Source organism: Rousettus aegyptiacus, unplaced genomic scaffold (assembly GCF_014176215.1).
Source record: "Rousettus aegyptiacus isolate mRouAeg1 unplaced genomic scaffold, mRouAeg1.p scaffold_m13_p_11, whole genome shotgun sequence".
NCBI classification, from domain to species: domain Eukaryota; kingdom Metazoa; phylum Chordata; class Mammalia; order Chiroptera; family Pteropodidae; genus Rousettus; species Rousettus aegyptiacus.
In genome coordinates, this window is record NW_023416286.1 from 49,928,445 (window position 1) to 50,903,619 (window position 975,175).

The 975,175-nt window shown below is 36.3% G+C and overlaps 2 protein-coding genes, 2 long non-coding RNA genes, 1 other non-coding gene and 2 pseudogenes across 11 annotated transcripts; 3 read left to right on the top strand and 4 right to left on the bottom strand.

Annotated features, from left to right (window-relative positions):
• Positions 1–39,262: 39,262 nt before the first annotated feature.
• On the top strand, positions 39,263–67,778 carry IRS2 (insulin receptor substrate 2). Of its 2 annotated transcripts, XM_016145257.2 has the most exons (3): positions 39,264–43,806; positions 55,024–55,244; positions 65,308–67,778. In XM_016145257.2, exons 1-2 carry the CDS (start codon positions 39,789–39,791, stop codon positions 55,227–55,229), a joined length of 4,224 nt encoding a protein of 1,407 aa, XP_016000743.2. In that variant the 5' UTR covers positions 39,264–39,788; the 3' UTR covers positions 55,230–55,244; positions 65,308–67,778. The 2 variants fall into 2 exon arrangements, with proteins under 2 accessions (XP_036084702.1, XP_016000743.2); XM_036228809.1 differs by lacking the exon at positions 55,024–55,244 and having other exon boundaries at positions 39,263–43,806.
• Positions 67,779–73,316: 5,538 nt separating this feature from the next.
• On the top strand, positions 73,317–73,794 carry LOC118609377 (annotated as a pseudogene).
• A 14,487-nt stretch (positions 73,795–88,281) lies between these two features.
• LOC107511113 lies at positions 88,282–106,880 on the bottom strand. The gene is made up of 5 exons (XR_001597002.2): positions 106,762–106,880; positions 102,838–103,135; positions 93,982–94,561; positions 92,839–93,026; positions 88,282–88,862 (listed from the first exon to the last, which is right to left on the bottom strand). It is a non-coding gene; the product is annotated as an uncharacterized LOC107511113 (long non-coding RNA).
• A 145,667-nt stretch (positions 106,881–252,547) lies between these two features.
• On the bottom strand, positions 252,548–252,666 carry LOC118609753 (annotated as a pseudogene).
• Positions 252,667–366,153: 113,487 nt separating this feature from the next.
• On the top strand, positions 366,154–367,410 carry LOC107511107. The gene is made up of 3 exons (XR_001597000.2): positions 366,154–366,200; positions 366,839–366,925; positions 367,347–367,410. It is a non-coding gene; the product is annotated as an uncharacterized LOC107511107 (long non-coding RNA).
• Positions 367,411–474,735: 107,325 nt separating this feature from the next.
• MYO16 (myosin XVI) lies at positions 474,736–974,444 on the bottom strand. 6 transcript variants are annotated; one of them, XM_016145248.2, is made up of 36 exons: positions 923,996–924,525; positions 916,753–916,922; positions 845,826–846,089; positions 815,280–815,350; positions 807,915–808,058; positions 788,991–789,099; positions 782,207–782,331; positions 776,711–776,836; positions 768,418–768,493; positions 765,327–765,480; positions 752,411–752,561; positions 744,026–744,136; positions 735,973–736,038; positions 727,051–727,178; positions 724,500–724,605; positions 716,254–716,371; positions 704,361–704,508; positions 668,876–668,987; positions 666,161–666,278; positions 665,309–665,380; positions 662,723–662,864; positions 641,594–641,666; positions 630,845–630,997; positions 626,739–626,939; positions 606,893–606,968; positions 601,741–601,913; positions 599,275–599,355; positions 598,801–599,006; positions 570,456–570,558; positions 553,874–553,970; positions 548,840–549,086; positions 546,640–546,911; positions 535,432–536,568; positions 513,673–513,831; positions 500,978–501,069; positions 475,906–476,133 (listed from the first exon to the last, which is right to left on the bottom strand). In XM_016145248.2, exons 2-36 carry the CDS (start codon positions 916,826–916,828, stop codon positions 475,906–475,908), a joined length of 5,715 nt encoding a protein of 1,904 aa, XP_016000734.2. In that variant the 5' UTR covers positions 916,829–916,922; positions 923,996–924,525. The 6 variants fall into 6 exon arrangements, with proteins under 6 accessions (XP_016000738.2, XP_016000736.2, XP_016000734.2 ...); XM_016145252.2 differs by lacking the exon at positions 923,996–924,525 and having other exon boundaries at positions 474,736–476,133; positions 752,411–752,558; positions 916,753–917,236; XM_016145250.2 differs by lacking the exon at positions 923,996–924,525 and having other exon boundaries at positions 474,736–476,133; positions 916,753–917,236.
• LOC118609466 lies at positions 908,198–908,302 on the bottom strand. The gene has a single exon (XR_004953446.1). It is a non-coding gene; the product is annotated as a U6 spliceosomal RNA (small nuclear RNA).
• Positions 974,445–975,175: the final 731 nt, after the last annotated feature.

Genomic DNA, 975,175 nt, shown 5'->3' on the forward strand with positions numbered 1-975,175 from the left:
TATATTTTAAAATGTTTCCTGTGCTTTTGTTCTTTAGACATTGGTTGTCTTAATTATAAAAAGAGGGTGCTTTTTTTAGATTAACGTATACATTAATCTATGATGCCATTTAAGTTATGTAAGATACATCATTTGAAAATTAATACTAATGGAAATGTTGCCTGTCATACTCCCCACAATTTTATGTTGTACCAAAGGCTGATTGCTCAGGTTAATTTAGCTACAATACACTTAATCCATTCAAGACAAGTATACTAATTTTTATTTTGATCTCTCATGATTTCAGTAAAATGTCTTTTATTTTAATATATGCTCTACCTAAAATGGATGTATTATTCTCCAACCACTAAAGAAAGATATTGTAGAAGAATATCTAATGGCATAAGAAAAAGCTGGCCATACATTGTATATTAAATAGAAAAGTGTGTTAGAATCTTTATTACATTATGATCCCAAATATTAAAAAAATTAATAATTATCTCAATTTAGTAGGCTTATGAAATAATTTTAATTTTCTTCTTTATGTTTTTCTGAATTGGGAAGTTTTCTTTGAACAGAAATTTCATTGTATCAAGGAGAAAAAGCTGTTTAAAAAGTCTGTGGCCTTTTGGAAAGCTTAATCTCTCCTTTTTTTCCTCAAACATCTAGAGAATGAGGGGTCCTGAATTCACAGAAAGACCAGGAGTTTCCCGTTGTTCTTCAGGAGTGAGGAAAATCACTTCCACAGTAGGTTTATGGCAGGCGGGACATCGTCAGGGTTAGAAGGTTGTGAACCTAGATTTGGGAAAGACAAGAGCTTTCTATAACTAGATAAGTCATTGGTGAGCAGGAAAACCTATACACATGTTCAAGCCTTGGCCCATGAAGGGAAACTCTTTCATCATTTGGGCAACTCACATATTCAGATAAATCTAGGAGATCAGACCTCCAGGAACAATCTCTGGGTCTTATAATAGATCACCTTCTTCATATGGTACACACAGTTACCTCATTTGTTACCTTCTGAGGTGACTACACATAATAGCATCTAGAGGTGTCAAAGGAGGGATAACACCAGATGATGATATGGCTGACTGGTACAAGAGGATGACTCAAGACCAAATTCAGGTGGGCTGTTCTATTGCATCTGCCAGTTCAGGATGCTTTTAGAAAGAGGGAAAACAGCATTTCCAAGTATCCACACAATAAACCAGGTATTTTATATATGGCATTCCATTTAATGTCTGTAGAATAGATAGTATCCTCATTATATAGATGAGGAAGCTGAAGCCCGGGGAAGTAATATCTCCAGAGCTAAAAGAGGCAGAGTTATAATTCACACCTAGGCCTCAGAGTCCATCCAAGTTCCATGCTTTCCCACAGTCTTGTGCCCCATTCACAACAATAAGAGATGGCTGTTTGGCCTTGAATATGCCAACATCTGCCATGGAATGAGGCGACTGAGTTAGGTGGATTTTGGGGGCCTCTTGCACTCTAAAATTTTTATGATTCTTTAATGATTTTTCTCTATATACTGGAGCGATGGTGTAATACAATTTTTAATTAAATGCTATATTCTTTCTGCCATTAATTTCACACACTCCCAAGGGCAAAGCTCAGCAAAGCAAAGACATGTTTATGGGTTCAAATGACAAAAGATTCTAGAAAGACCATAATTAGATTTGCTTTTTCATAGGTCTGTATCTTTCCCCACTGAATAAGACAAAAATGTTGGTGAAATTGAAGCATTGCCAATAGTGTTTAAAAGAGAGTTTCTGAATAGTACATTTAATTATGCATTTATATCCCTATATGCACCCCCTTCTAACTTTTGCATGGTATATACAATTTGGGATACACTGATTAACTTTTCATCTTGTCACAATTCTAATTTCCTCAAAACCCTTGAAATAAGACTTCAAAATGGCAAATGGAATCACTACCACCTTTACTTTGATACTAAACTATGATTGAAATAAAAGTATCAATCTCAAAAGCACACAATAACAAATATTTTTAGTATGTTGAGGGTCTGAGTTAGTGATATGGCTACAAACCAAGAAAGTTAATAAATGCAGCATTTCAGACAATTCATCAATTATGCTCCTGTCTAGACTCTTGTTGTTCATGTGATGCATTCTTTGAACTAAAGTTTTTCTGCTTTTAATCATTATTAATGTCCACAAAGAAGAATATGTCTAAATGCACAAACATCATAACTTTGTATGTTTTTCTATCCAATGGTAGAAATATGAAATTCAGTCCATAACATTATATGAATATATGTTTATAAAGGCATACAAAATATTTTAACTAATTATTGAGAATTGCCGAGAAACAGAGATTGGGCTTTTAGATAAAGACTGTGAAAAAGAGTATTCAAACTTCATTTGTGTTCAAAGTTGTGCAGAAAGTACCTGGTTGGCTCAAGTTTCTGATGCAGCTGATGTTTAGGAGTTTTGGCCTGTGGCCCCAGGAAGCCTTGGCAACTGACCTCATGAGATAGTGGCAGAGAGGCAGTCTGGGGATGCTTTGGAACCCAGCTCTGGATTCAAGGAAAGCTTTTCTGTTCAGAGGTTGACTGGGGTGTGCAGGAGTCGTGGATTGGCATTAACTACCATGCCACTTCTTTCTTCTTGAGCTTTGCTGATAACATGGCTTTTTCTTTCTTTTTCTTTTCTTAAAGGTCTTTCATGGCTTTTGCCAAGCACTCATCTTCAGCTCAAGAAATAACTCTCAATTTCATTTTCTCATTGCAACTATTTCATGTGTTTGCAGAAAACTCGAGTTAATAAATGCTTATCTCCACCTGCCACAGGTCCAAGGTGCTGTCTCTGTGTTGGTCTGCACAAGAGATGAATGCAAACTGGAAAACCTTAACTGACAGGCCAAAATTATCAGCCAGAAAACCCTGGTTATGTGGTTAAGGCAGCTTTCATGATTGTGAGGAATCCTGAGAAGCTGGTTAACCCAAGGGCCATGCAGCAGAACGGGGCATTAGGCAGACAGAAGGTCCATGATAAAGTAGAGGGCATGGTGAGTCACATGGCCACCCTTTGCCAAATCACAATTTAAATTCTTTTTCTCCAAATTTGGTCATGATTCTTCCCTGGTTATATGGTTAATCTTTGATAAACACCATGCAACTCTTTGAGTAATTTTGTCATTTTTAAATATGAAATAATGCTATATATCAAAGTTACTTTATAATCTGGGAGGGGAAAAGAATAAATATAATTTTTAAAAATCTTTTAGTAGCCTCAAAATAGATCAGAGTGCAAGGCCCACCATTCATACAACAATTTTGTCGTTAGCTTAGAAAGTGGGTAGGAAAAAATTTGGTACAAGTTCTGGTCTTGCAATGTTAATAAAGTAGGCCCATTTGCAAAACTCTACTTTTCCAGGTATTGATTAATATACAGGCAGTCATAAAATAAAAACTTCCGAGTTTAAAAAGTTAATCACTTTAGAGCATCCAAGAGATGCTGCCCTTTTACTTATTTCTTACCAAGGACCAGCAAAACCACAGATCAACAATTTGTTTTTCTGACTGGTTATTCAGAGCATGTCAGAATCAAAATCTTACCTAGGAAAATTAAAGCTATTGCTAGGTATTTCCTTCAGATGGGTCCATTATTGATTTTCCTGACTGGTAGCATTTCCCATTGATTTAGTCCATGGATGAGGGTGTTCTTTAGAATCTAAAATATCATAGAAGTGTTTTTATAAAAAATATAATCATATGATTCATTATCCAGGGAGTGTACCAGATATTTAATCTCATTATAACATCAGAGATATAATTTTTAATATTATATATGCCTGTGATTCTGTTAAAAATATAACATCCAGAACAATTTAGATTAAACTGTGCTTTAGTATTTTAATCTCAGGAAGTATAATGCACTTTTTATTACAATGGAAAAATATGTGGGTTTTGGAGTAAATTGCCCGAAGAGCCTACTTAAAAAAAAAAAATCTTTACATGGTTAGGCATATGACTCGTTTCCATTGCATCAACTAACAAGGAAACCAAGCTGCACGAGAAGACACAGTTGTTTCATTTGAGACTTCAAACAAAGAAAGAAACAGATGATGATGTGAACAATACTGGTGGCATCAAAAGGCCAGATGACAACATGATACAGCTCTGTCTTGGAGAACGAGAGGATCATTTGAAAGAGTGTTCTGTCAACTCTGATTTATTAATTAATTTTACAGGTAGACACTTATGTTTCCTCACACAGATCGGCAATGACACGTTCTCATTCTACCATGTCAATGTGGGGGATTTTTCAAAAAAGCAAATCCTGGCTACTTCCTGACTGTTCACTCAAACTTTTCATTTTTGTCTCAGTTGATTTGAACCATAACTATGTGTTTATCAATGGATTTCTACCCTCCTGTGAGAGGGAACTGTGCCCTTCACATCCGGGTATGGTGTTCATAGTAAAATCTATAATCTGGGAAAAGGAAGTGGGGCTGGGCCACTGTTACCAAATAAAACTCTTTCCACCAGAAGTCAGGGCAACACATGGGAGAGATGAAAAGCGATGAGCAGCTGGAATATCTATTGGGAAAATCTTTGAAAGCCTAGGAATCTCAATAACCTGGTTGTGAATGCTATCATATGGCAAAATAACTTCACATGATCATAAAGAAATCATTTGATCCATTGGTTGTCAAGATATTTTTTATCAGTAGGTCCTGTTCACAAACAAACACTTAGGCAGGTCTCTAGTATTACTTTATCTCTAGTAAGGATAAAGGAGGAGTGAAAGCAGGGGTTGGGTGGCTAACCCAGAAAGGCTAATTCTAGTTGGTTCTAAAATAATTCTAGATCAAAACAGCAATCTTGAAGAGCAAGAAGATTGCTAAAGTGTTATTTTGTTATTCAGTGATCCAGCTCATTGGAAGCAAAAGTACTGCTTAGAACTCAATTCCTTTTAAAAACTAAAAAGACATGTGTAATGTTCTTTCTAGTACATGTATCAATAAGAAATGTTCGGTTAAGTGTGGTGTATATTATTTAATAAGCTGAGAGGTGTACATTTTAGTTTAGAAAACATTCCATTTAGTCAAATTAATACATCAGATATTAAAGGATTCACCTGTAGTTATCTAGAGAAATTAGTCTCATAAGGGTAAAACTTCATTTATATGATACTGGATAATAGGGGATTTGGTATATATGTTGGTAATAACACAATTATTTTGCTTTTGCTTTTTACATTAGCACTCACACATTTCAGGGACTGGGGATCCCAAACAACATTATTCATCATTCCAGTCTCCTCTTCCTCATCACCACCACCAGCTCTCTTGGTCTTACCTTAGAATCTCATAATCAAGGTACTGCACCCCATGTCAACATGCTTGCCATGTATCTCTCGGGATAACATGATATGTGTGAATCAAAGCAAAGTCTCTTGCTTTTACAGTAGTGTAAGACAAAATAGTCGGGACATGTTTAGTCATGAGTCCATGGGTTGTCAGAAGCAGGATGATACTACGGCTATATAAAGTTCTATTATATCCATGGACAGGCACAGTTTTAGAGACCTCTCTGTATGATTTTTGCAACTTCTTGTTACTCTATAATGTAAAAAAAAAAAAAAGTTTAATAAAAAGCTGTGAAATCTGTCTTTTAGTTGGGACCTGCCTCTTTCCCCAACCTTTTTCTGGAGCCTGGAGAAGCTGAGGGACTCATGTTCCTCCTCCTACTCCTCCTCTACGTCACTGGATCTAGGCTTACCATGCGTATCACTCTGTGACCAGGGGACCCATAATTTGAAATGCATCTTTTGCTGTTTTGCGTGTAGTATCTACAACCAAGTCTATGTGTGACAGACCTTTTGAAATGTAGTTTTTTAAAAAAACATAGATTACCATAGAGGAGGAACTCAGGATTTTTCAAATTTAAAACACATGGCTTTCTAGGTACTTTTCAGTATTGCACAAAATTGCTGTTATGATAACAGAACTAATCAGAGGGTTCACTGTGAGGCTAGGGCCAGGAACTCTTCTTCCATTGGTTTGATTGGAGGTCTCGGAAATCTAGGTACTTTTTTCTGCCAACAGTAAAGTTCTGTGTAAAATAATATCAGACAATGGGAAAACCCAGCAAGAAATTTTCAAGTATTTTCCCAAATATTACTCCTTTGAAAATCATTTGTTTATAGTGGTCACATTTGTGATTAGACATGCCTGTGGTACAAAATATATATACGAAGATTTTCCTCCTAGATATGCAATTATAAACCTAAAACGGTGAAGCAGAATTAAAACAACTTCAACAGTGTAATGAAGACATTGTATTTCTGACATGTTGGTATAGCCACTGTTACTTCTAACTATATCATACTTCTAATGATTGTCAGATTTGCTATTTTAAAAAGTTCAGTTGTAAAAAATATTTTTGAGAAACAGTGTTTTATAATTCTCAAAACTTGACTGCAAATAAAGTGCATTTAAATTTTTCTCAGGGATTTGAGCAAATTATTAAAGAATTGAAAGTAAAGGGAAATAACTAATCCTGGTCTTTGAAGTTCATTTGAAATTTAATTGACCATTAGGCCACCAACTGTCTTGGCACACGACCATTTAATAATGAGAAACTCAACCTTACATTAGGAATGAGAGTGGCATAATTCATCAAAAGCTACACACCATTTACATTGCTTTCCGTGGAGATTTCTTGGGGAAAGTGCAGAACACACAGTTTTAATTAATTTATGAGCTTTTTAGTAGTGCTATAGCAATTGAGTTCTAGCAATAAAAAATATTTGTCGACAACTATGTTTAAATTTTATTTGACTTGGCCTGTGAGTGCACCTCATCTCCTGCCTCAGAAGCTCAGGCTGCAATTAATGAAGTCATAGGGGGAAATTTTTGAAAAACTTTAGCAATAATGATAAACATAAACATCTTAAGTGTTTAAACCACAATAAAATAATAATACCACTTCATATCCAAACAAAATCTCTTTGTAAAATTGCATTGCTATTCTGACAAATCTAATTTGATCCATATGAATCCAACTATTAAAATGTCAATTTGACAATTTTCAGACTTCAAAAAACATTACTCTCATATTAACCCTACGATATGCTTTTAACAAAGAATTATGACCAATGTCACCTTTTTAAAGTTTCGATCTAAAAATTGACATAAAACCCTGATCCCTGGTGGATCTCCAGGGTAAGGACACTGAATCGATCTCTACCAGCTTCTCTCTTTTGGGAGGTCCAGCAAGATACAGCCAAAAAGGGCTTCTGTCTGCTGGATGCTGACTTTTCCTCTGACAAACTCCATGACATTGCATTCAGCATTCAGTCTCTCTGAACTGCAGATTCCAGGGTGTGATTAAAAATGCCATGTAGAATTATGATTTTCAAGCTTTGTGAATTTGAGGATCATTGTTATAACATCAATAACTATACAGACCATCATAAAATAATAGATTTCTCTTCATTCTCCACTGATAAAAATAAATCTACATCTGTCTATCTCTGTCTCCATTTATCTATGACTATATATCAATATCATCAGGACTTCGACTAAGTGAATATATAATGTACTAATCACATTAACTGTTCAAAATCCTAAAATTAGTAACATGCATGTGTGAGAAATGAAATTTATTTGATTTATAAAATCATCAGAGCTGTGCTTCACCGAGTACTTATGTGGTAAGCATAGTGCTAATTATGCACTTGATATTATAAGTGTACATTATTAGTATACTTATTTTACAGATGAAGGAGCTGAAGCCTTGAGAGATTAATTAACTTGCTCAAGGTCACAGAGCTAGAAAGACGTGGACATATTGAACCCTCGTAAATTACTGCAGACTCCTAAACTCCCACATTCCCAGACCACATGTTGGGTACTGCCTGAAATGACTACTCTAAGCTTCATCATTTCATTATAATGCTTGATTCTAAGTAGATTCTTCTTCACCAATCACAACATCTAATGAAAAGACTATACTTTATTTTATTTATTCTACAAACATTTTTTATGTACATAGGGGCTGTGGTAATTTCTGGATGTATGCATAATGCAAGTAAATAATTTATTAAATGTGTAGATGAACCTGTCATTGGCCAATAATGTGTTTCTACTTTGATTCCATATGACTTACCAAATACCCCAGATAAGAAATACAGGAAATGATGCATTTTTGGAGAAGCTGGCTTCGAATGAATAAAAAAAATAATAACTTAAAACTTCTATTCATAGATACTATTCTATTATTTATTAAATGATGTAAATGCCTACATTTAAGGAGATTTCCAAGGTAAACAATGGCTAAGTCTTTCCACATGCCCTAATACTCAAGGAAAAATTTCCTGCCTAGATTTTAAGATATGGCATACTGGCCACCAATATTTCTGTGAGGATACTCACTGTTATACAATTTAGCACCTCTGAAATAATTTTAAATGTCTCTGCTGGAAGAGTCTTATTTTCCACTGTAAACATTGGACAGATATATGACACCACTTTTAAATTTATACCAAACAGAAACCAACTTACCTCTGATAATGTTTGTGTCATAAATACAGCTCAATTCCCTTCATTTGAATCGAACTCCTTAAAACAGCGTTGTACTTGATTAATCCCACCTGTGATTCAAGAGGACTGTTTAGCTATAGGACTCAAGTGTTGGGAGAGGGTCAGAGTAGGAGGTAGGGGGTGGGGATAACCCAATAACTACAGGTATAAGTGAATCAAGTACATATATTTGATCTCACTGTTATTTTAAGTTGACATTTTGTCTAATGAAGCAGTATCTTCCTAACATTGCACGTTATTTATATACATTAATATGGTTTTCTAGACCAGAATATGTCTATATCAATACACACATTATCATCACTGTAAATAATATTAAATCATTCCGAATTGGCATATTTTAGTATATTAATATAAATCCTGCTATGAAAATTATTTTCACGTGGAATGTTATCTAAAAAAAAATTGTCATTCCCTTTACTAAAAATTACTTTTTAACTATATTCTTTATTTATTAAATTGAATATTGACTTCAAATAGTCTATAAGAGACTAAATTTCCTTATAACAATTTACTTATTATGGAAATATTTTTATGTCACATAATTTTGCAGATGCCAAGGGTTCTCCTGTTTCCAAGTTTTGTTTGTTATTTGAAATTTGACCAGCAATTTACTTATTGATATTTTATATAATTTATCAAGATGCAGAAAGTTCCTTAATATTGCTTTTAATAAGTAAGAATATTGTCTCAATGATACTTAGACTGAAAAATAAACAAATGTTTCAAGAAAGTGTCTCAAGATGCATGAATATTGGATGCACACTAAGTACCAAGAGAATAACATATCAATTTCACTAATCGAAATTACAACAAAACCCCTCAACCAAATGTGTTGTCTCTAGTCACAAAAAAAGATAATATGTACTTTTTAAACTTTCCAATAGCCTCACATTTTTCTTACAAGTTATATTAATAAAATCTATCAAATCTTTTACTTTTGAGGAAAATAACATATCCCAGGTTGGCCTCTCAACATTTGTTTTATATCAAAATTTTTTGCTGGAGTATTTAGTTGCTAAACCTAATTTGTGGCTCATTAAATTATTTTAAACAAAAATATAAACCAGTAATTCTTTCAAGGGGGTATGTCTTCCAAAATATTGGACAGATTCTAAAAAATGTTTGGAAGGAGTTATTGCATGCACTGATAAATTAAACAGTTATTGAAGACCTACCAGTTCTCCAATAATTAGTGAATCAGTGAATACAACATAGAGATGTTGAATAGCTATCCAGCCATTCTGAGCTCACTCAATGTTTGTGTTCATGAATTTCATGAAAAGCCAGTCAATGTGGTACGTGTTTCTCTTGCTGTACTTAGCTATCTGATACAGCTGCCCAGTGATGGACAATTGCCCTTACGTGCAAGTGGGTGTATCGCAGGTGAGTGAGGGGAAAGGCAGCAGAGGGTATTTCCAAAGGCCTGATATTAATAACAACATGATCTGGGAATTAAAGTTGGGTGTAAAAGGAAGTAATGGCTTGAGGGAGGAGTGAGAAGTCATGCAAAAGTGAGAGAAGCAATGAATTCTGGGTCCCATTAAAGTTAGTTTTTATTTTCCAATTCCCGGCATAGTACCTCACATATAATTCTGTCCAAAAAATTGGCTAATTGAAATAATAAAACCCCAAAGTTGTATTGCTTACAAAATTAGATCTCTGGGTTTAAACACTGTAGAAGAATATCACTTTGTAGACCAAGAAGTAGCCTTATTGAGCATCTAGCCAGATACCTAGACGTTTTTAAATGAGGAAATATATAGGGTAAGTGCACTGCCCATTCCATAGCTGTTAAATTGAAGGAGCAGAAACAAAATTCAGGTTGTTCATTGCTGTCTGGTGATACTGCCACATCTAGAACTTACTTGACTTAAACATCTATCAACTTTCCCATACTGGAAACAACTTTGAAATGCAGTTCTTGTACTGTCTCTAATAATGTGTCTATTGATGATTATTTAGAACAGAACACATTTTAAGAGTCAAATAATATTAGAATAAAGAATAACCATATCATTACATGTATGTTCTATTTTAACCTACTGTCTTTTCCACTGTTACACTATTAAAGGATAGCAAAACACAATTATTTGTGTGTCTTTTAATACTTAGGCAAATGCAGTTACTAGACGATTGCTGGGAGGAGGGTGCGTATGGTGAAAAGGATTTGCATTCTCCTATAGTCATCTGCTTTAAAATATATGCCAGATGCTTGGTGATAATTTATCGTCAATGCCTTCACTTGCATTCCCTTGGTTGTCACACACTGAAAGAAAAATATTAGTCATATGTGGGAAAATCTGCACTATGGGCCAAATCTAATGCACAATTTTGTGTTTCAATAAGCTACTTTGGAGTGGTCTCGCATTTCCAGCACTGCGGAACGTGTTTGTTGTTGGCCTTCAATATGCTGTTCTTTTGAGTAATTTATCTATTTCAAAAAATGTCAATATAGCCTCAGTGCTTTCATTTCCCTCCACTCAGCATCTCACAGTTATAGACACTAAGAAATGAAGACTAGAAAGGAAACACCACATCTCTGTTCCATTGAAGATGGCAGCAAAGTGGATGCTAAAATGGAAAAGTACTATCATTTTTCTGAAGTTGAATCAAGTGCCCGTTAAGATCGGTGCTCCCACAGACTGCTCCTGTGATACCTCTGCTTATGCCTGACTCTGGGTCATTATCTGGTCTCTTAACAGTGGACAAATGTTATATTATTGACCCCATACACCTTGCACAGAGCATTACCTCGCTCATCCCATATGACTCTGACTAGATGGTCAATTCTGGGACTTCCTGCCCTCACCACAAAAAGGGGACATGGCTTAGTCTGGCAAATCCTGGTACCCCATTTACTTTCTGCAAGGTGGGGTTCAAGAGGTTGAGATAACTCCCTTTCGAGAATAGTCAGAGTTCTTCTGTGACGAGCATGAAAAAGAGGCTCTTTCTGCCTTCAAATCACTAGCTGTGAAGACATAGGGGGAGGTTGCTGACAGCCATTTTTCCCACCACATGGCGACAATAGAGCCAAAGAAAATAAAACAGATTAAACAAACAAACAAACAAACAGAAATAAGTTGAGAAGATGGCATGAAGAAAGAGGGAGAGAAGATTATATCATACTATTTAAACTCCAAATGCATTCATTCAACTGCTGAATTTAGTGTTGTAGGTCAGTAAGGCTTTTTTTCTAATTAAGCCAGTGTAACTATTGGGCACTACTGATATCAAACACCTTCGACATCTTTTCCCTTCTCTGCCTTCTAAAGGTTCCTTAAAACAGTCCCATTACAGTCCCATTAATTTTTCTGGTCACTCTTGCTTATTGGAACACTCACATCCCCACTCCAATCTAAATAAAGCCTTACTTTTTCTTTCTATTCAAACACTTCTGCCTCCCAGCTCAGGGATTCCCTGAAATCCCGGGAACCAGCAACGAGAAAAGGGCTGGCATTTTTCCCTCCACTCCTGGTGTTCCGGCTCTCCCCTCACTGTTCTCGCTTCTCTAGAAGAGAAGAGAGAAAGTCCTACTTGAATATGTTTCGTAATCTGGCTGTTTATTCCTTCTGTTTGCAAATGTTGACACTCTGGGTGTTTCTATATTCTGGATTCAGAAGCCCCACCCTCAGCTGAGGACTGTGTCCTGGTACTTCCTTTTTCCTGCACCCCTCTTGAGAGATATCTTTGAGCCTGGTTCCAGCTCTGTGACCTTTTGTGGTATTCATCTGGTCAATGAAAAAACTTGGCAGCCCTGCCCTCTTCCCCTCCAATTTGGAAAAAGCACGTTTCTCCCATTGCTGCTCTGTCTTTTGCTTTTGTCATTGTAGGCTACTCCAGCCTTTCTGCCTTTGTGCTTCTCCAAGCAACAGTCAGTCAAAAATCTCTTTGTCTAAATATGCCCACGAATCCTAAGGTCTACTTTTTAGCCTTGTGGAGCTCCTGGCTGTGCATTTCTTGATCCAATGTAGGTCTTGTGAGATTTTTCTTGTCAGGAAGTTTCCTATTCTTAAAATACACCCTTGTTGTTCAAAGATCCTTATGGGCATCCATCAGTTGACTTGGGAGCACAAATGCCATAAAATCCAAACTAGACCATCTGTTTTCAAGAAAAGCGAGTTCGATAATCAGTTCCCTTGAATTCACCTCTTCTTTTACATTGGCTGGCAATGGGTAATGGATGAAAAATCTCAGAAAAGACTTTCTGCAAGTCCTGTGATTTTTTTTTCCCATTAGCAATGAGAGCAATCATGCCCCCATTGTCTTAAATCTCTGAGGTACTAGAGAAGTTCAATTTAATATCCCACTACAATGATTTCAGCTTAAGTTGTGTCAGTTACAAGTGAAGGAGTCTTGACATGTATGCCTCCTGTTTCTCATTCATTCCTGAGGCTTTGGGGTACTGTTTATAGAAACTCACGTCTCCCCTGGAAGGCCCCTATAAATGCCAGGTTTATTACTGCTGTGTTTCAAATCCCTGCCATCCACTTGGCATCTCCTAGGAATTCCCCTCTGCTTACATAGAAGTCCTCAATATTCTCTTTCCCACTCCTTGGCAACAAGTGCTTGATGAATTCATAAATAGACAAGTCAGCACAGGAATCAATGCACTGCTATCCTCCTGATGTACTCAGGCTAGTAATTTTCCACGTGTTAGTTCATGACCAATTTTCGCTACTACCAATAGTTAGATCATTTTCCCTACCCACACAGAATACTGCACATCCATCTTTATAAAGGCACTTCTAGCATAGAGAGGTAACCTCTATCATATTATCAAAAAGACAATAAGAACTCTCAAAGAAAGGGCAATGAGTTGCTACCAGCTTGAAAACAATGAAAAGAAAATAAGAGCATTTTTTTTTTTTGAGACAAACTCATCATGAAACACATACACCATGGCATACTGAACAAATGTAGAATTTAGTGAATTGTTACAAAGCCAGTGTGTTAGTAACAGCTATCAGGTCAGTAAATTGAACTATGCCAGCCTTTCCAGAAACTCTATGTGTGTCCTTATCCCAACCACAGGCTCTCGTCCCCTCCAAAGTCACCACTATCCTGACTTTTATACTAATGATTTCCTTGTGTGTGTGTTTTTTTAATTGTTGAACTTAAACTTGATATGTTCGTAAGTCCACACTTGCCTCCTCACATCTCAGCCCTTTTTAAAAAACATGGGTCATTTCTTTTTCACATAGTTCATCTGTTAAAAAATGTGGGTCATTTATGCTGTAGCGTTTCCCACAGACTAGATCTTGCTGACTGCTGGTTGCGTACAGCAGTTATCCTGTGACCTCTGCATGCAACTGGATTCAGACATTTGATCAGAGCTGGGTCTGATTCCTTTGATAAGACCACCAGTGGCATTGTGCTCCATCATCAGGAGGCACTTCATATCTGGCTTTTCTCCTTTTTGATAATTGATAATAATAGCCATTGGTGTTCAATGTCTCAACACATAGATTCACTGGAGATTAGAAAGTAGTTATATTCTAATTCTATCATTTTGTTTTTATTTATTAACTGGCATAAATCTATAAGATCTTTCCCCTCATCTAATCTTTAATTAGATGTATATAGTTGATGTACGATAAGTGTGTTTGATTCTTTCCTTTTCTTTACCGAGATTTCCAGATAATGGACTCATTACTTTCCCTCTTCAAATGTGACCAATTTGGTTTCTTTAAAATATTATTATAAAGAAGTTAAGCTGATGTGATATATGCTAATCTATGTCATTTCTACCCTTATCGAAATTCAAATTGCACCTTTTGGCCAGTGGGAACTTTGTCAAGCTAGCTTTTGAAATAAGTCTAGTATTCTTTTATCGCTTCTTAGTTATGTGACATTACAAAAATTTTTAAGTTTATTGTATTAGTTTTCTAGGGCTACAGTAGCAAAGAATCATAAACTAATTGTTTAATGCAACAGAAATTTATTCTCTAAGTTCTAGAGACCAGAAGTCTGAAATCAAGATATCGGTAGGGCCATATTCTCTCTGAAGGCTCTAGAGGAGAATCTGTTTCACTATTTTTACTTAGCTTCTGGTTTCGTTGGCAATCCTTGGTGTTCCTTGACTTGGTGATATATCACTCCAATCTTGACCTCCATTGCCATGTGGCTTCCCCATGTGTATCTTTACATCATCTTCCCTGTGCATGTGTCTGTCTCTATGCCTCTTTTTCTCTTCCATAAGAACACGGTCATGTTCGATTAGCCCACATAATATACTACCACCTTGGTTATGGGTGGGGAGATGGGATAGGAAAGGGAGATAAAAGGGAAACACACTTGTCTATCTGTTTTCCACCTCCATTGTTTGAGAGCTGCTGAATGGTATTCTAAATCCCCTGTATTTCCAGGTAGTGTATGCATGAGTGCTGAGAAGACATTTCCTTGCATCTTCAGTGTCAGAAAAGCCCAGGGAAAAGCAGAGAGGAGTGGCATGCATTTAAGTTGAGGTGTTGTCAGTATGAAGCAAGCAGCAGCCTCACCGAACTACTAGCTACTCTTGTAACTAGAATTTAAGATGAAGCTGAGACGATGGGAGATATTACACAAACATGTCCAAAACTCAGGCCTTGGACTGGGCTCAACATCAATCCAGATACAGGTGGTGCAGAATTGGTAGGACTGCTCTGCCATCCTCAACACAAATCTTTTACTTCTGCATCCAAAGTAGTTCCAGAAGGTGTAAAAGCTCAGAGCTCATACACGTTCCCTGGAAGGGCCCATCCCGAAAGTGACACCCACCACATTTCATTGGCCAGAACTCAGTGACTCATGACCATCAGAGTGCAAAGGAATTCGGAGAGTGCTTAGCATGCTCAGCCAGATGGGTTTGTGCTTCTCAAAAAGTCGCCATAAAGGGAAATAGAATGGGAGGGCGAATATTGGTGGATATGGATGTCGAGACATATGGTGGATGAAATGATGGCAGCAAACAGGAGCAACCCAGCACCCAGCAGAGGAGTGCTCTTAGAGTCCTTGAAAAGAGCAGCAGTGACACTGAGGCTAAGGCTGGGAGGACCCAGGGGGTGCCAAGGACTTACAGCTTATGGAATTCTTTCTTTTTCATTAGTTAGATGCGTGAAGGTATTCTTTCTTTTCAATATTCAGCTCAAATGGCTGCCGATTGGTGCCCCTCCTCCCCTCTTGGCACTCTTTTTGGGCTATACATTCTGCCGTAAGACCTGAGGAAATATATATGACAACTGTTCCAAAGATCTACAGGCAAAAAACAATAACTTAAAAACATTTATACCTCGTCCAATCTTTCACATAAATTTATAGCCAGGTACTTCCAAAAACTGTCTTAGCCTGTCTCATTAGCAGGTACCACACTGAGCCCAGTGCTCAGTGCCAGGGTATATTCAGTGATATACTGAGGGGTCGTTCAAATCTACATTTGCAATCAGACTCAAGATACAAGACAGGTGTCCCCAGAGCCCCTCTCCCCGGGGGCTATTGGAAGGATCCAGACAATAAACCATCGGCAGTTGGAGGTTCTGAGAAGCAGGCTAAGTTCTGGGGTCCTCTGGGGATTCTGGTTGTCACTCTGCTGGTTGAAGAGTCTTTTGGTCATTCTCTGAAACTTGGGACACTTTGCAAACCAAACTCAGCTCCTTCAAGAACGTTAGGGCCAAAAGTGTCCTTAGTAACTGCTCATTCATATCCCATCTTCCCTCCTGACCTTCTTCACCTAGAGCTTCTTCACCGGGAGGAAAAAAAGAGGCGTAAACCCGAGATATTAACCTGGGTACCTGGTATATAATAAAAACTTAATCAATGTAGCCACTACTGTTTCATCTGTTTCTTATCAATTATATAATAAGATTCCTGGGGCAGAATCTATTTGCCATGCTTCATTTCTCCGACTCTCTCCAACACATAGTACAGTGAATTGCACACAGTAGGCCTAATGTGGTACTGTTTGCTTAGTTAATGATGAGAATGTAGAAAAGCACGTTATTTGGAATACTCATTGAATGTTGGGTCCGAATCTGCCCCTGTGGCTGGGTGCATACACAGCTTCAGGAGGATGTGCTCGGTGTTGGCGCCAGAGTTTAACCTCCCAGTCCTGAATCTTCACTCTACTAGTTACCAGCCTTCTGATTTCAGGTTAAGTACCTCTGTGTGCCTCAGTTTCATCACCTATAAAATGGGAATAATGATGCATGTAAAATACTGAGAATAATCCCTGGTATACCTTTTATTTATTTCCCTGACTCAAATTTTCTGTCCTTGAGGGAAAGGGCCCTGTCTCATTTCTCTTTGAGTCCTAAGTAGCCAGGGTTTAGGCATGTAGAAGTTTAACAAATACTCAGTAAGCCGAACAGAACTGCACTCCCCCTGTGAGGAATCAGTAATGAACTTCCCAGCTTCGACTGCACCGGCAGCATCGTGAGAGTAGCTACTAGAATAGCTACTAGAGAGTAGCACTAGAACTAAGGTAGAGATGGCTGTGCTCACGAGTATCTGGCTCTTCTTTCCTTCCAGTACACAGAGGACAGCACTTCCCAAATACACCAAGGTTGATGTGGCTGTGGGACAAATTCCAGCCTGTAGGGAGTGAGTGCAAATGGCATGTGATGCCACCGTGTAATTGTAGTGCAGGGCCCTCCACATTCTTCTCTTCTGCTGGATGGGGAAAAGGAGGCTACAAGTTTCAGGTAGTAGAACCTCCATGAGCTTATTCCACAAATTTCACAGAATTGAGCCCACACCAACCTGCAAGGACACATACTATGAACTAGAAACCTTGTTGTGTTCAGCCATTATGATTTAGTAGTTTTGCCATAGCATAGCCTGTTTTATTCCAATGAATACATCTAGAAAGGAACACACACACACATATGTGCACGCATGCACACACACATGCACGTATGTGCGCATGTAATTTATGGATGAGGAAATTGAAATTTGAAAAACAAATAATTTTGACTTACTCAGTAGAAGTGATCTCGTGGTAAGAATTTAGATTCTGTCAGTCCCAAACCAGCATGCTCCTTCTCCCTCCCCCAATGCTGCCCCCATCAGATGGATCTTTTGTGTCTCCCCATCCATACTACGCTCTTCCTCATGTCAAGACTTTGCACAAATTTTTCTTTCTGCCTAAAATGCAATCCTTTACCTCTCTACCTTATGTCAATTCCAGGCTTTCACATATTTGTCTTTAGGATCTTGTCATAATCAGAACTTCAATCTGGGAAACATATTTAATTCCCTAATCCATAGGCTTCTCCTGTGCTTCCCGATAGCTACCCATAACCTCCCTCCTAAAATAGAAAAGTTCACACTGATGTGTATTTACACATTAGCTTCCCTATAATCTCCAACTAGACTTAAAACATTGCCAAGTCAGAAACCACACCTGCCATTTCTCGCTGTAGCATCCTGTGGTCCCGACACTGCACCTACATATGGTGGATGCTCCATGGATGTTTGTTGAATGAATATATGAAATATTATAGCTACAATTTAGTAGGTGCTTATCAAGTGCCAAGTTCTGTGCCTGCCTCTTTATATAAAGAATCCCAATTTATAAAACAATGTTGTGAGGTAGATATTACCATGTTATATTTAAAGAGAAGAAAAACATCTTTAAATCCAGAGATTCAAAATCTAAGTTTTCAGATTTAAAATTTAAAAACATCTTTAAACCCAGAGAAATGAAAAAAAAAACTTACTGAAAATTACACAGCCAAGAGAGGTAGAGACAACGTAGACCTCGGCCTGCTCTTTCCTACTTGGCCGCATTGCAGAGGGCATGCAGAGCAGCTGGCCCAGGTTGCTCTGTGAGAGACAGGCTGAGATAACCTGCTTGTCTGGCAGCCCACACCGATGTTCCCAAAACAATGGAGATACAGTTCAAAAAGGCAGGGTTCAAAATCTTATTTCACTGTGAAGCCTCTCTTGCCCATCATAAAGCATATTATTTCTCCTCCTTTGAATATTCATAACTCATCTTTCTCAGCTCATGATTTTTCAATTGACTATTCCTTTTTTTAATATAGTGCACACTCATTTCTAATTTGCAGAGAACACATGCTTGTGAGTGCTTACATGAATGAGCCTGTGCTTCTCCTGTCCCCACATGACGCTCTAGGTGCTCATACGTATAGCTGACAGAGGAGGGTAAGCTGAGTGTGGGATGACCAGACAGAGCCATGGGTCAGTGAGGGCAGGCCTCCTACCTCTCTCTCTTGTAACAATCCTGACATATCATTTAAATGCTTCTATCCAAACAATAAGCTATTTTATTTGCCTTCCTCTTCAAACTACAAAATATACTTTGAGATCAAGGAAGCAAGCCCCCTAGGGTAGCTTCACCAGAAATGAGCTAACGCACTTGGGCACATTGACATGTCAGATAATGAGGAGCTGCTGGCTGCAGCAAGATCCCCTCCCTTGGCGGGGCACTTGGTCAAGGCCATCTCAGGACACTGGAACCCTTATAATGAGGAGCCCGAGGCCACTGCCAATGCCAAGGTGTGCTGACTGACACCTGCCTGTGGTGGCCCCTTGGGGTCTCTGGAAATCCCAGTGAGAAACATTAGGCACTATGCAGCCAAGGTTCTGCACTGCATTTAGCAGCATATCGTCCCCTTGAGAGCACCGAGTGCGTCTACCCATGGGGGCTTCCGAATGACCCTCTGAGGTCAGTAATGGGCACTGAAAATGAATTTCAAAGATTTAAACTTTCATGTGTCCCATTTAAGACATATCTACTTAACACTACGCAGCAAAAGGCACTGAGATTGCACACCCCTTATCAAGGTTTGACATTCCAGCATTAGCTCCGAGGATGTCCTCTGGCCCTGAAGATAGTGATCACACCGGCCTTCAGCATAGTGATGGCTCACATGGTGGGCATCAGGGGAGGAGGAGGGGGCTCTGCATGTCTGTGTGCTAATATCTTCCAGCCCTTTGCTAGGAGCTCCACATAGGTTCTATCAGGCTCAAACTGTAGATAAAAGGCGGATGGTAAATATTTTAGGCTTTGTGGGCCATGATTTCTGACACAACCATCAACAGATGGGTTAGAGGTAGGATTCTAACTCAAGTTTGTCTGGATCTAAAGCCCCTGAGTTACCCACCATGGTTATCCCCAAATATAGTGATTGCTTACCCTTATATCCCTATATATACCAGACGCTGTTTAAGCACTCTTCAAAATTAGTTTATGTGATACTCGCATGTTAAGAATGTAACTTATTTGGTTCTACCTGTAAGGCAGATGACCTTTGTCTCCATTTTAGAAATGAGGAAACTGAGGCACAGCGAGTGCTAGTAACTTGCCTGGGGTCACAGGCACCTGTGATGGTGCTAGGAGGAACTCGGACAGGCTGCCCGGATAGCCCGGGCTCGTAACCACTATGCTAAAACACAGGTGAACCAAACATCCATCATAAAAGGCATAATTTAATGTTACATTGGGTGGTAAAGACTCCAAGTGAGCTAGCTCAGAGTTTAGAGAAAAGTTTACTTGGAACAGAGCTGCCAAGCAGTCTCCTGAGTGAGGGGAGAACAGGTGAGAGAGGTGAAAGGAACTCCAGTCCCCGACAGCCACGTCTCAATGGAGCTATTTGTTCTTTGTTCAGCCTCGTTATATCTACCTATAACTAAAACTTACTGAGCACTTACAATGTACCTTACTCCATTAAGCACTGCCGTTTTCTTAAAAGACAAATTAATCTGTTTTATTATGTAGATAATCAGAGATATGAAAACTAAATACGGCTTTAAAAACCATCTAGAGTTCCAGCTGCCCTCCTGAAGGAAAGACTGGCATTGACACCTGAAAAATGGCTTTGCAGGCTATACTACCATTTTCTGAAAAGCTTATCAGGTAGGGCTTTTTCTTGTTTGGGTGGTAGACCACCCCATTCATACTGGCCTAAACCCCAAATGGGGAATTTACTGATTGCATACCAAAGATCCAGAGCCATTTCCTCAAAGCAAAGACAGCTATCCTCATGAAGTGGTAGTGGGAGCCGGTGTCCTGAAAGGAACGTATGTCTGCTCCATCCAATATCCTGGGCGGGTGCCTCATCATCTTTACTCTAAATGCCTTAAAGTATTTATGTATTGAATGTAAAGTCTGAGCTGTCATTTTTTCCCCCACCTGAGCATTTTGTGATTTCTACTATCTCTTTTGCCAACACGCCCTCTGCCACGAGCACCAATACTGTAGTAGAGTCCTTCCTGACCTGGCCAGAACATTGGAAGGACCCCAGTTTAGGGGTCCGTGGGGCTGAGAGGATGTGCCCATGAGAACCTACACTATGCTCTTTTAGAACGTGTTCCAAAAACCTGTACTTGCCTGCCAAACATGGCAAGGGACTAGACATTCTTATTTGGCAGGTGGGAGAATCTGAAGCAAAATGAAAGATATTTACTTTTGCCACATTTCTATCTGTATCTTTGTGTTGTGTCAAGCTAAGGAAATGCTATAGGTACCAATAAAATAAAGAGAGAATAGAAAGAATAATGCTACCTAACTTGCTGTGGTATTAAAAGAGAGTGGAACAGTGGAAAACTGGTGCCCTTGGCTTGAACCAGGTTGTTTGTATGACTTTATTATGTAATTCTAAGTTCTTTATGAAGTTGAACGAGTAGCAAAAATACAATAAAATTTGTACCAACTTTGTAGGCTCTCTCAAAGGTGCACAAAGAGGTAATAACCTTTCTAGAGTAATTTCATGCACATTATCTTGTTTGTTCATTGCATGAACCTCACTGTCATGATTCTCATTTCATAAGTATGTAACTAAATGCTCAAGAATGTCATCTCTAGAAAGACCAGGGCCACCATTCTGCACATATTATGGGACCTCCATTCATAGTGTACCACAATCCCAAAGTTGTGTATAGCTTTGTGTGATAGTCATGACCAACCAGCGTAAATGGTAAAAGGTGACTCTCAAAACTAGGTTATTTGTCAGCTCCTTCCAGGGTACATGTTACTTAAATCTGTCAGTAAGCAAAGAAAGATCTGGCTCTGTCCTACGCTACAAAATATAATTTATATTGCAAATAAGTTTCCATCCCTTTAGGACTCAATATTTAAAATTTTAAGTAAATGTTCAAATACATTTTATTTAATATTGCTATCTTCTGGTGTGATATAGTATTCACATCAAATGTTGTTTAAAAATATGTATAAAAATAGTTATAATTTTTTCTAAGTATAAGAAAAAAGGAATAAACCAGGCATAAGACAGGTTTCTAGATTGAATTTAGAAATTTAAAAATCTCTGGTTTTTTTCTTCCTAGCAAATTTATAGAATTGATTTCCTGAAATTTTTCTTCTATGAAACACTTACGTAATAATAAAAAAAATCTACATCTTTTTAAGTACATACAAGCTTGAAAGAAAGTAAGAGAAATTCTCAGAAGATAAAACCAAATGGAGCAGGAGTCTAGTGGTGAGCCAGTGCTTTGACTAACGGCTCATGGGAGGTAACTACCAATGCCCTAGAACTTTGTGCTTTGGGTTTAAAATCTGCAAAAAAAGCAGAAGAAAAGTGTCTTGGAAGGGAAGAGTCTAGCCGAAACTTCTCATGCAGCCAGAAGCTCCAAGACTCAATGAGAGGATGAACACGAAAACATATTTGCCCCTCAGAGAGACAGTAACTTAAACATCTAGGCACAAAGGTTGACAATCAACCAACAAATCAACACAAGGATTCAGACATGCAGATACAAAAATCAGATGTTGGACTTATCAGATACAGAGGACTTATCTCAAGGTCTGTTTTTATGGGAATCCAAAGTTAAAAATGACCGGGTTAGATTTATTCCAGAAATGCAAATTTGATTTAACAATTGAAAATCAATCAATGTATTTTGCCAAAATACTCAATTAAACCAGAAAATTCTAAGGCTATTTCAGTAGGTGTTGAAAATATTTCATAAATGTTCAAATCCCTTCAGCTTAAAACCATCAACATACTGGAATAGAAGAGAACTCCTCAAGCTTGAAAAATGGAATTTACCAAACATTTAGAGCAAACATTGTACCGAACAGTAGAATTTAAGACGCTCCCTTTAAAAAATCATTAAGACAGATTGTCCTTAAAACACAGACTGTTGGCTCTAGACAGTACGATAAAATGAGAAAAATAAGGAAATAAGAGTTTGAAAGGAAGATACAAAAATCTCATTTTTTGTACACTACCTATGAAGATATTCCCTCCAAACACCTTTAAATTATTCAAATCAATAGCAGGATTTACAAAATTGCTAGATATAAGGTAAATTAAAAGTCAAGTTGATTTCTATAACCTAGTAACAAGAAGAAAATGTTGTAACCTTTTGTACAGGTGCTATTTACAATAGCAACAAAATATATAAGGTCCTGGGAATAAATCTAACAAAATACATTTAATAAAACTTTATTAAAAGATATTTTTAAGTCCCCTGAATAGATTGGGGGGTGTGCCATATTCATGAATAGATGAACTCAAGGTCTTAAAAATGTCTAATCTTGCCAAATTCATCTAAATTTCAACAAGGTGTTTATTAAACTTGTCAAGATGATTCTAAAATTTATAAGAAATAGGGTTATGAAGAGTCAAGGTGAAGAAAATGTCTTACGAGACAGTGAGAGTGTTAATAAAATAGAGTAATTAAGATAGTGTGATACTGGCATAGGAATAAACAAATAGAACAGTGAAAGAGAGAGCACATTATTTACCCATGCAAACAAGGAGACTAGCTGAATCAGAGAGATGCTAATTCAGACCTGTGGGAAAAAGCCAAATATCTAACACAAAATTCAGAAATAATAAGAAAAAAATAAAATTGAGCCCTTATCATTCACCACATACAAATGTATAATGCAGAGGATTTAAAACCAAAAAGAAAAAGAAAAAGGAAGGAAGAAAAATAGGAGTAAAAAAATTTTTTTAACAACTACAATAACGAAAAATGTACAAAATCCAAAAGGGAAGTTTGAGAAATTTGAATTTATTAAAACTTAGAATTGCTGTTCATTCAAAAGACCACATGAAGAAAATGAGAAGACCATAACAAATTAGGAAAATACATTTTTATAAAGTATCTGTATGTAGAGAAAATAAACAACTCCTACAAGTCAGTGAGAAAAGACCAACGAACCTGTAGTAAAATGGACAAAAATTTGATATTTCACTACATAGAAGAGGAACTACAAATGGCCAAAAAAATTATAAAAAGATGTTCACTCTCTTAGTAATCATAGAAAATAAAAATGAAAACCACAGTGAGGTACTGTTTTACACACATAGTAACAGGAAACTTTTAAAGTCGATGATACCCTCCTGGAGGAATTGTCAATATGTATACTCACTTTAAAAAATAATTTTTAAATACGCATTAAAGTTAAATATGGGCAGAATTAAGACAAGCTATTCCATATGTTCTCTTGTGTGCATAATAATATATATGTGTGCATACGGAATTGTTAAACAGTACTTTAACTGTTGAAAATTACTTAACTGTTAAACCTACATCTTATAACAAGTGATGTTAAAATAAAAATTGAAAAATAAAGTACAAATAACCTAAATTTGTATTGGCAGAAGTGAAAAATTGTTATATATTTATTATAGTTGAAATGAATGAACTAAAGCTACATGGATCAAAATAGATGACTGAAAAACATAATGTTGACTAGAGACAGAAAGTAGGTTAGTGGTGGACAGGGATGGGAGAAAGGGTGAATTAGGAGTGAGTTAGTAATGGACACAAAGTTTCTTTTTGGAGCAATGAAACATTTCATACTTAGATAGTGGTGTTGATTTCAAAACTTTATGAATGTGCTAACAACCATTGAATTGTTCCTTCTTATGCTATGTGAATTATATCTCAATAAAAATATATAATGTTGACTCTAAAAAACAAGTTGCAGAAAAATAGTGTGATAATGTTTGTATAATGCTTAAACATAAGCATAATACAGAATACATTATTTAGGTCTATATACATATGTGGTAAAATCATAAAGGCAATCAAAGAATAATAAAACAAAATTTAGGGTAGTGGTAAGTCCAGTCAATGAACTTCAAAATATTGGTAATGTTCTATTTTTTAACCTTGCAAATGAGTATGCTGATTCCTAATTCTTATTTATAATTGACATAAGTGTTAAATATCCTTTTGTATGTGTGCTATGTTGCATAATGTAAAAAAATTCTTAAGCTAAACAAAACAAAATGCCATAAAATATGTGAAAGAAAAGTTGGAAGAGAAGAAATGATAACTGCTTCTTAGAGTAAGTGTGACAAATAAAAGAGATAATAAGTACCTCATATATTAATTGACCAACAAGGAACTAAAAAATATTAAGACAAGGTACTGACACAGGGGTTGGTGGTGGTGGAAAGAAGCGAATAGGTTTCTGAGACACTTTGGATGAAAAATTAACAGGACTTGGTAAGTAGGGTTAGGAGTAAGAGCCATAGCAAGAATGGCTTGTAGGTTTTTAGTTTGAATAATTTACTGTATGCTGATCTACTTGCCAAAATAAATAACACCACAAAATAATGTTTAGCCAGTGCTGTTTATTAAGAAATTAGCAACAACAAAAATGGGCAAGTTTAAGACAGGGGTTAAATAAATCATGGTTTGAAGCCATACAAAATCACATTTTAAGAAATGGATGACATCTAAAAAATGTAAAAACAGATTAATATTTGCATATGCAGTATAGTTTCCATTTTGCAAAATAATATATATGCATATAAAGAGAAGGCCCAAAAATCCCTAAAGTGCTAACAATGGTTGCCTCTGGGTGGTACAATTATAATTAATTTTAATTTTCTTCTATTCACTTTTCTATAGTGTAAAATTTTTCTAAAATAAGCAATTCTTTCTTCAATAATCAGAAAATATATATGACATTTTACATTGCGACTGAAATCATTGCCAATCCCTTCAGGTGTACGTTAAGGCACTGAAATTGTGTGGGGGATTGAGAAGCCACACATGAAACCATGCATGTGCTGTGAGATAGTGTGGGAAATCAGTAGGGAAGAGAAATGTACGTTTGTTATGGCATGATTATGTGGTTGGGGTTTAAAAGCCTCTTTGGGCAATCAAATTACAGCTTTCACTCAGGCACTTTTAATGCATGATCACAACGCCTTCTTTTCGAGCGCATCTCAAGTGATTCAAAGTGAGTGCTCAGCGGAACTTCTTGAACAAAACCACCATAAAAAAGGAAGCTAGTTAATTTATCAGAAATATATATATATATATATATTAAATCTGGTGGGATTTTAGGCACTATATGGCTTTTCTCTTCTTAATTTTGGAGAATTAGGGTTTTGCATGTTCATCCTGGCCTTGCTCTTTATTTCTTAATTTTTTCTATCCTCTTTTACTCTCCTCTTTATTTTGAAATAAGAATATATTTTGGGATGAATATTACATTTTTGGTTTGTCTATTCATTACAGTAGGAATACCATGGTGTTATTTGAAACTCCCACTGTAGAAGTGAAGTGCTTTACAAATGGCAGATTTTTTTTAGTAAAATTCACATTATGTAAAATAACCATGTTAAAATATACAAGTCAGTAACATTTAGTACTTTCTCATGGTGTATCTTAAAAAATTTTAAGACTTCATTTTTTAGTTTCAGGTTTACGACAAAACTGAGAGGAAGGTAGGTATAGAGATTTCCCCCTGCCCCACACATGCAGAGCCTCCTGCATTATCAACATCATTCACAGGAATAGTACCTTTTATTTATTTATTCATTCATTCATTCATTCATTTAACCTTCATCGACGCATCATAATCATCCAAAGTTCATATTTTACCTTAGGATTCACTCTTGGTGTTATACATTCTGTAGGTTTAGATAAATATATAATGACATAGAATCATCATTACAATATTATACAGAGTATTTTCACTGTCTTAAAAATGCTCTGTGCTCTGCCTAGTTGTCTCTCTCCTCACCCAGCACCACTGATTTTTTTTTGTTACCATAGTTTTGTCTTTCCAGAATGTCATATATTTGAAATCATACAGTGTGTAGCCTTTTCAGATTGGCTTTTTTCACTTAGCAATATGTGTTTAAAGTTCAATTATATCTTTTCATGGCTTGATATATTAATTTGAGTTTTTCTATAACCACAAAAAAAGTTTAGTTATAGGAAAAAATATACAAGTATAATCCCAAAATGTAGAACAATTCTGACAAGAATGTATTGAGCATCTACTATGTGGTAAGTTCTTTAAGAAACTATGTCAAGAGTTAAGAATGAATCAACGAATTTCCAGTGCTGGTTCAAGGGGCCATTATGAGAAGTTCTTTGTGAAAGTGCAGTGAAGAAAGGGTAATCCGTAGGACTGAAGACAGGAAGAAAGGTCAGGCATTAGTTTTCATGTCTATTGCTAATAACGTTGACATTCAGTCCCATATGCTTGGTGGCATCTCGCAGACTTCTAATGGAGCAATCCCTGGGAATTCTTGACCTGGAGGCATTCAAAGGGAATTTCTGGATACAAACAAGTTGCATTCACTCTCAGGTATTATATGAAGAAGTTTTAACAAACTGTCAGCTTGAGAGTGAAAGGAAGGGAGATTTTGATCCATATTCCAAAATTGTGGAAGCTGAAAAGAAAGGACAAGATGATATTTACTTTGGGAGGACAGTCAGTAAGGGGTTCTAAGCTTTACAAGGAAACCATGAAATCGAGGAGGATGAGGGAGACTCACTGTTCACGTATGACAGAGGCCCCAACAGCTCCATGGGGGTTCACTGGGGCACTGACTCACACAGAGTGATCAGGCACACGTGAATCTCTGCCTCTTCCTGTCCTACACTAAAGACCCCATGGTTGGAGGCCTTCTGTTCATCTATGACAACTCTTGCTGTACCTACAATAGATGCCAACACAAGCAATACAGAGTGGGTCTTGAGTGTCCTCACAAAAGCCAGTCCTCACAGTTTAATTAGCACATTCACAGATGCTAAAAGACTCAACCTTCCATCTATCATACTTCTGCCCACCCCAGAAGCTCCTCCAGCCATCCACCTGCTCCGTTCTTGAACAAAAGGGGTTATCATAACTGGCCCTTGATTTGAACTAGCCTAGTTTTCTCCTTTATCTCCCAAACACTTCCAGTAAGTTCTTTCAAGTGTCTATTCCACTATAAACCTGAGTCTTATCTGAAACTCGGTTCCATCCTGAGGACACAAACTGCCCTTTGCTCCAGGAGGATGCTGCTATTCCCCACCACAGCTTTCGTCAGAGTTCGGTGCCTTTCTTGGTCCCCCACTTGTCCTGCCAGCACAGAACTTTCAACTCATAATGAGAGTGCTTCATTCATTAAATTTTATTGTCAGGGACCATGCCGTCTTCCATGCCATCTCTGGGCTGCTTTCCAACCTCTCCATCATCACAAGAACACCTCACATGAGGAGACTAAGACTGTCTAGATCAACAACAGCTTCCTTGTTGCCAAATCCACTTCACCGGCTTACTCAGCATCATTATCAGTGGCCTGCTAGTCCTTCTGCCACACTCTCCTCTGCTCACTCCCAGGATTCCTCACTTGCTAGTTTTCTCCTACTTCAAAGACTCTTTCTTCCCAGTATTCTCTGCGGGCTTCTCTTCCTGTCCCTGACTTTAAATGTTAGAGTGGTCTGGGCACAATCCTGGGTGCTCTACTCTGTTGCATCTCTCATACTATGATTTTGGCTAATCCCACAAATTTGAATGTATATGTATGCCCCTGACTTCCAAACTGGTATCTTCAATCTAAAACTCTCCAACAGTCTACTCAACATTTTCTCTCCTGGGTATACTCCAGAGTGTCTATGCATGTACATACACATTTTGTTTTTATAAAAACGGTAGCATTCTAGTATACATATTATTTTCTGATTTATATTCCCACCTTACACTGTATTCTTTAATGTCATCAGGAGTCAGTATAAATAGAGCCGTCTTATTCATGTTATAGTGTTCTAGAATAGTGTTCTAGAATAAATATATATATGTGTGTATATATATGTATATTTGGCATATCTGTTATATATATATTTGGTATATATATATATTTGGTATATCTGGTAGATATACATATATGTATTTGGTATATCTGGTAGAAATACATATGTATAGTTGGTATATCTGGTAGATATATCTGGTATATCTACCAGATATACCAACTATACAACTATATATATGTATTTCTACCAGATATATCAAATATATATATATAAAATTTGACCAGTTCCAAATTGCTGTTATTCAGCTTGCTTCCAAATTTTTGCTTTTCCAGACCAGACTGTAATGAGGATATACTTTAATGTATATTATTTAACACGGGTATATGTTTTTATTCTAAAAATAATGCAATAAATACCTTTATCCAGAAATCATCTCGTATATGCACAAATAATTTTTAGAAGTTAATTTATTAGTCAAGGAACACGATCACTTGTCATTTTGATTGATACAGTCACATTGCCCTGCATAGATGCTGTTTCAGTTGGTACCACCAGCAAGCCTGTGTGGCAAACTTTCCTGACATTCTGGCAAAAACAGAAGCTCGTGTTATCAAACTCAATCTGTGCCAATCTGATAGGTGAATGATTGTACTATTTAATTTGCTTTCATCTTATTATGAGAAATGCTAGGCATACTTTCGTACGTTTAACATTTTCTTGCATTTATTTTCATTATTATGAACTTCGTGTTTGCATCCTTCACCCATTTTTACATGTGTTTTGGTCTCTTTATTACGGTCTTATGGGAGCTTTTAAGGTGTTAAAACTCAACCTGACATGCATCATACTTGTGCTCACAGCAGAAGCCACCTTAAGTAATCTACCTGCTCCTATAGCGTTATCCTAACTGGTCCTTGCCTATGACCTAGCACTGTTTTCCTCCCGTTTGAAAAATATATATTTTTCAATTATAGTTGACATACAATATTATATTAGTTTCAGGTTTACAATATTAGACATTAATATACCCGGTGAAGTGTTTACCTCAATAAGTCTAGTAGCCATTTGGCACCATACATAATTATTGTAATATTATTGACTACATTCTGTGCTGTACTTTATATCCCTGTGACTATTTTGTAACTATCAATTTGTACTTCTTAATCCCTTTCACTTTTTTCACCTCGCCCCTTCAACCCCCCTCCCATCAATTTGTTCTATTAGCTTGTTTCTGTTTTGTTTGTTTATTTTGTTTTTTAGATTCTATATATAAGCAAAATCATATAGTACTTGTTGTTCTTTGTCTAACCATTTGTGGTAATATGGATGAACTTAGAGAGTATTACTTTATTTTCCTCCTTTATCTTCCAAACACTTTCAGTAGGTTGTTTCAAGTGCCCATTCCACTGTAAATCTTTTAAATCATACATACATACATACGTACATACATACATACATACATACATACATTACATACATACAAACAAAATTAGCAATTCATCTATGAATCTATGATACTGGCTGTGATTTCTTCCCAGTTTGCTCTCTGCACTTTAACTTTGTTTTTACTATATTTTCCCAATTTCAAAAAAGTCACATTTATCAATATTTCTTTCATATTCTTCTAAATTTTATGGTTTCATGTTTTAGTATTTAAATCTTTGAGTCACCCGATACTTTACTGGAAGACAGGAATCCAACTTGAATGTGTCTTCAGATTCATTTTCCAGTTATGCCAACCCTATAATCTATCTTCTCCCACAATGAAATAAAATGTCAACTTTATAATACACTAGTTTTCCCTATGTAGTTGGGTCATTTCTGAAATTAACACCATTAGCCCCTTCATTTGGCTATTTGCCTGTTGCTTCTCTCTCTCTCCCCCACTAGACTGTGAGCTTCCTGAGGGCACTGTCGGGGTCTGAGACTTCATTTAACTTTCCTCACCAACTGATCAGTTAGCCTGCTGCTGTGACATGCATGTTGGCAGAGGATGTGTGCTTGCTGGATCAGACACTCTTGGCACAGAAAACTGCATGATTTACTTCCGTTCTTCTTGCCCCCCAAGCACCATGGAGATGACAGGGAGGGGTCCAATGGATGCTATCCCCGTAGGAGGGCTGTCACAGCTGACACACCGGGCTTGGGGGATCCACTTCTTCTGTAGCAGGGAATAAGGAAGCCAGTTGTTTTTCCTGGAGTGAGCTATTACTATATCCCTTTTGGCAATTGGCTGCAAAAGCAATCCCTATATGCCTTACTGATAAAGTGTACAGCTGAAAAAAATTAATCAATGTTAAAAAAATGACTTGAGTAAAGAGGAGCCAAGGACTTGCATATTCCATTTACCCGTCAAGAGGTCAGGGAACCAGAGAAACCTATGGAAGATGTTCCCCCTCAGCAGGAACAGCTGGGAGGTTGTTGGTAGGTTTGCATTTTGGTGTCCACGGGACCACACACAGTAGATGTTTGAGATATATTGATAATTGTAATAGAATCAAATATTCCATGGACTTAGTATGAATTTATCAACAGACTACATAACTAGAAACCATGCATTTACTATTGTTCTATACTAAGCAGAAAATTTCTTGTACTGTAGACCAAGGCAAGATCAGTAGTCTAAAACATTAGCTTAAAAAAATTAACCTAAAAATAAACTAACTAGTATTAGTGATGTTTGACTAATTAAAACTAATTTCCATGAAACGAAATTTAGAGACTTTATTTATAGTTTCATTTCCTGCAAAGTATTTGGCTGATAACTTTGAAAGCACGCATTGAGTTTAAGCACCCTTAATAGCTTTTAAATGAATGTGCCTTATTTATAAAATGGGTGCTTGGTTATTAGCACTAAAATGTTGTAATTATGCATTATTATGTTTGAAATTGTAATCCAATCATGACTAAGAATACCATCCAGAAAACAAACTTGGAGGATTAAAACAAGTTTGCTCCTCTTATGAAATTAACTAGATTGCAAACACCATTTAGAAGACAGAAAAGTAAACTTATTTTGGAACTTTAAGGAATAAAAGAATCAATGGGAAACAACAGTGAGATGTGACAGCAAATAGCTTTATTATATTTAAGGAACATTTTGAAATGAATGATAAGGATTTTAATATTATTAAAAATAGAATCGTTACGCTCCAACCGAACACCAAATAATGGAAGAACTGTGGTGATGCACACTGAAGACACCTAGCAGCACAGGTCGATGTGTCAGAGACCACCTGAAGCAGCAGTACACTGAAAACAGCTGTCAGGATCGCTTGCAAATCAATGTAAATGTTAACTCCTCAACACCCAACATCAATAAATAAAATAAAGAGTCATCTGAAACCAAATTAATTTTAAAGTTGCCTCACTTTACCTTTTACTCGTTCTCTTTTGTTCCTTATCTTCTACGTACAAAATTTTAATTAGAAATTACTTCTATGTAACCAAGATAAGTTCAGTCTTTTTTTGTTTTGTTTTGTTTTGTTTTGTTTTGTTTTACTATATCTTAATATTGCCTTTTCCTGGAATTTTCCTGAATATGTAATCTGATGTGATGTAAGATACTTTGTGAAACTTCCTAGTCTCAAAGACGAAAAATCAGTTTCTATATTAGGTATTAGTAAGAATAGGCTAATGTAGCAACATTAAGAATTATAGCTTTAAGAAAATTAAGAAAAATGCCTGATGATGGTTGTAATAACATATAAAACTTTTCATTTTCAAATTATATGAATAATATTGCAACACAAGTACAAGAAAAATAAATTTCTCAAACACAAATCATTTTAGGAAAACTCAGTGCCTTATTATTTAGATAGGAAATCCAAGGAGTAAAAACCTATTCTAGGTAATTCCTAAAATATGTTTGATACTTACAAATACACCTGTTTAGTAATTCAATGTTTGCTAATTTTTATATTTCGAATTGAGAAAGATATAAATTCACCTGCATAATAAATTATAACCCTCTTTTAAAATTATTCTATAACTGAAAAATCATGATTTTAAACAATGAGGCTCGATGACAATCGGCATATTAATTTCCTCTTAATTTATACTGTGAGGGATGTGGGTGTTATTTTGAAATTGTAATACAGTTTTAGTGTAGAAAAGCTTTAAAATCAGGTACACATTTACCAAAATAAAAATAGAAAAAATATCGTGATTCAAAATATCAATATATTTTATTTTCTGCATGCTTTTTAATAGCAATAGAAAACATGGCTTTTTAAAGTTTTACTATTTACTATCTAAAAGACATTCCTAACAAACAGAGACTCATGGACATGGACAATAGACTAGTGGTTACCAGAGGATAGGTGGGGAGGGGGAGGTAGATAGGGTAAAAGGAGTCAAATATGTGGTGACATTAAAGAATTAAAAATAAATAAAATTTAAAAAAGATATTCTTGCAGTAAAAAATGTAATTTAAAACAATTTTAATATAATTCTTTTTTTTTTTCTCTTTCAGCAAGAGAACTAGCAAACATGAAAATGTAGGCTGATGTTTACGCTTTCAATAGTAATTCTTAGAATGTGTTTATCTAAACTGAAATCTCCATTTAACATTTAACAGTACACGGGAAATGGCAGTAAATGGCATCAGCTTTAATTTCACAAGTTGGTGCTTTATTTTCTTACGAACCTCACTAATCCATATTCTTCAAGGTACATTAGTTTAGTTAATATCTTTTGTGTTAGAAGTGTTCTAAACAAGGCAAAAAATATAATGCATATGTAAATACCTAATCGTTCTTCTTAAACATTGTATGTGGGCTCATAGGACAGGTTAGTAAAGATTACCCAGTAGGAGAATTAAAAGATCTAGGCTTTATTCTCAGTTGTGTTAGAATTACATATTTATAATATCAGCATTATGGGAGACTAATATATTTATTTATCCCACAGACTGGTAAGCATCAAATGCCTTAACATATATAAATATACCGATAAACTATTCTCGCTCATTATTATTATTGCTATTATATATACCGCTTTTTTTTTTCTTCGCTCACAGATAAAGGTAACTGAAGGACATGTTTGGTAGCAAATAAATCAAGTCTTCTAATTCCCTCACTCTAATTGGATAACTTAGCTCTGAATACCATCACTAACTTGAATATATCCATCATTGCCTAAAGATTTTGACTAAAGCAATTAAGAAAGAAGATCTAATTTAGACATTTGGAGTTGATAAATAAGTCATGAGCACATAAATTCATATTATTTTAATCGAAAAGGTAACCATGCTTGAAACTTATTAACTGCCATTTATTCTTCATAGTTAAAAAAATATTTTTTCCCATCCATGCTTTTTTAAATTTTGCTTTTCAATATCTTTTAAGTGGACTTTGGTTTGTTCTAAAAAAAATTATGAGACTGATAGGCCAATTTAGTGGAGAAATATAATAAAAAGTTTACCTGCAAGACAAGGAAATCTTGATTATAACTTTTACATTTGCCCTAGCAAATATTCCAAAATATTCCTGAGTTTAGATTCTTGTTGATTTTTATTTTGTCAATCTTAAACAGACATTGATATACATTTTTTATACAATAGTTTTTCTTGGTAAGCAAACATGCAAATTGATATATAAAGTGTATTACAATGTGAATATATTAGTTTGATACTTACCCAAATGTAAAATAAAAGTCCTTAAATTTACTAATATATCTATTCCGCATTTGTCATCTGATATTGCCCTTAGTCAATCATTGTCAATGATTTTTTGTTTTACCTCAAATTGTTACTATAAACTTATGTAAAGATTTGTGCAAAGCAAATGTATGTTAGGTTGTAACCAAATTTCTACAAAAGCAGACACCATGCTGGCTGTGGCAACTCACAGGAAAGCCTGGTTTTGCCTTGGGAAAAAAACATTGCCAGTTGGTGGCAGCATTCACAAGAGCGGGTCACATTTCTGCTGTTATCTTTGGGTTGGATTTCAAAACAACTTAGAAACAGACTCAAAAGCAAGCCTAGAAACAGCACGTGAACTACAGGAAAGTGGAAGATGCCCGACTCTAATCCAGTTCTACAAAACGCTAGAGCATCTGGTGAAAAGAAGGGTAGCCCGTGCCCTATTTACCTCCTGAGCAGTTTACAAAAACTGAGTGAAAGCTTGCTCTTTGAATAAACAATGAGATCAATGAACACCGGCTGATCTTTCTCCTTCCTAACATTTGCTTTCTGTTCAAGGACACTCCCAGCCATCCTCACTGCTCATCCCCCCTCCCTCTCCTAGAAAATATAGCTGTGTCATTTGAGACTTGTTCTTATATCATTCTCATGAGCTACAGATTGAGAAGCAGGCAATTGTGCTCCACTTTAACAGAAAACAACAACAAACAAATGTTTTATTTAACCCGGCAGCTAAGACACTAACCATAAGCCCTACAAAAGGCATCGATTTAGTCGTGCGAAACGTGAGTATATTAGATTACAGGGACAGCATTCCAAGGAAGAGGGTTGTTTTAAGAAGGATTTTTTTGTTTTGTTTTTTAAGATTCCGAATGTTATACAGTTAGCAATGTAAAATTTTTATTTCATCGTCATGGAAAGTGCTTGGAAAAACATTTTTTTTAAATCTAGAAATACTTTCTTAAAATTCAAACACAACAAATCCAGAGGTGAATCAATAGGAATTTTAAGTTACTAACTGCAGTTATTTTGTAATTGTTTGTTTATATGTTTAAATTTCTTCAATATAATTATATTTAAAATAAAAATGTTTTGCATATCGGGTTAGCTGTTCTTGTGCCTACTGAATAAATGAGTATTTTTCTAAAAAGTATTATTTCCATGCATACATTTAACATATTTCTTATTTTAAAAGCTATAGTTTGTTATACCATATATGCACACGAAATAGTCATTTATTTTAGAAAAATCCTTCCTCTCTAAATGAATTAAGAGTAACTATTTAAAATATATCAGTATTTCTAATGCGAAAAGAAATGAAGTGGAATACCTTTACAATTTCCGAGGAACTGATCCAATCTATTAACAATTCCTGATTCTTTAGACATTTGGAATGCCATACATAGATAAGTGATCCAAACAGCAGTTGCATTCTCTCATGTAAATCATTCTATTGCATAGACTTAACATGTTACAAAATTCTTGTGAAATTTCAGTTGAAACATATTAGCAAATATATTTGTGAAAAAAAAAAACAACTAGCTGCTAAAGTGCAAGAAGTCCTCTTATGAATTCTAGATGAGGAAATCTGTCTTTGTAGGGTTCATTCAACAAAGAAAGGGAAATTTAATAAATGAGCTATTTAAATACATTATTTAATAAAGCAAAATGTGATGAAATGCTGCCATCCTTTTAAAAGACCAAATATATCCTCTAATATAAACCTCGGAAGTTACAATCTGTACCTCCTAAAATACATTTTAAATTAAAGCTATTTTAACTGATTATATAGTATTCCACTTAACGATCTGTGTAATCAGTTTTTTGATAGAGTTCATCTAGGTAGAAAATAGTGTTAAACAGCTACAGAGTTAGAATTAAAACAAAAAACAAAAAAACTTACAAGCACCAAAATGTTACTTATTTTTCTCCTCTTATACATGCTTTTCTTATATGAGAGAAGAGTATAAATAATGCTTACTATTATTATTAATATTAGTACAGACTCGTGATACATTTTTAAGCTTTACATTTTTATAAAATTGACTATTTTATAAAAGATATTTAAATTTTCCCTGAAAGGACTTTTTGTTTCAATAAATCATTGCATAAGATTTCATGCAAAAACAAACGAAAAAACACTCCATGCTAAAATATATGGCCATTTGTTATCCATGAAAGGAAAGAGAACTTCCAACGAAAGATCTTGGACCATGAGAAAAATTTCATCCAGGCTGCTTGCTGGCAATAGGCCATGCAAGCAGCACCCGGCCCTGCGTGGAGAGCAGGTTGGCAGATGTTGTTAGCTGACTTTTGCTGAAAAAGTGTGGAAGAACAGTTGGAAAATCACAAGGTGTTGAACAAGCTTTAAATAAATAAGTAGCTTATTTGGTAATAGAAAGAGAGAAAGACAACGAGTTCCTTCATTGAGGAAGAAGACTGGGATACTTCTAATTACAGAGTTCCTTACTGTTGGTTTCATGGACTGACTTCTTAATGAGAATGGAAATTGTATTCAGATGTTCTAAGACTGCAGAATAGTAATTAGTTTGCAGTTTAGATGTATATTTGTGATCTTCTTGTACGAGAACACCACAGATACAGGTGATAATTCTTCATCCTTCCCTCTTCTGCTACTAACCGTGACTGAGGCAGTACATGGGTAAAGTGTCAACTGCCAACTTCGGAGCTTCTGACACTTTAACCTGAATACTGACATTTAACACTAGAATAGTCCTATGGGAAAAACAAACCCAAGATGACACTTTTAATACCTCATGGGCACAGCAGGTAGTCAATGAATATGTAAAAGTCTAATTTTGTATTACAGTCAAAATAAATAAGAAACAAATAGCACAATTATAAAAGATACTTTTCAGAAGACATCATTATCATTATCACATGATGCTGAAAAAAGGTTGCCCCATGATTACTGTCTACTAGTTAGCATTACTGAACATATAGGCAGGCTCATTTACAACCTTCATAAAGTGGAATGTAAATCATCACAAAACCAATAAAATTGGACCACATTTTCTTGGAGCTCCAAGATAAGAATCCCTTCATCTCTCTTCTCTGAGTATACATATTGCTAGGCAACATTTGTTAACATAGAAGAGCAACAAGGTTTAAAAAGAATAGAAAACCAGAGTGCAATGAACATAAATGCGGTTCCCCCCAATACACAAGATATCTGTATACACACACATGTACACACACACCTATAGATACATATACTTACACAAAAGTGTACACATATACACATACACACATTCACATACACTTAAAAACGGCATTCCAAGTGGTATTTTTTTAAATGTATGGTTTAAAATGGAGGTTCAATGTCAAAAATACCTCTGAGCAAATTCTATTATGATATTTTCCTCATTATTCTTCCCAAATTTATGCTACTCATAACTGCATACATGCTAAAAAAATAAAAGCGCTGTGATTTTTGTGTAAGTAGGGATCTCTTGGCACATAATGCTAACTAGTGGAATCTTTAAGCAACATTCTTACAAATACGTTAAAATATATTATCCTTTCGAAAATTACATTCTTTATTTTCCTTAGATTTAAGATTTCATTACGTCTAATGACTTTCATATACTATAGAGGACAAAGGCAAACTTTAAGGACTTAATAAAAATAGTCAACATTATTGTTTCAAATTATTTCATGAAGATCACAAATTCAAAAAAAAAAAAAAAAAGACAAAGGTTTGTTTTCTTAGCCGTCTTAGTTTCTGCAAGACCCAGAGCCTGCTAAGATCTGAACTCAGGAACTTCCACCCTCACCAGTAGCCTTCACTTTGTCATTTTAGGAGAACCGGTTGTATGGGTCTTTATATGTAATGGACTTCGAAAGTCACAAAAGCCAACCAGATGTAAAAATTGGAGGCACTTCTTCAAGGGCATCTTCAATGCAGCAGTCGCTGCATGGTAAGGACCCACAGGTCTGGAGCCGTCCATCTCCTACGCCTCTGTGCTCCGTGACGAGGATCTGGTGGGAGGGGGGCACTCCGCCGCGGAGACCCGGCTCCCGGGGCTGTTTTCTCTCTGGAGCCCGCCCTCTTCCCAGCACTATGGAAACTGCATTTTTCTACGCCTGCTCGTCCTCTTTCTCTTCTCCTATTACATCCTAAACAGACGATTTCAACTTCCCGAGAACCTGCGAAGTGAATGGCGCTGATGAATCTGAGAGAGCCAACGACCCTAAGTGCAGGGGAAGGGTGCCCCGGGGAGGGTAGGACCCCGGCAGCTATCCGCGACCAGCACCGCTCAGACTTAAGCGCCCCCTCCCGCACCCCGACTCTCCTTCCTGGAAGGGGCACGAAGCTGCTATCGATTCAGACCTCACCGGTGACTAATGTGATGCTCGTAAACAAGCCGCCGGCAGGGCACCAAGGAACCACCCAGGCGCAAACCCGCAGCGGCGGGCAGCGCGCGCCCACCCTGAGCCTGGGCGCAGGATCCGCTCGCCCAAGTGTGTGTTGGTGGGAGGGGATTACAAGAGGGCAGCCAAGTTCATTGCCCCTTCTTGCCACCCGCAAGTGGGGCGGCGGCGGGGCGATGCGAGGCCTGAATGGGGTGCTACCATCCCATCTCCTGCACCCAGCCCCCGCGGGCGGCCTGGGTCCTAGATCGCCGCCGACCCCCGATCCCTGTGGTGCTCTCTCTCCCCCCACCCCCGATCCCATCCTAAGCGGAAGCTCCGAGCCCAATTAATTGAGTCAAAGGCGGGAGGGAAAGGGCCTCCGGCCCCCGCCCCTTCTGCGCGCCCCTTTTCCCGCCCTGGGTGGCATCTCCTCCGCCGGCATCCAAAACAAGCCTCTGATTAATGAGGCTAGGGCCAGCCCCCACCCCACCCCACCCCGGCCCCAGACTCGGCCTCCGCGGGAGGGGGAGGGGACGGCGGGAAACGCAGCCCCGGGAGAAAGGTGGGCGGGGCGGGGGTGCGCGGCCCGCCCCCCCGCGCCCCACTGCCATTGGTCCTGTGCGCCGTCCGTTGGGGGGTGCGGCGCCAATGCAGGCGGCGGGGCGGGGCGGCCGCGCCGTGTGTGCCTGCGTAACGCCGAGTCACATGTTGTTTTGCTCTTCTTAGTTCAGTCACTCGGTGCGCGATGTGTTACTCACTGTGCGGCGGGGACCGCGACGAGCCTGGGTCGCGGTTGGCGGCAGCAGAAGCAGCAGCCCCGGTGGCGGTGCGGACCCCGAGTGCACAGGCGCTCCCCGGCACCCCAGAACTCTGTGCGGCGGCGGGACTGGTGCGGCCGCGAGAGCCCTAGGCTCAGGCCCGCGGCTCCGGGACCCCGACTCTCGGCCCAGCCAGCGAGTCCCCAGGCGCCGCCCGAGAGCCCGGGAAGCAGCGGCTGCGGGCAGCCGAGCCAGGGGGCTGCCACCGCCGGCGCTGGGCATCCTCTTGGGCTCCGGTGCGCGGAGGGCGCTGCGCTGCCGCGCAGTGCCGGCCCCAGCCGGCCTCCCCGAACCTTCCCCACCTCCTGGGCCCAAGGGACACAGGCTCCGGCAAGCGAGCAGGGGTGGTGGGAGCCGCCCCTGCCCGCACCCCCTCCGCTCCCCGGAGTCTCTCCACTCCGGGCCGGGCCGCTCGGCCTGAAGTGCCCGCGATGGCGAGCCCGCCGCTGCAGGGGCCCCCCGTGTTGGCGGGCGGCGACGGCCCCAACCTCAACAACAACAACAACAACAACAACCACAGCGTGCGCAAGTGCGGCTACCTGCGCAAGCAGAAGCACGGCCACAAGCGCTTCTTCGTGCTGCGCGGCCCCGGCGCGGTTGGCGACGAGGCAACTGCCTCAGCGGGCGGGGGTCCGGCGCCGCAGCCGCCGCGGCTCGAGTACTACGAGAGCGAGAAGAAGTGGCGGAGCAAGGCGGGCGCCCCGAAGCGGGTCATCTCGCTTGACTGCTGCTTGAACATCAACAAGCGCGCCGACGCCAAGCACAAGTACCTGATCGCCCTCTACACCAAGGACGAGTACTTCGCCGTGGCGGCCGAGAACGAGCAGGAGCAGGAGGGCTGGTACCGCGCGCTCACCGACCTGGTCAGCGAGGGCCGCACGGTTGCCGGCGACGCGCTCTCCTCCGCCGCCTCCGCTGGGTCCTGCAGCGCCTCTTTGCCTGGCGCCCTGGGCGGCTCGGCCGGCGCTGATGACAGCTACGGGCTGGTGGCGCCCGCCACAGCCGCCTATCGCGAGGTGTGGCAGGTGAACCTGAAGCCCAAGGGCCTGGGTCAGAGCAAAAACCTGACGGGCGTGTACCGTCTTTGCCTGTCGGCGCGCACCATCGGCTTCGTGAAGCTCAACTGCGAACAGCCGTCGGTGACGCTGCAACTCATGAACATTCGCCGCTGCGGCCACTCGGACAGTTTCTTCTTCATCGAGGTTGGCCGCTCAGCTGTCACCGGCCCCGGCGAGCTGTGGATGCAGGCCGACGACTCGGTGGTGGCACAGAACATCCATGAGACCATCCTAGAGGCCATGAAGGCGCTCAAGGAGCTCTTTGAGTTCCGGCCGCGCAGCAAGAGCCAGTCGTCGGGATCATCAGCCACGCACCCCATTAGCGTCCCTGGCGCGCGCCGTCACCACCACCTGGTCAACTTGCCCCCCAGCCAAACGGGCTTGGTGCGGCGCTCGCGCACCGACAGCCTGGCTGCCACCCCGCCAGCCGCCAAATGCAGCTCCTGCCGGGTGCGCACGGCCAGCGAGGGCGACGGCGGCGCGGCGGCGGGGAGTGGGGCGGCGGGCGGCAGGCCCGTGTCGGTGGCGGGGAGCCCCCTGAGCCCGGGGCCTGTGCGCGCGCCGCTTAGTCGCTCGCACACCCTGAGCGGCGGCTGCGGCAGCCGCGCGAGCAAGGTAACGCTGACGCCAGCAGGGGGCGCCCTGCAGCACAGCCGCTCGATGTCCATGCCCGTGGCTCACTCGCCCCCTGCCGCCACCAGCCCCGGAAGCCTGTCTTCCAGCAGTGGGCACGGCTCAGGCTCCTACCCGCCGCCTCCGGGCCCGCACCCACACCTACAGCACCCGTTGCAGCACCACGCGGGCCAGCGTCCTTCCAGCGGCAGCGCTTCAGCCTCCGGCTCCCCCAGCGATCCCGGCTTTATGTCTCTGGATGAGTACGGCTCCAGTCCTGGGGACCTGAGAGCCTTCTGTAGCCACAGGAGCAACACTCCTGAGTCCATCGCCGAGACACCCCCTGCCAGGGATGGCAGCGGGAGTGAGCTGTATGGCTACATGACCATGGACAGGCCCCTGAGCCACTGTGGCCGCCCCTACCGTCGTATTTCAGGAGACGGAGCTCAGGACTTGGACAGAGGGCTAAGGAAGAGGACTTACTCCCTGACCACACCTGCCCGGCAGCGACCGGTGCCCCAGCCCTCCTCTGCGTCCCTGGATGAATACACCCTGATGCGGGCCACCTTCTCTGGCAGCTCGGGCCGCCTCTGCCCGTCCTGCCCTGCGTCTTCTCCCAAAGTGGCCTACCACCCCTATCCCGAAGACTACGGCGACATTGAGATTGGGTCGCATAGGAGCTCCAGCAGTAACCTGGGCACGGACGATGGCTACATGCCCATGACCCCTGGCGTGGCCCTCATGGGTGGTGGCAGTGGCAGCTGCAAGAGTGACGACTACATGCCCATGAGTCCCACCAGCGTGTCTGCCCCAAAGCAGATCTTGCAGCCACGGGCTGCTGCAGCAGCCTTGCCCCCCACCGGAGCTGCAGTGCCAGCGCCAGCCTCTGTGACCAGCAGCAGGGCCTTTCCAGTGAACGGGGCCAGTTACAAGGCCAGCTCCCCGGCCGAGAGCTCGCCCGAAGACAGTGGATACATGCGCATGTGGTGTGGTTCCAAGTTGACCATGGAGAATACAGACAGCAAGCTGCTTCCCAATGGGGACTACCTCAACATGTCCCCCAGCGATGCAGGCGCCTCGGAAACCCCGCCAGACTTCTTCTCAGCAGCCTTGCATGGCGGTGGGGAGATGCTCAGGGGCGTTCCTGGCTACTGTTACAGTTCTTTGCCCCGCTCCTATAAGGCTCCTTACACCTGTAGTGGGGACAATGACCAGTACGTACTCATGAGCTCCCCGGTGGGGCGCATCCTGGAAGAGGAGAGGCCGGAGCCGCAGGCCAGTGCAGGGACCACGCAGTCGGCTAGCGTCTTCGTGGCTGGGGTGGGTGGGGGCAGTCACACCCAGCCTCCTCACTCCGTAGTGCCTTCGCCTGGGAGGCTGAGTGGCAGCGGCTGTGGCCGCCCAGAGGGTTTCCTGAACCAACGCTGTCGGGCAGTACGACCCACGCGCCTGTCCCTGGAGGGGCTTCAGACTCTACCCAGGATGCACGAGTATCCTCTGCCGCCGGAGCCCAAGAGCCCGGGCGAATACATCAACATTGACTTTGGCGAAACCGGAACGCGCTTGTCACCGCCTGCCCCTCCACTGCTGGCTTCCGCTGCCTCGTCCTCCTCGCTGTTGTCTGCCAGCAGCCCAGCCTCATCCCTGGGCTCTGGTACTCCGGGCACAAGCAGCGACAGCCGGCAGCGCTCTCCGCTCTCCGACTACATGAACCTCGACTTCAGCTCACCCAAGTCACCCAAACCGAGTACCCAGAGCGGGGACCCGGTGGGGTCCTTGGATGCCCTCCTGTCTCCTGAGGCCTCCTCCCAGTACCCCCCACTGCCTCCTCGCCCTGCTGCCCCCTCCTCCTTGCAGCCTCAGCCGCCACCCCCACCTCCCCCAGGGGAGCTGTACCGCCTGCCTCCAGCATCCACATCCCAGGGCCCCAGCGCTGCCTCCTCTTCATCCTTGGAGACTGGGGACAATGGTGACTACACCGAGATGGCCTTTGGCGTAGCTGCCACCCCGCCACAACCCATCGTGGCCCCCCCGAAGCCGGAAGGTGCCCGCGTGACCAGCCCCACGTCCGGCCTGAAGAGGCTGAGTCTCATGGATCAGGTGTCTGGAGTGGAAGCCTTTTTGCAGGCTGGCCAGCCCCCAGACCCACACCGGGGGGCCAAGGTCATCCGGGCAGACCCGCAGGGGGGCCGCCGCCGCCACAGCTCCGAGACCTTCTCCTCGACCACCACTGTGACCCCCGTGTCCCCATCCTTCGCCCACAACCCGAAGCGCCACAACTCGGCCTCCGTGGAAAACGTCTCTCTCAGGAAAAGCAGCGAAGGAGGTGGCAGTGGCATCCTTGGTGGGGGTGATGAACCTTCCTCTTCCCCTCACCAGTTGCAACCACCCCTCCCCCAGCAGGCACGGCCATGGACACCGAATCAGCCTGGGGGTCTGGTTGGCTGCCCTGGGAACAGTGGCTCTCCTATGCGCAGGGAGACCTCTGCTGGCTTCCAGAATGGCCTCAACTACATCGCCATCGATGTGAGAGATGAGCCAGGGCTGTCGTCTCCCCCACAACAACACCTGCATTCGCAGCAACATCCACATTCGCAGTCAGGCGACAAGAACACTTGGGGCCGGACCCGTAGCCTCGGGGGTCTCATCAGCGCTGTGGGGGCCAACAGCACCGGTGGAGTGTGTGGGGGGCCCAGCCCTGGCACCCTACCCTCAGCCAACACCTATGCCAGCATTGACTTCTTGTCCCATCACCTGAAGGAGGCCACCATTGTGAAAGGTGAGGCCCTTCAACCTCATAGCTGGTGGGAGGAAGGGTGGGAAAGTGAGTGAGTGTCTGTGGGTTCATTCCTCTTCTTAGGTACCTTGACCTAAATGCCAAAATGTTGGCTCAACCTTTTTGTTTTATTTTATTTTGGCTCCCATATCCTCCATTTTCTCCAAAGACCTTGCCAAGAGCAACCAAATCATCTTTGAGTTGAATGTGAAACTTCGTATTCAACTTAGGAGACTATAATTTTTTTTGTCCTAACCCCTTTCTTCTTTCCGACAGCTCTTCTTTTCCCATCTGTTAACACTGGATATGCTCCCCAGGTCAGCTATCCCAAAGAAGTGGCAAACACTGTCTTCTTGATATGAGAGGTGGAAAGTTTTGCTAGGAAGGGCCCTGAACTTATAACTGTTCCCAGGCTGCAGCTTTCACCTTTCCCTTTGTTTTCTTGGAGCCAGGCCCCAGCTGATTCTTGCTGAACCTCAAATTTTATAAAAACAGGCCTGAAAGTCGCTTAGGAAATGAGCATCCATTTTGGTGGCTGCTAAAGGGAACAGTTAACCATTTGTAGTTTACACATAAACTGTAGGAGCTGTTCCATCCGATATTCTTTTTCTCCTAAGGGGTTGAAATAGTAACATTGCTTAAACACAGCTTAAAAGCAGTGGTTCTCAAACTTGAGTATAGCTAAGGGTCACCTAGAGATTCTGCTGAAACCTGGATGGCTGGGCTGTGTAAAGAGATTCTGATGCAGTAGGTCTGGGGTGTGGCCCAGAATGTGTATTTCTAAGAAGTCTCGAGGTTGTGCTCATGCTGCTGGTTGGGGAACCCTGAGAACCCTGCCCCAGGTTAGACGTGCTGAAGAGGTTTGAGAAATTACCTATTGGGCCTCAGCCCAGACACACTGAAGTACAGCATCCTATGGGCAGAGCCCAGGCACGAGTATTTTTCAGTTGCCCAGGAGATATTAATGTGCAGCCAGGATTTAGAATCAGTGCTTTAGAGAAAACAAATGAAAGACAACAACACGAAGCTTTTCAAGAACAATTGGATAGGATGGTGCCCCGTATTGTTCTTCACATTCTCATCAAATATCCATGAGGAGAGACAGACTGCTTGCTTTGCAGCTGGCGCTGCATTCTGACTATCTCAAACTCTGAATGATGAGGGGAGAGAGAAGCTTAAAGGGAAGGGGCGAGGGATGTTCAAGAGAGTTTCTTCTTTAATTTTGTAACTGCTTCTGTGCATGGTTGCTAGTAAGATATAGAGGCTCTGTGAGAACCACAGAACCACATAGTAGTGGATAGTGTTACGTGGGTGCTGGCCTAAGGTCAACAGTCTGCCAGGGTTACAAGGTGATGATCAGGGTGGCTTGGGGATCCATATGCCTTTTGCTCTTAAAGTAAACAGACCAGTTTAATGCCGTCTAAATGTAGCATATGTTTGATAATATCCATGGGATTTAAAATTATAGCTGTAGGGTAAATACCTTTTTTATCTAATAGAGGAAAAGCTATTTTTGTTTTTACTAAAACCATAGAATAGGAGATGAAAAGAATCAGAATTTTCAGGAGTGTGGTACTTCAGCATCTAATTAAATCAACTGGAAGTTGTCAGAACGTGTCCCCTAAATGATGACTGTCAGCTGAAGGTCACTTTGCTTGAAGTTACAATAAGCACTACAGGTATGTCTGAAACATTGCTAGCGTGTCAGGGAGTTGAGGATTAGTTATTGTCCAAGACACAGACCATATCAACATACCAGCATAACCAAAATTGAGTGGGGAAAAAATATGTACACGCGCAAATTCATTTGGTATGCTCAAATAGGTATATGCTATAGAGAACATGAAAGTACATTTTGGTGAAATCTGATTCTAATCAGAAAAACAGTCTGAGAACATAACACCTTTTACAGCTTTTGGTGGAGTAGGCAGTAAAAACCTGGGGTGGATTCGGGAGGGCCCCAGGAGTGGGTTCTTGCAGTAACAGGAGGAGTGAGCTGGGATTTGTGCCTACAGGCCTTAAAGGATTCAAGGCCTTTCTGATAACATAGATACATTCAGAAATGTGATTCACGCATGATATAATGCCTTTTTCAGCCTAGGGAAAATTTTAAACTATAAGAGATAAGTTTAGTTAGAGACCCGATTTAGCTTGTTTTGTTTAAGATTTCCCACCAGTGTAAAATTCCTTTCACCCTATAGGATTCAGGATTCTGAAATCAAAACAGCAGTTTATATGTTTCATGGTGGCTGAACAAAGATGAGACATCGTTTCTGGTTGCTATTTTTCCAAAGTCTGTGTGGGCATGATGGCAAACACTTTTAAGAAGGAAAAGGACTCTTTTTAAGCAAAATAGATAACTGCAATTGACCAATAGTGCCAAACCACGTTTTTGGAAAAGCGCTACATTCTAAGTGGGTTTCTAGTAAACTCATGTGAACACAGAGAATAACGGGTAGACTAGGAAAGACAAGGGCGTCATCTTAATTAATGCAGAAGCTAAACTGTGGTCTGTGAAGCTGGGAAGGGAATATTTAGAAACTCAGAGTTTTATTTAACTCAGATATACCAATAGACATTCGTTTGGGGTGTTCATAAATAAAAAGTTCACAGTAAGTAAATGTCCTTTGAGAAAATGATTTCTAGTAGGAAGACTTGCAAAGCATTTTTTTGAAGATGAACTAGAAAAAGAACTTCCTGGGTCATTGCATGCACTGCCCTGGCTCTCAGAAGTGGCATATGTTTCTATATCGAGCTTCTCGGGGTCTGCATGGAAGAGCTTCATTGGTTATGCTGAAGCAGAATAATTTGGAGTCACTTGGGTAGTGTTTGATATTTGCATAAGAAGTGACAAAGACTAAAGTTCCAGCAATGTTTAATGGTTGTTTACAAGAGAATTGGTAATGAGGGTGGGTTTTCAACACCACTAAAGCCAATTAAAAAGTTAGTACACCTTAGAGTGTCTGTGTGTGTGTGTGTGTGTGTGTGTGTGTGTGTGTGCGCGCGCGCGCGCGCATGCGCATGTAAGCCCAGAGTAAATAAATAAAAATTTAACTCTAAATTATGCCTCATTTGGGAGTACGGGAAGATTACTTACACTGTGTTTTGTGTGTGTATATAGAAAAAGTCTAACCAATCTGTTAGCATGTTATTGTTGGGGGACGAGAAGTATGTTACTGAATTTACTATGCTTTAAAATGCTTTTTAAAGTTAACTTTATATGTTTTTGTGTTATGAATATAGATTGGCACATACCATAAAATATGCTATTTTAGTATTCTTTTTAGTTGAGTTTTTATTCTAAAATTGTTTTTTTATGTGTGTACAAGCAGATTAGATAAGAATGGCCACTGAAAGCATCTGTATTTAAGTTATGTGTGATAAAAGGGCTATTCATATCCTGTGGTAAAATAATTATGGAATAAGAGAAATGTTTCCACAGGAACAATACAGTCATGATTTATGTTTAAAAATATTGACTGTTGAAGTCTTAAAGCAAAGAACTCGAACATTTTTAGAGCTCCAGCGAGATTGCTTGATAAACCAGTCCCCTTTATTTTTTCTGTTGTGCATGCTTTTCTGCTGTAAGTGGCTAGCTCTTGTCATAATAAGATAATAATGTACACTGCTCCTACCCTATTCCCAGGAAAAGACAACTAAGGTGCTAACGAAAACTTACACAGAGGCTTTCATGAATGAAAGTCACATGACTTGTTCTATTTCCTTTATTGAAAGGGAAACCTTTACAAAAATAGTACTTCGCAGAAGGAAGCATAGTATGTGGAACACTAAACCTGGAATCAGGAAACCAGGTTTCTAGTTGCTGAGCTTAATGAGTCATTGTGTGACTAGAGGGAAGCCATTTAATCCCACTTTCTCACTTTCTCTATCTGTAAAATGGGACAATTAAAAGCTTCTTCCTTCTGTGGGAGGTCCAGGAGATAGTAGACTAGAGAGTTGTTAAACTCTTCTAAAGGAACATGCTAATAAATCCAGTGACACTATTGATACTTATTACCTTGAAGCCATGAACATATACATGAAGACACTTTTATGAATGGACGTTCTTATAAAAAAAAAAAAAAAGACTCATAGTTGTTTGAAAATGGAGCTACTACCTTATTAAGAAATGTGGGCCTTTTCTGTTTGATTGCTAGTTCCACTCCAGTCTCTTTATTTAACTTGAGATTTTTTTCATAGATAATTATCAATTGTAACAAGTAGTGTTTTAAATTACGTAGTAAAATAACAATTAAGGAAAATAACATCCCAATCCTGAAACTATGCTTTTGATTACCTTTTTTGATTTGTTTATACATTAAGAGATATTGTCAAGATGAAAATGTATAATTAGAATATACATTTATTTAATTTGACAGTGTTGTCTCTATATGGGATGCGTTAAAAGAAAAACAGAACCCTCAAACTTTCAGTAATTGAATCGTCCATTGTTCAACCTTGTAGTTTCACTCTTTGTGGTTGGTTTAATTAGGGTGGTCACCCTGCGCTGTTTTGTTATGTTTGGTTGTCAGACATGGTAGGAAAACCTCTAGTTTTTTATTTTTTTGTTCTTCCATAGGCCCACTCCCCTAGAAAAGGATTTTAAATAGATAATTAATGTTTTATATTCTTTAGAACTATTAGTATTAAAATGAATGTCTTTTTCTGGAAGAGGGGAACTTGCAGAAATTTTAATAACACTATAGGTATAATGGGTTTTCTGTTAAGATTCTCACTAATTCATTTTCTTTAGAAGCATAGTTCCAAGAACTAGTTAACTTTTGGTATCAGATTTGGCAAGTGGAGAGGTTTTTTTGTTTTGTTTTTTTGGGTAGCATAGAATCAAGTGTTCCCATTTCACCTCAGAAACTTAAGGGAACATGTAACTTTACTCTTTTATGTGCATTGCCAAGTAGAGTGGGGGGAACACAGGGAAGCCAAGCACTGTGCCCTGCTCTAAAACCAGCTCTTCACTGAGGCCGCTATAATGGGTGAATTCTCTGCAGACTTTACTACAGACATGAGCAGAATGCGTGTTTCTATACAAGGTGGGCAAGGCATTTTCATGTTGGCATTTTAATAAACGAAAAAAAAATTCTGAACTTCTGCAATTATTGGTTCATGCTGTTTATCAGGTGGCAGGTTTTGTGAAAACAGTGCTATCGAAATTAAAATGAGGATGCTTTTCTGTGTTAATTTTATTAATTTGAATGTGTTCTTCAAGATTGCAGTGGTTATTTTGAATCAAGGTAGATTATTGTAGACAGAATTCAGGAGTAGATTTTTTGCAAAGAGAACTGGTGAAACCATCACTCAAGACAGAGGAAATGCTGAGGTTGATAATTGCTACCGATTATTCGATTTCTTTCTAGATACCTACAGAGACACATTAACTGTGCACTAAAAGAAAAGACACAGAAGTTTGACTAGAGAGATTTGCTTTGTGGGTGCGAATAATGCTAGATACTTCTCTGCATTGTATTAGAATTGAATTCATTGAATTCTGTTGAAGTAGAATTTAGTTAAAATGTAAATTCTACTTCCGTTAAAGTAGAATTTAGTTACTACAAATGATAACATAGTCAATTTAAGGATTCTGACTTATTTTCTATTGGACTAGCAAAATATTATATTTGCGGAAAGTCACTTTCACATGCCAAGAGACTTTATAAAACTTGATTAGGCAAATGCGCCTTCAAACTTGGCCCGGTTTTCTTATTCTGTATGCAATATTTATGCACACAGACAGGATTTATAAAATATTCCTTAGTTATTGTGCCATTAGTGAAATTTGGACTATTTGGTCAAATACTGTGATATCCATAATATGCCTTAAAGATAAATGATCACGTGCATAGCACTTGGTAAATACCGAGTATTTTAGTATTAATTTTAAAGAGTATTAGATTTTCTAGAAATAAATATTTTAGGGTAGTGTGTGTGTGTGTGTGTGTGTGTGTGTGTGTGTGTGTGTGTGTTATCCTATAATATCTAAGCCAGTCTTGTTCCAAGAAGCTTGATGTGGATTTTTTCATAATTGAAACTCAAATACTGAATAATGATGTGTTCTTTAATAATTATGGTCTCACTGTCACTTCAGTCTATCCATATGGTATTGGTAAAAATACTTCAGTGAATTGTTATGATGTAGTATTAATTTTCAATTTTTTTCAATGTGTAAAAATAGATATTTTGATGGAGTTCATTATATGAAGTGATTTTAATAGTTACCTTGAAATCCATCTATTTATCTTAAGAGTGACTTATGCTTTTGCAAAGCATTAATTCATAATTTTAATATTTACAAACGTGACACAGTACTTATTCTGTGCAAATTTGGTAGTGATGTAGTGCCTTCTCCATCATGCAAATTTAAAAGCAGTTATTTAAATAAGTTTACCTTTTGCCTGAACACTGTAATTGTAGCTAACAAACAACCCCAAAGCTTGTTAGACAATGAATGATTTTGAAAGAATGGTACTGAAGTTGGAGATGATAAAAATATAACCATTATTCTGATCAATATCGAAAGATAATTGCAAGCCCCTCGCCCCTTTGGATAAAAAGAATTGTTTAAAATTCAAAAGATGTTTTTCACTTTATAGTGTCGGGACATTTTCATACATATAATATGAAATACTCCAAAAACCCTATGATAGGCAAGGCCACCTGAATCCCTATTTTTTAAACAAGGAACCTGCAGCTTAGAGATGCCCAGTGACTTGCTCAGGATTCCTGGTCCAAAAAGACTAGTGTTGGGCTGAACCATAAGGACATGCCATTTTACCAGCATTTACCTATGGTTCCACCTGGTATCATCCCCAGCCAGTGTTCTTTATATTATATATCACATTATCTCCAAGTCATACCAATTGTGTCTGCTTTGGAAGCTCATATACAATAGTTACATTAAGAATTGATTGTAGACTCCACCTCAGGCAACTTTCAGGTTAACCTTTTGGTTTTTATTTCACTTAGGTGATAGTTACTTAATTTCTCTTTTCTTCCATGCATTATTTATTTAGAGTCAAAGGGGCACCCTTAATTAGGAAGACTGGACACTGAAGGAAAGCCCATAATTTTTTTAAACAAGTTTTTACACCTCCCAGTTTGAAAGGCTCAGGAGTTGGCATTACTTTCGAGGCTCTCATTTTGTCAGTGAAGGTTTAGGGTTGAATCAAGTTGTTGGTTGGTCATGTTTTGGGGGTTTCCAGTCTCACTCCCTGGACTTCTAGTGGTCTTCCTTTGTTTTTGTTTCAGGAAAGCAAACTATATATTTTACTTGATAACATACTTCCTCACCACCACCTCCAATACATTAATCTACATGATGTGGTGCAAATCAGAAAAAAAGATAAGGTCATTTTGAAGGAAAAGAATTGGGAATCATTGGTATAATGTGACTTATTTTAAGGTTATTTAAAACAGAGCCCAAGGGAGGTCAGTCATCTTTTCCAAGGTCACTGATTTAATTAGTTGGTAAAGATGTTTGTAAATATTATCAAGAAAGAATAGAGAATGCTCTGTCTCTGTGGGTCTTTTGTGTACTGATGAATAACTTTCTCCCAGAATATGGCCTGTTTTCTCTAGGACAGTTTAGTATTTGGAGAAGTAATATCTGTATTTTTACTTTGGAACATGTTAGTAAATTGCTTCATGCATAGACCAGGTATGCTAGTGAACAGAAATAAAGAGTGCAGAGGCACATAAATAAGGAGCTTGTACATCTGGAAATAAGGCTCAGCAACATGTGGGCAGTGTTACTGATGAAGCAGAAGAGTGAGGGTTTGGTAAACATTCAAGGTCATGTGCTTACTTAGAAAGAAATTAAGAAGAAAAAGAAGAAAAGAAATTCTTGGGATAATTCGGATAGAAAGGCTCTTATTTGAGGAAATACAATTCCTTCCTCTTTGTAGATTAGTTCACCCTGGACCACTGATCTGGTACCTCAGGGGTCAACCTTTGTTTCAGTCACTTCTTGAGGTATCTTCAAGGTACATTTTATTCTATAAGTGGAGTATCATACACTTCTAATTATGAAAAAGTCCGAAGAAATGAGTCATTAACCTATTTAAGAAGTTTATTTGAAAACTAACCAATTTAGAGTTTGCCCAAAGAATAATCAGTTGTGGCTAGCTGGTAGTCTTCTGGGGAGTGGATTATTTCATCAGCGCCTTACTTGTTTTTAAGATCCTCTTTTTTATTTTTCTGAGAAAAAACATTTAACTGAATTTTTATATGAAGAAAAATGGTTTTTCAGAAGGTGCTACCTTTCTACTGATGTGACTATAACCCCATGTTCATAAGAATAAAGAAGATGTAAGCAAGCCTAAAAATTCATGAGCTATCCATATTTTTCAAAAATGTGATTGGGAATCTATGGACTTGTGCTCGTGTGGGTGACTCAGGGTTTTGTTTACATTAGCTGTCATTCTCTCCAGCATCCTAGGAGAGAGTGCTTCCTTCCTAGCAGATGGCAGCCTCAGGGCCATGCGCCTGCCATTATAAGTGATGTGCAGGAGTAATCTACCCAGCATCTTTGTTGACATCAGGCATGGGATTGGAGACTGTCTGCTGCACAGGATAAACAAAATAGGGGAAGGCCTTTTTTTCCTATCAGGGATTAACGGAGTGATGAAACCGCTTTCCAAGTTAAGAAGTAAGCAAAATTCAGACTACTCTGTCTTATAGCATTGGGTCTGTTGATCACTTACCAAGTTAGATAGGAAAGCTGACTGGGTGAAGATTCTGATGTGCTGCGTAGGGAGTCTTCATAAATAAACCCAGCAGGGTTTCCCCTAGGTGAAGTTTGGATCCCTTCTGTGAAATCTTGGACCTAGGAATTGAGCACTGGCTGCATTGCCCAGTGCCGGTGGTAGGAAGTCATTGAAAATAGGCACTGAAGTCAGTGACCATCTAATGCCTGAGATTCTCAGTCTGTTATAGAGGCCACCCCCAAAGCCATCACCTTCCAGGCCACTGCCCTCCCAGAGCTCAGCGCAGGTCTATGTGGGCGTCTCGCTTGCCTTTCCTTGTTCCAGGCTTTGAGAGCATGTTGGTAGTTGCATGAATTAGGGGAAAATTAAGAGGTAGGGGGAGAAGTTTGGAAATAGGCCAGGATATTCTTACTAAATTTAAAAATGATGCAAATAATACATTAGGACCTCCAGACTGTAAGTAGGATTAAATATGGCATGGATTAGAATGTGACAAGCAGCAGCTAGATTTTGATTGAAGATCAGAAGTGGAGGTAGTAGCACTCCAGTATGCTGTGGGTACAGCTGAGCTCCTGAGCTTCTAAAACAGAAATTTCTAGAAAGGAAGATTTTAGTGATCAGTTTCTTACACCACAGCCTGGAGATTTATATATATATATATATATATATATATATATATAAACTACTAAAGTGATTTGTGGCGATGTTACACTTCTATTTTATTTTTATATCATAGTTTGTATTTTTTGTTTTCCAGCATTAAAGTGACCTACAAATAACACTTTTAAAATGCATATGAAACAGAATACTAATCTATAAGCTACTCATATGCTCTTCCAGTTAACATATATCAAATAAGTTTGGTGAAGTTTCTACAAAGAACTTTTGTTACTGCGCCAAGTAGACTTCTAATAAATGTACGGTTCAGCTGAAAATATTCAGGTGTGCTTTAGCAGAAATATATTAGTCGTGAAACTTAAAAATCTGTATTTTTTTTCCTTAGGGATATTATAAATCCAGGAGTGTAAATTTATTGCGTAGTCAGTTTCAGAAAAATATCTCGAACTAGTTGAGTAAACAAACAAACAGAAAAACTAAAACCAATAAATAACGAATGGTGTGGAAATATGAAAGCCTGACAAACTTATAAATATAAACATTAATGAATTTTTAAACAGTTTTTAGATTTTATTTATTTTGGCAAATATTGTAAATGAGCATTTTCTTTTAAAGTTTAAAGTTTATGTAGCTTCCAAATAACATTTTGGTAGTTAGGGTCATAGCAGAATTTTAAAGATGCAGTAGAACCGACTCACCTTAATTCTCTTTTACTTATCATTATTTGCAGTTTCAGCTTATCAGTAGTGTTGGCTTATTAGTAGTCTTCGTTCCAAATGAAATAACCACTGCTGTAAAATATCCAAGTTTCCCCGGCATGAAGCATTTAATTAAGTTCCTAGAATAACTCTGGGTGATAAGCATTCATCTTCACAGCTCTGGAGTCCCTGCAGTTCAGCTGGAATGTTCAGAATTCATGGGGTCTTCAGCCATTTCCTAAAGCTGGAAGACAGTTGACATTTAAGCCGATCAATTTATTGAGAGCTCATTGTGTACCAACACCGGAGTAGATGCTCTGTGAGATACGAGGGAAATCTGAAACAAGCCTCTGTCCACTTGGTGCCTTTATAGTCATCTTGGACAGCACCCCACACAAGCTGTTTTCTGGGCAGCCACTTTGAGTCCTTCAGTAGGTACCCACTCTTCAGGCATTCTTGGCTGAAGGCAGAGAATGGGATGTCCCTGCTGGGACTGTGGAGTCCTTGCTGGAAAATTCTGATGGAACAACTCAAAAGTTTAGCCCTTTCTCCACACACACATGGGGTACATCTGATGTACCCCGAGCATTAGTTTTCTTCTCTGAGAGGCCATCAGTTTGATTTTGCTGGGGTCCTAGCTCCTACATGTCAGCCTGCTCTAAGCTCTTGGCAGCCTTGCCTCATAACTATCCCAGTGTTTCTCTTTGTGTCCAGTCTTTGTTGGCAATGGTAGTGTTCCAGAACTTCTCAGTGCTAGGTTATTGGTCTCCTTTCTGATTCTTACTTGCTCACCCTTAACTATTGCTTTACAAAGATGCTTCCTCTTTAATCTGCATGATATGAATTCCTGTGAACTCATTACTTCTTTCATAACCTTTCCCTCTGCATTTACAGCTGTACATATGAGAAAGGTCACATTTAAAATATGTTTATACTGCTGCTTGTGCACAACTGTGCCCTTCCATAAAAAGTAAACATTCATATTTTAGTTAACATTTTTCTCGTAAATAATCCACAAACATTTAACATAATCATAGATTTTTTTTATGCTTCAAAATTGCTTAAGTTTTTAGTCATCCTAATAATTTCCAAATAGGATTGTGTTTTCTTAGGATGCACCTATAATGAATGATGTGGAGGTAGCTCCGAAGTCTTTTGTAAAAGTGTGTGTCCCATCCTTTTTACAGACACCCATGATCTACCCAGGAAAGCCCCCCTCTCCTGTGCAGAGGAGGCCTCCTGGCCATCAGCAGCCCCCTCTACCCATAATGCCTCCTGCTCTGAGAACCTGCCTCTGCTGGACCCCCTGCCCTCCGCCACAGTGGCTGCTGTTGTCGGGGGAGGGCAGGCCCACTTGGCTGGGCAGCTCTGTGTTTCCAACCCATCAGGCTGATGAAGTCAGTTCCAGGTGAGTTTCCTGTCGTTCTTACCTTTTACCGCTTTTTATCTATTCTTTCAAGAAAAGAAAAAAAACGACAGGAACTTCACTTAAAGGCTGCTTGGGAGGGTAGAAGGGTGGGCTGTAGGGCAGGAGGGACAGAGGCAGTAGGGGTTAGAGCTCCCTTCAACTTTAGATTTCACCAGATTGTTAAATTTTTATATTTTTTCATTACAAAGATACCAATTATTATGTGTTAAATACTTTTAAAAATATTTCACCCATTTAAAAAATATTAAAGTACTAGCTAGAAAGAAAAAGGGTTTAGTTTCCAAACTAAAAAGAACAAAACAGAAGATACTGAGTCTTCAAGTCTACCTTTGAAACCTAGGAAGTAAGCTTAATTTTGCAGTGTGTCCAGAACATGAAGTAGTATAGTTAGTAATAACTGCTCTAGAAAACAAAGCAGGGAAGGGAGAGAGGGAGAAGGTGACGACGTAAAGGTGGTGAGGAATCGAGTCTCGTAGATATTTAGAGGGAGCATTCATATAAGCAAAGCGAATGACTACCCGTGCAAAGGCCCTGAGGCAGGAAGAAGATTGCTAGTAAGTTGCAAGATAAGAATATAAACCCATGTGGCTGACAGGGAGAAGGGAAAGAATTATAAGGAAGTGAAGGAGGTAACAAGGAAGGGGGCCTTAAAGTGCGGAACCTGGAAACCATTGTAAAGACTTAGTTCATATTAACAGTGTAAAAGGGAACTTTTTGAACAGCATAGAGCATTTTAAAACTTTTCTATTGGAATTGCATACTTCTGTTAATAGTTATCTTTTTTTTTACTTAGTGAGGTATACGTCAACTCTTGAATTTCTCAAAAATAGTATGTAAAATGTGAAGGAAAAAAAACCCTAAACTTTTTCTATTGGAATGAAGACACTGAGATATAATTAAAGTGAGGAAGGCAGCCAGAAATTTTCACAAAATAGCAAAATCAAAGTGTAAGTGTTTAGTCATAGAGTTGCATACTCAGTTGCACAAACGTACTTATAATGTACCTGATAATTTATAAAACATTTTAAGTTGTATTTAATTCTCATTACCTTCTTAGAGGGCAGATTCTTTTTATTATCCTAATTTTTTAGCAGAAAAACCTAAGGGTTTGGAGAGCCTCCCCTAGCCTGCAGAGAAAGGCCGTCTCCCGGGACAAACCCTGGACAAATCCCTTGGAGCTGATTTCGTGACGTGTGGTGCCTTATTCCTAACTCTCCCTGACCCAGGGCATTCCAAATAGTCTGCTTTCCCATAAGGGAAGATAAATTCAGGCTACACTGAAATTGATTTGTTCTTCAACTGATTCGGAAACTATAATGTTTGGTCATTTATTAGCCTATATATTCCATAGAGATTCCACCTTACCGAGAAAGTGCTAATGGAGTTTGGAGCCAAGAGTGTAAAACTTGAGAAGCTCTAGGGCACAGCATGTAAAAGACCTTACTCTTCTTTCCACCTGTCTGTGGTGCAGACTTAATAATGGACTTGGTCCTGTTATGTCTGTCATCTGCATGTCTGGCGAACTCCATTTGGTGTACCTCTCTGCATAAACCAGAAAGAACAGACTAGCCTATGACCCCACCTAACCTGAGCCCAGCTAGCTGATGATGCGTCATGCTTGCTGGGTACATGGCGACGTGAAGAGGGATTTGTGCGTTCTCTGGTGGTGCAGCTGCCTTCACAGGGACACATGTGAGCCCTGTCCGGGAGTCTGTTCCATCAAGCAGCTAGGCAAGGCGCTCTGTGCAGCGTTTGAGAACTATTAGGTTTAAACGGCCTAGAGTTACTCCCAGAAAAACAATTCTACTTCTGTTCTGCTTCTGTCTAATTAAAATAAGTTTATTCATTTGATTTGGGGAACTATTTGCCATTGTTTTTGTGTGTTCATCAGTTGTTTATTTGCAGCTGAATTTTCAGTTGTTCATGATCTCATTCATGGATATAATTTTGAATGAACAAAAAGCTGTGGTGGCACATATGCTCAGAGATACCACGGCTGTGGCTCTACAAATTAGCCCAAAGAGCATGATGGGAAGAATAGGCTTTCCTTGGCAGCGAAGGGCTGCCTGCGATTAAGAAGTCTTTATAGTTCAAAACAAAACATATGGTTACGTGTGTACATCATTTAAAAGTATACGAAGAAAGCAAAGGGATCCAACCACAAGATAGAAGTCATGCCCGTAGCATGTGCTTTTCGGCAAATGACAAAATATACGAATAGTTTGTATTCTTTATTTATAAATTTTATACCTAAAATCTCATTTGGTAGTTTCACAGTAACCCAGTGAGGAATTCAAGGCAGGAGGATTATGTCCCCATTTTCATAAGTGGTACCCCAGGCCCCTAACTCTGGTGGAGCCAATAACTTTGCATACTCATGTCTTCTTGAGCCATGGAAATGGCATGTGGTTTTAAGGCGTGGGGTCAGCTTGCCCTGAGTCATTCCTAAGCACCCAGGAATGCTTTTGAGATGGCTGGTAGTAGTAATTGAGTACTCCGACCTGTGCTGGGGCAAAGAGAGTGGGCACTTCAATTCCTGAGTAGAGTTTGACCTTCAGCCTTGACCTTACGGGTGGATCCTATACTGAAAAGCTGGGTGCCCATTTGCACAAGAGCTTTTAAATTAAATACATTCTTCCTCCAAAAAGACAAAGCTGATATTCTATGTTATTCAAATGTTACAGACCAGGAGGGAATTTACCTACAGTTGAGAAGCAGAGGCTGCTCAGGCCACAGTGCTTGTGTCCAGCTAAACGCAGTATCTAGAAGAAAGACGGCCCTGCCGCTGGCTCAGGGAGTGGGGGATAGGGAGTGGCGATGTATTACACAATTTTTCCCTTTTTCTTTAACCTTTTCTTTTTTTCCTAGAATGAAAGACAAGCACTTCACTACACCTATTTTTAATACATTTTCGAATTACTGTATTCTTGTTAAATGTGAAAAAGAGTATATTTTAAAATCCCAAAGGTATACCTTTTTAACTATACTCATGAATGTATTTCTTATTCAGTGATAGAATCATAGAACTAAAACAGAACAAAAAAAGCAATAGCAACTCTTAAATATTTAATATTTGAAGGAAAGAAGGGTCTGTTTGTAATGACACGTAACAAGAGGCTCCTGAGGATGGGTATATTTTGAATAAATTATTCTCCATTACCTTAATTTCAAAGGAAAAAACATACTACTTAGTTTTGAGAACTTCAGATATAAGCAACATAAATATTTTTATAGTGAGATAAAATATAGGCGTTTTTTTTATATCAGCATAAAATAATAAGTGTAATGTGTTAAATCTGAGGAAAGAATTACACTATGCACAGGATATTTGTGATTTTAAGGCAAGTTATTATCACTTTTAAATATCCTTATTATTTTGTAGAACAGAAACATCATTCTTATATTCACATTCTCAAATGACATAAGAAAAAGATTTGCGTCCTTTTGAATTGCAGATCCCATATCTATGACTTTACCTCTGTTGAAGTTGAAAGAAGAGTAGTATGGCATGTGTTTAGTAATAGAGTTATTCAGTACTTTTGTGCTATTAATGAAAAATCACATAAAGAGCCATAGGTAAGGGAAATTAATTCCAAAAGTGTGCTGGCTTCATAAATGATTCCATGACTAGCTTCCTTATTTTCAGTAGGGTCTGTAACCAGATAGCGTGGTTTTTAGTACACAGTATTACATTTCTAAAGCACGTGCGTAAGCTTGCAGATAATTTTCAAAGGTGGTATCATTAGTCTCCAGGTGTAACACGCAGATGGAAATATACAGTGTTATTTTGACAAATTTGTCCTCCTTTCCCCTCATCGTCTTACTTGGGGCATACAGTCTCTGTAACAACCACTCAACTCTGCTATTGAAGTGTGAAAGCAGTCATGCAAATGAATGACCTTGACTGTATTCCAATAAAACTTTATTTACAGAAACAGGCGATGGGCCAGATTTGACTAAACTTTGCTGACCTCTGTCTTAGAATGCACTCTCAGTGAGGTCTTTTCTCTTGGACCTCAGACAGTTCTAAAATGTTGTTCACCTTTAGGAGATATTATTTAGCTTTCTGCCTATGAGAAATGACATAAATCACATGAGTTATTTCAGTTTAATTCAGCAAAGCTTTATAAGGACTGGACAAGCATTGTGCCAGATGCTGGGGACAGGCATGATCTAGCTAACTCCTCGACTAACAGGGGAGACAAGATGCACAAAACAAATTCATTGCGTCAATGGGGAGAGTTTTATTAGGAGCCAATGGTACCATGTAAAAGTTTAAATTCTAGTCCTCAAGTGAAAGTTTAAACCTCTTCCCCACTCCTCCCCCAGTCCTACACCTCTTTTGTTATTTGCAAAAATTAACAGTGATGACAGTAAGGAAAGTTCTGGAAGAAGTTACTGACTCTCTTTTTTTCCAACCAGCTGCTAGGCTTTGGGCAAATCGCTGATGCTCCCTCATCTGGATTTTACCTAGAAAGTTCTGACATTTCATAATTGGAGAGAAGGCCCCACCAGCCATTCAGGAGGCATTTTGCCCCTCGGGTGTTTGTGCTGAAGAATAATCAGCAATATTTCTCCTATGATGGTGGACGCTGCCGCTGCAGCTATGGTGGCAAACACTTTCTGTAGAAGAATAGCTTGTAGGATGCACATGTCAGGTTTTTTAATAACAAGCCCAGAAAAGAAAGAGATGTATAAGTATTATGATATAAAGTCAGCCAAGGCTATACACTATAAAATTAATATAGGTGGTTCTGGGTGAAACTATGTGGAAAAAATTTGAAGTGCAGTAGTTGACAGTCCAGGAGGCCTGGTTGCTCTAGTCTTTGGTGATTAAGACAGTCTTTTGTGAAGGATTAAACAGGAACCAAAGAAGGAGAGATGCCTTTTACTAACCCCAGCCTTATACGAAAATTAAATTGTGCCATCGTGTTGTGTCATTGATATCAAGTTACAACTTGATGCTAGGGAATTTCTTTAATAACCAGCATTCAGAGTGAAATGATTTTAATTGTCAGTGGAAGTGATGAGTTCATATAAAAGAAAGTTTTAAATCTTTCACATAGAGGAATGGTAAAGTAATTTACTGCCCTCATTTGTCCCAGGGAACTTCTTCTTCCATATTGTCCTTTTAAGTGATTTTTTTTTCCAGTTTAAAAGAAAAGTTCAAGTAACTGTTTTTTCTTATTTTCTTAGAATCTCTGGCTTGCTTGTTATCACACCCGACCTTACCTTTTTTTTTTTTTTTTTTTTTTTGGTGTATTCTGAGAGCATTTTGCTTTTAGTAAAAGAGATCCTGATTATCAGGTTTATTTTTCTAGGAATTTCTAGTGTAACTGAAAAGTTTATTTTTTCCTGTAATTCTGTGTTTAACATGAAAGATCTAAATGGGGCTGAAGGACATGTTCGGGCTCACAAGAGAATTTTTTCTTAATCATAGTTGCTACCAGGAGCATAAACTTTAATTTTAAGTAATATATTTTGTTTTTGTCATGTAAATAGTATCTGCAACACTTTTAATTCAGATATGCCTGAAAATGTTAAGTCATTTTTACCTACTAAATGGATTTTTGCTCTCTTTGGTCCAGTGTTGCTCACAGAAGGCTTGTGAGGCCCTGCTCCCTTCAGTTGCGCTGTGAAGTCCTCCATGGGACTCTGTCTACATGGGGCTGCACAGGAAACTGCACTGGGCTCCACAGGGGGCCCACGTGGTGCCCTACATAGAGCTGTACGTATATGGAGCCCTACGTGGAGCCCTACATTCTAGATCTGATGTTCACTGTATTTTCCACTAATGTTACTGGAATCGTGGAGTCCACCTCACAGGTGGCATGGCATGTCAGTGTTTTGGCATTTGTGGTGTCCAGGGCAAGGGAGCTTTCCTGATTGTTTAAATGGCAAAGTTTTTAACGGATTTGTTTTCTTTTTCTTTTGTTTTTGGTAAACCAGAGCAGATTGAAGGTGGGTCTTTAATGGACCCCACCTTTACTCTTGCTCATTTGCATTCTGATTGCTCTTTTAAATGGAAGAGACAAGGCATAGAATTATTACTAGTCCCCAGGGAATTATGATAACTGGCACATGGGACTGTACCCCTCAAATGAACATCATTTGTCATATATGACAGCAAATAAAAAGTGTGGAATAGCTACCCTGCATGACCTGTCATATGGAACAACTTTAATCTTTTTGCTGAAATTTTTTTTAATCAAGTAAGTCTAGATCGATGCCTTTGTGAACGGGTTTTTTATAAAGCAATGTCTAAGCTACAGAATAGTGCAGTGTGTAATTATGTGACAGATTCAATGAGTATCAATAAGTTTAAATTATTTTTAGATGCATTACCTCTGGGAAAAGAATCAGGGTAGGTTTTTCAGTAATTGCATTCATGAGCAATACATGGTTCTTGCTATATTTCTTTTTTGTTTTGCTGCTGCATCTAACATGTTCAAGTAATGTGTCCCATCTTAATGAGTATCCAGTGTGGAGTGATCCTAAAACTAATCATTTGTTCTTTGCTTCTACTGGAATTAACATAGATAATAAAATAAACAAAACTTTACTGGAATCTCATTGTTAGAAAGCAGAAATATTTAAAGGTTGAGGATGTCAGGTTAGTGGTGTTAGAAGACTTTTTTTCTAGTCTACATAAACTGGATTAATTTTCCGGGGGAGCGATAATTTAACTTACTTTAAAAGTAAGTCAATAAAAAGGCAAACAATAAAAAGGCTCGCATTCCGAGGTTCCAGCTCCCGCGTGCCTGTCCCTTCTTTCTGGAGATGGGGGAGTGACACCCAGGGAATAGTTCCCATGTATCCTTGAGACCTGGGTTTAATGTCTGGATGCCGTGCCTGGCTACTGAGAATCTGCCTGAGTGACAGCACGCGTGAATGCTTTTAGCCGAGGCATCTTCCCCAAGTAGTTTTCACGACACCTTTTCCTTCAGCCAGTTCCCTCCTTGTGGTCCTAGCTCAGAACCCTTGCTGGCATGTGCACCAGAAATTTACAGCTGGCTGTTGGAAAGGGTGTTTTAGATCTCAGTTGAGGCAGACAGCTTCTGTCTTGGGCCTTCTTTTCATAACACATTAAAAATTGTAGTTAGGTTTCTTAAACAGACTTTTTTTTTTCTCTCTGTGCATTCTTAGTGAGTATTTACATTCCATAGATTTTTGTCGGAATTTTTTTGCTCAGTAAGTTATAGTCCTCTCAGTCTGATTTGGAGGCATTCAAAGCCTTTTCTTCTTGTTCTTCTTCTTTCGTATCTCAACAATGATTATTTCTGATGGCTAGCTCTGTTTATGTGTGGTGTGGGTACTTCCAAGACTTCGAATTGATTTCCTGAACTAGCTGCAGCCTGTGGGGGAGGGTGTTGAAGGAGTTGATGGTAAACCTCAGGTGTTTTAGTGGCAGGCTGCTAGATGGCATGGATTGAAGTTACATAGGCCATGGGAAGGCCCACAGGTCTCTACTTTTTCCCTTTGCTGTGACAGGAGGCATCCATGAAAAGCAGTTGTGTTTTAACTTAACAGGAGACAGAGTGCATCCACGTTGTTTATTTGCTCTGGTGCACATCTGTACATTTAAGAATGTGTTTGAAGCAATCCACATCTCATGCCTAGATAGCTGTCTCTGAGCTGGTGACCATCCTCTCACTGGTCCCCCTGGCCTAAGTCTGCTCAATGCTCCTGTCCCATGTGCCATGAACAGATTCCTCTCCCTGTAATAGCGCTTTGTGTGTGTGTCTGTGTACGTGCACACACGTACGCTCAGCCTCCTTCCCTCAGTCATCAGTGGCTCTCCCTGGCCCATGTGTAGGATCATGTTCCTGCCCTCTTACGTAGAGGCCAGGGGCTGCTCAGCCTCCTGGAGAATTGGGTTCCTCGCTGTCTTGACATTAAATTGCATCACTGGGTTGCTGACAGCCATTGTGTCTGTTGCACCTTTGATATAACTTTCTTGGTAACTGCAGCCTGGCAGTCCTTCACAATCCAGGTGGTTTCAGAGTGCTGCCCACATTTGAAAGGGCTGCTTTCACTGCCTTCCAAGAGAATAGCTGTCACATGACTCCCGTTATGGCGGGAACTCTCTCTCTCTCACTCATCAATATCCCATGTGCCTCAGTGAGGCCCTGCACTAGAGTAAAAACATCTTTAAAGGTCATTCTATGAACAAATGCATGAATGATGTGTTTCCTTGCCTTTTATCAACTCTTTTTATCCTAGTGTTATGCATAGACATTCAGGTTTTTATAATTGCGTACTTTTCAGAAAATAAAATTACATGTTCAATTTGATTAGAACACACAGACATCTAATGATAGGACTTGTTTCATAGCAATAAAGCTTCTTTGAAAATGGAGTGAAAAAGACTGTGGCCCTATGAATTTGGAAATGGAAAGCAAAATTTTCAGCAATAATTAACGCTTTTCCCCTCATTTATGTGACTATATGTTTAAGTTTGAGGAATTAACGAACTTACTTGTTTAGCTGTTTTCAAGATAATAGGTTTAGAGTTAACAGGAGACAGTTTAGCCACAGCTAGCTAATCATTAGTGCAAAAATAAAATAAACTGTGACTAGAAATCTTTATGTAAGTGGATCCACAGTGGGATTTTGTCTTACAATCAAGGCCTGAGTGACAAAATGCAAATTCTCTTTAGGGTTGGAATCAACTCCGGGTGGATTTTAGCAAATGCCTGCTTTTTAAGGGATGCATTTTTAAGGGATGTTCTGGTTCTCACTGCAGTCACTTAAAACTGGAAATCACAATAATGAATGAAATAGCCAGAGGATACATCATTCCTTCAGAGGAATTTGTTTTCTATTAGGTTTCCTTTGCAGAACAGTTTACTTATTAAAATTTTTGAAGGACCTAAGTGAGGCTTTTTAATAATAATGAGATAAAAAGTTATCACTGCCTCAAAATGTTACATTGTGGGGAACTTTCAAAAACAGTCATGAAAAGATGCAATGTTTACATTGTACTTGACGGTCCCCTGTCCGTACAGGCTTTTGTTTTTCCTGCCTGACCCACGGAGCAGAGCGGTTTCACATGCTCATTCGTAGTTGCGGAACATGCTGGAAATCCCTCACTGGGATCAGTCCTCTGAGCTCAACATGAGCAGAAAAGAATTAGAGTCACAAAAAAATAAACCTAAGAGTGTGGTGAGCATCTAGGATTGGAATTCTAAATGATCAATAATGCAGGGTATGTAAATACCACTGCAAAGAAGAAAATTTTGACCTGTTTAAGACAGGGCGTGACCAGCGGTGTCCACATGTGATTGAGTAGCTATGATTGTGTTGAGTGATGAAAATGAACAACTTGGCATTTTTGTTAAAAAGCTTAGAAGCTTTTTTTTTTAACGTGCTATGAAATGTGCTATGAAATGTCAGCATTTTTCAAGTTGCTCTTGTCTCATAAAGAGGGAACACGTCAAGTTCCGAAATGTTGGAAACTGGGGAAAGGTTAAAGGTTAAAGGAGCTGAGTCTTCACTCTGAAAGAGTGAAGTGGACTCCTGCTTTCTTATTATATACACATTTGCACAATTGGCATTGTTTACAATGCACTTTAATATGCTGTGCTTTTTCATCTTAACAACAGCCCGGTAAGGAAGGCTGTGTTCCCCACCCCCTCCACAGTGACGATGAAGGAACACACCAAGACCTAGGCAGTTAGAGGGGCCGTTGCTAGTTTTCCCAGCTCCTCTCTTTAAAGGGTAGAATTATGCCTCTACCTCTCCTTCAGTGGTATATCTCACAAAAGCACATGTGAATAATTTTCTTAAATTGAAAATATGAACCTCACTGTATGGACCTCACAACTCACTCTAAACCTAATACTTCTGCCTCCAGGGAAACTGAATAATTGACCCATCAAACTTGTTCCTGGAAAATGAAATGAATAAATGTTTGCTTCCCAAAGTGCACCATTTTATAAAAGTGACACATCGGAAAAGCAGGTTAAAAAGGACCTCTTGCCTAACTCTGTAGATTGCTCTGTTAGCCTGACAACCACGGCTGTCTTTTTTTCTTTTTCAGAGTGAAGATCTGTCTGGCTTTATCACAATGACATCACACACCAGAGAATCTCATTAAAAGAAGATGCTCAGCATTTTTTTAAAATCTGAAGCTGCTTACAATTTTTATTTTGGGTCTGAGCAATTAGTATGTTTTGAAACATCTATGACTTTATTAGACATGGAACCAACAAGGCAAGAATACCTGCCTCGCTCACTCGTTCCCATAGGGGGCATTCCTCCTCATGTTGTTTGTGTTGTTTTGTTTTGTTTTGTTTTTTGTTTTTAACACAATTTGCTGAAGAAGTTATTCTCAAGAAAATTGGATGTCTTCATTGGCCCTTTAAATTGTGGCCGGTGTCTTAATTTCTTCTTACTTTCATTTTGGCAAAGCAGATTTGTCCCTCAGCATGCTAGGAGATTCTACCAATACCCATTAAAGTGGTAAAATCTGGTATTTACTGGCGTACACTCAAAACTACCACAGTCCTACCTCAGTTCCAGGTAAAGCCGGATTTGCGTGGTTGGGGGCTTGCAGGACCTCCTGTGTATCTGCTGAATGTGTTGCAAGTGTGGTCATCAGCCTTATTAAACTGGTTCCAGTACACAGCTGCTTGTTGGACTCCAATCCAGGTACCTGCGTGTTTACTCACAGACAGAGCCCAGTGTGGGACTGACATTTCTCAATGAAAATGAAATTTGAGATTGGACTTTGAAGATAAATTAATAAATAATAATTATATGTAACTGAAGCAACCTACTTTTGAAAATCATCAACTGTATTGGGTAGTGGGGGTGGGAGGGTTGGGGTTGGGGAAGGGGGTGAATATCTCTTTTTACCTTTAACAGACTTGTTTAATCTTCTCTATGTAGATGTTTATGTAGGTACTTCAAATTGCAAAAGCCTTTGATCCTATTTAACAAGCTCAAATGTCTCTGCTATCCTTAATCTTGAGCTTGCATTTCTTTAACCAAAAATTCATGTAGGCATGCTAGCAATTCAAGGGTGGTCACCAGTTTAGCAGCTTTTTAAAAAAGTGTATTTATTATCTTTACTATAATGCTATCGTATGGGCCAATGAGGCTGCCCTGAACAACAATACAAAGAAAAAGAAGGAAAGAAACTGATAAAAGAGGCATTCCGGCCCCTGTGTTATTAATGGAAAAAGAAAAAGAAGAGAAACAATCTCATAGAACATGTCACTTGTGGAAAAAATTCCTGACAAGACTACCCTTGTTTTACGTTTTCAGTGTTCTGAAAATATCAGTGTTGTGGCGATTATCATAGGTGTCACCTAAAACTGCTGCCCTCGACCAGCAGAATGTCATGTCATCTCGCTGCTCCCTTGACACGTGATGGAGGGCTGTAGACCTTTTTCTCCCGTGGGTGCATCCCCAGTGCCTATCTTCTCTGATAGTCTCGTAGAGGTTACAGTAGTTCATTGGAGGTATGAGCTTTTTTTTTTTTTTTTTTTGAGAAAAATATATATAAATATATAGATATATATGACTATAGAATAATGCATTAATAAAAATGAGGCTTTTTAAAGAGGAAGACCAAAAAATTCAATGTCTTAAAAATATATTTAATGGCAATGCAAAAGTCTTCCTGCTTCCATGCTGAACTTTTAGAACAGAGGATTGTATTGCAAGACAAAGTTGAATGTAAAGTGATCCCCCCGAACATTTTTAAAACTTACTTTTCTAAAGTTACAAATCACAACAGTGCATAGACCATACGATGTTAGTTTAAAAGTCAGTTTCAGTGTATAATATATATACTTTATAAAAATGTATAAAATGTCCTAAAGTTTTGATTTAGTTTTGGGACTAGGAATTCATGGGTGGTATTTGCTATGTAACTCCTCCCAGGTACAATAGGACTGAATGGACCCTGCCGAATGCAGTGTATGATGCGTATTTAAGCAGTTCTCTATACTTAGAGTAGTCATGCCACTATACAAATGGTTCATGTTCATACTGCAACTTAAAACAAGCAAATAAACAATTGATAATATACTAAATTTTCCTCTATCCTGTACATTTCAGAAAAGGCATATGCAATATTTACATTTTTAATTTAGTTTACAGAATGGAACCAAAATGTATAAATGTTATGTTTGCTAAAACTTCACAATGTATATTGGGTCTTTGTACATTTTGCCTGACTTACCTTAAATTTAAAATATTTTTTGCTATATAAACTTTAACAGTTATTAAACAGTGTTTTCTTTTTGGGTACGTATTGTTTCTGAATATCAAGATGTTAAATATATTTCTTGCTATTGTGATATGACAAAAGACTTATCTTGCTCTGTCTTCCACTGTACACGCTGTATATAAGGGTCAATGTGACGCTGCTGGAGACGAGAATAAATGGAACTAGAATAGTGCATTGTATTTAGTCTGTATTGATCATGGATGCTCTCCTTAATAGCCATATGCAATAAAATAAAATACATTATTTATGAAATGAATAAAGCTTTGAAGATATTCTTTCTACGTGGATTCTTAGTTTAACATAAAGCCACTCTACTGATGTTTTGGAGTAAATAAGTAAATATTCAGCCCCTAAAAGTAAAAATACTTTGATATCTCTTAATTTTAAAATGTTTATTTTGAAAATGCTCCCCAAATCACGAAATTTATAAAAAGTAAATGTGTTAAGAAAACAAAGAAGACTGTTTATAAAACAGAATTCTTGCAAGCTGCTGGGTGCTGTCCTAAATGCTGTACGAATATTAAATCCTTTACAGCTCACAATGACCACAGGTGGTAGGAATCACCATCCCCATTTTAAAGATGAAGCAACTGAGGCACAGAGAGGTTAAATGACCCGTTGGAGGGCACAGCTCATGAGAGGCAGAACCAGGAGTCAAAAAGTACAGCCTCAGAATCCATGCACTTGTGTATTCTGCCATGCAGCCTCCCAGAGATGCACACATAAGTAGGATTATACCAATGCATATGTCAAGAAGACCAAGAAAGACATCAGAGCCAAGAGGTATAATTTAGTAGGTAGAAATATAAAAATGAAGCCTATTGATTTTTATCAAGGACAATTCTACCTTCTAGTTAGAGATAAGTTTTCATCCCTCTGTTTTACCCTATAGTTACAGTAATGTAATAACATGGGTGTCATCTCTTTTGAACAAATAAAAGCGGAGGAATTTTGAAGATGATTTTAAAATAACGGCTCTTAACTCACACAACTGGCATGCACTACGCGGTATTTGGGAACGTGTAGGTGACAGTGCGGCCTGTTTGTTCCTAGATGGATTGTTCTGAGGGCTCCTGTTAGCCATAGACGGCAGCATGATCTGCAGATAGAGAATCCCTGAAATCTGCTAACTGTTTTAATGGTGAAAGGGTAGGTGATGGACGTCATTCTAAGGAAGTTGTTTATGGCAAAAATTGGCAAATGTATTTATTCCAAAGAGCTGATTGTAAATGAAGAGGTAAGGAGTTGTTTCAAAGGGCCATAAATCTTGCAATACTCACTCAAAACCAATTTATAAACTTTTAGGAGAATGCTAAGTGTTAACACGACATATGGAGATGAAAGATAAAGATCACACTGCATTGATTTTGGAAGAGTTTGATTCTGACCCATTGATGGTCTCTGCAGTCAGCTTGGAAGATGCAAATTGGCTTATGGTGCTGTCATATTCTCATGGTGCTGTCATCATATTCAAGAGTCCAATATCTTTGAGCTGACTTTCAGGATCATAGTTTCTCTTAAAGCCATAGTCTCAGGTTAAATATCACTTAGCGAGTTTCCAGATGGACTTGGTCAGACCGTTCATTCACTTATACTTCTAATGCTAAGTTCACTAAGGTATATTAGTATTTGAGTGAAGTCAGCATTACTTATTAGAACAACTCTTAGACACCACCAGTTGTAAGACAAACGGCATAATTGCTTCTTTTAAAATATGCAATGTCTTCATTATTGCCCCAATAGGGCAGCTCTTCCACATTCCTGTAATTTATACAATGAAGGGAAATATGTTTACAAAATAATCTCATGTGGTCGACATTTTGAAAACTCAGAACATCCCTTCAGTATCTCCTGTTAAATTTTGACACTTCCAGTTGTGTCTCTGTTTTTGTCTTTTCAGACTGTTTCCACCTCACAGCTCCAAAAGACCCTGTGTGGCAATTTGGTGGTTCCGTTAGCACCTCCTTGATTTGATGCTGAAACTGCTTCCCTTTAACCCGCCTGAGCCCTCAAGTTACTCATAGTCTTTGTCACTGTGTGTAGAAAAAATCCTGCTCTCTTTTGGGCATTGGTTCCTCAGATCTGAGCTGTACTGCCTAAATTTTTTTCACCTCTATTTCAGAATTCCCTCCTTTCACATTGGAACGCTAAAAGCTCTAAATTTTTACCAAAATTCCTTAAACCTCAAGAAACCTACCTCAGCTCTTGACCAACGAATGTACTTGGGTGGCCACAAGTTCTTATCAGAGAATGTACAACATGTTCTCATCTCTTCCCATTCATGACATTGTAAATTCTCAGAGGACATCAATATAAAACAAAAATATCAAGTTGATTAATAGAGTTTCCCAGAAGAGATACAATACAATACAGTACAGTACAGTACAGTACAAGTAGTTGTATTAATTAAGATGTGTTTACCTGCAAATAATAGAAAACTCAATTTGATGGCTCAAACCAATGGTTCTCAAATGTTGGGGCTTTTCAGAATCCCCTGTAGTGCTTGTTAGACCAGTTCGCTGGGCTCACTCCAAGACTTTCTTTTCAGTAGGTCTGAGTGGTGCCCAAGAATTTGCATTTCTAACAATTTCCCAGATGATGCTGATGCTGCTGGCTTGGGACCACAATTTGAGAACCACTAAACAGTAAAGGAATTTATTATCTCATAAAACAAAAAGTTCAAGTTTGGATTAATAAGGGAGCTAAATGACATCATCAGAGGCCCAGGATATTTTATTTTTCTGCTCACTCAGCTATCCTCAGGATCTTGGCTTTTATCTCTAAGACTCATCTTCTTGCATTTATAAGATGGTTATAGTAGTTCCAGAGCATATCCTCCCATAATAATATCCAATAAAGACAGTTTCTCTTTCTTGCGTACATTTTTAGAATAATGCAAATAGTCCCAGAACAACCCGTCCCTACCCAGCTCTGCTTTACTTCCATTAACCAGACCTGGGTCCCATGCCCAGGCATTGGTCCCTCGGAAAGGAGACTGTGCTATGGCTAATTGACCCTAAAAGAAATTTACCCTCCGGGCTGGGAAGCAGTCAGTATTCCGTGAAGCCCCAGGCAGTGAGATATTGAATAAAAGTTGGATGTTGAGAACAAGCACTGAGAAGGAGGGCTGTCCCACCAAGTGGCAGCTAACAGTGTCTGTTATGGCAGCGGAAAATGAACATGTGATCAAAACCCTTTCCAAATGCAATTATACCTTAAGTGTGTTCTCACCATTCAAGGTAAACACACTCCCAGTCTCCAGTGACTTTGAAGAGTAGTATTTCTAATAAAGCACAAGTAGAATAAAATGATTAATTTAACATTATCAAACACATAATAGTGATCCTGGCCTATATTTACAGAATTGTTGTTTTCAAGACCCTGGATGCAATTCTAAGACTATGTTTTTCACATGTTTGTTTTTGTTATTGAATTCTGTGCAACATTGGAAGCTATTCTATGAAAGATCAAGAATACAAAGAATGGAAAATTAGACCTTTGAAGCTACATTAAAGAGCAAGGACTATTTAGGTTCTAAAAGAGAGAGTTGTGGTGATTTATGAGCATCAGTTATGTTAGAGGCTATGATAAGAAAATGATTTATCAGCCGACCTTCTAAAAAGAAGATATAACCAGAAAAAGGGACAAAAGACAGTGAGAAAAATGTGTTAATTTTCCACAAAAAAATAATTTGATAATAATGAATGTTTTTAAATAACAATACTGATGTCAAAAGAATTTTAGATTTTAGATTGCATTCCTTGGAGGCCTTAAAAAATAGGACTTTGTAGCCATCTTTCTCTGAAGGAATGGGAGAGTGTCAGGTCAGCCACATAAATTCTACTAGCCCTTTCCACTGGGGCCTCCACATTTCACAACTCCAAAGGTAGGGGTGCCGCTCTCCTTGGTGCTCATGTCAACAGCACCCTGGCCTTGTGCAGGGCACAGTCTGAAGGCCCATAGATCCTCGTCCTATTTCTGGTTCTGGCATCTCTGAGGATTAGCATACTTAGCATTGGATTTAAGCAGCAAAAAGAGAATTATTATACAGTGTCTTATACTTAGTTTACTTTGTAATAAAAGGATGTATCAACGTAGTGTTTTAAAATCCAAATAAAAGATCTAAAAACTTGAAGGAAAGATCAGGATTTTAGGCTAATCCCAACTATCGACTGACTTTGTAAAATCATGCTGATAGAGCATCTCTAATTCATGTTGCTTCAAGAGATTATAAAACACAGTGCAGCCAAAGTGACAGAATGATCTTTATAAACGTGTGAACATGTCTCCATCTGGGTTAAAAATCCCGCGGCTAAAAATTTTTCGCCCCTCCCCACACCCATTATCTTATAAGAAAAGTCAAAATTCCTTTGCCTGGTAGACACAATGTGCCGTACGATCTGGCTTCTGCCTGCTTCCTTAGGCTCATCTCCATTCACTCTCCCCTGCATTCCACCCTTTCCACAAGGCCATGACCAAGTCCTACTAAATTACATGAATTGCACTCAGCTCATGTACAAAAGAAAACATATAATGAAGCAAAAGGATCACTGAACTTGAAGTAAATTTTTATTTACCAATAGATATTATTTCATAAAAGATTCCTCAAGTTAAGTTAATGCAAAATATTAGAAATTGGAAGCATTTTTAAAAATATACATGTAAAGCTTACCCATTATTCTTTTACCTCTTCCTCGTTCAAGATTCCCTATGCCATTCACATTCTCAGTTCCTTTCACTGCCTCTTTCCTCTTTTACCCTCCTTATATTTGTTTGTTACATTATTATTTTTGCATTTTTAGGGTCAAAAAATTACATTTTTTTTTGTAATATAATTAACACAATTTTAAACTATTCAGCCTGAACTTAAAGTGATTCACATCCCGCCACTGGTCCTTTTTACATCCTTTTTTCTTGGTCCATCTATTTGTCTGGATTTTGTTATTAAACCCAAACAAATGAAAAACTCAAAATTTTTTTCAAAGAAACTTTATACATGCCATATTGCCTCAGTTTTCTCATATGCGAGAATATTTGCCTGTTGTCTTTATAGATGAGCAACTAATTGGTTGGGTAGAGTATCTCTAGGTCACATGTGCATTTTTCAAGAACTTACATACATTTTCCCATTGTCTTCTGACATTTAATGTTTGTGTATAGAAATTACACTTAACCTGATTTCTTACTCTCTTGTGATTTTTCCTTTTTATTTAGGTGCTGGAAAGTTTTGACTTTATCCTTTGAAGTTCAGTAGCCTAACCTGGGTATGTCTCAGTGTTGAGTATTTTATTTCGAATACTCTTGGCAGAACTGTGAAGTCTGGGTTTGCACTTACAGAGCTTTCTTTATGTCAAGAAAATGTCATTGTTTTGTACCTTTTGAATACTTTTTATGTTTAATTTATTGAGTTCTCTACTTTAAAGGCAACAATTATTTATGTGGGCTTTATTTGTGATGCATCTTCATATCTATATTTTTAGCTTCTCTCTAAATGTCTTAATACCTTTTTCCTTTTTCATCTGTCTCTATTCATTATGATTAGTTGAAGTTTTCTCTGTCAGTAATTCAAATTTCAGACATGTCTACCCTGTTCCTTACATTTCTAATGTATGCGTTAGTGCTGTGGCAATGTTGTTGTGATTCTCAATTCATTGACTTTAGGACTACATCCACCCTCTTTCATCTTATTCTGATTTTTGTTTACTAATTTTTTTTTGAGCTATTAATTTATTAAATGCGGAGGTTCTGATGAATGGTTTCTGAGTGTGAATCACTTTTGGAGAATCGGCTTTGTTTAAGATTCCCTATGCACGCCATTCCCTGTCTACCTAACTCCAAGCTCATCTTCTGCCTCTGCCCCAAGCTTCCAGTGTTGGTTGCAGTTGTGCCTTTGGACAGAAAATACCCTTCACCTTAGAGTGTCTGAAAGCTTCTTCTTTACCTGGAAACTGGTGCTCAAAAGTGCTCCTCCTGCCTTCTGCTGTGGCAGCCGTTGAGGAGCAATGTCCGGGGGCCTCAACAAGGGCCACAAGGTGACTGAGAACGTGAACAAGCTGAGAGGCACGGCCACCACCACAGCAAGTTTGTGCAGGGTATATGATCCGAGAGGTGTGCAGCTTTGTCGCCTGTGAGCAACGTGCCGTGGAGCTACTCAAGGTCTCCAAGGACTAGCGGGCCCTGAGGTTCATCAAGAAAAAGGTGGGGACACACATCCGCGCCAAGAGGAAGCGGGAATAGCTGAGCAACGTCCTTGCAGCCCTGAGGAAGGCAGCAGTCAACAAGGACTGAGCCGGTATAAAGCCTTTTTGGAAACAGGTTCCTGTCCTGGCACTGGGGGACGGTCACATCCGGCCCATCATCTACTTGGGACCCTGCTCCTGGGGCTCAGTGGTGAGGGGGCACAGTGCGGGGCACAGAAGGCAGCAACAGGCAGTACAGGAAATGTGTTTAATCATAACTAAATAGTTCAGAAGTGCCAGAAAAAAAGAAAGAAAGAAAAATTGCCCTTCCTGGCTTGGTCAGGTATTTTATAAGTGAGCCTTCTGCTCAAGTCTCACAGGCTAGACTTTAGACACATGTAAAAGCTGCAAGGGAAGTTGGAAAGCAGACTTTGAATTCGGAACATTGCACTGCAATACACAAGGTGGTTGAGAATGACAATTGGATAGACAAAAGCATCCTCTGACACATTATATATCTAGGTCTGACTTCGAAAGCAACTGCTTCTTTTGTGTTAACTTGATTACGTGTTTTGATTTTTAAAAATATGTATTTTATTAAGTTTCTTTTTCTTTCAAGGGTTTTTAAAATAACATGGCTCTGAACCTAATGAAGGACTTAGTCTAAAGGTGAGATACTTGTGGATGAATGTTAAAAGCATTAAGCATAGCAGAATAATGGTTTAACTAACATACGCTTACTTAGACCTAGGCAATGTTGTTAAAAATTGAATAATCTTATGTCGTGAGAATGCCTCAGCTTTCCCAGGGGAAAGCATGCAAATTTAAAGTTACTAAGATTACATGTGAACCTCAGTTGTGGTAGGACAGTCTTAGCTCAGGTCCTTCATTCAGCTGCCCAGAGGAAGCAGAGAAATTTGTTTAACATTAATTCATGGAAGGAACTGCTAGGCCTTGAAGAAAATTCACTCAACCTTTCCCCCTTAGAAGACATAGAAAAGCACAGTCCTCCCCGTACAACTGTGAAGCTGGCTGCCTTCAGGTAATCAGGAAGGCAAGTCACAGTATATGCCTACATGTCTGAAACACTTCACTAAAAACATTTCTTCTCCATTATTTGCTTCTTCAACAAATGTTTATTGTGCACCTCCTCCACATCTGGTTCTCTTCTAGGTACGGGAGACAGGATGGTGAAAAAACTCGAGTTCCTGCACTCACTGAATTTCTTTCTAGTGATAAACAAATAGATGAATATAAAACATGAGGACAAATAAGACAGGAAATAAATGTAGAAAGGGCCAGTGTTGAGGTTAATGGCAGAACTATTTTCCCAAAGGACGGTAGGAGAAGACCTCTCTGAGAGGTGATGCTTGAGCAGAGCCTTGAGGAGATCCTGTGGCTTTTCAGGGCAAGAGCTTCAAAGGCCTAGGAACCAGCATGTGGAAAGGCCTTGGGGTGGAAACATACTTGACCGAGTAGGAAGACAAGATAGATGCCAAAGGCTAAGTTACTGTTCTACCATTGCGCTCTTTATTTAACTGTATGTTTAAATAAAAATCAATTCTGCAAATAATCTATCAAAGTATTGCCACTTAAATGTGACTGTTAACAGTTTTGCTGTATTGCCTAATACAGAGAATGGGTGAAATAAGAGGAAGGACAGCATTGAGAAAACAAACTTCCCTTGGCTTTGAAGGGTTATTCATTTGAGGGACAAATGTATTCCATGAGAAAGGGTAGAGCATAGGTAGGCTGGACATTAATGTAGACAGAGTGTCTTCCAGCAGAGGGAATGTGTGATGTCTACACACACCAGAAGGGATATTAGTGAAGTATCAGGCACCAGCAAAGTGCTCAGAACCAAGTTTCTGCGGGGGAAACTGCCTCAGCTCTGCTGTTTTAACGAAGTACTTGATTTCCTCAGTGACTCAGAGCTGCCACAGAAATGACAGCTGACAGTGCAGTGATCCTCTTCATACTGACATGCACAGAAGGACAGTATGTAGCAGCCACGGTTCTCAGGGCCAATGAGCACGGTCATTGCATGTGGACGTGCGCTGATAAGCTGTTGTCTTGGCCTAAGTGCCCTGCCGTGACCAGGTCGGTCCCTGCTGCAAGATAACGCATGGGCCATCTTATCGCTGGCTATCCACAGAGGCCTTCCAATGAAATCCACAGTTGAAATGAGTCGAGCTCCATGCTAACAAGATCTTGATGCTGATGAATCCACCACCCCACATTTAAGATAATTTTATAAGTCAGCGTAATCAAAAATTACCAAGCTCTATATTTTCTTAATTCACTGACATAATTATTGCTATCTCATATTATGATTATTGTAATCATTGGTGACATCTGCTAAATTAAATGTCCATGCTCTGCAAAAAAAAAGCAAAACATTCAAAAGTCACGGTCTCCATTCTTATACAGTGATGAGTATTTAGTGACATGCTGAGGAGGGGAGACTGGCACATTCTGTTGAAATAACCATAGATAAGTTTTTTTAAAAGGTGCCATCTCTCCTACTGTATTTCTACATGACACCTTACTGCCCTAGCCAGTAAGGCCATAGGATGCCCAGAAGATATCACGCACACATCGATTTTGTAAGATTAAAGATTTGGTTTATAACTGTGTTGTGCTGGGTGTGGGTGTAATGGTTTTCCCTAAAAAACAACAGAGGCCCAGATTTTGTGACGGCAATATACGATGAACACCAATGTCTGTCTTTACGAAGCTCCATTATCCTTGCAGATGTGTTCCCGCATCTCTCAGACTCCTTGCAACAGAGGAAGGGAAGCCTCTGGTGACAATGAAGCCAGGCCCTTCATAAAGAACCCCATAACCATCATCTGAGTGGCAACAGAAACCTTGTGAACAAGATCTCTGCTAGCAAGAGCTCAGGATGATGCTCCCTGGCTCTGATCCTTCATCCCATCACTCTTACAGTGGTTGAACCTGGGTTGGATTTATCCCCAAACACCAAACCCATCCTGGGCTCTTCCTTTTGTCATGGACCCACCTTCAGAGGCCCAAGAAGAGGAGAAATGCCCTTGCCCTGCTGCTCCATTGGCAGCCCTAAGGAGGCCCATCAGTGGCCTGAGCTTTCGAGGATCTGTTGGAGATGTCAGGCTCTCCTCCCTGGCAGGCAGCCAAGATTTTGTTTACTGCTCTCAAAGCAAACTCGTACTCCTTCCTTCCATCCGGTCCATTTTTTAAAAACATTAAGCTCTTGGCTCAAAGTCACCACTTCCTGCTTTCATCTGCTTGGCTTGAACCAGTGGTGTCTGGCCAGTGGCCAGGGCCAGCCCTCCAAGGGCAGCACCACAGCCCCCGCAAATGCATAGAGACCCATGCACAACAAGGCCAATGCTTGAGGCTTCAGAGAGCTCTGTGTGTTCTCTTTTCTTATCACCTCCCCCTAGAGTTACTAAAAGTTAGTGGACTTTTGAAGACTCCATATGAAGGGAAATGTGTCTAACTTGGGCCATGGTGATATAAAATGAAAATAACACAGTAGTCCCCTTTACTCTTGGGGAATACAGTTCAAGACTCAAACTGCAGATAGCACTGAACCCTATATATACTATGTTTTTTCCTATACATACATACCTATGATAAAGTTTAACTTATCAATTAGACACAGTAAGTGATTAATAGTAATGGCTAACAATAAAATTGAACAGTTATAACAAAATGCTGTAATAAAAGTTACATGAATATGGTCTTTTTCTTACTCAAAACATCTTATACTGCACTCACCATTTACTTAAGGGAAGTGGCTTACGATTCTCTTTGGCATACCTGAATTGCCAGCATCACTGCTCTTGCACTTTGCAGTCATTATTAAGCAAATAACAGTTACCTGAACACAAGTACCGCGATACTGTTACAGTCCATTTGTTAGCCAAGAGGGCTAAATGACTAAGGGACAGGTAGTGTATACGGCAGGGAGACGCTGGACAAATGAGTGGTTCATGTCCTGGGCAGGGTAGAGTGTGAGGGTACAAGATTTCAGCACACTCCTCAGAAAGGCATGCGATTTAAAACTTAGGAATTGTTTAAATCAGGAATTTTCCTTTTAATTTTCCTATGGTTGACCACAGGGAATTGAAACCACAGTGAAGGAAACCACGGATAAGGCAGACTACTGTACCTCTGTATCTAGTATAATCGTGCCCTCACCCCACCTTGGTTTAATACCATGTTTGCAAGATGGCAGCTCCCTGGGTTTGTCTTCCAGTGTTCTCCTAACTCCTGGAGTTGCTCTGGTAATGAAGCCCCTTTTGACGGCCTCTAGAATCCTAACTGAATATAGTAAGAAGCAGTCATGAGAGTCTTGTAGCATGTCTACCTCCTTTCAACTACATACTTTTCCAATAGGAAGCAAAACTGCTCCATTCTGAAGAAAGTAAGTAATCCCTTCCCTTCACTTAAGCTTTCCCTGAATACACATTCCCACATTTCAGTTATTCAAAGCTATGTTGTTTCTCTTCCATTAAAAGTTTTCTCCTAGTTACCTGGAGGCATCCAGGTGTGGTTGAAAATATGCTCAACCCTAGGAATAAATATATACGCCTAAGGGCAGTGAACAGCAGAGCAAGACAGCCTGTGCAGGGTGCCTAGTGCTTACAGCAACCTATAGCTATTTACTTGGTGACTCAGGCAGGATACAGAGGCCAGATGGTTCACATATTGCAAAGGCTGACAGGTACTTTCATTTGATTGCTTAAGAATAAGTATGCTGGAAAGAGAGTTTCACAGGTCCTCATCCTTTCTGTAGTCCCAGAGTTTCGTTACGCTGCTCTCTAAGCTATTATCTTGGGAAGAAAATAAAACTTAAAGTTTCTTTGCATTCAAGGTCAGGTAGAAGGGTGACATTTTTAATTCTAGAATTGCACCAACATGTACATGTAAGTAAATTTGGAACATATATTAAAATTATTTTTGTCATTTTCTATAATTTCTAATGCTTATTTGTTGCTTAGGCTGAATGTTTTTGTCTCCCCCAGATTCATTTGTTGAGCCCCCAAGGTGACGGTATTGGAAGGTGGAACCTTTGGGAGGTGATTAGGTCATAAATGGGATTAGTGCCCTTACCAAAGAGGCCTGAGAAAGCACCTGTGCCCTTCACCATCTGAGGATCCGACGAGAAGTCGGCAGTCTGCATCCCAGAAGGATACTCTCACTGTGCTGGCACCCTGTTGTTGGACTTCGAGGCTTCGGAACTGTGAGCAATAAATACACTTTTGCGGTTATGAAGCCACCTGGTTTATGGTAATTTTGTCATAGCAGAACAAACAGGCTAGAACGTTGTAAAGTACCCACTGTGACTAGTATGTGGAAGTGGCTGAAGTGACACATATAAGAAAAACTCAAAACTAGTAGATGGCAAAAATTGATAGAGTTAGCTCCTCTGTCTCTGGCACACGAAGTCTGTAAGTAACTACAGTATCAAAGGGCTTGGGATATAGACCCAGTGCCTGGGTCCGAGTCTTGCAGGGCAGGGACAAGTGGCCAACATCTCTCAGCTTCGTGCTCAGCAGCAGCTGGTCGAGGGGCGATCCCTTCGGTTTCGGCTGTACCAAGTAGGTATTAAGGCCATGTCAGCCCCTAAGATGAACATTAGCAATCTGCATTGTTTCATTATTCTGCTTTGGCGCATACCTGAAATAATTCAAGTGAGTCCTTTACTGAAAGGTGAGGCAGCTGTGTAGTTTCTTTGAAAGTTTTTCTTTGGAAAAATGATGTGAAGTGTCACTTATAATATATAATAGTGCTCTTCAAATGTTACTGTGCATATAGATGTTAAATGAAGATTCTGATTGAGTAGGTCTGAGATGGAACCTGAGACTGCATTTCTAAGGCTTCCAGCTGATGCCGATGCTGCAGGTATGGGGACGACCCATTGGGGAACAAGGGTGCATAATCAAAGCATGGAATGAATGGGAAATGCGCATTGAGAAGAGGAACTAATTCTTAAGAGTTAGTGTTCTCCACCTTATTCCAGTCTTTTTCAAAATCTGCCTACCCTAATTGGTAAAATAATAGGGCTAATGAACTAAAGTGGAGTTGGAAGGTTGACTCATGATGTGGTACTAGGGTAACCAGTTATCTGAGCATCTCTTCTCTGAGACTGAAGTGCTGAGTCCTTGGCCTTCCTGGGGAGCCTCTAAGTCAAGATGGCCTGCATCCTCCTGGCATAAATCATTTAATCATCCTACAAATGACACCACACAGTGGAAAGTATCTCTGCAAAACCACTCTGAAATAGGAAGGAACCTCCACAATGAGTAATGGCCTTTTCCCTAAGCATCTTCTATGTTATCCACATGTCACAGAGGTCCATGCAAGACTTGTTTTCTGGATTTTTGAGAGAAATGATGAGAAGCTATGCAAAGTCATTATAAAGGCTTTTTTCCTCTTCCTGCTGATTCCTGGGGTCACACTCCATTGCGGTCAGGGTATGACTTTCCTTCTCCCTTTCTGCCTACTTACCCTAATGTACATTAGGAGTGATTACTAAATCAAACCCTTTTATTTCTTATTTTTGTACTACTTGGTGGCCAGAATTTCCATGCTTGATAAGAAAGGACAGTGATGCTAAAACAAATGTGAGCAAGCAAACTCCTCTTGTTTAGAGCGTGTGTAATGCAGCTTCTTTCATTAGAGCATTTCCCTTCCTCTCTCCTTCCTATCAGTCAGTGCTCTTATCTGTCCCACTGCTCCCCTCACTCAAAATCCTTCTCTATGTCCAGTCCAACTGGACATATATCCAACTCTATGTCCAGTCCCCAACTCTGACTTCCATGAGTCTCAACTTCACTTAACTCCCAGCTGGACAACTCCTAAGGAGCGCCTCATTCTCAACAGTTCAAAAAAGCAAATCATATCCTTGTCTAGACATACTCTTCCTACTGAATCCTCGATTTAGTTATTCTTGCCAAATATTCTCTCCATCCTCTTCATTACCACCTTCCTCCAAAACATGAAATCTGGATGGAGATCTCACAAAAATATATGGCCCCAAATATCATTCATATGTCAATGACTCAAATATATTAAATATCTCTACCTGCATGTCTAACACATGCCTCAAAGTCAACATGATCAAAAAAGACCTCTTTATTTAACACACCCCACCCACCCATCTTCCTCACTCCAGTAATAACACCACTATCCACCTACCAAACACACGGGCCAAGAAGCTGAGAACCATCTTGATGCCTTCTCTCCATCTCATATCCCACATTTAACCCTTGAGAAAATCATGGTGTTGTCACCTTAAAAGTATGTCCTGCCCCTAGTCCAACCCCTTCTCATCGCCTCTCCTCGTAGTTCAAGTCCCCATCATTTCTCCCTTGGGCTGACACAACAGCCTTCTACGTGGCCTCCCCTGTTGCACTCTTCCTCGCATTCCATTTTATTTTCCATATAACCGAGTGAGATGTATGCAGAATAAATCAGATCAGATTACTCCCCAGAGGCTTTCCAGCACATTAGAAGCAGAATCCACACTCTTTTCCATGGTTGACAAATGACTGACCATTTGTTACACCCATCCATACCAGTATATGTCTATATAATCAATACATTAATTTGCCTTTAAATGTTTTGGAGCTATGGGAGCAATTCAAAATGGGAAAAGTGAAAAGAATGATGTAATTATCATTAGATAATTAATATTTACCCTTTCATTTGAATTAAAAATACACACATACATAGATACATATCTGAATATTCACACAGATGCCAAAGCTTTAAATACAATCAACATATGAATTTATGTAATCAATGATTAAGAATAGAGTCCATCAGTTTGGTGATGGACAGAGGGGATGGGTGTTAGGGCACTGGGAGAATGGGGTAAAGGGTTAAAGAAGTACAAATTAGTAGTTGGTAGTTGGTCATGGGGTTGGGGAGCATGGCATAGGGAATGCAGTTAGCATTAATATGACAGCTAGGTGAAAGGCCAAGAGAGGGAGGAAGTAATTGAGGGATTGCTTTATGACCTATATAGATGTCTAACCAATGTACTGTATGCTTAAAACTAATTTAAATAAATAAATTATAAAGAAAAAGAATAGAATCCATTATAGGATAAATAGGATCCTATGCTCTCCTTTATAATGTCATGCCTACAAATCCAGTTCTAGCACCCTCAGCTATCACATGCTGATCACTTCTGCTGCCACAGATGTTTTTAGTCAAATCACTCTCCTTCAGTTACTTCCAGTGGCACATGCTCATTGTTTTTGAGCTACTTCCTCTTTTTGTAACTATGGTCTATAGCACCATTCCTCTGTGGCCTGGGGCTATTCTTAGCCAAGGGTCATTTTTCAGTTTTGGGAAGGAATCCTCACTTGCTTCTTGACAAAAGGAAACCCTGACAAGTGAACTAAAATATAAACACAAGGATCCTCTTTTATGAATGCCTTTCCTGAAAAAATTGGAATTAGCTGTTGGGGGAAATTCTGAGGCTGAAATAAATAGGGTATGATAGAACAATTGAACAATATTCTTGGATTTGGTTTCATAAGCCATGGTGTTAAGTAATTAGTATAGAATCTGGTTCCTTGTATGATAGGATAATCTATTTCATACCACATAATATATCACATTAGCCGCAATACTTTGTGGGGGAGATGGGTTAAAAAAAATTATTATGGGACTTAATGTTTTTGCGACTTCAATAATTTTCTCTATTCTATCACTTATAAAAAACTTACTAAGAAAGACTAAAAAGGAGATGGACAATGGTTCTTCTCCTGTTTGACATTGAACAAATTACCTTACCTTTCTGGGCTTCACTTTTCTTACAAGTGAATTATTTTATGGGGGATTAAATTAGACCCATTCAGCAAGTATCTATCTTAATCACTTACCCTGATTCAGGCACAAGCTCTTCATGAAGTTTATTAATTTTATAATAGGTCATAAGCATTAAAATACATCATTTAAGATGTGCTGAAGACTTCTTATCCAATTTACTAAATAAAATTTTTACTAAATGAAATTCTGCATGACAGAATATAGTATCAACTAGCAACTCCGAGATTTAGTTATTAGAACTTACCAGGAGTTGAAAGTGATCCATCACCAAGATTTCAAACTCCAAAGTTCCCTGCCTGGCACTCCACCAAACTTCTTTGTCCCCTTCTTCTTCCTCAAACTTCATGTAGTTAAAAAAAAAAAAGAAAATGGTTCCACATACTCCACCTTTCTGTCTTGATCTGTATTCAGCCCCTTGTGATGTGGCCTTGATCCTCCTCTCATCTAGAGTCTGGCTGGGCTGTAACTTGCTATGGCCAATAGGATGTGAAAGAATGATGGGTACCAGTCCCTAATCTAGTCCTTGAGAAGCCTTGAAGCTTTTGCTTGCTCTCTGGGAAACCTGCCTTCACCATGGAACAAGCCCAGTCTAGCCTGCTGACTGACAGAGACCACACAGAGCAGACACCAGTCAGTCCGGTTGTCCCAGACACAAAAGAGAACCCAGTGTGGATTATAAGTCACCCAACTGACTCACGAATTCAAAGCAAAACCTTCAGAGCAAAGGTAAAGTTTTATTGGTGTCTGCCTTTGAGGTTATGTTGTTCAGCTTTGCAGCATCATGTAACACTAGGTACTCTCCTTGACATTGTACAACAGTCGATGTTTATCACTAGTCCCTCGCTTCTCTCTGTTCCCTCAGCTCATCCTCCCTCAGTGGTTTCACATGATTTTCTATCCACATTTGTCCTGGAGCAGATGTTTAAGCATAGGTAGAGTCAAAAGATCTATTTTTAAATTCGTGGCCCCGAGAAATGCTGTGGTCAGGGGCATTTCTGACTTCAGTTTGCAAATGACGCTTCAAGTCAAATCTGTAATTTCTCATCTCAATTTGGGTCCCTATGATGTCTCGTTATTCCTATTCTTTTGTCTTTTTTATTGATACTCCAGAACTTAATTCAACCTGTTAATGACAAGGAGACTGCATAGGCTTTCTCATTCCTCTGTCCTAACCACCTAACAGGAGTCCCGGTTTTGCACAAGTGATTCTCATTTCCACACAATTATGTTCACCAAACAGAGCTCCCTCCTCTTCAGATTCTCCCTCCTCTTTACACACTCTTCCTTCCTTCTGCCTCATATAACAGGTTCAAATTAGTAGTCAGCGAGCTGTTCGACAAGCACTTAATTTGAACTTGTTATATGACAAGGACATCATTCCTGTCTGAGTCACTCTCATTCTAATCAATGTGGGAGGGTTAGTGGAAAATAAGCATATAAGAAAATGAATGACTGGCTCGTATCACTGGGACTTAAAATAAAGAACAGAGACCCATGGAGACGCCAGAGGCTAGAGCCACTAATACTGTTTCGAAGAGTCAAAGAAAACTTTCAAGAGATAAATTGTCAGCTACAACTTTGAAGAAAGGCAAAAAGACTTTTTTCCATATCAAGAAGGGAAGGCCGAAATACCCATCTATTTCCTCACTAATCACTCAATCCCTAACCCTTTGGAATCTGGCGTGGCTACACCAGCCAGTGAAATGATTGTGTTGACAACCTTCTAGTTACCAAAACAATAACTCATTGCTCCTCTCGAGCAGCTCCCTCTGTTGACTCATCCTTACTTAATGAAGTCACAGCACCATTTCTTGAGGGCTAGTTGTGGGCCAGACCTCCCATAATACACCTCATATCTCATTTCAACCTCACAACAACTCTCATTGAAAACATGACGGAATGCTGGCAGGGAGTTGAGACCAATTTCCCAAAGTTTTATGACCACAGAAGAGCACCGCAGTCTGTCTGAGTCCAAACTTGTGCGTACAGCTGCCCACCCTCCCTTCCAGGTCCCTGGATGCTGAGCTATCCTGTTCCCTTATCCCTTCTGGCTTCTTCTGCTCTCTATACCTTATCAACCCCAGGTTTCCATCAATGACCTTCTAGGCCATTCATTCCCTTTCTCTGTGACCTTGCTTTTGGCATCTACTTCTTTCTCTCTGCAGCTGCACCTCTAATCCCAGAAACCACAATCTTACATGTACAATTGCTTGCAGGATGCCTTAATTTGGTTTTCCTAATGACATCTTAAATTCAACATGTCCAAAATCGAATCGGATCACTGTCTTCCCTGAAAACCAATTCCACTTCCTGACCATTTTCTCTGAGTTAGTGCAGCTAAAACTTAGAATGGGCGGCTTATTTCTGACAGCCTCTTCACATATCCAATCAATTCCTGTCTTTGACATGTCACTGGAATCCATCCCCTCCTGGCCATTCCCACTGATAACATTACTTATTACTCTTGGACTTCCTGTCCCAGTTTATCTCCCCTTCGGTCCACCTCTGCATATAGCCAGATTAATTGTTCTGTTGCAGCTTGAATTATGTCACCGCCCTACGCACAAAATCTTAGCAGTTCCCCGTTGTTGCCAAATAAAGTCCAAACTCTACACATTAGTATTCTGTACACTTATACTTCCATATCTTCGTGCATCCTGATTTCCCTTAACTTTGCCCAGTAAAAGTTTGCCCATCATTGAAGGTCTTTGTCCATTTGTTTACCTCCTCCATGAAGACTTCCTGGATTCCCTCAAACTCAAGACTGACCCAGAACACTTTTTTGGCCCATATTTGCCCCTGAATCAGGGTACCTATTTTACCTCTCTACTAAAATGTGTGCTCCTTAAGGGTAGAAATGAGTGATTGCCTCATCTCCCATGAATCTTGACTCTCATGGATGTAAAGATTTTAAAAATTGATTCAAAATTGATGATTATAAGAGTATGGTGCTAATTATGTTTTATAACTAAAGGATAACCCTTTAAGAAATGTGAAAATACCCTAGAAGAGTATGCCATGTGCAAACAGCTTTATTTAGATAAACTTAAATCTAGTGTGGTGTTGGCCTCTCACTGATTGATGCTTTTGCACCAATAGAATTGGATGTCTTAAAGATGAGAATGTTTGGGTCTTCAAAATCATCTGTTTGTGGAATTGTGGGTTGGTATGAAAAGGCAATTCTGTAGGAAACTAACTTTGGATTTTGATAAGTGACTTTTGTGGCCAGTTTGGGAAACTCGGCTATACTCTTCTGCGTATTTTGGCAGGTCTGTTCTTGAAAGATATGATTATGTGTAACCCAGGCAAATTATCATAAATGCATATCTTTTTTTTTGCCACTTGGATTTAATAAACCTACTCATAAAAAGTATCGTAGATGTTTCTTTAGAAGATCTAACTAGTCGATATTGGCATTTTGAGAAACCCTCTACCTGAATTCCCTCATTCCTTGAATATTATATTAAATCCCATAATGCACACATTCTTACTTTTCTTTTTTTTTTTTTTTTTTTTTACCATATGGGCCACTGCAAGGAATAAAATAACAGTTTGTGACAGAGGCAGTGGAGTCCAGCTTTCCCTTCCCAAAGCCAAGGTAGCTTAGCAGAAAAAGAACATCAACCCCCAAGCTTATACTTCTTAACTCATCAATGGCAAATACAAAGATTTCTTCTAGTTAGTCAGGTGTTTCATATTCTGTACTATATTTAAGGGTCAAAATCCTGGTGTAAGAAAGGCAAACACACAAGCAAACAAACAAGAGATTTGTTCTAGTTCACACTTTGTTTTCTTCCTTTGCCCTCTTCTCTCTCTCCTTCTCTGTCTCTGTCTCTCTGTCTCTCTATCTCTTTCGCTCTCTCTCCAGGTGTTTCAGTCATGTAGATTTGACCCAATAGTTGCCTCTGACACCATTGATCACTCTCTTCACTGTCATGCCACCCAATCCCACGGCTATACATAGGCACCATTGATATGCCCATGGCTCTCCACTTTACATCTCTACATCCATATATCTCCAGGCCTCCTCAAATTATCCACTTAGACATCTAATAAGCATTGGGAGTTTAACATACCAAACTGAGCCCCCTCCCCTCTACATCACTATTCCTGTCACCTCCCCAATCCACTTTATGGCAACTCCATTCTTCCAGTTGCTTAGACCAAAATGAGTGACAATCTTCCTTTTTTCCAATGCAGCAATGAATCCTGTGGGCTGTCACTTCAAATGTGTCCACCACTGAGGGCTCCTCAGCTTCCACTGCTACCGCTTGGCTCAGATGCCTCCTCTTGCCCAAATTTTGGCTCTCTTCCTAACTGACTTTGCCCTTACTCCCTTTCTGTTTATTCTTTAAGAAGCACTGTGATCCTGTAAGAAAATAGGTCAGATGTGTCCCAACTTCACTGACAATAAAAGTTTAATGGTGTCCTGAAAACTTTTCTGGTTTGGCTCCCAGAGTCTTCTCTGAAAGTTTTTCCTTGAAACTCTCATTTCCACCACCTGTTATGCTTCCCCAGGTGACCCCCCCACCCCTCTCCCCCAGAACCTGGCAACATATCAAAGTTACTGGTGCAGGGCTTGCAGCCCAGCCATGTTTCCCACTCTGCTCATCACGAAGCACAACTCTCTGTGTACCATGACCGTCTACCTCCTGCACCCATGGTCTCTGTCTGAAAAAAACCCTGAGCTGTGTCCTCCATGCTTATTTGGTCCTCAGCCTTATTGAATCCCAACTGCTCCAGTGCTAACTCACGCTCAAGCACACCTCCCATCACATTTTCCTTCCTTGTCTACCTCCCTACCTCCCTACTGGGCTTAGTGGAGTTACCTCCAAAATAAATGACTTGAACCCACTAAACAGACCCTGAAACAAGGACACGGGTTCAAATCGTTTCTTTTCTGACAGGTATAACATTATAAAATCTTGGAGTTGAAAGAGGCCTAAGATGGGGTTGAGCCTTATTTTCTTCTCAGTGCAGAAACCCTAGATGACATTCCTGACAGGTAATCAGTCATTTCCCTCTCCTTGTGTTATTCTTGTGACGGAGATTTGCAACTTTGCACAGCCTGTTCCTCTGCTAGAGATCTCAGTTGGCTCCATTGGACAAACATTTCTAAGAGAAAGCTGACTCCAGGAAGAACATACATAGTGAGGGAGGCTGGCCTCACCTGCAGCTCCAGGAGGGACAACTCAGCCACCACCATGCTGTTGAATGGTTCAGGACTCTTTTAATGACACGTGAGGGAGGCTTGCAAGGCTCATGGAAGGGTTTTTCCAGTCCTCCTAAGAAGTCTTTTGGAAGTAACTCACTCAGTAGACAAAAGTAAGTTCTCCAGCAATCAGCCCAGGGCTCTAACGGGTGCCAACATGGAGACAAAACTAATGCAAGATGAATGAGCAGGGAGACCAAGAGAACTCGAGGCTGATGACACAGTGGACTCCTGGCTCCTCCAGTCATGAGGCAGCCCTGCCTCTGGACTTAATAATCATTAGGAGCCACCAAATTTCCTTATTAATTAAAATAGTTTAGTTCAGGGATTTTACTATTCTACTGGCACATGCACAATATCCAGGAAGGTTCTACCATAGACATATTTTTAAGGAATAAGTTGACAGTGAAAGAGCTTCTAATGATACAGCTGGTATATGGTATGATCACCTATCCATGGCACCCCTAATCTCTCATTACAGTGAATTCTGACCTTCAATAATCTTTTTTGAATTTTATAAATAAATGTTTAGTAAGAAAATATAGAGAATAGCTTTATTTTTTTTTTAAAATAAATCAACAGGATTTACCAATTTATTCTGGGATCTACTTGCAGCTATAAAAAATTCATTACATAAATTTTGAATTAATCTGCTCTTAGGTATATAAATTTCATTTTCTTCATTACAGATTACCACTTGTCCCTACATTTTGCATTTTATAGTTTAAATCACCCTACACTTAATTTTTATAAAGAACAAAGTGTTGTCTAAACTCACAAACAAATATGTTTATTTAACACAATCAAGAAGTTCATAGATACAGTTCAAGTTATAATTCAAAATTGAAAAGAATGTATATTGTTAAGTATCCAAAACCTAAGGAAGTAACTATGATTTAATTTTAGCAGATATATTACCCATACGTACCTGACTAGAAAATTAATCCTGGCATTATTGTGGATCTTAAGCACCACTATGAATCTTCAACATTTAAAAAATGATATTCGAAGCTGCAAATCAGGACACAAAGTCTAACAGTGGAAAAGGCTGTTGAAATCTGAACTCTGTTAAACTATTTCACACATTGAGTAGTCAGATCTTCTGTGGTCTTCAAACTTCAAGCCATGATTTCCTAAAAATACATAAATTTAAACAAATCAGTTTACTCATAAAATGTGAGTTGCTTATACAAGCACTGCTGGAAAAAGAAAAAAGAAAAGAAAAAAAAAGAAAAAGAAAGAAAGAAGTAGGCCCATGAGTGAGGTAACTAGAGTTGGAGAAAATACTTGGCCTCCTCAACAATTCCTCCTACAAAACAGCTCCCCTGAATTAGCTCTGTACACTCTGTCTTTGGAGAAAAGAAGCGATGACTTTTTAAAGGCCACATTAAAATGTGTGCTCTCTACAAGGGTGCTAGTGAAGGGAGGACCGGGGTCTACAGCAGACTTGGGAAAGTTTTAATCGTTGAACTCTGCACAGCCGTGGCTGGGGCGGAGCAGCAGGGAAGGAACTGCCTTTGCAGAATCAAGCCAGCCTGCAGGCATTCTTGATCTGAGGAAAACACTTTAATTAATATGTAAAACAGCAGTTGGAAGAAAAGCAAGGTTAATTTCCAAACCACATCACTGCAGGCAGTATCCAGGTTATGAAACCCAGGGACACTTATGGGAGTTCCTATTTAAAGGCACAGAGGTGCTTTTGTGCGTTAGCAGCTTCTAAGATGCTCAAAGCCCTTTTATCAGCCCCCCCACAATGGTATTCCTCTTTTTGTGTTTAAAACATTCCCTTTGACTGGCAATAAGTTGTTTTTACTTTGCAATGCACTCTCCACTTTGTGAAACCACCGAGGGCCTCCCAGTGGCCTAAAAGCAGCTGTTGATGGGGGCAGAGAGTTGCTGGATTTCTTTCTCTTTCTTGTTGCTGCTTTCTTTGTTCCTGCTACCAGCTACCTTTGGAATGTGTCTTAGGCTGCTCAGGAAACTGTTCTGTACTTGCCTGGGGTGAAACTATAGCTCATTTCCTGGGCAGAGGTCTCAAACCCTGACCTGGGCAGAATGTGTCACATTCTCACTGTGCCAGAGATCAGCCTCTGGGGTCCTCCAAGGTGAGGTTTATGAAGAAACAGAGCTGATAACTCTTTCTTAGAACTGAAGCTGCTTTATTCAGTGCCTGAAAGATTAACCCAATTAAAGAACACGTGCAGCTTCCTGAAGACTTGCCAACCTGTGAATGCATGTGCACCTCCTGATTCCCACCTTCTCAATGGCTCACAAATACTTCAAGGGCAAGTAGTCTGCAAACTGCCCTCCCTCTTAAACATCCTGTGAAGGAAAAGCCAGAAACTTGTGGGTGATGCCATGTTCCTCCTACCCCTTATTAACCAATAAAATTCCCAATCGTAGCCACCGAACACCCAAGTATCTCCAAAATATATGAACATATTCTTGGGTCACGAACTTCTTTAAAAGTTAAAATTCTCCCCAGGAAAAAAAGCATATATACAAAATTTTGCACACTTTTCATGAATTTTCAAATACTCCTTTCTAGCCCAGTGAAGATGTCTCTCCGTTCTTCTGTCTCATTTGCTCTGCTATTGCCTCCATTTGGGGCTCCACTCACCACCTATCTCTTGCCTGGACTGTTACTATAATCCCCCAGGCCCTGGCACTGGTTTCCTTCCCATCTAGAATGATGGCAGAATTGTCCTGCATGTCCAAGGGCTCCTGACAGCCTTTGAAAACAAGTCCGATCCCTAGATTGGCGTCATGGTCCTGTACAGTTCCTTTCTTGCTCTGAGCACACCTAATGCCTCGGGTTTTCCTAAACTTGCTCATTTTTTTTTTAATTTTTCATATTATATATACATAATTTTTTTAAACATTTTATTTTTTTATTTCCCCCTTCCCCCTCCCTTCTGGTAACCACTAGTTCATTGTCCACGTCCATGAGTTTCTGTTTGTTTGTCCTGTTCATTTGTTGCTTTTAGGTTTATATCCCACATATAAGTGATATCATGTGATTTTCAACCTTTTCTGTCTGGCTTATTTTACTTAGTATGATTATTTCAAGGTCCATCCGTGTTGTTGCAAATGGTATTATTTCATCTCTTCTTATGGCTGAGTAATATTTCATTGTATATATGTACCACAGCTTCTTTGGCCAATCATCTATCATAGGACACTTCGGTTGCTTCCACGTCCTGACCACTGTGAATAATGCTGTTATGAACATCAGTGTGCAGATATCTTTTCAAATATGAGTTTTCAAGTCTTTGGGGTAAATACCTATTAGAGGGATTGCTGGATCATATGGTAGGTCAATTCTTAGTTTTTTTGAGGAAACTCCATACTGTTTTCCATAGTGGCTGTACCAATTTTCAGTCTCACCAGCAGTGTATGAGGGTTTCTATTTCTCCACATCCTCTCCAGCATTTGTTATTACTTGCCCTGTTGATTATAGCCATTCTAACAGGTGTGAGATGGTATCTCATTGTGGTTTTGATTTGCATTTCCCTAATAGCTAGCAATGTTAAGCATCTTTTCATAATTTGTTGGTCAATTGTATGTCCTCTAGGGAGAAGTGTCTGTTCAGGTCTTCTGCCCATTTTTTGATTGGATTGCTTGTTTTTTTTTTGTTGTTGTTATTGAGTTGCACGAGTTTTTTGTATATTTAGGATGTTAAGCCCTAAAACTTGCTTATTCCGTCTTCCAGCTTCTTCTCCCAATATATCCTGTTGTCTCTCTTCTCTGACTGGATAGCTCATATTTGGTCATTCTCATTCCCTCCGGTTACAATCCTTGCTCCTCTGATGGAATCCTATGCCCCCAGGTATATGCTGGAGCACCCTGTGCCTATCTCCCTTAGTATATTCTAAAGTGTTGTCACTGTTGGCAGAGTGTCTGCCTCTTTCACTCGACTTGGAATGTCTTCAATCACAGATTCTGTCTTCTATGTCCTGATCTCAAAGCCTCCAGGGCAGTGGCAGCCCCCGATGTTTCTATTGGTAACCTATAGTGAGTGAGGTGGTTATCCAGAGAGGGTACTTATTTCGAAGCTGAATTTCATAGCAAGTACAATGTTCCAACTTATAGTCTATGTATATTTGGTGTAGTTTGAGGGATTGGAGAATATTCAGGGCTGGGGCTAAACCCCAGTCTGACTCTGCAACTACTCCCTTGGGAATTCTTATTGCCTCTGTGCACAGTCACACTGCTTGACATGTAAGGTGCTCATTTAACATTTGTTGGGAGAATAGATAAAAGTCTCTGGAGAGATATAGCACAGACCTATGGGTGGATAGAAAGAGCAGAACTCAGAAGTTAGAAGCCAGGGGTTCCAGCCAACCTCTGCCAAGAGCCACATGATCTCATTCTCTCTCCCTCTCTCTCCCTCCCTCTCTTCCTCTCCCTCTCTCATACACACACACACACACACACACACACACACACACACACACACACCCCTGCACCAATGAGCCTCCCTACTTTTCAAGGATGTTGGCTCATAGGTTATCCCTTGTATCTTCACTTTTTCATTGGTTCGTACTCATTTATTTCTCCATTCAGTATATAAGATGCGGCAATCCCCCTGCTCCCAGAATAAGCCCTCTTCCAGGTCAGGCTCTACATTAACCACCTGCCATCCATGCCTTTTATCTCACGGTATCCCTCACCTTTAAGATACTTGCTTGTAGCATCTACTAAATCGCTTACCAGCTTAGTTTGGCTCCTGTCTCCCCATTCTGATGAAATAGCTCATGAGCTTTCTCGATTGGGAAACTCAAAGAACCTTTATAATCCCACACCTTTTGACCTCTAGGTATTTTAAACTATTGACCACCTTCTGTGTCTTTGGGAACACTCTGCAGAGCTGAACACCACACAAGTAAGCTCTGCCTCCTCATTTATTGTTCTCTTTACTCTGCTCTCCTAAGGCATCTTTCTGGGACGTTCTTCCTCAACTCACTTAGCAAAAGTAAAGATATGTTTTATTTCCAAGATTTTGTTTTCTTTCATTTTCTCTTCTTTGCTACTGTTTTATGTTTTTTTTTTTTTTTTTTAATTATGGTGTTATCCAATGACCAGATCTACACTTCTAGCCCCACTCACCTCTCTGTTGCCCAGACTCTTCTGCTAACTGCTTTCTTCTTAGCTCTCCTGTATGACAGGCAACTCCGATTTCATATGCCTAGCAGTATGTTCCACTGTGTAGCACTCGCAGTGTCATATAGTCCTTCCATTTGGGTTGCTTTGGATAGCCTCTTCCTTGCAAGCATCAAGGGGATGTCTTGCCTCACCTATAAATAAACAAAAAACAAAACTAAAGACCTCAAAGGAACTTATGTATTGAAATTCTATCATTATGAAATACTCAAATTTGCTTGAAATTTATTTTTTTTTGAAAAAAAGATTTTATTTCCCTTATTATAATCAAAGTCTATGCAAAAAAAAAAAGAAAGAAAGAAAGAAAGAAAGGAATTTACTGGTTCATGAAACTAAAAACTCCATGGATTGATCTAGAGCAGTGCTACTCAAATGGCATCCGCATCGGACTCCCTTGGAGGGCTTGTGAAAAGATGTCATTGGACCCTAGTCTGAGAGTTTTTAATTCAGTGAGTCTGGATTAAATGAGAATGTGCATTTCCAAAAAGGTCCCAAGTGATGTTGATGCTGCTGTTCCAGGGATTCCACTCTGAGGACCGCTGGCCCAGAAATTCTGGCACTGCTGGAACCCTGTTTTCAGCGAAACTCCCAGGAAGCTATTTCTCTCTTCACTTCTCCATTTTGTATTCCTCTGTGTTGGTGCCCTGATACAGTAAGCTCCTGGCAGTCCCAGGCTTACATTCCCTTCAGAGTTAGTAATTCTAGAAAGAGATTTTCCCAACATCTATACAAATCTCCCCCCAAAATGACTCTGGCTCTCTGTAAGTCATGCTCAGTCCTTTGGGTACCCTGTCAGGTAACCTTTATGTGACAGCTTCACTAATGACAGTTCTCCTGCTTACCCATAATTCAGAATCCTATTTAAGGAAGGAATGCAGAGCAAACAAAATTTTACATGTATTAATATATAGTGAGCTGAGCAACATACTCAATTTCTCTGAATCTCAATTTACTTTTCTAGTTAATTGGTTCAATAAGGCCTGCATTTCAGGATCATTGTAGGTATTAGAAATGTAACCTGCTTAAAATACCCTACACATTGCCTGCAACATAAAATATGTGGAATAAAAGATATTAAGGAAAACTTACTTTGTTCTGGACTCCCACTTCTCCCAGTAAAGGTGGTTCATTAGATCCCTGGCAACAGAATGGGTAGACCTGAATTGAGGATACCCATGCTATCATTTGTCCTCACCCATCTCTTGCTCCTCGACCCGTTATCACACCCTTTTGATCCATTCATGTGAGGACTGAGGTTCTCCATTAGAAAACGATGCATATGTTTAGGAAACACTCATCCATTTAGCACAAATTAAGTATGTGCATTTCTTTGGTCACAGATGCTGGGGCTCAAATGAGACTCTTTCCTGTTGCCAAGATTCGCATGGCTCTCACGACTGCTTCCATGTTGAAGTCTTCTCCAAGGCTCTGGTCTTTTATAGGTCTGCAAGGGTTTTGTGAGATCAAAATCTCCCTCCTGTTGTAGCTGACAATTACATCTCTTCAGCTCTTTCTTGTATGTCTCTCCTCTGAGGTCTGACACAAAGTGTTCCTCATGAAGCTTATATTAGGGTAATATTAGGGTGCTCATTTATTTGAGAGGAGGGATGGATCAAAGATCTCCATATCCTTTGCTCCTCAGTTGTGGACTCCCCTCTACCACAGTAACCTGGAGGAGAATCATAATAATAACTGTTATTTGCTGAGTATTTATGTGCTGGCATTGAATCCTCACAAAGTCCACAAGGTAGGTCTTAAATTTTACAGATGAGTAAACTAAGGCTTTGTGACATAAATGTCTCTACGAAGCATGGCAGAGCCCAAGAGCCAACTCTACTCTGGTCTGTGAATGCAGACCTCCTGCTAGGTGCACAGGTCTTTAGCTCTCCCCAGACCTGTGCTGAATTTCTCCCATGTAGAACCTGAACACTAAATTGTTGATGTTGCTGTGTTGTTCTGAATTGGATTACATGTAAATTATCTTTCTCTCCAATATTCAGTGCGATTTCTGGCAGTCACTGAAGACTCATTGCCTAATTGTTGCCACTGGTGATTTTCTCAAATCACTGTTCTGGGCCCTGGGCCATCAACCGATTCACCATGCTAAAGAGATGCCTTTATCAGTGCGAGGCAACCTCAGGTAAGCCACATTCTGATTCACCTCTGATTTTAAGCACTAAATTAATTTTAGAGGTTGCATAAGGAAAGGTTGGCCCTCTATTTTCACTGAGAGTGACAGCCACAGCTCAACTGGTAGGGACGGGGGGCAGGCTCTACCTTTGTCCCTGCCCTCACCCCACTTCTGCTTTCATCAAACCAGAGCTGCATTTGGGTGGGTAGAGAGTCTTGATCCAATGCCATTGGCAAGCACTTGACTTAGAATTGCCTGAAGATTAGAATACTGGACTTTAAATCTCAAAGAGTCCTATCATCTTGGCATAAAAGTTTCATACCATGAAACTTGCGCACCACTTCCTTTCTTGGCATATACACGTATGTACTTGAGTTAAATTTTAATGCTTTAGAAAAGTTAAAAATAACTTTTGGGGCCTTCTCGTGTTTCTTATATCTCCTCTGCAGTTCTGCCATTATCCTATATATGGATCTGAAGCAAATGAATGAATGAATGAATGAATGAGTGCTCTGAACCTAATTAAGTCAAACAATTGAGGATAGAAATGATGATAAATATATAATCTAATTTCTCTTTTGGTCAATTAGAGTTTCTTAAAAATTTGAGACTAATGGGAAAGTACTCACAATTTATGCAGAAAATAAACCAGATGGTTCTGGATATCTGACATCGCAATGGATACCAATCCTTACTTCTCTGAGAAGATTGAAAATAGCTCACTCCAAACCTAGCACCGTAACTCTGTGACTGTGGAAGTTAGTGCTGTGTCTTGAGCTGAATGGTTTCAGCTAAATGATGGTCACTTCTGCTGAAGTTTTATTAGACACCCACTGGGGGAGAACAAGGCATAAGTTATAGTGGTACTGCAAACCATTTTGTCTAGCCACCTTTCTTACTTGCTTGTTCCTCCACTTCTATTTTTTTAAAAGGATATATTACCTGAGGAGGGGGAACACCCATTACCATTTGACTAGATGTTGAATTTAAGGAAGCCTGGAGGTGACAAGAGGGAACCTCATGATTGAATATTGCCTATTAATGAAAGTGCATATAAATCAAGGCTCACATGGCTCTTATATGAATAAAATATTATACCTGGAGGCAGGAGGATGTGATATATTTTACTATCTTCATTAATCTGCAAGTCTGCTGTTCAAGGCTGAGACCACTCATCACTGTATAGAAGAGACGGTCTCTTCTATGTCTTGTGTCTCAGGTCAAGAAAATGTTCTTTCTTTAGTAAGACAAATCTCTTCTCTGATAAACACTTGACTTAATTTTTTCCAGGATTTACAAAATTACTTAGATGTATTCAGGTTCAGGGGTTGGTTAAGTACTCAAACCGTATCTTAAGGCTACTGCTGCCCAGCATTCTATATTTTATAATGATTATATTTTACTCAGTTATAGTCAGTTACAGATATGCTGTAATTGTAAAGACCACTGTGAAGTCAATATAGTAACTGACTGGATCTACAGATGTGCTGCCCAGGCTGCTTACCATGGTCACAGGCCAGGCTTTATAAATAAAGGGATGCAAGAAAGGTCAAAGCTTAAGGCCAGGTCTTTGGTGAGGCAGTTATTACGAATTCTGGAAAATTCGATACATTAAATATTTTGGTATGGCCCAGTCAAACAGTGTTCATGACCCAGTTTGACAGTTATTCAGGATGTACTATAAGGTGATTTTTCTTTTAAACTATCTTATCAACCAAGCAGTTTCTTCCATGTGGCCATCTGCTCAGTTTTGCAGCCCTCAGCTGTTCTTGGAGCTAAAAAAAATCTTGCTATGGAAAAATCAATGCACTCCTCCTATAGACATAGATTTAATGTGTCACAGGAATAGGTGCCATAGAAATAACTAAATTGATAACACTGATTATATCTCCATTTGACTGAGAGATCCTAGGGTAAGTAAAACGTGGCTCAATGTAGGGTCAGATTATTTGGATATTGCTTTGATAATGAATTCAGCAATTTTAAAAAGTAGAATAAGAAACATAACATTTCACACTGAAAAAGATTTCAGATATTTTTTTCTGTAGTAATGTCTTGTTGAGATTATTTTCCTGGTATTCTTAAAATTATAGTTCTGTTTGTAGTTTCAAAAATAAAATCTTTGAATTGGCTCCATTTGGGGTTCAGCAAATTAGTGCAGTTTGTTCTGGTTTATAAGTGAAGTTCTGTTTGGTACAAGGCCCAGGAGTCGATGCCATGTTTGTGAACAGGGTCCACTTTCATCCGAGCACGTAAATAACAGAAAAAGCTATTTGGCAGCACCCCTCCATAACTGCCCGCCCCCCTCACATTGCATTCACATCCACAACTCTGAATTTGTACCTAGAGGTGAAAGCAGGGCTTCTACAGTCTAGATTTTCAGGGGCTAGCCCAATGAGTGACAGCAAGAGTGCCAGTTAGTGGATGAGGATGCTGGACTTCTGCTCATAGCCCTAGCACATCTGCTGAAGTGTTGAGGCACACATTTGTCAGTGCTGGTGTTTGTCATTGGAACAATGCAGAGATTTCTAAAGCAGAAGGCGCTGATTAGCATGGCTGAAAAGCGGTCAGGTGCTAGGCAGTGCCCTCAATCCTTCCATGAACTCAGCGGTTAAGGAGATCTGCTACAGGCCATGTTGCCCTTTCACATTTGAGGAAAATCAGACTCATAAAGGACTCACGTTTGAAAGTCATGTGACAATAAGTGGTGGAGTTTATTCAAAAGGTTTTTGGCTCCCAAGTGGTTCTGCTTTTCATCTTGTAGCCTCTGTAAGTACTGGTAGACAATAGCATATAAATTGTAAACTTCAGCATTTTCATAGGTCAAACACCTGTGAAAACCGCAGTAGTATAATTGTAAAAATCTCACATAAATAAAATATTTTCATATGGTAAAACCAATTAACAGAAACCACTTTTATTTAAAACCTAGTCATATTATTGGCCAAGCAGCATTTTTGTTAAATAACCATATCTAGCAAACCTGTTACTTTTTGAGGGGTGGGGGCATAATCCCTCATTCTTGCTACAGAAATGGCTTTTTCTGGATAAAAAGCAGACCGTGGAGCTAGTATTTAGTTTTTTGTTCACCAGAACTGGGCAAAGCCTCTTCACCTCACCCCAAGGAGGTGGGTAAGACACTGTCCATGCCATCAAGTAGAATCAAAAATTTCAATTAGTGACTCCCTTACAATCTATGTATAAAATGAAATTTATGTAGATCTCTATTTTTCATTTACTTCAAATTACTTAAATCGATCAGATAATAGTAATATGCTGCCAATGCAGAATATGAATAAAATAAATAAATGAAGTATTTACAGCAGCTATGATTATTAATTTTAGTATGCAGTAAAACTCTTAGAGTGTGATTTGCTGTAGAGGTGTTTTGGGGGTTTTCTTTTGGCTTTTTCACTTGTTTTCTTTTTAATTAAGAAATAACGTTTCTATTTCATTTTCTTTTTTTTTGTATTTGTGATTTATATTCCTAGATATTTCAATTAGTTTTACCCACTTTCACTTCTAACTCATCTTCCTTAGCTATGTCTTCATATATCATTACAGTCACCCTTAAAGTTAACTAATGGTCCCTTCGAACCCTAGAATAGGTGAATGACCTTTTGAAATAACACACTCTGGTGCAACGCAGCCGGAAAAATCAAATGAACTGACAGCTAAATAAAAAGTGATTGGTTCCGTTGAGGTACACCTGTCAAATCAAGGCTGCCAGCTGGGAGATTCTTATGCGTTTTCCTAAGTGACTGTTATATAAAATATTGAGGCTGTGTGTATCTGTAAGTAACCATTGCTCTGATATTTAAAGAGCCTTTTCTTTTATTTTGCCTTTCCGCAATGGAGAATCAAGAGACCAGAGTTTATATATTGAAATCAAGGAACCAAATCAAACAGTGGCTTATTCTTTAAAGTAAACAGAGCAAAGGCTATTGGTGGCAGATGTAACCAAGAGCTGGCTCCGTGCCGACAAAGAGGAGATTATGAAAACAAAAATCTCTTCCACTAAAATAATTATTTTTAATTTCTGAGCTGCTTTTAACGTGTTTTTTTTTCCATAGAATTTTAAAGGCAAATGATGCTAACAAACGCTAATGAGAAAATGGGAAATGTTGTGTAGATTTTGGGGGGCTCTGACAGTTCGCCCTTCATCCTTTGCCTACATGGACTCTAGCACTCCTTCAAAGCTCTGCTGAGACTTCTCTTCAGGGAGCCTCCCCTCCACCCCCCACCCCTCCGCCACGCTGATCCTTTCCAATCCCCTCTCCTCTGTATTTCTGAAACTCACAAAGTCATGCTGTCAGCGAAACACAGTGCCACTCAGTTTAGCTCTTTCTCTTTAGTTGATACTTTGGCGGACAAAGGCAGATTCTGTCCAAGGTTCATATTTGAAAAACAAAATAAAAACTAGAACACTTTTGATTAACTCTATTCTGTTTTGTGTATCGTCCCTGTCACATCATCTGCCCTAAAAGGAACAGGAGTACTTAACAACTGTGTCTTTCTTTCCACCATAGCCCCCAAGGCCATGCTGAGTCAATTGTGAATGTGTTATGAATGGAAGGATGTGGAAATGTGTCCAGGTGATAGCACTCTGGCTTTAAAAGTTTATTTAGATATTTGGAACAAGATCAGAGACTATCTCCAACAAGTAGTAAAATTCGATCCTTTAGCCAACTAGCCAAAGGTGAACAAGCTGCCTGTAAAATTGCTTCAGTATCATGCCTGCTGCCAGTTCACGGAGAACTTGATCCTCCTCTGAGTTACTATGTGTTTCAGATGCCAGACTTGATCTCTGAGGACTGTGAGTGGTGTGTTGCTGTTGTTGAGCTTCTCAGGTCTGACCCTGGTTGGAGCCATTCTATGTCCTAACAAGTTCTAAGAGGATCAGTTAAACGTGGTGAATAAGTGCCGCAATGGCAGCTGGATGTTTCCTAATGATATCGCTGGACCATGACTGGTCCCTTATCCAAAGACCTTAAACAGAATAAGGTCAAGGAATTCATGTTCCTTTGCTAACACAGGTATTGCTGATTCATCTGTTCACCCTAAAAGCTCTGCATTCCAATAATATTTCTTTTAAACATCACACAAACTATTAATTTTTTTCTGCAACGACAGTAGTCTCTCTCTTTTACTTTTATGAAGTTCTATTGAGAATTGTGAAATTCTCAGTCTCTGTAGTGCATGAGAGATCAGCTATTAATTCTAAGTGTAAAACTAAACTTTCTGGTGACCAACACTGTGATGATACATTTTCATTTAATGGTGACTGTGGGATGAAGATATCATGGTATTGGAAATAGATTTGGTATGAATAATTATTATTAATATACCTAGTGTGTGTGTATAAAATACAAGGATGTATGTGATATAGATACATATAGGATATATATGGGATACATATATACACACCATCAACTGTGAATCAAGTTGTAGGAATAATTTAGGCTGTTTTGCCAAATCAATCAGAGAATTGCACTACTTTTCCCCCAAGATTTCTTTACTCTCTTTTTCTAAAGTTCTTCTACTCTGAATCTCTTTGGTATTGATAAGAGTTTCTGTATGTGATCTATTTACCTGAATTTACTATTGCTCAGAAGAACTTCCAAGCATTTCTTAAGGCAAAAAGAAAAGCATATTTTGTAGAAGGTAGAAGTAGCCCACAAGCTACTTACAATCATATTTATAATTAGCACGATGTTTAGGTATTTTGAATTAGATTTTGTTTGTGTGTCCCATTGATTTTTTAAAAGGTCATTTCTCTTTCTCATTTTTGAGTTGTAATTTAATCATAGTTAGCTAGTAAATATATATGAAGTAATATCATGATTTCTTGGGAAAATGAGTTTGGCCTTCAAAATAAAGCAGATTTTCTCTTGTATTAAAATCAAACAAAACAATATCCTCCCTCCCTCCCTCCCACCAAAAAGAAATATATCTATATATTTAAGTGTAACTAAATATCCACTGAGTCTCTTCTACTCCCAGAAAGCTTTTGTTTCCTTTCTGCTATCAGCTCAGAGACAATGTAATCTAATTCAAAATAGAATCATTTCCTCCTGAACCACCGCTTAGGACCACTTTCTCCGGAGATTCTGAGATGAGGCAGATGGCCAGGCTGTCTCTGCAAGCTGTGGCCTCTACCTGCACTATGGTCTCTACTGGCTCTATAGCCTTCCCAAGAGGAGTGCCTTGAGCTCTTCTCCAGTTTTTGCAAGTGGTGATCCCTAAGCTGCCTAACTCTATCCTGAAAGGTCAAAAATTGTAGAACTTCATATAATTACTGGAAGGAAAAAATACCTTAACATTTTGTGTGCATATGATGTGTGGGCTCTGATCTAGGTGCCTTGTGTATGTTACCCTATTGAATCTTTATTCCAGCTCTGAATATTCAGCTTTGGCCAACCTTGAGCTTCAGGGAGGTTAATTAATTTGCCCAGTCACAGAGCTGGTAGGTTGGGGAGGTGGGAAGGGAACTCTGATCAGTATCAAGACTGTTTTGCTGCAGCGCTCTTTCTGATCTTTCCTCTGTAGCAGAAGTCTTTGCTTTGTCCTTCTATTTCCATGGCCTTAAAACTGCAGACCCTTGATGGGGTTCCTTATTCATGTCGCAAATGTCGGGACACTACCACTTAACCCAGCCCTATTGAATATGAATCCTTAATCATGCTAATATCTTGCCTAATATTTAGCCATTCATTCATTCATTCATTCATGTAGCCACTCATCCCCTTCCAAGTTATGATTACATTTCAGACACTGGGTAAGAATTCCCAGTTTCAAAGACATCATGTCCTTCCCCTGAATGAATAACCACTGCTCCAAAAATGACCATAATAATTATAATAATAATAACAACAATTACTATTTTTATTTATATCAACAGTGATCTGGGTTAAATTATGTTCCCTCCAAATTCACATGTCGAAGTCCTAACCTCAGAATGTGACTATATTTTGAGATTGGATCTTTACCAAGGAAATTTATTTAAAATAAGGTCATTAGGTGTGCCCTAATCCAATACGACCGGTATCTTTCTTTCTAAAAAGAGGAAATTTGGACTCAGAGACATGCACAGAAGGAAGACAACATGAAGAGACACAGGGAGAAGATGGCAATCTACAAGCCAAGGAGGGAAGCCTGGAACAGATTCTCTATTGCGGCCCTTAGAAGGAATCAACTTTGCTGACACCTTAATTTTGGACTTTGAGCCTCCAGAACTGTGACAGAACACCTTTCCATTGTTCAAACTCTGAGTCTGTGGTACTTTGTTATGGAAGCCCTGGCAATGTAATAAAAAGATGTTTAACTAAAAAAATTAAAATAAAAAAATATTAAAAATATATGTCATGTACTTCTTGCCTTCAATATACACATTTATGCTTTTAATGCGCCATCTTGCGTAGATCTCCCCAAAACCTTAATACTACCTGTGCCACTGTGATTTAGAGATGATAAAACTTGCCCCAAACCACACAGATAGTAGGCGGGAAATCCAGAGTTCAAACCCACACCTTGTATTCCAGAGCAGTTGCCCTTAACTGGCATGGTAAATTATTTTTTTCAACCTAGTTTCATGACATCCTCCAATCTGGCTGAATCTGAGCCATAGGTGTCTCCACTGTGAACTGGTCCTATGTTTCAAATGTCAGTGATGTCGTCAAAACAACAATGATGTTTTTCAAATTGCTATAATGTTCAGAGGACATTAAATTAAGTAGAAATCTCAGAATCCCAGTTTCCACGTAGCAGAAAAATCTGCTAGAATGAAGAAGGTAATCTCATTAGTAAGCTGTTACCTCAGAACTCAAGAGCAAATACGGTTGTTGTTATTTCTGGCAACAGAGGATTTTGGTCCTGAACAAAAGCGAGCCTGGTGCAATGAGTATATGCTTTTATGAATAGGTCACTGTTCATGACACACAACCAAATGTTGCTTCAGAATCAGCCTGGCTTCCTGTCATGTGGGTCAGGGGTGGCAGCAGTAAGTTTGTGTGCGGCTGATCTCCAAGGGTGCACGTAGAGATGGAATGTTTCAGGTCTCCTCCCTCTCCGCCCCTCACTGAGGGAACCGAGGATCTTTTTCTCTTGGCAGACCTAGAAATGGACGTTGGGGCAGAATGAAAGTGAGGCTTTGAAAATCAGACATAATAGATTGTATATCAAATTTTGATGAGCTCGTGTTAACAATATGACTTTCAAATTCATCCATTTTGGGTTGAATTTTGGCTTTTGTAAGTGGATTACTCTGACCTTTTTCATGCTATTCAACAATGAATACTTTCTTTGAGATGTATTGATCTTACAAAAATGTTCATGCAAAGATTTCAAGGAAATCAGAATAGATTCATAGTATTTATACAGCTAACTAATAGAATTTTCCCTTAAAACTGTTTAAAATCCAAAATCTAATATAGCAAGAGATCACCTCTCATTTTTGACAGCCTTACTTGAATCAGATCAATTTAATTACTGTTCCTGTCAGTTTTGTGGAATCTTTGTTCTAACAAGGTAAAATAATGGTGAATCCAGGGGCTGTGCTAGTCCTCATTGTATATTTATCTCACCTGACTTGATATTTTGAATTAGGTATGCAATGAGAAAAGGAGCATCCCTCTTCCTTTTTCCTAAAATATGGCGAGTTTTACCAATTAGTTTATACACTTAAACAACTATTCATTTTTAACGGTTAAGATCCTAAACTGACAGCAGTACCTGATTTCTCCTCTGGCAAAGAGAGAGCATGATGGAAAAACTGGAGTTGACAGGGTCTTGTGGGATAAATCGCACACTGGATTGAGGTGGTTTAAGTGATGTAATGGACGTCTGACAAGTAATAAGCATGTTAGTCATAAATGCTAGCTTTCCCCGTCAGTGGACTCGATTCTTACCATGGAATCAGATAATTTTGATCAAAAAGGAACTATCTCATTGTGGCCAAATGTTAAATTTTATGGAAGACAAACCTAGAGCTAAGAGAGACATGGTAACTTGTCCAAGGCCACACAACTAGTAATGGCAACATTGAGATTATAAGCTGAGTCTCCTAATCATTAGTTCAGTGTTTTTCAACAGAATTCCAATATTACTAGTTATTTTATAAATCAAACCCAGCTTGCATGATGCTGTCTTAAAGACATTGGCTGTGCTTGCTCGCCTCGTCACTTCATACCCAGTGTCTGGTGCACAAAAGGAGCTTACCTGCCTGGCAAATTAAAGGATAAAGAACAAACACATTTTCTTTTAACAATAATCACTTTCCAATAATTCTAATATTCATTTAAGAATACTAATAGTTTTGACTGTTCCCTTTTTCATGAATATAGTCACCTGAGGTTGAAAATAGGAAAAACAGAGTAAAATTCATCTCTGTTTTGCTACTTGTTATTAGTGATAGTGAAGAGTTTCACGGCAGCGAAAGATAAAAATTAATGGAGTTGGGAGGTTACTTTTGGTGTCTTCTATCAATGATATATCTGTTCCTCATTATCACAAATGGAAAAGTGGAGGCAACACTGACAAAATTGTATTTATAGCACTTGTCCTCAGCTCCTTTTGGTAATACTTAAGATCATCAGGGTCTAACAATACAGTTACAGACAAAAAAAGTCAATTAAACTTTGAAAAGCTTGTTCAGCTCTATTGCTTCTAGTAAATTTATAGGAAAAAGTGTGAACAACAACTCAAAAATTATTTTCTTAATATAGTATAGTTTCAAAAAAACATTGTGACAGGCTTCTGCCCTAAGTTGATCAATATAAATAGATATTTTCATGTCTAAATTCTATATATACAAAGTGGAAAGAAAAGTTAAAAATAAATTCCTGAAACATGGTGTTGTAATGTATAGCATGGCAACTATAATTAATAATACTTTATATCATATTTGAAAGTTGCTAAGAGTAAATCTTAAGTCTTGATCACAAAAATAATCTTTTGTAATGTAAAAAAATAGATTCTTATACAGATGGCCAGTATACATAGGAAAAGATGCTCAAGATTACTAATCATCAGAGAAATGCAGATTAAAAACCACAACAAGATATCGCCTGGCACCTGTCAGAATGGCTATTATCAGTAAATCATAAAACAAGTGCTGGCAAAAATGTGGAGAAAAGGGAACCCACATATACTGTTGGTATGATTGCAAATTGATACTATGGATAACAGTCTGGAGGTCCCTCAAAAAATTAAAAATGAACCTATCTTTTGACTTAGCAATTGCACTTATTGGTATTTATCCAAAAAAAAAAAAAAAAAAAAAACCCAAAACACTAATTTGTAAAGATCTACATGCTCCATGTTCACAGCAGTGCTATTCTCAGCAGCCAAGATAGGGAAGCAACCTAAATGCCCATCAGCATATAATTGGATAAAGAAGTTTTGGTTTAATATGTATTAAAAATCTGAATAAAGAATGACGATAACTACATATCTATCAATAAGTACTTTAAATGAAAAAGAATTAAATGCTCTAATCAAAAGATAGGATGGCTGAATGGATAAAGCAAGACCCTTACATATACTGCCTACAAGAGACTCACTTTAGATTAAAAGATGCACACAGACTAAAGGTAATGCTGAGTGAAGTAAGTCAGGTAGAGAAAGACAGAAGCCATAGAATTGCTCATATATGTGAAATCTAAAAAGCAAAATAAACAAACAGAAACAAACTCATAGATACAGAAAATATTTTAAGGATTACCACATGCGAGAATGTTAGGGGGTTGGTGAAAAAGGGGAAAGGGATTAAGAAGTACAAATGGGTAGTTACAAAATAGTCATGGTCAATAGATATGAAGTATAGCATAAGGAACATAGCTAATAATATTGTAATAACTATGTACAGTGTCAGAGGAGCACTAGGTTTATTGGGGGTGATCACTTTGTGAGTTATATAGATATCTAATCACTATGTTGTACATCTGAAACTAATATAATATTGTATGCTAACTATAACTGAAAAATTTTAAAAACTATTATTAAAAAAAGAATTTATAGTTCATATATATAATGGAATATTATTCAGTCATAAAAAAAAATTCTACTATTTGCAACAACATGAATGGACCTAGAGGTTATTATGCTGAGCAAAATCAGTCAGACGAAGCAAGATAAATAATATATAATTTCACTTATATGTGGAATCTAAGGAACAACAAGAAAAAACTAATCAAGAACAGAATCACAAATACAGAGGATAATCTAGTGATGGCCAGAGAGGAGGGGGTTTGGGAGACTAGGAGAATGGGATGAAGGGTTAAAGAAGTACAAATTAGTAGTTGATAGACGGTCACAGGGATGGGGAGCATGGCATAGGGAATGCAGTCAACAGTATTCTAATGGCTACGTGGAGAGCCAGAGGGGTGATAGAGTAATCGGGGGATCATTTCATATAAATGTTTAATCAATGTACTGTATGCTTGAAACTAATAATTAAATAAGATGCTTAAAAAATAGATTCCTGAAACAAAAGACAAACTTATTTTTCTATTTCTTTAGCAATATAGTTTTTTTGTAGGGTATCTTAGTTGCTACATTAGAACAATCCGATGAATTTTCAGTGTGTAGATTTATCTGTACTTGCAGTTCTATGAACTGTATTTTTCTCTAAAAATGCATTTATAATGTTTTAAAAGCCTGATCTCATGTGCACAAACACATTTCAGAAAGGGTCTAAACATGTTCAAAGTAAAAAGTCATTAATTTTCAATTGTACTTACAGTTTATTTTCTTTGCCCTCCAAGCTGATACAAGTTACTTCCAAGAAACAGGAAATTGGGCTGAAATTGCTAATATAACAAAGCAGGAACAACAGTTTATTTTTTTTTTTTGGTGAAATGATAGCATTCAAAAGTTGGAAGTCTGGATTGTAGTCCAAAGTGCTCTTGAGCGAGTGAGTTAGTCTGTTTATCAACTAATCACAGATGTGTCGACTAGTTAACCTTTCTCCCCAGACCTAGTCTTCAGGCACTTTGCCTAAATCTCATTCTTTCTTTCAGCTAATCTTTCTGAAAGTGTTAGCTGATAATTTAAGGTGTGACCATTCCCAGGAGTATTGCATTTCGAAACAGGCCTCCAGGTAGAAAATACTTCAATTAAAAGAGCAAGAGAAGGGAGGACAGTTGTTATTTAACTTACTTTAAGTTGAGTTCCAGGCCATTTAACTCAATTTTTAGCTGGAGCCCCCTCTGAGCTCCCTCTACACTTAATTCCCTCCAATTCTGAGAGCCAATGACTCTGAGCAACATTTCCTCCCTTTCAAGCATCACATCACAATAATTTCAGCCTAAAACCTAGTTTGCTCACTGTGTCATAGCTATAGATTGTAGCTGAACAGAAACATTAAAACTATTTAGTTCTTAAATTACATCTTAACAGTGTGTGAAAGAAAGAATTTTTCTTTCCAGGACTATGGACCTGCTACAAATGCTCATGCTTTCATAAATGTAGTTACATGTTTTATGCTTTAAGTTTAAAATGCAATTATACATTTGGTTCCTTTCTTTCTCAGATATTTGGACACAGTTAAATATGAAGCATCTCACATGCCAGAATTTACTCGCTAAGGTATTTTTCTGCTCGAGACTGTATGAACAATCTAGATATCATTTGTAACTATCTATGTTAATATATATCTATATATAGATATATATGCCAACATTTTCAACTTATTCTCATACAATGAGAGTTATAGTAACAATGATTTCTATGTTTAAAAACAAATGTTTCTGGAATTCTTTCTATGCTCAGCCAACACTAGACATTAGGTATACAACCAGGAATGTATATATAGCATTTTAGTTCATGAAGGCTTCTTTTATCACATTTCAATCTTTCTCCTTTTTTTCTCCTTCAGAAATAGCAAATGATAAAATGAATGTGTACAACTATGCTGGTAATTTAGGGAGATATGCTCAGTTTTAGGTTTCTTTAGTTAGGGTTACAGTGGTCTACTTTTAACTTGAATTGGTCGAAGACTACAACAGTATGAGAATATGCTTCCTAAAATGACTTTGTCATGTATAGTTAATATTCACATGCTCAGATGGACTATAGACATTCCGGTATAGATGGTCTACTTTATGGACTGTATTAGAAGTGAAGGAGTTCACAGCAGTTTGCTTTCCCAACCTGTTCCATCTAATTAATTGATTAGAATGATCTATACCCAGGTGTAAAGATCTATTTTGGTATACGAGAAAAATAAAATCAGTAGTCTTGATTTGCAAAATTTGATGAATGATTCCATGTAATTTAGTTTCCATATACTTACATTTATTCCTCTGTCTTTTCTGAATAATACTGTTTTTATGTTTGGGTTTAAAAAAATGGCTTTCTCCCTGAAATGATATGGAAACTTTCTGTTCAGCAGATAGTTACATGATAGGATAGAAGGTTTTGCATAGCATTCCCCAATTCTAGGGTGCTAGCCTCCCAAATGACCTGGGGCACTTACCAATATTTCATGCTCCTAGACAACTGCAGCCACCTGCTAGAAAACAATTTTAAAGATGTCCTAGTCACCTGGTTTTCAGTTTTCATTGTTTTCTTCTGAGTGTTACTCAATAAGCCAATTTTGAGTGCCATGTTTAGTTATTAATGGATATTGTTTTTCCACCCTCATTTAAAAGCATTTTAATGAGAAATTTTTTAAAAATTACAGAAGGAGAGAGCAGGGTGTAAGGTGTAGCCATATACATATCACCTAGTTAAAGCAATGATAAACTCATGACCAGTCTTGCTTTATGAGCATTCCTCCACCCAGGGTTAAAATGAGTAGAAGAGTTAATGCTTGGAAGAGTGGAGAATTAATGAATTAATAATCTTGGTGAGCAGTCGTGTGTGTGTGTGTGTGTTTGTGTGTTTGTGTGTGTGTGTGTGTGTGTGTGTGTGTGAAAGAGAGAGAGAGAGAGAGAGAGAGAGATTTATAGGATTAGGGCTTCATTAGTTCCTCCTTTAAAAGATATTTTAATATGCAGTATATCTTGTGGATCCTTGCAATATTAGTATCATAAGCATGGCTCCAGAAAATTTTAAGCCCACATTTTAATTTTAAATTTAATGACTTAATGTGTTTATTTGCAAGATGTCAGATATCCATGCGTAAACAAAATAATACAGTAAACTTTCTGAAGTTTGTAGATCTAGATAGCTATATTTTTGCAGGTAAAGCAACTAGTTTATGTTTAACAAGAAATGAGGCAAAAATAGTTTCTGGTCATGGATAAAGAAAGAACCTAAGGTCTTTCAGTATAGGGTGACTTTAGGCAAGTCACTATATTAATTACTCCGGGCTATACTTTTCTGCTTCTTTCATCTCTAAATTAAATCTGTATTAAATGATTACTTTTTCTCAGGCATTGTGAAGAATGCAGGGGACAAATAAATTACCATTCCCAACAAATGAACCTTAAATCTAGAGTAGCTGGGAGTAGGTGCAGGATATTCTCTAAGGCCATTTCTAACTCTGGTAATATGTTTTAATTACTTATTAAGATAATTATTTATTAATTGAATTATTTATTTGTTATTTATCTTTTCCAAAGCATTCACTATTCCTTGTTTCTTATAGGATAACATTTTTAGTCTAATATTTGAAAATGACCATACTCTGACCCAAAACTGTCTTTCTAACTTATATTTCTACTTCTTCCCTCCTGAAATCATCCTGTCCAGTTACAATGATTTCTATTACTGTTGGTGCCTGAACATTGGATCACCAAGGAGTCCGCTCTGATTTTCGAGCCCTCACCACTTTTCTCTGAACATCTAATTTCCACCTGTAGTTTACGAGCTAGAATGAGTCTTACTTTTCCTGTAGATTCTTCCCCCACAATTTTTGTGCATTTCCAGCAATTGCAGCATCCCTCTCATTTATACAGAATCGTGTCTTCAGATGTCCACCTCTCCCAGAAAGACTCTCTGACCTAGCCAGCCAGCTCTGCGTTCTCATAATATCCGCTGATTTCATCCTTCTCACCTTTCTTTTCATCCAAGAAGTTTATGAACATGAAGTAGCTTATGAACAGGAAGTAAGTTTGTAGACAGGAATTTTGTGGACAGAAAGTTTGCTCCATTCGTCTCTGAATCCCAAATGCCTAACAAACACAATGCTTGGCCTGGGGTACATGTTTGATAAAATATTGATGGTGGATAAATGGATGCTTCGGTACTTTTTTCCCCTCTCTCATAATGTTGTTTTACCTTGAGTGTGTAGGGAACAGTACTGCTAAGCTTTAATTGCTGTATGACACTCCAAGTGTGATTTACAGAGAAGATTTTCAATTAACAAGATTCCATTTTCAACTTACAAAACAGTTATATTTTCAGGCCTTTCTCAAGAGCTAATAATTTTCAAAAATTACTTAATCAGTTGCTAAAGATTTTATAAGTCACTATAAAAGTATTCTGTGATAATTAATTACATACAATTAGAAATGTTTAGATATTTAGAAACACCTGGATGTCCTTAGTAGGTATGTCAAATTTGTTTCATGATGTTTTCACAATCATACTAGAAAAAATGTCTCTAAAATTTTTTGAATTATTTTTTAAATTAATTCTGCTTCAATTAAAAAAAAATCTTTAAAACCCCCAATAATGGAAATCCTTGGGTTCAAAGCCCCTGAAAGGCATTTGAAGCACTTTTGTGTATCCTGTTTTATTTGAGCCTTAAAATTAATAGTGAGGTAGGAGGCTTCCAAATTTAAGTATTCTTTTACACTTAGGGATGAGGAAATTAGGTTTAACACCCACCTTCGTAGTGCTGTATAAAGAGCAATACCCAAACTATAATCTCGTTTGTTATGTGGCTAATCTGTTAGCCACATAACCTGAAAGTTGGAAACACTCTTAATCTGAACAAGAAGAAATGAAAAGCAAATATGACAACCAAGAAAAGATAGGGATCTAAAAACTGTTGTTGTTACATAACATGCTACATAACAAAGCGTTTGAGAACTGGTCCTCAACCCCCTGAAGTCAAATACCGCCTGCCCTTCACCCTCTGAATTCAGGTTTATTGCTTAACTTCTGGGGCTTTAGCTTCCTCATCTGTGAAATGGGGATTGTATGGATTAATATGCTTCAAAATCTGTAAAGCCCTTACATCAGTGACTGCTACATTATCATGGTATGTGCTTGCTTTTATTATTACACAAATGAATTTGATAACAAAGTAGTAACTAAGCCAGCTTCATGCAATATCTTGTTTGTGTGTATTCTGTTCTTTATTCAGTTCATTCATTTATTCATAGATAAACCATTTTAATAACTACTTTTCATTCATGTTGGGTGCATGTTATGTAAAAAGCAGTGTGTTAGGTGTTGCGTGTTTATGTAAGATCTGGAAAGAAGTCTCTCCACCTGAGCCCCTGAGGCTGCAGGAGAATCATGAACATAGTCTCACCAAGCTACCTCCCAAAGGGATGAGACGTGAACTGAGTATGCCTCTCTCCTCGCAGCCCCAGCACCACAAAACACATCTGTACAGCTTTCATTCTCTTCACACAGTCCCCCTGTCAGCCTTGCCAGCATTCACCTGCTATGACATTCACCAGGTTGACCTCTGCTCCTTGGGAAGTAGAGAAGTAGGAGAAGATGCTCTCCCCACAGCCTCCAGCCTAGAAAGGGTCACCAAGGATATATCGCACCACTCCTGTTTTTTCTATTTTTTAGCAGATGTTGTTTCTATGAATGCTCTATTCCAACCTCTCTCCCCATGACGTGCGGAGTATTTACACAGATGTTCTGAAATAAGCATTGCCCTTTTTATCCAAAGATGTGTATCATGACCCCCTGCCCGCAATAATTTCCACTCTTCTTTAATTACTGGTTCCTGATTTTTCTTTAGAATCACACTGAGTTTCCGCGAACACTCCCAAGAGATCCTTTGCTCTACTCTGCCACTGCTCAGCTCCCACTCCTAGGTTCTCTAGAGAATTTCCATACCAGCTGCAGAATTACTCCCTCCTCTTGCTAAATTTCTCCTGTGACAAGATGCATATCACTTTGCATCAGGTTGCATCATGTGATGTCAGAAAGCTGAAAGAAAACAAAGTTTTCCCTTGGGCACCAGGCACTGACAGCAACAAAGGAAACTTGTGGACGGGAGCAATCCTGGGTTTCGATTGGAGAACATCTACCTGTGACTTTAAATAATCATTTTTTTAGATCCACCTTCCATATTGTATTTTTTTCACGGACATTAAAAACACTTTCTTCTTTTTTAGGTGTCTTCTGAGACTTAAAATTCATTTTGTTTGTATAATAACATTCAAGGTTCAGTACACCACTTGATTTTGTGTTCATCCTCGTCCAAGGATAGATGATTAAAATATCATCAACAATATAGGAGCACCTTGTAGATAACCTCACCCCAGAATTAATACTCTTTTGATGACTGTCCTGATTTGCTAAAAAATCACTTATTGTGAACAACTTTCTTGGAATTAGAAATTTTGAAATAAAAATTTATATGTAAAAAATGTATATGTTATACTGTTTAAAACAGAGGCAACAATATGACTTGAATTTTACTTATTTTTTTTGTAATGATTTCTTATGCTGGTGTTCTTTGATTAAATTTCAGAAAAGAGCTTTTACCTGCTATTGGTACTTTTTCTCTAGTTAGATGCTAGTCCACATGAAACTGCAGAGCCAGCTCAAAATGGTATCCTGTTTGATGAGGAGCTGAGTTGTTTTTCGGGGACAGCAGACCAGGACTATAGGTCATGCAGGTGAAGTATGTGCAGAGGAAAGAACTTTGGCCTCCAGCTTCACCTGGAACCAAAGTCTCGCCCCTCATCCCCAACCAAAAGACCAGGACATAATCAGAACTTGAACATCAGAACTCTTTCAGAAACTGAGGGTCCATTGTCAGGGAAATTCATTGTTGAAGCCTCTTTATCATAAATGGCCAAGTTCCAAGATCCTCTCCAATTAAAACCTGCCCCACCAGCGTGACAACATACCTGTTTTCTCTAGCCCTGAAAAATCCTGAATCTAGTCCAGTGAGCAAGATTGATCTGAAAGACCTTAAGTCTCCTATCTTCTTGGTTGGCACCTTCTCAATTGATAAAACTTTCTTTACTCCAAACTCTGACATTTTGAGTTTGGGTCTTTCGAAGTATAGGCACATGGACTTTTTGGTTCAGTAACACACATGCCAAGCTAAAAATTTTTGAGAGTGCCAGGCCCTGCAGGGAGATAGCTAAGACCCTTTTTCAGAGGAAAAGTTTCAGCTGTTCAGTCTTTTGGAGAGGCTGTGGACCTGCCCCACTGCAGACGTAAAGTGATGTCTATAGGGAGGCTTTTGTGCTAAACTTCTCTGATGATCAGGAATACACATGCACAAATGTGGAAAAATAACTCAAACACTATGATCTGGATCTTCAACTCACAGTTCTAAAATAAAGATAAATAAGATAAAATTAGTCCAGTGTGCTCCCTGCCCATAATTTCTCCATCAATGCAGAAATCAGGCCACCATGAAATCTTCAGAGCTGTAGTCACCCTGACTTCTAATTTCCTTCCATAGGCCAACTTTGAGGGGTATCCCCAAAACAGAAGACCAGGAAAGAATGGGATTGAGGATTCTGTCTTATGCTCTATTTTCCCAAGATAATCTTGAGTTTTTCTTTGTGTTTGAGGACATTTTCTCAACTACTTTGCAGGCACAGGGCAATTGGTTCCAATGCTGGTGGGATAATTATGGAGGGCAAAGGGGAAAGTCGTGTGTGGGTAATAACAATCGTTTTGCTTGCTCTGTTTCTGAGCATGTCTGGGAGAGTTGAATTCCCCATCTTGGAATGGTGCTGTGTAGAAGAATAGGGTTTAGGGCTGGAAGTTCTGGGGCTAGATATCCCTCAAATGATCCAGTCTCACAGTTCTTGACTTCTATAGTTTATAATCGAATAGCGAATCCTCTAAAGGTCATAGAACAAAACTTGACAGACATCAGATTTTGTAATTTTATGTGCTCTGTACCAGAGCTACACTCAGAGCTTCCCCACTGTCTGCCTGCTTTTCTCTTTCCCTTCTTTACCCCCATCTGAGAGTGGAAACCTGATTCCTATCTTGCTCAGAGTTGTGGAGGCCCATTGCATGGCATCTTCCTGTTCAGCTTTTTCCCATCTCATATCTTATGCCTTTGTTTTCCCTCTCTGTTCTCCAATCGGATGAATTTTCTTCACTTACTTGAGCACAACATGCTCCTATAGCCTCTGGCCTTTTGCAGATTCAATTTCTTTTGCCAGAAACACTCTCCACTTCCTCTTAGACCAGATCATTCCCATGGATCCTTTAGGGATCACCTTAAACATTATTTCCTTAAGGAAATTTTTTTCTGCTCCCTCTCAGATTAGGCATATTACCCTATTTTATGACATCTCAGTGCTATGTACTTCTTTCATTTGTTACAAAATAGGGTAAATACTTTTGAGATACACTGATGTAATTTTATGCTTTACATTTCTTGGTTTATGGCCTTTTCCCTTCCCAGCCTGGGCAGCCACCTGTCCTCTTGAGCAGGAGGGCGATCAGCAATAATGTGAAGATAAGCAGCTTTTGACATGCTAACTAGGATTTTTTTTTTTTTTTATTTAAGTTTTACTTGGAGACACACAAGCCCTGAAAGCTAAACTTCACGGAGAGAGAAAAAGATTGCCCAAGTTTGGGATCTCCCTTTTTGACATATGCAAAACTAAGCAAAGCATGTTTGACCATGGAGTTTTGTCTAAGGAAGCTGTTGATGAAACTGAGGGAGAAAGGGGATACCCCGACTGGTCCCAGGAAATTGTGCAGCAGAGAAGGTAAAGCACAGCAAGATAAAGACGTTTGAATACCTATTGCAGTACATGTACACCCCTGACTCGGGGCCTGTTCTTCAAGGTTGACAAGGCACAACACTGGGGAGGTGTGAGGTGGGAGTGAGGATGTGGGAGGGTGCGAGTCTCCTGCAAAAATCCAGAAAGATCCAGGATAATTTGTCCAGAGTAGAGGGCTTTAGTTGTGCTTCTCGTTGAGGACTTTGGGAGTAGATGGCCTTGTAACTGCCCCTGCTCCAACACCTGGTGGTCATGTCAGACAATGGTGACTGCACAGCACAAAGAGATAGGGTGAGTGTCATGTTCCGATAGGAACATGGAGGGAGTGGATGGTAGCTGAGAACATTCCAAGAACATTTCTGCAGGGAAGGCCACCTGGACTTAGAATTCAACAGGTCATGGACAATATGAGGTGGCCCATGGGACCAAGGGAAAGTAAGACCTATTGAGCAAGGGAATAGCTGGTATTTTCCAGAATTCCTGAAGTAAAGAGACTAGTTATTGACTCGCCAAAAACTTCCGCTGTGAATAGCAGGAAGATATGAGTCATCTGGGACAACTACGTCTGAGGGTTCAAGAATCTGGAAAGATTCTGTGAACCCCAGAGGCTGCACATATTAGTAGTGGTCAGTCCATTCATAGTAACTGGCTCTGCATTCAGATCTGTATTTGAATCTTACATCCACCATATACAAAGTATATAACAATCAGTATGTTATTTAAACTCTGCAAGTCTCAGGTTTTCATTGATAAAATCTTGTTTTGTTGCTGTGAAAATGCAATGAGTTTAGACAAGTAGAACAATGAGAGCAGTGTCCATTGGACAGAGAACACAGTGATGTTCACCATTGTTCTGTCAATATATTTTATGACTGTTTTTTTTAGAGCAGTTTTAGGTCCACAGCAAAATTGAGGTGAAGGTATAAGAGTTCCCATATTACATTTGATGTTCCATACTCTCAGCTTCCTCCATTATTAACCTTCCCCGTCGGAGTGGGACATTTGTTATAACTGAAGAACCTCCAATATTGGCTAGAGTCTATAGTTCACATTAGGGTTCACTCTTGGTGTTGTACATTCTAAGGGTTGGGACAAATGCATAATGGCATGTATCCATCCTTATAGTATCATACACATAATTTTCACTGCCCTAAAAGTCCCCTGAGCTCCACCTGTTAGTATTGTTAGAAAGTAAGCTTCACCATAGCAAAACCCGTATAATTCTTTTTCACCAATTGATCTTCAATTGCTAGCTAGTAAGATGCCATACATATAATAGAGAATTAACACAATTTTTTTGAACAAATGTATAAATGAATGAAAGGAAAGCTTTAAGCTAGAACAAGGTGAATTTTTTAAAGAAATGCCATTTGTGTTAATAACAAGAAAAAAATATAAAAAAGAAAAAAGAACAAAATTATTGTCAAGGTCATTCATCACAACATAAAATAAATATAAAATGTACTAAACTTACACAACGTAAAACAAGATTTCACATTAGATTTTATACACACACATATTCTGAAACAAAATAACACAGAAAATATAAAAATAAACAGATGAACAAAGAAATGTAAGACAAATGAAAAGAACTCAAAATAACAATGTAAATATCAGATGAAAAGGGAAAATAAATAGTAAGAAATAAAGTCAGTTATTTTAAATAGATTTTTTTAAAAGTACAATTCATTATGAGACTATAATAGCTAGGAATATTTATGAGCCAGATAACATAGCATCAAAAGATATCAAATAAAAGCTGTTCGAAAGGTAGTTATAAATTGGGAAAGCATAGTCTTAGGATATGTTAATAATTTGTCTGTTCTTTATATGTGTTAAGTGGACAAATGTTAAAGAGAAGAATCAAATAATGTCATAAATATATTTTATTTAAAAATTACGTTATCGTCAAATGTCCACGGTAGTTAAACATTGTTTATAACCCTTGTCTCAAGAAACTTCCAGTAACTTCCACAGGCCATATTTTCTGACAAGAAAAATAAATTAAAGTGATTACAAAATGTTCAATGTAAAAACTAAAACAATATGGAAATTAGGAATGCTCCCTAAATAATCCTTGTGGGCAGAGAAAGTTAAAACTGAATAGAAACTGTTTAGAAGGTAACAGTGAAAATATCACATACCATAATATATGGGATGCAACTCAGATTGTGATAAAGAAAACTTTTTAACTTCTAAAGCTTTTATCTATTAATAAGAAAGAATATAAATATATGATCTAATCTACTACAAAAGCAAAACATCAGACATAACAAGCTTTAATTAAAACATGAGTAAGAGGCTAATAAAAATACAATAGAAATTAATGAACAAAACCTGAAAGCCTGTATGTACAACAAACATAGTAATTCAAAATCTAATTCTGAAATGAGAGCATGGCAGAGGGGAAGTGCCGTGCCATGCTGAGAGCCCAGAACCTCCTCGCTTGGAGCCAGACTGCCCATCTCAGCATTTCTCCTCCTACCTGTGGTCCTGAGAAGACTGCCTAAACCTCTGGTGCTTCAGAACCCCCACTCTTCAGCCTGAGTTACCATTTGTAAAAGTACTTAGAACGGAATTTTCAAAAAGAAAATCTATGCATGTTTGTTACGTAAACAAAAAATACGGACAGGAGATTTCAAAAGTAAAACAATACTATGCGTAGCTACTAGTAATACATTGAGAAATCTAGCTGAAATATGTGAATTTCTGGGAAAATATATTTACCAAATGTAATATAAGGAGGAGCAGAAAACTTGAATTTATCAATGCAATGGAAGACACTACATTCCAATGGAAATATACTCCATTGGTAGAAAAATAATTTTTATTCATTCTTTCATTTTTTTAACAAATATTGATTAATTGTCTACTATGTACCTCCACTGATTTTATTCTGATAAAGGTAAGATAATTATTTTATCTTCATTTTTTTAAATTTCAAACGTAATCTATATTCCTTCTTTAAGAAAAATTAGAGAAAGAGTAGATGGAAGAAGAGGAGGAGGAGATCAACTGGTCAACATAAAAATCCAATGGCTTTATCTCTTCTCTCCAATCTCACCTGTCTGCTCTGTGTCCTTTTAAATGTTTATCTATCTGCCTGCCTGCCTATCATCTATCTATCTATCTATCTATCTATCTATCTATCTATCTATCATCTATCTATCATCTATCTTTTATCTGTCCAATTTATTTGTGCATATGTGCATTTAGCTTCTATAGTATAAGGTTATCCATCTATTCTGCTACTCCTTTCTTTCACATTATGAATGTCCTTCTGTGTCAGTACATAGTGTTTTAATTATGCAAATTTTGCTCTCTTCAAAACAATGCATATAATTGAATGTGTAGCAGAGAAAATGTAATTCCATGTCGCTCACTCTTACCACTTAAAGAAGAGTGATCCAAGGCCAAGCTATTCTAGTCTTTAAAAATTCTTTGTGAGTTTACTTAGCTGCCACTGGTTCATTTGTATCATATTGTCTTCTATCTTTTGTTGTGGGAGCTTTTAGAATTTTCTTTTTATTTTTGTTGTTTTTAAATTTGATCAGGACCTATTTGAGTATGAATATATTTTTCTTCATCCTGTTCTGCTTTTGATGGATCATTATATAAGAAACTTCAGCTTTTGAAAAGATGCTTTAATTATTTCTCTTACTGTTTCTTTCCATTAACATTTCCGTTCTCTATTTTTAAAAATCTCTATTAGATAGTTCGACCCCCCTAGATATATCTGGCAAGACTTTAAGTTTTCATTTATTCATTTGTCTGTTTCTTTTTTTTTTTCTTGTTTCTTTTTGGTCATTATTGTTTGTTTATTTATTTTTAGATCTGAGAGACTTATTCGACTATACCTGCTGGCCATCTTGTCTCCATAGTGACAGAGAGCCCTCAACTAGATAAGTAGCGTGGTATTTAATCAAATTTTTATTTTTTCAATTCTATTTTAATTATTAGTACCTCTTCCTTTTTGTGAGTGCTATTTTCTTCTTTTTCTCTTTCCCCTCTCCCTTCCTCCTTCTTCTAATTGCAGCCACTTCTAAATTTATGGGTGCAATTTCCTCTCTAGTATCTCAAGATCAAATTGAATTATTATTATTATTATTATTCCTGTTTCCTCTCAGGTGAGCTGTTTTATTTGGTCATCATTATCATTATCTTACATGCTGGTATTTTCCTTCTGTCTTGGGTGGCCCTTGGTTTAGTTCATTTTTATGAATGAAGGCCCAGTTGATTTACGTAGGTGGTGATTGTGGGTTTCCTCTGTAGTATGCACATCTGTTTCCTGAGCAGGCTTCTTCCATCAATGGCTAACTACGAGCCCCATATAAGTGGGTGAGGCATCAACAGCAGGAAGAACAAGCAGCGGACATCCTGGGGACCTCCTCCTTCCCCACGCCCCTCCTGGGCCAAGCGCCAAAATGGGGCGGTTATTCCCTGAGAGTTGATAACAGCACAGAGATTTTCTAGCTTTCTCAGTTCATGGCTGTTTCATTGTCTCAGTGATTTTTTCATAGCATCCCTGAGCCAAAAGAACTTCCTAACAGTCTTCATTATAAGTAGTTAGGTCTAAGCAACCTATTAACTATTTATGTCCTAACAATTTGGTAACCTATTGAAAACTAAAACATATAAATTAAAAGAGAAAACAATATTTCTTTTTCATGCTTAAGTAACCCCGATTTATTAGTGGTGGGCTGTATGTGCCCATTGGGAACTGCACAACATCTCAAACTCTGTGATCAGATCAGATACCTCTTCCCACATTTTCTGTCCCACCTTGATTTTCTAGTAGCACTTGTTTTTTATTCTAGCGATGGCTAAAAATCTTGCTTCTCAAAGATATGACATCATGGAAAGGAATGTCGTTCAATCTAAACTTGAAGCTATGAACTGCTTAACACAAACATTTCTCCTGGTGTCTGACAGCTGTACAGGAGGACTATGTTTACCCTGAAAATTTAAAACAGCACAGTGACATTATGAGTGTGCCATGGCAACCTGGGCCTCTTGTTGTCTACTCCGGAGCACAGCAATTTTCATATTTTCTCATCCTACTAGCTCATAGAAACATGATGCTACCATGAAAGTCTCCATTGTATGTTGTAGCACTTTGAGATTGTATTAAACATGGTGAGAAGTAAAATTACCTGCAACCCTATTTTTGAGGATTGTAATTAGCTGTCAGAAAGTAATGTCTCCCCACCACACACACCAGCCCTATGTGGATTTTGGGTTTCTCTTCCTCTGCCATAGCCTTAAGGAGTAAATGTTCTAGGGAAATCTATACTGTGATAATTTCAGACTTCTATACTGGGAATTTCCCATAATACACCTATGTCTTGATTTCTTCCAATTAATATATCTGAATTTCTAAAGGCATTCTGAACATATGCACAGACACCTCAGACTCATCCAGTCCTAACTGACCAATGGTTCTCTCATTGCTTCTGCAGTACCTTCCACAGGAGCTGAGGATATTGGTCTATATCACACTTTAGGTTGGAATGTTGGTCTCTTCTGCCTCAGTCCCTCACACAGAGCCTAACCTGCCTCTGATGCTTCCCCTCTGTATTGTATCCCAGACTTGTCAAGGCTTTCACTAAAATGTTTCTTAAATTCTTGCTTTTCCTCCCTTTTCTTTGTGTCCCGACCAGTGTTGTTCTACCATGGGACCATGCCCTTGAGTTTGAAGTCTGCCATGATGGCTTCTCCAATGATGTCTCTCCCCAAGATATGGTTGCCAGACCCATCTCCAGAAGCAGAGGTAGAGTTGTATTGCTCCTCAAGAGCCTTGAGAAAACTCTGGACATTTAGGGAAAAATCCAAATTCCTGGCAAAATAACTTAAGACCTTGCACAAGTGTGGCTTCAGCCTGCCTATGTAGCATCATCTTTCATTTTGTTTATTTACAAGACCTGTGCAACTGAGCTTTCCAAAACGTAACTTTTGTTTTCATAGCCCATTCATTCTCTCATCCTGAAATGAACTCCCCCTCTATGTCTCTAAGGTCTACTCACACTTGACTGTCCTGCTAAATTAATACCACTTCTGCCAGGAGATATGTTCACTCATGAGCCTTCCTGCTCATCATGATGACCATTTCTGAACTCATTGAATCTGTGCACTGTCTCCACTCTATTTATTTGCTGGTTTTATTTGCTTATTGCTCATTACCTGCCTTTTCCAAGAAATAATTAGTTGGCTTCACCCTCATTTAAAAGTTTGCAGCTTCAGTTCCAGACTAGCTATCTTTTTGCTACATTTTTAGAGGCAATGTTCCTTCTTCCAAATTTGTTAAGGAGAAAAAAAAATCTGTAAATTAGGGTGCAAATTTTGCAAGTTTGCAATATATATATATTTTTTTTGTTCACTAAAATTTACCTTGAAAAATCTAAGTGAGGTGAAAATCTGAGGTTTTAATGCATGACATTTAACCTTACTGGGAATAATTTCTTTTGTATAATAGATTAGTTGTAAATTTCTGAACACGTACAGATGTACAGTATTCCCTTTTGTTTGTTTGTTTGTTTTTAGTCATGTGGTAGTTTTCAAGCCATTGAAAGATCTGGATAAATTACCCCTGTTTATGGAAAATCCCATATGCATCAGAGTGTCTGATGTGTAGCAAGTGGCAAGTATTTGGGAGAAGAAATGGAAAATTGAAGCTCAGACAAAATAAAATTTCCATCATAATTATTTAAGAAATCTATCTTCCACCTAGATTTGGTGGTGGTGGTGGAGGGCGAGGGAGGGTTGTGACTAGTTGAAAAGTTATGTTTGTGTCCTCCTACTGAATGGGGAGAGGAAGACTAATGAAGTATCCAGGTAAATTGATGACTATTCATTGTAAAAAACAAACAAACAAACAAATAGATAAAAAAAAGTGGAATCAATCTAGTCATCACGGTTCTCACTTATCTGACTTGGGATAAAAGGAGTTTTTCTCCCACAAATGAATATAAGAAAAATTGATAGGGAAACTGTGTTGATTTAAAATATATATATATATATGGAAGTCTTGTTGACGAATTCAACTATTTCATCCCAAACACTAAGCATTTTGGTTGCTAGTGCTAGATTTACAATGAATTAGTTACGTTTTCTAAAACAAGCCAACTAGCATCCCTAGGTCTGTTTCTTAGCTGTGAAATGAGGGTTTGGATTGGGTCACAATATAGGTCTCTTGGTTGCCAAGACCCATGACTTCATGGCTCTGTGAACAGCTCAGTAGCTCATCCATGTATTTATGAGATAATAAACTACATTCACAGTGTTTTAGGGTTAGATGGTCTTGGCTCCTCTCTTCTTTCCTCCTTTAGCTCCTGGGATGCTACCTTCTCCTGGTTCTTCTCCTATTGTCTTTGGCCATACATTCTCAGGCTCTTTTTTCTCTCCAGGCTTTTTAGATACCATGATTCCCCTTGTCACATTCCCAAAGTGCTTGTTTTCCCTCTGACTCTCTAAATAATTCATCAAAGGCAACTTTACCCATACATATGATTTTGACTATTAAACTGTTAATATTATCAGCTCTAATCTCTTTCTGGGGCTTCAGATTCATATATTCAACCCTCTACAGACAACTTTGCTTCAATGCTCCACAAATGTTTCTAACTCAGTATGTTCAGAGCTGAATTCATTATCCGTTGCCCTTAATTGATCTCTCTGGCAATAGGATACTAATTGATTTCTTTTTCTTTATTGTAACCTTCTCCAATCTATCTTCCATACTGTCAACAGAATGATCTTACTAAAACCAAAATCTAATCATCTCTCTTATGATAAAAAATCTTTAGTTTCCCCATTTCTTCAAAATTCATTTAGAACTTCTTTGCAGCTCTTCACAGCCCTGTTTTCACTTGCTTCTCAAATCTTTGTTCTCAACCACTTAAACCTTTCAAACATACAGTAAAGTCAACATTTTTCTTTGTGTGCAGCTCTATACATTTTAACCCATGTATATACTTCCATAACCACTATCACAGCCAGGATGCAAAACTGTTCCATCATCTCAGAAAACTCTCTCAGGCTACCCCTTTATAGAGACATTTACCCCCATCCTTAGCTCCTGACAACCACCAATCAATTCTTCACCACTCACTGTAAGTTCGTCTTCTCGATAACAAACAAATGTAGTTCTATAGTACATAACCTTTTTGAGATTGGCTTTGTTCACTCACCACATGTCTTTAAGATTCATCCAAGTTGTTGTTATGTATCAAGTTTATTCTGTTTTATTGCTGAATTGTATTTTGCTGTACCAAGGTATCGCAGTTTGTTTTTTCATTCACTTGTTGAGGGGTATTAGGGTTGTTTCTAGTTTGGGGTAATTAAGAATAGAGCTTGTATAAACATAGAGAGGTTTTTGTGTGAATATACATTTTTATTTCTCTAGGGCAAATACACAGGAGTAGAATTTTTGAGTCCTATGATAGAGGTATGTTTAACTTTACAAAAACCTGGAAAACTTTTTTTAGGGTAAAAGACTACATAATTTTTAAATGGATCCATAGTTGATTCTGATGTTGTCTCAGTCTGTTTGCACTGTTATAACAAAAGGCCATAGACCGAGTGGTTTATAAACAACACACATTTATTTCTCACAGTTCTGAAGGCTGGAAAGTCCAAGCTCAAGGCACTGGGAGATTTGGTGTCTGGTGAAGCCCCACATCCTCATTCATAGACTGTCTTTTGGCTGTGTCTTTACCTGGTAGAAGGGATGAGGGAGCTCTCTGGGGTACTGATTGAACTTTTGGGGGTTGCACTCTCATCTTCTTAATCACCTCCCCAAGAGGTCATCTTCTAATATCATCAATATTGGGGGTTACATTTCAACGTACGAATTTGGGAGGGAATGTAAACACTTACTCTTCAGCAGATGCACAACCAGGTTTTGTATAAACCATGGCCATGTGTAACCATTTCCATGTTGGTTTTTCCCATAAACTATAAATTGTTTGAAGACAGAGACTACGTGTATTTATTTTTGTAATCTCTGTATCCCCAAGACCCAGCCGACTGCCAGCACATACTTGGTTATAAGTACTTAAATAAGAGCGGCAGTAGTCATCCATGGGAGTGAGAAATGGGATGCTAACAGGCCTGCTTCCCTACAGTGGCACGCCTAGAATATCTGACACACTGAGCAGGTAATTTTTAACATGCCAGTCCTCTGTATAACGAAATTATTTTTAGTGATAACCATGCAATAATCAGTAAGAATAACAAGTTTCTGATCTGTTCCTTACTTACCAAACAAATAAATAGTTAAAATAGTACATTTCTATTTAAAAATATTTTCCAACTTTGGTAAAATATATTATGAACTAAAATTTTCACTTACCAAATGAAAATAGTCCATCTTGCAGTCCCCTCTCTGCTTCAGGGCTTTATATTTTAAGCACAAATAAAAACTTGAAATAGTCATCTTGAAAGACAAATTAAAACAACTCAAGTTGTGTTTATTTGCCTTTATGTCATGTCTTATCACTTTTTATTTAGAATCTAAAGTTTTATGAAAGAATGTGTATTACCTCCGGGCTTGGAGAAGCACCTGGAGCAAGCTTGAACTGGTCTTTGCCATTAGGCTCCTCCCCTTCACCTGAAGGCAGATAGCTGAGTCCTCCAGTGAGGGCCGCTGTATAAGCATGGAATTCTCTGGATTAATTTTCACATGGAATAGGATGCTTACTAAATGACAAAAACCACGAATGCATTAATTGATGTTTACATGTCTATATTAGTTTCCTGGGGCTGCAGCAACAACTTACCACAGACTGGGTGACTAAAAACAAGAGAATTTTATTCTCTTACAGCTCAGGAGGCCAGAAATCTGAAATCAAGGTGCCGGCAGGGTTGGTTCCATTTGTGGGTTGTGAGGGAGCATAAGGTCCAGGCCCCTCTCTCAGCTCTTGGGGGTGGTTGGCAATTGTTGGTGTTGCCTGCCTGGTAGGCACATGGCTCCAATCTCTGCATCTTCACTGGACACCTCCTCTGTGTGTATCTGTTTCTCTTCTGTTTTCATAAACACTCCAGTCATATTGGATTAAGGGCTCACCATACTTTAATATGACCTCATCTTAACTTGATTACATCTGCAAAGACGTTCTCTCCAAATAAAGTCATATTTACAGGTATCTGAACATAGTTCTTGAGGGACACAGTTTAACGCATTCACAAAACTCAATAGTGACTGTAGTAATTGCTTAAAACTTAGGCCAAAAATGCTTTTATATGTATAGAAGAGTATTTTATCATTGTGTCATGGTGATAATTAAAGCAGATCAATTTTATTGATTTTGTTATTGTGTTTAAATTCTTTACTGCCTGCACCCCTAGGCAGCACTCTCGGCCCAGCCCTTGGGAACCACTGACTCAAACCTCCTCCTCACAGGTTTCTGATAGTGCTTGAAGTTCCTAGTGACATTCCTTCTGCCTGAGGGCCATGCTTTTGCACAGAGGTACAACACCATTGAGGGAAATAATAGTCTATTGTTACCCCCGTCCCTGAACCTCTGAAACATACACCGCTTTTTTCTTCCTGGACCATGAATTTGACTTGATGGTAAGCAATTTAAATATTAACATAAATACAGTAGAAAATGGGTTGTGGCTTTTACATGTACTTTAAAAATTAGATAGGAGACAATGAAATAGACCATAATCCCAGGCACTGGCGTTACTTTTTTGTGTCATTATGTTAAACAAATGAACAAATTAAACTAAGACAGGAAGACATGTAGTATTTCAAAGCAGGACTTCATCACTTATTTGCTCTCATGGAACCATTACTCTTTACGGTTTGTAAAGAGTAAAAAGCAAAATGGTTTGAGCCAACAGTATCATGTAGGAGAAAAGCTCCCATGTTCTCAGAAAGATGTTGTTTCCTAAAGCCTTGGAGATAGCTCTGAGCAGGGTGGGCAATCCTTTCCTACAAAGAGTCAGGTAGTAAATATTTTAGATTTTGTGAGTCAGACCTCTCTGTCCTAACCACTCAACTCTGCCGTTGTAGCTTGAAAACATCCACAGACAACACACAAACAAATGAGTGTGGCTGTGTTCCAATATGATTTTACAAAAACAGGCGTAGGCCAGATTTGGCTCATGGGCTGCAGTTTGCCAACCTCTGACTTAGAGGAAAAAATAATTGGGAGAACAGAGTAAGCACTGATAGAACAGAGGAGAAGGCACTGAAGTTTATTCTGTATTAATTTTCTTTCTTGATGGAAAATTTGAAATTCGTTTACACTTTCACAAAACAAAGAAAACCGTGACTTAGGAGCCATGATTTATGTCATTGATTTCAGTAGCTTTGATACTTGAATCATTTGCTGTCCATCCTCTGAGACATTGGTACATTGCATGGAGATGAGAGATGGATGGGGGATGGGAAGAGGGAGAGGAAGGGAAGGACCCTCCCATCCCCTCACCTGACCTCCCCTATGATAACCCAAAGACCCCCTAAACAAGTGGTTTTCAAGCTGCAGGGATCTTGACTATTTGCAGGTCATTAAATCAATTTAGCGGGTCATGACCTACATTTAAAAAAATAGCTCTGATTCGACTACATTAGTCTAGTATGGAAAATAACAAAGTGTGCATTTTGTGACTTTTTGTTGTACACTTGAACATATATGTGTGCTAAGTTGCCATACTTTGTCATAAAGAACTATCAGCAGGAAAAAAAAAAGTTGTTCCTATGAAGTTAAAGCTTTGGTAAGAACACAGTCAAGCCACTCATTTTTTTTCTGTTAAGTTATATGTAGGTGTGGCAATTGTGAAAAATAAGGAAGCAAACAAATCTAGAAAGATTTTACGTGCGGATTGCCTCCCAAGGATTTCTTAAGTTCTTTTAAAAAGTCCCAACTAGAATTTGAGAATGGGCACTAAGGGCATTATTTATGTTAACAAAGAATAAAAGAAAAGAAAAAAGAAAAGTGCTAAACTCCAATTAGCTAACTCAACTTTAAGAAATGCCTTTATCTCTAAGCAAAATGTTGGTGTTGGAATGTACAGTGCATGAACAGACAATTTTTATGATTGCCTGCTTGTGCCCAGCTTTTCCTTGACCTGACAGGCTCACAGTCGCAGTCCCAATTCTTATCTTCTAAGACACTCTTTGCTGTGCATAGTAGGTACCCTCTCCTTCTACTTATGAGCTGAGTCAAAGGTGAGAATGATTTCGGAAGCAAGAAACAATTTCCAACCCTTTCTTCCTCAGGATCTTGGAATGATTGGTTTTGATCTCATCATTCTACTGTCCCTTACCCCACTGCCAAGACAGATGGTACCTCTCTGGGCACAGAGGACTGGAAGGATGTAAGATGGACTGTACCAAGGTAGCCAGACACGCAACGTGCCTCCCTAAGACTTCCTCCTGTACAGCATCGTGCACTCCTAGTTTTCGATGGAAGGCACACCTGTGCATAACCCAGGCATTTGCCTCCTCTGACACGGATGGGGGGAGGGACTGCACAAGCATCAGATGACCTCATGGCACTAACTGGGCTCCAGAGAATCTAAACAACAGACTAGTGGCTACAGGTGGTTAATAGTAAAAGCAGGGAAAAATAAATATTGAGAAATATACTTCATGACCTCAAGAACTCAAACTCAGTTTGTAATATTGAGGCAAACAATGATTTGTAAAGCACATACTGCTCTGTGGAAAAGATCTGCTTTGGCATAGTTTTATGTTTTCTCCTTCGAAGGATGTCTTTGGGGGTAGTTCATACTGAAAACAACAGGAAGCAGGAAACCAGTCTGATGCTTGGCACCTATCTCCTGCCTTCATGGCTGAGCCCTGGCATGTCTGCTCTCTGGCTAGGAGCTGCTCTTGGCTACTGGGACCAGGGACCGTGTCATGCTGGTGACAAAACCTACCATCTCAGCACACAGGAAGAAATGTTTTTTTCCCAAGCAGGGTGACCGAGAATATAGCTTTATATGGAAATTTTAATCACATTTTCTTATAATATCATCAGCTAACAACACATAGAACCTGCAATGTGAAGTGGTATGTCCTCTGCTTTTCAGGAGACTTTGGGGTGAGGACGGAGGGGCCTAGACATTAACTGCAAATGTTATAAATGAAAAATATACAGATCTATTTAGCTTAATAAAATGAAGCTCAAAATATCCAGTGGAGTTTTTGTTAACATTTTATTATTAAATATTAATTACTATTTATATAATTACTATAAAATATATATATTTTGTTAAAATATATATATATATATAAATAAAAAGATGGACTAAGAGAATGAACACCACTCTGGTTCGCCATCTATCATTATCATTAGCATTTTGCCATGTTTGCTTCAGATATCGTTTTAAAAATTAACACATTAGGTTCTTCTTACCGCCCCTCCTAAACTGCTTTAAAAGATCATTTTTGTAAAGTGGCAGAGTTAAACAGCTGACACTGCGGCCTGACGGTTTCCCCCTGGGGGTGAAATGCAGAAGTAACACTGCAGGGGAGCATGAGGTGTGGACGCATGATGTGAGTGTGTGTGGGGGGGAGGGGGCGCGGGGGTTAACGTCGGCCTTATTTTTGGTTTTGTGACAGAGAAGATATATTTTCTACTGTGAAGATGCATTTTTCCCTGATAGTGCTATATATACCCAGGGCTACCAGGAGGCCATACTATATGGTCAGGTAGGATGAGTCAAGCCCTGTCAGACCTCCAGCACCTACTTAATACAAGGATTGGTGTTACTTCAATGGATTATGGATATATTTTCTGCATTTCTGTAAAAAGGTGACTTCCTAGCAATGGCCACTGAGCTATTTCTGATAATGTGGGTGTACGAAGTAACCATTTTGATGCAGGGGTTTGTGCCCTGCTATTAGTAAAATTTCATGAGTGCGCCAGGTCTCTCCTCCCACTGCCATATTCACAGCAGAAGAAACATGAAGACGGACATCTAGAGAGGGACAGTGTGAGATTTCTCTTCGTAATTCTCAGTGAGAGATGAAACTCATTCTGGACAAGTTAAGAGGGATCAGGACAGCAATGGCACAGTATCATTCTGTGCCAATCACTGTAGAATGAACTGCTGCAGCATTTGAGTTGTTTCAGGGCTGCTTTCACTTCGAAGTGGCAGCGGATTGTGACCCAGCACCGTGGGAACCCAGGCTTTCTGCGGAGAAGCCCGTCGCCCTGTGCTCTGAGGATGGCTGCTATTCACAAACCAAGTGCTAGTGGAACTGGGCCCCTGCTCCTGTTCGCTCACTTGTTTTCCTGGCTGTCTGTCGACTTGAAAGAAATCTGGGTCAAATAAGGAAATTCTCTGAGAATTTTCAGGAAAATATGGTGATGAACTTTGGTAGGAACCAGGTACGTTTTCAAAGCAATTTAGCTTCCTGCAGTCTCAGTGAGTTTTCTCACTGAGGAAGGTTGCTGGAGCGCATCCTTCCTGCCCCCCTGTACAGGAAAGTAAATTAGTGCAAACAGTAAAAAGAATGCTATGAAAATGTGCATCTAAGTTTGAGAACACAGGAGTGTCTGGTGGAAGTAATATGAATATGGGGATTCTGAAAAGACAGAAAAGTTCAGTCCTAAGGACTTTGATTTTTGTGCATACCTTATAAGAGAAGACATTTGGAGACTATTTAAACGCACGAAACTACAAAGGCTTTAGGGACACATCTGTCTTAGAAGAGTTAAAGAGCAAATCCTGCCAGAGCCGAGACACCTGCCGACTCTCTTCCTGGAATGCTCTTGTCCCAGATAGCTGCATGCCTTGCCCTGATTTTTTATTTCAGTTTCCTGTTTAAATGTCACCTTATCTGTGGGGCCTTCCTTGACCACCCTAAGAAAATCTTCTTCCTCATCTCCTATATCATGCTTGATTTTAATCATAGCCCTTACTAAACCACCTGCCACCTTGTATTACGAAGTGTGACTTAATTGTTTTTCTCCTGTTTACCCCTTCCAGAATGTCAGTTCCATGAGAACAAGTACTTGAAATATTTTATCTCCTGCTTTATTACCAGCCCTAGAATTGTGTCTAACATAGATATATAGATAGAGAAAATAAGCTCCCATTAGTTATTTACCAAACGAATGAAAGATTAAATAAAATGACTAATTTAAAACTAAAATTTCCTAGACTCCAATGTTTGTTTTCCAGGGTGGGAGTGGGGGGAAAAGGTCAGTGTTTGTTCCTGTTTGTGTTGTATCTAAATAACTTATTTATATCTCTTTCAAAGGGATGTATATTGTCTCACAAAATGTACATGGACTAAGATAAAAATAGATAATGAGATGAGAGCCAAGTGAAGAATGAAGGTGTTTTCAATCTTGCAGGCACAAAACATGTATTCTAAAAAATACATTCTAATATATTGTAAGACAGAACATAGAAAATGAAAAACTTCTTAGGACAATGGCTCTCCAATTATAGCCCTGTGGAAAATGTGTTCTTCAGGCCGAACCAAGGGTTCTGCCATTCAAATAAAATAAGGACACACACACGGGTTGCGAAAATGGTTACGATATTCTCAACTTAAAAAAAGTTTCCCAATAACTTCTTCTTAAATCTTTAACACATGCTACTGCTTATCTGCCAAAAAGCGAAGTGATAAGAAAAAGAGTGAACAAGTACCAAACCCTTAGCAGAACACCTTGATAACAGCTGACATGGTTTGACAGCTGGATTTTCATGGAGAGCTATGTTCATAGTCATGAATTTGTATCATATGCTTTCAATGTTGACATACTCTTACGCACTAAAAGGAAAATCCTAGTCTTGAAAATAGAGTTAAATATCAACATTTTACATTTCATAACTTGCTGGTGTTTCACTCCCTAAATAATTTTAAGAACCCTTGTTTAGATATAATAGCTCTACTGGTTAGTCAAAACCATGAATTGAAGCATTTTTCCAAGACAATTTACCCTCAGAAATGTATTATTAAAAATGAGGAGTCGTCAGTTTAGTCAATTTTGTTCGTGTGTGTGTGTACGTTTGTGCGATTAGCTCTTTCTATAGATCAAATTGCCCCAAATAATTGTTCAACGCTTCAGTTGATGTTGGCCATTTTTTCACACCCTAAAATGTCAGCCACAATATTGCCCGTTAAACACAAAAGTCTAGGTTTACCCCAGTGATTTTGATCCAACATCTTTTATATTTGTCCTCAAAAAGCTCCATTGGCTCCAAGAGATTTGTAATGAACTTGTTGCAATTTTTCAACAACTGGCAAATTTCAGGAGTGTAAACAAATGGACGTAGAAAGCATGATAGTCCCCTACCTAATTGTATATGGATTTGTGTAAACCTATGTGGCCTGGCCTTTGCTTCCTCCCTTCCTCCCATTGTAGTTCTGAGACACTGCCCTAGGTACTCATTCTGAGTGGATTCCAGCATGTTTAACCCACACAGAGGGCAAATTCAACCTGCACTGGCCTTCTTCCTGAGGACGAGCTTCAGGGTCACCTCCCCCAGTCCACTTTTTCAACCCTTCTCTTCAGTTTTGCCTGTTGACACAGGCTTTCTGGGCTCCAGATCCTAATCTGTTTTTTCAGATGGTTGCCTAAGTTTCCCCTTTAGCCTAAACGTAACAGAATGGTCTTTGCAAGGGCTGGTGGCAGTGACACTGCGTCATTTGTTGCAGTTCCAGCTCTTCTGCTGCAGGACGTGCGGGTTTCCCGGGCCCTGCAGTAAACATCACCTTTTCCCCAGTCGACCTGCTGGTGTGCTGAACAGACACCCACCCCTTCCTGCTCGTATTACAAACTTAGACTTGACCATAGCCAAGTTCCTTTTCACACAGGAGCAATATCTCTGCCTCACACTCGGTTTTCCACAGGCAGCCGGGACCAAGGCTGCCTTAGACAACACCTAAGTCTTACCCTCTGGGCCTCGGAGAGCCACATAACATTTATTTTGATTAAGTGAAATTTAATGTGTAGAAAGCAATCGGGAGGTCATTTCTCATGTGTCCCATTTTCAAAAATTTGTTGGTTCTTTATCCAACCACATGTCCCTCTCTTTGAGCAGATTGTTTGAATTCTGAGTTAAATTTGCTCAATTTCTCACTTGTTCTGGGAATACCGATATATCCTGTGAAGGCTGCACATCTGGGGCTATTGCAGGTTTGTCCTGGAGCGGGCTTCGTTATGTAACTGGATTATCCCAGTTCTTGAAAAATGTGAGGAAAGTCCAGTTTTATCAGATGAGTTAAGCCATGAAACACATTAGGAAATATATTAGGAAGTTCATATTAAACAAAGGGATCTCCTTTGCTTTATGAAGCAGAACTTTCAAACTGCCCTATTCCTTTGGTGCTAATCTGCCTGGTGCATACATCACTAGACACCAGGCATGGATCATTTGCTGGAGCCTCAGTCCCTGTTGTGCTTTGCTTGCTTTCAGGAGCACCTGCTGGCTTACGAGCTGCTTCTCAGCAGCAATCCAATCTCTCCACCTCTGTTCTTCCCCTCCCCACCTGAAGGTTGTCAGAGCTCTTCCCTGGAAAATCACACAGTTATGTCAAGTAATGTCATGCAACTGATGGTGTCCAAACAGCTGGGTGTTGGTGCTGCTACGGATTGGCAGGTGTATGGGTGGGGTAGGTCGTCTTTTAGCCTGAGGAAAGCTGCCTTTCCCATTCTCTTCAGGGGTCATTTTAAACTTTTACAGTTACCTCTAACTCCCCACCCTATTCCTTAGCTACCTGCCTCCGACCCACACTGAGCAGTTGACCTTGACTTTGTTTTTTCAAAGAAAACACAAATCACCAAGACAAACCCCTAAACTTGCAGGTCACTCCCCTACCAACTTAATTCTGTCTGTTCACATATTCATTTTAAGCTTATATTAGACGAGAAGTTATTTCTCTATTATGGACTAAATGTTTGTGTGCCCCCAAATTCATATGTTGAAGCCCTCCCCCCCCCCAATGTGCTACTATTATGAGTTGGGCCTATGGGGGGTAATTAGAGGTAGATTAGGATGTGAGGGTGGAGCCTCTATGACAGGATTAGTGTCTTTTTGGAAAAGAAAGAGACACCAGAGTTTTCTCTCCACAACACGAAAACACTGCAAGAAGGCAGCCATCTGCAAGCCCGAAAGAGTGTTCTTACCAGAACTCAACCATGCTGGCACCCTGCTCTCAGACTTCCAGCCTCCAGAAGTATGAGAAATAAATGTCTGTTGGATAACCCACCTAGTTTGTGGTGTTTTGTCATACCCACTCGAGCTGACTAAGACATTCTGTTATTCTTCAAGAAAACTCTCAAACTGACTTTTTCTTCATTAATTAATCCATCACCTTCCCCCTCTTGTGTCTCTTCAGTCTCTTTTGTCACTACTTTAAAAAGATAAGAACGAACCTTCTATATACCTTCAAAGTTAAATATTTTCATCAACCTCCATCTGTTTTCTCTACATTTCTCTATATTTCTCTTCTTTTGCTATTTATCACACATTTTCTAAACATATTTTTTATACTCAACACTTTATCACCATCATCATGTTGATGCTTACCACTTCGCATGCATTCAACAAATTTATCAGCATGTACTTTATGTTAAAAACTAGGTTGGGTCTTGGAAGATAGAAAATGAAAAGCTATTGCTGTAGTGTACCCACTATTTTCAGAAATTATGTTGCTGATTTACGTGATTGCTTATTTATAAGCATCAAAATTCCAGTCTTCACTGCCGTATGCCCAGTGAGTGTCTGGTATGTAATAGGATTGAATAAATAGTTTTTGAATGAAAGACTAAGATTTTCTCCAGGAGGTTAGTATACAGAAGACAAAAGTAACAGATCTTAATGCAGCTATGCATGTGATGCAGCCTGACAAATGCCTTTAGGATGTGCTATACCAGAAGGTGCTCCCAACTCTGGCTGGTGGGGAAGATATTTTTGAGCTATGTCTTAAAGGAATGGATCAAGTGAAGTAGAAGAAAGAGGGTATAGAATGCTATACCAGAAGGTGCTCCCAACTCTGGCTGGTGGGGAAGATATTTTTGAGCTATGTCTTAAAGGAATGGATCAAGTGAAGTAGAAGAAAGAGGGTTAGAATGTTCTTGGCAAAGAAACAAGAAGAATGTAGGGTTAGGGTTAAGGATAGGGTTAGGGTGGGCTGAGAATAAGCTTGATGCATTCAAAGAGATTCTAGCAGGAGAGATTTTCAGAGGACAAGATGGGCCAGGTGTGGGCTGGAGAAAGAAGGCTTTACGAAGATGAATGCAAGCTTTTTAGCTTACAACTATGGTGAGCTATCCAGAGAGGATGTTCCAATTGACATTTATAAAGACTTTGTTGATTGCAATGCAGGGTTTATTTGGATGGGGCAAGATTGGAGCAGCAAGACATTTCTAGTGACTCAGACGAGGAATAAGGAGGGCTGAGCACTGGTAGTGATGGTGGGGTTGCAGAGATACCACAGGTTCACTGGGTCTTAAGGTTGGAGAGAGGAAGTCCTCACAAGTGGAGAGGGGAAGAAAACTGTCAAGTTCTTGGTTTTAGAACAGGTTTAACTTTACAAACAATTGATTCCGTGTTATTTATCATTCCAGTTTCCTGAAAAACAAAACATAGCAAAACAAAAAAAATGAAGCTGTTGTGCTATAGAAGGACAGGTGACTAATTTTCCTATACAACGAGGGGGCTGTGTGAGGGCAGAGAACGGAAGGTGGAGGGGGAGGCAGCCTCCCCTTTGTCCACACTGCCTGTGTTCTGGTTTCCAGGCTCTCAGCTCACACAGGCTGTGGGCTGTTTCTCAATCCAATGCTATTGTCCTTCTCCTTAGCTGGCTTGTCTCCCAGATTCTGGCAGTGGGTTGATAGGCAGTCCCGATTTTTCTGTTGTGTTTTTTATCCTTTTCTGTGTTTTCATAGGTATTCTAATAGGAAATTGGAAACGTTTGAGTCAGGCACTATTTGAAAGATATAATTTTCATCCTGAAGTACCCTTTGCTTGAAATAACTATTTTGGGGGAAAGGTAACTTTTTGGAATACATAAAAGAGTAACAAAAATGGACTACTTGGTATTCAGAACTTTCCAAGCAGTGTACACGGTATTCAGAACTTTCCAAGCAGTGTACACACACATGCATGCACCAAGAAAGGCTAGGTGTAAGAATAATGTGATGTTCTGGTAAAAACGTAGAATTTGGAAACATACACTCTAAGTTTTGTCAGCTGTGTAAACTTAATCATTCTTTAACCACTCCGGACTTCATTTTCATCACCTGGAAAATAAGATTAATAAACTATCAGTCCTAGGTTTCTGTGAGGAATAAATGAGGTAACTATTACATGGTAAACATTTAGCTCAGTGGATAATAATAATGATATGATATATAGTTATAAAAAAGCTCTTGTCTCCAAAAAAATGATGGGATTGTTACAATATCTTGTTATACTGTAAACTCGTTTCTCATGCTTATCATAAAGAAGCAGTTTGAATTTTTTTCTAAATTAAAAATATTTCTCTGATTTTATAGCTCCAAATTTAAAAAAATTTTTGTTTTAGATATGTACATGGTAATTGGCCATGATTGTTAATAAAGAGAAGTGTGTGACTGAAATTTATTTAAAAGTTGACAAAAAGGTAATACAGTAAATCATTTTGGAATACAAATTGAATATATATGTTTCATTTGTTGCATGACACATTTCAAAGTGAAAACACCGGTTTTTACATCCTTTGCAGCCAAAAGGATGGTGGTAAGGTGGCTGACATCTGTTCAATCCCCGTAACTGGATGCTAGTGTTTCCTGAAAGCTTCTGCTCACTACTCCGGAGTGTGGCCTGGCCCTGAATGCCATTTCACAGTGCGTCCTGTGGCTCATGCCGAGAGACAGGCGACTGGCAAGTACAAGCTGATCAACACAAACTCATATCCGTTGTTGGAAATATATGTTAACCTAAGTGCTATGTTGGGATCAGTCATAGCGGCTGTTAAGACTCTTGGTAAAGGTATTTAGAAGGCACTGCATTGCCCCGGAATCATGATCTGAAAAGCCAGGTAGAGCCTACTTTGTAGACTGATTGAAGCCTTGACACATTCATAAGGAAATACATTGAAACTGAGAACGACAATGGAACTCAAGTGCAATTAGTTGCAGAAAACACATTAGTTATAGTAAGCATATAATTGCATTTTTTCATCCTTAAGTGAGACATTGAACGAAAATTTAGGGTCTCCATCTGTGGCTCTTGATTCAGCTAGAGTAGAGAAACTGATAAAACACTTGAAGACAATTCTCCTTGGAGTAGGTAGCTTTTCCCTCTATCTCGATCATGGCACCAACACCACTGCTTCTGAGACCTAGTGGCACATGTTCCCCACTATTTAACCTCTTGCATTACTGATTGTACATGACAATTAACACTACACTGTAAGTCCACGTTTTCTAGTTAACCACGTACTATCTTAGCCCTTCTCTATCACAATTCTTTCCTTGGCCTCCAAACCCTCTGTTATCTGGGCACACTATTATATCCACCTCTTCTCCTCATACCTCTGCTCCACAAGTCAAGCAATTCTCCTCATAGGAGCCCTGCAACTTTAGCTTCTGTACCTTTACCCAAGGTACCCTCCTGTACAATACCCCATCTTCATGCACTGAAGTCCCATTCCATCCTCAACTCCCAGTCCCACATGGACCCCCACACCCAAAAGTCAGCTCTCTCTGTTGCAGAATCATGTAGCTTTAGTTTATATATCTTTTATGGCATTGTTTGTTTTTTAGCCGGCTGGGTTGTCATTCATGGATGTGTTTTTGCATCCCTTCTGGACTTTAAACCACCAAGGACAAAGCCATGTCTTGATCATATTTGGATACCTTTCTGGATACTTTGGTAGGGGCTCGATGACACTGCTAAAAGGATGAAAGTTTGACTCCTCTTTTCTCATCTGGTTCAAGTGCTCACGCCATGTCTGTGTTTATGTAATGGTGCCAACGAGAGCAAGCACAAGCCATTAATAAAATTTTTTTTTCTTTTGTCTCTACACAGAAAGTGTGACATGAGAATTAGAGCTGTGTACGCTTAAAATTTATTCATTCAATTAACAAATATTTATGGTACACTATGTTCAAGGACATCAATGTATGTCCCTCCCCACCCGTACTACCCCCCTGCCCTGGTTAAGTGCTGTAGGAACAGGACAAAAGCGAAGCCAAGTAAAGGGGTAGGGAAGGCACCAGTGGTAGAAAGTCTGCAATTTTAAATAAGGTGGTAAGGGTAAGCCTTATTGAGAAAATTTAACAATAGAAAGAGAGAGAGAGAGAGATTAGCCAAGTTTGAATTCAATGTTATAATTGTTCAAGGGGATAGCGGAAAGGAATTTGTATTTGGAAAGTAATTTATAAATAATGCTGTTGTGTTCTGAACATAATTTAACTGTATTTTTTTTTCTGTAGCCCTACATTATAGCTCTCCTAGATATAATGAAGAAATTAATTGAATAATGTAGTTAAGAGGAGATTTATAAATCCTACAGTAAAGGGCTTTGAATCTATCTTAATTTTCAAGCTAAGATTCGACTATCTAATATTTATCTAATATACGTATCTGGATGAATGCTTCGTTTTTTAGTTATATTTCTCATCTGTTATCCATCTGGATGTGGTTTTTTCATTCTAATTTCACTAATTTTCTCTTTGACTTTTCCTTCTAACTTCTTCTTCTTTTTTTTCTTTTTGTCTTTAATTTATGTGTTAGGAAATAATATTTATATTAACTGCATTGTGAGTCACCACAACTCTGTGGTTAAAAGATAAAAAGTTGATTTCCAAAACAAATAAATTAAAGCATATGAAAAGCTATAACTCAAAATCAATATTTTTATTAATTTTTTTACTCAGATAGCTGTAGATTCACATGCAATGTAAGAAATAACAGAGACCACATGTACCCTTTACCTAGATTCCTCTAATGATGATCTTTTGCAAAAACATACTACAATCTCACAACCAGAACATTGGTGTTGACACAATCTACCAATCATATTCAGATTTCCTCAGTTTTACTTGTCTCTTCTGTACAGCACACAAATATACTATTTTCCAAATATTTATAGATAACCTCATAACCAATGGACTACAAGCCCTATTCAATAATTACTGAATTTATGGTAGCTTTAGTTACATGTTTTCTTAATGATTTTTCAAATAGAAAGATCCCCTTTTCATTTCACATACTCACACATACAAACACACACACTTATACTCACACATACCACACATGCTCACACACACATACTAGCACACATACACACGAGTTCCCTAGCCCTGAGAAGCAGACTCAGCAGGTCTGGGGTTAGACCTCATCATCTGCATTTCCAACAGGTCCCCAGGCAGAGCAGATGTTGCTGGTCTGGGGACCACAGTTTGACAGCCGTTGTAGACTGAGAACCATAGACCCATGTACTATTTCTTACCATCTACTCACCCCATTTCTTTAATAACTGAATTAGTCTCCTGAGTGTCACCAGGGACCACATTACTGCCCGATTTTATGGCCTTTTCTTAGCCTTGTTGTCCTCTTCCATCTTAGCAGTGCCAGTTACAGCTGACAAACTCTAACTTCTGGGAAGCCCCTCACCTCAGGCTCCTGTTACCCTGTGCTCACCAAGTGTTTTTCTTCCCCTCTTGCTTCCACCGGCCCTCCTCCTCCCAACCCTTAGACGTAGTTATTCTCCTGGGTTCTTTCTTTGACCCTCACCTCACAAATTATTCTCTCCTAGATCCATCACACTCATTTCTAAGGTTTCACCCATAATTTCTAGGCAAATGGTTCCCAAGTCTCTGGTTTAATCCTTTCAACTGCTGAACCCCAGTTCCTCACTCTCAACTGCAAAGCATCCTTTTCCTCCTGAACACCTGCTCTTACCATTGATATGAACGATTCAAAACATTTGAGTTCAACTTGCTTTCACATAAGCTCCCCTCTTTCCCTGTTTCTGATAAGAACCTGTTACCCTCATTGCCCCGTTTTGTATCTGAAGAGTCACCCTGAAAACCTCTTTGTCTTAATCCTCCCAACCCTTCTGCAGAGCTTTTCTCCTCTCTTCTCTCTCTCTTCCTGTTACTGTCACTAATGTCACTGGCTTTGGGTCTCATTGATTCTTAGATGGATTGTGGCTCTCACTCTCAGTCAGTTTTTTTCTACCTTTGGGTGTTTGTTTCTCCAATCCATCACTGCCAGGTCCAATTTTCTGAATGCAACTTGGATTATGATGCTCCTCAGCGAAAACCCTGGCTTCAAGTCCAAACTTCTCGCCTTCTTGTTCAAGGCCTCTCACTCCTGGTCTGGTAATATTTTATGTGTCTCGTACTCTAGTCATGTTAGTGTATGCAACTGCCTCTTCTCGGCTTGCTGTTTTTCTCATGTTCATCCTTCCTCCAGTGCAAAATTGCTATGAGAATTTATTGTTAATTAACAAATACCTTTAGGACCCTTTATTACATGCCAGGTACTCTTCTACACATTTAACAACTGCTAATTCATGTACTCTTCACAACACACCAATATAAGTGCCAAAGTACCCCCATGTTACAGAGAACACTGAAGTAGGGTGGCAGATAACTGAGACAAGGTCATCCAGTTTCTAAATGCCAGAGCTGAGGTTGGAACGAGAGCTCATGCTGGTATCTACTCCAGTAACGTAGGTTAGGTTTTGGTGTCTACTCTTTTCAATACATTAAAGACTAAATATACTTAAGTGTGTACAAAAAAAAATCTTTCCTGAGTGGCCATCTCTAACAACTGTCCTGGAATAATCAAAGCAGTGGTTAACTAGGGGGTGGTGGTGGTGCTAGAACCAGAACACCTGAGTTAACCCTAAAACTCACCAGCCTAGTGTACATGTTTCGTCGCCTGTCAATTGGGGGTGATAACAGTGGCCAACTTGTTGGCAAGGTAATACTGGTCAAGTAACGACACCAGCATGTGGCATGCATAGGCACATCTAGTTATCATTGCCGTATGGTGTTCAGTAACATAAACAAAATCATTCTGCAAAATTAAAAAAAAAAAGAATGAACCTGACAAATTTTGCTTCTAATTTTACAAGAGTATTTGAAATTATTGTTCCCACTGTGAACAAAATCTGTTCATCTGGTATACTTGTAGAGTGTGTGTGTGTGTGTGTGTGTGTGTGTGTGTGTGTGTGTTTATATATGTGGGTGTGTTTTAATATTACAAAACATTCTCTTCTTTACTTTTAATCTTGTAGTAGGGGTCCATGGAGTTGGCTTGTTAGTAGTCTTTACTAAAATATCATGAGCCTTGAAGAAATAATCTGGAAATTTCTGAGAGGCCCAGAGAGGTACAGAACTATAGTCAGATTATATATGCTGTGATTCTTATCAACTCTATTTTTACACAGGAATGGCAAGGAGACATGACTTCACTTTTGCCCTGGCAGACAATCTTGAAACAATTTTATCAAATAAAATGTTATTTTTAACATGAGATGACTGATAATGAGAGCTCTGACTCAGATTATACTCTTCTTCAAGTAATATTGGAAGCTTAGCCCACTTGAGCAGCTATTTGCTGTGTGCCTACTATGTGCCAGGTATGCTATATATGAATAAGACTCAGCCTTTATTGGAAGAAGCCAGATTCATACACAGGCAATTGCCATGAAGCTCACGAAATGCACACAACTCTCCCAGCGAGTAGCATTCACCCTACTGTCCTTTCATCTGCATTTCAACTTTGCACACTCCCTCTTGTAATCCCTTGTCAGTTTCTGTTATCACTTGTCTCACTGCCAATCTCCATGTGATTCTATTTCTTAGAAACCAAGAGCCTCAGCTTTAGAGAGCTCAAGTCCCTGTTGAGGCAAGCAGGCCATCAGTGGCAACCAGGATTTGAGTCCAGGTCTCCCAACTCACAGCTACGAACCCACCAACACGTAGAAGCATTGGGGTCAGAAATCACAGTTCTTAGCATTTAAGGAACTCTGGGACCCACAATTTAATTTTATGTAAGTCTCAAATTTAAGCTATAAAATGCTGTCAACCTTCATTTGTTTATTTAGCACACAAGTGTTACATTTCTATTGTGTGGCAGGCATTTTTTCTAGGTTTCAGGATCTAGTCAGAGACCGCTAAGATGAAGCCTGACCAACTAACCAGCTAACCAACCAACCAACCAAGGTATAGGCAGAACCCTCCATTGGTCTGCACTCTGCTCCTCTTTTCAAGTGTTACTATGTTGGGTAATTTCCACGATTATGGTCAGTAGGATGCGAAAAGAATTCATTTGTTTATTTCCTTTGGTGAGCAAGAGTGTCGAGGATTAGCCTCTCCAGGACGCACTTTAAGAGTCAACAGGGCAATGCTTGGGGGTGAGTCACAGTCAGCTATGCTGTGCTGAGGCGAGAAGGAGGGAATGAGAAGCCAGAAAGCAAAGAAGAGCATATGCGTGGATCATAAGGGCAAGAACGGGCCAACATTCGTGTAAATAATAATGTGAAAACCAGGGAATCGGGGGAGTTCTAACACAGCTGTGGCTTTGGGAACCATATTTTTTATCTCTTCTATCTGTCTTTGTAGATTGGAGTCCATGAGACCCATTGAAATGTCTGAGGATTGGAGAAAAATGAACTCTCTTTTGTCCATTCACATTCTTATTTTCTTTAGGTTCACTTTGTGTCTTCAAGGTCTGTGGCTATAGAGACACCATGCCATTTCCCCCGTTTGTCTGTCCTTGGTGTCTGAGCAATTAAGAAATATAATTTCTTACTCAATATTTACTGATGTGGAAATTGAGGATCTGAGCCAGGGGGCTCTGTTGCCATCAGGGCACGGGAAGTGTGCATAATGGAACACGGAGTCAGCACACCTAGGTTGAGAAATGCGCTTGCCTACACATCTAGCTCAAGCTGGCAAGGAAGCCGTCTCCTATAGACAGCAAAGAAGAAAATCCCCTGACACTAGTTAACTGAAAACACATTTCACTGACTTGGGGATTTGTTATGAAACGTACAAACGTGCATAGTTTCCAGGCCAAAGTTATTCAAACAGCTAAGGTCTTGGCTGAGTTCACTGTTCCTTCGAGATGCTGCTTAGTTTCACTGCAGGTTCATTAAAAACAAAACTCAAAAGGGACATGTAAGTTAGCCAGGAAACTGAGTAAATCAGGTCCTCTAGAAAGTTTCATTGTATCCTTGGGTACTCGTCCAAATCCCAGCGACCTTTGGCTCAAAAGAGATTATTGCATAAAAGTGGCGCAATATTAAGGCCTTGTGAGAAGGTATAGTGGATAAGAAAGTCTTTTCTGTTTTCATCTGCCGTCGCCCCACATTTATTTCATTATATTTGAGATATGACTCAGTTATCATAATATCTACCCTTTTAGAGTGTACAAGTTAATTGATTTTAGCGTGTTCACAAAGTCATGCAACCATCACCGCTAATTCCAGAATATTTACATCACCCTCAAAAGAAGCTCCACATCCACTTGTTACTCTGCCTTCCTCTCTACCCCAGCCCCTGGAAACTATTAATCTACTTTCTATCTCTGTTAATTTGGGCATTCTGGATATTTCAAATCATTGGAATCATACATTATGTGGCCTTTTGTGTCTGGCTTCTCTCACTTAAAATAATATTTCAGGGTTCATCTACGTTGTAACATTATCGATGCATCCTTTTTTATGATTGAGTAATATTCCATTGTACAGTATATCACATTACATTCCTTTGTTTATAAGATCTCTTTTTAATATACCAAGGCAATACGTGGCTTTTTCATGTGCTAATCCTAACACAGTAATGTCTGAGACATCGCCCATCAATGCCCCTGTGTTTCTTTGGTAATTTGTTTACTTCCTCAGTGATGTTACATTGCTGTTTCTGTCCTGCCTGGCTTCTGTCTATGCTATTGGCTTGAAAGTGGCTTTGACTACCTCCTTATGATAGGTGACTGTTGCTGGTCTGGAGTTGTTATTTTCAGGTTTTCCCTGAGATGCACCCTCTAGGTGGGAGAAACACAGGATTTTCTGAACTCACTGATGAGAAACACATTTGCTAGCTCCAGTCCCTAGGAAGCATATAATTTTCCCTTAGTTGAGAGCTAGTTGAGTGTATGTGTGGGTATGGAAGGGTGAAGAGAATTAATTTTTTGTTTCTGAAAGCCTTTTAAGACATGGAACAGAGTCCCAAGAAAGAACATGATGGTCTTGAAGATTTATGTTTATGTTTATGTTTATGTTTATATTTATATCAGAGTCCCGAAAAAGAACATGATGGTCCTGAAGATTTTGTTTCCTCCTGTCCATTCCCTGGCTTCACAAGTTCATAGTAATATGCTGTTTTGAGGCTGAGTATACGGTGGGGTCCACACATTTAATAACCTGCATAGAGGTGAGGGGCTCTCACCTTGACATGTCCAGGGACTTAACAGGACTGACCCGATGCAACAGCACAGCAGATGTGGGTGATGGACTGAGTCGGGTGAGAGGTGGGGTAGTGTTGGGTAAGCAGAGGCATTTGAGCCAAAGCCACTGCATGTGCTCCAGCTGACTACATAGGTCACATCACCCACCAGTGGGAGGATGTGTCATTGCAGATTGTAAGGCTAAGATCTTCCATGTGTTTAGAGGAGCAAATGTCCTCCCACCTTCTACCCACAGAGCAATGCTGCATCTGGCTACACTTCTCTCATGGATGCATCCCCGAGCAGGGAAGAGAAGAGAAGAAAGGGCACCTTCAGGGCAGGCTGTGTTTTCGACTTTTTAATCCATCATCTTAGTTTGGCCCACGATACAGCACATGTCCAGTAAGAGCTTTGAGTCATTTTTGATGTCTGCCATGAAGGTTTCTAGCTCTGAATGTAATGTTCCCTCCTTTTCAGAGCTATGTTGCTATTTTTGGTGTTTGTTTGTTTGTTTGTTTTTACTGTATGAACAGAATTGGTAACTAAACATGTCTCTGAGGATGCTAAACAAAGAAATCCACTCATCACAGAATTATGGTTTTTAATTGTTTCATATAGAGCAGAGAACATAGAGTCGGCCTACAGTTATTATTTAGGTCTAAATATTTGTTGGGTTGAGGTTTACAAGACTGGATAAGACCTATTTTAGAATAACATGGGAAGAAAAAGTTGTCATTGTTAAGGGGTCTGTGGATTTGGCCTGTGTGAAGACTCATCCTGCTGAGTCAATGAAGAAACTGCCAAATAGTGTTTGGCCTTGGATGGCCTTATGAAGACTCTCTCTGGTACAATTTACAATGTGGACTTCTCCCTTAACTTCTGGATTTATTTTGTGATAATTGGCTCAGGAAATGTCACCAGAAGTTGAATTTGACCAGACCCTGAGATGGACACTGTTGGAGCTAAAGCTCACCCCAGCCCCTCTTCTCCCAGTGAAAGTGAAGAAGATTGAGAGTCCAGCCTAGCTACTATTCAAACCTTCAATAAATCCTGAGCTGTAGGAAGAGCGAAAGCCTCTGCCCCACAGCAGGGCTGAGCAAGTGGGCCCTGAGCTGAGGTTGGCTTCCCTGCTCTGTAGGCCTTCACCTGGGTGCTGGGGAAGGATCCGCTGAGCACATCTAGACCATCTGTTTAAGATCTGGACTTAGAGAGATTTCTCAAACTTTAAATTAAAGACAGCACTGCCTGGACAAACGAACACACTAGAGAAGCACAATTCCTTGGACCATCAGTAAAACAGCCACCCAGGTTGGATAGGTGCCTGTCTGTGCCTCTGAACTGGATGCTCTCTCTGCCTACTCTCGCTCTTGCAGGCAGCCGGGGACAGCAACTGCTGGGACACTCCGGCAGCGCAACTGGGACAGCAAACCTCAAGACTCCCAGGCACAAACAGGTGCTGCTCCAGAGGACAGGGGCCCTAAACCTCCCATGTCCTCAGGGAGGATACTCGCATTTGGTAAATGTTAATTGGGCCCTTTCTATTCTAAGACATTGCTCACCCTGCCTTTTCAGAATGAAAGTGCTGCAGTTCTCCAAGACTTAGAAAAACATATTTCTAACCAGGTTTTCATCTGCTAGGAAGGGGCAGAGAAGGAGTGACCCATTCTACCTTGTTCCTCCACCTCTGTCTGCTTTGCCTGCTTTGTGATCCACAGGAGTATGTGGGCAGTGGGGGTGGGGTACAGAGGCTCAAGGGAGATAGGGTGGGGACACCCAGAGCCTCAGTGTAACGGAGAAGGAGGGGTCTCCCATAACTCACTGCAGATATCAAGTATAATTAAAATTTGAATTACAACCTTTCATGCAAAAGCACTAGAAGACCGGATCCAAATACTTCATCTTGTACTAGCGGGGCCTAATTTTACCTGACAGTTTTAAGCCATTTGGAAAAATATCAAAAGAAAAAAAGCAGGGTTATGTTTCTAAGATGGGAAAGGCTCAAGTAACGAAGGTTCTTTTTTAAATGTATACATGTCATTATAAGGAGTGTATCCTACCTTTCTGGCTACCTGCAAATATGTATTTTCAAAGAAGCATTCACTTAAAAAAAAGAAAGAAAGAAAGAAAGAAAGAAAGAAAGAAAGAAAGCAAGCAAGCAAGCAAGCAAGCAAGCATGAGTTGTCCCTGTTCTTTCAAAACAAGTATCTACAGGGACATTTATCACATTATCATATCTCTGGTTAGAAACAATTATATGTTGACTTGATTGATTTTCTCTTTTTACTGTTAGAAGCTGCTATTTTGTTCCCAAATGTAAAATCCTAGCTTCAGAGTAAATACCTAGCCAATCAACACTAACCGAAGAAAAAAAACAGAAAGAAAAAAAAACCCCAAAAAACAAAAACAACCTCACAAAGCCATATTGTAGGGACTTCTAATCGGGTTTCAGGAACTCCAGTACAAACACGCATTCCTAACATTTTCCAGGCAGCTCAGACCTCCAGGCACTTAGCAACGCGCAGTCTTTTGAATTTGCTTAAAACTATTAAGAAGTAATTAAGCAGTTAAAGGGTCTTTTTCAGCCTGGCTGAAGTTTGGGAGGTGGGTTAAATGAAAGAGAACAGCACAATTGCCTAGCCTTGTCTTCCTTTTAGCTGACCTTGCATGCTAATAAATTCATCCTGTATTTTTCTGCTACTGCCAATTTATGGCCTACAGGAAACTAATCTTGTACAATAACTACCTTCCTGTACTTAGTTCCTAAATAGAGCCAAATGGATTTGGTGGCGGAAGAGCTCGTCCGCGGTTCCTGTGAAACGGTGCTGAGCCCACAAGAGCGGCGAGGCCCCGGCGCTCTCAGACTCCACGGTGTCATTACGTCCTTGTTTTGGCTGCTACGCACTTAAGAGCAGAAACTAAAAAGCCTCCCACAGTGATCTCAGCTTCAAACTGGAGCGGAAGACGCGTGCTTGAAACATGCCAGAAAGACACAGGGTGAATTTAGGGAGTGAGACACACACAGGCAGTCACTACAGCACTGAAGCCTTTGATAAGAAATACATATCTGCTCTGTAGTTTTAAAAAATACTCACGAAGGAGTGAATTTTATAATGAGCTGATGAAAGAATTGTGTTCTCATTTCAGAGTCAAATGTGTTATGTAGGAGAAGGAGGAAAGAGAGTTGGGAGAGGAGGAAGGGAGGGAGGGAGAGAGAGGGAGAGAGAGACTAAATTCAAACTTGGCAACATTAATTCAGTAGTAGTTTACAACCAGGTTTAGATAGGCATTGACTAAAACGAGAGAATGTTGACGAAAGGCAGGATAAGCTGTGCGATATCTTCTCAGGGCCACCAATAACTGGGTGTGGGGGCGGGCAGGGCACGGAGGGATGGGAACTCAGCGAAAGCACTTAATCTTTGATGAGTGCAGGGCTCCTCAGTGTTGCTGCTTTTCTGCTTCTATCCACACAGATCTGATGACTTCACGTCCACATCAATCAGTGCCGTGTGTACAGAGTCCACTTCCTGTGTTCATGTAGAGTGTTGCTCTAGAACCGTAATGAAGCCACTAATGCAAAGGGAAGTGGAGCCTTCTATAAAAGTCTGAAAATATCACCCTGGCCAAGATGAAAGGAGGCAATAAATAATAGCTGCTAGGTTAGAGAAGACTAACTTGTGGAGCTTTAAAATCCAGGGAGGAGGAACCAATTTAGATCTGGTGGATTGGAACCCTTGGGCCTGGCCTAGGGTCTGTATTTTCCAAAAGTTCCATGGGGACAGATTGGATTAACACCAGGGGTTGAGAAGAATTACTCTTAAATATCACAGATGTAAGTAATCTGCTGCTTCTGTTGATGACATTTTCTTTCTCGTGAGGATTAGGGATTAGGAATAAAAATAAAAATACCTGCATATGTTGGGAGATATCATAAATGATTTTAAAAATCTTTATTATGGTGACTAGCCAGTTTTACCATCACCACTGTTATTAATATCAGTAGGAGAATAGCATGGTTCAAATGGCGCCTTTGAACTGTGGTCATTATCCCACGTGGGGTTGGGTCAAAGGAAGTTAAGGTTCCAGAGTAGGTGGGAATGAACAACACAAGGATTATTGGAAGTGGCTAATAAGGCTATCAAAGAAGTAGTTTTGTTCCTAATTTAATGGTCATTCCACTCATGGTCTTAAAAGTAACTAGGATGATAATATTTATGCCTTGCGCTTTCACAACATTTTATGGATTAGATATTCCTTTTATATCCCTTGTCTATTTTAAACATTCAAGCCTAGGAGTGAAGCAGAAAAGAAATGAACGTGAAAGAAAACTCTCCACATCCCAGATTGGGGAATGGTTCCAGACTGTTATCAAAAAACATCAAGAGTTGGCCTTCTTCCCTTGAGAGGGCTTGACACCACAAAGGAACAGGGAAAAATACTACTGAGGAAAACAGGGCTCAAGAATAGAGAAGTACTCAACTCTGACTCACAGCTAGCTGTGGTGACTGCATATTTGAGATCCATCCCTTCTAATTTTAGCCTTTCACTTCCCATCTTAAGACATGTTGAAACTGTGTTTTTAATTGAATTAAAGGGCATCGTAGGTAAGGAAGCTCCTTGCAGAGTTCCTCCATGTCGGCTCCTGGGAGCATTGGAGTTCCCTGCCCCTTTCCCTTTGCAGCACACACACTGCAGTCCGTCAGTGCATGTTGAGGGATGAATAGACAAGAGAATAGATGAGAGAATACTATGGGGCTGTCCCCGGAACCAGAGCCCTTCCCAGGCTCTCCCCTCAGATTTCAGCTTTCCACTGCTGCCAGGTGTGGTGACTCAGGCCCCAATCAGCTAGAAATCAAGGGGACATTCTTGGTCACAGGGAGGGAGGGGTAACATGATATCAACACGCAATTTAAAAGGAGATGGCCTCGTTGGTTAGCAGCAAGGGTAGCTCCAGGCTGGCCGTGTACCTCCTCTGCATCCATGGAAGCGTCCCCCATGCCCTGCCTTCAGCAATGGAGATGGTCTTAATGGGCCCAATGGCTCTATGCTTAGCCCTGAATGTTGGTATTAAAGTTGAAAGAAAAGGCTCAACAAGAGTAAGGACATCTAATACTGAGTCTCCCAACCTGGGAATCTCTCATCTGGAGCATATTGGGTGCAAGGTTCAAGTTGCAAGACAAGATGTAACTTTACCTGCTTGAACATGACAAAAAGAAAGAGTCGAGTTAAAGCATAGGAAGGACATTCAGGAGGTTGAGAAAGAGGACAGACTGCTGTCTGCTTCCAAGAAGAGTGGAGAGAACTGAGCAGAAGGCCACTGCCAGCGAGCAGTGGAGGGCAAACCTAAGAATGCTGTTCCACGACGTCAGGTTGTTGCAATGTGCTCACATGACTTTTGCTACAGAGTTCTACCTTGACAAAGACTGTGTCAGTGAATTCAAGCCCTTAAAATAAAGGATGCCTTGTGAATCAGGGGAGTTCAGAGGTCAGAGAGCAGGTGGTGACAAAAAAGCTCACTGATGTGTGACCACAGAGTCAAGCCACCAACTATTTCTTTGTATCAAGATTCTCATCTATGAGAGAGAATAATTGTCCTCCTTTGTAGGATTACTGTGATGGTTAAATAGTGGAGTGATCATCACCAGTTTGTTTATTTGTTTATTTAGATGTAATTTAAATATATTAGTTTCAGGTGTAGGATATAATGATTCGACATTTATGAACATTGAAAAGTGGTCACCACTCTAAGTCTAGTTAACATCCACTGCCAAATGCCAAGTTATTTAACCTTTCTGGGCCTCAAGTTTCGCATCTCCTGCAGAGGTTACTAATAATACTCATTTTGCAGGGTGGTTGCGATGGTCACATGAGATAGCGTGAGGACAGGATTTAGCATAGAGCATAAATGGGCGCCCTGGTTATTTTTAGCGTTGCCATTAGCCCCGGTCCTGAGATTCTCCGATCTCTTCTCATTGGATGTTCATTTGACTGGATTCCAAGGACAGACATTTCTTGACTAGCTCTGGTAGAGCCAGTCAGCCTTTTCCGATCCTCCTAGGTTGGCAGCTGATGGACATCATCTGTTGGTCTCACTGTCCTTTATTTAGGACGCTGGCAAAGTGCAGCAGCTTTCATCACTATGCACCACACTGGCATTCTAGAGCATGCCTGTGTCATTACAGCTCACACTCATGTGCCCTGGGAACCATTCCAGGTCAGTGCTAGAGAGAGTGGAAACGGGAATACCCCAGGTGGGTGCAAAGGCTACGAGGGCTTCTGGGGACTTACTTTTATCAGAAGTTTTTATCCTCCCTTTAAGCAGAAAGGTATCACCTATAGAAATAATTTTTTTTTGAAGTATAAGGTACTAATAGAAAAATTGCAAGTATAATACAATTTCTTTTTCCCTGAACTTTTTGTGAACAAGTTGCCTACATGATGTCCCATAACTCTTGAATATTTTAATGTGTGTTTTCTAAATGCAATAATATTCTCCCACGTAGCTACAATAGAGCTGAAAATTAAGAGAATTAGCACATTACTACCACTTAATCCTCATGCTGCACTCACATTTGCCCTAAAAATGTCCTTTAAAACAAAAGAATCCACTTCAGAACCACCTGTTGCACTTAGCATCATATTTCTTTATTTTCCTCTATCCTAGAAAAGTTCCTCAATCTTCTTTGGCTTTCATGACCTTGGCATGGTGACAATTGCAAACTGAGTGTTTTGGGAAATTTCCCTTAATCCGGGTCTGCCTGATGTTTCCTTATGACTAGATTCAGGTCATGCATCTGGCAAGAAGGACACAGGAGCCATTTGTCTCATTACTAAGGATGGTCGCTGACTGCTTGATGGGGGTGGTGTCTGCTGGCTTCTTCACTCCTTTTCCCCATTATAACTAATACGTATTGGGTCAGGGAGAGGCTATCTTAACACCACGTAATATCCTGCTCCCCCTCCAACCTTTAATTTATTCATTTCCGCATTGCAATGTAGACTTGCAATTTCCATTTCATTCAGTGGATTACAATCTTATTTTCATCACTTATCTTGATGTTCAAATGTTCACAGATTTGGGAGAATCCAAGAATGAAACTCTTTCAAGCTGGCCTATGTATCACCATTTTTAAAGTGCATCTTCACTATCTAGTGCGATGACAGACTTCGCACTCTCCTTGGCCCTTCCCTGCCCTGCACCATAAATCAACCAGTTCTCCAAGGAGCACTGGTTCCTCTGAGAAGAGAACGGGAGTTAGAAGCTAAGTTCTGGGGGCTAGGTGTGCTGATCTCAGTGGATAGAGCTCATCAATATATACATGAACATATACAAATGTGCATCTATGTTTATATTGAAAACCACAAGTTCACCCCAAGACTCCCAATTCACATCCAGCTTTAGAGGGTTGGGCCTAGCTTTCTGCTCTGTCTGTATTTGTAATTCCAGTCACTTTCTACTACCACTGTCACTCCTCCCCCGGAGCTGAATTATCCAGATTCTTAGCAGATGCCACCCCATGCGTGCTTCCTCCCGACCCTGTCAGTGCTCTGACATCCCTGTCTGGACTGTCCCACATCTGTAAGATCTCCTGGTACTGCTCTAGCCTCATCCCACATGGACACCCTCCTCCCTACGCAATCTCTGACACTGTGCTCTGGCAGCTAGTCCCTCTAATTCCCTTCCTTACCCTACTGGGAGCCTCCCCCGCTTAGAGCTGCTCCTACTGGTATACACACCTTATCCTGCTCAGGACCCCAGTTCCAGTGTGCTGTGCCCTTCCACCTCATCCTGCTAGACTCTGACACCAGGACTGCACCACTTCCCCATGGATGCCCACCCACTCGGCTTGGGCTCCAGCGAGCCTGATCAGATGCCATCCTCATCCACTGTGCTCCTCTGTGGCTCCTTCCAACCAGTGTGGACATCCACATTGCTCGCACTCATCTAGTGGCTTCAGGATTGAGTTGTTCAGGAATGGAAGGATATCAAAGAGAGGAAGACCTGAGAAAATGTTTTAATAGTTTTAGCTAATTTCTAGAATGGTATTAATAGAAATTCACCCTAAATACTCATCTTATCATGTCCTAGGAATTAGTAGGCATGAAGATTGGTAAGGATAAGGAAGCGTCTCACCCAAATCTACATTTTGATCAGCAGTGACTCTCTGGTGGTATAACTGGAGATGGGCGGGAGACACCATGAGTAATTGCTTGTCCCAACTTTTGATAGAAGTGTAGTGGTAGTAACTTGCTCAGAGCCTCCATTTAAGTATCTGCAGTTAGATGTACTCTACTGCACCTAACTATTGGATAGAACCCTCTGGCTTCTTTCTAACCATTCCTGTTGACCCATTAAGTAATTCTGCAAATCCACCTGGGCAGGTAAAGGCAGTATGTCGGCTCTTACCCCAGGTGGTCAAGAGCCCAGGGAGAGGCTCTCAAGATTCTCCTCGTGACCTTGAGAAATGGCTTGGGTCTAGAGGCTGGACCCACCGTGCTGGGTATATTTGGTCTGGCCTGGATTTTGCATTCGTTAAACACTTCAATATGCAGCAACTTGTTTAGTAAGCTGCAATTGGGATTAATGTTTACTCAGGAAATGCCAAAGAGCCAGCAAAAGAAATTCTGAGTCCAGTACCTATTAGCAAAGGGACATTGTGTAGCCAGGGGGAGGAAGCAACCGTGGGAAAGGAATGGCTCACCAGAGAGGTTTGTTCTCTGCTTTCTCATGTCATGTAAGTTCTCAAAACATTTCCCACACCATGTGTAGATATTGACAACCATTATAATGGTATGTTCAAGGAGAATTTCATATAGACAAAAAAGGTATGTGATAAAGTAGGCATTTTAAAATCAAGTGGTAAATGACACTTTAATAAATAATGCTAGGACATTAGGTAATATTTGTAAAAGCATAAAGCAACTAACCAAAAAACCTAGATTCTTATTTCAAAGAAAAAATTTTAAAAGTCAGATGGATTAGAGAGTCAAATATAAAAAATAAAAAAATATAGTTTTACAACTATAGCTAACCTCACAAAGATGTTTTCTAAGCATAAATCAGTTGCAGAAATCGACGAAGAAATAGTCATAGATTCAACTATATAAAACACCAAAAATTTAAATTAACAAAAATCAAAAGGAAGAACAAAATTAAAAGGCAAAAACAGACAAGATAAATATTGAAACATTTTTGACAAAGGGTTAATAGCCTTAGTTTATGTAAATCTTTTGCTAATCAGTGAAAAAAGGATGATGACTCCAAAAGAGAAAATTTCCAAGGATAAGAACAACAAAAATATAATTGGAAATGTCTTAAAGGAACTTTGATAAACTATAGAACAGAGAAGGATATTCTAATTGTCAGTCCTGATCTAAAAAAAGTCTTAATTCGATGGATTTTTGTGATGTATTCTGGTATTAAAATTGAGACTGAGAAAAGTTGTAAGAATAATTCTTACATCGTAGCTAGGAGTTTTGCCAAACACAAAACCCCACTAGCTAATGAGAATTATATATCGTTTCATGATGACATACAACTTATTCTTGGGTAAAATGTGTCGTAAAATTTTCCAATTAGTTTTCACCATGGGTGTGCATTCCTTATCAAATAATCCATCCAATAAAAATAAAAAGAATAAAAAGTAATACTAGCTAACATTTATATTAATTTTGTATTCGATCATCACAATAAGTTTATTAGTTAGGTTTTATTTATTATTGTCTCCATTTTATGGATGAGGAAATTAGGGACTGGTGCCTTGCCCCAGGTACAGGGATCAGTCAGTGTTAAAGACTGAATTCTAACCCAAGTCCCAGAGTTTAGCTTAGTGGTTGGATACTCATTGTCACCATCAGTATTCCTGCTTCCTAATTCTTTAATTGATGTTAGAAAGGAGTATCTCTCTAAAATATTACCTTGGAAGGAGTAAACTACCAACACATTATTTCTTTTGCTTTAAAAGAAAAATGTGGTAATTGTGGAATGGGACACTATATCCCAAATTAAAAAAATTCAGAAGCTTACAAAATGTTTTCTTGCTCCTCATTCGATTTTTTTTTCTGGTTTGATTGGTAGTATCGATTCAAGATAGGCTTTCTGAAAGGCAAACGCTCTCAAGGTGGCCGATTTAGGCTTGAATTTTCCTTTTCAGAAATCCATAACCAGAGCTGCCAACTCTGATATATGATTTCCAACCTAGATTTTACCAACTTTAATTCCCATAGAGGCAAAAGCCAAGTCTGCTTACTCATATCTGTCTATCCAATGCCTTGCCCAAGACCTCACAAGAGTCATTGTGCAATAAGATTTGCTAAATTTCCATCATGCATATTAGGCCATGAGAATGTGTGCATTTATGTTAGACAGATAATACTTAAAAGAAATAGGTAATGTCTTAAAATAGGTACCTTCAAAAGACGATTCATTAAACTCATATGATAGTTTCTCCAACTTTCAGTTTTCTTAAAACCTTTGCCTTCTAAAGTCTAAAAACTGCTGACCTCACAAAAATCAGCTTGATAAGTTAAGTGCATTCAGGGGTCTCTACTGACTACAGAATAAAGGCCAAGTTCCTTGGTTCAACATTGACTGTCCCGCTTGGTGTGATCTGTCGGGCCTTGTTTCCAACTGACACTTCCCACTGCCCTGTGTCCTGAGTACTCTAGGGTTGCAATATTCTTGAAGTCCATCAACCACACAAGCTTTTTCACAGTTCTGGACCCAGTTTATACTGCTCCTGTGCCCAAAATATCTGCCACCCTCTGACCTTTGACACCCAACCCTCCCAAACTTTGGCTGCGGAAAGATGTTTATCTCTCAAGTGCATATCAAATGTCTCATCTTCTCAGACCTTGTCTGTGGTTTCACATCTTCAGCTCTGGGTGAATTGATCTCTCCTCATAGGCTTATATCACTTCCTTAGGGCTGCTTAATGAAGTATCACGAACTGGTCGGCTTAAAACAACAGCGCTGTCTTTAATAGTTCTGGAGGCCAGAAGTTCAGAATCAAGGTGTTGTCAGGGTTAGTTTCTTCTGGAAGACTCAGGGAGTGTCTCTATTTTATGTCTCTCCCCAGCTTCTGCTGCCAATTCTTAATGTTCCTTGGCTTGTAGATGCATCATTCCAGACTCCGCCTCCCTCCTTATCTGGCATTCTCCCTGTATCTATGCCTTCTCTTCTTATGAGAACCCACCTTAATCCAATATGGCCTATGTTAAAGTTATATCAGCAAAGACCCCTTTTCCAAAAAAAAAAAAAGTCACATTTTGAGGTTCTCGGTAGACATGAATTTTGGGGGTACTCTATTCAACCCAGCATAGGACTCACTCAAACATGGGCAGTTTCATAATACCAGAACATTGTCCTGCCCTAGTTCCAAACACCAATTATTAGACCTGTGTTGGTACATCAAGAAATGCTTACTAATCCGATATGAAATAGAAAAATGATAACCATTATAAACCTTTAGATTGATAGAATCATAGAATGACTAAGAGGTCAGAAAAGCTTTCCTAACTATTCCCTCTTTGAAAGGACTATTGTTTATTCTGAGATTATATCCTTCGTGTTTCTTTTTCACATTAAAAAGTTTTTTGTTTTTGTTTTTGTTTTTGTTTTTTTAATGAAATGATGGTGGTATTTGTCAGGAAGGGGTACAGGGAATTGTCCTCATTTTGAAAACTGTCCTTAACTGACAACTTTAAATTTGTCTCTCATTTTTCTTTTTTCTTTTATTATTGTCCATGTCTGCCCCTTATCCTGTTTTAATTCACTGATCGATGACATTCATGTCTGGGAACCACAGATTTATAGTAATTATTTATTAGTATTTCTGTCACCCTCCACTTGATGAGAACTCCTTAAAAGTAGAAATGGAATATTATTTACTTTTATTTTTTCGTCATTCAGCCTCTATTTAGCCCATCATATTCACTGAAGAAATAGATGATGGGCGGGCACAGGAAGTAGAAAGACCTTAAGGCTCTGGCCACATGGCTTCTTTTAAGAGAATGGACAGCTTCGAGCAGGACTTGAGGATAAGAGCAGCAGAGTTCTGGTTGTTGAACAAGAAAGAGTGCAACATGTTGATTTTATCAAATTTCTGCATAGAGAGGCAGCCTGAGTCTGGTTAGTCATGACTGGCTTTATGGTGGGACCATTCGTTTACTAAAGGGTTCTCAGGTAACTAGATTGAAAAGCACCCAAGCATTGCCTATTTACTCTTCCTCCCAGCATGGGTCATGACAAGGCAGTTAGCAAGAGCAAGACCGCAATTATTATGTTGGTCATTTGTGCCCAAAATTATATTTCCTAAACAAGTTGACTTAAGCTTTTTTTTTTTTAAATAGCTACATTTCTCTGAAGAATTTATTAGTTGTACAGTAACTTTCATATAGCTCTGATAGCTTTAAGAATGAGTGTTTCTCTTTCTTGACACTGAAAAGGAAGAAGGAAAAGAGAATGTACAAACAAACAGCTGAATTAACTTGCCTGAAGAGGTAAGTGTACCAGGGAAGCTGGAGCGTCTAATTGTAAATAGTAGGGGTCTGGGAGAGCACAGGTCTGGGGCTGGGGGGTATCTTCCTAGAGGACAGGAAATCCTTTTATGTTGACCCACCTTTCCTGAGGAATCTTTTCATAAGAAAAAGATTTCCTTGTTTTTAATTTGTTTATCTTTTGCAACTTCCATCTGTTTTCAGAGACTCACTGGGAAGTCTCAAGTTCTTGTCCCCAAAGCAAGCTGCCTCCTGCCCATATTTCTCCCAGGAGGCATGCTGCTGCATTCTCATTCCGCTTACGGAAAAAAACCACTTTCATTCGATATACACAGAGCACAAAATGTAGATAACCAGAAAGAAGGAAAAAGAACACATGACTCCCCTGCTCAGAGATAATAACTTAAAATACTAGTGATTATTATTCTGGAAAACTTCTATAAATTTTACTTATTTTTACAAAAAAAAATCATACTTTGTATACTGTCTTGTAACTTGATTTTCTTCTTTCCACTCAACACTTCTGAGGAACAACTTTTCTGTCATCAAATAACTATATCTGACACTATTTTGGTAACTCAGCAATATTCAATTGTGGAATATGTTCTCATTTATTTAAGTAATTCTCTGATAATATAAACTATTTTAGTTAACACTGTAAGAGTCCTCTTTTAAATTCTTGGTAAATCCTTGATATTCATATTTGGAAAAAAATATACACACACACATACATACATAGATATTTAAATTAAGTTAATTTTGAATTAATTAATTAAACATTAAGGCTTAGACCTGTTTGGAAGTCCAGTATTATAAACATTGCACACACTTCCTATATTTGTATCAAATAACATGGTTATATACTTGAATTGGATGAATTTTGGGGCAAATGCTCTTTCTGGTCTCATTATATACTATACTAACCATGGCTATGACCAGTAGGCTCAAAACTACTGTGCCTATTTTGGAACAAATAAAGTTATTTGATAGTTAAAATGAACTGACCACTTGAAACACACACACACACACACACACACACACATTACATTTATTAGATTTCCCTCATCCTTTTTTCTATGGAATTGGACTCTTTAAAGTTGCCTTTACTGAAAAGGTTAAATACTAAGTATGTTTTCAGTATCAACCTCCAGAAGCAAGTGAGTGATGCTTCTGAGCTGTGGCCATCCTTGTTTTAAAGCAGTGATGAGAAATTACATGAGCTAGTCATTGAAAGCAGATATGTATATCTGCACTAGCATTCATGAGGGACAAATACCAATTCCACTTGTAATTTTTTCTTACTGTTGGCAAGGCATTACCAAAATAAAAATTGAGCTGGTCTGAGTGAGTTTGGAGACTCTCTATATTTTTAAAGTGATGTTCTAAACTTATAGCTGAAGTATATGGGCTCTGGTCCCAGAGTACCATGTTCTCTTCTATGACAGCTCTGCTAGAGAGAAAATGTGTTTACTCTATTAAAATTTGCTTTTAAGATTTCTGAATTTGTAGCTCACAGGAGCCCATCCAGAAAGATGAACAGTTTTAATCCAGTCTATCCCTGTAAGCAAATATATATTATTACGTGCGAGGCATATTGATATCGCAAATAAGATGTACATAAATATAAAAAGAAAAGTTTTTGTTTACGTTCTTTGATACAGCATTTAAGATAAGAAAGAATAAGGAAAATACGCCAAGTTCTGCCCGTTTCCCTCTGAATCTCTTGAGACTCTTTCCTCTGTTAAATTAAATAATTTTATCTTAAATATAAATGCTTTCGTAGGACTCATCTCTCAAAAATAAAAAGCAAAGCTTCACATTGCATTTCTGACATCCAAGACCTTCAAACAATGCAGTGTTTGGATTCTGACTGCATGGCAGCTTCAAGCATGGGCCATGTCTTGAGACTCATTCAACGACTGGATTATTGACTTCGTAGCCATCTGCTGACACAGTCAGTGACAAATGCTGTGCTTATTCATTCTGGTTGTCATCAGTAAAAATGGACAGTCACTTTCTCTTGTATGTATTCTCACAAAGATAGGATAGTGGAACGGAGAGAGTAGAGATAGAATAAGAAAAGTTTTAAGTAGGAAATGCATAGGGGTAAGAAAACTGGCCAGGTGAAACTGTTTCATCAAAGAGAGGAATTTGCAAGATAAGAAGCAACTTAACTTTCAGAGAACACATTCCACAACATTCTAAGTTTCCTTCCTTGTAGCTTATACTAGGGGAAGGTTTTTCAGATCAAAACTAGCTAAGACGGGACTCACTGGAGAAGGGAGTTTTACCACTTTCAGCATCATCATAGACCAACTTCTCGTTCCTGTTGTCTGGATTAGCAGAAGCCTCTTCTGTTATACTTTAGCCCTCACAGTTTAAAAGAAAATACAGAAGAGAAATTCTGAGCATGTGGGAAGCAGCCACCTCATATTTCTCTTCTTGGGAATTTTGAAGAAGTCCAGCGAACTCTTGGTTACTATGAAGGCAACCACGGTAACCTACCACTTCTTGCTTCCTGGTTTTGCTCCTCTTCCTGCACTCTCCCCCAGAGGATGCTTCTCCTCCGGCATTCAGTTGGCTCTCTTCCCTGAAAAGGACTTGCAAGGCCTCTAGCTGATCAAATTTCCCAGCTACCAAGATTCCTTCTTAGAAGTTCAGATGGAATGCAAGGCCATATAAAGCCGCTCATTAATATTTGTAAGTGCTAGGCTCTGCTCTCAGCTTTTTCATTTAATTTCTTATGCTTTCCTCACAAAAGCTGCTATATTTATTCTCCCTTTTTAAGTGAGAAAAGTCTTAGGTCAACATTTACCAGCTTTTATGTAGGGACAGCCGAGATTCAAAGTGTAACGTTTAACTTCACCGTTTTCAGTCTTAACCAAGCACACAGCCTTCAATGTTTCCTATGAGCAGGTCCGATTTACTGTGAGGCATTCGTTCCCGTAAACCGAGCCTGATCTCCCCACAGCACTTCTCACAGAACCCTAACCAGACCAAGAGGGACAGCTGACTATCTATATGATACCTTTGATTCTTAGGTATTTCCCAATACTCTGAAGTGACATAAGATCCAGGGCCTTCTACCCCGCAGCCAAGAAAGAATTCTGTGAGTGATCCTAAAAGACGGTTCCCTGAAGGCCTGTGTGGCCAAGAGATGTGATGCTGCAGATTAATCCAGTTTCAGCTCTGCATAGACACCATCTCTTGTTTCCACCTGTTCTACTCATGATATTTCTCTTGTTATCCATTGCTGCTTTGGGAGAATCCATGGTGAAATCACTCCCTTGTCATTTGACTGCATGTTATTTTTAAATTCAAAAAAAAAGGAGAAGGAAAAAAAAGAAAGATGGTTTAGAACTTAACTCTTCCCTTGAAATTGGAAATAAGTGTGTCATTTATGTTGAAACTTCATTCTGGCTTAGCTCACAAAACACCATCTATCAAAATTCCTAGCTTGCAGAGTCACTCTGCCAGACTCAATTACAGAATTAATTTTGCCCTAACTGGAAACAGAGGTTTTGGTTCATTTCCTCTCGAAAATCTCTGGGGATGCCTTTGATACAATTCTAGTGTGTTCAAGTTCAAGCCAGTTCAGTTTGAATCAATGGGCACTACCAACACATAACACACACACACACACACACACACACACACACACACACACACACACACACACAGTCCTAGATTCCTTTCTAGCATTCGGTCAGCATATTTTTAAGATGATACATTCTTATTTTCCTCAATATTTGTAAGCCATATATGTTTACTTCTTTGTGTTTTCTCCTCACAAATTATTTTAGATTGTTGCTTTCATTCTCTTCCTTGTTGCAAAAGTTACATTTAGATGAACAGGAACTGACAAGAACAGAACACTGTGTCTTAAGTGAACTCACCACAGACTGTATTACAACATTGCTATCATCAGATCGCTTCCTTAGGCTGAAAGAATTCCTGCCAGTTCTGATATGCAACTGAATTGTGGTTTTAACTCCTCCTGCTAAGAATATCATGAGCAGTCTGATATAGCATACATCATTATATATCTGTTCTGGTGCATGTAGAAAAATATATTTGCATAAATGTATAGCGTACATACTATTCTTCTCCCTCATTAGCTTCATCCAGATATAGTAGGTAAGACTGCACAAAGTTATCATTTTGTAAGTGAAATAATCAAATTTATCAATTTTATGTCTTATTAAAGTTAAGCTTTCATGGTTAAAAACTTCAGGTATAAGAAGAGTCTGATTTTTAACATTATGGTAAGACTTGTGGCAACTAGCTCAAGACAAAGCATAAAATTTAAAAATGTATTAATTAATCAAATTATGATAATTTTCAAAAACAAGAATACCTAAATACCTGAACTTTCTCAATAAAGAAATTTACTTATAACAAGTTGCTGTATATGGTACAAGTAAGCGTGTAGTGTAGTAGCAGAATACAAAAGTACAGGATGTGATCTGAGCAGAAATTCACATTTAGTAAAATGACAGCATATTTATTGATTCTAGAGATACTAATAAAAATCATAATGCAGTTGCACAAGGCAAAACATACTCTTAAAGAGGAAAAGCAATTGTGTAAATTTTATATAATATCGTTAGAGACAAAGAAAGATGGATTAAATAAAAAAAACACAGAAGAGCAGATACATGTGATGCTAATTTAATGAAAAAACAGTGGTTTTAGCTTTCTTATGTGAAAATGAACTGTTTTGATTTTAAATGTAGCTCCATTATAAAATCTCGTCTTCCTTTTTCTTATAACTGGGACATTCTATAACATTTTTTAATGCTACTTCATGAATAGCCGGTTGGTTGCTCATGAGGTCAAGTCTGAGGAAACATCCGGTGTTCAGAGTTTGTTCTTCTGAGAGAGGTCAGTTAGCTAATGGACACAGTTTAGGGATCCCATAGGATAGAGGAACCCCAGGCCTCAGACTTTTAAGACTCTGGTAAATAAACCTTAGATCCACCTTAGTCCAAATTTCATTTCTGAGAAAGAAAAATTGTCATTTACCTGGGAAGGTTTCTTTCTGACACTAATTCTGGACATTCAAATCTCTGGGCTCCAGGTGGGGTGTTTGTGGTAAAAAAAAATGTCGATGTTGGTGTCCAGGCTCTTAAATTTGAGTTCTTTTTCAGTTGTATGACCTTGGGAGAGAAATTTAACCTGCTAGTGCGTTTCCTTTTGTGCAAAGTTAGGGTAACAAACATCTCTTCTTCATAGAATTGATGTGGGAGTTAAATTGGAAAATTTGTGTAAAGCTTTTAGTACTCTGCCTGTTATACATTGAATATTCAGTCAGTATTTTCTGAATTACTTTCAGTGCTGGGACTTTTAACCCTATATCTCAGGCCTTAGGCAATAAGGAAACACTTCATTTCCGGCTTGGAAGAGAAAACCAGGACTCCAACTTTATTGCAGGAAATACAATCTAAACAATAGCATATTTTCTCCTGGACTTAAATTTCCTTCTTGGGAACTCCACAGTTGCCTTTGCTGAATCTCAGCTGCCTATTTCAACAGTGGTTTCCAAAGGCTGGATTCATAAGAGAATCCTGTGCATTTCAAGACATGGAATACACACACACACACACACACACATACACACACACACACACACACGCACACACACACACACACATACATACACATATTTTGAATGTCAGAATTATCTTGTCCAGATCATCTGAGCGGGGGCTCTAACTCTCTGTTCTGTCACCTTTTCTACAAAGAAATTCCTAATGGAATCAAAGGAAACATTGAATGCCAGAACTCATTGGTCTCTCCATAGTGTCATAAATCTCAGAGTTGAAGAGAATATTCAATACTATTACTTTAATCCTTTTAATTTGCAGGTGATGAAACTGAGACTGAGAAAGTAGAGGAAGATGTGTGTAGTTATTTCCTTGTAACTTTGCAGAATTTAAATATTACAGTCTAAACTTAAAGAAATGGACATGCCAATAAGCTTTTCTTAATAGCTCTTCGTAATAAGCCTTATCTGCTTACCCTGTGGGCAGCAGATCTGACTATTGACCTGAAATGGCCAAACCATGTGTGTGGACATTCATTAGGGTAGGGGAATCTTCCTTTCTTTGTGCAATGATAAAAAAATAAAATCCCTAAACTTTGTAGAATCTTCATATGCAAGTACTTCTTGTCATTTTGTCCATTTCTCCTCGGCATTTGTGTGACCGGCTGGAGGGCTGGTTGGAACTCCACTATTTAGTTAGTTCCCTGTGCATATTTTCGCTCCCACTTTTGACTTTGAAGTATCTGGCGTCTAGTCATTTAGAATACCATCTGAATGTAGCATGATCTTCTGTCAGAGGTATAAACAATTTCTCTCTGATCTGCTGTCACACAGCAGAGAAAACTCAGGCTGGTCCCTGAGACTCTGTAATTGGATTTACTTGAGGTTAATGCCTTCATGGTGCTCAGATGTGAAAGGTATCCAAGACAGCAGACGTACAACCTTTGCCAAGGGCAGACATTCAAAAAAAATTTTTTTACCTTCTCTACTCATAAATACTTTAAGAAAGTATTCATTTCACATATATATAAAATATGTATATTTTATTCATTTCATAAACATATATGATATAATTATTGCTCAGCCTCTGAATTAGTTGATACCTGCACACCTAGACCTCCATTTACCTGTTTATAATGCACTTGTCACTTTCCATTCTTCTTCATTTATTGTTTTTTATATCATTAACTGTGTCAGAAATATTTTTACTATCTCTAACATTTAGCTTGGATAAAACGAGCAAAATTAGAGATGCCAGTTGATGCTTATCTATATTCTGTAAACCTAAATTTATTTACAGATAGTAAATATTTCAGGCTTTGTGTCCATATGTTTTCTGTATAATTGCCACTGTCATGCAAAAGGAGTAACACACAACAAGTAAACAATTGGCCTAACAGTGTTTCAATAAAATTTTATTTGCAAAAACATGCAGTGGGCCATATTTGAGACTTAGGCAATAGTTTGCTAACCTCCAATATTACTGAGCTATGGTTCAATATCAAAGCTAGTGTAATAGTTACTATAATCTACCTTCTCTCATTGTTACAAAAAAATTTAGAGTCTTCTTATGCTCTGGAGTAAGTGGACTCTATGCTGAAGGCCCCCTGTCCTGTTGTCTAGACTGGAAGTGACAAAATTATATTAACCAAAGATTTCTTTGTCTACTTTTATCTCTACCCAGAAATCCTTATCCATCTGCTAACAGAACAATCATCATAGAAATTTAAATTGCCAACTTATACTTATTACCATACAATAAGTGTGTTAGTTAATAACCGCTATAGGGAACACTTTTAAACAATCAGTCTGGTAAATCTAGCTAATCAATTCCACTTAAATAAAATTTGTTTTTGTAAGATTTATTCACATTTTGTGTAGTTACACAGAGGTTACTTCTTTGAGAAGTGTGCTGTTCATTCTGAGATGTTAATTTTTTTAAATATATATTTTATTTTTTAGAGTAGTTTTAGGTTAACAAAAAAATTGAGCAGAAGGTACAGAGCATTCCCATACATCTCTTTGTCCCCACAAATGCACAGACTTACACAATGTGATGGCTTATTTTATGTGTCAACTTTACTGAGCCACTGGGTGCACAGATATTTGGTTAAACATTATTATAAATATTTCTATAAGAGTGTTTTTGAATGAGATTAACAATTAAAACAGAAGACTGAGTAAAGCAGATTGCCCTCCATAATGTGGGTGAGCCACATCTAATCAGTTGAAGGCTTGGATAGAACAAAGACTGCCCCTCCCTGTAGTAAGAAGAATTCTTCTGTGTTGGGAGCTGCGCCCTTGGTTTCTCAAGCCCTCAGGCTGTGAGAACCAAACCCATGATAAACAAGCCTTTCGGAGAAGCTGGCTGACCACCAAAGGTGCTGATAGTCTCCTGCTCTCCCCCCCACCTCGTACTTCCCCCTGTCCTTACCGCTCCTCACACCACCAGCTGAAGACCAATCATATTGCAACAGGTACCCTTTGCCTGCCCCCCTTTGTTCTTGCCGTATAAATATGTTTGTTATCCAAAAATAAAATTTGAGGCTTGATCAGAACACTGTCTTGCCTCCACTCTTTTCTCTCGTCCGTGTTACCCCTCTTTTCTTTAGGTTGGGTTCTCCTCGGTTCTCCCACCAAATAACCGGTCCCGCGGGCGGGACACTTCTGCCTGATTGCTTGTGAATGGGACATTAGCATTTGCTGGGCCTCATGTTTGCTGGCCTTTGGAATGGAAGTTATACCATCTGCTTTCCTAGGTCTGTAACGTGCAGACTGCAGATCTTGGTATTTGTCAGCTTCCATAATCATTTGTGCCAATTCCTTAAAAGAAATCTCTCTCTCTCTCTCTCTCTCTCTCTCTCTCTCTCTCTATATATATATATATATATATATATATATATATTCTACTGCTCTTATTTTTCTGGAGAACATTGACTAATATATCTACCCTCAGCATTTCCCACCAGAAATATACGTGTGTTACATTTGATGAGCTGACATTGACACATAATTACCCAAAGTCCATTCTTTACATGCGGGTTCACTATTGCTGTTTGTACATTCTATAGGTTTGGACAAATGTAAAATGATCCATATCCATCATTATAGCATCAGATAGAATAGTTTCACTAGAAATCTTTTGTGTTCCATCTATTTATCACTCCTTCTCCCTCCCTTCCAACCCCATCAACCAGTGATCTTCTTACTGTCTGTTTAGTTTTGCCTTTCTCCAAATTGTCACAATTAGAATTATATAGTATGCAGCTTTTTCATATTGGCTTCTTTGGATTAGTAATATTCATTTAGGCTTATTTGTCTTTTTGCACTTCACAGTGAACTCATTTTTAAAGCTGAGTAATATTCCATTATCTGTATATATCACAGTTTATTTATCCACTCACCTAGTGAAGGACATTTTGATTGCTTTCAAATTTGGCAATTATAAATAAAACTACTATAAACATCTGTGTAAATTTTTCTGTGTGCACATAAGTTTTCAACTCATTTGGGTAAATAACAAGTAGTATGATTGGTGTTCATACAGTAAAAGTATATTTAGTTTTGTGGAAGCCTACCAAGCTCTCTACCAAAGTAGCTGTGCTATATTGTATTTCCACCAGCAACAAGTGAGAGTTTCTGTTACTCTACATCTTTACCAGAATTTGGTGCTGTCACTGTTCTGGATTTTGGCCATCGCAATATGTATATAGTGGCATCTTTTTGTTGTTTTAATTTGCATTCTCCTAATGATATATGATGTTGAATATCTTTTCATATGCTTATTTTCCACCTCTATATCTTCTTTAGAGAGATGTGTGTTCAGCTATTCTGTCCATTTTTTTTTAAAAAAACTTGGTTGTTCATTTTCTTATTGTTGAGTTTTATGTGTTCTTTGCATATTTTGGTTAACATTCCTTTGTTCGATATGTCATTTGCAAATATTTTCTCATAATCTTCTGTGGCTTGTCTTCTCATGTTCTCAATAGTGTCTTTAGCAGAGGAGAATTTTCTAATTTTAATGAAGTCCAGCTTATATATTATTTCTTTCATAGATCATGCTTTTAAAATTGTGTCAAAAAGTTATCACCAAATCTAAAATCATCTAGATTAGCTCCTATGTCATCTTATAGGAATTTTATGGTTTTTTATTTTACATTTAGTTCTACAATATTTTTGAGTTAATTTTTGTGAAAAATGTAAGGCCTGTGTCTAGATTTATTTATTTTTTTCCTGTGGATGTTCAGTTGTTCCATCACCAGTTATTGAAAAGACCAGCCTTTCTTTTTTTTTGCCTTTGCTTTTTTGTCAAGGATTATTTGGCTATATTTGTGTGGGTCTATTTCTGGGCTCTCTATTCTGTTCCATTGATCTATTTTATCTATTCTTTTGCCGATACTACACTGTCTTAATTACTGTAGCTCTATAGCAAGTCTTAAAGTTAGATAGTATCTGATCGGTCCTCCATTTTTTTTTTCTTCTTCGATATTTTGTTGGCTATTCTGGGTTTGGTATCTTTTTAAATTTTATAAGATTTTGTGATATGGATTCTTTAATCCTGTCTCCTTTTCTGTGGCAAATCAAAATATATATGGCTTTAAATATATATATTAAAATCATTACTTATCTAATAGGCCCTGAGTCTTCCCTGTATTCTGAGCCTCTTTGGCATTTATGTAGCACTAATTTTGTTTTATTTTTACTGTTGAGGTAATCTTGCACAATGCCGGTTTTGGTTTACTAAAAAATTTCTATAAGCTTTTAATACCCCAGTTATCTGTAGAAGCTACAGTTTGGAGTTTAGAGGCTCTTTTACATAGCTGAGAAAAATGAACTTCCCAGGGTTACAAGGTGTGGTTTTGGCATGTTCAGTAAAAAACAAACAATAGTAAAAAAGAATTTCTAAGAACATTTTCTTACCTATGAGTAATCTTGTTTTATTTCCTGCTTGACCTGTCTAAAAGAAATTGATCCTCCTGGGAATACCCCTTGGTTTCATGAGACCCTGAGGGAATTGTAGTTTATGGGTGGAGCTAAAAAGATAAGCATTGATATTACTGAAGAGGAAATTGATAGTTTTGTTTGTGACTAAAGATTGCTTACTTTTCCCTTCTCCTGTCTCATCTGCGAGGTTCATTTTTTTTTTTTTTTTTTTTTTTTGGAGGGGGAGATAGGGTCCAGCAATATGATTGAGGAAATCAAGTAGCCTAGGAAATGTCATTACTTGGGGTTTAATACATGCTTGTCTGAATTAGAGTTTGGCAGAGCAACTGGTATAATTGTTATTAGAAAGAAAAATGAAAAATTATTCATTTTGAGATTGTTTACTTTTAAACCAATATTTTTTAGTCTTTTTTTTTTTTAACACTTTGGGAATCTTCTGGCTATCATAGATTGGATTCCTAGAAAAATAGTTACACAAAATTTTGCTTATAAGTTTTAAGAGATTCTAAGTCTCTTGGCATCTCAAAATGAGAACCTGTGTTTTAAAATCCTCTTTTAGCTCTTATATTTTGAAGGGCATATAATATGTACTATATAAATTTTTTTGAGTCATATTTTATGGATAAATATTCTGTTTGCCATGACTATTTTGTTTCAATGCTATAAACCAAGAGTGAGCGAACTGAGGCCATAGGCCTGAAATGGTCAGCCACCTGTGTTTGTAAATAAAGTTTTGTTGCAACACTGCCACAATCATTCGTTTATGTGTTGTCTATGGCTCCTTTCGTGCTACAAAAGCAGAGTGAATTGTTGGGAGAGAGACTGTATTGCCTCCAAAATTGAAAATATTTACTACTTGTAACTTTGAAAAAGTTGGCCAATTCTGTCTACAAAAAAAAATAAATAAATAAAAGAAAAAATAAATAAATAAATAAATAAATAAATAAATAAATAAATAAATTTAGGACAATGCAATTTATGGCTTTATACTTAAGTCATGCCAGTAATTGCCTATATTTGAGACATTCCCCTGATCACATAGTTTTGACATTCATGTAGCTGGATGCTCTATAGGACTTTTCTTGTTATCTCAGAATTTAGTTCAAGCCTCCAAGCTGACAATGATTGTTTATCCTCCAGGGTGACCACCATGCCAGCCCCAAACCATCTCCCTAGCCTCATCCCTGCTCCAATGTAGACCTGGAGTTCCTGCACTCAAACTTACATGTCTGGTTCATCCCTATATTCCCTGCCCTTGAGTACACTGTTGAGTAAATAAATGGGTGAAACTCTAAAGGTCACCATTCATTTTATATTAGTGAGATATAATGTGTGCTTACCTTCCTCACATGGCAGCTATAAGAATCCAATAAGAGTATGTACCTTAACCCCCTAGCCCTCATCCTTAACCAATGTAAAAAAGGTAAAAACAGTCAGGCCTGAATTTGCTAGTGATAATATATGGTAGTTTTGAGAGTTTCATTCATTCATTTCTTCAGCAAGCATTTATTGGGCAGCTTCCACATACACAGCTCTGTATATGATACTGGAACTAGAAAGCCAAATCAGACATGAGTGAAGGTCCTGCAGCTAATGGCAGAGCCTAGACTTCAATTCTTGGTAGTGAGCTGTCGTACTAGGGCTCTATCTTCTTTCTCCTGACCAAGCATCAGGAAGGGGGCGGCGCTGTAGGCAGGGTTTGCTCTAGTCAATAAATGAAAGAAAGTTCAATCTAACAAGTGTCTGTGCATTGAGATCTGTTCATCTTTGTCAGAATCAATTCACAAGAGTAAATATATCTGAATGAGTGGGCCAAAATAGCAGCAAATCTGCCATCTTGGCCACTTTGTATCTTCACGGTGGGAGAGGATCCGAAATGCAAAAGTTGCCTGGAGGTGAGAAAGTGTTGTAACTGGCCAGCCCAGATGGGTTCTGGCTCTCATGCATACATGAAAGCTACCCAGTTTCCTGGCTGGAATGCATCTGAGCAAGGGTCCACCCTACACGGCTCATGGGTCTGACACCTAGAGGAGGAATGATGGTTGCCAAGAGCTGGGGAACTCCACCTGCAGCTGCTGGGCATCAGTGGGAAGAGTGGTCTGAAAGAGGTGCCATTGAAAGCCCATTCTTCTAGCTGGCTTTGTGGGAGGCAGAAAGCCAAAGCTGAATTGCTACTTTGCTCTAATTTTTGCAGTGCTAAGTCAGCACTGGGCATAGGTCGAGATGGCACATTCTTTCACCCCTCACAGGAATACGAACTGTGAGAGCCACATCTGCAATCTGAAAAAGACAGACGGTTTTGATTAATGCTCTAAGACAGTGCACATACCTGTTACTGGACACATGCTTATCGTTTCGGCCATCTGCTGGACTGGCATGTGGCCCGCTCTCAAACCCTGATGCCAAACACAGACTGTGGAGGCATCAACCAAAGGTAAGCTGTGTGTCAGCAGGGAAAATACGCTGTGCTTGGGGGCTGACATCTTCACAGAAACAAACTTAGTGGGGGCTGCTTCCTTCTGCAAAAGGTCAGACAGGCTCCCATACTGAAGGGTGTTGAGACACTGCAGTTCTTCTGTTTGTGTTAAAATTAATATGTATTTTATTTACTACTCATAATACCTACGATGTTTAAATATTTTTCTTTAATTTATTTTTACCAGTGTATCAATGTAAAAAGCAGATTTCTACTTGTGATATTAAATGCCTGACGATACTTGTCATTTGGCACCCACTCAACATCACATTTCCTGTCCTTTCGCCTCCCTCACTCAATCCCCAAGCAACGTCACAGGGAAGATGTGGTCAGCCAGCCTCACATTTCAAAACCCTTCAGTCGTCCATGGGAAGAGGATGACATTTCTATACACAGGGAAATACACACTAATCTCACAAAGTTTGAAGATAAGGAAAATCATTTATTAAGAACTGCTCATTTGGAAATAGGAAAGATATTTAAAGCTGTAGTTGATCTTCATGTATCTCTTTTAAAAAATGGGATGAGGAAATCATTGATTTAGTAGAACAGACATTCTCAATGGGGCAATATTATTCCCAGGAGGCAAAAATTGATTTTTGATGGACAAAAATCTCTTAGATATCACAACGGTTTGTGGGCCTTCAAATGACCACAGTATACACAGATATATAGTATATGAGTGACATTAAATTTAATGGAAAGGGATTAGGAAACTAATGTCAAAAAAAGCTCCTTAAGGAACAATAATGAAAAAGTTTCAGGGACACCGATGTAAGGCAGTAGCACACAAGGACTACTGAAACAGAAACATGAGGCTAAAATGAAGTCAGTGTGCAAACGTTCCCTCTCTTTGCTTCAGGAGCAGGTTGGCCATATGGCAAAGATGTTTAGTAGTTTACATCAGCAGTCCCCAACATTTTTGGCACCAGGGGCTGGTCCTCCTATGAGAATCTAACGCCTGATGATCTGAGGTGGAGCTGAGGCAGTGATGGTAGTGATGGGAGCAGGTGCAAATACAGCCAAAGCTTTGCTTGCTTGCCCGCCACTCACCTCCTGCTGTGTGGCCCAGTTACTAACAGGCCATGGACCAGTATCAGTCTGTGGCCCAGGGGTTGAAGATACCTAGTTTACATGATTATCCTGGGAGATTCTCACCTGCTGGCACTGAGCTCAGCTAGGGGGAAAGACAGACAGGAGTCCTCCAAAGAGATTGCATTCCAGTTGGGAAAAGGAGAGAAAATTACAAGTCAAATATCAATTCCGAAAAATAGAAAGGCCTACTTAAATAGGTGACTGGAAAATCTTCTCTGAAGAAGTGTCATATAAGTTGAAACCTGAGCAATAAGAAGAAGCTTGCCATGAGGGATTTGCAGGCCTATCCAGAGGAGGCAATGAGCAAAGAGGAAACTAGAGGGACCTAGAACTTGGAGACAACTGCGAGGAGAGTTCAAATGTGACTCTGAGACTGGGCAGTTGTGCTGGTTTGAACAGTGACCCCAGAAATTTATATTCACTCAGAACCTGTGAATGTGGCCTTATTTGGAAATAATCTTTGCTGATGTAAAAATGTTAAGACTCAGTGGATTAGGGTGAGCCTTAATCTGATGACTGGCATCCTTATATAAAGAGGGAAATTTGGGCACAGACACACTAAAGGGAAGATGACCATGTGAAAATGGAGGCAGAGATTAGAATGACGTTGGCACAAACCAAGGAATGCTAAAGATTGCTAATAACCATCAGAAGAAAGAAGAGGCAAGGACAGATTCTTCCATATAGTTTTCAGAGGGAGCGTGGGCCTGCCCATACCTTGATTTTGGACTTCTAGCCTCCAGGACTATGAAAGAATACATTTCTGTTCTCTAGGCCACCTAATTTGTGGTACTTTGTATGGAAACTGCAGGAAGCTAATATAGTGTCTGAATAGTAACAGCTCAGTCAGAGCCATGGGAAAGATCTTTAATTAATGTGGTTATATGATCCTGTTTAAAAAGATCTTCCACTACTGAGTGGTGAGGGCTTATGAAGAGGGTAAGAGGAAGCCAGGAGATGATGTAGCAAGCTACTATGATGTCCACAGGACAGGAGTCAGGGGCTCTGTCTAGGTGATGGAAAGGGAACATATCTACCAGAGCATGCAGATAGGCCCAAGTGCACTTTCTTCAGACAACACATTGTTGGTGGGACAGTGTGAAACTGAGCGGCAGGAAGGCGGTTGTTTGGGAGAGATTGGGAGGGTGGTTGTGGTGGGAGTTGGGAGAAAGGATGGTGGTGATGGGCTGGGAGAGGTAAGCAGAAGGGGGAAAATTCCTGGGTTTCTGATTTGAGACACTGAAGATGGAGGTGCCATTTACTAAGATGGGAAATACTGGGGTAAAACCAGGGAGGAGGAAAAAGGTAGTGTTCTGCTCTGGAATTGTCAATTTTCAGACGTCTATAAAAGACTGAGTGAAGATGTTGCCATTTCTATCCTGCTTGCCTTTCCATTTTCAATCACACTAACTTTTTCTTTTTCAAGGCTAGGGAACATCTTTATTTTGTAATCAACCCTGAGGAAGACAAACACTTGATGATATTCAGTGGCATAATATTGAATGTAGAACTTCCAGGTTTGGGAGAGGTGGAGTCTATCCACTCAGAAGTCTCCTCTGGGGTAAGTAGCCAATCGCTCAATGAAATGGCTCAGCTGCAAAAGGTAGTGCTGATCTTGGGCCCTAGGTTCAGGTGGTTATGGGTACTCCTGGTGCATGGAAGGGCAGCTTCCCTCCATCTCTGCCAGAGCCAGACCCTGTAGCTCCTATAGACCCTGCTGACTCATGATCATTGTCACTTTTGTAGACCCTTGGACCCCCTGATTCTGCTCTATCCCAGATGGATCAAGGACCTTATCGCACCAGCATCCTAATTCTTAAGTAGTTTTCCAAAAGGATTTACTGGCTTATTTCTTTCCCCACTATACTTTTTTAGTGTAACACATAGTTAATTTAATTTAAATTAATTTAATATAACTTAATTCAATAATTTAATTTAACTTTTTGTTTCTTATAGTTCTTTGTCTCAAGAAACTTTAAGAAAACTTACCTGAGGCTTGTTTTGGGAAATATTTATAGTGTCTTACTTGCTATGTCCCAACATCTGCTTCCTCAAGATGTCAGCCCAGCCACAGTACAAGCCCTCACCTGATGAACCTCTCCTGCTCCAGCAAGGTAGACCTTCAGAGCATGCAAATAAATCATTTTGACTTCTGTTTCAAAAGTCTTAACTTCAGCTGACAGCCTACGTGAACATCAAAGCTCTGTTTGCCATTTCATGCTTGTATATCATTATGTCGCTGGGCAGTCTAACACCTGGCCACTCTCCTCATCAAGCCACAATTTCAGTGGAGGAAACTTCCAGAACACTCCCGATGCCTACAAATATGTTTCAACTCTCTTGTCACAATCAATATTCTTCTATTTAAAAGCAAGAAGGAAAACTTAAAGTTTCTAATAAATTTATTTTCTCCGAAAATTTATCACATAAAATTAAGTTGAACAAAACATGCTACATTTTACAATTATTTTTAATGTTTTTGTGGAAACTTCATTTTTTTAAAAAATGAGAATATTTTAGTGCTAAAATAGTCTTCGAGTTGCCAGGTGCCAATTCATTTCGGTGTGACATAATGCAAAAGTTTGACAGGGCAGTTGTCCTCCTGAGGCAATCCATTTCTATGTAGAGCAAAACATCTGGAAATGTCAGAAAATTAGGGGCCTTCTCATTTTCTGACCCAGAGGGCTGATCCAGACTTGAGCTGGATTAGCTAATGTGTAGAGTAAACTGAGCATTCAGATGTGTTTAGCCTGTTGACAATTATATAATCAAAATCACTCGATCAAAACAAACAAAAGTAATGTTTTGATGTTTGTGAGAATCTATTGCACAATTTTAATTTATTTCACTGACCATATAATTAGCTATGAAGGCCCCTGACACAAAGATACCTGGGGGCGGTAGGGGTGGCGGTTGGGGGGAGGGTAGAGGGAGCATGAATACAACAATAACAAGAAATTTTTGTTTTTGAGTAACCTAACTTGGCCTCATTTCTTCCAAAGAGTAGTTCATCTTAACAAATGATGAAAAAAACCTAAGAGTTTGCAGAGACAGTGAAACTAACAAAAATGAAGCGATTAGTGAAAAAAAATAAGAAATCCAAATCAATCCAACAATATAAAGGAGAAAGGGTAGCTGGTTGTCATTATAAAAATTAATGACATGGAAGTAAAACATGGGACTCCAGCCCTCTCTCCTCAGCTGTGGTCAGACTGTGCTTCCTTTTCAAATGTGCCATGAAGCTTGAAAATATGAAAATGAAATATGGCAAATTGGTACCTTGTGTTTTTTTCTGCTTCTGAACAGCACAGACTTTTTGCTTATGATGGAAATCAATATATGAAAAGAAATCAATCTGTCAATATGTTCCTGTTTTTCTCCACCAACAAGGAGTTTAGCTTATTTTGAAAATCCAGAAGGAACATGGGCTGCCTCTTATAAGTAAGTCTCTCCAGGAAGCTTAGCCTTTGGAAGTCATACTTTGTTGAGGGACAATCAGAGCTGCTTAGCTTGTTTGACCTTGTAGTGCTGGTGAAAGAAGACTGCGTTGATGAGATGCACTTCCTTCCGTGCCTTGGAAGCTGCACTGCTGCCCACTGCGGAGAGCAGGTCAGGCAGGGCAATCCACAGGGGCTCATGTGGTTGAGAGGAACATACGCTTCTGCACAATAAGAGACATCTTGGGTTTGCAGGCCAACAGAGATCAGGGCGCCTCCTTAAACTCTCTTTCAAGGAGCTCTGTGATTGACACCTGGCTTAGCTAGACAAGTACACTATTTGACAATTACCAAATCCCCAGAGAGTTTGGGGAGCAGAGGCAAGACAGGGTAACTTCTAACGACCATGAAATAGTTTATTAAGAAAAAAATGTAACCTTAACTTGTGTTCTGTCTATAATTCCCTCTTGCCCTGAACCCCATACTACTTTGGCTTTCTTATCTTGAAGGAAGGAAAAAAATTTATATCAAGCTCTAAGGTATTCTTGCCAGATCTAGTAGATTCAATTGTTCAAAGTTCTTGGATTTGTGTAAAAAAAAAAAAAAAAAAAACCCAAATGTAAAAAGCAAAGTCCTAAAACCTTGAGTGATTTGAAATACATAGTAAATGAGTGACAATATTTATCTTTTGGAAAAGACCTTTAAATAAGAACTCACAGGAAAAACAAAAGAAAAATAATCATTTGGTATATTTCCCCAACATATTGGCTTTTTTAATTGTCAGTGTATGTATTTTAGCTTCCGCCAAGAAATCTGTATCCTGCTTATTACTAAAGATTGAGCATCACCAGGAACGTCTGTTACTATGGCAAACACTTTTATCGAAAGAGGAATGTAAATGAGAATATCTCATAAAACGTACAGCTAAAACAAGAATACAGGAAAAATTCATCGTTCTTGGGCTTCAGCATTTTAAAGGCGATGGTGACAATTAAATTAGAACTACAAATCTTTTAGCAATTATTTATTAGGTAAACAAACCTATTTTAAGAGCTGTGGGAGATACAAAGGCAAAAATAAGATCTGTTTCCTGGTCTCAAGAACCTTCCATTCTAATTCAGGAATTCAGACATAATCACATGAGAAGTAAAGATAAGCTCAAAAATAACAGGTAGGTGATCACCTTAATGTGATATATACATGATTAACTGAGAAATACATTATTTAGAGATTAGCTATTACGGGAGTCCAGATGAAGGAGATATAATGGGCAATGTTTGATAAAGAAAAACCTCACTGAAAAAGGCTTTTAAACACTGATTTTTTTTTTAACATTGATTTTTTAATGGTTGATGGTGTTGGGGTAGGTCAAGGAGAGAATAAGGATTATGGAAAAGTTAAAATATATATTGGAGGATGTAGGGGATTGGCTAAATTAGGGAGTCTATAAAGGGAAAAGTTGGAATTTCAAAGTCAAAAGATAAGTCTACATTCTGGGGAATTCCTTCTGAAATGATAAAAAAAATTGGATATTACTTATAGGAAAGAGTAAATGCAGAAGGATTTTATGTTTTCCCACTTCTTTCTAAATAATAACTGCCTAATAATGACAATTGGGTCAGCCTTGCCCAGCACTGTCTCAGGCAGGGGCATGGATGTAGCCTTAATTCAGTAGTTCATTTGTTCACTGTGCTGTCTTGCTCTAGTTCCCATTCTGAGGTTGGCAAACACATCCCTGAAGTGTATTATGCTTTGTGTTTCCAGACTGCTTCTCATATAGCTCATCCTCTCCAGAGTGCAGGCTTTCTGCCAATAAGCCCCAATCTGTCTATAAATCAGCTTTCAGTGTCTGCTGTGGTATCTCCCCAAGCCTCAGTGCCCACCTTCTTGAACCTGCTGGTTTCCAGGGATACAGATGCAGCCAGTCCCTACTTCCACCATGCTGCCTGTAGTGGGTAGGCCTAAGCTTTTGTGTGAATGGTGTGCACACACCACACATTCTTGACCTAACTTCAGACAGTATTCTGGTTGCCACTCAACTCTCCAGACTCACATTTCCAAGTGATTATTGCTTAAAAAAAAAAATCAAATTTTTATCATGCTTCCATAGCTAGATGCTTAGATGTAATGAATATTCTGTCTCCACCTCGAATCTTGGCTCAGTTCTTCCTCAACCAATTCCTCTCATAGCTAACTAGTCAAGGACAAAAAATATAATATATAAAGCAATGCATTAAGACTATTAAATATGCTGCTGTGTAAAATATATTAGAAGAATAAAAAGTGGTAGCTAAAAAATGTACCATAAAGTTAAAAGATCTGGACTATGGAAGTGATACTGGAACTAAAAAAAAAAAAGTGATATATATATATATATATTTATATTTATATCTATATATCTCTATCTCTATCTCTGTATCTAACTATCTAATCTGTCATTGATATCTATATCTATGCATCTCTATGTATCTATATATCTATATCTATATCTATCTATCTATCTATCTATCTATCTATCTATCTATATCTGTCTCCATATATATATTTATATAGTCACAGAATTAAAATAAATAGCTCAAAGTTAAAAAATCATATGTCAGTCATGCCAAATGCTATTGAGAGGTCTCTGTGAATACAAGATAAACACATAATTTGGGAGTGAGAAATTTACTGATGTTCATTGGTGTAATTTCTCTTTAGTGAGTGGAGACAGAAGTCAGACTAAGCTAACCAGGAAGTCTGTAATTATAAATAATTCTAGAAGTTTGCACCTAGAGATGGATATAAATAAGTAGTAATAATTGAGATACTTGGCAGTGAAAAGAATGAAGACTTCTGCTTTGTGTATGTAGGCAAAGAGAAATAGGTTCCTGAAGTTATAAAGACGGGAGAGACACAAGATAAAAAAAATAGTTATTTAGAAAGGGAGAAAAAGAATATAGACTTCAATTTTCATGCCTCTTGACTTGTTTTGTAGAAAAATTGGAAGTCATATTGTAAACCGTATGGAGGATTGGGCTGCCGACTGATACCAGTCCATGTTCTGTTAGGAACCGGGCCTCACAGCAGAAGGTGAGTGGTTGATGAGCAGTGAAGCTTCATCTATTTGCAGCCACTCCCCAGCACTAGCATCAGCACTTCAGCTACACCTCAGATCCTTGAAAAAAGGACAAATGGTGGGAATGATCATTATAGATTATGTGTTAGGGAAAAACACAGGCACAAAACCTGATGGAAATCATAATGGTACAGCAGTAAGGAACAATTAGAAATAGAGAACATGGTAGATTTAAGCAGCTTTGTGAGAAATAAGCTGTGGAACCCAGCATCTGGGTCGAAAGAAAACAATGATGATGACCCAAAGGTAGACTTTGCCCCAGTAGACATAGGGAAAGTTCAGAGGGTGAAAGAAGTCTGCACTAGTAAGAGCCGGAGCAGCTAACTGACCATTCAGTCCAACCTGGACAATGTTTCAAGTTCAAAGTTATCAACAGGGGACTAGAAAATGATAGGAGGTTGCCAAGAAGGCGCAGATATACAGATATATTCTGGGGTAGAAGGTAAGGAGCAAGAGGGAGTATATATACTGTTTCTTGTCTAGTGTGGAGTATTCAGAAGGGTCCGGGGAATCATGTAGCAAAGAAACAGGTTGATTGAGGCATTCAATAATCCTATTAAATCTCATTTTAAATATGGACCTTCTAGACCAGCAGTCTCCAACCTTTTTGGCACCAGAGACCAGCACTCCTGTGAGAATCTAATGCCTGATGATCTGAGGTGGAGCTGAGGTGGTGATGCTAGGCTGGGGAGCGGCTGCAAATACAGATGAAGCTCTGCTGCTCACCAACCACTCACTTCCTGCTGTGCGGCCTGGTTCCTAACAGGCCATGGCCTGGGAGTTAGGGACCCCTGATCTAGACAAGATTTCTCAACTTTGGAATTATAACATTTTTTGGCTGGATCATTCTCTGCTGTCCTGTGCATTATAGCAACATCCCTATTATCCACTCACTGGATGTAGTAGTGCCCCTGGTCATGACAAAAAATGTCTTTAGCCATTGCCCTCAGCAGGGCAGGGGTAGTGTGCCAAATCTCCTCAGAGTTGAGAACCTCTAGGATGGACGCTAATAGATTGCAAGGAACAAGAAAAAAAAGTCACCTAACAAAGAAGTTATCTAAGTAAGAGAAAGGAGTTAACAAATACAAGTGATTTGCTGAATGGGTAACCAAATGTGGTATATGCATACAATGGAATATTATTCAGCTTTTAAAGAGGAGGAAATTCTTGTACATGTTACAAAATAGATGAACCTGGAAGATGTTACGCTAAATGAAATAAGCCAGACACACAAAACCGGATACTGTATAATTCATTTATATGAGGTACCTAGAGTAGTCAAATTCATAGAGACAGAAAGTAGAATGGCAGTGGGGAGCGGAAAATGGTAAGTTACTATTTAATGGAGATAAAGTTTCATTTTAGGATGCTAAAAGAAATTCTGCAGGGGGATGCTGGTGATGGTTGCACAATGTCAGTGCCCTTAGTGCCACTAAACTATACACTTAAAAATTGTTAAAATTGTAAATGTTTTGTTGTGTATACTTTATCACTGAAAAAAAAAGTTATTTTCATGTATTGGTCAGGCTTGATGCTACACTTGCTGTGGTTTCTGATTTGATGGCTCCAGAAGAGCAATTAACAACCATAGTGGTGATTTGAACACAGTGGAACAGTATTGGCCTGAAGAGTGAGTGGCAAGTTGCCTTTTGTATTACTCAGCTTGAGATGTCATAACAAAAAAACATAGACTGGGTGGCTTAAACAGCAGAAATTGATGTTCTCAGAGTTTTGGAGGCTAGAAGTCTAAGATCAAGTTGCCAGTATAGTCGGTTTCCAGTGAGGTCTCTTTTCCTTGCGTATAACCACCCTTTCTCTGGTCCTCACACGGTCTATTCATTGTGCACACATACTCCTGCTGTCCCTTTCTTTTCTAATAAGGATACCAGTCCTATCAGATTAAGACCTCACACTTTTCACACTTATGACCTTATCTATCCTTAATTACCTCCTTAAAACCTATCTCCAAATACAGTTCTATGGAGCGAGGTTTGGGAGGACACAATTCAGTTCCTATCATCTTCTTCCTCTTTTCCCATTTAGATGGGGCAATGAGCAGAGGCAAAATTGAGAGGACATTGATAGTAGCTGCTTCAATGCATTCCTGAGTGAGGCACAGGTTTTCCTCTAGGTAAAAACATAATAGAAAGTGGTTATATAGAGGGTGGACATGCAAGAAAAATAACAGTCATCCAAGAAAACAGAATCAGCAGACTTGGACAGGAGTGATAATGAGAACTAAATGTCACTAGTAAAACACATACATGGTTCATAATCTCAAGAATAAATGACAACCAAGGCTTTTATTGACAAAGTAGAGAACATCTTAAAACACATAGATATTTACAATACTCAATACGTAATTTCTTCAAGGAGAGCGACTCTTTTTCAACACTATTAAATATTAACAAGGAGATGGCCTTCTCTTTAAAAGCGCTTGTGGAGATTTCTGCACTGGGGGTGACAGACTTGGGTTAATCCCTGACCAATGAGACAGAGAGCATTTAAAATAATGATCTTTACTGGTTCAGAGCATTTCTTCCTATTTGTTCTAAAGGCTCAAGTTTTCTATGCTTATATCCTTATGCAACTGTGTTGAAATAAGTAGAATTTATCTGTTCAACATGATGATATGTTAAATATGGTTTATGCTAGATTTAATTGTCACAACAAATAACATCAAAACTCTGTCCTTTGGCAAAAAATTGTACTGCAGATCGGCCAGTCCTGCCATTTTGGTCATTTCTGTGACTGATGCAGATTACTGAAAGATTGATTTGACTAACAGTGATTGTAAAGACAGCTCAAGTAAGTAGTTAGGCTGGACCAAAGTCTGGTTCAGGTGTTCAATTTAGATACAACCATAATCAATGCATACTTAAAAATATGAATTAAGAAGTAAGAAATGTTTAAGGTGGATGAATAAATGTTTGTTCCATGAATGAAGGAAAGAACAAAGGAACAAGAATTCTTGATTATATTTGTATGTCAAAAAGGTAACTGCAATCTGGGAAATTGATTGGAATAGGTAGGAGTAAATTTAGGCAGATGAGACAAAAAGGATTTGCAGTGTCATGGGCAGTAGGTGATGATGGCATGGTTTAGGGTGGGACAGTGATGCTGACTAAAGAAACAAGGCTGACTTGCACTACAGTGTCCTGTGTCCAGCTGAGGCCACAACCATGAATTTCTAGCTATATCCATATACCTGGCTATGTAATGTCGAGTAACCATCTGTCATTCAATATTTTCAGTATAGGTTCAGAGAAGATGAAAATTTTGATTCATTTCTCTCCTCTGATTTTCTAAGCAGATTTGATGAATGAAAACTGGGGCAAGGACTTCAGGCTATTGTGAACAGAATGACTGAAGTTATGGACAAGAGAATATAAGCTGGAAAAATGAGAAAGTTGAAAGGACGAGAGATGATAATGAGGGGAAAAGTGGAGGAGTTGCTGTACTGATGGATCAATGAGGTTGAAAGAAGTTGTGCTCAAAGAGTAAAATGTCTAATTTTAGAGGTAGAGCAATTATAGGTGCTAATAATAGAAATGGAAATGATTAGAGATGAGCAAAGAAGCTGAGTGGTCAAAATAGTGATGATTTGTCTGTACAGACTCTGAATCCTATGAGCTGCTGCAAGATTTGGTGGTGAGGAGGACTCTTACACAGTTAGCAAAACCTTCAGCAAAACCCTTCAGAAGGTCAAGAGAATGGCAGGAAACAAGCATCATAGTTTGGGAACGTTCCCATGGCAACTATATGCCAAGCAGTATTCTGGGAGCTTTGGATGTACTTAAAACAAGGTAGTCATTGTCCAGCTTTCATGGAGCATTCATTCTTGTGGGGAAAGATGGACAATATTCAACACACAAATAAAAGGCAATGAAGGACAACCATTTGGTTGAACTATATGAAACTACTGATATTTCTTAGAACTGTCAGTCAATACATCTGCTTACATCTCATTGGTTAGAACTTAGTCATATAACCACACTTGCAAAATGTAATCTTATTAACTAGCAGCCACTGACCCAGATAAAATCAGGGATTCTATTTCTATTAAAGGCTAAAATAAATATAAAATAAAAAAATATATATCCTAACAGTTCTAGGAACCTTCCTTAAAAGATAACTTGTACATACACTTTATTTCTTCATAGTCCTTCCTCCATCCTGCTGCCTGGAATGCACTTATGATTGCTAGAGCTCTAGAAACACATTTGCAACATGAGGCTAAAGGATACACCCAAGAGATTATAGAGTGGAGAGCTAGAAGTAAGTGAATCCCTCAGGTCTTTGGTGACAAAGCCACCATATCCACCCTGGACAGATAATTTCTATTCTCTTTCTATTCACTGCCAATGGTATTTGCAGTGAAACCTATTCCTGATGCATAATAAATTTGAATTATTTCTTTGTATGTTTGCTTTTTTACTAGATTGTGAATTATTTAAGGGCAAGGGTTATATTTTTATTTTATTTTTTAAAACTTTGTTCTATTTTATTTTTTAAGTTTATTTTTAATTATAGTTGGCATATAATATTATATTAGTTTCAGGTGTACAACATAGTAATTCAACATTTATATACCTTACAAAATGATCACCACAGTAAGTCGAGTAACCATCTGTCACCATACAAAGTTGTTACAATATTATTGACTATATTTCTTATGATGTACATTATAACCCCATGACCTATTTTATCACTGGAAGTTTGTATTTCTTAATAATCTTCCCTTTTCCCCTAATTCCCCACTTTCCTCTCCTCTGGTAATGATCAGAAATAAACTCATAGATATGCTTTCAAACATTCGGTAGCAAGCACCGGGAATGACATATGCTCAATAATCTTCGGAAAATAAAATATTTTGTTGTTTTGAACACAGTGATTCAATAATAGCTTATGTGAAAGAAAGACATTTAAATATTATCAAAGTTAAAGACAGGCTCAAAGAATAACAATAAATAAATAGAAAAATAGATAAAAATTATAATTCATAGACTCTTTTTTCACATAAGATTGTCAATATATATATCAAAGCATGACAATAGATACTTGATTTTGGTGAGAAAAACTCACCTAAGTCACTTCCCTCATTCTGAGATTCAAAGGATTGAGGCCAATGAATAGTAAACAAAGGAAATGGTCAATAGACACCTTAGGGAAAAAATGGAGAAAGAGAAAGTGATAGTTGGAGATACATGTAACTTCCTCCAATAGTTGACTTTGATGAGACTTAAACCAAACTAAATCTGCAGACCTAACCTCAAAGGGAATCCATGATGTTTAAGTTTAGAGAATACCAATAACCATCCTTTCCAGAACTGAAAAGTTTAGAAACTCTAAATCTTCCTTATGTAAATTATGGTTTTGTGTTTAATTGCCAGGAACAATATGAATTCTGCACATAGTAGACTATGAAATTATTATAAATCAGAAATCAAGCACACAGCTTCGCGCTGACCATACATGATTGGATATTGCAGGCTGTACCCAATTCAGTTCAGTCTACCAGTTATGAGCTTCATAATGAAATTATAGCAACCCTATTTTCACTCAGTGTGAAAAGTTTAGTAGCACAACTAAAACTATCAAAATAATCAATTAAAAAATCTAAACAAACCATTAAGATGAAAGAGTCCTAGTAGATATTAGGGTCAATGTCTAAATCAATAATATTTTACCACTCTAGTGACTAGTCAGATGTATAGTTTTGCTGCTACAAATAAAATCACTTCCATTTAAATATAATTTAGTATCACAAAAAACATGTGGCAGGCATAATAGATCTAATTTTCCTTCTCTGATCAAGGAAGAAGCAGTTCAATTATCGTTTCACTCACCGGAAAACAGCTTGCTAAGGAAAAGATTAGTTCACTACACAGCAGACAGGCAAAGGTGACGGTGGCAGTGTAGCACTACAGAAATGGAAATGGATAAAGGTGAGAGAACATGAGATTCTAATTTCGTCCATTTTTCTTCCTAGCTAGGTGAACTTGGGTAAGCCATTTGACTTCTTGGTTCATCATCTTATGTAAAGTCAGGGAATAATGGTTTCAGAGAAGAGAGAGTTCAATGAGCTGTGAAATGTTTTGGGAGCTGATACAATCTCACCCGGCCAATCTGGAATCATAGAGAGAGAGAAGAGGTGGCTCTTGGCAGAGCCCACAGCACAAGCAAGTCTGGGAGGTGAAAATAGGCACCTGCTTTTAGAGAACAAGTAGTGAATCAAACTGGTTTAGTAACAGGTTGCTTCAGTGCATCAGATCCTTCTTGGGCACCATGAGGAATTTCTCGACTTTTTTCTTTTTTTTCTTATTTCATCATCAACTTGCTCTGCACAATTTTTAGGCAGCTTTGTGAAGCTGCCAACTTACAGCTCCCCATTTGGGGCTCACACTATATCTGCCAGTTTCTTAAGGATCCTGGAAAAATAAATACAAATTGAGAGGTTTAAAACAACAGAAATTTATTGTCTCACAGTTTTGGAGGCTGGAAACTTGAAGTCCAAAATCAAGGTCTTAGCAAGACCATGTCTCTGAAAGTGCTAGAGGAGGATCAAATCCTTTGCTGCCTCACCCTAACTTCTGGTACCTCTCAGCAATTCTTGGCAGTCCAGGCTCATAGAGGCATCAGTCCAATGTCTGCCTCTGCCTTCTTGTCATGTTTTTTATGTGTGTCTCTCTGTGTCCTCTTCTCTTCTAATAAGAATACTTAGGTTTAGGGCCCATCCTACTTCAGTAGGATCTCATCTTAATTTACCTGATTCTTTCTGCAAGAATCTTATTTTCAAATAAGTTCAAATTCTGAGGTTCTGGATGGCATGAATTTTGAGAAGATGCTATTTAATCCACAATATCATGTATTTCTTATTTGCTCAGGCGTTTTTCTTACATTACATGGGATGACCTCAGGAAGCCAGGCAGTCACATGTATATAGACTACAAGTGACATATGAGATGTTGAACATTTGGAGTCACTGATTTCTGCTTGTTCCTTTGGCTCTGGCAGAGCTGACTGAAAAGATCACCAGCATGAAAGCTGTAGGTAGAACCGAGCTTCCTTCAATGACCTTCTTTCTTTCTGGAATTTAGACCCTCAAGATCTGGCTGTCTTGGTTACCCTTGAATGTCTTTACACTGTTTGTGTGTATGTGTGTGTATACTTTATTATGCTTTTATATCTGTTCTTGGAAGGGTTGGCCTTATAAAGCTTTTCGTCAGAGCTGGGATCAGAAGTCTGCTGTCTTTCTTATCTTTGCAATCTGTCCTTCTTGTCATTCGTTTTATTTTTAGTAGAAGATAAAGAAGTACTTTATTGAATTTGCATATACTTCATCTCCTCTCAACTACCATAATCTCAGGACTATTTCTAATCTACTAAATCTGGTAAAGTAGCAGTGGTAACTTTAAAAAGTTCTTTCTGGTACATCATTCTCACAACCAACTCCGTGAAGTCATTAATGTAGATTTTAAATCCTAATTTTGAATATGAATAAATTATGGTGCAGAGAGTTAAATGATCATCCCAGGGTCTATAGCTAATAAATGAAAGAACAAATCTACACATTCGTGGGTCCTAACTCCAAATACAGAGCTATACAAAGGAATTCTTAAATAATATTATCAGATGGTAAAATAAGGACTAGAAGTTAAAGTCAACTCATAATACTAGTTATACGTGAAATATTTTTATTGAGTAGCTTTCTATGCCTGTATGTTTCCATTTTGTTTAGAAAGCATGTATCTAATTAAGTAATATTAATCTATTTGGTTAACTTTCAGAAGATGGGGCTTCCACTGGGAATAATGATTTATTTCTCTCCATAATTAAATTGATTTTTGAGCACTTTTCTCATTTATAGTCTAGGTAACCTGATGTTTTCCAGGCTAATGGTTTTATCTTGAGCCTGCATTTTATGCGATATTTGTGAATGTAACTCATGGTAAATTGCACGTTAGTCATTTAACCTTTCTGCCTCAGTTATTCAATTTGCAAAACAGTGATAATTTAGGCTCCTGTTAGAAAAGAAGAAAGAGAGGAAAAGAGGATAGGAAATTAATTAAATATTCTATTTGGTCAGAATATGAAGAGACTATCGTATTAAATGTATTAAAACACTGTTTACATATGTATAATGTTACTATGTGAAAATATTTATATGAACTAACGCTGTGTTAAAAGTTGTATGTATTCACTATACAACTAAATTTTAAAGATAAGAAAAAAAGACCTTTGGTATTTAATGACACTTTTCCTGTTGTAATCAGAAAAGAATAGTGATATTCAAAACTGTATAGATCGCCCTTGAAATTTATGAAAATTGTGTATAAGTATCATTTCATTCAATATTCTTCATGGAAGGAACACTGGAAAAGGAGGAATGTGGAGATAAAATGGAAGTTTTATGATAGCAAACATCAGTTTGTCTCTTGATGATTACTTAAACCATTCTCTTATGATTGTAGAAATAATTCTTCTCTGTAGTATTTCCTCAAATGTGACACTCACAAATTGTAGCTTGCCAGATTATTTTAGGTGCTTTTGGGTTATTGGTTATATTATTATTTATAAAGCTGTCTTCTACTGATGGCATATGACAATGCCATATGATGTAACATGGCAATGAATACAGAAACTCAGTTTCAATCAAGTGTTAATAAAACATAAAAATTATAAAGAAAATATTAAGTAAATAATAGTCTAGATACTGTATTAATATGGCAAAAATCATGGGACGTTCCTCAGATGACCAGGTTGAGAAAATATTGTTTTACCACATTCCTGAGCGATGATAAGAATAACCAAATGCATGGCAAATTGGTTTAAAAAGAAAAATGAAGTCATTTCAATCTGAACTCTCTTAGGGGCTAATGAGGGATTCCTTATATTTTTCCTAGCTGAACATTATCCATCAGTAATATGGGATAACTTTTCACTCTTGGAGAAAGTACCATCCACTGTGTTAAGGGTGCTGGGAGGCATCTAGGACTGTGTCATTTTAGATCAGAGTTTTTATCTGCAAGAGAAGAACTGCATATGTTTCATAGTGTAAGAATTCTTATTTTAAAGACTATTTTTTTTTTTTTAGAGCAGTTTAGGTTTAGAGCAAAATCGAGGTGAAAATACAAGGATATCCCATATCTCCCCTGCCTTCACATACTCACAATTTCTCCCATATCAACACCCCCACCAGAGTGGTACATTTGTTACAATCAATGAACTTACATTGACACATCATAATCACCCAACATTCATAGTTTGCTTTACTGTTTACTCTTACTGTTCTACATTCTATGGGTTTGGACAAACACATAAGGACATGTATCCACCATTACAGTGTCAAACAGAGTATTATTACTGCCCTAAAAATCTTCCATGCTCCCCTTATTTGTCACCCCTTCCCCCCCCCCCAAACCTTGGGCAACCACTGATCTTTTTACTGTTTACGTAGTTGTACCTTTTCCAAAATGCCATATGGTTGGAATCATACAGTGTGTAGCATGTCTGATTGGCCTTTTCCCCTTAGCAATAGACATTTAAGTTTCTTCCATGTGTTGTCATGGCTTTTAGTGCTTATAATATTCCATTGTCTGGATGTACCCCATTGACTTTTAACAACCTTGAAAAAAATATTACACTTGAAAATAAAATTTAGGGCAAGTGATACCATTTGAAGTTACTGAAACTTATTTTTTTCCCCTCAAAAAATCACATCTTTTGCCTGTATCTCAGGCCGGTTTGTTTTTAGCTCTTTGTTTTTTGTGCTGTACTTTTTATTTTGTGCTATCATGTTTCTTGTGCTTTAACAGGAGACAGGCAGTAAGTAAAAGAGAAAAAGGATGGGGAATTTTACGTATGAAGTTTTATCTTGTCAGACTAGATAAGTGCTAGAGATTAGATAAGGAGAGTTGTGTGGAGTTTGGTGATGTTGGGGATATTCTATGGGAGTAGCCCAAACAGGAAGTGACAGATATGTTAAAGTGAGCCAAATGTGAAAGTTGGAACTCTAACATCTTCTTTATTCAACCTCAGGCTCATAGAGAGACCTAGTGTCCGATCTTTTCCTAGGGTGTAGGTTAGGTGACCCAAACAAACAAAATGAACAGAATCACTAAAATAGGTAAAAGATAACATAATAGAAGAAAACCCAAATCTCAATCCTTTTTGGTTGTAATATTTTTCTGAAAGATGGACTGGGATCATAATTTATAATATCACTTAAATATTTATTAGTCACCTACTGTATAAATAACATCATGGCCTCTCCTCTCTTGTTTCATAAGCCCATGCCTTTGTCGACAAATATTCTCAACAATAGGCTAATCTTTCTTTTTCACTACTTTCTACCAAGCTCCCTTATAACACAAATGAAAAGTTGATAATGTTTTATTTACATTTTTATTTTTTAAAAATATATCTGTTTAATATTGCCGAAGGTATGTAAAATTTTGAGTTGTATTTCTTTTTTAATTTTTTATTTTTTTTTCTGTTTGTCTTGCTGCAGTGGAAAGCCAAATGTACTGGTGTTCTTTTCTATTTTTTCCTTAAGAGTTCTGTTTCCTCACTAATACCAATGAGCCAGGTTTACCACCTGTTTTATCGATTTTGTATATTGAATTATGAAATGTGCTAGTAACTAAGAGATAAAATAAATGAAAACCATAAAACATGTGAACAATAAAAACGTTTGTGTTTTTGATAAACTGATTTTGAATAAATATGCAAATGGTAATGAGAGGAAATCCCAAGTTATTATTTAATTCAATACCAAACTGTGTGGTGAGATTTCAGGGCTGTAGAGATTGTGGGGGAAAAAATAAGGAGCTCTATGTTTTATTAGATAGGAATGCCTTATGACAGGGAATGGAATGAAACTGGTATTTAAATGAAAGAATTTATTAAATAGATATGGTAAAGGATAAACATAAAAAAGTAGATAAAAGAATTTGAGCAAAAAAAATGGCTTTAAGAAGTGTCATGATATCTGAGCATGACAATATTTGTTTTAAAGGTCCTTTTTAGAAAATTTTAGAGGAAATCTGTTAGAAGAGAGATATAATTAGGTAGGGTCCCTGACTGTCATAGTGAGGTGTTAAGATTTGCTTTGTTAACCAGCAGAGAGTGAAACTTTATTATTATATCAATATTTTTTGATAGGTTATACCTATTTTATTGCAGAGAATTTGGAATATATATGGAAGTATGATGAATTAAACAGAAATCACTTGTAATCTTAGCACCAGAAGGAAGCACTACAATTATTTTAATGTTTTTTTGTCCTGGCCTTTTTTGGGACAAAAATACATACATAGGTATGTATTTTCTTGCATAAAAATGGAATTCTTCTACACAGATTGCTAGTATCTTGATTTTTAAAATTAATATTATCCTATAGTTAATTTTAAGTCATTATTATCTGAAATATGCTGAATGGTACTAATATGTTCTTTAATACTAAACTATTCTTGTATTCTTGGAATATATTTTTCTTGATGATGATGTATTATTCATGAAATATGCTGCTGTATTAAATCTGCTAATTAAAGAAAAATCTCTATTCATAAAGAAAATTGGCCGGTGGTTCCTCCTTATTTGTGAGTACAATTTTTTTTAAAAAAATACACCAGGCTTATGTAAGTGTCGCTGAATTAATTGGGAAGCTTTTCATATTTTGCCGTGCTCTGGAAAAAATTTAAATACAAGTTAGACAAACATTGCTAGTATTGGGACTTCTGGTTCCAGCAATGTGTTTGGCAAAATTAACATAGAACACTCCTATTACAATTACCTGGATATGCTAAGCAAAAATACAAGAAGAACAAAAATTAAAGACAGAGCCAAGTTCCAGAGAAAGAAAGGAAACCTTGAAGGTTCCAGAACGAAAGGCAGTACTATACTGAAAAGCTGCAGCAATAAGCAGTAGTGCCATTGCCATAGAATTAATTAACAGAGAAAGGGGTGGTTTCAGACGATAGGTTAGGGCTGGTCTTAATATCAATACATGGATTTGAGATTAGATGTCAATAAAGAGATTTGAGATTAGAGGAAGTGTCCTTACAATTGAGGTTTGAAATTGTTTTTCTTCTTTAGTGCTGGGCCTGGCAGTATCAGTGCCCTTGTGAAAAGGGCAGCATATGAATAACATCGCCTGGATTTCACATTCAATTTATACACCCAAAAGAATGGTAGAATTATTTCTGTTATATCAACAGTAATGATATTAGGAAAAAGGTAATGTAATATGTTCAGTGTTCTGAGAAAAAATTCTGCTAGCTTATATTTCTGATTCAGCAAAATAAAATAATAAAGACAAACTAAGTTTATTTTTAGAAAACAAATGTTGAAAGATTTTGACTTCAAGACACTCTAAGTAAGAGAAATTCTAAAAGACATACTTTAAGTAGAAAGAAAGGGATTCAAGATGGAATAACTGAGATATAAGAAAGGATAAAGAGCAGAAAGTGGTAAAAGTATAGGTTAATCTAAATGAATATTGAGTATGTAAAGCAATAATTATGGTTTCTTATTGGACTAAACATGTAGAAAGAAGTAGCATAGTCAGAAATAACATTTGCATTATGATGAAGGGTAATAGGCTTTAACTATTTTTAAGTATGAATATAATCTAAGATGATCATTCTTTTAGTTAACTTTAGACTTGAATAAGTGAATGATGTGTAATGTAATTTTCTGAGTATCATTAAAAGGATAAAGGGAGTGTATAACTTCAAACAGATAGAAAAATAGGGTGAAAAAATAATCGATTTTTAAAAAGACAAAGAAAAATGTACAAATTTGAGACAATTAGAAAACATAAAATTAAATAATAAATAGAAATCAAAACACACCAACAATTTCATTAGCTAAAAAAGGATTGATTTAGCCAATTTCAATATATTTCAGAAGACTAAAATTACACAGGGTGTGTTCTCTAAACATAATGCAATTAAGCTAAAAACCAGTAACCAAAAGATAACTAGAAAATTCAAGTAATTTCAGAAGTTATAAAATGCATTATCAAAGAACCCATGGGTAATAGAAAATATCATATTGAAACAATACTCTGAACTTAATGAAAATACTAGGGACAAAATTTGTGGGATGCAAGTAAACAAGAACCTAGTGGTAAATAATGTATAACCTTAAGTGCATTAAGGAAGAAATGGTAAAAAGTAACAAGCTAACATCATCTCAAAAATTATACAAAGATACCAAATAATTCCAATGAAATAAAAAAATGTATAAATATAAGAAAGATATTAGTGAAATATGGACATATAAAAGAATGTATCAAAATAGTTATACGAAATACTTATACACTGATGAAATTAACCAAGGAAAAGAAAATAAAGACACAGATACAACTATCAGAAATGCAATGAGAGAATGTAACTATAGTTGCTGTACACATTAAAAAGATAATAAAACAGTAAGAGAACATTGTGAGTAACTTTATGACAATTAACATGAACATTTATTTTAAAAGGAAAAAGATCTTAAAAAATATATTACTTACCTGAAATGACTAAAAAGGAAATAAAAACTGTGATAGTCCTACAACCATTAAAGAGGTTGAAACAGTAATTAAAATATTTTCCCAAACAAAAAATTGTAGCCTAAATAGCTAAACCAAATGTTCTATCAAACATCTATATAAGAAATATTTCTAATCTTACACATACTTTTCTAGGTAGTAGAATATAAAGATATGCATCCCTGTTTATTTATGAGGGTAGCCATGGAATAATCCAGGTATTGTGGAACTTCAAGAATAAAAATTTTTTGAGACTTTTTAAATGAGAAAATAATTTAAAATTATGAATATAGGATTATGTAGTAGCCTTTTGGTAGAGTTCTACGCAAGCAAGAATCCTTGAAGCTCAAACTTCTTTAGCATCATGGTAAATCTACCTTTGAGGATAATAACACTTGAGATTAATATCAAACCTGACAAAGATAGTGTAGTAAAAAAAAAAAAAAAAAAAAACCAGCAAGCTATTTTAATTCAAGAACACAGATTAAAAATAAAATATTTAGTCAAACATGCTCAATAATACCTTAGGTGAGATATGTCATGATAAAGTTTGGTTTATTTCAAGAGTACATAAATTGATAAAAATTAGTTAATATCATTTATATTATATATTAATATAATTTATATACCAGATTAGGGAAAGACATGATTGTATTAACAGGTGCAGAAAAATGTGATAAAATGTTAACATCCATTTTTATTAACATTTATTTATATGTATTTTTAAAAGCATATTTTAGCCAACTGGATATAAAATCAAACTTTGGTTACTTTATGAGAGACATCAAAAAATAGCCTTCAACACATATAATGTTTAGTGAAATAATTTAAAAACCTTTTTTCTGTTTTTTAAGATTGGGAACTAGGCAAGGATGCCTGCATTACCACTTCAATTAATAGCATACAAGGGATTTTACCTAGATAAAAAGGCCAAGAAAAAAAAGATAAGAATTGGAAAGAAAGAAATGTAAGTGTCATATGAATACGTAAAAAGAAATCCAAAGACTCTATAAATAAATTATGAGAATTAATGAAAAGTTTAGTTAAGTTGATGGACACTAAATAAAATTACATTTCCATATGTCAACAACAAATTACAAAATATTATTAAAACATGTCATTTAGAAGAGCATAAACTATAAATACTTTTATACAAAATTTGTGCAGATGTAATTTATGTAGAAAATAATGAACATTTACCAAGAAACATGAAAGAAAATTTATATAAATGGCAGGATCTACACATTTGTTTTATTAAAGGACTTATTAAAATATTTTAATTCTGTCATAATTGATCTCTATATTTAGTAAAGTCACCATAAAAATCCTCTCTCTATTTTATCTTTATTTTGAACAGCTTCACAACTTCCATATATAATGTGTCTTGAAGTACAAAGACTTGGAATAAGAAAAACACATTCAAAAAAATAAGGTGAGACCTATTAAAAAGGTTTAGTAATTAAGAAAGTGTAGTATGAGATAGAAATATAAACCAATATAAGACTACAGAGAGCTTACAAATAGACCTATGTTTTTATGGACATTTGATAAATGACGTAAGTAATACTGCAAATAAATGCAGGAAAGGCTCGATTTTTTCAACTAATGTTTCTGGTACAATTGAGCACCCATTTGGAAAAAAAGAAAATAAAAAGGAAAGAAAAGAAATATGAGTCCTACCCTATATTATCAAACATGAACCTAATTTCCAAGTCATTAAGGACTCTAAAGGAAAAAATTATAAAAATTTTAGCAGATACTGTAAGAAAAGTCTTTATGACTTCATAGTGAGAGATTTTCTTAAGCATGAAAAATATTAACTATAAAAGAAAGTATAAGTAGATTTGACAATATTAAAATTATGAACTTCTGTTTATCAAATATATTAGTAAGAAAATGAACAGATAAGTCATATTATATTTGCAATATAACTGATCAGCAAAAGACTAGTATCCAAAACATATAAATCAGTAAAAAAAAAAAAAAAAACAGGTGACCCAACAGACAAATAGACAAAAATCTGAATAAGAACTTCAAACACACATCCAAATGGCCAGCAAATGTGTTAAAATAGACTTAACCTTATAGTTAATCAAAGACATGCAAAATAAAACTCAAATGAAATACTATTTATTACTCACTGACCAAATAAGCAAAAAGAAAACAAAAGTCAGAGACAATACTGCTAGCGTGGGTGTGGGGCAAAGGAATCTCTTATGCAAAATTGTTGGGAATGTTAATTAAACAAATTTTGGAAAACAGATGAGCATTATCTAGTACATTTGTAGATTTCTACACCTTTTGACGCAATAGTCCCTCTCCTAAATATTTACCTAGAAAAACTGTTACATTTGTGCATAAAGATAAACATTGGGAAACATTGGGGAAAAATATACACAGCGGTTTTTTTGTTTTTGTTTTTTTATAAAAAAAGGAGGGCAAATTTCACAATTAAAAAGTTGTGATAAGGGAAGTTCAAAAAAGAATATGTTATGAACTGAATTGTTCCTCTCTACCCCAAACCCCCTGCCAAATTCATATGTTGAAGCTATAACCCTCAATGTGACTATATTTGAAGATGGGTCATTTAAAGAAGTAATTGAGGTTAAGTGAGGTCATAGGGTGGGTCCTAATTCGACAACTGGTGTCCTATAAGAAAAAGAAGACACACCCAGGGTGCATTTTCACAGAAAAAAAAATAATTATGTGAGGAAACAGCCAGAAGAAAGTGGCCATCTGCAACCTTGGGAGAACTCAAAACTGCCAAGAGCTTAGTTTTAGACCTCCAGCCTCCAGAACTCTGAGTAAAAAAATTTTGTTGTTTAAGCTATCCAGTTGTGGTATTTTATATGGCAACTCTATCACACTAAAACAGAATACATACTTGAAATAAATGATTTCCTTAATGTAAGTTTCAAAAAAAAAATAGGATACATTAAATTATACTCCTTAGGAATATATAGAAAGATAAGACTATAAAGAAAAGCAAGAAAATGATTTTCGTAAAGAGTCTAGATAGGGATGAGAGTTGGACTTATTCCATGGTGTCATGAGTAAGTGCATGGATACATGTGAAGTGCTTTGATCATTATCTGGCATACAATAGGTACTCCATAAATGTCACATTATGATTATAATTACTTTTATTTTAACAGTAGCTCATAAGAGGTATTATTTCTAGAAAAACTAAAAATAGGAAAAAATACAGATACTAATATTTTCCTAGGAGTCCAGGATCCAAAGTTTAAAGATATAATTAGTTCCACCTTCTTTGCCTATCGGAATCAACCAATCCTATGGTTGGGTCTGGGCTTGTTAATCTGGGTAACCCAATGATATGTCCAGGCCCACACTGCTGAAACTTTCCATTGACAGACTTCTCTTAACAGTTCTCTCTCATACACATCCTCAGCCACATGATGTTTTTCTCCTATCTGTTTTTTCACAGGCAGGGCTTGATGTCTGTTTTAAATTTTTTTTTTTTTTTTACCCAAATAATACACATAAGTTTCAATAAAATCAAATAGCAGTAAAGATATATAACAAATCCAGTAACTGCCTGCCTCACACCTCTCTGTCTGTCAGTTCTCCTTCCTGGGCTGATGACTCTGAGCCCTTGTACAGTTTTTCTCTCTTTGTTTACCTCCTCCATATGTTTGTAATCTTGATTCATCATTTGTTAATTTTAGACATGGTCAATTTTCCTTCTGGTATGATAAATGACTCCCAGAAGCAACTCTTCCCCTCTTCTATATATCACATTCTTACAATGACCTTATATCATAATGCCTAAGTAGCTCAGGAAACCCTGCTTACATTGATACATTTACATTATTCTTTGCAGAGCCAGGTAGTATACTACAATTGAATTTCCTTTCTCATAAAACCCTTTAATTGAGAGATGCACATTTTATGTTTCTCACATTTACATTGAATTATATCTTGAGGCCTCGCATATCTTGAAATATCATTTATTTATCTTCCATTCCACTTGGTAGTTTGACAGATTTTAGAATTCTAAATTGAAGATTGTTTTCTCTAAGAATTTTAAATGTTTCACTCTATTTTCTTTAGTACTTAACATTGCTATTGGGAAGCCCTGTGCCTTCTGATTTCTGTCTCTTTGCATGTTATCTGCTTTATTTAGCTTTGTGTTTAGACCTTACTTGCATAAAAAAGTTGTAAAATGTTGCAGGGGCTGAGGGATCACTGAAGATGCCTTTCATCCAGTTCACTCACACTCACTACAACTTGGACCTGTTGATAAATAACTCACGCCGAGATTTTTCTCTTACGGTCCCTCTCTACTCTGAAATTCTCTATTGTTTCTCTACATGTTCTCCTTCGCATGCATTACATTTCACTGTGAGCCACTCTTTACTGAATGCCTCCAGCACACCAATTAGATTGTCCTCATTCAGAGCTCAAAGAGCACACTCTACACTTTTTTTTTATTATCACATTTAGTTTTTGCTCAATAAATATGGTTAGTAATCATGATTTTTTGCTCTATTCTGAAATTCCAGATATTCAACAACAAAGTCAACATGCATGGCAATCTTTTCATTATTGAAGCAGATTTTCCAACTTCAAATCACAGGTCATTTATGTTGTTGTTAAGTCAGAATTTAAAGTATGGATCGAGGAGACCATACTATCTGTTCTTATTCATTGGCAGTGTCTTCTTTGTTTTCTGTTCTAATGACAGTCCCAACATATACAAATATATTTTGCAAGTGGAATTATGTGTAATACTGTATCAAATGTATTAAAATTGTCATTCTAGACATAATACATCAACTCCACTGCTTTCATCTGTAAATCTTGTAATTCCATCAAAAAAGTAATCAAGTTGTCTATGGAATGATTTGTTCCTCACAAACACCTGGTGATTATAGCTCCTGGTTCTATTATCCTATGGATGCCTTCAGATTTTCACCTTTCGTTCATTCATTATTTACTGAAGATTCATGATGTGCACAGATAATTCAAATTGACTACGCATCACTGATTATTTTATAATGCTATTAAATAGGAATACGGTACTGTATTTCACAAATGAAGAAGCTAAAACAAAGGTATGTGTTAATTGAAGTGCAATGATCCAACTATAATTTTCTCTGGAGCTGAAAATTCGGTTTTAACAGAGCCCACTTTGCTCATCATTTTCTTTGAGGTCTCCCAAGCCCTTCTGATTTAGTAAGTTGTAAGGGACCATCAAACTTTATCTGTCTACATAAAACCAAAGACTTATAAGTATGGCTCTTCTCAATATACCTACTTACTTTGAATTCACAACTTTTCATACTTTCTTCATTTTGCACAATTTGGGAACACATCTAAATATTGCAGTTCACACAATCGCTAAGCCAGAATGTATCAATGTGCAGGGATTATGTGCAGCCCTCAGTTAAAATTGCAAAGAGGATCATGCTGCAGTACACAGAGGATGGTTCCATGTGGCCAAGTCTGGTGCCCTCACCTCAGGGACAGAGCACTCTGAGACAGTGTTTATCTACTCCTTTACTGGCAGATGATCAGTTGTATTGGGATAGAGAAGAACATAGGAGGAAAGAAGTGGAGGAAAGAAGTGGTCAAACTTTTTCTGTCTTGAATAGGAAGTAGTAAGCAGAATGTACACTTTGGAGTTGTTGTCTTTGTGTTGGAAATCTGGAATGCCTTTCATGTAAGCTAGCTCTTTCTTGCCTGAGGGTAGTGATATTTGGCTTGGACAGTTAGGAATAGAGGGTTAAAATGTACTAGTAAATGAGATTTTGAAATGTCAAGTTTAGGGACTAACGATCAAATATAAGTCAGAGAAATTCTAGAAAACTATTGGCACAATTGCCTTACAACATTGTATTTTGTTGAAAGGTTAAGGAGACAGTGAGGTGGCCGTTTGGGGACCCTGAAGAGATTTCTAAAATACTGGGGGATGTTACTTCAATTCACTGGAAAGGCAGCTTCATCTCATCAGATAATGGGGTCTGAGAGAGGGAAGTCTGGGCAGCTTGCTTGTTGGTCTCAGGTCTTACAAAGAAAACAGGTCTTGTCAGTGTCTGAAGATAGGGCAGAGCACATTCAGTACCTGCTGCTGTTCATTGACAAGTAAAAGTGAGTAAGAATGCATAGTCACATTGTTTTTATATTTGGTGACTGTCTGTGGCTACAAGTCAAATATTTTAGGGAATCCCAGAGTAGGTTTATAACTGGAATTAACATGTATGTATTTGATCTCATTTGCTTTTCTTCTTGTAGAATGATGCCATCCAGTTTATCTCATCTATATGCTAGTCACCAAACACACATGCAATTCATGAATTGAAGACAAAGAAGTTCCAAAGCACTGGATTGAAGAGATACCATGCTCCAGATCACATATGCTACATTTACAGTGATGTCAAATATTTCAGCTGTATTCATTTCACTGCTTGTACTTTGTAAATAATTTAAGCCACGTGCTTTTCAATGCGTGTAAAGTGCACATTCTCAAAAACAAGTAAGACTTGCTTCTATTTACTATATTTCAGCCACTACATGTTAAATATTGTGAAACTGGATGTTCCAGATTCACTCTTTCTCATCCATAAAAGCAATAGCTTTATGAAGATAGAAGTCATCTTCTGGGAGAAAAGGACCGGGGGCTGAGTACAGGCACCTTCTGTGGCTGTGTGTAGGCTAGACAAGCACACGGAGCCATCCAAAGCTTGGAAATGGGATTTCCTGATCTTAAGATGAAAGCAATGGGTGTCATTGGCAATAGAACTCCCAGTGACTAATGTCATTGGAGATAAGTAGGACGGTTTGTTTTGTTCTATGTCCGGCCTCAGAGTATCACAGATTGTAGTGGATTACAAATCTTTGGGGAAGGGTATGAAATGTTACTTTCTTTGTTGTATTTTGGTTTGCGGAAACTATTCTTTATACATTTCCTTGCCCCTATTCCTCCATGAATCAACACAGTAAAGTGAAAACAGTAAAACTTTGAAGTTAAACAGATGTGAGTTTAATCCCAGCCTTGTCTCCATGTGATTTTGGCCTCTATTAATCTGTGTGAATCCTCTGTTTCCTTCTGTGAAAGAAAGTGGTAATGATAACTACCTTGCAAGATTGTCAAGCATTTTATCACTGATGTATTTGAAGTAGTCGGCAGAGAGTAGTCATCTTCGAAATTGTAGTAATTGTTCCTTTCTTCATCACAGCAGGTAAATAAACAAGAAAGAATGATAAATTTTCTGGATTTTTTTGCTTTACTTCGACTTTAGCAGTAGGTGCAAATCATCCCTAAAAAGGAAGAAATGTACATATGTTTGAAAAACTAAGTAATTTTTTCTTATAAAAACTGGATAAGTATTTCTTGTAAAACCATCTAATCAAGAAGCTATCAATTAGCTCTGATGACATGTGACTTCTGACTCCTGAATTAACATGCTCTGCCTGAAAGAGGTAATCTCCAGATTTCAAGATCAGTTGTGAAAGGGAAGTGATATTTCTTTAGTGGAAGGAGATAGAGAGACCTTTAAATGAATAAATACATTTTTAAACTTAAAGAAAGCAAAGACATATAGAATTTATTCCAAATAAATGCAGGTGACTAGAAATTCCAGAGCATAGGAGTACAAGTTATTAGGTCATTAATTGATTTTGTTAAAGACGAGGATAATTTATCATCTAGTAGACATTTGTATTTCTTTTATGACTCAATTTGTACATCTTATTATGAGATGTTTACTGGTAATACTAGGGTAGTTTTAGTCCATAGAAATGTGTATGAAAGGAACAGAAAAGTAGCCAATGCTTACTTGAGTTTATGTGTGTTTAAGGTTGGATGTAGGGGGCTCTCACAGCAACCAGATGCAGAAAGCACTGCTAGAGTGCAGGGAATCAAGAAAGTAAGAAGCAAGGATTTTTCTATTCAGGCCTGTCACTCTCCAGGCTTTCACAGCTTCTCATCTCCACCCATCGGTGAGTTTCTACTCAGCACTCTCTTCAGACCATGTTTCTTTGCTTCCACCAATGACTCTGGTGTCCAAATAATAGTTGATTTTCATTATTCACAGTAGTTATGTTCTACAAAGTTACTACAAATGCTGAATTAGTGAATACTGAAACATTACTCTTAGGGAGAAATAGCAGTTTATGTTCTTGTGAGTCTCTGGTTAAAACAGTTTTATCAACTGATCAATGCATAACATTGTTTCATGTGTATTTCTGTTTAGAGATAACTTATTCAATATATATTGTTGATTCATTAACATTGAACTCACGGCCCTCAGTGCTATAACTGAGGCCCGAAGAAAGCTCATCTAATACATATATTTTCTCCACGAGGCACCTTACATCCTTCCTGAGCTTAGAAACACCAGCTAGCACTTCAGCATGATGTTTGTGGGTTAATTTAAACAGAGGAATCACTAACAAAAGTTCATAAAACATGGCATAAAACAGACTGAGAAAAGATACTTATTAACAGTATGAGATGAAATAAGAAGGCCTCGTTTGAACTAGCGTGAACTCCAGAGTATGGGTCCAGAGACTCAAAAATTTGCTTCTCTGCACATGTACATGAAAAACTGAAACTCTGATGATGACAACAGCCAAATGAGAAACAGGACTGAGGTACCACAAGCGCTTGGCAGGGAAGGATGGCACGGGTAGCAAGGGATGATTTATAAATCCTTCTTAGAGCACAGAGCCATCTTCCTATCAGTTTTATGGTTGACTCCCCCAGCTCTCACAGACAGACCTGTGATATCTGCATTATTACAGCTTCCCTGCATTCATCCCTTGCACGTTTGTAATGTAGGAAAGAGAGAGATTAATTGTATGGTGAAACTCTTCAACAATTTGCTGAAACTCTGAATTCCTGACATTAATCTTTCCCCAAGTGCCCTATCATTAACTAGAAAAATCAACCGGGCAAAACCTTAGAGTAGGTTCATGCAAATGGAAACACATAAATAGTGTGCAGGATGGAGATGGGGCAAGGTTGTCTGGCTGTTTGAGAATCTGTAGCAAGATGATACATGAAGCTTTTTCCAGAATGCTTCATCCATGGAGCATGACATTTATCCATAACCCTGGACTGCTGAGTTAAATAGTTTATTTTGGGCATGGGCCTGGTAAGAGCATGGAAAACATTTCCATTTTCAAGTTGTTTTCAACTTATGCAAATAAAAAAAATCACTTCTCTCCTTGGTTTTCAAAAGAAAACGTCTTTTTCTTCTCCATTTGTGGAGTTCGGCAAGAAGCTATCTTTACGTAGATTGTCTTCAATATAAAAGGCAAATAAGCAAAAATATTTATTTAGAGATTTTCCCATAAATAAATGTTCTTATGATGCCACATTTGATTAGTCTTATCATATGTAAAATTGGCTAGAGCCCTCCATTGATGTATTAATTTTGGAAGTTTGAATCTGCTTTTTCAGATAAGACTCTTTCACACAAAAATCTGTTCTTGTATAAATAGAGCTCTCTGTGCTTGAAAAATCATGACGACAAGCCAGATGAAAAAATATAGAGTTCCTCCTGAGGATAAAGGATTCTATAAGTGGGGGTTGGTGGGCATGGATTTTGCCCCAGAGGTAGCCCCTGGGGTGACCAGTGCTGGCTGTGTGGCTTTGCACAGGCCATTCCTCTGTATGTTCTCTCTTTCAGCCACAAACTGTGATTTAAGTCCTTCGTTACAAATTGGACATTAAACTCTGGTAGTTTTAGAATGAAAAGTAAGTGTGCACCACCGTTTCATCGACTACCTTTGAACTTGATGTTTTATGTCTGCACTGAGATAAGTCTCCCCAGCACGGAACAAACTCTTCCACATTCACATTCACCACTTACTTGAAGTAGGCAAAGCAAAGAATACACAATTTAAGTAAACCTAGGTTAAATGAACAGATATAACAAGAGATTCTTGAAAAGAAAAATATAGGCATATTCTCAGACTGTTTTCTAGGTTTAGTTCAAAGTTAAATATATAAATCGTAGCAAACCTTTAATGTTTGTGATTGAAACAAAAATGGAAGTAGAATTTAAGATTAAAAAGTGACTCATTACCAATTATATTTTTTATTGGTAAATGGTCAATGATTATATATAATCCAGAAAGTTAAAACTTAGCAAAAGCTAAAAAAATAAAAGGATTTAAGTTTTAAAAAGTTTTATTTTCAATTATTTATTCAATTAATGTTTATCGAGAACTTCTGCATGGGTTCCAAAACCCTGGGCCAAGCACTGGTACCAGTCCATGGCCTGTTAGGAACTGGGCCGCACAGCAGAAGGCGAATGGCTGGCGAGCAACTGAAGCTTCATCTGTATTTGCAGCCGCTCCCCAGTGCTAGCATCACCGCCTCGGCTCCACCTCAGACCATCAGACATTAGATTCTCATAGGAGCACTGGTCCCTGGTGCCAAAAAGTTGGGGACCACTGCTCTAGGGTACACATCTCAGTATTGAATGAAGCAAGTGGTCAAGGAACTTATAATTTAGACAGCCCAAAACAAATTCTTGAATAATAGATAATGTAATTACATGTAAACAGGGAACATGCAGAGTCTACTAGAGCAAACACTGGTTTCTCTCCCTTCCTAGTGTCTGTTGCTGGTAAGAACAAAAGAATAACTAGAGGCTTCATGATCAGGGATTTCTTTGGACTTTGATTATGAACTAAATTAATAATTTGTTTTTATAAGCTAGATATTCAACTTAAAGTCATTTGACTTTGTGTGCAAAGTAAATGTGTTTGAAATGTCACACTTTTTTTTTTTTCATATCAGGATGCCAGATTGGACTAAAATATGGTGGAAACATCATTTACCTACACAGATTAGTTTTTTAAACTAAAGTAGTAATTCATACTTATATAGCACTTAAAAAATGCTAGACACTGCTTTAAGACACACATACACACATATAATTCATTCCTCTAAAGCAACCTTATGAAGGGGTTCCAATCATCATCTACATAAACAAATAAAAGATGGCAGAATGCACCACCTGAAAATATGCCACTTTGGCATGAAGATCATTTTGAGTTAAGGCACTTGAAAAATCGCAGGTACAAGAAGGGTGCTCTGTTCCCCACTTTTCTTCCTGAAAGCAGGAGGTAAAACTTCCATGTGAAAGGTGCCTTCGCTGTACCAGGAGGAAAGAAACATTCTTACCAGCAGGGATAAGTGTGGGCACAGAAAGAAATTTGTACAAACAGACCTTATTAAAATAACTTTTACTTACCTTCCTTTCAGTTTCCCTCTACTTTTTAGTTATTTCCTGCAATTGCGTCTCTTTGCTCAACTTAGTATATAGGCACTTAGATTTTGTTATCTCTTTGGATCTTTATATTTCTATGGGGACTCCCAAGTACTTACAAAAATCTACATGCTTTTCACCTATTAATCTGTCTTGTCAATTTAATTCTCAGGCATATGCAGGACCCCTAAAAGGGAAGAGAGAAAGTTTTGCCTCCCCTACACTAATGAACTTGTGCTGCTCAGTGGAAGTGTTAATGTAATGTTTTCTTTTGAAAGGGATTTATGGGGTAATGATCAACAGTCACACATTTCTCAAATGTATGACAGACACTGGAGATACAAAGATGGTCAAGACCTGATTCTTGCCCCATGGCTTATCTTATAGGGAGAGATGGACATGCAAGCAGATGAGTGCAGAGAGGGCTGGGGGAACTGTGAGGGGTTCCCTATGAGTGGAGTGGGGTATGCTATTCTCTCTAGAGTCTTCACAGAGCATTTGACACATTGTGTTCTTGGTTTTTGTTTTGTTTTGTTTGTTTTTAGGAGTTGACTTGACCAAGTTGAAGTCATTTCTAAAGATACTTAAAATTCCTACTATGTACTTGAGGCAATACGGTGGTTCTAGCTCTAATCTTTTACCAAACAGAGCAGTGATCTTAATTACAGTCTCCTGAGCAAGTAAGAAAGTTGTTGCTAGGTTTGTTACATCTAATGTGAAGATCTAGGTCAGCACAAGGAGGCAGAGAATACAGACAATGACCTTCAATCAAAAGTAGAAGAAACTGGAGAGCTCTGGAGATATACTGAAACCTCCTCCCCTTGGCTCCATTCTGTTCATGAGAAAATCCATCAATGATAGTCCCTGACATAGACCCAATATCCAGACTAATAAGAATATAAAAAGTAACAACAATGGGAAATGAATATTTTTGAGAATCGTATAATTTAACGATTTTATTAACACTTGAAATTATTTAGCAAAGCTCTCTGAGAGACTAAAACATGCCAGGGCCTGCAAAGCACCTCACGAGAACAGTGTATTGAGAGTAAGAACTTATGAATGGTATTGTCCAATAACATGTGTGTGAAGGCTTGTGTGTGTATGTGTGTGAGTGTGTGTGATTTAACAGACTCAAATAGCAACATGTGATGTAAACATCCCAACATAATTTACCTAAGACCTTTCACCTAATCTTGTAAGTCTCACTTTCACATACACACTCATATCTAAAACCATGCACATTCCATAGTTGTTTACTTATGCTAGTTCCATACTGGGTAAGGTTGAACTCTTGCCCTAGTCACACTATAAATTTTCACATGTAGCATTTTAATAGAGTTTCAAGTATTCGTAGGTCACTAACAATTTGTCTTAATTTTTAAAAGGTGAGTAAACTAAACATGCTATTCAAATCATGAATTCCTGAAGACTCTCTTAGTTGATTGTTCCTGGTTATCATCTTGCAACATGCTGTGCATCTTAATTTTGCCTAAGGAATGTGCCTGAGGGAAATAGTTGGTTATTAGCACTATAAAAACTTTATCAGATGAAAAGCCACTGGCTTCATAAAAGCTACTTAGTAATCATAAGAAAAGTCAAGGTTCCAATTAGAATATATAAATAATCTCTATGAAATGAATTCTTCAGCCTTTCAGCCCTAAAGAATATATATCACCTGATTCCTCTCAGCTTGCACACTACATTTGTCTGCGTTAGGGAGATTCACTGAAGGCCCCAAAGCAATGCTCCTTCCTGCTCCCAGGAAAGTTTGAGAGGATGAGTGTGGCACACAGAGAGTATACAATGCCTGCAAGGATGTCCCTTCCCAGAATTCTGGAATCTCGGCATGCAGGGTGGCACAGGGATTTGAGAAGCTGTCAGCATGAAAGAAGATGGCTATTTCTCACTGCCTCTAAAAAATATTGTTGTATTGTGTTTCATCATATTCTTTGATATGAATTCTTGGAAATTAAGATACATTATTTACATGTGAGGACAAAGGTTTTCAGAAATAAGTGTTGACGAGGATTTGGAGAAATTAGAACTCTCATCCATTGCTGGCGGGGAGGTAAAATGGTGCAGCCACTTTGGAAAATACTTTGGCAGTTCCTCAAAATGTTAAACACAGAATTAGCATGTGACCCAGAAATTCTACCTTTAGGTATATATATTCAAGAAATTGAAAAGCTATATCTAGGCAAAAACCTGTACAAAAATGTTCTTATCCACATTTTTCATAGTAGCCAAATTGGAAACAATCCAGATGGATGAATAAACAAAATGTAGTATATTTGCACAATGGAATGTTTGATATTTTATAAAAATAATAAAGTTCTGATACATGCCACGACACAGATGAACCTTGAAAACATTATATTAAGTGAAAGAAGCAAGAATAACAGGACACATATTGTGTAATTCCATTTATATGAAATGTCCAGAATAGGTAAATCCATAGATAGAGAAAAAAGATAAGCGGTAATTACACAGAGACAATAGTTTTACGACTCTTTGCTTATATTTTTAAAACACTGAATTGTGCACTTTCAAAGAGTGAATTTTATGATTTGTGAATTATATTTCAAAAAAGCTGTTACAATAGATCTTTTTGAGCTGCTTTAGATAGCTCAAGCCTATGTTCCTGTACATTCCTGTAAATGATCAAGATTTAACTACTCATCTTGAGGTATATTATTGCCTGAAGATGAAATGAAACATTTTTTTTAAAAAAAGATAAGCAAAGACAGCAAAGCAATAAGAAGTTATTCTTTCACGTGTTGGAATTTCATGTTTTCAAACACCGGAAGGGAATCATAAAATGAATCAGAATGATAATAGATATGTTTTTGCAATGCTTTCACAGATGGTCTTATTCAAACATGTTCTAGGGGATAAATACAGATGATTATAGATTTATACACTATGAGACTCTGCATTGGAGATGAGACCAGAGAGCAAGGTCTCTGGGGGAGCATTTCTTATTTGTCTTTGTATTTTCCAGGGCATGGAGAACATATTAGTTGAAGGAAGGATTAAATGAGTCATTGTTTTATGGTTGTCCGCTTCTGAGGGGCACCCTCAACCAGCAATAAAATAAATATTCCTTTATCTATGAGATAATACAATTTTAAAGAATAACCCATTCTAGAATGTGGTAGACACTTGATAAATGTTTCAGGAAAGAATGTAGGAAGTAATAAATATGCGAATGAATAAATGTAGAACATATATACGTGGATATCAGAGGAAACCCCCCACCATACTTTTAAAGTTAGCTTCCTTCTTTGCATCCAGGGTGAGATTTAAAATTTTGAAGCATTTTAAAGAAATCAAATAAAATTTCTTTGACATTTTGAGTCACTTGCCATTTTTGAAAGTATTTTCTTTTTAGCAAAAATCAGCATTCTTCCTGCATGTTATTGTATTGGCATAGATTATAGTTATTAGATTCTGAATATTTGTTGATTTAAAGAAAATAAAATTCATCATTGGACTTTCTCTAAAATAACAATGAGTCAATTCACACTTGCTATTGCCTCCAGCAACATCTATTTATGAGGTCAGAGCTCATAATGTAGGAGGGCAGAAATGACAGGTCAAATCAATTGATTTTTAAACATTTTGAAAACTCCTTACTGATTTATTTACATGAATTAGCACATTCTGAGATCAAGTAAGAAGTAAGTACATCATATTTTTCATGGAGAAATTTTTAAGTTAAAGAAAATGGTATGAAAATATTATAATATCTGTCAATATCACTCTTTTACATGTAGAAAAATATTATACAGTCTGCTCTCTGACTTTCAGAGTATAAACAGTTATTCTAGTTTTGTTTGAAAATGTGGCACCGTCTTCTCATCCTTTGACAGCTCATCAAAACTCATAATAAAATAAGATCTTCATCACCTTCATTCTCATTCACATCTCAAACTAATCCTGTTCCTGAGCTCTCCTGTCTAGTCAAACTCCCTAAATTAATCCTTAGCCACCCTAGAACTTTACTGCCTCTACTTTCTCTTTCTGGAATATTTTTTCCCCCTTCAAAATCTTACTTGCCATTCCCTAACCCCAAATCTACGTATACTGTAAAATGGTCTCTGAATACAAGATTACAAGTACATAATCCTACTTCGAACTCTTAACAATTATTATCTGTATTAGACATGTGGCATGCACATTTACAATTTTGTTTTGAAGTTAAATGCAGGCATGTTCATGCCCAGAGCGAGATTATAAATTCCTGGAATTCACGGACCACCCTGATTGATTTTTGTAAGGTACTTCACACATGGCAGCCTTACAATGAATGTTTGTTGACTGCCTGAGTGAAGAAGAGATGAAAACTGAGGCAGTTACTCATCCAAGGGTGTGTAAACAGTGACTGATTAAACAAATGCAGTAACACATACTGTTCTTCCTTTCTGAACTTTGCTGTTGTTTTGGAAGTCTAGATCCTTTGGTCACTAAGTAATCAGATGTATGGATATACCCCCCTGAGGTGTACTTGCAAAGGACTTTGATCGTCACACACAAAGCAAAGATGAGGGCAGTTCTGGTGCCAGCCTGCTCTTGTTTTTTGCGAAGAGGCATACTTCATGCAACACTCTTTGGCTACAAAATGAACATCCATTGCTCAAACAGTGTTTAAAATTCCACTTCAGAATGCTTACAAATAACCCAGGATAGCTAGATGTATTTTGGAGTGACAATAAATCTGATTTTGTAACTGAAATTGTAATTTTGGTCTCTCTTAGGTAGCAGGATATTGTAGCAACAGAGCCACAGGATTTCAATTAGTACCATAAGCACATTCAACCAGGTGGATTGTTTTCAAAAGGTTCCAACACAGACCACTTGGTACAAAGGGTCAAATGCAGTCCAAACAAATGCTTGACAATAACAGGTACAAAGGGCTGTGTCCTTGGTGAATGATTAATCATAAGCTATCATAAACAAAAGTGTTCTATACATTTGATAAACAGGTTCGTGAAAGAGCACAGGAAATACAGGGGAAAGTCGTAACTTTCAAAATTAAATGTCAGTCATGAGAAAGCTGGTGACAGTTGGGGCATCTATGTATTTGAGGAGTTTTCATTTAAAACTTTGAGTTGACCTAGGGAGGCTATGTCTTTTTTAAAAAGTATTGGAGTGACATTGAGTAATAAAATCATGTATGTTTCAAGTGTACAATTCAGCAATATGTTGTATCTATATTACATTGTGTGCTCACCACTCAGAGTTAGATTTTCTTCTGTCACCAAATATTTGATCCCTTTTACTCCCATCTACTTTCCCTTGCTCCATTTCCTCTGGTAACCACTAATCCATAGTCTGTGTCCATGAGTCTCTGTTTGTTTGTCATGTTTGTTTGTTGCTGTCAGTTTTATATCCCGCATATGAATAAAGTCACATGGTTTTCAATTTTATCTGTCTGATTTGTTTCCGCTTAGCATGATTATCTCAAGATCCATTCATGTTGTAAATGGTAGTATTTCCTCTTTTCTTGTGGCTGATTAGGATTCCACTGTGTTTATGTACCACATCTTTATTCATTTATCTATCCTAGGATGCTTGGTTGCTTCCATGTCCTGGCCATCACGAATAATGCTACTATGAACATCGGTATGCATATATCCTTCCAGATAAATGTTTTCAGGGGTTTTTGGGGGGTAAATATCCAGAAGAAATGTTGCTGGATCATATGGTAATTCAATATTTAGTTTTTGAGGAACCTCCATAGTGGTTGCACCAATTTGCAGTCCCACCAGCAGTGTATGAGGGTTCCTTTTCCTCTATATCCTCTCCAACATTTGTTATTACTTGTCCTGTTGATGATAGCCATTCTAACAGGTGTGAGAGGGTATCTCATTTTAGTTTTGATTTGCATTTCCTTGATAGCTAGTAAAGCAGAGCTTTTCATATGTCTTTTCATATGTCTGTTGACCCCTTACATGTCTTCTTGGGAAAAGTATCTGTTCAGGTCCTCTTCCTAGTTTTTAATTGGATCATTTGTTTTTTATTGTTGAGTTGTATGAATTCTTTATATATTTTAGATATTAAGCCCTTATCAGAGGTATTGTTTGAAAATATCTTCTCCTGTTCTTTGCCTTGTCGATGGCTTCTTTTGCTGTGCAGAAGTTTTTTAGTTTGATATAGTACCATTCACTTATCTTTGCTTTTACTTCCCTTGGCTTTGAAGTCAAATTTATAAAATCCTCTCTAAATTCAAGGTTCGTGAGTTTGGTAGGGGATGGCTATATCTGCACCCTCAAGTTGGTAACATAATTTGCATCTATAATTAAAATGTACCCTTAGTATTTTTATGTATTTCTTTCATTCCGGTCTCTAGTAGATTATGTTATGCATTCTTGTTCCCAGAAGCCAGTGTAAGAGGATACCACTTTTGTTCTCCTAGATTTTCTCTTTTCATAGGAATTGAGGAAGGAATAGCCATGACAACAACTAGGATAGAAAGGCTGATAAACCCATTTTGCAAAAGCAAAACATTTAGTTCACCTTCAGAGTAACCTGAGAATAAAAGTGGGCCTATTAAAAAACAGAATAATTTTCTTTCCCCAGATATGCTGGAATGATATAGCAAAATGCTTGTGACCATTCCAAGTGGCCGGCTTGAAAGATTACACAAATATTTTTTCAATTTTCTAATAATTTTGCTATAGTTCAGAACATCTCTAAAGTTTAACTTTGGAAATTATATTGAGCACTGCTTTGTAAGTCACATAAAAAACTTCTTTCCTTAGTGAGAGCCAACTATGGTATGGGCAGAGTTAGTGCCTTTCTTGGTACAAAAGAGGTGAACAAAGACCATTTTGCAGGCAAATAAATTACTGCAATAAAGAAATCTGTGGGCCAACCAGAAGTTAGGTAGGCCTCTTTATGGAAATTATTATAAAAATGCAGAGGAAATGGACCCTAATGGTAAAAGTGCTTTCATGGGAACACGTGTCAATGGAAACACTTTAGAAAATAATTTTTTTTTTTTTTTGCCTCATCGTTGAGGGAGAAGAAAGAAGAAGCCCCTCTTACTCTTTTCTATCACATCTCTGATTTCTTTAATACCTAGGTCTATGCATAGTGTTTCTATAGACAATAAAAACAAGCAACAATGAAAACAACAAAACATTAATACCAGAACATTTTGATCATGAGAGATAAGATATCTGGTTGAAGCATGGGGAAAAAGGGGAATAAAGAAATGAGAATGCAAAGAATATAGAGCCACAGGTCCTATAAAGAACATTCTGTCTTTAATGTAGATAATTTTTTTAAAAAAAAATTCTAGAACTTATATTCTCATCTCCTCCTCATAAGAACACAGTGTCTGAAGGATCCATAACTAGAGTTTCCCACAGGAAACACTTTTTCTCTACTTCTTATCATGGTCACTCCTATAGTAAAATCCCTTGAGTGGATGTATACCCCCAGGCATGGTCCTGTGAGGTCCTTTTCCCCCACTAGCCTCCCAATGTGCCCCTAGCATCTAAACTTCCTTCTAGCCAATTATTCCTCCTTCAGAAAGCTCAGAGAAGCATCATGTGACTGAGACCCTACTAAACTGAAATGTGCTCCCTATAATTTCTATCCATTGATCCTAAGTGTTGTCATGCAACCCTACAGAATGACTTTCGAAGGTTCTTCTGTATCTGCTTTTCCCCATGTCACACAGCATCATTTTCAACTGTTTCTTATAAGATGTGATTGTTCTCTTCCTCCTATCAGGTTCTAGTTTATTTTTATCTGCCAGAAAAATATTTAAAAATTCCCATTTTGATGGCTATGTTAATGCGTTTATATATATATATATATATATATATATATATATATATATATATATAATTCATCAAGTTGTAAACCTTAAGTATATGCAATTTTTAACTGTCAACTACACCCTAGGAAAGCTAGGAAAAAATATATATATTATACTGTCATACTATTTTATAGTTTATTTTTATAAGCTTTGTTCTAAAATGCTCTGAAACCATACTTAAAATTATTCTCATTAATAATAGTGGTAAGAGTGAATAGGTAATGAACTCTTCTTATAGACCGCATACTGTACCAAACTCATTTCATTCACGTCAACCCTCTGAGGTAGGTATGCTTATCATCAGCATCTTACAGATAAAAACCACAATCAAACCACAGTGTGTACAGGTTGAAAAGCTGCCCAAGCTCACTTGAGAAGAGAAGGACAAAGCCAAGATTCAAATCCAGAGACCATATTCTTCTCTGGATTCTGTTGAGCCTTTCTGGTTCTCCTTTTTATTTTGAATATAAAAGGTCCTTTTTGTTGCCTGTTAACATTTTGCAATTTCACTTTTCGGAATGTTAGCCTAGTGACAGCATTTTCAGAAGTCCACCTTTCTTTCCAATACTTATCTTTGATTGTATGTCTGTCTTTCAAAATTATGTACATGAATTGCAAAGAATCTGAGCCCATAGATTGTCTGTCTAACTGACATCAGTCAGTCAACCTCAAGTTTTCAGGCATGTTCCCTTTCTCTATTTGAGTCAGAATTGTCTTTTATGTTTCATTTCATGAAATTTACTTAACATTTCCTCAGAAACTATTGAATTGCCTTGTTGATGCCGTGGTTATATGTGTTCACTTTAGAAAGTTTTTTTTTCCTCTGCCTCCCAGGGTACCTCTTTCTTCCTCATTACCAACCAGTCATCAACTTCAATGTTTTTTCCATTTTAGGCTTGCAGGTCATATGGTCTCTGTCACAAATGGTCAAATGTGTTGTCATAGTACAAAAGCAGCCAGAAGCAATATGTAAAAATGGGCAAGCCATGTTCCAATGAAACTTTATTTTTTAAAAGCATTTGGTAAGCAGGATTTGCCTGTGGGTCATACTTTGCCTCCCCTAGCCTTAGACTGTAAAATTTCCTTTGGAAAGTCGAAGCTGTTATCCAATATGTGGGTTAATGATTAAGTTCAACACAGTAAAAACCAAAAGCCTTTTTCCACTGAAATTAGGTTTCCCCCCACATTTCCCTATTTCTGTCAATGATAGCAGCATTTTCTAACTCATACACATTTAAAAGAGTGGAGTTGAATATTTGATTCCTCTTTTCTGCTAACTGCCATGTATCTCACATCTGTATATTTCCATTTTCATAGCTGTCATTATTTTATAACTTCGCATCTGTATCTATATTCTTGGCTTCTGGACTGACTGATTTGCCTTCAGGTTCCCCCGCCTCTCCCACCCCCCAACTCAACCTTAGCATGGCTTTTAGTCTAAACATTTCTAAAATGTTACTTTTATTAATTCTTTACTCTCCAATCTTTAAAATATAACAAATTCTCACCTCAGTCTGTCTTTCTCCATCTCTCACCCTTTGTATAAGCCCACTAATGCTTTTGCCTTTCTTTTTTAAAACCATTATATTAAGGTATTATTAATATGGTAAAAAGCTGTACATATTTAATGTATACAATTCGATGAATTTGGAATAAGTATACACCTGAGAAATTATCACCATGATCCAGGCCATAGACATTTCCATTATCTCCCAAAGTTACCTCCTGCCCCTTTTTTTATTATTAGCATATGATAAGATCTACATAAGGCCTACCCTCTTAGCAAATGTTAAGTGTACAATACAGTATTGTTAGCTATAGGCTCTGTGCTCTATAGCGGATCTCTAGAACTTGTTTATCTTGCATCATTGAAACTTTGTACCCTTTGACCTTCACCTTCCCATTTCCTCCTTCTTCCCAGGCCCTGCCAGTCAGCATTATGCTCTCTATTCATAATATCATTCTATCTGACTATCTTAGATTCCACATATAAATGACCTCATATAGTATTTGTTTTTCCGTGTCTGATTTATTTCCTCAGCACATTTCTTTTTTTAAAAAAAAAAATGGCTGAATAATATATTGTGTGTGTGTGTGTGTGTGTGTGTGTGTGTGTGTGTTTTCTTTCTCCATTCAGCCTTCTATGGACATTTTTGTTGTTTCCACATCTTGGCTATTGTGAATAATACTGCAATATGCATATCAGTGTAGGGACTTCTTCAAGATGCTGATTTTGCAACAAAATTAAAAGACAATCTATGGAATTGGAGAAAATATTTGCAACCCATTTATCTGATAAGGGATTAACTTTCAAATTATAAAAGAACCTTCTGTAATTTAGGAGCGAGAGAACAAATGCTATTTTTCTCTGACGGGGAAATCTGCCTTGCTATGTTCTCTTGCATACTTTTGCTCACACTATTTCCTCAGTTTGTAATACCATTTTATCTTCAAAATACGTATCCACATTGTATTCATTTTCAAAAGCGAAGCTCATTTCTTACCTTCTCCATGAAGATTTCTTTGTTTATTCTGTTCCATAATGATGTCTCTTGCCCGTGAACTCTTAGAGTGTGAGTTGTTTCTAAAACTCATTTGTTACTTACTCCTATATTATTGCATCATTTTCTAATGTTTCAGAAGTATTTGTCTTACTTATTTCTCTAATTAGAGCAACATTCCTCAAGGTCATTGGTGTATCTTACAATGACAGGTGGTGTTGTGTCTTCATAGAAGTCACTGAACATTTTTATTGTTAAATATATAAATAAATGAATGAATAAATACTAACTATCTTTCTTCCCCACACAATCTCCTGTTTTATCTCTTTACCAACTATTGGGTTACAATGGGATGTAACTTGTTAAAAAAAAATGTTAGCTGAATTATCTTTATAAGCAATCCCCAACTTTCAAACCAGCTATGTTATAGATGTTCATTTATAAGTTAAATGCTGAAAATCATGCAACTTTTCCCATAGAAATACTATTAAAACTGAAGTTATAATAAAATTCCAAGTCTCTCCATTCAAGCCTATTGTTCCAATAAGTGGTTTGAAAATCCAGGCAGATGAGATGGCCACACAAAAGAAAACAATGTCATGCAAGGCTCATAGTTAAAACAAATATAAATTAGAGTATTTCTCTCTCTATTTGGGTGTAGGGGATACTCATGCTTAAAATGAAACAAATTTCATTATAGGAAAATAAAATAATAGAAACTTTGTGAATTTACTAAAGGAGATTTTTATGTATCTTTAAAGATACTAGAGGTTGATTAAAAAAATGTGTTTTTTCCTAAATATCAATTTTTCCTTCAAAATTAATGGCTTTCATTTTCTTTTAGACATAAGATTATCATTGTCATTGCTTTTGTGTGCATCAGCTTTAATTGAAATCTTTTTGTTCTGGATGAAAAATGAAAAAAAATATTCATGACTATCTAAATAAGCCATTATTTGTTTCTCAGAGCCTGCAAACTAAGAATGGTTTTTATGTATTTCATTTGAAAAAAATGAAAAGAATAATACTAAATATCATGTGAAAGCGATATAAAATTTGAATTTTGGCATTCATAAATAAAGTTTTGTTAGAAACCAGCCAGGACCACGTGTTTACATATTGTCTGCTGTTGCTTTTTGTACCGCAATATTGGAGTTGAGTCCCCTGTAGGGCCCTGAAAGTGAGAATATTTACTGTCTGGGCCTTTACAAAAAATGTTTTCTGACCCCTGTTATGCAGTAATAAAATTAACAAACAAGAAGGGGGACTTTTACAATGTAATGTGGAGTGAAAAAAGCTAGACTTGAGAGTATGTACCATATAATCTAGCAAAATTAATCCATGGTGGGATGAATCAGGAGAATGGTGATTTCTGTGTAAGGTGAATAGGACTGTGTGAGGAAGATTTCTTGGTGCTGGTAATGACCTACTTCTTGACCAAGGTTCAGGAAACATGGACGTGTTCCTCTAAATTAATCAGATGTTTAAGATATGTTCTCTTTTCTGCATTCATGTTATACTTAAATCTTAAAAGCTTACTTTAAAAAAACAAGGAATGCTAAGATGAATAAAGAACTGATGAAAGAGGCAAATAACAATAGAAGAAAGAAAATATGTGCTGAGGAACAGATAAGAATTGGAAGACAATGGAGCTGTCTGGATGTGCCTGGGCTTCCAATGGAATGAACCAGGAGAGGGCCTGGGAGAGAATTTGCCCGCTTTGTTAGACCCTTTGCAGATACTAACTAGTTTAATACTTAGTATCACGCTCAGGGGCAGATAGCGTTATCTTTGTTTTATAAAAAAGAAAACTGAAGCTGAGAAGATCAAACATCTTGTCTGAAGACTCCCAAATTATGTGGAAAAAATACAGTTTAGTCCAAGAGGAAACTAGGGCTTATTTATCTACTAAAAGAGAAAGATATAGATGGCTAGGAAAAAAAATTACCAGGACACACTCGGTGACTTCCAGGGACGGCCCAAATCTTAGAATGACTTAGTCACAACTTGGGGTGGGGAAGCTGGGAGGTTCTGGGGGCATTTTGACAAGAGCTTTGGCAGACAAAAACCCTATCTGAATCTGAATTTTATATCACTATTTGTCATTCTTAACCCAAGAGGCTATTGCATATTTACAGTTTTTCATTTCTTCCACTTACAGTGCAAAATTTTTCTAGTCTCGAGGTGGGATGCTTTATTCCTACATAATATCCATTTGTAAACTAAACAACCATTTTAATGGAGTATAATGTGAAGATCAGTTTAAAATGAAATAAAATATACTGCTGAAAATTGGTGACCTGCACATAATTTTGAATTATTCTTGCTGCCAAAGAGAAAGCAAGGAAACTTTTTCTCTCTTGAAATGGTATACAGTTTACAAGATTCCTTTTCAGAATCATATCTATGGGCCTGAATGAAATGCTGATTGTGATTTAACTGAGATGAAAATTTAAATGGTTTAAACTGAATTCAGTATAATAAAAACAAAATGAACAAATAAACATTAAACTATTGATTTCACTTTGTGGGTGAGTCTAAAGTTAATATTTGTGTTTTTCTTGCTCTTTATACATGTATGGTCTGTTCTGGTATGAAATTCGGGATTGTGTTTGGTAGAAAGCCCTAATGAGGATCTGAACATTGAGAAAGACAGTTCATAAGGACAGTTACAAAAGCATTTGGACATTCAAGCACTTCCATAAATTATGCATACATCTCACTGCAAAAATGGAGTGTCAGCGAGTTTCTAGCCTAAAGGAGACCTGCTCCAATGCTGGCTTTAAGTTCCTGACTTATTAAAAAACAACAACAACAAACCCAAACCCCTTCACATTTCAAAAATTAGCGCTCTCCTCCTCCTTCTGTTTATTTTTCTTCTAAGCAATTGAATGTAGTGTCCTGTCACCACACGTTAAGATTCAGAGATGTCCCATGAGTTATAGCTCCCAATTTTAACCTACTTACCTTTTTTACTACTGACAAACAAATCTCAATTCTACATTTCTTTGTTGTAATACCTTCATGATTCTTCATTCACTTCTCCAAAAATGTGAAAGTGGAAGGAACACAACTCGACTTGCTTCATTTAAATACAAAACTACAACTTTCTATCACTTTTCCTACATGATTGATAAAATCAAAATGTTATTTCTGTCCTCTGGAAAAATTTCCATAATAATGTATCTAGAGAAGAACACATTTCCAGTCACCTCTCAAGACAGACCTAAGAACAAGGCTAAGAAAAGGCATTAGGCTTACTGGGGCTGCCTCATTAGAGACGGAGAAAATCTCTTCTCTGCTGCTGACAGTGTGGACACTCGCCATCTCCTATGTGGGTCAGTTGGGAAAGACTAGTAAAGGTGTGTATCTATTATTGTTGAAGGGAGTCCATACATTGAATATAAAAGGAAATACCTTTTCTTTGATCCCAAGTAGGTCATTACAGCAATTCAAACTCTGGTGATTAGTGAATGGCAAATTACTACTTCCAGACGTGATTATCCAGGAAGTGACCTCGAAAAGGAGCCAGAACCATCCAAAATCAATAAACCGATGCCAGAAATGTCACACATTTTTATTTATATTTCACGTGTCAATGATAAAAGTACTATGCTGGTAAGAGAGATCTGTAGATATCATACATTTGGGATCATATACCAACTTATTATTCTAGCATTGAAAAATGACACTGTGAACATGGGAACAGGTGTGGCTGTCATGTGAGGCACCTGACAACCCTAATGTACTGCAAGTGCGTAATGAGTGTCCTTTGGGTAGCAGTCGCAGCCCTTATTTGCATATATCTTGGGTCGTCACAGTGACTCTGACTCTTACATTTTTGACAGCAAATTGACTCCTTCAAGCTTCCCCCTTCCCCAGTTTATTTGGTTATGGAGTGAGATGTCATATATTAATGACTGATATTCATGTTGGGAGATTAAATTGAATGCACTGAAATCCAAATGGGCTATTAAGATGTAGACATAGGAACATTAAAAAAAGAGAGTGTTAACCTGATGGCTCATCTCAATCAACACTCCCTCTTCTACAGTTACAGAGTGTTTGATTTATGATCTATCCCCCAACCCCAGGCATAATCTTCATCTCCAGTGCATTGTCTGTCAAGTTGTCCTGTTCTTCATTGTTTTCTTTTATAAGCTTTCTTTGTAGCCATACTCCATCCTTAAAAAAGAATATACTTTTTATAAATAAAAGATAGTTAATTCATATTGAAGATAAACTTTATTTATTCAAAAGGCCTTGAAATTTCTTGAGTGATCATTAGAATAATTTCCAGGGTGTCCAATCAGGAACTATCAGAAAGGAAGTTCAGACAAAGGATGGGGAAATGGAAGAACATCTTCACACCCTTGGAGTCACTGATGTTCTACCCTACACGTGAGCTGGAAACTGAGAAAAGCCTGTCTCAAAACTGCTCTGGAACAACTTTAAAAAATCATACATTAGGTTGATACTCTAGATATGTGTGTACAAATTATCTTTGTGTATATAACTTTGATTTGTTATTTGAAATAGAAAAAAAAAATCAGGGTAAGGTAATCTTTCTTGGCATCTCTCCAACATTCCTTAAAACCCGTACCTACTAATTATGGTATCTTCTTTATTCTCATCTCTTATTTGCTATTTTTTTTTGAGAGGAGGTAGGATAGAACTGAGGACCAAAAGATGGAAAGGTTGTGGTACGGACAAGTGGTTGCAGTCCTTAATAAGCAGCATGTTATCTTGTGATATCATGAAAATGATTCTATGGTTTGGCTTATTATTCCCATTTTAGAGGTAAGGAAACAGAAACATGGAAGCACTACACTGTCACACAACCTGTATCTTCCTTCCTGTGTTGGTCAGGGTTCTTCAAAGAAACAGAACCAAACAGATGTTTTGATTCCTTGTTTGTTTATCATGAGGAATTGACTCAAATGATTATAAGATGTGAAGTCAGCAAGCTGGAGACCCAGGAGACCCTATAGTACAATTTCAGTTCAATTCCAAAGGCTTGCAAAAAACCAGGAGAGATGATTATATAAGTTCCAGTCCAAAAAAAAAAAACCAGCAGCCTGGGTATACAGCAAGAGTCCATGTTTCGGCCTGGGTCTGAAGGAAGGCCAGAACAGCCTAATGTTTCGGCTCAGCAGTCAGGCAGGAGGGGTCCCTTCTTTCTAGGCCTTTTTGTTCTGTTTGGTCTCTAATTGATTAAAGGGGCCCTCCCACATTAGAGAGAGCAATCTGCTTTACTCGGTCTACTGATTCACATGATAATCTCATGCAGAAACACCTTCCCAGATATACACGAAATAATGTTTGGCCAAATATCTGGGCATCCTGTGATCTACTCATGTTGACACATAATATTAACTATCACACCTCCCATTTGTAGCTCCTTTAAAGATATTTTAATAGTTGGAAAAAAAAGGTGAATCTTCCTCTTATGCCTCTCTTGGAGACTATCAGGTATATTAGAAAATAGATGATAACCATCAGCAGTCTAGAATGTGAACTGTGGCTAATAGTGTGTGTGAGATTAATGAAATATGTGATATAAACAAGCAAGTTTACAATAGGATTTTACAGTGTTTAGCACACTAGCTAATGCAAGTACATCAAATATAATTTGCCTTTCCAAATAAACTGACACGTTTCCATGCAACCTGAGTACACAGACTTCTCTCTGAAGCAGCCTTAGGCACATTCTAAAATCTCAGTGAGCGAAGTGTTGTGAAATTATTCTTCATACCATTTTTCCATTATAGGGTAAATATCAGAGAGGAAGGCAATTTGCATGTTGTTTAAATGTCTTCCCCCTTTCACAAGATAAGTCCTCAATGTGCCAAAAGAAGAATGGGTCTAGTATTAAAAGGGTACCTGCTTTAACTCTCCTACTGCAGAAAGATGTAGCCTTGCATTTAAGAAAGATATTCATGGAGAAACATGCACAGCCCATACATACACATCCACATATGCACATACACACACATGCAGGCACACAGAGCAACTAAAACTGAGAAGGGAAGGGAAAGATACCAGCCAAAGAGCAATATACCTCTGGGACTTCTACTTTTCTTAGGCAATTTTCATGTCAATGGGAAAATAGAAAATGTGAATAAGAGCTTGTTTTTCAAACCTGAGGGAAGATTCTATCTTTACCCCCAAATTCCAGTGTATTCTATGAGAGCTGTCAATTAGGTAGGCTTTTTAAGTGAGATGCCTAGCTCACCTTTCCTTTAGATGGGGAATGGCTTACTGTCACATACATAATAGAATCTCTCCACCTCCCCCTGTACCTTGAATATTATAGAAATCTATATCTTTACTATTTTAAAGTTAGAACTGTTACCAAAACTCAAACCTTTTTTTTTTTTTTTTTAGATAAAATAACTCCTTAGTTCCATTTTGACAATTTCCTTTTTCATCATTATAGCTGATTGGACGTACCCTCATGGGATTGTACTAATTTAAATTAGGTCTTTTGTACAGTGATGATATTGGCTAGGTTCTTCCTTTCCAACATTTCAATAGTTTCTAAATTTTACTTCTTAAACCTCTATTGGCCACCAGCCAGGTTAAAGGCAATAACCTCTCATCCATTTCCAAACTTTTTAAACAGCCACCTCAGGCCCTCACCTGGGACTCTCAAGATGCCTTCATTAAATTGCTTTCATGTAGTGGAAGTGTGCATTTTGTTTTATGATCTGGGATTATTAGCTCAGTATTTTTATGGGAGTCTATTTCTATGTGTACCTTTGTTGCTCATTTCCAATAGATTTGTCTTAGATGAGAGACTTCAGGGGTAGATCTTGACTATTCATTTCAATAATGGGTATTAAGTCCCCCTCTAACATTTCAAAAAACACTGCTGATTATAATAAAATGGAATTCTAAAAGAAAGCCTTAGTTTAATAGTCGCCAATAAGACTTAAAAACTGCATTTTAACACCATACTCAACCACGAAATCATTTATAACTTGAATTAATTTGTTATCATGATTTATTGACTTGATTCCCCTCAATGGTAGGCAACAGTTTCAATGACATCACAGTGTATGTGTTGCTTTTTGCTCACCATAGCAATAGATCCCCATGCCGCATACTATCCCATGAGGGGCCAGATATATGAACTGAGGTACTCTACAGAAAGATAATTCTGGGCTCCATTTCTTCCTCACTAAGGTCATAGCAGCCTTAGGATTTATCCACTCGGTCTGTGTTAAGAAATCTCTCTACTTGGTAATGAATTTGTTTCCCTTCTTTTCTCTGCAGCCCCATGGCTGTGAACTTATACTGTGAACTTGGTGGTGGGGGTAGGGGAAGAGGGAGATGCTGTTTCATTGCTACCTATTGGAAAAAAGATTAAAATTGTATGACATAAAATATATGACAACTACAGAGTAATGAAGCTAAATTGTTGGCTCCATTAAGGGAATAACTTTGGGAAGCTACTACAAAGTTCTCCTTGAGAATACTGCTATCACTAAAACATGTCTCTATTCATAGACATTTTTGCCAGTTATTTCCAAGGCAAATCCTTTTATTTAGAATTACACTTCCTTTAACAATACCAACAATATTATTTAGCTTCAGAACTGATCATGTTTACTTAACTAGCATCAGAATATTTTATTGTTTTTCAAAATCAAACCCTCTCTCAAAGTTTGTTGATTTCATTCACTCAGAATATTCAGAAGAGTGCTTCACTCTCTGAAGAGAATTTTTAAAAGATGAGTTCCAAGAATGTTTTGAACAAAGGAAGGACAATTAAATTAAAAGCATAGTCTACCAGGCAATCATACTACCATTGATAAACTAGGTCAAAAGTATGCGAGTTCCTATTTTACTACTTAAAAAAAGATAATCTGCTCTGTACAGTTATATTCCTAGGTGTGTGAGGAGAAACAGAATGGAAACCTGCACTTGAAGAGACCAGTTGTGACCAAACATGTGTGACTTTCTCCAACCAGCCCCAGTCATGGATCATTATAGAAAGATTCAAGATCTGAATCTGAATGCCTGGATCTTCCTCCACTGTCTAAAGGTGAAATAAAAAAAATAGACTCTCCCCTCTACCTGGTCCCACTCACGTCCCAGGAAAAATGTCCAGTAGCCTCTGGAGTAGCCTAACGTCTCGTGTTATCATGAAGATCTGCACAAGATTTTTTAGGGTATGAATAAAGTCAGCTTGGATTAAATGGGAACAAATACAGTGAACTTTGTGAAATCATATATCCTCTTCCTCTTTTGCTTTCCTTTTGGCAGATTTTCATGGGAATCTGTGTTTGTTTGTTGAGGGCAGATCTTTGCGTTCCATTCGTAGTTAATTGAAAAGGGTAAGTAGGCGGAAGAAGTAGTTGAATGGACAGGAAAGGCTTCATTGACAAATGTAGGTGCGTCTAAAACAAATTTTGATTTTTTTTTTATTCGTCGACATAATGACCTTTCAGAATATTTTTTAATCTCATAAGATTTTTAAAATCTAATAACGATAATATGACCAAAAAAAAGAGGAGGAAGATGCTAATAATCATGGCTGATAATTTTGGAGCAATCATTTTAAAAGCGGGCTGCTAATTCATGGCTTTGTATTTCTTTCCTTGAATTTTCTAACTTCTGCACAATCAGAAAACAGAATCTCATTTTAAACACAGAACAATTCTAAGGAGAAAGTGGGAGATCTATCAGTATTCCTTGATTATAGAATGCAATCACGACTCACAAAATCTCAAGGGCTGGCCCAAGATCTGAAGGCTGGTGGCATACGACTGTAGGATGGAGCCAGTTCATTTCATTACAAATCACATGGTCTCTGTTCTCTCGAGATAGAGTTATCTAGTGTGCTTTGTCAAGTGGAATTTTCTAAGTGACTCTGGTCTACACACAGATGCACTATGTCAAGTCAATGACGTGACTCTCTTTTAAAACAAAGCAATATCCCTCACGGTTGTCCCCTTGTGCGTAGATGGTGGCAAATTATTGTTTGCCGAGCTTTCTATCTCCTCCCTTTCTGTGTTCCATTGAGATCATGGAAATGCAAAGTAAATAACCATGGAGTAAAATGCCTTGGAGAGTATTTATTTAAGAGTATTGTTCCAGGATATGCACAAAGATAAAGACTTTGTGTAATGAATGAGTGACTCCAGAGGCCAAATACCAAGAAGTTATATTCTATACTAGTGTGTCCTGGCCAGGGTGAGATTACTACAGGCTCCCTCAGGACATGCCCTTAAAAAAAGAACATCTTGCCAAGGTAAAAGCCAATCCTCTGAATCCACAGGGGCCCCCAGAAGCTCAAGGAAAGGAACACAGGAAAAATCCTGGGCAACTGTCAGTTTGTCAAAATGACAAGGTGGGAAGCAGGCTAACTAAAATTGGTTTCAGAGGGAGGGACAGGCAGACTGCAGCATGGCCTGCTAGAGGCAACGGTGTGGGGCATCAGGCATGAGAGAAAGGCCATCCTGGCAGGGCAGGCCTGGGGCAGCCCAGGCATAGTTGTGGAACTGGAAACGCTGGCAGCAGGGAGTTTTCTCTTCATTTAGTTCTTCAAGGGCCAAAGAAGAAATAGCCATTTTTGCTTTTGGTGTCATGTAATCTACATATAAAAGGCAGGGAAACCATTGTTATTTGGGAATCCAGTGTAATAGGTTTCAACCTTACCCCGTTTCTTATAGAGATAGCTCACGAACAAACAAACTCTGAGAGCCTAATTTGGAATAAAACACAAAACAAATGTCTCTACATATTTAATGATTATTGACTTTTTAAACTGGTTTTAAAATAAAAGCTTTCTGGATGAAATGCACATTTGAAATTTACTAGAAAGTGCAGCTTGAGCATGCCACTTATTTTACGTTAATTCTTGCCTTTATGCACTAAGCTCTACTACTGCCCTAATTTCTCATAAACATATATCTGCAGTAAAAATTGTTTTACCACGGAAAATGCCACCGATGCGATGTAATGGTGTAATAAACAGATTTTTTTATAAACAGGCCATTTATTCACCAATTGCATATGAAGTAGGCTGTAGGGTTCTCTTGAAAAAAAAAAATCACAATCGGACAAGACAGACACTGTCTTCTTCAGGGAGCTGGGCTTATTGTTTTACATAATAAGAACATAAAGAATTGTGCTTTATTGATATGGGAACACATTTTATTGCTTTCTCTGATTTAACATCTTTACCAAATGTAGTGGATTAGACTCCCCATTTCATTAAAGCAAGATTATTGGCCTTGTTTCATTATCACTGTTCTGATTCTTCGGGGGAAAAAAATCTTCCACATAGCTTTTGTTACTCAATTATTATAGTGGGTTGCGAACGTAAAATTCATATGGAACTTTCATTGTAGAAATACACAGAAAGCATCTTTTTCTTTTTTTTTTCTTTTTCTTTTTCTTTCTTTCTTTCTTTTTTTTTTTTTTTATAAGGCATGGAGAAAGCAAAAAATTGCCTTTTCCTTTTTTTTTTTTTTTTTTATTAGATAGCTATTGTGGGAGAAACCTTTATAGCTCACAAGCAATTTTAGAGATTTTCTATTAATCATACATGATATGATTGTTCATATCTGGTATACACTGACTCCCAGGTCAGTTGGAATCCAGAGAAATATCCACTTCATAGATGGAAATATGGAGAACATCAGTGTCAGTGATGCTCCCAGGAAGAGAATTTCAGGTGCTCCTAATTTCTCATCAACAACTTAGTCTAAGACAGTTAAAAAATGGCACTGGGTCACCGAAGTTACTGCTAATTGATATCAAATCTTTCAGTTTCTCCTCTCTTGTCATGGATGCAAGAAAACCCTTTGTCTCTTTCCCAAATGTTCTGTTCCACTTGGATGCTTGCCTTCTTCCAACAGATGATCCCTCACCTGCAGCCACCGCCCCTGCAGGTGCCAGCAAATGCCGGCTGGTCCAGGCTGCCCACAGACTCACAGGCACCTTTGCCAGGGGACCAGAGGGCATGCCTCTCTTTGACACACTCTGTTCCTTTTTCTGTCTACACTGGGAAAGGGAACACTTACCTAGCAGTCAGGAACTGTGGGAGATGCTTATAAAAAGCACAGACTCTACCTCACAAGGGTGTTGAGGATGAAAAAAAAAAAAAGCATCGTGTGTACAATGCTAGAACAGTCCCTTCCACCTGGAAAGGACACAGCTTTTTGCCAACTGTGATTTCCATTATTAAGAGTAGAATATTGACACCGATACCATCATCTTGTTTAATCTCCAATTAATGAGTTCTTAAGCATGAAGTACCCCGGAAGCCTCACAAACACTGAGACTGAGTGTGCTGCCACACATTGTGGTTCAATGGGGGTGAGGTCTGTCCTGGTTTAAAACCTTTCAGATGGTTGTGGTAAGTAGCTATGGTTGAGAATCCACTGCTCCAAACCCCGCAGTGGAAATTATTGTTCCCTAATTTACAGAGGAGAATACAGAAACCCAAAGAGATTTAGTCATTTGTTCAAAGTCACACGGCTAAGTGTGGGAGCTATGATTACAACTTTAGGGTTTCTAAGCCCAAAGCCGATACCTTTCAGATAATAGCTCCCAATCCTGGCTGAGTATTCGAACCATCTAGGAAGATTTTACAAGCACTGATGTTTAGACCCCAGTAGACGGCAGGTATTCTTATTTTCAAAGTTCCCAGAAGAATTTGATGTGAAAACTAGGTTTGAAAACAATTTCACTAACCTGAAAACTAGCCTCCTGCATCAAAATTTCCTAGGGTGAGTGTTAACAATATCTGTTTCAGGAAACCACCCCAGATCTCCCAAATCAGAATATATGTGGTAGGGGCAAAGGATCTGGATTTTTTTTTTTTTTTTTTTACACACAGAGTTTTGTGAACTAGTGTCCTACATTATGCTCCAGTGTTTACATTTAAGTAGGTTTCTCTCTGTCTCTCCTCTTCCCCACCCACCACTTCTCTCACTTTTCTCTTTCCCACGACCTCCTTTTTCAGTTCTTATTGTAATAACACTGACAATAGTTTCTAAATTATATTTTATTTGACCTCTGTGGCCTGCAAATATTTTTAGTCAATAAAAGTATATGGAAAAAGATCTGTCTCACACACACACACACACACACACACACACACCTTTTGTAGTTCATCTGTGTATAACGAAGTGAATCTAGCCTCTTAGGATAAATTTATTTTTAGACTGAAGAATTTTAGAGGAAAATTATACATGATTCTCATCTAGTAGTAAAGTTATCTAAGAAGTAAGAGTCTTGCCTTAATTCCCCAGCAAGTACATACTTGAAATTTATTTTATTTCTACTTTAGATTATTCTAGTTCTATTCTTCCTCTCTATAACATGGTAAAAAGGTAAAGTATTCTTTTATTAACATTTCCTAAAACTATTGATACAAAGAACAGATAAAGAAAGAATACAAAATAAGGACAAAGGAGAGAAAAGAAGAAGAAACTGGAGAAGATAAAAAAAACTGAAGGTGACAAAGCCATTACTAGAAGGGATTGAGGGGAGAAGAGTGAAAAAAGAAGGGAGGGGGAAGCAGGTGGGGGAGCTGAAGAAACATCTAAAGGAAACGGAAGAGTCAAAGGAGAGGAAGAACCACATGGAATTTTCTTTGGAGAGTTGCACCAAGTCCTTTATTTGATGCTCAAACAATTCTGTGAGGGCGACAGAAAATCTGTCAACAAACTCATGTAGCCCAGGAGAACTTAAAGATTCAAAGAAGTCAAGGACTTTCCTATGGCTCTCTTGCTAGGAGGTGGCGGCAAGAAACCAGAGTCCTCACTTTCTGGTTGCTCTTTCAATTTTGCTTTCTGTTCATCCAATCTTACAAAAAGCACTCATGAGCATATTCTTTCTTCCAGGCAGTAGGTGCTGGAGGAAATAGATGGAGGGTACAAGATTGGAGCAGAGCCAAAGCCCAGGGCTTCACCTTTAGCTTCAGCCTGATGGTCTGCACCTGAATTGTTACTTCAGCAAAATCCTAACTCAGTGCACAAGTCAAATATGTTTTTGGTTTTTAAGTTTTCCTTTTCTTGCTTAACTCAGGCTAAAGCTCAAGTTTTAATCAGATGTGAAGGCTTAGTTTCAAAAAGACTGGAAATTTTTTTCCTGGGTAGCTAAGATATCTTAGAAGGCCGAAACTTGTGGATACTCCACCAGCCACGGGAGTTACTAGATTTGTACAAGTTGTGGGTGATGCTATTTCTCTCCATGATGACAGTTTACGTGGAGGCCACACTGAGCCAAATAACACAAAAGATATTGGTGTAGTATACCTTATAACTTGACAACATCTGCTTTTTCTTTTTCATGATGGAAGGAAGAGATGCTTTAAATGTTTTGTTCTTATCTTTCCTCTGCTGCTTAGAAATACGCAGAGGGAAGTTTCTACCTTTAGTTGATTTGCATGGAACACTCTCTATGGTTGTTTTATCCTTACATTTTGAAATGCAAGAAATAGTTCTTTTGTAATTGAACTTGAATACATAACCACCTATAACAAGGACGAGTAGGTGAAAATCTGGAAGATAAGATGAACATTAATAATTTTAAAAAATTAAAGTATAGTTGACATACAAGATTATATTAGTTTCAGGTGTACAATGTAGTGATTTGACATTTATATACCTTACAATATGATCACCACTATATGCCTAGTCACTGTACAAAGTTACTAAGGCATTATTGACTATATTCCCTGTGGCATATAATACATCCCCATGACGTATCTATTTTATAACTGAAAGTTTGTACCTCTTATTCTTCTTTACTTTTTTCACCCATCTCCCTACCTGCTTCCCCTTGGCAACCATCAGCTCCTTCTCTGAATCTATGAGACCATTTTTATTTGGTTTTATTTGGTTTTTAGATTCCACATATAAATAAAATAATATGTTTTTCTTGTCTGTCTGACTTCTTTCACTTAACATAATACCATATAGGTCCCTCCATGTTGTCACAAATGGCAAGGTTTCATTCTTTTGTATTGCTGAATAATATTCCATTGTTTATATGCACCACATCTCCTTTGTCCATTCATTTGTTGACGGACACCTAAGTTGTTTTCATATCTTGGCTACTGTAAAAAGATGGACATTAATTTTAACCAGATGGAGCAGAAGGAAAATATTTCAAGTAGGGAACCAGCATAGAGCAAGAGATGAAATTAAATAAGTGGAAAGAATGTAAAGCTTACAGCAATTTAGGGAAAATAAGAAAAGTGTACAAATGCCTGGATAAATTTATCAAAATATGATATATTTCTAGGTCCAGAGATACACATGGAAGGAGCACCTCTCACCTCCCTCAAGGCTGGGTAATTTTAAAAACTTCCATTCATTGTCACTACACCATTGTATATGCCTGCACTTTTCCTATGCTAAAGATGGTGTATAGATGGAAAAAACTGTCACAAGATTATCGTATTTTCCTCCACTTATCTCTAATACATGTTTTATGGGCCAAAAGTCATGTCATCTGAGCAACACAGGAATAAAAACAGGGGCTCAAAGATCCTGCTGTGTGTGCAAGTCTTAGAAATCTGTTTTCCTGAACAAACAAGTTAGTTGAAAGAACAAAGTCTGAAAGTGAATCATAAACTTTTGTTTTGTTAGAGCAGAAACTGTTCTTGAAAACATCTATGTTGGATTTAGGGGCACAGATGGACAATGGAAGACCAGAAATTAACTATAAATGTTCAAGAAGGAGCTAGGCCAGCTGACAAGTCTGTTCTGTCTTTTCTTTTCTTTTTCTTTTTCAATAATTCAAAGGCAAGATAACACAAATTTTTCAACACATGGAAAACGTTGTACACTGTTTAAGGCTTCAAGTAAATAGCTTTTGTTAACTCTCACATAAATTAATTTAATAAATGTAAAAAAAAAACCATTATTAACAGAAAAACCTTTGTCAGAGACCCAAAATGAATTTTGAATTTGGCTTCTCAGAAATTAATGAAAGAAATCTGATGATTAATATTTTTTTAAAAAAATAAATCCTAAGGTATTATGAATTATTGAAAATTATGTAACTGAATGAAATCCTATAAAATGTATTACTTTTACTACTGGAAGTTGATATTGCTCTTTTGAATGGAAAAGCAAACTATATTAAATTTAAAAATCAAAATACTTTACTTTGAGGCAATACATTCGAATATTTTTTCTCAGAATATTAACGTATCTATTGGGAAAGCTTTGAACATCTGAATGAAATGTACATGGCTACTTAGAATGTGGACATACTTGTTTAGACTACTTAAATACTATTTCAAATTTATCTTTAACATTATGATATGGGGAGTAAGCCTGAAGAGCCCAGGTTTCTATTTATATACACATGATGTTTCTGAGATATTTTTCCAGTGTAAAATTTGGCTGACTTTGAAAATGTCCAAGAGGACTTGACCAAGCAGAAATAAAATATCAACTTAAGCTTTAGGCAAATTATTTCAAAAAAAGAGAGAGAGAGAATATTTTCCTGAGTTATAAAATAAGTAGATTCATAAAAGTTCTCCATTTGGGGTAATATATAGAAACCATAATAACTTTAATTGTTTCGGGAATCCCTGAATCAAGTTCTGTGTTCAGTTCCATTTGTCTCCAACAGAGGAAATGACCAATACTTGACTAAAATGAATGACTAGAAATATGTAAAACAATGAATTCTCTCTTTTAACTATGTACAATGTTTTTACTGATTTTCAAAATATTTGATCGATATTGCCTCCCATGAAAATATAACCTTAGTTCTCTACAAGCTGAGTTTTCAAACAAAGTTATTTTACTGGTTTCTCACTTCGTCGGGACCTATCAGTGTGAGCAAAAGCAAATCATCACTTTTGCTTCATACTACTGAATACCCCACATGTCCAAGAGAGCAGCTTGTCCCTGGTGAGCACTCACCCGGCGCCTGTACCCTGCACGGCAGCGTGCTGACTCTCAGTCGCAGAGTCCCTTTGAACAGTCCGTTTAGGAGCAGCCCGAATGTGATTTTGTTTACAGGGCAATGATCCTCCTGGTTACAGCCTGCCGGGAATCCAGGCTCTTTTCCCAGAAATAATACATTTTCAAACGGTAGATAAATATCCCCTCCCATTATATGGAGAGTTAATAAGATAACCCGAGAACTACAGGCACACACCCAAGGGCAGTGTTGAGTATAAATGCTTGAAGCAGGAACCTGTCACAGGGAAGACTGAGGGCGTTCAGGACACCAGATAGATGACGGGACAGAGCAGCCCACAGACCTGGGTGCCAGCCAGGAGTGGGCTGCTGCAGAGCTACAGAATCAGAAAGAGCAAGAAGGCAGACACTTCCCAGTCATCTAAGTTATACATGGCAGAGTGTAACAAAAAATTAAGAAAAAGATCTATCTGTAACGGGTAGCAGAAAGGTAAAAATAAAAAAGCCCTCACACATACATTTTGACATGTTGAGGTGTAATGGCAGAGACCAGAGAAAGAGTGGTTAATAAAATAAGGTCTGTTTCCTTAGAATACAGCTTGAGAAGCCAAATATGCAGACAGTCAACAGATGAGGCAAACAACCCCACCTCGGCGTCAGTGTGAGCTGAGAATTGGGGCAACACAAAGGCAATAGCTAACTCTGTCCCGGGACTGTGGGAAACCTCAGCTGAGGAAAAAAAGCTGAGTTCTGTCGTAGAGAACGAGATATAATTTTCTAGGTGTAAATTTAAAAGTTAAATGTATTTTTGGCATAAATCAATGAAAGGAAATTCACACCTGAACCATCATGAGAACTTTAGGGTGACGTAAGCAAAGGTGTTATGTAGGGAAAGAATGGGGAATGGGACGGGAATGGATGGGATACATGGGAGAAATGAGATTCACAGCGGAGTTTGGGGCAAGACAAAATGAATTCCTGTAGCATTTAGATTGGCTTCTGTGGAATATGGGAGGTGAGTGTGTGAGTGTGTGTGTGTGTGTGTGTGTGTGTGTGTATGTGTGTGCGCGTGTGACTGTATTGATGCTTATTTCATTAACTGAGAATGAGAATAGAAATGGAGGGTCAGACTCTGGGGGAGAGATAATGATTTCAATCTTGGGCATCTTCTGCTTGAAATGCTATGGGACTGCCATGTAGAGATGACTAGACTACCGATGCAATTATAAGTGTAAGGAAATATGGAACAAAAAAACCCAGTTCCCTCTAGGTTGGCATAGGCAACCTGTATCCACGTGGGAAGAGCAGCTGGAGGCAGGACTGAGTCACCTTTTCCTCAAAGAGAACCACAAGTGCCACTTCTCACATTAACACAATCATGCCCACATCGCTAATTCTCATTTTTCATATCACTCCATAGTACAGCTAAAAAAGAGCTTAAACTCTCTAAACCGACATAACCCAAGGTGAATAAAGGACTTGCCAGAGAATATTAGTGAGAGATTTCCGTTAAAAATAATCAGTTTCACAAACACTGTGTAATATCTGTTGTCATCAATTCTCAGCACACATTAATGTTTTACATTTTGACATCTGTGCAGTTCCTATACACCTGCTAGGCACTGAGGGCCAGGCAGCCTTTGCTTTTATCATGTGTGACCTTAGCTATTTCTTCTATGGCAAGATGAGGGCAGTGAAAACTCTTCGACATTTCAGTCAGCAAAAACACTTAAGAAATAAAAAACTTATTTGATAATGATAAAGAGATCTATTCATTAAGGACATATAACAATCCTAAAGATTGATGCTCAAAATAGAGCTTATAAATGCATAAAGCAAGAAATGATAGAAATGCAAGGAGAAACAGAAAAATCTAGCCAGAGGTTTCGATATCTCTCTCTCAATAATTGATAGAATAAAAATAAAAGATTGATAGAACATAGATGATTTGAATAATATTACCACCAACTTGACCTAATGACACTTGTATACCAATTCACAGTATTTTCAAATGCACACAGAAAATTTACTAAGATAAACTATATTTAGGGCCACAAAATGAAAGAAGACATTTTTACACAAGAATATGTACAGAAATATTTATACAGATTACTTTGTAATATCCAAAATGTGGAAACAACACAAAACTCCATCAAAGATGAATGAATAAACAAATTGATCTATTGTAGAATGGAATACTTCTCAGCAATAGATCAATGAACTACAGGATTAATCTCAATATAACTTTGCTGCAGGAAAGAAATCAGATTAAAAAAATAACTTGCATGATTCTACTGAAAGTTCTAGCAAATGAAAACTGATCTAGAGACCAAAACCAGATCAGCATTTTCCTGGAGAGATAGTTGGAGTTTTAAAGGAAGGATTCCAGAGAGTTACCAAAAAGGGGCATGAGGAAATGTTTGGATGTGATGGCAAGTTCATTTTCTTCATTGTGGGGATGGCTTCACACATATGCACATATGTCAAACTTATCAAACTTTATGCTTTTAAGATAGACAGCTTGTTATATGTCAATTTTGTCTCAATCAAGATATTAAAATCTCAAGTAGAAATTAAAAATTTGAAATGAAAAGAAAGACTTATCTAATTATATAATTGGCAGGTTTTTTTTCTTTCCTGATGGTACATAAGACAATGACAAATCTTACAAAAAGTGGTATCTGAGACTCTATATGCTACAGGTACACTCTTCTTCTTACAGATCTTTGATAACTGATGTCTAAGAAGACAAGGGACTTTAAAACCTATTTAACCATGGAACTGATTTTTCAAGTAACAGAAACTGTAGGCTGGATAGATAACCAAAGTTCTTCAGACAAAAAAAAAAAGGAGAATCTAGACAATCTAGATGATAAGACAGAAATTTCTCTTCAAGGCACACAGATATTATTCCTATTTCTGCTTGTTTGTCTCCTCGAGGACAACTAATTCTCTGAATGCAATACCATGCCTTTGACTCCTCTAAGACGTATCCAAGACATTTCACTGCAGCAGCAGAGGGGCTATTTGATTTTAGTTGGTTTGGAACTTAAAAAGATTCTGTGGCTGGAAGTTTTGGTTGAGAGTCATGAGCCTAGAGAGGCAGTTAAAATCTAAGGAAGGGGTAAATCCATCAAATCTAGGAGAGAGAGATTAGAAGAGATACAGGATCAGAACTCCAAGGAGGACAAACAAAATTTCTGCAGAAAGAGCCTTCTAGATCTCATCGTTAGATGCAAGACTCTGATAGAAGAAAGTAAAGAGAAGGCAATGGATAGAAACAGCAAGTGGGACAATGGCCTTACCCTCCATGTTGGACCATCCCTACACCCTGAGAGATGCATGACCCAAACCACTCATGTGCACGTGGATCGGTTGTGATTACTAGGAACAACTATATTACTGTCTAATGTGCCATATTAAAAACTGTTAATAAAGTAACATTACATAATTTTGCCATTGATTATAATAATGCTACAGCTTTTAAGACATGCATATCTTTCTTTTTTCCAAAAATGAGTTAAGGTAATTTGCAAACAAAACAAAAACAAAAACAAAAACTCACTAAATAAAAAATTCATGCAATGGAAACAATGCAAGATAAATAAGCTAAGTGCAAAGATTAAACACCAAACGTTAAGGTTTGTGGCAGCCACAAGGAAGCAGGGAGCATAGCACAGTATAGCCCGTATCACCGAGGGATGGAAGCATAGAGCAACTCCTGCAGAGAGAAGAATCCTTTTCTCATCTCCTGCTCCCATTCTAGAAGATTCGGACGCTAATTTGGACAATCTTATCACAACAATTTCATAACAAATACATAGATAGTATTTATATAACCAGAGGCAACTTATAATAAAAATCAGATATAATATTGAGGTATAATTTCATCTCGTCATTAACTGGGTCCAAAGAAAGAACTTAGAATCTATCTTGATTAGAACATCCCTTAGATTATCTTCCTCAATATTATTTCACTGAAAGCAGTCTTCGATAGCAGCTGTGTGGCAGGAGATAACAATGACTATCATTAGCATGAAACACAGATAACTTTAATTGCTGACTGGGGACAGACACATGAACTTTGGCAGTCAGATAAGAAGGGTAAAGCAAATTTTTCACTTAAAAAATTAAGGAACCCAACAGGAAGGCTACTGTACTGTACAAAGAGATGGTTATAGGGGCAGCTGAATGCAAAACTACAATTTTTTTCAGAAAACTGTGTGGGGTATGTCCCAGAGGTGAGCCAATGTTCTGTTGAGAACTCAGAGTTCTCTGTCACAGAGCAGTGGTTTTCTTCATGTCTCCCCCCACCATCAACACCAGCACCTCCATCCCCATTACCTGGAGTCCTCGTGAAAAATGCAGACTCCTGGACCTTACTCCAGATCTGCTGAATATTAACAATGAGAAGACTGAAAGTTTGGGGCCTGTGATTTAACATGCTCCCAAGTTATTCATAGACGCTCTGAAATTTGATAACTATTGTCTCAAATGGTTATAGCTTGAAAAAAATCTTAAAGCTGGTTTTGCCATTTAGGCCCGGAAGGAAGTAGCCCCTCTTCTTTCATCCTTTATTTCTATTTTTATTTCTTCTCATCCTTTATGTCTTCCTTTCTCTCTTTTTTCCTCATATATTTATTGAGCAAACTACTATATTCAAGGCCACGCATAAAGTGCTTAAGCTACAGAGATGAATGAAAGATCGTCTCAGCTCCCTGAACTACATGCTGTCCAATATGACTGACAGGAAGAATTAACTACAAAAGAGAACACGTGGAATTAAATTAAATAATCTGGTCTGTGGGACTTTTTTATGCTTAAAACTTAAGTACTGGGGACTATCTACCACAGACATCTTTACTTTGATGTGACGAATATTCAGCCTGTTCTGGGGGAAAATAGATAGAAACTAGGACTATTCGTCTCTTGTAGTCATTTCTGGTGCATGATAATAAAACTATTAGCTATTTCGGTTTTAAGTTCCAGTGTGAAGACCCTGATGTAATATGGCTGTATCAAAAAATTCAAAATCTAAGTACACCCTGTCCAAGCTAGGTTATAGAACCAGTGTCTGGGAGAGCTCACTAAACAAGTGTTTCTGAAACTCTGCCTGTTTGGTATAAAAAGAGAATGAAAGGGTTACATAAATTAAGCCCTAGGATGTGTTGGGGTATCATGAGAATTTAACTTCGAATTTTAATAACATGCAATTTATAAACTGCAGAGATTCAGGCAACAGCAGATGTGTCTTACACACCTATTATTTCCTAGGCACAGCTTCACTTCTGGAAATTCAAGGAGAAACAACATTTAGACTCTTTGCTTACGGAGCCGAGGATCTAGCACTAGAGACAGGTAAGTGCACCCAGAACATATACATATGTAGCTCCTCTGAAATGTCTCTTGATTACAACCAAATATTAGTTTTTATTTATAGATTATTCGTAGTTTCTTGAGCTAGTTTCTCTGCCTCCACCACTTGCCCCATCCAGAATAAGGTTATAAGTGCAGAGGCCCCAGTTACTTTTGGAGCCCAGGACAATTTCAAGCGGAAAGCAATTGTCTTGTGTTGGGCAGTCATGACCAGTGTGTTGGCTTCCTGTTTTCAGTGGAGTTGGAAATACCAAAAAGATAGCCTCACTTTCTAGCTGTATTCTGGTATTTCTTTTGGGGATTGCAAAGGAAGTACTGAGGTTTCGGAACCAAAGCCTCAAATTGTTAACCAAACATTTTAAAGTTGACTATCGTTTTAACTTGACAGTACATATGTTGCAATAAGTGCCCTGACCTGTTCAAGATGCTGTCAACTCCATATGAAAAAAATGCCCAGTGGTCAGGTCCAGAGAGAGAAGCCTTCTTTCCCTGGCAAGTGCGATGCCTTTTTCTCCTTACTTATGCCCATTTCTGATATATCCTCCACACTATCGCATAATTGTTGATGTGCCAGTCTGTCTTTGAGGCAGATACAGCTTCCTTTTTTTTTTTTTTTAAATTTATTCTCCCTTTATTCATTCTTTCATTCATCTATTTAAGGTACCAGACAAATGTGGTATTCGGCTGGCACATACTGGTATGGCTGTCCAATTGTAAAATAGCCCCTATTTTAGTTTCTCAGGTGCCTAGCTCCTGCTCAGCTACCAGAACGCTAAATATTTCATCATGTAACATGGCACCTATCCCCAAGAATCTTTTTTTTTACATCTACCACTGCATCCTTGACATAACAGGTAACCAAATGCACACAGATATGTATGGTGCTGCTGCCATCATCGAACATAGATGGTGCTTTTTAGTGCAGTGGAGATATGAGGCTGAAAGACTGAGGTAAAAGAAAAGACAAATTAATTAACTTGTCAAATCCTTCTCAGCACAAATGCAATAGAATCTTGTATAATGAAATATCATTTCCCAGTAATGCGTAGCTTCCATTATCTTGCTTCTCTCTTCATGTACCAATTTTTGTTTCAAAGGTATTCGTGAATTAGCGCAGAACACAGATTTCACAATGATGAAATAAGATAGGTGGAGGAACATTTTGCAACATTAAGTAAGTCAAATTACTCTTAAATTTGTGTATATGTGGGTCTAGATGTTACAAGGTTGGAATATAACACCAATTTTTTTTACATGGGAACTTAATGGATATTGAATACAAAACTGTGAATTATTTTTAGTAAAAGTAGTTAATAAGAGTTTTATTACATTTTCAAAAGCACATTTCAGCTCATTTGAATATTTTAAGGTAAAATTTTGTTATTCATTAATTTATGGTTTGTACTTTGCAAAACTATCATGAGGAAGATTTCTGTGCAAATAATACTGAAATGAATGTCTAAGGAGGCTGTTCTAACCAAAAACAACATAATTTTATTGTTGGTTTCATTTAAAGTTTTCCTGCATTGAAAACTTTGGAAGGATTAAAGAAATACTTTGTGGGTCCAGCTACTGATTTAAGTGAAAATTGCTATGTAAATAGTAGTCATTTATAGGACAGAATAAAAATATTTTTATATTTCCTGAGTCACAATACTGACTCATCCCATACAACCACACTACAATGTTCGAACATGATATGAAGACGATGCAGAACGCATAGTTTATTTTTCAAATCTATTAATTGCTTTCAAAATGTTATTTATAATTTTGGTTTCTATTGTTTTAGTGATATTTTTCCAAATTGAATTAACAAAAACTACCTACAAATATCTAAAAACTACAATGATCCAATAAAGTTTGTTTAGTATGTTATTACTATCAGTTGAGTAGAAATTATGTTTTAAAAAATCTTTATTATAGTACCATCGTTAGTAAATTTTTGAAATAAAGACAAGTAGGATTGTATAAACTACGCATATAATTTATTAATTTTTCATGTAAGTATTTTATTACTCATCCAAACATTCCCAGTTCATTAAGAGGACATCTAGACTATACACATTTAATTTATTTTGTAATTGTCAAGATATATTAGTCAAAGTAGAGGATAGATTGCATTTTACTTAGCAGTTTATTAGTGTGTTAGTCCTTTTGGGCTGCTATAGCAAAATAGCATGAACTGGTAGCTTATAAACAGTAGAAATTTCTTGCTCACAGTTCTGAAGGCTGTAAATCTGAGATCAGGGTGTCAGCACGGTTGGGTGACAGTCTCTTTGTAGGCTTCTAGCTATATCTTCACATGGCAGAAGGCGCAATGGAACTCTGTGGGATCTCTTACAAAGGCACTAATCTCATTTATGAGGGCTTCATCCTCATGAGCTAATTACGTCCTGAAGGCCTTATCTCTTATCACCATCACATCACGTTGAGTGTTAGAATTTTATATGTGAATTCTAGGGAGACACAAACATTCAGACCAAGTAGTCTGATCTGTACCTCTTAAGTGTTAAGACATGGTACGCATGGCTTGATTTTTACTCTTAAACTGCTCTCTCTGATGTTAGCGGTGAGACTAGATGAGTGAGTGCACAGCCTTGCGCCAGAACTGATGTTGGTGTCAGATTCTTTGGCTTGATTCTGGGGACTTACCTAGGAGGGTGTTTGAAGAATTCACTGTCTGTTGAACTTTTCAATGAAGAATTTAATTCTGTTTTTGAAAAATCTACCATGATTCTCACAATTTATACTATAGCTTCTTGTTTCGATGGTCAAGAAAAAGGTAAACCAGGATTCCATTAATCTAGATAATTACAATTCACACAGAAATAGTGATAAAATACTCAACATCCCATTTTATTTCCTCATTTTTATAAAAAGAAACTAGGTGGTCAAAGGCAAGGTATACTGAGTAATTAACTCCTAGAAATTTGACATTGGGAAATAAAGTGTAAGGAGAAATAAATTTCTTCCATCCTTCAGAGAGGCACTCTCTCAAGACATCAGTCGTATCACAGAGTACAGTTCCTGGCACATAGTACATGTTCAATGAGCAAAGGAATCAGCAAAATGTACTTGTGTATGCATATAGCCTCATAGAATAACTAGAACAACTAACTTCTGAAAAAAAGTTTAAAATTAGCTTAATTTCAAAGGTGAAGTGAGAACTTACGTACCTAAGGCGATTTGGTATCTCTCAAAGTTACTATGCGACAAGTGTTTTATTTGGACCAATGTTGAAGAATCCAGCCTTTCCTTTCCAATAGTTTCTGCTACTGGGAGGCCATTGTTCTCCTAAAATAGGAGAAGAAGTAGGTGATAGATCAGAAAGAAAAAAAAAAGATTTTTTCTTTGTTCTTCATCTTATAAGAATATTTAGTTGTTATCACTATACATGTGACCACTTTTAAATACTAATTCTATAAGTAGCATCTTCCAGAAGTCAAAAGAATCTCTAGTTTTTTTATTTTATTAAAAGGAATCTCTAGTTTTTTATTTGATCCTCATTAGTTTAAAGCAGTGAAAAAATTGCCCATATTTTCCAGTGACTAAAATGTTACTGGATCTTAGAAATGCCTCCTTTAATAGGTTTCAGATCATAACAATTTTACTTTGCACACTGGCTTGGAAGTTGCATACTAATTTACAAATGAACTTTGCTAACTTACAAACCAGCAGTGGACTGGGAACAAGGAAAATTTCAAATTTTGGTTTTAAAAACATAGAATAGGCATGCCTATGTAACCAGCACTCATTAAAATTAAATAAGGGTAACTTGTTAAACATTAAAAAGGCAAAGATCAAATGAGCATCCTGGGACTGTCAACATAATTGTAGCTCGGCATCTTTAAAATAAAAAGCAACACTAGCACTACTCAAGATTCCCTGAATCATCATCTCTTCTGGCTTTACCATGTGCACATGTGCATCACTGCTCTGAAGTCTGTTTTCCTTTAAGTGGTTCCTTTGCCCGGTATTTTTATTGCCTCCTTAGAAAGTTCTAGAACAATTCTGACAAGTCCTTCTGCTTAAGAAAGGGAGTCATAGTGTGGCATTTCCATATTATATGAAAAAAGTGCCAGAGTAAGAAGCTAATGAATAAAATGACTGGAAATCAGGAAGTCTCGTGCTTTTGATTGCTTTTGTGAGCTCAAAGCAGTCTTGCATCTCATTTTAAATGAGCCTCATTTGCTACTGAATTTTTCCTAGTTCTTTAAAACAAAACTATTATACTGGGTCTAAAGCCATGATAAACAACTACCCATGAGCTTATAGCTCAAAAAGCAGATTTAAAATTTTAATCTTGACTGACTTTTAAATGTAACCTAAGCCCAATAAGAGTCTCTATTAAAAAAAAAAATCTGAAGCATTGTATAGCTTTGACATAGGCAGATAAAGTGCTGATTTTCTATGCAATTATGAGTTCCCATTCCTCCCTCTTTTGGATAATTAACATATTATGGAAATTATTTTACAAATATGGTGCAGATGTCATTAATAAAACATGAAAGTGGGATCTGTGTTCCCAATTAGCATTTTCATTGTATTTCCAGTCCCAGTTTACAGCTTTCTCTACCATGTGAAAAACTGTGTTGCCACCATAGAAACTTTTCTATTTGATAATTACAGCATAAAAAGTGTCTGTGCTGAAGAGTTGGTTGGGAAGGTCTGATGGAAGATAAGGAAGGGGACAGAGGGAGGATTGCCTAGGTAGAGTTAGCATCACTCCAGCCTGTCCTGGTACCTTGGTCTATCCTGGTTTCTACTCTCTTTGCAAAGCCACAAGTCCATTCCACTTGTTTCCCAGGTAATGGCATTATGGGCTGGTTTATTATGGGTGCTCACTAAGTAGAAGGTCAAATTTAGACATGCTAGAGTTTACTCTTTTCTAATAGGTTAAGATAGTGCTTGGTGGCTAGATTCAGATTGTCAGCACAGTGTGATTTGACCTTCAGCCATGTGTTCTCAGGTGTTTGTTTTTGAACAGGAGACGCAAGTTTTCTGTTTTAAGGGTGAGGTTTCTGATAGGCCCTGGTACAAGTATTCATTTAAAACCAAAGATGCTTACTGCAAAGCAACCCACATCTCTCCGTCAATATGCACATGGTATTTCAAAAGAGAAGTTTTTTGGTTTTGTTTTTGTTTTGTTTTTGTTTTTAGCACCCATGGTGTAGTAATTGTCAATCTTAACAAGGCATCACATAGTAGAGGCAATACTGATAAACTGCTTAGAAGCCATTGGAGGAAAATTACTCTGGAAGTTATGTCCCAAGCACACATTCTGAAATTAATTTCCCAGCTGAGTGAAAGCAATACTGCTAATAATTAAAAGGTATGTGTTATCAGAGGGCCAAATAAGAGAGAAATTTACATCTCGTAGCTCAGATAACTCAGATGAAATTATGTAGATTATTCAGCAAGAAAGGGACCCTGCTGTTGTCTCCATTAACCAGATTAGGGAGGGAATGTGGTGGTGATGGAAGGCCTGCAGAGAATGAAGGGAAGCCTGGGAGCTCTGTAACCCCGCCAGGCCACCATGCTGACCACCATCAAGGACTGTCAACTCTCCCTTTCTCTTTGAGGTGTGTGGGTCTAGTTATAGATAAAATGTATAACCCCTTTCCTGTTTTGGAATTCCCATTTTTGTTGTCAATCACAAATAATCCTTTGTGATGTTGTCAGCAACTCATAGATGAGGATGTATACGTGAAAGGCTCACCGGCCCAACGGGCAAGATCCAAGGAAAGAAAATACCTGACCCACAACTGCCAGCAGCGTTCGCTCACTACATCTTCCTAAACGCTAACAGGCGGCAGCAACACTGGAACGTTTCACCCCTATACCCTCTCGGGGAGATTCGAGCTGCATTTAGCTTTCGAATATTTAACTTTAACCTGTTTAATATTTAGTAAGGTTAAAGGAATAAAAGATGAATTATTTAAGAGATTAATGTTTTTAAAACCAAAGGAAAAAAGTCACAGTCATGCAGCTTTGTATCAAAAACTCATTTCACAGGCATTAATTTTTTAATAAAATACTGATTGTGTGATGAAGTGCAGTGTTTCTAATGAGCTCCAACGTTGAGTGGGGAGAGCATCCTTATTTTCTTGGGCTAAATGCAATATGAGTTGAATTCTTTCTTATGTTGGTTACAGAAACTGGAAAGTTGGAAGGAAAAGACCCTTCATTTTTCTTTGAATTTGTAACCGTTTGAAAGCCTATGACATTGGAAACCTCCCTCATGAAGGGGAGGACCTGCCCTTTGAGACCAGAACTCAGCAGACAAAGGGATTACCATTAAGAGCTGTGTTTTCTGGGGGCAAAAGGAGAGGGAAGGGAGCCAGGATGGTGAATTCAAGCAGAATCAATTGGTGGGGCTTTGTTAAGAGAGAAATCTAGTGCAGGAGTAAGCACAGATGGTAGGTTGGGGGAGGGGCAGGCATCTGAGAGGAGACAGAGAAAGGATGGTGGCTAATTTCTTCCTTCACCTTTTTTTTTTTTTTCCATCATAGATGTAATTTGCAATATCGTCTTGCAGTTCTATTTTATCTTCAGTTGAGAAAAGGCATAATTCTTTTCATCTACTATTATACCTCACAGAAACTCCTTAGCAACACTTCCCAGGAAGCAGATATTTTCAATGGTATATGGACGTAATAATGTCGGAGAACTTTCTGTTGCATATTGTTTTAAAATGTGGATAAAGGTATAAAAAGAATGTAGGTGATCAAATAGATTTGGGAAGCATCGGCACAATTGAGACTAAAAAACATTTTCACTGCAAGGAAGTTCTGAGGTTATAAAATCTAATTGGGAAAAAGGAAAAAAGAATTTGGGATTAAGAAAAGATTGCATTGTTTTAATTGGAGAAGGAGAAAAGAGTGAAATTTACTTTTTTCATAGTGACAGTTGATGGGAGTTTATGCCTGTCCCACTGCAAGGGTTCATTTGTAATTGCATATTTGTAAGTCTTCCTGAAGCTCAGGAGCAAAACATTGTAGCATGTGAGAGCCCTGTTCCAGAAGTGACTGATTCCCGTGCCCCTGGGTCCTGCAACCTTGGGCTAAGAGAAGCTCCAGTTATAATGGACTAGAGACACTCTGTGCTCTTAGGGGAAATGGGAGCCTGCACTGCTCTTTAGCATCTTTTAGAAATTATAAGAGCCCTGTGTGTGTTATTACAAAGATAGCATGGGATACGGGTAGTGAACATTGCATTGAAGAGAGAGAGAGAGAGAGAGAGAGAGAGAGAGAGAGAGAGAGAGAGAAGATAAGATAGCTCTAAAATAAATGGGAAGCAACTTTCAAGAAATTTTATTTCAATAAGCTGGATGCATTACTTTGGTGCTTATTGTTTTGAAAGAATGGGAATTGGCTCCCAAGGTGAAGGGCAGTTGTAGTTGCAGACAGAAACACACACTCCTGTATTTAGCTTTCACTGGAGAAAATGCAAGACAGTGAAAAATTCTTTTCAAAAACATCAATATCTTCTATTTATAGAACTTGCAAAAATGATTTGAAGTCAAAAGCGATAATAGTCAATGCTTTAAAACTCTACTCATACAAAACAAACTTACAAAGTTCTTTTAAAATAGTAGGTCAAATGTCCAGAAATGTACATTTGAGACTACCATCTTGATTTTGTTTTGTACTCATGGAGATAGATATTTAAAATAACCCCAGAAAGCAGTTTTTGTGGTAACTCTTACAATCTGATCTGACTCAATTTTTAGAAATTTGTCTGATGATTTTTTTAGTAGGTTGTGTATTTTATTTTTCCTGAGGTACAACTCACATATTTTGGAGAAAGAAAATTGTCTCATTATAGAGATTAGAATTATGAGAAATCGTTCATTGCAAATGTTTGTGGCTGACTAGTTGTAAATTTGTGTAAAGGTTTTCAAAGTATCATTTCACTTGAAGATTATCAATCAAGCTTTTCAATCAAATAAAATTTTCACATTTTAAGGGTAAAGGGTGGAAAGATCAAGGTGATTTTTTTTATAAAAAGCCCTTGTTTTACTACATATACATACATTCTTGTTTTTATAAACCAGTTTATTTTAAAATTTTTTTGAGAAGCCTTAAGGTGCCTTTTGGAGATTGTCTTGTGTGGTTGTGAATTTCCTTCACACACTAACGAATCAAGAACTGGTTCCCATCAGGGAGATCTCTGAGTATCCAGTGACACAGAGATCATACGAAATGTTTCCCATTCCTCAGGCTCTGCAGCTAAACCCCAATAACTCTGAACAGATGATCCTCACTCTGAATTTACCAAGGTAAACATACCAGGTTATTTGCTATTCTCTGTTCTCCTCCACTGATTTTTGTCTTTCTTACTGGCACCCTCTTCACCATCTTTTCCCATCCAGCTAAGAGCATGCCTCTCTCCAACAGTGTTCAGCTCTGTCCTTTGTCCCTGTTGCCCCTAACCTTCTTTCAAGGCCCCCTGCATGCAAAAGCGCTCCTCCGTTTCAGGACCACCTGCCAATCCTTAACTGTGTATAATTCGACATCTAACCCCATTGCTTGGTAAAACTGTCTGTGAAAATAATTAGTATGCCTAAAATCTCCCATTGCAGTTTTTCCCTTTTTCCCTTTCTGTCTTCTGTCTTCTTTCTGGGCTGTGGTTTCACTCCCCACACTCAGTGCCGTCCAGCTTTTGCCCCCACTGCTGCACTGAAACTTCTCATGGACCCAGATCCAAAGGACCTTCTCCTGACGTGGAGTGGGTGAGTGAGGATCACCTAACCTGTGTGAAACACTTCCCCTATGCTGAGCAATCTCCTTCTTCTACCTCCATAACCCCAGATAGGCCTTTTTTTTTTTTTTTTTTTTTTCTGGTATGTCTCTGGGATAATCATCTCTCATTTAGCTTAGTCTTCTTGTCCCATTAGAACAATAATTATGAGTGCTCCCAAGGGTTCCCTCTTTATTCCTCATGCTGTAGGTTCTCATTCAGCCCATCTATTTGGCATCACAAATGAGCACCTACAGGTCACCTGTGTTTAGTCTTGGAGTTGTGAATACTGTGTGTGCTGTGTAATCCTGCCTCGACAATAAGAAAATGGTCACTTAGACTGCAGTGAGATGGAAGTGTTATAATAAGGGGCATACAGAGCCCCTTAATGGGAATGTGAAAGAGGAAGGGAAGAGAAATTTCTTATCACTTACAAAGAAACAGAAAAGAACACGGTCTCCTAGGATCTGCAGTCAGTTTAGTGTGGCTGGAGCAAGAGTGAAAGGTGAAAAGGAGTGAACAAGCCGGAAATGGGGTGTGGACAAGATTGTGAAGGCTTTTGCAAACATTTTTAAAGAGCTGTTACTTTACGTTGAGTTACTGAAAGGTTTTTTATCAAAGCAGTAACATAATCATACTTGAATTTTAAAGGTTGTGCTCTGACAGCTCTGTAGAAAACAGACTGGAGAGGTCCCAGTGAGAAAGCAGGGAAATCAGTTAAAAGGTAAATCGAAAACTTAGAGTAATTAGGCAGGAGATACGGGTTCTCTGAATTCACATCATGGAGTCTAGGATGTACAGATAGATTCTTGGCAGACAGGAGAACCATTCATAATTTTTAACTCACTACTAGCTTAGTAATGTTGGCAAAATTGGACCATCTTTTCTGATAGCTTTGTTAGTGTAGCTTGTGAGTTGCCCACATTTGGCCCTACAGCAGGGCTATGGGTTACTTTGGTTGCACAGCCTGCATTGTGGCTGAGTCAGGCTAGGGAGTGACGTCCGCTGTGATTCTACCACATGACAAGTACCCTCATAAGAAGAGTTCTTCTGTTAGGAGAAAAAGGGGAAAATAATGCAAGAAAATCTAAAGCAAACTATGTCTATAACACATTTTTTTTTCAGTTAAAAGGACTTTTATTGGGTTTTGATTGGCTACATAAGGAAGGAGATAAAAATGAAAGAATCCGTCAAAAATAAAAAATAAAATTATAGCCTACTCAGTGAGAATCTGAAAACAGTTTTCCCACAAAATTTTGGATACAGATATAAATGTGTCGGCATCACAGCACATAGTTCAATGATGGTGTGCACAGCTGTATCTTCGAATTGGAAAAGTTAGATGCCGTTGTTGTTTAGAGCCAAACTTTTCTAACCTCTGAGAACTTTCTTGAAACAAAGGCTCTTTTTGCTCAGGCTCGCTTCCAGATCTGAAAGAGAGTGCTATCATCATTGGTACTTATCAATCCTTTTATATTTTGTGCTTTGCCTTACAAATTCCCAAACTTGTATATGGGGTAGCAGCAGAAAGAGGAAGTGAGAGGAAGAAAAGAAATCTTCAACAACAGAAGTTGTCCGAGGTTGCACACTTATATAATACAGTGGTAAGGGTGGAGGATTTCGTTTTTACCTTTATTCTATCAATATTTGTCTCTAGTCTAATCTAGTGCTTTCTAGGGCCACAGATATAGAAAAGCTCATGTGCTTTGAAATTCACATCTAGGGAGACAAATAGATACATTCTCAATTGCAATATAATATATATCAAGTGCTTCAAAAAAGACCAAGGAGAAAAAAAGTCTATAAAAAAAGTTTGTAAGTCCCAATTAGGAATCTGTTTATTATAAACATCATCTGTGTTGTGAGAGAAAAGTAGTAGAAGTTATACAAAATAAAAATAATGATAACAGTAGCTTATGATCATTATACCAGTTATTTTAAAATTGAACTATCTCATTTGGTTGGTCCATTTGTGAGAAAGGACAGCCTTAGTGCCCATCATTGGTTCATTCACTTACTTCCCATATTTCCAACGTTGGGACAGATGTTGGGATTATGGAAATGCACTAGTCATGACTCTTATCATCAGAGGACTCACAGCCAAAAGAGAGAGAGAGAGAGAGAGAGAGAGAGAGAGAGAAAGAGAGAGAGATCCATCAGCTAAAACATGTGACATGTTACATAAGTCAGAACGTAATATGATACAGACAGCTGCAGAAATGTCCTGGCCCTCAAACAGGCGAGCACCTGCCCTCGCTTACACCCACAGAGAAGATTGCTTAATGACATTCGACCTCGAAAAATTGGTGTTTATCAGAGGTGCTGCCTCTCCCCAAGCAGGGGGAAGGCAGGACCAATACCAGAATGCACCAGAACGTGCTTTTAAGGAGACTTGATGGGTGAGAAATCTTCAGGTATAAATGAATGCCTCCAAACACATTACTTGTGAAAGTGCTGTTTTCTGATATTTGTAATTTTTAAATCGATCTTCACTTTAACTGTATTTACTAAGTAGAAGTTTTCAGAAATTTTGGGTGGGCTCTGGAGGTAGAATCCTTCCTTGCTCTTCTTCATTTAGAGGATCCCTGCTGAGGTTGCCACTCCCACAAAAGCCTAATGCTTAAAAGTGAAACAAAACTCTATTTTACAACCAGCTGGGCACGCCTATGATTCTCCCTGATTTCTGGTGAATGTTAAATTCAACAATTTGGGTTAATAATTAAGCAAAACTAGGAAACGTAAGCAAGGCCTTTTTGCTTCCTACTATTTCTTCCCTGAAACCAGGCTTCGTGCAGCCATCCACCACGTAGGGTACCATGGTAAGCTGTCGCTAAGAGACTGGGCTTGGTCTGCTTACTTCAGATCTTCTCATCCATAAACACTAAGTGATCCGGTTGTCTACCTACTTGACTTCATAGAAAAGAGAAATAAAGAGTGGCTGACTATGGCTGTGTGCTGCTATTAAGGTGAAGTGGTGCTGCCCACTGGTAGATTCAAGCCTAAGAGTCCCACCCCTCAGATAGAGTTTTGTCCAACTGTGGTATGTGGTTGGGTGGCTCAGAAAGGTGTGTGTGTGGGGTGGAGGGAGGGTTGTGTACACATGGGTGTGTGTATGTGTGTGTTGGATAGTGATAGAGAGAAAAAGAGAGAGAACTTTGAGCTATAGTGCCCTCCTCCTTTGGGCAGAGGAAGAGCCCTGCCTCAAATCAACTATGGTCAAAGAGGAAGGGTATAAAGGAGATAAACATGAGAACCAGTTTTTTCTAAATACATTATTTTGCTCTCAGGGAGCTTAGACTCTAGATAGGAGCAGGATCTATTAAATAAAACTGGTAATTAACAATACAAATTAGCTCTACAGATGAGCTGAAGAGAGCAAGAACCCTGAGCTGGCATCATTAGGAAGATCTTATGCTGGAAGCAGAGTTTAAATTAAAATTTGAATGATGAATTTCATTTCAATAAACTGCAAGAATGACATTTCGATGGGTGAGCCTAAAGCAATCTTAAATGTTCAATTTCTTATCTGGTTTTTCAATAAATCCTTTGGTTTTGGTGTTATGAAGTTATGGCAGTGACCAGGTAGCCTGAGAATTTCCCATAAAATACTTCTTCCTATTTTATAGGTTTAGCGGGGGCAGGGGCGGGGGGATGTAGTTATTACAGAAGGAAGCAAAGAACAGAACTTTACCTAATGTCACTCCTTTTCCATTTAATATCTGTATTTTAGAATCTATGACAATTACATTAGCTGTTGCATGAACGGTTATGTTGTCTTTAACCACTTTAGAATGTAAAGCTAGAATTAAAAATGTTAAAATTAAAATTCCCCATCATAGGAGAAGTCACACGTGGAAGGAGACATGCTTGTATTTGAAGTTGTATCTCCTTGCCTTAGCTCCAGATAAGGCAAGATGTTGATGGGTTTAGAGCTGAGGTGCATTGAGTGCTATCACATAAAAATCCAGAGTGTTACTATAGCCACACCATATGGGAGGGGATTTTGGTCCATTGTGAAGATTCCAGGCATAAGGATTGTCCTAACTTCAGATCAAAGTGTGTGGAATTAAGGAAACTAACCTTCATTACTATCCTCCAATATTCTACCACTGTGGTTACTGTCGACATTTTCACTTTACAGAAAAGAGGACATCCAAGACTGCTTAGAAATCCATCCAGTTAGTAGATGAGCATGTTCTGTAAACTCCATATCTTTTTATCTACAAGATAAAAAGTACCTAAAAACAGAGTCAATCCCATGTAACTCTTGTTCACCCACTACTCACAAGCATCCTCTCCTTCCTGACGTATGTACTCAGATATTTTACATCAAGATATTTATATCTTTAGGGAGCTATTGAAAGGGTACTTTTCCAGAAACTCATTATTGATTAAATGATCTTCCAGTAATCATTAGAGCTCTCTCAGCCTCCATTTCAACATCTGTACACATGAGAAATGATAACCTTTACGCTGCATATAATTATAATACCATGTAGATAATTTTACTATGTGGATTGTTTAGATTCATATTTTAAAATGCACTTGTTTGTGAATCAAATCCTACTTACTGAGTGTCTGGTATGGGCCAGGAATAATGATAGCTAAGGTGTAAGAATGGACATAACAGATTCTCATCCTCTCTGCTAGAGCTTACCATTAAATAGACAAGGCACAGATCATACACTTAAATAGATACAAAAATAAACATGTTGTGAATAGAATGCATTGAGGAAGATTAGCATGAGGGTTCAATTCAATTTTTAGTATCAGACTAGTCCTCTTTGAGAAAGTGATCATTAAACCGAGATCAAAGGGTGATTTGGATTAATCCAAGCAAGAGGAGGGAGATAGCATATTCCAGAGAGATGGGAACAGCATGTGTTGAAGTAAAGTGGGCAAGGGCTGTGGATACATGTCCTAAAGGGCCACGGAGAATGTGGGTTTTATTTTAAAAGCAAAGGGAATCCACTTCATGACCTTGTTATAGCATTACTTGTCTCCTCTACTTGATTGTAAACTTCGTGAGGCTAGAAACCAAAATGAACATGTTGTTGCCTCTCTTACAGAACCAGATACCATGATTTGTTAAGCAAATATTTGCTTACTAGAGTTTTCTAAGTTACAGAGATAGCAACTTAAACAGCTCTTGAGCTGCGTAAAGATGAGAACATTAACTTTGTTCCATCAGACTAGGTATGTTTTAAAATTAGAGGTAAATACTTCACCCAATATAGTCTCTGTGTGTTTTAGAGCAATGATAAATAACTCCACATATTACACTTTCTTGCTTTTGAAGTGTTTCATATTTGTTTTTTCTTGTTCCATTTAGATTTTTCAAGAAATTACAATGATGCTGGTGAATGTTTCACGTAGCTCTTGGCTGTCTCTTCACAAAAGGGAAAAACAAATAGAATGATCTCAGGGTAATTGTCACTATGTTCTGGACAGGGATCAGTAGCCTTCCTATAAACTTGTGCTCCTAGCTTAGCGGACACCAGACCCAGTAGTGGATGTTTTATTTCATTGCTTACAATGTGAGCAAACAGTGGGGGTTGTTCTCTCCGCAATAGTCCTGTTATCCTGCTATCCTTACTTTTGCTACTTTTATTTATGGCTTTTCACACTGCAGAATGATCCCTTGATATCTCCTTCCACAAAGGATTCTGCAAAAATCGAAAAGCTCAAATTCTCATTATGCTTTATATGTGGTTTCTCAAGGTGTTTCTTGATAAATTCATCTTTTTATAAATTCATCATTATAACCATTGGGCATAAAAACAGATTTTATACAAAATTCTTTCAATTCTCTCAATCGTGTCTTTTTTCTCTATATTGGGTACAAAACGCTAAGGGGTTCATTTTACTTTCATTTAAGCCATTACCCCCATGTGAGAAACGCCTTATTATAAGAATATTTTTTTAGTATTGTCATTTGGGGAAAGGAAGTATTATTTGCAGGGGAGTGGTACAAGAGAAAGCTGAACTTTTTATAGTACTAGGAATTCAGCTGACACCTGGTGCCTTTTGTGTTAGAGAAAACAATGGAAAATACTCATTTGATAACTATGAATGGGATGACAATGAGGACACAGCAGTGAACGGAACCCAATCACTTCTGAATGGAGGTCCAATCTGCTTGTGGCCACTGGGGCCCATGTGAACTAATTGAAGCCACTTTGCCTGTTCACACTTGTCAGGCTCTGCAGCTTTCAGTGACTGGGAAGCAGGAAGGACTATGGGTTTCCTCCCCAGGGATATTACCACCAGTGATATGGTAGCATGAAAGCAACTCATGCGCCAAATTCCACCACATGTCCAAACTTTTATTATCGAGTAGGCCCGGAAGCAGTGATATAACCTTTTCTCTACATTTGGTGAAGTCTTCACTCTATGGTGTTTTTTTTCAGCCAGGCTAATGAGTATTTTGCATGAAAGGACAAATACAGCAGCACTCTGATGAGAGGATCAGCTGAACTAGTGATCTTCAAACATATCTGCTCCCATGTCTTCCTCATACATTTAAGTTGAAAATAGGATTTTACTACAAGATTAACAGTTGCACAAATAAACTTTTGATTATAATGTGTATTGTAGTATAAACATAGTTTTGTGAAAACTGTGGAATTAAAGACTTTTCCCATCACATTCCGACAAAAAAAAAAAAAGTCTGACTTGGTTTTTCTACTTCAGTTAAATACGTCCCTGTGAAATCCACATCAATTCTGAGTTCCATCCTTAAGTGGTTGGTAGGTAGGTACAAAGCACTGGACTTTGCTCTAAATGTGTTTGTTACCTAGACGAAATAGGATTCTGACCCTTAGTATAGCTTTCCTAAGATTTCTTCGCTTGTTGTCAAAGGACTCTGATTGCCACATTGTCACTTTGTTGGGTGCCCAGAGTCTCACCCCTGACCCCAGTTTAGTCAGGATGAGTATGTACGACTCTTTTTGCTAAAGAAGGTGATAAGACGGACAAATGTGAATTGGGGTTATGAATTGGGGGGGGGGGGGAGTACCATTTCGAGTTAAAGGAAAGAGTATCTATGCAAACTAAGGATCTGAAAAATGATTCCATTATAATAATTTCTCCTCACATACTACTTAAAAACCTCATGTAATCAGGATACATACTCTCCCAGTCTGAAGACTACTTGCCAATGATGGGTCTGTTGTAGATAACAGTAAACACCTTTATAATGACAAGACACGGCAAATGCACGGGGGGGAGGGGGGGACCTAGAAAAATAATAAAGTATGAGTTTGATTGTTGACATTATTTTAATATATTGTAACTTTTGACATTGAACTGAAGATATTATTAAGCACTTGGACATTGGTGTTGGCCTCCAGTCCCACCCTATCCTCCCTCCTGCTTGCCTCCATGGGCGACCACCTGCTCCTTTGCTCCTTTCTGAGACAATCCTTCCCCTTTCATATTCAATCCCTCCTCTCCCTTTTACTCAGGGACATCTATCTCTCCAGCAGTTTTCTACCATCTTCATTACCAATCTCCTCGTTTCCTCTGCATCAATCCCATCACCATATAAAGATACTGCTGTATCTTCCATTTAAAAACAAAACAAAGCAAAACAAAACGCCTAAACAGGCTTTCTTCTGACTTTATTTTCCCTCCAGCTGTCACCCCACTTACTTACTTTTCTTCGTAGGAAAACCCTTCAAAAGATTTGTTTCTACCATCTGGGTTCAAACTCTTCTCTCATCCCTTCTCAAACACACATAAATTCTACTTCCATGTCTACTTTCACACGAAGCTGCTCTTGCCAAGTCCCCAGTGACCTCCCCATTTCTCTATGTTCAGGTCACTTGATCCATCAATAGTATTTAACATATTTGTTTCTTCCCTCTACCTGGTAATTCCAGGATACCACATCTTCTCATCTCTCCTCCTGTCACTGGTTGTTCCTTTTCAGTTTTCTTGGGTAGCTATTTCTCTTCTCCTGGATTTAGTGTCTAAGTGTCCAAGGACAGACCCCCTTCTCCTCTAGGTCACCATTCATTTTGATAATTCTTACCCAGGTCAAGACATTAAATACCATCAATATGCATAAGACTCCTACATGTGTAACTCTGGCTTAGACCTTTCTCCCAAGTCCCAGTGTTGCTTACCCAGCTGACTTCTCAGCATCTCTGCTTGCCTACCCAGTAGCACCTCAAAGTCAACATACTCCAAATTGACTTCTGATCTGTTCCTTATAAGCTACTCCCTGTAGCTTGCCCCACCTCGAAGTGGAGGCGGCAACATGTTTTCTATTGTCCGGGGCACAAAACCACCTGTCAGAAATTACTTTTGGTTCTGCTCTCAGATCACTTGATGTACAAAATATCCAACCACTTTTCACCCCTCCACTGCTGCTCCTTGCTCCAAGCCCTCATAAACTCTTTTCTGGATTACTGTGATGGCCTCCTAACTGCTCGGCCTTAGTTTACTCTGCCCTTATTCTCAATCTGTAGCTAGAATGACCTCTTTAAAGACAGATTAAGACTTTCAGTTGCTCAAAACCTGCAGAGGCTTGTCATTTTAATCTGAATAAGACCTAGAGTTCTCACAATAGCCACAAGACCTCAAAAACGCCAGGAATTGCCTGCCTTAGGGGCTGTGCACTGCCTGGCTCCTCTGCTTAGTTACTCTTGCCCCAAATATCCTTCAAGTCTTACCTTCTCAATGAGACTTATCCAGATATACCCTATTTAAAATTATGCCTTGCTGTCATTATTTCTGGTCCCTTTTATTCTGCTCTACATTTTCCTCCATGGTATTACTTAGTATTTTCTAACATTCTCTATTATTTCATTATCTATTATGCTTAGTATTTATTGTTATGTTCCTTTGGATAGAATGTCAATTCTATGAGGACAGGGAGCTAAGTCTATTTTTTCAGTAGTATTTATCTCAAGAACCTAGAATAGTGCCTGGCATATAGTAGAGAAAATAAATCAATCATTAATATTAGAATGAACACTAAAGATAAGAAATAAATGAAGAAAAGGTAAATGTTTAAATCCGAAACTTCCACATATGTAGCTGGAGTAACAGGTACAGAGATAAATGACTGACAAAAACTATTCCCAATGGTGGTGGAGTATGATGGCCTTGGAAGCAGTTTCTGGAGCTCCACGATATCACGTTTAGGAGAGAAACCAAAGAATTAAGACCTGAGACTCGACAATTGACACTTGGGTTGGGGGGAAAGCACTGTTATGCTTAGAGATTTTCAATGAAGAGCCAAACTGAAGTTCCAGACACAGGCAGGCTCCCTAATGACTAGCACACGTTTTGGAAACCAAAAGACCTGGACATTGATACAACTCATTAGCTATTTCTAGGGGAATTGAACTTGTCCTTCTCTACCTCATTTTCCAAATTTGCAAAATGAGAATATTGGTTTCTTACAGTTTCCAGAGGATACCAAATTTAAAGAGAGTGACAGAGACCTCTGGGTGTTCCCCCAGGTAAAGAGCTCTATAAACACAGGTTTTGTTATGATGATTCAGCCAGGCTGGTGGGAAACACACCTGGCCATACCTGCATTGCAGGCCTGGTTTCCTTTTGACCTATCAAAAAGCGTGACTATCAGCAAAACATTCTCCATGGCCCTGCATTTGCCGATTTGCATCTTATAATTTTCAGTGACCCCTTTTACAATGAGGCTGTCTAGTGATTTAAAAAGGTTAATATGGGAAAATGACTGATGTGGTCAAGGCCTGACTTTTGTTCAAAATGTTCTTAAGTTCTTATTCAGGGAGAAGCTTGAGGCTGAAACTAAAAGTATTTTTCTTCCTGTAAGGAAAAAGAGGGCAGATCTTTTCCTAACTTCTTAATATTGATGCCTCAGGAACATTGTTAGTTACATAAAATGGTGCCCTATTGAGAAGAATTGTATATTTGTGAATATCAAAATACTGTAACATCGATTTTTAAAGAGTTTGCTACCATCTGATTGTCAATAGGCATCTACTGAATTTCTACTATTTACTCTCCAGTTGGAGATCCTGTTCTTCACTAGAGTTTGTATATTATTAGAGAGAGATGGAATTTTCCATTAGAATTTGTCTCTTGCATTAATTCAACAATTTGTTGTTATCAGAAACCTGTAAAGTAAAGTAGCTTTTTTCAATGCCCTGGGCAATTAAAGAAGTGCAAGCCATCGTTTTTGCCTTGGGGGATGTTAATGCGATTGCTGAAATAACACAGAGGAGAAATTAGGGAACAGAGCACAGGTTACTGGACAAATCAGAAAATACTTCCTGGATGAAGAGAGATAGTCATTGAGTATCTGAAAGACATCAACCCAAACCCATCACTTCAAATATGAAGAAACAGAAGCAGAGAGAATTTAAGGGATTTACCCAAAAATGAAGGTAAATAGAATCGATCAGTAGAGAAAAATTTGGGGTGTGTGTGTGTGTGTGTGTGTGTGTGTGTGTGTGTGAATGATCCTGAAAACTATAGATTGAGAAGAATATTGAAAGGAACAAAAAAGAATGGGAAGAGCAATCATCAATAAACAGCCTGAGTTAAGGTATGAAAGACCAAATGGACAGATCAGGCACCATTTTCCTCTCTGATGAGAGGGGCTGGAGGAAGGTCTCAGAGCAGAGGATGTTAGATCCAATATAGCAATATGATGGCAACGTTTCATGTTTTGGCATAGAGAAAGAATGGCATAGCCTACTCATACTTCTTGCTGCCTGTCATCTCCTTGCCCTTTGAATTTTTCCTTCACACTGTTATTCTTACCCTGTCCTTGATCATTTCACTGCTGTCACTTGAGTCCGAATTCTCTATGCCCTTTCAGCTCCTAACTAATCTTTTGGGTCTTTCTCTGGCTGAATATAACCAATACTCCTTGCACAAGTGTGAGCAAATGTTGACGTGGTTGGTTGGTTATAGCTTTTGCTTTTTGGGGGGACTTTTTCCTTCATTGACCTATTTATTATTTATTTATTTATTGGCGAAGCAACCCTTCGTTAAACTCACAGATTGCAAGGATCTTGTTAGTTTACAATTCCTTATTTTTTGTTTTATTTTTTATGCCTAAAGCACCTGGTTTTCCTAGGTGTTCTCCCATCCAAGTACTAACCAGGCCCAACCCTGCTTAGCTTCCAAAATCAGACAGGATGGGGCTTGTTCAGGGTAGCATGGCTGTAGACCCTTCATTGATTTAATTCCCCTTTTTTGGTGTCTGATAATTCCTCTTCTTTTGGTGTTGAGTTCTCACCTCTATCAAATTACTATTATGACATTCTCCAACTCAAAAACCAAACAGACAAACAAGCAAACTCAAAAGAATTATAATGTGACAAATTTCAGCCTTTTTTTTTTCTAGCTATTCGAGAGCCTCTGCAACCTAGTCTCAAATTCCATTATCACCTTATCTATGTGACTATGTGATTTTTACACAGTGCAGGATGAATAAATGACTGGTGATTATCTTAGGCTACCTCCTATTTGTATTTTTTCTCCAACTTTTTTGCCTACCTGAATCTCTCGGAATTCCTAACCTTCTTCCGAACCACTATCAATAATACTTGAACATCTATTGCTTTTAAGTCACTCCCTAGAGTCTTCCTGTGTTGGAATCATTTCTGTGCTTCTATAGGTAAGTTTCTGTATATGAATCAGATCAAAGTATGAAACCCAATGTGCAGAATGTAGGCCGAAAATTGAAAAGTTTTTGAAAGTTTGACTGATTAAATGAATGCCCCTCCTGTGTTTCCTGGCATCATTCCCTGTATGTATGTTAAATGAGCTTTCTGCTGGAATGTGATCATCTAAGGGGAAGACAGTGGTCATTCTGTCTTGTATTTCCATGCATTTAGGTGTATTTATTAAAGAGTATATTTCAACAATATTGCAATGGGTCATAATTTTTTTCTAGACACTGATTTACAAAATGGAAGCTTTTACTTTTTGAATGTATTTCAGAATAGAAACAAAAGACTTTTAACTGAATTTTTAAAAAGTGTTTTTAAAAAATGTGTTAAGAGTTCAAATTATATTAGGGAGAAAAGGCATTAAAAGAACTCATTGTTACCCAAGTTGGCACCCCCAAGTTTCAGGGTCACTATTTAAAAACACATTTCAGCAGTTGGCTTTGCCCTTACTACTTAAGAGCAAAGAGTACTAGTCAAAAACATACTCAAAAGAAACCAAATGTTCAGTCACTGGAAATCACCTTTTTCATGAAGAAATAAAGTAAAAGCTTAAGGGTAAATATATTCTTCATCTCAGGAACTAGAAATCCAGCATCAAATATACACAGTAGTTTCAAGCTCTACTGAGCCAGAGTTATCCCATTAATTATGGATGACATTATGTTTTAAACAAATACAAATTGTTTTGCCCTCATCTTTAGAACCTCCTGAAGCAAATGTTTGATTCCCAGTGAGAATCATTTTGCACAGCTCAGGTCTTGAATTATTAGAAAAGCTGAAGTAATATTCTGCCATCCAAAAATATAATCTTGTCTTGTTGATACTTGACTTTCATTTTACTGCGTTCTATTATTTAATGGGAGGGAGAGCTGAGGGGAGGAAGAACATGGTTCTCTCTCCAGTTACTGAAGATGACTTAATAAGCAGAATGATGGGGGAAAACTTCATCTCCAGGCCAAGAATTGTACAAATTCTGACATTTTCTTCTATTCCAAGCTCATGGCAGATATTACTGATGGGTGAAAGCTTTTCCACTCAACTCAAATGCAACTTTAGACTTTGTTAATGCCGTTGCTAGAACTTGTCATAGTTACACTGATTGTATCGGGTAGGGCGCGCGCGCGCGCGCACACACACACACACACACGCACACATGCACACACCAAAAACAGAATTTGTTACAACATAGTACTCCAGTTAGCCACTAACAATCGATGGAAGAGGTTGACCTGACATCTCATTTCAGCTTACAATGTCAATAAATCTTTCTTCTGGGTTACTTACTATTAGCTCGTATGGATTGGTCTGGTCTATTCTACTTGATTCTCCTCTGGAGGTGCAAAGTGTTTTGAGATCTTTTTCAGACCTTTCTTTCTGGACTACTGTGGTGTGGTGTGCAGATGGCAAGACCTTGTTGTCTACACTTTCTACAACCCAGTGTCCGTTTTCCCATGTGCTAATTGCCCAGTTTTCCTCTGTAGTGCCAACCTTCAGGAGACATCCCAGGTGAAGAAGGCAGCTTCTTTGTGGAAATGTGTTATTCTAGCCATTGTCAACATGAGAAGTCACAAGAACAAAAACTCAGTCTGTGGATGCAGGCAGGGTTCAGCATGGGTTCAGTAGAAGCAGCTTCTTGGAGTCAGACCTTGTTACTCACCTTCAGGTCTTTTCCACTTGGCTCGCAGATCTTTCTTGGTTATCTTTAAATTGAGAACATGATTTAATAAAGAGGGATATTGGATCTGGAATCAAAAGTCTTAGATTTAAATCTAGTGTTTTATTTATTTTTTAAACAAATTTCTACTGAGCACTTACTATGTTTTAGAAATTGAACTTGAGCCTTTTACATTCATTATCCCATTTAACTTCCTAAATTGGATTCATCAACTATCTATATTTACTACCATGGAAATGGAAGAAGAGAGATTAGGCAGAATGTCACATGAAAAGAGTATAGAAGTTATGATTTGCACCCAGTTCTAGCCATCTCTGGAGATAATGCTCTTAATCAAGATACTAAATTGTCTCTTGTCAACTCTGTGACCTTGAACAAATTAACCAATGCCTCAGACCCATGATCTTACCATCTGAGTTTCAATTTTCTCATGTGTAAAAATAAGTGTGACAATAACCTGAAGGAAACTTAGTATTGGTCAAAGAGATGTGAAAGATTGTTATGAGTGTTGATGGCCTATATGAAGGTCATTTACTATTTTTATAAAGGAAAGAGAACGTAGTTTGGAAGCGGGGAATGGTGAGAAAGAAGAAAGAAAAGACTTCACTGCGCCTGTCCTGAGAGCATCCCTACTTCCGACACTTAAGTTTTCTCTTCATTCCTGAGCCTTATACATACGATGCCATCTGGTAGAGCAATAATGACAGGAGCTCAGCTTTAGAAGACAGACATAAAGTCGAGTTCAATTATATAGTTAACAATATTGTAATAACTATGTATGGTGTCAGATGGGTACCAGACTTAATGAATGAGCAATTTATAAGATATATAAGTGTCTAATCCCTATGTTGTACATCTGAAATTATATAATATTATATGTAAACTGTAGGTAAAAAATAAATTTTAAAAACAAAAAAGTAAAAAGACTTCACTTTCCTCCCAAAATAAAGAAATAAAATACATAAAATTGATATTAGAAAAGAGAAAGAAAGAAAGAAAGAAAGAAAGAAAGAAAGAAAGAAAGAAAGAAAGAAAGAAAGAAAGAGAAAGAAGGGAGAGAGGGATGGATGGAGGGAGGGAGGGAGGGAGGAAGGAAGGAAGGAAGGAAGGAAGGAAGGAAGGAAGGAAGAGAAGAAAAAATAAAGAAAGAATGAAGAAAACGAGGAAAGGAGGAAGGGAGAAAAGAAAGTCTTTGGTTCCATTAAGTAATAGATTATAATCATAATAGTAACAGATGATGTGTCAAGAAAATTTTGTCAGTTCCTTATTGATTATGATGATGAGGAGAAGTCTATTCAATGAGAATCTAAGTTTCAAAATTTTATCTATTTTTAAAAGAAAAATTTGTAAAGATACTTATAACACAAGAGTGATAAAATTAATAGTAAGATGATCAGGGCAAAGAGAAAAAAATAAGGCAAGGTAAGGCTAGGGCACAAAAATGCATACCTATGGTCCATATAGGTGAGAAGTGGGTAGCACATTTTGTTCTGAGCCAACTAGCAACAAAATCAAAGATGAATATGTGATTTATAGAGTGATAAAATTAAACAGACAACAAAATAAACATCCAGGCAGGCAGAGCATATCTTCTCATATTTATATACAAGCAGAATTTTTCTTATGGGTCCTCAAAAATGGTATATGTGAAATTATGAGGGTCTATCATTAAATAGCTGTAATAAAAAGTGTTAGGAAGATAATTCTTAAAATGTCTATCAATGCAGTTCCATGAAAAATAAAAGCAGTATGGTTCCTCTGAAGTTGTGACTTGATTCAAGTGGAGAACTAAAGCTGTAGATTTCAAAACATCTCAAGAAGTGAGTGTAGGGGGTCATTGCTTGTTTTCGTTTACCTGGTGGGTGAGAAGTTAGGCAGCAGAGGTGATCTTTGACTCAGAGTCAGAATATTCAGGTCTTGGAGACCCTGACATAGCTCAGAGCCTGACCCATAGCTGCAAAGATGATCTACTGCTGAAGCTGTGCCACTTTGCAGGATCACATTCCCCAGGGTCCACTTGGAGAAGAACATGGAGATTGGCCCCAAGTTGATTTCAGGCACAAAAGGAAGCTGCAGATAAACAAAGATAAAGCTCCTACACCAGAGGCTGGCACTTTTTCCTATAATCTGTTGGCTGATTGGGCTCCTCAGCTAATTAACTATTCACTCAACTATTCCATAAATATTTACCGAACCCACTTTGTCCCAGGAATCATGCTAAGCTTTTGATTATGAGGTCATCCCTAACTTACTGGTGCTTATACTATCTCAAAGAGATTTGACACAATGTGTAATCATATCAGATCACGAAGCACAGGATGCCAGGGAGCAGAAGGCTAAGGAAAGTCTTCCAAGGCAAAATCATTTAGGTGAGCCTCAACGATGAGTGAGAATTCACCAAGTGAAGGCAATTGATAGACGTTGAAGAAGAGTGTGCCAGAAAGAAGACTAGAAGGAGTATATACACTTGTGAATGTAAAAGAATTCTACTATGCCTGGAAGATACAGAGGTGGGGAGAATGATGGTAATGGAGAAATTCTGGAATGGAAAAGATGAAAGAAAAGTATAAAAAAGGAAACAGAAAACAAAATAATTAATATGTTGGTCCTATCTTATAAAAGTTAATGGGAGTGATTTAAAATACCTTATTAAAAGGCAAAAACTCGTTTTATATATACACAAAGAAAACTCCAACCATTTGTCACTAAGTCTAAAAACGGATAAATGGAAAACACATACCTGAGAAAATGCAAAGAAGAAGACAGGATGGCAGAAAGGGAAAAATAGAGGAAGGAGGAAAAGAAAATTAGTTGGCATAGATAGAATTCAGTCAGGGCATAATTCAAGGTACACATAAAAAAGAAAACATGCATTTGAGAAGTGAAAATACAACATGGAAATAAAATGTCACAGATGTTCCAAATATCAGGAGCTCTGGCTTCTTTCCTCTAGCACTGCCCAGTGAAGTAATTCTCAATTTGTAGCAACTAACTTGCTGTTCTGATTGTCTCTAATTGTGGCCATCAACAGCTTGAGATACCTCTGTGCCATCCCTATCAATTCACACAGAGAAGATAGTTTAAGGCAAATATGAGTAAAGGTACTTTAAAAAGTGTAATAGAGTAAAAAAAAACTTCTTTATGCTTATTTTAGCTACAAGATTTAGAAATGTTTTGGGGACTCAATTGGAGAGCAATGCAAGTTGATTCGAGGGGCACCATACCCTTTCCTAAGGGGTCTTTTGAGGAAACTCTGATCACCATAGATATATTCAACTAACTGGTAGTCAGTGCAAAAACCTCAAAATCACATGTGTGCGAAATAGAAAGTTTGTATCTGAAAGGCAAGTGCTTGAATCAAGTTGAGATGATTCACACTGGGAGAAGAGAGATGACACTGTGGCAAGGGGGAACATCACAGTGACTCAGTAGTAAAAGGTGAAAAAGTAGGCACAGTGTGGGTGGGATAGATTCATCGCCCACATTCCCGCTCACGGTGTTTGAGCCGGGCGCATCGGCACATACAGCTCTGGGAAGATGACTCCTTATACTGTTGATGGGAATCAGAGCTCAGAACGGTCAAGGTATTGTGCTGGTTTTCCCTGCACAAAGAGGTTGTCTCATGGAAGAGTTAGTAAATAACCAGGTTAAAAAAATAATTTAAGGCAGATCAACTTACTCCACTGGGTCATAAACCTTGAATGAAATATGGTGATAGGAAGGAAAAACAGCCAAGATACCGAACGCAAGGCTTTATATGCAGAATACGGCACTAGTAGCTGGGTGACTGTGGTCTCAGTTTCCATATGTGTCTGTGAGGATTTAATAGATGGACTGACTTTCATCCCCTGCTATACTATAGTCATAGGTGCACAGCAAAGTATCCATTCTCGCCCTTTTGTAAGTAAGCTAGGGAATTATGTTAATGACATCAAGTGTTGGTTATATACCATTTAAGGCTCTGGCTTAGAGGTAGGAGCAGGAAAATGCCAGTTGGGAATGCATTGACTCAGGGATCAAGAAGGAGACACCCAGAAGGATCCAGAAAGCTGTTGCTTCTCATGCCCCAACTTAAAACTCTTCCATGGCTTTTTAATTACCTTAAAATTAATAAAACAAACAAGAAAGTTTTTGCAGAATCAACTTGAGGAACAGCTTGATGAACTAAGGTGACTCTGGGCCTCTGTACTCTGCTGAGTGTCCAGATGACTTTGAGACCCAGCCATGGGGCTATAAGACACTAACAGGGTAGAGCCTCTTGGTTTCTTCCAATCCCACAGGTTCATAACTCCTCGTCTGGCCATGCAGTCCTAATCACTGATTTGTGACAGTCCTTCCTACTATAGGGACCGGCCAAACTCTATTCTCTCCCACATGAGATGATTCCACCATTTCTTACACCTATAATTTTTGTGTACTGTATTCAATTTTCAAGATAATAGAACTGTCTCCAACTTGGGGAAGTCTTCTTTAACCTGTATGGCCTGGATTATGTGATAATAAGTGCTCAGTCAGTTGTAATAACAGAGCTATATATAAACATGTGTGATTATGTTTGTCTCTCCCACTAGACTAGAATCACCACAAAGCAGGTATTGATTTTATTCTCAGCTGAATTCCCAATATTAGCCTAGGCCTGTATATAATGTGTGTTAAATAAATGAACACATGCATACATGCATCACTGAGCTTCGAAGACTTTCCAGCCTCCTGTTATGGATTGAATGATGCGCCACCCCCACCCTCCAAATATATATATATATATATATATATATATATATATATATATATATATATGTTGAAATTTTCAGCTTCTGTACCTGCTGGTGTGACCTTATTTTTAATAGGGTTTTTTTCAGATGTAATCAAGTTAAGATGAGGTCATTAGAGTGGACCCTAATGCAATATGACTGGTGTCGTGATAAGAAAAGGAACTGCCATTTGAAGACAGACCTACAGGGAGGTCATGGGAAGATGGAGGCAGATATTGGAGTGATGCAACTGTAATCCAAGGAATGCTGAAGGTTGACAGCTGTCACCAGAAGCTGGAAGAAACAAAGAAGGAGTCTACCCAGAGTCTCAGAGCATGCTTCTGCTGACGCTTTGATCTGGGACTTGTGGTCTCTAGAACTGTGCAACAATTCATTTTGTTGTTTTAAACCATCCCAGTGTGTGGTACTTTGCTACAGTAGTCCTACAAAAAGAAAACAAAAACAAAAAACAAAAAACTAATACACCTGCCAACATGTACTTGGAGTCTTACAAAATATTTCTCTGAATCAAGAAGAAACTGACTTAAACAACAAACGTAGAAGTGACACTAATTTTCTTATAATGTTTGAAAATGCTTACAGAGATTTAATCTATGAAGAATACCAAGAAGTCAATATGCAAATATTTCAAGTTTCTTCAAAATGTTCTTGTTGGTGAGTAAAAAAGACATTTTTAACAGTTTCAAAATTTTCAGAAAGTTTCCATTTCTAAATGTTATCTACTTTGTAAGTCTTACAAAGATGGAGGACATTTAAGTGTTAATATATGTTCTGAAGTTGGCCACTTATTTAGACGAATGTCTTTGGAAAAGTTAAACATCTCCTTGCTTCCATCTCATGTAAATAGAAACAATCTATCTATTTATAGCATTTAGCATAAAATGTGATAACATGTAAAAAATTCTTAGAATAGTCCCAACATATATTAAATACACACCATTATTTTATCATTACTTATGGTGCTAAGTGCTTTACTCCAGAGTCTAGTTTCAAATTTTTTCCCTCCTGTTTTGCTTTATGACGTCTTCATCCCCTAATCTCATTCCCTCACAAGAATCCTAGCTAGATTCTTAAAGGGACCATTAACATCTGTTATACTATTGGTACTCCTTTTTCATTCGGTTTAATCTTTCAACATCCATATGCTTCCCCCAAGGAAGACAATTTATATAAATATATGATATTTATAAGTAGAAAAAATTGAATTAAAAAAAAAATCCTGGCTTTTTCAAGACCAGGAAGGAGAACAGTATTAAGGAAATACCCCAGGGATGGGGTGCCTGAGACTATTTTGACAAGAAATAGAGACTCAGATGACTCTGACCCCCACTTCCCTAAGAAAATGAGCTTGGAGAGCACCAGCAAGTGGCTGGCCATTGAGCATCCTATTGGATCTGCTTTCTCGGATGCCACATGAGCCTTTGAAGCCTGAGCTTTTCCCAGGTGGGGCACAGATCATCCCTCACATCCTTATGGCTCCAGCTCTCTAAGGAATCTGGCAGTTCCAGCCCAGCTTGTGGATTTTCTGAGATGCACATTCTGGTTGGGTTGTCCTCGCCTGCGGGACAAGTTTCCCGCAAGCCCAAACTCAGGCTGAAACGCCACAAAAGAGGAAAAAGCAAAAGGATTTTGAGCTGACTGGGGAAAAAGTGCTTGGCAGTGTAAAACAATGATTTTTTTTCAGTACCACTTGTTCAGTTCCTTCTTGAGTATAACAACCCCCTGAATATTCATATGTAACCTTTCTAGGGCTGTGTTTAGTGCTTTAGCTTATTCATGCTCTCGTGTGGGTGCTGATGACTCACGATGCCTGTTCCGGCAACTAATGTTCTTCTCCAAGCCCTCATCCATGCTTATCCTTTCATTAATTCCCTGTGGAAGGTTTTGTTTGTTGCTTTGTTGTGGTGGTGTTACTTCTTTAAAACTCTGAAAAGACCTGCATCCCCTCCCCCTCAGTGGTCTGGCTCATCTGAGCCTTCCTCCTCAGCCCTGCTTGTCAGACTATGCTGACCTCATGTCCAAGGAGAAGAAAGCCACCACTGCTTCCCAGTGGACTTTGTTGCAGCTTCCTGCCTCTGCCTCTGCACGCACGTGTGGTAAGCAGAATAATGTCCCCTTGCTTCCCCTAAAAAAGTTCATGTCCCAATTTCCAGGAACCATGAATAGGTGACCTTACAAGCAAAAGGGACTTTGCAAATGTGAATTGTACAGGATCTTAAGATGAGAAGATGATCTTGGATTATCTGGGGGTGTCTAATATAATCACAAGTGTCCTTAGGAGCAAAAGGGAGAGACAGGAGATTCAGTGTCCCAGTGATACAATGTGAAAAGCCACATCAACTAACCATTGCTGTCTTTGAAGAAGGAGGAAGAAATCACTAACCAAGGGACACAGAGTCTCTAGAGGCTGGAAAAGGAAAGAGAATAAATTTTTCCAGAAGGAATGAACCCTGCAGACAGCTTGAGGTTAGCCTAGTAAGTTCCATTTTGGATTTCCAAGCTTTACAAGTGTAAGCTAATGAATTTTTGTTGTGTTAAACTGCTAAGTCTGTGGCAATTTGTTATAGCACCAATAGGAGACAAATATATTACTTTGCTATCTTTAAATGTTGCAGTTCCAGTGGTGTTTCCTTTACAGCTTGTAAAGTATATAGTGTGATGACACAATTTATCATGCAAACTAGGACACTTTCTCTGGAGTGAAAGAAGGTGTCATTAATAATTACATGGGAAAGACAGACATAACTGAGAATATTTAGATCAAACTGTGATGGGCCATTGCCCTATGAATACACGAGGGAAACATTCTTGTATATTATTTGACTCAACTCTGCCTATTTGTTTATTCTTTATATGGAACATTGTGAGATGAAATATACAACAAATAGATAAGCAGAAAATATGGGTGGTTGCCTTTTCTTATTGCTAAGCCATATCACTTCAGTGGTATCTCGAGAGCCATTACTGCTTCTAAGATGAAACTTTGCCTTCCTCTCCAGTCTTTCTTCCTCAGCCACCACCTTCCTGATGCTTTTGCTAAAATATTCAAGGAGCTGACATATACCTTGGGAGAGAAGAAGAAAGAATGAAGCTGAGAATGTGCATTGAAGATTTGCCCAGGGAAGAACTTACAACATTTAAGGGAGAAATGTTTTTCCGCAGTTCCAGCTCTGCACTATTTCATTCCTCATCATCTTTCAAATATATTATCTTAAAATTTCACATTCCATCTTTCCTCTTCTTAATCCTGTCAATAATTTAAACATGAAAATAAAGCATCAATAGCCTCATTCAGGAAAAGAAGTACCAATTACCTTGGGTGTTGGTAATGTCTTTGAATTCACCCCATACTATAGCACAAAAGCAAGAGTTGATGGAAATCTATAAAAGCAGTAAGAATTCCATGGGAACTCAGAAGTTGATTCCACACCCATTAAATTTGTGTTCACAAAAAAAAAAAAGAAATTACGAGACATTTGACCAATTCCACTCATTAAGAGAGAGTACAGACTGAATAACTTTCTGCAGAGAGAGTAGAATTAATGGACAATACAGAAGTCAATTTAAAATAATATGTGTCAAGAACTGTTCTAAATGGTTTTCCTACTTTATCTTATTTAATCTTTCCAATAGCTCTATGATGTTGCTATTTATCTCTATTTTACAGGTAGAATAAATAAAATCAAAGAGAAGTTAAGCATCTTGTTGAAAATCACACAGCTAACAAGAGCCAGAGCTTCAATTCAGACCAGAAAGTCTAGGCCCAGGGCCCACAGATTTAAGGTATAAAAGATAAGAGATCATAATGGAAACATGAGATGAGAACAAGCCATCACCGTATAAAGCAAATGGAAATATTTTGTATGAAAAATATAATAATTGAAATTAAGATCACAGAAGAAGGCAATAGAAAAGAATGACTATAGCCAGAGTATGCAAAAATGAGCCAAAAAATTGGGAAAGTCTTGAAGCACCATTCACACAGGGTAAAGAGATGGAAACATTTAAAAAACGAAGTTAAGAGAAATGGAGGAAAGAAGTATCAAAACCCTAAATATAGATGAATAAGTAGAACAACAATAAACAGAGGAGATGAAACATTTTATTAACAATAACAAGGAACATCCCAGTGTTAAAGACCTAGCAGAACGGATAAGAGACTATGCACACCCAGATAGGTTGGAGGGCATTTAAGAATGGAACAGTGATAGCAAAAAACCACTGTAACATATTCCAAAGAGAATAAGCATATCACCCTACAGAAGAAACATCAGGTTGGTATGAGACCAGCCAATGGCAAATTGAATGTAGGAAGACAAACCAGTCTTATTTCCAAGTGCTGGAAGGAGGAAAAACCACATGTATCAATCTGTGTCCATGTAATTACTATTTAACATGAGGATGAAATAAATATATCCTCTGGCCTAAAGGGCCACAGAAATTTACTACGCAAATTCCTCTTTGAAAATATACCTGAAGGACATGAACCTTCAAGGAGAGAAATAAATTTAGGAGTACACTGTGATATATGGGAGTGAGAGTAAATAAAGGCATTATTAGAACATTTTATTGTTTTCTCAGTATGTGGTGACCAAAACCGTAACAACACTGGCAACTATAGTAACAAAAAAAGAGAAGGAATTTGAAACTTTAACTCCCGACAACAGAAGCATGTTGGGGTAGGAAGTCCAATGCCAAGACAAGTGGCAGAAAAGCTCAAAGATCTTAAGAAAAAAGACCATGCTCAGTAGGTAAATTATGTAGAAATAGTACTATAGAAATACAGAAATTGATGGACTTAATAAATTAGTAGGAAAAGTAGAATTACAGGTCTTAATTAAGCAAAGAGACATAGAAGATTAAAGGTAGAATAAATTATTTTTAAGCCACCAGAAAAAAAACTTATATAATTAGAAATAACAAGGACAAAATGAAATAAAAATAAAATTTAGTAAATAAAACAATATCAAAGTTATCAACCAAATGACAGATATTCTCATATTTGATAGATTAAAAAAAAAAACAAATAAAAAATAGATCCAGCAATTAGTCGTCATGAAAAGACATGTTGAAAATGAATACTGCATTTTTGAAAATAAAGGAAAAGAACAAAAAAGTATGCTATCAAATATAAGTCAATGAGAAACTTAAGATGGTGATTTTGTCAAAAGGCAAAAAAAAAGGACAAAATAGTTATAAAGAACACAAAGAAGACACTTTTGATAATATGACGATTTGACAAAATAGATTGACAGTGATACTAGGTGTACACATAACCCAATAGACAGAATGTACACGCTGCCAAGGACGCCTGAAGTAGTCATGGGAATCCACCCGCCTTGGGCTACAAAAAAAAAAAAACACCTCAGTGAATTCTAAATTTGCTCTGAACATGATTCTCTGTACATAATCTAATAAAACTGTAACTTAATAAAAAAAAGAATAGTTTAAAAACTCCATATATGAAGAAACAAGCAAAATACATTCAATAACTCGTGTTAAAAAATAAATAAAGAGTGAACTTGGGAATTACTTAGAACTAAAAACAATGAAACAGCATGATATCAAATCTTATGGAAAACTGCTAACATTGCATTCAGGAGGAATTTCGTAGCTGTATTTACACTTATTAGAAAAAAGTATAAAACAAAAGAAAATCAACATCTAATAAAAAAGCTAGGGAAAAATGAGTATGCACGAAAGGAATAAAAAATGTGTAAAATCAGTAAAATTCAAGAAAAATTGATGACATAAATTATAACAAAATTTGTTTTTTAAAATATTAGTAAATAGACAAGTTCTGGCAGAAGAAAATTTAAAAATAACATTGAAAGAAGGGGAAATAATAGAACTGATTTAAAAATAAAAAAAAATATTAGGAATAATGCAATACATTTTAAAATGAATGAAAAGGTGAATTTCTGGAAAAAAATCATAAATACCAAAATGGGCAGAAGTAATAGAAAAATTGAATATGCAGATAACCATTAAGAAATTTAATGATTATCAAAAACTTTCTCAAGCAAACGAAAAGGCCCATATGTGCAAGTGAGTTCTGTTAAACTCTCAATAACATCTCTATTCTCCAAAGGGGAACCTCAGATATTCAGAGAGTCAGAAAACTGAGATCAAGACTGACCCTACCATTAAAGGAGTCCAGGATGAGCCTCACATACCATCCACAGATCTTGATCCCCACCTTACTGGAGACTTTTACCCCCATGGTCAAAGTCTAGCCTTGTAATTGCCAACAAACACCATTTCACCTTAATTTCATATGGGTGTCTGCCACACCCTGATCACCACCTCCTGTTTTTCCAGATGCCTCCTCCGGTTCTCCACTAATATTTGGTTTCCACCTGCAATCATACAACCAAGTTTTAATCATCCTTCTGTCCACTGAACCCTTCTCTTTCTTCATTATCCAGCATGAATTCCATTGTGAGTAATCATAATCACCATGCTCTTAAATACATTTTAGCCCTTTTGGCCCTCTCTTGCTTCATGATACTCATCTATCAAAACCACAGGTTAACTAGAACTCTATATCTAATCCTTTCCTGCATCAATTCAGCATGAATCTGGCTGGAGAAAACCCAACCATCGTATGAGTCTCCTGTTAAAGCAATGCTCATGAACCTCGAAGAAGCCTTTGATGCTTCTGGCATTTACAGTATATTTCACTGGTTCATTTGCTTTTTCACTCACCTAGATGTCTGTGTCACACTTTCTCCTCATTTCTGAAGCTCCGGCATGTGTCGCCCCCTCACTCTCAGCCTTGAATTAATCAGAGGAGTATGCTCACATACTTCTATTAATTGCTTCTACCCACATTCCAGCGTTTTAATGAAATACTCTGCCTTCCTATCTGTTAACACAAGTAAACTGTTTATAGTCTTATCAAAGGCCAAACTCTCCATATGTGCACTAGATCTCTAAGATATTGTCCCAGCCATCCTCTCCTCTTTCTTATACCACAATTTTCTCTTTCCTAGATAAATTCTATTACTACATTAATATGTTAATGAGTTTTTCTATCTTAAAAAACAAAAACAATTGTGATCTCTCTGTTCCCATAGACTTCAAAAAGTAAAAGTCTTCAAAAATAGTGTCTATATTCACTTCCTTTTTAATTTTATCCTACTTAGAATAGAGGCTTGCCATGCATCACAAATCCCCTCCCCAAGTTACTGATGGCCTCGCTCATTTTAGTCATCTATTGTCCTCAATGTCTTACTTGGCCCTCCAAATGCATCTGACAAAGCATATTCCTCCCCACTCCTTGATATAGTTTCTCGTTTTGTCTACCAGGGTGGCATACTCCATCGGTTCTCCTATCTCATTGGTTGCTCTTATTCATATCCTTTGCTAATTACTCCATTTGTCTCCACCTTCATTTTGCTTCTCAAATCTAGTCTCATGCTAGTTTTTTCCATCTCTATTGATGACAACTCCAGGTACTCAGTTTCAGTTACTCTGAGTTTCTGTAACTCCCCCTCTTTCTTTCACATTCCACATTTATTCTATTAGGAAATCTTGGGATATATTTTTTAAAACATATCCATAATCTGTTTTCTCATCATTCTCACTGCTACAACTTGGTCCAAATTTAGTCCATTTTCCTTCAAATAGATATGAAATAGCAAATGGGTAGCCTCATTCTTTGTAGGGAGAGAAATTAGGTTCATTCATCCAGGAGAGCATTCTGTGGCATTTATTAAAGACAAGCATGAATATGCTCTATGAATCAGAGAAGACCATGCAGGTCCATATGGGGATATGTGTAGTGTTGTTTTTGGTAGGAGGAGCTGGAAGAAATCCAGGTGTTCATCACTAGGTGAACAGATAAGTGTATTTGATGAAAACATATGGTTGCATTTTATGCCACAGTGAGAAGCAAAATTTAGCAACATGGAAAAATTTTGAAAATACGACATTGAGTGAAAAAAACAAGATCTGTAACATAAAATCATTTGTGTGGTTTAAGATCACATTTATACTGTATGTCTTCAAGGATTCATTTGTATCCAAGGACATTTAATAAACACATTTTAGTTGGTGCCTTAGTATGGAAAGGTTTACGTCTGTGATGAACAATGAGAAGGAAAATAATGAAATAAAGCAAGAGGGTCCTTGGATAGACCAGTAATTACTCTGGGCTGTGACTCACTGACAGGAAAGAGAGAGGAAATTAAAGCAAACAGAAGTTTTAGCAATTATCTGAACACAGAAGCACAAACGTATCTTATCATATCCAGCACAAACTCAGCTTCCTTATGTCATTCTATAGAAGATCAATTAGAAACTATAGAATCCAATAGTCAAAATCCTTCTTTTACAAGAAGAGCTGAGTTTTGCAAAAAGATCTGCTGATAGAAGAGTAGACAAGGTTTTCTAGAATGTCTTCCTACTGAAGAAGGTACCAAAAAAAAAAAAAAATCCGTTGCTCACTCCCACCCTACACACGCATGCATCACACATGCACATGTAACAAACATGCACATACACGCCCTAGAACTCTTTAAAGGCTAGACAAAATCATGAATGAAGTGAAACCAGAGCGGGACGAAGTCAATCATAGAAGCTAATGTGTCGCCGTGTGGGGACAAACATCAATACTGGCAACCTAATTTTGGGAATTAATAGGGCCACTTAGGAGAATGAGAGATTGGGCTTTGAGTATGCTTGCAAAGTCACATAGTTAAAATCAAGCCTCCTACACAAAGCCAGCACTACTAAAGGAACTGTAGTCCCAGAGAAATGATGAGAAAAGGAAGAACATCTCTAATTCTGTTCTTTTTCCAAAAGGAATAATAGTCTCCTCTGTGAATTTGCAACTGCAAGCTTTTTCTCATGTGAATCTGGGTTTAACTGTAAACTATCCCATGCTCAAAGAACCCCCAGGCTAAGGCATCACATGAAAATTTTCCAGGCAGGTGGCGTCCAATATATTTTAAGACAAATCCCCTCTGGAGAAAATTACCCTCAATTCTGGTCCCTAGGAATTTCCACATATTACATTTGGCTAGATATTAGCTCACAATAAAAACAAATTACCACACCTTAAAGAAACACAGCTCTATGAGGAGAATAAGCAGAAACCACAGTGACTTAGTTAAATCTCAAAGACTTCACAAACTATAAGGATCAGACATAGAATATGAAACGCCCAAAGAAATAGAGAGAATATGAGAGAGGAGGAAAAAAGAAGACTTAATTGATAATTTTTCAGAACTGATACAATAAATGAAATCAAAGATATACACCATAAGAGAGTAGCATGCTATGAGAAATGAGAAAGAAGTGAGAAAAATAAATGTTAGTCTAGATTTCTATACATGACAAAATGATCTCTCAAGATCAAGAATGAAATAATAATATATATTTTTTGAAAAACAAGAACCGAAAGAATTTACTACCCCATATTTTTCCTAAAAGAAATTCTCAAGGATCATCCTCCGAAAGAATGACAATAATCCCAGAGGAAAGTGTGGTGAGCAAGTGATCTGGAGCATGTGGAAATGTTTTAACCTACACCGGTATGGAATGATAATCAAAATGTCTAATTTATTGGGGGAAGAATTAATACTGTAAGATCATATGGACAACAATAGCAGGTAAGCAAGATGGGGAATGATAAGAGGTCGTTGTCCTGTTCATGGGAAGAGTAGGCATATTGAATTAACTTTAGATTTATTATTTTAAATGGATATATATGTTATATATGTTACATATATTTATCAATCTATAAAATAAAAGAAAGGAGAAAAATGAACAATACAGAAAACAGAAGGGCAAATAAAAAGAACAAAATGAGGTGGTGGAAATAAATCTGAACATATTAATAATCACAAGAAATAAATTTTCTAGGTTAAAAAAATAAAGATTTCCAGGTGGGATTTAAAAATTCAAATTATATGCCCTTTGCAAGAGATATGCCTAAAGCATAAGAACATGAAAAATTACAAAGCAAATAACCAAAAAAAAATCTGACATAGTAATATTAATATTCGGGGAAAAAAGCTGAAAGGGAAAAATTATTATTATAGATGAGGAAGATCATTGTATCTTGATTTAAGTTTAAATTTCCTAGGAAAGTATAAAAATCCTAAATATTTATAATGTAATAAAATAGCCACAAAATATAAAAACAAAAAAATGATAAAATTACTGGGAAATATAGGCAAATTAATTAATTGGATAAATTCCTATAACTTGGTTAGAGAGAGAGAGAGATAGGTCGGGCAGAAAATATTTAGCACGGATAAAAAGATTTCAACAACACAATTAACAAGCTGAATTTAATGGGCATATAATGAAAACTCTGCTCAATAATTTGAGAATTCCATTATTTTCATTGCTGCAAGGAACATTTACATAAATATCATGCACTGTGACACTAAAAAGGTCTAAATTAATTTCAGAGAATGAAAATAAAGCTGGCCATGTTCTCTGAGTTTAATGCAACAAGGTTATAAATCAAAAAGAAAAATAATTTTTATTAAAAACCATATATATTGAGAACATTTTTTAAACTTCTAATTCATATGTCAAATATCAATTAAGAAAAATTATGCGGGAGATGTTTTAAATACAGCTTATAGAAAAATTTAGGGAATTGTATAAGAAAAGAAAATTAATAAAATATTAACAAGTTAAGCTTTCTACTTCAGAAGTTAGGAAAAGTGAAACAATAGAGGCCTAGAAAATGAAAAGAAAGAGATAATAAAGGTAAGAGCAGAAATAAATGAAATAGCAAACTAAAATAGGGATGGTCAACAACATCCAAAATTTGTTCTTGAGAAAGATGGGAAAATAAAACCTCTGACCATACTGATCAAGAAAAATGTGTGTGGGGGGAATAACAATTGCTGAATAATAAGATTGCAAAAAAGGAAGCATAAGCACAAATTTAAAAGATTTTTTTTAGTTATAAAAATTTAAACGAAAAGGACAAATTCCTCAGGGTTCTAGAAGAGTATATTATGGGAAACTTGGCTTTACTTGGGGCTTAGTGAAGGATGCACTGAGGAAATAATATTTGATGTAAGATATAAAGAAATATGAAGAATTAGTCAAGGAAAGGAAAAGAAGATAGATCTGGTCAGAGGGAACAGTATGTCCACATGTTCCCACATAGGAAGTAACAGTCTGTCCCGAAGAAGAGCATTCTAGTGACAGGAGTATTACTGGGAAGGAGCAGGACTTAGTCGACAGGACCCAGGACCTCACAGGGGAAGAGTGGACTTGAATTTAAACATTCAGTGGCTTTAAAGGGGGAACAACACAACCATTTTTTTTTTTTTTCCTAAAGCTCTTTCTGACTGTGGTATAAAGAATAGAGTAGAGCAAGCCAGATGGAGAACTGATTAAGAGACTATTGCATTCGTCCAGGTGAGAGGCTACTGTAGCTTGGACAAGGATGGTGGTAAAGTTGGAGATGCATAGAAGAATGCTGACGGATTTAGGAGAAAAAAGGTCAGAACTCAATGACTAGATATGAGATATAAAGAAAACAAAAAAAACAAGGATGGGCTAATGGGAAGATGGAGAGGCCATTCACTAACGGAAAACAGTAGAGAAGAATCAAGTTAGGGGTGAAGCGAAGAGAAGGTAAAACTTTATTCATTTTGACATGTTTCTGAGAAAGCCAGGTGGAGATTTTGAGTGGGAAACACAAGGACCTTGGAGGCAAACTCTGTGTTAGAGATCTGATTTAAAAGTCATCTGTGTATAGATGGAAGTTTGACAATGACAGTTGTTGGTGATGACAAGCAGGGAAAGACTATAGACAGCAAAGTGTCTAGGATTAAGGAACTTCAAGACTTGGAATTTGGACAGAAGACCAAAATGGAGCAACAGGGAAACGAAAGGAAAAGCAGAATGCAGAGTTGTGGAGAACAAAGTGGAGAGAGCGCTTCAAGAAGGAAGTTGTAAACTACAGGGTTAAATGATACTCTCAGAAAAGTAACTAAAAGACTGAAAAATTTGTGTTGGACCTAGTGATGTGCCCACGGATATTAATGGGGCTATTTTAAGGCCAAGTTCATGGGGTACAGGTAAAAGTGGACTATGAGAAACTGGAGAGAGCCTTTTAAATCCAAGTTACTTCTATTAATAGCACAGTGCCTTTCCATCATGTACCAGTGAATTTATCCTTCCATGTTAGAGAATGAATTTCTCTGGACAAAGAGAGAGCCACTCATTTCTTACTTCTTTCTCACACAGATATATATATATATATATATATATATATATATATATATATATATATTTGTATTTGTATTTAGTTGAGAAGATAATTGAGAGTCAAAGAGATAATATATTGATGAGTATATGGTGACAGCCACCATGATACAAAAAACCTCTAATGGCCAGCCAGTATGCCAGGATCTTTTTCACTTTGATTTTAAAACAAACAAACAAACAAACAAAACTTTATACCATCACTATACTTCTTGCCACCAGTTATCAAGAATGGGTTCTATTCTTGTATTGTGCTGGAATTACAATAGTTTCAATTTAGTCTCCTAGTCTTTATATTATAGTTTTTTTTTATACTGTACTTCCTTATGCTATAGTTAAAATTAGTCACTTGTTCAGTGTGCATCAGAATTATCAGAAATTCGTTAAAATGCATTTTCTCAGTTCTTATCCCCGTAAATTCTGATTTATTGCTTCTTTGGGACTCTGAAGTGTATCTCCAGGCTATGTTGATGAAATTGGTTCAGGGCCCTTACTTAAGTAAAACACAGCTCTGTATATTATGCCACCATCTGTGTGGTTCAGAAGAACTATGATCATCGTATGCTTATTCATCATCAAATAGAGAGTAAATGATAGTCATTTTTTGCTCCTGTAGGGTGCATTTTAGAGAGATCTCACCAAGGATTGAAAACAATGATAAATCTTGCTAAGTTTAGTTGACTGGTAAACAAGTTTGTCTCCATCTCTCAGTACTAGAGAGCTCCTTGCCTCCCTGGAAGCTAGTACTGTGATCAGTGACATCCTTTGGGAAGCAGAGTGTCCATGCTCTTCCTTTAAGCAGAGGGCCCAGCCCAAGCCTGTCATTTTTATCTTCTAGGTATCCCTTCAAGGGCTGCTCTATGAGAGTCATCATGATCACTATGGATAAACTGATGGGGATCAGAACTGAGTCTACACTCTAAAAAAAAAAAGAGAGATAAAGACTAAGCTATGAACTATTTTGCAATTTAGATTTTTTTCCCTTTTCCACAAGTCTTTGAGACGTCAGGCCAAATAGCAGCTGAGAAAAATGAAAAAGAAAAAAATGAACATGCATGTTCAAATTTCTATATTTAAATTGTTCACCATTTAATTATTTTTGCTGGTTTTATTAATCTTCAAAAAGATAGCTAAATGCAAATGTAAGCATTTAAAATCATTACAAATTACGCAGAAAATTCTGTGTAAAATTCCAAAAATATATATGTATATGCAACATATAAATTATAATTTAAGAGTCTTTCCAAGAACATTTGCTTAATAAACAGGAACAAGAATGGAATTTTTTGCAATGCTAATTATTACAGTACTTTTTCTTTCCAAATCTTACAAGATGCTAGCAGATATGTTACAGGTATTCATTTGGACGAGAAATAATCCTTAACATCTATTTCATGAAAAGAATGAAAGTAAAGAAAACCAAAGTGTGTAGTTCAAAAAGGGTGTTCCAGAATATTGTAAATATTAATAAATGTTTGTGCAGTGATGGAAAGAAAATATATTTACTCAAAGGTTACAAAGATCTTCACAGCCTTAGTCCAGGAAATGGGTTAGTGTAAGTACATGCAGCATTTCAGAAATAGAATATGGAAAGGCATGGTTTTGACCAAGATTGCTTACATTACTCTTTCATTAAGGAAGAAGGTATTATAATAGAAGTATTTACACTAACAGACTAGAAAAGTTCTCAAGTGATATCCTGGCACAAACTGGCCTCAGGTCAATTTCTCAGAATGTAGAGTTCAGGCAGGAATTCAGAAATGCAAGTGAGATCACATTTCTTCCACCTCTGGACAATCTGTACCTCATTCAGTGTTCCTTCAGTTACTATCCTGAATCCTTTTTTTTCTCCAGGTAGAGGTTGATTTCTTCTAGTTCCAAGGTAACCAGTTCAGAAACTTTGAGAACAGTCACAAATGGTTCAGGTTGAGTAGAAAAAAACAACCTGCTGAAAAATGCTGGATGTTGCTAAGGAAAGCAAATGAAAGTCTATTGTTGATTAAAATAGTTATCCAGATCTATGCCTGTTTGTTGTTGCAATTCCTTCATGCTAGGCACATAGACGTGCCCAATAATTTTGCACTCTTTGGAATACGAGCCATGAAAAAAATCAAAACATGGACATAACATTGTGGGTTGGCAACCATGTTCTCTTCCCTTAAACTCTTGGGTAGGTAGATGGTGAAAAGCATTGGTTTCTCCACTCTGACTATTGGGCAATGATGTACCTAGCAACGGAATTACTTATGTGAGCTTACACTGAGAATCGGTTATCACTCAAGAACAGAGAGCCTGGGGTCCTGGCTGTAGCAGTACAGGGAATCCATTGCATAAAGCTTGTACAAAGTTCACACTGTAGAGCAAAGGTATTGTAAACACAAGCAAATCATTACCTCAATCCTGTAAATCTCATCTTTCCTTTTAAAGTAATAGACTATGCCAAGCTTTATTAAAAAGGAGAACTGAAATTAAAAAAAGATTATCTAGGCATGTAACCCATTTGCCATAGTCAAGCTGAAAAGCTACCATTAAAATCATAGCTGGAAGAGTTCTTAAGCTCTGAGGTCAATTTTTGAGACACTTTTATAACCTTACAGGTGTTTTATTGGAGAGATGGGGAAGTGTGAGCTAAGCTTTATCTTAAATATCTGGGGGATGAGGTTAAAACTTACTCTAGCTCTCTCTTATTGTTTGAAACTCTGAGATATGAATGGAACAATAAATTGAGTGGGAGTGTGTACTTTTTGGTGCCATTAAAGTGGCTTAAGTTGATATTGATCAAAAGGTAGTTCGTTTATTATTTTGTTTATTTTTTCTTATGTGTTATTTTCCCTCTCTCCTTCCCTCCCTCCTTGCCTCCCTTCCTCCCTCCCTCCCTCCCTTCCTTCCTTCCTTCCTTCCTTCCTTCCTTCCTTCCTTCCTTCCTTCCTTCCTTCCTTCCTTCCTTCTTTCCTTCTTTTTTTCCTTTCCTCCATCTTTTTTTCCTTGTCGCTTTACTTCTTTACCTCCTCTTTGCTTTCTTTTACACTATGTTTCTAAAATTTTCCCATGTACACAATATTCCTACTCACTCCTGCTGCTGTCACTATCAAACATTGGAGAAATAGAAAGAGACCAGAACTGTTGTTATGTCAACTACTCTCCAGTAAGGCTTAAAGAATATTCTGTATTCTCCATTTTTCTGCCTCCCATTCATGAACTATAATGAAAGGTTTTACATCATCTCCACAATGGCAATTAAGGAGACAGAACTATATTTCTTACCAGGCAGGTGAGTTTCTAAGAGTCCAAACAACAAGACAGACATCTTTGATTTGTACTTTTTTTCATGTTCCAATTTTGATTCCTAAAGAAAATAACATATTTATTTATTTCCTTTTTTAGACATTATATAATAATTTTAAAAGAAAACAGTAGTACTATTATTACTAATAATATGATTTTGAAAATAACTTGAGGGTTTTTACGTTTTATTTTGTTTTTGTTTTTGTCCTTGCATTATATGCCACTGAGAAAGCATAGTGAAATTACTGTTTCATAAGTCACTTGAAATAACTATTCTCTGTGTGATTATGACACCATCTTAATCCACACTTAGGTTAACTTATCCCATTTTGTTTAAGTTTTTTAGGTGCTGATTTGTAAAATTATGTATAATTATGCAAATCACTTACGCAGTTCTAAAATTACATCTACAAAATACAGTATAGATAAGGAGGCTTAACTCCAATCCTCTTGACCTTATTCCCATTTCTCTCTTTCCAATTATAGATAACCTTTTTATAGATATTGGGTTAATTTTCCATTTTTATATATGCATGTATACACATATATTTAATACATTCTGTTTTGATTATTTGTTGGTTTATAAAATCTGCCAGAAAATAAATGACTTAAAAATAACAACAACTATTTTACTATCTCTCTCAGATTCTGTGGTTTAAAAATTCTGTGGATCAGCTGAACGGCTCATATGGACAATTTGAGCTGAGGGATGTCTCAGGCTTATAGTCAGATGCTGTCTGAAGCTGGAGTAGAAAATGGAGTTGCTGGGGGTAGCTGGGCATCTCTTGATGTAAAACTCAGGACTTCTCTAGCTAGTGTCACTAAATGGGTGAATTTAGGCTTTCTCACAGCATGGCAGCTATCAGCGATTACTAGGATAATGTAGAAAGACTCAGGACTCTACTTGAACTAATCTCCATTGGCCATTGGACACTATGAATACCACTAATAACTATATCAAATTGCATCAAATATATTTAAATCTACTTGTTCATAATTATAATAAATTTTTTAAAAATCTTATTGGCCTTTTTGCTTGCTTAGAAAATGCTAGAAAAACAACTATTTGGAAAACTGGCAAATAAAGGAAAAAACTCAAGCATTTATCCTGCCTTTCCTAAATAAACACAGTAATCAGAGGGTTGACTTTTATATAAGTTTTCTGGCTTATGAATGAGAAAAACTAATGACAGGATTAGAACATCACCATTTTACCACTCGAATAGAATTAAATGTTGTCATGATAGAGTTGGCCATTACAGCAACTCTGTCAAATTCTCTCTGTATTCTGGTTCCGGTATCCATTGAGTCACATTCTAGACCCAGAAGCAGATGGCCTAAGTGGGCAGTTAAGCCTTTCCAAGTTTTATATGCTGAACACAGGTGAGAAGCTCTGAAATCTGGGCCCTGGGAAGGTTCACGCCTCACTCTCCAGTATCCCTATATGGGAGCAAGCTGCCCACTTGCACAGTATGGATGGGACAGAGAGAGGACCTCTGGGGCTTGCAGTTGAGCCCTTTGCTATTGCTGCCTCCCTAGCTGTTGTTGCCCCTGTTTCTCAGAACTGGTAACTCTAACTCACCAGGTCTTGGGGCCACAATTCTGAAAAATTCATGAACCTTATCCCTCCTGATACAGTATGTAGACTCTACGGTATTTAAAATGTAATCCAAGATTATAAACCCCATGAAGACAGATACTCTATCTTTCATTCTCTATTTTCTCTCATACCACTTCTAAATGACCATGAACACTGTGGGCATTTAATTACTATTTCAGAAATAATGGCTGAGGTGATTCAAAACTTTCAGATCCTTTGCCATTTTTGAGGGAACTTTCTACTGAAATCATGTAAATCTTGCTGAAACTACTTCTTATTTTTACTGTTCCAATTTGCTTCCTTCACCAACTGAGATAACTAGGAACATTGAGTGTAATTCTATCAAACCATAAGACTTTCTGGTTGTCATTTTTAAAACTGAAAACAAGCTCTTTTAACTCCATTATGGCCATTTCCAGGCTTTTATATCTTTGTCCATTAAAGTGTATGGTTTGAGTGTTCTGATCATTTGTAGATTCCACATTTGCAAATTAGCCTACTCACTGAAATGTATTTGTAACCCGCAACTCATACTCCTGGAGCTTTTTTGGTCATTCCCAGACAGGCACAGAGCAGCCAAATATTTGAGTTGTTCATGGTAAACTCCCAGCTGAGGTTGAACAAGGCGACGCTTTGCCTTCCTATTTCAGCACTGGTAGTGTAAACACGTACATTTTGTAATCTGTTTAGTGCCATGTTTTTCACATTTTTTTCGTACTTTTTTGAGGCAACTTTGCTGTTTAAAACAGCCCCCATGCATAGTGCTAACGTGCTGTCTAGTGTTCCTAAGTGCAAGACGGCTGTGATGTGCCTTATGGAGAAAACACGTGTTAGATAAGCTTCCTTCAGGCATGAGTTACAGTGCTGTTGGTCATGAGTTCGATGTTAATGAATGTTAAGTATATATTAAATAAGGTATTTTTAAACAGAAACGCACATAAACAAAGTTATGTGTCTATTGGTTGATAAAAATATTGTGCCCAGAGACTCGAGGGAACTTAGCTCTATATTTTGCCAGGAACAGTGGTTCGGTGTTCTTGGTGACTTTGTAAGACATGACTATCATGAATAACAAAAATAGACTATATTTCATACATACATCACTATTTTTCTTGCTTTGATTCTCCCATTCCTCACACTGCTTTTCTATGTAGGTGATTGTGTTTGTAAATTAAAATAACTTTAAATGGGGCAAAAGAGGTGAATTTATAGCAGTTAAAATCCAAACTAGAGGGGCAAGAATCTGTGCCTGACACCATAGGTCCAGGTACAAAATAAGCTATGGTTCATTAAGTGAGGACCCTGTACCAGACCCGTGTACAGGGTACTCACTTGATGAGCCTTATGTGTTCATAAACGACCCTATGGGTTGAAAATCACCATCTTTGTTGATTTGTGTTTGCAAACATCGAAGTTCTGATGTAGGATAAATTCCCAGGGTGACACAATGAGGAAGACAGAATTGGATTTTAAACCTTGGTCTGTCTAATTTCAAAGTCCCTAAACAATCAATACCTATCTCCAAGGTATGGAGAAATTAAAACAATTTTCTTCCTGGGGATGTCTCCTCCCATAGGCTAACACCACCATGTCAGTAGCCTCCAGCTTATAAAACTAAAATTATTTATATATAGTAATTACTTGAACATGTCAGTTGCTCAGTGGCCTGAAGTACGTTAAGGTGTATATGTGCTTGTGCCCACACGTGTGCGTGTGTGTGTGTGAGCGCGTGCACGTGAGAGAGAGAGAGAGAGAGACGAAAAGAGGAAGAAATACTTTCGTAGTTTCTTCTCACCTTCTTTCATTTCTCATCCTCATATACTTAAGAAAAAAATGTGTGAAAATTACCCAGAATTAATTTTTCTTTAGATTTTGGCACCAAGTAAACCAAACTGGACATGTTGTGACTACTGCATCTCCCTTTCAGACTTATTTTGATAATAACTTCCTGTAATGCACTGTCCACACGCACCTAGACATGCGGCTCTTTAACAAATCAACATTCTTTTGAACACCCTCCTACCTCTTGTCAAACTCTCTTTACCTCCGTGGTACAGCAGAAATAAAAGCCCAAAAAGATTTAATTGTTAAAATAAGAACAGTAAGATCAAGGCTTTTCTCTTCAACACTGTAGACATAACTAAAACTGGCTGTACCCAAGCAACTCACGCCACTTTTCACAATGCATTCCTTATAAGACGTATATGGAGAAAAGTTTTGTCTTTTATCTTTTTCAAAAGAAAGAGAAAGAGAAAAAGCTATTGTGCTCACAAAATCAACTTACGTGATTTGCGTGCTTCGTGTTATATGTTGGAGCCAATGCAACCACTTAGAGAGTTCAAATGACACCAAAGAAAGCATGCAAATGTGAACACATGCCTCCAAGGAGTCCAGCCTGAAAACACAGAGCAATGAAAAGCCATTTGGTGAAGCTCATTCTCAAAGCCCATAAGCGTACAAGCTGTGGTACCCTTTGCAAAGGGAGAGTTGTGCTGTTTTATCTTCTTAGCCACGCTGCTTACACCTCATATAGTCTTTCATGCATTGGCTGTTCGGAGTGGAGACACCCTCCCCTGCACCAGGGAGGAATAGAAGCTCCAGGACAGCTTGACTCTTACTACTGTTCCGCTTCTGCTTAAAGTTTGGCACATGGCAGATGCCCCATAACTATACGTAGAATGAAAGATCATCAAAAATAGTGTCAGGAAACATGAAGAGATGGTCTGTTTCAGAGTACACACTGGAAGAGAAAATGAAGTCCAGCCCATCAACTTGCTATTGAACTGCCACTGGCTAATTAATTTCAGCCTCAGATGGTCTGGGTATAAAGTAAGTCATTTAGTCACTTAGTCCTATATAACTCAAAAGAAAAGTGTGAAAATTTTTAATTGGTCTGGAAAGCTACCTGTGGAAACCTCTGTTCATTTATTGTAATGGCTGATACGAGGAATTCTATAAAATTGGTGGATAATTTTAGACCGATTCTCTTATGATTAATTCAAACCCAGTTTTAGGTATTGCATGAATAAAAGAACAATATTATCTTTTTTCCTTATCTCATAATAATCCCACGAAGAAACATGAGGAAAAATCAATTAGCTATATATAATAACTGTAAAATTTACAGGTAGAGTAATGAATGAGAAGCAGTGACTTTTGTAGAAGGAAGAATACTATTTTGTCTCTTCTGTTCTTTGTGATTGCCATGATTTGACACACATTTAAAATAAAACATATATGCTACATCATTTTATAAGAGTCTTTCAGTAAAAGAGAAACATCTATTGCATTCAAACATAGAAAATATTATTTTAATGTATAATGTATCAGACAGTATTTGCCTCCTATCCCCATACAGCACAGCACGAGTAAAGGTAAGTGGAAGAACTGAGATAAAGTAACATATTAGACACTGTACTTTACCCTTCACCCCAAAGGACAAATCAAGTTCTTACAAAGAATATTTCCCCTATAAGATAATGTAGCTTCTTTTTTTACAAGGTGAGTAAACATCGCTAATGTACTAATACCCTCTTGACAATACACTGGTTTTATGCTGGCTCTTAACGTTTGTGGCTAAAATCAAGCTGATATTTCTTCACGATTATAGCACTTTACGTCATCAGCTTTATAAGGTAACTGACGTCAATCTGAAACTGATTAATAGCCAGTGATTAAAAATAAATTGTTTTTGAATAGGATGCCATTATAATAGCATCTAAAAAATGCCCAGAAATCATAAAGAGGGGCCGCCAGTGCCAGTGTTTGTCTGCATTTACGATGAGGCATTCTTTCATCACTCTTCTTGATCTTTAAAGCCTTCTAGAAAACACAGTTTCTGTGAAATCTAGGTTGTCAGCATGAAAAGAAAGTTGGCAGAACACAAGGTTCTGTTGCTAAGTGATCCTTGGCAAATATGATGCATGTACATTATGGCATTTGATGACACCTTCAGGAGAGGAGAGATTCCAACTTGATAAAAATGCACAATTTCCAAGAGATTGGGTGAAAGTCATCAGGGATGAGGTGAGGGAGTTCATCCTGCCTGTCTGTCTGAGAACCCCAAACCTGAGGTCACCTCAATTGGGAAATAGAATTAAGTTCTACTTAATATTTAGAGTCTAAGTACTTTCTGCCTGTGTCTACTCTTGTCTAACCTTTATAAGAGAGAGTGATGGTTCTGCTGTGTTCCATGTATCATTGTCAAAAGGGAAAATTAGTAATAGCCATATGCCCAGGTGAACAACAGTTTACAGGACTTCTTGTGGGCAATAAAGGAGGAAAAGAAAATTATTTACCACCATGGCAGGTACCATAGGGAAAACATTTAATAAAATGCCAGGGGTCTTGTGATTTCAGTACCAAGTTTCTTTCAGTTGGATTGGAAGAGGCTCTGAGATCAGCTGGTCCAAACTCCTATTTTACTTATAAGAAGACCAAGGTGCAGAGGTGTTAATGGATGGCTCACACTTAGTTATAAGAGTAATCCATGACCTACTAGGACATGAGTTTAGTTTTTAAACCTCTGCAGGGCATCCTCAGTACATTGTAACGTCTCTGTGTAAACCATCGGATGAAATGTAGACGTTGATCTTTGAAATTGCAGAATCTTTATTTATTATTACTTTAAGCTCAATGGAAGTTGCCCTTTATAATCCAGCAAAGGTATGTTGCAAATGAGAGAAACGCAAATGAAAGATCTGACGACGGCATTGCCAGCTTGCTTAGTGACGTTTCCGGTGATTGCTCACATGAGCTCTGTTCTCTCAGCTGGTTTGGTTGTGAATGTTTCCTCCTGATTTTAACTCAATGAATCATATTATCTGTGCCGGTTGTTCTCGGCGAGAATCGATACCTTCATCCAGATAGTCTCATTGCCTGACAGAGATACCCATGATATCAATATGACTCTTTTTGTATTTTTTTTTTTGTATACTCTTAGTTATATCTGCTTCCACATAACTGTTGTGTGTTCATGCTGTGAGATGGTCACCAGGATGATCAGCAATCAGGAAACTTGACAAGTCTGATTTGACATTTGCAACACTGATGAGAGAGAACATTTCAGAGCAATATATTATCGTGAAATGAAGACATTCTCTAGTAAAACAACATGAGCCTGACAGTTAAAAATTACTTGGTTAGGTGCATGTTCAATATTCATATCATTTTGATGGAGAAGTCTCTACCAGGTGTAAAAAAACAGCATAACTGAAAGCTTCATATGTTCCTTAATCCTCTACAATTGACACTCCTAAAGTTGTGGTGTTAACAAATGAGAAAATCCCCAATGTAAGGATTTTTAAAGGCCATTTCAGAGTTTAAGATTCCTTGAGACTTATAAGCTCATTCTCTGGATGCATTTAGACCTAATAGGTTTGGAAATGTGTCTGTAAAACTAGCTGTAAAACTGGACATGTGACAGTCTAAGTTTCAGTCAAACCTCATCTGTAAAATGTGGAAAATAAAACTAGCTACCTCTCAAGTTTATTATAAGAATTAAATGAGATAATATGTGCAAAGTGCTTAGTAAAATAAATATTTGGTTTTATTTCTTCATCTGTAGAATTAGAAGAATAAAATAGATACCTCTGGGCACTGTTGTAAGAATTAAATGAATATGTTGGTAAAGCGCCTAGCATATGATCAATAACTATAACTGAGATAGTGATAATAACAAACCTCCATGTTTGTAAATTAAAACAATTTTGGAGTCCATATCAATATCACAAAAGCCTTCAATCCCACCCTCACTATCTAGATTTCTGTTGATCCAGATTATCTCTTTTGTAAGGAAGCTTACCCAAGATAAGATTTCTGGAAGAAAAGTGTACCTAACTTGAAAATATATATTTAGCAGAGTCCACTTATGGGGCTTTCATTCTTAAGTCCCTGAGATCTGTTTCCATATCAGTCATACCTGACCTAAATCTACGTGACCATGTTATACAAGCTATACATTTTATACCAACAAAAAGGGACATCATATTTTAAGAGTATGCTCTTTTTCCTATGAACAGGTTAATGGAAATTATGATATAATATAGTGTCCAAGTCAAATAATTAAGTTTAGCAAAAGAAAACTATAATTGGAATTAATTAATTTACCACTATTTTCAATTCACCCATGATATACATTATCAGAACTTATAAAGATTATAAGTTCTATTATTTAAGATTATAAGATTATATTATTTAGCTGCACTCACAATTATTTAACAAAAGAAAGCAAGTTCTGTCATCACAGAAATCCTAGTTTTGTGCTTTTACACGCAAGAAAACAATTGCAAGTTTAAGGCCCAAACATCACTGCTAATTTAAAATTTCACAACCAAAATTTGTAAATCCATGAGATTTTAAAAGAACTAGTATTTAGTAAATAATTATCATTATTTTTTTGTGTTTTGTATAAATGCTTCAAAGAAAGAATTACTCTGTTTTAAAGTGCTATTGGTCTGGAATTAAAAATCATTTAAATGGTTACTTATAAGAAGTGAGAAAGAGAGAAGAGAAAGTTGGAGAAAAGGAGATGTGTGCAAAGGAAAGTGTTCCCATTTATTAATTAATTTCTCTTAAAACTTTGGAAATTCTATTGTGGGAGATTCTATACTGTATCCCAGATTTTCTCAACAGTTTAATTCATGGGAAAATAAAGGAATGAGCAAGATAATATAACTTAAAAGACACTTAAAAGACAAATCATTTTTTTAAATGGGAAAGACTAATGAAGAGTATATAAAGATGCACACTTGGGTGAATAAATCATAAAGAAATGCAAAGAGGTGATTACCACAAAAGTCAGGGTGGAGTAGGGGTTTTTGAGGAAGACAGACCCCATGGAAGGGTTCTAACAAATGTCTATTCTGTACCTGAATGGCAGATAGTTTACTAAGCTATACCTTTGTTCTGGATGTTTTTCTGAATATAGGCTTTATTTAACAATAAAAGGATTTTTAAAAATCTATAATGCAAAAGTAAAAGTTACTATGAAATATAATATACAATTCATTCCTATTTATTCAGTAAAATATAAAGAGCACTTTGTATGTGCTAGGCACTGGCTCTACTCTGAATATTGTCTCCAAGAGAATGCCAAGGAGAACCAGAGGTGAAGGGTAAGGCTGAAGCTTGAGAAACTTCAGAAACCTGAGATCAGGTAAAGTTGAATGGTTTTCTGAATCTTGCTCAGTATTCCAACCACTTTGTAAATGGAAATAAAACACTCAAAGATGTTTATCCCTGAAGGAAAGATTTGAAAGTAAGCATCGCCATTTGCAGACATGATGAAAGCAATTCTGAACCCTTGCCTTTGAGGTGGGGAACATGAGAGGTGTGCCGGTATAATCTCATGACCCATAGATTTTTTTAGTCAAGTCGCAAATCAAAATGAGCAGAACATATAAAATGCCCAAAAGTTCCACCTGAACATTTCCTGACAGCATTGGCAAAAAGAAAACTCTATGGAAGAGCCTCGAATATAATCTCTGGATTAGAAGCAAAGTGGTTGGAAGAGCTTTTAAGATGAACAACAACAGTAAAATCTCTGCATAGGTTCCAGCTTGTATCCATAATATAAGACAAAAGATCAAGGACAGATATTAAAGGACATGTCATCTTTGGCAAAAGATTCAGTTATTATGAAGATATCTTTATTTAGCGGCACTTGATCCCTTTGTTTGAAGCTATTTTATGTTGCATTTGTGCATGAGAAAGGGAAGTTTCTAAGCAACCGTATTGTATGCTGACTATCTAATCCCTGTAAAATCAGGGTTTTATTCCCCTCCCCCCCTAGAAAAATGTTATGTGTCTATTTCTTATAAAATGAATCCTTCAGTCATATGTTGCTTGGTTATCAGAACTGTTTGGAATTGGTTGTATTTTCGACATCAAAGTTTGCAGGAGAGAGAAAAGATAAAGCCAAAGGGATAACAGACAGAGCCTAGATTGTTTTCCACTGCCCACATATGAAATCCCTACAGCTCATTCCCATTTAATCCCCTATACTTACCAACAAATAGAAAATCAAATGAGTTTTCTTTTTCCACCCAACAAACCCATTGATGGATATGATGATAAACTGGTGAAGCATCTGATGCCCAGTGAGAATAACCGGTTTGGATTTGTGCAAACAATGTTCAACCAGGAGTGATGTTTTCTCAAAACAAGGCCGGGTGGCCAGTTTCTGTCATTTCCCTTACATTTGTTAATGAACAAATGAACAAGACAGTTTTTCTAAGTCTTTTAGTGAAGCTAGTTTTATCACTTTGCATTTTCATATGCTATCTTCCTGAAAGGTCATACTGGTCATTTTTGATATGACAGTGTTCATTTCATTATATTCTGCTTGCAAAACAACACTATAAGACAATAATTATAAGCCCGGTAGTAAACAGTGGCTCTTTTTTTAGATCCTTAGAGGTGAGTGTTAAATATTGAGAAGTTATATTTCTATAGATGAGCAGAAAGACTGGCAAGACAAGCTAGGTTTACATCTCACATCTGCCTCTCATTACCTGTCTTTCTGGACAAGTTAGCTTATGTGTCTTTCTATTTCTTCTTTATAAAATGGAGCTAATAGCTTCTCTCTCATATTGTGACATAAATGCTCAACAAATGTTACCCGTTACATGAGATTCTGTGCTTAGCATCACGATTTCTCCACAAAACAGATATTTATTTATATCAATAACGTGTTGAGGGTTTTATTTCCTAGAATTCCTTTACTTGTATATATTTACGAGATGACATATTTGAGAATGTCTGATCTCTATTTGTAAATCAGTCTTTGATATTATCTAAGTGTTCTTTGAACTATCTACTTTGAGAAAAATTTAGAAAGTGAAAAATCCAGGGCCCTACTCTGATTTAGAGAAGATAGGATGGGGCTGACTCGATTGTGACTTTTGTGGTCAGTGGTCCTTCCAGATGATTTTATATATGATATGAACAGAAAATGTTTCTACTTACATTTGCACATGTTGGAGAACAGTTTGATTCTGAGCAAGAAAATATAGTGATGTGGGTTTTTTTGGGGGGGGGTCAACATCTTTTCTCAGCTGCCCCTGTTTCATTCCCTTCTCTTTCAGCAGAACCTCCTCCACCAGAAGCAGAGTAACCAAGGAGGGACCATGATAGAATACTAAATAGAAAACAGCCAAAGGATTCAACCCTGGGTTCACTGCCAGGTCAGCTGGAAGCATAGAGAGGAAAAAAAGAAGCTGGGAGAATAATGAAGCTGGAAAGTATGGAACTTGGAACATGGACAGTCCTAAGTGGACATGTGCCAGTGAGTGTCTGAGCATGTGCTGTGCATGTGTGTGCCCCAGGAAGGAAGAAGAAAGAGACCTCAGTGATCTGGCGTCCCCTGCAGAGCACATGGCTGTGAAGAATCTTCTGAGACGCTCTACTTTGTCTTTGTGTACGTTAGTTTTTTTAACTTTGGTAGCACAAAATGTAGCCTAGAGGAGAGTAAAGAAATGCCTCCCTCGAATTTCTAGCATGCGTAATATGTGCATTGCACACTCTCTGCTAAGACGCAGCAGAACTTGGGCAAGCGGTTGGGAGTGCGCAGGCAGTGGGCGTCAGAGCATAGATGCAGGAGCTTCTTGGTGTCAACGTGCCTGTTTTTTCTATGTTTCTGTCAAGTCTTGGACTTGGATATTCATGGACTTTTCCCCAAATTTTGCCTGCGGCACTGAGGAAAAAGTACACAGCAACAAAATCTGTGACATGTTTGTGAGAGCAGAGTGAAGGTAGGAGAGGGTAAGAAAATAAGAGAAAGCATGTCTTGCCTGTTCCTCCATATTTCCACAGTCTCTGGTGCCCTGCCTTCTCCATGTGCTGCTACGATCATTCCTTCCTTGGATAACTGCACCCTTGAGAGAAGGCCTGGTGCCATGGCTTTAAATAATGCCTGTAGGTTAGAGTGGAGGCCCCCGAGGTGAAGACAGTCTTGGGGCTGGAGAGCCCTGGCCACCATTTTCTCTCAGCTGCAGCATTGGGCTGAAATTCCCCTCCCACTGACCTGGCCCCCATTTTTCTCTCCATCTCCCTCTCATCTTCCCCTCACTAAAGCCTGCAGTTCTAATAACGGAGTCCACTCACCTGTGCCCTCAGCACTCCCAAGCTTCTGCTCCTTGATGACTAATGCCCCCATACTCTAGCTCCGTAACACCCCTCAAAAATTTCAGCAGAAAACTCAGTGAAAGTGGTGTTGATGTGTGCTGCTGACCCTTCATCCCTCGCTCCAGGAACCCACATCTACTTCTCAAACACTGGTAAAAACTCAGTTAATGGTTGTGGAATCCTTCTAGTTGATCACAATCATTATGTTTTTAATTAAATAGAATAGAAACGAAAGCCAGCATTTATTACATTCGATAAAGACAGGTATTAACGAAATTTTTTATTCCAGTGGAGATGTGTGTGTATATGAGTAAATGCATACACACATGAAATTTTGCAGTGTGTAAAATGCATTTCTTTTTGTGGGTCATAGTCTAGGAAATCACAGAGTTAGAGCCGAAGCTCCACAAGACTAGGACTGATGTGTAGTACATGCCCACCTTGCCTGGCACCAGTATACACCTGAGGCGAACAGACGGAGAGTTGAACTGTTCAGACATTGCAATTGAAATCGGCCTATGACTCTCCTCAAGACATTCTGAAAAGTCAATAATGGCTTCAGACTTACCAGATAAGGTGGCCTATTTTCAATCCTCACTTTATTTCATTTGATACTTGATGAACTCCTTATTTCTGATTGTACTTCCTTGATTTCTCTGCATTGTGTTTTCTCATTTTCTTTGGTCTCTTCTTCTGCCCACCCCATAAAATAACTGTGTACCAGGCCAGGATCTTTAGCGTTCTCCTCATTACTTAACAATCATGACTGTGCTTACTATGCTCAAACTAACTTTGCTGGACTTGGGTGTTTAAAATGCTGCATTTGATTACATTGTTATAGTTTTATATAGCATGGCTTTCTGATTATAAAATTAATATAATAGATAGAATACATGTGGTTATATAGTTTCCATAATTATGAATTCATAATTTCAAAATTTATTGTATTGTATATAAAATTAGAAGGAAAGAGAGAGAGGCTCCTGATATTCTCTCGTCAGAGATAAATGTTTGTAAAAAACACTTTGCACAGCATACATCATGTTCCAATGAGTAATTTGTAATGATGTGTAACAAAAACACAAAACAACAATAGTGGGCCCTTTGGTATAGGGCCCCATCTCCAGTCAGGAAAAACTTTCAAGGAAGGACGTTTCTTGGAATTGAAGGTTGGCCAGCTTGAAACCCTGTCCGGATAACCCAATGCTCTTTGCTGAGGAGTTTTTAACAAATCAACATTGTTGTCTACGGTGGCCATGCAGGACAATTAAAACATTTCCATGCTGAATGTTCTGCTTTCAAAATTATTCATACCATCCAGAATTCTTCTCCAAGTCAGCCTTTCCTGTAGGTTCCACAGTGTAATTTTCTCTGCAGCTTGTTGTTCCTAATTCTATAGCTAAATTGATCTTCAGCATTACATTCAAGAAAGGGAAATGAAGTTTTTAAAATTTTATACTGATTCAGAGAGCCCCTCCCATGGGTATTGTCTATGGCCTCGGTAATTATATTTTTTATCTAAGACATTTTTATGTGAATAAAATAAGCTCAGTTTCTTAAATGAGACGATTAAACTTTATTTTGTCTTGTTTCCCCAGGGCTAAGAGGTCCTTACACTGAGAGAATATTTTTGTTTGAACCCCCAATAAGAGCACAGCTTTTATTCTTATTGACTGACATCTGTGTTCTGAATGTTTTATGCCTGTGTTATGTGGACAAGACAAGGTGGGAGCTGAGCATTACCCTGCAGATGCCAGTCTGAATAGTTTAGACTCATGTAATAATTGCCAGCACAGAAACTGAGAGTCCCACTGTCTTGTTTATAAGGTCTTTTGATCTGTAGCTCTTTCCCACCAACCTACATCCTAATGGGAACAACGTGTTAGTTACTCCAATGCCAATTCTTACAAATCCATATATACTAGCATTTTTCATCTATGTTCAGAGCCTTGTAATTTGCAGCTCTGCTATCAGTGGTAAAATGTAAGGCTGCGTATTTAAAGTCACATTTGAAGACTGTTGCAAAGGGGAGGGTTCTTACTCCATGAGGTACATTTTTTATTCAAAATATTCATTTTTCTGCCCTGGTGACATTACACTTCTTTTCTGATGGATATCAGGCTTGTCCATGGAACTGCAGATGTTTTTTCCTGATAGGAGAATTAGGAGGATTAGATAAATCCAGCACCCACCTTGCTGAGTGGCATATTACTTGTGTGGACAATGTAATGTAAAGTGACATGCATTGTCTCTGGTCAGAAGCCTCAAAAGTGATGTCATGTTTCCCATTATCTCTCTTTTTCTTCTTCATCAAGACCAACAATGTCCCATATATCGGCTCCACAAGACTAGGTCCCAGGTTGAAGATAACACAGCAGCATCAAAGCTTATTCCAAATAGACACAGAACATGAGCAAGAAATAAACCTGTGCTGTCATAGCCCCTAAGAGGTGAGGGGTATTTGTTAATAAGCAGTGTACCCTAGACTATCCTGATCAATACACTTCTAATCTGTGATTATTTCCTAGAGAGTTACCATAACTTTGAATCTGGAGCTACTATAAATCATTCTCTTTTGTCCCTCAAATTACAGAATCTAAGTTATATTTCTCTACAGTAAATATTCTGATATACATATTTTTGTTGTTGTTGTTGTTACAAAGTTGTACAATGAATGACTTAAAAATCATTGGTGCAGGGATGTCAATCATGGTGATGAAAGATACGCAACCAAGGAGAGTGCCTAGAATGAATTGGAGAAGGGTCTGTACCCATGGTACAAAGTTACATAATTGATACAGGATTTGCCTGCCTTAATGGAAGCTGCCACAGTTACAGCTACAGGTGCTAGACAAGCACAGAGCTCTACTGCAAGATATGGGAGGTCTCCCAAACACAAAATTCATGAACATTTTGCCCCTCTACATTCCACCACAAGTTTACATCACATTCACTACCATGGCCTATAAAAATTTATATCAAAGCTCAAAAGATAAGAAATTGTAAATGAGATCCACCAATACCATTGCACTGATATCATACAACTTCCAAACATCAGATTCAATAGTGCCAGAGATGGACTGTGAAAATAGTGGATCGGTGAATCTTGATCATTTAAAAAACATGTTCCTAACTGAACTACTATATAAAATTTTTGGACATATGTTTATTTGTCTACAAAGTACATTGATTTCCACAGGGGCATTGAGCACAGAGAGCTCACAAAATACACAAAGAAGAGGAAATTTTTGTTGTTATCTAAAATGCTAGGACTTTAAAACCGGAGACGAAGGTTTCTGGATGACAGTTTTCAGAGAAGTAGAGAAAAGTGTGCCTGCAGGGGTGGAGGCAGTGAAGTAATACATGATTTCATAATGATGCATAGCCTTGTTTCCCCAGACTGCGATGACCTTGAAAAAAAAAAAGTATGTGATTAATAATTATGATAATCCTGGATATCAAACAAAGACAAGAAAAGTTTACATTATCTTTTTTTCCTCAAGGTCCTAGTTGTGACTATTCTGAGTAGCTTTTGAAGTTTTTCTGCACTATTAAAGTATAGACTCTAAAGTTAGATAATGTGGGTTCAAGTCTCACCTCTGGTAAATTGTAATTTCTTGGGTGATTTACTAATTTCTCTGTCTTAGTTCGTGCATCTATAAAATGGGAGTTTCGAAATGTACTTAACTCAAAAGATTACTTAGAGTATTAAGTTATATCAGTCATTTAAGTAGTTAGAATAGAAACTGGCACTCTGAAAATCATTAATAAATATTATCCATTATTCTCTGTGTTATTTTATTTAATTTTGTCATTACTTGATAGTTTTTGATGATTCTCTACTCCATCTACTTCTTCCTTGCACTTATTTTTTATAACTTTAGAAAAACAGACATTGATTATTTTGAATTTTCTTCTGACTAAGATGAAGTTGCAGGCACTATATTTCTCTTCTACTTGACACAATAAAAGAGACAGTCAGAAATACGAAATGGGACTTTTCCGACATTGGTTATCAGCCAGCACAGGACAGTAATCCTTAGAGAAAGGGTTACTTAAGTGCCACCACTTACTGCCAGGAGAGTCTCCAGGTGCAATGTAAGGAAATTATTCCTGGGGCTAACTATTTCCCTGAATTGAGGAGATGGAGTTGAGAATCCATAGACGCCAAAGTGGATAAAGCACCCCCAGGAACTTCAAGCCTCTTCTCGCTAGCTTCATTTGGAGTTCTGGGACTACCCACAACATCCCTCTTTTGGCTTTCCTCCCTCTGCCTACAGCATGTTTAATATATTCAATGTTTCTGTGTCAACTAGAAATAGTTTTGCAATGGCCTGTTCTGATATTCCTGCACATCCAAGGTGGTCAATTGTACACCTGAACGCTTCTTATCTATCTCCACAGAAATTTAAATTACCTGTGTTGTTTTCACTTCACCGCTTCGGGCTGACTCATCTTTTCCTTTTGGCTAATGATGGACATTGAGAGATCAAAAGTAAACCTGCAGTCACTTTAATACTTAATGTCGGGCCTTTAGAAATGGTGATTATTTTCTCCTTGGACACAACAAATTTTACTTTATAAAAACATTTTGCATTTGGCTTTTCCTTGACTTGAGAACATTCTTCGCTGCATTTCACAAGACTGCGATCTTTTCATTCATATCTCAGCTTAAATGGCCTCCTTGTATCAAGCGGATTCCATTGTTGTTCTTCGTCACAGAGCCCTTTCTTTTCTTCAAAAACCTATCTCATCTTGTATGTAGCGAGGCCAGTTTTGAGGCTCTCTTGCTTTCTCTCTGATACATGAAAACTGGTAGACAGGACCAAAAAGCTAGGGGAGGTGATATTTTCGGCGGGAACCCAGAATGCTACATTTCAGTGTATGAATTCACACCATCGACTGACCGATATTGCCTTGTTAGTCCCGGGAGGGAAAGCCGAGAGAGCTGCCTTCTTTGCTCCTTCTGAAGCAGATCTCTGTCACACCACGACACCATATTTTACCCTAAATACAAATCTGGCTAATACTGTCTACGGGGCTCAGTGGCATGCATAGAGACAATGGCTGGGCGGAGAAGTATGGTGCCACCTGTGCTCTTCGAAGGGTTTTATAAGTAAATAAAATTGCTTTAATGACAAAAAGGCAGGGATGATTCTTGCCATTCTTGGAATCATTCCCAGGACATACTATATGACAGAATGAATGAGTTTGCACATTAAATGAAAAAGCCGTGAAATTTTTGGATTAAAAATGGAGTATGGTTGGCCTAAAAAAAAGAAAGTGAAGGAAATACTCTTTTCATGGTGCCATAAAGCAATAAAGTTTTGGCATAAATCACAAAAACAAATGGTATTCTTACATACAGAAAAAAATATGTATTATTAGTAAACTTAGGAAAATACTGTCAGTGAAAGCAATTTTCATATATTCGTGATTTTAACATGCAATAAGGAATGAGTCTTTTATGAGGCACAGGTAATTTGGTAATGATAGAATGTACTATGTGGGTGGTTTATTGTGCATTAATTAGAAGTTAGAGATTATAAAAAACGTTATTATAAACAAAGTACTACTTTAAAAATAACTCAGTCATATAATTCATTATTTAACTACAGTTAAAAAACTATTCTCATTGCATTTATATGCTCCTGTACAAAGGTAGTAGGTATGTTTTTGGGTTCACGCATTTTACTAGAATATTTTATTCACCAAATATATTTTATTATTTTAACATATACAAATACATTAAACTATCTTTTTATATTTGTCTGCTATTAGGTCTGTCATCTTCTGCAAGGAGCATTTAAATGTTTCTCGCTCTCGCTTTCTTTCCCTATATACTCAGCAAATTTGCTCTCCTTTGTATTAAAATAATGTAAAACACTCAGATAGCTTCAGAAATCACATACACAAAAAAACACTATATTTTGCAAGTGGGCATGTGAAGGCACAGCCTTCCCTACACTAAGGAATTCTTTGAAATGGAAAGGAAAATCACAAAAGTGAAAAGGAGTTCATTAAATTTAATCAAGAATAAAGATCAATAGTGTAAATGTTACAAAGGACAGATCACTTATTGCTTATAAAACTTACAAAACTACAACAGATGAAGCATATTACTAGGACTCCTAATAATACAGAAAAAAAACATGAAAGAGATTTTCAAACCTTTTGAAATCCTTAATTGGTTAATCCCTAAGAGTTTTTCTACGTTATATAGATGAGGAAATTGAGGGAGCCTGTGGCTCAAGGCCATGAAACTAGCAAATAAAAGGGTAAAATTTGTAACCAATAGTTCTGTGCTCAAACCACAGAGAGAGGCAGCGTTTCCAGTTTACAGAAAACAAAATGAAACAAATCCATTGCTGTTTGCTGAATGACGGGTACAGCTGACATATGTATTTGCAACAGACTGAATCTGTTTTTGTTCTCTCTTTCTCCCACACAAAGCACAGTGCTTGGCACAATAAGCATTTGTTAAAGAAATGAATGAAAAGAACAAACAGGTAAACAAATAGGCTTCTGAGAGAATATATCTGTGTGTTGTGTAAACTCAGTTACCAAATGTTTGACCACGATGTTCCCGGAGAGAACCTGATCACGTAAGCAAAATAGGGAAAACCAGGAAATTAGTTCTTTGACAAATTAACACTGTGGCCCATTCAAATGATCACTTTTGATACTAAGCCAGAAGTAGCTGGTGATTATATTGGAAAAACAGTATTTCCATGAACATAGCACTGAATCTGGGCTTCTCAGATTTCTCTACTCTACTTACTAAAAATCATTTTATTTTGTGTTTATGGTCTAAGAATAATACTGTTTAATAGCTGACATTTCCCTTTTGTTTCTTCTTTCCAACTGTTTAAAATGACACTGCCACCAATGAGATCAGTACTCTTCTTTACTTAGATCTATAAGTTTTCTAACTAAGGTTGTGACACATGAAAATTCATGTACACAGCAAAGGTTTAATCATCGAATGTCCTACTACTCTGCTCCCTTTGTCTGACCTTCCTTTCTACTGCTTAGGATGGCCAAGTACTCCTGATACCAGCATTTCATGAAGCATTATTTTGTCAACCTAGCTATTAATTCAGGTCCCCAAATGTCTGTCTCCGAACATACCCTAATCTGGCTATTTTCTTCTTGCTGCATCTCTTCGTCAGATTAGATTAGCTACTGGATTAGAACTGAACAAAGTCAGATGAAATGGAACTGAATAGATATATAACAGCTTACACTTCAGGGTGGTGAGGCCAAAGAAAGGCTTGAAGGGCATCCTTCCTCAATATCACTGGGTAAAACACTTGGAATAAGAAGAACCTTTTCATTGGTTGCAAATTAGAAAATATATGTAGAGGTCAACAGAAAAACAAATAGGAATCGTACAAAACAAAAGCATCAGAATCTGCCAAAAATGAATTTCCTCCCATGCAAGATCTCTTACTTCCTTTATCAAGTGTGAGAGTTACTTTGATTATTAAGATCAAGAAGAAAGTGTTCATCCCCAGGCTTGTTTGTCCAGGAAAGATAAACAAAGAGAGATAAATTTCAATCAAGATAATGCATTTCTGGGCTGAAAGTGCACAAAGTTACTGAAGGGGATTTCATTTTATTTAAATTTTTTTTTTTTCTGAACTTGGGTACAAAATTTTCAGTCAATTAGCTTAAATTGTTCTATTTGTTTACAATGACATTAAATTGGAACATTAGTGATTTCCATTATTGCTTTGCAATAGCACAGTACATTTCTAATTACACTTATTATAAACATCTCAATCTATTATTACTAAAATGTATTTTAATGCACTTTAAGTTTAAAAAATGTACTGAACCATAGTGAAAGAGGTTTGTGCAGGTGTTGAAAAATCAAACAATGAAGTTATATAACCCCTGAAGTCTTAAGAAGAACTGGATCCTTCTCCTGAAGTTTCCTCTAGTCCTTTGCCTTTATCCATTGACCCCTGACTCAGAAATATGCCATTATTAGTGACATGAAAAGCTCAACAAAAAATATTGCCCAAACTTTCAACATCCTTTACAATTATTTGAGAATTTCTCCCTTGTTTCTCTTGTGCTCACATTCTTGGTGCTTGTTTGGTGAATGAGGTCTGTGCTAACAAAGCACAAGGCTTATCTTTGAGGTCCCAGTCTACATCAGTTCCCGCTCCTCTTTCACTTTGATAAAAGCTAAGTATTATAACTCTTTTTTCATATAGAGCATCACATTTAGACAGATCTGGGTTTGAATTTTGTCTCCCTCAGTTCTTTCCCAGGCTTAGCCAACTTCTGTGAGTCACTGACAATCACTAAGTCCATGTAAGGCTATTCTCTTCAGATCCAGAGATAAAGACTGGATATTAGTTTTTACTTCACACACACACAAAAAGAGATTCGAAAGTAGTCTTTTGCTCTCTCATATCTGGGGCCTGAAGTGCCGTGCAGAAACCGTCAGAAAGTGAGGGACTTTCTGTGCGAGGTTTCTGTCTTTCTGGCCATCTGGACCTCTGTGGACCATTCTTATTCGTGGGGCTGGCTCGCTGCTGATCCTCACCCTATCCCTGCCAGACCCACGGCCAAGGCGAGGCCCCGTTTCTGACCATGCTCCTCATGTTAGGTCATGGGCACAAGGTGGTAATGTGGATAAAGCCACTATTCCCCCGCCTCTTTTATTGTGTATCTCCAGCCTTCTCAAAACCTGAGCCTGAAGTCGGATTCCAGTTTACTCCCTCCCCTGGGTCCATGGGGAGAGAAATGGTTCCCACACCCAATTATGACTCCCTAAGCCAGTTCTTGTTTCTATGTGGATTTTGAGTAAGGTCTCTTCAAGTGTTAAAAAAAAAAAAAAATCTATTCCCTGTGGTTGTTCTTATAATTGTTCTTGGTAGCATATATGAATGGATCTAGCACAGGCCCAGTAAATGCCCCATAATGGTTTTCTTTCCCTTCTGAGCACAAAATGGTTAATCTCTAAAACATTTAAATGCTAGATAGGACAACATTTGACTTGTTATAGCTACTGGATTACCAAAGACTATTTAAAAGAAAAGGATGTTTGCTAAGCTCAAACTGTGACTTTAAGGTCCAACAGCAAAATATGTTCTCTCTTTTGTAGAAATACGAAGGACGCCACGGTGCCATGAGCATCAGCTACAGTAGCATCAGCTTAGCTGGGTTTTAAACACTGCAACATCTTCTAGGAACAGTCTTGGTCTCTAAGATATTTTTTAGTATCATTTGAATTTTATGCACTATCAGAATTCTTCCCCAAAATTTTGGGAGAAAGAATAACAGAGATATCAGGATACTCTGGGCTACAGAAACAGAACATTGATGGGTGTACATGGCAGATCCCAGCTGCCAAATATCCAGAATTTAGACAAAGGGGCGTGGATTTCTGTCTGTTTTGTTCAGTGCCATAATGCTAAAACCTATTATGGTGGCTGCCATAATCAATAAAGATTTGTTGAATGAATGATAGGTATTTTACAAGGGGGCAAGCAAAGCTTGGAGAACACTTTTAAAAAGCATAATTCAATATTTTGTGAGTCTGATCTTTAGGTTAAAAAGCATCAATTACTCAAAAATATTCCCTTTAAATCTTAAAAAATATGCAGACAAAAGTTTATATTGTTTTCTTTTTATAATTTGTATTTTCATGTTCTAGTTTGACATTTTGTAATGCTATCTGAATGAAATCACTGTCACATTTAAAGGACAAGGTCAGCTGAACTGAGAAAGCAGTACAACAATCATTATATAGAAGGGAATGGCAGTATTCATATCCATAAAAGCAAATTTTAATTCAATAACCAAAAAAGGAGGTAGAAATATGACTACCTGGCGACTAATGGAGAATATGTATCTCCATTCTTTGTTGGAAAAAAAATGCATTCATCATTTTTTCTCTCAAAAATGAAAGCAATACAACAAATGAGAGAGCTAATCTTTATTTCAAATAAATGAAAAGAAATGGGCTGAGATCTACTTAGTTCCCTGAGAAAAAGAAAGAATATAAATGAGGTTTATTACAAAGCTTTTGGAAACTAATGATTGAAAATCAACTGCAGGAATGCACTCTTTGAAAACATATTGTTAATCAATGCTGTTAGCAGAAAGCTCACCCTTGTGTTAGGTTTTAAATTGGTCTAAAAGGATGTCCTTTGGCTGCAAAGACTTGAATATGCTCTACATTGACTACGAGTGTGTGCAGTTTCAGCTACAGGCAGCTTTACCCTATCCTACTCCCATCTGTTTGTAATGTGCAACTTCATAAATATCTCTGAGCCACCATTTTGGTTTAGTTGGATCAGCTGCTAAGAATGAGGGTTGACATTCCTTTGGGCCAGGTTTGTACACTTAACATAAGCACAGACTTTATTCCAGATACTATCCACTTGCTTCTAAGCACATGCATGTCCTCACAAAGGTGTGTGTGCAAATCTTGAAGATATCGGCAAATATTAACAAATTAACAAATGAAAAAGATGTGATTAAGATTGTCAGACTAATATTGTCATCACCTTGTTGTTAATGAGCAGATTCCTCATTATGCACCATTTATTAAGATGATCATCTTGTTTACAAGGAAAAGATCCCCCAAATCCATGTGTCATCTGCATAAATCCCACTCTATACTTATTGCTGTTCTACAAAACAGTTCTGATTTAAAAGATTTCATGAAGCCTCATACAAAAAAAATGTGCCATTGAAGTCCATAAATGTTCGTGCACACACCATTGTCCAGAGGATGAGCATATACTTGCTTTCCTAGATTCCTTCCCAGAGACTGATCTCATTATGTTCCCATCATCCTCATGATATGTGAACACACAATAGCATTTCAGTACTTTGTACGTGCTACCATAGCTATGAATTAGGAGCTGAACTAAAGTTTAACTGTAACTAGCTATTTTTTTTAAAGACATCAGGTAGCTAAGGAGAATGGAAAGAAAATTTTTTAAATCCACACTTTTTATCAAATATCAAAATAAACTTCCACTAAGAGCTTAAAAATGATCAAGAATTTATGAAAACTAAGAAAAAATTTTAAAGATATTTCTCACAAATTTGGAAAAAGTATGCCAGACAAGAAGTGAAATATGAAAGAAACAGTTAGCAGACTCTTTAATATAAAAGTGTTAGTTTTACAAAAGATTAAAAGCAACAGAAATTAAATAAATAAAACAATAACCGAGAATAACTGTAACTTCCAGTTTGCATCAAGTAAACTAGATAAAGGGTTAATACTTACAATAATAAATAAATTGTTCACAAATGTAATGACATTACAAAGACCACAATAACTGAAAGAACTCAAGACATGAATGGAATATGTACAATGGAATATAAATATTAAAAAGAAAATATCTATCTTCCTAGTTATTAAAGAAGTACAAATTAAAGCAAAACGTGCTTACGTTTTATCCCTGTCAATTTTTTTAAAGGGTAGCATTTAACACTGTTGGACTTATTGTCATAAATAATAGGTGAGAGTATAAACTAATACAGTTCTTTCTTGGTGAAAGCAATTGGATAATATTTCAAAGCCTCAAATTTTCAGTCGGTCTCCCATTCATTCAAGAAATACTTGTTGAGCATCTACAATGTGCCAATGATTCTATTGTATGTTAAGAATTCGATGATGGACAAAATAGACATATTATTGCCTTCATAGTTCTTATAAGTTTTCTAAGGAAACAGGTGTTAAAAATAATAATACATATTTTCAAAAGTTGGGATAATTCTGATGAAGCACAAGTACAGTGTGTAATTACAGTGGATTATAGTTTGGGGGATTAGATGCCTTAAATTAGCAAATGAAAAGAAGCAGAAACCAGACAACTAGTTGAAACCTGAGCTGCTTGGACAAACCAGGACACTTAATGACCTTTCTTACAGAAGGTTTAACTTTTCTGGGATCTGGAAAATCTTCTCAAGAAAGCAAAATTCCAGCTGAAGTTCTGAAATTTGGGTAGAGCCCAGCAAGTAAAGAGGGAAGGAGGAAAGAGTATTCCAGAAGGTGAGCAGTGAGAGAGAAGCACCAAGATAGAAGGGTGGGAGTTTCTGGTCCAGGAAGTTCCACCAGGGCGAGTGCAGGGACCAGGAGGCTCTGAGTTATGTAACGCCAGGAGGTGATGCTGGAAATTTGCTTCTTTATTCCAAAAACTATGGGAATCTATCTGGGAGGGATTAGCAGAGACAAGGAATGATTTCAATTTATAAAATATTCCTCTGGCTGCAATAAGCAAAATATTGGGGGCGAGGAGGTAAGGGAGACAAGTGTACACCAGGATTCCAGGGAGGATAATATTGAGATATTCTGGATGAGAACAGATGATGATGAGAGGTGGTCTCTAAATAAATGTGTTAATATTCTTGGAGGTACACAGAGGTTTTTTACATGGTTTAGGCAAATAGGTAGTGTCAAAAAAATCAGTTGTAAGAATCTTGAATTCCTTATGTAATATTTCCAAAAATTGACCAACCTGAAAACAGGTCTACAGTTTGTAGAGAGAAGAACTTAGTTTTCCTTTCTCTTTTCCCCTTCAGCCAAGACCATTTCTCAAGGAGGAATGTGGCTGGAAACCCTCTGACAGCTGGGGAAGTGAATACCCCTGCCCCGAAAGGAGCCCTTGGAAGCACTGTACAATATCCACCACAGTCCATTCCTTGCAACGCTTGACCTGCTCTCCTAGTCTCATCAGTATACCTCACTGGATGTTGCTCTTCAAAGGTTCTGTTTGGGCTCTGCCTTGGGAATCCATCAAGAGGCAAATTCGTGTTACAAAGTACAGATCACATCACTATAGCTTGTCATAGGGCTTCCACCGATACAAATCACCTCCCTTTATTACTACTCATTCTAGATTTTCTTTAATCTTAGTCATCATCTCTTTTGGTCCATGAAGATTATCTGTGGACCCAAACATCATCCCTAAGGACTCTTTCTGTGTATCTCGATGGAAGTGATCCACCTCTAAACCCACAGAGCCTAGAATTTCAAGGACAAGAAGAACAAATTCTCTGCATAAGCCACTGAGAGCAAGAGAAAATAGGACTATTTCAGTTTTCACACCTTGATTTTTGGAAGCATGTAGTCTATCTACTGGGGACCCAACACCTTATAGTGGTATTTATTTGGGGATGTATAATATGTAATGGAGAATGTTGTCCTATTATCACATGGTTTCACCTCCAAACTCGTACCTTAACTCTGCCTTCAAGAGGTTGCCCCATTGCCCTCTCAGGTCTGCAGCCTAGAGGGTGGTGTGGTACATAAGAGGACCACTGTGGTACACGTTCATTCCTCCTTTGCTTTGCTGTCATATGGCTTCCTTGGTCAGATAACAGCATGAGATGATCAGATAACTAAACTTTTGCAAGTCCCTGGAGAGTGGTGCTGGCTGAGGTCCTTCAAGGTAGAAAAGGCAAACACCGAACCTGAATATACGTCAATGTCAAGCAAGATAAATTTTCACTTCCAGCGGGATCAACTTGCTACCATGAGGCTAGTTGGCCTTCTCAAGTGTTGGTGCCATACTGGGCATGGGAGACTCATTTTTGGTCTCCGTTGTTATCAGGTTGAATACTCTGCAGCAACAGTAGTAAATTAGCCATAGAGAAGGGGAGACTTTGATATTGGGCCCAACATAGCCTCAAATACTGACACCTAGGTACTCTATTCATGAACTTATTGTGCCAGAGGTAAGGTAGCCAAAGACAGGCTGATACCACTTGGCAAAGTCTTTCTGTATACACTGATGCTCAGTATTTTCGTCATGATGGATAAATAGTCTCTGATGGAAATTAATCCATGGTGGTTCTGGTGGGCATTCACGTGCAATAGGAAGATCTGCTTGCTTTGTTACCATCCTTCTAGATATATCTTCTTGCATTTTCCCTGTATCATCTTATCCACAATATTTCAATCTTTTTCTTCCATGTCCCTGACCAAGTAACCAAGCTATTTGCCACTAACAATGAGTGTTTATAAATTCTAGCCTTACCCATTTCTCTTTCTACAGGATGTGGATAACCACGTGAAATACCCGAAACTCTTCCCATTAAGAGGTTTTTCCATCACCATTGACTTACAGTTCTATCCCGATGGGACTGTAGTTCAGTATGAGTTCATTTTTAGCTCCTACCCATGTACTGAGCCGATCCATTTTCCTCCCAAACAAGTTATATAACATTTACAAATTCCAATGTCTAGTTATTAAAGGGACTTTGCCGACCAATTCTTTGTTAGCTTTGTGAATTAATTAATTATAAAAAATTTTTACTTCTTGAAAATTCTATAATTCATATGTTGAACATATTTTAGTCTTTATTATTCAACGGAGACTTCACATTATGTTCAACTATGGTGCCTTTTGGTGAACTTATGGGAAGCAAAGCGAGTCTGCTCAGACCTGTCTAGGTGCAGATTTCAAGACAGGATTAGACATGTAAGAGATTGATTAGGATAGGTGCAGGATATGGGGGGAACATGTAGACCACGACAGAGGTCTGACACCTATGAAAGGAGAGAGAAAATGAAGAGGGATTGGGTAGAAGTATTCTCAGACTACAGTGCAGTTCTAAGGCAGGGTGGGCAAGAAGAGCGGAAAGTGCTGAACTGAAGTTGCCCGGTAGAGGAGTCTTAGTGTTTAATCATCTGTGAACAGCCTGGGCAAGTGATTGTGGTGGTGGATCCAGACAGGCAGCGGCTGGGAGCATCAGCCTTTATGCTCCCTGCAGCAGGAGATCTGAGTGGTGTATTTTTATGGCAACTGGATCGACTCTCTTGTGACTGGACCTCATTTCTGTGGCCTGCATACACATCAAAATCAGGAGAAACAGCTATGTTGAAGTCAGGCATCTAAATCAAATGTACCAAAGCTTCACAGATTATAGTAATGCTTTCTTATTCTTGCCAAAATATTAAATGGAGAGGTGTCATAAAATTTTAATTCAATGAAGGGAAGATTTCAGGGAAGATTTTCCCAGAATCATGTGACACAGAACCTAGGCCCATACTTTCCCAGTGATTATAGGCAATATTAGCACAAAACATTTATTGAATTTCTGGAATATTCCTAGCTTTTCATGAGTTATTTGTGTAAACTCACATCTGCTCTGTATGAATATAAGAACGTTGCTATGTCCCGCCCCAGATTTTCTTCCCGAGAGCTGATTAAAGCAGCCTATAATTGGAGAAAGTGAATGTCTTGTGTTTTGTTGACTTTGAAAGGGTGAGGTTGTATTCTAATCTCTGCGATGTCTATTAAATATTCATTGTAAATAAACACTCATGAATGTATCTTGGCATGTGAGTTACTATTTTTAGCCTAAACTGAGTTTCTCTCTTTTTCTTTTTTAGCAATAAAAACTTTCACTCGGCTACTCATAGCTTAAGCATTGAAAAACTATTTTTGTGATTATTAAGAAAAAAGTAGGAATTTCTCATGAAATTACTTAGGGGAGGTTGAAACTTCATGTCTTGCTTTAGGGCATCTGTATCGTCCTTATAAAATCTGTTGCTTGGCTCACAATCTCCATGTCGATGGTAATGGAAAGGCTTTCCATGTTTCAAGTGGAGGCTAAGTGCTTCCTCTGAATCTATAATCAGAGTGTAGATCAGAAAGAAGAATTATGCCCACAATAAAACACTAATATGCCTCGGCAACTATTTGCCATTGCTTTTTTAAGTTGAAATTGCCTTTTTGCATCAAATACCTAGTGGCAGGCATACACGTTTTAAGCTTGAATTAAAAATAATAAAGAACTACAGAATTTTATAAATGTGTTTAGAAAAGTCAGCATAAATTCAAACATAAATCCAAAAATAAGCAGAAAAGAAAAATAAATAAATAAGCTAGCCCCATACTGAGGTTTCTTTATTTGAAGTTCTAGCTTCTAGTTGAAACAGTACACATAGCTTATGCTGAGAAAATTAGATGTGGCAAGAAGGTCCTGGCCCTTTCTAACTCCTCTTACGAAGTATAATTAACTCTTGAAATATTACTAAATTCTGTTGGCTGCTGTGCTATCAAAATATGAAGGAGATGATCTTTAAACTATCTAGAAAGAAAGGTTGGCATGACGAAAGGATCAGTTCATCTTACTCTTAACAGACTTGGAATATTCAGGTATACACTCTCTTTAAAGGGTCTATAAATTCAACTGCAGTTCTTGGAGTGGGTCTTGCTTAAATTAAGCCAATCCTGCAGGGCAGATTCCCCTTTTTAGGTTTGAGTTTAGGCTGAGGGAGGGGTCTAATTGTAGCCAATGATGTTGAAGAACAGATTTGCTGGGGGATTTGGGAACAACTACTTTGCTTTTAAAAAACACCCACAGAAAAGTAAATGGTAATTGTAATCATGCTTGTGATGCTTAGATGCACATCAGCTACCTTGTAACCATGAGGAATATTAGGCTGAGATGTCCATGCCTCAGTCTCCAGAATCTGTGGATGTGTTATCTCATTGGTATAAATACTTTGCAGATGTAATTAAGCTCAGGAACTTTAGATGGAGAGATTATCCTAGACTATTTAGTTAGTCCCAGTGTTATCAGGGAAAAGGAGACAGAAGAGACTTGGAAGGAGATGTGAAGATGAAAGAGATCAGAGTGGTGCGACATGAGAGGAATTCAACCCGCTATTGCTTCCTCCATTGAAGATGGAGGAAGAGGACAATAGGCCAAGGAATGTGGGTGCCTCTAGAAGCTGGAAAGATAAGAAAACAGATTCTCCCTTAAAACTTCCCAAAGGAATGCAGCCCTGCCAAACCTTTGTTTTAGCCTAGTGACAGTGTCAGACTTCTGACTTACAAAATTGTTAGAGAATAAATTTGTGCTCTTTAAAGCCATTAAGTTTGGTAGTACTTTGCTATAGCAGCCATAGAAAACTAATACAGTGTTTAATATTTATTGAAATTGAACCAAAGAACTTACAAATATACAATATATGATAACATTAAATATCCATGGAGAGAAAATAATTTTAATGCTAGAGGTTCCAGTTATTAAGTTCCTGATCTTTATGTTTCAGGACATAAAGATAGGACTTAAGATTCAGAAAGGAGAAAATATCGCAACTATGAGGCATTGCATCAAGTTGAAGAAATATTATGCACCAGCTTCTTTGAAGCATCTCTTGAAATAGTGTTCAGAAAAAAAAAAATATTGGATGAGACAGGAATTTCTGCATTTCTATCACTTTCACATCTTTTTTGAACTTGCATTTCTGCAGCACATTAAAAAGTGATTTAAAGCCCAGTTAGTGGCTTTTCTTTTGTAATACATTCCTTAGAAATCCTCACTCCTCTTTTCTGGTTCATGATTCCTCTGACTATGTAAGCTGTTGCTTTCAAGAGCTCTGTATGAGAAATAATGGTTTTCATTAATAGAAATCTTTTATGAAGTAGAAGGCATATCTGACCTGCCAAGTTATATGTCTGATGAGATAATAGAGGGACATTACATCTTTTTTTCCAAGGTAACTTTTATAAATTTAATTCTGACACGTGATCATAGTCACTCAACACTGAAATCTATGTTTTTGTAAATGCTTTCTTAAACCCCAAGAATAGTATATTACTGAAAACCTCTAATTTTTCCTGGTAGCTATATAGGTCTAGTCCTCTATCACTAGATTTGGAAAAATAGTAAAATTCTTATTTTACTATTTTTAAAATAGTAAAAAACTTATTAAAATAAGTAAAAAACTTATTTTTTTTATCCTTTAGTTTCTAAAAATAGCCTGGAATTAAATGTCATGTACCTTTGGAATTCATTTTATAAATACACTTGGTAACTAGGAAACTCACATTGTCATTATTTATAATCTAGGAATTCTTTCCATGGTAACTGTTATAAGGTCACAATTATGGAGTCTCCATGGAGGTTAAGAGGCTATTTAAGAATTCACCAAAAAAAATCTATTCAATCGAGGTGGTAATGTCTGATGTCCTGATCACCTGCTTAATGAGGTGAGCGCTTACGGATTTAAGTGAGTAGCCTCACCTACAGTTCAGCTCGGTCTTCTCTACCATAAACCATGTTTTGACCAAGAAACGTTGTTACCAGCAGCACAATCCCTTTCATTTCACAGTCTTGGAGACTCTGTGCTATTTATAGTATTTTCTCCTTCTTGGGATATGTGTAGGTTAATTATATTACCATACGATAGGGCTGCCCAAGCTTAGGACTTAGGGGAGAAGTGGGAGGCAGCCTCCCAACCGAGGCACAATCTACGCAAGTTCAGGTATAGCCTTCACCATGTCCCAGAGCCTTGCTAGGCAGCTCCTGAGGCAGTGCAGAAACAGGCCCCGAGGAACAAGTGCCTATAGTCAGCTTTTACTCAAATTCCACAAGAAGTAGAAATCGGTTCTTAAACAGTCACATGAACAACACTTACACTAAGATGCCTGCATGACAATGAGGGACAATATCCTATCATTAAGCTGACAACACTGACAGGGCTGACATCCATCCTAACCCCTCCCAGACATGGAAAGGAAGTTGGATTAGAGCTGTAAGGTGATGACAGCAGTTAAAGAACATACAAGCGTCTAATAAGGATCGAAAGAGCTTTGTTGTTAAGAAGGACTTAACCACCATTTTATATATATATATATATATATAATAGTAAGGAGAGACATTGGTGTAATCAAACACTTAAAGAGAAATGATGTGAATTAAGTATTGAGAAAATAAAATCCATTATCATAAAAAATCTCATAAATGCCAGAAAAACATACAACTTCAGAAACATCATCTTGCAATAAATCATATGGCTTGGAACAAACCATATGATATTTGTTCATGTAATTCCATAAAATTAGCAGTAGCTACCTGACCCATCTTGGCCTCACTAAAGTTTTTTATTCAAAGGACATGAACAGCCAGTTTAAATTAATACCAAATGAAGAAAGGGAAATAAGCACCACCTTACTCATTATTAAATAATAACAAATAGAAATAAGATGCTATTTTTTTTTTAACCTATCAGATTGTCAAAGACTGAAAAACCATATTTCACAGTGTACAGAGGATGTGGGCCAACAGATAGTCTCATCTCTTATTGGTGGAAGTGAAAATTGATGGAATTTCTTTGGAGAGTATGTTAATAATATCCAATAAAATAAAATGCATATTTATTTTGACCTACCAATTTCACTTTGGGAACTTACCTCAGAGGCGTATTTTCACATCTGCATGAAGGCTTGCAAAATTTTTTCTTGTAGCATTATTCGAAATAAATGTCCATGAATAAGGAATTGATTAATTAAATAATGGTACATCTAGAAAATAGAGCTATTTTTTTAAATGAGATAGAGAAATCTGTACAAATATGGAAACTTATTCAGGATATGTTGTTAATTTTTAAAAAGACACACGACAATGCAAATAGTATATTCTTATCTGTATCATAAAACAAAGGAAAAGAATAATTATACATAGGTGTTTCTAGACCTAGATAAATCTGAAAGATATATCAGAACTGTTAATGTTGCTTTCTTTTAAAGAGGATGAATATAGATCCATGAGAAAGATTTTTATTTTATTTAGTTTTACTTGACTCTGTGGGGGGAAAAAGTGGTATGCTATATATATATATATACACACACACACACTACACACACACACACTATCTTAAAACTATTTTAAATTGCCCATTTATATAATAAAATATGCCAGGGTATAGCTAAAAGGAAGAACACAATTGGGGACAAATTTCATAAGTTTATATATCTTGACTCAGTCGTATTAATTTTAATAAGTAATCAAAGAAAATTATTTAGGGTGTCTATACAGAGAGAGCTAACATATGTCCACTGAAGATTTGTTTTTAATAGAAGAAGAATTTTACAAATAAAACAAGACAATTATTTTGAGCTATGATAAAACAAATAGGACCAGAATAGTTCCTGACATAAGTAACCGCAAAATCATACGACAAAAAAAAGCAACCATTTTCAGTTATTAGACAACAGGAAGTGTAGGACTATGTCCCTCGAGAGAAGAGAAGTACACAAGTTAGTTCCAGATCAGCCCAGTTTTTTGCCTAGAGGCCCTTGTGAACCAAAGGCCTGAAGGTAGAGCTCAAGAGAAGCAGGGTTAGGGTAGAATATGAGAGAGAAGAAGCTGTGCAGTGAAAGAGCTCCAGAAGAATGCCTATGGTCCTCAAATGTCTTTTGGCAAGTGAAAGATGTACTCATATAGGGCAGGACTCCCTGGAGCCTTAGAAAGTAGAGCTCTGGGAACCTGTGAGCTGCAGGTGACACTGGCATTATATTGAAACAAAATGCATTTGTTTCTTGTGGTTTTGGAAGCTGGAAGTTTTAGATAAGGGTACCAGAATGGTACCTCTTTCTAATTTTGTTTTCACATGGCCTTTCTTTGGGATCTTGTGTATCATTTCCTTTTTATAAAGTCACTAATACCATCATCGGACCCCACCCTCATGTCCTAAGCTAAACCTAATACCCTCCCAAAGGCCCCATCTCCAAATACTGCCACACAGGGAGTTAGAGCTTCAACATATGAATTTTGAGAGGACAAATTTAGTCTATAGCAGATAGTCACCCTATCATATTAAATAAAATGTGTGTGTGTGTGTGTGTGTGTGCAAGAGAGAGAGAGAGAGAGAGAGAGAAAGAGAGAGAGAGCTGAAAATATATAACCCGAAATGCTAATAATATTTGCGTCTGTGTTTTCTACAAGATTGTGTATAATAATTTTCCAAAAAGCACCTCTGCTCTGCTTTAGAGTCTTTAGAATTCTTATTTCTTCCTCCTGGAATACTATGTCTTCATTAATTATTAGAAAATGTACATTTAAACCACAATAAGATACTACCTTACAACCATTAGAATAGCCAGTTTAAAAGTCTGTCAACAATTAATTGTGATGATATGGGTGCATTAAAACGCTCATACATTGCCGGTGGAAAGCATAAAAGGATTAAGCCACTGTGGAAATGACTTGGTAGTTACTTAAAAAGTTGAACATACACCTACTCTGTAACAATTCAACAATTCCTCTCCCAAAAGAAAGGAACAAATGGTCACAGTAAGATTTATACAAAAATGTTTGAAGGAGCTTTATTCATCACAGCCCAAACCTGGAAACAGCAAATACCCATTAGCTGGAGAATGGAAAACAAATTGTGATATATTTATGTAATAGAACACTACTTAGCATTAGATAAAAATAAACTACTAATATTGCCAACATAGATGAATCTCCAAACAAAACATTATGTTTAGCAAAAGAAGCTAGACACAAAAGAGTAGACATTGTATATTTCCATTTAAAGTTTTAGAACATATCAAACTAATCTGTGGTAAAAAGAAATCAGAATATTGACCTTCCTAGGGCTAGGATGGCTATTGGGAAATGACTAGAAATTTTCTGGGATGGTGGAAATGGTCTGTGTCTTAGTAGGAGCATGAGTTACATAGGGATATACATTGTGATACACAGTGAGCAATACTTAAGCTCTGAATATGTCATGGTATGTAAATTATAACTCAATAAAAATATTAAAAGACAAACAAAAAAGTGCCTTAAATATTTCATAATTAAAGTTTGGCTAAATAAATTATGGTGTAGCCATGGAATAATCTGCCCGTTAAAAACAACCAATAAATCTTTATGTGCTGATATAGAAAGATCATCAATATATATTATTAAGTGAAAATAATAAGATATAGATCAATATCTAAAATATTACCGCATTTGTGTTACACACACACATTTGAATACACACAGGAAATTCCTTTAGAAACACCAAAACAGTTAACGGTGATTACTTCCAGGAAAGAGACTCTGGCCCTTGGAGGGCTGGAGGTGGGAAGGGTGGGGGTTATAGAAAACTTTTATTTGTTGACTTTTTACACTATTAGAATTGTTTACCATAAGCATGTATTTAATTGGAAGTATTCAACTAAATACAAGTTGCTCACTGCATGATAAAGCATGCCAGGTTCAAGTAAGGAAAATCATACGATATTATACATATTTTAAAGCCACTTTTGAATTCTATTTGAATCAGCAAATTTATGCCTAGAAATTTACTTGAAAGATAACAAGAATGTCCTTGAGAGAGCTATTTATAACAGCAAAAAATAGAGGTAATTTAAATATCCAAAAAATAAGGGTTTGGTTGTATCAAATGTAGCGTATCCATACAAGTATTACCATGCAGCCACTCAAAAATGTTTAAGAAATTATTCCACAACACAAAAATGACATTCAGCACAGAGTATTAAATAAAAGATGTACAAACAGGTATAAGGTGTGAAAGTTATGCCATGAAATGCTAATAACAGCTACGTCTTTATCTTCTATAAGAACATGTCTGACTTTTCCAAAAGGCCTGTCTTTTTTGGTTTAGAGAGTTTTTCCTGGAAAACTGTGTTCTGACAATGATTCACAGGACTGACTGGCTCCTGCTCAACCTTCAGGTCCCAGCTTCTGTTATTACGCAGCCAAGCCCATTCGGGAATGGTCCCCAGCCCTGCGCTGCCCCAACAGTATTCTTAGTGACAGCTCTGTGTTCATAACTCTTGCACTGCCGCTTCTCTCCATTTCCAATCCTGCAATTACTTATTTAGTGTCTGATTCCCTCCCCGCTCTCTTTAGACTGAAGGTGGGGACCACATCTATTTTGATCACCACTTGTATATCCAGTATGTCGCTTAATGCCTGCAACAATAAACACACAACACATATTTGTCTAACAAATAAAGGAAGAGGTCAGTAAACAAAGCTATATATAGCGGGGTCAGGGGTGGGGTGGCCACAACATTATTCATACTAAAACCCACATATGTCAAAAAAGAAAAAAGCAGCTTCTTTATCTGTGTAGCAAACGTCTTTCTCACAAATTCTTACCATTTTTGGATAGAGGAGATATGAAGGAAACCAAATTTGTTGTATTCAGCAAGATCTAACATTTGACCAGATTCTCTGAGAACCAGCATCCCTAGAATAGTGCCTACACATCTTTGGTGTTCAGTAAATATTTGTTGAAAGATTGAAATTAGCCTGTTTGGAGCAATTGTTTGGTTTTTCAAATTTTTTCCTCTTTCCTTTGTTGAATTCCCAAATGATAGTGGGGTATTTATGTAACTTGTCATATTCGGTGAGGGTGGGACACTGGTCCTTGCATGGTCTTCTGTCCCCCTGATTTCTACAAGGATGTCATTATCCCCTTAGATGATGAGGGTTCTGTTGAAGCCTGTATCTGGTCAATTCCTGTTTTCCCTTTTGTTGCTCTGGATCTAGGTCTTTGGTGAATGGGCTCCACCTTGACTCTCACAAGACCTACAGGTTCCTTGAGGTCTAGCAGTGCCGTGCATGGATCCCTATGCTGGAGATCTGTTGTGTAGATCCCGGATGCAGATGTATTTCACTTTAGGGCAGATCCCTCAGGCCAATCCAACTTTCTCAACATCTCCTGCAGTATACAGAAATTCTTGGCCCATTACTTTCTTGAGAGTGCTAGTCCAATCTTTACCTCTGACTAACAATGCAGTCCCACAGAATCAGTGCATGGGTACCTAGCAACAGAATCTTCTCTTTGAGTCCTGTGGTAGACCCAGCTAATGGCCATTTTCTCAGTACCTAAAAATATAATTGGATTGACTTATTTAGCATTCCGCAAAGCTCCACGCCATGTCTTCATTCTGTAGGATAAAGACTATCTTAGTGGGGACGGCCCTTTGCAAGCTTCTGAAAGTGCATCCTTGGACCAAAATATTACCTCCTGGGATGGAGATGGAACAAGTCAATGACACCCTAAGGAGCCATTGTACTCTATTCAATATACCAGGTTGGCTCCCCCAAATCCTACATGGGTCCTGGAAGATGTAAGTAGACTACTGGAAACTCAACTACTTATTAGCCATAAGTTGCAGCTGTAATTTCATATATGGTCACTTGCTCTGTAGCTCACCACGGTCTGAGATATGTGACCCTCAGGGCCTCTGCCAGCACATTAGTGCTTATCTATCAGCAGAGATTTCCACACAATATCATGGCAGACAAGGAGTCCCACATTAGAAAAGAAGTTGCAATAGTGGGTCTGTAACCATGAAACCTACTGCTCATACAACATAATGTCCCACCCAGAAGCTACTAATAGGGTTGGAATGGCCTATTTCAGATACAATTGGAGCACCAGCTTGGAGGAGGTGTTTTTTTGAGAGTGGAGCACCATCTTCCATGATACATTGTATACATTTAACCAAACACCCTTCGATGGTGCTGTGTCTCCCATAGGAAGAATATCTGGACCTGGGAAGACAGGTTGGAAGTGCAGTGGCCTCAGCTGTCAAACTTCTGAATGGCCATCTGAGGGGTTTGTGGTTCCTGTTCCCCCAATCGTAGGCATAGCAGATTAAGGTCCTGGTCCCTAGAAGAGGCTCTCATTTGTCAGGAGAGACAACAAGAGTTCTAGTTCTCTTGACTACAAGCTAGGGCTATCACCTCTGAAGAAGGAAATAATGACCAGGTATTCAGAGCCTTCAGGAATAAGGATATTGGTCATGCCCCCAACAAGCCACTGAGACCAGCACATTTGGTAACTGAGGCGAGAATAATCTAGAAGGGATGGTGAACAAGGAGGATACAAATATCAGTTGTGGTCTTGTGTTCTCAAGGTTTATAGTGCTTCCTTCCAACTTTCTAAGCTCTCTAAAGAAGAGAGGCTAATAAGGTTTTTGGTGTGGCTTTTTGAAGCAGACCACAGGGTCACAGGATGAACAGTGGTGGACATAACACTGTATCATCTAGACCTCATTTTAAGGAGGAATTTTTTGTCACTGCAGCTGGCAGAGAACCTCCAGCCATCAGCTCAGAGTTGCCTTGCCCAAGAGCCCACCCCTCCTAGGACAACTGATGTCCATCAACTGATCCTGGCAGGTGAATAACAGCCTAGCTACTTTGGCTCAATATGGAAAGACTGATATGTATATGCCTTTTAGTTCCCCGTGAAGGTGGCTTTGCTGTGGTGTTTTGGAGTTCAAAATCTCACTCTTGTATACTCCTGTTTCTCCCCCTCTCCTCATAGCTGTTGATTCAAATAAATTATTTGCATCTGAAACTCCATCTCAGCATCTGCTTTTTGAGAACCCAAAGTGTCAGTCATAGCCAAGAAGCAAGGAAAATGGCTTTCTGGTTTCAACTGCTTTTGTCCTATCTCCCTAAGATTGGGACTTTGAGGAGATCAGAACGTACAAGTCTCATCACCTACTTTCCTTAACTGTTGATTCCTTTCTTTCTTCAACCCCTGGGAAGCTAGAAGAGATGGCTTCTCTCCCTTACTTGTCTCAGTATGATGAACATACTGCAAGAAAAAATTACTTATAAGAAAGAGATGTCAACTAAATATTTTGAAAATGTAATACCTGTTACAAAAAAGATGAAGCGGTAAACAAAGAATGCTCCTACCAGGAGACAAGTCCCAATGGTCTCTCGTGTTTCTCTGTATCATGTGATCAGAGCCACTGATATAGCTCAGTTCTGGACTCTGTCTGGAAGGATGTTTGTGTAGCAAATAGCCTGCGAAGATAGAGGTAGTACTTCCTTCCAGAGCAAAGGGTAAGTCTGTTAAGAGCCTTGGAAAATAAAGATAATGTCTCTCAGAGCAACATTAAGACTGGTATCCAATGTATGATTTGGATACCTTTCAAGGCACCTGCTGCATGTGCCCATCTGTACTGATGCTGTGGAACATAGGAGCAAAGGAAACTGATGCAAATAGGTGCATGCTCATACTGCTTGCATGCTACAAATAACAAAGTCTTTTGCCTCTGACCCAGGAGTCTGTCTTTTGCCAACATCCATCAAACAGTGCTAGCCTAACTCAATGGTTTGTAAATAAGGTAGAATCTCACAACTTCCACGGTTCTTAACAGCTCTGACAGAGCCGCCCAAAGACTGGCATTTTGGGATATAGACACTGAACCACCTGTTTTATCAAGTGCGGACACACTCTGTTCTTCTTAACTTCCTTTGATCTTGAGCATCTTTTTCTTATGATTCAACTTGAGTGGATAGTAATTTATAGCTTCTGACCCTGGATACTGATCTCTGTGCTCATCTTTGAGTTCAGCAAGTGTTTCTATTTGTCAGGGCAGACTCCTGTTTCCGGGAACCACCTTACTTGTTCATGACTCTTGCAGGCAGCTCCACCCGAGGGCTTCAGTGGAATAGTAGCAATTTAGCAGAGGATAACAATGGGGTGGTGGGGTGGGCAGCTTTCAGTCAGCTCTTTGATCCAACAATAAATCAAGTTTTTCAGAACTATGCCAGAGCTGGTCAAAAGAAGGATATCTCAAAGGGATCTAGACTCTAGAAGCATTTGTCTGAATCTCACAAATAGAACATGCTCCGTAAAGATTTATTGAATTAATGAATGGACTAAAAACCATTATTGGTCTTTAGACCTAAAATAATGATAATCTTTCAGCAATTTTACAGAGAAAAACAAAGATAACCTAAAGGAACATTAAACTCCAGTTAGAAAGACAAAGTATGAGTTGACAAATGATCAATAAACTGCTTGGATAACTGTAAGCGGAAAACATTACAGCAAATCTGTGGTCTCTGATAGAACACTAAAAAAGTTTTAACAACATGAGTGCTGAAAAGTTTTTTTGTCTATTTGATCATTTTGAAAATTATATCACTTTTTACACTAATGTTAGCTTTCCATAACTAGTAATTTGACTTTAAAATAACATTCTTTAAATAATCAAAGTCAATCATAAATTAAAGAAATATGTGGATGTGTTTCCGAATATTTTTGTAGTGAGAAGTTTCTATTAAGTTGTGGCATCATGTTGGCTAGTGAAAACCTGTTAATAGAAATCAGCTTTTAGAAAAATAACAAATACAATGAAAGAAGAATGGAAAAGGTTATTGTCTTTTACTTTAAAATGAGCTATTATTTTAAATAAATGTCCTAACATAAAATTTATTAAATTAATGATAGAATTGTGACCTAATTACTTTATGATGACTATAAAACCATGCTGCTTAAATTTTGACTGTTTCCTTATTTGTGAACGGATACAAGATATGCTATGTCAATGCCTGGGTTGCAGTGTTTTAGAGAATAAAGTCCTTACATTGGTCCATAGTCAGTCTCAAAAGGAGAATAGATGCCTTGTAGATGGAGAAATAGTTGTAAAAACATACACCTTATTCTGTCCTTAAGTTATGTGTCAATTTTAAATTAGAAATTATATGTACAGTGTAAATTCCAATGGTATGAAAGCTATGATAGGGTCATGGACACAGTCTTTATTTTAAGACTTACATTAGATACGAGGACAGAAGGAAAGATGAACTGAACTCGCTATCTTTGTGTGTGTGCCTGTATGAATGCTGTAGTATATTGAGACTTCCTCACAGTCCAGTACCAGATTGAAGGACTTTTCTAGATGCTCACTTTTTAAACCATTTCTCCATGAAGGACAAAGAGATGAAAGGGCACAACTAAAATTACCTGAACACAAAATACCAAACAGCATAAAATGAAAGTAATCCAACAAGCAAGACACTAGAGCCTCCCCCCTCGCTATGCCCAAATAGGTCAAGAAAGATCCTTTAGTATGCATGTCACGAATAAACCCCAACCTATAATTAAATTTAGGGATTTAACTATTATAATAGGTAAAACTACTTCAGAAATTAAAGTAGATGTAGTATTGCCATTCAGAGGTGCCTGGCTGCTTTATTTAATCAACTTATCTAATGAAACTGAAGAACTCGTGGAATACAGAGGTAATAGATATCCTGGTGGTCAGCCAAGTAAGGAGACCTTCCCACGTGCCCTTGGGCATGAAGCCCAGCTCCCTCTGACACAGTCCAATCGGCCTTATTTTCAGTGGCCACTTCTGTTTGCTGGGATGAATAAGTTAGACAGGGAGGATGTGTGCTCAAGGCCAGAACAAAAATAAAGGACGACAGCCATTTCTTTTGTTGTCTCTTCTGGACTTTCACTAGTAACATATCTCTCTCTCTCTCTCTCTCTCTCTCTCTCTCTCTCTCTCTCTCAACCTCTTTCTCTCTCCCTCACTCTCTCAAAGTGTACATATATTCTACACATATGTATATACATTCGGATATATGCATAACATATTATATGTGTATATATATATATATATATAAAATCCATGCTTTACAATTCTAAAAAATGTTCATATTATCCATTACTTATTTTATATTTTTGCAAACAGCTGATTTGGAAGATAAGACAGATACCAGTTTATTTGTTATTTATAATTTACCTAATAATAAAAGAGAAAACACCAAGAACATATTATATAGCATTTACGAACTTAATAAGACTGAAAGAAATAGACAGAATAAAAGAAAAAGTAAAAGTTGTATCAGGTGAACAAGACTGAAAATGCCAAAAGGATTGAGTATAAAACTTAACAGCAAAAAAGTCTCAGGTTTTTAAATTCTCACTTCCTAATGAAAAGAAACCATAGGAAATACAGGTTTTGTTTTCCAAATGGAAAACTGAGACAAGGGTGATTTAGAGTTCATTTAAGGTCACATGACCAGCAGGCATCGAACTCTCCCTTTAAACCTGGATCTCCATATTGCAACGTTTGTACTCTTTAGAATAGACTCTGTAGTAAGACTGGCTAACGCAGTGCTGAACAGCTAGTTACAATTTTAGGTGATTTTTTACTCTGTTTAAAAGAGCCACCAGCTGAGTCTTGGTAACTTTAGCACAGTCTTCCCAATACTTTAGAACCTATTTTAGCTCTACAATAATTTTTATACAAATGAATTGGCTAGGGTAATAATGGGTATTGGTTGTGATAGTCGTCCAAACAGTGATTGGGTTGGGAGAGCCACCTTCTGTTTGTGGTTGACAAATAGACAGACTTTCTATTGGTCCACATTGAGGAAAATTTAAATGTTATTTTAATGGTAAGAAATGTTTATTCTTTCTAGGTGTTGCTGATACCAGATGGCTACTGAAGCATTCATCGGTAGGATGCAGTCAGTAAACTACAGGCACCTGTCTAGAAGACAGATGCTTGTCTACCTCAAGCATTGCTAAACATGGCTTTACATAGGATAAATGTACTGTTACACACACGCGTACAGAATAACCCCAATTTGCGCGCGCAAGTTCATTGTGCAAAAACTGGTACAGGTGATTGAAACCTGTGGTGTGCAACATACCAGGATGTTTGTTTGGACATGTCTGACATGGAAAACCAAAGCACAGAAAACTTAACTCACTCACCCAAACACTTTCAGACCGGGATGAATCTAACAACACAAAGGCAGCTTCAGACTCATTCTCCTCCGCTCCAGGCACTCGGCAAACCACACTCTCAACAGCTGCTGATAGATTTCCATCAGGAATGATGTATCACTGACAACGCTCACATTCTCCTGTAGTCAAAGTACTTCCCTAAGCTTAGAGCAGGCAAGCAACTCTCTTATTAGCAGTTCTGACTCAACTTTCTTTGTCTCTCCGTATCTTTCAATTAATTCCAACTGAATTCCTCCCAGAGGATCTGACTTAAACTGAGGTTGGGCAGAGCCATTCTTTCCCTGAAAATACATTTTTTAATACATTTTTATTCCCAATTCATTAGAAGTCAAATCTTATTTGGGTTGTTATTTTGTTCAACACAGATTAAAAAGAGCCTTTGCATGCATGAAATCAGTTTCCACTGGACATGGAAACTGTCCTCTTTGAGACTAGGTTACCATGAAGAGTTTTAGCAATCATCATCATCACTCCGGAAAAAAGTGCAGTTTTATTTTGAAAATTCTTTTTTGCATTTTTTAAGAATTACATTATTTGCATTATCTATTGGAATACTTTGACTATTACTCATTGTGTATTTCTCTCCTTTATGTCATTTATAGCACTGAAAATCAAATTCTATTCCTCTTTTTCTTTACCAATAATTGCAAGTTATTTTTGTGTTATGTATCAAAATCCTTAAAAATATTTACTTTAATGTTTTAAATTTTATTTCAATATGTGAATATAATTTTAAATAATAGTTCTATAATAATCTGGGATTAATTTTATAAAGAAAATAAACTTTATTGTTAAAATATTATATGAATTTACCCAGTAATTCATGCTCCAGGTAATATAATGGTACATTACAGCAGGGTATATGAAAAAAAGCAATAAAATGGAATTATAACTCTGAAAATAAAATCAGAGAAAAGAGTCTTGAGAGAAATAATCCAAATTTAATCTTGATTGTGTCAAATGGTATGAATAGTAAGCGACTCGTTTTCTTTTCTCACTTTTAATTTTTCAGTACGAGGGTATTTTACAATGAGAGAAAATCCTTATTAAAAAATTATTTCATTTGTGACCAATGAGAGCCCATCAGTAGATGCTGGACAGTATAAAAGTGACTTAATACATTTTCTGAAAATCCCTTTAATAATGCAGTTATAATTATTCATGCTATTTTGCATTATGGGTTATTCACTCAAATGTTTATGCTCTTTGGTCTCCGTGCCCAGCACACCTGCTCAGAGATCTGCTCTACGCATTTCCAAGTCACCATCAGCTAGGCCTGCACACTGGCTGTGAAAGGAGCACCTTCTCACAGCCTTGCCACCAGAAATGCCTTTGCTGTCCTGATCATCGTAAGGTACAAAAATGTCGAACCACTCTTTTGTACTCCTGAAACTAATATAACCCAATATACAATCGTATACCAACTATACTTAAATTTTTAAAAAGGATTGTTAAAAAAAAAAATCTCTCTCCTTCTTTTCATTCTGTATCCAGGTGGCCATTGGAAACAACTCCAAACCCCTCCCACCTCATAGCAGTTTGCATATCTGAAGATAACTCTCAAAACATTTTTGAATCACAAGGTCTCCAGTCCCGTTCTCCCTGTATGTAAAATGATTCTAAATTTTACCACTGGGCTTTTTAGTCTCTAATCTGAACATGCATCTATAGAAGCTTAAAGGGCACAAAACTCCCTATTTTATTTCAACGGTAGGTAGGCAAAGATGTACTATTTAATCTCTGCCAACCAGATGAGGCTGCCTGGGATTTGACTTGGGAGCAGATGAAGGGAAAAGCAAGAACATTAGATCAATCTCTCCCTCAATACTTTTGCGCCTCTCTCAATATTTCTGTGCCTCTCTCTCACCTCCCTTCTCCTCCCCTCCCCTCCCCTCCCCTCCCCTCTCCTCTCCTCTCCTCTCCATAGAAGCAGTATTGAGTTTCCAACAAAGAGAAGCACTGTTACAACTGTTCTCATGACTAGTACTGGAACGTGTAGTTTTAGGAAAAGTTTCTAGAAGTTTAGCCCCAAGCCTGGGGCTAAAACTATTACAGCGATTCTGTAAACTCTGCATATGCTCTCATTAAATTCATTTATTTTACTGAAATAAACAGGAATCAGTTTCTGTTGTTTACAAATAAAAACTCTAACTAGTAATTCCCTCTCTAAGAAAGAGCTTCCCAAATTTTCTCTATTCATGGCGCACTAAATGCCTCAGTATTTTTTTCACAGAGTGCCAAGGCTACAAGAAATATCTGATAGTACATATTTATTAAATACTTATTTATAACTAGTGTTTATTAATCAATTAGGTCCAAATATCTTAGTATTTTTATCCCAACAACTTAACCATCATTTGAAAAAAGTAATATACATATATTGAAAAATATTTATTCACTCTTAATCATAATTATTTGCTAAGGAATATGTATCCTGTGGGGCACTTAGAACTTGTCTAATCTTTGGGCAGTGCATAAAACTCCCTCTTTTCCTGTTCACATTGATGTACATGTAGAACTTGCTTTTTATCATAACAATAACCAAAATTCTAGCTTTACCAATATCTGATGTCATCAAATTGACCTGATATTAACATTGAATTAGAGTTAGTAGTTCATGCTGGAACACATGTGGAATACAGCTTTATTTCCCTCAAATATGCAAAATCCTCTGTTTCCTGTGTTCGCTGCGGCTCCCTGGGTCCCCCCACCTCCCACCCAGCACACTGTTTGAGAATCACTGCTCTAGTGTCATAAAACATTTTATCAAAATGCATAATGCAAAATAATAGGCAAAGTAGGATTTATTGCTGTATTCAACAAGCATTTGAATGCCCAGTGCTGTACTAGCAGCCTAGATGTAAAGATACATATTTTCTGCATTCAAGGACCTTGGAGGTCATTGAGAAAACAAACATCTGCAGAATCTAAAATACAGTTCAGTTTTTATTTTTATGGAAATGTGTGAAAATGGTATTGGGTACACTGAAAAAGAACTAAACTCTACATGAGAATCAAAAAGGAATATATCAAAAAGTCAACATGAGGTGAGATATGAAAAATGGGCAGAACATTTGCCTGTTGGAAAGATGGAATGAGGGCATTTTAGGCCAGGGGAAAATGCACAAAAGGTCATAAGGTCATAAGAAACTGGTCTAACATATTCTGGGATCACAGCTTGAGTTGGAGGGGCAAAGGCAGGAGCTCAGGCTCAGAATATAATATGTAGATCATGGTGCAATGAGAAACTGTGAGTAGGGGAAGGCTACCTTGTTTTATGATTCAATGATGGAGACATTTTGGCATTTGGCAGTTAGATTGGGAAAAAAATGTGGGGGAGATGGGAAGGTCGTACCAAAGCTAAGAAATTATAAAAGAGGTATAATGTAGATAAATCACCAAAAAGAGAGACACAAGTGGGTATTAAGTTTTTTAATGTGGGAAGATAGATACTCAACAAATAAGAGAAGTAAAATATATCAGATGGTGATAAGTGCTGGGGAGAAAAATAAAAAGATAAGTGAGATGGGGATGCCAGGTGGGGGTCCAGTATGGGTGCAGGATGGGTTGCAGTTTTCATAGGATGCCTAGATGTGACCTCACCAACACTGTAGCATTTGAGTTAATATCTGAGGGAGGCAAATGAACAGAACATGTATGGGTCTTGGGAAAAAGCAACACAATGATTCTTACCTGGGCATGATTTTTGCCCCCACGGGAACACTTACTTTTCTTTGTCTGCAGACATTTCTGGTTGTCATAACTAGGAGTGGGGTGGCTGCTGATAATTAGTGTGTAGATCCCAGGGATGCTGCTAAGCATCCTATGATGCGCAGAATCCTCCTGCCCTATTCCTGCCAGAACAAAGAATCATCCAGCCCAAATCCAGCCCACATCGTCTGTAGTGCTGAGGCCGAGAAACAGACACAGGGAGAAACTAGGGGCAAGCCCTGAGTTATTTTAATAGGTGAGAAATGATGAGTATCTGAACTGAAAATGTAATAGTGGAGACAAAAAGCAATGATTGTATTTGCAAAAATGTTTAAGGGGTAGATCCATGGAATTAGGAATTGATTAGATGTGAGCTATAGGAAGAAGGCTGGGTTCATGGTGACACTCAGGATTCTGAGAAGAGCAGTCTAGCAAATGGTAGCGCTGTTCATCACAGCAGGAAGCACGTGGGGAAATGGTCTGGGATGGGATATTAATGAATTTTACCCTTCTGTAATTCCTTGACCTGGTAGGAGTTCGATATCTGTTGAATGACTGAAAATTGATTCTGAAGGTGTTTCAAAGTCCCAGGTGGAGATATTGAGTGGTGCCGCCCTAGGAATCTATCACATCACAACATTCTCTTTTCCTCATATCAGTAATTTAAGGAGATTTTCTTTTTATATATTTCTTCACTTGTTTATCATCTCTCTTCCTTCTAGACTGTGAATTCCATGGATGCGGGAATCTTGTCTATGTTCCCAGTTACCAGGGCCAAATCTTAAAACTATTTTTGTCATGCTTTTTAGAAGAATTTTCATCCTGTGATTGTAGAATGAATTATGAATGAACGAATGCATACACACATGTATATGTGCATGTACATAGAAGAAACAGGTGTATAGAACTTGGCAAAGTTCTAGGATGGAAATAGAAGTGGTGAAATAGGCGTTGTGTGTGCTTTTGACATGGTGATGATAACCTTGGGAAATCATTAGCTCTTAAAAGAGCAGACAACCAAGCATGGAAACCTAAACCAAACTTGGGAAACACCCAACTTTGAACATTTGAAGTCATGGGAAAGAAAAGCCTAGAAAGGAGTTGAAGAAAGAACAATCAGAGAGGTAGAGATTGGGTGATGGTGGGGCGGGGTGGGGGGGGAAGGCAGAGGGTACAAAAGGTGCCCTGGGAAGAGCATAATCCAAAAGAAGTGCACAGACTGTAACAAAGTCATGAAACATTAAAGTAGAATATGGGAGGAGCCATCTGACCTGCCAAGAGGAGGCCGTTGGTCACCCGAGGAAAGGTTACTCTATGCCTATGACCCTCTTGTGTTTGCAGCTCCCTATTCACGAGCATAACCCTGACCAGAACCAGAACCTAACGGTGCAAGACCCTGACTCCAGTCCATCTAACCCTCTCCTCCCCACCCTCCTCACTGCAGTCTTGGCCTTTTTCTCACCCTTCCCACCCCACGACCTCAGCCCCATTGTACAGAATTTCTACTTCCTCTGTCTAGGGTGTTGCCCCTTTGTCTAGTGAATTCCATTCACCATCTCCAGTGATACCGTCTCAAAGGTTCCTGATGCCCTGTTACAGTTTCTAATATCCCCACAGCACCCGGAATGCAATAGGCACACAATAAGTAATTGTTAAACTGAAGGCAAGAGAAGGGATTAGAGAAAGCAAAAGTAAACTGTCTTTTCTGGAAGTGTGATTTTTTTAAAAGAAAATAAAAAGTGGAGATGGCCCCAGAGTGTAGTGGTTAGCACATCTGCTTTACACACAGAAGGTCCTGGGTTCGCACCCCAGGTGGAGCCACGGACCAGGCCCTGAGTGCCAGGCCCCGTGAGTGCGCCAGGCCCGAGCTCACAGCAAGCGTATGGGAGGAGACGCCCCACCTTCAGAGATCCAGTTCTTGAGGGGAGATGACAACATCTGTAGGACAGGGGTAGAAGGTGGCGGTGGGGCAGGGGGAAGGGGAGGGTAAAAAAAAGAAAAGAAAAAGTGTGAATGTACTAATTTTCCCAAATATATCATCATACCGTCCACCATCTTGTCCTCAGATGTAAGCATCGAGAAATCTTATTAAAATGCCCTGCCCAAGCCCAGATAATATAAGAGCAGTGCTTAAGCCAATATTCGTTGTTCACTTTCTATGTACCAGGCAATAAGCACCATAACGCGAGAAATTTAACCCTCCTCCCAGCCCTGACATGGCAATCTCCTTGTGCTTATGAAAAGGAGACCCTGTTGAATTTGCATGTTATATTCTCAGTATCCGGTAAAGGGTCTGGCCGTAAAGATGCTTCGTAAGCATTTGTCGGAAAGAAAAAATAACTTTACAAATGAAGAAACTGTGGCTTCAGAGAGATTAACTTGCCCAAGATCTCACAGCTGATGAGTAACAGAGCAGGCATCTATACCCTAACTCTAAATGCTGCTAGGACAACATCTCTGATTTCCATACCTTTGGTTGCTGGTGGTCCATCGTGAGGCATTCTAAACTTCCAGGGATTACTGCTTCCTTTGCAAGGGCTCACTCTCCACCCTTTCATAAAGTGTTTCAGGATTTCGCCTATAATCTCCCCCACCCTCCCACTCCAGTTATTGTAGAAGATACCTGTTCTCTCTGCCGATGACATTTGGGCAACTGATAAAGAACCAAAGGCTCCTACTAAACCTGCTGAGTCCACTGCTACCACTTTTAGAAGGAGAAATCAGATTCGTCTCTTCCCCAGGCTGCCTCTTTTGTTCTTTCTAAAGAATCCTGGGATCGATAATTCAAAGAAGTCATCTCTGATCCATCACCGGTTTTCACCTTCTCATAGATAAAAGATTATTTCCTGGGACTATTGATTTTAGGGTTCTTGAAAAAAGGAAAAAAAAAAAGCAAGTGTCTCCATGTGTGTGGAGGATGGGGAGAGCTGTGGTTATGAAGGGACCATTGTATGTGTATAGGGAAGGTTTCAAGTGTACTTGAAAATGCAAGCATTCACATTGCCCTGTTTTTCATATATGGCTTGCAAGCACTAACTTCTTATTAAAGTTTCAGTGCTCAAACTGCTAAGATCAAAGATTCCTTGTTATTTAATCACAGTAAAGTGCCTGTCCACGTAGTTAATGAAAGCACGTCATCCTATAAGCCTGTTAAAAATGATATAGACGAAGTATAGAAAATGCTCAGCAGGGCACGGTCTTGTGCTGGTCCCTTTAGGAATGATTGAGATGGACTAATAGTCCTCTTTCATCTCTAATTTATATGATTCTAATTATAGAGTCATTTTCATTCCTGTGGTTATTCTCATCTGCCAACATAAATGTGCTATAGTTGTGACCCAGCCAGCCCTTCCTCCACTCTGTGAATCTCTCTTGGGTCTTTACTCAAACTTTGATATCAATCCCTTTAGGAGACATTTTATAAATTGCAGTCTTTCTCAAAGCAGCACTGTGTGTTTAATAGAGAAGGAAGAAATCTAAGAGAGAACTCCTTTTCTGTGATGAGCATGAAAAAGTTTTTTATGGCTAAATAGAGGGAAATAATAGAGAACCTCAAAGCAAAGAACTATGTTGGTTTCTCCACGGGATCTATAATCCTGTTCATTGGTCGTGACTGGATATGATGTATCACATTCACATTAAATTTTTATCCAAACACCTAGTACTATTGAAGAGAGGACGGAGTATGTTCTGGATCTAAGACTTTGGGTAGCTTTGTGCCTCTATTGAAATTCAGAAGATTTCAAAATGGTCGAGAAAGAACTCCAGAAAGTACCATGCAAATCACAAAATTCTCTGGTTTTCACTTAGGTTGGGGCAAGCATGTGGGGAACACATGTGCAAATTCAGGATGGTCTTGAGGCAGATGTGTTTACCTCAAGAGAGCGTACTCTGAAGAGAATGTCTCAAGCCTGGATAGTTTGCTCTTCTCTTATCTAATTAAACAGCACAGAGAACGAGATGAACACAAAGAATTGCTCAGAGCAGGTCACAGACCCCTTAGATATGGCCATAGTTCAGATGCTGGATCGCTGGGAATGTGCTTCTTGGTGTCTTGCAGAGGAGCTGCGTGTGTGGGAGGGGGGAAAGGAACAGGCTGAATAAGACGGTGGCCTTTTCTGCAATGGTTTTCCCTGGCCTTTGCCCCATTTTGAACATTGTAGAGTTTTGAAATCCATTGCTAAGGTGACTACATGTATATTTAACCTACACTGTCTTTGTTTATATTTATCCTTTCATGGTGCTTTTCTTTTTCCTCTTTGCAAAGTCTATACCATGTTTCTCTGTGTTAGATTTTTTCAAAAGATTTAAGTGGCAGTGGTGGTGGTAGGCTTACAGACTTAAGTATTCAGCCTTGAAAATCCACACCAATCAAACAATTTTCCCATGTCATTTGCATATCTTGATGAAACAGATGAAATTAACTCACCACGCAATCTTTACATATGCTCTTTCATCACTGGAGAATTCTAAACTAGTGTCCTGCATGATATACATTTTGTTACACAAGGACACTACATCCAGATGGCTATTTTTGTCCAAAGTTTACCCTGACCTATTGAAAAAGAAAAGAAAACAAAACACTCCACAAAATAGTTTTGTGTTTTAAGTGTGGCATGATTCCTTGGACCCATTAAAGCAGTCTGTCTGAACAACAAAAGATGGAATCAACACAGAACAGGATTGGAATTATGCATGTCATTTATAATGAACCTCATTATACAAGGGGACCTCATTCTATTATGAAGCACTGCAGTTTACAATCTTATTGCTATTCAGCTTTGAACAATGACAAAGAAAAAAAAAACCACCCTACCCCATGTCAGAGCTAATCTTCTTTAATGCTCACAATTTTGTATTGTTTGTATATTTCCTTCAAAGAGAATTTTTCTGCCATGTTCATTCCACTCAGCAGCACGTATCCTTCCTTACCTATATTTAGTGTCTCACTTTCACATTTCTTAAGCAAAGTGAAAAAATTCCATGCACTGTCTTGCCTCTGAGAAATAATGACACAATGGCCAACCCCACAGTCTAATCTGGTATTATATTTATAAACAATAAGGTCCATTTACCATTCCATATAAGCCTCTAATTCCATCAGGGGTGTTTATGTGCCTCTCCTTGACAGAATTATAGCTGGGTGCACATTATTTGGCCCAATGCTATGTCGTAGCTATTTGCATGGCTCCTAGGTTTAATAAGGTTATTCACTGTCAAACCCTTTCTACACATTTTTATTACTTTACAATAAATACAGAGGGGAGATTCTGTTTGGTGCATGCATATTTTGAGGCATTTTGGGGCCATTATTTTTAAGCACCAACTCATAAATTCCAGAATATTGTTTTAAATGCCTGAGCATTCCATCCTGTTGTGGCTCTCATTTCTAATATAACACTGTGGAGACTACACATGGCCACTGAAGTTGTTTACCTAGGGTATTTGTCAACATCACTTATTTATCTGCTCTTAAAAAAAGTGTTATGTTATGGCCTGTGAAGAAATTGAAAACAAATAGGAAAAAACCCCTCTGTTCTAGCAGAGGTATTTGTTGTATATTTAAGGAGGTCAAGAAACTACCTGTGAATATAGTGCAAAAACACTTAAAAAGCTATGAACAATTAACTGAAGATGAATACAGTGAACTGTGAGACTAGATTTTTCCTTCTGTATTTTTTTTTTCTCCCGCCCTTTCTTTCTTTTTCCCTTCTCCCTTCTAATCTTTTCTTAGGCAGAGAGTCAGCTTCATTATTTACTAGTTGATTTTGGGCAAGATATTTAACATTGCTAAGCCTCATTTTCCTCAGCTGTGGAATAAGGTAATAACAGTTCCTACTTCATATGTATGTTGTTAAAATTTCATTCACATGAGATGTGTGTATAAAGCACAGTGTGAGGTTCTTATAACCACTCGGTAAATGTTAGCTGTTATTTACATTACAGCTTTTCTTTTCAACTTATATTCATTTCAATAAAATAAATGAGGACATTAAATTGAAACTTGTGTTTTGTGGTAAGCAAGGCAAGAAGGAAAACAATGTGTTACAGCATTCTTATTATCTGAATCATGATTGCAATAGTGATCAGAGACAAATTAGAGATCAATTTGGAGACTAGTCAGCAATAACTGACCTGCTGTATCCGCCTCAACCACCTCCCTGCTGAAACATTTATGAAAACACAGGAGGATATTAGGTCATAAAAAGGAATTAAGTACCAATATATGTCACAATATGGATGAACCTTGAAAACATTATGCTAAGTGAAAGAAACCAGTCTCCAATGACCACATATTGCATGGTCTCATTTATATGAAATGTCCAGAGTCTGCAAATCCATAGACAGAAAGTAGATTAGTGGTTTCCAGGAGCTGTAAAGAGGAGGTCTAAGAGAGGAGTGTCAATGGGCATGATGAAAATTAGATAGCTGTGCTGGTTACACAACTCTGTGACTATGCTAAGAACCGCAGATCGTACACTTAAAAAATACACTTAAAAAGAATGGATTTTATGGTATGTGAATTATATCTCAATAAACCTATAATAGAAAAAGTATATTGAACAGAGCAAGGCCAAATTCAGATTTTGAGGCTTACTAGAGATCGTATCATGGTTTGATAACTAATGAATTAATGTTTTTGTTATGGGATTTATTTAACAGAAATAAATCCACATAGCATCTAGCACACACACAGGCACACACACATGCACACACAAGAAATGTGAGGTTGCAACATTTCTGAAACTACATAAGGTGCTTGCTAATCCAAAGGCAATATGTCTCTTGATAAAAACGTGAACTAAATCTGAAAGTGGAAAATAATTCCTACCTTTTCCCTTCTCTCAGAAAATTTTTTATCAAAAGATAAAAAGCCAATAAAAATATTTAGAATAAACCGCTAGAATTTTTAGCACTATTTAGTAGCTGAAAATTATTATTTTCATTAAGCAGAACTTTAAAAAGATTAATATCAATAGGAATGTTTCATTGAAAATTAGTTATGAGCACCGTTATCACAAAACATTTTTTGAATTTTTTTATTAGTTTCAAGTGTATGGCACATTGGTTAGACATTTATATGATTTATAAAACAATCCCTCTAATTGCTCCTTCTCTCCTCTGGCTCTCCACCTAGTTGTTACATTAATGCTAACTGCATTCCCTAATGCCATGCTCCCATCTCTGTGACCATCTATCAACTACTAACTTGTACTTCTTTAACCCTTCACCCCATTCTTCCAGCTCCCCAACCTCTCATTCCTTCTGTCCATCACCAAATTGTTCCCTATATTTGTGAGTCAGTTTTTGATTAGTTTGTTCTTTTTGTTTCTCAGATTCTGCACATAAATGAAATCATATGGTATTTATCTTTCTCTATCTGACTTATTTCACTCAGCATAATAACCTCTAGGCCCATCCATGTCATTGCAAATGGTTGGATTTCACTTTTTTTTTTGATGATGGAGTAATATTGCACAGTAACTTCTTTATCCAATTATCTGTTGATGAGCGTTTAGGTTTCTTCCATATCTTGGCTATTGTAAATTGTACTGCCATGAATATCGGGGTACATAAATCTTTATGAATTATTGTTTTGGTTTTCTTTGTATAAATACCTAGAAGTGTAATTACTGGGTCAAAAGGTATAACCATTTTTAATTTTTTGAAAAACCTCCAGACTATTTTTCATAGTGGCTGGATCAATTTGCAATCTCACCAACAATGTACGAGAGTTCTCTTTTCTCCACATCCTTGTCAACACTTGTTGTTCTTTGATTTATTGATAATAGCCATTTTGACAGGTGTCAGGTGATATCTTATTGTGGTTTTAATTTGCATTTCTCTGATGATTAGTGACCTTGAGCATCTTTTCATATGTCTATTGGCCACCTGTATTTCTTCTTTGGAGAAGTATCTGTTTAGGTCTTCTGCCCATTTTTTTAATTGGATTGTTTGGGATTTTTTGCTGTTGAGTTGCATGAGCTCTTTATATATTTTGGATATTAACCTCTTATCAGATGTATCATTAGCTAATATCTTCTCCCAATCAGTTAATTTTTTGTTGTTGTTGTTGTTGGTTTTCTCTGCTGTACAAAAACTTTTTAGTTTGATGTAGTCTCATTTGTTTATTTTTTCTTTTGTTTCCCTTGCCTGGGGAGATATATCCAAAAAGAAATTCCCGTTAGTAATATCAGAAAGTTTACTGCCTATCTTTTCTTCTATAAGTTTTATGGCTTCAGGTCTTACATTTAAGTCTTTAATCCATTTTGAGTCTATTCTTGTATATGGTGTAAGAAGGTGGTCCAGTTTCTTTCTTTCTTTCTTTCTTTCTTTCTTTCTTTCTTTCTTTCTTTCTTTCTTTCTTTCTTTCTTTCTTTCTTTCTTTGCATGTATCTGTCCATTTTCCCAACACCATTTATTGCAGAGGTTGTCTTTACACCATTGTATATTCTTGCCTCCTTTGTCATATATAAAGTGAGTGTATAGGTATGAATTTATTTCTGGGCTCTCTGTTCTGTTCCATTGATCAATGTATCTATTTTTATGCCAGTATCATGCTGTTTTAATTACTATAGCCTTGTAGTATATTTTGATATCAGGTAGTATCACAAAACATTTTTATAAAACCAGATTAATTTATTATAAAATACAAAATTTTATCTATTCAAGTAAGATAGTAACTTCTTGGAAAAGCATAAAAATCAAGGCAGTAAAATTTCAAACATTATTGATGACAAGTGTTTTACATAAAACTATTTTAATAATTTCATGTGAAATTCAATATATTTGAACTTAGTAATGTTTTCTGGTGATCCTGGGGAACTACAAGGAATGTCATCTAAAAAAAATCAAACCTTATTCTTGGTGCATGGGAAAAGATTTTAAAGAGAAAGATTTCCAACAAAATTGAATTTTTTAAAGATGCTATTAAGATAAATCTGTGGTGAAAATCTGAAGTTTCAGCCCAAATTTAGAAACATTTGGACATATTAAAATTTGGCAACATCAGAGCTATTATAACTGCTTCAGAATGTGGTATAACATATATAAATTAAACAGGCATTTTACCACTAGTCCAGATAAACCTGATATTTGTACTGTATGCCAAATAAACAAAAGAAAACTAAATAATATATCTGAAGAGATAGGGATTCAAATGAGCAAAACTGGAAGAATAGGGATGTCAGTAGGAGTATTGTAGGGTTAGAATTGCAAAAACAGTTTGAAAATTATATCTATATTTGTACATTCACTTTAATAGTAATTGAATGTGGATACAGTTAAACATCGGAAAATAATTATTTTTGAAATTTGACTTTCATAAAACTCATTTTGAAAAAGGTACTACTCTCTTCGGCTTAACAATAGAGACATGCTTCTTGGTTATTAAGCTTGATCTATTTCTGCAAATCTCTTTGGGTTGAAAGTGATTTAATTAATAAAATTAAGTCAACAAAAGGCTAGCACATGACAATAGATGATGTTTGTGCCTTTGATAACAGATTTTAAATATCTATAAATCTCAGACTGCATAATTGAGACTAGAAAAGACTTTGAATATAATTGCCATTTGTGTGACAAATTCTGAGCATTTGACAGCAGTGCCAGCAACATAGGTGATGCTATAAATTCTCCAGTTCATGAGGCCACAAGTTTTCTAATGGCTATCAAGTCAATGGAGTTGCTTTTTGGGAGACTATGATGTGGTCACTGATGTCAAACCCTGATGTGGACTGGGTCTGTGTGTAACTGGTGTTAGTAGTGTCAAAAAAGATTGCAGAAACCATTTCTAAACTATCAGCAAATAATTTGGAAATTAGCATTTATGCTAATGTTTTATGTGGTAAACATTTTGAAAAATATGTGTAGTTTAATTGGATTAGTTGATAGATAAAGGAGGATTTTTTAAAAAACTTTTTGCCTCATATATTGATTCATATATATGATTAAATGATTCTAACAGTTCTTAAATATTTTTAATATCACAAAACTACCATTTTCCATAAGGAAATATAAAACAACTTAAGAGATAAAAATTCAGAAAACTGAATAAAACAATTTTTCCCCTCTCAAAATTAGCTTATATCATAGGTCTAGTGTAAATTCAATCAAAATTCCCATGGGAAATTTTTAAGGATGGATGTTATTGGCAAAGTCATTTTGTAGTTTATCAGGGAGATCAACCATATAGAGTAAAAAGCAAAAGTTTCAGAAGAAAGAGTACCGAGGGACATTTTTGTCTATATATAAAGCTTTGGTGAAAAAACACTTTGGTCCTGGTGAATGTACCTATGGGTTAAATAGATGAATAAAAAAAGAGACTGACATATTGCAAAACCAGTAAATAATAAAAAATACCATCATAAAATTGTGAAAAATGTAAGAATTATATATTACATTTTTTCTGAAATAATGTATTATCATTTGAGAAAAACAAAAACAAATCAGACTCTATTATTACGTTTGGTTGAAAATGGGAGGTATTTCTTTGTTTTAAAGGTGGTGAAGAATTTTATAATCACAAAGCAATGAGAATGTGATCAAAATAATCAACACAGTCAACTACATAAAAAGCTTCTTTATTTTATACGTCAGCATAAATAATATTAAAAGCCAAACAAAGAAAAACTGCAACAAATATGACAAATAATAAATTAATCTGCTTCACACATAAAAGCAGGGTATAAATCAATAGATGAGACAATAACACATTTGGAAAAAAAGTCTGCAAAGAACATGAATGAGTAGTTTATTAAAGAAAAAGCATGTAACTGGTATATACTGAATATATTACCTTTACTTTCAAATTAAACAACTTTTTCTATCATGTTAATGATGTTTTCCCGTCTGAGGATGCTTATAAAAGTATATTGAGATTTGCTATATTTTTCCACTTTAAAGGTACTATTTTTTTCTTTGTAACTAATAAGTATCACATAAAAGCGGTAATTTGAGATTATGGGCATACCTTGTTTCTCATCCTAATTTGCATACTATTTTTAGTAACCAGTGATGATTTTCGCTTGAAACGATGTTTACTGCGGTGTTTGCCAAATGGGGATTTTCTGTGTTCATCATTCTTTCTATATTTATTAATTTTAATTCTACTGAAAGGTCAGATTTCTCCATTGGTGAAGAAACCTGGCAGACACCACCACCTATGGTGTCTACCAAATGGTGATTTTCTATTTCTATCTTTTCTGCTACAGTTATTAATTGGGATTCTACTGTGAAGACAGATTTCTCCATCAGTGGAGAAAGCAGGGAGAATCCACATTAACCAAATGATCAAAGTGAATATTTTCAGTAATGGGGCAAACTGACCTGTATTTCTAGGTGTGATGTATCAAGAATCTAACATCTCTCTCTCTCTCTCCCTCCCTCTCTCTCTCTAATACAAAACTGAAATTTAGTTATGAGGAAATATTACACAAACCAAAATAAAGAGACATTATGTAAAATAACTGGCCAGTAGTCCTCCAAAGTGTCACAGACTGAAGAATTATCCTGATGAAAAGAGATTAACAAAACAAGGCAACTAAATGCAAACGACATATGATTTTGAATTGTATCCTGGACCAGGAAATGAACATGAGTGGAACAAGTAGTGATATTTGAATTAAATGTGTAGATTAGTATTGTACCAATGTGTGAGTGTGTTTTTTTCCCTCTAATTTTTATATCTGTATCGTGTAGCCACCCAAAATGTTATAATGGGGGAATTGGGATTCCCCATTATATAGGAATTCTTTGTAATATTTTTGTAACTTTTAAAGTCAGTAATTATTTCAAAATGAAAAGTTAAAAATGGAAAAAATTAAGATAGAGAAAATGTCTACTGTGGTGTGGTGGGACTCTATAACCATATATCCTTTTAAAAAATATTCTATTATATATTTCAAGACATTTAACAGTGTTTCACCATTCCTCCACTGCACACTCTGGATAACTATCCTAAAGAAATAATCAGAGCTATAGGCAAAAATAATTATAAAATTTTTATTACAGCATTTTAATTTTCATATAAATGCAACATATTTATATAAAGATGGTCATAGAAACAACAAAAATTGTGTTTAAATATTATTGGAAGGCATGATATTTAGGAGCGTAGTGGGAGTTTTATAGACAGGGAAATCCCAAACCAGACCAAAAGCCTCAAAGGAACATCCATCCAAAGATAAAAATAAGTTGAGTGTTCAGATATATTCCATTATTAAAAAGATCTACTGTTAGTTAGGTCAATGTGTTCAGGTTAATCTTGTTACTTTAAAAAAAATATCACACATGTGAAAGAGAGAAAAGGTGGCTGCTCAGATCTTATGCAGCTCTTTGGGGTTTTCAGAGCTTCCTGGGCTCCTTTAAATGTTCTAAAGACTGAAGTTAAAAACAAAAAAAAAACAAACAAAGAAAAAACAAAAATAGCCTGTACTCATAGCCCCTAAGCAAAGTAACTACTGCTGATGACTTTGCTGCCCAAGACATTGAACCATCTTACAGTGGCTACATGTGGGAAAGGTTCATGACACCAGTGCAGGTTATAATACGTCCTATACTTAAGTATTTTGTGTGGATGTGAAGACAGAAGAAAAAACAAAGAGATGAGAGAGATCAGGTGGGGGGAGGGGTTACTAATCCTTATAGTGATTTGAGCCGAATTCTTTGACGTTTTATCTAGGTCCTACTGACTGTGCGGTCCTCTTCCAAGAAGTTCATTCAGGGTGGTGGACAAGGGTCTACCTTTGACCCCTCATTTCCCCTTTACATTGCCTCTCGTGAAAAATTCTTACTTCGCAGGGGAAATTAGGACCCAACTGTCTGCTCTGTGTAGGTCGAGATCTTCCCCAGGAAACAACTGGATTACTCAAATAGCAAAATTGAGGAGAGTTTAACAGAGTGACTATTTTCACACATGGAGTTTGAAATACGTTGGTTTAGAAATACTACTAAGGGGTGGAAAGTCAGTCTGAAGCTAGCAGCTGCAGAAAGCCCTTATTGGTTCCCTGGACTGACAGGCCAAGAGATTGAGTGGGTTTAGGGGGAAGTTGTCCAACACCTGAGAAGGTAATTTGACGAAGCGTCTGCAGTGGAGGGATGCCCAAATCTCAGAGACTGGCGGGTAGGGTGCCCAGGACCAAAGACTACCACCTCACACTCTGGCCATTCTCTTATTTCCCACTCCTCATTGGCTGACTCAGTGGACAAGGCAGCACTATTGATGCTGTCCATCTAGGTCAACCTCCAGGCAGAGTAGGGGTGGGAAAAGGATGGAGAGGAGATATCCACCTCAAGCCTATACCTGCTTCTGAACATTTGGATTTTCTACTCTCAGCACCCTTCCAGGAAAGACAGGCTCCCAGCTTTTCTTCCCTGATCATCTGGAGCTCTCTCTGGTGTGAACCTGTACTCTAATCCATCCAGCCTGGCATTTGATGTGTTAAAGAAGGAGCTGGTGGAATGTTCTGCTTTTCTCAGGGCAGAACAATTATGAAAATGTCCCTGAACCAAGAAGTGTGAATCGCTAACCCCTCTCAGCCCTAGATGAAGACAAACAAAATACTTGTCTTTCTCGGCAATGTCTTTTGAGGCAGAGATTGCCATTTTGAATGTCAGAGTTGAGTCTTTCTCTGGTCTCTCTAATATAAAATCTCCTTATGCAGCTGTGTATTGGGGAATCTATAGACACAATATCAGAAATGAAAATAAAAGAAACCCAATACATTCATACCCATATGTTTTTCAAATTATTCCTTATTTTTCTTGCATAGAAGAAAAAACTAGAAATTTAAAAATGACAAATTAATATTGGTGCTATCCAAGTGATGGTATTGTGAGAAATTCTTTTTCCTTCTTTTATGTTTCTTTTCCCTAAAATTTTCACAATAAATATTACTTACTCTTATAATAAGGGAGGGAACTTTTTTCCAAAGTGATCAGGGTCATACGGGATGATAGTACACCGGAGTTAGAGAGGATATATTTGGGGAGAACGATATAAGTCTAAGTAAGAGGTATATCACCCATCATTCCTCTGGGGACTCAAAATTCTTTCCTTTGATAAATTTTGATTTTTAGAGGCACATGAAATTATATTAACTTTTTGAAGAATTATATTTTCCAAATTCTGTTATAGCTTTACCTTTTATTCAATGTTGCTATCTTTTGACAATTTATAGGACTTCACATGCACATGTTAAAAGATATCTTATAAAATAAAATTGCTCTTTTCTGTGGAAAATCTGTTTTCCTTATGTGGCAGTTATAGGACAATTTCCTGGAAAATTTATTATTAAAACAGGAAAAAGAAAAGAAATCTCAGGATAAACTATGAAAATTAAGGTATGTGTGTAAGGCATGATTAAGCAATAATATGCTCTTAACACTATAATTCCGGAAAGGCTTTTTTTTTTTTTTTTCTTTTTTAAAATTTCTTGCTTTAATGTCAATAATTAGAGTTTACTTTTTGCCTCAGTTTCTCAGGATATGAGATTAGTTTGAATATATGTCCCAAGACAATTGAGCACAAGCTTCTATTAGAAAATTTAAAAAATATTTTATCCTCTTTCTTTCAAAAACTTTCAGTTAAATTGATATTTTCCTTAAGACTTTGTAACAGGTGCCAAATTAAAAGTCAGTTTCTGCAAGAAATGTCTCTTTATCCCTGAGCTTTCGTTTTATTAGACAGGAATTATAGCAACTGCCCAAGAATTTACTGCCCAGAAGAACTGAGTGGCCTGAGCCGCAATTGTTAAATATTCTCCCTTTTCTCTCCCCCCTTCCTTCTCTCCCTCCCTTCCTTCTTTCCTTTATATATCTCTCTCTTCTCCCCTCCTCTCTCTCTCTCCATCTCGTACACACATATATGTATACACATATCTACACAACACGACTTAATGTTGGCAAACTTCAAGGGGCTATAAACTTCAAGGCACTATTCAGATTAAAAATTATACTTGTTAATACCCCTATTATTCAGATATGATAAAAACAAGAATGTTTAAGTTATAGGATCTGAATAACAAATTTAAAATTTTTCTTAATCTTTCTAACATGCTACATATATTGAGTACTAACTATATCTCTCTCTGCATATTATTAGGAGTAGTCAAACGGTGGAAGTGAAAAAAATTACTTTTACTTTAGAACCTACCAAAACCAAATATTTAATAAAAGTAAAAGTAGATTATTTGGTCAAACTTATCGTGACATCCTTACCTATCTGAAGGGGATAAGCTGAGAAGATGAGAGGTGATCACAAAACACATTTCCTACTACTGAGGAGCAGCTAAGGTACTAAAACTTATCCATATGATTACTAGCAAAATGAGCCTGAATTTCTAAAATTAAAATTTCAAATGTAGATAGGGAATTATACTAGATTAGATTAGGCCTCACTTTTTATACTTTCCTGACACAGGGATATAGCTGGCTCTTTTTTCTAAAAAAAAGTTATGCACACACACACACATATACGTGTGTGTATATATATATACACACACACAAGTGTATATATCTATATCTGTGTCTATATATAGATATATTTAAATTCTCTATAAAGATACATATTTTTAAAATTTATCTTCTGAGAAAATTAATGAGCTCTATGTAATAGAGTTTTCTTTTTAGTTCACTATGATCTATAGTAAAACTCTATGTAATGTCTCTTCAAAATGTACCTTTTTGAAAATATTAAGCCATTTTAAAATGTGAATTTAGGATTAGTTTAAAGTGAACAGCCTATAGTTTCTTTTCTTCTGAGAGATCCATTAAAAAATCTGAAAAATGGAGTTCTGGATTTTTGTCTAAGTATAATGAGAAAGAAAATAAAAATTCTTTCACTATGTACAATCAAAAATGCAAGTTATTTGTCCCATGGTGTCTGATCTGGAAAATCTGTTAGCCATGGGGCATTTTAATTCTTTGAAGATTTCATTATAGCAAGTAGAATAACACATAATATAAAGAATGCACATCCAATATGGAGAACATGCAGCATATAAACTTTTATTGAGTTAATTCCTTCATTAAATAGGAGAAGTCACTTTGAACTGCTGGATTAACACCTGCAAAGTAATAAGCTTCACATGGATTATAATACTTCCATTTGATGTTTAATGTTTCTTGGAATCATTGTGCACATCTAAGGTTTTGACTTTTGAGGTTAAATCTAGTGCATTTACAGCAAGGCCTAATTGGGAACTGTGAACCACTGAGCTGTTCTGAAGCAACAGTGTTTTAAACCCTGGCCCTGTCTTTCTGAACAGTCAGGCTCGCTCTCCTTCTCAACAAGAAAAACTGGGTTCATCATTTGCAAGCAAATGCTCTTTCACAGATAACTGCGGTGACTGGAAGAGATTTTGCTTGCAGTCAGTCACTGACTTTTGGAGAGGGCCAACTGCTCTGCAGAATTAAGAGACAGATGCAATGTCCTTGAATCATAGTTTGACCCTTGCAGCATTTATGTGACAAGCACTTTTGGAATTTAAACATTTTTAAAGGAAGCCTCAGCAAAGGGCTATAAGAGCATGATTTTGGTGTTGAGAATAACAACCAAAACATATGGTCTCTCCCTGTCTAGACAGAATGGTACTGTCCCAGACAGAAAGGTCTCCACAGGCCAGACAGACCATGCAGCATCGCAGTGCTGAGAGCGCCACAAAGCCCTGGTGTGAGGGAATGAAACACAAAAACAAGCACAGTGTCTATGGGATAATTAACAGGACGCAGTTCAGCAGACAGCCTGTGCTCCGTGTGTGTGTGTATGTGTGTGTGTGCATGCGTGTGCATACGTGTGCATGTGTGTGTATGTGTGTACATAGTTCTCTGCATGAGATTCCTTTCTTGTACACAAATTTAGACACAAACCTGATACAATATTCATCCACGTGGAATTTTAAATGATATAACTGCAGAGTAAATTATTTTGAGACAGATTGTCTAAAAGAAAAACTTTTGTGTTTATATTAATTTTAAAATCAGTTTTTAAATGCACAATTCAAATTCAAGAATTCAAAAACTCAAATGATTATAAGTAACACCTAGGTTTCCTTGGATTTCTGTGTTCAAAAGAAAAAGTTTCAAAATAAATGTTATTGGGAGGGTGTATATTTTTAAATATTGATCTGGTGAAGTTTACACTTAAAAATTTTTTCCTCGTCATTTTTACAGCTGGTTCACAGCTAGAAAAGACAGTGATTACCTGGCTTCCTTGTCAGGGTGCCCTGTCCCATGTGACTCAGGCACCCCATTTGTCATTCCAAGCAACTGTTGAATGTTAGTGTACTCAAGACAAAAACCTGTGTGGATTTGGGGTACATTTAATTCTTAAGGGTCTTTCTTTGCTCTTAGACATAGCCTTTATTGAAGATCACAGAGGATAGCAATTTAGTTCCTTTTCTGATATTTTTTGCTCTAAGGAAAATAGCAAAATGTACCTGCCTTTAAGCAACTTATACTATGTGCTGATTTGGACATGGAGAAAATGGTCACGGCATATCTAAAGGTGTATCCCGATTGGTGCTTATTAAATAATGAAAATTTCTTCCTCTGCTTATGGGCTACTGCAATTAATTGCTTTTGTCTAGAAATAACAGAGAAACATTGCCTGGGATAAGGCTATGGAATTTAGCTAGAGTCCCAAAGACGTTCACTGCTTCACTTGAAACATGGAATTTTAAAATATAAGAATGTAGATATTTCTGCCACTGTTATCTCAAGGTGCAATTTTTAAAATTAATGAGTAGGTATCTCACTGAAAAGTTTTCAGAACTTGTCCATGTTTAAAAGAATTATTCCGTTGGGAAAAGAAGATGTGACAAAAAAAACAGAACAGACCACTCGTGGCATGCTGCTGCTCTGTGCTTGTGTCCAAGGACAGGAGATAGACCAGAGTCGGCATTTGGTGGCAAGGTTGTCTCCTCCCCACCAGCAGTCCTGATGTCAATGAATGAGTTCATCTTCAGGCAAGCATAGGTTATGCAATGCAAGATGTCGAGTCACTGAAGTTTGAGAATCAAGTGGGATCCTAGATGTCAGCCCACCAGTAAGATGCCTTTCAAGGTTCTGTAGCAAATGATCAGTGAGAAAGTGAGCATGGACTCCATACCACATGCCTAGAAAGCTGCCTCAGCTGTACCTTGTTCCTGGGAAAAATTCTTCTTCTCCCATCCTTCCCTTAGTGTTCCTCTACTCCTGGCCCATGTGGCATCTGTGGTTTTCTGTGCCTTATGGTGAGCAGTCTGCCAGTCAGGTTACATTTATTCTTTTTTGCCTATCTTTAGAATCCAGTTGAGAATAAAGTGAGAATTTGCTTCCACACAGACAAACACACACTAAAGGCTCCCCAAGCTGCTAATGGTCACAAAGTTCTGAGAGTCTGTTCTAGTCTATTCTGTAGAGCCTGGACATGTGGGTCAGCACTTAATTTTATGCCTAACATATAATATAAAATTGATCTTAAAAAAATGTCTAGAGATCTAGAGATTGATTATCAGAATTGGGGAAAATATGTAAACAAGAAGATAAAAACAATGAAAACCCCCAAAGAATAGCTATATTACACAAATCACAAGAAGAAGCTATGTTACTGAAATTGGTCCTCCAAATACTGGTTTGAAAGGTACAGAAAGTTTATAGCTAAAAAATTAGTTTCTTTGAATTTTGATCTACAAAATTTTAAACTATATTTTTGATGTTTACATATTTAATAAGGCTATTTAAAAATATTTTAAAAGAAAAATATCTATCATATATATGACTTATTAGTTCTCTATATTTAACAATTAAAATACTAAATTCACTTTCTAAAACCAGTATGTATCTTTATACTTCAAAGTACAGAAGTCAACTGAAAAAAAGTAAAAAGCATATTCTTTTTCAACTTGTATCTTTTAGTTTTTTTTTTTTTTTCCAAGGTAGCACTAGTTTAAGTGAGGCATCTAATCGAAAGACATGGCAAAGTGTGAAAAGTGATTAGTCTGGAGGGATGAGAATATGGGAAATTACATTTTCTTATGCATGCGGTTTTATATTTTATAATTTTAAAATGATAACTTGTGTTCATTTTAAAATCATAAGAATACTTGTTTCAAGTAAACAAAGAGAGATTATGTACCGCAGGCCTGGATAGAACACAGCATCTTCCCCCTACATCTGAGGTACCAATCCCCTCCTTGACTTCTCCTTTTCGAATCCCTTCTGAGACTCCACTTTCTCTGTAGTCCAAGATTTATTGTTCACTGGGTTCATTGTTTGGGCTCTTCATTTTATTCCCTCAACCTTAGCACATACCTATCACACTTGACTTATTATTTGTGTTCTTAACACCTCCACAACAAATTGTCAGTTCAGCCTTCCACATATCCCAACTCCATCTGTGGAATCCCTTAAACTCAACATTCTGAATTCAAACTGAATTCTTCTGCTTCACCTAACCTTCTTTCTATCCTATATTCCCAGTCGTCACTCATTGAAGTCACTATCCAATGGGCAACCTCAACAAGAAACCTAAAGCTTTCTTTGTTCCTCTGAACATGTCCTCTGTAATATTATCAATTTCTGCCAAGAGCCTCATGATTGGTTTTCCTATATTTCAAACTCACCCTCATAGCTTTCCAATTTATCTTCTCTCAAGGCTTCTGGGGTGATTTTTACTTTTAAACCAAATCAGATCATGTCATTCTTCTACTTCTGATCTTTCAGTGCTTCCAGATTGCCCTGAGATTAATTCAAACTTCATAGGTTAGCCAGAAAATTTCATAATCTGCAAACTCATCTTTTCCTGAGATGCAACTCGACCTCCCTCGCTATCTGGCTACAAAAAATATTTGTTATTTTTTTTTAATGAGCCCCATCTCTTTCAAGCCTCCCCAGTGATGAACATGAAGTCCTTGCTTCCCACAATTCACAGCTTTCATTATCCACTAGGCCAAATTTCTACCTCTTATTTCAAAACTCAGAGCTATTCTCACCTCCAACAGACCGTACATAATTTCCTTCTGCAAATGTCTTCTACTCTACATTTTGAGGACTTTAGAGGCAGGCATATTTTTTATTCATTCATGGTATTCCCACTACCTGGCATAGAGTAGATGCTCAATACATATTTTTTGAGTGACTAAATGGATAAGGGCTCTCACAATAGATATTTTTGACTATATGTAAAAAGATTTTGGAACCATTAAGGTGCCAATTTTGATTCATCATTGTAAAGTTCGGAATACTCCATATTTTTCTTAATGTTTTATATTCCAAGCAATTCTTTCTTATTTAAAGCATCTCAGGCATAAGACAATAAAAGATATGGAAATACAAATGAATTGTATTTATTTGTTTGTTTGTTTGTTTAGGTGAGGCAACCCTTGGTTGACTTCACAGATTGCAAGGACCTTGTCAGCTTACAATCTCTTATTTTTTTAAAGTCTACATACAGCACCTGATTTTCCTAGGCGGTCTCCCATCCAAGTACTAACCAGGCCTGACCCTGCTTAGCGTCCAAGATCAGATGGAATCAGACTTGTTCACGATGGCATGGCAGTAGACTAGAAATACAAATGAATTTTAGATAGGGTTGTTGAACAGGAAAGCCTCCTACTTAATTTGAAAATCATAGACCTTGAGAGTAACATAAGACTGGTCTCACATAGAAGCCCTGACCAACTAGATAACTTTAGTCAGATCATTCAACTTCTTTGAGCCTCCATTTCTTCATCTATAAAACATGTCTGTAAAGTTCATACATGAAGTCCCTACACTATATGACTACCTCTTACGGTAGGGGTGGAGACTACTTTAAAGAAATCAATCTCTAATTGTAACCTTTTTCAGCTTAAGAATTTCTCATTCTCAACAAATAGTTCATCGGATCTCAACTTTTTCTTCAGTTCTCAGTTTTACTGAATATATCTTAATAAGTGTTACTCTGGAAATAGCTTGGCATCTTTGTGTCTCTCTTACTTTTATGTCTAAATCTGGCGTAGTTTTAGATTTTTATAATAAGTATTTTATTTTTCTTAACTGAATATAAATTATCTGTGATGCTTAGGTACACATTTTGAAACTAAATCAATATTTAGAAATAGTAACCAATAATATAGAACCAGTACATATCTCTTAAAATCTTTCGATTCACTGAAATAGTCACTGACATATATAAAAGATCTCAGTCTAATATTTTTAACACTTTTTTCCTTTGAGGTTGATCTACTATACACTTAATTGCCAACAATTACCCACCAAGTATAATGTTATAAGAGATAAATATCAATAATTAGTAATTGTGTAAGACAGTTTAATTTTTCCTTTGGAGAGATTTATTTTTAACTGTTTCTCTAGTGTGTAGCAGTTGAAATATTAGATAATGGATTTTTATTGATTTTAGCTGAACATTGAAATGCACAAAATATATTTCTATAACTTTGGTGGTCGTGAGTCTCAGAGTGTATTGATTCAATTGATGTCATACATTTGTTTGTTTAGAATATTAACATCATGAGAAGAGAAAATGCATGCCAGCAGATAGATGTGACATGCTGCATTCAAGGAAGAGGAGGAAAGGGGGAGGAGAAATATTTGAGTTTTAATGTCAGGCATCAGCGGGATTTATGGTGTGGTTCAAAGGACCACTCTTCTCATGTGCTGCTGCATGCTTCTGTGTTACAAGAGAGCATCATGCAAGTGTTGAATAGCCTTAGCTTTCCTCCATTCTAAATAAGTAAGACCATAAACTAGCAATTGCCTCTTAATGTGTTTGTGGAAAGAGGGCTTAGGAAAACATAAGCTAAAGCTCTGAATTTCACAACAATTAGGCAAGTGATGCTTTTCCATCAGGGTCACTTTAAGAGAAATGATTCTTCAAAGTAAGTTGCAAAAGAGATCCCAGAGGCTAGGTTATATATGGGATCTTTCCTCTTCTTTAAAGAGGTCTGAAAAGTTCATTCAAATGTAAATGGAATTAGTGACAAATGCAGCGTTCATTTATTTATCAGAGAGACAATTTGTGTTAGATAATTCAGTCCAGGGACTGTTTTTATATCTGAAATAACTGAACCACAGAAGAATCAATCTAGTTACTGTAGCCATCTTAGAAAATAAATCAAATTGAACACAGTCAATCCAATCAGTTACCAGCTTATTGATCTGGAGGGCTGGAAACACAAAACTGACTGTGCATAGCCCATGGGACTGCATCTGCTAGTCTTGGTGGAAGCAAGTTTCAAACTAATTCCTAGCGAATGATTGTTACCTGCGTCCTTTACTTTGTGCAATAACAAGAAGGCAAGAGTTCTGGAGTCAGATAAGATGTAAATTTAAATCCTGCCTCTCCCATTTATTATATCTACGATGGTGGACAAGATGGTCTATTTTTATTATTATTGTCGCCTATAAAAAGACCTAGCTCGCAGGGTCGCTATAAGCAACAAATGTGCCAAGTGTATAAGATTGTTGTTTAAGACCTGATGACCACCTCCTTCTTCCCTAATTAGGGCTCTTCTCAGCTTACTGTTGTTTTGTCAAAGAAAAAATATTCTCATTTGGGAAGGGCAAAGGAGCTATATAGTTTTTAAAAATTATTTTTAGGTAATGAATTTGGGAATCTTAAAATATGACCAAACAAATCCAGACTCATTCCACCCATTATAGATAAAAATCAATTCCTGGTGGATAATATGTCTAAATGCAAAAGGCAACATAATATACTTTTTAGAATAAAATGTAAGAGAATATATTTATGGCTTGGTTAGGAAAATACATCTTAAATAGAACCCCCGAAACACTAATCATTAAAAAATGATTAATTGTACCACATTAGAATTAATAAATATTGTTCACAAAAGAGACTATTAAGAGAATGAAAATGTTAGATGCAAAGTTTTAAAAGGTATTTGCAGTTACATAACTGACACAAAAGATGTATCTAAAAGATGTAAATAACTCCCCAGAAAACAACGCAGAGATAAGTAAATAATCCAAGAAAAAGATTGATTTAAAAATCTCAAGGACTCACATCACTAACAAGGATATTCACGTACCTGGCAAACATGAAAAAGTACGCAATTTCATGATTCATGAAGGAAATCCAAATGAAAGCCACAGTGCAATAGAATTACACACACACACACACACACACACACACACACACACACACAGAATGACTAAGTGTCAGTGAGCGCGGAGCAACCAGAGCAACTATACAAGATTAGTGAATGTAAAAGGCAGAATCACTTAGAGGGACTCTGAAACACCAACCAAGGTTGAGTATGTATATGAACTACGGACCAGCAATTTCACTCCTAGACGTGTACTAAAAAAATGCACACATAAAAGTTTACCAAAATTATATAAAAGAATGTTCATAGCAACACTGTTTTATTAGCTCCAAGGCAGAAGCAATCTCTTAACATAGTTGTATTATGGACATGATATTGCAAAGAGAATGAAAAAATCATTGTTACACACAAGAACATTGGTTAATTCTCATAAGCATTGTGTTGATCTAAATAAGCCACACATGAGTATATACTGACCTACACTCCATTTATAAAAATTTCAAAAAAAAGTGACTATTCTGTGGTGTTAGAATTTATCTCTGAAAGGAAGTAATGATTGGAGAGGCATGAGAGAGGTTTCTGGAAATACCAGTAATGTTTTCTTTCTTGATCTTGGCTCTGGTTACAAAGAGATGTCTACTTGAGGAATTTATCCAGCTGTACAGTGTATCATTTGTGCACTTTTATTAGTATATACTGTAATTAAAAGGTAGTTTTTTGTAACATCCTGGTGACTTCTTAAATAAAAAATCTTCTTGAACATCAACACAATGAATGTTCATTATAAAGAATTTGGAAAATATAGAAAGAGATGTTACAATCATCTATAAATCTGCTACTCTGTATACACTGTTTGTATTTTGACATATTTCCTTCCAGTGTTTTTTTTTCTATTCATACATTGCGTATGTGCATAAGGCATAATATCCAATATATGGTATGTCAATTTTTCAGCTCTGTTTTTTCACTTAACAGTATGTCCAGAACACTCTCTCCTGCCATTAAATACTCTTCAAGACACTTCAAAAGCTTCCTTCTTTAGCAGTGGCCTGCTGGCCCACTGCTACATTTAGCCCATGGCCTTGACCATATGTACTTTCATCTCAGCTTTGCTTAAACTACACATCTGCTAGAGCCTGGAGCTAAAACTGGGTCATTAAAAACAAATCAATTTAGACCTAACAGGATCTTACCAACAGTCTTTGGCAATGGGTGGCCCTGAACTCAATCTTACTAAATGTTGTCATTGTTGACATGGGTTAGGAAGCCCTTGCAGCATCATTTTCCACAAAGAGCAGCACTGATTGCATGCAGATTAGGTCCCATAACCCGGTCCAGTCACTTGATCTTAATGCAGCAGTTAGCAACATTGTGCAATGAATGGAAAGACTCCAGGGTTAGGGACATCTAGGTCAAGGCGTCCAGGGAAACTGCTTCACAACTACCAGCTGCGTGACTCTGGGCAAGTGAGCTGTGTTAGTATGTATTCATACCAAGTAGTATAGCTACATAATAAATTATAGAGAGACAGTTAAATATGTAATGATCTACTCACTGCCTTGCTGACAAACTGTAGAGTTAGCTCCTTAGTGGTAGTGCGATCTTCATGCTTGTGTGTTAAGTCTCGTCTCTTGAGAGTCTATAACATCATGCCCTGTGTACCAACTGCTCAGGGTGATTTGCCACTTCCTCAAAACAAAATTGTTTGCAGTTTTTTCTATCTGGAAGCTTGTTTTGCTTCATTCTCTGCCTCCTTGCCACCAACCCTCACTCATTTACTTACTAATGTATAGTCACCTGTATGGTTTTTTTTTTTTTTCCAGAATTGCTATCTCATCATAGAAATATTCTCTAATGTCTCCCACCCTCAGGTGTGGTTATAGGGCCCTCCCATGGACTCCTCCTTTGGGCCCCTGGACTCAACCATATCACAGAAATTATCACTAAAAAGGTCTATTTACCTCATTGGGTTTCTTTCAGATAGCAAACTCCTTGAGAGTAAGGTCTAGTTTGCTCGTCTTTATATTCCCAAGGCTCGGCACAAGACCTAGAAAATAGCTGCTGCACACAAAATCTTTGTTAATTGAATGACTGTACGTTGAATCTTAATTTCCATGAGAAATAACTTCACAAGGGCCAGGACTCTGAAAGTCAGAGCAATCAAGTTTTGTCTCCCCTGGGAATCAACATGAGAAACCAAGTCACACCAGATGGAGGCTGGAAGATCCAGAAAAGTTAGAAGAATCTAGTATCTAGTGGCCCATACTGAGTCTTCTCATGCACCCATCCCACCATAGAGATAGGACAGTTTTCATTATTTTTTTTTCTGATATTTCATTGCTAGTGTATAGAAACACAACTGATTTCTGTGTGCTCCTTTTATATTCTACAACTTTACTGAATTTGTTTAGTTTCAACAGTTTTTGGTTGAGTTTTTAGACTTTTCTGTATATAAAATCATCCTACCTGTAAATAACAAAGATTTTACTTCTTACTTTACCATTTAGATGTCTTTATTTCTGTCTTGCCTCATTGCTCTGGCTAACACTTCAAACACTATATTGAGTAAGAGGTGAGAGTGGGCGCTCTTATCTTATTCCTGATCTTAGAGGGAAAAGCTTTTGATCTTTCACTGTTGAGCATGATGTTAGCTGTGGGTTTGTTGTATATGACCTTTATTATGTTGAGGTATGTTCCTTTTTTACCCAATTTGATATGGGCTTTTATCATGAAAGGATGGTATGTTTTATGAAATGCTTTTTCTGTATTTATTGAGATGATGATATGATTTTTGCCTTCCACTCTATTGATGTGATGCATCTATTATTGATTTGTCTATGTTGAACTATCTTTGCATACCAAGGATAAATCCCACTTGATCATGGTGCATGATTCTTTGAATCTGGTTTGCTAATATTTTGTTAAGAATTTTTGCATCTATGTTCATTGGGGATATTGGTCTCTAGTTTTCTTATCTTAAGAAAAGATAGCTAAATATCTTTATCTATCTTCGGTATCAGGGTAATGTTAGTCTCATAAAATGAGCTTGGAAGTGTTTCTTCCTCTTCAATTTTTTGAAAGAACTTAAAGATTGAGATTAATTCTTCTTTAAATGAGATGGTTTTGCTCATAGAGAAAAGAATGCTTTGAAGTATTTGAATAAAGCTCTAATTCCTAAACAATGGATAAGCAATGTCTACCTTTGTGTCAGTTACTGTAATTTTATCTGTGTTCATAGCCCCACCTCTCTGCAACCATTCTCCTAACAATGGTTTTCTTTAGTCATGCAAATATTTCCACTACATTACAGCTAGGCTTTATAGACATGAGAGATTATCTTTTTTTATGTTGATTTTCTATCTCTGATATGATATGTTCCTATTTCATAGCTAGATTCTCTAAAATAAATCTAACTTTTAATATCCAAGTTATTGAGATTCATCTTCCTGAGAGGCACCCATTATGGACTATAGGTTATTGCTGATTTTATAATATAAATATATGATAATTATTATAGTTATAAATATATATTTAGAATATGAATTATATGATATGGTTCCCAGCTTGAAGAACTTGCAATCTGATTAGGATGTGAATACATGAATTTAAAAAAAAAATAGTGGAATTTATCACAAGAAATAATCTTGAAGAGTTGTTACAAAGGTTTGTCACATTGTTAATTATTTTAGTAAAAATGTAGTTATAACCAATACTCGAATTTTTGAATTATAATGAATTCTTTTCCTGCTACTGAAATTATACTTTCAAAAATACTTAATGTTTCTAAGGATAATTCATTTAGATAAGAAAGGTAAAGAGCATAAATTCAAAATAGAAAACCATTATCTGCTATTACTATGGGAGAAAAATGATATGGATGTTGGAAAGGATGCTGTGCTTAAGCCAGCAAAGTTGCATTTTAAAGTTAATCCCAGATATATTCTATTTTTATTTACTATCCTTATTAAGGTTTATCTTATATCTTTAATACTCATGAAATTTTTCCTAGCCTCTTATTTCTAATTCTGGCTTCTCCAACATTGTCAAGAATTTTTAATCCTTTCAGAGAAGGACCAGCATGGTGGGTGAGAGAGAAATTTTTAGATGCCCATTTTCTACAGGTCTTGGAAACATGACTATATATTTGTATACATATCCTATATAAATATGACTATATATTTTTCTTTGTCCTGGTCCTAGGTTTGATCTTGTGTCAGTATATGAAGATTCCAAGCTCATACATTGTCCATTTTTTAATCCTTTTAAGGGAAAAGTACTTTCTAGGCAACTGTCAGAAGGCACTAAGCAATAATAATAGGTTTTAGTTTTGCAAAGGACCTTGATAGATAGGGCAACCCCTCTCTTTACAAATGAAGAAACCGAGGTGCAGAGAGTCTAGGAGAAGTGTTAGGTACTTGAAGGGCAGAAATATTTACCCTAAGTGTCATTTCTACTTGTCATTTCTATTTGGCAGATAACCCTGCAAGGCTTATTTGGGATACCACAGTGCTGGAAGTCCCAGGAAAAAGCAAAGGTTGATGGAAAAAAAAAAAAAAAAAAGGATGCAGCTAATTTGTAGTAGGGTTGAGCAGCATAGACCTTCCTAAAGCACATTCCTAGGCAAAGATATAGGAAACAATTGAGAAAATTTCATGAAAAGCGTATGGTATCTTTAAAGCATCAGTTTTAGCTCGGACATGCCTATGTTTTGAGGACATATTTATTTTCTCAGAATTGTGTTTATTAACTTGAAAGCTTTTAGAGGATAATATAATAAGAATGGAAATATTAACAAAATAGATTTAGAAACAAAAATAATCCAATATCATCATGTTTTAGTCATTTCAGAACATTTCTGGGAAATTCAGTCCAGAATTAAATTTGGGAAATAAAAATTGTACCCTAAACATTTTTGGTTGACCAGAGAATATGACGTGATTGTTAAGACAATTCTTCTAAAGAAAGATTATCTCTGCTTTGCATTAAACACCTTACATTTGATATTTCTCCTTAAGATTCTCTAAATCACAGTACACATCAAAAAGCAGGCATAACAATATTCTCCCACATTCCCTGCATTTTTCTGTCATCGTTAGTAAAATAAAATACACGGCCAATTTTTTGACCTTCAAAGATCAGATGTGGATATTGGGTAAAACTGGATGTCATGTTATTGTGGAAGATTTTCTTAAAGAAAACATGGGGAAGGGCTCAGTCACATGCTTACCTGACCTGGCTGATGGCGGCAGAGCTGCAGGAGCTTTCCGTGGACTTTCTCTGCAGTGTGCTGCACGGGGCACCCTACACCAGATCCATTGTTGCACACTTCCCTTTCTTTCTCCAGAATACCCATTTTCTGAGGAGTTCAAATGACCACTATTTTCCAAGGAACAAAGAGAGCGAAGCAGGTATAATTTTACCTTGGTTACTGCTTTTAAAGGGATGCATGCTCACCTGTACATCAAGAAGAATGGACCCTAATGGGTTTAGCTTGAACCAAAAAATTTAAAAAATCTGTTTGAGTCTTTCCCTTGGACTTTATTCACTTTTCATGTTTAAGGAGCAGAAAAACCAATAGAGCTGAGGGCAGCAGAATGGAATTATAACTCATCCACTCTCCTTTGCTATATGCAAGATGGTATTATGACCTCTATGTTTGCTCTGAAATGTTCTATTATTAATCATCGATATCTTGTTTATGTTCTTCCTCTCCCAACCGTGATCCATATCTTTGTAAGTTGTTTGTTGTTTTATATCTGAGTAGATTTAAGTGAATAATCAAAAAATAGATACCTAACATTCTCTCAAGATGAACCGAGGATTAATATCTGGATACAACAGTTCATGGTGTGGCTGGGATTCCTTCACCTTGTTGTTTGTATAAATGTGTGAGTCCTTCACGCTGAGATAATGCTCAGGGTTGTTTGAATAAATTACTCTGAACCTGTTATCCTTTCTACAACTAGGATGCATGCAATATTTTATTTGTTTGTTTTTGCTCTGTGATTACAGCAATGACCTATTTACAGAGATGTTTACTATTCTCTGTATTTGCCTTTTCCTTGTTTTTGTTTATGTTTTTACTTCATCTTTTTTTTTTTTCTATGTGCTTTGGTCTGCTACATGCTAATAAGGGTGTCCACTAGCAGTTTCACTGTAACATTATTTCAAGATGTTTAACTGTATCCTGACTTTCTTTTCTCTGCTCATATTGTTTCGATTTCCCTACCAGAACTTTCCAAAACAGTCCTGGTTTTCCACTTGTTGTCCTATTGTTATAACCAATAGTTCCCTTATTCATGCTGAAAAGTGAAGGCATTTAAATGAAAATTTCAGTGATCTCTTTACCCATAAAGTCATTGCTTCTCTCAGATTTTATATTTACCTCCTAAGAATCTTTATTCCAGGGAAAGACTGAGCTGGTAGGTATTTAATTTAGATCCATCTTCTCCTGTCATGTATGAGACCATGCAGCACGGCCAGACCCAGACCCTAACCAAGCATAAGCAGGTCCTACTGGGATGAATCTAAATGACAGGCAGAGTGGGAAAAACATTGAAAAGTCTGGTAAACTCCTCTTGTCATTGCTATTTACTCAGAAGTTGCATATGATTCTGTACTTATCAGCAATAATTACCGTAATCCTTATTTTCTTCTTTTCCCCAACATATATTTACTATGTTCACACATAATGTGCACCAAGCACTGTTATAAGCTGAAGGCTGTATTAGCGACTATATCAGATAAAATACTTACTGTCATGGTGCTTATTTCAGGGTACGGAAATGAAGTTATGAAATAAAATGTTAAAAAATTAAACAAATAAATAAGATAATGTTAAGTGTGGAAGAAAAAAAAAATAAGAGTGAAGTGATATAAATTGAAAGTTGTCACTGAGAGTACCTTAGAATGGGAGACACAGAAGGTGCCCTCAAAGGAGAAGGTATTAATGAGAGAACCAAAAGATAAATTGATGCAACTCATGGGAGAATGTATGGAAAGCACATTCCATCCTGAGGAAACCGTGAAAGCAAATGCCCTGAGAAGGGAGCTTGGCATTTTCAAGAGATGAAAGAACACCAGTAAGGCTATATAGCCCTAGTTAGAGGATGTAAGGGGTGAGGCCAGAGAGAGGCAAGGGTCAGGTGATGAGGGGGTAGACCATGGCAAAGAGCTTGAGTGGGCATCTAGGTAGGTATGTTTCTCATGGTCTTGACAAACTCTCGTGTACATTGAAAAATATTCTAGCTACTATGCACAGAACAGAGTGAGAAAGGCAATCGAAGAACAGAGAGGCCAATTAGATGGCTCCTGTGTACTACAGAGTAAAATAATAAAAGATTTGGCTGGGGTGGAAATAGTAGAGATAGGAAGAAGGAAACTTATTTGTTATTTATTTGGGATGTAGAGTTATGACTTGCTAGATTGGAAAAAAGAGGTGAGAAAAGATGATAAATCAAGGATTTATTCTAAGAACTGGTTGGAGCACCCGTTAGAGGATAGGCATCTAGCAAGGCACATAAGGGTGGGAGAAAATTCAGAATTTTGTGTTGTCATGCTCAGTTTTGAAGTCCATTTTATTTCCATGTAAAGATGTCAAATGGAAAGTTGGCAGCTTGATCCACAAGTCTGGCATTAGGGCAGAAGTTAAAGTCAGAGATGTAAATTTGAGAATCATTTATATGTAGGTTGTGTTTGAAGTTACTGGACAGTTTGGATAATCCAGGAAGAAAGCAGAGTGAAGGAATCCCATCCAGGCTCAACATTTAGAGTTTGAGCAAAGGAGGCTGTAACTTAAGAAAAAACATGAGGATGGGCATCGTAGGAGTTGAGAGAAGATATATATTAAGAGGTAAAGCATATGTATACTTGCTGAATGCTGCTGAGAGGCCTATAGAGAAGAGAAGAGCAATGAGACTTCTGGATCTGACAGCATCACCACCAGTAGTTACCTGGGAAAGAACAGCTACTAGAGAGAGGACAGAAGTCCTGATGAGAGAGAATTCAGGGCAGAATGAGACTTGAAGAAGTAGAGACAATGGCTCCAGATTCTTTCGGGAAGCTTTGCTATCTAGCGGAACAAAAACATGGGACTTTTATTGCGTGAAAATAAAAATCAAAAGAAGTTTGTTGTTTTCTTAATCAAAGAAGCCAGAACACATTTGTATACAGATAAAAATGATCTAGTAGAGAGAAAGTGATGATATAAAAGAAAGAAATAATAACTACATTAGAAGGAGAAGTGGTGGAGTAGAGCACAAATGGTTGGTTGGCCTTTGATAGGAGAAAAAGACACTTTATCCTTTGAACCAGAGATGGAAAAAAGCAGATAGGAGAAAGCAGAAAGATGGGAAAACTCCAAGCTGTTAGACTGGTAGAGTTTGTGGCAGTAAGACGAGACATTCCCTCTCCATTTTCACCTATTTTCTTGATAAAGTATGAAGCAAGATTGACAGATGCACGGTTTAGGAAGATGTTGTATAGTCGAAGTTCAATGTGGACTATTTCGATCTGACTATAACTTGTACATCTTAAGATGACAGTACTCCAGGACTAGTTAGGCAAGGTGACCTTTGTCCTGTGCTTACACCATGAGAGTCCTTAACAGTCACTGAGCTTAGCAGTGCTTTGCCAAGTTGTTTGTATGCTTATTAAACAATACTTGACTGCCTTGGCCCAGCCTACATTTTCAATATTTTCTTACATTTCTCCACTGCTCTATGTCCTATTTACTGTTATCTATTCTTCTCTTGAGACTTACTCTTTCTAAATCCTTGTTCTCATCATTTTCTTGGCTAGAATATTCATATACTACTTCTGCAAGGGAAACGGGCAAGGGAAATGGGCCAATTTTTTTTGTCCCATTTCAAATCACATCTTCCAGATGACCCCTCCCTGATAAGCAATCCTTTTCTCTCCCTTTTGATCTAAATTGAACCTACCTCTAGACACCCATAGAACTTTCATTCATTTATTCATCCATTCATTTATTCATCCATTCATTTATTCATCCATTCACTCATTCAGCAACATTTATGGATCATCTGCAATATACCAGAAGTTTGCCAGGTAGGCTCCAGGAATACAGTAATGAGCAAATTGACATGATCCTTCTCTTTATGCAGCTTTTAATCTAGAAAAGGATTATGACAGAGAAGTTATCCTCAGTAACTTTATCCCCTCCACCCCCTTATTTTCATCTGTACACTGACTGTCCCTTGTCAACTACATTTTTTTCAGACTTCCTTGCAGCTAGGTGTGGCATGTGAATAAGTTCTAGCCAATAGTTTGCAAATTAAAGTGTCATGTACAATTTATGGGATGTAGTCTTTAAGTGAGGAGCGTGCCTCTTTTTTTCTATTTCCTTATTTTGCTGCTTGGAATGTAGTTTTGACTCTGGAACTTGATTAAGCTTCATGGGCAATATGATGAAAGTTTAAACATTAAGTTTGATTAAAGGAAGATTCTAGAAGGACCCTGAATCCCTAGCACCCTCAGAGTTCCATTTAATTCTGTTCAGCTCAGTATTTTTTCAAGCAAACAGTACAGCCTTGTTTTAAGCCACTAATATTTCCAGTTTTCTGTCCCTCACAGTTGTGTCAAATTACAATAAGGGCTAACACCACCCCAAATATAGGATGCTCTAAGAATGTATAATATAATCCAGTCTGGTGACTTAAAAGAGTTTTTCCGGGGTAGTAGACTTGGCATTGAGATCAAAGGAAGATTTGGAATTTAATACAGTTGTGGGAGGAGAGTAATCAGGTGTACGTTGGGGTGACAGTATTATAAAGACTCTAAAACGGGAGAGAACGCACACATGCAAAGATCCAAAGACTGTGGCTTTAGCAAGGTGAAAAAGGAAGTGAGCGGTTTAGCGTGAACCTGCAAAGGCCAGATTAGCCGTGACACCATAGGTCACAGTGAAAAGTTTGGCCCTTTTTCCAAAAAGAAACAGGGAGATATTTAAATGATTATGTAGGTATTTCAGTGATCAGATATGGGCTTTTAAAATCTCATGTTTATTATTGTAGGTGAACAAGCGTAGGTATAGGAAGACCATCTAAGAGGTTAGCATGGTGTTATTTGTTCCATAGAGGAAGAGGAGGAGAAGGAGGAGGAGGAGGAAATGACCAGAAACAGTGCAGGTATTGACTTTGTCTGGATGTCCCTATCTTTCAGATATCTGCACACATAATTTACCTCCTCTACTGCATTACAAGTTCTATAAATCTTTGTATCTCCCACCCAGCAAATACCTGCTCACAGGTTCTCAATACATATTTATTGATTTAGTTAACAGATGGATGAAGAAACAAGGATCATATCATTCTTCCCAAAGGAATTCAACGATGCTAGCAGAACTTGCTAGAAAGCTCCTTTGAGACTTGTTTATTTGCTGACTTGGTTCATATTTGTAGCTAAGGCAGCATAATCTGGAAGAGTGGGTCTGATTTTGCAAATTCATTTGCCTACGAAAGCAGCCCATCTTATGGAGCTATCAATGTGAGCAATAGGAATGGTGCAATCTATGTTCTCTGGCAAATATAGTTTCTGAAGAAAAAAAATACAACTTTAACCCACTTGCTCTTTTGCAATCATGTAGCAATAACTGTAGGAGGCTAGTGGCTTTTTCGCCTTTGTAATAATGTAGGTTCGAGTTACATGTTTTGAGTAACAACAAATCATTTTACTACATCTGGTTAATTATTATGGGTGGTTTATCAATTGATTGAATGCTCTTTACAAAGATCAGGAAATGAATAGAGAAACAGAAAACCAACTCTATCACGTACTCTTGGAAATGAGAGCAACGAGGATAATCAAATGCTCTGTGCTTGGCAATATCATTCCTGAGCAGCACTCTCATTTCAGGATGAAACATTCTGCGGTGGTTAGGGAGCCTGGGGCAAGACAGGACCACATTCAGAGAAGCGCACGGCTCCGATGTCAGCGAGACCGTATGACAAACAGGAACAAAAATGCTCACAGACCACAGGACAGGGGCTACTGAAAAAAGAATTGATAGTTTACTCCTCATTTTAAGAGCCCATTGAGCGTTTTGAAGGGGAGTGTTCTCACCCCAACATTCATAAAGGAGAGAAGCTGGTGAACTCATTAAGGTACATAAGCCATAGCACTTCAAGGAAAGGCTTATAGATTAGGAATTTAAAAATACACCAGGTGGTCTCCTGAGCAGTGTAGAGGAATGGTGTCTTTTCCAGCAGGTCACCATATTCTCCACTTACATATAATTATTGGCTGCCCATCATGAATCAATTTATGTTACAAACTTCTTGGAACACTATTTGAAAAGAAAATGCATTAATGTTTGTATACTCTCCACCTGTCTCACATAATTTCATACACACACACACACACTCACTCCCAATAAATAAATTTTGAAAAGTTATAACTCTCTTAACCGTTAAGCTCCCAGTTACTAATCAGCAAATTTAAACAACTGATCAAATAATTTAAAAAAATGATCAAATAATTAAGTCAATCAATAAAACTATTAACAATTACTTCTGAAAAAAATATTTAGGTCAGTTTGGAGGCTATATGATGAATTTTGTTACTGCATTATTGCTTCATTCTTTATCTCATTTTGTAAAGCCAGAATTAATTCATTGCCATTTAAAAAATATATATATTAGTAGCTGTGAAGATGTATTTCCCTCTTTTATGTAAATAATTTTGTTTTTATTATGAGTTCGTTATATATTAACTACAGAAAATTTCAAAAATTCATGGGATGTAAAGAATAAAAGTAGCTGAAACCCTATTTTGAAGACTTTGTTCCATATTCTGGATTTTTTTCAAATGTCCAGGTGTATATTAGTTGAGATAATAGGGAGCATTGATTGCACATCTTATATCAAGTGCTGTGGGATATATTGTTCTGGGGTCAGCTGATTTATTTATTGAATTCTACATGAATTTTGTATTTTCTGTTGTGACTTTTAACATTCTACTATATGTCCTTTCCCATATCATTAAAAATTCTTAGTAAAGATGATTTTTAATGCCTGTAATTTTATAGTATGGATGTACCATAGCAGGTTTACATAACTCAAACAATTAGATGTTTTCAGTTTTTATTAATATAAGGAATATAAATATTTTCACTTACAGTAATTGTGTTACAAATATTATTATGATAATAAAATCATAACAGTTACATCTTTGATATAAATTCTCATATATGTTTCAGATTTCAGAGCTAAGATAGGTTCCTAAAAGTGATTTTCTTGAAATTTAAATTTAAAGGGGAATTTTCATGGTAAAAGGGGAGTCTAGTGCCTAATAATGCTCTGCCTTCGCTCACTATTCAAAAGGACAATTTTTTCCAGGTCCATTTCCATCAGAGCGAATGAACACCAACATCATTTGGTCAGCACTCAGAGAGTATCTCTCTAACTCATCTGTCCTTTGAAATCTCATGAGTGCCTTCCATGTAGAGAGAGCCAAGTTGAGGCCACATGTAAAGCCCTGAATTAAGCATTTGAAATGGCAATGAAGAAAATAGTCGAGTAATTTTAAAGCGTAATAGGTTATAATTTTCTCAGGAAAATTTACTCTGATCTGATAATTTCTTGATAGAAACATGTTGGCAAGAATTTAGACCTGGTAAAATATTTTGCATATTTGGTGAAATATTTAAAGAGCGCATAACAAAACTCAACTTGTTCTATGAGAATAAAAATATATACTTAATTTTAACAGCTTTTTAAAAGTATGATTAACGATAATAAGCTGTACATATGTAAAGTGTACAACTTTGTAAGACTGGACACATGTGCACACCCATAACCCACAACCACAGTTAAGGTGCTGTATAAATCTAACATCCCTCAAAGTTTCCAGAAGTTTCCTCATGCTCCTTTGTAATCTTTTCCCACTCCATTTCCCTCAACTCCCTCCCCAGGCAACAACTATTCAGCTTTCTGTCACTATTGATTAGCTTGCTGGAATGTTCTGGAAAAGACAAAACACAACCAGGTATCTATCCATTGCTTTAAGAGTGAATAATGTCATTAGCAGCATTTCTTTAAATAATAAGAAATGATGCTCTAGAAGAATTCTTCATCTTGGTTGAGGAGGGAAAATTTCATAGATGCATGGATCATATTTCATCTTTCTGCCCCTGTCTTTTATCTCTTGCTGGGCTAGAAATGTGTGACACAACGCAGATGAGATGTTCACATGCTCTCACTGCAGGCAGTGCAGGTGCAAATTCCTCTAGCCAGAGTAAATAGTATTAGCAGCAATAGCAACTTCAAAGATAGAACAATGTTTATGTCTAGAAAATAGTGAAATAATAAGACGAGGCATTTATTAAATATTATGTATCTGGTGCTGTGCCGTATACTTGATGTGCGGTAATTTTTTTCCCACTGATTTGCAAAAAACTCTCTATATAATTTTCTATTTCACATCGAGATTATTTCTCTTAATATTATACTGTGTGCATTTTCAGTGTCATTAACATTAAGTAAACATCTAAGGAACTATATTATAGAGACAACACCTATGAGTAGAAAATAAATTGATAATATCTTTATTTTTATAAAATCTCCTGTAACATTATTATGGCTCCAATTAAAGTAAAATTAACAATTTGGGGTGGGGGGATATGGCCCAGAGAATAGGAGGTAAGGAGAAGAGAATGAGCCACATAAATAAGATCAGAATACAAGTGATAAAACGAAAGATTCTGTTAAGGGTCAGGTGGAAGAAATTAGAATATACACAGGAGTGTGGAGTCAGACCACTCTGGCCCTTGACCAATGGATTGTGTGCTAATCTGCACATTTAGAACATCTGTTGGAACTAGAGGGAGTACAGGAGTGGTGGGCCACCTTAACAGTCTGCACGGTTCTCTGGGACAATAGGAACTCCTCCAGTTAGCCACAGTAAAATCATAAATAAGTCACCATGAAAAAAGGTCATGAGGAACATATCCAGGGTTCTGAGTCATTTAGACTAAATTAGGACTTGGGGTCTCTAGTCACCTGCATTAGAAAGATCATCCGATTCTCTACATTTACATGATCAAACACTCCCAGGAGATGAAAAACATTATTGATTTGGATTATCAGTTCCACGAGGGGGGTTTAAGGCATTCTACACACCCATGACAGAGTCTTTTGTAAGTTCATTTTGTGAGAAGAAGGACGAGACATGACCTTTCATTCTGCCTTTGAGAACATGCATGGCACAAGTGTCACAAAAACATTGCAGATAAATAATCATACTGCCTCACTTAAGAAGATGGATAAGTAGAAATAGACCATGAGTAGACAGAGTTTACAAGGAAACTCAGACCAGGCACGGATCTTGGCAAGAGAATCCAAACCTCTCAGATCTACTCTAGGCAAACATCAGCTCCAAGGAAGTAATACTCAATGTTTAGATTACCTCTATCTTTTCCTTGCTAATCATTCAAACTGCTTATCTTAACCCCCAGTCATGAATTCTCCACCTCTGAGAATAGATATTTCCATATTTAAAAATCTGAACATATTCTGAGGTTCTTATAGTTATGCTTGTTTGTTTTTGTTTTGTTTATCTCAGTTGAATCTCTCTGCCCAGGGTTTCCACCCCTTGGTCTAAATATTATACCTTGGAGTTATATGGAACCAGTGTAGCCTAACTTCCTATCCTATTATTAAGCTGACCATTTTCACCTCTCACTTGTCTCAAGTTTATTTCCTTTCAATGTACTAGTCATTTCCCCCTTCCATCTCCTCCAATTTCGAACATACTCCTCAGAACATGTCTTGCACAACACCCCCGGCACGGCCTGAGTAGCAGAGAGGGTGGCTCCCTGTCACCCTCAGTTACGGTTCAGGTTAGAGACAGAGCAGTTCAGCGCCTGCACCCAGGTACTATTAGCTTAGACGGCACCTTGTTGCCAAGCCACATCCTCCCCATATGGCAGGTGCCAAATGCCGATCCCAGGCCTTCTTATTCTGTACTTGAACTCCACACTCATTCTTATTAAATGGCAGCTTGCTGAACAGGGCCCAGTGTTGCAGTGTGTTTAAAACGTTTTTTGGATCCAGATTCAGCCATCCATTGTATTTGCCGTCCATTGTATCTCTGGGACTTGAAGATTTGATGAAACGTTTTCCATCTTTGCATTGCATCGTTGATAAAAATGGTAAATAGAGCACAAACTGAAGACTGCACACTACCCTTTGTACCAACACTAACTCACTCATCAGTGACCTTTGGTTTTGGTTTTTTAACATGTACCAATTCTCTTCTCTTAGCCAAAGCTGCAGTCACAAAGGTGTTGGGAGCCACATCTTTCTGTCTTTGTACTCCTAGTACTAACCAGGGTGCCAAGTACATGACAGGTGCTTACAACTAGATGTTGGTTGGATAGGATGGTTGTCAAAATACTTTATTTTAATATTTCATCTAGTTTGTAAAGATATTACAAGAGACCCTGTTACAGTTGACTGAACTCCATAAATGCATTTCTGTGGCACTGGAGTCTAGTAACCCTGCCAAGGAAAAAAATCATGTTTTTATAGATCATTCTTCTTGACCATTACTGGGTCTTAGTTACCATTATTTTCTCTTTAAGTGTTCTCAGAGTTTTATTTTAATAACCTGTTCTAGATCCTTTCTAAGGATCTACTATAAATTTACCAATCTATAGTTTGCCCTTAAGCAATCTTTTTTGTTGTGGTTTTTGAGTCACATTTAGCCACTTTCATTTTCTGCTATCTTTCCTTCCTCTCTCTTTTCTAAAAATCACAAAGATATTTTAGTCATTACATTTACAAAAGTTCTCTGGCCCTTGTGAATGTGTTTAAGGCACTCACACAGGCTGCCTACTTACTCTACTTACATTGGGTTTCTTGCCTCCCAATATTTACCCTGAGCTGATCTCCCATGTATATCAGTGCATCATTATTTTCATGATTATTCTTATAATGGAGAGAGAGAGAAGAAGGAGAAGAAGGAAGAGGAGGAAGGGGAAGAGGAGGAGGGGGAAGAGGAGGAAAAAGGGAAAAAGGAAGGAAGGAAGGAAGGAAGGAAGGAAGGAAGGAAGGAAGGAAGGAAGGAAGGAAGGAAGAAAAGAAAGAAAGGGAGGGAAGCCCTTTTGTTTCAGCGTTATCTTGTCCCTGGAAAACAGAAGTTTTCATTGGAGTTAGCTGGCTCAAAGTGTGGGAGGCTTCAAGGACTGAGGGGCGGAGTCAGGTGTTACCAGCGTTTGGGCGCAGAAGAAAGAATATTGTGTCGCTACTGCCGCTAATGCCGGGCTCCTTTTCCAAGGGACACGGAATGGGTTTCAATTTACAGAGGGAAACATTTAACAAAGACTGCATTCTTCTTGTGGCATTGGCATACTTTAAAACCCACATGTATTTCTTACCACAGCCACCCAAGCAATCTGGGATCCCACACAAACGTGCCGTGCCTTCTGGAGAGGAAGTTTTTATGAATATTTTAGAAACAACAACAACAAAAACAAGAACAAAAACAAAACCGGCTGGCAAAGTCTGAATCTCAAAAATTTCAAAATTTTTATGCATTTTTTGAGACCTTCTAATACAATATGAACATTTTCCTTGCTAAGTCAATAAGAAAACTCAATCTTAGGAACAATAATGTTCTGTCTTTCTCAAGTTGGGGAACTGAAATAATGGAGAAAATCTCTGCTCTTAATTTTTCTAACTAGATGGAATCTAAAAAGCATGCAACTGGAGTCATCACTGGCTAAACATAACCAGGACTCTGTGGAACACACAGGAACCTCTAACTTGTTGGGCACTTAGACGTTTTCCTTCATTCCCTGAAGAATTGCTAAAACCAGCAATTAGGAACAGTAAACACCAATACTTTTCCTTGAGGGGAATTGAGGGTTGAAGTTAAAATATCTAAGAGAGTTTAAATCTGTAATTAAATACAGTCTTGGTCTTAAATGTTCATAATTCTTTCTTTGTGATCAACTTTCTACAGCGACTTCTTTCTAAATGGCTCTACCTCAGTTTACTAGTTTAGCTTTCTTATGTAATAATCTTCATAAACAGTTACCTGAATACTGATCTTCATTCCAGTATCGTTTTTCTGGTCATCTTAATTGTAATAAATAAACATACGACTTAACTTTAACCTTTTTTCTCCCCTTGTGCTTAAAACAAAGGGTAAAATGTTATTTATGTACATTCGAACTTGTTTACTTTCACTCCCAAGGACCTCACCAATGCGAAATGACTGGTTAAGCAAAATAGGGGAAAAAATATCCTCACTCTTTGCTGTACCCTAAGTCAATGGTGCAGCAAAATAACAATGGAGTAATGATATTTTGGATAGTATTTTCTTTGCTGAAAAGCTAATCATCGTATTTTGGACAAAGGGAGTTGGCAAAAATATTCTGCTGAAATATTTTTGTAGTATAGTTGATTCTTATTATTAGCAGCAGTCATGTTTTAAAAACTCAACATGAATACAGAATTATCGGATACTGGACCTTCACTCCTAGGGAAAATAAAAGGTTGAGTTCCTGTGAGCCTCTGGGTACATTTTCACCAAATAATCAATTCACACCTATACATGTTCTATATGTGTTTCTATTTAAAGACACATTATTTAGTGTATGTTGTTGATTCATTAACATTAAACACACAGCCAGCAACACTGCAACTCATTCCTGGCTGAAGCTTATCTGACACATGCCTCCTCCAAAGAGCACAACACAGCCTTCTTGTGCTTGGGACCACTAGACGTCACTTCAGCACCACGCTGGGGGTCATTTTAAACAGCAAAATTGGCAACAGAAATCAAAAACATGTGAAAAACATGGCACTTACACAAAAAGGACACAAGTTTACAGTATGAGGGCTGAAACAGGAAGGCAGAGTGTCACCTTGCTGGAACTCACCTGGGAATATGTACATTGGATGACTCACATTTTTGACCAGTCTGTGCATCTCTGTGAATCGTTATGAATGCTGATTTTCAGGTTTTGAATAAATTTTAAATGAGTAGGTGAATTTGTAAATACAGAACCTGTGAATAATGAAGACTAACTATACTTCCGAAAGAATCATTTAAAGCATTTATATTCTGTACTAATAATATATAATTTTCCCGGTACTGACACTGCCATTTCTGAATATCCCTAGCCTTCTTTACTTAATGTTCTCTCCTTAGAAAATCCTTCGGAATTAAAAAAGAAAAAAATTTCCCCTGGTTATTACATTCCATACCCACCCTTTAATTTACTAAGGATTATGTTTTTGGTTGTTGTTGACATGTAAATTCAATGATGGGGAAAGTAGGCTGTAGTGGATGCTGTGGCCAATCCCACATCCCCTCAGCTTACCCCAAATACAACTTGCAGAATGTGCATGTCTTTCTTTGTCTTTTTGCCTGAGACATTTTCTGTCCAAAAGAATATGGCAGACCTAACAGAGCAAAGACTAGAAGTGAGGCAGACAACACCTGAATAGAATCGAATACACCTTTTCTCACCTCACCCTCCCCCCCCCCCGTTCAACAATTCTGAGACAGCTTCCACATTGTCTCTCAGAAGGTCCCAGCACAACTGTGCCCTGTTGCTCACAACACTCACCTGAACTATTGACTGTCCCACCTTTCCTGTCTCAACACCCCACTGTCTGGGTTGCCTTTCACACTGACTACTTTTATGCAAATCCTTGAATCAGGTCCTGCTTTTATAGTAACTCACACTAAGATACTAAGGAATAATTTCCTCTGAGAACCCTGGGGGAACAATTTGCATTTCTGCAGAATTGTTTGAGCTTAGAGACACCACTGAGCCTACTGGAATGGAGTTCTATCAGATGCCAACCTGGGTTCTGCCACTGCCTAATTCCTTGGTGCCCACGTTACTATCCTAGAGGTGCTGTAACAGATTACTGCAAACTGTGTCACATAAAACAACAGAAGTAAAGTCTTTCACTGTTCTGGGTGCCAAGCTCCCACGGAAGGATCTAAGGGAAAACCTGTTTCAGGTCTTTCTCTTAGTTTCCAGTTGCCTGCAGTCTTTGCCATTCTTTGGCATGTAGACGCATCACTCCAATTTTTGTATCCACCATTACGTGTGTGTATGTATGTGTACATGTGTCCATATCTTTTTTCCTCTTCTCATAAGGACACCAATCATTGAACTAAGGCCTACCCTATGACCTCATCTTAACTGCATTATATCTGCAAAAACCCTATTTCTAAATAAGGTTACATACCAGATTTAAGGCTTGAACATATCATTTTGGGGACAGAATTCAATCCACAGCAGTCCTAGACATCCCTTGTCTACAAAAAGCAAGCATTTCTTGAAGAAGATTTCTGAGCTTCCCTTTAGCTCTATAGTTCTATTAAGTTAGACTTCAGAGATATGTTACTTTTTTATCTATTATTCTTTTTTCTCTCTTATCTTGCCATTATCACCTAAGTATAAATCCAATTATAGTTCCTCGAAAAGGAAATACACATATCACCGCATATGAAAATATAAAAAAAAATAAAGCATATATCAAATCGATGTCTCTTAAAATAATTATATCTTCAATTCTAAGCATTTACCTTTCTAATCCGACCTAAGATACTCATTTAACATTTGTAAAACATTTTGAAATCACTGGGTGAGAGGAGCAATTACTAATGACACAAGTTCTCTCAAAGACCATTATTTTGCTGAAGATATGTTTCTCAGGTACAATCAAATAACAGACTGTCAGAATTTTAGCTGCCCAGAACTAAATGTGAGTTTGCAAAGTTCAGAGTGCCTTCCACACAGTTTAATTTCTCCTGCCAGGGCACATGTATAAATAAGGTTGAGAGTTCTTATTTTTCTCTAAGCTATAATGTATTCTGTACAACTACAGTACTGTTGGCACGAAATGAAAACAACAGGTATAAATCATATCATTTACCCTGAAGAGCAAAGCTTTAGAAAGACTACTCTCCTTGAAGGTTGTTTACCTTCTGACTGCTTATTTTGCAAGATTTTTACTTTTTTTTTTTTTTTGTTAATGTTCTGTTTATGCTACAGCAGCCAGTGGAAATGAAAGCAAATTACCCTTGGAAGGAGGTACACAAGTTGTTTACAGCGCTGTGCACAGAGTCCCAGGCATATCTGCTGGAAGGCAAGAAGAAGCCTGGCTGCCAAGGTGCTGATGGGAGTGGAGCTGAACCCGCTGAGCCCGGCCCCAGCAAAGTCTGTTGGGCTTTAGTAACAGGAAGTCACATGTGGTGTCATTTTCAGCTGCCGGGAGAGACAGATGCACCCAGATCAATATCACTGTCCAGTATCAAAGACTTATTGTTATCTCATCGGGTATTTTTTAACCAAGGAGAACAACACAACTCTTTTATTCCATCGGAACCAGCAGGAGCCTCCAGGGTCTTTCCCCTTCTCCTGGTCAAAGGGGTGAATAAAGGCTTAGCCGGTGATTGGGATTCTTATTTTTGGAAAACTCCTTCAGCTAAAAAATATTACGGTCATTTTGATCTAATTAAACTGTTTGTTGGTATCGATTAGAGAGTCCCTGAGTGAGCTAATGATGGCAATAACCCTTCTGAACTTTTTTGACTTTAGAGAAAAGCGAAATGGTTCTGGTCTGTTTTGTGTGCTTTTGAAGAAGCTTGTCACTATCCCACCTATCGTATTTGTGTACAATTTCAAAATGTTCGTAAACTTTTCCTCAAGACGGACAATTAAATATTACTACTCTCGATGTTGAGGAGAAGAGTGAAAATGACACTCTTTTCTTTTTTTTCAGAAGTTACCTGAAGCAGCAAAGTCAGGTGGAGAACTGAGGTGATCCATTCTGAAAGAAAAAAAGAGATTGCTTTTGCTTTCCTTTTTGCATCAACGGGATAATTGGCTTAATTTTTCACTTCACATCATGTGTGAACATGCAGTTAGGTGTTTCCAAAAGAAAGCTATTCCATGGTTTTCGTATCTTTCATAGGGCACCATCTCCCATTAGACCATATGGCATTTAGTAGACATGTGCAACAGCAATGGAACGTTGAAAGAGACTTTCATGCTCCCTCCAATTTTCTTCAAGTATTTCCACAGGTGGTAGAAAGAGGTTATATTACCACATGCCTGGAAAGTGGAAAAGTAGCAAAAAATTTTATATATATTTTAAGAAATAGAGATTAAATGACATCACTAAGGTCATTTCAGGGCAGAAATAGTAGAGAATGTTTGCTAAGGCCTATGTCATTGTTCTACTGACCACACTGCAAACCGAAAAGATTCAGAGGGAGGACCACTAGCTGGCTCTCCCTACAAAATAAACGTGGTTTTCTTATGCATTTGGAAACTTTTCAGTCACTCACATTATGTTCCTTAATATGTATCTTTTCGTCACATACCTACACTGTTGACTTGTTTTGGTGAAAGCAAATTCAAAAGGGCAACACTATGCAGGAAATATTTTGAAAGTGATACTTCATGTGCTGTGATAATGGCTTTTAGCGCCTTTCTCCTGGTATCATCATGGAGCACAGAGTGCTCATTATCATAATGTTTCCATTTTCTTACTAGAATAATTTTTGGTAAAAGAAATAGGCCAACAGTTTATTTAATAAGTAATAAAAACACTTTCTTAAAGACTAACTTTGAGTAGTTCAAGGTTTCTAACCTGAACTGGAAAATAGGCTTCCATCCAGCACCTGCTAATAATGTTCTGAAAGCCTAGGGCTCCAGTGAACAGATATGCCCAGGACATAAATTTGGGTGCTCATTAAAATATTTTAAATTCTCCAAATCTGGAATTTAATCATTTACATATTCTCATATCACATTGTCTGCCCAGTGGTTTCTTCTTCAGAGTTTTTAAGTGTTAATTAATTAGATAATGTGCTCTTGCTGTACCTTTAAGACCAATTCACAATTGCATCTGGCATATGGTGCCAAGGGAATCTGTCCCAAGACACCACTGAAATGCACAGAGCAGCGCGGGGGAGACTTCCCACGTGGCCCCGTTCCCCGCAGTGAATTAGCAGAAGCACAGAGGGAGCACTGTCTGGAAAGGAAAGACGCCAAGCATGCCGCGAAGCTCAGGAGAGACTTTATAAAAGGAGAAAACATATTCTTCATCTTTCATAATTAGCCTTTGTAAATATGTGAGGAGACGTTTTATTTTGCTCAAAAAAACTATGTTGTTAATAGGTCCATTCGCCTACACCTGAAACAAACATAAGTGAAGTTGAACGAGGGCTGCAGATCACGGCGGCAGCTGAGCTTAGGGTGAGGAAGTACACCCCACCGTCTGCAGCCAGAGGCTCTGAGAAAGACAGCTGAGGAGTCATTTGAACAGGGGCGGTTTCATTTTGATAGAACTGATGTAATTAGATATACAGATAATCAATTCAATGGAGAGTTGCCTCGATGGCCCCTGCAGGACAGGGTAGTCCTCTCCCTATTTGCCTGGAGTCCCTCAACTGGAGGGAACTGCTTTGCCATATTTTAACCCTTTCCTGTGGCAGCCTCTGTCTTATTCCCTTCTGCCTGCTATAACAGAAATACCATAGACCGGAGGGTTTAAACAACAAATTTTATTTCTCCTACTTCTGAAGACTGAAAGTCTGAGATCAGAGTGCCGGCATGGTGAGGTTCTGGTGAGGAACTTTCTATGGGTTGCAGACAGCTGTGTTCTCACATAGCAGTAAGAAAAGGAGGGAGCTCTCTGGTGCCCCATTTATAAGGGCACTAATCTCATTCATGAAAACTCCACCCCGATGACCTAATTACCTTCCCAAGAATCCAGCTCCTAATATCATTACACTAAGGGTTAGGATTTCAGCATATGAATTTAGGGGAACACAATCATCTGGTCTGTTGCATTTTTATTCAGTGACTGGTCAAGGCAGGCATACAAAACGCAGCCCCCTTGTCTTAATGCCCAACAACTATCAAGGACCATTCCAGCTCCAAAACTCTCTTAAGATCAGTGAAGTGTCGGCTGCAGCTGCACTGCAGTTAACTTTTCCTGCACCGTCCTGCTTCCTGACTCCCTAGTGGATGCTGTTTCCAACTACTCTCCCCAGTAAGTATGCTTTCTATATGCAAATATGTGTCTGAGAGTCAGCTTCCTGGGGAACTTGACCTATAAGAGTTGAGGCCAGGACCAGCTTGAGAAAGTAGCGGAACAGCTCGCTATGTGGGAGAGCCATGACTCATAGTACACGGAGCACAGCCAGCCTCAGGCACACGGTAGGGCTGCAACTATGAAGACGTCCACAGCAGGTAATCTGGACTGGGATTGTGGTAGAAGGGAAATCACAGGCAGATCCATTATCCTAGGTGTTTTAGAGGTTCCAGGAAGTAGTAATTCTAAGGACTATGAAATCTAGTATTTTTTTGCTGAGGTCTACTTATTCATCAGAGCAATGGCTCTCATCAAGGGTATATATTACTCCCAGGGGGATATTTGACAATATAAGGAGAGTTTTGGTTTCCACAACTGAGCGGGGAGAGTTGCTCCTGACTGACATTTGGTGGATGAAGTCCAGGTATGCTGCTAAACACCCTAAAGTACAGAGGACAGTCCCCTAAAACTAAGAATAATCAAGTGTCAAATGTCAATAGTGGCAAAATTGAGAAACCCTGCATTAGAGAAAGACAACGAAAAGCTAAGAGTGATTAATTTAAGGAAATCACAGAAGTCAGAAGGCCTCTGTTATGGCCTGAATGTTTGTGTTTCTCCTACTCTCCAAATTTATATACTCAAGCACTAACTCCCAGTGTGATGGTATTGAGAGATGGGGTCTTTGGGAGGCAGTTAGGTTTAGACAAGTTCATGAGAGTGGAGCCATGGAAGGATTAGTCTTTTTATAAGAAAAGGAAGAGACACCAGGGTTCTCTTTTTGTTATGTGGGCTATAGGAAGAAGGTGACCATCTACAAGCCCGGAAGAAGTTTTTCACCAGGAACTGAATCTGGTGGCATCTTGAACTTCCAGCCTCCAGCACTGTAAGAAATTAATATTTGTTGTTTACGCCACCCAGTCTATGGTATTTTGTTATTGCAGCATAAGCTCACTAAGAGTTTTTGGCAATACAAACATGAATATGAATAGATTACCCTTTAGCTGGATGGTAGAAGAAGCTGAAAATCAAGAATCAGACAGAACTTTTGTTACCAGCGTCATGGGCCTCAGAGGAGGCTGAATTCTCAACTCTGATAAATCTGTATCACGTTTAGGACTTTGATTTCAAAATAGTGGGGCCCTGAACAATAGGGTGGTGGTGGGGACATTCAGTCAATGTATTTGAAAATCTTGAATCCCTAGACACCTGTCAACCCTCTGCACCTGCAGAAATGGCCCACACATCCCTGCTAAAGGCTGACTCTCTTCTTGCTTGAAGATTACTCTGTGCTCTCTTCCTTGCAGGCACACCCACCAAGTACACTTAGGATCTGACCTCACCTCTCCTACAAATCATGGCACAGCCCAGGTAGGGAAGGGCAGTTTCTGCTAAGGGAGGAAACAAACTTTATGGGAAGGGAGCTATAGGATCTTCTCCAAAGAGAAGAAAAAACCTACTGATATGGAGATGCCTATAATACAATTTTTAACACTTTACTAAGGACTGTGGGAAAAAGTGTTACTGCTTTGGGTGCCCTTGGATGCTTAGGAACAGCGATGGGTAGCACTACATCAAATTAAATGCTAGAAGATCTATTGTAGATAAAGGGAGTCAGGGAAAAGTTTCAGAGCATTGACTATGCTATTTGGGAATTAAGTGTCAAAAGTAGGAGTGACAGGCTTACCACGATCCCCAATGGCCCCCTAGAAGGTGTATGTTCTGAAACTGTGAGCTCACTCCCTGAGTCTGGAGACCCTTGACCTCAGAGGGGTGTTTCCACTAGAAAAGGGTCTTATTCTGTTTTAATCCATGGCTGCTGCCAGGCCCATCCAGTGGATCCCCATGCCAAGAGGCCAGGAGAAAGGAATCACTGTCCTGGTATGAGTAACAGCCCTGGTTTTCAGTTACAGACACAACAGAGATTTAGACAGTGCATATAGGAGCAGAGAGGAGAGTGGGATTACTCCAGTCTGGGTGTTCTGTGGAATCGTGGGATGGGTGGCCATTTAGATGTGTGCAAAATCATTGAGTTATTTTTAAAAAGCAGGTCTTAAATATTATTTTTAAAGGCCTTACTTCGGACGGGGTGGGGATGGAGGCATAGGTTCCAGCAGTGCACACTTATCCATAATTTCAATTACCCACGGTCAACCTGGGTCTGAAAATATTAAATGGAAAATGCCAGAAATAAACAATTTGTAAATTTTAAATTACATGCTGTTCTAAATATTGTGATGACATCTCATGCCATCCTGCTACATCCTGCTCAGGATGTGAATGATTCCTCTGTCCTGCGTAGCCACACTGTATGCATACCTGCCCATTAGTCACTTAGTAGCCGTCTAGGTTATCAGATTATATCTACCAAGCTATCAAAGTACTGGTGTCCAAGTCACCCTTATTTTACTTGATAATGGCCCCAAAGCACAAGAGTAATGATGCTGGCAATTAGGAGATGCCATAGAGTGGTTTCTTTAAGTGAAAAGGTATGTATGTATAGGAAAAAAAAAAAAACATAATATATCTATAGGACTTGGTACTATCCACGATTTCAGGCATCCACTGGGGGTCTTGGAATGTATCCCTGGTAAATATGAGGGGGATATTGAATATATAAAGTGAAAAGTAAGTAAGCAAGTATCTGAGAAGATATTCAAGTTCGTATGTTAAATAAGTAAAAATAAACAATGAAGGGCTATTTTTTACACTTGCCAAATGGCAAAATTTTTTAAATTGTAATATTTAATAGAGATAAGAGTTTTGTGAAATAGGCTTTTCATCTACTCATGGGAATATGATTGTTACAATCTTTTAGGGAACAATTTAGTAAAGAGATTCTTTTATTCAATAATTACTTTTCTGGGAATGTATCCTAAGGTAATTTATTTAAGTATACATTTTTTAAAAACTTGATGAAGAGATGTGTTTAATGGAGTGGTGTCCCGCCCGCGGGACCGGTTATTTGGTGGGAGAACCGAGGAGAACCCAACCTAAAGAAAAGAGGGGTAACACGGACGAGAGAAAAGAGTGGAGGCAAGACAGTATTCTGATCAAGCCTCAAATTTTATTTTGCAAAGCAGCTATATTTATACAGCAAAAACAAAGGGGGGCAAGCAAAAGGGACTTGTCACAATATAATTGGTCTTCAGCTGGTGCTATGGGGACAAGGGGCAGTGGAAGGAAAGAAGAGGAAAGGGGGTACTGGTCATGTACTGATCGGTCAAGCACAGGTGGTGTAAAACAAAGGAAGTTCTCAGAGTTCTCTGTACAAACATGTTGGTGTCACGGGCTGCTGAGCTGCTATTTGTCTTCTGTTCTTGTGAAGCCCAAGCCCAGCATGTTTTATCCTTAACCCTTAAGGGCCCGTTTAGGTTGTGGCGCCCCTAACATCTCCTCCCTTTCTGTTTTTAGAAAGGCGGGCCTTAACCGAGTGGGGGAACATTGACCTGGTTCCTCCCGTGGGCTATATACGCCCATCTATTGTTGGCTCTTGGTATCTTTTGGGGAGGAGAGGCAGAGCCGGTTTTAAATTGTGATTTGGATACCAACCTCTATGCAAACCAGGTATGTTCTCAGGGAAGGACAGAGGGGACCCTCTAGTGGGTCTTCCCTTGCAGTAGCTTTGCATCTGCACCCATCTCGATGCCCATACCTTCCCTTGGTCTATCAAAGGTGAAGGTAGACATTTCTCTGTCCCTTATGTCGTCCCCGTAGGGAGAGGGGTATTTACCACCAACCAAACCTGCTATACCAAGGTCGAGGTCCCTCTTGGGCCAAGGTGGAGAAATTTAGGGCTGCGCCGACTTCTTCCGAGGGCTCTGTCATTGTGATTTGTTGGTAGTATACCGTAGGTCCTTTGGATAGCGCCGAGTCAACCTGTCTTTTAATTAGATCTGTTATTCTCCTGAATGCCCAGGGGCCAAAAGTGAGTAATAAGAGCAAGCCTATGAAAGGTCCTAATAGACTAGGGAGCAGTGTTGAAAAGAGTGGGGAGGTGGAAAACCAATTTTTATACCAGGCTTCATCTTTTTCTCTCTGTTTCTGCCTGGCCTCTAGGCTTTTTCTGACTTTATCTATGCTGTCCTGGACAAGTGTAAAGAACAGCAATCCTAATCTGTGGGTAAGGGGAATATTAGAGTCAGTGCAGAGGAGGACGAGAAACAGGAGGAAGAGCAAAATTCCCGTGAGGAGGAGAGGGGCTGGAGACCATCCTCTGCAATGCTTCTCCGGAGGACGAGGCGGTTATCTGTAAGAGAACAGAGGGGAAGCGAGGTCTCAGGGCTGTGGATCCCTGGACGGATTATAGAGTTTCAGTAGTCGGTCAGGTAACCACCGGGCGTTTTGAGCCTGATTGTCATAGATGCAAGCGTGTCCCTTTCCCCAGATAAGGACGGGGTCAGGACCATTCCATTTTGATGTCAGAGGATCTTTCCACAGGGCTTGTGCATAAGAGTCTGCAGTAGTAGGGTGCCAAAATCGGTCGGCTGCAGACTTTCCATCATTGTCGAGTGTCAGAAAATTAAGGACAAAAAGGGCATGATTTAGCAAGGTCTTATTATTGTTGTGTGGGGGGTATAGGATACCTTTGGAGTGTTGAAGTTTTGTAAGCATATTCTTCAGAGTCTGGTGTGCTCTTTCAACAATGCCCTGGCCCTGGGGGTTGTACGGAATACCTGTAATATGTTTGATATTTAGTTGAGCACAAAATTGTTTAAAGGAAGTACTGGTGTAGCCTGGGCCGTTATCAGTCTTGAGAGTTTTAGGTAATGGTAGAAAGGCAAGGCATGAAATCATGTGACTGATAACATGTTTGGTGGCTTCTCCAGACTGTAGGGTTGCACAGAGAAAGCCACTGAAGGTATCTATAGAAACATGTATATATTTCAGTTTACCAAAAGGGCTGAAATGAGTAACATCCATTTGCCACAGTTCTCCAGGAGTAAGGCCGCGAGGATTGACGCCAAGATGGGGTTCAGGTAGTAGAGTAAGACACCCCTGACATTGGCGCACTATTTGGCGTGCCTGTTCCCTAGTAATGGAGAATAAAAGGCGAAGAGTCCGGGCATTTAGGTGGTGTATCTGATGAGCCTGTTGAGCTTGTTGAATGGGGTCAGTAGAAGATATAGCCATAACAAGGTTGGAAACTTCTCGAGAGGCTCTATCAACAAGATCATTGCCAGTACTTAGGGGGCCGGGGAGACCTGAGTGAGCACGGATGTGCCCTATAAAAAAGGGATGAGATCTGGCGAGGATGAGGTTTTGGAGTTCTGAGAATAAGGGGGAGGCATTAGTGGAGGGTCGAATAAAAGGGACGGTCTCCAGAAGGGGAACTGATTGACTTATATAAGCACTATCGGTGAACAAATTAAAAGGACTATTAGGGAGAGTCTTAAAGACTTGAACAACTGCAAAAAGTTCTACAAGCTGTGCGGACAAGTAGTCGGTCCTGATCTTAGTAAGCTGTCCATTAATACTAAAGGCAGCAATTCCTGAAGAGGAGCCATCTGTGAAAACAGAAGGGGCTTGTGGAATAGGACGGCTCTTGGTCAGGGAAGGGAAAACTACAGCTTGGTTTTTAAGGAATTGTATGAGTTTGTCAGCAGGGTAATGATTATCTATCTTTCCTTGAAATGAAATACAATTGACAGCCCATTCATCTGATGTTTGTAGTAGCCATTTGACCTGAGCTGCTTCATAGGGCACAACAATGATGTCAGGGTCTTTGTTAAAAAGCTTTAGGGAGCTTTCGCGCCCCATTTTAAGTATTTGTGCGATAAGAGAAGGGTAGACAGGGAGTATCTTAGAAGGAGTAGCTGGCAAATGAAGCCAATATAGGGGTTTGTTTTGCCACAGGACACCCGTAGGCGTGAATGTTGTGGGAAGAATTAGTAGCCACAGGGCACAGGCAGGGGAATAGTATGAGATGTTTTGATTTAAAATGGCTTTTTCAACTAAGTTTAAGGCCGAGGCTGCCTCAGGCGTCAGGGTGCGTGGAGAAGAGGGATCAGGATCTCCTCGGAGAATGTCAAAGAGGGGCTTTAAATCTCCGGTGGTCAACTTTAGATATGGGCGAAGCCAGTTGATATCACCTAACAGGCGTTGGAAATCATTGAGGGTCTGTAAAGAGTCTTTCCTTAATTCAACCTTTTGTGAAAGGACCTTAGTGGGGTGTAACTCGAAGCCTAGGAAGAGGAAAGGGGGCTGTAATTGAATCTTTTCTGGGGAGATCTGTAGTCCTAGATCTTGAAGGGCATCAACTAATTTATGGCTGGTATCACGCAAGATGGCAATATCAGAGCCTGCCAGGAGAATATCATCCATATAATGAACAATGTATAGGTCGGGATGTGTAAGGCGAAACGGATCAATGGCCTGGGCAACAAATTTTTGACAAAGGGTAGGACTGTTTGCCATGCCCTGAGGCAAAACCTTCCATTGAAATCTTGGGGAGGGTCCTATGCAGTTAACAACCGGGAGGCTAAAGGCGAAACGCTTTCTGTCCTCCGGATGTAAAGGGATACAGAAAAAACAGTCTTTTAGATCTATGACTATCTTGTGATATCCTGTAGGTATTGCAACGGGGGACGGCAGCCCTGGTTGGAGCGCCCCCATGGGAACCATGGTCTTATTGATTTCTCTGAGATCTTGAAGAAGTCTCCATTTACCCCCTTTCTTTTGTATAACAAAGATGGGAGTGTTCCAAGGGGAGGTAGATGGTTCAATGTGGCCAGCATCTAACTGTTCCTGCACTAACTGTGTGGCCGCTGAAAGTTTATGACGGGGCAAGGGCCATTGATCGATCCAGACAGGGTGGTTGCTCTTCCACGTGATTTTATCTGCCTGGAGTGCAGGGGGAGCAACGGCCCTCACGAAAAATTTTTGATGTCGTACCCTAAGCCTGTCCGTGGGGCCCTGTGTTCGGCCTCTATGGGAACGGTAATACCCTGATTATTTTTTCCAAGGCCCTTGCCCGGGATGAACCCTTGGTTTAGCATTTGATGAGTAACGGTAGCTGAGGGACTGAACATTAAAACTCCCATCTGGGTCAATATGTCGCGACCCCACAGATTTACGGGAAGCCCGGGGACAATAAAGGGGCGGACCTGACCAGTGTTTCCATCAGGGTCTTCCCAGGTGAGGAGTTGAGAGCTTTGAAAGGTGTTTTGAGAGTGTCCTATGCCTTGAAGATGAGTAAGAGAGGGCTGGCAAGGCCAGGAAGAAGGCCAGGAGGCCTTCGCAAGCACTGTAGAATCAGCGCCCGTGTCAAGGATGCCCTTGAATTCTTTGCCATTGATTTTGAGTGTGTGGTATGGGCGTTCCCGAGAAAGTTGCTGGATCCAGAAAATATCAGAGGAACCAGGCGTAGACGCCCCTCGGGAAGGCCCTAGGGAAGGATTAGATGTGTCGAGGGGTAGGGGCAGAGCCTGAGCAAGGCGTTGACCTTGGTGTATATAAAGTGGGCCTCTGGAGCTACTGGCTAATATCTTTATCTCCCCGGAATAATCACTGTCAACAATAGAGGGAAAAATGGTGATGCCCTGCAAGGTAGAGGAGGCCCTTCCAAGGATAAGAAAAAATGTTTTAGGAGGAGGGGGCCCAAAAACGCCTGTGGGGATCACCTGAGTCCCGCTATCGGGCTCTAATATGATGTCGGAGGAGGCACAGAGGTCCAGTCCTGCGCTTCCTGGGGTGGCCCTGTAAAGGGAATGGACTGATTTTGGGGAAAGGTGGGTAGGGGCTGAGTTTGTTCTATCTGGCTGTTCCCCGAGGCCCTGAGAAAAGGGATTGGCTGAGGGGCCCGGGGCTGGCCCCTCTGTCCGTTTCCCTGCTGGCGAGTGATGGGGTTACCGAGTATGTCGGTGGTGGAGCGGCAGTCTCTAGCCCAGTGTCGGCCCTTTTTGCAAACAGGGCAAGGTGTCGAGGGAGGAGAAGGTCCTTTATTATAAGGGCCCTGAACCCTGGGTTTGTCATGGGAACCGTGGCATTGACGGGCAAAGTGTCCTGGCTGACCGCATTTGAAACAATTTTTCTGTTGGCCAGGGTTGGCCTGGATTGCAGCACCAACCGCTAGATGAATGGCCTGAGATACCTTGGAAGTAAATGGATCAACGTCTCGGCACAAGCGAAGCATTTCATCGAGCGTCTTGTCCCGGGTCTTACCCCTGAGGACGGCTCGGCAGGAGGCGTTAGCATTTTCAAAAGCCAATTGTTTGACCAATCTATCATTAGCGGCGTCGCTTCCTAGAGCGCGCTCAGCAGCCTCTAGGAGGCGACTGACAAATTCACTGTAATCTTCCTGGGGACCTTGGATAACCTTGGTGAGTGGCGTGGTGGGTGTGCCAGAACTAGGAAGAGTCCTCCAGGCCCCGAGAGCGGCATTATGTGTCTGAGAGAGGAGTCCAATAGGGAGATTTTGTTGCCGCTCCTCAGTGGCATATGTCCCCTGACCAGTAAGTTTTTCAAAGGTCCAAGAATGAGAGCGGGGATTTTTAAGATTATTAGCGGCTATAGTCTGGCAGCGGTCACAGAAATCAGCCCGCCAAGTTAGATATTGGCCACGGGTGAGGACAGCCTGGACTATGCGGAGCCATTCACAAGGGAGAAGGTGTCCCCCTCGAGACAGTGTTTCGAGGACAGATAAGGTGTAAGGAGCATTAGGTCCATAAGTCCTGACAGCTGTATTTAGTTCTTTTAAGTTTTTGAACTGTAATTTATGGAACTCTTTACGCTCCGGGGCGGGGGAAGGGAGTTCGTCGTCACTGCTTTCTTCCTCATCATTATTGTTAGCAGTATCCTCTCCACCTTCAGGGGCATCAGGGGGATCAGCGGTGTTAGAGGTGGGAGATTCAGGTCGCTGGGATCGGGTGATGACAGGGAAAGTGAGGGTTTTTGGTTTGGGGTTTTTGGAAGGTTTTATAGGCAAGCGTTGGGCGGTAAGAACAGTCTCTTGTAAAGCAGCCTGAAGGGAGGCCAGTTTGCTCTCTATCTCGGCCATCTGTGCAGCAAGCTTATCTTTGGTTTGTGAAGCGTTATTGCCGTTGAAGGCGGGGAGTGGCAGAACAGGCGCACGGAACTGTGGATTGTAGGGTGGGGGCCAAGTAGAAGGCCAATCTGGGTTACGATATCGTACGGCCTCATCTTCTAAGGTGGCGGCATCACCAGGATCTAAGGGGTCATTGAGTGGTCTTTTAGTCAATAAGGGATTGGTAAGAGGACCTTTAGGAGAAGGGGAATGTCCTGTGGGCAAAGAGGGGTATATGCCTTTAGTTGGAGAGGGATCGCTCATGTCTATAACGACTAAGGGACATCTAGAGGGGGGCTTTTCAGTGGGAAGAGAAGCAACGGATGCTGAGCGAGACAGCGGTTTAAGGCAGTACTCCGCTACTGACAAGAGTTGTCGTTTTTCGGGGTCATCGGAGGCGGTTTCTACAATGTCTCGAATTAGTCCCCAATAAGAGAAAGCAGAGACGGGGACGGCATCAGGACCTTCCTTTTGTAACTTATCGTTTAAATCTCTGCCTACCTTTTGCCATTTTTTTTGGATGGATTTCAGGGCCATTTACTATGAACCAGGGACAGACTTCATCAATGAAGAGAAAAAATTTGACTAAATCCTTCTTTTTTACTCGGATTCCTCGCTCCTTGAATGAGCATTTTAAGTCTTTTATGAATTGTGCTTCTCTGGACAAGGTTTGTCCCATCTTTTTGTTTTATTTATCTAAAAAGAAAGAGGGATAGGAACTGAGGAAGTGAACATAGGTATCAAGACAAAAAGGAGGAGAAGGGAACTTAACTTCTCTCCCGCGTGGGCAGCCGGTTAGTACAATCCGCTAACACGGACCCCCTGGGGTGCGATGCCTACTGACGTCCCGCCGGCTGTGCCTTTGGGCATAGACAAGGCTCTTTTACAGAGGCGGCAGAGGAGGGATTATATCAGAGGTCTCGACGTGGGCAGTCGGTTGGTATAATCCGCCAACACGGCTCTCAAGAGGCGAATCGCAGACCTACCGCTCTCTCCAGGGCGGAGGGAGAGGTCTACGACCGGGATGCCCTCTGAGTGGACGACTTCTGCCTTAAAGTCGACTGACACACTGTATTTTCCCAACTCAGAAAAAGCAGCCTCTAACCTCAGGGGTGGACGGCTTGTGCCAAGAAGCGGGCTAGAGAGAAAAGTCCCAAATCCTTTGAAAAAAAGGAAAAGACAAGAGGACCTAGAGAAGACAGAGGGAGTTTATGCTCAACTCTTTTCTCCGTTTAAAATTTGTTACTTATGATCCTAGCAGTCCGTGCTGAAACTAAACTAAGGCGGATGAACACTCACCGAAGACGGCGATCTCCGGTGAGCCGAAGACGAGGACCTTCCATGAGCGGTGAAAGGCAGTCTTCTCTGAAAAACTTCTTCTCTGAAAAACTTCTCCTTAACGAGCCGCGGCCTCTGTTATTTCGTAGTCCGCCTGGGTAAGGGTTCTGCACTCGGGCCCCACGTTGGGCGCCACCTGTCCCGCCCGCGGGACCGGTTATTTGGTGGGAGAACCGAGGAGAACCCAACCTAAAGAAAAGAGGGGTAACACGGACGAGAGAAAAGAGTGGAGGCAAGACAGTATTCTGATCAAGCCTCAAATTTTATTTTACAAAGCAGCTATATTTATACAGCAAAAACAAAGGGGGGCAAGCAAAAGGGACTTGTCACAATATAATTGGTCTTCAGCTGGTGCTATGGGGACAAGGGGCAGTGGAAGGAAAGAAGAGGAAAGGGGGTACTGGTCATGTACTGATCGGTCAAGCACAGGTGGTGTAAAACAAAGGAAGTTCTCAGAGTTCTCTGTACAAACATGTTGGTGTCACGGGCTGCTGAGCTGCTATTTGTCTTCTGTTCTTGTGAAGCCCAAGCCCAGCATGTTTTATCCTTAACCCTTAAGGGCCCGTTTAGGTTGTGGCGCCCCTAACAGAGTGGTTTATGAGATGAAAAAGGAAAACAGTAAAGAAACTATTAAAACCATATTGATTTATCTATTCAGTAGAATACTGAGCTGGCTGCTTAATGATTATGGAAACTTTATAATATCGAAATATAGGTAGAACAATATTGAAATAATATGGTAAAAATTTTAAATGCAATACCAAATGTAAAAGGTAATACAATGTAGAGAAAACAATTAAAAGTATATAAAACATTTGCTTTAAAATGGGAAACTTGTATCAAAATAGATAACTTTTTGTTATGTTAAAATGTTGGAACTATTTTACATGCAAAATAGTTTAATATTGCCCTGTGCACAATTGACCCAATAAAACAGTTTCTTAAATATTTTTTTCTTAATAAAATGAATGTAAATTAATAAGTATACTACCCCTTTGCCATATACATAATTTGTATGTGCTCTGCATACAGGCTCCCTCCCAGCCTGAGGTACTTTGAGGGCTGACAGTTAGCCCAGAGTAGGGTACCTGATTCTATTTCCTCTTGCCTAGATAGGGGGGTTGTCTAGAGGGCTTTGCTAAGGAATTCCATGGATAAAGTGCTTTGACCCATAGAGGACTTTAGAGTCAGACATATCAGCCTCTCCTGGATATGGGGCTTGAGTAACTTATCTCCTGTAAAATAAAGATATGTAAATGAATTAGCATATGACAGAGACTAGCCTTTCCAGATGGTTCTTTCTGTCTTTTCTTCTCCCCCAGCTCTCAGTGAAGATCCTGCTTTCCTGGACCAGTTCTTGGGCTTTCGTGACAAAGTCACAGAATACAAATACTGAAGGCAGGTGCTGGGAATTTTGTGGTGTGGATCTTCACAGGTACCATGACTCATGAGAGTGGGGGCAAGAAGATTAAATGGGGAAGAACAGGATAAAGTGGTGTTGACACTGTGTATATGCCTGCTGCCTTGAAGAAAAAAGGTGAGTAACTAACATAATTACATTTAGTAAGCACAGACTACTCTCAGGCTCCTTTAAAGACATAGCTTGATGACACAGTAACAAGACATTGATCTCATGGAGTCATGATGATAGATGCCTGGCACCTAAGGGGTGTTCCACATGTAGGAGAGTCCTTCTCCATTCCTTGTCCTCTGAGATTGAAAAGAAATAAGGAAACACTGGTGGCTACCATGAGAGCCGGTGTGGATTGAAGAGGTTTTCACTTGCCTGCTTCCCATTATGCTTGGAGGTCATTTTAAAGGAGCAAGTGGTGGAGTGATGATGCCAAAGAGAGGGTGGAAGTTGCAACAGCAATCTCAGAAACTAAAAAAAGCTGCTGACCAGGGTCAAGGGAAGGGATGACGGAGGGGATGGCAATGAGCTGAATTCTGAGTACATAGGTGATGCTGTTCCTTTTCTCTTATGTCACTGGGAACACTCTGTTGGTTTGTGTCTGTGCAGTGCATTTGTGACTGCTTCTCCATAACTGTACAGGATGTTTCTTCTTAGTGAGATGACAAAGGGGGTCTTGAGCCAGTCTTTGATTTGGAGGAATAGAGTGGAGAGCAGAGTCAATGGGTAGGAGGCCGGGAGAGCATGGAAATGTGAGAGCTTTTTCCTTTTGACTTGGAGAGGAACAGGAAGTCCTTTTACGGTCTGGCACGTGATGTGTTGCAGGAGCTTCTGTCCTGGGTTCAAGTGCCTAAAAGACAGGACCTAGTAAGTAAGGCTGCACAGCCTGTGGCCCTTGGGTCTCCTGGGTGAGGTTACAAAATAAACAAGCAGTAGAAATAACAAATGAAAGCTCATCAGGAGGGCTGCAAAGCCAGAACTGGCAGAGACAGCCTGCCTCCCCAATGCACTGTGGGGAGAGGGCCAGTAGGCTTTGCCTGAATCTCTCCCTTCAGTCGACTCCAATTTGGGAATTCTGAGACTGGTGACCCACATGCTTTGAAAGGATTTTTCTATTTTTGCCACTGCCTCTGCTGCCACTGACAGATTCTAGCATTTTCTATTCTTTTTACATCTCTTGCTGCCTAGATGGAGATAAAAACACTGTGCCCAGGCTGTTCAAAATCAGGGCACCAAAGGAATCAGAACAAGAAAGAAACAACATGTTTTTGTGACGTGTTATCTTTTCTCTGCCAGCCTATGGTACTTGAGTATGTCACTCAGGGGAGGGGGTGTATTTATTATAAATTAGCATTCTGGTGACTTATTACTGTCTCAGTGATCTTTAAAAAATAAGCCTGCCTCTTACCCTAAAACATCAGCTATAGAGGTTGTTGTGTACGGGACAAATATATGACGACACACACATGGAGGCTTTTCTTTCATTATAGCAACTTTTAATATGTAATAAATTTGATTTAAAGAGGAATATTAACACTTTACAATGAAGCTTAGAACAGATAAAGGGGCTGGAAAACTGAGGCATTATCTGATGAATTTAACCAAAGCGAATAATGCCCATAATAATTTTTTCAGTAGGGCTGACACTTGCTTGGGCCAGAATATCCAAAACATTACATCGACACTCCACTTCCTTTAACCGATGCAGGTCACCCCCTGGGTCAGAACAACTGGGGCCAGAGGGAATCAAAGTGTCCTTTCGGTGGCTCAGGAGAGCTACTTTGCATCGAAAGCCATCTAGAAATTAGGTGATTAAAGAGACTAAAGCAGAATCAGAAGTGCTTAACTTAGAATTTTTCCTATTTTCTCTACCTAGTTGATACCTGGCCAAAAATATGTGCTGAAAATATGCTTCTCCAGTGAATGGATAAATAACTAAACACATTTCTTTGTATTTTCTTGTCTTTTTTTTTTTTTTTGGTCTGGTTGTTTAGTCCTGTTTTTATAGATTCAAAGATCCACACGAGTTTTTGTGTGTGTGTGTGTTTTTCACTTGATCTTTAGATCACTTAGGGCATGACCAGCAAGACCTACCATTCTTATAAATCTCTTCATCTAGATTTCTCCTAACACTGAATGTTGTTGTTATTTCATATGTTCAGAGTCTAAGTACGAAGCTGCAGGTAATATTACGCAAGCGAAGAGGTCACGAAAGGGGCCCATTTGGAGGCCAAATCCTGGGAGATTTGCTTCTCCTAATTCTGAGCATAAAAGCACATACATAAGGAGATTGAAGTTCACACTGGGGTACAGCAGATGGGGTCTGTGAGGTTCGAATAGGGGAAGAGGTCAGAGTGTTAAAAAGATTGTCCCAAAACAAGTTGGACCCTGCACTCCAAACTTTGGTTATTGGCTAATAAGTTGAGACACTGTGTTAGTTTCCTGGGGCTTCCAATAATAAAGCTCCACATACAATGTGGTTTAAACCACAGAAATTGATTGCCTCACAGTTCTGGAGGCTAGAAGTCTGAGATCAAGGTGGTACAGCACTGGTTCCTTCTGAGGCCATAGGGAGAATCTGGTTCTCTTAGCTTTTGGTGGATTGCTGGTAATCTTTGGCAATTCTTGGTCTATGCATCCTTCTCATCTCTACCTCCATTGTCCCATGGTGTTATCCCTGTGTGTACAACTGCATTCAAATTTCCTTTTTGTAAGGATACCAGTCATATGGATTATGGCCGCCTTAATGTCTTCATCTTAACTTATTATCTCTGTAAAGACTATCTCCAAATATAATCACTCTCTGAGGTTCTAGACTTAGAACTTCAACATGTCTGTTTTTGAAGGAGGGACACAGTTCAACATATAACAGGTACCAGTGAAAACTGCTCTGCCAGTTCATGCTCTGCCCTAGTGACATGGTCTATGTCACTTGCTTATTGTGAAGGAGTTTTTAAGGTCCCTGGATACAGCTTACTGTATAATCAGGAAGAGCTTATAAACAGCATTAAAATGAAATATTTATCCTGATTTTTCAAAACCCTATTTACAGGAGGGGCAGTTATTATCATGCTAATTAGTTTTATCAGCATATAGTTCTTGGCAATGAAAGGATTTGTGCATAATTACTTTGCATGAAAGAACCACCCTGGTAATATTAAATATTTAATAACTGAAAATAACTACATATTGTACTTGACCATAGAAAGAACAATTTTGGATTCAGAGTGTGCCAGTGGGATAAGGGATTCATAAAGGAGACATGTCTGTTGCTTTAAATCTTACCTCCAGCAAGCTGACCAATGGCCCTTTGCAGTTCAGTGGCATTGAACCTCCTGGTCCCCCTAAGTGGCTCTTCCCTAATAGTTGCCTTAGAGCCTGCTGCTCGCAGCCTGTCCACATGCAAAACTAAATGAGAAACGGAACTGGTGCTCTTTCAACCAGATGGCAGGTGTGAATGCTACGTGTAGAAAACTTATCACGATTGCAGTTTTGCTCAAGGCTCTTGAGATTGAATCAGTGTGTTCTGCCAAAAGTTCAATTTCTTAGAAGTAATCTTTAAGAAAGTACTTTGTGCTCTTTAAACTATGACACAAATGGAACTATTATGCTATCATTATCGTCAGCATCATTTGATTACTTCTTCCAACACTACTGGAGTTGCCTTCTGTGTTTGTGCACAGTCCTGTTCCCAGGCCTGGACTGGTAGACAGCTTTGTAGGCAGCATTTTAATGAGTTCCAATGACCCCAGACCCCTGCATTCATAGCTTCTATAGTCACCTCCCCTGACTGTGGCTGCACTTAATCACATCTCCTAATGAATAGTACATACAATGAAAATACTATATTCAGAAGTCAAGTTTAAAGGGTGTGACTCTCTTGCTGCCTTTCTCTCCTCTCCTCTTCTGTCTCAAGTGCTTGCTCAGATAAGGCTAGAAGGGCCCACAAGATAAGGGACTGAGGGCCACCTCCAGCCAACTGCTAGTGAGGAACCGAGGCCCACAATCCCATACCCTCACAAGTGAGTTTACCACATGTGTGACCTTGGAAGAGATACTTCTCAGTAGAGTTTGAGGTGACCGGAGACCTGCATGACGTCTTGATTGTAGCCTGTGAGAGAAACTGAGCCAGAAGACCCAGCTAAGCTGTGTCCAGGTTCCTGATACATAGGAATTGTGAGTAATAAATACTATTTAATTTGTGCTAGGGACTGAATTATACATCTTCCCAAATTCATATATTGAAACCTTACCCCTCAATGTGATTACATTTATAGATAGGGACTTTAAGGAGGTAATTAATGTCGAAAATGAAGTCATATGTTGGGGGCTTGATCTTATATGACTGATATCCTTGCCAGAAGAGAGAGGAAACAGGAATGAACACACTGAGAAATGCCATGTCAAGACACAGTGAGAAGGTGACCGTCTACAAGCCAAGAAAGAGGCCTCAGGAGAAAGCAAATCTGCTTACACCTTGATCTCAAACTTCTAAAGAACTGTGAGATAGTAAAATTCTATTGTTTAAGTCACCCAGTCCATATTACTTTGGTATGGCAGCCCCAGCAGACTGATACAAGATGCTAAATTTGGGGGTAATATGTTACACGGGAATAGATAAATAATTTGGATTCCTATTCCCTCTGGGCTGGAAACGAGATAAAACAAGACAAAATCTCTGGCCCTTAAGAATCTCATGGCCTGCAAAGAGAAACCAAGAAGTTATATAATACGAAAGAACTCAAAAACAACAAAACAATCGTGTTACTGGAAAGATAGGCAAATTGTCATTGGAGATTTAGGTAGGGGGCACCTCACTCTGCCATGGAGCAAGGGGAAGGAATTTTGCCTCTCTAAAAGAAGAATGGTGGCTGAGGTGACATGTAAAGGGTGAGTAGAAGTTCCACAAGCTGACCAGGGTGGAGAGGACAGCTTAAGTACTGATTTGTGAAGGTGTGAACACAAGAGAGAACATCACACATCTCCCCTACTTGTTCTGCATTCTATAACTTTCTGAGCAATACACAGATTTTGCCTTATTTGATGCTCATAATGACCTACTGAAGTTGGTTTTGAAATTATCTCCATTTTGTAATTAAATACATGGAGGCTAAAAGAGATCTAGTCATTGCCTAAGGTCATCAAGGTCATTATATAGTTTCTAAGATTCATGTTCAGGTCTGCAAGGTGAGAAGAGAAGAGATACTTGGTAGATACCAACTTCTGAAAGGTCAAAGAAAAAAAAATATAGGCAAGAAATTGAGAAAGCAGTATAAACAATGAGAGAAAAATTAATGTTGTTCCAGAATCCAAAGAAAAAGTTTTTCTAGGTGAAGATAGCATTTGCTGCCAAAAGCTGTAGAACCACCAGGTAAATTAAATGCTTTGGGGGAAGTCTTCAGTGATAAGTTGAATAAGAACAGAAACAAGATTTCTGTCTAGTGAGTGGGAGGTAGAAAAGTGAACACCACAACTGCTCCTGCAAGAAATCTGAGTGTAAAATAAAACAGGAGAATAGGGCAATGGCTGGATTATTTTGTGGTAAATGATGGTGTGTACACCTTTCTTTACTTTATACCTTCCCCATTGGATGCTAGAAATTTCTTAAGTAGGTTGGGTTTTGAATGTTCAGACATTTTCATACTGTTCTCTTTGAACATTTTCTTCCTCTTTAATTGATTCAGAATATCTCTAGTAAGCATGCCATTGGATTTTAACTAGGCTATATGTGTGAGAAAAGTGTTAAAGTTCAATATAAGGAAAGTAGAGATCTAATTTGTCCATAGAAAAGATATTTGGGAGCAAGTTTCCTCCAGCAAGGTCCACCCAGGCCCACCTAGCCCGTGTGTGTAGGACAATTGAACTCTTGTGCCAAAGACAAGATTGAATTGGAAAAGACAGAACAGAATTTCTTGAGATTTTGATTTTTATAAAATCCTGGGAAGACTCTCTCTGAGTCAGTCTTGGCCCAGGATATTACTAATTCCCATACTGTAGAAAACATCTATGAAGCCAGTAGGATTATTTGACCTAAAACTATCTTTGTTTTTAATTTGCCTTACCTTGATATCCCTGAGGGTCATGCATATGAGGGACAATGAGTGCTGGAGAGCTGCCTATTCATATGCACGCCAACACCATTTGTTGGACAGTGAGAGCTTGAATCTGTGACTGGAGTGATCACTGAATCGAGTTTTTAGAAGGGATTCAGAAGGCTAAGGATTAGAGCAGGAGGCATGATTAAGTTTGCTTAGGAAGCAGGAAACCAGGGAGATGCTGAGAAGAGGAATGATGGATGCAAATGTGTATAGCGGGTGTGGATCATAGCTGGGATTCTACTTCATCTTCATTCTGTAAAAAAGACACAGATTTAGGTGATGTTAGATTCAGTTGTTAATTCTGAAATCATAGAATAAGGAATTCAGCAAGGATCCTGGAGCAGATTTCATACCTTCTACAATAGAATGTGGGATGGTAGAACTGGATCAACAATCCAAACGCAGCATAACCTTGGGTGACCATTGTTGGCTGTGGAGAGGTGGAGCCCACCACGATACAGTGTTGAAGTAGTTGGTGGGAACATTGTAATGTCAGAACAGTAAAAACAAAAACAAAAACAAACAAACAAAAATAAACATGAGACATTCTATAAAACTGGCAAATTGCCCTGAGAAAGTTGAAGAGCACTGTGTGTGCCATCTAATAGAGATGGCACCATGACTCCAAGTTAGCTACGTCCAGACTGTCCATGCTGAAGTAGCCTCTTTATTTGCCCCATCTCATGAGGCTGTTATTTCTCTACATAGTGCTTGATCATGGATAAACACTTCTCTGTTAATTCATATTTCTATTTATTGGCTGATGGACTGGCTGTTTATTTTGGATTGGTTGCTCTTTATCCCCAGGAAGATATAATCTGCATGACTTCAGGGCCATTGCCCCTCTCCTTCACTGTTTCCTCTCCTACTCCCTGAACATTGCTGGAACTGTTTGGCACCGGTCCGTGGTAAAATATATGAATATGCTCCCTTTCTACCTTTCTATTCCCCAATGTCACTGCCTGCGGAAAGGGTGCCGGGATAATAAATTAATCGCATTCTTAATCATGATGATGTCATTAATTTACTCGATTATTTTAGGTAAGTGCTATCGGTTGGATTTGTGTCCTGACCCCCAGCACCTCAGAGTGTAACCTTATTTGGAAATAGAGTCACTGCAGAAATAATCAGTTGAGATGACACCATACCGGATTAGGGTGAGCCCCAAATCCAATATGACTGGTGCCCTTATAAAAAGATGGCCATGTGAAAACAGACACAGATGAAAGCAGAGGTTGGAATGAAGCATCTGCAAGCAAAGGAATGTCAGCAGCTTCCAGAAGTGGCTAGAGGTAAAGTATTTTCCAACAGATTTCTTTGACACCTTGATTTTGGACTTCTAGCCTCCAGACATGTGAGGGAATAAATTTCTATTGTTTTAAGCCACTAGGTTTGTGGGACTTTGGTACAGCGGCCCTACGACACGCATACGGCAGGTCTCGTGTCTTCTCTAAGCCTCAAATCCTTCACTTAAAAAATAACTGTGCTACTTGAAGAAAACTAGTAATTTTTTTTACATCTTTCATTAAAATTATATATATATATACTGCATTTTTTTCATCATTGAGATTTAGGCAATTGGCTTTGTAAAACAGTAATAGATTCATTCTCACAATAGTTTTGCCACTAACTTGTGCTCAGTTTTCTCATCTTACAAACTAGTGCTGGGGCGCTGACTCTACTCATCTTCATTCACCCACACAAAACACAAAGCTCTTACATATTTTATTTACTTTTGATTGATAGCCCATCTATTTCCATCATGGATTGGAGGCAGCTTACTGGTATCAAAACATAGATGCCAGTTTTATGCATTCCAGGCATGGTAACGCTGTGAAAACAAGACAGTAAAATACATGGTAATATATGGTTATGTGGTATACTACACGCTGAAAGGGTGATAAATTTTTGTGACTCATGTATGAAGATGTATCTTTCTAATACTGTGTGACTTGGGTTATTTCATTTATTTATTTCATCAATTTTGTTCTTTTGTTTTCCTAGTGATTTCTAGGAATGACAAACTGATCATGGTTTAATACAAACTGTGAATCTTGTAGTCCCCTGTGTGTGACTTACAGGGTAATGAATGACGGGGGTGGGGTGCATTTTGAAGACACTCTCAGTTTTCTCTGTCTTCAGGCAGTATTCTGTTTGATTGATCGGCTGCAAGTCACACATCAATTTCTGTGTGGTAACACAGGCGGCATGCATAGTTTTGTGTCTGCGGATATACTCTCCAGCACTGCTCTGTTAAGCAAAACAAGGGAAGGCTGACAATTGAGAGTTCTGACCCGAAGAAGTAAGTTTATTCCTTTATTCCTTCTTTCCCTACTAACTCTTTCAAGGGCAAGTTCAAATCAATTGTCATTTATCACCTCACATATTTTTTGCTTTGTTGTTTAACTAATTAACCAAACTTTATATTAACATAATACCTTGAGTTAATAAATTACTTTCTTTCTAAAGTAAAAAATCTGTGTGTGTGTGTGTGTGTGTGTGTGTGTTTGATCATTTCAACAACAAAGAGACACTTGACTTCTCTCAGGCCACTCCCAGGAAGGGAAAAGCTCACTGTGTTGTCTACTCTTTCCAGGACACCTGAACCTACGAGTAGATATTTTGAATTCTCCTTGGGACTTACCATAATGTGCAATACAGCAGACACTTACTCCATACACATTTGCCCTACTGGTTAGGATTGGGAATATTTAGGGGGCAAAGATGCAAAATAGAGATCTTCCTTCAGAGGAAAACCCTGATGAGTGTTTGTTAAGTGGGAAATTTACTTTAATGGACCCTATTTTCATCAATAAGATGTTTAGGAACATGTCAAACGCTTTCAGGTTAGGGGAGAACCCAGAAGGAGACCTCAGGAAGCAGCATGTTTGTCTATTATGAAGAAAAACTGTTGAGTTATGGACTCGAGTGGTGGCAAAGTAGGTGGGGAGCGGGGGTAATAACTTTTCTCAGTGGACAGAAGAGCAAGACAGTGTAGGGAGTGGCAGAGTTTTTCCCTTGGATGAAAGTTGCAAGATATGCGATTTGATTCTTCCCTTTCCTTTTCTCCCAGATCAACAGATTTTGTAACCTGTTTGATATCACTTAACTCTACTAAGTGGAAAGCACAGATTAAAAATAAAAAGACAGGGGGAGACTGTTATCTGCTTTCATGTAGAATCATCTTTGATTTCTGCTTTCTGTCTTTACTTTCCAGTGTTAATTTTAATTGATTTTCTCAAGTATATTTTTCTTTGTTTCTTGAGCAAGTACTAGACATAATTTCCCATTTTAGCTTGTGAGTGGGATTGATTAATCCTGGTACCACAGTCCTTGTATCCAGTGCTCTTGGAGCAAACATGGATGCCAACCTGTCCTTGTAGCATCAATCCTATCCTTACCACTTTGTGTGAAATATTGACTTAATGGGTCTATGCCAGAGGAGAAGAGCAAGGCCAGGTGAGCTAAAATTTGAAACAGGGATCAGGAACAAGGCCAGAGGAGAATTAGACTTAATAAGTATCTGACAGTATCGGGGATTTTTTTTTTTTTTATGATTAATGAGAAACTTCAATTCCATCTGTTATTATAGGATGTCAAAACTGTTTTTTCTTTAGTTAGTGTGTCTATATGTCATGTGGAGGGAAGTATGTCTCTTCCCTGAATGACTGGGAGAACTGAATATCAACCCTCATATTTACTTTTCATATGTACATCTAACTAGTCCATTTCAACTGGGTAAGTACCAGGTACCTACAATATGAAGGTATGAAACTGTGGAGCTTGTAACTTAAATAATATTATTTTGCCTACTGGGCATGGCTATAGTCATTTCTTACAGTAGTTATACAAATACATGAAAAGCTTCTTATGGATCTGGGTCTTGCAAATTATGTAGAAAGCAAGATCTAAAGTCTCTACTGAGGGTATATTAGAATTTTGTGGCTAGGTAAGTAGTTTGGGTTGGAGTATATGGCAAAGCAGTTTATAATAGAAAGTGAATTAAAGAACCAGTGGCTTTTTATAAAAATGAAGAGTTATGTAAAGTAGAAATGTAAGAAAGATTATCTAAGTAATTGAATTTCTCTTTTTAGTTTTTTGACACCTCCGTGTTATATAGTCATTGCACTGTTCGTCATTTATCTACCTCTGAGAAGACAGAGGGATCTGGATATACCTAAATACGGTAGCAATATAGATATATTAGCAACCTATCCATTGCCAACTAGTGAGCAGGTCATATTTCATAGCTCTAATGTAATCAGAGGCTACAAAATTTAATCAAGGGCTACAATATTTCATGTTTGCGAGACCATTACTTTGAAATATTGTTTTTTTTTTCAGCACAAGAAAAGACCAGTACTCACATTGAATTTTAAACCAATACTATTGAAATATTTAAAAGAACTTAGGTGAATCTTGTACTATTTACCTCACATGATTGGAAAACTCAATTTTTAACCTGAAAAAAATTTCCAAGTGGCAGAAATAGAGCAAAGTTGTCAATTGATTATTTTCTCTACTTTTTTTGAATAGAATATGACTAGAGAATGGCAAATGCATAATGTCAAGTTCAAAGAGAGATAAATATTTCAATTATAATAATTGTCTTAAAATAATTTTTTTCTAAATTGTTTTTAAAGCCAAAATATCTCAGAGTGATACTAGGGTGTAAGGTACCAAGGCATGATAAAACTGCCCAGCTCCCTGTATCATGTTCTTTCTGCAGCAGAGTTTTCCAATTTAGGGCCTATAGACCTCATTTTTATGAGGGAGAATATATAGAGGGTTCTATGATCAAGTAATTTGGGGAGATATATATTATGTCTTATTTGCTTGTTGAAAAGTCACTAGTATATTTGCAAGTTAAAGACTGATAATTCCTATAGCAAAAAATATATTAAAAGTTATTGCAATTAAGCAACGATCATACAGAAAGCAAACATATCTATACACATCTTTTAGTTCTGAAACTTAAATTGGTACACCAATTATTGAGTGGTATTGTAAAAGAAAATACAATATCTTACACATTTTCAGAAAATGATACCTATGTTATGATTTTAAATAAAGCCATGTAATTTATAGGTATTGAAACTTCACCATGTGTCATATAGAAGACTTAAAATTGCTTTTAAAATAATCTTTTTGGTTTGTAACAAAATCTAGAATTTCTAGGTACCATGTTCCCATAGTGCATGATTTGGCACTCTTCAAAACTGGATAAATCTTTCCTGCCATGATATTACTTCAGATGAAAAGCAATGATGTTTAAGCATAGGACAAAGTAATGCATGATGATGGGCTTATTTTTTTCTCACTACCTTATCTGAAACCCCAGTAATCACAGGAAAAAGTAGATTGGACCTGGTGCTTCAAGTTAGGCTGATGGCTGGCTCATTTACATTCATGACACTCTGGAGAGGAGTGAAGAAAGGAAAACTGTGGGAAAAGATATAAAACACATTTTAAGTTCCTTGATTTCATAAATAGTAATAGTGTTGTAGGACAAATGCTATTCCTCCAAAAGACATGTTTAAATCCTAACAATTGGTACCTGTAGATGTGGTCTTATTTGGAAATAGGTCTTTGCAGACATATTCAAGTTAAGATGAAGTTATTAGAGCAGTCCTTAATTCAATGACTGGTATCCTTACAGAGGAAGAAAAAGCCACGTGAAGACAGACACGCACACAGGGAGAACTCCATGTGAGGAGACTGAAATGAGGTGGAGATTGGAATGAGGCAGCTACAAGCCAGGGAACACCAAAGATTTCCGGCAAGAACTAGAAGTTAGGAAAGGAGCAGAGCCAGGAAACCACCTTAATCTTTGACTGATGGGCTTCAGAACTGTGAGAGAATAATTCTCTGTCTTTTTAAGCCACTCAGTTTGTGGTACTTTGTTACGGTAGCCTCAGAAAGTAAACACAAATAGCAGGTGGTTACTTTTTTGTCCTACTATTTCATGCATAGTGCTAGGTCATTTACATGCTTTATTCCTTACAACTGCTCTGGGAGTAGGCCTATTATCTCCCACTGTACAGGTAACAGGATAGTCGGATTGTCTTGGAGCACCAATATTAACATCACCTGTGAAATTGCCATAAATTCAAGTTTTCAGGCCCACCCCAGACCTAGTAAATCGGAAACAATTTGAGTTTAACAAGATCTCTAGATTATACTGATGCATGATCAGTGTGAGCACCGATGATCCTAGTGTCCCAATAGAAATGGAAAAGAGATTTGCATTCAAATCTCTCTGGCTCAAAGCCCCACTTGACAAACTGGGACGCACACATTCACGTACACACACAACCACATTCACACATAAAAGCATCTGAACATATACTTTAGAAAAAGAGAGAAAGAAAGAAAGGAAACACTTGGAAACAAAGAAGGGGTAGCCTTGGAAGACCATCTTATCCAAAACAACATAAAGCCTGGTGGACTTCCATAGTTTCTATTATGTCCTGGAGGGTCAGGCACTGTTTATTGCTTCAAAAGAGTCTGTGATAACCAATTGTTTCTACTCTTTTATACATCAAGTTCATAGGCTAAATGACAAAAGCCAAGCAGCCTCTTCATCCGGGAAAAAAATGAATGAATGTATTTAAAATAATTTGTTTACCTTGCTGTTCTTGCTTCAAGGATCTTTATGTTTTAACATATAGACTTTATTTTGCCAAATACAAGCTTTCATTCAGAATATTTTCACCTACTACCATATGAAATATTTTAGTGATTCTGACTCTAGTCTGTGAAGTTTAAAGCATTTGCAAGACTAAGGGTTCTCATTTTTTAAAGACTTTCTACTAAGGCCCAACAGGCCATTTCACTTGCTAGCCTGGGAATAGAATTGTAAGGAGAGCACAGTTTGTGACTCAAACTCTTTTTCCATCTGTCATGGGCATTAGCTAGTAGTCTGCAACTAATGCGTTTGACGTCGACATAACATCGTATTGGTAATATAATAATGATAACAGTAAAGCTAATTCTTTCCCTTGTGAAAAGAGCTGATTATAACTGCTCAGGGATTTTTGTACCATCAGACGCATGGAGTACTCAGGGATCCAAGGCGGCCCCAAGTTTATCTGATTTACAGGTCACCTCTGCTTATACATATCTGTAGTTCAAAAGTGTTTAAATATTCCCATTGACTAGATGCTTTCTAGAGTTTCTTTCGATCCTTAATGCTTTATCATTCTGTTTCCCTAATCAAGGGACTTTGAAGAACAGGGAGTTCTACTTTCCTAGATTTTGGCTTTGCCAGTATCTTTCCTAGCCAACCTCCATTTAAGAATCATTTAGTATTAGGAAGGATTTAGGTGGACAAGAAAGACGTGTTTTGTAGAGCTTGTCTTTTACAATACATTCACCCAAAGCATAAAAAATTCATTCGACTCTGAAGTTGAAACGAAACTGTGCCCCTTTCCCTCCCACCTCAGTGCTATCTTCAGAGTTCAATCTGCTTTCCAGTACCAGGTCCCTGGAAGTGCAGAGAATAACTGTCTTTAAATAGCTGCTGATCTTCGTATCATTACTTTCCTACTCTGAAAACTGAAATGCCTTGTAATTATTCAGCTGTAGGAACACATAAGACAGTACTAAATTTTGCTTAAGTATAGCCTATTGTGAAAACGGAAGCCAAAATATATAATTAGGTTAGCATTAACATTCGATAGTTGTGCGATCTCAGAGTGGCACAATGGCTGGTATGCTTGTGAAAAGAAAGGCAGGCTGTCTGGGTAATGTAGCAGAAACACTTATCTAATAGCGTGCCCTCCCATGCCCCTGTCACAATGCCAGCATATTAGCCCTAGTCCCAGTCTGAAAATACAGTAGGATTCTACTTTGCAGCCTCTGCCAAAAGAAACAGGCTTCCCTATCTTAGGAGGGAATGTCTGTACACATAAATGAAAGTGAAAAGTAATTAAATTATAGTGTTTCAGGCTGAACCTGGTGCAAGAAAATAGTCCATCTTGCCCATTTACATGAATAAACATCCCACTATTCTTCCCAGATGATGTTCACAGGGCAGAGGTCATGATTCTCCATAATGAATTCCAAGAGAACTGTTTAGACAAGGAAAGAGAAGTGGTTGCTCTGACCTATCACCTACCTATAATCTTGATTAAAAGTCACTAGTGATTTTGTGACAAGAATGCTGTTTCCATTTCCAGTCATGATTTTTAAGAATCTGCCATGTGGCTATGTCAGGCCAATTTAGACACTCAGAAAAGAAGAAAATAAACATTTTCTGCTTAGAAGTTGCTTAAAGCTTAGGACATAGTCTTAAGAAACAAAATGATGTTGTCAGTTTGTTAGGGGCTGTCTAGTAATTTAAGCTCTTTTGACCTATAAAAGGAGGATATCAGTATGGTAGCTTGGAGAAAAAAAATTCTAATTACTATTAATGAGATTCATTATAATATAGAGTCTCCCAGCAATGAATTTTAAACGTCCCTAGTCAATTTTTCTATCAACGTGGCAGAGAAGAAAACACCTGCCCCAGAGTGCTTATGGAGTTGCATTCTTATTAGCTGATATGGATAATCTATTTATTTTTGTATTTGTCATGTTGGTAGACAAGGATCAGTCTTTCCCTCAAATCAGTTTTTCCACTGAAAACTAAAAGCTGGGGTGTTTCTGTGGTATGTTTCTAAAATCATATATTAAAAATAATTGAAAGGAATTAAGCTCTAATTGCTATTCTTTTTTTTTTTTTCTATTTTTTTCTCCCTGTTTGGACTAGTACAAATTACCCTCATTGTATCTTGTTATCAAATGTGCCATGCTAGCACATTTCAGAAAAATCAAATCTTCGGTAACAAACATGATTCTCACTCTTTATTGGAGGCTTAATAAAAATCTTCCCAGAATTTACTGTCTTGAAAAGTGATGTCCAAGAGATATAGAATGTGAGCCACATGTGCAATTTTAAATATTCTAGTAGCCACATCATCAAAATTGAAATAAACATGTAAAATTAGTTTTAATAATGTTTTATTTAAGCTAATAGATCTGAAATATTATGTCAACATATAATTAGCATAAAATTTCAAATGACCTACTTTACTTTTGTTTTTTGTATTTTGCACTTGACTTTAGTGTTTTAAATTGTTTAATTTCCATATGCAATAAAAATAAATAGTAAGAAATACTTTGTCTCTACATGTAGAAAATTTTAATTTAAATAAATAGTAAGAAATACTTTGTCTCTATATGTAGAAAATTTTAATTTCTTTACACCTACTTAGACTTTTGGCTAGATATAGGTACTTCTAAAGCGCCGAAACCGTTTTGACTTGTGAAATTCATTCCTAATGATTTATGTAAGTCTTTTTTTTTTTTTAAAAAAAAAGTTTGTATTTTTGCAATAACACATTATTCAACTTTAAAAAGTAAGATTGAAAAGCTGTAAGATGTTTATTGTATTCTAGAGAAGTATAATTGCAAACAGCATTTTACATAAAGAAGTATAATTGCAAACAATTTTTAAATCATCACCTAGTTTCTCAAATGAGAGTCTGAGAAAAGCATTTCCTCAGGACCAGCTCTGTCCACTGTGGAAGCTTATAGCCACATCAGTCTGTCAAGTTTTTAAAATGTGGGTAGTAAAGTGCTATAAGTGCACATCAAGAGACATGGACTAATGTTGGTTGGACTAAGATTCCTAATAGTAAACAACTTCATTATGTTGGTCTACATCAGCAAGTCAACTCATGAGAACATAAACAGAAAAAAAAATTAGTTCAGGTCATAAAAGCAGAGCTTTGGAGTTGGATCATGCATCTCCACCACCCATCACTTCCCACAGCTCCACACAGATGTCCCGTCTCTAGATTCTGTTTTCTTGAATTACATTCAGATGTCCAACATCCTGTAATCCAAGGGTTGTGCCTTCTCTTAGACTTTAGGGCTGAGCCTACTATATTATTTCTTATTTTTTTTCCAATGAAGTATTTCATATAAATGTATAAGATTTTCTTATACCAGCTCTCATGCTTTAATTATAGAGCTACTAGGGAAAGTAAAAATACTTTGGAATTTTTCAAGCATGTTAGACATTATCCAAGGTCTCCAGTTGTACCTTGTAAGAAAAAGTATCTACTTAGCCATTTTGACTGGAAGACATAGAGTACCACCACTGGTTACTCTATGATTATTCTCTAGAAAGGAACCAGCCAAAATTTGACCCCAGGTCTCCACACTCACGGTCAAGAGCACTGTCTACTCCATATTCTCTGCCTATAATCCAGTAGTAACTACTCCTTTGTAGGCCTTTAAACATCCTCTGGTTTGATGTTAAACTCTGTCTTACCATTAGAAATGGCAGAACTATTTACATTTGCTAATATTTTGGTGATTACTCTTGTTTGCAAAGGCCTTCAGAGAAACAATAATGACATGTTTAGTATTTAAGCAATTTTAAAAAGTTTACAATCATTATTAGTTGTCTCTAGAGAGAGCCCTGTGATCTACAGAGAATATAAAACTTTTATATTAACTTTTGTCTGGTTGTACTCAGGTATCAGTGGTAAAGTTTGGACAGAATTCAGGTCATAGCCCAAGAGAAAGCTGTTCACTGCATAATCCCTTCCCATTCTGGATGCAGTATTTACCATTCATAGTTTAATGTGTATTCTTAAATACTAATATATATTTACTGGCTTCAAGTGATTTTTTTTTTAATCTTGGAATTGAATTTCTGCCCCTTATTGAGGGAAGCACTAAGATGTTATGTAGAATGGATCGAAAAAAACTTCTCTACCAAATTTGGCATTCTTATTTTTTCTGAGTGACTTCCAGGTTCAACTCTTACTGTGTGTTACTTCCAGAATCTACACTCCTTCAATTCCAAATGGTTTCAGTTTGCAGAATAGCCTCGACCATCACTAACTTCTGCCTTTGCAACTGCTGTTCTCCCTGCTTAAAAGAGGCTCTCCAGACCCTTCGTTCATGTAGAATATTCTGATCATCCCACCAGACTGAGCTCAACACAGTTTTCTCATCTCCTCTTCTCTGAAAGCCTCACTCATCCCCCAAGGACTATTATCTACTCCCTTGTTTTGTGCTACACCAACATGCCAGACATTTATGTTGTTTTTTTCTTTTACGTAATATCCCTGGAATTTTGTGACTCTTTCTTGGTCATCTTGACTAAGAGAGACTTTTGTTTAAAAAGATCATCAAGAAACACACAACCAGGAGTGCTGTGACATCTGAGCATGTTTGTCACAGTTCTAGAAGTACATAGTTTACCATTTCTTAGGTAAATTAAAGAGATTCACTTTTGTCACAGACACATCTAAAGTTGGACATTTTCATGTAATTTCTGGCTACTTTTCTCTTCTTCACTCCCTTAGTTTTTTTCCTGGTTTATTTTCACTTTAGAAGTTTAATTTTTAAGGGTTATGAAACAGCTACATACAACTGGCATGTTATCATTCAAAGCACAAGATCAACTTTCAAATTAGAAAACTTTTAATCCTAGGAAGAACTTTGCTTCTCTGATCCACGAAACTCCTTTTATTTGCATAAACTGTTAATTTAACAGGAATTTATCTAATGAGCAGTTGTGCACAAGGCACTGTGCCATTACACCTAGTAGGGAATTAGAATCTTATTAATAATAATACTAAAATATTTTTCAAATCAATGAACTGCAACAGCAATGAAAAAGTTAAAAGCATTAAGAATAGTGATTATACCTCAAATATACGTTATCAAAAAAATCTTTGAGAGTTTGAATGCGGTATAGTATATTTTTCATTTATTTCTACTCAGTTATTTGGAATTAAAACACTTTATGTATCTATATATCTCTATCTCTGTCTGTCTGTCCATCTATATTTGTTTGAATCAAAAGATCAGTTGTGATTTTTTGAAGTATTTAGATGATTTTCACTGTGTTAAAAGAGGTAATTTATTTATATTCAAACTCAAACTTCTTTGGAAAAATAGCCTACCTAATTTTTTTCTTACACAGAGTAGACTTTATTCAAATGACAGTTAACACTTCAAAAACTTTGATGGTAGAATTAGTAAGTACTAATGTCTGATAGTTCTATTTAACATTTTTCTTCCCATGTGTATTTTGATGTCCATTTGAGGTCTTATCTTTGTTGCTCCTAAGGATACACCAACATAGCTCTCATTTTCAAAAGATTTTTAAGCTACAGGAAGAAATCCCATTCATAGATGTTCAGATAGATCAATACTCCAAAATCAAGGCAACTCCAAGAAGCATTAATAGGTAACAAATCTCTTCCTTTTCTTCAAGTTTATAGTAATTATTGATTAGGCTCACTGTCCTCCAAAGTTCTCAATTCAGTTGAGAACAAATAGTTAAAGCTTTTAGAAGAGTGGCCTTGTTAATCTTCTCAATCTGTATATTTAATGCTGATATGTGAGACAAATCCTAACACAATATATTTGATCACAATCTTTGCTGATTTTTTATTTGTGTTTCCATTTCTTGATTACTGATTTGGGAGAGGTTTCAATATGTTAAAGAATCATGAACAAGCTAGTATCTCTATCAAATTAATGTCTTAGAAATACTTATCTGGCAGCAAAAAGCATATCTGGTATCAGGGAAACTGACATGAAACATGTTGAACTAATAAAAAAGGAAAAATGTCATGGAATAGCATAAGATAGTAGAAAGAGAGATGAAGAGAAGCAAGTAGAGACAGTAAATTTATGGAGATAAAATCAACAGAAATTGACAGATCTATTGGATACACAGAGGAAGGGAAAGAAAAGAGAAAATAAAGGTTGGCTTGATCAATCCTGTGCCATGTTCTGCTGTAAGGAAATTACAGGAAGGGCAGGCTTGAGGAAGACCAGAAGAAGAGCAATAAAATGATGAGACAAATGTAACTCATGATCAAGACTCTAAAAGAAGCAACTCATTTAAGACGGATAAGTAATTTTTTAAAATCCTATTATATCACCAGTGAACTTGGTGAGAAAGAAAATTTGAGAGGCCAATAATAAAATTATGTTTCTAAAGAGTTCAGATTTTAAAGTCAGATATAAAAAGTAAAAAGGAAGGACATATAATCAAAAACTGTTTTAGCAATGTGGCAACCAGCGCTTACTATCAAGAGGGGGAAAACAGATGTCAGTGAGCTCACCCATTAAAATGCCATGGATAATGATGGCAACAATTAGAGAGTTAATATTGATTCTGTGCTTACTAGATGCCAAGCACTGTTCTAAGTATGTGAAAAGTATAATCTCTGTTCTTGAAGAGGCCTATCAGGTAGAGCTGTGATTATCCCCATTTTAAAAGGGTGAAATTGAGCTACTAGAGTTGAAATGATTTGCTAAAGGACTCACAGCCAGAAAAATTTTGTAGGAAAGCTCAGGAGTGCTATCGAGAACTGTATAATCCCACAGTTCTGGTTCAATGTTAACAGATGTCAGAAAGTAAAACTGCTCCTCTGCTACCCCCACCCTCCACCCAGACCTCCTCTGTTAGCAAGATAGAACTTTCAAATGAAGCAGGGAGAACAAACATGGAACAATGGGAGGTGAAGTCCCAGACAACTGAAGATATGATAACAGAAAGCTAGCTCCTTGACAGGAATTGAGTCCCCAGTGCCAGATGAATTTTATCCCAAGATGTGCAGAACTAAAAGTGTAATTACAAAACCAATTTCAGCTATCTTGGAGAATCAGAAAGAATGAAAGAGTAAAGCCATGAGTGCCGGAAACTTCAAATAGACACACTTGATAACATGTCCATGTAAAATTGTAGAGTGAAATTATTAGATGATAGATTTACAAACCCTAAGAAATAATGATTTCTAGGAGTCAGCATGGGTTCACTGCCAATAAGTCATATCTCATTTGCTTTCTGTTGCTTTTACTAGGCTGCCAGCTCATGGGATAACATGGACATTGTATATCTGGGTCTTATCAAAGCATGTGACAGAAGCTTTTTAAATACATTTATGGAAACATAACAGGATGACATGAACTGACTGATAGTAAAATTAAATGAAACGTAAAAAAGAGAATAACTGTAAAAAAAAAAAAAGTAGTGATTAATGTACTGATATCAACCTGAAAGGAAGTTATTATCAGCAAACCAAAAGGTTCTGATATGATTAAGTCCAGTCAAACGCTTTTATCATTCATTTACTCGAAGGCATATAAAACATGCTTCTCAAATTGGTGAGTGATCAAACAATCGGAGGCAGGGGGTGGGGTATCTACTATAGTGGGTGACTGTATCAAGAGTCAAATAATCCATATGTGCTGGTGTGAAGCTAAAAAGTAGATGTCAAGTATTTCTTCCATAGAAATCTTTCAAATCAAGGTAGATACTCACCAGTTCAAAGTTGGTTAGGATTTCTGCTTTTACCATTGCGAAATGAAACTACCATTAATCTTCTTCCTCTTCTAAGAAATAAATCCAAAATAAGAAGCAAAACAGAAATAAATAAACCTCACCTTTGATGAAGCCAAGAAAATGAAGGAGGAACAAGGTGGAGAAGGAAGGAGAAGGAGAAAGAGAAGAAACAAAATAGGATAGTTTCTCTAAAGTAACTGATATCAAACATGGAGAATATGGAGGCTGGACACTTGTGGTCTCAGATCTCAAAAAGATCAACAAAATTTACTCCTTCGAAGTAAATGACAAATTAAACTCAGAGGGCTGGATCCAAACTCACACTCGCAGGATAGAAATAAGTTGCTTAGGCTGGCCCTAGGAGCTACTCTAAATGAGTCTGGCTCTGAGGAAAACTGGCTGAGGGACGGACCATGCAAACATCACTTAGTAAATTAGATCTAATTAATAAACAACAAATACATTAAAATCATGATGAGATTCTGTTTGGGACAAAGTTCAAATTAGCCAAGTTTACTATATTTTGTAACACATTGTGTTAGCAAGGTGTCATGAAACAGTGGAGCTGAAATATGAGTAGTATTTAAGGAGGGCAATTTGATTATTTATGAAAATTGAAAGTATATATAATCCTTGATTTAACAATTGCACTTCTAGAAGTTTATTCTACTAATATATTTATATGTTGGCAAATATGTGAAAAACATAATATGTAAAGCATTATTAGATTATAACCCCAAAATAAAATAAATATTCATTAGTCCATACTGATATAAATAAATAAATAAGAAAAAAATAAATAAATCTCCTATGCAGAAGAATTTTAAATAATTTGTGTAGATTCCTCCCCTGAAGGAGGGGGAGCATTACTCCCTACTTTACAGTGGAAAAATCTAACACTACTTGAACCAGGTGATCAAATTCAACAACAACAGTTATAAGTCATGTTGATAGTATGTCCCAGAATACAATGTGATGAAAATGGAACTTTATTTCCAGGATAGTTCTCCTAAAAACCCATAACCCCAGTTTCATAATGAGAAAAACATCAGACAAATTTCATGCAAAGGTATTCTACCTTGAGGACCTGTAGTCCTCAAAACTGTCAGAGTCATCAAAAGAAGAGTAGAACTAAGAAAAAAGAAAAATTAAAGTCAATAAAACACACACAAAAAACCATAGAGAAAATCATCATTGAAACAAAAGCTGGCTTTTTAAAAAGGATAAACATAATTGGCAAACTTCTCCCTTTAAAAAAAAAAAAAGGAAGAAAGACAGAAACAGACTGTTTGTCTTTTTTATATTTATTTATCATATTTTGCCTATTGTCTCTCAGTTATTTGCTTAGAATTATATTATATTATTCAACTATTTTTGCTTACAGTGAGTTTTTTACAAAAAATATTTTATATATTTTATATAGTCAAATTTATCAATCTTTCATTGAATCTGAATTTTGAGCCATAATTAGAAGGGTTTTTCCTGCACCAAATTCAAAGAGAATTTATTCATTTTCATCTAGTACATGTACATGTATTTCCTTCATTACATTTAGTTCCCCAATCAATTGGGAGCATAATCTTAAGTATAATGTGAAATGTGAATCTACTTTTATCCTTTTCCAAATGACTACTCATTTATCCCAGTTCTATTTATGAAGTCTATCTTTTGTCTAGTAATTTGAGAAGTCATCAGTGTTTTGTACTAACGTTCCATATGCACTTGGGTCTAATTCTGTACTAAGAGTTGTTTGAGTCAGTTTTGTCATTGATACTCAGGTTTTACAAGTATATTATCATATCATGTGTAAATGGAAAAAGTTTTACACTTTTACTCATTCTCCTATCAATGATTGATTTATCTTGTGTAATTGCATTGGCTAATAACTATCCTACAATTTTGAGCAGTAATGGAAAAAACGAACATCTATACTTTGTTCCTAATCACAGGGGAATGTCTCTAATATCTCTAGAATTCTTAGAATTTCCCCATTAAATAACATGCTGCATTTGGGACTATATCTGTATTTATCTATGTATCTATGTGTGTGTGTGCAAGTGTATGGAATGTATATTCTTATTTTTAAAAATTTTCTTATTTTCCTGAGGTTTTTTTTTTTTATCATAAATGTTAAGTTTTGCTCAAGATTTTCTTGCCATGTATGGAGATTGAGAGGAAATGTAAGTTTAAATTAATTAAACTATTTTTTTAATTAAAGACATCTTTTAATTGATAAAGAATCACTGAAAATCATCAACAGAAAAAAAATACACAATATTTCCTAATTTAAGAAATGAGAATCTTTTTTCAAAAGTGATCTTCCAGAACTTGTGCACCAATGAACACACTTTGGAAAGCAATGACCCTGTTGAGTCCCATCCTCCCTTCTTCATTTTATGTATGGATAATTGTAGTCCTGCAAAATTAATACAAACACTAACCAATATTAGAGTCAGAATGGAAGCCTGTACTTCAGTACCCTTATTCATGGTAGCCTATTTCACAAAGCCATTTCCAGGAATTTTCTTATAAGATTTCAACAGAGCTCTCGCATAACAAGCCCAGCCAGTTAGTATAGCTATTTTCGAAATCAAACCACTGGGAAGAAGCAGCACATCATTACAGAGATACTAAGCATGAGTAAGTGCTCACATGAAAGTAAGACTTTCAACAGCAAAGACCACTGACATCTTGACAAATTATTTTGCATGTTTTTTAAAATTATTTTTTTTTGTGAATAACCAAGATTTCTACAAGTTAAAATGTATGAGAGAATGAATTGTTTGCTTTATTTTTTATTTTTATTTTTCTTCTTTGCAGTGATGAAAGAAACAGTACAGAAGATAAAAAGTCCATGGTCAAGAGTATGAGTTTTTATAAACTCAATTTTAATAGAATCATTGCAACTGGAATTGAAAAAGAAGAGTGACAGAAAGGGAAGGGGTGCACATTAAGCAAGTGGCTCACATCGATGTCTTGGGCTGGGCTTTTAGCCCAATGAGTTGGCTCATATTCAGGGCTAACTTTGCATAGCCTTAAATTCAACAGGTGTGTTAAAGCTATGAGTACCATGATTTGCTTTTTCCTGGGAAGATTTGATTATATTGTCCTTCACTTTCCAAATAGGCACAGACATTTTTACCATCAGAACTAAAATCCCAGTTTTCCTTATCATCTGGTAATATGTCCCAGCTTTTATCAGTTGTCTTAGGAAATGTCACGAAAAAGTGCCAGACAAGGTGTGTAGTAATGAAGACCCTCAAATGAAGGCAAAGCTACCTAAATATGACATTTTTGCTTTTTGCCATGTGTTGTTGATGTTGCATTTTCATGCACACAAAAATAAATGAAGTCCAAATTTGATCTTCATCTACTCCCAAGAGCTCCAGGATTCTGACAATGACTATAAACCAGCATTCACAGAGGGCGTGATTTATATAGGTGTAAAGATAATCTATTTATCCTGTTATGGCACAGAAATTGTCATTTTATTTTGTGAGCTTGACTACTTTTATTGTAGCGAAATTAAACATTTCATTGACAGTCTACCTGTGGTCTTCAAAGTTTGCTCCTAATCATTTTTCCTTTACATGGAGACCTACCTGTAATCATAGAACATTTTCAATTTGATTACATTGTCCTTCACTCAAGATTCCAAAATTTATCCTAAAGCCTTTGACCTTGAGCTGAAATGCAGTCTCTGCAGTCCTGACCTGATTTTCTTTCAAATCCTTTTATACTATGTTTGCATCTACTGTCTGCTGGCAGATTTATTCTAAACCTTTAGGCTTAAATGCATTTTCTCAGAAAAAATCCACCATAATGTTGCATTAATGAAGCTTATTCACTTACATTATACAGAGTTCTTTACTTCCATTGATGTGCTTATTTAGTTCCCATTAATGGTGGATTATGCGGGCATATTGACATAAGAATAGATCCCTTGGGCTCTATATGTAGAGTACATTTGTTAATTGGGGAGTACTTAAAAATATTTCACAAATCAGAAAAAAAAAATTAAAATTACTTTGAAAAGAAAGAGAAAAAGTCTTTTGCTAACTTGAGAAGAATCTGGGTTGAGAGAATGCCAAACTATAGTTTCCAAGTATTATGGAATGTTTTCTCTAGGGCAAGGCATCCAGAAAGAATTGTACCATTAGTTGTCCCAGCCTCCTCATTATTCTCTCAGTTCTTTCTTGTCATAGTCTCCTCAAGTAAAAACTATTCTCTTTGTAGCTGCACTGCCTATGATGGAAAAATAAAATCTTTTTCAACCACCGTAGCACACTCCTTTGCAGATACAAACCTATACTAGCTTGTGAGCTTATCTCAACAGAGCTTCAGCTCAGAGGACTTTCTCTTGTGGCCTTTAATTGTCTCCAGTGACTGTTCCAAGGATCTTGCCTAATTTAAGATAACTTCTTTGGTATTTCTTAAAGTTTGTTAGTCCTCAGAAAATAGCCAAACTTCTAAGACTTCCTTTGGACAGCCTGTTCGCCTATCCCATGCTGTCTCATGATGATACGGTAAACTTGAACTTAGGAGTGATAATTTTCCATACCTCCATACACATAACATAGAATCAGTTTGTTGACTAGAGTCCTTTCTAAGTCATCCTCTTCCTTGTATGGTGCAGTGTGTCACGCTGCAGTTTACTTGCATTTCATGGACTCTTTGGTTTAACTAAAACACATGAAGACTCAGGTCTGCTCTCAAAATGTGCTGTCTCACTGAGGCTTCCTCAGGGTTAGACAACCTGAACTGGTGTGACAACCTGCACAGATGGTGTTGGCAGCTGTGGGAACCAGGTGCAGATTTGGACCGGCTTCAGGAGGTTGACTGTATTGTTATGACAATGTACACACTCTCCAGAGAGGGGCATGGAAGAAAAAAAGGAGTGGGCAGGAGTGCCAACTGTTCCTCTGGGCTACCAGGGTTGGCATACCCCTGACGTGACCTTCATGTTACCTGTATGAAAACCTGGCTCTGTCATGGTTTCTCTAAGCTATGAGATGTCATAGGAGCCACAGCAGGATAGAAACAGAAAGTAAAATATTCATCAGAAGCATAGGAAATAGTAAACACTCTTCTCTCTCCCATATCTCTTCTCAATTCAATTAGAGATGTAAATATATTCAAATGTTCTGCCTGATACACCCTAGGGTGGTGCTGGGAATTTGCTGCTCTAGGCAAGATGGGAACAAACCCACTTACCCCCTCACAGCTTACAGACCCTCCCATAATAGAGTCACTAAAACATTTCACTGCCCTAGGCAACCACCTGCTCTTCCTGTAAAATCCATCCCTTGTACAACTTAATTCATCTTTGCGCAGTGAATCCATATCATACATAGACAATCTAAGGTCAGGGTAGAAAAACAATTCAAATGCATTCTAATTTAAAATGTAATATTTACTCACTTAAATTGCACTGCCTTTCTGTTCTTATGAAACCATGGCTATTAATTCCTTACGTTGCTGTTACCTTTTCTGTGGGATTGTAAATTCTAGATGACAGGTTAGGAAGAAGGAAAAAAGGATGCTTGAGTGAGATTTTTACCAAAAACAAATTTTAGCTCTTTTCCCTCTCTTCTGATCTCTTTTGTAATTGTCTTATTATCATGTGTATCATATATCCATTTCAATGTTACCAGGGCAATCACTATACAGTTTTTAAAAATCCTTTTGAAGAAGGACAAAAATAAACAAATCAAAGTGATTGCCACATAGAATAATAGTCTCTTGATGTTGATGTACATGCTATGCATCTATGTGACACATATACTGAGTGTGTGTGTGTGTGTGTGTGTGTGTGTGTGTGTGTGTGTGTGAATTCCGCCACTGACATCATGGGGGCCAACTCAACAATGCAAATGGAGCCTTTGCACCACTCGCATAAATATTATAAAGTTATAAATCAAGCCAGCAAACAGTTAAATAAGACTATTCCATCTGCCTACCTTGACACACATATAGAAATAATAACCTGAAAAGCCAGGTTTGAATTTAGAATTTCTGAGCTAGAAACAGGAGGAACAGGGATCAACAACCAGGCCCCCTTGCTTCCCTTTCTACACTTGGCCTTGAGTGTTTACGCCCAGTTGGCAAGTCCAGTTTCCACCCTCTGCCAACAAACAGCCTCCCTTGGCAACCTGGGGCTGCAGGGACCCCTCAGGAAGGTGGACCAGCATGTGCACACAGGCCTTGGGCAGGGACTGCACTGTCTCCTCAAGATTCCCAGGCTCCTGAGCATGCAGCATGAGGACTAAAAAAGAAAGCATGGCCCTAGGGGCAAGTCTCTTGGCCCATTAAGCATCTTATGCCTTTAGAAAGGCAAGGCCAACAGAGGAATACAGGGAAAACGATAAAGGTGAAGACACACAACAGGACCTCCTTTGCCCAGGCCAAAAGTGACACCCAAATGGCTGGTCATCTTGTGTTGATCATGTCAGCTTGACTCTGAGAACAGTGCTGGCCAAGAGCCTGCGTTCTGGCCACATACTTTATATTCATTGTCTCATTTAATCGTTACAATCCTTGCCAGGTGGGTATTGTTCTAGTAAGGAAAGGGACTTTGGAGGATTAAGGTATCCTGTTCATATAACTAGTAAGTATAGAACAAGAATTTGCCTTGGCCGAATCAGACACAGACCGGCGTGCCGCCTATCACACCCAGTACATTAGTGTATGCTAATAAACATAAAAAAAGATGGAAGGGGCATTACTGGAAGAATTTGATTCTGATAACAGTCTCAAAAGGAAGAAAAAGTATTGAAGAGTTAGGACCAAAAGATAAAAGAGGTGGTGGCTTATAAATAAAGACAGAAGAATAAAAAATTACCTGTGGACAGCCCATTAGAACAGTGAAGCTGCCTGCCTGGCCTGAGTGAAGAAGATACAACCACGCTCCATTTGCACCTAGTACCAAGCACAGTCCCGTCACACCACCAGGCTGTCCTCAGATGGGCCTTTGCATTAACGTGAGCAGGATTCTGCTTGACCTGTTACCTATTTTCCATTCCCAATTTCCTCTAGCCTGTACTTTCAAGAGGTTTTGGAAGCTGAGGTCAGACACCTGTTTTACAAATTATAACTGCTACAGAAAGTGGTTTTTATGACCCCTGTAATGAGCTGATTTATACAGGAGGCCTCTAAGTCCCGTCTGGAAACTTAACACCCACGGAGCTCCACGCCTTTCTGAAACGCCGATGCCTTGTATTTTGATATGTCAGTTTAGAGTCATGTTCCAAAACCTGAAAGTCAGGGGTCAAAATGACAACATTTCCCACTCCACAAGCCTCCTTCATCATGTAGGTTTGGGTAGTGTTGCTATAGTAACCTCTAGCCTATTTTATGATACTCTAATGGTTACAGAACACAGACAATGGAGAAAAGATCAGGTTGCAAGGCCAGCCGCCTCTGTCAAACATCCTGTGTGATGAACACCTATTTTCCCAGCACAGAGTGGTTTCCTCCGTTGGGGAATGAGGAAAGATGCACAACGTCACAATACAACACGGGTTTGCAAATATTGATTGCAAACATCATCAAACAATTCGTTTGAATTGTACTTTTGTCTTCCCGAGGCATTGAGTCAGTTCTCTCTCCTTCACAACTATTATCCTAAACCGTAAGTGTTGAAAAGAAGAAATACAATCTGTGAAATTATTCTTTTGTGTTTAGATGGTAAAATAGACATAGTGACTGAAAAACACTGCCTTCATTTTCCATCTGCCTTTTTGCATAGCAGTCTTTAGTGTGCAGGGGAAAGCAGCTAGCTAAACTAGCACAAGCTGGTCAACTGCCAGCAGGAGGCTGGGAATTCCCAGGAGGTGGGGGCAGGAAAAGTGAAGAGTACTTAGAGGTGCTGAGTGATGCCGTGGCTTCCACATAGTGTTTTGATGGCCACAACCGATATTTGGATCAAAGAAAAAGTTAGGCAGTACTTCTTGTAAAATTAAATTGATTCAGAAAAATAAAGAACATTACACTTATGGTTGAACCATCTGGTTCAGAAACAGATCCATTCCTTGATTTTAAAAGACCACAAATACTCTGTCCTAGAAATATAATATTTATGCCATTATTATTGACGTGTACAACACAAACAGGAAAGCATCCTGGTTAAATTTAATGTGAAAATGATGACCTGTTTGTCTGTTGCTTACATCATTATTACGTCAATGGCTTGTCATCTTGAAGGATGAACAATTTGGTATATTAAAAAAATCTAGGGTCATTGTGAAAGCAAAGTGATTGTTAATTAAGGGTTGAAGCAATAACAGAGATGCATGCTTATGACTCATCCAGGTCAAAAACAGATTGTGAATCTTGAAACTCTACATTGATGATATAGCACACATTGTTTCCTAAATATTACATGGATGGCTCACTATGCTTGCGGTGGAGCTAACTAGCTGTAGCACTGGGCCACACAGCCTCTCAGAGCCTCCTCTTATCCATCTTTAAAATGAGCAACTGGGCACTGGTGATTTTCAACCTCCACTGCACTTGAAATCACCTTGGAAATATTTTTAAAAACATGATATTGGAGTCCCATCCCAGACAGACTGAATTTAAATCACTGGGAGTGAGATCCAGGCATATGTATGTTTTTATAATCTCTCAGGATATCTCCAATTGCACCCAAGATTTGGGACTATTATGCAACATAAATTTTTTAAATCTCAGTCCTAAAATACTGTTTTATGGCAGCGGTTTTCATGTTTGTGTGTGCATCGAAATCACCTGGAGGGCTTGTTAAACCACAGGTTGCTCAGCTCACCCCTCTGAGTTTCTGAATCAATAGGCCGGGGTCAGGGCCTAGTAATTTGCATTTCTAGCAAGTTCCTCAGTAGGGACTATTGCGTAGGGACCAGACTTTGAGTATCTCTATAGTAGAGTTTATTTACACAAAAATTCATATCTTACTGTACGAAACAAAACAATTTCACAATTTGATGATGTGCATGATAGTTAGGTGTTATAATTTTGCAACCTGGTTGATTACTTTCCGTCACAGAACCCCCAAATCAAATGATTAGATTTCTGTAGTTGGTTAATGGTGACACAGTTCAGTTAATATCAAGGTGTGAAGTTACCTGAGAACACACTTTCTAGAAGTGTCTGGAAAGCAGTCCTTAAGTGACACAGCCTTCAATTTCTAATCTATTCTAGCACACGCCCAGTGAGTGATGATGCTTGGAGTAATTGGAGCCACACTGAGGTGATTTAGATGTTCTAAATACACCATAGTTAGCTCGTTTTGTTGTGGTAATGTTTGTTCAGGACTGATATTTCTCTAATACATCTAAGGCACTGGAATCATTATTGTTCCCCTACTGCTAATTGGTTAGCACCATCTCCAGAAAGTAGGAACCATCTACCTGCAACCATAGAACCTATGGATCCTTTCTGTGATGCCCGTGACCTGTCCATATGCTTAAGCTTTGCATCATTATTGCTCAAGTCTTAAGCAAAATCTGGCAGAGACATTTGATTTTCCTGCCATGATCTCTGTTCTTGCTTCCACTTCACTTATTGGCCTACAGCCCTGGCTTTGAGACCAGCAAAAACATAATAAAGAAAGATAGTGCAACCCCACTTGGGCTGTTTGCTGTATCTCCCTAGTCCCCCTACTTCTTGATATCTAGAGGCATCACATTTTCTGACCTGTCATAGAGGTAGGGTCATGTGATGGTAAATTGAGAGCTATGTGCCTTTGTCCATTTCAGATAGAACATTTAATCACTGTTATGAAACACCCAGAAAAACCTTTCCTTCTGCCGCCTTCACAATCAGCATTCCCACTCTCAGTTTCAGTTGCCAAACAACACTATGCTGGTATGAGAGGAGAGCCCCAGGATGGTGGGCAACGGCAATGTAGAGTAAGAAATATATCCTGCTGTTATTGGGCTTCGGGGAGTCTCAGGTTGTTTGTTACCACCGCAGAACCAAGCATATCCTAACATAGATTCTACGAAGTCATGTTGCCTTTGCATATATTCATGCCAGCAATGAACTATTCCAGTACTATGAAAGTCTAGTGCACTATTTATATCTCTGCTGTCATCTCCTCTTTTGGTATAAATTTCTGCCTTTTTGGAACAGGACTTTGATATTTGCTACTCTAAAAATCAGAATACAAATTGGAGCTCTTTAGTTTTAAAACTATTTTAATGTCATCAAGAGAATATGTAGCTCAAGTTTTGGTTTCTTAGCTTTCACAGTTAATTTTTCTTCAAGACGGTGTCACATAATAACAGACAGAGAAGAGACTTTAAGAAGACTGGTAACCTTTGATTTCAAAGGTCTATGAATGTTTTGGTGGACTGTCAGATTCCAAATCAGTTTCTGGTCCTCCCTGGCTCTTCACTTTTTATGTTTTCTGGTACATGCTGAAAAAACCCTCTCGTGGTGATAAATATTCACCTGGTATCCTCCCCTCTGCAGCTCTTTTCTATAAGGCTGCTTCACCTACTGAAGCTGGTTCTCTAAGTACAACTAATTTGGAGGAAAAATTGAGTGTTTTTATTTCAAGGCATCAAGGATAAAACTTACATATTTAATGTGGGATTCTTCCAAATGTAGTAATATCATCTTTTCCTGAGTGTTTCCTATGTGCTAGACACTCAATTAAGAGCTTTACATAATTCATTGAACCTTCACAACACACTGTGAGACAGGAGCGAGCATTAAACCTCATGTTACAGAGGAGGAAACTGAGCCTCAGAAAGAGCTGGCACGTTGTGCAAGGTCATACAGCAAGGGTCAGTTGGGAATCCAGGTTCATTTGAACACAATCAGTTGCTCTTCTAAGGACCCATGTGGTGACCTAATACTTCATAAATGTGGGAAACAGAGCTCCACCTGGAGTCTTAACCTTTTGAGGGTCTCTGTAGTTATCCGGCCCTAACTACTAGTATTGCTTCTCTTCAGGAAATCTAATTCAGAAACAATGTTGGGGAGGACATGGCTGGGAGGGGAGAAGAAAAGTTTATCCAAAGGGTAATATATTTAAAATGATTCATTATGGACAATGAGGAGAGGAGTATACCAAACTGACCAACTGCTCTAAGAGGCAGACAGAGTCTATTCCTCTTAAACATATCAATACAAACTACATTAACTTACCCTATTTCTGAATTTGAAGGTGTACATATATGGCTAATATTCAAGTTACATTGTTATTTTTTTAATTTCACCAAGAGTGTTGAGTTTTTCCTATAAATTTTCAAATAAATGGAGAATTCTTAAAAACTATAAAATCTGGTTTCTGTAAGAGGTTTTAAAAGTACAAACAATGAGTCTGGGTATGAGAATTTAATGTTCTTTCTAAAGGCTGGAATGAGTGTAGACTCATCCTAAGCAGTTGTCAAAAATAAGAGCTCATATACCTATTCTTGTTAGTGACTATCAGTGGCATATTATTTTTTTCTGAAGTCATTCTGTCTAATTCACTTTAGGTATCAGTAATGGGCACTTTCAAACCATAGCCCAAGCGGAAATGATGATCCACTTGGCCATGCCATAGTGGGAGCAAGACAGAGCAGCCCAGATAAAGTATAATTATCTTAATACACTCTCTATTCAAGTCTAATTTACAGGGGCATATGTCTATTTTCATTTTCTCCCAAGATAATCTCATAAGACAAAGCTTCTACTCTGGAGAAAATTCTACAGTGGAAGATGAACAGGCCAAGCTGTGCACTGAAGAGTCACCTGTGCGGTGATAGCCTCCATGTCTGGGCTCTGCTCACCTAAACTCCAAATCCCATAAAGTAGAGAATGAAGCTCAACTACTCTTTACGTAGTTCTCTCTCAAAGTAAAAGACATTTAGCTAATCATCAGCTTCCATTTGACTAATTCATTAGAGAAACAAAATTAATGATCGCGAACTTTGGGAACAGCTTTGTGGCCCTCTAAAAGAACTTATTCATCAAAACTTAATTTCTACAAAGTAGAAATAAACACAGATTAACTAAAGATCTTTAAAAAAATAGGATGGGAGAAAGGAGATGAAATCAATTCCTTTGTACTGAACCAAAGTGGAAATAAAAATTGTTGTAAATTTTCATCTCTGAATAGCTGAGTTTTATATAACAGTTTTGGTTTATTTGGAGAAGGGAATCACTTTTCAAGCTTCTGCTATATTTTGGTAGTAAAAGAAACAGCCGAAAGTAAGGAAACGACATTCATTTGAGCACACAACTGGCGTTCAGTGTTCTAAAAAAGAGGAAAATAATCTTTACTGAGGCTCGAGTTGACTAACCAGAGGTGAGGCTGAGATTATGCCATATTTTTCTCACTAAAATATGTTATGATTTAAAATTATGTTTAATGATGCATAAGTGCAACCCAAATAAGATGAGCCAGGCAGCTTATGGTAGAGAACATACACATTTCTCGAGGCTCTATACTTTCTGATGTCTGTACCTGGGTTATGTATGTCAAATTCTGTATTCCTTTTGACTGACCTTTTTATGCAAGCAGATCAGCAGAAACTAAGCATTCCTTAACCCAAGCTCAGTGGGGCTTTGATGTTTATGGAATGATCAGTTAGGTAAGTTCAGCTTTCAGTATAGCCTAGAACCAACTTCCACCCAATACTTTTTGTTATATTATTTATAGAGATAATAATTTTAAGTGTATAGGAATTTGAATCCTCTATCTTCTACTAACAGAATATACAATGTAGATGTACCCAAATTTTAGCCACATACCTCATGACAAATTAGGGAATGACTAAGTATATACTACAATTTCCCTTTGCTTTTCAAGTATTTCCAATTCAGTACAGGATTTTGTTTTATTTTAACATAACCAAAGGGTAAAACACTCGCCAATCGACTTTCCATTATTGCCTTGCCCCTCACTAGAGCACATATCTGAATCTGCTGAATCTGGTAATATCTGAATCTGGGCAGGGGATAGGGAATAGAGTTTGAAATCATTTTAGATAATTCTGATGTTACACTGGCCTCAGCCATAGATAACACCCCATTTTATAAGAATTAGTGTTCTAAGTCAATAGTTGCTTAAATACACTGAAAGGGAACCTGACAAACTGATGGATACAGTGGATACTTCCCCTCTTTCTCTCTTTCCTCCTCCTTCTTTTTAGTAATGAATGAAGCATTACTGTCTACAAGGCAACACACCAGATTGAGTTTACATGACAGTAAACATGTTTTTGGCACTTCTGTTGAGAAGTCATGGTGTACCTCCATGGACTGCATTCTCGCCTGAAATTCCACCTTGCTTTCAGAACATTAGCTTCTACTAAACAGAAGAGATCTTTGTTTTGTTTTGTTTTTCATTCCTTTTTTTTATTAGCCATTAGTGAAATAGCATACAGGATAGCTTATTCTTATCATCTTGATTGCCTTTGTCTGGTCATCATAAATTCTTTCCTCAATGATAGATATAAACACTTAAAGACTCTGGTTATTTCTACAATAGCTAGGAAAAAAATACCCACCAAATGAAAAATTTCTTCACTAGGATGGCCTCTTGATTCAAAATAACTGCAAATAACTGAGTTGATCTATTATTTCCCAAAATTTACTAAATTTCTTCTCAAATTATCCAAAAGTTTTTGCATTCCATAGATACAACCTATTCATTGTACCACCAAGGAATTAGTATCTGTCAATATGCTTCCTTGCTGTTTAAGAAGCATCACAACTTTTATTATTCATTATGAACTTAAAAAGTAAACTGGCCTTTTGACTTATTTAGAGAGAAATAGGGGGAGGGATTTATTTTAAGAAATTAGTTCACACGATTGTGGGGAATAGTGTCCAGAATCCACAGGGTGGACTGGCAGGCCAGAGTCCCAGGGAAGAGTTACACGTGTGGTTATTTCCTACTCTAGCACCATCGGTATTGTCCTCTCCTAATATGAAGCTCAGACCATAACCATGCCTTGCATGACTCCCCAGGAAGATCCTAAGCAGATGCCGAGGTTTCTCTCTGAGGACACACACACCATCGATCCCAGCCACACAGGGAGGTGTCACTCAAGAGTTGCTTGTAAGACCCAGGACTCAGTTGTGTTGGGATCCAAAGACTGATTTTCACTGGACAGTTCTCAGCAAGAGCCTCAGGTGTCCATGATTCATCTGGTCTGGTGAACCTTCATTCCTACCGGTTCTGGGACATAGCAGTCTTATTCGTATTGGACTATTGTATTTTTTCATTAACTTTTACCACAAAAGACAAGAGAGAATTAAGAGACATCCCAGACACATTCTTCTCTGCCCCTGCTATGTGGAAGCAACTCCGTTTCTCCCACAGCCAGTAAACTCTTCCTTCGACTATTCGCTTACTGGTACGAGAAGCAAAAGTGACCAAGAGGCAGCCTCACCTTCCTTTTAGTGGAAACGTGGTGGCCCCTGGTGGAGGCATTTCTCCCTTGGGAACTCAAGTCTATAAATCAAAATTGCAAGAACAAGAAAGTACAGTTTCATCCGCAGGGTATTAGTGAAGAGAAAGGAATTAGGAAATCAATTTCCACCTTGATTCCTAGACCTGAATCTTGCCTAACAGAGAAACATCACCATATCTTGGTTGCCAACTCAGAAAGCATGTGCCACACCCTGTAAGACATGAACCCAGCACCACACTATGTGGGCATTGAGCTGCACCAAAACTAACTCTTAAACAAGCTATTGAAATGTTTTATCAGGTCAACAGCTTCAAGGTGATGAAACATATAAGATGAATGAATTCCATGAGCAAAAGAAAATTGCTGCATTTCATTTGTAGTAATATGAGTTTCCTAATCTGAAGCCATGCTGAGATGTAAACTAGGACTCTGGTGACCAGAATATGATGTAAATCTGAGATATGACAGTGTAGATGGATTACTGGCCCTACCAGCCTAAAGCAGACAACCTCTAGTAGTCCTTATCTACAGGTTTTTAGGGAAGATGCATCTGTCATATTAATAACCACAAACTGGGTGCCCAGGGTGTGGAATGGAACAACATTTGGAACAGCAGTTGCAGTTGGAGTCACCATTTGACAAAGTTTATGATATTCTGCTGTCATTTTCCAAGATATGCACAGATTGTTCCAAGATATTCAGACAGGTGAGTTGAATAAGAATTTGGTAGTAATTGACACCTCTGCGTCTTTCAAGTCCTTGATCATGGTACTAATCATTGCAACTGTGGCAGAAATATAACATTGCATTATTTTCTTATTTTATTTAGTAAAGGAAGAGACCCTGATCACCATATGAAATTAATCTTCCAGGGTTTAAGTATGGCATTTTATACACTTATTTAATTTTTTTTTGGGGAGGGGGGTGATTCATTATTTCCACTTTCTTTGATGTGAATTCTACCTCACAACTGACATTCATGACAATGGGTTTTCTTGTGTTCTTTGTAAATTTGTTTGAGAGTTCCTTTTACACAGATTTTCATGTTCATTTTTTTTCTCCTCAGCCTGCCCCTTCCCCACTGTACACCGTGAAACACATCTTTTAGGAATTCTCAGCCAAATTGCATGTTTCCACACCTACCTGCAATGCTACCTAGCTTTCATTCTTGCACAGTTTTCTCTCATTTTTCCATGAGACATAAACATATCAAGTTTCTAACTGCAATATCAGACAGAGAGGCAGAGCCATTTCAGCCCCAATTCATTCTCAGAGAGCTTATATCCCATCCCTTGGCTTCACACAGGGAAATTGTTTCTGCTATATGATAGTGCTTATCACCTATTCTTGCACGGCATTGAGACCCAAGTCCCCAGCATTAATGGTTATAGTTATTAAGCATTCTTTAAAACACTGGAAATATTTGTGGTACTGATGTGGGAGAATTTCCCATACTTTACCCTGAAGACGATACAGAACTTTTTTCTAATATAGAATCTGGTCTCATTTCTACTTGTTTTGTTCTCAACAGGCCCTTACTGTGGGGAAGGGGAGGTTTGCTTAATTAGAGAAATGTGTGCAATTTGGCTTATGGTTAAACATGCCCCACAGTGGGGCTCACTCCAAAGTTAACAATTATCTCAACACAATATTTACCTTATCAGGGAGAGTTGTGCTGTTTGCCTCTTCCTTCAGTGAGATCTCCTACTGAGCCCAGCTCGGAACAGTCAAGACCAATGTTAACTCTTCAGAGAGCAGTGCTATGGAGCTGAGAAATGGTGGGAATCAACATTGTCTTGTGTGATATTCAGTGATGTCATCTTATCGCAGTGCTTCAGATTCCTATCTGATTGATTGATTGCTTTGAGTATGTCACATCTACACCTACATATTTTCCTTCCAACTTGTGTCAGGCAATGTAAAGACCTGATCATTTTCTTCTGCTAAAAGCAAGTGAAATTTTCAGAAAACATTATCAAGAGGTAACTGTATTGACTATTTTTTATTGATTATATTAACTGAGTTTGCCCAATCTTCCCTTAGCTTAGTGCAATGTAAACACAGTCCTGGGATGTGGGGCACATAGCCAATCATAATGAAAGTCAGTTTGAATCTACCAGAGAGAGCAATTGACAAAACCATAGCCACAGCTGTGTCTTTATATCAACCCTATAAGCAGAGTTTTACATTTATTATATAAAAGCAACTAAGACCTCTGACTTTTAACCTAATTTCTGAATTATTTTAAGATGGAGGCCAACCATCGAATTGCTATCCTCTTTTCTCAAGATATTGAGATGCCTTTTTTAATTATGGTATACTGATTACAGACCTGAAAGGTGACCATGAAACCTTACATAGATCTACAAATTGTTAGCTTCCAAATTGACCTCTGGAAAAATAAGTCTCTCCCCTCTCAGTGAGAGCTGAGCTGTGGAGAAAACAAGAAAATATAATAGTATCATACTTCTTGGAAAAATTTAAAACCTGGATGACTAGATTTATGGTGAGAAGTAATTAGAGAATAATACAATTTAGTAGATAGTGAAGCATTTAACAAACTGTAACTGTGACCAGATTTATAAGAAGAGATGTTTAATGTGAGTGCTGAATAAGAAAAAAACAGCCTTTTTGAAAGAAGACAAAAATTGAGTTGGATTTGAAGTACTTTTATTCCACATATATAATATACATGAAGCTTTGCCAAAAATTATTTATGCATAAAGTGCAACAAATATATAATATACACAGCACTGCCATGCAAGGTACTTTGTTACACAAACACTATGTGCTCCAACAGCACCGAACTATTTTAGTGCTCAAAAAAATGGCGTGGTGCATTAGTGTTTTATTGTACTAATCCTTAACCTTGAAAACACAGATTAATTACCAAGAGCTTTAAAAATTACCAGTGTCTGAAATATAGCAGTCCCCCTATCTAGGGAGGGAACTTTCAAGACCTCCAGTCAATATCTGAAATCATGGATAGTACTGAACTCTAGAAATACTATATTTTTTCATATACATATGTGTACCTATGGTAAAGTTTAATCTATAAATTAGGCACAGTACAAAATTAATGGCAATAACTAAAATTAAATAAAGCCACTATAACAATATATTGTAATCAAAGTTACATTAATGTGGTCTCTCTCAAAATATCTTGTTATACTGTTCTCATTCTTCTCCTTGTGACGATGTGCTGAGATGAAGTGAGGCAGAGACAAGTGAGGTGAATACACTGAACGAAGGGATGATTTACCTTCTGGATGGGATGGAGCAGGATAGGGGAAGGTTTCATCATGTTACTCAAAATGGTATGCAATTTAAAATTTATGAATTGTTTATTTCTGGAATTTTCCATTTAATATTTTCAGACTATGGTTGACTTCTGATGACTAAACGTGTGGAAAGTGAAACCTCAGATAAGGAGGAACTACTATAATCAAAACCTAGAATTTGTTGGTGGGGTCTAGGATCTGAATTGTTAGAGCTTCTCAGGTGATTCTAATGTGTCGCCAGGATGTAAGCACATTGTTATGGATAAGCATATGCTATGCTCTCTCTCAAATTCCTTTTGTCAAATTTTTGTTTTAAGTGACTCCCTCTTGGCCCTTCAAAGCCCATCACAGGGTTAATCTTTACAACAAAATCTCTGTTCTCTCTACCTTCCAAGCTGCTAATGATGAGAGTCGCCATTTTCCTTCCATTTGTTCTTGAATTCTCTTCAGAGTACAGGCTCTTACCCCACCACCCCACTGAAAGAAACCACATTTGAAGCATGCTGATGGCTCCCATGATGCTGCTCACTGTCTCCATCCTTTGAGTTCCAGGAGTATTTGACACACTTAATTACTCCATCTATTAAAAAAACAAAACAAGATATTCTGGGTTTTCTCCTACTTCCCAGGTGGCATCTTCTCAGTCTCTTTTGCTGATTCCTCCGCATCACTCCAACTTTCTAACATTGGAGGGTTCCAGGATTCTATTTGTGGTCTCCTTCTATATACGAGTTGGTGACTTCAACTAGGTGTGCACCTTTAAACACCACCCGCACCCTGAAGACTTGCAAATGTCTGTCTTTAATATAGACCTTGTCCTTAAACCTCAGCACTTGGATGCCTCAGAAGCATCTTGAATTGAACACATAACCATTGCTTCCCAACACACACAGACACATAGACACGCGCGCGCACACACACACACACACACACACACACACACACACATACTCTTTTCCCTTCTTTTGATCTTCCCCATCTCAGAACACCATCCTTCCAGTTTTTTATCTTTGACCTCTTTTTTTCACAGTCAACATCTATTTCATAATGAAATCAATTGGTCTCTACCTTCAAAATATATCCAGAATTTGACCTCGCCATCTCCGCCTTGACTGCCCTGATCTAAACCACCATTACACCACATGAAGATTTTTGCAGTTGCCTCCTATCTGGACTTTCACTGTTCATTCTTTCCCTCCTACAGTACATTCTCAACACAGTTATCAGCGTATTATCATTCATCTGCTCAAAACCTCTCATTGGGTCTACATTTCTCTCTAAAACCGAAGCCCCTGCAGTGGTCAACAAAGCTTTCCATGATCTAGCCCCTATATTTCTCTCATCTTTTCTATCTAACATACTTCAAACCTTACCAGCTTCCTTACGTTCTTCAAACTTAGCAGTAGGCTCCCTCCCAAAGCTTTTGCACTTGCTTCTCTCTGCTTAGAACTTTTCCCAAATATTACCTTTCAGTGAAGTTTTCCACACCATTTAAAGTTGCAATTCCCTTCCCCCTGAGAAGGTAACTATCACTCTCTTTGTTTCACTCTTCTTCCTGGCATTTATTGCCATCTAACTGATTATATAAAAGTTATCTTCAATTCTCAGTTCTATTCAATTCCTAAGCTCAAGTGCTGAGTTTGAATAGTAAGACATAATGCATTATCTGAATTTATTTGGTGCCTAGATTTTAGTAGCAAGTAACAAAAATTTGGATAAGAAATTTATTTCAATATTTGCCTGTATATGTGCAGTTCCTGAGTTTAGATAGTCAGGGATACTTATTAAGTTCACTTATTTATTTTATTTATTTCCTTAAATATGAATATAAATGTATGGGTTTTGCCTGTTCGCTGCAATGTCCTCTAGAACAGCACTTATCACAAAACAGCCATTCAATATATATTTATTGACTGATGAGGGAGGGAAAGAAGGAAGGAAGGAAGGAAGGAAGGAAGGAAGGAAGGAAGGAAGGAAGGAAGGAAAGGAGAAAGGAAGGGGAGGAAAAATGAGACATAAAAGGGAGAAAAAATAAGAAGCATAAACTGAACATAGATAGAAATGGGGGTTGGGGAGGAAAGGGAGTGTATCAGAACAGATATATTTCTTCGAACCCTAAAATACTGGGATTCAATGTTTCTAGCTCTATCGTTTCTAAAAACAAATATTAATTCTAGTCCTAATATTCAAATTCATTTGTAGTCACAAGTCATCTCTGCACAACTCCATGGATTTCCATATCATTAACTCTATCTTCTGAAAGTAAACATTTTTATTCTGCAGCCACCCTTGAAACAATGGTGCCTAAGTACGCCATGAGTTTTCCATAAGATCTACTTGTCTGAGATGTTGATTGTAAAGTTTCAATCAACAAAGGTAGGAAGAAGCCCCTACACGGTCCCACTTTCCCTGGGTGGTGATAGAGGCTGGACCCCTGGTGCTGATGGACACAGCAGAAGTAGAGTTTCTACATTAGGCCATTTCTGTGATGTGGTTTGTAGCAGTTATGGGAAGCTTAGCATTACCCTCTTGAAGCAGCCTTCAAGACAGTTTTTTGAACCACCTAATTTTCTTTAATAAACATCTCCTTTTGGGCTTAAAATTGCCAACAGGGGTTTTGGTTTTTTGCAGGTTAGTACCAGCTCTTGGAGAAATTTTAGTTTCTAAAATACTTCCTGTTTCCACTGGTAGGAAAAAAAGAAAAAAAAAAAAAGGAAATAAAGTTCCTGGTAGGTAAGGCTTTTAATTCCGCTTTGAAACTTTCAAGGTTGAAATGCTTGAAGTGCTTTATAAATTATTTAACTGCAAAACAGGCAATCTAGGCTAAGTTTTCTCAACCTTGACACTTTGGACATTTTGAGTTGTCTCATTCTCTGTCATGGGATTGTCCTGTGCACTGTAGGATATTTTACAACACCACCTCTGGTTTCTACCTATGAGAGGCCAGTAGCACTCCTCCTCCATCTATGACAACTGAAAGATGTTTCCAGACATTGTCCCATATCCTCCCAGGAGCAAAATTGCCCCCAGCTGAGAAACACTAATTTGGAGACAGTTGAATGTATTGTACTGTATATTTCCTTGTTATGTTAGGAATCCAGAGTAAAGAAACCAAACCAAGGATGTTGTTGTTCCTTGGATAGGAAATGCATAAAGAATAATTTTAGCCCAATATATTCTTGTTTGGCCACATAAAAAATAAAACAAAATACTTGCTATGAATCATAAATATCCTAGATGGTTTCATTGCTTAAATATGTGTGACTCAATCACCTCTTTGTTGTAAGAGATGTCACACTTTAATATAATACACAATTTCTTGAAATGACTTAGAAAACTGTCTAAAACTAAAATGAGTAGTGATACATTTGGAAAAGATTATAACTGTGGGTAAGCGGTTATATTTTATGGTTCTCCCCACGCCCCACATCAAACTTTGTTTTCTATTAGCCTATTCTTACTTAGGCCACGAAGCTCTGTTAGTTTTAAGTTTATGCTGTGTTTGTATTATTGATCACTCCTCATTTCACATTTCTCTCGAAGTTTTATTAAAGCTATTTACTTGTAATAATAAAGTAGATAAGATATTTATAGCAGTCTCAATTTTGAAAATATTATAAAAGCCTATTACAAATCTAATAGACCATAACTAGAATTTTGATTTTTGGAAAATTTGTCATTAACACAACAGAATTACTAACTTTCCAGCATAGCTACTGAGATTGCTGTGGACACTAGCAAATTTTAAAGGTAAAAAAATGAAGAAAACTATTGCTACTATTATAAATAATTGATTATCATTTATTACAAATAATTACCTTTAAGCAATTAGCACAGTTAACAAGTGATTGCTTTGGGATTATTAAACAGCAAAGTACATATGGCATACAAAATTCATTGTTTATTATTATTTTTACAAGCGCAGATGGCTTAGTACAATCAGGAAGACTAATGGAGAGTAATCTTTTTTGATGTAATTACCACATGAGTATGTCAAATGATTTTTTTTTGTTTTGCTAACATTATAATGTTATTTTAATTAAGATGCTAGGGATAGTAATTTTTCCCACCTAACAAGACCAGAAGGAAAATAAAAAAATATACTCATGATATTTTTAAAGGTTTGTTATAAAAAAATTATATTTCATAAATATTAATTACATTAGTACATCTATACCTTGTTTTTATCTTAGTTGAAAAATATTACATTTAAAAAACCTCATAACTCAATGACAATTCAGTATATTATAAAACCCTAATGTTTTGTATCAAAATAATCAAATATATGTTATAAATGTGTGTATAGTTTGGGAAAAAATAGTGATGAGAAGGAAAGATGGCAACTGTAATAATTGCCAAAACAGAAAAGAACTCAGATTTTTGAGATAGAGAACTCAGGTCTTTATTAGACCAATAGGACTATTCATAAAAATAGCAGATGATTTCACATCATTTTTGTGTATATGGAACAGATCATATAGATATATTATTGTAGGATGAACAGATGACATTTTTATAGGGGGGTTTCTATACCACCAATATCTTCTTTCAAAGACTCAGAAATCCACCTTGCATTCCATGCAATCAAGCTCAATGAAAACCAAATATGGGTAGAAAATTAACCTGTGCAGGTGTGGGAGCCTGAAAATCTCATGAGGATCAAGGTTTCCCATGAGAGCTGATTCACAAACCATTTCTTCCTGATACCTAGGTAATTTAGGGACTTAGCTATGTTTTCAGTGCAGACCCATGCTATCTTTAGCAAAACGTGATAAACAGTCAACTGACTTCCTGTAGGTTTTAAGAGGATTCATTTGGTCAAAACTGATTAGCTGGCTAGAAGTCTGGATCTCATGTCTGGTCAGAATTATTGCTTTTGGTCACAGATGGTTGCAAGATGATGGCACATATGGTTATTTCCGACTCTGGCACCATCAGTATTGTCATCTCCTAATATGATCACAAACAACCGTGCATGCTCCTCGAGCATATCCTGAACAGATGTTGAGGGTTCTCCCTGAGGACGCGCACACCATACACCATGGATCCCAGTCACGCAGGGAGGGGCTTCTCAAGAGGAGCTCCTAACGCCCAAGACCCAGCTGCGTTGGGATCCAAAGCTGGATTTCTAGTGTATAGTTGTGACCTTGTTCAGATATTGTGTAGCTTTTCTCTCCAGGTAGACACATCACTTCCTTTTACTGAGGCAATTTCCAATCGCCAAAACATGTGTTTTCTGAAGGAGCCTCTCCTTCTCACTTAGAGAGGCAAAGAACATACGTTACTTTCAGAAAATAGGAAAACTTAGGCTGTATGGCCCTAGTGGCCCATCACCAACATGTTGCCACCCTTCGCCAATTCACCACAAGGGCCCTCTGAGTGAGCAGTGAGCCACGAGCTCACCACTAGACAGTGTCTAAGAGCAAGGAGGCCAAAGATCACCTGAACTCAGACTGTCAAGGTCCAGCTTCTGGGACAAGTTGGAGCTCATTTCTTTTCCCCATTTGTAGCTTTCTTTGTCTCACACTTCAAGTTCAAGCCCTTCTCAATAACTATAGGTAAACCCCTAGAATTTACCTGATTTTGTTCTTTCCTCTACACTACTATGAGAATAAACTTTCAAAAGTGTACCTCGAAAGGCATCATGATTCTGCTTGTAGTTCTTTAAGGGATTCCCTTGTTACTCCACAGCAGCTCTCAATCCTGTCTACATATTAGTCATCTGGGGACTTCTTAAATATTACCTAAATGCAGGTCATATGCACATTCTCACATACCTAAGGGGAGGATGGCTTCATTCTGTCTAACGTTAAGCCCTGCAATTTATTAAGAAAGTCTCATTAAATAAATAAAAATTTTTAAACCTATAACTGTTAGTCAGAGAAATGATGAAGAAGAACTAGGCAGAATAACCAAGTTTCTTTCCTGATTCAAGAAATTTTTAAAAAGAGAGAGATAAAAGGCAAGGCAAGGCAAGGAAAAGGAAAAGGAAAAGGGAAAAGAAGGAAGGAAGGAAGGAAGGAAGGAAGGAAGGAAGGAAGGAAGGAAGGAAGGAATCTAGTGGGTCATTTATGTGTCTCTGCCAAGAGTCATCCATTCCAATCAAGCAACGTTATTATATTCTAAAAAATATATATATATGAATTTCTAATTTTGATAATGAAAAAAGGCCTTCGGATAGACCATTTTGGTTTTGGAAAATAAATGATAAACCACATATACCAGACTCACAGGCTTTGACTAAAAATGTGTATATCCTCCTATATTCAAGTTTTGTAACGTGCAACATAACTCACCCACTTGGTAGATATTAGCACACTTCAAAACACTTCCCAGTTATTTATGCAAGCTTTTTGAGAACTTTTTGTTGCAGCCCTCCCTTTCTGGCTTCTCCTCTTGTCATCCTGTCACTGCCTTCATTTCTTATTGAAAAATTGCCATGTATCTAGAACCATTGAGCAAAACCCTTTGACTTCAAACAATTACAAAATGTTATTAAGTTTATATTTTCCAAAGCGTAGTCAGCACTATCCGATAGAACTTTCTATGATAATGGAAATATCCTATATCTGTCCTGTCCAATACACTAATGACCAGCCACATATGGATACTGAACACTTGAAATATGGCTAGTGGGACTCAAGAATCACTTTTTAATTTAATTTTAATATATTTAAAATTAAGTGGTCTCAGTGGCTAGTGGCTACTGTATTGACAACACATTTCCACTGTTCAGTGGTCACTCTGATATAGGTCATTTGACTTTTGTAAAATTAAGATTATGAAATCAAACCCATCATCCATACATGCTCTAAAACTGTCTTTCAAAACCATCATACTCTCTTAATAGTTTGCCTCAAATCCTGCATTGGGGAATGTAGAACTTCTATGAAGTCCAAACTTTTTTGCAAAATATCCAAAGCCTGACCCCAAACCCACTTCATTTGTCACTTCCCAAGATTCATCCATGTGACAATTGTGGTTAGCAAACAATGACATGACTTTACATTATTTGCTGAATGAGTTAATCCTAGAATAATGAAAATACAGTAATCTATCATCCATCTATATATGGATAGTAAGGTAATAATTATCTATTGCATTATTTCTTTTTGCTAGGCATTATGTTAAGTAATTTTATATATTTTCTCTTGTAATACTCATAGTAACTTTACAAATTATCTATTCATAGGTCACTCTTACTTCTAAGGAAACTGATTTCAGAGAAATAACTTACCTCTAGTTTCCCCTATAAATTGATGAGACCACTAGGTGTAAGGTACTTGAAAGTGGAGAGTCCTACCTCATTCACTCTGCCATCCTCATCACCTGGAATAGTACATGGTACAGAGAGGACATTCTGTTGATGTTTGTTGAATAAATACATGAACCAGGTTTTAAATCCAGGTGTATCTACCTCCAGTGTACACTTACATTCTTTACTACAATTATACTGCCCCACAATCAATTATTTCAAATAATTTGGAATATAAGTATCTCTGGAGTAGAGGTTGGCAACCTTTTTCTCTAAAGGTCCAGAAACCTAAGATTTTATGCTTTGCAATTTACAAGGTTTCTGTTAGGACTACTTAGCTATGCCACTGCAGTACAAAAGCCAGCAGAAATGATGGGCAAAGGAGTGACTAGATCTGCATTTCTACAAAACTTTTTTTACAAAAATAAGCATGGCTGGATTTGGCCCACAGACCACAATTTGCTGACCCTTCCTAACTATTAGCAAGTGGAAAAGTTCTATTGTTTATTTAACATAAAGCTGATCATATGCTTTGCAAAGTCATACCCAATAATCTTGCAGGACTACTTCTGCCTGAAACTTCTCTCTTCTTTGTCATCAAAATGTCAATCAAGCATTTTGTATTATTTCTCCATCACTTAGATGATCAGAGTAAGGATCTTTTATTCTCCCTCACATTGCCTTACAATCCTGATAGTGACAAATGCCCTAGAGACAAGGCTGAAAGTCACATGCACTAATAAGGAAATCATGTCTAACAGGAGCTCTGATTCATTTCCTAGATGCCAGCTCGCGAACTTGTGCTTACTCCAAGTCTCAATAGCTGGGATGTATTTTGCCATAAGAAGAATGTGATATTTAGGCTTCAGAATCCAAAGATGACTTTAAGATTAATTGAAAATGAATAAAAACCAAAATGTAGCATACAGGAAGAAATCAAAAAGTCTGTTCAATTTGATCTCCATTGAGATCATATCAGTTGGATCTTATAATAATACATCAGTGCAGACATTTCGTTTTTTCATTATTTTATTTTATTTTATTTTGCTCATGTTAATGGAGATGACCCTGAACTGATGGGAACTAAGTTCAGGTTTCAAAAGTAAATTTGGTTGTTAACCTGCTTTTGTTGCTTTTGTTTTAGCTTGATGAGTTCTACTGGGATTCATCCATACCTGTAAGATGTTTACTATATATGTGAAGCATAAACTTCCAGAAATCATAGAATTCCAGCTAAAATGATCCCAGGCATGAAGACCAAGCTGTTCCAAGTCTACTCTCTTGCCAGATTTTTTGTCATCTAAAGCCCTCACTTGTGACTTGAAGCTTGAATGTCTCTGGTCAGACAGGGAATATAGATGAAAGAGTGGGCCTGGCCTTTGATGAAGAATGGTGGTGAAGGGCAGCTGCCTCAGCCTCTAGCTTAGAGATGGAGCTGGGTTGTCAAGGTTAGCTTTGAGGGAAAGGTAGAATCTCATATTGGTTTCCCATCTTCCCTCTTTCAAGGCATTTTAATATGTGCGTCCCCCGAGAAGGGTACTATGTGAGCAGGCCACACCACTTCTGGCAACACACTAGTCTTAATGTCACAAAACAACTAAGTAGTGGCATCATCTTTTTTAGGTCACAGGAAATAGCCCTGCAAATGGCCCCATAATTGATTTACCTGCAATGCATCTGTTTGGAACAGGAAGGCTGCCTGCCTCCTGTTAAAAACTACGTGCTCCTAGTGTGCTGACAGCTGCTGCTTGGGCCTTAGAAATGTGCCTGGAGTTTAGAAGATTTAGTGACAAAAATAATTAGCTATCAGAATGGATTTGAAAACTTCCTTTTATAAAACCAATTCATTTAAAGTGCTTATTTATGAGCATGTCTACACTAGCATTCTTTTTTTATTATAATATCAATTTTAATCTATTGTTAATCCAATGAGCACTAAAGAACATACTCAATTCAGCAGACATTTATTGATTACTTTGCTCTCTGCCAGGCACGCTGCTATGTGCTGCATAAAATAGCAGGATGCATTCAAACAGAAACCAATCTAGTGTGAGAGGTGCAGGAAATGTAATTGGATAAGTGCTCAAAATCCTATCTTCCTCCTCCCTCACTCCCTCCCTCTATTCTTCCTTCCTTTCCTCCTTCCTTCAACTACCTGTTTAGTATCTACTGTGAAGCGAACACTGAGTATATTTTGATGAACATATTCTCTGTTTAATTGAGTTTGCAATCTGATGGAGGACACAAATGATAAATAAATAAACAAAATTTTAAAGTGCCCCTTTAGGCTATTATATAGAGGAGGATATTGAGTGCCGGCAGAATGAGTCCTGCATGGAAGACGCTAACCACATAGAAGCTAAAAGTCATGTTGTGTCCCCTCTACCTTTGTTAGATGGCCTCAGATCTCTCTCATGCTCAAGCATGGCCCATCACAATGGCTTATTGGTGTGGTTTAGTTGGCACTTTCTCTTACACATTCTGTTGCTTCAAACAGAAACACTACTATTCTTCTCACCCATTTTAGAAGGAAGTTCCCCCCCCCACACACACACACACCATCTGACCCTCTAAAGCATTCTATTCTGTGCAGATGTTGGTGGCAGGATGTTAGAAAGTTCCCTGGCAAAAGGACAAGTCTGTCTTTCTAATAAAAATAAACAAACAGCCAAATGTGTAAGAGAAGCAGGCTTGAAAATAGCTCAAGAAATTAGGCTATCTGGCTTTTATTAGAAACCTAGCCTTCCTCTCAGGCTGGAGTTGTCACTATTACATGTTGAAATATGGTTAGAAAGTGGGTTCTTCTCTTTTAGCTAAATAGTTTATCTGTGGGACTCAGGAATCCTTAGTGGCCTATCAGCAATGTGAGATAGAATTAGGCAAAATCTGAGAAAAAAATCCTATGTATTAAGTCCTACAAGGCTTTTCTATTCGGACTTTTTTTCTCCAAATGATAACCTCAGAAACCAGGCAAATACAAAAACCAATCCAGAATAGATTTTGAAAACAGTATGTAAAATCTACCAGAAATCAATCACTCGATTCAACTTAAATAAGAAAAAATAGCAGACAGTCTGGCCCTATTGAAATGGCAATAATGAATGTGACCCTAAGCTGTGTTCAGAATGACTCAGGTCTTAACTTATATGAACTGAGGGAGTCATCTGTCTATCGCCCCTAATCACAGGGAAAAACAACATCAACCTCTGGCATTTATCAACCACAGTAAATTTCCCCGTGTTTTCATATAGACATTTCATAGTATGCTTTGATGTGACTTTGCACATGTACTGTTGGTGACACATATAACAACAGTTCGAATTCAAATAATATAAAAGATAAACTGAGCTGAATCTTAACAAAAGATGTATTTGTTGCTTGCCTTCTTTCTCTTCCCTCTTTCCTTTTATTCTACTGTATCTATGTCTCCTCTCCCTACCCTTTTGAATGATTACACCATTGCCTTTCTTTAGGACAAACTAATACCAGAGCTGGATGACCAGGTCAGGGAAATGACACAGGCGGACCACTGCCTTGGGACCTAAGAATTAACATGGTCTCTCCAGACCACACAAAACTAGAGTGATCAACTTAAGAAAAGGGAAGGCATGATGAGGCTAGACTCTAGGTCTAGATTAAAAGATCTTATGTTATTATAAAAGCAAAACTATAACCATCGTTTTTTTGAAAAAGATAGATAATACTATAAATTATAAAGAACAAAAATCACCAGTAAATTTCTTACAGAAAACCATTGCTAACATTTGATATTTGTTTTCAGAATTTTCTCCATGTTTGCACATTAGTGTGCATACTTTTTAAAGGTTATATTATAACTTTTTACAATCTACTTTAAAAATTTTTTCATGCCAATAAACGTAGATGTGTTTCATCATTATTGATGGATACATATTGTATATACCCATACTAATTTATTTAACAATGTCTCTATTAATGGTCAATAAGGTTTCTGATATCTCTTATTTAAAAGTAATGTTGTGAACATTCTCACACATACATTCATGCATTTTTTCCTCTTATTTCTTTGGATCAATTTCTGCCAGTGGAAGTGCTGTGTCAAAAGTTACTGACATTCGAATTTTGATTCCTATGGCCAGATGGCTGCCAAAGAAATTAACAAACTTACAGTCCCAATGGAAGGAGAGGGTATTTAAATGAAGGATGAGCAGGAACATGGATTTCCCAAGTGCTCTGCTGACTCAGTGGCCTTCCTCTGCATTCTCTGAAACATCCAAACGACTGACTACATCCAGAATTGTTACCACAGAAAGAAGTCCACTCTGCTCACCCTAACTCTCCACAGATTTTATTATTATTGAGAAAAGACCACTGATAAATAAAGAGGAGGTGGAGAGGTGCTTATTTTTGGGTTTCAGGTGTTAACTGTGTAAGCCAGGATAAGGAGAGAGGGCCATAGGGGTGATTGGGACAAAAAAAGGAAACTATGAGGGGAGAAGTCAGGACAGGGATTGTGAGGGTGAGAAACTGAAATTTTCCTGTGGCCAAGTGGGATTTAATCCTGTTTTTGTGTATGAAATTGCTCATTTCATCTTAAGCAACTTTTCAAATAATCATTTAATTCAGCTTACACTATTTGCATCAAAGAGGAGTCTGGAAAGGTCCACACTAAACTTAATGAAGTACTACTTCTGGAGGGTGGTATTGGAGGGTCAAGGATTAACTTTTATACATATTTAAAAAGTACTATTACAAGTAGTTTAAAATTTATTTTGAATTTTATAACTTTTATGGAAACTATTTTTTAATTGAATAGATGGAGTTTTAGAAGGTGGAGTTAGAAATTCTCAGTCTACTGTAGGGAAACCGCATGTTAGAACAGGAATACAAACAAAATGAATCTCTTGCTGAAAAAAATAAGAAATAAGTATAAATCACATTGGTAAGAATGAGAATGCTGTATTTATTTTTTCTTATATATTCCACACTAAACAAATGTATAATAAACACCAAATAGCCCAGGTATTACTCTAAGAAATAGAGACACAGGGAACAAATAGTCATAGTTCTTACGTGGTCTATTGAGGAAGCAATGACTACCAGACACTGATGCTTCAAGTGCTTTAGGTGTGTATCATCTTTTTTTTAAATTATCATAGCAATTGATAAGATTTGAGTATGATCACACTGTATGGATAAAAGAACTTAGGCAGTAACAGGTTAAGTAATTTGCCCAAGATCACATGATAAAGTTAACAAAATCTGAGACATTATCAATTATAAGGTATACCGTGATTTTATGTACTGTTAAGGAAATTTGCTGCCTATTAACAATATCGAATACCATGAATCGAAAAACTGATTTCAAAGATATTAATATATGGAAAACTCTGCTCAATGAAATATGAAAATTTGCAAATGTTTAGAGCTGTAATTTGAATAGCAGGTCTCTCTTCCCCCAACTTATGCCCTTCTGAAACTATAGCATTCTATTACTGACTACTGCTCAACCTTGAGCGAATGATGCATACTACTGCAGGAGTGCTTAATAATATTATTGCCAGGAACATACATTGAACGGTGAGGCTAGAAGTGAGGGCGAAATGAGTGAAGGAATTACTGTTACAGAGATTTGTCATCAATATAAAACCCCAAAATTGCATAAAAATTAGCCAAGAAGAAAATCGAACTATGATCTCCTTATAGACAGAAACATTGTGCTTTAGAAAAACAAAAACAAAAACAAAAACAAAAACAGAAGTAATCTAGAGAGGTCAAAGCTGAGAAATGGGGTGAGGAAGTTATGACTGTGAGGATGGTGAGTTTGGGGAGAGGCCATCGGTAGAGTGGGGGAGGTTCTGGGAAAAGACTCTGGAGAGAAAATTAGGGGTCAGAACCTGCAAAGCTTAGTGAAACAAGATTAGGATTATAGTCATATCCTGAGATAATGTGGAGATGTTTATAACCCTGGGGATGGCATGATCGGATTTGTGTTTGAAGAGAACAGTCATTTTCACTAATTAGTGGAGAAGAAATCTGGGGGCTATTGTGTCCTTAGGACTGTGATGCTAAAGCCTCACCCAAGAAATGGCATAATGATTCTGTGATCAAATGCATTGTCAAGTGGTAGAGATAAGATCAAAAATGTTCAAAGAATGAAGACAAACATGAAAGATTTAAAAATCCAAGTTACAGAGTTTAGACATTGTTTATTCACTCCACAGCTGCAAGAGTCATCTTAAAACCATGAAGGGAAAGCCAAGAAAACTGAAGATATCTCAGCCCAGATTCCTCTGAGCCTCTATGCCAATGTCAGTAACTGCCCATCTCCAAACTTCTTCCTTTTTTAGTGAAGATACTAAAGCTGTGTTATTGTGGTATGAACCCTGGAGGTTGACTTACAGAACTGGATGAAAGCGAGTGCCACTCACAGAGAGGAACATTGGAAAATGTGTCAGAGAAAAGGAGGGTAAGTATGCAAAAGAGACAGTCAGAGAAATGGAAGAGATCCCAGAAGAATGTCATGTCACGGAAGCCACAGGAAGATGCAATGGCAAGAAGGTGAGAGGTCAACTACTTCCTGGGCTCCTCGGAAGTCAAGTTAGATGGTCTTTGAGTTATTTAGGCTTTGAAGTATAGAGAATCCTAATAACTGTATACAATATGCCTATTCAATATTTATTCTTTCCATCTTTCCTAACAAAATATACTTTTATTTGGGTAAGCATTATAGCTCCTTTGTAGCAGGTTTGGCCAAATAATGGAGTCTGGTGAGAGACTCTCCCTGGCCACACAGTTTTTAAGGTATTTTTAAAGGCCATGCTCAACTTTACTCTTGCTCTACCTAGAAACCAGATGTATGGCTGAGAGTGAAACAATAATCTTCCAATAGTCAGATAATCATGAAGATGAAAATGACATGCTAAGAATGGAATTGCAGTAAGATGGAGTAACATGGGTCCCTGAGAGCATCATGTAGCCACCATGTCAGCCCTGGACTTTTGATACATAAAAATAAACCCCTAAACAAACAATTGGTTTAGGCCAGTATTTATTCTGGTTATCAGCCCTGCACCATCTTAAGTGATGCAGTCATCTCAAGGAGAACCGTTTCATTTCGATAGGATAAAGCTTGACTAGCACATTAAAGAGCGAGTTTCCAGAGATTACATGTATGAATGGTCTAAGAGAAATAGCTGAGGGAACTGAGGGGGCAAGGGAGTATTGGGAGGGTATTTATTTTTAATGGGAAAGATGTGGTTTCAAAGTTAATAAAAACAGTTCTGTGTAATAAGAAAAAAGAGAGCTGGTGTGATGCTTATAACGGTCTTTATGGATAAATAATAAATTATGAATATTCTCAATGGAAGGGACATCATGAACATCACCTTCAACATTAGGGAGAGCTGGAGTTTTGGTGATTGACTGGAAGATCATGGAATAACTAAAAGCAGCAGGTGATGAAAGCCTGAACCAAGGTGATCATGGTGCAACCAGAGAAGAAGAATGGAATTTCAAGGAAATTTCTAGTTATTCAAATTTCTTCACTACCCACTAAAAATCAACCAGAGGATATTAATTGCTTTCTACTTTCACTCTGACTTCTGAACCAGCCCAGTCCATATTTGGGGGATTCCAAATCATCCAAGTCTCAATGCTGCCTGGCTTCTCTGTTTCGGCCACTTGGAGGTGAACATGTCCTCCTCTGAGGCTTCTCACCTTATCAGTAAGAATCTGTTTTACCTCTCTTGTGTCCCTCCCATTTCTTATTTTGAATTTATTGACCTATGTTCTTGTTTCATCTCCTCCACAAGATGATAAAACCATTAACTACTGGCATCTTTGTTTTTCCATTCTTGTGCATCCCCCCTGCCCCCCATCATAGAATAGTGTGGTACTGCTGGGTTAATACTTGTGTAACCAATTGAACACATGCATTTTAAAGGACACATAGAGTGCCTGGTTTTTACATAAGAGGAAGAAAGAGAGAGATTATAAAGAATGAATCTTAGGCTTTAAAACTGGGAGACCAGATGACAGGTGGTCATCACTGAAAAGAGGGGGAAAACTGAGAATGGCAGTTTATGGAGGGAAGATAATGAGTTTCTTTTTAGTTTGCTTGAGTTTGGCAAGACTTTGATGCTAAGTGGGGAACTGAATTTATGACACTGCATTGGATGACTGTAGGCGGGGAAGCCCACTCTCAAGCAGACAGAGCACCTGGTACCCACTCAGGTAGTTTATTTGCAAATCCAGGTGTTGTTAGACTAATCCCTCAACCTCTCCTAGTCTGATCTTCACCCTTCCGATGGAGATAATGAGAATAGTAAGAAAAATATACTCTTTATCTCACAGGCAGTAATGAAGAAGAAATAAGATGAGTCCTATAAAAATACTTTTTAAAACTTTATATGTTGTTATTATTATGAAATGCCCCAAAAATTGTTTTCTGTGAGAAATAGAGTGAGCTTTGAAGCCAGATGCCATCTATAGTGCTTACTTCATAAAGTTGTTATTAGGATAAAATAAATGAATGAATGCATGTAAATTCCTTACAGCAGTTTTTGGCACATGATGAATACCCAAATAAAAATAAAACACCATGCTCTTTGTTATTTGTATATGGATCTGTGAATGAGATGACAATAGTGGGAAATGCATTGTAGAAAGGCTTAATGATTAAATAAGACAAGAAACAATATCTGACTTGAGAAATTTCCTCAATTGGTTATTTGGAAAGAAGCAGCTCTCACTCACATGACATGTTTTCTTAAGAGCCCGTTTAATTAGAGTTAAAAATCACCCATTTTTCTCATGGCTCAGGGAATAGGGTCCTTTTGTCTCTTTCTGGAAACTACGAAAAATGTTTTTCTTCTTCTACAAAGAAGGCAAATAAAACAAAACCTGAGGTATGGCTGAAGTACTCTGTGCTTTTTGTCCTTTGGCACTAAGAGAATTCAGGGGAAAGGACTTTACTTTGTGGTTTCTGATTTTATTTTCCAAAATCGATTTCTTTTACAATAAGCAGATTCATAGGAAACAAAGCAGGGGCTGTGAGCCAAGTGGATGTAGGTTGGAGATCAGAAAGAAAGACATAAGAAACCAAATACCAGGGATTCATGACTAGCCCCTTCCTCGTAAGTTTCCCATCTCATCGTGTCATGTTATCAGAGAAAGAGATTCTCCGATACACTAAGAGTTCCTCCAGATTTTGAATCTTCAAAACAATAATTTAGAAGCTTTCAATACAAAATCTCTTGTATTGAAACAGTAAATAAAGATCGACTTGGAGTTAGGCTGTCCTTGTGAGCTCTCACCTTCAAACAAGAACATTGTCTGGAGTTGCTCTTCTAAATTTAGCCTTTGAATGTGAGGCCAACCAAGTTCCTATGTGACCAAATGAGTAAGCATTGGCTATAATGACTTGTTTTGTCTGTAGTGATCTTCGGATTCCAATTGGCTTCAGAAAGATCCGCCTTTTCAAATTCACTATTTCTCTCACAGCCATTCTGTTGTAATCAAGAGATAAAATAAATAGTAACTGTTGCTTGCTTTTATCCAAGGATTAATGTTGTTTTTTTTTTTTTAAAAAGGAAAAGGCAAAACAAAATAAAATAATTTTAGGCAACCATTTTGAGAGAAAAAAGAAGGAGACAGAGGAAGAGGAGGAGGAGGAGCAAAAAGAAGAGGAGGAGAAGGATCAGGAGAAGGAGAAGAAGGAGAAGAAGGAGAAGAAGAAGAGTTCCCCATTAGCAAGGCATATGCCCAGAACACTTGATTGTTGCAGTACATATGTTTGCTGTTTAGTTTTATGGCTGAATACTTATTTCTCACATGAGATTCCCATAAATGTGTTAATTGTTTCAAATTCACCAGTTTTCAAACACAATGCTCCAGCCAGCTTCTCCCCTAATGTGATACAATAGTGTCCCTCATCCGTAGGGGATACATTCCAAGATGCCCCAGTGGATACTTGAAGCCATGAATAGTACCAAACCTTATGTATGCTAAGTATTTTTTTCTGTATATATATATATATATAATTTCCTTAAAGAAAGCACTTTACAGCTTCTCTTTGGAGTACTTGAATTGCCAGAATTAGCAGAATTAGTACTCTTGAGCTTTGGGGCCATTATCAAGTAAAATAATGGCTTCTCGAACCCAAGCACTACAATACTGAGATAGTCCTTTGCTAACTGAGATGGCTACTAAGTGATTAACGGTCGGGAAGAATATAGAGCATGGAAACTCTTGGCAAAGGGATGATTCATGCCCAGTGCAGGATGGAGTATAACAGCTCGGGATTTCATCACGCTACGGAGAACGGCATGTAATTTAAAACTTACGAATTGTTTATTTCTGGAATTGTCACTTAGAATTTTCTGACCTTGGCTGACCACAGGTAATTGAAATAATGGAAAGTGAAATCATGGATAAGGATAATGGAACTACTGTAGTTAATTTATGTGTCAACTTAGCTAGGCCATAGTGCTCAAATCTTTGGTCAAATATTATCTATATGTTTCTGTGAAGGTATTTTCTAGATGAGATTAGATTTAAATTGGTAGACTTTGAGTAAAGCAGATTATCCTCCATAATGTCGGTGGACCTCATCTAATCAGTTGAAAGCCTTAATATAAAAAAGACTGACTTCTTCAGTAGGGAGGTAATGGTACCAGCAGATAGCCTTTGGGCTCAAATTGCGACATCAACAATTCTCCAGTCTCCAGCCTGCTGGTCCACCCTATAGATTTTGGATATATGGCCTATTGCTTCTTTAAGAAATGTAAGATGGGGTAAATACCCAGTAGAGGGATTGCTGTATCATAAAAGAAGAAATGAAATATTGCCATTTGCAACAACGTGGATAGACCTCGAGATAATCATGCTAAGTGAAATAAGCCGGACAGAAAAAGTTGAAAACCATATGATATTACTTATATGTGGGATGGAAATCTAAAAGCAACAAATGAGCAGGACAAGCAAACAGACACTCATGGTCATGGACAATAGACTAGCGGTTACCAGAGGGGAAGGGGGAGGAGGGATGAGGAAGGTAGATGGGTGACAGAAAAAAATCTAACTATGGGAGGTAAACACACAATGAAATATACATGTCTCTTATGTTAAATTATACACCTGAAACTTACTGGATTTCATTAACCAATGTCACCATAAAATATAAATTAATTTTTTTAAAAAAGAAAGAAATGTAAGATGGAGTGAGTGAAAGTTGAGCAGCTTGCAGTCACAGTGCTAGCCAGAAGCACGTGGTCCCAGGAGCCCAAAGTTTCCAATTCTGAGAGAAATATGAAACCTGTGAGATCAGAGATCAGAGAAGTGACTCACACAAGTCACATGTCATATGACAAGCGGGGAGTGTAGAGGAGGAAAATATTTTCCTTGATTTTCTGAGGGTCCCTGGCTAGGTCTGAAAGTTAAGTAATGAACACAGAATAGGAGAAAAACATGCACATTTATTTAACTTTTACTTGACATGGAACCTTCGTAAGTAAATAAAGAAGCAAAGAAAAATACCTAAGTATTTTAAAGCTAGGTTTGATAAAGAGTGGATGGTCATGGAGGAAGGTGATAGGTCAAGGAGTATGAGGGAAGCATGGCCTGTATGTTAGTACTCTTCTTGGCATCCCTTTGTCTTCTGAGCTAAGGATACTCCTTCCTTCTGAGTAGGGAGGTTAAGCCTTACTGTGAGGATCTTATGACTTGCCTCAGGGAAGGGAGGAGATCAGAGTGACCTTCCTGCTACTGCTGTTTTCTCAGACTCCTTCAGCTTAAAATACTCAATATACCAATGTGTTATCTTTTGTGGTAACATGTCCTAAACTTCATGAAGGGCTTGGTGCTTACTTGAATGTGGGGGAATTTCTGTTTCCTTTTTGCATTGTTGCTGATCAACAACAGGACAGTGACAAATGAGAGAACAGAGACTAGAAGATGTGGGAGATAAGTGAGCAGAGACAGGAAGAAGAGAGAGAGGGGAAATGGAAAGAAAATAGAAAGAGGCTCAGGGAGGATGTGGAGGAGAGGGAATGGGGATGTCAATCTCAGAGACACTTTAAAGGATAGATTTATACTTGGATCTGTACCACTGACACTCAAAGTTTACCCCCCCCCCATCCCCTTTCTTTCTTTAGAGATTTATTATTAATTTTTTTTTCATTATTTAAAATTTTATTCTCTGGTCTCTCTGAATTAGAAAGAGGGAGGGAATATTTAAATGTGACTTCTGATCCTCCCTTGGAAAGTCAACAGCCCCTGGGAATCTCTTCCCCAGGGGGCTTCATGTCCTAAGATACAAAAGGTTCCTTCAAAGCTGATCAGCAAAGCCTCATTGACCCTAAACCGGCCTTCCATATCTCTGCAACCCCCACCTCTTACCCTCCGCCACCCCCCCCCCCCCGCCCCAGCCTGCCACCCACTGCAGGCTCTGACAGCTCAGTCACAGAAACTCCAGGACCAGAGAGAAAATAAAATAATGCTCTGCTCTGTTCTTAGCGCCAGTGGTAGTAATCCTGAGAAATTAGTGTTTTCTCTCCAGAGAGTCCTCACCCGTGTAGATTTAGAAAGTTGCCTTCATGAGAACGGTGGTGGGCCTAGCCTCTGCATTCCAGAGAGATTGCTCTATCATGAGATCAATGGGAGCCTTCTACTGTGAGTACCATACGGAGTAAAGCACACTCTAGAAGAATGCTGCTGTTCTGTGATCAGATCAAAACACTATAAAAAGCATTCAAATACTTTGAAAAGAGCTATGAACTCTTTAGAGAAGCCAACGAAATGGATAAGAAGGTTGTGCTGTTATTTGTCTGAAAGGGGCTTCTTGCTTCAGTTCTTAGTTCCGCTTCTTTTCCAGCCTTTTCTTGCCTTTCTCCCATCTTCTTTTCTTCTCTTTCCTAAGAAGAGCATGCTCTGGGCAAGCTAGAAATGCAGTGCTTTTTCAAGGTGTCTGTGGTCACCAGAATACTATTTTTCACCCTGATTATCTATACTGAACTTGATTTAAACAAGCTGGTTGGAACTGGTTAGAAAAGTTTGGATTTTAAGTATCTGATCAATGTCACGCTTTGGGCTCTGCCAGGGGAGGGAGGGGAGAGCCAGCCCTGAGAAAGCTGTACTTTAGATCTTTATCAGTATCCCTCTCTTCCTCTTAAAACCCTCACAAAATTTGCCCTCAAAAGATACCTACCTTTAATAAAAAGAGAAACATCTCATTTCTGTCCATAACTTTCCGAACTGGTTTGTGTTCACCGAGATTCTCCTACAAAGCTGAGCTGTGCTTTGAAAATCCTAGGTGATCTGTTTCATTTCACCCTGTGCGCTAAACATTTGTTCCTTCTGTGGTAGGCTGAGGACTCCTCTGGGATCCTTTTCAGAATGCTATTCTGGTTTCTTCCTAGACTGCTGATTTGGCTGTGTGTGTGTGTTTGTGTGTGTGTGTGTTTGCACATGTGTGCATTTACACACACATGTGTGTTCACAAAGCATCTATTGTGTAAGTACCTGATGGAAGTCTTCCATCAAAGGATTACTGAAGGACTGATTAAATTGCTCTGTTCTTTTTAATTTTTAAAAAAGAATTTTTGTTTCTGACACAGTAAGAATTAGAATATTTCAATTTTCATTGAAAAAAAGAGTCCATGGTCCAAACTACTTGATCAGGTTCCTAAAAGGCCAAGAAGCACACTCAAGTTTTATGCTTAAGAGCTCAGTTCTTCTTCAGAACAAAGGAACTCTGAGTTTATACACCTCTATAGGCTGATTTTAGTAAGTTCAGTCTTTCCATTAACCCCTGGCAGCCATAATGACTTCCTCTTACCAGTTAATTAACAAATACTGGTGTGCCACCAAATGGATTCCTGAGAGTGTCTTTGGTGTCGACCCAGGTCTGCTAAAATGAAGTGTGAACCCCTCTTTTGTTCTCCCCATCACTTTTCTTATGGGCTCACAGCACTTTGAATCTCAAAAGAGCTGCCTAATTAATCTCTATGACTCTCCTGTGGGATGGGAAGGGTCTGTCCATTATCTTCACTTTGCACATAGTAGCAATTTATAGGGCTTGGCTGAGGTCACAGGAGAATTAGCGTCTGACCCAGAATAAAATTCCCAGTTCCTAAACCCCTCTCCTCTTATCCTGTTCCCTAGACAACATCATTTCATTCTGTCGTTATAAAATTAATAAATGCAGTGGGGCCTTATTGTGTTGTAATGAACTACTGTTTGATGAATGCAACCTAGCAGCTAGGGGAGCTTTTAAAAAATGCAGTCTGAAAAGGTACTAAAACCTGTTTATTTTTAGAAGATATCTTACGGAATAGTTTTAAACTCTATGCATGAATCCGCCTCCATGAAAACAAAGTCATTTATATACAAGAACCACCAAACATCTACTCCACTCACCAGCCAGGTCCTGTGCCAGGTCCAGATAACATGTCAGCCCTCAGGTGTTTCTTGCTAATGAAATGTGGGTCAAATATTTTGAACTCCCTGTGCTGTGGTGATTGCAAATGAGATTACCTGTATGTCCTGTATGTACATTTTCTTGTGTAGTTTTGTTTGATCTTTTTCTCAGTGTGGTTAATGGTTTTGTTACGGCAAGAAACATCTTTTCGAATGCCACAGCAGGAAACATCTTAATAGCATTGCACAGATGAAGTACAGGTCTCTATTTTTTTAGAATTAGGTATTTGATAGGAAAGGGCATAAATCTGAGTTGTATTCATTCAATTCAACAAGGATCTATTACGCACTATATAATGACTAGCCAATTGCCAGGGGCTATGAATGGGATCATAGGCAGGCAACTTTTCCAGAGTGACTTTGGGGTGACCTTTCCCATGTGCTTATATGAAAAATCAGAAGGGCGATGATAATCTCTTGATTCCCTCCAGCTCAAATGTTCAGGACACTATGATCACTTCAGACATGTTTATATTTTTGATGTTTAGTTGACAGAGACACCTAAGGCGAGACTCCCCACCCTCTCTGTTAACAAGTAAACAAGTTCTTAAACAGATTATGGGAACTAAGGAGTAATTAGATGAGTTCTGTAAAGTCACTAGAATGGAATCCCAGGGTGGACCCTTTGGGAAAGGGAGAGTTCTTTGATAATGCAAACACATTCTTTGGATTCTAGGTTCCAGCTGGGTTTCTGGGTAGCTGAGTGAGGAACTGGCTTTGGAGCTGTGGAGCTGAGTGTGGAGGACATATCTGACCTGATTAGCTGTTTTCAAACAGGGCTATCTGGGTAGTCCTGATAATTCTGGGTTTGGTTGCATCTGCTTGAAGAATGGAAATAATTTTAATACACAGATCATCCTATTCTATACCTCCAAGCTTATTATCAAACCACAACATTGAAAAGCTTTACAATTATTATTAATGTATTTGAATTGATTATCAAAGAAATAAACATTCTTTGCATTTAGGAAATTACAACCAATAAGAGGAATTCCATTTATTATGCATTTAACTTCTGAGGCATAATAAATAGTTCTCCTGATAATTATCAAAGCTGGATGTTTATGGAAAAAACACCTTCTCCATAAATTTAAAAAACTGCATATCCTTACAAATGAATCATATCTCGAAGTTGAGAAATCATTACAAACATTTATTGACTATTTAAAGCTAAGAAATGGTAAACAGAAATGTTTGTTTTATGAGCACTGAGCAATCACTGCCGCCCCCCTCCTTCCCATGTCTGCTGTTCCCTTTGATGAATTGGACGATTATTTCAAACAATATCATTGCACAAATAGACATTAACATGAATGATGATGGTATGTCACTTCCACGAAATTGCTTTCGGGAGGTATGTGTATGACAGCTCATACGTAGTCTTCAGGCCTGTATTTACGCAACAAGAAAATAGGCTTTCTTCAATGGATCACTTCATCATAGATGGGTTACCTAACTAAAAAACATCCTCCTGTCAAAATTGGCAGACGTTCCCATGCATAACTAACCCATATTTTCATGGGAACTGAAAGATATGATTAATCAGTTGAAAACAGTTAATTTCTTTAGTATGTCAAACTAGAGAACAAACCCCGAGGTTTAAGTTTTACAGGAGACCATGTTTTTTCGACATAAAAAAATAATAAATAAACAAGAAAAAATATTTTAAAAGAGAGAAAAGACATTCAATAACATTTTTGATGAGGAGACTCATAGAAATTGAAAGTTCTGAGAACATCAAGGTCAACCCATTACTTTACATGAAGAAAGTGAAGCTCAGAGGTGATACTATTTGGCGAGTTTACAGAGTGAAATGACACTTAACGGATCCGTACTACTACTTGTTGGTGCTTGGGGAGGCTATGGAGAGGTTGTCACCCAGTCTTTCCAGCTGGCATCAGAATATGGCATCGCTCAGATAAAGTCATCATGGTCGGGATCTTGCCCTCAGCTTTGAACTGGAAAAACAAATCTGTCAATATTCACATGATTATTTGGATTCAGGGGAACTGATATAAATGTCAAAATATTAATTAATATAAAGGGAAATATTATGACTGTTCCTGTCTTCTACATAGAGCTCTCCCATTCTTGTATCTCCCCTATGACAGGAGACATCTTTATAGTGCCTCAGATACTGAGTGAATCAGAAGGTTGTTAAGTGAGCACAGAGAGGAATGAGGAAAGAGTGGTATCAAAGGCATGACCTCTAGTCACCTCGATTTTACCACTGAGAGAACTACTTTAGTTATAAATTAGACTGATCACATCACTCTCTCTTTTCTCTGAATAAATTCTGGAAAAATTCTGACTCTCTGGATTTCCTTCATTAATTACCCAGGCTTTCACCCCCTCCCATCCCCCACAATTTCTAGGTAAAGTTTAATAAAACTGATTTGGTTATATTAGATTGAATTTTATTCACATTTTCATTTTCTCCTTGAACCAATCACCTTGGTTGGAGTTCTGGGTGTTGTCTTGGTAAGAGTTCTTTTGGGATATTGTCTCTTTTGCTCATTTGGCCATTTCCCGAAGAAAGGAGTATGAGGACCCACCTTCCTCAAATTCCTGAGTCATCAGACCTACACAGAGTGTATGCCACTGCTGTTGCACCTGCTGGGAACAGATCAGAGGAGCGTTGCCCCTCTGTCTCCACAAAAAGAGACCCCCCCCCCAAGTCCCATGGTTGTTAGGTAACGCCAACATCTTTCTCTATTGCTGGCCTGTGCTATGCCCTGCTGGAGTGGGAGATGATTTTCATCTCTGAACCTCTCTTGGCTAAAGATTCTTTCCTTTCTTCCTAATAAAGTTGCTGGACAACAGGAGACAGAATTAAAATTTGCTTGCATTTTTATTCATATTCAGTGTTTTACTCCCTAGAGATATCATTAGTCATCAGACTTAAAAATATAATCAGTCATCAGAATTACAAAACTATGTGTTAAACATTTCAGTCACTTATTAGCAGATAATTTATTGGTTTATTATCAAACATAGCAAATTTTATTCATCATATCTGCTTTTCATTACTTTTTCTTAGCAGGCAGCCTCGGACCAGTTCCACAGGTGGTGGGGATTAAAGAACACCTGACCACTTGCCCTGGGAGGGCCCTAATGAATCCAGTGGTTTTGGAAATGGAAAAGAAGAGAGGGTAGCAAATTGTATGGTCAACTAATTGGATATTGGGGACAAAGGAGAAGACAATATCAAAATGATTATGGAAACGATGACCAAGAGAAAAGTTTTATGGTAAAAGAAAATTTTGGGAAGTAAAACAGAGCTTAGTAAGTGTTTATAGCTATTTCCTGAGCTAAATTGCAATTTCTCTGTTACCTGGGAAGTTGTCTTTCAAGCCATACAAAGGGATGTCAGATGGGTTTTGGCTATGATGGTAATTTATAATGAATGCCAAAGCATCCTTAGGAGATAGTGTGATATAGAAATTTTATTTCCCACAACTTCTCTTTCAAAGATTCCTGTACATGATTAGAAGTAAATTTGGATAAAGCTCCTTGTGTTGGTTATGAAAGCAATTCCTTCAAGAAGAATGCTTGAGTGATAACATTTAATAGTTAAATACTCTCTTAGCTTAAGGGCTTTTGTTCTGTTAAGTGGGCTTATAAATGTGAGGATTTCAAGTGCTCGAGACAGTAAAGGTGACCCAAGCACTATCTCAGTGGTCCTTTCTTCTTTGGTTTCTGTTTTTCACTGTCCAGTATTCAGCTTCTCTTAATACATGTTTAACAAATCTTTTTAGCCCAAGAGACCAAATTGTTAGCCTAACATGGTGCTCAAATGTTTCCATATGGACTTTCACTTCCTTTGTTTGTCCTACCAGGGCTTTCAACGTAATATCCATAATCAATGTTGATTGACAGTAAATAAAACTTTAGAAAAACACTAATTTTATTTGTATTAGCTTTAAAAACAGAACTTGTGACAATTAATCACAAAGACTCCAAAAAAATTACCTTCTGCTTTTGTCACCTTGATAGGACAAGGAATGTTTAAATATCCTCAAAATAATGGATAGCCAAAGTTGGCAAATAACACACTATGACAGACTATGGACTGTCACTTCTAGCACACTAAATATGGAATATACATATGTAAATTATTGACCAATTTGAAGAACAGTGAATATTCACTACAATTTATAGTACTAGAAAGGTAATGTGCCCCAAAACATAACACAAGATCACAAACATGTTCAGATAAAATAATCAATTCAACTTCTAGGTTCAATTTAGACAGAATGACAGAGAAACTTTAACTTGAAGGATATCTATAAAACAGTAGAAATGTAAATTAATACTCACTGTGGCCCCAATTTGGCCAAGGAGCAGCTGGAATAGTATGATGCAATAACAGGTTAAAGCCACCTTTTATCTCTCCTTAGTCCTCAATTTGAGTTGGAACGATTAATGACTAAATAGAAAACAATACAGAAAAACATGTCATCTGCATAGATTTTAATCTTCCATTATGACAAGAATGTGTTTACAGGACATGATTTTGTTTCAAAAGCAAATGTAGGGTCAATAAATATCAATAATTGATACATCAAATAAATATGCCATAGAATATGGTAGAATATGGCACCTAAGAACTCAGGTTTCCTGGTTAGGTATCCTGACCCTACCACTTGCTAGTGATATCAATTAGGTAATGTAGGGCAATTTCATTAACCTTTCTCAGTTTTCTTATCTTTACAAGGGGGAAGTTCATACTCACCTCATGGGGTTGTTTGAGAGTTAAATGAGTGTAATACACACATGGCTGTTAATTCCCACCACATAGTAATTGCTCAATAATTACTATATAATTGCCTGTTATCAAATGTGTTCATTAAATAAAAACTAGATACCTATCCTCATCTGTTTTTCATCTATCCCCAACATAGTGCACATAGTATTTTAGAATTCACAGAATCACATTCCTTGTTATAGTAGTCTTAAGAAATAGGCAAGGGATTATGATCCTTTTTAAACAGTAGACCAAATTGATGATAGGGAAGCTTAAATGACTTACTCAAGGTACATATAATTTGGTCTTCTATAATTGAGCCAAGTGATATTTTCCCTACTATATTTTTGAAATAACAGTTCATTAATCTATGTGAATGCCTATTCCATAGAACTTTAGAAAGTACAACAAAATAGGGTGAAAAATTAAAAGCTAAAGACTGTATATTGATACACAAACCCAGGTCTGTGAGATTTAAAAACCTCTATTTTTGAAAATCAAGAAATATGACAAAAATCACAAAACTTTTAGAGATTCCTTTACAAGAGATTCTGGTAAGTTTTAGGGGGTCTTTCCACAAATTAGATAAAAGCACCCTTCCAAGACTATACTGGTGTATGTGGTAATAAATACACCAACATATAGGATTTATAAGGTAAACCTTGTCCCATAGAATATGGCTCAGTGGTATACTGCTCAGCACATATTACACTGCAGGCAGCCCATCATTTGTTTGATTCAGGATTTCCATAAAGTTTTATATATTGCAATTGGCTGACTTATCTCTCATATCTCTTTTATTTAATATAGAACCCTTTCTTTTTTCATTGCATTTTATTTGTTACCTACTCATTGTATAATTCTTTTGGATCATGTATTTTCTGTAAATTGGTAGTTAGACCTAGATTTTTTAATGATATTTGGATTATATTTTTATTTTATTTTATATTTAAGCGAAAACTTCCAATAGGCAGTATTACATATTTCTATCAAAAAACACATTATGTCCAGCCATTGTTCCTTTTGTAAAGATAGCCGCCATTAATAATCAGCCTAGACTAGATTAAAAATAATTTAGGAGTTATAAAATGGTGATACCTTAACTTGATCATTCTTTTTTTATTCATTGTCTATAATGTGTATTATTATTCAATTACCTTGAGGTAGAATATTTATAGCAAAGGCAATATGAGTTTCTGGTTATGTCTTATTTCCTAGTTTTCAAAACAATGAGTTGTTTTTCTAGCATCCTCTAAATATGACCATTGAGATTTAAGTACTTTATAAATTTGTGAATTAACATTTTTTATGTACTTCAATGTATTGTATTCATTAATCTTAAACATATGTTCAAATTCACCCATTGTTGCTAGTGAAAGCCTCTCAAAGGTAGCTCCCAAATTCTTTGGTCAAGAGTCCAGTAATCTTTGCTAGATTCTTAATTTCTGGTACTAGACAAGCCCTCTAGCCATAGACAATTAGAAAAACTATACGAAATACATGTTTTTAAGATATCAGAACCAAGGTAGTATGGCTCTATAATCCATGACAGAAAACATATGAATGAAGGGACCCCTGATGCCTTAGCTTTTGCCCGAATGATTCTTCTGGATCATGGCTCAGAAGGGAGATCTCAAACAGAGTGTGAGGTCTCATTGAGATAAGATGATAGGGATCAGAGTTTGGAGAGGCTAAGATTGCTGGTTCAAAGGTAATTTCATATTACATAGGTAATGTATCTTTGGAATTTGTGCAGCATAATACTAGAGAGCAGGAAGCTATGTAGAGAAAGAGTTCCAGAATCTATTTTGAGTTTCTCTTGAGACTTTGTCTGAATGTTAGTCTGAACTCATAGTAAGGTATTAGTAGGGTAAAGAACAACTATTAAGAAAAAAAATAACTATCAGGGAACTAAAAAATGAAAAAAAAAAAAAAAACTACTGAGATTCACAGAGGTAGAAGATATTTGAGATCCATATAGCCTGAGTAGAAAGACCTCGTTGAACAACCAGCGTTGTTCAGTAGAGGCTCCAGAAAGCCATACTTTAGGAGTAAGGCCAAACTAGCCTTAAGAAAAAGTTACTCTGATTCTACTCTAATAAAGCATAAAGAGACTTCTAATGCATTGTAATGGTCAAGCTAGTACTCAAACAAATTAACTGCCTTCCAGATCAAAGCTCTCAAAAAGAAGACAAATCCAGACACTGAACAATATAGATGATGTCAACGATTCCATTAAAATTACTAGATACGTGAGGAAAAAGAGCATGTGGTCCACAACCAGAAAAATCAGTTAATAGAAACAGAGCTCTGCCTTCCTAATTATCAAACCTAAAGATTTCAGTTAAGTGATCTTTCTACTTGCCACTTTGTTGCATGATGCCTGTGATTCCTCCTCTCTGCCCTTGGGTTCTTTAACACCAGATGTGCCTAGTTATCTATTACTTCTACCATCCCTTCTTCTCATTCCTCTTTGCTGGCTTTTAGATCAGCTTTATTCCTAAGTCTTAATCTTTTTCACGTCTTTTATTCCTTTTGCCTGTTTCTGACTTATACTACAAGTTCTTATAGTCTCATTTATTCCCATGTCTTCAACTAAAACTTGTTTTTCAAAAGTTTCTGCTTTAATAATAATAAAAAATATAGGAATTATTATAATTATTATGTCTATATGCATTAAACTTCATTAAATGTTGTTATATGTATTAATTCCTTTGATTTTCATGCAACCCCTGTGTGATAGAAAACTTAGGAACTCTTCACTGACAAAGAAGGAAAAGAAAACTCAATGAGACTAGGGTACTTGCTCAAGGTCACCTGTCTGCGAAGTGGTTTGGCACAGTCTAGAATCTAAGATTTCTATCTCTTCATATCCTGCTCTTTTCAAATCTCTTGTTTCCTAGAGTGTATCTTTCATAACCCACAAGGACTAAGCACATGGTGGGTTAACACATAGTCAATAGTCATCACACATGATGCTAAGAAATTGGCTGAGCAGTTAATTTAATTTTGAAAGAGAAAAGTCTCCTTTTTGGGCAAGGATGTGTAGACAGTTTCTTTGAGTAATGTCTTTAAATGGTCTGAGGCAAAGCCTGTCAGGTGATTCATACATCACATTGACATTCCAAAGAGTCAGATTGCACAATGTGCTTTTGACTTTCTTCCTCTGAGCAATTTGAACTATTTGTGCTCACATGTCCTATCATGGAGTTATGTACCAATGTTCAGTTTCATTTTAGACTAGGATTCTTATCTGTGGAAACAGGCAGGACCGTCCAGGTTAACTACAGTATCAGCCCTTGGGTTGCTTACATTTTGAACTCATTGGTATTCACTTTCTTTATAGGGAGTCCAGTGCCTTACATAACAAACAAGCATTTGTCAATGGTGATGATAGCTTCCTTATATAGTTCATGTCCCATTGTAGTAGTTAGGAATGTTACACACATTTTCTTCCCTTAACTCAGGAATCTCTAATATGCTCTTTGATGTAAACCCATAGTTTCTGTTTTGCTATCTGACCTAGAAAGTCAAATCAGTGGACACATTCTGATTTTTCTCAATTTGCCTTAGCACATTCAAATATCAAACTCTGGTCCTCAGGAAACAAGTATACCTCTCCCCACCTTCTACACATGACACACACGCAAATAAATAAACAAAAATTACCCTGAGAAAACTAAATTTTCATTAAAGCTCTTTTCCATTCCGATCCATTTTCTCATTCACAATGTAAAAGTATAAGGCAAAACTTAAAGTAACTTGATAACAATATTTTAAAATGCTGTATCTGTTATATCTCTAAATCTAACACACATCTTTTCTACTCTTCAGAGTAGCACATGTGATTGCTTGCTTAAATTCTGCATAATAACAAATTAAACTGTTTTTAAAGGAGAAACATTTTATATTTATAGATAGTAGCATTTTAAAATGCTGTAAAATTTATGTATTAATGTCCTGTGCATGTGATGCTTATTTTAATGGAGAGGAAATAGTATTTTGTAACTTTATGTTCTTTTTTCTGTATAAAAAAATATATATACTTTTCACTGGAAAGATAAAGTAAGGATTAAATGAGTAAGGATAAGGAGTAAATTTGTAGTGTCATTTCCAAATTCCTTTTGCTGTGTACCTATATTATACAGATATATCACTACAATAAAAACATTAGTTCGTGTTGTTTTCTGAGTTCTGGGTTACATTTATCTCACATTTTCTCATCCCAGGGGTATATTCAATGTTACACAATTTTAAGTGTTTCTGTTTTCCTAATGTATAATCACATACCACATCAATAGAATGTGCTGGTGACAGGCTGTAATTCCTTTGGTAAATAGCCTAAACAAGTAAAGTTCTATATGTTTCTTTGCCACCTTGAAGCAATTAGGTTTAAAATGAAATCTTAGAGCTGGTTTGTAGAAACTGAAAGCAAGATAGGGTTTTGTCAACCTATATTTCTAGAAAATATACAGTCTTGACTTCACTAGAAAAGGTATTTATATCAGTGGTTTAATAAATAGATTAAAGTATTTTTGTTTGCCAGGTGGCTCAGAATTTAAAGTTGAAACTGGTAGTAAAATAGCGCGGAGCCACGAATGTTCTTTCTCTCTTTCTTTCTTTCTTTCTTTCTTTCTTTCTTTCTTTCTTTCCTTTCTTTCTTTCTTTCTTTCCTTTCTTTCTTTCCTTTTTTTGATGAGAATTCATTTAATACATTAAAATGAGCTAGAGGATTTACAATGCAAAAAGGAAAATGTGCAAAAGAACTAATTTTAGACAACATGGTTATTGAAGGTAGTAGAAATTTTAAGTTAATGAAGTTTTTTCAGTGTCTCTCAGTTCTCGATACTACTTTTCTTCTAACTTCTTTATATTTGTTCAGACTTTATGCTGTCCAATGTTTCTGCCTCCAGAGAGTACAGATGTGATAATAATAATCTCTCAACTATATCTTCAAGACATTTTCTTTAATTCTTAAATTGAGATTCTCCAAGACCTTTGGCAGTACCAGCACACGTGGAAACTTTTCTTTCTGCAACGGTAAGGACTGCTTAGAGCTAAGAACTTGGTGGCTGCCCTGGTAATTCTGTATGGGTGTATTATTATCCCCATTTTATAAATGAAGAAACTGAGGTTCATATAATATAATTTACCCAAAATTTGAAAGCAAATTTTAACAATCTTCAAAACCCATTATCTTTCTTTTTTAATAATCTGCCTGTCTGGTTATTCTACATTTTTAAAAAGGTGGTTTCTCATGTTCATTAGTGGCAAGAATCCTGATTCTAAGTCCCATGAATATTTAAATCTGATTTGTATTAAGTCAGTTTATTTAGTGTATGCAAACTGTGTTAAGGTATTCCATTCGAATGGAGACAATAAGGGCTCAAAACCAGGAATCAAAAAATTGGGTGGAGCTGTCAGTATCCATAGCAGCTTGACTATTTTCTGTCCTTGTGTAAGCCTCTGAAGTTTTTGTGACATAGTTTCTTTATCTGTATAATAAGGAATTAGGTAACATAATCTCTGCAATTCTCCATTGCTAAATATCTGTGATTCTATATTGCATCATTTGGCTAAAATGCATGCTCTCTTTCCATGTCTACTGCTTGTCTACTTCACAATCAACAAGATAGAATAGAAACAGATTTGGGTTAAGCAATATAGTATGGACTATGAGGATTGACCCATGGTGGGCATAAGAACTGACTTTTAAAAGGTGGCCCCAGAGAGAACTTCATTTGCTCCAGGGAATCTGTTTGGGAATGGCAGATGACCCTGGGACATACGAGTGTTACTTTGCTTCCTTTAAAACTCTATCAAAAATAGATAATATAAGTTCTTCTTTCTGATTTTTGGAAGAATTTATATAATGGAAATTTGATTTAAGCTATTTCAAAGTAATAGGTTATTGGACTGAAAAACTCCTCTCAATGCTAAAAAATTAATTGCATTAAAATCAAACTTTTAGCTAAAATAAATGTTTTCTTCTAGGCTGATTGGATATCAGCCTAAGGAACAGTGACCCTTATTTTTCGTATCTATTTTATTCCCTTTTAATATATTGATGTCAAATAAATATGTAGATTTTAAAGTAAATGTGATAAAATATTTAAGTATTTTAGTTTTCTAAAAGTATATATAAATAACTATAACATATATATATATATATATATATATATATATAGTTCAATTTCAAAATCTGTTTTGATTCAATTACTTAAGTACATATGGGGGTCTTACTCAAATAGGAATTTTGTAATGTTTGCAGCAAGACTGCAAAGATGTATTTATATTTCAGTCCCCCAATTCCAGTATTAGAATAGATGAGGCTAAACTATACTATGGTAACAAACTCCAAAATCATAATTGGCATAACACGAATTTTTGTGTCTTACTCATGTTCCAGTCTGACGTGCATCAGGTAGCTGTCTCCAGGTATGTATCAGGGACCCAGGATTCTGTGACCTAAAATATGTGGGAAAGAAAAAACAGAGAAAGGTACCGAAATTTTTGTACTCAGGCTTGAGGAGGTGGCTTCTGTCACATCCCATTAGTCAAAATCTGGTCATATGGCATCACACCATAAGAAAGGCTGGATAATGTAGGTTTTTGTTGACTTGGGGAGAAAAATGAGACAAGATTTGATGAAAATATGCCTGCTACAACTCCTTATTCAAATTCGGCATGATACTCCGAGGCAAAAACTTCCAAGACGATACAAATATTTTTTTTTCTCTATGAGCAGAAAATCAAAGGAAAACAAAAGAATTAAAATCATCTAACAAGATAGCAAGAATGCTGTAAGATGTTTATTCAATGACAATGAAAAATTCTCTCAGTGAACTCAAGGTAAACAGAACTGGTTTCTGAAATTCAGCAGAGGGCTCTGACATCAATTCTTATTTGGGTGTACCACTTTAAGAAAAAAAAAGTCATGCTCCAGACTGGTGAAGACTTCAGAAGGCACATGACTTGGTTTCTTCTAAATATATTGTCAAGGAAAAACTAATAAATGGAGGGTGACTGATACATTACATATACTTAATATATTAACCAATTGTAATTGCGGATCTTATTTGAATTTTGATTCAAACAAACTATAAAAAATGTGACATTTATGGGACTTTTAAAAGTTGTATACTAATCAATAGTTGATGATATTAAGTAATTATTATTAATTTTTAGATGTGATATTGTGATTATTTCTTTATAATAATATTTAACATATTTTAGAGATACATACTGAAATATTTAAAAATGGAATGATATGATGATTAGAATTTTCTTCAAAATAATGAGAGGCAAGTGGGTGGTGTAGAAATGAAATCAGAACAAATTCGAAATGATAATTTTTAAAGTTTTTGTATCAGTACATGTATATGAAGATTTTAAAGGTGGTCAAAAGGTATAGACTTCAAATTATAAGATAATCACCAGAAATGTAATATATAACATGACGACTATGGCTAACACTGCTGTATGATACATATGAAAGTTATTAAAAGTAAATCGTGAGTCACAAGACATCACAAGAAAAATACTTTTTTTTTTGCTTTTTCTTGTTATTGTATCTTTATGATATAATGGATGCAAACTAAACTTAGTGCAATAATCTTTTTACAATATATTTAGATCAAACCATTATACTGTACACCTTTAACTTATATAGTGATGTCTGTCAATTATATTTCAAAACTGAGAAAAAAGTTTATTTTGTCTACTTTGTGTTTGTTATTTCCCACAATAAAAAATTAAAACAACTCCCTCAAGATATAACATTTCATTATCAGAGGACTAATTTTTTTTTTACTCTTGATTCACTACCTCATTTTTATAATTATATTTCTCTTCTTACTTACTCTGTTTTTTCTTTTTTTAAATGTTTCGATCTTTCACATCAACTATGATTTTATCAGGCTCATTTTAAATAATTTTCTTAGAAAACAAAGCTGTTGCAAAAATGAGTGCATGCAGCAGAATAACACAGAAGTTGAACCCATACTGTAGCTACCCAATGCAAAGAATCAATGCTGTCCTGAGAATCTTAGGGTCTGAAAGTGATGTATTTATTCGCTGCCAGGATAGACTCAGTAGATGTGGCCAATTAAAAAAATTATTCCTCTCTTTTAACTTCTTAAACAACTCCTTTGAATTTTCATAATTGCTTGAACAGATTAAGTTCTCTAATAACGAAGGGTCATTTTCTGGAAAGAGTATAGCTTAGCAAACTTGAGAGAACCACCTAACCAAAAGACAAACAAACAAAAACCTTTTATTCCTGACCTAGCGAATTGTGACATTTCAATTATGATGAGAATTATTTTTCTCAAGGTATTTTTGGTCTTGTTCTCAGTCTTGAAGTTCTTGGGAGTTAGCTACTGCCTATTACTTGGAACATTCTCAATACAGAATCCAACGGCCTCTTCCATAGTAAGCTCTGTAGCCAGAATTAGGACCAACTACTGACTTCCCAAGGAAGTCAGTCGCTGCTTTTTTCTTTTTCTTTTTCTTTCTTTCTTTCTTTCTTTCTTTCTTTCTTTCTTTCTTTCTTTCTTTCTTTCTTTCTTTCTTTCTTTCTTTCTTTCTTTCTTTCTTTCTTTCTTTTTGGTCTGCATCTCTCCTTATAAAAGGAATCAAGCTTTATTTTTGACACTTTGTATGGAAAAATAAGATTTCTGAAGTTACAGTCCATAGTTTAAATCAGACCAAGTATTATCTCTTTTCCTTTCCAAGTTGAATTTTTCTCTCTCTCTTAAAGTGATCTGGTTCCTAATGGGTAGCATCTAATTATTGTATTGTATTTCATGCCCTTTAATTGAATCAAATCATATTTTGAAGATGAAGACAACTATTTTGAAGACATTTCTGTATAGTGAATATGTCTTTCAATATTCTGTGATCCTTTCCAGTTGGATTTGCATTGTTTCTTCAATATTACTTTTTGTCAGAAAAGAAAATTCTCTATGATTTGGTCATTCTGAATGTCTAGTTCAGGCTTTTTTTGTTATACTCTTCTACTCAGTAAAATGACCTCTAGTGTGCTATAGTTATTCTATGTCTTGTAATAAGCTTTGAAGATGCCCTTGTGAACTATTAAGGTTTGGAGTTTCACTTGGAAAATAATGCCAGTATTAATTCAAGGAACTTGGAAGAAACCAATTAGCTTTCTCAAATCGACAATTCAGATTTGCAGGTAGTGTTCAGGGAATTCTTGATAATGAACACTTAGCAATATTGATTTAGAAAACTCCCAATATTACTTTGAACAAATCCCATTGGCTCCATAGATAGGGAACTCAAACTAAATTTGGCAACTGCTCAAACAGCAAGAGGAATGGAGGTTGTTCCATGTACCTACTAAATTTTTCAGAGACCTTAGGCAGTCACATAAAAAGTGCCTACTGAGTTTTCACTTTTCAAATAAATACATGAAACAAAAACACATGGTTCCAGCCCCACAGGAATATTGCTATATGGCATATAAAAATTGCAAAATCATATTATAGTGTGCCTGGATGCTTATGTGTCGAAGGAGCAGTAGAGTTAAACTTTGAAAGAGTTAAAAATAATGGGTAATGAGAAAAATAGTGGAGTAAAAGACCCATTATAGGCAGTATCGAGATAGATATTTCAGTGAGAGTATTTTTTGAAACTTTGCAGTTGAAACCTGGTTGAATGTGTGATTAAGTCCATCGTCAGACATCACCTTTCTTTTTTTCTGTATGACAAAGGGGTCAGTTTCTCCTGAAGGGCATCTCTATCTTAAAGGTAGAGGATCAGAGGCAGTGAGAAACTGAAAGATTTCCATCCACCCTTGTGAGGTTCACTAGAACATCAGAACTTTGGGAAATAATCTCCCGTTGAACGTTTCACAAGCATCTGCAGTTGCCTAAGTTTAAATAATTTGAAAAAATTTTTTGTTATGTATATATGAATTGTTATATCCTAGTGACTTCACTTCTTTGATCAAACACTCACTGAATTTCCAGTTCTCTCTTCTAAAACCCTGCATTCACTTTCCACCTGGCATTGTTTCTTGACCTTGAATACCACTCTGAGAATAAGCATTGATTTTTTTGGTTAATCACTCAGAAGAATTAACTGAACAATTGTCATATGCTGGGCAGAGACACCAAGATAAATCTTTAAGGAGTTCTACTGAGAGACAGATACATAAAGAGAGAAATGTACTATGAAACTGCTAAAACTTCATGGGTTTTTTTTTTTTATTTTAATTTATCATCTTTTTTTTTTATTATTCATTTTAAGTATACAGTACACTGGTTAGACATTTATATAGTTTATGAAACTATCCCCCTGGTTACTAAATCTTCCCTCTGGCTCTACACTTAGCTATTACGTTACTGCTGACTGCATTTCCTATGACGTGCTCCCCATCCCGTGACCATCTATTAACTACTAATTTGTACTTCTTTAACCCTTCAACACTTTTTCCTAGCTCTGCCAACCCCTCCCCTCTGACCATCACCAGATTGTCCTCTATATTCTTGAGTTTGTTTTTGATTAGTTTGCTCTTTCTGTTTCATAGATTCCGCATATCAGTGAAATCATAGGATATTTAACTTTCTTTGTTTAAATTTATTTTGTCTGCATAATAACCTCCAGGTCCATTCATGTCATTGCAAGTGGTAGGATTTCATTTTTTTATGGCCAAGTAATATTACATTGTATATATGAACTATAACTTCTTTATTCAATCATCTGTTGATGGGCATTTAGGTTTCCTTCATATCTTGGCTATTGTAAACTGTGCTGCCATGAACATAAGGGTCATCTTTGGATAAATATGTGCAATTTGTTGGGTCAATAGGTAGATCTATTTTAATTTTTTAAGGAAACTTTAGACCGTTTTCCATAGTGGCTATACCAATTTGTAATCCCACCAACAGTGTATGATGATTCTCTTTTCTCCACATCCTTGCCAACATTTGTTCTTTGATTTATTAATGTATAAAGCTTGCATTTTATACCACTTTACCAGAAAGGGCCTCTTTCAAAGCCTTGTGGTAATTGGTGTTTCTTCTTTCTTTTTAAAGCAGGTTTATTTAGATATAACTGACATGTGATAAACTGCATATATTTAGAGTGTATAATGTGATGTTTCGATATGTGTATATGCCCATAAAATTATCAAAACAATCAAAATAACACGCACATCCATCAGCTCTTAAAGGCTACTCATGTTCCATTGCAATGCTATCTGCCTCCCCCCCATCCTCAGGCAACCACTTTTCACTTTTTGTTTGAATTTTCTCAAAATGTATATAAACAGAAAAATACATTGTGTATTCTTTTTGTCTATCTTTCTTCCCTCAGCATAATTATTTGAGAGTTATTCATGTGGTAGTGTGTATCAATAGTGTATTCCTTTTTATTGCTGAGTAGAGCTCCATTGTATAGATACACTGCCATTTGTTTACCCATTCATCTGTTAATGAACATTTGAATTGTCTTTAGTTTTGGACTATTACAGATAAAGCTACTATGAGCATTCACATGCAAGTCTGTATGAACATTTGCTTTTATTTCTCTTGCATAAATACAGAAGATAGGAATGGTTGGATCGTATGATGGATTTTTTAGAAACTTCCAAATTGTTTTCCAAAGTGACTATAGCATTTTATATTACCAACAGTGATGTACGAAGTTCAGACCCCTTGACATACTCACCAATACTTGCTTGATATTATCAATCTTTGTAATATTAGCCATTAAAGCGGGTGTGTAGTAGCACCATATTATGGTTTTAATTTACCTTTTTCTAATGGCTAATAATGTTGAGCATCTTTTCACATGCTTATTTGTCATTCATATATCTTCTTTGGTGAAGTGTTTGTTTAAATAACTTTTCCCCATTTTTTATTGATTTATTTGGTTTCTGATTACCAAGTTTGAGAGTTTCTTATATATTCTGAATACAAGTATTTTTTTATTAATATGTGATTTACACCCTTTTGTATTTATAATCTCTATTGTAATATGCATAAACTTTTAGGACTATTATATACTCTTAATCATTTGAGACTTTAACAAAATAACTTTCTTTATCTTTGATATTCTTTGCTCTGAAATCTATTTTGTCTGATATTAATGCAGTTACTTTAGTTTTATTTTTATTAGTTTTAGCATAATATATTTCTTTTTTACTTTTGCTTTTAATTTTTTGTGTGCACCTATATTTAAAATACATTTTTTATGCATCGTAGAGTTGGATCTTTTTTTTTTTTTTTTTTTTTTTTTGTCTAATCTGACAATCTCTATCTTCTGATTGGGGTATATAGAGCATCTATACTTAGTGTGATTATTGACATGATTAGGTTTAGGTGAATCCTCTTGCTTAGTTTTTAATTTGTCTCATTTATTCTTTTATCTAATTTTCCTTTTTTTCTGCCTTCTTTGGATTGAGTATTTTTTATAATTGTACTTCATCTCCTATGTTGGCTTAGGGTGTATAGTATACATTTTAACCTTATCACAGTAAAACATTCATGATATTATGCCAGTTTATACATACTACAAAAATCAATAGTATGCTTCCATTTTTCCCTCATACCCTTTGTATTACTGTTGGCATACATTATACTTACATAAATGTTATGAATCTCACAATCTGCAGTTAATTTTTTGTTTAAACATTCAGTTCCTATAAAATATTTTTAAAGTAATATAAAGTATCTTCTACGTCTGCCCATGTAATTGTTTTCAGTGCCTTTTGTTTCCTTATGCAGATCCACATGTCAATTTGGTATAATTTTCCTTCTGCTTGAGGACTTTCTTATACTATGGGTCTGTTAATGGCAAATTCAGCTTCTGTATTTATTTCAACTTATTTTTTAGAGGTATTTTGCTAGTTATTGAAATATGGATTGGTAGGTTTTTTTTTCTTTCCAGCATTTTAAAGATGTTGCCAAGCAGTTTTGTCATTTGCATTGTTTCTGATATCTACTATCATTCTTATCTCTGTTCCTCTCTGTATAATCTTTTTTTTTTCTGATGGCTATTACATTTTTTAAGTAAAAAATCACTGTTTTTATACAATTTAATTATGGTGTACCTTGGTACAGTTTCCATTGTGTTTCTTGTACTTTGGATATGTCGAGTTTCTTATTTCACCAGGTTTCTTATTTACATCGAATATGGAGAATTTTCAGCCATTATAATTAAAAAAAATTTTTATTTTCTCCTTTTTCCTTTTCTTTTTCAGAGAGTTCAGTTGTTTGTATTTTAGGCTGCTTGAAGTTTTCTAACAGCTCAGATATGCTCTTTATATATTTTTAAATTCTTTCTTCAGTGTTTCATTGTGGATAGTTTTTAGTTCTGGGTCTTAAAATTCATTAACCTTTCTTCTAAATGTATAATCTGCCATTTATCCCATTGAATGCATTTTTAATTCCACACATTTATAAAATTTAGATTTGTTCTTTTTTTTATATATCTACATAAAGTTATATATCTACATAACTTTTTAAGTATGTGTAATACACTTATAATAATTGTATTAATGTTTTTATGAGCTAATTTTCATGTGTCATTTCTGAGTTAGTTTCAGTTAACTGAATTTTCTCCTCTTTATGGATTATATCTTCTTACCTTGTAATTTTTGATTGAATGACCAAATAGTGTAAATTTTATCTTATTGGGTGTTGTGTATCTGTATATTTATGTAAGTATTTTCCAGCTTAGTTCTGGAACACTATTAAATTATCTAGGAAACTATTTGATCTCTCCTTTTTATGATTTGTTAGGCAGGATTGTAGTAGTCTTCAGTTTGCCCTAATTATTTCCCTCTACTCGGGCAAAACCCTTCTATGTACCCTACCTAATGTTCTGAGATTTAAAAAGTTTTAGGTCCAATTGATGAGAACAAGTATTAGTCCTGGCCCATTATGATTGTCAGATTTAATCACCTCTGATCCTTTGGTAAAGTTTTTCCCTACCCTTGGGTAGTTTTTCACATGCATGTGTATGTCATTAATCAGCTGAATTATTGAGGTGAGCTCTCTGCAGATCTCAGATTTCTCTCTCTTTACAGACTCTTTCTGTTACTCTGTCCTGTAACCTGTGGTCACTTAGGTCTCCCAGCTTTTCTTCTCAACTCAGAGAGTCCACCTGGATCACCTCAGTTCCCCATTTATGACCTGTGGCTTGGAAATTCTCTCAAGGCAGTGTGCTAGGGAAACTTTAGAGCTTATGTCAATTGTTCCTTATCTCTCGAAGATAACTGTCCTTCATTGCCTGATATCTTGTGTCTTGAAAACCATTGTTTTATATGTATTGCACTTTATTGATTGTGTGATCTTGCCATTTCATCTTGAACAGAAGCAGAAGTCCTCTCACGCATTTAATGTTGTATTAATAAATTTGTATTCATTTTTTAAAAGTTCCCCTATATCCATTCCCATACCCCCAAAAAGAAAAAACCCTAAAGTATACGAAACTAATGAATGGATTGTGATCTACATGTTAAATGCAATAATGAGTACATATTTTGGTGGCATCTCACACAGTCCAGAAGCTGGTTATGAAGCCATGGCGTTGGAAAACTCCTAGAGAAGGCGACACCTGCGTTGTTTCTAAAGAGTAAATAAGAGCAAAGATGAATGAGGAAAAAGGAGTAAGAGGCAGAGGGAGAAGCTAAAGAGAATCTAACTGCCTTTTAACAGCTTATTTTCTAGGAAGCAAATAGATTTTATTAGAAAAAAGAACATAAGAAAATAAATATGTATGATCTGGCATTTTTGTCAGGGAAAATGAAAGGGTAGGAGAGACAGTAAATTTTAATTCAAAGTGACCTTTCCAATTCTTTCCAATTTCAAGAATTGGAAAGGTCATTTCGAATTAATGTTATGTGGTAAATAATGACCAGTTAAGTCCTATTTGTACAGTACAAAGAAAAAAGAGAAGGAAAAGAAGTATGAGAAAGGTGAAAAGAAGAAAGGCAAGGTTAAAACTGTAGCTTAGTGAAACTATTCAGAGCACCCTAATGAAATTTTGTCTTAAATATGAGAATGATCTTTCATAAAAAACAACTTTCCCACAGACTCTTCTCCAGGTTTTGAAAAGACATTGAGATTGCCTCCTAAATGTTGAAAAGACATCGAGATTGGGGCCCCAGGTAAAATACTACCTGAGTCCTCCAAATACCACCTGGATTACTGTCAGGTAAGAACAGTTACCTGTTCTTCCCATCATGCCTCTGCCTCTCAAAGACTTTGTACAGCTTTGCTTAGCTTAGAGTTGGACCCGCTGAAACAAAATGAGGCCTCATTTACGGCCAGCATTCTACTCCTTACTCACTTTGGTATAACCATCTGTAGACATCACAGATTTTCTCTTTTCTCTTGACAGATGAATTCTTTTTGCTTTTCTGATGTTGGTTTTTGTGATGGTTGCTGTTTGCTTCTCTTTTTTATAGAAGCAGGAACAGAAAGGAACAGGAGGAATGAGTTTCAGGAAAGAAGCCCCTAAGAGTGTATAATCACCTGTCCCCCTTCCATGCTGTCCCTTTTTTAATGCTCTGGGCCTCCTGGTATCTAAGGCTCAGAAGAAAAGTGGACACATGATGCTCAGCCTTGCTTACTTCAGAAAAAAAAAAAAAATCCCAGGGAACCATAGTGCAATAATAGGTCTTATTATTGCTTAACATTTAATAAAGCCCTCAGTGATAGACGGTGAACATAAGCTAGTGCAGTATCTGCTTTTTGAAAAGCTGAAGCTCAAAAGACAGACCAGAGTAGCCATATGATACAGAAGGACAAAAGAGTGAAGAAAATAGGAAGGAAGGGGGACAGAGACAGATGGCCAACTCATGGATCTTTTCTTTTTTTCCTTCAAGATTATTCTTCTGGGTAGGACCCCAGGACATTCTGAAAGGGTTTTTTTTTATTTTGTTCCATTTGCTTGTTTGTATTTAATCAAGATTTGCTGTAAACAGTGAAGCCAAGATTCTCTTAATCACGCTTGCCATTAAGGGGTTTAAATGCAAAACTCCTACTTAAAATTACAACTATACTTTGATGAAAAACCTTCCCAACCCACTTCATTTTACATTTTTCCCATTGGTTTTCTAAAATAGGACTGGAAAGTGCTAATAGAGTGTTTTGGAACTTAGAGTTCTTTGTGGTTTTCTAAGTCTCAAAAAAAATCAGTCCTACTTACTGCCTTATCACCACTAATCAGGGCTTATGTGTGACTGGAAAATTAGAACCTTCACACGTGATCTCATAGAGACATAGAGGCATGGTCTCAGAGAGAAAACATCTAAACATTGATGTGATTATTATGGACAGAATATTCCCCTGTACCCAGTGGTTCTGGAAGTCATCCAAGTTATTAATAGCTATGGTGACAGGACTGTACATTATATTGTTTCCTCATCGACGAGAACGGAATGTTAGGCTGTGAGGATTGTGACATGGAAACTATGTGGGTTGGCTCTGATGTGTTTTATTTTCTCCTTTTGAGGGCTTTCTGTCTTTTGTGCTTTTTAACCAGTGCTTGTGGGCAAACATCTTCGTGGATGATGAACAAGAAATGATCTCATGGAAACAGTCTGGTGGTGACCCACAACTAATTTAAAATAAATAAATACATTGATTACCCTCCAAGGTATACAGAGGGATGTGAAGCGACTTGGTTCCCCTGCTGCTGGTTTGATCCACTTAAGAGGATAAATCTGTACCTCTTTATACTGTGTTGAACTGCCTGTCCCCTCCTAGCCTGGTCTCAAGATTTTCATTTTATCAAAAAGAGAGCATTTTTGTTGCTACTGAGGTTAGAATTAACTCAAAAAGGGGAGCACAAATCTGGATGGCCCCAGAACCCACTCAGCCTCTCAGACAATAGCCTGCTCCGGGCACAGGAGCACAGTAGTGCCCCGAGCACTACTGTGAAATGAAGAGATGGATAAAAATCACCAAAAAGGACATTAAAAAAAAATCTGAAATGGCATAAAATAATTCACTTCTTCATTAGTTGTTAATACATTTCTTCAGTTGTTTATTCAAAGGCGCTTTTCCTTTTGCATTTAGCATACAAAATTTAAATATTTTTGGAGACATTTTACAAGACACTTTACATTAAGCTATCTTATCACTTCATTTATTTCTGATTCTTTTAGGTTTTGAAACATGGTATATGAGAAACTGGGAAAGCACCCATCCTCCTCCTCCATGGTTCAGAATTAATTTATTATTATTTCTAAGCAACTTATCTTCATAATGGCTGGATTTTGATGATTTAGCAGTATTTCTGTTTTATTTTACTCAACAGTGCAGATTGTTATATAATCAAGACCTGGAGCTCTGGAGATTATATATATATATGTATGTGTGTGTGTGTGTATATATATATATATATATATATATTTTTTTTTATAAACCCTGGAACCACTATAAACTTACTGCTTAGTAAGTGTTCAAAAATATCAATGGCTGATTGCATCAAGGGGCCGAGTTATTCCCTTTGGAATTATTACTTAAGAATTCATTTGGTTTAGTGGTTTTGTATTTTTTCCCATAATAATAATTGGGGCTAAATAACTATTATAGACAATTGTATAATAAATTAACTTGAAAAAAGTTATACTGTAAGCCTAGTTTAATTTCAGTTTTAATATAATAGTCTATGTATTTTAAATGTGCAATGGGCTTTTTCAACTGTTTTGATTTCAGGATCTTAGATTTTATGGAGACTCATACACTAGTTTTTAAAATTTTCATTTTATAGTCCTTCCACAATTTTAGGATTTAAAATACTCTTTGGACTTGTCACAAGTGTGGCTCCATCTTCCAAGAAGTGTGCATTTCAGAGCCTTCGGATTTCCTCCTAAGTTCTCCACTTGGTCAGATTGGAAGTTCTTTTCAATTAAATCATCTTTTAAACCTTACTTGCAGTTTTTAAAAGATAGCTTTGACTTTGATAAGCATTGGCTCTGAATTCCTTGTGTTTTGTTGTCTTTTTCCTTGGGCTTGCCGGAGGCAAGGTCTAACACTGTCAAATCATTAGGGGGAGGGCTTTATTTCCAATTTCAAATCATTTTTATTTTCATCATTCAAAAAGAAATGCCCTGTCTTGGGGATGTGTCGGTGCATACTTTGAAGACAATGGGCTCATGTTTCTAGCACAGTTAGTCCTGGAAGTCATTTTTCTGTGTGTGTGTGTGTTTTTCAACTAATGTATATATTCTTAAAACTAACTTTGTTACCTTGAACGAGTTTCATTCTTCATTCTGATTAGAGATTGCCTTCTGTTTTGGCATCTACCATCACTTTTATACTTTTGGTTGGGTCAAAATAACAATTTGGGTATTCTATCTCATTTTCTCAAAAATGTCAATTTTCCTATTATCGCAGGAATTATTACATTGTTGAGCTATCATTTAGAAATTTACTATACATCTTAATACCTCTCTGACCCCAACACACACACACACACACACACACACACACACACACACACGCATGCTCATGCACACACACAGGCATGTTATTTACTAAGCCAGGACTAGAACCTAGATTCCTATAGTTACAGTCTAGTGTTCTTTATAAACGAATGAATATTAGACTCTTACACTCTGCACATCATAGTGACTGGTCTATTAATTTTATTTTTCATGAGGTAAAATAAAATATCAAATAAGACACATATGCATTGTTTCTCTTTACCTCAGGGCTGTCTGAAATCACTTAAGAAAAGCAAAAGGTAAATATTTTTTGCCATTTAAACATCTACAGATAGTTAAATAAAAAAAAAAAACAGTAACTTTAGATAAAACAATGATAAGTGATGTTTGTACAGTTCACATGTAGCATCTAATTTAATACTCACTTTGTATATGGTAGATATAAATATTACCCTGCTTTTATTGTTGAACATAGATCATGACAGTTGGAAAAATTTTTCATATTCAAACCCTTACACATAGGAAAGCAATATATTCTGATGCCAAATTATTAACTAACTAGATTTCTTTCTTCTTTTCCATTTTCTTCTTTATTTTCTTTCCTCTTTTTAAGTACAGTTTTAATTTCACCATCTTTTCAGAAATGAATATAACCTATTTACATTTACTCTGATTTCATATGTGTCTAGAATCATTCTGGTATTCTTAGTTTATGCTTTTGTTCTACCATGCTTTGTTGTTTATTGATGTTTTATTTCCTATCTCTTCATTATTTGGTTAAATTGGTTTTCTTCTCCAACTTTAAAATTTTTCCTCTATTTGTTTGAAATGTAAACTATATTATTTCTTGCAGTATTTGTCTGAAAATTTTGATATGAAGAGCTCCAAATTTGGTTGATAGGAGCCCCTTCAAGCCAGCTCCTGTTTTGTGTTGACATGAGTACTTCCTTGCATTCTGATCCCACAGATCTCAAGCTCATCTCATATTTTCTTTGTCACAGAGGTGAAACCTGCCATTTTGAAACCTAGATCTGTGTAATAGTTCTATTCACTTCTAATAGGGTTTATTATTTCTAGGCCTTTTCAGTGGATAGAGCTAAGATTTTTAAAAATGTTTTATTCCCTAACCTCCAAATCAAACCTGAAACCACAGAATTTGTTCTCACCTTTCTTCATTTTATATTTGTATCTCCCTTCTGTGGTCCTCAACAACATTTACGTGTTAACTCTTTTAATCAATCCTACCATAAAAACAAAATAGTTCAGAATTATTTTAATAATACCATGCTACCATATGTTCCCTTATCTTTATTTTGGTGATGGTTTCACAGGTGCACAGCATGTCAAAATATACCAAATTATATATTTTTAATAAATATAGTTTAATCTTTGTCATATATAATTCAATAAAACTGTTTTTAAAAATAATAATGCCATGTTATCAATAGTTATTAAGAAAAGTTCAAAATATTTTCGAAGTTCTTTTTGCCTTTGGACTATAATAAAGACGTACAGTTAAAACCTTATTCAAAATAATTTAAATTATTCTTTTGTTGCATATATTTGATTAGTAGAAATATGCATTTTGGTTCATTTGTATCTATAATTAATTTTAGGATTTACTTTTTATTATTTGTATTACATTTTTCTTTTAATATGTAAAGAACTTAGATGTGTCAGAATTATATAAAAGGGGTAGTCAGAGATTTATTATTTCCAATTCTCTTTTTAAGGTCATTTCCACCAATCTCTTAAAATATTTTATTAGGTTTGAATCTATCTTATTCTTATTTCCCTCTCTTTTTTTATGACAGAAAAAGTAGCACACCACATATATTTTTTGGTGGTTTGCTTTTTTCACTAAATAGTGGATCTTTGAAATCACTTCATACCAGTTTGTAGAGCTCTTTTTCATTCTTTTTTAAAATAGATACATTTTTATAACTTTTTAATAACTTTTGAATATTTGCGAACCTGATAAGTGAGAAATTGCATCCTTTTTCATTCTTAAATTTGACATAACAGTATTTGTAACAGCATACTCCTTCCTGAACTGACCAATTCTCTCACTTTCCATGAAGTAGGCTCAATTGTTCACGAGCATAGGTACACCTTTGTATGTTTTTGTTCTTTTTCTAGTTCAGTCACAAAACAATCAATATACTACAACCTATGAACTCAATTTTAACATTCATTGCCACCAATACACTCTACATAAAAGAGTAAGTAAAAGACAATAGTAAAAATATGAAAAATTGGAAAATACAAATTTCCTTATTTTCCCATCTATCTATATTTTTTTATCTATCTATTAATCTATCCATCCATACTATCAATATTCCTATATCTAACTGTCTTCCTACTTATATACGTAGATGTATACATGGTAAAGCAAACAAGATATATGGATAGTAAATTCAGTCCTCATTCTGAGCTAATTTGATCATTCTGAACTGATAGTTCTAACTTGCTTTTTTTTCTGACCACTTTCAGCCAATCCCATAAGTGGCCAGGATTCTTTTCTGGTGGAGCACCCCAACCCTTGATTTTTGAAAAGTCTTGGAATCTTGCATGTGTAGAGTTGCTATACTCTATTATCTACCTTACACTAGCAAAAAAAAATTTATATAACCAGTAGTATTCCTTGATTTAAGACATTCTTATGCTTAATCAATTGAATTTTTCCATAAAAATGACAGATGGCTCTACTTGCACAGAATCCACTGTTGGTCCATTGGGATCAGAAATCCATCACAGTCATGTGTCACATACATCAATGGAAAGATTTCTTCATTGTGTCTAAGACCACTAAATTCATAGAGGTCAGTGTGATATCACAAGAACTCTGTGAGTGTGCTATGGTCTTTAAATAAGGTAGGAATACAATCTTATGGAAAAGGAAAGGAAGAATATCACCTGCTAGTGGGGAGAGAAGGTTCAAGAGTTTGGTGGTTTAGAGGTATTCAGAGTAATTAATTTCACTCATTAATAGTTGTTCCAATTCTTTGAGCCTCACACTTTAGCAAATAACCCCTCAATCTAGAGTTCTGTGAGTCTGCACACTTTAGACTTATGATCAGATAATGATTTTTACTGCATCTGCTTCAAGCTACAAGAGATAAGATATTCTTAAAGATATAGAAACTCCCTGGTCTCCTGACTATGCTCTGAGCTGAGAATGAAAAGCCTTGAGTTTTTTGTTCTTTACTTTTGTGATCTTTAACACAGATGAAAACAATGAAGCATAGTCTGTAACCGTTGTATCTCTGATTTCTGCCATGCTTGTCTGTTACAGTAGCCTTGAACCCCTTCGAAGCCTTTCCTTCATTGGGCACTTTATTTCCAACATTTCCAAGGGATGACTTAAGTATCTCCTTCATCACTGGATACCGTGCACTACCAGTGTCCCATCCTTTAATTCTCGCAGAATCTTTGCTGCCTTTGAATCTAACCAGATCAGATAACAAATTTCAGATTCTCATTTCCCTGAGATTCTGTTGTGTGCAGCTACCACTGGTACCAATTACTGTACCAAAGAAGGTCTGGATGAGAAAACACAAATCTACCTAGTTTTCTCCAGATTTTTCACAGTATATTAAATGACTTATAGAATCTTAGGGAAGGCTAAAGAATAGTCTTTAAATTGAGCATTAAGGATTTTTGTACTCCAAAGCTAGGGTGCTGAGGGAGATGCTAAGTTTTTGAAAATCAGGAAGATGGTTTCGGAATCAGAAAGCAGCTCCAGAGCCTCCTCCCCAGCTGCCACATTGGAAAGCTATCTTCAAAATTACCTACTACATACTTATGTCAACATAGTTCTGATTGCTCCAATGACTGTTTCTTTGGGTATAGTTTTTTTTTTTTCTCTTGTTGAAGTTATTCTCTCTCTCTCTCTCTCTCTCTCTCTCTCTCTCTCTTTCTCTTTCTCTCTTTGCAAATTTAACTTTGGGTTTACTGAGAAAATGTAATGAGCAGAGAGATAATAGAACACACATAGCTGCCCATTGCAGTGTCATAGCTTAGGTAAGGCATAAGATGCTATGTGTAACTGGCCATGCCCCTTTCTATACTTTCATAAGAATTGGGCAGCTGAAACTATCTACACAATTATGGGACAATGAAAAAATCCAGGTTGGGGAGGTGGTTTTGTTAGAAAAGGCACATTTTCAGTGCCCACTGGTTAAGTTAAATCAGACCTGTGGAGCCTGTGGTCTCAAGGGCTATTTGTAATACATTATCATTCTATTTTATCTTACAACTGCCATCTCCATTTTATGTATGAGATTAAAGAAATATGCCTAAGATGAGTCATTACCATCAAGTGCTTATAATCTAGTTGAGGAATCAAAATGAGGACAACTGTTGCAATGGTTTGTCACATGTGGATTGTGAGTTTATTTGGCCTTTTGTGAACTAGATTTGAATTATATTACCTCAGAAATGTAAACAACTTGTTTTGCTGAACTGAAATTGTTTACCCCAAGAGTGATAACCAGACACCCGTGCACCTGGTGATCACCTTCAGTGATAAGACACTGAAGACGTCACCGCTACACATAAAATCTCCAAGACTCCCTGCCTGAATCAGAGCACTCTCTCTGTCTCACAAGAGTGTGTTTCTCTGTCTCTTAATTTCTTTCTTGGCCCAAGACTCTGCCCATCCAAACAAGAGGCCTCTTCGCCGATCGATGGTTGATCGACCGGCAACTGACCCAGCATTGATATGGCGCCGTTCCGGCTCATTGTGTGTCTTTGTCAGCCAGCATCACTGGGTGGTCTGCTGGACTGAAAGCCATCAGGATCTGGTATAAATAAATGCTAGCATGCTTGCAATCTTATTTGTTTGTGTGTCTGCATCCTTACTTAGTTGTTGTCTCGCTGGGCTCTTCATATTTAAGTATATTAAGCAAAGTGCTATTGTGAGTTTGAACTGGCTTAAGGGTCTTAAGAAACAAGAGAAGCCACCTGTGCATAAGTCCAAGAAAGAGAGAGACTTGGACAATTGACACAGCCAGCAGGATAGTTTGGAAAAACAAGAAATTTATCCCATTCCTTGTGGAGACTATCATTGCATTTGTCATTGGAATTCTAAAATCAAGGGACGGAGAAACACACTCTTGTGAGACAGAGAGAGTGCTCTGATGTAGGCAGAGAGTCCTGGAGATTTCATGTGTAGCAGTGACGTCTTCAGTGTCTTATCAGCCAGGTGCACGGGTGTCTGGTTATCACTCTTGGTCAAAACAATTTCACTCTTGGGGTAAACAATTTCAGTTCGGCAAAACAAGTTGTTTATATTTCTGAGGTTTAACATTAGTGGAGCCATTATACACACATGTAATATAATTCAAATCTAGTTCACACAAGGGCAAATAAACTCACAATCCACATGTAACAAACCACTGCAACAACAACTACCCTAAATTTGAAGACCAGGTTCAGGCAAGGTGGTGATGAGACATAACAGAAAGCAAATGGGCTGGGCAAGATTTGTCTTTCCCACCATGGCCCCAGTCTTTGCCTTAGATCTAGAGGGGCCCGTGTGAACTCTGTCACAGCGACAAGTTTTACAACTCATGATTTTGCCTTAATCCTTTATCCTGAGAGAGTTAAATATTGTGCCGAATTTGTTTGCATTGCTACCTTAGGGAAGGGGTGATATGTGTAGCTGTGGTTTCCATTTGAGACTGTGTTCATGGGAAGCTGGGAGTGCTGAAAGTGCTACCAGACGATGTTCCTTCTTGACCAGTCTGAGTGGCCCAAGGATCCTTGCCACCTGGGGCACTATCTTTCCCTCTTAATGAGCCTTTACATGCACTGATCTTATCAATTCTGCTTAGCTGAATTTATTCATTAGTAAGTAGTAGGTAGACGCATTCTGTGGGCCAAAGACTATTCTAGAGTTGGAGGAATACCAAGATCAAGATCTTAAATCCTCACAGTATAGTGATAATGATAGAAATTATGATAGCAGCTGACAGATGCTATGGTGAAGGTATATGCAGAGGACTTTGACCCTTGGAAAGACAGAGGCATTTAGAAGAATATAGTATGCATCTGAATTTCTTTCCCATTTCTAGGGCATTCTACATTCTAAATGGCAATATACTCTTCTCCTCATCCTATATCTGCCCTTTTATGTTTTAGTATAACTACTATTTCAGAAAATATTTTCATCACTCTTTTAAGTAAATTGTTTTCTTTCAAATTTTTCTAATACCCTGCATTTCATCTCCATAGTGCTTGACAACATCACTTTTTAAAGAGTTATATGTAGAATTATTTGTTTAAGTTTTTTTCTTCCCACTAAATTGTAACTTCCTAGGAGCTGGAATTGTATCTGTTTGAACAAGACCACATATTTAATGCCAAGTATGCAGAGGAGGAGCTTTATAAATATATAATTAATTTTGAATAAGCGAACTTGCTCTAGGTGTTCCATGAATAAAATAAAAGCATTTTCATAGAGAAAGTTTCACTGTGAATTTGATACCAAAATACAAATTCTTTTTCCCAATTGAAAAATGCCAGTAGAATGTTTTAACTAATTCAGTCTCATTCTCAAGTTCATGGCTAATCCAAGATGAGAATGCAATTATACCCCCCTTCCGCTGCTCTCTCTTCGCCCTCCTCACCTGGCTGATGAGGCTGCTCTCTCTTCGCCCTCCTCACCTGGCTGATGAGAGGAACAAGAGCCTCAGCTCTTTCTCAGCTCTACCAACGCCAAGCAGGTGTATAAGCAGCCATGCTGCAGCAGGGAGGGACACTAACCATCACATACTACTATCAAATACTCCTCACAAAATGAGTTATTCACTTTACAATTTTCAGTGAGCAGAAGTTTTTGAATATGTGACCTTACTCCTGTAAAGTCTATATATATAAAAAGAAGATATATAGAGTCCATAGAGGTGAAATAATTAATAATAATAATAATAAACAATAATAATGAGGAGGAGGAGGAGGAGGAGGAGAAGAAGAAAGTATTCAAGAAGAAAACATTTGTCTGATATTTGGAAGGGCAGTTTTAAATTTTGCAATACTTGTCACATTGATTTATTTTCTAGTGGTATACTTCTCAGGGTAAACGATTGCATTATGTTTCTGAAAGCATAGACCACACAGCAATTGAATTTTCTCATTGAGAGAAAATTTGTTTTCACTTCATTTTACCCGGTTTTAATGGCCTGACAGGAGCCATGGGAAGGCTTATTCTTGATTAAGAGATAGAAATTCAAGTCAATTCAGTGTTAGGTAAAACTTAAAAATCTGTAAGCAAATTGTAGGCAGAAACTTTGAACCAGGAATAGTTATAAATGAAAATATCAGTATGATTTGAAACTAGCATAAAGCAAACTACTATCTAAATACTGAGAGTAGCACTGAAAACAAAAAAAATTAGTGATATATAACTTATATATGTAAAAATTATAACCTGTAAGAGTGTTAAAACCCCAAAATTCAGACTGAAAAGGCAAACATGAGGAGAAAGAAAACAATGAGTATTAGAAATTTTCTAGAATAAACAAAGCAGTTTCGAATGTGTTTTCTCATTATTGACCCTCTCTGAAGCCAGACTTAAAGTGTACACATATAAAAATATAAAGTTTGGGTGGATACTTTTGCCTCCATTAAAAATGGGGTGCTTTCTGTGGGAGCAGAAGGAGCCAGAGCTATGAGTTCCCTAGTTTAATGCAGATTATAACTCTTGGCACTCAGTTTTATCCAGAGGGAACCTTTTGGTGACATCATTCTGCTGCGTGAGTGCAGAAGACAGTTTGAAATGTGAGAAACATGATTTCTCTAGTTTCATAATGATAAAAATGGAGAAATCCATTTTGGGGAGAGGGCGAGATAAACCACAATTAACAGCAGACTCCTTTAAGCAGCGTAACTGGGGTAAGGCCTGTCTGAACTGGTGGAGACTTATTGAACATTTAAGGAAATTACATGTTTTACATACTTTTAAGGATTTATGTGGTGTAGGGTTTGAGAATGTGACTCTTTCTGCCTCAGTTTCCTCTAAAACCCCAGAATGACAGTGGTTGAGACATTACAGTGAATGCGAGACCCCTCTATAACATATGCAGACTTTACATGGGGAAGGAACAAAAATGTGTTTCCTGTCTCCTGGGCCCCTAGACAAAATAAAAGATATGAAAAGGGTCAGAGAGTAGATTGGGAAAGATCGATGAGAGATTTCTTTGGCCACACCGAAAGTTCCCATGACCACTGTTAGGAAGGGGTGTGGGATACATTCTAGCTTTCAGTGCTAAGTTTAGTAAAAGGGGTTTCGTGAGAACCCTCAGAGAATATGAGGGAATGGGTTTATGAATCAGGGAGACACAGAGAACCAGTATCTTACCTAGGCCTAATGGGACTCAGCCTCAGCATGTGATACCCCTGGAGAAACCTTGAAGACTAGAGTTTACTGGCTATCTGCTTTGGAGGTGTGGCCGAAGAGTATTCTTGCACCGAGATCTGCCTGACCTGCTGGGGTCAGTGCCCTATGGAGGCTCTCCCAAGAACAAATGTGGGCTGCCTGGAGGAGTCAGCATAGCATGTTCAGAGCAGTGCGGCTCAACTTTACACATGCATGTGAATTATCTGAAGGTTTTGTTAAAAGGCGAACTCTGATTCAGTAGGTCTGGGAGTGGGGCTTCCAGGTGATGTCATTGCTGCTAGTTACTAAAGCACACTTTGAGGGCCCTAGAGCACTGCCTGATGGAGTCTCCTACAAAGATTAGGGAGATCTCAAGGAAAAGAGGCATTCTTTTTGATGCCCACAGACTCAGGAGGGGGTCATCAACAGCAGTGAGAATAGAGATGCATTAAATTGATCTGCTCAGGATTTGGAGAGAGAGAAAATCCACAAAGAATCCCTCAAGAACCTTCTACATCTCCCACAGGAGAAAGACAACTTTGTTCCACCACCAGGCCCAGAACAGGAGCCACCAGGCAAATGAGAACTTTCCCATCTCTCCTCTCTCCCTCTACCCATCCTCACTCTGTGAACTTTCCAGACCGGCCTTGGAGTAATCATGGGTCATTGGCTAAGTTTAAAAGAGGTAGGAAGGTGGTTTATAGATGTAGAGTGATTCTGCATCTTATGGTTGGTGGAGAGTGAATGGTCCTAGGCGACTTCTGAATGCAGAAGGAAATGAAAAATACAATTTAAATATTTGTGCGGGGAGTTCCCTCCCTCATGTAGTGTGACGGATACTGGTTATTCTTTAGCCAGATGATTTCCCTTTCTTCCTGGTCATATAGCAGCCCTGTTTCCCAGCTGGCCTTCCATTTGAGTCATTCACACCACACAACTGAGCTCTGGCTGATGGAACGTGAGCAGAAGCGACGTGGCAGGCTGAGACTCCCTAGTGTACCACTCTCTGTGCTCCAAGCCCCACATATTGGCTACACAAGAGACACTCTGAAAACCAGAAGGAGGTTGGAGTCATGAGATGGAAGAGCGCTTGATCTCTGGGTGACTGCTTGGGGAGTAGCACTGGGAGAAAGCTAAAGGGAGAAAACTAAAATAGAAATACAAGTTAACTGTGTTAAGCCGCTACATTCTGTGATTGTTAAAGCAGCCAACTTGAGTAACAAACATGGGTAGGGGTGGAGCTCAAGACAAGCGAGACAGCTGTAAATGAGACAAGGTCACATACTAACTGTTGGTGTAAAACTAGGAGATACAACGACTTGTACCTTTAATGAGTTTTTTCTTTGAGTCAGTGTGGGTACACTTTTGGCTTTTGAATGCTCCGGGGAACGAGCGCTCCACTTTTGTAGGGTTTGCCTTTTCATCAGGGGCTGAAAGGCAAGTAAGTGTTCTAGTGATCGGTAATGAGACGATGTCACCTCAAATTGCCTACTTTCTTACCCTTGGCAGTCTTCAGTAGTTGAGGCCAAAACTATATGGATTTCCTGTGGCCTCTCTTGTCTTTTGTTAGGGAACTTTTCTTGTTTTTTAAAATATGGAATGTTATCCTTTTATAACAGCCTCTAAACCTGAGGGAATAACAACAGTTCTCAAATTGCAAAAGTTGCTTAAGAAATATTTCCTTTACAATTCACATGTAGGTACAACATATTTATATAAAAAAAAAAAATCCAAAAAGTTACTTTTGTAATATTATTTTGTTCAACAGTGTTGATGAACAATAATAGGGACTCTGTTAGGCAGACCTGCTCTTTCTAACACAGCCCTAGTTTAATTGAATTCAGTTTAATAGATCCCAAAAAATAGGTTCGGTAAGAAAACCTCTCTTCAGAATGTGACAGAATTTATACACTTTTCAACTAATTGTTTTAGATCATGGACCTCTAGCCCCTTTGTTTGCTGAAATCTTAAGAGATCAAAACCTCAAACTGAATTTGGTTTTATTCCATTTTTCTTCAGAGCTTTGATCTCCCCCTTGGAATTTATCAATAGTTTCATTCTCTTTCATTTTCTTTAGACTTTAGAAACTAAGTGGTGACATCAGGAAAATGTCATCTGGGTAAGCTCACAGCCTTCCTTTGAAGCAGCACATGTTCCCTGGGGCTATAGGAAAAGCAAGCTAGCAGATATGCCAGGATGTCTGTGGATGACTAATTCAAAGGAAAGAAAAGACACATTTAATGCATTCTTCTTATAAAACAACAATTGAAATGAATGCATAGATTTATTCACCTTTAATATTTTTTTATGAGAAGACATCAAGATTTTCTTCTGCCATTGTAATGATATGATAAACTAAATAAAATCCATATTATATTGCACTGATATCAAAGCATACAAAAATATTTTAGGCAGAGATTCTTTTAAATCTCAAAAGTGATCTGAGAAATTAGAATAGGTGAAAGAGATATATGATAGGCATCTAATAAGACTTACCCTTTGAAAAAGTCATCTTTAAAGTTTTACAAAGCATCCCGGATTTTAGAGAAACTTACTGAAACCATAATAATGGAACATCCCAGGGGTTTGCAGTACTTAGGTAAAGTAAAAAACTACAAAGGTAATTCTTTCCAGTCTGTAACTCAGCATGCTACAACCTTTTGCTATATGGGTATCTTTGTAACTCAAATGGGTAGAACATTGTAGTAGAATTTGTTTGATAAAGTCATTGTTTATGAATAAGATGTAAAGAAAGTAGTATGGAGGTGGAGGATATAGTTTTAAGTTTTTAAAACCAATGCTGTTTTGGGAAATATGAGTATTGTAGAGAATTTACCGTTGTGCAATAAATAGAAATATAATTGTTTCCATCTTCATTAAATGGATATTTATGTGCAACTAAAAACAATTTTAAAAATTTAATAAAATTACACTAAACTTTTACTTGGAACATAATCTGGCTCTTTTTCCTAGTCAATTTAAGAATGTTTTTGTTGAAAATTTCCTGATAAAAATTAAAATAAAAATAAATCCTATTAACTTCTAATTAAAGATATATATATAAAAGTTAGAAAATAAATTAGCAATGCAGAGTGTGAAATGTGTCCCATTCTGAAACATTGTGTAACAATTTCATGCCATTTATTGTTGTATGATTTGAATTTGATCTCTGGCTAGAAATTGACAGCAATAGAAGTGCATCCATCCTTTTAGACTATGGAATTCAAAATATACTTTTTGTCCAAGTTGTGTAATTTGTGAAGTTCATTTTATAAACCTAAGATTTTAACTTGTTGTTGCTTTTATTGGGTAGATTTATGTAAGCATAATTCTTCCAAATTAGATATCACTATTTAAGAATAGTAATGATACATTTTTCCACTCTAAAAAAAAAAATACATTTTAAATCATTTTAACCCACTATATACATTTTTATAGTTTTTTGAGACCCCTCATAAAGCATTTTTTTTCAAAGCAATAAAATTGGGCAGTGTTTAAACATAGGGTAATAATTCATACTAATTATATTGCTAAACATAAGGTCTTAGGCCTGATAATATATCACAATCCATACCTTATGGTCTGATAGCAATTAAAGTAGCACCCTTTTGTATATTTTGCGAATACATAAATTGTCAAAATCTTGCTTATGTGGAAAAACATTCAGTGTTTTATTATACGGAATAGTATCTCTGTTTATTTTCTCGATAATGTTATAATCATTAGAAAATCTTTCTGAGAGTACCTTTAATACACACACAGACTTGGATTTTATTTCATATTTTTTTGTGACTATTAATACTGTTACCACCATCATGGTTATTAATGCTTTTGATTCCCTGCTGACTTTTCTGTCTTGTGAGTAGAACAGGTACAATCAGCTGGTTCTAAAGTGGTGATTAACACATATCTGAAATCTCTGCACTGAGGAGAAAACAACTATAAACACAGAAGACCTTAGCATCTTAGGAGTTTGTGTTTTAGAAAATCTTCAAGGGGTTTGGCCTCTAGCTTTAGAAGATCAACAAATGTTAGATGAGCCAAAGTGATTACTAGACAGATCAAATATTTACTATTTCATGATGGTCATGGCACCTTTAGTAGGTGATTGTCAGGTTCAGCTTACACCTACATGGGCCTTAAACTGTGACCATGTTAGTAGAATAAAGTAATGTTCTTCAAGCCCACATGTACTTGGGACCGCTTACTTTATCTGACCTTTCCCATCACAATTTCACACAATGATGTATCTCTAAAGAGGTCATTTAAATTGAAGTTTATAAAGATATATTTCAATATAATAATTAGAAAATTTATGTATAGCAAATTAAAATGTCATAGACTTTGGAATCATAAAGATGAGCGTTTATATTCTGACAGCCTTCTTAAAGCTCTGAGTTTTAATTTCAGGATGATAATTCACAGATGATAATAATTACCATAAAGACATGTGTGTTAGAAATTATATGTGGAGAGCACCCAAGACAGTCCCAGCAAGTGCTCAGTGCACATTCGAAACTAGTTCTTACAAGGTAAAATGCTTAAACAGTTCATTGTTCTTTCTAGTCTAAATAAATATACTGTGTGTGTTGGGGATGGGGAACCCAGTTCAAACTTTTAATTTAACCAAGATCTCTAAGTCCTACAATGTACAAGCCATGGCGAAAGAAGCTGTGTATGTGAAAGAAAGTTGGCTTCTTCTGTTGCTTACTAGCCAAGGTTAGGAAGTCAGTCATCAGGGATACTGAGGGGAAAAAGGCAGGCAGACTGTGGGGCTTGGTTGTTGTTAAGCTGGGGGTTAGGCGGAATGTCTCCCTGTGATTGTCGGATGGCATCAATAATTTGCCAGTTAACCATGGATTAACTATGTCTTTTATTTTCTGCATTCTTATGCTTTGACATCTGGGACTTGTTGACCTTGGAGGAACTGTCTCTCCGAAGGCTAGCCAAGTCCTAGAGATAGTAAATAACTCCAACTAATCCAGAGCATGATCCCCCTGCCCAGGGCCAGGTACCAGATAACCAGATTCAGCCTCTGAACCCTGGGGCCTGCCAAAATTATTCAAACTAATCCATTCCATGCCTGCATGCCATGCTTTGCCCATTCCTTCCCATGAAACTATGAAAATAGCTTCAGCCCACTAGTTTCCTCACTCCGTCTGCCTCCTAACCAACCCAGGTACTTCATGTAGCCTCCCCCAGACTGGTGTGGGATTTGTGAATATAAAAACTGTCTTCTCAGTGGCAGCCATCTCTTGATTTGTTGGCTTATTATTATTCCTAAATAATGAACATATTATTCCTAAAACTGACATATGCCTACATAATTATATCTAAATAGTCATAAAAGCTTTATCTGAAAACAAACCACTGGAACCTTAAGCTTGCAAAACATTGTGAAAATAACACATGAAAAGAGGCTAGACGAATGAGATCATTTAATTACTCCTGTTTCTCTGATCAGGAAACAGAAACATTCATGGAAGACAACAACAATAAATACATAAAACCACAGAAGAACATAGTTGTACTCTTTTATTGGCACAGTAACTTTTCAAAGGCTGGTATGAATAAAAAGTTCCAAGTAGCAAGACACAATGGTCTGATGTCACTGCTCAGAACCACCCAACAGCCAGCAGAAGCACATCAATAAACAAGGCAGTTGCATTACAGGAGGATTGAGGATATACAGTAGGTGAGCCATGCAGTGAAACTCTGAGAGGACAATTGTCTTGTGATGCAGCGTTACTGCTTGAACCAGTAAATCTCGGCGTGCTTATTTGTACTGTAAAGACCTTAGAATGGATGTGACCCTTTCATTCTACCAGCTATGAATTTAAAGCCATACGTGTTGAGTGATGCAAAATTTCCTATAACCTATGCTGAAGTTGGGAGATGAAATTTAAGTAAGTAACTCACAACCCCACATATTCAGAAATACAGGGCATAGGAAGGAACTGCCTCCTAATCAATGAATAAAATATCAAATATAGGACTCAGTCTGTATGTTTGTGGGGCTTGACACTGGCAAAGCTAAAACAATAACATAGTCTTGAGATTTTTAGGTATTTTCAGTTAAAAAATGATAAGTGAAAGAAAAAAATCTAGAAATGATTTTTTTTTTTTTTAAATCTGTATTTTGAAGAAAGGGAGCACCACCAATTGCATAAAGTTATAAAAAACAGTAATAAACATGTAAATAATTTTCAGGTATGTAATTCCAACAAAACACAAACACCTACAAAGAAATAAAACATATGTCCCGTAGAGTGTATTGTATTAAACGACTGGAGTACAATAAACGTGTGGTTGGACTATATCAAAACAAGTGTATAGTGTACGTGGATCCTTCCTCTCCTCCACCACTCTTTCTTCCCTCTTTCACCTCATCCAAACTTTTCACAACCTTCCTTTATCTACCTGGGAGTAGCACAGCCCTATAACCATGGAGCCTAAAAATCAGAGTGTATTCCTGTAGAATGAGTAAGAAAACACACACACACACACACACACACACACACACACACACACACACACACACACGGAATCTTGTGTATTTAAATTCTCTGTCCTGTGCTTTTCTGTGTAAATGTGTGGAGAGAGCACCCAGCATGTATCAGAGGCAGCCTTCTGTCAATGCAGCCTAGAATCACTAGGCAGTTTTATCCTGTAAGTCAGTAGTTTGGACCACATCAAATGGTAGTGTCCCAGAACTCAGAAGGCAGCCTGCTGCAGGAGGCCCCTTCAGGCTTCTTCAGAAGAGTCGGCTTTTTGCAAGGCGGTGGGGGAGGCGCTCTGGGCTCCGAGTGCTGCAGTATTTGCTGCCAGTCTTCTCTTTCCTCACAGAGCTTCCGCCTCCAGTCCAGGAGTTCCTGCAGGGCCACACTTTCATTCTCTGAGAGCCTCAGCTGATGGATTACCTGTGAGAGGAAAGGGGAAAAAAGTAGCACGGAATATGTACTGTGAATGAGCAAGGAATAAAATAGCAACACCTGGATGCCAAGGGGCTGGACCAGGGCTGGACCAAGCATTCCCTATAAAACCTCCATTTGCACTCAGCAAATGGCATCCAGCTAGATTGGCTGTGAGCTGTCGAATGAAGATGATAAATGGAACAAAACATTTAGGATTGGTACACTGGTTAACATGTGATATACCTCCAAGTGATACAATAAAGAATCAAATGTCTGCCTTCTGCCCTCGATTATTATATACATTCTTATGACACCTTGTACTTTTATTCATTTAATTTATTACAGTTATAACTCTGTCTGATGTTTTTGGATTTCTCAGGTTTCACCCCATTCTACGACCCACTTCATCTGTTCACTGTTACTAGCGAACATCTTTTAAGGTAATGTGACCCTATTCTGACCACCATGTATTAACTCAAGGATGGACCCCTACTCAGGAAGGCCCATTTCATAGTCAATGTTAACAGAGGACCACAGGAATATAAAAACTGTTTTAAGAGTTAGGTGTGGCAAGGGACAGCCTCTGAAATATCAGATGAGCTTAGCTACGTTTGAGAACACCTGCAACCTCACTGGTATGTCAGTGCACAAGCTATTTTGTGGCAATCAAAGCAGTGACCTAAACTAGCAGCTGTGTGCTCTTTCAGACCTTGAGATTTTAGAGGCCTTTGCAGGAGAGCATCAAAATGCGCATTTGTATTAGCTACTTCCTCTAGCTTCCTTAGGGCACCGGAAGAAAGACACCCTGGAGACTGAGCTTGCCCCCTGACACAGCTGGGGTGCTTCAGGACAAGCAGGTTATATTGCGTTGGGCTCCCTCTTCTGCCAGCAGCCAGCAATTTATAACTGGACATTGCAGAAACCAATTCATCTGTTAATTCTAAAGTGAATATGCTGATTTTAAAAATGAGATTCTGGACATGAACAACAAATGAGAATAGGAATATTGGAAAGGATTCAGAAGAAATTTAGTTGGCTCATCCCACCTTCCAAAGCATCTACCACTTTGTTCCAGTGCCACTTCCCTCTTCTTTATCAAAACAAAAGAGAATAAAACAAAGCAGGACACAAGTGGTTGGCTCTCATGTGGAAACATACACTTGAAAGAAGCGTGGGCAGTCGGTGACCCATGGACAATTCTAAAATCAACACCTTCACCTGGGTGGGTGCTTGAGCCTATGGTTTTTATTCGAGGAAGAAAAATTTAGAGCCTAGAATCAAGAAGATGGGCAGAATGTCGAAACGTGGTGTTAAAACACAGAAGCAGGGAGGTCAAACCCATATCCAGAGCTCATAAATTTTTGGAGCTGATTTTTAGCAAAATGAATTTTCCCAAATCGAGTTTACAGGCAACCAGAAAAACAAAAACAAATGAAAAAACAAAAACCTAACTGTGGAAAATAGGACTGTGATTGTTCAATCCCTGAAGTAACCTCCGGGCATCAATAGAAAGTGAGCTGCTGTTAAAGCAGCATGTCCCACTTAAACGGTATTTTTCTCTAGTGTCCAGGGCTGTATCAGAAGGGACTGGTAATGAGGCATTCTCCTGCTTGGAAGAGTCTTGTGGAAGTCAGGCCACCTTTACTGTCAGAGAAGTGAGCCAAGAAAATGGGGTGGAGGGTGTACATAAAAATTACTTATTTAATAAACAATTTAGAGTGCTAAATATGTGCCAGGTACTTCTCTAAGCACCTTACAAATGTTAACTCATGTGATTCTCCCAAGAATTCTATAAAGCAGTATCAGTATTTTACAAATGAGGAAATAGACACAGACGAGTTAAGAAATTTTCCCAAAGTCACATGGAAAATGGTGGAATCAGTCTAACTTCTTAAGTATTACCCCACACTGCTATTATTTACCTAACAACTGTTGTCCAGGATCTGATATATGCTAAAGACCAGGGTCTCTGTACCACATTCCTTTCCCCTTCATTTTCTAAATAGTATTTGAGTGAAATCTGTATGTTTCCTTCGCTAATGTATTTTAGTTCCTCTATTTTCTCCACTAGTGTTGATTGTATTTAGCCTCAGTCTCATTTACTTTATGAATATTGAATATCTCTATCTATCTATCTATCTATCTATCTATCTATCTATCTATCTATCTATCTACTTATCTATCTATCTATGTTCCTTGGCACATATTCAGTATATAATAGCAACTTCTGAAAAATGCTGTGACTAAATTTATTTTTATGTGAGAATATTTAATTGATAGAAGGGTACCCCTACAATCTCAGTTGATTATTTCCCCAAAACTGCCTTGAGATATCATCTTTCTTAAGTAATACAACTTCATATTAATCTACTTAGAAACAGAACAAAAACTTCTACTTCTGCATAGGATACTGTAGGTCATGGCAGGTTATTGTTCCCATCACAAAAATGATTAAAAAATGGATCGATTATAAAAATCATATTTTTAAAACATTATAAAACTCTGGCAAAACTGAGAACTAGAGATACTAAAATTCCTGATGGAGAGAATTTTTCTGAGTGAACAGAAAGAAAAACCATACAATATTTTACAGGTGCATGGTCTCAAGACACAAATTGAAAACTTGAGAATCTTCAAGTACATGGCCACTTTCCCCAAGGGACATTTGTTAAGTTCTTCAACTGTATAATAAGCAATTCCTTGGGCCAAAAGCTTATAAAAAGTAAAGTAGAGTCTTCTACGATGATAGAGATGCTTTAGAAGCAAAAAATAACAGGAGAGATGATAGCTTCAAGCACCTGACTAGTCTCATCTTCAAGACTTTCAGGCTTTAAAACTGAGTGGGGCACATGGCTGGAGAGTGGGGCCAGGAGCTCCAAAATGCAGAACTGAAGCTATTATAATGTTTCAGTGCCAAGGAACAAAGATCTGACAGGTTCTCAATCAGAGCACAAGAGGCCTGAGGATTAGTGGAGAACCAGAAGTAGACTGGTTCTCCAATACAGCTCAACTTGTGATTGCATTGAGATGATCTCCCCCTGTCTTCGCTTCCTAACAGAGGATGGTAGAAGGCTTTTAGGCAGAAAACATTACTTCAGCATCTACAGTTTGTTTACACACAATGTATACTGTGCAATCAGAAATTACTATTCATGTGAGGAGTCTAGAAATTTATCAAAGATCAAAAGATAAAACAGATTCACAGATGACCCAGATTTAAAGTTAGTGGATAAAAACTTTAAAATACCTCTGATTAAACGTTCAAGAGAATAGAGAAAAAGGTGGACAAATAGAAGAAATGGCAGGATAGACTTAAATATAAAAACGTACCAGAAGTAGAAGAGATATAAAGAACATGGCAAACCAATCTTCAGAGACGATTCCAAAATTTGTGAATAACATCACTATAGACATTTTAGAAGCTCAGCAAACCACACAAAAGATAAGCACACACACCATCGCCAACAAAACAAACACACACAAGGCAGATGATATTAAAAATGCCAAAGGCCAAAGAAGACACACACAAAAAGCTTTAAAAAGCCAGAGGAAAAAGACACATTGACTTCAAAGGAAGCACAATGAGAGTGAAAGCGGACTTCTAAACAGCAACACTGGAAACCATAAAACTAATTGCAGGCAAAGTACTGAAAGAAAGTAATTCAACCTAGAATCCTATACTCAAAAAAAAAAAAAAAATCCCTCAAAATTGAAAGTGAAATAAAAATGTTTTTAGACTTTCAAAAATGAGAAAATTGGCCATCAAACATCTTGTGTATGTATTTTTTTTAAGTGAAAGAAAATGATCCCAAATGAAAAAATGAAAATTTAAAAGATAGACACACCAGAATTAAACACATGAGTAAATGCAAATAATATGCTTAGAATGTCTCATAGACTTTAAATTATATGTAAAACAAGAAGGGATGCCAACAATAACTATAAGAGGGATTATATGTAGTTAGAGGTTCTAAGGTTCTAGTATTAGGAATATGGTAAAAGTAATAAAATCTGTTAACATGTAATAAGTAAAGGATGCATGTTTTATTCTCTAGTGAAACTACAAAGGACTAGTGAGATAATGTATAATTAATAAGTTAATATAAGGGAAATATGAAATAATAAATATTCAATTAATCTGAAAGAAAGCAAGAAGGGTATAAAAAAAATATACAAATGGAGGCCGACTCCTAACAAAACCGAGTAAAGTATAACAACTAGACAGAATTCACATCTCTACCCAGCAGTTGACATTGCTCTTCCATGGCCTGATGACATGTGCTGGATTTATCTTTGTGTTGGTGTGAGTGTACAACTCTGTCCTCATACAAAGAACAAAATACATCCATTCTTCTCAATCTTAAACTCTTTTCAGCAGCTTTTCATAATGACCAAAAACATATATGAGGACCTTCATAACAGGAACAGATTTACAGTTAGTCACTCCATAGAAGCAGTGCCAATCCGCTGAGAGTGACTTTCAGTGGCTGGTCATCTGAATTAGAATTGTGGAAAGAGATTTTGATATAAAATGTCCCAAAGCCCTCAAGTCAGTGGTTCACTGAAAAAAAATAAAATACTCTCTATCCTTTCAAAGTATTTCAATGTTTATTAAAAATATCTGAATTCCCAAGTACACTATAAAAGGTGAAACTTATATACACAAATCATTAGAAAGCACTTTCTTAATGAAGATATTGATGTCTTGAATAATGTATTGAGTAGAGAAAAACGCCATCTTTGAATCAACAACCAAGAGCTTTCTGTGGTTTCTTAATAAGTGAAAATTTGACTGATGTTTGCAATAATCAGCTAATGCTCAGGATAAACCCTTTCATTGAGAGATCCATGGAACTTTAGAACTTTATTTTCTATTATGGAGATTAATAGGTATTGAGTAAAACCTAATAGATATATAAAGATAGTTGCCAGAATGGCATAAATGAGATGTTAAAATATTAATATCATTGATCTTCATTTAAAAAAATAAAAACAAAGAATCTTCACATATTATGTCTTAAATGAAGGTTAAAATTCTGTGTAAGCCTATATGATAGGTCACTACTTTCAACACAGTAAAGTTCAGAGGTCATTTTAAAATCACTGTCCATGAAACAATAAATAGAAGAGCATAAGATGAGGATAGTATGCCCTGACTAATGATGTCTGCTTTATTTAGATAGATTCAATTTATTTGATTGTGAGGCATAAAATCGTATTTATTACAGAAAGTGAAACAGCTTTAATATTTTAGAATCACAAACAAATGCAACTATAAATCCTACTTAAATGGTCAAATAATATATAAGTAACAAAAAATATTTACAATATTACTCAGCACTGTAAAAATATCTAAATTGATGTTACACTATTTTTTAAAATTTCATGTCCTATTGCTAATAACAAAAACCCTCACAGGTTCCCTTATTATTATTATTTAATATTTCACAATTAAATATTACCATTACAAAGATAATAATGGTTTTCTAATAAGAATTTTAGTTTTTATTTTGAAAAGAAACCATTTATTTTCATAAAGATAAGAGATGGCTCTGGGGGTTAGGGATGGTGCTAGCAATGTGATCTTGGAGTCAGCTGGCTTCACATCAGGTCTCATTTATCCAGGTTTGTTTGTAGAACAAGGATGCCATAGTGGTGTGTTTGAACTTAAATCTTGTTTTCCACAGCTTTAAAAGATACATTTCCACCCCAAGTCACCATTTCAGATAGCTAATCATTTATTTTATTTTCTGGCATGTTTTACATAATATTGTTGATATGCAAAATTATCTTTCAGAACCAGAAGGAAAGTGTTTAACTGGAAAAGTAAAAAGTGTCCCACAACTACGAAACTTTGGAAGACTACTTCGTATTTCTTCTGTCTTCTATGAATGTGACAAATGCCCTGCTTTTAAAGGAACTTTTAGACATGTAAATCATACAAGTGTCTTAAAGTGTTGCACATGGCATAGAGATAGAGTGAGCTAAAAAGGGGCGATTATTTTTTAAACTTTTTCCTTTTTTATCATTTACCTGGGAAAGGAAGTTCTATGGAAGAGAGTCTGTAGAGACTTCAAAGAGGTGGTAACTTTTCATTTAAATTTTGAAAAATGAGATAGTCAACTAGTTGGAAAAGAGGGAAAGAAAAGTCAAGAGGAGGTGTTTCCACAAGGCTTGATGTAGATATGTGCCAGTAATGACAGACACCTTCATCTTTAATAAGGAATCACAAATCCATGATGACTTGGAGGTTGGTTTGAGCAGATGGTATGGTTGACAAACTCAAACTCCTGAGTCAGAGTGCCTGGATTGAAATACTAAATTTGCCACCAAATTTGTATAACCTTGAGCAAGTCTATCAGCTTTTTCATCTGTAAAGTGGGATCACAGTAATAATCTACCTCAAAAGGATGAGTGGGCAAGGATTACATCAGTAACTATGTGGGCTACTTAAAAGTGAGTACTCAGTAAATGTGGGCTAATATAATTTTGTCATCGTTAACTCTTTGCCTTGAGAAAATCTCTAAACATTCTGAATTATAATTACCCCGATGACTCAGTCAGACACTGTTAAATGAAAGCACTTCTTACAATTTATGGTCCTATATAAACATAATTTTTTCCTTACTAAGAAGTGCTTCAAATACTGAGCAACACACTGGATTTATGGCATAATTATGATTTACTTATGATTTAAAACTAAGAGTTATACAGGAAGAAAATGATGAAAGGTCTAAAGGTTTTTTAAATTTTAGAAGTAAAATAAAAAAGGTATACAAATACTTCACTTACTAATTAAATGTTTCTATATTGAGATTTGTATATGTATTTTTAGAGGTCCTCAAGTTCTTCATTAAAGTTTTTACACTTATTTATATGACAGATTTTTTTAAAAAGTTATGTAATTATTCTTTAGATCATTTGAATATCTACTTTTTAAGCTAGCACTCAGTGAGATTTTATTTTCTGACTTCATATTTTATTTACAAGCACACTGACAAGTAATATTATTTATATTGTTACAGGTTAATGAAAAAAGAGTAAATTTGCAAGTAAGGCATTCTATTCTCTTTCAAGAAAAAAGTCACGGATTTGACAGAGTAGGATAAGTTGCCGAGTAGTTTGAATAGATAAAAAGTGATAGAGACTTGGATAAAACCAATGGCATAAGGTGGTAGAAACGTACCATACTCATATTTTCAACAGTATTTTCCTGTGAGCCAAATAAAATCATGCTTATTACAAAATGTGAATTTCATCTTTTTTTGCTTTTGTAAGGTTCTATGGAATTTTTAAATTTGCTTTGGCTTTATAGCTGTAATGAGAGCTAAAAGTATAAAGAGATTTTAGGTAACAATGTATATATATATACTTAATTAAGATTATTACAAAATAATTTAAGAAATACTAAAAGGCAAGGACAATTTCTTTTTCATTTTAAAAGGGTCATATATATTACGAAAGTGAGAAAAATGCTGATCCATGTGGGTAGAATTCCCTGTGGGTAGAATTAGTTACTGCTTGACAAGACTATGGGTGTCCTTTAGAGTCCACAAATGAGCAAATTAATCTCTGCCCAGCACAATGCATGTGGTGCACTTACTTAGAGGATTTAAATGGAGCTAATGTATGAATGCCTGGATCCATGTTTGAGAAAAGGAACAAATGTTATCACAGCACAGGCATACCACATTTTATTGCACTTCCCTTTACTGCTCTCCACAGATAATTTGTTTTTTTTTTTTTTCGTTCTTTTTTTTTTTTTTTTTTTTACAAATTGAATGTTTGTGGCAACCCTGAGTTGAGCAAGTCTATAGGTGCCACTTTTCCCAACTGGCTCAAATTATGGCTAGCATTTTTTAGCAATATAATATTTTTTAAATAGGGTATGTACACTGTTTTTCTATCTTTTTTTTCTTTTTCTTTTTTAAAACATGCTACTGACCTTTAATAGACTATAGTATAGTGTAAACAACTTTTATATGCACTGGGAAACCAAAAAATTTGTGTGACTTGCTTTATTGTGATATTGCTTTATTGCGGTGGTCTGGAACCAAACCCGTAATATCTCTGAGGTATGTCTGTATGTTAGACTTGTAATTTCATTTTTGGGGGGGGGGGGAATTTAGAGGCAACTGGGTACCTCACTTACATCAAAGCCATGAAAGGGAAAGGAAGAACATGCCTTTAAGAAATGCCAGACTGACCCTGGACAAATTCTCATACTTGAGATGAAGTTTACATCTCACAGATTCAGATAACAGTATAAAGCCCTGGGAACTTATTAAAGATGTTCTGCTGCTCTGAAATCACATAGGGTGTGGTTGGTCCCAGACCCATCGGTTACTCTGGATTCAGACATGCCTAGATGAGTTTGAATGGCTGCTGAGTAGGGTCACTGAAGAGACTGGGACTCACCACAGACTTCAGGGTGGCTAAAGAATGCCATGCCTTAACCGACCAAATAAGCTTATGCTATGCTATGGTCTGAATGTTTGTGTTCTCTCAAATTCACATGTTGGAATCCTAAAGCCCAGTGTAATGGCATTAGGAGGTGGGGGTCTCTGGAAGGTGATTTAGATCATAAGGGTAGAACCCTCATGAATGGGATTAGTGCCATTATAAAAGAGATCTCTCACAGCTCCCTTGCCACTTCCGCCATGTGAGGACACAGTAACAAGTCTCTGACATAGAAAAATGCCCTCATTGGATCATGCTGAATACTAGCCTCCAGAACTGCAAGAAATGAATTTCTTCAGATTATAAACTACCTGGTTTGTAGTACTTTGTTACAACAACCTGAAAAGACTAAGACACGCTACAATTATCAGATTTGGATGGCATGGGGGAAAAAAAAATGGTTTTATTTTATAACAGGTATACAACTCAGGCTTCTAGAAAGGGTACATGCTATCTATTAGCTTAATAGTCTTCGAAAACAAAACTGGTTGATGGAAAATCTAATAACGTATTAGAAATTATTATGTGATTTTTATTTTTAATTTAACATTTGAAAGAGATCTGAAAGATTCAGAGCTTAGGCACCGCTTGTGATTCAGTATGAGAAAGCACTGAGTGAGACACAGCTTACTGGGAGTTGGGTCAATCTGATCCCTCCAATAACTTGACAACAGGACCCTCTCCATAACCATTGGAGGCCAGGTAGTATCACTCAAGTCCATCCCTACTCCGCCACTATGTAGGCTGCACTTAAGGGGAGGTCAGTAATTTTAATTTACACTCTCTCCCCCATCAGTTTAGACCACTTAAAATATGGCCTTTGTTGCACAGCTATAGCTTCATATTCTCAATTCAGTCTTAAGAAAGGAAACAGAAGGGAGAAGCTAAGCCATCTCTACCTTTAATAAATAGGCATGTCTCTTAACATCCCATTTCAAGTTTACAGCACATGTGAACAGATACAGAAATGATCCTGTTCCAAACTCATTTCCTTGAGGGCTAGGATACTCATTCTCAAACAAAATCCCTTCCTTTTAACAGGTTTTTAACAAGATTCCTTCATTGAAACAGTAATCCTTAGAAAATAGTGCTACTTAAGATACTGGTGATTACTACCTTGACAGCTCAGTATGTGGGTTAAAAAATGTTTTTATTCCGTTACTGGGAAAATCGTGCTGATTTGATGTTTAGCAGTTCAAGATGGGAATCTAGTTTCCATTTCTCCAGCTGGATTTGTGAAGTATTTGTGTTTTCTAATGTATAAGAGTTTGATCAAGAAATGTAAAGACTGAGTTTACTCACGTTCTACATCTAAAGTGGGACATTTAAAATTAGTTAACTTACTTTCAGGGGTTAAAAATCACTAAATCTCTCATGGCTTCGAGGGAAACACATGATGTTTTAAAGGCTTAATGAGGTTTATTACTTATATATATATTTATTAATCTTTAATACTTGTCTATTGTGTCATTAATAGAGATCTATGAGATAAACTAATTAAAAATGAGATATAAATTTTCTTTACTTCCCATGGATATGCATGTCTATGAATAATATTAAACAATGAAAATTAATAATTTGCTGATTTTTACTTTAAGTCTTTCCCCTCTAGGATAAAAATAGGCTTTGTTAAATAATTCATATGTAAAATTATGTTGCTGCTCATTTGTCACAAAATTGATTTTTCTATTGACTATTCACCCAAAGGTGAAAAGAGGCATTTACTGACATTTATGGAAATTAAAAGAAGGCAACATCTTGGCTGACTGAATAGTGAATGTTAGTGTTTCAAATGCAAATCTCATTTCCACTTGATGCTAACAAGACGTTGGAGGAAAAATGTTAAAAAATGAAACTTGAAAATCACAATTTGTAAAACCAAAGTTTATCTAAATACATCCTAAAGTTGTAGCATAAAATACAATGTGATTCAAAAAAGTCTTTAATTAAAGGGTTGTATATTTCTATACTTCTACAAAAATCAAGATAATGATTTGAAAGTGAAAACAGCATTTCCGGTTTAGACAGAAAAGAGTTGATCCTTCCTAATTTAGAAATAGTCATTTATATAGCAGTCCAATTAAGCTCCATTCTTGCTATTTTGTTCCCTTTGTTGCCTAAGGGTTCAATAAAGGAAAAAATATCCCTTATAAGGTTTGTGACAAGTTCTATTGGAAACAAGAGTAGCTATATTTGGACAACCAACAGTGAAGGAGTGGAGAAAGAATTATAATTTTTCATGTTATCTGTATCCTTTGATTTCTTTAAAATAATAACTTCTGTTCTTTACTTTTATAAGAAGTAATATTATATTGGAACACATTTAATATAATTTAAATGGACATTTATTTGCATTTTGCAGGTAATTTTAAGTATATAGCTATTAATAAAAATAGACTCTGATGAATAAAATACACATTTCTTTCTATTAACGGAAAGTTACAAAGTAGAAATTTATGATTATACAGCACATGACGCAATATAATTAATTTGTGACATTTCAGGATATGGTTTTTGTATGAGCTCTGGTCTCTTATCTCAATTCATTTAAAAAACATGGCAGTATAAGTGACTAGTAGATTGTAGCAAAAATTGATAACATATTTTTAGAGTATGCTTATAGTAATGACATATTATAGTAATGGGGTGCAAATCCAGAGACTCTATAGAAAAACATAAATCTATTATACTAGCAACATAGAAAGTAAGAGTATTATAACTCCTTTTAAAATACTTTTCTTGAAATTATATGGGAGACTCACTGCAAACACCAGGATGTATTACTGAGGAAAATTAATCTACTAAATTTTCTCTATAAAAAATAAATCCGTTCATATAATTTTCTCATTCAAAAATCTTCGATGGTGCTGCCTTGCCTTAGCCTAAACAATCAAGTCCACATACCTTAGCATGTTACATAAAGTCTTATATTTTCTGGCCACATAAATTATTCCAGCTTCATCATCATCTATTTTTACATAGACTCTATATGTCAGTCTAATCAGATGCACTGAAAACGCACTCTGTGATTTTATTTAGCTTCTGTACAACAGTCCCATTCGTACACCTAAAGATACAATCCTATTAATTTCTAAAGCCCATTTCCAAAAGTCATCTTCATGATGCTGTTTTATATTCTTGACACATTTTCACATGTTATTATCCTAATAGATTCTCATAACTGTGTGAAATAAGCAGGTTATTTCACAGATGCTGAAATTCATCTTTAAAGCCCAAACTCACTTAGCTAGTAAGTAGTAGAGTCAGTCAGTCTTAAATACATTCAGTTTAGTCAATCTTCTTAGGTACTAATTACATTGCCCTCCAAGTAGTTTTCTATGTCTGCTAATCAATGAACATATTTGCTTTAAATGATTATAAAATGGAAGGTGCTATGATGAGTTCTACAGGACTTAGAATCACACAATATGACCTGCTCTTGCAAGAAATGCCTCTTCAAATTGAGCAATGAGACAAACATACATAAAGAGTTAAATGAATAAATGCGTAAATAAGACATGAAAGCAAAAATGTCACAAGGAAGCACAGCATTAATTGACTAATAAATTATATACATAATTACTGTTGTTGGAATAAAGAGGAGACATGATTCATTTCAAAGGCAATATGGAGAAGAAATTCATATTAGGCTGTGGGATTTTGTTTGGGATTAAAAGGATGAGCAGGATGCAAAAAGGAGAAAGGACATTTGGGTTGCGTGGCATAACTAATGATGTTCATACTTTGTGCATGTCTGCATTTACATTTACAAAAAAGAAAAGAAAAAACAGTGCAATGTGGTGAACGACTTGAGAGTTGGCTTTGAACTAGCAATAGAGCTGTGAATAAGTCTTTCCTCACTTGCTGGATTAGCCAGTATCTTAATTTCCATTGTTAGTAAGATAGTTTTACCTGTTAAGTTATTCATTCTTCAAGACATTTGTTTTTTTCTGGAAAGAACCACAATCTGTATGTTATGGTGTTAAATAAAATAAGAATGAAGAAAACCATTGTATTAAACTCAATTTAAAAAAACAAAACAAAACAAAACTATTAACCCAATCCAAAAAAATTTTAAAAACCAGCTATAATTAGGAAACGAGCAGAGTTTAGCAACTCTGTTGGCCATGGAATTTACTGCATGGGGGAAAGCATCCCCTCTGTCATCAACCTTGATTTTCCCTCCAACTTATAGTTTACCGGTTAGAGTCACCCACTTGAGAACTAGAAGTAAGAGAGGCAATTTTTTATAATCATTCAATCAAAAAGTTTCTAAAAATATTAACTTGTTATAGGGAACTAACTTTGTCCCTGGAGAAAATTAAGTCTATCGATTCTTAGAAATTTCTGAGAGACCAGTTGTTAATGAGTTACAAACTTTAGTTTTATGTACATGTGTGACTTGGTGGGAGCACCATTGATCATTATTTTGTATTAAAATATCTGATAATCAATATTCCAATAATTTTACCATCGGAAGATATGAACAGGCACAATTTTAGCTATCTTAAATAAAGATGGCTAAATAATGGAGGCTAAACTTAGTTAAGTATTATAAATAATAATGCTCAGCAGCATGTAAAACATTAAAACATTAAACATGTAAGATATTAAACCAAATAAATGGTGAAGGGTGTCAGTAAGTATTACCCAAGATGCTCTAACAGGCAGACCACAAATACTAGTGGCTTGATACAAAAGTATAGTTTTCATATTAAGGCCAAAATGGGTGTTTCTGATCAGTGGATTATCTTGCATGTTGTCATGAGTGTACTTTGAATACTCTTGGGTCATGGCGTATTCTATATCCAGTTTTTGGATAAGAAAGGACATAGAATATTCATAGGCAAAGGGAGGTATGCATGGGTTAAACCTTGAGGTGGATCACATCCATTCCACTGGCTAGATCTCAGTTAATATGAGTACTCTTAATCACAAGGGAGGCTGGGAAAAGTAGTCTAACTATGTGCTTAAAAAGAAATGAATTTGGTGGGCAACTGCAACCCTGGGGAGTCAATTACAGTGTCTTTAAGACATAGTCATGGTAAATCAGGCAGGTACAATGCTAGACAAAATAGGGAAAGGAAGGCATACTTTAGGAAAGATTAAGAAGGAAAAAAGAAGATTGCCAAAGTAGGCAACATATAAGAGCAAATCTTTTTAATCAAGACTTCATTCTAAAAATAGATAATAAAAATCATCTACAAGTGTATAACATTAATTTAAATCCACTTGGGCTTCAAAATCTAGGCTTTTTATATCATTGACTTCATGACACTTCTTTGCAATGTCATAGTTCTTTTTTTTAGAACCTATTTCTGACAGAGTCAGAAATACAAAATGAAAGTTTCAAATAATAATATAATCATAGAGATCAGGGAAGAATCAGGTCTCAAGGTTTCCTAAAGTCAAAAAATAAATGCTGCCATCACCATTACCTGATTATGTTTGAGCACAATGGAAAAAAAAGCACTACACTAAACGAGTAACAGAATGTGGGGCCCAAGTGCTCAAGTGTCTCCCTTCCAGGTAGTTCTCTGCTACCTCGAGCAGTTATAGAGCTTTTTGTCTCATATTTTCCACTTACAAAAAGGGCAAATATTTACCCTTTACTTGTATTCTAAGCAAACTAAAGTTTCTAAAAATGGTAAAAGGTTTTGAAGAAAGATAATACAATATAGTCATAATTGATATGTAGTTTATAACTTAAATGTGCCCCTTTTCTTGAAATAATATTTTATGATTAATGGTAATTTCAACTTCTCTTCATTTCAACATCTACTAATATGTAGAAGTACTCCACACTAGCCACGCTGGTCATATTACGATTCAGACGTGCTTCTGTCTCAGGGCCTTTACTGTTCCCGAACCTGAAATGCTCTCCCTTGATGTCAACTAACCTTCCGAATTCCTTACTTAATGTTTGCTCAATGAGGTTTTTTGACAGCCTGATTTAAAATCATAACTCAACCAAATCCTCCTCTATATCATTCTGATCACTTCCAGTCCTACCTATCCTATTTTAGTTTTTAAAAAATATTTTTACATAACCCCTTCACCCGTCCATGGGAGATACATTCCAAGGCTCCAAATAGATGCCAGAAACTGTGGATAGATCTAACAAGCACTTTACAGCTTCTTTTTGGCATATTGGAGTTGCCAGCATCGCTATTCTTGCCGGCATCATTATTCTTGCACATTGGGGGCTGTAATTAAGTAAAATAAGGATTACTTGAACACAAGCACTTAGATACTATGACAGCTGATCTGATAACTGAGAGGGCTATTAAGTGACTAACGGGGAGGGATGATTCACATCGCAGGCGGCACTGGGTGGGAGAGCGCGAAATTTCATTGTGTTACTCAGAAACAGCATGATATTTAAAACTTACGAATTGTTTATTTCTAGAATTTTCCATTTAATATTTTTGAAATGCAGTTGACTGTGGGTGACCTAAATCACAAATAAGAAAAGACTGCTGTATTACTTTTAAGAATATTATACATTTAAAAGGTAAAAGGATTAAGAAGTACAAATTGGTAGTTATCAAATGGTAATGGGGATGTAAAGTACAACATAAGAAATACAGTCAATAATATTATAATAACTCTGTTTAATGCTAGGTGGGTACTGGACTAATAGGGGGGTCATTTCATAAATTATATAAATGTCTAACCACTGGGCTAAAACTAATATAAAATAATATTGAATGTCAAGTGTAATTGGAAAAAAAATACTATGCATTTTATTTAATTACTTTTTGTTTTTTTTTCTCATGCTAGAATTTAATTTCCATGAGGGCAAGGGTCTTTATTTTATAGACCAAGGAATCTCAAATGCCTAGATCTGTGCCTGGCACAAGTAGATCCTCAATAATAATGGTTGAATAAATGAATAAGTGAACATCTGAAATTTAATTTTATTCAATCCGCTTTCTTAGAATTCAAAATACTATGCACATATTATTATATACTTTACATTGTCTTATGCACTATGCATAAATCCATATATATTATGTAACAATTAGTTATATACATTAAAACATGTATGTTATTTTCCATGAGCAATATAAGGGATCTTCCAAAATCAATCATTTTTTATTGTGACTTTCACAGTACATGTCAACTTCAGAACCCAATTGCCATATAAAATGTGACATCCTCCAGCCAGTGATGCAATGACCTGTGATCCTATTTACCAAGTCTACTGGTATATTTTTAATATGAGAGTGAGTTAAAATATTTGATGAAGTTAGGGAATAATCCATCAATCTGTTTCTTTTAATTGTTCTGAGGCTACTACTGGTTGAGAATTACATAGAACTGGTGATTTTATTAAGTTCTTTCTTTTTGGAATATAAAAATGATTAAGATGCATTAGTGCATTCTCTATATGCTTAAACATTGTCTGAGTCTATGCGCACACATGATTATAACACAACAAAATAAGTCATATAAAAGAGATTTGCATTACAGAATTTCAGGAACCAATTTATAGCAGAAACTACTTTGCTTGGCAAGGGTGCTCAAGGAATTCTGTCAAGAAAAGTAATACTAAAGAAGAGTAATATTAAAGTTAAAAATAAATGTGGAGAAAAGTCCACTTCTGGCAATTTACTCAGCACTAGGAGGAAGTCAATAATATGGTATTATTTAGTATAAGGCATGGAATAATTATCAGTACAAAAAATGTTAAATTACTTTGCTAATTTACACTATTCTCAAAAAACAAATTCCAAGTAGCTTAAAGTCCTAAATTTCAAAAACAAACTTAAACTATATACACATATCTTTCAATACATATAGAAAGATATCTTTATAGCAGCAGAGTAAGAGATATTTTTCTTTTTTCTTTTCTTAATAAGAAAGATTCTCTTCAATAGGATAAGGAAAGCACAACCCATAAGGATAAGAATCAATCAATTTGACTACATTAGCATAATAAATTTGTGTGTGATAAATACATAGGCTGGGCTAAGATGAAGTAAGCTCACTCACTATATCCTATTTCTCTCACTGATTATAACTAAAACTTTGGATAAAATATACAAAAGGTAATCTGAACACTCAGAAAAGTAAACAAAAACAAGTGATTTGTTGCAGGAATCAAAACTTGGAGAACGAAATCAGAAACAGGACATGCTCAGATTAAAGAAAACAAAAATAATTCTTAGACCTTCAGAGAATGAAACGCTAAAGGAGGTTCTTCTGGGTAAAGTGAATGATAGTGGAAGGAAACAGCTCCAGGAACGAAAGAGAGACACAGAAATGTTAAGTCATGGGGTCATAGAAAAGACGATTTTTCTCCATTAAAGTTGTCTAAAACATGTATTACTATTGAAATTAAAGTTATAACTTTGAGAGAACACATTCAATGTATCTAGATCTAATGTATGTGACAACTATAAAGTAATCTCAATAATGGAAGTTACAAAGAACAGTTACATTTCGTAGGCATTTGGTGATTGCAGCACCATGGACTCAAGTGTGTGTGGTTTGGAAGCACACAGTGCACATGCAACAGAAGGCAATGGTAAACCACTGCTGCATTTTCTTTTTTTTATTCTTTTTTTTTCCCTCAGTTTTTGGGGAAGAGCAGAGAACAAGTACTAATAGCCTTGTTGCCAACGATACAACTAGACCAAAGGCGGAAGACTGTCCAGCACCGAGGTGCACAAAGGCAAAAGGGCAGCACGATGCTGCACCACATGTACAATTGGACGTGGAACCTAAGCAGCACAAAGCAAGGTACACTGAAGACCGTAAAGCAAGAAGGGGAGCATCTAAACATTGTAGTGCTTGGTGTTAGGAAGCTAAAATGGACTGGAATGGGACATTCCCAGTCAGGCAACTACAAAGCGTTCTACTCTGGAAATGAGAAACTTAGAAGAAACAGAGAATGGCTTTAATACTGAGTCAAGATGTAGCACAGGCAGTTAGGGATTACAAAAATACAAGGTCAGTCTGAATAACATCAATCAGATTTCTAGGAAAACCTATTAACTTAATCATTACTCAAGTCTATATGCCAACTACAGAGGCTGAAGAAGATGAAGCAGAAAGCTTTTATGCAAGTATTTAAGAAGAAATCGATCATATACCAAAACAAGGCATGCTGACAATTATAGGTGATTGGAATGCAAAAATAGGAAATAAAGCAGAATTGAATGTTGTCAGAAAATTTGGGCAAAGGGTCGGGAATGAAGCAGGAGATTGGCTTGTGGATTTCTGTGAAATCAACAACTTGTCCATCAGAAATGCGTGCTTCAAACGACCGAACAGATGACAATATACTGATGGCCAAGTTACCAGATGTCCAATAGAAATTAAAATAGACTATGTATTTGGAAGCAGGAGATAGAGAAGACGTATTCTCTCTGCCAAAACAAGACCTGGAGCAGATTGTGGTAATGACCGCAAACTGTTAATATCAAATATTAGAGTAACGCTGAAGAAGAGCACTGAAAGAATCGTAGTGCCCAAATCTAATGCTAATAACATTCCTGATGGATTTAAAGTCCACATAAAAACAGATTTGCACTGTTAAACTTAAACCACCAAGAAATAGAAGAACTGGGACTGAAACTAGAAATAATACTAGGGATGAATGCAAAAAGACAATGCTAGAAGTATAAAGGAAAGAAAAATTAAGACGGATGACAGAAGAGACACTAAAATTTGTCAAAGACAGGTGAGAAGCAAAAGTAAAAGATGATATAAACAAAGTTAGAATCCTGAATGTAGCTTTTCAATGACTATCATGTGAAGATAAAGAGTGCAATTACAATAGTTAATGTAAGGAGGTAGAAAAGAAAAACAAGAAGAGACTGCCACAGAAGATTCAAGAAAATAAAAGGGAAATTCAAACCTAGACTAGGAATGCTGAACAACCAACAAGGAAGCACACCATCTGACCAAGAGAAAATAAAGGGAAGGTAGAAACAGAATCCTGAAGATCTATACAGAAGAGACAAAAGGATGACAGAAATCTTTGAAAAAGATTCTTATGAGGAAGAACCTGTAATTCTAGAAAGTGAAGTGAAAACTGCCCTGAAATTATTGGGAAAAAATAAATCACCAGAAGGACATGGGATACCAACAGAACTATTTCAAACCACAGAGACTGAATCTGTCAAAATTCTAACAATAGAACAACAAAAATGGCAACAAAACAATGACCTACATGCATTCAATATACATCCCAATTTTCAATAAAGGAGAGATGCCAGGGAGTACAGTAACTATAGGGCCATTGCTCTAGTTTCCCATGCAGGATGTTCAAGCTAGATTCTAGTTGTAAATATATGCTGGATATTAGAATGCTCCAAGGACTTTCAGAAGGTTAGGCTGTTTTATAGACTACAATAAAGCCTTTGACTGCATTGACCATGAAAACCTTGGGTTGCTCTGAAAGAAATGGTTGTGCTTCTGCCCTTGATTGTCCTGATGAGTAAACCTATATAGTGGGTAGTCATTGTCAAGACAGAATATGGAGAGACTAAATAGTTTCATATAGACAAAAGTGTCAGACAAGTGTGCATTTTATCTTCCTATTTGTTTAATCTGTACATAGAACGTATCATATGAAAAAATAAGCTAAACTCAGTGGGAAAGAGTAAAAATTGTTGGAAGAAATATCAATAACTTAAGATATACAGAAGACACTATCTTACTGGCAGAAAGCAGCAATGAATTGAAACAGTTTCTGAAGAAAATGAAAAAATAAAGTGCGAAAGCGGGATCATATTTGAATGTTAAGAAGACAAAAATCATGGCTACACAATAAGTATGAAACTTTAACACAGGTAATGATATCAAAATTGTTAAAGATTTTGCTTACCTTGGTTGAGTCATCAATTCAAAAGGAGACTGCAGGCAAGAAATCAAGAGAAGGCCAAGACTTGGAAGGCCAAGACTTGGAAGAAGTGGGAAAGATCACCAAGAGCAAAGATGTGTCATTAGAGACCAAGGCTATATGATCATCCACACCATCATATTGCCAGTTACTATGTACAGATGTGAAAGTTGGACAGTGAAGAAGGCTGATAGGAAAAAAAAATAGATTAATTTGCAATACAGTATTGTAGGAGAACTCTATGGATACCCTGAATGACCAGAAAGAAGAACAAGTGGATTCTAGAAAAAATTAAGCCTAAAGTATACTGAAGGCAAAAAAGACAAACTCTGAAAGTGTAATTATGAATGGAGGCTTATGCACTGACTTGATGGTGGGATTCATCTCGGTGTGGCAGGCAGGGATGGGATCAGGACATGGACTATATATTTCTCTAGAAATATGGTGCCACTTACTAATCACTGTCACTTTCTCCCCTAAGTTTATAATATACCATAACAAAATATTTTTGAAAATCATAAACATGACATACTTTATCAAAATTCTAGGTAAGTGTTGGATCCTGCCGGTTCAATCTAATTGCCTACATATTTTAGGTAGTGTCTATTCTTTTAGAGTCAGAATTGATGTTCAGAATAATGACCTTGAAAAAAAAGAAATACTATGATAACAATACCAAGCACTTTCTGAGCACTTATTATAGTGCAGGCAGCATGCTTGACATATATTCTTTTTAATCAATCTAAAAAATAATTACTACTTTCTAGAACTACATGTTAAATAACAGATATGGAATTCATACCTGTTATTTTTCTTTTCTTTCTTTAATTAAAAAAAATAAATCGAATTAATATGGAAAGTCTAAGTTAACTAGAATTTAAAATTAACCGCATTATCTCAGTTGCATTGCCGGTCTCTCCCTTACATAATAGTGTTGGCTAATTGCTGCTTTCTCACCTGGAAGGTGAGCATGCAGAGATATCTAAGACCTTTTTCCTCTTTAAAAACATAGTCATAATTCTGATCTCTCATTCTTTTAATATTTCTTACAATTGAATTCTCCTCATTGATTACAGTCAATGTCTTCATTAGGAAAACACTATGCATTTGAATACATTTGGGATATACGCACACACTGTAATTTTATGAAGGAAAAAATAAAAAATGTAGGATTTGGCCTTGTTTTTTTATTTTCCAAGTTTCTATATTTTACAGGATCTGTCCCCTTAATGTTGAAAATGCTGCCATTTAACTCATACCATCAAATTAAATTACTGCCTTTATCTCTTGCACATAATATGAAAGTCATGAGTGGTGCATACTGATTCCCGGAAAACTCAGGTTTATTAAAGAGTTTCCTATGCTAGATCTTCTGTTTGTAGCTTATAAATGAAATTCATACATATTTTCTTTTGAAATGGTTATCTAATTTCTATTTCCTACCATGTGCTTTAGAAATACCCCTTAATGATTAAACTAAATGTATCTACATTTAGTTAATTTATCTAATATACTTTCTTTTCCATGACACAAAATATTTCAAAGCAGTCCATGTGACAAATAAAATGAATATAGAAAGCGAGCACTGGGTTTATTTAGTGCTCCGCAATTCCTCATTTTGTTGATATGTGACATTACAAAAAGGTTTCTTTGATCATTCAGTAAAACAAACCACATAACAATTTGTTTCTTGATGTGGATCAATTGCATATTGATTATATTATGGCTTTCATTGACAGCTGTGTTGGGAGTTGGCTAAATATACACTAAGCTTTCGGGCGCTGGATTGCCACTATTTTATCAGAAACCATTAATGATTTCTTATAATAAATATTTAAATATGACAGATATTAATAAAAAATTTTATGCTTTTTTAAAAAAACAAAAGAATATTTTAAAAGTTTGGCAAGAAATATGATAAATGCCCACAATGAAAATCAAAGATCATAAACCATACTATGAAGAATAGAGGGCTAAGAGGAATAAAATACCATAAAGTGAAAATTGGTAAAGTTAAAAAGAGAATGTAAATACAAATAAACTATGCTTAAATGAAGAAAGAAAACATCTCATTTTTCCATGTCAAGTATAGACCCCTAAATAGATGTGTAACTAGCAATTTTATGCCAAGGGCAAGCACTAAGCATTTATTTTATACAGCCTCATCTGGTACCCTCTTGTCTTCAGGACACCCATCCTGAGCTGCTCATGCTTTTGCTCTATTTATAATCTATGGGCATCCTGTGTCAGGTTACCTGGCCTTCTGAGTCAGCAGAGGATTGCAATTACAGCAAAAAAAAAAAAAAAAAAAAAAAAAAAGCTAAGAAGCCAATCTTGATTGGAAAATGTTCTCAGTATTTCATTCACTGCTTAGTCTTTCGCCACTGAGTTACTTTTAAAGTAATGCAGCATGTCAAATGGCACAAACAAAAAAATATACATTTTTATACCTTATAACATGGCAAGTAGATAAATGACATATTTTTATAAGTGCTGTCTAATTTTAAAAACAATCTGAAGTAGTTTCTATAACCCATGAAATTTCAGATTTGATATTGAATGTGCCACAAAAGCCCTTTCCAAGGCCAGTTTGTGTAATTCCATGACGTCACACATTCACTGCTGGTCTGATTCATCGAGTGCTTTGGAAAGACATGAATATTTTATCTTGGTCCACAGCAGAGACCTACCAAGCCTTCTATATAAGGGGTATAAATGAACACAGCCATATGCAAGCTAATGTCTCACTTTTCACTATTTTCAAATCAAACTTTTTTTGCAAATAAAAATCATGCAATTATAGAATAGAAACTATATTTTCTATCTTCTGTACCTTGAAGAAAGAAACAACTACTACCTATTGAGGTGCTACCTCTATCAGAAAATGTTTTATGCATATATCAAGAAAAAAGTTTGTATGCATAATGTAAAAAGACAAGTACTTGGATATTAAGTAAATTTTATGGATAATAAAGATAAAATCAGATTAGTGTGTCAGTCAAAATTCTTATTTGCAAGGAATGGTAACTAAGTCTGGACATCTTAATAAGTAAAAGTTTTACTTGAAGGAGAAACAATGACAGGAAGTTAGAAGGAAAGATGAGGCAAATGGGACAAACCAAGGTGGTTGTAGTGGCTGCAAAACACATACACTGACCAACATCTGCTGTCGCTGGAAGGAGCCACGACTTCCAGATGGGACCCCTCATCCCATGGCGACATCTATTCTGTCCTTTCCATTTTGTCTCTCACTCCATAATCTGTGGGTGATATAGATTGACTGAAGCCAACTCATGTGTTTGTCTAGCTGTCGAAGGAAGGAGGAAGAGGGAGTTTCTCCCCTTATATTTTCACTGTGGTAGGTGAGAAATATGTGACTGGCAGCTAAAAAACTAAATCATAAATACCGTGACTGCTTAGATTTTTGTTTTAAACCAAAAATTCTTTAAATTTTATGTAAAAGTTAAATGATTCTTGCATTCCTTCTAATGGGTTACGGTAAGTTCATTCTCCAAAGGGGATATATAATCTTGACATCCATTCGAGCTGTGGACTGAATTTTACCTATGGTCTTTGGCAAATTACTAAATCTATTTCCTGTTTTCTTTATCCAAAATAATGTCCATGTATTTTATCTTCCTTAAAGATATTTTATTAAAATCATTGATGATGCTAATTAAAATATAGATATCCTCAAAGAGGTATTATTAAATTTTTAGTCAACAATTTAATTTTACATGCTCAATCAGTCCAGGAACTAATTTTATAGAATTCCTATTCAGCTGCATTAAGTAGAAAATCTACAATGCGATATGCGTGTATGTGTTCACATTTCCTCTATAAATGTCACACAAGAGGCATTTATGCTCAAAGACCTGTGGCCATTAAATACATAGCTTCACATAACTTGTATAGCTTCTCAGCAATGAGGAATGTGTCCTACCATGAGAATGCCCACACTTTTGCATGGAAGAAAATGAGTCTGGTTTTCCATTTCTTTGAAAAAATGCAGTGTGAGATAATTGGAGGCAGAGATGTTTGCATTTGAAAACAAGCCCCCATTGAGAACTAGGAATGGAAAATTATTCCTGACTACCTTTCTCATTTCTTTTTGTTTCTTGGCTAAGTCTATGAAAGATCAGAGCAATAGTTACAGAGATGTCTATTTTATGCACCTTCTTTCAAAATTAACCCTTTTCTCTATGAATTGCATTGTAGTGGGAGCCCTGGAAAGGATGTCAGATGGCCTGTCATTTGCTCTAATGTACAAGAATCAACCCTATAATAAAAATCAAACCAGTGTTCACTGCAAGTAAGGTCCCTGGTGAATTATCTTAGATAAAGCATCTGTAGTGCTTACAAGGTAAAGTAAATGCATCTCTAAGGAGCAGAGGAGAGATTAGGACAATCTATTATTGCAACCGATCAGCATTTTCTTTCTATTTCAGTGCCTATATATCAATGTAAGTGATATGAACAGATTGCCTTCTGTAAGATTTATTTTTAAGATTAAAATTATTGATTTTTCTTACTACCTCATCAGTGTTATTTAAAAAAATCTCAGCTGATAATAAAGCCATGCCAAATATTCAAATGAAAGCTGATCATTAACTAGATAGTTGATTTCATAAAAAACATCTGGATACTTGACTGAGTTTTTTAAAGATTTTTATGTAAATATTTGACATAATAAAAGTTGTACTTACTATAACTTAATACCAAAAAAAAAGATCCTGTGGCTTACTCTGAATAGGTTGATAATAAAGTCTTTGATATAGCTGTCTGTATACAACCTTGAATGCAAAGTCCTATATTTTTGAAGATAATTTTTGAAAACTGTATTTTAAAATTCAACATAAAAATAATGTTAAATTATTTTTTTTCCTAAAAACACTTGTGATTTTTATTCCTGAAGTGATAATTTTCTTTATTTTGTTGAATTTTTTACGGCCAAACACATCAAGCAATATATGCGAAATCACTGAAACACATCAAAACAGTTTTGTGAACTCTCATTTTGATTTCACAGTGCTCTGATCATACGTTATATTTTAAATAAGTTTGGATTACATAGAATTTGAAGATAATAACTGTGATGTGATGGCATGCCATAAAACCATGGGTGCTTCAAGCATTTTATTTCCATGTGTTGTCATTAAAGACCTCCCATTTTAGTGGAGGCTAAATGAAGAAAACGTATTAACATCATTCAGTAAACTTAATACGATCTTCTCCTGACAGTAATTTAAAAATACCACAACATAAATTATGTCCACAATCTTCCATTTAAAACCATTTATTAATTTTTATTCGCTTTGGACATTATTATTTTTTAGACCAGGAAAAATCTGTATTCGGCTGAGACAGAGGAGAAAGAATGCTGAGCTGAAGAATCTTGGGGTAGAGATGAGAATAATTGCATTCTCTCGTCCTTAGTCATACCTTTTTGAATCTTCTTGGTCATACCTTAGTGAATCTCCTGTCATAGCTTAAGTTCAGTTATTATTGTATATATGAATATCTGGGGGTCATTACCTGAGTGGTGTGACTTTCTCTATGTCTCTGAAATGTTGAGGTCGCTGTCCCACTCACAGAAAGCCTGGAGTATCCATCTTCTTCAGGTAAACCTATTGAGGTTAACAAAGTAGTTAAATTGTGTGTATTTCCCCTGAACAAAATAAGTTGTGTACTTACTGTGATAAACTAAAATTGTTACATTTTTTTGATTGACATGATCGTAGATAAACACGAATTGAATAATAAAAACATTCCAAGAAAATATGGGAATACAAAGTATTGGGAAGTTTTATTTAATAAAAGAGGAAGTATATGAGCAAAAGAGATAAATTGATAATGAGAAAATATATCATAATAGCACAAAAGTAAGCAAAAGTCAGCAAAAAAGTATTGAAGGGGAGAAGGAGAATTTTTCTAGAAACTGAAAATTGATGAAGCATTGATGGGGGAAAAGAAGCATATATGGATAAAAAAAGAATAAAAAGGTTCCTTGAGTTTCTATAAAAGACAAAGTTTGTATTTAATTTGTAGAGTAGCAAAGAAGGGATTAGAAGACAGATAAGATACAATCAAGTGTGTGTCAGGTGAATTTTATTGACTAGTTTATTTTATATACAAAGGGAGGAAAGAGATTGGGTAGAATTCCATGACTAAATCATCAGGATAGCTGCACAGCTATAATAGACCAATTCATAATCAACTATATAGAATGAATGATGGGTTTGAGAATATTTACATCTCCCCTCCCCTAAATAATATAGAAGTACTTATGAGGCACCAAAGGATTTTTATTAATTATTCCTCATTACAAAAGCAGGGTTTTTCAACCTCAGCACTGCTAACACTTTGGGCTATATTTAATTCTCTGCTGTGGGGGCTGTCCTGTGGATCACAGAATGTTTAGCAGCATCGCTCATGCCTACCCTAGATGCCAGTAGCACTTTTCCAGTGCAACAACTAAATATGTCCCCAGACACTGCCAATTATTCCCTGGAAAGCAAAATCACCCCTGACTTACAACGATTGTGAGAGAGAGGGATCAGTATCATCACAAGTGACTTATTTGGAAAAATAAATAGATTAAAAATAGCAACTACCCAATTGAATGAGTTACCTAGAGAACTTCAAATTCTGAAGTGATCACTATTTTCATCTCAAATCAGAATTAGCCAGAATGGTGTAATTGGTTAAACATATATATTATGATTGCTAAATTTAAAAAATCATATTTTTCCAATTACAATACAGAGTTAGTTGTTCAGGAAAGTACACAAAATCTTATCAACACATAACAGGGCCTCCCAATTGATCTTCCTGTTATGTACACAAATACCTTGTATGGAAATTTTAGCTTTATTGAGACTGGGTAGACCAAGGCCAGCACCTGAAAACTAATAAACTTATGGATTGGGGCTCGTGTGCTGGAGAGTAGGTCCCTGCTATAAGCAACAGCAATGTCTTTGGTTGGCTAGGTGAATATTGTATGAGAGACTGTGGCCACAGGTGCAGAAAAGGTTCCAATCCAGCAGTTAGTGTTAGAGCCATCTGGAATCTAAACAGATGGAAGGGAGCATGGGAATCTAAGATCAGGCACGACTTGGACTTGTAGGCAACTGAAGCAACAGATAGTTGGCAATATAATGTGTGTCCAGGTAGCAGGGCACAGCAAAGGGTTTGGGACTTATGTGAAGGAAGAATGTCAAATTGTATGTGTGTGAATGGCTAATTGATAAGCAAGACAAATATTCACTTCTAAAGATCTGGTTCACTGAGTCCAGGGATCTGAGGAAGGGGAAGAAAATTGTAATCCATTTTTCAAGAGTAAATTGTAATTAGAAGTTTTACTCTCCAAATCAAAACAGAAACTCTATTTAGTGAAGATATACACACACTCAGAGCCAAATCAATAGTATAAGTGTCTTATATAGTATCGATTAAATAAAGTTAAAAAACATTTATGGTTGGCCTCTGAATAAGGAAGGTGCAGGGAAATACAATGAAGAATAAAGAAATTTTCTACTTTTGAGAAGCTTAAATTAAGTGGGAATGACTGTTACCAGAATACACAACAGAATGAGTTAAGAGGTAAGTAGGAGCACAGGTAAATTAAGCAGTTTTTTGGAGAAAGCAGGGATTAGAGGAAACATGATGATAGAGATGCCAAAGGGTCTAGGCCTTCCAAGATAAGAAGGATTTTGAAAGATGAAGAGATCTGAGAAGGGCCTGCCTGGCTGAGAGGACAAATGAGGTAACACAGTGAAATATAAAGAGCTTGCTCCCTGTCCAGGGGAGTGGCCTGTAAGAGTATGGCCAGAGGAGGGAACCTGGAGGATGTGCTAGAAGGTAAAGCAGGACAGATATTAGAAGACTTTACATAACATTTCACAGAAATTGGATAATATTTGTAGACAATGGGTAGTACTGTAGGTTTCTGAGAAGGGATGTGACACCATTTACCAGTGGTAACTTAAAGTCATTTCTTACCTTCTGATTAAAGAAATCATTGACCCCAGAATCTATGGCAGGGTCAACAGAATACGAACAGATGGCTTTAGGTTGAGGAAGGAGAATATGTGGGAATTGAGAGCCAGGTGATGACAGAGGAAGAGTGAGGTAGAAGAGAGGGGTGCCAGAGGAATTCTGCATGAAGAGGTCTCCTCCTGATGAAGGAGGAGGTGAGGAGAGTATCTGGAATGAGAAGCGTTGGGTGGAGGAAATCCTTGACAGCTGTAGAAAATACGTGAGAACCACGTTATGGCTAATATACCAAGAGAGTGTGGCTAGATAAAATAATAGCTGGGAAGCACTGAAGGGCAAAGGAGGTCACAGGGCAGGACTTCCTTTTTTTTTTTTTTTTTTTTTTGACCAATGCGATATTTTATTTTGCTGCCAGTCAAAAGCAGTACATTTTTAAAGACAAATTACGAAAAAGTGACATTAAAGGCACAAACCATCAAGAAAATCCAAACATTAAAAATATATGTTAAAAATACTGTAAAAAATGCAAATTCAAAAGAATATAGCACTCAATAAAAGGCTTTATTTTTCTTAAAACATCCAAGAAATCAAAATAAAGTCCTACCCTCAGATTTTAAAATATGGGCAAAGACTATGCATAAAAAATTAAAGACAATACAAATGACTGCTAAATAATAAACATGTTCATTATCACTATTCAAAGAAATGCATAAAACTACATAAAGTATCTATTCCCCTATCAAGATAGCAAATATTTCAAAACTTATTACTATAGAAATTTTGTACACATATAATAGTAAAGAAAATATGTAGAGAAACTCCACTTTGGAATTTTCATCATTTCAATCTTGTTTCACCTATTCATTATCTCTTTAGAAAAATATTTCAGAAATTTAAAAAATTTCCAGGAAGTCATTTAACCTGCAAATTCTTGAGCATGTATCCCTAACTGGTAGAATTTTTTTTTTTTTTTTAACATAGAATTTCCTTATTCAGCTAGGGGAAACACTATTATGCAAAGGCTCCAGAAAAGCCCTAAATTCTTATGGGTAGAAAATTCAACTGTGCATTCCCCCAGGGTTGAAGGTTTCGGTGTTGAGGAGGGGGACATTAAGGTTAACCAAGAGCCACCGATTTGCTGATTTCCATTGGAGGGTAGGCTTACATCACAGAATGATTGTTTATATATATTTATGAGCTTGCTCTAGTTTTCTCATGGCCCTAGCCATCTCCCCAGTCCAGGCTCTAAAGTGATAATTCCTAGTTTAAACAGTTTTCTGTCCCTTCCTCTACATATTTTTTCTACAGTGGTAACAGTGTGCCTCAAAGTGCTGATAAGCATGTCCGTTAGATATGAAACTTTCATTTAAAAAACAAACAAACAAAACAAAACAAACAAAACAAAACAAAAAACTTGCCCTGATTACAGCAAGCACTAAGGCCTTCTGAAATTGTACCCATCCTACCTATCACCCTGCTCTTCTGCTTTGAGAAAGCATGCTGAGGCTCAGGGGAAGGCATTCCACGCATGCTGATCTGAACCTCAGAACAGATACCGACACTCCATAGGATGGGCTGCTCTTCACTGCAGCTTGGCAGACGAGAGTCAGAAAGTCATCGGTTGTGATCATGGGTCCAGGCAGAGGGAGGAGGCTTTGCACTCCCTCTTCAGTGTAGCCGAGTACCACTCAGAGCTGTGTATATTAAACCATCTCCAGGACACTCAGGAGCGGCGGCTTTTAGGACATTCTCATCAGTTATGGTGTGTATTTAGCCTCTTGAAATGTGTAGAATGATTTTTGAAAAAAATCAGAAACTGAGGTCATGAAATCTACAAGCAGAGCCCAATGGGTTTAATTAAAGTCTTCTAAAGAAGAGAATGGGATAGACTGTAAATGGTGGTGTGACAATGCACTTTATATGGTTAACTAGTTAGAATCTGCTAATCAACCCAAAAGTGTTTAGTCAATAGCACTGGGATTTGGATTCATTTTTTATGTCCTATCAGCTTACCAAGCACTCTCTAATTTTTCTCCTGTTTTTCTATGCAATTGCACATCTGCATTCACCTTCTCTGACCACCTATTCTGTATCTCCATGTTTGCCTTCCTCAAGGTATATTTCTTAAAGGTTGACACTGCATAGTTTCCTGGTCAGATGTTCTTTTCTCATTTCTCTTCATATTTTTTCTTCAGATGCTATAAACAATCCCCATTTTTCAAGCTTCCTTGAAAAGCTGCCTTTCTTAGCTTTCCATTCTGTAATACTCATCTAATTCCACCACTCTAATCATTTATGTAACAAGCATTGATAGCTAGAAGTCCTTCTTAGCTTTTGAACTACAAATCCAACCCACAGGATTAAATTCCACTTAGAACTTCCTTTTTCTCTGTTAAGAGTGCACTATTCTCCCTTCATCTTTAGTCTCAAGTTCTTGGAGTCATCCTTCACTCCCGTTTTCTTACCTCTTGTACCAACACATTCTCTAACACTCTTGCTGGGCGCACACACCCTGTAATGGTTCAAATAGAGGAACACAAAACTGGTAATCCCAACATCAAGTTTCTGTTCCATTGTTTACCCTGAATAATGTGATTAGATAACTTTCTCCAAAATAGCACACGGTGCTCCCTCCAAACAAGAGCCACCCTTTAAGAGACACTCTTTAAATTGGTGTTCAATGCCCTGTACACATTTTCTTTCCTATCTTATATATTTACAAAGTACCCATTCACATCCCTGCCAAAAAGACATTGTGCAGTTTTTTGGGGTTTTTTGTTTGTTTGTTTGTTTTTCAATTAAAGGTGTTCCCTTTCTTGTCTGGATTCTGTTTGTTTTGAAAAATCCCAACTTTCGCCATGAAATGTCCTTAACTCTCCCAGCTCATAAGACTTTACTCTTTTATGTGAGAATCATTATTTATGTGGGTGCTTTGACACTTGTCACTGGCTACCCTATTTTATGCTCTCTTTTGATATGTATTATCAACATTTTATGTATTTTCTCTCACTTTCTGTGTGCTCACAAACAGCACACCTTGGGCTGCTTAGATTTCATCGCTCCTGTCATTTTATAGGAATCTAAATGTCTGCATGCAACGAGTGCTTAATTAATGGTCCTTAATTAATGGTCCGATTGACTGATGCGCATATGGCTTTCACTAGGGCTTCCTCTTGCCATTTTGCCCTTTACATTGTTGTAAATCCTCCAACCCAGGGAAAAACAGATCCTTTCCCTGAACTCCATCCACGTATCCCAACTTCATTCATCCCAGAGGCTCCAAATTATATCTGTCATTGCCCTGAATACCAGTGTAGGCCATCAAAATGATATGCTTGTTTGACTATTCACATGTGTGTATTTGGTTTATGTGTAAATAAGTCATAAGGCATTGATTCTAGCATTACACTCTGTAAAATCTTTGAGAAATTAACTCACCAATTTGTACTTTATCTACTTCATAAATATAATTTTTTAGTTTTCTTGGGTAAATCCTCAGGGATCATCTAACTCTAAAATGTCAAAGATTTTTGTCCTAGCAGTTTATAGGTAATGTTTATTGGGCACTAACTTGTGCTAGTCTCTTCATTCTAAATAATCAACAATCATGAGCCAGGTCTACTGGTTATCCCCATTTTTCAGATGAGAAAAGTGAAAAATGGAGAGGTAAAGTAATTTGCTCATGGTCATGGGGTTAGTAAGCATTAGAGTTGGAGTCTGAACCTAGGGAAACAAGAATACAAAATTGCTAAGAAAATTAAGTTGGAAGTAACAATTTTGTGTTCCTCCACTTGAGCCGCTGCAAGCTTGTATACCCAGCATGAGTATTAGAGAATGCATTGGTGCAGGAGTTGAGAAACAGGGGGTGAAGGATGACTCCAAGAACTTGAGACTGATGATGGGAGAATGTGCACTCTTACCAGAGAAAAGGGAATGTAGAGTCAGCATTTCAATCCAGCTATTTTCAACCACGGTGGAGGAAATTTAATCAAATGAAGTCCAAATCAGAAATAATTTAATATGACTTAGAAATAGTTTAGCTAGAAGGACGTGTGGGGCAGGGCTTTATAAATGCCTGAGGAGCTTGCTTTCTTTGCAAAGCTACCTTCTGTTGCTCAAAACAGATAACTGTGCAATATTCCAGATTGTCAAGTGAAGGCTTGCTTCCTCTGGCAGTTAGCCTTTGAGTCAGACAACAGTATGAGTTCCAAAGAATTTATACATTCCCCATAAACAAAGTGATGTTAAATGTACATATGAATATATTTCATATGCTCAAACCAGAGGCTCCTTTGCCAATGGTCTGGACCTATCTTGAGGCATAGCTGATGAAAGCCATTCTTTGATGTTCCCAAATCAGTATGATTTACCGCTCCAATGGTGCTAAATTCAATATGGTGCTGGAGTCTATGCAAAGGATGCAGAGGTCCTGGTCCTGCAAATGGTCTCACCTAGGCCTTCCCTATAGAAAGCCCTTAATCACCTCAGATAATCCTTGCTGTGCACTGAGGATGAACAAAATACAAATAAAAAAAGATAATTTTCATAGAATGATAAATATAAAAATCAAATATAATAACTGTATTCTTTAATTTCCCTTTCTTCTAATGTCCAGCAATAACATATATATTCATTGAGCAGCAAGAGAGAAAATCATACTGAGCATAAAATGCTTTAGCTGGAATTTTTTATATCTGTATTTCCCCACAAAATAAACATCTTTATATTCACAATATTTAGTTTGATATAACTAAAACGTTCTAACACTAAAAACTGTTCTCTAATTTAATGATAAATAACCACAAGTCCAGAGAATAATTAAGTATATACAAAAGATCTAAGCCTGTATCCACATCAGTAAAAGGATGGCAATTAAAGTAAGTGATAGCTATAATTACCCACACATAACTATATTTCAGCAAATGAACAAACAGATAATTATTTCTGGGAAGCAGAGGTAGCATGCAGATACTGGCATTCAAGAGAGAAATCGTTTCCTAGAAAATAACACTATTTCTGATTCAATTAGAACTTCAAGTTATTTTAAACATTTATTTCCATCTTGTGCCTGTATTTAGAAAGCACATTGCATGTTGTAAATTATGAATCAGTACTAATAACTGCTTTAAGAATTATAATGAATACATACATACATACACACACACATATATAAAATTATGTATTGCACATGTGTTATATTTATTCAATTTTTATCATACTGACTAGGAGACATTTTCTGACTCTGCCCCCTGCATAAGACGTACTGGTTCACTGTAAGATGTAACATTGTTTTTAATCAGTAAATGCTTACTGAGTGCCTAACTATCCAGGACATTGTGCTGGATATTTTAATCATAGGAAAGTTTTAGAAATCCAGAAGTTCATAGTGTTCACAAAGTAGATCGAACATAGAAAGTGGTTTTATAAGATTAAAAACCCAACTGAAATACTTTACTTCTGTATGTATAACTTTTGAGATTTTCAAGTGATCTTTGATTAATGACAAGACAGAACTAGCTTTATTTTAAAACCTTGTCCCTGTAGCATTTAAGGAACGATATCTATCTGTCTGTCTATCTATCTATCTATCTATCTATCTATCTATCTATCTATCTATCTATCTATCTATGTTTTAGGGTTTAGAAGTCTATTATGTTAAGTTTAGAAGTCTGAATTCCTAGAGATTAATTTATATTATTTTCAGGAAAATAATTTCAAGAAATGTATTCCACAAAAATTTCCATTTTGGTCTAGGGATGTTTTTTTTTGTTGTTGTTCTGTTGGTTTTTGGTTTTATTTTGATTTTGGGAATAAGAATTAGTTTTTTTGTATTGTTTTCTAGGACCATTTCCCAAGCCATAGTTTTTGTCTTTTGAATCAAAACACATACAAATTAAATATTTTAGAAAAAGGAAGCTTTCCCTCTTTTTATGATAGGATATGCATCATCCAAGGTGAGCTAAGGAGAAAGCATGAAGTGAAATTTTAGCAAAAGTGATGGATGTATGGTCATCTTTCTCAAATGTTTGTATATTCAGTTTTGATCATTCAATATGTTTTAAATTTTCTTTTGTTTAATGGCTATTCTTAAAAATCCCAAAATTGCAAGTAAAAGAAAATTGAATTACCTTCTTACTAGATATATGCAACCTTTGTGAAATACTCTTCTATCACGCACTCAATGTCTATTGCTGTTACTTATATTCCATTTTTATTATTTTAAGACTATTCAATTTGAATATAAGAGCATACAATGTTTTTATTTAATTTACATCCTCAAAGAAGGTTATCATCAGAGATTTCAGAAAGTAATTGTTTTTTTAAAAGATTATATCTCATTATTTCTAAACACAAATCTGAACATTACACATTAACATGGAAAGTTTTACAAAATACCTATTTTAATCAAGTTGGAGTATACATCATAAACTTCCAGTGCTATTTTAAGGGTGGAAAATAGAAAGATAATTTTAATATCCAACAAATAAGGCTTGGTTATTTTAACTCATAATAGTCCTATATGATGGAATGCTATGCATCCAATACCATTAACAGCCCCGGCTAGCTATAAACAATGTAGATTTATATTTGTTGGCATAGAGATAAATTATATGATTTCCTAAGGGGAAAAAAGCAGATTATTAAAACTATATGTATAGTATAACTCAAACTTTATAAAAACAAAGCCAAATATATTATGTAAACATGTACATATGTTTGTATGAAAAAATAAAATTTAACACAGTAGAATATCAGACGTATTTAGAACATTTCTAAGTAATAGAATTATGGTAGTTTTTAGTCTTTATTCTTTCCTGTATTTTCTAAACTGCCAAATAGAGCTTGTGCAATTTTTATAAATTGTATACAATTTTAAGTGCCATATGAATAATGCTATATATTTTAAGAAAGCTGCCAAAGTCATTGAAAAGAATACATTAAGAAAGACCAATACTGGGGGATCCTGGGAGCTTGTATCATTATTTGCTGAACTTTTGTCTGTTCTTGGTGGTAATAAATTTTTGATAACTACAGTTCTTTTTGATAAATCTCTTCACTGCTAGTCTAAAAATCCTTTGTATCTTATAGGAGTCATTCTCCCCATCACCCCAAAACACCATAAAGTCTCCTTCTTGTGACACAAATACTTCTAATCATTATATGTAACCCCTGCTTCATACGGAGGGGTAAGATTCATAAACACTTCTGGAGTTTCTTCTGTGTGTGTGTGTGTGTGTGTGCGCGCCCGCGCGCGCACACACACACATTAATGCAAGTCATTAAGCCAATATTTTTTCTTAGCCAACAGAACATTTCCACATCATTCTGGAAACCTTAATGCTAAGCTTAAACAAACCTGCCCCATCCAGCTACCGCCATCGATGACTCCCAAAGCGCTACCTGCAATTAAAATTCCCTGGCTAGTTTTTATTCTATTTCCATTTTCCCCTTCCTCTTTGGTAAATCAGCAATGAACATCTTTGGGTCAGCAACATACCTATATGTATATATCAAAAGTCACATTTATAGACCATAAGATTCACCCTTATTAATTGTACACATCTATGAATTTATAGGAATACACACATTCCTGTTTCTCAATAGCACTACATGCCTCTTGGCTGTTTACTTGGTCTGAATGTTGTGTCTCCTAGAATTACTATGTTGAAATCCTAATCCTCAAGGTGATGGTATTAGAAGGTGGGGCCTTTGGCATGACAGCAGATCATGAGAGCAGAGTGAGCCTTCAGGAATGGAATTAGTGCACTTGCGAGAGAGTCACCATACAGCTCCTGCACCCCTTCTGCCATGTGAGCACATAGTGAGAAGCAGGCAGTCAGCAGTCTGCAACCTGGAAGAGGGCCCTCACCAGAACCTAACCATGCAGGCACCCTGATCTTGTCTTCCAGTCTAGAGGACTATGAGCAATAAATTCCTGCTGCTTATTAGTAATTCAATCTATGACATTTTGTTATAGCAGCTCGAACGGACTAAGACAGTACTCTATCCCCTGCCTTTACACCTAGCTTCTGGCAATCACAGATCTGTTTTCCATCCTATAGCTTTGCCTTTTCCAAAATGCTCAAATAAATGGAATTGCACTTACAGCCTTTTGATTCTAACTTTATTCATTTAGTGCAATGTGTTTGAGATTCATCTATTTTATTTTGTGTAATTGTAGTTCGCTGTTGTTATTACAGAGATTTTCCATGTACTAGTTGGCCTGTAAAATGGCCCCCAGTGGGCTCGCCTCTAGGCACTCACGCCCCATGTGATCCCCTCCCATCAAGTAGACCGAATCTTTGACTCCTAACAAACAGAATGTGGCAGAAGTACAAATGGATGCACCCTCCAAGAGAAGGCTGTATAAAGACTATGACTTCCATCTGGCTTTCTTGTAGATTGCTTGTTCTAGGGGAAGCCAGTTGCCTTGTTGTGGGACCACTCTTATGGAGAAGCTCATGTAAATGAACCTAGAAGTGGATCTTTCCGAGGCTTGCCAAGAAGCCAGGTGAGTGATCTTGAAAAGAACAGCATGGAGGAAGGTTGAGCTGAGTTATAACTTTAAATCAGGCAGTCAACAAAAACCTCAGTGAGCAAATATAAAGTAAGAAGTTCAGAAGTTAGCTGATGGCAGGGGAGAGCATTTCAGGTAGGGGAACAGCAAAGGCCCTAAAATAGAAACATGTCTAAATTGCAAGATGGCCTGTGTGGCTTGAGTGGAGTAACTCTATGTATTACTAGAGGTTTAAATGAAGAGAAGTTGAAATTACCATTAATTATAAAATATTAATTCAAGAAAAGGGATATTTTGTACCAAAGGCACTCAGCTCAGCCACATCCAAATACTTGACCCACAGAAATTACGAAATAATAGTTGTTTGTCGTAATTAGCCCCTAAGTTCTGGGAGTAATATTCACACAAATAGGTAAATAATACGAGCCAGTTACCAGTTGAAGGACACTTTATTTTCAGTTTTAGGTGATTATGAATAAAGGCACCATAAGTATGTGCATACAGATGTTTGTGTGGATACTGTTTTCATTTCTTTTGGATATAAATACCCAGGAGTGGGACTGGTGGGTCACACAGAAAGTGTGTGTTGAACTTTATAGGAAACTGCCAACTAAAGTCTGTTTCTTGATGCTTCCTCTCATCAGTGTTGGAAAATTCTCTACCATTTCTCACCAAATCTTTTCTCTTGCCCATGTAATATTTCTTCTTTCCCTAGGATTCCAATAACCCTTCTCACTGACTGTATCCTTTATACCTCTAAACCATTTCCTAGAATCTTGATTCTTTTTATTTGTGTTTCATTCTTGATATTTTCTTGATATTATCTTTCACTTCCCTGGTGTATTTCTTTCTTTCTTTCTTTCTTTTTTATGACTGTGTCTAATTAACAAACTTGAAGTCTATCCCCACAATCCTAGGGATCAGTCAGAAGCACAATCCCATCTTCTTTGGACTTGGGAAGTGCCACGAACATCCCTCAGAAAATATACGGGGTTCCTTGCTTAGCCTCCACTTTTTTCAGTCCCTTTCCAGTTGTTTCACTGTCCTAGCAGGGTTCTAGTGCCTTCAATTAGATTAAACAAACAAAACAATTTTGTTCAGCTCTTTTGGATGTTTTCAGAAAAAGGTTGGTCTGAATCTTCCCATCAGTCATTATTAGAAGTCCTGAGCTTTTAACTGTGACAGAAATAAGATATTTGTTTAAGCCACTATTAGAGAATTTTTGGATATATACAGTCAAGCCAATTTCTAAATGAAGCATTCATTGATACACTCAAATTAAATACTTAAAGCCAGTTTGGTATTTACTACTTCTTTAGTATTATCTTCTTTCACTCTTTTTAGGTGTGAGATAAGATATATATATAAATGTGTGTGTGTATGTATGTATATATATATATATATATATATTTTTTTTTAATTAAAAATACTGTTAGAACATCCATCTCCTTCTTCTGCTCAGTACGAGCCTCATTTTACACTGGCTCCCATAGACCAAATATTCCATAAATATCTCTGAAAAGTCAACTAATACTGAATACAGCTTTAATTCTTTAACTTAATGTATAATAAGTTGACAATATACCCTACAGTGATGTTTCATAGTTTATATTCTATTTTCCAGTTTTTAAGCCTATTTTGTTTTTATGTTTTAAATCCATTCTCCCTAGAAAGTTAAATCTTATCTATTTTACTTCTGGGTTTAAAAAGTGCTTACCATTTGAGACGGAATTTCCATTTTCAGTAGTGATAGCACTAGAGAGTGAATTAGATAACTGAATCCCATGGTTATTTGCATTTCTATCTTGAGTCTCTGATGCAATTTCTGATGTACCAGGATCATCTCGGCTAGTTAGGTTCATGTTAGTTTCAAAACCTAAAATAAATTTTAGAAAATATTATTCTTTTCTGATAAAATACATTGAATAAATTGAAGAAAATACTGAAAGGAAATAATACAACTTATGAAATCAAACACTAATTACATTTAAAATGATAAATTGGTAGTAATAATTAAATTTACGCCCTATAAGATATTTATCAAATTTCACCACAACATTGTTAAACATAATGGGAAATAGTAACTGGTAAAAATGAATATTATAATTTGTTATTTTCAAACATATCTATATAGAATTTTGATGTCATAGATCAAATAATTTGTCATTATAACACTTTCCATTAGAGAAGGCTATTTCCTAAAGGACATGCAGCAATAAGTTCTTGTTTTAGAAGTTTTCTGAATTATGAAATTAAGTAGAGCTAAGGCAACCTTATAGGTTTGGGACAAAATAAGAAATATGTTTTCAACATTACTATAAATGTGTTATCATCCATTTAGAAATACTAAACTTCAAAGCCCCACTCTTGCTTTCTATACACTAAGAATATTACCTAAATGTTTATTGCATGTCCCAAATTGAGCACTTGAAGAAATGCAAACACAGAAATCATTGTCAAAAATAGAGTGAAGAGCCAAATAAATACATATTTTTTAAAAATATGTGATAATGATAAAGTAAAATATAACAAATGCTAGGGTTTGCAACAATGTCTGATAGATTTTTCTACAATGACTGTGTTATTCTTAGTCAGGTTCTACAAGTGACAGTGTGCAAATCAAGCACAATTGTCATCATGGTGTGAGGCGTGGCCCTCTCCACCTCTCGCCTCCTCCACCTGAGTCATGTTTCCTCTCAGACTGGCCAAGTGTACCTGGGATTGGCTCTTGCTTTCCCAGGGACCTCAAAAATGCTCCAACCTACTGGGAGATTTCTGTTTAACATTAGAGATATACATGCTGCTTCTGCTCTTGTCTCTTGGTACACAATAGATTCTGGCTGTCTTTAGTTAGGCCTTTCTGAAGTTTTAGGCTAATAAATTATTCAAAAAGAATACAAATTATTATACTCTATAAGTGGCAGAACAGTTTATCTCTTGTGATCCCAATAACCAGGATCTCAACAGGCAGAGAGGTTATCCTTGTTTTGCTGAAAAGGGAATTAAGATCACCCAGGGTCAAGTAGCTGAGAAGAGGTGAAACAGAACTTTAACCTTTGTATTCTGATTATTGTTCAGTTTTTGCTTTTCATTAAAAGACAAAGTATACTATGTCATTTCCATGCTCTAAAATTTTAAATTAATTGTGTGCCTAAATTCTAAGGTAGGAAGGACGGATCATTGGGAGGAAAGGAGGGAGGTGGGAGGGAAGGAGGAAGAATGAAGAAGATCAGTCAACCCTCTAGAGCTTGTCTCCCAAGGCCAGGCTTCACTTGATCCTTTTGAATACTTCCTCCTGGACATTCTTTCCTCTTGTCCTTGACACTTACATTCAAATAACATTACAGGCCATGAATATTTCCCTAGATACTCCATATTGACTCTCATTTCAGTGCTTCAGTCTATACATTCTCTCTATCTCGAATGCGCTCTCCACTCTTCAACCTTGCCTCTTCCTACCCACCAGTGAGGATCTTTTCAGACGACCTGCAGTGCAATGACCACTCATTTACAAGAGTGCAGAACAGAGAGGAGCCTGGTGTTCCCAGGTAGAGTGGTGGCCTAAGGTTTAGAGTAGAAAATGCTGGGTAAACAGAATGAAGGCAAAATGAGCAGGGGTTTAAAAACCAGGAAGAAAAGTTTATATTTAAATGATCCAGTGAGCCACTGTAGCTCCTGACTTCTTGCACTTAAAAACAAGTGAAAAGGCTTTGGTCAAGCCAGCCTGCCTATGAATATCATATCGGGTGATCTAAACCATCTTAGTTCCTGACAGTGAGAAATTGTCAATGACAATGAGAGAATATCTGTATAGTTTGATCAACTCTTTTTTGCCTTTTTAAAAAAATCTTTGGAAAGTTAGTAAATTGGGTTTGTTTTTTAAGCTGTCTCAGACATTCACCTATTTTTATTCCTCTTTAAGCTTTTTTTTTTTAAAATCCAGTTGTTCATTGAGCACCTACTATGTGCCCAATACCCTCCAGGTGCTAGAGACAAAATAAAGAAAACCACAGACAAGCAGCTGGAAGTTTAGTGCCCAGTTTGATTACGGACAAACAAGCAAATAAACAGATAATTAAAAGTGGTAGACTCTCAGCTGGGTAGAAAAAAATTAATGAGCTGTGAGGGTAGGCAGCCAAAGTTTTCAGCCAACAGTGGGTTCAGAGAAATATCTCTAGGAGGTCATATTTAGACTCAGAGAAAAAAGAAGGAAAGAAGTAGCTGTGTAGAAAGACAATCTCCCCACATATGTGAAGACCCCAAACAAGAAACCAGGTAATAGGATCCTAATGAACTGGGTGCAGGGAAGCAAATGGCCTGTGGGAAAGGGGTCAGGATATCATCCAGGGTTGTGGGGGGGACCGCCACAGGCAGGAGTTGAAGCTTTGTTCTCACCGCAATGAGAGGTTAAAACTAAAGGGTGTGAAAGAGAGAGAACCTCCCTGGGTAAATAAGGAAAGTTCTCTTATGTTTGGTGGTGCAAGGCTCAATTCTCTGAGACACTGTTGAGACTCCTGGTATGAATATTTGATGCTGGTTTTCCTCATAACTGATTTCTTGACTACAGTTTAACCTGTAGTCAAGAAATGTTTTTAAATTTGTCACAATAAGCTATGATCTTTACATTATTTACTAAAATTTTCTCTATATTTTTATATTAAAAGTATATGTCTGCTCAAGAATGACTCTGGGTTGGAATAAGGAAATAAGTCCCTCTTAAAGTAAAGACATAATAATTAATGGTCAACCTAATGCTTATTAGTCACATTGCTTTTACAATAATTACCGGCTCCTGAGTGTTTATTACGTGCTAATCTCCTGCTAGATGTGATACTTGATTTAGCTCTTGTTTTTCCTAACAATTCTGAAGAGTTGTCACTATCACACCTATTTTCAAGATGAGGTCATTGAGGCTTGGAGAGGTTAATCTATGTACAACATTTCACAATTAGTGTTGCTGATGGATTCAGACTACGGCACAGCAGGGCTCCACCACCCACCCACACTCATTCCTGTGCTTGGTCCCTTACATAAAATCTTCCCTCCTTATTTCATTTGTTGATGTTAAAGGTAAGACAGCTTCTTTATTGTGGCTTTATCACCCATGCCTCAGTGGTAATGAAATGGGAAATGCAGGTTTAGAACTTGTACACAAACCATTGAAATATGGTTGCAAAATTAATATAGGTGTCCCCACTTTCCAGTTATCCTTATTCATTAATATCAACTGGGGGGTTCCTGGCTTACTAAAATATGTGTCAGCCTCTGCTCATAAACACCCTTACTCGAAGTTAAATCCAAACACGTAAAAGTGTCTGTGCCCCGACTTGTTAATTTCTTGATTCAGTCGCAATGAAGGTCAAATGCAGAAACTCTCAATAATCTGATTTTGTTGTAAAGTGTCAGTTTAGCACAATGCTCTTTGTCAAAATTATGCCCATTACTCTGTATTTAAGTACCGAGGGAATGAAAACGATGACAAATCCAGAGGAGGCTGGCATTAATTATGAAGAAGCCTTATTATAAAAGTGCATTGATAAGATGCATACTTTATGAAGACTTTTCAAAGGAATAATACAACGAAAACAAAGTTATCGAGTTTGTTTATGCTTCCAAGCAGTGGCCATCAGAGTTTTGAAGGTAAAGAAAAGTTGGTTGTACCAAAGGGAAATATTTGAGATTCTCAGGGAATCTAAACAAAAAAGCAGAGGATTAAGAACTGTAGAACACTATATAACAATTTAAGTAAGGTACATCTGGGTCATTTCTTATCTCTGCATTCAGTAAGATCGGTAATTTGTGTAGTTCAGTGGCATCCTTTGGTCAGGTACATCATAATACTGGTTGATTCAAATTCTTGGGGTGGTTTCTTATAGCCTATAAACAGAATTTCTCCATGACCCCTGCCTGGTGTTGTTTTCACAGGTATGGGAGAAATGAATCACACTGGGATCTGTCTCAAAGATAAAAAGTCTCGGCCTGTACATTAAGATATGATTATTAAACAGAAGTATGCAGTGCAGACACATTTAAGTTGAACTGTAATCCAATGAGAGAGTTCTAGCAAAACTCTAAATGTGAATATACAAAAAACAATGAGTTGTCCTTGTGTTAGTTTTTATATAACTAAGCTATCATACTGGGTGGGTATGATCCTTTGAAACCGTGGTTTTCAATAGGAGGTGATATTGCCTCTCCCCAACCTCCTTTCCCCCAGGAACATTTGGCAATGTATGGAGATCTTTCTGGTGGTCACAGTAAGGGAGGGAGATGCTACTGGCATTGAGTAGGTACATAGCAGGTATGCGACAAAATTCCCATGATGAAGAATTATCTGGCCCAGAATGTCAACAGTGCTGAGGCTGAGAAAGTCTATCATAAAACCTAAGGCAGATTGCTCCATTCCCCTACCCAAGTCTCTCCACTGGTCTCTTATTTTCTTCAGATTAAGACCTAAGGGTTTTCTGAGGCTAAGAGACCCTTCACTGCTCCCAACTAACTCCTTGCCACATGCACCCCTGAGCTCCTCACTCAGCCTCTCATCTTCCTGGATGGAGCATGGGGGCTCTGCTCAAATGTCCCCTGAGCACAAGGACTTGCCGGACAACCTTCTAGAAAAAAGCACCCTCCTCCCTGCCCCAGGTAAGTTTCTATCTCTACTTCCTGCTTTCGATTTTGTACAGAGTCCTTCTCACTGCATGACACATTACATTTCAATTGTTTGTTTTCTGTTTCCTCCCTCTGGAATGTTGGCATTATGAGCTCAAATGGAATGTAGGTGCCTAGAACAGTATCTACCCTTAGCAGGTGCTCAATAAATATTTGTTGAAAGAAAGAGAAAAAAAGAAAATAAAGGAATGTATTAATTATTACAACTGTTAAAGAAATTTAGTTTTCTAAAAGGAACTACAACTTTTGTAACTAAAATAGTTGTTTACTAAATGAAACATTCACGTGCATGACTATGGAGAAATCACATATCACAGTAATAATTTCTCCCCAGTCACATGAGATTATTGGAAACATATGAAAGGATTTCCACTGTTAATAATATGCCTTTGAGTTCTAATCCTTACTTATTTAAAATTACGAGGTAAGGGAAATATCATATTGCGTGAGGTGAAATTTTTCTGCTTGTTCAAAGGGCCAGAGCTGTTTGCTTTCTATCTAAGAGTGTTAACTTGAGGAAGAAAAGACTTATGGATATTTGAAATCTACTCCTGACTCACAGTGGGAAGATTCATATTTCTGGTATTGTCCTACCAATTATCATTATTTCATTATTTTCATTATTTTCCTACCAATATGCAAGGTCCATAGATATTTAGTTTTTAAAAATCTTTTACACGGCTTTACAATCTGTAATGTCATAAAAGTATAGTCAGTTTGGTAAATGTTGGCTTGACATCTTGGTGGCTGGAGAGGCAGGTTGACCAGGAGTCTAGTTAGTGGAGGTTCCAGACTCTACCCCTACTTGCAAAGGCCACTTCTAAGGCCCAGGAGGAATTGCGGGGGGCAATGCATGAACAGTTAACACTTGAGTACCAGACAGCTTTTTCTGTTAAAATTTCTATAGTAATGTAGTTATAATGAATTATTTATTATTCATTTTTTTCTCTTTTTTCAACAAATATTTATTGAGCATCTACTATGTGCAGGGACTATTTTAGGCATTAAACAATGAGCAATTTGCTTTATTTTCTTATTTAAATTAATGTTCACTTTACTCCATATTTTTTTGTCATCTTTATTCTTTTTCTTAAAGAAGTCCCTCCTCCCTCCAGTTATATAAGCTTCAATGTCTGGAAAAAATAGAACCTGTCTCGGGCATACAGGGATCTCTCAGTAGTCTATCTGATCAAATCCTTAACTCTGGGAGCTCACAGTTACTGGGAAAAGAATGGGTTTGGAATCACTGAATAAAGCCACAAGGCAACATAGCCTCTGGTTCTTATTAACACCATTTTTGATGATTGTTATTGCTTTCCGCAGGTCCTTAGAGCAATGTCCAAGTAGGAAAAGCCTTACTCCTAACTAATCACCCAACTATTTTGTAAGTCTATCTTGATATGAAGGTGTGAATAAGTTCATATAAGTGGATGTGTATAAGAAACGAAGGCAGGATTTTGTTGGGGAGAGAGGAGAAGTCAGATGAAAGCTAAGGAGAGGAATTTGTTAGAGAATGAACGCAAAGATTCTGCTGGGGAAGAGAGAAGTTTCTTACAAGAGAGACAGTAGTTTCCTTGACTAAATTTGGGCCAGCTAGAGAAATATGGAGAGTAGAAGGAGTGACTGAGAGAAGTATTCATTCCACATCAACAGCAAGAAGAAATATGGCCAAGGGCCCAGTAGTTGGTCCATCTCTGGGCAAAAGAGATGTCCTCGGGCTGGTGGCCACTCCAGGGGTTACATGGTAGCTGAACATAGAAGGAAAGCATGGTGACCCATTAGCCGATCACATTCTTTTTCCAAACTGGGAGCTTTTGCCATGGATTCAACAAGTATTTATTTGGTCCTATGCAGTCCAAACTTTATGGTAAGATTTAGCTGAAAGTTTTTAGAAATGTATATCTAAAAAAAAAAAAAAGATCCCTTAAATGCTTGCATTCTAGAGCGGTGATAATACACAATAATACACAATAAATGATAGGAATTTATGGTACAAACTGATGAGTGCAAGAAGAAAAAGCACAGACGACTGTACATCTATCTTGGGAATTTAGGAATGAAAAACCATTGCAGCATTCTCATCCTACTCAGCTGAGTTAATGTAGTATGTGTGTGTGTTAAAGCCTTTGAAACATAAAATGCCAACATGTGTGGGAGGGACATCCAGGGTGCATTCTAATGGGTGCCTTTTCTCAGGCTTCTGGGTATTGACTCACTCAAAAGGTGAATGCCTTCATGGGGCCTTCAATGTAAATGTTAAGGCAGCAGAAGACCAAGGTCTGGAACAAATGTGGTTTAAAATGCCCCAGGAATCCAAGGGGCGGGGCTGAAATAGCCAGGTGAGCCTTTAGGGTGTGGGCGGGAGCAGAAAACACTGGATTTTAAAGCATTAACAGAACGTGGAGAAGAGGAGGGAAAGGGAAGCAAAACGTGTGAAGCAAGAGAGTCAGAACTGAGTGGGCTCAAGAGAGAGAAGAGGCTGGCTCCATCCCAAGTCTGCCCTGGGAAGTGGGAGACGTTTGGAGTTTATGTGGCATCACATAAGTGGGGTCCAGCAAGCATTTGGAGTAAGGGCATGACATGAAGAAGACTATTTTTAAAATGTATTAATCTAGCAAAAAGTGTGCAGCTGGATTAGCTTTAAGGGGAGATTAAGAAACAGAAAGGCAGTGAGAATTTAGACTCAGGACACCAGGGAGTGGGCTAAATTAATCCCTTTGAGTTGAGGAACAAAGAGTAAGTCAGGATCGGCTAGGTGCCCAGAGATGAGGATGAGTTTGGTGCTGTGCATGTTGACTTTGAAGTGATAGTTACATACCTAAAGGCTAAACTTTATGGCAATTATTTGGACAAGAGCATTTTATTAGGACAAAAAAGAAAATGCCTGAGAGACTTAAGAATCTCTCAGTAGGGAGGGTTTTTTTCCAGGAAACTCGACATTCCAATCAATGAATAAGGAGACAGAAGGTGACACACAAGTGGTAGTGGATACAAACAGGCAGGTGCAGGCTTGAAGTGGGGGAGCACATGGGGCGGGATGGGGGTGGCAGAAGTTAAGGGCTTTGCAAAGCGGAGGGAGGCTGACAGTATCAAATGCCACAGAAAGGTCAAGGAGAATGAGGCAGGAATGAGCAATGTTGTGTTTCTTTAAGAAGAAAGCTTAAAAACATCTTCTCTCTCTTAGTTACCTTAGCTTGAGATAATTTTAGGGTGTATTTTGGAAAAGTGTAAGATAAGATCCAGGATTCAGTAATGCAGAAGGAAAACAAACTATAGCTGTTTGACTGATTTAATACCAAGAGTGCTATGCAAGGCATCAAAAATGTGAAAATACATTTTAAACTCATTACTCATGCTGGCTGTAATTTATTCTGCAACTCTATAGGAAAATTCCTCTTCGGAAAGGCTATTGCATGGAGGGAATGTGCTTGTTTTTTCCCATGTGGCATTAAGGAAAAGTGCAAACGCTGAGAGGGTGGCTGGTGGCATGGTCTTGCTACTGCTCAGGTTCTCATATCTAACATCAGGGGGTTACAGCCAGGCCACGCTTACAGATCCACACAGGTGATGTGTGATTAATTCAGACAGGATCACTTAGACCCCAAGTCGGCATCTAGTATATGTTAAATCAAATCTACCCTGTGTTACAAGAAACAATGCCTTCTAAATCTAATTTTTCTAAAATCTTATATTATTGTACATGAGGAAGAAATACAAGTAAAGAATTAGAAATCACTCGTAGGTTCCCCTGCATTCTGCTATCATAAGCTAGGAAGTGAATTAAACCTTTTTCTTATACACGAAAGCATAACCCAAACATTTGGCATATCGCCTCAGAGAAAGACAAATTTCAAGTATAAGGATTCACATAGGCACAGCGGCTGATCCTAAAGCCAAATAAGAAGAGATTTCACATGCAAGGCTGCAGAGAGAAAAGATGTTAGTAGAGGGGTGTGTTGTTAAAGGGGAGGAGTGTAGGCTTATGAAGGGTGCACACTGAATTTGTGCATGTTTTCGATAACACAAGTCTAACTGACCCCAAAGCAGGTGAACCAGACGTTATCATCCCTTTGCTGACAGGTGCAGAAATGTATCAAGAGAGGGCTTCAGTGTCTACGAGTAATGCAGAACCCGTAACACAACACTAAGTTACCATGCGTTTACTGTTGTGACACAGCAGCATCCCACAAATTCTATAAGAACTGATTACTTAAGAAACAGAAAAGAAAATAACACCGTGGCAACTGGAAAGGATGGATTTGAGAGAACATAACTGCCCTATGTGCTACTGACCTTAAATGGCTAGAGCTGGCCCCCAGCATTCTTTCCTACTTTTTCATAACCCCTAATGAAATCATCATTCTTTAAATCAAAATTCCTCTTGAACATGTGTCTTAAGCAATTTTCTGTAGCAGAAAGTGCCACAAACACTTATCCTCTGGGTTAAGTAAGGTAGAATAGAAATACTTCCTTAACCCCTACTCGTAGCTCCTGCCACCCACTCCCCTGCCAAGTCTAAAGAGAGGAAATACCAACTGAAGCAGGAAATAGAGTGAAATCTGCAACAGTGTATGCGCTACGCAGAGGGAGAATGTATTGATGGTAAAGCTGAAAAGTGGTTGTCAATATAAATAAGGTCTCAGGGCCCCAAAATGCACAGAAAATTATGCTGTGCCAATTTTCTTTTACATTTAACTAAGTACTTTTGTGGCCCTCTATTCTGTCCCTGCCATAATGGGGGAAAAAAAATCACATTAATTCCTATCCTTTCCTTGTACTTGGGTAGCTTGTCTTTCCTATAATTAGCTGAATATGCAACACCTAAACAACAAGCTGCCTGGCCCAGAGACCCATTCCTCATGTATAATTTCATAGGTCATGCAGTTATTTATATTGCTGTTATTTTTACATTTCCTAAATGCCAGGTAACGTAAATCCAGGCATCCTGGAACGCAAAGCAGCACTGTTTGTCTCGGCAGCGTAAGATTTAGTCTAGTTAGATGGTCTCCCTTCACTTTCTTCAGAAAGCAAATAATATTCCTGCTTTTTCAGTGAGAGCATTTAGTGTTTGTGACGCCAACACTGTGTCACGTGGATAAGTTAGTGAAGCCTATCGTCTGAAGAAACCAACACAGGGCTGCCTCCCTCACACTTCTGACGGTTCACTCGTCCTTTCTCGGGTAAACCACCAATGACCAGCAGCAAATTTCTTCAGAACAAGAGTATTTACGCATATATTTATTTTCATGAGAATTGCCTTGGCTCTATTTTGTCTCTTGGCATATAATCTTCTGTATATATAGCTACTAAGTGAGTCCCTCCTGGATTTCTAATAGGCAAAGCGTTTTAAGAATAATGACTGCAGTCCTTCAGAAAAATACAATCTACTCTGCTCCATTCAGGGATACTAGCTTGTGCTCTAGTTGTAACATGTCATTCTAGTGCCTTCTAGCCATCCCCTATCTCTGCCACATAAACCTCAGCATGACTAGAAATATGGTTGAATCACTTATGTGTCATACAAGACAGTAAAGCTCTGTTAGCATTAATTTCACTGATATAGTTGCAGCAGGTCAGAACCAGTAAAATCAGCAAAAGTTAAAACAAAAAGAAAATCCTTGTTCTGAACTAATTACAAAATGTACTTGTCTAAAATATGTAATAACCAAAGGGCACAAACCAGGACCCATTGGAGCTGGTGGGAGCCATATACCTTAAGCCTCTTGTGATGACAACATTTAACTGAGAAGAAACAGGGCAGGCTTGGGGCCAGGTGGTGGGGTAGTCCCATGAACCTTGCAGAGCTCAGGGCAATAGTCATTTCCAACCACTACAAAGATATTTTAATATTTCAACAATAGTATGGTGAAAACCCTGCACATCTGACTAGCAGCCAGCAGCTCTGAGGCCTTACATAATAAATTAAAAATATCTTTGAAGACTTAAATTCTTGTCAAAATTTTCCTCAAGCCACTTGGACTATTTCTTTGATAGCTCCTATATGTCCTTTATTGCAGGTAGATTGTCATTACTAATTCCTTATGCCTCTAAATCATATGTGTATTTGACTGAATTCCCCTTGTGCCATCCAAGTGACATATCACAGAATGGATGTCAGTTACTCAGACAGGATGAGCAACTGGGACACTGCAGGGCAAGGCTAACCTTGTGTCTCAAATCGTTTCCCATTTCACCCCACACAGCAGGAAGAAACCACCAGTGGCCAGGAAAGTGGTGGGGTTCCCCTTCTCACATGCCTGATAATTATTTCTCATTAATCATTTTTAATGTATATATGTGTACATGTGACAAAATATAGAAAAATCCTTTCCATATACCCTGGTGTAGTTATTCCAAAACACAACTTGATTATGCCATCATGCCCTTGCATTATAATAGCGCAAGATGGGGCATACACTGGCCTCTAGCATGGGGCAGGGGTCCTGCTGGCCTCGTACTGTCTCTCTTGCTGTTTTAGTCTCATTCCCCTCACCACCCTTCCATGTAAATCCTCCCTTCCAGACCAGTGTTTCAATGAATGTATTTATGGGTTGGGAAATCGATTTAGTGGGTCACGACAATCTTTTAAAAAGTAAAGAGAGTAGAATGAACTAAATAAAAATGCAGCATTTCACAAGCATTAAGGGTAAGAGAAGTGTTTTATGAAACCCAAATATCTTCACATAAAAAGTGTTTCTCACTGCCTACATACACTGTATTTCTTGTGTTTCCCTGTTGTAAGTTGCTTATGACCAAACCCCACATTTTCTTTTTAAAATCTATACAACTTAGTATGATGCCAGGCACAAAATAGATCCTCAATGCATTTTTCATATAAATGGGTAAATAAATAAAGCTTGCCTTCTTATTTAATGATTTTTCCAAACATCTTTGAAACCTTGAGGCAAATGGAAAAGAGCAATACAAAATATTATTGCTAGTTTAACTCTTTTGCCTGAAGTTAACCTCTGAGTTTTTAAGCCCTAAAAACAAAAACAAAAACAAACAAAAATAAAACGAACAAAATTCATGCATGCCTTGGGGTCAAGTCATAGAATAATTTTATTATCTGTAAAATGGAGCATTTTTTTTTTTCTAAAATCATTACAGAGAGTTCCTAGGATGCATTCAATCCCCAAAGCAATGGAAATGCTCTCCGATGTCAGCTGGACCACATCACTGGGCTTCCTAATGATCACCAAATTAAAAAGACATTTTTATGATCCCTCATCACTATACATAAAGCCCAGTGCCTCTGTCCTGTGTCACTATCCCAGCCTCTATAAATTAGACATGATTTCAAGTCTGAGTAAGAGAATGGAGTAGACCCCCCGCTTAGCTGCAACTATACCAGTGAAATTAGTGGTAACAATTAGAGTTTTACTGTCTTGTGTGATACGTGATTCAGCTCGGTCTCTAGTTGTGCTCAGGTTTATGTGGAGGAGATAGAGGATGGCTAGAAGGCACCAGAATGGCATGACACAAGCTGGTGTCCCTGAAATGGAGCAAAATAGACTGTATATTTCTTAAGGGCTGTAGGAGTTATTCTTAAAGCAATTTATCTATTAAAAATCCAAGAGAGACTCTATTATTACCAATGCATAAAGGTAGTTAAGTGGCAAGAGACAAAATAGAGTTAATTCTCTGTGAAAATAATACTAATAAAATATACTCTTTTGCTCCGTAGGATCTGCTGTGGGCCCTGGTTCTTTACGTAATAAAGAATGGATGAACTGGTGGAAATATTACGGGACTACCCTACTTTAAACTAGTAATTTGTTCACCTCTGTGTCCCCTCCATCATTCTGTTAAAGCCAGTCTGGCCCCATCCAGTCTGACATCTGAGAATTCTCCAGCCTGAGAATTGCAATTGAGCAAGTATAATCCCGACAAATGAATGAGACTTTAGAAAGTAATTTAAAGGCTGGAAGCAGTGATTTGCTTTTTTGTAACATGGAAATACCTGCATAGTGATAGTTTTCACCCACTGCTTTGCTCAAGTCTTCTCTCTCTCATTTCTTCCTGAATTATCCATCTCTACCTCAAAGGAGAATAAAAGCAAATCCCAAAACATGGATATTTGCCTGGAAAATACCCTGATGTTACCCATTGTGTACAGACCAGTTCTTCCGTTCTTTAGAATGGGTATTTCTTTTGGAAGAAAATGTTTACGAACCAGGGTTTTGGGTGTGGAGAACCTCTTTTGTAGGTTTTTCAGGGACTTGGGTAATGCATAAATTCTCAGGTATCACGGTACAGTGACTGTTCCATCGTACGTTTGTGTAATCACGGACCTAGTTCATGCCTGCCATTGTTTGGGCCCTGCATATTTTGGGACCCAGTCATGTGTGTGGGACCAAATAAACAAGATTATTGTTTATTGTCTTATTACCATTAAAATGTACTATTAAGTTGCAACTGGCCAGTGATTAAAAAGGTACAGTGTCTAAGTATGAACATTGCATATTTCAAGGGGAAACTAGAAAAGAAAGAAGTGAACACCAGAGTAGAAAAAGACCTGAGAAGCTTTGTGAGTGCTGTTGACTCATGGAATGAAGTATTGGGCAAACTGATAATGAATATAGCTAGCTCTAAGGTGGTGTGAAATTTCCTAGGCTAATCTGAGGATTAATCATAAAAATTATTCAAGGCAGCATAAAGGACCTAAACACTGGTAGGTAATTAAGAAATAGGTTTTCTTTTTCAATATTCTTAAGGAGAGAGAGAACATGGCACCAGTCCAGCCCATCTTTAGGAAAACATTCCACACACCATGTCGCTTCTAAGCATTTCTTCACAAAAGGAAGAAAACCCCAGGATATTGTATTATGTGGCAATAATGAGATGCAGATAGTCAGGAAGGTCTTTATTAACTTGCTTAAGGAGAGCTGCTGAGTGGCTTAGAGGATAAAGCACTGGGTTTCTCTTTGGAGCCCCCAGTGGGAGTTTAATTCACAATCCAGTATAAAAACCCACAATACACAATAGCTGCTAGCTTTAACGGGTTGATAGTAAGAAAAATATTTATTGGTTATGAAAGATAATCCATTTCTGAAAAGACTGTCTTTTTTTTCTTTCTTTTTTTTTTTTATCAGAATTCCAGGTACAATAGTTCTTCTCCCGCTGACAGTGCATTATAGAACATCCCAATTGCGATGGCTTCTTTGCAGCATTTGGCTCACCTCAAAAATGATGAACTATTTATGCAAGATAGATATCTCTAGTATGACTGGCATGCTAGAGGCTGCAGATTCACAGTCAACACGTTAAGGTAATTTCCCAAGATAATTCATAGTATTTGAAGGGTAACTTTTTGATTAGGTTGATCTAAATATTTAATTGTCATAATTCTCTGTGTGATTTTGCTCATGGATTTCAAAGAACAATGAAGCAGCATGCCCTAGTGGAAGTACATACCATGATCATGAGACCTATGAGTTTAATATTCTCCCAACAAATACTTGAGGAGCCCAGAGTACGGACTTGACACTAGATTTTTATTCAGCCATGTTTCCAACTTTGCTATTGTCTACATCTCTGTTTTTATATTCATATAATTTGGAAAGTTATTATTATTTTTTTAAAGTTGCTACAGACACAAAGGATGAGAGCTTTTTTGAGTGTGTGTTTTTCTCCTGACCCGACCATGGTGGCTGTGAGAAATCATTGCTGACCATCTGTGCAGTTCTCAGCATGGTCCCTGGTACGAGCTGGTGGATCACCACACCTTTTACTTTCTGGCTCGTCCTAAGTAGGTCTCCAATGCCCCATTGATACTACTGAAGCTCACATCCTACAGAGTTAAATGCTTCCTCAAGGAAAGACAAGAACTTTGCACGTGAATGCAACTTTAGTGTGTGTTTATCAGTAATTAGTAACTCGGTTTCCAAGCAAAACCTTATAGAGAACACACAAAAAAGTTTTGAATGTGAGGAATTATCTTGGCCCAACTTGTGTGCTGTGGGTCCCCGGCAATAAGATGGACACTTTGTGGGACATGTGAGTAGAAGAGTTTTGTAGAGAAGTGAGGACAAGAAGAGGAGTAGAAGGACAGGCACAAAAGGAATATCCTCTTAGCTTAAAAACTACACATGGATGTCCCTCAGTAACATTTAAACAGGGGAAAAAAAGTTTTACCTCGTATATTTCCCTGATAATGTGTTTATGTTTAACTTCAGAAGAGAGTTACCTTTTGAGAAACAGACTTGATATCATTTGAAAAATTTAATTCTGCTTGAAGACTGAGAATGGCATAATAGCAAGAATTCAGGTTTTGGGAGAAAAGAGACATGTTTGATTCCTGACTCTGGGACCCATTAGTTTCTGTGATTATGGGAAAATCACTTAATCCCTCAAAGTCTCAGATTGCTCATTAGCAAATGGGGATGCTAACACCTGCTTCACTTGCTTCACAGAGGCGAGGATCCAGAGAGAAAAGAGATGTCGACATGCTTGGCCAACAGAAAGGAGCCACTTAACAAATATTAGCTATTAATGTTTTGAGGAGAATACCATTAACAAATCTTCCATCACATTTCTGAGTATTTCTTATTATATGAGGTCATATGCACATACCTAGAATTGGCATTATTGTTTTGGTTCGTTTTCTTCCTCTGGCTCTTTGCATTCTTTCTAGGAGTTAATGCTGAATTCCCACATGACAAAGAAAAACAAATAGAGCTAATTCAGGGCCTTGTAATGGAGCTTTCAGGTAGAAAGCTTACCTTGCTCTGATTCCATGCCAAGCAAGTAGTACCTTCTCTTCTCTCTCATCTCCCTCAACATTCACAACTGTATTTTAAAAGGGCCAAGTACCCTGAACTTTCATGTCTCACCGTACTTTGATTCTTCTGGCTGCCATGTCTCTTCTACTTCTGACTCTGGAGAACTCCATCCATTTCTATTGTCATCCATTACTCTCTCTGTTCACAGATCAGCTCAGTGTGAGGCTCTCCTAGACCCTATCAGGCAGTAACTCATTCCTTTTTTGGCCAGTGAGCATACTCTGTGTGTGCATCTGCTAGGGTTCATGGGCCACTTGGAGCTCAGTCCTGGACCTACTAACTGTTTTTGACACCTAGGCTAAAACTTCTCCCCTCCACTAGAATTTCACTCATTGAAATTGGGTGGATACATCTGCCTCCTACACTGTCTGTGAAAAAGCCAAATTTCTTTCCTTTTTTCTTAGACTCCCAGTAGCAAGTTCTGTATTTACATTAAGCAAATGCTTATTGGATGACTATAGGGAATTAACTCTACAAGTTAGTGCAAGTCTGGTTTATAGGCCCCTGGTTGTACAATTCCCCTGTGTGAATTCATAGGCATTTATAAAAAGTGCTGTAAATTACAAGGAAAATGCCACATTCAAAACATCCACAAATATTCAATATTAAAAAGTCATTTTAAAATGTTCAATTAATATAGAAAACAGAGATTTGTGCTCTTAAGATAGGTAAATTTGGCTACTGATCAATGCATAAAATTGAAAGCTATTTCCTAGTGGTGATGAACCAAAGACTATTTCTATTGGACATGGGGAATTAGAACCGCTGCAATATGTAGCTGCAAGTCCCAAACACAGATACTCTGTTACTACAGAGGGATGAAGAATTTGGTAGTGAAAATATCCTTTTCTCACAGAGAGAGATATTCTCCTTTGTCAAAGCTCAGGTTCCTTGACATGGCCAGGGAAGAGATTTTACACAGCCCATCCTTGTCCAATATACACTGAGTGATTAATGGAGAACTTGCATCTCTGGAAATGTTAAGCTCGTCTTCCCAAAGGACTCACTATCATTTGGAAAATGAAGGAAATTTGGTGTTGATTCAAAATGGTTCCAGAATGCAGAAGAATGCCTTACTTTCACAGGAGGGAGACTTTACATGAGGCAGGAATGCAGACAGCAACACATCAGTAAACTACGTGCTTGTTCTGTCCACGCCCTTTATAATTTTCATGAAGCCTCAGGCCACCACCACCCCGCAAATAAATCACCACGGAGAGAAAGCTTTCAGGGAGTAAGAAAGATTAACAGCTCTGCACAGGATAAAGTGCTAAAAGAACCTGTGTAAAGGCAAGAAGTCTATGGGATGTCAAGCTCTGCATCCCATTATGGGATGGTGAGATTTGCATAAGGCAGACAAATTTCTTATTCTGCAATCTCATGAGAATACATCAGAAAGTAAATGAAGATAGAGTAGAAACTTCTGCTTAAACACAAGAAGCAGAGAAAAACAATTTAAAAATACTATCTTTGAACAAGTCACAAATTACCACTAGTAATTCCATGATATTTCAGTGATTCTTAAGCATTCCTGTTACTAAATAATGTATACGTATCTGTACTTGTCATAGAAGCATCTCAACCTCATAAAATGTTGATTAAAGTAAGATGCAATTGTATGTCTTTTGAAACCTTGATCTTTCATACTTAGTTCTGTTTGGATGTAATATTTAGAACTCCACAACTTGTGTGTGTGTGTGTGTGTGTGTGTGTGTGTGTGTGTGTGTGTGTGTGTTTGGCAATAGAAGAAGTTGGTCTGCACCAGCTGCCTATGTCAGGGGCGATCTCCAAGCCTACGTAGAACATCTTGCAAGCCAGTGTTGTTTTGGGGCAAAGCTAACCCCTGAGAATTATTTTGTTTATATCATGAAAAATGATTCCATGGCTTCTAAAGGCAGGCTTCTACGTTGAGCAGAGGTCTCATGTCTGTGAAAGCTAAAATGGATTGACTGGCCTGTACTAATTAAAGTGACTTAATAATAAATCTTTGATTTTTTTCTGAAAGACTTCTATAATAAAATATTTATAAGTATTTGTTAGTAAAGTGATTTAATATTGGGATGTACTTCAAAATAATCTAATGGTGGAGTAGGACATTGAGAGGGAGAAGAGATTAGCCGTGGAGAAAGTTCACTAATCTATTCTCTCTACTTTTGTATATGTTTGAAATTTTCCATAAAGCCAGCTTTACAAAGAATTCCTTTCTAAACAAATGGCCTTATGGAATTAAAATATCATATTGTAAAAATTTGTTTATAACTCTGACTTAAAATCTCAAAACATTCTTATTCAAAATGTTTATGCAATAAATAAAACATAAATAAAATAAAACATTCAAAATTAACAGTAATTTCCATTTGGCTTAAGTGATTCTTAAGTAAAAGTTCCAGTAGGTTAAATCTATTAAATATATTTCTATGTCAAACTGTTTTAGTTAGGTTTTTTATTAAGTATTTCATAACCACCTACTAATTGAAGATAAATATTGTATATTATTTTTATTGACATCATTTTTAAATACTTATTTATATCTTATAAATTAAGGATGCACAGTATTAGAAATTAATGAAACAATTAAAAATTATCCTGAAATTAGACTTTTCCTTAATTCGGTCTGGTTATCTTCTATTTTCTTCAGATTTCTGAGGTGTACAGCATTTTTGTCAATGTCCTAGCATCTTGATTTTTTCAATGAGTGGAGTATAACATCCTCGGTTTATTTCATGTTCTAGATAAACTCAAACAGACACTGCCACGTCATTTGGAGCAATGGAGCACCCTAGTGGCCTAAACAAGCCAATGAATCTCCCTCTTCATTTGAATCAGGTCTCATACTTTTGGAAACGAGGCAACTAGAAATAATTAGCATAATAATATTATCCACATTATAGATGTAGAACATTTTGTGAATGAATGGGATAACTGTATCTAGAAGCACACAGACAACTAAACATTTAGTCTTTCTTGATTTTAAGGGTAAAGTAGCCCTCTTATGGTATTAAAACAATTAGGTGTACACACTCTCACAAGCTGTAAAGTACACATTTGACATTTTTAAATTTATAGAACTTTTTTTTTTTTCATTCAAACTGTTTGACTCCTCCTCACTGCATCTCAAGTGAGCAAATATAAATTCCCAAAACCTTATCCTTTTTTTCTTTTCCCTGCAGCCCAGTCCTAGGCACCGCTGCACAGATAGCTAAGAGAATAGCCTCTGGTGACAGAATAACTGTTCAATTTATTTTCTGTCTTTCATGAACAGGGTGACTTTGAGAAAGTTGATTAATCTCTCTGTGACTTAGTTTTCACACCTGTAAAATGGAAATAATAGTAACGGATACCTCTAGCCTTGTGAGAATTAAACAAAACAGGTTATTAAAATGATGCTTGGAGCATAATAAGCACTAGTTCCTTGCTGCTGATATTATTCTTCTCAAGATGTAGTTACATCTATCACCTGCACAATCACATTTTGTCTATATGTGCATCCTGGACTCAGAATTTATGTGGCTTTGTATGCTCAAGTTAAATATCTAAGAGTCTATAGAAAATGAACTCTTTTAAGGAACGCAGTATTTATGAAATTTTACATCTAAGTCTATGAAGTACTAATGGAGCAGAATTATACACCAAAGAATCTCATTTCCTATACACAACTTGCCATATTCATATTTTCATTCAAAATACCTATAGCAGAGTATTAATGGTCAGTTTAATCTTCTCAAGGTTATTTTCCAAAGTCGTGAGGGGAATATTTTGAACCCCTCTTGCAAATTTGCAGAACCGTTTCCTCGTATCTCAACTATACAAGAAATGAGCTGTAATTAATTTAGGCGCCTTAAGGGTGAATTAGCCACCCACTGGATTATTTGGTAAGAAAGCTATTTCAGGTGAAAATAAGAATATATTTAAATATAAAATAGGTAAAGCAGAAGATTCAAAACCTTAAAGGGAAGAAGTCCCAAAACTACAATACATCATTAATAACAGTCATTCAATTCATTCAGAAGAAAATGTATTACTGACTTCAAGATCAAATTGTGTTAATCTTAATAATAATATAAGCAGCTCCAGTGATTAGCTCCAGCATTAAGACTTTTTCCTTCCACATCTTATCTTTAGCCCCCTTTACATTCTAAAAAAATAACCTGTAAACTTATTTCCCACATCACAGACCATCAAGAATCACACAGTTCTCAACTGTATAGTTGGAAATCCTGTCATCTGGTGTGTTAGGATGACTCAGTCTCATATTGCTAAGTTTTCTGGTATTATAGCTACTGTGCTGGGATGAGAGTTGCCAATTCATGTATTTATGAGAAAATCATAAGTGGCTCAAATTGATCTTTTCAAATTAAAACGTGTTTTATAAAAACCCACAGTAGAAAAATAGATATTTTATAATTTTAGAGTTGAACTAACAATGTTATACTCAAGGTTTTGACGTGTGTTCTCAAATACTGGTTAGTGTCACCACAGGGAAATATAATTAGCAGATTCATACACCATGCCCGGAGGCCTCACTATAATTCACACTATGCTCTGAGTCCTAGACTTAGGGGTTTCCAAATGATGAGGCCTGTCTAGAAATTCATTAACTTCACTTTCTTGAATAGAGCCAAGAAGAATTCACCCAATTCCCATCTATAGTAAAATGAGGTTTCTGAGGTTATAATAAACTTTTATTTCTAAAAGATAACGTTAATTTGTTCATTTAATGCTTTTCTCTTAGATTCCATTTTGTTCCTTGGAATGAAACATCCGACTTGTGAAATTCAAACATTCTACTACTTGCAGGGACAATTTCATTTATTAATAGCCTATAATTAAGAAGAAATTGTTAGCTAAACAATTAGCTTATTTGTCTGAAGAATAAATAGAGAGTAGGTTATTCATCTATTTGCTAAGCATTCTTAACCTTGACCTACTTTCACTTATCAGATTGCTTCCTTGATTTTCCAGTTTTTGTACCTAAAGTAATTTTCCTAATCAAATGGTGAAAGCTAACTTATTTATATATTTTCTTTAGAAGAAAGAGCAAGTTAATACATACATAAAATGTTTTATTATATGTCAAAATTTCTTTTCTAATCCTATGACCGACCATAAGGAAGATATTTCACCTTTTCATCTTGAAGTTTTCCATCTCTGTAAAGTGATATGTCAATAGTTGCCATCTACCTCAGGTTAATAGCATCATAACTGAAGGGAACTGTTAAAATTTCCTTAAAGATACGATGCTTTATATTAATGCAATTCTTCCTCAAAATGCAGAACATTGGGAAATATTTTGGATATGTATAAAAGCCCTAAAATGATTTTTTAAATCACTTTAATAATCAAAATAAATACTTAAAAAAAAAATAACAGGTAACAGCTTCTGGCTGCAACAGCCTGGTGCTGAGCTCACTTGAATGGACTGTCAGCTGCAAACCAGGCCTTAGGCTGAGGTGCTCAATGAGAAGACACAGAAAGAACTTAGTTAAAGGTTGCTTTCAGTGGAACAGAACGGAAGAAAGTAATTCATTCAAAACAATAGAAAATTCATTTAAAAAAATTATAGGTAAGGAAGTAACCGAATAGGTATCATCCCAGAAGTCAAGAGTGGAAACGAGATGGACAAAACAGGATGGACAGGAGTCAATGGTGAACTGTAAATAAAATGGGAATCGACAATATAATGTTACAAAAATACCATTTCCATATCCCAAGGAAGTATTATTAGGGGAAAAAAGAGCCAGAAGTTAAATTTGACTTTTATTCTAATACTTATCAACTCAAGAATTTATTGAATTTAGTTTTAGTACTATGTATTTTTATATGATGAGCTTTCATCTGCAAAATGTAAGTTATTCATTCTTACCTACTTGTCCACATTGGTTATATAAGATTTTCTCTAAATGACTACAATCACCTCAAACATTATTTAAATTACATATATATGTATATGTGTATAAGTGTATATCTCCCTCCTTCCCTCCATCCCAATGCCCAAAAGGGAGTTATGCTTTTATTTTGCTTACCTTCGGGTTCCCTGATTTTTCTTCCAGCTGCAGACTTCCGAAGCACACTCCTTCCAGAGTTAAAGAGACTAGTTAGCTCATCCAGAGGGCTGTTGAGAGGTCTGGAGTTAGGGGGGCTATAGAGAACTGGAGAGGAGGAGTTAGAGTTGGCCTTCCTATGGTCAACTCTAGCTGTTGCCTTCCCGGGGGAATAAGGAATCTTGGAGAAAGAGCTGCCTGGACCCGCAGCTGGAGCTGAGTTTGGCTTTTGCTGCACTTTGGACAGATCTGGGTTTGCGGCTGCTTTTCCCGTGCTCACCACGGCGGCCTCGGGTGGGAACGTGAAGTGCGGGTTCTGTCGGTGGGTAGCAGCTGGAGGTGCGGGAGCCGGCGGTGGTGTGGGAGGCGGAGAAACTTTGTGGGACCCGTTAAATACAGGTAGGCCAGGGGAGGGAGGCCTGTCACCGTCCCCCTTTTGATTTTTAGAGTACTGAGGAGACAGAGGACTCGAGCCTTCGGACTGCACAGGGTACTTGAGGTTGGTTTCCAGGACTGGCAGTTTTTTCACCTCCAGGGGCGTCAAAGGCGATTCATCCGACGCCGGGGAGCAGGTGACAGGGGTCGGGGGGAACACCAGGAGTGGGGGACGGTGAGGGAGCAGGTTGGGGAAGGGGGCTGGAATGTCGCACGCATCTTTGCAGGGTCCCAGCGTCTGGCAGCTAGCATCGCCATCCTCCAAGGTGATGGGACTCCGACTCTCACACAGCAAAGGGGGCGACGCGGTCACCCAGGCGCCCTCTCCCCGACCGCTTCCATTCTCGTGGGGCACGAAGTACTTCATCTCCTCATACACAGCCTCCGCCTGGTCGGGGCTTTCTGCGCGGCCCACCATCTCGATGTAGACAGGCTCAGGCTCCGGCTCCGGCTCGGGCTCTGAGTGCGCCGGAGGTGTGGGGATTCCTGGCACGGCCCCCCGGGCGTATTGCTGGCGCGCCGCTCTGCGCCGCGTGCCGGGGGCCCCCTTGACCCCTGGTGCAGAGCCAGAGATCTCCTCCGAGGAGCCGCTCAGTTTGGTGTTGGGGCTTCGCTTTGGCTTGCGAGGAGGAATCTTTTTCATCGTGCTGTAGTCATCACTGTGCGGTCTGGGCCGGGTGAGAACTGAACGGGGGACAAAGAAATGATAGATGTTAAAAGTGACCCAGGGCCAAACCACGTGGTCGAAAGCTGGACGCTGCGCCTGTGTGTTCCATTGATGGAGATGACCAGGCCTGCATCCCTCCACCCTGCAGGATTCTGGCTCTACCTACACTTCCAAGACTGCCAACGAGAAAGCGAGTTTTGATCTTGGAGCTGGAGGGCAACTTCTACCCATGAACGAGACGTTGGGTGGACAACAAGGTGGCCCAGGATTGTCAGCCACTTACCTGCAAAGGGAAAGTACCTGGAGATGCAGCGATGCAGCACACTTCAGATCAGCTGCTGGAACTTACTTAACACTTGTTTTCTTAGGGCCTGACACAGGGATGAAATAAGTACAGGCTGAACTGGTCCTCAGGATTTCAGAGGTGAGAAAACAGAAATGTAAGGGGAGCGGGCAAATTTTGTAAGTGGCATATGGATACTTCCTGTAGGAGATGGCATAAAATGAACAAACTAAAACACCTACAAACATAGATTATTATTATTATTTTTAAAAGAACTGTGTTATTAAACACATATTTAACAGAGAAATCAAGACTATAACGTTTATAAGAACTTTTTAAAATAGAAACTTCTTAAGTTGAAAAAAGGAGAGATATTTAGAAAGCCAACTAAGCATAATATTATTGGTAAGAAATAATTTCGAAAAAGGCAGAAACACTATTTAGATATGACTTTAAAATATTTATTGACATTTAAGTTAAAAAAATTCCAAAAGACTTCTTTTTCTAATATATTTTTACTATACATTGTAATAGTTTTTTAAACTAGATACACATAATTTCTCTGAAAACTGAGATGTTAATTTTATAAAATTACATGAAGTTTTACTGAAATATCAAACTTCTCAAAAATATTGAACTATTTTACTAATTCGGTATTTTACTAATCTGTAGGAATTATTGATATTAAACCATCTGAGTTGTTTAAGGCAGCCAGGTTTTTCTCTCACTATGACTTCACATATGACAACAGTTATTTGGGGAGAAAATACAGTATAATGGTTAAAATTAAGACTGGAGTCAAACCGGGATTCAAACCTTAGCACGACCATTCATTCACGCACTCATTCATTTAGTCATGCATTCAACCAGTATTTACTGAAACACATTAGTGAACACAAAGAAAATGGTCCCTATCTTCCTCTGCCCTACTAGGTGATATTGGACAATAAAAGCAAAAGTAAATTAAACAAATGAGTAAATTCTAAAGCATGTCAGAACATGATACATGCTATGAGGATGAGAAACAACAGGCCTTAAGGGATCACAGAAGTGTGTGTGTGTGTGTGTGTGTGTGTGTGTGTGTGTGTGTCTGTGTGTGTGTGTAAATGGCAGGGGTGCAAACTGTTATTTTAAAAGAGGTTTTGGGTAGCTCCTAGCTTCAGTATAGTCGTGCATAAAATGATAGTATTGGTAATTATCTCAGAGGTATAAAATAGATATTATATGTAAAGTGTTAACTCAGATTCTTGCACATTCTAAACATGAAACAAATGGGAAACATCCAAATGAGAATGAAAAAGAACAGAGCTAATTTCCTAATTCAATGGATATCTTTGTAAGCCAGTATTATACAGAGTTCCCAAAAGCTGCCAACTTGTAAGAGCAGAAAATACCCAAAATGTACAATTCTGTAATTAATAAACATTATTCTAAAGGCTTTCACTGTGCTAGAACATATCAGCTCATAAGCTTCTCCTAGAAATTTAATGAACCAAACAAAATTTTAACATTAGTATTATAGAGTTGTTCTGAAGGTTTGAATAATTTAAAGGATACATAACAGATTGTATTTTCCAAAACTGGCTTCAACAATATTTTCAGTCCTGCATGCTCTTCTAGAACCTTAAAACTGGGCGGGCCTCTGTGATTGCCCCAGACTAATAAAATGTGGGGAAAGGGATCCTGTCTGCATTCTGTCTGGATCATGGGCAGCGCAGCCTCTGCCTAGCTCTTGCCCTCTTGGGACACATGTCTTAGTAACCCTGATCTCTGTATGAGAAGACTGTTTGCCCTGAAGCAGGCATGCCGTGGAGAACATGTGGAGAGGCCACAGGGAGATAAGAGAATTGCAGGAGGATCCCATCTGCTTCAGTTCTCAGCTGTCTGAGTGTCCCCAGCCCACACATCAGAAAGGTAACGAACTGAGTCTTCGGATGATTCCAGCCCCAGACTCTGAATACAGCTGTGAGAGAATCTGTGTGACAATAGCTGTGCTGAGCCTAGCCAACTTCTAGAATTATAAAATAGATAAGATAATTGTTATTTTAAGCCACTAAATTTTGGAGAGCTTTGTTATACAGCAATAGACAACTAATACAGGCATTGGTACCTGGAACTAGAGTGCTACTATAAAAAGAAAAAGACAAAATACACCTTTAAAAGAGTGGCAGTAACTTTGAGAAGAAGCACGGTGATCATCAAGAAAACTCTTGGTGAGGCTTAAAGGAAAGTGAGGAAGAAACTGGAAGCTGGAGGAAACATGGCCATTGTTATGCCACTGTGGAAAGATTAGGAACACTGTCACCTGCAGTAATGTGGAGAACACACACACACACACACACACACACACACACACACACGTAAGAAACTGGATGATCCAGCTAAAAATGTTTTCAGGCAGAGTGTAAAATCTACCTCCTGGATTCTTCTAGCTGTAAAGAGATAAGTTAAAGAAAGAACTCTTAACTGTAAAGGACCTTGGACTTTCTGGGTTTAAAAATGGAACAGTTTCTCATTGCCAGGCTGTCTTGATGGCAAATAATTCTGAAGTTAAGAAATGACTTTCAAGTAAAGATGAAATCTGGGGCATTTTCAGGAAAACATGATTTAAAGATGAAGCCAAGATTATGACTATGAAACCCTTTATGAAGGCCTCAGAAAGAGTTAAGGTGATGCTTCACAGATCTTTTCAAAGAAGCAAAACCACAAGACTTCTAAATATTGCTGTACAGGAATCTTGCACACAGCCCAAAGTAGAGATTATCTCAAAGAGATTTGTGGATATGGCTTTTGAATAATGGAGTAGATTATACATTGATTCACAGGAAACTCACAAAGCTTTTAAAGGAATTGAGTCAGTTTGCACTGAAATGAGCAGAGTCAATACAGAATGAAGAAGCTCTAGTGTGTCAACATTTTATGAACAGGAGACAGGCTAAGAAAACTAATAGCCCCAAATATGTCACCTCTTGTGTATTAGGGAATATAATTTAAAGGTGAGCCAAGAATCTAGAGCACTGACCTAAGAGCCATGGAAAATCATTTCCAGGCACTAGGACTAAACCCTAAGCAAGGCATAGGCAACGTGTGCCTGGGTATTGTTTTGAATTGTTCTGTGCAAGTGCCTGCTATGTGCCTCTCGACTTCCCTTCTTTTGAATAGGAGCATCCTATACCTGTCTCCTCCAGTGTATGTTGACTGTGTGGAGAATAGGTGACTTGTCTTTAGATACGTATGGATGATACTGGAGAAGCTGTCTACTTCAGAAGCCTTACCTGAGCAGCCAGGTTATCTGGTCTGATTTAGATGATAAAATCTGGGCCTTGAACCTGAGCTTGATTTGGTGATGAAATGAGGCTTTGGGGGCACCTGGGGGAGGGCTGAGTGCGTCTTTTATGAGAGAGGGATGTGAACTATTTAGTCCAGAGGGTGGTGAAGAAATTTGCATTTTCCAAAAATTGGGCATGATGGTGTTTCCAGTCCTATCAAAAGCTGTAATCTACTTCTCCTTCCTAAACCTGAATACACCTTTGGAACTGCCTGATGGATGAGATGTGGTGGACATGGTACTGCATGACTTCCAAGGCTGGTTAATAAAAGGTCATGTAGTATTTGCCTGGTGTTCTCTTTCTTGGAGCCTGTGCCTTTAATGGATTGATTCTCCATGTAAGAAGCTGCCATGCTGCACAAACAATGCGGAGAGACCACCTAGAGATAGAGATGCCCAAGCAGTCCTGGTCCTTAGACATCTGAGGCACCATATGTGCAAGCGACCAACTTTCAGATAATTACAGCCACTCCCTGCAGCTTCATGATCTCTGAGTAAGAACCCCCCGGATGACCCCAGCTGACACCCAGAACCTGAGAGACAGTAATAAAATGATTGTATTGTATTTTATTTAAATTACTAAGTTTTGGATGAACTGTTAAGGAACATTAGATAACTGATATGACAGTCTCTCAAGATTTGCTTTAGATGTAGAGAAAAACTTTTTTTTTTTTGTATCATGATTAAAAGTAGCATATTTTGTTAGCAGGCAGTTGACAGACTGGCCTCTAGAATCCAATTTCCTTTAATGAGTAACATGAGACAGGTTACACCACTGCTCCCTGACTCGGCGTCCTCATTTATAGAGGGGACATGATGATATCCTACTCCACTGAGTCATTCTGAAAATTGAAGATATTTAGCATAATACCTGGCACACTATAAACACTCAATAAATGTCAGCCGTTATCATCATAATCTTATTACTATTCAACCAGAAATTAATTATGAATGATAGAATAGGGTTCCTTTGAGTATGGTATGGGGTTCAGCAATATCAGAGTACTTTATTGAGAATGTAGATAGCACAGTTCCTATCATATTACATAACCACTAAATTATAATCTTTAAGGGTGGGAACTGAAAAGCTTCATTCTTTGTAAACTAAAATTAGACCACCACAGTTACAAAATTAAAGTATAATTTGGTTTTATGACTATTTGTGTGTGTGTGTGTGTGTGTGTGTTTCCACACAAATGCTTGCTGATAGGTTGAAAATATGAATTTAAGGGCATTGAAAATGAATTTACGTTAAGAATTTTCTTAGCAATATATTTTAGTCCTAAGATTTGTGGACAAAACTCTCGTGAATACTTGACAATATTAATGAGATGGGGTCAGACAGACATTTCATGTCCACATATCATCCTTAGGGCAAACCTTGGTGTCCTAACAGTAACTTAAGGGTTAAACCCCACATTGTCAACTTGTGTTCACATAATACCTAATTCTTGTTAAGTTTTACAAGCTTGATTGTTATCTGAGCTACCATGCAGTGGTCTAGAGACTTGAGTTATTTTAAGTTTTGTTAAGCAATCAAAATTTTCTTGTATAAAATATTTTCCCATTGACTTTGTTACTAAGGCACGTCAAGTGACTTTTAAGTTACCATTTGCTCCAGGACATGAATTATTTGGCCCCTTCTCATTAAGAGCAAGATACCTACAAGTTTTGTAGATGAGAAAAAAGGAATGAGAAGCTTGCTCAGCAAGAAAACATTTGTATCTGTGTGCATGCGTATCCATCGTATTCCAGTTTCTCCAGTGTGATTTTGGCTCATCGCAGAGTTAACTAAGTGTGTAGCAAGGAAATAAAAGATGCCTAAATAAATACCAGCTATCTGGCTGGTGGCCCACAGCATACAGGAGTGAATATAGTTATCAATTTACAACCAGCTAAAAATTGGACAAAAAGGGCTTCTACTGAGCTGTGATGTATTGCAACCTTGTTATATAAATTTTTTGGTGGGAGGGGCCCATCACCTTTGCTCTCATCCCAATTCTACCCACTGGGCTGCGTTCCACATGTGTAAAGCTGCTTAAACGTCCATCTAGACCCATTCTCACTTCCCAACAAGGGCTAAACTAAGTCCCTCTGCTCTATGTTCCATACCATCCTGCTCTCTTTGCTATTACTCTGCTTACCTATTAATTTGTTTTCTCATTTATCTACTTCACTGGCCTCCAAGGCCCTCAGGGAGGAGCCAAGCTCATGGAACACACTAAATTAATATGTGTTGATTGCACAAATGCGTCATAAATTGTGAAACATGCAATCGTGTTCTCTCGTTATGTCCAGCAACACATCCTCAGGACAGTATTCACGTAAGACCTAATTCCTGTCAAATTTCAGGTAATAGAAAAAAATATTATAAAGGGGTTTCTGCTAAAAAATATGTTGACAAACCAAAGCCAACGAATCTCAAGGGTACATTTTGAACTTTGCCAAATTGTGCTCATTTTGATTTATCGATAGGAAGCTAATTCTACTTTAACGAAAGCAGCACAAAAAAATACTTCTATAACATTTATCTGTTCAGTACATATTTATTGAGTGTCTACTATGTGCCAAGTGCTGTCTAGAATAAAGATATAAACAAGATACTGGAAAAGAAAAAAAAACCAGAACATTATTTCCAAATTAAGCCGCATAACTAAATTATTCTTATATCTATACATACAAACTATGTTGTGTTGAGAATGACATTGTACAGTAATTTAAAAAAAATGGATTCCTAAAGATGTTATTTATAAGAAATGGGCTGCTTGAATCTGAAGGGAGGGTGACCATGGAGGTCACATCACAGAAGGTAAATCTATGGAGGCTACAGTTGCCCCAGAAAAACCTGTCATTTGCCATTTTACCATCCAGTTATCACCATGCTTGAGAGAAAGCCCGCATATTGGGTTTAGAGAATCAACTCTCCAGATGGTCACTGGAGCTATGAGCTCCCTGGCAAAGAGAGAGCGAAGCCAGGCTCCTCTTCTTCTTTTCCTAGTCACTGTTTGCAAAGAGCAACCAGGACTTTTAAAAAAAAACTGTACTTTCAAATAGTTGGCTCTAGTTTGTTAATAAATCGCAAACAAGTGTTAAAATTTACTGGCCCATAAAAGTGTTTCAAGCTTCTCAGGCACAAAGGTAGTAAAAAAAAATGAGCACTCTACCCTACCTTTCTTTACTACCACATGTTTATTGCATAAAAACCTATAGGAAAGGCATGTGTTAATAAGAGCAGGATTGGCCACAGGGATTAAGACTTTAATGTGACCTAATTATTGTTTTCTCTTAGATTCTTGGCCTTCATTCTCCAATCAGATCTGCTTTCACTCTATAACCTCCTGAATTGATTAGCAGCTTTATTTGTATAAGGAAATGACCTGAAATTATTTTTTAATAGGCCAAAAGGAATGCCTCAGATAATAAATTAACCTCAGTTGCAGTCCTTGTTCTTATGAAACCAGGGTTCACAGAACATTTTAAATAGTGATCAAATTTTCTTATTACCTTCTGTCACATCTTACTAGGTGCAAAAAACTCAGTACAACATTTTGTGCAATGTTGTTTTGATATAACATTGCTGAGATGCCACCAGGACTTTTACTTATATTAATTAGCCTATGGTAAAATTGGTTTCAATATATGTCATTTTACTTAAGGTCATGGAACCTATGGCCTCCATGAAGTGAGGACTTACTGTATGGCCTCTGTGGTAAGAGCACAGAGAATCAGTGCTGCCTGACAGAACTTTCTGCGATGATGGGAAATTACTTACCTATGGCTGTTGCATATTTAGAATGTGACTGATAACTGAAAAACTGAATTTTAAATTTGATTGAATTATAATTACTTTAAATTTGAATAGCCACAAGTTACTAGTGGCTACTGTATTGGACACATTCAGCTCCTGTCACAATGGCATTAAAGGGATCAGAGCCGGTACTGACAGCTGGTTTATCACAAAGACTATAGCCACCTTTGTGATTATGGATTAGAATCCAGGGCACTGATGGACTGAGTGACTAAGTTCTTATATTGGCCCCTGATTCCTAATGCTACAAAAACTAACCAGCACACCTGCTTGGTTCAATCAAACAAGTTAATTTTTTTATTTTTAAAGGTGCATTCAGAGCACATTCCAAAATACAGGAATTCATCTGCAGCCGTAGGAGATATGGTGGTGATGGTAAAGTCATAGAGATTAGGAATCATGAATTGTAAGAAAAAATAAATAATGTAGATAGTAAAAAAGGAACTGATTTATGGACTGGCCCTTTTATAAGCCTCCAAAATGTGAGTTCTTATCTGTCAGAGAGACACCTACGAGCACCTTAACCATATGTGAGCTGAATTTAGTTTCCAAGAACTTAAATTTTACATAAGAATCTTGCAAGTCTAACGAATCACATCATGTTTTATCAACAGCAATTCTTAAGAGCTTTGTGATTCCCTACAGTAGTAAGGAATTTCAGGATTTTACGACCGTGGTCTTGATTTTTCTTCATTAAACATTTTTTCTGTTATTTTATTTTAGACATATTTTTATCTTCTATGGTTTTTGAATAACTTTTTTTAATTGACACTCTTTTGATGCTCATATGAGAGAGCTCAACTTTATCCTCGATATTTTGTTTTTGTTTGCTTTCACAACAGTGTGCCTACTTGGCATCTGATTATTCCAAAAGCTCAACTCCAGGGCAGTTGGTCTTTTAATATGCACACAAATGGAAAGAATTTTTAGACTTTACAGGCTATTCTGAGGCCTTCTTATTCAAATTTATAGAGCTTATTTGCAGTGTTCAAATTTAGATGGGGCTCTATCTTATACACACTACAATTTTCAATCTTGTTTGATATTGTTTTTGCAACTTCTGATGCTGTTTTGAGTCTTTACTTCACATTTCCCCATTGCTTTAGCCTTAGCCTATTACATAGTATTCTTTCTCTTCCAATATACCAAAAAAATCTTTCTTCTCTTTTTAATCACATCTTTTTGAAATCTGTACCAGAAATCTAGTACAGAGGTCTAAAAGTAATAATGGTGGAAATGTCATTTATTCTACTTTCTCAGGGATTGTCTTTAACATCTGTTTAGACTATAAGCCTCTTTTAGTTTGTGTACATTGGGACAATGCCTTGTTTCTTAGGAGGTTCTGTTCTAGTTTTATATCTATGGTCACGTCTATATCCACCTGAAGACTCTCCTCTAGATGATTTTCCTAATGTCACTTTTTCCCCTTCTGTTGTCCTTATTACCATGAGGCTAAAAACATGCAGTTGGACTCTACTCCCGAAAGTTATAAATTTCGCCTACATCTCCATCTAAGTATTATTGTAACATGACTCATACAATAGCAACATTTCTTTTCTTTTTTTAACAAAAAATTCTCCTTAAAAACGATTCTTTCTTAAAGTAACAAATACAAGGTATCTTTGAAGATAACTAGGGCATACTCATTGCTCCAGGATCCTGGTCCATGGGCTTCCACTTCAGTGTCAGCCATCTTTTCGAAAAGATGAGCTTATGTCTTCCCTGTCTTTCTGATTCAATTACTTACTGAAGGAATTGTGTTACATCTTATGTTTGTATAACATTTTCTAGTGAAACTTGACCAACCATTTCATTTAAGATTTTAACTCGCCCACTCTGAGTACCACCTCTTACCAAATTTATTTTTCTCTGCAGTGACATTTTCTAAGATACTTAATGTTTTTACTTGTTTATTGTGCTTGCAATCTGTCTTCCCTACTAGAATGCAAACCCCATGAGAGAAGGTAGTTTTGTTTGTTTGAGTTATTATGTAACCCCCTGGTCTAGAATAGGGCCTAACTTTTATTAAGTGATAAATAAAGTCTGTAAAATTAGTAAATGTTCTGCAAAGAAGTACTTATCTATTTTTCACAGTTCTAAAAATTAATAATTAAGCAATAATAGTCACATGAACTAATCTACAAGAGATTGAGAATAAACTGTGATGTTCCCTCTTTTGTATAAATAATTCTAGACTACCAAAGCAGGAGCTTTTGTTATCTGGTCTCAAAAGTTTCACTAACTGAATTTTGCCTTGTCATGACTCTCCTTTGGTTGAATCATTTCATTTAATGCATCATAAAACAGGCTAAATTTTTAATTAGATTGTGATAGTAGGGAAGCCTGATGAATTTTTTTAGCCTTTCAATTAGTGAAAGTTTACATGGACTAGAGACCAACTTTCTGAATTGCTCTCTTCTGAGGCTCCTTGTTCAATGTGGAAGTGGGGGTTAAGGAAATGATATATAAGTAGATTTTCCTAAGGAGCTTAGAGATTTGAATAAATATTATTTATATTTAATGATTAAAGAGCCTCTGGCAAGCCAACAATTGGATTTATTCCTATTAAAAATATATTAGGGCAGTTATACTGCCATGGAGCACTCAGAAACCGGAAGTTAGCACATCAATAACCCAACAAGCCCGTTTCCTCCTTCCCTGTGGCTAACCTTCAGTCGATGATTCCTTGGCTGCGGCCCATAAGCAGGCGCTCACAGCCTCATAGGAAGCACTCAGCCGCGTGGTAGGGTCCCTCTTTGGCTTGGGTGGAGGCTGTTTCCGTGGTGATGGGAGGCCACTGCTGTCATCCAGGCTGAACACCGAGTGCAGAGAAGGAGACCGGGCAGATGGGCCAGCCAAGGATTGGACCAGGCTGTCCACAGCCACAGGGACTGGGACGGAGCTGCAGTGAAAATACCTGGGCCCACTCTTGTCTTCAGCTCTTCAGGGGAACAAAACACAAACAACACCCCACCAAAGAGGCCCAGATGTATTATTCAGATGGTAACAATGAACCTACTCAAGCAAACATAATCACGGCTTTCTGGTAAACAGCCTTCCCTGCAGAGGCTGGAGGATGCATGTGCAGTACTCTGGAAGCTGGCACATCCAGAGAAAGCTGCCCCTTCCTTTATGATAGATGAGCATGATGGAGATACATCATTATTACTTAAAAAATATCTCACGCAAATGCAACACTTCTTGAGGAGTGCCACATTTTCTATCAGACGTTCACTGAATGAATTTTTCACACTCTGATTATTAAGCAAATCAAGAAACCAGAATTTCAATCTGAATGATAATTCCTGGGGAATTCATTTTAATAGAGAGTTACTGATGCATCAAATGCTAGGAGTTCATCACTACTTCCCCTTGCAAAACAGTATGTATTTAAACTATCAGAGATTTACATTTTTTCTTTCCTTCTCTCTCTCTCTCTCTCTCTCTCTCTCTCTCTCTCTCTCTCTCCCCCCCCCATACCATTTAAATTTCATCGGCAATTATTTCATTATGTGCAGAATTATTATTTTTCTTCTGTTACTCCATCTGGTTGTCTAATGCCAAGTGAACTACTGGTATTCAATAAAGAAATAGACAACTACTTCTTCACTTAATTTTATATCAGGCAAATGAACACATAATCAAATTGAGAAATTGGGGTGGCTGTTTAGCTCCAGCAGAGAAAATAACAAATATTATTCTGGAAGTCATATAAAATTAATAGTTATCTGGTTTAAAAAAAAATTGCTTCTGGCTTCACATGTCAATGTAATCATGTGCTAGCGAGATGCCAATGCATTCATTTTATAAGGAGTCTCTGAGAATTTGTTTTTATAATTATATCTTTGTGTGGCAGAGCACCAACAGGGCTGGGATCTACTGCAAGGCAGAGCCAGACGCCTGTGTAGAAAATGAACTAGCTAAAGATGAAAGCGTGGCACTCAGTGGATAATTTGTTTTCCCTGTAACGTTTAATTACAGTTTTCCATACAAAGGGTTTTTTTTTTCAGTATTTAATCACTGAGATATTTGAAGCTAATTAGCGAGAGAAATATCACCATTTCTACTTTAATAAAAAAATCATTTGACATAGGAAATCAAGGCAAAGGGGAGTCATTTTCAGTGAGAAACAACTAGATATTATCAAGTTCCTATGAAAAAACAAACATCTCCCTGACAGTGGATTAAGATTCAAAGGATTTAGGTCCCTGCCCTCGCAGGGAGGGGTACAGTGAATCACAGGTGTCCTCATCATTCACAGAGAGGCGAGAGTGATTAAGTAGATTTAATAGATTAATAGATTAAATGTTCCCCCATGTTTCTATTTCAAAATCAGTCTCCAAAGTGAACTTTAAAATAAGAGGCTTCCCCCAAAGCTTTCCTTGCTGGCAAAGAACATGTGACAGTTTACTAAGGGAAACATCTATATAAACATTTACTATTTCACTATTTTTATGTTTTCAGAGTGGCTTCTCCATTTTTGGGGTCAGATTTCCGGAAATTTCTTTGTCAGTTCTATATATGTGACACCTGTATAAAGATGTCAAGAACCCAGCTAAAACAGAAATAGTAGATGCCTTAAAACTTTGTGCTTATTACAGTAGGTGATGCGAGCATTATAGGTGAAGCAATAATTATTTCATGTGACTAAACTAATACATGTAACAATTATTTCATATAGAGAAAGCACAGGAAAAGTGTTCTTTTAAGATTGCTGGGAGGTTTCAAATAGACCATGCACTCATATATCCCTGTTCCTATAACTGCTATCACATTCGATTGAACTTTGCATTAAGGGTTATCGGAACTTTCTTGATCCCGCTGGATTAATTACATAGGTAATTAAAACTGCACACTATCTGCTTTTACCTTTTGGTTCCTTCCTCTTGCTTGCTCCTGGCTTCCAATTTCTCTTTGTGGTAAGTAGCATTAGTTTCATTCCGGAGCCGGTCATTTTCTCTGGCAATGTCCGAAGCGTTCTGAATGACCAGAGCATCATAGGTCTTCAGTCCCATGTCCTCTGTAATCTGCAGAAAGCTGTTGATGGACGTGACCTCTTGCTGTCTGATGCTTCTTTTCTGAAGCAAGTGCTGGCGTGCTAGAAATCCTCTTATAACTTCCATATAAAAGAATGCAATCATGGGTCAATGAGAGGAGCAAAAGCAAAAAACCCAGACACACACAAACGAAAGTCACAATACATTTGTCTGAGTAGCTACAAAATAAGATATTTAACCCATAATAAGAATTTACCAAAACATTCTAATCTTGTATTAAAAAAGATATCTAAGTTCAGTAATGATAACACCAGAGGCATGAATCTTTAAACTGAAAGAGATTGTGCAGGTACTATAGTAATAAGGCTTCCACATTTCTTTTGGCAAGAGAGACTGGTCATTGATGGACTAGACTAAAATCAATGGGAAAGAAGTAGGTCCAAAAGCAAAAAATTGGGGGGTGTGGATCCAAGTGGACTATTTTAGGGCTCACTGACTAACTTTCATTTTATCAGATTATAACAAACATCTGAGGATCCTGGATATAGTCTTTGAAAACATCCTGCACATACTGTTAATCGTACTGTGGTTTAATTCCTAGAAATACTAATACTTCACTGAAGACTCTGGGAACAGACTGTATAGAAATATAGGACATCCTTTCTGCAACCTGATAAAGCAGGGTTAGAAAAAATGTGTAAGAATCGGGGGAAACAATTGAATGAACACACTTTGAAACTGCTAACATATCAGTACACATGTAAGACATGAAAATAAAAAATAGTGACCTCTATTTAAAGGCAATTCCATGTGTTTGGCACTTATTCCATCCTTAGTGCCAAATACGATGATAATTAACATACCATTATCTCCATTTTGTATACAAAGAAAGAGAAGATCATTGAGGTCTTATTATAGTATATAAGCCTTACTATAAATAATATCTTCACGATTGCATTCAGGTTAAGGATTTTTGCTTTTAGAGATATCATTACTGAATTTAGGTATCCTCTTTTAACATGAGATTAGAATGTTTTAGGAAATTCTTATTCTGGGTTCAATGTATCATCCTCCAAGTAAACACAACCAATGAATGGTAAAGCTAGGATTCAAGTCTCTGTGCTAATCAGGCCAAACTCATTCTCGTAGCCTCCATCCACACAGATGCCATCTGTAGCTCTCCTGAGAGTAGATCACCAGTGGGGATGTCACAGGGTAGTACATCTGTGATTAATGTGAGGAAAAACTTTCTAACAATGAATGGAGGGTGTAAATGGATCATGCTTTTTTGTGCGAAAAGGACTTTGCTCCCAGTCTTTGAGCATGCTTACAAGAGCAAAATGGCCTGTCCCCTGGATGCTGTGGATAAATGCAGGTACAAAAACCCCATTTGGGCCTTCTGACTCTAGGGTGCTGTTCCTTCCAATTCTAAATTTCTAAGATTAGAAAAAAATTGTTCAGATTATAAGAAGATCTATAATTTCAGGGAAAACCAATGTATGTAGCAAAGACACTTTAGTCTGTAGGGGATGAAGAAAGCCTGTCAAACACTGAGTCCCTTAAAATAGTCCAATGGTATAGCAGAACGAATGTGTCGGTGACTTATGATATTCACTTTGATGTCTTTACTTGATTAGAATGTGGCAGGCTGAAAACAACTTTCCACAATTATGTCTTCAGAGGCAAGTGATATGCAGAAACCTAAATTGCTTAAGGCTTTTTCTCAGAGGGCATCACTTAGTGTTTAGTTACTTTGGAATGCAGAGGTATTGAGTTCACTGTAAAACAGTCATGCTGAACTAATCTAAAGGGGGAAAAATCTAATCAGTAAAAGGTACAACCAGACTTCCAGGAAGATAAAATGCAGAATAAAGTGCAGAATGGGCACACTGAGAGAGAGAAGCAGCTTCAAATTGGCCTCCGTGTTTGTTTATTGTTACATTAAAAAAAAAAAAAACTCACAAACTGAGACACTGACTTTTAGAAGGATGAAAGCGAGGGTATATTAAAGATGTTTAATCTCTCGGAGTAAAGGGAAGATTAATGTGGATGTGCCAGACTTCTTGTGACCTCCAACTATAGTAGAGCTATTCATTATATTCATGTTCACTCAGGACTCTATTGTCCTGCATCCAGAGGATTCCATTTTCTTACATTTGACCTTTTCAAATTATTTAAAAATGACACCAATTGCTAAAACTTAGTATCTTTAATAAGGGACAACTAAAAAAAAACAAGTTTGTCACAAATATGTATTGATATTTGTTCTCTTTCTGACAATTTCAAAAGATTGCTTTTCTCTGACATAGCATTCAAATTTTGAGTTTCATCAAGGACAAAATGAACGTATATAGTCAGAGGAAAACTTCTGTTACAAATAATTTGAGATTAAAATGATTAAATTTGAAAGTTATAGCTTTTTTCCTCACAATATTTACAAAAAAAAAATGAATACACTTGAATAACTGGAAGTGACTCCAGATTATATAAATTTTGAGTTAATTTCTTACTTGCAAAAAATATTGAAGGAACTATTCCAAGAGATACAAAAAAAAATTAATAATGCTTTGCATTTAAAAGCCTATAATTTAAAAAATGCTTTTATATTCATTATTTCATTTATACAATATGAAATTATGATTTTTACCTTGATACTTTTTTTTTTTAGACAATACTCAATTTTTATCCTTAGAGATAAAAAGATTACTAGAATTCTGCTCATTTCTTCTGTTTCAGGTCAGAAGGACACAACAACTTAATCTTTGTAACTAAATGGAAGAGGAACTTCTAGTGACCACACCTGATGGAAGATGAGGTACACAATTTTCTAATTATATGTAAGGAAAATTTCCAGAAGAATCTGCTACCCCATTCTATGTATATATAACACAATATTAACTTAGATTCTCAGTTGGCTCCACAGCTCGGTGGTTAGAGCACTGGTCTTATAAATGGGCTCTTCCCATCCCAGTTTCAACTGAGGATGCAAATGGAGATTCTGATTCAGGAGTTCTGGGGTGGAGCCTGAGCCTCAGCATTTCTAACCATGCCCAAGGGGTGCTGAGGCTGCAAGTACTCAGATGACACAGAGGCTTGTCAGGGCTGACCACACAAACAGGCATTGCAAAGACATCTCTTAAACAGACCTGTGACTCCAGCCTCTCTCTATACTGAAGTTAAGGAGGCTGTATTATCATCACCCACAGAGAGATAGGACCTGTTGAGAGTTGAAGATGGGTCTTCTCTTCCACCGGAGGTTCCCCCGCACTGCCGCCAACCTTCAGGCTAGTGAAAGTGGCTTAAGGAGCCCACCCAGAGAACCTGCCATGTGACTCTGGAGCTTGGAGTGTTTGTGGATTGTGAGGTCTGAGAAGGCAAACGTGCCAGCGGCTGCTGCCAGGCACTGAATGAAGGGTGGCTCTGCTGGGAGAAGCTGTACCTGTCAGGGTCCCAGAGTGTGTTTCTCAGGCACCAGACATGGTTTTCAAGACAAGCGATGTCTGCTTGGAGTCATTTAATGAGACTCCTACTTAGAGATCACCTAGGCAGAGAGTGTCCATGGAGTGCCCAGGGAGGATTATAAGTGACCGTCTGAAGGAGAGGTCTTGCCAGTTCTCAGGTGTGTTGTGAAGACAAGTCCTGAGATGTGCACACATATCTGAAGAGATACTGAACACTTGTTTGCCCTGCGAGAGGAACCCGAAACCAGATCAGAAAGAAGAGCTGCCCTGCACCCTCATTTCTGCGCTCACCCATGGAGGCAGGGGTGAGAACCACACCCAGTGCCCACCTGTAGGGCCAAAGACTGCCAAGAGGAATGTTTTGACATGGAACAAGGTTCTGAATTTTGAGCACTACTAGAACTGGACTTTCTAGGGACAATGATATAGCAGAATTTTTTATCATCAGGAAATGACAGGACGTCGGAGATATCACGAGCGGCGTGCCTGGACAAGTCCCCCAGGAGTTGAAATAGACGGAGGCTTGAGCCGAATAAAACCAATTTTTGCGTCTTATGAGTCACCTTTGCGTGTTTTGAACAGTTTCAACTATATTAGAGAACTAAACTCATTATAACTAGTTCCACTCAAAACTAGCATAAATATTAATTTCTCCTTTTTACCTTTCTTTAAATGTTACATTTATAACATATAATTAAACTGTTAAGCAAATAAAAATTAAAAATCTATCCTGTGTTTTATGTGAGGCATAGTCATGATTTTTAAAATGTACCCATTTTTGATGGTCTCTTCAATTTTGATAGGAGAAAAATATTTGAAATGCGATTTCTCAATTCCTCTTAAAATGAAAACAAAAGGTTATCTGCTAATAAAGATAATACTCCAAATATGTTATCACTTCACAAAGGAAAAATAAAGTCAAAGATTTTTCCATGGCATATACAGAATTGGATAATTGGCTGTTCCAGTCCTCCAAGCTTCAACATACAAGTGGTGCTGACTAAACTGGCTCAGGAATCTGACTCTATAGCTGGACCTAAGTGCCACATGGGTTCTCCTTCTGCCCCTGCCACTGGGGGTTCAAAGGTACACTCTCCTTGTCAGGATCAAGGAGCATGAATATTTGTGAGGTAGAGGATGCATAAATCATAGGATATGACTATCCCCTATTCCCAATTGTGACTTAGGTGAAAATTTCAGATGGAACGATGACCAAATAAATAAAGCATGAGCAGTGTCTGCATATGCTGATGAGACAGGTAAAGAGCAAACTAAGCAATGGTGCTTCCTAAATTCCTGAAAACTGTTTTCTAAATGTAGTATCATTGGGATAGAGTGGCCCACTATAATGTAGATCCCACTGACATTTAAACTAGGGAGTGCACTAAATCATGGAGTATTCCACAACTCAGGAAAGTTCAGAAATGTTAGTGTGTTCTTGTTACCTTTTTGGCAGGTGATAATTTTTTTCTGCAGCTGTAGGCACAGATCATTGAGCTGGCTGGCATGCCAGTATTTCAGAAACACTTTTCGGACTCCCATCTAAAACGCAAACAGTAGGGAAACATTTAACAGCATGAAGATGATAAAATGATGATGGAAAAGACATCAGGCAAGAGATTTTTTTCCAGAAGACAATTAAAAGAAGCAAAGCCAATAAAATTCATTCCAATACATCTTCCTTATTATTTTTAACACCATTATATTTCATCGCAATCCCAAAGGTTTTGTTCTATTACGTATGTTTGTTGTGTGTATATATCGTCATCAATGTTTATAAATGCTTACACACTACAGTTGTGATCGCTGCAGCATGCAGTGCAAATCTCTGATGGACTTTGCCTCTCAGAAGTTAAAACCATCCCTATAAATGAATTCTAACACTTCAGAGCCAGACCCCTCTCTTTCCTCTGTGATCTTTTTCTGTCCTCACCTCAAAGTAGGGAGGACGAGTCCACAAAATGAAAGACAAACAAAAAGGCCAAGACAAAACATAATGCAGACACACAAAATTGTCTCATTTCAATTATTTTTTTTACTAAACTGTGTCATTATAAATTCAATGTCTACAACTGTAATTCTAGAACTGGGGCACCAAAAGTCAAGTCTCTACAAAGTCATGTATGAGCAATGATCTTCTAGATGTTTGCATAAACAGTAGTACGCAATGAATATTTTTCTCTAAAATTTTTAAAGAGAAATTTCAGCATGTCACCAAATTAGTTTCTATGAAAAGTCCTAGTGGTATGCAAGCTGGTCCAAACATGCTGCTATTGATGAAGACAGTTGCCACAGAAAATTCTTAAAAACACATAACAAGCCATATCCATGCATTTTAAAAATAATTTTCTGTGCGCTGTGCTTATTTTCTAAGAGTTCACAGAACTGTGGTAGGTATGAGGAATGCCCTTCACAATGTAAGTGCTCACAACCTCTTAGGGGAAGCAGACATAAATAATTGCAGAAAAACCTGGTAAATACTAACATGAAGCACTATGGAAGCTCTGAGGTGGTATTCTGTTAAACAAAGAAGAAATACTGCTTAGGCAACCCTTGTGATATATTCATAATCATATTCTCAGCACTTGAAGCAAACACCATTAAAATAAGAGGAAGACTAACGTGTGCTCCCAAGCATGAGCTAGAGACATTAAAATGACAACACCACACAGCTTATGTCATACATCACAATGACACCCGAAGCTTGCATGTATATACACACCATTAGGTACTGGAAAGGTTTATAGGTCAGACTTGTCTGCAGAGTGCTTGGCCAGAGGCAGTTTATGAACTTTTTCATATGGAAACTGAGTTTACTCCAAACATATTTTGTCACTTCCCATCTTTCCATCTAACTTTTCCCCTTAGCCATAATCTGTTGTTTTAATGAAACACACAGTTTTGCGAGCGATTGGGCCCTGAATCTTACATTATGGCAGTCAGGCAAGTTAGTTAAATCGACAAGGAAAAACTCTCAATTACTGCCCTGGTTCAGAGGCCTCTGGTTGACTAGATGTTCTTCATTTAGTTTTCTTTTATTTGGCTTACATTTAAGACAGTTGCCTGGGTGGGTGGCTACAGAGTTGTTACTTTTTTTCCCATTGTATTGCCATTCTCTCTCCCTAGTTATTTTCCATAATTCACAGTCTTTTTTTTCCCTCCCTGACTGTTGACTTATTTTGGCAGTCAACAGGAAGAACAGTTGGTACTGTCTGTGAGCACCGCGGAACAAATCTGTGAGACAGGCATTGGGAAGGAGGGAGCATGTCATCTTTCTGTTCATCTCTGACTGTGGTATGTTACTTATTGTGAAGAACTAAATCTCAAAGGAAAAATTCATGCAAACCTAGATCCCAAAATGAAACTCTAAAAGGGTGATAGCCAGCAATACTCCACAATGGGTAGAATCAATAATGGTCCTCAGGGGAACTAATATATGGTAGGAGCACAACATGAAGAAAAGACCTACGGAATGGAAATAGGAGAACTGGATTCTAGGTCCACCCCCTTACCTAAATGGAGACTGTGGGCAGGCAGAGAGTTGGATGGATGATGAAGATCTCTTATAGTGACATTTCTAAGAGTCATTCAAAACATCGAATTGGGTTCATCTTGAGAATTATGCCAGATTTTTGAGATACAAAGGAGGTCCCTCTCCTCAAAGAGTTCATAATTTACTTGGAAAATAAGCAGTGAGCAAATTCTTCAAGAATATGCTCAGTGAGGGGGAGGCGATCAAGATGGGATCAGGAAGGGTTCACTGAGATGCACGTTTTCTAAGCCATTTAGTCTTGAAGGATAAATAGGAATTTTCCAGGGTTCCTATAGATGGTGAGAAAAGTTGAATTTGGGACAGAAAAATTAACGTGTGATAGGCAAGGAGCAGAAAATGTTAAATCATGTTGGGATACACCTCTGTGAAAAGTAATGAGGGAAGAGGTTGCACATGTAACTCGTGGCCACATCATGAAGGGTATTCCAGGAAAACATGGACATTTCCCTACGAGTAATGTAGTTTAACTGGAAGATTTAAAGAGGATCAGAACTAAATTTATACAAATAATTTTTGAAATTTTATTTTAAATCTATAAAGTTCCTTCTTAAAACTGGAGAATGAATTGCTGGTCTTGGCTTTGAGTGGTAGGTGGTTGGCGAGGGGGGTGACAATATAATGCAATCAACAATTTGGGTTTAGAAGATTCTAACACAACTGCTTGTCTGCTGGCTGACCCCTATTTATCCTTAACAATGGAAATAAAACTCACCTCCATTGTTTAATTTTTTAATACTCATCTCTCCACTTCCAGTAGGGTTTTGATGACTTTCATTTGTGTTCCCAGACCACTCTATAAATGATTCTTTATTTCCCTTATTACATTGCATTGCATTGCATATTTGCCATTATACATATATATTTACATCTCTTGAAGAATCTTAAGATATATTCTTGATCTTAAAAGTGGTAGGTATATGGGGAGGGTGGATTCAAATTAGAGAAGATGAGAAACTGTGAAGTCCTGGTATAAGATGAGTCATAGTGATGAATGATAATGTCTTCAAGGATGGAAATAAGGCATACAGGACAACAAAAATACAAGCCAAATCCTGAAGTCATTCAACAAGCTGGAAATAAGTCATGGAAGTTGGGAAATGGTGGAAATAAAAGGAAAAAAAATTGGAGTGTGGAGTGAAAATGGTCCACAAATAGTGCAGACATAAGACATAAGATTAGGGAGCAACGATTTATCTGAACCCTCTCCTTTACTGAGAAAAAGTGAAATCTCATAATAAAATATTTCCAGGAAATCACTAGTTTTTAGTTCATATATGGGGGTAAATTAGAAAGTAAATATGGAAGATGAAGTGGATTTTTCCCATCACACATTAGAGATTACATAGGACCTGATAGGAGGTAGTTAAGAAGTGGTCTGGGTGTATCATGTCAAGCCAGAGTTGGAGGCAGGAAAATGAAGTTCTTGCTGGGAGCCAAGGACTGGGATAATGACAAGAGAGGAAGAGGGTTGACACGTGAGGTACAAGGCATGTTCGAGGAAAGATGGAGCGCAAGACAGGTAGACATGTCTAATGGTGAGAGCCAGAAAGACAGGCCAGTTCCCCAAGTTCCTGGTGAATTTTTGGTATAGTTATTTATGCCCATGAAAGTTCTCCCTGCAGAAAGTGAGGAGGGTTTCTAGGCTTCTGATTGAATGGTAAGAGGAGAGAATGAAAGTCTGAATCTATAAGTATCCTGCTAAGACATAGCTAAAGACTGTGGACATGGCTGGGTATTGTGCTGCCATCACATTCAGGTGTTTGGAAAAGTTCTTCATTTGGCTATTGAGTTTACTTGATGGTTATCCAATAAACTGATTCATTATTTCATATTCATTCATTCATTCATATCTTTACCATATAATTTATGTGTGGACTGGCAATGTTTAGAGATTCTCATTTAAAATGTTAACATTTGTTTAACTTTGCTGGTCTTTTAAAGATGCCATGTTTGTAGCTAATGCTTCTTCTCTCCTGAAAGAATAAAATTAGCTCTTTAGTAGTATTTTGGATTTCTTCCTTAGAAACTATTCTTAATGCATTTTAGTCTTTAAGTCCTCTGTTATCATTGATGCTAACTAAAGATTAGTGGAGCATAAACCTAGGAATCTGTGTTAATCAGGAAAACCCAGACAAGATCACATAAATTCTAAGTTCGTAGGAATTTACATTGTCTATTACTGACATGGACTAGGAGAAAAATGTTGACCATTTTAATTTTTCTATGGAATGAATTTATATAATATTACTCTGTATCAGTGCCTTAGAGTTTTATATCAAATCTGACAAATTAGGATTCATCCAAATGAGACCAAATGTTCAGATCTCCTACATTCTTGGTTTTTGTTGCATTGTCTTATAAAAAGATATTTCTCACAACCGAAGAAAAGTAGAGATTGAAATGTTCTCCTACTGAGCCCTCTCCCTGTGCACTAACGCAGAGGGTTCTGATCTGCGATGAAAATGTTAATGTCATTCTCACTCCTGTGAAAGTAAACCATCTGTGAATTATAGTCATCGCTATTTTTTATTAGAAAACCATTTTTTTTTATTTTGAAGTGACAGATTTTGAAAGATTAAACAAAATTGTCATTGATGACTCCGAAAGCTTCAATTGCTGCTATAGTTTTCAGGGATTTTTTTTTTTTTTTTTTTTTTTTTTAGAGGTGCAGGCTGCAGGAGCACAGACATTGCTGGAACGGAGGTTGTGATGGAGTGTAGGTGGCCTGGAGGCTGTACAGAAGAGAGATACTAAGGGAACCTGTGAAGATCGTCAACTCTTCTTCCTTCTCCTTCAGCCTCCTCCTCCTCCTCACTGATTGCTACTTCCAATCATAAAGGTGCTAAGAGGACGGTGACCGAGCTTGAGTACAGAGGTTGTGGAAGGGTAGAGAGACCTACGCTCTGTTTCCATGGCAACCCCAGGATCCCACAGAGGTGCAGATGACTGAGCTCACCTTTATAGGGATGTCCCCATTTGACTACCCCTCACTGCCTGGGAGATGAAAGACAAAACTCACTTCACAGTGATCTTTCTAAACATTGATTTCATTACATTACTTTTTGTGCTTAAAATGATTTGATTGCAGGTCATAATTTTCAGGATAATGTTCAAAGTCTTTTGAAATATTTATTAAACTTTCTATAGTATGGATCTTTTTCAATGTATTCTTGTTTATTCTCAAACTGTATCATATTGCTTGCTGTTCCAAAATGGAAACTTGTTTTTCTCCTCTGGCTTAACATATCCAGTTTATTTTTTCTTCAATGCTTTTCTCTAAATCATCTACTGAAAAAGCTCCTATTTATACTTTAAAACAGAGATAGATGGTTTAGTGAACTCTCAATTTAGCATATACTATATAATAACAAATTAATTATAATAGCATATCTATGCCACTAATGTATCTTGTGTGTGTGTGTATATATATATATATATATATATATATATATATATATATATTCCACTGAATCCCTGGTTTTGTCTGAATATTCAACTTCACTGAAATATCTGTGGGCTAGGATAATGCTGGGAAAATATAAAGATCATAAGTTATATATATTAAGGTAGAGAAAACAGAAGTAAATGCAATAATAAAATGAATTTCAAAGAAAGTGATTTTAATGAACATTGACTACAACATGAACTCAGGTATTTCTTTAAAAATCATGTAAAATAATGAAATCTTAAACACTAAATCTGTTTGAACTATATAAATTCCTTCATTCTATAAAAATACACCTAATGTGGTTCAAGAAATAAAAATGTTAAATTCTATTTTTGGTGCCAACACACTTTCAGTATAAGATTATTGTAAAGCAAAATCTAGAATGCATTTCATTCTTTAATACTTTACCCAATCCTCAATTCACCTTGAACACTGCTTCTGAATTGTTAATCTTCCAGAAACTTTCAATGATTCCATGTTGCCTGTAAGCTAAAATGTGTACTTCTGGGTTTGCATAATAACCTTTATTAATCTCTTAAGAGCTAATACTTTTTACTCCTTTAAAAGAGATGTTACTTACTATTATTTTAACTTCCCATGTGCTTCCTGAGAGCACATGTTAAACTTCTGTAGATACTATCAAGGGCTTATAGCATTTTTATGTACAAGATTCTTTTTTTGAATGATGCTACCATCATTCTCAGTGTTATTTTAGATATAGTCCTTCATATCTATATCTATAATTATTTGAATGTTTTGTCAATAATTACCATAAATTATATTTTAATAGAAATAGTTTATTGTGAATGCTTATTTTTTGCTTCAAAAATGCTTTATTTTCATTATTATTGTAAAAAGTTAATCTTGAAAATTTTAATCATTTTTTGCTCTAAAAACATTACTGTTATTCTATGAAACACTTCCCATTAAATTCATGAAGTATAATACCATAATTGCATTAAAAGTAGTCATCTTTCACTATTATGTTAGCATTCCAAAAAAAAGTCTTGGTTTCTCATAAAGTGCCTTACTACGTAAATTTATTCCCAGAGTTTTAAACAGCTTTATTGATTAAGATATGAACAATATATTCTTTATTTTATGTGATTTGATGTCTCCATCACTATCTCATCAGACTCATTTTTCTTTCTGCTGATCTGAGAATGTTATTGTGCTCCTTTAAATTACTGTCCTTTCTACTTTTACTATGAAAAGCACTTTCTATACCTATTAGGTAATCCCTTCCAAACAGAATCAGCAACCCAAGCCCCAACGTTTACATATGCATGCTATAAAGAGTCCTTCACTCACTCTTGGCTCTATATTGTTTTCATATAGCTCTCAAGTGCATTGTATATTATATCTTTCCTGATTTTCCCTGTCTCATATTTATTTATCCATCGATTCTATCATGTGTCTGTCCTCTCGGTCTATTCACTCATCATCCACCCACCCATCTACCCACATACTCACCGACCTATCCATCTATCCATCCATCCATCCACCCATCCATCCACCATTCATCCATAAATCAAACATTTGCCAAGGGCCTTCCTGACACCAGGCACTGTGTCAGCCTCTAAGATGAGAGGATGAACAGAATACCATCTATCCTTTCAAGAAGTAAAAAACAACATTTAACTAAAATTCATCTTCTCCAGGTTAAATTCACATATTTCACCAATTTGTTTCTTTGATTCTTTGAGTTTTTAAAGATGACCATTATTTTGTGTGTTTATTTTTAATATTTTGTATTTTCATAGTAGCTTTGAAAAACTACTAAATAGAAATATTCTAATGTTCAGCTTGGCTCTGAATGTACTTTTAAATATCATCAAAGGATACATTTATACTAAAATACAAGTTCTCTTTATTATAAATAGACTATTCTTAAAGTTAACTTCAACATGGAAAAGATAATTATAGCCATACACATCTAATAAAGTACTGTATCTCCTGGCATTTGAAGAAGGTGGTTTGGTTCAAATTACATATAATTGCAGGTTAAGAAAAATTAATAACTCTCACCTAGAACAGTATGACCTGTACAGTAAGCAGTGAAGAATAAAAATGACTATTTTGAGCTTACTAGTGAATTGCTCACTATGTGATGCTATATATTATTTCATTATGAAAATCATATCTATATGATCAAGAGTGTTTTAAAAAAAACAAATCTATTTCTCCCAAAGTGACACATTGTGAAAAGCAAACCCAAGCTTAACCTAAACAAGACTGATTAGCTTCAAAATCAAAAAAGAAAGTACATTGGATAAGTTAATGTATTCATTTAAAGAGCACTTTTAGTCTTTCTTCTTAACAAAATGGCCCTAATAACGTCAATAATAATTATATGCCCTATAAAATGCGTATGTTATAAATGATTAACAGCAGCATAAACACAATCACAGCCCATTGTACTCACTGGGGCATGTATAGACATATATGCCAAGACCCCTTCTGCCACCAGCATCTGCTGACTTACTGCCATCTATGTATTTTGATGTTTTCTTTACTTCTAAAAATATAAATACTCATGCTATTTCATCCTGGGCATCTGATCTTATGTTGTTCATCCTTAAGAGTACTTACATAGCTTTCCTAACTTTCCAAATATTTGTTCTGTGGTGTGTTCATGTTTGCTTTGAGATTCATCTACATTATTTAGGTGAATTATCTTCTGCTTTCAATTCCTAAAGGACCAAGTCTTTGCCATCATTTAGGAGCTCCAAATTCTGCAAGTGTGCAGCAAATTCACACTTACTAGTAAGAGCTTGAGCATATTCCTGACCTAAATTAATATTCAGTTTTAAAGGAGATTCCACTCTTCAAGCTCACACAATTTAATGGGCTTATTTATTGAAAGCCCCTGTGAGGATGTCTCTTGTCCCTTCTCTGCCTCAATGACCTTTTGTCCTGTTGACCATTGTTCTACCTTGCGTGAACTACTACATTAGTTTGTTAACTGATTTCCCAGCTCTATTCTTCTTTCCAACAATATATTTTTTCATGTTTAAAGCATAAATAAGATCACGGTACCGCCCTCTTTAAAGCTTATTGATGGCCTTACGTTGAACTTAAAATAGAACGTTGTGCCTTGACTCTCATAAGGTCCTGCTTGCCTCTGAGCACCCATTCTCAACATGGCAATTCTTCCCCCAGATGGTAAAACTGGTTCCAGATGGGCAAAAATACCCTTAGCTGATACAAGGTTCCTGGCATACAAAAGGTGCTTAATAAAGACTGTTGAAGGACTAAATAAGCCTTGAATTAGGGAAAACTAGATTGATATATAAGAGATAGAATTGGATTAGGCATAGGCAGAACCTTCATGTTTTTTATAGCTGTTAAGAGACACATATTTATGAGAACTGATTATTAAAGGACCACAAACTATTATAATAGCTAAGATTCTCCCCACCTGGTACTAATTCCATAGTAATTCTTTAATTGATTTTTCTCCTTGGAGGGATATGGAAAAATAAAGGTTGAGAAACACTGCTGTACAGCATCATATCTCTTCTAACCCGGTTTTCAGTGCTCCGTCCACCCTGCTCCCATCTGTTCTCTCAGGCTGCCTTCCTCTCTGGGTCTGGGCATACTACTCCTGCCCCCAGACCCTGCTTCCCTGTCTGTCGTGTGACTCAATCCTTTTTATCCTTCAGATCTCAGCCTACATGTGTTCCTCTTGGAGATGCCCTTCATGACCACTGTCCTATATACAAATAACAGCCTCTTTGTTTCACTGTCACAGTGTCCTGGCTGATTCCTTTCCGGCATGAATCCTAACCTGTAATTATTTATTAGTTTACTGTTCATGGTCTCACTCCCACTAGACTATAAGCCCTGTGGAAGAGGGACATGTCATTCCTTCTTAATATTGCATCATAATTGCCTTGTGTAACCTCTGTGGCATAAACTCTTGTTGAGTTGATCAATCATTGAACCTGGTTAGAAAAAAATTAGATTGAGTTCTAAAAAATGAAACGAATCATAAATAGACATAGCCAATTTTTATTTAGCAATTGTTAAGTGCCAGATATTATACTAAGCCTTTTGCATAATGAGCTAAGAGGAAAAACATAAAATTACTTTAAAAGAGAAACTATCACACATATCAGCAAGACCTAATTGTGGATACCTCTATTTCCAAAGAGAAAATGTGATAATAAACTGGACATTTGTTTATTCACTTATGCAACAAATATTGGTCGAATGTATACTCTGTGCCAAACCCTGTAGGGGATGTAACAGTGAAATACACACATGCCATGTACGAACAAATACATATACATGTCATGTGTGAAAATATGTAAGAAAAATGATATGTAATATTTGTCCTCATAAAATTCAGGAAAAAGGGAAAGAGGCACACTGAGAATTTAGCATCTGTAATATTATTTTTAAAACTGAGTAAGTCAATACACACGAAATGTTTGGAGTAGATAAATTAATGGTGATCTGTATTTTCTTCTTTAATTTTTTCTATTTTCCAAGTTTCTTATGAAGAATGAATGCTACTTTTATAACAAAAATGTGTTCAAACACGTGTATGTGTATGTCAGTGTCTAGTATAAGGAAAAAAAGGAAATAAATATATGTGCATATTTATAGCAATTCCCAGTTATAATGCACATAGCACCAAGAGATACTCTTAGATCCCTAATATCTATTATTTGCAACATTAATAATTACAGAGAAAGAAAAGGAATATGAGAGAAAGAATAATTTTATAGCCTATTTTCTCCCTTGTACTTATTGTTGATTTATGAAGTATTCCTTGAGTAATAAAACAAAGGTTATAAACCATTAATTTATTGTACTAATAAGAGCCAAGGGCGCTGATACAATTGTCTTAGAAAATGTAAAAATGTAGGAGGTGCTTAAAACTTTAACAGTTTCTTCCTCTTACTTTTATTATCTTTTCTCCACTGTACTATTTTAAATCAATGAAATAATAAATCTTTCATCTAACTGATTTTATTTAATGGCATGGGAAAATGTTAATCTTGCAATTCACAGCTCTTAAGAATGAATCCTTCAAAAGCAATATATTTTACCTAGACACAATGAAATGTAGGCTATACCTTGAAAATTATATTAGAAAATGATAATTAATTATTGTAATTATTTAGTGAATAAACACAAATAGATAAAATAGATTTCACTAAAACTGGGGTTTGTTTTTTGTGAGAACCCTTGTTATTTTTTTAAGTCTCAGTGGCGCTCTCTCTCTCTCTCTCTCTCTCTCTCACACACACACACACACACACACACACACACACACACACACGAGATTAAGTATTACATCATAAGGATAGATGAGATAAAGTTGAACTAATTTCGCTTTTTATTTCTTGTGTGTATAGTCGCGAATGAGTTAACGAAAGTCTTTCTATGTCTGATTCCTCATCCTTAAAATGTTAGAGGATATGTAAAATCACTCTAAGGTTGTGATCTAAATTTCTCCTTCTACAATTTCCACTAGCAGATCTCATGAGCACCGGCTTCAAAGGGACCACACAGGACACTCTGCTTTGCTTGTCCACAAAGCTTCTCCAACACCAAAGTTCAAGAAATCTCTCTGACACGACAATGAAACGTATGGCTGTGAAAGCCTTCCTGCACAGGAGCCAGCTTGCTCCCCAGTCCCGACTTCTCCTGAGCTCTGTGAGTGCCTGTGTGCTGAAGCAGCACCCCTTGCATCACATGAACTGACTCTGACAGATTTGTTTCTCCATTCGTCATCCTTCCAGATGGCTTTAAATGAATATAGCATTCAAATAACTACACAGAAGAAAGCATCCTCTAACCAGTTGATTCATATAAAATGTGTGAAAATCAGATTATACCATTTATTTTTCCACTTAGAATTAGTTTAAAAAGTTTTCACTTTACATAAATGACATAACATGGCAAAACAAGCGTGTTCCACATGGCCTTACGTGCCTGCCAGTCACCTTTCCATGGCTTGAGGAAATCAGGGCAGAAAGTGTTTGATTAAATGTACATGGTTTTAGAGGGATTATTTTCAAAGTTACCTTAAGGTAGGACTGAACTAAAAATGTATATACTTAGATAAATAAAATAACTGTTTAAAAAGAAACCAAATAGCAGAAAGTTGTTAACTAGTGGCTTAATTTAATTTGTTTTCAAACTATGACTTAATTCAACCTATTTGGATTTCTTTCCACAAATGAAGTAATCCACAGATTCTTTGTTTTATAAAGAAAGATATATCTAGTGAGACAGAAATCAGTGAGGGAAGTTAGTCATGCAGAGCCTACTCAAATCATTTTAAGAACCTTCCATTCTTTTTTGAAAAACTTACTTAAATTATGCTTTGAAATAAGGACAAAACTCTAACAAAACTCTTAACTAGTCCATCATAATTTTTACATATGTCATTTCATCGAACACATGAGCAAGAAACCACCACCGAGTAGTAGTCCTGTCCAGGCACCACGACATCCTGATTTTTCTTATATTTTCTGCAAAATACCACCACCTTATGTTAAAGCAGTGATACTGAATATGTTAAGAGAATAGTAGTAACATGAGGGAGTTTTCAAAAACTTGTGGTTACTAGTTCGAATCATGTAAAGAAGGATGAATATTCTTTCAAGAAGTTAAGGGCTGGTGGTATAAAATATACAATTGGTTATAGATTACTTAAAAATAAAAAAGCTTTCAAGTTAAACACAGTCAGTGTGATTTACAATTTTCTTCACAAATGCTTAAAATAATTTGACCCTATACAATATTCTTGAATTGTATTTATGCAGTGGTTACAAATATTTAAAATCATTTTTAATTACAGAAGTAATGGATGAATACATCTATCATCTAAACATTGATATAAGCTAAAATTTCATTTAGCCGTCAACTCAAAATAATTGTTAGGTTTTTGTTGTGAATTATTCTAGATTTAAAAAATTCTTATATATCTAAATATCCATATAAAATATATAGTATGGCTTTGTAGGTTATTATTGATAAAGACTCATTTATTGGGCTAGCATATGTGCACTGAACATCTACTGTGCATCTTTCTTTGTCCCCTATGATGGAGATGCAGTAGTATACGCACTGACACACATCTTTCTGATGAAGCATACATGCTAGTGGAAGAGAAACAACAACTTTGTAGGAGATGTGCAATCTAAGGAATAAGAATAAAACAGAGAAGCGGAAGCAAATGCTGCAGGAAGGTGAGGGAAGCTATACGGCAGGGAGCAAAGACTGGCACACAGCGAACTAAATGGATTTACCAAATGGTTTAATAAGACTTTTCAAACTGTCTTTGCTCAAGTAGTGAATTGGAAGCAAGTATTACCCTGACTTGCATCTCAACCGGCATCATCCAAGAATTGTCTCCCAGCCCTAGAATTTCTTTGGACAGCCTGAGTAGCACCTAGGTCTTTGCTCTCGGGACTAGAATTAATATTAAAAACTGTATACAGTCAAACACTTCTTCACTTGAGGCCAGTTCTTCTTCTCTATCTTCTCTTCCTTTTCTTTCTCTCCCTTTTCTCCCTTTCCCTTTTCTTCTTCTTTTTCTCATTTTCTTTCCAAGATGCAGTTAGGAAATAGAGTCCAAAAGTGCTGTGCTATTTAAAGGTCATTTGGCTGACAGTTTGGGTAAGAAAGATTCTGATCAGAATCCGGGAAGCAGTCAGCTTGTTTTTCCTTCATCTACTGGGTAAATTATAAACACACACAAAAAAGACTCTAACTACAAGAAGCAATCTGCTCAGAATAATAAAGGAATATATAAGTGATTTTGATCAAAGCTCAAACCGTGATGTATAGTCTATGCCTTTCAAGTTCTGTTATCTGAATAAAGGACTTTAGATGGTTACATTAAAAGATATAGATCGAGTTAAATGCAGTGGAAAGAACAGAGCATAGCAAGACCTAGATGCTGGTCTCAGCAAAGTGGCCTTTCCGCTGAAACTAAATATTAACTATGCCTAATATTTTGATCAGCATGCTGATCTCGAAAGGCTCTATTTCCTCATATTTAAAATGAGGTTATTACTGTTCATCCTGCCTACTTTCTTCTTTCTGCATAGAGTTGTTTTTAGACTTAAGTCAAATAAAACAAAAAATTCTGAATAGCTTTACCACTTTCTTTAGAAGAATTATCATTTATGAAATATTAAAATCCCCATTGCCTCATATACTGACTCCAAACCCACAATTACATAAAGAATAAATAGCACACATGGATCAATAAACAAACGCACCAGCACTGAAGGTCAGATGTCTCTATCCTTATCGAAACAAGGAAATGCTGGTGTTCACTTATACAATTGCTACAATGTACAAAAATGTGAGAACTATGTATTTAGAATCCTGCACTGATACTCAGAGGCTTTATTGCACAGAGTATGATTAATGTCAAGGTGAGATGAAGAAATCTCATGAAATCTTTAAGACCTAACAGAATAATGATAAAAGGATCATAGTTATAGTTAAGAAAAGTGAATTTCTAGCTAATATTCAATACAGGTTTACATGGAAAAAGTAACTCCAGTCAATTCTAGCATTACTTTTAAAAATATGGAAAAGAAAATCTATTAATTAATGCTAACCATTCAGAGACAAAAAAAAAATGAACACTTACTACTTAATAGAAATGTACGTTGTAACTTAGCAATTTGGGAATCATGCTGCAGATACAACAACCATCATTTAGAACTTAACTGTTGCTTCAAACAGCTCCTATTTAATCTTTGTCCTGATTAACCACTCAGAAGAGAGTGAGAGTAACTCTTCCTGAAGCTATCAATACATGTCAAACAAATGTTTTGCTTTTGAAATTAAGGAGTCTGACTTTCCAAGTCAAGAATGATAAAAAAATTATTTTGCTTTCTGATTACTATAAACGTGAAATGTGAATATGCTTTAGTTCTGTGAAGTCAATGATTTGTCTTGTAAAGTACATGAAACATCACACTTTGGAGAGATTGAAGAAAGCAGTCTTTTCTAACTATTCAAAAACGCAGACATAAGCAAACAAGGTCAGAGAATGAATAAATTTTTTTCTTTTTTCTTTTTGTCTTGTTATTTTTAGCTCCTTTTTTTTTTTTCTCGAGAACGAGGGTAAATGAAGTAGTGCAATGAAATGGGAGCTCTTTCCTATTCTTTATTTTGATGCATTTTTGCAAAGTCCCAATCTGTGTTTCAATTTAATAACGTCCCCCATTGCAGTTTCAAGTATCCTAGCACATGCAGAAATGTGGAAAGAATGATGGCCACCAGCATGCACCAGTTTGTCCTCCAGGCCTCATGTACATCTGACCCCATGCACTACATAAGTGTATCAGAACTGATGGCTAGTCAGGTATTGTGGTCGCTGCCAGTTCTTTCTTAGTGGAATAATTATTCCAGACTCTCTCGCCTTTTATCTATAACACAAGCTCCTTTTTCAACATTAATTTATTTAAAAAGTCTTATCCATGAGTATTCTTTAAAGGAAAAAATATAACAAGAAAATCTTAGTGATACTTATCATGAACCATTACTATCCAAATACTTACTTAAAAATTTCAGTAATGATTCAGTTGAAATGACTTGTTACCTATAAGCTTGATAAATAATTCTACATGTGTCCCCCACATCTTACGTCATTGACTTCAGAGTGATTGGTTGACATCATTCTGTGTGAGTAGTTCCTTCTTCCTCCTTTTTTTATTCAATCTTTTGGCATGGATATGCATCTGTGACTACTACAGAGTGTGTAAGCTTCCTCCTTCAGATTGTTATTTAAAGTTCAACTCCATTATCAGTTTAAAAAAAAGGAGGGGGGAATATATAGAAAAAGATTGGGTGGCATAGACAATTAAACCATTACTCATCAATGCTAAAAGTTGAAGTTCTTAGTTCTTTGTCATAGAGCAATGAGTATGCTAGTGTCAAGCCATTATTCTCAACCCGTTTGCCTAGACTGGGACACTTTCAGACACATTCGGCAATGCTGAAACTTCTGTTCATGTCATTTCTAAAGTACATACATACCTGTTGTTTTTGGCCTCATCAATTATCATAGGTTTTCACTTGTAGACAATCTCCTTATCATTTTTTAAAATGAGATGTATATCTGTTTTCCACCAATGGTTACGTTTTGCCAAAGCCATTAGCCACCACGTACTTTGCCACCTAAACACTCAGTGATGTTTCGCTAGAAACTTCCAGTAATTCCTGGTGGCTCAAACTTTATTCTGTTTCTCATTATTCCTCCAATATTAGCTTCTCAATTCTTTTTACTTTTTAAATCTCCTTTTCCTAATACTAGTTATAAATAGCATACTGACGTTGTTTAAGGTATTAAATGAAATTCAGATCTGCACCTTACTTTTTCTGGGGAGTACTTCCTATGTTATTCTGTCTCATTACTTCCTTCTTTTGGAAGTCCAGCTATCCTTCCAGGGGGCCCCTGGATTCTGCCAACCAAAAAGATCACAGGACATAATTAAATGTTTCCAATTATGAAGATTTTGCCATTAAATGAGGTTGAAAGGACAGTAACATCTTTTGTGTGTGGTAAATGAGAAACAGGGCAGAGAAACAGGAAAAAAAAAAAAGGAGCCTAAACAAAACTTGACGAGCCTGGGAAGTTTGGGTCTAAAGGACGCGTGTGAGATCCCAGCTAGGAGCCAGCGAAACCAGTGTTCTGTCCCCGCAGTTTGGTTTCTCTGGATTGCTGCCTTATGCTACTTCGAAAGGCTTAACTGACAATGTTTGAATCTGCAACGTGGGCAAATCGAGTGGGGCTTCACGAACTTCTTGTCATTACAGGAAAAAGAGCTTCTTGGCTTCCCTCAGTGTTTGCTGTGTGCTGCTGAAACCGGGAAATCAGAAAGACTGATGTGTTTCCAGGGAATACACTTAGTGTCTCGCCTTGCCAAACACATCAAAGCAATTTGTTTTTGCCAGTGAGACTCTGGTGGCTCCCCACAATGACTCAGCTCACTTATTTAAAAACCTAAACTGGTATGTTAGTAGCTTGTAGGTCACTAACCTGCCAGCCTTGTAATTTACACTGGTGGAGAACAAATCGACATCTCTCTTCAGCAGACGGTTTCTTCTTCTCGCCGGGGAGCGTATCCGCCAACGGCTTATACCTATGTAAAGCAGCAGGAACACAGAAGTGATGACTGAATTCGTCAAGCAAATGACTATATTCAACAGAGTCATCTTTGTTACACTCTTTCTTAAAATTTTCCCCATTTTTACTTTATTCCATGAGTTCCTAAATATTACATCTACTGTGTATTTAACAGGCAATCAAAATAACATTTATCTTTTACATGAAAAATGATTTTTTAAAAAGAGTCAAATATGTGTACAAGTCAAATACGTTCTTTAATCTTTTAACACTATCATGGAGTAATACAAATCATTTATCAAAAGAACCTTTGAAGAGAAAAAAAAATCTATTAGTTTTCATTTAAACATTTAGAGTGCTCTTTAAAAATATACATTTTAAGAAATTCCAGCATTCTTTATTCCCATTTGAGAGTGAATCTAGATGTAGTTAGAATCAATAAAAAAGGAATATCAAAACGTCTAAAATTCTTATTTAAGTAAGAGGCAGAGTAGCTTCCTCCCCATATATTACATAATTGAGTATTTTAAATCTTTTAGAGAGATATTTTATTTTGTTTTGCAAAATTCCTTCAAATTATTATTTTTCATTTCCTAGCTGAAATTCATGCCAATATAGTTTTCTTCAGATTAAAAAAAAAAACTTTCAAAATTATATCACCCATTCGAAAAGTCTATGCAAAATTTCCTTTTGCACTTAGCATATGAATAAAGCTACAGTAGAAGGAGGGAGCGGGGAGAGAGACAGAAGAAACGAGCAAAGATCTGTGCAACTGCATCCAGTTCAGTTGTGTTTCTGATTCTCATCTTGGGCTGCTCTGGGAACTCAATACTAAAAGTTAAGTCGCCTAAGCTTTCTGTAGAATATCTTGGCATTTCATCTAAAGTTTGCTGCAGCAAATTCAGCACCTTCTAAAATTGAGGGGTTTTTTTTTGTTTCCGTAAGGCAACTAAGGAAGGAAGTACATTGCCTGCTCATTTTTATTTACTGCTCTTCCTCAGGGCAAGCAGTGAGAGCACTGGACCTGTCCCGTTGACAGCCACATTGGATTTGCACGCATTCCTTTATTTCTGCTGGTGCTGTAGAGAAATCAGGTGAACAGCCTGTGGAGCAGTGCCTAACAACTGTGGGTCTGGCAGGTTACAAAGACTGAGAAAACAGACCTATTTCACTGTTTCAGTAGTAGACATTTATTTCCTTTCTTATATTCTTAGCATTGTCACGGAAAATTCAGTATAGATGCTCCTCGACCTACAGTAAGGTGTGTTCCAATAATAGAAAATTGAAAATGTCTTAAATTGAATATTCATTTAAAACACCTAACCTGCAAAATATCATAGCTTAACCTAGCCTACCTTCAACATGCTCAGAACACTTACATTAGCCTACAGCAGGGCAAAGTCATCAAATACAAAGAATACGTTGTAGAGTATCGATTGTCTACCCTTGCCATGTGGCTGACCGGGAGCTGTGGCTTGCTGCCACTGCCCAGCATCACAGGAGAAGTATCGGGCATATTGATAGCCTGGGACATGATCAAAATTCAAATTCTGAAGTTTAGTTCCTACTTAATGTGTATTGCTTTGGCACCGTCATAAAGTCAAACAGTTATAAGTCAGACCACAATAAGTCAGGGATCAACTGTATATTGTTTGTCCTACATTGAGAATTGTCAGAATCTTCCTAAACATGAGTCAGACAAAACAAATACATCAACATCGCAACAGCCCTTCTTTCTCATGTATAGATTTTTGCTTATGTGTTAAACTCAGGGTATAAGAGAGTGTAAAAACAGCAAGTAACAGAGACTGAACATGAAATCGTAGTGCCAGAGGCACTCATCATTTTGATCACACTGAATGGATTGAAGTGATCTGTGGATGACAGAAGTATTCAGTGATTTTTTTTTTTTCATTTAATAAGAGACAAGAATGTGATTTCCTACCCAGCAGGCACTATAGTTGGTATCCTTTTTACTGGCCGTATTGTGATTACTGCAAAAGAAAAAAAATGTATTTCAAGGATAGAGCAGAGCAGAGCAAATGGGTCTAATGAAATATATGTGTGTGTGGAGGGTCGGGAACTGGAAGGAAAGTGTGCAGTGGGCTGGACGCCTATAAGTTTATAGGCCTCCCCAATATCAGTACATCAATGAGCAAACACGAATTTTGTTTTATGATGTTTAAGTGGTGTAAAGGTGACACACGATATAATTGTATAATGTGTTAGAATAGGAATGAAAAAGGATTGGGGATCTAAACACAGCTTCAGGTTCCAACTGTGTGGCAAATTTGCTATGAGGCCCTTGGCAAGCCACTTCGTAATTCTCCGCTCTCTCATTACTGCATGCGTGTGTTTCCCTGGATGCAACACAAATTCTACATTGTATTATAAACACTAGTTTAACTCTGGTCTGTCCTCAAAGTTTGTGACCTTCCCTAGGGCATGGTGTCTGCTCGATAGCTTTTGTAAGGAGCAAGTACAAATAAATGATGGGAGGCCTAGATGTCAGGCCGAGGGTGGGAAGTAACAGTTTTTGAGCACTGAAGGAGTACGAGGGGCTTTCCATACGTCATTTCGCATACTTCTCACAGCTGTAGAAAGTCTGTCTGAGAATCTTCTGATAATGAGAAAGCTGATGATCACAGAAATTAAGTCATTTGCTCAAGTTCACACAGATGGTATATGGGTTGAATTGAGTCCCCCCAAAAGATAAGTAAATGTGACCTTATTTGGAATTTTGGTCTTTGCAGATATAATCAAGTTAAGATGAGGTCATTAAGGATGGGCTCTTATCCAGTTATGACTGATGTACTTAGGAAGAGGAAAATGACATGTGACAACAGAGGCAGAGATTGGAGTTATGCAGATGCAAGCCAAGGATACCACAGATTTTAGGCTACCATAAGAAAGTAGAAGAGGCAAAGAAGGATTCTATACAGAGGGGCGTAGCCCTCCTAACACGTTGATTTTGGACTACTGGCCTCTAGAACTGTGAGGGAAGAAGTTTCTGTTCTTTTAAGCCACGTAGCTTACGGTTCTTTGTTCGGACACCCCAAGCATGCTTACACAGGTAGTAAACGTCGCTGAGCTAGAAACTGAACACAGGGCAATCTGATTCTAGAGGCAATCTCTCCATCACCATTGCTATGGTCTAGGCAGAAACTAACAAGCCCCCAGTGGGTAGTTCTGGAATGGAAAAGGAAGAGATCGAGGATGAAAGACTGAAAAGGTAAAACCCAACAGGAATCATCAGTACATAGGGCATGCAGAGATAAGAATTTGTGGCTCTCTGACCTCTGGGTGACTGGGCCTCTTCCATAACAGTAAACTAGAACACATAATGAAATACAGACTCATTCAAGCCCTCAGGAAAATCAATGCATTTCTGCCATTTACCCAGAGTTACACAATGAAATGAAATCATTCAAATTACCTTTTTATTCTCCTATAATTATCTCATTCTGGAACTTTGTTAATTATCTCTGAGAATTGAATTGACATAATTCAAGTATCTGAATATAGTATTAAGAAGTCAGAACAAAATTCTTACACTTGGTGCCTTTTTTCTTATTTTATATTGTTCTTCTGACACCTAAAATGGTATAATTCTGACATTTCAACTGAAAAGACAAAGATGTCACTTTAGGCAGGGTAAGGTACTCTATTTTAGTGTAATTAAAAACAACTCGTCTTTTGGAATGAGACTGTCATCTAGGTGGTGTCACTGGTCTATCACTGTGCTAAAGCATGATCTCACAGAGGCTTCGATCTGAGGCTTAATGGTAATAATGAACATGCGACACTACATGGGTCCTGAGCACAAGTGTGGTCGAAGATGGGACTTCTCAGCTCTCATTTCCCACTCCCCCTAGTCTCTTTTGATCAAAAAGAGGTCACCTAAATCCACTGAGGATCCCTGTATTCAGGCTGACATCCGCCCTACATCTGAGATAAACCACTGACTGAGAAATAAATATTAACTCTTCCAGCTAATTTACTCTTGTCTCACCCAGACTTGGAATGAAGGAAGTGATTGGGCTCTAGTTCCATGTCCAGAATTGGGGGCCCATAGCTCATTCATTGTGGTTTAATCAACCAACCAAGATTGTACTGAGAATGTACTGGGCATGCAGCGGGGAACAGAATAGACAAGAATACTTATATTCTCTGATGGAGACAGAAAGAATAGAAATATAAATGAGGAAGGATGTCAGTAAAGCGAAAGAGAGAAAGAAAAATAAAGCAGGAAAAGTTTCACTGTGCAAAAACATCTAAGGGTGAGGAAGGAAGAAGTAGCTCTCTGGGTAACAGCCAAGCTGAGGACATAGCAGGTCCTGAAGCCCTGGATGGAGTAGCGCCTGCCAGTTAGGGGAATATCAAGGAGGTGGGTGTGGCTGGGGCAGAGAAAGGAGAGGAAATGTGGAGAAGGGTTCACAAAAGTAAGCACAGCAAGGATGGGAATCATGCAGGTGACTCTCAGAACTTGGACTTTGACTCTGAGAGTGCTGAGAAGCAAGGGTTTGAGCAGATGAGCCCCAGCACTTGACATTAAAAGGTCACCGAAGCTGCTAGGCTAAGAGTGGGCAGCAGTGGAGAAAGCAGAGAGCTAGGCAGACTATCCGGAGGCTCTTCCCACAGCCCAGGATGGAAGTAACAAAAGTGGTAGGGACTGGCTGAACTCTATCGTATTTGGAGGCGACCTAATAGGATTTCCCTATGGTTTGATGTGGATGTGAAGGGGAGAGACAATGAAGCTAAAGTTTTTTGAGCTCAGAGATTGGAGGATAGAGTTGATGTTTACTAAGATGGAGAGCAGTGAATTCTCTGGATGAATGCTGCATAAACAGAAGGGAAATTGTGTCAGTGAGGAGAACCGAAAAGGAGGCATTTAGGTGGAACAGGGAAGTAGGCACTAAACGTCAGTCAACGCCCCAAACCAGATTTAATCCATCAACTGGGTCAGTTTCTCCTCTGAACATTTCAATCCTGAAATCCTTTGAAATTCAATTCTATTCAACGAATATTTATTGATATTTATTTATTTATAGAATACTCTGCCAAGAACTAATGTATAGGTTACCAAAGTGTGTAAAGCAATGTCCTGTTTTCGCTGCATATGCTCAACATAAAACATGACTTTTGGCCAAAACTATACAACGGAACGGAATTTTTTATTTCAAGACTTTGTGAAACTTTCTAATTGTTGACATATTTTTATTACTTAGTTGAGAACAACACAATAATGTTTGGGGAGAAGCATTAACCTCTTCATCCCTGAGGACGAAATGGATAATCCATAGACAGAGATAAACGAAATGTCGTAGGAGCTCTATACTGGAGGACCGAAAGAGAGAGACAGCTCATGAGGGCAGAGCAAGGAGGAAGGAATAGAAGGCAAAGGAAGGAATGGGCCTGCACAATTTCAGAGCAGCTAAAGGAAAGCAGCACTAAACGTTGCAGAGAGGTTAATGTGTGTCAGTACAGAAAAGGGGCTGCTGGATTTTGTGACTGGTCAATCAAGGGCAATGCCAGAGACCCAGAAGAATCCAGATTCCTATGGCATCAAGACATCAGCAGATGGAGGAGAAACATGAGTGCTGGGCTCTGGTGGTTCCAGACATAAATAAAAGTGAAGGTCAATAGCATGAGGATGAAACGATCAACTAACATTTTTGAGGTGTTTTGTGTTTCAGTGGCAAGGAAGAAAGAACAAAGCTTATAAGCAGTATTTGTAGAAATATACAAAGTCTGCATTCTAGTCATGCTTATTATTGTATATTTCCATTTTACTACAAATTATTTGGTTCATTCATTTCCAGCTCTGATGGGACAGGGATGCAGGTTCTTCTATAACCATTTCCTTCCTCTTTTCCCACAGAGCACTGAGTGGTTTCTCTACCTGACTTGTGTGCCACAAATGTAGCCGTCTGGCTATGTTTGAATAGGGACACATTTCACTGGTTCTATGAACTTGCCTGAGTTGTTCATTTTACTCCTCATATTCATACTCTCATAGTAAACACAGCGCAGGTGCAGAAGGGTGATTTTCTAGCTGTTTGGGGCTAATTTCCAGCATTCAGAATGCTGAGTGGTGGGTTGAGCGTAACAGCTGCCTAGCAACAGGACTGACATATATCATGAAAATAGTGAGAAGTATGAAGAAAAAAAGGGCACAAATGGGCTTGAGAGAGAAATAAAACTTATTCCAATGTGGAAGGGAGGGGAATATATGAAAGGAAAATGAGACACAAAGAGACAGGACTTGCAGAAGTGCTTTTCAATGAAAAAGAAATACCTTTCCATTTAAAGAGAAAGATGTGAAAGCAAAGAGATAGAGCTGTCAAAAATTGTCTAGTTCACACCAAAATCTTCCATGTTTTCTAAGTGTGCACATTCTTTCTCCTCTTCCCATGACTCTTAGGGTTTAAAAATCCCACCTATCATTTCAGGTTTTGTCCAGGCTTTCACCCTCTGAACTGTCTATTCTGAGTGGGTTGTCTCTACTGCCGTACAACCTTTCCACGTCCCAACTATAGAATGAAACCCACACTGCTCAGTGTACCACATGGAGCTTTTATCATGTGTATCCACCCATCCTATCATGTCTTCTACCAGTTTCCAATAGGTCCTGTGTGTCAGACCAGTCAAATCACTTTCAAACTTTCCACATTTCTTTGCACGTTCCCCTCTCCCCTCTTTAGTACCCATGACCTACCTCTTCCTGTATGTTTATAGGAAGGACAGGAAAAAGACATAAACTGTATTTTGCAATGACTTTTGGGCTTTCTGGATTGTTCAGGCCTGAAATTTAGTCTTGAGTTTATTTTTACATTTATTGGGATCAACATTAAACTCATCAGTGCTCAGCAGGATCTACATCCAACTCTACTATGTGAAAAAGAAATCTATACATTTTTATTAGACAATTTCAGGCCTATTTCTTACACCACTGGTCAAAACTGATTTCTCTTTCCGAAGTATGGTGTATAGGCTGCTGTCATCTTTAGAACTTTGGGTATGCCATTTGAAGACACAGTGGCACTTCCCATCTCCATATTCTTCCTGGTTAGGAGCCCACTAGGAGTGGAATCCTTGGGAAGGGCAGGGAGAGCAGTGCAGAAAAGCCGTCCCTTTGACATCACCTCACAACCTGTTCTTTGGGGGGCTGGGTAGCTGGCATGGTTAGGAATGTCCCTAACTTCTACATGCAATGCTCTAGAGTTGAAAATGGACCAGGGAAGATATAAGGGAGAGAGAGAAAGAGGGAACAAGGAGGGGAGAAAAGAAAAAAGGAAGGGAGGAAAACCAAGGAAGATTTATCAAGTGCCTATAAATTCCAGGTATGATGATAGGTTACTCCGTATCATCACTGATTTCTCACAACAACCCCAGAATGACATTTAAAGCAGTTATATGATGTGATAACTTCAAAGAGTTAGTTTATAGCAGAGCTAGGATCTTAATCCAGGCTGTAGAATTTCAAGTCTAACATGGCTTCCACTGAATTAACATGGGGGATGAGATAAAAACAGATATCAGATACCTTCCCTTTTATTTTTGTGCTTAAAAGAATAAAGATAACCATCATACGGAATGAGGAAATGTAAAGAGCAAGACTCCATGCTATTTCCCTAAATTTCAAGTCTTCTAAATCAAGATTATTCTCTCTGTCTCTGTCTCTCTCTATCTTCCCCTCATTATGATAGTCATTGCTTTTGTTGCTATTATTTTAATAACAACATTATGTTATTATTTTAATGCCATCATAGCCATTAACCCTTAAGAATCTCAAAGAGAGCATCTACAGTTGAGACTAAATGTCTAACTTTTGCATTGATGTGAAAGAGAGCCAGGGGAAGAGAAAAAAGCTTAAAAAGAAGAAAATTCCCAGGAAGATACTGCAGCTCTTATTTTGTGTGAATTTTAACTAGTCAAATGTGTGAATCGCCAGCATACTAAAGGTGATGGGTGTGAAGGACCACAATATACATTTGTCTACTTCTACCACAGCCACTTCCTTGAAAACATCTCCTTCCAAAGCCCAAGGCAAGATCATGGCAGATCCCCTGAAGATGCAGCCTTAATCTTATGCCATCCATTCATTCATATACTTTATGTAACTAAGCCAGGGGGCCTCTCCTCCCAGGCAACATGAGAGTTGAATAATAAAAAAGAACATTAAATTATACCTCAACTCCTGGGATTAGCCAGTACCACTTTGCAGATAAAAAATGAATTCAGAGCATCTGCTAAGAATTTACATGACAATCCTCTCAAGTTCTCTTACTTAAAGCCAGTTCCGCCATTTCATTTTAATTGTGCTATGTAACAGCATTCTATTTACTCAATAAATGGATATAAGTGAAACACTAAATTGAAATGTCCTAGCATGAAATATTTACAAGGTTTCATTTCCTGAGCAGCCTTTGCAGTGCGAAACATTTATTTTAGCCAGGTTTGTACTTGCTTTTAATACAGCCCAAGGATATTTTTCTACACAGAAACCCCATCCGTGCATGCATAACACTCCAGAGCCATCTACCATAGGAGACATTTAAAACTGTGCCCTTTTGGGAGACTGAAAACGTGACTCAGCTGAAATCATGATTGCAACCAAAGGAACCAATCCTGCTGTTTTCTGATCTCATTACACACACCCAGGAGGATGCAGAGCACAATCAGTGTGTACTTTCAGACCGATGTGCTTTCATCCACGCTTTGCAGAATTTACTGGTTGAGCCATAATCTGTATTTTATCAGGTACAAGAACAGCTTGTTTAGTTACACTAAAAAGAACAGATGTTCATTTGTTGTTGAAGCCTAAATAAGAGATCTCTTTAAGTTATATGGTTTAAGTAAAATTATCCCATTCCTAAAGCAATTTGCTCCTTAACCAAATGTTCACTGGGGTCATTGTGACCTCCTTTCTTCAAATACGGACAAGAAACCAAGGCAGGTCAATTTATTTGTTGGAGCTTATTTGTTATTTCAGTGTTTCCTCTTCCTACTAAACAGAAGGCAATCCTCCTTGGAAATGGCTAAAAATTTTATGGAGGTTGGCAGCTAATGCCAGTTATTTTATTAATACAGCAAGTTTATGCCTATTTCAGATATTGAATTGAGTTACTCAGTAACACGAATCTGTTGTTCAGAATATCACTGTCATTAAGTCAGTTAGCAAATGATGAAGAATGAAGTACAATTTCCAAAGGAACTGTCTGGTCCTGAAACTAGATCACACTATTTCAACAGGAATGAAACTTTTTTTGGACATCTACTTTTGAAAAAATGTGTGAAGATGGTTGAATCAAAACTTAGGGTTTGGTATCTGAACTGAATTATGTTTGTTAATTTTGGAATTTATTATTTATTATTTAAAAAACTGATTAAAATTCACACAAAACAAGAGCTGCAATATCATCTCAGGAATCCTGAGAAGAGAATGTACAAGACTTACATATATAGCCCGTATCTTTCAAGGCCTGTCTTAATCAGGTTTTTTGTTTGTTTCTTTGAAACAGACTACTGCTAGAAATGCTAATATAATGTTACATAATATAGTTATATATGCATTCATATATGCGTGTGTGTATGCGCGTATGTACATATTCCTTGACTACTGAAATAGAATGGTAACAGTACATAGTAATGATCAAATGTATTTGCTTAAATCTCCATTTCTGAGCCTCATTCCTACACTGATAAAGGTAAGAGGCTATAGTAATATTTTCAGGTAATGGTTTTTGTAAAGATTTCTAAGGTAACATATGAGAAATTTAAGTGAAAGATAATTTTTTAAAAGTATTTCTTCCTATTCTCTTTACTTATTAAATTTTGAAATACTTCAAGATTTTTTTTTAAATGTCTCAGGGTTTCCCTGGGTTAAAACACTGGAAAATCATCAATAAGAGAATGGTACATTTCTTGCTAACTCTAAAAATTCTACTGTGGTCAAAGCAAGTGGCACATTTTTCTTGAGCCAAAGCATTTTTGTGTGTTTGTGTGCAGGGCAGAGGACAGAAATTTCATAAGTCTGTTCAGAACCTGGTGCATAAATTGCATTTCTGACCATTTTGGTCATAGAAGCTTCAAACCCATTAATTCCCTAAGAATAAGAATGAAAGTCATCAGCTTCCTGGACAATTTCTAACATGCTTAATTTTAGCTTAATTAAAATCTCATGCACATTCAAACAAATATAGTATTCGCCTCCACTTCCTATCCCAATCTCTTGTCTAGCATCATCATTTTATAAAATACCAGCTGCTCTATGTTAATTTTTATAGGGATACAAGTCTGTTTAGAAAAAGTTGGTATACATAATCTGAATAATCAAACAGAAAAGTGTAATTTTAAAAAAATTATCTTAAAAAATACAAGCTTTCATATAATGCCATCATTTTAGAAAGTTCTTTGTTGTGATAAAAAATTATAGATGCTCACAGGAACAATTTAATAGATAAAGTACCCATCTAGTAGGAAACCAATATAAAAAGTAAGTAAGTTCATAGATTTCTGCTTCCAATCAAGATGAAAGAATAACCACTGGTTTTACCCTCCATCCACAAACAACTTAAAACTGAAAAAAATATGCCTGTAAAGCAATGGACACCAGACAATGAAGGTCAGTGATCTCTAAGAGGCAGGAAATAAATGAGTTAAGACCTAAGGCTGCCAATGTTACTTCATGGGTGAGGGGATGGTGGTACTAAGCTGTGGTCCAAAAAGGGGTCCTGAGTAAAACGTGAGGGTGTCCCTGAGTTGAGTGACGGCACTGGGAGATGAGGTATGCCTAGGCAGTTTGAGTTCGTAGATCAGAGAATCAGCGAAGAGAGAGCTGCACTGAGAGAAGATTGCAGAGATTTTCAGAGTTTTCCCCTTGAGTTCCCAACAGAACACTGAACAGGACATGCATGTAGATAAATTATGTAAGTCCCTAAAAGGAAGCACCCAAATGGATGAGAGGAAATCAACCCTAGAGCCAAGACAAGAAGGAAGCAGGGCTGTTCTCAACATCCAGAATGAAAACTTCCAAAATTCACAGGACACTGGATAGAGTACTCAATCGTTTTGCATCAGTAGTATGAAATAAATAGCTTTATACTACATACTGCTCTGATTCTACCTAACAAAGCTTAAAAGCAAACCTCGAAATAAAAAACTGTTTCCAAAGAAATTGTTTCCTAGACCAAATTCAAGAATATTCATAAGAACACACAAATATGTACCACTTGAAAAAGTAAAATTTATAATATCTATCATAAAGTTACCAGACATACAAAGTGTAACAATACAATCTAAAATAAAGAGAAATATTAATCAATCAATATTGACCCAGAAATAGAAAATAGTAAGATTAATAGATTGCTACTAAAAGAGAAAAATATGTTAAAAACATGAAGAATTTTTAAAAGATCTCCATTGAACTTCTAGAGAAGAAAACTACATAAACTAGAAAAAGATACATTGGATTGGATTAAGTGTAGGTCAGATATTTCAGAAGAAAAGATCAGTGAACCTCAATAGCAATAGAAACTATCCAAAATGAAACAAAGAAAAAAAGACTGAAAAAGATGAAAAAGATGTGCACTGATCAGTGATGAGCATCAATTATTTGTAGGACAACTGACAGTACCTAATATGTATATAATTGTAGTTCCTAAATGAGAAAAGGTAGAAGGAAGATAGCAAATATATTTGAAGTTATGGTCAAAATTTTTCCAAATTTGATAAACTCATAGATCTAAGAAACTCATAGATCCAAGAAGCTCGATGAATGCTTAGCATAAAACATGCGTGCACACACACACACACACACACAAAACTAAAGATAAACAAATTACTCAAAAACATTGGAAAAAAAAAAAGAAAATGCTAAAGGCACACAGAAACAAAAACTGTGAACAGAACAACCAAACTAGGAATGACAGCCAATTTCTTCTTTAAAATATTAAAAGAAAAATATATCAATGTAAAATACCTCACCTCATAAAAATACCTTTAAAATATTTTTAACAAAGTAAAAATAAAAGTGAGAATGTACACCATCAAGAGTGACTCTTAAAGTAAACTACAGACTTCAGGTGATGATGAACTGTCAATGAAGGTTCATCGGTGGTGAAAAATGTGCCACCGTGATAGGGAACATTGACGATGGGGAAGGCTGTGCATGTGTGGGGGCAGGCAGGATATGGGAACTCTCTTTAACTTTCAACCAATTTTGCTGTGAACTTAAATGTGCTCTAAAGAATAGTCTATAAAAATTAAACAAGAAAAAAAAAGTGAAATAAGTAAAAGGTCCACACACGCACAGCATGGAGGTGAGTCATGGCTTTATAAATAGGTTTATTGTGTCACTTTCCAGAGCTCTTCTTCCTCCTTCCCAATCTCACTAGAAGTGTCTTATTCCCTTCCCTGTCCTCCAGCCTGAAGTCTGGGGCTTTATTCCCTTTTTACACTGTGGACTTCCATGACTGCACTGCATCGAGGGCAAGCTTCTAAGGTTGGATATTAAAGTGAAAAGATCCGTAAACATTTACCCCACCCTCTTTGGACCACTACTGTTCTGATTAGGGAGGAAAGGACCCCTCCCTCAGAGTAGTTGATGCCTGTGGGCCTTCTGCCACAGGACTGCTTGGGATGAGACAGGAGAGAATGGAGAAAATTTTAAAAAGTGTACTTCCACATGCTTTGAGATTTGTTTCATGTCCTGCCCCTTGAGCCTGTCGTAGAAGACTTCTTCTAGAACAGTTTCTGTTTACACCAATACCGACTTCTGGGTTTAGAGCTACCTGGATTCTAGGCTAGGAGACACTGAAAAAAATGTTCCATTAGATTGATGGTGCTGCTTAATCAAATAATAGGAAATTTACACTAAATGTTTCCATCCAAAAAGAAGAAAGATTTCATAACTCTAATCTAAACTTCCACCTTAGGATTGGAAGAAGAGCTAAATGAACCTAAATCAATAAGAAGGAAAGAAATAATAAAGATAAGAGCTGAAATCAATGAAATTGATTTGAATAATCCATTAATCCAGACTCCATTTATAATAGTAGAACTTAAAATATTTAGACATAAATTAATAACAAATGTTCAACACCTGTAAGGGGAAGTTTTTTTAAGTTCCCGAAATGTAAATATGTACACCTGAGCAAACTGACATATACACTATGTTCTTGGCAGAAAAATTCAACATTGTAAAAATTTCAATCTCCATAAATTAAAAAAAAACAATAGCAGTAATCAAAATCAAAACCTGTTTTTTTCTCTGAATAAATGAACAGAATTGATGAAAGTCTAGCAAGACACCTCTGTGAAAAGGAACAACTACAGGAACCTATGAAGCCTATTTTACTATGTGTCAAAGATGCACCATTGTTTTATGTACTAATTATAATTATAGATATCACTTATGTATCAATTTATGTGTCAATTATAATTGTAGACCACATTGAATCTTGGTAATATCCTAATTAAAAAAAAAAAGTTTAGCAAGACTGATAAGAAAAGAAAAAAGACAGAAGACATAATTATCGGTATCAGAAACAAAAGAGAGGATATAATCAAAGACCATACAGATATTAAAAAGATAATAATGGGATGCTACAAGCAACTCTACATTGATAAATTTGTCAACTTAGATGAAACAGAGTAATTCTTCAAAAATCACAAAATTACTAAAATAAAATCAAGATGAAATAAGCAACATGAATATCCCTAGAATTGTTAAAGGAATAGAATTTATACCTAAAAGCTGCCCAGATTAAGAAATCTCCATACCCAAATGGTGTCCCTAGCAAATCCTACCAAACATTTAAAGAAAAATTAACACCAATTCTATAGAGTCTTTTCTACAATACAGAAGACAGGACATAGTTTTGGAGAAAATGTTTGCCAACCAAATAACTAATACATGTGTCTTCAGAATCTCTAAAGAGCTCTAAAACACATTCTATCCAATGAAAAATTAGACAAGATATTTCAACAAAAAATCCACCAACAAAGACATATGAATAGCAAATAAGCCCATGGAAATATGCTCAATATCATTAAGCATTAGAGAAACACAAAATAAAATCACAATTAGGTACTAGCACACATCCATTAGAATGTAGGAAATGAAAAAGTCTAATCAAGTAAGTGTTAGAGATGGTGCAACTGGAACTTCTATACCCTGTTGGAGGGTATACAAATGGGTACAATCATTTCAGAAAACAGTTTGGTTGTTTTTTTTTTTTTTTTAAATTGAACATACTTTAATCATAAGCCTTAGGCATTCCACTCCTACATTTATATCTCTTCACCCTCAAATGAAGACATGTCCACACAAAGACGTGTACATAGTGTTCATAGTGGCATTACTTGTAATAACCAAAAACTGAGAACAACTCAAATATCAGTCAATAGGTTGAATAAACATATAAAAGGAATAATACTCAAACTACTGATACACACAATTGTATAGACGATGTCAAAATTACTATGCTAAGTGAAAGAAGTCAGAAAAGAGTCTACTCTATAATTCCATTTGTAAAAGATTTTAGAAAATGCAGCTAACTTATAGTAAACAAAAGCATATCAATGCTTGTTTGAGAATGAAGTAGGGATAGGTAAGAAGGGGAGACTACAAAAGGATATGAGGTATCTTTTTGGGATGGTGGATATGGTCACCATTTTGATTTGTAGAATTCTTTCTGGGATGTAGGTTTATGTTAAAATTTGTCATTTTTAAAAACTGAAAAACAGGTGCAGTTTATTGCATGCCAATTATATTTTATTAAAACTGTTAAAAGACTTTAGAATTTACATTCACAAAAAGAATTCAGAGAAACTTAACAAAAAATCTGTCCCACATGCCTATAATAGAAACCAAAATTCTCGCTCCTTCTGATGTTTAGTTTGCATGTTAAGTAAACACCAGAGAAGTATCTTCTCTTGGTGGAAAAAAGCTAGGAAGATGGAGTCAGATGAAGTGAATTTAAGATTTTAATGGAAATCACATGTAGCACACACAACTGCTAGAATATAAGAGTACATAATGCATGTTTTGACAGTGTCTGGTCAACAGCAAAAACTGTTAGGTATCAGTAGTTTGTATTTGATGTGTTGCATTTTTTAAATTAGATTTATTGGGGTAACACTTTTTAATACAATTATATAATTTTTAGATGATGTATTACATTTTTGATGTTACGGTTACATATATCTTTAATGGATAAGGATTATTCTCAGTAGGTTATACTGAAGGGTAGAAAAAAATCTATTATTTGGTCAATGTGTTTGCAGGCTTTTCTATAAAGTATGATCATAATACATAGTTTAGTCAGTGTCCTAATGGTCAATTTACATCCTAAATGACTACATTTCTATATATGTCTAAGGTTATCAGTTCATAAAAGTATATGAAAATATGTTGTATCTTAAAATATATATTTCTATATATCTTTTCCAAGCTTAAGTAGATACCCTTCATCTCTGCAAAATGGGGCAGAGATTAAAATGTACACTAAATGAAATAATTTAACTTTTTTCTTGGTATTTTTGAGTATAGATCGAGACATTTGCTCTCCATAGTATGATACAAAGATGTTCCATTCTTCTATTCGATACTTTTAACATTTAGCAATCATTAATGTAATAAGAAATTATAAAATGGAAAGATATTGTATAAAAATAATATATTTGAATACCCAAGTCTAAAAGAATTGCAAAAGCACTTGATTAGCTTGGATAGCTAATAATTCCTTGTACATAGTAGATAATCCAGAAATTTCTGAGGAAAGAAAGGAAAAGAAGATGAGAGTAAAGAAAATAAGGAAAGAGTAAAGAAAAGAGAGGAGAATGTTTACAACTGCGATTCAAAAAATGCTATGGCATTGTTGAGAGGTAAGCATTTTTGTCAATCCTTAACATTTATTGTTTATCAAAAATTTAAATTTAACTAGATATCTTGTATCTTATCTGGCAACCTTACCTATTGCTCAGTGCCCTACTCAACCACTTATAATTAAAAAAACAAACAAACAAACAAAAAACTTAGTGAGTCTACTGAGCTGCCACATTTGAGAGACATCGATTTAAAGAATTCAGCCTGAAGAATACATGTGTGCGTGGTGTGTGTGTTTAATGACACAGATTTTATGAACATTAGCAGAAGCATAAGGAGAAGAGCATTCCCTGGAAAATGGGCAGTAATAATTTGAGTTTTTATTTGTTATTTCCTAAGAACAACAGCATAATTATTGGGCACCAACCTTTTACCAGGCCCTGTGTTAGGTGCTGGGTGCATATTCTGAAAAAGAAGATTGGTACACATCACTAAGGTTGCATCTAGATAAAATCGTGAGAAGATATTATGGCACAGTTTGATTCCAATAAAGATCTTTTCTATTCCAATAATAAAGAGCTAGAATAGGAAAAGAAATATTACATTTCAAGGTACATTATAGCATGCCACATAGAAATTAACTGTACTCTGTGAACATACACCATGAGAATATTTACTAAGGGGGTCTAACCTGTATTGTGAAGCTACTGAGCCTGTAAAAGAAGAAACATGACTGGAACACAGAAGCTTCTGTGAGATGAGACTTTCCATCAAATGCCATAAATAAGGGTACTGGGCCAGGCATTGGGGGGAATGCATGTTCTATTATCAGAAGGTATATTCTTTGGTTGGTGTAATGATCAAAACACAATTAAGAATTAGAAGTCAGCATATAAAAGCACCTAAATAAATAGTACTGAACTGTTTAGTTCAAGTGTGGGGTGATGATTATGGCACCCATGTTGGTCTTCACAATGAGTATACTGGGCATAGAAAATGAATTATGCTGTATCTATACCTGCTCCAATATACCTTCCACTGGGACAGAACGAGATTTTTTAATAGCCTATATGACGACTCTTTTTAAAACTTCTCTTCCTGATAATTCTATAAAAGTCAACGTTAAAATGATGTGTAGGTCATCACTAATGGAAAATGTGTAGCTATTAACTTCCTTGTTTTATTATCTTGTTAAATAATCATTGCTTTACTATATCTAATGTATAAATAATTACTTCCATTTCTTAGCTTTTCAGAGACCTAACGGAAGTTTCTTCAGAAAAAGAAGGACATGATTTTGATGAATGCCATATTTGGTATTCTAGTTCTTGAATGGGACTCTGATTTTTAGTGTTATGATGATCAGAGCTAGAAAAATGTCAGATTGCCCCTATCTCTAACCATCTGTCAGTTGTTGAGATTTCTCGAGTCACTCCTATTAAAGTATTTTCCTCTTGAGTCCCTCACCATGTGCATTGAAAATTTTCAGACCACTCTAAGATTTACCTTTCTGCAAATCTCTTTGTTTTAAATATAATCAAAATTTCTTCCTAATATAAGTTATTCCATTTTTGACAGCTGTGGAAAGGTAGTTGAGATCCAGTACAGAAATTTGTTGGGAATTTTTTAGTCATAAATGGAGAGAGGTTTGTAAGAATATTAATTTAAAGTTTTAAAATACATTGCCATATTTTTAGAATTAAGAATTTTTTTTAAGAAAACTATGGATTTATTAACAATAAAACAAATTACTTTTATTCTAAAATTGAATTCTGCTAAATACAGACAGCTTCACTTCATATAATACAAATATTTACTTGGTAAGTTGAGTGAGACAAGAGTAACTTCTCAAGTTAAACGATAAAGTTTTACAATTATGCAATTGTAGAAGAAGATTCAATTGAGTATACTGTGAAAATACTATAAAGTGGGTCAGTTCTAACTGTAAATCACCCTTACTTAAAATAGCTTCTCCTCTAAACACAGATTATCAATATAGTGTCTATTGTGATTTGATGTTTTTATTGCTAAAAGTATTTCTACTGCAAAATTTCCTTCCACCTTTGCTATATCACAGAAGGTGCTTTTAGTTAAAGCATTTTGAAGAACAAAGAAAGAAATATAAAATGATGCAAATTTTTAATCAATATGGAGTATTAATCTATGTATTATTGCATTGTTATCATATAGCTAGAAATTTCAGAGAATGACTCAGTGCTTTTGAGGGAGTAAAAATATTTTACACTGTGACAAAGGCAGTACTGGGATCATTCTCTCTCACTGCAGTCCAAATAGCTGCCTAAAATATTGAGGCATAATAAAACCCCAAAACTTAAGCTGATTAGATAATAACATCTACTAGTTTGTCCCACTAATGCATCTTGTATAGGATATCAATGAATGCTGTATCTTGGACACAAAATTTAGAGCTCAACTATAAAACTATACAGAAAACTAAAACATTATTCACTCATGTCTTAGTTCAGTCAATAAATATTTGTTGGCTGCCTATTAGGTGCATACAGTAGAAGTTCCTTCATAATAGAGCTTTGAGTCTATTAGGAATGACGGAGATTAAAGAATCCTGGTAGAAATGGTATGAAACGCACAAGAAGACACGTGCAAGATAGAGATAGCTGAGGGTACCGATGTCCTGGTTTGCCAGGAACAGTCCCAGTTTATACTTAATTTCCTGTCAACATTATTTCTGGTGCCTAATTTCATTATAAAACATGTCCTGGTTTGGTCAATATACTGTACGTCTTCAGCAACATTAAATATTAGATTATAAAATAGTTCTGCCTATAATAAACTTCTCTAGAGACTAGAGAGATAGTCTTAAGTTTAGTGTATATAAAGTTAGTGTCTTTTAAAGGGCTCTATTTCCTAACACAGTCACATTGGAGATTAGGGCTTTAACGTATGAATTTTGGGGGACACAAACATTCATTCTATAGTAGTCATCTGAGTGGACGTGGCTAGTTCAGGCCTCACATGATGTGTTAACTCAGTGTCAAGTTTCATTATCTTCACATTGAGAATTCAGTGAGTTGTTCTTTTGTTTTATTTTAATATTATCATTTGTTCTATTTACAGAATAACTGATGGTCTCTGTTAGACAGTGTGTCCGAGGACAGGGATTGGGGTGGGAAATAGAATGCATTTACAGCCTTGTATACAGAGTGGCCTTGAGACCAATTAAAGTAATTAATTGTTGGTGCACTTCAGAATCTTTGGGTACAAAATATGTGTTGCTTATTAGTGGGCAGAGAGAAACGCAGAGGAACAGCGGGTGTTCATGAGGATGAGAGAAGGAATGTTCTGAAAGACTATACCCTCAGGTGTATGATCACATCCCTAGCTGTGTACAGGCTTACTGGATAGGTCCAATGGTTCTAGAATACAAAACACTGCAGAGCGTTAACCAAGGAAACTTCCTCTTATTTTCTGTTGTTGCCTTAGATGTGGTGGTAGGGTAACACTCTGAGCCACTTCATAAGGGAAGGTGAAATGAGTGACTAATCTCTTGGTTAATTTTGGTGAGAAAAAAATAAAAACACAGAGCATTTTCCTCTGCTTGTGAGCAAACTACTTGCAAAGAAACTCTTTTTCTTGGGTTCTCTGGGCTCCCAGCCTTATCTGAACAGCCTTCTTCATGGGGAGATCCACCTGAGTCCAAGTTGTCTATAACTGGGGGTAAGTCTGCCTACTTCTTGGGTTTTATTAGCAGGCACTTCTGCCTCCTTCAGCAAGCAGTATCCTTTAATCTAGACTTTATGTGCAAGAAAGGTGACATTTTGATCATTCCTTGCCTTATCCTTTTGTCTTCCCACTTTGGTCAAAAATTAGATGAGGAATAAGATGATATTAATTAGGTCCTCTCAAAGATCCCAATGCTGACCTGAGGTTCATCGTAGATTCATGAATTATCAAGATTACTCAGGTATAATGAAAACTATCACATACTAATAGTCACATTAAATAACATTATTGTTTTATAAACAGAAGTAAATCATTTATAAATAATGAAACAAGCAACTTAAAGGTAATTATTTAAAACTAATTTGGTCCTGAAAACAAGGTCACTTTGTGATTATGTTTTACCTGGCATAACTTAAATAATTAAAAACATTAAGATACATCACTGGAGGGAAATGAGGAAGCCCAGATAAATCAAATATTAAACAACAAAGTTTTAGATTTTGGTATTGAATTTTTCATTTACTTTCAAAATTGTATTAAAAATACAATGCAACTGACATAATATTAAATTCATGAAAACAGCTTTTTGTCTGTCTTCCTATAATAGCAATAATCACCCTGATTTCATTTGTTTCATGTTGAATGCTGACTCAGTTGGAATTATACATTCATTTCAAATCATTTAGACTGGTCAGTTTTGGGTATTGTTTCCAAGGTGGTTATAAAATTATTAATGCCTTTTTGTTTTCATTTTGTACATTATTTTAAATGACGATGTATAGTTCTCCATTTTCAAGGCTCACTTTTCTAACACCTTCAAGTTAATTTTTCAAAGGTCATGACTGATCCACCCACATTCCATCACCCAGCTGCACTGTCACCAAGGTAAAAATTTGCAAGATGGCCCTTGAGTATGGGAACAATCTGTAGTCCAAAATTAACTGGACTGTTTTGTTTGTTTATTTGTTTGTTTTTGTTTTTGTTTAAGGAAACAGAGAAAAGATAATACAAAATGAAGGACCCACCACTGAATTTTAGAAATCTCCAGGAATATATTTTTCCCACTGATGTCATGGTGCTCTTCCTGTCCTATGGCCTGTGGATGTCCATGACAATCAAGCATAAAGAAATAGTACATCATAATCAAAAAAGTTAAAAAACAAAACAAAACAAAACAAAAAAAACAACTACTCTGGAATGGGACCAATATCAATACAAATATTGCATCGTGGAGGGGTTAAAACGTCCTCAGGGACAAGGTGCGAGACTTTGGAACAGTATCTAACTCATTGGGACCTTAATTTCCCAACTATAACACAGGAATGCCACTAAAAATACAAATCATGGGAGTGTTATCAGGATTAAATGAAATAATACTCATGATGAGTTTAATGCAGTGCCTAGTGCCTGGTCAGCACTGATACATGTTATTTAAGGCAAATTTAAATCGAAGCCCTAGCAATTATTAATTACACAATAACTAATATTTGTGCAATGAGAGTAGTTACCTATGAAGATTATGATGAATAGAATAATTAGTATAAAGGGCAGATTTAGAGTTTGACTCACGGTGGGTTCACCATAATAGCCAATGATGATAACGCTCGTGATGCTCCTGCTGCTAACAATGAATTCTCAAGTCATAATGACATTTTGATTCAGTAACAGATTTGTATAATGTAAGAATTAATGAATAAATAATAAAGAAATGAATGCTGAATGAATGAATGGACGGATGCTGTCATGGGAGATCATGCAGCTTATTAGAGTAAAAATTAGGATTTAAACCAGATTACGAAATATAAAAGCAAAACACATCGCAGTCATCTTTCATTCTGCATTCTTTTTCCTATGGAATTTGTTTTTCTGACACGATCATAAAGGGGGTGAATGAGACTAGATAAAAAATTAGCTGCCCTTGAATTAAAACTACCCACCTTCTATTTATTTATGTCAATAAAGTATATTGAAATACTGGCTCACACATTCTTTTATATACTGTCTATGGCTGCTTTCTGCTGCAAAGGAGAGTTGAGTAGTTGCATCAGAGACTTTATGGCCTGCAAGCCTACAATAATTGCTACTTAGCCCTTAATAGAAAAAGTTTGCAGATCCTCAAGGTAGATGATGGGGAGATTTTTGATATATGATCCACTGATCAGTGTAAAAAAGTTCTTTTTAAAATATACTTAATTATGTTTAAGTTGAAATGTCCTCTGGAATCTATTATTTATACCTCTCTCTCCTATTTTATATTCCACTGAAAAGTAAGAAGGCTTTTTTTTCCTCCCAAACGTCATTAAAACCTTAGACAATCAGCCAATCTTGCACAAAGTTTTTTAGCAGCAAGAATACAGTTAGATTTGGCAAAATTACCCTGAAGAAAATTTCTCCTTTGCCAATTAAAGCTTTTAGAATATTTAGTAGCTCCTGAACTTATTAATTCACATTTCTATTAAAGCTGTTTTGACAGCAGCTGGCATCACTTTCATGTAACAAGGAAAACTTTTAGAAGATTCCAACCCATATCTGTAACTGATGATTCTGCTTCATTGGGCAACCTCTGCCCATTAGTTTAATCCAATAAACTGAAGTGTGTCTTCTTTCATTCCTCTCCCCACACCCAATTTAATCATGGCTGTGTTCTTTCACAGCTTGACCTTTCAGCAACAACTGTGTCATTTAAACAAGCTAAATGATTCAGACTATTTCTAACAGGGATCTCATCCAGCAACAATCTCAAAACACAGATCGTGCTCCCTCATCATGCCAAACATAATAGCAATCCTTGTGGTGCTTTTACTGGACAAGTCTTTCTGTCTTTTCTAAATAAGGTCACCTCATTAAAGGGTCAGGCTCTCCCCGTAGTGATGTTGTCCTACTCTCTGCTGCCAACCATAAACAAGCTTGTAGATGAATGATGGGCATGACCCTGAGAAGCTTGCCACCCAAGATCCAGAGTTGTATTCCAAATGAGTTCTTTCTTAAATATGGAAAAGGCAGAAACTTTACAGGGTTAGCACCCTAAGTAGAGATACATATGACTAAAATCTGGCACAGATCATAATTGAAAAGCTCTATTAATTATAATGTCACAAGCATACATGATAGTATCATAATATTCAACACATCAAACTCATATACACTAACTGAAGTCATGAAAATAATAGCAATTCCTATGTATAGGTATGAATTTTTTTTTTTATTGTTCCCAATTACTTTCATGTTCTCCCTTTAAGAAGATATGGTAGCTTGTTTCAAAGTTGGCCACTGTCAATTGCTTCTTTACCATTGAAAAGATCCAGGCTGGCTTGCAACCATTTTGACCAATAATATACAGGGCCAGTGATGCTGTACTAGTCCTGGATCCAGCCTTTAGGTTTCCTTTATGGCCCTTTGGAACCATAAGCCACCAGGTAAGAAGTCCAGACTATTCTGCTGGAGAGAGAGGCTATATGGCTGGAGTGGGGTGTGGGGGTGGGGTATTGAAGCACCAGACACATGCGTGAAGAAGCCATTTTGTATATTCAGTCCATTGAGCCTTCAGCTAACCAATCTCTTCTGTTATATGGCTGTGACTGTTAGAAAGACCTCCAGCAAGAATGACCAACTAATTAACTCAGAGAACAGGGAGAAATAATAGATTGTCATTGTATGCCACTAAGTTTTTGGGTGGTCAGATTCACAACAACAGATAACAGAGCCAGAAGTGTACACATTCCCACTCTTTGTTAGGTGTTTTGTAGTACCTCCCATGATTAGGACAATTCTCCACCTTATTGATATTGTTCTTGGCCAAGTAACTGCCTTAATATATGGATATAAGGAGGTGCCGGAGGCCACAGCTCAGCAGAAGTCGTAAAAGCCATTCATCCATTTCTCTTTTCCTTCTATCATAGAAAGGTCATGTTCTAGATCTGGGTTATCCCTTCACCCTGGGCCTATCATGAAAAGGAGACCCAGCACAGCTGATTTCAGCTTATGTGTGCTACTTCTAAACCACAGACAAATGTAATATAAGAGAAAAGTAAATCTTTGCTGTTGCAAGTCACTGACTTGGGATTTCTTGTTCCACAGAATATATTGATGAGAGCTGTCTTTATAATGCCATCAGAAAAATCCTACAAACTTAAGCATCTAACCAACATTAAAGGAAGTTATTGAGAAGGAAGAGTATATTAGATTGTTTCTGTTTATTTCACAGAGTATGGATTCAGAAGCATCACAGGTGACTGATATTCTGCTAGAGGCTAGACATTTAATAATAAGGGATGTCCCTCATCCAAGGGGCCTATGGTCTAGTGCAGAGATAGCTACTTTTCTGTAAAGGACCAGAGCATAAATATTTTAGGCATTGTATATCAAGAGGCAAAATTGAGGATATCCTGTAGGCATGTGTATAATCGCTTAAAATGTGACAATTTAAAAATGTAAAAAAACAAAAAACAAAAAACATTTTTAGCTCTCCAGTCATTCAAAAGTAGGTAGCAGGCCAGAGTGGCCTTTGGGCTAGTGGTTGAGATTGGCACATAAATAGATACTTCCAGTGTGATCTAACGAACATATGTGTGTTTCGTAAGGCCTTTTTGAAGCTTAGAGAGTACACAAACCAATTGAAGATTCTATGAAAGATTTTCCAAAGAAGAGGATGCGTGAGTGAATCTTGAATATCAAGTAAATGTCATAGAGTAAATGGAGAAAAAGGTAGAAAGGATGATACAATTGCATGCATGAACAAAGCACAGAGTTTCTGAAACCACATGACATATACGGGTAAACTATATTTTCTTCCATTAGCATATGAGTATCAGCATAAATAAAGTACAAGTTACAGCATAACTTGTCCAGCTTTGCTATCTCTTAACACCATATAACCACATACCTACAAACACAGTTATCTTAGCCAGCAAAACACCATAGCCTGGGGAGCTTAAATAACAGAATTTCCTTTCTCATAGTTCTAGAGGCTAGTAAGTCCAAGGTCAAGGTGCTAGTTATTTAGTCTCTATTGGGGGCTCTCTGTCTAGCTTGCAAACAGCTGCCTTCTCACTACATTCTTATATAAGAGAGAAAGAAAATGCATTCTATAGAGTCTCTTCTTATAACGACATTAAACCTGTTGGATCAAGACCCCATTTTTATGACCTCGTTTAACATTAATTGCCTCCTTATAGGTGCCATCTCCTGATACAGTCACATTGGGAGTTAGGGTTTCAACATATAAATGTGGGGGCACAATTCAGTCCATAGCAATAGGTAATCCTATTATGTTATCATGATTTTTTAAATAATAATCTAGTTTTGCTGCTCCTTCCCTCGTTTTTTATTATCCAAATTTGTTTAAGTCTCTTGCCACGAGAGACAGAACCTTAAATCTTTATCATCCCTCTTGGAAACTATCGATATTATTAGGAAAAATTCAACAAGCATACTTCTACACTTACTCAAAACAGGATCCTCTCAACTAACACAAATCTCTAGTTTCAATTAGGAAGGCTCAGAATGATGAACGGTTATTAAAGCCAGGATACCAGGGAGCAAATTTGCAATATCATCACGTCCGCTTACAGATTCCATGGCCATATCCATTATCCACATTTATCATTATGTTGGATTCCACAAAAAAATAAATGCTGTACAAATAAGAAAGTGCTTGCTTCAAAACTAAATATCTTTTTCTTATCTGTCCAGATTTTTTGTAACCACATTATTTTTTTCGTACACTAAACAAAGTCATTTGTTTTGACAGGACTTTATTCTCTAACAGTTAAGACAAGGTGCTATGAATAGAAAATAAATATTTTACATTGGAACAATACATTCTGTTATCTGCTATCTTGGCAACCAAAAATTTGTATTAAATTGCACCTCTAGGCTTTGTTTATATAATGCTTAATTGCCTGGGGGTGGATTTCAAAGTTCTGATGAGCTTTCTGAATAAATATTAAATTGTTATTTCTTGACATGATAGTACGTGGACTGTGTTTTATTCAAGCAATAGAGAAAGTGATGATTTCTCTATGGATCAGCATTTTTGTGATAATATTCCAGACTGGTATCCTTAATTTAAGAGAGTTAATGACAAATTTCTATTGAAATAAATTAACAATTTCATTTCTATTGCTACGTCATTGCAAATAAGGACAATAAGTAGAAATTACATTTCTTTTTAAATAAGAGGCTGATGAAAGGAATGCAAACATTTACCAAAAAGTATCATTCACCATCTCCACTACTCTTTTAAAGAAATGAAGTATGGCTCTGGTCTCTGTTATGCAGAAACATTACTTCAAATTGAATAATCATTAATTTACAAAGCGAGGTTTATTCTAAAAACATCGATTAAACATCTATAATGCACAAGGACTGTGACTGAATAAGAGATGGCCACTGTCTAGAAGTTATAGTATAGCAAAATATGCATACACATGAAAAACTATACTTAATTTTAAAAAATAGTAATTGTATATACTATTTTAGTAGAGATAAGTCAAGGTAGAGTAGATGTGTTAAACTGGATTTGAAGAAAATAAAAAGGTAATAAGAATTTTCTAATCATTATGATATATAACATTTCACACACACACACACGCATGCACACGCACGCACATGTTCTCCACCTTTTTCTTGAAGGATAAGGCAATTCAAATAGCTGCTTGTTGGAGTAGAGGTCAGGAAGATTCATGCAGCTACCAAAGATTACACTAGTGAAACACTAAGCATTAACACAAAGCTTCTTTGATTCCATGATTCTGGGACACTAAGGAAATTTAAAGATGGAAGAAAATGCATTAAAAATGCACTTAAAAAATCATTCATAGGGTGAGATTAATTCTATTTCATACTCAATATAAGAATCCATTAACAGTGCTTCTTAAACTCCAAGTGCATACAGATCACTTGGGAATCTCGACAAATTTGCATATTTCAATTCAGCAATTCAATAAGTGACTAAAATTTTGCTTTCTCAACAAATTTACTTTGATCGTCAAGGCATTCACATACTTTCAACCCTTGGCTAGGAAAAAACAAAATAAAACAAAACAAAACAAAGACATTGTGCCCAAGTGACTAGGTATTCAAGGCCAGTGGTTCTCCAAGGGTTGTCCATATAGCAATGTTAACATCACCTACCTGGGAACTCATTAGAAATGCTAATTCACTGGCCTCACCTAGACCTATTGAGTTAGAAATTCTGGGAACGCGGCACTGGAATCTGTATTTTAACAAGCCTACAGTGATTCTGATAGGGAATAATGTTAGAAAACCACTGTTCTTGGCAATGCTTAGGAAGGGAGTCACTACTAATGACCAAATCACAATTTATTAAGGCCTGTCACCCTCTGAGATGAGCAGATGTCACCTTAAATCCTAACCACAAGACAAACCAGGGGGTCCTTGTATCTCACTCCCTATTGATTGTCATTCAGAAGGTCTGGGATGTATTTGGGAATCTATTATTTTAAACTTGTATAAAGACAGGTTTTAAATTCATTAATCCAGAGACCACTTGTACTTAAAATGAGTGGGAAGGGTGACTTTTAGTGCCCAAACTACTATGTATGGGAAATACATTACAGTTCTTCCCTATAAATAGGAGACAATGTGTCTACTACCTTGTTCATAAACATCTTTTAAGTTTTAAAGCACAAATATCATGTCATTCTGAAATATATATTCTTCAGGTTAAACATACTCATTCCTCAAATAATTTACCTTGACATGTGGCTGATTTTATCTTCTCTTTTAAAGATATTCTATTAGTCTTTCTAGAACAGACTGCTCAAGAAAATGCATAATTTTTATTTTCTTCTTTATGTTTTTGTGAAATTTACCAAAATACACAATAAAGAAAAGCTACTTCTTTTTTTGGAAAAACATGTGTCAAAAAAAAATTTTAGTCATAAATTTTATGCCCTTGCTCTGAACTAAACGTTTCCAACTTATTAATTTAAAATTTTTGGTTTGTTTTATTTTAGTTTAGCAAATTCACACTAGTGGCTCAAAATGAACTTCTGGTAAGAGAGTCAAAATCTCTTTTCTTAAATGAATGGTCTGTAAAAAAGATTTTTTTACACTATAATTATATAGCTAATTTTTATTTTAACCATAAATGCTAGATTTTATTCTTGTAACACCAATATTACTATTTTATAACGATATTATTTTAAAACTTCATTTTTTAAATATATAATTAACAGATAGGTCCTGATTTTCTTTTTGTCTACCTCCTTCTATTTTTTGATTCCCTAAAAACAGACATTCTCATTATTTTCACCATTGGCTGAGTTCCAACAAAAATTCATTTACAAAATAGGTGGTAGGATGAATTTGGCCATGAGTAGTTTGTTAATCTCGAAGTTAAAAAAATTTTTGTTGTTTGTAGACGAGAAGAAGAAAATAATCAGATAGATATGTTCCTCTTTTAAATAATAACTTTTATGCAAATATTATATGCAACAATTTTATAAATGTGTAAATCTAAGAAAATCGACCAATTTAAAAGAATGTGAAAATGATTTCCAGGTTATCAAAATTCAGTAACTTGTTCATTAGCTTTGTCAATGCATTTCATTGTTTCCCAGAGTATTGTGTTTGCATAAGACAGAAAAATATAAACAATAAAAGCAATGCTAGAGAAAAGAAAAAAAACAGAAGATTGCTACAGTATCATCAGAATGTTACACTGAACAGTGGAAGCAATGTTTTAGGAACAGAATTTACCTTGACAGGAAATCTGAGAAGGAAAGGCGAACAGGGTATCCGTATCGGATGATCTTCACCATTTCCAGCACCCCGATATATTGTAGCTGAGCAGACACATAAAAATTATCAAAAGTATCTGGCAGCTTTGAGTTATTGGGCTTGATGCAATGAATAAAGTGTGGAGAGCACTTCTGAAGTTTTCCAATAATATCCGTTAGAGATTTCTAAGGAGAGAAGTAAAACCAAACTGATTCTCTAAAGAAGACACTGACTGAAAATATAAAGAAGTTTTTAAATAAAAATCTTTAGCTTCAATCCATGACTTTTAAAATTGATTATGCATTCACTCACTCTGTGTGTGTATGTGTATGTGTGTGTGTGTTTACTTTTTCTGAAGGTACTCAGGGGTCAAAAATGGAGAAAATTCTATGTAAACTCTCAACAGTTGGTATAATTAAAATTTAAGTTTTGAAATCTGAAAACAACACTAACCCTGAGTTGTGATGCAATCGTCAGTGGACCTCCTCTTTCTAGTCTTTGTAGAAATGTAGAAGTTCCTTTCTTTTTTAATAACTGAAATGAAAACATAAATAAATAAATAAATAAATAAATAGATAAATAAATAAATAAATGGTGAGCAGATTTAGTTACTAAATTCCATTTAGAAGAAAAAAATTAACCCTCGCATTTTTGTAAATTCATTTGCAGGCACATACAGTTTTAAAACAGACTATAAAAATCAGTACCACTGTATAAGTTTGGGAAATGGGGAGCTACATGAAAAATAACCGTTATTGCCAATCTCTCAAGTACATGGCTGTCGCCATCTAGCACCCAGTTTAATTTGATCTGAACACAGACCCAGACTCATGTGGTGGTGCAGTAAATGCACCCTGGCATTATTACTGGTTGCATTATTGTCTACGTTTATCATGAAACATAGCTTACTCTGAAGCAAAAGAGTATATTTTATGTTATAAAGATCTGATGTTTTAACAAGCATTGGTTTGTTCCTTTAAGATTAATTACAATTAGTTTCTTACCCATTTTTTCTTTCTCTCCCTATTTTCGCTTCTTTTTTAAAAAACTGCTAAAAGGGGTTAATAAATTACTTGTCTGTGAAAAATGATAATAGACTGTTTTCTTCAGTAAGTAATTAATACAGCTCTTAAAAGAACAAAAAATCACATGTAGCAAAGATTAAGTGATAATAGAGATAAAAGATGTCAGTGGAAATAAAGTTGGGTAAAGAGCGGGTAAAGAAATAAAGGTTAGAAGGTAATTAATTAAATTTCACAAGGAGTTAAAAGGAACCTCAGCCACTAATGTACTATTACATTTCAAAAAAATCACACAGACTTATATCAACATATCTATTGATCCAAAATCATATGCCTTAAAATAAAAAGATCTTGATAGAAGAAAACATTCTGATGAAACACTCTCTTCAATTTAGTGCTATTGCTTCCATGACAATAGCTCATTTCCTTCCATTAAGATGAACTGTCAAACTGAAAAGATTAATTGTAACTGACAAGAGATTGTAAAATTAAGGGACTGTAAAATAAAGCGACTGGTCCAGGATCAACCTTTTCCTACAAACACAAAGCCATGTGTGATGGTCAGTTAGGGTGGGTAGAATCCTACCCTCCTGGTCACAGGGGTGGATGTGCAGGGATGAGAGCAGTTTGAAGACAAGTGAGAAATGGAACACTTAAGGAATAATCATATTAAATAAATCTCCATCCCTTGAAATTGAACACTCAATTTCCCTTTCTGTGTGGAGGAGTTACCATGAATTATCTCCCTTTTGCAGTCCTTTAGGGAAAAGACTAATGGCACCTATGCCTGGTAATGTTTAATAATTAAGGTTAAAAATTATAGTTTAGAGATGTGTAGTGATTTCTACTCTTGATTTCCAGGATGATTGAGAAAGGAAGGACCAGAGGTTCAATGAAACCCTCAGGGATAGAGATCTTTCTCACCCTTTGTCTTTTGTTATGTAAAAGATGCCATTTTGTATTCAGTGAGATTGCATTCCTGTGATCATACAATGCTAAACAGCTATATCAAAGAATCCCTGAATCTAGAGCCTACCTACTAAACACACACACTTACTCTCCCCCCCAAAACACATTTATATCTCATATGTTATACATATTTCTGCCACTCTTCTAAAATAGAACTGTTTTTAATTATGCTTTTATTTTAATTGGTAAGCTAAAATGCATTCTACTAAGCTACAACTGAGTATGTAAAAATGATTATCCTGGACCCTTTCCCAATCACATTTCTCATCTTTTATGATTTTGGTAGATGGAAGCAAAACAAACTGGGCTACAATAAGGCATTGAATTTTTAAACTTAAAATATTTCAGTTTGGAAGAACTCTTTACTAAATTTTTAGGTTTATTTCACAAACAGAACTGTTAGGTTGTAAGTGCAACCATACTGGTGTGGGACAAATACATTGTAAAAAAGTATAATAAAAAATAAGTTAACACTCTACAAAAACCAAAACAAAACAGCAAAAATCTTCCAGCACCCGAAAAATACAATACATCTGTAAGAAACTACAATTTATTCTTTAGAGACCGAAAACTTCTAAAGTGATTAATGTCAACAGAATAGGGTAGTTAATTCCCTCTAAGCCTACTATCCCTGAAGTTACTTCCTATTCATCTCAAAGACAGTCATAGAGATGAAACATAAATAGGATGTTGTACAGACAACCAATACCATTATTAATACTGCATTAGCTATCGAATTTTCACTCAAAGATATTTTTCTACATTGTTCCCTCTCATGGTTACACTTCAGGTAGGCAAACTTTTCTTTAATTAAAAAAATTAAAATATCAATTTATTTCCATTGGCATTTCTAATTGTGTTTTTAAAAAGAAGCAAATGTTCTAAACAAACTTAAAAACAAGCAAACAAGAATCACAAAAATTCCTACCTTACTAAGTTCTAGATAATTCCTGTTTTCTCCAATAAATGAAGAAGCTGTTATTTTCTTACTGAGCAAGGCAGATTTATGTCCTCTGAATTTAAAAGGATGCAAAGACAGAAGAGATCCTGTTTGTGACAGTTTCGACTGGAACAAATGATTGATTACGACATTTTCACTAGCTAGAAAATAAATAAATGAATATCATAAGTGGCATTAAAAGCATTATTTACATTAAACTTATTCCTCATCCAAATGCTTTAACCACTAAAACATTCTGAGTGAAAGATATAATTGAGAATCCTATCCTTCCCTTTGCCCCTGTTTTATTTTCCCTACTATTAATCATTCCACTTGATGAATTTTGACCTTCCTTGCCCTTGGCCAGGAGTCTTGATCCTTGCCTGAGCACTCGGCTCTTCACTATCTAATTAAGTATCACTTACTACTCTCTTAGCTATTGGAACAGAATCTTACCTGCTCAGACTTAAGGGGCTTCAGTGCACTTGACCAAGTCATGAAGATATGGGTTCTGTCAGTAACTCCCCATTCCAGGAAAATAACTACCCAGAAACACATTTCCCCAAGATCTAATCTGTCTCAGGTTATATGTAAATACCTGTGGGAGACCCTGTCTCATTTGGTTGTGTCAGTTGTTAGGTGAAAAAAGTGCCTCTTTTTCTGATCCTGTTAAGTTGGAAAGGTAAAAGCAAGCTGACATATATTAGATGTTAGGTTTTACAAGTTCTGGGCCCATACTCCTTTCTTGACACCTCAGAAAGAAATTGGAGCCATGATGAATGGATTTTTGGTTACAAATTTAAATAGCATAGTGAAAATTATATATGGTGTTTAAGGATCTAAAGAACATTTGTCTTGTGTCACCTAGATCTAGATGCAGACAGTTTTTAAGCCTTACTCTCTTTTTCTATAAAATAATCATGGTCATATCTATTTTGAAGATTACTACAAGATTAAAATGTGAAATAATGTACATAACTCATTTAAGATCATGCTTAGCCCATCAGACAGTTAGCAATGTTTAGTAGCAAAGCAGTTTAGTTTCTACCTTTTCCACACCCAGATTATTTTGCTTGCCCAGGCTAATATATTTATTAGCAATGCATTCGATGCAAAGTCATGATATTAATAAATCAATGGGGAACTAGGGAGGCATGCCACAGAATGGAGACACAATTATAGAATGAAAGAAGGCAAAAAGGAGCCCTGTGGTGTTGGATTGAAATGATCGGTATCAGCATAAATTCGCAACACTGAATACATAGCTACGTATCTACATATTATCTATTTCTATATCTTAAATTTTGTAGTTCTGAGAGGGCCAAAAAGCCATGACACCCGAGTACAAATGACCTCACTCAGCCCCTAAACCTTAGTTTTTAGTAATACTACTCTCCTGAAAATAAAACAAGGATTCTTGGACACATGGATGATTCTAGATCTGAGGCAAAGTAAATAATCCGAGAACATCTTGGAAGGCCAAAATGCAAGGAAGTGCTAAAAGAGATCATGAGAACCTGACAAAAGGACACAGAAGCTATCTTTAAGAAGCTCACTTGTCACGTCTTGGGCAATTCCAGCATCAAAATAATGATAGTCATGGATTATGATGAGTCATTGAATAAAATAAGGAGATCGAATGTATAGCAACAGAATAAACTAAACTTTTGGTGGTGAGCATCCCATAAAATATCGATACCAAATTACAATATTGTGCATTTGAAATTTATATAGTTTTATCAACCAATATATTATATCAATAAATTTTTAAAAAGAGACAGGTTAAAAAAGCCAAAAAGAATTCATGAGTCTATACTGATAATTAGTTTGAAAGAGGAGTTCTTATAGTAGACTATAGATATTGATGGAAGAATGGGGTTAGAAAATTACATTTTGCAACCATAGGAGAAATAATTAATTTACATGAGAATCATTCCTCTATGTAAAACTTAACAGGTAAAATTTTCGTGAGGAAGAGAATATTTACATTGTCTCAAAGTACTTCCTTATAAGTTACTTATCAAAGAAAAACAACAACTTCTGATTAGAAAAACCTAAAGGATGTCACCTTAAAAAATGATCGAAATTAAATGCCAAAGTTTTATAGGGACTCTGATTTAGACATTATTATCATATCGATGTTAAATATTTTGACAATTTCCTGGTGTTAGATAATATCCTTGATTTTCGGATATATGCATAAAGACACATATGACTTATTCTCAAATGGTTCAGAAAATATATGTAAAAGATAGAGAGAAAGAGAGAGAGACAGAGACAGAGAGACAGAGAGAGAGAGAAAGAGAGAAGGAAGCGAAGAGAGAGAGAAGGAAGAAAGGAAAGAAAGAGGGAAGAAAAGAAGTGAGGAGAGAGTAAGAGAAGAATAGGAGTAAAAAAAAATGGAAAAAATAAATCTGAGCTCAGAGCATGTGAGAGTTCTTTGTATTAATTTTGTAACTTTAAAATTATTTCAAAATAAAGTTAAACAATAAATAAATCTTACCATGGGCCACTAAAATATATAAAATTATATTTATAGCAAGTCTATGTATGTATGGAAGCACAGATAAATATTGCAGTATGCTATTTGTATAATTGGGGCAAAAAAGCCTTTCACAATCTATCAACACTAGACATAAATATGGACCCAAACATGTAATTGACCAGTTTGTCTCTTTCTCTGAGTCATATGGCCAGTAGCACTAGTATTAGCCTACTGACATAGAGAGATGCCATCATGCCTTGGGATGCTAACATTAGAGTCCTGACCACAAGCTGAGCAAATGAGAGGTGAGAACAAATTTTTCAGGACATAGAAAGAGAAATTCTGCTATCACTTTGAGTCTTAGAACCTGATAAAGAAAGCTCTGGTAAAGAGACAGTTTTAGCCTTTCTTTCCTATTACAAAGGGTCATTTACTTCAGGCCATTTCCTTCATATCACTCAATATAGAACTGATTGAAATGGGAAGTATCCCTCACTGAGGTCTAAAAACATGACATTGGGTATCTTTCTATCAGTAAAATGGGATAAACTAACATAAACGCCTATGGTTTATAAGCAGGTATGCAGAGATGCTTGAGACAAAAAGACTCAATAACCGTTAACAGTATTATAGACAGTAATTGCAAATTTCCCTATTCTTATAAGCAGACTTAATAGTCTGCATTTTGACTCTTCTTGCCTCTTTCTAAGTAGGCTTTATTTATTTCTAATCTCAGGCACAAATGAGAGTACTTGCTGCATGTCTGTAAGAGCTCTATCTCTGAGCTGCCTGTCTGTACTTGGTCAAGTATCTCAGAGACACAGCTACATTTGTATGGATCTTACAACAGATCCTACCACCTTCCTCAACTGGGAACTTTTTTATGATATTATGATTGAATTAGATTCTGTATTCAAAGAATATTTCCAAATTATACTTGGAAATATAAATGATTACTATCTATAAATTACACTCTTTAATAACTATTTATCGCATCAAAATATTCCAGATTCGTAAAATACTATCACAACCATGCATCTTTTGTTTATATGATAGAATGGGTGAACAACTATTGCCCCTGGGCCGAATCAGTTCCGCTGCCTGTTTTCTAGATAAAGTTTCATTGGAACACAGTCATGTCCATTGTATTATCTAGGGCTGCTTTCCCCTTGTAACAGCAGAGTTCAGTCATTGCAACAGAGCTCTGATGGCCCACAAAGCCTGACTTATTTATTCCGTGGCCCTTTACAGAAAATGTTTGCCATGTCCTGCATAAACATATAATGAATGGCACACTAAATTCTGTCTTGTTGCTCAATGTTCTTATAGCCTAAACTGTTTAGACAAAAATAAGGTTCACTTGTTTTTCTGTTGGAATTTGTTAGCAAGTGTACACACAAGAATGAGTTTAAAATACAGGAAGTCTATTAAAATAAGCAAAATTGCACTATCACTAGCTATCATATTCTCATTCTAAATGTATATTCTATCACCATAAATTACAAAAATAAAGAAAAAGGCATTATATCAACTTGAAAACATGCTACATATTATTTTAATAAAATAAATAGCTTTAATGGAAGTACATTATAAATGAAAGTTCAAATAGCTGAAAACTAGAGGTAAGATATTTCCAGTGATAATCAATAAGATCAATTATTTCAATTCTTTCTGTCTATGTAATATTATTCCAAGTCTGTGCTTTTGTCATCAGTCTCAGCCTTTAAGAAAACTGACAAAAATCAAAATTCTGAGAGGTAAGCAATGTAATTTCAGGTTAAAAACAATACATTGAAACTGTGCTGCTTGATTAAAGGTAAATATGTTCCTCAAACCAGAAGTTATGTGGATGTCTTATTTCCAATTCAAAGCCATCCAACTATTTCCTTAAAAGCTATTATATGCTTGTTTCCCCAGGAAAGATAAATGACTCTATCTCACTTAGAGCAACTTAAAGCACAAAAGATAATATGTTTTAATTCACTGAAAAGATTATTAAGAAAATGTAAATCACTGAAGACCTGCTATTAAAAAATAATTACTAGAGATATAGAATTATACATACATATAGGCATATATAATTATACTATATAAATGTATATAATTTTACAAAAAGTATAGAATTATAGTTATGTATATAAAGTACTAAGATTCACTAAGTAGATGGAACCTATAAATTGATGTTGATATACACATACATGCATATATGTGTATATATATTTATAAATTTGTATACTCATCCTACTTTGTGAGCATTAGTTCTTTATACGAAATACATAAGAATAAAATACCACCCTTAGGTGCGCTCCGGAGTCATCTTAAGTAATGGCACTCACCCTGCTGTGGCCTAAATAACTTTAGAAGTCATATTCATCTTCATTAGTCTTCACAGAAGAGCTTTTTTATATTCATAACACTAGAGTGTTAAAGGTGCTTTATATTTCTATCTCCTAAAAGCTTAGTTAAATTATGGTTTCTACGAGAATCCAAATTAAATTGTAACCAACGTATAGTGTGGAAAGATCCATTCTTTATTATACTAGGCATTAGAATGTAAAAGATATTTCAATTATTCTTTAGCTAGTGGCATATTTTATAGGACAATGTTCAGAGAAATAATGTGTGGCATTTTAACCGTAGGAGGGGAAAACTTACTTTTCATTACAAATAGAAGATTCTGTGAAAGGGAATCTTTATTTTTTTCAATTGCTCCAACAATTTCATACATTACCTATAATAAAAGAAAATAGCATGATTATTAATGATGAAACATGACCACGAAAATAATTTCTTTTAAAGGAACTTGACTCAGGGGAAGTTTTAAATTATTCATAAGAGAAGCATCTTTAGGTCTTAGAGTTCACGTTACATACAAGTTCAAAGCTCTCACCTGCGTGCTCTCATTCTTCACATTAAACAAGAGACATCTCTCCTGTTTTAATTGGATCTCCTCTGATCAAGAGTTTAGTGACTCATATTCACATAGTCTTCTTTATTCTTAAGAACCCTAACCTGCTCAGAAAACTCACTAAACCAAGTAGAAAGACTCCGTGACACCTTTGGAAAGAAGTGTGATTTCAATTTGATAAATTTAATGGTCTCTATTAAAAAGGGTACTTTTAGATCATCAAAACCATTAATCTGAAGTCTTTAAAATGAAGAAAACATGTGAAACAATTAATTCTGGATTATTCACAGGACAATTTTCTTCACCATACTTTACTTATGAATACACTTAAATGACTTCATTGTCTGCTTTTATGGGTATTCCAGTCTGTCCTGGGAGATCTGATATTTGAAGAGAGACATGGTTTTATTGCCTCTCCCTATTTCAGCTAAGAGTGAACTTCAGTGTGGTCCTGAGTAGTCAGATCAGCCATAGACTTATCAGTTTCAAAGGCTGCTTCTGCTTCTTGGGGAAACACGTTGGGCAGGGCACCATGGTCAGGTGTAACAAGCTGCCCTTTGCTTTGGGTGGGTTAAGACTGAACCAAGGGAGGCCACTGACCAATGAATACCACATCTTCACCTTGCATCCCCCATGTATGGGCGGTTAGAGCAATAAAAGCAATAATCACCCACTCCTTTGGGAATTTTAAACAGACATCCCAGAGACAAGTATCTTATCTGCAGCAAGAGGGAACTAGACAGAGAAGAATCCATGAGAAAGAGGCTATGTGGCTAGAAAAAGGCCAGATAACCTCCAAGGAGCCTTGCTTCCTAAATAGCTTTTAAATTCTAGTGTCTGACCAAGTCATCCTTACAATAAAATCTTATTGAGGTTTTATTCTTTATTGTTGAGAGAGCCTAAATGGCACAGAATTCCCAAGACATCCTGCAGATTCTCAGATTTTTCCAATATGAATTTGGATCAGAAGACTGGTTGACCTGAGGCAATGCCAAAAAAACTAAGAGACTCTTAAATCATTACCTAATTATCCAGTTTGCTCTTGCGTCAGAACATGGTTTATCAATATTAAAATGTAAGCTATATATTATGTCACATATTATACATTGTTGAATATGAATATGAATAATTTTTATATTATCTAGAATAGGGTGATGGTGACCCCAGAGGACAACTTGTGAGTGTCTGGACACATCTTTTTGTCACAGTTGAGGGGCTGGTTGGATAGGGATGTTACTAAACATCCTACAGTGCACTGCACAGCTCACAATGGAGAATTACCTGCCCCAAATGTCCGTAGTGCTGGGGTAGAGAAACCTTAATCTGGAGATTTGTCTTCTCTATGCCTTCCTAAATAAGGGACAACAGTGCCAAGTGAAACCACAGAAGTCAGAACACCTCCTTCTAAGCTACTTTGAATCTATGCGAATTTCGGCAAGTCATTTAATGTCCCAGAGCCGATCCTACAGTGAAGAGTTCTCTATATGGCTTCAATCTATAACTCTATTATAATTTCAATCTATTCTTTTCATGGGAACCTGATGATTCTGAATTAAACACACACACACACACACACACACCCCTTTGGACTACTTGATTTTCTCTAAATACCTCCTTGTCTATCTTTGCTCCCATTATGGCCCTGCTTTGTGCTGGTCATTCCTAACTCCTGCAGCAAAATTCCTACTGGACCTTTATGGCAGGGATTATTGTATGTTCAGCTTTGTCTCTCTGCAGCATCTAGCTAAATTTCTTGTCCATTAGACACATTCAGTAAATATTTGGTGAAATGAACAAAAAGATTTTGTTATCTTGTGGCCCAATACAGCGTAACATTGTGCTGTTCTTTAAAATTGAAGATTATGCTGATGAGTCTTTCTTTATACAAATCCTGTACTTTGGAAAGTTCTCGTAAATGGCACCCTGATTGTACTTGGATATACACAGAAAAAGCTGAAGGTCAACCATTAAAACTAAAGTTCAGAACTTCGCAGTTGGTGATTCCATCTGGCCAAGTTATGTAGAAAAAGATATTAAACACATACATACAAGTGCAAATATTCAATGAGGGCAGTTTGATGCTTGTAGGAATCATAAAGTTTAGCAAAACAATTTTACTTTGTATAAAACTTAAAAATCATGAGGCAGGTGATCTTAAATTTTTTTTTGTGATAACAGGCAAACTACTTTAGCTCTTTGAGTCTTTCTTTATGCGTTAAATAATAATTTGCAAGGGCCGTCCAAGTTTTAGAGCTTCTGGCCTTATTCATAAGATATGGACGACATCAGTACTGACAGAATTTAAGTTGAAAGTTCAACACAAGTATTAGACAATACCCAAAATAGCTTACTTTATTATAATATAATAATACAAATGACTGAGAATGTGTTACATAAAATTGGCATTAGTGGAATGTCAACACATGGTTCCAAATAATGTTTTTTCCCTCCTGGTCCCAAATATGGAATCAAGTATTTCCTCAAAGAGTCTTTGAATATTTTAGTGAAAAACTGAAATTAGAGACCACCATCTGGACCATAGAGGTGCAAAATAGCATATTATTATCAGGTTAGTCAATGCTTCTAGAACTTTTCAATGGACAGAGCTGAGAAATATGTGCCCACTATACACACATATGAAGTGTTGTAGTTTTTTCATTTTAAAGATAAAATACAATCCAACTCTAAATTTGGTCTTTTAACCATGATAATTTCTTCAGTCCAATGAAGTTTCATATTATTGGCTTTGTTAAAGATAATTTAAAAATCTAAATAAATAATATGTTCGTATATAACCTGCACCCATCACCTTTAAATATTTTTTAATTAAAGTTTTAATTTTGAGACAATTGCAGATTCACAAAAAGTTGTCAGAAATAATAGAGATAGATCCTGTGGACCCTTTACCAAGTTCTCTCAAATGATAACATCCTATAAAATCATCACAACCAGGATACTGACATTAATGCAGTGAAAGTTCAGCTACTAACATCACCACATGGATCCTCCATGTTGCCCATTTATGGGCATACTCAGCTACCCAAAACCAGTTAAACACATAGGCATGAACCTATTTCTAGGTTCTTTAATATGTTTCATCAATCTATCCTTTGACCTCTTTCTTGATTACTGAAGTTTTATGATAAGACTTTAAGTATACTATTTCCTCCCACATTATTATTCTTTATAAAAATTATTTTAACTATTCCAATTTCTTCACCTTTTATATATATATTATAGAATACTGTCTGTATCTCTATATAGAAAGAAAATTTCACTGATTTTGATAGGCATTACATTAAACCCGTGTAGTAATTTAGGAAGAACTATTACTATATTGATAATTAGTAAATTGACTATTTATTGTGCTAACGTTATATGTATCTCCTTTTATTTAGATCTTCTGATTTTTTTAATCAGCATTTTGTGGTTTTCAGCACACAGATGTCTACATATTTTGTTAGATTTATACCTATTTGTATCTTTATGAGATTATATAAGTTATTGTATTTTTAATTTAATGCTCGTTACTAGTGCATAGAAACTCAAGTGATTACTTTATGTTTATGTTGTATCTTGTGACCCTGATGAGCTCATTTATTAGCTCTATGAAGTTTTTTAGTTTTTGTTTTTGTTTTTGTTTTTCTGGTAGATTTCTTGATATTTTACACATAGACAATCTTGTCATCTACAAATACAGATTTATTTCTTCCTTTCCAACATGTCAGCTTTTTATTTCATTTCTTGCCTTCTATCACTATGCCTTCTAGTACTATGTTTAGTAATAGCAGTGACAGCAGATAGCTTGCCTTGTTTCTGATCTTAGGAGTAAAACATTGTCTTTCACCATGGAATATAACATCAACTATAGAATTTTTGTAGATGCTCTTTATCAAATTGAGGATGTTCCCTCTATTCTTACTTTTTCTAAATGTTTTTGTCATGAATGAATGTTGCATTTCATCAAACTTTTTTTTTGCATCAACTGATATGATATGAATTTTTTTCTTCTTTAGCCTGTTAATATAATAGATTACCTTGATTAATTTTCAAATATTGAACCAGCTTTGTAACCCCAGGAAAAATGAATTATTCAGTGAATAATTCTTTTTAACATATCAAGTTATATTTGCTAATATTTAAAGTAACTTTGCATCTGTATTCATGAGGGATATTGATCTTCAGTTTTCTTTTATTTGTGTATATACTAAGTTTGTCTGCTTTTGATATCAGGGTAATACTAGTTTCATAAAATGAATTAGAAAGCGTTCTCTCTTTTATTTTTTAGAAAAGATTGTATAAAGTTAATGTTAATTTTCCTTTAAATATTTGATAGAATTCTCCCTTGAAATCACTCGTGACTGGAGCTTTCCTTTCAGGGAGAGCTCAATTACAAATTCATTTCCCTAAAGGTTATCGGGCTATTCAAATTATCTAGTTTATATTGGATAAATTGAGGTAATCTGAGTTTTTTTTTTTTTAGAAATTTATTCATTTCATCTAAATTGTTAAATTTAAATGTTAACAACTGGTTACAGTATTGTCTTTAGATCTTTTTGATATCTGCAGGATCTGTAGTCTGTGGTGATGTTTCCTGTTTCATTCTTAATATTAGTAATTTCTATCTTTTCTCTTTTATCTTTATCATGCTCTTAGAGGCTTAACATTTTTATGGCTTGTTTTTTTAAAAGAACCAACTCTGTCTTTTATTCATTTTCTGTTTTTTCACTGTATCGATTTCTCTTCATTATTGCTTTCTGTTTGTTTTCTTTGTTCTCTTTTTTCTAGGTTCTTGAGGTGGGAGGTGAGATTGTAATTTGAGACATTTTTTTTTTAATATATGCATTTTGGTGCTACGAATTTTCCTCTCAGTATTGTTTTAGCTATTTCTCACAGATTTGATATGTGCGTTTTCATTTTCATTCAGTTGACTATATATTTTTTTTGAATTTCCTTACTTCTTTTTTCATTCATGGTTTATATAGAAGGGTATTGTTCAGTTTCCAAGTATTTAGAGCAGAAGTCCTGCTCTCCCACTAGACCTTCTCTGACACATCCTCTCTACTCTAAGCCCCACTTCCCTCCCACCTCCTCGCAGCACTGTTCCAGAATTTTTTTAAATTATTGTAAAAAAATTGACTTAGGTGACTCCTTGAGAAGGACTCATGGAGTCACCTAAGTCATCTAATTTGAGGCTGATAAATGGACCACCTACTCAAAAAGAAGACTCTCACGCCAAAATGCATTTATTATTTTATGAAGGAATTGCTTCCAAATAAAGCAAGTCTCTCTGAAAGCATAAGCAAATTATATTCATCAGCCCACTACACCTCAGCATTGGGCCTGCCTTACTGAGACCAGTGGCCTCGAGGAGGTGAAGGAGGCAACTACACAGAACAGAAGTCATGGTAGATGCAGAAATTAGTGGGACAAGGCCACTGGGTTCCTGAGCAATTCAAAGAGAAGTGAACCTCAAAGCCTACTAAAATAGACAAGAGGAATTTCTATGAAAGGAAAGCCATCAAGGAGGAACTCAGTCCATCCTAGAAATTACCTTTAGCTTTGTGAGTTTGCAATGTCACTAGAATAGATAAAGTTTTGTCCTCTCGGCTGTGCCACTTTGGAGGGACATAACGGGTGCTGTTGGAGCAGTGCGAAGCAGGTTTTAGGCAGAGGCCTTTCTAGGTCATTCAGGACAGCTGCTCTGCTCTCAGCCCTACCCTTCTTTTTCTTGCTGTTTTGTTTGTTGGGAGATGAAAGGAGAACTTGAAAGTTGCAAAAGATAGAGGCCAGGTTAGATGTTTTCTTTTCCCCTCTTTCTTTACATAATTGAAATTCAGATTTTATTTTTTTGCCTGTTAAGGATTGGAAGATAGGGATCATGTTTTAAGTTACAGTGTCCCCCATGCATGTAATAGAGAAATTTCTATGCATACGGCCCAATATAAATCTTTAAGGAAATTGTCATGTATTCAAAGATTTCCTTTGGAATAATTTTGTTCAATAAAATTATTCCAAAGGAAATTTAGCATTTGCTTATATTTCAGCAGTTAGCAATATTCATCTAAATGCTCCAGTGTGAACGCCAAATGAGGGGTGCAATATAAACTAGGGAGCATGGCAGTATGCTGCTTTTTTGGAATTACTTGCTGTTAACACTCCAGTACTGCAATAAATATAATTAAAAGATAAATTATGTTAGCTATGTATAAAAAAGGGAGTATAAAACTTTCACCATGGCTATGAATCACAATTCAGCAAGGTATCTCGTTTCCTGGGTCCACAAAGAAAAGAAAAGTTATGAAATACCAAACCACATGCATTTTCTTTCTGTGTGAAGGCTGTCAGGCTCATGCTTGGCTAATCACCAAGGAAACTGAAATCCGAAGGTGGGAGAGCTCCACGGAAACAGTTCTATCCCCCATCACTGATTTTAATTCCCTGAATTGAAAGTGAGAACAGTTGGCTTATTTGACCTTGATAAAGAAGGCACTGTGGTGTGCCAGAGCCGGGACTTAGTGTGTTCTTTATTTCTGCTGTCTCTGTCCCTGTCTGGGTGTCTGGCACACAGCAGGAGGGTAGTAGGAGATGGTGGAATGTGTGCCAAACTGCACACCTATGCCAGGGTTAATAACACCGTCAGTGTTTCTGAAAATGTGCTTCACAGATTACCTATAGGAGAACATGTTCAGTGCACGTTTATTAAGCACTGAAAATTATTACTAAGCACAGCTCTGGGTACTAGTGACTGACAATGGTCTGCGAACTCTGTCCTCTTACGTGATGCTGACAGGGGATAAAGAAACCCAGGGATAGGGTTTACAGAGAATAAATATTTTCTTGGCATTTTAGATATAGAACAACTATTAGAGAAGATATTGGAATATTTTTAAATTGCTAATAAGTTTAAAATGAGACTACACTGTAATTTTACCCAAGCTAAACTTTTTTCTTAGGAGAGTTAGCATTTTGTAAAAAGCTCCAGAGAAAAAATTTCAAATACTTTTATCTAAGACCATAGCAATAGAAGTCAGTATTTTTTCAAACAACCCTGATTATTGTGGTACCCTTTAAGAGCTATACACAGTGCTTGAAGTTTAGAGAAGATTAAATGAATAAAAGAGTGCTAAAGTAAAAAAGGCAGTGGATCAAGAATTATGAAAAGAGTACTTAGTGTAGATTCTACCTATCAGCCTAAAAAAGCACTTATGGGACAAATGCCGCAATAATTAACTGTGGGAGCATGCGTAGTTTCTCTGAACTTCAGTTTCTTATTTACCCAATTTAATGTTGAATTGGGGCCAGTTCACACTAAAGTTTAATACTTTATTACCATAGCCCATCAATAAAAAAATATTTTTAGAGATGAGAACAGGCTATACAGTAAATGGGCATGGGTGGATACCATCTATGTAGATTTTCAAATTGCCTTTCATCTAGCTAACAGCAAACATTAATAAATATAATCTTCATTCAAACGGAGTTAAAAAGACTACATTTGGAAATCATCAAAGAAAACATCTAGGATTGACTTTTAAAAATATTTTATAAAATATAATACATGCATATCTATAAAATTTGTAAAATATTAAAAATAATGAATAAATTTACCTCTAATTCTTTTTCTCAAATTTAGCCTATTTCCTTCCTCCTTCCTTCCTTCCTTCCTTCCTTCCTTCCTTCCTTCCTTCCTTCCTTCCTTCCTTCCTTCCTGCCTTCCTTCCTTCCTTCCATGCTTCCTGCCTTCCTTCTTGCCTGCCTTCTTTCTTTTTTAGTATTCTTTCTATCATCTATTTATCTATCTATCTATCTATCTATCTATCTATCTATCTATCTATCTATCATCTATCGTATCTATTTCTGTCTAAGCACGCACTTTCAAAAAAATTGGACTCTGTTGCACATTGTGCTTGGTAATACCTGCCCCTTTTACGTACTCCATTTGCTCTCTGATGAATCCCTGACCTTATCTGTACCACGGTCTTTAACCTAGCCCTCTAGCTAGGGCTGCTGCTGGGGTGCTGGCATAAGACTGATGGGCAGGATGAGGGTAGAAGCTTTGGTAATTCCCTTCCTCCTCGGTAAATGCTGAATCCCCTCTCGGACTCCATTTTCATCCTACAGCACACTCTTCATGGTCCCAGTTCTTCCGGGGCAGGCTACCCTGGATCTGGCTCCCAATAGCTGTCCTTAGCTCTTGGTAACGTGATACTATCTCCTCCTTTTCTCTCCCCAGCCTCACAGAAGGTGGCTGCTCCCAATGGGGACACATCTCTAGGTCACTTCACTGTCCCGTCTGTCTCCTCAACTTTTCCAATAAAAACTATTCCCTATAATCTTTTCTTCTTGAAAATTTGGCATTGTTTTTTTTTTTTTTTTTTTTAGACTAGCTCCTGACCAGTCTCCCAACTTCCCAAAAGAAGTAATCTCCCAATTACTTCTTTTGTCTATTCCTGCCTTGGTGCTGACAGCTCAGATGCTTCGCCTGCTCTGCAGCTCACAAAAGGACAGGGGTAGATATCATGTTCATCACTGTTCAAAACACCTGAAGAGAGATAACAAAGCTCTCGAAAGTCTAAAAGGAAGCAAAGAGGATGATGCAGGGACTAGAAGTGGCTGATGGATGAAGACAGGCAGAGTGATAAGAACTATTAATTCTAGAAAGACTGAGTGTGAAAGGAGATACCATCTAAACTCATGAAATGAATCATGTGAAGACAGCAGAACAGATCTCAGCACACTTGCTAGGATGCACAGCCTTAAAAGTTAGAGAAAGAAGAAATGGAAACAATAGAGCACTGCACTCCAGGCTAGAAGCATAAATATTATAACTCTTCAATTCTTAATTCAGGCTAGAATCAGGAAACAAACAGAAAGTGCCTGAGTGGCAAATTCATAATGTTATAGTCTTAGGAAAGCTTTTTGTGGCATCATTTACATTTGCTACTTTGACTTCATATGCCTTAATTTTCCTTCTTTCTTACTCTTATCCAGCAAAGATTATTTATAGTTTCTAGATAATAACACTACAGCAGAATGAGATGGTTTTCTACAGCATGCACACTCTTTATGAGGCAATATGTAAGGATAAACCAAATTGTTAATTCTGTTATTGCATAGTTAATGTATTTCTGAACTGGAACTTTATATTGCCATGGGGTTAAAATGTTAAAAGTTAAAGTTTCTGTAACTTTAACTTCTAGTTAGTCTGTGTGTAATGAACGACAGGAAGGACTGGGGGGTGAGGGCAGCCAGGAGAATCAGCATCACTTAGGTCATGGGAAGGGTGTCAAAGGTCCCAGGGGAGGGAGTGTCTTAGAGACACAAAAAAGCACTCAACATTGAAAGGCATAGTGTGAGTGAAACCATATTGTGACAGTAACAGACAAGTTAGCACAAGAAAACAAGATATCCTAGGCCACTGTACCATGAGTGCTTCCTCTGTGGCTGATGCATGAGGGGACTTAACTTTTAGTTATATTTGTAGTTCTGACATTATAGAGGACTAGAAGTTCTTAAGACTGAATTGAGTCTGTGAGTTCCTATAAAAGCAAACAAAGAACTTTCTATTCCTGGAAATATATCACTGGAGTTGCCTGAGGTTTTATCTGGTTACAAGGAAAAGACTGTCCCCACTGAATATATTTTAAAAAATAGTGTAAGCTGAAAATAAAACTGAATCCTGATTACATCCCTCAAGTTCTGCATGTTCAACTACCAGGTACATGAAGAACAAGAGTGTTAAAATGATCTGGAAGATCTGATTTCCTAAGAAGAAAGCAGTTTATTCTTCTACCAAAGAAAGGTAAGCTGGAAGGTAAAAAATGTTTAGAAGAATGGTTTATGAACACTTGATTTAAAAAGAAGCAGTCATTGGTGCCACTAGTTTAGGTCTATTATTAACAAGTTGAATCAGGATAATCACATTTAATTTTGAACAGTATTATCAGAGCAGTGCCAAGATAAATGAAATAGAGGCAGTTAGTATACATTTAAGTAAAAACATTCATTCATTTCTTTATTGATGATTACTACTTATTCTCTCAGTTAGTGTTGAGAGACTATTAAAGTAAGACTATTAACCCGGAGAGAGTGAGGAGAGTAATATGAATAGGGTACCGGGGATAAGAAGAGGAGCTTTTAGGTTAGACAGATAAATAGAGGAGAGAGTGGTTTGTATTTAATAATTGAGTTTCTGAGTTGTAAAGTAGGACAAATATGGAATATCGGTTTTATATATTTATTTACATTTTGAAGTGAGTTGGGAAGAGAAGAGTTTGGAAAGTGGCTAAAATGTTTAGTTAGCTTCTGGATCTGTTGAATTTAAGATGCCACCCAAGTAGAGATTTTAAATAGTAGATACACAGGTACACAAACCACAGGAGAAGTAGACTGGAGATTTGGGACTCATCACATAGATAAAACTAAATCACGACCATAAGCAGACTCCTAGGAAAAGACATAAAATAAGATCCTGAGAAACTTAAGTAAATGTGCTTATTAGTCAAATTTACAATCCATCTCTCCATCATGTCATTTACATGATGCAAAATATAATCTCTTAGTAAGAAGTGTTTGGGATTATCAGGTGATAAAAATGCATGACTTTAAAATACATTCTAGAATACACTACATCACATCAGAATGTATATAAAGATTGGATTTTGGCAAGAGGAATAAAAGAATGTTTTCAGCAAATACAAATAGGTTCAATAATTTTTCATGCCCAGTTTCACCGTTCTGTCTGAGATTTACTGAAGAGTCTCAATTTCGTGCATAGTAGTAAATTGATCTCTCTACAGTATCAATATTAATAAGCAGAGGCTTCTATTTTTTTACTTTTCCATTAAGTGATTGTATCTAATAGTTCTGCTTGTTTTCATTCTGATTCATTTTAAGTTAATAAATATTAATAAAAAATAAATTATTAGGAACATATAATATTATTGTTGAGTCTTTATCTAGATATCTAGAATATAAATATAAACATTGCTTGAAACTGAAACATCTGGAATTTATAAAAATGCTTCATTAGTTCCTTTTTTTCTTTTTTTTAAGAAAAAAAACAAACAAAAAGATATCAATATTCTAGGAAATCTAAACTTCCTTATTTATAACTTTGTGTTAGCACATGAAAATAACAGAACCTATTAAATCTTAAAAGAAAGAAAAAGATTCCCTAAATGAGATTCTGTATTTTCTCTTTCTAACCAAACCCTAGGTAAGGAAACATTTCTTGAGTCTCCTACAAAAACCTATGCCAAAGGTGAAACTGATTTACGCACAGAACACCAGGAACCTAGTAAAGTTAATTTCTATTTTTCTAAAAGTCTGCCCGAGAGGTGAACAAATACAGATGTAAATTAAGCTCTTTTGTGTGGGTCAAAATATCTTTGTCAAATAACCTTTAATAGTATCGTTTAGGCTTAGACCAGACAGATTTCATTGTTATGTCTGGGGATTCTGCCTGGAGAAAAGAAAGAGAGAAATAAATGGAAGCCTCCCTATTGATTAGTCCAGCTCTTTTTTCTTTTGATTTAAAGGTTCACTTTCAGAGTCCTCTTGGGCACACACTGTCTCCCACAGATCTCTGGGGGTGAAGGGCAGCTGACAAGCTATGGATATGTTCCTGACAAAGGTAGAATTGGGAAATCAAACAGGTCAGGATTTTCCTTGCATACATGCTGTATAAATATGTCTAAAGACAAAGAGGTTGGCTTTCATCCATATGTCACCTAGAATCTAGTGCAGTACCAATGAGATAAAGATCTCTACTTTTCAGAGAGCTGGGTAACAGCATAAGTCTAAACCAATACATTTCAAACTTAATTTATTCAACAATAGGGGTAGATCCTTTTTAAGAAGGAAAAAGAATCGGGTATTTTATAGACTGACCACAAATCAGTAACATCATTCTTTTCCCCACATCCTTTCTATCAGCAACATTTTAGTAATATGGTTCCCATAAAGACCCGTGGTAAGCAGTGACATGAACAATAATGCTCCAGGATTACAAGTGTATCACAGAGATGCGGTTTAGGGAGTCAGAAAGGGAATCCTGATGAACACAATCAAAATCCACTCGCAGAAAAACACATCTACAAGCACATTGTATAAAGGGGCAGTTCTGTCATAAAATTACATCTCAGAATATGTATATAAGTTGCAGGAAATGCTTTAATTTCCTTAAGGCAAATACTATTGAAAAGATCTTTTAAAATCCAGTAAAACTGCACATACCTATATGCTCCATTAAAATATTAGTCATAAAACTAAATGGTAAAGAACATGATTTTTTTAAGAATCTTTTTAATCAAAGTAAAAGTTCTTATCACTAAAACACTCTGTATATTCAGTAAAAAACAGAATGTCACATTAACATAAGTTAAAACATTTATCTAAATGTTTTCTCTTTTAATATTATAGTTCCCATAGAGAAATATCTCAATTTTCTGTGCTTATCTGCCACTGAAGTTTTTCAAGTGTGATAGGAAAAGTAAGGAAATATCATAACGGTGATGGTTACATCTATATCATCTGGTGAAGTGATATTAACAACATTGTGAAAAATAAAAATAAATATTCTGACATGACTTAGAAAACATGATTTTACGCAATAAAATCACATTTATAAGATATAAGAATTAATAAATATATATATATTTAACTAATCAAAGATATTTTACTACTAACTTAATTTGAACAAGTTAATTAGGTCCCTAAAATTCTCGTGTGAGAATATAGCCAGTTGATTAGATTCATGAAATATTTTTTGGTCTTCAATATCTGTGATGGGTGAGTTCAAAATTTTGCTAAATATGGTGGCATTCCTGAATTGAAAGCTATTATTAGGGAAATATGACTCATATATTTGAGGCAACATCTCAAAATGATCATACTTTCATTTATTACTTGCTTACTTAACCTTCAGAACAAAGTTATGAGGTTCATAGTTATATTCTCCTTAATTACAAACTTCATGGGTGTGTCAGCTGAGGGCTGATGTCCTCCTCAAAGTCCTAGCACTGGAGCCCCAGTGTGTCCCAGTACATCTTCTCTTTTCACTACACCGAAAGGATTCTATGACTACAGACAACAGACACTTTAAGAATTCTACCACATATGATGGTGGAGAGAAAAAAGCATATGAGACTTGAGGAAAATGAAACATGGAATTTTGACCTACTAGGCTACAGTGAGTTGAACAGTGTATACCCTCAAAATGCATGCCCATCCAGAACCACAGAATGCAACCTTATTTGGAAATAAGACATTTTCAGAAATAATTAGTTAAAATGAGGTCAAACTGGACAGAATGGGCCTTAAATCCAATGATTGGTGTCTTTAAAGAAGATGAGAGGACACACATAGAAGGAAGGTCATGTGAAGATGGAGGCAGAGATTGGGGTGCTGTGTCTAAGCCAAGGAATGCTGATTGCTGCAACCACCAGAAACTAGGAGAGTGGCTTGGAACAGATTTCTGTCAGAGTTTGCAGAAGGAATCAACCCTGCTGACACTTGATTTTGGACTCTGGCCTCCAGAACTAGAAGAGAATAAATTTCTGCTGTTTAAAACCGCCTCCCCACTCCCTCCCTGCCCCCCCGCCACAGTGTATGGGCCTTCCTTATGGTACCCTCAGGAGACTCATGAATAACTACAGTCTTTGGTGAGTCACTAAACTTCACCAAGGCTTACTTAACTGAAAAACTGACATAGTAACATTTACATACAAGGCTGTGGTGAAAATGCCTCAGTACTTTGTAAATTAGAAAATGCAGCGAAGACATCAGGCATTATTATTGATCAGAGAAGGCAGAGATCAGTGAATTTGGGTTAGGCCAAGTCCTTGATCCTTGGAAAGATAGATAAAATTAATTATGACAGAAAGAGCGTGTTCCAGTCACGAGAAAATACATGAGAAAAATAGAAATGGAGAAATGTAGGGATCACTTTCATACTAATTAAGTATGGTAAAGAAATTCTACAATGTTATGAGTTAAAACTGCTCTTCTCGTCTGTAAATGCTGAACCACTGAACACTTGTATCAGTTTCCTAGGGCTGCTTACCAAATGACCACAAACTAGGTGTCTCGAAACACGACAAAATATTATCTCACAGCTGTGGAGGCCAGAACTCTGAAATCCAGCATCCCTACTCTCTCGGAAGCTATAGAAGATGCTCCTTCCTTGCATTGTCCAGTTTCTGGTGGCTCCAGACATTCTTGGCCTGTGGCTGCATCACTCCAATATCTGCCTGTATGGTCACACAGCCTCCTTTTCTCTCTCAAATCTCTCTCTGCCTTACTCTTATAAGGAACTTATAGTTTACCCAGATAATCTAGGATGATCTCCTCATCTCAGGATCCTTAAATTAATTACACATGCGAAGACCTTTTTTCCAAATGAGATCCCATTCACAGGTTTTAGAAATGAGCACATGGATGTATTTTTTTTTTGGGGGGGGGGGGAGGGTGGGCATCATTTAACTTAGTACAATACTATGTGTTTGAAGAGAAAAGGAAGACAAAACATACATTATCTAAGTGAGAACAATATCACCAACTTGATTTATGTAAACCATCAAGGCCAATCATAATATGAAACGTTTATCTAAGATGCAAAGGTAATCACATCATGCTAAAGCTAAAAGATCACAATAAACAACTTTCAGACAAAAGACCTTATAAGCATACATCAAAAAGGGTCAGATATGTGTTATATAAATATAACACAGCTTTTAATTTTGACTTCTCTTTCCATTAATTTAATTTTTATTACTTCATTTTGCTTTACTATCTCTTAATCTATTTCCTTTTCTTACATTAAAATTTAGGAACTTCAAAATACTATTTCCCATTAAAGTTAGTTCAGAATCACCTTAATGGAAATTAAACTTTCCTAAGAGCCCATGTCTTTTGCCAAATAATAATTCTTATTTCCCCTGAGATTCTTAATTTTAAAAGCCAATAAAATTAGACACACTTCTGGATTTAATGCTTATCTATCATTTAAATCACCAGAAGAAGTTTAATAGCAATTCCTAAAACAGGTAATTCCCTATATGATTTAAAATTTGCTAAAACAAATAACAATAACAAAACACAACTCACAGCCTTCTTTAATTCAGATTCATGCTCATTAATGAGACCCTGTTAATATTTCATGCACAGCCTCTTCCCATTTACTTGAAAATATTTCTGTAATGGAGATTAGAAAATACACCATGCTCCTATGAGTAATGAAAAATTCAAATGTGTTTAGCAAAGCTCTTCTGTTATAAAGCAAATAATATTGCTTAAACGTTTCTAAAAGGACCTCTGAGTCCTGCTCCAAACAAGCTTTAGAAGCATGGGAGGGTCCCACAGTCAGAGAAGGATGGGTGAAACCACCCTGTTGGGGCTGGATGTCAATATCATCACCGGCAGTAATGATTATCCTTCCTATGAGATGCAGTGAGCTTTTACTAACAAAACTAGGTAAACTTGTCATAGCGCAGCAAGTGGAGATAAGAGAGACTCTCTAGCTCATCCGTCTGGTCAAAGAAGAGGCTGCAAAGCAGCCCAAGAACCCCAGAGCCATGCAACTCTCCTTTGGGATCAATTTTATCACCAAGAGCGATTCAGGAATATTCACTCTACTGTCCAAAATAGACTCTGCATGCTGATTTTAAACCAATTAGCTCTTTGCTGCATCTCTTGATTTATAAAATGCAGAATGTGCTGCTTTTTTTGAAAATGCAATAGCTCAAAATTTAAATACATGTACCTACATCTGATGACTAGAATGGCATATGGCTTGACATATTGTCACAAATTACATATAATCTATACTGTAATATGTGAATGAGTCCTTAGGGAGTCCTTGGGCTAAGACTCATTAGTACATCTCAGTGAATTGAAAGATTTTTTATAAAACCACAAAACTGACTCTAATTATGGAAAATCCTGCCTAAAATATAAAGGTGCTTTTACAGGAAAATTCATGAATCCACGGGGTTTTGGCTCTATAGTAACTAATCAAATGTTTTTCTCTGCTTTGCTTTATTGCTATTAGAACTTAGTTAAATACATTCATTAAAACAATTTACTGTTCTTTCCCCAAGTTTGTATAAAACAATTGAAATGGAAACTTCATTAAGTGCTTAGAGAACAATTTTTAAAAACAAACATAACCTACCAAAACTCAGTCCCATTCAATCTAACACAATTAACATTTACTGTATACCTAGTACCTGTCCAAAATACAACCAAAACAGACTTACAAGATTGGTCAGGTATATACTGACTTCAGAAATCTCCCATGAAACTTATAGAAAAATAATTTTCCAAAATCATTAGTTATACCTTATTGTATTTTTCTGAATAAATCCTATGGATTCAATAAATGCTAATAAAAAGAAATCATAGATTTAAAAATCCGAATACAGGACTAAAATATTGTGACTGTTACCAAGAACTTTGAAAGGTAAATGGAAGAATTAGGAAAGATTGCCAAGAGCAATGTGTCATTAGAGATCAAAGCTAAGGTCACCCACACACACTCTCGGATTCCTAATTCTTATGTATAAGTGTGAAGTTGGACAATGAAGAACACAGATAAAAAAAATGGTTCATTAAAAAAATGATTCATTTGAAATATGGTGTTGAGAGCTCTACAGATACCCTGGAAAGACAGACAAATGAGTGGGTCTTAGAGTAAATTAAGCCTGAAACATTGCTGGAGGCAAAAATGACAAAATTAAAACTGTCCTATCGCAGACACATCGTGAGAAGGCAGGTTCCTTAGAAAAGACTGCTAAGAAAAATAGAAGGCAGGAAGGAAAGGGGAAGACCAAATATGAGATATATAGATCCCATAAAGGAAGGCGTGAGTAGGCGTGAGTCTGCGGGAGCTGAGCAGGTGCTGCGGACAGGACACTGTGGACATCGCTCATTAATAGGGTCGCCAGGAGTTCGAGCTGGCTTGATAGCATGTAACACACACACACACACAAATCTCTTAAACATAAAAGAATAAACTCTGAGAAAGTTATTAACTGTTATATATAAACTCTTACACTGACTACCTCTCCACATCCACTAACTACTCAAGCCATCATATAACATCTTTCTACTATAACTTCTCACAAAGATACCCCTTGTCCTAACTGTCTCATCCAGGAGCATTTCCTGTTGATCCCTCCTCCTCCTTCTTCTCTCTACGTTTCCTTGATTCTTCTCTTTCCTGCTAACTTTTTTTCTCCATCTTCTCCATGTTCTTTCTGGGTGCAATGATCAAAACACACGTTTCCAAAAATATGACTGTTTCTAAAAAACAACCAACCTCTTTCATCCCAATGTCAAGTATTGTCAGCAACCTATTGGAAATTCTATTAAAACCTCAAATTTGCAACATCTAAAACTGAATACCTTTTCTCCTAAACTGCCTCATTCTTTAGGATTTCCTCTCTTGATTAGCATAATAGGACCATTCAGCAGGGTGAAAAACTGCAGTGTCATTTCAAGCTATGTCTCCTCCCTTGCTCCGTACACCCAGTCAGTCTCCATCTTCAGTCCCGCTTCCTGATGAAGGCCTCTGATGCAGTCCACTGTCATCGCTCAAATGCAGCCCTTGCTTGAGTTTCCATAGCTTCCTTTGCTTTTTTTGCAATTTATCTAGATTATGTTTCTCTTACTTCATTCCCCACTTTGTCTAAAAACATCTGATGAATTAACGCTGTCAAGAGAACAAAGTCCTGCGTAGTATATGCATATTTATTCCTGGCTTGGCCGAAAACAGCATTTTTACACTTTTTTCCTATCATTCTCTACAGACTTACTGAACTTTTCATACCATTTCCCAACTACGGTGTGGGTGGATATGGCAGAATGGTACACAGCCTTCATCTTAGGTTGCCTTTCTGTACTGAAGACATAGAAAAGTAGGCAAGTTACCTTTCCCAGACTCTTTTGCAGCTAGCGTTTGATTGCTCTGTAGCTCCCGCCAGTCTGGCACTATTGCACAAGACTTAGAAGGTAGAAGTGATGGAGGCCATGCGTCTGCTCTTTTGGCTGTTTTACCTGGTAAGTGCGCCATGAAGACTTTTTTTTTTCTCTAGCAGACAATGAATATTTTACTGGTGTACTTGGTAGCATTAAATAAGAGTCAGTACCTGTATCAGCAGCTTCTCAGTATGGCTGGAGGCTTCCTGAACAAAGACAAAGCCATAACTACATTGGGAGCCTTGTCATGTGGTGTAGTTTTAATTAAGGTCATTTCTGAAAGTTTGACTTAAACTCTCCCAACAATTATTTTCCTGTACTAAGAATGTTTCCTGCTTGAACAGCTAGAATGAATTATGTCCTATGCAGTTGAGTCCTGAGGGTTCCACGTGCCACTCGTTTTCAAAGTCCATGCCTTTACTGGGATGCCCCTCCCTCTTACCCTTAGTGAGCACTAACTCACCTTTGAGGGCTTGGGTCATATCTACCTCCTCTAGAAAACATTTCTAAATTTTTTTTGAAGCCAAATAATTGTTTCATTCTCTGTGCTAATATGTAACATTGTTAATATTATTACGGTTATTATAAACACATTATAATTATTTGTTAATTTATCTTTTCTTTATTTGACCACAAGACAAGGAATAGATTTTACTCCCCTTTAAGCCTCTAACGCTCTGAGTTTAATATATAGTATAGATTCAGTAAACAATAAGTAAAATGAACTGCAATGTACTGAGTGTGAGAGAGTGAGTAGAGATTTCACCTCTAATATGTAATTTGTACTGAATGCCAAATGGAGGAAACTACCCGAAGACTACAATTTCAAAAGTGGAAGACGTTAACTATATAGATGGGAGATGGACTGAAGATTAATGGGACATAGTTTTAAGTATTAAAAGATGGACATGGCTAAAATTTGATCCCGTGAAGAAGACAAGAAGGATATTTCAAGCTTGGGCATGAGGGATACCCAGAAACAATGAGTGGATTAGAAAAAATAACCTGAACAGAGGTTTTGTAGGGGGAGGTGTGATTGATGAGTCATGAGGAAAAAAAGATAGGCATCTGCTTGAAGAAGTCTGATAGGAGCCAAGCCTAAGGAGTGTGAATTTTTTTAGACAGGTAAGAATGGCTCATTGAAGGTTCTAAAGAAAGAAGAATGTTTGACAAAGCTGGTTAGGGAATCAAGAGCGATCTGAGAGTACCTTGCTTCGTAGGTTGGCATACTTTAAGAAAAAAAATTTAATACTAAAATCTATATTAAGGGTCAGTAAACTCAGACGTCCAATGTTTGTTAGGATTATAAAAATATCCTAAAGTTCACAGCAGAGCTATCTGCATTAAATCCAGGTCTTTTTATCCTCATACTAAGTTATAATTCTCAAAACATTATGAAAAGGATCATACTGTATGCTTCATCTCCCACTTTCTAGATATAAGTTCTTACGAGGATAAAGAAAATAGCTTAGAAAAATAAAATAGTGTCAGTTATTCACCCAACTTTGTTTATTAAATAATAAACTCTAAAATATCAAAAACTTTAAAGTTTATCCTTAAGACCTTTGGTCCATTGGTGCCTGTGATAATCACAGTTAACTTCTGACTCACCCTTCCCGCGTAGTGCATGACCGTGAACGCCGCGCCTTGACCTTTGAGTGCAACGTTTCCATTCCCGTCCCTCATGGGGGAATACACTGCATTCGTATTTGAGGATTCTAGGAGACTTTGGAGCTTTTTGGGAAGACTTGGTTCCACTGACCAAATCAGTTGACTTTCTTCATCTAATAAAGAGAGAAATCCAGATGGCTTCTGAAAATTAAGAGAAAAGAATTATTTTCTTCTATTACTCAAATAATTATTTTTGTTATTATTCCTGGATGCTCATTTATATTTTCATTATTTCACATAGAGCACACAGAAAATAAATATCTTTACGTTTAAGACTCATCTATTTTTGCTCACTGCTGTATGCCTACCACCTAGCAAAAACCCTGATGTAATGTAGTCCCTCAACAATTTTAACTAATTAGAGGAACTAATAAATAAACAAAGGAGTGTATTTTAATGTCTTTAAAACACTGGCATTATTAAAATGTACGGTTTCATCTCGACAAGAAAATAAAACTTCTGACTACAAAAAACTTGTAATTTTTCTTAACCCATTACTCAATAAACATTTTATACTTGTGGTGGAACATGTAACTTATCAAAAAACAAGACCTATGATGATGTTAAATCTTAAAAATTGTGATAAAATTTTACTCAGCAGGAAGCAGAAGTAATCTTATGATATTCTGATATTTAAACTTAGAAAAAAAGAAAGTTTGAAGCTATGACTTAAAAAACTCAAATTAGAAGTTTGATAGTTTATTGCTGCCAAACAAGGAAAAGTCATATATCAGTGGTCCCCAACTTTATTGGCACCAGAGATCATTGCACCTATGATTCTAATGCTGGATGATCTGAGGTGGAGCTGAGGCAGTGATGCCAGCTGGGAGTGGCTGCAAACAGAGATGAAGCTTCGTTCACTCACCTGTTGCTCACCTCCTTCTGTGCAGCCCGGTTCCTAACAAGCCACAGACCGGTACCAGTCTGCGGACCGGGGGTTGGGGACCCCTGATATAGTAGGCATTGATTTAAAATTAATGTCATCTGAAAAAAAATGCTACTTAAAGAACTTCTCAACCTCTGATACTGTGCTCCTTTAGACACAGAACACCATTCTGTTTATGTGGTTCACACATCAGTTGAAAAATGTTACTGAATGCTGTGCTGCTTATCTTTTCTTTCCTACAAATATTTTCTAATGACATGTTTTAAAATAACATACTTTATATTATTTATTTACATTGTTCAATCATATATCTTAATTCTTCACACTGACTCAGTGTGCTTTTTAAAGTATGATTCATAAAAATAATTCTCAGAAAGTGAAGAGATCGATATTGACCTCCTATAACAGTTTGCAGTTGATCTGAGGTCCTCAAATGATACCACCACAGGCTTTTCAGGGTGTCATTTGTTTGGACAATAGGAAGTCATTTCTTTGTGTCATAAATATTTTAGTTGTTTTAAGCCTTTCAGAGTCTCCTGCTCTTAGTAAAGAAAATTCAAACACTGTGTACCGTTGTCTGAGGGCTGCAAATGTTATGACCATCCTGGTGCCACCCATAGAGAACAAAGGCTGAAAGTACCACCCATGGGAAGGATTTCTGCTCGGGGGGAGGCACGCAGCCAGATGGTGCCCTTTGGAGATATCTGGCAATCGATGGCCTCCCCAGGAAGGAAAGAGAAGAACGAATGATGTGGGAAATGGAAATGTGAAGGAACTGGAAATGCCTTCTAAAAACAAGTTCACTCGCCTCAGCACATGACCTGGAACACCTGGAGAGACATTCCTCACTAACACAAAAATGTTTTTCAATCAGAAAACAGTTCACTACAGGAAGTGTTAGCTAGCAGACTGTTCTGCATGATGCAGCACAAGAATCTCAGTGTGGCCAGGGACCCCATAAAAAGTCCCCACAAAGAGTCCTCGCTAAGAGCCCCGAAATGGAAAGAGAAAAGAGGTATACAAAGTGGGTGGGGAGAGGCCCTAAAAGAAAACAGTCAGTGTAAGGGGTTTGCTGAGGGCTGATCCTATCTGGGATGTTTACAAAACAGAAATTCTTTACTTCAAGTTATAGAAACCTATTTGCTGAAGACTAAGTAAAATGTTGCTACTATAATACCAGAGGCTGTTCCTTTGATTTGAGTATGGTGTTGTGGCACTTCTCTATAAGCTCTTACACTTACACCCATCCACATACAAACATATACACAAGCACATACAGATATGCAGTGGAAGAACAAATGGAGTATATAAAGGTTGTATGAAAGTGGTCCACATTTCAGGGCAGTGACAGACCTCGTCTGGATGTGAGAATTTTTGTTTGATAAAGGCTTTAGTAGATGTTTTGGTAAATCAAAGACAAGGCCCCCCATTCAGTATACGGGATTGATTCAAAAAATGCTAAACCACTCTGCTCCAAAAGTATTTTACAAGGATAGGGTTGTTGTTTACCAACAAGGTCTCTTTTTAAAGCATTATGATTTGTATTGTCTCCACAAACTTTAAGGTTCCTATGTGCTGTATTTTTCTGGATGTTTGACATAAAGTCCTGAAAGAATAGTGATAATCAAACTTACAGGTTGGAAAATTTGCTGAAGTTTCTGAAGAAAACAGAACATGGAAAAATAAGTCATAAAAAGGGATTAATGACCTTCAATTCCTTCGGAAGTAAAAGCTCAGGAAAGATTGAATTGTTATACTGTACACAAAAGGTTCTTATATGCAGTTTCACCATAATGACCAAAAGGAGTGATATTGAGTGTGCAATGAAATGTACTAGACGCTTGGAGAATTTCATAAGAATCTAGATTGATCTTCTTGTCCTGTTTCCTTCAGAGACATAAGACAAAAATATGTTCACTGAGATATAAATATGTCCTATATAAAAAAAATACAAATATTTTTGTGTACTGGAGGAACATGAGTTGCTAGAAAGAAAAAATAAGCTTGTTTTATATTGTATGTAGAGTAGATGCCTGCCTGGTATACAGACACACATATTTCACCCTATTCTTGGTTTGTCTTTTTATTTCCTTTTTATGGGTATCCAAGAGAATTAACAGCCAGAAATGTCCACTCTCATTTCCAACTCATTCTGATAAAGGTCCTAGTATTAAAATGATCATCCCAAAGATGAAGCCTCAAAGATGATATGATAGCAAAGATATCGAAATAACATCATTCTGCTGACCACTGTTTAACAGTCAAGAATGAGGATGAGCTGCCTGAAATTTTCCATATACAGTTATGTATATACAGATGTCAGTTTGAAGACTTTTTTTTTAAATCTTAAATAAAAAAAATTATGTACTATATCTGTCATGATGAGGAAGGGCTTTCTAGAGGAAGAGGGCTTCTTCTGTAATTAAAAAAAGAATGTTGACAAGTTGGTAGCAAGAACAAGAGTATTTTATAATATTAGAAAAATGCATAAAATTTATATGTCTATATTTATAAAATACAGGGTAGAAAAAATTAAATACTATTCTCTCCAATAGATGAATGTTGTCAGTTTTAAACAAGGTTCAAGGGTTTTAAACATATTATGATGGGTAAATCTACATAATGTTTTCCTATATGATTGATAAGGGTTGCCATTTATATGATAGATATTTGTTTATTTAATAAGAGATATTGAGGCAAAGATTTTTGCATTGTAAGGTAGAAACAGAGATAATTATAAATACCTAAAGATACATATGCATGCATATGTATTTTTTCTGCCAATTTTTCCATATTTAAATTTAGAAACTTTAAAGATAAAAAAGATTCCCTTGAATTTATTTTATGATTTTGTTAGTCTTAGATATTATTTTATAAAATATTTGTTTTGTACACTGGACATTTGTAACTATGTCAAAAGCAGAGTTTTAGCAACAAAATCAATGCTGAATATTTTTATAACAAAATAATTTAATATTTTCTGTCCTTTCAATGTCCTTCAAATGCTGTTTTAGAAAAAGCTGTGTTTCCCATCCAAAGATTATAGATACATTGCAATCTCATGTAGAAATATACCTCAAAAATAAGGCCCCTTGAAAGAAAATTATTTGTCTCTAGCATATTTAAAGGCATGCATTCTGTAATTATATTATATGAATACCTGGAAAAAAAAATCCAGTACTCCAGTCTGGTTACTAGGAGAATAAGCTGTTTCCATGGTAACTCCCTCTTGTACACATTCTGTTTGCTCGTGTAGAAAAAGCACTTCATTGATATAGTGGTGCATCTTCTCATTGGTCATGTTGACACAAAGCTATTGTGGGGGAAAAGAAACCAATTCAAGAAAATATGGCCATGCATATCTAGGACACAGTTTTAGACTGATGAAATATTGACTCAAGAACATTTAACACCAATTAGTCTTTCAAGATAAAGCATTACAGTATTGTCTGAGATGCCAAAGTAAAGAGTTTCACATGGTACCATTGACTTCATATGGTCTGATTACTCAGTTTAAAGTATGTGGAAATAAAACAAGTATAATCACATTAACTTAAAATTTTGGATCTAAAATATATTTGAATATTCAAAAATTATTTCCCAAAGGAAATAACAACAAACAAAGATAAAACTGGGTCGATCATGAAATCCCAAAGAAAGAAGAAGCATTTCTTGCCTCCTCCCTCGTTTCTGTTGTATATCCATGATGGGCAAGAGGACAAGATTTTTTTTGAGAAAGAATAACCAGTCTAAACATTCTATAGGGGAAACTATTACTTTCATCTGATATTTTTACATTCCTCCAATTGTCATTTTTTTTTCTACTTCCTCAAAACATTCTTATCAGGATACAAATATGTTATTTATTAATCTCAAAGTTTTACTTTCTTAATCTTAAATATTATCTTGTAGGGGTAATGGGGGAGAGGGGAGGTAGGTGGGGTAAAATGGGTCAAATATATGGTGATAGCAAGAAATCTAACTATGGGAGGTGAATACACAGTGTAAATATATATATACACATTTTACAGTTGAAGTGTACAGCCAAAACTTAGTGGATTTTGTTAACCAATGTCACCATAAAAAATAAAATTAAAATTAAAAAAATAAAAATCATCATAAAATATTTAAAGAATAAAATAACCCAAATGTAATCAAAATAAAATCTTACTTCCCCTCTAGGCTACTCTCCTACTTTTCTGCTTTCTTTTATAACAAAAAAAAAAAAAAAATCAAAAGAGTCGTCTTATTATCTTAAAGTCATCTCTTCTCACTACTAAAACCACCCTATTAAAATTTTGTCCCCATGATACCACAAAAATTGTTTGTGTGGAAATCACCAGTGATGTATGCCTTTCTAAATCCAATGTTCAATTCTCAGGGCTCATTCTCCTTGACCTTCTGGAGATATGTGATAGTGGATTCCTCTAATTCTCTGGAGTGCTGCCTCAGCTGTCTTCCAGGACATCACACTCTCTTGGCCTCCTACATCGCTAGCTACTCCTCTCTCTCCTTCTCTAACTCCATCATGGAGTGGTCCAGGGCTCAATCCTTGGGCCTTATGTCTTCTTTATCTGCACCCACTTCCTTCATGAACTCAATTAGTCTCACAGAATATTGCCTTCTCCTATCTTCACCCTAACAACTATATTATACTAGGTAAAATTTTAAAATCACTCAGAAATATTCAGAATTCAGTAACTCACTGAAAATAACTAAAGATGAATAATTTATAAAATAAAAATAACCAATAAAATGTTTTTACAAGGAAATCTGATATCATTTACAAGAGGAACGATATCTAGAATTATATTTAATGTGGAATGTGCTGCATTTATAAAGAAAATGTCAAAGCTTTTGTATATCACACAAGACTGGAATGGTCACTGGAGGAAAAAAAAAAGACCACCCTAGGTTCCTCTTTTCCACATGCCCGTATTCTTCTCCAAGTCTGGTGTCTTGATAACATCTGCTAAGCAGGAGCTCCCCCTCAACATTCCTGTCCCTCTGCTAGGAGCTTACTGCTTCCCTCTAGGACATATAAGAGCATACTTTATGTACTTTATGTTCTAGCTTTCAATCAGTAAGTCAAGTCATTTCTCAAATGAGCAACGCCAAGAATGTTTTAATTCTCCATATGGTGTCTGTGCCTGCCCATAAGGGTGTTGCTATTAATGAATTAAGAATAACATGTACCTAGGGGGAAAAAGCCACTTTTCTCACAGATCCAGCTATTTGGGAGGATGGGAGTTTATGGGACTCTAAAGCCATGAAGAAGAAGTCTCAGCAAGAAATTTTTTCAAGGAAAAAACAAACACATTGAAGTGCAGCACAACGGTCAGAAAAGAGACGGACTTTGTCCTGAGACTGGGATTGTTTGCTGTTAAGTTCTGTTCTTACCAGCACAAGAATTTTGTTGGTAGGTATAGAAAGCTCAGGGTCTTCAGAAACAGAGTGATTGGAGAATGGCAGGATTGCAGGCAGAGGGCTCCCTTGGCAGGAGATGGACAACTGAAAATTGGAAGCTCTTATGACCTAATCTTGTCATGTTATTTCAATGATGAATGTACATCAATATTTCATTATTAATATGATAGGTGGATAATAATTGATATAGTAGAAATATACCAAATAAAATATTTAAATAATAACTACATTAACAATAAGACCTAAATAGCATATATCGACACCCAAAGAATAACAAAAATAATTCTTGTCTCCAGGTCAGAAAATGATGGTCCAGGACTATTGCCCTTGTTTCCAATATTTTTCTTGTATCTCTGCTTCACAATAAAAAATAGTTCTTGTAAATTCAGTAATAATGTCAGTTGACTATATAAGCCTCCCCATTGCATTCTACTACAAAAGAAGATCTAAATTAAAAATAAAATATGAACCATGCAACTTTTTTGTTGTCTTGGAAGTTATTTTAAAATCTAAAAGAAAATTGAGAGAATTTGCTTAAACTTGGAATCACTCTTCGTATCATCTCCTTCCTCCCACTCCTCCACTCATGAAACCTGGAATTGCTTTGATTTTCTTCCTTCTCTCTGATTTGGCCAGTAGTTAACGAGCACTTTTCCTTTCTGCCCCTCGACAACTAGGTCTCATGATGTATACACAAACCTGCAAGTTCTTTATATTTAAAGCTAAATTTTTCTTAAGCTTGTACTTCCACTGAATATAAAATTATTAAAACTATAGTCACTTGAGAAAATACCATATAGTGCATGTTACTTTATATACTTGGTTATTAAGGCAAAACAATTGAATATGAATATAGACCAATAAATTCTGCACATTATAGCTGGTTAAGGGAGGGATAAAATTCAGTATTTAATATGAAAATATTTACTTCCATCATGTGGAAAATATTTACTTCCTCATGACTGATATAGTCTAGCAAATTCATCTCCTTATATTGTTCCATCAGAATTAAGTGATATCAATGGATCAATAACTATGTTTATCTTCAAGAATTATTCTAGAAAGACAAATCATTTTCTATAAAACTGTGTAGCATCTGTCCACAGTAGTATTCACATTGTGAAAGAAAAATTAATTGTCACTCTCATTTTAATCAAAAATGAAAAACAAAGTTTTGAGTAGTGTTAAGAGAAAAAAGTGGAAATTTAAAAAATAAGTTCACTTTGCCTAAAAAATAATGTTTTGGGGTGTTCTTTCTCCCAATTAATGTTTTAAAACTCCTTTAATGATAGAGTAATTTTGTTATTAAAGATTAATAAAGATTGTTAAATGTGGGGTAAAATATTTACAGAAAATGAATGACTCCATTATGAAATGGAACCATTGGGGAAGATTATTTTGATCATACGATATACACTGTAATTTTTTATACTCTTGATATTAAAAAGTACATTGAATCATTAAGACAACACGAATAGATTCTATATCTCAGCAGTTTGATTTAAAAGTGGTTATGGAAGGTATACCTAAATATAAGATATTTTAGGAAACAAATAGCCCCAGAAATAAATCTCAAAGTCATGAAAAATAGGGTGATGTCCATTACTGTATGCGACAATAAAAGGAAGTCTGATAAAGGATTCCAAAATAAGAATATCAGTGGCTGATTCTCTATTATACAAGAAATATCCAAACTATATGATACTTATCTTTCCCCTTATATTGAGATTCTCTAATTGAAAATACTTAGATGTGGATGTCTCAAACATACTTTGTATAATTCTCTTACCATTTTGCATTCAAGAGACCTAGCTCTGTAGCTACAAAAATCACTTTTGATGACAGTCTGACTAAATCTTCTTGCTTTTGACTGTCTTATAACTCAATATCTCTGTAGCATTTTGACTGATTTGAGCATTTTTATAATAAAAATATTTTAATTGCTTTTATTACTAATATTTTACTGAACTGAATTTTGGCTTTACAGAATTGATCCACTGTTTTAGTCAAAAATGGTGATACCAAGTATGAAATGTACAATAAATTAGAAAGATATGGAAGAGGTCAGAGTATCAATATTCTTTTTTTTTTTTCTCTCAAGCAGTCTACACACCTTTGTCTAACAGACAAGGGCTTTGCCCTGCACTTGTGGATAGAGCATCTCAAGCTGTTACTCTCCCCATCAAAGTGATTCCTAAAACATACGGCTTCTCTACTGAGCTCACGTTTTTAAGCTGCAGCATCGGATGGTACTTTGTGACATGAGGTGATCCTCACAATATATCTGAGCCTTTTTTGTACATCATGTTCTTTGTATTCTAGAGTGGAAAAAGTAATTTATTAAAATCCCATAGGGAAAATTCCAGCTTGCTGTGTAAAACCAAGTAGCCTGTGGAGTGATTTTTGACTCGTAGCTTTAATTACAGTGGTGCTTTCTGAAAGGGAACATGTATTTGTAATTCTGACAGAGGGCGATGCTGGGTGGTAAAGTGGATCACTGGGAGCATACGCAGTTCAAAATAGAATGTTTTTCAAACTCATTTCACAGTAATATGTACATTAAAATTTTTTACCAAAGCTGTTTGTCTTTCCCTATACTAAATTGTTGAAAGCACTCACTGTTTGACCCAAAGTAAAAATATAAAAGAAGGGCTGTAACATAAACTTTAAAACTATCAATAAATGTAGCTTGAGGACTAACACAAACATATCGTCCTTTGTCAAGTTGAAAAGTGGAAAAATGTATCCCACTAACCAAACGGTGGCCAATAGATGGGAAGAATCTGCTTATTCCTGATTTATTTTCACTGAACTGTGTTGTGTGTGCACATGTCGGTGTGTGTTAAATACAGAGAATGATACAGTTTATGTATCTAGAAGCATAAATCTGTCTCAATAATTCAGAATATCATTGACTTCAAAGCAAAACCATCATTACTTTTACTTTTCAACTCCATCCATCAGAATTGTGTTTGGGTTTCATTAAATTTTCATGTATTACTCAGAGTAGACTTGAATTGTAGGTGAAGGGTAAGTATTCATAGATGATAATGAACAATTATTAAGTACTGCTTAATTAGCATACACTCTTCTCTGATTAAAATACATGCTTTGTACATAAAGTGCCGTTGCTAACTGGTTTAATAATAAAAATTACACACCCTTTGAAAACACTTTTTAGTAACAGAACATTATTGCTTATCCAGATGGCCTATCATTTGTATTAATGACAAACTTAATTTCTTGAGTAAATTTTCACCAACTGTTCTCCCTTTATTACTCAGTGAAATATATCGGAAGCAAAAATATAATAGAGCATGATATATACATCACAAAATTAAAGTAAGAGATTAATTAAAGCTGACACCAGTTAAAGGCAGAGCCCCAGGCGTTAGACAGTGATTTGCAATCTGACTGCACCTTGGAATTAACTGGGGGCTTTTTTAAAAGGGCTGATGTCTGGGCCTGACCCCAAACCAATTAAATAGGAGTGGGGCCCAGGCATTGATATATTTCAAAAGATTTCCAGGTGATTCTAATATGTAGACATGGTTGAACACACTGAGATGATAGAACAGAGCATACACAATCTATTAACTGATTTGCTCAATAATTTATATTTATACACACATATATATGCATACATATATACATATATATGTCATATATATATGTGTGTGTGTGTGTGTGTGTGTGTGAGAGAGAGAGAGAGAGAGCAGTATTACATTAGATTTCAGATATTCAGTATTTCCTAAATATGTTCAGCAAAATACTAATAGTATGAGATGTCAATTACTATTGTCTGAAAAACAATAAAACTGAAACCTATTGGAGAAACATTGAGCTAAACTAATGAGCTTCTCTGCAGAACTTCTCTGAGCCTTTACTGTGCCAAGCATACTGTGAATCTCCAACTTACATTTTAAAAAGAATTCCTTGGGGGCTTATGAGGCTACTATATGTTCATTCTCCAACAAATCAATTATTCTCAATTTTGGCTCATTATCTATAAAACGTTAGGTGCAGCAGAGTTTGGTGAGACAGTATCTCTTTCATCTGTTTCAACTTTAAGATTCTATAACTTATTTTGCTTTTTTTGAATTTCCTATGTAGTCTTCCTTTCCTATGCCTTTGTTTCAGAAAAGTCAGTTATTTAAAATAGTATATTACAGAAAATTTTAAATATATTCAACTGTGAAGAGAAAAATGTAATGAACCTCCATCTGCCATCAACCAACTTTAACTTATGGCCAATTCTGCTTTATCCATTTCCCTATTACCCTCAAAACTAAACTTATTTGAAGCTATTATCAGATGTTGTGTCATTAATTGGCAAATATCTTGGTATAATTCTCTAAGACATAAAAACTTAAAAAGTACATTCACAGTATTTTTATCACACATAATTTCTATCAACAATAATTTCTTAATTTCACCAGAATCCAAATTTCACATTACATAATTAGCTCATAATTTTTTATACTTAAAGAAATTAGGATCCACATAGTGTCCAAATATTTAACTGACTTATGTATCTCTTACATCTCTTTCAATCTACAGGTTACCCTCCCTCTTTCACATTTCGCCCTTGCATTTTATATATTGAAGAAATCGGGTCATTTGTCCTATACAGATTCCCACATTCCAGATCCTGCATGGTTTATTTTAGCATGTTCCTCTGTCCTTAGTTCCTATTAATTAGTAGTTAGCTCAAGCAACTTCATTATATTTATGTTTTTAACTTTTCTTCCTCCCTCCCTTTCTCCTTTGCTTCCTTTCTTCCTTCCTCTCCTTTCTTTCTTGGCAAGAACATTTGCTAAGCATCTTGTGTATGTTGTCGCTCTTCTTATAACCTAAGCAGTGACTGACACTCATTGCCTACCATAACTTATTATGAGCTGCAAAATAGAGTTGCTCTGATTTTGTCATCCATACTTCATTTATTTGTAGTGGAACTGCATCATTATATTTACAAATTAACTTAAAATCAGCATCTTTATAATATTAAGGCTTTCTGTGTAAAAATGAAATCTGTCTTTCCATTTAAGTGTAATCATGTGACTTTCAGGAGGAATTTACAGATTTCCTTGCTCAGGTTATTTATTTTTGACAATATTGTCTTCTTTTCCATTCTGTCTTATTAAAAGGTATTTTAAAAATATATAAAAGTCATTGGATTTACATTCTGATTATGTGCTACCTTATCAAGTACTCTCGTTGTAGTAAAGTTTTCATTCATTTTTTTCAGTTTTCTAAATATATCATAATCTCTGGAAGTATCTTCTTTTCACCTTCTGCCATAAATTGCTTTCTCTTTTCTAACATCACTGGCATTTCAATGTGTAAGAAGATACCCATGTCTTGTTTGTTATCTTTCTAATTATCAAGCATTGTAAACTTGGAGCTCACTGACTGTAATGCTGGAGAGTCAACTGAAAGGCTTTCCTTTCAATGATTTAGAAGATATTTTACGGTGCTAGAGATCAACTTCACATAATAAAAGAGAGTTTGTGAAGTTTAGGTACTATATAACATAGGGTGAGTTGATAATTATTTAATTAGCCAAGGTAGTAGATTTAGAGCCTCTCAATATGTACTTCAGTGTCAAATTATTTAGTATGCCACTCTCCACTGAATCATCAAACTACTGCTGAATTTTTTTGTGTGTATAATATTTTTACTATAAGTATAGTATTTATTATTATATGAAATAGCTCTGAATAGAAAAAGTCAAAAAATGGAATTTGCATTTCCTATGAGCTGAAACAAATTCTCATCTAAAGAATCACAAGCATCCATTTAATCTTTTAGAGCTAAATCAGGGTACAAAGGTTGGAGATGCTGAAATTTTGTAGTGCTTCATAATAGTTGTCCCTTTTCTAAACGTTTGTCAAGCTTCTTATGGAGAAATACTTGTCAATAAATACATATATTTATTCCTCAGGAAAGAGAACCACTAGGAAATATGCTATGAAGATTATTTCTTACAAGTTTATTTTTAAAATTTCAATTGAAATTACATTTGTTAAGCTTGTATTATATAAAAATGATGCACTAAACAAAACTTCAACTGTGTAGGAGTTCACATTCTAATGAATAGGTGATAGATGGGTCAAAAGCTCAAACAGAATAAAAGAAATAATTATAAAAGCACTAATATTCTTCTGAGTTTGATTCTGAATAAAATATTGGTTTCTTAAACATTTATGTGAAAGTTTCCGATGGAATAAAAAATGAAAAAGTTTGCATTCTACTAACACCTCAAGAATCTAGAATGTATCATTCAAATCAATGGCCTTTAAGAAGTTCCCATGCACATTTATGAATATGCTAAAGCCACTATCAAATCAGCTTCATCACAAAGAAAATAATTTATTCTTCTAAATGGCCCCTAGCTGCTGTTGTGCACAATAGCCAAGAAAGCCTGGTAAGAAAAAAGTATATATTTTTAAAAAATAACAAATAGGGGAGGGAGGGAGCTATTGGGGGGATCATTTTATGAACTATATAGATGTGTAACCAATGTAATGTATACTTGAAACTAATTTAAATAAATAAATTTAAAAAACACAAAAACATTTATTTTTAAATAATTTTTCTAAGAATTGGTCTTAGATTTTACCCATACAATGTCTAAAACTAGTTTTTGATTTTTAATAGACTGATTCTTAAGATTTGAAAAAAATGCTATTCCTTGTTACATAAAAATCTCAGACTGTGAATATATTCCAAAATATATTATTAAAATATTTAGCGGAAAGGAAAAATGATAAAGGATAAACATAATTGTAGTTAAATAAAAAGCAGCTTTAATGAGAAAATAATATAAATGTTAGTACTTATCAGCTGTCAAGACAGACTTGATAGGTAATTATGTTGGGGTGTGAGGCAGAGAGTGGAGAGCATGGCCTCTGATAAAGGCCTTGACCCCATTCCACCTGTGATTTCCGCATGTTACTTACCAGGTGATGGAGAAACCAGGGAGTCTCATTACAGACATAGAAGTGTATATGTTTTCTAAGACAAAGATGTGAGGAATCGATATGGCTGCCAGATACCATTCGAACATTTGTTTTGAGAAATACATCACAAGAGGCGGCCTCCAGGCTGCATATACTGTTGCACATCCTACTGGTCACTCTTAACTGAGTTCTTCGTGCTCATCGTTATTTTTCTTATAATGAGCAATAAATAACTAAAACCATGAAGTCGTCCTTTTTCCATTATTCCATGGATATAAAAGTATGAGAAGAGAAAATTATCTATGTATGGTCTCTCTGGTCTTATTTCAAACAAGACTCCTTAAAAAGTTCTGTAAAAACATGACTCATGATGATTCACCCTGGATTAGGTGAGTCAGCATGATTTGGGATGTACTCACAGGATGCTGTATCGCTTAAAAAAATAGCTGTATTTTAAAAGTTTTTCAAGTGCTCCAATTTATAACAGTGGCTACCCACCATTTTAGTGAACTAGAAAACAACACCTCTGTAATAGTAATCCCATTTAATGGTGCAAGGCTGTAATTCTATTATAGTCCTGATTCTACAGATAAGAAAACCAAAACTAATTATAAACTCTTCATCCTGGCCAAGAGAGTTCTGCTAGTAAGTCACAGAACTAGATTTCAAACTAATTCTATTTAATTCCTTATCCAGGGTCCTAAATCACCACATCATCTACTTAAAATATAGCTGAACAAGTTATGTAATTATTAACAGTTCTCCCTAAACAGTGTGGAGTTGTAATTCTCCAAGAAATGTGGTGCACCTTGACTTTCTGCCTTTCCACCTATATCTTTTTAATGGATTTATTTTTCCTTCTCTGCTTGGTAAGGCACATTCTACTTCTGCTCTCTTCTTTAACACTTAATTTTTAGGTATGCCTTGATTTTATTTGATTAAATAATTTGATTAAATGATTCATCCAGTACTCTTAGATACATAAAGAATTTAGTGCTTTTCAAAGTGCCCTAAATTGCAAATGGATTAAAAATAATCAATGCTTCTTTAATCTATTTTTATGAGTTTCCCGTAGTCATATGTATGCATGTCATATAAAAATGAATCTACAAATAGTAGCATTTAGCATAAGAGAGCATTTCCATTCTGATTTTTGGCCAAGGTTTCTGAAGATTTTTGCCCTGATTTTAAATGCAGATGCCCTCCGTCTGTCTCTCTGACCTAGTTGAAATAGCATAAGCACAACTCAGCTCTTCATCTAGCATTGCCTTTCAAGACAAGTGCCTCTGTTTAAAAAAAAAAGAGAGAGAGAGATTATGCCAGTTGTTTACAAGACCACATAAAAATGATGAATATGTCAACAAAGCAGGAGCATTAATTTTAAAACAGGATGGTAAAGTACTTATTTTAATCTGTATTTGCAAGTAATTATGCAATAGTCTCTATTGAATTAAAAAGAGCTAACTTATTGTGAAAAAAAAAGTTTATATAATTTCTCCCCAAAATACAATCCTACTTACTTGTTCAAATTCATTTTTTTGAAATTCTTCAAAACCAAAGATATCCAATATTCCAATATCCAATGTCTGGGTGCTGAAATGAAACAATGAAACAGTGACTAGGCATAGTTAAAGCTCTTACATGACTCCCTGCCTGCGCTACCTCTGGTCAGAGAAATCCAACCAGTTAGCGTATCCCTACCAACGTGAAGTACAAGCACACAAATAATTATTTTAGAGTCTGGTGAACACTCAAAAAATTAGGGAGAAAAGTGTTCTTTTAATGCTTTGATTCAAACACGGATATATTAACAAAACTACATTGATTTCTAAGTTTAAAATGTAACATTACATGGGTGGTTTAATATTTGTTTCTGAAATAGTCACTGTGTCTTTCTCCTTTGATTACACTTGCTTTCTCAGAAGCAATTTGTGCCCACTGTTAAGTGGCTCTCACCAGCTAATATCTGAATCTTAGTCTGCACAAGCAGGGATCAAGCAATTTCTTCACTACACGTAGGTACAAGGTAAATCACAATTAAGCCATATGCAATGTTCTTTGATAGAACAAACTGAGCCACTTTAAAAATTATATTATGATCTTCTTAGAGGAATTCTTATGAAGAATGAAGAACATGAAACTTGGTTGCAAAATAGAAAGAAATCAATCTAAGTACTTTTTTTTTTTTTTTTTTTTTTTGGATGTAAACTATCACTTGGAGTTTGCTACAGTCTTGGATGGTTAAATCACAGATATTGGACCCCTCACAGTGAGTGAGGAAAAAAGGAAGGAAATCTGGTTGGTGACAGCAGCCCTGACAACCCAGATTCTGTGGGGAGTACGGAGGCCGTACAAGGGAGTGTGTGTGAGGCTGCTTCTCGCGAAAACAGCCCCCGGATGAATCTGGAATGCTGGACACCAGGAGGGCACACCCCTTCCATTTCGCTGGTCAGCACTGTTTCTATTGGAGAAGCTTAGTGACAAGCTTGTCAGGTTTTGGAATTGTTTTGTCTTGCATAGGAATCCTAGTTCAAACACTTTTTAGTTGGCTATCTTTGGGAAAATTACTTAAACTTTCTGAGTTGCAGTTTCATAACAAGTAATATGTGAAACTAAGATAACAAGTAATATGTGTCTATCTAGACTGTAGTTATAATTAGAAGTGATATAAATAAAGTAGTGGGGTAATAGTTACTATACAATGTATCTTCAATCACTGGAAGTTGCTTTTTTTTAAAAAAAAAAAATAGTTGTCTAACAGAAGAAATATAAATGGCCAATAGGCATATGAAAAATGTCAACCTCACAAAATGGCAAAAAATAAAAATTTAAAAAATTAGGATGAAAAAACTAGTCCCATAAATGTTTTTTGGGAGTTTAAGTTGGTAGGGACTTGAAAAAGAATTTAGTTAATATGACATAAATCTTTAAAATATTCATTTCATTTGAACCAGTACTTCCATATATAAGAATCTATACTAAGACAATTATTAGAAATGAAATTAAAGACTTATGAACAAAGTTTTTATTGTTATCTTAATTCCAGTAGCAAAAACATAAAGGAATTATAAATGCTCCACACTAAAGACATAATTAATTGAAAGGCATACATTCTATGACAAATTAATTTAGTGAAACTGTCAAGTTAATAGAAAGCAACATGTAAGTTCCATATAAAGAAAAACTCGTTATATATCCAGAAGACCTAGAAAGAAGTAAAATTGGCCTGAGAAGAGGAAATAGAGATGGTTTTGTTTACTTCTTTTTCTTGTTCTGAATTTTCAAAGGTTCCTCTAGTAAAACAATATTATTTTTATAATTAATAAATATTCATGTTTATAAAGACACTATAAAAGCATGGTAAATATTCTTGAACAACAATAAGCTAGAAGTTAAAGCAAGAACAAAATTTACACCTTTTTTATATTTATAGTAACTTACAGCATAATTTCAATCACATTAAAAAATGTATCCATGGCACACACACAAAAAAGTGAACAGTAGATGTCTTGAATGGTAGACCTAGAGGTGATTTCTTAATTTTTAAGATGTTCTATACTGAGTATCATAATACTCTTTATCATAAACCTTTATTTGAAAGATATATGGTTAAATACATGTTGGATATTTTCTGAGTTAATGAAGAAAGGGACAACAATACTGTTCAGGGCAAAGAAAGAAAAGTGTAGCCCAGCAGATAAAGTGGAGAAAGGTGTCCGGTTGTCCAGGGATGGTAGGTGCAATAGGGACCCCAGGAGTCAGGAGAGAAAGCAGGGGCACTTCCTGAAAGCGATGTACTTGCCGTAAATATGTATGCTTCCTGCCAACTTCTATCAGGATCTCATATCTGAATTCCTTGTCTGATTTCCAGCTAGCGTTAGCAGCAGCAGTCCTATGTTTATAGTACATAATGTTGATAAGAAATAGGAAAAAGGGCAAGAGCTACCAGTGTCATGATGTCACTACCTACATTTTTCCCTTTCTCATAAGGAGGGTGACTTTGTGTTGACAAGCAGGAAAAGGATGCTGAGGCTACGCAGGTATGTGAATGAGTAAAATATGATAAAAGATTCTAGTTCAGATTCAGAGAAGTAAATTATTAATTAGTAATTTAAAATAACATAACTTGTATTAAACAGCACTCCTTTTAAATTATTTTTTTCACATTTCATGGGTACTGGATTCCAAATTACATTTGCTTACAAAATTAAAATGTTATTTAAAAAAATAATGGTTAGCAAAGAAAAAATGTTGTCAGGAGAACAATGAAATGCAGGTTTAATGAATTTTAAGGATTACTTTACAACTACTGACAGACATAATGTGTTCACTTTTTTTCCAAAATCTATTTCATCATTTATGATTGAATGAAATATGTGTCTGTTTTTGCAATGGCAACCTTGGCAGGAGGGTTAAAGAATTTGCAGCCAGCAAAGTACCCATACTATGTAGCAGTCAGCATTACTGTCATTTCTCTTATTGATATCTTGACTCATATTACACAGGCATTTAACTTAACATCAATTTCTATCCAGGAGGAGCAGACAAAGGTCATCTGATCAACCTGGATTCAATCCTATAAGCAAAATTAACATATTAATGAGATAGTCTATTTAGTTCAAATTCTGCCTTAGAATTCTCCTGAGGCCTTTCCTGACGGTTAACAAAACTATCTAACTTGCATTACTGTATTAGCAAAATACAACACATTTTATATCAGACAAAATATTAAGTGCTGAGGCATTTGTCTGTTTTTTATTTTGTTTTCTGTGTATGAATATGAGAAGGGGAAAAATTCAGAATAAAGAGAATGTCTACCTTAGAATATCGATGAACTAATTTTATTTGGGCAGGAGGTCTGGTGGCATGTGCAAGTGAGGTTTTGTCCTCGATCATTCTAAGGCAAAGAGAGTTACCTAAGTCTGTAGTGAGTTTAGGAAATAGCTGAATTCTGCTTGGCATAAAACCCTTGATTGAGCCAGAGTTCAATTAGCTATTCAGCTGATCATTGACCGGTAGAATCCCAGATGGGGTTAAGAATGAAATATAAAAGCATTCCAGATTTGAGTAATCTGGTTGTCCAGACACACTGCCCTGGGGATAAGATGGACTTACACAGAGGTTAATGGTGCAAAGTCCTTGAAGATGTTGAGCTATGTTATGGCACTGACCAACTGTATCACCCATCTGCTGAAGAATTTAGTTAAAATAAATTTTGTTTTTAATTGGCAAGGTGCATTCATTGTGGAGGCTAATTATGCCTATTTCAATAGCTTATCTGAATCTTCCAGGGCTTTCTCTAGTCTATGAGAGGAACTTGAGGCAGAGAGATGTGACTTGCATACTTTGAGCAGTTCCTCCCTTTTATTCTTTGACTGAAGAAAGTACTAGAGGCTTATCGTTTTTTGAAAACATGTCATGAATTAAAGGAAAAAAATATGCAGTGGTCGACGAGTTGAGCTAGAAGCTGGATGATAGGTAAGGACAATGGTTACCAAAGCAGTCATCTACTTCCTTCTAGCCTTTGTGATATTGTGCATTGCACCTTAGTTCCTAAATGCAGTCGTTTGCACTTCCTGACTACTGGAAATATGTTTAAAAAATCAGTTAATAAACCTGGATATGCAGAAATTCCTGGGATGAGTATGAAAACTACAACTACCGTGTACCAAGCACTATTATGAGCATTTACGATGCCTTACCTCATTTAGCAGTAACTACCTTGTGAGATGAGGACAATAACCACCCCCATTTCACAGAAGAAAATACTGAGAAAGGATGGTGGAGCTTTAAGTTCTTAGTTCAGAGTATGCATTAGCATTAGAGGGATCCAGGATTTGAGCCCAGGTTGTATAATTCTAGATCCTGTACCTGCAAGCCCTACAGAGTACTGCATATGACTACTTCCAATTTCAGGTCCTATAAACAAGTCTAATTCTAATCTGCAACAGAGAAATCAGGAAGAGAACTCTCCAGAGGAGTAAGAAGAGAACAAAGAATAAAAGATCATTTAACCCTTCTTATCAGTGAAAGCTACAACTCACAGCTGAAAAGCATTACTACTTAGTATTTTAATAAACATATGCTCTTATAAGTTGCACTCATAAAAGTGTTATATATGTATGCTTTGTTACCAAAAAACATCTTTAGAAACAGCAATCAACCTACCATACAAATTACTTTTTAAAACCATAAATGACATTTAGTTGATATGAACTCTTACATTCCCAGTCTAAAACAACCCTCATTTCAGAACAGCAGGTTATTTAAGTAAATTAGGACATCGCTGCTCCACCAAATATTCTATAGTTATTAAAAGTGATAGTTATAAAGGATACGAATATGAATAAACAATTACCACAATGAAAAGAACCAGACACCAAACTGTGTGTATTGGATATGGATTAACTGGAACACTCATAAATTGCGGGTGGTAGCTTAAATTTGAAATCACGGTTTGATTGCATCCACTAAAGCTAAAGTACATGCCTACTGAATAACTCAGGAATCCCACTCCTGGGCATGAATCCAGGAAAGTGAGTGCATGTGTCCACTAAAAGACATACATGAGAATATTCATGGCTGCTTTATTTACATAGTCAAAAACTGGAGACAACCCAAGTGTCCATCAACAGTAGAATAAATAACTAATGGTACATTCCTACATATTTTCACAAAGGAATAGAATAAGAATGAACTACTGTTGCACTCAACATTGTAGATGAGTCTCACATACATAGCATTGAGCAAAAGAAGCCAGTCATAAAAACAGTGCATGAAGAAAGCCTTCTAGGGTGCCGAATAGATTCTACATCTCACTCTGTGGGGAAGTTAGATGGTCACAGTACGTACGTAAAATCCACTTAACTGTATACAGAATATGTTCACTTCTGGGCTATGTTACCTCAATAAAACAGTAAAAAAAAAATGTGTATGCTTACTAGAATCATAAGGATGGAAAGGTTATTCATTGAATATTTGTTACATCAGAAGTACTCAAATGTATGTTTACTTTGGAACTGCTGACTCTAACATGATGTTAGAATAGTGATTCTTCTTACCATTGACTTGGCTGCTATCAGAGGTTCAAGTCTCATTTATTAATATAAAGACATTAGTAGAGAAGACAATTAAAAAACAAGATGTTAGAGTGGCTCAGAGGTCAAAGAAGAGAGAGAAATACATTCTTCAAGCAATTGAATATAATTACGGCGGTGTTTATCCCATTACTGTTTTCATTTACAGTGGAGATTTATATCTATCCTCCTCCTATGTCTGCTGACTCTTTTGGCAACCACCTACTGCTCTTTGAAAGCAGAGTTGCATCTCTTGAGAATGCCTTCAGATCAGTGATCTTAGTCCCTCCACCAAATGTAAAAAGAAGTTCTTATGTTCAACCATTTATCTGGATAACTGAGCCAGAGAGACAGGAGAGGGAGGTTCCCTGTAGTTGACGTATGTCGCTACAAGGAGGAGTGGTGGGTTTCCGTCAGAACACATATCAACCAAAGAAGCACATCATGCCCAAAATCTTCTCAGAAAAGCAAAATAAAACATGAAATAACTCAGCTGTAAGTTACTTGTGGTTTATCCTTCTTGTTGCAAAATCAGTGACCAACTATATTATTCTATATGCCGTACGATAACAAGTAGTGCTATATCTATATGCTGCTAAATGCATCATTGCATTTAACTTTTGTAAATCGGTAGCTGTCGAAATCGGTAACTGTCGAAATAAAAGCTTATACGAAGATGTAAGGATTTTGCAGTTTTTTTTGTCGTTTCAAAGAAATGTTTAGTTCATCTTATATCAAGAAGATACCTCTCCTCTTCTTTTGGTCTGTGTCATTTGGTAGAGGACAAGACAAAGCACAGCAGCAGGATTCAGTAGCTGGAATGGGATAACCTAGTGTGCTTAGGTGATCTGAGTCTTGAAAGAATCCACACACAGCAAATAGAGGACATGACTAAAAAAAAGAGTGAACTCCGAAAGTGCATTTGTAGTTCATGTTCAACAAAAAGCCTGCGGGTTACAGTGCAGATGGTGAATTAGGGTATATGGCTAAGGTGAGTTAAGGAATTCTCAGGACAAAATGTAGAGAAATTCAAAAAGTGTAAAACCGGATTAAATGGGTCTGGTTTGAAAGGTAGAGTAAAGGCAAGATCCCAGCAGGGGTGAGTAATCCAGGTAGGCTGGGTAGGGGTTCTTAGGATGCCATCAAAGCACTTCATCTATAATTTTCTGTAATCTTCAGAGAGGTAGGATTGATTACTAATTATGGAAAGGGAGTTCCCCTACGTGTGAATGCCCTGTGTGGACAGGCAGACAAGTGCTAGCAGGCAAACAGTACTCTGCAAGAACACTATAGCAAATGCTTTCACAAGCCACGGCAAATACTTGTGATACTTCTGCATCACAAGCAGAAGTCTAGACTCTCAGGGGAATCTCGTCCTTCTCTGGAGCTTGGACCTTTAGGGTAGAGACACTGAAAGTGGTGAGATAACCTAGGTCATGGTTATGAGGCTTTACAAGTGTGATTTAATCTACAGCCTTTAAAATTCACCTATTAACAGTGGTACTACCAGTTGTACTAGGATTGACGGCTCTATTGAATATGACACATTTTAGTACAATTTGGGGTGGGAAGGACCAATTCAGAGTTCTCCCATAATGGTATAAAGTTGTGAGGCTGGATTTGCAAAGGGAGTGTTTCTATGACAAAGTGTGGCAAAGACATTAGGAGCTGGGGCTAAGCCTTAAGAATGGGTCATTTGACTCGGCTGATATTTAAGAGAATTAGAACAACGAGCTCATTCTGGTGGTGATAACTTGTTTGGGTTGATTAATCCTATTTACCTTTTCTTGATGTTGATCAACACAATAAGAATGGTAATAGGCAGTTGGGTCAATTGTCAGCAATGGGAGGTGACGAAGGACTCAAAATAACTGCTATGCAAAACAAACAAGCCTCTAGATAGTTCCTCACTATTCCTCTCTGTCTATTAAAAAGTATAGTGAAGACTCATCACTATAATTTGTTACCCAAAAGTTTGGGAGTTTATTGCCCAGAAGATAATGGAACAGAGCATTTGAAAATGCTGAGAAGGGAGTACCATCTCGGCATCTCTCAAATCACCTCTATAACGGAGAGCTGTCTTTCTAACAATCACTTTCAAATGTACATCCTCACAATATATGTATGGTTCACAGTAGGAACTATGAAAATTAAATTAATTAGTGACTTGTAGTAGGCAGATGTTGCTGGATATCCAACCACCCCAAAACTCAGTGACTAAAAACAATAAGTATTTATTATGGTTCGCAAGTCCTTTTGTCAGCTTGAGTGGACTGGCTGGGGGTTGGCTGGTCTAGGATGACCTTGCCCGAACGCCATGGGGTGTCTGGCTACTGGCTGGCTAACAGATGTCTCTCACCTTCTGCAGACGAGCCTGGACTTGAGGGAAATTAGACTTAACCTCTTGAGAAGAAACATGTCAAAGTTATATTGTATAGGGCCGCCTGGATGCAGAGGAGAAAAAATATTTTTGCAATCTAGCAATGCTGTTCTTTTGGGAGTGGCTTTTAACTAATTCACTTATTAGTTGATTCACTTTTTCAATGAATATACACTGAACAACTAGTTTTCCATAGCACTATGCAGGATGCTAGAGGCCTAGATACAAAGAACAGAGAATAGCCTTGGCTGTTCCATATGTAAATATCTAAACTTTAAATAATAATCATTGGAAATAAAGAAATCATCTATATTTCAAAAGGTTAATTAAAAAATTTAGTTTTAAAACTATGATATTTTAAAATTGCTCTTCTGATAGTCTTCAATGTCGGAAGCATTTTTGGAACAAAACTCAGGTTTTAAGTCTGACATAGTGGAGTTCATATGTCAAGTCCATCACTTTATGGCTGTGTGACTTGGATCACTTACTTAACCACTCTGAATTCTAGTTTATTTGAAAAGAAAGACAATAATACCTACCTCATAGTTAATGTCAATATTAATTATAATGATTCCCAGCTGAAAGCCTTACTCGCTTCTAGGTAATATCCAATTAATGATAACCACAATAATTGCACCTTCATCATTTATCACGTCTGCATATATAAAGAAGCAAGGCTTGGAAATACATTTTTTAAATCACAGTATGTGAAGAGAGAAAAGTTAAAAGTTGACATGGAGCTCACAAAAACTAAAAATGTCCTTTAGTTAAAAAAGAACATCTTCCTCAATTAGAAAATTATATTAGAAAATAGGCAAACAGTATTAAATTGTGGTACTGACATTTCCTTCCTGGTGTTTTCTTCAGGGAGAAGCAGGGTCACCAAGAGCCAGAATGGGACATTCTGCTCTCATTTCTGAAAGGCACTGCGGCATTATTTATTCTGGCAGAACTGCACTATACTCAAATGACAGACACAGAGGAGCATAATAAATACAGATTTGGTTAACTCTATTGAGCAGGACAGGTTATCAGGGGGTTGAATAGAGGCCAAATGCATTTCCCCAGTTAGAAATGAAACAAGAACGCAGGCATGGCTAGCAGTGCAATGAATATTATGCTTTGTATAAAATATACAGCTTATGCCTCTGCACTCTTGGCTCAAAAAAGAGCTAGAGAAGTAAAATGTTAGAAGGTTTTTATTAGCCTATAAATCACTGACTTTCTTACACATTTTGTTGAATTTATTTGGCTCTCAGATACTATTTGCAAATCACATAACCATCATGATCAAAAAGGAGAAACAACTACTGTTTCATACTGAAAATGTCATATTCTCATAGGTCTGACAATTCTTTTTTCTCCCATCTCCTAAAAAACAGGGACTTAAGGGAAAAGCATATATTAATTCAATAAGCTGCACTATTCTTGAAACAATTTATCACATTATTATGATCAATATTTAAATTTAATCACTACTGTGTCCAGAGTATATAATAATTTTCATAAGGGTGGTAAATTTTTAATCATTATTTTGTATTAATTATGTGGTAATTTTAAATTATTCGTGAGTATTATAATATACATGATGCTTTGATAAATATCTAATATTGTTTATTCCTCTGAATCCTTCCATCCGAAAAAAAAGGAATCTCACAAAATAATGGAAAACAAATGTACAATTACAGAGGAAAGATTCTTAGCACTTTAGGAAATCATTATACATATGGGTGTTTTGGTAAGAAAATGAAGCAGAAGGAGAATTATTTAGAAAGCAGGTTTTGTCTCAGATATTTTGCTAAATTGTGTAGTTTTGGTCGTCATGGCAATAAGCACCATGATTTAAATAAGTCTATGCAGAAATAGAAGTCACTCATACTATATTCATAAGAATCAAAGAAAGCTCATTATTTAATTGGGAAAAAAAGACTCTGTAGTTTGGATGAAGGAGGGAAAAACATGGTGTGTCAAATTTATTTTTCTGACAAACTGCTTGTTATTTTATCTCTGAAACAACATAAAGACAAAATATTTAGAACCAAACAACAAAGGAAGCGCTACATAGAAAATGTCTGGAATGCACAGAGAAGTACTTAAAGGATACTTTATAGACTTGGGATCAACAAAATCATCGGAAAGTATGACACAAACATTCCACTCAGGAAATCAGGAAAATAACACAAAAGGGCAAAATTCAAAGAAAGTCAAAATAGGGACATAATAAAACTACAGAAATAAGTAAAATAACATGAGAAATGAAAAAACAAAAAATGATTCCTGAAAATAAATAATTCTCATAGGCAAGTTTCAAGCAAGACTTATCAATGATATGGGGGAAAGGAAGGCGTAAACAATATCATGAATACAAAAGTTGTCAAAGGATAGCTACAAGGAGATTGAAGGATTGTAAAACAAAGCTGTGATTTAGTTGATGAGTGAATTTAAGATCTTAAAGTTAACAATTTTCTAGAAAATATAAGTTAAAAAAATCTGATTGGCTCGTAAACCTTAAAATAATTAGTATTAAAAAGTTAATTCTCCCTCTATCTTCTCGAAATATTTTAGGGAGAATTTCACCAGACATTCAGGAAACATATCATCTTCATTTAGCATAAACCATTTTCAAGAGGAGAAAAACAAAGAAACCTACCCAATTTATCATTTAATATAAACTTGACAGCAAAAGATTGTATACGAAGGGAAAAAAAAGACTCGTTTCACTAATGAAAAAAAATGCAAACTTCCTTAATAAAGACTACAAAATTTAATCTACTGAATTATGACCAACTGGGTTGACACTATAAATGGAGAATAATTCAACATTAAAAGATATGCATCAATACAATATGCTACCTGAGCAAAAAGTGTAAAGAATATCTGCAATAACCTTAATAGATAAAGGTAAAACATTAGATAAAACAGCATCCATCGATGATTGAAAATACTTAACACAGATTATCTCCTGGAATTCTAAGTAAACAGATTACTTAATGTCAAATATTTAGAAGTATTACGTCAGTTTGTGAACAAGGCAAGAACATCCACTATCCCTACAAATTTTCAACATTGTACTCGCAGTGCTAGCCAATGCAATAAAATAAGAAGAATAAATAAGAGACATAATAGAAAATGAAGAGAAAAAGATAAGTATGATCATAAAATAATAAGATATTACACAGGAAAATTATTAGAACTAATAAGAAAATCAGCAGGGTTTCTAGATATAAGATCAACATATGAAATTCAAGATGGAGTATCCCAATAAACAAACTAAAATGTAACAGAAAAATGGTACTCATCATAGCAACAAAAAGTACAAAATATACAGAAAAAATATAAACGTATAAGAAATGATAGAGAAAATACGATCATTATTTAAGGAACAAAAAAATACACTGATAAATGCACATGTAGACTTTGTGGGGGGAGCATCAGCCTGGAATGGCCAATTCTCCCCCATATTAATCTATAAATGTATTTCTAGTTAAAATCCCCAAATAATTTTTTATAGACTTAGTCAAAGTGATTATAAAATTAATATGCAAAAATAAAGATCCAGGGATAACTAAAACAAATAAAAAATAAGAACTTACAAAAATTTACTTATTAAAACAATATATTATTAATAATTTTAATCAAAGATTAAAAATCAGGAGGGGGTGAAAAAGCATTTCAATAAATGAGAGGAATAATTGAATATCTGACTAAAATGTAAAATTACATCAATTCCTCATATAAACAAAATAAATTACTGCTATACTGAAACTCTAAAGGTTTTTAGAAAAAAGATATAAGATGATCTGGGAATAGTAAAAGAATGTCTATGATAAGGCCCTAAAATCAGACCACTGAACAAGTCTTACTGAACAAATCTCACTATGGGGGTGGAGGGAGGGACAGGGGGGACGGCGGGGGGGGGGGGCGGTGCACGACCTACATTGTCACGTTCAACTTCATTCATAATCAGGAAAATGCAAATTTAACATTCCCCTAGAAACTCTGCCACTAAATATATACCCCAGAGAGAATTCTAAACATATATCTCAGGAGACATGTATGATGATGCAGCACTGTTCATAATTGAGAAAAAAATGAAAAGAGACTTAAAATGTCCATCACAAGGGAAATAGATCAGGATATTGCAGTTTCTTGATCCAAAGGAATTAATGCAGCAGTTAAAAAGAATAAATTAGCTCTGTATGTATCAATGTAATTAATTCAAAAACCATGTGGAATGAAAAAGCACAGCATAAAATGTACTGTATAAAAGCATATTTTTTAAATTCTTAGACTTACAAATGTTATATAGTTGTTATGAAAAACCAGTATCCAGACAAAAAAAAATTGTGGAAAATTTACACAGAATTGATGATATTGTTGTCTTTGGGGTAGGAAAGAGAGGAATGGACCTATGTTGATAAACAAAAGAAACCAGCTTTTAGTTGCAAGTCTATTTATTTAATGTTAAAAAAAAAATCTGAAGCAAAAGCGGCAAATGTTTATAGTGTGAGTTCTAGGTAGTAGGTTAGTGGCTTCCTATATCCCTTTGTACTCTCAGTTATTAAATCTCCCCCTTCTCATAAAAGCAGTTAATAAAGAAAGATATAAGTTAAATAGAAAAAGAAAAAAAAACTGAATCTGTATATTTTCATTTTCTCACAAATGCACAGCAGATGCTTTAACATTCCTATAAGGTATCTGAGCATTATTAATACTCTACTTTACATATAATAAGGTAATGTGCAAAATCTTTTTACCAACTCTTACTTACTTACAAACTGATTGTCTACATTTTTAAACTATTATCTTTCTTGTGAAAATATTTTTTATTTTAAGTTCCATCAAAAAAATAAATTTTCATAATCACTTCGATAAGGTACTAAGAAAGCAAGTTGAAACTAATAATAAAGTAAACATTTAATTTTTAATCTCATTTGCTTACAAATTCAATCCTCGCTTTAGGGGCAGGTTTTATTTTGTTCCCAGTTTTGTGTCTATTAAATTAAGACAGATAATCTCTACAACTTTTTTGACTTTTAACAGCAATTTATGAAACATGTATATATTGAAAGAGAGAGGATGAGATTTTACTTAGGATTCTCAAGTGATGCTAAATCTATGATATGGTAAGATGTTTTCTTGGGGAAGTTAACCTCTGATTTTATTATCAAAATAACAGTGAAAAAAATTTAATTTCTAGACGTTTTCTTCTTACGTCACTTTTTTTATCCCTTAGTTTACCATTTAGATTAAGTTTCTGAACTTATTTCATCCTTGAAAAATGTGAAGAGCACTGCAAACTCTCACACACTGTGGTTCCTTGAGTGTTATGAGAGAGATGTGTGTGGTTTGCTAATAATATTTGAATTAATTTTAATATTCCTCTGCTTCGCAATGGTCACTGACCCTGCCCCAGCCCGCACTGCTGAGAATCACTCCAGATCATCTAGTCAATGATGTGGTTAGTCCCAAAGAGCATAAAATTCTTAAATCTGCAGTCAGATGATAATTATACATGTTCTTCTCTGTGTTGGGTGTGGGAGGGAAGGAAATAAACATTCTGAAAAACCACATTGCTTCTTTTCAATAAAATCTTTCCTAACCATTTGATTCAGGAAAAAAGGGGACACTGCCCAGTTTAAGCCTTGCTGTTGGAGGAAATAATGGCAAACCCTCATGAAAAGGGAAAGTGACCTGTCTGTAAGAAAATGTGGCAGGGGGTAATTAAATTTTCTGAGACTTCAAATTCCAGTAATGGACAATTCTCATCACCTGGGATACTGTCAATGGTTGCCATACTTGGAGATTTATCTTCGAACTTTTAACTCAAAGACTTAATCTGTCCAAATTGATCTCATTTTCTTGCAAAAGCTAAAATAAATTATACTTTTTTAAAAGACCATTTATAACTTTTTTGGCTACATTTTAGTCTTTTTAAAAAGTCATAGGTTCCATCTCACATTTTTTAAAAAGTCTCTTGGTTAAATAATTTAAGAAAAAAATTCTCTCTGTCTCTGTCTCTCTGTCTCTGTCTCTCTGTCTCTCTGTCTCTCTCTGTCTTTCTGTCTGTCTGTCTGTCTGTCTATCTGTCTCTCTCTCTCTCTCACATACACACACACACACAGACACACACACACACAGACACACACACACACACAGACACACACACACACACACACACACACACACACAATGTAATCCGAACTTTAGGTTTATGCATCCTTTGAAATACCAGGAGATTGTGCAGAAGTAATGACAAATCCCCCTTCACAGAAAGCAAAAAACTGCCTACATGTGGAATTTTAAAACTGTCATAAGACTAGGTAAAGTATTTATAGGGGATCTGTACAAATAGTGTAAGTATAAATGGTATTCCAGAAGATTTTTTAAAGACTTATCTACAGTGCACAGAACGATGCTCTCTCCTTAGCGCCATCTTCAGGCCCCCTGGAGCATTGTAAACTAAGGAAGGAGCATCAGCCCTCTCTGCTATTCAGTAAGTCTTTAGGAAAATACGGATTATCCAAAATGCTGACATGTGGTTTCTTTTTTAAAGCAGTCAGTAGGATTCTTCAAGGCTATAATTATTTTTCCCTTATGAAAAATTTGTTCCCTCTAATTAAAAAAGAATAGCAAGTTTCACCTAATGAAGGAGTGAGATTTTTTTCAAAGATGATTATTACATGCTCGTTACGATCTTAGTGCAGACTCTATATTCATGTAGATGCTAACGTTCTTTTAAGTGTTGTCAGATGCTGGAGTGGAATGTGCTCACCTGATACAGTGGTAGGACCTTAAGTTTATGTCGTACCGGATGTATTCTTTTTTTTTCTCACTTCAGAGTGTGAGCCATTAGTTGTGAGACACTGGGAAGCCGAATCCCACTGTCACTATCGCCATCGTTTACAATGATTTCAGCCATTTTTTAAATGTGCTGATGAAAATCTTTCTGGGAATCTAGGGTGTTCATTATTGAATAACACAATCATTTTCCTTATAATCGAAATATGTGAGTTTAGAAATAGGATAAGCTGCAAAAATATCCTAACGATGATTTCAGGAATTAAATCATTTAATTTATATGCAAATTTAAAAAAAAACTTTTAAAGAATATAACTTCGACTTCTCTTTAAAACAGCTCAGCTTTCTTACTGGTATATGCTTAATATTTCCTTCTATTATTTAAGCCTGTATCATAGCTATGTTGGGCGGGAGAGAAAAGATTTAATAGTTTGATAAATTTCACAAGTGATATCTTTTTCCAATAGCCTTCTTTTCTCTCTCCATAATCAAGCTCAACCTATGAGTCAAAGGACAAAGATCTAGACAGTTCCTAAGATGATCCCCCCTGCCACTCAAAGAAAGATGGGTTTCATATTTAAAGCCTGGAGCTCTCATTCCAATTTGACCTCATTTCCTGACTTGTTCCCAGGTGCCCACAGGGTCCCCATCTTTACAGAGCACCAGTTCCATGTTCATCTATTGTGTCCTCCACGTTGTAGGCATTTCTTAGCCCAGACACCACTTACTCAGTAGTCCATGGTTAGAAACTGGTGTCCCTCCATGCGACTTTTTCCTCAAGGAATCCCTGGTAGGGAAATATTACAGTTTCTAACCCACATGGACCATATTTTTGCAATAATCAATGACCACGAACTGTGCTCTGAATCCTAGTCAGGCATTCTGCAAATGTGTCATAGATGTGTCACTAAGACAAAGAGAAAGAGGGAAAGAATGTGGAAACTGATCAGTGCAAATCCATTATCATTACTTACTACAAAGCAAAACTGAGCAAACATAGAAAATGCCCCTCATAACCTGGTAGTGTACGTGAATAGCGACATTCCTGTCTAAAGAACAACATATTTCCTCTATTCACTCCTCTCCACAATAAACGAGATTACTGGATCAACATTAAATGGAAGAGACCAGACTGTATCTAGAGATCCAACATACTGTCCGTCTGCATTTTTTCCCACAACCTTCCTTCCTCCATAGATAAACAGCCATAAGTCAGGACGTCTTCTTTCCAGCCACGGCCCCCATGATTTTACTGTAGTAACCATCCCTGTTGTGTCAGGCACTGTGCTGACAACTTGGTGTGTGTCATCTTGTTATCCTCAGCTAGCCTGGAAACCAACTGAAGTTCTTGCAACCAAGCATCAAATGAACAGGCCTGGAGACATATGAACTCATGACGAAATATGTCAAAATAAACTGTAGGTTTTGGTAACTGATATTTATTTAGAGAACTCTCCCAAAATCTCTATAGCTTATTGAAGCCAATGTAATTAATCATGAAATTTTTAAATGTTTATGGTTAGCTTAACTAAAATTTTACAAGAATATAATATAGTATAAGCATATTTAAGAAACTGTGGGCTCAGTGACAAACCAAAAATATCTCGATATGTACTCTTGAAATTCAATTTATTTACCGTATTACATTTGCATGCCAAATGTTTATGTCAAAAAATGTGGACTTCAGAACATGTAGACATAAATGATGAATGAATGAATGAATGAATAAATGAACAAGTAAAGTAAGTAATCTTCAATACCCCTCTACTGGATTATCTCTTAAACTTCACCTGTTAACTTTCTATTAACTTTCAATCTATTTATTTTCAAGTGTTTCTAATGATGAAAATGAAAATATTCCATAGGCTATATATCTCAAGTGTCCCTATAAATATAAACAAACCATCGTATTCAGAACTCATCATGAAAACAAGTTGATGAAACTATAGGTTTCTGTGTCTGAAGATGTTTGGAGAACTTGCTGAAAGTTTCTACAACCTATCTGCCTGCCCGAGACTGTTAGCTTGATGGTGCCTCTGCAGTAGTGAAGTTCTCACCATGACTCTGATAAAGATGTCAATTTAGAGGGGGAAAATCAAGGTATTATTCATTCCATGTTAGCAAGACTCCTCAAGCATTTATCTCATTTCAGAATCAAAGGAATTGCATCTTTTAAAAAAAGATTAAATGCAATTTAGTATACGTCTTAGGTTTAGCAATTATAAAACATGAGTAACTGAAATATCCACAACTCCTCAAGGCATGGTCCCATTCTCAATTCTCTCTCGATCCAGAAAAGTCCTGCCCAAGAGACACACTTGGAAATGTGTGGGGACTCAACCTATATGTGGCATGAGCTTATGTCTACTAGACTGCCCAGAAGCAAGTAGTGTGGGAGTGAATGCACTTCTCATTTCTTGAGGACTGTAGGAAGAGAGGTCCAGCAGTCGGAATCGATGGGGAAGCCAAGAAAAGGGGTCGGGAATAACTGACTTTCTTGCTAGAAAAATCTCCACATCAGGAAGCCAAGACATTCCTCACTTCTTTGTTCCAGTCCCCCATATCCCAAGAAGGCAGAGCCTGCAAATTGGGGTGCAGAAGCCTACCTCACTCCCTTCCTGGAAAGTAGTCAGCTGCCACCATAGGCCTTAACTGCAGCAGAAAGAGGACAACTCTCACCTTTAGATACTATAAATTTCTGTTAAAATACTGGATATTTGGGGACTTAAAGGATTAATAGATCATTTACTTAAAAGTGAGGAGAAAAGTCATGGGAGTTCCCTATGTTTTCTCTCAGAGTCGGAAAAATATTATCCTCACTGAATTTATTTTAAAATGTTGTGAAGCATAAAAAAAACCCCAACATGTATTTTCATTACACCATAATTCACACTTGTTTAGTATAGTGGTTACATCAAAATAGGTAACAATACAACTATATGTTTGAAAAATTACGAACAATCCTACTTACAATGTTGATACAACAATAAAACAAATGCCCTTCTTATGGCTAACATAATATTGTTCATAATGCTGCCTTTTCAGACCAAAGATAAATTTAATGTGTTTCCCTAACTTTTTCAAAAGGCTTGTCATTTTATTAAGAAAATATATATATATATATATTTAAAAGCAAGCCTTTCCGTTTTGAATGCTACATTCAATATCACGAAGTTGAAAATAATTTCTAAAATAATGAGGCAAAATAAGCCATGGGAGAATAGAAGTATTAAGGACAATTATTCAGAATCTTCTCTATGCTACAGTTTGTTCAAAAGGTGCTGCTTTGGGACATTGTGGTCAGACCCAGGAAGGGACCTCCTTAAAGCTATAGGAAAGTGCTTTGACAAAAAGAAAGGAGTTGACAAGCCCACAGTTTTTACATTATATCTGCAATCACATGACAGACAGGTGACTGAATTCACTTGGGAAGCAGGGAAATCGTAAAGCTACAGGACACTATGTTCTGACCAAGTAAGCTGACCTAATGAGGAAAAGAGACCCTGGCAGCCATCTTAAAAAATTCCTAAGAATGAGGAGACCACAACTTTGGTCTGACTGCAATGAATGAAGTATCCGAAGGAAGATTACTCTTTCAGGAGCAAGACTGTATTCCTAGAAGGAGACTAGAAACACACCTTTGGATTCACTGGGGTAAAATTGGCCAGTGAAGAATGGAATAGAAGTGTCTCCAGTGCCCATAGCGGTTGCCAATTTTCCACGTGTGAAGTTGGAAGACTCTATATAAAGATATCCATGCAGTTTCAACACGGAACTTATGCCTATGCTGGTCGGTGCATGTCAGCTGACTATTCATAGAGGACTTGAGGCCAAAAAATACTAGAAAAGTCAGATCAAACTTAGCGACTTTATTAGTTTTCTTTGGAACTTGTTTGGTATTATTTAAAATCATATTTTAATTATTAAACAATGCCTTAAACAAATAGAAGGCATTATTATTATTATTATTATTATTATTATTATTATTGTTACTATCGTTATTCCTGATTACCTGCTTAGACCAAATCATTCTCAACTAAGCCTAAAAAACAGAGCTTTCATGTGTTTCTATTTTGAAACACCTAACCACTAAGCGTGACCCTGGAACCCAAGCTTCCCGGTGCAGCCGGCTTCCAGCCTGCAGTGTCCCATGCAGGCAGCCTGTGCAGAAATCAAGGCCACAGCAGGCAACAGGCAGGCAGATGTCCTCACATTGATTTTACTGACTTGATTTTGGCCAGGCAAATATGGCAAATGTTTTTGCTCCTCTTAATTAACTAATCGTCTGCTTCTCCTGCATTACACCCCAGGATTTTTATTCCTAAGGAACCCAGTTTGGAATCTAGGTAGAGAGTCTTTTTAAATATATAATATTATTGACGTTGTACCTATTTTGCTGTAACCCAGGAAATTAATCTAGCATTCTAAGACCAAACAGTGCATCTGTTTCAATTTCATTTGTTTTCTCTTTATTACTTGTCAGAATATATCTTATTTATATTTATTCTCTAGCAAAATTTTAAAAAGTATATAGTGTGAAAAATATTTCCCTTTAACATCAGGGATGCTCACCAACTGTAACCATTTGGATGGATATGCATGCATGTACATATGTATATCTTATATAATCTTTTTTGACATAATTACAAAATTTTTAAAAAATGGAGATTCATAAACAATAAAAGCCTATTCTGAGTTTATTGAAATTTGGAGACCTCTCTATGACTTTGGAAATGGGTCTGTAAATCTGCAAATCCTTAAGCTTTCCATGAATTTCAATGAGTTAGAAATACTGCAAACATAACCTTTCTATGCATTATTTCAGGTTTTAAATTTAGGTTGGGTGACCCATGGGAGAAATAGGAAAGAAAAAATAAGAGTTATGACTCAAATGAGAATACTGTCTCTTAGAAGTTAAACTTATAATACAGTTCTAATTTCCCACTAATCTCTATCCTCATTCATTTGCTTAGCAAATAATTTTAAAAGATAAACCTACCACCACAAATTTACATATTGAGACAGTGGGAATATTCCCACCGAAATGGAAATAATTTATTTTCCATGGTTTATGTTTGTATTTTCTGTGTGTGTGTGTGTGTGCGTGTGCGCGTGCGTTAGAAATACACTATATGTATTTCCAATTACATAAATTGAAGGTTCTGTATGATTTAGATGTCAAATGAAGTTTTCTAAAAGTTTCTACATGGAGCTGGATTTATATATTAATTTTTTCCACGTCAGCTTCAGCAGAGCTGCCAATAATTTTATATCAGATGCATTTGGTAGACATAGCATATTAGCATCATTCTGTGAAGACTCTTCATCTTTAGAGAAAAATCACAAATTAATTGATAATAAGCAATAATAAGAAAATCAAAAATCCTCACCATACCAAATACTAAGGTATATCTGGTAAAATATAGGTAATACTATATTTACCTTCAAATCCTAGATTATATATTGAATATGTTGATCAGTACAAAGTGGGATTATATATGTTTACATTTTAATGAGAATTTCAGCATCCCTTTGTACTTGAAATCTTCTGAGATGTCTATTTATTTAAGAACTTTTCCATTAGTACATGTTAGTTACAATGTTTTATTAGAAACCTCTAAATGGAGCAATTTTCAGGAACTGGTGAAGAAATCTATATGGATAGCTAAGAAATTCTCAGAAGGTTTCATTCAAAGACAAGCATATGCATAAAGACTTCAGGATGCAGTTTTGCTTTCAATGATCTGCTCAAGGTCATTATTAGTGACGAGAGTAATAACAAAGTTTTCCATTGACAAAATGCCAGAGAGATCTATAACTTTCAGATGATCAAATAAGCATGAGAATCTTCTGCTTAAAAATGATTAGGCTACAAGTGAAATAATTACCATAGAGACCCTTCACCAAGTAACCCACAAAATAAGTGAAGAAAACAGGAAAAATGACCCATCTGAAATGCATCATTGAATTTTTTCTGAGAGAGACATGGGCTCCTCAACAAACTTAAGTCCTTTATATATTTTTGGCCTGTCTTCTTCCTAAATTTATAAAAAATGTTATACTTCTTGGTGCTCAAAAAGCCATATATGCCTTCAGTCCAGAGAAAATTCATTTGCATCTCTATGCATGAGAGATGATTTAATTTATTCATCAATATATGTGTGTGTGTGGGGGGGGTGGCTTAAATCTCTAAAAATAGTCAAGTAAAATTACCTTGTTTAATATGAAATGTTTTAAAACACTTTAAGTAAAATCATCTTGTTAAAATAAAAGGTTTTAATAAGGGTTTAACTTATAGGTCACACTGAATTGTGAAACATCTTTAAAAGGTAAGACTTTTTGAGTTAGCTATGGCAGGAATAACAATAATGACCAGCATCCATCAACCTTACCTGTGGGGCTCATCTTGACTGTGGAGGCAGCAATTTATGGTATTCGCCAAAAAGCTAAACAAACGACTGTACAAAGATTTGGCCAGAAGATCCCGGTAAAATTCAGCCATCTCTATAGTATGTCGACGTGTTATCATATCGCCTGGAATAGTAAAGGGGAGAAGCATAAGAGTTCTTTCATTTAGAAACAAACAAATCAATGCACATCTTATTTACCCATCATACATCCTCGTACATCACAGATTGCTAAAAATATATAATATGATTCTAATAAATAAAGTCTCTGTCAGTTGTTACATAAAATGTTTCTCAAAAATAAGTGTCATATACATTGCAACCTTACTTGTTAAAAATGTTGACCACAGCTTTTGACCTTTTAGAAACTATGTAATTTCCTTTCAGTTAGGGAACCAACTCTTTGAAGGGCCCCTCTTAACAAGTTTCCTGCTGGCAGCTCACTGGTTTGGATACTGAATCATCCCCAAGGCATTTGGAAACCTGGCCATCTGGAAAATTAGTCATATTTTAAATATTTTCAAAGAAATGGCCCAACTAACCAAAACGTGGGACTAGAATTTGGGAACAAGATTGAGCCTTCAGGTAGATATTTTTATGTATTCTCGAAGAGATAGTAATACAATCTTCAATAAGATATTTTAAAAAGGATAGACTAGAGAAGAAAGCAAGAAAAAATAAGTGAGGATAACTTGGAATTGAGCCTAAAACAGAGAGCTGAGACAGAGTGCAAACCTAGTATTCATAATCTGTGGCCTTGGTCAACATGGCTAACCATTGCAATGTGGGCTGAGCAAGGAGTTAATAGGATGATGATCATGTGAAATGAGGGTTGAAGAAGTTGTTAATCATGGAGACATAGATAAGGAAGAACTGCTTCTGAGACTGGTTGAGATACAAACAAACAAGCAAACAAACAAACCAAACCAAACCAAACCAAAACAAAACCACCAGAGGTAATTGAGAATCAGGGAGCTACAAGTTAAAGGTTAATGAGATGGACCAACACAAGGTGGCAGTGAAAGCAGTATGCCATTTATGATGTTATAAGATTGAGATCTCTAGAGTCAACATGATTAAGGGGTTCTGATGGGATGGGTCATCATCATGGCAGGTATATAAAGAGATGAAGGCACTGTAAGCAGAGAGACCTGCTTTATATATATATATATATATATATATAATATTTTTTCTATATATTAAATTATAGATATTAATGGAGAACAGCTTTTCTTTAAAAAATTGTGAGAAAAAGTAATGTAGTTGGATAACTTCAAGAAACACAGTAGGATTGGATGCAAGGGTACAAGTGGAAAAATGGCTAAGGGTGAAGCATAAAAATTAGATATGGCTCAAATAATAAAGTACCCCCTAACTGACCCTAAAGTGGCAAGGTTTACTCTAAAGGCATTGGAGAATCTTTGAAAGGCAGTTCATGGATGAAAAGCATATTTGCATTCCAAAAAGATTATTCCTGAAGCGGTATAGAAGGAAGGTGAATGAGATAAGTCCAGATAGAAAAGTAACAAGGATGTCCTTGCTATAGATCCAGGGGAAGAATGATGCGTTAAGGCAATGGTGACAGAAGGGAAGAGATGGCAGTGAGAATGAAAGATGTTTATGGAGCAGAGTTGTCTGTGTCTCATCTGCTCACTGAAGAAAGAGGAGGAAGCGGTATCAAGAATAACTTTTGGGCAACTGAATAGTTGAGAGATTCATAAAGTTCAAACATATGGAAGGTTAACTCTATATATGAAAAAGAAATTGTAAGTTACATACCTAAATACCTGCAAGTAGGTCCAGTAGGAACAATGGTAAGAAGAATGGTGATTTAGAGAAAAAATGATCGGCTGGATGGTGAGTCCTCAAAATTACAGTACAGGGGAAGTTTGGTAAGACAATGATTTATAATGAATAATTAAAGAGCATGTAGGAAACTACTTTCCTTACCCATTAAATAGTGATGCACATAGCACAAAAATTCACCTTGGGAGTTAGATAGCATTAGATTTTAATTCTAAACATGCCATTAACTAGTGATTTGCATTCAGAGTTATTTAACCTTTTGAATCTTACTTTTATTATCTGTTAATATAGAAATACTTATGCCCATCTCATAGTGATTTGTAAGGATTAAAAAATTCCCATATTTTAGTGCTTGGGACCATTCTTGTCGTTAAGTGGCCCCCAAATGGCAGCTATTATTATGATAGATCAGGTAGAGAGAAAAGGACACTCTTCAATGAAGGGGGCAGCATGGAACCACACGCACAAATGGATCCAATGTCTTACTTGCATAGATCCTATTGAGTTGATGCCTTTATTTGTTTAATAACCGATTAGCTAGTAAAGATGACCAATTAATCAAAATGATCTCTCAGGAGCATAAAGAGTTTACAATATAGTCAGATCAAGTGACCAAAGGGGTTTATAATTTTTTTTTTCCATTTGGCATTCAATTCAGAGAAATAGTTTCATTTAGTGGGGAAAGGTAAGTTTGTATTTACTTTCTATATTTCAAAGAAGACAATGATTGCATAAAGATGAAAACCAGAGCATAGCACAACTTACCTTTAAAATATTGGATATCAGTTGTTAAAGCAGACACCAGTTCATCTGTTGAAACTTGTAACATGCCAGCCACTAAAATTAAAGTAACATTGAAAACATAAAGTTAGCATATATTTTTGACAGAGAAAACATTGTATTTTAAGGTTATAATTTATAAACTTTATATAGACTCATTAGAAAATGTGTGTATTAAAACTAAACTACCACCTTAATTGTCGAATTCAACTAAAGAAACATCCTATAAGTAATCAAAATGTTAATGAGTTTTTGGGTCTCCTGCATTAAATCACAGCAGGTTTTTTCCCTCCTTGCCCTCACAGATGGCCCTAAATGTTTTCTCTCAATTCCTTGTTAAATTACTTTGATATGAGGTGAAGATAGGCTGTTCACTGACAATCTGTGGTTTTAAGGTAATTTGAAAAAAATCTGGGAGTGACTAACCAGGCAACTTCAAAGGAGAGAAATTTTTGGCAAAATCTCTGCAGGGAAGTAATTATATTCGGTTTAAAATGTTATGTTAATAACATGCCCCCAAAATATACTGGGTAGCGGGGGTGGGGGTGGAGAATACTTAGAATAATATAAATAAACCCAAGTATGTGCTGAAGGATCAACCTGTTAATGTGGTGGGAAGCAGGAGAACATAAATGTACATCTTGTTATTCATTCCCATAACCATTTATAAAAAAGAACAAAGTGGTTACGGTTCTTTTTTTTTCCCCCACCAGTCACACCGAATTCTGCTCTAGAAAGGTTTTAGTCCGCCTGGCTTTTCTGTCCTTTGTCTCCCTCTACTGGCAGTTCTGCAAAACTGCACATCCATGAAGTTAACGTTAGCTCTGTTCCACTGACCTTGTTCCAGAAGCTGGAGGTCAGAAACAAATGCAGAGTCGGTCTCGGTCAGAGCAGTGAACCGAATGTCTCCAATGTGTACTATTGCTGCTAGAATCACAAACAGATTCTCCACCTCCTACACATTTTGCAAATAGAGAAGATGAATAAGATTGCTTAGAAGAAAGATTCAGAGATAAATCCTTTAGAAATGTAAAAGTATGTTAAAAAATGACATGAACCCTATTAGTGGGGTTGTGATTTTTCAGATCTCAAATGTTCAGTAAAAGAATTCTCAATCTCTAGCTCAAAATTAAAATCTCGTAATTCAATGCACATTTCCTCTGAATCAATGTTTCTGTTCCTTAAACAAAAGAGAGTAAGGGAAGTGTTCTGATACAAATGAACAGTTTCCACGTTACTATCATAATGAAAAATGAATGGTCGAACTGGCTGGATGTCACCAGCCAGTGACAGACTTCACACGTCCTCCCAGGGCTGATACAGAACTGTAAACAGAGCCTAGTCGTATTTCACGGCTGCTGTGGCTGCTTCACTGGAGAACGTATGCGATGGTGTCCATCCTTTGGTTATCTCTCACATGAGATAGGTTGATATTACGATTATAGAATTTTTCACTTCTGCTGGATAATTATGGGAGCCATGATGAAAACAACTATGCCTAGATAAACAAAATGCAAATAGTTTTTTAAGGTATTTTAAGGAAAACAGGAAAAAAAGTGGATGTTGGCAAGAGCTATCTTTGAGCAGAAGGTAGCAGGAAGTAAGAGAATGCTGAAAGAGAATATGTGAGAATCTGGAGCTCTGCATAAGGAAAAAAGATACCTTAAATTTGGTTTTGGACAGTCATTTTGTGGTAAAAAGGAAAAGTCAAGAAATAGCTCTAAATTAAAATATACTTTTCTAAAACAAATATTTAGTGTGATGATATCAATAGTAAAGTCGGTTAAGTTCCATGCAGGGCAAGTGTAATAATCTTTTAAATTTTCATTTTCTTAATTGGTAATTAGGTAATAAAAAGCTCCTGCTTGTGGAAATTTTACTAAGATCAACTTTTATTTGCTTAATAAAAATATAGTTGAAACAATATATATAGTCCATGGGACTTCCATGAATTTCCTCAGAACTTTAGTTTTCATCATAAGATATAATTTTATCATCCCAAAATGAGGACACTGACAAGGATGATAGCTAAGTGATGTTTACGGCTAATATTCCATGGATGTGGCATTACTTAAAAATGATTTTGGTAACTCCCAAATCACAAATTAGTATTTCAAATTTTATTCACTTGCGCTTATTTGAATAACATTTTACTTCTTATACTACCTGACAACATTTTCCTCTCTTTTAATAAATCTAGCAACTCATTAAATTTCCTAGTCCCTGGTGAGATAGGCACTTCTGGATACACAGACAGGAAGACTTTGCTCTGTCCTCAAGGATCTTACAGTTTAGTGGTAGAGGCAGAGCTGTGAAAACTAGCCACAACATGAATTACAAAGTGATGACACCATGACAGAGGTCAAAATAAACTGCTCGGTGGGCACGGGGCGGAGGCTGCTCTTCTGTGTTTATCATATGATTGCATGTTTCTAGAATTTCAAACTTTGAATAAGGCCAGGGTGAACTAAAACAAAGTGCACAGAGCTAATTCATTTAGGGTGAGCCCCCGTGTCCTCATCCATCCCTTTTTGCCAACTTCTTACCCACTTGCTGCCCATTAGACTTATGTATGTGGGCAGGAGAAAAAAAAAAAAAAAAAAGACCAAAATCAATCAACTTAGTGGTTTAAGGAAAAGAACATATTTAAATTATGAATAAATCTGCGTTCCTAGACTACTGACTTACCCAAGTTACCCACACAATTTTATGTTAAAAAAAGAACTGGTCATAATTCAAAAAGATGCCATATTGAATGAGGGAAAACAAAGATAATGTGTAAGGGAAAGAGATTTGTGGGAATTCTAAGAAGCCTCAAGGCTTAGGTCATTTCATATCTCTTATTCAATTAGACCTGTGCTGCACAATTCAGGAATCACTAATCACTTAAGACTTTTTCAATTTAAATTAATTAAAACAAAGAAAAATTAAAAATCCATTTCCTCAGTCTCATTAGCCACATTTCAAGGGCCCAGTAGCCACTAACCACATAGACCACATTGTCCCATGCAGACCTGGAACATTTTTGTGATCACAGGAAGTTCCGCTGCATGGCAGTGGTTCAAACATCTTAAACTGTATTTTTCAGCTTCATGATGCTTGAAAGTATTTGATAATTCTTTAAGAATAAAAAGAACAATTTTAATAGAGTGACTAGATAACTTTTCAAAATGGTTCTTAGCAGTAAACAGCTCATTCTGATGTGCTGGTTTTCTCTTGAGTAGGTCAATATAAAGTTCTTTGATCTGTTGGGCTCACCTGGGTGAAAGGTCTCCTTGACCATCCTCTTGAAAACAGCAGCCCCTCCCCTTGCCCCTTTCTCTTCGTCTTCATCATACGTATGACACTGAGCTTATTGTTTGTTTCTGTCTGTCTACCCCACTAGAATGTAAGCTGTCGGGGGCGGAGATTGGGGCTTATTCTCTGCTGAATCATGTGTGTTTGTAACCACATCCAGAATATAATAGGGACTGGGTAAAAGTTTCAAATGAATAACTTTGATAAATTAGTAGAAGGTTAGTTTCTCAGTGACATATTTATGATATGACTCACCAAGGTACTGAAGCCAACTACATTCAAGGCTTGTTTCAAAACAGTAAATCTCTCCCTGTTCAGAGAATGCTCTGCTGTTGATACATCATTTTGTAGGGTCTGGTTCAAATACCTGTTAGGATAAGAAGCACATAGAATTATGGCTTGGCTGATAGTCAAACTCCAGTGGTTAAAAGTCACTTTGGCCATATTTGGTCTCTCGAATAATGGAAACCACCTGGACATTGTGTACCTATGTGTTTATAAGGCTTTGGTACATAATAGCACATGATGTTTCAGGAAGAGAAAAAACGGTTCTCATTGTACCAGAACATGTTCACTCTGTCTGACTTGGTTCTCACCGTAGCTGTGCCCTTCCTGCTGAAAGGAGAAGGTCACAGTGTTCTATGTATTTCTTATAGAAATTTGGTGGGTCCTAGCATGTGCTTTGTAATTAATATTTGTAGTAAAGATTTTTTAATTTAAAGTAATTTATTGTTCCTTCCTGTCGAAATCTTCTAATTATGAGGTTGTTGATTAATTCATTGATTTATTCCTTTTATTCAACAAACACACTGGAATCACCTACCTGACACATAATACTAGCAGCGGAGGATATAAAGATAAAGGGCTCATCCCTGGACTCTCAACAGCAAAAACAAAAATAATGTATCCAGGCAGAGACATGAGAATATGTAGCTGCAGGAAAATATGGAAGTAGAACAAGAGAGAAGAATGTGAGGTGTTTATAAGACTGTAAGAAAGGGAGTAAACCCGGAAGTGGATGATGAGAAAAGGCTGGATACAAGGAAGAGGCTCTGGTTCCAAGAGTAGACTTGGAAGAAGAATTTGCCAGGCATGTTCTTAAGGGTGTTCCTGGAATAATTAGCAACAAGTGCAAAGGTACACAAGAGTGAGTCAAATGACATATATGAGGAGCTTGGGGAGCTCAGCAAAATTGGAGCCTAAGGCAAGAGGAGCACAGGTTGATGAGGATGGGAAGTAGCCAGAGTTCTGTATTATCTTGCAGAAGAGTTTCAACTATGTCATGTCAATTAACAGTCTTGAAACAAACAAACAAACAAACAAAATGGCACCACCAGATTATTGTTTCAGAAAGAACATTCCAATAGTCCAGTGAAGGGTTACCTGAAAAGAGATGCGGCAACTAAGGGTGCTAGGTGATCCAGTGAGAGACCAGCAGAGGTGGAGAAAAGCAAAAGATATGGGAAGGCCTAACTGGCAGCATGAGGGGACCAATTGGATATGAGGGAAGAGAAAAGAGATGTACTAATGATGTTTTTCAAGTTTCTGTCTGGGGAAACGCATTGGATAGTGGGCTCATTCAACCAGAATATGTTCTCCAGAAGAAGAGTACATTTTTTGACAGAGAAAATCTTAGAACTTATCGGACTTCTTGTTAAAGTTCAATGAAATAATTGGCTATAAGAACTTGAAATTGAGAAAAGTTTAGAAAATAAGATCTGGAGGTCACCAACATGCAAAACAACTATGTGAGTGAATGAACTCACCCAAAAAGAGCTGCTAAAATTTAGGGGTGAAGAAAAGAATGGAATGTTCAGAAAAGGAGTAGGGAAATTAAAAGAAATCAATCATTAAAACAAAGGGAAACATATTATTAGGATTGATCAAATCAATATAAAAGAGACCACAGAAGCAAGCAAGGACACGGATGTTAGTGTGGAGAGGACACAGAATGTAGTCGGTTGTGTAGAAGTGAGGTCTGTGAGGACTTCTTTTTTCTCAATCTTGACTATACAGAATAAAAGTAAAACAGCCTCATTTCTAGGGTAGGGAGTGGGAAAATTCGAGAACAGTTGTATGCTGAGATAGAAAGATTGATATAAAACAAAAAAACAAAAAAAAACCAAAAAACTATAAGAAAGGGAGTTGTTGTGGGGACAAGGTTGAAGAGAAGGAATTTGATGAGGAAAGAAGAAGGGTTTGAATCAGAAGTACAGGGGAGGGTGTGTCCCCCACTGAGGAAGGAACAGCGCTTTCTCCCACATGCCAGAGAAAGTCATAAAATATGAGTCTAAAAGCAGTAGCATCTCAGAGGAGTAGAGGAGACACTGCTTTATTGCTTAAGGTTTTCTAGGAGAGAGACTGAGTTTAGATGACTAAGTGAACGTGGCTCTAGGAAAGTCTTAAGAATCTGAGATATTTGCTATGGAGAATGGAAACAACTTCCCTGCGGGGAGCCGTGGGAAGTTCAGCTCATGCTGTAGAGGGCCCAGGTGAAGGTGAAGACCAGCTCATGGGCTGGTTTCACTCTCCCCAGAGGTCCTCCACTGCATGATGTAGAATAGGTGATTTGATGTTTGGGGCAGTGGAACACAAAGAAAAGGTCCTCAATGTTAGCACGGGATTGAGTTATGATAGTCATTTTGCCTAAAATGTGCTAAATTTTAGTGACTAAAAAGTCTTAATGATAAGAAATTTTAAACGCTCTCAATTCTTATTCTCACAACAGTTTTTACTTCAGTTAAATTCTAGGTAAAAGAAGCAATGTGAAATTAATCCTGGTAGTAATTAACAGACAGGACTATTAAGTATGTGATAGTCCAGGAGAAACCCAACCAAAGCAGAATTTTAGAGGGCAGTTTGCCTCATGGCAGGGATGATACTTTAAAATTGGTTGTATTTTCCCTCTGTTGCCAGAACATGTGTTGGCATGAAAATGATCAAAAGTTTATAACTCAGTGTCTTCCACACAAATTTTAAATTTCTCCAACTATTAAAGAGTGTTGGGGATGATTTCACTGGAAATATAGTTTTTAGTTATCAGTAAATCTATCTTAAAATGAGAAGCTTAGTATTGAAAAATATTAAAAGTCTGCTTTTTAGAATTAAAAGTACTTTGAGATCATTTAGTAACAAAACCTCAAACAAGGACTGAGAAATACCTGAAAAATATTTCTAGTAAAATATTTCAACTAAGAATCTGAAGACTTAGAATTGAGTCCTGTCAGCCTCTTTCTAATGGCATTTTCAACTTTTGTTATTTGTAAAATACAGAGAAGAGTTCAAAAATAAAATTGTAAAATTCTCCATTTTTAGTTCATGGTGATTTTATAAGGATGAAATAAGATATACGTGGCATGCTTTCAACACTCAGCTTGCAACTTATATGCAGAATATGAGTATTTCCTGGAAAAAAATTTATCTTATATATGTGAGCCTTCAGTCAATGTGCTCTGTCATTAATGAAGCTCTTAATCAAACAAATAACTAAGCCAAATGAAGTAAGGAAGTTTTTGAGAAATTATAACAAACACTATTAAAAATGGAGAATATTTAATCTATAAAACATTCTTTTCTTCTCAGATAAAACTAATAAATAGATACAATGAAAAGTTCATAGTTTTCACTTCTTAACTATTTTTTTCCCCAAACTGAATCACTTGAAAGTTGATAATCACATATACAATATTTCTGTGGCATTTCCAAATGTTTTTAACACCAGAAAATAAGTGAGAATGATTGTGTTTAAGGGTTATAGACTTCCCTGTAGACTGGATATAACTCCACTGATGTTTTCCCACTAATCTCAGCACAGCAACTGAAAACCAGCCTAGAATGGAATAGCTTAACTTTATCCATATGTTTTCAGGGGGCCTAAGAAACTTAGTCCAATTTCTGGTTTCCTTTGCTACAAAGCATGGTACCAACATGCGTGCGTGCACACACACACACACACACACACACGCACGCACGCACAAACCACATGTGATGTTGACTATATATTTGACCTACCTCAGAAGAGTTACAAGTGCTTCACCTCACTGAGAGTTTCCAACTTTATTGCCTATTAATTAGTGGTCTCACAATTCCCAGTATTCAAATCTTAGAACTCAGTATTTAATACATTTTAAATGAACTCTTTTATGACTCGGATCATATATAGCTCAATCTGTTTTTTTTTTTTTAATCATCTCACTTTAACTCATAACTGGAAACAGTAATCTTTGGCAGCATCTAGAATCTCCATGTCCAGAGTCAAAAACATCGGAGACTCTTCATGTGTTGAATCAAGAATCACTGTAGTTCTGTTCTTTAAAAACTGATAGATCAAGAGAATGCTCTAGATGTTATTTCTACCTTGTAGCACAGGACTGTAATATGCAGACTGTAAAATATTAACAGTTACAGATGGATTAATACTGTTTGACTAATTTACTGAAAGGGAAAGGCAGTGGGAACTATTATGTGTCATATACTCAACTAGATATTTAAAAGCAGTTCTTCAGCTCCTCTCCACATTGACCTATGAAAAGTAGAGCTATTACTGTGACCATTTAAAGCATAAGGAAAGCAAAGTTTATTTAATATAACCGGGCCAATAATTGGCCAACCAACACACATTCTATCCTAATGTCCCAGTGCTTCTCAAGTTCAGTTACAAGTTTCCTGCAGGGGAATTGGAAGGGAAAGGGAGATTGAATAGCTTCACAAGGCATCTTTCTAGAGTTAATTTTTTGCTTTAAAACGTAGGAGGATAAAATTAAGTGGTGAAATTATTATTAAACGTATTTTAAATAGAATGTGAAATCTCATGAAATTTTAAGATTTCATGGAATATTTTACTATTCATGTCCTCTTCTGACCCAACTCTATACTTGCACTACCAGCGTGAATTGGAGTAGCTCACAACTCAGAGGAAGCTTCTGAGAAATGCTGCAGGGCCCATGCTGTCTTGCAGTGGGGGTTTCTGTCACCGGGGTGAGGCTTCCCATGGAATGCCCAGACAGACTTGAAGCATCTTTGAAACTAGAATGGAATTCAGCGATGGCTTGTTCAGTCATGCTCCAGTGACTTAATGACCTCATTTATTCATCCTAGAAAATTTAAAAATTTTTTTGGTAGTTTCCTTGGGATTTGATACTTCCCCCTACTCCCGATGGTGGTTTCTTTTGATCAACTAAGTTTATAAATCTCATTTATAGATATGCTGAAAAAAGAACACCTATATCAAATATACAAATATCTTTGTTTTCACTTACAGGAAAAAGTAGAAAGTCAGATGAATATGTATTAAAATTAGGCGGTGTAAAATTCTACTTGGGCTTTGGATAAGAAAAGGTTTTCATTAAAAGTTGAATTTATTTAAAATAAGTGAGTAACAACTGTTAACTATATGCTCTTCCCAACTAACTATTCCATTGTTACAGTTTGTTGATTTTCATAACAAGTAGTATTCCAGTGATACATCTTCTGAGGTAGGTCAAATTTACAGTTAAAATCATGCGTGCGAGAGGATGTGTATGTGCATGTGTGCACACGTGTGTGGGCACTGATACTGACGCTTTGTAGCAAAGAAAACCAGATACTGGACTAAGTTTCTTAGGCCACCTGAGAACATATGGATAAAGTTAACTCATGCACCAAATCACAGGAGGATTTTCCTTTGTTAACAGGAGTCCACACTGGAAAACTCTTTCAGAATGTACTACATAAAGGGACAAATTGAAAACACCCACCCTCGGCCTATGGCATCATAGTGACATGAAGATCTGGAATTCAAGGTAGCAGTAGTATGATCGGAATATCAAAGAAAACAGTGGCCAGTTGCAAAAACTCCACTTTGTGTCCCCTCTCGTGCTAGGACCTCCCAGCTCACCGTTAACACTGCAAACTTGCAACTAGCAAATGAAGAAGTCCCGAATATCTAATGCACAGCACAGTGGTTTTGGTCAACAATACTGTATTATAAACTTCAAAGTTTCTAGGTGACTAGATCGTAAGTGTTCTCACCACAAAAAAGAAACGATGATTATTGACAAGATAGTGTTGAGGTAATGCTACAATGGCAGTCATATTACAATACATAAATGTACCAAACCAACATCTGTATACTTTAAACTTGCACAATGATATAAATCCATTCTATCTAAATAAATAAATAACCAAGGGAACAAATAAAACACAGCTGCCCTACCATGCTCACCTGGAGCCATTATTCACAAGGACTGTTGTGTGCCTCTGTGTGTGCCCAAGGCACACTGGGAATGAAGTCTCACAGATAAAGATATTACTACATACTTATTAAAAGCATTCACCACGTCAGAGGCTCAGAGACTACAAATAGGATGTTTTGCTCAATGTTTTTATTTGCAGCATAAATACAAAAGAACAATGTCTTCTCTACTATGGGCAAAGCTTCCTTCTACTTGGAGATGTTTAATATGTAAACAGAAAATAGGTAAGACAAAATCATAGAGCAAGCATCAACAAAGAAAGCACTGTTCACTAGTTTACTAATAAAGATGGTAAACTGCTGCTTCTTGCTCATCCAGTCCACCTTGCTCCTAAAAAGGAGATTCTTTTCTTTATTGTTTTTAAACTATCTAGAAAGTATTAACAAATTTTAAATCTCCCAATAGAATATGAATAAGATTTTTATTAACATAGGTTCAGATACATAAATCTCTACCAATGAAAATATTAATACGTTAGCTGCAAACTGTTTTGTTTGGAAAGAGGAAACCCTGCTGTTCTTCAGGAAAAGAACAGAATCATTTAATAAATTCAGGAAAAGAACAGAATCCATTTAATAAATTACACATTCAGAGAGACTTTGGGTCTTGTGACATTCTCAGAATAGTTTGTCCATATTTTTCTAATCAGTCAGAATATTTCTTCAAAACATCTGGTGGAACAAATTAAACTCTTACCATCTTTCAAATAGTGAACACTTACTGTTAACTAATTTGTTTATTAAAAACGTCTACTTCAAAGAGATAAAGGTGGAAACACAACAGAGTGGCCACGTCCTGTACAAAGTGACCAGGGCAAGTGTTTGGGGAGCCAACCCTGAGACTGCATCCAGCCCTTGAGCCTTGTGTCTAGCTTGGGTTCCTTCTACCACAGGAAGGAGCACCTTTTCCTTCTCACAGAGACACTCAAAATATACCCCAGCCATATTTAAATGAGTGAATTGGTAAAATGAGGAAGAAGATTATGCTCAGAATGTGTGGCTTGGTCTGGCTTTCATGAACCTGTTTAACAAACCAAAGCCTGAGGGGCCACATCTGTGAGGGGCGGAGGATGGGGTGGTGGACGGGGTGATGGAGGAGGAGCTTTCTGTAACTCACCCCAAGTCATTCCCCAGCCCGCTCCAGCTCTATACGTGGAGAGGGGCAGTATGTGTGTGTGTGTGTGTGTGTGTGTGTGTGTGTGTGTGTGTGTGTGTGTGTGTGTGTATATATATATATATGCTTCAGCCAAGCTTGAACAGGTGTTAAAATACTACTCAGGAGAATTTGTTGCGAAAAAACATTGCGTAAGGTCTTATATAAGGTCAAGTCCTTAATACTATTACAAAGGAGAAACTTAAAAATAACCCTGTGTCTTAAATACGATCGAGGTAGGTACCTGAATGGAAATGTCTGTAATATGTAAATATTACAGAATATGTCATTCAGACACATGACCATTTACTGAGTTACTACTGATAAACGCATTGTTTCCTCGGTTCTTCTGGAACCCACCCATGAACTTGCATCAAATGATTATTCAGTCTAACTCTGTGAAAAATATCATGATGATTGTAACTCACAAATATATCAAATAACTTCTTTCAATTTGGTAGGTCTAAAAGGAAATTTTAATACCATCTCAAATGAATTATTTCTATTATCTCCCCTATTTCTCTCTCCCTTCAGTTTCAATCTTAGGATATTCACAACATCAAAACTTATTTCTCCTCCCATACAGTGTTAAAATTGCCTAATGGAGTCGATCCTTCATTCACACTGAATTTAAGAGGTGTGCCTTCCTTTCCATATTCCCCACCTCCAGCACCTAGAGATCAGCTTATCTCTCCTTACTCCCTGGGGCTGTATCATTCTCCATTTCCATCCTTTCAAATCACCCAAATGCTGCAGGAGCCTCTGTCTTCAGGTATCCCATACTACTTAACCTATAATCTATTTTCCACGTTGCAGTCAAAGTTCTCTTTTTAGAATATAAATTTAGAGAACTCACTTCCCAAATCAAAACCCTTAAATGGTTTCCCATTGCTCTTAAAATCTGAAATCCCCAGCGTGGCTTGCCAGGGCCCACATCATCACATTACTCGCCAATGGTGGAGTCTCTGGCCTTGATAAAACCACTCTTCTCATACCCCCTGAGTTCTTACCACATGGAACTTCCTTCTGCCCCTCAAACCAACCCTGTTTTCATCCATCCCTCTTTCCTCACTCATTATTCCCTCCACTGGCACATAATCCACATTCAAGCCCCACTGAACACTCCAGGTAGGTTGCATTGTTCTTCACGGGCCGCTTAGTCTGGGAAGTCTTAGGCAACTATCCTTCCTATGAGTTCTCACAAACTAACTCTGCATCTGCTCCACTATAGCATTTTTTTTAGCAGACTCTACCAAAATTCCTGGTCATGTATTCCCACCAAAAAGGTAAGACAAGACTTTGAATTCCATCAATATGAAGCAAAACAAATAGTTATCGATCTGGATTGAAGGGACTGAGTGTATGCATAAGCCCTCTGTTAGATTAATTTTCCCAAATTTTACTAACATCATGTCAATTCTTTACTCGTGAACATTTTTCCTAAATAGTAAATTCTACACATTTTCCAAGACTCCTCATAACACAGCCGTACCCCATCAAACTTGTGATTTGGGGTACTATCCTCCTCTCCATTGTAGCTGGCCACCATATCGCTGAATGTTGACCTACTGTCTGCTCTTTGCCACTAACTCACCAGGGTTCTCTTCCTGCCCATCCAGACCCATGCGCCGATGCCATGCCAACCATACATCCAAAACAAAACCTTCTCTATTTCAGCCACATTCTCCTCAATGGTTAATTTTATATGTCAGCTTGGTTGAGCCACAAGGTCCAGATACTTGTCAGAGATTATTCTGGATGTATCTGTGAGGGTGTTTCTGGATGAAATTAACAACTGAAAAGATAAAGTGAGTAAAGCAGATGGCCCTCCCTAATTTGATGGGCCTCGTCTGATCAGTTGAAGACTTGACTTTCCTACATGTTCTAAAAGGCAACAACTCTTGCCTGACTGCTTTGAGCCAGGGTTTGTCTTTTCCTGCCTTCAGACTCAAACTGAAATACCAGCTCTTCTTGGATCTCCAATTTGATTCTTTGTGGATAGAGATCATGTCTTAAAATTCCTGGTTGATTCTGATAAAAATCTGAGTTAGTATTGTATGTGTAGCAGATCCCATATGTACCTGAAAGCATCCATATCTATCTTAAATTTCCACATATACCTGGTTGGCCCCCAATATACCTGGTAGGTTCCCCATATACCGGAGAGGTGCCAGATGCAGCTAGTTGATAAATAAATAGTAAATGCAAGCTCTACTCTTTTTTTTTTGGCCAAAAGTTAGCTAAAAGAAGTGAAAAATCAATGCCATAAAATTCAGTCATTCTTTTACTAAAATTAAATCAAAACAAAAAGAACCCTACAAATGTTTAATAAAAAATTTATTTGGGAAAGTTTAGTGAAGACAGTTTAGTATAAGAAACATATGACTAGATGATCAGAGGTGATAAATCTGCCTTAAAACCTTTGAGGAATGGCAGGAGGATTGTATGACAAAATGGAAAGGAAGGAGGAGTGAAGAAACTAAAAAAAAAAAAAAAATTGAAAAACAAATATAAATAGTTCACTTAATTCATTTAATGGTATTTTCTGGTAAAAGAAATAGAAAAACAGCATACTTAATCTTTACCAAAAAAAATTCATGTGCATACACATACACAAAGACATACCCCACATACAAAAGTTCAAGGCCTCGTCATCGTTACGGCACCCTAAAATTATGCTATAATGTCTCTGACATGTTAATAAGAAACATTGGCAACTCTATTTTTTTTTAATTGGGATTTTTTACAAAGAACTTAAAATGAGTAAAATAAAAATACTCTAAACCTGATTTTAAAAAGATTTTAAAAATAAAAATCAGGAATATCTCTTCAACCATAATACCTTACTAAAGTGTAGATTGTACCTAGTAAAGTTATTTTGCCCCAAATCAAGTATACAACTAGATGATGTCAGAAATGGAATATTAGAATTAGCTATTTCAAGATAGGCTCACAAATTAAATTAAACTAAATACCCTAATTTTTCTTTTTGCTAAATATCAATTCTCATTTAAAAGCTGAATAAAAGTGATTATGTTAGCAAACATAAAAATGCTCCTTTACTCACAATTAACACTAATAAAATGAAGAAAAAAAGGGATGGAAAATGTGGGTTCTACTCTAAGAGCTATTTTTTTATTATATCTTGGTTTGCTTCTATTCTGAACACTTTCTAATAAAGTTTGTCTGTTGGACCTATCATTTTTACTACAAATATGCTTCATATTTTCAATAAAATTACACATCATGTAAAAATATAATTCACATATGTAATACTACAACAGGATTTTTAAAAACAGTGCCAAGATAATCTAAAAAAAAAAAAAATGATTTGAAGGAAGTCATTAGCACTCAGAGTAAACTCTTTCCTTATTCAGGTTAGTTCTTAACTTCTTTGAACTACTCCAGTATTTCTACCTGCATGCTGAATTTAAACTATTTATTAATAACAACAAAACACTGCACATGAAAAAATAAATGGAGTTCAAATAATAGGTTAATGCTCCAAATAAGTGGTTCCTGACTACGTTGTATTATGTTTTTAGGTAAAAACCCTTCTACATAAAAGAATATCTGTAGAAAAGACCCAAACATGTTGCCTAAATAATATTATATTTTTACAGTGAAAAATTAACTAAAATTAGAAATCTGAAAGCATTATTATTAAACATCAGAATAATAAGCTTTAGCTCCAGATATAATATTCTCATTTTGAGATGATAGTATGAGATATCCACATAAGTTACACAGGAATATAGAAAAGCAATCAGTCACATAGAAAAGTACTGAATTGATAAAAAATATTTAAGACTAGTTTTTCCAAATATAAATTCTGGAATCTTCAAAACCAGTAGGCATGACTATTCTGGGTTTAATATGTATGTCGACCCAGAAGAATAATTAACATTCTTTTATAACTTTTCCCTCATTCACTGAAGGAATGAAATGATGTTCTGCCTTAGCAGAAATCAGTTCAACCTTTTACTATTACTTACTACTATTATCCTAATATTATTCTTTATAGGAGTAACTTTATAGTTTTCTAAACCAATTCTACTTATTACAGATATTAACAAAATTATAAAGAGAAATATCATGAAGCTCAGATGCAGTTTCACTGTGAAATTTATCTTTAATTTTCAAATGTATAAAACTATATGTCCTTAGAAATAAATTTAAATAATTTTTGGCACTGTGGATTCTTTGAACATTATACACATCTCTCTGATAGCTTCTTTCATCTCAGTCTGCTGTTTCTAATAATCTCAGTACTTGATTGCAGTATCAAACACTTCACAGAGTTAACTCTGAAATCTCAACTTTTATGAAAATAAAAGCTTCTAAAATTAGGAAGATTAGAACAAGCAGATATTTATTTCTGGTTTTTAGGAAATCTCAAACATAAATTTGGGGGAGTAAGAATTAAATTATATAAATGAACTAACAAAGCTAAAAAAAAAAAAAACAGTTGTCATTATCAAAAAAAAAAAAAAAAAAGGTAGTGCTCAAACCCTATTTTCCTTTTTCTTTCAGGTTAAATAGATGATTTTCTTGGAAAAGTTTTAAGAATAAGGTGGGCTGGTATCTTTTCTTTCTTTGTTCTCTCTTTTTTCAATCTCTTCTCCCAGAATGATGTATCTATCCTAAGCATTACTCAAAGCAGAAACTTTATATGTGGTAACGGTGGAGAAAGAAAAAATCCAGAAGAGGCAGAGTATGAATTAGAAAAACACCTAGTATTAAATCGCATCATGTGTTGTGCTTTGTTTTCACTACTCTGGCTTGGAACCTTAATCAGCTGATTTGCTAACATCACTGCTCTGAACGTCCTTCTCACTTCCCACTAATCTCCATTTTTGGATAGGAAATCTCATTCCGCTGAAATTGAAAATCTCCACTACATGGGATAAGTCACACGTTTTAGCCAAAAAGAAAACAAAATCCATTTTAAATTGTCAGATAATGTAGGCAACTTAAAATGTTGATGATATTACATTTAAACAACCCTACTACATCTATATAATGATCTAGATCAGGATATTGCTGTAGGATTTAACGATATGTTTCTAAGTGATTTTGTATCTCAGCAACCACTATATATTATGATGTGAGCCTAGTAAATAATATGATTGTAGTTAAAGCAGAAATTTAAAGGCAGCATTTTATCAACCATGCTTTAATTTGCTCAGTGTATGCTAAAAATATAGTGTTTGTTTGGACAATGGTTTCTCTTAAATTTTTTTTTTCATACTTTCTCCTCTTTGGGGCCAGAACATTTATTTTTTTCATTGGATGGATATTCTTATCATCACAGCAAATAAGACAGTTTCATTCATTCATCAATTTATTCATTCTATCTCTAAATTTCTAATTAAATACCAATCATGCTTAGTTACTGGGGTCATAGCCTTGAATAAAGTGGAGTTCTCACCTTTTCATTACTCACTTTCTAATGGTAAGATTTTAAATAAAAATTTAGACTATGAAAATTGCTTTAATAGAGGTAACCATGATGCAGTAGGTCTATGCTGCTTTGGTGAATCAAAGAAGTTTTATAAAGACAGATTTGAATAAATTGTTTGCTGGTGAGTGACAGTGTTCTATATTTTGTTATTATAAACTGCTAATTTAAGATAATAAACTTTCAGTCAAGTAACCAAAAATACTGAGTTTCTATATATGCCAAGAACGGTGACTACTAGGGATTCAGAGATGAATGAGACAGTATTTGTCCAGAGACATCATGCAAGTCAGTAGGGAAAACAGAAGTGTCAAGACAAGATGATAGAAATGTTTACACATAATACGTTATATATTATGTAGACTGTTTATATTTAATTATTTAATTATTAAACCTAAGAAGGTAAACCTGTATTTAAAAAGGTGAATGTTTTGGTGTTTTTTAAAATACTGAAATCTTGGTGCATGTTTCAATCAACAGCTGACTCCATCAGAAACTCTAATGCGCACTTCAATTAGTAATGTAGTACGATCTCACAATCCTGCTAATGCACTTACTCTCATCAGCATATCGTCTAAGAGGCTTCGTAATCTTGGGGCTTCTTCAAGCATTATAAAAATTACTTGTCTCAAAGAAGTGGGAAAACAACATACTGTCCATGAAATAAAGACCTGTTTGCCTATCTGGTATTCTTTGGAAGTGCGGCATTGAGTATACTTACACACTGAAAAAATAGTATATTTAGGTCAATTAATCTATGAAATAGATTAATGTACATATGCATAATTAAAATGACTTTTAGATATTTAAAGATATTTGAAGTTAATTAAATAAAGTTAATTCGCTTTGAGATGAGGAGAATGTGTTTGTAATACCTAAAGCATTAAAACCTGACATGTTAATTTTGAATTAATTTGAATTTACACTGTTTAAGTGAGCATTTCATATCAATTAGCAATTTAAAAAAAACATTTTTTTCAATTAAATCGATGTTTAGGGAACATTCAGAATACAAAAGGGCAAATGGATATGCATGTCCATTCTTATGGCTCCTTCATACAAGTGTGTATTCCACTCTTTTCATGGTGGTTCTCTCACATCTGGTAGGATCCTTCATCTCTCAAGACGCCTTCTGAAGAGGAAGGAGTCAAGGAGCAGGGATGCAAGTGGAGGACTGAGTTTCACTGTCAGTCCATCCCCAGGTCCCACCTCCTGCACTGACTCCCGTGAATTCTCCTTTCTGGCTTTTCCTTACTTGCAATGGGTTCACACCTTCAGATTCCACCAGAACTCGTTCATCGGGCACCAATGAGTGGGCCTTGCCCAGAGTCTGCTCTCCCGGGAGAGGCTGTGCTCAGCAGGGGAAGCTGAGCGTTTCCAGCTGATGGCCCACCTTCAGGACCCGGGTAAGTTCTCCATCATAGAAACATAACAGGGAGGTGGCACAAGTTTAGCTAGACCATACCAAAGTATACTTTCTTATGAAAATGAGTAGGAGTAGTCTACTGTGCAAAATAGGCCTAAATACCTGAGTTTTATTTTATTCTTAAGGGATTCAATGCAATACACTCAGTGTGATATCAGAGTATTTTTCCTTATTTCCTCAATCATTTGTAAGTGTCTTTTGCTATTTATAGTGTTCAGGGTCTCTTTTTATTAATAATTTATTTTGCAAAGACTATCACAAGCAGCAATGCTAGGGTGAGGTTTTATGACATGTGGATTATGTTACCCAACTACAGCAATTGATGTAAGAGACTAATGAAAAATAAAAGCGGTCATCATTGCATGATGTTCTGTTTACCATGAAGTATTTAAACAGGTGAGATATTGCAGCATGCCAAGGACAAACTGTTTTGTACCTGGATATCACACACACACGTTATATTATACATGACTCAACAGGTCATCGACAATAACATGACATCACTATTTGTAATGCCACCCAGTGCCTTCCGTTGATATTGATGTTTTGACTACCTTACTTCAGATAAAAGTGTTAGACTAATCATTCTAAAGTCTAAAACTGAATTAGCCGTCTCTAACGATAATCCCAAAATAAACACGTAAGTGTTTAGAATTGTCGAAATACTTGGTTGCATTCAAATTTAGTAGCATCCATTTCCAGGGTGGATGTAAAGATGCTTATGATCACACAATCACACACACACACACACACACACACACACACACACACACACACACACCCCAGTATGATCTATCCTACATATATAGCTAACTTATATATCTTAAAGTAACCTAAAGTCATTATTTATTCTATACTATAATGAAGAAAAATGAAAAACAGAGTCTCTTCATTTCTTCAAACAGGAAATATATCACTAGTAAAGAAAACCTTGCTTAGTACACTTTTGGGACCAATGGACCAGGAAAACATGCTTTCAAAGGGAGAGGTGCCATCTCACTAAATAAGAAACGGTCCTTAGGCCACCCAGAAAGGACTACAACCTGAATCTCAGGGTTTATGGGAACTCTGGCTTATCCTCTTAAACTAGGGGCTCAAGTCCACACGGGGAAGGAGAACATGTTAGCCCTAGAAATTACATAAAGACATACAATTGAAAAGCTACTACCTCAGTGGAAGGGATACCATAACATATCTGCCCACAGAAACCAAAAGGCGACAAGGAAACTTTCTGAATAGATTTTGGGTAAGCAAATGTCTCCCCCTCCAGAGAAATCATAGCCACAGCCAGCCCTGTCTTGGTTTTAGGAATTTAAACATAGGCCACACATGTCCTTAGGATATTTTAACTATAGAATTAAAATGAAAGTGATCCCAGTCTAGTCACACTGCTAGGGCATTTGGCTAGAGCAAGAGGACATCTCTAAAGGGCTATCTCTCGACGCCCACCAAATGGGATTCTTCCAGCCAGGCCATCACACCCAGTAATACCCTAAATGGCAGACACTGGTAAAAATAATCCTCCCTGTCTGCAGACATAAAAAACAGCAACAGTAGAAGCTCAAGGACTTTCAATAATATCGGTTATAAATTCGTTATAGACACTATAACAATGATATTTAAAACAGCTAAAGTAACTGGAAATATGAGAAATGAGCAAGAAACAATATTTAAGAAAATAGCATTTGAAAAACAACAAACTCTTAGAAATAAGAAGACAGAAGACTTGGTGAGAATTGGTAGGAAGTTAGCCTGAACAGGAACAACCAGAGAGATGGATTAATAATTTTTAAGCAAATTAGAATGCCTCACACTAATAGTTTTAGAATTCTTTCCATCCTGAAAACTTTAAAACTGAATCTTAAGGAATTCCAACATATAAAACAGAGATACTCAGACAGAAGAGATATGTATATGCGTGTGCATGTGCACGCATGCTCTCACATTTGGAATCCTATGAATCAGAAATCCCTGCTCTCGTGACTACATTTTATTTGTAAATGTCTTTATTAGGTATTCCTCATTCACAGAAATTCTATACTTAAGCAGCATTGTTAAAAGAGCTATATCCACTTGTCTTTTATCTAAGTAGTTATGGCTGGTATATATGTGATCTTTTTATTTCGGCACATTTGTTTTGAACTCAAAACTTCTGAAATATATTATGAGAGAAAATACTTTGCCATTTATTTATTGGATTTTCTAGGTAGACAATCACATTATTTATCAATAATGATTATTTTGTCTTACTCTTTTTGATAATGTTTATTCCTTTTTAAATTCTTCTCGCATCACAACGATTACAACTGTAGAATCAAGGCTAAAAAGAGCTTGGATCTACTTCACATCTAAATTTGCTGTCTACTTGGGATTTAAAATAAACAATTTTTTTTTCTTGACTGTTTTTTCTTTTGGCATTATTTGAAACGGTCAATTAATTTTTCTCTTTTACTTACTGATATAATGTATACTAATATTTAAATATACTAATATTGATCATTAATTATTTTTAATGGACAGCGAGATTCTACTTGCTAATGTTTTATTTATGCCCCTATATCTACAAGTCAGATAATTGTTTATTCTTTATATTATTGGTATAACTTTTAATGTGTTGCTAGCATAAACATGCTGAATTCATAATTAAAAAAAAATCTGACAATCAGAAGTTTTAAATTTTAAAGGAGGAACGCAGAGACAGCTAATGTATCATTGTCCAACAATATGAAAACAGCAATATCGTGACACATATACTTCAGATCTTGATTTTTTACACATAAATTTCACAGATAAAATAAACATCACCATCTACACAGTCTTTTCTTTCCTTATCAGATAAAATTAGTATGATCGACTTTGTGTCTATCTTTTCAATCTATTTTTAAAAATTAAATTATATGTATATATCTATAAAATGCATAATGTTGTGTGAACTTAAAATTGTGTAAATATATTGTATGTATCATTCAGTAAATTGTTTTAACTCAAATTTACCTTTATAGAATCTATTTTTAACAATTATAGTTGAGATTCATTTATTTGAATTATTTTAAAATACTATCACTCCAGTCTGATTTATTCATTTCCTTAAATATGGTCATTTATTTTCTTTTCCACTTATTTTCATGTTTAAAGACATATGTCAGTGAAGACTAAGTACATTTTTTTTTTACGCACATGTGTGAATTTTTCTAAGACCTCAGGGCAGACCGAGGGGTCAAGTAATACTTGGCTGGGGTGCCACATAGGGTGTTTGGCAGCACCCTCTGCCTCTGCTCACTAGATGTCAGTAGCACCTCCTTCCCAAAAATGCGTCTAGACATTTCTAAGAGTCTTGTGAGTAATGTTGACTGGTGCTATGTTATACTTGTGTTGAGCTTTACAAAATATTGCCAAATTGTTCTTCAGATTGGTTGTACTAATTTAATCAGGAGTGTGCACGAGTGCCTAGCTCTTCCTATTATATGATTCTGTTATTGTTGCAAATGTTTTCATTGTGACATAGCACCTAATATTTTTTTTTACAGTTTGCATTACATTGATTACTCGTGAGAATATGCATCTTTTTATATGTCTATTAGAACTCTGGGGTTTCTTTTTTGTAGGTGCTGCCTTCTGACAAAAGAACAAAGAATTTTCTTCATGCTTTAATTGCTGCAGTGTTTTAAATAATTCTATTCTTTGAAGGTTTTAGTGTATATGCTTAGGAATTTCTTGGGCACGGTTTCTTTTGTGGATGAAATCATCTAGGTTCCTCTTAGGAATATTCATCTGATTTGATTTCTCATTACTTTCTGAGTCAATTTCAGATTTGTACAAAAGGTTCTTATTTATTTAGTGTCACTACCTATCTGATATCGGATCATATTGCCAACGATTGATATTTAATTTTCTACTGATTTTTTGTTTGTTTGCATTTACTTCTGTATGAAATTTATAATTGTATTACATTTTGAACAGAGAATATATCCTGTACAATTTTTGAATTTGGGAATTTATAAAAGTTTACTTTGTATCTTAAGATATGCTTAATTTTAAATAAGGATTCATAAGTGTCTGAAATATGGTTTGATATGAAAAACTATCATTTGCTTACCTAATATACTTTTGTTAATTATTTTAATTTAGGCAATTTAAGTTCAAAAGTAAGTACAGCTTTATGCCCATTTCTTTTCTATGAATTTTTATTTTACTGTACTGCTATTTGTGTGATCCCTCACATAAATCTTAAATTTACAAAATTTGTCTACATACACTTCTTTTACCTAACAAAGTTCTCCCTTCTTTCTTCCAATTATTCATGTTTAGTTGTTTATATGTATCATAAGTCACTCTTATATGTTGGCATCTACTTATCATGATTTTTCCAAATATAAAAATTTCCACATTTCTAGACAAGTAACACACCGCTGCTCAGACATAAAACAAATGGGACTATGTATATTAGTAACTATATCATTATAAATAATATATTTGTAATAACATATTTTATCTAGTGTAATATATCTGATATAATAATATAGTGATATTACATTATAACAACTAACATATTTACCGACGTAATCGTTGATGAAATGTCTGGCACTTGCATAGGCCTTTCTGCCCTTCATCCTCAGAGCCTCCCTCGCCTCCAAGCTGGTTGCATGCTTTCCTCATGTCCTCTCCTGAAGGCCTCAGGAATTGACCCTAGTTTCCTCGTTTTCAGTCTTTCCCAACCCTCTCTCCTTGTCACTCCTTGCCTCTAAGATTAGAGAAAGTAGAAACCCCAGAAGGCAAGTACACAGATGCTTGTTTCAAAGAGTGGCTCCTGAACACTGAACTGAGCGGAAATGGGCTGGAAAATTGCAGCACGAATTTCTAAAATCAGAGACTTTGGAAGAGACAAAGTTCTAGAAACCTCAGAGTTCAGACAGACCAGTTCCTGAGAAATTTTGGGCCACCTGACTGAAGAAGTGTCTGGCAGAAGTCAAGGTGGTGGCCAGAGATGGTGTAGCATCAAGAGTGCATTAGGGCTCTGCGCCTCACTGCCGTCTCGTCTCGGCCTCTAACGTCCCAGAGTTTGGGTCTCTCTGCATTTTGTTTACCTCCTTATTGGTAGAGATGGCAGGAAAGGCCTGCATTCTGGGTGGTGAACGTTCAGGTTGGTTTAAATTGCTGTGATGTGCCCAACACTTTGTTGCCATGGCAGCAGGGAAATGTACGTCCACCCTTTAGTTATGTTTCCGCACAGTAGATTATTTGTCCTGCCTGCCTATTTTGTCTTGAAGAAAAATTTGCAAAATTTCAAAAATATGATAGATTTTCAGGTCAGAGTATCTTATTTGAGAATCAATTTAATAAGCTGGGATTTTATTTGGGTTTCGCAGGAACTTCTGGGAGTGTGAAGCCTGGAGAACAGTAGCACCTGATCCACCTGGGAGCGCAGTTCTCGTTAGAACACATTGGAATCCTGTGGCAGCATGCCCCGACACCCAGGCTGCACCCCAAACCACTTACATCAGCATCTCTGGAAGTGAAAGGCACCAATAAGTTTAACACTTTCCAAGGAATGTTGGAAATCACTAATTTAGAAAGATGATTCTTGCTGTTGTGTGGAGGGAGGCATAAGGGCGAAGACACACTAAAGTGCAAATATAATTCATTATTTATTTACTACCTCCACACTTAGGAAAATTATTGGTATTTGAGCATGACACACACGCTTTTCTGAGCATCCTTTTGTTGTGTTATATCTCCAGCTGGGTCATTCTTCTTTGTTTGGTGAACACGTGCTCCTCCAATCACGAGGGCACCATGCTGTCCAAGACGTGTTTCTTGGCTGAGGTTCACAGGCGGCTCTCATTGGACATATCACATTCTAGGGTCAATGTATGGTATGGGTCTTTTTCACACTAGGACTCTGGGAATTCAATCACAGATTATTTTACATTTTGGTACTTTTAGCCTCTGACATAGTGGCTAAAAGTAAACAGAGCTACAAGGTGGGTGAACTAAGTTATTTCTGTAGGGTGTTATATTCTTATTTCATTTATCACCAGTGATTCAAAAGGTACTATGAGTTGGATGCAGTTTATTAGCATGTCACTGTAAAGGATGTATTCTTTGGGTTAAGGAAAGAGCCCATAGGGAATAGGCCCACCATTAGTGAGCATTCATTTATTAGTGCTCTTATTTCTCCCCAGAAATGGCTTTAGAAAACACTACTCTTGTTTCTACTCTGCGCAGCCACTAGTTTCTAGATGCTTGTTCCATATGCACCCTCCTGTTCCTGTGGAACTTTTGGCTCAACCAGTATTTTTACTTCTCTTCATTCCCTGTGACTTCACCCTTTATAACTGCACCATGTTTGCCTCTCTGCTCACAGCCCCTGATTCACATTTCTCCCACACAAAGCATGTTCAAGTATCCCTGGAACCTCTTGGTCAGATGTTCGGAATAGGTCGCACATTATAATGTTGACGTCTATATGCAGCTTGCTTAGATTTTTAATACTTTGAGGAACTTCAAAGCAGCCACCATCTCTTAGTTTTGCATCCTCAGAAAAGAGCATCATACCTGGGATTACAGTAGATAACACCTACCCTTGAATCAGTAAGAGAAAGACAAGCAAAGACTGCGTCTCTTTGGGTTGGCTTCCTGCAGCCTCCTTGACAGCTCGTCTTCTAGACTCCTCCCTTCTCTGCTCAGTATACTGTCGGAACCCTCTGGCAGGAGCTTTGTGAGCATGCGATGCCTGAGTGACAGAAGGAGGACTGGGGGATGCACCCTCTGAGCAGGTGGCTCTGAGTGGTGGGCGTCAGAGCGAGGCGGCAGCAGCCAAGTGACAGTGACAGAGAATGGACCAGAAGCCCATGAACAAAGCTAAGAGGTTAAAGTCTGTTCCACTCTTCAGGGGAAAATGCTGGGAGTTTTTGAGAGGGGTGGTGATAGGAACTTCTTCTTTAAAACAGAGCACTCTGACTGCAGAGTAGGATTTGGGTTTTTATGGGGCCAGTCAGTATTAGGAAGTCCAAAAAGAGGGCTTGAAGATGTCAGGTAAGAGATGATGGTAGCCAAGCCCTCAAACTGTAGCAGGGGCATGGGGAGAGGTAGCCAGGTCTCCTATACACGTAGGAGGCACAGTTAACGAGGCTTACCAATGGACTGCTGTGAGAGGGAAGGAAAGCTAAGAATAACATTTCGGGTTATGAGTTGAGATGCCATTCACTGAGATAGGGAAGACCTGGTGGGAGAACTAGATTCACTGAGAGAGAAAATCACAAAGATCATTCCAAAGCTATTAAAAACTCACAATTAGAATTCTACTATCATTTCATTACTCTTATATATGTCATCTTATATATACCCTATCTCTGATCTCACCAACCACCATTCAAGACCTGTATCTATAAGTAAAAGGTAGAGTTCAGAGAGAGATCACAGAACTGTCCAATAACACACAGATAGCACATGGCTTACGCCTGGTTCATTTCTCCCTTATACTTTCCCTTGTACTCCACTGTTATTTCTAAAAACAAATGCACTATAAGAATTTCATCGCTTTAAAAGCGAGTTAAATGTCTTAAAAGATGGCATAGAAAAACTGGTACTCGCAAGACTGTTGCCATTTCATGATCAAGGGTATCTCATTCATCATTTGTCAAATGTTCTCAGACTCTGGGATGCCAGTAGCTGACGCTCAGTTAGATATGCAAAATGATGCAGTTTACTTAATTCTGAACAACATAATGGCAGGAGAACACAGGAACCAATGAACCCAAACCCCTTTGCTGGAAAGACATGGACAGGCCATTTCTTGGCTCAAAATGAGTTTTCTTAGACACCAAAAAATATTCAAGAAAAGAGATGTCACATTCAGAACAATGATGTTCATAAATCATTTATTGGCTAATATGAAATAACATGAAAAAGTTAAACTGAATACCTCAGGGTATGACAAACAGATTAAAACAGACTCCTGGTGCTGAACAAAAACCCACTAGCCTTTGTGTATAGCAAAAGATGTGAAATCAGAAGACTATTAGCATGCCATGCCATGTGGCTGAAGAGAACCATAACACCTAGTACAATTCCCACTGATGTCTTTTGTGTGACAGGGAAATGGCTTAGCTCTGAAGTACAGTGCTCTAAAGAAACAGAAAAATGCAGCACTTATCATTCGGTAAGTGAAGAAAGTTTGGGACTATCACTCTACTAAATCTGATTCTAAGTGATTTCGATAAGATACAACGGACTTGTATAATGAGACTTTCTTTCTATTGAAGTTCAAGCATCATCAACCCTTCAGACCACAGTGCGTTTGAGTGAGTCTGAAGCACTTTATCAGCAATGATCACTCAGCAGTTCGTATTTGCAGAGAGGAAGATATTTGTGGAGCAAAGGGTAGAGGCACAATTAATGACTTTTCTCATGACTCAGAACCATGTGGGTGGGGCACTGCTGTGCTTGTAGAGCTCTGTTTAGATTTATGTGACAAGAAAGAGACACAGATGGAGAAGACAACTTCTCTAGCTTATAGCATCTCAGGTTCTTTCTACATGGCTATGAATTCTTATGAGACATCACACATCTTATCTGTGGTGTCCAGCAGATTGATGGATCCAAGCCTCTGATCCAAATGGATTTTTTAATGTATTCAAACATAGAGATTACTGGGTTTATTTTAATATGTGTTTCTACTTTATAACCCTAAACTGATGATGGAAGACAGCAGAAACCCTTTACTACCTCCAAGATTCTGTAAGGAAGTTTTCTATAGATGAAAAAGTTCAAGAACAAAAGAAATTATCACTGTCAGAACAGACAAAACTAACAAAGTCTGAAAACAAATACCCTCAGAAATAGTGTGGGAAAACCCCAGGTTATGGCAAATAATAAATCAAACAAGAAAAGTTATGAAATTGTTTTTTATATCTTTTTTTTTTAATCTTAAGCAAAAGCAATGTTTTGAGGATAAGAATGAGATCGTCTTGATGACTTTGGTTAAAGTGATACTTTCATATATTCCATACAACACATTTACTCAGAACTTATTCTGTGCCAAGAACTATTCTAGCCACTTTCAGTTCATCGATGATTCAGACAACTATCCATACCCTTTTGGAGTTTACATTCCCATATAGAGGACAGAGAAAGCACAGAAGATGGCATAAAAGAGTAAATTATAGTGTGTTTTAAGGTGCTGAGTGCTACGGGAAAAAGCTAGCAGAGAATGCTAAGAGGGTTTAGGAGTGCAGGGTTCAGGGTTCAGGGTTCAGGTAACACTTCTATCAGGGGCTCACTAAGATAGGGAGATGGGAGAGAAATCTTGGAGAGGTAAGGAAGTAGTCAATGTGAAATTTGGAGGAAGAATATTCCGGGAAGAGGAACCAACTAGAGCAAAACTAGGGTGGAATGTTCCCAGTGTGCTCAAGGCACCACATGAAGGCCACAGTGGCCATGTGGGAAACCATAGAAAAGCAGAAGGAAGGTCGGCATTGACAGAGACCCGATCGTAAAGAGCATTGGAGGCCACTGGTGGGTCAATTCAGAGAAACAAAGAAGTACTGCAGGGTCAGCAGAAGAGTGCTTCAAAGATCATTCTCACTGTCGACTGCTGCATTGAGGACTGGTTCTTTATGGTGACAAGGGAGAACTGTGTAGACGAATGTCATCATCTTAGTGAGGCACTTAGGTGAATCACCCAGGGGTGGAAGCGGAAAAGAGAGTGAGAAGTAGAACCAGCTTCCTGGGTCTCCTGTGGCTGAGAAAAAAAAGGCATCAGTGACACTCCAGGGAATTTTGGTCTGGGTTACTGGAAGCCTGGAGTTGCCAGAAGAAGATGGAGCAAGTTTGGGTGGGGGTAGGCTCATCAGGAGTTCAGACTGGGACTTGTTCAGTTAGACATCTCTGTTAGATGTCCAAGTGTTTATAGGGCCATAAATATATCTCCACACAAGAATTTGTTTTATATATTATTAGCTCCATACTCAAAAATTTGAAAAAGCTAATTCCTCTTAACACACCCAAAGACATAAACCGATGGTGGAAGATGGGAGAATTCTTTGCTTCCTCTGAGATTCTGTGAGGAAGCTTCATGTAACCATGAGTTCAATAATAAAAGAGATACCAATGTCAGAACAGACAAAGCTAACAAAATTAAATCCAACAGCTAACTAATCAATGCGCAGACTTAGGTTCTGAAATCACAACATACAAATGTTGGCTAAGGAAGAGATGGCTTAGGAATGATTCACATAAAATGTAAAGTCCCTGCATGTTCTTAATGATAGCTCACAAACAAGCTAAAAACGGAGTGCAAAATGCTCGGCCCAAATTCTGAGAATTCTGAATCTGCAATAAAGAATGAGAATTCAGAAGGCAGAAGGTGAAGAAATTTTGCAGGAAGAGAGTATGTGGGCACAGGACTGACATATTTGGAGGTTAAAACGGAGAGGCTGAGGGCTCACGTGAGGGTGGGTCTGCTCAGACTGGCCAGAGGTCAAGTTTCCCTTTCCTGCTCCATCCTCGCTGCTCAGACAGTGTCATTCTGGAATGAGACTCTTTCAACCCTCAGTAATCTGCCTAACCCAGAGCCTTCCCTGGCCCAAACCCTGGCATTAGCTACAACAGATCCTCTTCCTCTAAAATAATTCTAGAGTCAGAGACTGGGAACAATCAATAACCATGTAACCACACTATCTTCACTGTACACCAGTTGCTGTAATTCTTTGTTCTTCCTGTATCTGAATTTCCCAGTATTCTGTTGTCAACCAGCATCCTCCCAGCAGGATACCCAACACCAGGACATAAGATGACCAAGTGAAATCTATGCCCTCAGGAGCTCTGGCCTCTCCTGACGTGTTAGAAACCCATTCTCAGAGTGAGGCAGTCCTTTTATGGCTCCTTTTCAAATATTTCAACAAAATCTTTCATCCGTTACTTAGAAATCAGGGTTTGAAAGGCAGTACTGTGAGATGTGTTTCAGAGAGGCCTGAACAAAGCCATGATTCCTGCACTGCTAGCATGTGACTGGAAGTGATTGACCTTGCCTCATGTAGGGTTGGGCTGTGGATAAAGGGAGATAATGTACGTCGAGTTGTTAGCTCAGTTCCCGTCATAAACTCAGTGCTGAAAAAATGTTGGTTATTATGATTTTAATTATACTGCTCACATGTGTTCAGATTTGGGCTGTGGATTTACAAGAACAAACAGAATTAGCTTCAAAGTGCTTATTCTTATAAACTACATAAAATGTATTTTTAGAGTTGCGCACATACACATAAACACACACGTTTTATCGTAGGACTCCGCAGAAATACCCACATAATGTTATCAGTTTCAAAATGTACAGAATGCATGTCTGATCTGAACGTAACAGAATCCATTTGAAGAGACAGATGACTGGCGAGGAATCACGCATTCCACAATCTTAGCAAGATCATCACCTCTTGTGACTAAATAAGTGCAGGTCTTTAGACTTAAAGAAAAATCTGTATTTTTTCTACTCCAGTTGATACAGAAAGACAAAACATTTGAAGCACTTGAATTGATTATTATTTTGCCCAGGGAAAACATGAAATAGGAAATTTTCCAGAAGTATTCAAGTTCTGCCTTAGGTTGGACTTTTTTTGTTATCTCGGTAACATACACTAGGTTCTTGTGCTATAAGGGTAAGAGCTGAGAAGCAAAGCGTCAGGGCTGATGCGAAAAAAGTCCAAGACTTCTCAACACAGCAGGGGAGTGGGGGCACCCTTCTTTCCATATCCATTCTAAGTCACCCTCATTTCTTCAAAAAGGCTGCATTGATTTTCATCAAAAGAGCCAACTAAATTTAAATAATTGAAGTAATTCATCACAGTAGCATAAGAATCGAAGTCCAGACTGGACTTCCAGGAACGTCCTTGGGCAGAGTGCCAATGAGGTGGAAACGTAAACTGAGAGAAAGACTGCCCAAGACTCTAATTCCTCTATGTGAACTAAAGTTGAAATGTAATCTTTTGCATTAACAATCATTCAATTATTTTCACATGGCTTCAATGGAAGGGAGTCTTCCATAATAAACAACACTGGCTGGTCCCTCTATAGAACTGACTAGGACTCACGGGGCAGCCCACACAGTTCTCATTCACAACAGGGCTCTGCGGTTGGCCCTGCTTCACTGACAAACAAAGGGAAGCACAGAGAAGTTGTACAATTTCCCCCAAATTATCCAGCTATCAAGGAGAGGATTCTGATTTAAACTGGGTGTTTTCAGCTAACAAGTGTATTGGTTTTAGCAGTTCACATGTATTTTATCGTTGAATTGTCATGAAATTCAAAAGACGGTCACCCCATACTGAAGGCACAATCTCCCTAAATGTCAGCAAGTGCAAGACTTGACTTTATAGGCTATACAGGTGTCTTTTTTTGCTATCACCAATTCTTGCATATCAATTTTGGCAATGTGCTTATATTGATAGAACAAAGAAAACATCTCATCTGCGCTCTCTGCTATATCTACCTTATACTTCCTGCAAACATAAAGGAAACTTGGGGAAACCACAGGGGAAAGTGCCTATGGAAAACACTGATAAGAGATATTCTTGTGTTAATGTCCAAGAAAAATGAGGAATGGACACAAAGGCAAGCTGGCAAATATATGTGCTGGGATAGCAGATGACTGCTCACCGAGGCTCTGAGGATAACTCATGTGGCAGGCCTTTCGCAGGGAGATGGCCACTCCACTCTTGATGCAAGGAGGGCTCGGTGAACACAGTAATTGGGGCTTCCAAGTGCAAGGAGTGGAAGAGGCTGGAAAGTGGGGCTAGGAGAGAAGGAAATGTCACCGACAGCCTTGGCTAGACATACACGAGTGGACGTGACTGGTAGAAGGTCCCACCCGAGTGTGGAGTGCTGTTTTCTATAGACAAATCCTCTCTCTCTCTCTCTCATGCATGGAACTGTAAATTATTTCCTCTAAAATGCAGTGGAGTCAACAAACACTTGAGAAGACTGTGGCCTTTTTCAATAAGCTTCATTAGTCTGTGAGAGCCACACCTTCATTCACAAACAATGTCACCATCACTGGCAAAGTGTAGGGATTGTTCTCTAAATTCATGTTTATTTAGAGTCCTGATCCAGTTCTATTTTAAAGGGAGAGAAACAAAGACCATAAAGAGAAAGAGACAAAGAGGAATTTACAGGAAGGAAGGAGGCGAGAGTGTCTTCGGTGGATGGATCTGCTGTCAGACACAGAAGCAGATGTGGAGATCATTTTCAATGAGCATTTGCCTGTGGTCACGGACTGGGATGTGTCTTCATTTTGATGAGAAACATAATTACTGCCATGTTTCCAGACCTATGCAAACACCATTACCCAAGCCACACTCCTTTTCCTAGACTTTTGGGGATACATATGTTCTGCTATTCAGATTCTTTTTTTGAAATTTTAAAAGTTAATGTAGTGTTTATATCCCCAGTGGGGCTGGGGAAGTATCCCCTAATCAAACATTTTAATTCCGGAAAATCCATATGGTTATGCTTAATAAGTGAAATATTATTTAAATATTCTCATCAATTCAGGCTTAAATTTTGCTTCAAATTAGTTCAGGTTCTGTTAGTGTTTTGTTTTGTTTTGTTTTATTGCCAGCACATGAGTCATAAATACATGTTTGGTTTTTAGAACTTTTTGAATTTGGCAACTATAAATAATCAATTGAGGATCTATACTAAATTGCTTTAAATTCATAATGATTCACGGACTGGGAAAGCAAGATGCAGTGTTTAACTCTCTCCTAATATAAGTGATTTTCTATTTTCATAACTGAAAGGTAAACATGTTGTTTGGCCATCTAGATTCAAGTGAGTTTATTTTCTTCACTCAGCAAAAAAACAAGTTTCAACTGGACTGATACCTAGCTCCATTCCTAAATGCCGAGACAATGACATAGAGTATTTCAAAGAACATGTTAACAACTCTTCCTCTAAATTCCTACGGGCCTATGCAGCTTTGTTGCCTTGCATCATCAAAGAGACTTTATTTGCTAAGACAGAAAAGCAACATTTCTAAAGATTTTGGAAGTAGAGGATTTCAAAGTTAAATTGGAATTTACCAAATGTTAATCCACCCTGAGAATAATGGAGTAGGGGAGGGCCTTGAAGGGGTACATAGATCAGAAGTTGTGTAGAGAGGATAGGGGTAGAATGGCCTCGGTCAGGGAAAGGAGATGATATCAAAATGAGTGAAATAAGCCAGACAGAAAAAGTTGAAAATCACATGATATCACTTATATGTGGGATATAAACCTAAGGAGCAGGACAAATAAACAGAGACTTATGGACATGGACTATAGACTAGTGGTTACCAGAGGGTAGGGGTTGAGGGAGAAAGGGGGAGGTAGATGGGGTAAAGGGGGTCCAAATATGTGGTGACAAAAAGAAATCTAACTATGGGAGGTAAACACACAGTATAATATATATATATATATATATATATATATATATATATATATATATGCCTTACTGCTAAAGTATACAGCTGAAACTAATTGGATTTCATTAACCGATGTCACCACAAAAAAAAATAAAAAAATAAAAAATAAATAAATGCTCTGCATGTGATGTTGCATTTAAAGAAAAAAGATGTGAGAACATCTGGAATCATACTATTTACCTGTTTGCATCTGTTACTGGAGAAACAGACATAATCAAATTGGAATTTCAAGGACCAGCAACAAAACTCTAAAGAATGTAATGGTCTAGGTATGCTGAGAAAAGGTATATTTTGAAGTGTTTTCCCCAAATCGTGATTGTGCAAACAGTGCCCTTAAAGTTTATACGTTAGCCTATACATTTCTAAGCTACAAGGCTGGCCATCACTCACCCCAAATGGACAAACAGCTTTCAATAGCAGAGGCTGCGCATGGGGGTTCTGCACACAGATCACCAAGTTTGAAATAATTTCACCCCCATTTCCTTCTTGCTTGGCCTTGGGCAAGTTATTTATCCTCTAGGTCTCAGTGTACTCATCCATAAAACAGGGACCATATTAGTATCTATCCCAGAGGGTTATTAAAATACTTAAATGAGATAATCTAAGTAAATTAAGTATAGTACCCGGCACTCTTTAAATGTCAATGAAACATTAAATGCAGTCTTTTTTTTTAGGCGCGGCAACCCTTGGTTGACCTCACAGATTGCAAGGACCTCGTCAGCTCAAAATCCCTTATTTATTTGTTTGTTTGTTTGTTTGTTTGTTTATTCGCCTACAGCATCTGGTCTTCCTAGGTGGTCTCCCATCCAAGTACTAGCCAGGCCCACTCTGTGACTCTGCTTAGCTTTCGAGATCAGACAGGATTGGGTTTGTTTAGGGTGGTATGGCTGTAGACTAATTGCAGTCTTAAAGGTAGTTTCTTGTTAACTTTTACGTGCAAGTACCTATCTGTGTGCATGTTTATTTATATGTGTGAATGCACCCTCAGAATTGTAATGCTACTATTGTCCAAAACTTGAAAAAGAAAAAAGAGTTAACTTGATTTTAGCAAATAATTTTCTTGCTGAAGTAGAGGCAGTAAAATTTATCTGTGATGTAAATTTATTTACTATATAAAATAATTTCAAATCTATTCATACAAATAAATGAAAATTAAACTGATAGAGTTCAAATATCACCTCTGCTCCATGCTGGTTAGTTAACCAAGTAACCACAGCTCTCAGTTACCCCATCTGCAACATGGGGAGATCAATTACAACCTTCCATAATTATCTTGAGTAGACAAAGAGAAATATCTGTGGGAAGTGCTCAGTCAATAATAGCTATTATTAGTTGCAGAAGTATCACCATAGCAACCATAAAAACCACAACAACAAAAACAATAGATGCCATCATATAATATATGTCAACCACTTAAAGGTAAGGTAAAAACCTGAATTTTTGAGGTATATAGTAAAATTCTCATATAATGGCTACTTAATAATATTGAGTAGGTCAAGTGTTGTTTTAACCTTTATCTCTCAAAAATATTTTTTGGGAAAATATACAAAACAAATTATATGGAAACACATTCCAACCTTTATTTGCAGGCCTCCTGAAATACATTTACATTATTAATGGTTCCATATATGGGTAACTATTTAACCCAGCTAATTGGAAAATCAACTTGCTAAGTTGAGCCACAGTCACTCAGCAGTGGCAGAGCTACGTCTGCTGTTCAGGTTTCCTGACAGTTGTGTTCTGTCACCAGAGGTGGCACTCCTTCCAGACGTGGGGGATCAGCTTGATGTTTGGAGCATAATAGAGCGGAGGGAACAGGCTTTATGTGTCTAGTTGTTTATTTGTGTCCAGTTCCTCTGTCCCCTTCTTCAATTAAACAGCTCCTACCTTCTACTCATGGTCAAATACTTCATCCTCTCGCTGTGAGTCAGGACCCAGGAGTGGGCCTGAGGCCTGAGCTGGTTTACCAAGATGGCCTCTTTGAGAGAAAAGTTTTGCTTCCTCTCCAGGGTTCTTAAAATGTGGAAGGGTAGGGCTGCATGTGTCCAATCTCCTCTCTCTCTCTTTTGGTTGCATGTGATTCAAGAATGGCAGGAAGTAAGAAAGCCACTGACTCTGACCCCTTCCTGTTGACTTTTCACAAGTGAAATTAACTTGCCCATTTATGGAATTGATCCAATCCTTTCTATATTTTCAACATAATCTTCAGCTAGGGTAAGGCAAGCTCTTACAGTTTCAAAATTTTTATTATGCTACTAGATAAAGAAATGACCCAGAATTGCTTTTTATGATAGAGATGACAACTTTAGAATGTTCTAAGTTAGTTTTGCTTCATCAATTTTAAATTAAAAAAAAAAAAACGCAGATGTTAACTTGTGCTTTTCCTTCCATTTTATTTAAAAATCTGACACAAGTATGCAAAGATAGTGGTTGCTGTTTTATAGGCGATATTGCTGCAAAACCAGTATATCGTCAAGGTTAAGAGTCAGCAGGACCCAGATTTCTGTCCTGGTCTATCTGATGCAGATGTGGTCCTGCAACTTCTGCTAAGTTACAGGTGAGAATTCAATAAGACAAGGGAGATGAACAGTAAGACAGGGTCTGGCATATGGTAAGTGCTCCATAAATTGTACATATTAAAATTATGATTATCATTTAGATAATTAATAGTCAGTTAGAAATAGATTATAATACTTCTTGACTCTACCCTTTTGTCTTGGAAGAACCTTCAAGCTTTGCTTGCTTAAATTGTGTAGCCAAGTAAATCTATTATGTCACTGTTATATCACAAAATCAATGAAGAATCATCCTCAAATTTCCCCTTTTTTTAATTATGTGAGACTTCCTCTGGTTAAGTTCAACATGAATAATAAACCCTTAGAAAGAAAATGAACTTTCACTGAGAGTTCACTGCTGCAGCATACTGTGACAGGTGTACTCCCGGGCAACAATCACAAATTCAAATACTTAGTGAGTCAGAGTTTCCTTTCACTAACACACAAGGTTAGAAACAGGTCACACGCTCTGAATCAAACGATTGCTAGCTTTCAGTTTATAATTCAAAATCTGACCTTTGCTGAAAATGTTACGCAGCACCGCAATCATTTCCATCATTTATCAATATGAAGGGAGATTAGGAATAACTTCTTTGGATTTTGGAACCCAATAGTTTTGGGACTAAACTCATAAAAGCTGTTTAAAGGAGGTTGAAGATAAGTAATTAATGACTATTTCTAACTTTCATTAAACATAAACTATATTTATTCCCCAGGTGTAATGGTAATATTTCATGCAAGGAAACTTGCATGAAATAGAAAAAGAAATTGAAAAATAGACAGCCAGGAAAAGAAAAACTAAATCATAGGAAGAACCGTAAAAACAAAAACAAAACAAAACAAAACAAAAACAAAAAATATTTATGAGCTTTCTTTTTTCTCCTGTATGACTCTGTGCAGAGTGTACCACCTAGTGGGAATTTTAAAAAATGCAGTCTTATTGCCATTGCTCAAAATGTTAAAGATCTACAGACTGTTTTTTTTCTTGTTGTTGATTTGACAATCAACAAGAAGATTCTTATACAAAGTGTTATAAATATTGTTTTCATGCAGTTAAGCTATAGGAGCTGATGTCTGAATCTTTACCACTTATATTCTATAGTTGAGCAAGAGTGCTAACTGCTTGTTCTAGACTTTGTTCCAATTTTACAAACAGGAAAGTATTTTTAGGTGCATTTAGCACCGAAATAAGTCTCCATAAATTTTCATGTGATACTTTGAAAACTTTCAGTTCCAAAAACAGAGTCAAAGTTACAAAATACTATTGCAGCTTTATAAAAGCATTAGTTACAACAATGTTTTCTTCTTTTTGGACCTCTAATCACCTAAGAAGGTATAATATTGAGTATTTTCAGTTCAATTACTGTTACATGTTTATTTAATGTTTCGTGTAGGTAATCAGATTTTTAAACAAAAATGCGCTTGAAGGAAACAGGCTTACAATTTGTATAGTGTTTAAGACTCAACAAGAGTCATCAATATTTCATGACAAGGTGCATGGTGAAATGAGTCCTGAATTAAGCAAAAAGATATTCGGATGATAATGTTGGAGCTGGTTTGTTCTATTTAATAGATATGTCAACATAATTCTAAAGAAAATCAGAATAGTAGATGTGATAATATTAATAGCACCTTAATGTGTGTGTGTGTGTGTGTGTGTATATATATATATATATATACACGCACACACATATATATACACATATATATACATACATATATATATGTATGTGTATATATATATATACACGCACACACACACCTCTGTAGATATTTAGGCATATGATGTGTACATGTGTATATATATAGCAATATCCTTTACCTTTTGAGTACTGATCTTAAAAAGAAGTCTCAGAAGGATCATCAGCTTGTGAAAGGTTAGAAAGCTAGGCAGTTCAGATTTATACTTCTGATATAAACAAACAATTTCCAAAATTATGGTGCTTAATAAATATAATTACTAAACAAAGGATTAGATGTCAATTCAAACTCCTCAAACCTTAGCAGTACTGAAAATTAAGAAGATCCACCAATACTGTAACACAAATCATGAAAATATTGTGATATGTCATGTATAATAATTTGTAAAATAGCTTGCTTTCTTATTAAAGAATATTTTGTCTGTGGAACTCCAATTGTACAAATGTTCCAACTGATACTTTTATGAATCTGGAGTGGTGGTGTATATTTTTATTGAGGAATGTTGTTTTGTGCCCATTAGACATTTATAACACATTTTAATAAAATAACTTCTTTGTTCAAAGGAATTGAATTATTCATTATTTGCTGAGTTCTTTCCTGTTGGAGTTTCTCACAAAGCAACCCCTGACTGTTTGACTTTCTAAATAGCCTAAGTGATTCCAAACTCTCCTTTGCAAAGAGAAATGGATGTTAGAACTGAATCTCGATAAAGAAATGCTTGTTTTCTCCCACACTCACACACTTCAAAAGACTGGTCCAAACCACAGACCAAGAATTTAAATTGTTTCTTTGAATGGTAGATTGCCCTTTTTTCTTCAGTGGCTCTATGTCCATACTGCTAAGCGCGCACGCACACACACACACATGCACACAAACACAAACACACACAAACACACACACTTCCTATAAATCAATGATCTGCTACAAGCAATAAGGTTTTGCTTGTGAGAAAAATTAGAGACACAGAACAAGACTTTTCTTTCTCACAGCCTACTTTTGAACACCTAACCCACGGTTCTGTCTGATGCTTTCCCTCCCGGGGACATGTCCCATTACTGATGTTTAACGTACAAATTAAACAACAACAACAAAAAAAACTGATTCCAGATAATGATTGGGTTTCTTCCATATTGCTCTTGCATAATACATTCACTTCAGTATAAGCCTTATTATGACCTGGGTTTGATTTCTTTTATGAAACGAGGGGATTGGATAAACACATTTCTAATCTGCTGGAAGCTTAGAATGTCTGTTATTTTAAGTCACTAAAGTCTGGGATACCATGCTTCAATATTAGTGTTTTATTTTTCTTTTGAACTTCTGCTGTTTGGGGAGACAGTATAGCACAAAATAGTCTTTCATTTTAAATAAAACACAATTTAGACAAGGCCTTTTGAACTTCTTGACTACTTTTCTCCTATTCAAAATGAAAAGCTATATCTACACTGCTAAATGGAATGTTTTCGAATAAATTGAATGAGAGTGGTGGTTAACAATTTAATTATTAATTAATTAACAAATTAGGATATAGTCAATTCATTCTTTTCCCCTAGCCCCATGCCCAACCATCATTCAACCACATGGCAATGGCCACCACAGAGGTTGTCCAATTGCTTCTCCAACCAGTTCTAAAGAAAATCAGAATAGTAGATGTGATAATGATAACAGCACCTTAATGTGTGTGTGTGTGTGTGTGCTTTGTTCTCATTCCAATACAAATCTGGAACAGTCCTTCTGGGGAGCCTCATTTAAACTCCATTGCTCTGAAAAATTCCTTATCACTCCAGCTTGCACTTGACATCTCCACTTCACTATTTAATAAGCTTCTCCACCTTCACCTCTCAAAACCAACATGATTCAGACTACATTCCTCCTCCCCAAGCTCTCTTTAATTTTTCCCCAAAAAATTCTAATTATGAAAATTCACACCTTTCTTCTCGAACTCAATAACAAATGTCCAATACATTATAAATCAGGTTTTAACAGATATCTGAAGTAAATCATTATCTCTTTCTCAAGGAGTTCAGTTCCTTCCTGCCCTGCCACAAATTCACTAGTGAGTTTGAGTCAGCATGTCCAGTTCCCACTCTCTCTCTTCTCCCACCTACGTCCCTTCTGAATGGAATTTCCTCTCCTGATTGCTTTGTTCTCATTCCAATACAAATCTGGAACAGTCCTTCTGGGGAGACACACCGGATAAAGAAGTGGCAGAAACGCACACATTGCAGACATTCCTCAACTCCCTATTTTTATGACCCCCTCACCTCCATCACCATCCTATAAACAATGCATTCTCATTTTAACAAATGCTTTCTGCCTCCAGTGCAGAAAATTGAGCCCCCAGTTCATGTGTGTTGTTTATCGTAAGTCATTATGTAACCTCATCTGTTATTTATGAACAGTAACTGCCCAGATAATAGTTCCCATTATTTCCAAAGACTATCAAAGTTTAGGAATGCTTAACTTAAGTTATATCCAAAATACCCAAAAGGGATATAAAAATTATATATATGCAATTTTTTTAAAATCTGAAAACTAGAAAAGCAGAAATATAAGTTAATAAGCATCCACAAAACTTCACCTAAACATACAATAAGCAGTTAAACTCTATTACACAGATGGTTCTAACCTAACAGTTTCTAATTATTCTCTTTAGCAACATTCCTTCTGGGAAAAATCAGAAAAAAACATTTAAGACAGCTGAAATGCAATCACAGTTAGAAGGTAGAACTACTAGGTAGAAAATACATAGTCACTTACCGGTGTGCACATAAATTATTAAGGTGAAGTCTATATTTTTCTTCAGGAGATAACCCATCCATCAACAAGTAGAAAATGTGAAAATTGCTCTGGCCAAGAGGTTGTGAAACAAGTCTGGATTTCTCTAGCATATAAGTATAAATTCTGGCTGGTTAAGAAAAGAAATGTAAATCTGTTAAATGGCATTATTAGTTTATTTCCCATAAATGTACACGTATTAATTAATTGCAAGGATAATAATGTAGTTTCTTTTAAACCATAATTAAACAAAATTAATAAACATTTTTGGAGTGATTTTTTAGGTCCAGAAAAATTAAGCAGCAAATACTGAGAGTTCCAACATACCCTTTCTCTCCCCAGTTTAACACACTATTTTTTAACATCTACATTAGCGTAGTATACCTGTTAACAGGAATAAACCAATATTGACACATTATTATTAACTAACGTTCATGATATACATTGGTGGTCACTCTTTGTGTCATACAGTTCTATGGTTTTTAAGAAATTCATGATATCATGCATCCCCCATTCCAGTATCAAACAGAATAGCTTCATTGCCCTAAACATCTCCTGTGCGCCACCTGTTCATCCCTCTCACTCCCTGACCTCTGGCAACTGCTCTTTTTTACTGTTTTCATAGTTACACCTTTTCCAAAATGTCACATAGTTGCATTTTTAAAAGAAATAGAAAAAAAAAAAAAAACATCAGATTTGTATGAAAGCACAAAAGACCCGGAATTGCCCGAGTCATACTGAGAAAAAAAATAATAAGCCTGGAGGCATCACTCTGCCCGACTTCAAATTACACAACAAAGCAACCGTAATCACAATGGCATGGTATTAGCAGCAAAACAGACACAAAGACCAGTGGAAGAGAATTGAGAGTCCAGAAGTAAACCCTTATTTATATGGCAAATAATATTCGACAAAGAAGCCAAAAACATACAATGGAGAAAGGAAAGCCTCTTCAATAAATGGTACTGGGAAAATTGGAAAGCCACCTATAAAAGAATGAAACTAAACTGTCTATCACCACACACCACAATTAACTCAAAATGGTTTAAAGACCCGAATATAAGACCAGAATCAATAAAATGCATAGAAGAAAACAGGAACTAAACTCAAGGACCTTGTACTTAAAGAGGATTCTATGAACTTGACCTCAAAGGCAAGGGAAGTAAAAGAAAAAATAAATGAATGAGACTACATCAAACTAAAGAGCTTCTGCTCAGCAAAAAAAAATTGTCAACAAGGTAAGAGACAACCATCTGAATGGGAAAATATATTTGCAAGCAATCCCTCCGATAAAGGCCTAATATCCAAAATACACAAAGAACTCCTACGACTCAGCAACAACAAAAAGCAAACTATCCAATCAAAAAATGGGCAGAGGACTTGAACAGACACTTCTCCCTAGAGGACATACAAATGACCAACAAATATATGAAAAGATGGTCAACATCATTAGCTATTAGAGAAATGCAAATCAAAATCACAATGAGATACCATCTCACACTTATTAGAATGGCTATAATCAATAGAATAAATAATAACAAATGTTGGAGAGGATGCAGAGAAAAAGGAACCCTCATACTCTGCTGGACTGTAAATTGGTACAGCCGCTATGGAAAACGGTATGGAGGTTCCTCAAAAAACTAAGAATTGATCTACCATATGATCCAGCAATCCCTCTACTGAGTATTTACCCCAAAGACTTGAAAACCCATATCTGAAAAGGTATTTGCACACTGATGTTCATAGTAGCATTATTCACAGTGGCCAGGACATGGAAGCAACTGAAGTGACCTACAATAGATTGTCTAAAGAAGGTTTGGTACATATATACAATGGAATATTACTCAGTCATAAGAAGAGATGAAATACTGCCATTTGCAACAACCTGGATGGACCTCAAGATAATCATGCTAAGAAAAATAAGCCAGACAGAAAAAAGTTGAAAATCACATGGTATCGCTTATATATGGAATATAAACCTAAAAGCAACAAATGATTAGGACAAACAAGCAGAGACTCATGGACATGGACTATAGACTAGTGGTTACCAGAAAACTATAGAGTAGTAGTTACTAGTGGGTTGGGGGAGGAGGGTGGAGGAAGACAGGGTAAAAGGGATCAAATATAGAGGTTTAGGGGGAGGGTGATGTGGGTAAAGAGGATCAAATATATGGTAGCTGAAGGAAACTGGATTCTGGGCGGTAATCTCATAATAGAATATATAGATGTCAAATTATAATGTACACCCCAAAATTATATAATTGTATTAACCAATGTTATCCAAATAAACTTTTTTTAAAAATCCACATATTTAGAATTCTAGAGTATGTAATCCTTTTCAAAGGGCTTCTTTCACTCGACAGTATTTGCTATTGTTAATGTTTTAGATTTCAGCTGGTGTGCAGTGGTATTACACTGTTGTTTTAATTAGCATTTACTAGATGACATATAATGTAGAGCATCTTTTCATATGTTTATTTCCCATCTGTATATCTTTTTTGGTGAGGTGTCTGTTTAGATATTTTGCTTTATTTTAAATGCAGTTGTTTGTTTTCTTACTGTTGAGTATTAAGAGTTTTTTTTGTATGTTTTAGATAACAGTCTTTTATCAGATATGTCTTTTGCAAATATTTTGTCCCCCGCCTGGGCTCATCATTTCACTCTCTTAACAGTGTCTTTCACAGAAAATAATTTTTTAAATTTCAATAAAATCAAATTTATCGTCTTTCTCTATCAGATTTTACTTTTAGTGTTGTATCTAAAATGTCATTACTAAACCCATGGTCACCAAGCATTTCTCTTACATTATATTTTAAAAGTTTTATAGTTTTGTTTTTACATTTAGATTTATGATATATTTTGAATTATTTTTTTTGTGATATGGTGCTGTCTACATTCAATTTTTTTTTTTTTTTGCATGTGTATGTCCTATTGTTTCAGCATAATTTGTTGAAAAGACTATCCTTTCTCACTGAACTACTTTTGCCTCTTTCCCAAAGATCAGTTAACTATATGTGGGCCTATTTCTGTGCTCTCTGTTCCATTAATTTATTTGTCTGTTCTTTCAACCAGACCACACAGTCTTGAATACAATACCTTTATAATAAAATTTTAAGTTGACTAGCACCAGTCTTCCAACTTTGTTCTTGTTTTTCAATGTCGTATTGGCTGTTCTGGTTCATTTAACTTTCCATATAAATTTGTGTCAATATCCACAAAGTAATTTGCTGAGATTTGTATTGGGGATGTGTTGGATCTATGGATCAAGTTAGGAAGAACTGAAATCTTAACACTATTAAGCCTTCCTACCCATGAACATTGAATACCTCTCCATTTATTTTAGATCTTCTTTGATTTCTTTCATCAAGGTTTTGTAGTTTTCTTCATAAATATCTTATATATGTGTTGTTGGATTTATATCTAAGTATTTCATTTTTTGGTGCTAAAAGGAAAGATATATGTTTTTAATTCCAATTGAATACCTAATTTCATTATTTTGGTCCTTTGCCTATAAACATTACAAAAGTAAACAAAAAACTCACAACATAAATACATGTGCTTGTAATTTACTTCGTAGTAGCTGAACAATAACAAAAATATAAAATATGGAAATCACAACCATGATTTTGTTTCAGAGATGTGACTGGCAATTCAGAAGCTTGTTTTAGTCAGAATTTATGGCTGTCTGGCATGCAGAAAATTTTAATGTTTCTGGAGCATCCTTTTTACTGAAATTTAGGCTTATTTTGATAATTGTGGATAGTAAATAATTATGTATTTGAATTTTAAATGTAACTGAATTACTGTAGTTATATATTTTGAAATAAGAATTCATGAACAATATATATATTTTTTAGATTAAAAGGTAGCAATTCTTAGGAAGACAAATGGATTTAATTATTCCTTACATTTAAACTATAAACAGCACCTCACATAGTAAGTCTGCTCATAATTATTCTAGAGTCCAGTCTCTAAAAGCAGAAATGTGAGGTCTCTCAACTTTAGATTTATAAGGCAAATCTACTTGAACAAATGGAACCACTATCACAGTGCTTTGTCTGTTATAAATATTGTCAGTGGTCAATTTACTCAGACAGAAAGATTATTAGTGTTTCTAAAAATTTCAAAATTAATAAACTTTATTAAGAAAAGTAGTCTTATTAGACACCCCTTAGAAAAATTGTCATAGTGCATTAAAAAAGACACTTTCAAAATACCCCTTCAATCAGTGGCACTAAAACCCAAAGGCAATGTTAAAATTAGGAATGAAGTAGTGCAGTTTCTTTTCTATTTCTCTGTGAGTATTTAGTCAGGTGGTAATTTCAAGCCGAGGTCTTAATTATTAAATTTTCTTTTATTTTTATACTTCCTAAGCAAATTATTTGCTAAAAACATTTTCTGTTTAATATTAATAGTAGTAAACATGAAGTAATTAACTGATCAAGAGAATATTTTTTAAAAATCTATACACATAGGAAATAAACTGCCATAATTAGTCCCTTCTGTTATTGTCTAGTCATCAACGAAAGAAATACCAAGTGAGAATGGAGGGCCGAGTGGTGACCTCCTGACCATCATGCTTCTATATTTAGAGAAAGGGTTGACCTTACACCCACCTGTCCCTTCCAACATACAAGCTTAATTTAAAGAAGTATTCAAAACTAATCAAATTCCACATCAAAGAGTGACTTCAATACCTTTCATCTAAATTCAAAAACAATATAATTAGTCATCATCCTAGTTAGCACATCTCCAGCAGTGAATAAAATTGCTGTGAATTAGCAAGATTCCGATGGGTAGGATTTTAAAATACATATATCTCGAAGAAGCTTTTAGATGGAAAAAAAAAACACACAGACCAACCAAAAATTTAAATTTTCATTTGAGATCTTTTATGTCAGAAATATTCTTGACTAGCAATGTACTTGTAGTTCTCTATCTTTTTGAATATATAAATATATGTTTCTCAAAAAGTTTTGTACTGTAAAAATATGTTTGCAGATTATATGTAACTCAATATGCAGGGAACATATTTTATAGAGCAATATCAATTTTTGTTCAGTATGAAATAAAGTGAAGGAAATAAATCTCTCTTCCCTTCAAGAAAAACAAATGCCTGCCTTCTTTGCCCTTTCAACTTCCAGAAATTTCTAGCACCCACTCTCGCCCTGCCCCACTGACCTAGTTATAAATCATGACCTCTTCCCAGAAAGCTCCTTCATGCTTTCAATAAGCAATTACCAAAAGCATAGTATTGATTAGTTAATATAGCTAAATATTCATTGTTCACACTTATGCATTTCTTCTGACTTTATCATTAATGATCATGAATGTTAGGGGCAGTGTAAGTGAAGGTGCCTCAAGTAGGAGTCAAAGTATGGGATCTAGTCCTGAATCGGACATTGCCAGTCTCCAAGTCCTTCTTAACTTAACTTTCCCCATCAGTAAATGAGGATTAAAAGATACAAAGGCCCCAGGCTTCCTATATACTCCAAGAGGAAGGAACCACCTTTTGAAGTACCTACTGAATACCAGGCACTATGCTAGGTACTTTTTAAACATTGCCTCATTTAAATTATGTTGCAGGCCTTTCTACCTTTAAATACAACTGGCTTATCTCCAAATCTCAGACCCTTAACACTAAAAGATGTTGTTCTTCAAAAAAGATAAGATCACTAAAGCTCTGAAACTTTTAAAAGAAAGTCCAATTGAAAGTACAATACAAAGGATAATTGATGAAGATAAAAATGAAGATGAAGCCCTTCTTCTGGTTTGTTTTTAAAACCAAGATTTGAAAAAAGACAAGGTAAAAGGCCTAAATATTTTCCATCTCATTTGCATTAATTCTAAGGTTTAAGCTTCCCAAGTAGGTAACTTGCCTTGGCATATTTACTGTTCAATATTTCTGATTGTTAGTGAATTTCAATTTCCACTTAAATATATGTGAATATCTTCAGGGCACAGAAAAGTTAAGAAGCCAACTATTCTCCACTTTTTAGATGTAGATGAAAGATAAACCTTCATCTTCTTCCCTTTGTAGACCCTTCAGCATATTTCTGCTTTGCCCATCCCAGTGTGATAGAGTGGGCACAAAGAAAGTAGAAAATAGTTCTATTATTAGCATATGCAAACTCTAATTATGAAGATAACTTGGCTCTGATTTTAAAAATAAACCAGAGTTAAATATCAATAACTTTTCTTATCTATTTCACACTCTCAATAATATATGTCCTTCATTGGCATGAATGAGTTCATGATGGCTTTATACAATTTCCTTCCTGAACCGAATAATGACTGCTTTACTTTATTGTTATATTACAATGCCATTCCTTAGATTCATTAATCCAACAAATACTTTATGCATGCCTATTACAAAATCTCTTGATGTAAATGGACTTATATCCTAATAGGAGGCACAGACAACAAACAGCCTGATAAACAATGAAAAGAACAGATTTTGACAAGTGGTATGGAAGAAATAAAGAAGGAAACATGATTTAGAGTCAAGGGGACTAAAATTGAGGACCATGTTGGAAAGAGGGGCTTGGGGAATAAAGAGGGGTTTCTCTGAAGAGTTAACTTGAAATGAAAGTAGTATAGTGAGAGAGACTACTAAAAAGAAACTAGTACAGTAAGAGTGACGTGACCGTACCAGAAGAGCAAAGGAACCTCTAAGGAGCAGAGGAAAAATCAAGGCTTGGCATCACATAGCTAAGGAACTTATATAGTCCAGTGGAGAACGTGGGGTGGGGTAGAGAGTTGGGGATGTGAGAGGTTGTTGGGGACCTAGAGAAGAGGCCTCAAAGGCTGTGATCAGAATGTCACTCTGAAAGAACTGGGAGCCAGGCCTGGGTCTGAGTCAGACTGCCAGGTTGGAGTTGACATTTTGAAGAGGCCAGTGAGGCACTGCATGGATTGAGAGGGGAAATAGCTGAGGCATAATCATATATTTGAAAGCAGCAGTTGATTTAAATTTCTACTGCCTTACTGAAGCATATTAGTTAACATTTACGTATTTAAATGAAGAATCAACATGGAAAAAAAAAAGTAATTCTGAAAACCACACACAAAATAGCTAGGTCTGTGTCCCTTGGCAGGAAGAGTGTTACAAATTAGGCTAAAATCCGAAAATGAAGGAACCCAGAACTTCATCAAAAGTCCTCTAGGAGAATAAAACCAGACTGGCAGTGTCCTCATCCACCATGAAATGAATGACACCACAAGCCTTGAGTCACCCAAGGGCTCCAGGATGGAGACCAATGCCCAGCAGGGCAGCGGCACCAGGATGGGAGGGACATCCTGGGGGCGGCAGAAATGGGATGAGGCAGAAATGAGCTGGCACATACAACTTCTCCTACAGAGGTTCACCTGAACTCACAGGTTGGTGAGCCCTGGGAGAGCCCAAATGCATTACAACATATGAATAATATTTGTTTATCCTGGATTATAAATGGTCAATCAACAGGACAGGCAGAGTGAATTGTACCTAATGGCAAAATAGAGAGAAGTAACTTTAGCCTCCAAAGACTTCAGAGAAGCAGCGTCCAAAGCTCTGAAGTTTTGAAGTCTTAATAGTCTTAATATTAGACAGGCTGATACTTTTCAAACATCTAGCTTACTTTGTTATAATTCAGTGTAAAACAGGAAAAGCATAAGAAATATCAACCAGTCTCAACATTTGTGGTATTTTAAAAACCTTTTAGAACTTCCATTATAGAGATATTCTTGAAGGTTCGAGGAAACGCCATTTCTTCAAATGAAGAGAAAAGAATCTAAGCTTTGAAATGATGGGGGGCGGGGCCAGGAAATGAGTGACTTAAAGAGAAATGTTAACACACTCAATACATGAGAACTCAAAGTGATCGGAACTATAACTGTCCCCACTGAATAGCAGAGAAAAATGAGGCAGAGAAAAGTCAAGTGACCTGCCCGAGGCCCCTGAGATAGAAACAAAAAGAGCTGGGACGAACCCAGGCAGTGCGACTCTAAGGACTGCATAATCACCTACTCCACAGGATGCTCAGGAACTGAGGATCTGGCAAATATTATTCTTTGGACCTACCTGGACATGTTGCTGATGTTGATGGATCAGACACTTTGACCATTCTGGATGCAGTAAAAACACAACCTTATTCACTCTCAATTTCTACTGGTCCTTAACATGCAAGCTTTACAAAAAAGTACAAGAACGAAATATCACAGAAAGAGACCATCCCTATCTCAAGGTAATCATATAGGACAGTAAAACCCTATGTTTTCTGAGATGAAGAGAACTTCTAAAAGTCCTTCAATCAGTGCTTAGTGAATAGCATTCTCTTTAACAATAAATACCCCAGAAGAGAGATAATGTTATTGCCTGACAAATTATCTGGTGAGATTTATCTCGGATAAATAGAACGTTTCAGGTTTGAACCACTCGCTGCCAAATGAGTATGCTATGCTATGCTACGCTAAGCTAAGCTATGCTTTGCTATGCTTTGCTGTACTAGAATGATGCTGTACTCACAGCTAACAGCTAACAAATAGGTGTGATCACATTAGCTTCATGGGCTCTTTAAAATGTAACATAGTAAACATTCAGAGCTTTCAATATAATATTCCTTTACAGCTCTTACCCTAAATTAAACTTACTTCTATATGCTCAGTTGGCTCTACATTCATTTATTCACTGAGTATTTATTGAACGTTGACTTTGTCAGAAATTGTGCTAGATCCTAGGGACACAGCAATGAATACAAATTTAAATCTGGTAGGAAGACAGTCAAGTCTTGGCTCCTTGACAATCCTGTAAGCCTTTAAGGGCAGGACCCAATCCAATTTACTTTTAAGCTAACAACTACCACAACAGTATAAGCACTTCTTTATAAGAGGAGAAGAGGCACAGAGAGAATGCTTTATAACAAGGGAGCCAAAGACTGGAATGATGCATCTACAAACCAAGGAACCCCAAGGATTGGCAGTAACCATCAGAAGTCAAGAAGAGGCCAGGAAGGATTCTCCCCTGGAGATCTGAGAAAGCAGGGCCCTGCTGACATCTTGAATCTACTTCTGGCCACCAGAACTAAAAGACAATAAATTTGTTTTTTTTGGTTTTTTTGTTTTGTTTTGTTTTGTTTTTAAACCACCAAGTTTGTGGTGCATTGTTACAGCAGATCGTGGACACTAACTGCATTCTCTACTGCATTCTCACATTGACTATTTATTCTATGCTAATAGGCACCAGGAGACCATAAATGCTATCAAGTCACTCCACTAACCATCAGAACATCTGATCAGCAGTTAAGAGAGTCCTTCATATTTGGACTTAGAACATGTGGAGCAGTAGGCAGCATCTTTAGAATAATTTAGTACAGGTGAAGCACCTCAGGTCAGACCATTTTAGCACTCTAGGTGTCAACTTTCCTTCTACTTGCAGACATTCAGCCTCAGGGTGAGAAAGCACTTTGCAATCCCGAGGAAGTAGGGTGGAAAGTTCTTGTGATTAAGTGAAGATACTCCTTCTCTGAAACATTTACCAACTCTTTATAGTATATGCATAGTAAATTTTGTGCTCAAGACCTTTCTGTGTGGTAACGAATAATTGAAGACACTTTTTTCCTTGAGTGAAGACACCCATTTTCCTTGAGTGTTTCTTTTCAGTGTAAACGTTTTTAGTTTCTTCAATGCACACTCCAAAGATATAGGGCTTTGATTTTCACTCCCCTAATAAACATTCTCTGAATGCATTCCTTATTTTGCCTCTTAAATACAGGAAACAAAGAGCTGAACTCCCAATCTGACCTCTTCAGACTTCTTCCACCATTTATGTTCAAAGCATTATGCTTCTATTAATGTAGTCTCGACTAGCACTGGCTTTATCTCTTTAGTTATTCGTTCATTTAGTAGTAATTGTTTTATAGTTACAATAAAAAAAAAAACACTATAAAAAACACCATAAAATCATTTTGCCAGAATTTCAATAGAACACAGCAAGAAGCTACCAAACAAATATAAGTGAAAGAAACTGAATTAAGGGTGCTAATTAGGAGAACAGAATGAATAGAAAAACAATATGGAAAGTGAAGAAAGGTGGAGACTACCTACCTACATGGAAGCTTAGATTGCTCTTTTCCTAAGAGGAGAATAAACTCAGTTATGCACAAGCTCAAAGTATACCGAATTTGTGCTCATAGCTCCTTAACAATTCTGAGGGCATTTCAGAACCCTGAAGCACCTCAGGTTGGTCTTTATGAATATTCATTATCCCCTTGTCACAGTGCGCTACCTACAGAAACCGCATGAGAGGTATTTGTGGATTTGATTATGCCGAAGCTGCGTGGACCTGCGTGCTAATAGAAATCTCTATTAACAGAAGGCTCGAGATGTAAATGCTCATTGCAGTGTTTTCCAGTTCTTTATTATATCTGTATGTAATTACTTTCTAAATTAACATTCCTGAAGAAGGAATGTTAAATTCTTGAAGAGGACATGTTAAATTCTATCCAGAAAAAAAATAAATAAACAAAATCAGTAATGAAGAAGACCTTTAGAAGCCAGTTACTGTATCTTCACTTTGGTAAAGGGAATATCGAATTGAGGAAAAAATAAAGTCATGAGAGTGATAGCCCAGACAAGCAAACGCGCCTCTGTGCCAACTGTGCAAGAATGTGAGTGGCCAGCTTGACTAGCGTGGGGCTAGAACAAACAGCACTCGCACACTTCAGCATTCACAAGAAGCTCTTGGGAATCTTGTTAGACGCGGGATCCCAGTCAGCGAGTCTGCAGTGTGCCCTAACAGTCCTCATTTCTAACAAGCTCCAAATTATGCCCACGGTGCCTATCTTTGGTCACACACTGAAGTGGCAAAGGACTGGAACCCATAGCTTTTGGACCTTCCCATCCCCCTCTAGCTTCTCTGGCTCCAATCATTGGTCACTGAAAGCTCATGGAAATTATGATCGTACAAAAGAGTTCATTCAGGCTGTGAATTTCATTTGGAGGGACAGTCTCACCAAGATGAAGACATTTCTTCTCTGAGGTTTTCCTAAAACTGTACACATCCAAATAAAGCTCTAAGCCATGGATTAAAAAATAAATGAACTGCAGAACTTAAGCTTCTAACTTCAACATCTAAAATTATTTTTTCTTACTTTTTAATGCATATTTTTACTGAATTTCACTTCATAAAAATTGATTTTGGCATCCACTTACTGCAAAGCACAGGGTTTTTGTTTCTGAATTATTGTTAAAACTGATTTATGTTTCTTGAAGGGAAATTAGCATAACTGGAAAATGCAAAATAAAATTAATATCTTTCGAAAATCATTAAAATTAGCAAATGTTAATTTGCATGAATAATCTGTTTGGATTAGAAAGATGTAAAATCCTAAGTGACTTATAGATTAGTTGAATTTTAAATAAAGAGTCTAAAAATTCATTAAATATCTAAACCAAATAAGAAATAGTTCTCTTTGGGTTCAGTTGGGTGATTATTTTGATGTTTCAATAATTCAGTTTTAAAAATATAAATTTAGTTTTATTTAAAATAGATTTTAATGTATGTTATGTGAATTACATACTCATTATAATTTATTTTAATTATTTGAATAAATATGACTCATTTCAGATCTTTTGGGTTTGATTCTGTGTTATACAGTTTATACAATAACCCTCTCGAAAAGTTCACCTTGCATTTCAGAATATTTCCTAATTTAAAATACTTTTAGAACTCATAATCTAACATCTCAGATAAGTGTACCGCGCGCACACACACACACACACACACACACACACACACACACAGAATGCACAATAGTCACTGTGGTTGCCATGCTCAGTGTCTCTCTGCCCTCTCCTGGCAGCAAATGAAATCTCCCTTTGTTAATTTTAAACTTACCTCCAGTTAAGTGTTTTTTTCTCTCACAGAACTGTAGTTCAAAATACTTTATGAAGCAACTGGACAGATCATTGAGAGTTGTCTTGGCATGTCCGAAGGCTTCTAAGATGCACATGGCCTGTAGTAAAAGCAACATTTATTGAACTACTCATTTTTTACATAATTAGGAAATACTAGCAAAGATTCAGGGAATATTCCCTCATCTGAGAGGCTCTCCATTGTTCATATAATACCATGTTAGATTTTTGAGGTCACTGTCCTCAACTACAAACTACGGTAGTCCCCCCCATCTGTGGTTTTGCTTTCCAAGGTTTCAGTTATCTGCAGTCAACCATGGTTCAAAAATATTAAATGGAAAAATCCAGAAATAAACAACTCATAATTTTTTAATTGCACAGTTCTGAAAAATGTGATGAAATCTTGGATGCCCCTGCTGCATCACCCCGGGAACGAGTCAGACCCTTGTCTAGCGCATCCACACTGTATAAGCTCCCCACCCCTCAGTCACTTAGTAACCTTCTCAGTTATTAGATCAACTGGCACAGTATCACAGTGCTCACATTCAAGTAACCCTTATTTTACTCAATAATGCCACATTCTTATAACTTTTATTACAGAATAGTTATAATTGTTTTATTTTACTATTTGTTCTTGTTGTGAATTTCTTAGTGTACCTAACTTAAAAAGGCATGTATCCATAGAAAATGTATATAGAGATAAAATGTGTATAGAAAATCATGTGCACATATGTATATTTTTGTAGTTTTAGAGAGAAATTAGAGTTAACATAAGCAATATTCAGAATTTCTTTGAAAAATGATAAATTCACTTAAAAAATCAGATTGTAACTTTCTTTTAATTTACTTACTTTAAAAACTCTTTTCAACACTGAGCCCCTACATAACCCTCCCTTTACTCTGTTATTGCTGCATGCCAACCATTTTCCCACAGAAACAAGAATAAGAATTCTAGATGAAGCTGTGTTATCCAGTGTGTCTTCTTCCCATGTGCTCTCTTTTAGAAGTGGAGAGTTTGGAGCTTTAAAAATGTCATTAAAAAAGCAAATCGGGCCAACATAGCATCTGAAATTATTTCTTGACATGTTTTCTTAAATGCTGGCTATAGAACAAACACCATTTCATCTCATGGTTGATTGTGCCTGTGATAATGATAATGACCAAGCCGTTCTCCAGAGTATGAAAACCTGGAAGGTCAAGGTGCTTTTCTATCTTTCAAGATATCGATAAAGTTAAATCAGTTCCTGCACCAGCCACAAGAGAGAGCACAATAATATCTTATTGATACACTGGGTGGTGGTGATTCCTTATCCTCTCTGGTGACAGTATTTTTTTGAGAATTTTATTCAAAATTTTAAAAAATCATTTTAGTCCTAATTTTTAATTTTCTGAATACCGTTATACGAAGGCATTGAATTCACCTGAAGACAGTTCATATTTTTGAAGAATTATAAAACACTTTGATGTTAAAAAAAAAAAGGAGTTGAGTAGTGGTAATAGTGAAATATATTTTAAAATCTATTCTTGAAGTTTGAACTTTTGGAGAGAAATATACACAGAATCTATAGAACTCTATGATTTAAGTGTCTTTTTATAGTAACCTAATTTTAATAATCAGAACAGTGATTTGAGGGTAGTGATTGCAAAAAATGTTTTCTGAAAAATAATTATAAATAGTATTATGAAAGTCCTACTTTTGCTTCTTTTCCAATAATTTAATATTAAATATATAGTGAAATTAATAATGTAATTATGATATTTTGAACATTTATATTAAATGACTAAAAATTAATAAAATATAGAAATAAATTTTTAAAAATATTTTGGCTTCTAGTTATTTTGGAGCTGCATCTGATAATAAACTGATTTTTTATCATTCTATAGAAAGGATATAAAAGATAATTTATGACATGTGCCCAAATAGGAAGTATACGGTAAAGGTTCAATGTACGTGCTTTGGAATGAGAAGTAGCTGCCCTCACATTCCAGTTCTACGAATGACAAATTACATAACATCTAGCAAATTGTTAAAATTCTCTGAACCTCATTTTCCTCCATCCTAACACAGGAATGCCTCCTTCAGTGTTTATTGGCATCAGATGTATAAAACCCTCAGATTGGTGTCTGGCGCATACTAAGCATTCAACAAATAACAAAAATTAATTTTATTTATATTAATAGGAAACATTTATATTTTGTTTACTATGTACCAGACACTATTCTGGGGGGCATGTATATATATACACACATATATATCTATTTGTGTCTATATATAAAGTTATGTATCTTCATATGTAGTTATATATAAACATGTGTATAAATGCATGTGTGTTTACAATAAAAGAAATTGAGAGATTAAGTAACTTTCTCAAGGTTCAGAGCTTGTAAATAGTGGATCTGGGATTTGAAACAAGCAATCTCTCTACCAAATTGTATGCTGAATCACTATATCACAGGTCTATTAGTGCTGAAATAACAATGAAGACATATAAGCATAAAATTAATATAAAACTAAAGCCATTAAATAAAATATAAATACATGGCATTCTCTCATTATGCTTTTCTGGTCCACAATTCAAGAGTAAAATACTAAACTCTGAAATAACCAGTGGTTTTTATCTAAAATTAGCCACTTGGCCAATAGATGGCACTAAACAAATGTGTTAAAAGTAATACTGAGCAAATATAAATCTGATATTAATTCCACTATTCATTTTGACTTTGAAACAAATAGTAACATTGTAGTGTAATAAAACACATAAAAAGAGTTGGCAAAGGAAATTAAGTATATATTTCCTTAGTATTTACTGATTTAAATGTTGGCTTGATTTTTTTCTGCTTACATTGTATGGTATTTTTTTCTATAAAATTTTAATAGTTATGGAATTAAAAGTTATGCATTAATATCTTGGTAGTTAACTTATTGTGTGTTCTAAAAACAAACACTTGAGTCCTCCTCAATGAAAAATAATGGCTTAATTAAGCTGACCCTATCACTCTGCTTTATGAAAGCATTGCTCAATAAGTAATTTGAATGGAATTGAATGTTTCTTAAAGTTGAAATTCAATTGGGCCAGAATTAGTGAAAAGTCTCAGGCAGCTTCTTTTCCTTCCAAAACATGATTTTCCTCTTCCAATAAACTTATGGCCATGAAAAATCCCCTGCTTTCACAGTTTGAAATTCACATACAGAAATTGTAAACAACAGCCTTCTTAACTGATCTTATCTGCTTTGAAATTGTACAGGGGAACAAAAGCAATATCTATGGTGACAGGATTCAAACCCATCTGCCCACTGTGGAAAGCACACTCTGAAGCCCATTTCAGAGGCAGAATGTAGACCTGTGTAGACTTTTTAGGACAGGGCAATTGAAGTTTAAGACCAAAATTCAGAAACATCACAGCTGAGTGCCACTTACATATACATGTATTACCTACATAAAACACCACAATCGTCTTTGTTGCTCAGTGCTGGGTTCTCCCTCACCATCCAGGTACCACCTAAATCTCCTTCACGTCCTCTCTGGACCTTCTTCATGGGCAGTACAGCTTACCATGATGGCACGAAACTTTTGAACGGCCAACTTCTATCCAAACCCCTTCATTTTGTGCTTCTCCTCCCCACACTCCAGATTATAATCTTTAATTTACAAATCTTTAATCATGCCATCATCAATGTAAACCACAAGGAAAGTGTTCTCTATTCCACAGCCTCTGCGAGATTCTCTGTTGACAATCATCCCAGTATGTCCTCCCTTTTATGTTCCCACTATTCTTTCACTAATTATTCTTCGGTAACTACTGATTACAATAACCTCTAAGACGGTTTTCCTCTCAAACTATACCAAGATCCAGGGCAAAATTGTTTGCTCTAAACTCAAGGAGTGTTTCCCAATGGAAGATGTTTGTCGTGCATGTCGTCCCAAGCAGCAGCACCATGCGCCATGCCTCACCATCTAACCTGGTCGGACTGGCTCTCTCATTCAGCTCGCTCACTCCTCTCCGGGCGCCTAACGAAGGTTTCTTTTGTCTCATCTTGCACTAATTTCTACCTTTCTACTGAATAGCTCCTTATGTTAAAGATGCTCCTTTTTTTTTTTTTTTTTACCGATCTCCTTAATTAGGTTTTTCTTTCACACAGCAAGTACAATTTTTGTCTCTTAAATGTATATAATTTCAATAAACCCATGATGTTGTAAGGATTTAGTCACTTCATAAATTTATCCAATGCTTGTATTTAATTCTTGGATATAGACTTGGATGCTGTGCAAAAACTGTGGCTGGCAATTTTCAAGAATGTCTTGGACACTGAATGATATTCATGCAGATGATAATTTAAAGTAAAACAAAAAAGGGACAATTGACATGAAGTTTAAGCCATACTCAAACCTGGGAAAGATTATTTCATGAGACTAGAAATCATTTACTTAGGAAATTCTTAATTTTCCTTGAAGAACGAATAAAACAGAAAATATGAATTAGAAAGTTTTACTTGAAATTTGCATTGACATTATAATATTGATTCCTTATGTTAATTAATTTTGGAAGAGTTAGATCTATCTTATCCAAAGAAATGTATTCGCTTAAGCTAAAATGCAAAACCAATTTAAATAAGGTAATCTAGAGTGCATTTTAGAAATTACATAGCCTTGCTCTTTCTCAAAGGTCATTTTAATAATCGTTTTAGTCTATAATTTACACTGGGGACTACTCTTCCTTGTCATTACAATTAAGCTAATAGTTCCTGTTATTCTATTAGTTAACCTGAGTCTATTTTATAACTGTTGTTTTATAAATTCTCCAATTCTTAACTGTCAGTAGTCAGTATATTACAATATCTGAACAAAGAAGATAATTTATGTTATTCTTTTCCAGTTGACCCAAAATGATAATTTATCTTGAACACTGCTGTAGAATAATGCAAGTGCTCAATATAATTTGAGCTTAATAAATGATTATGAATTAAAGTCATTAATGAACACATGATACCATGGATACATTGCAGAATTTATTTATTAAATATTCCTCATAAAGAAAATAATCTCTAGAATCAGTCATAAGTGTGGGAATCCATAAAGGCAGATTTAAGGCCTTCTTAATCAAAAGTAGAAAATATAAGGAAATAAAATTAATACACTGATTAAATATAAGTTCTTCTCATTTCTAAATGAGAACTCCAATACTAAAATTTCCAGAACATTCCATGTAGACATTACCATGGCAGAAATAACTCTGACCTGTAGCCGCAAGGTCAAAAAGGCAGATGACACAAAAACTAACATAAATAACACAATATTCACTGTGTGATAATTTTCTAGATTTTTTAATGTATAAACCTTTAGATGGCATTATTTTAGAAAATGATCTAAGAAAACAGCAACTGTGTTTATTCCAATGTAATGATATTTCAAATATAAAATTGCCGAATGAAGCTCAAGTGAATTTCTGCAAAGAAGTGTGTAGTGAGGCCTGCATGCAAGAGATTCTGGAGGAGAAAGCTTTGTAAAGTTGTGACTATGCATCATTATATTTGCAAACTTCACTTTTTAATACATGCCGAGAGAGGGTACTAGTACAGCATGGCCTATAATGTGTATAATGTACTTATTTTTTTGTCAAATAAATGATGTAGCATATAGGGATATCATTGTCTTGCATGTTAAACAGAGAATGTTGATTTATTTTGAACAAAACTTATTATGTGTGTAAAAAATAAAATATAACTTTTCATATAAATAAATTTAATGGGTTTTTTTTTGTCCTGAAGAGGTAATTCAATTTTTAACAAATATATCTTCCCTAATCTTGACCAAAAAAAAATAATGATTATTACAAAAGAAGAAGAGGAAGAAAGAAAATTTCCACTAACTAAAGGTAGACAAGACAGAACAAAAAATGACAATGTTGGTTCTATAAACACTCTGTATCTCTGTATCTCTGTATCTCTCTCTCTCTCTCTCTCTCTCTCTCACACACACACACACACATGCACACACACATTTATAGGGCTCTGATGTTATACAAACGGTTTATCCATATTAAATTTATTTGATACACTAGGGTAAGTTAATTAGGTAACTTGAGATAACTGTTTTCTATGTACTGTACTGTATTCATGTATTCATTCATTCACCACATAGAAACTGAGTCCTATGATGTGGCAGGCTGTAAGACAGTGTCTCTGAATTCAAGGGACATGTACATGGAAGCTACTTAAGATATTTGTTGAATAATGAAATAACCCATGAGACATCACGGCCCAGTTTGAGAGAGATAGAGAGGGATATGTGTACAAAAATGGCTTCAGCAAGAACAAGAGAAGTAATTCTTCTATGAGGCTAGTGAATTAAATGACACCACCCTGAAAATTGCTGAGCCATGCTGATTTACTGGATTTGATCTCCAGGGAATAGTCATGCAGTTTTGAGCAAGGGTGTTGTTGTGATACAGGCTGCTAGTGTTTCACCAAAATCAGTTCTCCTCTCCTTCCATCTAATAGTATCAGCTAAGCACTCGGCTGCCTCTTTAGATACAAGTTCTAACTGCACAGCTTATTGACTGAGTCCAAGACTGTCATTGTGAGCAGAAGCCACACACACACCTCCTACTAACAAAATCAGCCACCTCCCTGCACTTGTGCTTCCTGTTCCCTTCCCCTGAGCTGAATGGAATACAGATGCCTCACCATGGAGGCAGGGATAGGTGCCCTGGGAAAGACAGAACAAAGAGAATGAAAGAAACTGCGCTCTGATTGACGCTGGGGAGCAGAACTGCCCTGTCAGCTGAGACTGGCTATGTGTACCCGCATCAGAAGACGATTGAAAATGGGAGATGCAAGGAAACACATTAGGAGACTGTTCAAGAAAATGTGAAGAAAGAAGATGATGGTCTCAATGACAGTGATGATCTTGGACCTAAAAAATTAGGTTTGGCTAAAGAGCTAGGGTTAACAGGATATTGTGAGTGAACAGGAGGCAGAGAGGTTGGAGTCAATGTGAATTTCAGGTTTCTGGCTGCAGAAATTAAAGTGATTGTGCCATTTATTGTGACGGGTCACCTGGAAAATTCTGGTGATAAGGAAGATGACAAATTAAATTCTAGATGTCTTTGAGGCACACTGTGGGATGTCCAGAAAGGCTATTGGACAGGCAGGTCTGCATCTTAAGGAGCAGAGGGATGTGATTAGGATGGGAAGTGAGAGCATGTGAATGGGACCGAATCATAGGGCCAGTGGTTATAAGCAAGGGGATAGTGTAGAATCCTTGAGTCCTCTAAAATAATAGAACTTTTGTCTCAATCTTAGAAGAATCATCAAGAAACTTAAATTACTCTAAGGTGATATTCCTATAGAAACGCTAAAGTGTGGAGAATTAGCTTTGTAAGTAAAGGCTCCGGAGCAGTACACTTCTGAGTTATGATTATTTTTCTTTGATTATTATCATCTTTTTGTCTGTTCTCTACCACAGAGGTTCCCTCTTGCATGCATGTTCAATAGCAAGAGTTTTCTAGTAACCCTTCCAATAATAGTCTGTGATAGGGAAAAAAAAACCTGTTAACAAAACTTGCTAGAACCGTGTACAAATGAATCAGTCTATGGACAAGTACCTGTGTGTGTCTCTTTGCGTAAAATTTCATAATATTTCTGAGTTTTTTTGTGTGAAATTTGTGACCTTTATCTGAGCTGCTAATAGGTCTTCTTCCTCCTTGAATCCTGATAGTATTTTAGGTAAATAAAGTAGTAGGATAAGGAGTCCTCAAGTAAAAGCATTACTGAAAAGAATTTAAAAATCACTTTTGAAGTTTTATTTCCTGCTCATCAATGTCCTTAAGGTTTACTATTGTCAATTCTTTCACCTATACTGAAACTTTATTATCAGCTCTCAGTGATCGACCACGAAAGTTGCTTGCCTGGTCAGCCCCTGCCCAAATGTGCCACACACACAAGTGCACTTTCTAGATGAGCAGGAACAATCTCTAACTATATTACATGTTTCCAAACCTGCTGTTCTGAACAAACATGAAAAAAAAAGGAGTATGTTCAAAATATTTTTTAATATATATGAGAAAATAGAAGTTCACTTGAACAATATACCAAGCCTTAATATCTTTCATTTCCACAAATTTTGACCAACTCAGGGTCAAACTAATGGTCTATTATGATGTCATCCTTTATTTGTAAAGAACATTTCATTGGCTCAACATATTTTCCAAGCCAAATAAGGCACTTACATGTTTAAATTTGGAATCGAATATAGACCTGCTGGTGCTAGATCTACAGGTTAGGTGTCTCATTATTTGTTTGCTGGCTTCAGACTTTCCAGATCCTCTTTCTCCACTGAAATAAAATGAGGAGAAAGCACACATTTACTGTTTAGGTGAATGTAGTAAAAAATTAAATAACCACAGATTATTTTCACACACAAAGGTGGTGAAGAATAACATAACTTTTAATTAGTTTATGGTATCACTAAACTTTTCAATTTGATTCATCATTCAAAATATTTAGCAAATGTATACTATGTTATGTACTCCATGATATTTTAGATGCCGAGACTACAAGTGAATATAACACAACCTCTGCCAGGAACAAGCACTAATAAAACGTGTTATTTTTAATGATGATATTTTGATATTTTTCAGGCATATTTCATAATTTACCTAATTTCTATAGATAATTACTATTATTATATTCCTGAAACTAGACAATATAGGGTTAGCATAAAATTCCAATACAATAATGACAATACCAAAGTGATCTGACGTAAAATAAATATTTTACTGCATCCAAACAGAATATTCATAAAAAGCATTTTACCTATTAGGCAATTTTAAAATACATATATAAAGCTCTTTACCAGTGCTTTCTCAGGTTTCTCCCTTGAACATTTGTTCTGGTAAATTTGTTTAAAGAATATTTGTCAGAAAAGAAGATGAAATTTAATTATTTTATTCAATTCTCAAGTTAATGAATTCTTCTATTCTCCTCACTTGTGTCGATCATAAACATTTTAACTACTTTTAGAACAACCACCCTAGCATCCTCAGCAGAGCAGGTGACAGCGACCTGCACAAGCAGCTCCTTTTCTGGGTTTAAACCCTTTTCTTTTAACCTAATTTTACAGCAAAAACAATCTAGGTATATCATGATGGAAACTTAATTTCTACAATTACGTTTGTTGTTACAAAAATTCTGTATAACCCAGCAAGATGATTAGACGTTTCATAAACCTTTTTTTATCTGATTTTTACTTACATTTACTCAGGGAGAAATCTTGAAAATATCATTTTCCTTTTTCAAGTATTGCTCAAGTTTAAGCTTCATCCAGGCTCAGAAGCCAGCCTCTTGGACTCACATCCCAGATAAGCCATCTACCTGGACCTTCAACTAATTAATAACCATTTACTAATTCACACTGTTGGGCTCACATCCCAAATTCACTATTTACTATTTATGAGGCTCTGGACTAATCAGTTAACTCTTCTAATACTCAGTCATCCGATATATAAAATAGTGGTAGTAATAACAATAATAATACATATATCATAAGGTTGCCAAAGCAACAAATAATACACGTAAAGCATCTAGTGAAGGGCCTAGCACTTAGTAATTTTTCAGTAAATATTAGTTGTTATTTGTCAACACTACAATACACTCCCCGCAATTGCTGTTTTTATAAAATGTTTCCCTTTTTTTCTAAGTAAGGCCAGAAAAGGCAATAGATAATGCAGATAATAACAGAGTTGCTTGACTCAAGAGTGGATAGGGCCACTCTCCAGTACCTCTCTTACCCTGGTGACACTTCAGAACAAGTCTGAAAACAACTACTTCCTTGCCATTTTAGAAACCAGAACACTAAAGTTTGCAAGCCACCTCTCTGACTCTCCATGAAATTTTTGATCAAATTAATAATGTAAAAGTATATAAATAATGCTTATTTAAATATTTAAATAGCTTTTAGGTTCTATCCAGGTCTCCATTTTACACTCTTTCATTTCACTTTGACTTGTTGTGCATTGGTTTATTGACAGATTCAGTTTTCAACCAACACTACGTGTGATAACTCAGGCAAAGCCATGAGAATTTATAGAAGCGCCCTCTTGTGGAGATGTCTCTTAATGTAAAACATAATCCTCAATGCAGATATTATTTTAATACCTAAATATTTATTTAATCTTCTATCAATACATAATCACATTTCACTCTTCTTCTTGTGGTACTTTTTTGAGGGTGCGTGAAAAATTTTTGCTCTAATATAAATCATCCTCCTAAACTACTTGATATTTTTGAGCTAATGCTACCACTACATTTCAATAAAAAATTACTTTGAGTGCATAATTCCGGTGAAAAATGAGCAAAGGTAAATACCTAGAAGCAGGTGGGAGAACCCATATTTGCAAAGTAATTATTGTATTTTGATTTTGGGGCAGCACCACATTTTGGAGAACAGTGGGATGGGTTCACTGATATTGGGTACCTTTCTTTCCCCCTGTGTTCTAAGTTTTGAATGCAAAGGTACTCTTGTTCTAAGTCGTAAATCTTCAAAATGAACTGAGTTTCAGGTTAAGTTTATAGATATTGATTCAGCCACACTTGGAGCTATTTCTAACAACAAAGATATTTTTCCTTTGTAACAGGTCAAATGTACTTATTGCAAAGATATATTGGACTACAAACTACTGAGCAAGTAAATAAATGTAAACCATAAGAAATGAGGACAATTTTACCACCAAGCCCCCAAGGAAAAACTGAGCATCAGGGATGGAGTGAGGGGTGAGTTACCTGAGAATGAAGCACTGGGGTCTCTGCTCCTGGAAAAGCTGGTGAAATGCTCTCTCTGCACAGGAGAAAATGTGAGGTGGCAGAGAGGAGCATGGCTGCCCCATGCTGCTCAGGTAGAGCTGGGAGACCTAAAACAGAGTGCAGCACGAAGACAGAAATTTGTGAAGAGGCTTCAGGATACTTTGCCTTATGACTCAACTGACTTATTTCCAAAACACAAAAGCAAATTTATCTCTAATTTTGAATCTCATTTGTAAATACAAAACATTCGTAAAATTATGCCCTTCACAGTACATTTTAAGCATTCATAATGATAAAATGGAAGCTTAGGTTTGATTCTTCAATACTAGTTTCACAGACTTTAAATAATTCTGCTGTCTTTAAAGAGAGCAACTCACAAAAATCTAGTTTTAATATACATTAAGTAAGCTGAAACTGATAATTTACATCGAATACAATTTCTCTCAGCAACATTTAATTTCAGTAACATAAAAGAAAGGATTTTTAATTTGAATAAGAAGCAGCTGGAACACATATGATTTTATAAATTTCTCAGAAAAACAAAATTTAATTAACTTAATTTCAGTGACAGTGATTTATGATGATTGCCATGGTGATTCAGTGCCAGTATTTTTAAGTCTTTTTGAATTCTAGTGAATCCTGCTACATTTGAATAAAAACAAAATGACAGGAAGACTTCTGAGACATGAAGAAATATCAGACAAACAATTTTTACTTTACAGAATAACTGGCCCATAACTTCAAAACTGTCAAGTTTGGGAAGTTCAAGAGAAGACTGAAGAACTGCTTCCGACTGAAGATTCAAGAGCCGAGCGCTTCAGTGTACCCTATGATGCTGGCCTGGATGGGACGTGGGAAAGACTTGAATGGGCCTCCTGATTAGATGATAGCAGTGCAGCAGTAGTGATTTCCTATTTTTGATAGTTCTATAGAGGTTAGATAGGAAAATGCTTTTGTTTGCAAGAAATGCACAGTCTTCAGGGTTGATGGGACAACATACAATCAAATTATTTGAAATAGTTGAAGAAAAGTCGTTTGTACTACTTATCTGCAAATCTTCCATAAGGTTGAAGGTATTTAAAATTATAGGGAAAAAGAATGTTTAAAAGTATAATGATCTATAGCTATAAGAAATAGTTAGATAAATCTCACAAACATAATGTCAAGTGGAATCTATCAGATATATAACAGAACATACTAAAATATTCTATTTACGTAAAGTACAAAAACAGGTAAAACTAATCTACGCTTTTAGAAGGCACGTTGGTGGAGCCTTGGGCAAGGTGTTAGTGACTGGTAAGGAGCAAAAATGTGGCTTCTGGAGTGCTGGCAATGTTTTGCATCTGAGTGGTCATAGACTTTTATTAGTCTATACATTAAGAAATAAGCACTTTCTCATATGCATTATATCTTGATAAAAACTTTAAAAAGCCAGAGTCATTAAACGGTGTTGTTCCAGTGCAGACACTATGACAAAAGATCATTAGAACACACTACAGAACTAACTCCAGCCCATGCATGGGTGGGGACTTGGTGCGTGACAAGGTTCTGCACCACTTATCAGTAGTAAAGGGTGGTATTGAGAAAATTAATCACGTCTTTGTAATGGAAAGAAACGCTGACTTCTACCCCAGGCCATGTGTAAAAATAAATTACAGATGAATTCAAGTCCCAAATCCCAAATATGAACAGCAAAGCTTAAATCATTTAGAGAAGTATACAGAATAGTACTTTCATGATTTGGGAAAGGAAATAACAGTCACAAATTACATGATAATGACGGGTCGACCTCACAACACTACATTTAACAACTCCCAAGCAATCACAAACACTATACATACAATAAAATAAAAAGTCAAAGCGAAACAGAGAAGCAAAGAAGCTGTGTGTATAATCATGAAATTATCAATATTTTATAAATGACTCTTACTAATCAATAAGAATAAACTGGAAATAAAAGAGAAAATTGGGAAAAAATGTAAATGAAAAAGAATGACCTATAAATACAAGAAAAGATGCAGAAACTCTCTGGTAACCAGAGAAATGTTATTTCAAACAATAAGGTCATATATTACACATGAAATATTGGTAACTTTATCAGCTAATTTAATAATAATAATAATGGCTTACACTTGCTATGTGTTTGCTGCTGTTCTTGGCACTTTATACCTACTCACTCATCCATCCAATCCTCTAAGAAACTTGTTACTTGGGTATGAAAATCATCTTCCTTTTTAGAGGTAAGGAAATTGATGCAAAGAAGTTAGTGATGGGTCCAAGGTCACATAGCTAGTTAGTGGTGGAGCTTGATGTCAAAATAAAGTTTTCTTCAGGGCCGGAAAAACATATCTATACTACCGAGTTCTGTTGTTCTAAGTAATGAGAAGAATAATTTGGCAATATCTTCTAAACTTAGGGAGGGTGGTTTAACTAGGACTCTCTCTGCAGAAATTCTCAAATATTAGCAAAAAAAAGCACACAAAAAAACAGGTCTTACTATTCTTTGTAGGAGTAGAAACAAAGAAATAATTTAAAAGTCTGTATAGGATTAATTAATAAAAATGACTATTTTAATATAATAAAATATTATAGGGCATTTAAAATAAATTAACTAGACCTGAATCTTTCAACATGAAAAATGTTTGAAAACACAATGGTTAATGATTTTTTTCTTAAGAAAAAGATATGGGTAATATGTCCTGTGAGTGAATTAAGATAGAAAATAATGGCATATGCATTTTTATTGCATATATATATATAATCTATATATATATATGTAGTGAATACAAAAGATTGAATGAGAGTATAATAATTACAGAACAGTGGTTATGACTGCTTATGAAAGAAATAAGCTGAAGTGGAAATTACTCTATAATGATAGCACACTATATCATCTAATCTAAGACACCATTTAACAATTAAACTAGAAAACAATGTCTTCTTATCACATTTTAAAGTTGCATTCTGACCTCAGAAGTGTATGTGAAATAATTCATTTTTTATTTAAAATAAATATGTGAGCCCCATGTGGTGGTGTGCACATGACTATTTTATTATTCTTCAACTTTTTGTATTTTTAATTTTTCCCAAATTATAAATGAGTATTAAAAATATTGCAATGATAGTAATGTATACATTATAATTCATAAACCCACTAGCAAGGTTTAATCAAGCTTTATTTTCTTTTAGGACAAATTTCTTTTTGAAAACTTGTACTAGCATGAGTTCACTTCTCCCCAAGTCTAAAATGGACCAAACAGAATTTTGACAAATGCTTTAAAACCAATCTGTTTGTGAAAAATCTTGCAAAAGTTTTCATTAGTCTTATAAACAAAGTGAGACACAAAAGGCAGGAGCATATATCAATCTACTTGTACATGGAGTTCATTTCACATTCCTAGTCTATTTCTTCAAAGCTCCTTGGGGTTACATATCCTCTGTAGGCTGATTTAAAAGGTATTAGATGTGGTAATGCATGTTAAGTGTTTAAATACATTTTTTTTTTCATGCTAACCAAATTAGTAACCTTTTTCAGTTCCCTTTTAAGTCTTTTCCTTTTCATGCAAAATTAGACTTTGTGCTATAGAATATGCCATTGTACCTTCTGATAATACTTTTCTTGATGTTAATCCTAAATGTAAATATGAAATAATAATTTTAATATAATAACATTTTCTATTTATTTCTATTGAAACTCGAAGATTTTCACTTATCCAGTTTCTAGTTTTCTGAGTGACTACAAGCCATCTGACTTTTATACTGGTTGTCATTTTCACTATTAATATTATTGCATGTTCTCAGTGGTCCAGCAAATATCAGAAGGGTCTGCCATTTCCTTTCCCACAAGCCTTCTCTCTCCACCTCACTTTATTCTCTCCCTGTCTGTGTCATTTGGGAACAAGAAGATTCTGGTCAGTAGAAACTTTCTGTGCTCTTTTTCACCTCATGAATGAAGTGACATTATATTAGCTTCATCTGTGGTTATTTCTAGTCTTTGCTGGACTCTCCGAATCCAATAAATAAAGTCTTTCTTTATGGCTCTATTCCCTTCTATTTTCCACTGTGCACAGTACCTCTCGATAAACTGCCAGAAGATTGCAGGATCCAACCACATTTTACTTCTGAAGCCAACCATGCAGTTCCATAGCTTATGAGAGGGACATTTGCAGGCCCTCAGTGTCAGATCCTGTGGAATCTTCAGATGCCAATGGCTTGACTTTGCATGAGCTGTTGGTTTCACATTGTAATATGAACATGTCACTCTACTAGCCTATTTGGATTTCCTATTCATTATCTATATACCAATATATAGATGAGACACTGAAAAATGTTTATTTTTATAAATTAAAATATATATGTATATATACATTATTCATACATCCACATATGCATAGATGTATGTATATATATGTCAGTGTCTCACTGACAATTAGAGGAATAAAAGCGACTAAGTACTGCTCAGTTTTGTATTGTTGTACTCAAAATAAAATCTCGAGAAATTATCGCCAGGTATTTTATCATGAATGGTGTCATTATTTTGCACATTGAGATTTCAAGGTGATATATCCTTGGTTTATGAACTCCACAGTAAAAGTAATAATGAGAAAATCTGAGAAAGGTTCAATACTGATGTGTGAGGGGCCTATGAATATTCACTGCTCAAGCATTTACTCTCATGACTTTCACTAGTTTGTTGCTTTTCTGATTATTTCTTTACCAGTGCATTAGGCCTATTCTTTAGTTGCCACCACAGTCCCTGTCATAGTTACCTCCCTTTGCCTCTTCTTTCTTCCAACTCCTCCTTCTTTATTTTCTATTATCTTTCTACCTTATTCTTAAATGTGGTGTGAATTCTAGAAATCTCACAAAATGAAATGTCTATGTGAATTATTCATTGCATATAATATAGAATCTCAACATTACTTCTATGTAACCTCCAAAAACTTCATATATTCCCTTGAACTAGCTTTCTTGCTTAAATGCCTCTTTTCCACAAATTGATGGTAACGAACAGACTTAAAACACTAATTGTATTGGGTTTCTTTCTTTCTTTCTTTCTTTCTTTCTTTCTTTCTTTCTTTCTTTCTTTCTTTCTTTCTTTCTTTCTTTCTTTCTTTCTTTTTACTAATGGCTCTTTATTTTCTGAAAAATAAAACCCAAACTCTCTAACTTAGCTTTATAATCTAGGCCTAAACTAGATTTTTAATTATTCAGCTTTTTGAACTTCTTAATTTACCAAATTGGTCTCTGCATTCCTCCAAAGAGTCTTATATTTTTTTCATCCCCATAATGTGGCTTTAGATAATTCTCCAAAATATACTGCCTTTACCCTTATTAGAATCTTACTCATTCTTTAAGGTTTGCTCCACAATTTTTTTTTTTTTTTTTTTTTGTCATGTAATGCCTTTCTTAACCTAAGATTTCCTTCCCTTCCAACCTCCCCAATACAGGTATGTCACTGTCCTCAGATACAAGTGGAGTCTGTGATTATCTTTCTAATCATTATTCGCATCTCGTCTCTAGAATATCAATGCAGTTAAGGACAAGGCAACTCTGCTCAGCATCCTTAAATATCTAACACGGCACATTATATTTAATAGACTAAATAAACGTTTGTCAGTTTGATAAAGTATCCTTGTTCCTGATGATAAGTTTGCTTTTCTTTAAAGCCTATTTAGAAAGATCTGGCTACTTTTCTATTCTTTCTTTCTTCCCTAACTCTTTCGTTTTTAAAATGAGCGATGATGCTTGTCTTCAGCATAAATAGGCAGCATGATAATGAACCTTTCCTTGTTGGTTATACTTCATTTAGAACTGTCTGCCTACTGGCCCTAGGAGCGCCACTTCTCCCAGTGATTGCTAGCATCGGATCAACATTGCTTAGGGCAGTGAGCCATCTAATGGACAGGGCTGCTTGCTGTCGTGTGTTTATATCAGCCTGAAAATGAAATTTGCCACAAAGAGTGTTCCATATCTATGATTAATGACCTGCTAGATAAGAAATGAGTATTATGCAAAGGCTTAATATAACACAGTTAACGGCAATGGTAACAAAGTAAAAGACACAGATGGTGCATGTGAATTATTTTTCTCCAACATAAAACACAGAAGTCATTCTTCTGGTTGTATAATTTATACAGATATGGTCATACTCAATGTTTTATTCTCTTCTTTGGTTAAATGAATCAACATGGAAAGAAACAAAACTAAACAAAATTTATCATTTAAAACGATAAAAATACTCATAATTAATTATAATCGATAGACATACAAAAAGAAGTAAAATCTTCTTTTATGTTTCCATAAACCAATGAGATAATTTTAACATGGCTCAGTACATAAGTACCTGATCTAAAATTACAGGTTATTAATAATGCCACAGAGGATGCCCACTAATTCAACCTAAAAATTAAATCCTTGTATCTACCCAATATCTATAATTTTATGGGTTATTACTTAAAGACCTAGGAGTGTAAATTATTTGATTCTACATAATGTATGTGAATTCCAAAACACCAGACACTGTAAAATTTCATTATGACTTTTAAAAATAGGTAATTTTATCATGTTTGAGAGCAGTGCATATTTTACCTAAGTGTATTTATTTTCATCTTACGTTCTATGCCAGGATTAATTGGAAACAATGGATATAAAATAGGATAGCTATATACTGCTTTAGCCATTTTAAGTTTTAATGAAGTATTCTGGTAAAAATCTCAATGCATTACATCTCACTCTTACATTAGTGAAGAAATTTGTCTCTTAATGTTTCTCTTCTCTACTTAGTATGTAATTCTGAAAAAAACTGCAAACACAACATACTATTTGAGACCATAAAGCTGCCTCGCTGTTGACAGCCTAAAAACAAACAAACCACAAAATAACAGGTTTATTCTATTATGAGATACGATATACAATGACAGATAATGCTACATAATAACAATTTATCACATTAAATTTTCCCTAATACTTAGAATTTGACCTCTAGATCCATAGAAGCATTTAAATAGGATTTATGTATGGGTATATTTTAATTCAATTATTTAACCTCACTTTTTTATTACCATAATATTCTTGTTAACTCTATAATCAAATGTGACAATGTAGATATAAGTCCGGGACAACACATCGATAGTTAATTTTAAATAGCATGTCTCTCTATCTGAAACATGCATACAGAATTTAAAAAATAATGGACATGATAGTCCAATCAAGCTTAGATATTTGAAGGAAGATGATCTTCTGATACCAATGCAATAAAAATTATATAGGCCATTTTATCATTTAGCTTTAATAAAGTAGCTGGTACCAGACTAATGATCTCACCATAAACAACTATAAAAGCTGGACAAAATACAAATTAAAAATTCTTTAAGATTTGAAGAAAGTGGAGGTCTGTGAAAATCACCAAAGCAGCTAGGACCTAAGAGATCAAAATCTTGGAAAATATCAAAACGCATCGAGCCAAACAAGATCTTCTCCATAAATTTTTCTCATCATATATCACCACTTTGCATTGTAAAGCTCAGAGTACTCATAGAAAAGAAGCTTTAAGTGTCTAAAAAGCTAAGCAGAGATTTTAGCAGTTACATACTGCTGGAAAGACACAATTTAAAGTTCAGGTATCAGTAACAAAGTAAAGCCAAATGTATATTATCCCAGCTTTTCCAATGAGACATGTAACAGGGCACACTCCATGCATAAGGGCAAACGCAAAATAAAGGAACTCTACGAGAGTCAAGATCATTTGCCTATAAAAAATCAAAATTTCTTTAGACGAAGATAACATCATCCCAGCCTCTATTGATTTTTACATTAAAGGTTCAGTATTCAATCAACAATTTCTAGGAATGCCAGTAAAAACATCCATGTAATGAAAATCAAACTGACAAAAAAACACACACTCAAAACAGACCCAGTTATTATAAGGTATTATTTAGATTAGATTAAAAGAATTAGAATTATTATTATCATCTAGTATTAGAGTTACTAGATTAATAATATAGTTATTATTATCAGTTTATCAAGCACATATTTTAATAAATTTTTAGCAAGACAGAATTTCACCAGAAAACTGGAATCTCTGAGTATAAAATGAAAATTTCAATATTGAAAAAAAAACAACTGATATCAGCAATTTAAAAAATTGTTTTATCTGAAGATTCTAAACAACAGACAAGAGAATTAGTAACCTAGTCAGCCAATATAACCAGACTATAGATCAAAGAGAAACAAATGTAGAAAAGAAAAAAAAAAAGGTTATATTTTTATAGATTTCACAAAGCAAAGAAAAAGTCACAATAGGATATGGATACTATATTAAATTAAATAATAATGAAATTGTGAAATGTCAAAAATGTTGAATTTAGTAAAGCTGTGTTTAAAGCATAATAAAAAGCCTCAAATACTTAGAAAAGGCAGAAATCAATGACATAACTATACAACTTAAAGAACTATCAAATTAAACTCAAAGAAGGTAGAGAGAAGAAAAGAATAAAGATAAAAAGCAGAAACCAGCTGTCTGGAGAATAAATATTCAGTAAAAAAAAAAAAAAAGTCAAGATTTCTTTCTTTGAAAAGATTAATACAATTAATAAATTCCTAACAAAATGATTTTAGAAGGTCAGATGAGGCATAAATTATCAACATATGGAACAGAGAGTAATCATTCCAAATTCTACAAACATTAAAAATTCCATTATGAATAATTCTGTGCCAAAATTTTGAAGATTAAATATAATGAAGATTATCGTTAAGCAAGTATTCAATTTAGAATTTTCAGAAAAATATGACCTTACTCACCTATTATGTTTTTCCCTCTTAATCAGTTATTTGATGCAAATAGGTATGTCTAGTGAATTATTCTACATTATTAAATTATATTTACAATTTTATACTCACCATGGTGGAATAAATTGGCAGCTCTTTGAATGGGTTAACAAGCAAGAGGATGTCCCCAATAAAAGTCTGTTAAAAACAAAAAGATATTTCTAGTTCTTGAACCATATAAATAGCACCATATAAATTAAACATCACTGTGAAAAATAGAGGAAATAGGTAAAAATCACACTTTAACATCCTACGAATTGTTTTAAAGTTTGTAAATAAACAAAAAAGTCAAATTCAAATAAAAAAAAAAAAAGGCTTGTTCCATTGAACACGTAACAGGTAAAATGACTGAATGCTAAGAATTTTTTACATTAAAGGGGTTTTGTGAGAACCGGACTGAATAAAAAATATAAAATTAAAACCCATGGAAAAATATACTGAAGGAAGTAAATGGGCAATGAGTTCTATGTTGCTACAAGAAAATAATAAAATGCATAACTAAAAAAGTTAATAAAACTCTAAAACCAAATAAAGATAGTTTATTTAAAAGGACAAATAATGAGATATAAAGACACAAAGAACAAATGCAACAAAGATAGATATCAAATAAAATGATAGATTTAAACCCAAATCCATCAGTAATTACAACAAATGTAAAGCTACTAAATATTTTAATTAAAAGACAAAGATTATGAACTGGATTAAAATACTATATGATACTTTAAACAAAAATACCTTTAATATAAAAACTAATAAAATTTGAAAGTTAAAGAATAAAGCAAGCTATATATGCAAACAATAATAACAGCAAAAAAGACGGTTTAGCAATACTCAATTCATAGAAAATACACTATAAGGCAAGAAGCAGTACCAGTGATAAAAAGAGGTTTTCCACAATGATAAAGTTATAAATCAGTCAGGAAGATACAGCAATTCTAAATTTTTATACAAATACTATCTAGCATAAAATAGAAGAAGCAAAAATAGCATTAAGGAGAAAAACATAAATTCTGAATGATAATGGGGGAATTTTAAGATTTTTTTCTTAGTAACTCAGGAAATCAGAAAAAAAAATTGAAATAAATCCTTATCAAGTTGACCAACTGACATACAGAACATTGTCACCAACAACTGCAGAATATATGTACATTTTTGTAAATTGAACATAGACCAGTCTCATCACATTAGAAGGATTTGAGCCACACAGAGTATAGCCTCTGCTCATGGTAGAATTAAGATAAAATAATGGATACCTAAAAAAAAAAAAAAAAAAATCACCAAATGTTTAGAACTTATACTTCTGGAAATAACCTATAAACCAAAAAAAGAAATCGCATTGTAAATGAGAAAATATTTTGATGACTACATCAAATAACTTGTGACATGCAACTAAGTTATACTTGGTATAAAAATTATGCTAAAAAATAAGACAGGCTGACTAGTTAATGATCTAAGTATCCATTTCAAAGAACTCATCAAATTATATCAAGTAACAGAAATAATCAATATAAGAACATAAATTAATATAATGTAAACAAAAGCCAAAGGTGATCTTCTGAAAAATCTTATAAAATGATGAGTACCCTAAAAAGTCTGGACTGACTTTCCAGAAAAAAATGCACAAACTACAAGTATTGGTAATATAACATACTCACTACAGATTCTATAGACATGAAAATAGATAAAGATATTAGCAATCATATTTTAGCAACTATGTTTGGACATTCAAATAGGTGGACAATAATCTATCATCTTATCAAAATGAACAAAATAAGAAAGAGAAAATTAAACTAGCTTTTTCTCTGTAGAAGAAATTTAATCCACGCCTAAAATCCTTTCCAGAAAGAAAACATATTTCACTGATGAATTCCTCCCAACATGATGTACAAAATAAAGTATTCCAGAAAATAACAGAAGAAGAAACACTATTTATTTCACTTTATGAGAACTATATAAATTTGACATTAAAAACCTAACTGGTATATTTAAAGAAAGGAAAATTATAAGCTGTTCTCTCTCATTAAAATACAAGCAAAAATTCTGAGCAAAATGTTGACAAAGTAAGTTACAGTAATACAATCAACAGATAACATATTTAAACCAAATAGGTTTAGTATAGTACTGCAAGGTTGGCTTCATATTAGAAGATCAACTCTTAAAATTTATAATACGAAGAAGTAAAGTCATATGATCATCTCAATTCCCACTCTTGATTAAAAATAAATAAAAACTTTGAAAACTATTAATATAATGGAACTTAATCTAATAAAAAGTAACTGCACCCACTGCATAATTACTATAAACAACTTGCTTAACGATAAAACACTGAAAACTTTTCCCTGGGATCAAAAATTAGAAAAGATGACTTCCAGTCATCTTTTTATTGACAGTCCTATCCCATGAAATAATGCAAAAAAAGAAAGAGGCTATCAAAATTGAAGAGAAAAATGAAAGTCATTGTTTAGAGACTACATAAAAGTATATGCAAAAAATCTAAATTAAATCTAAAAATCTAAATCTAAATCTCCATATAAATTAATATTTAAATATGAATTTAACAAGTTTGATGGATAAAAGGTAAATATAACAAATCAAAATTGTATCTGTATGTTAGCAATAAATAATTAAAAATGAAATATGCTTGTTATTTTCGATAATATTTATTACACCAATGCTTAAAAAATACGTAGAAATAAATCTAATACTAATAGGCAAGAATTCTACAGCAAAAATTTAAAACTACTCCAGAGAAATTAAAGATGATCAAAGGAGTGATATAACATTCCATCAATTGGAAAATCAAATATTCTAAAAATCTCAATTATTCCTAACTAATCTATATATTCAATGCAAAGTCAATGAAACTCTAATTGACATTGATAAATTGACTTTAAAATATATATGGATGTCCAAGAGTCATGATTAGACAAGACATTTTGAAGAACAAAGTCAGAGGACTTTCTATATATCAAGATTTATACAGCTATGATGATTTAAATATTTTGCTATTGGGTCATAGACAGACAAACAGAACCATACAACAGAAGACAGAGTCTAAAGACAGACCTACTCTTGAAGGTCACCTAATATATGACAAAGGTGCCACGGCTGTGAAAACAGGGAATCACATGGGAAAAATATTACTTAACTCTTCCCTTTAACCTCTGTGAAATCATTTCCATATAGGTAATACACCTCAAATGTTAAAGTTAAAACAACCTAACTTTAAGAAGAAAATATAGTAAAATATTTTCATGACCGAGACCAAAAAGCACTAAACTTAAATAACTTCATAAAATTACAAACTTCTCTTCATCTAAAGACACTATTAGAATACTAAAATGCAAGCCACAAACTGAGAGAAAATGCTTGGAATATGTATATTTGACAAAGAAAGTATATCATGAATATATAAAAACCCTAAACATCAAGAAGAAAAAGTAAAATAACCTTATTTTTTTTTAATGGTATTATAATTTAATGGACACTTCACAAAGGATAATGAAAAGAGCAACAAAACACATATTGGTAACATCTTTATAGTTACCAGAGAACCTGAAGTTAAAACCATAAAGGAATACTACTGCCCAACTGCCAGAAAGGCTAGAATTAAAACAAAACAAAACAAAACAAAACAAAAACAGTAATAAAACAAATAATACTGACCATGCTAAGTGTTAGTGAGGATGTGGAAACCTAAAAATCTGTGGTGGGAGTATAACCACTTAGAAAAACCACTTGGCTGTATCTATCTGATGATGCTGGCCCTCTATTCTAGGTAAATATCCCATGGAAATACACCTATATGTTACCCCACAGAAATACTTACATATGTGTGCCCCTCCAAGAGATATGACAGTTTATAACAGTATTATTTATAATAACTTAAAAGTGAAAAATATTCAAATGTAGAGTCAATAAATTAGAATATATATATTGCACAGCAAGCAAAATAGTAAATGCTGCTATAAATGACAGTAAAGATGAATATCAGAAACATAATAACAAATAAAAGATGACAGACACAAAAGAGAATGCACTGGATAATTCCTTTTATATAAAGAAAAAAAAAGGCAAAGCTATTCAGTAGTCCTACATGCCTGAAACTTCTGAAATGATTAAGATGAATTAGAGAAGAAGCTTCTGATATTCTATTTTTTTATGAAGATGCTGGTTACATAGGCGTATTTACCAAATAAAACTTCATGTAGCCGTACATTAATGATAGTACATTATTCACTTCATATGTTGTAATTCAATACAACATGTACTTTAAAAAATTGGCCAATATTTTATAGCCAAAAAAAGGAGGAAATAAATAAAAGAGAAATAATTGACCAAAGGGTGACCTTATTAGTTTAGTATTTGATAACTGCTTTTCAATCCCAAAGAAGAAAAAATAAAGATAGACAATACACTGAGGGAGAATTGAGAATTCCACTAATAAAGACAAAAATTCCAAAAATGTAATCAAAATACAGTGCCTCTAAATTGCATTTTCTTATTGAGATATAATTTTATCTTGACCTAATTATTGAAGAAAATTGAGTATTTTTAAAAATGTATTTTGTGATAAACAAAAATAATTATAAAAATATTATCTGAATGTTAATGACAGTCATATAGGATAATTTTATATAGGTTTATGCCATATTCTGATGAAGCTATTCTGATGAAATGAAACATTTTAAATATACTGCAGAAAAAAAAATTTTAATTACAGAAAGCTAAAGATTTCCTTTACCTTATTTTTCTAATGCATTGCATTTTTTAAAATAGTTTACACATGTCAAGTGTTCAAAAGTGTCTTTTAGATTGAATAGAATCACATGGCAAGTACTACACAGTATAGCACAGCATATTGAAGATGAGGCTTTAGATAACTAGGCTAAGGGATGGTACTAGCTTAGGAAAAATGTGTCCATCTAGGTAATTTCGAATACCATGGAAGTGAGAGAGACTTCAACTTCTGACACCAGACTGCCAATTTTCACTTCTTGAGATGCTCTTAAGACTTGCTACATCCACCTGATGATTCTTTGATGAGAATATTAATTTATTAAGAGACTGAGATGAGCCATGCTATGTACTTGGTTGATCAGCTGTTAAAAAATTTATTTTTATTTTGTGGGGTTTTTAACTTTATGGATCTCAAAGTTCTACTAGGGTACTTGTAAAGAGAATATTGCCTCTATGCTTATCAGCCATCCATAAAGAGATTTAATTGCATATTCTATTTTCTCTGTTACTGTTGACAATAATTATTCAGAAAATGCAATGGACTTATTCTGTGCATTTCTTAGCAAGCAAATGTCTCATCACCTGCAATCCATTCATTTCTGTTTGATGGTTCAGGAACTTCCTATTCCTACAGACTATATAGAAACTTTCTAATCTGATATTTAAATGGAATACTATACACTTATGTAAAAGAGTAATTTACAGATTATTTTGAAGTATTTTATAGAACAAATTAGACTGTAGCAATAAAATAAAATTAAAAATCCTTGTTAAACAATTAATTCAACTGAAATATTTTATTTTGGCTCTGATTGACCCTGGTGGCAGCAGTAAAATCATATGCTGTGTATATTTTGAGAGTAGTGCTGATAAAACTTGCAGTAAAATCAGACAATGGATACGGAAGAAAAGTAAGCATCTATACTCTTACCGGGCACATTCTCCTGAAAACTAGAATGGAGATGCCATTAATTGGCATGGGAGAGGCAATGGGGGGGGGGGGGGCGGTGTTGGGAGCATGAGTGTCCAGATCAGGTGATCAAATTTGCACGTTTTAATCTTGAGACATTTATTAAATTTGTGCTTTTATATTTGTGGGAAAGGAACATTTGCTTTTATTTCCAATTCATCATAAGCTGATACTTTTTGCAAAACATAAGAAAGATTAATCCTTAGAAAAATTAAAATATAAAAGACAAAGACATATAAAACCTGAGTCTTAATAGATTTGACAGATATAAATTGAGACATCAAATTGCTATAAGTTTCTACATGTTGACCCTCATTCCAGACTTGTAGTAAAAAGTACATATACCAATGGTTCACAGGAGACACTTTGAGAATCACTTATTATTCAAGCAGTAATGTTTAAATTGCTTGTCTATCCATGAGAGATGAACTCATATATTACAACTTCGAATACTCATCACAAAATTAATCCTAGATGATTTAGCTCTTCAATATTTCAGGGATGAAGAAAAGAAAAACCATGTTTCACACAGTGGCAAAATTATATTTCTTGTGAGCTTTAGCAAAGCAAGGAATATTAATTCTGATTATGCAGATAGAAAGCAGATAGTATCTATGAAGATGGTCCACTATGTGGAGGAGTTAGAGCCATGACTCAGATAAACAAGTTGGACATATTTGTTATTCAAGACCAGAAAGTGTTTGGCCAGGCCTCATAGTGAGCAAACCACCTTTGCTCCCATTTTCACTGAACTTAGAGTCTAGTACAGTAGCCAGATGCTAATCAAACCATGAATAAGGTATATAATCACAAGCAGTGAGTTAATCTGGAAGGTCTAGAAAAGTTTACACAATGACTGAAGAATTTTGGGGTGGGAGTTTACAAAGCTAAGTATTTCATGGAAGTAGAAAGAGGAATTTATGGAAAGAAAAATGAAGTCCCTGATGTGGGAAGGAGGGTAATGATCAGTGCCTAAGTGTCACCATGGTGTTTAGGTGGCTGGGGGCTGATGAGTCTCATAGTAGGTCCTAGACCCTGGAGTAAGGGTTAGGGTCATCTTCCCAATGAAAAACAATATGGCACAAGAAAGTCTACAACTGGGAGTTTTAAGATTACATTTGTTCTCTACAAAAATTACTGTAGTTCGTTTCGATATGAGGTTGAAATGGAATTCAGTATCCTTCAGAAAGTTAGGAGGCTGTCGAAGATGGGATGGTGGTGGTTTTGAAGAGGATAGCAGCCACAGAGATTGAGAGAAGTACATTAAACAGTTATTTGGGAAACAAAGCCATTTGAAAAGCATGAAGGAAATAAAGAAATTCACGACAATTCAAGCAGTAGTCTTCTGATAATATAATTAAGAAGTTAAAAAAAAAGAATTAACACAAAGATGAGAAGGCGGGAAAATGGACTACAAATAACGCACAAGTAATAGGGTACCAGACCAAAGTAATTGTGTTTCACCACTTTATGTCAAAGACTCACTTTCATTAATTTTGATAGAAGTATTTAATTTTAAGTGTATTTACAGTGGCAGGCAATTTATCCGAGCTTTAAGATGCTGCATTGAATTTTCACAGGCCAATCAGCACCCGACAATTTATTGCCTGTAAGGAAATCTGACTTCACATTTACACAGAAATTACTTAATTTCTCAGTAGACTAGGGGAAAAAAGGGTGTTATCAAAGAGGATAGCAGCCATGTGTATAATCAGATTTCTCTACAGACATTCTGATTGAATTGCTCAGCGTTGAATATAATAAAATCAAGGGGAAGAGAAAGAGAGATTGATTGAGATTTAAGATCATGTGGTGTCGAAATTGTTCCTAATATTAAAAGAAATAACACATATAAACCAGAATAGAAAGAACCATGGCAAATCAATTCTCCATGCTGTTTGTCATCTGAGTCATATATATTTGAATCCTGTTATTAAAGATCTTTGTATAAATTATTCACTTTACAGACAAAGACATTTCCCGGTAATTTAGAGGAACAATAGTTTATCTTTTCATGCAAATCCAAAGGCAGTCCTCCATGCATAATCAACTTTTCCTCTTAAGTTTCTTTTTTCAGATCTAGCAGGCTAAATTAAAGTAGTGAAACAAACAGCATTTCTAAAACTGATTTTCAAATCCTGCTGGTTCTAGCAAGATATTCCACAGCAAGCATTACAAGAAAGTTGTCTACCCTCAGGATATTAACTTTCACTTAACAACTCTGAAATTTGAAACTGTGCTGAATATGCTTTATAACTGAACCAGAAGAATCAACCTGAACTCAGGAATCCACCTTAAGCTTTCAGCAGGGCCAGAAGCAACAGTAAACCCATTACCTGTAACATCTGCAGCACTGAAGGGTGAAAATATGCAGCAAGACAAATGCAGAGCAAAGGCAATTTCAAGGGCACTTACGTATATCTGATTGTTCCCAAAGCGCTTCTGAATTTCATAAAGCAGGCTGCCATCGTTGAGCTCACTGAGCGTTGCTAGGTCATCATTCGGAGCAGGAGGCATTAGCTTGACCTGGGGAAAAAAATAAGCAAGATCAATTCTAATTGCTTTGCAATCAACTTTCTTCACAGTTGGATGTTCCATTTCAATTACATGTCAAAAGTTTAAAGACCACATGAGTTTGAAACTGTTATTAAGAGATGAAATGGTTCACTTACAAGGAATAAAAAATTGAACAGGCACAAAGAAATATAGTCAGACGAGAATTTCTATTCTGTGTCTATGACTGTGCACACACACGCGCACGCGCGCGCACACACACACACCCCAGATGTTACCTTACATCCCTCAAAGTCATTAAGTCTTGTCAAAATCATTTCAGCATATTGATTCTTCCTAGTCCCTACTTACAATTTCGACAGCTCTGAACTGTGCTGAGTTCTTTCTAAGACAAGTAGCTGAAAAAAAACTCATGTACTGCACAAAGCTAACGCAAGATTTCTCTCTCCTAGTACTGTTGTTGGCATGGAAGCAATGTGCCTGGGATTTAGTTTCTGCATACATGTAGGAGGAGGCCAGATTTTAAAAACAGACTAGAATGCTGGCTTGTGATTTTTATTCTGCTCTACATCACTCTTAAGATTAAAGAAGCTATGAGATTAAGATAATTCTGTAAAAGAAAGTTCTCCTATTCAATTTAATATGAAGTGACAGATTTTTAAAAAGTCAATATTAAAAATAAAGTATTTGAATTATTTAATTAGATGAAAATCTATCCTTTACAAGTTAGAAATGGGCAAAGTTTAATTTATATATGCAAGATATGCTTTGAAAAGTAGACGTTTCATATAATATGACAGCTTTGGTTTTCTTACATGAAACAAGGAGGAGAAAAACAAGAATATTCTTATTAATGCCCCTGTGAGTTCATTGGTGCCACATTGAATTTTTAATAACAGTAAGTTTATTTGTATTATTAACATTTGTGTTTGTATTCAATATTCATGTTTGCATTTTATACTTGTATTTGTATTATATATTGAACTAGTGGATGTACCATCACTCAATAAACTCAAATATTACTGTTTATCGAATAAATGTTTATAGAGTAAAAAATATTACACATTTTTTAAAAATTACATTTAGGACTCTTTTTCTGAGTGACTATTTCCCAAAATGCAATCATTCTCATGAGTTCATAAATTCAGATCATTGTTTTCCCAGACTGTTTCTAATCCTAATGCATTAATAATAGAAACTTAAATTCTTTACTGGGAATTTCAAACAGTCAGAAGAGTGGTTTGCTATGTGTTCCAGTTGGAAGGGTGTCAAGGCAGTGGGCTCTCTGGCATTGGAGATCCAATCACTTGCATACACGTGAAACACAATATTCCAATAGCTGCATGTTTGTTTATTAAAAATTAACTTATAAACTATTACAGACCTCAGATAGGTCAGGAATAAGACTCTCTCCTCCCCATGGCATATACACACTCAGCCAACACCTTGAGTTTATTATCTTCTCTGTTTTTGCAGCATTAAAAAAACCCATAAAGAGCATAAACACAATCTTATTAAAATTAGTTATTTGACTGTGGGTTAGACGCATAGCTCTAAGGCTTTGATATGTCAGAAATGTTTACTTAAATAGTCCAAGGATAGTATTCAAAACTGGTTACTTGTTGCTGAAGATCTCCTAATATTTTCTGGGTTGTCAAAATAAGTTTGAGGATTAGGTGATATCGGTTTTCTAATGTTATACACTTAGTTCCACTTTTGGGAGTCTTAGGTCTATAGTGCTCCCAAGACTGACTGCTCTTAGAGAAACAAGAAAATTAAGCAGTGATAACCGCCTCTTCCTAACCCCTAGGTAAGGTACCTGGTAGTCATCAGTCTTCTCAACCCACACAGTTTTTATTCATATCAGTCATGCTCATTCAGGTAAAAGTCTTACACATTGATCTGAGCTACCCCACTCTGAATACGGGAAAAGTCAAGCTCATCTAAGTCTAAGACATCAATGATTTATATTCACCTAGGTGAATGGTGTTTAAATCCTAGTGGTATATATTCCTATCTGTGAGATCGTGAACATTTTTCTTAACATCATCACTTTCAGTTCTCTTATAAAATATGATAAATAATGGTATGTCTCTCATAGCTGTTTGTGAGAATTAACTTTATGTGGAGTCTGGCATGGTGCCTGTTATGCAAGTACGTGTGGAATAATGGGATGGATTGTTATGCAGCGAGTAAAACATCTAGGCAGTACCATGGACACTAATGGTAAACTTTCTGCCAACTTTCTCCAGGACTGCCATTGGAGGTGAGAGGAGGCACTCAGTTGTAGGGCTCTGTGCCTGTCTCTGTTGCTCTCAGCAAAGGCACTCAGCTTTTATCTGCTTTAGGAATTGCAGTTTTCATTTATATATGCCTTTAAGGGGAAGGATCTGCTGCTAACCAATAATTTTAAAGTTGCATTTCATTGATATACTCCAGCATCTTTAATTGTAAGTACAGAACTTGAAGTCCAGAGAGGCCAAGTGATTTCCTCGGGGCCCCACAGATAATAAATTAGAAGTAGAAGCTGGGATTATAACTATTAGGTAATAATGGAGGAATTCTAGCAGGTAATGAATAAATTTGGTGAAATATATTAGATAATTTGCTTTTTTTCCTTTGCTCACCTACTTTTTGCCAGGCATTGTACAAAGATTTAGTACAAATAGGGACAAGGAATGAGGTCTTCTACCTCAGAGTGTTTACAGTCTACTGTGGGAGAAATAAGGACATTAATAAGAAATTACAAATATGAAAAATGTTATGAAGGAAAAATACAGAATGCGATGAAAAAAGAAAAATTATACTTTTGAGTGGATGATCTAAGAAGTCTTCTCTGAGGAGGTCACATTCTAGTTGAAATTGGAAATAACCTAAAAAGGCCATCCTTTGGTCTGTGGGAGAAGATGGGTCCAGGGAGAGGGAGGAGATGGCAAAGGCCCCAAGGTCAGAAAGAGATGGGTGTGTGGAGGCCCTGTTCATTGGTTCATGAAGCTGGAGGGTAAAAGGAAATGGCAGCAGATGGTGATGGAGGAGCAGATGGAGCTTGTAGGTCACGGGAGGCTCCACTTAATTCCAAGGATGCTGGAATGTCACTGAAGGGCTGAGGTAGGGGTCTGATAAGTGCAGCTTTACACTGTTAATGTAATAACACTCCGGCAGCCCATAGAGCGGAAGGCAGAATGGTGAGACCAGTTAGCAAGCTCCAAATAATGGTGGCCCAGCAAAGGGTCTGAGGGATGGATTCGATATGGATTTAAGAGGAAGAGGAACTACCAAGCTCAACTGTAAGTGTACCAAGCTTCACTGCATTTAAGAATCACAGACTGGAAGCATGTGAAAGGAATTCAGAAAATAAGTAGAAATGGGTAAATATGTATTTTCTAGAAATGACAAGACTACTGACAAAAATCTTTATATAGAGTGAGACATAAAAAGGAACTTTCATCAATTTAGAGATGGATATAAATATCTTTTCTTTCTAATGTCTTCGCAAGCACTTCCCAAAATACTAAGACTTATACACACAGACATGCATCCTAGAAAACTAATATAAATTAATATGTGCACACATACATCTTAAAAAATTAATATGCACATGGATATTCATGTATATACATGAGACAAGGCAAAAATATAATTGCAACAAATTCAAACAATAAAAGGATAAGACAAAAGTCTCTCCTACACATTAGCACATATAAGTCCCAAAGAAATCATAAAGAGAAGAAAAATCAAGAGCAAGTATTTTTTTCCTCTTTTTCTTCAGAAATAATGATTTACACTAAGATAATAACTTCCTCTTATAACCACAACTCTAACGAGCTCAATGCAAATTTCTGCATGCATATTTAAAAAAAAGAATGAATAGCACTAACAGAAGTTCCACATTTGTTCTGACAAGCCTAAAGAGCTGTCGCAGACATAGCCTTGGTATTCTTAAGGATTTTCATCTACAGTGGCACAGCTGTTGTATGGGTTAGGGAAAACACTAGGCTCACAATAAAAATGTGAGGACTCTCTTGTCTGTTTGTAGTAATCAAATGCGACAAGTACAGTATTAGAGTAAATCAAGGGAGGAATTCCTTGCATTTAACATATCAAGATTCCAAAATGATTAGGAAGGAAGCTTTGTTAATCAATCATAAGCAAGGTTATCAAAGGGACACATTCTTTATAAAGATTTCAAAAGCATTATGACAGTCAATAACAAGAAAGAAAAAGAAAAATATTTCTGTGAATATTTTTATATTATAGTTGTAGACTCAATAGTACATACTAGCAACATTTACCAAGCAATTATAACAAGTAAAAAGAGAGACAGGGAGCATGACACAGAGAACGCAGCCAGCAGTAATGTAATGGCTATGCGTAGAGCCAGAGGGAAGATAGAGTAATCAGCAGGGTTGTTTCATAAACTAAATAAATGTCTAACCAATGTACTGCATACTTGAAACTAATAATAAAATTAAAAGAAAAAGAGATGGGATAAGTACATTAAAAAATTAACTTTCTCCTCTAGAACTGATTATTACAGATTTTCTAGAGACATATAAATATCTTTTATAAATCTTTCTATATATTTTTCCAAAAAACAGTGATCTAGAACAAAAAGCAGACAAAATCCAGGATAGAAAGTTAGGAAGAACCTAGAAGAAACACTTTGAGAAATGTTATGAGACCCAAAGGGACTTTAAATTTTGAAAATATTCTGAGTTCACGGATTCCTTGTCTCCCCTTGTCAAAACTGCTTTGAGTGTTGTCTACTTTGTTATTTTGTTTGGTTGTTGTGACTTTTCTCTCTAGGAGGTTAGTGGTATATGTTCAGGAACTAGTCATTCAATGGGAAAAAGAGATGCTCTGAGTAATGGGATAAGAGCAACAAGATCTTGGGGAAGGTAGGTTAGAAGAAAAGAAACAAGTGCGCGTGAATGAAGAAGTAGAAAATAAGAAAAAACCAAGGTGACTGGGAGAGTCATGACAGGGAAAGAGGTGATGATCTTACAAAATACTTTATACTAAAGCTACCAGAAGCTGAAGCCTGTCACCATGCATACAGAGCATTTCAACTGTTTTTTCCTTGTTTTTATTATTCTGTTAGCTGTTTCTATGTGAAATTTATCAGTTCCTTTCACTTAATATGCCTTTGTTTGGCTGAGGATTTACATTTTGTGTATGTGAATATCGGTTTATCTGCAGACTACAGAAAGAAAATTCTCTCCAATCTTTGAAGCCCCTATACTGCACATGCAGCTGTGGAATGCAAATTTTCTCTCCTATATATAGAACTGGCCCAAGTCAGCAGGGCTCTAGAAGAGGAACCAGGAGCTTGCTGTTGTGTCCTCGAAACATGTAAGTTAAGTATTAAAGGTCTATGATAACTTGCTCAAAGTGATATTTTGAGAATTAAATAATGTAAGTAAAAGCAGTTTCAAGCTTTGAAATGTTGACCAATACAAAGTATTATTTTATATTATCATATTCCAAAATAATCTTTATTTAGTTGAAAACAATAAAACCCGATCGATGTGCTGACAGGATTTACATGAATTAAAAGCAGATAAATTAGTGAATAAATAGAGGACTCGACCCCTCTGGCAAAACCTAATATATAGTCTATACATAAGAATAATAAAATAATGAATCCATTTTATCAAGTTTTATTCTGTTCTTGGTAAAATGCTGTCACCTTACAGGCTAATCTTTTGTTACCACCGTAACAACCATATGAGGTCAGCACTATGTACCCATTTCACAGACGAAGCTTAGTCACATTAAAGAACCTCCAGAGCCACAGCGCTCCAGCGACAGACCTGGACCAGAGTGAAGCTGTGTGACTCATCACCTTTCTCTTCACTCCCAGGCTAAAACATGCACTCACTAAATGCGACAGACATTTGACCTGAATTCCAAGCTTGAACTAAATATTTTGTATTTAAATAAATATGTTCTGAAAGGAAAGAAGAGAGGGAGGGAGTCAGAGAGGGAAGAAATCCAGAAGGCAGGAAACTAGAACAAGAATGGAAGAGGACAGGGGAGGGGAGGAATGGGAGGGGGAAACAGAGCTAAAAGGGAAAAAGAGGAAGAGTGTCCTACACATTTTTAAGAAACTTAAGGCAAATTCTACATTCTCATGCATATGATAATAGCAACTGTTAATTTTGGTGATTATCAGAACCAAAAAAATGTTTAAACCAACCCTTAAATGTCCATTTACACAGTTACCATTTGATAAGACCTACATTTTATAAAAAACTAGAAGGAAAGATGATGTGGGTTTTGTTTCACTTAAAAATTTTCCTTTTATTTATACATTCCTCATTGACCATGTTAATCAGAAACTTGTTTTCACAAACCTTTTCTAAACCTCTCCTATGGAATGTGAATATATAATACAATTAGGATTCTTCCTATATTTTTCCTCTGGAGGCAATCACCTATGCACCTCATAGCCAAGAATTTATCACAGTGTGAGATATGAGTGAATATTATATAGATAATACATAAACATAAACCCTGAATAAGCCATTTATTCTCTAATACCAAACAAAAAAATATGAATATAACTAATTTTAATGTTTAGGATACAGTTATAAAGAGCTTACATTACAAAAGAAAAGTCATTCTACTTTTAAAGATAAAAGAATTATGCTTGACACTATATCATGAATTTTCTCTCATTTTTTAAAAGATTTTAAGTTTTTAGGTAAGTTTTAAATTTACAGCAAAATTGAGAGGAAGGTCTAGAGTTTTCCCATATACCCCTGACCCTATACACACAGCCTGCCCCTTTATTAACACCCCTGATTAGAGCAGTACATTTGTTAAAACCAATGAACCCCAAATGACACATCATTGTCATCCAATAGTTTACATCAAGGTTCACTCTTGGTGTTGTACATTCTACGGGTTTTAAGAAATGTATAATGACATGTATCCATCATTATAGTATCATACGTAGGAGTTTCAGGACCCTAAAAATCCCCTGTGCTCTACTTAGTCATATCTCCCCTACCCAATCTTGGCAACCACTAATTTTTTTTACTGTCTCCGTGGTTTTGCCTTTTCCAGAATGTCAAAAAGTGGAATCAGTGTATGCAGCCTTTTCAGATTGGTTGCTTTCATTTAGAAATATGCATTTAAGGTTATAGGAAGTTCATAGGATCCTTTAAAAAGTTAAGAAAAAAACTTTGCCTTAAATTTACCTAACTTTCAATATGTCTACTGCTATGGACTCAGTTATGTCCTCCATAATTAATATGTTGAGGCGCTAACCACCAATGTGACTATATTTGGAGACAGAGCTTTAGGAGCTAATAAAAATTAAGTGAGGTCATGGGGTGGGGCCCTGAGCCAATAAGGTTGGTATTCTTATAAGAAATACCAAACAGCTCTACCATATAAGGACACAGTGAGAAAGCCAGGAAGAGAGCATTCACCAGAAACTGAGTTGGCCAGGACCTTGCTCTTGGACATCCAGTCTCCAGAATAGTGAGAAATAAGTTTCTGTTCTTTAAGCCACCTAGTTTGTGGCATTTTGTTATGCAGTCCAAGCAGATGAATATATCTACTAAAATTTAAAAGTATTTCAAATGTTTTCCTATCTGTTTCAGTTACTATAAAATGAAAATTAATGAAATAAAAAATTTTTGAAAAGAATCTTTAGAAACATCTAGGTAAAATATCTTAAAAATATTCAGAGTTAGATACACCAAAACGTTTCAAGGATTAGTCTAACATTAACCAAATTACTCTACCATTTATAAAATGCAACTTATATTAACATCATTTATTTCTATGGAAATGGTCACATGAAATACATTAAATTCTGTAACTCCAAGCATCTCAAAGTGATCTCCCATAACGTGGGCACAGGGACACGCACATATACACATACAGATGCAAGACACACACAGTTATTTGTAAGGATAAATGACTCAGTGATTGGTTTGTTTTTCTTGTTATGAAAAACATTTGGATATTTAAAGGAAATAAAAAGTCTACATAATAATCAAAATGATGACTATAGACAGAATTGGAAATATCTGGAATTAGCATATTAGTTGTGCTTACACTCTTGATACATAAGACAAGATATAAAATTCAAATCTTGGTTAAAAAGCCATTGTTTGTTAATAGTAAAACACCATAAGAATTTATAAATAGAAATCTTAAACAAAATACTGATCTATGCTTTCATTAAATTTTCTTCAAATGGAAATTACTGGGTAATTGTTTTTGGACATAATAGGACACAATACTAGCAGACAGTAAGAGTATAATTACCTGCTCAGGTTTGGTGGGGCCATTCACAGTGGCGTTTTCAGGAGTGCTGTCCTGAGATTGTCTCTTGCATAAACCTTTTGTCGAATCTTTAAACATAATGTCTTTTTCCAACAAGCTGTCTTGCTTGGCAATTGGCAACACCAGGGGACTGCTATAGGAAATAATCAATACTATAATTACTTTTCTTCTAACATGGCCAAATCTATCATAAATTGCCACAACAGGACATCTCAATTATAGAAAGTTGCTTTATTCAGATAAGAAACAGTTTCTCGATATTGACTAAACAAAAAAGGAAAATCTGTAAACCTTTCTATTAGCTATGAAAAAATAAGCACAATCTAAATGTTGAAACTTTTATAACATTTTTATATTAAGACTTTAAAAGATATATTTGCTAAACAATACCATATAAGCAGAAATATGTACATATTTAATCAAGTACAATATATATAAACATAATTATTTCATGTAGTCTACAACAGTAGTGATTCTAATAGAAACTCAATACACTTTTTGGCTTCTTTGAAACTCAAGTTTATTGAGTTATATTTACATGTAGTAAAATTCACCCTTTGTAGGGTTACAGTTCAATGAATTTTGATACACACACATATTTATATTTAGTGGTGTAACCAACATAACCAGCGATATATAGAATTTTCATTACTCCCAAGTGCCTCTTTGTGCCCGCCCTTTGGAGTTAATCGTCTCCCCGGCCTCTCACACCTTGCAACCACTGATAAGTATTCCTTTCATTACTTTTTCTAAAATGTCATATGAAAGGAATCAGAGAGTAATCTTTTGTGTCTGGCTTCATTTACTTAACATAAAGATTTGGGACTCATTCATACTGCTGCATGTATAAATAGTTTGTGTTTTATGGTTGAGTACTATTCTAATGTAGGATGTACTACACTTCAGCTATCCATTCACCACCAGAGATTTGAGTTGTGTCCAGTTTTGTCAATTCCGAATGGAACTTCTGTACACATTCATGTACAGGTTTTGTGCACATATATGTTCACTCATCTTGGTCATATATCCCAAAGGAACTCAAAACTGTTTCCAGAGTGGCTGTACCATTCGGTGCGTTGGAGGTTCACTTGCTTCACATTCTTGCCAATACTCGTTTTTTGTTTTTTGTTTTTTTTAAATCCATTCTAGTAAGTGTGTTAGTGGCTTCTCACTGTGGTTTTAATTTAGATTCCAACTGTGCTTATTTGACATAAGTATCCCTTTTGTAAAGGGTGAGTTCGAACCTTTCACTATTTTTTGTTAAGTTTTTTTGTTGTAAGACTATTGAGTTTATACATTCGGGATTCAAGTCCACATATACACTTGGCAAATATTTTCTCCCAGTCTGTCTTCTCTTGATTTTTCTAACTGTGTTTCAAATAACATTTTTTTCTCTTATAATTTGTGCTCCTAATGTCTTACCTAAGAATTCTTCTCTGAACCTAAGGCCAACAAAGTTTTCTCTTAGGTTTTTTACAGAAATTTTGTAGTTTTATGCTTTACATTTAAGGTAATTTTGTACTTTTGTGCTTTACATTTAAGGTCTATTATCCACTTTGAGTGAATTTTTGTATATAGTTCTATATATGAGTCAAGGCTCATTATTTTTTCATATGGCTGTCCAAAATTCCAGCATCATTTCTGAAAAAAACATCTTTCCCTAACCAATTACCTGAACACCTTTGTTAAAAATCGATTGACCACATATGTGTGGATCTGTGTTCCACTGATATAACAGTCTATTTTTACACCAATACTACACTGTCTTGATTAATGTACCTTCACAGTAAGTCTTAAAATCTGGTAATGTGAGTCACCCAACATTTTCTTTTTCAAAACTGTTTTGGCTAATTGAAGTTATTCACATTTTCACATAAATTTTAGAATCTAAATGTCAATTTTTATAAACACGCCGGTTGGGATTTTGATTAGCGTTGCATTAGATTAATAAATCGACCTGGAAATAATTTACATATAACAATGCTGAATTTTGTCATCCATAAGCACAGTAAATTTCTCCATTTATTTTGATCATTAATTTTTCTTATCAGTATTTTGTAGTTTTCAGCATTAAAATCTCACAAATAATTTGTTAGATTTATTCTATTATAAGCATATTTTTCATTTCTATTTTCAGCTGCTGATTGTTAGTATATAGAAATACAAACAACTTTGTATCTTAACCTTGACAAGGGAGGAAGAAAGTAATTTGAAAGGCTTTTTTTCTGTAACCACAGTGTCTCATTGTTTTGCAGCCCATCTCTATGTCCTGCCTTCTAACTCTAGTCTAGGAAAGTGTGAGTAAAGACAGACTAGCAAATGGCTGCATTGAAGCCAAGCCTGAGGGGAAGGCAGGGATAGCTAAAGAACATGTTTACAGAAATGTGTGGTCAGTTTTCCTCCTTTTGAAATCTGGATGATGGTTTATAGTGTTTAAGTCAGACTATATTTTCAAGTAGGTTAGGGGAGAATGGAACATATACTGAAAAGAGGCAGCAAGGTATAGTATAGCTGGGATTTTGCTCTACTTACAAGGTGTAACAGTTTAGTTTTTTACTCTTTCATGGATGTGTGCAGAAGACAAGAGACTCCTGGATCAGAGATGGAGAACTGTATTACTCAAGGAAACAGTATCCAGGGCTTCATGTTCATACCAGTTCTCCTCGAACCCCTGTCCCATGGAGAAGGGGGTGGGTATATGAGGGGGCAACACAGGTGGAAACTTAATGGATTCCTTCATATACAATGTGTATTCTGGGAGAGAAACTTGGACAGGAGTCAGGTAATATTTGAGCGAGCATAAAACAATGTATGTCACAAGCAGCAGACAAGCCACTGCCTCTTCTTTGGAAATGAGTGTTCTACTCTCCTCAAGCTACTCAGTCATTAAATTGACTAACTACACATGCCTTGCAGTCTGACAAACTGAACAAGAATGTAGAGGATCCTCAAGGCCCATGGCAGATATCCCTCCCTATAACATGGTTATTATTTTTTTAAAAAATTCACTATAAATATGGAATGCTTATAATGCTTTAAAAATTTCATATCCAGCTCTGCTTGAATACCATCAAGTGATAAAATAACCACGACTCCCAAAGAAGCCTTATTTCTTCATTGAGCAACTCTGGAGCAATGTGGTCTGTTATAACTTGTATTCATCATCCTTAGAGCTCCTGAGAGTGTGCCTTATACTTCTTTGACATGACAGCCCTTCAGATATTTGAAGACAGCTATGGTTTCCCTATATTTTGTATAATTTGAGTGAACCACTTAGAAAACATTTTAATAATCGTATGGCATTTAACGTGTGATAGTCTCTGCTCTAAGTACTTTACACATATTAACTCTTCACTTGGCAATATTATAAAGTATGCACTATTTTTATACCTGTTCTATTGATGAGTAAACTAAGGGCCATAGACAACAACCTGCTCTGGATCACTGCAGACAGTAAGTAGTGGAGCTGGGATTTGAGCTCCAGAACTTGTGTTCTTAACCACCATGTCATACATACTGTCTACAACTAAAAATCCACCCTCACACCTATCAAAATGTTTCCTTACTTATTTCCTCTTGTATCAATCATCTCTTTTTCCTGGAGATTTAAAGAAAAAATATTGAAGACAAGTTTTGCATATAGCAAATCTTCTGAGTATAAAGCTATTAATAAAGCAGTGATTTGAATGGTCAGTTAGAAACTAATAAGATAGTTTATGAAAATGAGAAAATCACCAATTATAAGGTATTGCTAAAAGGAAGAAATAGCGAGTTGCCGAAAATAGCTTAAATGCTTCTTTCATATCTCAAATTTTATTGCAGTGTTAATCACAGGCTCCTTGAGGGCACAGTTAGTAAGAAGATTGGTCCAGGAATACTTGGACCTCATTCTAAGTCAGTTTTTACCCCAAGCTGACTACTACCTTGACCTTCGAAGGCCTTCAAAATCTCTGGGCTACAGTTTTATCCTAGTCAAATGCAGAAATTAGACTAGGTAATATCTAAGTGTATACCAAGCCCTGTAATGCTAATACACAATCTGTCTTCATATACTTTCCACCTGCATGTTTAAAAACATTATTTACACACTCGATAATATCATAGGTTATATACTAAAGATCTATTACTAACAGAAATTGCAACTAGCTGATTATAAAAACTCTTTTATTCATATAAGAAAAAAATGATTCTAAAAAATATAATTTAATTAAATGGCAACGTATCAACTAGTCACATACATATTTTCAACAAGAAAAGTGCAAAACACCTAGGTTGATAGCATGTGATACATTTAAACATCTCTAGAACAATTTTTCTTTATGTTTCTATTCCACTTTTTATCCATAATCATTAAGATTAACAGCATTCATATGACTTAGTTTTTATATATTCAAATTTTTACTCATTATCCATTTGTGGAATATAACTTCCATAAGTTCCAATTAGCAAACAAGGATGGCCTCCTCACATTGACCAGCCTTCCAGATGACATCCTCCAGCACTTTTCCACTAGCTCACCCTAGTGCTAGAAAGCTCTCTGGCCTTGCTTCATAGAGTTGAGTGTGGTCTCTCTCCCCTCTTGCAACACTCTTAAGTAAAGTCTTACTTGCATATTTAACTTCTCTGGTGCAATTTTTCTTTAACATTAATGAGTGGGTTTTTTTTTTTTCAGACTTCTATTTGTTTTTCTGCACTTTCCAAATTCAATGAGGAAATAATATTTTGATTATAAAAGAATTATTAGGAATAGAAATGTACCAGAGAGAAACCGAAAAAAAAAAAAAGATTGAAATAGCATATTTTCTAAAAGAAGGCTTTTGGTATGACAGACTCCATAAACATAAAAAAAATGAAATAGTTATCGTCTAAGGGTAGTTTAGATTAATGGAGAAGAGATAGCTTTAACTTGACTATGGAAAAAATTGGATGAAACTATACCAGCAAAAACAGTTTTTGAACTCTACTAGATTTATTCAAGATTTACTAACGTCTATACATATAAAAAGCATTTCATGCAGAGCAAGTATGCTTATAGGAACTGAGATTTTATATCTGAAAATGGAAACAGGAACATAACAAAATAAAACTAACAAAGGCAACAATTATTGCCCATTATATCTAAAGCAATTTTAGAAAACCACAGAGAACAAATAAAATTGACTATATTGAGATATATTAGACCAAGGAAGAAAAGAATCTAATAGAAACAAATGTTAAAAAAAATGGCATAAGTGACTGTTATTTTGGTAGCTAAAGTAATGGACTGAATAGATAGTTCTTAATTTTAATCTTTGAAACACAGCTACATAAATCATCTATTATAGGGAATTTGGGGTTTTCTCTATCTATAAATAAGGTAATAATCTAGAGATTAATACTGAAATTATTCCTGGAGAGTTTTGAATGAATTACTTTCTTTGGCTCCCCTCAAAATGACTTTAGTTTCTGTAAGAAAAAAAATTTACAATTTAAAACACCATTTTGTTAAAATATGACTTGTGTCTAAAACACAAATAAAATTTAAACAGGTGACCTGTCATGGAATTAAAAATTATATTGTTTTTACAACATCTCATATTCACCTTAGTTCTCAATAGATATCTGCAAAAAATGTTTTTAATCTCTAAATTAAAATAAGATAAATCCAGCAGCTTTATGCATAAATGGAGTGTCTGAAAATGACAAGTGTTACATTTGCTAGAAATGGGTGTCTAGCATATATTTATGTTGCTAAATAATTATTTATTACATGATATTTATATGAAACAACATTATCATTTACTAAGTATAATGCTTTGAGCCAATCACCTAAGTCTAAGATGTAACTAAAATTGCTTTCTTTACATAAAACTTGCATAATGAGATTTTGCTCCAAATATCATTCCTGCTCAAAAGGGGAAGTCTCTAAAGAAGACACTGTTTCCTTTTTTAATGGTAAGTGTCAATATTTTGAAATAGACTTACATATTATTTCTTTCATATGTGAAGCTACTACAAAGAATGTTTCTGATCACTGAAAATATTTATTAAACAGTAGTAATAGGGTTTAATATACAAATACAAGGGTTCTGGTAGAAGTGCTTTGTATGTTTATTTCTCAATACTTATATTCATGAATCCCTCTAAATGTCATGCTAATTAAATCCAGACTGCTCACTGCCAGTCACAGTCTCCCTGACATCAGTACAAGAACTTGCAAATGATATGAAGACTCCCAGGAATATAGAACTGGGAGTCCAGTCAAACTTTACCTTAGGTGATGCTATTTTACTGCAAAATAGTTCTGAAGCTGTGCTGATTTTTAAAATGTTTAAGTCATTCAGGGTCAATTGTAAATTTTCAAGAACAACTGCCTTACAGACATAACCAGAGATATGGTGTTCGACTAACAGGAGTGAGGAAATTAATGGCTGTAGAGTGACTGTACCTAAGGATCTTAGAGTAAAGTGCACTTTTCAGTGCTAATCCAAGTGTCCTGGTCTAAAATACAAGAAAGCATTTCCACAATGAATGTTCCCAATGCAGTGTTAAAGCATAGGTCAAAAGCTGTCTCCCTCGTAATGCAAAATATTTGTTAGATCTGTATCCCAACATTGTGCATACATACCACAAGGCTATGAAATGCTCAGACCATCTTCCTGAGCTTGTTCCTGCCTTAGGCTGGAAAGAGTGAACAAAGAATCACACCTCTGATTTCCAGGTGACTCAAAAGCACTGGATACCCAGCCCCAAAGCAAGATAATCAAAAGATTTACCCAACCAAAGCTGGTCTCTGAAACTGGATTTTCTTTTCAGCGTCCTAGAAAATAAGATTTTCTCCATATGGTCATATTCAGTTTAAATGCACCAAGATGAAGGCCTACTTCTATTGTTTCAGCTTATAGCTAGAAGGTCTTTATTCTTTAGATGATTTTGCTGACAGTGCACAGATGAATAAAGAACATTTTTTTCTTCTTGTCATTTCTCAAGCACTTATGTAGTACTATAATGAGCCAGTTGCTGCTCTAAGCATTTTATAAATATTAACTCAGTTATTTATCAAGAATGCCCCTGTGAGACAGGCATCATCAATCATCATTATTATCATCATCATCTTCACCTTGTGGTGTACTGCAGGGCAAATCTAAGATTGATTACTTAAAGTCAGCATGAACACCACAAGTGAAGATCATTGCCTTCGACAAGGCTGCCCCTTCAGATGCCAGCAACAGGTTTGGGAGTCTCCATGCCATCCATGCTTCTGTGCAACTAGTAATAAATTTGAGCATTCTCATAACACCCTTCCTCACTTTAGATAATTCATTAGAACAATTCACAGAACTCAGAAAAACATTATACTTGCAATTATTACAGCTTTATTATAGAGGATATGAATCAGAACTAGCCAGGTGCACAGAGCGAGGTCTGGGAGGATCCTGAATGCAGAGCTTCCATGCCCTCTTCTCATGGAGTCAGAGCACATCACCCTTCCAGAATACTGATCTGTTCGCCAACCAAGGTGCTCCTTCAAGTTCATCGTCCAGAGTTTTTACTGGGGTTTTGTTACATAGGCATGATTGACTCAATCATTGGTCATATGTTTGAGCTCATTCTCTAGTCTTTCTCCTCTCTTGGTGGTCAGGCTGGCTCAATGGTCCAGTCCTTTTATCATATGACTGGTTTTTCTGGCATGACCAGACTGACCCTGAATCACCTCGTTAGCCTAAACTCAACTGTGAGCTCAGGGATTCTTGAATAACTTAGACAAGCCTATTACTTGGGAATTCCAAGGACTGACGGTCTCCCCTCTCAGGAAGCTGGTATAAAGGCCTGGCTAAATTCTTTATTACTCAACACCTACATTTTACACTTGAGGGAAAATGTGACTGAAAGTCTGACTAAATTGCCCAAGTCAAACAGCTAGTAAGTGCAGAGCCCAGTAAAGGAAATGTCTTACAAGTTACAGTCTTCTGAAGTTGTCATACTGAACACTCATCGTAAATTGACATGTCACACCTAAAGCTGGGTGACCATAACAGTGAAACTCTGATCAATGATTTCTTCTTTAAAGCCAAAGTAGAAATTTTAGAATTATAAACAAAATGACCTCCTCATTCAATCAATATAAGATTGAGTAAATGTGTGTGATATGAATCAAATTACTTAAGATCTGAGTTTCAGACAAGGATGTATAAAATAATATTAGTAAGAGATAGTACCTTCAGATGTTGTTTTGAGGATTAAATGAAATTATCCATGTAAACTTTGCACAAGCCCTGACACCTTTTAACTGCGCAGTAAATAGCTTTCATTGTTATTGTTTTCACTATTTTAAGTTATCATCACTGTTCTTATTAATAGATGAAAACCTACAATTGTTTAGTAAACTACTCTACTTCACTTAGGCATTATGCAGAATTTTTGTGGATTCCAACACAAAGATTCGATGAAATAGAATTAAATAGAATTAAAAACAAAAATTGGGACATATCAAAATTTCCCAGTGATTAAAAACTCTAGCAGAGCATCTTCATGTTCAAACACCAAATGGCATATTCAGTAGCAGCTGGTTCACTAGCAGCAATAACAGTAACTGCGGCACCGAGGTACATCTAAGGATGAAAAAGGCAGCACAGAGGGGAGGCACCGAGTTGGCTGGAAAGAAAGAACGCAATAGGGAATAGCAGTCAAATATGAGAATAGCTGCTGTAAATTTAAGGTAGAGAGAGGAGGCCTAAGAGCTTCACAGATGAAGACCAGACAGAGAACACTATAATTGGACCTTTGGAGTTAAGTCTAACCTGTTCATTTTGAGACCTGAATTTGAAAGTCAGGCAATAAATAAAGACCTTACTAATGTTCACTGGATAGAAGATATCATGGAAAACATAAAATATAAGATAACCCAATAATAAGTATTTTCTATTTATTATATATTGAAACAAAGAAAGGCATATACTATTAACAGGAGGACATAGTGGAAGTGAAATTCTTATCCTGACTAAATCTCAGAGGAATGAATACAAATTGAGAGTAGAAAGGAAATTTGAAGTGTATGCTGAGATGTGAGAAAGAGTAAATCACTCAATTCTTTCTTAAAATTTTAGCAAAATATATTCTGGGAAAATGTAAAAAAAAAAAGTCAACTTTATAATATAAAGAAATAGGAAGTAGCAGTTAAAATTGATACAGAAAGATGGGCAACTACAATTCAGATGAGTTAATACATGGTAAGTCTTCAAAATGAGGGCTAGAGATAAAAGGTAGGAAAGGAAAGATTTATTGAAATGAACACTACATCACACAGAGTAGAGGATAAGTGTTTTTAAGTTCTTCCTAAATTCTATACTTCTTATATCAATGTATATGCACTATTCTTTCTTAGGCAAAATAATGAAATTAAAGGAACAATAAGCTGCAGTGGAATTTTTGCTCCTAACTGGAGCAGAAAACGACTGATCAATATTTCACTCCTTCCTTGCTTTTTCCTCTTCTTAGATTTTTGATTTGTTCTGTTTTAATTTCTTTTTTGCCTCCCCTAAAGTTGAGGGACTTCTGAAAACAGCTGAAGACCAGGCTTCATATTTAAAAATAAGTTATTAAACAATTCAAAAATTCACTCGACTTAAATGAATGAAACTGAGTTCTCATAGAATAGCATTTGCTTTCTTAAATGCTAGGGAACAGATTGAAAGGAAGAGTTTGCAGAAAACTGCAGCAATGTTCAGGAGAGGAAAGAGAATGAAGACCTAAGCCTTCTCCAACCACCCTGTCTAAACTGGACTCTCAGACAACTGGTTTGTGAAAAAATGCTACTTTGCAAATCATGTATGACAAATTTAAGAAATATATACATTTATATTTTCTGTTAATCATGTAAATTCTCTGACTCAGTTCATATATGTTCTCTATCGAAAGAACGGCATGTTGAAAATGTTCCAACACGTTTCAGTAAATTTCTGTTATCAAAATAACACTAATCACTATTGTGATATCAAAATACACTAAAATCAATAAGCATACTCAACAATATACACATTTATCAGCTTTTAGAGAATGTTTTGACCTTTATATGTTTATCAGTTTGTTTATGGAATAATCTTCAAGTGTCTATATTTTTCCTTCTCTTATTAAAACATGGCCTGAAAGAGTAGATTATAGAAAGTAAACTTTTCTGCACTAAAATATAATAATACTTAGTTGTTATTTCATCATGTCTACTTGCTCCTGGTTCCTATTTACATATAACATTATAAAGACAGAAAAAAAAAAGTTGAAAATTCAATCCCAAGCCAGGACATCCAATTCCACAGATAGAAGACTATATTATTGAAGAATGAAAACAAGTTTATATAAGTAATAAAAATTAGAAGTTGTATATAAAAAATAAAATAAAAACAATGAAAACCAGATAAAATGTGTTGTTTCCCTTAAACTAGTCATGTCTACTTGCCATTTTTTTCAGTTTAAAAAAAAAACTTAAAGTTATGATTAAGTTGTACTTTGATTTATTTTCAATTCAATCTCTGAAGAAAAATAACAGTAGACTACAATTTAAAAAGCAGGTCAAAATTCAAGAAAACATTTATTTCAAAGTTTCAAAGCTTTGTTCAGTAAGAGAAAAATGTGATTCAGTAAGAGAAAAATGTGATTTAAACAATTAATTGTGTAGAACAATAAGCCATTGATTAATCTGTTTAAAACCCACTATTATAAAAAATAATAATAAGCACTTTTTGGGCAAATTAGTTATTTTTGCATTCTTTCACTTTTAAGTAAAGCAGACAACATAAACAAAACTATAGACATACAGATAAGCTAATGTTTATCCAAAAATTTATGAAAGAATATGGTTTTAACTCAAACTAATTCTGTTTATATTTTAACATCTCTTTACTTGGAAACTCATAAAATAATTTTTTAAGTAAAGTGGATCATACTGGGTATTTATTTTAATATCAACACCTGGAAAGTAAAATTCTTCCATAACAAACATTCGTATTGCTGCTCTCATTCCAGTGATGCCAGTAATATAATATAAAGAGCAAGGTCAAAATATTCTAACTATTCATTTTAGGTAATGGGGACTATGTGTTATCAATTAACCACTGCCTGACTTGATGCCAACTTTTGTTTCTATAACTTTCTCTCCCTTTTTCTCCTAAATAAATGTAATACCATTTTTTTTTTCACCTATGAAAATAGGAGATAGATAATATGGTGTAGGTGAGAATGATGTGGGGTCCAATTACTGGGCTACAAATCTTGATCTGCCATTTCCCAGCTCTGTGATCTTGGGAAAATAAGAGAATCTTAATAGGACTTTGAAGATGGAATAAGATAATCCACAAAGATTCTTAGCATACTGTCTGGCATAAAAATCAATCTCCTTTACAACACAGTTAAAAAATCCAGTCTAATGAGTATATTCTAGTATTAAGTAAAGTTCAGTGCATTTATGCATGACTTTAACCTCTGAATTATCTAGATTAATTTTAAATTAAAAATGTTTTTGAATGCCTGTCATGAGACAGGCTCTGAAATGAAATTGTCCCCCTTTGATCTCACTCATAATAATGGCCTTGTGACACATCCACGAGCAGCATCTTTTCCACTTCACAGGTAAAAAATCGAATCATGCTAATTCTGGGCCTCCCTCTACACCTGAGAAGTGGGAGAATTTGTTTGGTGGATGAATCTGAGAAGAGTGTATCCTCAGCCCCTCTCTCCTTTTTCTTGGAGCAAGGCTTCCTGCAGAGATTATAGCTTTTCCTCTTCCTTCGTATGGTAGCCTCATCTGTCTGGGAAGCCCCTCACCAGGGAGACCTGATCTGGTTTGTGGGTGCCGAGCCAGTAAAGCTGCCTAATTATGGGGTGTACTTATAAACCCTCTCAGCTGTCACATTCAACTATGCCCTCTAAATATATCCTCTATCACTGATCGGGTATAATTTGGGCTCCATCTTTTCTCTTTGATTATTTTGATTATCTCTCAGATTGTTCAGAACCCAGTTAGTGCCCTCAAATATTCCAGTATTAGACATAACCTCCATTGCCAGAGAAGAAACGTGTTCGAAACATGGAGGTAACTTCCTCAGGGTCTCACTGCTGATAAACAGCAGATTTTGTTTCCAAACTGAAAAATATTTTATCTTTTTTTATGTATTGATTTCATTTACTGAGATATAATTCACTTCACACAAAATTTACACTTTTAAATTGTATAATTCAGTGTTTTTTAGTATATTCACATCTATTTCCAGAACATTTTCATTATCCCTCAAAGACCCATTTCCGTCACTCCCCATTATCCTCTCTCCCCAGTTCTGGAAAACATTAATAGACTTTCTCTTTCTATAGATTTGCAAATTCCGGAGGTTTATTACTAATGGAATTGTACCATAGGTGGACTTTTGTGTCTTGCCTTGCCTCACTTAGCATGTTTTCAAGGTTTATTCTCCTCGTAGCATGCTTTGTATTTAGGAGATATTTTAGACAATAAGAAATCATTAATTTTATACATAAGAGAGAAAAAATAAATATTTGTATGTTCTGCTCTAGGAAATTTAGCCATTATGATAGTCACTGGTAACCCTACATATCAGTTTAGCTAAAATATGGAGTGTGTTTAAAATATTATCTTTGATTCCATGGTGACAAATATATTTAATAATTTAAATATTAAGCTTTTAAAAAAATCCAAATTTTTATAAAAGTATTTTAAACTCATTACTGTTAACAAATATTTTTTGATAAATATTGATATGAAGCTTCAATGTTCTAAATTTCAGTTGAGAGACAGACTTAATATTGACTGTAAAATGACTGTCTGGTTATTAGAGAGGAAGTAAATTGAGAATAATTAACCCATCAATGAACCAGGTCTATAATTTTCTCATTCTAGAAAGAAGGCACTTACAGCTTACTGGAAAGTACTGGAAGATCTTGAATGATCTCTTCATATGGCTCCTCTTGTGCTAAGGTAGGCACAGATAAAGGCTCTTTCATTTTTTCTTCCCAGGCAATTTCAGCTTTCAGCAGCATTTCCTCAATGAACTCAGATGCTGCGACATCTACATACAACAATAAGAAAATCAGAAAAAGTAGGTGGTGAAATCACAGAAAATGATTTACTTTCCGTAGTTCTGATATTCTGAAACATTAAAATTTATAAACACACAAAGGAAAACAAAAACAGTAAAAGTCTATGGTAGAAATAAAATTATAGCACTGCCATTTAAAAAGACTTTACATCAGTGACATATTTAATTACAGATGAATTAAAAAATATAAAAATAATTTTCACTGAATAGTGATGTGTAATCTGTAAAATCATTGAGAAGTTAAGCCTGAGAGAATTTAATATTTTATTCTCAGTGAAACTCTTCCTTCGTATTGGAGAATACAAAAGAAAATGATAAAAATAGTTATACCTTCCTAATGACTATTATAAAACATGTAGTGGGCATTCCAAAACATTCTACTAAATAGGTAGATGTACAAATAAAGAGTCAATATATGTTATTCGAACAGTGGGTCTACCCTCTCTTCCTGATCTGTTTTCTTAATCTGAAATATAATTATACTTCCTTATAAATTACACATTAACAGTGACACCTGAACATATTTGAGCAGCAATACAGATTTACATTAATTAAATTTATACTTACAATTGAAAGTGAAAATCAATAAATCCTGAAAAATATTCATATTAATAAGATATGAACCTAATAAAACCAACTTCTTTTCAACCCTCATAACCAGCTTGCATGACCACCTATGTCTATTAATTTGAGTCATGTGGCTATATAGGCTGGATGTGGTACTTTGGCTACCACGAGAAGATATTTATGCTAGGATTTTGTTATGCTAGGATTTTGTTATACTTTAGGTTAAATCATAACCACATAACAAGTAGGAGAAAGCTCTGCTTCCTTGCCTCAGGATACTTTTTTAATTCTACCTAACAGTTACACCGCAAACTTCCTTTATCCTCCAGATGAATTTTTATTCCGATATCCTCCAGATGAATTTTTATTCCAAAATCAAGAAACACAAAACAGCAAGAATATAATAAAGTACTGTGATGATTTTCATTTGCTCATGATATGGGTGTCTAATTTACAGTTCTCTCTACCATTGTTTCATCTGGCTCATTCTTCTTGCTGGGATTATATATTGAGATATCTTACATTTACATGAAACCTCTCACTGCATTATAGCTTTTTGTCCCTTGTGTCTGAGAGAAGTATTTTCATTCAATTAACAAATGTTTATTCAGTCTACCATGGTTCATCACTGTCTCTCATGATCAACATGACAGAGAAAAAGGATTATGTTGGTGACAGGCTTGGCATGACCAACACAGGCAAAATTACCCAAGAGAGTCAGCACACACTAGGCCTGAAGTGACCAGAACTAAGTCTATGCCAGATGTTTAGTCATTTCCTAGTGCTCTAGGGCTGCCATTGCCTTGGCTGTTCATTTTAGTATAGCTGACTCTACACCTCACAGGGGAATGTATGACAGATGGGAATCTATGCAGTTAAGGGTCAGTCACATATTCCCTTCTCTGGTAAAAAAGTCAGGGATATGAACTGGGAAAACATGATCTCTCAAACTAAAATAAAGTTAACATATGATATCACTTATATTTTATAATAAATATATTTTTAAAAAATAGAAAACACTACAAATTTCTATTTGCTTCTTTAATATTTACCATTAGACATATTTTTTGCAGTTAGTGTTAAGACGACTGCACTACTATTAATATTAGCCTGATTCTAAGGTTTGAGACTATTAAGCTATCCTATAGTTCCATTTATTAAACCTTTATTTTAGCAGAGAACATGAATAAATATTGAACAATAATACTTACTTTCAATAAAATAAAAGTAGAGTAAGTCTTTCATCTTGCTCTAAACTGGTGATTTATCAGGTAATCATGATCCCATAGTATATCAAACTAGAAATCTCAGGCTTAAATTGCTTTTAAGTGAGTGGAAATATAGCAACAAGAAGAATAAGCAGCTATAAGTTCTTCAGATCAATTACTACCTCAAAATTTTTATATTATTTTGTTACTTATGCTAGACTTTTCTTTGCTATTTAGAATTCTTTTATTTTTAATATACCAAAAGTAACTTATGAGCAGTAACAGTGTTGTTGAATTTTAAAGCTAAAAATAATGTGCCATTTATTTTTAAAATAAGTACATGAATATATAAAAAGAACATTAATAAAAAGAACTCCAGAAATTTTCAAAAATATATTTATTAAAAAAAGCAACATTAGTCTCTGGCTATGTCACCCTGAACAAGCCCAATCTCATCTGATCACGGAAGCTACGCAGGGTCAGGACTGGTTACTACTTGGATAGGAGACCACCTAGGAAAACCAGGTGCTGTAGGTGTAAAAATTAAATAAAAAATAAGGGACCGTAAGCTGATAAGCTCCTTGCAATCTGTGAGGTCAACCAAGAGTTGCCTTGCCTAAAAAAAAACAAAAAAACAAAAAAAAAAACAAACAAACAAACAAAAAACAAGTAACGTTAAACTAAGATTTTCAAACTTTTCAATGAGCTGCAGAATATTAGACTCTAGATCTTGCAGTATAAATATCTCTGCAGAAAAACACAAGTATTGTATTAAAACACCCTAATGAACAAATCTGTGTTAGGTACGATGAAAACCTAGTTAAACAACAGCAAAAATAAACTTTAAAGTAAGTGACACTTCAGAAATCACTACCTTGGAAGTTTCAACATTGAAAAGAAAATTATAATGAAGTACATAGTACCCTGTAAATTTAACTGCTATCTAATATCCAGCCTCTTTTAGTGGAACAGTGTATGTGAGTTTTTGAATCATGCTTGAACTGGGATGGTTTCCACAAAGTTTCTCATGAGGGGCCAACTCGTATTTCCTAGCTATGCTCATCATAGATGAACAACACACATATGAAGGAAACAGTACCTGCTCAATGGTCCCAGGATGCTCATAACTTACCTGAGGCCTTCTCTTCATTGCAGTTCAGGAGGTTTGGATTTGCCTGATGCATCAAAAGAAGTTTTACCAGATTTGTCTGAAACATTAAAGATAATTGAAATAGGAAACACCATGCTGGATACTGAAGATTCATCAGTAAATGATACATAGTTGTGGCCTCATGGGGCACTTATGGTTGGAGAAATGAGAATGCATTAGTATTCCCTACTACTACACTAAATGTTTCTTATGCTCTCCATTTCCAGATCTTTTTTTAAAATGACACATTTAAACTATTTCAGCAATTAATGCATTCAAACCAAAATTATTTATCAAATGAGGAATGAACCATTTGAGGATTTAAAAAAGTACACAACACTTTTCAGATTTATTGGAGGACATCTTCTGGGACAAATTGATGAGACTGATATATTTTAAAATTTTATTATAAAATACAACATACATAGAGTACATAAAATGTACATGTGCCATTGAAAGAATGACAATGAAATAAAGTCCAGAAACCCAACTTTTAAGTATGTCATTAATGGTAGCTTCGTGTGTTCCTCTCCCTATTTCCCAGAGCTGACCACCATAATGAATGTTGGGCTAACCATTACTGCGTCTTCTTTACATGCTTTGCCCTTACATGTGAAAGTATCCCTAAACATCACATTGCTTAGTTTCATCTGTTTGATATTTATAGAAATGAAATCCTGTTGCATTTATTCTTCCATGACTGACCACAAGTAACTAAACTCATGGGAAATAAAACTGTTGCAATTACCAAAATTATTAGAGGTTAAGGTGACTGACATTCTATGTTTCTGTGTATGTATGTGTGTGTATAAAAGAAAACTAGTAGAAAATGTATTTAAGTTGAAATTGAAATTCACACAAGTTACTGGATATAGACTTTTACTCATTCTGTGGACAGTTGTATTTCAGTTTGGGTAAATTTAGCAAAAATTAATTTCTTCATTGGTCATTTAAATTATCTCTTTAAAAAGTTAAAAAAATAGCAATCAATATTCAGAAATACCCAAATTCTTAGTTCAGTTAGTAAAAGAGACTGTTAATAAAAAGAAACTATGTTAAAGGCCCCAGGGAATTCAGAATTTATATATCCTGCACTCATTGGTGTGTTCTCTACATTTTAATGAGTAAATGCTCTGACTCAGATCTGAAGTATTTTATATCTAAAATATAAAAACATCATATAAATTATTAATATTAACTCTGTTTGTAATCCAAATGTGACTCCTTATTAAAGAAATAGTTCTGCCTTCATTCTTCAAAATATGTGCTTTTACTCTGCACAATTTCTCTGTATTTTTGGACACACTCCTTTACTTCTACAGAGCAGCCTCACTCTCCCATGTCTATTCCAACTCAGACTCCTCTGATAAACCTTTTTATACTGTTAAATATGGTGTTGCCCATAATATTTTGCTCTCTCTTTCCATTGCATAATATTTCTTTGAGTAATCTATCAAAAATCTCTACTTCTCGACCTACCCAATACCTTGCACATGCCCAAGTATCTCTTGGATATCTCCATCAAGGTTTTCCCCATTGGCCAACCAGACACAAGTTGTATGCTCACTTCATTCATTTATTTATTCAATGACCCACTGAGGAAGACAAGCATCTGCTAAATTAGAGCACTCCCTAACTCTTTCAGTAAATAGTAACTGAGTACTCTGTGTCAGGCACTGTGCTGATAAATAAATGTACCTGCACTCAGTTCTCATCAGCTAGAGGAAAATAAGAACAAATGAAGATAATTCTGATGTGCTATGATAAGTGATGTGATACAGGAGATGCAGGGTGCTATAAAGGGTACGTGAGGGGAGCCATTTCACTGGAATTCAGGAAATTAGAAAAGACAGCCAGGGAAGTGACATTTCAGTGTAGTCCTGCAAGTTAAGTAAGATTTAACCACTTAACACTTTCAAGAAGAGCAAAGAACATGAAAGAGAGGCACATGATAGCATATTCTTAGAAACTGAAAGTTCAGTATGGCTATATCCTCTAACCTCATAAGGGGAAGCAGGAGAAATAAAACTGGAGGGTTAAGCAGAAGCTCAGGCACGTGGTGGCTTTTAAACTGTGTTATGTAGCAAGCATCTCATGTCAACAAGAATGGAAGGATATTGTGTTTAAATAATTTAACTATCTTTGCATTTAGAAAGGTTATTGTAGCCACATTGTTGACAACAGAGTAAACCAGAGGTGGGAAGGTCTGTTAGGACGTTGGCAGGTTGATCCTGATGTAGACTGCTGAAGCACTAGACAAGAAAAGGGGCAATGAGGAAGCACAGATTCACCGGTCATGATTATAGCTCAAATAGCTGAAAACTATTTACTAGGTCAGAGCTTGTGGGCTCAGTGGGTCACTAGATGTGGAAAATGAAAGAGAAGTATGAAAAGGATAATATTCAATTTGGGGATGAGTAAATGATGAAACAGAGAAGGAGCAATGGATTGGGGATGGGAAAAAGAAGATGATAATTCCCTTCGTACACAGTTGAGTTAGAAGGCAGGTCGATCGAGATTACCCACTGGGCAGTGGCCTTCTTCAGTCTGGAACTTGGGAGAGAAATGGTAGAAGGCTCTGGGAGCCATGAGCATGCAGGGTATTTGAAGCTGCAGGTGTAGAAAGTACCAAAAGACATATAAATACTGAAAAGAGAGGGAACCTAGGATAGAGTAGTAAGCTTAACAATACTGGAATCTTGTAGGTATAAGAGGAAAACCAGACAGAGTTTTAACTTCTTTCCAAAGTTAAAGAAGAAATATCTAAAGGAAAAAGACAATAACCTCTGAATATATCTCAATTCTTATCTTTTGGGTAAAAATGTATTTGAGAAGGTAAACAACTCCTTTGAACATCAAGATGTATGGGTTGCAGTATACAAAATACTTATGAAGAAAAGGATATGTAGATTTTAGCATTTCCGCAATTATTTTCTTATTTTTTGTTGCACTATTGCCAATCCTGTTACAAACATTAAAATATATACAAGACTAGAATCAAATTTTATTTTATGTATAAGTCATGAAAGAATTGTTACTCACATAACTTATTTAGTTCCCAGTTTCAGACAAGAACAGGCATCTCTTTTTTTTTTCTCAATGAAAAAGTTAATGTATTTAAAAGGGAAGTTTTATAATATATATGTTATCCCAGTATAAATGTCAATAATAAATATTTTTATAAATTACTGATTACCACCTCCATAAAGGTATTTATATGTGTAAGATATTTCTAAGAAAGTAAAATTGCTGCCAATGTCTCTAAAAATGCCATTAGTCTTTCTAAAGTGTTAGCATTTCTAAAGCTTTTTTCTGAACCGAGATGCATTTATTTACAGTAAATGTCTTTAGAGTTATAAATTTCCCATGCATATAAATTGATATTCAACTAAAACCAATTTCTAAAACATTCTTTCCAAAATGAATATTAAATGATATTTCATGGGTGAACAATTTTTAAAATAATTCTAGATATCATATGCTATATTCTTGACAACATCATCAAAAAACAATTTACTCTAAACCTTCAATTAACATAAATCTCTTACTTAATTTTTTAGTTTGAATCAAGGAAGAATAGTTTGGTTCTGGTGTCATACTCTAAAAGAAAATCCTCACTCTACCTCACAGCATTAGAACTTTGCTTCTGTTCTTAGTTGATAGATTCGCTCATTCAATTTCTTCAGTTACTCTGAGGGACAGAGGGATAGCACAGTGGGCAACTCAAAGTCTCTGCTGTTTCGGTGCTTACATTCTGGCAGAGACCCCATTCCAGTAGGTTTAATGGAGCAAAACAGAAATGACACACATGCTCTTAGGTCTCTCTCTGGTGCTAAAATGTATAAGGGTTTAGAAAATACTAAATTAATGGTTAGTCTTTTTCTAGAGAAGCAAAGAATAAAAAGTGAGATTATTTTTTAAATATGCCTCATTTAAATACAGTAAATGGCTATTTCTGGAAAACACTATATTGGACATCTGTCTGTACAAATCTAGCAACTGGGTCAACTGATTAGGGCACCTGCTCATTGATGCTTTGATGATGCATCTGCCTTCATTATTCTCAGCGATCTTCTGAGCTTTTCAAAAATTCCCTTATAAAGAAATGTATTGATTGTTCTCATTAATTAAAGATCCTAGGGCTAGGCTCTATGGAAGAAGAATTATTGAGGCTTATTAGGGCCACACAGCCAGTGAGTTAGGTAAACTGTCACTTAGAGCCAGTGAGAAGGTCATGGTAGTCATCAAAACAAACCTGGTTTTTTTCACTTAGTTTGGTGTGGAATATAGGTGTGTTTGTGTGAAGGGGAGTGTCTTGGAAAAAGAAGAAAGAATAGGGAGTCTAAAGAAAGAGAAATAATGGTTTTAAAAGTTATATTTAAATATTTTGCTGCTGGGCTTGAAAAAAAAGAAACAATTAAAAAGTTTCTTAATTCACTTAACATTAAGAAATGATGATAATAGGAGATATAGCTGGCACACTAGAGATGTAGTAATAAAAACATCAATCTTAATTACTCTAGATCTTACAAAGTAAATGCCCCTTTTGACTCATATTTCTCATCTAAATTCGTGACTATGTTTCTTTTCTCTAGGCTAAAAACGCAGATTTAGAAAATCCAAAGTTTAAGAAATTTTTCGAATGTGGTAGGTAAATGGGGTGAGAGTACCGACATCTACTAATTCTCTCTGCCTCATGTTAACCACTGATTCTTCTATATTATGACTTTTGTGTGACAAGAATCTTTAGAAAGCTTTATGAAGGAAGGAGCGATTGTACTGGGCTTACCTTACATCACTGAGGTGTGGCAGGTATCACATTAGGCATACGTATTAATCATTAAATGATTTTTTCATTGTTAAAAAATGTAAATTAACATTTTAAAAAATCTACTTTCATCACTAAAACCAATTGCAAATCTTTTATTATATAGGTAACCTGTTTCATTACCTTAATATATTCCTTAACCTTTTGTCATGGTTATATAAAACATGTTTGTTTCCAAAATTCAAATATTATCTGACTGTAAATTTGCCTTTTAATACTTATCATACAATAAAGCTCTATTATAGAACCTTTAAACATGTATTTCCTTGGGTAAAAGTTTCCATTTCTGCAAAGTAGGGTTTCTTATGAACCCATAAAAAAAACCTATGCCTCGTTTTCATAAAGGTTTCTTGATCTCTGAAATGTAGGTGTACTTTTTGTGTCTCTAAATTTCTGAGAAAAGAATCAGTAGCTTCACCTGATTGCCTAAGGGATAAATTTCCTGATAGGCACTACTTCTTTCTTCCTTAATCAGTATAGCTTCCAAGCTATGGAATAGAACTATCTAGCTCATCCTTCAATATGTGAGTCAGGAAAAATTGATCACATTTAGGGATGCTCAACATGCAGAACCAAAGAAGGTAACAGATACTATATAATAAAAAGATTATGTAAATGCATTCATTTCTACTCTGCCTCACAGGTGTGTTTCATGTGAAGATAACCATAAGTTAAATTCCTTTCATCACACTTTATCAAGCTTGACGAAGCTTTCAGAAATAAGTATTCTTCGAAACAGAAACAGTTGTTTTAAAACACATCAACTAAGACTGGTTTCTTGGTCCTCTCTGTTAATTATACAATAAACACTAGAAATAAGAAACAACCCAGGAAGAACTCTGGAAAGTTGAAAGAGGAAGGTAAATTGACTAAGAACCCCAAGAAGGAAAGAATCACACAGAGGCAGGGTAACCGATATCCTCACACCCAATAGAAAAGGTATCTCCTGAGAGGGTGTTTCCTACCCTCAAACTAATAGCACCCTCTTTCCACTGAACCTGAGATTCTCCTTCCCCACAGAGATGAGAAAGGCTGAGAGGGGGCTTTTGCAGGAGGGAATCTGCACCAACAGTCCCCCAGCCCTGAAAATCTTTTTGACCACATAGAGATTGCCCTACCTGACCAAGAGACATGGAATAGCCCGACTTGGGGAAAATCCTTGCATACTTTTAGGGGGCTCCAATGGAAACCAGTGGCAACACACACTGGGGCACCAGAAAAACCAAGTATGCCAAAATAACACCTCAAAGGATCTGACTATTAAGCTGCCATTGGAACTACAGCCCACTCAAGTAGACAAGGACCTGTGTGCTAAATCTAAACATGGTGACTGCTGGTTAAAATAGAAGATTTATATAAAACCAAGACTCTCTTAACATAATAGTCAAAAGGTCCAAGATACAATTGGAGCTCACTCATCATACCAAGATAAGGAAATTACAGTTTGAATGAGGGGAAAATGATTAACTAATTCCAAAAACAAGATGAATTCTCCTGGAATTATTTGATGATAATTTTAAGGCAGCCATAATAAGAATGCTTCGACAAAGTTACAAATTCTCATGAAACAAATTAAAAAATAGAACCAAATGGACATCATAGAACTGAAAAATACAAATACATCAATTCATAACAAATATTTGATTTGATCTGCAAACAAATAAAACATAGACTATGCACTGAGTTCTGACAAAAATTGTTAAATTTCTAATAACATAAATAATGACATATTTTGTGCATGGTGCATCTTTAAACAAACTTTGTAAAATCTAATCCTATTCTCCCAGAGTTTATTATCTCATAAAAGTTGTTAAAGAAAACGAATTTGTTACTTTTTAAAATGTTATTGATTCAAAATCTAAAATTCCAATCAAGAAAAGTGAAAAATTGGGTAAAATGAAAGCTTTGATTCATTCAAGTTGGTGTAGTATTCTGCTACATTTTACTATGCTATCACTCACTTCCAGATTTAGCTCCTTCCAAAAGCAATCCCTGGCTATAATGGACAGGCACACTTTGATAATCCACTGATTACCTTTTCTTCAGCAAAGGCCATCCATTTGTGTTCCAGGAAACAGTACTTGCTTATATTTTTGCTTCTCTATTTTTAACTAATCACACAACTTCTTACCCAGTATATTTCAGGCTCTTGCTGGGCTAGAAATGGAGTACTGAAGAACTGATCTCCCAATATTCTAATGGTCTAATGGGATTTGGGGACCCTGGACCCCTGAGGACAATGACATCAGCTACCTGCAGTCTTATTCCCTTAACTCAGCCATTTATTTACACACATACTTGTCAAAAGCAGTTTAGGGTTTATAAACAGTCTGGGTTTATAAATATTTATTAAATAATTAAATCTTTTTTCTACAGAAAATGTCAAAGCAAGCAACATTTTTATTAGTTTGAAGACTTTCCCTAAGCAAGGTGCTTTTTCTAAAATGCTTGTAATGAAAATGTTTTCAATATTTTCAACACTTGCACTACTAAAACTGTATTATAGACTTTTTTATGTACCAGTTAGGATCTAAGGGGTTTAACTTCCTATAAATTCAATAAGTTTGGTTGTTACCTCAAACTAATGTTTGAAAATCAACAAGTTTAGCCTAAATCTCCATATATATGTAAAACTAAGCTATTTTCCATACTATTACTACTAACACTCTAACACACAAAATATATTTTTATAAACTTATTTTAATATTAATGAGTTATTATGAACAATGCTGTCTCAACATTCATCTATGTAAATCATTTAAAAGTTAGTTTGCTTTTTCATTATGATATAAGGGTACCTACTGAGAAATTAATTTTTGCAATAGTAACTCAAGATGTATTAGCTAGAGACAAAAATCAATTCAAAGAAAGAACTCTGCTACCCACTCTCATTCGTTAAAATAAAATATAATTTATAGAGAAAAATAAAATATAAAATGTAATTTTGCTTACATTTACTAACTATAGTAAACAAACAGAACTATTGCAAACTTATGAAATGGTAAGTTTATAAGAACTATATAATATGTAAAAACTGCATTAAGTCCACGTTATAAAGAATGTGTATGTTTTGATTATTTCTCCAATGATTTTGGCTACAATATGCAGAGTCCTGAGAAATGTATGTTATTATATATCATTCTAAAAGTAAATGTTTTCTTTTAATCAAAAATATTGGTCTAATAAGATGATGCCATTAAAAGTCAAATTACACTTATCTGGGTGATCACTTTGTAAGGTATATAAATGTCTAATCACCATGTTACACGCTTAAAACATCTAATATTGTATGTCAACTGTAATTGAAAAATAAATTTTAAAAAAGCAATAGAAAAGTCAAATTACATAATAATTAGTACATGATTTAAAATAAAAACTAAATTAAACATGAAATGATGCAATGATTATAAAATAAATTTTCGAAAATAATTCAGGAAACCATTTTACCTGGCCATACTTTGCTGCCAAATGGAGTGGGGTCCAGTACTGATTATCTACTATATTGAGGTCTCCACCATTTTCCAAGAGAAGAGATACCACCTCCTTGTAGCCACTAGCACATGCCATATGTAACTGCAAGAAAGAGATAATTCGTTATTTATCTTTAAAAAGTAACAATATTGATACAGTTTTATCAGTAGTTTAAAAAGAGCTATTTAATAAAGTATTGAATATGAAATACAGATACCTTTAATGAAAGGAACATATATGTAATTTTATTTATTTGGTACAGGTGGATGACATGCTTCGAAAAAGGCTTATGGATTAATCGTTTATTATTTTCCTTCTGACTCTGCCCTTATTCATGTAATTCCTATTTCCCACTCTAGTGTCCCTTTCTACTACAATCTGAATACTTTCAAATACAAAATATGGTGGTAATACCTTATTACTTTTTACCCCCAAATCAAACATGTACTGACTACTTCTAAAATTCCAGCACTGTATTTGGTATTATAGGAGAAGGAGTCAAAGATATAAATGACAAGGAAATATGATCACTGTGATGCTTATAGACACGTAAAAGGGAGAGGAACACCAGAAAGAATGTATTAATCCTGACAGGTTTTAAAACAATTATGTAGCCATCATTTTAACATTCTCCCAGTTATGTTCTTAATGCAACTGGAAGTTTAGAAATGAGGCCTCAAGAACTATGATGTGATCGGGGTGGGGAGAATCTTTCAAATAGTTTAGATTAGGGAATTCCTGTTTCTAAGGTAGCAGTCTTTATTTGTAAGTAAACTATCATCAAACCCAATTTAAATTAGGTTATTAAATAACTGCATGATTGATTTTGTAATCATGATAATTAAGAATAGAAAACTACACCAAAAGAAAAAAGAAAAGCTAATATAAAAGTAAGAAAAACAATAGCTTCTAGTTTTGTAACATGGAATTTTGTATTTTTCTTTCCATTTTTGCTATAAAAATAAAATTATAATAAAGTCAGAAAGACTTATTAAATGTATATTTTTTTATAAAATGCAGAGAAAACATTTGGTTTTCTAACTTTAGACTTAAGGAACTTATATCTATGGTGATATTCATATGTTTATTTCTTGTACTTTCAACTACTTTAGAATGACAAACAAACTCATCTAATTTAAGGCATAAACATTGAGATTAAGTTTCACATCAATCTTACTATGCTTTTTACACACAGAATTCATCTTATTAATATTCTAGCAAATAGTCCCCCCAAAAATATAGCCACAGGTATTTAAGAGAAATATAATTTTGTGTACTTGTTCGCCTAGAGAACTAATCTTTCACGTACTTCTAAATTCATTCTACATTATTTGAATCAATTATTTGAGTCAATGTATGGCAGGTTACTCTACACTATACACACTAATATCTGCATCTTAGAAGACTTTCATTTTTAGTATAAAACTGCATTAAGAATATATACATTAGTTGATTAGCACCTGATGTTAATGATGTCAAATTCATAGGATCGAACCCTTTATGACTAGATTTGCTTTCCATCCAGCAAAAATTGTATTCCTCCATTTAAAATTTAGCCCAACTCTCACTCAGTCATCTCATGCACTGCTCACAAGGAAAACACTAGAAGGAAGACAGGCTTGGCTCTCTCAGTAGAAAAGCTATCCAAAGCACAAGCCAACAAAGACACCTGTGGAGGCAGGCAAATTTAACATAGCAATCTCAGAACAAAATCAAAAGACCCTTTTGATTACATCCAAGTCATCACAAGAGGTAACAGAATTGTTTTTTCAGAATTTTAAAAAATTATCGTAATACAATATCAGGATCCTAGGGCCTTTCCCTTGATTCTTAGGCAATCGACTTCTGAACCCATAAGTAAGTTACTAGACTGCATGAGAATATAAGTTTCTCATCACTAAAGTTAGAGTTGAAATATACATAGAATAAAAAAATGTCTATTTTCTGAAATGAAATTTACACTCCTGCCCTTGTTCTGTCTTTAGCTGGAAGATAACAAGTGCCCAAATGTGAACATGTTCATCACTATGGTATCTTAGAATACGCCTCTCCTGGTATTTAATGGGTTCTTATAAAAACACACAGATGGTCACTGTTTCTGTAGAGAAGTGGCAGCACCTATTTGGAAGCACAGTTCTCATCAAAAATTATTCCAAGTTGGAAATCAACTACCTAATTATAACGCAGGACAAGACATTAGAGCACTTTCACAAACACTGTGCGTTAAAGTTATAAATTAGTCCTTCTATCCGTATAACCAACCAGCTGTGATACAGTTAGCATCTTGTTTTTGCAGATGGAGAAGGTGAGGATTAGGTCATTTAGGTAACTGGTCCAAGGAAGTATGGTGACTGTGGTTTGAAACCACTTTCTACCGCGCTATCCAGACTGTAATTTTGAAATAGCAAAGGAGAGTGGACATCTAGGTTAGCGAGGCTACCAGAAAACACTGCAATATTAACGCTCCTGACAAACCTTGCTTTTATGTCATAAACTTATTTTTTGTAATATATAACTTTTCTTTCTCCTATAACTCATCTCCTTCCTCATATATGAATCCCATATTAAAATGTTGGTCTCTAGAAGATGCTCACCAATTACACGATCGCTTTGGTTTTCCCTTGGCAAATAATCCATGTACACAATGCCATGTTTGTTAAGTGTGGCTTATTGCCTTCTTGCATATTTTGCACAATCATCACAAGGTTTCCAGAAATGAAAACACACAGATTCTCAGACTCCAGTTAGAAGTCTGAAGTCCAATCACACAGGATCCCTATAACACTGCCTATCCCTGACACGGGGAGTACAACAGACTTCAGTGAAGACAGAGAACAAGGTCATGAGTACATTTATTTGTTATCCCATATGAGGATCCTATTTTAACCACCTCAAATAAAAGCTCATAACACTATATTAATTTCATACTACCTCCTCGCAAACTGCAGAAGGCTATATGTCTCAATGTAATAAAATATTGTGTGTGTGTGTGTGTGTATCTCAATGTAATAAAACAGCCCAGAAATAAACCCGCACCTATATGGTCCATAATTCTGACAAAGGAGACAAGGATGATATATAATGTATATTGTAAAGAGATGGTAAAGACAACCTCCTCAATAAGACATGCTGGGAAAACGGGAGAGACACATGCAAAAAAGAAAAAAAAATTAAACCAACTTCTTATACTATATACAAAAATAAAGTCCATGTGGATTAAAAGACTTAAATTTAAGACCCGAAACCACAACACTCCTAGAATAAAACACAGGCTGTAAACTCTTTAGCATTAGCCTTAGCAATATCTTTCTGGATATGTCTCTATGGGCAAAGGCAACAGAAGAAACAAACAAACAAACAAACAACAAAAAAATGGGACTCCATCAAACTAAAAAGCTCACACAGCAAAGAAGCCATCAACAAAATAAAAGACAACCTGCCCGCTGGGAGAGGATAGTCACAAATTACACATCTAACAAGGGCTTAATATCCAAAACATATAAAGAACTCATATCATTTAATAGCAGAAAAACAAACAAGTTTAAAAAGGGGCAGAGGACTTGAACAGACATTATATATTTTTAGAAATATATAAACTTTTAATATCTTCTGCCAAAGAAAGAAACAAAGGGTCTATTGGGTTTCTATTATGTGTTAGATATTAGTGCATTACATGGATTAAACGTGCTCTTAAATCACCCACTCCAAGATGGATTTTGATCCCACCACGCCACTGAAACTACCTTAAATAAGAGACCAATGACTTCCATGTTATGAAGTCCAACAGCCAATCTGCCCTCTCCATTCACTGCCTTCTCAGCAGTATATAATAGTCTATTATTTCCTCTTTGTCATCACATTTCCTTCACTTGGCCTCTGAATATCTCATTCTCTTCCTTTTCCTCCTACGTTGGGAGTTGCTCCTTCCCATTTCATATCTGGATTTTCTTCCTCTTCTTCAAGCTCCAAAGCAGAATCTCAAATCCTCTTTCCTTCTATATCAAATTCGTGCTTTCATCTAGTGTCAAGGGTTTTCAAAATTGTGTATACACTAATGGTCCTAGAATTGTTTCTTCAGTCTAGATATCTCTTGAATTTCAGACTCCAATATCCAACCACAAACTCAACCTCTCAATGAAGATGGCTAAGATGTACTTCTAACTTTACATTTCCCAAACTGATCCTGATCTTTCCTGCTCTAAACTCAGTCCTCAGCCTCTTCTACCTCATTTGATGCCGATTCATCTCTTTAGTTATTCAAGCTAAAAATACCTGGAGTCATTTTGAAAGCTTTCTCTCTTATACCACATTTTCATCAGGAAATTGCAATGAATCTTCCTTTAATGTAGATTGAAATTAGCAACTTTTCATCACCCCGACTTTCTGTCTGAGCCACACTTTGCTTACGTAGAATACTGGAAAAGCCTCCTAACTGAACTCTCAGCTACACCCTCGCCCTTTTACACTCCATATTTAACAGCAGTCAAAGCGAGTGATCCTTTTAGAACTGAAGTTGGATCGTGTCCCGCCTCTCTTCAGAACTCTACAATGTGTTCCCATCTCTTTCAGAGTAACTGCCATTACCCTCACATGGGCCTGCAAGACCCTGCGTGATCTTATCTTGGTTACCGCTCTCCTCTCCTTTACTCTACTCAAGCTGTTTCTCAATCATAGCACAACTGTCTCTGCCTCAAGGCCATCGTCCTTAACCACTGTTCAGTCTGAAGTTTACTATGTTCAACCTCACACCACATTTTTTCCATGGTAGAAACTCAGTCCCTGGTTCCAACCTCTTCTGTGCATCACAGGCTTCAGAGCTTCATACCCTTCTCTGCTGCCCTAGTTTACTTTCCTTTTTTTCCTGAGCCTTAATACATATATTTCCACTCTAATTAATTTTAACTTCAGCATGCCCAGTCCAAGTAAATTTTATAGGTCAACAGGGCCAAATGTTCTGATTCTGATGATTGAACATTATGCTTATAAAAATGTTCATTCAACTTTAATTGGTCTTATTTTAACTTACTGCAGCTATTCCCGATAGCAATTTAAAGAAGCGATGATGGAAGTTTCCTTGAATTTAGAAATTCATTCACCAGACTAATCTATAGATGTTTTTTTTGCTTAAAATTAAAATGAAAACATTCTTCTATAAGTTCCATCTCAAAAATCACATTGACAAAAGGATGCATAAAAAAACTTCTAAATTTATAGGAAAAAATGTACATAAGTGAGAAAATGGAAAGAAAATATATCAATGTATAAAACACTGGTTTCCTCTGGATGGTGGCATAAATGACTTGCATTTTCCTCTGCATAGTTATACGGTTTCTAAAATTTCTGCAATAAATGTTACTTTTATGATCAGAAATAGGCATTATTTAAAAGTTAATTATATCTACTTCTGTGTTTTAGAAATACACTTAAGTTCTCCATCTGAGTACTATTTCAGAGTCAAGTATATTAACTTACCAGTGTTACTCCTTCATCATTTTTCTCGTTAACATTTCCTCCACATGATAAAAAGTGTTTGACATCTGTTAACATACTCATTGGTCTCTGAAGCTTCATCTGGTGCAGTGAGGTCAGATCCACTCCTAGGGGGAAAAGAGCCTTTCAAACAGAACGTAGAGATGCTTCTCAGCTGTTGGAGTGAACATTTAGTTTTATCTTATATTCTTTTCAATGTGTTCCTCTTTGAAGCTCCACTTCCACTTTGAATTTTCACTCCAAAGCACTATAATTATATTCTCTTGAAGGCATTCTATTTCTAGCTAGAGTATGGTCTTGAATAATTCTCCTCTCATTATATCCCAGAGACGTGATATGATGCCTTATACATGGCAGATTCTCAATGGATATCTATCTGCTTTAGTATAAATCAATACATATAACCCAAAGTATTTTAAGTATTTAAATTGAATTGAAAGAAGTTATAGCTATAAAGCTGTTGTTCTTTATGATTTTCTGACAAAACTGTTGCTCCTAAAAGCAATATAGTAACCTGTAATAGGAAAAAAAAAAAAAAAAAAAAAAAAAGACTTCTGCTGAAAAACTAGAAGAATTGGAATAAAGTCTGTAATTTAGTTAATCATACTGTGCCAATGTTAACTTCTTAGTTTGGATAACTGTACCATGGCTATGTAAACTGTCAATGTTGGGAGAAGGGCATATGGAAACTCTGTACTACCATTGTAACATTACTGTACATCTAAAATATTTTCATAACAAATTCTTTAAAAAGGATACTCCAATTGACCACACATGACTATTAATGTTAAAAAAGGGAGAAATAAACTAAAATTGAGTGAAGAACTGAGAGTCAAACTTAACGGAGGTGGGCGATTTATGTATCAAAGGCTCAGGTCTGTTCATTTCCTATTTATATCTCAATTCAGCACTGGTTTTAACCTCAGCTTCCATGATAGTGCAATCTCCATGGCAGCTTGTATACCTTCATTTATACATCCTCTGTTCCTAGCATTGGATCCTGGGATTAACAGGTTTTTACTAAGGAGAAATAATTCACCTTATTTCAAGTGATAGTGATGATGACGACAATGATGATGATGATGGCGACAACGACATCTCTCAGCAAGTGTTTGCTATGAACTAGCTACTCTTCTAAGCCGTTTTTATCTCTTACCTGATTGATTTGCCATTTTCCCTTAGAGGACACCACATCTGCCTCAAGGCATAGCTCATTCTCTGAGCCTGAATGAACACGAGCATAGGTACTCAGAAGTCAGGTTTTAGTGCTGTGTTTTGCACACTTACTATTTGTGCCAATGGGGGCAGGTCTTCTGCCTCAGTTTCTCCATCTTCAAAATAGAGCTGATAGTTCTTGCTATACTAATTGTTATGAGAATGTATTTGAAACAAGTGAAGCATATAAAACAGTATTTAGCTTCCCGTAAGCATTCGGTAAAAGTGAGTTATCAACATCTGTCAGCCTTCTGGTACACGAAATACATGGCGTTCATTTAGAAGTATCTTTCTTTGCATTAAGAAGGCAGAGAAGACCCAAACAAAATAAAGCAAAATGCAGTATTTGAATAATGTAGCTTGTTTCAAATGCTTTCTGTTCAAAGCAAACCCATTTTTGAAGAAACATGAAAGAGGAACACTATTAATCATACTTCGGCTTCCCAATCATCATGTGATTTCAGAAGAATTTTTTTAAATATTCCTAATAGGCACATTTCAGGTTTGTTAAGAACCAACTAAAACTGCCACTCTACTCTTATTTTAACTATCGTGGAACTTGACGTGAGTTAATTTTGGAAAATATTTCTCAGATGTCCGTGTTCAATGTTGCATGTTAAAGTAGCAGAAGAAACTGATGGTTACCCTGCTCTAAGCTTACATTGCTCTGTGTACTTTTATCATGTGACACTGTTTACTGAAGTGATATTTATCTTTTAGATATGTTTAAACATGCAAATTATTTAAACATGTAATTAAATTAAGTAATAAGAAAGAATAGGGGTCAAAGATGAAAGACAAATTAAAATAAAGCTTAGATATCACTCGTTTCAGACTCATTTAAAGTAAAATATATGGGAAAATAATCTATTTCTGGTCACTGTTGTGTAGATACCAGAGGAGAATATTATGACATTATATTCTATTATTTTAAAATTTAATTTTGAATCAAATATGAGACCATATAAGTGTGATTTTTAGATTTTTATTATATGTTAGGAAAAAAGCACAAGTTTATTTTTAGTAATACAACAGAATGGAAATTCCCTCTCTTCTTGGTCAAATTTCTTAAGCTGTCCTGGGAAAACAACAACCAAGATGGTCATAGTAAGTCTATTTTATAATGGATAATGACCCAATTCACTCTCTCTCTCTCTTTTTTTTTTTAAAGAAACTACATTTATTTTCATACTATTTTATGAAAAAAATTAAAAAATTCTGCTTACATTGATTATTTTTACAGGAACTTGGTAATTGTTTTAATCTAGGAAATAAGAAACAAAATCACTTACCTGAAATTCACAAGTTATTACATGTAATACTAATTACTACTGCCTGGTCACATTTGGTAATATCGAAAGATGCCTGTGCAAAACTGAAACCACATTAACACCGCAAGTCAATCTGAACCCTACGTTAACTTTCTTTAACTGTCCTGCTTAGTATTGTTTTTATAACAACTGAACTTTTCCTTTACTATCCATTCTGTATTGAAGTTACTCTGTGCTGCTATTACAGATAATTTTATCATTATTCTAACTATGAAATGACCCATCCCATGACTTTAGCATAAGATTTTCTTAGTGCCTAGAAGTTCATCTAACTCCAACTTTTGTCTCACAGTAAGCTTCCTAAGAGATCTAAGACTTGAAAGAAGCAAAAGAGTTGAGCAGGCAAATAAAAAAAAGGTTGATTCTAAAAGAAAGAAAAAAAAAAGGAAGGAAGAAGGAAGAGAGAGAGAAGAAGGAAGGAAGAGAGAGAAGGAAGAAACGAAACAACGAAACTCAAATAAAAAGAAATCAGGACAGAAAGAAGGAAAGGAAAAACGGAGAACAGACCTCAGTCCCCCGTAATGAAGGAAGTTCGTCTTCCTCCTCCCCTTCCCTTCCTTCTTTCCTCCTTCCTCCCTCCTCCACCACCTCCCCCTCCCTCCCCTCCCTCGAAAGAAAGATGGTTCTAGCAAAGAGAAATAAACATGTTCAAGCCAAAAAGGTGCTGTAACCCTCTACTTACTCCCTTCCTCCAACCCTGACCATAGGTATAACATGGACTGTCCCAGTCAAGTTGGGAGGCACTGTCACCCTAACACTGGGTGATTCTGAAAAGATTGGTGTAGAGATGGCTTTTCAAATGAAACTTTATTAAGTAGAAGAAATACACAGGTCATTTGTGGACTGATTAATCTGTGCATCCCCTGAAAAATAAACAGGGAAGGCTAAGGCTGGAGGCAAGGAGACCAGTTTCCAAGGCTGTTCCAAAACAGCAAGTCCAGGGTTTTGACTAAAGTAGTGATAGCATAATCAGTGAGGGATGTGAACATATCAGAGAAATGTCAAGGAAGCAGAATCTGTGAGACTTGATGACAATTTGATGTGAGGAATTTAGGAGAAGGCAAGTGATGTTCAGATACTTGGGTTCCTGGCTATAATGGTAAAATTAAATCTAGATGGACTATGAAAGCACAATAAATTCCATATTGGACATGTTATAACAAATTGTCTTTTATTCCAAGTTGAAATACTTAATAACATTATACATACAAGGCTGAATATTTTGAAAGATATCTCAGCTGCAGGAATATTTTTGGGAACAGGCAGGTGGTGACAACATAAGGAACAGGGTGAGATAAGCCAGGATAGTCTGGAGTGATAAAAGAAGACACCTAAAGACAAAGCCCCAGGAGCCACCGACATTTTGGCATCGGATGTACAAGCATCCAAAGGAAACTAAAAAAGAAGGGAGGAAAACTATGGAAAGATCATTGCAGGTGAGAGAGTTCTCATAACATTATGATCAAAGTCAGCAAACGTCAGAGAGAAATGAGGAAATAGAGGACCAAAGAGGACAACGGCACTCACTGCAGGGACCTTTCCAGTGGATGGGGGCAGGGGTGTGTGCAGAAGCTGAACTTCAGTGGCCAGAAGAGGAGATTAGGAACTCAGGAGAATAAATGTGAGCATTCCTAAAAGGATAGATCTGAAATGAGGGAGAATGATTAGTGAAAATGATACGGTGTGATCAAAGTTTTTATTTTATTTATTTTCCATGGACTTTTAAATGTAAATATTTAATAAATACATATATTTCTTAAATATGTATATTGATTTATTTATTTCCCTTCTCTCCATGGTAAGCCTCTGCCCTGGGCTACCTCGGGCTCTCCCTGCAGCGCCTTCTTTCCTTGCTGGCTCATTTTATAATCAATTGCTTTCCGTGAATGCCAGCTGGTGTGCCTTGCACTGGAGATCTAACATGCATCAAATGCTCAATCAGCCCTCCGTGGTTGTCTTGTTTTCCAGCCTGGAAAGCTCAGGCGGTGAGCCAAGGTTAATTGCTATGTGCGGGTGTACAGTGTATGTCGGTGGTGACAGTAAAATTAAAACTTGTGACCAGTCTTTTTCCATGTAATCAACTTGCTCCCAGCCTCACATGCCTCTCGCTACATGTGTCCTGATGTGACAGTATGATAACTATTCTGATGTGAAACTGTACGATAGAGAGTGAAAATCCAAGGATTGCAACCAACTAGTTATGAGAATGCAATGCTGAAACGCTTGTCGTCAAATAACAATAAAAATAGCACCTTGGAATATTGGGTATTTCTAAGGACAATGGTGCACACTGTCACAGCAGATAGCTCTAAAAGTGCTCCAACAAGGGGACCAGAGAATAAATGGAATTAGACAGTATTTAGTGAAACTGTGGCAGCTGAAACAGATAAGTAGGAGGGACGCTGGCAGAAACGGAACCGGACTGTGAATGAGGTGAGGGAGGGGCAGATGGCTAGGAAGGCAAAGGCCAGCGCAACAGCAGTGACAAATGGAAAACAAAATTAAAAATTTAAGAGCTATTACATTGAATTTGTTCCAGCAAACATGTATTTTACAAACTGACTGTGACAGCCATCGCCGTGACAGATTTTCTCCTAACCATTCAGAGTCAGTACCTTCCTCGCATTTTTTTTCCTCTATCATTTTTTAAAGGAACCTCTCAAAGGAATATATTTATTTTTATTTATGCAGGAAAGATAATACTGCTTTTCCAAATACTACAATTTCTTAGCAAACAAAATCATTTAGTGAGTTGAAAAGACTTGTAAGTAATGTTAATTCTTTTGCAAATAAGTATACTTAATTTTAGTTTCCTAAGAGAAATAATTATCATGAAGCCTATTAGAAATTTAGAATAGTAAGCAGAGCAAGGAACCATCTTATAGAACTGGCACAGCTAAATAAGACAGTCAAGTTCTTCATGCGCATTCAGAATCAAGCAGCTTATAAGTCAAGTTTTGCAGATGTCCAAATAGTAAACCTCCCAACAGCAGAATGTGCATAACTTTAAGCTCATTCTTTTAGAACTAATGGGATCTGTCTCACAGGTGACAAAATGTGAGGAAAGCACATGATCCCTCACAAAGGACCGGGTACAAGGAGTGAGAGAGATGTAGAGAAAATGACCTCACAGCCTGCACCCCCTGTGGCTTCTGCCACCCAAGCCATGACTCGGTGACCTTCAGGAGCACAGCTCAGCTCACATTTTCTCTAATGAAAATAACAGTACTTACCTTGCTTTCAGAATTAATGACACTATTTTCTTAGGAACTCATGGCTGCTAAGTACTAATTATTATTATTCTAAGCCATCCTCAGAATAAACCTTTTGATTCAAGCAATCTGGAGGAGGCAAAGAGCACAGGGAACAAAGAGGCAGATGTGCGGGCTTTTCTTAAAGACAAGAAAGATAGAGTCACAAGCAAGGTGTGGCTCTTAAAATTTTTCAGCTTTTTCTCTGACAATAGATCATATTTGAAGGAACTGAAATTTCATTGTTGTTATTTATACCTAAACAAAGAAAAAGAAGAAGGGGCATACTTCTTTAGTTTAATACCTCATCAGTCTCAAGGTGTCAAATACATCTCACTTTGCCAATGCTGAACTTACCCATGAAATTATATGCTGGGTCTGTGCAATTAAACGTTCTTTGTTACTACATACATTTGGGGCCTCAGCCTCATCTTTTCAGGCTAGCACCGTGGTCATGGGGCATTCTTCTGACAACATTTCTATTTCCAAGTGTCAGCAAAAGAGGATACTGGGATGACCATGCAAATTGCCCTTGACTTAAGGCCTCACTTACTTACCCTTAGTCTTTAAGGGGACCATCAGCTGCTAAGAGAATACACTTCAGATGACCTCGCTCTTATTAACTCAAAATTCAATTGTGTTGGTTCACTTCCCTTCCTCTCCCAGTGGAGGACATATTATAATTACAAGCCCAGTCCCACTAATTATGGACTTTAGATGGTTGTTAAAATGTCCTTTCATTGTTGGTTTCTAGATTTTTGCTGGCTTGCAAAACTGCATTGACTAAAGCAACAATACATTTCAGTAGGAGAGTGAAATGTGGAATAGTAAAATACCTCATTTTATGCAATCTGGTGAAACCACATCAATATGAAATCATATAAGTACAGTTAAGGAATAAATTCACTTATAATTCTACCTCTCTAGTTCTTCATCTATCTTTCCACAGTTTTTCAAAGTTCAGCTTACCATTTTCATCCAGATAGGTCAGTAAGATAGAGCTTGATTCTGTCCCTTCTACAGCATAATCCAATGGTGTATTTCCGTTAACATCCTGAAGAAGGACATTGGCTCCAGCCTATAAGTAAAAAAGAATAAATATAACATTATGTATACTGTTAACATAGAAAGCAGATAAAAACTTTAAGTTCTGTCTTAGTCAGAAAATAGATCAAGAAAAGTTTACATGAATTACAACCCTGTAGAATCATGTAGAAAATTGGAATTGTTTTTAAGACCAAAATATTAAATATTTTATAAGAAGCTCTGACAGTCTAAAAATGTTCAGTTGACCCTTGCAAGACCTGAGTCGCAACGACTTCTCCCCAGCACTTTTGCTAAACCCAAAATATGCAATCCATGGCTAGTAAACCATCCACGCATCTGTCTGGCTGCTTCTATAGCTGTTTTGTTTCTAAGACGACAGAAGTGTCACCATGTCTTCAGAAACTCTCGATGGCAAACGCTTATATGAGTCGTAACTGATTGTCCTCAAACAATCCTATGAAATCGTTAAGGTCTTTGATCTACACAAAAACTCCTCTGAGAGCTAGTCTTATACTGTGTTTTAATAAAAGGCTTGGGCTAACTGCTTCTGGTTGGTTTTTCTCTTACCATAAACTGTTTTCTAAGAAAAAGCATAATCTATAGACATTAATGGATGGAGTATATTAAATATGGCTATCATGCATCTTCTACCTTCAAAAGGCCCTCTATCAAGCATCTCTGAGCACGCCTGCTCCATCCTTTGCCCGTCTCAGCTTAAATACAATGATAGATGTGCTTTTTGCTCTTTAAAAAAAATAGTCACCTAAATTGTCACCATTGCTCTACATTTTTAATAAGCTCCACAAAATTTATCATGCATAATTTACATCTTTTCTCTAAGGGCATGACTTCAATATGTTCCCATTGTCCAAGATTTCCCATAGACCTACCAATACCATGTCATTAAATTCAGACCAAATGAAAGTTTCCCTCTATTCTTTTTAATGAATATGAGTCTATTGCAATGTGAATGTAGTTTATATAGTTCATCTAATATCCACATTCCTAACTTTACATAAAAATATGTTACATTCATATATTATATATATTAAAATATGGGGATTTGCCTTTCATTTATGTTATATACATATACATACATACATACATACATACATACATACATAATGTAGCTTTCCTATACCTTAGCAAGTCTGCTCAGGTTTTCAAAAGGACTTCTCTAAATATATTGTATAAACAAACCAAAATGTAGGTCAAAGTGGTATTATATTCCATATCTTAATATTTGCCCACAAAATACACTATGTCACTTAACCTCACTATCTAGAATTTACCACATTACATTTTCTATAGCTATATAAAGATACTCCTTTATTTGAATAGACTAAGTTACATATTTCAGATTTTCACTTACCTAAGGAAAGCAAGTAAATTTTAAGGTCCTAAAGACTTCAAGTTATCTTCTTAGTGCATTTAATTTTGTTTCAGGTATTCAGAATTTGAAAAGAAATTACTTGAAGCAATGTTCTTAAGTAGACTTTGCTAATAATTCCTTTCCTTTAGTCTCCAAACACAAGAATAAGATTTTGCATAACTACCCAAGTATCAATTATTAAAGACTCAATTAAGACACAGAACTACACGGTGTCATTACCGATTTCTGTACTAATAGGGATAATCAAGTTATTCTTTTTTTCCAATGCATACATACTTTCGATAGAATCTTATCTATGCCAAACATCTGGGCATAAGGCAACAGTGAATATAATTATGAGTCATGTATTATCAGTCACAACGAAAATAAATAGGAAGGCGACTGTGTGCTAAGAGAGGTAAAGCTCTTGGAGAGAATATATTTTATACTTTAAGAAGTAATGAGGTTCTTTCAAAGAAAGTCTGAAAGTGAAATATGGTGCTGGATATTTTAGCTGGACTCATTCATTGAGATTTTACCCCATTAATCACTCAGTGGTCTGCACTGCTAAATTATCAGGTATCATTCCCTATCTAGGAGTTGGACTTTTCTGTTGGTTGGTAACATCCCTAACCACAGATCACATCTTATTCCTCTTTATAGTCCCAACCAACACTTACTACAGTCCCTGTACATATTAAGTACTAACAAGATTTATTAAAATAAATTTTAAAATGAAGGGCCAAATGCTGAACTTAAACTAATTATCAAAAGTTGAGGCAACGATTTACAATATTCATAATAATTCTTTTTAACTACGTTTTTGTACTTTTCAAGATTATATAGAAGAAATTATAAAATCACTACATGCATACTGATGTTTCCTGCCTTCACTCTTTCCAGGGGAATGACATTTGTCAAAGGCTCTTTTTCTTTCTTTTTCCCTTTCTTTCCTTCCTTCTTCTTCCTACAGGTTTTCTTTCTTTGGCCACTGTAGTGGGCAAGCATGCTCCGCCTGTGGTGGCCCTGGTGCTCTGCCTCCATTACCCCAATTGTCTGTCCCTAGACAGGCTGAGCCACGTGCAAAAACAACATAAATCTTAAAGGATCCCCGGAGAAGCTGTATTTCTTAAATTAGAATTCTGAAATTGTACTTATATTTTTTTAAAAAATCATTGATAAGATTCATAGCCGATTATTATTCTCAGTCTGAGTAACTCAGACGTTAATGTGCAATTATACTTGTTAATGGATCTCACTGGAAATAAGGTGCTGATGACTTGCAAAGCAGGACATTTTTCATCAAAATGTCAGAAGACCCCTGTTAACATCATCAGGAAGGGAAATGGCCCAAGGGTAGGGGAAATAGTAACATTTATAAGATTTTGTGTTTGTACTTATTTTTAAAAGAAATATTTTCAACCACTCAGGAATATAAAGTGAATTTTCTCTATTTTGTGAAGTGAGAGCTAATAATTCAATTCAATAAAAATACCACTCTTGACATTGTTTGTTTTCAATATGAGAATTTAAAACAATATGTTTTTAAATATTATTTTCTCTTCCAAATCACGATATTCTTAAATATCTTTTTAAAGATGATCTTTTATCATTTCAAATTTCATTCCACTGATGTAAGCACGCATCCGCTACATGATTTTTCAGCTATGCATTAAAAAGCCATACAGAAGTACTCCTGAACTGGTACACATATTAATTACATTGTTTCCTTGGATACATGACTCAGAATGAGGACATCAGCAGTAAACATTAACTTTGTCTCATGTGTTGGTGTGTACATTTGACTGTGTGCATCATTGTTTTATTTTAGGGGATGAGAAGCAGGATGAGTTGAGGATTTTAGACTAGATAATAATTTAAAATTACTGAATGTGTCCTTTATAAAAACACATGGTTTAGGAACTGCATGTATAAAAAGGATATTGAGAATGAAAGTAGATGGAAGACCTAAATTATTTTTTTCACGATTCAAGAGAACTCATTTATATTTGGTGCTTGAGAACACCCTAGGTCCTAAGGGGGTGTGTGTGTGTGTGTGAGTGTGTGTGTGTGTGTGTGTGTGTGATCTATCTTCCTAGTTTTACATTCCTACACCTAATCACCATATGTCGAATTTCTTATACTAATAGTAGTGACTGTCCTTTGTCTAAATGAAAGAAGAAATTCCAAATTAAGTAAAACTTACATCAGTAAGAATAGCTCAATAAAAAATATCTTTCTACAATGCAAACTCTGAGGCAAGTTCTTCAGTTTGGCTTCAAGAAAATCAATCAATCACACAGTGATTAGTTTTCATCAGGAAAACAAAGGTAATCAATGTTATATATGCAAAATCAACAAAAACTTCTCAAATGCTTTCTGTAATTGAGGACTGTTTAGTTCTTTCTGGGAGCTCAAATCACATTTCCTCTCTAGTTATTCAAACTGGGAGGCCATCCAACTTCCAATTTATCCTAAATTATGTTCCTGTAATATTGACAATGGAACTCAAATATATCATTCCCCTAAAATAGAAATTTTAGGGGAATGATATATTTCCTGCCTATCACATAACATATGAACAACTAAAGTAAATATTGTTTTTCTTTGTGTTACAATTTATTGCCAATGAACATACTTATAATTGTTTCATTTAGTAACAATTTTCTAACACATTACTACTAAAGTTTTAAGGGCATTTTAATAAACAAATACCACTTTTTATATGCAAAAACTTTTTGATAACATTTTATTCGAATATGATTTCAGGTTTACTCAAAGTTGTGAGAGTAATACAAAGAACTCCTATAACCTGTTATGGGCTGAATTGCATCCCCTAAAGAAATGTTGAACTCCTAACCCCTGGTACCTGTGAAGATGACCTTATTTGGAAACAGGATCTTTGCAGATGTAAATTAGCAAAGTAAAGATGATATCATGCTACAGCTGCCGGTATGGCTAGTGCCTTGTGTTCTACAAAATTATTTTTTCTCTTCCAAGACATGATATTCTTAAATATCTTTTTTAAATGTTCTTTTTACAATATAAATTTCGTCTCACTGATTTAAGTGTCCACTGTACAGTTTTTCAGAAGGAAGATGGACATGTGAAGACAGAGGTAAAAGTTGGATACTGCCACAAACCGAGAAATGTCTGGGCCCACTAGGAGCTGAAAGAGATAAAGATCCTCTCCTAGAAGTTTCAGAGGTACCATGGCTCTGCTGACACCTTGGCTCTGGACTTCTGACCTCCAGAATTGTGAGACAATAAATTTCTGTTGTTTTAAGTCAGGTAGTTTGTAATATTTTGTTATAACATCCCTAGGAAACAAATACTCTACCTTTTATTTAAATTCATCAATTTGTTATACTTTTCCCTACTTTGTCCTCTCCCTCTTCCTCTCTCTCTCCCCATTTCCTTCCCCTGCTCCTTGCCATTCCTCCTGAATTACTTGGAAGTATTAGGTATTTTGTCTCTTCATCCTTAAATATTTTAGTATGTATTTCTTAAGAACATGAATATTCAATTGCACGCAAGCATCAAAATCAGAAAATTTTAACATTAATAAATGTTATTATCTAAACCAAAATTCATATTCAAATGTCATTCATTTTTTCCAATTATATCCTTGACAGCTATTTTCCCCAGACTCAGGACGTAATCTAAGATCACCCAGTGCATTTAGTTGTCCTTTCTCTTTAGTTTCCCACAACTTGGAACAATTCAATTCCTCTGTCTTTTTAAGAGATTTTCTATGATATGTCCTAACAATACAAGTTTTGGCAGAAAAAAATGAGAGGGGATGACATATTCTTCCCATTGTATCATATCAAAAGGCATATCATGTCCTTTGGCTCCATAACTTTGATCATTTGGTTAAAGTAAAAAAGAAATTTTTTCTTGCACTGTAAAGTTGCAGCTACGAATCCATGCGTTCATGCTGATATCAATAAATGAATGAATACCCGAATATAGGAAAGAACAAGATTTTCCTTACAATATAATAACAACTAATAAATGTAGAAAAAATGATGAAGTTAGAATTTACCATTCATTATAGTAACAATTTCTTCTGATGAGTCATCAAGGGATGCTAAAACTAAAGCAAAAGTCTGATTAGAAATAGAATATTTACATAGTCCTATAATATGATCACATAAAATATTCCATTTAAATATAAAAATGCTGGCATCTAACGTGTTAGGAAAAATAGAAAAATTCTACGAGTGGTGTTTTGTAGGTTCTCTTCTTTCTGTAGAAAATTTTGTATTCATATGCTAGTAGGAAAAGTGAAGGTTATCTCAAACTAATATATAACATACAAGCAATTATTTTAGTTGAGTAAGTATGCTATTAGCATTTTGCAATCTTTTATTTTAAAGACACATAGAAATGTATTGTGAGACCAGAGATTGCCTCAACTCTTTCTCTGGTCTTCCAAGTATCCATGTCATCTGAACCCCACCTTCTCCCCAGTCCATCATTTCCACTGACCTCCCAGTCACTCTCCTCTAGTCGTACAGGGTTTACCGCTGTCCGGGGAGATGCCTAGTTCCGATGGATGTTCTACCTGCTGTTCCAAATGCCTGAAATATATCTCCGTGAGGCATCCTGAAATGGCCTTCCTGTATAGCTCTCTTCCTAGAATCACTTATCTAAAAGTCCCCATTCCCCAAAACTTTATCACTTTACAATATCTTACTTTGTTCTAAGTTTCTCACATTGACGATTATGATCCAATATCTTAAATTCATACATATTTAATTACTGACAGCATCTCACACTAGGTTTTATGCTCCATGAGAGAAACTACTTGGATATTGCTATATACCTTTTACGCTGTCTAGTATGTGTGGTCAGGAAATAATCGTAAGTGAATAAATTATTTATAATATTAAATTATATATTTATTTATATATAACTTATCACTAACAATTTTACATGTTAGAACTTTTGTGCTTTTAGTGTTCTTAAAAAACTTTAATTGTGGACACTGAAATGTGAATTTCATGTAATTTTCACGGGTCACAAAATATTACTCTTGTTATTTTAAAATGCAAAATTTTAGCTTACAGGTCATACAAAAATATGCACTGGGCTGGATTTGGTACATGGGACAGTGTGCTGACCCCTGGAATAGAATAAAATGTACAATGACAAACACAGATGAGTGCAAGTTCTCAATCTTGTTTAAGATTTCAGCTCCGTTATTTTATTTTTTCAACTTTATTGAGATATAATTGATATATACCATTGTGTAAGTTTAAGGTACACAGTGTGAGGCTTTACTAAACACTATGTTGCACAATTAAAACTTTTTGAAAATTAGCAGTTTTAATTATAGAAAAAGTTGTACATTTCTTAACATGTTTGTGGCTATTAATATTACTTTTCTACATTATATTTTCAAGTGCTTTGGCTATTTAAAAATTGAGGTTATGTTTTTGTTGATATTAAAAAATACCTGTAAATTTTTTAGTACAAACTCTTTGGATGAGAGAGCAAAAACTATATAAACCAATCTATTTGAAATGTTAAGTGTTCAGGCATGATAAGTCAAAAATACAACCTAACTTGAATTCCATTATGTTTTCCTCAAATATAATCATCAAGTATATTACATAAATTGTTTTATTCATACTTGTTTGAAAAACTACACAGAAAGCATTTTATACTATATCCACACCCTATAAATTTTCAGAGGTACATTAGCACATCAATGTCTCTTCAAAGTCTTTCACTAAAGAAACTAGCTGAAGATTGTTCCCAAATTTTTGAAATTCATTTGATCAAAAATATCCTATATTTAGGAAATGTCATAATATTCACTGCTGAACTATTGATGAAGTCTTATATTAAATAATAAAAGTTGCTATCCTACAAGAAATACACATTCAGAAGAATAAAAAAAAAAAAGATTTATATAAGTCTAAATGGGGCTTCTTATACAGAAGTTCACAAAATTTTAATTATGTATTTTCCACTATCTTATATTCATGTAAGTAAATGTTGTAAAACTATTAGAAAATGGAAAATGGAGTATTTCAGAGAGCTGCAAAATAGAAATGCAAAAGGACAAAGGAGTGTTTGTGTCAGAGGGGATAGAAAGCACAGGAGAAAGAAGGGAACTTCGTTTGGCATAATGAAAAGAAATGAGGCTTAAGGTCAGAAAAATCCTGGTTCTGAGTGCCGGGTTGCTGCTCACTCGTTTTGTGACCAAGAGCAAACCACCTAATTCATCTCTTCAGTTTGCAGAGTAGAGCCAACGAATAGTGCTGAAGGTATATTACAGGTATCCTCAGTATAATAAGCGCATTTAGTAACCCAGACCAGTGCTTGACATACAGTAGGCACTCAATAACTTATAACTACACTAACAAAAGTAGTTGAAAGAGAATTATATAAAATGAATTACTTGCAGACAACTTTGTACTACTGTATATGAAATCACTCATCCTTCCTGCCAGCACAATTTTTAGCTGAGTTTAAGAATTCGGCTCCTGAAAATGGGACAGAAAGAAATAGTAAGGAAGAGAAAAAAGAAACTCAGGCCAGAGGCCCTTGAAATATTGAAGACGGTACACTGGGTTTGATTACTTCCCTTCTTCCCTTACTCTTACTGTACAATATATTTGACAAAACCAACAATGAGAAAGTAAAATAATTTTAGTCAAAGGCAAGAAAATACACAGGCAAAATAATGTTGAAGATTTCAAGTACAGTTTTTGTAAAGATGAGAAAAAAATACCATTATGCCCTCTATTATTACTATTATTGAAAAAATATTCAACATGCTCTGAGCTGTATAAGGAAATCTTTTATAAATGTTTCTTAAAAACAACTGAGATGTAATAAAACAAAATTTTGAAAGATTAAGTGGACACTTGCAGGTATCTCTGAAAGAGATCTCCAAAAAAACATGTCAAATTCATTTATGTCCAGGTAATTTAGTACTTAATTTTTGAAGGTCTGTCTTCCAGCCAGTGACTCAGGAAAGGACTACAGAGCTTTCTTTATTTCTCACAACCAATTATATGAGAATTAAAAAAAAAAAAAAGGTTCTCACAATTCTGACCTTGTATTCAAGGACAAACTCCAAAGAAATGCAAAACCACCAAACAAATCAGAACAAGACAGTAAACAGTTTTTATAAAAAGGCAAACAAGACATATAAAAGTACCCCTCAAATGAAATCCTAAATCACCAAAGAAAAAGGACAGTAAATAATGAGCCAAAAGGGCAACCTAACAAGTCTGGAATGACAAATGTGCATGGTCTTGTAAAGTACCTAATCTCCCTACCCTGCATCATTTTACATTATTATTACTGAATTGGGCAGTTGGCTAGGAATGCTATTTTATAAGGATCTTTCAGAAAGCAACTCGCAACTCCTTTCATTCTGAAATATTTATGACACCGAAAGGAAGTGGTGAAGAAACTCTTAAATCTTGCTTCCCCAAGCAACTGAGTTGTGTGACCTCTTTCCCCAATTTGAACTAAGACATCAGAGTCGAAAGCCTTGTAGCAGTCGGAGAGAGGGGCTGTCAGGTAGGGTGTGCGCCAGCAGAAACCTGAAACAGAGTGAATTACCCCTGATCCCCAACCACCAGTGACCGGGGCTGAGAAGGAGGACTCACAGCTTTGGCACTGACTGTCCTTGTTGTACTTGAGTCTGACCAACCAGAGGGCTGCTGAACTTCTACCAGCCCACAATCACGAAAACTTAAGAGAACTGGACAAGATTCACAGGTCTCTGGTCTCAAGCAGAAACTTTCCCACAGGTTTCCATTGTTTAAGCAGAGAGAGAGAGAACTACATGCTCAAAACTTTCCTTCAGATTCTAGATTTTGGGCAGATGACAGAGGAGGCGATACAGTTGGAGAATCTATTTATTAAGCAAGGAACTATGTATCTAGCCCTTATTATGATTAAAGTGTACTTTAAGATTTTAATGACTGCAAATGTTCATGGTAATAAAAGTTTTAAACTTATATTACAACAATTCAAAACTTTATAACAATTGAAATTATGTTGCAATACAATTTTACAACTCTATCTGTAAATATCCTGAGGTCACTAATTATTACTTTGGAGCACATAAATATTTATGTGTGGCATTGCTGCCATGTTAAATGACAAATCATGTCAAAAACGCAAAATGTATAAGAAAGAAAAAGTAAGCATAGAATTTCAAGTGGCTAGGGTGTAAATAGCATTTACAGTTATACTAAAGAAATCTCTACATACTGATGACAGAAGTTTGATGTAATAAGAAGAGAATGGGTACATGGAAAGAGTGTATGTATCTAATAGGGTTGAGAGTACATGAAAAGAGAGCTGAGTTTCCATCTTCCAGAATTAAGATGAAAAATCAAGGAGCAGCAATATAAACATAGTTATTTAGCAAGAAATCCATATAAAAAAAAAACAGAAGAATAATATAAAAGAGTTGAAAGTGGTTGTATCTGGGAAGAAAAATTCTAAGGGAAGGTTGAAGGGAAGGAAATGGCTAAATTTTATAGAGCTTGTAACAAGCTTTATAAAACTAACTGACTTTTTAATAAGGCTTTGTATGACAGGTAAAAATCTAGTGAAAAGAAATAATGCCACGTGGAAAAACATTTACGTCATGATGTATTTACTGCATAGTCACGAAACGATATAATTATCATATCAAGAAAATAGAAAAAAGTAGTGAAAATTTATATAAAATGTCTACAATAGGAAAATAATTAATTAATTATATTTATATAATGCAACTTCATATCATTAAAAACCATGTGGAAGAAAAATTTAAGGCCTAGAGAAATGCAGAAAAATATGTATAAATAAATAGGCTACCAAGATGTAAAGACGGTATCAGATAAATTCTGTATGACTATTACATGTGCGGGGAAGAAAGAGAGGGGAGGGAGATTAAGAAATACATCAAAATCAAAATTCAGGGATTATTTCTATTTGATGGAATTATTAGTGCTTTTAAATTTTCTTTTTTATATTTGTGGTATCTTTTAATTTTCTACACTAAACATGTGATATATGTACATAGAGAGAAAACAGTTTTCAAAATACACAATAAACAAAACTAGAAAACTAGAAAACACATGCCATTCTCTTGAGTCCATGGCAAGTTTCAAATTTACTAAATTTAGAGTAAGATGTAAAAATTTTAAACAAGTTCACGATTATCTGATGAGCTAGATAAAAGATTAGAAAGTATAGCTTTTTAAACAAATCTTTTGAGTGTTTCTGAGAAAAAGGTAAGAAAGTAAATTATGGCTCTAGTTTAGTAAAGAGTCCCATATGGTTAGGGTAAATTCAACATCATTTCAAGGTATTGTGTAAGTCACTATTATATATCCTACTAAGCCATTCATTTCCCCTAGAATGATGATTTTGTGTGAACCACACTAAGTATCTAGTAAATATTTACTAACAAAAACCTCGCATGAAGAGTCAGTGTCCTCTTACCCCATTATCTATGACTACTCTCACACAATTCTCATGATAATATTAGGGCTATATTCATAAAGATTTTACATTTAAAATCAAGAGAAGAAAGGAAGAGTGAAAGAAAATATAATCATGGGTTCTAAATTTTGCTAATCTGAACACTCCATATCGGGTCTCTGAGAAAATACAGTCTTTTCCAGGTCTACCTCCCCAGAAACTGAAAATATGGACAGTTGATATTTTCTGTGCCTTAATATCTTGTGCTAATGGCGTTCACATATAATTTATCTCTAATGTCTTATGGTACCAGTGCCTGTATTTCTGTTTCTTCCTATAGTCTAGAATACTCTCTTACAGTTTTCTTTTTTTTTGTCCAGCACATACATATGAAAGGAAAACCACGAAAAGTTTAATATGCCCTTAACATTTGAGTTAGGAATGAAGTTTGCAATTTTCTTAGAGTTTGCTTTCCCATGTGTAAATGACTAGCTGCTTCTGTTAATTATAGCTCTCCCACTGCCACAAGGAACTTCTCAAAGCATTTTTCTCCTTGACTTTCATAGAATACAAGCTTCTGGCTTCCCTTCTAAATATGGATTCTCTTTTCCAGTCTTCTTTGCAGCCTCCTGTTTGTCTAACAATCTTTTAATTGGTTTACTTTGGACTCTTTTTCAAATGTTCTTTCTTTTTTCGGACTTCACATTTTCAAGTGTTGATCTGATTTACTCAAGGGCTTCTGTTACTGTGTGTATACAAATAAAACTTTTCCCTCTCTCCTGAGTTCCAGGACCAGCTGCCTCCTAGCTTTCTCCAGGTGGACATCTTCTTTAGACCTTGACTTTAGTATATTCAAAAAGAAAAGCAGGACCCTCTCACATGAAAAGATTTCTCTACTGGTGTTTGCTATCTTGGTAAACTGCACCATCTCTCCCAACTTTTCAAAAACAGAAAACTTGGAGTCATTTTTAAATTCCCTCCCTTTAATTTCTACATTGAAAACATCAACATCGCTGTTGATTTCACTCTCAAAATATATAATCAATATATGCTTCATCCCCCTCACTATGACCCTAAATCCACAATCACTTACCAGGGTGTTTTATACAATGTCTTCCCAAAGGCAGTGCCTCCAGTTAGGTGCCTCACTGCTGCCCCCAGTGCCTCCTGGATAAGCTCAGGTTCCCTCTTTGTGCTTCTGTAGTACCATTTACTTACCACACCCCAACCCTCACTGAAAGCTAAGTTTTGATGTATGGCATACAGAAAAATTTAATGTAAATATATTAATGATAATACACTGACAAATGAATTAGTGTTTATGCTCATTTTTCATTTTCTTTTCTATACGAGAGTATCAGTGTTTAAGAACAGAGACCTTGTTTCTCTTGTTGTTCATGTGCCCTCGAAGCAAGCACAGCACCTCGCACATAGTAACAATTATGGCCACTATGTGAGGAGATGGATGTGTTCATTAACATGATTGTGGTAACCATGCCTCAAAGTATACTTACACCAAATCATCACGTTGTACACTTGAATATATACAGTTTTGCTAGTCAATTATACCTCCATAAAGCTAAAGAAAAAAAAAAAAAAACTAAGCAGCTCTTGTGTTCAATGGCCACTAACAGGGCTTGAGAGCCAGAGTAGCTTCCTTCAAATTCTTAGTCTGATTAGCCCAAAAATTACAGCCATAGGTAAACCTGGATGTTTGCCCAATTTCTCTGATCGACTTGCCTTGAGATCAAGTGAGACAAATTAGGCAGGATAAACAATAAAATATGCCCACTGACTTCATCAGAAAGATGTCAAAATTGTTCTTGGCAAGGGCCACGCTGAGGGGCATGAGTGGACAGAGCCCAGACTGCCTGATGGAAGAGTGACTAGAAGGTAACGAATTGGAGTCAGCAAAGCATACTGTTCTTCTGAGAAGCTTGACAATGAAAATTACAAAGACAATAGGGTGACAATTAGAAGAAATAAATCTGATTTATTTTTCTTATTTTTTTTAATTAATGGAAAGTATCGGGACATAACTACACGGCGGAAAGAAAAGGCTAATAGAACAACTGAAAATAAGAGATGAGGAAGGAGATACCCTTGGAAAGGTGGTCATCTTAGACAGGATGCAGGAACATTTACCTTATAAAGGAAAACAAACTCCTTTTTTAAGAATGAAGGCTGAAAAAACAGAAAAAAAAAACAATCACTGGTTAGTTTGTAGTAGAAAGTTGAAGGCAGTAAGCCTGAAGATTTGAATTTTCTCAGGGAAGCCGAAGTCAAGATCAACTGCTAATAAAGAGAGTGAATATTGTATACGTGGGCATGTGCATAAAAAGTTAATAATGAGGCTCTCAGCCTAGTTCTTCTGCCATAGTTCTTATTGGAAAATCAGATTTACTTTGAAACATTTGATTTACAGCTCATTTCTAGGGAAGAATATAACCTCCTAAAATAGCTGGGTACTCTGTGATCTGATCTTTAACAAATCGAAGTAATGGAAAGGCTTTTTTTTTTTTTTAATAACTGAAGACATAATTTTTATAGTAGTATTTAACCCTATAGAAATAGTCTAAGCAACTAATGACTGAAATCTTGGAATGATTTAATTTTGATCTATCAACCTAAGCCATCTAACACAAGGTAAGCAATATGTTTTTGAAATAACATTTGCTATTTCAGTTATGACAAAACGGTTAGGTTCCAGCAGTTGCCTGTAGCACTCATTAAAATGATATAGTTTCACACTGCCCATTAGACACAGTTCATGACACACTTCATCCAACAGGCAATGAAATTACTAACATCGGATGTTCAAACACAAGAGGCCAAAGATCAAGAAAACTGCAATTCACTGCAATTTCCAATAATCATTCCATTGCTACTGACATGAAACAGTGATAAGAAATTACGGAGCCTCACTTAAAAAATGACTATCCACTTGTTAATATTTCCTCCTACACTTGATTTCAAGTGAAAATATTTTAAAAGCTCTCCCCGTAATATGTAATAGTAACAATTCAGCAATTAACTATTATCTGATCCTTTAAAAAATAAAACTGATTAAAGTGACATTTTTTTTTAGTTGTCATTACTCATTTCTTGAAATTATATATAACAGTAAAATTTATTAAATGGTTCCAAGGACATGTGAGTATCAAATCATATACTCCCAATATTTTCAATAGGAGAGAAAAAAAATCTAAGGTAATTAGTCAGGAACACAGGTAATCATTTTCCCCAATGCAAGTATCATCCGGTGTTTTACTCAATTTAATTATTTTTCCTTCAAAATAATTAACTCTAAAATAACAGTTTTTTGTTTCTTAGGTTCAAATGTAATGAACTGTTTAAATATGCAGATTCACCACAGCTTTAGATCTGCTAACAAGACAGAGTAATTTAGCAACTGTGGCTACATTGCAAAATTAAATGCAAAAATTCAGATCTAGCATGATATAGGTAAATGAAAATCTTTAAGCCAAAGCAATATCAGAAAAGAAGTGAGAACTGAGCTAGGTTATTCCAAGACCATTCCCTATGAAATCACAAGATACAAAATAGCAAAAAAAAAACAAACTATTTTTCCTCTCCCAACAGGCTAGTGATACAGCAGATTCTGAAGATATTTTACAAGCATTTATTCAAGGCATAAATGCATTGATACAACATGCTAGAAATATATATGTGTATATATGTATATGAACATATTAAAATAAATGTAAAGATTTTCAAGAAAATACAACCTGACATACTTTGAGTTAATTACTTTTCAGTCTTTATGATTTTACTCTTAAATAACAGAAAAGCTTCTTAAAATCTGAAAAATGAAAATTAATGTGCAATTATTTTTTTAAACTAGAAAATAATTTGAATTATAGAACATTAATGATTAAATATGGCATAAATTAAAAAACATTTTTAAAATTGGGTAATGTAGAATGTAAAATTTAAAATGTTACGTATGTGAGATGCTAAAATAACCAAAAGATAAATGGAAAAAAATCTCAGTTAATAAACTTTGTATAATTATAATGTATATTATATCATACATAATTATATGATATATAATTATATTAAATATACAAATGTAATGCATTAAAATATGATTTTACTAAGAGCCAAAACACTTAAATTTGGGATTCTACTCTACTAGTTAACCTCTCTGATATTAGATTTCTTTATATAAAAATAAGGATTATATGTTAAGTGTATTGCTTATGTCATAGAAACACTCTCCATTCCCAGTGAGATATTTGTAAAATATCTAGGAAACTGCAAAACCTTATTCAACTATATGATGGAACTGTAAAAACAATAATGAGCCTTTTTTGTCTAAGTTTTGAAAACATTTGTAGGACTCCATCATTTTTGACTCATCCCAATTCCTAAAACGACTGGGATTAGAAATTTCATTTCATAGTTAAAGTTCTAAAAAGTTTCCATTGTTTTGCTTAGTAATTAATACAGTCGATTCTCTGATATATTCACAGATTCTACATTTGCGAATGTGCTTACTTGCTAAAATTTATGTTATACCAAAATTAGTTTTCCTGGTATTTTTGTGGATGTTCATGCACCTGCACAAAGTAGTGACAAGTTTTAGTTACCCCTGTGCGGGTCTACAGCTGAGGTCCAACAAGGTGACATTCAGACTTTTTGTTTCAGCTCTCACAATATAAACAAATATTCATATTGCAATCTATTTAGCATCATTTTTTTCCACTTTTCGTTGGTGATTTCACTGTTTAAAATGGTTCCCAAACATAGTGTTAAAGTGCTAAGTGTAAGAAGGCTGTGATGAGCCTTACAAGAAAATACGCATGATGGATTAGCTATGTTCAAGCATGTTTTATAGTGCTACCAGTCATTAGTTTGATGTTTATGAGTCAACAAATTAAATAAGGTGTCATTAAACAAAAACACACATAAAAAAAGGTTTGTACACCTCTACTGAAAAATATGTTGTGACCCTAGAGGTTTGCAGAAACTTAATACTTTATTTCCCCTAGGAACGATGATTTAGGATTCGCTAATTAGGTGTTCCGGTGATTTTATAGAACATAACTACCTCGAATAACGAGAATCATCTGTAGATATAATATTTCTTAACTCCCCTCATAAATTCTAAATAATCAGGTCAGAAGGTTGTATTTTAAAGGGAAGTGTATAATATTAAAATGAAATCATGATCTTATTCATCCACTTTGGGGACTTTTAGCTCTGTACGAATTCTATCATAAAGAATATTGCAGCAGATAAGAGGGGTCAGGGGTTCAGGTTCTGAAGTTGGCCTCCATGGGATCAAATCTTGTCTATGTCACTACTATCTAGCTTTAGGCTTGTAGATTAGCCTCTCTGTGCATCAGTCACCTTGCCTATACAAAGCAGAAATGACTAGCCCATATATAATCAGATTTTGTGATGACTATCTGAATTAATAATTATAAAGTATGTAAAAAAGTACCCAATGTATAGAGAAGGCTGCATCAAAGTTAATTATTAGTATCCGTTAGTTTTGTAGATCATTTGGCAAAAGTACTAATAATATTCACAATCTGCCTACTCCAAAACATAAAGTATTTAGAATTCAATTAAAATAGTAATGTTCGAATGCTGTTTAGTATGTAATGGTAACACACACACATATCTGTACTTAAAAACTCACAGTAAATAGTTATCTTGAAAAGTCAATGAAAATTTTTAGAGATAATGATTTCCTAAAGAACTTGAAAAAAATGTGATTCAAATATATTTTTCATTCATTTTTAAACCCAACTTCATGCCCCTTATTCTAACACTCTTCTCCATTTCAGCAAACCCAAATTCCAACCGTACAGTTCTCAGATAGAAAAAGTGGAAGTCATTCTTCACTCCTATTCCAGTCCCACACCAAATAATGAAAACTTGATCTTCAAAACATACAGATGTTGGCCGCTTGTCTCCATCTCCACTATGTCTAGCCTGGACATTGGCAATAGTTTCCTATAAGTGTTTTTCCGTACTTCTCTTCCCTTTGTCTATTTTCAACAGAGCAGCCACAATGATCTTTTCAAGGATAAATCAGATCATGTCACTTCTCAAAGCCCTCCAAAGGCTCCCTTAATCACTTGGGGTACAAGTAGATACTAACATCTCTGCGACAAGCTTGATTAGCTCCACTGTCTCTCTGCCTTCATGCTCTGCCCTGACTTCATCTACTCCACTTGAGCTGCACTCACTGGTCTCTTTGCTGTTGCACAAGCACAAGATGATTCCAACACAGCTTTGTACTTGCCATTCTCTCTGCCTGGCATATGTTGCACCCAAATTCCCACCAGGCTCAAGGCTCAAACATCACCTTCTCCATCAGACAATCTCTTAATGCTATCTAATCCTTCTTCTTGTCTCCTCCAACAATTCCCTTTGGTTGACATACTATATATTTCATTCATTTGCATATTTGTTTCCTGTTTCTCCCCAGTGGAATAGAAGCTCCAAAAGACAGGGATTTTTGCTTCTTTTGTTCCCTGATGACTCCATTAGTAAAGAACAGAAGGTATTCAAATATTTATTGAATGAGTGAATGTGCACAGTCTCTCTTATCAATAAACTTTGGAAAATGAAAAGTATACTGGACATGAAGCACTAAATCCAAAATTGTATTTAAGAAAAATAAATCTCAATTTTGAGGTTGTTAGCAGGAACATATTTTTATATTAATTATAATTTTTATGACAGTGTATTTCATCAACATTTTTTAAAGGTAAATTATTTCTATTGATGGCTGATGGACTGTCTATAAGACAGTGGCAATAAGGCTACTCAGACTTGCTTAATCCATTAATAAAATTGCTTGGTGGTACACTTATATTGTTTGCTTTTGTCTGTTTTTGCCATTACTCTATAATGTTAAATGTCTTTTTTGTTCACTAGGTAACACTTAGAATACAGTAGTTACTCAATAAATATTTGCTTGAATGAATGAATAAACTGTAATTTACTTGAATAAAAAATACATTAAAAATAGTTGGTGATGAACAAATAATAGTTAAATGAATGAGGACAATGATCAGTATATGAAGTTCACTGTATAATACTAACTAGGAGATGTATAACCTTCCATATGAGGTCAAGATTATTCTATGATGTGAGAAACAGCATTACGGGACCATGAAAATATTGTTTGACAATTATAGATTTAACTCTATGTTTATACATTAATTAAAATCAGTTTCTATTTCTCAATTCTGTCTAGTAAAGAAAAGCAACATTATCGGACACTAAGACAATTTGTGTGCTAAAGTGGGCACTTCTAAGTATAAGTATAGAATGAGTAGGATGAAGAATTCTAGAACATGTAAAAAGATGAATGGGGCCATAAGACACTTTTTATTACATATGAGTTAGTAATGGTACTATTAAGTTCAGCCTGACTGGTAAAAAGTGCCATTCTGCCACTCGTTTGTTTATCTAAGTATTCAACTAGTATACACTGAGTGTCTATAAAGTGCTGGCACTGTTTTTTAACAAAAAATGAATATATGTCTGAGAAGTGATATCATGGTCTAAACTATAAATGAAAACAAATAACTCCAATGTTATACTTAAAATTTTCATTTTCATGTAAATAAGTGTTGCAAACACTTCTTTACTAGATGTAGACAGGAGAAAAAAATTCAATGCAAACTATTATTTCCTTATTAGTTGGCTAAAAATTAGGAAAACTAATTTAAAAACAACGATTATTAAACCATTATAGTTAGGACTGACATGTTAAGAATCAAGGCATATAACATGCAAGAAAAAGGCAAGAGAAGTAGAGCCTGGCCTGATAGCTATACAATTTGGTTTATAAACTATGTGGCCCACAACTCTCATCTCTAATTATCTTATAATTCCAGGAAAAAAAGTGATGATACATATACACATTTTTTTCTCAAATGAAGTATTACATATTGTGAAATATTATTAGATAATTATGTAGCTTTTTATATGACATTAAATCTTCAAATGGTAATAAACTAAACTGCTTTACTTACTAACACGAGGAGCAGGACAATATCAGGGTTATCACATGCACAGGCAATGTGCATTGGAGTCCAAAAATCTTCATCCTGGTGGTTGACATTGACCCCTCTGTCAATCAAGATCTCTGCAATGAAGGCATTATCATACCGAGCACACTGGAAAAAAGGAGAAAGGAAATATAATATTATAACATAGTATGATAAGGTTTATTCTAAATTTCCATGGATAGTAAACTTCAATTTTAGAAGTTTAGTGGTGGAGCTAACCTGGAAAAGAATGTATTCATGTTTCCCAACTAACCAAGAAGGAAAGGGCACAGGTAAGACCTAAGGGGAAACTGAGTCCATGGACAGTGGAAAGAAAATTAAGAAAAAGGGGCAGATATTAAGGAAAAAATATTTCACTATTTAGTTTCTCCTCATTTATAAATAGTATTATCAGAAAATCTTGGATCATTTATCAAAATTATCTTTCTAAAATACAGATTTGATCATATGGTCCTTTTGCTTTAAAACATGCATAGTTTGTCATTGCATAACATTATATTTGATAAATATTCTATAATATACTAAACCAAAACCTCAAGAAAGTTATTTTGTTCTTATTTTTTATTCACTATTTATAGTTAGATCTCATCCTAATATTATATGTATAAGCCAGGGCTGGCTTCATGGGTATCTGGTCTATACAGTTGTGCTTAGATGCACTTGGTTTAATGCTCTGCTGTCACTATCTTGAATTTTTAATAACTTTTGTAGAATCCCACATATTCATTTTGCACTGGACTGTGAAAGTTATTCAGCTCTTGTATAAGCCTTTTTCATATTTGTATCATATGCTATATCAATGTCAAATACATATTAGTAAAATAAGTAAAAAATTAAAATAAAAAAGACCTACTAATGGGTTAATACCTATCAGTAAAATGTTTGGGTTGTAAATATATGCTCGATAAATATTCTATAATATACTAAATTTGGATGCATAGATTTCCCTACCAAAAAAGAAGTTACAAATCAATGCTACCACCAGAAGTACTGTCATATCAATGTATCCACCCTTTCACTGAATAGTAAAATTAAAAATTAATTGAAGAACTTCCACTTTTGAGTAACAGAGACTATACTTACCTTCCCACCTAAATCAACTAATAAACACACACAGTATGGCCTCTGAGAGCTGTGGACAAAACAAGCACCCCTATTGTTGCTATTGCTCCAGGCCACTACTTTGAAGGATTTCCCAAGCTACAACAAGGAGGGGAGAACCCCAATTAACCAGGGCCAAACAGGAGGAGACTGAACTGAATGTCCAGAAAGATCAAGTTGGCTAGAATGCACAAGAGCAGACAGGGCAGAACTTCACAGAAAGGGAACTTCAAAGGTCTGCAGACACTCCCGTCAAGTGCTCAGCTGAATCATCATCAATAAATACATTCTAGTAAACCAACCAAGGCCAAAGAAAGAACCTCCTGGAAAAAAAAAAAGGACTTAGAGCTTATAAACTGCCAGAAATAGTGCCTATTTCCACCAACTAGGCTGGAAGCTTCATAATTGATAGAGCATTGGGTAATATACAATGTGTTTTGCCTCCATGGTAGAAAAATATTGGTCCTAAACAAAACATTGTTCTGTTCCCATCTAAAAAATATTAAATCCAAGTTCGGAAAGGATCAAACTATTTCCAACTAACTGACCCAAAACGGGGCTCAAGATTATTTACATAAATACAAAAATATTGAGTATTCAACAATGCAAATTTTACCATGTCTAGCATCCAAGAAAAAATTACCAGATAAACAAAAAAGCAGGAAAACAAGACCCACAATGAGGAGAAAAAGTGATCAGTGGAAACGCAGAGTGATATGCCTGTTAGAATTAGCAAATCTGAGTATTAAAACTGTTATCATAACTATATTCCATATGTTTGAAAAGCTAGGAAAATTATTGAACATAGTAAGTAAAAATATAAAAAATATTAAAAACTCTTATATTTAAATCTAGAGAAATACAATGGCTGGGATAAAAAGTATACTACTGAATGGGATTAAAACAGACTACATATTACAAAAGACAGGATTATTGACTTGGAAAACAGTAATACAATTATGCAAAATGAAAGAGAAAAATGACTTTAAATAAGTGAACAGAGCATTGGTGAGCTGCGGGAAAATTTCAAACAAACTGACACTGAACAGTTTAATAGCACAGAAATGGGAAGTATGTGGATATATTCATGTTTTTATTATTATTTAATTATCTTTATAGAGTTAGTAATTAGAAGACAGCCCAATTTAAAAAATTAAGGGAAAGATTTAAACTGATACTTCACCACAAGAATAAGATATATGACTTGTGGTTCACAGTCATAAAATGTAGTCATTGAAGAATATTCAGATCTTTCTCCATTATCTGATAGTCTCATGAATGTACAATAAGTATAATGAAAAACTATGGTGCAAGTTCCATATGGAGAAAGATATGAGCAGGCATCAGCACTAGGATGTACAAAAACAGCTGAGGCAATGTCAAACATGAAGTTTAAGAGATTAGTTTCACTTTTGAACTAATATCTTTGCTTATCTGACCCTCCACATTGCGTGTAACTATAACAAAGGGTAACTTTCATCAGCCCTGATGATGTGAACTGGGACACCACTCAAAGCAGCTGCAGGTTTGGGTACGATGACTGATAAAGTTGAGAACCAGAGTATGGAAACTCAATAAATCATCTCAGAATTTGAGGTCTGGATCCAATTTCTTTCAGGAAATTCACACGGAAGTAATTTCCATTCTGCTCTTATTATTTTTTTGGTAGCTCGCTGCTATCAACAAGGATATGACCTCCTTCTTCTACGCCTGTCAAGATATCCTCAACCTGTACCTCAGGAATCCACATTTACAATTCAAAGTTACCCACAGCCTGGCTTTTCAGTGTCTTTTACCAAAAAAAAAAAAAGAGTTAATTAGACACAGTGCTGAAAGTGATATCAGGCCGTCTCAAGTAATGTCATTTTTAGATTCACATTTCAGAGGATTATGAATAATAATTTGACAGCAATAAATACCTTCTAATAACACTTGTCTGAAAACATTATGATGATTGAACTTCCCTTTTACAATATTCTTACAATATTATTGTTAGACAGGAAACCAAATTCTCCCTAAAAAGAATTTTCTTCAAGCAAGTAAATTTTCCTCCCAATTCAGGTTGTTCATAACTTGAACCAAATTGTAGCTCAGTTTCTGGTGGCACTTTAAAGCACCAGGAAAATGGCTTAACCACCACTTTGTCACCCTCAACAGGACTTTGACACCGCCAGTTATCTACACTTGCAGCATGGAGCCAAGTCTTCCGGCTCTTCCTGTCACTATCCTCTACCTCTCAAAGTGCCGATAAGGACTAGCTACATAATTTGTGGGACTCAGTACAAAACGGAAGTGTGGGATCCCCTATTCAAAAATTAAGAATTTCAAAATGGTGACAGCAGAGCATACAACCAAGCATGGACCCTTCTACGCACAAAGCCCTGTGTGACTGCATGGACCACCCGCCCAGGAACCCAACCCTGAAATGCTAAGCTTCTTAATCAACCTACCTTCCAGGCTCCCTGAAGTCCACACATTACTCTTTCTCTCACTGACGTCATCCCTTTGCTTCCATTCTGTGCCTTTGTCTCTCTGCTTCTTGCTGCACTGTCCTGTGTTCATGCCTCCTCCACTACACATCCCCCAGGGAATTCCCCAGGAACAGCCTTGTATAGGGCGTATCTCTCTCTGCTACAATTAATTTTCTCACCAGAATTTACTCTTGCAGTTTTTGCCCTTTTCTTATGGGAAGGCAGAGCAGGAGGGTGGAGCTACAGGGCAATGCTCGGATGCTCTGGTGTGGGTGGGCAGGGCAAAGTGTGGACAACTTCCACATACTATTCTTGTTTATATCTAGACTATTTTTATAAAAAGATATTTATTTAGACATTTTCTCTAGATTCCTTGTAGTCGACCTCTTTTCAAAATATAATATGTACTCAACTTTAAGATATTAAGCTATCAAACTTCCTCTACTATAGTAAGTTGCTTATTATATCTGCTTCTTACAGTTCCTGAGAATTTAAAGAAATGTAGAGTAAAGCCCAAGATCATCCCTGTTAAGAGCATCAGGTTTATCATAAGAGTTGGAAAGTGATTAAAACATTTAGAATTTAAGTTCCTAATAAAAACAGCCCCATTTTTCTTTTAACTTCTTTTATTATATGAAACACACATGGTTATCATTTTTAATGTTCAAGCATTATATATAAAAGAGTAAAAATGAAAGACTTGTCTCCTTCCCCCAACCTGAGTCACTGTTAAAATTTCTTATCTAGTCTTCAACATTTTTTCTGCTGACAAGAATGTATGTATGTATGTATGTATGTATGTATGTATGTATGTATGTATGTATCTACCTATCTATCTACCTATCTTCATCCCTTGCTCCCTCATTTATCTGATTGTGTACTATATATACTATTCTCTAACGTGCTTTTGATGTTTACCAATATGTCTTGGATGTATCTGCATATCTGTCATAGCTCAATTATTTTTTAAAATTTTTTATTAAAGTATAATTGGAAGACAAGATTTTTAGTTGTACAACACAGTGATTCAAGATTTATATATCTTATAGTGTGATCACCACAGTAAGTCTAGTAACCATTCATGAGGGTGAAAAATTACTATATTATCATACTCCTTATGCTGTACACTACATCCCCATAGCTTGTTTACTTTATAACTGGAAGTTTGTACCTCTTTTTTACCCATCTTCCATCCCTCCCTTTTAGCAAATATCAGTTTGTTCTATGTATCTATGAGTCTGTTTCTGTTTTGTTTTGTTTATTCATTTTGTTGTTTTTAGGATCCACATGAGAGAAATAATATGATATTTGTCTTTCTCTGACTTATTTCACTTAGCATAATAAATACCCTCTTGGTTCATCCAGGTCACAAAAGGTGAAATTTCATTCTTTCTTTTTTAGCTGAGTAATATTCTGTTGTACATATATACCAAATCCTTTTTATCCATTCATCTATTAATGAACACCTAACTTGCTTTTTTATCTTGGCTATTGTAAATAGTGCTCCAATGAACACAGGGGTGCATATATCTTTCAAATTAGTGTTTTCACTTTCTTCAAGTAAATACCCAGAAGTGGAATTCCTGAATCATGTGGCAGTTCCATAGTAATTAGTAGTTGTTAATTAAAATTCTAATTTCAAATTTTTGAGAAATCTCCATACTGTTTTCTATAGTGGTTGCATCAATTTATAGTCTAACCAACAGTGCACTATGACTTCCTTTTTTCCATGTCTTCATCAATACTTGTTAGTCATTGGCTTTTAATGATAACCATCCTGACAGATGTGACTTGGTATCGCATTGTGATTTGGATATGCATTTCCTAAAGACTGGTGATGTTGAACATCTTTTCATATGTCTATTGGTCACCTGTATGTCCTCTTTGGAGAAATGTTTATTCAGGTCTTCTGCACATTTTTTAATTGAATTTTTTAATGCTGAATTGTACGAATCCCATACATACATATATATATATATATATATATATATATATATATATATATATAGCTATTAACCCCTTAGTGGATATATCATTTGCAAATAACTTCCCCCATTCAGTAGGTTGTCTCCTCATTTTGTTGATGATTTCCTTCACTATGCAGAAACTGTTCAGTGTCCATTTGTTTTTTTTTTAACCCATGTTGCTCCATATTTTTAATAGCTGCATGAAATTCTAAGGCTTAAACCACTGTATTTGTGTTAAAACTAGAATTCACTAGGAAAAAAAATCCTATTTCTAATGTATTTCACTTAAGCTTCACTATGGGCTGCTGTTGTCAAAGGACCAAATTAAAAGAATTTATATTTCACACTCCACTCAAGTGGGTTTTGTTCCCAGTAGGAGCTCCTTCTCAACAGCTCATTTATTAAAGGCCATGACATAAAACCCAGGATACCTGTTTAGAAAAGCTTATGCGATCCTGTTTTCAATCCCATAAATATCATACTTTTCTTAAAGAGTTAAATCTGAGTTTCCATCTATATTTTCTTGATGAGAAGAAATTCCTGGAGTGCTCATATTGTTTCCTTTCCATCTATAATAGTACCTGACACCTGCCTTAGGTTCGATACCTGAATTATTTAATGTAGGGTACATAAACAAACACATTCAGATGTATTTGTTGAAAATTTATTACAAAAATAAAACTAAACATTTTTTTGGCAGAAAACTACTAAGCCTTTTTTAAAAACCTTATGTTTCACAAATATCAATAAGTAATAAGGTAGATATTGTTCATCCCCAACATAAAAGTTCTTGTGGCACTTTTAAGAAAAATCTCCTACAAAAATTGACACTGAGTCAGATATTCAAGAAGTAGTAATTGAGTTAAATAATTGAAACTCAGAAATTACAACAATTTCCACAGCTTATTCTGGATGACTCACACAAACAAATGCTGCCTTTTTCTCAAAGACATTAATCTAAGAATATGTAATTAGAGCTTCGGTGCTGATAAAGCATCAGGCTTCCTAATGTGGGATGCCTGAAAGGTAGGGCAAACCACAGAGCAACCTACTCACACTTGTCACTTTAGATGACTAAATTGCTTTTTTCAGTATCTAAGTCATTTTGAAGCCCTGTAATTTTGTCTCTCTGACAACCCGCAATTTTTCATTTGTTTATATTTACTCAGTAACCTCAGGAAAAGGAGACTCAGAGCTGAGCCTATGTTCCTTCAGCCGTCATCAGGTTTTCTTATATGTATTTCATTTCTATCTTCCCCTTCATCTTAGTTTCACAACCTATGTCTAATAGTATAAAAATGCAACATATTTGCATTGGATGGAAAGTTAATAACATGTTTCCATCTACCTTATCACTTTAATCTTCTCGTTTTGTTTCCAAAAGAATGTAGGTAGGTTTTATTTACATTTAGATGAGCTGGACCACAAGCAGAGTATATATAAAGTTCATTGGAGCGATAAAAGACAACTTATACATGTAAAAGAGAGGAAGATTGCCTAATACACTATAATTAACACAATGTTGTCTTGCTTATTTGTTGAATACTATTCATTTTCAAAAGCATCTTTTTTAAGGCAGAGATTCTAACTCCATTTGCTAAATATTATTTACAAACTATAATACAAGTAATTAAGAAATATGAATTTATTATCCAAGCTTCTTGATTTGAAACACATCATTTTTCTGATCATTGGTCAGACGTACATTTTGCTACTAAATTTTGAGCCTATAACTGATTCTCCTTTTCCTTAGTGTCACCCGCATTTGCACTGGTCATCACAGTTCTTACCAGATGGAGCAAGGACCCTCCTGAGGAAACGGGAGTGTGGGGGTCTGCCCCCTCCTTCAGGAGTAGAAGTGCTGAAAAAGTGAAAGAAGAGAAGAGAATTACAGCACATCTTTCTTTCACACTCTGAATTAAATGTTGTAACATTTCATTAATATATAAAATGCAAACAGCCATGAAAGCCAAAGATGACACATTAATCACTATTTGACCTCATTTCATGTATTTATGACCGACAGCATTTCTTTTCACACTGAAACTTATTCCTTGGTTTGTCAACATGATTACCTATTACAGCCATGCAAATTATGCAGAAAGGGGAACAAATTTTTACAGTTTATTATTTCAAAGGATCTAGTTTATATATCTTATATAGAACAAAAAAATAAATAAAAAGAAATACTTTCTTAGGCTCATGTAGGTATTAATTCCCTTAATTTTTAGTTTCTAAACACATTAGGGCCCATTGGCTTAAAACAATAAAGTTTACGCTTTGCACATTAAACTTCCATTCATGAAATTCCCCCCTTGGTTGTGCTTACACCAGTCTCACAAAGCATTATGGGGGAAAACCTTTTATACTTAAATTACTAATGTCAAATAGATAAAAACATATGCCAATTTTCAGAATAAATGCACAGCTGGAAAGTGACCTATGTTTCCATTAGAAAAGCAAAGGTGAATTGGTAGGTACATGGAATGACATAGACATTTTGGGAGATTGACAGGATTACATTTTCTGGCTCTTAGTGAGCTACAACACTAGCCTTAAAGACGTTCAACAATTACGCAAAGTGCTATAATGATTTCAGTTAATAGCAGTATCATAATTTTAATAAAAATCCATAAATGCATTTGCCACAAAAGTAAAACTGAAGCAACAAGTACTCTTTTATTCCATTATGACACAGAACTGCATAAAATGGCTCATTTCAAACTCATGCCTACCTAAGCAGAGCCTTTCCTTTAATTTTCTCTGTCACTTAGAATATTACCTGAATGCACCTTCTTTTCTATGGTACCTCGAACCTGGTATGTGCCCCAATATCTAGACTGTTACCATCTTCCCCAATTCTGACTGTATATCACTGAAGGTGTTTTGGATCTTGGCAGACGTAGTCACCCCTGCAGTTTCCTGTCCTCAAAGACCATCTCTTCAATAATGTGTTCAGTGGATGTGAAGAGGGAGGCAGATCAGCCCCTCGAGGCAACATGAGGGCAATGTGGTGAGAGCAGAGACAGTCCACACGCAGACCACTGTGTCCGCCTTACTGCCTATCTTAAAACTAGAGCGCCTTTTATTCAAATCTCCCTTCCTCGGGAAGTCAGACACCTCTGTGTTCCATCTGACCAATGGCAACACTTGACCTAGATGCTTTGATCTTGTACCTGTTCACTCTACTTCCCCAGAAAGCAGTTCCTAAAGAGAAGCGTGCCCACATCTGCCCAAGTGACTTTCCTTCGGTGACAGTCTTCCTTTGCCTAAGTATTTAATTCTTTTCAGAAACTAAATTCTCCTAATGTCAGTAGTTTGTTACAAAAATTTCCTCAAAGGTAGCAATCTTACAGAATCAACCATAACCTGAAATCACATGGTGCCATCCACTTGCTGACATGACTATCTTCCTTCTCTGCCATTCAGAGAAAATTTCAAGAAAGAAAGATCCTTGAAAAGCAAACCCTGGGAAGAAATATCAGTAACTTAAGATACACTTATGACACCATCTTACTGGTAAAAGGTAGCAATGATTTGAAACAACTTCTTATGAAAATGAAAGGAAGTGCGAAGCAGGACTGCATCTGAACATCAAGAAGACAAAAATCATGCCTATGGGAGCAACATAAAACTTTAACATAGACACAGAAGACATCAAAATTGTTAAAGATTTTGTTTAACTTGCTTCAATCATCAATTCAAATGAAGACTGTAGTCAAGAGATCAAGAGAAAGCTGAGATTTGGAAGGGTACCAATGGAAGAATCACCAAAAAAAGATCACCAAGAGCAGATGTGTCATTACAGACCAAGGCTAAGATCACCTATACCCTTATATTCTCAATTACTATGTGTGGATGTGAAAGTTGGATTGAAAAGAAGTCTGACAGGAAAAAAAAGATCCATTTGTAATACGGTGTTGGAGGAGAGCTCTATGGAAACTCTAGACCATCACAAAAACAAACGAGTGGGTCCTGGAGCAAATTAAGCCAAAAACATCAATGGAGGCAAAAATGACAAACTAAAGTTGTCCTACTTCAGGCACACCATAAAATGGATTCATTGGAAAAGTCAAAAATGCTGGGAAAATAGAAGGTGGCAAGAAAAGAGATAGACCAAACACTAGATGGAATGACCTCATAAAAGAAGCCATAGACATGAGTCTGCAGGAGCCGAGCAGGGCTGTTGAGGACAGGACAGTGTGGATATTGCTCATTTATAGTGTCACCAGGAGTGTCAGCCTACTCAATGGCTCACAACACACACAAGAGGCTTGCTGTTCTTTTCTTCACCATATTCCTGAGAACCACCCTGTTGCATGGTACGTAGATATTCTTTCTTGCTCCCTTTCTCCCCCTCCTTCTATACATACATATAATAAATGAATGCACTTCTTATTCCCTCACATACTTTATCTTTAATTTTAAAAAGTCCACTCAAGACAGCATAGAGTTCATTAAATATGTTTACCAATGATTTCTTCAGATAAATAGCACCTTCACACTAACATTTATATTTTTATCAAATGAAATTATTCATCCTGACATAACTAATATGAACACGGTACTCTATTGTCTTTATAGCAAAGTGCTTGTACAAGTTTGATCTCACTACAAACATAGTGCGAGGCAGATTATATTATATTCATTAAAACATTAGTCGAATGCAGTAGTATTTTTATGTACAATTCACCATGAACATGTATAGTGAATTACAATAATATAAACAGTGATACATTGGCCTTGTGGCCTAGACCCACTGGGAAAGGTACTTAAACTTCTCTATACCTCAGTTTTCTGTCAATAGAATAATGGACAGTCATTGTATTCATGTCATAGCGGTACTATATGAATTAAATGAGGCAATATATGTAACATGCTAATCCTGCCTCTTAGCACTCTAAAGGTCACTAAATTATTTCTATTAGTATAATTACTATGTCATAAAACCCCATAATAATGTATCATAAAATCCATATCTTAAGATTTATTCTGAATTTTCTCAAAACTCTCTGATTATTGAATGTTGAATTTAAGTATAGGATGTAAGCATTGCAAATTTAGCAATATTCTCTTGAAGGATGAGTGTGCAATTTAACAAGCAGGGAAAGAGAGTGAAGAGGACAGTGTACAAGGCAACGGAAGAATAATGAGCACAGTGAGGTGAACCACCCGTTAGCCATAGAAAATTGTGAATTGCTTGGACTGCATTGTGGAGGATATTGTACACCACACTGCAGGATTTGGTAGTCATTTTGTGGCCAACCAGGAGGAACACAAGGTTTTAAGCAAAAGAGGGGAATGATTCATCAGATAAGCACTATAGGCTGAATGTTTGTGCCCCACCAAAATTCCTATGTTGAAGCTTAATCCATAATGTAATGGTATCAGGAGGACCCTTAGGGAGGTGGAAATAAGGGAGGTCTTGAGGGTAGAGCCCCAAAAATGAGATTAGTGACCTTAAAAGGAGATGAAGAGTCTAGAGTTTCCTCTCTGGGTCACAAGAGGACAGAACTAGGCAGCTGGACATCACCACAGGACAAATCTACTGGAGACTTGATCTTGGAATTCCCAACTCCAGAACTGTGATAAATAAATTATTGTTTTAGCAACTGCAGTCTACAGTATATTTGTTACAGCAGCTTGAGCTAAGACACTAAGAGAGGGTACCACAAAGGCTAGAGGGAGTATCTTGCTCATACTTTCTATTTAAATTCTGAATGGAGGTTCAGGCTCAATCCAAGGATTGGAAAGGGTGGCTGTTGAGGGTGTATGGCTTTGTTGCTGAGATTATAAATGAACTACTCAGCCTGGGACTTACTGGGAACCAGAGCCACACTGCAGAGGGGTCTAAGGCAGCACTGACAGCCAAGGTGAGGCTGAGCCACCAATTCCAGGAAAACCAGTTTACAAGATGCAGAACATGGATAGGTAATCTCCACAGAAGCACGATGGGCCACAGAGGTGTGCTGGGAATGATAAATGGAGTTGGAGATCAAGATGTCTGGATGCCTGGATGCCTAAATGTTGGATGGATGGATGGATGGATGGATGGATGGATGGATGGATGGATGGATGGACAGATGGATGAATGAATAGATGGATAAATGTAGTGATAGATAAATGGATAAATAGATATGTGCTTATTAATTTATAACACATTTTACTGATATAAAGGCTATGTAGCCCACAATTTACAAATACACAATACTCAGTATAAATTTCTTATATCCAATTAATGCTCACAGAATGCTTTTATAATTTTTATTGAACCTTGTATCCGCAGACAATCTATGGTTACAACTAATAAATGTGACCTTGATATACTGGTTGATATGTTCGTTGACATTATGACTAAAGGCAAGTGGTCAGCCAACCATGGGCAGCAGGCCAACTCCATCCCTGGCCTGTTTTTGTACAGCCTTTGAACTAAAAATGACTTCTACATTTTTAAAGGGTGTGTAAGGAAAAAACAAAATAAAACAAAATCCAAGAAGGATGTGCAACATAGACTTTTTATAGCTATTAATGTTTAAAATATTTACTACCTGTTCCTTTACAGGAAAAAAAAGAAATGCTGACTCCTGAGTAAGACTAAAATGAAACAATGAAGTATAACAGAACATTACTTATTTATCAATGACCTGAATGACTTCTTTGCTGAATCAGATAATAGTTTTTGAATAATGTAATCGTATCTCATGACATTTTTGGGCCTGTTCACACCATACTGGCTACTGACACATTTTTAAACATACTCGGCTTCATTAATATTTACTCCATCATTTCATCATGTCTAAACAATCAATAAGACAATAAATCAAGCTTTGATTTATTGCAGTATTCAATTTCTGTGTTGTAATTCTCTCACTATGGTTAATCTCAAGCTACCAACGTGATGCCATTGAACCTAGTCAGGAAAAGATGTGACATAGCTCGCCATTATGTGGCATTTCCACCACATAGACACAAGAGACATAAATAACTTAAATAGCATGAATGAGAGGAAAATGTAATAAACTAATTAGGAAGCAATGAGTTTTGAGTACTTATTACTTTTGTTTTAATAAAATCTACTTAGTTGTAAGTTTATATACTTTAGTTTTTAATGTCGTCTTTGCTTAACTGTTTCACAACCAACTCACTAATTCCCGAAATTTTAACAACAGACTCTCAGGGGATGTAGGGTAAGCTCCAGGATACTACAGGATGTATCTGCAGAAGGGAAGAGGAATATTGTCCAAGAATGTCCAGGAATAACAAGGACACTACATCCCAGAACTCCAGAACTTTCTTCTTGCCACAGTCATAGAGACGAAGAAGCCCCAGCCCTTCTTTCATCTGGCCAGACATCAGCCTACAGAGAAAAGGGATGGGAACAATTTGAGCCATTTGTTTTTTTGTAGAAAAGAATATTTTCTGAAAGGGCTATTTATATTATCAGACAGAACTAAATCAGAACCACTAACTGGATATTGGCCAGTTCACCCCTGGATACCACAGGAGGGACTCGACATCCCAAAAAATTAACAATTAATGAAAGGAACATGTTCTTCACATATACAAATTGTAGAGTGGCTAAATTCTATACCTCTGCTAAGGGTTAAAAACTAGTCATTGTAAGGTACCTAGATATAAAGATACAATGGAGAAAATGCAACTTGTATAATAATTCATTGAAAATAAAGAATTTTTTTTAAAAAAGGGGGCACATCTTTATGAAGCTAACAGACATGAAGCACTTTTCTATGTACTTAGGGTCTGACACTGCTCTAAATACTTTAAATAGAATAATCACTTTAATTCTTTCAACTCTATAATGTAGATACAATAATTATCACTGTTTCACTAAATAAGTAAACCTAAGTTTTACTCTGATAGATCATATTATATCTCAAGCCTCACAGTAGCATTGTGGATCTAGTACTCAAATGTGGACAGTATGACTCAAGGATCATGTTCTTCACCAAGAAAAGCAGTAGGACACTTTACCTCTCCTATCCCAAGGCAGTTTGTGACCCTCCAACTCTGAAACAACATCAGGAATCAAGATCCATCTTAATGCCCTCGTAATTACCAACTTTGCAGGAAACTACCCAAATTTAAGTTAAAACACTTTCTCCAAGAAAGATATGGGGTTATAGCGACCTTGTAATAACATGATTCAAATTGCCAGTCAAGTGAAAGGGAATCATTACTCTGAGTCTTTCTGTTACAATAAAATCTGCAAGGAAACAGCCTAAAGAAAATCAGCCATCTGGAGACCAAATAGAATAATGAAGCTGAGGCTTCCTTTTATAGTGTGACTCCTTGGAACCAATTCAGCATTTATTGTATATTTGTGGCTACATCATCAAGCTGCCATAGAACTCATCGAAATGATTTGATATTTAAAAAGAAACAGTCTATATATTTTAGCCATTGAGGTAAAAAATGGACTAAAATGAATCATAAAATTTTGCGAAGGAGATTTACTAGAATAGGCAGTTGCCCCCACTGAATGTTCCCACCATTAGCAACAATAACCAAACCCAACAATCTACATGATAATCAGCATTTGTTTTAAATCTCTAAGTATTACCATGATTTATCTGTGTTGATGACATACAGTGCACTGACGATAGGAACTTGATAGCAATTTGATGATAATAAATGCTTTGGCAATCATATGAGCTGCATGGACATTTGATTGCACGGCAATCTATGACTACTCTCATACAATTCTCATGATAATATTGGGGTTATATTCATAAAGATTTTACATTTAAGGTCAAGAGAAGAAAGGAAGAGTGAAAGAAAATATAATCATGGGTTCTAAATTTTGTCTTAGTTATAAGCCCTGAAAAAGGCATTTTATAGAGAAAGAGAAAAGACAGAAATATATGGTAAAATGTTGGCAATTGGTTAACCTGACTGAAAGGTATATAGGAGTTCCTTGTATTGTTTTCCCAACTCTTCTGTAAGTTTAATTTTGTTTCTAAATAAAAAGTTACAATAACTAACACCAAAAAAATCAAGACAATGTCATTTTTTCCCTGAATGAAAGAAACATCAATGTGAAGACTTCTAAAAATTTAGATGTGAGAATTTCCACAATCCTCTAAAAATGCTTTAAAAGGTGTATCTTACCCTGTCAAAATGTAAAGAAAAGGAAGCAGAAAGCAGGGATAGAATTATGTTATGAACACCATGAAAATGTCCATATGTACAGGAATGCTGCTTAAAATATAGACTTCCTGCCCTATGTAGAACTCAAATTCTAGGATGTCTAAGAATGTCTAAGAATGACTCAAGGATTTTTAAAAGTATATTTTCCTAGTTTTGTGCTTCTCAACCTTTTTTTTTCTTTTTTTTCATTATTCTCCACTCCTTCCCCCACAACCTCCACCATGAAACTACAATACAACAGACATTCTGTATGTCTCCTTAGGTATTGTGGCCCTGTGAAGGGCAATAAACCATTGTTAAAGCTAAACTTTTTCTCCCCCAAAACCAACTTTTCCACCTTTGGAGATACTTTTGCTCCTTTTAGAATCACGCCCTCGTCTCACTTTCAGTTATTCTGATTCAGTAGTTTAGGTATGGAACCTAAAACTATGCATTTTAAGAAAGACTCTAGGAGATTCTGGAACAAATATCTTCTGATGATATTATGAGAAAAAGTGCTAGGATTTTATAATCTCAGATAATTACTTCTGAATGCCTCTTTCGGAGCAAAAAATAAAACTAGTAGTGACAAAGTTAACAATTCACGGTAGATCCGTTCCCACTATCTGCCTTTGAGAATCTGTCCCCTACTGCTGTGTGTACCATAATATCCCTCAGAATGTGAAATTTATTCTCAATAAATACATATTTAGCCAAATTTACCAGATCTGAACCTTGATTTAGTGGGATAACATGAGAAGAGAGGGTTATATTCTTCGTAGATGGTAAAGTCTCAGGTAGGACACATCCTGAGCCTGGAACAATGATTCTCAACCCTCAATAAGCTTCATAACAGCTAGTATATTTTTAAAAATGCCCAGGATCTGTCATTGAATTCTTAAATTCAGTCAGTCAAGGGCGTGTCCATCTATCCACATGTTTTTAAAGTCAAGGCATCCCAGTGATTATAATACTGGGTAGCAGTGGAAATCAGTATCCAAAAGACTGTTTAGCTTGTTTCCATTCCAGCCTAGCCATGATCATAAGAGGGTCTAATAGGTTTGGAAGCTCACAGTGAGCATATGCCTGAAATCTATACTCAGGTAAACTGCTCGGTTATACTTTACGTGGTTGCTTCAGATTTGGATCAGTTCCACAAGCATCAGCAGGAAACTCAAGGATGTTACTAGCCACTCTCCTGGAAAAGGAGAACTGTGAGGTTAGGGTATGGGGTCAGGGCTGCGTTAGGCTTCCAGATTTATTAGTGAAATAACTACGGTCTAATCAGCTGGGTGCACCGGAGAATCAAGTGGGCTGAGGCCCACCTTAGCCGCACTGACCTGCCAAGTTTTAGAAAGCTAAGGCTAATTTCATATTACTTTGCAATGGGTCTAAGATTTCTGCTTTGCTACCCAAATTGGTCAAAACTGGATCTGACTAAAGCCTGGAGATGATAAGCCTGAAGCTTGAGAGCCAAGATCCCCATTGCCAGGCTGGCTCAGTTCCCAGTCCTAGCCCAGCTGTGCAGCTATGACTAATGCAACAAAAGTCTTTTATTTTTATTTTTATTTTTTTGCATTTTACATGCTAAGTATTATTTTTTATGTGCTAAGCATTATCTTAGAAGTTAGAGGTGTGACAGAGAAAAAATGTCTTTTAAATCTTGTCTTCATATAGTGTGATTCCTGTGTGGATTCCTGTGTGGACAAGATATGACAAACAAGAAGTAATTATATCATAGGATTTGTAATTCTCAAATCAGTGGCTGAATATTCTGAAAATGTTTTTGAAAATTATTTGCCATTTATCTTTTCAAATGATTCTTATAACTCATTTCTTCCTTTCCCCCTTCAAGGATCTCACTGACATGTAGCTGAAACAATATTTTTTTAAAAGGCTACAATCGAACTCACCTGTTCTATAGAATTTCAAAAATATATTACTGCAGCATATATGACTATTGGAAATCAGGAACAACCTCTGTTCCTAAACCAATTCTAAATCATTAACACTAAATATTTCACAACAGATCCAAAGTGACAGTTTTATGACAACATAAATTTAACTGCATCATATTTCTTCAGACTTTGATGCAGAAATAACAGAGAATGCACACAGTATAACTACATGCTTCGCTTTTTATTTTCTCTCTCTATATATAATCCACTGTCAATTTATGTTACCTAACTTTAAAATGCTCTTTTTTATATGCCACTGAACTGCACTACATCTTTGTAAAAAGTCAGATGGGTGTACATGTACAGGCTTCATTCTGGACTACTTATTTTATTCTTTCAACTACTTGTATACTCTTTGATAAATCAGAATTGCACATTTTTGCAATTTTATTCTGTTTTTTATACTAAGATTATGTTGAAAATTTTGCTATATTATTGTTACAATAATAACTACTAACACTTTAAAATGCTGGCTACTAAGTAATAACTATTCTATGGTAAATCAACCTATTATGACTAATATCAGTGAGAACAAAACACCTACCTAAGGGATAAAAGGGAACATGAGATGGCCAACTGCTCCTTCACTTCTCAGCTTTTTCAAATAGCCATAATGCATACCTATGAAAACCCCAATAGCTTTCTTTTCGCAGAAAAAGGAAAAGGTGACCCTAAAGTTCATGTGGAATCATAGGGGACCCTGAATAGCTAAAACACTTTCAAAAAAATAATAAAAATAAAAATAAAGTTAGATGACTCACACTTTCTGATTTTGAAACACTGCAATCAAAATAGTGTGTCACTGACATAAGATAGACATATACACCAATAAAATGGAATTTAGAATTCAGAACTCATAAAACCATATATCTATGTTCAACAGATTTTCAAAAACAGGTCCAGAATATTCAGTGGAGAAAGGAATATTCTCTTCAACAAATGTGGTTTCTGGGACAACTGAATGATTCTAATAAATTATAAAAATAAAGAGAAATAACAAGTTTTAGTGAGGATGTCAAGAAACTAGAACCCTCATAGATTGTAGTTGAAAATGTAAATGGTTCAGTGACCGTGAAGAAGTTTAAATGTTCTTCAACATGTTCAACAAAGATTACTATATGAGCTAGCAATCCCATCTCTCAGTATAAACCAAAAAGAATTAAAAACAGATACTCAAACAAATACTTGTCCATGAATGTTCACAACAGCACTATTCCCAACAGCTAAAAACAAACCAAATGTCCACTGACTGATGGATAAAAAAAAAATAGTACTATATCTTTAAACTGGAACATTATTCAGCCATAAAAAAAAAAGGAATGCAGTACATGCTACAACATGAAAAACATCAAAACCATTATGCTAAGTGAAAGAAGTCAGACGCAGTAAGTTAGATATTGTGTGTTTTACTTATATGAAATATCAAGAATAGGAAAATGTATAGAGATGGAAAGCAGATTCCTCAAGGGCTGCGTGGTGGGCTGGGGAAAATGAGGTGACTGCTTAATGGGCATGGAATTTCCATCTAGGGTGATGAAAATGTCCTGAGACTAGATAGTGGTGATGGATGCACAAGACTGTGAATGTGCCAAATGCCACTGACTAGTATGTTTTAAGATTGTTAAAATGGTGTTTTATTTTAGATGTATTTTTTTCACAATAAAAAGTCACAATCCCCCTCTCTGTGATATTCTTAAACTTTATAATCTTCTTAAACTATATACACTTTATTATAATTATTTTTTATAAAATTATGTTTACAGAAAATTTAATGCCAAATCATTTTTTTTTTTTTTGTAAAAATCCTATTTGTTTTATCAATAATTCTGAGGTAGGAAGGAAATAACTTTGGGAGATAATTAAGCCTTTTATTCTGTATAATATCCATTTGGAAAAAAAAAATTTTCTCAGTGGGCCAAGAATGACCAGTAAGCATAATTTTCAATTCATAGGTATAGTTTCTGGTCACACGGAATGACTCGATAGAGCTGTTCAAGTCCTATCAGGACCATGGACACCAGTTCTTATAGTTTTAACTCAGCTTCAAATAAACCATATGCTCTTAGTTGTACTTGATCCTGCTATTTCTCAGGTCCTATTTCAAACGCTACCTTTCCTTTTGAATCTCATTAATCAGTTCATTTTCCTCTTTATACTCAGACATATTTCCCATAAAGCATTTATACTTGCTGTCCCCAGAGAAGTTTCATGTAGAAAAATATGTACCTCGTGATGCATTAAAGAAAATAGATAAATGCTGCCTTTCAGGTAATTATCAATTCTAATTTCAATAGTTGCCAGAGGCTTCAGCATTTAACAAAACAAAGTGAGCCCATCCCATCCTAGACCACTTCATGACCACAGAAGGTGCCAGAAAAATCTATTAGTGTTAGGTCTTCACATAAAATAATAGATGATAGATAGATAGATAGATAGATAGATAGATAGATAGATAGATAGATAAAACTGCCCTGCAAATGCAAAATCAACAATATATAATATTCTTGCATGTTGAAAACTTTATTTTAAGCAATTTTTACTTTATTTCTTAAATATTTTTTAAAATCCAATATTATGTGTGCTAAGTTTCACTGATGAATACCAAATACCTCAGTCTCAGAAATGCTGACGACATTTTTGTTTGGAAAATTATAATTCTTATTGAGATTTCAGGTTTTTATTACTTTAGGGAAAATCAAGGAAATATAAAGCATGCATAAAGGATATTATTCTTTAAAGTATAGCTACTAAAGAGAACTCTTTTCCTAGTGCCCAAGTCTGATTTAACTTAAATCTATATTAAGCATTTACATTTGAATCATGATGTTCTCTGTTTAAAAATTCATTATTAAATGTGGAGAGAAGGTAAAAAAAAAAAAAAAACATCGGAGGCAAAGGTAAAATAATTGGAAATTTTTTAAATGTTGTTATTGGAAGTGGCGCCTTTCGATCGACTTAGAAACACTAAAAACAAATCTGCATGTCCTAAAAGGGGCATATCTTGTGTTATCACCTGGTCATCCTCAAACCAAGATCTTGCCCACATAGAGTGTGTTTTCCTAAAAGTTTGGAAACATGACAGTGACAGTAATCTCAGCTCTTTTTCTATATTATATTTGCTCATCAGATGTAGAACCAACTAATACTATTTTTCTATATTGTTTAGATCAAATGATGCTGGTTTTCTGGTTATCCTTGTTATTCAAAATAATGTGATTTACTAGGCAAAAAAAAAAAAATCAGACTACATAGAAAACAGAACTTTTCTGTGAGGAATAAACAAAAGAGTAAAAATACTTTCCTGAACTTTACACTTATTTAGGTTACCTAAGCATCTATTCTGCTCAGCAGTTATCTGAAAATAAAATAAAACACAGAACTGTCAATATTTTGCACATCTAGATGTTGTAAACATTAAAGGTTGATTTTAATTTGGACATGTGATAAAAGCAAATTGCAAAGCCTGTATAAATAATAATTTCTTACCATCTTGTCATGTTAAATTAATCAAAGCCTGCAATTAGAATAAGAATTATAATTTTACAAGCAGAAGAGAATGGTGAGTCGGGCCATACAAAAATGCTTAGTTATATTAGAGTATTGGAGTGACTAGGGATTTATGATCCTTGGCAATGTAAAGAACTAATATACCTGAACCAAAACACCTGGCCCCTCAACTTCCACATCTTTTCAGAATGTGTCCTTCGAGGCTATTATTATCTATTAAATGGTGGTTTCTTTTTAAAAAAGAAAGAATTTCAAGAAAACGTTGAATGTTTTCAGGAACATTGTATATTACAAATATCGTTCTTAACACAGAAGTGGAACGAGTCAACGACATTTGACCACACTGATGTTTGTTACCCAAAATAGCACTGAAGGCAAAGTGTCAGGTACATCTGAAATACAATGCCAACTTTAAGAGAGAAGCTTAAATAAGGTAATTAAATTGCACTGATTCTATTTAGGAGGACTTGTACCTATGGAATCATATTTAAATTATATTTAAATATATTTTTTACGCTGAATATATTCATCCGGCTGCCACTCGATTAGGTCCATGGCATGAAATAAAACTCTGTGCGATTCCCAAAGCCCTCACTGTTCTTACCGATTTGGTGGCTACGCAGCAGCATGTTGGGTCCCCTGCCACCCAGGCGACCTCACAAAAATCCACAGGTGGAGGGAATGCACAGTTTAAAAAAGACTGCAAGAAAATCTGATACAACTTGTTGCCCACTCCCTACCTCGAGTCATCCAAAAAATCTACAAATCGATTTATTTATGTTTCCAACTTAACCCATAAGGCAGCCTCATTTGTTAAATGATCCTATCTCATTTTCTTAGATCATACACTCTCTATCATGTACTCATGTCTAACAAACACCATTTTATAATAATTTCTTAATGTTCAGAATTTCTGACTGGTCCATATATTGCTCACCGTTGCTTCGAATTTTTGTCTGTTGCATTTGCATCTTAGCTCCTGAGGTTATGAGAAGGTTCATTTTTGTACTAAACTAGAACCTTGTATTTTCAAATCATCAAAAAATGTTATAGATTATTATCACATACTAAAGGTTATGAAAAAGAGATTTATAAGAAAATTTATCTGAGGATTCTATATATGTAATGAAAAATATTTAAGCTCCAAAGTAAAAAAAAAAAAAAAAAAGATAATATTTTTTATTTGTATTAGATGAAAAAGACTTAGCAACTTCGAAGCATTTAATACATTGGAAGCTATAGTCTAGAGTACAGCTGACAGTGAAGATAAGCAGCTCGCTAGAAGATTAAGGGATTTAAAAGGAGGTAAAGGGAAACAGATAAGTGACATCCCTAAAGGATTAAGGGACTGAGATGACAACAGGGAAGCAATGAGATGTAGAGATAGAGGAAATGCAAAATGGTACGGCAGTTGAGCTAGGTGATAGAAGTACCAGATTACACCACAGAGATGAAAAAATGGATGTTCAATCAGCAAGGCCAACAGAAATTATAATAGATAAAAGTGGAAGAATGCTATAAGATAAAGCCTCTCACGACAAAAGCTCAAACATAAATGGTCTTTTTACAGCATGATTACATGAGTGTGAGTATGTGCATGTGAAAGATAGAGAAATCCAGCATTTTGTGTTAAGATGATTATCTGAATTTCACTGATTACAATCTTCCAATTATCAGAGGAATTAGTTCAAGAAGTTTCATTTAAAACTTGATGTTCTTATGTACAACAAAGTTTATAGAACATACTTAGAAAAAAATTATGTAGAACAAAGGTGATTGTGTTTTATTATACAGATAAAATAATCAGTTCAATATATTTCACATGTTAAGGTGATCTTTGGTATACATGTATAATATTCTAGTCTTATCTAACTTGCCTATTCTTTAAAAATGTTTTAAGTATTTTCTTTTTCCTCCCACGGTAGTTTTTGTTTAATCTTCTAACTTAATGAGAGTACCTTCCAGTTGCTATTATTTAAAACAGGGTCTTCAAAGATGTAATTAAGGTTAAATGAGGTCATTACTGTGGGCCCCAATCCAATTGGACTGGTGTCCTTCCAAGAAGGAAAGATTAGGACACAGACACACATGGATGGAAGGATGACCATGGAAGAACACAGCAAGATGACCACCTGCGAGCCCCAGAAAGAACCAAACCTACTGACATTTCGACCTTAAATTTCCAGCCTTCAAAACTGTGAGAAAATAAATCTCTTGTTTAAGCCACCTGGCCTATGGTACTTCATTATGGCAGCCCTGGCAAACCGACACATCTGGGGCACAGCAGCATTGTTTTCTGAAGGCTCTCTCAGTCTCCTCTGGGCCCTCCCCAGTTTTCTTTGTGGGCATTCTCCACGAAACATCTTGCACATCTAATCTCATTTTAGTGTCTGATCTACAGTGAACCCAAACTAATACAGGCTCCTTGAGATGAGAAATCAACCAAAATACACTTGTTATGGACTAGAATGTGCCCCCCCAAAATTTACATTAAAGCCCTAAGCCCAATATGACTGTTTGGAGATAGGACATTTTTAGGAGGTGCTTAAAGTTAAACAAGGTTATACGGGTGGGATCTTAATCCAATAGGACTGGTGTCCTTATAAGAAGAGACACTGGAGAGCCCTGGAATAGAAGACATGAGAGATGGTAGCTGTTTACAAGACAGGAAGAGACTTCACCAGAAATCAATTTTGCTGGCACCTCGATGTGGGATATCTGGCTTCCAAAACCATGAGAAAATTAATTTCTGTTGTTTAAGACACTTAGTCTGTAGCATTTTGTTATGGCAGCCCAAGCAGAGAATCACAACGTCTTTCCTGCTTAAGAGGATCCCACAAGATTAAAAACAAAGGGGAGAAAATCCTCCACAAGTTACACTAGTTGTCATCCAGTTCACATAACCTTTCTGGTTTTGAAAAAGGCAATTCATCTTAACTTCTGGGTTTCCAAATGCATGAAGCATGTTACTCTCTCATTTTTCCAACTTGAAAAGGAAATTCAGAGGATGAATACAGAAACACTAAATTCTCAGGTTTAACTCCAAACCTTGTCTTTCTAAAATTCAAATTAGACATAAATTATGTTTGTGATATTTATTTTATTAGAAGGTAATATTATTTACTTATGGAATTAGTTTCAATTGACAAAAAAAAAAAGAAGCAATTGTCAAATTTGCATTGCCCCAGGATGTTAAAAAATGGCTTCTAGAACCACTCAGCTTGAGTGAGCTGGAATTATGGTTTCTATGCCATGCACCAGTTCTGCATGAAGCGGCATATTTATCAGATACAGGTTTTGTGCACGTAGATGCTTCCTGTGAGAGTCTGGTCATGGATTGTAATGTGTAGGTATTTACTTTTTCTTCCTGTATTCATAGACATGGCTAAATCAATCAGTAGGGCTGTGTTTCTTGTGGTTGGGGGATGATATAGTGTAAGGAGGAAAGAAAGAAAAGGAGGTGTCCACTGTGAGCCCATCACAAACCAGAACTGTGCTTGGGACAGGAAGTAATTGAAGACATGTTCCTGTCCTGAGTTGTGTAGAGTAGAGAAGATAAAGCATTAATATAAAAAATTAAATTAGAAGGCAGATATTAATAATTCTAGATCCATGGATAAAATGCCTATGAGAGTACAGAGGAGTAGTATTATTTTTTCAGCTTGGGAAATTAGGGAAGATTCCTGAAGAAGGAACTATTTAATTTAGGCCTGGAAAGATGAATAGGATATAAACATTTTGAGATGGAGATAAGGATAAGAAACTGAGAAAACACACAGGGGCAGGAAGCCAACCTTTATATTCAAAGCATGGCGACATTTCTGTTACACCAGATTCATCACGTTCTCCACAGGGATGGTTGGGATATTTGAGACAAGATAATTATTTTCGTTCGTCACCATCCTGTAGATTGTGCAATGTTTAGCATCTCAGTCTCTTGGACAAAGAATTTCAGTGGAACCAAAGTGTAAGTGTGATAATCGTGCCCAGTTGAAAACCACTAAAATCTAACTAAAACTCCAGCATGAATCAGAATCACCTGGAAAGATTTGTAAAATAGATTCCTGGGCCCACTCCCAGAGGTTCTAATTCAGCAGGTCTGGGGTGGGGCCCAGGAAACTGCATTTATAACTAGATCTCAGGTAGAATAATACAACTTTCCTGGTACTCTTGTCTATAGTGCACGAAATGGAAAAACAGAAATTAATCTTAGAACAATAAAATCAAGGAGGGCCATGAATGGCAGCTAGGTTATAAGAAGAGTCTCTGAAGACAAATGTCTAACTACATTCCTACTGTTTCACTCAAAACTGAAAGAGAGAGAGAAGTATAAAGTAGTTAATGGCTTCAGAAACCTCTTAGAAACCTTATGCAAGAGGGTCAGAGAAAGTTTCTCTAATCATGTGACACCTAAGAGAAAGAGGTGGATGAATAATCCCTGCAGAATCTGAATCAAAATCTGCAACAGGCTGTGAGGCAGGAGAAGGTGAAGCATTTTTGAGGAAAGAAAAGAAAACCCACATGGCTCAGGATAAATGTATGAGAAGGAAAATGGGAGAAATGAGATCGCAAAATTGGCTGGGGATCACAAAAAATGTGGGGCAGGAAGTGGACAGAAGTCCTAGGGTCTTACTGGCTATGACAAGGGCTTCAGATGTCATTCCAAGTGAACCTAGGAGCCACTGAAAATTTGTAAGCAGAGGACACTAAACATATTTGAAATGATAGAAGGCTGCTGGAAAACGGATTGTAGGGGTAATGTTAGAAGCAGGGTGATGCTATAGGAAACCGTTGAAATAATATAAGCAAGAGATGATGTGGCTTAGAGGAGAGCACCACAGCAGTGGTGAGAACAGAAATAAAAATTGGGGTTTGCAGTATACACGGCATGAAAAGTGATTTCTAGAGAAGAGGGATAGATAGAGAAGAGCTCTCAAGTGGTGATAGGTGATCAGATGATGAATGCCATCAGAGGTAGAGCCAACAGAATGTGTTGACAGATCAAACAAGGGGGTAGGAGAGAAAAAGAGAAGTCGAGGAAGACTCCAACATGTTTGTCATGAACGATGATAGAATGGAGTCTCACTCATTGAATTAGAAAGATGGAGGGGGAGCCAGTCTTGTCAGGGAAAACCAATAGTATGAGGGTAAGCAGGTTTGTGCTACAAAGACACGCGGAAGAGATCCAGGAAAGAGGTCTTGAGTGGAAATAAAAATTGTGGTCTGCAGTATACGCATGGCATGGGAAGTGATTTCTAGAGAAGAAAGATAATAGAGAAGGAGGATAGATAGAGAAGAGCTCACAGGATTCGGGATGCGATGGTGCTCAAAGTTTGAAAAGCTGAGGATTATCCTGTAACAAAAAAAAAAAAAAAGAATGAAGAATCAGTGAGGTAGATATGGAACCAAGGAGCGGGAACAGGTCCATAAGTCAAGTGATCAAAGATGTCACATGCTTCTTCTAGTTGACAGTGATGGGGACGAAGAAATATCCTAAGAACTTGGCAACAAGGAGATCCTTGATAAGAGGAGGTAGCAGGTTTGGTGGAATCAGTGGGAGAAAGCCTAACAGAAGTGTTTTTATTTTATTTTATTTATTTTATTTTTCAGAAGTGTTTCTAAAGAGGCACTGGAGGAGAGAAATAGGACACAGTGTGTATAAACAACTTCTTCCAAGGTTTGTTTTTGTTTTGTTTTTAATGAAGTGAAAGGAAAGTGGTTTGGCTTAGTTTTGTTTCTACTTTGAAAAATATTACAGCATTTTTTTCCCATGGAAATGATATTGTGTTGTGGACGATGAAGAGGGCAACTGAAAGAATGAGGATCTTGAGAAGGCCAGAGAGAGTGGGTTTAGAGGGTGACTTTGAACCTTGTGACCAATATGTTGCTTTACAAAAAAGTATTTGTAAATTTCTATTTCCTAGAAATTTTCTGTGTATTGAAAAATCTCAGAAAACATTCTGATAATATAGTCTGTTCTGTCCACTCTTGCATGCACTAAACGACTTCCTTGATCTTATAAATGGCAAATCGACATTTTCCCTGTAAAACGTTTTTCTTTGGCATGTATTACAGTCATACTGTCAAAGGCAAATGTGATCTACAGATTGCTGTGCTGCCGCCTGGTGCCCTAAGCAGCAGTCTGAGCCTCTGACAGATTGTGCCTTTTTCCTATGAAAATTACAAGTCATTTTTTTTTTCATAGACTGTTCTGAGCACAATGAATCAGAAAACTCTTGGTTTAAACCAGCAATAGGAATATTGTCTGAAATTTGATGGATCGGAGCCCTTAGCTGCGACATTAATACAGTGAACTAAAATGTTTGTTCTTTTTCTGTTTCAATGAAATCAAAACTTAAGAGTGTGCAGAGTAGAAATCACAGATTTCATGTTCTACCATTAATTCTTATTAGACACTCACCTTAGTCAGAAGAGAGCAGGCCCAAGAAAAAAACATCGTAAGGAGAAGAAACTGACATAGAGTGAGACTGTACAATCATCAGACAGTATTTCTTTGGAGATACCACAACCCACACCCAGCCTTCCTCTTCTCTAAAAACTAAGAACTACAGAGTTAAAATTAAAAAAGCAAAAAAAGAGGTGGTTAAATCCAATATCTCCCTTATACACATTTTCTTATATTCATGTAAAAAAAAAGTGATAAAAATAAAGTAAGGAGCAACATCTAAAAGAATGGTTTCTACCTTTGTGTTCTTGAATCAGAAAAGGCTTTATTTAAATCCTTGGCTAGGGGGAGGAAAAGGGCAGCAGTATCCATACTGGGAATATGGAGATTCACAACCATCTAGCGTGCTCATCTACAACTGAATACATTCTGGTATGATGAATACAACGCCCCCCCCCCCCTTATATTGCAACTCCCAAGCTCTCTGCATAGTGTCAAGGTCTCCAAAGACCTAGGCCAACCCCCCCCCCCCCAACCCGGTCATAGCCACGTACCCGCACTTCTGGAACATCACACTCTTCCGGGACTTCAGTTTCATGACTAAGGAGAGCCTAGAGCCCATTTCCTTTGTCCCCTTTACCTCCCGCTCCACACCAACTCCTCTGCCTAGGCCACCCACCTACCTACCTTCTCCTAACACGTTAAATACTGACTGCTTTCATTCGCTCTAGTCATCTCTTCTTCTGCCGGAGCTCTATTTCTCACGGCATCCCCAATACACACTTAGCCCTTAATTTTCAATGAATGAATGAACGAAATGTGTTGATCGCTGATGTGCTTATCACCACTCACTAGGTGCTATTAAAATCTATTTGTAACAACTAAAAGAAGTAGAATTACATACGCTGAATATGAGGAGGCTGAAGTAAATAAATAATGGTTTTAACAATAAGGTAAATAAATGTCCTCACCTTTCATGTATAATAATACCATGCAATATCATCAGGAAAAATTATTTGTTCTTCATCTAATCATTAATTCCAGAGACTTGTATGACCTCCAGAGTAGTTTTAAGAGTACTACGTGACTGAGTGCTCACAACTGCCCTTACTGAAATAGTCTTTTCAAATAGAGTCTCGTTACTTAAATCCAGATTTACTTTTATTTGTCAAGAGCCTCTGGAGCTAGATTGCCTGGATTTTAATCCCAGTCTACCACAACTAGCTGAGTAAACTGTGAACAAGTTGTATAATTAATCTAAGCCTGTTTTCAGACCTGTTCTGAAATCACAGGGTTATAATGAAAATGAAAGAAGTTAGTGTATTTAAAGCACTTAGAACAGTGTTTGGACCATCGTGAACACTCAGTAAATCTCTTATTAGTACCTAGTGAAAGTCAGTGATGGTTAACTCTATGTTAATATGACTAGGCTATGATATCCAATTTCTTGGTCAAACATCAGTGTTTATGTTGCTGTGAAGGTGTTTTTTTAGATGGATTAACTTTTCAATCATCTGACTTTTAGTAAAGCATATCACCTCCACAATGTGACTGGGTTTTACCTGCAGTTAAGTACCTTAAGAACAAAGACCGAGGTTTCCAGAAGAAAGATTTCTGCCCCAGGACTGCCTAGAAGCCCTGCTTGAGTTTCCTGCCTGCAGGTTTTGGACTCAAGCCTGCAACATCAACTCTTACCTGAATCTCCAGCCTGCTCCCCAGATTTCAAGGCTTGCCAGCCCCCACAATCATATAAGCTAATTATTCTCTCTCTCTCTCTCTCTCTCTCTCTCTCTCTCTTATTCCAGACATGCACATATAAAACTCACGCGTGTGTGAATGTGTCCTATTAGTTCTATTTCTCTCAAGAACCTTGACTAATACACAAGCTCTGTGTTAGGGACAGAGATAGAAATAATATAAAGTTCACTAGGGCAGGAAAAGAAAACATACTTTCTTACTGTGCCTTTGCTCTAGCTTTTCTTTTTTTGCCCAGAATATCTTCTTTTTCTGTATATATTCATCACTTTGCATAGTGCATGGAATATGGGAGCGGTTCAATAAGTGTTTGAGAAAGAAAGAAAGAAAGAAAGAAAGAAAGAAAGAGAGAGAGAGAGAGAGAGAGAGAGAGAGAGAGAGAAAGAAAGAAAGAAAGAAAGAAAGAAAGAAAGAAAGAAAGAAAGAAAGAAAGAAAGAAAGAAAGAACGAACGAACAGGAAATGATACTTCTCTTGCATAGCACACATTCTAATGGAAGACACTAACACGTAAACAAATGATTCTTACAACCTCAAAGAATTAGCAATGGCAACACAGTGGAGGAAGGAATTAGTTTTCCCTGAGAATGTCAGAGAAGGTTCTACTGGTGAGAGGAGAGATTCACTTGGAAGAGAAAACAGAAGAATATTCTAGACGGAAAGAAAAGTTTAAGCAAAGACCCAGCAGACACAGCGGTAAGAAAGTGTGTTTCCCACCTTTGGAACTGCAGACCACTGATGGCCAGAGTCCAGATGCGTTTCTATCAGTTCATGCTCTCTCTCATGCATCACCAGGGATCAAAAGAAAGCAGCTAACCTGAGGCAGGGAGTGAGCTGCGATCAGACTTAATAAGGAAAATTACCATCTCCCCATCCCTACCCAGTCATCAGAGAAGGAAAGTGGCTCGAAGATAAGTAAAGAAATGGATTCTCTTGAAACCACTTTTAAAAAGGTTCTGGAAGAGAGGTCCCAAACTCAACATTTTGGACTAGATGCTTTCCCAGTATCTTCTAACAATATTATTCAATCCTCTGAATTCATTAAAACCTTTGTTCAAAAAATACATCTTTTCTCTGGAAACCTGAATCCACAAAACTGCAGGAGAGGAAATTGTGGGGAGGGGTTGTAAGGAAGGGAGAGATAATCTGGAGGGGGGGGGGCGGGAAGGAAGAAGGGACCAGGACAAGGTGAGAGGAGGAGGGGGCAGGCCCTTATGCGCTTAATACACAGTCAACCTGCAGAATGCTAAAAGCAGAGGGATTTGCTAAAGGCAGAAGTGGGCCCCCTAGAGATGTAGGCCTGGCCCCAGGCCCCTCTGCACAACCACAAACCATGGCTTTGGGCTGGCAAGTTATTTGCATTCTGGAATGTGGCAATGGAGGGATCAGATGTGCAGATGTCCTCAGAAACAATTACATACCAGATGGAAATCTAAGTGTCAAAAGTTCCATCCACAGAAATGGGGGAATCAGATGGAAGGAAAGGATACTTGTATCTGTGAATTTTTCCATTGCTCACAGCCTGATCTCTGCTAGCTCCAATCTTGACCTCATGCTGCTGTTTGAATGACCTTTCTACAACAGTTATAGTCAGGATAGAGCAACTGGCTCTAACATTTCAGTGACAAAATGTAAGAGATGGAAGTGGAGTAAAGCTCTCATTTATACACAGGAAAATATGACTAGCTCAGAGTCACCCTAAGAGATGCATGCAAATTAAAGCAACAGAATGCAGTAGTTAACATCTTGAACTCTAAGTTCACACAGATGTGGGTTTGAATCCTTATTAGCATTCTTATCTTATTGAACTTCCTTCAACACTGGTATCCTAATCTGTAAAATTGAGGCAGTATTTGTATCAACCCGTATTAGTTGCAATGTTTCACAGACTGGGAGGGTTAAAGCAACAGAAATTTATTTGTTCACAGCTTTGAAGGCCAGAAGCCTGAAACCAAGTGCCAGCAGAGCCACCACACTCCCTCTGGAGTCTCTGAGGAAGAAGCCATTCCATGCCTCACTCCTAACATCACAAGGCTGACAGCGGTCCCTGGAATTCCTAGGCTTGCAGCTGCTTCACTCTAATCTCTGTCTTCATATTAACATAACCATCTTCCCTTTGTGTGTTTCTGTGTCCAAATTCCCACTTCTTTATAAGGGCACCAGTCATTGGCTTAAGTCCCACTCAAACCTAGTATGACATCATCTTAACTTCACTACATCTGTTTGCAAATAAGATGATATTCATAGGTTCTGGTGGACGGGGATTTTGAAAGGTTACCATTTAACCCAGTACAGTACCTCATGGGATTATTTTGGAGATTCAATAGTATATAAATGTATGTAAAGTGTTTAGAGGGATGACTGGTACATATTCTGCTTTATATTTGTGGGCGCACATGTGTATGTGTGTGTGTATAACTATGGATATATGTAAAATTATACATATATATGTAATACATATATGTATATACAGTAGTTCCCTCCTTATGCACAGGGAATACATAACAAGGCCCCCAGGGGATGCCTGAAACCATTGATAGTACTGAATCCTATATATATACTATGTTTTTTCCTATACATGTCTATCAGTGATAAAGTTTAATGTATAAATTAAGCACAATAAGATATTGAAAACAATAACTATTAATAAAATAGAACAATTATAACAATATATTGTAATAAAAGTTATGTGAATAAGGCCATTCGTGTCAGGGGATCCCTTGCAGAAGTCTTCGTGTATCCAGAATGCTTTCTGGTGTAACACGTGAATAGAATGTGTTTTCTGTTTGTGTCTTCCAGCCACAAATTTAAAGCCTTTTCCATCTTAACTAAGCACTCATCATGCATTGTGGCCATAAACTTTGCAGTTTGACAGAAAAACTAGCAGAATTTTCTTTTTCCTTCCCCGCAATTTCATAGGTAAATTATTCATTCTTACCACAGATCTTAGCAACCTCAGCATAATTTTTTTTCTTCCATTATTAAACAGAACTTTTACCTTGTCACTTAAAGGAAGCACTTTAAAGTTTCTCTTTGGCATATCCAAATTGCTAGCTTCACAACTCTTGCACTTTGAGACCATTATTAAGTAAAATAAGGGTGAGTTGAACTCAAGCAGTATACTAGTGTGATAGTCAATCTGATAAAACAGATGACTCTAAAGTGACTGATGGGTGGGAAGCCTACACAGTGTGGATACACTGGACAAAGGGATGATTCACACCCCAGGAATGACAAAGCGGGACTGCACAAGATTTCACCACACTACTCAGGATGGCATGCAATTTAAAACTTATGAATTATTTGTTTGTGAAATTTTCCATTTAATATTTTTCAAACTGCAATTGACCACAGTAGTAGCTTAAACCAAGAAAAGTGAAACTGCAGATAAAGGGGAACCACTGTGTATATATATATAGTACATATAATACATGTAGTATTATTATACATATTGTTGTAGCAAAAAAAGAAATTTTTTAATTGCTGGTGATTTTTATGCTAGTAATGTAAATTGTTCCCTTTCATTCTATTTCCAAAGGTACTATCCAGTTTCTGTTTCTCATTATCTCATGTTTATATTAATGCCCTGAGCTTATGTGTCTATCTTCAGTCTTTTTACCTATTTCATTATAATTTATAATATGATTGCCCCAAACATTCCAAAAGCTATACTTTTATTCCTAGATATTAAAACCAACTGCTATTATCTCTGAATCAAATGTCAGTCAGTTATTAGGTAGCTACTCTTAACTGCTTCAATACTATCTCTTAATGCCCTTTTAAATCATAACGGTAGTTAACATTTATTACGCACATAGTAATACATGACAGATGTCATATGAAGTTCCTTGCCTGTATTATCTAACTAATCCTCACAACCACTTTTGAGAAAGGTTCACCTCTCTCTGCCTTTTAACCTTATATGTAGGATAAGAAGGTGAGGCACAGAACGTACCTTGGCCAGGGACACACGGCTCTAAGTATTAGGGTAGGGATGGCCCTTATCACTCCAGCTGAGACTTAGAACCCTTGATGCTAACTTCCAGCAATGCTTCTATCGTGATGCTCAAGCTGTTGTCCACAGCCAAAAATTCCCTTTCTCTTCTCCAACTAAACTCTAAAATTTTCTCACAGAACAGAGTTTCAGATTCATCTCATCCCCACCTCATCTACTGCAATTCTTTTTAAATAGATCAATTTCTAGTTAGTTTTGAAAGGGCAGTGTGGTTTTCCATTGATATTATAAATGTTTTGAAGCACATTTTTTGTTTTGTTGCAATTACTCTCATAGTACCTAGTAAAGTTGTGACTACATAGCAGGCAGTCAAAGTAATTAATACTTCTCAGGAATATGAATTTGGTATTGGTGAACTATTAAATTCACTCATTAAATTCATACAGAATCCCTCAGAATTTAAATGCACTTATTTCAAACTCTTTATAATTCTATAATTGGTTTTGAAATGGAAACCTTTAATTACCTAGCAGCTGTTACCTATTAATTGAAAGCATCATGGTCCAGTGAATGTAGCTTGGTGAAATTCAAAACTGCCTGGGATTGGTGGATTTAGCATGTACACGAGCTGTGCACATCTAGTCTTCCAGATCTCTGATGCAGACATTGCCTGTAGTTGAAAAGCTCCCTTTTCTCTAAAATTTTGAAAGTGGTCCGTTTGTTCCTCTATCTGCCCCATTAAATATCTTATCTGAGCTACATCTTCCCATATCCTCTCCCTCCTCTGCCACATTAAAGGAAAGAATTAATTTACATCTTAGTTTTGAAGATTTCCATTGCCATATTATTGAGAAGTTAACCAGATAGGGGTGGTTCTGATAAAACTGTCATTTCTCTCACTCTGCTCAAACCTTATAATGCTCTAGAGCATGGAAGATGCAGGCAACAGTGTACTGTTGTCTTTTCACTGAGAACGTTCTTTTCCCCTCTTTCTTCCTTAAATAAAGGTGATGCTTTATATTTGCTTCACGACTCCACTATCTAATACACAAGACATTTATGTGTCGAATCTAACTCTTTTGGAGAGGGTCTACATTGATTCCATGTCAAGTATAATACTCCTAAGTTTTGTGTTCTAGAAATATTTATCCTTGTAGAGAACTTAACACACATCACACCCTATTATGTTCATAATAAATGCATTTAGGGAACCAGAGCTGGGTACTTACTTGGTTGATATGATATAGAGACTGGAAGAAAAAAATTTGGTTTCAGAAGAGATGGAGCTAGATATTCAATTTTGAACACAATGAGTTAGAAATGTAATGCTATCACAAAAGTGGGGGTGTCTAGCGCTCAGAAGAAAGGTATGGCTATGATTTGGCAATACTGGACTGGATGGAGGTGGATTCAATGGGAAAAGGTGAGACTTTCCAGAGAGAATGGGTAGAAAGAGAAGAGAATTAGGATCAGAGTCTTAGATCATGGACATTAGACCTTAGCCCTCCAAGGAGAAAGAAACAAAGTCTAATATTGTTGGGGATATTTTAGGTTAAAATTGAGCTATAAATGAAATTTGGCATGGAAATTAACAAATAAATTATCTTAAATTGTAAAAAAAAAAAAGGTGGAAGGGTGAGGGGAGATAGGGGACTGATCAGAGCAAGAGGAAGGAAAACACCAGAGCATAAAGAATGTCAGTCCCTGTCTTTGGCCCTCTCCTTGGCAATGGGTAGAAAGCTCAACTAGACAAGAGGGAGAAAGAATTCCAAATTCAATGAATTCCAAATTCCTCTTGGCAATAGAGGCAAATCAACTACAGGAGTTGATGGCTGAGCTTATTTACTATTAGAAATTGGCTTGAGAACTGACATGTTAAGTTCTATTTGCACAAAAGAAAAATAATTTAATTAAAAAATTAAGGTGGTAAAAGAAAACTTTTGGAGGTGATGGATAAGTTATGGCCTTGGTTCTGGTGATAGTTTCACAGATTTATGCTTTTCTCCAAAACATCAAGCTATATTATATTCAATATATACAGCTGTTTATATTTCAATCATAATTTAATAAAGTGGTTTTAAAAAATCAATTTGAGTGACAGTGTGGTGTTGTTAGCATAATGAAGTCACTCCGTTGCCATTTATGTTATTTTTAACAAAAACACATTGAGGGCTAATTAGTTAAAATTGATATTTGGTAGTAGCAATTCTAACAGAGGACACTTAAATTTTCCCTGTATTTCTGTGTCTTAAACTCTCCCAGTCTATCTGTCTCTCTCCTTCCCCTTCTCTTTTATTCTTACAAGGTATAATTCAAAGAGAGCTGAATTAAAAGCCCTAAAAAAATTTAGAACGAATTTTCCTGAGATGGAAAAGAACTGTTGAACACATTTTAGATTGATGCAGCATATTAAAATGATATATAATACACTAAAATGTCACCATCTCACAGAAGGGAACAATAAAGCATCAAAGATACTAAATTTACACTTATAAAGATGCAACATTTATAAAGTTAAACAAAAATCCTGAATTGCTTCTAAATTACATTCTAGGAACCTTAGCATATTGTCCTTTGGAATAGTGTATTTGATTATTTATACTCAGTAGGCCAGTGAAAGTATTTGCAATTAAAAGAGAAAAAAATATATCCACGCAAATCTGCAAAGTTTTAAACAATTACTTAAATGGAAAGAGTTTGTTCTATGGCAATATTTCTTTTTTTACTGTCTCAATTGTATGAACATGTACATTTGACTATTTTGAGTAGCTTAAAGATAAATGAAAATATGACTTCCATGACTAAATGAAAACTTTTCCTTGATACAGTTCTAATAGAAGTAAAACATGAGGTTATAATGCCTCTAGAGAGATTGCTTGCATTTTCAATGCAATTTAATTTCTTAAATTTGCAAGAAATTAATACTTTCCCTGATACAGTAAGATATATCAGTATTTATATGGTATTTTCCCAAGGTAGATGAGAGACTCAAAAGAAGTAATAGATATGATGATTATTTCATACATGCGTCAGCTCCAACTATAGAATAAATATACCATCTATTAAAATTTGTCTTTCACAAAATCATACATTGAAGCCCTAAATCACAATGTGACAATATTAGGTGTTGGGGCTGTGGGAGGTAACTAGGTCTAGATGAAATCATAGGGGCAAAGCCTCCGTGAAAACATTAATACCCTCATAAAAAGGGGAAGAGAGACCAGAGCTTCCTCTCCCTACTGTGTGAGAATACAGTGACAAGGTGGCCATGTTCAAGCTTGCATGGCTTAGGGCCATGTTTATGCTGCCCTAAGAACCAAATCTGGCAGCATGGACTATTCAATCCCCGGAACCATGAGAAATGTCTGTTGTTTAAGCTGCCCAGTCTATAGTAGTTTATTATGGCAGCCAAGCTAAGATCCATCTATAAACAAATATTTTAATTTACATTGTGATAATGTACTTAAAATTTTAATAACTGATTATAAATTCAGACTCTTTTGTTGAGTTGTAAAATGATTCAACTATTTCTTCTCATTTGATGCTGATGCTGACCTTAGCTACTGAACATAATTCTTTGCTTCCATTAGTAATAGAAACTTTGTCCTTTATAACTAGTAATAAAGTTATACAAGTTGTCTATCTAAAGACATTCTTCTATAAGAATCTTCAGAATTTTTTGTTATTTCTGCCATGAAGAATAAATAAGACAGCATATAGAAAAAATTTAGTAGTTTCTTTGTGCATAGCAAGTACAAGGAACAGTGTGTGTGTGTGCGTGTGTGTGTGTGTGTTTTCTTCTGCTTCCTATTGTCCCTAATTTTTTTTGAATACCTTATATTTGTCATTATGCCAAACATGTGGAAATTTATTGTCCTGTTCTTTCTCTTCACTGTAATATTCAAAAACCAAACACACAAAAAGCAATTTCTCTAATAAAATCCAACTCAAAGTTAATCATGACTTTAATGTTTTCCAAAATGCCTTAATATATTGGGGAAACATTATAGTATTATTTATATATAAGCATTTCCTCTTGGTCTCTGGGTTTATTATTTTAATATTTTAAATTTCTTTTTAGCCTTAATTTAGGCATTGTTTTGTCATGTATATATTTTACATAAGAGATTTTATAACTTTGCAAATAAATTTGTGGTTGTTTCATTACTTTTAAATCAGCGTAGGGCTTAAATCTGCCTGCATTCCAATTTAGACTTGCCTCTACAACCGCTGTCTGGTTAACTTGGAGAAATCTCTTCACTCTTTCCCTCAACACCACTAGAAGGTACTGAGATGAGCAGTAGGGTGCAATGAACTTGACTGAAGTGACCCTGCCCCACCATGCGTTAATAGCTTCACAGAGGATATAACCATTAAGTGAAGAGGTACAAGTGAGAAGAGAATAATAAAATGAGAAGTAAGAGTACACTGGGTGAGCCTTCCACAGAATGTGATACACTGGAGCATCTCAGTTCCTTCATGTGTAAAATAAGAGGATTGGTCTAGATTATCATTTAGGTACTTTTCTGCTCAGAGATTCTCTGCCACTATCATTGCATTAAAAAAAAAAAAAAAAAAAAAAAAAACCTCAGAACTTTTCAGAGTATTCTAGTTTGACTAACAAGCCCACACAAAATCATTAAAAGAACTACTTTAGTCTTCTTATTATAGCTATTATTGTATATAATATGCTGTCAGTTTTCTTAGACATAGAATCACGATCTCTATTTCAAAGCTCTGAGACCATGTATGTTACTAAATTTATTATCTTTTCAGATTGAACAGGTTAAAAATATAAATAGCTCAAGAAGAGTGTTGCCAATAAATGAATTACAAAAAAACTTGGTTTTCAGAGATTCTGACTTTGAAATATGGTTAATAGATTGTGGGTCTATACTCTTCACATGACTGTTTTAGATTAATTCAACCACAGGTTGTAGAGCCAATTGAAATAAATTTATATTTGCTTGAAACCGTCCATATTTACACCTACAGTTGCAAAGTATCTCTCACATTAGAACTTTGGAATATAGAACCAAAAAACAAAAACCGAAAACTTCATACACATAAACAGATAAAAGATGAGAAGTTTTACAGTTTTGCAAAAATGACTAAAATTTGGATTGAGTATTTTTAATAAAATCTGATACCACAAGCCAACAAATTTAAAGGGATAAACTGACTGACTCTTACATCCTGAGAATTTTGAAGGAACTGACTTTACCACTATTTCTATTAATGAATGAGATAATAATGAATTTTGCAACAGATACTTATCTTCAAAGGAAAAAATTCATTTAAAAAAGATTCATTAAAAATTTGAATGACCAGTTTTCAAGGAAATCACTTGCTTTTCGGGTAGGTAAGCTTAAAAAAATCATATACAACAATTTTACCAAAATTTTGCTTTTTTTTCGTTTTTACTATGAGACAGGGCTTTTAATTGTTCATTGAAAAGAACTTTTTTTCTTAAATATTTCAGACAGTTTTTTAAAAAGCCCTTAATAGTTAAAAAAATTCTACAACTCCCATCTCCCCACCAAAAAACAACAAACAAACAAAAAACATGAGAAACTATATAAGAAAAGATTTTTCTTTATATCATATACCTTCTTTGTCATCGTGATGGATAATTGCATCCTGTATCATGTCAGCAAGGTTAAAATGGACTTTCTGATTCTTCCCATGCTTCAGTTTTTTCAGGAATCCTTCCTGCTTCTGAAAAGCCCTCTCTCTTTCATAGTAGGCTTTGATTTGTTCACAGCGCATGCGTTTCACCAGACGCTGCCTTTGGCCAAGGGGAAGGGTCTCCAGCAAGCACTGGTCAATTTCCATTTCATGGGATCGAAAAACATTACATAGCTGAAAGCAACCTGAAAGAAACACAGTGAGAAAGTCACTAGACCCATTATTACAACAAATATAGTAGCACTACAGAACACAACTTTGATTTTCTATTACCCATCACACAATTCAGAAACTCATTCATTCTTCTTTGTGCTTGACATACAAATGCAAAGCTTTATTTATACACTGAGAAAAAGCAATGAGAGTTAATTTCTTACTCAAAATTGCATGGTAATAAAATAAATAACAGAATTAGAGATATGTAATTTTGCTTAATATCTAACAATCCAGGTTTTCCTTTTCTTTAAATTTATGCCAAACTTCCTAAAAGTATTATCACTACCTTAAGATCCTTTGTCTAACTGAATAATGCTGATTAAACATTATGTGTTAAATTTTGGCAGAAAGCCATTCTAAGTCTGTCAGCACACCCTAACAACATTGGTTTTGCATATCCTTGATGACTCTGTTAATCTAATGCAATAAAATATATTGTTTATTTAAAAGGCAGGTACACAATAAATTGTTTATATAAAACAGTAATCATTTTCCACCAATTTATTGCTAAACACTTTTCCTAGTAATTGGTAACAGGAATTTTAAGAGACCTAAGGATAAAGATTGAGCAATGAAGTGAAGATTTTTCTATTCACAATTCAAAACCATGAATAGAATTGTTGTTGTTGTAGTCTCTGTCTTATTAACATAGTGATTAACAAACTGAGTTCTCTGTCCTGAAACTTGAAATATTAACTTTCTTTCAAGATGCTATTTCCTATTTCCTATAGTCACCACCCAAAACACCTGTACTGGAATTGTACTAACTCATATATTTACCACTTAGTTAAAATTTCACTATTGGCAGAATAGTAATGTGAGAGCACTAAAAATTCCAGAATGTGGCTGACAAACACAGGTTCAGAGAAGTGTTTATAAGTGTTTAAAGAACATATAAACCTGGATTGTTAAGATATTTGTGATGTAAGTCTCAAGCAAGCAAATAACTATGCATGCACAACAAGGTGGTTATACATATCTGGAAAGATCATGCAGCAAGGGCACTGCTACTTCATCTTTGGCAAAGTGCCCTAGCCATTTGAATGGACAGCAGGTTGTGATAACACTATTTCCATTTCTGTTTCACTCGATGCTTTGCAAAGTGTTATTCTCATAGCCACCAGGCATTACCATCCCTATTTTGCAACTAAAGAAAACTAAGTCGAGAGAAGCTATACTCATCCAATACCAAAGAGATAATTTTACGGTAGTCATAAATGTTCCATAAAAGCTCAAGAAAAAAAATATGAGACTTGATGATTCTATATAGCCACGTATTTAATACATATAAGGAGAAGCAGTGTTGTGAAATTTTGTTTTGTTGTTTGACGATATTTTAGAATCATGTTTTTGTAAAACTCTTCATAGTATTTGTAAGAGTGATATTAGAAGTATCAAATAACCACACACAAAATGCTCCCTTTCCAATGACCTAAACACAAAGAGACAGCAGTAGTTCTGAAATAATGATAAATGATTAAAAACCACAATCACTGTCACATACACATGGTGAGAGCTCATTAATGCTGGACAGGAAATATCTTCTGCTTTCAAATCTGTTCAGAAAACTGCACCAAGTTTGACTCATTGTCTGATTCTCAAGATACTTTGACTTCCATGACTTTCCTAGCTAGTCAGTAGGTACCCAGGGAACCACTGAAAAAGTTAAAGTAAAACCAATGACATCTCAGAGCATCCTGTGCTAATTAACATGCAGTCGAATGTTGAGTATAATCTAATGAACACAACGGTCCTCTGATTTTTAACTCAATAAAGATGTTTAATAATGTTTAAGGAGTTTGTGGTGACAACCTGATTCACGAAGCAACCTTCTTAGGCTGTCAGAAAGAAGCTCTGAGAGTTGTTTGTAAATTAATTTCCTTATGATCTGGAAAATCAAAAACTATGGTGGTTAGATTTCAAATCCATATATGTATGAAAGATTGATTTTTAATATACTTTCTTTTTCAATAACTCTCCCTGATTTGAATTTAAATGGTCTAAACGTTTATTTTATTTCATATTCTGAAAATATATTGTGTACTGCAACTTTTTTTGTCTAATTATGGGTGGATCAACTATGTTTGCATATGTACTGCTATCAATATATAAAATACTCACTAAGAATAACAATTATAGGAAACATAGTTTTGAGATAGTCTACTCAAAACTTATTGAACTTTGTCACTGGAACGCTTAGAAAAATAATCATTAAGACCTCAGGTGATTATCTGGACAGCTTAGGTAGGCAGGTGGTTAAGGTCGTAAGAGGAAGTACATGAGTCTAAGCTAGGCAACATTGGTGTGCATTTCTGGGATGGAGGTCCCAGCAGACACTCATTTTCAATTGTTGCACCCAATTATCAAGGAAGGGACATTTTTTCAAGAATTCATGGATAGTTTATTAAATCAACTAGACCTTAGGTCACAAAGCAAAGTAAATTTCAACAAATGCCAAAGAACAAAAATTACCCAGGCTTTTTCTTAATACAATTAATATCAATGACAAAAGTGGAACCACACCTCCCAATATGTTCAGAAATGTAAAAAGCTATTTTTAAATAGAGCACAGGTTAAGGGAGATGTAATAAAAATGATAGATTTTTAAAACTAACCACTGAGGAAAGAAAGTCTACATCAAAATTTCACAAATGAAACTAAAACAGCTAACAGAAATAAATGCATAGCTTTCAACGTATGTATTAGAAAAAACCATGGTCTTACAACTAATGAGCAAAGCATTCGATTCATAGTTTTAAAAAATAAAGGAAATCTAAAAGAAAAGAAAGAATAAAAAAATAAATGAATCTAGGGAATAGAAAAAGATGAAAATTACCTCAACTCATTTTTAGAGATTAACATAAACTTGATATTGAAACCAAATGAGGATTTCACAAAAAGGGGAGTTACAGATCAATCTCATTTATAACTACAGATACAAACAGACTACATAAATATTAGTAAAATGAACTCAGGAAGTGTACAGTTTGTCAGTGGAATGAAAGGATGGCTTATTTTAGAACACCTATGAATGTATGCTGTTATTTTAAATTTTGTTTAAGAGGGAAAAAATCAATTAACGCTGAAAACCATTATCTATATAGAAAAACAACATACTTTATAACTCTGCTATTAGAATTCATAGTCCAGAATATTGTTCAAAACAAGTCCATATACACAATATACATAGGAAAGTTATATTTTCAAACTAAACAACAGATGCAGAGCATCACTAATATAGAGAAAATATTTTTAAAAATCATTTCATACTTATTTGATTGACAAAGATAGTATTATAACATTGGAAAAACAGTTAAATTCAAGATACAGCTCTCCCACAGCCAACAATCTAGAAATCTTTTGAAATATATTACAGATAAAAATAAACAAGTACAAAATAATCTAGCATGCAATGAAAATAATTAGGAGTAACAAAAACCAACCAACTTCTCCTTTACTTTTGGAGGAAAGAGGTCTGTTTTGTCCCTTATTTCTTCAATATTGTCTATTTGTGGCACTGATGGAAGAATGGACACTTAGATCAGTGGAACAGAAAAGAGAACCTAGAAACAGTTGCCCACAAATTCGGCCAACTAGTTTGGGGCAAACATGCAAAAGTAAGTCAATGAAGACAGGCTTTTCAACAAATGATGCTGGAGCAGTTGGACATCTATAAGGGTAAAAATGAACCTTAACTTAAACCTCACACCTTAAACAAAAAAGATCCCAACATGAATCACAGACTTAATTTAAAGCATAAAACTGTAACACCTTAAGTACATGAAAATCTTTAGGCCTAGCATTCTTAGGCTTGACACCAAAACACAATTCATTAAAAAAAAAAAAAAATTGATAAACTGGACTTTGTCAAAACTGAAAACTTTGCTGTGTAAAAGGCCCCAATAAGAGAACAAAACAAAAAGTTACAGCCTGAGGAAAAGTCCCTATGAATCTCGTATCTGACAAAAAAATCACATTTGGAACATCTGAAGAAATCAAAACTCAATAGTAAAAAAAGCAAACAGTGCAATTAGAAAATGTGAAAAAGACATGAAGAGGCATTTTAGTGACATATATGTATGACAAATAGGAACATGGGAAAATGTTCAAGATCACTAGCCATTAGAGAAATGTAAATTAAAAGCAAGATGTCATATCACTACACATTTTAGAAGAGCTAAAATAAAAATAAAATTTGTGACAATATCAAATACTGGTGAGGACGTGGAAAAACTGGAACTCTCACTCTTGCTGGTGAAAATGTAAAATAGCACAGCCATTCAAGAAATTAGTTTGCTACTTTTGTTAACTGCATTATGTAGTAATCTTTTAAGGTGAGATTATGTGGCTCATAAAGACCATTCAGGATGCTTTCTAATATGACGAGGCCAAGGAAAGTTGCAAACATCAGATAAAAGCATAAAACAGGTTCCCTCCGCAGGTGGGCTTATCAGAGGGATCTATCTTGTGACGTTGTTTAGCCTATTGTCTAGTGCTAAATCAGCTGTCATCATGTAGCATCAACAAGAAAACAAGACAAGAAAATTAGGATATAATGCCTGTTTTGCTTGACGAATTTTAAATTGAATATTGGTGGATATGTTTTTTGTCTTTCATGAGTAGACCTCAAAAGCCTAGGAATGGAGTAGATTCTGGTCATAGATTCGACCCATTCTGGCCATAATTAGAGTCACTTATTGCCCTACTTGTCCAAAAGAAAAATTGTATCACAGAATGAAATAAAAATGTTACAACTTTCTCTATGAAGGAAAAGAAAATTTATCATTTATAAGCAAGAATGTATGTTTATCTGAATGTGAGGATGAATTGTATTTCAATTCTATCAGCTTTTACTTGCAATTTAAAGAATGCTTTCTATCGAAAAGCTCAAATGTTCTATATATTAGGTAGATACTCTGATACTCTGTTTGGATCCTCTTTACTGGCTGGTGCACCCATTCCCAGATGCTCAGAGTATTGGCTTGTAAGGGTCCAAAGCTGTTTTCTCCTCTGGAGAATTTCCTGCCAGTCACAATCTCTCAGGGAGTGAAAGATCCTACCACCTCCCCCCATCCCATAAGTCTTAATCATTTAGGTACAAGGGGACAAAATATGGCCCCTTGACTCAAGGAGAGACAGCTCTATGGTGTGATTTTTACCCCAGAGCAAAATCTACTTTGCTTCCCTCACTCTCTCACTTCCTCATGTTTTCCCTGGTGAACACTCCCTCAATATATCATTGTGTGCTCCTGACTCCCCCTCTCAGACTCTGCTTCTAAGGAACATAATTTACGCTAAATAAGACTATATAGTTTAACTTTTCTATTAATTTTCACAGTTTACGACAAAGAGAATTTTTTTGTAGACATAAAATTTATACAGATCGAATATACTTAATGACACAGGCTTCAAAAACAGAAATAATAACACAAAAAATAATCAGACACACATGCAAAAGAATGAAGTTAGACTCTCATCTTACGCTATATACAAAAATTGACTGAAAATGGTTTAAAGACCTATACATAAGACCTAAAACTACAAAACTCATAAAAGAAAACATAGATGCTTCATGACATTGGACTTGGCAATGGTTTCTTTGATGTGGCACCAAAAGCACAGGCAACAGAAGCAAAAATAGACAAAGTGAACTAATTTAAAAACTTTTGTACATCAAAGAATATAACAAACAGAGTAAAAAGGCAACTAATGGAATAGTAGAAAATACGTCTAAATCATATATCTGATAAGGGCTTCATATCCAGAATATAAAGAACTCTTACAACTCAACAGTAAAAATATCAAAACCACAAGAAGCTGTCACTTCACACCCATTAGAATGGCTGGTTACCAAAATAATAATAATAATAATAATAAACTCAGAAAATAAGAAGTGCTAGGGGTCTTTTCACTCTATTGGGATTGAAAAATGGTGCAAACACTATGGAAACAGTATAGAGGATCATCAAAAATTAAAAACAGAACTTCTATAGAATCCAGCAATCTCACTTCTGAGTACCTATCAGAAAAAGCTGAAATCAGGATTCAAAGAGTTTTTTGCCATACTATGTCCATTGCAGCATAATTCACAGTGACCAAGAAGTGGAAGCAACCTAAATGTCACCAGATGGATGACTGGATAAACAAAATGTAGTATATGTACACACACACACACACACACACACACACACACACGTATGCAATGAAGTATTACTAAGCCTTAAGAAAAGGAAGGAAATCCTATCACATGCTACAACATGGATGAGCATTGAGGACATGCTAAATGAAATAAATTAGTAACAAAAAGTTAAACGATATGTGATTCCACTTATATGAGGTGTCTAAATTAGTAAAATTCATAAAAACAATTTGGAACGGTGGTTACCAGTTGCTAGAGAGAGGAAGAAAGGGGGAGTTGTTGTTTAATGAATACAGGGTATCATATTTTGAAGATAAAAAGTTGTGGAGATCTGTGTCACAACAATGTGAATATATTTAACACTACTGAACTCTACACTTAAAAATAATTCATCTAGTAAATTTTATGTTATGTGTTTTGCCACATTAAAAATGTGGCGGGAGGAGGGTTGGGGAGAGACAAAGGACTACATGCAGGTGTTACGTATGCACACGCGCGAGCGCGCGCACACACACACACACACACACACACACCTACACACCAAACAACTCTCCTAGCAGAAGTTTTATTCTCGGAATCAATTGTTATAACATGCTTCCAGAGTTATTTTTACTGCATATACAATGACAATGAAACAAAGGAAGAGTGAGGATTTTCCAAGACAAGAGTATAATCAATTTCAACATACTCCCCCAGAGCTTTAAAAAAAAAAAAACTTTCTTAAGCATTAAAGTCTTTAAAAATTGCTAGATTTTAAAATCTTTATAATCAAGCTGTAGGTCCATATCCCTCATAACAGAGCAAAAAAATAGTACAACATGAAAGCTAGGGAAATGAATTTAAATAATTTAAATTCTTCTCAAGAAAATCAACAATATTTCTCACTTCCTTACTATACCGTCTTTAATTTTTCTAACTTATGTATTGAGTGACCATTTCTTGGGTTCACATCTAATTATTAGGGCATTTTTTTTCTAATAAATTGAAAAAATGTTTATTTTTTAAATTAAAGTAGATACAAAATATACATGACACAAAAATTACCGTATACTTTAAAGTAGATTTATTCTTTACATATCAAGCTATATTTTTCTACATTTTATATTTCCCTTATAACACTTCTCTAATAAGTAATTTTATTATGATAAATAGCTTTTCAGTGGATATACATTTTAAATCATAATTCTTTCCAGGATTTGTTTCAGAGTTAACAATAAAACTGAAGATTGTTACCATGAAGTGATGTTCTTGGTTCATTATCCAGGTGGACCCACATGTCTAATCAAATCTATGGCTGACAGAAGTCACCATGTAATGAAAGCTCTGTCCTGGGTCATAGATGATTCCAAGATCGTGTCCATGTGCTAATGCCCAGCACAATGATTTACCTTGATATGTCAAGCGCTGAATAACAAGGCTCCCTTTCAAAGACAACCCAGCTTCACTCAGAATCTGCAGAGCCTGATGATGTAGAGCCCCAACTTAGGATAACAACTAGCTATCATCTTATCAGGCACATATTCAACGAGAACTTCCCTAGGGAGATGCAGCCCCCTTAAGATCAGAACTGCCTACTGATAGCTATTCTCAGATGCTTTGGATGGCACACCATATTGCTGAAATCAAACTCTGTCTTCTCCTGATTGTTCTTGCCTTTCTACATACTATGCTCCCATTACTGAGTGTCTCCAAGATTTAGAACCACTGATACCCTGTCCCTTCCAAAAGAGGGAAATACTATGAAATTATAAGAATCTTAAACAAGATTGAATTTTTGGGTAGCTCAAAAGATAAGCTCTCTTTTGGTTCACACTTAATAAAATAATATAGATCCTCTACCCCAAGTATATATTTTGGGGCCCTCAAACTTTAAATTATCTTCTGCTCTGAATTCATGTCTACACATTCCATCCTTAGACAACATCTTCAATTCTGGTTTGAAGACACTCAGCTCACTCAATCTGCCAGACAATGTTTTTAACAGAGAAATTCCATGGTGTTCAGATTGTCTGAGAATGGGATATCTGCCAGTTTAAACTCACTGGTTCCCTCTTAAGGAAACAAAAGCCTGAAATGGCTTCGTGACCCTACCAGTCAGCTATGCGGCTTCCTGCTTGTCTTTAACCTGAGTCCTGAAGCAAAATGAATATTTCTTATTTTAGGTAAAAAAACCAATAAGCACACACTTTAACAGTTCCTCTTCGAATTTCTTTTCTTCAATTCAATAGCTTGAATGTGTCTATGCAATTCTATAATCATGGCTGTAAATAATTTTTTAAAATTTTATCTTTTTCCTGGGTCTTGAAATATTTTTATTTAAAATGTTACTTTGGTATAAAATATTTGATATTTGACATAATTTTGATATAAAATATCTTCAGTCCTGAAATGGGCTAAGACAAAACTGAATTTCACATTTAATATTTAATTTTTGCTTTGTAGAGTCTGGTTTTCTCTCCCTTTCTTTGTAAAAGAAAAATTCTAAGAAAAAATCAGATGATAAAATTTCTATTAATCTCTCTAGGTTAATAAACATTCTAGGTTTACAGTTTTTTAAAATGATTTCCATTGCTCTTCACGATAAGACTCAGTTTCAGATGGAAGTAATTTTTCAAGGTCAATTTTAAAACCTAATGTCAAAACAAACAGTACAATTCAGAGATAAATATCCCTATGTCCCACATAAAGACCATCCTTATCTCATCTTAATTACTGCCTTAAGCACCCTTGGCTTTAATCTCTCACTAGACTTTTCAAAAATAAAACTAGTCAAAATCTACAAGCCCATCATCAATGAGCTCCACTTTGCCCAATGCAAAACAAACAAACCAGCCTTTTTCATACCTTCCATCTTTATTCCTGTCTTCCAGCTACTTCATTATGCAGAATCTGAAACTATCATTAACTCCCTACAGTGGTCCATTCTTTCTTCTGGCAGCGCTCTCCTTCTGGGAATCATCCCTCCTCTGTCACTTCATGTGGTCCTAGTGGAGTTATTAAAAAGTTTGCCCAACCCAGCTGTCCCCAGGATTGGAAACGTGACTTAGGTTGAGTCCATCGTAATGGGGTCCATACATTGAGGATCAATGACTGGTCCTAGTGTGGGGATATGAATTTAGAAAAATTCAAGATCCTTTCATGTGGTTTAAGAGATGGACACTGGGAGATTAAAAAAAAAAGACCCTGTCTTACTGTTTTAAAATCCATCCACTGGGATGCAGATATGGGCTATCAAAGCTCATTTCTTCAGATAGAGAGAGAGATAGAGAGGCACAAAGAGAGAGAGATTAAGTGAGTGAAAGAGAGAGAGAGAGAGAGAGAGAGAGAGGAGAGAGAGAGAGAGAGAGAGAGAGAGAGAGAGAGAGAGAGAGAGAGAGAGAGAGAGAGAAATACCAGTTAAATCCCCAGATCCAGCAGTACCTGAAGTCAATTGAATTTAGACCCTCCAGGTATAAGGACTATTTTCCAGATATAAGCCAGTAAATTCTCTTTTGTACTTAAACCATTATGAGTTGATTTTCTGTCAAAAGCCACCAAGTGACTCATATATAACATACAAGTCCATGATAATCTTTTCTTCTTGCTAAAGGATACATCCCTTTAGCACATCTACTTCTTTTCTCTTTTGCCGTAAATGTATAACTTATTTCTAAAAGTAAAGGTGTAAACTTTTATATTATATGAACATTTATTATACATTATCTATTTTTAAATAATACATTTCCAAATTTCAAAAGGTTTCATGGGTTGTGTTCCATATATGTTGTGTTTAACATGAACAAACATTCCTTCTAGTCAGCCAATTCTCAGTAAACAAAGTGTTCATTGAATGCTCTCTGTACCCATGGTTATGAACTGAGACATAAAATGGCAGAAGATAAAATTCTGGGTCATAAAGATATATACAGCTGAGAAGTCATACACATAAGAAAAAGTTGAGACAACAAGAAAGCCAGTATTCTGAGCTTCTCACACTGCATATGCTGATGCCACTGACCATTCTCAAAGAGTGTTAAAAACTACACACCAGAAAGCACATTTCTGGAGGATGAAAGTTCAGCTTAACTTTCTTTATGCCATTATGGCCCAATGAACCCAATTCTTGTATTTTAGTTTTTCAATTTGAATGTGCCTGACAAATTGATGGGAAGGAGTTTTCCCATTGTAAAATTATGTTCTCCTGGTTAAATGAACATTTCAATCAATATTCTACCCTTCTTTTCTCTCCATAGACCATACATACACACCATAAAAGAAAGAACCATTTATAGTTTTGCTCACGAATGCATTCACAGAATACATCAAAGGGCCTGCCATGTTAAAGGATCATGCATTCACTCATTCATTCATTCAGTTATACATTTATTCCTTCACATAGTATGAAGAACTTGCTACATGCAAAGTTTAGTATTGACACATTTTGTGTTACAATTTTAACCAGTTACTGCTCTGTACTCCTATTGTCTATTAACTAGTATAAAGAGAATAGTCACCTAAATATATGTAACTCCGAAGAAGAGCAGATAAAGTGCTTAGTAGATGGAAATGTAAGGAGAATTTAGTACTTGAAGAAGGTCGAGTATGTACAATTTCATGGCATTTGACCTGAAATTTGATAGCAGGTAAAATTTTGAAGTTCAAAGATGAGAAAAAAAGTTTCTCAATTTCAAATTAAGAAAAACAGAAGACAGGCAGCAATCACAGAAAAATTGGAAGCATTTCTAGAGTTCATTTTGACAGAAGTGAAGATATATAAAGGCAAAAAGTTGGAAATAAAACTAAAACAAGAATTGGAATCAGAACATGTCTGAGGGTGTAAAAATAGTTTTATCATTTTTAGTTCTGCCATAGGGAGCCACTGAAGATCTGTAAACAGCATTACAATGGAATCTATTGAAAATGAAATCCATCAAAAATTTGGCGATTCACAGAGTAGTTGGTACAGGAGACACAAAGGAAGGGGACACAGTCAAGATGCTTTCACACTTATTCAGGTTTAAGGTTATGAAGGTCTGAACTAAAGCAATAAAATGGAAATCCAGGGAGAATCAGAGGGATTATGAGAATAAAGAACTTTAAAGAGATGCTGATTGACTCCAGGTGGTTGAAAAAAATAGAGTCAAAAGTGGAAAGAATTTTGAAATTGCAGTAACTGGAATGAAGAAGATGCCATTGGTTAAAAAGCAAAAAAAAAAAAAGACATATCACTGATTTTGGAATAGGTGCAAATAGATGTGTGTATAGCTATTATTGATACCTATCAATTAATCAACTGATATGAAGCAGCATATGTGTTTATGATGTTAATCAACAGTACACCAGCAAGAAATGGAAATATTTCACAGATATCAGCTGTATATAATTTCTTTAAACCAGCTGTATGTAGGTTTATACAGACATGCAACAATCTTCACCGATTATCATATATCTTAAAACTTTGTGAAAAATGAGGAAAAACTGTATTGGGTGTTTTTAAAAGGGGTATATCTTATTATTTTTAAGTGATATCTAATCATAAAACATTTTAACAAGGCAATAGCCCACCACATCTTAATGCTTATTTATTAATGCTATCATATGACATTACTTAATCATTAATTAAAAGAAGGCATGGTGACTTGCTTTAATGTACAGTAGATTCTATTTCCATAACTTTTAATATCACCCTGCAACACTTCCTTGGCTAGTTTTGAACCATAAATGAACAAAAATATTTTTCTAAATATAAAATGGAGTTACATGTCTTATCTGAGTGCCTCTGAAATCTCTGCACATGTGTTCAAAATTAACTGAATAACACAGAAAGACTAGAATAGTAAACATTATGGTAAGCTAATAAACAGAAAATCACATGCCACCAGAAAACAAAATAAAATAAACAAATAAACAGAAAAAGGCCCTCTTATATCTCATTTTCCACTATACTTTCATGAAAGCACCATTTTCTTCTCTTATAGAGTTGGGATCACAAACTCAAGATTCACAAAAAATCTGGAGCTCTAGTAGGTAGGTCAAATACAGTCACCTTGAGTTTTGGGAAGAGCTGTGGCATGGCTGGAAGTAAGTACTGACTTTGTTCTAAAGAGGGTTTCCTGCCTCAGTCTTGAACCCTCACCGTCCTGTTCCCTGAGAATGGGCTTCTCACTCTCCAGTCAGTCTGATATAAGAAACTTAAAGACACTGATTCTACTTTCTCCATGATTCCAGCTTCATGTAGTTGGCACAGGTCAAGGTGGGGCAAGCAAGGACAGATGGAGGATAAAGGCTGTGACAGGTGTGTTGGGCTCTACTGTCATTTTGGGCAATATCTATTCCTTTCAGATACTTTGAGCTTCCTGATCTATCATCCTCCTTGTGATCCCATCATGTAAGTCTGCCTTGGCTTTTGTAACTGTGTGTTTGCTCTTAGAGTCACAGCTGGTAAGAAATGCTGCTGGAGGTCTTTTCCCCAGAATTCTTGTAGGTAGATGAGACAGTGCTACATACCCTGGGGGGGATGAAAGGAGGATTGATGGTGAGGGCGGTGTAAGGAGATCTGAGGTAGGGATAGACAAGATTGAGATGTCAAGAAACACACTGAGTTCTTTTTTACAAGGAAACAATGTACATGCTGAACTTTTTACATGGTTTAGAGCTCATTTTCAACACAGAAAATTACTGTAGGTACTCAGGAAATAAAAACTGCTAAAACATGACTTTGTTAAAAAATATTAATGACAGTCATTTATGTGATTACTATTGATGACTCATTTCCATCTATCAAATATTATATCACCAACATGTGTCCGATACTATTAATGTAATTTTAGTTTTAACACCAAGCCAGGTTTGTTGTATGATCAGTCTCTCTCTGCCCAAGGACCTCCACACCCAGCCTAGATCTGGCAAAGTAAGCGAGGGATACGAAAAATAGAACGATGGTCTCCACGTCCGTTCATGCCCCTAGTCCCGATGTTTCTGCCATCATCTAGGGGAATGTGAGTAAGACACAAAACTATTTGAAACTATACCCCAAACACTTAGAAACCTGGTTAAATTTCCAGAAAACTGGTTTAAAAATATCATTAATATTACTCTATAGTCTTGAACTAAAATTGCTATTACTAATTCCATTAAAAATTATTAACCAAACATGCTAATAGTATTTTTACAGGACTGAACTCCAGACTGGATTTTTAAACAAGCATGTTGCAGCATATATAACATTACCATGTGTATGTTTTACATGCAAATTTCTTTCTCAGACATAATAAACGCTACTGAAAACCAATTATTAAGATGTACTTTAAATTTTCACTCATGTTTGAATCAACAAATAAAGATAGAATTAAAACAAGATAAAAAAGAGAAAATAAAGGTGTTAAATGTGATATACTTTATAGACTGTTGTCTATAAATAGGAGCTTGAGTTTCATTAAGAATTCCTTTTTTGTAAAGCCATTTGAATTGTAAACTGATGATGGGCATTCCATTAAAATCACCATCTCTACTAATTATTTAAAGAGAAAAGCCTTCTCATTGTGCTAATATACTAAAATAGTAACAAATTTTACTTATTTAGTACATAGTTTACAATCAGATGATGATAGATAGATGATAGATAGATAGATAGATAGATAGATAGATAGATAGATAGATAGATAATAGATAAATAGACAGACACACAGATAGACATAGATGATGAACAGATAACTGGATGAATAGATGGATGGATGGATGGATGGATGGATGGATGGATGGATGGACAGAAGGATATAATAAATGCTCCAATCATCTGAGCCAAGATATCTGGAAAAGAGTGAGTAGAGAAAGCACAGGAACCCCGAAGATGAGAAACAAGATAAAGTAAAACATGTGCACTATGGAAGCATCCCTGAGATATCACTGCTGCACCACAGACATGGAAGCCAGAAGCCTGCTCTGTTAGCAGAATGAGTTTGAGAACTGCTCTCAAGCTAGAGCTGAAAACCCAAAAATCAAGGCTGGACCCTCATTAGAGGGCATGAAATATACTGGACACAGAGAAAGTGGAGAGTCCAGCAATTATCATTTGTAGTTAAATTGTCTAACTGAGATTTTTAAAAATAAGACTATTTATTATTTCCTAATCCTGTGGCTTAATAACTAGAGCTTAATAACTGCTTGTCAGTCCAATTCTCTGTGACAGATCGGAAAGTTCAGTATGTCAAAATGCAAAAATAAAGAAGATAAAAATTTCTATGAATATTTATAGGTGCTTTACTGGAAACAACCAAAATGCCCACAAACTAGTGAATGAATAAACACACTGTGGTACATCCAGACAGCAGGATACTACTCAACAATAAAAGGGAACAAACCTGATGTGTGCCTCAACATGGATGAATCTCAGATGGATTACACTAAAAGAGAAAAGCTAGCCTTTTTAACTCACTAAGCACACACTTGCTGTATACCTAGCACTTGTGCTCCAGGTATTTATCTCAAATGAATAAAAACATTTGTCCACACGGAAATCAACAAGGAATTGTTCATAGCAGATTTAATGATAATAGACAAAAAGTAGAAACAACAAAATGTCTCTCAATAGGCAAATAAACAAAATGTCTCCCAACAGGTAACTAAACCATGGTAAATCCACACCATGGACTACCACTCAGTAATAAAGAGGAAGAAACTACTGATAGACAGCAACTTGGATGGATCTCAAGAGCATTATGTTGAGTAAAAGAAGACAATCTCAAAAGACCACATTCAGTATGATTTCATTTATATCACATTCTGGGAAAAGGAGACTAGAGGGACAGAAACCATATCTGTGGTTGCCTGGAGCTGGTAGTTAGGAGAGGAAGTTGATTGCTAACAGGCAGAAGGAAACTTTTCAGAGTGAGGAAAAGGTTCCAAATCTTGATTGTGGGGTAGTTACATAACATATGCATTTGTCAAAATGTATCAAACCATACACCCTAAAAAAAAATTTTTGTATGTAAATTACACCTCAATAAATTTGACTTAACAAAACAAATAAAACTGTAGTTAAGTTTAGAACCAAACTTTCAAATAGCTGTACAACAAAGTGTTAGATATTTCAAAATACTGAGGTGTATTCAGATATACGCTGCTACAATGAACATTTTTAATAAGGGCAAAATAGTTTTTGGTATGATACGTAGAAAAAAAATAAATCACTTCAAAAGAATAAAAATAGAGTCATGCAAACAAATGCCAGCCTTCATTATTTGTTGGAAACTAGAGGAGTCAGAAAAAAAAGGGAATACCCAGTGCAGGCAGGTGTCTGGTTAGAGTCAGAAAGAGCATAATAACTCAATTTTTCAGTCTTCATCACATGTCACGGTTTTCTAAGTTTTCATATACTGTCACTGCGCTGTAGACTTCAGGGATCAGGCAACAAATATGCCATTTTCACACCTATCATGTTAGTACCAAGGACAGCATCTGTAACTGCTCTGTCCAGCAGTGACTTCGTAAGTTTTCACTACAGAAATGGATGAATCTGTGATGGATTATAGAAGGAAGAGAAAGGGAATTATTAATGGACTAACTTTCACAGACACCAATGAAGTGAATAGGGATAATATCATCAACTGCATTTTTCAATTGAGGAAATAAAGTACTAAGCCCTAAAAAAGTTAGGTGATATAACGAAGATGAAAAACAAAACAAAACGAAAAACTAGAAAATAGCTGAGACACCCTAGGATTGCCTCAAGTGGTCCCATATATAACAGCTGAGACTCCTCAAATGATTGTGTGGGATGTGCATCGCCTCCATCACCAGCACTAGCCACATTTGTAATCACAGTTCACACCGGCAGAGAATGCCACGCCATGCTTTGCTGGGCATATCTGAAATGGGTTTTGCTAATATATCACAGTTGATGTTCTTTATGGATCACTGGTGAGATGAAAGGGAAATATTAAGACTTGTCTAGGACCTCAGAATAGAAAAGGTGAAGCAATGTGTGGCTCTACACTGATCTATTCATGAGTGCCTTGTGGAAAGGGTGTAAATTCAGTCCCCCAGAGCCAACATAATAGGTAAAATTGTTCAGAGTAAAGAATAATGAACTAGAAATTTAGGAAACAATTCAACATTTGAATGATTTTCTCTTCTCAATGATACTTCACAGAATTGAGTTTTATGTACTTAAAATATGAGGCACCACAAGACATATCCTTCATCAATCTCCTATTTATCGTCAGCCCACTTGGATGACTGACTTCCTTTTTCTACTAAGAGCCTGAATGAAGAACAGTCAATTGATTTTCACAAAACCATTCATTAATTTGTATCTGTCTCTCCCATCACTCCTCATTTCTAGACAATAAATAATTCAAACCTTTCATCTTTCCACATTCAGAAGACCCTGAAGCTCTGCCTTTAAGTTAGCCTTCCCATAACCACTTCCTATGAGCCAAAGATGTAAAAGCTGAACTAAGAAAAACCTTGGGTCAGTACTTAGAATGCAAAATTGATTCATGTAATGTTATACTTTCCCTTTTTATATTCTACCGTCTTGCTTTAAAGCATAGAGCAGCTTTCAATTAGCTTTTTTAACCACAACTACCCGTAGAGATAATAGATTTATAAAACTGTCCATAATGACCTCTGAATAGTTTTCTGAAGATATCATTAAATTTAAAACCCAAGTTTACTAATCTTTTAAATGGACTCCACAGTTGTAATGCTTTTTCCTTAGAAAGAAAACATAATTTAACTATGCTTTGAAACAGAAATTTTTAAAACATGGCACAAAAGAGTCATTCTAATATTAACAATCATTCTTAAAATATGATATCATAGGTACTATTCTAGCATGAATTTATGACATTTGGTAAAAACCAAAGTTTCTTTTATGCCAAAACTACTCTAAATGTGCATTGTCATGATCAATATCATTGTTGTCATTTTATTTTCTCAAACATCTGAAGGTGTCATAGATGGAAAAAACAAGTCCCAACACATTGTCTTGAGTGATGGCGAGTGTGAAGGGATAAATGAATTTGAGTTTTCAAAGATGAAGAAGTACATACAATGAATTAAAAATTATGCAAGTTTCCTATTAAAAAAAAAAAAAAAACTTCTTTCAAAACCACATCTCTGTCCACCAACTGATCTTTATTTCCTTTTCCTTTTAGAAGCCAAGCTTGCAAGTACTCTACTCACAATTCCCCTCCAATGATGGCTCGAGTCACTGCAGTTTGAATTTCACTCCCACCTCTCCATTGACACTGCTTGGCGTCCACATCACATGTCGGGCTGTTTGGTAGACCCTGCCTCTTGACACCGTGATGCTTACGTTGTTGACTAAAGACCTCTTAAGACCTTTGTGAACTCCACTTCCTCCATCTGTTTTTCAGAAGTTTCTGATCAGAGTAATCTTTTATTTATTTATGTATGTATGTATGTATGTATGTATGTATGTATGTATGTATTTATTTATTTAGGTCTGGCTATTTTCTCCTGTACCATGGCTCAAATAAAACTAATATGCTAATGACTCCATGTCTATCTTAAATAGACATCTCTCACTTGAGCCTCAGTCTTGTATATACAACTACATACTGGCCGCTCTCCTTGGACATCATAGAACTCATTATGTCCAAGCCTGCCCTTCTTCCTCTGGCTCACATCTGAAGATTAATGGTAATGTCATACATATAGTTGCTCAAGCAAAAATCTAAGTGTTAGTCTTAAATAATCCTTTTCTTTTATCCTTTATAATTCCTAAATTGATCCTAAAGCCTCAGGTTTCTGGTACTCAAGTCTCCTTCATATTTGTGCACTTTTATGTACTCTTAAGTCACTCACCAATAGGAACCCTCCTCCATTCAAGTGTGGACTGTCACACAAGCAACCCAGCTGGCCTCCTGCACCCCTCTGCTGATCCCTTTCACTTGTTCTCTGTGCTTATTTTATTTATGCACATCTTTGCTATCCACTCTTATGATTAACAGATTTTAATGGATTCCAATTGCTTTCAGGAAAAGTCTAAATATGTTGAGAAGGTATATGGGTCCTTCAAGCTGGGCATTCGAGTTTAGGAAAAACTTAGATTAGGTTTGGACACTCCAAGTTTGAAGTGCTGATAAGATATAGTGGTCTGCTTGGGTTTGACAATGTATACCTAGAGATCCTGACAAAAGCATGACTAGAGATACTTTTTCTGGAATCTATTTGCAAAGATATTGAGGTGAAGTCATCAATCTCGATAGGACATATACAAAGAAAAAGACTAAGCAAAGTACAGAATTTTTCATTAATTAGACAATAAATTCTGTTAATTCTACTTTATAAATGTCTCTCAAATCAGACCATGCCTCATCGTCCCTATTGCCACCATCCTGATTTAAGCTGTCACTTGTACTATCGTCTTGACTGCTTCCTCTTTAATTTCTCCTTCCTCTACATTGCTACCAGAATGACAGTTCTAAAACACCAATCTGATCATATCCTTCATTCTTTAAAATAACTCAAAGAATTCTCTCAGATGAAGAATAACATAAAAACTCATCATACTTGTCCAAACATTGTACATTGTTCTCCTTTCTCCATCATGTGGAGCTTTTTTGTTTGTTCCTTGACTGTATCACACACTCACAACACTGTGTTTTATGCAAGTCTTTTCCTCTTCCTGGGTTCCTCACCCATTGATCATGAGCAAATGCCTCCTCAAATTTAAATGACTTCTCTTCTACTCTGAGAGGGTTGGTCCAGCTCCTCGCATAACTGTCCCACAGCAGAACCAGGTGCCCTGCCTCTGCCTTCCCTCATAACAGAAATGTACACATATAACATACAGAAATATATCAGAAGTGTTTATTCACTTTTTAATCTCCTCTCCAGATTGTGAATTCTTGCAGAAAAATCTATTTATACATATAAACTGAGGGCATAGCACAATGTCTGGTGTGGGGAAATGAGTGAAACATATGAAAATAATAGGTATAAAAAAGCCTAAGCCAGGAACATGAAAGGGCAGAATAAGTCAAAGAAGTACAAGGACACTTTTTCAGGAAAGCAAAGTGGGAGGCTTAAAAAGTTAGAGATAGTCACTGTTTCAAACTATGCAATGTTTTGAGATAAATGAGGAATAAAAGTTGTTTGACATTTCAATGCAATAATAAAGTGGGAGATAAAATGTAATAATTGGATACAAAGGCATTTGAGAGGCATATATAAATAACTTTTTAAAGAAGTTTGAAAATAAAAGTAAATGGAGCTGTAGAATATAAGTTTGAGTAGAGAAGGACATTTAAATAAAAAATAATATTTACTATGAGTTTGGAAAGTATTAATATAATGTTAAACCAAAAAAAGTTAACTTCTGAGAGCCTAGATTCTCTGAATTAACAATGATAAACATGCCCATCCCTGCCTCAGGGCCTTTGTACTTGCTGTTCCCTTGGTTTGGCACACTGCACAGATCTTCTTGGCTTTCTCACTTTAATCACTGAGAAGTCACTTCTCAAGAAAGGTCATCTCTTAGCAACCTACTTAAAATTACCCCTCACCCCACTCTGCTCCCAGTTCACTAATTAGATCTTTACAATCCTTTATTTTCTTCACATCAGTTGTTACTAACAAAAATATTTATCTACATTTGTTTTTTTACTTGATTGCTCTCTGTTTCAATATGGCACAGGAACTTCATGATGGGAGCAGTGTTAGCTGGCTTCATTATTGCTGTATCCTTAGTCCTTAGAGCAGTGCTTGAAAAGAATAGGAGCTCAATAATATTTCTTGAATTAATTAATAAGTATATGAATTAATGAATGACTGATACAGAAAGAAAATGAAATTAACTTAATCCACCCAGTTCAGTTAAGTTACTATGGATGTATATGTCCCTAAAGTGATACTAAATGTCAACTCACAACTGAAAGCATAAAGAGTCCCCCTTTCATTTATCAAACATCCTATAGAAAGAGAGGATATCACATGAAAATAACAGAAGTTAAGCAAGGACATGAGTGTGGACCCTTCCATATCTAATGACAAGCCTTTAATAATGCAATGTTGACATTGTAGCAACACAAAAAGATATATCATTGGATAGACCATCAGGACACAAGTAGCCATGACATTCCTAAGAGTCTGTATAAATATGAAATCTATGCGTAATGAAGTCATATGTTGAATAATAGACATAAACTACAATAATTGTATACATATTCTTCAACTGTTTCTTCATGACTGTTAATGCAGAAAGAATATAGATGTAAAATTTAGATAATGACAGATGATAGATAGATAGATAGATAGATAGATAGATAGATAGATGATAGAGATAATAAGATATATAGAGAGGTCATTAGCATATTTATGATTTCTGCCTTTTTCTTAATTTTGTTAGGTTTATGAGTCCCAGATTTATCAAGAGTATGTGAGTCTTACTTATTTTCTTTTATTCTAATAATATTCAATGAAATAGTATTAATAAAATATTGAAATATTCTTATAATTCTTGTAAATATATAAAAATTCATGTGATTATCAATATACTGTTATAAAGATAAGTATCGGTTTGGAGCAGTTTTTCTATGTATTAAACTAACTTATTTAGTAAAATTACAGGTAGCATTGATCTACAGATCTTATTCTAATATATTATTAATTTTAAATGGCTGAGTAAAATTTTTAAGACCTGAGTGGGAATTTTTTTTTTCATTTAAGACTAGTTAAACAATTTCAGTTTTGAATGGAACCATAAATACTTGAGAATATCTAAACAAAGTATAAAAAATAATCAGAAGGGATTTGCTTTATCCCATATTAAAGTCACTATAAAGCCATAGCAATCTATACATTATGACTATGAGCTACATAAATAAATCAGTGTAACATGTCAAAAACCATAAATAGATGCAAGTACATTTTGGAATTCAAAATGTGGCAAAAGCAGAATGTCGATCTGTTGGATATAATACATGCATAAATAAAAAGAAATTAAAAAGTGCCCGTGTCTCACATCACACATACACCTCAATTTTTAAGGATCAGTATTTAAAATATAAAAATAAAAGTTTAGAATAAGACCTTGAAGACTAATCATTTAGTTTTAGGAATAACAGACAACTCAAAGCAATAATAAAAGCAAAATCCATAAAAGAAAAGAGAAATCATTTCTATATAATTATTAGAAAATTAGATGTAAAAAATACCCAAAACAAAGATGAAAGAAATAGGAAAGCCATCTTCAGTGAATTTACAGAAAAATATTAATATTTATTCATATAAAAGAGTATATAAAATTGATTTTAAAATGATAAATAATTCAATACAAAAATGAGGGCAGATATAAAGAAAGAGTTAATAAAAAAATGAAAAAAACCTCTTATTAGTAAAATTAAATTAGAGCCTTGTGAGAAACTGTATTTCAACCATGGAATTGACACCATTTGAATAGAGGAAGCATCCCAGGCTGGCAAAGATGCAGAGATGTGTGTTCTCTGCTGGTGGTGGAAATCTGAAGTGCTATAGCTTATTGGAAAAAAAATCTGGCAGTTCCTACAATACTTAAAACTAAAGATGCTATTTGGTTTAGCAATACTGCTTTTGTGAATCAATACTCCAGTAATATAAGCCAAAATAGTAAAATATAAGGTTTCAATGCCTATCAAAAAGGGAAGAATTTATAGGCAAATGGTTTAATAAAGCTATGGAATATTACTTAGCTATCAAAAAAAAGGAATAATTTTAAGTCTCTTCATTGGCCAGAAAAGATGCTCATGTTATTACTACAGGAGAGAGAGGGACATCTGAGTTAAAAGAACATATTTGGGAAAATATAAATGATATATAAAGCCACACAAATTGATGAGTTCAGTCAGGGATTTTGCAAAGTATTATAGCCAACCTCTAAGAAGGAAAGGAACCTGGCAATAAGACAGAAGAAAAATTAGCAACAAAAGAGGGAGAAAATCCCAAGAATTGTATAAGAGGAGACAGTAGTCAAGTGAGAAATTAACATGAAGAAGAACTAGCATCCATTGCATTTTGCCACATAATGGTGGCTTAACTTCAGTAGATTCAATGGAGTTGTGAATGGAACAATTTGAAGAGATCTTAGGTTCATATAGACAGTTTTCCAAGGTGAGACCATGAAAACAACAAAATGGGGTAGTAACCATAAACAAATATAAGGTCAAGAGAGACTGTTTACGTGAAGATAAGTATATTAGTCCATGTATTTATGCTGATGGAAATAGTGCAGTGGAGAAGAGATTGATGGTGCAAGATAAAAAGGAAGAACTTAAAGAGTGAGGCGACAGGGGATAGAGTCCAGAGTGCGTTGGCTTCGGATATAAGGAGGAACAATTATTGATTACAGAACAGAAGTAAGTAGAGGAATTCACGTTGGCAACTTTGAAAATTCAGTGATGAGAAGGTGCAGGAGTTATACCTGATGGTTGCTATTTTCCCAGGGTGAGAGATTTAAGGGGTCTTGAGGCATGAGCAATCATGCCTCCTGGGAACACGATGGGGGTCAGGGTGAGTGTTGCCTGTCTGAAACTAGTCTGTTTTTGCTCTGACATCCTCTTTTAGTGATCATCTAAATGCTCTGGTGTGAGGACAAACAGTTAGAAAGTTGGGTTCGACCTGGGTTAGACATTTGTCACTTGTGTGCAACAGAGGGAGATGAGAACAAGGAAGTGCAATGACTTCAATGATGGACCATGGATCTAGTTTGGGCAAAGAGTGGGCTAAGGGAGGTGAAGCAATCGTAGGACCAACGCATTGGTGTTTCAGTGAGCTTGCAGCCTTGCTGCAGTGGAGGTTTTAAACAAGCAAATGGCACATACAATTCGGGAAAGAGCAAGGAAGACATTCTAGTGAGAGTGAGTGACTTGAAATGAGAATAAGTGACAAATTAAAATTCATTTAATATACAAAATAGAAGTCTTTCTGGTATAATTTATCCTTGAGTTGTGTGAATGAATTAGTAGTTCTGGAATATATTCATTTTAAATAACTTTAACCTTTCTCCTACTGTAAACTGAGCTGCCCCAACCTCAAATACTTAGAAAAGAATGAAACTAGGGGAGATATAGGACAGGCATATAGTTCTGGCAACTCTTTAATTCCTGAGGCACATAAGGATATTTAACAGGGCAGCCTCAAGCTTCTGCTCCAGTTTGGTGATAGTAAACTAGAAAGATAGTTCCAAGTTTTCATGTGGCACTAAAACTCTGTGAGCCCATTTCTCTCTCGAGTTCCACTTCTCATTTCTGCTTGCATCTCAGCCGATGAGGCATTTGGCCAAGTTCACATATCACTCTCACCAGGCACAGCTCAGAGACAGAATCTCGCTACAGATCCATCTGACCTAACTTCTTGGCCACAAAGATACAAGAAACATCAGCACTTTTTGTAGTAGTAATCCTAAATTTTCCTGCTACATCCTGCTTCCATGATAAATTTTTATACCTCAGTTTTTAACATCTCTATATAAGATAAAGAAACAAACAGAATTAGGCTAGTTCCATAGAATCTGAAAGGAATCTTGATGGTGATACAAATCTTAGCCATTTCTTTCTTTGAATATTTTTTAAAGTTTTGGTTTTTTGACTGTAAAAAAAAATGCCAATTATAGACAATTTTTAAAATACAGGAAGGTTTAAAAATAACAGATAATTTCATGATTATAATTATATAAATAACTATATTTAATATTTAGTCATAATTAATTAAGACATGAAAATCTAAACTCTATATAAATGATAATCATTCATTTATATAATTATAATAATTGATATTCCATAATCCAGAGTTAACTAATGTTAGAATTTGAGTTTAGACCTTCCATATATGCATACTTTAACAATAAATAATGAGTGTGTCCCTAGATGATTAAAAGTTATTTGCAAGCATTCTTTATTGGTCTCCCAACATTCTGCCATAGGCCTCCCTTACTAGGACTCTGTCATTGTATGTTGTCAGAGCCTCTTGCTCCTGCCTGGAATTTAACTACCCCCTATGTCGCTGCCCAGCTTGGAAGTGGAGATGGTACAGTGGCAAACCAGGATGATAATGAAAAGACAGGTGTGTGGAAGAAAGAAAGCGCATTCAGGTAAGGAATGGATGAGAAGAATGTGGGCCAATTAACCTTACAAATATTTCAACACAATATGAGACAAGGGTCACACTATGGAAATATCTTATGCACCGGGAACAATGATTAAGCTGTGGATTATGATCCTTATCAATAAACCCTTCTGATTCTGTAAATGCCCTCACTTTTCCTTCTATGTCCTATTCATCTTTCAACATTCAGCTCATGACTATGAAAGGGACCTTGACTAGTGGCAAACAATGAAATTTTAATTTCTGAACTCCCTTAGCACACCGTACTGTCCCACCAGAGAAGTCATCATTTGACAATATTCGTGCTTCTTTTCCATTTTAGGGATATTGTCAAACACAGAGTTTAGAACACAGTCAGATTTTTAGCAAGTAGTTGGTAATTACTTTGATAAATTCATTGGGAACATTTTTTTCAGGTATTTGGAGCATTTCACTATTCATTAATTTTAGATTTTACCTGGATGGCAAGAATAATCTCAAATACTTTCATGGACTTAATTTTTGAAATTCTAAACTCAAATAATTCACCTGAAACAAAAGTAATACAAGGCAGAAACAGGCAGCCTCCCAAGTTCATGTCACTCTGTCCCTTTGTGCTTTTGCCTTCCACCAGATGTGCTCACTCTGCTTGATGAGTACCCAGGTTCCTTATAGAAACGATGCAGAGGGTTTTAGGAATTTCCTCTGCAGAAGCACAGAAAGGAGAAATAATGACATTCTGCTAGTGCAGTAAAACATGAGGGGCAATACAAAAACCAGCCTAGAGCACCATCCTATAAATATTTCATCAAGATGATAACCCCAAGACTTCAGGGGTTAAAACAAAAAGACATTCTCGTAATTCCCAAATATGCTGCATGTGCCCATTTTTATTAATTAAAGAGCTAATTTTCAAACTTACAAGTTGATTGGTAAATTTTTTTTGAGTTAAAAATGTTCTGCAAGCCAAAAAAACATGGCTCTTTGGGATATGCTAAAGAGTAAGGCATATTTATTTTCATTAATCAGTTTTAATTTCTATATACATCCCCCACAAAAGACAAGAAGGAACATATTTTGTCCTTCTCAATTGTCATTTTTTCAGTTTCCTGTAGAAACTGAAAACTCAAGATCCTTTCAAAATGTGTTCCCTTAAATTTAACATTGTAATGTCCTTTGCCAACAAAACCTTCATCCTAAAAGGAAACCATTTTCTACAAATGACATCTGTAACTTTAAGACGATGACATAAATGTAAAGAAGTTTTCAGAAGTGCTACTAGAGAAAAATATATATCTAGCAAGCTATTTACTATAAATATTTGTCCTTCTTCATTATTACCACCCAGAGAAGGTTTAGATACAGCTTTTATCTAGCCCAGAAAATCCTGTTAAAATTCAAGCATTGGAGAAACCCTTGATGGACCTATTCTAGAAGCCGGTGACAAACTATTTTTTTACCATGCTAGCATCACTGTAGAGAATGTGGTACACATGTCACTGGAGTCCCTGAGCACTGCAAGGTGAACGATGCAAGGACAAAAGTTTACAGTCAAGGATAATGCTAAAGATGAAGCTTACAAGTTGAACATTGTATGCAGACATAAGCAGTAAAACTTGAGAGTAAAATAATAGCTAAATGGCTTCAACCATATATTAATGAACTAAGTTTCTATGCAAACACTATTAATATATGCTGATACCCAGACATATTCTTATAAAATTCTTTTTGATGGACTGTTTTTTTTTAAATGGCTGTGCGTATGTATCTTTTTTTCTGAAAAAAACTAAAGTTTTAAAGATTCATCTACTATCAGCATTTGGCTCATACTGGAATTATTCCAGAACCTGAAATTAAGAGCAAGCACAGTTAGCATGTAAAACATCTTTCAAAGTCACCATTCTATGTCACTTACCCACATGTGACATACCAGAAGACCTGCCTTAATTTTGGCATCTGCATAAAACAATATATCAAGAAGACAACCATATGAGTAAAATATCAGGCTTACTTACAGCACTTGATAAAATGATAGTGAGACATCTTTCCATCTCAGACAGAAATCTTGCTACAGGTTCCAGCATTCTCTTCTACAACTGTCGTCCCCAGGAAATGCATTATTTAGTGCCCTTACTCAGGTAACAATTTACCTCATAATGCATTATTGAACCAAGGCTCTGTTCCATGATCATGCAAATAGCTTCAAACTCATTCTCATTCAGCATCTGGAGTTAAGATAAAGCTTCTCGGTGGGTCTGGAGCCACCACTGCTGCACGTGCTATTGTAGTGCCCTTGATTGACAGGGCTCCTAGTGCCACAATCCCGGGAATAGTCAGTTCTAATTGGTGCTCGCATGCAGCCACATTCTGCCGGCACGGAGGTGTGCTGCAGTGCGGCTCTCCCAGTACTGCCTGTTAATGGCTTTTCAATAGCTTTCAAATGGCAGCAAACTAGCTGATGAGTGGGCTGGAGCAAAGCAACTAACGAAGGATCCTAAATCTTATTTGTGCACATTGTCCATGAGCCAAATGTGACCAGATTCTTCTTAGCTGATGGCAGAGCTGATTATTTTTAGTTGCCACCAGTTGCTGTGTGTGAATAGGAAATTGATAGCAGGATCTCAAAATAACCACCTCTTAAGAATCAGGGGTCTTTTGATCTGCTTCTAGTAATGAAGAAATTATATTATATTTTACAACACATCTTTTTGGTTTTCTATGCAGAATATAAAACTCAAATTATCCACAAAAAAAGCTTTTGGTTTGCATAGCTTAACAAATTTAGGATTCTGCTACCTCTGCAGAATGCAATAAATTTCACTGTATAACTGGGTGAAGTAAGTGACTGAACTGCAGTCAGAAAGAAAGAAACATATGGTCTTCAAGGGTTATTGCAAAAAAAATAAATATCATACTCATAATGCAATAACCATGCTAGCCAAAGAAAACGGTCACATTTAAGTCATTTACAAATGCAAATTTATTTTTACAAATTGATATTTTTATGATTTTCTCTGAAAATGAGTTGGCAAAGTCTGAATTTGTGTTTTAGATTTTGAGGGCATTGCAAAGGCAGACAAGAACGGTATGTTAAACATGCACATCGTTCTACGGTATAAGTCTAGGTCTTAGATTGCCTTACAAAGCAAACCTCAAAGAGTAGTGCCTTATTAAACACAAAGACTATAAATTTCAATTCTATACAACAAAGGGTTATGACTTAAATTTTCTCTAAGGAATAATGCCAACAATTTTAGTAGTATAATCCAGAAGAACAGATTCCAGGTTTGAATCAGAATGGCTTGTATTCAAATTCAGATTTACCACTTAACACAATGTCGACTTGGACAAATTGTTTAACCTAGAGACTCAGTTTCCTCATCTAGGCATCAGAAGTACAATTCCTAACCTTTATTTGAAGATTAGAAAAATGTATATTAAAATTCTAGTTCATATTATTGATGTTCAATATAAAGTTGCTATTCACATTAACGAGGAAAAAATATTTAGCTATACTTCAAATGACTGCAATGGATACTTTAACTTGTTTTCCCAAGAATTAGAATGAGGATTTTCAGCCTTCATCAGTAATGTATATCCTTCCTTCCTTCCTTCCTTCCTTCCTTCCTTCCTTCCTTCCTTCCTTCCTTCCTTCCTTCCTTCCTTCCTTTCTTCCTTCCTTCCTTCCTTCCTTCCTTCCTTCCTTCCTTCCCTCCCTTCATTCATTCATTCCTTCCATTCATTCATTCCACAATAATCATTGAGAGTTATTGATATGCAAGTCGCAATTTTAAGTGTTTTTCAAAAATAAAAATGTTGAAAACACAGCCTTCATACACAGGAATATACAGTTTATTATTTGATTTCCTTGTGTTTTGAAATGTTCCCTAATAAGCTGTAAGACACTACTATTTATGTTTGTTATCCAACAGAGAGCAAGGCTCTCTCCTCTTCAAAACGAGTCTTCCTATATACATACAGTAATTATTAGTTAAGCAAATGTTGTCTAGCGTCTCTTGAGAGAAAGCACTATCTATCTAGATGGTCTTCCTCTTAGCACAAAGGTATGTTGTCTACATGCTTTCCTTAAGTATGTAAATTTTTTAGTTTTTTGCAAATTGCATGCCACCATATAGTTATCTCAATAGACAGCTTAAGGCAACCGAGTACTATGACACCATTTGCTCTTTGAAACAAAAAAGGAAAAGATATGTGACTCAGAGAAGCATGGTATATGCTTGGCAAAGAAAATATGTCATTGAAAATATGACTGACTGAGCCCCCAAAACTGGTTACAAACTATTTAAACACTGTTCTTGTAAGAACTCTGACCCAAAGGGTCAGTAACATCTCTCCACACATTCCAGGGGCTCACTACCAAATTTATTTATTATCATGGACCCATTTATTCCATAAATACCTGGCAAATCATTGTTGTAGCTATTCGATGTACACTGGGAAGGATATCTTCATTCCTCTCATCGAAGCGCTTATAGTCTAGTAAAATATAGACATTAATCAACCCAGCACCATGAAATGTGCTAGAAACTAGAAGACAGGAAATGTAGACCTCCTAAACAACTGATAAGAGTTAAAGAAAACTATCAAAAAATTTTCATTCTTATTTTTATTTACGTACTTAGAGTCTGCTTCATATGCCTGAACTACATATATGTATACAGATAATTCCCCCAGAAGAAGAGTTTCTCTAATCCTTTTGTCTCTGGAAAACACATATTCATGCTCAAAACACTGGTAGAACTACATTTAACCACACAGAAATACATCTTTACTTGTTTCATCATTATCAAATAAAAATTAGCTTAAAATGTAGGTATTAATTAGGAAGAAAATTATTTTGTTTCTATTAACTTTGCTCCCTTTATAAAGTATAAAAATAATGGTAATTTAAAATTAATTGAAATCTCTTGATCTCTGCCCATCCCTAAGAAACTCAACTCACTGTTAGGACGTTAAGACTGATCATTCTGGGATTCTTTGAATCTAAAATAGTTAATATAATATCAGAGATGGTGATTATTTATCAGCAATGAAAAATCTGACTACATTATATATATTGTAAGCAATTTATGTATTTTGCAGAATATCATTAAGTATAAAATGAAATCATGTATTTGAAAGGAGTTGTTTTTCATTGCTACAAACTTAAACACTAATAAAGCACAAGTATTTTATTATCTTTCAGAATTATTACAATGAAAAATTATTTTCACTGAATGTCACATACAATATTTCAAAGGCAAAGTAGAATAATAAATTCCTCTTCCTCTTTTATACACCAAACAGCTGCTCACTATTCATAGAATCTTTGATAAAAATACATGATTTTTTTTCTTTTAAATGTTAGCATCATTATACACCAGATTTCTTCAAATAAGGCTAAATTATTTCCCAGCCAAAAAAAAAAAAATATGAACCTGAAATGAGCTTAGTGACAAATAAGTATTTAAGAATTACACACTTGGTTAATATTAAATAAATTTTAAAATGAGATATTTGTGATACACAGCTTCAAAATAGTTTTCCTAGTGAAAGCTCACCAGTGAGATACTACTCCATTTAGACCTCTATTTGGAGGAATCTATTAACCAACCTTTTCATAAATAATTGCTAAATCTAATAGTTGTGCATTTTTTCACACTTTATTAAATAACATAACTCAAACTCAAGTTAACAAACACCACTAGTTTAGGTTGGATGTATATACATAGTAGTTTACTATAAAAAACTTCAAATGAAGCTATAAATCACATGCACAAATTGTTTGTAATACAAATTCAAGCTCTGTGACTTAAGAATCTTTGCCTCTGTTCTGGGAATAGGTTGGGGCTTATAAATATTTGATGAAGCAAATCACACACAGGTAACCTCCGCAAAGTAGCTGGGAATTAAATTCATAGTATCACTTGTCACAAATAATCACTGTTTCTTGGTGGATAGGGTCAAGATCTTCTCTCCTCAAAATAATACCGTTTTAGTAATTTAGATCCCTATAAGGCTTAGGGGGTCATTTTTGAAGGCTGCAAATAAAAGATCTAGTTGTCAAGAAGAAAAAGGCATACATAAACTCAGTTCTTACTAGAAATTTAGTCTCACTGGTCATCCCCCACTGTGCTTCAGGACTGGGATCAAACCTGCCTTGCCTGACTGATCCGATTCCTGCTTTTTCCAATTATGTCCCCTTCCACAGTCTGCCAACTGTTGGGGCTGATCTTGATTTCAGCCCATTTATTAAATCACTGGCTATCAGACTCAGGACTCCTCGCCTTCAAACGGCCTCACGAGACTCCTAGTAGAAAAAGTGGACAATTAACTTAGATGTAGGCAATTGTGAGGTGAATAGAGGATGGAATTATAATATAGATCTGCATTGCTGAAAAAAAGTCAAGGGCTAATATAAACTGCCCTCTCTGTATCAGCAGAGCAGTGAGGATGCTAACCCAGCTGAACACTGCTTTAGAGACTAAATGTAAAAGAGCAATAAAAGGGCTTAAAATTATTCATGAGCATGTATACTAATACTTTCAGAGAATTGTAATATAAAGAAAAAGAATACGCTTTAAAACTGCTTTTAAAAGACTGAACATTTTCTTTATGTAATGCAGTATAGAATAATATAATAACATCGGCATGTGTGTACATTGATATATGAACTTACAGACAAACTCTATATGGAATGCTCTAGTTGTTATCTAGTCATACACATTCCCTTTGTGATTTTTTTCTCCCAGATCAAAATGAAATATTTTGAACTCTAATGAGTATCAATTAAATTAAGTATCTAGGAAAGGAAATTTGTAAAACATTTGCAAATTAATTCATTTGAATGTTAAAACAACTTTGAAATCTCTCCAGCATATCTGTTACAACTCTCTAGAATGACTGCTGATTTGCAGATATTATTTCGCTTCACCAAAGTTTGACCTTGAACAAAAGTTTGCATACCCTTACTGTAAATAAGAAATGGACAGTTTCAGTGTCTGTTTGTATGACCATACCTAAGTTTGTGTGTATGTGAGTAATAACATGTATGTATGCAAACCATGAATTAAGTATTCTTAGCCTTGTTCTTCAATCTATTTGCGGGAATTAACAGCTTAATGTAACTAGTGAGATAATTAAGAGAATGAACTCCCATTAATGATGAAGAGTACTATAGAAATCAGTGATGGTCTAACTAATAAAGAATTGAGGAATGAGGCTCAAATTTCAAGGTAGATCTATATATAAATGTTACCTAGAAGACAATATCTAAAGTATTTTGATTATCTAAAAGATAATCTCAATTTTCCTAAAAAGGATGATAGGAATTTTGAGGCAATTAAATTCGGAGGCTCTCTTTTATACTTTCCCTATTCATGTAGTTATACACACACACACACACACACACCCATATATATATTCATGTGTGTGTGTGTGTGTGTGTGTGTATATCTTTAATTGAATTATGTCCTCATCTACAATGTAACTACCCATGCACTTATTTACATATACACTAGCTACTTATTCAATTTCTATGCATCCTTTGAAATTCACATGAAGCTAATTTAACCTACAAATACTTCTCGACTTAGAGATAGTGTACAGCTCTCAAAGTTGAAGAATTATTGACGCAAACTCATTTGTTTATATTCACAGTGATGAAGTTAGTGACTTGCCCCTCTCCACTCTGAAGCTTTGTTTACATTAATTTCTCTCTCTCTCTCTCTCTCTCTCTCTCTCTCTCTCTCTCTCTCTCTTTCTCTCTTCTCTCTCTCTCTCTCTCTCTTCTCTCTCTCTCATAAATATTTCTCTCTCCTTAACATTCATGTGGGTGATTGGAGGAACTTCTCAGAGTGAAGCAATAAACACAAATAAATTCTGCCTACATTAAAGAAGGCCAGTGAAACCCTAGAAAGATGGCACATCCTTTCCAGCACCAAGACTCCTCTAGTAAGTAACCCTTCTTACTTTCACATCAGTGAACATACTTGGATGACAAGCCTGTCTCTGCTACTCCCTAAAGATCAGACTACCTGTTTCACAATGAAATTCCTCAGATGAAAAAAAAATTCTTATTCGCAGACTAGGTAATCAACAAGTATATTTCCAACCAGTATTTTCAAAACATTTTGTGCAACCCTGATGTTTTATTAACCCAATGCTAACTTTATATTAGTGAAAATATGTGATTTGCCCTGAATACATCACCACCCTTTGATACAGCCTTGCAGGTATCGCTGATGTGTAAAACCCCACAGCAAAGATTTATTCCATGTTTACTATGGGCCAAACACTAGAAACCTAAATCCATAGAATTCTATCAACCCTGGAAATATTTGTTGTGTATTATGCATACAACAGTTATAAATCAGACTACACACTGCCTTATGAAGCTTACAAATAGGATTTTAGACCAAGAAATAGGATTATGAAAATACTACACAGAGTATTATAGATATATGGTATTATGGAGCAGACAATCAAAGCCTGAGGGTTTGGAGCATGTTCCTGAAGTAGCAGCACCTAAGGAGACACCTGCATTGTGAAATCAGGTAAAGAAACCAGGTAAAGGAAGTGAGCTAAGGAGATTTGAGGATGTTCATGATATGCTCAGAATTAAAAAAAAAAAAAAAAAAAAAAAAAAAAAAGTTTAGTGTGACTAAAGGAGAAGTACACAGAATGACCAGCTGAGAGGTGAGTCTAGAGAAGTCATCAGAGGCAAGTTTGGGGGAGAGCATGGAGGTGGTTCTATTCCTTCTCATGAATTATAAAGAGATAAAAAATCTGAATGCTAGAGAGGAAGGGAGGTGATTTGCAATTTATGAATATCACTCTGATTGCAGGAAGTGATTTTAGCAGGAAACAATAAGAACGATAGTGTCCCTGGGAAGCTGCGGGGGAATCCAAAGGAATCAGGACAGAGCAAAGGCAGAGAGCATATCCTTCTCCAAACAAAATATAAGTTCTGTAAGTTCTACGTGAAAACTCCCTCCTGGTACTTCTTTCCCTCTTATGACACTCTCTTCAGACCTCCTACCCATCCCTTACCCAGTACCCCCACAAGGGTAGACTTAGTCTGATTCAATGTGCCATTTTTTCATTTATCTCCTGTCACCAATCCTAGAAGCATCTCTTCTCTAGAAGCTCAAATTCCAGAAGCACCAGGCACAGAACTGGCATCAGAAGAATGAGTAGGGGATGCCAGAAAACGTCACCTGAACTAATCCTCCCCAGGGTTCACAGCACCCCGTCCTCACCTCTTCAGTGTAGCTTCAATCTCACACATCTAAAGAGTCCTAAAGTACAGATAATCAAAACATAAATATGTAAAGTATTCCCTTAAGCACTTCCAGAAAAAATATTCAGATTATTTGAAAAAACGTTTAGTTGTAGGAAGCGTCTTCAAATTCTTAAGGCTTAATTTTATATAGCAAACAACTTAAAAATGCTTCTTATGTGCCAGACACAATTCTGATCACTTTATAGGTATCAACTCATTTAATCCTGGGAACAGACCTATGCAGTAGGTACTATTATTATCTCTTATTTATTGGATGAAGACACTGAGGCACAAAGACTAAGCAAGATGTCCAAGATCACACAGCCGTAAACACACATGACTCACCAAGACATTCAGAGCACGGTGTCCACCACAGTCTTAATCATGAACATACGACCACAGCTTGGCGGTCATTTTTTAAAATGTTTGGTTCTTGCGCATACCAGGGATCCTCGACCCTTAGCACATACTTCTTGTCTGGCATATTCTTTCCTGCCTTTCTCACCCCCCAATCTCCTTTGATTAACTCTACCATCTATATTTTGTACATAAAGAGAGAGAGGAGAGAGAACAGGAAAATGCAGATAGAAAAGACCTATAGGGGAAAAAAGGTGAAGTTAAGAAGGTTGGTAAAATGCAGTGGATAAACAAGTGCTGAAGGATCAAAGGTGGGTTAGTCACCTGCCCTACAGTGTCCCCACCCCTTTGTCTCTTGCTCAGGTGAGCTGCCTGGATTTATTGTTGCGATGCCTCTTGATAATGCATCCTATTATGGTTTATTTATGTCCCATATGGGCTTCCTCTCAAAATGCTAATATGATGTTAATACAATGAGGTTTTCTTACACCCTAAAGTATCCATCGTGGCAGAGGTTACATACAATATGCGGAGTTAGTCAACCACAAATGTAAAGAGAAGAGGGTGTTAAAAGATTTACAGGTAAGAAGTAGACCTTTATAGAGAAAAAAAGAAATGTATTTTTATATATAAGATTTAAGGAAGGTAAAGAGGAACAGAATTTTAGATTCTTGTGAAATAGTAAGCTATAATAAATGTAATATACTTTTTTAAAATTTGACATATAGCTGCTTGCAACCACAGGTAAACTATTAATATCATAGAATTTCCAGAGCATGAAAGACGTTGATACACATCTCTAGGCCCCAATCTGGTGGTGTTAATTAAGTGGTTTAACATTAGTTATAGTGTGATTGGGTGTAAAGAAATATCACTGAAATAAAAGTCTCACATGAACCTGATGGGAGATATTTTGAGGGTGTCAAATATATGACTTCATTTACATGAAGTTCAAGAGTAGGTTAAACTAATTTATAATGATAGAGCTTTTAAAAAGTGGACTATTGGTGAAAAGAGGGCACAAGACAACTTTCCAGAATGATGGAAATGTTTCATATTTTGATCTGGGTAGTAGTTACACAAATATAAATATATGGAGATATAAAGATATATAAAGGTATATTGAGCATTAAGATTTGTGCATTTTACTGTATCCAAATTATATCTAACTTTTTTAAAGTGTTACAAAAACTGGCATAGTTCCTAAGACAGCAGTAAGAAGAACAGCAAAAGAAAGATCATCAAGGTGTATAAAACTAAGGTAATTTATATCACATTCATTTATTCAACCACCACTGACTGACAGGCTACATATTTCACACCTATGTATACATACAAATACTGAACACTCTATGCCTTTAGAATGATTTCCTAGGATCATAAACAGTCAATTATAATACAACACGGTCAATGCAAAAGTAAACTGTAAACAGAGCATTGTGGAAGCATGTAAGAGTTGCCTATTATTCACGGAAGAAGGACACACCCTAAAAGGTGAGAAAAGATTATTCCTGGGAGGAGGCACCTCCAGCAAAGGCATTAAGGCTGCTATTAGCCAGTTGGTATTCTGGAACATTTGCATTACAGATAAGAAGTAGCTACAGTTGAACCTCTAGAGATGGACAAGCCAAATCACAACGCACATTGCATTCGGTATAGAGTATCATCATCTCGGTCAGGTTTACTTAATTTGGAATCCCATAAAATCCCTCTCAGGAGAGGGTCCATACCTTTTCAAAAGGATCCCTAACCCAAAAAAACAAAGACCTCTATTGAAACTAATAGAGAATGGTTACCAGATTTTAAACACAGAAGTTAAATCATGGGACTCTGTGAAGGACAGATTTGAGAAAGATAAAATGGGCAGCAGGGAAGTAAATAAAAAGCTCTCAGAATAGTCTACACCAGAGATAATGAGGGATTGAAATTGAGTCCTGGTAGAGAGGACAGAGCAGACTAGATAAATTCTCAGAAGTGATGACTTTGAGATTGCCAGAACGGAAAGTGAAATGCAATACAAGAGAAAAAGGGAAAAAAGACTGGTCACCAGATTTCTAAGTGTTTATGTGTTTGGCGAGGTCATCAGTTGGATCAGAGAGAAGAGAGCAGCACAGTGGAAGAGAAAGAAGTGGTTTAGGGAAAGGCAATAAGTTAACCTTAGGGAATGGAACGTCTACGTGATGTCTGCTACATACAATACAAAGCGTACATATGAGAGGTGTTCAAAATGTCTTGTCCTTGGATCCCCATAAAATCATCATTCTTTAATTAAACAAATACAGTGCTTCTACCGTGCACAGGGAACTGTGCTGCTGCTGGAGATAATTCCTTTGGCAACCAGCCCCAGTCCTCAGGTGCTTTCCAAAAGTCACATCATTAACATAACAAAAGACAGCCTTAATGGCTTTCATCACTTCCGAAGTTCCAAGGGTTTTAGGAGCTCTGCGCCAGAAATGAAATGGAGACAAAGACTAAACATATATTTCTTATAAATCGCAGTATCACAGCTATGAAAGACATGGATGTAGGTAAGATACCCAAGAAGAATGTGTCAATCAGAGAAATAAATGTTCTGGAGCCAAATCCTAGGAGCAGAAATAGCAAAGGTACACAGACAGGATAAAAATAATATACGAGAAAGATGGGGAAAAGGAGAAATATTTTCTCCACGCTCAATTAGTTCGGTCTACTTATATTAGATCATACATACTCCTTTTGCGCATTGTAAGTTTTAGATTTCTTATTTTCCTTTACTAAGTATAAACTTAGCTTATTATCTTTGAATCCTCAGTGTATGGTGTTCATGGTTATTTAATCAGTACATTAATAAAATAACATGTACATAATTAAGATTCAATCGAGGTGGTGTTTTTATTAATAATAAGTTCACTTAAACAATACTTTATCTTTCTTCTGACATTTTTCTGTATTTCCATATCTGATTAAGATATAAGGAGATAATTGATTAGATCCTAATAGCTCTTTCCTTCTGCATTTTTTCTTGCATTGAGTTACTGATGAATTCTGATAACTTTCTCAAAACAATAAATAATTCCCAAAATAATATGACATTTAACCCACTTAGAGCAATAAATAAGAAATTCAGATCCTGCACAAAGAACTTCATGATTCCCTGGAATCACATGCTGCTTCAAGGACAGAGAGAAGACTCTCTCCATCTTAATTCATTGAAAAACTGGTTTACAGAAGAACAAGGGGAAAAGCATAGCTGCCTATGGTTGGATTCTCAAGTCATTATCATCATCTAATTCATCAGCGAATGCCTTAGATTGAACTCAAAGAGAATAGAATAAATGCTACCCACTAAACACTTTCTCAACTATCATAAAACGTTAACAGTGAAGAAATTAGAATCTCTGGGACAATTTGGGGTTGCAGTTAGTTCAAAACATTTCATTTTATTCTGAACGTCTGCTAACTGGGTTTGTTATGCATAAAATGCAGAGAAAATGAACAGGTCTTCTTAATGTCTACTACATATTTAATTCTCATTTTCACATGTTAGTCTTCAAATATTCAATTTAAAAAATCATTATTGAAAGACTATTATGTGAAAAATATTTTCCCTAAAGGCCAACCTGGAAAAGATGATGAAAAAGTGCATGGGCCCCATCATCAAGTAACTTAATGTCTAGGGAGAAAGTGAGCAGACGTGAAAATCTTAGCTAGATTTGGCACAACTGGTTATGCCAAATCAAAGTGCTTTATTCAGTGCTATGGGAGTACTCAAGATAGAGTGATTCATGCTAATTCAGAAAACAAGGGACTGCATTTGAGCTGAGCAACGAAAATAGATAGGATGTCCAGAATGCAGAATGGTATAACCAGGTAGGGAAAAAAGGAAGTGCATGCTTTATTTTTATAATAATAAAATGTCCAGTATGGAGGTATGTAGATATAAATCAGTTGGTTTGGAAACCAAACCCAGAACAATCTGATGCTTCTGTCAACCACTGATCTACTTTCTGACTCTGTATTTGCCAATTCTGGGTATTTAATAAACAGAATTATACTATATATGGCTGTTTGTGTCTTTCTTATTTCACTTAGTGTCTTTTCAAGGTTCATTCAATTTGTAGCATGGATCAATACTTCCTTTTTATGGTGGAATAATATTCCATTGTATGTATACACCACATTTTGTTTTTCTATTTCAATTGCTGTATATTGAGGTTTTCCACTTTTTTTGCTATTATAAATAATGCTGCTATGAATACTTATGTACAGGTTTTTGTATCAAAATGCTTTTCCAAAGTGGGTACAGTATTTTACAATGCTATCAGCATCATATTAGAGTTCCAAAGTCTTCACATTTTCACCAATACTTGATAATTTTTATTTTAGTCACTCTAGTAAAGCATATCTCACTGTAGTTTTGATTTGCATTTCTTTAATTAATGATGTTGAACATCTTTTCCTGTGTTTATTACCCATTTGTATATCTTTGGAGAAATGTCTATTCAAGTTTTTTGCTCATTTTTTTTACTGGGTTGTTTCTTTTTTTCTATTGTTGAGCTATAAGAGTACTTAATATATTCTTGAGAAAAGTTCCTCAGCTGACACATAATTTTCAAATATTTTCTCCCATTCTGTGTTGAATTCTCATTGTCTATATGGTAGAAAGGACAAATTTCATTGTCCTTTCTACCATATAGTTATTAATTTTGATGTTGCTTAATTTATCATTTTTTTAACTTGTGATTTTGGTGTCATAACTAAGAAATCGTTGCCGATCCAAGGACACAAAGACTTACTTCTATGTTTCCTGCTAAGAATTTTATAGTTTTAGCTCTAACATTCAGGACTATGATCCATTTTGAGTTAATTTTTATATTGGCTTGAAGTATAGGTCAACTTCATTCTTTTCTATGTGGATATTCAATGTCTCAGCACTATTTGCTGGAAAGCCTGCTGATTCTCCATTGGATTGCCTTGACACTGTGGTCAAAATTGATTGATCACAATTATAAGGACTTTCTGGCCAATTTATCCTATTCTATCGATTTATATATCTAGCTTTATGCCAGTACCACACTGTCTTAATTACTGTAACTGTAATAATTTAAAATTGGGAAGCATCAATCCTATAATTAGTTCTTCTTCAAGATAGTTTTGGCTAATGTGGGTTCCTTGCATTTAGATATTAATTTTAAGCTGAGATTATCAATTTATGCAAAAAGCCAGCTATAATTTTAATAGGGATTGCATTTAACCTGTAGACCAGTTTGGGGAGCATTACCATGTTTCCAACATTGTATTTGATCCATAAACATTGAACACATTTCCAATTATTTGCACTTCTTGAATTCTCTCAACAATGGTTTATAGTTTGTATAAACTTTGCATTTCTTTTCTTAAATTTATCCCTAAATATTTTATTCTTTTTGATGCTACTTATAAATAGATTTTCTTAAATTTATTTTTATATTGTTAGTTTATATAAATCTAGTTGATTTTTTTTTGTCATTTACTGATTTTAATCCTATAAACTTGCAGAACTAATTTATTAGTTATATTGTGTGTGGAGGGCAGTAGGTGCCTTAGGATTTTCTATGTGCAAGGTCATGTTTATGAGAATAAATCATTTTATTTCTTCCTTTGCAATCTCAATTGTCTTTATTTCATTTTCTTGCCTAACTAGCCTGGCTAGAACCTTCAGAACCATTAATGACTTTGAAGTGATGGGAATAGACATCCTTATCTTGTTCCTGATCTTAGAAAGGAAGCTTTTGGTCTTTAACTGTTAAATATGATTTCAGCTGTGTTTTTTCCACAGATGCACTTTATCAAGTTGAGGAAGTTTCCTTCTATTTCTAGGTTACTGAGTGTTTCTATCATGAAAAGTTGTTGGATTTTTTCAAATGTTTCTTCTGTGTCTATAGAAATAATCATGTGGTCTTTGTCCTCTATTTTATTAATATGATGTGTTACATTGATTGATTTTCATGTTAAAACAACTTTGCATTCATGGGATAAATCCCACTTGGTTGTGATATATAATCCTTTTTATATGTTTCTAAATTTGGTTTGTTAGTATCATGTTCATTCCTTTTCTTTTAATATTCATGGGGGCATTTGTATATTGTTTTCTTGGAATGTCTTTGCCTGGTGTTTATATTGGGGTGATGCATGCTGCATACCATGATTTGGGAAGTGTTCCTTCCTCTTCTGTCATGACACTATATTTTATGGGTAGTTTGTTATGCATCAAAAATTAACTTACCTAAGCAGAATCAGCAGGCATGTTAACTAATTGCATGTCAAGAATTAAAGACAAGGAAGGAGTAAAGATGAATTTTAGGATGTCTCAAGCATATCCAGAAATGAAGGCACATTTGGATGCAATTTCTCATTTACATATTTCCAATGTTTTTACAGAACACAAAGATTTATATTTTCCTAGACACGTTAATGTCTATACTATGTTCAGAAAAAGCTGAATCAATTTTCACATTTTCATTAAACTTTAATTAAACTTTAGCCATCTTCAGACAATGTATCCAAATTGCTTTGACCTGTAAGCACATTTTAAATCAATTCTACCTCTCCAAGTTTTAAGTGTTACTGTGTAACTTCAGTCAAGTTTACTTATCCCTTTCATCTCAGCTCCATTGCCTATATACTCTACCACCTTCAAACATGCGGTGCTGATTTCACTTCAGATTCTGTCTTGAAATATTCCCCTTTCCTCATCCTGGTTATTACTCCACAAGTTGCATCCTAGTTTAATTTCAAGACCAACTTCAAATGAGAATTAAACTTTCTTGGGTTCTTTTCTCATTCAGGGGTTGAAGCAGGGTCTATTAACAGAGGAGCAAGAATATGAAACAGGTATCACATCTGATGACTACCTTACATTTCCCACAGTCTGAAAGGAGGAGGTGAAAATGTAACTAAAGAATGAGTTGTCACAGTTCAGCCTCTACCCCTATTCTCACCCAAACAAGTTCACAGCCTCACACTTGATAGATGGAGGGCTCCTTCCTCTGAGCTCCCTTGTGTGTGGTATAGGGACAATCTCAGCAACTATCACTTGATATCCCATTTATCCATTTGCTCAGATATCTTCTGTGAAGTTCATGTGGAAAAGGACCATGTCTTACTTGATATTTTAACTGAGTTATAATACGTGGAATATGTTAAATATTAAATCACTAAGTAATGAATTAATATTCTTAAAGATGAAGGTATTCTTCCATCAAGATTGTGCAGATATTAACTAGATCTATCTCAGTATTGTCTACCACCCAAATATGCCATCTTGTGTAAAATCTTATATTTTATCATAATGATCAGCTTCAGTAAAACCTTGATTCAAGTATATTAATACTTCTTTTTCTGGCATCAGCACCTTTGTTCTTCTTGAATTGTCTTTCCTTCGTGAATTTGTTCTTCTTGAATTGTCTTTCCTTTGTTCTTCTTGAATTGTCTTTCCTTCATGAATTAGTTGAACTAGTAATGTGGAAGACAGAGAACTGTAAGATGAGTAAGTCACAGTCTGTGTCTAAGGAGAGCTTCAGATGAGTCAACTAATTGTGCCATTGAAACATTATAATATTTATATCTTATCCATAAATTAAGGCTTACAGTGGATTAAACTCTCTGAGATGCACACATGTATGTATATGTGTAAAATGTAAAGCATATACTTTATCAGCTCATGTCATAAGTTTGCCATCAAAGTCACCTTAATATATAGAACATACAAATTTAGCAGAGATAATTTCTGTTTCATGCCTCTTGCCTATTTGAATAAATGATATACCCTAAAATCTATACCCTAAAAGTGTTATAAACTTGTGAATTTCAATTTTAGCTCTGTGTAATTTATAGGTAAGATGAGTATGGCCCAGTAGCTTGCCTTCTGTGAGCCTCCATTTGTTTATATGTTACACAAGATAGAAGACTCTGCTGGACTTCTTTGAGGTACAGTAGAGGGCAGAAGTTCAAATGAAATCCTTGAGTCCCTAAATCACAGATGCGATTTATCTTTTCAATAATCACTAAGTACTAACTCAAATCCTGGACAAGCACCAACATTATTTATCCTGGTTTTATGTTCTTTAAATGGCCTTTTAAAAAGCTGTCCTCATATAGAAATCTCTAAAGACTAGTATTCAAATTTTACAAGGCTCTTGGTGAAGCAGATGGTAACACATAAAAGTTGTTCTGATTTTAAATTGAACTGAATCCAATACTGGCTACATGTCATCATTCTAGTAGTTTCAAGTTAATTCCTTTCTCATTTGTTTCAGTGTGAATTCCAACTTAGAATTTTTTAATGATTAATTTAATTCACTGAATAGGTGCTTTTTAAAGGTCTTTTTTTGTCTCTCTACTGTGATTTAATTTAGGGAAAAGAGACAAGGTCCACCACCCAGGTCTGTGAAACCAGAAGTCTATCAACTGTTGTGATATTAATGTTTCTTTATATTTTTATGCTGACTATTCTTCCTTATGGCTAACTAAATTATATAGACTTTTAGATCATTGAAATAATACTTCTTTCAAATTTAGACAAGAAGACATGGCATTGTTTTCAAAATGATATATGAGATACCTAATGGAGATCTTTAATTTTTAAAGTTGATGTAAGAATTCATCATTCCAAACATTATGGTTTTTGTGCCACTGAGGGCTTTTCCATCATTTTATTATTAAAAGGAGTCAACTTAATTTTTTATTAAAGCATCTGGAAATGAACTTTCAGCAGACCTTTGTTTATCTAGAGGAAAAAAATATATATAGGTGAAAGAAAAGAAGCACTCCTTTTTTTAAAAAAACATTCTCAATTCTGCCTACTCCGTCCTCTGTTTTTCTCTTCCTTCCTGCCTCAAGGTCACCTGTTCCCAGTGAGGTAGTGCTTGCCATTTGCTTATCAAAGCCTCTGCCAGACCCAACAACTGAGACGACAACAGAGGGAAGCAAATATAAAAAGAAGGATTTACTATGAACTGCAGTGTGAATGCTGCTGAAACTTAAATGCCAACACAATTTCAACATAGAACACTTCCATCAGCATCTTCCCATTCACATTTGAAATCTTCCTTAGGCACTGCTGCTCTGCACACTTTCATAAACCACTGCTGGGGCCTTATCTGTCTATTCTACCAGACGAACAAACATGCAGGATTACAAAAATAATAGAAAAGTAGTCTTCCCCATTAAACACTCAAAGTTCCAAACATTTTGAGGAGCAATCCAAAAAAATAAATAAATTCTAGCACAGCATGATCATTAAAAGAGAATCCAAAAGAAAAGAAATACTGATGCAGGCAAATGTTAGTAAATTTAGTACATTAACATAAAACCCTTCACTACTACCCAAGAGTTAGCAAGTGCATTAAATTCTTACCACGCACGTGCCAGTCTTTGTGTTAAGAACTTGCTGTGCATTCGTTCCTTTAATCCTTATCAAATATCCATGAAACACATTATTACCTCCATTTCACAGATGAAAAAACAATCCTCCAGAGTTATTGTTCAAGGTCAAACAGACAGTTAAGTCTTGGATACCTGTTTCAGGCTTAACAGTCTGTCCGCTTAGCTTCACATAAACTTAATTCTGTATGCACTAAGTCATTTCCTACTTTTATATATTTTATAAATTACATTAATTTGATTTGTGACAACATAAGTGAATTCTTCCATGGAACATACATTCTGTCATGCTATTCAATGTCCTTTCAAACACAATATTTTTCTCCCCAGTATTCCTTCAATTTCCATCATTTATCATTTCATATTACTAAGAGTAGTATTAATTTTAGCCCATGTGTTTAATGACAGACATAGTACAATTTCAAGAGACTTCTACTCAAATGAGTATTTATCTTCTTAGAATATCTATCAGCATTCTTACATTTTTTTTTCTACACATGGTAGGGGACATCATAGCCTGTATTAAAAACAGAGAAAACATTTGTCAGATTCAGTTCTGACTTCACACCATTTTTTTTAATGAGGGAGAAAGTGAAATTTCTGTCCTAGCAAATACAGTTGAAACTTGACTTGTTATATTCATTGTTAAAGTCCTTCTGTGATCTCCCTCTAGTGTTTTCAGTTGAGTACTGCATTTACTTATCAGCTTAATGACTCTTTAAAATTGCTTCTTCATATATTCATTGACTGATTACCATTGGACACCTACAGCGGCCTCAACGCCACACAAGGAGATGTGCCAGTGAACCAAACAAAAGTGGCCCCTGCCCTCAAGGGGCCCATAATCTCACACCACAACGGACATTAATGAGCCAGGCACCCAATGGTCCCAGGGCACTCCCGACCATCTTTCCTTGCTCTGAGTCCGCTCTGTCTTCGCACCCATTTCTAGCACTTTCTCTCCAGAGATGAGCCTGCAGCCTCTGCTATTTATGTTGTAGAATCAGAAAATTGATCAGGTCTTTTGGGTACAAAGCACCTGGAGAAGGACACATAAGGAAGGACGGAGAGTTCCTCAGAGTGGCTCCACAGCCCTTTGCCGGTGGAAATTCCAGAAAGCAAAGCTAAGAAGAAACAAACAAATAACAACCTGAGAGGCAGAATTAGTCCAAATGGTCAAGACTTGCAAGATTAGAGTCACAGTTCACCGTCCAGCTCATGGTGAAGTTTGTGCTTCCTGGCAAATGAGACATACTAAATAAACCTGCTTTGTGGGAAAATTGGGAAAAATAAGGCAGTAAGGACTAAGGGTTGTGAGGAGTGTCCTAGAGTCATAAACTAGATCCCTTCCAATGCTCTTCATAAAATAAAGACAAAGAATTCCTTACCATGAGTACAATTCTCACATTGATTTTGGGTACAAGGGTTATAATTTTCAAATGATAGTCCCCACACAGAGTGGGAAAATGGTCTCAAGGTTTATTCAGATTATACACAGATATGTATATAGATAAAATTTGTGGAAAATACTGTGTAAGTCAGGACTAAGATAACAGGAAAGAAAAACAAAAAAAAAACAAAAAAGTGTTATTTCATTGTGGGGGGATGGGGGTCCGGACAGGTTTGGATGAGAAGTGGATTTAAGATGAGATGTGCATGAGCAAGTGTTCGCTAAGGCTAGAATTCCTAGGCAGTGTGTGAGGCATGGGCTGCTCATGTCCATGACGCAGGAAAGATAAAGGCAAATTATTAATAAATGAGCCAGAAAAAAAATGTGGTAAAGTGAGAGAGAAAATGGCAGCAAGGTAGGTTAGAAGTCAAACATGCAGGAACTGCAAATACTTGACGATAGGCACCTAATGGATTTCAGTAAATACAAGGTCACATTTAAACACTGCCTTCGGCCGCCTTACGTGACTAAAATGTTCATGTGAACTTTCCAAACCAGTGAAGGAAACTATCAGAGTTTCCAGAAATCTACAAAACTGAAAGTGATAATTATCCATCTTTAGAATTACGAAATGCTGAAATGCTGTGGGAAAGAGATCCTGACTAGCTGAGAAAATCAAGGGAAGCTTAATGATGTTTACACTGCCTATTTCAAAAAGAAGTCTTTTTTTTTTTTTTTTACATTCTGAGATTGAGCTAAGAAAGAGCTCTTTAAGATCAGGGATCTGAGAGAAAAGGCCAAGGAGAAAACAGAATAGTGAACCACACTTGAGAACAGCCAGGGGTCAAAGTTTGGTAGGAGCATGGAACTGATGGAAGACAAAGAGGGAAACAAGGCGTGTGACACATTGCATTACTGACCAGCGCTGGAGACAGGTGAACATGTTGAGTTCAGTCCCAAAAGTTCCAGGAGGGTAGTGATCACATGGGAGTTCCTTTCTTTCTACATCAACACCATCTGTCTAGGAGTCTGGGAACCAGTTCACCATAAGAAAGACACTAGAACTTTGTGGGGCATTAGAACATCAGAAGGAATTTGTTTTCTTCACATAGAGTAATGCAGATGTATATTATTCCTGTTAGATAAACAAAGGAAATATCACTAATACAAACTCTTCAGAAACATAGATAACTATGTTCCTGCTATCATGGCTCTATTTAACTCCAAAGCATAATTCTTTTTTTTTTTTTTTAAGTTTATTGGGGTAACATTGGTTAATACAATCATATAATTTTCAGGTGTACATTATCATTTGACATCTGTATATTCTATTGTGTGTTCACTACCCAAAGTCCAGTTTCCTTCAGCTGCCATATATTTGATCCCCTTTACCCACTTCACCCTCCCCCAAATCCCCTATATGTGAGCCCTTTACTCCGTCTACCTCCTCACCTCGCTAGTAACCACTAGTCTATAGTCCTCTGGTAACCAGTAGTCTATAGTCCAATGTCTATGAGTCTCTGTTTGTTTGTCCTGTACATTTATTGCTTCTAGGTTTATATCCCACATATAAGTGATATCATGTGATTTTTCTGTCTGGCTTACTTCGCTTAGCATGATTATCAAAGCATAATTCTTTCACAGGAGTCTATACTATGTCAGTGAGTCAGTCCTTTAAGAAATGACATAAACATGTATCTATAATATGACTATAATAAAGGATAAAAGGACTTTGCTTACAACCAGAACTTTGTTACTACTATCAGATATGGTTTCTTTCCTGCAGAATAGTCCACTGACAACTGCTGGAGAAATAGAAATGCTTACACATGGATGCATGTCACAAGTACATCGTCCTGATGGAACATTCCAAATCCATTCATTTATCTATACATTGATCAATCCATCTCTAAAGGTGATCTCCACTTCCTCGGCCTTATTACTACATTCTTTCTCCAATGTTATAGTTCATATTTTAATACTTCTCTGGCCTCCCAGAAAGGGAGTTTCAGAGTTAGCTCCTCAGTACAAGGAAAGGATCTTTTCCCCCAAAATATCTCTAGTATTCCTTAAAAGGCTATTTACAGTAGGTAGTACTCAATGCATTCATTGAATGTATTTGTTCTATCACTGAAGATCACTAGTATTAAGAAGAAAGATTTGGAAAAGAGGAATCCATTAAGGCTTGGCTTAACGACAAGAAAATAGCATAGGAACATAAGCTAAATTTAGTTAACTGTTTTTCTCCCTTAAATCAGTATAATCATAGCCACTGAACTGCTAAATATAACTAAATATAGGCAATGCTGTGAAAAATAAGCCATTCAAATGAACTTCCAGTGAAAGAAAATTAACAAATTAATCTGAAGAAGTTAATAGCATGATTTAAAAGCAAAGGATGATAAGCAGTTTCAACTTAAATTTGAAGACACTGACCAATCCAAACATCAATAGAAGATACTGTTAATAATTCCAATATTTTAAATCAAAGATTTAATATCTAAAATCAGGAAAAAAAATAACTTCTAAAGTTGTATATTAAATTTTAAAAAATAATATTTTAGATTAAGCTCATTAATCTTTGACAGTCTTGGCTCACTTTAGAAATAAAATATAACTCATCCTAGAGCCAACTAGCATTCAGAACATATGTGTTGTCATTATTAGGAAAAGCAGTCCATTTAATACTTCACAGATCGACTGCAACACTTTAGAACTATGTAAATATGTCCAGTATTTTCTGTAATTATTAAAACTGTCCATTTGCTCCACCCATATATCCCCAATACCATCATAATACACATCAAATCTAACCATTTCAGCTAGTTTTTAAGTTGTTTGATGATATTGCAGCATAATACCCTCTAAGAGCAATAGCCTTTAAAATAAAGATAAAGTCTTTGTAAGTTATTTTAGATTCTGAGTCTAAATTCTTAATTACAGATGCTTTCTGTAGATGCCTCCCCACACTTTTTTTTTTTTTTACCTTTCAAACCAAGTTCGAGTTAATTGGGGCTTTCCTTGCTGTTTGAAATATGAAAGAAAATAAAGAATGAAGATTCTTCCAGGTTCTTCCTCTTGCAAGGCTCCTTAAATGAAGGGTATGTATTTTTCACAACTATGGTACATTCTCTCTAGTTTTGCCTATAGCTTCAGCAGAAAGTTTTTAGTCAACAATAAAGGACTGCAGAAGCAGAGATGGAAAATCGGTTCCATTGGTAGTAGTTTAAAAATAAAAATTCTTCTAAAAATACCGAATTATTTCCTGGAAAAGAAAATATTCCTCAGTATTCACAGGAATATTATATGATCAAACCATTCATTTATAACGTGGCCTTCATTTAATATTGCAAAGTTAAGACAGATTGATTTCTCAAAAGCTAGGCTCTAGCTCCAAGTTATAATACAGTGTGGAAATCCTTTCCATATTTGGTGACATTTTAGCACTTTAGCTTATTAGTGACATGTTCTAAGACTATTTCATTTAAAATAAAAAATACCGATTATGGTAAATTAAATTGTTGCCAAACATGTCAAAACTCCTACCAATATCTTAAATCTAAACATGATATCTCAAGATTGTTATTACATATATAATGACTACCAAAAAGTACATCAGAGAAGGGAGAGTTAATAAAAGTATAAATAGGTTGGGAAGAGGTAGACTGCTTAAAGGCCCTGATACAATGCAGTGTGCTTGTGTGGGTAGAGAGGACAAGATGACCAATTAAAAGTTCACACTTTCCAAAGTGTGAGAGGTCTAAAAAAATGTAGACTATCAAAGCTCTTGCTAAACTATCTCAAAGTGACTTTTAGGCCAAGTAACCAAACACTAAGCAGTGTTAACCTAGTTCCTACCTGCATTATTCTAAACGGTGTGGGAAATGCAAAGAAGAGACTCAGGGCAGGGCCAGAGGAGCAAGGCCACAGCCTGGGAGAGTGTGTTTAGGCCCGTGGGGCCTCAGATCACCTCATAACTTCCCTGGTACACAATCTTCCAATTTACACTACACAAAAGAACTTAAAATCATCTCAAAACTTCCAAAAATTATTATATCACCACTATTAACAAATAAATAAGACTAGACCCCAGATCATATGATATACAGTTCTCTAAACAGGGAAACTATTTATTTCCCCTTTGTCTCTTACATTATATGACCAAAATAATGATGATTCTTCTCATAAAAAAAAAAAGTCTGTTTCAATAGACCTATTGGAAGTTCGAATAATTTATTCTTATGATGATGTGTAGCTACAATAAATAACAGAAAACTAACTTGGGCTTTCAGAAGCTAATTCTCTTTTCTCAACACATTTCAAAGTCCATCAAATACTGGTTTCAAAAACTCATCATTCTATTGCAGTGCTCTATGGGATACACATCTCTAAAGGAAAAAGGTGTGCTGAATGGAAGCACACATTCACAATTACCTATGACCTTCCTCTCAAAAAAGTGGTCTTTTTTTGTGAGGTTTTTATATGGGTCAAAACATCCTACACACTGAGTTCAAAGTTGTCTAAGAATCACTCAAGTAAAAAGGATCTCGTATTACATTTTTTTCCCTCTCTCCATATTTCTTTTTATAAAGCAGGAAAAAAAATCCTCATAGTGAAAAATGTCACAGCATCCCACTATTAAGAAAAAGACCTATTTTTTTAATAAGACCTGCTGAAAAATACAAGGTTGAGAAAGCTGATTTACTTATAAAAACCATAATAAAATGCCTAAGTGGCCAGCATTCAAGGCAATACTAATTTCATTGTCAGAGATGTCAAGGACAATAGGTAATGAATGCCCCAAAAGCAAATATAAAATAAAAGAAAACACACAGTGCTGCCATTGAAACAGTGGTTGCTAAGTTTCAAAGTATTTTCACTTCAAAGTACTAGAATTTCTAACAGAAAGTCAAAGGTCCAGTCACGACAGTGAGTCTAATGCACCATTTTTTTCACTATTCACATTTAGTTTCTCAGTTTAGCTAGATTCCCTCCTAGTGAACTATTTTTAAATGTAGTAAATTTGATAGTAGCAAAATTCTCTAAAGATGATTGATAGAACATCAACAAACACAAAGTCTTCTCAGTGTAAGAGTCAATAGTAATAGTATTAATAACCACTGCGTTAATAAAAGAAAATTATTGGCTACTTACTAGGTGCTAGACACTGTTCTATGCATCTTACATGCGTTATGCTCACAACTCTATGTGGTGGGTAAAAGTGTTATAATTACCCACATTACATAGGAGGCTGAAGCTTAGAGAAGTTCAGCAAATTAACCAATGTCAAAGATTGGTAAATACTAGAACCAAAATACAAACCCAGTTCTGTCTGATGTCATCGAAAACTCTCAAGCAACTTCTGTTTATCAGTCCCTGACCCCACATTCTCAGGGCAATATTGCCGAAAATTTTGCCTTAGAATCAGAGTTTAAGAAAATAAGTGTTAAAAAGTCAAAAATTAGGATAAATAGGAGTAATTTGAGAAGTGCTGACTTTGTTCATTTAAATAATTTTGTCTGTAAAAGTAAGTCCTGGCAGTGTGTGTAGACAAAAGACAGCCATGTCACTATACATAGTGAGAAAAATTCCACAGATTTCGAAAAGTCTGCTGCAACCACAATGGCTTTTTTTGTTGTTGACTTTACTTTTCATTATGTATGAGGGTACAAAAAGTCAAAGAAAGACTCTCATTTCATTTCTGGACTCTCCTAATACCGAACTGGGAAAGTATGAATAGTCTTCTGAGACAATCGGAAAATTTTACTAATTGGTGTAAAGAATATTCTCTAGTCAAAAGGAGACATACACACCTTAGCCGCCAAGGAAGTGACAGAAATGTAGAGGAAGGTGTCACTGAGTGGAGCTTCCGTTAATTTTATTCACTCACCAATTCCAAACATATTTATTGAGTGCTGACCATGTGTTATATGCTCCTCTATGTGCTATATCTCTGTCTTAGATATAAGTGGACTGTGAACTATGACTGACACTTGTGTTACAAATTAATAACCTAAATAAGCACAATTCTTGTTGTTTTCCCCCAGGTCCCAGGTATCTGTGAAGAGGAAATACCTACATGAGGAGCAAATAAACTACAGTTAACTCGTCGATATTTCAGTTGTTCATATACACTGATTTTGTTCTCAAAATGGTGTACAATTCAGGCCAGCAATATTGTCTTAGATTCCAGTGAGTAAAAATAGTGTAAATAGAGATCATATGAATGCCTTCAAGTCATATAAGAAATCAACACACACACACACACACACACACACACACATATCCATTCCTGTCTATTTCTCCATTAAAACCATTTTTTTTCTATGAAACAGTAGGTCCAGCAACAAAAGTATATGGATACCTTCAACTCATGTAAGATAGGAACAGTTAAAAAACAAAATTTTAGACATCTCAAACTATCACTTTAATAACAACCTTTAAAGAATATTTTTCAACTATAGAAAAACAATGCAATTTTGGTTTGTTATATAAACTTGGAATTTAAAAATTATGGAAACATAGAATCTTTCCAGAGCAATTGATACAAATGAGAAGTTTACTATCCTTGTGCTAGAGATGAGAAAATTAATATTAGAGTAAAACAGTTATTTGTACTTGATCAGCATTAAATAAAAAAAAAAGAAAAAAAAGAAAAAGTCACAACACAGGAGAATCTAAACATGCTCTAAAATCTTAGTGATTATGAGCCTATGTTCTCACACACACACACACACACACACGTTCTCTCTCTCTCTCTCTCTCTCTCTCTCTCACACACACACACACACACACACACACACACACACACACAGACATTCAGTCACTCCAGTGTTTATTTTGTACGGTGCCACAAAATACTAACACTAGAGTATCAGCTCCTTAAAGTCAGGGGGCTGTGTCTGATTGATTTTTTTGTCCTATCACACAGTATCTGGCACATGATAAGTGCTCAAATATTTGCAGAATGAATAAATGAAGTCACACCGATATGTGATTTTTGCCCTCCTTTCCCATTTATCTCACTAACACAGCTATCCAAAATGCTAATGGCTATCTTGCCAGTGCTAAAAGCAGCGTTGAATAAATAAATGTATGGTATTTTCAGAGGTGGAGTAGCTGCATCGGTAGGTAAGGAAATGGTAGACGGTTCAAAAGGAGACTCCACTGTGAAGAACACAGAGGGCTCATAAAGAAGGAAGAGTTCATCTTTTTTACTATGTGTCCCAGTTTCTAAGAATATAAATGGTAATAATTGGTTTTCCATTTTTAAACCATCCCATAGATATGAAAGACTTAACGGTGGTTATGAAATGCAATGCAGTTTTATCCACCTTGACCACAACCATACGAAACTGCCATTTTTGTAGGTTAAAAGCAATCGCATTATCAGCAATTCCATATGCTTCAAACTGATCAAAATCAAGGTATGGCTGATAGAGACTGGAAAATGGAGGAGAAAATGACAGTGAAGGAAAGGGTGGGAGAGCTAACCACTGTATATTTTATTAAATGGATAGCTAAGAAATACGGTCTGTGGTCAACAGAACAATAAACAGATTTATTAGGTATATTTTTGAGGCCACAGAGGTGACCAAACTAAAAATTAAATACATGTGTATTCAACTAACGTGGTGAAAGAGAGTGGCATAAATGAAGGTGCAGGATAAATTTAATCTTTACCCATTACAGCAGAATATGAACAGACAATGTCTAAATAAAATAACTGCAGAACTGGTATGTCGTTAGGAATCTGGAGATAACTCTCTAAAAAGGAACTAAAAATAAATATTTGCCTGTGAGGTGCAAAGCTAGGTGAACACTCAATGAGGCAAGAGATAACAGGTTTCTGTTATGAACACTTAACTATTATTTGGTTTATTTTAACAATGGCATGTACCTCTTTGATATATATTGTTTTAAAAGAGTGACAACATGACTAACTCACAAGTTTGTTTTAACTGTGTAATGAGATATTGCATATAAAGGACTAACAGTGCCTGGCATATGAGAAGTATTAAAAAATGGAAGCTATTAATTTTTTAAAAAGCATTGTCATGGTTGAAAAATTCAACCAAACTAGACACAATGATCCCGCAAAAAAATACACACTGTTTTGTGAAAACAAAGAAAAATGTGTGCAGTTTTAAGTTGTATTACATTACAGAGGCATTTAAAATGTATGTTTACGTGCTCTCAAATAAGAAAAGTAACTGTTTTCCACTATAAGCTTCAATCTTAGGTTACACATAAGAATTTGCTAAAGCATGTATAACTGAGAAAATCACCTTTTTTCCTTCTTTGTCTTTTAGAACTTTGTCAACATTTCCTTTTTGTTTTAATGTATGATTCCCTCAGGAAGACTTAAGAATTTAGATTTACTTATCTTTAGTTTTAATTAGACCTAAGATGTTAAAGAGAATGATTGCAATAAACTGAACTGAATCTAACAATCAAAAGGCAAAAGCAAACCAAAAAGAAAAAAAAAAGTTTGGTAGAGAAACATACCCACTCTAAAGTTAAAATAAGGGAATTAAAATTTGCTTGTGGAAAACACAGGGTTAATTCTGCACAGGGGTGGGGGTGGAGTGGGGGGAGTCTCTCCTCTCCTAAAAGGAGTGAACTAGAGCTGACCCACTTACCACAGTGTGGATGAGAGGCTCCGACAGAAGGAAAAGGCAACCTTTGAAATCTCTCCTCTGCATTGACTTTAAGTCTCCACTTGCGGATCTATCTGATCCACACTCAAAAGTCTGAGACATCCCTCTCCCCTCCCCCACTTCCCCCAAGGCAGCTGATGGGGCTGATTCCTTTAAGTCAAAGCCTGACTTCTTTTTTAAAAAAGTCATTCTAGAAAACAAAGAAGCTCAGGTTGACCTAAAGGCAGCCCCAAATTCAGCCCCATAGCAGTTGACCGCTGTTCTTTTGTGACTGTAGTGCAGGTCTTTATAATTAACAAGAAGGGATGTCTTAATTCTACTCAAGGCAAGAAAAAAATTTAAGACTTGAATTTGTAAAGAATTGTGACTTGTGCACAACTTTTTATCTCTAGAAACTTTACTCCAAGTAGCCAGTGTGATGAACATCGATATCAATACAATAAATAAAGTTAAAGGTTTACCAGTAAGACTTGTTAAGTGGAAAGAATCGAAGCAAGGGAAAAGAAGGTGTGACAACCAGCAGCTTTATTTATCGGAAGGATCAGAGGTTGCTTAGAGCTAAGCCCTTGTTTTGTGTCAAAACACTCCCCAGCAGGTGGAGAGCGTCTTTGACAGCATAGTGATTAGAGTCCAGGGGCTGGAGAAGTGTGTGGGGGAGCAGCCGGTTGGGGTTATTAGAGACTGTACTGGCCTGCCACTAAAAGCATGTCACCAGCTTAACTGCAGTGGCTGTTTTAATCACTTGGGAATGTAATCTTCCATAATATTCAAAACTGTTTTTGAGAAAACTGAAAAAAAAAATAAAAAAAAAACAAGCTCTGAGTCAGACCCTTTATAATATATACTAGATCCAGACTTTTTTTCTAGTCATGTGGGGATGAGGAAATTTGACCTGATTCCATTAATCCATTCAATTTTATAGAATGAATTAAACAAGCTCAACACTCCAATGAAAAGCTGAAGTAAAAGTAATAAAGGCAATGTGAACTCTATGATTTTCTAATCTGACAGTCCAGGCTTCTGTGATTGGCTACTGAAAAATGGATACCTCTATGTAAAACAATTAGAGCTCATTAAAAAGGAGAGATGAAATGTACAGGAATAACAAATTCTCAAGAGAACTCAAGATTTTGACATTTTTATTTCAGAATTACTCAGGCTACCAAAATATCCTTGAAATATATAGACTGCATATATTTAAAAGAGTTCAAAGTCTGAAAAGAAATAAATTATCATTTCAACATATATGATCCAAAAGTCACTATGGCTTACCTTTCAACAAAAGCAATCTATAACAAATCATAAAGAAGTGAGAAGATATTCTCTCTCCCAACTTCTGTGAGTATAAAAACATCACAGAAATTTTGATTTAGAAGAGTGCTCACTAACTATTGGTTCAACCTCCTATCTAGCCTATGCTTGAATATTTCTAGAGAGCTCTGTCTTATATCTGGCAGGCAATGGTACAGGACCTATCATTCGCTCAGCAAAACAGGAATAGAAGAGTCTTTAAGAACTAATCCAGATGCAGGCATTGCATGAAAGTATTCAATGAGGTATCAGTGCATTGAGTTCCAACGGTGTCTGAAAGTGTTCATCTCCCAAGCATCCCATCAGGGGACAGGTAATGGGCATTTCCAGTATAAGTAAGTTGGAGCCAATCCTCCAGTGTACATATTCCAAACTATTTATTAAAAGATGATAGAGAGCTAATCATCTATCCAGGGAAGAGTGTGGCTGGCAAGAATAGAATAAACCAGCTGGCACTATAGAGTGGTTTAATTAGTCAGAGGGTGAGAGAAACAAGCATGCATAAAGGTGGAAAGAGAATGTCAATGCCCTCCAGCCAAGACTCCCAGGAACACTCCTTAAACTGAATAAGTTTGGGTATCACTCATTCAGTGGGGAATAATGCACACCTGTGGGTATCTCAGTAAGAAGGATTTTTTATAGAATATAGGCCTACCTGAGATAATTTTGGAGTGGATTCCAGGAAGCACGGCTTTTCTCTGAATCAGATGACATCAGAACATTGGGTTAATTCTACGACTAGACATTAATAAATCCATCGCTTACGATGGAAAACCAGAGCAAAGGTAAAGCTGTAGTTAGTCACGAAGCAGCATCACTCACATAGACCAGCATGGGGGATGTTTGGTCATTATTGTGGCTTGAATAATGTTCATGTTTTTGTCTATATTCTTATAGGATAATGGAGGGATCTCATTTTTGTTTTGATCCACCATAGACAGAGTGTCTGATGTTGGTGTCTGGAAAAACTGTTTATTTTCAGCTGAAGAATATAGCAGGCTAGCTGTGCATGCTGGGCAGCTCCCGGATGGCAGGGCTCACTTTACTTTCTTCAGAGGATTAAGTGAGGGTAAGATACTTCTACTGGACAGGAGGCCTGAGTTGCCCTCCAGTATTGGAGATCCCAGTAGACATCTTTGTGTAGTAAAACTCTAAGTGTGACCCCTTTATCAGTGCTTAAGGAGGATTGGTGACCCCCTGATTTGGTCGAGGTTTATGAGATTCATATGTTAGATCTAAGGAAAGCAGGGACTGGACTGGAGTTAGCAAATCCCTCACAAGCTAGACAAGCCCACACTTGTCCAGAGCTCTAGGTAACAACTTTCCAGTGTCATAGTCAAAATATGCCACTATGTCAACCACAGTCTGTATTCCTCACTGTCATTAATGCTGTCTTAGATGTGACCAGATCAAGGAGACTGCATTCTCAGTAGCGGCTCATGCCTTTCCCTTTAACTCTGCATCCAGGTAATTTATCCCCAGAATCCTTCATCAGGACTCTGTTCTGTTGGGTTAATCCAACTCCAGCATTCCTTCTGCATCTGTAATACAGCTTGAATCATACTAGTGTGGAATCTTATATTTTGATCAAACCCAATTGAGAATGACCACATACATGCTCATAACAAAACATTGAAGGTAGAATGAATCCTATGTAGCAAAAGGTAGCAGAATGTGCCACCCCAATAGATGACTGTAGGAGATTAAATCATGCCACCCCCTTAAAAAATTATGTCTACTATGTTGATTGTTCTGAGCTATAGGTACTTCCAAAACAGTAGATGCAGAGAGAGACCTTCTCTGAATTCCCCTTATCTGCCTAAGGATTGATCCTCCAAAGGATCTCAATTGTCATAAGTCACCCCCACCCCCCAAATATGGGAGTTTCATCAATCAAGCAAGATGAGCTTTTATCACAGGAAAGGATACTAGAAGTGGACACCACATCCACACAAACTTTGTCACAAACTATATTTATTTTAGATTTGTATTTTCCCTATTGAAACCTCATTAGGGACAGCTTCTTGCTCTGCTAGAGCCAGCAATATTTCCCATGGACATGGACTAAAGATGTTGAGTAAAACCAAATGGATAATTAAAGATATCAGGGACAGACTACAGACCTCAGTTTAGTCATCTTCAAGGCATTTTTTCCTATTCTTCTAAGGGCCCATTCATCTTTTCTAAAAATCTCTTGCTCTTCCCAAGAGGCCGCCCTCCTCTTTCCCTATTAAGATGATATTTAATCCTGGATTCTAAGTCACCTTTTTGATTTACTAATTTTTCCCTGATATATACATGACGTATACATGTTAATAAATTTCTTTTTTTCTCTTGCTGTCTTTATTACAGGGGTCTCAGCTAAGAACTCAAGGGAGTAGAAGAAAATTGTTTTTCTTCCCCTACAGTAGCTAACTATACACATGCACGCGCGCACACACACACGTATGCAATCACAATGTACTCCCTTAAAGACACAAAAGCGATAAGGCCCAGTGTGCTCTATCAAAAATTGGGTAAACATCTTTTATTTCTTATTTTTTTAAATTTTTTTTTCACTCAAATGCTTCTATTCACAGAGTATAAATATTGGCAGGTTTGTTGCTTTCCCTTAGAGCAGGAAAAGTTCTTGGGAGTACACCAGTAAAAAGACAGAAGACAGGAAAAGCTCTTTCTTTTCTTCTCTACACTCAGCCATGTTATACTCAAAGTCAGGACCTTTTCCAAATTTGTTAGAAAAAGACAGAATCAAGAGCCAAATAAAAGCCCATTTAACTTCTTTTTATTTGAAACTTCAAAGTAGGTCATTTACACAGTGAAAAGAACAAGGAAGAAAAAAGAGAAAGCCGTTAACATACAAACGAAGGCTCAACAACAGTAAAACCCAAACCCAAATACTTTTTTCCCTCTAAAGCATTGTCCAGTACTGTGAGGAAAAATGAGTCACGAAATTGGTTTTGTTATGTTTCCTTCCAATCATTATGAAAGGTCATTGGCTGTAAGTTAAAAAGGAAAAAGGAAAAAAAAACAGCCTAAGACTCAAAATAAAAGGATGGAAATATTAACCATTTATGACACCAAATGCCAGATTTTTTTCTTTTAAAAAGCAAGTGATTCAATATTTTCTGTTGAACTCAATTTACAACTATGTTTTCAAATACAGTATGTTCTTCCTTTATGTTTAATTAAAACTACTGTTCTTATCAGCTAACTACATTTCCTAGAAGACTGTAGCTCTTACTCATCTTAAAAACTTTGTTCTTGCCTATAACAACCAAGCCCACCATTTGAGGTACCTAATTATCCCCTCCAGGCAAGCTTTTACAAACTGCAAAGTGCACAGAAATCACTATGGGGGGCTTCTTCAAATGCAGATTCAATTCAGATCTGGTGAAGGACCCGAGATGCTTTTCCAAAAAGCCCCAGGTTCTATCAACACTGTTGGCCTACAGACGGCAAAGGACGAGAAAACTAAGTGAAAAATTCAGCAACCCATGATCTACATCCAGAGATTCAGTTTAAGTACTTGTACAGATTCAGTTTAAGTACAGTAGGGGATGATCATCTTTATTTTTAATGAATTCAGCAAATTACTATAATACAATTTGTCAGTTTCCTAGGGCTGCCATAACTGAGCCCCACAACCGGGAGGCTTACAACACCAGAAATCCATTCAGAGACGACTGGAATCTAGAAATGGAAAAGCAAGATGTTGGCAGGGTTGTGCTGTCTCTGAAAGTTCTAGGGGAGAAGGCCTCCTTGCCTCTTCCAGTTTCCGGTGTGGCTGGCTATCCTTGGTGATCCTCGGGTGGTAGCTGCATCGCTCCAATCTCCACTGGGCCTTACTGCTTTTGTGTCTCCTCTGTCTCTATGTGGTCACGAGGCATTTTCCTCTCTGTGTGTTTCTGTGTCCAAATTTTCTTCTTCTTATAAGGACACCAATCATTAGATTAGGGCCCACCACACTCCAGAACGACCTCATCTCAACTAATTACATCTGCAAAAAACCTATTTCCAAATAAGGTTCAGGGGTACCAGAGATTATGATTTCAACATATCTTCTTGGAGACAAAATTGTGTGCATACCAAACATTTGGATTCGCTAAAACTGTGTTTCTCCATATTGATTATTCATTAGAATCACTTGGGAAATTTTCAAAATTACATCAATGCTGGGTCCCAACCAATTAAATCTGACCCTTTAGGTGTAAAATCAGGCATTACTATGCTTTAAAAACTTCTCAGGTAATCCTAGCTAGTGCATAGCAAGAGTTGAGAACCACTGTACCACTTAGCTATCACAGCTCTTTACAAAGATGAAAAATATTTTTAAGTGGAATGTTCATATTTTTTTCTTAGAATGCATTGGAAAAAATACCCTGGTAATTTAATCTGTACTAAAAAATGCTGTTTGGAAAACAGAGGCTTTTTGATAATAGCTTTCAAGGACTCAAAACTACACAGTATAAATATATATATGCCTTACTGTTAAAGTGTACAGCTGAAACTTATTGGATTTCATTAACTAATGTCATCATGAAAAAAAAAGAATCTAAACTTTCATATTAATATGATTATAGGTATTTGATGATTTTTTAAGCAAGCATAATACAGATTATGAAATATTTATTCCTATATATATTAATTACAGATATTTTGAAATAATGGTAAATGATTAAGGAAGAAAGTGTATATAAAAGAATTAAACTGAAGAAATTCGAGCCTGGGAAGTTAAACTGAGTAAGTTCATGATATTCTAACACTGTTTTTAAATCTCGTCCACCACGTTATCTCTCTAATTTTGCTCCGAAGAGAATATAATGTAGGACTGTATTTGGACTAATCTCTCCAAATTGCCCCCAATTTTCCAGAGCTGTGATTCCAGAAAACACTTGATAATAGCTTATAAACTTTTAAAACAAAAAGATGCAATTTCCAGGTAAAACATAAAAACAAGGAAATAAGAGAAAAGAAAAAGAATGAGGTATTCAATATATATAGTCAGTCCCGGAGCCTTTGAAAAACTTAAATGACGAATATTAGTGTCGTTTTCTTTTTTGGATTGAAGATAATTCTATATAAGCATTTGCTTTGTTGTTATGATTACTGGTTAAATTAATAAAACTTTCAGGAAATAAAAAAATTTACTGTTTATTAGAAAATGGTGTAAAGTAAGGAGCTAAAGAAATACTGGTATATTATAATTCAAAGGAAAATAAATAGTGCATTAATGAAAATACTAGGAGCTAGTAAATTAAGATATAGCATAATTAAATGTGAGAAGTAAAATACTAATATGGACGTGTACCAAAACATATCAATCAGGTTAATGATTGTAAACAAATCACATAACCTGTTCAACAGGAAAAGATACAAATAAAGAAATCAACATGAGATTTTGCAGAACTATGTTATAATTAATCATCCAAACAGAACCCTTGAGAGGGAAAGAAGTTACTATTAATAATTATGCAATGACAATAGCTACAATCAGGGACTATCCTTCAAATCTGAAATCATAGTAACTATAGTTTTAATCCACTCTACCAGTACTGCTGGTTTCACCTTACCGGAGCCTCTGCCGCAGCTTCTGAAACACCTTCCCAATGTCTTTTTCATGATCGAATATTAAAGGGTACACATTTAGTCAATAATTATTCCAAAATGTTGTACACACAATCCATAAACTAAATTATTTTATAAGTAAGAATGAGCAAATTATGCTATGGTGAAATCAACCCCAAATCTTAGTAGCTGAAAACGACCACTTTCTCTTTCATGTCACATGTCTGTCAGAGGTGGGCAGGGAGGGTCTCCATTCAGTTTATGCTTGAACGTTGCCAGTCACCATGTGAGAGGAAAATGAGTGTTCAAGACCTCACACCACAGTGAGTGACATGCCCTGGAAAAGACATTTAACACATTCTCTCTCGTCTCATTTGTGCAAACTCATCACATGGTGCTGCCCAACAACGAAACGCCTAGAAAGTACAATCCCAACTTGTGTGTGGAAAAGGTGAAGTGGAACTATTGGCAGATATATTTATTGACTACCATAAAAATATCTTTGTAACTCAGTATCTTCTTGACTTTCGTTCCTGTTGTAATGACCTTTCTAGTTTTGGGGGCCAGAGTTGTTGTTTTGAAAGGGAGGCAGCCTATTCTCTTTCGTTCTTTTCTTCAGTATAGTTTTCTCTCTGATTTCTGTCTTGCTTTGTATTCTTTTTATAACTTCTAATAAATGTATATAAGCCTGCCCCTGCTACAGAAATGCTGCAGAACAAACTATATTTCACATATGCACAATCTCTGTGATCAGCACAGCCTGGAAAATAACCACATTTGTTAAAGCACAGATTAGGAAAACTTCCCTTTCCCAAACAAAGTGGCGATAGTAACACACAGGTATCGTTCCTTTCAAGACATGGAAAGCTGAGCATGTTGCATGCTCTGAGAAGCAGAGTATACACAAAAATTCCATATACAGGATGACCCTACCATGTAAACTTAATATGTGCGTATAATATATAAGCTTTCCAAAAGGATGTTAAAGGTTATTATTCCTGAGTGATGGTACAGCAGGCCATTTTTACAAATATATGTCCTAGTTTAGATAGTTTCTTTGTTTCCCAGATACTCTGCAGTACATTTGCATTTATTTACATTGTTATATAAGAAAAAAAATTGTGTACTTCAGGTCCTGGCAATTCAGATGTATTTGTTTCTCTCTGAGAAAGGTGACCTAAGGCTCAGATGTTAATCTCTGCTTACAGGTGTATGATAGCTTTAGGCTGTGTTTAGAACATCATTTGATTGTATATTACAACAACCTGGTGTTTTAGAAGTAGAGTTAGGTGTTATAGGAGATCATTTTCACTTCCAACAGGATTTTAATGTGAAAAATTGGTCATAGTTGTATGGAATTGCATGGTGAACAAAAATTACATATGAACCATTATTCTCAGTGGTACAGAGAATTAACAAATACTAACCTCACTTTATGCTCCCTCACGATGGACACTCTTAAAATCTTAATTCAAATCCTATTCCTAATCTATAGAATAAATTATCTAAATATATTGCTAACCCTTACTGTTCAATTCAAATGTATAAAATTTTGAAATACACATAACCCTTCAAGCATAACATCGTGTGCGATTTAAGTAAGGTGAAATATCACATTGCCATGATAACTAAGAGCCTTAAGTAGGACCTTAGTTCATTAGCTATATAATGGCTATTATTCTGCAAAGAGCAAGTGTCTACTGGAAAAGAATATTTACAATGTTATATTTATTTCTAAAGAGGAAGTTGAGAATCCAAATCTCTACTCGCTATGTTCCTTCAGCCTCCCAAATGGAGCTTTAATGGTACCCAGCTTATTTTCTTATAATAATTTTTAATTTACACTGTTATAAGGATGAGAATATTTTCTGAAAAGAAAAAATTAAATAAATAAGGAGATTTTTTTTTTTTTTTTTTGCTCCACAAATTTTCATGTCATCCTTGCACAGGGGCCATACTCTTCTCCTCTATAGTTCTAATTTTAGTATATGTGCTGCCAAAGCAAACACAGATTTTAACTTTTAAAAAAGGTTATTTCTTTATTTTCAGCATAATGGTCATCTATAAAATTCTTTTTATAATTTTAATTTAGTTAAAATCTATGTATTGTTCTTTATTCATTTACTATAAATTAGTATATTCTAGTAATCTTTTCTTACTGTATCTGGGATATGGGGGTATATTTCATGTATGTATTGCATATATAAGTATATGTTATTACCTTTCATAAATGTAATCTTATTTAAAATAGTGTTAATTGAGTGAGTATTCTGTGTCTAAATACACTTCCATGTTAACTTATCAAATTCTCCAAACACTCGCCTATCTCAGTTTACAAATTGAATGTCATGTAATTTAATTAGCTGAAGATTAAACATTATTATAATTAGAAATTGAACTATTGCTCCATCCTTTGATTTAAAATGATTTTGAAAAAATAATTATTTATATTTTTACCAAAATATAAATCTAACTTCAAATATATCTGATTAATGACAGTCTTTAAAATATCTTCCCAATGTCCCCTGTTACTCTCAGTTCAAACATGAACTCCAACAGAAAATTAATGTTTTGGTCATAACTAAATAACAAGTCTGATATACCACTAAGAGAGAAAGCTCATCGAATCTCATATTTCACCTTAAATATATTGAAAAATTATACTTCTATTGGACAAACTCTAAAACCAGAATTTGATTTATTATTCTCTTTAAAAATATTAAGCCATGATTAATTATTATTGCTATAAGTCACAAATTTTGTCTAAAGTTGTTCTAATAAGCATGTATCTGATTTCAAATACTATTCAATCAGAAATCATAGACAATACAAATAATTTTATCCAATTAATGTATTAAAACTGATTCAAAAATAATTTTCATAGAAAATAAATCTCAGGGATTCACTCCTTCCTTTGGATCCTTAATTACTGATCTTTTGATAATGACTTCTCCATAGAGTTTTAAAGTATTGTTAAATTACATCAAACAATAGTACAATAAGTAATGTGAAAAAGCAAGTTACCAAAAGACATGATTCCATTTTTACATAAAGTAATGTGTGTACATCTTATATATAAAATATCTTTTTTGTAAAAGAGTGACTAGATAGCTACAAAAAAACTAGCAGTTACTGTTTCTGCCTGGTGATACTGACAGCGGTTTTAATTCCCTCATTTTTCTTGTCTTTGTTCTACATTGTGCCAGAAACAGCTTTGTAATTTAGAAAAGTTACAGAGCAAAACAAAATCCAGAAATGAGTAAATTATTATCATTTATCATTCCAATACTTTGTCAACAGATGCATTTTCATTTCATTAAATCCTCTTCCATATTTGTCCATACAAATGCAATAATACATGCCATGGTTTTATTTGAAATTATTATAAAATTCACCTCTGAAAAAGTCACAAAAATAAAATCTACCGCCTTTCTAACTATTCAAAAATAGTGATATATAACTGGATTATAATATTTTGATTCATTATGTTTACCTGTGGTGTTCATACTGAAATGTCAAATTTTAAAGTTTTAGCCATCCAACCATGTATCAGGAAAGCTTTTCTAACTAAACTCTTTTCTAGAACCCTTTGCATCTGAATAAAGGAATCACAGTGCATAATGCCATGAACCTTGTCAACTTGATGTATGTGTCCTTTTTCCATCTCCAGGACAATGTACAGATTTGCTCCAAAAAGTAACTCTCATATTATATATTGAGTACCATCTTTGATCAAAAATATGAAGATAATAAATGAGTACAAAAGAAAAGTGTTACATATATTTCTGGGGAAAAAAGCCAAAATGAAAACAAGACAATCACTATTGATCCTTTCATTTTAAGATGTAATAGACAAAATGCACACCGTACAATTATATGAATCTTCAAATATTGTTTCTCTTTGAATGCTTTCTTTAATATTTCAATATTTACTCTGAATCTAAAATATCAACCTGAAAGTTGAATATTTATGGTAATATTGCAATTCAGTGTTTTTTAAAATGATTTTCCATACATGATCCCACTGGGTGGATGACTCTATAATCCTAGAGATCAACAAATAGGTAATATTTTCATCATTCTTCTGCTAAAACCATTCATAAACTTTTAGGGAATGACTGCATGGACTGTAATGTTCCTTAACACAAGCTTCTCTTCCTTTTGTATGAAGGGATCTTCGTCTCCACCTTAATTCCTCTGTAGCACCCCTACCACACACACTCACTTCATCCTATTCATCACTCAAGATTCAACTCCGCAGTCACATGACAGAAGCCATCTCCAACACAGTGTACAAGAATGCATAGCAATTGTCCCTGCTATCTGTCCCCACAGCACTGTTTCCTACTGTTTACACTATGAATTGAAATGTTCTGCTTAAATGTCTTCCTTGTTCCCCTGGCTGTTTTGAGGTGTGCTGGATGCTGAGTAGGGGTGTGTCACCTGTATCTTTTGGTTAAAGCATCCTTTTTATCCTTAAAAACATCTTCAATTTTAGAAAGTATATCTATTTAATTTTGTACTTCTAGTGTCTACGTGAATTCCTTATGTAGAAGAGGCTCAACACATTATTGTGGAACTTGACAAGACAGAAACAAACCAAGATGTGAGGTCAAGATCAAGAAAAAAATGTCTCAGTGGTGTTTTATCACTGAGTTCCGTATATTTTCACTATCTTCCATCTTTTTTTAAATCTGAAATAGTTGACAAACCATCAATGAAGCTCCCAAAAATCAAATCATCATAATGAAAAGTACTGGGGAATCTGAACTAATTTACATAAAAACTATTTCCAAATTAGGAAAAATTTTAAGTGTTCATCTAACCTTAAAATGACCTTAATGGTACACAGAAAATACATTATTGAATATGTCTAAATAATTTACAGTCTCTCAAATGGAAATAATGAATATGAATTAGTTCAATAAATTTATTGTGAATGCCAGAAGAATCTAAACAACTTCAATTGATTCTAATAGTGTTGACATACTTTGGCTACTTCATAATATTGCCTAGAGCAACTCTGTAAGGAAGAGCATAAAGAGTAACTAGTGGGGACATAATAATAAAAATATAAGTATTTTATACGAAAATAAGCAAGAAGAAGGAGAAAGGTTTATAAGCAGAAAAAATATACCTCATTTACTGGAAAATACCTCTGAACAATAATCAGATAATAACAGAACTTGAATATTTTCCTCAATTTAGATTACATATTATATGTGTATGTCAATCTGTATATGACTTAGGATTCTGACAGTCCAAAAGAATTTAAACCAAAATCTCTAATGATATTCACATTGTTAGAATGTGATTCTACATTTAGAAATTTGTATTAGATAATATAAACTTTTTCATTTTTGCTATATTGTTATAATAAATCATAAATAATCTCAGTAAGTTTTTGTATCTCTTTTCACTCAACTAAAATAGATACTCCAAAAGTGATGCCCTAAAATGATTATATTTATTGTACTAATTATATGCATTCACATGGATTTATGAATTTATCCAATATCAAGTTAATTTATATTATAATTTATATCATAATTTAGAATCTTAGTCCCATGTTTATTTTTCCAAAAAAATTGAAATTGTATTTTAGAAAGAAAGATGTCTGTTAAAGTTTTATAAAACAATTTATATACATTTATTTTCCTCAGTATTCTTAGAACATCTATACAGTCAAAATGTTAAATATGTTTGTATATTATTTTCTAGATTGCTAAACTGTGTGAAATAAGTGGCTACTCTAGGAGAAGTTTTTAACTGATTTCCCTTCACTATGTGCTCTCCATTCCCTCAGTAAAACATCCTAATCATTGTCAACCTGTAGAAATATGAGCTCACCAAGAGTGATTACCTTTAGTCCCACATTTGGATATGCCATTTGTACTTGTTATGGTTACATACTTTAACTCAATTAACAGATGAATTAGGTACAAAAAGATGGAGTTATTACTGTGAAAATTAAGTTTAATACTTTGTAAACACAAAGTTACTCAAAAGAATACTGTCCAATTAGTTGGAGGATGAACAATTTTAAATGCTCAAGGAGAAATTCATAAAACCTAGGAAGACACTGCAGTCAAAATTTTTGCACCTGTTTCTTTTAGTTTTAGTTCAACCTGAAGAATTTTAAACCTTTAAATCACACGACATGTAATATAGGTATGATTCAATGAAGAAATAGACTGCCAACATGTGGACCCATACTCAGAAAAGCCCTACATCAATATTTTCAGGCGTACATTTACATTTAAGTATTTCAGTATATGCAAACCATAGTGTTAATTAGGATTCCTTTACTGATTTTATTTAAAAATTTTCTGACGTGAGTGAATTGTTCCAACTAGAGAAAAGCCATTCCAAGTAAGCAATGACATGTGCGACACCCATTGTTAGATGGATGGGAATTAGCAGGTAAGTTGCAAAGACAGGCTTGATGGACCTAGGGTGTGTGACAGTATACAGGAGAGGTTAATGGGAGAGGCATGCAGGGGAACTGTGGGGTCTTACGAGGTAGCTTATATAATTTAACTTTGAAATTAAAGTCTTTCTTTATTCACTTATAAGTTTATAAATTGTTTCTTATAAAAAATCTAACTTTTCAATTAAAGTCTTTCCTTTCATACTTGTAAGCTTATAAATTATTCTCAATATCTAAACACTTTTTTTTGCTGAAGTACACACTAAGTCACATACACTTTCTCAGTGGAAATAGAAAATAACATTAATTTATTAGAGTTTTCTTTAAATATACTCATTGCTTTTATTTCAAATCATTATATACACTAATATAGAATATTTTCGAAGATATTTTTTCTCAGCCTTTTCTCATATCTACCATCCTCTCTTTCACATTTATCCATAATTCCTGTATATTGTTAGGCTAAATAATCAAGGATGCATAATATGAAATATGTATTGGTATTGAATATATTTTTATGTTTATTCAGTTCCTCAGTTTTTGACAGTGAATAACGAGGGATAATTTTCTCCAAAAATCCAATGTAGAAAATTTTCTGCAAATCTACTTAGATAGCAAAAGTCTGGATAGAAAAGAACAAAGAACACTTGCTTACTAAAGTCTACATAGCTAGATATTTCAAAATAAGTATCTAAGGCAAATTATTAATACATATTTACTTCAAATACTTCTATGACCTTTTTTTAGCAACAGTGTCTACCTGGTCAAAGTAGCTAGATTGATACCCTTGCTTTGAGCCAGAATTTAGAGAACTCCAATGTAACAAGTATGCCCTTGCTAACTCTAACCACTTCTCAGCAAGTGCCGGAGGGCTGGTAGCTCTGGGAACAAATGAGCTCCAAAAACTATTTCCTTTTGCATATTATTATTGTTATTATTGCTCTACCACTATTATTCATATAATCCAATAACATTGTATGTTAATACATATTTGCCTCCCAAGAAGATGACATACAAAGGGCCAACAGATATATGAAAAGATGCTCAACTTCACTAGCTATTAGAGAAATGCAAATCAAAACCACAATGAGATACCATCTCACACCTGCTAGAATAGTTATTATCAACAAGACAAGTAATAACAAGTGTTAGAGAGGTTGTGTGGGAAAAGAAACCCTTATCCACTGCTAGTGGGAATATAAATTGGTACAGCTACTATGGAAAACAGTATGGAGGCTCCTCAAAAAATTAAGAATAGAATTACCATATGACCCATCAATCCCTCTCCTGGATATCTACCCCTAAAAATTTGAAAACATTTATCTGTGAAGATATGTGCACCCCGATGTTCACTGTAGCATTATTCGTGGTGGCCAGACATGGGAATAACTAAAGAGTCCTTTAGTAGATGATTAGATAAAGATGATGTGGTACACATACACAATGGACTATTTCTCAGCCATAAGAAATGGTGACATACTGCCATTTGTGACAACATGGATGGATCTTGAGAATACACCAAGGGAAATAAGTCAGAGGGAAAAAGCCAAGAACCATGATTTCACTCTTATGTAGAATATGGAACTGAAAGCAACAAATGAACCAGACAAACAAACAAACAAAAACTCATAGATGCAGACAACAGTTTAGTGGTTACCAGAGGGAAAAGGAGGGAGGTAGAGAAAGGTAAAAGGAGTCAAATATATGGTGACGAAAAGGGATTTGACTTTGGGTGGTGAACACACAATGCAATATACAGATAAGTACTATAGAATCATACACTTGAAATCTATATAATTGTATTAATCAACGCCATGCCAATAAATTGAATATAAAAATAAATTTTAAAAAAGAAAATTAAAAATTTAAAAAATACATATATCTGCAAGTTGACCTCAAAAAAATCAAATCATTTATACTTTTTATAGGATAATACTTTCTAAAGTTCATTCATTGATTTCAAAAAATTAACAATCAAGAACTATGTTGAGGAATAGGGACAGAAAGAAATACAAAATGTTGACTTTCCCCCATAGAGACTACAATCTAGTAAAAATATACAAATATAAAAAATAGATATGAGCTTGGATTATAAGAAAAAAATTCAGAAAACTAAATTAAAAAGTTATCATGGAAATTCATCAATTTACAGTTTATGTTTATCTGCATGGACATGCTATTTCATTCCTTTTTATTATCTACATTTTTAAGGGTAAAATACTGACATATTATGTATTTTACTTATATGATTTTCCAATCAGGAAAATGGAAAATGAATCAATTTCATATAGATTACTTTATCTGTAAGTTACCAGGAATCTCAAACCACTTGATTATAAAACACAACAACTTCAAGTTATCTTACCCACAATAGCAGTCACTATAAATACTGGTGTGAAATATTTGTTAGGTGCCATCCAATATGAACATTAATTAAAATGCTCAAACAATTGTTATGCCTCTTAATTTCTGTAAGCATCTCTTCTTCTGGAGATACTCCCCAAAACTTGCTTTTAGCGTTTATAAGAATTGAATTAGCAGCATTAATCCTACATCTCTGGCTTCTCTTCCAGGCTCCAAGTCACTGCCCTTTGGGATTATCCTTATAGATACTAAATTTCTTATAGTTTCTAATTTTAGTTATTAAGTGTGTCTCGAAGGCAGTGGTGACTGGTGGAAAGACTCCAAAAGACATAGTCAACAGGTACTAATTACATCCACACCAATGAAGATATGCAACCTTAACTGCAAATAAAGAACGTCATAGGGTGTGGGCCACAACTGTGTTCCCAGGTCCCATGATGGCCAGCAGCCTATGAGGATTCCACTGTGTTGATCTCTCCTTACTTCTCTAATGGGTGGTATAATATCCACCTATGCTTTCCCTAGACCTCCAATTCTCATTATTAACTATTCTAGGCATCATGACTGTACTCCCTGCTTCCCGAATACAAGTCACCAGAGAAAAAAACCCTCAGCATATTCCTGACTGTTCACTAATATCCCAGAAAATCAATCTTCAATTTTCTAGGTGTTGCAATTTTTGACACACAGGAGCACAGGACTTGCTGAGATCTGTTCAAGTACTCAACAATATTTGACTCAAGCCTTTTGCTTTGATGATTTTCTTGGACGTGATTCACTTCACTCATTTAGCACACTTCCTTAGATGTGATCCAAGTATTAACCTCCTGTCCAGGTGAAAGATCTTAACCTTTCCTCTCTCCCTTAGTTCCACGGAGCATCGCAGGGTAAGAGAACTCACCATGAAGCACCCTTTATCTCCATGATGTAAGTGAAGGGGACAGGAGAAAGGTCAGTGTGTTTACACCTATCAGAAGATAGAGCCACACCAGTTGATGTCTCAAGGGAATCAGATACAAAGAATTGATCATTAGACATCCAAGGACCGAAAAGATAAAAAGGAAATACTAAGGTATCAAACAGAGGTGGCAACTGTAAGACACAGCCGTGATCTCTAAAGTTTGGGTAGAAGTTTGGTAGAGAGTACTGGAGCTGAAACTGAGATCTCTAGAGAGAAAATACTGCCTTGCTGACGTTAGCATGTTGGAAGGAGCATGGCAAAACTGGAATAATATAATATTCCAGGAAAAAACTGTCAAGGCCAACAATTCTATTTCAAAATCAACCCTGCAATTTTTAAGAACATTAGTATTTGCATTCATCTACATGAAATATCTTTGTTTTTAAAAATATAAAACCACTATATTTACTACTTAATTTTGAGGTACACACAGATCCATGTACACAAATGCAGGGCTACAAACCTAAGATGGGGTATGTTCTCTGTTCTTCCACGTCCTGCATATTTGAAATTTTTAAAAATATTTTTACTCTCAACATACAACTAATAACCTTAAATTATAATGCCCTACAATGCTCCCGATTAGACTTCTTTCATTTTAGAAATTTCTCAAGTCAATTTCAAGATCATGAGGCAACCATCTGCTATCTTCTCAGATTTGGAACCACTTGTTTTATTTTTTATACTCTCAACAGTTCACCAACCTTGACAATTTTGTCTTTTCTTCCTCCCGGGGCTAATCCTCAGTTCTGAGCCATCCTCTGATCTCCTTGCTTTCATCTTCACTGGACCTCTTATGTTTAGCCGGTGAGCCAACTCCTAGACTTCTACAGTTCACAGAGATTCAGTCATCAAAGAAGTATTTTCTTATAGCCTGAAGGAAAAAATAGTGGGGAATGCAGCACAAACTACTTGGCCTTTTTATATCTTTTTTTTCCCCCTTTTGCCTCCGTAATATTAAACCTAAAATAACCAGACCTTTACTTACTCATATTTACTTATTCCAAAAACCAAAATTATATTAACTTTTCAGTGTTAACTCAGACGTCCTTAGAACATTTTTGATAAATGCTTTGTCCTTAAAGCTAACTTTAAAAAAGCACTTGATAGACCTAAGAGGTGTTTTAATTCAAAATAATAGCCATCCATCCCAAAGGAAAGCCCCAATCTCAGTACATAAACACTGAAGAGACTAACTGCAAAACAGAGTAACAGTTATCTAGACCAGCAAAATGGCAAGCTCTTAGCGACCACCATGCCATTTATAATCATAAAAAGATTTGGTTACTCTCAATGTATTTTTAAAAAAATTTTATAAAGTCCTGAACTAAATAAGCCTTCTCCGTATTATATCAGATATATACATAGATTTTTGGTGAAACTTACAAAGTATTTCAGACTTTTGTGCCCAGAGTAGACAAACAGTTAAGAAAAAAGAGTCTTAAATGTTAACTTCCCAGGCCCATTTGGCTTTATTGGGAGTTGGAGCAAACATTTAGGGGAAAGTGAATTCTTCATAAGCACCTCAAAAAAATGGAAGCAAAGGAAATGGTTCTCAACTCATTCTATTAGGCTAGTATTACAAAACCAGGTAGACATCACGAGAAAACTACAGACAGATGTTTTATGAGTATATGATGCAAAAAATCCTCAACAAAATATCAACAAGTTAAATCTAGAAACATGTAAAAAGGATTATACACCATGATCAAGTAGAATTTATCCCAGAAATGCAAAGTTGGTTTAACATATGAAAAGTAATTAATGCAACACACCACATTAACAGTATAATGGACAGTAATACATGATCATTTCAATAAGTGAAAGAAAACATCCGACGAAATCCAGTAACATTCCTTGTTAAAAATACTTAGCAAACTAAGAAAAGGAGGGAACTTTCTCAACTTGATAAAGGAAATCTACAAGAAACCCACAGCTAATATCATATTCAACAATAAAAATTAGAAAGTTTTCCCTTGAAAATCAGAAGAAGACACGGATGTCTGCTCTAGCCACTTCTATTCATCATTGTAATGGAAGTTTTAACTAGGACAATTAGACAATAAAAAGAAATAAAAGACATCCAGATTGAAAAGGAAGAAGTAAACCTATTTCTATTAATAAAAGACATGATCTTGTATATAGAAAATCCTAAGGAATCCACATAAAAAATCTGCTAGGACTAATAACCGAGTTCAGTAAGTTTGTAGGATACAAGATTAACATAAAAAAATCAATCATATCTCTAATTACTAACAATTAACAAATCAAAATAAAATTAAGACAATTCTATTTACAATAAAAATAATAAAACTATTAGAGATAAACTTAACATAAATCCAATATTTGTACACTGAAACCTATAAAACCTTGTTGAAAGAAATTAAGAATTGAAATAAGTGGAAAAACATTCAATGTTGATGGATTGAAAGCCTTAGCATTTTAGGATGGTGATATTCCTCCAGAAATATCTACAGGGTTCAATATAAACCCTATAAAAATTCCAGCTAAATTTTTTGAAGATATTGGCAAATTGATCATAAAAAATATATAAAAAGGCAAGAGACAAGATTAGCCATTAACAACCTTGAAAGGAAGAACAATATTGGAGGGCCCACATTTTCCAGTTTTAAAACTTACTAAACAGGTACAGTCAAAATAATGCAGTACGAGCATAAGTATAGATATATAGATCAAGAACTGAGAGTCCAGAAAAAAATCTTTACATTTATGGTCAACTGAATCTCACAATGGTGCAAAGATGAAGAATTTTTCAACAAGTGATACTGGGACAATTGGGTAGCCACATGCAAAAGATTCAAGTTGGACCTCTTCCTTACAACATACACAAAAACTATCTAAAATGTAGATCATAAACTTAAATGTAAAAGAGAGAATGCAGTTAGCAGTAATGTAATGGCTAAGTGGAGAGTCAGAGGAAAAAAGAACCAATTAGGGGGACTGTTTTATAAACTATATAAATGTCTAACCAATGTAATTTATACTTGAAACTAATCATAAAATTAAATTAAAAAATAAATAAAAATAAAAAACTCTTAGAAGAAAATGTAGGAGTTAATCTTTGCAGTTTTGGATTAGGCAATGTTTTTCAGATATGACGGCCAAAGCACAACTGCCAAAAGATAGATATACTGGACTACAACAGAATATAAAACTTTTGTTGTGCAGTTGAGACCATCAATAAAGTGAAAAGACAATTCACACAAGGAGAGAAAATACATGCAAAATACCTGTTATAAGGGACTAATATCCAGCATATATAAAGAAACATTACAATTCAACAATAAACAATAAAAAAGGCAACCCAAGTAAATAATGGGCAAAGAGTTTGAATAGACATTTCCCCCCCAAAAAAGATATACCGATGGCCAATAAGTTCATAAAAAGGGAAATGTAAATTACATTCCTACAATGGAATACGACTCAGTGTTAAAAGGAAGGAAGTTCTGATATATGCCCCAATGCTGCAAGGATGAACCTTGAAAACATTATAACATTATACTAAGTGAACAAAGTTGCTCACAAAATCCCATACGTTTGTTCCTAATTATATGAATGTTTAGTCTAGGCAAGAAAAGTCAAGATAGAAAAGTGTACTCGTGGTTGCCTAGAGTTGGAGAGTAGGTGGGTTGGAATGGAGATTGACTGCTAATGGCTATGTGGATTAGGGGTAGGGGCTGAAATCTAAAATTCATTGTGGTGATGGTTGCGTAATGATGAATGCACTAAAAATTGCTGAATTGTACACTTTAAAGGGGGAAATTTTATGGTTTGTGAATTATAACTTAATAACAATGTTGAAGCAAACATTGACTTAGCCAGGTTCTTTCATGTTTTAATATGCTCCATAACATAATTTCAGAAATATTGTTTCATTCACCAAGTTCTCTTCATTTTATTACATAAAACTTGTAGCGCCATGATATCCTTTTTTGTGGTTCTCTTAATAATTTTTAGGTAATCGCAAAATTTCTTTATAGCCTTTTCCATGCCCAGATTTTTTTTTTTTCATGTTTTCAAATGTCTATTGGCCACCTTTACCTACAGTTTTTGCTGTATCTCAATCCAGGTAACACATCTATCTTGTCACCTTGACTGAGAAAACTCCTCTCCTTTAAAAACTCCATGGTCTGCCAAGAAATCTTTTTTTCCCAGGGGTCCTGGCTCAAAACCCTGAAATTGGTATCTATATTTCCCTCTTCCTACATATTCGCTCACCAAGTTTCATCAATTCTTTTTGATTTTTCTCTTATATGTCCTTCTCTTTCTATTTCTACTTTCATCATCCTGATTCTTTATTTCAATTTCTCAAGGCTAGACTATTTAATAACCTCCTCACCTTTTCTCCTATTTTTAGTTTCTCCTTAATCCAACTCATATTAAAAATATATTCCTAAAATCTCTTTCTCTATGGAAATTTTTGGTTCAAAAATATTCAATATTTCTTTATCATCTATAAAATCCAATTTTTGACATTGAAAAGCCTCCACATACTGGCTAAATTTCCACCTTTTTTCCCCCTATTATTTTCTAATATTCCACATTCGGTAGCCTTCTACCCTGGTTGAATTGCTCTAATTACCATCCTGAAACACATCCGATGGTCTCCAACACTCATATCTACAGATAACATTTTGCACACACTTTGAAATTCCTCGTCTCTTGTCTCCCCTACTTATTTTATCTCAAGTTAAGTATCCATTCAATTAAATAGTTCTTTCTCATCAGGGTAGTGAGGACATCCTATGATTTAGAAAAATGCCTAAATTCCAGACCGACCACTTATGTAAAGGTTCAGGCAAGCAACAAAACCACCCTACATTTTAATTTTCCTCACCTCTAAAAATGGGAATTATATAACCTATTTTAGGGAGTGTTTTAAGAATTAAGTAACATAATATAGGTGAAGAACCATACATGGTACCCAAAATATACTTAGTACTCAGTAAGTGGCATGTTTTTTTTTTTGTAATTGTTCTTGTTGTTCATCATGAGAATCAGAATTATTTTCTCATCTGGGTTAAATATGTTTTAGTTTATATCTATAAAATTATGACATTGAATATTTTGAAAGAAATAAGTTCCTGGCCTATACCCCTACGCTACTTCTTAAATTATCTGTGTGAATGATCTTTCGTTTAAAAAAATAATAATTACGGATAAATACGTGGTCCTGCAATTGAAATCAGGATCCTAACACAGTATCTGCAGTCCCACATTCATAGCAACATTATTCCCAATAGCCGATACATGGAAACAACCTAAATGTTCATCAACAGATGAATGAATTACAAAAATATGATGAAGTAGTAGTCAGCCTTAAAAAAGAAAGAAATCCTGTCATTTGCAACTACATAAATGGATAAACCTGGAGGACATTATGCTAAATGAAATAAGTCAGACACAGAAAAGACAAATACTGCATGATCTCACTTATATATGTAATCTAAAATTTTTGACTATTTTAGATACTCTCATAGAAGCTGAAGGTGGCATGGTGATTGCCATGGACTATGGGGAGGGTGGAATGGGGAAGTGAAGGTCAGAGGGTATAAAGTTTCAGTTATGCAAGACAAGTTCTGGTGACCTACTACACAGCATAGTGCCTACAGGTAACGATACTGTATTGTAAAATTAAAATTTGTTAAGAGGGTAGATCTCATGTTAAGTATTCTTACCACACACACACAAATAACAACAACAATAATAATAACAAAGGGGCAGGAGGAAACTTTAAGAGGAGATGGATATGTCAATGACCCTGATTTTGGTGATGGTTCCCTTATCTCCAAACTTATCAAGTTGTATACATAATACATCTACCACTTTGTACATGTCAATCATACCTCAATAAACTGGTAAAAAAAAAAAAGTGTGCTCCTGCTGAAGTAGGTAGCCCACACCGCTTGCAACATATCATACATATTAATAATGACATATCTGGTTCATGTTAATTAAATGTGCCCTGATCATGCAATTGGAGTGTTACAGCAGTGCCTAATTGATCCAAATATTTCCAAGCACATTCTGTCAATGCCTGTACTTATTACGAATCAATAACCAAACGAATTCATGGTCTAGCACTGGTCCATATAAGTATGCCAAAATAGTATCACAGTTGTCTATAAAACTGTTTTTAAAAAGCAAATACACTAAGTAGTTCACATAATGTTTCTTTACCATCAGTAGTATATTGTCTCATTCTTAAAATCTCTATCAAATTATCCTTTTGATTTTGTATATTGTGGCGGTCATTTAAAAATGAATAATACTATTTCTACTCTTCCTAGCTTTTCTTATGTTCTCTAACAGTTGGGTACCTTCTGCAGAATAGCTTACTTGGGCATGTAAAGCTAGAAAATCTAGTTGATTACAGAGTCCTGATTCAGAAATGTCATTAAACATATTAATGAACTGAGGTTGTATTTAGAAATATTTTTCCTGTCTTCTGAGATTCTATTTTGAAAAGGCTTACTACCTTCCTATCAGAAAAAAAAAAATACTTTTATTCCAAAAGTGACTTCGTACCTGAGAATTTATTTGATTTACTAGCTTGAGTGGCCTGTCTTATTTGGTATTTTGAATACACATTTTTCACTAACTATGGGTGTTCACAGCTCTTGATAAATTTACATATAAGAAATACGTAATAGCACTTACACAGAAATGGATACACATGTGACTCAGCCCAAAGTGCAATTTGATCTACAGCAACATGTCAATATGCTAGTGCCTCCGAATATCAGTGTATGATCACCGTTTTAGGTCATGAAACAAAAAGGAACACATTTTATAATATTTAACCTCAGCTTTTATTAAAACATTTCTATCTTTTCACAAGAAAAATCAATGGATCTACATGTAACTACTGGAAAGTCATAAAAATACTCAAGCAGCACTGCTTTAGCTTAGAGTTCCATTTTATTGCCCAAGAAAAAAATGCATCATCAGCAAGGGTTTTGCCAAGATCAGGCAAACATTGCCCTTGGAAGTCTATGCCAAGAGAATAAAAGAGAGCAAATATTGGTTTCTGTTATGTAAACAAGTCATGCTCTTCTGTTACACAAGTCGAACTAATGGGAAAATAGACAGTTCTTAGTATGTAAGTGTCCCCTAAGATTAGACATGTTCTAATTTCAAAGTGATTACGCCTACTAAACACATTTTCTTAAAAGAAACAACATTTAATATTAGATAGAGGCATTTCAGTATTTACCACGGCACAGATATCTCCTTCTCTATTCTATAGTGTTTTCAACAATCTCATGAGGTAGACAAAGCTTAGAATATGTATTATGAGAAAGGAAAGGAAGGAAATTGCATCAATTTTATCAGATTACTTGAAATAAGCCATTTATCATAAAGAATGACACTGACAAAGTTCAAGACACACTTTGTACACAAAGTAACACTGTATAACTGCATGCTAACGATGAGTTCTGAACACAAATAATATGTCTTGTGAATGAATTATTTTTATAGAGCCTGACCATGGGCTTCTTAAGTATTAAAATATTAACTTGTCTATTTTTGACTGATTTGTGCTACTTATATTTCATAATATTCAATGCAAAATTTAATTTACAATTACAAATGTTATCTAAAATAAAAACATACTTCATTATGTTTCCCTAAAAAGTCATTTATCTAAACATGTTAATCTAAAATGAGCAAATAAAAGCAATTTAATATCAAGAGTACATAACTTAAATATTCCTCTCCAATGTAAAATTCCCCTGTAAATATCCAAATTTAAATGAATAAAAATAAAATTAGTGTTACCTGAAATAAGTGCAAAGCATACACAAAAACCATAAAATTTCCATAATTCACTTAATTTTCAAATACCATTTTACTGGACTATCCAAAGTAAATATTTAATATTATATTGATCATGTCTATGTAGTTAGAAATGCAGTTTCCTACCAGAAATTTTATCCTGACAAATTTAGCTTGAGCATATTCCTGTGTACAACTGAATCAATTTCACACTTACTCACCTCCCTGTCTCTGGGAGGTGGTCCATTCATTGGTTTGATGTTGCCATAGCAACACTGCAACATGGTAAACACGCCAGCCAAGCTCTGCTGTTCAAGTCCCAGTATATGGTGAACTGCTTCATGCAAATTGAAACACTGTGCTTTTACAGATGAGTCTTTTCCCCTCATTCTTAGATTGATTTTAATACTGATATTTTAATTCCAATTAATGATAATTCAAGAAAAGCATATCTAAGGTACTTTCTGCTAGAGTATATTTTAATGCATATCTAAAATTTTCTAAAAGCTCTAAAGAAAAGAACATGTACTAACATGTATTAGCATCGTTAAGAGTGTTAAAGGGTCTGTAGTTTACCTGAATAATGTTTAAGAAACTTATTTTCAGGTCGAATATCTAGTTACAATGTTATATTCCCAAATAAAAGGCAATTCTCTAAAATTAAAGCTTTTGATTGACAAAGTACTACAAAGTACGTGGTTTAAAATAACAGAACACTATTCTCTCATCATTCTAGAGGCTAGAGTCCAGAATCAATGCATCATCGGGGCCATGCTCCAAAGGAGAATCTGCTCCATGCCTTCCTCTTAGCCTCTGGTGGCTGCCATCAACCCTTGGTATTTCTTGGTTTGCATTACCCCAATCCCTGCCTTGGTCTTCACATGTCTATCTTTCTTCTGTGTCTGTTTGTCTATGTCTCTTATAATGACATTGGTCACATTGAATTAAGACTGCTCTAAGGACCCAGCTTAGCTAATTACATTTGCAAAGACCCTATTTCTAAACATGGTCACATTCAATTGAACCTGCAACTGTGCTATCGAGGGAACATGTATACAAAGTAAAGAGAAAGCCAATGTCTCATCAGTCCACTGTTTCATTCATCTGGAAGGACAGGCAGCCACAGGTACTAACCTGTGCTTTTCCAACACATGAACACGTGAGAAAAGTGGTGGTTTACCACATTACAAGGAATGAGATATGATACCTGCCTTGAAGTTTTGCACTGTTCTCTTATAGACCATTTTACTCAGGGCCATCACCCTGGGTCTCTGCAGCAGGCCCCCACCCAGTGGAAGCTATAAGGTGGCAACAGGGGCAAGAAGGAGGGGACAGCTCTGTCAACCACGCTAGGAAAATCTCCAGAGGGCAGGTGCATTTAAAATCTAGCGGTGGAAGCTGCGGTGGGTGGAGTGGCTTTAGCTGTGAGACAATGAATGTCTCCCTCCCTTATTTCTTCCCTCAGACACAGATTTTAACTGCCAACACCTTTTGGAGTCTCCACTGTGTGCACCTCTCTACAGCTGCAAGTCTGGGGAGAAAACTCTGTTGAGGGTCCTCAGTCAGCAGTTAGTAGCTCTGCCCTCTGATTCAAAGCAGAGCAGAGAAAGTATGACAAAAGGTGCCTGTGCTCATGCTAAGCCCTCTCCTAAATGTGAGGGGGCAGAAGAGCAGTGAGGCCTTTCCTAGGGCAAAACTCAATGGGAGTCAGGGAGCCGGCAGCAAGCCCAAAGCCAATTTGACTCCAAAGTAAAATAGGCAAACTTGGCACAGTGAACACCTTGAATAGGAAAGGCCAAAACCTCGGCATCATTATCTTTGCTAGGAGAATAATTCAAGTTTTCTTTGTGAAAAACAGAAATCACATTTCCCCCCCATTTTACTGCAAAGCTCCTAACATTTGGAATCTTTAAGAAAACTGAAAAAAAATAATTAAAGATTATTTAATTATTCTCAGAAGATGTCACATAGGCCCACTAGGTGATAGCGTATGTGTGTATATCATTTACCTACCAATCTACCTATTTATTTACATATGTATATATAATTTTATATGTTTTTACCATACATAATAAATTTAAATAAAAGAGAAAATGCATTGTAGTACTCATATTTTTCTTTGTATAACCTTTTTGCCTTTATAAAAGTTAGTGCTGTGCAAAATTTTCAACTCTTTCTTTTAAATAACCTATTTGCCTATTTTCATCCATTTTATTTATATAACAGAAAACTTATCTTCTAAGATTTTATCATAAAAATACCATTTCCCACTTTGAGGATAGAAATCAATGGCAATTGTCCCTATCCCTATCTTTAAGTAAGCCACAATGGTGTACAAACTGTGGTTCATGAGACCAATTCAGTGGCTAGAAACCAGCATTGTTTCTAAGCTTCAGAGTCTATCTCATACAGTAAGACAAGTATTGCTTTATAAAATTTTCCTTTCAGTTATAAGTTATACTTATGTTTCAGTTGCAAGTTGTGTGTGTGTGTGTGTGTGTGTGTGTGTGCGCGCGCCTGTAGTGTAGTGTATAAATGTTGGGTGCAGTGTTAAATGTATTACTTAATGTGCATTTTGATTTAAAAAAAAATTTAAAATCCACTGCCTCTCAGAAACCTTTCACATTGTGTTTGTACACTGGCAAGCAGCATCTGAGTTTAACTTACCTGTGTACCTATGACTCTACATTACTTCTTATAGAGTTTTAGCTCACAATAAGTACATGATAAACACTTGCTGAATAACTGAAAAAAGTCATGAATAATTGATTTAGGGAATGCACACAGGTGCAAACATTAAATGATCCTCTTTTAAAACTAGCCAATCAATTAACAACTACTTTTTAAAATTGTTCATTAGAATCCAAAACACAGGCAGGATGTTCAAATGCTAGCAAATAAAATAGAATAAGTACATAAATTATATTTCTGTAACACTTGAGAAGTTTGCATTTGTTAGATAATATCATAATCTCTTTAACATTTATGAGACTCTACCACCAAAAAATGAGTGGAGGCAACACGTTTTCAAACCAAAGATGATAGATATAGATTAGAGAAACTAGTGGACACTGGAAAATATTAAAACTTCCCTCCCCAAAAGTAGACAAAAATAAGAACATGACTAGTGCTCAAATGAGATGGAGAAACAATTTAGAATAGGGAGCCAATATCCTAATGGGAGCAACTCAAAACAAACAAACAAAAAAACAGATAGATGACCTCCAAGACAGGTGTTATAAAAAAGTTTGGGAGATGAGCCCTGACCTCAAACTCAGAGAAAGAGGCCAAAACAAACAAACAGATAAAAGGTCAGAGTAACATGACAGGAAATTATCACAGAGGTCACAATAGAAAATTTTCATGAAGAAGTATTGCCATAGTGTAAATTTCTGTAATTTGTTAGCAAGTCAAGATATCAGTGAAGTGGATCCATCAAGAGCGTATAAAATAAAGAAGATATTTGCTCCAAAATACAGAGACCTCCCCGCCAGGAGCTTCATATGACACATCAAGGAAAATCAAAGTTACAGTGACTTTGAAAGAGCACAGTATCTCTGGGACATTGGAGTACAATGGGGATAACGAACCTCGATTTCAGAACCAGCACCTTCAGCGTTGGAACAGTTTCGAACCACATTTTTTCTTATTTCTCAAGGCACCAAAGTCGTCAGCAGCAGATGACGTGACAAACCAAGAAAAGAATAAAAGTGTAATGGCACACTCCATGGGGTGGCTGAGAAGACTGTGCAATAAAAACCACATGAGATACCTCTCGGAGATTTCTTAAATAATGAGAAAGGTGCTGTCTTTAAGTGGAACCAGAATAATTGCAACTGGGGTTGGAAGCAAAACTACAAAAATGCTGTTATCACCACCAAAACCGATATACCCCATGGGAATAACTAGCTCAGCCTGGGATAACTCATAATACCAACAGATTAAAAAAAAAAAAAATTCTACCCAAAGCTATTTCCAGTGTAATGTGAAAGAATGAAACAGTAAGTGTGGAATTATAGTAAACTATGATTAAATGCTATGACAGATACAGACAAAAGCAGCATTATCTCTGGGGATTCTAATCCAGACTGGCAGGCTCATGGAAGCTGCCTAGAGAGGAGAAACAAGAACTGGACCTTGAAAGGGGAATGAAAATTAGCCTGGTGAATGGAAGGCAGAAGATATGGTAGGAGGGAGGACCTAGGTCACGAGGGCACAACATAGTGCATAGCTGTAAGGGACATATTGGAGGAAATGCACTTGAGAATATGAGAATATTCTTCTATAAGGTCAAGATACCCAAAGAGGTTAAACGAACTCATAAAAAGGGTTCAATGTAAACTATAGGTAAGTTGGTAATTTGTAGGTAAGCTGGTAGATAAAGGCAACGTGCGTGGGATATGTTGAGTATAGGTAATGTGTAAACAGGAAACCAGTTCAACACAGGCAACACTGAGAATGTCAGTGAGCTGTAAGACATGCCACAGATAGAAGAAATAAATAAAAATAAAACGTGTTTCAGCAAACGAGTATTGTGTATGCATAGTAACAATGGCAGAACTAACCCATTATCTTGTCACTTATGGGCTTACGAGTCTGTCACCCAAATCTAATTAGCCACCGGTGACACCCCGTTTGCTCCCATTCTAGTCCCACATGTGTCAAGCCAAGAAAAGCACAGAAAGCCCCTGTCTGTTTACCAGGCTAATGAGTAAACGATAGCCGCGGCCAGGTGAACCTGCTCTCTGATATAGGAAGCATGTGGCATTGGCCCAGGGCATCTTCTATCTATGGGCCTTAGCTCAAACCTTTATTCAGATCCTCATAATGTCATCGACGTGGTCATCGTCGTCATCATCATCATCATCATCATCATCATCATCATGCTTCCCAGGGCTCAAGTAGTATAGTCCTCTACTTGCCTATACCTTATCCTATACACATTACTCTTATCTCTTTCCCCTTGCTCTTGCTGTGTGTTTTAAATTAAGTCGGTAAACAGAGCGATTTAGACATTTTAATTTGATGTATGAGCTTTTCTGTTCTGCATTCTCTGGAATAGCCCAGGTGGCAGTGCATTTGGAAGCTAACCTTGCATCAAGATTACTCCCCAAATAATAGTAACTATGCAGAAAACAAAGGAAATTTAGTGTGCTCGAATATTAGATGTTAGTTGTAGAGTGATGAGAGATAAGTTGAGAAAAAATAGGGATCAAATCATAAAAGACCTTTTCTATAAAGCTTAAGGGTGAAGAATTTATCCTCTAGGCAATGCAGAATTGTGGAGAGATTTTACAGAGCAAAAGTAAGAGGATGTGTGGAATAATTCTGGAATAACTATAGAGAATGACCTGGAGGGGAACCAAACTAGAGGTAGAAAAGACAGTTAAGGTGGTACTGCACAAGTCCAGTAGAAAAATAAAGACTAAGTAAGGAGGAGCTGCTCTACCAAAGGTGACAATGTTATCTTGGTTACAAACCCAAGAAGTTTCCATAAAAAGGCACAGACACAATGCCAAGTGCTACGAAGCATGGAGTTCCTGACACTGGTATTTATCAAATGCATAAAATATTAGGTGCATTTTTTAATCATGCCTGTGGTTACAGTATTTCTTTGTAAGATGCATTCCAAAAGAACAAGTTAACATTTCTGGCAAAGAATAAAAGAGAAAAATAATGGGATGCTTTTGTCCTAAATGCAATAATTCATTTTCAAAGCATTAGCAGGGATTTGATATTTTTTTTTAATTGAAAAAGCAAATTTAAAAGAGAAGAATAGCTCTGGTAAGTATAATAAAATAAAGACAAATGGTAATCATTACTTTCCTCTTTCAATTTAGTTTATTTATATTACAGATCCACAGACATTATAGCTTAAATAATCTGTAAGTACTATAAATTATTCAATATTATTTGCCTTAGTTAAAAGTCATGACAGAATACAAACAGCAGATTTAACATCGCCAGCTTGCTTTCTAAATTTTGTTTGTACTCTAGCAGGTGAGAGGAAAACTATTTTTATATTTTCTTTAAAGAACAAAAGACTCCATTTTCAGGTTCAAAGTCTTAAGTCTGAGCCAAGTGTCAATAACACTTAGGGGATAATTTCTGACATTACTTGAGCATACATGCTCGGTATCTTTACCCACAAGTGATATTTGAGTTAAAAGCTCAAGGGTACAGTCGGGTTGAACTACCAGGCAACAGCAAAGACTTCTGTGCTTTCCAAGACCATGTGCACAGCTGCCAAAGGGCTGACGCCACTGCAAGTGGCACCCCAGCAGCTCTGTCAAATAGCAGATGGAGAGGAATGGTGTCGCCAGTGGCTAAACTGTCCCAGAGGACTGCTGTCTCTCCTCATTGCTCAAATGCTCCATTCCTTGCCCATCAGCAATTGAGGTCGTGAGTGCACAAAGACAGTGAGATGGTCTGCCAGCCAGCTGGCCCCATCAGCAGCTTGAAGATGAAACAGAGCCGTATTCAGTTCCAACTGCGTGGGGAGACCACCAAAGACAGAAATCCAGAATATCTTGCCCAGGGAGGGGCCAGAGAGTCTGCACCAAAGTTCACTGCAGGAAATGGGCTCATGGTTATTCCTTCTATTTTGCAGTATTACCCAAATGAGCTTTTATTTTAAGTCAAATTTGTTTTTTTCTAATTAGCATTTTAAGATTTTTTTAGAGCAGTTTTAGGTTAACAGTAAAACTGAAGGAAGGGTACAGAGATTTCCCACATACCCCCTACCTCCACAATGCATAGCCTTCCCCATTATTAACTTCTCCCACTAGAGAGGCGCCTTGTTACAATTGAAGTACCTGAATCGACACAACATAACCACCCAAAGTCCATAGTTGACTCTCAGAGTTGTACATTCTGAGGGTTTAGGAAAATGTATAAAGACATGCATCTACTGTTACAGTATCATAAAGAATATTTTCACTGCCCTAAAAATCCTCTATGACCTGCCTATTTATCCTTCCCCTGCTCCAACTCTTAGCCACCACTGATCTTTTCACTGCCTCTATAATTTTTCATAATGTCATATAGTTGGAATCATAGAGTATGTATGTGTCCTTTACAGATTGGCTTCTTTAGCTTAGTAATATGCATTTAAGGCTCCTCCATATCTTTTCATGAGTTGATAGCTCCTTTCTTTTTAGAACTGGCCAACAATCCATCGTCTGGATGTACCACTTTTTATTTAGCCATTCATCTGCTAAAGAACATCTTGGGAGCTTCCAAGTTTTGGCAATTATGAATAAAGCTGCTATAAACATCCATATGCAGGTTTTTGTGTGAATATAAGTTCTTAACTCCTTTGGGTAAATAGCAAGGAGTACAATGGCTGGATTGTATGCTAAGAGTATGTTTAGTTTTATAAGAAACCACCAAACTGTCTTCCGAAGTGACTGTATCATTTTACATCCCCACCAGCAATGAATGAGAGTTCCTATTATTCCACATCCTAAAAAAAATTTAACCTTTAATCACTTTCTAGTGTCTTCTAGTGTATGGGAGTTGGGTTGTGGTTTTATTGTTATTTTTTTTAAAATAACATTTCCATTATTTCAATGGTCTGAAAGTTTTCAGTCTCGGGCACCTGGCAGCATCAGCCTTCTTCCCTCTCCCCCATCCCACTACCCCAGCAATATAATTCTATCCCCTAAGGACTGGCTTCCCCCCATGCATTTAATTTAAAATGTAACATAGTCCATCATATACTCCATTCTATCATCCGTTTACTTACACATCGAGTATTTACTAACTTTCTCCCCTATATATTTTGTGTTGGTTTCCCTTTGTTACTACAACAAATTATTACAAACTTGATGTAAAATGACACAAATTGATTATTTTATATTCCTGGAGTTCAGAAATCTAACACTGATTTTACTGGGGGGAGAAAAGCCCAGTGTCACTAGTGTTGTGTTCATTCTGGAGGATCCAGAGAAAAGTCTGTCCTTTTGCTTTTCCCAACTTCTAGAGGCTGCCTACATTTCCTGATTTCCGGGTCCTTCCTCCATCTTTGAAGCCAGCCATGCAGTATCTCCTAATCTCTCAATCGCACCTGCAAAGTCCCTTTTGCCATGTGAGGTAACATATTCACAGGTTCTAAGGATTAGGATTTAGACATTTGTGGGAATTATTCTTCCTGCCACATATGGGAATCTAGTAATCAATAAGACACTCCTCAAATTCCTGCCCTCAAGAATATCGCAGTCTAGGCGGATGATATTGCTGTGTCTATATAGACTATTTTATATGTATATATGTATATGTATATGATGCATATACACACATATTAATTTTTTTCAAAATTATAAAAGTGAAGCACATAATTTAAGTTGGAAAGGAGAATGGCAGGGTAGTCAAATCTATCTGGATAATGAGATAAACAAACTATTCTTAATGGATGAACAATAATTAACTGCATAAAGAGTAGGGATAAGGAATGAGTTGAGGATAGAGTAGTGTGTGCAGGGGAAATGAGAAACAGTCCATCTTTGATGACATAGAAGGTATGAATGAGGAAGTGAGAAGCCACAGAGAAGGCTGGGCAGTGGCTAAATGTCTCTCCTCACTGCAAAGAAGTTAGTATTTAATTTTTAGGATGGAGAATCATTGAAGGCTTTATGCAGGAGAATGATTTGTGTTTAAAGTAGATAACTATGACTGTGGTGGATGACTTTGAAACTAGAGACAGAAAACTAGTTGGGGAGCTGTTGCTATGTCTAGGTACAAGATAAAGATTTGACATAGAAGCTGGACAGTGGGAATAAGGTGAAAAAACACAGTTAAGCATATTTCTACTGTAAGTTGCTAGCGCTAAGCAAGAGTATGCAAAAGGAGAAACTGACTTAAGGCAGAAGCTGATGAGTGGAGTATGAATAACTTGTGGAAGGCTGCATTAATTATGTCAGTCTGAAGTCCAGTAGAATGAGGACAGAGATGATAATAAAGAATTAAAGACACTGATCACCGATTTAAAAGTTTTTCATAAAAGTTCCCTGACCCACTGCCTTCTGTTCAAAATGGGTAACCACATGGGCCTCACCGGGCCCTGTGCTCTCACTTTCGTGGTTTCATTCATACAATGAACAGTTCATCGCACTCCAAGTCCTTTTCTTGGATACTAAGGTAAACAACTCGTTTCATGAAAACTTTGCCAGACTCATTTGATTGAGGTTAAATTCGAATCTGCTTAGTCTCTCCATGCTCTCCCACCTTGCTTGTGGTGGCTTTCTCTATGTCCAGAAAACTCTTATTTAAAAAGTTCACATATGGACAGAGTAACCAACGATGTGACCCACATATTTATCATGATATAGTACCTTTTCAGAACTAAAATGCTTCACGTGTCTGCCTTTCTGATCACAGAATAAGTTTTAACAGCTCTTTATTGGATGTATAAAGTGCAGAGGGAATTACATTGGGTACTGAGAATAAAAAGAGGCTCAGTAAATACATGTTTTTGAGTAACTTAATAATGCTCAAGAATTCATTTACAAGGTTTTCAGAAGCTAAAAACCCACTAACTTTATAATGAATGAAATCAGTGCCCTCAGTTAAATATTTAAGCTATAACTACCACTGTGCATGAAATGGTGTTATTGAAAGTATACCTTGGAAATGAATCTGGGTTTTGTTTTGGTTCTGTTTTATTGTTGTTTTATCTGAAACACATAAATAAGGCTTGCCCTACAGGGTTATTATGAGAATTAAATGAGGTAGTATTAAAAGAGCTCTCTGACCCCTGGGAGACTCTCAATAGATGCCAGATTTTCTTTGTTTTGTGCAAACAATGAACCACTGAATTCAGACAGAAAATGCAAATACTTTCAAAGGCTAAAAGGGATGAATGAGGAGTAAAAGAATCCAGGTGAAGGGGCAAAAGAGAGTAGAGACTGTGACTGTGGTGAGCTAGAGAATGTCTGGGCCTTCAGTAGGGACCACCTGGCTGCCCTTGGCTGTGGTCATTCATATTGGACAACAGAAACTTGGGCCACCTGCTCTGCCATTCTGTCCAAGGAAGTCAGATATAACCACAGAGCTCAGGTGGGCACCACTTAACTAAAATAGAGGTTTATTAAACTTTGTTCAGGAAAGAACAAAGATGTTTGCTAAAGACAATATGAGTTTCCAGTTCGTAATTTCAGCTCTAGAATTTATTTGCTCAATGTTACTTATAATAAACTTCATTTAAATATAGGTAAAGACAAATTATGAAAATATCCAAGACCTCGTCTAAAAGTAGAGATGTGTTTGAGAGGGGAATGGTTGGGGAGATGAAAGAAGTTTACCTATATCTACTTTTATTTATTAAACAAGTATATTCTCAGTATTTCTTATGTGCCACATACCATGAAAAACTCTAGAGGGCCTTAAAATATAAATTTTTATGCATAGAAACAGACAGTAAACAAAGAAATGTACTATGCTTCACATTATAGAAAAAGTATCTTACAAATGTGTGAACAGTGAGTATATCATAAATATACATATATATTCATTCAAACCTTTGACTTATATGTCAACATATATTAGCTAATTATATATATATAATATATTTATATGATTATATGATTATATAAATATATTATATATATTTATATATAATTAGCTAATAATTATATATAATTATTATATATATAATTATATATATTATTATATATAATTAGCTAATATATGATATATATATAAAAATTTCTAAAATCTATATGAGAAAAATTGTAACACACTCATGAGAGACATAAAAGTATATTTGAGCTAATGGGACTATATTCCAAGTTCTGAGAATTTTAGTATTTTAAGTCCTCTACAGCAATCAAAAGTATAAAATTACAAGCTTACTTATATACTATAACTTACATAATAAGGTAAAATATTATTACGTTAAAAATCATACTACATAAACTATAATTCATTATGAATTATCTTACATAGCTCAAAATATAAATAAACCTTTCAAGTTCAGATCTTCTATGCCAAGAGAAATGTTTGTTTGTACGCCAAACGTTTTCAAGGTTAGTAGATGAGCTAAAATTCATAATTAGAATATGTAGTATTTATTTTCTTGTTAATAGCTATAAAATTCCTGGTTGATATGACCCCATAAACACACAGAATTTACAACCATTTACATTAGGCAATATTAGCTCCTCAAGAGAGCTCTGATTTCACCACCAAGCCTGAAAATCTGCACAAGGAGAATGTAACATATGAGAAAAAAGAAACCAGTTGATAGCAAATAAACTGGAACCAATAAGAAATTATCACACCTTATAGCTTAATCTTTGCAAGGAAAAAGACAGTTATTCTGGGCCATTCCTAGCCAACAAAAACAACCACTTAAAACTCCGATTTCTATTTCAGGGTGTACTTGGCATTGGGATGTATTGTCATGGTATAACATTTATTATGATTGATTACTCTACCATTTTCTCCTAAATAAAATGAATCATTGTTGATAAAAGTGCATGTACGTGAGCATGAATTCATGCACTTGCACACACACACACACTTGCACATACATACACACACATTACATTCACAAATCTCCAATAGAATCTGGCATTGTTTGTGGAAATAACCAAGACAGAATTCAGTCCTTAAAAGTTTCTAATGAAAAAAAGGTAGTTTTTCAAAACCGTAGTTATATTTTTAAAATGAGATTGTGATGGGGAATGAAAATAAAGTATAATTACTGCATATGTTAAAGTATAAACGAAGTGTTTATTTGGTAAGAAAGCCATATGTGCAACACTTTATAGACATATACTGACTACAGATGTTAATCACCCTTTCACACCTAGTCCCTCACCCAGGTTTTGTTTATTTAATATTTCATGCGGTAGGCATGAAACCATGTTAGGAATAGTAGGGACAGGATCCACGTAAATATTAGATAACATTTTTTCCCGAAGAAGTGTATTTTTCTGTATAGGACAGAATCTCTTTTCAGATCATTTCCTTTCCTTTCCTTTTTTTTTTTTTTTTTTTTTTGACCTTATAAACTATTTTAAAACACTAAGGATAGTCAAAAAGAAGAGAGAAGTATAGCAGGTGGGTAAATCTCCAAGTTCTAAATGATATTACTCTGCAGTTGGTCTGGGGCCATCAGAGCTTTCTCCCAAACAATGGAGACTAGCACCTCAGTACCCATGCACAAGAAGGAATGCATATGTTGGAGTTCCCTGTCCATTTTATTATACCAATGAACACTAGCGCAACTAGTTACAACAATTAATGAATTCTCAAGAAACTCCATTTGCTAATTTTGAACCTAAAAGACTGAGGTGGCAGCTGAAGTGAGAGCATTTATTAAGATCCCAGTCATCATCATCACTGCTGCCTGCACTGTCAACACCACCCCGCCATCACCATCATTATAATCACCATCCTTATCACCCACATCATCATCCACCTTATAATCCCAACCAACATCTCCATCATCACCACCACCACCGTCATCGCATCGTTGTCAAATGCAGCAGCCTTACAGCATAGTAACTTGTAAAATAATTTTTATCATTTGAAGACATCTCTTTTCCTCAAAGCATTAAAAGTAGACCACAATTTTTGTAAAGGAGTACCTCATATATTTCACATATGAAGAAAATTTGGGCTTGGGTAAGTGAAGACATTTAGGGACCCGCCCAACACCTTCTATGTGAAGGTAACAAATCAGCTTTTTAACCTACACCTTCTGGGGACTCACAGCTCTCCTCAAAACCATGCCATCCCTTGGGAAGTTTAAATGAAGTGGCATCTGAACTATATGACAAATTCAAAATAATGATCCAAATTTAAAAAAAAAAGGATGGGAACTGTACATTGAAGAGTTCCACTCACTCAAACTCTGCTACCAGTCAAAGCACTACTCATCCAGCTTAAGTGGCCTTGGTCACCTCAGCATTGCTATGATACACCTCATTGTATCATGATATCTTCCCTCATACAGCCCGTTTACTGAGCTGATTTCTAAGCTCTTGGATGACAGATACCATATGCCCTACTCCTTTATAACTGCTATAGTAGATTGTGTTGCTTTTGAGAATGACCTGATAAAGATCCAGTAAATGACTGAGTATCCGAAAAGGTTTGCTTACTGGGTGTGAAGGGTGGTATGCAGCAGCCATATTTCACACGGTCTCATGAGCCAATGGTGTGTACATTTTGTCAGCTCTGTTCATAGTCATCCCATCAGTAGCATGAAACCAGCCATACTGGGCATATACATACTTTGGAAACTGAGAAATGGTACTATCAGGAGCCCCTCCATTCCAAAGAGTCAACTGTTAACATTACAGACATGACTGCTTGTAGACACAGGTGAACTGACAGTGGGCTCAGTACTCGACAGTCCTGGGTTTTGTTTGGAGCCCTGATATGAGATTGCTAAGTGATTCTGAGCCACATCTGATTTTGTTCTCTGCCTTTATTTTGGAGAAGGAGTAACATTTACCATTTACCAACCTCATACAATTCTCTTTCTTGAGTGATTTGAATATCAGATATGAAATATGTACTACAAATACAAAACCCTATTCTTTTTATTATACTGAGAAACAAAAATGAAGTGAGAAGGGAAACACAAGGTTCCCATCTCCACTGGGGACAGGGGTGTCTGTGTTGTATCAGCATTGTAATGAAAGGAACAGAGACTATGACATATCGTACAGTTGAACTCTTTGGGCTTCAGTTACTACTCAAATGCTACTTCAGAGAGTATTATCTTCACTAAACATTCAGGAAGCAAATAAAGAAAATAAACATCTAGCACTTGTCAAGTGCTAGCTAGGCTTTATAATAAGCTACATTTGGGACTCTGTGTGTGTGGTTGTGCGTGGGTGTGTGTATGTGTGTGACAGAGAGATTTCTCTGAGATAAATCTTTTCACCATGATATAACTCTGTCACATTACACAATAGATATTATTGTACATTTTAGAATCACAATAAACATAGATTATAATTAAACTTTAAAGGTCTTTCTTAAACTTAAAAGCACTTTCAGGGTCATCTTGACATAGTTTCAACACCCTAAAACTAACTGCCCCAGAAAATCCTATTTTCAAAAGAGCCCCCCAAGAGAGCAGCTTCAGTTTCCTTATAACGAGAAACCAGAATAAAAGATGGATGGCTGTCTGCTGTGTACCATGTGCTACGAGAGCAGCCCTGACAGCTCCTGGCCAGAAGTGGCTGTAGCTGCCTCCAGAACTCTCAGCCATGCAAATGCCACTACTGTGGGCCACTTCTAGGCTGCCTCTGACCTCACTTCTCTCAGCAATCCCATTTTCACACAGAGTCTGAACACCCTCAGACCTGGGTGGCTTGACCCTATGAAAGGATACACTCATGCAGAAAAATGGTGGCACAGCACAGCTAGAAAGTCGTTCCATCATGGCCAAGGGCCACAATCCCAACATCACAGCAACCTTTACCACCAGTATATTTGAGAGATTATGGTGCGGCAGACGCTATCCATACATTTTCACATTTGGTCCTCACGGAAACTATAAGGTAGATATCTCCATTTCTTGAAAGCTAAGAAGGTTGTCTGAGCACACAGAAAGTGGGAAAATCGGACCCCAAACTCAGTTCTGACCCGGCGTGTCAGGTCTTGGTCACTGCCATGCACTACCCCACTGCCATGCTCTTCCACTGCTCTTTTTATCTAAAATATGACTCAACAATTCCATTTATTCTCATTTAATATCTAAGGTATTACATGATTGGGAGACCTCTGGAGATCTGTCCTCTATCAAAGGAAGATCAATTGAGGATGAGAACTGATCCCTATGTTCTTCCTATAATAAATTAGATCACAAATTAAAATATTAATTTAAACACATTAATACACATGTGCTTAAAACCATTAAAAATCTAACAATGTATAGTACTGGATGTAAAAAAATAAAACTAAAGAATGTATAAAATTCTTTAATAAAGTATATGATAAAAGTATTAACTGAAAGTAATCAATCTGCCTGGTACATTTATTGTGGTCAAAGAAGAGAATCTAGGATTCCATTTTGCTAAAATAAGATCTCATTTTATAAAGGTATAAAGGTATATTAACCTTAAAATATGCTGAAATTACTTAGTGGGTATTACTGCTTTCTTTCCAGTCACAGTAAACATAGATAATTGTAATTAAACTTTAAACAATCAATAGTTTCTTTCTTCAAATAAACCTTCCTTAGAAATCATTCTTTATTTTATTCACTCAGTAATGACTTTCCTTATCTTTCTCAAATATTCATTTGATACTTTGCATAAGAAAAGGCTTGTGATAGCTGATATTGAAAAATACTATGTATTAAAAAAAAAGTAAGCATGATATTTTGGGGGAAAATCAAACATCTGCTTTCTGTGGATACTAAACAATGTTTCATCTGCACACATCTATCTTCAGGTTGACGTTAACATACTCATAAAAAAAATCACATTTGTTACATAACAAAATCTTAAGGTGACAATTAATAACTTGTTTAAAAATTAATAATGGCATAAAATGCAAACGAGCTTCATCGTAATTCTCTCTGATTCACACCTTTACTCCAGCTATAGAAAACTGTTTCTCAAGAATATTATTAAAAATTTTATGGATAATCAGTTTTCTCTTTATTGTTATATAAAATGTTTTGATATCTTTTAAAAACATCCACAGTAACATTTGTATAAACTCCCATGTATTTACTATTTCCTAGGAATTTGTAGATACGATTTCAAAATAAAGACTTATCCCAAGGATAAATTTGTATATTTAACTCATTTCAAGGGATACTATAGCATTTGAGACATTGAAGAAAAGTCACAGAACCAAAAACCCCAATAACTCTTTTGTTAAGAAATAAATATTAATTGTTAAATATTGAGTTTCTGAAGGTTTTTTTATAGTATCTCTATTTTGAAGTATGTTGGAAATCTTTTCATTATAAAATGTTCAAAAGAAAGATGAAAGAAAATGTTGAACCCATGACCTTTAAAGCATAAATTTAAAAATATGGAATAAAATAGCCTAGTGGTTAAATAAATTCTCTATTAAATATTACAGTGCATCAGATACATTCCTTATAGAACATTGTGTCTATCTATACTTATGCTAATGTTAGTGTCTATACAAATATCTAAAGATGTATAATTAGTAAATATAGTATAGGTCTTTAAAGTCACTTGTAGAAAATGTGTAAATTGTTACTTCAGTTTCCCGCTTTTGATCTGAATAATATTGTGGCAAATAGGCAATGATAAGGATATTGAAAAATTATGAGTGACTAGCACTCAATAATGCCAATTCCCCTTTGGAATTTATGTAGTCTTCTTAACAAGTCTCAGGCCATGTCAAATGCAAACAACATCCACTCTATCTTAATATTTTTCTCACCTGAAATTTTCCTTAATCTTCAAATTTCCACTTAGATGTATTTTGAGTAATACAATTAAGCTTTATCACTTTTAACATGTAGGAAATTTAAATTTTGCTATAACTGTAAGACGGAACCTTTCCTTTCTTGGCTAATTGACGTTGAAACTACATTCTTAGAATAGTTATGTTTTTGGAAAAACAGAACACTTTACATTTCTGATCCAATTAAGCTATTTCACTTTAGTTTCTAAGAGCGACTGGCTCTTCAGAAATAGACACTTTACAACATTCCATTTACAATGAATATGGAAACAGGTGAAAAAACGAGAATAGTGTATTCCTAAATAAAGAATTATACTGTTACAAAAAAATTATTAGATGTCTCTTTTCTATGAGTGGCAAAAAAGCTCCAATTTTCTAGCCTTTAACAGAACTGAGACTTAACAACTGTTTAGAATCACACAAGTTCTAAATAACCTCTTTCTTATGGAGCAGAACTGTCAATTCTACCACGTACTACAGTCCTTCAATGTGTTCCTTGGTCATGCCAGGCTCATTTCTTGTGGGTGATACCTTCAAGTGCAATCATTAGCAAAATTAAGGCTTTTCCCAAATGGACAAAATAATAATTTTCCAATATCCTCCTTTTACATAGGAACTACTATTATTTAATTATTTACAAAATACTAGCTTTGCCACAAAAAAAAAAAAAAAATCCATAAAAATAAGGCATTCAAAATATATACGGCAGACTCCTTGATATGGCTACTTTTATGGTGACCATCATATACTTACTTAAATGTGATATCAAATATTTTCCCACCTTAGTCTGTCAGTTCAGTCATACAGAATCTAATTCAAGAGTTATATCAAAAAAGGTATAAAGCTAGTCATATAATTACAAAAAAATATAATTACATATAATTACAAAAAAACTAACTGATCATTAGCCCTAAAATTTTTAATCTTTTTCTTAAGAAGTTAGTGTTGATGTGTGCTTCCCCTATTACAGATCTATTAATTTGAATTTTAGTGATAAACACTAGTTGCATAATCTTGGCATGTAACTATCATCTTGCAATGACACAAATGATCTAATACTGTTTCCATCTCTGCACTCCTTGAAAATTATGCAAAAGTAGGGCCAAACAGAAAACAAGGAGAATATATGTGTATTTCTTCCCACTAGATTACCAGTGACAAAAATAAAATAAAATAAAATAAAATAAAATAAAATAAAATAAAATAAAATAAAATAAAATCGATATTCTGAGTGAGGTTTCTGAGTTTTGCAACCCTCCTCCTCTTAGCTGTGGACAGAGCAAAACCAAAAATTGATTAGCACTCAATTCTAAATCTGAGTCTCATGGATCTTCAACAGCTGACTTGTTAAATATGCACAGTAACAGAATCCCAGATTAGAACTTTCCTCATAAGCAGGCCATTAATAAACCCATTTTTCAATGTGAGAAACATCTGCACATTACCACCATAATACTCCTTCTTAAGCATAGCATTTCATTCACTAGTTGACAGGTCATAAGTTATTTGACCCACAGGGAGGCAGATCATCAATTTACAGTTTCTTGTCCTGCTTTTCTGGACAAACCATGAAGTTTGATATATGTTTTAGGTCATTCATCATTCATTTGCACAAAGAATAAAATACCGACTTTCTAAGAACTAAAAACCAAAAGGGGAGGGGTCCATGCAGATTGCTATTTAATCAATACCAGTAAAATGCAGGTCTGTTCTATTTTGCAGTGCGCATTGGTAAGGACTTCTTAGATTCATAAAAAAGCCTACTCATTATTATAAACATGATTTTTTTTATGCATCATATAAATTATTGATGTTAAGAAAGAAAGTTTCTTAGAAAAAGTCTTTGGCAAACACTGATCAAATCCATTTCTCTTAACTCAAGCACAGAACATGCAACGCTGGAATGTAATTTTTCTGATAAATGATAACGTGGCACAGTATAATTTTTAATCTGGTAGTGCAGCTAGAAAGCTGCAGCTGCTGTATGCAATCTGGGAAAAACACCAGGATGAAGGCAGAGTGGCACAAGCCGTAGGTAGGAGCAATGAGGAAGAACTTGGTGGTGTGCCTTTTCAGCTGAGAGAATTAAAAAAAAAAAATGAAAACTTAAAACTTATGTCCATTCTTTTTGGACTATAGACTGAATATTCTTAAAGACACCAGGGACCAGATCCAAGCTTGGGATTGATTCTTGGAATAGCCAGCTTTATATTGCAGTGCCATGAAAGACTTTCTTAATTCATTCCACAAATAGATTCTGGTGTTCTAGCCACTGTGCTAAGGACTAGGGACAAAGAAATAAATAAAAAGGAGCATCTATCCTCTAAGGCCTTAGACTGGAGTTGGACAGAAGCAAGTACACCAGTAAAGATCAATCTTAACAAGACCCCTTCAATTATTAGACCCAGAAAGATAGGTTTCCTGGAAAATATCACCCTCATTCTCCTCCAACTCCTAACACTTTCTTCCATTCATAGTTAAGCTTCCATGAGAAATAATCCCTATTTGCTTTCTCCACTTCATCACCTCAATGTTCATTCTTCTACCCACTGTGTTATGGTTTTGACTGTCCCCTTCCCACATGCACACATACCACCAGATGCCAAAGTCATGCCAAAGTTGCCAATAACCAATTAATTGCTAAATAAAAGTTCCTGCACACTCTTCACCAAGAATGATTTTTCAATTTTAGCATTAATTTTTCTTCCCACAACACTATATGTTCCTATTTCTCTTTCTAAATTTTTTATTACTTCTCATGTCACTTAACAGTTGATCTATTCTCCCCACTTTTTAAATATCGTTACTTCTTCTGACCCAACCTTGGCCTTTTTCTCTATGATGCTTTCTATGTTAATCTATTTACATTCACTTGGGATTTCACATCAGAAATCCCAAGTTTTAGTTCCAGGAATGTCAATAATGTTATCTGTGATGATGCACAGTTTGTTAGTTATTGTTTAAATTCAAACCCTACCATGACTCCAGCTTCAAGAAACCAAAGGACTAAGCTTTTTGCTGGTTCTTGGAACATTATTTTCAATATGTATCTCCTCAACTTCAATAGTTTAATAAATTCCTCCTGCTATGAAAATGCAGTGTGGTAGCTGCAAAACTACATCTCTGAGCTATAACAACTTAGTTGTAATTTTTTGATTATTGATCCTAAAAAGTTTATATTAAGATCTAATTTTTTTCTGTCTTCTCTGAGTGATGTTGCTCAGGCAAAGCTAAAATAGATCACTAGGGAGTTAAAAACTACTCTCACTTGATCTACACCATATATTCTGATGCCATTGTTTCTTATAAAGTGCTGAATCTAGCAATGTTCCTGTACTCAGAACAGTATACACATACACATGTGTTCACGCACGCACACGCACATACAATAAAAGTGCTGCATTCCATAAAAGTGAAGTTTTTTTCTGTCAGTTAGACATCTCTAACTGTTCCAAATCTAGAGAAAAAGTATCAAGGGAAATCAAACCATTAATTCAGCATTAAGTAAAACCCTGGAGTGTGCTTAGTATTTTGTTGGGAGCAATTGGATATGTAGAAAAAAGAATAAGGCATGGTTTTAGCCTTCAAAAATGAAACTCTGGTGAAATAACATAACTCTTGAATACTGGCTTGGCAAATGACCACCAAGAATAAAGACTATAAGGCCTAGTACCTTTTGTAGCTAGGTAAAGCCACAGACTACACTCTACCCATTGAAACGTAGGAAGTCCCCTGGAAAGGAAGCGGCATGTCCTTCTCTTCCACCAGACAAGAATCCTGGTCCCTGATGATCATGCGGCCACCATGCCAGGCCCAGGTTGTGCATGTCACTAGATTAGAGAAAAATAAATAAATATCTTTATCATTTAGACCACCGTCATTTTGGATATTTTTGCCACTTTAACTAAGCCTATATTTAAATGATACAAATGAAGAGAACTAATATCTATTAATGTTTGGAAGGTTATTTTCCCACTTTGCTATAGAAATAAGGAAAAGTCAAGAACTGTCAAGTTCTTGTACTTGACAGTGTTTTTACTTAAGCCTAGAGAGATCTGTCAGATGCAGTTCACAAGCCAGCAGAGAACAGAGGTCTCCCAGTTGTCTCACACAGAAACAGAACCAGTAAAGATTCCATTTTACTTTTACTTTTCCTGAGTGGAATTAGAAAAATGACTGTGATTCTTACACAAAGAGTTAAGTACCTCATGTGCAGACATTCGAGGAACATACCAAGTGTCAGCTATTCTGACAGCAGCATGAACTATTTTTCTTGCTCTTGCCATTACAATCGTCACCAGACACCGAAAATCTCTAAGAACAATCAAGTGAATGTGGGATATTCTGAGCACTGGGCTGCTTCTGGGGCTATCTGAAAAACATAAATTAAATATACTTTCATGACTAACCAAAAATAAGGGAGTGGAGGAAAATCATGTGAAATCTTCAGCAAAGAAAAAGTCCCAGTATTATAATCAGAGAATTATTGTAGGGTACTATATTTGCCCAACTGAATACACACAGTTGAAATCACTACCAAAAACATTTGCATTTTTTAATTCAAGGTAATTTTTACTTCAAGGAAATATAGACTCATTTCTATGGAAAATTTGCCTTAACTTTTCTGGCCTAAAATTCCTGTGTCAGTTTGATAGCTCAGTGTAGTTCTTCTTCCAAACCTAGAATCAGCCTTTTCTTCTCACTCTTTTCTGACCCTGTCAGCTCATCCACACCCGTATTAATGAATTGTCAGCCACTGATTCATATTTTACTCCCTTGCTAGGCCTCTTCTGTGAGTATTATGAAGCATAAACGTGTCCCACACTGAGCTGCTTTTCCTTAGTGTTTCCCATTTCAAAAAGCAGAGCCTCCTCCCACCAGTTGTTTGGACCAGAAATCTGATCATCTTCCTTACGTCTTCTTCCTACAAACTCCAATTCAAATCTGCCCCCAATCCTTCCTGTTTTGCCTCTAAAACAGATTTCTGAAATGTGCCCACTTCCCTCTACTTCTGTCTCACTGGGCCAAAGAGGCCTCACTTTTGTATGGACTATTAAAGCATCCCCACTGCAAATTTTTCTTGCTTTTCTGTCTCCTTCCGATGTTGTCCACATTACCACCACAGTGATCTTAAGATTGGTCACATTATTCTCTTATTTAAAACCCTTCAAATGGCTAACCATTTCTCTCAGAACAAAAATATCAATCCCTAATCTGGCCTCAAAGTCCTCTATACTCTGACCTCTGACTGTCCTTCCAACTTTAGTGTAACCTATTCTGTCTCTCACTCAAAATTTCAGTCTCGCTGTTTTTTTTTTTTATTTTTACTTTCTTGAAGTCACCTCACCAGTCCAACCCCAAGTTCATATGAATTCTATCCCCTCTTCCAGCAAGGCTGATTTTTCTATGGCTGAATACTTTCTAAGCCTAAGGCAATAAAAGAGATCACTAAAGAAAAGATAAATAACTATAAAGGTAATCAAATTAAGATATCTCCATTTCAAAAAGATATCACAGACAAAAGTTTTTAAAAACCTAGAAAATACTGATGATACAGAAAAAGTGTTAACAGCATCATATCAATGAATCAAAAATTTAAGACCCAAACGATAAATGGGTAAAGATGATTTTCCAAAAAAAAGTACAATGATTAACAGTCATTAAAAATGTCAAACCTTGTTAATAATTAGAAGTACAGTATAACATATATGACACATTTTTTATTATAATTTGAAGATAGACACTAAAAGTTAAGTTTTTACTGAGAGCAAGACACTTAGCTAATGTCGAGAACATGGCGGTAGCCAAATAGATACATTATCTGTCTCCACAGAGCCTACACTCAAGCAAAATGGAGACTTATTATTCAATAATCATATATAATTAATGTATCCATAACATAATAATATTAAAAATCTATTTTTGAAAATTGAGGTCCCATTATTAAATTGAGTAACAAAGTTGGACATCTGATCTATTTAAATCTAATTTCTCTAAAAGAAACAATGCTTGAGATAAAGAACTGGTCCTACAATCCTATCACACCATACACTTAAGTAATCATTGCCCTTTTCTCTGCAACTTTTAGAAGTATCCACTTTTCCTTTTAATTTCTCTTTCTTTTTTTAGCACATCTATTTTTTCCTTTCTTTACCCACCATTTCTCCTCCTAATGACTCTCTATCTGTGGTTATTGTTAAAGTGTGGGCTCTTATCCTCCTGGCTCTTCTCTCTCTTGGATAGATCTATCCATAGAACTTGGAAGTGACACGGAAGCAGCAAGGACAGAAGAATTTGCAGCAGTATCTGGGGGATCTATGCAGTAGGCACTACAGAGCTACATTAGCATGGAGCCCACTATGAGAAAAACAAAGAACTTGGGAATACAGATCCACGTGATCAGTTGGGAAGCTTGCTATGGGGATGGTAGAAAATTGTTGGGAGAGATTTGAGGTTTCAGAAAATCCTGGTGAGAAAGAAAACAAAATAATGAATATTTTTCAGTAAAGTTACTTTTCTCTTAACTGTGCTCTAATGGAGTGGACCTTCAGAAATATAAGCTGTACCGTAAGTAGTACATGAGAATGTTCACTTATCTAAAATCATCATAAGACTGACTGGTCCTGCTGAATCAAAGATCATGATAAGGTTGTTTGGTATTCCCCTGAGTTATAAGTAAGAAGTCTAGCGGTTAATCAAATCAGCATTAATTAAATTAAAATTATTCAAGATGGGGCTGTATTTTTTTTTTCTTTCACAGAATCAATTGTAATTTACTCTGCCAATTCAGAAATATACTCCACAATTAGGTGTCAGGTTCAAGGAAAAAATGCCATGAAGATGACTAAACTGGGGTCCCTAGTCTGTTCCTGATGTCCCTGATGATCCACTTGATTTTACTCAACATTTATAGTTCATATGCATGGGGAACACTGTTAGCTCTAGTAGGAAGAGGAGCTGACTCTGATGGAGTTTTAATACAGGAAAAACAAATTAAAAATAAACATAGAGATTATTTTTCTTCCCCACTGGAATGTTTTTGAGTTTCCAAAAGAAAGTACTTTATTAAGTAATAAAAATAGATTTAATGTGGAAACAGAAGTTTTCTAGATTGACAATTCAACAAATGAAGAAATAAAGTATTTAATGAAAAATATATTCTCAAGGATCATGGGAGGTGCCAGAATGATAAAGGAGTTCCATGAACCTCTCCCTGCCCTAAACACCCTAGTAACCTTAATGATCTAGGTGAAGAGAGGAGAATCAAGGACCAGAACAACTTATATAAAAAAAAATTTATGATAGCAATGAAATAAATATAATTCAATACATAATCATTTGACAGTTAAACTATAGGCATCGTTGGTGGCTGATACTGGGGTTTGAAAGTGAAGAGATTATTTCAAATTGGGGTGAATTAGTAAGAAAAGCTTTTGGGAGGAAATACTGTTTATGTTTTGAAGGATTTGAAAAGCTATAGAGAAAAATGTAAGGAGATTTTTAAAAATATGGTGGCCTTTTTGGTAACAAAACAATAACAACAATAATTTGTGTGAAGCAAATCCAATCCTTTGTTTTTAATTAAGAAATCACAGACTAGTTAAGTGTATTCCTTGCACAGCTAGTCAAATACACATCTGGAATTAGAGCCTGCCTTCTAGATGAAGGCTTTATCCACTCTACCTTGGTGCTCCAAAGAAAGAGTTGGCTCAGTGGGTGTCTAAAGTGCAATTCTCTAATTCTGCTTTGCTAATCTTGTCTTTGATCTCAGAGTTTTCTTGGACTTGAGACATTACTATTGAACCACCTCTTCTGACCTGTCACTCTAGACTGGTTTAAATCCTTTAGCTGCCTTCTTTCCTCTTTATCTTCCTTTTTCTTCTTTTGGTAAGTATGGTCATTTTTTTTCACCCCACATCTTCTTGGAAGAAAGTCAAAAGCTGAAAGAAAGAACAAAGAAACTGAGAAAGAAAGAAATGGAGGAAGGAGTGAGGAAGAGAGAAGAGGAAATGAGAAGAAAGAAAGAAAGAAAGAAAGAAAGAAAGAAAGGAAAGAAAGAAAGAAAGAAAGAAAGAAAGAAAGAAAGAAAGAAAGAAAGAAAGAAAGGAAACAAACTAACACACCTATTTTCTTCCTTGGCCTATTCCAATACTTAGTCCCATCTTCCCAAATATAATTCAGAGAATTAATATTTCCTAGCTGATACAAGAATTTACACTTCAAATCTTGCTGTACTTATTAAAGCAGGATAAAACTATGTCTCCTCACTATGTTAAGTTTCTTGTCTTAATCTTGGCATTGGACTTAATGTTTCTTGTCCCAAATTCTATCCTCAGATCTTAAATAGCCTCAAGTTGCATCATCTGGCCAAAAGGTTAACTGTTTGTAGGGTCTGTCTCTTTAAGGGATTTTGCTCTTCACCTCATTCACGATGCTTTCATTTAAAATAAAATACCATATTTAAAAAAGCTGTCAAATATAGAAAATATATATGCAAATTTGTTTCCATGAAGCATTAGTTCCACTTAACTGCTTAAAGCTTCACATCTGTAAACACTTATCACTTTTTTTACTCTTCTTGTTTACTGTAACTTACTTCCTCATGACTCAGTAGATGCTTGGGGATCCCACAGTTACCAATTTCCCATGTATCAAACCTAATGAAATTAGGTGCTAGGGAGTGGACTGTCACTCCAGTTAGATGTTTATTCCAGAGACACATGGAATACAAAGGAATCATAAAGCAAGGAGTATATTTTGGAAGTCCATGAATAAATAAAAAAATTAACACCCTTGGTTTCAGAGAATCAACACCAAGATAATAGGAAGGACAACTGGAAAAATATTTTAATAAGAGAAGAAAAACAAACAGGAGTATGACTGAAGCAAGATTTCTATATTAGTTAATCCTTACAAATGACATGAGTAAATTGTGACACTACACTTGCATGTTCAAATAATCCTTTTATTGGTATGTACTATTATCACAGACATTAGCATGGCCAGTCTACACAGATTGATGACTCATATACAAAGTAAGTCAAATTACCAGACACTTTTGAGTACCTACCGGAATCTGTGCTAAGTGATTTCTTTAATGAGCATGTATAGAAATGGAAAATCATAAGCCCCATATTTTTTGATTCAGCCTTTACTCAAAACTATAACTAAAGCCAATAACTATAAGTCTTAATCAACAGTTTAATAAAAAAAAAAATGAAAAGAATTGAGAGACTGTTGACAGGGGGAATTTGATGAAACAAAGCATGTATTTATGTATTATATCACATAAAAAAATAAGGAAAAGGGTGTTGAAATTTACTTACCAGTTACCATCAAACTCAAGTTGACTCTACACTTAATCTGTAACTTTTCATTCTAAACTTGAATTTCTACAGAAACTCAATTTGTTTGTAATTGAAAACCTGTTTTCTTATAAATATTGAAAAATATGTTTAAATAATTTAAAAGTTACAAGGACTGTATTTATGATTGCTTGTTCAAAGCAGCTACATTTGTAAAAGAATTTATCTTTGAAAGCTGTGCTTGTTCCCCCAAAGCTATGAGCCATTTTGTCAAAGTAGGTTGATTTTATCCACCAACCTCATCATAATTAACTTACCATCTGTGATCTCACAGTATTTTGTAACTCCATCCAAATTTAATAACTTGACCTTAATTGTCAGTGAAAGAACAAGATAGCACCTCATAATGGCTTTTTCTAAGATCAGACTATTGTAGAACAAAGATTAGAACCTAGGCAGCTTGACAATAAGTTTGAACTTTTAACCATGACACTATACTTCTTCATGAAAAAAAGTGATATAAGAGAGATAAATATTAACAGTCAAATCAGCAGCATGATGACTAGAAAAGGAAAGCAAAAATAAAATAGAATATAGGAATATCCAATGAACTAGTTAATCAAACACTTTGGCCTAAATTCAAATTTAATGTATTAAAGAATAAATGGGAAGTGAGAAATTGGAACCTGTATATAGATCATAGTTTTGAGACTATTAAGATCTTTCCTTTCAACTATAATAATTAAAATGATTTCACTTGTAAAATTTATTGATATAGCCATATTAGTTCAGCAATGATCCTGTTTGTTTTACCTACCTGAATTTTTTGAAAGGCTCTATTTCAATGCAATTAATTAAAGCATTAACTTATCAGTATTTGGTGGGGGAATGTCTCCCCAAAAATTGTGGTCATGAACACAGCATATTTCAAGGATCACATACAAAGATCATTCTTCACCTATCTGAAATTTTTCTACTTTTAAGTGAGCTTTAATTCTAAGCCAGTATTTTTTGAAATTTCTTTATACATTTATACTTAACCAAAATTCAAGTAGTGTCAAAAAGTAAAGTAATAAATTTTATAGTGTATTCTGAGGCAATAGCACATAGAGTCTAAAATATTCATCAGATGTGGCATCTGTAACAAAGCTTCTAGTGTCCAAATCCCCCCTAAAAAAATTGCAACATACGCTTCCAAGAAAAAGAATAAAGTATCTGTCCAGTTACTGGTAATCTTAAAAGGGCAGGAACAGCTGCCAAAATCATTAGGGGTTGGTAATCCATGTGTGTCTCTTTTGAGGGAAACAATCTGTAGTTAATTCTGCATTCACCAGCTGGTGTCACTACTGCCCCCTCCCTTCCCTCCAAAAGTAATAAATCAGATGTAGGAAGATGAGGAGTTTTTAAGTTTGGCAGTGTCTACTGCCAAACTTAAAAAAAAAAACAAATGGCATCATTTGCTCAAGAAATACACATAGAAAATGTGTAAAATGAGTAAAAAGCAATTAATTCTAAATCATTTAAATTATGTGTAACACATTCATCGAAGGAATCATAAATGTATGGGTTTTTGTTTAAAGACTCTCGTTAAAGCCCCTTTAATAAGATAATAAGCCTAAATGGCATGCTAAGCAATCATAGGATGATTCATTGAGTAGGTGTTCCCCACAAAGCATTTGGTCACTCCGTGTAAATAAAATAATCGAGTTGGTGCTAACATCTAGAACAGTGCTTTTCAACTGGGAGTGACTTTTGCTCCCTATCCCTTCTGGCAATATCTGGAACTGTTTTTAGTTGTCAAGATGGGGGAGGGGAAAGATGCTTCTAACATCTAGTGTAGAAGGCAGGGATGCTGCTAAACATCCTACAATGCACAGGACAGAGCCCACAACAAAGAATGATGTGGACCAGAATGTCCATAGTGCTGAAGTTGAGAATTCCTGATCTAGATATCTAGATGCTAATGAATTTACCACTTAATATTTCTCCACTGACATGTCTAAAGAATCAGAAAACATCAGCTGGATCAGGATGTGCCTAAAAGTTATACAGCTAGCCAGTATTGGAGGTCAGGAGGTGAGAGAGGCCAGGAGACCAGAGCTCATTTCTCATACAGCAACATCTCTTTAGATGAAAAATACGAACCATAAAAGGCTACTGTGAAGCAGAGACAAATGTTATTCAAATATACACTCAAATGGAATTATAATACATGGGATTTCACCCCATAGATCAAGGGCCAAAAACAAAGCACAATCTTCACAAGATTTGGTATTCGTCATTTTATTTATTTTTATTATTAACAAAAAATGCCTAACCCCTGATGATTACTTCTGAGTTGGCAGATCCAAATAATTTAGCTATCACTTTGATGGCTTCCTAACATATATATTAAGTAATGTTATTTTTGAGGCAATAATGCTCTATTATGGAACACATTCATGAGATAACTAAAAGAAGTGAGGTAGCTTGGTTTGCACTGTCTGCACTCATGCACATTTTATCTAATGGTGTCCTAAGGTAATTTTGACTGTTATTCTCAATGAGACCCAAAGGTAATGTCTGTGCCTGTTATGTGTGTACCCTTGGTCAATCCCCAATTCAGTTGTTATAATCTAAATGTTGTAGTCATTTTTCATAACAGAAGTTGCATCTGAGATAGGTCTCAAATGATGGACGAACAAGTGCAAGGGTGAAGATGTTTCAGAAGATAACATAACATTGGCACAAACAGTGCAAAAGTGAGAAAGCACATGAGTGTGCACACACACACACATTCGACATGGTCATGAACATAGTTCAGCTCTGTAATAGGCAAAGTAAATAACACATGATCACTTAGTTGAGATGTTCTGAAGGATTCATGCATGGGATGGAGAGATAAACCAGATAACTCGTAAAGTTTATTCTCAAGCTGAAATTCTTTAACTCTTCTGAATGTTGACTTGAGAAATGTAGGTTGGGGCCAGGCTGTGAAAAGACTTGACTAGTGGGGTAAAGGGCTTGAATAAGATTGGCAGGTAGTGGGAAGATATTGAAGGTTTGGGGCCAGCAAAGTAATGACCAAATGGAAGCTAAGCGGATGAATCAGGTGTGCAGGATGGATGATGAAGGGAAGATGATAAGTTCAGGGATATCACCGGCATTCCAGAAGTGAAGCCTGATGCTGGTGAGCAGCAGTGAAAATGAAAGGGAGGGAAGAGACAGTGATTTTGTGAGGAGAGAAGAGAGAAAATTCATGGTCTAAATGGATATGATGGAGGAGAGAGAAGACTCTAAATTTTCATTGGCTCCATTAGTGGAATTAGACAATCCAGAAAAAGATTCAAGTTTAGTTAGAAAACTGAGTTTCCTTTCAAATAAGTTAAATTTGAGATTTGTGTTCACTGGACAGATTCCTACACATGCTTCAGCTCTCGAATCTGTACCAGCTGTAAAGGCATCCCTGAGTTTCTTTAACAAGATGTGAGGGTTTTGTCATCCTTTCTACCACTAGACTTAAGAGATCGCTTTCCATTTTAATATTCATCTTACTAAGTCTCTGTTATGTCTCATATTCTACATTTAATCTTACCCTGTGTCTAGCTAACTCTTACGTAGAAAGAACTAGGGCCTTTCTTAGACATTCTTTGTTGTGGGTTGAACTGTGTCCCCTCCAGAATTTGACCTTATTTGGAATTAGAGTCATCACAGATATAATTTGTTAAGACAATGTCATTAGGGTGAGCCCTAATCCAATATGGCTGATGTCCTTATGGAAAGAGAAAATTTAGACACAGAGGGAGACATGTGCAGAGGGAGAATGCCAGGTTAAGATGAAGACAGAGATCTACAAGCCAAGGAACGCCAAAGTTATAAGCTAACAATCGGAAGCTAGGGGAGAAGTGTAGAACAGATTCTCCCTCACCACCCACAAAAAGAGCAAACCCTGCAGACACCTTAATTTTGAACTTCCAGCTCCGGAACTGTAAGACAAAAAATTCCTGGTGTTGAACCCACCCAATCTGTGGTACTTTACTACATTACTCTTAGCAAAATAATACACTCATGAAAAATCAGATATTGTTATGTTTTTAGAACTTACAGGATTCTAGAACTGGACTCACCTAAAATATAATGTTAAATCCATGAGGAAAAGAAGTAACATATTAAATGTAATGTGTGTGTGTGTGTGTGTGTGTGTGTGTGTGTCCATTCATTCAGCAAACAAATAGAAATACACTTGTCAGAGGTTTGCTTGCCAGAAAATTATTTGGATCACATAATTCATAGATGTCTTTGCTTTCTAAGTGGGGAAAGATTTGAGCATCTCCAAAATTCTGGCACAGTTCTGGACTACAGTGGAGCATATTAAAAAAACTATTTTTCTAGTATATATTCAGTAGCTGTGCAAAATAGTCTCTGTACCCATGTTTGTTTTTGTTTCCCTTCATGACTTCGATTTTGCTGTTATATCTGAAATATAAGTAATAACTATTTAGCATCTTTCATACACAGCTCTGGACATATTCTATTAAGAAGAAAAGTTGTGATAATTGCAAAAAAACAATTCCATAAATTTAAAACAACATAATATTGATATTGTTTGAGATTAATAATAATATTGTTTAGTGTTAATCTATAACAAAGTATTAAATATACACAATAATAAAAACATTTTCTGAAATGTGTAATGCTCCCATTTTTTGTCTTTATTTTTTCTACTTTCAGATTCAGTTGACTACCCACTGAAAGGAAAAATCATTGTATTTATAAAACAGATAGTTAAATATAATTACACTTACAAACAAAACGACTTCAGGTCCCAACTACCATGCCCAGAGGCAGATTATCAGACATAAAGAGGACAGTTATCAGTTTGAATAGTGCTATTTACCAGACAGCTGCACCAGGTGACAGGAGTAAGCAGCATGCAGACACCTAATACGTTTATATTACAGTCAATTAGGTTTGAGATAGAACCAAAATGCAAAATGCTCCTCCTCTAACAGAAATCTGTGTTAGAAATAAACTAGATATTAAATTTATAGAACTTAAAATTAAGTTGGAATCTATTTTAAAAGTTTCAGATGTTTGCTCTAATTTGCTACCCAACACCGAATTTCAAAAAAAATAGTTAACACATGACAAAATCTTATCACATAAACTTTATTGTCCATATAATATAATTGTTTCTGTCCTTTTGGCATTTAAGACTCACAAAACTTCCATGAAATTCCCCACATTTATTGTAGCACTAATCTGCCCTTTTCCTGAATTTCTCTAGCACTCACGGTCTGCCCCTCTCTTGATGAGACAGATAGTCAGTCATGCATTGGTCTGTACTGTGCTTACCTTTATCCTATCCTGATTTTTCTTTTTTTCCATTTATATGGTAAATTCCAGGAAGTCAGAGAATATGCCTTGTACTGTGTCCATCTCATATCTAATACAATAGGGCCACAGACATTTTAGACAGAAGGCAAAAAAGAAGAGAGAAAATGGAGGAAGGTATGGAAGAAGAGAAAAGAAAGAGAAAACGAAAGGAGAAAGGAAAAAAGGAAGAGGAGGGATGAGGGATGATGGAGGGAGAGAACATATGCAAGATGGGAATTACCCATTGCACAGAGTAATTTGAGTCCACTGGCCCAAATCCTAATAAATGTCAATCCTCTGCTGACTAGAAGAGGAGTATCACAGCATCTGCTGCTAGTTATCGCTTGGAGACAGAAAGCTTATAGCCACAGTAATATCTTTACTTCTGATAATACACACTTTTATTCTCTTGAAATCTCATCTGTCTTCTATGCTTTTAAATTGAATATCCATACCACAGAGTGTTACAAGTTTATTAAATGTATCTTAGACAAGAGAATTTCTATGTATATTATAATTTAATAGAATTGTAAAAATATAACTGTTGATAGATTTTTACTAGCCGGTTTTCTCCTTGACAAATACCAATTTTGTTCAGCGTGCTGTATTTTATTAATTCAAGGTATCAAGAACATTAATTCCCCCAAATGAGTACTTATCGGGAAGTTTCTAAAGGATATGAATTTCAACTCACAATACAGATATATAAATTTCTAATATCCAAGTAACAGATATAGTCTAATTATATCTTTAGTCATTCATATAAATTGGATTTTTTCAAGTAAAATGATCTATGATTTCATTATGGTTGTAATTGCATACTTTTACTTATTTTATATATATATACACATATATATTAATAATATATAGATATGTATATATAAAGTGATATTATAGCTTTGAAATGACTTTAATATCCATAATTTCATTTGATTCTCACTAAAACTGAAGCAGGCCAGACAGATTTTGCAGTATACACTTTATAAATTAGGGCACTATTATAATATTAAATGACTTTCCCCAGGTCCCATAAAGGTAGGAAGAAAAGAAAAAAAGAAGAAAAGAGCAATGGAAAGTCAAAGAAAATTAGTATGTTAAAAATTTTATCCTAACTTTTTTTTTCCTCAGTAAAAACACACTCGAAATTCTAATAAGTTGTTACCTTGTAAACTAATGGTCTCAGAGTTACAGTTTCAAGGTAGACTTCCTTTAAATGTAATTTATTAAATTAAATGATTTATTAAACCAGATTTGTATTAAAATGTACAGGTACTTAACTTTTCAAAACATATTTTCAGTTAACCTATATACCATCAGTAACTTCAGTTCCTTTGATTAAGGGGAAGAGGAGATATGAGAGCCATTACCTAGCACGTTAACTTTGAATCCCACAAATAGTCATCCTGTTGTTACTTTTACATAATGTCCATTTATGAGATAGTTTTTGTGAATTCTTAAAATATTTGGACTTTGGGTAAACGTTAGATATTTTTTTCTGATATACTGTGTGTGTCATGCTTTGTATATTGCTTATTTTGGCCAAGTAAATCTTATTTTTAGTGCTATTTACATTGTTTAAATTTGTGTATATCCTTTTAAGTACAAATTTGCTATGTAAGAAGTACTTTTACCCAAGCACTTCTTGAGTAAGAAGTTGTTTTCTTGCTGTTAGACTTCTTGCAGTTTACTTGCAGTTAAATCCATAAAGAGAAAGAGAGGGAGGCAGGGAGATAAACAGATTTCTATCCTACAAAAAAAGTCACCAGACTGTTTTATTTTTATAAAGCAGGTTGCATTCCAAAGAGAGAGTTGGCTTCCTTACATTATCATTGGTGTGTTACAAATTGTTATTGGCCACTGACCTGGAGCCATCTGCTATGAAAGATTAAACTATTCGGTGCTCACCTGTATGAAATCTGGACTTCTTGCCTCTGGTAAGATGATCATGATGCAGATTTAAGAAATGTATTATGCTACTGATCTCTTGAGAATATGAAAATGTCTAAGCAATAGGATTTCTTTATTCTATTTTCTTCAACACTTTTAAAGCAGTATCTATTTCAAGATACTTAGAAATGGTATGTATGTTTTTTAAGCCTGTCAGTTTCAGGACATGCCACTAAATTTATGTCCATTCTTTGGCTTGATATTTTTAACTCTATCAAATTGTTTTAGAAAATTAGAATAATCACTGAATTTGTAAAACATCTTAAATTCCAACATCTTTTCTTCTCAACAAGAACTGTCTCCACTGTAATTCCTGCTTCTATAAATCAAGATTATTCTGGGCTAGGTAAGTTAGAATTCTTAAGAAGGCCACATAAAGGGTTGCTCACTATGGCATGAATTACTTTTTCCTTTGTTTTGACTTTATCCTTTTTCAAAGTAGTAGTTATTTGTATGGAAAACAGGTGCAATTGTCTAAGGCACATTACATGTGTTGGATGGAAGCTATAATTTAAGAATAAAAAATATCGCTCTTATCAAGAAGTAGAGAAATGCTTTGAGCTGGATATTTAAGGTTACCCAGAATTTCCTTGTTTGGGGTCGTGAATTTTTCCTACCTCTCTTGAAAGAGATATAACGAAAAGACTCTATATAAAAAGTGTTTGTTTAAACTCAAGACACCTAGACATCTCAAGGATATGCTCTTTCCTTTTCTATTTGAAACTTCATTGATGGTGAGCTACCTATGTCATAAGATTGTCTTTTTCTTGCCTTGGAATTATTAGAGCCCAAATTTACATTAAATAATGGGGCATATAGAACGTGCCTGAATACAGTCTTGCCCCAGCCCTCGCCTTGGCCCAAGGTTGACTACATAGAGATAATAAAATAGTTTTTCTACATGAAACGTTCACCATTCTCTCTACTCTTCCCCAGACTAAACATTGCCCAAGATAAGGTTTTCATATTGCTCTTTCTAAGCTATAACCATTCTAGTTTTCCTGTTTTTATTCCAGTTCGTCAAATCCTTGCTTATATATGACTGCCAAAATGAATACACTATTCTAAATGTGAACTCATCTACTTAAGCTATTAGACACTAAGTTTCAATTCAATAGCATATCTGCATATATTATGGTAGCATTGGGTTTATTATGTTGATCGTTAGTCAAACTAATGCCCACGCTTTTATTCCAAATGTTCTATTATCAAGACATATCTTCAACATTCTGAACTTGTGCCATTAATATGCTGAATCTACCAATGAGGCTTACAATTCTCCCTAGTAAATTTGTCCCTATTATTCTTGGCCTAACCTATCAAGATCTTTAAAATGTTGAGTTAAATCATCTAAAGAATTCTTACTCATGACCCAACTCTTCCCTCTCAAGTATACATCATACATACATACATAAATACATTTATATCCAGAAAGCATGCCAGGATTTGACAGAGTAGCATTATTTGAAATACACCCAAACTGCAAACTAAAGGCCTAAAGGTCAGTAACAGCAGAATGGAAAAATACATTCTGGTATACTCACAGAAAGAACTATATTAAGCAACTAAATAATCTACAGCTCATGCAATTAAAATTGATGATTCCATTCACATTAACTTCACAATCAGACTAAACAAAACTACAGTTCAGGATGTACATATGGTAAAACTATACAGAAAAGAAAAAGAAACAAATAAAAGAACAGTGGATAGTGAAGTTGTTTACAATAGTTTATTTATTGATATATGTGCATTTTCTCTATAAGTTTTATAGTTCTTAATTTAATAAAAGATTAAAATTAAAAGAATTCATTAGAATAACTGTCTTTTTATAACTCACAAACAGGTAAGAGGTAGTGATGGGAGGGCCGTTTCTAGGTGCTGTTTGATGATGGTGTTAGCCCCTTTCTCTTCTCATTCAACTTCTGCTGCATCTTTTGGTAGTTTTATTCATAGGCTAGTTTCTGTCATGATAGCAACATGGCCACAGTAGGACAATGTGGAAAGACAGACAGACAGACAGACAGATACCTTTAATAATGGAAGAAAAGTCCTAAGTCACACTCAGTTGGGTCACATTCTTAGCACTGAAAAATCACCAGAGCAAGCATAATGCTATATGCTGATTGACCTAAGCCAAGCACGGTCCACTTCTAAAGTTTCATTTGAGTCCCTTTCACCTAAACAATGTGGTTACTATGCAATAAGGAAAATGGTGAAATAGATGGTGATTTATACACACTCATATGCACACATACATGTATACATACTTATACACACCTTGCATATAAAACTGTTACGAAGGCATATACACCAAGATATAAAGAGTACATTTGCATAGAACAGTGAGAATATGAATTATTTTTTCCCCTTTGGTTTATATGTACTTCCAAATGTTTCTATAACAATCACATATCCTGTCTCTAATTTCTGCATGAGCGTAACTTCTGTTCATGAAGTGCTCTTGTACATGTATCTTACTGGTCTTGATGTTTATCTGGAATTCCATGTTAGTCTCTTATTCTTTAATTATATGCTCTTGATCAATTATCAAGATAAATTCTTCTGCCTTGTCTAAATGGATATAATTTAGACACACAGTCTCTCTGAGTAGTTAGCACCATTTTTAGATATATCTAGAGAATGAAGAAAAGATGGGCAAATTGTAACAACTCTAGGACTTAGACTCAGAATATGAAGAATCTATTACTTGTATTATTTTACTTGAAACAAGTTAATTTACTGTACATTATAATAAATAAATGTTAAATCTTATAGTATTTTTAAAAATATTTCTTCCTGTAATGTTGACAGAACCAGCATGCTTTGGATGCCTGGGGGCCACTGAGAACAAAGAAAAGCTCAGTGTCTTGTTGCAGCACCAGAAAACCTGCAGCACAACAGATACCAGAAGAACCAAGAGATTATAAATTCTTGAAAAAGAAACAGGCAAACCTCTTCAAATAAGAAATTACGCACTCAAGCCCAGAGAAGATGCATCCCCAGAAATGTCTGGAAGGCTCGCAGAATCTCTAGCTGAGCTGGCTGGTGAAGGCCTTGCCCCATACAAAGCCAGTTCATAAAGACTGGATAGGTGTTTTTTTGAAATGCCCAAGTCTCAAAACAAGAACAAAAACAAAATGAAAGAAAAAAGAAAAGAAAGAAAAAATTGCAAGACATACAAAAACAACAACAACAACAAAAACAACAAACAGAGAAACATGACGCAAAAGAACAAAATAAATTTCCAGAAACTGATCTTAAAGAAATGGAGTTCTATGAAATACTTGACAAAGGATTCAACATAGCCACATTAAAGGAGCTCAATTAGTTTAACAACAACCAAAAGAGGCAACTAAAAAAAATCAGAAAAATGAATGAGCAAAATGCAAATATCAACATGAAGTTGAAATGAAAAAATAAAAACCAAAAGAACTTCTGGAGCTGAAGAATATAACAACTAAGTTGAAAAACTCACTAGAAAGTTTTGACATCAAACTTGAACAAGCAGAAGAAGGAATCATCAAACTCAAAGACAAGTCTTTTGAAATTATTGAGTCGAAGAAGCAAAAAGAAAAATGAATGAAGAAAACTGAAGAAGGCTTAAGGAACACATAGAATACTGCTAAAGTATCGATATACTCACTATTGAAGAAAAAAATGTACAGAGAGCTTATATGAAGAAATAATGGCTAAAAATTTCTCATTTTGGACATTTGGAAATGGACATTCAAATTCAAGAAAATCAACAGAATCCGATAAGTATGAACCCAAAAAACCCACACTAAGACACATTATAATTAAATGTCAAAAGTCAAAAACAGAGAATTTTGAAAACAGCAAAAGTAACTCATCATGTACAAGGGGGCGCCCATAATATTATCAGCTAATTTCTCAGCAAAACTCTTACAGGTCTAAAGGAAGCAGAATGATATAGTTAAAGTGCTAAAATGAACAAACAAACAAACAAACAAAAACAAAACCAAAAAAATCTGACAACCAAGAATATTACATCCAACAAAACTGTCTTTAAAATATAAGGGCTAAAAAAAATTTCCCAGACAAACAAAAGCTGAGGGAGCTCATTACCACTAGAACTGCATTACGAGAAATGCTAAAAGGAGTCTTTCAAATTGAAATGAAAAATGCCAGCAAAAAAAGGAAGGCATATGAAAATATAAAGCTCTATGGTAAAGGAAAATATATACTCAAACACAAAATCCTGTAATTCTGTAATGGTGTTGTGTAAATCACTTTTAATTCTAGTATTGAATTCAAAAAACCAAAGCATAAAAAATAGCAAAATTATATTAATGGATACACAGTATGAAAATGTTATTTGTGACATCAAAAACATAAAGTAGGAGTGGGGGAGATTAAAGTCATAGAGGTTTTATATATGATTGAAGTTATTATCAACTTAAAGTTGACTGTTATAACTATGTTTTATTTAATCCCCATGGAAACCACAAAGAAAATACCTTTAAAAGATGTACAGAAAAAAAGAAAAAATTCACCTATAATATATAACAATTAGAAACATATGTGCACCTAACATATGAGCACTCAAATATATGAAGTAAACATTGACAGAAATTAGGGGAGAAATAGACATTAACACAAAAGTACCAGATGACAATATTTTGGGTGATAGTTAATTTTATATGTCAATTTGAGTGGACCGTGGGATTCCCAGATTACATATTGTTTTCAGGTGTGTCTGTGAAAGTGTTTCTAGATAAGATTAGTATTTGAATTAGTGTATACAGTAACACATTGCCCTTTCTAATGCTGTTGGTTATTATCCAATCAATTAAGGACCTGAATAGAACAAAAAGAAAAAATTTTTAAATTGCTCCTTTTTTCTTGCCTCACTGCTTGAGCTGGGAAGTTTCATCTCATCTTTTACTGCCCTGAGACCAGGATTTACACCATCAGCTCCCTTGATTTAGGCCTTCAGATTCAGACAAAATTACACTATTTGGCTTTCTTGGGACTTTAGTTTGCACAGATAAAAAAATGGGACTTCTCAGTTTCTATAAGTGTGAGCCAATTCCTGATTTTAAAAAATCGCCTTTTTATCCTATTGGTCCATTTCTTTCAATAACTCTGACCAATACACTTCACTTTCATTAATGGACAGAATAACCAGACAGAAGATTAATATAAAATAAGCAGACTTAAACGACACCATAGACCGATTAATCACAGACACGTATAGAACACTCTATGGATCAATAACATGATACGCATATTTCTCAAGTGTACATGGAACATTTTCCAGGATAGATAACATATTAGGAGATGCTAAGCCAAAAAATAATGCTTACACATTTAAGAAAATTGAAATCATGCCAAATATCTTTCCTGACCATAAAGAAAAGAAACTAGAAATTAATAGCAGAAGAATAAATGGAAAATTCACAAATTTGTGAAAATTAAACAACATACTCTTGAACATCAATGGATCAAAGAAGATTTTATCGGAAAAAATTAGAAAATAATATTTTGTACAAATGAAATTGAAAACACAATATAATGAAACCTATGAAATATACTAAAGCATTACCCAGAGGAAAGTTTGTAGGAGTAAATATCTACATTCAAAAAAAAAAAAGAAAGATTTCAACAACCTAACTTTACACATCAAAGAACTGGAAAAAAAGAACAAAGTAAGACAAAAATTTGAAAAAGGAGGGCAATAATAAAGATTAGAGCAGAAACAAATGAAGTAGAGAATAGGAAAAAATTTTAAAAAGCAACAAAACAAAGAGTTGGTTAGATAAGATCAACAAATTTACAAACCTTTAGCAAGACTAATAGAGTTAAATTTAAAGAAATCAGAAATAAAAGGGGAGATATTACATAGATGCCACAGAAATAAAGATTATGAGACAACTATAAACAATTAATTGCTAACAAATTGGATAACCTAGAAGAAATGAATAAATTCCTAAAATATACAACACATCAACTGAATTATGAAGAAATAAAAACTCTTGGCAAACCTATACCTAGTAAGGAGATTAATTTAGTAAACAAAATCCTCCCCACAAAGAAAAGCCCAGGACCAGATGGCTTCACTGTTGAATTTTACCAAACATTTTAAGAATTAATATCAATCCTTCTCAAGTTCTCTCAAAGAGTTGAAGAAGAGGGAACACTTCCAATATCATTTACCAATGCCAAGATTACCCTGATACCAAGCCAAAAATACTTCAAGAAAACTACAAACCAATATTCATGATAAATATTAATGCAAAAATCCTCAACAAAATACTAGCAAACTGAGTTCACAGTACATTAAAAACAGTATATACTATAAGCAATTGGGATTTACTCCTGGGATGTAAGGATGTTTCAATCTAGGAAAATTAATTAATTTATACACCACATTAACAGAACTAAGACTAATACATGATTATCTCAACTGACAGATAAAGCATTTGACAAAATTCAATGCTCTTTTATGTTAAAAATATTAAAGAAATTAGGAATAGATAAAAATAACCTTAATATAATAAGAGCCACATACTAAAAACCCACAGCTAACATCATACTCAATGGTGAAAAACTGAAAGCGAAAATTTTCCTCTAAGATCAGTAACAAAAGCAAGATGTCCATTCTTACCACTTCTATTCAGCATAGTACTAGAACTTCTAGGCAGAGCAATTAGACAAGAAAAAGGAATCAAAGATATCCAAATTAGAAGAAATAAAATTATCTCTTGACAGATTGTATGCTCTTTTATATAAAAAACTCTAAATATGCCACAAAAAAAACACTGCTAGAACTGATCAAATTCAGCAAAATCGTAGGATCCAAAATCAACAAACAAAAATTAGTTGTTTCCATATACAATGAATAAAGCATCTTACAAGGAAATTAAGAAAACAATACCATTTATAATAGCATCAAAAAGAATAAAATATTTAGGAATAAACTTAACCAAAGAAACAAAATACCTGTACACTGAAAAATACGAAATATTGAGGAAAGACATTAAAAGATACAAATGAATGGAAACATGTCCTGTGTTGATGGATTGGAAGACCTGATATTATAAAATACCCATATTACCCAAAGTATGGTTACAGATTCTGCAGATTCAATGCAATCTATCAAAATCAAAATGTGTTTCTTGCAGAAATAGAAAGACCATTCTAAAATTCATATGACATCTCAAAGGACCCTAAATAGCCCAAACAATCTTGAGAAAAAACAAAGCTGAAGATCTCATATTTCCTGATTTCAAAACACATTACAAAGCTACAATAATCAAAACAGTATAGAACTGGCACAAAGACAGATATAAAGGTCAATGGAACAAAAGAGAGCCCATAAATAAACCCTCGCACATATGATCAAATGATCTTCAATAAGGGTGCTGCCTTAAACTTATACAACGTTATATGTCAATTACATCTCAATAAAGCTGGAAAATATTTAAATAGAATTATCATATGATTCAGCAATCCCACTTCTAGCTTTATATCAAAAAGAATTAAAAACAGGATATCAAAGAGTTGTTTCCACAACCATGTTCATTGCAACAGTATTCATAATCACAAAAGGCAGAAGCAACCTAAATGTCCATTGACAAATGAATGGATAAACAAAATGTGATAAATACATACAATGGAATATTGTTCAGCCTTAAAAAAAGAAAGTCCTATAGTATATTACAAAATGTTGAACCTTGAGGACACTATGCTAAGTGAAAAAAGCCAGTCGCAAACAGTTAAATATTACATGATTCCATTTGTATGAGGTATCTGAATAGTCGAACTCATAGACAGAAAGTAGAATGTGGTTACAGCTGCTGTGGGCAGGGGAAGGAGAGAAAAATGGGAAGCTGTTGTTCAGTAGGTATTAGTTTCCATTTTGCAACATGAAAACATTCCAGAGATCTACTGCACAACAATTAATGATATTCTACTATACACTTAGAAATTATTAAGATGGCAAATTTTTTTTTGCAAAAAAAAAAAAAAAATCAAACTAGACACTACCATAAAATTTTAGAATATAGAAACCTTAGAAATTAATTACCCTAGATTATTCATTTTATTAATGAACTCTGGCGTTAGTTGACTAAGTAGTCAGGTTAGTTTGCAATACTTACTTTTGTGAATTATTCTGGCTCCTTATGTTTTTTTGAAGTTTAAAAATTGTGATGTATGTGTATAAATGTGTGTACATAATAAACATAATTTATTATTTTTGATGGGAATCTATATACCAGTTTGTAACTTCTAGGATGCTCTGTGAAGCTCAGGACATTTGGCTTACCCCAGTTCTTCAGCATTTGTATAATTCTCCACCATGTCTGAAGATAACCAATAGCACTCAGAAAGTCACATTTGCAGTTCTTTCAGTATCCTGGAGTGGAATTAATGTCTGTCTAGCCTGAATTAACTTAAAAAAGCTAAACAAATTTTTGTTTTAATTTTCTCACCTATGTTCCACTAATCCAAGGTCTTAATTTGTTTAACTTTTCGAAAGATTGTTATCTTTAATGAAGAAGGTGGGGACCAACATTACAATGAATAGATATACTTTTATATCATCTTTACTTTTTATATCATCAGTCCCAAGCAGAAGTTGACCATTGCCTTGCTCTTCTTATTCTAGACATGAGAAATATAAGCCTGTTTATTGTCTTTATCACTTTTTTCATACCTGACACCTGGTAAGATTTAGTGCAGATGTTCTTATGGGTTCGCATTACTCTCTTTTACTTTGTTCAGACATTTGCCCAGCTCTTCACCAGCACATATGTCCTAGCTAAATGTCATCTCACAGGTATCCCTGGGGAGTGATGTGACATTTCTATGTGATTTCTTCTTTTGCTTCCTCATGATAATATGTTACTGCTAAATCATTATTTTGCTTTTAAATTCTACCATTCCATTCATGACATATATAATTTTATAATTTCTGTCCACCAGGCTGTAATAATCTTTCCTCCTAACATTTCAAAATCCACTCTCCTATGATCTACTATGCACCAGAGTATTTCAACATAATAAAAACTAAGACAGTAGGATCATTTTTTTCTAATATTTTTATCACATATATGCCACCAACAGGTTCCTATTTGTTAATTAGAATCAAGTCCACCATAGAACTTCCTCTCATTGTTTTATTTTGCAATAATAAGCTTCTAGAAGGCAACTCAAATTTTTTTAAATAACCCAGACTTTTGCAGAATGAAATTTTCAGTATAAGACTTAACACAGTGACATCTTCTCTAGGCAGGATAACAAAAACTAAAGTTTACAGAGCTTCTGCTCAGCTATAAGACCTGAGCTAAGCACATACAGAAAATTTTATCTCATTTAATCCTATATTTAACCTATAAGGCAGGTGCTTTGCTCACCCCATTTCACAGATGAGCCCTAAAAAGTTTTTTCATATATTCCTGGTCCCTGAGAAGTAAGAAACAGACCTGGAATTCCAACCAATTCTGGTCCACCTCATGCTCACTCTCTCTTTGACCACTTACACTACATTGTAATTCCCCATCCCAATACTTCTTTTATCCATTTATATTGAGAAAATTCAGTTTATAGCCTTATTGGAATTCTTTTGTATCCATGACTTTAGCAAACCCTTTCCTGAGAAATAACATGTCTTAGATTCATTCCAGAAAACTGTCTGTTCTTTCTATACATTAAAAAAATGAAAGTAGCGAGCTAAAACCTACATATAATATTTTCTCAGTATTCTGTTCTACTAAATTCTTTATTTCTTATGTCAAAGTTCTTGAGTCTTGCTCTTACATTTAGTTTTAAATCACTGAAATAAATGTAAAGTTAATGACTCGCTGTTCCAAATCATAAAGATAAAAGGCATATTAATAGACTTTTTGAAAGATTTGGGAGCTCATGAAGCGATTTCTACCTAGGGACTCCCAACCACACATTACTGAGCTACTTAAAACCAAGAATCTAAATTAGAAAGATAATGAGAAGCCTGAATAAGTCTTTATCATTCTTAAAGGAATTATTTAATATTTCAAATATGTTCATTAAAGGCATACAGGGCCACATGCTAGAAGCTTTAACCTCCCAAGTTTATTTTTAAAACACCAACTAATTCTGCTAACAAAAATAAAAAAAGAATGCAGTCTACATTTTATTTGTTAAAAAATTCAAATGCTTATTTTTATGTATAATTCAATTCGGCCTCTGAGAACTTGGGCATCAAACTCAGCTTTACCTATACCTTCAATCATACTATAAAACCAAAAATGCCCACAGTGATTTTTATGAGGATTTACCTGATTTATTTTATTTATATTACTTAATACTAATAATATCTCTTATGGTAATTATTTGTAAAGAAATGAGAAGCATTAAAACTTAAGAGATAAATATATCAACCACTTGAATATAAAATATGGGTTATGCCTTAATTTTTTCTTCTTAAAATTTAGTAAATCTACAACTTAGTTTTCATTTATCCAGGTGTTTTTTTTTTTTTTAGTATTATAATTATTTATCAAAGTCAGTTTCCACATAAATTACACCAAACATGACCTTCAGGTCCCACTGTTTCTTGAGATAGCCTCAGCAATTATTTCTGTAAAGTGCAAGACAGCAAATATTTTAAGCTACCAGAGCCATAGGGTCTAAATGGGACACACGTACTTCATCTTGTTTTTGGTTTTGATTTGTTTTTAATACCCTTTAACATTGCGAACAGCATGTTTAGTTTACAAGCGATATACAAATGTGCCACGGGCTGCATTTGGCCCTTGGGCTATATAGTTGGTTGCCCCAGGCTGTCATGGTTTTCTAAATGGCACTTATTAAAGAAACAAATTTTGTTCTTAAAAAGAGAGAACCTGGATTTTTGCTTAGCGATAAGAGCATAGGATTAATAATCAGAACTCTATGCAAGTCCTGATCTATACCCTAAGCTAGCAGCGTAACTTTGAATAAATTACTCAGTCTCTCTGGGTTTTCTTTTCCTTAGCTGTAAAATGAGCAGAGGATTTTTATGAGAGGGAGAAGGAGACAGGCAGTCAAAGGGACCAATAGGATAGGATTGGGAGTGAAGGAAGAGAGAAGAGATTCAATAAAAAGTGTGGACCCTGAAAAGAAAGATTCATGTGATATATAGACCCTGAGAAATAAGATTCCTACCAAGAAGGACTCCTGGTGGCTAACTGGACTCAAATTTTATAACATAACTTAGCATCCATTTCTAAACAGAGGACTCTCATGAAAACCACACTTCGGAGAGAAGTCTACACTGACTTGCCTGTCTGTACTATGTTCCTATCATCTGAGACAGCCCTTATAAAGGAGTTCCTGGGATTGTATTTCAAGCAATAGGAGTGGGGCTTTCACCTTGTAATTAGAACTATACAGCTGTATTTCCATCAGAAGATTTACATGAGGACTGACCAATCAGGAACCAGGGACAGGGACATCTCTCTATATAAGTCAGTTCCCCTCTTGTTTGGGAAGCATACTTTTCCCCTTCCACCAAAGGCTAGAAAGTGTGTTTTCCTGGCTGGAGCTGAAACACCATAGATTAAACACTGAAGATGTCTCACCAGATCAGAGCAGAGAAGAGCAGACATAGCAGAATCGGGCAGAGTGGCGCAGAGCTGTTGTGTTGGAGTCAGGAGCCTCGTCCAAGGGCTGCCTCACAGCCATGCGGTTCCATAGTCACGCTGCTTCCTAACTGAGCTGTAACACCACTGAGCTGTTCCACAGCCTGTGCTGTATCACAATTGAACTCTTTATGCTGAATACAGTTTCCTTCTTTACTATATCCCAAAATGGAGATTCCTGTTGTTGTTGAACTGATGCCAATAACCATCAGTTGACAATGTGAACCCTGAGAGGGAATTTATGAACTTCCCTAGGTCAATCAAAGGCCTAAATGTTATGAGTAATAAGAGTCTAGTGGTCATTTTCTGATGGGCGTTACTCACATACTCAGTATACCAAGAAGAACCTTAGACTAAACTCTTGGGTTCCCTCATACAGCCCTGGGTTAAACACTGCAGGAAAACCTGATTTCATCTTCTACCAACAGATTGAGATCCAACCTGTCCAATCAGAACTGCACCAATTGTATCCTCACTTGCATCTATACTGATCAATCAGAACTGCACAATTTGACAACCTCATTTGCATAAAATTGGGAACTTGGGCAGAAACTTTCTCTTTATAAGATGGCTTCCCCTTTGTCTCAGTGGAATACAATTTAGGTTGTTACCTAAATCTGTGTCTGCCGGGCTACAGGTCCTTTTGATTTTTATTGTTTTTTACAGTCAAAAGTTAATTTCAGCTTATAAAAGTGAGATGAAGGCTCCGTATTGTCAGAGCATAGGGAACTATGGGTCTAGGATCTCCATAGAGCATTTTCAGGCCTCCAAAGCATCTTGCCTTTAGCCTGTGCAGTGTTTATGCCCATTCATATAACATCTACCCAGTCTAGACATTTACACAGAGATGAATAAGAAGGTAGTTACAGGACAGGGTAAAGTCAGACATTCAAACAGAGAGGGGAACACTAAAGATTTTAAGCACAAGATGTTTGTGCAGCAAGAAGAGGTCTGAAGAGGAACATCTATGGACATGAGTGTTTAGAGAAAGATTGTGTGCATTCGACTCTAGATGAGCAAAATGAGAAGCACATTCCCCGCCCACGGTAGCACGAATAAACTCTCTTGAGTAAGAAATACTAAATTCCATTGGAGAACTCCAAGCAACAATGTGGTCCAAGGCAGAAGACAGGTCAGAATTGCTGAGCAGAGGCTGGAGTCTAGGGTCAAGAAGGACAATGTAGAAAGTGCAGAAAAGCATGCTCTATATGCTATGGTTAACAAGAAAGTACTGAAGTCTTTTCCCCAAAAAGTCTCAAGTTGAATTTTCATTTAAGATAAATCACTCTGGCAACTGTAAGACTGGATGTGAGAGGAAGACCAGAGCAGGAAGAGGAATTAGAAACTGATCCCTTATGCCTGGCAGGGGGCAATGAAGAGTTGCCCAAGGGCAGTCATAAAATGTCAAAATACAGAACATTAATCTCAGCAATATAAGATAAACTGTAAAGACATGATGGCTGATGGGCTTTGGAAAGTGGGGAGGGAAAGAAAAGAGCAAATAAGTGAAAAGACTGGAGGGTGCTTCCACCACTAGGGCAGGAAATAAAAAAACAGGAGTAACAGAGGCAGACTTGCAGAGAATAACAGAGATTATGAACAGAATTTTGGACATACGAAGTCAGACTTGGTATGGAACAAAGAGGTAAAGTGTCCTCCAGGCAGATACAGGTTTACGAGTACAAAAAGAAAAAATTAAGTTAGGACTACAGATGCAGGTCTAGAACTCAGCCACATGCATGTAGAGGGTGGAAGAGAAACCTACTCCAATGTGGAAATTAGGAGAAGAAGAGGCCAAAGGAGAGAGTATGAAAAAAAAACAATCTGAGGAGATGGATAAGAGAAGCACAGTCAGAGAAGGTGACATAAAGAAACCAGTAGCAGCTAACAGGTGTGATGTCAGCTGTCAAATGAGGTTCAAAGAGAGGACAGAAGAGTGGGAAAACAGGTTCAGAAGCATCGTCTGAATAGAAGTTGGATTGCAAAGCCTGAGGAATGAACTTTAATGAAGTTGATTAAATATAGACACTATTCCCAGCTTCATCCACAGCCAAAGAAATAAACACATTGCAGAAATTATACAGTCTAGGTCATTTAAAATAATTCCTTTGACACAACTATATACAAAGTATTGTATGCCTGGGTAGGATATAAAATAAATCAGTTGATATAATTCTGCCACTTGAAGTTTACAATCTATTCAAAAATAACATCATTTTATTTATGTACACTTTTAGCTAGAGTTTGATAATATGAATCTAACTTCCTTAGAATTAATGACCTGATTTATTGTCAAGTATTCCTAGTTACTGTAATCAAATGTGAGAATAACCGAGAAAGAAAATATTTGCAGATTCCTATATAAGACGAGAAAGAGAAGTGATTCTAGCTAGTTGGAGACTAAATGTGAACTCTCGAATGATCAATCACAATGTGGTTCTCAAATGCAGTACTTATGAAAATCACTCAAGGGTGGTGGAGGGAGAGTCCACCCCAAACTCTGCTTGTGTAAGTCTGTGTTAGACTGATGAAATCCACTCTTAAGGGCATCTCCAGGGGATTTAGAGTAGGCAGCCCTTGGAGCACACTGCCCTAGTTCTTAGAGGTGTGCAATCCTCTTTTTTTAAGTGAAGTTACTGTATTTGAATGACTGCTCATTCTCAAGAAATGTCATAACAGAACTGTTAATAAAATTTCATCATTTTATCATCTAAAAATTATTGACACATTCCCTTTAAAAAAAGTCCATGCTTAGAAGAGGCCAATTTAAATGCTTGATTTAAATTCATTCCCTAGTTCAGTATATTCTAAAAGCACTGACTGAATCCTTACTAAGGGCCACATCCCAGGCAGGTGATTGGAATATGAAGGTGATAACAGAGTTGGTTGGGATAGTAAACATACAATGTGATAATCACCCACCTGTAGGGGGCGCTCCAGAAGAGCACTTAATTTTGCCTGGGGTGTCCATACAAGGAAGAAGGAACAGAGATGATTTCAGTTATCGTAAATAGGGAATGTGGGATGAATGATCATGTCTACCCTGCATTTTTCCCTTGCATCCCTCCAGAGACAGTTGTGAGGATCAAAGGAGATCGTAGGTGAAAAGCAACTTACAAAATGGTCAGGGGTTATTACTATGAGTTTCTCAGTTTCTAAGAGAAAAGACAGTGCACTCCAGGCAAAAATTATCTTTTTTATGCCTGAACTTCTTCTCAAATTCACAAAAGTAAATTGCATCTATTTTTAATCTAAATAAGTAAATTTCATTTAAAGGTTTCCTGTTCTCTTGATACGCTAACACTCCTCTCTGGAACTTTTACAGAACAATGTATTATCCTTAGAGAAGAACAGAACAAATGAGTGGCCAGAAGAAGGGTTGGTGGAAGGAGAGCCACCAGGGAAAAAGGTGAGAGAGGAGAGAAGATCATGGATATAAAAACCTACTATCAATGAAAGGTTTCACCTGTGTGCCTTTCTCTCAGGAGGAAATAACCAACCCCCCATATTCCTATTTGGTGGAAGAAGCAAGGACCTTGCTAAGACTGAGCTCTGTGATCTTGAAAAAGTGACCTAAGTCCTCTGGGGCTCATTTTCTTCATTTGTAGTACTGGAGCTTGAGTAGGTCATTCAACAAGTTCCTTGCCACCTCAATGTCTTCTCATTCTATAAACATGTGCTGTCATTAGTCCAGATTTGCCCTCATGATAGGATCCCAAAGGGCAGATACACTGAGCTGAGCATTTGCAGTGCTCAGCTAACCAATTGTAGGCTCAAAAGTAAAGATGTATCATTTTCAAGTATCCTAGTTCCAATATATCTTTTCCCACTTACACAGTGTTCTAACATATTTAATGATCTGCAAGCTACATACATATAGATATACATATTATGTGCATTATATGTATTATGGTTTTACGCAACAGATTTTATTTTCTGATTTCTTAAGGAGTAGGAAATGTTTCTATTTTTATATAATCTCCTTCAAAAACATCTATGTTCTGCAGTGGACTCATATTTAGTTGGCATTCTCCTTTATCTGCAGGAGTACCCTCAGATTACATTAGCAGCCTGCCACAGTGGCTACTGGAGCTTGTATCTTCAAGCATTCTCAGACCAGAGGGGAAAAAAAAATCTTTAAAGTATTAATTACACAAGCAAAATAAAATACTTTAGTTATTTTAGTGTGCACTGAACAAATAATTTTACGCCCCCAGTTCTCATAGGACACAGATAAAAACCACAGCATCAGATTAAATTTTATTGATTAAATTTTATTGATTAAACTTATTTTTCCTTTAGTAAATAAATAATACCCTCTGGATGATTTTTACAGCAACCAATACATCCCTGGGCATATTAATACTGTTTCTTAAACAATGCCATCTATTCTGGTTTCCAAAGTCTATCAAATATAAAGCGCTTATGTTCACACAGGTTGACCACATAAGGGACCGTAGCTATAATGCTAACTATATGCCAATAACATAATTTTAATAAACGACCTCATGAAGATAGACGCATTTTGGAAGACCCTTAACCCAAGGATGCCAAATTACCTCCAACAATACCAAGAGCAAAATTTAATTTTGCCAGCTATGCAGCGATCCCATAAAGAAGAAGCCTGAGGATCCTGGTGATTGCCCCTCACTCAGTACTGTGGCTTTGATTTTAGGAGCTTGTGGATGACTTTAGGACCCTTGTTCTTCCTCTTGATTCCAAGTGAAAATCACTAGGAGATGCACGGATAAGACTGCAGAGGCTTCATAAATACCCACAGAGCTCATGGCAAACAAGTGCAAGACAGTTTAACCTTAACCTGAACAGAGATTCCAGACATTTCATGAGACACTCAAAAAAAAAGCCACGACTCAAAGAGGATGAGTGCTTCCCAGGGCTTCTGCACTTGGGAGGATGAAGACTGCCTTTTGCTTTTGCTTTTTCAGTTCACTGACTCCTCTGGTCAATTCAGAACCGCTAAGTTTTACTTGGCTCTGCTTGGCAAAACAGAGTCCCTCCTCCTACAATGGCCACTAGTCAGTAGCTACAGCTTTTCAATAAATGAATGCTAAGAACTTGATGAAAATCATATCCATTACCTTTCGGGGGCGTACAAGGTACCAATTAAACCCAGCGCTTCCACCGATCTAGTCGGTTTTATCCAGCCAGGGAAGATGGGGCGACGGCTGAGGGGAGCGGGAGCCAAGAATGAAGAGCCCCCGACGGGTACCATGCCGCTTAGACCACAACATCGTCGCGGGCTCTCCAAGACAATGGAGCTGACATTATCGGGCGGGGGTAGCAGCAGTCAGAGGTCATGGAAGATCAGTGGAGGATGCAACAGCCTGGGAGCCCTCCTTCACCCTTACAAATCTTTGTCCTTTGAAGTAGTCGCTCTTTTTCAGGGCCAAGGAAAAGGGGACGGAGGACGAACACCCCGCCGCCCCCGCAGTGGTCGTATAGGTGACCGCGCCGCTTCTCCCATCTCCCGTAGCAACAAGAAGCTTCCACGTTCCTCTAAACTGCCACTTTTGCCTCCTCTCCTGGGCAAGGTCCAGAGTTCAGACGGTTTCTGCTCTCAGCTCGCGTTCACACACCTCCCTGTGTCTTTTTTCGGGAAAGGGACCGCTAACCTTCTCTCCAAGCCCCCTCTTCACGCTGGGACTCCGAGTGGGCGCCCGGAAACGCAGGTGGGTGCACCCCGCACCCTCCCAGAGTCGCCAGCGCCTCTGGGGAAGGGGACATTGAGCCCTACCGACCTCTAGACCAGGACACCAGGCTACCTAGCCAACCATCCCGCTCTAAGGACCACGCACCGCTCCCCCTGGGCCCCTACCTGCTGGAGAAAGCTCCGCGGGAGCCGGGTGCCGCCTGCCACTCGTTCACGAGGATCGGTTCCGGATGTGTCCCGTGAGGGGCTAAGGGGGCGCCGGGTCCCCTGCCCCCGGAGCTGCTGCGCGCTCGGAGCGGGTGCGCTGAGCGCAGCCGGCCCGCGGAGAACTGGTGACTGCCGCGCGCCGCCCGCTGGGCTGTGCTCGTTCGTGGGTCGGAGCCGGCGTCTGCGGGCACACTCGCCCCTCCCCGCGCACCCCTCCGGCCACGGGGGTGAACCCCTCCAGCTCCCAGGGGCGCCGTGCCACCCGCTGCCTGCGGTCGCCCTGCGTCTCACTCGCCTGCCTCGGCCCGGAGTGCGGAGCTCGCCTCCCTTCGCTCCCGCCGGGGTAGCCCCTCCAGGTCCCCTGCCTCCCTCCTTCCCACACTCTCACGCGTTGTCTGAGACCGCGCCTCTCTCTCCAATTCCAGCTCCTTCGATCCTCCCCTTCGGGTTCTCCCGCCTCTCGCTTCGCTGCGAATCTGAGAATGGGGCTTACTCTTCAAACTTTTCCTTCTTGACTTCTGCAGAAGCAGGAGAGCAGGAGGCGAAGGGGGTGGCCCGAACGTGGGTCATCCGCCCAGTGGCGGAGGAGCTGTGACCTGGAGTGGGCATCTCCCTTGGGCAGCCCGACCAGAACAAAGGCCATCGCGGGGACTATGACAGATGAGTGACCCTTTTTAAAGATACAGAGGACATACGTAACAGTCCTTCCCCCTCCGGCAATCGAAAGTTTGAGAATCTCCTGAAATCTCCCATATATGAACTTCAGCGTGAGACGAGACGAACATGGACAAGGACAAAC

Excerpts from the sequence above, each read along its gene's own strand:
- IRS2 (XM_016145257.2), top strand. The coding sequence starts at position 39,789 with ATGGCGAGCCCGCCGCTGCAGGGGCCCCCCGTGTTGGCGGGCGGCGAC. Across the intron at positions 43,807-55,023 it reads GGAGGCCACCATTGTGAAAG|ACACCCATGATCTACCCAGG; the intron begins GTGAGGCCCTTC and ends TCCTTTTTACAG.
- MYO16 (XM_016145250.2), bottom strand. The coding sequence starts at position 916,828 with ATGAAAGCAAGGAGATCAGAGGATGGCTCAGAACTGAGGATTAGCCCC. Across the intron at positions 668,988-704,360 it reads AATAATTTATGTGCACACCG|GTATTTGAACCAGACCCTAC; the intron begins GTAAGTGACTAT and ends TTATCCTAACAG. Across the intron at positions 665,381-666,160 it reads CCTCCAGCTTCTGGAACAAG|TGGCTGGCATGTTACAAGTT; the intron begins GTCAGTGGAACA and ends CTTTAATTTTAG.